The sequence below is a fragment of the Oryx dammah genome, unplaced genomic scaffold, assembly GCF_014754425.2.
Source record: "Oryx dammah isolate SB20612 unplaced genomic scaffold, SCBI_Odam_1.1 HiC_scaffold_29, whole genome shotgun sequence".
Taxonomy (NCBI): domain Eukaryota; kingdom Metazoa; phylum Chordata; class Mammalia; order Artiodactyla; family Bovidae; genus Oryx; species Oryx dammah.
The window spans coordinates 34,973,214-36,103,669 of record NW_024070213.1 but is presented as its reverse complement, the minus strand read 5'-3'; the positions used below and the strand labels follow the sequence as shown (position 1 = coordinate 36,103,669).

The window sequence follows — 1,130,456 nt, the reverse complement described above, 5'->3', positions numbered from 1 at the left end:
AACACCTCCCATCGGTTGGTCTTTCCTTCTCTTCCGATGCATGCATGCTCAGTTGCTCGTTGTGTCTGACTCTTTACAGTCCCCGTGGACTGTAACCCTCCAGGATCCTCTGTCCATGGGGTTCTCTAGGCAAGAGTACTAGAGTGGGTTGCCATGCCCTCCTCCAGGGGATCTTCATGACCCAGAGATCGACCTGACATCAACTGCATTGGCAGGCAGATTCTTTACCACTGAGCCACCTCGGAAGCCCAAACCTCAGTTTACTCATCCATAATATGGAAAATTTAAGAAGTTCTCATTATCAGAGGATAATTGTTACCAGGGGAAAAAAAGTAAATATCAGAGGGAGGGACAGTATTTTATAGTAACCATGGAAGAAAATTTATGTTATATGTATTTTACCAAAATAAAAAATAATTGGAAAAAAATTCAGGTCACAGTTGTAGCCATGAAATACTTAAACTGAACAGAGACTGAATCACATTAGGGATTTTTTTAAACATTTTTTTTCTGACATTGTATGATATTATGGATTGACATCCTCAATTTACATTTAACATCACAATCATATAGAGGGTTCCTCTTTAAAAAAAAATAAGTTTTCTGAGATCTTTTGATGTTCATATTTTTCTATTTTGAACCATTGTTTTCAATAGTTTCCACTTTGTGAAAACAGTTAAAACACTTGAACTTGCTCCTCAGTTATCTCTTCCCATTAGAGAGTGTCAACTGTAGGGCAACTTCTTAGAAATGGGTCAAAGAGAATGCACATTTTACATTTCCCACACTGATTGCAAAAACTATCATCCCGAGGTTGCACTAATTTCCAGTTACCAGCACATAGTACAAGAAATTTTCCATTTCCCCTTATGCTGTTCACACCAGGACTTGTCCAGATTTTCAGTTTTGCCACAGAAAGAGAGACTCACAGGCATAGAAAACAAACTTATTGTGGTTACCAAAGAGGATACATGGGGAAAGGAGAAATAAATTAAGAGTTTGGGGTTAACATACACATACTGTTATATATAGAATAAATGACAGGAGTTTCCCTGGTGGCCCAGTGGTTAAGAATTCACCTGTCTGAAAGAAATCAAAGAGGACACTAATAAATGGAGAAATATACTGTGTTCATGGATCAGAAGAATCAAAATAGTGAAAATGAGTATACTACCAAAGCAATCTACAGATTCAATGCAATCCCTATCAAGCTACCAATGGTATCTTTTACAGAGCTAGAACAAATAATTTCACAATTTGTATGGAAATACAAAAAACCTGGAATAGCCAAAGCAATCTGGAGAAAGAAGAATGGAACTGGAGGAATCAACCTGCCTGACTTCAGGATCTACTACAAAGCCACAGTCAACAAGACAGTATGGTACTGGCACAAAGACAGAAATATAGATCAATGGAACAAAATAGAAAGCCCAGAGATAAATCCACGCACCTATGAAGACCTTATCTTTGACAAAGGAGGCAAGAATATACAATGGAGAAAAGACAATCTCTTTAACAAGTGGTGCTGGGAAAACTGGTCAACCACCTGTAAAAGAATGAAACTAGGACACTTTCCAACACCATACACAAAAATAAACTCAAAATGGATTAAATATCTAAAAGTAAGACCAGAAACTATAAAACTCCTAGAGGAGAATATAGGCAAAACATTCTCTGACATAAATCACAGCAGAATCCTCTATGACCCACCTCCCAGAATATTGGAAATAAAAGCAAAAATAAACAAATGGGACCTAATTAAAATTAAAAGCTTCTGCACAACAAAGGGAACTATAAGAAAAGTGAAAACACAGCCTTCAAAATGGGATAAAATAATAGCAAATGAAGTAACTGACAAAGAATTAATCTCAAAAATATACAAGCAACTCCTGCAGCCCAATTCCAGAAAAATAAACGACCCAATCAAAAAATGGGCCAAAGAACTAAACAGACATTTCTCCAAAGAAGACATACAGATGGCTAACAAACACATGAAAAGATGCTCAACATCACTCATTATCAGAGAAATGCAAATCAAAACCACAATGAGGCACCATTTCATGCCAGTCAGAATGGCTACGATCCAAAAGTCTACAAGCAATAAATGCTGGAGAGGGTGTGGAGAAAAGGGAACCCTCTTACACTGTTGGTGAGAATGCAAACTAGTAGAGCCACTATGGAGAACAGTGTGGAGATTCCTTAAAAAACTGGAAATAGAGCTGCCATATGACCCAGCAATCCCACTGCTGGGCATACACACTGAGGAAACCAGAATTGAAAGAGACACGTGTTCATCGCAGCACTGTTTACAATAGCCAGGACATGGAAGCCACCTAGATGTCCATCAGCAGATGAATGGATAAGAAAGCTGTGGTACATATACACAATGGAATATTACTCAGCCATTAAAAAGAATACATTTGAATCAATTCTAATGAGGTGGATGAAACTGGAGCCTATTATACAAAGTGAAGTAAGCAGAAAGAAAAACACCAATACAGTATACTAATGCATATATATGGAATTTAGAAAGATGGTAATGATAACCCTGTATGTGAGATAGCAAAAGAGACACAGATGTATAGAACAGTCTTTTGGACTCTGTGGGAGAGGGAGAGGGTGGGATGATTTGGGAGAAAGGCATTGAAACATGTACAATATCATATGTGAAACAAGTCGCCAGTCCAGGCACGATGCATGATACAGGATGCTCAGGGTGGGTGCACTGGGATGACCCAGAAGTATGGTATGGGGAGGGAGGTGCGAGGGCGGTTCAGGATGGGGAACACGTGTGCACCCATGGTGGATTCATGTTGATGTATGGCAAAACCAATACAATCCTGTAAAGTAATTAGCCTCCAATTAAAATAAATAAATTTATATTTTAAAAAAAAGAATTCACCTTTCAAGCAGGGGACACAGGTTCAACCCCTAGTGGGGGATGATCCCACATACCCAGGGGCAACTAAGCTTGTGCACCATACATACTGAATCCTGGAGCCACAATTACTGAAGTCCATGCACTCTAGAGCTTGTGCTCTGCAACGAAGAGAAGCCACTGCAATGAGAAACCCAAGCACCAAAACTAGAGAGTAGCCTCTGCTCACCACAACTAAAGAAAGACTGTGCACATCAATGAAGACCCAGCACAGCCAAAAATAAATAAATAAATAAAATAAGCAACAAGGACACACTGTATATATAGCACAAGGAACTACATTCAATATCTTGTAATAACCTATCATGGAAAAGAATCTGAAAAAATATATATATATATATAGCTGAATCACTTTGCTGTACACCTGAAACTAATGCAACATTGTAAATGAACTGTACTTCAATTTTAAAAATGGTTTTAAAAGAAAGAAAGCAAGAGAGACTAAGACTTTGGTATGGTATTAGAAATAAAGCCCAGTGTTAAGTGGAAGGTTTGTGTGGAGACTCATTTTGTAATAGGTCCATTTGTTAGTAGTTATTTTCATGTTTTGAGACTCATTTGAACAATCTCATAAGAATAGGGAATGAATACTTGGATAAGGAGGACCACCACCCCCCCAATCTGATACAATCTCCTCATAGACACTCAGTCTGAGTGCCTCTTCTTCCTCTCAACTGTGGAGCTAAGGTTGGGAACAAGACAGTGTAAGGAAGAAAGTCACAAAACCTGTGATTGTTTGATCATAGAGGATTCAAATATAGTCTGGGGTCATGTTGTTTGTTGCTGGGTTGATGATTTTTCTTTGCCTAATAGTTTTATAAATCTGAAAGCAAGGGGTTTGGGAAGAAGTTATTGGACCTGTCTCTCACTCTGCTACACTCTCTAACACCCCTGTGAGTCAGGTTGATTTCAGAGGGTTGGATTTGTGTATTTTATGCTGATTTGGGTTCCAGGAGGATGTAACCCAAATAGGACTTTCAAAAACATGATCTTTTTTTCTGGTTAGGCCACACAGGGCCTTGCAGATAAGGTTAAGGAGATTTATCTACCCTTAATAGCAACTGGAAGTTATTACAGGGTTTTAGGCAGATGAATGATGTGTTAAATTTACATTTAAAAAATACTCTCTTTCTCTCATATGGAGAACTAGTCTTATAAGTATTAAGTTGAATATTGTAAGTTGCCATGGTAAGCAGGAATAAATGTCTGGTCTACTTGTGAGTGTGTCCAACCAGGGCTGAATAGTACAAATATGATCAGATATGATAAATCAAATAAGTGAACATCAGATGTATCACCTTAGTCATCAAGTACATTTCTGATTTAGCTTCTCATTTAGATTTTCTTATGGATTGGGTGTATGCCAGTTAGCCAGTAGAAAAATTTGGTTTGCTAGGCAATTACTTTTCTCATTATAAACTGCTTCTTGTTCTTTTCAGAGCTGTATTACTATTGCTCTGTATTAGTTTCTCTGAGTTTGATTACCTCTGACAAAGTTAAATTTCTAGCTTGCAAAGCTAAGGACCAAGCTCTAAGGACAAAGCCTCTTGTTGACATCTTAGTGGTGGTTCTCTGAGTAAAATTCTTTTAAGAGGATTAATACACAGACTATTTTAATAATTTGAAGTGTTTTAAATGAGCCTGTTTTAATATTTGAAATGATTATTGAAAGACTCACTCACCTATTTAAAATGGCCTAATTGTGGGTCAGGTTTCCCAGGGAAAAGACCTAAAACTCTTAGGTTAGTATGCAGGAGATTTATTGGAGAGTGATCTGTGGCACAACTCAGGTAAGCAACAGAAGGTAGCAAGATTAGGCAGAGGAACAAGTGGAACTCAGATGCAGATGCAACAGAAGCCTCAGTCTATCCCCCAGGGAACTCTGGAGTTGAGATGACTTTTCCAAGTTGTCCAATTAAGACAAGGGGACAGGATTTTGCACCCCAATCTCAACCAGCTGTTGGATGTGGGAGAGGCAGCCACTTGGCTCAGGGAATAGCTGAAGAAGGATGCCTCTGTGGGCGCCAGTGTTTCAGGCAGATATGGAGTTGGATGGTGCCCCACAGCATCCACTACCAGCCCACTGAAGTGGTTCCAGGTTCCATCCTTGGTCCTAGGCTTGTTTATTGCATGTACCAATAAAGTCAGTCAGTCAGTTCAGTCACTCGGTCATGTCTGACTCTTTGTGACCCCATGGACTGAGGCACACCAGGCTTCCGTGTCCATCACCAACTCCTGGAGCTTACTTAAACTCATGTGCATTGAGTCAGTGATGCCATCCAACCATCTCATCCTCTGTTGTCCCCTTCTCCCGGCTTCAATCTTTCCCAGCATCAGGGTCGTTTCCAATGAGTCAGTTCTTCACATCAGGTGGCCAAAGGATTGGAGTTTCAGCTTCAGCATCAGTCCTTCCAATGAATATTCAGGACTGATTTTCTTTAGGATTGACAGGTTTGATCTCCTTGCGGTCCAAGGGACTCTCAAGAGTCCACAGTTCAAAAGCATCAATTCTTTGGCACTCAGCTTTCTTTATAGTCCAATTCCCACATCCATAACATGACCACAGGAAAAACCATAGCTTTGACTAGATGGACCTTTGTTGATAAAGTACTGTCTCTGCTTTTTAATATGCTGTCTAGATTGGTCATATTTTTTCTTCCAAGGAGCAAGCATCCTTTAATTTCATGGCTGCAGTCACCATCTGTAGTGATTTTGGAGACCCAAGAATGAAGTCTGTCACTGTTTCCATTGTTTCCCCAACTATTTGCCATGAAGTGATGGAACCAGATGCCATGATCTTAGTTTTCTGAATATTGAGCTTTAAGCCAACTTTTTCACTCTCCTCTTTCACTTTCATCAAGAGGCTCTTTAGTTCTTCTTCACTTTCTGCCATAAGGCAGATATGCCATCTGCATATCTGAGGTTATTGATATTTCTCCCAGCAATCGTGATTCCAACTTGTGCTTTTTCCAGTCCAGCGTTTCTCATGATGTACTCTGCATATAAGTTAAATAAGCAGGGTGACAATATACAGCCTTGACATACCCCTTTTCCTATTTGGAGCCAGTCTGTTGTTCCATGTCCAGTTCTGACTGTTGCTTCTTGACCTGATACAGATTTCTCAGGAGGCAGGTAAGGTGGTCTGATATTTCCATCTCTTTAAGAATTTTTCACCATTTGTTGTGATCCACAAAGTCAAAGGCTTTGGCACAGTCAATAAAACAGAAGTAGATGTTTTTCTGGAACTCTCTTGCATTTTTTGATGATTCAACAGATGTTGGCAATTTGATCTCTGGTTCCTCTGCTTTTTCTAAAACCAGCTTGAACATCTGGAAGGTCATGGTTCACCTACTGTTGAAGCCAGGCTTGGAGAATTTTGAGCATTACTTTAGTAGTGTGTGAGATGAGTGCAATTGTACGGTACTTTTAACATTCTTTGGCATTTCCTTTCTTTGGGATTGGAATGAAAACTGACCTTTTCCAATCCTGTGGCCACTGCTGAGTTTTCCAAATTTGCTGTCATATTGAGTGCAGCACTTTCACAGCATCATCTGTTAGGATTTGAAATAGCTCAACTGGAATTCCATCACTTCCACTAGCTTTGCTCATAGTGATGCTTCCTAAGGCCCACTTGACTTCGCATTCCAGGATGTCTGGCTCTAGGTGAGTGATCACACCATCATGGTTATCTAGGTCATGAAGATCTTTTCTGTATAGTTCTTCTGTGTATTCTTGCCACCTCTTTTTAATACCTTCTGCTTCTGTTAGGTCCAAACCATTTCTGTCCTTTATTGAGCCCATCTTTGCACAAAATGTTCCCTTGGTGTCTCTAATTTTCTTGAAGAGATCTCTAGTCTTTCCCATTCTGTTGTTTTCCTCTATTTCTTTGCATTGACCACTGAGGAAGGCTTTCTTATTTCTCCTTGCTATTCTTTGAAACACTGCATTCAGATGGGCATATCTTTCCTTTTCTCCTTTGCTTTTCACTTCTCTTCTTTTTCAGCTCTTTGTAAGTCCTCCTCAGACAACCATTTTGCCTTTTTTGCATTTCTTTTTCTTGGGGATGGTCTTGATCACTCTCTTCTGTACAATGTCATGAACCTGGGTCCATAGTTCTTCAGGCACTCTGTCTATCAGTTCTAATCCCTTGAATCTATTTGTCATTTCTATTTTGAATCTATTTGTCACTGACCTGCCAACACAGGAGACATAAGAGACCTGGGTTCTGTCTCTAGTTCATGAAGACCCCTTGGAGAAGAGCATGGCTACCCACTCCAGCATTTTTGCCTGGAGAATCCCACAGACAGAGGAGCCTGGCTGGTTATAGTTCATGGGGTCAGAAAGAGTCGGATATGACTGAAGGGACTCAACAGCCACAGCATCATGGTATACTGAAGTCACATTACTTTTATCTTACCCTGTGGTGGTGGTGCTTTAGTCGTTAAGTCGTGTCCAACACTTGCAACCCCATGGACTGTTGGCCGCCAAGCTCCTCTGTCCATGGGATTCTCCAGGCAAGAATGTTGGAGTGGGTTGCCATTTCCTTCTCCATGGGATCTTCTGACCCAGGAATCGAACCCGGGTCTCCTGCACTGCAAACAGACTCTTTACTGATGAGCTACAAGAGTTTCCCTTGTAGCTTACCCTGCTTTCCCTTAAATTCATCATGAAGAACATCAGACCAACAGAAGTCAGAGATACTATGCAAAATAACTGGCCTATACTCTTCAAAATAAAAACTTCATGAAAAAAAAAGGTGGACTGAGAAACTGTTTCAGATTTTAAAAACTAGAGAGACAACACAGCTAAATGCAACATTTAATCCCCAATTAGATCCTTAACCAGAATTTTATTATTATTTGCTATAAAGGATATTTTGCTGACAGTTGATGAAAATATGATTAAGATCTATAATTTAGATAAAGTTAATGTGAATTTTCTGATTTTGATGATCATTCTGTGGTTATGTAAGAAAATATCCTGTTCCTAAGAAATACACACAGGAATATTTAAGTATAAAATGGTGAAACATTCCATTTGAACAGCGCCATTTATTTTTCTCTCAAATATTCCCAATTTTGCCCTGGGAAAAACTACTGTATCTGTCAATGGAGAACCTGACATTTTTAATGCATGCTAAGTAGCTTGGGCCGTGCCCAACACTGAGCGACCCTATGGACTGTAACCCGCCAGGCTCCTCTGTCCACAGATTCTCCAGGCAAGAATACTGGAGTGGGTTGCCATGCCCTTTCTGGGGGAACTTCCTGACATTTTCAGTAACTAAGACTAATTACAAATCACAGAAATATATTTACCTAGAATACATACAAGAAGAAAAAACCCTGCTTCCTAAAAGGGCTCTTTCTTATAGTTGTTTTATTTATTTATTTTTTTTTTTTTTTGACAAGAGCCAGGTGGCTTGTGCAACTACCTCCTTCCTGAGTCTGACTTTTGTTCCTGAGATCCAAAGGCCCTATTTCATTTGCCTTCCCTCTTTGATATTTTTAAAAGGACAATTTGTTGCGAACTAGTTCCATATTATGTAAATATTGTTAGTGGAACCTCCACAGGAATTACAGTATCTAAATAATGGTAAAGTAGTCCCTTGAAGTTCAAACAGTAAGGTGTTTTGAGTCCTGCTGAGCCCTTCTGAATACAATAAGAATAATATTGTTACAAACTTTACAGTTATTTAGTGCTTTCATCAAAAGATCCCAAAGCTATTTACATGTATTAATTAAGCAATTGAACACTCCTGTGAGCATGCTACATATTATTCTCCTCACTTCAAAGATGATTCAACTAAAGAAAAATTAAACGGTGATAAATAGATCATGGAATTCTCCAGGCAGGAATACTGGGGTGGGTAGCCATTCCCTTCTCCAGGGGATCTTATGGACCCAGGGATCAAACCCATGTCTCTTACATCTCTTGTATTGGCAGGCAGGATCTTTACCACTAGTACCACCTGGGAAACCCCAATAAATAGATAGGTGTATTTTCATGTCTGACTCTTTGCAACCCCATGGACTGGAGCCTGCCAGGCTCCTCTGTCCATGGAATTCTCCAGACAAGAATACTGGAGTGGGTAGCTATTCCCCTCTTCAGGGGTCTTCATGACCCAGGGATCAAACCCAGGTCTCCTGCATTGCAGGCAGATTCTTTACTGTGTGAGCCATCAGGAAAGCTCCATATACATACTGGATTGGCCAAAAAAGTCCTTAGGGTTTTTAATGTCAGGTAATATGGAAAAACTCAAACAAACTTTGGTCAACCCAATACATATGCATATAGCAGTAGTAGTGTTAGTTGCTCAGTCATGTCTGACTCTTTGCAACCCATAGACTGTAGCCCATCAGGCTCCTTGGTCCATGGAATTCTCCAGGCAAGAACAATAGAGTGGGTTGTCATTTCCTCCTCCAGGGACATATGCATATAAATGTATATATTTAAGTACTTATGTGGGATATAAGATTAATGGAAAACAATTGTTTACCATGTAAAACTAATGCCTTTTATTTACTTATTTTTATACCTCTAATGTCTATCTATCTATCTATGTGATAACCAACTCATCCCGGTTTGCCAGGCATTTCCTTGGTTCCAGCACTGAAAATCTTGTGTCCTAGGAACAGCCTCAGTATTGGGCAAAGCAGAACCATTGGTTACTCTAAGTAGAACCTTTGCTTTTTTTTCAAGGTAAATGAATGAAAATTGACTTTAAAAGTCAAGGATCCAACTAGTTAATAAAGTGTGGACTGGCCTTGTGGTCCTATGAATTTAAATTTTCACTCTGTTCTGTTAAAGAAGTGAAAATTGGGTCAACTTACATGGGCTTTTACATTCTCCACCAAACATTTTAAATTGAAATTTTTTTGAGGAACAGGCTATATAAATAAATAGTGGTACAAAACAGAATTGCAGTTTGCATCTAGCCTCTTGTGAGTCCAATCTTAAATTTTATAGCACTGAGAAATGGAAGTTATTAAAGTTTAAGGGGCTTGAAGCTTCATAATAAGAAGGTATACTAGGAAAAATATAAAGTAAAAAAATGCACCAACAGAACCCTCAGAGATAAGAAACAACAGATTTTGACAAAACAGAAGCAAGAAGTATGTTAATTTTTACGGAAGAGTTATGTGAATTACTTAAAGGTAATCTGATTGCTATACACAATAGCAATCAGGGACTTCCCTGGTGGCACAATGGGTAGGAATCAGCCTGCCAATGCAGGGGACTCAGGTTTGATCCCTGATCCGAGGAGATTCCACATGCCTTGGAGCAGCTAAGGCCATGTGCCACAACTACTGAGCACATACTCTGGAGCCTATGAGCTTCAGCTACTGAGCCTGTATGCTGCAGCTACTGAAGGTCATGCACTCGAGTCTGTGCTCCAAAGTAGGAGAGACTGCCACAATGAGAAGACTGCACATTGCAACTAGAGGGGAGCCCCTGCTCACCGCAACTAGAGAAAGCCCACATGCAGCAACCAGACACTCAGCACAGCCAAAGAGAAATAAATAAATGAAATTTATAAAAAAGAAATATGTTAATGAATGGCTTCCTACAGTAACGTTGGATCTTGACCTAGCATCATCATCATCAATATTATCATCATCATCACCATCATCCCACTGTTTGTTGTTCAGTCGCTCACTCGTGTCCGACATTTTGTGACCCCATGGACTGCAGCATGCCAGGCTTCCCTGTCCTTCACCATCTTCCAGAGTTTGCTCAAACTCATGTTCATTGAGTCAATGGTGCCATCCAACCATCTCATCCTCTGTCGTCCCCTTCTCCTGCCTTCAATCTTTCTCAGCATCAGGGTCTTTTCCAGTGAGTCAGCTCCTTGCATCAGGTGGCCACGTTATTAGAGCTTCAGCTTCAGCTCAGTCTTTCCAATGAATATTCAGATTGCTTTCCTTTAGGATTGACTTCTTTGATCTCCTTGCTGTCCAAGGGATTCTTCTCTAACACCACAGGTTGAAAGCATCAGTTCTTCAGTGCTCAGCTTTCTTTATGGTCCAACTCTCACATCCATACATGACTATTAGAAAAACCATAGCTTTGACTATACAGACCTTTGTCAGCAAAGTAATATCTGCTTTTTAATATGCTGTCTAGGTTTGTCATAGGTTTTCTTCCAAGGAGCTAGTGTCTTTTAATTTCATGTCTGCAGCCACCATCGTCAGTGATTTTGGAGCCCAAGAAAATAAAATCTGTCACTGTTTACATTGTTTCCCCATCTATTTGCCATGAAGTGATAAGACTGGATGCCATGATCTTAGTTTTTTGAATGTTGAGTTTCAAGCCAGCTTTTTCACTCTGTTCTTTCACTTTCATCAAGAGGCTCTTTAGTTCCACTTTGCTTTCTGCCATAAGGGTGGTGTCATCTGCATATCTGAGGTTATTGATATTTCTCCTGGCAATCTTGATTCCAACTTGTGCTTCATCCAGCCTGGCATTTTGCATGATGTACTCTGCATATAAGTTAAATAAGCAAGGTAACAATATACAGCCTTGATATACTCCTTTCCCAATTTTGAACTAGTCCGTTGTTCCATCTCACTATAAATTAGTACTATATAGACTTTGAAATTGTTCATATTTTATACATAAAGACAAGATTAAAAAGTGACTAAAATGAATGAAACCATTATTGTGTATTGCCTCGTGTATGGCTATTGTGTATAGCAATCAGATTACCTTAAAGTGATTCACATAACTCTTCCTTAAAAATGAAAACTAAACAAAACAAAAAGGAAGCATACTCAGAAGAAATCACTCCCTCCTTTACACTTTGTATCTTGTGCACATTTTACCATAGCACTTCCAATATTCCAAAGACGTACAGTGATTGTTGATATATAATAAATATTCAATAAATATTCTTCGAGGAAAAGACCTGGAGAAAGAAAAGCATTCAAGCAAGGGTAGAATAGTCTACTGAAAATTAGTTATTCTAAACACACAAGAGCTCCCTAGACAATGGGTAAGACATTTGTTTTTAATTGAGAGGAAGGGAATGAAGACAAGGGGATGTGAGTTTATGCCTTCCGTCATTAAGAAGATTGAACTTAGATTAGGGAGCTATGATTAAAAGCTTAAAAATGCCTTGTGTTCAGTATGTATGTATGTGTTTGTGCTCAGTCGTGTCCTCTTTGCAACCTGATGGACTATAGTCCACCGGGTTCCTCTGTCCATGGGATTTCCCAGGTAAGAATACTGGAGTGGGTTGCCATTTCCTTCTTGAGGGGATCTTCCCAACCCAAGGATCAAACCCTTGTATCCTGCATTGGCAGGCAGATTCTTTACCACTGTGGTCCCTGGGAAGTCCCTTGTGTTCGGTACAGTAGTACAAAACTCCAGGTAAGTAAAAGTCAAATGAATGATAAGGACAGTATACTCAGAAAGACTGCAAGATCACTGTGACCTAGATTAGAGTAGGTGAGGTCTTCACTTAGATTCACCTTCTCCAGGAACCCTGGCCTGGTGACCTAAGACTGGGTTGGATATTTCTCTCAAGGTCTTGCTCTCATAGTATGGAAGTTTTGAAATTGCCTTTTCTTCTCTGTTTCTGCTGCTAGGCAAAATGTCTTTGAAGGTAGAAACTCTATTTCATTTACCATCACATCTCCAATAGCCTTTATTATGCTTGGCAAATAAAAGGCCAAAAAGAAATGGTTTTTGAAAGACTGAGTACATGAGTGAATAAAAAAATCTTTTGACTGAATATTAAAGCTTTTGGAAAAGGTATAGGATTTGACATACAGAAAAAAGGAAAACAATGTGAGCAAAGGTGGAGAAACAGAAATGATGTGTTGACAAAACAGTGACTGGACTAGAAGTTCCAGGAAGGAGAATTTAGAATACAAAACTTGAAAAGTAGGTTGGGTTTGAACATCAGAGTAAGAATTTTTATAATTTTACTTATTTATGGCTGTGCTAGTTCTTCATTGCTGCAACGAGCTTCTCTCTAGTTACAGTGAGCTGGGGTTACTCTCTAGCTGCAATATGCGGGCTTCTCATTGCAGAGGCTTCTCTTCTTGGAGAGCACTCACTGTAACTGCTCAGGCTTCAGTAGTTGCAGCTCATGGGCTCCAGAGAGCAAGCAGGCTCAATAGTTGTGGCGCATGGGCTTAGTTGCTCCATGGTATGTGGGATCTTCCCGAGATCAGGAATCGAACTGCATCTCCTACACTGGCAAGTGGATTCTTTACCACTTAGCCACCAGGGAAGACCCCAGAGTAAGGATTTTTCACTTGATGTTCTAAGCAACAGGAAGGCAATAAAGTTTTAAGTTGGGAGATGATAAAATCAGTGAAATTCTTCAGGAAGCTCAGTGGCAAGGGATGGGATGGTTTAGTTGAATGAGGGGAGGGAAGATACAGAGGTCAATTAAAAGACAAATCCCAGTCAGATGCACAGCTCAACTTTCTGCTGTCTCATTCTTACATATGAAGAGATAACCAAGCATTTGATGAAAGCTACAGCATTAAAGAAAAAGATAAAGACAAGTAAATAGAAAAAGTGGCCTGGCAAAAACAGCTAATGCAGGGAGTAGGATAGAACTTTTAAAACAAAAATGCAAATAAAATCAAATTGAAGTGTCATATTCCTAAAACATGAACGAGATGCCACAGAGAAGAAAAAGTCAGAGAACAAACCTCATTCTTGGGAAGCGAAAATACAACTGCCAAAAACATTTAAAAACTTGGAAGATAAAACAGAGAGATTTGGCAATATGGAATAAAAAATACATAAAGGTAAAAAGCAAGAGAGAAAGTTAAGAAATAAGAGATCATTCCAAGAAGCCCCAACTGACTAAAAAGCACTTTGGAAAGAAAGAACAACACAATAGAAAAGCTAAATAGAGAAACACTGTCTTCACATTGCAAAAGCCTATTGATTGCAGAACAGGATGAATAGGGAAAATAAAAAGTAAAAACTCAGATACATCACTGGGGGTGTGTAAAGATAAAATCCTAAAAGCTTCCAGAAAGAAATTTCACACACACACACACACACACACACACACACATGCATGCACGATCTTTGTCATCAAAGCCATGAAAGGTAAGCATGCCTCAGACTTCTCATCAGCAATAGTGCTGTCAAAATTCTAAGAGAAAATGAGTTTCCACCTAGAATTCTATGTCCAGCCTAACTACCAATTATGTGGAAGGCCAAATAGAAGACTTTTCAAATATGTAAGAATTTGGAAATTTTACTCCCAATGCATCTTTTCTTAGGAAGTATTTGAGTACAGCAAAATGGAAATAGAGATCCGTAAGGCTAATCGAGAATGACGAAGGGAAATACCATCATGGCATTTATTTAGCAGAAACTAAATAAAGAGAAACTCCTTCAATTATCCAGTAAATACTTATTGTGCTAGGTACTCTTCTAGATGCTAGGAATTCATTGTTGCTTCACAAAGTCATCGTAATGCTTCCATTCTGACATGGGAGACAAAAGAAGTGAACAAATATGTATATAAGCTAACTGTTGGAAGTGATCGATGCAATGATGAAATGTAAAGCAGGGAAAGGAGAGGTATGCTGGTTCAGTCATGGTGGACAAGGAAAGCTTCTCTTGTGGGGTGGCACTTGAGGGGAGTCTTGAAAGAAATGAGGAACTGGGTCTAGGAAAAGCTGGGGAAGACTTTTCAGGAAGAAGAAACAGGAAGTGCAAGAATCCAGAGGCAGAAATGAGCTTTGTGTCTTTGAAGAGTGGGAAGAAGGCAACAGTAAGTAGCTAGAATGGTGGGCATGATGCAGTATGTGGAAGGGGACGATGGGAGAGAGATAAGCAGGGGCCAGTTCACAAGAGCCTTCTCTGTCTTGTTAACTGTGCCCATAGGTCATTGAAGGGTTTTAAATGGAGGAATACAGGAAAAGGAGAATTCCATGTGCTTGATGGTGTGACTGAAATAATGGAAAACATTAAGGATCAAGACAGAGAATGAAAGGGGGGAAAAAGGAAGGTAATTTGAAACTAGAGGGGGAAACAGTGATAGAAAGAAATAAGTAGAATTATCACATATTATGTGCCTCTCCGTGAAAGATATTTAACTCAATACAAAAATAGAAATAATTTTCATTGACTTTCAATTTTTAGGATGGATTGGGGGAAGCATGAAACAGGGGAAGGGGAATAGCACAGTAGTTATAAGCGTGCTATTCTAAAAGCAGGCTGCCTGAATTTGAATCCCAGCTTTGCCATTTATTAGCTGTATGACCTTTGGAAAATTATTTAACCTCTGTTCTTCAGTTTCCTTACCTAGAAAACGGGGATAATAAAAGTACCTACCTCATACGGCTGTGAGGAGAAAATGAGTTGATACTGTAATGTAGATAGAACAATATTTGCGTATAGTTGCTGTTACATTAGTGTTTTGTGGGATTTTCTCGGTGGTCCAGTGGCTAAGACTCCATGCTCCCAATGCAGGAGGCCCGGTCAGGAAACTAGATTGCACATGCTGCAACTAAGACCATGCATACCCAAATAAATAACTATTTCCTTAAATTATAACTGTGGTATGATTAGAGGGTAGTAGAAAAGTGTTCCACCTGAATTTCCCTCCTACGTGTATAAAATTCCAATATCAGAAATTTTGTCCAAGGCTCTACAATTTTTTAGAGGCCTCTGTGAAATAAAAATTCTCTTGAGAGGAATGGCATCTTAAACTCTCATTTGCTGCAAACGTGTTTGAATTAATCAAACCCTTTCCAACCTCAATCCTTGTCTGAGCACAAAGGCAGCATGGTGGGCAGCCGAGACGGGGAGAAGGGTCCATTTGCCAGGAGAGTAAACAGCTTCAGAAAGGAAGGTGGGAGGATAATTCAAAAGGCCGCTGATGTGGACAACTCCAAGACAAACAACCTCCCCATGTGGCCAAGAGCCGGACTTCAACCAGTGGAGTCCTGGCTCCTGTCTCTCCACCAGTCCAGGCTGTGTAACATTGACATGTTTGAACCAAGATAGACTCCAGCATGAATTTCAGGTTTGGCACAGGCTTCCGGTTATTTATTAATGACTGGAAAACCATGTTATTTCTGAGTCTGCCATGGAGTCAAAACCAGGGACCACTTTCTTCACATTTATTTTTGTCCAACGCTGACTGGCCCCTGTAGTGGATTTGATCCCAAAGGGTAGTCCCTGAACCAGCTCAGCCTCGAGGGTTTGGGAGGGGCTGTTTATTCAGGCAGAAAATGGTTCCCAGAAATTCCACCCGCCTTTGGGAGTGGTTGCCTTGGGAGGCCTTTCAGTCCCCTCAGACTGGGGCCTCTGGCTGGCCAAACTCCCCTACTATTTCCACAAAAACAGTGTCTGCATTTGAGTGGAAAGAAAATGTGGACAAGTTAGAACTTGCCCCTTTTCAAGATGAGAATTTTGGATCCATAAGCAATCTGCTTTGGGAGTTGATGAAATCTGAAATATGGCCATTTACAGGTAACTTTTTTAGGTTTTCAGATTTCATTTGGAGAGAAAGGTGATACAGGAGGAAACTGTGCCGGCTTAAACCATTGCCATCTGTATGTGCATTTAAAGTTTAGAAATCATAAAATTTTAAAGCTGGAAGAGACTTAACATCACCTAGTCCCCTCCCTTCTTTATGTGTATGACAAAGCTAAAATATCAAGTAACTGAGAGTGACTGACCTTAAACTCAGGTGTGTTGACTTCCAGGCTAGGGCTTCAATTCATCAGACACTATCTGCAACCCGGAGGGGACTGTAAATATACTCTATGAGTTTTGGTAAAAACGCTATATTTTATTTGTCAGATACCATTATCTACCAAAACGTAAAAATAAATTCAAATGTTGTAAAATTTTTTATTGTTCTTAAATCGCTTAAAAATTTTAAAGACTACAAAAATTTGACACTACCTACAACTCACAGACGCCTGTAACCTGTGGCATGTCCTCTGAGAAACTCTACAAATTAGCTCACTTTAGGAATTGGTAAAGTCCTCTGAGGGGGAAGTAATTAATGGGGGAAAAAAAAATTAGATATCTCTCTTGCAGTCCCTCTCCTACCCAGTTGGCCCAGATTAGATGTCTAGGTATTTGTGAAGGAAAAAGAAACTAAGAAGCTGAGGGTTGGCAACAGCCAGGCATGTCTAGCCCAGCATGTCCCCTCCTATACTGTGAGCCCAAGGGTTCTGGATCCAAAGCACGAGGGAGCCAGAGACAGAAAGCAAGGATGGGAGAGAACAAGAAAATTTGGAAGCAGACACATAGGACTGTGCTCAGCTCTCGGACTTCGTGTGATCTTTCTGTGGCCTAGGCTGTAAAAGTGTATCCACCCTGAAATATGGAAACACTAGTATGCAATCAGACAGATAAAATGAGCAAATGTAGAAAAACAAAGTGAGTGCTTAAGAGGGTGGAGGTAGGGATGGAGTAGGGAACACAGGATGCCAGGGAAGAAAGCAAACTTTCCTCGGGAAGGCAGTGTCAGTGAAAAATAGCCTCTGCTACTCAACACTTTATCCCTCTCTCACTGATTCATTGCTTAGACTCTAAAAAAGGAACCTTATTTTTCAGAGCACTTTTAAGTTCACGGCAAAACTGAGTGGAGGTACAAAGAGTTCCTCTCCTGAGCACCACCCCTCACCCCCCATCACTTTCAAGATCCAGCACCAGAGTGGTACATGTGTTACAATCGATGGACTTCCATTGACAGGCCATTATCACCCAAGTCTATAATTTATACTAGAGTTCACTCCCAGTGTTTTAAATTCTTTGGGTTTTAAAAAGCGATGAATGTAACCCACCATTACAGTATCATACAAAACAGTTTCACTGCCCTAAGATTCATCTGTACTCTATTCATCTGTCCCTCCCCTGGAACACACTGATCTTTTTATATGTTCACGTGTTATAGTGTAGAAATCATACAGTTTGTAGCCTTCTCAGATTGGCTTCTTAGTAGTAGACATTCGAGGCTTCTCCACATCTTTTTTGGCTTAATAGATCATTTTCTTTTAGTGATAGAAAACATTTCACTGGATATACCACAGTTTATTTATCCATTCACTTACTAAAGAATATCTTGATTTCTTCCTTTCCTAATGATGTATGATATTGAGGGCTCTTTTATATGCTTACTTGCTATCTGTACATCTTCTTTGTTGAGGTGTTTATTTAAGTCTTTGACCAATTTTTTATTCATATTATTTTTTAATGTTGAGTTCTTTGTATATTTTGTACAAGACCTTTCTCAGATATGTCTTTTGCAAATATTTTCTCGCATCTTGTGTCTTCTCATTCTCTTGATAGTGTCTTTCACAGTGCAGAGGTTTTTAATTTTAGTAAAGTTTCTAGTTTTTAATTTAATTTAAAATTAAATTTTTTAATTTTTAGTTTTTTAGCTTCTTTTAAATTTAACTTTTGTTTTTAATTTTAGCTCAGTCGTATCCAACTGTTTGTGACCCTATGGATGGCAACCTGCCAGGCCCCTCAATCCATGGGATTCTTCAGGCAAGAATGGGTTGCTATTTCCTTCTCCAGGGGATCTTCCCAACCCAGGGATCAAAACTGTATCTCCCGTGTCTCCTACACTGCAGGATGATTCTTTACTGCTGAGCCATCAGGGAAACCCCTGATTGAAGTATAGCTTATCAATTATTTCTTTCATGGATAATACCTTTGGCGTTGTATTTAAAAGTCATGCCCACACCCAAGGTTATCTTGATTTCCTCTGATGTTATCTTCTAGGAGTTGTATAGTTTTGTATTTTCCAATTATCTATGAACTACTTTATAAGTTGATTTTTGTGAAGGAAGTAAGGTGTGTGTCTGGATTCATTTTTTACATCTGAATGTTCAGTGGTTCCAGTACCATCCCTTGAAAAAACTATCTTTCTTCCATTGTATTATCTTTGTTTCTTTGTCAAAGTTACTTGCTTTTATTTTTTATCGAGATTGCCTTGAATTAAGTTGAGAAGAACTGACATCATGACCAGATTTGGTCCTCCTATCTGTGAATGTGGAATATCTCTTCATTTATTTATTTTGATTTTATTTCATCAGAGTTTTGTAGTCTTCCTCAGATAGGTATTGCATATGTTTTGTTCATATTATTTTAGTGTATACCCAAGTATTTGTTCAGTGTATACCCAAGTATTTCTTTAGGGAAATATTAATGGAAATAGTACCGTATTTCAATTTTTACTTGTTCATTGCTGGTATAAGAAATTGACTGACTTTTGTATATAAACCTTATATCCAACCAACTTGCTATAATAGCTTATTAGTTCCAGAAGGTTTTTTGTCTGTTCTTTCAGTTTTTATACACGGACAGCTTATGCTCTTTTAAGTTTTGTTATACCTGAGTTTTTTTTCAGTTACTTCAAAGCAGTGAAGCAGCAGAGTTGGAAGAAGGGGTTTGTGAGCAGAGACAGTTTTCCCTCTGATTCCCCAGACTGAACTGAACAGAGCTGCAAGATCAGGTTTGTGTTTAGGTCAAAGCACTTGGAAGGATAGTGAAGGAATGAGATAGTGAGTGAATGAGGTAATTACTTCAGCAGCTTTTCAGATCTTTTGTCTGATTTTTGGCTATTGTTTCTCCCAAGTTCTTTCTTTGCCTAAACAGCCATGGGTGGCTGGAGATGCCGCCTTGTTCTTAGGACCTTGTACAATGCTTCTAAAATTTCTAACATGAAGCTGTCTTGTCCTCAAGTTTGCTCTTTTGCAACCCTGCCTACCCAGCTGGTCTCCAGAGAGACATCTCCTCAATGGAGCAATCTCAGAACTTAAAAAAAAAAGAGAGATAACTTTGCTGCTTTATCCCATTCCCCTCTCCCAACCTCCTGGAAGTCCTGGGCCAAGTCAGGTGGCCTCTACAAGCAAATATTTACAGACGTTTGTTCAACATTGATTTGGTCAAGATATGGGTAAGTTTTTTCAATCAATAAAAAAATGCATTTAGAAACATATTTGCTGCTAATTCACTTCCACTAGCTGAAGAACAGGAAATGTTCTAAAAAATTTTCAACAGTCACTTCCCATTTTTCTGAAGCGCTCTTCTCTCTTGTGTTTTGTTTTGTTTGTAATTTTATGAACTAGAAAACATTTTGAGAGACATGGAAGGGTGAGTAAAACAAACCACTCACTCTCAAATAGCCCTAGGTCATACATTAACTGATACAGGAATTTCAGCTAACCACTAGTGCACATGTCCACCTCAAAAATATCCAAATTAGATTGGCTGCTACTACTAAAGAGTGCTGTTTTCATTTCCTTTTGAGGGGAGTGTCCACCTCAGTAAGACTGTAACCAAGTTTCATTTCCTTAGCTATATAAGGAGTTGATAGAAAAACCAGAGTTAGGGTACATTACTTTTCAGTTAATTCCAGTGAAATATTGAAGTTGATTTGTTTTTGCCAATGTTATTTTAACATTCTTTGACTATCACCCCTCCCCCACCCACCTCCTTTCACAGCTGCCCACTGGCCTGCCTTTTTAATCCGGCTCTGAAACTTTGTGACCTAGTCCAGTCACATAATTTCTTTCTAAAATACTCTTCCTTGACTCACTGACTTGAAGCTGACAATTTACTCCTGAATCATTTAACTCCTTTCTCGGAACTGCCTCCCTTAAGACTTCTCCTCACCTTTGCTTCTAAGGATGGAAAGAAAGTAGACATGTTAGAGTTTCACTGTGTAATTGGCTAAGAAATACATGGACCTGACGGCAAGGACTTTTCCTCAGTCTGATGTAATATAACCTTGCTTGATCTGTATTCATCACAGTACCCACTTTTAGTGTGAATTAGTGTGATGGTTTGACTAGGATACTCTCCTTTGGTCAGGAGGTGATGGAGGTATGAAAAGAAGAGACACAATTGATTCATACAGTAGTTCTACCTAGACTGCTTTACAGTGATATCAACTGTACTTCAATTCAGAGTCCCATATTTTACAAGTATATTTGGCAATACTGTTCTAGGAGATAACTCGGAAATATGCATCGAACTATTAGAATACCTACATTAACCAAAAGCCTTGGTTGCCTCGGGACAAAAAAGTGAAATGTGCAAGTATTAGTTGCTCAGTCATGTCTGACTCTTTGTGATCACATGGACTGTAGCCCTCCAGGCTCCTCCACCCAAGGAATTCTCCAGGCAAGAATATTGGAGTCGATAGCCATTCCCTTCTCTAGGGGATCTTCCCAATTCAGGGACTGAACCTAGGTCTCCTGCATTGCAGGCAGATTCTTTACCATCTGAGCCACCAGGGAAGCAAACCAGCTCCAATAGTTTTAAGCAAAAAGGAGAAGTTACTAGGTCAAGTAACTGAAAAAGGCTATGGTTTTTTCAGTGGTCATGTATGGATATGAGAGCTGGACTGTGAAGAAAGCTGAGCGTCGAAGAATTGATGCGTTTGAACTGTGGTGTTGGAGAAGACTCTTGAGAGTCCCTTGCACTGCAAGGAGATCCAACCAGTCCATTCTGAAGGAGATCAGCCCTGGGATTTCTCTGGAAGGAATGATGCTAAAGCTGAAACTCCAGTATTTTGGCCACCTCATGTGAAGAGTTGACTCATTGGAAAAGACTGATGCTGGGAGGGATTGGGGGCAGGAGGAGAAGGGGACGACAGAGGATGAGATGGCTGGATGGCATCACCAACTCGATGAACGTGAGTCTGAGTGAACTCCGGGAGTTGGTGATGGACAGGGAGGCCTGGTGTGCTGCAATTCATGGGGTCGCAGAGTCAGACACGACTGAGCGACTGAACTGAACTGAATTGAGAAAGTCTAGAGGAGCACCTTGCTTCTGGAACCAGGAAGTTGAATGTTGTCATCAGGAATCTTCCTTCTCTCTCCACCTTTCAGCTGTGCTTTCTTCTATGTTGGCACCATTGTTGCAAAGATGTCTTTTGTCAGTTCCAATCTTAAATAGTATGTGGTACCCATAATATCAGAAGAAAAGAGATGTTTTTATCCAAGTATCATTAGCAGATGTAGAAAAATTCTCCCTTATTGACCCAGCTTAGATCATATACCACTCCTAGACTAGTCACTTTATCTGGAGTGGTAGGAAACAGGATACTGATTAATCCCAGCCATGTGACAAAACATTCTACCAGGTGATTGAGAAGCAATTCCTGAAAGGCACTGCATGTGTGGTGTATGAGGTCAGTTCTATCATGAAAAAGGGACAGAATTCTAGGTGGGCAGAAATAAGAGATATCTATATCCAAGGTTCTTAATCTTCTATGTATTTACATTTAGGAAATAATCAGGAATGTGAGAGAGTTTCAAGGTTATTCATGACAGAATTATTTAAAATAATGCAAAACTAGAAAGAATTGAAATATTCAATAATGAGGGATTAGTTGAATAAATTATGGTACGATGTATTCAAAGGAACACTACACAGCCTTTGAAAAATGTGCTGTCGAAGAAAATGATATGAAAAAAGTGTTCATGGCATGTTGTTAAGCATAATTGTGTGCAGTGTCCCAATGTATACACATTTCTACATATGTGCACATTTTATCTAAAAACATATTGCATAAATGTTTTGAAAGATTGAAGGAACAGATGATGTTGATTACCTCTTGCTGAAATTAGGAGTAATTTTAAGCATTCTGATATTTTCTTTATTTTCTACAATAAATATGTATTTTTTTAAATTAAACACATTACTGAAAAACTTTTAAATCTTCACTACCAATTAAAAACTGATCATGCTATTTCTCTCTGGGAAAGAAGGAGCTGAAATAGAGATCCTAATTACTGGTAAATAGCAAACTCTATGGCAAGGAAACTAATTAGGAGAATAAATTATTCACCAGTTTTCTAAGATAAGCTAAGACCCAAATGTATTCTCCATTATGTCACATTTCCATATTTTGATGCTTTATTTGTATGCATACCACTGAGTCTTTCAGAATTAATCAACCGGCCAGATCCATACTCAAAGCACCAGGCCAGATATCTACACAAAGAGACACTCACAGTTCCTTTCTAAATTTTACTCTTGAATGTATTTGGAGAAAGTGAAATGTATTTCCTGCAGTTAGAGACCAAGACTTTTTCTTGACCGTATTAAAAACATTCAGATTGGAGGAAATGACTTCGGCAAAACAGACAGCAATAAGCATCCTAAGTGAACAAACCTTAGCTCCTGAATTGCTTATTCACTTGTTTCAGTTTTTCCTGGGGAACTCCCTTTTTGAATGAGACTTGGGATCATCCTGAGAGCTTCTGAGTTGTCTGACCCAGGAGAGAGGATCAAATAATTGGTCCCTCCCCAGTTTACAAATAGCATATCAATGAGCCAAATCTTTACAAGGCCTCAGGGAAAACTTTAATTATGCCAGTGACTTTTTAAAAAGCACAAAATTAGGAGGAAGGATGAAAGCAACACTCACATTCACTGATTTCTGCCATTACTCGTGTACATCATTTCACCTGGAAACTAGCCCCATTTCTTTTTGAATTACCAAACCAGTGGCAGAAGCCTCCTTGTGGCTCAGACAGTAAAGAGTCTGCCTGCAATGCAGGAGACCCAGGTTCGATCCCTGAGTTGGGAAGATCCCCTGGAGAAGGAAATGGCAACCCACTCCAGTAATCTTGCCTGGAAAATCCCATGGATGGAGGAGGTATAGTCCTAGGGGTTGCAAAGAGTTGGACATGACTGATCAACTTCACTTTCACTTTCAAACCAGTGGCAGCTTGATGTCATGCGAAGATGGCTTATAGGGTGCTCACTAACGCAGATGATGTTTTTGTTTCTTGTCACCCTTGCACCATAAGACACAACTACTCGTAGAAGTTTTTTCAACAAAGAGTCCCCTTTATCTGGCAAAATTGTTCTTGTCACTGGAGAAGGAAACTTAACAAAGTTTATGCAATAAAACAAGGCCTATCCAGGGGTCCCCAAACTCTGGCATCTAATGCTTGATGATCTGAGGTTGAGCTGACATAAAAACAATAGAAATAAAGTATACAATAAACGTAATGAGCTTGAATCATCCCCAAACCATCCTCCCACCCAACCTCCAGCAGGTGGAAAAATTGTCTCCCATGAAACTGATTCCTGGTGCCCAAGAAGCTGGGCAATATCCTTTCTTCTTCCTTATTAACAAAACTCCAAATTTCTTTGGGAGGACCACATGTTCAGCTAAAAACCTCCATTTCCCAGGCTGTCACACATGGGGATGTACCACTCAAATCCCCTTGTTTCCAGAAAGGATTTGCTACCCATGTCAAAGTTGCGAGTTACCTCCTGGCAACTTTCAAGCTGAGATCCTGCTCTCCCCCTGCTCTCCTCAGCCCCCAGCCAATGTCTACACGATGAGAATACAGAGCCTAGCCATTTCCACCCAACACAGGATTCCCCTAGTGGGCAACTCTTGCTGTCACTGAGCTGGCAGACACTGTCAGATTTGCACCAGGGCATGCTGACTCCCTCTGCCTAAATGGGCTTCCTGCTTCTTTCACAGGTGTTATTCCCCATTAAACCATTCTCACTCCTCACTGTCTCAGCACCTACTCCCTGAAGAACAAAACTGGCCACACCCAGCTTCCTTTGTGGTTTTGGGCAGCCACGTGACACAGTTCTGATCAGTGAGATCTAAGTGGAAGTTGATAGGTGGGAGTCTAGAAAACCACTGTAATCAGAAGCAGTTTCAACTGGCACACACCTTTTGCTGTTTGCTGTTGTCTTCTTTTTTGCCTGGGACACAGATGTGTTTTAAACTGTGGAGCAGCCATCTTGTGATGAGGTAACAAGCACTAGGTTTAAAACCCCATACTAAAAATGGCAGAGTAGAAACCCAAAAAGAGCCAGGGTCCTAGAAGGCAGTGTGAAGGGATCATACCAGTCTTGTGTACCTCTAGGTTTCTTATTTTGTGTAACAAATAACTTCCTTATTTGTTTAAGACTTGGTATACAGGCTTTACAGTGGACTGCAAATCTTATGATTTGCACATCTATGTTGCCCTGGGAAATGAAGGGTTTTAGCTAGACATGTTGCCCTCCCAAAGAAATTTGGAGTTCTACTAATAACAAAAAGGCCATCGTGCAGGCCATTGTTGTATCAGCTATACTTTGTTAAGTTTCCTTCACAAGTGACAAGAACTGTTTTGCCAGATTCCAAGGACATAGGAAAATGCTCTTGATATTAAGCATGTTAAGCAATACCAGTAGGTTACAGAGCATGTGCAGAGTATGGTCTTCATCATCTGGTGTGAGTATACATACATGCACACATGTAGATATCTGTTATATACACATTTTAGCATGTACACATGCAGATATCTATTATCTGCACATTTTACACACATAGACATTTCATCTATATAAAGCTAAAATATGTGCTTAAGAAGAGGAGCGGCATAGTGATATCCAGCCAAAGGAGCTGAGTCAGCCTCGTTCAGTGAGGGGACTGGGAATGACATCAGTTTACCTTCCCCTTCTCCTTTAATTGCTTAACTCATGAGGAACTAAACCATCAGCATGTGAAATATTTTGTGTGCAGAAAGAAAGCAAATGTTTATCTGTTGTATAATACCCATATTGATTTACCCAGGAAATGTAAAGCCAAACACTGCATGTAATTTAAGTCAAGCATCTCTTTTCCTAGTAGAGTATGAGAATTCCAAATGTCTACCTTTTCATCATCTGGGAATTCTTAGTGACAAGAAAAGACACCCAATCTTTGAATTTTTGAATGAGGAAAATCAGGCAGCCACCCATGCATGGGGGAGTGGAAAGGATTTTGAATTAGAAATTGGAAAACCTGAATTGCAGGCCTAGGTACTGAATCACTTCATCTGCAAAGATGGTAATATGGCCTACCTTAACCTTTTTCACAGGGTGCTGTGAAAATCAAATGAGATGATTGTTGTTGTTCAGGTACTCATTCATGTCCGACTCTGCAACCCCATAGACTGTAGCATGCCAGGCTTCCCTGTCCTTCACCATCTCCTGGAGTGTGCTCAAACTCATGTCCATTGGGTTGGTGATGCCATCCAACCATCTCACCCTCTATTGTCCTAAATCAATAATAATAACTAAGGCTTTCTGTATGCCAGGCATTGTTTACATACTTTTATATATTTTAACTCATTCAATCCTTGCACCAGCCCAAAGATATTATGTGATGTGACTATGGGACCCAGAATGCCCAGGGGGCCATTCACCCAATTTATGGGTGGACACAAGTGTGTATTTGTTATGAAACAAATAGGCTTCAGCATAAGGATGAATTTTACAATAAGACATTCATGATCTTTAATGCAAAATGACAAACCAGTGTATTGGGGCTTCACAGGTGGCGCTAAAGGTAAAGAATCCACCTTCCAATGCAGGAGACATAAAAGACCTGGGTTCAATCCCTGCGTTGGGAAGATTCCCCGGAGGAGGAAATGGCAACTCATTTCAGTATTCTTGCCTGAAGAATTCCATGAACAGAGGAGCCTGGTGGGCTACAGTCCATCTGGTTGCAAAGAGTCAGACACGACTGAAGTGACTTAACACATATGCAGGCAGTGTATTAAAAATCAGTGACATGACTTTGCTGACAAAGGTCCATATGGTCAAAGCTATGGTTTTTCCAGAAGTCATGTACAGGTGAAAGAACTGAACCATAAAAAAGGCTAAGTGCTGAAGAATTAACGCTTTTAAATTGTGATGCTGGAGAAGGCTCTACAGAGTCCCTTGGATAGCAAGGAGATCAAACCAGTCAATCCTAGAGGGAATCAACCCTGACTATTCATTGGAATGACTGATGCTGAAGCTTCGATACATTGGTCACCTGATGCAAAAAGTCAGTTCATTGGAAAAGACCCTGATGTTGGGAAAGATTGAAGGCAGAAGGAGAAGGGGGCAGCAGAGGATGAGATAGTTAGATACCATCACTGACTCAATGGGCATGAATTTCCACAAACTCTGGGAGATAGTGGAGGACAGAGGAGCCTGATGTGCTGCAGTCCATGGGGTCACAAAGAGTTGGACACGACTGAACAACAACACATGCTTCACTGGTATTTCACATTTCAGAAAATGTTTAATTATGATTGAATTGAACATTGAGACACTTGTAGATTTTCGTGCTTCTAATTATTTCTAAGAAAAGGAGACACAGGTAAGGAAAACTGCAGAGGATGGAGGGATTTCTTTCACCTTTTCCTCACTTCTTTGCCTTATCTCAGAAAAGAGGGAAACACATGCTTCTTTCCTCTCTCACTTCACTCCTTTTTTTGTCTCTCCTCATAGGAGAGACTGAGATGCTTCGTCAGAGTTGGGAACATTTGTTGGACCAGTTTAACTGGTGGCTAGACCTGTTTTCAAGGCTAAAGGGGTGTGCCTGGGGTTTTCAAGGTCAGAGCTCATGACTGTCCTGTCATTTCATTCACTTCTGAGCCCAGATCTGGCCTTACTTCCTGTCAGAGTGACAAGCACATGTGGGCAGGGAGCCTACCTTTTAAAAAGGAACCTGTGGTCTTTGCTGTTTGCACATTTGGCTAAGCGGCCCAGGGGCTGTTCTGAAGGCCCCATCTGTGTTCATCCCAGCCACGTGCCTCAATATGCAGGTACCAAGTCTACTTACTAACCTGTGTGCAAAGGAGGAAACTCCAGCACAGCCTCAGCCAGACTCAAAATTCAGTCTCTAACTGCAATTTATCACACCCTTGCCTTTGGGGGAAGGGACTATTGAGAGTCCCTTTGCCAGCAAAGAGATCAAAACAGTCAATTGTAAAGGAAATCACTTCTGAATATTCATTGGAAGGACTGATGCTGAAGCTTTAGCTCCAACCCTTTGGCCACCTGATGTGAAGAACTGACTCACTGGAAAAGACCTTGATGCTGGGAGAGATTGAAGGCAGGAGGAGAAGGGGATGACAGAGGATGAGATGGCTGGATAGCATCACCAGCTTGATGGACATGAGTTTGAGCAAGCTTCAGGAGTTGGTGATGGACAGGGAAGACTGTTGTGCTGCAGTCCATGGGGTCACAAAGAATTGGACATGACTGAACGGCTGAACATGACTGAATGGCTGAACATCCGGTCCCATCACTCCATGGGAAACAGATGGGGAAACAGTGGAAACAGTGTCAGACTTTATTTTGGGGGGCTCCAAAATCACTGCAGATGGTGACTGCAGCCATGAAGTTAAAAGACGCTTACTCTTTGGAAGAAAAGTTATGACCAACCTAGATAGCATATTCAAAAGCAGAGACATTACTTTGCCGACTAAGGTCTGTCTAGTCAAGGCTATGGTTTTTCCTGTGGTCATGTGTGGATGTGAGAGTTGGACTGTGAAGAAGGCTGAGCGCCGAAGAATTGATGCTTTTGAACTGTGGTGTTGGAGAAGACTCTTGAGAGTCCCTTGGACTGCAAGGAGATCCAACCAGTCCATTCTGAAGGAGATCAGCCCTGGGATTTCTTTGGAAGGAATGATGCTAAAGCTGAAGCTCCAGTACTTTGGCCACCTCATGCGAAGAGTTGACTCATTGGAAAAGACTCTGATGCTGGGAGGGATTGGGGGCAGGAGGAGAAGGGGACGACAGAGGATGAGATGGCTGGATGGCATCACTGACTCGATGGACGTGAGTCTGAGTGAACTCTGAGAGTTGGTGATGGACAGGGAGGCCTGGCGTGCTGCGATTCATGGGATCGCAAAGAGTCGGACACGACTGAGCGACTGAACTGAACTGAACTGATGTAAGCTAAGATATAAAAGACATTGAGAATATTGGCTGGCATATCATAAGCCCTAGTTATTTTATGATATGCCAGGCAGTGTTCACTGACTTGTGCAGCTGAGACCAACTCATCTGTTCTCTCCCCAGAGGCCAGGCCTGGTCTCAGGTAAGGACAACAGAAGTCAGCATGTCCGTCACTGTAGTTCTGAGTGAAAATTGATCTCACTTCATGATCATATCCCTCAAGGAGGAAGTCTTTGCCTTCAGCCCCATTTTCCACAAGAATTAAATTTCCTTGCTCTGAATTCCAGCTCTTTTGACCAGGTCTTTTGTGCTTGTCTCTAGACCTCTCTGATGCCAGTCATTTATCCATATGGGTCTTTGTTAATTATCTCTGATGTTCCCTCCTTCCACACTGCTTGGATAGAGATGACTTCTTAGACAATGGTTCTGACCTTTTACTAATAGAACATGACCATAAAATGTTTGGGCTAGTATTGAGTTCAACTGCATAAAATAGAAAACTAAAATAAAGAGTGTACATCAGTAAGAAATTTGTTTTTTCTCATGTAAAATAAATCCAGGCTCTAGAGTTGCTCTGTGACATCATGTGTTTACCAGTCTCCTTTCTCATTCTGTAATACTGTCCATGGGCTTCTCCTGGTGGCTCAGTGGTAAAGAATCCTTCTGCAGTGCAGGAGATACAGGTTCAATCTCTAGGTCGGGAAGATCCCCTGGAGAAGGAAATGACAACCCACTCCAGTGTTCTTGCCTGGAGAATTCCAGGGACAGAGGAGCTTTCCAGGCTACAATCCATGGGGTGTCAAAAGAACTGGACACAACTAAACACACGCATACACTCACAATCCTGTCCATAGTGGTCAGTTTTACCCTCATGTGGCCTACTGACTACCCGACAGTAGCTGCACACGAGAGTTCCAGGCAGGGAGAAGGAGGAAGAGAAAAGGAGAAGTGTGTGCCTGCTAGGTAAGTCAGTTCCCATTTAAGAACTTCTGTAGATGCTTCACCCAAGGGCTTCTGACATCTCACTGACCACCCCGATCTACAAGGGAGGTTGGTAAATATGCTTCTCAAGATTGCCAGATAAAATAGTTCCTGAGACATTCTTATACTAAGAAATTATTCATTGCTTAACTGAAATACAAAATTAACTGACAGTCTTATATTTTTAATTTGTTGGGCTTGCAAACGTAATATTTTTATTTGATAGGACACACTGTAATACCCAACAAGATGGGCATCAGATTGGAAATAGAGCAGTCAACTAGTAGTCCCTGCCTTGTTGAGCCTTCTGTTTACTTCTGTAGCTTCATCCTTCCTATTTTAATCCAGATTTCCACTCCCTGCAGGCAATACTAAGTCACTTCAGTCTTGTCCGACTCTGCGTGACCCTGTGGACCATAGCCCACCAGGCTCCTCTGTCCATGGGACTTTCCAGGCAAGAATACTAGAGTGGGTTGGCATGCCCTTCTCCAGGTTCCTCTCCCTATCCCTAGAGTTATTAACCAATTTTAGTTTTACTAGGGTTCCTCATCTACTACAATTCTAATATAAATATAATAATATCTAATATCAATACAATAATAAAATTTTATTTGAAGTTTTCCTTGAGAGGTGAATAGAGGGAGAGGCATCTAGCTTAACTGGATGTCAAAGATAACCAAATGCTAATATAATTTGTCATATTCATTTAATAGCCTAAATATTTAGGTCCATGTCCCTAAACAAAATGTCTTCTGTCTCACAGCTTTTATAGTACCTAACTCTGGATTTTAATCATTAATTTGAAGGTAACAAGTATAGGAACAAAAAATGGTGATGTAATTATGTTAAAAGGAAGGCAGAAGGAAAATTGAGAAAGTGTGGAGAAGTGAGCTGTTTCATCATTCATTATAACAGATTGTCAGCACACCATGTTTAACACTGATAAATTATAAACAGTTAAATATATATGTATTTTTAAAGATTCCTTTGGGTTTTTCTGGAGTAAAGCAGGAAGTTTTGTCTCTTTTTGCTGTACTTCTCCTTTTAATCTTTTTTTTATTACTGGAGTATAATTAGTTTATAATGTTGTATTAGTTTCTGCTGTGCAATGACGTGAAGCAGCTATATGTATATATATACGCCCGTTCTCTTGGCTCTCCCTCCCACCTCCCCCTCATCTCACTCCTCTAGGTCATCACAGCGCACTGAGCTGAGCTCCCTGTGCGTAAAGTAGCTTCTCACTACCTACCTATTTTACACATGGTAGTGTATTTACGTCAGTGCTACTCGCTCAGTTTGTCCTCCCCTCTCCTCCCCCACCCCACGTCCAAATGTCCATTCTCTTCATCTATGTCTCTTCCTGCCCTGTACTATTTTTCTAGATTTCATATGTATATGTGTTAATATACGATATGTTTTTCCTTTTCTTATTTACTTCACTCCATATGACAGACTCTAGGTACATCCGTTGCCTTACCATATAAATCATAATTATTCAACTTTTAAAAATTCTGTGATTGAATGATTTCACTGAAAATTAAAATGTAGAGGTGAGCTCTGACTATGTATGGAATGTTCTCTTCCTGGAATAAACAACATGGTGTAGCAAGAGAACTGTTAGAATTAATCAACAATAGAAGGCAATGGCACCCCACTCCAGTACTCTTGCTGGAGAATCCCATGGGCGGAGGAGCCTGGTAGGCTGCAGTCCATGGGGTCACTGAGGGTCAGACACAACTGAGCGACTTCACTTTCACTTTTCACTTTCATGCATTGGAGAAGGAAATGGCAACCCACTCCAGTGTTCTTGCCTGGAGAATCCCAGGGACGGGGAAGCCTGGTGGGCTGCCATCTATGGGGTCTCACAGAGTCGGACACGACTGAAGTAACTTCGCAGCAGCAGCAGTGACCAACAGGGTGGGCCCTGGTAAATGAACCAGGTGGAAGGTGTGCTTGGTGTCCATCAACCACCACATTTTTCTTTTTACAGACTTCCTTCTTTTCTGTTCACCCGAAACCTAACATTTCCATTCTTCAAAAACCTCTCATCTGCAAGGGTCAGAAATTCACCAACTTCATTTTAAATGACCAAGAAGCTTAAAAACTTCCTTTCTTCATGGGTTGTTGTTAATGTCCAGTCACTAAGTCATATCTGACTCTTTGTGACCGCATGGAGCACAGCACACCAGGCTTCCCTGTCCTTCACTATCCCTCAGAGTTTGCTCAAACTCATGTCCATCAAGTCGGTGATGCCATCCAACCATCTCATCCTCTGTTGTCCCCTTCTCCTGCCTTCAATCTTTCCCAGCATCAGGGTCTTTTCCAATGATTTGGCTCTTCACATCAGGTGGCCAAAGTATTGGAGCTTCAGCTTCAGCATCAGTCCTTCCAATGAATATTCAAGGTTGATTTCCTTTAGGATTGACTGATTTGATCTTGCTGTCTAAGGGACTCTCAAGAGTCTTCTCCAGCACCACAGTTAATTCTTCATAGGTATTTTGATTAAAAAGATAGGAAGTTTTAAGGTAAAAGAACAAAACTGGCCAGAACTTTGGGTCTTAGCTGTTAGAGAAAAGCTCTCTGGGGTAACAGTTTTCCCTAAGACTCCTGATGTCAGGAGGAGGAAGTGGTGAGACAAGGTTTGCCTGTTGGTAAGGCTGTCATACTAGGAATCTTTCATTTGCTCTAGAACTTTGAGTGATATGATTATTCTATGGAATTAGATCATTTCTCCAAATTATGTTTACAGTTAAAAAAAAAAAAACAGTCTTGGGCAGAGTAGATAAACCTCTAATTCAGAGCCCTATTTAAAATCAAGCCACTATAACACAAATGTAGGTTTAATAAGGGCTTCTTTGAAATAGATCACTTTGTAATAACTATAAGGTATATTATCCCCACTGCTTCTAATAGAATTGCTTCAACTTAAACATGTTCCTACAGTATAGGCAGGATGTAATGTGATTTGGGGGCTTCCATGGTGGCTCAGACTGTAAAAGAATCTGCCTGCAATGCAGGAGACCTGGGTTCAATCCCTGGATCAGGAAGATCCCCTGGAGAAGGGAATGGAAACCCACTCCAGTATTCTTGCTTGGAGAATTCCATGGACAGAGGAGCCTGGCGGACTACAGTCCATGGGGTCACAAAGAGTCAGACAGGACTGAGTGACTAATACTTTAACTTTCAATGTGATGTTTAAACTTCTTTATATCGGGAGAATGGAAAGAATATTTTATTCCTTTTTAGTTATGCAGATTTAAAAATTGAAGTAACTTTCCATTGTTTTCCTTGTAAAACTTAAACAGTGCAAAAGTATACATAATATACTGCAGATTGTATTTTCCAAAGGAGGCTTCACCAGTCATAGCACATCCAACACACTTTTCTCATAATGAGATGCTGACACTTTTCCATCAAGAACAAAGTCTAGAACTCACAGAAGCAGAGAAGAGATTGGAAGGTTTTGCCAGGGGCTGAAGTTAGGGGTGGGCAAAATTGTACATGTGGTCAAAAGACACAAACTTCTGGTTTGTAAGATGAATAAGTTCTTGGGCTATAATGTACAGAATGAGGACTACAGTTCATAATATGTGTTGTATATTTTAAAATTGCTAAGAGAGATTTTAAAAGTTCTTGCCACACACAGAAAACAACTGTAGCTATGTGTTAACTTATCCCATTGCAGTAATCATCTTGCAATACATACGCATATAAAATCACATCACATACCTTTAAACTAATACAATGCTATCTGTCAGTTATATCTCATTAGCTGGCGAAAAAGAGAATAGGGTCAGATTCCTCCCCTTGGACCTGATCAGTGCCTGTGTGCTCAGTTGGGTCCGACTCTGTGACCCTGTGGACTGTAGCTCACCAAGCTCCTCTGTCCATGGAATTCTCCAGGCAAGAATACTGGAGTGGGTTGCCATTTCCTCCTCAAGGGATCTTCCCAACCCAGGAATCAAACTCATGTCTCCTGCATCTCCTTTGCTGCAGGCAGGTTCTTTACAGCTGAGCCATTGGGGAAGCCCCCTGGACCTGGCCAGACCTTTGTAACTGCCTTCGACTAGTAGAAAGGTGGAAGCAACTTCCAAGGCTAGGTCATCAAAGGCAGTGTGCCTTCTGCCTGCTTCTTGCTCTTTCAGCCTTTATCTTTGGAGGCCTGAAAAGTCATGTAAGAAGTCCAAAAAGTAGTTGGACTACCACTCTGGAGAAACCACATGGAAAAACCACAAGAGGATAGATGGGTGAATGAACAAGCCTTTGGGTTGACCCCACAACCTGATTATAATTTGAGTATAATAGAACCACCCTACTGAGCAACTGGGAGTTGATAAATAAATACTGTTGCTTCAAGCCTCATGTTTTAGGGTGAATTGTGATGCAGTGCTAGATAAACAGAACAGCTTCATTTCTCATCCAAGATGTAACTGCAATTACTAGTTGAGTTATATCCATTAAGACATTTTGTTAAATTTTTAACAAACTTAAAAAAATACTAATAAGCTCATCAGTTCAGTTCAGTTTCTCAGTCATGTCCGACTCTTTGCAACCCCATGAATTGCAGCACACCAGGCCTCCCTGTCCATCACCAACTCCCAGAGTTCACTCAGACTCACGTCCATTGAGTCAGTGATGCCATCCAGCCATCTCATCCTCTGTCGTCCGCTTCTCCTCCTGCCCGCAATCCCTCCCAGCATCAGAGTCTTTTCCAATGAGTCAACTCTTCACATGAGGTGGCCAAAGTACTGGAGTTTCAGCTTTAGCATCATTCCTTCCAAAGAAATCCCAGGGCTGATCTCCTTTAGAATGGAATGGTTGGATCTCCTTGCAGTCCAAGGGACTCTCAAGAGTCTTCTCCAACATCACAGTTCAAAAGCATCAATTCTTTGGTGCTCAGCCTTCTTCACAGTCCAACTCTCACATACATACATGACCACAGGAAAAACCATAGCCTTGACTAGACAGACCTTAGTCGGCAAAGTAATGTCTCTGCTTTTGAATATGCTATCTAGGTTGGTCATAACTTTTCTTCCAAGGAGTAAGCGTCTTTTAATTTCATGGCTGCAGTCACCATCTGCAGTGATTTTGGAGCCCAAGAAAATAAAGTCTGACACTCTTTCCGCTGTTTCCCCATCTATTTCCCAATAAGTGATGGGACCAGATGCCATGATCTTCGTTTTCTGAATGTTGAGCTTTAAGCCAACTTTTTCACTCTCCTCTTTCACTTTCATCAAAAGGCTTTTCAGTTCCTCTTCACTTTCTGCCACAAGGGTGGTGTCATCTGCATATCTGAGGTTATCAATATTTCTCCCGGCAATCTTGATTCCAGCTTGTGTCATGGAGTTGCAAAAAGTCAAATATGATCATACACATATGTGTATTATTACATAACCTTTCTCTCTGCTTAAAAATATATCAGTGTGGAAGGGTTCCCTTTTCTCCACATCCTTGCCAAGATTTGTCATTTGTAGACTTTTTGATGATAGTCATTCTGATAGGTGTGAGGTAATAGCTCATTGTGGTTTTGATTTGCATTTCTCTGATGATTAGCAATGTACATATGTATATATATATCAGTTGTATTTGACTTTTTGCAACTGCATGGATTGTAGCCTGCCAGGCTTCTTTGTCCATGGAATTCTCCAGGCAAGAATACTGGAGTGGGTTGCCATTCCCTTCTCCAGGGGATCTTCCCGACACAGGAATGGAATCTGGGTCTCCTGCATTGCAGGCAGATTCTTTACCATCCGAGCCACATTTATCTCTCTATATGTATTATTATATAACCTTTTTATCCAGTTACTATATCTTTGTCCATCAGCATTTGGATCAACATCATCCTTTTTTTCTAGCCAAACCAAGCAGCATGTGGGATCTTAGTTCCCCAACCAGGGAAAGAACCCATGTCCCCTGCATTAGGAGCTTGGAGGCTTAACCACTGGATCACCAGGGAAGTCCCATGTCATCCTTTAATATCCACATAATATTCCACTGTATGGATGTCCCATAATTTATTTCCCAATCCCTTAGTGACATATATATGTATATATTTCCAGTATTTTTAAAATAAATATTTATGCATTTCATAATAAAACTATAATCATATTATCATACTATTTGGTAAACTGTTTTTACATTCAACACATTGTAGTTCTCATAATATTTATTTTAATGCTGGAATAATATATGTCATTTGAATGTACCAAATTTATTTAAATGAGTCTCTTGCTGGACATTTACATTGTTCTTGATTTTAAAAATGCTAAGTTAAACATCATCACATGTGAATTTGTATGTGTTTGTCCCATTATTTATCCTAAATGTTTAAAAATAAAAAAGCTAAACCAAAAGGTATGAACATTTTAAAACTTTATACAAACTGCAAAATCCATATGAAAAGCATTGTTCTAATTCATTCTCCCAGCAATGGGAAATGAGAAGGTATATTTCTCTATAATCTGTTAACTCTGATGATTTACGAATAATTTACCGAGTTGTAAGTTGCTTTATAATATTATATCAGTTTCAGGTGGTTCACAACACAGTGATCCAACATTTTAACAGATTATACTCCATTTAAAGTTATTATAAAATATGGTCTCTATTCCCTGTACTGTACAACGTATCTTTGTAGCTTATTTATTTCCTACATGGTAGTTTGTGCCTCTTAATCTCCATCTCTATCTTGTTCCCCCGCTTCCTTTTTCCCCTGATAAGTACTAGTTTGTCCCCTTTATCTGTGAGTCTTTCTGTTTTGTTATGTTCCTTTATTTATTTTAGTTTTAGATTCCATGTATAAGTGAAATATACAGTACTTTTCTTTCTTTGACTTCCCTGGTGGCTCAGACAGTAAAGCGTCTGCCTACAATGGGGGAGACCTGGATACAATCCCTGTGTTGGGAAGATCTCCTGGAGAAGGAAATGGCAACCCACTCCAGTATTCTTGCCTGGAAAATCCCATGGATAGAGGAGCCTGGTAAGCTACAGTCCATGGGGTCGCAAAGAGTCGGACGCGACTGAATGATTTCACTATCACTTTCACTTTTCTTTCTCTGACTTATTTCACGAAACATAATATTAATATCCTCCAGGTCCATTCAGGTTGTTACATACAACAAAATTTCCTTTAAAAAAAAAAATCTCTGAGTAGTATTCCATTGTACATATATACCACATCTTCTTTATCCATTAATCTGTTGATAGAGACTGAGCTTGCTTCCATACCTTGGCCATTGTAAATAATGCTCTATGAACACTGAGGTCCATGAATGTTTTCAAATTAGTGTTTTTGTTTTCTTTAGATATATACCCAGGTGTGAAATTGCCAGATCATATGTTAATTTCATTTTTAGTTTTTTAAGGAACACCTATACTGTTTTACTGTTTTCCACAATGGCTGCCACCAATATTCACATTTCCACAACAGTGTATGAGTGTTTCCTTTTCTCCACATCCTTGCCAATGTTTGTTATTTTTATACTTTTTGAGGACTGTCATTCCTGGCAGGTGTGAGATGATATCTCATCATGGTTTTAATTTGCATTTCTCTGATGATAAGCAGTGTTGAGCCTCTTTTCATGTGCCTGTTGACCATCTGTATGTCTTCTCTGGGAAAATATCTATTCAGGATTCTGCTCATTTTTAAATTGGGTGTGTTTTTGTTTTTTTTTTTGTGTGTGTGTGTGTTTTTGTTTTTATATGAGTTGTTTATATATTCTGGATATTAATCCATTATTGATCATATCATTTGCAAATGTTTTCTCCCATTCAATAGGTTGTCTTTTATTTTGTCAATGGTTTCCTTTGCTGTACAAAAGCTTTTAAGTTTGGTTAGGTCCTACTTCTCACTCTGTTCATCCATTCATCTCACAAGTTGTTTGACCATCTTTAGGATCATGACCCTGAATTCATTCTCCTGTAGATTGCCAGTCTCCACTTCAATTAGTTCTTCCAGGGTTTTTTTTTTTTTTAATTTATTTATTTATTTTTAATTTTTACTTTACAATTCTGTATTGGTTTCGGCATAGATTGACATGAATCCACCACAGGTGTACATGCGTTCCCAAACATGAACCCCCCTCCCACCCCCCTCCCCACAACATCTCTCTGGGTCATCCCCGCGCGTCAGCCCCAAGCGTGTCATATCCTGCATCAGACATAGACTGGTATTTCGATTCTTACATGTTATTATACATGTTTCAATGCCATTCTCCCAAATCATCACACCCTCTCCCTCTCCCTCTGAGTCCAAAAGTCCGCTATACACATCTGTGTCTCTTTTGCTGTCCTGCATACAGGGTCATCATTGCCATCTTCCTAAATTCCATATATATGTGTTAGTATACTGTATTGGTGTTTTTCTTTCTGGCTCACTTCACTCTGTATAATCGGCTCCAGTTTCATCCATCTCATCAGAACTGATTCAAATGTATTCTTTTTAATGGCTGAGTAATACTCCATTGTGTATATGTACCACAGCTTTCTTATCCATTCATCTACTGATGGACATCTAGGTTGTTTCCATGTCCTAGCTATTATAAACAGTGCTGCGATGAACATTGGGGTACATGTGTTTCTTTCAATTCTGGTTTCCTCTGTGTGTATGCCCAACAGTGGGATTGCTGGGTCATAAGGCATTTCTATTTGCAATTTTTTAAGGAATCTCCACACTGTTCTCCATAGTGGCTGTACTAGTTTGCACTCCCACCAACAGTGTAGGAGGGTTCCCTTCTCTCCACACCCTCTCCAGCATTTATTGCTTGCAGATTTTTGGATCGCAGACATTCTGACTGGTGTGAAGTGGTACCTCATTGTGGTTTTGATTTGCATTTCTCTTATAATGAGTGAAGTTGAGCATCTTTTCATGTGTTTGTTAGCCATCCGTATGTCTTCTTTGGAGAAATGTCTATTTAGTTCTTTGGCCCATTTTTTTATTGGGTCGTTTATTTTTCTGGAATTGAGCTGCAGGAGTTGCTTGTATATTTTTGAGATTAGTTGTTTGTCAGTTGCTTCATTTGCTATTATTTTCTCCCATTCGGAAGGCTGTCTTTTCACTTTGCTTATGTTTTCCTTTGTTGTGCAGAAGCTTTTAATTTTAATTAGATCCCATTTGTTTATTTTTGCTTTTATTTCCAGAATTCTGGGAGGTGGATCATAGAGGATCCTGCTGTGGTTTATGTCAGAGAGTGTTTTGCCTATGTTCTCCTCTAAGAGTTTTATAGTTTCTGGTCTTACATTTAGATCTTTAATCCATTTTGAGTTTATCTTTGTGTGCGGTGTTAGAAAGTGATCTAGCTTCATTCTTTTACAAGTGGTTGACCAGTTTTCCCAGCACCACTTGTTAAAGAGATTGTCTTTACTCCATTGTATATTCTTGCCTCCTTTGTCAAAGATAAGGTGTCCATATGTATGTGGATTTATCTCTGGGCTTTCTATTTTGTTCCATTGATCTATATGTCTGTCTTTGTGCCAATACCATACTGTCTTGATGACTGTGGCTTTGTAGTAGAGCCTGAAGTCAGGCAAATTGATTCCTCCAGTTCCATCCTTCTTTCTCAAGATTGCTTTGGCTATTCGTGGTTTTTTGTATTTCCATACAAATCTTGAAATTATTTGTTCTAGTTCTGTGAAAAATATCGCCTCTTCCAGGGTTTTATCTCATTCTTTCATTTAGAACATGTTCTTCCTGTTGCTTCATTTTGCCTAATTTGCTGTTTTTATTTCTCTGTATGTGGTAGGTTGGTTATGTTTCCTAACCTTTAAAAGACGCCTTTTGTGGGAGATTTCATATTCATTCCAACAGCACACTCCCCTCTGGTCACCAGGACTATACATTCTAGGGGTGTCTCTTATGTGGGTTGCAGGGGTTCTTCTCTTGGGGCAGATTGGCTATGTGGGTGGTCTGGTAGGCGTGTCTGGCCCTCTGATTGGTTGCCAGGCCCTGCCTTGTGCCGAGGCTGCTGGCTATTGATTGGCAAGGCCAGGTCACAAGGTGGCTGGCTCCAGGAACCCTGGGAGCTCCCAGGGCTAGTACTGCTCACTTGTGGGCAGAGTCAGGTTCTGGGCTGGGTGATTGTAGGGTCAGGTTTCTGAATGTAGTGTCAGTCAGCCAGCCTGCTGGTGAGTGGAGCTGGATCCTGGGGACCAAGGTCTCTCAGAGCTGGTATTGGCCTGCAGGTGGATATGACTAGACTGGGGGTAGTGGTAGGGGTGGGGGTGAGTTGAGAAGACAGTGGCAGGGGTTGTTGTGGCATTAGTGCAGGCTGACTGGTGGGCAGAGATAGGGCCCAGGGGCTCTGGTGGCAGGCCCCTGGATGTCCTGAAGCTGATGTTGGCCTGTGATGGGTGGGATTGAATCCCCAGGTTGCTGGCAGAAGGTCCCAGAGTGTCTCAGAGCTGGCGTTGACCTGCTGATGGGCAGGCTGCAGGGATGAGGTGGTCCTGAGACTGGTGTCTGCCCACTGATGGATGGGGTCATGGCCCAGGGCATCCCAAATCTGGTGCCTGCCAATCGGTGGGTACAATCAGGTCCTGGGTTAGAGACCCACTGGCAGAGAGAGCTGGGTCTTGGAGGGGGAGTGTCAAGCTGCTGGTGGGTGATGCCAAAGCCCTGGGTGTTCTGGGACCATTGCTGGGTCACTGGTGGGTGCAGCTGGGTCCTGGGATCTCTGGATGCAGGGCCCTGGGGGTCTTGGAACTGGTGTTGGCCTACTAGTGGGTGGGGTCAGTTCCCGACACAGCTGGCTGCAGGGCTATGGTGGCCCTGGGCTGGAGCCTGGACATTCATGGGTAGAGCTGGTCCCAGGGTCTCTGGCTGTAGGGTACAGGGCTCCCAGAGCTGGTGTTGACTCAGATCATTTTAAAAGGTTTTAATCTTTGCTGGTCTCAGTGGTTAAATTATTTCACTTTTGTTTTAATTTATATGTGTTCAATTATTTTACATTATAAGATACAGCTGACCTTAGTTTGGGTGTATACTATCTTTGGAGAAGATTACTGGAGTTAAAAACTTCAGCACCACAGAGAATCCTCTCTAAAGAATTCAGAGCTCTCTTGCCTCCTGAGCCATCCTATGGACTATGGTCTTACACAATGATGATTGGATTGTTCATGTCATATCCTTTTGCTTTAGCATTTTTGGGATTTCAAGAATATTATTTTTTAATGCCTTTTAAATATCATGCATCTTCTAAAAAGAGCCAAGCCTGATTATAAAACACTCAATGTATTATATTAATTATAAGAACATATTTATACTTTTAAAAAATATTTTAATTTGGCCTTAAAATTTTGCATTTTCATATCTCTAGAAAATTAACCTTTCCCCAGTTTGAATGTTTGTGTCACTTGAGAGGTTATTTTCAAATTTTTCCTCTTTAACATTCCTATTGGGTCTGTTTATTCTTGTTCTCACTCTATCTAAAGCTTACACTGGATTTGAACATGTCATCAATTTGGAAATTGGTCTTTTTTGGTTTGCAAGGAGTTGTTTTTTGTTTTGGTCTCTAAGCATTGAAAAATCCTAGAAAATGTTACTGTTTCAGATTTATAATATATGTAAGATCATAACTGTTATCTGTATGATTTACAGTTTAAAATGTCTTCATGTATATAAAATCTCATTGTAATGTTGAGATACTAACAACTCTGGGAGTGGGAATTATCATCCATGTTGTTCAGAAAGGAATGGACATCTGTGAGGGGCAATGATTTATTTGTCCAATAAACTACAGAACTGCAAAAAAAAAAAAAAAAAAAAAAGAATCCAGCTGCCAATTCAACAGACATGGATTGGATCCCTGGTCTGGGAAGATCCTACATACCATGGGGCAGCGAAGCCCATGCACCATAACTACCGGGCCCGCACACCCTCAAGTCTATGCTCCACAACTAAAGAAGCCGTTGCAATGAGAAGCCCACACACAGCAACTAGAGAAAACCCTCACACAGCAATGAAGACCCAGAGCAGCCCAAAATAAATTAATACATACATTAAAATTTTTTTAATAAAATGACATTATTAGGTAGTTGTGACAGAAATCTTACAGCCTGCAAAGATGAAAATACTTATTATCTGGCCCTTTACTAAAAAAAGCTTGTTAATCCTTGTCTATTTTTAGTAAGAAAAGAGATGTGCCCTTTGGACTTCATCCATTAAACCTCTCACCTCATAAAATCTGCAAGCATTAGAATTGTGAAAAGGAATATTCGTCATAAAATAGAATCTCAATTCAGGAAGTGTCAGGTATCAGCTAAGGGCCTTGTAGGAAATTCATGTACAACTTAAATGTCTAGGAAGTATCTAGTTATCATTGAAAAATAGTGACCTGACATTTGAGATTTGTAGATAATTTTCTCTGAACTTGAATAATAAGAGTCTGCCATTTGTGTCCAGCTCAGCTGGAATTAGTCTTTCCTCCCTTAGTGCTCCAGGATATTTCATTCTCTCTGTTACAATATCTATTTCAATTGTCCTTGCATTAATTTATTTTCATGAGTATACTTCCAGACTAGGGTTATATACACCATGTGTTAAGGAACTCTTGTTCAACCCTGGAGTCTCCATGAAGTTTTCCCAAAGCAAATATTGATAAATGGTGGTTGAATGAATGTCACTAATGCAAATGTGAAAAATAGGTTTATGATACACTGATCTTTTGAAACCATGGACAAACGCTCAACAGAGATTCTTCATAATATGCTTCACGCATACACATTTTCAACCCAGTTTATTCTGCTTATGTCTGTTTCACTTGTTCATATATGTGTACAGAAAGGAAGTCATCTCAAGAATGCCTCCTAACAATAGCACTCTGTTGTTAAAAAAATTTAAAAAGACCAAGACAAAACAATTCTCTTGAAAAAGTAAATGCCTTGTCTGGGGTTAAGCAATTTTCTCAGGAAACTGACATTATTGTTAACCAGAACACCCTTCTGGACTTCATTTCCTTAACTTTTCACTGTTAAGCTTCATCATATAATGAATCTTATTTAGCAGTCCAAGTGACAGTTGATCCAGTAGGCCTCCAGTTTTCATCTATGTGAAATCATAGTTGTAGTCCAGACCCAGTGGAGTCTAAATGAAGCAACCTTAAGGTACTTTATTTGCCTTTGGATAAGTAAAGCTCTTGGTTGCAAGATAATAGAAACACAGCTTGAATTTGCCTGAGAGAGGGAGTGGTGTGCTGCGTGCTAAGTCACTTCAGTTGTGTCTGACTCTTTGTGACCCCATGGACTGTAGCCTGCCAGGCTCCTCTGTCCATGGGATTCTTTAGGCAAGAATACTGGAGTGGGTTGCCATTTCCTTCTCCAAAGAGAGGGGGTGGGGAGGTGAGGACAGCTGTCTCACAAAATCCAAGAAGGAGGTGAATAACCTAATGAGGGGGAAATTGGGATGCAGCAGAGCCTCTGGAACCATGGGAACCAGGGACTGGAAAGCTGCCAGAATTCTCTCCTTTGCCATTTGGAATCTCTGCTTCCCTCCACATGCCACCCTCAGTCTCAGTGTAGATCAATCTTCTCTATCAAGAGGAAACCTAACCTTACACAGCTCCTTTCTCTCTCTCTTTCAAATCTTACAGCTTTATTCCTAAAGAGGCACAGTGTCTCAATTTTAATTAGAAAAATCCCAGGGAAAACCTCTGAGCCCAGGTTAGATCAAAGCTAACAGGAGATGTGTCATATAAAAATGACACTCTTATCCTAGATGAGGGGGCAAAGAGGGAGACAGGATGGAGAAGAGACTGCACCTTTCCTAGGAGAAGGGGGCTAGAAAGGTATTGGGTTAACAACTCTGTCCATGTTCTTTGCTATGTTTGAGGGCGTGGATTGTCCTATTTACAAACAAATCTCTAAGATTCTGGAAAGACAAAAAAATGGCTAGGAAAGAGCCAAACACTGGATATTCAGAGAAGAGACTTCTAGCATAGTGGCTTCAGTGAAAGGCAGGGAGAGGTGACATGTTTATTTGAAGCACAATTCCCTGATAACTCAGTTGGTAAAGAATCCGCCTACAGTGCAGGAGACCCCAGTTCGAGCCCTGGGTCGGGAAGATCCCCTGGAGAAGGGATTGGCTACCCAATATAGTATTCTTGGGCTTCCCTTGTGGCTCAGCTGGTAAAGAATCTGCCTGCAATTGGGGAGACCTGGGTTTGATCCCTGGGTTGGGAAGATGCCCTGGAGAAGGGAAAGGCTACCCACTCCAGTATTCTGGCCTGGAGAATTCGATGGACTGTACAGTCTATGGGGTGGCAAAGAGTCAGACACGATTGAGTGACTTTCACTTTCAGTGACAGTAGGCTTCCCATCAAAGGACATCAAGAAAAATGGACAAGAAAGGACTTCCCTGGTGGTCTAGTGTTAAGACTCCACTGTAAGGGATGCAGATTCAATCCCTGGTTGGGGAACTAAGATCCCGCATGCCCTGTGACATGGCCAAATGAAAAAAGAGAGAGAGAAACTGACAAGAAGCACCTAACATATGTAGCACCTGACATGGAGCCTACTGGGAAGGTCTGGTCTGTGTTCCTCATATGAAAGACTATAACTCCGCAGTGCCTTATGGTTTCTGCAAGCACTGCCCAGGACTGCCACCAACCCATGAGTGCTTTTGTGCAAATTAGAAAGGCATGCCTTCCTTGAGCTGACCCAACACCTGGCCACCTCCTTAGCATCCTGCCAGGATTCTTGTGTTGAGTGTTGGATTTCAGCCTCCTTATACCCCTCAGCCTGGATCCCACCCAGCCCAGGGTCCCACCTGCACAAGCATCTCTGACAGTCCAGGCCACCCAGAAGGAAGTGAGGCAGGCAGGCTATCCCTTCTTCAAAAGCAAGACTTCCAGCATCAGTAAAAGTAAGGCTCAGTGGTAGCTTTGGCTTGGTGATGGAAGACAGTAGAAGGAATGGCAACAATGGCTAAATTGGAAGGCCTCTAGGAATGGACAGCCCACCCCCAGGTACCAGAGCCATAGGGACATCTCTGGTAGTGGAGAGGCTGGCCACAGACTCCACGAACTGAGTGACAGCAGAAGCAACATCAGCTTCTGAGGCTATTGGGCTGATTCAAGGAGGAGCAGTGATGAGGTTCTGCGCACACGTGTCTCTCCCACTTACAAACAGGTATTTTTGTTTTAAACAGGAATTAATCAATTAGCTCATGAAGAATTTATGTAGCAAAATGCCTTGATAGAGATAAAACATTTTATCTCCTTCAAAAACCGTATGATATCACTTCTACGTGGAGTCTAAAATATAACACAAATGAACTTATCTACAAAACAAAAACAGACTCACAGCCACGGAGAACAGGCTGGTGGTTGCTAAGAGGAAGGGGCTCGGGGAGAGATGGATTGAGAGTTTGGGGTTAGCAGATGCAACCTAGTATACATAAGATGGATAAACAAGGTCTTACTGCCTAGAACAGGGAACTATATTCAATATCCTGTGATAAACCTAATGGAAAAGAACATGAAAAAGAATATATATATGTGTGTGTGTGTGTGTGTGTATCTGAACATATGAATCACTTTGATGTACACCCAAAACTAACACGACATTGTAAATCAACTATACTTTTTGATAAAATGAATTTTAAAACTTTTTTGTCTCTTTGATTTTACCTTTGAAACATCAAAAATAACTCCCCTTTGAAGGGCATGGTTGTGTAAGGATTTAGGGAAGCTGTATTTAGAAAAGGTAATGCAGGATTTAGGAATGCCATTTTTATAAGGTTGTATTCAAAGCTGTAGGGTAGTTTGTCTTCAAAGAGAAGCCACACTCTCATCCTTCTCAAAGAGTGAGGAGTCAGTCCATTTAAGGTGCAAAAGAAAGGCACTGGCCCCCAGAAGCAGAAACAGGAGAAGGGGAAAATGATCAAGGTTAAGGTCTGGGGGTGAGGGACACCAGAATTTGGGTGTGCTGCCTTCTGATAGCAGCTGGAGACCAGCTTCCACCCTGGAGGTCCTGAGCACCACGAGCCTGGGCGATCAGGGTACAGTTCTGCCACAAACGGGCATCAGGCCAGTGCCTGGAGCAATGGGCCATAATAGCAGAGCCATCATCCCGGCAATGCAGTCCAGGGAATCAGTACCCAGGCAGCCTGCCACTGCGCTGTTAGAGTCCTGTTTATTTCTGTCCTTCGAAGGAGCCGCCCATGAATGTTCCAGTCACGGCATGAGTCAGAGTCTTGTTCCCCAAGAGCTGCTGCAATGCTGCCTGCATTCCACCCTCTCCCCCACTTCCTGGACTCCATCGGAGAGCCGCTCACCAGGGCTGTGTATGAATTAGGTGCGGGCTGGCTCTCCAACTCTGACGCTTGCACAGAGCCACAAGGGGCGGGGAAGCGGGAAAGAACTGGACACTCTTCACATGCATCTGTGACAAAAAGTAGCATTCAAACCACTGAAGGAAAGAACGGATCATTTAAAAGTTTTGGGTACATTGACTAGCAATTAGGGGGAAAATATTAGCTCATTACTTCACTCTATCTAGCTAAATACAGACTTTTATTTTATACTCGAGGATAGTTGATTAACAATGTTGTGCCGGTTTCAGGTGTACAACAACGTGATTCAGTTACACATTTACATGCATCTGTTCTTTTTCCTAGAGAAGGAAATGGCAACCCACTCCAGTATTCTTGCCTGGAAAATCCTATGGGCAGAGGAGCCTGACAGGTACAGTCCATGGGGTAGCAAAAAGCTAGACACGACTGAGCGACTTCACTTTCCAGTTAGGTTGTTACAGAGTATTGAACAGAGTCACCTGTGTTATACAGTAGATCCTTGTTGGTTATCCATTTTAAATATAGCAGTGTGCACATGTCAATCCCAAACTTCCTAACTATTCCTTAATGTAAACATTTTGGACATAAAAATTATTTAAAAATAGGAAGAATGATGACAAGTAAACAATGTTAAGTACAAACAGTTGGAAACTCTGGTGTGGCAAAATTTTAAAATCACGTATAAGTTTCTAACATAAGTGACAAACTGAGGAAAATAAAAATGCGAGGCAAAGAGTTACTACTCATAATATTAACAGAGCTCATATAATGCATGAAAAATTAAAGCTTCAACAGAAAAAATGGGCAAAAGTCACAAACAGATAAGTAAAACACATTGGTCAAAAATATATGAAAAAATGTTCAACTTTGCTAATACTCAGAGGCAAATTGAAACAATAACAAGATAATTTTCACCTGTCAGATTAGCAAAGATTTTTAATTGCCTGAACTCACACACTGACAAGGTTGGAAGACATGTATACTTCATGCTTTTTCTATTGGAGTATAAAATGGCACAACTTTCCCTGAGGGAAATCTGATAAGAAGTATCAAAACATTAGATATACATTCTCTTTGGTGAAGCAATTCTGCATGTAGGACTTTAATCCAAAGAGATTATTACACATCTTTGAAGAGATGTATTCAGACTTTATCAGTTTGAAAAATAAGAAATAACTTTAATGGTTCTTAGTAGGGGCTTCCCTGGTGGCTCAGACAGTAAAGAATCCGCCTGCAGAGCAAGAGACCTTCCTTGGGTTGGGAAGATGATCCCCTGGAGGAGGGCATGGCAATCCACTCCAGTATTCTTGCCTGGAGAATCCCATGGACAGAGGAGCCTGGCAGGCTAGTCCATGGGGTCACAAAGAGTGGGGCATGACTGAGCGACCAAGCACAGCACAGTACAGTAGGGGCTAGTTACGTAATTGTGGCACATGCATTTACGGACTGCTTTACAGCCCTTGAAAAGAATGACGTGGACTTTCCCCGGTGGACCAATGGTTTAGAATCCACCTGCCAATGCCGGGGACATGGGATTGATCCTTGGTCCAGGAAGATCCCGCATGCCGCAGGGCAACTAAGCCTGGGCATCACAACTAGAAAGTAGCCTCCATTTGCTGCAACTAGAGACAGCTCAAGCACACTAATGAAGACCCAGGGCAGCCAAAAATAAATAAATAAGAATGATGTAAATCTATATCAACACAGAAAGATGACTTCAATGATTGAATCTTTAAGGACCATGCCATTCAGTCATATCAGCTATTATCCTTCCTATCAGCAGAGTTTTTGATAAATTACCCCTTATTAAATTGGCACTTGGTTCATAGCTTTGCAAATGACTATCACCCAAGGAGACTTAAATATCTGCATGAACAACCCATACCCTTTCCAGTCTCAGGAATTCTTCAATTTCTCATTTACAATAAAATACAATAGATGTTACTGTGTCATCACCTGGTTTCTTGGCCGCAGTCTGCACAAATTGCCTCATCTCTAAAATTACTAAATCAGGCTACTTCTCTCTGACCACATCCTCTTATCCTCTCAACTAGCCTGCTCAATTTTCATGATACATTTGTTTTTATTTTGCTTCACATCTTCTAGTCCACCCCTCTATTCATCAAAGACTTAATGATCAACAATTTCAAGCATTCTCTTGCCAATATTTTTAAATTCCTTCACCTCATTATTCACTCTGCACCTGCTGCAAAATCGCCTACCCTCTGTGATTAAATTATCTGTTCTTGTTGTTGTTTTTTTTTTTCATACCCTGGCTACCAAGCAGTACTAGAGTATCACCTCCTGAAAGACAGGTACCACTATTCACTATTGTTCACTAATTTCAACTGGGCCCTTGCTTGAGTTCTGTTCCCACAAAGGTAGAGCCTGAATCACAGATCTGGATGCAAATGGTTTATTTTAAGATATTCCTAAGTAGAGGAATGAAAAGGGGAGAGAGAAGAGGAGAGAAAGAGGGAGAGGGGGGTAGGAATAAGAAGAGAGAAGCAGGGTGGGAGGAGAGGGACCACTGTACAGCATGTTAAGAGCAGATTACCACTGTGGCAACTGAACCTCAATTCTACCTGCACCTCAGAGAGACCGTATAGAGCCATCCTTTCTTCTCTGCCATTGGTGGAGGTCTGCTCTCAGGAGCATTAACTCCCTCTCATTCCAGGCTACCTTGTGCACAGGTCACACAAGCTCCTAGCCAGAGGATGCCCCCAGGCAGTTGTGTTTGCAATAGAAAACCATCAGCATGTTTGCAGAACTGTGAGTGCCAAGGGATGTCAGTGGGCCACCCCTGCAGCCTCAGTGTGGCCTAGCATCTTACCCTGTTACCCTAGCCACCTTCAAATCCCTCCCTACAACCATTTCAAAATTCCTTATCACTTCAAACCTCTGCAATTGATTTTGCCTCCTAATTCACAGAGAAACATGGACATCCTCAAATAGGAATTCATCGAATTTCTGCCAACAATTCTACCATTGTGTCTACATCCACACCCATCATTTCTCTTTCTTCTTCTTCAGTAAAAGAGGAATCCCTCACTCATCAAAGGCCAACACCTGCCTCTCTTTGACTCTCCCTTCCACCTTCTATGGTGACTCTCCTCAACTGATTGCCTTTTCTCTCTCTTGAATCTTCGACCTCTCGCTTGCCTCTTCTCTTTAACCTTAAACAAACAACCCTCCCTAAATTTCACCTCCCCATTCCACCTATGGTCCCGTCTCTCCTCTTCACATGAGATTTACTGAAAGAGCAACTTGGCCTCCAGTTTCTCTCCTCCTGTTCCTTTCTTTCTGTTCCATAGTAAGGGCACTACCAGGGTCACAAATAGCCTTCTTGTGGCAAAAGTCAGAGGATTCCGGTCCTTGTCTCTCTTGCCATTTCAGCACCATTTGACTCTGCAGATTAGTTTCTCCCTGGGCTTCTAAAACATCTAATTCATTGGGTTTTGCTCCTTTCTCCCTGGTCACACTCCTTCAGTGTCTTTACCCATCTTCTAAAGGATGCTATCCTCAGCTCTCCAGCACTCTACCAGTGCCCTCATCCACTGCCAAACCCCCAATCACCACGCTAAGGGGGGTGACTCATAGATCTACAGAAAAAAACCAGAACTCCAGACCTAAATTTGCACTTACTTAACACACACACTTGGAGAAGGCAATGGCACCCCACTCCAGTACTCTTGCCTGGAAAATCCCATGCATGGAGGAGTCTGGTAGGCTGCAGTCCATGGGGTCGCTGAGGGTCGGACACGACTGAGCGACTTCACTTTCACTTTTCGCTTTCATGCATTGCAGAAGGGAATGTCAACCCACTCCAGTGTTCTTGTCTGGAGAATCCCAGGGACTGGGGAGCCTGGTGGGCTGCCATCTATGGGGTCGCACAGAGTTGGACACGACTGAAGTGACTTAGCAGCAGCAGCAGCAGCAACGCACACACTCAAATCCGTCACTTTGGCCAACTTATTAAACTTCCCTTAACCTACATTCTTGGGTGTAAAATGAACATGAGATACCTATCTCTTGTGACCTTCAAAAAATTTTTTTAATTATAGATTCATAGAAAGTTGCAAAGACAGTATGGGGATGTCCCTGGTGCCCTTTCCCTCAATGGTTACATTTTACATAACAATTCAGTTCAGTTCAGTTCAGTTGCTCAGTCATGTCCAACTCTTTGCGACCCCATGAATCGCAGCACACCAGGCCTCCCTGTCCATCACCAACTCCCGGAGTTCACTCAAACTCACGTCCATCGAGTCAGTGATGCCATCCAGCCATCTCATCCTCTGTTGTCCCCTTCTCCTCCTGCCCCCAATCCTTCCCAGCATCAGAGTCTTTTCCAATGAGTCAACTCTTCACATGAGGTGGCCAAAGTACTGGAGTGTCAGCTTTAGCATCATTCCTTCCAAAGAACATCCAGGACTGATCTCCTTTAGAATGGACTGGTTGGATCTCCTTGCAGTCCAAGGGACTCTCAAGAGTCTTCACCAACACCTCTGTTCAAAAGCATCAATTCTTCGGTGCTCAGCTTTCTTCACAGTCCAACTCTCACAGCCATACATGACCACTGGAAAAACCATAGCCTTGACTAGATGGACCTTTGTTGGCAAAGTAATGTCTCTGCTTTTGAATATGCTATCTAGGTTGGTCATAACTTTCCTTCCAAGGAGTAAGTGTCTTTTAATTTCATGGCTGCAGTCACCATCTGCAGTGATTTTGGAGCCCAGAAAAAATAAAGTCTGACACTGTTTCCACTCTTTCCCCATCTAGTGCAACATTAAAAACAGGAAACTGACATGGGAATAATGTGTGCAGTTCTATACCATTTTATCACCAGTGTGGGTTTGTGGAACCACCATTGCAATCATGATACAAAACTATTCCATCACCAAAAAGAGCTCCCTCATTTGCATCTCTGAGTTTCTTCTTAAAAGTCTCATCAGATACTTGCGAGAATGGACATATATATTATTTGGGTTTGTGTTCTCAGAGTCTCACACATGGTGCCCTGCTCTCAAAAAGTACTGCTAAATGTTTGTGAAAACAAGGATGGAAGAATGGAAAGGGAATCTGATCCATGGAGGCCAGGGAGAATTGCCTGGGATCCAGGGCCAACTATGAAAATGCTTAGCTCCAAGCCAGTGACCAGGGACCTGAGGACAGAGCCCTCTTCCTTGTGAAGAAGGAATCTCCTTTATTTCCTGGTGAATAACATGTTAGCAGACGCAGCAAGAGTCAGAATGGTGAGGCTCGTGCGTGCATGCATGCTAAGTTGCTTTTGTTGTGTTGGACTATTTGCAACCCTATTGGACCATAGCCCGCGAGGCTCCTCTGTCCATGGGATTCTCCAGGCAAGAATACTGGAGTGGGTTGCCATGCCCTCATCCAGGGGATCTTCTCGGCCCAGAGATTGAACCCATATCTCTTATGTCTCCTCCATTGGCAGTTGGGTTTTATACCACTAATGCCACCTGGGAAACCCTGGTGAGGCTCACCTCACATTAATTCCGACAGTTAACCATACTACCATCTGTCTGTAGCAGAGGCTTCCCTGGTGGCTCAGATAGTAAAGAATCTGCCTCCTATGTGGGAGACCCCGGTTTGATTCCTGGGTCAGGAAGATCCCCTGGAGAAGGAGATGGCATCCCACTCCAATATTCTTGCTTGGGAATTCCCATGGACAGAGGAGTCCGATGGGCTACAGCCCATGGGGTCTCAAAGAGTTGGACACGACTGTGACTAACACTACACTGTCTGTAGCAGAGAGGAAGGACTTTCCCTATTCAGTCTCTTTTGTGGGAATCTCTGACATCACACCACATGGCCAGTTACTGTCTTCATTCTACCCAGTGTCTGCCCTGCTCCCACATCACCAGCACTTCCTGTGCATACTAGAAGAATCAGGGAGACCATCTTGACTTCAGCTTGTCTGCCACTAGGCTAGCATGTGGGGCAACATTTTTCTCAAGGCTCAGTACTTTTGTTCAGTCCTAGGACATGACCTTAAAATTTTTCTTACTAGTAATTGCTCTTGATATATAAGTAATATTTTTGTTGCCCAGTAATTACGATAGTCAGTAGGAGAACTCTAAAACTGGGAAGAGAGGAAAAGCACAGACAAAAATAGCTAGACAAACTGCATAGACAATTACGCATACATTCATGGCTAACCTCGCCCCACATTAAACGTGCATGTATTTGTTTATCATATATCATTATTCCTATTAGAAGGAAAAATAAGGAAATATTTATCCAACATGTTCCATGTTATTATAAGGTTTTAATCAGAGCAAAAGTCAATTTGGGTTCCCTTAAATAGTGTGGTTAAATCCTCCAAAATGAGAAACACTAGCTTGGAATCTCTTTGTCAGCAATGAGCAGTTTGTGTTGTCTAGTCTGCAAGTCTCAAAGGGCAGTTATTTGATTTCCAAGCCTTAAACTTATTTATCAGTGGTAATTTATAAACTTGGCGCAACAATTTGTGAGCTGATGTTATGCTTCCAGCAGGGTGGTTTGGAAACAATCCATATTGGAATTCATTTTCTTTTTTTTTTTTTACCCTGGCTGTGGGGCATAGGGGATTTAGTTCCCTGACCAGGGATCAAACCGGTGCCCTGTGAAATGGAAGCCTGGAGTTTTAACCACTGGGCCAGCAGGGAAGTCCTAGAAATTTATTTATAATGGAGGAAATGAGAGGCAATCCATGGTTCTCTTCATCTAGGAAATGGTGGGGGGGGGGGTGTTAGGAAGTACAGTGTGTCTTGTACATTAAGTGAAAGACCCATTGGTATCTGTCAGAGTGTGTTTGATGTTAAAGACTGGTGTTTGCAGAAAGCACACACACAGGATGGATGTGGTTAGAAAGACAGGGACCTTGTTTTACTTACTGGCATTTCCTCAGTGCTCATGATGGTGCTTGGTGGTTGGTGGGCCCTCAGAAGATTTTGCCTGAATGAATAGTCAACACTTATACCACGTGCAAGGGAGAAAGAACAAATCAATAGGTGTTCGATTATCAACCAACCCAAGGCATCCTGGGTAATAGTGTCACAACACAAGACTTAGCCATGCAGCCTGTTGGGTCACAGCAAAAAGAGAGAGGACTGAGAAAGAAACAAAGAGTCAGAAGAATAAGGTCAGAGGAGACAACTAAAACAGCTCTGGAAAACTTCCGTGGTTCAGGGCCAGCTTCGGTTGGGTTTGGGCAAGGCAGTCCAGTCTGGGGGGTAGGACACGACAGCCATGAGTCCCAGTCACAGGCTAGAATCAAAGTCAGGTGGATGGAGAACAGTCCGGTCCTAGCAGAACCTGGGTCACTTTGCTATAGGGCAAAAATTGGCACAAGGTTGTTAAATAAATAAACATACAAAGCAAAAAACAAAAACAAAAACCCCACAAATTTAAAATAAGCTAGCAAGGCAGCCAGGCTACATTTCCCCTTTTTTTACTAAGCAGCCCCAGATTTTCTGTTGCAATTACATACTTTGCTCTCTGAAGAATGTATTTTCACCCCAGTGTTTTCTGCTGCTTTACAGATAAGTATGAGCGTCAGGGAGAGGAAGGATGAGGAGTAGAAAGAGGAAACAGAGAAAGGAACAGGAGAAATTAAGACATCCCTGTACCACTTGTGCCAGGGCGGGATCACGATTGCTGATGCCCCACCCCCCAGTTACTGCCCAGTATCCTGCCCACTCCTGGCTTCCTGTCTGCCACAATGCTACAACTGCAACAAACCGCAGCTGCTGGAGAGCCAACCTAGGACAGAGGAAGCCTTGCCCCCCTGCGTCCCAACACAGCAGCCTCCTTTGTTCTGAGTGCCTGGCTTCCCGCTCCATACACACTGAAGTTCCGCTCTCCTGCGGTTACCTGACCTTTCAGGGCTTTTTCCTTTGCAGCTTGAGCATCTCAATCAGTGAGACAGAGCTGGAAGGTCATCCAGTCTAGAATGCCTCTGAAGCCAAAGCTAATAAATAGCTGAAAAATGGGTCAATGGTGGGAAAGAAAGACTCTGTGTGTGTCTATGTGTGATTTTAAACTAACAGGAAAATCATTGCAAATAGAATTCCAGCAGGACAAATTCGTACCCAACAGGAAACTGTAAATGGTTCTAAGAAATAGCTAAGAACATAAACTGTTTGCAGGAAAGAAAAAAAAAAAAAACTGAGGGATGACATCATCGCCCCTAAAAGGAATCAGTGTCTTAAAAATTAAATAAATAAACTGACCCATGAGGCAAAGGGATAACCAGAGCTAATCTGGATTCTTTGCCCTGTATTTTTATAGCAAGATTTTAAAAAAAAGATTTCAAGCATGATTCTTAGAGAGTGAATCAGGGAGACCATCTTGATAAAACTGGGAAGAGAGGAAAAACATAGAAGAAAATAGCTAGACAAACTGTATAGACAATTACACATACATTCATGGCTAAACACACCCCACATAGAAATGTGCGTGTGTGTGTTTATCATCAAATTACTATTCCTAGTAAAAGGAGAAAGAAGAAAATATTTATCCAACATGATCCACGTTATTATAAGATTTTAATCAGAGCAAAAGTCAGTTTCTGTCTACATCCACACCCATCACTTCTCTTTTCTCCTCTTCAGTAAAAGAGGAATCTCTCATCCATCAAAGGCCAACACCTCTGCCTCTCTTTGACCCTCCCTTCCATCTTCTTGGTAACTCTCTTCGATTAATTGCTTTTTCTCTCTCTTGAATCTTCAACTTGTCTCTTTCATCTGCCTGCAGCACAAGAGACCTGGGTTTGATCCTTGGGTTGGGAAGATCCCCACAAACAAATCAAGTGACTTGGAACTACCAGATGGAATTTCCAAAGTGAGAGACTATAGCATATATGGGAAGGGCAAGAATATCAGTTTCTCACTCAGATGTGTTGATCTCTCAGAAAGGAAAGGCTTTTGACTTCTTCTCATAACACTTTCTCTGGCCAAGTTAGTGTTAACCAGGCTCCAGATGGGAGGTGAAGCAGCTGGAGCTTCCTGAAAGGTTCACTCAGTGATAAAGGTGGTCTTGGAGTCCAGCCCAGGGTTCTGTTAGCAGAAAGTAGGATGCTAGTGAAAAGCTTGGGCAGAGAGCAGGAGAGACAGGTCTCAATGAGTTAAAGTTGGTTTTAAGAAGTTCATAGGGCTTCCTGGTGGCTCAGTGGTAAGGAATCCATCTGCCAATGCACGAAACTTGGGTTTGATCCCTGATCTGGGAGGATCCCACATGCTGTGGAGCAATGAAGCCTGTTTGTCACCACTGCTGAGCTTGTGTTCTAGAGAGCTGGAGCTGCAGCTACTAAAGGCCTTGAGCCCTAGAGCCTGTGCTCCACAAGAGAAGCTGCCACAATGGGAAGCCAATGCACTGTGATGAGGAGTAGCCCCCACTCATCACAATTAGAGAAAGTTTGACCAAAGCAATGAAGACCAGGCATGGCCAAAAATAAATAAGTGAATAAATAAGGAGTGATAATAATAATACCTAATTTATAAAGTTATTAGGAAGATTGAAATAATTAACACTGTTAAAGCATGTACCTAGCACATGGGAAGCTTTTTTTTTTAATTAAAAACTTGTATCAAGTGCCAACCACTAAGCAAATGCTGTTTTAGGTGCTGAAAACGCAATGGTGAACATGCAGCTTCTATTCTAGTGTAACAGCACTTAATAAACCAATAAGCAACACAGTAAATAATACAGTGGCATGTAATAAGCACTCTAAAAAAAATAACATGATGAGAATGCTTTTTTGAATAGGGTAGTAAAGAAAGCCCTCTATGAGGCGATGGTATTTGACATAGATCTGAACGTGGTGAGGGCACACATCATGAGGATATCTAGGTGGAAAAGTATTCTAGGCAAAGGAAACAGAATGTGCAAAAGCCCTGAGGCAGGCGTGTGCTTGGGGACTTCCCAAGAGAGCTGGAAGACCAGTGTGCCTTGAGAAGTGTGATTAAGGAAAAAGGGTAGGAAATGAGATCAGAGAAGCAGGCAGTGGCCAGATCATAGAGTCTTGTAGGCTGTGATTAGGACTGGATTTTGTTTAAGATTAGTAATAAGCTACTGGAGAGGATTGAACAGTGAAGTTATCAGGCATATCTGTAGAAGGATTGTGAGGATGGGAATGAAAGCAAGGAAAGTTGTTAGGTAGGAATACTCCAGATATGAGATGATGGTACCTCAGACTGAGTGGTGTCTGTAGAGGTGTAATACAGTTGTATTGGAACTAATAATACTCTGATTGTCAGGTCACAAGCTGTGACAGAAAAAGGAAGCACATGTTCTGAGGAACTTGGGAGAATGGTGTCACCATTCGCTGAGATGAATATCATTCAGGAAGTAGCTTTTGGGGGAGGGGAGGTGTTGAAAAGTTTGGTCTTGATTGGTTTAAGAAGATGTGAGAGGTGTGTGTGTGTGTATGTGTGTGTGTGTGTACATACATGTAATGGATTATTCAGTACAGTTCAGTTCAGTCGCTCAGTCATGTCCGACTCTTTGCGACCCCATGAATCGCACGCAGCACGCCAGGCCTCCCTGTCCATCACCAACTACTGGAGTTCACTCAGACTCACGTCCATCGAGTCAGTGATGCCATCCAGCCATCTCATCCTCTGTCGTCCCCTTCTCCTCCTGCCCCCAATCCCTCCCAGCATCAGAGTCTTTTCCAATGAGTCAACTCTTCGCATGAGGTGGCCAAAGTACTGGAGTTTTAGCTTTAGCATCATTCCTTCCAAAGAAATCCCAGGGCTGATCTCCTTCAGAATGGACTGGTTGGATCTCCTTGCAGTGCAAGGGACTCTCAAGAGTCTTCTCCAACACCACAGTTCAAAAGCATCAATTCTTTGGCGCTCAGCCTTCTTCACAGTCCAACTCTCACATCCATACATGACCACTGGAAAAACCATAGCCTTGACTAGACGAGCCTTAGTCAGCAAAGTAATCTCTGCTTTTGAATATGCTGTCTAGGTTGGTCATAACTTTCCTTCCAAGGAGTAAGCGTCTTTTAATTTCATGGCTGCAGTCACCATCTGCAGTGATTTTGGAGCCCAAAAAATAAAGTCTGACACTGCACTCAGCCATAAAAAAATGAAATGATGCCATTTGCTGCAACATGGTTGGACCTAGAGATTATTATAGTAAGTGAAATAAGTCAGAGAAATACAAATATTATAAAATATCACTTATATGTGGAATCTAAAAAAGAATACAAATGAATCAACAGACAAAACAGAAACAAACCCACAGACATAGACAACAAATTAATGATTTCCAAAGAGGAAAGGCAGGGAAAGGAATAAAAAGTATGAGATAAACAGATATAAATTACAATACATAAAATAGATAAACAACAAGGATTCACTGTATAGCACAGTGAATAATTAAAATAATTATTCAATATCTTACAATAAACTATAATGGAAAATAAGCTGATACATATATATGAATACATATATATGTATACATCTGTAAACATGATTACATATATGCACACATATATATATGATTCAGTATGATAATCTCTAGGTCTAATCATGTTGCTGCAAATACATATATATATAAAACTGAATCACTTTGCTGATTACCTGAAACTAATACAATATTATAAATCAACTACACTTCAAAAAAAGGTTTGGTTTTGGACATGTTCATTTTGAAATACAAATTAGACATCCAAATCCAGTATGTGCTCAGTTGCTCAGTTGTTTCCAACTCTTTGTGACCCCAAGAACCATAATCCACGAGGTTCCTCTGTCCATGGGATTTTCCAGGTGAGAACACTGGATTGGTAGTCATGCCCTCCTCCAGGGGATCTTCCTGACCCAGGGATTGAACCCACGGCTTCTGCATTGCAGGCGGAATTCTTTACCACTGAGCCTCCAGGGAAGCCCCATGGCTGCTACATTGTATGGCAAAGGGAATTTTGCAGACGTGAATTAGATTGGGGATCTTGAGATGGGGAGATTGTCCAGGATTATCCAAGTGGCCCCAGTGTACTCCCCAGGGTTCTTCTAAAAGAGAAGGGAATGTGAAGATGGAAATGGGGAAGACTGAGATTTAAAGATCCTGTGATCCTGGCTTTGAAGTTGGAGGAAAGGTCCATTAGCCAAGAAATGCAAAAAATACAGTTCTAGGAACTGGGGAAGGCAAGGAAACATTCTCCCTAAGAGCTTCCAGAAGCAAACAGTCCTGCTGATACCTTGATGGTATCACTGAAACCAATTTTAGACTTCTGGCCTCCAGAACTATAAGAGAATAGTCTGTGTTGTTTTAAGCTATCAAGGTTCTGGTAATTTTTTACAGCAGCAATAGGTAACTGGGCTTCCCAGGTGGCACTAGTGGTAAAGAATCCACCTGCCAATGCAGGTAGATATACGAGACATGGGTTCAATCCTGGGTCAGGAAGATCACTTGGAGAAGGGCATGGCAACTCACTCCAGTATTCCTGCCTGGAGAATATTATGGACAGAGGAGCCTGGTGGGCTGTGGTCCATGGGGTTGCAAAGAGTCAGACACGACTGAAGCAACTTCACACACACACACACACACAATAGGTAACTAATATGACAGGGTGGTGTGGGAGGCATGGCCACTACTGGTGAGGATGTGAGAGAGGTGTAGAACTGGTGAGTTGGTGACCGTCCGTGGATGTCTTCAAGGGTAGGACAGTCTGTGAGAAAAGGCTATGAAGTAGCCTCAAGCTTGGGATGGGTGTCATTTCTAACCAGCTCACAAAAGTTCGTGCTTCCAGAAAGGCCAAGAACTGACTTCCCTTGATGAAAACTTGTATTGAATCAAAGCAACTTGTGCTGAGTTACCCAGGCTTTCTTCAAGACTGAGAACTGACACACCTGTACCAAGTGAGATTGGGTCCCAGGCTTTGGGGATGAGGAATGGCACCTTGGCTCAGTACCCAGTGCAGTGCATTATATATAAAGATTGATTTGATTGTGTGTGTGCTCAGTTGTGTCTGATTCTTTGTGACCCCATGGACTGTAGCCCATCAGGCTCCTTTATCCATGGGATTCTCCAAGCAAGAATACTGGAATGGGTTGCCATTTCCTTCTCCAAGGGCTCTTCCTGGCCCAGGGATAGAGCTCAAATCCTTTGCACCTCCTGCATTGGCAGGCAGATTCTTTATTAGCTGAGCCACTTTGGACTGTAATCCTAGGGGCTCCAGTAAAATTGTCCCATGTTACATAGGAGTACCTCAATACATAATGCAAATGCTAACAAGTATGAAAGGGGAGATTAACAGTAACACAATAATAGTGGGAGACTTTAATACACCACTCACACCTATGGATAGGTCACCAAATAGAAAATTAGCAAAGAAACACAAGCTTTAAGTGATACAATGGACCAATTAGACCTAATTAATATCTATAGGACATTTCACCCCAAAACAATGAATTTCACCTTTTTCTCAAGTGCACACAGAACATTCTCCAGGGTAGATCACATCTTGGGCCATAAATCCAGCCTCGGTAAATTCAAAAAAATTGAAATCGTTTCAAGCATCTTTTCTTATCACAATTCAGTAAGATTAGATGTCAACTACAGGAAAAAAAAGGAATTATTAAAATGAGGCTAAACAACACGCTTCTGAATAACTAACAAATTACAGAAGAAATCACAAAGGAAATCAAAATATGCATACAAACAAATGAAAATGAAAACACGATAACCCAAAATCTATGGGATTCAGTAAAAGCAGTGCTAAGAGGAAGGTTTATAGCAATACAAGCTTACCTCAAGAAACAAGAGAAAAAAATAAATAACCTAACTTTATATCTAAAGCAACTAAAAGAAGAAATGAAGAAACCTAAAGTTAGTAGAAGAAAGAAATAAAAACCAGAGCAGAAATGAATGAAAAAGAAATAAAGGAGACTATAGCAAAAATCAACAAAACTAAAAGCTGGTTCTTTGAGAAGATAAATAAAACACACAAACCACTAACCAGACTCATCAAGCAAAAAGGGAGAAGAATCAAATCAATAAAATTAGAAATGAAAATGGAGAAATCACAACAGACAACACAGAAATACAAAGGATCATAAGAAACTACTATCAGCAACAATATACCAAAAAAATGGACAACTTGGAAGAAATGGACAAATTCTTATAAAAGTATAACCTTTCAAAACTGAACCAGGAAGAAATAGAAAACCTTAACAGACCCATCACAAGCACGGAAATAGAAACTGTAATAAAAAACCACCAAGAAAAAGAAATACAAAAAAGCAAAATGGCTATCTGAGGAGGCCTTACAAATAGCTATGAAAAGAAGAGAAGCAAAAAGCAAAGAAGAAAAGGAAAGATATACCAATTTGCATTCAGAGTTCCAAAGAATAGCAAGGAGAGATAAGAAAGCCTTTCTCAGGAATCAATGCAAAGAAATAGAGGAAAAGAACAGAATGGGAAAGACTAGAGATCTCTTCAAGAAAATTGGAGATACCAAGGGAACATTTTATGCAAATATGGGCTCAATAAAGGACAGAAATGGTATGGACCTAACAGAAGCAGAAGATATTAAGAAGAGGTGGTAAGAATACACAGAAGAACTGTATAAAAAAGATCTTCACAACCCAGATATTCACGATGGTGAGATCACTCACACTCACCTAGAGCCAGACATCCTGGAATGGGAAGTCAAGTGGGCCTTAGAAAACATCACTAAGAACAAAACTAGTGGAGGTGATGGAATTCCAGTCGAGCTATTTCAAATCCTAAAAGATGATGCTGTGCAAGTGCTGCACTCAATATGCCAGCAAATCTGGAAAACTCAGCAGTGGACACAGGACTGGAAAAGGTCAGTTTTCATTCCAACCCCAAAGAAAGACAATACCAAAGAACACTCAAACTACCGCACAATTACCCTCAACTCACACACTAGTAAAGTAATGCTCAAAATTCTCCAAGCCAGGCTTCATCAATACATGAACCGTGAACTCCCTGATGTTCAAGCTGGTTTTAGAAAAAGCAGAGGAACCAGAGATCAAATTGCCAACATCTGCTGGATCATCAAAAAAGCAAGAGAGTTTCAGAAAAATGTCTATTTCTGCTTCATTGACTATGCTAAAGCCTTTGACTGTGTGGATCACAGTAATCTGTGGAAATTCTGAAGGAGATGGGAATACCAGACTACCTGACCTGCCTCTTGAGAAACCTGTATGCAGCTCAGGAAGCCAAAGTTAGAACTGGACACGGAACAACAGACTGGTTCTAAATAGGAAAAGGCTGTATATTGTCACCCTGCTTATTTAACTTATATGCAGAGTGCATTATGAGAAATTCTGGGCTGGAAGAAGCACAAGTTGGAATCAAGATTGCTGGGAGAAATATCAGTAACCTCAGATATGCAGATGACACCACCCTTACGGTAGAAAATGAAGAAGAACTAAAGAGCCTCTTGATGAAAGTGAAAGAGGAGAGTTAAAAAGTTGGCTTAAAGCTCAACATTCAGAAAACGAAGATCATGGCATCTGGTCCCATCACTTCATGGCAAATAGATGGGGAAAGAGTGGAAACAGTGGCTGACTTTATTTGGGGGGCTCTAAAATCACTGCAGATGGTGATTGCAGCCATGAAATTAAAAGACACTTACTCCTTGGAAGGAAAGTTATGACCAACCTAGACAGCATATTGAAAAGCAGAGACATTACTTTGTCCATAAAGATCCATCTAGTCAAGACTATGATTTTTCCAGTAGTCATGTATGGATGTGAGAGTTAGACTATAAAGAAAGCTGAAAGCAGAAGAATGGATGCTTTTGAACTGTGGTGTTGGAGAAGATTCTTGAGAGTCCCTTGGACTGCAAGGAGATCCAACCAGTCCGTCCTAAAGGAGATCAGTCCTGGGTGTTCATTGGAAGGACTGATGTTGAAGCTGAAACTCCAATACTTTGGCCACCTGATGCAAAGAGCTGACTCACTTGAAAAGACCCTGATGCTGGGAAAGATTGAGGGCAGGAGGAGAGGGGGACAACAGAGGATGAGACGGTTGGATGGCATCACTGACTCAATGGACATGAATTTGGGTAGACTCCAGTAGTTGGTGATGGACAGGGAGGCCTGGCATGCTGCAGTTCATGGGGCCACAAAGAGTTGGACACGACAGAGTGACTGAACTGAACTGAATAAAAAATCTTCCAACAAACAAAAGCCCAGGACCAGATGGCTTCACAGGTGAATTCTACCATAAATTTAGAGAAGGGCTTCTCTCATAGCTCAGTTGGTAAAGAATCTGCCTGCAAATCGGGAGACCCAGGTTCTATTCCTGGGTCAGGAAGATCCCCTGGAGAAGGAAATGGCAACCCACTCCAGTATTACTGCCTGAAGAATCCCATAGACAGAGGAGCCTGGTGGGCTACAGTCCATGCGGTTGCAAGAGTTGGAGACTACTTGGTGACTAAACCACCACCAACACCTATCCTACTCAAACTCTTCCAGAAAATTGAAGAGGAAGGTAAACTTCTAAGCCCGCTCTATGAGGCCACCATCACCCTAATACCAAAAACAGACAAAGATGCCACACACACACACAAAAAAACTACAGTCCAATATCACTGATGAACATAGATGCTGAAACCCTCAGCAAAATTCTAGCAAACAGACTCCAACAATATACTAAAAAGATCATGTATCATGACCAAATGGGCTTTATCCCAGGGATGCAAGGATTCTTCAGTATTCTCAAGTCAATCAGTGTGATACACCACATTAACAAATTGAAAGATAAAAACTATATGATTATCTCAATAGATCAGAGAAAGTCTTTGACAAAATTCAACACCCATTTATGATAAAAAAAACTCTCCAGAATGCAAGCACAGAAGGAACATACCTCAACACAATAAAAACCATATATGATAATCCTACAGCAAACTATCCTCAATGGCAAAAAATTGAAAGCATTTCCTCTAAAGTCAGGAACATGACAAAGGTGCCCACTCTCACCACTACTATTCACATAGCTTTGGAAGTTTTAGCCACAGCAATTAGAGAAGAAAAAGAAATAAAAGAATCCAGATTGGAAAAGAAGTAAAACTCTCACTGTCTGTAGATGACATGGTTCTCTACATAGAAAACCCTAAAGACACCACCAGAAAACTACTAGAGCTAATCAATGAATATAATAAAGTTGCAGGATATAAAATTAATACACAAAAATCCCTTGCATTCCTATACACTAACAATGAGAAAACAGAAAGAGAAATTAAGGAAACAATCCCATTCACCACTGCAATGAAAAGAATAAAATACTTAGGAATAAATCTACCTAAAGAAAAAAAGACCTATATATAGAAAACCATAAAACACTGATGAAAGAAATCAAAGATAAGAAATATACCATGTTCATGGATTGAAAGAATCAATATAGTAAAAATGAGTATACTACCCAAAGCAATCTACAGATTTAACACAATTCCTGTCAAGCTACCAATGGTATTTTTCACAGAACTAGAACAAATAATTTCACAATTTGTATGGAAATACAAAAAAACTCCAATAACCAAAGCAATCTTGAGAAGGAAGAATGGAACTGGAGAAATCAACCTGCCTGACTTCAGGCTGTACTACAAAGCTAGTCATAAAGACAGTATGGTACTGGCACAAAGACAGAAATATAAATCAGTGGAACAAAATAGAAAGCCCAGAGATGAATCCACACACCTATGGACACCTTATCTTTGACAACGGAGGCAAAAATATACAATGGAGGAAATACAATCTCTTTAACAAGTGGTGCTGGGAAAACTGGCCAACCACTTATAAAAGAGTGAAACTAGACACTTTCTAACACCACACACAAAAATAAACTCAAAATGGATTAAAGATCTAAATGTAAGACCAGAAACTATAAAACTCCTAGAGGAAAACATAGGCAGAACACTCTCTGACATAAATCACAGCAGGATCCCCTATGACCCACTTCCCAGAGTAATGGAAATAAAAGCAAAAATAAACAAATGGGACCTAAGAAAACTATAAGCAAGATAAAAAGACAGCCTTCAGAATGGGAGAATATAATAGCAAATGAAGCAACTGACAAAGAATTAACTTCAAAAATACACAAGCAGCTCAATACCAGAAAAATAAACAACCCAAACAAAAAACGGGCCATGCTGCTGCTGCGGCTGCTGTTAAGTCGCTTCAGTCGTGTCCGACTCTGTGCAACCCCATAGAGGGCAGCCCACCAGGCTTTCCCGTTTCTGGGATTCTCCAGGCAAGAACACTGGAGTGGGTTGCCATTTCCTTCTCCAATGCATGAAAGTGAAAAGTGAAAGTGAAGCTCCTCAGTCATGCCGACTCTTTGCGACCCCATGGACTGCAGCCTACCAGGCTCCTCCATCCATGGGATTTTCCAGGCAAGAGTACTGGAGTGGGTTGGCATTGCCTTCTCCAAGAATTGCCATATGACCCAGCAATCCCACTACTGGGCACACAAAAGAGGAGACCAGAATTGAAAGAAACACATGTACCCCAATGTTTATTGCAGTACCATTTACAATGGCTAGGACATGGAAACAACCTAGATGTCCATTGGCAGAGAATGGATAAGAAAGTTGTCATACATATACACAATGGAATATTACTCAGTTATTAAAAAGAACACATTGGAGTCAGTTCTAATGAGGTGGATGAAGCTGGAGTGTATTATACAGAGTGAAGCAAATTAGAAAGAAAAACACCAATACAGTATATTAACGCATATATATGGAATTTAGAACAATGGTAATGATGACCCTATATGCAAGACAGCAAAAGGGACATAGATATAAAGAACAGTCTTTTGGACTCTGGGAAAAGGTGAGGGTGGGATGATTTGAGAGAAAAGGAATTGTGAAATATGTAAAATAGATGACCAGTCCAAGTTTGATGCATGAAACAGGGGACTCAAAGCTGGTGCACTGGGAAAACCCAGAGAGATGGGATGCGGAGGGAGGTGATATGGGAATTTGAGTGGGGGGACACATGTACACCCATGGCTGATTCATGTTAATGTATGGCAAAAACCACCACAATACTGTAAAGTAATTAGTATCCAATTAAAATAAATAAATTTTAAAAATAAAGAATAGATACATGTACAGAAAAAAAAATTGTTCCTGATTTTCCTTCTGGACAATGTTACTCAGAAAACAAGAAACACATAGACATATTCACCCACACGTATACCTTTCTCAGAACTGGGACAGATACTTTCTCATTCTAGATTTCTAAATAAAGCCCTGGAGGGGAAATTTCTACCCAAACTTAAAGGATTAAAGAAAGCAATGACACATATGATTCTAAGGAAATTCATGCCATTTTTTCCCACATATATCCAGACTCATGAGCATTCCACCCAGAGAAGGAAAAAATGTCAGCATTAGTTAGAACAAGTTACCACAGTACCTGATTTATTGCTCATTCCAGGGTAACTGCAAACAGATGCCATAATAATTTCACTTTAATCAACCATTGTGTGACTAATCAAAATACCAAAACACTACCATTTTTAACAGGACTGTCTAAATTTCCTAAAGTTGTCCCTCAGAAAGTCTGCTTGCTGGAGCACTGGAGTACTGCTGACGTGCTCCCAAGGAAAGCATCATGCACAAAATGATGTTATATCATTTCAGAACTCTGAGGTTTTTAGAAAATTTCAAGTATTCTTGGTTTGAATGACATTGAGTCAAAACCTAATGGGTTTTGGTACACAGTCATAAGAATTCACAAATTGAACACCAGATATGTCATTTTTATTATTAATTTTTTCCTGATTATTAAAAACAGTGCATGTCATTACAGAAAATTTAGGAATGCAGAAAAGTGCAGGAAAATATAAGTGAAGTTGCTCAGTTGTGTCCAACTCTTTGCAACCCCATAGACTGTAGACCACCAGGCTCCTCCATCCATGGAATTTTCTAGGCAAGAGTACTGGAGTGGGCTGCCATCACCCATAAAGAGCCACCTGGACATAGAACTATTAGTATCTTGTATTTTTTAGTTGAAGTATAGCTGATAACATCTTACTGTATTTTTTTAATGTATTTTATTTCCAGACAATTTTTAAATGTTTTAATTGATGTATGTGTGTTTTCTTTTTAAAACATTCAGAACATACTGAAAAGCTATAACCTGAAATTTTATTGTATCATAAACATTCCCCCAAGTCAATCAACATTCTTGAAACATCTGAGTTTACTGATTGTGTCATATGGATTTACCATATTTATTAAGGATTTCACATTATTGGGCTTTATTTTTCCAAGATTAAAAAAAAAACCTTGTATGAAAACTTCTAAAGTTATTGTACTAGTAAGTTCTTAGAATTAATGGGACAGAGGATAGTAATTTTTTTAACTTGTCATTTTATATTGGAGTATACCCAATCAGCAATGTTGTGATAGCTTTCAGTTCAGTTCAGTTCAGTCGCTCAATCGTGTCTGACTCTCTGTGACCCCATGAATCACAGCACACCAGGCATCCCTGTCCATCACCAACACCCGGATTTCACTCAAACTCACGTCCATCAGGTTGGTGATGCCATCCAGCCATCTCATCCTCTGTCATCCCCTTTTCCTCCTGCCCCCAATCCCTCCCAGCATCAGAGTCTTTTCCAATGAGTCAGGTCTTCGCATGAGGTGGCCAAAATACTGGAGTTTCAGCTTTAGCATCATTCCTTCCAAAGAACACCCAGGGCTGATCTCCTTTAGAATGGACTGGTTGGATCTCCTTGCAGTCCAAGGGACTTTCAAGAGTCTTCTCCAACACCACAGTTCAAAAACATCAATTCTTTGGCGCTCAGCTTTCTTCACAGTCCAACTCTCACATCCATACATGACCACTGGAAAAACCATAGCCTTGACTAGACGGACCTTTGTTGACAAAGTAATGTCTCTGCTTTTCAATATGCTATCTAGGTGATAGCTTTAGATGACAACAAAAGGACTCAGCCATACACATGCATGTATCTGTTCTCCCCCAAACTCCCCTCCATTGAGGCTGCTGCATAACCATGAGTAGAGTTCCCTGTGCTATACAGTAGGTCCATCTAGAGATAGGATAGTAATTTTAAAGGTCCTGATAGAGAAAGGTAGTAACAGTCTACATTTCCACCAAACTTATACCTATTCTGAGTATTGTCTTGTTTATATTAAAAACTAAGACTCAGGAATGAAGAGAAAGCCTCCAACAGTCATAATCAAGCACATGTCAGATTGTAGGTAAACCCACCTTTCCTGAATAGACAACTTAAATGTCTGCCATGGAATTTCTAGCTGAGTTTCACATTTACAGGCATGTTTTTAAAAACAATGCTTTCCTTCTTCCTTTCTGGTTTTCGTGTGTTTCCAATGAACATCTATAACTTTCATGATTAGGAAAACAAGACCTAAGTTAAAAACACAAGGATATGCCTTGAACTCAATAGTTCTACAGGCAAAATCTTGCTGAATTAGTACACCTATTATACACATCATTAAGAATAAAACATAATAGAACAAAACCAAAATACTTGCTTTTCTTACATGTCAAATGAGATCCAAGGAAAAAAAGATTATTTGTTATTTTTGTCTGTTTAGTTTACAAAAAAAAAATTTATAGACAACAACACAACCAGTATATTTAAAAGAAGCACTGCTTCAGTTTTTTGCTTAAAATGGAAATGATCCTTTTTTTCTAAAAATGTGTTAGAAATCCCAAAACATTCCTTTGACCCTCCACCCACACCTATCTCTTCCACCATCTCTCTCCTCTACCCATAAGACTTTTTTAAAAATTAATTAATTTATTTTAATTGGAGGCTAATTACCTTACAATATTGTCCCATAAGACTTTTGAAAGTCATCTACAGTTGCTGGAAGCTGTCACTTCCTCAGTCTCCTTTCAGTTCATAGTGGCATCATATCTCTGTTCCAACTATTCCCCTAAAGCATGGTGTGTAAATGCAATCAGTGACCTTCCACTGAGAAATCCATTGATTACATGTTGTCCTTATTTTAGTGGATCTTTCTGCTGAATGTAATGCTGGAGACTACTTCTTCCTTCTTGAAATTCTCAACCCTTGGCTTTAGTGACTCTGTATACTCTTGAGGATCCTTAAGGCCTTCTAACCCTTTCTTCTTGCACTTTCCTAAGCTCCTCTTCCACCACTCACTCCACAGGTCTTGATATTTTCCCAGTTTCTCACTGGCTCTTCTCTTTTTGCTCTATGTGTCCTTCCTGGCAGACCTCACACACTCTCATAGTTGTAACAGTACCCTGAATGCCAAGTTTTCCAAACCCATTCTCTGTCTAAGGCCTCAGACACACAAATCTGTCTGTTCAATATATGCATTGAAATTTACCACCACAGACAATGCAAGTGAATGTGTCCCAAATTTTCCTCCTCTTTACAGGCTTCCCCACCATTCTCTGTTGGTGACACTACTTAAGGAGTAGTGTCCAACTCTTTGTGACTCCATGAACTACAGCACTCCAGGCTCCCCTGTCTTTCACTGTCTCTTGGAGTTTGTTGATTCATGTCCAGAGTCAATGATGCTGTCTAACCATCACACCCTCTGCTGTCCCCTTCTCCTCTTACCCTCAATCTTTCCCAGCATCAGGGTCTTTTCCAGTGAGTCTGCTCTTTGCATAAGGTAGTCAAAATATTGGAGCTTAAGCTTTAGCATCAGTCCTTCCAGTGAATATTCAGGGTTGATTTCCTTTAAGATTGACTGGTTTGAATTCCTTGCACTCCAAGGGACTTTCAAGAGTCTTCTCCAGCACTACAATTCAAAAGCATCAATTCTTCAGTGCTCAGCCTTCTTTATGGTCCAACTCTCACAATTTCATGTCTTAAATATCTCTTAAATCACTCCTTTTCTCTTCAAACAGTGTTCCTTAATCTAGATTCAGTTCTTTATCATCTCTCATCTGAACCATTCCACCAGCCATAAAATTTGCCCTCTCCTTCCAGGATGACTCTCTTCAAATCCATCCTCCAGTAGCTTACCAGGGCTCTAATAGCAAAATCTAACTCTGTGACCCTCCATATAAACCTTGATGGTTTCTACAGCTGTTATAGCAAAGAGTCCGCCCACCCCACAGACCAACTCCAATTATTCAATGGTAATTTCTAGACTCTTGTGTTGAGAAGGACTATGAAGCCATGTCAGAGGTGCATAATGAACAGTGGCTGTCATTGGTAAGGGAAGAAAGAGTAGTGGTCCTTAGTCTGTGTATTTGCTTTTTTCTGATGAACAGAACAAGAGTTGGTTCTGATGAACCCAACTCTTCCATCTTTACCATTTGGTACTTTCTCCTCTCCCTTTACACTGTACAGCTTTAAGTCCCATCCCTTATTACTCTGTTTCTAGAATCTGTGCTTTTGTAAAAGAGCTATCCCTATGTGGAACACCTCTCTCTACCTCCCATACTCCCCACTCCTGACTAACTTTATCCCATTGTTTGAGACTCTGGCCCAAATGCATATATCTAGTATACTTTTGAACGTTCCATGTGGCTCAGTGGTAAAGAATCTGTCTGCCAATGCACGAGATGCTGGAGACATGGGTTCAGTCCCTGGGTCAACAAGATCCCCTAGAGGAGGGAATGGCAACCTACTCCAGTATTATTGCCTGGAAGAGCCCCATGGGCAGAGGAGCCCAACAGGCTACAGTCCATGGGTCACAAAGAGTCAGACATGATTGAGTGACTGGGCATGAGCACAAGTCTATCTTCACTGACTCCCTGTGTTTCCAGCCAAGGTTGGGTGAAGTGTTCTTTCTCTGTGTTTCCTCCAAATTCCAGGTTTCCCTCTATCACTACATATTTTCTAGTTATGCATCTATCCCCACCCCCAATATGTTGTCAACTACTTGAAATGTATGCAAATTCTTTGCAAATCGATGCAGTCTTTGTCATGTTTCCCCCCCTACCCAAAGGTGACATCTATTTCTTCACCTCCTTAAATCTGGACAGGACTGGGCCTAATCTTTAAGAAGACTGGCAACTTCTAATTTTTCCCTCTTGCGACTCAGCTTCCAAACTGTGAGGAAGCCCAAGCAGCCATAGAAGGACAAAATGTGAAAGATAACCATCACCCTTGGCTGGCAGCCTTAGCTAGTAGCTTTATTCAGCACCAACTTGCCTGTCACATGAACAACCTGTCTTGAAAGTGGTCCTCCATCCTTCCAGAGCAGTTGAGCAACCCAGGTCACTCTAGTCAAAAGAAACAGAGATGACTTGTCCTTACAAGTCCTGACCAAATTACAAAATCATAGACAAAGGGGTGAATGCTATTGCTTTAAATCACAAGATTCAGGGGTGGTCTATTTTACAGTATTAGATAAAAAAATGATGTGGTTCTATTGACTGAAATTGGTCTTTGATTGTGACTTTTCCTCCCTTGCTAATCATATTGCTTTCTTACACTTAACTTCATACTTTGATTTTCCCTTGTTTAATTTTGGATAATATTCTCAGGTGATTAGTTAGGATGGTTTCTCAACATTATAAAATGCTATGGAAAAATGCACATATTTGATGTATGTGGTTTCCCAGTTTTTAGCAATATGATAATAATTTTTCATTAGGAAGATATACTTTTTCAAAGATCTATCCAAAAACATATCAGGTTGCCTTTTGGTGAAATAACCAAAACTTTATTAAACAGAAATATAAAGGCATGTAGTACTCCTGTACCTCTGACCAATATATCTTACTCAGGTTGGGTGGAGTTTGGCTGTGTTGTCTAACTCAATGAATGAACTTCTTTGTGAAAGATCATCTGCCTAATGCATGTTAACTAAAAGCACTAACCATCTTACTTCTGTCCATTTGAAGCACTCTAGCATACATAGCTCTAAGAGTAGATAAGATATTCCATGCTGTAAGACTTGCAGGATAGAAACTTCCTTCTATTCTGAACTGCTTTAAAAATTCTGACCTTCAAAAAAAAAAAATCCTGGACAATAGTAAATTCAACATCACATCAGGCTTGAATGTTAATTCTGTTCAGTTCAGCTCAGTGGCTCAGTCATGTCCGGCTCGTTGCGACCCCGTGAATTGCAGCACGCCAGGCCTCCCTGTCCATCACCAACACCCGGAGTTCACTCAAACTCATGTCCATCGAGTCGGTGATGCCATCCAGCCATCTCATCCTCTGTCATCCCCTTCTCCTCCTACCCCCAATCCCTCCTACCATCAAAGTCGTTTCCAATGAGTCAACTCTTCGCATGAGGTGGCCAAAGTACTGGAGTTTCAGCTTTAGCATCAGTCCTTCCAAAGAACATCCAGGACTGATCTCCTCCAGATTGGACTGGTTGGATCTCCTTGCAGGCCAAGGGACTCTCAAGAGTCTTCTCCAACACCACAGTTCAAAAGCATCAATTCTTTGGTGCTCAGCTTTCTTCACAGTCCAACTCTCACATCCATACATGACTACTGGAAAAACCATAGCCTTGACTAGATGGACTTTTGTTGGGAAAGTAATGTCTCTGCTTTTGAATATGCTATCTAGGTTGGTCATAACTTTGCTTCCAAGGAGTAAGTGTCTTTTAATTTCATGGCTGCAATCACTATCTGCCGTGATTTTGGAGCCCAAAAAAATAGTCTGACACTGTTTCCACTCTTTCCCCATCTATTTGCCATGAAGTGATGGGATCAGATGCCATGATCTTCGTTTTCTGAATGTTGAGCTTTAAGCCAACTTTTTCACTCTCCTCTTTCACTTTCATCAAGAGGCTTTTTAGTTCCTCTTCACTTTCTGCCATAATAGTTCACTTTAATTATTTACATACATTTACACATCATTTGACAACTTTCATGTGACAGCTACAAAACTCAGCATCCTTTTGCCTTAAAGCCAAGATATACTTAGATGTCTATAGGTCTACTTTTCACTTTTAGGAGGAAGGAGATCAGTTCTGTTCATGTGTTTGTAGTAAATCATCTTTCCTAGTCTTCCCTATATAGCCTATTAGCATAAGTGAACCCTACCCTTTAATATTGTCCCCCTTCTAGGAACAATGTAGACATTTCTCTCTTAAGTGACCATCTCCACTCTCAGTTGGGAATTGACATTACTATACATTTGGCAATGTTAGTTATTCATTCAATCAATAAAATTTTTTGCTATGTTTCAGGCATTGTTCTGAGAACTTTATATTTGGCCATGAAACAAAGAGACAAGGTCTAGTCTCATGAACCTTAAATTTCAGGGGCAGGATGTGATTTTAGTCAGTTTAAAAAATTGAACAACTTTCCTGGTGGCCCAGTGGTTAAGACTCCACGCTCCTAATGCAGGGGGTTCCAGTTTCATACCTGGTCAGGGAACTGAGATCCCACAGTGCTGTGCAATGTGGCCCAAAAATTTTCTAAATAACTTTTTTAAGAACTTGGGTTTTAAAAATAAAATTAAAAATTGAGTGAACAAGATAATTTCAGGTAGTGTTATGAAGAATATATAGTTCTGTAAGGTGATAGAAGGGCTTCCCTGGTGGCTCAGCAGTAAAAGAATTCACCTGCAATGCAGGAGACAAAGATTTGATCCCTGGGTGAGGAAGATCCCCTGGAGGAGGGCATGGCAACCCACTCCAATATTCTTGCCTTGGAGAATCCCATAGATTCTGGTGGGCTACAGTCCATGCAGTCACAACAACTTGGATATGACTGAAGCAACTTAGCACGCATGCAGTGTGCTAGAGTGTCGGGGGGTGGGGAGCTACTTCAAATTTGATGCCAAGAGAAATCTCTCTGAGCAGGGGGCCTACAAACATAAGCCACCCTTCCTATTCCCAGCCTGGTTTGACAATGAGGGATTGAGAAAAGGAGAAAAGCTAGCTGAACTTCATTATGAAATACCTAAAAGCCTTCAGTGGTAGTGGGAAATGGAAATAATCTTCAGGAGATCATTTTGATGTGAGCTGATTTTCTTTTCTTCTCCTCCCACTTCTTCTGGTTGGAGCTAAGAGAGACGACGTCAAAGTCCCAGATTTCAGGAAGCAGGCATGGTGTGTTTGTTTCCTAAGGGAGCCATCATAAATTACCACAAACTGAAACAACTGGAAATTTATTCTCTCATGGTTCTGGAGGCTAGACATACAAGATCAACTTGTGAGCAGGGCCGTCCAAAAGACTCTAGGGCAGGATTCTTCTTTGTTTTTTCATAGCTTCTGGTGGTTGCCAGCAATCCTTGGTGTTCCTTGGTTTGTGGCATCATAACTTTAATCTCTGCCTCAGTTTTCACACTGCCTGATTCCCTGTATCTCCTCTGTGTCTCTTTTTATTTAAAAAAATGAGTATTTTTAATTTGAAAATTTCCCTCTTTTTATAGACATGTGTCATTGGATTTAGGAGGGCTTTCTGGTGGCTCAGCTGGTAAAGAATCAGCCTGCAGTGTGGGAGACCTGGGCTCCATCCCTGAGTTGGGAAGATCCCCTGGAGAAGGGAAAGCCTATCACATTCCAGTATTCTGCCCTGGAGAATTCCATAGACTGTATAGTCTACAAGGTCACAAAAAGTCAGACACAACTGAGTGACTTTCACACACCCTAACCCAATATGACCTCATTTTAGCTTGATTATATCTGCAAAACCCTATTTCAAATAATACCATACTCATAGGTTCTGGGTAGACATGAATTGGGAGGAATTATTCAACCAATAACAGAAAGTCAGCTGGAACTCTCATCAGTGGGAGAAAATAGACCGCAACGACTTGACGTCCTCCAGAGACTAAAGAGGAAGGAAAAGTGTGGGGACCTACTGAGAGGCATGGTCTGTGGAGTCTTGCTGTCTAATTTTAACCTTGCTTCTAGTGTCATCAATCTCTTCTATTATCCTCAAGAATTGAGTTGTTTGTCAAACAGCTAAAGCCTCTTAGGAAGTGCTTCAGGAGAAGGCCCAGAGTAGTTGAGTCCATGATTAAGCAAAGTGGGTGAGGAGATCACAGCAACCCAGAGAGGCAACTGCCACACAGCCAGGTGGATCAGCAGTCTTGTTCTAGAAGACAACAAAAATCAGGACTACTTGGGTGTCCTCAGAACTTCTTGGTGACAAAATCTTTAATGTTGCAGGATTCATTCACAAACAGCATTCCTCAAATACCTGCTATCTGCCAAGTACCTTGTTGATGCTGGGGAAAAAATGCTGAAGTACCAGAAGCTGGTCCCTGCTCTGGAGAATTTTATTGCCATCAAGGATGATGAGAATTTGAAGGGTGATGGTCTTCAGATGTAAAGGAAAATGTGACCGCAGGAGCTGAGTTGAGGACATGACTTACACTGATTATAAAGTGATAGGACTTCCTTCATGGAGTGGTAGATTAGAATCTGCCTTGCAATGCAGAGAACACCACAGGTTGATCCCTGGGCTGGGAAGAGTCCACATGCTGCAGAGCAACTAAGCCCATGTGCCACAACTACTAAAGCCCATATGCCTAAAGCCTGTGCTCCACAGCAAGAGAAACATCACAATGAGAATCCTGTGCGCTGCAATGAAGATTAGCCCCTGCTCACTGCAACTAGGGAAAGTCCATGCAAAGCAATGAAGACTCAGAACAGCCAAAAATAAACAAAATTATTTTAAAAAACTAAAGTGATGGCTAGCACAACCAATATTTGTTGATTGCCTCCCACATGCCAGGCACTACATTGGATACCAGCATTCAAAAGCAGCATCCACCCTACTCCCTGTCCTTTAGCTTCTCCTTCACTGTTTTATGGAATCTTTAGACACAACAAATTCTAAGACATTGATGTCCCTACAACCTCCCTCAAAATAATCACTCTGATTGGTGTGCTTTATTTAGAAATAGCCCCATAATAGTATCAAATATCAAACATTTGGTCACTGAGCATTCCAGCCTGAAAAACACAAATCAATGCCTCAATGTCCCTCTCCTTAACTTCTATTTAAATCCCTTAGCACTGGCACAGAAACATACAGCACAGTTTCTGGGACAAGGCAGACATTCATTCACATTCAAAATCACTCTGCATCGGGTACTAACCAAATGTTAGTTTCTGTTTCCTTCCTAAAAAAATATCACAGGTCTGCTTGCTGGTCCTAGCAATGAGTACAGAATAAAAGAAATAAAATTCTGATGAGTGATCTCACTATGATTTAGCCAAAGAATCACTGTAGTTCAAAATTTCACAAAAATTTTGCCTTCTCAAGATCTTACAAGAATTCATCTCCAGCTTTTCTTTAATATTGAATTTCCCTCTGGATCATAGTTTCTGTTGTGTAATCCTCTGGTCTTCTCTTCTTTCTTGGCTTCTCCTTGAATTCCCCATCTAAGATAGAGAGTCCTCACTATTAAGCTGGTTAACTACATGCAACTTGTATTACTTCTGCCTAAATAAAATTTAGATGGACAACTTACATCTATTGTGTAAGAGCTTGTAGAAATCAATGTCTAAGCTGTCACTTGTGAACATACCTCATCTGATGTGACTCACTTTTCTTTCACAATTATGCATACCATGATATTAGGGAGAAATACCAACAACCTCAGATATGCAGATAATACCACTTTAATGGCAGAAAGTGAAGAGGAACTAAAGAGCCTCTTGATGAAGGTGAAAGAGGAGAGTGAAAAAGCTGACTTATAACTCAACATTCAAAAAACTAAGATCATGGCATCTGGTCCTATCACTTTATGGCAAATAGATGGGAAAACATGAAAACAGTGTCAGATTTCATATTTTTGGCCTCCAAAATCAATGTGGACAGTGACTGCAGCCATGAAATTATGACATTTGCTCCTTGGAAGAATAGCTATGTCAAACCTAGACAATATTTTAAAAAGCAGAGACATCACTTTGCCAACAAAGTTCTGTATAGTCAAAGTTATGGTTTTTCCAGTAGTTATGTATGGACGTGAGAGTTGCACCATAAAGAAGGCTGAGCACAAGACAATTGACAATTTCTAACTGTGGTGCTGGAAAAGACTATTGAGAGTCCCTTGGACAGCAAGGATTTCAAACCAGTCAATCCTAAAGGAAATCAACTCTGAATATTCATTGGAAGGTCTAACCCTGAAGCTGAAGCTCCAATATGCTGGCCATCTGATGTGAAGAACCGACACACTGGAAAAGACCCTGATGCTGGGAAAGATTGAAGGCAGGAGGAGAAGGGGACAACAGAGGATGAGATGGCTGGATGGCCTCACTGACTCAATGGACATGAGTTTGAGAAAACTCAAGGAGATAGTGATGGACAAAGAAGCCTGGCATGCTGTAGCTCATGGGCTAACAAAGAGTCGGGCACAACTTAGCGAATGAACAACAGCAACAACAATGACATCAGAAGAGAACACAGTGTAATGAAAGACCAGGGCTTTGGGGTCAGGTCTAGTTTTGAGTCCCTATTCTTCCATTTGCTGCCTGAGTGGACATAGACAAGTTCCTTAATATTTTTCAGCTGGAAATCATAGTATATTTTTGAGCTATAGTGAGAACTGGAAAAAAACTATGAAAACTGTCTGGCAAGTGATAGGCACTTAATTCCTGGAAGCTATTCCTATTATTCTAGTCATGCCCAGCAATCTACATAATCTCTTGGATCTATTTATGGTTGCTTCTGACATTTCTACTTTTGCCTTTTTTATATCGGTTATGAATGTACTTGTAAAAATAAACCTGGTGTCTTCCAAATGCAAGGGGGGAAAAACCCAATTAAGATTACATTACATAAAATTGAGTACTGGAATTCAAGCTGTAAGATAAAGTTTAAACAGATTAACTACCACGAGCTGGTGGTGAGGTCATAGCTTAAAATAATTTGGCAGAGTTAAACCAGACTAGCACAAAGACTTCTGAATTGGCACATATCACAAAAGGTGGTTCTCTTATGCCCAAATATAGAGGTTGACTCACGCAGTCTGGGTGAAACATCTGAGGAACCAAGTGATATCATTCAAGGAGGCAGGATGACATCATTCTGCAAATGTTTCTCGTCTGTCTGGTTTTGGCCTTGAGACTTCTGGGGCTCTTGTGTCTCATGATTTCCAGCAGTTGCTCTTAAACTCTCCCCTCCTTGAGGGAGGCAACATTAGTCCTCACCTATCTTTATATTTCCTGCATGTTATAAATATTTTTCCACGTCTGGCACAGTATCTGGTTTCCACTCTGCTCGTTCTATTCAAACTGGTTTCAAAATGGTTGCTAAAAATAGTCTAGTTGCCCAATCCAGTGGATCCTTTTAAGTTTCCTTCCCTCTGGAACTGTGGGCTGTGGTTGACATGTGGATCAGCTCTTCTTCCTCACGCCCTTTCTTTGCTTCCTTATACCTGTCTCATGATTCTCTGGATTCTGAAGATCACTTCTTATGAGCCTTCTTCACTTATTTCTCTTTGGTAACTCACCCTTAGACGTTCTCCAGGGCTATCATTCCAGCTTCTTCTCATCTCCTGGCTCCCCTAGTCTCAATCACTGCTTCTGCAATGACCTTCTCCAAACCAAACCCGGACAGGTGACTGTCCCAGCTAAGAACCTTCCATTTTCACAGTCGCTTTCAAGTTGGATCCATACTCTAGGAAGAGTGTTGACTCCTTCATAACCTGATCTCAGCAAATCCTCTGACCTTCATCTCCCACCATGGAGCTTCTCTGCCTATGGTCATGCTACTTCTCTGTTTCACCACCCTCTGCATCCAAAAATCTCACAGATCCTCTAGGATCCCATTCAAAGGCCATCTATACAAAGTCTTCCTTAGCAGCATCCTCCCTCCACCCTGGTGGAATTAGTGGCTGCCTCATCACATACCACGTTTGCCTCCTTCTAGCAGAGCTCTTATCATGTTTTGTTACTGTCTGTTCTTCTCTTTTTTGTCTGTACCTTTAGAAGATGATTTCTTGAGAGCAGAGATTTTACCTTCTTTGTCTTATTATTATTCATACTCCCCAGCCCAGGCCTTGCAGATAATTACATTCTCAAGAAATACTTCTCCATTTGAACTGAATCTATTTTTTCAAAATCAGTCTTCTAATCAGATTCAGTTGCTTTGCTACCTGCAACAGAAGAAAGAGAAAAACACAAAGTATCTGCCATGCACTCAATGTATGTTAGGCTATTGGACTTTCTGGGCAAAACTCTTTTCCACACTCTCTGTATAATTAAACTGTGGGCAAAGAAAGGCGTGTTCCATGCTTTTTTATGCACAACCAACTCCAAGATCAGCTAAATTCCAGTGCAGAGTCATCAGAAAGATCCAGCATATCTAATCAACTCTATGTGAATCAAGGGCCTCTTCCATGAAGTTGAATAAGCCCTTCTAGGACATCAGGGTATCATTTAGTAAATTTCTTCTCCTGGCAGATTAAATAGGGCTTGGATATATGTTATAATAGATGCACATAAGCTCTAATTTTGTTCAGCAAAATAAATGGTTACTTAAAATTAAGTCTGGATCAACTGAAATGTATCATGTATCACTCAGACCGAAATAAAGCTCATGATAATGGTTGTGGAGAGCACTGTTTTTCTACTTGCACCTGCTCCATTCAGTCAAGATCTGATTCACCACTAATCTCTGTATAGGAATATGTAATGGAGTTCTTTAGCTCCGGATTTCATAAAGGCATCAGAAAAGCCTACTGTGAATGACTGAATTTCTACTGCTTAATAAGGGTGCACACAACGTATAATATATGTTTCTATAAAATAATAGATAATATATTAAGCAATACCACACATATGTCAAGCCCTGGCTGTATTTCTTACAAGGATTATATCATTTCCTCACAATAACCATATGAGGGAATTGCTATTATCTCCATTTTATAAATGAGGAAACTGAAGGTCAGAAGGTCAATAACTTCCAAATGTTACAGAACTATTGTGAAGTGAGCTAGGAGTCAAAGACTGCCTCTTGCTCCAGTGAATTTAGAAGATAGAGAGATGTCAGTGACAAGCATCCATTTATGAAGGGAAGGATGATGACTCATAGCCATGTTAATATGGAAACGTGGTCGATCAGGTCTCAATCTTTATGTACTTTCTTCTGGCCCGATGTTTTTCAATTACAGGTACAGAAGACTTTATTTCTTTTTGAAGTGGAAAAGAGAGTGGGAAAGAGAGAGATGTCGAGGAAGTTCCAGTATATGGATGCACATTTTCTTGCTCAAACCTCAGCTTATGACTATGTTTGTACAAATGGAGGCTCTGCTCAGTATCCTTTAGGATCTCGATGGTGGGTCTGACTGCACCGTAACAGAAACCACTCTGCCTTTGCCTGGATCCCTCTTCCCCTACCCTAGGGGAGTTCTGTAGCACGGGCCCAGGGGGCTCTAGTATAGGATATCAAGCACTGTCATTCAATCACTTCATTAAAGTGGACATTTCTTTTGTAAACTGATATTTCTCTTTCACTTTTCTAGTGTCTACTGGAAAAATACTCCCATATCATTTTTGAAGTGTAAGAGCTATAATATTGAACTGTATCTCTAAGAATAATTGTTACTATCTCTCAAATAAATCACTTCAAGGCTATAATTTAAAATAGAATTGAAATTATTATGAAATGCAATGATTAATGCATTGCATTAGCTAAAATTGCATTTTTAAAAATCTTAGGTGGATTACCAATAATCATTAATAATAAAAGTACAGAAAAATACAAAGCATTTGACAGCACACTGTATTACTGAGGGTGTGAGAAAACAGACATTCTTGTATATTGCCAGTAGGCATAGCAATTGAAATTTTTCATAGCAATTTGGAAATAACTATTGAAGTTAAAAATGCATTTACCGATGATTCATAGGTAATTCACTGTAGCTTTGTTTGTAGCAGCAAGAGACTACAGCCTGACTATCCATCAATAAGGTATATACAATGCAAACCTAAAAAGACTGAGGCAGCTCTGTTGGTGATAAGGAATGAGAGCTAAATTACACACATGTGTGTGTTTGTACCATTGGTGTGCTGGCTAATGTTCAATCACCCACTTCCCCAAATGTAGTTCCACGGATGTTGGTTGACAAGTAAGATGAAAGTGAATCAATGAAGATGTATCTGGAGCTTCATTGGTTCCTCAATGATGCAAGTGACTTCTTTGCTGGAATGGATAATAATTTCAAATAATAGAAGAACATTTCCTCAATTTTTTGTTATATTCACAATGACAAACACTTAGGTTTAATTTGTATTCTTAACATATTTACCATCTCCAGACAATCAAACAAAAAATTAAGCCCTGATTTTTATGATTTGCTGATTTCTGGTGGAAATACTCCCACAATGGCCAATTTCGAGCTGCCAATGTGACATCACTGAATACAGAGTTGGAAAAAAAATACACAGACCTACACGGAGGTCATTATATAGCGTTTACCCCTTTCAAATACAGTAGATGCAAATAACTCACAGCAAACATATAATAGTAAAATATAGTAGAATAATTAGGATGTCATGAATTTTTAGTATTTCTTATCTGTTATAACTTAATTGTAAGTTTATTTTGAAACAGTGGCTGTGTTCAATAACCAACACACAAAATTCCTGAACATTTAACAATCAGCTCTCATGAGTTGATATGAGCTGGCACCAACATACACCACATACACAATGAGATAGTGTCCCACCAGGAAACAGAAAGCACGCTTAGAGGAAACTCTGAAGAGAATTTGTTGACGGGTATGATCAAGGTTAAGGAAACACAGAGAGAGGCTGACAGATGTGTGAATACACACACAAAAAGGAATTGTACACTTAAAGTGAATGATGTGTATGGTATGTGCATTATACTTCAACAAAGCTGTTTTGAAAACATGAGAGAGCTGCTGGGGCCTCCGGGGACCAGCACTGACAGGAAGTCGTTACCATCTCTAAACCTTATGGGGCAAGAGGAGGGAACAGTGTTAACAGAGCTTGTGTGAGATAAAGACCACGAGGAGGGGCTCCCTGCAAGAGCTGCAGTTGTGGATGGATTGATCCGCTGCCCCAACAGCAGCTCTGAAGCGAACAATGTTGTGGAGGAGGATAGTGCAGCCTTTCTCTTCGCCCTTCAATCCACCATGCCTCATGTTGGCCAAACTCAGCTCCAAGTCAGAGGGCAAGGCAACGTCGGTGATGTTTGCATACAAGTCAACACCTTAGACTCCTTGGAAGGAAAGCTATGACAAACCTAGACAGTGTATTAAAAAGCAGAGACATCACTTTGCTGACAAAGGTCTGTATAGTCAAAGCTATAGTTTTTCCAGTAGTTATGTGTGGATGTGAGAGTTGGACCATAAAGAAGGCTGAGCGCTGAAGAATTGATGCTTTGGAACTGTGGTGCTAGAAAAAACTCTTGAGAATCTGTTAGATAGCAAGGAGATCCAACCAATCAATCCTAACAGAAATCAACCCTGATTATTCATTGGAAGGACTGATACTAAGGCTGAAGCTCCAATACTTTGGCCACCTGATGCAAAGAGCCAACTCATGGGAAAGACCCTGATGCTGGGAAAGATTGAAGGCAAAGATGGTTAGATCGTCTCATGGACTCCATGGACATGAATCTGAGCAAACTCCAGGAGATAGTGAACGACAGGGAAGCCTAGCATGTTGCTGTCCATGGGGTTGCAAAGAGTCAGACGTGACTTAACCGCTGAACAACAATAACTCCTTAGAGCACAGAGCAGATCCATAAAAGGTAGATAATGAATCTGAGGGCAAACAGAAAATGATCACACACACATACCACACACACACACAAGTATTTGCTAATAAAGTATTTGTATAGAATATTTCTGGAAGAAACACAAGAAAATTGTTAGTACTAGTTGGCTCCAGGGAAGGAGAAAGATTGAAAGACATAGACTTTTTCAGTCTATAATATTTTGTAGCTTTTGCATTTTGAACCTTGTGAATATATTACCTATTTCAAAAAATTAGTAACATTAACATTTAAAAAATAAATATAGAAACAATGAAGTTTTTGGTTGTTAAGGCTGGTCATGAATAGCCTGCTACTTTTCCCCCAAGTGCAGAGTAGGACTGTAATTCTCAGTGTCTGTTGAAGTTAGGTGTCACTACATGTCTTATTTGAAGGATAAAATATGAGAACTAATGTGCATCACATCAGGCAGAAGCTTTAAGAGCCAGTGCATGTATTGCCATTTCCTCTCTTTGCCACCTCATGAGTCACGGAAGCATCGCGGAACCTCTGTCAGCCAGAGTCCAAGATATACAAGGAAAAGACACTCTCCCTCCTACCCCACCACACTAACATTGGACTTCGAGTACGAGTGAGAAATAACCTGTGTTGTTTGAAATTATTGAAATTATAGGATTGTTTGCTACTAGAGCATAAAATGGTCATAAATTTACATTTATTTTTGGCTGTGCTAGGTCTTCGTCGCTGCACATGGGTTTTCTCTAGCTGTGGTGAGTGGGGACTATTCACTACGGTGCTTGGGTTTCTCATAGAAGTGGCTTCTCTCATTGCAGAGCTCAGCTTCTGGGCACCCGGGCTGCAGTAGTAGCAGCACGTGGGCTCAGTGGGTGTGGCACACGGGCTTAGTTGCTCTGCAGCCTGTGGCATCTTCCCATACCAGGGATCGAACCCATGTCCCCTACATTGGCAGACGGATTCTTATCCACTGCACCACCAGGCAAGTCCTAAACTGGCCTACTTTTGTTGATAAAAAATGGAGCCAAATGACTTCTGGCATTATTTTCAAATAAAAAATATTTTATTTGAATGTACATAAAGAATATGTACATTTAGCCTCTTGTCTTAAAAACAATACATATATTTGGACCCATGGAAATACCATGGATTTCAACAGTATGAATTTTATGAATGTCAATTCTAACTTTACTTTCAGCAATTTATATCAATTGCCTCAAAAAATGCATTTTGACCAAATAATTCTGTGCTAAGTCAATTCAGTCATGTGTGACTCTGAGTGGCCTGCCAGGCTCCTCTGTCCATGGGATTCTCCAGGCAAGGATGCTGGAGCGGGTTGCATTTCCTCCTCCAGGGGATCTTTCCAACCCAGGGATCGAACCAGCATCTCTCACGCCTCCTGCATTGGCAGGCAGGTTCTTTACCACTAGCACCATCTGGGAAGCCCTGAACAATTCTACTCTTAGGAATTAATCCTAATGAAACAACCAATAATAACAGCTAAATTTTATTGAACAATTATTATGCAACAGACACTCTTCTAAGAGCTTCGCACAAATTAATTTAGTATGCTTATAGCAATCCTATGATGTATGACATTATTACCTATCACTGTTACACTTTTATACAAAGAGACTGAAGCTTAGAAAAGTTGAGCAACTTGTCAAAAATTATACAACTAATAGGCAGAGTAGCCAGGATTTAAATCAATTAGCTCAATTCCTGAGCTTATGTGAAATTTAAGCCACTGTGATATATTGCTACTTTTTTCCCTGTCTATTTCTTTTTTGACCTACAGACTTCTTAATTTTCAAAGGTATGGTCTTTTCCTAGTGATCTTGTTCTTCTTGAGTTTACTGAGGAATATCTGATAGATGTAGTCATATGTATTTAAAATGCATGACATGATGATTGTATATATTATTATTATTTCATTATATAGATAATGAAATTAAATAATTGCCAAGGTCAAGATAATTAATACGTCCATCACTTAGTAGTGAGGATGCTTAAGATCTATTCTCAGCAGCTTTCAAGTGTACAGTAACTTATTATCAGCTGTAGTCACCATGCTGTACAGTAGACACTCAGAACTTGTTCTTCTGTAATTGAAAGTTTGTGCCCTTTGACTTACATCTCTCCATTTCCCCCTCCCAGCCACCCCTGGTAACCACCATTCTATTTTCTGTTTCTATAAATTGGCTTTTTTTTTTGGTTTAAGATTCCACATGTAAGTGGTACCATACTTACTGCTACTTCTTAAATAGCTTTAAGGATATAAATCACAGGAGTGCTTTAGAACCTTGAAGCTGGGAAGCAAATCAAGTGTCCAAACATGAGACAATGTTGAATCAATTGCAGTCACACTGAGTGCTAGAATACATACCAGGGAGAGGCAGATGCTTCCTACAGATCACAAAGAGGCAAAGGAAAAATGATTGCAATATATAGAATAAGAATAAATTTTTAAACTCTTACCCTAATTGTCAAAAAGTATATGCATAAACATATACTTTGCTGGTTTCGAGCTCTGGAGTGGAGCCCAGAGCAAGACAAGGATCTGAGCAAGTCCAATTTTCAGTCTGGAAAGCTTATTCTTGGATAGTGGATCTTGCATGAGTTTTTCTTCTAAGTATCTCCATGCATTTTTAAATTTTCTGTAATACCACATACAAATCCTGTATTTAATGGTGCCACACTGAGCTCACATAGAAGATCCTGAAACAAGAACTTGCCCACAGTGACTGGTTTGGTCAGTGATACCAGGGAACAGGAGTAAGAATGTGAAAGTGAAACTATTGCTGGTAAATTTAAGGTTCTTTCTTCATGTTGAAAGAACACAGAGATAAAATAACAGGTAAGAAGTGGATTTATTTAGAGAGAAGCACATTCCACAGACAGAGTGTGGGCCATTACAGAAGGTGAGAGAGCTTTGAAATATGACATGGTTAGCCTTTATGGGCTGGGTAATTTCATAGGTTAATTAGTGGCAGGATTATTCCAATTATTTGGGGGAAGGGGTGGCAATTTCCAGGGACTGGGTTGCCACCCACTTTTTAGCCTTTTATGGTCAGCCTCAGAACTGTCATGGCACTGGTGGGTGTGTCATTTAGCATATCCTGATGGTGTGATCACTCACCTAGAGCCAGACATCCTGGAATGTGAAGTCAAGTGGGCCTTAGGAAGCATCACTATGAACAAAGCTAGTGGAGGTGATGGAATTCCAGTTGAGCTCTTTCAAATCCTGGAAGATGATGCTGTGAAAGTGCTGCACTCAATATGCCAGCAAATTTGGAAAACTCAGCAGTGGCCATAGGACTGGAAAAGATCAGTTTTCATTCCAATCCCAAAGAAAGGCAATGCCAAAGAATGCTCAAACTACCACACAATTGCGCTCATCTCACAGCTAGTAAAGTAATGCTCAAAATTCTCCAAGCCAGGCTTCAGCAATATGTGAACCGTGAACTTCCAGATGTTCAAGCTGGTTTTAGAAAAGGCAGAGGAACCAGAGATCAAATTGCCAACATCCGCTGGATCATGGAAAAAGCAAGAGAGTTCCAGAAAAACATCTATTTCTGCTTTATTGACTACACCAAAGCCTTTGACTGTGTGGATCACAATAAACTGTGGAAAATTCTGAAAGAGATGGGGATACCAGACCACCTGACCTGCCTCTTTATATGCAGGTCAGGAAGCAACAGTTAGAACTGGACATGGAACAACAGACTGGTTCCAAATAGGAAAAGGAGTCTGTCAAGGCTGTATATTGTCACCCTGCTTATTTAACTTCTATGCAGAGTACCTCATGAGAAATGCTGGGCTGGAAGAAGCACAAGCTGGAATTAAGATTGCTGGAAGAAATATCAATAACCTCAGATATGTAGATGACACCACCCTTATGGCAGAAAGTGAAGAGGAGCTAAAAAGCCTCTTAATGAAAGTGAAAGAGGAGAGTGAAAAAGTTGGCCTAAAGCTCAACATTCAGAAAACTAAGATCATGGCATCTGGTCCCACCACTTCATGGGAAATAGATGGGGAAACAGTGTCAGACTTTATTTTGGGGGGCTCCAAAATCACTGAAGATGGTGATTGTAGCCATGAAATTAAAAGACACTTACTCCTGAGAAAGAAAGTTATGACCAACCTAGATAGCATATTCAAAAGCAGAGACATTACTTTCCCAACAAAGGTCTGTCTAGTCAGGGCTATGGTTTTTCCAGTGGTCATGTATGGATGTGAGAGTTGGACTGTGAAGAAGGCTGAGCGCCAAAGAATTGATGCTTTTGAACTGTGGTGTTGGAGAAGACTCTTGAGAGTCCCTTGGATTGTATCCAACCAGTCCATTCTGAAGGAGATCAGCCCTGGGATTTCTTTGGAAGGAATGATGCTAAAGCTGAAACTCCAGTACTTTGGCCACCTCATGCAAAGAGTTGACTCATAGGAAAAGACTCTGATGCTGGGAGGGATTGCGGGCAGGAGGAGAAGGGGACGACAGAGGATGAGATGGCTGGATGGCATCACCGACTCGATGGACATGAGTTTGAGTGAACTCTGGGTGACAGTGATAGACAGGGAGGCCTGGCGTGCTGCGATTCATGGGGTCACAAAGAGTCGGACACGACTGAGTGACTGAACTGAACTGAACTGAATGTATTACAATGAGCATACAATGAGGCTCATGGTTTACTGGAAGATGAATCTTCTCCATCTTGAACCTAGCTATTTCTAACTAGTTTTTGTCATGACCTATAAGCCATGTTTTTCTTTTAAAGGTTGTGCCCTGCCCCCTTCCCTCTTGTTTCAAAATCAAGGGTGTGATGTGTTATAAAGCTGCTCACCACTATGGGAAACTGAGGTGTTCTTTCTAGAACCCTCTCTAATGAGCCAAGTAGAATGGACTGCCCCACCATCTGTCTGAGGGACATAAGACAGGTCCTCAGCTCCTTCTCCATAGGTCAAGGGTTTTAAGTCCTTCCTATTTCCAAGTTTGCACGTTTGTCAGAAAAGCTAAGAAGTTTGCTGAAGATGACCCACTGCAGAGCAGAGAAGCCTCTAAGCAGCAGACTAGAGCTATGAAGGGCAGCTGACATGAGGTGTTGGAATGGAACTAAGGTGAACAAGGTGAAATGAGAGGTGAGCCTTGAGACACAAGAGGTGCACCATACACAGCTTTATAAAGTTTAGGGATTGGAATTGCTGACTCTTCCAGTCATGACTCTCTTCTTATCTTGTTTTTCTTTTACAGTAGAGCTTCACTGTAGAAGAAAATGTCAAGTGGGATTTCCTAAAACTATCAACTTCTGCATCCAGCCAAGATGGTAAATAAGAAACTAAGTTACATCTCAGAGGAGCATGGCAGAGATCAGAGCCATCCTCAAAGATTAAAAGGCTACCCTGCTGGCTCAGTGGTAAAGAATGCATCTGCCAATGCAGGAGACACAGATTCAAACCTTAGGTCGGGAAGATCGCCTGGAGGAGGGCATGGCAACCCACTCCAGTATTCTTGCTTGGAGAATCCCATGGACAGAGGAACCTGGTGAGCTACAGTCCATAGGGTCGTAAAGAGTCCGACACAACTGAGCAAATAAACAACAACAACAAAGATTTAAAGGGTGCAAAGGTGGTGGTGCCCATTTAATTATTGTTCTGGAATGTATGAAAACCAGATGGTGGATGATCATGCATTATGTAAATATAACAAAGGAGTAGCCCAGTTGCAGCTGCTGGGCTGGATCTGGGACCTCTACTGAAGCACATTAATAGAGTCTCAAGTATGTAGTGTGTGGTTGATCTGGTGAGCATATTATTTTTCATATCAATCAAAAGAGGAACCTAAAGCAGTTTTCAACTGGCACAAAATGACAATAATATATATTCACATACTGTTCATGGGGTTCTCAAGGCAAGAATGCTGATGTGGTTTGTCTAGTCAAAGCTATGGTTTTTCTAGTAGTCATATATGGACGTGAGAGTTGGACCATAAAGAAGGCTGAGCACCAAAGAATTGATGCTTTTGAACTGTGGTGTTGGAGAATTCTCTTGAGTGTTCATTGGACAGCAAGGAGATCAAACCAGTCAATCTTAAATGAAATCAATCCTGAATGTTCATTGGAAGGATTGATGCTGAAGCTGAAGCTCCAGTACTTTAGCCACCTGATGCAAAGAGCAGACTCATTGGAAAAGACACTGACTCTGGGGAAAACTGAGGCCAGGAAGAGAAGCAGGCAACAGAGCGTGAGATGGTTGGATAGCATCATTGGCTCAATGAATGTAAGTTCGAGCAAACTCTGGGAGATAGTGAAGGACAGGGAAGCCTGGCATGCTGCAGTCCAAAGAGTCAGATATGACTGAGCAACTGAACAACAATATATTCTCAGGATTTCCCCAGGACTATGTTAATTCTCCCATTTTCTCTCACAGGGATCCATGCTATTTGGACGTTTCACAATTACTATTTTGAGGAAATGTTAACGAACAAGATGCGCCATGTACCCTAGATGCCTTGATGAGACATATCGAATCCAGAGGGTGAAAAGTCAGCCCTAGAAAATCCAGAGGCCTGCCAGGTTAGCAGACTATTTGTTTGCAGACTATTCCATACTGAGGTACACTCCTTCAGTCCATTTACAGGGTGACTTGGAAGGCTGCCAGCTTTGGAGTGGCGCCCAGAGCAAGAGAGGGGTTTGTAGCATGTCCAGTTTTCAGAAAAAGCAGCCTTGCAGCTTGGGATCCCATGCCTCAGCAGATCCCAAAAGATGTCATGTGAGTTCTTGGGCAAGTCCCAGTAGGAGGAGCACAATGCAGACCTCTAGGGTTCTCAAAGAGATGCTATGCCACTTGCTGCAGAGAATAGGAAGAGAAAAACAAATACCATGTATTAATGCCTACATGTGAGACTTGCAGGGCAGAAATAGAAATACAGGCATAGGCAATGCATGTGTAGACACGGTGAGGAGGACGGGTGGTGGGATGAATTGGGAAATTAGGACTGACTTTGGGCACTGTACATTGCAATGTATAAAAGAGATAGCTAGTGGGAAGAAGCACAAGGAACTCAGTCGGTGCTCTGTGATGACCTAGAGGGGTGGAATGGGGGCGGGGGGAGATGGGGAGGCGCTCCAAGAGGAAGGAGATACATGTAAACATATAGCTGATTCATGTTTTTGTAGAGCAGAAACTAACACAACATTGTAAAGGAACTATACCTAAAATTTTTTTAGAAATGCAGCTCCTGGCAGGCTACTGGGCCCTGATGTAGTCTAGCCTCTACCATGGGACATCAAGTGACTCTGTGTCCAGAATTGCTCATCATGAGCTGGATGCTCTCGGATCCCCAGGTCACAAGTTAGGCTGGCCTAGCAGCAACGCACTATTGTAAGTGAGAAGCAGTACCCTGGAGACTGTGCTTGAGCAAGTGCAGAAGCCAAAGAAACTTTGTGAAAGATGACCCCAGCCCCCAGAAAAGCTATTTAATCTCTCCTGACCTGAGTGTCCTTCTTTTTGAAACAAGGTGGATGATACTTTAACTAGGCTCTTGAGAGGCCTGTCAAGTACCATTATGCAGCCAGCCTTTGAACTGTACAAATGTACTGAGTAGAGGAGGTGAGAAGAGGCTGACATTCCGGTTGGGCTCAAATCCCTGGGCAGTATCTACCAAGCAGAGGTACCCATTTCTAATTTGCACAAGGCCCCCTGTGGGCTACTTCAGGCCTGTCTATTGTCAGGATTTAAATGAGATCACAGATGTAAGGCACCTATTAATAGTAAGTGGCAATAAATGGTAGTTGCTGCTGTATTCTGCTGTCTCCAAGTCCATCAGTTACTGAAAGCCTAAGTTAAAAGGGTGACGCTAGTGGTAAAGAATCTGCCTGCCGAAGCAGGAGACTCAGGAGATGCAGGTTTGATCCTTGGGTTGGGAAGACCCCCTGGAGGAGGAAATGGCAACCTACTCCGGTATTCTTGCCTGGAGAATCCCACGGACAGAAGAGCCTGGGGGGCTATAGTCCATAGGGTCACAAAGAGTCAGACATGACTGAAGCAACTTAGCATGCATGCATGCATGCTAGTTAAAAGTAGAAGTCAGCACTGAAGCCCTACATGACAAAAATGGTCACAGAGGAATGGCATGTCTCTGACAGAATCAGCTTCCCCCAGTGGACTCTATGGACCATGAGATGAGAATCTGCCTCACTTACTCCTGGATGCTCCTGGGACTTAGTAATACAATAAATGCTAACTGAATGATTGGGTAATTGAGAGAAAGGATAGTTTTACTTTTTGAAAAAAAAAATAAAATAACAGCATCTTTGAAAATATTTGCTTGGAGGTCTTCTTGAATATCTTTCCATATCTTGATTTCAGCTTGCCAGTTCTCAGAGTTTTCTGTAGTTTTGAGGCCACTTCTAGAATAAATCTAGGTCAATGTTCAGAATAACTTGCTTTAACTTTCTAGAATTTAGAGAGAGAATCCTCAATAAGGCAATCAAGCAACGACAGTCCCACAGAATCTCCAAGTTCAGCTCTTTGTCTTGGTTACTATGTAATCAAACTATATCTCTTGGCCCATTTATGTTACACTAATCAAGTTTAAAAAGACACCATGAAATTAAAAGATGCTTGCTCCTTGGAAGAAAAGCAATGACAAACCTAGACAGCATATTAAAAAGCAGAGACATTACTTTGCTGACAAAGATCCATCTAGTCAAAGCCATGGTTTTTCCAATAGTCATGTATGGATGTGAGAGTTGGACCATAAAGAAAGCTGAGCACCAAAGAATTGATGCTTTTGAACTGTGGTGTTGGAGAAGACTGAAGAACTGACTCATTGGAAAAGATCCTAATGCTGGGAAAGATTGAAGGCAGGAGGAGAAGGGGATGACAGAGGATAAGATGGTGGGATGGTATCACTGACTTGACGGACATGAGTTTGAGCAAGCTCCTGGAGTTGGTGATGGACAGAGAAGCCTGGCATGCAGAAGTCCATGGGGTCACAAAGAATCAGACACGACTGAGCGAATGAACTGGACTGAACTGATCAAGTTTAAGTCTGATTCAATTAAAGTTATCCAGCTGACCTTTGTTGTCACTTTTAGACTATGTAGAAAGAGTCTGATTACTTACATTAAGCTTTAATTACTGAACTGTGTGATTGGTTGATAAGATGAGAAATAAGTTTCTGATAGAACCTTCTCTGATCCTATCTAGACTCTTCTCCTTTGCTATTGTGCAGTGGAGAATCAAATCTCCTTGGTGGCTTAGATGGTAAAGAATTTGCCTTCAATGCAGGAGACCCAGGTTCAAAGCCTGGGTCAGGAAGATCCCCTGGAGAAGGGAATAGCTACTCATTCCAGTATTCTTGCCTGGAGAATCCCATGGGCAGAGGAGTCCAGTGGGCCATAGTCCATGGAGTTGCAAACAGGCAGACATGACTGAGCAACTAACACACTTCAGCGTCCAGCAAAAGACTGTTTTCAGTTCAGCAAATTTAATTTTCCTCTAGTTACCTCTGATAAAATATGATATGATGTGATGAGGTGCAATGTGATAAATTGTGATAAGCCTTACTCTTATTAGTCATTTATTCTGTGTGTGCTCCCTCTCTTTTGTTCCATTGCCTGGTTGAATTCCCCTGTTCCTCCTACCTCACCACTGACTGGGCTGATTCACTTGTCAGAATTGAATTTTACATGTTGCAGCAACAGTTTTAAACGTCTCTGAGGACTCCAGGCCCTGTGACAGTAAAAGCAAGAAGGAGCTTCACAAACTTCCCCATAGAAGGGCAACCTCATTGAGGATCAGAAGGGCCTTTGTTCTTCCTCAGAACAGTTAATCTCTCTTGCTAAATTTGCCTTCCACACTGTCCCAGAGACTTCTGAAGAGTTCTGTTCTTGGAGCGTTTCTCTAGTCGCTCCCAAGATGCTTTACTGTCACAGTAAGCCATGTCTTTTGCTTGTCTTAGTTGCCTGTTTAAAGGTTGCTTTTAAAATAGTCTTCTTTCAAATTAATCTTTATATTCACTAACTTGGATGGTAAACAAGCAGTATTATGCTGTCATTTCTCTATGAGAACAGAATTTCCTAGAATTAATTATATTAAATACAAGATAGCAACATATTGGGGCATTTTGAGAACCCATATCTGTAAATGCAATTTTAAAATCTTTTCTCTATAAGTAAATTTTATTAATGCTACTTACTTCCCAGAAAAATGGTAAAAGGAAGGAGGAAAAAAATTACATTCTGCATAATAATTGTGTTTTGGAAAGCCACATTTTAAAAATCACAAAAATTTGCAGAGAAGATGATACAGATTTCTTCAGGTAAGATTTACCATTTTTGGTCTTAGCAGAATAATTGATGCCTGGCATTCTATTCCTGATCTAAGAAGTTCTAGATTCCTTTCTTTTCAAAAATATTGGCTAAGACTCACTCCATTCCCAGAATCTTCTCAGTTCAGTTCAGTTCAGTTGCTCAGTCATGTCCGACCAAATTCTCTTTCTCAGATACCCCTATGCTCTTCAATTAACACCTCAAATCCCATTTCTCAGATAACCTAGGAAAATGACAGCAGGGCTAATCCTTGTGAGGGAATGGCTAAGAGCATGAATATTAATGCTAGACTAGCTCTACCACTTACTACCTGTGTAACATTGGGCAAGTTGACTAAGTTCTCTGTGCCTCTTTTTCCCATTTATAAAATGAGGATAGCTATATTATGTACCTCAAAGCATTATTAGGAGGAGTCAATGATTTTCTCTACTTAAAGTTTTCAGAATAGTAGGGAGTAAGAACTATATGAATGTTGTTAAATAGAATTTTATATAACAATGTCTAATCCTGACTTTTTCTGTCTAAAATCTTTTGATTATACAAGATAAACCAACATTAAACATTAATTATCCACAACATAAAAAAGTATTTTTATCCCATAAATCCACTGGAAGAAATTGTTAGTAATTTTTAATGTCTATTATATTATAAACATATCTAATAAGTATCTTTATCACTGGTTATAAACAAAATACATGACGATATCAAGATAATATATAATTTGTATATATATAATATATAATTTGTAAAATGAAGTACAAATTTATTTTCAATATGTTTAAGTGAAAAAAAGCAGGTTACATGAGAATAGTACATATATGATTCTATTTTTTTTCATTATTTATTTATTATCTTTTTATTTTTGGTTGCACTGGGACTTCATTGCTGTGAGCAGGGTCTACTCTTCACTGTGGCGTGTGGGTTTCTACTCTCAGTGGCTTCTCTTATTGCAGAGCACAGGCTCTAGGGGGCTTCAGTAGCTGTGGCACACAGGCTAAATTGCCCTATGGCACGTGGAATTTTCCCAGACCAGAGACTGAACTTCTGTCCCCTGCATTGGCAGGCTGATTCTTATTCACTGCACCACCAGGGAAGTCCTGATTCTATTTTTTTATTGAAACAATATGTACCAAATAACAGGTTAAAAAAAGCCTGAACAGACAGACACCAAAATGTTCATAGTGGTTATTTTTAGGTGATGAAATGATGAATGGCTTCTATTTTCTTTTTTTTTTTTCAAAGTCTGGATATTCTAAACTATCTTCAAGGCTATTAATTACTTTGGAATAAAATGTGTGTCTGTGAGTCGCTCAGTCATGTCCGACTCTTTGCAACCCCATAGATTGTAGCCCGCCAGCTCCTCTGCCCATGGAATTCTCCAGGCAAGAATACTGCAGTGGGTTGCCATTCCCTTCTCAAAAAAAAACTAAAAATTAATCATAAGAATATAGCTTAATTGTGGAAATTTATTTTCTCTCCATGGGAATCTCTAAAGAAAATGGCAAAATGCATTGAATTCCTCTAATTAGATACAATCACAACTTCCATAAACCTCAAATTTAGTAAGATTTCTTAAATCCATTGCCTTTAAATAACTTAAGACACTAAAAGGTATTTTAAACAATCTTGCACTTATTAACTTGGATATTTTAGTCATTTGTTCTCACTTTCTTCTTACATTGTACATGTGCTTAGTCAGTCAGTCATGTCTGATTCTTTGCCACCCCATGGACTGTAGCCCACCAGGCTCCTCTGTCCATGGGGATTCTCCAGGCAAGAATACTGGAGTGGGTTGCCATGCCCTCCTCCAGGGGATCTTCCCAACCCATGGATTGAACCCAGGTTTCCCACATTGCAGGCAATTCTCCACCATCTGAACCACCAAGCAAGCCCATGAATACCTATATTAGTTGTGGATAATTAATGTTTAATGTTGGTTTATTTTGTATAATCAAACTTCTAAAACAACTTATTACACTAAATTTGAGAACTGAAACATTTTCTGTGAATAAAATAATTTTAATTACTTCAATTTATAAAATAGCAGAAATAAAATGTTTTAAGGTACTAATTATGAGACAAGATAGATGACTACTTAATTGAATACATTTTCCAAAAATCAGAGAGAAAAATGAAATATAGCATCTTATGGAACAGAATAGAGAGCCCAGAAATAAGCCCACACACCTACAGCCAATTAATCCTTGACAAAGGAGGCAAGAATACACAATGGAGAAAAGACAGTCTCCTTAGCAAGTGGTTTTGGGAAAGTTGGACAGTGGCATGTAAATCAATGAAGTTAGAACACACCTTTACACTATACACAAAAATTAGAATGGCTTAAAGACCTAAACATAATACATGACATCATAAAACTCCTGGAAGAAATCATAGGCAAAACATTCTCTGATATAAATTGTACTAGTGTTTTCTTAGGTCGGTCTCCCAAGGCAATAGAAATAAAACAATAATAAACAAATGAGATATAACCAAACTTACAAGTTTTTGCACCACAAAGGAAACTATAAACAAAACAAAAAGATTACCTACAGAATGGGAGAAAATACCTGCAAGTGATGCAAACAACAAGGGCTTAATTTCCAGAATATACAAACAGCTCATGCAACTCAAAAACAACAAAAAAAGCCAGTCAGAAAGTGAGCTGCTGCTGCTGCTGCTAAGTCGCTGCAGTCGTACCCGACTCTGTGCGACCCCATAGACGGCAGCCCACCAGGCTCCCCCGTCCCTGGGATTCTCCAGGCAAGAACACTGGAGTGGGTTGCCATTTCCTTCTCCAATGCATGAAAGTGAAGTTGCTCAGTCGTGTCTGACTCTTTAGCGACCCCATGCACTGCAGCCCACCACATACATATAATTCAGTATATCTCTTCAGAATATTCATAAGGTAATTAAGTAAGAAACAAACAAAAAAATGTTTCCCTCAGCTATAATCAATGATCCATTTCCATGATCTTTTGTCAAATAGTAGATTATATAAACATTTATTGAGTCACTGCTGTCTGCTTCTCATAAAAATGGCACAATTCCTTTGTTTCCATATAAGCAATATTGCCACCAGGTTCCATTATTTTACTTTAATTATCTCTTATCCTTATTTTAAATTCTAGTGGATTTTTCCTTTACTTCATAGATTGTATCTGTCTGCTATCAACTCAGCATTTCCATCTATAGAAATCACTAGGAATCCTGATTTTATAATCTGTCATTTGAGCTAAACCTCCTACTTTTGCGTCCTCAACATATTTGAAAATAATTTCTTCTAAGCCTTCATTTAAATTGTTCATTAAAAATGTCAAACCATTTGTAGAATAAGATAAAGCTGGCTAAAAAACAACAACAACAACAACAAGGAACTTCCCTGGCAATCCAATGGTTAAGAAGACTCCTTACTTCTAAAGCAAGGGGTGCAGGTTCAGCCCCTGACTGGAGAACTAAGATCCCACATGACACACAGCGCAGTTGAAAAATAAATTTAAAAAGACAGACATAGAGAGAGAGGACAAGAACAAAGTAGCTCACGACACAATTCCCGTGTAAAGACAACTGGAGAACAATAAGAAAGTGCACCGTGGATGCACAGCCGGAAGTCCAGTTTAAAACAAGGAGAGGAACTGAATGTACACTGTGTTCCAGAAACAGTACCCACCCTGAGAAAAAGTGTTAGAATGAGGAACTGAATTCAAACAAATCTGCACAAATCTTTTGATATTACACGAGGGAGGGTTATATACCTATATGATTGCAAAAATTTGCATGCTTATGCCATGTAAGTTTGCCTGGAATGTTACAATAAAAATATATGCTTTTCATAACCAATTAGAGGATGGAAGGAAGATTTGATTGCTGAGGTTTCAGTCAGCAGCATGTGGACTAGTCTACATGGCACCTGTGTGCAAATTAGAAAAAAAAGGACTCTTCCTCAGGCTGCCAGAGCTCCGCACAAGGGCTTAGCAAGAACAGCAGAGGTTGGACTTTCGCCCTCACTGACCCCCTTGCCAGGAGTCCATGTGCATGGACACAGAGGAGTTTGCTGCGACTCTACAAACCACATTTCTGCTTTGCCAGCGGCTCCTTGTTAGGCTCTGACAATACCGGGCGCTAGAGAAGGCAATGGCACCCCACTCCAGTACCCTTCCCTGGAAAATCCTATGGATGGAGGAGCCTGGCAGGCTGCAAGTCCATGGGGTCGCTAAGAGTCGGATACGACTGAGCGACTTCACTTTCGCTTTTCACTTTCATGCATTGGAGAAGGAAATGGCAACCCACTCCAGTGTTCTTGCCTGGAGAATCCCAGGGACGGGGGAGCCTGGTGGGCTGCCATCTATGGGGTCGCACAGAGTCGGACACGACTGAAGTGACTTAGCAGCAGCAGCAGCAGAGGGAGCTGGAAGGGCTGGAGGAGGAAGCAGGGCCTTGTTCCTGCCCGTGGCCCTCCAGCTGGCTATGGTTATTGCCAGCAGCACTCCATTAACTCTTACTCCCTGCAGCAGCAGGTAGATCCAGTATGCAGTTTTCTCAACTTGCAGGACAAGTTGCCTCGCGTCCCCTCAAGGACACTAGGCAGCCGACTCTTCCTCAGAGTTGGGTCCCAGCTCAGGGGGGCTCCTCCTCCAACCCAGAGATGCCAGTGCAGCCTGAGAAGCACCCTCTTCCTCAGATGGCTGAATTTCAGCTCCTCAGGGCCCCTTCTCTAAGTTTCTCCGTTTTAATAATCATTCCAATCTCTTGTCAACCGTTTCCTCGATCCTGAAGGTAATTAACAGTTTCCTATAGTTGCTACGTGGGCAGTACATTCGATTTCTCTTTATACCTTTATGGTTACCAACTTGACAATCTTATACCTAATTGACAGTTCATTATATTAAATTCTTTTTGTCAAATAACTGTGCAGTTCCTGTCTCTTGACTAGACTCTGACTGGTGCAAAGAGGAAGACGCAGTGGAACAATAAAGGGTACAATCTGCATATGTGGTCTTTTTCAGACATTACTTGAACTGCCCTAACAGCCAGATTACTCAAAAAGGGGAAACTTTCCATCAGCCTCTTGAGCTGGGGATTATTGCCAGAATCAAAAAACTAGCTGGCTTAGTTGGCAAACTCTCCTTAGAGAATCCTGGTTGAGGAGTGATAAACCCAGCTTACATCTTTCCAAAGAGGTTGTATTAATCACAAACAAGTTATGCTACAATAACAAACAACTCTCCAATTAGCAATGGCTTAGAACAGCAGTCCCTAACCTTTTTGGCACCAAGAACAGTTTCGTGGAAGATACTTTTCCACCAACCTGGGAGAAGGTTGGGGAGGGATGGTTTCCAGATGATTCAAGTGTGTTACATTTATTGTGCACTTTATTTCTGTTATTATTACATCAGCTCCACCTCAGATCATCAGGCATTAGATCCCAGTCATTGGGGACCCCTGGCTTAGAACATTTACCTATCTTGACGGTTTCCTGGTGGCCAAGGATCTGCTGCAGCTCTGCCCCATGGTTCTGCTCCAACTATCTCCTTCATTTCAGGGCTTGGGCCAAAGATGATGCCCCTCCTTGTCTCTTAGCAGAGGGAAGAGAGTAGGAATGGAAACAGGCAATGGCTGCTATGCCTATTAATAGTCAAAGCTAATAAGGTAGTCAAAGCCATTATCAATAGGGCAGGTTGGATAAATGATTAACAGAATCTTCCCTTGCTGTGTAAGAATTCGACCTTCAGTTAATGCTCTAACTCTGTTCCTCTGGACCCAGAGGAGAGTAATGTGTTAACAGTGTTCTTCAACAACAATGCTCGTAGTAAATATGATCTCAGATTGGAAACTGCATCTGTCCTGAGAGGAACTGGACTTCCATGGTGGCTCAGTTGGTAAAGAATCCTCCTGCAATGCAAAAGATCCAAGTTCAATTCCTGGGTCAGAAGGATCCCCTGGAGAAGGAAATGGCAACCCACTCCAGGATGCTTACCTGGGAAATTCCATGGATGCCAGTCCATGGAGTTGCAAGAGTCAGACACGACTTAGAGACCAAACCAACCAATCAACAACTGGGAGGAACTATAAATGCACAATAGATCCCTGATGGGGGCTGTGTAGATTTAGCTCCCCTGAGTGTGGTGACAGTTTTCACTGAGCCTGTCCTTGTGGGGATGCTAGAAGCTACGCTTCTGAAGTTTTAAAGGAGATACTGGCTCCTGTGGGGTGTGAGTGGATTCTGCACCAGGCCGGGTATGTCACATCTTGCACTTGAGCTGTCCCCCGGAAGCTGTGTGATTTGATGACCCATAGAAGAGTAACACTTGATGCTTCACCGCTGGCAAATTGTGGTTCCTGTCCTATGTGCTTCTGCTGAATCTGATGCCAAAGTAATCGATGGTAGTTTTGTGCATCTGAATATTGAGTTGAATCTAAGAATACGTCATGGTGGAAATGTAGGTGGAAAATGTATCAATACAGTCTCCCATGGGGAAGCACTACAAGGCTGTAGGCTCTTCTTATAGGGAGAGGAGCAAATAATTAGGTGCGGTAATAAATTCTCCTGGTGGCTCGGACGGTAAAGAATCCGCCTGCAATAAGTTGGACATGACTGAATGACTGATCACACACAAGAAACTCTCCAAGGGAGATTCTCCTACAGGACCGTGGTACCTTTCAGCAAACAATAGATTGAGAACTACTGATCAATAGAGGCAAAATGGAAAAAGTAATGGGTTTGTGATCTCGAAGATCTCTGAAGCCTGCCTCTCCTGCTTACTGCTTATAACTTGAGTGATTGAGCATCGGAATCCTCACCTATGACTATATTATCATTCTGGCCTTGTTACTAAAGAGAAAAAAGTTGAAACAAGCAGGAAAAAAGTGGAATTATTTGTCCATGTGATTGGAAGGGGCTGGGATGCAGTCATAATCTAATGAACTTAAGTTTCTAGGACTCACTTTGTCCCCATCTCCAGTTTTTCTCTCTTCATGCTAACCTACCTCAGGGAGGATTTTTTGTTTCACATGACAGAGCTATTGGCAGTTCTTGATCACAGTCTTACAATGAGCATATAAAAGTCTTTTTAAATTTATGGTTTCATTTTACTATGTGGCTGGATTCTCTCATTACCACACCGGTCTTAACTAGACTGTCTATATTTAGGCAGATTGTTCTGCTGTTTGCAAACTGGAGGCAATCCTTCCTGCTAGAGAACCTGGAGCAAGCTGATTATCATAAAGTACTATGAATGGTCAGGACCATGGAGATCATCTAGTCCATGCGCTCTGTGTTCATTTAACCTTTGTCTAACCTGTCTTCATATAACTTTGAGACATTACTTTGCCAACTAAGGTCAGGCTAGTCAAGGCTATGGTTTTTCCAGTAGTCATGTATGGATGTGAGAGTTGGACTGTGAAGAAGGCTGAACGCTGAAGAATTGATGCTTCTGAACTGTGGTGTTGGAGAAGACTCTTGAGAGTCCCTTGGACTGCAAGGAGATCCAACCAGTCCATTCTGAAGGAGATCAACCCTGGGATTTCTTTGGAAGGAATGATGTTGAAGCTGAAACTCCAGTACTTTGGCCACCTCATGCAAAGAGTTGACTCATTGGAAAAGACTCTGATGCTGGGAGGGATTGGGGGCAGGAGAAGAAGGGGACGACAGAGGATGAGATGGCTGGATGGCATCACTGACTCGATGGACGCGAGTCTGAGTGAACTCTGGGAGTTGGTGATGGACAGGGAGTCCTGGCGTGCTGCGATTCATGGGGTCGCAAAGAGTCAGACACGACTGAGCGACTGAACTGAACTGAACTGAACTTTCCCTGGTGGCTCAGAGGGAAAACAATTTGCCTGTAATGCAGGAGATCCAGGTTCGAGCCCTGGGTCTGAAAGATCCCCTGGAGAAGGGAATGGCAATCCACTTCAGTATTCCTGCCTGGAAAATCCCATGGACAGAGGAGCCTGGAAGGCTACAGTCCATGGGATAGCAAAGAGTTGGACACAATTGAGCGACTAACATTAACCGTCTAGCATCCTCCCCAAGATGCTGGTTTACCCGTCTCTTGTTCTTGTTCAGATAATGCCTTAAAAATCTTTCCATTTTTATTAAGAATTTTCACAAACTTACTCTTATTCTGGACTTTAATCTTTGCAGCCGTCCTATTGTCTTCTTATGGTTCTCCTACTTTTTCTCCTTTGGAATTTTTACATTTATGCAATGAGATAATATTTTAGAATGTTCTCCTTTTTTCCCTATTACATATGGTATTTCTTTGAATTTTTGCAAATCTGCTTTGCTAAATCTATCCATTCCATTGGAATGTAACTGTTGTTTAGTCACTAAGTCATGTCTGACTCTTTTTCATCCCCATGGACTATAGCCCGCCAGGCTCCTCTGTCCATGGGACTTCCCAGGCAATCATCCTGGAGTGGGCTGCCATTTCCTTCTTCACGGGATCTTCCTGACCCAAGGATCGAACCTGCATCTCCTGCTTTGGGAGGCAGATTTTATTTCTTAGTAATTTCCCTGATATAATCTGTCTTTTCTTTCTTATTGGTAGGAAAAAATTTAGAATGTTGAGTTTCCCTTTGATTTTCTCTACTTTCTAAGAATGTTTCAGTTAGAGTTCTTGCAAACAAAGAAAATAAATCTAATTTGTCCAAGGAGAAAAATAATTTTGGGAGGGGTTGAAAGTTACACAATAGGCAAGAAGACCAAATAAACAGACTCAGGCAGGAACATACATGGACAAAGTGCAGCTAAGACCCTGCCAATAGAGCCGTCTGTGTAGGGTGCCCTATTGGCACTGGCCCTGCTGGAGAGACACAGCTGTGCTGCTGGCATCTGCTCCCTCTGGACACTTAGGCTAAAGCTTCTGAACTCACTGTGTCTCTGTAGATACAGTAAAACTTGTTCAGTCATGTCCGACTATTTACAACCCCATGGACTGTAGCCCACCAGGCTTCTCTGTCCTGAATTAGCAGAATTAGCTATTAACTTGGACAGCCAGGAGACCAAACCAGTCAATTCTAAATGAAATCAGTCCTGAATATTCACGGAAAGCACTGATGCTGAAGTTGAAGCTCCAATACTTTGGCCACCTGGTACAAAGAGCCGACTTGCTGGAAAAAAACCCTGACGCTGGGAACCATGGAGGGCAGGAGGAGAAGGGGCCCATAGAGGATGAGATGGTTGGATGGGATCGTGGACACAACGGGCATGACTCTGAGCAAACTCCAGGAGATAGTGAAGGACAGGCAAGCCTGGTGTGCTGCAGTCCATGGGTTTGCAAAGAGTCAGACATGACTGAGCAACTTCAACAACTATTAACTAACCAGAAAGACTGTCCTTCCCTCCAGTTCCCATATCAATCAGAGCTCTTCATTTTTTCTTTCTCCCCTTGCGATTCTCTCAAAGCTGTCCATGTATTGGACTACCAAAACAATAAGCGATCATTACAAAAATATCCAAGAAATGCAAGGGTTTATCAGTGTCATTCCTTAAACATAATTAGTTTTCAGGGTGTTGGTATATTTGAATTCCTACATTACCACTCTACTCTGTCCTCTGTAGTTTTCATAATTCATGAGGAAAACATCTTTTATATAATTTATTATCCTATGGCCTCATTATAATCTAAAGAAAATAGCATTGTTATTTGGCCCTGTTTTTATCCTAGTCTGAGGTCTTATGAAATGTTAAAACTGTATTTGGTGGGGAGAAAATTACCAAATAAAATTGAGAAGCACTACAAACTCAAAGTGTAGAAGCACTACAAACTCCCTTTTGAAAAATTTCAAACACAATAGCATATTAAAGGTTTGGAGAAATCATGAAGTAAAAAAAAAATTGAAGGTTAATTAAAATTAATGGATTTTAATTTAAAATTAATTAAAATTAAATGAATTTAATTTTAAGTCAATTTTTATCATTCTTACTAGAGTATTGTTCTAGTTACTTGACTGTTGGGCCTTCAACTTCATACTATTCTCCTTCCTGCCTCTCAGGGGCTAGAAGCCTGAAAACCACATCTCCCAGACTCTCCCATCTGCTGGATCTGATTAGGTTCTGGCACAGAAAGTCCTGGCAAGAGGTTAGAAAGCAGGGGGAGCCAAGGAGCCCTGATTTTCCTCCTTCTGCTCTGGCTGCAGCAGCCGGCCAGCTGGCCACGGCAGGCCATCACAGGCCACACAGGCTGTAATGGTGGCATGGTCATAGCAACAGCGCCAGAGCAGTAGCAGCCCCAGCAGCAGCAAGTCTACGAGCAAAAGCCAGAATGCTGGTTTCCAGAATCCTGAACCATCATTTGGACTGCTGGCTTCACATGAAGTAGCAGCTGTGGTGGTCCCAGCAGCGGTGCGGCAGTGATGCTCTCAAAGCCTCAATGGCACAGCACTCACAGGATTCAGGAAGCATCCTCTCCCCTTTCGCTCCTCCTGCCATGCAAGTTGACAGCTTCCTGGACTTACTGATATCTGGGGAGCATCCTTTCACCTCTTTGCACCTTCAGCCCTTCTAACACTTTTGCAGACAATCTCTATATTAGGCTAAAGGCTGAGTTGTTTGTTTCCACTGTTCTGGTTAGACACGGAAAGATACAAACATAGTATTTCCCTCCCAGCAAACATAAGATCTTTTATAACTACAGTATTCTGCCTGATATTCCAATACTTTGGCCACCTGATGCCAAGAGCCGACTCATTGGAAAAGACCTTGATGCTGGGAAAGATTGAAGGCAGGAGGAGAAGGGGATGACAAAGAATGAGATGGTTGGATGGTATCACCAATTCAATGGACATGAGTTTGAACAAGCTCCAGGAGATGGTGAAGAACAGGGGAGCCTGGCGTGCTGCAGTCCATGGCGTTGTAAAGAACTGGACGCTACTGAGCGACTGAACAATGAACAACAACATTCTGCATGACATGGTTTAGGAAAGGCAAACAGCCCAAATCATCTCTACCTTTCTTCTGTTTTCTAGTTGATTTTTCTATAAATAGGTACTTTGACTATTTACAATGAGTGAGAAAAAATGGAGTTACAGTAAGATCTATTTTTTTTAGTGTGAATCATCATGTGTGCTTAAAGTTTAGATTTATAAATAGGGATACCAAATTCCAAGTCCTTGGTGAAGTTTACTAAGAGAAACTAACATTTCACGGATGAGCCAAATGCTCCTAAGTATAAAAGTTTTGGTTCTCAAATATCTGAAGGAAAACCATACACATTTCAGCACTGTAATAAGAGTCAACAAGCTGGAACCAGTTTTGCCCTTTTAAGCACTTCAAAGGAAAGGTGTACCTCAGCCACTCCTATTCTTTTTTTCTAGAAGGTAAATAAAAGTGACTAAAGCAATTGGTAATCCCAAGACTGTATTTTTCTTATGTGGACAAAAAAGACCTCATAAGGATTTTGAGTTTCGTTATTCATAATGAGCTCCTCCTTTTCTTCTTATAACATGCCAAGCTTGTTCCCAGTGCCTGAGCCCTGGCTCCTTGCTCAGTTGGTTGTTTTTAATGATCAAAGACTCAGCTCACATTGCCACCCCCACAGATAGGTCTTCCCAGACAACTAACTGCACCTGACTTCCCCACCACACCCCAGCATCTCTCCCATCAGCCTGTATCCACCACTCTGTTTTATTGTCTTCTTAGCTCCTACTTACACTATCAGAAATGACCGTTCTGATGTATTTGCTTATTTGTTAATTGCTCCTCTCCTCACTCCAGTATGTGATCTCTTTAAAAGTAAAGACCTGGTCTGGCTCACTCATTGCCTATCCCAGAGCAGTCCCTGCACACATTGGGGGTGTTACAAATATTTGCATCATGAATGAAAAAGTAGCTGACCTCCCCTATTATACTCAGCTGTTTAGGCCACTCTACTGGACTCTCTTCCGTGCTAAGACAGTCCCTTCTCTCCAGAATTTTGAGAAACTACCACATCCAGTGTGACCCATCTCCAGAATTTTGAGAAACTACCACATCCAGTGTGACCCAATTGTCCTAAATATAAAGTTTGGGTCCATAAACAGCTACTGATAGAGATGGGTCTTGGTACCATGTGAAAGTAATAAAACAATATATTTTTTGTTGTTTATTTGCTAAGTCATGTCTGACTTGTGGATGCCACGGTCCATGGGGTCACAGAAGAGTCAGATATGGCTTAGTGACTAAACCACCACCACCATGGACTGTAGCCCACCAGCCTCCTCTATCCATGGGATTTCCCAGGCAAGAATATTGGAGTGGGTTGCCATTTCCTACTTCTGGAGATCTCCCCATCCCAGGGATCGAACTCACAGCTCCTACACTGGCAGGTGGATTCTTTACCTCTGAGATACCAGGGAAGCTCCAAAACAATAGTAAACAGAAAATTAAATAAATCCAATAATGTATGTTTGTTCACAAAGGTTCAAAGTTCAAGTTTATATGCTTATCTAGATTCCATAAATTCTCTGAATTTATTAAATGAGGTATAAGATTATGTAAGAGTTCAAGCTTTTATGAGCCTTGTTCCTATACTTACAAGATTCAGGATGGAGTATTAGGAAGTGCCCTGAGTTTGGAATCAGAGGGCCATGGGCTCTGGGTCAGTGGACAGTTAACTGCTGACCCTCAGTATTTCCTCAGAAATAGTGATTTCTACCTCACAGTAATCACAGAGCTGTGGGAGGTTAAAGAAATAAAAGAAAACCAACTATAAATAATGTTTACTGGTTACTTCATATCAGACCAAATACATGTATTATTCATATCAACAACATAATCCTATGAGGTTGGTCATTATATTTCTTATTTTAGGGATTCAATATCTGAGTGGTAATGTCACTTAACCAAGGTCACGTGACTTGTAAGTGGTATGGCCAGGGCTCAAACCTGGAGCCTATATACTAAACTGTTACATCTTATGGCTTCTACAAAGAAAAGAGTTGTTCAATGCTGATCTATCAATAATCTTTCAAGAAGTTCTTGCAACAGTAATCGGGAGACTGCAGAGTAAGATCCTATTTTCCTAAGCTCAGCTTACATCTACTGACCCTGAAGCCAACGCTTCTGGTATTCTCAGTAGCTGCATCTAATTTCTAGCAAAATCAAGGGAGTAAACTTCGATTCGGAGTCACCATATAAGTCCTGGATTCTGCATACTGTGCTTTATTGGCAACTATTCCTTTGATTTAGCAAAACCAAAAAAAAAAAAAAAAAAAAAGGCTGACATTGAACTCACATCTCAAATCTGAAAAAGCCTCTCTGAATTCCTATGTATCAACCATTGTTAGAAAGAACAAGTATAAATCAAGGGAATTAAGTTTAATCCCCGTAATAAATAAAGAGAGCCCCAACCAGGGTTAGGGGGAAATCCATTCCAGCAGCACTCTCAGGAAAGATAGAGATTTACTGTACTGTTTGGTGTTATTTGCTGAAGCATTTAGAATAAGCCACTGTCTGAGAGAGTAGACTACGTCAGGAAGGAGCTTAACTCTTCCAAAATTAAACTGCGATTCAATCGCTTATTGGATTTTTTTTTTCTCCAAAAGCACCTGTGTTTAATAAGTAATTTTTTCACTGTGGGTTGAGAAAAATAATTTTAAGATCATAGTATGACCCTGGTGTCTAAGGATTTTCTTAAATTTTAGTTCTCGCAGAAGAGTGTACTTTAAGTAGAGTCTTCCAACTTTAGCCAATCTTGGGTCTGAGAAATAAAAAAGATTAATATAAACAGTCTAGAATTAACTGACAAGAAAATGCTTCATTGTCAGGCTCATCAGGGTTATGTGACTTACGCTGTACCTCCAGAGCGTCAGAATTCTTCTTGCCATAATAAAACAATTAAAATAAAATACCAAGCTATAACAGGGGACGGAGAAGGCAATGGCACCCCACTCCAGTACTCTTGCCTGGAAAATCCCACGGACGGAGGAGCCTGGAAGGCTGCAGTCCACGGGGGCGCTGAGGGTTGGGCACAACTGAGCGACTTCACTTTGACTTTTCACTTTCCTGCATTGGAGAAGGAAATGGCAACCCACTCCAGTGTTCTTGCCTGGGGAATCCCAGGGACAGGGGAGCCTGGTGGGCTGCCCTCTATGGGGTCGCACAGAGTCGGACACGACTGAAGTGACAGCAGCATACCAAGGGAAAGAGTAAGAAGAAAAAATGTAACCACTGATGGTTACATCTGCCACCTCACTTCTCTCTCCTAGACCCTTAAGCAATCTTAGAAATGTAAAAGTATTGTCTTATTTTTCTTTTGAGGCAGCAGTTCTCAAACTTTAGTCTCAAGACCATTTTACACTCTTAAAAATTATCAAGAACTCTGAAGAATTTGGGGTTGGATGATATCTAATAAATGGGAAATTGTTAACATTCAGGCATACCTCAGGGATATTGTACCTCAGAGATATTGTGGATTCTGTTCCATCTAAAACTAATCTCACAATAAATCAAGTCACGTGAATATTTTGGCTTCCCACTGCATATAAAAGTTATGCTTACACTATGTTGTAGTCGCATTTTGTCTAAACTATGTACACACCTTCATTTAAAACTATGCTATTGCTAAAAAATGCTAACCATCATGTGAGCCTTCAGTGAGTCATAATCTTTTTGCTAGTGGAGGTTTTTTCGCCAATGTTGATGGTTGCTGACTGATCAGGGCAGTGTTTGCTGAAGGTTGGGGTGGCTATGGCAATTTCTTAAAACAAGGCAATGAAGTTTTCTTTCACAAATACTTCCCTGTAGCATGCGATGCTACTGAGATGACCTAATAATTAAGTGTAAGGGTTGCTTTATTATCACATAGGCGTTATGATCCCAAATTTTTTATTGGACACCCCATCCAAACAAATGTTGAGCTGATATTCCTGATATATTCCTGATATATGAATATATTTTATAAACTATTTTATTTTTTATAAACTATATACATAATACTGTGCTAATATATTTCAGTTGTCATACTTTTAAAGACAGAAATTTTGAAAGGATTTAAAACTATTCTTAGGACTTCCCTGGTGGTCCATTGGTTAAGAATCTGTTTTGCAATGCAGGGGACACAGGTTCGATCCCTGGTCAGGGAATTAAGATCCCACATGCTGTGAAAGAACTAAGAGCAATGAAGATCTGTCATGCCAAAACTCAGACTGACACAGCCAAATAAATATTTTTAAAACAAATTTATAATTACTCTTTAATATTTTTATTTTATGAAAACATAAAACTTTTCTTGGACTTCACCAAAGAAATTTTAGTGAGAGAAATGTAATTGAGTAGCTTTGTTTCTATAATATTTGGTTTGGGACTGTGGGATAAAGTGATATGAAATTCTGGTTTCAGGTTTAGTTTATTCTAATGTTTGGTAGTAATGGCTCTGACAGCTAAAAAAGATCTTGCAAAAAATTATGGATTCAAACTTAAAGGTAGCTGCATTTACTAAATCAGTTCATCCACCTATTATAAAAGGTTTTTTTTTTAGCATTTAAGTAGTAAATTTCCACCTTCCCAGATGTCAATACATTGTTCTTGCAAAGACTAAAACTTTTTCTATTTCTATATTTTAAATAAATTCTTTCAAAACTAACGTTTGGGAAAATTTTAAAATAGATCAGATAGTTTTATTTTAGAGATACTGTAAGTGTTTAGATAGGAGAGTTTTTATAGATGATGAAAATCATTTTTGGCCAAAAACACCACATAATGACCAGGTCTACTGTCCAGAGAACTACATTTAACATCCTGTGATAAACTGTAAGGAAAAGAATTTAAAAAGAAAAAAAGAACGTATATATGTGTATGACTGAATCACTTTGCTATACAGCAGTAATGAACACAACATTGTAAATCAGCTATGCGTGTCTGCTAAGTCACTTCAGTCATATCCAACTCTTTGCCACCCTATGGACTGTAACCTGCCAGCTCCTCTCTCCATGAGATTCATCAGGCAAGAATACTGGAGTGGGTTGCCATGCCCTCCTCCAGGGAATCTTCCTGACCCCAGGGATCAAACCTGGGTCAATCTTCAACAAAAAATAAAAACAAAACAGGAGAATGTGTCCAGGAGAATGATGCTAGACTACTGTGCCCGTACAGTCATTTACCCTCCATAATAACCCCATGAGGTAATTAGTAATATTATTGTTATTTTTCAGCTCTGCGTGGACATAGGTAACCTGCCCAAGGTCGTACAACTAATAAGTGACAGTGCAAGCCAGGTGGTGTGTGCACCTATACTATTAATCACTTTTTACTTTGTCTCTCCTGCCTTCAGCCAGGAAGTAGCAAGTCTCTGCTGTGTGACCTGTCCAATGAACGTGGACATAAAAGATAATTCACCATCCAGAAGAAGTGCTCGAGGAACGTCCTCTGTGGTCATCACTAGGACTTAACAACTTCTCGATGTCCCTCTCCTTTTCAGACAAGAGTAGACATTTGGTCATTGTGGTCAATTTTCAGTCCCTAAGTCGTGTCTGACCCTGCAACTCCATGAACCTCAGCAAACCAGGCTTCCCTGTCCCTCACAATCTCTCGGAGCTTGCTAAAACTCATGTCCATTGAGTCAGTGATGCCATCCAACCATCTCATCCTCTGCCGTACTCTTCTCCTTCTGCCCTCAATCTTTCCCAGCATCAGGGTCTTTTCCAATGAGTCAACTCTTCGCATCAGGTGGCCAAAGTATTAGAACTTCAGCTTCAGCATCAATCCTTCCAATGAATATTCAGGGTTGATTTGCTTTACAATTGGTTGGATCTCCTTGCCATCCAAGGGACTCTCAAGATCTCCTCCAGCACCACAATTCAAAAGTATCAATTCTTCGTTGCACAGTCTTCTTTATGGTCCAGTTCTCCACATCTGTACATGACTACTGGAAAAACCATAGATTTGACCATAAAACCTTTGTTGGCAAAGTGATGTTGTCTCTGCTTTTTAATATGCTATCCTGGTCATAGATTCAAGTTGCTGGCTCCATCAGGACTCTAGTTCAAATCAGAATCACAACACTAGCTTTGAGTGGATTCCAGGGGACTTGTGACGTCTGCTACCAAGCCCTCAGGTTTCCCTTCTAGGACATATCAGCGTCCCAAATAGAACCAAAGTTCAGGGTCAGACTGCCCTCTTGTGGTAAAAGATTGTTGCCTGTTTGGTCTCAGAAGACTCAATCTGCATCCTTAAGGCATCAGTGCCTTAAGGGAGTTTCTTTCCCTCCATCAAAGGCCTTTCTCAGGCAACCAGAAGAAAAAAAAAAAAAAAAATGCAACCCTCCATAGGCAGGAGCAAGGATGAAGAGATAGGACACGGAGGCAGGCAGTTCATCTTTCTAAATTCCACTTAGTGTTGAACTTTTGAGGCGTTCAGGAGACAGAGTGAGAGTTAGTCTTGTGGAAACACATCAAAATGCCTTTTCCAACAATATCTGCAGTGGCTAATAGCAAGCCAGTTCTGCTGAATGGTTCTATGAAGACCTACAAAACCTTCTAGAACTTACACCCCCAAAAAATGTCCTCTTCATTATAGCGGACTAGAAAGCAAAAGTAGGAAGTCAAAACACACGTGGAGTAACAGGCAAATTTGGCCTTGAGTACAAAACAAAACAGGTCAAAGGCTAACAAGAGTTTTGCTAAGAGAACACACTGGTCATAGCAAACACCTTCTTCCAACAACACAAGAGAAGACTCTACACATGGACATCACCAGATGGTCAGTACCAAAGTCAGACTGATTATATTTTTTGCAGCCAAAAAGGGAGAAGCTCTATACAGTCAGCAAAAACAAGACCAGGAGCTGACTGTGGCTCAGATCAAGAACTCCTTATTGCCAAATTCAGACTTAAATTGAAGAAAGTAGGGAAAACCACTAGACCATTCAGGTATGACGTAAAGCAAATCCCTTATGATTATACAGTGGAAGTGACAAATAGATTTAAGGGACTAGATCTGATAGAGTGCCTGATGAACTATGGACAGAGGTTCATGACATTGTACAGGAGGCGGTGATCAAGACCAGCCCCAAGAAAAACTAATGCAAAAAGGCAAAATGGTTGTCTGAGGAGGCCTTATAAATAGCTGAGAACAGAAGAGAAGCTAAAGGCAGAGGAGAAAAGGAAAGATAGACCCATCTGAATGCAGGGTTCCGAAGAATAGCAAGGAGAGACAAGAAAGTCTTCCTCAGTGATCAATGCAAAGAAATAGAGGAAAACAACAGAATGGGAAAGACTAGAGATCTCTTCGAAAATTAGAGATACCAAGGGAACATTTTATGCAAAGATGGGCTCGATAAAGGACAGAAATGGTATGGACCTAACAGAAGCAGAAGATATTAAGAAGAGGTAGCAAGAATACACAGAAGAACTATACAAAAAAATATCTTCATGACCCAGATAACCATGATGGTATGATCACTTACCTAGAGCCAGACATCCTGGAATGCAAAGTCAAGTGGGCCTTAGGAAGCATCACTACAAAGCTCGTGGAAGTGATGGAATTCCAGTTGAGCTACTTCAAATCCTAAAATATGATGATGTGAAAGTGCTGCACTCAATATGCCAGCAAATCTGGAAAACTCAGCAGTGGCCACAGGACTGGAAAAGATCAGTTTTCATTCCAATCCCAAAGAAAGGTAATGCCAAAAAATGCTCAAACTATTGCACAATTGCACTCATCTCACATGCTAGCAAAGTAATGCACAAAATTCTCCAAGAGAGGCTTCAATAGTACATGAACAGTGAAATTCCAGATGTTCAAGCTGGATTTAGAAAAGGCAGAGGAACCAGAGATCAAATTGCCAACATCTGCTGGATCATAGAAAAAGTAAGAGAGTTCCATAAAAAAATCTACTTCTGCTTTACTGACTATGCCAAAGCCTTTGAATGTGTGTATCACAACAAACTGTGGAAAATTCTTAGAGATGGGAATAACAGACCACCTGACCTGCCTTCTGAGAAATCTGTATGCAGGTCAAGAAGAACAGTCAGAACCGGACATGGAGCAACAGAGTGGTTCCAAATCGGGAAAGGAGTACATCAACGCTGTATATCTTCACCCTGCTTAATTAACTTATATGCAGAGTACATCATGTGAAATACCGGGCTGGATGAAGCACAAGCTGGAATCAAGACTGCTGGGAGAAATATCAATAACCTCAGATATGCAGATGATACCACCCTTACGGCAGAAAGTGAAGAACTAAAGAGCCTCTTGATGAAAATGAAAGAGGAGTGTGAAAAGGCTGGCTTAAAGCTCAACATTCAGAAAACTAAGATCATGGCATCCAGTCACATCATTTCAGGGCAAATAGATGGGGAAAAAATGGAAACAGTGAGACTTTATTTTGGGGGGGCTCCAAAATCACTGCAGATGGTGATGGCAGCCATGAAATTAAAGGATGCTTGCTGTTTGGAAGAAAAGCTATGACCAACCTAGACAGCATATTAAAAAGCAGACATTACTTTATCAACAAAGGTCCATCTAGTCAAAGCTATGGTTTTTTCGGTAGTCATGTATAGATGTGAGAGTTGGACTATAAAGCAAGCTGAATGTCAAAGAATTGATGCTTTTGAACTGTGGTGTTGGAAAAGACTCTTGAGAGTCCCTTGGACTGCAAGAAGATCCAAGCAGTTCGTCCTAAAGGAAATCAGTTCTGAATATTCATTGGAAGGACTGATGTTGAAGCTGAAACTCCAGTTCTTTCGCTACCTGATGTGAAGAACTGACTCACTGGAAAAGACCTTGATGCTGGGAAAGATTGAAGGTGGGAGGAGAAGGTGATGACAAAGGATGAGATGGTTGGATGGCATCACCGACACAATGGACATGAGTTTGAGTAGGCTCTGGGAGTTGGTGATGGACAGAGAATCCTTGCATGCTGCAGTCCATGGGGTTGCAAAGAGTCAGACTGAGAGACTGAACTGAACTCTGCTGAACTCAGTCACAAGTAAAACAATGTGTTGTGTTGCTTTAAAATGTGCCACTTTAAACCTTTTCATTGAAAATACAACCCTTAAATGTAGTTTACATAAAATGTTGAGTTGTATTAAATACATGCCTCTCTACTCAAGGAAATATTATTACACTACACTAAAAGACCCTCTTTTAGCTTCTTTGATAGCACCAATTTCTTTCCATCAGAAAGGTAATCACTGCCTTGCATTTTGTCTTTGGAGTCTCCTTGCTTTTCTTTAAGTTATATAAACATACATTTATAAGCCTGCCTGAACATATGCAGCCCTGGCCAAGAATACATGCAAGCCGAGGGATCATATACACAAATGTATGAAATTTATAAGTCAAGCTAGTAAAGTGTCAATTTAAAAAATGTTTTGTCCCCCTGCCCAGAAAAGTGAATCCTGAAAACCTAGACAGCTAGATTCAAATTTCTGATTATCAGTAAAGTTGAGCATTTTTGCACCTTTATTGGCCATTCTTCTGCTGTGAAAAGATTTAAGTGTCTTACAATTCTTTTAATGGGGTTTTTTTTTTTGACTGATTCATAGAAGGGTTTTATATTCTAGATACTAACCCTTTGTCCAGTTACAAGTGTTGCAAATATCTGTTCTCCCCCAAGTTGAGCTTGTACTTTCATTCTTCTCAGAGTATTTTTATAAACACAAAGTCTAAATTTTAACGCGTTTAAATTTACTGTGCTGCACTCTGCTCAGTTGTGTCCAACTCTTTCCTGTCCCACGGACTATAGCCTGCCAGGCTCCTCTGCCCATGGAATTTTCCAGGCAAGAAGAGTGGAGTGGGCCTTTGCTAAATTAGTTAATATATATAAAAGTTTGAAGCAGTATGATACACATTGCTTACTGTAATTTTTATATTCTTTTCTTTTATAATGTGAACTTTTTAGTTTAAAAAAATCCTTTCCTGGCCTGAAGTTACACAGATATTTCCTTAAGAATGTCTTTTTAAAGTTTTAGATATTTGCTCTTCACCTGCCAAGAATTTTTTCTTTTTCATAACAGCTTTATTGAGTAAAATTAGCATAAGTCACTCTTTTACAGTATATCGTTTTTCATTAAATTCACATTTGTGCAAAAGTCACCACTATCTAACTCCAGAAAATTTTCATCACCCCAAAAAGAAACCCCAGAGGTACTTTATATTATGACTTTAATATATAGCATGTATATAATCAATATTCTAGCACAATTTCTATTCTTTCCCCAGTGATTTGCAACCTTATCTCTGTCACAAGTCAAGTTTTCGTATCTGTGAGGATCTGTTTGAGCTCTTCCATTGGTCTATTTATCTATCCTTGCACTAACAAATGCTGTCTTAATTAGTAAATACTATTAAAGCAAGCTGTCATTGTTATTTTTTCATGAGAATATTAATTTCTACTGACATTTTGTACTTCCATATAAATTTTAGAAATAACTTGTCAACTTCCACAAGAATCTCAGTTGGAAACTTAAAATTCCATTAATTCATGAGGGAAATTGATATATTTATAATACTGACTCCTGTTTCATAAAGATATTATTCTCCATTTATTCCAGCTCTAAAAATGCTTGAAAACAGTTTTACAATTTTTCAATTTTTGTTCTATTTCTCCTTAAATGTTTTACATCTTTACTGTAAACTTGAAAGTTTTTTTTGCTATTGAAAATGTTTTTTTCAAAAGCCTTTTTTCCTACAATTTGTTGCCAATGCAGTGTACACTGTTTTTATGTCTAACATGCAAAACCTCCTGAAGCCTATTTATGGAATCTTTTCCTGCTAAGCAATTATTTCATCTTTAAATAATAAGAAATCTTGTTTCTATTTTATAATTTTTCTTTTTAAAGCTTAAATGTGTTGGTTATTACTGTCAGTATAAAATGAATAGATGTGGTTAATAGCAGGCATCCTTGTCTTGTTCCCAAACTTAAAGGGAATGCATTTGATATTTCATTATGTTTGCTGTATTTTGTAAGTCACTTGCCACATTAAACATTTTTTTTTCTCCTTTGCTAATTTTTTCACAAATGATGTTGAATTTTATCAAATGTTTTTTCTGCACCAAGTTAAATGATCATGATTTTGATTTTAATGTTAATATGACAAATTAATTACTATTTTAAATCAAAGATCCCATGAATTCTGACACATACCATGACTTTATGCTCCATTAAAGAATGAAACAACAGCTCCCTACTGAATATTCCAATTTAAGATACAGTTAAGAAAATACAGGCATTTTAGAATTGACAAAATACAAAGTAAATCATGAAGAAAAACTCCCATGCACTCTTGAGATTAGACAGACTGTGATGCACACAATTTTTTCTTCTTTAGTACTTCACATTATTTAAGTCATCTCTCTTTTTTCCTTAGTCAAACTCACCTAGGTTGTTCATTACCTTAAGTCTTTTTGAATCCCAACTTTGGGCTTTTCTTATTCTCTCAAGGTATAGTTTCCTTCTTAGTTTTCTGTTCTGATTTAGCATTTCCTTCTTTCAGTTCAAAGTTTAGCTGATTAATTTTCAGCTCCCTTTTTTCTAATATAAGCAAGGAATACAATATTGTACCTCCTAAATGCTGTCTTAGCGAATGCAATAAGTTTCTATATGTAGTTTGGTTTTATTTAGTTCTGAATTATGTTCTAACCTCCACTATCATTTCCTCTGATCTCCAAGTTATCTCTTAGTGTTAGTTTTTTAGTATTCATCTTAATTTTATCCTGAACATGCACACAAGATATTCTGAATCAGACAGATTTAGTACTTGAAGTAAATGCCTCCACACCCTTTACCCCAGACTTAGACCTGGGGCTATGTGTGAAAGAGTCATGGGATTTTTTTTCCTACACAGTGAGTGGTATTAAAACAAATTCAGACTTAAGTATAAGACTTTGGGACACCAGAGGAACTATTGCAAACAGGGGCAAGGAGACTATAGCAACAGGATTCGCAGATCGGTTGGAGAATCCTGTTGCTATAGCCTCCTTGCCCATTTGCAATAGTTCCTCTGGTGTCCCAAAGTCTTGTACTTAAGTCTGCAAGCTGCTCAAAAACAGATGGTGTGTATGTGCTCAGTGATGTCTGACTCTGCAATCTCAAGGACTGTAGGCCACCAGGCTCCTCTGTCCATGGGATTTCCCAGGCAAGAACACAAGAGTGGGTTTGCCATTTCCTCCTCCAGAGGATCTTCCCAACCCAGAGACTGAATCTGTCTCCAGCATTCTTTAGCAGGTGGATTTTTTCCCACTGTGCCCCCTGGAAAGCTCAAAGACAGATCAGATCCTTTTAACAGGAACAAGTAAGCAAGGCTAGAAAGATCTGGGTGTGAGGGAGTGAAAGGGAGCAGATGACAGAATGGGACAATTGATCAGGGAATGTCTTTTCTGTGGTCCATTTTCAGGAGGTGTGACTGAGGACAGTCTCTTCCACATTCCAGGGCTGGCTCAGGCTGAGGGTGGATTCCAGTTCAGGGGACTGTGGGGGACAGCCTAAAGTGTGATCAAGTCAAGTTAGAGGGCATTTTGTACAGAGTGGTCTTTGGGAACAACCAGTTCAACAACCAATTCATGAGATAAAAAACAGGAATCTGTGGAGGGTCTAGGTCTGGCTGCGTCACAGGTAGTCAAAGGAGTCATCCACTCATCGCACCTTAGTCATATTGGAAAGGTGGTTCTCTGCAGGAAGCCACTTCCTGGAATACAGTAGGGGGATTTCTTCATTGTTCTGCCCATACATTTATTTCAGCTCTGAGGACCTCCTAATCCAATAGCCACAAAACAGTGCCTAAGAGAAGCGGCCGCAAACAATCTTTATGAATTATGTTATACAATCTTTATGCATATTTCAGAATATGTATTGTCCTCTTTCTATAATACCTTAAGCTGGGGGTGGAGGGGTGGTTGGGAATGCCAATTTCAAATATAAGAAGTTTCTTTCAGGGAAGAGTAATATTTTAACAGTAGTCAGTCCACCATTTAAGGCTGTAACTTATTTCTCTCTTGGGGTTAACTGCATTGAGTATGCTCAGTCATTCAGTTGTATCTGCTTCTCTGCAACCCCATGGACTATAGCCCACTAGGCTCTATTCCAGACAAGAATATTGGAGCAGATTGCCATTTCCTACTCCAGAGGATCTTTCTGACCCAAGGATCAAAACCAAGTATCTTGTGTTTCCTGAGTTGGCAGGCAGATTGTTTACCACTGCGCCCTGGGAAGCCCAAATTGTTTTGAATAGGGTTCATTATTTTGAAGACTACTTTCTTTTGTGAGCTCCTTTACATCCTTTATTCTAGTGTTTAAAAATAAAATGAACTTTAAGTGATGTCAGAGAGAATAAGCGTAACATTTAAAATTATTTGTTAGTATGGATAACATTTAACAATTTAAAAAGTTAATGATCTGTAAGCTGTCTTACTCGAGCTAAAATGTACTCTCTAAGCAGTATTTTTCAAAAACTGTATAAGTGCTTGATTATGATGGAATTCAAGGAGATCCCAGAGTTGGATGCATAAGCATACTTGAAAGAGCAGACACAAATGTCAGCAATAACAAAGGGCTGGACTTCCCTGGTGGTTCAGTGGTAAAGAATCTGCCTGCCAACGCAGGAGACATGGCTTCCATCCCTGGTCCGGGAGGATCCTGTATGCCTTGGGGCAACTATGCCCGTGGGTAACAACTACTGAGCCTGCTCTAGAGCCCAGGAGCTGCAACTACTGAGCCTGCATGCTGCAATTACTGAAGCCCAGGGGCCCTAGATCACATGCTCTTCAACAAGAGAAGCCACTGCATTAAGCAGCCCGTGCACCACAACTAGAGAGTAGCCTCCACCCAACACAACTAGAGAAAAGCCCATGCGACAACAAAGACCCAGCACAGTCAAACATAAACAAATAAAAATTTTTAAAAAGGGCCAATGGAGACAATGATATTGAAGTAGTAATAACTGATGTAGTGGAAGCATGTTCTGGTCAAATGGAATGCAGCAATAAAGGCTGAGAGGTTTACAAGATCAGAAAACAAACTTTGGATAAATAAAAAGAATGAGAAGGAATCTATGACTCAGGAAACATACTTCACTATTTCACTATGTAAATTAAGGAGAAAAACAGGGGAAAAAAAAAAACAGGCAAAGAGATAAGAGGGAAAAAGTTGAGATTGAAGAAAATTCTTCTCACAATAGCATGAGAATTACACAGAGACGATTTCTTATTAGAAACAAATGTGGAGATGAACTAGACTGGGTTTGAGGTTCTAGGAAGAGGAAAAAGCCTCCAAAAGGGACCTAATATCTCATCCAGCCATATTAACTCTTTGTTTCTTTAAAAGCAATGTGGTTCCAGAGTCATTCCTTGCTCAAGTTCCAAATTTATACCATGTCGCCATTAAAGAGGTAGAAGGATGTCAACCTAAATTCAAAAGTCCATGTTCTCTGCATTTACCACCTCTTGAGGGATGTTTTGATTTGTAAAGACTGCAGAAACATGACAAAAATAAAGACAGAGATTATGTCACTACAGAATTTTACAGTACAGCTGTTTATTAATATATTATGAACATTAATGCAATATTGGCCTCAATAATTTCACTCAGATAATAAAAAATAGTGGCATGGTGACAGTTTTAAAGCTGGTTCATTCATGATTTTACAAGCTTATTTATTAAGAGTGAAAACAGAAGACTATTTAAAATAGCTGAAAAGATAACATGTGTCATAGTGCTCAATGTTTCTGGAACTGTTGGTAAGGCTTACACCTAAATCTGATGCAGAATTCCTACCAGCATTGAAACAGTCCTTTCCTCACCCGCAGTATGTATACACTGGTGCTATGAGTCTGGAAGAGACTGGCTATGGGTGCCGCTTCTCGTCTTCAGCTGGGACTGTGCAATATCAGCAAGCGCGCTCTGTATCTTTTCCAGAAGCATGTCCCCTCGGTAGACAACATCCTCCAGACTGGTAGCAGCCTCGTGGTTTTCCTCTTCAAGCTTATATAAGCTAGCAGCCTTTGTGAGCAAACACAAATTTAAGAACAGTTTGAGAAATGAAAAACTTGGGTGACTGATAAAAGTTGAGGAGGAAAGAAATTGCAATGAAAGTATTTACTTTTAAATCTGATGACTATGTGACCACTGTGATAGATTTTTTTGCCAGTGGCAGAAATCCTAAGATCAGATATTACTTGAGAGTCTTCCCTGTATGAATTATTTAAAAGTTGACTTTTCAATTAGAGATCTCTGGATGGCTACATGAGACTCCTTTCCACATTGCTTTCAGACACTGCTATTCTACTCCATATCCAGAATGGTCCCTCTCTTGTCACTACTGGCAAGGGAAAGAACCCAACTGAGGAAAATGGCAAGTTTCCTTGTAACTCAAAACTGGACAACTATATATTTTCAGCACAGTCTTAAACAGGCTGCAGTAATTTACAATAAAACTCCCATTTTAAAATTTAGAGTAACTTTGAATATTGTAATAAAAGGTACTAAATCTATTTCCTTGAATTCAAAATTTTTTTCATAAAATTCTCAAAGGAAAAGAGATTTTTACCTGTAAAGCAGCTGTAGATTCTTCACTGGGTAAGGAATCTATCAGAACATCAATGTCTTTTGCTGTTCGTGCAATCAGCGCTGCAAAAAGCTGGGCATATTCTAGAGAAAGACAGCACTCATTGAGGATATTAGAGAATCTCAAGTTTTCAGAAAGAAAAATTAAAGTTTAATGAAACCAGGAAACTTCATTACTTTTTCTGTATTAGGCTTCTAATGATAAAAGTGTAATTTTAACACATCAATTCTATTATGTCTGAGAATTAGCTTTAATGTTAACTCAAATTAGAACTTAAGCATAATGTATTATCATTTCATTATTAGGACAATATGGTGGTCCCTTGAATAAAGGAATTTGTAAATTGGATGCCATTTTTATTAAGGTCCCACAAGTAAAAATTCAGCTAAATTCACACAATTCTCCTTTAGAGGAGTAAAAAAATCTGTTATTTCACATGAAAAGAATTATGAGTTATATAAATTTACTGTAATGAATTCATTTCTTTTAAGACAAACTTGTTATATTCTCAAACAATAACATTTTTGGAAAGCCATAAATAAGTTGAATCTTTCAATAAATCTGATTTTAATGTATTACAGGTAATGTGAGAGTCAAACTAAGAGAAGCCAAGAAAATCTATTTACCTTCTGTAGGGTTAGCCGGCTGATCTTTGTTAATGGCTGTCTGAATATTACTAAAGGAGGCAGGAGGGCCACACTGCTGCAGCACTCCAATGGCATTACAAAACTGATCTGCAAGCTGGAGGCAAAGGAAAGGTGGCCAAGTTAGAATGGCTTTATCCTCTTTAAGGATTGTATTGGTAACTGTGGCAGCAATGTTTCTATAATGTTCTCTGAGCAAAGATAAATAAAATGAAAGGAGTAATTCTGGATAACAAAAACCAGTTACTAACAATGATTAAACTTTTTTTAAGTTAAAATTTTTTTTCATTTTGTATTGGGGTACAGCTGATTCATAAACATTTTAATCATGCAAAGAAACTAAATTCTCAGTGGCTCAGTCATGTCCAATTCTGCAAACCCATGGCTCCTTTGTCCATGGGCTTTTTTCAGGCAGGAATACTGGAGTCGGTTGCCATTCCCTCCTCCGGGGGATCTTCCCTATCCAGGGATGGAACCCCAGTCTCCGGTGTCTCTTGCACTGGCAAGCAGATCCTTTACTGCTGTGCAACCTGGGAAGCCCTAAAGAAACTATGTTTGGTATCAATTTAGTTGAGACAGTTAAAAAGAAAAACAAAATAATCTTTCTTTTCTTCCCAAGGTAACAGAATGATAAAAGAAATATATGCCAGTACTTTCTGCAAGCACAAGTAAATACTTTTGGGGGAGCAGTGGTGGAAAAAAGCACATCTGACACCAACTCAATGGACATGCGTTTGGGTGGACTCCGGGAGTTGGTGATGGACAGGGAGGCCTGGCGCGCTGCGGTTCATGGGGTGGCAAAGAGTCAGACATGACTGAGCGACTGAACTGAACTGAACTGAACTGACAGGAAACATCTCAGAATGGCCCCAGGCTAAATTTTTAAATATGACTCATACACAAAGTATATACCTTTTCTGAAACCAGAGTAAATTACAAGTAGAAAGAAATAGTGGTGGGAAAAGACTGCACCTTAAGTATGTCTGAAATGTTTTTCTCCAGGATTCAAAACTCCTAGTGCCCTAAAAGCATTTCTTAAGCAATTCGAAGATTGAGAATACCAAGTCCTTACTGAAACTGTGTCCCATGGGGTTAACGGAAGCTGGCACCTTAAACGAAAGACTAGAGTACGTCTTACAGAACAGCAGGTAGGGAAACAGCTTGTGACAAAACCCTTTGTCATCTGCCTCCGATGATGTTTGCTTTGGCTTTTTTCTTTCCCTAATTGCATACCTTCCAAGCTTCACATAGCCCACATAATATAGCACCAGAGTTCTTACCACCCCCAACAAATAATGCTCCTGATGTGTGGGTCACTATAGTAAAAGGGACTTAAGCTGTTTTTCAAAAATTTGAAAAATTTGGAGTAAGGTCTTGCCCAATTCAGATCAGTTAAGAACAGTTGGGAACAACAACCCTACCTGGGTCTCCTGCATTACAGGCAAATTCTTTACCATCTGAGCTACCAGGGAAGCCCCAAGAACTGCCCCTGTGCAGAATACCTTCTACTTTACCTTCTCCCTACCTCCAATCACCCTACCCCACGCCTGAGACCACCCTACTTCTTTATCCCATAAAATCTCAAGTGTGTTTATTTTCTGATCGTTTCCCACCTCCACCCACCACCCCCCGGCCAAGAGGCACGTGGGATCTTAGTACCCTGACCAGGGATCAAACCCATGACCCCTGCATTGGAAGGGCAGAATCTTAACCACTGGACCACCAGGCAAGTCCCTCAAACCTCAAGTCTCTTGCCTTCTGGGAAGCAATCTGAGATCTGCCCTCCTATCTTGTCACTCAGCTGCTTCCCGAATAAATAAACCCTTTCTCTGGCTGCAAAATGATGTCTCAGCCTTTGGCCAGATGTGGATCCAGCAAAGTTAGCTTTGTTAACATTACCTTTTCCAAACCTAAGACTCCTATCCTCCCCACCAACTTCTCTCCATAGTCCTGACCACTCAAACTGCAATTCCTTGTCTCCAATCATTGAATCACTGTTTCCACTAAGTTTCACTGCCATTATTTGAACGACAGAATTCAAAAGTCAACTATTTTCTTTAGTATCCAATTTGTATTGAGAGTTTTCCAGTCAACCAGTCTACCTTCAGACTCTTAACTTTCATCTTCAAATCCTGCTAACGTTACTACAAATCTTTCCTTTTTCCTTCTGCCATCGTTGACGCTGTTAGTGCAACTAATTACTTCACACAAGAATTGTTTACAATAGCTCCCTACTATTTTCTAGTTCTTATTATTTTCTAGGTTATTTTACTCTGCTCCAAAATTCTGAGCTTGCCCCAGCATGGTTTTCAAGATAAATCTCCAAATCTTCAGGCTATTTCAAAGCTTTCAATAATCGAACTCAACCCTACTTGTTCATTATCTACTACCCCTTTATATATGCCTGACTAGTGAAAATTCATTCTGACTACACTGCTTTTGTTCACATTTTTGCAAGGGTATTGGGTGGCAGTAAGTGCTCTGCTGCTGCTGCTGCTAAGTCGCTTCAGTCGTGTCCGACTCTGTGCGACCCCATAGATGGCAGCCCATCAGGCTCCCCCATCCCTGGGATTCTCCAGGCAAGAATACTGGAGTGGGTTGCCATTTCCTTCTCCAATGCATGAAAGTGAAAAGTGAAAGTGAAGTTGCTCAGTCGAGTCCCACTCTTCGCGACCCCATGGACTGCAGCCTACAAGGCTTCTCCATCCATGGGATTCTCCAGGCAAGAGTACAGGAGTGGGTTGTGCTCTGAGCCTGTACACATATAGATTTTGATTCTGGTAACTAGAGTTTGTTAACTGAGAACATTCTCACATTAGGTTAAATACAACGGCTGTTTGTTCTGCCCATATGAAGCTCTCAAAATCCATTTACTCAACAAATATTTATCAAAATAATTCTAGGGATTTCCCTGGTGGCTCAGTAGTAACGAATCCGTCTGTTAATTTAAGGGACACAGGTTCAATCCCTGGTCTGAGGAGATTCCACATGCTGCAAGGCAACTAAACTCCTGCACCAAAACAACTGAGCCAGCGCTCTAGAGTCCCGGACCCTCAGCTACTGGGAGGCCCACGTACCTAAAGCCTGTTGTCCACAGCAAGAGAAATCACCGCAATGAAAAGCCGGGGCACCGCCCCCACTCCCCCGACAGCCTCCACTCAGTGCATCAAGAGAAAGCCTGTGCACAGCAATAAAGACCTAGTGCAGCCATATATAAATCTTAAAGGATAAAGAAAACTTAAAAAAAATCAGCTCTATGAGAAGCACTGTGTGTATAACTGTATAAACATTATAATGACAAAAACAAGACAGCTTGCTCTCATGGAGTTCTCAGAGGGTAAAATAACTTTACTTAAAAACTTTTACAAATAATTATGATTCATACAAATCCTAATAAGGTTCCCTCTACTTTAGTTAATATCACCCAACAATCCAGTTCAGCACTTATAGCTGAAAGTTCAGTTCAGTCGCTCAGTGGGTGTCCAATTCTTTTCAACCCTGTGCACTATAGCACACCAGGCCTCCCTGTTCATAACCAACTCCTGGAGTTTACTCAAACTCATGTTGGTGATGCCATCCAAGCATGTCATCCTCTGTCATCCCCTTCTCCTCCTGCCTTCAATCTTGTCCAGAATCAGGGTCTTTTCTAGTGACTCAGTTCTTCACATCAGGTGGCCAAAGGATTTGAGCTTCAGCTTCAACATCAGTCCTTCCAATGAATATTCAGGACTGATTTCCTTTAGGATGGACGGGCTGGATCTCCTTGCAGTCCAAGGGACTCTCAAGAGTCTTCTCCAACACCACAGTTCAAAAGCATCAATTCTTCAGCACTCAGCTTTCTTTACAGTTCAACTGTCACATCCATACACGACTACTGGCCAAAAAAAAAGGGTCCTTCACTAGACGGACCTTTGTTGCCAAAGTAATGTCTCTGCTTTTTAATATGCTGTCTGTGTTGGTCATTGCTTTTCTCTCAAGGAGCAACCATCTTTTAATTTCATGGCTGCAGTCACCATATGCAGTGATTTTGGAGCTCAAGAAAATAATCTCTCACTGTTTCCATTGTTTCACCATCTAAATGCCATGAAGTGATGGGACTGAATGCCATGGTCTTAGTTTGTTGAATGTTAAGTTTTAAACCAGCTTTTTCCTCTCCTCTTTCATTTTATCAAGAAGCTCTTTATTTTATCTTCCTTTCTGCCATAAGGGTGGTGTCATCTGCATATCTGAGGTTATTGATACCCCAGCAATCTTGATTCCAGCTTGTGCTTCATCTAGCGCGGCATTTCACATGATGTACTCTACATACAAGTTAAATAAGCAGGGTGACAATATACAGCTTTGACATACTCCTTTCCTGATTTGGAACCAGTCTGTTGTTCCACGTCCGGTTCTAACCGCTGCTTCTTGATAAGCATACAGGTTTCTCAGGAGGTAGGTCAGGTTGTCTGGTATTCCCATCTCTTGAAGAATTTTCCAGTTTGTTGTGATCCACACAATCAAAGGCTTTGGTTTAGTCAATAAAGCATAAGTAGATGTTTTCCTGGAACTCTCTTACTTTTTCTATGATCTAGCAGATGTTGGCAATTTGATCTCTGTGTCCTCTGCCTTTTCTAAATCCAGCTTGAACATCTGGAATTTCACTGTTCACGTACTGCTGAAGCCTGGCTTGGAGAATTCTGAACATTACTTTGCTAGCATGTGAGATGAGTGCTATTGTGCAACAGTCTGAACATTCTTTGGCATTGCTTTTCTTTGGGATTGGAATGAAAACTGACCTTTCCTAGTCCTGTGGCCACTGCTGAGTTTTCCAGATTTGCTGGCATTTACTGAGTGCAGTACTTTCACAGCATCATATTTTAGAATTTGAAGTAGCTCAACTGGAATTCTATCACCTCCACTAGCTTTTTTTGTAGTGATGCTTCCTAAGGTCAACTTGACTTTGCATTCCAGGATGTCTGGCTCTAGGTGACTGATAATACCATCACCATTATCTGGGTCATAAAGATACATTTTGTATAGTTCTTCTGTGTATTCTTGCCACCTCTTAATATCTCTTGCTTCTGTTAGGTCCATACCATTTCTGTCCTTTATTGAGCCCGTCTTTGCATAAAATGTTCCCTTGGTGTCTCTAATATTCTTGAAGAGATCTCTAGTTTTTCTCATTCTATTGTTTTCCTCTATTTCTTTGCACTGATCGCTGAGGAAGGCTTTCTTATCTCTCTGTGCTATTCTTTGGGATGCTGCATTCAGATGGGTGTATCTTTCCTTTTCTCCTCTGCCTTTAGCTTCTCTTCTGTTCTCAGCTCTTTGTAAGGCCTCCTCAGACAACCATTTTGCCTTTTTGCATTAGTTTTTCTTGGAGCTGGTCTTGATCACTGCATCCTGTACAATGTCATGCACCTCCATCCACAGTTCTTCAGGCACTCTATCTATCAGATTTAATCCCTTGAATCTATGTCACTTCCACTGTATAATCATAAGGGGCTTGATTTAGGTCATATCTGAATGGTCTAGTGGTTTTCCCTACTTTCTTCAATTTAAGTCTGAATTTTACGTAAGTTCATGATCTGAGCCACAGTCAGCTCCCGGTCTTGTTTTTGCTGACTGTATAGCGCTTCTCCCTCTTTGGCTGCAAAAAATATAATCAAACTGATTTCAGTATTGACCATCTGGTGATGTCCATTTGTAGAGCTGTCTCTTATGTTGTAGGAAGAGGGTGCTTGCTGTGACCAGTGTGTTCTCTTAGCAAAATTCTGTTTGCCTTTGCCCTGCTTCATTTTGTACTCCAGGGCCAAACTTGCCTGTCACCCCAGGTGTCTCTTGACTTCCTACTTTTGCATTCCAGTCCCCTATGATGAAAGGGACATCATTTTTTGGTGTTAGTTCTAGAAGGTCTTGTACGTCATCATAGAACCATTCAACTTCAGCTTCTTCAGCATTAATGGTTGCGGCACAGATTTGGATTACTCTGTTATTGAATGGTTTGCCTTGGAAATGAATGGAGCTCATGCTGTTGTTTTTGAGACTGCACCCAAGTACTGCATTCCAGACTTTATTTAACCTAACATTCCAGGTTCCTATGCAATATTGCTCTTTACGGTATCAGACTATACTTCCAACACCAGTCACATCCACAACTGGGCATTGTTTTCGCTTTGGCTCCCTCTCTTCATTCCTTCTGGAGTTATTTCTCCACTCTTCTTCAGTAGCATATTGGGCATCTACCAACCTGAGGAGTTCTTCTTTCAGTGTCCTATTTTTTGCCTTTTCATACTGTTCATGGGATTCTCAAGACAAGAATACTGAAGTAGTTTGCCATTCCCTTTTCCAGTGGGAACTCTCCACCATGACCTGTCCATCTTGGGTGGCCGTACATGGCATGGCTCATAGTTTCATTGAGTTAGACAGGGCTGTGATCCATGTGATCAGTTTGGTTAGTTTTGTGTGACTGTGGTTTTCAATCTGTTAAGATTAGGTAACCATGGGTTTTAAAAAAGGGGTGTCCTTATATGATGTTGGAAACTTACTGCTCTGATGTGGCTGGTGGGACGCTCAGACCCTGTAGAGAATGCAGTGGTATCTCTAGAGCCAGAAAATTCTGCCAACAGCTGAAAACACTCAATTGATTACAACTCCTAACCACATACTGCTTTTTGCATTACTTAAATGTCTTGAGTATATGAAGTCTTTCTAACCAGACTGTAAACTCCTCAAGGAGTAACTCTCTGTAACCATGACAGTGTTTACATATACCATACCAGATAATCTAGAGGCTTTCCTCCAAAATCCAATCGTCATCCATGGAGTTAAGGGCCATATTCACTTTGTCCTTACTATCCTTCTGGCTATGAAACATATATGAATATACAACATTTCCCCTAAAATAATGTTTGTATCCAGCAGTCATTACAATTTAATTTTGTAAAGCCTCAAAGAAATATCTCCCCAAGGGAGACTGGCTGGCCACCCAGGCAAGTCACCAAAGGTAGAATTCATCTTAGTGAATTTATCAACATTTAGAGGCCGGTCCTCACACACACAATAGATCCATTTCTCACAGGCAGACTCACACTGTTCAAGTGTACAAACACTGAGTGATAACAAGAATACCAACTTATTAGCTTCCAGTGAGAAAAAACTGGCAAGAGCCTAGGGACAAGAGACTAGTTTGATTTTCCAGTCAACATCTACAGGTATCTTACCTAAGTAAGTAAGTAAGTAAAGTCGCTCAGTCGTGTCCGACTCTTTGTGACCCCGTGGACTGCAGCCCACCAGGCTCCTCAGTCCATGGGATTCTCCAGGCAAGAATATGGAGTGGGTTGCCATTTCCTTCTCCAGGGGATCCCGACCCAGGGATCGAACCCAGGTCTCCCGAATTGGAGGCAGACGCTTTAACCTCTGAGCCACCAGGGAAGCCCTGTATCTTACCTGGGACATCAAATTATAAACAGAATGACAGAAATGTAACTACCAGTGAAAAACAATTTAGCTCTTAATGGTAATAAGTACATGAATGCTTTGGTTTGCATATACTTTCCACGTAGACATAAGTAACAGGAAAAAGAACCAGAAAGATCAAAGTAACCGGGGCTATTTACATCACCTGACCTTTCATAGGGAGAAGATTCATTAGCAGATGTTTTAAAAATCTTAAAGATATACAAAGACCGTAAGATTCACTATTATAAGATGTCACTTTCCCTTAAAATGACAAGCTGGGGGAGCGGCCAAGAGATGGAAACCTTGGTCTATAGGAACCAACTAAGATGAAACAAAACTTTTCACATTAGTATCAATCCAGCCCCAATCTGAAAACTGTAGCCAAAGAACACCCTCGGCTAACATCTAATGACAAAGATCTAATCATTAAGAACACGGATTTATCTCCGTGGGTTAAAATTCATAAGGGGTAAAAAAAATTCCGATTCCTCTCTCCTCTCGGCAAAAAAAAAAAAAAGGGAAAGATCCATAAGCACCACTGACAAGAAAATAAAACTGGTCCCAGAGAACAAGCCAAGTCGCTGAAGCCTGACAGTCCACGCAGTGAGATCCTCCACTTGGCAAGCGAAGAGGCCGCCGGCTCTCGCCCGGCCCCGCAACCGGCCTCAGACCTTCCAGACGGCGGCGCCGCCTCCAGCCAACCCCAGCGCTTGTTGCTGAAGCCCAGCCTCAGTCCACTCCCCACTTCCGAGTTTCGTCCCTCACACCTCTTTCTCTGCCATGCTTTCTCTCGGGGATCTCGGGAAGGAAGACGACGGAAATTAATCGAGTGCAGTTGCTCACCGAGTTCACAGCGTCCTGTAGCTGCGTGAGCCGATCCGCCATGTTCCTCCCGCAAACAAAGAGACGTGAAAGCCGCTGCTCCTACTCAATTGGACAGTCATAACCAATCACAAGGCTGCGTTCTTGGAGGGGGTGGAGTCAAGCCAAACCCCAAACCCCGTAGCGAAGGGGCGGGGCTTTCCCGAGCCTTAACTTTGTTCAGACTAACTCCTCTTGAAATTAAGAGACGCAGCCTAGAAATTAAAAGACGCTTACTTCTGGGAAGAAAAGTTATGACCAACCTAGACAGCATATAAAAAAGCAGAGACATTACTTTGTCAGCAAAGCTCCGTCTAGTTAAGGCTATGGTTTTTTCCAGTAGTCATGTATGAATGTGAGAGTTGGACTATAAAGAAAGCTGAGCGCCGAAGAATTGATGCTTTTGAATTGTGGTGTTGGATAAGACTCTTGAGAGTCCTTTGGACTGCAAGGAGATCCAACCAGTCCTTCCTAAAGGAGATCAGCCCTGAATATTCATTGGAAGGACGGATGTTGAAGCTGAAACTCCAATACTTTGGCCACCTGGTGCGAAGAGCTGAGTTACTAAAAAAGACCCTGATGCTGGGCAAGATTGAAGGTGGGAGGAGAAGGGGATGACAGAGGATGAGATGGTTGGATGGCATCACCGACTCAATGGACATGAGTTTGAGTTAACTCCGGGAGTTGGTGATGAACATGGGGACCGGGCGTGCTGCAGTCCATGGGGTCGCAAAGAGTCGGACATGACTAAGCGACTGAACTGAACTCCACTTGGGATAACCCTGCTGTGCCATTGTCTATAATAGTCAGTGGCTTGTTGCGAGTCTCTCGGTTTTGGAGGCCAGCATACTTTCTCATGACTTAAGTGTTAAACACTATACAGAGATTGTTCGATTGTGGGGGTTTTCAGTGTAATTCCTTACCCTCCCTTGTATCCATTCTTAAACATCGCCTTGAATACATATTTCACGTTGCTTTAGCTTCTAGGCGACCACAAAACATACACAGCAAGCAGCTAAAGAATACTTGAGAGTCATGATACCGACTTTCATTTTAAGAAATACGAATTAAAATTCAGCAAGCGATCAGGACGGACTGGGTTCGGGTGCCCCTCTGTTGCATTTGGGTGCAGAGTGCCTTAGCCAAGTGGAGGCTGGAGACGTATTTAACTGTAGGTGTGCTGGAAGAGTTGACATATATGAGATGGAAAGCGTCCAAAACAAGTACTAAAGGGAGCTGTAATGTCCGTGTTGAAAGAGTAGGAACAAGAGAGGTCTTATGGGCTAAAGAGAGAGGAGGAAGATGAGCTAGGTAACGGATAAACAGTTGGTGTGTTATCGACCTCAGTAAGGAACAGAGAAGGCTTAGTGGAGAGGAGAGTGGAAGTCTCACTGTGTAATTGGAAGAGAAGAAGTTCCTAGAAAATAAGCCAGGTGCAGAGGTGGGGCGAGTTCAATTTTAAAAATGATAAACTGTGCAATTTAGGCTTACACTCGGGCCTCCTAAGGGTATCAGTCTAAAGAGTGATACTAGAAACTTGTTATTTAAAGGAAGTTAGCCTGGGGACAGTCTGGAAAGAAATGGGGCTGGAATCAGCTAATGACAAACTCCCAGAACCTGCTTCTCAGGCAGATTATCCCTGGGGATGATCTCCCAGGGCTGGGGGTGGGTTGAGAAAACTATCCACTGGGAACTTGGCTTGTTGGATCTATTCCAACCTTCTGTTTCACCCTCATACCCACCCCATCTCCAAACAATCGACAAACCTACTGGGACCTAATTAGGAACCTCTCCAAGTTTCCCCAATTCCTGGGATAAATGAGAGAGAATTCCAGTTTGTCTTAACTGTAATGTGGGCTAAGCTTGTGACCCTCTCCACTCGGCCCCAGCTGAGAGTGTACATTACTGAATGCCTGCCATGTGCCAGGAAGTACGTCAGGGGTGCTGTTTGCAAAGATGAATATGTCAGGGGCTCATAAGGAGAAGGGGTTTGCCGTTAAACCCAAGCAGAAAGGCTGGGTATCAACCTAAAAGTTCTCTGGAGTTACTGGAAACTGTTAGAAAGAGATCTTAGGTTGCTGTCAAGGCATTTCTGCTTGGGTTTCAAGGTCAACCATAACCTGGCTCTAGTAAACCGATCATCCTCATCTTCCAGTCATTTTCTCAATGAAATAATCACTTCAGATTTTTCAGCCACAGCTTCTGAAAAACGCTTGTTTTTCCCAGGCTTATTCAGCTTCTTCTGGCCACAGACCCCTTAAGAATTAGATGAAAACTGTGGACTTTTCCCCACACCAGGCTCTCAAAATTTTGCATACATTTAAGGGATTTATGAATCTCTTGAAGCTGTGAACTTCAGGTAATAACTCCTCAGCCTAATACAGTCTTAGATATGTAGCTCAGGATGTCTCGACAACACCTCTATTGACATTTTGGGTTGATTATTCTTTGTCCTAGGGGTGCTGTCCTGGGCATTGTAGAATGTTTGCCAGCATCCCTGTCCTCTATGCTTGAGATGATGGTAGCAACGCCCTCCCCCTTCCCCAGTTGTAACAACCCAGAATATCTCCAGATAGTCCCAAATATCTCCTGGGAAGTGTGGGGCAAAATTTCCTCCAGTTGACAACCATTTCTGGTGGCTCAGATGGTAAAGAATCTGCATGCAATGTGGGTGACTCAGATTCGACCCTTGGGTCAGGAAGTTTCCCCAGAGTAGGGTATGGCAACCCACTCTAGTACTTTTGTCTGGAGAATTCTGTGGGCAGAGGAACCTGGCTGGCTACAGTCCATGGGGTCCAAAGAGTTAGAAATTACTGAGCAACACAGGTTTTATCAAAACAATTTCTTTGCTGTTATTTAATTCATACTCTATCTTTTAAAGTTTTGTTCTGTTCAGTCGCTCAGTTGTGCCCAACTCTTTGCGACCCCGTGGACTGCAGCATGCCAGGCTTCCCTGTCCATCACCAACTCCCAGGGCTTGCTCAAACTCATGTCCATTGAGTCAGTGATGTTATCACACCATCTCATCCTCTGTCATCCCTTTTCCTCCAGCCTTCAATCTTTCCCAGCATCAGGGTCTTTTTCAATGAGTCAGTTCTTCACATCAGCTGGCCAAAGTATTGGCGTTTCAGCTTCAGCATCAGTCCTTTCAATGAACAGTCAGGACTGATTTCCTTTAGGATTTTTTAGTAAAAAGTTTTACTATTTTCATGCAAATTTTAAAAATTACTAGAGTCCACGTGGCACCCCACTCCAGTACTCTTGCCTGGAAAATCCCATGGATGGAGGAGCCTGGTAGGCTACAGTCCATGGGGTAGCTAAGAGTTAGACACGACTGAGCGACTTCACTTTCACTTTTCACTTTCATGCACTGGAGAAGGAAATGGCAACCCACTCCAGTGTTCTTGCCTAGAGAATCCCAGGGATGGGGGAACCTGGTGGGCTGCCGTCTATGGGGTCACACAGAGTCGGACACGACTGAAGCGACTTAGCAGTAGCAGAGTCCACATGGATTCCCTTCTCTCTCTTTTCATGATTTTGACATTTTTTTCACATGCTTTTTCATTTGATTTTCTTGAATCCCCAGCTGGATTATATGGTTTTAAGAGGAGGAACCCAGTATTATGTATCTCTTATTCCCAGGAGGCTCAAACAGTAAAGAAACTGCCTGCAATGCAGGAGACCTGGGTTGGATCCTTGGGTTGGGAAGATCCCCTGGAGAAAGAAATGGCAATCCACTCAAGTATTCTTGCCTGAAGAATCCCATGGACAGAGGAGCCTGATGGGCTACATTCCATGAGATCACAAAGAATCTGACACAACTAAGTGACTAACATTGTATTTTAAACACAATTTTGGTAAGTACCTTCTGTGAAGCTTTATATTATTAAAAGTTTCAAATATACACAAAAGTAAAGAGAATAGTATAGAGAACACTCATGTACCCATCATCCAGCTTCACTTTTTTAAAATCAACTTCAGAGAAGGCAATGGCACCACACTCCAGTACTCTTGCCGGGAAAATCCCATGGATGGTGGAGCCTGGAAGGCTGTAGTCCATGGGGTCACTGAGGGTCGGACACGACTGAGCGACTTCACTTTTACTTTTCACTTTCATGCACTGGAGAAGGAAATGGCAATCCACTCCAGTGTCCTTCCCTGGAGAATCCCAGGGACGAGGGAGCCTGGTTGGCTGCCGTCTATGGGGTCGCACAGAGTCAGACACGACTGAAGTGACTTAGCAGCAGCATAGCCTATCTTGTAGTATTTTAATTTGTTTAATCTGTAATAACATTTTTTCAGAAAAACAAAACTAACAGTTCTTTAACTTGACATTCTAGACCCTTAACTACCTTTATTAACTATTCAGTCACAATTTATTTAACTTCTAAACTGTTCCAAGGACTGTGCTGAAATACTGTAAGCATTTGCTATGGTAGATTACTTGCAATTCCCTATAGATGCTCTGCTGTTTCACACGCCTGTGAACATCATATAAGACACATTAATTCTCTTTTCTGGTATGAAAAGCCCACACTTCATTCCTACCTTGATTTTGTTCCCTTGTTGATCATCCATTTAGCTTTAAACCTCACTTTAAGCAGTTTATTTTTTGATAATACATTTCCTGAAACCCTAAAGTAAGTTAATTGTTCCCAATCTTTACCACAATTGTTCCTTGTACTTCTGTTATTACACTTAGCAAATTGAGGTTTAATTATTCATACATGACTCTCATTCACTCACCACCATTAGCTACTTGTGAGCAGGAAAGATATTTTAATTGTTTCCATATTTCTAATACCTAGCACCTAGCATTTAGCCTGACACATAGAAGCCACTGGATGCATATTTATAGACTAAGTGAATGAATTTCCTAGCATAATGATTTCCATATAAATTAATAAATAAACATTTATTGAATTTAATTTAATAAACACAGTCCAAAGAATGTAACCAGCAGGAAAAACAAAAGTATTAAAAAATACAGAGCTAAGGTAAGTTTAGAATGAGATAGGATAGGAACTTCCCTGGTGGTCCAGTGGCCAAGACTCCATGCTTCCAATGCAGGGAGCCTGGGTTTGATCCCTGGTCAGTAAACTAGATCCCACAGCCACAGTGAAGATTCTGCATGTGGCAACTAAGACCTGGAGCATTCAAATAAAAAAATATTTTTTTTAAAGAATGAGATAGGATAAATGGGAGAGCTTCACATAGAACCTTTTCTGCCTTTCCCCTGAAACCCTATTCCCATCTCCATCCAAATGTCTTCAGTTCAGTTCAGTTCAGTTCAGTCACTCAGTTGTGTCCAGCTCTTTTCAACCCCATGGACTGCAGCAAGCCAGGCTTCCCTGTCCATCACCAACTCCCGGAGCTTGCTCAAACTCATGCCCATCGAGTCAGTGATGCCATCCAACCAATTCATCCTCTGTTGTCCCCTTCTCCTCCTGCCTTCAGTCTTCCCCAGCATCTTGCATTTTGTCAAAAATCTAGGATAAATTGCCCACCTTCCTTCCTTTTCTAAACTTTAAGCAGTCCTTAAGGCTCTAGTTATCTATTTCTTGGATTTGTGTTTGGTTTCAATTCTTAGGAATAAAATCTCATCTGCAAAGCTGCTGGGCCCATTTGCTTCACAGGTTGCCAGTGGAACTCTGACATGAGTAAGGAACCCCAGCCAATACTCTTCCCAAGCTGTTACAGTATTCCAGAGCCAAGGTAATGAGATCCTCTTCTGCTTACTGACACATTTGTCATCATCTGTCTTCTGCAGATACGGGGAACTGCAATGCAAAAATGTGCAGAAGGGAGAATAGGGTTAGTTCAGGGAAGTAAAACTAATTCAGCATGGCCAGCACACAGGAATTGAGTTGCACCAAGAACCTGGAAAGCTGGATGGGCACTACATCATGAAAAATATGTCATTCTCAGGAAGATGGACTGTTACCCTGAATGATTTTACCAGAAAACCTTCAGAATAGTATCTTAAAAAAAATTATTTTCTTAATCAAAAGCTATATACATTCATAGAACATTTTACAAAGGACAGAGAAAATCATTCTTTTAAAAAAATTAGTTAACTAATTTTGGTTGTGCTGGGTCTTTGTTGCTGTGCACAGGCTTTTTCTAGTTGTGACTAGTGGAGGCAACTCTCTAGTTGCGGTACCTGGGCTTCTCATTGCAGTGGCTTCTCTTTGCAGCAGAGTCTGGGCTCTAGGGCTTGTGGATTTCAGTAGCTGTGGCACATGAGATTAGTTGTTGTGGCACACAGGCATAGTTGCCCTGAGGCATGTGGAATTTTCCCAGACCAGAGATAGAACCAGTATCCCCTACATTGGCAGGTAGATTCTTTACCACTGGACCACCAGGGAAGTCTGAGAAAATTATTTTTAATTCAATCACCTGGAGATAATCTATTTTAAACATTGTGATAATGTTCTTTCAAACTTTCTGACATATAAACATGAATGTATATCAAAAAGAAAACAAAGCTTATACTATATATATATATATATTTTTTTTATTGCTTTTTAACTTGTCGTTTCATAAACATTTCCTGATCAATCAGTTGCCTTTTAAAGCATGATTTTTGATGGGCTACACAGTATTCTATCACATGGATGCATTACAGGTTATTTAATTACTTCCTTATTGTTGGGGATTTAGGCTGTTTTCATTCTTTTTGCTATAGTAAATAGCACCTTAAACAGTTTTGTACACTATATATATATATATATATATATATATAATTTTTATACATATTTACATACTTAAATCTAAAAGTGTAATTATCACACTAAAGCTATGAGATTTAAGATTTTTGATGCAGCTCATGCTATAAAAAGGTGTATGAAATTACACTGTCGCTAGTTCCATCATAGAATGTCTTCTCAAATCTTTCATCCATGCTCAAAGTTCTTGTTCTTTTGAAATATTTGCAGCTTAGTTTCTTGACCTGATTTTGTATGTATGTTTGTTACTAGTAAATTTGAACTTATTTTTCATGTATTTATTGGGCATTTGTGTTTATTTTTTTAAGATTCCCTATTCAGATTGTTTGCTAACTTTTATTTTTGGCCATCAACTTGATCATATTGTTTATGGTGTTTTTGACTTTAATTAAAAATGTTAAGTAGCCAAATCTACCAATCTTTTTCTTTATGGCTTCCTCCTTTGCTTTTTTTGCTTAGTAAGTTCCTCCACTTTCATGCTGCCAGATTCCAAGAGATTTTTGCTTAAATAAATTCTTAAAAGAGTGGGAGATCTGAGATTATAATTTAGTTTTTGGTTATGCTGGGTCTTCATTACTTCTAGCCATCTTTTCCTAGTTTTGAAGAGTGGGAGCTACACTCTAGTTGTGCTGTGCAGGCTTCTCATTGTGGTGGCTCTCCCCTTGTTGAGCACAGGTTTCAGTAGCTGCAGCATCGTGAGCTCAGAAGTTCTGGCTCTCCTGCTCTAGAGCATGGACTCTGCAGTTGTGGTACATGGGCTTAGTCACAGCTTTAGAATCCTCCTGGACCAGGGATTGAACCCATGTCTCCTGCATTGGCAGGCAGACTCTCATCCACTGTGCCATCAGAGGAGTCCCAATTTTTTTAAAAACATGTATTTCCTCTAGCTCTTTTAAGATCTTGTGACAATGTGAGAGTTGTAATCCTCCCTCCCTGAAACAGTTAATCAGTTATCAGACACAGTTTATTGCATGCTCGATCCGTGGATTCAAATGCTACTCTTATAATCGCTCCTATCATCCTCTTGGTATTTCATCTATTGAGAGTTACTGGAATGAGGACAGTAATAAAAACCATAGGAATAAACAGTAGTACCGCAGCTGTGAACATTTAGACCAGGCAGAGGAAGGACAGGAAAAGACTTGTGCCTGTTAATATTATGGTGATTGCTATAGGTTCTTAGTTTGCTGCTGCTGCTGCTAAGTCATTTCAGTCGTGTCCGACTCTGTGCGACCCCATAGAGGGCAGCCCACCAGGCTCCGCCGTCCCTGGGATTCTCCAGGCAAGGACATGAGTGGGTTGCCATTTCCTTCTCCAATGCATGAAAGTGGAAAGTGAAAAGTGAAAGTGAAAGTGAAGTCGTGTCCGACTCTTCCTGACCCATGGACTGCAGCCCACCACTCTCCTCCGTCCCTGGGATTTTCCAGGCAAGAGTACTGGAGTGGGGTGCCATTGCCTTCTCCCGGTTTTTAGTTTAGCAGTGGATTAACCAAGTATGTAATTTTCAACATGATTGTTCACTGAAATACATAACTGAAAAAGTAAGTGAAGTCGCTCAGGAGTGGGTTGCCATTTCCTTCTCCAGGGGATCCTCTTGACCCCAGAATCGAACCCGGGTTTCCCGCATTCTAGGCAGATGCTTTACCGTCTCAGCCACCAGGAAAATCCTCAAAAAAGTGAAAGAGCAGGAAAAATAAAGGAGGGCTGCTGCTGCTGCTGCTAAGTCGCTTCAGTCGTGTCCGACTGTGCGACCCCATAGACGGGGGCCCACTGTCTCTGGGATTCTCTAGGCAAGAACACTGGAGTGGGTTGCCATTTCCTTCTCCAGCGCATGAAAGTGAAAAGTGAAAGTGAAGTCGCTCAGTCGTGTCTGATTTTTAGCGACCCCATGGACTGCAGCCTACCAGGCTCCTCTGCCCATGGGATTTTCCAGGCAAGAGTATTGGAGTGGGGTGCCATTGCCTTCTCCGTAAAGCAGGGCACTCTTCCCCAAATAACTTTGAATCTATAAACCTAATTCCAGCATCGTCTCGCGAGCCGTTTAATCACATGGACCATTGTTCTTTAAACAGCCCTCGGGAATAAAATTTGAGAGGAAGTTCAGATGAAGGTCTTGAGTCTTCGAGGATATTTCGCTTGGAGAAAACGAAACCTCAATTTTAAACGTGGCGCTCATCATTATCGCAATAAGTACTACAGACACAGCATCGCCCCCACATTTTCATACTAACCTCTCCCTGGCGGCTAAGGCAATTGCGACAGGGAGAAACGATCATCTCTAGCGTTTTGAGCACCAGATTCCTCTTTTTTTTCCCTTTTGCAAAGGACCGTTAAACGTGGTACCGGGAGACGTTAGGCCGCAAAAGAAAGGTTTATTTTTTTTCCTCGAACGGTGGCTTTCGTAAGTGCAAAGATACCAAAGTTGAGAGACACAGGTTACACCAGAGAACTTCCTGGGGTCGCCGATGCCCCCGGGGTGGGAGTCTGAGAAACTCAGCCAGCCGAACCGAGGCTCGCGCTGCCGGGACAAGCCCCTGCATCCCGCGCAGCTCCGCCCCGGCCCGCCCTTGGCCCCGGCCGCCCCCGCCCAGGCCCCGGCCCAGGCTCCGCCCCCAAGGCCCAGCTGCCGTGACGTGAAGGTCCGGAGGAGGTGCGAGGCCGCGCAGCGGGGCTAATTGCCGGAACTGGAACGGTCTGCTGGGCCCCAGGCGCGCGGGCTCTTCGGGGCTGGCAGGTGTGCAGCCAGTGCATCTGGGAAGTGATGGCGCCAGGCGCGGGCGACCCGGGGTAGCGCTGGCGAGACGGCGGGGCCCGGCCCGGGCAGCGATGGGGCTCCTTCGGCTGCTGCTCATCGTGGTGCTGGCTTCGGTAACCCGGGCAGCCGGCGGAGCTGAGATCGTCGGAAACTCCAGCGAGGGTAAGGTCGGGGGCGCCTGACTTCTGCACCCCAAACTTGGTCTTGCATTTATTGCAGGGTCAAATCCGCCCTGGGGTCAGTCCACTCCGCGGGGGAGGCGCGGCGTTCAGAACTGGCAGGAATGGATCGAGGTCCTTTCCTGCAGGAGGCAAGTCCTATTGGCTAAGAAGGCCCTACTGTCAACCTCCTAATCTATACTGGGGAAATGGGAAGAGATAGGAAACCCGCTTGTTCAGACACATTATTCTCTCCCTTAGGGGGTAGCCATGTTTGCAGGTTTAATTTAACACCGTAAAACACCCCCTTGCTCGCAAGTGGCTCATCTGAACCTCTGGACTGCAAAGCTTGATAAAGCCAAGCTGCAGCGGTTCTTGTACTCCCCCAATCTAGATGCTTTTCAAATTCGTTATCCTCGGCGGGGTTTCAGAGGAAAAGTGAACCCAGAATGGGACTTCAGCTCATAGGTCATGTGCTTGGTGAATGGATCTTAGCACTAGTTGGTGTTTTGTTAATGTAAACTGTAAAAAGCACTAATTGTACCAAGCTGATAATCATGTGCTTTTTGGTGTCGTGAGGTCAAGCGTATTTTGGTTATGTATTGAGCTTAAGAGACTAGTTGTAGTTCTGAAACATAACATTTTCTGAATAATGTGATTGTGCTTCTTATCTGTGAAACGCTCTGTGCAAACTGAATCCTAGAATTTTTGCCTAGGACTTAAGACCAAAGCTGAAAAGGGCAGTTATACTTTTGAAGAAGAAAAAAAAAAAAAAGCCTTGTTTCTAACAGGGCACTCACATTCACTGCCTGCAGGGTGTGCCAGGTGCTTTTCATGGCAGTGTTGTTTATGCCTCACAACCCTGTGAGATAATAACTGTCCGTCACTGGTGGAGGATGAAGCTGAGACCCAGGATGATGCTCACTACCGGAGTAAACAGCTCAGTGGGGCACAGGTAGCTATGAACCCCTGTGTCATGTAAATTTCATGGTCCTCCCCTTCTACAAAGCTGCCCTCCAATGAGAATGCTTTATTTAGTATGGTGCTTTACCCTTAATTCTTCTCTGAATGCTTATTCCTTGAAATAGAATCTCTTCTCCCTTCCTCATCAGGCCAGCTCCATTCTTCCAAGGAGAAGAGTCTGAGAGATTAGAGTGTGCAAATGATCAGACTCGTGAAGTAATTTGAGAAATTAATGGTTTTCAGATGCTGTTTCTCACCTCCTTTCTGTGATTACAGCACCAGCATTTCCTCAGCCACGTTATTCTTCTGCCCTTGCATCAGTATTGTTGTTCTGGGTAGGAGAAGGGCAGCATGTGGGAGCTTGACTGCTAAACAGTAATGAAACTGGATATTCTCCCCGTCTGTCAGGTAGAGATCGGAGTGGGAATTAACAGACACTTCAGCACTTGCCTGATCCTCCTGGAAAACGGCTGGATTGCTATTGGGAGATTCTGATAACTTGAGTGAAGTGAGTGAGTGAAAGTCGCTCAGTTGTATAGTCCATCGAATTCTCCAGGCCAGAATACTGGAGTGGGTAGCCTTTCCCTTCTCCAGGGGATCTTCCCAACCCAGGGATCAAGCCCAGGTCTCCCGAGTTGCAGGCGGATTCTTTACAGCTGAGCCACCAGGGAGCAAGTGCCGTAAGTTTGAAGGATTTACCCATTTTATAGCAGGATAAGCTAACCTGACACCTTGTGTGGTAGTTTAGAAGCTAAGGGAAATTTTAAAGGTGGCAGATTGAGTTTGTAGAATGTCTGAGGATGGTGACCAGTGGGGCACAGGAGATGAATCATACATCTAAACAGTTTTCCCTTCTTTTGGAGTCCCGGTTCCCTGCTGCCCTTAACACTTTTAATTCAGTATTATTTCAGGTTCATATCCAGTAACTCACATGGAATTTACCCAGTAATCGGAGTTTAGCATTGTGCCCTTTGAACCTTCTCAGGTGCCTCGCAGGCCACTTATGTAGCTAGTTGCAAGTGTTCTCTTTCTCTCAAAAGTGTGTGTATGTTTGTGTTTCTTTTCATCTTTTAGGGCTAATGAAAATTCATCAGAAGGTATCAGTGAGAAATTGGGAGGGCAGTTGAATGCCAGCCAGCTCAAGTGGCTGAACTATTTTTAATACTCCATCTGAAGAGAATTATGAAGTGTTGACAGATCTCTCCTACAGTTCGTTGTGTTAAAGCACAAACGTAAAGAGATGTGTTTTAGTAAAATAGTAAAAAGGAAGAGTTGGAAAATGTTAAGGTTGCACATTTAGGTTCTGATTGAGAAAGAAAAGGAAAATATTGGGATTAGGCAGCTCCTTTTAGAATGGTATTATTGGAAAGAAGGCATTCCCAGGTGGCTCAGTGGTAAAGAATCCACCTGCAATGCAGGGGACGTGAGTTCAATCCCTGGGTCAGGGAGAGCCCCTGGAAGAGGAAATGGCAAGCCACTCCAGTATTCTTGTCTGGGAAATCCCATGGGCAGAGGAGCCTGGTGGGCTGCAGTCCATAGCGTTGCAAAGTCAGACATGATTGAACCACTGAGTACACACACACATTTTTTTTTTTTTACATACACATATTGCAAAGAAAAAATGACTCTGGGTAGGAATGGAGGAAGACTATGAAAACAGAAAAGGATCTCCTGCTGTGGGTTAGATGGCAAAAAACATTTTTGGCAGAAAAGGCAGAGGTACTGCTTTTTAGAGAAGAGCTACAACCCGAGTGCTCTGTCTCCTGGTAGCCATTTGCCCTGTAACATCCTTTGATGTGCTGTCTTTCCCACCCACCCCCAAGTCATAAGACCTAAATATCCCTCATAAAATGTTGCTGATGCATCCTTTTCCAGATGACTTTGAGGTGCAGTTGAGTTCCTGTTAACCTCTTCAGGATGTGTTTTGTGTGCGTGTCTTCTTTGGCCATATATGTTTTTATGAGTAGTGATTGAATGCAGTTTCTGCCAGGCAGGGTTGTTAAAGTTGTCTTGACTTTTAGTGTTTTTCCCTGTCACTCTGTGGAAGTCACTTTCTCAATGCTGTTTATAATGGATGTGCTGGGCATTTACCCATGTTAGACCTCTTCTTTTCACCAGTGTATTTGTAACAGAACCATACTGACTGCCTGCATATTGCTTTTTCTTGGTAACTACATGAACCTCTGAAACATTGGAAAGCTAATGGAAGTTAATAATGATGTTTTGTTGTGCAGTATTGGATAGTTTACAAATATTTTTCCCATTTGATACTTTTAGCAGCCATTTGATGTATACAGTACAGTTGCCTGCATTTTACCATGAGGGAACTGAGGTCCAGAGGAAATAATTACTTGCCCAAGGTCACAAAATTCAGTCATCATTTACCAAACATTTATCATGTGCCAGTCAGTTGCCTGGGACTGTTTGAGGCCCTGGAATATCAAATACGACAAAGCCCTGCAAGTCAGGGCTCAAACCATAATTGGTTTGTTTAACATGCAACCTTCTATAAAAATTGTGAAATGGCTGTTGGATTGCCTGTGTAATGCTGCCAAAGAATTTTCACACAGAAGTTAAAGGTAACTAAGGATAGGAAAAAATATAATTATCCTTCCCTAATTCATCAAGCATTGTGTTAGGAGTTCTCACACCTGGCAGAACTTTAGAATCACCTAGAGTGCCTTGAAAAAAAGGCATGTTGATGAAGAGACAACTAGAAATTGAAATATAAAATAAAAAGCAAGTTTATAATACCATCAAGAAATATTAAATATTTAGAGATGATTATAATGGAATATGGAACAGTCTCTACACAGAAAACTATACAATGTTCTTGAGATAAATTAAGAAACTTAATTGAGGGATATCTCAAAATCACAGAAGAATCCTGCATTATAAAGATATCATTTCTTCCTAAATTAATACTTTCAGTGCCATCCCAATCAAATTTCTACAGGTTTTAGTTTTGTTTTGTGAAAATTGACAAGTTGCTTTCTAACATTTATGTGGAAATGAAAAAGGGCCAAAAATAGTCAAGACAGTCTTGAAGAGGAAGAACAAATTTGGGGCAGAAATTAAGACTGTGATGTTGATGTTAGGATAGGCAGATAGACCAATGGTACAAAGTTAAGAGTTCAGAAACCCTCACCTTGTCACTTGACCTATGTCAGAGGTGGAATTTCTGAGCAGTAGGAAAACTACTTTCAACAAAGTCTATGTCAGCAGGATATTCCTATGGGAAATGAACCTTGGCTCTGGCCTCACACCCTATGTAAAAATCAGTTTCAGGTTGATTTTAGACTTCAATGTGAAAGGTAGAACAAAGTTCTAGAGGTTAACATGGGGAATGTATCTTTATGATCTTGAATTATGTTGGCAGATAATTCTTTAAAATAATAAAGGAAAAACTTGAGAAACGGGACTACATTAAAACAAAAACTTCTGTTCATCTCAAGGTAACAGGAGAGTGAAAAGACAGACCATAAGAGTGAAGATATCTGCAACATATTTGACAGACTACTCATATCAGTGATGCCTACAGAGTTCCTAAAATTCAGTAAGGACAGATGATCCAGTTTTTCACATGGGCAAAAAGCTTGAATAGACTCTTTCATTGGAGAAGAAAATAGCAACCTACTCCTGTATTCTTGTCTGGGAAATCCCATGGACAGAGGAGCCTGGTGGGCTACAGTCGATGAGGTCACAAAGAGTTGGACACGACTGAGGGACCAAACAACAAGACCCTTTCACAGAGAGGATATTTAAATAGCCAATAAGTAAAACAAACTATTCTTACCAAGTGTTGGTGAGCACCGTGGATTACTGAAATGCTCTCTCACGGATTGATAGGGGTCAAAATTGGCAAAACGATGTTGGATAACTCGGAGAGTACCTACTAAAATTGAACATAAGTAAACCCTGTAACCTGATAATTCTACTCACAGGTTCTCCTTGTAGACATGTGTACATGTACACCAAAAGATACATACCAGAATGCCTAGATGGAGTTATTTATAATTACTCCAAACTAGAAATAATCGAAATGTTCATTAACCGAATAGATAAATACATTGTGTTTCATTTATTTCGTGAAGTATACAACAATGGAAGTGAGTGAATAGTGGTTACTACAGCAACTGGGATGAATCTCACAAATAAAATGTTGATTTTTAAAAAGCTAGACATAAAAGAATTCATGCCATATGAGTCTGTTTAATAAAATTTCCAAAAGAGCCCATCTGTGGTTTTAGAAGTGAGGATCACGGTTACTTCTGGGAAGGAGGGACGAGACAGTGACTGGAAGGAGAGGTTAGAATGCTGTTGCTTGACCTGATTGTGTAAACTTTGTGCCCTTATCTGCATGCATTTATTATAATAAATATTTGCTTTGTAATTAATACTTGGGCCCTAACCCCAAGGATTTTGATTTAACTGATCTGGAGAGGGACCCAGGCAACAATATCTTTAAAAAAGCACCTTCTGGTAATTGTAATGTACAGTTTAAAATTGCTTTCTAATAAGGACACCTCATGAGTACTATAGAAAATATGAAAAACAGGAAATGTGTAAAGAAAATATTATTTAAAGTATACCCCAAAGAGACATGCTTTGACTGGTTTGTTAAATATTTAACCAGTTTGTTAAATGTAGTGTCTCTCCCCTTTGTTCTCTGGCTCCTGCTTGGTTCTTGCCAGAGGCATTTGACTGGGAAAAGAGGACTGGTGAGGCATCATCTTCCTTTTGGAAGCTTTTGGAAATCTGGAAAGTAATAGATGAAAGTTGTAATTGTTTCTGAAATGCTACGTATTTTTCTTGAAGAAGTCAGAAGCAAGGGCTGTCACTTACTGTTTTGGTCCTGGTCATTATATTTTCTCACAGAAGCTGTTTGTTTTCATTTCTTGTTTTCTTAAGGAGAACAAGACTTCTTAGGTATTTTAACCATTTAGGATTGAAGGTGATCTGCTACACTGTCACAGCAAAAACCTTCTCAAGTAGGTTTATTGCTGATATACACACATATATGTGTATGTATATATATATATCTTTTTTTTTTTTGGTAAAATATATATACAGTGATTTTATTTCTTGCGCTTCCCAGGTGGCTCAGCAGTAAAGTATCTATTTGCAATGCAGGAGATGCAGAAAACCTGGGTTCAATACCTGAGTCCGATTCCTGGGTTGGCAAGATTCCCTGGAGCGGGAAATGGCAACCCACTCCAGTTTTCTTGGCTGGAAAATCCCATGGACAGAGGAGCTTTGTGGGTCCATGCTGTTACAAAAGAGTCAGACATGACTTAGTGACTATACAACAGCAAAATTTTATTTATTTCTTATTCATGCTGGAATGGTAACAGCATAGATATTTATTAATAAAGGATTGGTTGGGGACTTCTTGGCATTCCAGTGGTTAAGACTTTGCCTTCCAGCGCAGCAGTATGGGTTTGATCCTTGATTGGGCAGCTAAGATCTCACATGCCTCTCGACCATAAAAACCAAAACATGAAACAGAAGTAGTATTGTTACAAATTCAATAAACACTTTAAAAATGGTTCCCATCAAAAAATAATAAAAGACTGGTTGAATAATCATGGTGACATAGAATGTAATATTGTATAACCTTTAAACTAGTAAAACTAGGATTGTCTGTTGATGTGGAAAGATATCTAAGATCTAGAAGATGGGCTATACCAAGACATATTTGTGTTTTTCTTTTTCCCATTTACATGGAGATGCTTATGCTGATGTCTCCTAAATCCTGAAAGATTATACCAATCTGTTAATAGTAAGTTTTTTCTGCACAGTGTACTTGCTGGAGAAATTAACTTTCTCTACATTTCTTGCATTTTTGTTGTTGTGTCCGACTCTTTGCGACGCCATGGACTGCAGCACACCAGGCTTCCCTGTCCATCACCAACTCCCAGAGCTTGCTCAAACTCATGCCCACTGAGTCGGTGATGCCATCCAATTGTCTCATCCTCTGTCATCCCCTTCTCCTTTTGCCTTCAGTCTTTCTCAGCATCAGGGTCTTTTCTAGTGAGTCAGTTCTTCGCATCAGGTGTCCAAAGTATTGGGGCTTCAGCTTCAGCATCCATCCTTCCAATGAATATTCAGGGTTGATTTCCTTTAGAATTGACTGGTCTGATGTCCTTACATTCCAAGGGACTTTCAAGAGTCTTCTCCAGCACCACAGTTCAAAGGCATCAATTCTTTGGCACTCAGCCATTTTTATTATCCAACTCTCACATCCATACATTACTACTGAAAAAAAATCATAGTTTTGACTATACACACCTTTGTTGGCAAAGTATTGTCTGTGCTTTTTAATACGCTATCTAGGTTTGTCATAGCTTTTCTTCCAAAGAGCAAGCATCTTTTAATTTCATGGCTGTAGTCACCATCTGCGGTGATTTTGGAACCCAAGAAAATAAAGTCTCTCACTATTTCCATTCTTTCCCCATCTATTTGCCATGAAGTGATGGCATGATCTTGTTTTTAAATATGATCAGCCTTTTTAAATATGGTTATATATGACCTGAGAAAATATTACCATTCTGAGGGAGAAACATAACAAGTGACAGAAGTGTTGAGAGTGTCACCTTTTTATCTAGGTTGGCTGTGTCCCTATTTTATAAGTTTCAGATGAAGAGTTAAGGTAGAACTTGTGTTTTGAGTGCCATCAAAGAAGGAGATTTTCTCCAAATTGTGCATTTTCTTTCTGGTAAGAATACCTCATGATCACTACAGAAATTTTATAAACAATGAAATGTGTAAAGAAAAACTGGGGGAATTTTCTGATGGTCTAGTGGTTAGAACTCTGCACTTTCAATGGGGAGGGCCCATGTTCAGTCCCTGTTGTGGAACTAAGATCACATAGTCAAAAAAGAAAAGAAAAATCAGCTAGCATACACTCCCAGAAATACCTACTTTTATTACCTCTAGTTATTTTGTTAAGTTACCAGTTGTTTAGTAATATATTTTCATTTCTATGGTTGTGTCTTTCCCTACTGTCTTTTAAATCACTGGAAGTTTTTGCTTCTCCAAGTATTTCTGAGTTGTGATAGATTAAGGAAAGGTTAAGAAAACCAAGATGTCACTAGTTGATAGCATCAATCTCTTTCAGGGTTTGTAAAGGTTATAAATGGTTTTTCCCGTAGTCATGTATGGATGTGAGAGTTGGACTCTAAAGAAAGCTGAGCACTGAAGAACTGATGCTTTTGAACTGTGGTGTTGGAGAAGACTCTTGAGAGTCCCTTGGACTGCAAGGAGATCCAACCAGTCCATCCTAAAGGAGATCAGTCCTGAATATTCATTGGAAGGATAGATGCTGAAGCTGAAACTCCAATCCTTTGGCCACTTGATGCAAAGAACTGACTCATTGGAAAAGACCCTGATGCTGGGAAAGATTGAAGACAGGAGGAGAAAGGGATAACAGAGGATGGGATAGTTGGATGGCATCACCAACTCGATGGACATGAGTTTGTGCAAGCTCTGAGAGTTGGTGATGGACAGAGAAGACTGGGGTGCTGCAGTCCATGGGGCCACAAAGAGTTGGACATGACTGAGCAACTGAACTGACTGAAAGGTTCTACAGAGTATTTTGATTCAAGGCTCATGTAATGGGAGACAGACATAAAGATTATCAAAAGAGTTTCCAAGACAGGCTTAGGGGCAAATTTAAGTGTTAAGTGATAATAACCGTCATGAATTTGCTTACATCAGTTTTGGTCACAATACCCAAGAGGCAGAGTGACTAGTTCAGCAGAATACTTAAATAAATATTTGTCAAATAGAGAAAAGGGGTGGCAAGGCTCTGAAAACACAAAAACTGAAAATGTAACTTGAAAATGCATGCCGGTAAATGAACTGAGTGCTGTTGACAGTTCAAGGATGGAAATCTAATTAATTCCTAGGAAAACAAACTGATCCTGCTCTTAGTTTTGCAGACTAGAATTTATGGATAGTTTTAAGACTTGGAAGATGGCGGATAGATGATACCAAAATTAAAGTGCAAAACATGAAAGGTTTTTAGGGCCATTTACTGAGATCCAGTTAATTGTATACATAATTTTGGTTTCCTTGTAAAGGAATCTGGAGACGGAAATGGCAACCTGCTCCAGTGTTCTTGCCTGGGAAATCCCACGGACAGTGGGCTACCATCCATGGTGTCACAAAGGGTTGGACGTGACTTAGAGACTGAGCACAGTAGATTAACCATGGTGATGGGAAGGCCTGGGATATATTAAAGTGCTCTCCTTACTCCCTTTAAAAAAACAAAACAGGAAACTTGCCACTTTTTCCAGACTTCCGTTGATTCTATTAGTCACTTCTTAATATTTTTACCTCTATTTGGGCTGGAGTTTTGTTCCACATAAAAGATGAAATGTCTTTCTTGTTACATAAATAAGAAATACATTACATTCATTAAAATTTTCTCTGGATTTTTAGAAATTAAATTGTAACCACAAATAACCTTTTATCATCAGTTAAAAAATTAAGTTACAATGGTACTATCGAGAATAACTTATATTCTGGGCTTCCCAGGTGGCTCAGTGTCTGCTAAGCAGGAGACACGGGTTCGATTCCCAGGTCGGGAAGATCCTCTGAGGAAGGAAATGGCAACCCACTCCCGTATTTTTGCCTGAGAAATCCCATGGACAGAGGAATCTGATGGGCTGCAGTCCAGGGGTTTGCAAAGAGTTGGACTCAACTTAGGGACTGAACAACAGCAACAAAAACCTTTATTCTCACCCACTATTTATATGTTCTGTTTGGCTTTCTTGGTTAGCTTTTCTTAATAGTCTTTCTTTTTTATAATCATCCAGATGGAGTACTTGTGTTAACAAAAACAGCAGAAAGTATTGAAAAAGTTCGTTTTCTTTGGAAATGGTACATAAGAATGAGTTAGGAAGTTATTTAGTATCTAGAGTGTTTCTTTCCGCTCCAACTGACTCAAATTTCTTTCTTAAAAAAAAAAAAGATTGTTCCACTCTAAGATTCTGGTGAATATAATCTTTACCTCATCGACTCCTTTTCATCTATATTAAATTGAAATCTTTTTGTTTATTTTTAGCCTCCGACACCCAAGCCTGCTTATGTAATGCTTGCGAACTCTGCTGTTTATGCAGAGATACACTGACTCCAGGGCAGAGGGTGAGATGGGAACCCAGAACCACACAGAAGTCAAAGCAGCCTGTTTAGTGGATTCCTTGAGAATTAGGTTGGAAAAGGAAAGAAGTGGTGAGCAGCTACAAGAAAGCCACACAGAGTGAATGAAATACAGCCAGACAGTGGAGGCAGGTCGGCAGGTGGGAAAGCCTAGATAAGGTGTTGGAAAACTTGTTATAGCCTACCTTTTATGTGGACTCTGAACTTGATCCTTCAACAAACAAACAAAAAACTCCTTGAAGACCTGTTTTTCATGAAGTACCTGGTGTGGACATTCAATACACATTTTTGCCCACGTTGATGACACTTTCCTTTACAAGCTGGGTAATATAGTCCTATTAGACAGATGAAGAAATTGAGGTTTAAGGGAATTAAGTAACTTTTCTGAGAACACCTAGCTAGTAAAGGGTGGGATAAAACTGAAGCCAGATGCGTGTCTCTAGCTGGACTGATTTCAGAATATATTCTTTAGTACCAGTGCATTTACAATCGGTGGTAACTCGTGAGGGTTGTCAATCCTTAAATTCAGGGATTCTGTTCTGAATAGAGTTGTTATTGCTGCTACCAAAAGAGGGGTTTTCCTGGGCTCTGGAAGCCAAGCACCTTGAACATCCTGGTGTTTGCATCTTTGGAAATACCTTTCTTCCCTTCAGTTCTCGGTTCCGCCCTTCCCAGATGAGTCACCTTGGGCGGGGGTTGGGGGAGGTTTATGAGGGCGTGGAGGGTTGCTGCTTCTGCCTTTTAAGCTTCATTGTCCTCATTAGTGAATAGGGCTCAACGGTTTTTTTCTGAGGATTAAATTAACCTTGCATGTGTGTTTAAGTATACAATTCCTACAAATTGGTTACAGAGAGGTATGAATGTTATAATGAAACATTTCTCCCCTTGTAGGTCTTCTGGAATTTTCTGTGGGGAAATTTAGATACCTGGAGCTCAAGAAGCCCTTTCCAGAGGAAGCTATTTTACGTCATATTTCCAGCAATGTCACTTTTGTTATTTTCCAAATACACTCACAGTATCAGAATACAACAATTTCTTTTTCTGAGGTAAGTACAAAGAGTTACTTCCATAAAAGACATTTCCACAGTTTGGTATCTTGTATTTAGTGTGAGCATTAGAAATTAACGCCTCTTTATGTGTTAAATTTTTAAAAGATCAAGATTGAGTCCTGTCAAATTAGTAATTTAGGCTGGCTAGGAGGTGAATATTTCAGGCCTTTCTTGAGTGGTGACCTCTGACCTAAAAGAGGGGTGATGCTGCTGAGTTTGGGGGGAGGGTGGCTTGTACCAAATGTCTCCTGCCTGCAGTTAAGCTTTCCTCATACTTCTCACCTTTTCTTTTTCTTACCATACTGGGTCCTCAGTGATTTTTTACCTGAGAATACATTTTAATGGATTTCTGTGGTCTTATAGCCATTTAGTTTACTAAGACACCTAATAGGATCAGCTTTATTCTTTAGAGTTTCATTGAAACAAAAGAATCCTAACTCTTGAAGTTTACTAAGACACCTAATAGGATCAGCTTTATTCTTTAGAGTTTCATTGAAACAAAAGAATCCTAACTCTTAGTTTAACCAGAGCAGTGCTGTGCTCCCAGCAGCATTTGGGACCCTCTTACAGTGGTCCTCACTAAACCCCTGAGCCTCAACCTCATCTCTGGGAAGTTTTCAAATATCCTGAATCAGCTGAAGCCATTAAGGCTTTGCCATTTCTGTTACCCTTTACAGATCTACTTATTTTTGGTCCATATGACCCCTTAGACTAATACATGAATTTCACTCTCTAAGAAGTTGTGTGCATTTTTATCTGTCCTCAGCCTACCCTCTGGCTTCCCTTGTAGCTCAGAATCCCCACGGACAGAGGAACCTAGCAGGCTACAGTCCATGGGGTCGCAAAGAGTCCGACACGACTGAGAAACTCAGCACAGCACAAGCCTACCTTCTGATATTCTGGAATTTGCTAAATGAAGTTGTCTTCGTCCAGTCTCTCTATATTTTCTGGACATTGGTCGTTGTATCTTTCACACTAAGTGTCTTATAACTTTTGTTCCTGCCTTCCTGCCGCTACCACAAAGGTTTTGAAGGGGTGTGTGGGTGTGGGTGTGTGTGTGTGTGGGTGTGTGTGTGTGTGTGTGTCTGTGTGTGTGTGTGTGTCTGTGTGTGTGTCTGTGTCTGTCTGTGTGTGTCTGTGTCTGTGTGTGTCTGTGTGTGTCTGTGTCTGTGTCTGTGTGTCTGTGTGTCTGTCTGTGTGTGTGTGTCTGTGTGTGTGTGTGTGTGTGTGTGTGTGTGTGTTGGTTTGATAGACCAGATATGGGGGCTTTCCTGCTGGCTCTGTGGTAAAGAATCCTCCTGCCAATGCAAGAGACGTGGGCTCAGTCCCTGATTCAGGAAGATCCCACATGCCCCGGAGCACAACGAAGCCCATGCGCACAACTGCTGGGCCTGTGCTCTAGAGCCCGGGAGCCACGGCCCATGTGCTGCAGTCTGAGCACCCTAGAGCTGGTGCTCTGCCACAAGAGAAGCCACCAGCACGAGAAGCCTGTGCACTGCAACTAGAGAGGAGTCCCTGCTCGCCACAAGTGGAGAAAAGCCCGTGCAGCAGTTAAGACCCAGCACAGCCAAAAGTTAATAGACTAGAAGTGGAAGGGTTTGATCGAGGAAAAGAGGAAAGAATAAATTCTACTAGTTGAAGATATAATAGTGTATGTGACCCATTCATTGATTTTGCGGGAGTTCTTTGCAGCCAGAGCAGAAATCAAAGCATGTTGAATTTCATAACTTTCTTAGAAGGAAAAAACATTCTCATTCTTCAGGGGGAAGCCAAGTTTTTTTATGGGACTAAATTCAAAGGGAAAGTTTCTATTCAGGCACTTACCTAGTAGACACAGTAAAATGGCACATAGATGATTTCCTTCTTAATAACAGCACAGCAAAGACAACGTTTGAAGGAAGAGAGGGATGGAGAAAAAAAATGCAGTTATATTTATTGCATGCCCATTGTGTGCTAGGCCAGTGATCCTTGAGCTCCTGGGGCCGAAGACTTGGTGTCTGCTGAAATTGTGGACTCTCTACCTGGCAGAATGTGTGACTACATCTGCATAATTTCATGGAGGTCTCTGGAAATGCATTGAGCCTCCTAGTGAGGACCCCTTGCATTTGATTTTCCATGTAGTTGGTTTAATTCTTATAACAGTTTGTCCAAGTAGTCCTAATGTTTATCTCTACTTTTGAGGAAACGGAGGTTAGGTGAAGGGGTACCTGCGTGACTGATGTGACAAAATTGGCCTGGATGAGCAGCATCTTGGGTCTCAGTTTTCGTGCAGAAAGGATCTTAGTTATCCTTAATGATAACCATGTTCCTTTCCTGGGCTGCCTTTCGTTCTCACTATATTTATACTGCTGAGAAGATGACAACCAGAACTGTGCATAATTCTAGAAGGGAATGGTCTGCATGAAGAGAGCTGTTTCTGTTGTAACTTCCTGATGACTTGTGGCATCTCGGAGTTTTGGGGTCATCTTGGCAGTGAGTTCTTTGAAACTTTTGACCGTTAAGTTCCTTGGTCATTCTCTCTCACGCTTGTCAAATTGAAACCCACGTGGCACTTTTTTCTTCCATTTCCTTCTTGTTCAGTTGCTCAGTCGTGTTTGACTCTTTGCAGCCCACCAGGCTTCCCTGTCCTTCACTATCTGCCAGTTTGCTCAAACTCATGTCCGTCGAGTCGGGTCCTGTCGCCCCCTTCTCCTCTTGCCCTCAATCTTTCCCAGCATCAGGGTCTTTTCCTTAACTTTAAGAAAACACTCTGAATCTACTACCTCTCAACTTTAGTGCTTTGTTATTCAAAAAGCTTTCCCAGCAGATGTGGGGAGGGGATGAGAGCGTATGGGGGTGTAAGGAAGAGTAAGATCAAGGCACAAAGAAGGTGATCTCTGTGTTCACTGTCTTGGTCTTGGTGATGGTTTCCCAGGTGCCTGCATTTATCAAAATGTATATTGGTATACTCTATGTGTAATTTATAATATGTAGATTATAACTCTGTTTTCTGGAAAACTTTTCAAGGACCAAACTCTTTTGGGGGCAGAGCTTCTATTTTTTGTCTTGGTAGTGGTCAAGTGAATTTGTATATCAGGACCACAAATGGAGGCCACTCTAGTGACTTGGTCCACGTCACAAATCTAAGCCTAAGACTGTACTTACAGGGAATGCCTGTCAAGGGAACCTAACTTACACCGATCACAATCCTCCAGCTCAGCTTAGCCAGCTCACTTTACCCTAGAAAATGGGACTTGCTCGTCTTCTGACTAAATCCCAACCTCCTAACTGAGCATGCTCTTCTAATGCTCTAAAAAGCTAGTTCAGGCCCTACATCCCTTGGGAAGCACGCGCCACATCTAGTGAGGCACTGTCCTCCCCCAATCCATCAGTGGTGTTCCGTTGAATAAAGGACATCAGACTTGTTACTAAATTGTTTTAGTTTTGTCATTTCCATGAAAGTCCTTAACCCAGTAGTCTTAGTACTTGAAATGCGTGCTATCAGTCTTGGCTGACTCTTTGTGACCCCGTGGACTGTACCCAGCTAGGCTCTTCTGTCTATGGAATTCTCCAGGCAAGAATACTAGAGTGGGTTGCCATCCCTTCCTCCAGGGGATCCTCCCAACCAGGGATCGAACCCTCATCTCTTATGTCTCCTATGTTGGCAGGCAAGTTTTTACCACTAGCAACACCCGCGAAGCCAAGTACTTGACGTAGTAAATCCTAACTGAAGGGACTGAAAAGTTTGGGAATGTTATTGTGTATCTGCTATTCCTGGTCAAAGAGTGTATATTTTAAATAATTCCTCCATGTATCTTTGTGGACACATGCACATAGAAGTGAAAATAATTCTTTAATCATCTAAGGAAAGTCTTTTTTACTCCTTTTTGGTTTTGAGAAGCTTTGGAATAGGGCCATGCACACTACATTCACTCTGGCATTGAAGCACTTTGTTCAACTGCTGATTCGCAATGACTCTTCTCTCCTTGTTGCAGACTCTCCTTCCTAATGCCTCGGTGACGGGCACTGACAAAGGACTGGTTTCCATTCTTAGACCAGAGCAGAGTATGTGCACTTGGCACTTGGAGACACTAGACCCTGAGCCTGTCCAAAATGTGGCCATTCCACTGTCCTACTCGGAAAGCGGTAATCTTTCTATCATCAACTCCTTGTTACTGTCCAGAATGCAGGACTTGTGGGTGAGAATTTAGAGATAACTATAATCCTATTAAAAGTGTTTATTATAAGTGTAGTTCTTCGAATTAGAAAGGTTTTAACAGGGGGGGGAGTCAGAGAATTAGCATGATGAGTGAAAGCCCAGGAAGGGGCTAGGATTAGAAGAACACGTGTATTCATTTGGAAAACACTGAAGGAGCCCTTGGAGAAACTAACAGAAAGACATGTCAAGAGGAGAGGTTGATTCATGTTGATGTATGGCCAAGACCAGTGCAATATTGTAAAGCAATTATCCTTCAGTTGAAAATAAATAAATTAAAAAAAAAAGACAAGACATGGTTCTCACACATTAGTTGATGGTTCTAGGTCAAGGAAGGTGTGGGAGAAGAATAGGATATTTGGAGGATGGTGGACAGTGGGTGTGGCTGGAGCCAGAGTGGGAAGGTCCTGGTATATAATGTGAGGTCTGCACTCTTTGCTGAGGCAGCATAGAGACTTTTGAAGCAGAGGAATGACCTGATGCCTTTCCTCTCTTAGAAGGTTAACCCTAGAAGCAATGTGGAGAGTGGATTGGAGGGGGCATAGCAGAGTCAAGACAATACAACTTTCAGGACTCAAAATGAGAAATGAAGATCTGAACAGAGGGCCTGAGAAGGGGGTGGAGAGCACAGGCTGGATTTGAGAAATTTGGAATATGGAATTACAAGATACAATGACCAGTGGTTATGGATTGTTAAAAGTGGGGAGCACAGACTTCCCATTTGGCCAGCTGGGAGATGATCAGAATAGTGATCAGATGGGGTGTTTGTGGTGCTGGATGTTCTAGGTGGTTGGGATGGGGTTAGATGGTGACTTCAGTTTGGCACATTGACTCTGAGACACTTGTAGGACATCTGGATGGACTTGCATAGTAGGCAGCTGAAAATAAGGACCTAGGGTGGAGGAGTGGGGTTAGATATCCAACTGGACAGCTGAATAGCTGTTAGTAAAGTCATGGAAGTGAGTGAGGTCATCCAGGCATGAACTTAGAGATTTAGGGAGGAAAATTATAGCAAATAATTTCCTAGTGTGTTGAGGTCCTTTAATGATCCAGAACCTGGTGGTCCGAAGTCAACGATAAGTAAAAGAGAGAGAAAAAGAGGCTGATATTCCTTGGTTTATGCAGAAAACCAATAAAGCTCTTGGCATAGAGCTTGCATCACTCATGAAGGCACTGGGCGCCCTCTCGAGGGGATGAAGGCACAGTGCGCCTTCTCGAAAGGGTCTTAGAAGCCCAGACAGGAGAGTGAGCATGATGGGTTTCTATGCTCCAGAGAAGAAGAGAGAGAGAGAGAGAGAGGGAAGGAGGGAGGGAGAGAAAGAAAGACACAGGGACCCAAGCTCTGATGGAACAAGGGTGTTTTGTTCAACATAGTGTGGGTATATATACTGTCTTACAAGGTAGCTATTTTCAGCAAAGATAAAAATCAAAAGTCCAGACTTACAAATTATCAAGGAAATGTAATCCATATCAAAGAGAGAGGATTGTAAATAATCACTTTTACCATATGGTTCATAAAAAGGAAGAGGGTTGTAAATAGTTACTTATCACTGTATGGCACTAACAAAGGAAATGCATGCATTCCTCAGCCCCAGAGCGGTTTGCCAACTCCTCTTAATTCCTGAATATTCAGGAATTAATAAGGGACAGCGGATTCATGACAGACCCCAAACAGCACACAGGAAGCCTCCTGTTAAATTGCTTCCTGACACTAGTGCCTGCCACAGTTTCTGGGGGATGCTAACTGCTGAAGAATAATTAGAAGGCTAAGGAGTAGACAGGACATTGAGAAGAGAGACTGGACGCCCAGCAGTATAAGAAGTGGTAAATAGGACTTTGCAGAGAGGTCAAGAGAGTGACTGAAAATGTCCCTATGGTGGCACAATCCAGAGTCAGTGGCGGCCTTTAATGAGAGTCATTTTAGTGACATCATGAGAATGAAAACCAGATCGTAGTGATTGAGGAGTGAAGGTGAGGGGAGAAGATTTACATTCTCTTGAAGTTTGGGGGTAAAGGGAAGGCGAGGTTGCAATAACTAGAAAAGGAGGTAGAATTCCAAAAAGTGATGGGAGTTAAAGAAAAACATATGTAGCCAAAGGGTAATTATTTGATTTAAAAAATGATAGATGTCAAGTTTTCATCAAGGTCAGTGTACAAAGAAAATTAATGAGCAGTGGAGTGTCAGTTACAGTACACATGCTTTTCTTGGGTGTGGTAAGTGTTTGTAAATACAGGAAAAGAAGAGTGTGAAAGAAGAGCGTAGAATTCTGAGGAAGAGTCCACTGTGAAGCAGTGCAGACTGGGTTGTCTCCATTCCAGAGCTGCAGAATTCCAGCACTTTATAGAAATTAGGAACCAGCTGTGGGAACAATTGAATGAGTTTATGAAGCTGAGATCTTAAAGTATATTAAACTGGTTTACCTTCTTGTGTCTTAACTTTTCCTCTTGAGCCCACCATACACAGTTGTTTGCATGGAATTGAACTAATGTCAAGTGACTTCTTTAAGTTTTGTCTCGGTCAAAGGTTATGAATAGGATTCCTAATAAGAGCTGTTTTAACCATATTATGAATGTAAATTAAATACCCCAAGGGGATTCCTAGGTGGTGTTAGTGGTAAAGAACCTGCCTACTAATATAGGAGATGCGGGTTTGATCCTGGGCTGGGAAGATCCCTTGAAGGAGGGCATGGCAACCCACTCCAGTATTCTTGCCTGGAGAATCCCACAGACAGAGGAGCCAGGTGGGCTATGGTCCATAGGGTCACAAAGAGTCAGACACAACTGAAGCGGCTTAGCACGCAGGCATGCAAATACCCCAGATTTATTTTGTGTTTAATTGTGCACATGCTGTGTCTAATACATGATCCTGGGGTTCTTGAGATCTTTTATTTTTTCCTCTTTTATGTATACACAAAGACTCTTCCAGCGAGGAGGATGAGAGGTTGACACCATCTTTCTCCCTGTTGAAAGAGTTAAGTGAAAAGTGGACACCCTTTTTCTATTTACCAGGATCTAACGAAAACTTCTCAGAATCTAAAGAAAATGTGTTTAGGAAATGCACGTATTCAACAGTTGACATAAAATTTCCAGGTGTTCACAGGGCTCCTGAAACCCATTTTTGGACCCCAGCTTCAGAATAGCTGTCTCTTCTCATGTTTTCAACTCTAGAGCAGAGGTTGGCAAACTGTAGATAGAGCACAAGGCAAAGCCAGCTCATGGCCTGTTTTGTGCATAAAATCTTATTAGAACACAGCCGTTCACTTACATATCTTCTGTGGTTGCTTTCCTGCCACGGGGCAGGGTTGAGTAACTGCTGCAGAGACCAGAGAGTCTGAACAGCTTCTAAAACATTTACTATCTGGCCCTGTACAGAAAAGGTCTTCCACAGCCCATCACCTCATATAACTTTACGCTTAGTCCATGAGGTAATACAAAGCTTGAAGCTCTCCACTGAACTTCTGTGTTGGGTGTTCTTATAAGAGTGGGGTTATTGTTTTTCTGAGTGTGCTTTGACTATATAAAAATTCTAAGTAACTTCCTGGTTTCCTATCCAGATCCTATCCCTGGTGGCTGTAATTTGGAGTTTGATGTAGATATTGATCCAAACATTTACTTGGAGTATAATTTCTTTGAAACAACTATCAAATTTGCTCCAGCAAACCTAGGCTATGCGAGGTATGTCTGTCTCCCAACTCCCAAAACTCTTTTTAGGATAAGCATGACCCACTGTTGTGTAGACTGAGTAAATTCTCTCAAAATCCGTAGTTCTCCTTAGCAGAGTTGAACTGCTTATTTTTTTTTCCAAATAGAAGTAATTTAAGCTTTGTTATTAATATGTAAGGTGTCATTTACAGTTGGTATCATTTCCCTCCTTTCTTATGAAGAGCCAGATGTTGTCTTTATTAGGAGCTTAGAAGTACATCTTAGTTTTTGTAAAGAATTTTAAATATGGAAAGCATTTTGGGACTCCCCTGATTGTCCAGTGGCTAAGACTCCGTGCTCCCAATGCAGGAGGCCGGGGTTCGATCCCTGTTCAGGGAACTAGACCCACGTGCCTCAACTAAGAGTTCACATGCTACAACCAAATATCCCACGTGTGGCAACAAAAACCCGATGTAGCCAAATAAATAAATATTTTTAAAAAGAAAGCATTCTGTAGCTGTGAAACATTCCTATGTTTGTAAGAATTTTATTGTTTTAATTAAAACTCTGCCCTAATTTCTACTTTAAGAGTAATGATAGGTAACATTTGAACACTCTCTGTGTATCATTCACAGTGCTACTGAATATGTTCTTTGTCATTTAATCCTTAGAATTTTATGAAGAAGGGGCTGTTGTTCTTATTTTACAGAGCAGTGCCCTAAGGGGCCCACATACACACGGCCAACAAGTCGCTAAGCTGGCAGTTGACTCAGCCTGACTGATACTCACATCTGGTTAATGAACCATACCTACCGCTTCCCTTTCCTTAGTGATGCCAAACTGGGAATCGCTGTTGCAGAGTTTGAAGTTTCGATTCCTTTTTACACTAGTGGATGAGAGTTGTAGCATGAGAGATTAATGTTCAGCTTTGTTGGTTGATTTTAGAGGTGCAGCTCCTCCGTCATGTGACGTCAAGACGGGCCCGGACTCCAGGTGGAGGTTGCAGTATGATGTCTATCAGTATTTTCTGCCCGAGAACGACCTCACTGAAGAGGCGTTGCTGAGACATCTGCAGAGGATGGCCAAGGTGCCTCAGGTGCAGGCCAATGCCGTCAGGGTAAGTCTGATGCCTATAATTCTTGTAGCCAGACTGTGCCACCTTTGTAGAGCTGAGAAGGGGAGAAGCTACCAGGAGCTTATTATTATTACTATTTTTACTGTTTTCTTGGTCTTTCTAGGATTCTCATTTTATCCTCTTTGATTTCATTGTCATCTTGGGAGTCAATGCCAGTGACATCCCAGAGTAACATTGGCTTTTGAGGAGGTGCATGTAAATTTTGTTATGTTTTGTTGCAGCCATGACTGTGGCTGGTTATCTTGAGCTATGGGTAGAAGTGGGCGGTCATTTTCTATGTACTCCCATAACTATTAGATATAAAAAGTTGGGAAATATAAAGTGTATAGTGTTTCGAGAAAAAATAATGTGAAACTATTTAAAGATATATGCCTTATCCTTACTATTTAAATGCAAGTACAAAGTTTGTAACTTGCAGCAAAAATTTTCTCTGAGCTTTTGAACCCCTGAAAACTCTTGCTGTTCCTCAAGTGTGGGGGTACAGGCTGGCAGCACTGGCATCACGTGGGCATTTGGTAGAGTCACAGACTCTTAGGTTCCACGCCAGACCTACAGAATCAGCATCTGTATTTTACGATCCCCAGGTGAGTCCTCTGCACATTAAAGGTTGAGACTCATACTCTCGATCATTTTTGTGGAGGGCAGGATTTTGTCTTTATGTCTTAAAAGGTACCTGATATCAGTCTGATAAACAAGGACATCTGTCAGTCTGGTAGCTGGTGAGGAGCATTTTTCCAGACTGTTATGGTCTTCCTGAAAGTTGCAGACTACCAGATGATATAGAAGGAAGCAATTGAAATAGGGCAGCTGTGGGCTTTCCCCGGTGATCCAGTAGCTAAGACTCTGCGCTTCTGATGCCGGGGATCTGGGTTTGATCCCTGGTCAGGGAACTAGATCCCATGTGCTGCAACTAAAGATTCCACGTGCCGCAACAAGAATGAAGATCCTGAATGTCGCAACTAACACCCGGCACAGCCAACATAATTAATTAATTTAATTTAAAAAGATTGTGATTATTCGCAAATTAGGAGCTCAATTTGAAAAGTGTGCCTTTGTACATAGGAAATTTCGAAGACCACTTTTATTCTCATGAAGAATATAAAACGTCACATAACAAGAGTCTTTTTAGGTTCAGTTCAGTTCAGTCGCTCAGTCGTGTCCAACTCTTCGCAACCCCACGAATCGCAGCACACCAGGCCTGCCTGTCCATCACCAACTCCCAGATTTCACTCAGATTCACATCCATCGAGTCAGTGATGCCATCCAGCCATCTCATCCTCTGTCGTCCCCTTCTTCTCCTGCCCCCAATCCCTCCCAGCATCAAAGTCTTTTCCAATGAGTCAACTCTTCGCATGAGGTGGCCAAAGTATTGGAGTTTCAGCTTTAGCATCATTCCTTCCAAAGAAATCCCAGGGCTGATCTCCTTCAGAATGGACTGGTTGGATCTCCTTGCAGTCCAAGGGACTCTCAAGAGTCTTCTCCAACACCACAGTTCAAAAGCATCAATTCTTCGGTGCTCAGCCTTCTTCACAGACCTGCCTCTTGAGAAATCTGTATGCAGGTCAGGAAGCAACAGTTAGAACTGGACATGGAACAACAGACTGGTTCCAAATAGGAAAAGGAGTATGTCAAGTCTGTATATTGTTACCCTGCTTATTTAACTTCTATGCAGAGTACATCATGAGAAACGCTGGACTGGAAGAAACACAAGCGGGATTCAAGATTGCCGGGAGAAATATCAATAACCTCAGATATGCAGATGACACCACCCTTATGGCAGAAAGCCTCTTGATGAAAGTGAAAGAGGAGAGTGAAAAAGTTGGCTTAAAGCTCAACATTCAGAAAACGAAGATCATGGCATCCTGTCCCATCACTTCATGGGAAATAGATGGGGAAACAGTGGAAACAGTGCCAGACTTTATTTTGGGGGGCTCCAAAATCACTGCAGATGGTGACTGCAGCCATGAAATTAAAAGACACTTACTCCTTGGAAGAAAGGTTATGACCAACCTAGATAGCATATTCAAAAGCAGAGACGTTACTTTGCCGACTAAGTAATAGCAAGTCAAGGCTATGGGTTTTCCAGTAGTCATGTATGGATGTGACTTTTTTTGGGGGGGGGTAGGCGGGCTGTACTGCACAGCTTAGTGCAGTACTAAGTTCTTAGTTCCCCAACTGCAATCAAACCCAGACCCTTGGCAGTGAGAACCCAGAGTCCTAACCACTGGACTGCCAGGGAATTCCCTAGGTTACTTTTTAACTTTTGGTTAAGAGTTAGAACATTGTGTGCCAGAATTCAAAGAAACACAAATTGAGGACATGACAAAAAGACTATGGAGCCTGTTTGAAGAGGCTCACACTGACCGACTCTGGGACAATTCAGTCATCAAAAAGAACATGATCGATTAAGCCTTCAAAAAAGAAGAACATCTTTAGTCCATCCTGATACTAAAAAAACAGAAAAAAGGAGAATTCCTCAGTTGCTACCTACCTTTGGAGCAACTTACATAAAATTACTCTGAAAATTGATAAAAGGGAAGGAATTTACCTTTAACAAAAGGATGTGAATTCACCCCCAGTTGATAAGAGAAAGCACCCCTTCATGTTTTTAGTATTCATTCATTTATTTTGGCTGTGCTGGGCCTCTGTTGCTGCACACAGGCATTCTCTAGTTGTGGTGAGCGGAGGCTACTTTCTAGCTGCGGTGTGTGGTCCTCTCGTTGCAGTGGTTTCTCTTGTTGTGGAGCACAGGCTCTAGGATGCATGGGCTCAGGAGTTGCAATTCACAGGTTCAGTTGCCCCGTGACATGTGGGATCTTCATGGACCAGGTATCAAATCACTGTCCTTTGCATTGCAAGGTGAATTCTTAACCACCAGACCACCTGGGAAGCCTCAGAAAGCTCTTCTTTAAGAAGAATGCCAGCTAGTGATTGCATAAGAATAATAGAATTAGAAAATCACCATTTTATGACCCTCAGTGAAATAATTCAGGCAAGGATCTCCAGGTAAAAGAGTGTTAGAGGGCAGGATAATCCCAAAATGCCTAAATAGCACCCTGAGGTTAATTCTAATTGCAAAGGGAAAACTACTTTCAGAATGGAGTGATCTGTGTGGTCAAAGTTAATTTTGCTGATGAACCTGCATTATGTGCTTAAAGCAATGTAGGCTGATTTTATCACCATCCTTATGGAATATTCTGGTGAAACGGGTTCAACTTGATTTCCTGTTTATAGGAGTTTCTGTTTACAAGAAATCCATGGGATGAAAGTACAAATTAGATACCCTGAGTACAATCTGATAAATTCAGATTGGAGAATAATCTGTAAAATAACTTCCTTCATCTTTGAAAGGTGGGAGAAAGGTGATTCCAGATTAGAGATTGGGGATAAACATATATGGAACTTGGTTGGATCTTGATTAAGGGCGAGAAAAGCCATAAAGACATTCGGGAAAATTCGAATATGGACTGTGTATTAGATAATAAGAAATTATTGATTTTCTTAGGTGAGCTAAGGTATTGTGGGCATGTTGGAGGATATCCTTATATTTGTACTTGCTATTCAAAGTGTGGTGGGTGAATGCATAGCACTGCAACACCTGAGAGTTTCTTAGAAAAGCAGAACCTTGGGTACCTCCTCTGAGCAGCAGAGTCAGAATCTGCTGTGATTCATAGGCCATTAAGTTTGCGAAGCACTGTGTTAGGACATGCACGCTGAAGTATTTAGAAGTGAAATGTCATGATACCAGTCACTTACTTAAAAAAAAAAAAAAAAAAAAAAAAATTTTTAAAATATATATATAAATATATATATATGGGGGAGAGGAGGGAGAAAGAGGGAAGGACAGAAAAGCAAATGTGCTAAAATAATAACTGTTGAATCTAAGTGGTGGTATATAACTTATTCATTGTGTTATTCTTTCAACAGTTCTCTCAGGTTGAATGTCTCGTAATAACAACTTGGAAGAGTAGAAGCTAATGTTAACAGCATTCTATTGGACTTGACTAGTCCTTTCCCCAGAAAACATTATTTTTGAAGGCTAAGCACTATATTTAAACAGTAGAAGTTTTCTAAGAAGCTTCCAATCATTCACTCCTGAAACTCTTAATGTCTAGTTTTCTCTCTTGTTAGTAGGAACCTGTCTGTGTGTTAGGGCTAAGTGGAGCTTTTGTTTTTATTACATGTATCCCCTATCTAAAAGAATGAAACTAGGACACCGCCTAACACCATACACAAAAATAAACTAAAAATGGATTAAAGACTTAAATGTAAGGCTAGAAACTATAAAGCTCTTAGAGGAAAACATAGGCAGTACACTCCTTGACATAAATCAAAGCAAGATCCTCTATGACCTACCTCCTAAAGTAATGGAAAAAAAAAAAATAAACAAATGGGACCTCATTAAACCTAAAAGCTTTTGCAGAGCAAAGGAAACTATAAACAAGGTGAAAAGACAACCCTCAGAATGGGAGAAAATAATAACAAATGAAATAACTGACAAAGAATTAATCTCCAAAATATATAAGCAGCTCATGCAGCTCAATACCAGAAAAACAGACAACTCGATCAAAAGAGAGCAGAAGAGCTAAACAGACATTACTCCAAAGAGGACTTGCAGATGGCTAATAAACACAGGAAAACATGCTCAGCATCTCTCACTATTAGAGAAATACAAATCAAAACTACTCATGAGATCTCATGAGGTATTAGCTTACACTGGCCTGAATGGCTATCATCCAAAAATTAACAAACAATAAATGTTGGAGAGTGTGTGGAGAAAAGGGAACCCTTTTGCATTGTTGGTGGGAATGTAAATTGATATAGCTCACCATATAACCCAACAATCCCACTACTGAGCATATACTCTGAGAAAACCAGAATTTAAAAAAAGACACATGTACCCCAGGGTTCATTGCAGCCCTATTTACAATAGCTAGGGCATGAGTCAGTGCTAATGAGGTGGATGAACACCTATTACACAGAGTGTAAGTCAGAGAAAAACAAATATTATATATTAATGCATAGATATGGAATCTAGAGAGATGGTACTGATGGACCTATCTGCAGGGCAGCAGTGGAGATGCAGATATAGAAAACAGACTTGTTGGACACAGTGGAGAAAGAAGGTGGGACGACAAATTGAGAGAGTAGCATTCAAACATATACATTACCATGTGTAAAAAGGATAGCTAGTGAGACTTGGCTGTGTGATGCAGGGAGCTCAACCCTAAACTCTGTGACAACCTAAGGGGCTGGGAGGTGGGAAAGAGTTTCAGGAGCGGGGGACAGTATTGTAAAACATCACAGTATTGTAAAACAATTATCCTCCAATTAAAAATAAATACAATTTTTAAAAAGCAACCTTTAAAAGGGAATTGTTGAAGTGAAGGACTAGAAGATAACACGGCTATATGTAATTTTTCTTATTTCAGAGCCTGTTAGACAAAGTAAGTGGGTGCTCGCTGTGAGCTGTTAACCCCCACGACCTTTGTTGGCGCTGGCTCTCAGTGATCACTAGTGTTTTTTGGACCCTAACTCTGTGTGGAGTATTGACAGGAGACTCGTGAACAGGATGTATAAGGTTTCTGCCCTTATGTCTTTTATAGTCTAGCAGATGGGAAAAATTCTTTTACTTTGTCCTAACTAGCACATTTTACTTAATCATTATATCACATTTTACTTAAGTTATTAACATATGTAAAGTCTTTCGATGTTTTGTGTAAGAGCTTGATCGTGTCAGCACGAACAGACTGTATAGGGTAATCTTTCGACAAACCCAAATGAGTTGGCAAACTATTATATATAGGATGGATAGATAATAAATTGCTATGTGTAGCAAGTGCATGCCTGCTAAGTCTCTCCTTCAGTCTAGTCCGGCTCTGCAACCCTATGGACTGTAGCTCGCCAGGCTCCTCTGTCCATGGGGATTCTCCAGGCAAGAATACTGGAGTGGGTTGCCATGCCCTCCTCCAGGGGATCTTCCTGACCCAGGGATCGAACCAGTATCTCTTAAGTCTCCTGCATTGGCAGGTGAGTTCTTTACCATTAGCACCACCCAAGGTATAGCACAGGGAACTATACTCAGTATCCTGTGATAAACCAGAATAGAAAAGAATATGAAAAAAACATGTGTGTGTATAACTGAGTGACTTTGCTTTATAGCAGAAATTAACACAACATTGTAAATCATCTGTACTTCAGTACATTAAAAAAAAGTCAAATGGCCTGGTGTAGGTTTTAAACAAGAATGATGCTTTCGTATTACAATTTAATAGCACATGTAGCTGGGGTTATAATAGAAAAGCTTGTGGGGTTTGATTTTTTTTAATTTAAACACTAATCATGGATTATTTTTGGCTTCAGGTGGTCACCCTAACAGCTGACGATAAGACAAGTGTTTCCTTCTCCTCTCTCCGGGGACAGGGTGTCATTTACAACGTCATCGTTCGGGATCCATTTCTAAACACGTCCACGGCTTACGTGCCCACTCACACGTACGCTTGCAGCTTTGAGGCAGAGGAGGGTAATTGTTCCTCCCTTGGTGAGTATGTAGATTTCAACTGTGAACTTTCTTCTTTGGCCTTGAAGAGCTTTATCAACTAGTAAAGAACTTCAGGATATTTACAAGTGCTTTTGTCTCTTTTATTCATTCATGCATTAAGCACATGCCTCCTGAGCACCTGTGTTGCTCTGCTCTCTGTTCTAGGCACTAGCATAGAGGAGTGAATAAAATGGGCAAAATACTTGCCCTCCTGGAGCCTGCATTTTAGTGGTTGGGGGAACGAGGCAGACAAAAGACATTTGTAAAATACACAGTACCTAAGATAAGTGATGAGGGCTAAGGAGCAAGAATTAACCAGTGAGGAGATAACCGGTGAGGGCGAGAGAATTTGAGAAACTAGCTAGGGAAGTCCTTGCTGAACTGGTAGCATTAGGGTGGAGACCCATGGCAAGGCAAGGAGCCATGCCCGTGTCTGTGGTGGGGAGTGGGTTGCCAGGCCGAGGAGACAGCCAGCGCAGAGCCCTCAACTGGGAGCCTGCTGGTGTGGCTGCAGGAGCAGGCAGCCTTGGAGGTACTCCTTTGAGCTACAGCTTTTATTCTGAGTACAATGAAAAGGCATTGGAGGGCCTGAGCAAATAATACTATGATCGGTCTCATATTTTAATGGGATCACTCTGGTGCTTTTCTTGAGAAAAATCAGGGGCAAGAGCAGAAATAGGGGGATTGATGAGGAGGCAGTCATAGTGTCCAGGAGAGAGAGGACAGTGGGACTCGGGGTGTTGTAACATCATCATGTGTGTGTGTATTTAGCATTTTATTCTGAAACAGTTCCACAGAAAAGATGTAAAAATAATTCAAAGAATTCTGTATAATCTTCACCAACATTCCTTAAATGTTAGTTAACATGTTTGCTGTTTGCTTTTCATTCTTTATCTAAACATACACACATATCTACATTTTTTCTCCCTGAAGCATTTGAGGGTAAGTTGCAGACATAAAGACCTTTTGCCCTAAAATGTTTCTGTTCATTTCTTTATATAGCCATAGTGACATTGTCAAATCACAAAATGAACATTGATATACTACTGTTACTTAATCTATAGATGTTATCAAATTTCATTGTTTGTTCCACTAATGTCCTTCATACCCAAAGGAAAAAATTTTTTTCTGGTCTGGGGTCCACTTCAGTATCACGTGATACTTTTATCTTCTTTAATCTGGAATAATTTCTTAGTCTGTCTTTGTCTTTCAAAAAACTTTACCTTTTTGAAGCATAGAGGTTAGTATTTATTTTTGTAGAAAGTCCTCAGTTTGGGTTTATCTGATGTTTCCTCCTGACTTCAGATGATGCATTTTTGGCAGGAATACAAAAGAAGTGATGGAGTGTCATTCTCTGCAGACACCTGATGTCTGTTTGTTCCATTCCTGGTGGTCACAATCCTGAGTACTTGGTTAGGGGTGTCTGCCAGGTTTCTCCACTAAGAAGTAACCATTTTTCCCTTTAAACATCTTTTGGAGAGATACTTTGAATACAGGCAAATATCCACTTCTCAAACTCTTCACTTGCTGGCTGGAGGATCCAGTGAACTTGCCTGAATTCTTACCAGTGGATTTACCAAATGGCATTTTGCTCTATTTATCCTTTCTTTCATGTTTATAGCTGTAGGAAAAAGGAGGGGGTCTCGGGACTGGGCTGATGGGCCACCTAAGAAAGAGACTGGAAAAGGACCTTTGGATTTAGCAACAACTGGAAGCTACTGGTGCCCTTGGGAGCGTTTCAGAGGAGCCTGAATGGAGTATGTTCAAGAACAAATAGGAGGAAAGAAATTGGAGAAAGAGTTTGAAGAGCTCTTTCAAGGAATTTTCTATAAAGAATAAAGTCTGTTGGCTGTGGGAATTCCTTGGTGGCCCAGTGGCTAGGACTCGGCACTTTCACTGCTGTGGCCTGAGTTCAGTCCCTGGTTGGGGAACTAAGATCCCACAAGCTGCACAGTGTGGCCAAAAAATAAATAAGTAAATAAAGTCTGTTGGTTGTGTTCAAGCAGGGATTAATTTTTGCTCTTCTCTGCTAGAGCTGTATCCCACCCAGTCTTCCAGTGCCACATGCAAGAGCCTTGAGAGATACAGTGCAAGAAACCAGGCCGATATAAGTTCTGTGATTTGACTGCAAGGCTAGATCTTGTCTGGGTTTTTCTGTTCCTTTTCCCCTGAACTCTGTGCACCAGGGCCCTCCTGATCAGAGCACTCTGGGCCCTCTCTTTCGACGTTAGGTGGAAGAGAGGGAAGGGTCCCATCTGATTGTTCCTTCAACTCAGGGTGGAACCCTCCCGGTCATGTGGGTTCTATCACTTTCCTTTTCAAGCTCGATGCACACTAGGATGACCTTCCTGAGCTTGGAGTAGGGAGGATGTATCCATGTTATCTCATTTAAAAAAAAAAAATATTGGCATATAGTTGCTTTACAATGTTGTGTCATTTTCTGCTGTAGAGCAAAGTGAATCAGCTGTACATGTATACACGGATCCCCTCTTTTTTGCCATTTAATTAAAACCTTTGCCTACATCATTACCTATAGCGATGCTGTGATGACTAAAAACACTGTACACATTGGCTCTCCTCCATCCTCCAATCCCACTCACTATTTTACCTCTCAGTTCTACTTATGAAACCTTGTCTCCTCTCTGGTTTGCTTATATGTTTGACTTTCTCTCTCTTTCCTTCCTGGTATTGTGATCGGAGATTCTTAGTTCCCGTCTGCTGTCTAATGTCCTGAAGGAACATATCTAAACTGGGTCAGTTTTTATTGGGCCACTTGCTGTCTCTGGTGATTGTACTTGTTGGAAACTTCCACTAGATTTTCACTTGCAAAAAATTATCCCACTAAATTGCATGTTTTTGTTATAATGATTGAATCATAGAGCAGCAGTCAATCACAGAACAGGAGGAGAAGGGGGTGACAGAGGATTAGATGGTTGGATGGCATCACCAAATCAATGGACATAAGTTTGAGCAAGCTTCGGGAGATGGTGAAGGACAGGGAAGCTTGGTGTGCCGTAATCAGTGGGGTTGCAAGGAGTCGGACATGACTTAGCAACTGAACAACCACAAATAGGTCTGAAATAAGCAGAATGTGGCAGTAACTCTCATTTCATCTTTCCTTTCATCTCTTCATTCACAGAGAAACTGATATGTAGGTATATTTTATGCCCTGCAAGTTCTGGCCTTCTATCTTGAGTTCTTTATCTAAATGTAGGTCTTTATGGTATCCACTGGAATGCTTGAGTATTTTATGTGTTTTGACTTGTAGTTGGTTTGTAATACCTCACATAAGTTTGTGTAGGTGCTGTGTTTTTATTTTTAGTTCAGGAATTATTTTCTTGTGTTTATCTCAGAGGATTCATGATGATGGTGAATTTAGTGGACCTATTTTTCCCTTCAGTAGGATTTATCTTTTGAATTCTAGTTTTTGTATTTAAGTTTGCACTGCTTGAGGATCATAGGATTAGATTCTTCTGCTTCAGGGAGCACATTGTGCTTTATCATTAGTTATTAAGCTATATTTTTATGCAGAGCAACATGCATAATTGATAAGATTGGTAGTGACTTGTTCATGCATGACTTGTAGAATAATACATGTTCTTTTATTTCAGTGTGAGTGTCGGTTAACTAACCTAACTTTGTTAGGGAAAACTTCAGTGAACTTCCATATACCATTATCCAGCCTTAACAATTTTGATTCATGGCTATTATCTTGTATCAGTTATACACCCACCATGTCTCTGCCCTTCCACCCTCCTTTATCGCTGGATTTTTTTTAGAGCAGGTACCTAATGGTCATTTTGTTTATGGAATTTTGGTATGTATATCTTAAAGAAAAGGGCTATTAAAAATAAATAGCCACAGAAGCATTAATACAAGTTTCAATGAAAAATATTGAAGATAATTCCTTAATGGCATCAAATTAACAGCCAGTGTTTACATTTTCCCAGTCTTGTTTTTTCACAGTTCATGTGTGTGAGTCAGGTTTCACATGAGGTCGGTACATTGCACGCAGTCGGTATGTCTTAAATTCCCTTGACAGCATAGTTCTCCCTCCGCACTCTCTCCTTTTTTTTCTTCTAGTTTCCTTTTGAAGAAACAGAATTATTTGTTTTAGGCACACTCTCTTTTCTTCTCTTTTCTACCATTCCCTCCCCAAAACGTGTCGCACGTAGAAATGCAGACCCTTATCAGGAAGCAGCGTTGTCTGATTTCTCTTTCTGTGGGACCTGCAGCCATTGGTATTCATCACCCACATAAAGTCACTAGGGGTGGCAAGAATGTTTCTAAAATAACTTATATACCTATGGAATAAGTTGTCACTTCATTCTACTTGTTTTTCATGAAGCTTTAGTTCTGTATTAAATAGATATAATGTATCAAATTGGATGTATTATCCACTTAATTTTTACTCTTTTTAGGAAGAGTATCTACCAAAGTCATCTTCACTCTTTTTGCCCTGCTTGGCCTCTTCATCTGTTTCTTTGGACACAGATTCTGGAAAACAGGTATTTTGTCTAATATAGTTGCTACTTACATGCCTCGTGTTTTTTTTTTTTTTCCCTGAAATGCTGCTGGGGAGTTTATGACCTGTAAGGAGAGTAAGCAACTTATTATCTCCACTATTTCATTGATTTGTAGCTGGGGTCTTTTAGTAAACATTTTACTGAATTACAGTACATTTTAATTTTTTCTCTTTTCTCCACTAGGGAGTGCAAACTCCTCTTATTAAGCAGGGTATAAAGTTTGATTTGTGCATCCACCTTTATCAGTTGCTAGAATGACTAGTTGACCAAAGATTACTAATTAGAAATCAGAATGTCTGTGTACAAAATATATGTGGATTTTGGTGATGGTGATGGACGTGGTTTTGCACAAATCAGGCTGCAAATCAGTGAGGTTGAAATGTCTGCACAACCCTGGGAGATTCAAATAGCAAAAGGGAACTCCATGATCTGCTCAGTGAAACCCAGTGAAGGGAGGAGAATATGAAATGTGCTTATTAAATTGACTTGAATTCTTTGGATTACCTTTTATATAACTAACATTTGCATGAGTGCTTAGTCACTCATTTGTGTCCAACTGTTTGCAACCCCATGGACTGTAGCCCACCAGGCTTCTCTGTCCATGGTATTTCCAGGCAAGAGCACTAGATTGCGTTGCCATTTCCTCCTCTAGGGGGTCTTAACTCTCCTGTGTTTCCTGCATTGCAGATGAATTCTTTACCCATTGAACCTAATGTTTGTAGTTACTACAAAAAAAAAAAAGAATCCTTCATTTAATTCATTAACAGGGGATATAATGGTATAACAAGGGGAGAGTGAATGTAATCCTGATCTTAGAAAACTGTTTCAACTGATAAATTGTTTGAAATAGCAACTCCTTTCCATCCATTGCTACCTTTTTTTAGTCTCGATTGAGAAGAGAATATTGTGAAGAATATTTAATTGCTCAAAATGTAGAATGATCCTATAGTACAGAATTTAATTGTTAAGCTGTACGTAGAGTTTAAAAGATAAGGAAATGGCAGTCCACTCCAGTACTATTGCCTGGAAAATCCCATGGACAGAGGAGCCTGGTAGGCTGCAGTCCATGGGGTTGGGAAGAGTCGGACACGACTGAGCGACTTCACTCACTCACTCACTCACTAGGTTTTTATGGTTAAAGACAGTAATCAATGTTCATATTAAACAAGAGCAGATGAATTAAAAGAAGACATAAAAGTCACATTTTGCTTTAGAATATATTTTTTTAACCTTTCAAATCCTATTTTTGCTCATGTAATGAAGGGCTCCCAGGTGGCGCTTCCACCTGCCGATGCAGAAGACACAAGAGATGTGGGTTTGATGCCTGGGTTGGGAAGATCCCCTGTGGTAGGAAATGGCACCCCACTCTAGTATTCTTGCTTGGAAAATTTCATGGGCAGAGGAGTCTGGCAGGCTGCAGTCCATGGGGCCACAAAGAGTAGGACATGGTTGAGTGACTGAGCACAGTGAACTGAAATCTAGTGTGTAATTTCAGATCAGACACAATAACAAAAGTACTATTTCTGTTTTAAATTGGAACTATAAACATACTAAACCAAGCTATGAAATTAACAATTAACTGATCAATCGAAACTGACCTATATACAAAAAATGTATCCAATAGTTAATACTTTAATTTATACCCATTTAATAAGAATATTTACTCCCAATGACTTCTGAATTTTTCCTGCCTTTTAGATACTTATTTCTTTTCTTTGAATGCCCTCATGTATACATTCTGGGAACTGAAGAATGTATTTGTAGATTAGACATTTAAATTGCATTTACTAACCATAGCTTTTTTTTTTTTTTTTTTTGCTTTCTTGGTGGTCTGCTACTAGAACTATTCTTTATAGGCTTTATCTTCGTGGGATTCTTCTTTTACATACTGATTACAAGACTGACACCTATTAAGTATGATGGTAAGTGAACATAGTATAGTTTGATGGAGGTTCAAAAAGCAAGATGCTGTGTTTGCACCCAGCATCCCTTGTATAGGTTGACCAGTACTGAGTGTGCTATCCTCTTATGTGTGTAAAATAACTGGCCACCTATGCTATACACATCTTTTCTGAACTACTCCTTCAAACCTTCTCTCCAAGGTTTTTAATCTGCATGGAGAATTCCTTGGTACTCAGGGAAATGAAGGGCCATGTGGATTATAAGCCTGTGTTCCAGCTACGTGGTATATTGACAATATGACATTTACAACAGAGTGTTAGGATTTTCTTTACCTCAAAACAAACACAAGCCGCCTTCCTTGTCATGTTGAACAGAATCCTTGTCACCCCTTCTTCCACAGTCCCAGATAGAGGTTGTACCAGACCATGCCTGTCACTCATCCTCAGAGGCTTAGCGCCCCGGCTGGTTTCCAGTCTCAGACCCTCCCTAGAGAGGGCCTTTCCACGCTGTTTTCATGGCACTGCTGATGCACCCTTGGTGCCCGACCCAGAGAAAGGCTAGTCTAGTCTGGCTTTGGTAACGTTAGCGTGTCTGAGCATGCATCTGAGAAGCTCTGATTTAACTGTCCATCCACTCCCCTTGTGCAGTCCGCCTGATTGTGACAGCCGTCGCCGGAAGCATCGGTGGAATTTTCCTGGTAGCTGCTTGGTGGCGATTTGGAGTCCTCACGCTCTGCATGCTGTGTGTCGGACTGGTGCTGGGCTTCCTCGTCGCGTCAGTGGCTTTCTTCACTCCCCTGGGTAGGAGATGTGTTACTCATGTGTGTGCAGTTCGTTGTCAGAGACTTTATTTCACCTTTCCAGTACATGTCCCCCGACACCCCACCCCTTGTCAGGGATTTGGGACCTCTCCTGAGAGTTCTGGAAACTTGCACTGATAATGTGCCACTTTAGGGAAAGCCAGTACCAATGAGAATCCCCCTTTCCTCAAAGGCGCCCTATGTAGATGAATTCTGGAACATCTTCAGAGGTTGCCTTGGACCTATGTGTCATAAGGGGTCTGTGTGTATTTCTGTTGGTTGAAATTAATGGAGGTAAAGGGAATTCTTTATATACAGCAGAACAGTAGTTTTCAGTTTTTAAAACCCTGCAACTGTTTCTTCAAGTGAGTCTTAAGCAGAAGCCTGATACAACCCACAGATAAACTGGCACTACTCATGGCAGCTGAGCCAGGGAGCCTAGTGCTCTGTTGCCAGTCTTCTCTTGTACCCCTACTCCCTGCTCCCACTCTCTGCAAGCCCTGAGTGTTCCTGAGGTACCTACTTGTAGTCATCCTAGCACAGTAGCACAGGGATGGTTTGGGGGGTTTTAAATTATTCAGTTTCTACACATTTAAAAAAATCTACGCAATGTGTAAGTTAACTCAAAAGAGAAGAAAGATTTTCCTTTTAACCTTCTAGGTTCTTTGGCTGCTCTAATAACTCAGTTGACATAGGACAGATTAATAGGAGAAAAACAAATTTACTTCTGTACCACTGGAGTCCCATAAAAATAGAAGACTCAAAGGCAGTCAGGCAGTTGAGGCTTCTCTACCATCCTGAGCTAAGAATTCAGATGGAGTCTGAGGCTTCAGAGAGGTGGAGGGCACTTCACCGGAACATAAGAAGGGCAGGTGTTTGGTAATCAGATGTCTGCCATTGCAGATATAAAGCTGTCTCTGGTAATTGCTTTCATTCTGGGCCAGGCTTGTGATCTAGGCAGTAAAGGGAGAGAAAAGTTTCCCCCAAATCTGCTGGGTCTTGATTGCCTTCAGCTCAAAATAATCCACATGCCAAAGGGGCCCATTTGGGGGTGCCTGTTCTGCTCCCCTTCACCTTGTAGTTGTATGATAACTTACATTTCTTCAGTGGTGAAGAATCCTCCTGCCAGTGCAGGAGAGACAAGAGATGTCGATTCAATGCCTGGGTCAGGAAGATCCCCTGGAGAAGGAAATGGCAACCCACTCCAATATTCCTGCCTGGAGAATCCCATGGACAGAGGAGCCTGGTGGGCTACAGTTGATGGGGTCACAAAAGTCAGGCACAGCTAAGTACACACACACTATACATAAAATAGATAAATAACAAGGACTTACTGTATAGCACAGGGAACTATATTCAGTATTTTGTAATAAGCTATAATGGAAGATACTTCAAAAAAGAAGTGTGTGTGTGTGTGTGTGTGTGTGTGTGAGTGGGTGGCCAGGTATATAGCCGAATCAGTTTGCTGTACCCCAGAAACTAACACATTATTAATTAATTATATTTCAAGAAAAAAGGGTGTCTATGGCCAGAAGTACTCTACTAGGTTATTTTCTACTTCTGATGATGTTTAGTTCTTATATTAAAATTTTTTAGATCAGAAAGAATTGGTGACCTGTGTATTTACTGATGATTCTAAGGCCCTTTGCTCTGATTTTAGCAAACCTATAGCCAAGTTCATTCCAGGACCCCTTACAGGTAGCTCTTTATCTACCTGCAAAGTAGCATTGTTTAGATTCGGCTGAATCACAGACTCTCAGGGATGTTTATTGAAAATGCAGGTTCAGAACTCTACTCTAGAAGTGCTAAACCAAATACTATTTAATGAGCTTCCTTTTTGTTAATCTTTTGAAGATGGAGGGATGGTGGATTAGAATCTTTTGTAGTTAATATGTTGAACTATCTCATCCCTCAAGGACATTTAGGGTAAGTGTGACCTTAATTAGAGTGGGTGCAAACTCATATTTCTAAGCACTAAATTTTGGAAAAGATTTGGTTGACTTCTACATTTAATGAAATTACTGTTTTCACTTTATTATGTGTCTTCTGAGTGGGTCAGTCTTCTCATGCCTGGCATCATAACTATTATTGTTAATCTCTTATATTCCTTTTTTCAAAGTCACATGTGCATGTTGTGAAGGATAGCATTGGTGAACTGGAGATATGATCCATCCATTCACCTCACTGAAGCATGGTGCAGTTTGCTTTCTGAGAATATGGGGTCTCCAGGTCAGAGCCCCTCACTATGGACCTCCAACTCTTTCAGGATATGTGGGTCTCAAGATACAGGGACATCTCCATTTGGACTGAGGGATGGTGCCAGTGTCAATATTAAATAATTGTCAGATTTACATTTTTGTTATTTAAATATAATTTATAATAGGAGTGCTAATATATCCATCCTGGGTCACCCCAAGGTGCACTGCACTTTAGAGAAGGGTTTAGTAGGATGGATTAGCTCACATCTTAGCTAAATGATTAGCTCACATTTTTCCTGATGCCTGAGAAAAAGTCACATCTTCCAGTGTACAGTAGATAAACAGGAAATGCATTGATGGTCAAAATCTACTAAACAGTTTGCTCCTTATATGGGATTTCATATATCATATGATCACTCTGAATACCACTTATATTTTTTACTTCACAGTACAAAATCAGGGAATTATAGAAATTTATAGCTAGAAGGGATGATTTGAAGCTTGGAGATAAAGTGGTTCAACCTTTTCATTTTAAGGATCAGGAAACAGGCCCAGCATCACAGCTGGTGAATGATAGAGCTTGGGCTAGTCCAGCCTCTTCGAAGTTATCCTGTAATAAATGCAGAGCATTACCTGCTTGATTTTTCCTCCTACCCATCTACTTTCTTAGGACACATCCTTCAAAGAGGATTGTATTGATAAAGTTAAGTGAAAAGAAATCAATTCATTTCATAGTGCCTGTTTGTTACTTTAAACCTTCAGGGGATGTCTATGTTCACATGTTGAGAAAATGAAATTTCAGTTGGCGAACCTGTTGTTTACTCCTGATTTCTTTCTGCTTTTCCAGGAAACCTAAAGATTTTCCGTGTCGACGCAGTATTCTGGGTGACCTTCTCTTGTATAGCCATTTTCATTCCAGTGGTTTTCATGGGCTGCTTAAGAATAGTAAGTGTTTCGTCAGGTCAGGATATTCACCCTATTTTCCTGGGCCTTCCTTTGTTCACTGATTGCATCATTTTGCATTTCTGTTCACTAGAGACAGCTGTCTGTCTGTATCAGATGATTGATTTTGAATAGCCTTGTTACTGTGAAAGCAAGAAAAGTTCTTGTTACAATGATCACATTATTTTTTCCAATAAGTGGTGCAGGTCATCACACTTCTAACAGCAGGAGCAGAGAAGGTAGGGCTTATGGTGATGCAGCCACTTGATGGATTGTTCATTTCTGCTGTCTCTCCAGGAGATTCTTCATCTACTTAGAATTTATTACTGAAGTTATTTCAGCAGGAAGACCTTTTCTATGACGAGGGACACTGTGTTTTATGAACCATAGGTGTTGAAAGGTTTTTTTCAGTTTATCTTCTTTTTTTCATAATTTTTAAAATTTATTTTCCAGCCAAAATAAATTTTAAAAAGCACTGGGTCTTCATTGCTGCAAGTGAGCTTTCTCTAGTTGCGGTGAGCAGGGACTTGCAGCATGCAGGCTTCTCATTGCGGTGGCTACTCTTGTTGCTGAGCACAGGCTCTCAGACACTCGGGCTTCGGTAGTTGCGGCATGTGGGCTCAGGAGTTGAGGCTCCCAGGCTCTAGAGCAAAGGCTCCGTAGTTATCGTGCATGGGCTTGGTTGCTCCAAGGTATATGGGATCATCTCGAATCTGGGATTGAACCTGTGTCTCCTGCCTTGGCAAGTGGATTCTTTACCACTGAGCCACCAAGAAAGCCCCCAGTTTATCTTTTCAGGTAACCTTTATTCAGTTCTAAGATTTGGTCCCTTTTCATATGCCCTGAAGGGGCAGGAGTGATTCCCTGCTCCTCAGAGTTGAAGCCAGTGGTGAAAGCTATAAAAACTATTAGTTCTACCAGAGGTGATGCCTAAACACTTCTGCTTTTCCACAGCTGAACATACTGAGCTGTGGATTCATTGGCTCCTATTCAGTGGTCTTGGCCGTGGACAGTTACCTGTACACAAGCCTTTCTTACATCACTTTGAACATACTCAGGAGAGCACTCCATGTGGATTTCCGCAGAGCTTTTGTGAATGTGCCTTTTCAAACAAACGGTAAGACTCGAAATCCAAGAATTAAGTGATGGTCAGGTAGGAATATTGGCTTACCTGTGCTAACAAGAGCTCTTATAACCAGATTGAAAGAAGGTTAACGGGCCATAAGGAGGAAATTCACACCATCCAGATGGTATTAGAGCCCTGTGTTAATGATTACTTATGATCACAGGAGCAAAGAATTTAAATTTGTAAGGTGGCTGAAATTCATACTTCTAAAAATCTAATAAATGAACTTATTAAGAAATTTGTAAACCAGGATGACTAAGGTTTATCTAGTCATTCCCAGTTATCAGAAATATGCTGAGAATAAAGCTGTTTGGCACCTTGTGAGTTGAGGGTGGGGTGAGGGGTGAGAAGGACAACCTAATTTTTTAAGTTATTCCCTTGTTTCCTTGCTATGAAGAAGTACATAATTTGCTAATAAAAAGAGAAAGTGGTTTTCAATCAGTAGTTGTGTTTTTCCTCAATTGTAAGAGTCGACCCATTAAAGATTTTCCATTAAGTTTTTGAAGGAAAAAAATGACTACTAAATCAAATGTTCACAAAGATTGCAAGATATGTTGGTTTCAGAATGTTAAAATAGGGAGGATGGTAAAGCAAGACTTAGAATGGAAGGTATAGAAGCATGATTGAAATTGTTATGAATATTTAAGGTCAGCTTTTTCCCTCTGCTCTCCTGAACCTGCCCTCATTGTTTAAGAGGTTGATGGTAGAGACCTTGAAATCCACGTGTCGTAGAAGTTTCAGTATTTGGCCAAACCTTTTACGGAAAGCTCAGTACAGTTTGTTGAATCTCTTCATGCATTTCTATATCTACTCTATATGAGTGGGGTGGGGTCCCATACAGGATGGAATGGGAAAAGAAGAGCACGGTGGTCTCTGGTGTTCCATGTTGTATATCTGTGAGATCACTGCCTTTCCTTCCCACTCTGGAAAAACACAACAAACAACTCTGCCTTTGAGCACTATCCCTGTAGTCATAAACTACTGGAATGCCAAGGCTCCAAACAATTGATTCCTTTATAACTCTGTCTGGACTTTCAAATTCCTGTAATAGGAAATTCCTATCTTGAAATGTAAGACCATAGTTTCCTTGCTTATTCCCTGGCTTGTAAGTGAGGAAGTACACATATATTTGGACGTACTCACCATAAAGTGTAGTATTAACTGAGAAAAGACGATACAGATTGAGGCTATAAAATGTCTTAACATCTAGTGATCGGTTTTAAAATACAAGAGTTCAAACTGTGCTTTTCTACTGTTCTGTAGACTTTATTGTCCTGGCAGTATGGGGTATGCTGGCTGTAAGTGGAATTACGCTACAGATTCGAAGAGAAAGAGGGCAGCCGTTTTTCCCTCCCCACCCATACAAGTTATGGAAGCGAGAGCGTGAGCGCAGAGTGACGAACATTCTGGACCCCAGCTACCACATCCCTCCACTAAGAGAGCGACTCTTCAGCCAATTAGCCCAGATCAAAGGGCTCTTCCAGAGGGAACAGCCAGCGGGAGAGAGAACGCCCCTGCTTCTGTAGATGCCAGAACGCTTGGTCAGGGCAATATCGAAGTACAACCCAGGTACCATGTCAGGTTCGGTGCTGCCCAGCTGCTTCAGCAGTCTCTGGGGCAAGTCTGTTAAGAAACCAGCTCTGCCTCTGTGCTTTGTACAGTACTGTGGTCTCTTTATTGAAAGAGGGTAAGGGCATGCCTGGGAGATGACAACAATCCTGAGAATGAGAAAGGTGGTCATAATGTTGGTGGTAAGGAGGTTTTTCTTTATTACCAAATGCTTAAGAAATTACATTTTTGATTTATAAGTTATGGGTCAACTTACTCCATTAAGTAGATACAATTTTTAAAAAATTAAAAATTAATTGTTGTTCTGTAAAGCCATGGTGGATTTTTTGTCTTCTGTTTTTTGAGTTTTTTTTTTTTTTGTAACTTCTTGAACAATTCTCTCACCTAAGTCTGTCTAAACTTGGGGACCAGGGCACGGAGGGCAGTTTTATTTAAATAAATTTTTATTTGCCACTGTGTTTGTAGTTTTGGGGATTTGGTATTGCACCTTTGAACTTCAGAGTACAAAGGGGGGAGAACTAACTTATTTTCTGACTACAAGCAATCTGATTACTTAATTGCACATAAATATCATATATTATCAAAAATTACCCTTTTCTTTGTGATAAAATACATATTTACCCTATCGATCATTTTTAAGTATATATATAGTTCAGTTGGTACTCCTCATCTTTGCCTTTTATTGCTTAAAATAGTAATTTAAATAGCTGAAACATTTCAATCATTTGAAAAGAGGTCAATTTATGTAGATAATAAAGCTCTTATATGGATGACTTATTTATATTCCAGATAAAAAATGACTTTTTTACTTTTTTCCTTTCAAAACCTTTAAAAATAGTTTTGACAGCCAATTTCTAATTTAAACTGCATTCAATTACATATAAATTGTTTTATTTTGGGGAGATAAATTGGCCCCTAGCTTCATCTATAGTCCTATTAATAAGGAAACCTTTAAAATATTTGCATTTTGTAGTTCTTTCTGGCTAAATTAGTTGTTAGAGCATTGGTACAACTTCAGAAACATCAGGATGAAGTCTTTGTCCTATCTGTGTTGTAAATTGGTGAGGGGAGAGAAAGGATTTAGGTGTTGAATAAAGCTGCTTTCAATGAGGCCCCTGGATTCTGTAAGAAGAGTCCCTTCAGCTCTGACTTTTTTGCACCGCAGGAAAGCACCCAGATACCCTGGGCCGCATCCTTGCTCCTCGTGGCCTTCTAACAACTGTCAGAGTCTCTGCCAGGGTTCTACCTTGTATCTGAAGCTGGTGACTGAGATGCCTGAGTAGTTGTGAGGTTGGTTATGGTTGCCCTACTCCTATTTGTGAGTTAACCACTATTTAAATGATGCTGCTTTTACAGGTTTTTCAATATACAATAGGTTTTTGATGCTTCCGGTAACTGGAGACTTTTCAGCTTTGCTCTTAAAAGTGTTATGGAAAGGCTGAGACAAAATGAAAAAAAATGTATAATAATCTCTTAAATTGAAAAATTGAAATTACACAGGTGTGTGTTTGCTATGTATTTTGTAATCTTCACTGTTTATATAACTTCAAAAAACACTTGAACGTGAAGGAAAAAAATGTGGGCTTTTTTTTTATGATTCACCATAGAGATTCTGTATTCTGCTATATCATAAATTCTAACAAAGTGACATGGAATATTTGTTTTTTTTTCTATACCATCAAAATGTCTGCCAGTAAAGATTATAAAGACAAAATGTACTTTCTTGGAGGGGGGAGACAAATTGTTTAAAAATTTTCATGATAATTTGTGAGAAATAAGCCAGTTTGTTTAATTTTTTAATAATACCTATTTTGAAACAAATGCAAAAAAGTCTCATTATTATAAAATTCTTATAAAATTTTTATCATCTGTATTTGTACAAAAGTAATAAGACATGAGGACAGTTTCATAGCTATAAACACAAAAGTATTTAACTTGGACAAATAATTCTTTATTTCAAAAAATCAGTTTAACAGCAACAGACTCACAGACTTAGAAAACAAATTTATGGTTGTAGGACAGTGTTGGGGGTAGGGGGTAGGAAGGTTGAAGGGGAGGTATAGTTAGGGAGTTTGAGATATACATGTACACAGTGCTATATTTAAAATGGATAACCGGCAAGGACCTACTTTATAGCACAGGGAACTCTGCTCAACGTTACATAACAACCTAATTGGGATAAGAATTTAAAAAAGGAGACATGTATATGTTAAAAAAAAAATCAGTTTAAGCATAAATGGAATGATAGGAAATGAAGAAAATCTGGGGTAATGTGTTAAAGGTTATATCCTTTATTAGAAGGAAAGCTGTTTTCTTTAATGCATTAGTTTGTGTTGATGTCCTTAGCACTTTAGTTGGGTCAAACAAAAATAATAATGTTGTCAGAAACTTGTTTCTACCATTTAAATGTTTTAGTTCTGATTAACCTATTATGGATTAGCTATTAGGTTGCCAAACCACAGCAGCTCACGAGTGCTATAAACCTGTTGAGTTCTATGTAAAGTGGGATAGAAAACTGATTCTAACAAAGAAATTGCTACAATGTTAGAGCAGGAATGGACTTTAGATACAATGATATCTGATCTTAACATGTAATCATGTTATTTTGTACTTGAGGAAATTCTTAAGGAGTAAATTATATAAAGTCACAGTTATCAAATAATAGTGCCCAGACCAAAATTTGAGAACTCCCTATCCAAATGTGCTTTACACTCTTATTGTGATGAAAATGTGAATCATTGATTTTTTTTCAATTTTCTTCTGTTGTTAGTGAATTCTTAGGAAGCTCCTATGCTCCTAATATTGCCATGATCTCTTCTTCTAGGAAGATGTTAATTTTGCACAGTGAAAACATGTTTTTCTAAGTTATGGTCATGGACCATTTTATATTCATTATAAAGTATATAACAGATATTTAGTTTCCAATTCCATAAGTATTTCACCACAGCAGCATTTGTAGTGAATTTTTTGGCATCAAGTCCACTCCTTGATGATGTACTTGATACCTGTTGTTAACCTTCATGAAAACCATAGAATTCTTCACTCTCATTTCCTGAAAACTGTAGGCTTTCCCCCTGTGATGTTCAGTCCTTAGGAGCAAGGCTGCCTGTGTTTTCCTTTTTGACATGCACTGAATTTTGTGCCACCTACCCCAAAATTACATGTTGAAGCCCTTACCTGCCAGTATTTCAGAGTGTGACTTATTTGGAGAGAAGTGAAAAGTGAAAGTGTTAGTTGCTTAGTCATGTCTGACTCTTTGGAACTCCACAGACTGTAATCCACGAGGCTCCTCTATCCATGGGATTCTCCAGGCAAGAATCCTGGAGTGGGTTTCTGTGCCCTCCTCCAGGGATCAAACCCAGGTCTCCTGCATTGCAGGGTTCTTCCACATTGCAAGCAGATCTTTACCGTGTGAGCCATGGGGGAAGCCCATTTGGAGAAAGGGCTTTATTAAGGAGTTAATTAATTAGGTAACCGAGCTTCCCAGGTGGCTCAGAAGGTAAAGAATCTGCCCACAATGCGGGAGGCCCTGGTTTGATCCCTGGGTCAGGAAGATCCCCTGGAGCAGGAAATGGCAACCCACTCCAGTATGCTTGTCTGGAGAATTCTGTGGACAGAGGAGCCTGGTGGGCTACAGTCCATGGGACTCCAAAAAGTCAGACATGACTGAGTGTTAACACTTTCACTTAGGTGAAAATGAGGCCATCAGGGCGAGCCCTTAATCCAATCTGAAAAATATTAGAACATACAAGGACTCTGGGACAAAGTAGGTGTGAGCACACAGTGAGATGGTGGCCACCAGCCAGCAGAGGAGAACGGCCTCAGGCAAAACATACCTTGATCTTGGACTTGCAGCCTCAGAACTGAGAAAATTACTGATGTGATGCCGCCTGGCCTGTGGTATTTTTGTTATGGCAACCCTGGCAAATGACTACACTTTACAAGTCCATTTAATCCTGCTTGTTGATTGGGAGACACTTGTGTGGTCTGGCTACTGCTTTTGCAAGGACTACTCTTTATGAAACTGAGGTAGAGAGGGGCTCAAGTTAGTGGATACTTGGACTCACCAGGGACCCTATAATCACAGCACTGGGGAGGCTGGCAGTTCTGGATCAAGCTACATCAGCATCAGGGACAAAATTTTAAAAATGGTAATACCACAATACTCTGATTTGGACCTCACCTTCACTCACCCATGCAATATTTTAAGTTCCTAAGTGCCAGGCGTTGGCAAAAATCAGGCCCAGTCCCTGCTTCAGGGCTTAGCATGTGATGAGGCAGACACTAAAATAGTTACACAAAAGAAATACAATACACAGTGGAAATTTACCATGGAATTGGAGGTAAAATCTGGGATGCCAGGGAAGAATTCCTTGAGGAAATGACATTTAAGTGGAGACCTGGAGGATGATCTTTGTTTTTTGAATGTTGAATTTTGAGCTAGCTCTTTCACTCTCCTCTTTCATTCTCATCAAGAGGCTCTTTAGTTCCTCTTCACTCTCTGCCATAAGGGTGGTGTCATCTGCGTATCTGAGGTTATTGATATTTCTCCTGTTAATCTTGATTCAAGCTTGTGCTTCATCCACCTGGCATTTCACATGATGTAACCTGCATATAAGTTAAATAAGCAGGGTGACAACATATAGCCTTGATGTACTCCTTTTCCAATTTTGAACCAGTCCATGGAACAATAGATAGTTAGAACAGTGGTTCTAACTATTGCTTCTTGACCTGCATACAGGTTTCTCAGGAGGTAGGTAAGGTAGTCCTATCACTTCACAGCAAATAGAAAGGTAAAAAATGGAAACAGCGACAGACTGTTGGGCTCCAAAATCACTGTGGATGGTGACTTCAGCCATGAAATTAAAAGACGCTTGTTCCTTAGAAGGAAAGCTATGCCGAACATAAACAGTTAAACACAGAGACATCACTTTGCCAACAAAGGTCCATATAGTCAAAGCTATAGTTTTTCCAGTAGTCATGTACGGTTGAGAGAGTTACACCACTATAAAGAAGGCTGAGCACCGATGAATTGATGCTTTCAAACTGTGGTGTTGGAGAAGACTCTTGAGAGTCCCTTGCACAGCAAGGAGATCAAACCAGTCAAGCCTAAAGGAAATCAATCCTGAATACTCATTGGAAGGACTGATGCTGAAGCTGAAGCTCCAAACTTTGGCCACCTGATGTGAAGAGCTGACTCATTAGAAAAGACCGTGATGCTGGGAAAGATTGAAGGCAGGAGAAGGGGACGACAGAGGATGAGATGGTTGGATGGCATCACTGACTCAATGGACAGGAGTTTGAGCAAACTCTGGGAGATAGTGAAGGACAGGGAAGCCTGGCTTCTCTGTCTGCAGTCCATGGGATCGTAAAGAGTCGGATACAACTTAGTGACTGAACAACAACAGCTGGAGGATGAGGGCTTCCCTGGTGGCTCAGATGGTAAAGAACCTGCCTGCAACGTGGGAGACTCGGGTTTGATCCCTGGGTTGGGAAGATCCCCTGGAGAAGGGAATGGCAACCCACTCCAGTATTCTTGTCTGGAGAATCCCATGGACAGGGAAGCCTGGCAGGCTACAGTCCATGGGGTCACGAAGAGTTGGACATGGCTGAGCAACCAACAGTTTCACTTTCACTGGAAGATGAGTTAGGACCGCAGGGAGGCACAGTGCATTCCATGTATTAGAGGAAAAGCATGAGCAAAGGCTGGAGGCCTTCCCTTCTCATTTTGGAGATGCCCCAGTGGAATCTCACTTGTACGCCCACCAGTCATTATAGCCCTTCATTCTGGTGCTTGGCAGAATCAGCTCTCCCATTCTCAGCTCTTGTCATTTTGAGCAGCTGATCCAGACAGGATGTTGTCATTTTTTTTTTTAATCGAGTTACAATTGATATATAACATTGTGTAAGTTGAAGGTGTACCATATGCTGATTTAATACATTTATATATTATTATATAATTATCATTAGAGCATTAACTAACATCTCTATCATGTCACATAATTATTTCTTTTTTGTGGTGAGAACAGTTAAGATTTCGAGTATTGCTGACTGTAATACTGTGAATTATGCTGTGAATTGTATGTCCAGAATGTATCTATTTACCTTCTTATTGTAAGATTATACCTTTAAACATTCTCCCCAGTTCCCCTTCCCCCTACCCCTGGTAACCACCGTTCTGCTTCTGTTATTAGGAATTTGGCTTCATTCGATTCCACAGATTAGTACCATAGTTATTTGTGTTTCTCTGCTGACTTATTTCACTGAGCATAATGCTGTCAGAGGTCATCTGTGTTGTCACAAATGGCAGAATTTCCTTCTTTCCTATGGTTAAATAATATTTGATTACATACATATGCAACATCTTTGTCCATTCATCCACTGAAGGACACTTAGGTAGTTTCCCTACCTTGGCTATTGTGAATGATGCAATAAACACAGACATAATTTTTCAATATCCTGTTTTCCTGTTTGTGTGTGTGGATGTAGAAGTGGGATTGCTGGATTATATGATAGTTCTGTCTTGATGGTCAGTCTTTTCTTCCTCATTACATTTTAACTGTTTTACAAAACTGCACGGAGCACACCTTGCCTTTTTTTATTTACCTTTTTCCCTTCCTCCCAAGACCCTAGAATTCAGCGATCATTCCCTGGCAGGTAGTTCAGAATCCCAGTGACTCACAAGCCATGACCCTTGGAATCACTCCTTCTATTCCAGAGTCTTGTACACACAAGTATAATAATATATGACACTACTTTCCCTGAAGGAGGTTAATAAATGGTCACATTTTTTTTGAAGTCTTTTCCCTTTGAAGTCCTTAAGGAGGAAAAAGCCTATTTCACATGAGGTTTCATGGCTCCTCCTCTAATGGATTTTCTTTTGCCCAGATTAGCTTCAATGTGCTCAGCCTGCCTGTAGTCATGGTGCAGGATCCGGGAGTTTTGAGGAGAGGGGCAGAGGATCAGAAGCAGCTGCAAACAGCAAGGAAGAAAATGTATTAAGCTCCCTGCTTCTCCATGGGTGGTCTGTATCACACCAGTGATTCTCTTTCTACTGAATAGAGATGTTTTTCACCTCTTGCATAATATGTATGTCTAGAGTCTGCATGAGCTGGGAACAAAAACCTTACAATTATTGAGATAGCTCTTAAAATGAACATATTCTCAGTTCAGTCGCTCAGTCGTATCTGACTCTGCGACCCCATGAATTGCAGCATGCCAGGCCTCCCTGTCCATCACCAAGCCCTGGAGTTCACTCAGACTCACATCCGTGGAGTCAGTGATACCATCCAGCCATCTCATCCTCTGTCGTCCCCTTCTCCTCCTGCTCCCAATCCCTCCCAGCATCAGAGTCTTTTCCAATGAGTCAGGTCTTCGCATGAGGTGGCCAAAGTACTGGAGTTTCAGCTTCAACATCATTCCTTCCAAAGAAATCCCAGGGCTGATCTCCTTCAGAATGGACTGGTTGGATCTCCTTGCAGTCCAAGGGACTCTCAAGAGTCTTCTCCAGCACCACAGTTCAAAAGCATCAATTCTTCAGCACTCTTCACAGTCCAACTCTCACATCCATACATGACCACTGGAAAAACCATAGCCTTGACTAGATGGACCTTTGTTGGCAAAGTAATGTCTCTGCTTTTGAATATGCTATCTAGCTTGGTCATAACTTTCCTTCCAAGGAGTAAGCATCTTTTAATTTCATGGCTGCAGTCACCATCTGCAGTGATTTTGGAGCCCCAAAAAATGAAGTCTGACACTGTTTCCACTGTTTCCCCATCTAATTGCCATGAAGTGATGGGACCAGATGCCATGATATTCGTTTTCTGAATGTTGAGCTTAAGCCAACTTTTTCACTCTCCTCTTTCACTTTCATCAAGAGGCTCTTTAGTTCCTCTTCACTTTCTGCCATAAGGGTGGTGTCATCTGCATATCTGATGATATATTATTGATATTTCTCACATCTGCTGGATCATTGAAAAAGCAAGAGAGTTCCAGAAAAACATCTATTTCTGCTTTATTGACTATGACAAAGCCTTTGACTGTGTGGATCACAATAAACTGTGGAAAATTCTGAAAGAGATGGGAATACCAGACCACCTGACCTGCCTCTTGAGAAACCTATATGCAGGTCAGGAAGCAACAGTTAGAACTGGACATGGAACAACAGACTGGTTCCAAATAGGAAAAGGAGTCCGTCAAGGCTGTATATTGTCACCCTGCTTATTTAACTTCTATGCAGAGTACATCATGAGAAATGCTGGGCTGGATGAAGCACAAGCTGGAATCAAGATTTCTGGGAGAAATATCAATAACTTCAGATATGCTGATGACCCCACTCTTATGGCAGAAAGCGAAGAAGAACTAGAGACTCTTGATGAAAGTGAAAGAGGAGAGTAAAAAAGTTGGCTTGAAGCTCAACATTCAGAAAACAAAGATCATGGCATCCAGTCCCATCACTTCATGGCAAATAGATGGGGAAACAATGAAAACAGTGTCAGACTTTATTTTTTTGGGCTCCAAAATCAGTGCAGATGGTGATTGCAGCCATGAAATTAAAAGATGCTTACTCCTTGGATTCTGCTGCTGCTGCTGCTAAGTAGCTTCAGTCGTGTCCGACTCTGTGCAACCCCATAGACGGCAGCCCACCAGGCTCCCCGGTCCCTGGGATTCTCCAGGCGAGAACACTGGAGTGGGTTGCCATTTCCTTCTCTCCTTGGATTCTAGGGGAAGTTAATATTTGAGAAATTCATTCATTTTCTCTCATATCAGCTTTTGGTTTGACAGGACTGAGCACTGAGCACTTCATCCCTGAGTGATACCAAAATCTGAGATAAAAATCCTCTGGCATTGAAGGCAACCAAGGACGACTAGCCCTGTTCCTCAGCTATTTATACAAATCAAAGCAATGTACTGAGGTTCAGGGTTACATACAAACATGGTAAGGACAAGCTCTTAGGGAATGCCTATTCTAATGAGCTTTCTTCTTTGTTTCAGTTCAGTTCAGTTCAGTTGTTTAGTCATGTCCAATCCTTTGCAATCCCATGGAATGCAGCACAGCACGTTTCTTTGTCCATCACCAACTCCTGGAGCTTGCTTAACCTCACGTCCATTGAGTCGGTGATGCTATCTAACCATCTCTTTCTCTGTCGTCCCCTTCTCCTCCCGCCTTGGATCTTTACCAGCATCAGGGTCTTTTCCAGTGAGTCAGCTCTTCACATCAGGTGGCCAAAGTATTGGAGCTTCAGCTTCAGCATCAGTCCTTCCAATGAATATTCAGGATTGATTTCCTTTAGGATGGACTAGTTGGGTCTCCTTGCTGTCCAAGGGACTCTCAAGAGTCTTCTCCAACACCACAGTTCAAAAGCATCAATTCTTTGGTGCTTAGCTTTATTTATGGTACAACTCTCATATCCATACATGACTACTGGAAAAACCATAGCCTTGACTAGACAGACCTTTGCTGACAAAGTAATGTCTCTACTTTTTAATATGCTGTCTAGGTTGGTCATAACTTTTCTTCCAGGGAGGAAAAAGCTTCCAAGGAGCTTCTAGTATCATGGCTGCAGTCACCATCTGCAGTGATTTTGGAGCCCAAGAAAATAAAGTCAGCCACTGTTTCCATTGTTTCCCCCTCTATTTGCCATGAAGTGATGGGATCAGATGTCATGATCTTAGTTTTCTGAACGTTGAGTTAAGCCTATCTTTTCACTCGTTTCACTTTTATCAAGAGGCTCTTTAGTTCTTTGCTTTCTGCATAAGGGTGGTGTCATCCGCATATCGGAGGTTATTGTTATTTCTCCCGGCAATCTTGATTCCAGCATGTGCTTCATCCAGCATGGCATTTTGCATGATGTACTCTGCATATGAGTTAAATATGCAGGGTGACAATATACAGCCTCGATGTACTCCTTTCCTGATTTGGAAACCTGCATACAGATTTCTCAGGAGGCAGGTAAGGCGGTTTGGTATTCCCATCTATTGAAGAATTGTCCACAGTTTCTTGTGATCCACAGTCAAAGGCTCTGGCGTTGTCAATAAAGCAGAAGTAGATGTTTTTCTGTAACTTTCTTGCTTTTTCAATGATCCAATGGATGTTGGCAATTTGATCTCTGGTTGCTCTGCCGTTTCTAAATCCACAGTTCACGTACTGTTGAAGCCTCTCGGAGAATTTTGAGCACTACCTTGCTAGCATGTGCTGCTGCTAAGTTGCTTCAGTCATGTCTGGCCCTGTGCGACCCCACAGACAGCAGCCCACTAGGCTCCTCTGTCCCTGGGATTCTCCAGGAAAGAATATTGGAGTGGGTTGCCATTTCCTTCTCCAATCCATGATTGAAAAGTTAAAGTGAAGTTGCTCAGTCGTGTCCCACTCTTTGCGACCCCATGGACTGCAGCCTACCAGGCTCCTCCATCCATGGGATTTTCCAGGCAAGAGTACTGGAGTGGGTTGCCATTTCCTTCTCCTACTAGCAAGTGAGATGAATGCAATTGTGCACTAGTTTGAGCATTCTTTGGCATTGTCCTTCTTTGGGAGTGGAAAGAAAAATTGACTTTTTCCAGTCCTATGGCCACTGCTGAGTTTTCCAAATTTGCTGACATATTGAGTGCAGCACTTTCACAGCATCATTTTTCAGGATTTGAAGTAGCTCAACTGGAATTCCATCACCTCCACTAGCTTTGTTTGTAGTGATGCTTCCTAAGGCCCATTTGACTTTACATTCTAGGATGTCTGGGTCTAGGTGAATGATCACACCATTGTGGTTATCTGGGTCATGAAGATATTTTTTTATATAGTTCTGTGTATTCTTGCCACCTCTTATCATTTGCTTGTTAGTTCCATACCATTTTTGTCCTTTATTGTGCTCATCTTTGCATGAAATGTTCCCTTGGTATCTCTAATTTTCTTGAAGAGATCTCTAGTCTTTCCCATTCTATTGTTTTCCTCTATTTCTTTGCATTGATCACTAAGGATTTCTTTGTTAGAAAACTCAAATGTAGCCTACTGATACTCAAGAAGTAGGCCCTGTGTTTCAAGATCAGTGCATTCTTATTTTAGGCACAATCCTAGCCATTGATGTTGATTTCAATATAGCGAATTTTCTGAAGGCTTTTGGTTACTCTACAGTGGCCTTACTCTTTCCCTTTTACTCATGTGGAAAAAGACTTACAAGGGATATCACAGTCAAACAAAAACCAAGGCGAAAAAGCAAGGCAACTTACTAGGCATGGGTTTTAGGATGAGGTTGACTACTCTGAATTTTCTATTTTCCATGTGTTGGATTTTTTACCATGTACAGTTCTTTTCCCTTTATGTGAAAAAGAAATAACAAAAGTGAACATAATCTAACAAACCTCTGGGAATTTATACAAACCAGACATTACAGTGCAAAAGCCTATATATATTTATTTTTTTATATAAATGTTTAATGCAGCATTTAACAAAAACTGCAAACAATCTGAATAAACACCAAGGGAAAGTTGAAAAATTATAATGCATTTATCCAATGATGGTTACAAAATAGTGGTTTGTAGGTTAAAGCATTTAGTTGGCTAGAGTATGTTAACAATAGCATAATTTGTTAGAATACTGATGTTATTTGCTTCTGGACATTTCTCCCATGCATTTGATTTTTCAGTCAGTTCAGTTCAGTTGCTCAGTTGTGTCCGCCTCTTTGCAACCCCATGGACTTAGTTGTTTTATGTGCAATTTAGTATTAAGCTTCTTATGCAAATTTAGGCACATATTTTTTCCTTCCTGTTGTTAGAATCAAGCCACAGTATGTAATAAACCTCACTGAATAGGTATCAATAATTTAGATTATTAAAAAACTAAATTTAACTCTTTTCCTGTTGTATTTAGGTTGAATCCAGTTTAACTCAATCATTATCGTAATGTGGCTTTAGCCAGTGGAAGCAGTGGTGATGCTGAGAAATGGTAAGATTCTGATACACAGTTGACCCTTGAATAACAGGTTTGAATGGATTTTTTTTTTCGATAGTAAACACTACAGCAATACATCATCCATAGTCAGTTGATCCACAGATTCAGACCCTCACATTACAGAGGAACACCGGATATAGAGGGCTGACTGTTATACTTAGATGTTCAACTGTGTAGAATCAGCACTACTAAACCCCTTTGTGGTTCAAGGGTCAATGGTATTTAGAAGGGAGATTCGACAGGATTTGTTGATGAACTTGGTGCAAGATTTAAGATGTGGAGTCAAAGATGCCATCAAGGATTTTGGCTCTAGGAGCTGGAAAGATGGAGCTGTCATCAACTGAGATGGGGAAAAATACAGAGAGATCTGAGAGTCAGAAGGGGAATTCAGCTTTGGACATCTTAAGTTTGATATTTCTTAGTCACAGTTGGAGGAGTCTAGAATTAATGAGGTCTAATGAGAGCTGTAAATTTGGGAGTCATCTAGCATATAGGTGGTATTTAAAGTTACAAGATGGATGAGATCAGCAAGGAAGTGAGTTAGATTCAGAACAGGAATAAGAACCAAGCCCTGTGGTTCTCTAATGTTAAGAAATCACAAAGAAAAGAACAAAGAAGAATGAGCTGCAGCCAGTGAGTTAAAAAGGAAATGTCCCCTCAAATACCAATTAGAAATTTTTCATCAACAGTTCACTACAAATTGTACTCTTGTTTTACTCTGAAAGTCAAAAAACGTAGTAGTCACCACAAATTAAGTTAAGGTCTGTGATCTTCCATTCATTATAGTCAGTTTAGGAACACAACATTTTGGAAGGTATCTTGATGTTAAAGAATATCAATTTGAGCAGAAAACATTTTATCTGTGAGCCTGTACATAAGTGGTTTTTCAGAATTATATTCCTTTTATAAAATAACATGGTGGATAGATGATAAATAATAGATGATATATTCATTTCCTAAGTCTGCAGTAACAAATTACTACAGGCTGGTACAGGCTGGGTGGGAAGCTTAACAGAAATGCATTCTCTCAGAGTTCTGAAAATCAAGGTGGCCAGAAGCCTGGGATCAAGCAGGGCTGATCCCTTCTGGAGGGCCTGAGGGAGATGAGGTCATTCCATGCCTCTTTCCAAGCTTCTGGCGGCACCTCATAAACCTTAGGGTTCCTTGATGTGCATATCCCTCTGCCTCTGTCTTCATGTGACTTTCTCCTTGTGAGTTTCTAATCTCTTCTTTTCCTATAAGGACACTAGTCATTGGATCTAGGATCCATACAATAGCCAGGAAGATCTTTTCCTGAGATCCTTAAACCTGTAAAGACTGTATCTGCAAATATGCTCACATCCATAGGTAGAGCAGTTAGTACCCGGACCTATCATTGGAAGACACTTTCAAACCCACTACAGATGATCCAAAGGTCTGCAGAATCAGCAATAGGTTGCTGGCTAGTTCCTAAGGTATACAGGTAGAAGCTGTTGCCAAGTACTAATTTGGTGGTAAGGATAAACAAACAGCCTTAAAAAAATATCTACAAGTAAGAATAAATGTAAGTATTGTTTTCAAATTAACTTGGAGACCATACCAATTTTGATTAGTCATCTTTATTGATAGAATAGGTTCCTAGCAGTACATAGTCTCAGACATAAATTTAAGGGCTCAGACATAAATTTAAGGGCTCTACTTAAAAAAAAAAAGTATGGGATAGAACACTGTTGCTATATAATAAAGTACATGTTTTTAAACATCAAGTTCTTAAAATAATATGCAAGTAAGAAGACCAAGAATAAATTAATTCAACCTATTTGTTTATAAAAATAATTATTTGTCAAGTAATTTTTATAATAGAGCTGCCCCAACAAATTGCCTCAGACTTAATTTCAATTGTGTAGCTTATTTTAATTCTGACTTGGGATTAAAAACTCTATGAATGTACCATCAAATTAAAGGATACTTTCCCAAAAACCAATAGAAAAGTTTAAAAATAAAATTTATTACTTGTTTACAAAATACCAATCAAGGCCTCTGAATGAGAAAATAAATCTGTTTAATGTTTGGGCCCATTTTCTATTCAATCAGTCCCCTCAACTACTCCAAACTTAAGATAAAAAAATTCTGAAGTGAAAAGCAGTTTTTAATTTTACCATATATGAAATTATACATAAAAGTTACCATGTGATTATTAATTTAACAAATTATATACTCCAAAGTAGAATGTTCTATCATGCATATTTTAATATATATTCAATATAAATGAGTATAGTATATTTAATAGTATTTGACATTCCTACCTTTTCTTCTATAATCACCACAAAATATGAAAAATTTAGATTTTGATTGATGTCAGCACATTTCTATTTCTAGTGGCTTTTAAAAACTTATATATTAGACATATATTTCGTAAAAAATAAAACAAATACTTATAAATCCAGATTTCTCCCTCCTCCCCTGGCACTCCCCAACCCTTTGACTGAAAGGTTACAAGAAATATCTTTTGCCTACGTTTATGAAAACCAGATGGAGCTTTAGACCTAGCAAAAAAAATTTTTAATTTTACTTTACTGTTTCTGTATCTCTTAAGAGTAATTACTTAAAAAAAAAGGTTTTGAGGCAGAGCAATTCCCAATTTACTGTGAAATTACCATACCTAGCTTGCTGTATCAAATATTTCAACTGTTAGCTAAATGAGCTACATAATATCCTTAAAGATCAACCAGAGAAGAGAAAAATCTCATCTTCATTACTGATTTAGAACCAAAACTTATTCAAAGAAGTAGTTTAACCTACTAAGTATGTCTCTTATAAGCTCTTCTTTCTTAGAAAGTAATATTCCTTCTCTTTCATTCCTGAAATGATATCTCATGTACTTAAGCAAGTCATGGGCAAGTGTCAGCTCATTATTATGATAAATGAGCTCAAATTAAATTACCTGTTTTATTTATGGTGCATATAAAACATTCCTAACAGCCTTTTAAACTGAACTTTGACAAAAATTTAAATTAATAAGAAGGTAGATAGGCAAACATTAAAGCTGAAGTCTCATGGTACATAAGCTATTTGTTAACTTTCACCAAATAGGAAGAAAATAATTTAGTATGACGATTTTTCCATTCACAATACTGTGGCAAAATCTGTATATTAAAATTGGGATATTTTTTATGAATTCCAAGACATTTGTTGGGAATATTCATGTTTATCTAAATGTCAACCGAAAGCCAACAGCACTGCTGAAAGCTCTTGTTACGTTCAGTAGTTGCTGTGAAAATCTTTAATTCTGCCAATTAAATGTAATTGGCAGAATTACAAAATTCTTGTAATTCAAATTTTGTAATTTTGTAATTATAAAAATTACAAAAATCTTGTTCACCAATTAACAAAGGCTTAATTTCTGCTTTTCAATTGTATTTTGGAATAAAGTCTATGACCATTAACTATGTATTTTTTCATTGCTATCTTTTAAATGTCCTTGCCAGTGCACTGTACATATTATAGAAAAAACAAAACAAAGGGTAACTTGAGATGGATTTTGCTGTTAATTCATTCACTTAACAAGCCAGTCCCAGTGAGGGTGTTGGAATCTTGTAAGAAGTTCACAGACTTAAAAAGCTCTTCAGCTCTTCCTCAGACTGAGGTCACTACTGGTTACTAATGCTGACAAAGATGTACTTTCTGACACATCCTCTTTCCTAAGGTTCAAAAATGATTCTCGAGTTATTTGAAGAATTTCTCTCAAGCCTTTATTTTCTTGCTATAAGAAAGCAAACAAAAAGAAGCAGTCAGCACAGTGGCTATAATAGTAAAAACATATCTTAAGAAAAACCAAACATATGTAGGTATGATAAATAAAAGCAAGTACTGTAATTGGCAGAAAAGTATTAAATCAGTGGGTCCCCAATCTTCTTGCCAACAGGAACCAGTCTCATGGAAGACAATTTTTCCATAGGCTGGAGGCAGTGGGTGGGAGGAGGGAAGGAGTTGGTTTCAGGATGATTCAAGTGCATTACATTTATTGGGCCCTTTATTTCTATTATTACATCAGCTCCACCTCAGTTAATCAGGCAGTGGATCTTGGAGGTCAGGGAACCCTGTATTAAATGATACATGCCTTTACCAACTTGAATCCAGAGAACAGTTTTTTAAAGAGGTAGGAATTACGTGTTCAGTGTCTTTCACCACTGTGAAAGCTTTTTATTTATGCAGCTTCAATTACAGAACTTCAGAAACTGCCTTATTTTACAACACAGTATATATAGATGAAGAGGAGCTCTCCTGGTGGCTCAGCGGTAAAGAATCTGCCTGCAATGCAGGAAACGTGGGTTTTGAACCCTGGGTCGGGAAGATCCTCGAGTGGTAAATGGCAACCCACTCCAGTATTCTTGCCTGGAGAATTCCATGGATAAATGAGCCTGGTGGGCTACAGTCCATGGGGTCTCAAAAGAGTCAGACACGACCGACCGACTAAACAACAACATAGATGAAGAAAATAACATCTAGATTTTTATTTGTGTAAACTCAGAAAGTCTGTGAATAATACCCTGGAGCTAACACCTCTTAGTACTTTACTACTTTTATTATTTTCCATGATAGCATGGAATGCAGGGCAAGCCTGGTTTGCTTTACTTATGAGGATTTAACAGCAGCAGGCTGGCTGAATATATTGTGCTGTTTTTTAAGAAGGAAAGTAAGCGACCAAATTGAGCACTAGTAAACGACTTTGCCCTTATCTTCTAGATGAGTTACTGTAAGTCCATGGGGTTGCAAAGAGTTGGACACGACTGAGCAACTGAACTACTGTAAGAAATTTTAGACATTTAAGAATAACTATCATAATTTATTCTCTACAGCCTTGTCTTTGGTCTTACTTTCTAAGTTTCAATGGTATAAAGCAGGCATCAGCAAACTATGGCCGGAATTGAGGCCTGTTATTGTAAATTAAACTGTACTGGAACACAGTTGAGTCCAATCTTATTTTATGTGTGTATGGCTGGTTTTTGGTTTCAGTGGCAGAGCTGAGTACCTACAACACAGACTGCCTGGTTTTCAAAACTGAAAAGATTTATTATCTGGCCTTTTACTGAGCAAGTTTGCTTGCCTTAGTTACAAAGAGTGAGAGAACTTTGTACAGTTAGAAAAATCATTTTTGGTCCCCTATAACCAATTTCTCCACCATGATTTCAAAATGAAGGTTTTAAAATTATAAAGGTCACCTCTTCTACCAATTTAAGCTATTCAACAATGACTTGTGCTTTTGCTACCACAAAATAAAGGACAGAGGCGATAAAAGCTTTTATGTGAAGTGTTAGTCGCTCAGTCGTGTCTGATTCTTTGCGACCCCATGGACTGTAGCCCTCCAGGCTCTCTGTCCATGGGATTTTCCAGGCAAGAATACTGGAGTGGGCTGTCATTCCCTTTTCCAGTGGATCTTCCGAGCTAGGGATTGAATCCAGGTCTCCTGCATTGCAGGTGGAGTCTCTACCATCTGAGCCATCAGATGGTAAGAAAGTTTTTATACCCCTTAGAAAAATACAAGTGGCCAAAGAATATTATTTGTGGATTAAAAAAAGATTTCCCCCTGCATCATTGTGATCTCTGATAAAACAGAGATAGTTTAACAAATTACTAAGCTGAAGAATTATATTCACCTAATAACAGAAGCAACACAGGATCAAAAAAAAGTCAATTTTCTCAATGACTGGTATAAGTTTACTACTGACCTTAGACTCCTACATTACTATATAAATGGTCTTGCATTATGCAGCCAAATAACTAGTACCCAGATTAGGAAAAAGAACATTACTAGCAGCCCAGAAAGTAAGTATTTAAAAATGAGATATATTTTCTGGCATAAATCTTTGTTCAAATAGTTTTCACCTACATGTGCAATTTAAAACTTACTTCAAGTTGAAATATTCGTTCCTGTTCCTTGCAACCCTGTTGCTCATCAATTTCAATGGCTTTCCTCATTACTGCTGCCATTTCAGTTATCTGGTCAACATGTGCTTGTAATTCCTAGAAAAAAAGGAGATGGAAGCTGTAAATCAATGAAACATTAAAAAAAAAAAACTCTTTTTATGAAATCTACATTACTACTTGATATGAATGTTAATACCTTTACACTGCCATTTAACATAAATGTAATATATCAAACAGATATTTACAAGACTGTTGACTGAAGATAAATGTCCTTGTGAAGTCAGATTTCTGTTAGGACTAGGATTAAGGATAAGCAGCACAAGATATCTAAACCCACAAACAGGAAGAATACTCATTTCACATTCCTCTCACCATAATGATAAGCAACATTTTCTTTTTCGTACCTACATGCCCCATGACCAAACTAATGGGAAAGATATATATGCAATATCTATTCCTTCCTGAAGTCATGATTTATAAATATATCCTATGTTGCTCACTGGCAACTGAGGGTTACTTTGTTATACTAAGGCCAAAACTTAAATATAGAAGTTGATAGTTTCCCACATAAACATTCAGTCTCTTAAATAGTTGTATATACTCTATTTGGAAAAAGAATTTGAACATCACCCCTCAAAACCTACAACACTAGTAAACTGTGGAAGGAATATAAATATTCAAACAGACAACAAATAGGAATATCTTTAGCAAACCACAAGTTTAATATCTTAAGTTACAAAAATACAGATCCTTATATTATTTTAATATAATCTATACAAAGCTAGTACACAGGAAGAAGCCAAAATAAACTACACTGTTCAGTACAGTGCTATTTAAATTGAAATTACTGGAAGTCAAATACATTTTAAGAAATTAACAACTCAGCCCCTCAGCTGCACTGCTGACATTTAATAGCCACATGTGGTTGGTGGCTTCCAATTTGAATAGCACAGATAAAGAACATTTCCATCACTGCAGAAAGTTCTATTAGACAGCTCTGGATTAGACTATGATGGTAAGAATGATATCAAGACAAGCAACTGTCATGTCATATAACAATTAAAAAAAAATAATTACAATCCTTCCTACTATAAAGGGAGCCTAACATTTAAAAGCAAGTCAAGTACAGGTAAATGCAGCAGCAAGTCAGATAAGGATAATGAGTAAAAATTTTGAATACCAACAGCTTTCTCAGTTTATGATTTGATGTCTTATGGCAACTACAAGGAAACGAATAATCATTTGCCTCTAAAATGGAAGAAAACAAGAAACTACATTTTTCAGTACAGTCTGTTCTAACAAAACCATCATAAGAAAAAAAAAAACTCAATACAAACAGGGTATTTTTACAGGCCTGGTTCCTGGATGATCCACTTATTACAATAAGATCTTTAGGGAAATATCACAGAATCTCTTAAAAGGCACAACAGGGCAAGATCTGTGCTTTCAAAATGTTTTAAAAGCAAGAAGTGCTAGCAACAAAATCTTTGCACTCTCGTGAAATAGCATTTGGGGAAAAAAAAGACAAAACACAATAGACACAATGGAGAGGTTGCTACTATACTTAATTGTAACACCTAAAAAAGGTAATTTTATTTTATTGTGAATGCAAATTAAAGGACTATAAACTACGGAAAATCTGAATTAAAACAGTTCATTTAATTGTTTGACTAAACAAAATTTTTACAAAGTCAGGTTAAAATTACTGTCAAGAAAATGTCTTTGATGTCCAGAAAAAGGACAACCATTTGAAGCATCCTAAAATTTTGCAGCTACAGTTAACTAGAACAACAAAATGAAAGGCTGGCCTAAAGAACCTTTAAAGCCTACAATTACCTAACAGGCTATGTATAATACAATATACAGCGAATTCATGACAGATTTAAAGTTTCTACACTGAGTATTTTTGCAAGGCTATCAAAAGCATAGTGTTTTTTAAAAGCAATTTCATTTATTTGCTGATTTAATTTTGGAGAATTCAATGTAAAAGAACTTTTTAAATGCCGCCCCCCCATCCACACCCCCAAAGTTGACTGTTTTATTTAGTGTACATTCTGATTTGCTTCCAAGTGCCTCCTCTCCAGTCCATGTTGAGGTGCTTCAAGGATGTGTCGAGATGCACCAAGGAAGAATCCTTCGGAGCTGTTACGATGCACCATGTCAATCTGTAGTACAGAGTCATTATAATGTTAATACGGACAATATCCGTAATTTAAAAACTGAATGAGTGTTAGTTCATGCGAGTTAGCCAACTGTTGGAAATGTTTGTTTTTTTAAGATTTCCAAAAAGGTAGTAATTCAAAAATAATGTAAAAATGAGTGTTTGAATGAAAATGAGCTCTCCTCAAACTTTTTATCGGCTTTTAAATGTGTGCTCAAAAACTTCTAGGTGAGGGCAGAATTCTGTTACAGTCTCAACAGATCCTCTTACTCCAAAATGCTAAGTGTAACTCTGTGTTTTACCCAAAAATGTGTTATAAAATTATTTTTGCATTTAGGTGTATCAGAGCATTAGTACCTAAACATATCCTGGAAGCTCATACTTATCGTGCAAGTTTCTCTGCTCACCCATTTCTGCTTATTAAGCCCCCAAATTAATTCAAGGCTAGATTTAGATGGATTTGCTACCTTTCCTTGCCACATTCCCAGATTCTCCTCATGAGAACTAATCTTGCTTCCTCTAGTACTCCAGTAATAATCCAGATCTCTATTTAGGATTTATCACATCCTACCTTATGTTAGATAATCATGTTTGTATCTGTATCTCCCAATGCATTGAAAGGTCCTATGGTAGAATAATAAAACTTATTCATTCATCTCATTATGATAACTAAGCCAGTGCAAGTGTTAATAAATATTTGTTTGAATCAAAGCATCTCCTTTTTGGGAAAAATCAAAATCACAAACATTAATATGTATTAGTTAGAATTAATAACAAGTAACTGAACTGTTATTTCATGGAAGGCAAGAATCAGCACTTAGAAGAAGAATTTCATCTGCATAATGAAAAAGAATGGCTTACAGCTATCTTAAGACATGTTTAACTTGCTAATTAATAAAACAGCTGTAATGAATGATAAAATCTAATGTGTTTTAGAAAACATTTGCTTCTGACATAGCTGCTACCACAAGGGACTAGCTACCTTCAGTATCTTATTCTTAAGCACTTGCTTGCCAGAGTATTCTCTGTAGATCTTAAAAAATTTGTTAGGTTGTTAAACAGAAGGGCCTTTTGGAATGTCTCAAGAACATACTTATTTTACCAATAATTTTAAGTCAGTTCATATTTGTATCTTAAAAAAACCTCTTAAATTACATATTCAAAATAAAATGTTTTTATAATGATTTTAACAATAGATACATTTTATACTCAAAAGATTGCCACTTAACTATCCAAGGTTCCTTTTGGTTAGGAGATAAATAGCATAATTAGATAATATTAAAATCACATTTGTTAATTTATTATTATACTATTTGACACAAGAGCTATTACTAACTTCCTTAATATGGCAAGTTGAATTTACATGTTAAAGCAATTTACCAGATATTTATTTTTAGTAGAATTAATAATAAAAAATACCTAAAAGCACCAAGATGGAATAAATATTTTAAAGAATCTAAAGTGTTTTAATAATTAAGAAAGATAAAAACACATTATAACAGTCAATACTTCTTAAATAACACTCATTATAACTAATAAAAAATAGCTCATCATTATCCAATAGAGATAATGGCCTTGTAATCACAATCTATTCTAAAAATCAGTTTAAAATAAAATGTAAATGGTAAAGGACTATTCTATCTTTTCACAGCAGCTGCTAGCAAACACGGGGATCACAACTAGTAAGATGAACAGCAGAAACAACGTTGATTTCTAGCCAGTTCAGCTCTGTCTCTAAAAATGTTGTTGAGTGGTATGTGATGGAGGACGGGATGGGTGGGAAGGCAATATATATAGTATACTGTTTCTTTTCCTCCCCCTACCCCTTCATGCTTCCATTAATAATCAGGAGTATCTATAGTCTGGATGAATTAGCCTCATTCAGAAGACAGTCTTAAAAACAAATCTAACTTTAGCTGTTTTCGGGTTTTTAAAAAGATTTTGGGGCATTTAATTTTCACTTTTGCAACATATACCAATATACAAGTTAGAAGAAATATTTCTTTGAAGCAGGTAACATTATGATTTTGAATAATTTGAATTTAATACTTACCTTTATTTCCCAAGTAATGTTTACTTTTTAATACATATTATAAGCTACTAGGGAAGAATGGAAGTTTGAAGACTAAATCAAACAGAAAATGACACATAACATGAAAAAAATAAGGAAAAGAAAATGTCAAAAAGAGAAATATTCAATATCATGTAAGACACCTGTGATTTTTTAAAAATCTGAACACAAGTTAATTGATTGTCCTTTTTTCAAATTATATTTACAGAATGGGATTACCTTAGTGTGTTGCTCTTTTAACTTCATTATTATTCCTGGATCATCTTTTTTGCTAGCCATTAGCAATCTAAACATTTGCTCTCGATACTTGCTCATTATAAGTTCCAAGGCAGATTGATGTTCTTCCAGGGATGTACGTAATTCTATCAAGAGTAACAGTAGATTTTATTTAAACTTGAGTTTAAAATGCACAATGTATTCTCTTCTACATCATATTTTTTAAAAAGCAACTTATAAAGGGGGTATTTCATAAAGAAAACATGAGGTACAAAAATCTAGCCATATGGAAATAAAGGACACCAAATGGAGTCCTTTATTAGTTTTCTAAATAACCATTTTAAGCTCATTTTTTTGAGAATCATTTTAACAACTACTGAACAACAACTGAGGGTCAGATCATGCTCTATATTAGGAATACCAAAAGGCCATAAGGTTCAGAGTCTAGTGGAGAAAACAAAACATAAATAATTATAACAGTGTGGTAAGTGCAGAGTGGAACTCTATCCTAATACATATAAAAAGTCTGTGAGGAAAAATTGGTGGAGGCTTCACAGAAGTATAGTAGTGAGATGAATGTACATTCCTGCAGTTGAAAAATAAAGGACAGGGCAGACTAAGCAGGGAGGCATTAAAGTGGATAGTACGTTCGGGAACTTGTTCAGGGTGGCAAGAGCAAAGGTCTCATGGAGAAGGGAGGTATGGGAAGAATACAAAAAAGAAGGCTTAGAGTCAACTTTGAAGGCCTCTGGATAAGGAAATAGTACAGTGATGGTTATTAAGCAAAAGAACAACATGACCAGATATGTTTTTGTAAAATCAGTCTGATGACTGTGCTGAAGATGGACTGGAGCGGAAAGAGACTGAAATCAAGGAGACCAATGAGAATACTTCAGGCCGGAGACTATAAACACCTAAGCAAGGGGCCAAAGCAGTGGGACTGCAGAGAATGAAACTGAGTTATTTCACATGTAATAGTTTAAGTGGTACAAATGGATATTGAAGGTGAGAGCCTAAGATGATTCCAAGTAAGGTAGACAAGCATTCATATGTAGGATAGGATAAAGAGAAATATATGTAATTGAAGCATAATGGACTAGCAAAAGTAACTTTAACTGGCTATTTTCCCATTTAAAAAATATTAACTGATCCAAATTCAATAGTGCAATTGGAGATTAAAGCTCACTTTTGATACGCTATAAACAGTGATAAATATAGCTTGCCTTTGTTCTCTTGTTGCAATTCTCTGATTTGTCTGTTTTCTTGCTGGATTCCCATAACTAATGTGGACCGTGGCCGATGTCTTGCAACTTCATTAAGTTCTTGAATTTCTTCTTGATACTAATGAAAAGATTTGTTTTTTCAAGGCGTAAGAGAATATATTTGAAAATATGTATCTTACATATGTGTATATATGTGTGTATATTTCATAAAGAATTCTTACAGCTCAACAATAAAAAGAACCCAATTAAAAAATGGGCAAATGACTAAGTTCTGAGGATGCAATGGACATCATGGTGTTTAAAATTAATACTATATTATATATTTGGAATTTGACAAGAGAATACATCTTAAATATTCTCACCACATACAGTAATTACATACAGTAATTATGTGAGGTGACAGAAGTATTAACTAACCTCATGATTAGTAGGTAATGGTTCCACAATATATACATGTGTATCGTATATCTTAAACTTACACAGTGTTGTACATTAAGTATATCTCAATAAAGCTGAAAAAAATGGGCAAAGGATTTGAAGAGACATTTCTCTAAAGATGATACACAAATGGTCAGTAAACACATGAAAGGTACTTAACATCATTAGTCATTAAGGAAACACAGCTCAATGTAGCAAGGAGATAGCACATGACAGCCACTAGGATGACCTTAATCAAAAAACAAGTAGTAATATGAGTTTAACAGAGGATGTGCAGAAATTGCTAACGCCTATATATTGTTGATGGGAATGTAAAATGACATAGCTGTTTTGGAAAACAGACAGGCAGATCCCCAAAAAGTTAAACACAGAGGTATAAGACCCTTCTATTCTACAGCTAGGGATATACCCAAGAAAACTGAAAACAGATGTCCACATAGAAATGTATACACAAGTATTCACAGCAGTATTATACATAACTGCCCCAGAAGAAAAACAATCCAAATGTTCATCAACCAATGAATAGAAAAACACAAGGTGCTATACCCTTATAATGAATATTATTAATATTTAGCAATAAAAAGGAATGAAGTACTGATACATAACAGAACATAGATGAAACTGAAAACTTTAAAAAACCAGTCACAATAAGTCACATATGGTACTATTCCATTCATATGATATGTTTAAAACAGGCAAACCTATAGACTGACAGATTCATGGTTGCCAGGAACCAGGGAAAGGGAGACTTAGGGAGCAGCTTTATGGGTAATGAAGTGTTCTAAAATTAACAGTGATTATGGTTGCAGAGCATGTGAATATACTAAAATTCAATCAACTGCACCCTTCAAAAGGGTGAACTGTAGGGGACTTCCTTGGTGGCCCAGTGGTTAAAACTCCATGCTTCCTGCAGATGTGGGTTCGTTTTGTGGTTGGGGAACTAAGATCCAGCATGCCATGTGGTGCAACCAAAAAAATTTTTAAATAGGGTAAATTTTATGGTATGGTTCTTAACTCTGGTTGTCAACCCCTCCCCCCACTTTTTACAACTCAATACAAGACATGTATGTTCACTGGAATGCATGAGTCAAGCTAGACAGGGAGATATGTAATGTGTTTAGGGCAGCAGAATTGCAAAACAAAATATGGGGCTGGCCAAAAAGTTTAGGCTTTCCCATAAGATGTCATGGAAAAGTCCACATGAACTTTTCGGCTAATCCAATAGGTAAACTTGCTTCACTTTTTCAGCAGCTTTATTAAAATCAGTACCCCCAGGTTGCTGCCTCCTTTTACAAAAGAGATGTGCTTCGCAAGAGTAAGCTATAAATATATTTTTTCCTACAGTGATTTCCATCATAGTTTCAGAGATTCTATAGTTCTCTTAAAGTTAAAATCTTAAAGTTAAAATTAAAAGAGGGCTTAAAATAGTAGTTCAACTTCACAGCCCACTGCAAAGTTCTTATACACAATGGTAAGGATAACAAGAAGTGAAGCCCTTTTCATTTCTTCCTTAATTGGCAGCAGTAAATGAAAAATAAGGTAGCAAGTATAAACGAATAGGGCTTCTCAGGTGGCTCAGTGGTAAAGAATCCACCTGCCAATGCAGGAAATGCAAGTTCAATTCCTGGGTTGGGAAGATCCCCTGAAGTAGGAAATGGCAACCCACTCCAGTATTCTTGCCTAAAAAATCCCATGGACAGAGGAGCCTGGTGGGTTATAGTCCATGGTGTCGAAGAGTTGAACACGACTGAGCACGCATACACACACAAATGCAGTAACTGCGAAAGGTGAAAACAAGATATTGCTTTGCATCATCTTCAAAAACTATTTTATTATTAAACAGCACCACCAAAATATTCTTATAAAAATATTTCTACAATATAAAAATAGGAGACAGAACAAAGAATGTGTCACTATTAGTAAAAGATATTATCTCGCCTTTGTCAAATGTATTTAGACCTAAAAAAATTCATGTACTTTCCAAACTCAAATATGCATCACTGTAGGAACTTAAGTGATCAAATCTACGGTTTTAGAAGATAAATATATACACACATACATGTCAGTTGACCTTACCAAAATTATGTTTCAATCTAAAGTAAACTAAAACATACAAGTCAAGCTACTTTTAAACTTCAGAAAACCTTAAAAATAAAATACTAGTTAAGCAGAAGTTTGTAATAAAAGCAACACATAAATGTCAATGACTGTCTTTTAAAAATAGAATCAACAGGGGAAAAACAAAAGTCAAACCTGCTTCATGGCTTCTACTCGCTTGTTGAGAGCTGTGGTTTGCTCAATCAAAGATTCTGCTGCATCATCGTGGTCTCTCAATCTTTCAACAAGGGCTTTAGCATCAGCAAGTGCCTTCTCAATGGTGCAACTCATTTCTAAAGGAATACATAGGATTAAAAATGAAAAACAGATTCAAAAGAAAGCTGGCATATCAATCTTATTTTAGTTCCACTTTAACACACATTATGCTTAAGCTACATGTTACTGAATCGTTCACTGTCTCAGGATGAAAACCATCTAAGAACACATGTGGTTTTGATTCTGTTAAGATGGAACAAACTTGAAAGTGAATTTATAATATTCAAAAAATTATACACAACATATATATATATAATTATATATTACATACACATATGTGCTTATATATACACATTTATATATATATAAAGTTTGAGAACAAAATCAGAATGTATTTAAAACACCCTGAATATACAGTGGGGACAAAGTGTACATTCACTAAATATATTTTAAGTTATATAGACTCCTCTATCCATAGGATTCTTCAGGCAAGAATAATGGAGTGGGTTGCCATTCCCTTCTGCAGGGGATCTTCTCAACCTAGGGGTCGAACCCATGTCTCCTGCGGCTCCCACACTGTAGGCAGATTCTTTACCGCGCTGAAGAACTGATGGTTTTGAACTGTGGTGCTGGAGAAGACTTTTGACTTGGACTGCAAGGTGATCAAATCAGTCAATGCTGAATATTCACTGGAAGGACTGATGCTGAAGTTGAAACTCCAATACTTCGTCCACCTGATGGGAAGAACTGACTCACTGGAAAAGACCCTGATGCTGGGAAACATTGAAGGCAGGAGGAGAAGGGGACGACAGAGGATGAGATGGTTGGATGGCATCACCGACTCGATGGACCTGAGTTTGAGCGAGCTCCGGGGGTTGGTGACGGACAGGGAGGCCTGGCAGCTGCAGTCCATGGGGTTGCAAAGAGTCGGACAAGATTGAGCAACTGAACTGAATGTTATACCGAAATTGCGCTCTTCGTGAGGGCAATCCCAATCTTGCCACTTGTGAAAAAAGGTCATTTATTACTTTGTATTCTGCAGTCAGGGACTGTCAGGGACCCTTCCTAGCCTCTGCTTGGTCAGGTGACCTCAGACACCATCCACAAACGTACACTACTAACCAGCCAAAGCAGCCTCTATGTGTCATGCTGCACTAAAGGATCAACCTCCTCCTGGAGGAACTTCAGCTTCTCAGAGAAAAATTCTTAATAATTCTAACTCTCACACTTTCCTTAGTAAATGGCAAAGGAAGTGTTAATTTAGAACAACACTGGCCATTATGGGAAACTTCTGATATGTTAAAATCAATAACTTAAATGTATAAAAGGAGCTGTAAAACTAGGAAACAAAACATAACACAGCCAATAGTTAGCTTCTTCAACTGATATGCTGAGACCTCAAAACAAAATTTTTATTTTAAAATCTCTCAAAAACTTTAACATTCTGACACTTATCACTCTTGAATTTTTCTCTTTCTACTGTTTTGCCTTATTTTCTGTTAATACACGAGCCACCCTTTAAGATTTTCTCAAAAAATAAAATTACTTTGTAATGTTTCTATGTCATAAGCCAAATCTATAGCAATTAAATTAAAACTCATGTGTAGAACAAAGTTAAGGGCAATAATTAAGGATTTTCACCAAGTTTAGGAAGATAGAATATAGGTCTTTTTAAGACACTACTACATGGGACTCGTTAGCTTAATTGTTAGCCCCTCAGATACAGAAAAATGCAGCAAGAGATTTAAATAACCCTACTGTGTAACATTTTAAAAGAAAATACAACACATCCCACCATTTTAGCAGGCTTTCATTAAGATTATACCTAGCAAAGATTCAAAATTGCAAATTAAATAAAGATGAAAAAAAATTCAAACAGTATTCTTGGTGGTACCCAACAGCTGAAGGAGAGAGTATATTGTCCTGTTTTTATAAACAGGTTCAAAGCTGAATAAAAAGATTTAATCAAAATAAAATAAAACTGCCAATTTATAAAATGTTTCCTCTATGACCAGACATTTCCAGAGATCTTTAAGAATTAAGTTGGAAATTAATACAACTTCTGTCTCTCTAGATAAAACAACCAAAAGATTTGTCTTCAAAGATTTAGGAGATTTAGATAAGGGCACTTCAAAATACAACAGCATAAGGGCCACTAAAGGAAACAATTCTTACTGTAGGTTAAAACACAAAAGGACAGTCATTAAAATCTATGTAAGATGTCCTCCAACAAGGCCTTGCCCTTCTGGAATTACCTAAAATTAGAGCTAAACAACAGTACAGCTTTCTCCAGTATTCTTGCCTAGAGAATCCCAGGGATGGGGCAGCCTGGTGGCTGCCATCTATGGGGTCGCACAGAGTCGGACACGACTGAAGCGACTCAGCAGCAGCGGCAGCAGAGCTAGGCCACAGTACAGCTTTCTTATTTATATGGGGGTCACTATATCTCTATGGGGGGGGGTCACTATATCTCTATGGGGGCTTCCCTGGTGGCTCAGAGGATAAAGCGTCTGCCTGCAATGTGGAAGACCCGGGTTCGATCCCTGGGTTGGGAAGATCCCCTGGAGAAGGAAATGGCAACCCACTCCAGTACTCTTGTCTGGAGAATCCCATGGACGGAGGAGCCTGGTGGGCTACAGTCCACGGGGTTGCAAACAGTCGGACACGACTGCGCGACTTCACTTTCACTTTACTTTCATATCTCTATGAGTGAGTGAGTGTTAGTTGCTCAGTTGTGTCTGACTCTTTGTGACCCCACAGACTGCAGCCCTCCGGCTCCTCTGTCCATGGGATTCTCCAGGCAAGAATACTGGAGTGGTTAGCCACTTTCTGACCCAGGGACTGAACCTGGGTCTCTGACACTGCAGATTCTTTACCATCTGAGCCACCAGGGAAGCCCCTATATCTCCATATCTCCCATCAATTCCACTAACTATAGAACATCAGATTTTTTGAGTAAAATTACATTTAAAAACAGAAAAAAATGTCTTACAGTAAAAATAACTGGTTGCAACAGATGTTGAAAGAAAATAAAAAAGCAAAGTCTAGAGAAAGCTGTAAAAGATTTGAGATAAGTTTATCTTGATTTAACAGAACAACTCAGGTGTGAGGACCTTGACAGTCCGAGGTCCCAACATGTAAATGACATTACTGGGACTAATATCAGAAGAAACCTCCTTATGCTTTGTAATAACATGACATCTACAAACAATAGCTAGGATGTGTTTCCAAATAAAATGCACTAAAGTTCCCACACAGCATGAGGTGACAGGTGACCGATTGCCTATACTGTGTGTAATTCAGTAAGCTGCCCTCTCCCCAAAAGCTATGCTCTCAGAATTCTCTGGGCAAAGGAATCTGTAGATTAACTGAAACAGAGCCCTGAATCTAGATGCAATCTTTTCAGATAATGATAAATCTTTCTTTCTGAAATATGAACAAGTTAAGCTGTGTCTGGGGTTACCAACCTGACAACAGGTTAGACAGGGAGATATAAGGTCTTCCCTGCTGGCTCAGACAGTAAAAAATCTTACCTATCCCCAACGTTTTGCCTTTGTCTTTACTTCATTTGCTGTTTATTTGCATGTGTGGAAGGTATCTAATTATATTTTCCTTTTCTCATGGAGACAACCAATTGTCCCATTTCCCATTTTTTGGACAGTACGTTTCTCCCCAACGGAATTTTAATGCCACACCAGTTGTATGTTTTCTCAATAAATGTATGGGTATGTTTCTGAGCTATTTCTGGATCTATTTATCTATCAGTAAGCTGCCTCAGCTGTTAGATTCCAACTGTTGGTAGCTTTCTGAACCTAAGGGATACAACCTTATACTGAACCTTGCTCATTGGGAGAACTGTTATCCCCATTTTATCAATGAAGAAACAGACTCAGGACTTGAACAGAAAGGAGCTGACTGACAGCACCATGCAGCAAGGAAGGAGCCAAGCGAGTACCAGATATAGAGCTTCTGATCCCAGTCTAGGGGATGTTCATCAGCCAAGATGGCTCTCCAGGGCTCTGCCTGCTTCTACCTATATAAAAACTACCGTGGGGTCCTGGGTGGAAAAACAAAGCAAATTCCTTGATGCTACTCTACCAATGAGACTTCCAAAATATTATATAACCTGCATTGCAAACCAGCAGTAGAAAATAAGTGGAAGTGTAAACGAAGATGAAAAAATAACAAATTTCTAATATCCTCCCTCATAACCATAAGAAGCCTAGCACTTATTTTAACCAGTCATCAGAGTTAATCTGAAAGACTGTTAAAAACGAAAAAATGACATGATGAAAATGATCATCAAACGGATGACCAAATGGAGTCACTTATGCTAAGCCCCAACCCTTCATTCTTTCTGGAGTTATTTCTCCACTGACCTCCAGTAGCATATTGGGCACCTACTAACCTGGGGAGTACCTCTTTCAGTATCCTATCATTTTGCCTTTTCGTACTGTTCATGGGGTTCTCAAGGCAAGAATACTGAAGTGGTTTGCCATTCCCTTCTCCAGTGGACCACAATCTGTCAAACCTCTCCACCATGACTGCTGGATCATGGAAAAAGCAAGAGAGTTCCAGAAAAACATCTATTTCTGCTTTATTGACTATGCCAAAGCCTTTGACTGTGTGGATCACAATAAACTGGAAAATTCTGAAAGAGATGGGAATACCTGACCACCTAACGTGCCTCTTGAGAAATCTGTATACAGGTCAGGAAGCAACAGTTAGAACTGGACATGGAAAAACAGACTGGTTCCAAATAGGAAAAGGAGTCCGTCAAGGCTGTATATTGTCACCCTGCTTATTTAACTTATATGCAGAGTACATCATGAGAAACGCTGGACTAGAAGAAACACAAGCTGGAATCAAGATTGCCGGGAGAAATATCAATAACCTCAGATATGCAGATGACACCACCCTTATGGCAGAAAGTGAAGAGGAACTAAAAAGCCTCTTGATGAAAGTAAAAGAGGAGAGTGAAAAAATTGACTTAAAGATCAACATTCAGAAAACGAAGATCATGGCATCTGGTCCTATCACTCCATGGGAAATAGATGGAGAAACAGAGGAAACAGTGTCAGACTTTATTTTTGGGGGCTCCAAAATCACTGCAGATGGTGACTGCAGCCATGAAATTAAAAGACGCTTACTCCTTGGAAGAAAAGTTATGACCAACCTAGATAGTATATTCAAAAGCAGAGACGTTACTTTGCCGACTAAGATCTGTCTAGTCAAGGCTATGGTTTTTCCAGTAGTCATGTATGGACGTGAGAGTTGGACTGTGAAGAAGGCTGAGTGCCGAATTGATGCTTTTGAACTGTGGTGTTGGAGAAGACTCTTGAGAGTCCCTTGGACTGCAAGGCAATCCAACCAGTCCAATCTGGAGGAGATCAGTCCTGGGATTTCTTTGGAAGGAATGATGCTAAAGCTGAAACTCCAGTACTTTGGCCACCTCATGCGAAAAGTTGACTCATTGGAAAAGACTTTGATGCTTGGAGGGACTGGGGGTAGGAGAAGGGGACGACCGAGGATGAGATGGCTGGATGGCATCACTGACTCGATGGATGTGAGTCTGAGTGAACTCCAGGAGCTGGTGATGGACAGGGAGGCCTGTTGTGCTGCGATTCATGGGGTTGCAAAGAGTCGGACACCACTGAGCGACTGAACTGAACTGAACTGAACTGATGCTAAGCCCCACATCACCAAACCAAGACTTAACTTATAGTTTTGGCCTCTTCCAGAAATGGAACCTTAAATCACTCAATCAGGAATCACTATGAGGTCATTTGCCTGACAGACCCCTGCCATCCCCTAAAGGAAGTGACCTTGTCACATCCAACCTGCTTTTTGCTAGTATAACTTCCTTGTTCCTTTTCCTATAAAAGTGTCTCATTTTGTACAGCTCCTTAGAACTCCTTTCTGCTAGGTGGGGTGCTGCCTGATTCATGAACTGTTGAACAAAGCCAAAAAGATTTTTAAAGTTTACTCAGTTGAATTTTGTTTTTTAACAAGACCAACTAGGTTTTTTGAAACTATAATTAACATCCACTTAAAAAAAAAATTCTCTAGATTGCATAATGAAATACTCCTATCAAAATGAACTACATTAAAATCTGTTTTGTAACTATAAAAACTTATTTATTCAGGGAAAGTGTTAGCTGCTCAGTCGTGTCTGACTCTTTGCAACCCCATGGACTGCAGCATGCCAGGCTCATCTGTCCACGGGATTCTCCAGGCAAGAATACTGGAGTTGGTGGCCATTCCAGGGGAATCCCCCTTCTCCAGGGGATCTTCCGTACCTAGGGATTGAACCTGGGTCTCCTGCATTGCAGGCAGATTTTTTACCATCTGAGTCACCAGATAAGCCCAATTCTATTCAGGGTAAGGAATTATAAAAAGCAGGTAATTAAAAGTATACTTTTATTAGCACTTTAGATAAACAGTGACATAAAATTTCTGAGAATCTGCATGTTTATTTTCTGTATGTGAAACCACAGAAAAGTTTAAATATTTTATAATGTGCATTTACTTTGCCACATTTTTGGAAACCACTGTGCTTCTCTCCCTCCCCAAGTCCTCCCTTTTCGTTGGTAACTGCAGTGGGAGGAAGATTTGTTTTCCCATTCTCTGACAAGTTTTAAATTAAAAAAAAAAAAAAAAAAAAAAACAACTTCCAATTAAAAAAAAAGATTTTTTTTTTTTAAGATATTCTTAATTATCTATTTTTAAGTGTGCGTCTTAACTAGTCATACTTAACTAGGGCACTTACATTATCTTCTACAGGTAGGTTCAGATTGCAGGTAAAAATTTTTTACAGCAGTTCCTGGTGCTACTCCCCTCCGCCCCCCGCCCCCCCATGTTAAGCACATTCTCGCCCACTCTACCAACCAAAGACATTTGCAGTCAGACTCCTGGCAGAGCCTTCAGAACATTCTGCTGCTGATAAAAACCACCACCCACCCAAGAAAGAAACTGCCAGCTGTTTACTTTTAGACTTTGGTTAAGAAAAATTTAAAGAAATTAAAATCATTCTTCTTTCTCTTTTATCCACAAATCCATTATCCTATAGCTGGAACCACAGAGAAATACTGTGACCACTGACATACCACAGATGTGTCTATAAATGTCAACAATCTAGTTTGATTAAAAATTTGTATTGTTCGGGCAGGGGCCTCTAAAGTTACTTTGTAGAAAATATTAACTGACACCCATGGAGGTACAAAAATGAAAGGCATAGTTATGGTTTTCTTAGAAATTTACAGAGATCAAGAAGAAAACATGTAAATTATAAATTATATACTTTTAAAAAGCACTTTACACACACACATCACTGTATTTGAAAGCACAAAAAATTTTCACTGTCCTCGAAAATAATGGAATGAACACATTTAGAGTTTTATGAAGCAGCTTTTTGAAGAAAATGAATTTTTAAAGTTAGAAGAAACAGAATTTGAAAACAAGGACACAGGTGAAGTTTTATTTTTTTCAATTACATGTTTCCTTGGAACTGTGACTAAATAAAAGTTCATATACATATATGCTCAAACAAGTATGACAATTTAAGAAGAGACTAATCTAACCTAAACCAGTTATTTCTAACCAATGGGCAAGGAATCACTGGAAGGGTGGCATAGATGTACATGCACTAAGCATGGTCTGTAGTCTAAATATTTCTCTCATACCTATATATCCCATTATTTTTAACAGACAGAGACAGCTAATAATAAAATACAAAATCATGTAAAAGCATAATAGTTTCGTGCCACGATGCACAATCTCAACTAACAGATACTAAAAATACAATTACTTGTGTGTCAGTGGTACAGAATTTCCTCATACTCAAAACTGGTCAGCGTTTTTTAAACTAATATATAAGGTTTCTCTGGCTCTAAAATTCTACATTTTTTGAGGATGCTAAGGACTCCTACTTGATGAATCTTCAGAACTATTATATTACAAATGGGGCTTCCCAGGTGGCTCAGTGGTAAAGAATACACTTGCCAATGCAGGAGACTTGGGTTAAATCCCTGGGTCAGGAAGATTCCCCTGGAGTAGGAAATGGCAATCTGCTCCAGTATTCTTGCCTGGAAAATTTCAGAAACAGAGGAGACTGGGGGACTAAAAACCACAGGGCTACTAAGAGTTGGACACTGAACAACTAAGCATGCACACGCACATTATAAATAAATATACACATGTATATATTAATACACATAATGCCTGCTATGTGCCAAGCAATGAATTAACTTTTGCTACAAAGATGAATAAGATGTGATTCCAGACTCAAGCTCAAATTGGCACAAGATACCTGAATAAATAATGTTATACAATCTAAAAAGTTCTGTAGAAATACTGTTTCAAGTGCTTTGGGAGAGCAGTGGTACTATCAGTATCATCTGGGGGAGCCGGAGAAGACAATGGTCTATGAATTAAATTTTGATAGGAGGTTTTATAAAAAGGAAGAGGAAGCATTCAAGACAGATGGTACAGCACATACAAAGGCAGAGAGCTATAAAAGTGCTTGGCGTGTTTGGACAAACAGCAGTCTGGCGTGAACCAATATTGAGGTACACACAATATAAAACAGAAAAGGTAAAAATGGATTGGGACAGACAGTAAAAGGCGCCATGTGACATTCTTAACAAACAGGACTTAATTCTGTCAGCGGTAAGGTTATTGAAAAAGTTTCAAGGAAGGACTGACATAAACAGATTTGAATTTCAGAATGGTAACCAGGGGAGGAGGAGGGTGGGGAAATCATCTGGTTTTAAAAGAAGAAATAGCACAGTGCAGTACAAGCGGAAATACAGTCAAGGATGAGCCTTGGGTTTCTAGTGCGGACAGCTGGATGGATACCAGTACTATTATCTGAGATCGGATAGAGAAGCAAGGTGAGATGAAAACCAAGAAAAAGGTAGGATTCTTCAGGGGACAGTTTAAAGACAGTTGGTTATCCGCGAAGAGAACTAGGAAGAGTAATATTCCTTGAAGGGTGGTTTCAAGAAAGGGAATGGTTGCTATGCAGAGAGGTAAATTGAAACCTGAAAAGGAACCCTCTTCCATCCCTGCAGACCACCCCCACCCCGCCCCGCCAACGGTGAGCTGTCAGGTGGGTTAGGCAGGAAGAAAACAGAACAGAGGTGTGTCCACACGGGTTAGGGCCAAGGCTTTTCATCGAACTTTCTGCACCTGAGTTCCGGAAAGAGGTGCTCAGAGCTGAGAACAGGAAGTACCGCGCCCAGGAACGGGCAGCCGGTGGTTCAAGAGGTGGTGCAAAAGGGGAAGGAAAGCGTACGACTCGCTACGCCCGCTCGTCTCCCTGGATTGATTCCACTTACTCTGGTCTCAATCCCTCGCAGCCGTCAGCTGTGGTGGTTAGGACTCAAAGCCTCTGCCAACGGGGACCTATGCACCCAAGGGAAGAGACTCCTCCCGCCTGTTCAGCTTCCTCAGAGAGCAGACGCAGAACCCAGAACAGGCAAAGCAGGGCTGGCTGCGCGGATCCAGGGGCTCAGCCCCATCACTGGCAAGGAGAAAACCTCCGGCAACCGCCTCCGACCAGCGCTCTCAAAGCGCTTTAACCTCGCGAGACTTCCTTCCTCGCGTAGCGGTAGGGGGTTGGGGGGGGGGGGGACAGACCTCAGCGATTTGTTTGAGGCCTCAAGCTGAGCATGCGCAAGTAGTAGGGGCGGGCCACTTTACGTCCCTCCCTGCTAGTCCACACTCGGGCTTTTGCTCGGCCTCTCGCAAGTCTCGCGAGTTTTGTTAGGGGAAACGGGCCGGGTGGAGAGACGGAGCAGGGATATCTAGTGGGAGCCCTTTGCGCTTAGGGGGCCGTGACGGGTTTAGCCGGTGCTGTGGTTGGTACTACGCTCTTGGGGAGGCTCTCAGGTCGCCGGGATCAGTCTTCCCAATGGGTGATTGGGAAAATTAGCGGGTAGAAAATCTCGAGGGTCGGAGGCAATTTTTTTTCTTGGCTCCGCCCTCTTCCTGTTAGAGACCTGGGTGTCTGGCCCGCCGAGGGGGAAGGGCAGCTTGGCGGGGCTGTCGAAGAGTGCTTTGCGCACGCGCCAGTTCGAGTGTGTGAGTGTTTGTGTTCACGCGCAGGCGCGCGCGCGCTCCTGCATTTAGGAAGCCTGGGAAGGACCGGTGTGCTAAGAGATGAACGGGGAAAGCATAGTCCCCTGTCTTTGGTACCAGTCACTGCTGACTGTGCGCTGACCCTCCCCACCCAGCCAGCAGCCTTTCCAGAGAGGCTGTGGTCCATAGCCTCTGTTCGTTTTCACTGCAGGACCAGGCACGAAAGTAAGCGAACCTCGATCCTGAGGTCTTCCCTATCCACTCACCTTGTACTTTCTACCCCCCACCTTCCAGCAGAGTGTGTCTAGGTTTCTCAAAGAAGAGTTTTGCATGAAGGGGAAATGCGTTTGAAAGCAGTAGAAGAAAATAGGTAGATTGTAAAAAGTCAGTTCGTTTTGATGAGCACTTTTGCTCTGTTTACCATGTGCTTTTCGAATGTGGATTGTCTATTCAGTGTAAGATTTTCTTAGCGAAGCAAGGGAGTTCCTATAAGAAAAGTTCTTGAAGTTCCTCCTCTCCACCAGCGTGATGGTAGCACCTAAGTTTTTCTGTTCTACATGATAAATTTACCGTGGTGTTTCATAAGCTAAGGGGGAGAACGTGAATTTGAGGTCCTTATCCTAATGCAAAGACCTGATATGCAGTTATCTTAGATGTTTGTTATGTTTTGGACTTCCCTTTGTTGTCACTCCTCTTTCCAGTTCATTCTTTCTCCCCCTCTACCCTTCTTCAGAAGTCTTGAGATTTTTTTGGAGGGAAGCCCCAAAATACTGACTTAATTAAGTTTAGGGGTTTATATGTAATTGATGTCAATTAACAAGGATCATCAAAATCGTATTTGAAGAGTACTTGTCGTTTATTATGTTTGATATTGTGTAAGAGAAACAATTGGATTATTTGTAAAAATATTTTCTGCTGACAAGTTTAAGTGCATTCCAGAAGCGAAAAATGTATGCATGGATTGCAATGTTGCCTGCTTCCGGTAGAATGACAGGTTAATATGGACCAGCTCATCCCTTGAATTGATACTTTCTTGTCATGACCTCATTAAATCTTGTCCTTTGTTGGATAAATTTCATTGAATACTGATTATTTTAATAATGTTCCCTACCAAATCTTCTTGAGGAAAAGAGATAGTCATTAGAAATAATTTAAGAGATTAAATGTTATATATAAGATGTTTGGCTAATATATTTTATCCTTTACAGGTTAAAACAAGATGAAGATTTTTTCTGAATCTCATAAAACAGTGTTTGTCGTGGATCACTGCCCTTACATGGCAGAGTCGTGCAGACAGCATGTCGAGTTTGATATGCTGGTGAAGAATAGGACCCAAGGAATCATCCCATTGGCCCCCATATCTAAATCGTTGTGGACTTGCTCAGTAGAATCTTCCATGGAATATTGTAGAATAATGTATGACATATTTCCTTTCAAAAAGCTGGTGAGTGTGAAGTACAAGGAAAATCAAGATTTGTGGGGTGTACTTAACTGCTTGTTACATTTTTTATATATGAATTTGCTATCAATTTGAGTTACTGTTTATTCGCTACCCTAAAAGTGTGGTATATAGAACTCTCCTTTGGGATTAATATGTTATGTGTATTTAATTGGGGCCAACAATAATAATAACAGCTTACAGTTACAGAGCTCTTCTTACATGTGCTTCATATTTATTAACTCCTATGACTCTCACAACAGTCCTATGCGGTAATTACTGTAATTAATGGGACAATATTCAAAGTATGTAATAACCAGAATGGAACAGATACTGACCACTGAGAACTGTTGCCAGCATAAGCAGAAGGGATGTTGGCTGAAAGCACTTTGTCAGAGTGTGTTCGTGTGTTCGGTGTGAATATCAGTCTTGTTTATTACTGCCTTGTTGGAAATGCAGAAACAGGTCAAAAGAAGCAACTGCTTTGAGTCATATAGCTAGTTAGAGGCAGAACCAGAATTCTAAGAACCAGGCTGCTTACAGTTTTAGTGAAAGTATCCTAAACTGCCACAGGGTTTGGCCATGTTGTAAAGAAATGCTCTTAAGAATGCTAAGTGGAAATTGTTTTTATCAGTAAGAAGGGAAATGTAAGATTGATAAAAATTTCGAGTATGAAAATTATCTTCAGGTTTCAGAATCTCAACTGTTCTATTTAAGGGAAGTCATTTGGTTAGCCACAAGTGGCTGATGTGCTTTCTGTCTCATTTGGAACAACGTAGGCTGGGACCTGTTGTTGTTTAGTGACTTCAGTCGTGTCCAACTCTTTGCGACCCCATGGTCTGTAAGCCTGCCAGGCTCCTCTGTCCATGGGATTTCCCAGTCAAGAATACAGAAGTGAGTAGGCTGGGACCTAGCCAGTTCACAGACTGGCATAGGCAGAGGAGTAACAATAAGGCTGAACATGGAGAGTCTAATATATACACATTCAGATGTATTCTAAATTAAATATAAATTGCTTTTAGTCCCTCTGTAAATTGTGTATCATGTAGGATAAAAAAAAGTATATATGAGAGGAACCATAATGTAGTGGTTGAGGGCATAGGTTTTGGTTCAAATTCTGACATCATTAACAACCAGCAGTGGGATCTTGATCTTTTGCTTCATCTCTTCAAGCCTCAGTTTCTTCCCTAGTCAGCATAACACCTCCTTCCTGTGATTGTTGTAAGATTTCATTACAGTAATGTGAGTAACGGGGGCCAGCAAGACATGTTCCTGTCAGATAAGCCTCAGGAGAAAAGGCTACTTATCAAACTTACTGGGAAATCAAAACTAGTATTTCACAGATAATAAGAAAAAGATCATGAATTAGACATATAGTTCAGTGAAGAATAAATAATCTCATCCTCCTCCCAAAAGAGAACACAGCCATATTCTGATGTATTTTCTGATATGTCCTTACTGTCATCATTTTACCTGATAGTATTTTTTGGTTTGCATTTTACTTTAAAATTTAGAATGAAGTCCAAATCCATTCTTCTGGCCTCCACTGCCTTATGTGATATGACTCCGGCATATTTTTCTGACCTTATGAGAGTACACAGAGGCTTTTGCATTTGCAGTTTGCTGTACCTAGTATTCTCTACCTCCATCTCTTTCCCTGGCTGGTTTCTTTTGGTCATTTTGGACTCCTCTCAATTGCCACTTTTATAGAGAGCCCTTTTCTGATCAACTGATCTAAAAAAGCTAGACAGTTTCTTTTTCATAGCATTTATCACTCTCTGAAATCATCTTGTTCATTTATTTTTGTTTGTATTCTTCCTGCACTGCCCTCTGTCTTTCTATATCTGAAAACCCCTGATGTTCCCCATGTTGTGAGGGGCAGAACTGTCTTCCTGGTACTGGGTGTTCTGTGTATGTGTGAATGAATCAGTTAGCAAACTAGTGCTAGAGACTGCACTTCAAGTTGTGTTTGTATTACATATATTAAAAGATATTTATAATAAATATTTTAAATATGTAATTGAGTGGGATTGGAGTTGAATACTAATTATTTCTTTGAACTCTATTAGGTGAATTTCATTGTAAGTGACTCTGGAGCACATGTTTTAAATTCTTGGACTCAAGAAGACCAAAATTTACAGGAGGTATGCTTAGGTTTCTTTTGTTTTTTGCTTAGGTTTTGGGTTGTGGCCATTTTTGAAAATATGTGAATACAGTAATACTTCTTTAAAAAATAATTTTTTTACTGGTGTAGTATTTGCATATAGTTTTTAAACACCAACTACCACTAAAAGAAAAACAGCTATCTACCTTCCAGTCTTTTCCCACTTCGTAGAAGCAAGCTTTCAACTCTCTAGCTCATCTAGTATTTACTTCCATATTTCTAAATAACATTTTTACTGCTATTTATATAGTTCCTAATTTAAATCTTATTTATCATTATTGTCAATGAAGATTTACCTTTTATACTTTCTCTTGCATATGCCACTATGACTGCCCACTTCCATTCCCCGGTTTTCTCGGTACTGTTACATCAGAAGTTTTGGTTAATTCAAAATTCCATGTTTACATTATGTCTACATAAGGGGTTATCCACTGCTAAGCCAAGTAGCGTATGTGATTGTTTCATTTCTTTTGTGTTTTGTTTAAGGTTTTATTAAAATATAGTTGATTTACAGCTCTGTATAAGTTTAAGATGTACAGCACAATGATTTGACTTCTGTGTTATTTCCTTTCTTGTACAATTTTTTAATGTATTTCTGGAATTTGTATTTACTTTTTTCGCTTTTAATATACTTAGTTTTCTGAGAATATATTGCTGTTTTCCTCATGTCTCTACAAAAAAATCTCAATATTTTTATTACTGGCGAATTAGAAATTAGGTGGTTTGATTTTTTTTTTTTTTTTTCCCTTGAAAAACTTCCTGGAGCTCAGTCTTGGGCTGCAGTTTGAACTGGTTGTATTCTAGACCTGTTGCCCTGCTGTCATCCTCCTTGCTTCCTGCCTTTCAGTTCCCAATTGTTTTCTTCTTCTTTTTTTTTTTTTTTTTTGGTGTGTGTGTAATCTCTTGTTTTGGGAGGATATACCCTCCGGAATTTTTGTAATTTACCTTACAGTTGATTCGTACTAGAGGTATAAAAATTTAAGTTTGGAAATAATTTTTTCTTCAAAATACTGAGGACCTTACTCTACTGTTATATAACTTCCAGTCTTGTCAAGAAGCCAAATATTTTTTCCTTTGTAAAATGGAAATATTTCTTTGTAACGTTTTAGAATATTTTCTTTCCTACTTTATGTTCTGAAATTTCTCAATTATTTGCCCCAGTGTTGGTCTTTTGTCATTCACTGAGCTAGGGTTTATATATATAGGGTTTATATTCTCCCTGGGAAATTTCCCTGTGCTGTTTCTTTGATAATGTTCTTGTCTTTGTGTTCTGCATCTTTCTGGAATCCCTGTGAGTGGGAAATTGGACTTCCTGAATTAATTCCCTTACTGTTTTTCTCAGTGGTCCCATTGTTCTTTCTGAACCTTTTACCTATCTCCTTTTAACCCTTATATGGAACATTTTATTTGATCATATCTTTGATTTCCAAGAACTTTTACTTATGCTTTAATTAGGTACGTTTGTCATTTTTCTTTTCTTGCTTTATGGGTGTAATTTTTTTAATCTGAAGGTCTTAGTAATTTATTTGATGTTTTCTTTTGCTCTCTTTGTGTTTTCCATGTTCTTTTCATGTTGAGGCTTTTCCTGAATGCCTGCTGATACTTGGGTATGCAATCTTGTTTAAAAGAAAGGCACTCAGCAGCAGGTGAGAAGATCAGCATGTTATGAAGTAGGTATTGCTGACTGGTCTTTGTCATAGTTATCTAATTGCTCTCCCTGGGAGACCTCTGGATGTCACAATGGACAGATCACCTCTCTGGGACCGCTCGGGGTCTCCAGGGAAGACCTTCCACTCTTCTACCTCTATGCTGTAAACCTGGTTATCAGCCTTCTGGGAACCAGGGGAGAGGGTAGGTGAAATATCGAACTTCCACTCAGTCTTTCTGGTTTTGGTCTAGTATTGTGCTGTGCAGTGTACTAGCCATGTGTAGCTGCTATTAGCTATTAAATAGCTACTATTTAAAACTAAATTTACTGGAAAAGACCTTGATCCTGGGAAAGACTGAGGGCAAAAGGAGAAGAGGGTGACAGAGGATGAGATGGTTGGATGACATCACTGACTCAGTGGACATGGATTTGAGCAAACTTAGGGAGATAGTGAAGGACAGAGGAGCCTGGTGGGCTGCAGGTCATGGAGTCGCAAAGAATAGGACATGACTTAGTGACTGAACAAAATTAAATGCAGTTAAAAAGTTCAGTTTCTCTGTAGTACTGGCCATGTTTCAGATGCTCAAATAAAACACATGTGGATAGTGGCTACTGTACAGCACAGATATAGAATATTTCCATCATCACAGAAAATTCTTTTGGGCAGCACTGGTCTAGTGTCTTACCCTTATATTCTGCTGCACTTGGTGAAATCCTTGTTTGGTAACTTCCTGGTTCAGTTCCTCCAAGGGATGTGATTCTGTGTCTGGGGAGAGGTGGTCACTTGCATGGGTAGGGTGTAAGTTTGAGAGTCAAGTTGTACTTTATACTGACGTCAACTCATTCAGTTTTCAGTATCTTGCTCACTCTTGCTTTGGGTGGTACTTGAAACCTCAGTTCCTGAACTACTCCTAGCTTCTGAAAAGCGTATCATCTTGCTTTTTCCCCTGTAGGTGCTTAGATTCAGCTAATTCAGTGTTGCTAAGTTGATTACCAGTTCTCCATACATTCTTGCTGGCATCTCTTGTTTATTCTCTTGTCTGTGCCTCCATTCTCTTCATATTTGTGAGTTTATTGGGGTTCCCCCCTCTGCCTTTGGTGTTTGCTTTTTAAAATTAAATTCCTTTACTGCAGTTTTAGTGGGGTTTTAGGAGGAAGCAGAAATAAACCCATGCTCAATACATCAAGTTTATGCTTTTTAAACATGTGTCTAAGGATACCGAGTTTGTGGTAGATTGCATTCTTTGCTGTTGTTTAGTTGGATAGCAGACTTCAGTCTACAAAGTTCTTCACTGACGAATATGAACAAGAGAGACAAGCATTAGTCAAATATTTTAATACATTATTTTGAACTATTTCATGTTAAAAATTCTCTGTTAATGGATATCCTTGAATGAAAAATGCTCAGTCGTGTCCAACTCTTTACGACCCCATGGACTATACAGTTCATGGAATTCTCTAGGCCAGAATACTGGAGTGGGTGGCTATTCCCTTCTCCAAGGGATCTTCCCAACACAAGGATCAAAGCTAGGTCTCCCACATTGCAGGCAGATTCTTTATCAGCTGAGCCACCAGGGAAGCCCTTAATGGAAATAATCCCATCCAAATGGGGGTTTTAAATTGAATACTTATAAGAAAATGTGTTTATCACAGTGTTTGGTCTTAAAATGTTGTGATTAACATAATATATAAACATTTCTAATCTTCTTTTCTGTTGAGATAACTCACTGAAGGTGACAGGTGGGTAGGAGGGCTGTTTTTTGGCTTGTCTTTGCATTTATATCACTCCAGAATGATCTTTATTCTTTGATTGCTTGAAAAAAATATTAAAGATTGCATTCATTCCCCCTGTACAATCTCTAAGAAATAGCATATATTCTATTTTGTTCTTTCAAGAGGTACTGTGAAAGAAGGCTGAGGCTTCTCTAGTTGTATATGAATAAAAATAAGTGCAAATTTGTATAGATTTTCCTTACTGCACCTCTGCAGTGCAGTAAAAGGTATGCATTTGATAATGGTAGATATACTGATATGAGAATTATTGTACTACTTCCTTCTGCTTTCTGAAGGTGAAGAAATATTATATCATACTATATCACAAGAGTTGCTTTTAGATTATGGACTGCAGGGAAACTAGTTGTGAATGCAACCATATAGCAAAGCATTGATGTTTAGGATGATACAAAGTAATTGACATTTTGTATAAATTATGTATCATCATCTCCATGTTGACACATTTTATGTTTAGCTTTAGTTATCTATGTCACACCTTTCTCTAGTTATTTTGAATAATCATGAGAAAAAATTAAAGTAGATTGATTGAAGAATGTTTAGGCTGGAAGGATTGTAGACATTTTTTGCTTTGGCTCTTTGTGCTGGTGAAGGTACTGAAGCCCAGGGGGCCAGAGGTAGTTTGACTTAGATGCTTAGATTCAGGACTTCTTCTCTTACATCTCATAATGCTATCCTCTCTCTACATGGTAGATCTTACTAAAAAAATGTGTCAAATTTCAAGAGTCTTGTTTTTGTTAGCTAAATTTAAGTAAAGTCTACAAGTATCATACTAATGTGGGGCAGGTTCTATTGGTTTCACTTTCAGATTAGGTTAAAGGACTAGGAGAGATTGACCAGGATCACACAGTATTAAAAGGCAGAGCCAGAATTTAAGCCCATATTTATCTGACACGAGAAGTTAAATGTTCTTTCTGCTGTTTTCTCGTGACCACAGCACCCTCTCCTAAAAAGCAGTTTCTGCTATGAACCAGGAACTTTTATAGTGCTGTGTACACAGTATTTTTTCTTTTTTGATTATTGTTTATGAATAGGTAATACCTATGTAGTTTAAAAATAAAATTTGCATATATATTGGCCTGTGTACATATGTACATACATGTGTGTGTAAATAAAAGCTAGGCCTTGAAGAATTTTCCACTTGTCCCCTGCTCCAGTTAGTGGTATACTAGAGCCTGCTTATACCAGCTTGAGAGAGCTGAGTGTGTGAACCCCATCTCACCTTTGCACTCAATGAAAGATTGAAATAAGCTATCATGGGAGTTTTTAACCACAGATACTGGCAAACACTACAAATTAGGAATTTTTTTTTGTTAAGAGAACTGGTTTACCGGCACATCATTGTTTATCTCCATCACTATTAGTTTTTAACTGGACCTTCGAATGTATCTTTATGCATACATAGAACAAAGTCCTCACTCTTTCTTTTAAAGATTGTTTTACTTATTCTGGATCCTTGCAGTTCCATATGAACTTTCAAATCTCTGCTAATCAGAAAAGTCACCTGGAATTCTGACAGGGCATATGTTTAATCCTAGTTCAGTTTGGGTAGTATTGTCATCTTAACAATAGTAAATCTTCCAGTCCACAAATATAGGGTGTTTTCTATTCATTTAGATCTTTAATTTATTTTAACAATATTTCATAGTTCTCAGAGTATAAAATTTGCATTTCCTTTGTTAAATTTATTCCTAAGCATTTTATTCTTTTTGATGCTATTGTAGATGGAATTATTTTCTTAATTTCACTTTTGAATTTTTCTTTGCAAGTGCATAGCAGTGTAGTTGGTTTTTTCTTTTGATCATGTACTTGCAACCTTGCTGAGTTTTATTATTTTTAGAAAATTGCTAATGGATTCCTTAGAATTTTCTACATGCATGATTATTTCATCTGCAACACACTTCTTCCTTTCCAATCTGAATTCCTTTTACATCTTTTTCTTTCCTAATTGCCCAGGAGAGAACCTCTAGTACAGCATTGAATAGAAATGGTGAGAGTGGATATCCTTCTGTTACTAATCTTAGAGGGAATGCATCTATTAAGTATGATATTATGTGTAGGTTTTTCATAGAAGTCTTTTATCTGCTTGAGAAAGTTCCCTTCTGTTTCTAGTTTGTTAACTGTTTTTATCATGAAAAGATTTTATTTTTTTACCTTGGCTCATTTAATCCTCTCTCAACCCATGAAAGGATTTTAGATTTTTGTCACATGTTTTTTTCTGGAGCTGATCATGTGATTTTTAAAAAATTCTATTGATAGCATTTGCATTAATTAATTTTTGGATGTTAAATCAACTTTGCATTCCTGGGGTGAGTCCCACTTGGTCATGGTATATAATTCTTTTGAAATGTTGCTGGATTCAGTTTGCTAGTATGTTTTTGAAGACACTTGTCTCCATATTTATAACATACATTGGTCTATAGTTTCCATTTCTTGTGATGCCTTTGTCTGACTTGTGCTTATTCTTGTCAACACAATTGTTTCCCCTTTTACTTAGCTGATGGCAGCATTAGCTGCTGTTGGGCCTCCTAATCCACGGGCAGATCCAGAATGCTGCAGTATTCTGCATGGTCTCGTTGCAGCAGTAGAAACCCTCTGTAAAATTACTGAATACCAACATGAGGCTCGTACTCTGCTGATGGAGAATGCAGAACGTGTTGGAAATAGAGGACGAATAATTTGCATTACTAATGCAAAAAGGTGAGACATTAATCACAGTAATTCTTACTGAGGAATTTTTCATGTCCTTTTGTAGTTTTTATTTTTAAAAAGTAGAGGCAACATGTTAGCATTTAAGCGTATCACATGTGGCCTTTCCAATATCAAAGCTGTGTTCCCAGTTCTAAAATATCCAGTTCACCTCAGTGAAACTGAATTGTTACCATGTAGGTCAATTTGGCTTTTTTCCTTCACTAAGTTTTCATTCAGTTGGTTGGTTGGTATTGTGAATGAGCATGCTACAGACAATCCTTATTGCAGTAATTAAAGTGCCTGTAACATGATACCACAGCTTAATAGTGAGTTTAGCTTTTTTCTCTTATTGTTTATTTAACTTGGTTATATTTTTTTTATCCCATAGTGATAGTCATGTGCGAATGCTTGAGGACTGTGTCCAAGAAACAATTCATGAGCATAACAAACTTGCTGCAAATTCAGATCAGTGAGTAAAATCCATAAATGGATAAATATTCCATTTTTATAGTCCTGTTTATTTCATTATAATTATTCCAGTAATTTAAATAGTAATTGGTAGCATTCCCTTGAATTCTCTACTGGCTCTACAAATTAGTCAAAACGTGTGTTTGATCAGCAACTTCTTGTCCCATTTTCCCTTTCACTTTAAAATTTTACTTTTTGCTCACAGGAAAGGTGAGCAGAAGGATAACATAATAAATAATTTTTTTCAATATAAATTTATTTATTTTAATTGGAAGTTAATTACTTTATAGTATTGTATTGGTTTTGCCATACGTCAACATGAATCCACCATGGATGTACACGTGTTCCCCATCCTGAACCCCCCTCCCACCTCCCTCCCTGTACCATCCCTCTGGGTCATCCCAGTGCAACAGCCCCAAGCATCCTGCATCCTGCATCGAACGTGGACTGGCGATTCATTTCATATATGATATTATACATGTTTCAATGCTGTTCTCCCAAATCATCCCACCCTCTCCCTCTCCCACAGAGTCCAAAAGACTGTTCTATACATCTGTGTCTCTTTTGCTGTCTCACATACAGGGTTATCGTTACCATCTTTCTAAATTCCATATATATGCATTAGTATACTGTATTGGTGTTTTTTTTTTTTTTTCTGGCTCACTTCACTCTGTATAATAGGCTCCAGTTTCATCCACCTCATTAGAACTGATTCAAATGTATTCTTTTTAATGGCTGAGTAATACTCCATTGTGTATATGTACCACAGCTTTCTTATCCATTCGTCTGCTGATGGACATCTAGGTTGCTTCCGTGTCCTGGCTATTATAAACAGTGCTGCAATGAACATTGGGATACACGTGTCTCTTTCAATTCTGGTTTCCTTGGTCTGAATGCCCAGCAGTGGGATTGCTGGGTCATAAGGCAGTTCTATTTCCAGTTTTTTAAGGAATCTCCACACTGTTCTCCATAGTGGCTGTCCTAGTTTGCATTCCCACCAACATTGTAAGTGGGTTCCCTTTTCTCCACACCCTCTCCAGCATTTATTGCTTGTAGACTTTTGGATCGCAGCCATTCTGACTGGCATGAAATGGTACCTCATTGTGGTTTTGATTTGCATTTCTCTGATAATGAGTGATGTTGAGCATCTTTTCATGTGTTTGTTAGCCATCTGTATGTCTTCTTTGGAGAAATGTCTGTTTAGTTCTTTGGCCCATTTTTTGATTGGGTCATTTATTTTTCTGGAATTGGGTTGCAGGAGTTGCTTGTATATTTTTGAGATTAATTCTTTGTCAGTTGCTTCATTTGCTAGTATTTTCTCCCATTCTGAAGGCTGTCTTTTCACCTTGCTTATAGTTTCCTTTGTTGTGCAGAAGCTTTTAATTTTAATTAGGTCCCATTTGTTTATTTTTGCTTTTATTTCCAGTGTTCTGGGAGGTGGGTCATAGAGGATCCTCCTGTGATTTATGTCAGAGAGTGTTTTGCCTATGTTCTCCTCTAGGAGTTTTATAGTTTCTGGTCTTACATTTAGATCTTTAATCCATTTTGAGTTTATTTTTGTGTTTGGTGTTAGAAAGTGTTCTAGTTTCATTCTTTTCAAGTGGTTGACTGGTTTTCCCAGCGCCACTTGTTAAAGAGATTGTCTTTTCTCCATTGTATATTCTTGCCTCCTTTGTCAAAGATAAGGTGTCAGTAGGTGTGTGGATTTATCTCTGGGCTTTCTATTTTGTTCCATTGATCTATATTTCTGTCTTTGTGCCAGTACCATACTGTCTTGATGACTGTGGCTTTGTAGTAGAGCCTTAAGTCAGGCAGGTTGATTCCTCCAGTTCCATTCTTCTTTCTCAAGATTGCTTTGGCTATTCGAGGTTTTTTGTATTTCCATACAAATTGTGAAATTATTTGTTCTAGCTCTGTGAAAAATACCATTGGTAGCTTGATAGGGATTGCACTGAATCTATAGATTGCTTTGGGTTGTATACTCATTTTCACTATATTGATTCTTTCAATCCATGAACACGGTATATTTCTCCATCTATTAGTGTCCTCTTTGATTTCTTTCACCAGTGTTTTATAGTTTTCTATATACAGGTCTTTAGTTTCTTTAAGTAGATATATTCCTAAGTATTTTATTCTTTTCATTGCAATGGTGAATGGAATTGTTTCCTTAATTTCTCTATTTTTTCATTATTAGTGTATAGGAATGCAAGGGATTTCTGTGTGTTGATTTTATATCCTGCAACTTTACTATATTCATTGATTAGCTCTAGTAATTTTTTGGTGGAGTCTTTAGATAAATTTATAATGCATATTTTTAATGGCTAGATTTCATACTCTGTTACAAATCTATAAAATGCCAAATCAAAACATTACAACTAATTACATTGTATGAATTTTTTTAAAAGAAAAAAGCTACTAAAGACATGTTTGGGACAATTGTAGTATGGAGTATATGTTAGATTGAGCTGCTATTAAATTTCTAGGTGGAGTACTGGTATTATTGTTAACAAGTAGGATTATTCTCACTAGGAGAAGGAAGCATGCTGAGGTATGTAGGAGTGAAGTATCATTGCCTCTGGAACTTACTCTTAAATGACTTAGTGAAAAAAGAAACAGTGTACATCTGTTTAGTCATTTATAGTGAAAATAAATGTAACTAACAGTGAATATAGGTTAAGCATATATGGGTGTTCATTATATAATTCCTTTCTTTTAATTTTTCTGTAGGTTTGGAAATTTTAAAATAAAAAGCTGGCTCACAGATACAGAGAACAAACTAGTAGTTAGCAGTGGAAAGAGGGAAGGGTGGAAGGGCAAGTTAAGGGTAAGGATTAAGAGGTACAAAGTACTGTATATAAATAACTAAGCTACAAGGGTATAGTGTACAACACAGGGAATATAGCCAATATTTTGTAGTAACTATAAATGGAGTATAATTTTTAAAAATTGTGAATCGCACTGTTGTAAACCTGCAACTTTTATTATTGTACATCAGCTGCACCTCAATTTAAAAAATTAAAATAAAATGGAGGGGCAAAAAATAGATAAAAAGTTGAGGTAACTTTTTAGTGTTCAGTTCAGTCGCTCAGTCGTGTCCAACTCTTTGTGACCCCATGAATTGCAGCACGCCAGGCCTCCCTGTCCATCACCATCTCCCGGAGTTCACTCAGATTCACATTCATCGAGTCAGTGATGCCATCCAGCCATCTCATCCTCTGTTGTCCCCTTCTCCTCCTGCCCCCAATCCCTCCCAGCATCAGAGTCTTTTCCAATGAGTCAACTCTTCGCATGAGGTGGCCAAAGTACTGGAGTTTCAGCTTTAACATCATTCCTTCCAAAGAAATCCCAGGGCTGATCTCCTTTAGAATGGACTGGTTGGATCTGCTTGAAGTCCAAGGGACTTTCAAGAGTCTTCTCCAACACCACAGTTCAAAAGCATCAATTCTTCAGTGCTCAGCCTTCTTCACAGTCCAACTCTCACATCCATACATGACCACAGGAAAAACCATAGCCTTGACTAGACGGACCTTAGTCAGCAAAGTAACGTCTCTGCTTTTGAATATGCTATCTAGCTTGGTCATAACTTTTCTTCCAAGGAGTACCAATTATAGGTAATATAGTTGCCTGATGTTGTCCTTAGAAACGCTAGTATGTATGTGTATGCACTCAGTTGCGGCCAACTCTATGTACTGTTGCCTGTCAAGCTCCTTGGAACATGGAATTTTCAAGGCAAGAATAGTGCCGAGGGTTGCCATTTAAATACTAGTAAAAGGGAAATTAATACACAATATATTCATTTATCTCTGGCAGTTATCTTTTGAAAATTATACCAGAATGTAAGAATTTTTCCTTTATTGTATCCTTCAAAAACACATAAAATGATCATTTTTGCATTTGAATTAAATTCATAAAAATTATTCATTAAATGTTCATAGAAGGATAGCAACTATACAGTCTTTCTAAATATTTAGCTTTTATGTTAACTCTACTAACCTGATTTATACACTGTTTTAGTATATTAAATGTTTTATGGTTTACCTGCCTGAATTCTTTCCATAGTATGTGTTCTTATCTTTTAAGTGAAAAGTTTTTCTTTAAGTCTCATGCAGATTCAGAAATGTGAGCTAGTCTTGATCCACACCTACCCTGTTGGTGAAGACAGCCTTGTATCTGATCGTACTAAGAAAGAGGTAAGTAGAGGTCATGGAAGAAGAGGTCATTGTTAGTTATTAATGATAAATACAAGGTTTAGCATAAGAATGATCTGATTGCCAACATTTTCTGCTAAGAAAATTTAGTTTTGAAATCTACCTGTATGGCAAAATACCTGGATTGGCTCTTCATGTTATAATTGTAGATTTTGAAAGTGTTTTCTGTTTTGCTTGCCTCTTGATGTTTATTTCAAATAACTTTGTTGTCAAACCACACACAATTTGTACTGTTCCTCAAATTTCAATTACTATGTATGTGTATGTGCGTGTTTGTGAGTCTCTCAGTTGTATCTGACTCTTTGTAACCTCGTGGACTGTAGCCTGCCAGGCTCCTCCATCCATGGGATTTTTCTAGGCGAGAATACTGGAGTGGGTTGCCATTTCCTTCTCCAGGGGATCTTCCTGACCCAGGGATTAACTAACCCCAGGTCTCCCACATTACAGTCAGACTGTATCATCTGAGCCAAATTGCTTTAATGACTTCTTATTCTGGAAAATTATTCTTTTTTCCTCATTAGAAGAAAAATACACTCTTTAGTCAAAATATACTCCTATAGCAAAGAAATTAATTTTACCTATCCAGAAGGGAAAAGACTAATTTCCAACCTTAGTTTTACTTTTCAAATAAATTGGCACAATTTTAAGGGAAAAGATGAGTCTGTTGGTTATTAAATGGACTCACATAGCATAGACCATATCAGTGGTCTGTGTTTAGCAATACAGACATATGTGTTTATATAATGATATTAAATGTGTATGTTCTTATCTCTGTTTTTTTATTTAGCATTATTTATTATAAACATCTAAAGTATTAATGATTTTTTTTTATAACTGATTGGTGGTTTTTTTGTTGTTGTTGTTCTTTTTAGGTTATCTCTGTCATTGTATTTTAGGTAATTTCCAGTGTAAACCCATTTTTTTGCTAGCTTTTTTGTGACTCTTGATAACATGATAGTACTTTGATTTTATTTTATGATAAGTAAACAGTTTACTTATGATAAATATTACCCTGGATCAAATAAAATGTTACCTTGTTATAAGTGACTTTTGGCTGCCTTATTACATTTATTGGTGACAAAATATGACATTTGTAGTGATTTTCATTCTTTGTAATGAGTAGTGTTATCTGCAGAGGTTTGTCTTCTTCACAAAATTAATTATTCTACAGTATTTCTGTGGGTCACCTCAAATCAATTTTGCATATAGATAAATAGAAGTAAAACTTATAAATTGAAATATATATATTTAAATCAAAGATTATTCTACTCTGAGTTTCAAGAGGACAGAGATTTTACCTGTTCACTGCTGTATCCTCCAATAACTCACAATTTCTGGCAGTCAATATAGTAAGTTCTCCTTACGTGACTGAATGAATAAAAATGTATTACTGAGATAATGATTATGATTAACTTATGGATCGTTTGTTTCCTATCTCAAAAGTTAAACAGTACTTAATTTTTATGGGTAAAATATTTAGCTAGCCGTAAGTTACAATGTATTAATGTTTTGTGGGTTTTTTTTCATACTTCTCTATAGTTGTCCCCCGTTTTAACCAGTGAAGTTCATAGTGTTCGTGCAGGACGGCATCTTGCTACCAAATTAAATATTTTAGTACAGCAGCATTTCGACTTGGCTTCAACTACTATTACTAATATTCCAATGAAGGTAGGCAGTTCTTTTTCTTGCTACTTTGAAAACTCTGCTTTTCTTTTTAAGTATTTGCTTGATATGTATTATTTGTTTTAATGAACCTTAATTCTTTCTTCCCATATCATATTTTCTGTTTTGCTAGCCCACATTCAGTGTCTTTGACCAGGTTAGTAAATAATGAAAAGCAACATGAAAGGATCACAGAACAAAATGCAGTATTTTTTTCCTAATTTGAACCTTCTATATCAGCTTTTTTGTTTTTAATTTTGTTCTCATTATTTTCATCAAAATATAATTTTCATCTGAAATGATTACTTTTTCTGTGATTCTTTTCCTGACAGTTGTTATTAGATTTAACTCACTTCGTGTGTTCTAGTATATCTTCTGTTTCTTTTATTTTTGTTCTTCCCTACCCATTATCAAGGTGTTTATCACTGATAGGTCTAACTAGGGGAAAAAAGTTTATAATTTTAAACAAGTTTATTATTCTAGTTGAAAAACTACCATATGAGTCTTATGATTTTACTGAAGGATTTTCTTAGGAATCTATTACTAACTTGTCATTTTCATTCTGGGCTTCCATGATGACTCAGTGGTCAAGATTCTGCCCTCCAGTGCAGGAGATGTGGGTTCAGTCCCTGGGTCGGGAGGATCCCCTGGAGAAGGAAATGACAACCCACTCCAGTATTCTCGTCTGGGAAACCCCATGGACAGAGGAGCCTGGAGCACTACAGTCCATGGGGTCACAAAAGAGTCAGACACACCTTAGTGACTAAACAACAACAGCAACAGCATTTTCATTGTATTACTTAGTTGTCTTAAGACCAGTATGACCCCTGGCCTATAGAAAGCTTCAGATGAATTTTTACTGAGTGGAGTTAAGTTTAATTGTATTATTTATGTCTACAAACATAAAGTAGACACTATATCTAAACATTTAAATTCATTTCTTATAAGTCCAGTTGTATTTTTTTGCATATTCTAAAAACTAATCTGCATGAGAAATGTAATCTTTTCATTATTAATTCCTTCCTTATACCAGTGGCAGGCTCTTCAGTGGAAATTATAGCCTTAATAGATCAGTTTGGGTGAGGAAGCAATTAAGATTAAAATAGCATAATAGATATACTTTATGTAATTTCATGAGTTGTAAGCAAAATCCTCTGAGGATGATAGATATATTACTTTTTAAATTTGACCATATTTGTGTGTTATTGGTGTGATTCCTCAATCTCTGTCTCTTTCTTGTAAATAGATAATACTAAAGTTTCTATTTACTGTTTGGTGAAAACAAGTTGCTCAACTTGTTTATTAGTCTGTATTTGCTATTTTATATAATTGATGCTTGTTTAATTTACTATAGGAATTTAAAGATGCTATTTCCTCCTTTAAACAACTATTGTACAATTAGCATACTATTTGAGTTATGTCATATTTGTGTATAAAAAAGTATTGGCAGGACAATGCATTCAGAGTAAAAAAAATTCTAAATTTCTAGATTACTCATCTACGTTAATTCTGACATAAAAACCATTACTTTATTGCTGAAATGTAGCCAGTAGTTTTTTTCATATAGTTTGTATTTAATTGGAAAATCATTGCATCTTTAAATAATTATTGAGCACATTGTCCCATTATTATTGCTAATTACTGTTGAGTATATTTGATCTCACTTTAAGCAAAATAATTCATTTTTAAAAAATCAAAGCCAAGTTATTTTTAATTTTGCTTTAAGGAAGAACAACATGCTAACACATCTGCCAATTATGATGTGGAGCTGCTTCATCACAAAGATGCACATGTAGATTTCCTGAAAAGTGGTGAGTAAGAGACATTGGAAAGTAGCATTTTAGAAGATCTAACTTAGGAAAACATACTAACAGCTTTGAGAAGTTCTTGAGTAACTAACCTGATGACTTTAGTTCATCCCTTTGCAAACTTATCTGACAGTGTCACCCATTAATGGTCATGGAACCTAGTGTTCTTTTGAGTATACTTTGGGAAAGATGAGGCTAATGGAACAAATACAGGTATACCTTGTTTTATCATGCTTTGCTTTAGCAGATGTAGCTTTTTTTTTTTTTAACAAATTGAATGTTTGTGACATCTGTTGGTGTCATTTTTTAAAGCACTTGCTCACTTCATGTCTCTGTGTCACATTTTGGTGATTCTCACAATATTTCAAACTTTTTCATCATCATTATATTTGTTATGGTCACCTGTGATGATCTTTGATGTTGCTATTGTGATTGTTTTGGGGTACCACAAACTGTACCCATATAAGACAGAGAACTTATCCATAAATGTTGTGTTCTGACTGCTCTACAAACTGGCTGTTCCTTGTCTCTTTTCCTCTTCTTGGGCCACCCTATTCCTTGAGACGCAAAAATATTGATATTATTAGGTTAGATAATCTCCAAATCCACCCATGTTGCTGCAAATGGTGTTATTTCATTCTTTTTAATGGCCCAGTAATTCTCCTTGGTATGTATGTACCATACCTTCTTTATCCGTTCATCTTCACTGGACATTTAGGTTCTTCTGTGTCTTGACTGTTGTAAACAGTGCTGCAGTGAAAATTGGGCTGCACGTATCTTTCCGAATTAGTTTTCTCTAGGTATATGCCCAAGAGTGGGCTTGCTGGATCATATGGTAGCTCTATTTTTAGTTTTTTAAAGAACCTCAGTACTATTCTCCATAATGGCTGCGTTAATTTACATTCTCATTAACGGTGTAAGAGGGGTCCTTTTTCTTGTCAACCTCACCAACATTTATTGTTTGCAGATTTTTTTGATTATGGCCATTCTGATACCTCATTATAGTTTTGATTTGCATTTCTCTAATAATTAACAAACAATATTGAGCATCTTTTCATGTGCCTCTTGGCCATGTGTATATCGTCTTTGGAGAAATGTCTCCTTAGGTCTTTTGCCCATTTTTTGATTGGATTGTTGTTTTGATGTTGAGCTGCATGAGCTGTTTGTAAATTTTGGAGACTAATCCCTTGTCCACCACATCATTTGCAAATATTTTCTCCCATTCTGTGGGTCATCATTTCATTTTGTTTATGATTTCCTTTGCTGTGAAAAAGCTTTTGAGTTTAATTATGTCCCATTTGTTTATTTTTGTTTTAATTTTTGTTATCTGGACATCTCTCCTTTAAATCAAAGGCTCAAAATGATTAAGCTTAGTGAGGAAGGCGTGTTGAAAGCCAAAATAGGCTGAAAGTGAGGCCTCTTGTGCCAAACGGTTAGCCAAGTTGTGAATGCAAAGGAAAAGTTCTTGAAGGAAATTAAAAGTGCTACTTCAGTGAACAGAGAGATGATGAGAAAGTGAAACAGCATTATTGGTGGCATGGAGAAGGTTACAGTGGTCTAGATAGAAGATTAGACTAGCCACAGAATTGCCAAAAGCCAAAACCTGATCCAGAGCAAGGCCTTCACTCTTCAATTATGTGAAGGCTGAAAGTGATGAGGAAGATACAGAAGAAAAGTTTGAAGCTAGCAGAGGCTGGTTCATGAGATTTAAGCAAATAAACTCTATAACATACAAATGCAAGGTGAAGCAGCAACTACTGATGTAGAAGCTGCAGCAAGTTATTCAGAAGATCGAGCTCAGTAATCACTGAAGTTGGCTACACTAAACAACAGATTTTCAGTATAGATTAGACAGCCTTCTATTGGAAGAAAATGCCATCTAGGACTCTCATGGCTAGAGAGAAGTCAGTGTCTGACTTCAAAGCTTCATGGGAAAGGCAGACATTTTTATTAGGGGCTAATGCAGCTGGTGACTTTAAGTTTAAGGCAATGCTTATTAACCATTGTGAAAATCCTAGGGCCCTTAGGAATTATGCTAAATCTACTCCACCTGTGCTCTATCAGCGTAACAACAAAGCCTGGATAATAGCACAGCAGTTGACACCATGGTTTACTGATTCTAAGTAACAACAGGGTCTACTGATTTTAACCCCACTGTTGAAACCTACTGCTGAGAGAAAAGGGTTTGTTTCAAAACGTTACTGCTCGTTGCACAGTACATCTGATATCTCAAGAGCTCTGATGGAGACATACAGTGAGATTAATGTTTTCATGCCTGCTAACACAATATCCATTCTGCAGCGCATGGATGAAGGAGTAGTTTTGACTTTCAAGCGTTGTGTTTAGTCACTCAGTCATGTCTGACTCTTTTCAACCCTATGGACTGTAGCCCACGAGACTCCTCTGTCCATGGGATTTTTCTAGGCAAGAATACTGGAGTGCGTTGCCATTTCCTCCTCCAGGGGATCTTGCCGACACAGGGATCAAACCCACATCTCCTTCCTGCCTCTCCTACACTGGCAGGTGAATTCTTTACCACTTGAGCCATATGGGAAGCCCTTCAGAAGCCTTACTATTTAAGAAATATATTTTGTAGAATTATAATTCCTTTGATAGTGATTCCTCTGATTGAGCTCAACTAAAAATGCTGGATCATCGAAAAACCAAGAGAGTTCCAGAAAAACATCTATTTCTGCTTTATTGACTATGCTAAAGCCTTTGACTGTGTGGATCACAATAAACTGTGGAAAATTCTTCAAGAGATGGGAATACCAGACCACCTGACCTGCCTCTTGAGAAACCTATATGCTGGTCAGGAAGCAACAGTTAGAACTGGACATGGAACAACAGACTGGTTCCAAATAGGAAAAGGAGTACGTCAAGGGTGTATATTGTCCCCCTGCTTATTTAACTTGTATGCAGAGTACATCATGAGAAACGCTGGGCTGGAAGAAGCACAAGCTGGAATGAAGATTGCTGGGAAAAATATCAATAACCTCAGATATGCAGATGACACCACCCTTATGGCAGAAAGTGAAGAGGAACTAAAAAGCCTCTTGATGAAAGTGAAAGAGGAGAGTGAAAAAGTTGGCTTGAAGCTCAACATTCAGAAAACAAAGATCATGGTATCTGGTCCCATCACTTCATGGCAAATAGATGGGGAAACAGTGTAAACAGTGTCAGACTTTATTTTTTTGGGCTCCAAAATCACTGCAGATGGTGACTGCAGCCATGAAATTAAAAGAGGCTTACTCCTTGGAAGGAAAGCTATGACCAACCTAGATAACATATTCGAAAGCAGACATTACTTTGCCAACAAAGGTCCATCTAGTCAAGGCTATGGTTTTTCCTGTGGTCATGTATGGATTTGAGAGTTGGACTGTGAAGAAGGCTGAGCACCGAAGAATTGATGCTTTTGAACTGTGGTGTTGGAGAAGACTCTTGAGAGTCCCTTGGACTGCAAGGAGATCCAACCAGTCCATCCTAGAGGCGATCAGTCCTGGGTGTTCACTGGAAGGACTGATGCTGAATCTGAAACTCCAATATTTTGGTCACCTCACGGGAAGAGTTGACTCATTGGAAAAGACCCTGATGCTGGGAGGGCTTAGGGGCAGGAGGAGAAGGGGATGACAGGATGAGATGGCTGGATGGCATCACCGACTCGATGAACATGAGTTTGGGTAAACTCCGGGAGTTGGTGATGGACAGGGAGGCCTGGCATGCTGCAATTCATGGGGTTGCAAAGAGTCAGACACTACTGAGCGACTGAACTGAACTGAAAAATGTTGAAAACCTTCTGGAAAAGATTTACCATTCTAAATGTTGTTAACAACATTTATTGTTTGTGGGAAGAGGTTTCACCTTAACAGGAGTTTGGGAGAAGTTGATTTCAACCCTCTTGGATGACTTTGAGGAGTCTAAGACTTCAGTGTTGTTATTATTTTGACATCTGTTTACTCCATTAAGACAAAAAGTGTTCACTTATATCTCATATATTTAACTTATAGACTCCTCATTTTATGTTTTTTCTAATAAATTTATTGGGATTCAGAACAATGAGTTATGTATTTTAGATTCCTGAAGGTTTAGTTACATAACCACATTATTTTATCATTTAATGGTGTCAGAGGGAAACAGATGTAGATTCTTGAAATGTAAAAAATTTTGCTGTTGATTTTTAATGTAGTGAATAAAATGATTTAAGTTATTAATAACAAATTTGAAGGAAAATGAAGTACCTATTTTAATAATAACTAATATCCAAACTCTGTTTTGTGTTTTTCTAAGAGGCTTCATAAAAAAGATGTTCTCTCCAACTTATTTTCTCTTATAAAGCTTAAACTCTTTCAGAAATCTTGGCACACATTTGAAGTTTGTGATCTATTTAATAATCTTAATCAATATTTCTCTAAATTATTTTTAAAGGTGATAACCATTTAAGTGGCAGCAGTAGAGAAGGCTCATTTAAAGAAACAATAACATTAAAGTGGTGCACACCAAGGACAAATAACATTGGTAGGTACTTAAAAATAATTGAAAGTGAAAAGAATATATCAAAAGGTTCTTTTTAAGTATTAGGTAGGGTTCACTTGTTTCTTTTTGAATTTTTGTTTTTCATTATTTTAGGGGCTCAGAGAACAAGTTTTTGTTTTTGCTTATTTTTCTCTTTTAATTGTAGAAATATTTCTTTATATTCTTTCAAATCAGTATTTTCTTCTATTTCAGAATTACACTATTGCACTGGCGCTTACCGAATTTCACCTGTAGATGTAAATAGTAGACCTTCCTCCTGCCTTACTAATTTTCTTCTAAATGGTAACTTTCTTTATTTGTTTTTACTGAGATCATTACAAGTGAATTATTAGAATATGTGAAAATATGAATTATGGAAAAGCTTAAATATAGTCTATAACTGTTTTATTTTCCAAAGCTGTTTGGTTTCGGTAGCTAAGTCGTGTCCGACTCTTAGGACCCAATCTATGTACTGTAGCCTGCCAGGCTCCTCTGTCCATGGGATTCTCCAGGCAAGAATACTGGAGTGGGTTGCCATTGCCTTCTCCAGGGGATCTTCCCAACCCAGTAACTGAATCCAGGTCTCCTGCATTGCAGGCAGATTCTTTACCAACTGAGCTACGAGGGAAGCCCAAAGCTGTTTTAAAATTGTATAAATATCCTTTAACATTTTACTAATGTTTAAAAATAAGTTCACTTTATGTCTTTCAGAATGTTGTATCTAAGTAAATTTATTTAGTATATTTTTGGTATTTTTATTTTTAAAAATTGACATTTAGAGTCTTAAGTTGATTTTTTTTGGAAGATAGAATGTAGATTATCATGGCCTATTGAATTTTAAATTATAAAATATAAATGAACTTATTTCTCTTTACTATTCCTTTATCATAAATAAACATTCTATTTTCAGTAATATGTGATGTGGTTCTTAGAGATATAACTTTAAATCTGTGGTTTCTTTGAGTAAAAAAAAAATTTTTTAGGCCAAATTATTGAATTCCATTTGCTAAATCTAAATTCCAGTGACTCCTTGGTGATTCTTATAATAACTAGGTTTTGGAACCACTGTAGTAAAGAGTTACTCTGTATTTATCATAAAGTTAATTCAATTGTTCTATTAAACACAGTTTGATTATCAGATTAGGTAAAGTCCAGATTAAATAACATTTGGTCATGTAAAATAGAAAGTAGTAACAGTAACTGTGCTGATAGGGAGGTATTGTAGAAGTGAATTAACACTTGCTTTCTCCCTAAAATGGTTTGTAGCTTTGATAATCAGAGGGTTAACAACTCTTATATAAAGAGTTGTCCCACTATTTTCTTGACATTCAGGAAGAAAATTTTTATACGAACTTGAAACTGAATGAAACCAAACATACCAGAGACCACTATACTTATTCTGGAAAACTATCTTACATACCTGTGTAAGCTTGGAGTAACCAAGAGAAGGCTAAGGCTAGCATTCAAATTTTTAGAACTTGATATGCAGATAGACTGAATTAGCAATGCTAGTTAAAATATGAGGGGCAATAAGTAAAATGAAAAATCTAGATGTCAATCTTACGGGAAAAATTAAGAGCCACTTGAATTCCATCACTGATAAGAGTAATCTTGTTTTTGACAGGCCGTTCTGTTTTATTGGAACAACCACGAAAGTCAGGTTCCAAAGTCATTAGTCATATGCTTAGTAGCCATGGAGGAGAGATTTTTTTGCACGTCCTTAGCAGTTCTCGATCCATTCTAGAAGATCCACCTTCAATTAGTGAAGGATGTGGAGGAAGAGTTACCGACTACCGGATTACAGTAAGACACTAATATCTATAAATTTTGAGTTGATCATTCAGCGAACATGTAGAGGGCCTATTGCATGCTATGACCTGTAGCAGAAGGAAGTTTAGAGAAGTTGATTTTTTATTATTATTTTAATTAGGTGAATTTCCTGCAGTACTTGCTCAAAAGAGCTATTTATCACTATGTCATCTTCCCTATGTATTCATTGTATGCTGAGGTGTATGTGGATAGCATTGACATGATGGAATTAATAGGAAAGAATGGAAATTGATTTGAACTAATACCTTAGGCTGAATTTTAATTTCTAGTAACTTAAATGCCAAGCGTAAACCTTTGAATGTTTGGATTCTGCTACTTTGAAATAACACTGTCAATGTGTTATTGATAGGTACATACAGGGCAATTGGGTCTATTTTTGATAGAAACTGTATTGTTCTGATTTGAATTTTTCACTCCCTACCCATCTATTATATTGGGTATTTCATGACTGTCTACTTTTTAAGGTGGTTATAACAATTAAATGTGAATGTGAACAATTAAATGTAAATTACCTATAATTCCATCATTAAGGATAAACACTGTTAACATTTGGATGTTGTGTTAAGATAATTTTTAAGTAGAATGGTATTTTAATGTGATGAACTTAGTCTTTTATCTGCATATAATAGAAAAGAGATAAATTATAGATGTGAAGAAAAATGAGTGGTTTTAAAAAGTGGAAGGAACCATGAATGTATTTATGTTTGAGCCTTTCTTAATCTCCATTGAGTAAAGGCTGGGTTTCATGCTCAAAAAGAAAGGAAAAAATTAATGTGTGGAGGGTGGTCTGCTAGAGAAAATGCTTTGTTGTATATCACAGGACAGAAGACATCAGGGGGACAGACTGTTACATGTAATCCACACTGAAACACTAGAAACTAGTTTCTAATTTTATCTTATTTGGTTATCATTAGGATTTTGGTGAATTTATGAGGGAAAACAGATTAACTCCTTTTCTAGACCCCAGATATAAAATCGATGGAAGTCTTGAGATTCCTTTGGAACGAGCAAAAGATCAGTTAGAAAAGCACACCCGTTACTGGCCTATGATTATTTCACAAACCACCATTTTTAATATGCAAGCGGTAAGTGTGAAATAGTTTGTTTTTCTTTTGGATTAATGCTATATCATTTATAGATAACATTTATCAAGCAAAGAATAAAATTATATGCGTTTGTTACAGTTAAACAATAGAAAATGGAAATGATAGTAATAGATTAGCTCTCCATGGTGATGTTTAAAATCAATTCAAGTTCTGTCTAGATGCTTTGATACTTATTTTTCATGACAGATTTTCTTTTTCTCTCCTTTTTTTTGGAATCTGACAGGTAGTTCCATTAGCCAGTGTTATTGTGAAAGAGTCTTTGACAGAAGAAGATGTATTAAACTGTCAAAAAACAATATACAACTTAGTTGATATGGAAAGAAAAAACGATCCTCTGCCTATTTCCACAGTTGGTACAAGAGGAAAAGGTCCTAAAAGGTAAGTTTTTTTCTTTCTTTCTCATATGTCACATTTACTTGATACTTATTGGGTGGTTTTTTTTTTCTTTTGAGCTAACTTATTGCACATGTAAATTATGTGTTTTAGAGTGTGTATCTACACATACATAGGATTAAGGTGAAATGGTAAAAAAACATAAAATAGATGAATTGGACACATTATCAGTTAGAATTGCACCACTGGAAGAGAAAGGAAGCCCATGTTTAATTATCTCTTTTAACTTCATCATTAACAAGTGACACTTGGATATTATTTAAAGAATATTTTGTAAGGACATTATTTTTACATCTTTACTTTAGAGATGAGCAGTACCGAATCATGTGGAATGAATTAGAAACCCTTGTCAGAGCCCATATCAACAATTCGGAGAAACATCAAAGAGTCTTGGAATGTCTAATGGCATGTAGAAGCAAACCCCCAGAAGAAGAAGAACGAAAGAAACGAGGAAGAAAGAGGGAGGACAAGGAGGACAAGTCAGAGAAAGCAGTGAAAGATTATGAACAGGAGAAATCCTGGCAAGATTCTGAGAGGTGATTTGTTGATATTAACATAGTCTGTGGCGCCTTCTGTCATATGACATTTTACATGTAACACATTTGAACATTCAGACCTTATTTATTAGTAATGCATTTAATGTGTTTATTTTACTTTATAGCTGCTATTTTATTATTATTTAAATCTGGAAAGTCTGTCTTGGGCTTAGAGAGGTGTTTTTCTTCTTCCCCCCACTATTTAACAGCAAAGGTAGTGTTTCCTAATTAACTTCTGAAATCATAATAATGATTTTTGTTATCAGTAATTGCTTTTATGTGTTATGCACATCAAAGGCATAGTTTTATTTCTTTATTTAGTGAATATTTTTTAAATGCCTATCACATGCCAGACATTTGGCATAAGATCCCTGGAAGGATGAACAGTGTTGTGTAGAGGTTGACCAAGTAAGTAAGCGATTTATAGCAAAGTGTGAAAGACGCTGCTATAAAAATAGGCATAGGAAAAACACTTGAAAGCGCAGAAGATCATAGTCCTATTCTGGAAACCTTCCTCATTAGTACATTCTTTTTCCTCAGAAAGGTGTCAGGTTAAATTTGAAAAAAACAAAAAATGTAAACATCTATAAATAAAAAATATCATGATGTATTAGTTGGATTCATCTTCTGCCTTGAATAGTTAAAAGCAGAACTTACATGGAAAATTTTAGACATACGCAGCAGTAGAACAGTCACCTATTATCTGCTTTCAATAGCTAATCAATTTGTAGCAAACCTCATTTCATATATATCCACATCCATTCCCCTCACCATCACCACCCTTCACTTTCCCCACGTGAATATTTTGAAGCTAATACTGAAAAGTGTATTATTTCATTCATAAGTAGCCAGAATACTTTTATTCTCTTTGGCCTTAGAAATTCACTTCTTCCTTAAGGCTGCTGAGTTTCTGACACAAAATTGTCTTGCTTTAAGAAGAGGAGGGAAGAGTATTCTCATTCTGATCCCTTTGATCTTCAAGTACATGAAATTCAAGATAAGCTTGGAGTTAAGTTCCTAACTTATGGAACATAAATACATTTTCACAGTACATAAACTAGTGGGAACAAATTCTAGTAGATTTCTTAATCTTATTTCTAATTTGAAATAGTGTTTTGTCCGTATCTTTAGAAAAATTAAAATTGTGGCTTATTTTCCAAAGATTATATTATTTCTGATCTTTTGCATTTTACCTTTCTAAATTCCCCCCTGCCGCCTTTTTTTTTTTTTTTTACAATTTTAGCACCATTTTACAGCTAACAACATTACTGAATAATGACACTATGATGAAGAAAAAGGAAAAGTTGTATTTATATTCATTAAGTTCTCTTACCTGATTGTAAATTGAGGGTTAGCTTCTGATTTGTTCCTGATTTGTTCCTAGGCTTATGTTGTGAGAGCAGATATCTTAGTAAGGGTGATTTGCAAAGTCTAGTTTAATTACTGAGCCTTTTAGAGTTCTAAGAATGTAAACTTGTTAAGTTTTTTTTTTTAATGTGTAAGTTTTTATTATTTGTCCCTCTGAAAGATTAAAAGGAATCTTAGAACGTGGGAAAGAAGAGCTGGCTGAAGCTGAGATTATAAAAGATTCACCTGATTCCCCAGAACCTCCAAATAAAAAGCCTCTTGTTGAGATGGATGAAACTCCACTGATAGAAAAATCAAAAGGTAAGGCAGAACTGTGGTAACTATGTAAAAAGTTTTCCAATTTAGTTCTGTTGTACAGAGTCCTCTATGTTTTGTGTGAGGAAGAGCTCCTCATGGCTCCTCATGTCACTTCAGTTCAGTTCAGTTGAGTTGCTCAGTGGTGTCTCACTCTTTGCGACCCCATGGACTGCAGCACGCCAGGCCTCCCTGTCCATCACCAACTCCCAGAGCTTTCTTAAACTCATGTCCATCAAGTTGGTGATGCCATCCAACCATCTTGTTCTCTGTCATCCCCTTCTCCTCCTGCCTTCAAACTTTCCCAGCATTAGGGTCTTTTCTAATGAGTCAGTTCTTCGCATCAGCATCAGTCCTTCCAGTGAATATTCAGGACTGATTTCCTTTAGGACTGACTGGTTGGATCTCCTTGCAGTCCAAGGGACTCTCAAGAGTCTTCTCCAACACCACAGTTCAAAAGCATCAATTCTTTGACGCTCAGCTTTCTTTATGGTCCAACTCTCAACATCCTTACATGACTACTGGAAAAACCGTGGCTTTGACTAGACAGACCTTTGTCAAAAAAGTAATGGCTCTGCTTTTAAATATGCTGTCTAGGTTGGTCATAGCTTTTTATTGCAGGCCTTAGTTATCTTGAAAGTAAACTAAATTCAGTTCTTTGAGGGTGAACGGGAAATGGTATGACAAAGGACTGGGTTTTTAACCACTGCACCCTTAGTAATACAGAAAGACCTCAAGGCTGGCCGGGTTACAGTTATTGGTAGCTCATCCTAGGGAGGTTTGTTTGTTTTTTTATGTACTACTATTGTAGTATATATTGTAATACATCTTAATATTCTCCAGTTCATTAGTTTCTTTGAAATTAGAGAGAGAGGCAATCTTATCAAATTTGTCTGTCAGGCATTTGCCAGGGTACCTGGAAAATAATAGGCTTTAACTAAATGTCTCCCAGTAAATTATCTTGTTACTCATATGCCACTGCTGATTCAGTTCAGTTGCTTAGTCGTGTCCGACTCTTTGCAACCCCATGAATTGCAGCACGCCAGGCCTCCCTGTCCATCACCAACTCCCGGAGTTCACTCAAACTCACGTCCATCGAGTCAGTGATGCCATCCAGCCATCTCATCCTCTGTTGTCCCCTTCTCCTCCTACCCCAATCCCTCCCAGCATCAGAGTCTTTTCCAGTGAGTCAACTCTTCGCATGAGGTGGCCAAAGTATTGGAGTTTCAGTTTTAGCATCAGTCCTTCCAAAGAACACCCAGGACCTCTAGGATGGACAGGTTGGATCTCCTTGCAGTCCAAGGGACTCTCAAGAGTCTTCTCCAACACCACAGTTCAAAAGCATCAATTCTTCAGCGCTCAGCTTTCTTCACAGTCCAACTCTCAAATCCATACATGACCACTGGAAAAACCATAGCCTGGACTAGACGGACCTTTGTTGGCAAAGTAATGTCTCTGCTTTCAAATATGTTATCTAGGTTGGTCATAACTTTCCTTCCAAGGAGTAAGCGTCTTTTAATTTCATGGCTGCAGTCACCATCTGCAGTGATTTTGGAACCCCAAAAAATAAAGTCTGACACTGTTTTCACTGTTTCCCCATCTAATTGCCATGAAGTGATGGGACCAGATGCCATGATCTTCATTTTCTGAATGTTGAGCTTTAAGCCAATTTTTTCACTCTCCTCTTTCACTTTCATCAAGAGGCTCTATAGTTCCTCTTCACTTTCTGCCATAAGGGTGGTGTCATCTGCATATCTGAGGTTATTGATATTTCTCCCGGCAATCTTGATTCCAGCTTGTGCTTCTTCCAGCCCAGAGTTTCTCATGATGTACTCTGCATATAAGTGAAATAAGCAGGGTGACAATATACAGCCTTGACATACTCCTTTTCCGATTTGGAACCAGTCTGTTGTTCCATGTCCAGTTCTAACTGTTGCTTTCTGGCCTGCATACAGGTTTCTCAAGAGGCAGGTCAGGTGTTCTGGTATTCCCATCTCTTGATGAATTTTCCACTGCTGATTAGGATGCAGTTAATTTAGGTTAATTCTAAACAATGTTTCAACATTGTTTGGAAAATACAACTCTAAAAATTATTAGTAGTAACAAAATGTCTCAGGGAACTGAAACATGAATTAGTAAGAGAATGACTTAAATGACTGTGCGTCCATAGGGTGGAATGTATAAAGCCCCAGAATTGCTGTTGTCACAAATGTCTCCTCTCCCCTCTCACTAAGGAGTATCATTTCAGATTTTAACTTAGATAATAACTACTTTTCAGGAAAGACTTCCCTCACCTCCTTTCACACTTATCTGTGTTCTTTTTGATAGCCATTCTGACAGCTGCGAGGAGATATCTTCATTTAGGAGACCTTGATGTAGGATATTGAACATCTTTTCATGTGCCTGTTGGCCATCTGCATTTCCTCTTTGGAAAAATGCATATTCAGGTCTTCTGCCCATTTTTAAATTGGGTTGTTGGTTTTTTTGATGTTGAATTGTAAGAGCTGTTTATATATTTTGGATACTAACCCCTTATTGGTCATATCAATTGCAAATATTATATCGCATTCAGTAGGTTTTGGTTTTATTTTGTTGATGGTTTCCTTTGCTGTGCAATCTTTTAAGTTTAATTAGGTTCCATTTGTTTATTTTTCCTTTTCCTTTAGGGGACAGATCAGAAAAAAATCATTGTTATGATTTATTTCAGAGTATTCTGTCTGTGTTTTCCTCTAGGAGTTTTATGGTTAATGGTCTTACATTTAGGTCTTTAACCCATTTTGAGTTTATTTTTGTATATGGTGTTAGGGAATGTTTTTTGCCTCTTCATATTGTGTAGAGAAGAGTTAACTATAGCAGGCCTGAGGCTATATCATCATTAGAAAAGCCTGCTTGCATGTTTGGCCCTTGGCTGGCATCTGGGAATATGGCTTTTGAAACATTCTCCAAATGATGAAGTTATGTCTGAATTAAACACCTGCTTTGCTTCTAGGAGTCTGGAATTTTGGTAGTTGTAGTTAGGAAGAGAATGCATATGTGCCCAGCCTCTATTGAACTCTTGAATCTTACTTTTTTATGCTTTTCTGACAGAAATATTGTACACACATGGCTGCATTTTTGCTGCTGGAAGACGTATGCACTCTGTATGAACCCTCATGGGAAGGAGAGAACATGGAAAGCCTTTAGATGGATTTCTCTAGTCTTTGCCTATTGTGTCTTTCTGCCACACTGGGCTGGCTATGTATTCTTACTGTGCTGCTGTAATGATTCTTAGCTATGACTGTAACTTAATTTTAGTTATTTGAGTCCTTCTAGCAAATCACTGAACTCTAGCAGGTGGTCTTGGAGATCCCTAAACACATAAAAATTTTAGAATAAAGAGAAGATGATATTGCTTAAATTCATATAAAGTGAAGAAGAATTAGAGGTAAATTTGTAAACTTTGAAGTAATGAATTGTTCTACCTTTTTTCTCTTCTTTCAAATATTACACCAGGGCCAGTGTCCTTATTATCTTTATGGAGTAATAGAATCAACACTGCCAATTCCAGAAAGCATCAGGAGTTTGCTGGACGTTTGAACTCTGTTAATAACAGAGCTGAGTTATATCAACATCTTAAAGAGGAAAATGGGTTTGTATTATTTATTGTAGAAATTAGTTTTGTTAATTGCCTTATGTTAATAAGTTTAAAAAAAAACACTGCCTGTTTTTTGTGTTCAGTAGTTTTGATAATGTTACTTAAAAGGAGAAAAAAATCACTTTCTTGAATTTTTGGTGCTTGTAAAAGACCTGATATTGTTCATTGTAACCATGAATGTTCAGTAAACATCATAGAGGGAAAAATCATAAAGAAAACTTAGTATGTAGCACTGACCCTTGCATAAAATGACAGGGAGAAAATATTTTCCTAGTAAGTAGTACAGTATTAGGAATATTGAGTTTAATTGAATAAATCCAAAATCTACAAATAATTGAAGATTTATTAGGATAAATATAAAATAATTTAAATGGTTATTTTAATTGCTTTTTTAGAAGAAATTCTCTGTAAAATGTATTGATAAAGAAATTTTTTTAGTAGAAAAGGAAGTAAATTCTTGTCTAAATGGTAAAAATTTTTTCCTTTAGTTTTATGCAATCTCTCTGGGCCTCCCTCAATTTTCACTCATTTGCAAAACAAGGACATTAAACTAACCATCAGGAACCCTCAAGTTAGTTGTTTTCTAAAGTGTTTACATTCTTCTGTTCTGTGACTATATTAGATTTTAATTTCATTTAAAAGTTTGATAAAGAGAAAAAATACGGGTAGTTAATGAATATTTTATTTTACCAGCACTTTTTTTCCCTCCTATTTTCCAGAATGGAGACAACAGAAAACGGAAAAGCCAGCCGGCAGTAAAGAGTGACTTGAGCAACTGAATTTAGTATACTGCAGAGATATTTTGGATGGAATTTGATATAAGAACTTTTACAGCAAGATTGTATAGTTATGATGCCTGGACTGGTTTTTACATTTTTAAAATATTTCAACTAACTTTATCTTTTTTGTATTAATTGTAAAATTGGCACATATGTCAAAAATATACATTTGTCCTCCCAAATTAAACAAATTTATTTTATGGTAGAGGGTGTTCCCTCTGGAAATGTTTTTTAAAAAATTCTTAGGCTTCTCTTTGCCAAATAAAACTATTAAAATATCTAAAATGCAAAATATCAGAGTGTTCTTTTAAATAAAAGATTATATTCATATAATGGCTGACAATTTTGAGAAATTTTTAAGAAATTTTAACAATTTGGGTGATATTTACAGTATTTAATATAAAATATTGCCTATGAATCTGCAACATATACAGTGCTTTCCCAAAAACTAATGTTTTTGTTTGCTTATTTTGTATTTTATTTTAGATTATTTTGTGTGTGTGTGTTGCCCTTTTAAAAGCAGCATTTTCAGTTTGGAGATGTTAACATGTTGGATGATGTTATTTATTCTTCTTCTGCCAAAAACTTACTATCCATTAACTTTTCATATTGAAAAAGAAGCATGAAGGAGATTGCTTTGCAGACTTATTTACCCATATTGGATGATGTTATAATTCTTTTTCTGCTAAAAACTTACTCATTAACTTTTCATATTGAAAGAGGATGAAGGAGATTGCTTCTGCAGACTTAAAGAAAAGTTACTATGTTGCTTATTTTAATCCCTAAATAGAATCTTGGTCTCCTCATCTCTCAGAAATGTCAGTTACATGGTATATGTTTGGTGAGTCTTCTTCCTGTGCTACTTTTGGAAGTTCATAACATGTTGCAAGAGACATGTTAGTTCATTGTTAAATGCAAATTCTAGGCTTGTCATTTTTCTTTGAGTTTCTTTTAGAGAACAGGAAAAGCTCTTTGTTTAAATATAGAAATTCAGTATTTTCTATTAAAAAAAAAAATCCCTTGTGCTTAAACAAAGGTTCACCAGGTTCTCTTGTCAATCCAGTGAAATTTACAATGTTCTCCTTTATCCACTCCTGTGCGATTCTAAGCCATTGCATCTGCCCTCTACCCTAAGGTAGTGCCATCTTTCTACCACTGTGCTTAGATACACATCACTCTAATGCATGACCAGACCTAATTAGCACCTAGACTTGCAAGATTTAAGGAGTTGTAACCCAGTACTAAATTATTGGATCATATTTACTTGTGGTAAATATGAATTCTGACCGTTTCTGTCTTATCCTTGATACCCATTTAATTTGACCAAGTTGAAGTCCCTAGTTTAGTTCTTAATTCAAAAATACTTTATAACCCATTTGAAAGAGACTATTTATTTACTCTCAATTTGTGCTTCTTCCTTTCCCATGTGCTAAGGCAATGCTCCTTTGTTGACAGACTTATCTACATTTCAGTCTTCATTTTTAAGTGTTAGTTTTGCATATATACTGCTGTTACTGTGTTCTACCAACTGGGAGGATGTTTCTGTGGCAGCATTTTGAACTAGTGTAGGTAGTTTTCTATATTATTCTATATATTGTTGGTGGTTAATAATCTCCAGTAGACACATTCTTATCTAACTAGATGCCTTTTGAGCACCTAAAATTGAGCTCCTCCTTCATCTCCCACAGGACATCAGGCTATGTATTATTAGTCTTATCCTGCAATAGCTATTATAGCCTTTTGGTGGAAGTGACTGTTTTAGGACAAAAATAGAAGAATGGTTGGTGAGTTTTTGGTTCTTCTAAAACAGGATCCATATTGAGGATTTACTAGTCAAGAGAAGTGGACAAAATATAAATTTAAAAAATTATTACCCTTCCAATACTGGAATCTAAGCTTAAGTCCAGACTTAATGATCGTGGGAATCAAAGTTACCCTACAGAGAATAAGTACACTTTCAATTCTAAAGATTCTGATACCAGTATCATGGGAGCAAAAGATGTCCCTTATTTTTGTCCCCTGACTCCCCAACACCACCAATGAAAGTTTGATATCCATCCATGGACAAAAGTCCCTTTGAAGGAGCTGTGGAATTCTGCATCCTATGACAGCCTGAGAATAGTCTCCGCCACCTGTGTGTGGAGGTAGACTCAGCTGTGGACTGTGCAGTGGCTCATGAAAAGGCTCTGAACCCTCAGCTACACTCTGGGAGCCCCTGGGAAACACTATCTTAGGCAGTCACCCATGGACACGAGAGCCTCTGTGGAATTCCAAGTTTCTAGATGAGAAGTTTCAGCACACCATTGAGTGAAAAAGTACATCTGGAGGTATTGGAGTAGATAAGAGAAACAGCTTGACCTTACCTGCATCACCCTTCCTCCAACGTGACACAGCTTAGGGCCAAAAGAGATCTTAGTGTGGAGAAAGGGAGCGTGTATAAGCACCCAACTTCCCCAGTGGTGGTAACTCTTACAAAAGTTAAAGGACAAGAGTATTAAAAATAACTGTAGCTACAATAATTTGTTAATATACAATATAAAAGATGATTGTGACATCAAAAGCATGAAGAGGGGAATACGTGTAGAGTTCTTGTATTTGATTAAAGTTATTATCAGTGTAATGTAGACTGATATGTGTATATTTTATGTAAAACTCATGGTAACTACAGAGCAATATCTACAGTAGACTCAAGACATAAGGAGCAGGGAATCAAAGCATACCATTCCAGAAAATTGTCAATTCACAAAATAAGGTAGCAGGAGAGGAAGAAAGGAACAAGAGAAATGCGAAACAGCCAGGAATAAAGATGACATTACCAAGTCTTTACCTATCAATAAGTACTCAAAAAGTAAATAGATTGAATTCTCTAATTAATGACATACAGTGACTGGATGGATTTTTTAAAAATTTGAGACACAACTGTATACTGCCTGCAAGAGACTCCTTCAGATTTAAGGACACATAGGCTCAAAATGAAGAGAGGAAAGCAACATTCCATGCAAGTGAAAACCAAGAGAGCAGGGTAGATATACTTTATATCAGACGAAATAGACTTAAAGCCAAAAATGATGACAAGAGACAGTCATTATATAGTGATAAAGGGGTCAATTCACCAAAAAAATACCAGAATCATATATTCACCCATAATTGAGCACCTTAAGCAAATGTTAACTGCTCTGAAAGGATAAACATTATTGTAGTATAACAATACAATAATAGCAGGGGACTTCAGCACCCTAATTTTAACAATGAATGAGTAATTCAGATAGAAAACTAATGGTTAAATGAACCAAGCAGTCACACAAAACAGTTCATCCAACTGCAACAGAACACACGTTGTCCTGAAGCACACACAGGATATTCTCCAGGATAGTTAACACGATAGGTCACAAAGCAAATCTTAGTGAATTTATGAAGAGTGAAATAATGCCAAGTATCTTTTATGCCCACAGTGCCATGAAACTGAAAGTTGCTAACAGGAGGAAAACAAAAATTTACAAAAAATGTGAAAATTAAATCACACTGTCTTGAACAATCAATAGGTCAAGGAAGAAATCAAAAGAGAAATTTTAAAATATCTTAAAAATGGAAATTCAGCATATCAAAACATACAGTATGATGCAAAAGAGAGGAGTTTGTAGCAATAAACACCTATATCAGAGAATAAAGATCTGAAGTAAACACCCTAACTTTACACCTCATGAAACCAGAAAAAGAAGAAGTCCAAAGTAAGAAGAAGGAAAGAAATAACAAAGATCAGAGCATAAATAAATGAAATAGAGGTCAGAAAAACAGCAGAAGAAATAAATAAAAGAGCTGGATTTATTGAAAAGATAAAATTGACAAATATCTAACTAGACTAAAGAAAAAAGACTCAAAATGATAAATGAAAGTGGAGACATTTTAACTGATAATACAGAAATACAAAAGATGTTGAGACTGCTAGGAATAATTACATGCCAACAAACTGTATAACAGAAAAAAAGTGAATTCCTAAAAATATACAACCAGACTGAATCATGAAGAAATAGAATATCTGAGCAGACCCAATTATAAGTAAAGAGATTGAATCAGTAATAAAAAACATTCTCCAAAGGATAAGCCCAGGACCAAATTATTTCACTGGTAATTCTACAAAATTGTTAAGTAATGCCAACACTTCTCAAACTTTTCCACAAATGCATTCTATGAGGCCAGCATTACCCTAATACCAAATCCAGACAAGAACACTACAAGAGAAACTAGATTTTATGGATATAGATGCAAAAATTTTCAACAAAATGTTAGCCAAACCAAATTCAATGACAAATTTGAAAGTGTACATACACCATGATTAAGGGGGATTTAGCAAGAATGGCTGGAGAAGGCAATGGCAACCCACTCCAGTACTCTTGCCTGGAAAATCCCATGGACGGAGGGGCCTGGTGGGCTGCAGTCCATGGGGTCGCTAAGAGTCGGACATGACTGAGTGACTTCTCTTTCACTTTTCACTTTCATGCATTGGAGAAGAAAATGGCAACCCACTCCAGTGTTCTTGCCTGGAGAATCCCAGGGCTGGGGGAGCGTGGTGGGCTGCCGTCTATGGGGCTGCACAGAGTCGGACATGACTGAAGCAACTTAGCAGCAGCAGCAGCAGCAAAGATGGCTCAACATATAAAAATCAGTAAATGTGATGCATCATGTTAATCAAATAAAAAATAAAAATCATAAAATCACCTCAATGGCTGCAAAATAGCATTTGATAAAATACAGCATTCTTTTATGATAAAAGTACTCAACTAATTGGATATAGAAGTAACATATCTCAATGTAATAAAAGCCTTATATAACAAGTTCACAGTTCACAACATAGTCACTGATGAATGGTTGAAAACTTTTTCTCTAAGATAAGGAACAAGACTACTCTTATTCAGCATAGTACTGGAAATCAGAGTAATCAGGCAAGAAAAATAAATAAAAAGCATTCAAATTGGAAAATGAGGTATAACTGACTTTATTTGCAGATGATATAATCTTAAATAGAAAATCCAAAATCTCTACCAAAAAAAAAACAAACTGATAGAACTAATCAAAAAGTTCAGTAAAGTTGCAGCATAAAACATCAACACACAGAATTAAATTGCATTTGTGTACACTAATAATGAAGTATCTGAAAAAGAAATAAAATTTCATTTGCCATAGTATTAAAAAGAGTAAAATACTAAAGAATAAATTTCCCCAAGAGGGGAAAACTATGACTTTGGTGAAAGAAACTGAAGAAGACACAAGCAAATGGAAAGATTTATGAATCAGAAAAATTAATATGGTTAAAATAGCCATACTACCAAAAGCTATCTATAGATTCAGTACAGTCCCTATCAAAATTCTAGTGGCATTTTCACTTTTTTTAAAAAAAAGGCTTTTTTTTTTTTTTTTTAGAATAAGGGTTCTAAAATTTATATGGAGTCATAAAGAAATCCTGAGAAAGAACAAAGGTGGAGGCATCACTGATGCTATTTTAAACTATACTACAAAGCTATAGTAATCAAAGCGGTATGGTACTGGCATAAAAATACACTCATAGACCAATGGAACAGAGTTGAGAGCCCATAAATACTCATATGTATGGTCAACTGATATTTGAAAAGGGAGCCAAGAATACTCAATAAATGGTGTTGGAAAAACTGGATAACAACATATGAAACTATATCCCTATCTCACAAAAATTAATTTCAAATGGATTTAAAACTTAAAAACAAGATTTGAAGCCATAAAACTCCTAGATAAAGATATAGGAGGGAAACTTACTGACAATGATTTTTTTGGATATGACACCAAAAGCACAAAAGAAAGCAAAAATTAATAAGTGGAACTACCTCAAGCCCATGGTCTAGAAGATCCTTTGGAGAAGGAAATGGCAACCCACTCCAGGATCCTTGCCTGGAAAATCCCATGGACAGAGGAGCCTGGTGGCTACGGTCCATGGGTCTAAAAGAGTTGGACACAACTGAGCGACTGAGCATAACACTTTAAGCTAAAGAGCACAGCAACAGAAACAATAAAATTCAAAAGCAACCTTTGATATGGGAGAAAATTTTGCTAATTATGTATTTGATAAGGGGTTAATATATAAAGAACTCATACCGCTCAATGGCAGAAGAGGGATTTAGTCAACATTTTTCCAAAGAAGATATACAAATCATTGGTTCAGTTCATTCACTCAGTTGTGTCCAACACTGCAACCCCATGCACTGCAGCACGCCAGGCTTCCCTGTCCATCACCAACTCCCAGAGTTTGCTCAACCTCATGTCCATCTAGTCAGTGATGCCGTCCAACCATCTCATCCTCTGTCATCCCCTTCTCCTCCTGCCTTTAATCTTTCCCAGCATCAGGATTTTTTCAAATGAGTCAGTTCTTCCCATCAGATGGTCAAAGGATTGGAGTTTCAGCTTCAGCATCAGTCCTTCCAATGAATATTCAGGGCTGATGTCCTTTAGGATAGACTGGTTGGATCTCCTTGCAGACCAAAGGACTCTGAAGAGTCTTCTCCAACACCACAGTTCAAATGCATCAGTTCTTCAGTGCTCAGCTTTCTTTATGGTCCAACTCTCACATCCATACATGACTACTGGAAAAACCATAGCTTTGACTAGATGGACCTTTGTTAGTAAAGTTATATCTCTGCTTTTTAATATGCTGTCTGGATTTGTCATTGCTTTTCTTGCAAAGAGCAAGTGTCTTTTAATTTCATGGCTGCAGTCACCATCTGCAGTGATTTTGGAGCCCCCCAAAATAAGGACTGTCACTGTTTCCTTGTTTCCCCATCTATTTGCCATGAAGAGATGGTACTGGATGCCATGATCTTAATTTTAAATTTTGAGTTTTAAGCCAGCTTTTTCATTCTCCTCTTTCACTTTGATCAAGAGGCTCTTCAGTTCCTCTTTGCTTTCTTCCACAAGGGTGGTGTCATCTGCATATCTGAGGTTATTGGTATTTCTCCTGGCAACCTTGATTCCTGCTTGTGCTTCATCCAGTCTGGCATTTCACATGACGTACTCTGCATACAAGTTAAATAAACAGGGTGACGATATACAGACTTGATGTACTCCTTTTCCAGTCCATTGTTCCATGTCTGGTTCTAATACTTTTTGACCTGAATACAGATTTCTCAGAAGGCAGGTCAGGTGGTCTGCTATTCCCATCTCTTTCAGAATTTTCCACAGTTTGTTGTGATCCACACAGTCAAAGGCTTTGGCATAGTCAATAAAGCAGAAGTAGATGTTTTTCTGGGACTCTCTTGCTTTTTTGATGATTCAACAGAGGTTGGCAATTTGATTTCTGGTTCCTCTGCCTTTCCTAAATCCAGATTGAACATCTGGAAGTTCATGGTTCACATCCTGTTGAAGCCTCTCTTGGAGAATTTTGAGCATTACTTTGCTAGCGTGTGAGATGAGGGCAATTGTGCGGTAGTTTGAGCATTCTTTGGCATTGTCTTCTTTGGGATTGGGATGAAAACTGACCTTTTCCAGTCCTGTGGCCACTGCTGAGTTTTCCAAATTTGCTGGCATATTGAGTGCAGCACTTTCATAGCATTGTCTTTTAGAATTTGAAATAGCTCAATGGGAATTCCATCATCTCCACTAGCTTTGTTTGTAGTGATACTTCCTAAGGCCCACTTGACTTTGCATTCTAGGATGTCTGGCTCTAGGTGAGTGATCACACCATCCTGGTTATCTGGGTCATGAAGATATTTTTTGTAAGGTCTTATGTGTATTCTTACCACCTTTTCTTAATATGTTCTGCTTCTGTTAGGTCCATACTGTTTCTGTCCTTTATTGTGCCCATCTTTGCATTGATCACTGAGGAAGGCTTTCTTATCTCTCCATGCTATTCTTTGGAAATCTGCATTCAGACCAGTATATCTTTCCTTTTCTCCTTTGCCTTTAGCTTCTCTTCTTTTCTCAGCTCTTTGTAAGGCCTCCTCAGACAGCCATTTTGCCTTTTTGCATTTGTTTTTCTTGGGGATGTTCTTGATCACTGCATCCTGTACAATGTCATGAACCTCTATCCATAGTTCTTCAGGCACTCTATCAGATTTAATCTCTTGAATCTCTTTGTCACTTCCACTGTATAATCACAAGGGATTTGATTTAGGTCATACCTGAATGGTCTAGTGGTTTTCCCTACTTTCTTCAATTTAAGTCTGAATTTGGCAATGAGGAGAGTTCGTGATCTGAACTATAGCAAGGTCCTGGTCTTGTTTTTGCTGACTGTATAGAGCTTCTCCATCTTCAGCTGCAAAGAATATAATCAATCTGATTTCGGTATTGACCATCTGTTGATGTCCATGTGTAGAGTAATCTCTTGTGTTGTTGGAAGAGGGTGTTTGCTATGACCAGTGTGTTCTCTTGGCAAAACTCTGTTAGCCTTTGCTCTGCTTCATTTTGTACTCCAAGGCCAAACTTGCCTGTTACTCCAGGTATCTCTTGACTTCCTACTTTTTGCATTTCAACCCCCTATGATGAAAAGAACATCTTTTTTTGATGTTAGTTCTAGAAGGTCTTGCAGATCTTCATAGAACTGTTCAATTTCAGCTTCTTCAGCATTAGTGGTTGGGGCATAGACTTGCATTACTATGATATTGAACGGTTTACCTTGGAAATGAATGGAGATCATTCTGTCATTTTTGAGATTGCACCCAAGTACTGCATTTTGGACTCTTTTGTTGACTATGAGGGCTACTCCATTTCTTCTAAGGGATTCTTGCCCACTGTAATAGATATAATGGTCATCTGAATGAAATTCACCCATTCCAGTCCATTTTCGGAGAAGTCAATGGCACCCCACTCCAGTACTCTTGCCTGGAAAATCCCATGGGTGGGGGAGCCTGGCAGGCTGCCATCTATGGGGTTGCACAGGGTCAGACACAACTGAAGCGACTTAGCAGCAGCAGCAGTCCATTTTAGTTCATTGATTCTTAAAATGTCAATTCTTGCTATCTTTGTTTGACCACTTTCAATTTACCTTGATTCATGGATCGAACATTCCAGGTTCCTATGCAATATTTTTCTTTATAACATCAAACTTTGCTTTCATCACCAGTCACATCCACAACTGGGCACTGTTTTCGCTTTGGCTCTGTCTCTTCATTCTTTCTGGGGTTATTACTCCACTCTTTTCCAGTAGCATATTGGGCACCACTGACCTGGGGAGTTCATCCTTCAATGTCCTATTTTTTGCCTTTTCATACTGTTCATGAGGTTCTCAAGGGAAGAATATTGAAGTGGTTTGTTATTCCCTTCTCCAGTGAACCACATTTTGTCGGAACTCTCCACCCTGACCCATCTGTCTTGGGTGGCCCTACACGGCATGGCTCATAGTTTCATTGAGTTAGACAAGGCAATGGTCAATGTGATCAGTTTGGTTAGTTTTCTCTGATTGTTCAACAAGATGGCAGAGCAAAAAGACGTGCACTCACCTTCTGCAAGAACTGCAAAATTGCAAATCACTGTGAGTGTCCATGAGTCTACAGTGGAGGCATGGGTTGACAGTGTACAAACCATAGTGTATGGTAAAATCTTCACAATCCTGTGATAATTGCATGGTTTGTTTGATGAACTATTACAGTCATAAATAGTGTGATATTTTACTCCAAAATTTTCATGTTTATATGAATATTGTTCAAAATCACTGTGTGGACATGTGCAAACCTCATTAATGCACATATCTGTTAATATATGGATTGACACTTGTATATCATGGAATAAGACTGAAAAACACACAGCATAGTTTTAGAGGAAAGTTGCCAATGTTTGAATTCTTGAATAGTGCTCCTGTATTCCTGACTTTACAGTACTAAGTTCCCTTAGTTGAGGGCAAAACAATCTACAGTAGTTTGTTCTCATTGTTTTATGAGGCACTGTGTTATTTGCTTTGTTATTTCTGTAACACTTCAATTAAAGTCACCAGCACAATTGCACATGTGTGGAGAACACTTTCACTTTTCACTTTCATGCATTGGAGAAGGAAATGGCAACCCACTCCAGTGTTCTTGCCTGGAGAATCCCAGAGACAGGGGAGCCTGGTTGGCCGCCATCTATGGGGTTGCACAGAGTCAGACATGACTGAAGCAACTTAGCAGCAGCAGCAACAGCAGGAGAACAAAAGTGTCCATATGTTAACTTTGTTACAGAAGTGTTGTTAATGCGAGCAAATCTAGAAATGTCCATATTATTGTAAAGATTTGAAGCACTAGACTTAATTCTGAGAACTCTGAATTTATTCTTATTAGGTTTCATTTCATTGAGATATAGTTCTGTTATTAAAGTGAACACATTAGATTGAACCATATAAAACTGTCATATTTACAGTAAAAACAAAATTGAATATTGGCCATTTCATGTGGTTTGATTTATAGATTTGTTTTTATACTCTGCCCAAATATTTGGTAGAAACTAAATTTAGTAGCTTGTGCATATTGAAACAAGTTCCTCCTAGTGAAAGGTGCAAACTTAATTTATTTTCTTATTTGTAACATTTTAAATTAATTCCACCACTGTCCTGAATCAATTTAAAATTAAAAGCTTCAAAGGACCTATGGCTTATTCATGATGATGTTTGGGAGAAACAAATGTAATACTGTAAAGTAATTATCCTTCAGTTAAAAATAAATAAAAATTTCAAAAACCTCAAAAGAGAAGAGCATTTTGAATTTAAATGCCCCTGTAATTTCTTTCTTAGTAAGGAATGGAGTAATACTCAACTATTCAGATTTGAATATTAAAAGAAGAGAGAAATATCCTATTTAAAAGCAGACGTCACATTAAATTTATGTACTTACCAGGTTCAAGAACAGTCCTTCAGAATATGTTTTAAGTGGTAGAAGAGAAGGGAAAAATAAAGGTCAAAACGGTTAGAATAAAAAGTGCCACAAGAGTTGCAGAGACGTTCAGAAGACTGAAGATTTAGACAAGGCCAACCAAAAGATATGCCAACCAAGATGTTGGCAGTTACTTCCAAAAAGCCATTTCTATGGAGTGGTGGAAGTAGAAACTAAACTGTAGTGATTAAAATGTTGCTTGAATGAAGTTAGAAGGGGAGTATATGAATCAGCTCTTTCAGAAGTGTGGTGGCCAAAGTGCTCTTGCCAGGTATGGCAGCTCAATAAGAGAACTGAGGGAAGGTTTGTTGTTATTTTTTGGTAGTCTTTTAAAAAAAATCAATATCATATGCTTGTTTGTGAACTAAGGGTAAGAATACAAAGGAGTCATTTTAACAATAGTCTTCCAATCCATGAGCATGGTATGTCTATCTGTGTCACCTTCAATTTCTTTCATCAGTGTCATAATTTTCTGAGTACAGGTGTTTTACCTCCTTAGATTTATTGACAGGTTTTGGATTTGGGGTTTTTTGCTTTTTTAATTTTTCGTCCTGTTAGCTTGCAGGACCTCAGTTTCCTGACCAGGGACTGAAGCCAGGCCATGGCACTGAAACTGGTGTATCCTAATCACTTGATCCCCGGAACTCCCAATTCTCAGGTATTTAATTCTTTTGGTTGTTATTGTAAATGGGATTGTTTTCTTAATTTCTCTTTCTGATAGCTTTTTGTTAGAATTTAAAAATGCATCATATTTCTGTCTATCAATTCTGTATCCTGCATTCATTGGTGAGTTCTAGTAGCTATTATGTTGACATCTTAAAAATCTTCTATGTAAAGTATCATGTCAATGGCAGACAGTGACAGTTTTATGTCTTCCTTTCCAATCTGGATCCTTTATTTCTTTTAATTGTCTGATTGCTATGGCTAGAACTTTGAATACTGTGGTGAACTAAAATGGTGAGAGTGGGCATCCTTATCTTGTTCCTGATCTTAGAAGAAATGCTTTAAGCTCTTCATCACTGAGTATGATGTTAAGCATGGGTTTGTCATTGATGGTTCTTATTATGTTGGGGGAGGCTCCCTCTATTGGGCCCTCATGGCTCAGATGGTATGGAATCTGCCTGCAATGCAAGAGACCCAATCCCTGGGTTGGAAAGATCCGCTGGAGAAGAGAATGGCTACCCACTCCAGTATTCTTGCCTGGAGAATCCCATGGACAGAGAAGCCTGGTGGGCTACAGTCCATGGGGTGCAAAGAGTCGGACACGACTGAGCGACTTCCACTTTCACTTTCAGATTCCCTCTGTGCCCACATCCTGGAGAGTTTTTAATCATAATGGATATTTAATTTTGTCAAAAAGCTTTTTATCTATTAAGATGATCATATGATTTTTAATTCCTCAGTTTATTAATGTGGCATATCACATTGATTGATTTGCAGATATTGAACAATCCCTGCATCTCTGGGATAAATCCCAATTGATCAAGATGTATGATCCTTTTTAATGTATTGTTGAATTCAGTTTGCTAATATCTTGTTAAGGATTTTTGCATCTATGTTCATCAGTGATAATGAATTATAACTTTCTTTGAGTGTGTGTGATATCTTTGTCTGGTTTGGGTATCAGGGTGATGCTGGCCTGGTAGAATGAGCCTGGAAGCATTCCTTTCTCTGAAATTTTTTGAATAGTTTGGGGGCTTCCCTTGTAGCTCAGTTGGTAAAGAATCTGCCTGCAGTGCAGGAGACCTAGGTTTGATCCCTGGATCAGGAAGATCCCCTGGAGAAGGAAATGGCAACCCACTCCAGTATCCTTGCCTAGAAAATTCCATGGACAGAGGAGCCTGGTGGGCTGCAGTCCATGGGGTGCAAAGAGTTGGGCATGACTGAGTAACTAACACTCACACTTATACTTTGAGAAGGATAGGTGTTAACTCTTCTCTAAATGCATGGTAGAATTCACCTGTGAAGCCATCTGGTCTAGGACTTTTATTTGTTAGTTTTTAAATTACTGACTCGACTTCATTACTGATAAGTGTCTCATTCATATTTTCTATTTCCTCATGATTCAGTCTTGGGGAAAGAATTAGTATTGTTAAAAATAAAGATAACCATACTACTCAGGTCTACAGATTCAATGCAATCCCTATCGAAATATCAATAGCATTTCTCACAGAACTAGAACAAATAATTCTAAAATTTGTATGGAAGCACAACAGATCTTGAATATCCAGAACAATCTTAAAAAGAAAAATGAAACAGATATATCACCTCCCTGATTTAAAACTATACTACAAAGCTACAATCATCAAAGAGCATGGTACTGGAACAAAAACAGACACTCAGATCAATGGAACAAAATAGAGAGCCCAGAAATAAGATCACACTTATATGGGCAATTGATCTACAACAAAGGAGGTAAGAATATACAACAGGGAAAATATAGCCTCTTCAATAAATAGTTTTGGGAAAACTGAACAGCTACATGCAAAAGAATCAAACTAGACTACTTTCTCATGCCATATACAAAAATCAACCTAAAATGCATTAAAGACTCTAAGACTTGAAGCCATAAAACTTCTAGAAGTAAATGCTGGCAGTATGTTCTTTGACATCAGACTTAGCAATTTTTTTTTGGATATGTTTCCTTACACAGAGCAACAAAAGTAAAAATAGACAAATTAAACTATATCAAACTAAAAGGCTTTAGCACAGCAAAAGAAACCATCAACAAAGTGAAAAGGCTACCTACTGAAGGAGAGAAGATAGTTCCAAATGATAAATCTGAAAAAGACTTAATATTTAAAACATACCAACAACTTATACAACTCAACATTCAAAAACCAAACAATCCAATTTTAAAAATGAGCAGAGGGCCTGAATAGGCAATTTTCCAAAGCAGACCTATAGATGGTTAACAGACACATGAAAAGATATTCAACACCACTAATCATCAGGTAAATGCAAGTCAAAACCACAAGATATCATCTCAGACCTGTCAGAAGAGTATTATCAAAACATCAACAAATAACCAGTGTTGGCAAGGATGTGGAGAAAAGCAACCGTTGTGCACTGTGGTGAGACTGTAGATTGGTGCAGACACTGTGGAAAACAGTATGGAGACTCCTCAAAAAACTAGAAATATGATCCAGCACTTTTACTTCTTTGCATTTACCCAAAGAAATTGAAAACACTAACTGGAAAAAATACATGCACCCCAAATTCATTGCAGAATTATTTTCAATAGCCAAGATATGGAAGCCACCTAAGTAACCATAGCTGATGAATGGATAAAGAACATGTGGTGGTTGTTGTTCAGCTGCTAAGCCATGTTCCAACTCTTTGTGACCCCATGGATTTCACCATGCCAGCCTCAGAAAATTGCGCTTCCCTTGTGGCTCAGATAGTAAAGAATTACTCAGCTGTCATAATGAAATTTTGTCATTTGTGACAACATGGATGGACCTTGAGGGTATTACGCTAAGTGAAATTAAGTCTGACGGAGATAAATACTGCAGTCTCACTTATATGTACAATCTAAAAACAAAACAGATAAACAACCATAATCGAACAGAAAGAGTTATAGATTCAGAGAATAAGCAGGTGGCTGCTGGAAGGAGGTGGGTCTGGGGAGGACAGAGATAGGTAACATAGATTAAGAGGTACAGACTTTCAGTTTCAATATAATGAGTGAAGGGTATGAAATACAGTGTCAGGAATGTAGTCAATAACTACGTGATATCTTTGTATGGTGACAGATGACAAGTACACTTATTACGGTGACCTCTTGAAATGTACAGAAATACTGAATCACTATGTTGTGCACAAAGAGTTCATATAGAACTGTAGGTCAATTATACTTCAAAAACAATTTAATAAACAAACAGGAAAAGAGATTAGGTTTGTAGCTACCAGAGGGGGAAATAAACCAAAGCAGTCAAAATGTACCAACTTCCAGTTGTAAGATAAGTAACAATTACCAGGGATTTAAGATACAATATGATAAAGATAATTAACACTGCCATACATAATCAGTCAGTTCAGTTCAGTTCAGTTGTTCAGTTGTGTCCCACTCTGTGACCCCATGAATCGCAGCACGCCAGGCCTCCCTGTCCATCACCAACACCCAGAGTTCACTCAGACTCACGTCCATTGAGTGCGTGATGCCATCCAGCCATCTCATCCTCTGTCGTCCCCTTCTCCTCCTGCTCCCAATCCCTCCCAGCATCAAAGTCTTTTCCAATAAGTCAACTCTTCGCATGAGGTGGCCAAAGTATGGTAGTTTCAGCTTTAGCATCAGTCCTTCCAGGACTGATCTCCTTCAGAATGGACTGGTTGGATCTCCTTGCAGTCCAAGGGACTCTCAAGAGTCCTCTCCAACACCACAGTTCAAAAGCATCAATTCTTCGGTGCTCAGCTTTCTTCACAGTACAACTCTCACATCCATACATGACCACTGGAAAAACCATAGCCTGGACTAGACGGACCTTTGTTGGCAAAGTAATGTCTCTGCTTTTTAATATGCTATCTAGGTTGGTCATAACTTTTCTTCCAAGGAGTAAGCATCCTTTAATTTCATGGCTGCAATCACCATCTACAGTAATTTTGGAGCCCCAAAAAATAAAATCTAATACTGTTTCCCCATCTATTTGCCATGAAGTGATGGGACCAGACACCATGATCTTCATTTTCTGAATGTTGAGCTTTAAGCCAACTTTTTCACTCTCCTTTTTCACTTTCATCAAGAGGCTTTTTAGCTCCTCTTCACTTTCTGCCATAAGGGTGGTGTCATCTGCATATCTGAGGTTATTGATATTTCTCCCGGCAATCTTGATTCCAGCTTGTGTTTCTTCTAGTCCAGCATTTCTCATGATGTACTCTGCATATAAGTTAAATAAGCAGGGTGACAATATACAGCCTTGACGTACTCCTTTTCCTATTTGGAACCAGTCTGTTGTTCCATGTCCAGTTCTAACTGTTGCTTCCTGACCTGCATATAGGTTTCTCAAGAGGCAGGTCAGGTGGTCTGGTATTCTCACCTCTTTCAGAATTTTCCACAGTTTACTGTGATCCACACAGTCAAAGGCTTTGGCATAGTCAATAAAGCAGAAATAGATGTTTTCTGGAACTCTGTTGCTTTTTCTATGATCTAGCAAAGGTTGTCAATTTAATATCTGGTTCCTCTGCCTTTTCTAAAACCAGCTTGAACATCTGGAAGTTCACGGTTCATGTATTGCTGAAGCTTGGCTTGGAGAATTTTGAGCATTACTTTATTAGTGTGTAAGATGAGTGCAATTGTGCGGTAGTTTGGGCATTATTTGGCATTGCCTTTCTTTGGGACTGGAATGAAAACTGACCTTTTCCAGCCCTGTGGCCACTGCTGAGTTTTCCAAATTTGCTGGCATATTGATTGCAGCACTTTCACGGCATCATCTTTCAGGATTTGAAACAGCTCAACTGGAATTCCATCATCTCCACCAGCTTTGTTCGTAGTGATGCTTTCTAAGGCCAACTTCACTTCACATTCCAGGATGTCTGGCTCTAGGTGAGTGATCACACCATTGTGATTATCTTGGTCATGAAGATCTTTTTTTGTATAGTTCTTCTGTGTATTCTTGCCACCTCTTCTTAATATCTCCTGCTTCTCTTAGGTCCATACCATTTCTGTCCTTTATCGAGCCCATCTTTGCATGAAATTTTCCCTTGGTATCTCTAATTTTCTTGAAGAGATCTCTAGTCCTTCCCAGTCTGTTGTTTTCCTCTATTTCTTTGCATTGATTGCTGAGGAAGGCTTTCTTATCTTTCCTTGCTATTCTTTGGAACTCTGCATTCAGATGCTTATATCTTTCCTTTTCTCCTTTGCTTTTCGCTTCTCTTCTTTTCACAGCTATTTGTAAGGCCTCCCCAGACAGCCATTTTGCTTTTTTGCATTTCTTTTCCATGGGGATGGTCTTGATCCCTGTCTCCTGTACAATGTCACAAACCTCATTCCATAGTTCATCAGGCACTCTATCAAATCTAATCCCTTAAATCTATTTCTCACTTCCACTGTATAATCATAAGGGATTTGATTTAGGTCATACCTGAATGGTCTAGTGGTTTTCCCTACTTTCTTCAATTTAAGTCTGAATTTGGCAATAAGGAGTTCATGATCTGAGCCACAGTCAGCTCCCGTCTTGTTTTTGTTGACAGTATAGAGCTTCTCCATCTTCGGCTGCAAAGAATATAATCAATCTGATTTCGGTGTTGACCATCTGGTGATTTCCATGTGTAGAGTCTTCTCTTGTGTTGTTGGAAGAGGTGTTTGCTATGACCAGTGCATTTTTTTGGCAAAACTCTATTAGCCTTTGCCCTGCTTCATTCTGTACTCTATTAGCCTTTGCCCTGCTTCATTCTGTACTCCAAAGCCATTGTCTGTTACCCCAGGTGTTTCTTGACTTCCTACTTTTGCAGTCCAGTTCCCTGTAATGAAAAGGACATCTTTTTTGGGTGTTAGTTCTAAAAGGTCTTGTAGGTCTTCATAGAACCGTTCAGCTTCAGCTTCTTCAATGTTACTGGTTGGGGCATAGGCTTGGATTACTGTGATACTGAATGGTTTGCCTTGGAGACAAACAGAGATCATTCTGTCATTTTTGAGACTGCATCCAAGTACTGCATTTCAGAACTCTTTTGTTGACCATGATGGCTATTCCATTTCTTCGAAGGGATTCCTGCCTGCAGTAGTAGATATAATGGTTATCTGAGTTAAATTCACCCATTCTAGTCCATTTTAGTTCACTGATTCCTAGAATGTCGATGTTCACTCTTGCCATCTCCTGTTTGACCACTTCCAATTAGCCTTGATTCATGGACCTAACATTCCAGGTTCCTATGCAATATTCCTCTTTACAGCATTGGACCTTGCTTCTATCACCAGTCACATCCACAACTGGGTATTGTTTTTGCTTTGGCTCCATCCCTTCATTCTTTCTGGAGTTATTTCTCCACTGATCTCCAGTAGCATATTGGGCATCTACCGACCTGGGGAGTTCCTCTTTCAGTATCCTGTCATTTGCCTTTTCATACTGTTCATGGGGAACGTTATTAAGAGAATTAATCTTGAGTTCTCATAACAACAAATATTTTTTCTCTTTATTGTGATGTATCTATAGGACATGATGAATGTTCTCTAAATCTATCTTGGTAAATCATTTAATGATACATGTAAATGAAATAATTGCTTAAACAGTGCTATATGTCAACTCAGCACTTTTATTTCTATCTCAATAAAACTTGAAAAAAATTAAAAAATACAATGGAGAGGTAAGCATTTACTACTTTTTTCCTATTCATAGTCAAATCTTAACCTATTGCAGAATTTATTATTTACAGTTTAACTATGCCATCATGCTGAGGTTGTAAAGAATGTCATGTGTTGGCAGCTTAGAGCATTTTGTACACTGGGAAATGCTGTTTCCAGTGATGCAATTACTTTCCATAATGGATGAGTCTAGATGATTTGTTGAAGATAGTGGTGGCCTGGATGACATAAATTTATCATTGATCATCAGGCTTCTAAGGAGAGGTAAGTAATTAGAATTAATTGGTAGTATGTTAATACAATTAATGCAGAGGGTGAAGTATTTATTGCTTTTCACTGTTCATTTTACCTGCTTTCTAGATCAGTCATCCCTGTTTGTCACACAGTTGTTGACACATCTGGCTTTCTGACAGTATCACTCCCTTCTCTGCTGGCTAATGAGATCCACTTCATTATGAAAGCTGGTGTTTTGGAGGCTGGAAGACTGCCTACTCTTGTTGAGAGGTAACAGTGCCCCTCTCTATAATCCAGGTGAGGGTGGAACTTCACACTCCAGGATAGGCGGCTTTTTCAGCCTTAGAACATACATTTCTTGGTCTGAATTACTTATTAAGTTTCTCCTTTGAAACATCAGGGACTGAGGAAAAAGAAAAGTCTTATAGTTTCTACAGAAACGGTGTGCAACAGAGGCCGCTACTGCCACAGTCAGCATACACATACTTACTAACGAAGCCAAAGGCCGATTTTTAATCTAGGGGCTATTTTCTGCTGGACCATGGAAAAAGCAAGAGAGTTCCAGAAAACATCTATTTCTGCTTTATTGACTATACCAAAGCCTTTGACTGGGTGGATCACAAGAAACCGTGGAAAATTCTGAAAGAGATAGGAATACCAGACCACCTGACCTGCCTCTTGAGAAATCTGTATGCAGATCAGGAAGCAGCAGTTAGAACTGGACATGGAACAACAGAATGGTTCCAAATAGGAAAAGGAGTCCGTCAAGGCTGTATATTGTCACCCTGCTTATTTAATTTATATGCAGAGTACATCATGAGAAATGCTGGACTGGAAGAAGCACAAGCTGGAATCAAGATTGCTGGGAGAAATATCAATAACCTCAGATATGTGGATGACACCACCCTTATGGCAGAAAGTGAAGAGGAACTAAAAAGCCTCTTGATGAAAGTGAAAGAGGAGAGCGAAAAAGTTGGCTTAAAGCTCAACATTCAGAAAACAAAGATCATGGCATCTGGTCCCACCACTTCATGGGAAGTAGATGGGGAAACAGTGGAAACAGTGTCAGACTTTATTTTTTGGGGCTCCAAAACCACTGCAGATGGTGACTGCAGCCATGAAATTAAAAGATGCTTACTCCTTGGAAGAAAAGTTATGACCAACCTAGATAAAATATTCAAAAGCAGAGACATTACTTTGCCGACTAAGGTCCGTCTAGTCAAGGCTATGGTTTTTCCAGTAGTCATGTATGGATGTGAGAGTTGGACTGTGAAGAAGGCTGAGCACTGAAGAACTGATGCTTTTGAACTGTGGTGTTGGAGAAGACTCTTGAGAGTCCCTTGGACTGCAAGGAGATCCAACCAGTCGATTCTAAAGGAGATCAGCCCTGGGTGTTCTTTGGAAGGATTGATGCTAAAGCTGAAACTCCAGTACTCTGGCCACTTCATGCGAAGAGTTGACTCATTGGAAAAGAAAGACTCTGATGCTGGGAGGGATTGGGGGCAGGAGGAGAAGAGGATGACAGAGGATGAGATGGCTGGATGGCATCACCAACTCGATGGACATGAGTTTGAGTGAACTCTGGGAGTTGGTGATGGACAGGGAGGCCTGGCGTGCTGCAATTCATGGGGTCGCAAAGAGTCGGACACTACTGAGAGACTGATCTGATCTGATCTGATCTGATTTTCTGTGTTAGATGAGGTAAGATGACTGTTCTCAATTAACACACCATTGTCTGGCTCCAGAATAAGGCAAAATCCAGTATATGTGGTATTTTTAATTGTGCCAATATTATATTTGCGGGACATAGCAGATGCAAAGTTTGGGTGGACATTTCCATCAGACTTCCTTAGTTCCTGAATTTTTCTGTTAGGACACCTTTTCAGAGAACTGCTGTGGACTACACATAAGGTTCTGTTATACCAGCGTATAATAGTAGATCCTGGTCTCCGGGTGGTTAATACAATTTGTTCAGTACTGCTGGAGTTTAGGTAGCCAGTGAGTTTAGCAAAAAACAAACCAATTAAATTGCAGCCAGCTTTCGGGACCCAAAGGTTAATCATTTACTGATCTCATTGCAAGTGTCAAGTGAGTTGAGCTCCTGTCTTCCTGATCATAAAAAGTGTAAGGAGGAATTGGGAAATAGGGTCTGTGCCCGACAGTTGCTGTTATCAATTGAACTGGATTAACAACTGTTGGAAACATGTTGGGTTGACCCAGAAGGAACAAACAAAAAACAAATGTCAACAAATACCATTTTTATTTAAATATTTAACATTGTCTTGATGGTTGACTTATTTCTCCCTATATTCCCTTTTGGAGCTGATGCATGTGTGCATATGTGTGTGTGTGTGCACATGCATGTGTGTGCATGTGTGTGTGTGTGCGTGTGCATGTGTGTGTGTGTGTGTGTACGCATGCTCAGTTGTGCTCTACTCTCTTTGACCCCATGGACTGTAGCCTGCCAGGCCCTCTGTCTATAAAATTTTCCAGGTAAGAGTACTGGAGTGGATTACCATTTCCTCCTCCAGGGGATCGTCCCGACCCAGGGATTGAACTGGTATCTCTTGTGTCTCCTGCATTGGCAGGTGGATTCTTTACCACTAGCACTACCTGGTGGGAAAGCACATGTATCCTGTATTTGGGCACCACTTAGTAGCTCCAGGAGGCAGTGAAAGGGTCTGACTTCTTTCATCTGTTTTCAGCCTTCCTCCTTCTACTCAAGGGTCAGGTTCATCCATGATAAGCTAGCTACTCTTTCTCTTCTGTTTTCTTTCTCCCACCTCTGTCTCCCTCTCCTCTACTTTTCTTCATTTTCTCCCTTATAAACAATTGGTAGATTTCACATTACAGCCTCAATGCTGCTTATTATATTTATGGAGTTTGTTAGTTTCTAAATTTCCTAATCTTCTCAGTCTTTTTTATAGAATGGAAGAACATCTTGAGATTAGCTCATTAATAGTATCGAATAACTAAGTTTGAGTTGGAGGGCTTCAGAAACACAGTAATTTGGCAGTTGGTACAAATTTCTAAACTGACTGTGTGTGTGTGATTTAAAAGCTCAACAGGGACATTTTTTTTAAAGTTTAGGATATAAGGGACTTCCCTGGTGGTCCAGTGGCTAAGACTCCACGTTCTCAATGCAGGGGGCCAGGGTTTGATCCCTGGTTAGAGAACTAGATCCCACATGCTGCTAACTAAGAGCCCTCAGGCCCCAACTAAAGATCTCATATGCTGCATTGAAGATCAAAGATCCTGTGTGCTACAACCTAAACTGGTGCAGCCAAAAAAGAAAATATTAAAAAATAAAGTTCAGGGCATGAAAGTTGCATAATTGAACAGAAACACAGTAATAACTAGTATTCTAATTTCAGTGAATACACTTAAATCTCATAGAAGCTAGAAAACAATTTAAGTTTTGCACAGCAAAGGTTTGGTGTTGTTGGAGAAAGAAGATGAGGTGACTGATGATTGCAAAAATGGAAATATGCTGCAATATAACAAAGGCAGGTGGCTTTAGATATTGCGAGTTGCACTAAGTTGGAAAGAAGAGCATCATACTAGGGAAAAAAAGAATGAATCTAGAAGACAGAATGGGGCTACTACTTAATGAAGAGAAACACTATGTTGAAGTGAGATCTGAGCACTGTTGCATATTTCATGGGACAGCCTAGCAGTAGAGGTTCTAACTACCAGGGAGATAAGTTCCAAACAGGCTCAAGTTCCCTCAGCTTTCCCTCCTTGGCGATAAAATTGCTTACCTCGGGGTTACATGTCCTCAGGTTTCTGAGATTCAGAATGGATAGCACATGTTTTCAGGATCTTTGTTGCAGGAAGCAATTCATACTGAATGAGAGACAAACTGGTTATATTTTGTCTAAATGATGTCTCTGAAAAGATGATGCTATGAAAGTGCTGCACTGAATATGCCAGCAAATTTGGGAAACTCAGCAGTGGCCACAGGACTGGAAAAGGTCAGTTTTCATTCCAATTCCAAAGAAAGGCAATGCCAAAAAATGCTCAAACTACTGAACAATTGCACTCATCTCACATGCTAGTAAAGTAATGCTCAAAATGCTCCAAGCCAGGCTTCAGCAATCCGTGAACCGTGAACTTCCTGATGTTCAAGCTAGTTTTAGAAAGGCAGAGGAACCAGAGATCAAATTGCCAACATCCGCTGGATCATGGAAAAAGCAAGAGAGTTCCAGAAAAACATCTATTTCTGCTTTATTGACTATGCGAAAGCCTTTGACTGTGTGGATCACAATAAACTGTGGAAAATTCTGAAAGAAATGGGAATACCAGACCACCTGACCTGCCTCTTGAGAAATCTGTATGCAGGTCAGGAAGCAGCAGTTAGAACTGGACATGGAACAACAGACTGGTTCCAAATAGGAAAAGGAGTACGTCAAGGCTGTATATTGTCACCCTGCTTATTTAACTGACTCTTAGACAATGTCGAATAAAACAGGATGCCTTTGTCTTTTTGTCCTGTGGATCAAGCTGTGCCCCTTTATTCCCTACTCTGTTGAGTCTAGTTTTCCTAATAACATTGATATGGTAGTTCTACTCTGAAGGAAGTCAAAATCTGTGAATGAAGTAGCTGTTGATACCATAGAAGGAATGACCTCAGGCAAAGCAAAAGAATATTCAAGGTTTATTGTCAAGGAGAATTCTCTTTAATGAATTCTGTGTTGCTACTGTATGCAGCAGCCTTGTTGTCTTTGCATACCTTGGGGTACCTGGAATAAAGTCAGGGTCAAGGATAGGAGTGATCTGTCTTAAGTGATCAAATAAGCCAGAAATTGATGAGGCCTCATCTTTAGGGGCCTTCCCAGGTGGCGAAGTGGTAAAGAATCTGCCTGCCAATGCAGGAGATGCAAGAGATGTGGGGTGGATCCCTGGGTCATGAAGATCCCCTGGAGGAGGAAATAGCAACCTGCTCCAGCATTCTTGCCTGGAAAATCCCATGAAGAGAGGAGACTGGCGGGCTAGAGTCCACGGGGTCGCAAAGAGTCGGGCATGAATATGCGACTGAGCAGGTACAGACACATCTTTAGGGATCCAAGACGTCATTAGGGTAGATAATGAAACAGAGAAGGGTTTGTTTGGTTTTCTTGTTATCTCATTTGGCCCCATCGTTGTCACAGCCCTTAACTGTCTGGGTCGTCTTCTCTGAGGTTTTTGAGGTAATCTCCAACCTATAATCTTATATCCTAAAATCTGGGCAGGACACTTAGAGGAAGCATGCTGTTGAAAAACCTGCATTAGTTCTGGCAGTGTTGTAGAAACCTCATGGTCCATAGGCCAGTGGAATTGTACAAAGGGACCTTGTAAAGGAATGACATTCCTGGGATCTGCAGCCAACACTGGAAAGTTCCAAAGGTGCTTGTTTATCTTGCTTCTGAAGGAGTTCACAGTCACTCACGATGGATCCAAGTGGAAATAGTCTGCCAGTGTGTGCACCAAAAAGAGACGGTTTCCAACACCAAGAATTTCGGCAGCTGCTTTAACAGTGATTTCAGCTACGTTGGTAGAAAAGTTTGAGCCTCCTTGGACCCTAACACTGAAAATTTAAAAGAACACAGAGTGGATTATTGCCTTATTAACAACCCGTTACTTTTATGTGGGCCATCAGAGTGTATTTAGAATGATATGGGCTTCCCAGGTGGTGCTAATGGTAAAGAACCTGCCTGCCAAGGCAGGAGACCTGGGTTTGATCCCTGGGTCTGGAAGATTTCCTGGAGGAGTGTATATAATATTCTCACATGGTTTATTCCTACATCCAACAACTAGGAGAAGATGGAGGACAATTATTATAATCTCTAATATATAGTTGAGGCTTCCCTCATAGCTCAGTCGGTAAAGAATCTGCCTGCAGTGCAGAAGACCTGGGTTCGATTCCTGGGTTGGGAAGATACCCTGGAGAAGGAAATGGCAACCCCCTCCAGTATTCTTGTCTGGAAAATTCCATTGATAGAGGAGCCTGGCAGGCTACAGTCCATGGGGTCACAAGAATTGGACACGACTTAGTGACTAAACGACCAATATATAGTTGAAGAAACTGAGATTCAAAGAGCTAAGTGAAATGTCCAAAGGAACAGAGTAAGTACCCGATCCAAACCCAGGTGTTTGATGACTTCAAGTAAGAAGATAAGAATTTCAGTGGGAAAGTCATTTTGGAGTTTGAAAGTTTTGAGTTATTTAACTGATCTGAGTTTCAGTTTCTTCAAACAGAAAATGGGTATAATAATTTCTCTTTCAGAGATTTTTTTTTTTGAATGTGGACCATTTTTAAAGCCTTCACTGGATTTGTTACAATACTGTCTCTGTTTTATGTTTTGCATTTTCGTCCTCAAGGCATGTGGGATCTTAGTCCCTGACCAAGGATTGAACCTGTACCCACTGCAGGGGAAGGCAAAGTCTTTACCACTGACCACCAGGAAAGTCCCATATATTTTGAATATGAACTGACATAGGACACTTCGCAAGTCGCTTGGCACAAAAAAAGCCTTTCACTCCACTGCACCTGTCCTGTTCCTTTCTGTCCCTTCTCTTTTCCGGTGACCTATCCGATCCTTCCCATCCCTGTGCTCTGCCCTGTGTCTTTCCTTTCATCTACCTCATGTCCTTTCTTTCCTTGCATCCATCCTTTCCTTTCACCCTCCTGTATCCCTCTTTTCCATGCACCTTCCTTTTGCTTTGCTCTCTTATGCTTCTTTATCTTACCTCTTTTTCATCTAAATGAATGGTAGATCTCCTCTTAAATGGCAGTATTGACTTGTAGTTCCCGCAATTACTAAATACACTCTTTTAAGGAATAGACCTTGATTTGACCTCAGTCCAGAGTTGGGGTCGTGAGGCTAGTGTCTCTAGGAGGTCCTGGCTTTACTGAATGAAATGTCAAGTAATAATCCTCACAGATCCAGAGAGGATCTGAGCATCATACAGCCCTGGTTTACTGTTGAAATGAATGGGCATGCTAAACCCAAAGTTATTAAAAAAATTTTTTTAGGTCCTTTAAGACAAGGAAAATAGATTTTATTTCCAGGGTGAAGTGATTAAATTCTGTTCTGAAGGCTTCTGTTTCTTCCCTTCATATCTAAGACCTTCAAATGTGTCAGGGAACCCACAAGACTTTTCAAGATCAAGGGTTTGCTACCTTCTCCAGCCTCATTTCCTGCCACTGGCCAACTCACCCTGTGTTCCAGCGATGCCAAATTTTGTGTGGTTTCCCGCACATATCATTCTGCGTAATGCTTTTGTAACCATCAAAGAGGTCCTTCTTTGAGACTATAGTGCCTCCTTTTCTAACTAGCTAACTTCAGCTTTAAAATCCATCACAGACATGATCTCATCCAAAAAGTTTTGCCAACATCCTACCCTCAGCTGGGTTAAGCTACTAATTTAGCCTCTATAACTTTTTCTTTTTTACTGAAGTATAGTTGATTTACAATGTTGTGTTAGTTTCAGATGTACAGTAATGTGTGTTTATATGTTATATATACAAATACATATATGTTCTTTTTCATACTCCTGTCCATTATAGGTTATTGAAAGATATTGAATATAATTCCCTGTGCTCTACAGTAGAAACTTATTTATTATTTACTTTATATATATGGTGTGTATTTGCTAATCCCAAACTTCTAATTTATCCCTCCCTCTCCCCTTCATTAACCGTAACTTTGTCTTCTATGTTTTTGTTGTGTAAATAAGTTCATTTGTATTATTTTTTTTGATTCCACATACAAATGGTATCATGTGATATTTGTCTTTCTCTGTCTGACATTTCACTTAGTATGATCTTCTCTAGGTCCATCAGTGTTGCTGCAAATTAGCCTCTACATATTTCACGTGGTTCTGTTATTGCATTTGTTACACTATATTACAGTTTCTTTATTACATTCCTACATACCCTACTGCACTATTAGACTGAGTTCTTTGGCAACAATTTATTCCTATTATCTCCTGCTCCCGGCTTCTTTGGGATGTGGCAAATAGTAAGCACTCACTAAATTCTTAATGAATGAATGAGTAGATAAATGAGCAAAAAAATATGCCATGGTACATGCAAAGACACCTTATAAACTGTGAGTAATACACGAACACAATAAAAGAGTCAGAAGGCACAAAAATGAAAATCATATAAAATAGACCATGTTCCTTTTTACCCCTTCGTTCTTGTTGCCCAGTCTCCCAGGTTTCCTCCCCTACTGTTACTATAATATTCTGATGTATTCTATGCCGACAAGGCAGACGTGTATTCAGGTTGCTGCCTTTTGAAAGAGAAAAGGAGGATTGTTCTCAGTTAGTGTGTGGTCCATGAGTGTAAAATAAAATGGTGTGAGAAATAAAAACTTAGTTCCCAAGAGTTCACTTATTTGGAGAGTTTGTCTTCCAATTCAAGGAATTATCATAATAAGCTTTGCTCTAAGAGCCTGTTTATTAGCAACATTGTGAAATGTGTCTACTTCCTTTTGTGGTGGTCTTCCGTTCCTTACTCTTTCTCTAGGGCAAGGTTTTACTTGGTCATATCCTGTCTTTGCTCTTGACTAAACTCATAGGCTGAGCATCTCACACAGCTGTCCTGGTACTTTTTAAAATGAGGACACTCACCCACTTGGAGAAGGAATCAAGCTTGTTTCCTTTACGTCATCCTGTCCAGCATATGAAGGGTAGAGGTGATGGAGGCTGTTCGCGTTTGCTGGAGACAGAAATCCCCAGACACCAGCGCCGTGATTTGGAAATCTCTTCCTTCATTTTCTAAAGGCAGTCCTTGCAAGGTCTTGATAGAAGGGTTATATTCTAGCCATCTTGGCAGTCTAACATTATGAACCAGTGTGACCTGTTAAGTTACATGTGAAATAAAGAACTTGCCTTTAGGAAGACGTTTTACATTTGTTTGCTTGCTCTGTTCCTGTAACAGAGTACTGATAACAAGCGTTAAAGATCTCTGTTGAGATAGAAACATCAGTTTAATCATAAACCAGTATTTTTAAACCCTGAAAATAGACATTCTTTCATCTCAGGCTCGTAAAGTCCTTATGAAAAACAAACTTTGAGTAGAAATCATAGAGCAAACACTAAACTTTATTAAACTTCTTGGACAAGTATTATACTAAAAAAAAGTTTACCAAAACCTAGCAGCTATTTAATGATTGACAATTAAGACTTGTGTCTAAAAATGTTATATTCTATTAAATTCAAATCCTGAATTGTTTTTCTTCTTGAACTAAGTTCCTTACAGGAAAATTTATTTATGAACCTTTTAAGATAACTTCATTTCTTGGTTAGTGCTCCGAGACACCTACATATAAATTATTACATGGACAACTTGGAAAGCTTGAACCATTTTTTTTTAATTTTTAAAATTTTTGTTCCTTGTGTTATACAGTAGGTCCTTGTTGGTTATCCATTTTAAATATAGCAGTGTGCACATCTATATATCCCAAACTCCCTAGCTTTCCCTTCCCCGCGATGTTCCCTCTTGGGAACCATAAATTCATTCTCTAAGTCTGTGAGTCTATTTCTGTTTTGTACCATTTCTTTTTAGATTCTGCATATAAGGGACATCATACAATGTTTCTGCTTCTCTGTCTGACTTACTTTACTCAGTATGACAATCTAGGTCCTTCCATGTTGCTGTAAATGGCACAATTTCATTCTTTTTAATGATCCCTGTTTATTTTTAATAACTGCAAGAACACAGTGCTGAACAGATGGTTAAAGATACTTAAATGCTTACCTGAAACTAGTTTATTTTCCCTTGGAAAGCATATGGAAGAATTGGATAATAGAATAATTTTCCAATGATAGCACCTGTGTCTGGCTTGCTATGAAGAGTTTGGATCTCTTCGCATGAATAGTGAGTTGTCACAGCTAGCACATTCACAGAGACAGATGTTAGCACCAGCCCCAGACGTGATATGGTTGAAACTCTTCTGATCCAATTCAGGGACAACAAAGGGGTGCGGCGAGGTAGGCTCCTCTGTGTTTCTTACTGGTATCCATGGCTCACTTGGGTAACTGGATATCACATTACTGAACCTCAAACTGCCTAAAGATAAAAGCAACAACATTTAAGCTCAGCCCATTAGCATTTCTAACTTATGTTCAGAGCAGTATTTAAGGGTTAGAAGCCTTTTGCTTTCACATATCATTTGTATCAACTAACAGAGAATGGAAGATTCCCACTATTTCAAAACATCACTGCTCCATGGTGACAGTGCAGTGACTGAGAGAGGGGGGCCACTGATGCATTTTGACAGAGTCAGGCTTGTTTGGCTTCCTTTAGTGATTTCCATCTAGCTCTACCTAGAGTTAATATGGGGCTCACAAAAGGATGTTGATGTAATAATACAATAAAAAACAAATACAAAACAGCAACAAAAAGCCTTCTGCAAAGAAACAGACCTCTCCCATTTTCATCTGTGCCCCCATAATAGAGGTCAGAGGGTTTTAGGCATCCCTGTCCCTCATTTTCATCATAACGACCTCCCTTTGGGAAAATTTCCTCCACCTATTTTGTGACCAAACAATGTAGTGACCCATCACAGTCACCCACCTCTCTGGCCAGGCAGGTGAGCAAATAACTATGGGTTGGTCAGTCAAAATCCTCAGTGCCTCTTGCTGTTGGGAAAGACCAGGTTTAGGGAGGAGACCCAGGCTCGACCTTTACTGTGTTCTGGGGTTTTATATGGACATGCTGGGACATAAAATCTCTCCCTTCCCTCTCAGGTTGGTTGAATGTTAACCTGCAGCACTGCTCCTTCCTCTCCCCACTCCGCTTCTCTCAACGCCTCTGGTTTCTGGAACTTATAGAACAGCTCAGTCACGCACAGGCACTCTGAAAAAAGTCGAATAACCCACAGTGCGAGCTACACTTTGTTTCTTTACAACTCCCAATGGACTGGCGGCGTCTCCAGCAATAATTCTTCAGGTGAGCGCAATGTTACGCTTAACCGGTAGAGAGCGCTAGAGAGACGCTGCAGGAAGAAGGAGGCGTCTGGTTTCCGGGCGCTGTTAACGCTTTTGCCGGTTCCTGCTGAAGGACTCAGCAAGATTGTGTGTGAAAGAGGACATCCAGTGCGCTCCTTACTCGCCGCACAGTGTCCCTTGTGACCTGGCAGCCCGGCCCAGGCCCAGCTGGCCACTAACCGTGACTCTCCCGCCTGGACGCTGGCACGTTCCAGACGTTCGTCAGCAGTGGTACCCAGACCCTCGCTATGCATCCGCCTGTCGGCCTCGGAGCATCTGTACCCCGGAAGATTGTTTCCGGCTGCCGGGTGACAACCCAGTAAACATCCCTGTCATCTCGGGGGTGGCAAGCATCCTTTTCTCTAAAGAGATCTAAACTCTGCCCTTGGAGAGTGGACCTTCTCCAGGTTTTCTCTCTCTTACGCACTGTCCAGCAGCCCTAGGTATACTTTAGAATCTTTCTTACATCTTTTTAAAGCTATTCTCCTAAGTTAATAATTCTTTACACAAAACCTTCCCTTTTCAAATTCCTGTGTGTCCTGTTTCCTGATTGTCCAGACTGACTCACCCCTTATTCTTAATATTACTTTTAATTTCTTTAATTAGCTTGGTTCTTTTCTTATCTTCAGGTTGGTAATGTTTTATTATTACTATCCCACCACTGAAGTCTATGTAAAATGGGAGAAGTAATGCCTTTTTTACCTGTTATTATGTATATGGAAGAGTTTGTAAATTATAAAGTGATATTTTATGTTTGTTATTTTTATTATCTACCAGCCCTTCTGTCTCATTTTATTTACCCTCACCCCTTCTCTGCTTCCAGGTCATTGGTTCTTGACTTTTGCCTTCTCTCTATACCTTACCTTAGCTTTTCATACTTATGGGTTCACCTTGATCTCTTGCTGGAACTCTAGGCTTAGTGTCTCCATTGACTGTCTGCAGTTATTCTACACTGTCTATATTATGGAAAATAATGTCCTTAATTTTTAATTTGACAATCCAGACTTCATTTATTCAACATTCATGAGGGCCTGTGATGTGCAAGACACTGTTGTGGGTGCTAGGCATCTAGAAGTGAACAAGATAGGCAAAGCCCCTATGTTTATGGAGTTTATAATCCACAATTTAACCCTAATCTAGCCTTCCAGACTCATCTCCCTGCTTTAACGGGTGCTCCAAGGGAAGTAAACATCTCCTGGTCATTTTCCTGCCTGTCTCCTAATTATTAAAAAAAAAAAACCCTGAAATGATCTCCATCCTCTCTGTCTATCTGCACCCTATGTTTTAAGACCCAATTAAAAACCATCATGAATCTTCGGTAGACAACTCCCAAAGCACTTAAGAGCAGTGATTCACAACTTTCCCAAGGCTTCTCTGAGAGTTAAAATATGCCCTTTTTGTAACAGCAGCCAATATTACCCTCAGTTGGAAACGGGAGAGTTTTTGCCACAATTCCAGTATGTAGGGGTGTGTGTGTGTGTGTCTGTGTGTCTGTGTGTAGGTATATGTGCAGGGGCCGGGGGTGGGAAGCATGTATAATTTGAAAGTCTTCTCGGTGATTTCAATATATCTCCATAGAAGGACCTGGCTTCTTCCTTGTTGAGAATCACTGGTTCTGTACATTATGTTTCTCAGTGAAATATGTGCAGCTTTTAAAACAGTTTCTATTATTCAAATTCTCATGTTTCATCTTCTTAATTAAATGGAAACACATTAGGAAAAAGTTCAGTGGGTCTGCTACTTCTTGAGATTCTTCCCTGCCCACAGTTCCTACTTGTGTGCATTATACACAGAATGTCGAGAAATATTGAAATGATTATTGGTTTTACTTGTAAATTGCAAAACCAAAGCAAAACAAAATAAAATACTATTTGCCTTAACAACTATTGACCAAGCTTCCCCCCTCCCACTTTTTTTTGTCAAGGGATTCTAAGTCCATTCCCTGGCTTGTGCCTCACACTTAATTTTAGACTAAAAAATCAAGGTTATATCTAAATATAAGAGTTAAAACTATAAAACTTCCTGAAGAAAACTTGGGGAAAAACTTTATGACCTTGGATTACACAAAAAATTCTTAGGCTATAAGAACCACATAATTACCAAAATTGTTAATTTCTTTTAACGTTGACAATATCAAATGCTGGCAATAATGTGGGGAAACATTGTTAATAGTTTCAAAATGGCACAGCTACTCTGAAAAACACACTGACCATTTCTTACAGAGCTAATCACAAAAATACAGAATTTATCAAATATACAGTTTATTATTATTTCTGGTGGCAATATAACATTTCAGAAACCCAAATTTGAAATTACTATAAAGATTAGCATTTTGCTTTTTAATGAAGCAATTCCTCCTTAATGTATTTTTTCCTGCACTTAGCTGTCTCTTCTTTAGATAAACAGTCCCACCTCACTTAACTGCCACAGAGAAACCACTTCCCATCCTTTGGGCTTTTCAGTTGCTTATCTTCGACCCTCTTTAAGTTCTCCAACAGTCTTTCACATGAGCAGAATGAAAGGAAACATCAAGGAAGAGTTTCATCTTGTCTAAATATAAAAGACCACTTCACTTAAATGATGACTGGGAGAAACTGTGGCCAAGAACTAGCAGCATTTGATGCTGCCTTTGGGAAATGAGCTGACAGTATGAGCACGACTGCCAGCTCTGCAGGTTTCCCACGTCTGCTGGGATCTGCCTTCGAGCTCCCTGTGGAGAGGATGGGGTTGTCAGGAGGGCGTGCTCGTGTGTCTCAGAAAGGGAATGTGGACCCAGACAGACTGCCATCTGTTTCACTGAGCTTAATGACCCAAACAAGTTAGACTCCATCATTCTGATGAGTGCTGAAAATAGAAAGCTCCCTCCAGCCAACAGTTTGTATCCTTCTTATTAAGCATTTAAGGCTTTATCAACAGCATGATAAACGTAAAGTGGGGGAGGAATGGAAAGCTCTGAATTGGAGGGAGTTAAGAAACATGGGTTCTTGTTTCTTTCCCAATTAACTAGCTAGTGCACTTCCTTTCTTGGCGTCTCAGATTTTGCAGTTGTTGAGTTAGAGACGATAGGACCAAAAGTTCCCTGTGGTCTCTTTCGGTTCTTAGATTTTATGATTCTGTAGTGATAGGTGACAAGAACTTACTGAAGTGAACCCTTCTCCCTGTGGCAATCGTAGGAGAGTTAGCAGAAGTAACTGCCCTGGCTTGCTTGGCTGTCTTACTTGGAAGCACTTCAGTGACCCCTGAGGGTGAAGAGATTGAGCACTTCAAATTCCATTTCATCATGTACACTGTTAGAGAAAACTGAAGACAGATTTATGGATAGCTTGAGAATATGTGCTTGAATATTTTAGAGTTACTGTTCATTTAAATAGGTAGGAACTTAATGGGCTCTTTCTATTCTCTGCGACATGTGATAACAGTTAGAAAATAAATAATAGAGTAACTTTGCCAGAGTGTTAGATTCTGGGTTCCTTTGGTTGATGAACAGGATGATCCAAGAAGTAAACAAGAAGTAAAATAGAGAATGATTTCATTTTTAAAATCTTGATTTTTAGGTACTTTTCCAAAAGAAAAGTATATTTCATATGTGAGATCTAAAAACCATAACAATTAAAAAATCTTTGGCTAGAAAATTCATAAAGTTTTGAGCTTAAAAAGATTTGAGGTAGCTTTTTTTTTTTTCTTCTCTCAGAACTTCAGCGACACATAGATAGACACACTGTTTGCAAGTGGTTGCCTAGTAACTGCTTATTTACAGTGACTATGGGGACCACTTCCCTGTAGCCTGACTCTAAAACTAGAAAGTTCAGGAAAAACACAAACACTAAATGATTTATTTCATTGATCATCCATTTGATTTTCAGACATTCTGTAATTCTTATGTTTTAAAAGTACCAGCTTTAAACAGTGGATTAAAAAATATAGTGTGATATTTGCTTTGTTTTAGTGGGAAAATAATGCATTTTCATTTATTGTGGTTATTGAAATATTAGGATTGTAAAAATAAATCTTAGTACGTCCTTTCTCTTTGTGCTGCCTTTTCTGCCTCCCTTCTTTAATATTGCTGTCTTTCAAATTCATCAAGTTTTCCCTTATTTGAGTCTTTCACATGTACTAGTTAGTATATTGAAAAGCAGAGATATTACTTTGCCAACAAAGGTCCGTCTAGTCAAGGCTATGGTTTTTCCAGTGATCATGTATGGATGTGAGAGTTGGACTGTGAAGAAAGCTGAGTGCCGAAGAATTGGTGCTTTTGAACTGTGGTGTTGGAGAAGACTCTTGAGAGTCCCTTGGACTGCAAGGAGATCCAACCAGTCCATCCTAAAGGAGATCAGTCCTGGGTATTCTTTGGAAGGACTGATGCTAAAGCTGAAACTCCAGTACTTTGGCCACCTCAGGTGAAGAGTTGACTCATTGGAAAAGACTCTGATGCTGGGAGGGATTGGGGGCAGGAGGAGACGGGGATGACAGAGGATGAGATGGCTGGATGGCATCACCAACTCAATGGACATGAGTCTGAGTGAACTCTGGGAGTTGGTGATGGACAGGGACGCCTGGCATGCTGTGATTCATGGCGTTGCAAAGAGTCGGAAATGACTGAGCGACTGAACTGACCTGAACTTAGAAATAATAAGCTCTGTGTCTTTTATTTTGGTGGTTATTCTGATTATTTTAATGTGAACACTTGTCAGAGTGTATAGTTGTTCAATAATTTTACCTTCCAAAAATTGCAAAGAGTTTAGAGTTTTGTTATTGTTGTTTTTAGCCACACACCATGTGGAATCTTAAGTTCCCTGACCAGGGATTGAACCAGTGGACTGTCAGGAAAGTGTCAACCTTAGAATGTTTTAATTCTGATCACCCTCCACCCTCTCACTATTTGTAAGGTACTAAAATGGTGTTTTAGGCTAATTATTCCCACTGATTTTTATAACATTACAATCAATGTAATCAGTTATAAACAATCAATGTTGTTAATTTTATCCTTATATCACCAATGTCTTTGTTACCATTTCTTTTGAAATAGAGTCCTTCCTTTAATCCTTGATGAGCTCTTTGGTGGTAGATTCTCTCAGTTTTTATTTGTCGAGGGTGTTAATAATAGGTTGTCAACTGTTTCCTCTCAGCCTGTTGAAGATACCCCACTGGCGCTGGCTTCTCTCACTGCTGTTGGGAAGTGAGTTGTCAGCCTAACTGCTAGTTCATTATGGGGGGTGCACCTTCTGTCTGTGCGCTGTTGGGGGCATTTTGTCTTTTGGTGTTTTGTGGCTATGATTAGGTATAGAACACTTTTTTTTCCATCCTGCTTTTTGTTTTGTTTTCATTTGGTTTTTCTGGATTTGTGCCTTTTAAGCATTCTGGGAAATTCCCAGCCATTATCCTGACAAAGTTTTACTTACATATTCTAGTACGTCACTCTGGAATGATAGTTAGACCTCACTTTATACTCCATGCCTTTTAACTTCTACTTCATATTTTTCATCTCTGTCTGGGATATTTCCTGAATTTTTTTGTATGTTTCTTCCATTCTCAAATTCTCTCCTCGGGTATAGCTAACCAATTATTCCTGTCCATTGATATTTTACAATTTAATTGTTGATCTCTAGAAATTCTGTTTGGTTCTCTTTATTTTATTTATTTATGTATTTATTTTCACTCCTGCATTTTATTTTATTTAAATTTTATATTGGAGTATAGTTGATTAACAAGGTTGTGTTAATTTCAGGTGTACAGCAAAGTTATTCAGTTATAATGTACATGAATCTCTTCTTTTCCTATTCTTTTCCCAGTTAGGTTATTACAGAGTATTGAACAGGGTTTTTTGTGCTACACAGTAGGTCCTTGTTGGTAATCTATTTTAAATATAGTAGTGTGTACATGTCAATTGTTTGGTTCTCTTTAAAATCTGTTTGTTCATCTGTGGAGTTTGTTGTTCTTTACCCATATTTTGAGCTTTCACATTTATTTATTTAATCATATTATATATAATTATTTTATACCTGTGTCTAATAATTCCAACATCAGAAGTCTTTGGGGATCTTTTTCCCCTGTTGTTTCTGCTATCTTCTATTCATTGTGCCTTGCTTCCTTGTGCAAGGAATTGTGTGAATTCATTTGTCAATTACTCCTTTTCCCTGGGTCTTCTTTTTTTTTAATTGAGTGTAATTGCTTTACAATGTTATGTCAATCTCTGCTGTACAACCAAGTGACTCAGTTATACACATATATACATTCTTTTTTTGTATTCTTTTCCTTTATGGTTTATCACATTATATTGAATATAGTTTCCTGTGCCATTAACCTTGCTGTTTATCCATTCTAAATGTAAAGTTTCTTGGATCTTTATCTATGGGAATTTTTGTGTCCTAGATTTTACTCTCTTCTGCCAACCATTTAGGAGACTATATCACCATTTTAAATGAAATTGTTATCTTAAGAAGTTTTATTTATTTATTTGTTTGATTCAGTGGCAAACTGTAAATCACAATTCAGAGTATAAATCTTTGTGAGAGTCAGGCTGTTATTTTCTGTCAGAGAGGGTTTTTACTTAGTTAGGAGACCTGAATATTTCTTCCTTTCCTGTTATTTTATCCATCATTTTATTTGTTTCTAGTAAGAGAATCATTTAGGGCATCTAGTCTGCCATCCTGCTGGAAATGGAATAATCTTATGAAATTCCAAGTTGAATGCAACTTATTTTTGTCACTAGAATTTCTTTCTTGACACGAGGCACCAGTGACTAAAAAGTCACACAATTTGGATCAAGTTTAGCAGAAAGAGTAAATGAGAATTGTTACAATATAAATGGGAGTGTAGTTCTATTTTTTGTAACATCCATGGACATAGAACCTGACACCAAATTTCAGAATTTACTGTACTCAAGATCTGTGTCATTTACTTTAAAAAGTGAAATGTGAGGGTTTAAAAAAAATTTATGTATTTGACTGTATCAGGTTTTCATTGGGTCATGCAGGATCTTTTGTTGAGATGCTTGGACTCTAGTTACGCCAGGTGGGCTTAAGTAGTTGTGGCATGCTGGCTTTGTTGCTCTGCTGCACCTGGGATCTTAGATTCCGAACTGGTGATTGGACCCATGTCCCCTGCATTGCAAGGCAGATTCTTAACTACTGGACCACCAAGGATGTTACTGATGTGTGAGTTTTGAAAGAGACTTGGATCCCTCCTGGTAACTTAATGTTAATAAACAAATTATACTGATTTAAGTGCAAGATCCACTCTGGGAGTGGTTTATACTTGATATTGGATCTGAAGGTGTAAATTCCCAGTGATGGATACAGTCAGGTGTGTTGTGCTGACACCCAGGAAAACATTCCTCCTTGCCGTCCCTTTTTTCTTTCGATTCTTTGTTGCCCATGGTCAGAAACAGGTGTTACTTTCTGAGAACAATTCTGAAAAATAGTTCACCTCAGAAATTTATGTGAACAAGCTATTCAATTCCAATAAAAAGTTGGTAAATACCATGCTCCTAGGAATAATGCAAATGGTATACCTGTTTCAGCCTCTATGGGGCTTGATGAAATCTGCTATCATCTCAAAAGTTCCTCAACACAATAACAAAATGAAGGACACTGCATATTCAGCTACTGCTTGCTGTAGCCTGCATAGACCCAAGATTTCCTCAAGCTTAAAAATGCTATCATTTCTTTGAGTCACTGCAGACTATTAATAGAAGCTTCCACTATCTCTGGGAATCATTTAACTGAATGCAGCTCTCGCTGTAGGGAGAGTGAGTGGTCAGTGATGAGACCACCCTTGTTCCCCAAGTCCTGTTCAAATAGGCCATCTAGAAGTTTGGTCAAAAGAAGACAGATAAGCAGTTCAGAATCACAGAGGAAATGATCTCATCAATAATGGTTTATTCAATAATTTAAAAAATATTTACTGTGTATCTCCTGTGGTCTCTGGCATTGTTCTAAGTGCTAGAAATACAGTAGTGAGGAAAACAACCCCATTCTTACAGCTCACAGTGCTGGAGTGGAGGACAGATGAGAAAAAACAGATGAGTCCATTACTAGAGGTTTTTTTGCCTATACTCAACAGGATCCTAGTTCCCCGAGCAGGGATCAAACCCACACCTTCTGCATTGGAAGCACAGAGTCTCAACTACTGGACCACCAGGAAAGTGCCCCATTACTAGAGCTTAATGAAGGCTTTAATAGGGGAGGTAGAGGCTGCCACCCGACTATCTTGGTGTGCACTTTGCTGGTCCCACACGGAGTTTTTCAGCCAAAACTGTATTACCTCACAACACAGCATAGAAAACAGCCTTCCAGGAACTATCTCCCCAGAATGAAGCAATGCAAAGGGTGGGGTGGGAAAAGGAGCAAGAAATGATGAAAATATTGTAATTATTTGACCTTTCAGGAGAAGTTTCAAACATATTAAGAAAGTTTGTTTAATAAGCAAAACATTGGTACAGTGTTCTGGCACATGGCATTTGTAGACAAAACTGGGAAAAAGGAAGTAAAAATTTTTAGTTTGGAATTGAAAAGCCAAATTTTAATATTTTTCTATGTTCACAAAAAATAGCTTCATTTTAAAAATTAAATCCTCATGTAAATAATTTTTTAGGGCCATGAAAATACCATCATAATGATGGACACATGTCATTTACATTTGTCCAAACCCATATGGACTTCCCAGGTGGTACAACTGGTAAAGAACCCATCTGCCAGTGCAGGTAGATATAAGAGACCTGGGTTTGATCCCTGGGTTGGGAAGATCCCCTGGAGGAGGGCATGGCAACCCACTCCAATATTCTTGCCTGGAGAATTCCCATGGATAGAGGTTGGTGGGCTACAGTCCATAGGGTCACAAAGAGTTAGACAGGACTGAAGTGACTCAGAGAGAAAAACCCAAAGAACATAAAACACTAAGAGTGAACCCTAACGTAAACCAGGGGCCTTGGATAATCATGAAGTGTCAGTGTTGGTTCATTAGTGTAGCAAATGTACCCCTTTTGTTGATAACGGGGGAGGCCATGCCTCTGTCGGAGCAGGAAATCGTGGGAAATCTCAGTACCTTCCAACCAATTTTGCTGTGAACCTAAAATTTCTCTTAAAAAAAAAAGTTTTGTTTCAAAAAAGAAAATTTGTATCTTGGTTGTGTGCTCTGACCACACCCCCTTATAAAGCAGCCATATAAGTGAATCAGATATTACAGAATAAAAAGCCCATCAACACACAGTGTCTTAAATGAATAAGAGTGGCTCTAGCTCTAGTTTGTGTTAGTATTTTCTTGGGAATAATGGTTGTGAAAGTTGCTCAGTTGTGTCCAACTCTTTGTGACCCCATGGACTACACAGTCCATGGGATTCTCCAGGCCAGAATAACATGGAGTGGGTCACTGTTCCCTTCTCCAGGGGATCTTCCCAACACAGGGATTGAACCCAGGTCTCCTGCATTGCAGGCGGATTCTTTACCAGCTGAGCCACAAGGGAAGCCCAGGAATAATGGTTAAATAAAACTTAACACTCCCATTGGAAAATTAAGAACATTTTTTCTCCTTTTTTCAGTTGTCAAACCCAAGAGCCGGCTTAATCACCAGCGCCCTCTTCCAAATGCTCCTTATCATTTGGTTGTTGCTGCTTGTCAGCACGTGGCTACTCTTTGTTTTCTCTGCTTGGGCTCTGGGCGCAAAAGTGAAGTTGTTAGTTTTTTGCCAACTGTCTCCATGATGACTGGTAGGAAATAATTGATCCTTCTTTCATTGTTTGTAGTGAAAGCCTGTCTCCAGTTCTATAAGCTTTCCATTGCATCTTACCTAGAGAAGACAAGAGAGACATACTTTCTCCCTGGGCCTTGGCCATCTGACCCACTCTCCAAGCATTGTTTTCTCTAGATCAGGAGATTGGGGCAGTCACCATTCACCCTAAGGGGTAGCAGATGAAGGGGATGTGTGGGGGAGTGAAAAAGCCTAGTTTTAAAGAGAGAATACTGTGGGCACCATGACTACCAGGATAGCCTAGACTAATGAGAATTTTTTTCATATTTTCAACACTGTTCTGATCAGCCTGCCTTTCTCATCACTAGTCCTATCTGAAATTTTAACACTATTCTCTGTTCATGTGGAAAAAAATATCTGTATTTAGTTTAAAACCATTACATCATCAGGAGGGCAAAGTTTAAAGTACTTGACCTGTTTCTGAACATTGTTACAGGGCTGTCTTAACAAATGAGACATAGAAGAATGTTTTCAAGAGTCCTAGGAAAATGTTACTTTTTAAGATATAGAGTATACCTTTTCATGAAGATGGCACCAAAGGTGAAGAAGGAAGCCTCTGCTCCTCCTAAAGCTGAAGCCAAAGCAAAGGCTTTGAAGGCCAAGAAAGCAGTGTTGAAAGGTGTCCACAGCCACAAAAAAAAAGAAGATCTGGACATCACCTACCTTCTGGTGGCCCAAAACACTGCGGCTCAGGAGGCAGCCCAAATATCCCTGGAAGAGCGCCCTAGGAGAAACAAACTTGGCCACTATGGCATCATCAAAATCCCCCTCACCACTGAGTCAGCCATGAAGAAAACAGAAGACAGCAACACACTGGTGTCCATTGTGGATGTCAAGGCCAACAAGCGCCAAATCACACAGGCTGTGAAGAAGCTCTATGACATTGACATGGCTCCAGTCAAAACTCTGATCAGGCCTGACGGAGAGAAGGAGGCATATGTTCAGCTGGCTCCTGACTATGATGCTTTGGATGTTGCCAACAAAACTGGGATCATCTAAACTGAGTCCAGCTGGCTAATTCCAAATATAAAAGTTTTCACTATGTGGAAAAATAAAAGATATAAACTATACATGGGGTGCTGTGGGGAGTCATGGATGCTGGTCATAGTCTCGATAGTCACGTTTTATTCATTGGTGTAAAATTCCAGGTAAGTGTGGCCTGCACAGGTGTTGCCAAAACTCAGCCTCTGTTCAGTGGTGCCGAATAGAAATGTGGAGACCGAGTTTTGGGTGACTTAGAAAGAAGAGTAGCTTCCATTGCTTTGCTAGACAAAGGGGCCCACAGTAGGCGAATGCCCTGAAGACAGTGCCCTGGAGGGAGTAGTGAGGAGTTTTATAGTGTTCAAGGAGCAGAGCGTGATCAGCTCTTGGACTGATTGACATCAAGGTGAAGTTTCAAGCATCATCCATCTTCTGGTTTCAACCGGTGTAGGGTCTGTATTCTTGTGGTCAGCAGTTTTCATCTGAGTGGAGGGTAGAGAGGGTGGTCTGCCTCCCATAAAATCAACTTAGGAATGTGTGTCAGGCCTTTGTCTGTCTTTCAGGGAACTGGGAATATGATGATTCCGTGATATGGCAGAATTATCGTCTAAATTGTTACCAGTTCCCTAGCCCAACAGCTCTTCTTTGTTTCTATATCTTCACATTTCCCAATCATTAACTCTTGAGTCAGCGTTTTACTTCAAAAGTCAAGGACAGAGGGGCTTATACACAGTTCCACAGGGATCAGACCTGACCTTTTTCTTTACCTCATACTCTACACCCAAATCCTGTTGATTCTACTTTCAAAATATAGTGTATTCCTAAATCAATCATGTCTCAACATTACCTCTTAGTCCAAAACATCATTATCTATTTCCCGGGCCACTGAAATAGATTTTACTTCCATTACCTTTGACCACTTTCCCATCCACCCAGCTGTTGGGTTGGGCCACTGAGTCTCCTAAGGTTCAAATGACAATTTTTTTTTTCAAGGAAATTGGCTTGCTGGCTCATCCCTCCCCTGAGTTGTTTTTGCCTTATCTGCATGGTTATCCCTGAGTCATCCTTGATGTATGGGATTCAGGTGATGTATGGGATCCAGGTGATGTATGGGATACTAGAGATGACTACATAAGTAAGAATATGGAGCTGCTGGGACTTTGCTCATGGTCCGGTGGTTAAGACTCTGTGCTTCCAATGCAGGGGCCACAGTGGGTTCCATTCCTGGTTGGTGAATTAAGATCCCATATGCCCTGTGGTGAGGCTTCCCAGGTGGCTTAGGGGTAAAGAATCTGCCTGCAATGCTGGAGACACAGGATGTGTGGGTTCGATCCCTGGGTCAGGAAGATGCCCTGCAGGAGGCATGGCAACCCACTGTAGTATTCTTGACTGGAGAAGCCCATGGACAGAGGAGCCTGGCGGGCTGTAGTCCATGGGGTCGCAAAGAGTTGGACATGACAAGCAACTGAGCACACGTGCATGCACGTGCTCTGGGGTGAGGCCAAAATATTTTTTGAAAAATGAGTAGGATCTGCTATGGAGTGTGGAGCCCACAGAGAAGAATCATGAAAAGTTCGTGTTGGACAGGAGGATTTTTTGCACCAATAAATGACTCTCATCTTAACAGTTTCTGCTTCAAAATAAACAAGTTCCAGGACAAAAGTTTAATATGCTCTAAAGGGGTGTAAGCTGAAGGTCACATAACTCATGAAGAATAAAGTCCAGGAGTTTTCAAGCAAAGATAAACATGAGGCTATATACATAAAGTTGGGCTTCTACAGGTGGCTCAGTAGTAAAGACTCTGCCTCCCAAAGCAGGAGATGTGGATTCAGCCCCTGGGTCGGGAAGATCCCCTGGAGAAGAAAATGGCAACACACTCCAGTATTCTTGCCTGGGAAATCGCATGGATAGACGAGCCTGGAAGGCTACGGTTCGTGGGGTCTCGAAGAGTCAGACACGACTTAGTGACTAAATAGCAGCAGCGGCATACACAACAAAATAGGGTCACCAAAGGTCCGTTTAGTCAAGGCTATGCTTTTTCCAGTAGTCATGTATGGATGTGAGAGTTGGACTATAAAGAAAACTGAGTGCTGAAGAATGGATGCTTTTGAACTGTGGTGTTGGAAAAGACTCTTGAGAGTCCCTTGGACTACAAGGAGATCCAACCAGTCCATCCTAAAGGAGATCAGTCCTGGGTGTTCATTGGAAGGACTGATGCTAAAGCTGAAACTCCAATACTTTGACCACCTGATGTGAAGAGTTGACTTATTTGAAAAGACCCTGATGCTGGGAAAGATTGAGGGCAGGAGGAGAAGGGGACAACAGAGGATGAGACGGTTGGATGGCATCATCAACTCAGTGGTTTTGGGTGGACTCCAGGAGTTGGTGATGGACAGGGAGGCCTGGTGTGCTGTGGTTAATGGGGTTGCAAAGAGTCAGACACATCTGAGCAACTGAACTGAACTGAATCACACTATTTGAAGAATGACTATCTAATGTGGACACAATTATAGTAAAGTGAATGCCACTCGGCAAACTGAAGTGTACAAGAAGCCTGTTTTTCTACAGTCCTACGCTCTACCTGCTGAGCTATGGCAGGGAGTATAGGAGTCTGTTCTTCTATAACCTAATTTCTGTTTGGAGCCCCCATTATTCCAATGCAGCAGGAATTAATCTTTGTTCAGCTCAGGGATTTCCTCCCACATTTCCCAGAGTTGCATCAAATTTTTGGAGAATGTTCAACGGACGAGAGGTTGGGAGTGGAAGTACAAGTTTGAATCTGACCTCTGGTCACCATCTGTCCATGCTGGTGGGCATCACAGGGATGGCCAACACTGGGAATGGGAAAGACCCGCCACCCCAGCTCCCACAAGGACTGCACCTTCAGTATCTGTCTGTTGGGCACACCTCACAGTCATTTTGCTAGGCTATTCCCAGGAACCCCAAAACCTATCTGGAGCTTTGGTAATGCCTCCTTCCCACCTGACTCTTGAATGAGTGAGGGAGAAGGGGCGGGGGCGGGGCCATCTCAAGGCCACATTAGCATCTAAGTTCCAACTTCTTCCTACACCAGGAAATCTTTGTCAGGGATCCCATCCTCTACACTACTGAGTAGATTTCTACATCTTATCCATGCCCTGCACACTTGCCATTCTCTTTGGGGTGTCAAAAGCCAAAAGCAGGTCATTATTTTCTGCTTTCTGTTAATTTATTCTGCCCGAGGGTGTGCATGCTCGGTCACTCAGTCACGTCCGTCTCTGTGTGACCCTATGGACTGTAGCCCTTCAGGAGCCTCTGTCTGCGGGATTCTCTAGGCAAGAATACCGGGGTGAGTTGCCATACCCTCCTCCAGGAAGATCAAACCCAAGGGATCAAACTCAGGGATCAATCCCAAGTCCTTTACACCTTCTGCATTGGCAGGCAGGTTCTTTGCCACTAGCGTCACCTGGGAAGCACCTGGCCTGAGGATAATAGAATTCAGAATACCTATCTGCTGTTTGGAAGTCATTAAGAATGAAGAAGTAGAGAAAATAATAGAGGAAAGCATTGGCTAGTACTTTAAAAATGTATCCTACCTCATAACTTTCTATTGATTAATTCTGTAACAGGTAGGAAGCATAGACTGGAGTGGCGGCTGAAACAGACTAAATGTCTTGACGCATACTAAATGACGATTACATGCTCTAATATGATACATGGGAGCTCTTAAAAATATTATTTGCAATAACTTAGAATGTCATTAGATTATATGGGGTCCATTTCTGCTGTGATCAGGCCATAGAATGCTAGGCTAATCAATCGCTTAACTTTCTAAGCATAGATTTTCCTATTTGTAAAGTGGGGATAATAACCTCTACTTCACACAATTTTGTGGAAATTAAATCATGTTAAATAATCAAGGTGATGCATCACAACCATTAAGTAAGCTCTTATTTGGTCATTCATCCATTTATCAACTCATGGGTTCACCCTTTCTGTCATCAGGTACACATGCCTTACTACTGTACAGCAAGACTACAGCCACTGTTTTTTTCTTTTCTTTTTTTTAAATTAAGGCGGATGGCTCTTTCTTTCTTTCCGGCTGTCTCAGATCTTAGCTGCAGTTCCAGCATGTGGGATCTTTGTTACAGCACATAGATCCTTTGTTGGGGTGCATGGGCTTCTCTCTAGTTGGGGCACATGGGCTCAGTAGTTGGAGTCTATAGGCTTGGTTGCCCTGGCACACATGGGTTCTTAATTCCCCAACCAGGGATGTCCCCTGCATTGGAAGGCAGATTCATAACCACTGGACCACCAGGAAAGTCCCCAGCTGCTGTTAATGAAGCTTTTGCCATATATATACAAACAGATCTTTGGGTGGGTGTGCCTGCCCTAGCCATTTATCAAGTCAATTATAGATAGAAGCCCTAAGTAAGATCAGTGAAGATAAGCCCTGGATTCGCTATTCCCAAGGATCCTATGAACAACACTCATGACTAGGGCCTCCCCATTGCCCTTACTGGTTTTCAGCAGATGAGTAGTTTAGAGCAGAAATAGTAACTTATGGACAACAACATCTCCCTCACCTTTTCTCTAAATAAATATTATCAATGATACTTTATAGGCTTCACATAGAGACTTGGATGAGATAAACTCTTAGATCTAGAGCAGAGTTCATAACTATTCTTTCTCTTTTCATTGCAGTATAATTTTTATACAATAACATGAACTGATCTTACATGTTCAAGTCAATGTATTTTTGACAAGTCTATATACCACCCTGAACAAGAATTAAACATTTTTATCACTGTCCCCACAATTTACCCTCATGGGCTTCCCTGGTGGCTCAGACGGTAAGGAATCTGCCTGCAATGCAGGAGACATGGGTTTGACCCCTGGGTCAGGAATATCCCCTGGAGAAGGAAACGGCAACCCACTTCAGTACTCTTGCCTGGAGAATTCCATGGACAGAGGAGCCTGGTGTGCTACAGGACCTGGGGTTGCAAAGAGCCAGACACGAATGAGCATAAAGCTAGGAGTTTACTTTCATGTCCCTTTCTAGTCAATTCTCTTACCAATATGGCCGAATTTTTTAAATTGTGAGAGTCCCCACATGTTCTTAGGGATGCCTTCTATTTTAGTTATCGTTTGAATTCTCACAACTTTCATCTGTTGGAAGTAAACTAATGAGAGACAATGCTTGCTGCATCATCTCAAAATCCATAACTATTCCGGGAGGTTGGAACTATTCCTCCTTTCATTTTACAGATGAGAAAACTGAAGCTTAATGAGATAAAGTCAGTTACCCAAAGATCAAAATGCTCTAAAGTGGCAGAGCTGGAATTTGAACTCAGATGGGTCGGATTATAGAACTTTTATTTTTTTTTTAAAGACACATTTATTCAGCATCATGATCAGACTATTACGTTTAGCATCAGCAGCACGGGTACAAAAAAACCCAACTAAAACACTTCGTTGGCATGATTTACACTTTCCACAGGAGAGAAATTAAAATAACCTGTTGTACAATTAGTCGCAAACACAGTCCTGGAGGTTTCTCATCCATACATGTGAATATTGTCTAAAACATATCTTTGTTGCAGCTAGGCCCCGCCACCACTGTGCCTGGCTGAGTTCTCAAGTCTGTTGTAACCTGTGGCTTCCTTGTCACTTGTCTGACTATCCTTTCTTCCTAAGCTTTGTTTCCTGGCAGTAATGAAAACCTTCTGTCGCTGCCGTAGCTACTGCTGGAACTGCCATAGCCACCTTGGTTTCATGGCTTGGCAAAGTACTGGCCTCCACCACCACAAGGGCCTGAACTTCTGCCTCCAAAGTCTCCTCCTGTCATGGGTCCAACATGTGAAGCTTGGCTATTGTAACTGCCAAAACCATTGTAGATTTTGCCACCTCCAAAATTGTTTCCGTCATCACCAAATCCATTATGGGGCTTCCCTGGTAGCTCAGCTGGTAAAGAATCTGCTTGCGGTGCAGGAGACCTGGGTACAATCCCTGGGTTGGGAAGATCCCCTGGAGAGGGGATAGGCTACCCACTCCAGTATTCATGGGCTTCCCTGGTGGCTCAGATGGTAAAGAATCTGCCTGCAGTGTGAGACCTGAGTTTGATCCCTGGATTGGAAAGATCCCCTGGAGGAGGGCATAGCAACCCACTCTAGTATTCTTGCCTGGAGAAACCCCATGGACAGAGGAGCCTGGGGGCTTGAAGAGTCGGACACAACTGAGCAACTAAGCATAGCACAAATCCATTATAGCTGTCCCCACTGCTTCCGTATCCGCCACCACCACAGCTGCCACCAAAGGCACCTTGACCACGGAAGTTTCCTCCTCGACCAAAGTTGTCATTCCCACCGAAATCACTAGCCATCATTCATTCACCAGCTAGTGAAGCCCTAACCATCTCTTGCTTAGCTTAGGCTTTCCTTACTTCACAGTTGTGGTCATTCACAGGGTAGTTGATAGTCTTGTCTACAGAGTCATGGTACCAAAGGCTACGAAAGCAAAATCTCTCTTTGCCACTGCTTTGGTCAGTCATGATTTCAAACACTTCAGTTTCCCTATACTGTTCAAAATAACCTCTCAAGTGATATTCCTCAGTGTCTTCTTTAGTGCCACCCATAAAAATCTGTTTTTCACTGTTAAGTGGGCACTAGATCTTTGAGAATCTTCTCCTGAGACGGCTCTCTTGGGCTCCACAACTCCTCCATCGCCTTGCGTGGCCTTGCCTTCCTGGCCGCATCCACCTCTTCCACAAGGCATGTGTGACAAACCTGAAACCTCTGGAGTCCTTGGTGTTTGGAGCCCTCATTACCATACAGTCTGTGAGTGTTCCCCGTTGCTCAGAATGGCTCCTCAGACTCTCCTCAGTTGTTTCAAAGCTCAAAAGTCTGACGAAGAGCTTCCGCAGCTGTTTGGTTTCTTTGGGAGACTCCGAGTTAGACAATCATGCAACGGTGAGGGTGGGTGGAGACTTTAGTGATGCTTACTGGGCAGTGTCCATGGGCAGAAAGCCTGGAACTTGACTTTTAAATCACTATACTAAAGAGCAGGTATATCTTGAGGTTTGGCTCATGACTGCAATTGTCCTGGGTCTGAATTTGGGGCATTATGACATCTGCTATAGATAGCATTAGTCACTCAGTTGTGTCTGACTCTGTGACTCCATGGACTATAGACGGCCAGGCTCCTCCATTCATTAAATTCTTCAGGTAAGAATACTGGAGTGGGTTGCCATTCCCTTCTCAAGGGGATCTTCCCAACCCAGGGATTGAACCTGGGTCTCCTGCATTGCAGGCAGATGATTTACCATCTGAGTTACATCTGAGCTACACAGCCTTATGATGACAAAAGGAAAAAGAATAAGTTGGTTGACTTAATACTATCATACAGTATAACTTCCATGTCCTTTATAGTATCTTCACAAGCCTTGTTACCCTTTCATTAGCTTATGCCTGCAAGATTTCTATCAATTGATGGTTAAGAATCATGATGGTGATCATGATAATGATGAGAATTATGAAAACAAACATTTCTGAGCATTTACTATATTTAAGGTGCCATATGAGGCCCTGTATCTTAATTTCCTTATTAGTTCTCATAACCACTTTCAGGGTAGAATCTGTCATTAACATTTTTACAGACTAAAATATTGAGACTTTTAGACAGCCTGAGTGACTTGCCCAGTGCTGTCCAGTTAAGAAGGTGGTAGAACTGATTTTGAATCTTGTCAGGCTGTCCCAAGAGCCTGCGTTTCAACCACCACCCTATACAGCCTCTTAATCCTCTATTTATGCCCTCAGTCCTGTTAATAAAGAATGGTCTTGGTTCCTGCCTGAACTAGATTCCACCAGTATAAATATGTGAACATGAACTCTGCCAGTTGGCACTCTTTAAGATAAGATCCTTTTAGTCCCAAACACTCAAGTCCACCTGGTCTTCAGAAACTTAGACAACAGCCAGCCTGGCCTTTGGCCAAGTTATGAAGTAGAGGAAGTTGATCTTTGGCATTTTGTACTTCCTTGCACTCTGCCGCCATACCCTCTAAATATCCAATCAATCAAAGACTCCTCTAATTTTCAGTTCCTGGAGCCCAAATCTTGCCAAAAGGATTGAATTCTTCAGTCTCTGTCTGTTTACTTCTTGAGACTCCAAGCTCCTCAAGTCCCAGCTTGTTGATTTTCCACCTGTATCTGAGTCAGTTTCACTCTAGTTTCCCATCCAAGCCTGTGCTAATGTCCTCATGGAGGGAGGTTGGTGGAGGTCCTCCAGACACTCAAGGCTTTCTAGAGATAGGACCCCTATCTATTGGGTTGGCCAAAAAGTTCATTTGGGTTTTTCCATGACATCTTATAGGAAAACTGAAACAAATTTTTTGGCCAACTCAATATTTTGGCAACTGGAGCGCTCTGTGTTCCAGGACTGATAGGAAAGGAAGAGATGGCAGCCTTAGTGATAACAACAGCTAATCACAGAGTATTTAATCTGTGCCCTAAACTGTTCTAAGTACTTTATATGTGTATGTGTGCTAAGTTGCTTCAGTCATGTCCGACTCTTTGTGACCCCATGGACTGTAGCCCACCAGGCTCCTCTGTCCATGGGATTCTCCAGGCAAGAATACTGGAGTGGGTTGCCATGCCCTCCTCCAGGGGATCTTCCCAACCCACAGATCAAACCTGTGTTTCTTACATCTACCTGCATTGGCGGATAGGTTCTTTACCACTAGCACCACCTGGGAAGCCACCTGGGAAGCACTTTATACATATTAATTTATTTAATCCTTCCAACAGTCCTATGAGGTATTTTAGTCAAGGCTCCAGCAAGAAATAAGAGATACACAGAGATGAAATTCTGAAACAAATTCAAAGAAGGGACTATTTGCAGATGTGTAGGCAGATCTGAGGGAATCAATCAGGAATGCTGAGGCATCCAGGAAACTAGCCACAGTAGGAAGTCATTCCTACCCCTAGGCTGAAATGGCAGTCAAGAAAATGGTGTTAGAGCTGATGAAGAGCTTCCCCAGAAAGAGCTGCTCTCAGTCATGGGAAGAGTCAGAACTCCAGTGATCTGGGGACTGGGGGAACAGGGGACGTGACCATCACAGGGGTTAGTGAGGTGTTGGGGAAACAAGTGCTCTCCCCCCTTCCAATTTCGTATCATCAGTAGTCATGTATGGATGTGAGAGTTGGACTATAAAGAAAGCTGAGCACTGAAGAATTGATGCTTTTGAACGGTGGTGTTGGAGAAGACTTTTGAGAATCCCTTGGACAGCAAGGAGATCAAACCAGTCCATCCTGAAGGAGATCAGTCCTGAGTGTTCATTGGAAGGACTGATGTTGAATCTGAAACTCCAATACTTTGGCTACCTGATGCAAAGAGCTGACTCACTTGAAAAGACCCTGATGCTGGGAAAGATTGAGGGCAGGAGGAGAAGGGGACTATAGCAGATGAGATGGTTGGATGGCATCACTGACTCAATGGACATGAGTTTGAGTAAACTCTAGGAATTGGTGATGGACAGGGAGGCCTGGCATGCTGCAGTCCATGGGATCACAAAAAGTCAGACTCAACTGAGCAACTGAACTGAACTGAACTGAACTGAAACAACTAGAAGTCTGAGGTCAGTCTGGGTGGTATAGGCTGGAGGTACCCATCACCATGGGGCTCAGTACATGGCTTAAGGACAGAGAAAAACCACAAAGCACAGAGAGGTTGAGCAATAGACCCAAAGTCCCAGAATTAGGAAGTGGAAGCACTAGGATTGGTATGGAGGTTGATACACTCCCACTAGCACTGAGGAGTCCTCCCACATTTCCATCGAGTCTGACAGCTTCCAAAAATGCCCTCAGGCTCCAGTCATCTGTTTAAAATGTCCTTTCATGTCGATGTATGGCAAAACCAATACAATATTGTAAAGTAATTAACCACCAATTAAAATAAATAAAAACAGAATTGTAAAGTAAAATTAAATATAAATAAATAAATAAAATAAATTTAAAAAATAAAATAAATAAATTTATATTAAAAATAAATGAATAAAATGTCCCTGTCCGCAGTAGACCATGAGCAGAAATTACTTCGTGACGGGTTTGGGTGATACTGGTAGGTCTTGGCCAATTGGGTGGGTTAATGACAACTAATACAGTTAAGCTTATGAAATGGAAAGGTCATGAACTAGTAAGTTTGCCAGAAAACTGCAGAGAAGTTGGGGAGAACCATTTTGCCTCAGCAGAGAAACTGAGACCTGTGGTTTCTGGGTGAGAGAAGTCAGTATGTCTTCAGTGTGAACAAGTTCTGAAAAAAAAAAAAAAAGAAAAGAAAAATCTACCCACCTGGGTTGAACCTGCTCATGGCAGAACAACTGCATTGCATGGAGACATTTCCTGTGAAAAGTGGTACATAAAAGCGCTCTTATGAGAGAGAAAATTCAAGAGAAATGAAATGACTAAAATAAGCCCGTTTTACATTAAAGAAGTGACGCTCTAATGATAGCCTTTTAGTATTTATTTCTAATTAACTTTTTGTTTTCTTCTTGGAAAAACTGGGCAACAAGCTAAGTACATTCCCCCCTCTTTTTTTTTTTTTTTGCTTGTGCTGGGTCTTCATTGCTGCAGGCTTTTCTCTAGTTGCAGTGAGCAGTGTCTACTCTCTAGTGCTCAGGCTTCACACTGAGGTGGCTTCTCATTGCAGAGCATCGGCTCTGGTGAAGTGGACTTCAGTAGCTACGGCGCATGGGCTCAGTATTTGTGACTACTGGGCTCTAGTGCCATGTGGAATCTTCCCAGATCAGGGATCGAATCCATGTCTCCTGCATTGGCAGGTAGATTATTTACCACTGAGCCCCTTGGGGAGCCTCTAAAGTATACTTAATGTAAGCCAGAGGATGGCTTCTGTGAAGAAAAAGAATGAAGCTGGGAAAGAGGGAAGAGGCCCAGGGTGATGCATTAAGAGGCACAGAGTGTAAGAAAAATATCAGCTTTCCTTATGTAATTTAGCAACAGAATTGTATAGGTGTAATGGGTCACTATGGCTTGGCGTTACCTCTGTAATTTAAGAAAGAAAAGCAGTCTTAAGCAGATGGAGCAGTTTTCTGATAGAACTCTGTGAAAAGTAAATCAAAAGTACTCAGCTTATAATCAAACCAAATGTTATAGACCCAGAGAACACTCTTTCCTACTAGACATTTTTCTCTCCTACTATTTGTTCACAGGTTGTTCTGGTAAAATTCTATTCTATTAAGCTATTTGAAATGTGAAATTGGCTTTAGGTAAGCAATCTTTATTTATCATAAAGATGAAATATAATTGCCTTAATTTTTATTCTTTCCTGAATTTGGCTATTTTTGGCATCTGATCCCATCATTTCATGGCAAGTAGAAGGGGAAAAAGTGGAAACAGTGACAGATTTTATTTTCTTGGGCTCCAAAATCACTGTGGCCTGTGACTACAGCCATGAAATTTAAAGACACTTGCTTCTTGGAAGGAAAGCTATGAGAAACATAGACAGTGTATCAAAAGAGCAGAGACATCACTTTGCTGACAAAGGTCTATATAGTCAAAGCTATGGTTTTTCTAGTAGTCGTGTATGTATGTAAGAGTTGGACCATAAAGAATGCTGAGCACTGAAGAATTGATGCTTTTGAACTGTGTTGCTGGAGAAGACTCTTGAGAGTCCCTTGGACTGCAAGGAGATCCAACCAGTCAATCCTTAAGGAAATCAACTCTGAATATTCATTGGAAGGACTGATGGTGAAGCTGAAGTTCTAATCCTTTGGCCACCTAATGTGAAGAGCTGACTCATTGGAAAAGATTCTGATACTGGGAAAGATTGAGGGCAGGAGAAGAGGGTGACAGAGGATGAGATGGTTGGGTGACATCACCGATTCAATGGACTTGAGTTTGAGCAAATTCTGAGAAATGGTGATGGACAGGGAAGCCTGGCGTACTGCAGTTCATGGGGTCACAAAGAGTCAGACACGACTGAGCAACTGAACAACTGGAGAAACAAGGTTGGGGTATATACCACAGCTGTCTTCCCTCTTGGTGACCCATATCATATGGAATAAACATTAGAGTTGTTTTGAAAATTTTTAATGGACAAACTCAGGAAAGACCTGGACACATCAGGGAAACATTTCAGTTCAATGGAAGGAAGATCCGTTCAACCTGAAACGGGTTCCCTTGAGAGTCACTGAGTTTTATTTAGCTGGAGACTCTCATGCATGGACTCTGATTTATGTAAAGTCAAGGCAAGCATATGCAGAGTACTGAGCCGGATAAATTTCAGTGCCCCTCCCATATTCCGATGACTAAATGTCTATCCCTTCTTGAGGAAAGGAAAGAGAAATATAGCCAGAGCATAAAAGTCCATGAGCAAATAAAGCCTTTGTAATGGTCTGAATGGGCTGTGTTGATGACTGACAGATTAATGGTGGAATAATTTCCGCTGTTTGTCCTGTAATGAGTGTTTGTACCTTGGGTTTACAACAAAATTCTCACCCTGTGAACTTTTCCAGCTGGATTTCAAAGAAAGGAAATGGTTTTGCTTAAATGACAATTAACAGAATTCCTTCTCATTAATTTTTTTCTGTATTATTTTTATCACAGGCAAATAGGGAGCTATTTGTTTCAGTTATAATCCTAAAATCTTGTAAGTTCAAGATAAGACTTTACATCCAATTTATTTACACAGCTTATGATTTTCTGAATGCTTAAACTTTTTATGGATCTTTTTCTTCTGAACACAGAAATATGAAATTTATTTCTACCTAGCAGCATCCTTACATCCCCTCACAGAAAAGTATTTTTGTATTAATTTATTCATTTTCCATCTTATAAATGGGAATTTTTCTAAACAGTTTCCCCTCTCTTTCTTTAATTAGTTAACGTTTTCCTCTCTATTTTAACCTTTCATTCTCTCCCACTTCTTACCTCTTCTTCATTCCAGTTCATTGAGGAAAAAAAGAAGCATTGCTCTCTGGTCATCCCTGGAAAATCCTAGGAACACATCTATTTCTGCACCCATCTTCTTCCTCTTTCCTTCCCTTTCAGTGAAAAAATGTTTCTCCTTTAAAAAAAAATTAAAGGCAATGTTCAATGAAGCTAAAAGAAGGGCTTGATTCTATGTTTGTGAAGAATCACATGTCATGGTGAAGAAAACTTGATCATTTACAGGCAATTAATGAGAGTGAGGCTTTTTTTTTTTCCCATAAAAAGAGGAAAATGAAATGATTTCAGAATTCCTAGTGAGCTATCTAAAATTTGGTTGCATTTAGCTTATGACATTGAGACAATCAGTCCACAAACATTTATTGCCCTTTTCCTTATTGTACACAGTAAACAATTTTATGTTTGGAGGCAGATGTACTCAAGAACGCGCAGAGGACCTGAATAAACATTTTTCCATAGAAGACATGCAGATGGCCAACAGGCACATGAAAGGATGTTCTGCATCATTAATCATCAAGGAAATGCAAATCAAAACCACAATGAGATATCACTTCGCACCTGTCAGAATGGCTATTACCAAAAAGAATGCAAATAACAAGTGATAGCAAGGATGTGGAAAAAAGGAAATCTTTAACACTGTTGGGGGAAATGTAAATTGGTGTAGCCGCGATAGAAAAAACAGCATGGAGATTACTCAAAACACTCAGAATAGAACTACCATATCATCCAGCAATTCCACTTCTGGGTATATATCAGAAGAAAACAAGACACTAATCAGAAAAGATATATGGACCTTTATGTTCATTGCAGCATTGTTTTCAATAGCCAAGATACAGAACCAACCTAAGGGACCATTAAGAGACATTGAATGAATATAAAGTATGAATATAAACTATGTTGTAAAAAAGAAAACAGGAAATTAGCAAGTTATACAATATTATTAACTAAACTACAGATTTTGTTCAAATTTCACAAAATTTTATGCTAGTGTCCACTATATGTTTTCCTACCTTAGTCAAGACTCCACACTGTATTTAATTACGTTGAGCAGTTTCAGCTGTGTGCAAAAAATTTTGGTAAATTCTCTTTTCATTTTTATTCTATTACAAATATTTGCTAAATTTCCTTGTTATGGCTTCTTAGATACATCCATCATTTGAAAGTGGACGTTTAATTTCCAAATACATGCGATTTTGTTTAAAGTATCTTCGATATTAATTTCTCACTTTTCATTTCATTTAAATGTTTTCTTCTCTGCAATCACCCTCTGTGCTTTTTTCAGTCTTCTAACTTTACTGAGGTTTTTAATGGCTAAGTCAAAGATCTCTCTTGGTAAATGTCACATTGCACTTGAGAATATATGGGCCTATTTTTAAATATCTTTTGATACTGATTTCTAACATAATTCCACAGTGATAAAGGAACAGATTCTGTATGATTTCAATAACTTAAGCCCATGGTACTTTTGAACCTTGTTTTATGTCCTTGGATCTGTTCCAGCATCTCCACTTTACAGTCCATAGGAACTTGAATAGAATTTGTAGCCTACTATTGTGTGAAAACTAGACAGATTTTAATTATGTGGAATTGATTCACAGTGCTTGTCAGGTCTACTATATCCTTTTACTTCTCTGTATATTCATTCTATTCATTTTTGAGAGTTTGATATTGAAACGCCAACTAAAAATCTAAATTTATCTACTTAAAAAATAATTGGGATATATAGTGAAACTATATGTAAACTTGTTCTGTATTTTCCAGTTATAGTGTCCTATAAATGAGTTATCATACTTCCATAATTTTTAAAAATATATTAAAAAAGGAAAAAAGAGATGAATGAATAAAGAAGTGGTATATATAGACAATGGAATATTAATCAGCCATAAAAAAACAATGAAATATTTCCATTTGTGACAACATGGATGGAGCTAGAGGGTATTAATACTCAGTGAAATAAGTTAGAGAAAGATAAATATTATATGATTTCACTTGTATGTAAAATCTAAAAACAAATCAAATCACCAAACAACAAAACAAAAACAGAGCCTATAGCTATAACCTATAGTCTATAGAAGTGAGAACAAACAGGGTGGTTGCCAGAGAGGAAAGGCAGTTGGGAGAGGAAAGAAAGAGGTGAGTGAGACCAAGAGGTACAAACTTGCAGTTGGAAAAATAATTGAGTCACAGGTATGAAGCATACAGTGTGGGAATATAGTCAAGGACTATGTAATATCTTTTTATGGTGACATATTGTAACTAGACTTCATATGATCATTTTGAAATGTATAGAATGTATTATGTGCCAGGAACTAACATAGTATTTATTGTTGGTCAATTATGTTTCAAAAGTAGAGAAGCAGGCAAACTCATAGAAAAAGAGATCAGGTCTGCGGTTACCAGAAGCAGATGTTGCGGGGGAGGGCAAACTGGATGAAGGCAGTCAAAAAGCACAGACTTCTAGTTACAGGATAAATAAGTACTACCAATGTGATGCACAACATGACCAAGATAATCAATGCTTCTCTACATTATAAATGAAAGTTCTTAAAGAGAATAAATCTTAAGATTTCTCATCACAAGCAAAAATATTTTTCTTTTCTCTAATTTTGTATTTAATTGAAATAATAGATGTTCACTAAACGTATTGTAATCATTTCATGATATATGTAAGTCAAGTCATTATGGTGTACACTTCAAACTTATACAGTGCTGCATGGCAATTATACCTCTATAAAACTGGCAAAAAAAAAAAAAAACCAACAAGAAAAGAAACTGTTAAGAAATGATTGGTCTTAGGAAGTTAATATCATTCTACTACCCTTATGTCTGCTACCCACAGGACATTTCATTCATTTTTGCGACAGTTTGTGATGACTCTAAACATGAAGAGATAGTGTCTTTTATAAAAAATCTTTTAATTTCTCCACACCTCCATCCAATCCATTATCATGTCCTTTGATTCAAACTTTCAGACAATTTTAAATGAGCCCCTTTCTCTTCATCTCTACCACCCCCACTAGAGTTCACATCAATATTATTTTTTGCCTGTGCTACCACACGGAGCTTTCTTACTAGTGGCCCTACTTTATTTCTTGCTTCCCTTGAGTCTTTTCTTCGTGCAGCAGCCAGAGCTGTCTTATCTCAAATGCTGCTGATCAATAGGACTAAAACCTGTCTATTGGACAAAGAGGTATAAATGTCTAGGCAGGTAGATATAGAATTCGGAATTAAACTTGGAGTGGAAAACCTGTAAGTGAAGGTAGACTCAAAAGAGAAGAGGCCCAGTGTTTAAGCCCTGGGACACAATATTGTTTCGCTGCGTCAGATATACTGAGGCACCTGCAATCAGTGACGTGTCAGTACAAGGAAAACCAAGAGAAGGTGGTATCCCTGAAGGCAACGGAAGCAAAGAGATCAAAGAGGAGGGAGTCGACCACTGTGCAAAATGTTGATGATAGGAGAAATAAGATGAGGACGGAGAACCACTGATTTAGCATCATGGAGGTCACAGGCGATGTTGATGAGAGTAGTTTCAGTGGATTCATGGGGGCAAAGCCAAAGCACTCAAAAGAGAATGGGAGGAGGACTTCCCTGGTGGTCCAGGGGTTAAGAATCCATCTGCCACTGCAGAGGACGTGGATTCCTTCCCTGGTCTGGGAAGACCGCACATGCCTCAGAGCAACCAAACCTGTGCACCACAACTGCTGAGCCCACACTCTAGAGGCCACATGCTGCAGCTGCTTCACCTGGAGCCCATGAATATGCCAACAAGAGGGGCCACGGCAGGAAGAAGTCTGAGTGCCATGACAAACAGTAGCCCCCATTCACGGCAGGCAGAGAAAGACCGCAGCAACGAAGACCCAGTGCAGCCACACATGAATAAAATTTAGAAAGAGAGAGAGAACGGGAGGAGACAAATTGGAGAATGAGACTACGCACAGCTCTGTTCAGGAGGTTTTCTGTAAGGGGATTAGCTGCCATCAGGGTGAGCTCATAACAACGGAGCAGGGGACACAGGAAATGGCAGAGGTGTGCCAGCAGGTGCTTGTGGAGCTTCTGTCTCAATTGTTTCCATTTCCTCACGAGCTGGGAGACAAGGCTCCATCAGGAAGACAGTCAGAGCTGGGGAGTAGCTGTGGTATTTGAGGAAGGATGAGAAGGTGTGAGCAGTCATACAGAGGAGTGGAAGAGGGATGGAATTAAGAAAATGTGTTCTGACGGCCTCACTCCCTGGAAGTCCAGTAGTTACGATTTTAACACCAAAAATATTTTGTATTTGGGGTATAGCCGATTAATAATGTTGTGATAGTTTCAGGTGAACAGTGAAGGGACTCAGCCATACATATCCAGTAGTTGTGATTCTAGAATGGGACTGGTCGGTGAGGGTTTGCATTTTTCTCTAGTGATATTAGTTAGCAGTGCAGGTTGCAGCAAGCTGGGATATTAGATTTAGCCAGAGTTGCAGTTGTCTAGGTGAATAATACAGAGAGAGAAGACAAAGAAAATTGAAATAGTCATGTGTGATGATGACAGTGGACCCTAAGCCAGCTGAGTAATGAAGGAAAATAGGGCCTGTGAGAGGCGGGTTCCCATGTAAAAGTGGTGGATCAGCGGGATCTTAGCAGGCTGAAAGATGGCGGAATTAGGGTCGTTACAAAAACAGGAAGCAGATGGTAGTGAGAGTAGCTGCTTGAGATTAAAGTTTATGTCTGTAATTACTATTGGTAATGATAAGGATCCACAACATGGTCACAGAGTGAGCAGATGAAGCAGAGAGGAAAAATTGGGGTTAAGTTAGAGACCAGGATGTGAGAAAGATCTTTTATATAGATACTGAAAGTGTTAGGAGTTATGCCTGAAGTGTTGGCAAGAGTAATAGTGAGCCAGAAGGTAAATCTGCAGAAAATTAAAAGGATGACTCAGTAGTCTATAGGTGACTGTGATAAAGATTCAGTTCAGTTCAGTCGCTGTCATGTCCGACTCTTTGTGATCCCATGGACTGCAGCATGCCAGGCCTCCCTGTCCATCATCAACTCTCAGAGTTTAGTCAAACTCATGCCCATTGAGTCCGTGATGCCATCCAACCATCCCATCCTCTGTCATCTCCTTCTCCTCCCACCTTCACTCCTTCCCAGCATCAGAGTCTTTTCAAATGAGTCAGCTCTTTGCATCAGGTGGCCAAAGTATTGGAGTTTCAGCTTCAACATTAGTCCTTCCAATGGACACTCAGGACTGATCTCCTTTAGGATGGACTGGTTGGATCTCCTTGCAGTCCAAGGGACTCTCAAGAGTCTCCTCCAACACCACAGTTCAAAAGCATCAATTCTTCTGCACTCAGCTTTCTTTATAGTCCAACTCTCAACATCCATACATGACTACAGGAAAAACCATAGCCTTGACCTTTGTTGGCAAATAATGTCTCTGCTTTTTAATATGCTGTCTAGGTTGGTCATAACTCTCCTTCCAAGGAGGAAGCATCTTTTAATTTCATGACTGCAGTTACCATCTGTAGTGATTTTGGAACCCAGAAAAATAAAGTCTGCCACATAGAATATTCAAACCTGAGTACCAAAGAACAGTAAAACCAAAACTATAATGCTGGAATATAATAGAGCTCATAAAAGAAGCACAAAATGTTATGACCACAGTTCTCATATTTTAGCAAGCATCAGAATACTTACATGATTTGTTAAAATACAGATTGCTGGGCCCCACCCCTTAGAGTTTCTCATATAGTAAGTCTGGGGGGGGGCAGTCCAGTGATTTGCATTTCTAACAAGTTCCCAGCACATTTCAAAAATGAACTTGGTATGGAAATTTAGAATAAGGAGGGATTTCTTCTGGCTGGAAAGTTCAAGGATGATTCGTGAAGAATATTCTGTATTTCTTTGCATAATTTTGGAAACAACAGAGTTTGACATCATCAAATACCATATGTTTGGTATAAAGAAGAGAAGTCATAATTTTCAGTCACATATTTACCTGCTCTGCTTGTCAGAGGAACTAGGAAACATGGCTCCTTCATTTTTCTACACTTTATCAACATTTTGCACACCACATGCTAAGTCTCTTCAGTCCTGTCTGACTCTTTGCCACCCTATGAACCGTAGCCCACCAGGCTCCTCTGTCCAAGGGATTCTCCAGGCAAGAATACTGGAGTGGGTTGCTGTGCTCTCCTCCGGGGAATCTTTCCAATCCAGGGATCAAACCCGTGTCTCTTTATGTCTCCTATGTTGGCCTGCAGGTTCTTTACCACTAGTGCCACTAGGGAAGCCTCCCAAATGTATGCAATGTTGTATGCCAATTATATCTCAGTAAACTAGAGAGAAAAATAAAACTGCATTGTCCACAGCGAATTTGATTCTCATCAAGACTCCATCTGATGGATGACCAGAAAAAAAACTGACTTCAATCCATTCTGTTTAAACTTTGATATGTTGTTGATTAGTTGCTAAGTCGTGTCTGATTCTTTTGTGACTCCATGGACTGTAGCCCGCCAGGCTCCTCTGTTCATGGGATTTCCCAAGTGAGAATACTGGAGTGGGTTGCTATTCCCTTCCCCAAGGAATCTTCCTGATCCATGTCTTCTGAATTGGCAGGCAGAGTCTTCTTCTTCATTTTTTTTTGATTTATTTATTTATTTTAATTGGAGGCTAATTACTTTACAATATTATGGTGGTTTTTACCATACAGCAACACGAATCAGCCATGGGTGTATGTGTGTCCCCCATCCTGAGCAACTCTCCCACCTCCCTCCCCATCCCATCCCTCTGGGTTGTGGCAGGCAGATTCTTTACCACTGAACCACCAGGGAAGCCCCAACTTTGATCTAGTTTCATAAATTCAAGCAATCCCTGTAAGTCAGTATTTAATATTTTGGGGTGAAATGTTTGGCCTTTCGGATTTCACCTGGTGGAATGTGGTTTTGTGACCTCGTGGCTGTGGGGGGATGGGGTTCCGCTCTGTGCTCTGGCTTCTCTCTTCTCTGCGGTGAAACCTCTTGTCTGGCAGGCTGCTGCTCGCTCTGCTGACATTCTTGGCTGAGGTCTGTGCTGGTGTCACTGAGCTTGATCTGAGCCCAGTCATTCTCTTTCACCAAGCTGGCGTTTGCTTGCTTGCCGTGGTCCCCTCTGAGTTTCTGCCCTGTCTCCTATCTGGCCACTGGCCTGGTGGGTTATGGATCATCTCCCCCTTCACCAAGACGGGGTGGGATGTGTGACGGAGGCCCTGTGGCAACCTCACTGGGTCCCCATTCATGTGACTTCACAGTCTAACCCTTGGGATCCTCACTTTGGGTCCCATCTCTACACTGGGCTTCCCTGCTGGCTCAGGAGGTAAAGAATCTGCCTGCAGTGCAGGAAACCTGGGTTAGATCCCTGGGTCAGGAAGATCCACTAGAGAAGGGAATGGCAATCCACTCCAATATTCTTGCCTAGAGAATCCCATGGACAGAGGAGCCTGGTAGGCTACAGTCCACGGGGTCGCAAAGAGGAGGACAGGACTGAGTGACTAACACTTTCACACTTTCTACCACATGGGAGTAAAAGTAAATTTGGGGGTCTGCTGTCTGTCTCCCCTCTCTGCCCAATGACACTGACTCACCACTTTTTCTCTAACATGGCACTCTGCCGCCCTCGTTTAGCATGGGAATTGCCTGAGAGGGAGCCTCCTTCTGGAACTCTAACTGGAAGCAGAGCCTGACCCCGACTCTGCCCTCAGCATTGCCCTCCGACTAGCCTCCCTGCATCTTCCTGTCTCTAACGCCCCAGACTGAGGAGATCAGAGCATCTCACCCACCTCCCTCGCCCCCTTTCTTGTCTATTCCTTTGCTGTACTTAGGCATCAGAGGAGTGCTCTCCACCCCTCTTCATATTTGAATATCCTTGAAATTGGGTCTTAGAATTCATATCATGTCCTTAGTTTAATTAGCAGAATTTTTTCTTTCTTGGTGGTGTAATGGTGCTCCTTACAATCAACGTTGTCTTAGATTCTAAAATACTGCCTCTCTTTATTTCTCCTGTATCACATTCTTCTATTTCCACTTTATTGTCACAACTGAGCACACTGGTGTCACTAAAGGTATCGTCCCTACTCTGTGGCAGGTATTATTTGTTGAAAGGGAAATAACGAATTCAATAAATTCCTTCTCCACCATTCTGGATTTTTACCTATTGTCTTGATCAAGAAACCCAAAACATGCCCTTCTACCTCTGAAGTGAAGTGAAGTGAAGTCGCTCAGTCATGTCCGACTCTTTGTAACCCTGTGGACTGTAGCCTACCATGCTCCTCTGTCCATGGGATTTTCTAGGCAAGAGTACTGGAGTGGGTTGCCATCTCCTTCTCCAGAGGATCTTCCCGACCCAGGGATCAAACCCAGGTCTCCAGCATTGTAAGCAAGACACATTACCGTCTGAGCCACCAGGGAAGTACCTCTAGTATGATTAAAATCCAGGGCTTGGTCTCTGAGATGAAGACAGCATTGAAATCTGATTATGGAGTGGGGAATAAAATGTATCTGTTTAACAGTTGCAAAATAAATGTGATACCTGTTACACATTTGAATATCAAAGCAAAAGTTACTTTTATAAAGGTATTATTGATAATGATGGTAACAGTTTGATGCTTATGGTAGTTTTTCAATAGTTTAATTGCTAATAGTGATAACTAATTTTCTATTGTTGGAAAGTATTTGTTTAGGTTGGGCCCTCTTTAAATTCAATTTTGTATTAGAGTATAATTGATTTAAAATATTGTGTTAGTTTCTGCGGTATAGCAAAATGATTATACATATATGTATTCTTTTAATTTCTTTATCATTATGGTTTATTACAGGATATTGAATGTAATAGCCTTGTGCTATACAGTAGGACCTTGTTGCTTATCTATTTTATATATAGTGGTTTGTATACGCTAATCCCAAACTCCTAATTTATCCCTCCCCCACCCCCTCTCCCTTTTGATAACCATACGTTTGTTTTATATGTCTGTTAGTCCTTCTGTTTTGTGGATAAGTTCATTTGTGTCATATTTTAGATTCCACATATAAATGATATCATATGGTATTTGTCTTTCTGTTTCTGACTTACTTTACTTAGCATGATAATCTCTAGATAAAGCATTTGAGAAACAGGGCAAATAAAAATTTACTTATGATGGAAATATGATAATATCTACTGTTTAGTAAGAAAATGTAGTTTCCAAATGGTTTGAATAGCATGATCTTTTCTATTGTTAATCTTATTTTCTGTTTTATACTATAAGCATGATTTATTTGTATATTCTTCTGAAGATCAAGCATAGTTTCTGTTACCACAAAAAAGATTCTAATGTGATAATGAGATCAGAGTGAGAAGGTTATGATTTAATTCCTGATTTATGAAAAAATCACCTGATTTATCTGGTCCTTAGCTTTTGTCACCTGTAAAATGAGAAAAAGATGATATTCATCTAGGTGTGGAGGGCTATCAAGTCTGGGGGTGCTCTGTTTGCAAAATCAATAGGAAAACTGAGCTCAAAAGAGAAAGTGAAAACAGAAACTTAAGCTTAAACTCAAGTATTTGACTATTTCATTATAGTGTGAATTATCCAGAGGATTGCATTAGTTCTCTGCCTCATTTTGCATTGTTAGTAAACATCATCAGAAACACCTACAAATGTTTTAACTTCTTCACCTATAAAAGCTTAAGAAATTAAAAAATATTAACTGAAAAATATACATATGTGAATAGTCACCTTCTGATTGTTATCTTAGGTTTATTAAGATTTATTAATACTGATGATTCAGTCATTTCTCATAATCAGATTGAATGATATAAAGTTTGTAGTCATGGATCATGGCTTCTTTTCTCTCAGGCACACCTTCTGATTCTATGATACATTTTGGAGTATGAATTATGTTGAACAAACTGACAAATATGGAGTTTTCTGTTCTTTGAAATATGCAAGTATTACAGCAAAATAAAATAATTTTCATTTTAAGGTTAGTGATGACATGTTACATATCTGCCGGGAATATAGATTTAATCCTTACACAGTTGTCACAAATTTATACAGCATTTTTCTTCAGATTATATAAAGTTTAATACTACAGTCTTTGGGATTGTACTAAATTGAGAATAGATAGATGTTTTTTTGCTTATAAATCCAATTTGAGAATTTCTCTAACCCAGAATGAAGATGAAAAATCTAAAGGTGTGCTATTTGATATTCTCATTACAAATTGAGGGACTGATAAAAAAATGAACAAAATGCAACTTATTTTCCTGAAAATGTTACCAAAGAAACAAGTTCTTGTTGTCTATTAATATACACCACAGTTTTTTCACATTTACTAATACCCTCCCTATTTTCAGACATAATTTTTTACATTGTCTCCTTTTATTCACTGTATCTAGCTCAACTAGAGAAATGATTTTTAAAATTGTAAAAAGTGTTAAAATACATGTTAAATGATAAAGTTGTTTTAAGCAGTCATTGTACAAGTGGTTAGGCCAAGAGAATTTCGTTATGAGAATTCATATTAAATATTAATGTTTAGATGGTTAAATCTCTATTTTATAAGCAGATCATGTTATTGAGGGGAGAAGGAAATGGCAACCCAGTCCCAGGAAAGTACTCTGTCCTGGGAAACCCCGTGGACAGAGGAACCTGGAGGGTTGTAGTCTCTGCAGCTGCTAGTGATTTGGTGACTAAAGTACCACCACCACGTTATCAAAGAGGAGCTGTGGTAGGGAGGGTTTTCTTTCCTGGCCTTCAGAAAGGTGCTGGTCCTGATTCAATGAAAATTGCTAGTGAATAATGGGTAGCTTATGATATGTAGTGTTTGTTGACTTGTAATTACAATTTCCTGCTTTGTTTTGGCACTGCAAATGTCTTAATTATTCACATTAACACACATCAACTTAAAAAAAGCTTAAGAATAGTCAGCTATGTGCCTTCATCTATGTGACAACAATTTTTGTAAAAGTGAGATGAGTTCAGAATGTATTATAGATCAAAATTAATATGGAAGCTTTTAAAAATAAGTTATTTGGGAACAAGCTATATCCTGGAAGAAATATGAAGCTTGAGAGAGTAAAATCAGAAATTCTCTGGATAAGTAAGGGTTTAGCTATTTAATTATTACACATGGGAGGCAATTATTTTTAAACAAAATGTATCTTTTTATTCTTTGAGAACATTCATTCAAAGAAAGCATCTGTGGTACTGACATTCTAAAATCCAAACAAAGAATAAATGCATCCTAACAAGTAAGCTGACCCTAGAAAGGCTGGGTCTTGCTACCCCAGCCTGGCTACCTTGTTCTGCATCACATTGTGTGGGGGGTTGGGGGATAGTTTTCTTTTTTCTTAATTTTAAAAATTTATTTATTTCTTTTTGGCTATGCTGGGTCTTTGTTGCTGTACTTGGGCTTTCTTAGTTGCGGTGCACAAGCTTCTCTTTGCAGTGGCTTCTCTTTTTGCAGACCACAGGCTCTAGGGTGGGTGAGTTTCAACAGTTGTGGTGCCTGGGCTTAGTTGCCCCATAGCAGGTGAAATCTTTCTGGACCAGGGATTGAACCTGTGTCCCCTGCATTGGCAGGTGGATTCTTTACCACTGAGGCACCTGGGAATTCCAATAGTTCTCTTTATTGATCCTTACTTACCATCTGCCTCCTCTACCCTTCTACCCTCTCCATTCTTTTTGCTTTCCTTTACTTTTTCTTTCTATATGTTTTGTATAACTTGAAAAAATTCCTATTTTTGTCTTCTTTCCAAATGATAAAACACATTTGTGTCATTATACTATTAAAGATACATTGCCAAAATACTATTTGATTATAGTAAATTCACACATACAGACAGACATTAAGAGTCTATTTCAATTTGGGATAAATTATGGAAACAAACAATAAAGTGTGTTTGACTTATATAAGTAGAAAATGCTATGCACACAGGTGCCGAAGTTTATTAATCAGCTATTTCATTGAGCTAGTATTTTAATATATTTTGAATGTGAAAATATTTGACATTCTTTGTAATACAAACCACTCAAGTCTGTGTTGTTGTTTTTTTTTTTTTTTTTTACCCTTGAGAGTCTTTATATAATAACCATCTTATAAATAGAAATGTTTGGAATTCTTTTTGCATGTATGCTTTGAAAGGCATGTGTCACTGGACTTACTGTTCATGGGTGACAGTGTATGGTTTTATTTCTTTTTCTTCAGAGCAACAGTTTTCTAAATTCTCTTCCCTCACCAAACTCTTTCTTAGTAATATACACGAAAAGACTTTCTTGGTGATCCGATGGTTAAGAATCTGCTTGTCAATGCAGGGGACACGGGTTTGATCACTGTCGGGAAGATTCCACACGCCTCGGGGCAACTAAACCTGTGCACCACAATTACTGAAGATGACACACCCTAGAGCCTGTGCTCTGCAACAAGAGAGGCCACCACAACAAGTCCCCACACCGCAACTAGAGAGTAGTCTCCACTGGCTGCACTAGAGAAAGCCTGCTCATAGCAACGAAGACCCAGCACAGTCACAAAAAAGGCTGTAGAAACTAATATACACAATAATACATCCCTATCGGAGGAAAGTGTCAGTCCAAAAATGTAAGGAGCTTAATCTTTTTTCTTCCCTTTTATGGAGATATAATTGTCATGCAGCACTGTACGCATTTAAGATGTATAGCATAATGATATGGTTCACCTTCATCATGAAGTGATTATCACAGTAAGTTTAGTGAACATTTATCATCTCATATAAGTACAAAATTGAAGAACTAGACAAAGATGGGTGTTTGTTGTATTGCAAACTCAGAATTTACTCTTAACAACTTTTATATATAGCATCACAACAGTGTTAATTATGTCTATCATGTCATATTATACATTACATTGCTAGTACTTATTTATCCTATAAGTGAAGATTTATACCTTTCGGCTGCTTTTATCCAGTTCCCCTACATACCACCCCGGTTCTGGTAGCCACAAATCTGATTTATTTTTCTATGAATGTGTTTGCTTTTGAAATATAATCGACCCATAGCACTATGTTAGTTTCTGTTACACAACATAGTGATTTGATATTCCTATATACTTCAAACTGATCACCATGAGTCTAGTTACAATGTTGCCATACAAAGATATTACATAGTTATTGACCATATTCTCCACACTGTACATTTCACATTCAGGAGCTTAATTTTTATTGTGATATTGAAATATACCCTAATTTAATTTAGATTTTAATGTCTTGTTCAAAAAAAAAGAGGAAAATAACAATTTTGGTAGAGGAGGAAATTTTGCTGCCTTGTACTGAATGTTGCTCCTGGGGGTAGCAAGAGAGGGGAATTGCTTTTCTCTGTTTCAGTAGCATGAGACCCTTGGAAGCATGAGCACGTGACAGTTCTTTGTTGTTGTTCTGTCGCTAAGTTGTGTCTGCCTATTTGCGATCCCATAGACTACAGCACACCAGGTTTCTCTGTCCTCCACTATCTCCTGAAGTTTGTTCAGATTCATGTCCATTGAGTTGGTGATGCCATCCAACCATCTCATCCTTTGCCACCCCATTCTCCTCCTGTCCTCAATCTTTCCCAGCATCAGGTTCTTTTCCAATGACTCGGCTCTTCGCAACAGGTGACCAAAGTATTGGAGCTTCAGCATCAGTCCTTCCAATGAATACTTGGGGTTGGTTTTCTTTAGGATTGACTGGTTTGATCTCCTTGCTGTCCAATGGACTCTCAAGAGTCTTCTCCAGCACCACAGTTCAAAAGTATCAGTTCTATGGTGTGCAGCCTTCTTTATGGTTCAACTCTCACATCTGTATATGACTACTGGAAAAACCATAGCTTTGACTACATGGATCTTTGTCAGCAAAGTGATGTCTCTGCTTTTTAATACATTGTCTAGGTTTGTTCATAGCTTTCCTTCCAAGGAGCAAGCATCTTTATGGCTGCTGTCACCATCCCCAATGATTTTGAAGCCCAAGAAAGTAAAATCTGCCACTGTTTCCATTGTTTCCCCATCTGTTTGTGATGAAGCGATGGGATTGGATGCCATGATCTTGGTTTTTAAATGCTGAGTTTTAAGCCAACTTTTTCACTTTCCTCTTTCACCTTCATCAAGAGGTTCTTTAGTTCTTCTTCGCTTTCTGCCATTAGGGTGTTGTCATCTTTTCAGCTTGTGCTTCATCCAGTCTGGCATTTTGCATGATGTACTCTGTGTATAAGTTAAATAAATAGGGTGACAATATACAGCCTTGATGCACTCTTTTCTAATTTTCAATCTGTTCATTTTTCTATGTCTCAGGCTAACTGTTGCTTCTTGACCCAAGTACAGGTTTCTCACGAGGCAGGTAAGGTGGTCTGGTATTCCCATCTCTTTAAGAGATTCAAATGCTCAACGGGTAACATTTTTCATTTTATTCCACTTTTCACCTTAATTCTGATTTTAGAACTCAGTCTTCAAGCAAGATGGAACCGTATAGTTCATAAAATATTTACTCTCAATTTTTTCTTTTTCTTTAATGCCTAATCCAGTTTTACATGACTTACAAAAATAGGTTGGCATTTTCTAAATGATGTTTGGATAAAATTCCTTAAGGGCAGAAACAATCTTTTGTCACTGTTATATAACTACCATGTAACATGATAGTGTAGGTGCTCCATGAAAATTTGCTGATGAGTAAAGTGACTGCCAGGATGTACCATTAACTTTGAATAAACTGCTATATTTAGAGCGTTTAAATGTTCATGTCTACTTGCTTTATAAGAATACTGTCAGGTAAATGACACACAATTAGTTCTATGTTTCCAGTGCCTGTGTACAAACTGACCTGGCTATGGAGGAAAAGAACACAGGAGACTCAGCGTGGGGAAAAAGGAAAGCTGAGACTTTCAACAAGTTAGTGGAAGAAGGGGATGGCTATACAGAAGTGTAGAGACATGAACACCTCTAAACCAACATAAAGTTTATCAGAGTACTTGGCAAAGGTCAAAAGCTGTATCAGAAATAAACATGAATGGTGCAGGGTAGACCATGCCACGTGGATTGGTGGGCTGTGTTGCAGTGATGGTGAAAGTAGAGACAATAAGTGCTCTCCTCTCTCTCCACCTCCTTGCCTTTTGGTCCAAGAATATGTCAACAATAAGAAAATCTGTGGGGGAAAAAGATGAATATTAAATTGGAAGAAAATAACTCATGACAAAAAGCAAATGATTATTTTTTCTTTTAAAAATTTTATTAAATTATAGTTGATTTACAATGTTTTGTTAATTCCTGCTGTACAGCAAAGTGCTTTAGCTATACATACATATATTCTTTTACATACTCCATTTAAAAATGTTTATTTGTTTATATGGCTGCACTGGGTCTGAGTTGTTGCACTCAGGACATTCGATCTTCATTGTATCATGCAGAATATTTAGTTGTGGCATGAGAACTCTTAGTTATGGCACGTGGGATCTATTTAGTTCCCCAAGCAGGGATCAAACCTGGGCCTCCTGCCCTGGGAGCATGGAGTCTTAGCCACTGGACGACCAGGGACGTCCCATCTTTTTCATATTCTTTTCTATTATGTTTTTTAAAATTTATTAGAGTATAGTTGATTTACAAAGTTGTGTTAATTACTGCTGTACAGCAAAGTGATTCAGTTATACATACATCCACTCTTTTTTAGATTCTTTTCCCATATAGGTCATTGCAGAGCATTGAATAGTTTCCTGTGCTATACAGTAGGTCCTTATTAGTTATTTATTTTTTACATAATAGTGTGTATACATCAATTCCAATCTCCCAGTTTATCCCTGCCTACCCCTTCCCTCACCCTGTAACAATAAGTTTGTTTTCTACATATGTGAATCTATTTCTGTTTTAAAGACAAATGATTTTTAAACTCTAAGAATACAAAGTATAGTTAATGTAGACTTGTAACATAGCTGCTAAGAAAACCAGTATGGTACAACTTTATATGGCATTGTGTATGGCTGCGTTGGGGGAGATGGCATACACTAAGACATATTAACATTAAAGACATGAACCATTCATTATGCAGTGACTCTAGGGGAGAGTATTTCAAATGCTGTGAGAATGAAGGAATTGTGTGTTCATTAGAAGCAAATAGAACAGATGTTGCTGACAAGTTGTCTTAAAAGTTCTAGCATGTTCCCTCCTCATCTTCTGGTTCTACCCACTGCTGCTTACACCTTCTCTCAGAAATTGACAGACTAGAAGGAAGTGAGCATGTATTCAAAACCTGGTGTTATGTTATCTTCATCCACACACAAACATGGACAGGAAATGACATTTGAGCCAGGTGTTAATCTCTTCAGGGAAATGAAAGTCTGTGTGAAGTGGCCGTGATGGTTGCAATATTTGAAGGAATGTTTTTGTCTAGTGTAAACCTACTTCCACATGAAAAATACTAGATTCGCTTTATACAATAGCCCTCAGGCATTCTTAAGAGAAGATGCAATATAATTTGGGAGAGTTTGGGGAAGCTGAGTTTAGGCCTGTTTATTTGAGTATCTCTCAAAATCTCTTATTCAGTTTAGAGTTTTATATAATGACAAAAAAAATGAATATTTTTTATGTCATTTACGGCAAGTTTTATTCAATATCAAGCCTGCTCTGGTTTGATAAGCAGAGATTGATTGTAATGGTGAGCCTAGCCAAATCCTGACTTAGCCCAAGGCCCAGAACTAAGGCAAAAATGGTAACAGGTTTAGTTGCAACACTTTCCTGTTACCTGGTACTCAGAAATAACCAGACTCCAAACACTGATAAGGTTGTCATGGAGAACTACATTCCAATCTTAAATCTGTTTTTGCCAAGAAGGGTGGATTTGAATTCTACAGGCTTCTTGAATTTCCACTTGGCATTTTGTTTACTGAGATGTTCTGAAAGATGCCAGGAGACACGTGTGTGTGTGTGCCTAGTCGCTCAGTCGTGTCCAACTCTTTGTGATCCCATAAACTGTAGCCCACCAGGCTCCTCTGTCCATGGGATTCTCTAGGCAAGAATACTGGAGTGGGTTGCCATGCCCTCCTCCAGGGGATCTTCCTGACCCAGGGACTGAACCCACATCTCTCTTCTTTCCTGCATTGGCAGGCAGGTTCTTTGCCACTCGTGCCCCACCTAGGAGGCCCTCTAGGAGACACTGGGCCAGCCCAAACTGAATTACTGAAATGCCATGCAGCTATATATCCTCTGCTTGTAATTTCACTACAAAGACTCTGATAAACACTTCCTTAAAAATATGCCTTAACAAGAAAAGGTTAAGTAAAAAACCAAAATCAAAAGCTGACGTCCTAGGCATGTCTTCTGCATGACTGAATCTGGTATTTCCATTTTCTCCTGTTCTGCCTTCACTCTATTGTGTCAACTGAAACTTTGAAAAAAATCTTTCTCAGAGTTTCTTTAGAAATTTTTCCATTTAAAAAGAAGTGTCATTTATTGATGTGATTTTTATTTTGCATTTAAAAAAATACGAATTTTCTAAAACATTAGGAAAGTAGAGAAAATTAGTCCTAGTTTTACAAGTCTTTTTTTCTAGTATGTTGTTTTCCCCTGACATTTTAGTGACCAAACTCAACATAGAACTTTGATCCTACTTGTAAATCTTGACATAAATCTTTTTATATATTTTACATATTCTTAATAAGAATCATTGGCATACACCATGTTAGCTACTACTTCTACATCATTGATTTGCTATTGTTCAGTATTTGCTTTGCTTCCAATATTTATTATTATTAATACTATGACAAAAATTGTGAGTAAAGTATTTTTCATATATAGAATTATTTCCTCAGGATATACTCCTTGGATCTATATTGTCATTGAAAAAGGCTGTAAAGATATGAGATTGGCTCTTTCACTATCAGCATTGGTTATTATAAGTAAAAAATATTTTTTGCTATTATGAGAAATGATATCTCACTATTATATTACTTTCATTTCTTGCCTACATCCAACATTTTGCCTATAACATTTGTTGCGTATAGTTTGCCCATCTTGTTTTCTTTTAAATTTTATTAGAATTTTGACAGAATATTTTACAGTTGTATGAATTAAATCTACTTGACATTTTACTTTATGTTTTATATCAATGCCTATGTATTTTAAATTCAGAAATCCCTTATACTTATAAATATTAAATTTCATTTTTGAGTTTTTTATTGAATAACTACATTCTCCTGAATTTATCTTAAGATGTCATGTGATGTTCTAAAAGCATTAAACTAGAATTTTCAGCCAACCACGGTTTGCGAATATGGTACAACTTTACACGGGTCTGTGTATATGCCTGGATGTTGGTTAAAACTGCAGATGCAAAACCCACTAATAGGGAGGACCAGCTGTACCAACCCTCTAATGGGAACTTGAGCATCTGGGGATTTTGGTATCCGTGGGCCCTCTTGGAACCAGTCCCCACAGATACTGAGAAATGACGATATGACAGTTTATAGTACACAAATGAGAGGAAACCAAGGCAAATTTGGGAAAGGTCAGGTCAAAAAAAAGACTTCAGGAAGTTCTCCTTGAGTTTACTCTCCCTGTTTTTGCCCTTTTCTGAGTTATGGTGCTGTTTTCTCTTTTCTCCCACTAGTTGGGTGCCCTTGGGTTGGTTCCTTAACTTCTCTTAGACTCAGTTTCTTCAGCTGTAAAATAGGGCTGACAGTAAGTAGTAATTCTCTCCTGGAAGTTCTTAGATAATATACAAGAAGTGCTCTGTTCGGAGACTCAAATATAGAAGTCATTAATATAATTGCTTTTCCCCACCTCTTTCCTTTCTACTCACATTTGCTCTTACGTCTTTCATTCTCATTGCCAGTTACCAGTTTGACGGGTTTGGCCTTAGTAGTCTGTTTCCACTCATTAAGACAAGGTTAAAGTTCCTGAAGTAAACCTTTAAGAGCAAGTCGGAAATCCTGAGGGATCTGGGAAATGGGATTACACATTGAGAAATTGCTCCTAGTTTGCATTTTAGGACCTTAATTGCCCCAACTGCACTTCTTATAGTATGGGAAGTCTGTAAGAGGTGAGGGATAGTCAGAGGTCTGCTTTATGTCTTCCCGTTATCAGGCTAGGGACCATAAGCACAACAGCTTTTTCTTGTGTTAGATGGCAGTTTTCTTTCAGGGTTTTATCTGCCCCTCTTCTGTGAAGAGATAAAAACTTGCGGAAGGCAGAGTTCCCATGGGACATTGTGGGGTGGTTTTGCAGCACCAGGGTGGGAATTTAGCCACTTCGGTTTCAAAATTTGTTTTGTCTAGTATGTTTGAAATTTCCCCGTTAAAAATCAGATTTCTTTGTTTTAAAGAAATTTTAAGGAATCAAATATCCCTGAGAGGGATTATCAGGCATTCACTACTGTTTCCTGAAGGGGCTGATGTGTAAATAAAGCAGCTATTGACTCAGACTCTCTGGAGACAGGTCTGGTGTTGACTTTGTCATTGATCTGTCTTCTTGCACAGGTCACAGTATCTCTGATGCTTGATTTTCTTATGACTTTTAATATTGCTTTTCTCTCAGACAATGGTAATGACAAAAATAACTAACACCATGTCAAACTTGTTTAGTGTATTTTCTAATTTAAACCTCACAAGGACTTTAGGAGGCAGGTACTATTGTTCTCATTTTACAGATAAAGAAAATGAGGCATCAGAGGCTGAAAATTTGCATAAAGTCAGCAGAGAGTCAATTAGTGACTTAAACCAGGTTTCCCTGGTGGCTCAGACCATAAAGAATCCACCTGTAATGCAAGAGACCTAGGTTTGATCACTGGGTTGGGATGATACCCTGGAGAAGGAAATGGCAACCCAATCCAGTATTCTTGCCTGGAGAAGTCCATGGACAGAGGAGCCTGGTGGCTACAGTTCATGGGCTTGCAAAGAGTAGGACACGACTGAGAGGCTAACACACACACAAACCAGGTCTATGTGATGCTTTATTTTTAATTATTCTGGTATACAGTTATGATTGATGACTGTTGTCCTGATATCTAGCTGAGAACATGAAATTATATTAGAGGAAGAATAGTTGCAAACTGAAGTAAGCAAGAATTGAAATATTTGAGCAGTTTAACAGCTGGTAGTGCAAATATCTCTAAGAGGTTGGAAGAATATTTTAATAGGATGTTAAACAGAACTTTCAGTGGAGACATTGAAATACAATAATTAAGACCAAGATGGAAATTGTGAAGGGAAACATGAGCTAGGCTGTTGGAGATGATAAATGATTTTGAAGTGCTTTGCAGTGCACTGCTGCTGTGTTATGAGTCCTGCCCCACCCCCAGTGCATGGGCAAGATCCAAGCGTGTGTGTGTGTGTGTGTGTGTGTGTGTGTGTGTGTGTGTGTGTGTATTGGGAGGAGGGTGTGGAAGGGATAACTGGCTCTCACATCTAGTTTACTGGGAAGAACTTCAAAGGCACCACTGGGGGAGATTGGAATTTGTCCCCTGCAGGTAGGGAAACACAGTAGATGTCAAACCCTAGCTTTGGAAATAGGTTAAAGGTCAGGAGATGGGTTGGACACAATTCTTGGCAGGAAAATCAAACTTGCTGCTGCTTTGGGATTGGCCTACATTTGTGGAATTCTCCCAAACTAAAGGGTGTTTCTTGTGGATCAATCTTTAAAATGAGACCTGGTTTGGGATTATTGCTAAACTCTTCTCCATTAGACAACACTTTGACAGTGATCAAAACTAAAGTCATAAACAAGGGGACAGATGGACACCACTTTCCTGAGGTCAAGTCGCCTGAGGAAGTACACGTTGTCACTTAACATATTAATACTATTCTAGCTGGAAACGCTTAACCTAATCTAGTTAGGAAGAAATGCAAGACAAAACCAAACAGAGGACTATCCTATAAATAAATGGCCTGATTCTTCAAAACTGTCAATGTTATTAAAGACAAAGGATGTCTGAAGAATTGGTACAGATCAAAAGACACTGAAGAGATATGACAGCTAAATGCTGTATGTGATCCTGCATGGGATTCTGTCCTGGAGGAAAAACAATGCCATCAAGCAGTGGTCCTCAACCTTTCTGGCATCAGGGACTGGTTCTGTGGAAGACAATTTTTCCATGGACTGGGGGTGGTGGGGATGGTTTTGAGATGATTCAAGTGCGTTACATTTACTGTGCACTTTACTTCTATTATTTTTACATCAGCTCCTCCTCAGATGATCAGGCATTAGATCCTGAAGGCTGGGGATCCCCTGCTATGAAGGACAGTTGACCACACTGGATTATGGACAGTAGATTAAGGTTTTAGATCAATGTTAACTTTTCTGAGCTGGATAGCTGTATTATGGATACAGAAGAGGGTATCTTTGCTCTTAGGAACACATGAAGCCCTAGGTAAAGGGGCATGATATATGCAAGCTGTGGACAGATCTTAAAATAAATTGTATGTGTGTATGTGTGTGTTTGTAGAGAAAGACGATGAAACAAAGGTGGCAAATTATAAAAATTGGTGAATTTGGGTCAAGTGATGTGTTCTTCATAAAAAGTTACTCTCCTATAACTTTTCTGTAACTTTATTTCAGAATAAAAAGGAAAAACATTATTTTTTCAGCAATGCCTTCCCATTCACCAAGGTCTGTTTCACCCCACCTCCCTCCACCCCTTCCACACATGACCACCTCCTCAGAAATGCTAGTAAACCCCACTCTAGACCTGCTAAGTCAAAAATTTCATGGGATGGGGCCTAGGGAGCTGTGTTTTAAGATGGTTCTTACACTAAAGTTTGAGAAGCACTGGTTTAGACTAGTCAGAACCCATGCTTGGAGTTGCAGGAAGTGGGTGGTGTTGACCCCACTCAGGCTGGTAGACATGGAGGAAAAGTGGACAGTTCTTTGGGATCTATGACAAATCCTATGAGAATCTTATCAGCTTCTCCTTCTACATTCTTCCCTATATCATCCTCTATTCTTATTCCCGCTTGCGCCTGGAGGCAAGTCACAGCATTTTTTTAGTACAAAATTTCACAGCAGGCTGTATACATGACTAAGGCATATTTGTTGGAGGACAAATCCACAGAACTCTCCCTAGTGAATACAGAGATGGGATTCAGGAGGAAGGGGCACTTTGCCCTGGCTGTACCTGGGACACTTCCTTGGGGAAATGGAGCTTTAGGGTGTAGAGGTGGGAGGAGGGAAGGAGGAAGGGGATTTTCTGACAGAGGGACCATTGCATTCAAAAGCATGAAGACTGGGACTTCCCTGTGGCCCAGTGCCTAAGACCCTGAGCTTGCAATGCAAGGGGCTTGTGTTTGATCCCTGGTGAGGGAACTAGATCCCACATGCTGCAACTAAGAATTTGCATGCAACAACTAAAAGGTCCCACATGGTACAATGAAGATTGAAGATTTCGCACGGCACAACTAAGACCCTGTGCAGTCAATAAAAAGAAAAATCATGAGACTAAAAGTACTAGATTATATGTGGGAAGTCTGGCTTCCCACGAGGCTATCAGGAGTGGAAGAGTAGAAACTAAAGTTATCAAAGGAGGAGACCAGATAATGACCACTGTGGAATGTTGACATGGTGGTGTCGTATTCTCAGTAGAGGAAATCCGTTTAGATGGACTGATTCCCACAGTATCTAATATTCATACCAGCAGGTTAAAGACTAAACTTTCTTCTGTAGACAAGGGGGTGTCACTGTAAGTTTGAGCAGTTTTGATCAGATCAGCCTTGTAAGGAGAGTGCTCTGGCTTGCTGTGAGGACTGTGAGTGGGGGAGACTGGAAGAGTAGAGACTTGGGAGCAGGCAACAGGTATAGGATGGAGCAAGTGGGGAAGGTAAACAGGAGACATTTTTTGAGATAAAGGAGAGAAAGTAGGTAGAGAAAAGAAAAAAGAGTGACTCCAAGACTTTGTGCCTGATTACTTAAGAGGTTGCTGATGCCATTGATGACAAAAGTGATTTGATTGGAAGATGGAACATTTTGAGTTTGTGCATTCAGACAATTAATGAAGAATTAAGTAATGTGTTTTACCCCACCTACAGCTTCATTGAATTCTTTTTGGTTGTAACCTACCACCTTTTCCCCAGTCTCGGCAGCTAAGTATGAGACTACTGTTGCTCAAAGTAGGTGTCAGGTGAAACCAAGAACACAGAGGTCAAGGGAAAAATATAGCGAGCAAGAGTGGAAGTTTGAAGAAAACTTTCTCATCCCTCCCAAAAGGAACCCTGTGTCCTTCCTTATCCACTCCAGGCCATAGGGAATCACAATTGGCTTAAAAAGTATTTAGTAACTATTTATTTGCCTGCATTGGGTCTTCATTGCTGCATGTGATCTTTAGTTGCAGTATGTGGGATCTAGTTCCCTGACCAGGAAATGAACCCAGGGCCCCTGCATTGGGAGTGCAGTCTTAGCTACTGAATCATCAGGGACGTCCCCACGAATTGACTTTTCATCTACATGAATTTGCTTATTTTGCACATTTCATATAATTAGACTCATATAACATGTGATCTTTTGTGCCTGGTTTCTTTCACTCAGCATAATGTTTTCAAGGTTCATCTATATTGTAATATGAACCAGTAGTTTTTATGGCCATGTACCATCCCACTCTGTATTTATCTATTCATCATGGATGATGGACATTGGCTATTATGAATAAAGCTACTATGAATATTTTTGTACAAATTTTTTTGTGCACATATAGGTTTTCATTTCTCTTGAATACCTTTGTAGAGATGGAATTGCTGAAAGTGAAAGTGACATCTCTCAGTTGTGTCCAACTCTTTGTGACCCTACCGACTGTAGCCCACCAGGCTCCTCTGTCCATGGGGATTCTTCAGGCAAGAATACTGGAGTGGGTTGCCATTTCCTTCTCCAGGGGATCTTCCTGACTCAGGGATCGAACCTGGGTCTCCCACATTGCAGGCAGACTCTACTCTCTGAGCCACCAGGGAATTGCTGGGTCAAATGTTAAGTTTGTTTAACTTTTTTTAAGGACTATCAAACTCTTTTTCCAAAATTTCTAATATCAATAGAGCATTCCAATTTTTCCATATCTTTGTCAACACTCGTTATTATCTTATCAGTCCCTTATCAGATATATGATTTTCAAATACTTTCTCTCATATGATTATTTTAACTCTCTTGATAGCATCCCTTGAGACACAAAATTTTTAACTTTGGTAAAGTCAAATTTATTTTTTAATTGCTTATGGCTTTGGTGCCATATTTATGAGACCACTGATAAATTCAATATTATGAACATTTACCCCTATATTTTAATTTATTTTTATTTGAAGGATAATTACAGTATTATATTGGTTTCTGAATATATCAACACCTCTACGTTTTCTTATAGGAGTTTTATAGTATTAGCTCATGTATTTAGGTCTGTTTTGAGTTAATTTTTGTATATGACGTAAGGCCAAACTGTTCTTTAATAATTTAATCTGTTTCAATTGCCCATCTCTATTGGTGGTAAAAATCTAGTCAACTCTGGATACATTAAGTTTAGATTTTCTCAATCACCACAGTTTTAGTCTCAGTAAATCTAGGACTCAGCATTTTCCTTCATCCTCTTCTTATGTGGGATTTAGCCAAGTCATTAATGGTTAATGGTACCTGTTGACAAGTAGTACTTATAGAGTGGGTTAGAATTAGGATTAGGTTCAAATGTGGTTCTCTATCCTAGGATTAGCTTCAAAGAGAAGACAATGATAGATCCTGAAGAAAGTTTGGGAATATGGGATTAGGGTGAACACACATCCCAACTGAAGTACGGTTACTCTTGGAGGTAGCAAGTTTTACAGAGGTCCTGAGACTCTATAACAATAGCTGTACTAGGGGATTTTTCTCCCACACATTCAACACATATTTATTAACTGCCTATCATGTGCCAAGAACTCTTATAACAGTGGAATAAAGCAGGAATGAAAACGAACAAATTCTCTGCCATCCTGGAACTCATATTCTAGTGGGAGGAGACAGGACAATAAATAAGCAAATAACATGTGCTAAAAAAATTCTAAGAAAAATAGAATCGGGGAGACAGAACAAATGAAGCTGAGGACAGTATTTTTTACAGGGTGGTCAGGGAAAGTCTCCTGTGATATGGTGACATCAGAGCAGAGACCTGAAGCAGGAGAAGGACCGAACCCTGCAGATATACACGGGAAAAACACACAAGGCGGAGGGAACAGCAAGTGCAGTGCCCTCCTATGGCATACGTGAAGGTGAGCGAGGAGGCCAAGATGGCTGGAGCGGGAGGGTTCAAGTCAGTGGTGGGAGATGAAGTCAGAGATGTGGTGGCGGGCTCTCAGAATGGTTGTGCAGGTGTGGACTGCTCACCACTCACTCATACGTAAGGTGCTGCTCACATACGTGTACCTGCACAGCTGCACCACATCAGCCCAGGGGGAAGATCAATATACGGCCTTAAAGGCCATGGAAGTGACTTTAGAATTCACTCTGAGGTGGGAAGCCATTGCAATGTTTTGAGCAGAGGCTTGACCTAATTTCTATTTTAACAGCAAATGTTTGGCTTCTTGGTAGAGAATAGATCATAAAGGTGCAATGGTGGAAGAGGGGAAATCAGTGAGCAGTCTGCTGTGATCCAGGAGAGAGATGATGGAGGCATGGACCAGTGCTGTAGGATTTTGTTTATAGTTTGAAAGCTGAGTTGACAGGATTTGCTGGTAAACTGAATGTGGGACATGAGAGAGAGGAGTCAAAAATGATTCTAAGATTTCCAAGCTGAGCAGACGAAGGAAAGAATTGCCAGAATAGCTAAGGCACAGAAGACCCTTCGGTGGTTGACTGACCATATATTTCATGTTAATGCAGAAGTGTGACTGGATTCAGGTCTCAAACTATACAGGACACCTCAGTGGATGGTGGTGGTGGGGATGGGGTGAGGAGGAAAAAAGACATTGATCTTGGTTATATGACTTGAAGTTTGTACCTGTTCATTAGTATGAATGCACTTGTTTTATAATGTCTTGTTCACTGATAAGTTTGTACCTAGGGGAAACAAAGAAAAACATTCATGACTTCAGCCAATAATCGTGGAGCATCCATTTGGATATTTGGCACAGGATTGTGCAACATGGGAAACCATAGGATGTAATCCACGGACTTCTTGGATAAATAGAAACCTCCATTTTCAGGGTCTTCATCAAGTTCCATCGCAAGCTCTTAAATAGTTCAATGCCTGGGAGGCTCCCAACATTAATATAGTGTATCATGTAGACAGAAGAGAGCTTCTGTCACATAATAGGCATTTCTAAGTTGCTAAGTAACGATTTTCAAAGGAGAACACAGAAGTAAAGGGAGATCTGTCAGTTACATGGTAGGACAATGACTGGGTCCAGTTTATCTCAACACATACAGGCTTTGCGCTGACATTTCCTGGATTCTGTGAACATTTTATTCTCCTCTATCTTGCATGCTTTCTAAACGTCTGAATATTAAGCTTATTCCTTCAGTATAGAACTCACCTGCCAATACAGGAGACATAAAAGAGACATAGGTTCCATTCCTGGGTTGGGAAGATCCCCTGGAGAAGGAAATGGCAGCCCACTCTAGCATTCTTGCCTGTAGAATCCCATGGACACAGGAGCCTGGTGGGCTAGAGACTATGGGGTCGTAAAGAATTCGACACGACTAAAGCAACTTTGCAGAACCAGCTTTACATTCCATTATATAAGTGTCAACCATCTTCAAAATGTAAGACAGCCTTGAACTGTAAATTTAAATTTCCATCAGTTGCACAGTTTGGCACACACCTCTTTGTCCGCCCCGAGTCCCTTCACCTTTCAGCAAACCTTGCTCTGGGGGGATTACTTAGGTCGAAATTCTTTGACTGGGTGTCTAGAGTCCTAACTGCTGCCCAAGTCTGCCTTTTCCAGGTCTTCCGGAAGGAGAGGACCAAAGTCTTTTAAAATGATAAGACGAGAGTTACAAAAACAACAAAGAAGGTGTGGAAACGTGTCCCGCTGCCAGTTTCATTCATGACCGTTGGAACTTTAAGAGTCAGAAGCTTTAAAAAGGAAACAAACCGAGGCTGTCAGTGAGAGGGTGGCAGCGGTCTCTGGAGGTGGAAGATGAAACCTGGGTTTGGGATTAAGAGCAGGAGGCGCGGCCTCCGAGGTTTAAGAGAAGGTTCGCTGCCTACGGTTGGCTAAAAAATTGCTGGCTCGGCCAAGTGACTTTTCCCTCGCGTCTACCTGGACATCTGCTGACGGGTCAAGTTTCACTAACGCCTTACATTAATACTAGAGACAAAAACCTAAACTACTAACTCCACATGGAGACAAACCCTTCCCTCTCCCTCCCCACTGTCTCCCTCCTTTTCCCTCATATTTTCTTTCCTTATTGTGTATTTTGAAAAAGTTCTATTTTTTCCTTTACTTCAACACACCTTTCTCTCCCTCTGTCAGCAAATTACCCATTCCACGCACCCAGCCCACCCTGACTCCTTTTCATCTGCAGGCGTGAGGCTGGCTCCCTCTGCTCGGGTCCAGCGCGTCCGCCTCATCGCCAATTCTCATGCTCCCCGCCCCCTTTAAGACGCGGGAACCGGTCTGGACCCCGCTGTCCTTCGCCTTCCCAGGCGGGAACTGTCGCATCCCAAGTCTAGCCACTCCAGGGCGGCTCTCGGGCGACAGCTTCCCGGCTGGAGGGCCCCGCTGTCGCCCCTCCAGCGCCTCCCCGCGTTCGGTGCGCGCGCGCCGCGGCTTCCCGGGTGGCCGGGTCCCCCGCCCCCTAAAGTCGTCCCTCCCTGGCCGGGCTCCGCCCCCTGCCGCCGCTGCCTGATTGGCCTCCGCCTCCTTGTCCCCACGCTCCTCGGCTCCCCTTCGCCCAATGGGCACCACCACCTGGTCCAAAAATTTCCCCGAGGGGACCCAAAGGCTCTGCAAGCAGCAGATCAGGCCAGGCGGCGGGGACCGCCGCGGAGGGGCGCGGGGCGCGGAGGGTTCGCGGAGGCGGGAGCGGAGGAGCAAGGAGGAGGAGCAAAGGTGTCGGAGAGAAAAGTTCTGAAAGGAACAGGAAACCTGCCGGGGAGGCGGCGGCTGCGGCTCTCCAGGCGTCCGGGCGGCGCGCGTCGCGGGGTCTTCGGAGCTGCGGCTCCGGTCCTGGCAGCTCTCCCGGCGCAGCTCTATCCCTCTGGTCGTGCCTGCCGCCGCCGCCGCCGCTGTTCTGGGCTGCAGGCGGGCGCTCCGTTCCGCCTCTGCCGCTGCGGCTCCCCGGAGAGGGCGGCGCGGGTGCTGAGAAGAGAAGGGGACGTCTTCTTCGGAGCATGAAGCAGCATGTCCGATAAAATGTCCAGCTTCCTCTATATAGGGGACATCGTGTCCCTGTACGCGGAGGGTTCGGTCAACGGTTTCATCAACACGCTGGGGTAAGCCACGGCGCCGGGCGGGGAGCGCGGGCTGGGGACCCCTGACGCTCGGTCCCCTCGGAGCTCATTCCCTTCGCCTGGGGTTGCTGGGCAGGCTCTGTGCCCGCGGACAGCGCGGTGCGCTCGGCTCGCGCGCTCGCAGGAAGCTGCCGGTGGAGGCAGGACTTTCTTAGCAACTTCGTAATCTCGAGCTCAGACGCATCTGAAAAGGAGGAAGTGATTCAGAAGCCCGAACACAGGCCCGACGAAGTCCTCGTTGGCCTCTCCGTGGGTTGTTTTGATTAAAAAAAAAAAAAAAAAATTTTTTTTTTTTTTTTTTTTTTTTACCCTTACAGGTGGGGAAAAAGAGAAAACATCACAAACAACACGGCTCCTCTCCCCACCTTTGCTCGCTACGACTCTCAAGCCCCTGCCCCTCACGGCCGGGTTTGTAAGAGCAGTCGATAAAAGTCTGTGGCCTTGGACGTGAGACGGGCGATGAGGCGAGCGGGAGGAGTGTGGCTTTGCCCTGCGGGAGGAGCTCACTGTCCCCTCTACGCTGAAGTAATTTCCTTTTGGCCGTGCCAAACGGGAACTCGCCCCGCCTCGGGGGCGTCCTGGGGGCTTCTGGGTTCTAGAACGCACACCTGCTTTCTCCCCTCTCCGGGCCTGGGGCCACTGAAATGCTCAGCCTCTCCTGGGACGCAGCCAAATGCTTGGCTCTTGAGATTGAAGTTGAGTTTTGAATGGGGGAAGTAGGTATATAAACATAACCTGTGCTAGCTGGGTACAGAGGACTTCCTTGATTACTAGTATTTTCTCTCTGTCCTGATGGTGAATACCAGCCTGTAGTTTTAATGCGCACTGCATTGTCTTTTGATAGGCACGGTTTTTGTTGCTGTTCCCGCTTAGTTTCAGTAGCTGGACTCCCCAGTCTTAGAGATTTTAGGCTGAGGAACTGGTGTTTCCACTTACGACTGGTCACTTTTTTTTTTTTTTGCTGCCGTTAGATTTTAGGGCACACGACTTAACATGCAGAGTCCTTGGACGGTGACTTTAAGCCATGCTATTAACAGGGTGGTGTCTACCTGACAGGGGACACGGGAGTCCCAGCTTCCACAGTTTCTGTTATTTGTGCATCTCCTCTAATGAGTGAAAAAAGGGAGGTAGATTTAATGTAATTCCTTTAAGATCAGTGTTAATTTATTGTGAAACTAAAGCATGGAAGGAAAAAAAAAACCAGCTGTAACACGTGCTTGGTGCTGGGTTTGTAAATCATAAGTTGACCTTTGTTTCTGGGAGAGTTCACAGTACAAGGTCAGTGTTTGGGCCCCCAATAACATTTTGCAGATGGACTCTGCTGCACCTCACCCTTCTCCACTGTGGACTCTTTGTGGAGGTAACATGGTGGTTAAGGTGGAGGGGCCTGGGGTCAAATCTCTGCTTTTCCTATTATGAACCTGATGACCCTGGGCAAGTTGTATAATTGCATTCCAGTTTCCTCACCTCTGAAAATGGGAAGATTGTGGTTACTACCTCATAGGACTGTGCTAAGAAGTGAGTTAACATAAAGTGTTTAGCACCAGGCACGGGAGCAGTTGTATAAAATGTTCGCTATTGTAATTATCACTCCCTTGGTAACTGTGAGCAATAGTGACACTCTTGGACAAAATAATAAAAAGGATTAGGAATAAAGTATAAAACCTAGTCAAATTTAAAAGCCATGTTTTTGTAGTGTGTTATTCAGCAAGAGAGGGCTTCCCTGGTGGCTCAGATGGTAATGAATCTACCTGCCATACGGGAGACTCAGGTTCAATTCCTGGGTTGGGAAGATCCTCTGGAGAAGGGAATGGCAACCCGCTCCAGTTTTCTTGTCTGGAGAATTCCATGGACAGAGGAGTCTGGCCAGCTACAGTCCATGGGATTTCAAAGAGTCAGACACTGCTGAGCGACTCATACACACTTTCAGCAGAGGAATGTGTTTGGTAGCTACCTACGTAAGCACTTGTAGTGTCTCTCCCGCTCAATTTGGAGGTGGAGAAACGGAGGGGAAGAGAAATGAAGTGACTTACCTACGAAGCAGAGGACATTAATGTCAAAAGCTGGAACTGTAGCCCTGTCCCCAGATTCTCAGCCAAGTGTGGATTTCTTTGGTTACACATTGTTGTCTTTAAGCCTTGAGAGAAAGAAGCTTGACCTTTAATGTTGCATGTAGATTTGTATTCAGCATTTCTTGCTGCTGTTGTGGAAGTGGAGTTGCTTTAGAGTGTGTTTGTGCAGTATTATTTTTCTGTTGACAAACGGATTCTTTTTGAGGTTACTATGACATGACCTCTGGGTAGCTCAGTTCTAAGGTGAGGATGGATCTTTGGGTATGCTGCCGCTGGCGAAGCTTGGTGCTTTGATTGGGTGTTCTTTTTCTTTATGGAGTCCATGGAATAGTTGGAGTACAGTAGAGTTCATGAAACTACGTTGGCCTGAGAGTTTTAGGAGTTACCAAACTGGCAGAGCCTATGTGCATGCGACATGCAATGTTCTCTAGGCAAAGTAGCAGCATCTACTTTGCTAGTGTAGAAGACGACTGGTAGGTATGTTACCTTGCATCTTTTTTAGGGCCATGAATATGGAAGCAGCATTATACTTTTTCATTATATTGTTGTAGGATCATAGTAATACACTTTTTCTATCAAAGAGAGAGAGCATACTTCAAATTGAATCTCTCCGCTCTTCTATAGTTGGAGGGAGATCTGTTGTCTGAGGTCTGTTGCTAATTATAACCTTGTTCATATCATTTATTCCCTTTTCATGTCAGCGTGTCTTTGTGGGGAGTAAAAGTATATGCTTCTCCCACCCCTAGAGTATTATAAAAGTGAATGGAAGAAACAGAAAGGAAAGAGCCCCCCACTTTTTTTAGACAGTTTGTAGGAAAATCCACATTGTGCTTATATTCTTGTGGCCCTTGCTGCTGCTGCTGCTGCTGCTGCTAAGTCGCTTCAGTCGTGTCCGACTCTGTGTGACCCCATAGACGGCAGCCCACCAGGCTCCTCTGTCTCTGGGATTCTCCAGGCAAGAACACTGGAGTGGGTTGCCATTTCCTTCTCCAATGCTGGAAAGTGAAAAGTGAAAGTGAAGTCGTGTCTGTCGTGTCTGACTCTTCGCGACCCCATAGACTGTAGCTTCCCAGGCTCCTCTGTCCATGGGATTTCCCAGGCTAGAGTACTGGAGTGAGGTGCCATTGCCTTCTCCCTTGCGGCTCTTAAGTTTCTTCAAAGGCGTGTGAATTGTTAAAGTGAATCAGAGAGCTTGGTTGGAGACTTTGGCATTGTAGTTAGCCAGCATAGTTTGTTCCACTGTAATATTAAAAACTCAGCGGAAGAGCTAAAAATGAGGCTGAAAGTTTCTGACTTCTGTTTTCACTCTTTATCTATTTGACACTTTTGGTCGTGTGATGGTTTTTCAAATTCATCTTAATTATCACGAGATAATTCATAGATACTTATTTGTCTGCAGATAAATCGTATCTGATTTTAGTATCTAGTGTGGAAATTTGAGAGGATACACATTGTTATTATTTGGTTTTGGGGAATTTCTTGCAATAAAGTCATGAATTTTTCAGCTGGAAAAAAAATTACAGGTTTTCATTCTGTTAGAGTTCAGTAGGTTCTTTTGGAGGCCTTTCCAACTGGAAATGTGGTAAGATTTTTGTAGGCTCTGTGACCTAGCTTTTAAGCTCAGTTTCTTAGTCTGAGAAATTAGACTGCTCTTGTTGCAAAGGTTTGCATTTCCCTCCCGCCCACCCACCTCCCCACACTTATCCTTTAACCAGTATTTACCTGATGTTTCTGAATCCTGAGTTGTTGCTAAATAAGGTAGAGTATTGTTCTTCCAGCTTGTATTGGTATACTTTCTAACTTAATTTTTCATCTACATGTCTATTTAGGAAACACTTATATTAAGGAAAACTGTTAAATCCTGTTGGATGAAGATGGTGAATATATTTTAAATAAACAGTTTTTTTTTTTGCTACTGTACACTTTAAGGTTATGGTTTTTATTTTTCTTTTAAAAGTGAAGGAGTTTGGGGACATGCTGTACAGTTTCAAATGTGGTGTTGCTTTTTTTTTAATTTTAAAAATTGAGGTATAGTTGATTTACAATGTGTTAATTTCTGCTTTACAGCTAAGTGATTCAGTTATGCATATATATATGTGTATAGTTTTTAATATCCTTTCCCATTATGGTCTATCATAGGATAGTTCTCTGTGCTATATAGTAGAACCTTGTTGTTTATTCATTCTCTATATAATAGCTTACATCTGCTAACCCCAGCCTCCCGCTTTATCCCTCCCCCAACCCGTCTCCCTTGGCAACCACAAGTCAGTTCTCTATGTCCAGAAGACTGTTTCTGTTCATTTCTGTCACATTTTAGATTTTAGTTTCCACATATAAGTGATATCATATATGGTATTTACCTTTCTCTTTTTAAAAAAATATTTTTTGATGTGGACCATTTTTAAAGTCTTTGTTGAATTTGTTACAGTGTTGCTTTTGTTTTATGTTTTGGGTTTTTGGCTCTGAGGCATGTTAGATCTTAACTCCCTGACCAGGGATTGAACTGGCACCCCCTGCATTGGAAGGCAGAGTCTTAACTGCTGAATCACCAGGGAAGTCTGTATCTTTCTGTATCTTTCTCTTTCTGATTTCTCTTAGTATGATAATCTCTAGGTCCATCTGTGTTGCTGCAAATGGCATCATACAGTTCTTTTTTATGGCTGAGTAATATTCCATTGAAGAGGAACTAAAAAGCCTCTTGATGAAAGTGAAAGAGGAGAGTGAAAAAGTTGGCTTAAAGCTCAACATTCAGAAAATGAAGATCATGGCATCTGGTCCTATCACTTCATGGGAAATAGATGGGGAAACAGTGTCAGACTATTTTTTTGGCTCCAAAATCACTGCAGATGGTGATTGCAGCCATGAAATTAAAAGATGCTTACTCCTTGGAAGGAAAGTTATGACCAACCTAGATAGCATATTCAAAAGCAGAGACATTACTTTGCCAACAGAAGTCCGTCTAGTCAGGGCTATGGTTTTTCCAGTGGTCATGTATGGATGTGAAAGTTGGACTGTGAAGAAGGCTGAGTGCTGAAGAATTGATGCTTTTGAACTGTGGTGTTGGAGAAGACTCTTGAGAGTCCCCTGGACTGCAAGGAGATCCAACCAATCCATTCTAAAGGAGATCAGTCCTGGGTGTTCATTGGAAGGACTGATGCTAAAGGTGAAACTCCAGTACTTTGGCCACCTCATGTGAAGGGTTGACTCGTTGGAAAAGACTTTGATGCTGGGAGGGATTGGGGCAGAAGGGTAAGGGGACAACAGAGAATGAGATGGCTGATGGCATCACGGACTTGATGGACGTGAGTCTGAGTAAACTCTGGGAGTTGGTGATGGACAGGGAGGCCACGTGTGCTGCGATTCATGGGGTCGCAAAGAGTTGGACACGATTGAGCGACTGAACTGAACTGAATATTCCATTGTATCTATGTACCACGTCTTCTTTATCAGTCCATCTATTGATGGACATTTAGGTTGTTTCCATGTCTTGGCTATTGTGAATAGTGCTACTATGAACATAGCTCATATATCTTTTTGAAATATAGTTCGATCTGGATATATGCTCAGGGGTGGGATTGCTGGATCACATGGTAATTTTTAGTTTTCTGAGGAACCTCCATACTGTTTTCCATAGTGGCTGTACCAACTTATATTCCCAACAGTGTAGGAGGGTTCCCTTTCCTCCACATCTTCTCCAGCATTTGTGATTTGTAGAGTATTTGAGGATGGTGATTTTATTTGCACCAAATGCAGCGTTAATTGTCTCTTTCCCCTTGCTCTATTTTTTTTATATTGAGATTTACTTTGCTAGTCATTGATACTTGTTTTTTTTTAAATTTTTGTTTTATATGGAGCATAGTTGATTAATAATGTTGTGTTTCAGATGTACAGCAGAGTGATTTAGTTATACATGTACATTTATCATTTTTTTTCCAAATTCTTTTCCCATTTAGGTTATTACAGAATATTGAGCAGTGTTCCCTGTGCTGTACAGGGAACTGTATATCCTTGTTGGTTATCCATTTTATATAGAGTAGTGTATGTATGTCAGTCCCAAACTCCCAATCTGTCCCTCCCTCCCTTTCCACCTGGTAACCATAAATTCATTCTCTAAGTAGGTGATTCTGTTTCTGTTTTGTAAATAAGTATATTGGTATCATTTTTTTTAGACTTCACATGTAAATGATATTGTGATACTTGGTTTTCTATTTCTGAATTACTTTACCTAGTATGATCATCTCCAGGTCCATCCATGTTGCTGCAAATGGCATTATTTCATTCTTTTTAATGGCTGAATAATATACCATTGTTTATATGTACCACATTTTCTTTATCCATTCTTCTTTCACTGGACATTCAGGTTGCTTCCACATCTTGGCTATTGTAAATAATGGTGCATTGAACATTGGTGTGAATGTACCATTTCAAACCATGCTTTTCTCCAGGTATATGCTTAGGAGTAGGATTGCTGGATCATATGGTAGCTCTATTTTTGTTTTTTTAAGGAAACTCCATATGGTTCTCTGTAATGGATACACCAATTTATATTCCCACCTACAGTGCAGGAGAGTTCCCATCTCTGCGCATCCTCTCCAGCATTTATTATTTGTAGGTTTTTCTGATGTTTGCCAATCTGAGTGGTGTGAAGTGATACCTCATTGTAGTTTTGATTTGCATTTCTCTAATAATTAGGGATTTGAGTATCTTTTCATGTGCCTCCTGGCCATCTGTAGGTCTTCTTTGGGGAAATACCTACTTAGGTCTTCTGCCCATTTTTTGATTGGGTTGTTTGTTTTTTGGATATTGAGCCGCTTGAACTCTTTGTAAATTTTGGAGCCTGACTCTTGTCAGTCACATCATCTGCAAATATTTTCTCCCATTCTGTGGGCTGTCATTTTGTTTTGCCTATGGTTTCGTTTGCTGTGCAAAAGCTTTTGAGTTACTAAAGTCCCATTTGTCTATTTTTGCTTTTATTTCCATTACTGTAGGAAATAGCTCAAAAAAGATATTGCTGCAATTTATGTCAAAGAGTTTTCTCTGTTTTCCACTAAAGTTTTATGGTATCTGGTCTTACATTTAAGTCTTTAATCAGTTTGGAGTTTATTTTTGTGTATGGTGTTAATTCAACCTAGTTTTGGAAGTCCTCGCCTTGACACTTCTGACATTAGGTATTTTGGGTACATCGCCTTGATCAAGGGTCTCATACCACACTGTGGGAGTGAGCGGGACAGAATTCCCAGGATGGGTGGGACAGTAGAGTCAGTGAAAAGTACACCGTTGTTTCATTGTCTGTTCTGCTCGTAGTTCAGGGTTCAGTGAATGACAAGCGTGTGTGATCATGTACGTCTGTATACATATATTTAAGTGATTACTGCCTTTGGTTTGAGGGTTCTTCTCAGGACCTACCAAGAATCAACACCAGCTTGTTAAGGTTTGAGAAAATGCTCAGGTGACCACCCATTGAAGCAGTGACTGGCAAGTATCATAATAGTTGCTTAGCCAGAGTGGCTAAAGATCAGGACTCTTATTTTTAGTTCATGTTTGATTTTTCTCGGTTCAATGAGTTTTGTTTCCATGTTCAATGATGGATATCAGGTAGGGGAATGGTGGGTCATTTATAATTCTGACTTAATCCCTCAGATAAATGAACAAGACTGTGTAAAGTCCTTTGTTTATTTTTTCCAATTATAGTCCCTTAAATTTTCCTTTCTGATCTTTTTTTCTGCTTAAAGTTTTTAATATTTAAATGTTTGCAAATTTGACTGTTAATTTTTTCTTCTTTTACTTATTTAATTTTTCTGTTCTTATCATAGTTTAGAAAATCTTCCCCTTAATAGGATTTAGAAAATCTTCCCCTTAATAGGACTGTTTAATCAGTAGAGACTCGGATGAAACAAGGAATGGTTACAGCTGACTTATGTTTGCATTAATTTGTAATTTATCTTTAGTCTCTTGTAGATAAAACTCTTCCAAGTAACAGCCATTATTTTCTGCTATAACTAGGTGTATAAATTTAGCTCTGTTTTGGCTACAGCATTTGTTACTATGATAAAAGTATCTTTTGCATGTGTCTTTAAAGAGGAGAAAGAAGACAGTATAATCTTGAATACTGAGTTGTTTTGGAAAATGTGAGGGTTAGTAGTGTCATGGTATGGAACTTGAAATCAGCTGGAATACAAAGACAGCTTCTGAAGTGGTGAACATAAAGTCTATTTTAAGCTGAAAGGTCGACCGTTTCTTAAACTTTGAAGTCATTCCATAAACAACAGGGTAGCTTTAGACCCTCTCCGGTGGAGAGCTCAGTCAGGTAAACAACCATGCTTCCTTAAGTGCCTTGACTTTGGGAGAAGAGAATTCAAAGGCAAATGATTGCCCTCGTTCTTTATTTAACAGAGCTTTTTTTGCTTAAAACATTTTTTTTTTTGCATAGGTAGCGCTTTTCACAATCATGTTTTCTCTTTGGAACTCAGCATATAGACAGAATACTTTAAAAGTTAAATTCAAACTTTTAAAACAAATTCCGGACACAAGGTGTATCTTCATATATAAATATAAAGGAAGTTACAGTGGACTTCTATGAGAAATTTCTAGCATAACAAGTGATTGAATTTTCCTCCTTTTGTTTACGTCAGAACTTGGTAATAAATCACCAGATAGTAATCAGAAAACTGAAATTTTAATGGTCATTCATCCATTCGTTTATTTAATGAGTAAAATTGATTGTGCCCTTCAAATGCACAGGGGTTTTCTACTCTCATGCAGGTTTAGGTGGGAATGTTTTTAATATATGCTTTGGAAAACCATAATTCTGATGTAAAAATATAGAAAAAAATATCCGCGGAAAATAGTGAAAGCGAAGATCTTTCAGCATGTTTTTTAACAGTGGTGTTACCCTATCATGGATGGGTGCATGATTTTCATTTTTATTTTCATTCTTAGGTCTCCTGTGTTTCCCTGATTGTACATATGTTTCTTTAATTCGACATTTATTACTGTTAACAGTCAGCACAGTTAACTAAAATGAAAATAATGTTTTTGAGGATCTTCAGTTTCTTATCACTGTTCATCAACAATGTTTATTTTAAAAAGCATAAGGAAAGCATTTTCCTGGTCATTGTCAGTAGACAAAAACCACAAACCAGGAACTGGATGTTGCTAAAATATATAGGTCATATGTTTACCATAAAATTTTTTGTTCCTAGTTATTTATTGTTGGTATTTTAAAGTGTATTATGGGAAAATGTTTGGCCAGTAATGCTGATCCTTTATAAATGGTTGATTTTAACTTTTGCTTCCCTTGTGGCTCAGATGGTAAAGAATCTGCCTGCAATGTGGGAGACCTGGGTTCGATCCCTGGGTTGGGAAGATCCCCTGGAGAAGGGAATGGCTACCCACTCCTGTATTCTTGCCTGGAGAATTCCATGAATTCTGGCAGGCAACAGTCCATGGGATCACAGAGTTGGACACGACTGAGTGACTAACACTAAGTTGTGCAGTAAATATATAGGCTATTTTAGAAGTCTGTTTACACATGTAAGAAGTATGCCCTTCAGCATGACTGACTAGTTCATTATAATCTTAGTACCCACTATGGAACTTTCATTGTCTGTCAGTTTCTATGGGTATTACTTAGTGAGGGCTCTGTGTGTGTATGTGATTGAAATCATTTGAGTAATTGTTTTTATTGAATATCTTTGAAATGGATGGATTAGCCCTTTCAAAATTCAAATCAATGATTGGTTAATAATAGTGATTTTATAGTTTATTCTGACACAAACCTACAGAACTCCAACCCTGAATTAAGAACAAATGATCAGTTTATTCAGAAAAATTTAATCATGAAATTGAAAATGTGTCCCCAGCATGATCAAGTTTATGGACTGTTCTTGGTGATGTGGTTTATGCTGGAGGATGCTGCAGATGAATCACTGGTTCATTTGACACATGGTTAATAAACCCTGACTATGTGTTCGGGATCCAGCATGAAGAGATGCCAGATATTGTGCTATTTTAATTGTTATCTCAGAAATTCAAACTTCCTTTGATAATTTGTAGTATGATATTGGACCAGGATCTATGGGAGTCTAAGGGCATTTGACACCTTTGCCCTCAAAGCTGTAAATGCCACAAGATCAGGAACTGACTCTGACTTTTAATCCTTGAATGCTCAGCACCTCACATAATTCCTGCTACATAGTAGGCATTTAATAAATATTTGTGAAATCAATGTAGTCATTATTTGGTCATGGAGATAAGATTGGTATTGAATAACTACAACATAAAGCAGTTTTTTTCAAATAAAGATGATTAAAAACAGAGATCGCAGGAAAACCAAAGCGGATTCTTTGAGTGGTATGACCCAAAGAGGGCTTCAAAGAGGAGGTGATATTTAGCTGAACTTTGTGGGATCATTAAGATGAATATTTGTCTCAAACCTGTGTCCATAATTTGACCATGTATGTGGAGCCCTATACCAAGATCACAGTGTGGAGCCCTGAACCAAGGTCACAGAAGAAAAATCTCTGGAACTGACCAAGGCCCATAGCAACTGTTGCCATGAGCCTCTGGATCTAAATTGGCCAGTTCCTTGCCTGGTAATCGAACCTGGGCTGCAGTGGTGGGAGTGCTGAATCCTAACCACTAGACCTGACAATATATTCTTGGTACTTTTTTCTTTTATTCAAAAAATTAGTGAAATTTTACTGTTTATATTAATAGCTCCAAAAAAGGAAGCAAAAATTTGATATTATTGAGATGTGCAAAGATTGAAGAAATATCCTAAGAACATATTTTATGCTTATTTATCGAATGTAAGAGCTTTAAGTTTGATTCAGGCCCTCTGAATTTGTCATGTGCTGAGACATGTTTACTGAGTTTACTCAGTTTGCCGAGACAAGAGATAAAGAGGGCAGGATATAAAGCCCAGAAACTTGGCAATTATTTGGGGGAATTTTTATAGTATTTCCAGCTTCTTTGAATATTCTGTTTTCATTCCTTTCCCCCTTATTTCTCCTCATCCCAGTGTTTCATCATTTTTCTTCCTTAATCATGGACTTCAGTTGTCTTCTAGATCCCTGGAAGTTTTGCCAATAAAGAAAACTTTCCATCTAAAATAGTTATAATTTTTTTTTTGTTTGTTTCATAGTGCCTGAGACTGTTCAACACATGCACGCATATACAGGTGCACATGCACGCACACACACACGCACGCACACACACATGCACGCACACACACACACGCACACACACACTCCACTTCACGTAGAGTACTGGTATCTGTGGAGCCCACTCTGCCCTCATTTCCTTTTGGTGTTTAACAAGCAATAGAGGCCATAGATAGACTCCCATGATGGCCAGGAAAGACTTAGGAAGTGAACAAAGCATAATCTAAATTCATATCTAAATTCTTAGAATTCAAGCATGTGTTATTAAGATTCTATCTAAAGTGTTTGAGTCATTTGAGTCATTGTTAAAATATCATCAGAAAAATCTCTTTGTGAAAATTGCAAATTGCTGCTGGACTTCTATTATGTATTTGTTATACAAAAAAAAACTCTACAGTGGAATCTTAGAACAAACTTTTATGTTTTTAATTAGATAATTCCTAGATGTCTAGCTCTCTAAGATCTGTGGTAATGACTGATTATGAAATAGCCACTAGGAGCAGACACTACTACTCTCCACATATTATCTCCTATTGAAAAGAGGATTCTTCAAATTGTGTAAAGAACTTATGGATTATCAGAGCTAAATACAACATATCAAACAAACAAAAACCCAACCAAAAATGAAACTGGATTAAAAAAATTGTTGATTAACTTTTCCAGTGGCAAATCAAAGTGTATTATTTATAAAAACTAGAGAATGCTAAGTCCCCTCCAACTTGCATTTGGTTAAATTATTTGCAGGCCTTATATTGCATTGTCTTGGAACTCTTGAAAAGCTGCCTGTAGCTATCTCTTGTTATTCTTTTTTTTAAATAAAATATTTATTTATTGCTGCATTGGGTCTTCATTGCTGTGTGTAGGCTTTCTCTAGTTGCAGCGAGTAGGGGGCTATTTATTCTCTAGTTGTGGTGCACTGGCTTCTGGTGCAGGCTTCAGTATTTGTGGCTCTTGGATTCTAGAGCACCGGCTTAATAGTTGCACTGCATGGGCTTTATTGCTCTGCAGCTGTGGGATCTTCTCTGACCAGGGATTGAACCCTAGTCTCCTGCACTGGCAGGTGGATTCTTTATCACTGAGCCGTCAAGGAAGCCCCTCTCTTGCTGTTCTTACTATGTGATCACAAAAGCTCAAAAGATTTGGGAAGCAAAAGATACTTGAATATCTCTTTGCCCATATAGGTAAAGCTTGAGAACTGAATATTAGAAATAAAGTTCCATTGTTAGTAAGGAACAGAAACCATCTTTGGCTAGCATAAGCAAAGAAGGGAATTTATGAGTACAAGGATCCTGGAGGAGCTCCAGGAAATTGAATGATGAGCTCAACAAGTGAACATCAAGAAAGGCAGAAACTCAGAGCTGCTGTGGGTATATCGGTGGCAGAACCTTCTGTCTGGTCCTGCCATTTACAGGACTAGGATACAGCAATTTCTATACCCTTTATCTTCTTACCATTCAAAATGCAGAATGATAGAATTTGGCTCCACTTGGATTAATCACTTATGTCCATGAAGAAAAGTCACAAGGCTGGATCTGATTATCAGGGAAGTCACTGTTAGTCGGGCTGTGATTTCTGCCTGCTTCCAGGGCAGTGTGGTATGGCAGGAAGAGAGTGCAGAGGACCTGAGTGAACTGAGATCTCATCACTTAGTAGGTAATTGAATAGTAACTTCTCAGCACCTTTTAAAATTATGGTCCTATTCATAACATAAAATGTACTGTCTTATTTTTTTTTAAATATTTATTTCTTTGTGCGGTGTCCTTGTGGCACTCACAGTCTTCTCTCTTTCTTGTGGCATGCGGTATTGAATCTGGGCCATCTGCATTGGGAGTGTAGACTCTTAGCTACTGGACCACCAGGAAGTCCCTCATCTTACTCATCTTTAGGTGTAAAGTTCAGTGGCGTTAAATGCATTCCCAGTATTGGGCAGCCATCACCATTATCCATTTTCAGTACTTTTTCATCATCTCAAAGAGAAACTCTTCACCCTTTTGAAAATAACTCCCCATCTTCCTCACCAGGGCACCCCTCCGCCCTTTGGTGTGGTCCTTTCGCGTTTGGCTTATGTTACTCAGCATAAGCTCTCAAGGATCATCCATACTGTGGCCTGTGTCAGGACTCTATTCCTTTTTATTGCTGAATAGTATATTATGATAAGGATACAGCCCATTGTGTTTACTCGTTCATCAGCTGATTATCACTTGTGTGGCTCCTCCCTTTTGACTATTACGAGTAATACTGCAGTGAATATTTGTATGTAAGGTTCTCTGTGGACATATTCTTAATTCCTTTGGGTATACACCTAAGGAAGGGAATTGCCTGGACATGGTACCATATTTAACATTTTGCCTCAACCTTTCCTGTTCTCTTTATCTTGCTTTACCTTTTTCTTTCATATCTTCTTATTATACACAATATAATTTACTGTTTCTTGTGTTCAGTGTTTATCACTTGTCTGCCTCTGGTAGAATGTAAGCTCTTTGAAGGCCGAGATCTTTTGTTTTGTCACTGAGTATCTTAAGTTCTTGACTCCATAAATGTTTGTTGAATGAATACATGTTGAATTAGGATATGAACATTCCCAAATCTCTAAGTAGATGTTAACATCAGCCCTGCTCTGGGAAAAAAGTCAATTTAATTGTAAAGTCAGTGTAATTGTTCTTATTAAATACTTTGAGAAGCCATAAGGGTAATTCTTTTAAAAATGAATGAAAGTTGTCACTAGATTTATAGTGCCATTAACTCTTGCTGTACTAGGAACTTTAATAAATCTCTTGGGTCATATCTCTGCACCTCCCTAGCCTAACATGTGATAAAACTTACTTATTGAAGGTGAAGTCACTCAGTCGTGTCCGACTCTTTGCGACCCCGTGGACTGTAACCTACTAGGCTTCTCTGTCCATGGGATTCTCCAGGCAAGAATACTGGAGTGGATTGCCATTTCTTTCTCCAGGGGATCTTCCCGACCCAGGGATCAAACCTGAGTCTCCTGCATTGGAGGCAGACGCTTTAACCTCTAAGCCACCAGGGACCTTATAGCCTTATTTAATGGTTCGAGTGTTATAGACACATTAAAGTTGTTATTTCTGAAAGTTCAATTTTATTTTTGCACATGCAAAAAGTGAATTTGTAAGCATTTTGTGAGACCATTTCTTAATTTCAATCAGCCCTTTTTCTTAGTGGATAATATATAATACATCCAGGGAAATATTTTGTACCCTAACAGCTTTAAGCAAAACAGTTTAGTTGAAAATAATTTGCTAATATGAAACCAGAAAGTATTTGGGGAATTTATAATTTTATTTTACTAAATAGAAGAGGGCATATAACAAGTTGTAATTTTTATTTCTGAAATTTAGGAATAAGTGTCTGGAAAGGGATGGGTACTTAAATGTAGGTTGAGGAGAACAAGTGAATGGTATTTTTGTTCTTCATTACTTAATATTCTTTCTGTTGACTCTGTTATAATGTGCTCTGCCTCAGTCTTATTCCAAAAGACATGTCTAGTCATTCTCTTTAAGAATTCAAAATTCTCCAGTGTTGTTGTTCACTCTTATTCTTGGAATCCTTACTGGTAGCAATGTACAAGTGAGAACTTCTTCGAGAGCATATTTGCATATAGGACAGAGAAATAAAGGGAAAAATGTAGATGTGTACAAATGATAAAATAACGTAGAAACATAGAACAAGGTCATTCTGTTCCCTCTAGTCCTAACATGCTGTGATCCACTGTGATAGATGTTTAAAAATATGATATCTTCAGAAAAGTAATATTGACATAAAAGATGAATTAGGAATCCAAAGTAAGTTAATGATTCAAGGACTAGTTATTTGTGTTTGGCTAAAGTGTTCAAGGTCATTGCTAGTATCAGGGATATAACTACTTGGATATTTGCGTTTCAAGTAGACTTTTGGTTTCAGCCATGTTTGCAAAGAGGGTAATTTTAGTTTGGGTTTGCCAAACTAAAATTCACAGGGAAGAATTCACAACACACCTTGTTGTGCTGAGGACTCTACTTGTGGCTAGGAATGGTTAATACTATGACATTTTAAGTCAAATCAAGATTACTTGTCAATGAAAGTGTTAGTTATTTAAAACTTTACTGAATGAATCCATCGCCAGGGTTAATAACAAATGATAAAAGGCCTTTATTTATCTTTCTTCTCTATTTACCTGGCGGGACACGATTTAGTAATTGAGTTACAATTCTAAATCCATGTCCAGACTGAGCCTCCTTTCCTGGTCAGCACAAATGAAGCCATTGTTATCTGTCATGATGAAACAAAGTACTTATTTCTGAAGTCTTAGCTGCTATAGAATCTCTCAGAACTGGCTTTTAAAAACTATCAAACTGCAAGTAGAAAAACATTTTGTTAATTATTGGAGAATCTGAAAAAATAATTGTTAAAGTAAATTGACAGGTACAGGCTCTGGAGAGTCGATAATTACTTTGGCAACAAGATAGCCGTAATTTTATACTATAAACATTTTTGAAAGAATAGATCAACATTCATGTTGTACTTTTTTCAAAATTGAAGTTGTAATACATGCTCAAAGAATTAATATCAACTGCATTATTTAGTTTGAACCATATTTAATTTAGCAAAATGCACAATGATTTTAATTTTTGTATCAGAGTGTGCTAGTTAGTCCCCCAAATTAGTTTTTCACTGTTACGTGATAATAGAAGTTTTTGAGTGTGTGGATGCTGAGAATAAAGACCACATTTCCTAGCCTCTTCTGTAGCCAGGTATGGCTTCAGACTAGAATTTGTGGTCAGACCCTTACAGGAGATGTTTACTCCCCTCTTCTGACCCCCCAGTCCACTCCCATTCAGCTGTTTGTAATGTGCAAGGGAAGAAGCCATCTTGAACCATGTGGATGAGGCCAATACTTTAGGAGTAACAGGATATCAAGAAATGAAGCTGTTCTCTGGACATCTGCAAATCCTGGCTGTACTGTATTCGAACAGAAGATGAAACAAGATGGGCTGATAGGGGTCAGATCATGTATTCCCTGTTAGGCAATGTGAAGCCCTTGATGAACTGTTAAGAGGAAGAATGAAATGATCAGGTTTTGCTCTAGGAAGATCAGACAGTGGTAAAGAGAAGTAGAAGAAAGCTGCAAATGGCAGGCATGGGAGGAACCAGGTGACTCATGAAAGCAGCCTGAACCCAGCAGCTGGAGTGGAGATGTAGAGTAGCTTCTCATCAGAATCGTTGAAGGGACAGTATCTTTGTTTAGTGTCTGACTTTAGACCCAAATGATTTATGAATCATTTGGAGATGTGGGTTTGATCCCTGAGTCAGGAAGATCCCCTGGAGAAGGAAATGGCAACCCACTCCAGTATTCAATCCAGTGTCCTCCTGCATTGGCAGGTGGATTCTTTATCACTAAGCCACCTGGGAAGCTTGGGAGAAACAGAGATAATCCAATTGTTATAAAAGAAGTACAATTAAAACTACAACTGGGTAAACTTTCTGAAGGAGAAAAATCCCATGGACAGAAGAGCCTACCGGGCTGCAGTCCATGGTGTTGTAAGAGTTGGTCATGACTGAGTGACTAAATAACAAATGTTTCTTCCACTAGGCTTTAAACTGTGTAAGGGCAGCAACTGTGTTGTTTACAGTTACATCCCCAATGCCTTGCACAGTATCTGCCACATAATAGGTTTTCAAGAAACATATTGAGCAAATGAATAACGTTTTAGCATAATGGCTAAGAGGATGAGTTTTTGATCAGATAAACTTGGTTTCAAATTATGTCTTTACTCCTTCTCATGGTATGATGTTTGGAAGTTAATACCGAAAACCTCAACTTTCTTATCTGTAAAGAGGGATTGTTACCTATAGTATTGCCATGATGACTAATGGAAATTAACGTATGTAAAACCCTTAGCTTCAGCCTCTTAAAATTAGGCACCTAAGTGTTAAATAGGTGGAAACCATTATTATTACTATTATTCTATCTGAAAAAAATCAGCAGAAGTCTCTCTGGAAGCTTGGCTAAGTTCTTACTGCGTTGATTTGAAAGTTCTGCCATATTGTGTTTATAAAACTTTGCAGTAAACCAGTTTTTCAGTGGGTATTTGTTTAGTAGGCTGTTCAAAGGCACTCCGCCTTATCTATTGTTTGCTCTGGTTTTGGCCCTTTTTTTCTCCTTTCCTTACTTTGATAATGTGTACTACTAAACTGCAGGCACTTCTGTTTATCTTGTATTAATGGTTTGATGCATGCTATCTTTTTGATGTAATACAAACACCTAAAGTGTATCAACATTAGTCACAACCTTTGAAATGCTTGGCATACATTTTCCATATCTTCCTTGACCAGAATTTTCAAGTCTTGTTAAATTTTAAAGCCATCACGCTACTTCAGTGGCTCACATTTCTTCCCTATTGGAACACAGTGGTGAAAGGAAACAGTTTTATTTATTGAGACAAAACAAATGTTTGCTTTGAAGCCATTAAAATGGAGGTTTTGCATAAGTTTCCACCGAGCAGCTGGTGTCACCATCCCTTCTCTGAAATTTCCTATTGCCAAGAATTCCTTCTGAGCTTCTGTGACTGTTAGAGGGATTAGCAAAAACATTTATCTAATTTGGATAATTAATTAGTTTAGAAATAAACAAATTTGCCTAAGACAATCATGTCAGATTTTAAACAGTGACTAATCAAATTATAATGGTTACTTTAGAATAATAATGATTTTTAGACAAAATCATAGGGATCTGAAAGGCATAGAGAGGATATCTTACTGCTGCCACTTAGATGTATCTAGTGAACAAAAATGATCCAGGTTGTAGCCTTCTTTTGATTAAGACATGGAAGGAGATTTTGCTATTTGCCAGAATCTTACTGTGTGTATATACTTGGACTGTTGAAGCACTCTTAAAAATTAAAGCATTAAAACACTTAAACCTGCTTTGCAAACTCTTGTTAGAAAATTTCTCTGTGAGAAGGTATTTCCTTTTAGTTAAGAGCAATTCCTGATGGTGCAGTTTATGCCAGTTTGTTATCTCTAGTCTTACTGGACTAACTACTAATGGATAAAAGTGCTCCATTCCTTGTTCTGACAGTGAATTAGTCAATCTGAAGACCGTTTGTTAGCCAGGATGTTTTTTAGTTGCAAGAAACAGAAAACTCAATCGAAACAATTGTTAGCAAAGAAGAGAACTTAAAAAAAAACTTTTTATTTTATATTGGAGTATAGCCATTAACAACATTGTGGTAGTTTTAGGTAGACAGCAGAGGGACTTGGCCATACATGTACATGTATCGATTCTCCCCTAAACTCCCCTCCCATGCAGGCTGGCACATAACATGGAGCAGAGTTCTCTGTGCTATAAAGCAGGTCCTTGTTGGTTATCCATTTAAAATATAGCAGTGGGTACATGTCCATTCCAAACTCCCTAACTATCCCTTCCTCCCCCCCCCACCCCCGCCTCTGGCAACCAACAAGAATGTATTGTTTATGATCCGAGTAGCTAAAAAGTCTATGCATAACTTTGTTATAGGCTCTCCGGCTTTATCCTTGATTCGGTTTTGTCATCAGTATTAGTCCATCCTCAGACAGGCCTTCTGCCTCTAGTGGAGGTGTGTCTGCTGGCAGCTTCATCATTACTGCATCCTACCATCTTACATCCAGAGCTGAAAAGAGAGCGTCTCAGTTTCTTAAACCCTGGAAGTGCTGCAGTCTTCACTGTTGCAATGACTGGGATAACAGTCCCATCTTCAGCTGAACACTGTGGCCAGGGGATGAGAGGCTCTGATGACAGAGGACACGCCATCATGCACTACGTGGAAGAAGAGCCCTTCTCCATTCTCCTTTCAGGGCTCAGTGGCCAGAAGGAAGACAGTGGATGCTGGAAAGGCAAAGACAACACGTGTCTACTGTAGCCAGATGGAATTGCCCTGTGGACATAACAAAGCCATGTTTCCCGTGTCCTTACCATCAGGTTTTAAAATGTGAAGCCATTAGTTTTTTTTTTTTTAATTTATTTTTTTATTGAAGGATAATTTCTTTACAGAATTTTGTTGTTTTCTGTCAAACCTCAACATGAATCAGCCATAGGTATACATATATCCCCTCCTATATCCCCTCCCTTTTGAACCTCTCTCATCTCCCGCCCCATCCCACCCCTCTAGATTAATACAGAGCCCCTGTTTGAGTTTCCTGAGCCATACAGCAAATTCCCGTTGGCTATGTAGTTTACATATGGTAACGTAAGTTTCCATGTTACTCTTTCCATACATCTCACTCTCTCCTCCCGTCTCCCCATGTCCATAAATCTATTCTCTATGTTTCTCCATTGCTGCCCTGAAAATAAATTCTTCAATACCATTTTTTAAGATTCCATATATATGCATTAGAATATGGTATTTATCATTCTCTTTCTGACTCACTTTACTCTGTATAATAGTTTCTAGGTTTGTCCACCTCATCAGAGCTGACTCAAAGATGTTCCTTTTTATGGCTGAGTAATATTCCTTCATGTATATGCACCATAGCTTTATCCATTCATCTGTTGATGGACATCTAGGTTGCTTCCATGTTCTAGCTACTGTAAATAGTGCTGCAGTGAACAATGGGATACATGTGTCTTTTTCAACCCTGGTTTCCTCAGGGTGTATGCCTAGGAGTGGGATTGCTGGGTTATATGGTGGTTTTATTCCTAGTTTTTTAAGGAATCTCCATAGTGTCTTCCATAGTGGCTGTATCAGTTTACATTTCCACCAACAGTGCAAGAGCATTCCCTTTTCTCCACACCCTCTTTAGCATTTATTGTTTGTAGACTTTTTGATGAGGGCTGTTCTGACTGGTGTGAGGTGATATCTCATTGTAATTTTGATTTGCAATTCTTTAAATATGAGCAATGTTGAGCATCTTTTCATGTGTTTGTTAGCCATCTGTATGTCTTCTTCTGAGAAATGCCTGTTTAAGTCTTTTTCCCACTTTTTGATTGGGATGTTTGTTTTTCTGGCATTGAGTGGTATGAGCTGCTTTATATATTTTGGAAATTAATCCTTTGTCAGTTGTTTCATTTAATATTGTTTTCTCCCATTCTGAGGGTTGTCTTTTCATCTTGCTTATTGTTTCCTTTGCTGTGCAAAAGCTTTTGAATTTAATCAGGTTCCCCTTGTTTACTTTTGTTTTTATTTCTGTTACTCTAGGAGATCTTGCTTTGATTTATGTCATCGAGTGTTCTGCCTATGTTTTCTTCTAAGAGTTTTATAGTGTCTGGTTTTACATTTAGGTCTTTAATGCATTTTATCTTTGTGTATGGTATTAGGAAGTGTTCTAATTTTGCTCTTTTACGTGTAGCTGTTCAGTTCTCCCAGCACCATTTATTGAAGAGGCTGTCTTTGCCCCATTGTATATTCTTGCCTCCTTTGTAAAAAATAAGGTACCGATAGGTGCATGAGTTTATTTCTCGGCTTTCTATCTTGTTCCATTGGCCTATATTTCTGTTTTTGTGCCAGTGCCATACTGACTTAATGACTATAGCTTTGTGGTATAATCTGAAATCAGGAAGGTTGATTCCTCCAGCTCCATTCTTCTTTCTCAAGACTGCTTTGGCTATTCGGGGTCTTTTGGGTTTCCATATGAATTGTGAAATTTTTTGTTCTAGTTCTATGAAAAATGCCATTGGTAATTTGATAGGGATTGCATTGAATCTGTAGATTGCATTTGGTAGTATAGTCATTTTCGCAATATTGATTCTTCCTACCCAGGAACATAGAATATCTCTCCATCTGTTTATGTTGTCTTTGATTTCTTTTATCAGTGTCTTATAATTTAATGTGTACAGTTCTTTTGTCTCCTTAGGTAAGTTTATTCCTAGATATTTAATTCTTTTTGTTGCAATGGTGAATGGGATTGATTCCTTAATTTCTTTTTCTGAATTTTCATTGTTAGTGTATAGAAATGCAAGTGATTTCTGTGTATTGATTTTGTATCCTGCAACTTTGGAAAATTCACTAATTAGCTCTAGTAGTTTTCTGATACATCTTTAGGGTGTTCTATGTACAGTATCATGTCATCTGCAAACAGTGAGAGCTTTACTTCTTCTTTTCTGATCTGGATTCCTCTTATTTATTTTTCTTCTCTGATTGCTGTAGCTAGGACTTCCAGAACTATGTTAAATAAGAGTGGTGAAAGTAGACACCCTTGTCTTGTTCCTGATCTTAGGGGGAATGCTTTCAGTTTTTCACCATTGAGAATAATGTTTGCTGGAGGCTTATCATATATGGCCTTTACTATGTTGAGGTAGGTTCCTTCTATGCCCATTTTTGAAGAGTTTCAATCATAAATGGGTGCTGAATTTTGTCAAAGGCTTTTTCTGCATCTATTGAGATGATCATATGGTTTTTATCTTTTGATTTTTAAATATAGTGTATCACATTGATTGGTTTGTGTATATTGAAGAATCCTTGCATTCCTGGAATAAACCCAACTTGATCATGGTGTATGAGTTTTTTGACGTGTTGTTGACTTCTGTTTGCTAAAATTTTGTTGAGGATTTTTGCATCTATGTTTATCAGTGATATTGGCCTGTAGTTTTCTTTATTTGTGATGTCTTTATCTGGTTTTGGTATCAGAGTGATGGTGGCCTCATAGATTGAGTTTGGAAGTATTCCTCTGCAATTTTTTGAAAGAATTTTATAAGGATAGGCATTAGCTCTACTCTAAATGTTTGATACAATTCTCCTATGAAGCCATCTGGTCTTGGGCTTTTGTTTTTTGGGAGATTTTTTTTAAATCACAGCTTCAATTTCAGTGCTTGTAATTGGGTTGTTTATAATTTCTGTTTCTTCCTGGTTCAGTCTTGGAAGATTGAACTTTTCTAAGAATCTGTCCATTTCTTCCAGGTTATCCATTTTGTTGCCATATAGTTGTTCATAATAGTCTCTTGTAATCCTTTGATTTCTGCATTGTCTGTTAACTTCTCCTTTTTCATTTATAATTTTGTTGGTTCTTCTCTCTTTTTTTCTTGATGAGTCTGCGTAAAGGCTTCTCAATTTTGTCTGTCTTCCCAAAGAACCAGCTTTTAGTTTTATTAATCTTTACTATTGCTTCTTTCATTTCCTTTTCATTTATTTCCCTTCAGATCTTTATGATTTCTTTCCTTCTACTAATTTTTTTTTGTTGCTGTTCTCTTTTTTTCCCCATTTTTTTTAGGTGTTAAGTTAGGCTGTCTGTTCGATGTTTTTCTTATTTCTTGAGGTAGGGTTGTATTGCTATAAACTTCCCTCTTAGAACTGCTTTCTCTGCATCCTATAGGTTTTGAGTTGTTGTGTTTTCATTATCATTTGTTTCTAGAATTTTTTGATTTCCCTTTTGATTACTTCAGTGACCTGTTGGTTACTTAGAAACATGTTGCTTAATCTCTGTGAGTTTGTGTTTCTTAAAATTTTTTTCTTGTAACTGATATCTGGTCTCATACTGTGGTCAGAGAAGATGCTTGATATGATTTCAATTTTGTTAAATTTACTGAGGTTTGATTTGTAACCCAAGATGTGGTCTATCCTGGAGAATGTTCCATGTGCACTTAAGAAGAAGATGTATTCTGCATTTGGATGGAATGTCCTGAAGATATCAATGAGATCCATCTCATCTAATGTATCATTTAAGGGTTGTGTTTCCTTTTAAATTTTCTGTTTTGATAATCTGTCCATTGGTGTGAGTGGGGTGTTAGTCTCCTACTATTATTGTGTTACTGTCAATTTCTCCTTTTATGTTTGTTAGTGTTTATCTTATGTATTGAGGTGCTCTTATGTTGGGTGCATAGATATTTACAATTGTTATGTCTTCTTTTGGATTGATCCCTGGATCATTATGTAGTGTCCTTCCTTATCTCTTGTAATCTTCTTATTTTCAGGTCTATTTTGTCTGATATGAGGATTGGTATTCCAGCTTTCTTTTGCTTCCCATCTGCATGGAATATATTTTTTCCTCCTCTCATTTTTAGTCTATATGTGTCTTTAGGTCTGAAGTGGGTTTCTTGTAGACAGCATATATATGCATCTTGTTTTTGTATCCATTCAGCCAGTCTGTGTCTTTTGGTCGGAGCATTTAATCCATTTACGTTTAAAGTAATTATTGATATATATGTTCCTATCGCCATTTTCTTAATTGTTGTGGTTGATTTTTTAGATCTTTTTTCTTCTCTTGTATTTCTTGACTATATAAGTCCATTTAATATTTGTGGTAAAGCTGGTTTGATGGTACTGAATTCCCTTAACTTTTGTTTGTCTGAAAAGCTTTTTGTTTCTCCATTGATTTTGAATGAGATCCTTGCTGGGTATCGTAATCTTGGTTGTAGATTTTTCCCTTTCAATACTTTAAATATATCCTGCCATTCCCTTCTGGCCTGCAGAGTTTCTGCTGAAAGATAGCTATTAAGTGTATGGGGTTTCCCTTGTAGGTTACTTGTTGCTTCTCCCTTGTTGCTTTTCAGATTCTTTCTTTGTGTTTAGTCTTTGTTAGTTTGATTAGTATGTGTCTTGGCATGTTTTTCCTTGGGTCTGTACTGTATGGGACTCTTTGTGCCTCTTGGACTTGACTGATTATTTCCTTTTCCATGTTGGGGGAATTTTCAACTATAATCTTGTCAAAAATGTTCTCATACCCTTTCTTTTGCTCCTCTTCTTCTGGGACCCCTATAATTTGAATGTTGGTGTGTTTGATATTGTCCCAGAGGTCTCTGAGACTGTCCTCAGTTCTTTTCATTCTTTTTACTTCATTCAGCTCTTCAGAAGTTATTTCCACCATTTTATCTTCCAGCTCACTGATTCGCTCTTATGCTTTAGATATTCTGCTATTGATTCCTTCTAGAGTATTTTTAATTTCAGTAATTGTGGTGTTTGTCTCGGTATGTTTATTCTTTAATTCTTCTAGGTCTTTGTTAATTGAGTCTTGCATTTTCTCCATTTTGTTTTCAAGGTTTTTGATCATCTTTACTATCATTATTCTGAATTCCTCTTTAGGTAGTTTGCCTGTTTCCTCTTCATTTATTTGGATTTCTGTGTTTCTTGTTTGTTCCTTCATTTGTGTAGAATTTCTCTGCCTTTTCATTTTTTTTTTTAACTTATTATGTTTGAGGACTCCTTTTCCCAGGCTTCAAGGTTGAATTCTTCCTTCCTTTTGGTTTCTGCCCTCCTAAGGTTGGTCCAGTGGCTTGTGTAAGCTTCTTATAGGGTGAGATTTGTGCTCATTTTTTGTTTGTTGTTGGTTTGTTTTCCTCTAATGGCAAGGCTGAGTGAGGTGGTAATCCTGTCTGCTGATGATTTGGTTTGTATTTTTGTTTTGTTTGTTGTTTAGCACAGGGTGCTACTGTTGGTTGGGTGATGCTGGGTCTTGTATTCAAGTGGTTTCCTTTGTGTGAGTTCTCACTATTTGATATTCCCTTACGGTTAGTTCTCTGGTAGTCTAGGGTCTTGGAGTCAGTGCTCCCATTCCAAAGGCTCAGGGCTTGATCTCTGGTCAAGAACAAAGATTCCACAAGTGGATTCTTATGGCATTAAGTGAGACTAAAGCAAATATCCAAAAATGAAAAACCAAAGATGAACCCCAGACAATGGCAGTTATAAAATCAGGCAAATAATAATTAAAATAATGGAATATACAAATATACATATACACCCATGAGCAAAGTGAGAACAGTCCAACAAAAATAAAGTATAGTAGATTGACCTGGTGAAGGAAGGAAATAAAAAATTATATTTACCAGTTAAGAACAAAACTAACTAAAGCACAAACTGAAAAACAAAACTAAAGCAAGGTGCCAAGTGGGAAATAAAGTAAAAAATATGTTGAGAGGAAAGAAAAGAAAGAAGAGAAAGAAAGAATAGACATGCAAAGTTAAATAGAGGCAGATGCAGAAGATTTATATACATTATAGATTAATTGCAAGGGGAAAAGAACAGTACAGAAAGTGACCAAAGGAATAAATGTAGAAAAATACAATATTTAAAAGCAATTAAAAATTAAAATTATAAAAAGGAGAAAAAAACAGAAGAAAGAGAAAGGAAAAAGAAAAAGGGAAACTCCATAGAACTGCAAAAGCTCAACATAGAGGCAGGGGTTTATAACAACAATAAAAAATGTGACTGAATATACACATATACATATACACCCATCAGCAAAATCAAAATAGTCCAACAAAAATAAAATACAATAGATTGACCTGGCAAACAAAGGAAACCAGAAATTATATCTACCAGAACAGAGCTAACCAAAGCTCAAACTGGAAAACACAGCTAAAGCAAGGTGCCAATTGGGAAATAAAGGAATGAAAAGAAAACTAACATATACATTGAGAGGAAAGGAAAGAAGGAAAAGAAAGGGAGACTAGATATGCAAAGTTAAATAGAGGTAGATAAAGAAGATTTATATATATTAAAGATTAACTGCAAGGGAAAGAGAACTGTAGGAAACAAAGCATAACAAAGGCATAAATGTAGAAAAATTAATAACTGGTTTAAAAAATTTAAAGTTAAAATTAAAAAAAGAGAAAAGAAAAAAGAAAAGAAAAAGAAAACCCCATAGAACTGCAAAAGAAGGAAAAGAAAGGGAGACTAGATATGCAAAGTTAAATAGAGGTAGATAAAGAAGATTTATATATATTAAAGATTAACTGCAAGGGAAAGAGAACAGTAGGAAACAAAGCAAACAAAGGCAAAAATGTAGAAAAATTAATAACTGGTTTAAAAAATTTAAAATTAAAATTAAAAAAGAGAAAAGATTCAAATGTATTCTTTTTAACGGCTGAGTAATACTCCATTGTGTATATGTACCACAGTTTTCTTATCCATTCATCTGCTGATGGACGGAGCCGATTATACAGAGTGAAGTAAGCCAGAAAGAAAAACACCAATACAGTATACTAACACATATATATGGAATTTAGAAAGATGGCAATGATGACCCTGTATGCAGGACAGCAAAAAAGACACAGATGTGTATAGCGGACTTTTGGACTCAGAGGGAGAGGGAGAGGGTGTGATGATTTGAGAGAATGGCATTGAAACATGTATAATAACATGTAAGAATCGAAATGCCAGTCTATGTCTGATGCAGGATATGACACGCTTGGGGCTGACGCGCGGGGATGACCTAGAGAGATGTTGTGGGGAGGGGGGTGGGAGGGGGGTTCATGTTTGGGAACGCATGTACACCTGTGGTGGATTCATGTCAATGTATGCCAAAACCAATACAGAATTGTAAAGTAAAAAAAATAAAAAAAAAAAAAAGAGAAAAGAAAACAGAAAGAAAAAGAAAACCCCATAGAACTGCAAAAGCCCAATGTAGACGCAGAGGTTTTTAACAACAGTGAAAAATGTGACTGAGGGGAAAAAAAAAGCTCAAAAGCTTAATAAGATTTCATAGTGCCAAAAAATTGACAAATACAACAGAGAGGCAAGAAAAAGAAAAAAAAAAGAAAAAAAATCCAAAAGAATCTACAGAACAAGTCAAAACATAAGAATAATAAATATTTTCCTTGAGTCATTGCTGTTGGGGTCCTTTTCCTCACTGGGAGTCAGTCTACCCCACCTCCCGAAGATGATCTCCAGCGCTGTGCTGATCTCTGGACCTGCTTGTGAGGGCAGCTCAGATTCTAACCTGGTCCTATTCCTGTGTGTTCTTGCCTCCAATGTCCACAGTGTTCTTTTGTGGGAGATCTCAGTGACCTTTTATATATTGCATAGACACAGAGTCTGCCTAGTTGATCATGTGGATCTAATCTGCAGCTTGTACAGCTGTTGGGAGGGTTTTGGGTCTTCTTCCTTAACCACACTGCCCCTGGGTTTCATCTGTGGTTTTATTTCCACCTCTGCATGTGGATCATCCACCAGGGTTTGTTCCTGAGGCTGCCCTGGAAGACTTGGGTCTGCCCCTGTGAGGGCCTGGTGTGGAGGTGGTGCAGCTGCTTGGGTTGCAGGGGTTCTGGCAGCACCAGGTACTCAGGGGAGTTGGCGGATAGGACAGCAGGAACTAGAATGCTCTAGAAGGGTATGGCAACCAGTATTGGCCAATACACTCTAGTATTCTTGCCTAGAGAACCCCCCTCCTTGACAGAGAAGGAGGCCACAGTCTACAGGGTCACAAAGAGTCAGACACTACTGAAGCGACTCTGCGTGCATAGACGTAAGAGCTATTTGGACTGTGGCAGCTCTGCCCCAGTGAGAGTTGAGTGTGAAGGTGGCGCAGCTGCTTGGCTTGTGGGGACCCTGGAGGTGCCAAGTGTGCAGGGACATGGACTGCCTCCACTACAGGAGTTATGGCCCTATCAGAGTCTTTTTTCGAGCTTCTTGTAGCTGACAAACATAAGGTCTCTTTGACCAGTCTTTCTCCGTAGCTCCACCGGTTCAGGCACATAGAGGGGTCCCCCCTGGCTTGGTTCCTACGCTGTAGGTCGGTGCATCAGTCACTTAAAGGAGCGTCCTGAGTAGGGTCCTGCTCTGTAGTTCAGGGTGTTAGGCGTTTGATGGGCCAGCCTTTCTGTTGTTCAGCTGCTGATGCTGGCATGTGGGGAGAGAGAGGCTATGGTGATGGCCCCACCCCTTATGCGTGACTCAGCACTATCACCTTGCTTCCATGGCTGCCCAGCTTTCCTCCATAGGCATTTCCCACCACAATTTCCTCCTTTACCTCCCCTTCATCTGTCTCTCGCAGTCAACAGCAGCCCTCCCCCTGCTATTGCTCCACAATCCCCAAACTCCAGCTCCCAGCCAGCCGCTGCGCTTTCCAAAGGACCCATGTCCCTGTCCAGGGTATGTATGGCTGCGGCAAGGACTGTGATTCTCATTCCATTTAGGCTGCCACAGATCAGCTCTTTCACTCTCATTCTTAAATGTTTCTCCTCTAACTCAGACAGTTGTCCTGATGTGGGGATCGGACCCCTGCTTCAGTTCCCCCACCGGCTGAAGGCAGGTCCAGTCCTACTAACATCCTGTTTTTCCCCCTAGTTCCTTCCTCCTCCTGAGTTTGCGTGGTTCTGTGTATTCTTTTCCTCTGCTCAGGTACTCCTGTCCTCTCTCAGTTGGGGTGCTGCATGCACTTCTGTGTCTGAAGGTGTGTTCCTAATGTATCCGTGGGGAGAGATGTGCCCACATCCACCTACTCCTCTGCCATCTTGTTCTCTCTAGCCACCATTAGTTATTTTTGATGCTATAGAAGACTGTTGTCTTTCCAGTTTACTAGTTTTGGGTATTAAAGTAACACAATTTCAGGTGGAGTCTACTTCATGATGCAAAGGAAAATTATCTGAGTACTATGCATGGCGTGGTAAAGCCTGATTAGTCTGGTCTGGTCTAAACTTTTCTTTGGCATCATCTCCTGAAGGAAAGAATCTGAGACTATCAAGGGTGGGGGTTGTAGTGAGGGTCAAAAAAGGAAGGCAGCATTTTATTGTAATGTTGATGCAAAGTAGAAAAGGAAAGAGGAGTTGAGGAAACAAGCTATTTCAAAATGTGTACATTTTTCATAAGTATATGAATAAACCTGCTTTGATAAATGAATCTCATCCTGAAGATATATGCATTTGAACCTCTTGCTCACAGTAAATTTGATTATGAATGTATTTGCTTTTAATATTCATAGCTTTTGTTTAGATATAAGCAGCTTATCAACTTTATAGAATAATTGTGGCACCTTATATGTACACAGTGTACAAGAATTGGTTATTATGATGGAGATGTGTGTTAAGCAAGGTATAACATAAGCAGGATTAAAAATATGAATTTTAAAACTGAAAATTGTTAATTTAGATATCAAAATTAGCAAATGTTGCTAAAATACTTTTCATTAAAAATTCCCTCTGTAAGACAAATATTTTTTATGTCAGAGCTAGAAATGAATTATAATACCTAATTAATATGTAATATTTGAAATGTGATCTTTATGTAACATTTAGAAAATACATAGTAAATTTTTCTCTTAATAGTCAGTGTCTTCAATTTTTGTTTTACCTCCTTCTCCCTGGTGGCGCAGAGGTTAAAGCATCTGCCTGCAATGTGGGAGACCTGGGTTCAATCCCTGGGTTGGGAAGATCCCCTGGAGAAGGAAATGGCAACCCACTCCAGTATTCTTGCCTGGAGAATCCCATGGACTGAGGAGCTTTTTAGTCTTACCTTAAATATTTAAAACTGAGGTCCATCTTGAACTGTTGAACAGATTGGTTGGTTATGAAATGACTATCTAGAAATCATATTTAATTTCAAGGTTGAAGTCAAACCATTGAATAAATAGATACTTGATTATGAACTTTTAAAAATATGAATCTTGTAAAGAGCTGTCTAAGTGCTTAGTTTTGAATTCTTGTCTATCCTGTAGTGGTTGAGAACTTGGACACATCACTTAATCTCTGAAGTCAGTTCCTCCTCTTTAATTTGGGAGTACTACTAACACTTCTATTCTGTTCCTCAGTGGTCCTTTGAGGATATGAAATGATGTTATACTTGTGTGAGTGTTTGGAAAACTATATTGGTATATGCTGAATACTTAAAAAGTTACTGCTGCTGCTGCTGCTAAATCACTTCAGTCGGGTCCGACTCTGTGTGACCCGAGAGACGGCAAACCAGCGGGCTTCCCCGTCCCTGGGATTCTCCAGGTGAGAACACTGGAGTTACTATATGAGCTTAAATTTTTTAAAAAAATTCAGTTTATTTAAACAGAAAAAAAAGTTAACACATTTCTCCTACCCACTACCCCCTATCTCTTGTAACCACCAGTCTGTTCCATCTGGGAGCTTGTTTTTTTTTTTTTTTAAGAGACCACATATAAGAGACATTGTATGTACCATGACTGATTCATATTGATACGTGGCAAAAACCAACACAATATTGTAAAGCAATTATCCTCCAATTAAAAATAAATAAATTTTAAAAAGAGACATTGTATGGCATTTATCTTTTTTTGTCTGACTTATTTCACTTAGCATATTTCACTTCAAAGTCCATTCATGTTGTTACAATAGAAAGATTTCCTTTCTATTTTGTGGCTGAATAATATCCTATTGTATACATTCATTAATATTTTGTTTAAATACTATACAGTTGTATGTGGTATATACCACATTTTCTCAGTTTATCCATCAGTTCAGTTCAGTTCAGTTGCTCAGTCATGTTCAACTCTTTGCAACCCCGTGGACTGAAGCATGCTGGGCTTCTCTGTCTATTACCAATTCCAGAGCTTGCTCACTCATGTCCATTGAGTTGGTGATGCCATCCAGCCAATCTCATCCTCTATTGTCCCCTTCTCCTCCTGCGTTCAGTCTTTTCCAGCATCAGGGTCTTTTTCAGTGAGTCAGTTCTTCAAATCAGGTGGCCAGAGTATTGGAGTTTCAGCTTCAGCATCAGTCTTTCCAGTGAATATTCAGGACTGATTTCCTTTAGGATGACTGGTTTGAACTCCTTGCAGTCCAAGGGACTGTCAAGAGTCTTCTCCAACACCACAGTTTGAAAGCATCAATTCTTCGGCACTCAGCCTTCTTTATGGTCTAACTCTCACATCCATACATGACTACTGGAAAAACCATAGCTTTGACTAGACGGACATTTGCTGACAAAGTAATGTCTCTGCTTTTTAATATACTGCCTAGTTTGGTTATAGCTTTTCTTCCAAGCAGCAAGCTTCTTTTAATTTCATGGGTACAGTAACCTTCTACAGTGATTTTGGAGCCCAAGAAAATAAAGCCTGTCACTGTTTCCATTGTTTCCCTGTCTATTTCCCATGAAGTGGTGGGACTGGATACCATGAGCTTAATTTTTTGAATGTTGAGTTGTAAGCCAGCTTTTTCATTCTTCTCTTTTACTTTCATCAAGAGGTCCTTTAGTTCCTCTTCACTTTTTGCCATAAGAGTGGTGTCATCTGCATATCTGAGGTTATTGATATTTCTCCTGACAATCTTGATTCGAGCCTGTGCTTCATTTAGCCTGGCATTTTCCATGATGTATTCTGCATATAAGTTAAGTAAGCATGGTAACAATATACACCCCTGATGTACCCCTTTCCCAATTTGGAAGCAGTCCATTGTTCCATGTCCGGTTCTAACTGTTGCTTCTTGACCTGCATACAGATTTCTCAGGAGGCAGGTAAGGTGGTCTGGTATTCCCATCTCTTGAAGAATTTTCCACAGTTTGTTGTGATCCACACAGTCAAAAGCTTTAGTGTAGTCAGTGAAGTATAAATAGATGTTTTTCTGGAACTCTCTTGCTTTTTCTGTGATCCAGCGGGTATTGGCAATTTGATCTCTGGTTCCTCTGCCTTTTCTAAATCCAGCTTGAACATCTGGAAGTTGATGGTTCACATACTGTTGAAGCCTGGCTTGGAGAATTTTGATCATTACTTTGCTGGTGTGTAAGATGAGCAATTGTGCAGTAGTTTGAACATTCTTTGGCATTGCCTTTCTTTAGGATTGGAATGAAAACTGACTTTTTCCAGTCCCATGACCACTGCTGAGTTATCCAAATTTGCTGGCATATTGAGTACAACACCTTTAGCAGCATCATCTTTTAGGATTTGAAATAGCTCAACTAGAATTCCGTCATCTCCACTTGCTTTGTTCCTAATGATGCTTCCTAAGGTTTATCCATCAGTGAACACTTAAGGTGAGGTAAGGTAAGGTGAAGTTGCTCAGTCGTGTTCAATTCTTTGCGACCCCGTGGACTGTAACCTACTAGGCTTCTCCGTCCATGGGATTCTCCAGGCAAGAATACTGGAGTGGGTTGCCATTTCCTTCTCCAGGGGATCTTCCTGACCCAGGGATTGAACCCGGGTCTCCCGCATTGGAGGCAGACGCTTTAACCTCTGAGCCACCAGGGAAGCCCAGTGAACGCTTAAGCTGATTCCATATCTTGGCTATTGTAAATATGTTGCAGTGAAATGGGATGTATATAGCTTTTCAAGGTAGTGTTTTCATTTTCTTCAGATACATACCCAGAAGTGGAATTTCTGGATCATATATGGTAGTTATATTTTTAATTTTTGAGGAACCTCTGTATTGTTTTCCATAGTGGCACCAGTGGTTAAGAGTCTCCCTGCTAGTATGGGAGACAAGAGGTGCGAGTCAATTCCTGGGTTGGGAAGATCCCCTGGAAGAGGAAATGGCAACCCATTCTAGTATTCTTGCTTGGAAAATTCATGGACAGAGGAGCCTGCTGTGCTACAGTCCATGGGATCATAAAGAGTCAGACACAACTGAGCATGCATAGGCATGCACACACACACGCACCAATTTACATTCCAACCAACACTGCACAAGGATTCTCTTCTCTACATCCTTGCTAATACCTGTTAATTCTTTGTCTTTTGTTAATAGCCATTCTAACAGGTGAGGGGTGATATCTTCTTTTGATCTGTATTTCCCAGATAATTAGTGATGTTGAGCACCTTTGCATGTACCTGTTGTCCATCTGAATGTCTTATTTGGAAAAGCTGTCTATTCAGGTCTGTTACCCACTTAAACATTGGACTTTTCTTTTGCTGTTGAGTTGTATAAGTTCTTTATATATTTTGAATATTAACTCGTAAATATCTGATTTGCAAATATTTTTTCCTGTTCAGTGGATTGCCTTTCATTTTTTGATACCTTCCTTTGCTGTGCAGAAGCTTTTTAGTTTGACGTAGTTCCACTGTTTATTTTTGCTTTTGTTGCTTTTACTTTTGGTGTCAGATTCAAAAAATCATCGTCAAGAGTGATCTCAAATAGCAGCTTACTGTCTTTGTTTTCTTCTAGGAGTTTTAAGGTTTCAGGTGTTACAGTCAGGTCTTTAATCCATTCTGAGTTAATGTCTGTATATTGTGTAAGATAGTGGTCCCGTTTTATTTGTTTGCATGTGGCTGTCCAATTTTCCCAACACCATTTACTGCAGATGCTGTCCTTTCTTCATTGTATATTCTTGGCTCCTTTGCCAGAGTTAATTGAACATATATGTCAACATATATATGGGTTTATTTTTGGGTTCTCTATACTGTTCTGTTTATCTATGTGTCTGTCTCTACCCGCCCCTGCCATACCATACTGTTTTAGTTACTATAGCTTTGTGAAAGTGAAAGTGAAGTTGCTCAGTCATATCCGACTCTTTGGGACCTCATGGACTGTAGTCTACCAGGCTCCTCTGTCCATGGGGTTTCCCAGGCAAGAGTTCTGGAACGGTTTGCCATTTCCTTCTCCAGGGGATCTTCCCATCCCAGGTATTGAACCCAGGTCTCCTGCATTATAGGCAGACGCTTTACTGTCTGAGCCACCAGGGAAGATGCTTTGTAATAGCATTTGAAATGAAGGAGCATAATGCCTCCAGCCTTGTTCTTTCTTAAAGTTGCTTTCGATATTCAGGTTTTTTTTCTGTGTGTGTGTGGTTCTACATAAATTTTAGGGTTGTTTGTTCTAATTCTGTGAAAAATACCATTGGAATTTTGATAAGGATTGCATTGAATCTGTATATTGCTTTGAGTAGTATGAACATTTTAACAATATTATTTTTTTCTATCAATGAATATAGAATATCTTACCATTTATTCGTGTCTTCAGTTTCTTTCATTAATGTGTTGTAATGTTCACCATACAACTCTTTCACTGCCTTGCTTAAATTTATTCCTACGGTTTAAAAACTGATTAAGTCATAGAGAAGTCACTGAAACCTATTTATTTTCAACAATTGAATCATATTACACATTTAATATCAGTGACTTACTTTTCCAGATTTGCTATAATTTTAAAGCCAGGAAAATGTTTCCCCTTTAGCAGGGATGCAAATAACTGTTGAATTGGTTATATAACTCAGTATTTTCTTGATTATACTTTGTGTTTATTGATAAATGAACATATTTGGAAAATAGAAATAATTTATGTTTAGTTGTGTACATCAGGCATACCTCAAGAAACAAGAAAAAAGTCAAATAAATAACCTAACTCTACACCTAAAGCAACTAGAAAAGGAAGAATTAGAAAACCCCAGAGTTAGCAGAAGGAAAGAAATCTTAAAAATTAGGGCAGAAATAAATGCAAAAGAAACAAAAGAGACCATAGCAAAAATCAACAAAGCCAAAAGCTGGTTCTTTGAAAGGATAAATAAAATTGACAGACCATTAGCCAGACTCATCAAGAAGCAAAGAGAGAAAAATCAAATCAATAAAATTAGAAATGAAAATGGAGAGATCACAACAGACAACACAGAAATACAAAGGATCATAAGAGACTACTATCAGCAATTATATGCCAATAAAATGGACAACCTGGAAGAAATGGACAAATTCTTAGAAAAATACAATTTTCCAAAACTAAACCAGGAAGAAATAGACAATCTTAACAGACCCATCACAAGCACGGAAATTGAAACTGTAATCAGAAATCTTCCAGCAAACAAAAGCCCAGGTCCAGACGGCTTCACAGCTGAATTCTACCAAAAATTTTGAGAAGAGTTAACACCTATCCTACTCAAACTCTTCCAGAAAATTGCAGAGGAAGGGAAACTTCCAAACTCATTCTATGAGGCCACCATCACCCTAATACCAAAACCTGACAAAGATACTACAAAAAAGGAAAACTACAGGCCAATATCACTGATGAACATAGATGCAAAAATCCTCAACAAAATTCTAGCAATCAGAATCCAACAACACATTAAAAAGATCGTACACCATGACCAAGTGGGCTTTATCCCAGGGATGCAAGGATTCTTCAACATCCGCAAATCAATCAATGTAATTCACCACATTAACAAATTGAAAAATAAAAACCATATGATTATCTCAATAGATGCAGAGAAGGCCTTTGACAAAATTCAACATCCATTTATGATAAAAACTCTCCAGAAAGCAGGAATAGAAGGAACATACCTCAATATAATAAAAGCTATATATGACAAACCCACAGCAAACATTATCCTCAATGGTGAAAAATTGAAAGCATTTCCCCTTAAGTCAGGAACAAGACAAGGGTGCCCACTTTCACCACTACTATTCAACATAGTTCTGGAAGTTTTAGCCACAGCAATCAGAGCAGAAAAAGAAATAAAAGGAATCCAAATTGGAAAAGAAGAAGTAAAACTCTCACTGTTTGCAGATGACATGATCCTTTACATAGAAAACACTAAAGACTCTACCAGAAAATTACTAGAGCTAATTAATGAATATAGTAAAGTTGCAGGATATAAAATCAACACACAGAAATCCCTTGCATTCGTATACACTAATAATGAGAAAGTAGAAGAAGAAATTAAGGAAACAATTCCATTCACCATTGCAACAAAAAGAATAAAATACTTAGGAATATATCTACCTAAAGAAACTAAAGACCTATATACAGAAAACTTTAAAACACTGATGAAAGAAATCAAAGAGGACACTAATAGATGGAGAAATATACCATGCTCATGGATTGGAAGAATCAATATAGTGAAAATGAGTATATTACCCAAAGCAATTTACAAATTCAATGCAATCCCTATCAAGATACCGGCGATATTTTTCACAGAACTAGAACAAATAATTTCAAGATTTGTATGGAAATACAAAAAACCACGAATAGCCAAAGCAATCTTGAGAAAGAAGGATGGAACTGGAGGAATCAATTTGCCTGACTTCAGGCTCTACTACAAAGCCACAGTCATCAAGACAGTATGGTATTGGCACAAAGACAGACATATAGATCAATGGAACAAAATAGAAAGCCCAGAGATAAATCCACATACATATGGACACCTTATCTTTGACAAAGGAGGCAAGAATATACAATGGAGTAAAGACAATCTCTTTAACAAGTGGTGCTGGGAAAACTGGTCAACCACTTGTAAAAGAATGAAGCTAGATCACTTTCTAACACCGCACACAAAGATAAACTCAAAATGGATTAAAGATCTAAATGTAAGACCAGAAACTATAAAACTCTTAGAGGAGAACATAGGCAAAACACTCTCTGACATAAACCACAGCAGGATCCTCTATGATCCACCTCCCAGAATTCTGGAAATAAAAGCAAAAATAAACAAATGGGATCTAATTAAAATTAAAAGCTTCTGCACAACAAAGGAAAACATAAGCAAAGTGAAAAGACAGCCTTCCGAATGGGAGAAAATAATAGCAAATGAAGCAACTGACAAACAACTAATCTCAAAAATATACAAGCAACTCCTGCAGCTCAATTCCAGAAAAATAAACGACCCAATCAAAAAATGGGCCAAAGAACTAAATAGACATTTCTCTAAAGAAGACATACGGATGGCTAACAAACACATGAAAAGATGCTCAACATCACTCATTATTAGAGAAATGCAAATCAAAACCACAATGAGGTACCACTTCACACCAGTCAGAATGTGTGCGATCCAAAAATCTGCAAGCAATAAATGCTGGAGAGGGTGTGGAGAGAAGGGAACCCTCCTACACTGTTGGTGGGAATGCAAACTAGTACAGCCACTATGGAGAACAGTGTGGAGATTCCTTAAAAAATTGCAAATAGAAATGCCTTATGACCCAGCAATCCCCACTGTTGGGCATACACACAGAGGAAACCAGAATTGAAAGAAACACATGTACCCCAATGTTCATCGCAGCACTGTTTATAATAGCCAGGACATGGAAACAACCTAGATGTCCATCAGTAGATGAATGGATAAGAAAGCTGTGGTACATATACACAATGGAGTATTACACAGCCATTAAAAAGAATACATTTGAATCAGTTCTGATGAGATGGATGAAACTGGAGCCGATTATACAGAGTGAAGTGAGCCAGAAAGAAAAACACCAATACAGTATACTAACACATATATATGGAATTTAGGAAGATGGCAATGATGACCCTGTATGCAGGACAGCAAAAAAGACACAGATGTGTATAGCGGACTTTTGGACTCAGAGGGAGAGGGAGAGGGTGTGATGATTTGGGAGAATGGCATTGAAACATGTATAATAACATGTAAGAATCGAAATGCCAGTCTATGTCTGATGCAGGATATGACACGCTTGGGGCTGACGCGCGGGGATGACCTAGAGAGATGTTGTGGGGAGGGGGGTGGGAGGGGGGTTCATGTTTGGGAACGCATGTACACCTGTGGTGGATTCATGTCAATGTATGCCAAAACCAATACAGAATTGTAAAGTAAAAATTAAAAATAAATAAATAAATTAAAAAAATAAAATAAAATAAAATAAACTTTGAAAAAAAAAAAAGTTGTGTACATCATTAAATACCTTGTTTTAGGCAGTGGTTTTAAAACTATACTCCAGATATCATCTGATTACAATTCAACAGATCAGTCATGACATTTGGTGTGTCATTAAGGTAACCTACCAGATTACTTTTTTTTAAATCTTGAAACATCAAAGAAGAGATGAGACATAAGTTTAAGATTTGTTGATTGTTAGAAAGAAATCTAGTGAAGCTGTTTCTTAAAATTGCAGTGCTTAGGGAAGCTTAAAGGACAAAATAGTAAACACAGTTACGTGTTTAAATCAAGATATTCATAAATTAAAGAAAGTGTAACATTACATGAAGGAAAATAAAGCATTTCCTATCACATCCTTTCTTTTCCTGTTTTTAAATTCCAGGCTCTTTAGAGAAAACTTTAGCTACTTAACAGTTCTTTAGGCCATGGATGGAATACTTATGAGTCTGGCCCAGTAACAGCCCCTGTACTGCCAAGTTCTTGGAATTTAGATTTTCGACAGTCTGGGAAGAGCTTTTGATTAGTTTGTGAACACAAGGGAGGACGGAACATCCCTGTGGTGCTGCGCTGAGGATAGGGAAGAATTAGAAAGGGTGGACCGTGGGGAAGCAGTGATTTCCTACTGTATAACTTTTTTACATTCAGAGAGAATTCAGTAGTTTAGAATGTTGAATTCAGCAGGTAGCTGAAGATATGTCATTTCGCTAATTTAGCACTGAAAAATAGGACTCTCCAGGGGAAAAGCTATAAGGATTTTGGGCAATCCTTTACTCTAGGGACTATGCATAGAATTACTTTGAGAGAGGAAACTAGAAAAGGCATGTGGTGATTCTATTGGTAATAGTAAGTCTTGTCCACAGTGAATTACGTGCCTTTTTCATAGACTTTCTTCAGACAGGACAAAAGCAAGGGCCAAATGCCATGGTGAAGGATTTTTACTCTTTATATGTGTGTGTGTATGTGTGTGTGTGTATGTATGTATGTGTGTGCTCAGTCGTGTCCAACTCTTTGTGACTCCATGGGCTGTAGCCCGCCAGACTCCTCTGAATTTTCCACAAGGATACTGGAGTGGGTTGCCATTTCCTCCTCCAGGGGATCTTCCCAACCAAGGGATTGCACCTCCATCTCCTGGGTCTCCTGCATTGGCAGGCATATTCTTTACCACTGCACCACCTAGGAAACCATTTCTTCTCCTGGCAGCAGTTGTCAGCATCTGCATGGATGAGACCCTCCAGTGACAAAGCCCTTGGTGTCTAAGCTAGAACCAACGCACAGTTGCAGAATTTTGTCTCTTGACAGATGTATTTTTTCCATGTAATTTGTTGTTGTGAACAGTATTGTGACTTAATGTGCGAAGTGAAAAACTTTAATAAAAAGCTGAAAGTTGTATTGGTTTGTGGGAGAAATTGAGTATGTTATGAAGCCTACATTTGTTTCTTAGAGGATGTCCAATAAGATGGGGTAATCATGGATGTTTATCTTTTTCTTCTTGATTAGAAGTTTGGTTTGAAATCATCAGTTTGGCAAGATGACTGGGCCCTGAAAACAGTTGCTCTAAAAGGCAATTTAAAAAATATTTTGAATAAACGTTACTTAATATCTTTTTAAAGCTTGTTGTTTATCCATCTTATATAAAATAGTTGTCCTACTATATAGCACAGGGAAGGGGCTTCTCTGATAGCTCAGTTGGTAAACAATCTGCCTGCGGTGCTGGAGACCCCATTTTGATTCCTGGGTAAGGAAGATCCACTGGAGAAGGGATAGGTTACCCAGTCCAGTATTCTTGGGCTTCCAGTTCTTGTGGCTCAGCTGGTAAAGAATCCACCTGCAATGTGGGAGACCTGGTTTCGATCCTTGGATTTGATCCCTGGGTTGGGAAGATCCCCTGGAGAAGGGAACAGCTACCCACTCCAGTATTCTGGCCTGGGAATTCCATAGACTGTATAGTCTATGGGGTCGCAAAGAGTTGGACATGACTGAGCGATTTTCACTTCACGTCATAGCACAGGGAACTACATTCAGTATCTTGTGACAAACCATAATGGAAAAAAGTATGATAATATTTTTGTGCATATATATATACATAAAAGTGTCACCTTGCTATACAGAAGAAACTAACACAACATTGTGAATCAACTGTAATTCAACAAAATTAAAAAAAATCTGTTTAAAGCTTGACATTATAAAAGAGAAAAAATGAGAAAGACAGATATAGAAGACTAAGGAGAGAATGAATTACCTAAAGACTATAGCTGTTTTTTTTCATGGGGCAAAATGACTGCTGGTGACATTGTTTTTCTCTTACCTCTCCACGGGGGCAAGATAGTCATAGCATCTTGAGGAAACTGAGAAAATCTTAACCAAAATGTCAAATGTTGCTGTCCCTAGGGAGATATCTTTTATACCACCCATAAGTAAACTTGGCTGGTCTTATTAAGTCTACTCCCTAAATGTATGGTGTTAAAAATTATATCTTAGAGAAATTATATCTTTTCATAGATGGTTGTTATTTATATGTCTACTGTGCTGAATGAGGAAATGTAATTTTTATTTAGAGACTGCAAATCTAGAATTAGGAGGCATAATTACTCCTTTAAGTTATTCAGAATATCAGTTTGTGAGATTCCAAAGTCGTAACAATTATGTGGAAAACCTAGGATGAGAAAGAGCATATGAGTGTTGGTAGGTCAGTTGCTACTTCCTGTGAATTCAGTGAAAAAGGCTGGTGAAACTTAACTTCTGTCCAGACATTTTTAGAGAAGAGTGAAGGTAGTGGATCCCTCATGAATATGAATCGTGAATTATTTGGACAGAATAAAAAAATTCATTGTTTACCTTTGATTACCTGGTCTTCAGTTTCTCTCCATAGGATGGCAGAAAGTTGAGAAATGAGTTATTTTGTCTTGGAAAAAGAATCTGCTTTTGGTTACTTAGAAGTAGGAATAGCCAAAGCAAAAGCCACCAGAACACATTCTTAGAGACAGTTTTGATGAGAAAATAATTATGATGCATCAGCTGGTGTTTAAACATCTCCAAAGATCTTTTTATTTTTGGAATAAGGGTAAGCAGTGACCCTGGTTCCTGTTTTTTGTTTTTTTTTTTTTTACCATATATGAATCTGATAGTATCAATTTAGAAGGAAACCGTTTTGCAGGTGAAAGGAAGTTGCTTTTCTTTTGGGTCCAGGAAATGCAAGTGTGAAGCATAAACAACCTGTATATAAAAGGGAGTTAGAAAGTAGGGCAGAATATCCACATCCATTCTCATGAAGGGGAGAATGCAGGAGATGGTACCTTTCTTAAATTTGTCTTTGTACAATTAATTTTCCACTCACTTAAAATTCTAAAGATGAGGCATATAACTTCAAGAGAAACTTCTATAATGGTAATTTCCCCTTTGACTTTTGCTTGTTGCAACTTGATTGCTCTTTAGTTGTATTGAATTACAGCATGGAAACTTCCAAATACAAATTAAGTTGCTAAGGGAGAAGAAAAAAATTGGTTGTTAATAATAGCAGTATTTGTAAACTGGGCCCTTCAAAACTTAATGTGGATGGGTGTGGGTGTGGGGATGGAATTTTCCTTTTAAAAAGAGATGTGTAATTCCTTTGCATCCCATCAGTTTTAAAAAAGTTATTGAGCTATTTGTTGGCCAAGAACAGCTTCCTAGGAAGAGGAGACTACGTGACTTGAGGAGAGGATCTAAATATTTTATTCTCTGTTCCTTATAGGTCTTGATTGAGGTGCTATTATTTGAGGTACTTTCTAGGCTTTTAGGGTTTAAGACAACCACTTTTTGGGCTTCCCTAGTGGCTCAGCAGTAAAGAATTTGCCTGCCAATGCAGGAGACGTGGGTTTGATCCCAGAGTCTAGAAGATCCGCTGGAGAAGGAAAAGGTAACCCACTCCAGTACTGTTGCCTGGGAAATCCCATGAACAGAGGAGCCTGGTGGGCTACAGTCCATGGGTTATCAGAAGAGTTGGACACAACTTGTGACTAAACAACAACCACTTATTAGCTGTTAGCTTTATTTCCATAGAAAAATAAAGTATGAAAGGAGTTAGCTTCCTAATGGATGTTCAAGGAGAACGATATTTATGTAAAATCCCTGTTGAATAGAGTGTGTCTTCTTTGAACAAAACTATGCTAACATTACGATAGGAGAATTTCCATGAGAACTTAAGACTTCTTGATCCTAAGGTATGCTTTTGTTCCAAGAGTTTTTCTAAATCTTTTGGCTGGGGCCTGGGGGAGGCTATGTTCCCTTTTGAGACTAAGAGAACTATGGTTCAACTTGCCATGAATATACACAGACATAAAATTTTACATATATTGAGGGTGTTCAGTGCTCCCTAAAACCCACTCTGTGGACCTAAGCTTGGGATCACTTGTATTAGTATGTAATTATGGTGCTTATATTAAGATGTAAGCTCTGGGTTTGGTCTGTTTTATACTCTGCTGTTTACCTTGTGCCTAGTACCATGCCTTTACAGTCAGCCCTCAATGAATGTTTGTTGAATGAATGAGTCAGGGACAAAATCAATGTATGTTGTTTGTGATTACATGGCTACTCTGGATTTTCTGGTTGCTTATATTCAATACTTTACCAGTTCTTTACTAGCTCTGGGCCCTTCATGGGTACATTAACTTCTTTTGCGAGGACTAGAGACTCAATCCGGTTAAATGAAACAAAGACTTTTTGGCTTGCATTCCTGAGAAGTGCATGAGGAGGTCTCGCTTCAGGTACAGATGGAACCAGGGGTTCAGTTGATGAGAGTGGGATTTTGTCTTTTGCTTCATTTTTTCCCTCCTTTTGGGCTTTCTGCTCTGGCACTTTTTCCACCCATGGTGGGGAAAAATGATTCCTGACAGTGTTAGACCTACACTTTCCATCACAATTCTTGATCCTAGGAGGAGATTAGGACTGCTTCCTTTCCCATTCATTGTTCATATCTGCTTCTGTAAAGGTGCTTTGGCCCTGCTGGGTTTGTATACTGTCCTCTGGATGAAGCACTGTGTCTGGGAGGATGTGACAAGAGGGGTCAGCCTAGGCCTCTTATCCTCCCTTGGGAGGCTGAGAGGTCTTCTTGGTTCTTAACTATGCTCTGTTAAGAGTTTTAAGTGGAAAATGGAAGCTTCTAAAAGGTTAAGGAGCAGAATAAAAAGTAACATATGTCTGAGGCACCTTCCCTATATAGTTCATTTCAGGTTGATATGGTCTTGGGATGTCAGTGGGTCCGGGATCAAACCCGCGTCTCCTGCATTGGCAGGCGAATTCTTTACTGCTGAGCCACTAGGGAGGCCCAAAAAGTGGTTGTCTTAAACCCTAAAAGCCTAGAAAGTACCTCAAATAATAGCACCTCAATCAAGGGCTGTAAGGAACAGAGAATAAAATGTTTAGATCCTCTCCTCAAGTCACGCAGTCTCCTCTTCCTAGGAAGCTACTCTTGTTCTGAACAACTGGTTTTCTGGATGATATCACCAAACACACTTACGTCCTCAATGGAATGACTTCTATCTTTCTTGCAGAATTTTTGAGAATTAAGAGAATAAATGCCAACGTTAACTAAGTGAGCATAGTAATCTTGTGAAACCTGTTATAAATCAGAGAGAGCTTCTGTCTTCAGATTGCAGGTGCAGTGATTTGGATTTTCTGTACATGTTCTAGCTTTGACTTATTGGCCTTGTAATGACTCCTGTAGGGCATCAGCATGTGCTGATTACCCTGTGCTTGGCAGGGCTCGTACATGGAACCAGTGCAGGTTGGCTCTGGGTGGGGAAGGAAATACTTTAGAATATGTGGGTGTTGTTTGAAACACTCTGCTATGTATTTCAATTATAATTTCACTGTTCTTTCTTTGATATATATTTCATTCAACAATGATTTTCTAATGATGCATATATATATATTTTTAAAGACAAGAGGAATGTTTTCTTTCTATATTTATCATGCAAGTTTGAGAATAACCCACTGAGGAGGGTTCAAATGCATTGAAAATCTTGAGATATATTTTGATAAGTTAAGACAGTTTAATTTTGAAATGCATAATGTTCTTAATTTTCTGTTTGGTTCATTGTGGACCTGTGCTGAGCAGGAGACTATTAAATCCTTGATGCAGTGCTGACTTTCGAAACTTAGATTAAAAAATTATTTATTTTAATTGGAGAATAATTACTTTACGATATTGTGATGCTTTTTGCCATACATCAACATGAATCAACTTCCCTGGTAGCTCAGTTGATAAAGAATCTGCTTGCAGTGCAGGAGACCAGGGTTCAATCCCTGGGTTGGGAAGATCCCCCAGAGAAGGAAATGGCGACCCACTCCAGTATTACCTGGAAAATCTCATGGATAGAGGAGCCTGGTGGGCTGCAGTCTGAGGTTGTAAGAGTCGGACATGACTTAGCAACTAAACCACCATAAACATGTGTCCCCCCCATCCTGAACCCCCCTCTCACCTCCCTCCCCACCCTGTCCCTCTGGGTTGTCCCAGAGCGCCTGCTCTGGGTGCCCTGCTTCATGCATCAAACTTGCCTTGGTCATCTATTTTATATGGTGATATACCTGTTGCATTGCTATTCTCTCAAATCATCCTACCCTTGCCTTCTCCCACTGTGTCCAAGTCTGTTCTTTGTGTCTCTTTTGCTACCCTGCATGTAGGATTGTCAGTACTATCTTTCTAAATTCCATATATATGTGTTAATATACAGTTACTTGTCTTTTTCTCTCTGACTTCCCTCTTGTCAGTCCTCGAACACAGCAAACATGCTCTCACTGTGCTGTTTCCTCTGCCTGGAATGCAGTTCTCTTAGATAACTCCCTTACCTCTGTTATCTCTTCTATCAGGTTTTATGTTTCCTTTTTAAAGTAGTATTTATCCCTTAGCACATCCCATAGATGGAGGAGCCTGGTGGGCTACAGTCCATGGGTTGTCAAAGAGTCAGACACGATAGAGCGACTAACATGCTGTGTAATTAATGGATTTCTTGTGTTTATTGTTTCTTATTTGTCTCTTTCCTACTACTCCCTACTAGAGTGTTGGTTTTGTTTGCTCTTAGAACAATGCCTGGCACATCGTACTGCTCAGTCAATATTTGTGGAATGAATGAATTTCCTGATGAAGAGATTTCAATTCATTTTTTCTATAGTGATTGCCTTACTGCTGAACTTTTTGCAACAACTATGTGTTAATAATAAATAACAGGAATGAAAATGATGAATCCTCACAATTATTGAGAATGTACTTTGTGCTGGGTATTTATATAATAAATAACATTGATGATGATGGTGGCTATCCTTTATTGAATGTTAACTTTGTACTGGGTGTTTCGCATTGTTAAATCAGTTGTTTTTTCAGATCAACTCTATGATGTTAGTACTAAGTTATCTCAGTTTTATAGGTAGGCCAGAGAAATAACTTCCCAACATCACATGTTTATATGGAATCAGTACAATTGTGATATTAGAATCTTAAAAGAAACATGTATTGTTAAGGGCTTTTAAAAAAAAAACAACAAAACCCTTCTTTTTTTTTTTTTTTTTTGGCTGTGCTGGGTCTTTGTTGCAGCATGTGGGCTTTCTCTAGTTGTGCCAAGAGGGGCTACTCTTTGTTGCTGTTCTTGAGCTACTCATTGTGGCGGCTTCTCTTGTTGTGGAGCACAGGCTCTAGGAGTTAGGGCTTCAGTACTTGCGGTTCCTGGGCTCTAAAGCACAGGCTCAGTAGTTGTGGCTCGTGGGCTTAATTGCTCCTTGGCAGGTGGGATCTTCCCGGACCAGGGATCAAACCCATATCCCCTGCATTGGCAGGTGGATTCTTATCCACTGTGTCACCAGAGAAGTTCCAGAAACATGCGTCGCTACCTTTATATTATCCTATTTTTGTCCTAATCTAGTAGAGCCAATATATCTGTTTGGGAACATTTATTTGTGTTTTTTTTTAATTAAAAATTTTAAATGAGTATTTATTTATTTTTGGTAGTGCTGAGTGTTTGTTGCTGGGCAATGGCCTTTCTCTAGTTGCAGCGAGTGGGGCCTGCTCTCTATTTGTGGTGCTTGGGCTTCTCATCGTGGTGGCTTTTCTTGTTGTGGAGCACAGGCTCTAGAGTGCAGGCTCAATAGTTGTGGCACATGTTTAGTTGCCTTGCAGCACGTGGGATCTTCCCAGACCGGGGATCGAACCCTTGTCTCCTGCATGGGCAGGCAGATTCTTAACCCGTAGACCACCAGAAATGTCCCTTATCTTTGATGATCACTGTCTGAAGGATTAGGGTTTAGAACTAGGAGTATCCTTCCGTTTGGTCTTCCCTGGTGGCTCAGTGGTAAAGAAGCTGCCTGCAGTGCAGGAGACCTAGGTTAGATCCCGGGTGGAGAAGATCCCCTGGAAGAGGGCATGGCAATTCACTCCAGTATTCTTGCCTGGATAATCCCATGGACAGAGGAGCCTGGTGAGCTATAGTCCATGGGATCTCTAAGAGTCGGACACAACTAAAGCGACTGAGCACACACGTCCTTCCATTTATAGGTAAGTTCATTACCTAGGATTAATTATAAATTCTACTTTAAGAGTACTAGTATTTCTGCTTCTCAGTTCACTTCAGTCGCTCAGTCGTGTCTGACTTTTTGCGACCCCACGGACCGCAGCTCACCAGGCCTCCCTGTCCATCACCAACTCCTGGAGTTTATTCAGACTCATGTCTGTTGAGTTGATGATGCCATCCAACTGCCTCATCCTCTGCATCCCCTTTTCCTCCCGCCTTCCATCTTTCCCAGCATCAGTGTCTTTTGCAATGAGTCTGTTCTTCACATCAGGTGGCCAAAGTATTGGAGTTTCAGCTTCAGCATCAGTCCTTCCAATGAGTATTCAGGACTGATTTCCTTTAGGATGGACTGGTTGGATCTCGCTGCAGTCCAAGGGACTCTCAAGAGTATTCTCCAGCATCACATCTTCTAGGCATTGGGAAAAAACTTTTTGTCCAACTTGAAAGCAAGAGAAATAATTTAATTTAGTACATACATGTGTGGCTCTTTTCAGCCGTCAGATTTCTCTGCTTTTTTTGTTTACCTTTGATTTTACTGTCAATTGGCTCTCTGTTTAGAGATTGTATGGTTTGTTTCACTATTTTCAGGTAAGAATACTTTCACTCTATCCTAGAAAAACAGGTCTCTGCTCTTTAATTAAAACACTGCAGAAGAGGATATATCTGTCAGTTCAGCTACAACTAGACCCTTGACAGTAACACAAATAAGTTTGGAATTATTTTCTTTGTGCACAGAATGACTTAAAAGAGGGTATGTCCACTGATTCCATCCATACAAATTATATGTGTAACTTTAGAATGATGTCTGTTTATTTAAACCTATATTTACTCACATTTAGCCACTGTTAATTAAATGTTGGAAGCTATATCTCTGAAGGATCTATGTGAGAGTGTGAATTTTTTTTTCTTAAGGATTTTTAAAGCTCCCCCCTTTTTCTGGCAAGTCTTAGAAATGTCCCAGTTCTTGTTGACTCAGAAAGAGTCATCTGCTTGTAGCTTTAACACGGTAACTTCTATACCCTCCAATTTACTGGAAAAAAGAAGTCTAGTTTCTTATGCTAATCATTGTGAGAATTGGTTTATGGTTCTCAGAGGTTTTTCTGGTGAGGGAACTTCTCTTGCCAACTATTTCCTCCTAGGTATATTTCTCTTTTATGTCTGATTAGCATGATATTTGGTTCTCATAATTCATCTCTTTTTGAAGAAGGTAGCATAGTTAAAAGAACAGGGAAGACACAGGTCCTAATAGCTATAAAACTAATTGCTAGTTGCATTGTACTCTGGAGATTTCAAAGGAGAGAAATGTTTTTGGATAAATTATGTTTGTTCTGTCTAGGAGCTCCTACTGACTGGGTTATTTTTTGAGGCCTGTTTTAGGCACTCACTTCTGTAATATATGATTGTTACTTTATGTTTTGCTGAGGGCATGAGCCAGGGAGGAGCAGTTCAATCACTGTTATATACTTAATTCATCTTTTCTTCCTGTGTTCTTCCTGCTACCTCTTTATCGACCTCGTTTTGTCTTTTGAGATTTGTTTTCCTTATCCTTGTGGTCCACTGAAGTATGTAAGTTCATTCATTCAGCAGTTATTTCTATGTTCTGACTCTATGCCAGTCACTATGCTAGGTATTGAGAATATGAAGATTAAATATATACTGCTGCAGTCCCCAAGGATCTCAGTGTTTATGAGAGACATGGAACTAAAAGTATACAATATATGGCAGCTTGAAAGGGTGCATATCAAATATGGTGGGATCATAGAAGGAGACCCTAAGCTTCTAGAGGATTGATGAGTATGGAGTTTTAAGCTAAATAGTATGAGCCAAGAGAATTTGTCAAAACCTTGTAAATTTAGGCTATGTTGTTAAAATATAGTAGGGATACGAAAACCATATAACCTGAAAAGAGTTGAGGGCCCTGGTCTATACTTTTTTCCTGGTATATACTTAGATGAAACTATTTGCAAAGCAGATACAGAGAACATCTGGACACTAGGGGGGTAAAAGGAGAGTGCGATGTATTGGGAGATTGGGACTGACATATATGTTTATTTACATTTATACACTGTTATGCATAAAATAGATGACTAACGAGAACCTACTATATAGCACAGGGAGCTCTATTCAATGCTCTTTGGATTCAGAGAGAGGGTATATGTATGTGTATAGCTGATTTACTTTGTAGTAGAGCAGAAACCAACAAAAACGTTGTAAAGCAAGCAGACTCCAGTAAAAAAAAAAAAACTTAAGAAAACAATGCCAATAGATTGCTGGATGCACCACTGCCACAGACTTTCAATTTAAAAAAAGAAAGCAGTATCTGTAAAACACAATAAAGCAAAGCATAATGACACAGGTATGCCTGTACTTCTGCTGCCTTTTATATCTCTTAACCTGTTTTTTCCATTCTCTGCAAGATACAGATTTCTGAAATTTCAGAGACAAGAAGAGGCCTTTATGAGTTGCAGCCCAGCACTGTAAAGCCATTGGTTCTGCTTTATTCATGGATGGTCTTGCTTTGTTGAAACATTTTTTCAGCAAGGCCTAATCTAAGAAGACTCAAGGAACATCTTGTTTGCTTTCTTCTCAAATGAAGGGTGTGTCTCCACAATAATTACCTGAGTGTGCATTCTTAACTAGATCTTTCATTTCCTAGAGGTGCAAACTCTTCAGAAAAAGATAAACATAATTTCTAAGATAATGTTATACAAGCACTATATGGCAAATAGCTTGCACAAGTGTCATAATACAAGTGTGGTAGATTCTTTCAGTCAGTTCAGTTCAGTTGCTCAGTCATGTCCAACTCTGCAACCCCATGGCCTGCAGCACGCCAGGCTTTGCTGTCTAACACCAACTTCTGGAGCTTACTCAAACTCATGTCCATGGAGTTGGTGATGCCATCCAACCATTTCATCCTCATTTGTCCCCTTCTCCTCCTGCCTTCAATCTTTCCCAGCATCAGGGTCTTTTCCAATGAGTCAGCTCTTAGCATGACCAAAGTATTAGAGTTTCAGCTTCAGCATCAGTCCTTCCAATGAATATTCAGGACCAATTTCCTTTAGGATAGGCTGGTTGGATCTCCTTGCAGTCCAGGGGACTCTCAAGAGTCTTCTCCAACACCACAGTTCAAAAGCATCAATTTTTCGACACTCACCCTTCTTATGGTTCAACTCTCACATCCATACATGACTACTGGAAAAATAGCTTTGACTGGACGGACCTTTGTCGACAGAGTAATATCTCTGCTTTTTAATATGCTGTCTAAGTTGGTCATAGCTTTTCTTCCAAGGAGCAAGTGTCTTTCAATTTCATGGCTGCAGTCACCATCTGCAGTGATTTTGGAGCCCAATGAAATGACATCTGTCACTGTTTCCACTATTTCCCCATCTATTTGCCATGAAGTGATAGGACTGGGTGCCATGGTGTTTGTTTTTTTGAATGTTGAGCTTTAAGCCAACTTTTTCACTCTCCCCTTTCACTTTCATCAAGAGGCTCTTCAGTTTTTCTTCGCTTTCTGCCATAAGGGTGGTGTCATCTGCATATCTGAGGTTATTGATATTTCTCCTGACAATCTTGATTCCAGCTTGTGCTTCTTCCAGCTCAGCGTTTCTCATGATGTACTCTGCATAGAAGTTAAATAAACAGGGTGACAGTACACAGCCTGACAATATACAGGTTCTTTAGGTTCTTGTTATTAATCCTTCGTTTTATAGATGAGGAAACTGAGACTCAAAGAAGCTAAATAACTTTCTTAGTGTCACACAGCCAGTAAATGGCAAGGTCAGAATTTGAATCCAAGCAGTCTGATGACACCAGAGTTGCAAATCTTAATCATTACACTATGTGTAACATGATTAATGCTAATTGGTTAACAATCATTTTTGCCCTGTGCTCTTAATTCCTGTTATATTTCTTATTCCCAACTGTCCGCTGTGTGGATTTTATTTATTGGTGGGAATACTAGGAGGATGGAAGGGAGAAGACAGCATATGAAGTAAATCAGTAAATTTGAGAGACCCAGAATATTAATGTTCTATATATTCTCAAAAAGAAAATATTTTCTCCATTTGTCATTTTATATATTTCTATGAGAAGTTGCATGTTTTACATATGTCCATTAGATCAGGCTTGCCGGTTATGGGTTTTAAAGCATTTTGTCTGCTTGCCCTATCAGTAATTGAGAAATATGTTGAAATCTCCCACTGTGATAATATCTTTGTTAATTTCTCCTTGTAATTCTAAAATTTTTTTGCATAATTTGAGGCTGTTACATTAAAATTTAGAATTGTTATGTATTCTTAGAGAACTGAAACACTTCTTGTTAATCAGCTTAAAATTCTGAAGTCTATTTTTCTACTATAGCTTTCTTTTGATCAGTATTTCTTTAATGTGCTTTTCTCTGTCCTTATGTTTTGGGTATAATTCTAGTAAATAACATATGTTTGGATTTTTTCATTCAGTCTGGACATCTTTTTTTTTTTTAAGTCTGTCTTTGAAGTGGTGTGTTAAAATTAAATTTATTATGATTAATATTGACTCATTTCTACCTTCTTACTTTGTGCCTTATGTTAATCATGATTTTCCCAAAATTTTCTTCTCTTTTAATTCTTTTTTGGATCAGTTGAATTTTTGCTTATTTTTCTTTTTGTTCTGTTCATCCTTCTCTGTTGGCTCTGTGACAGTGAAGTCATTCAGCCGTGTCCGACTCTTTGCGATCCCATGGACCGTGCCAACCACGCTCCTCCGTCCATGGGATTTTCCAGGCAAGAATACTGGAGTGGGTTGCCATTTCCTTCTCCAGGGGATCTTCCCGACCCAGGGATCGAACCCGGGTTTCCTGCATTGTAGGCAGACACTTTACCGTCTGAGGCACCAGGGAAGTCACTGTATTACATATTAATACTAGTTCTGTTTCAGTATTTTAAAAATTATGATATGCACACTCAGTAAAGTAAAAATTTAATTGATGTTTGGCTAATTCCTGTGCAGTTCAGAACCATGGAATTATTTAACTCTGATCATTCTCTTTTTACTTATATGCAGATATCTGATATGTAATGTTGTACTTTTAAAAAAGTCATATGTTAGTTAGTACTATTCTTTTATACCAAAAATGTTTATTTACATTTATTCACATGTTAGTTTTTTCCTTCCAATGTCTTCTTAGAACTGATATTTTTGTACTAAGATAATTTTCCTTCTACCTGAAGTATATCCTGGAAAGTTTTTTAGTGAAAATCTGTTAATGGTAAAGTTTAGTTTTTATCTATCTAAAAATATTTGATATCACCCTGTTCTTAAAAGTTAATTTTGCTGGGCACACAGTTTCAACTAAATGATTACATTCAAAGAAGTGATTCTAAAATCCTCTGGCTTGTATTGCACCTGAGACACTAGCAGCCCAATGTGTTGTGTTTTCTGTATTTGTGGATTCATACCTTTCATTAGTTTAGGAAATTCCCAACCATTATCTCTTCAAATATTGCCTCTCTTCCATTTGTCTATTATTTCAAGGATGCTAAATATAATACATTGATACTTTCTCGTTCCGTCCCTTGTGTTTTTTGGGTGTTAGTCATTCAGTTGTGTCTGACTCTTTGTGACCTCATGGACTGTAGCCCCCAGGCTCCTCTGTCAATGGGGTTTTCCAGGCAAGAATACTGGAGTGAGTTGCCATTTCCTTCTTCAGGGGATCTTCCTGAGCCAGGGACTGGACCCAGGTCTCTTGCATTTCAGGCAGATTCTTTAACGTGTAAGCCCCCAGGGAAGCCCTGATGTTTCTTAACCTCTCTTTCATATTTTTTCTCTTTCCTGTCCTCTGTTTCATTTTGAGCGATGTCTTAAGATCTATCTTCTAGGTTATTAATTAGTTGTGTTTGATTTTCTATATTAAACCTACCTACTTATTTTAACAATTATTTTTTGTTTCTGGAAATTTTTATCAAGTCTGTCTGGCCATTTTTGATGAACTCTTTCTCTTTTTTCATTTAAGAAAAGTATCTTTAATGTCTATAAATATTTATAATAGTTATAGTTTAAGTTGGTAATTAAATTGCCAACATCTGCTGGATCATTGAAAAAGCAAGACATCTATTTCTGCTTTATTTACTATGCTAAAGCCTTTGACTGCATGGATCACAATAAACTGTGGAAAGTTCTGAAAGAGATGGGAATACCAGACCACCTGACCTGCCTCTTGAGAAACCTGTATGTAGCTCAGGAAGCAACAGTTAGAACTGGACATGGAACAACAAACTGATTCCAAATAGGAAAAGGAGTATGTCAAGGCTGTATATTGTCACCCTGCTTATTTAACTTCTATGCAGAGTACATCATGAGAAACGCTGGGCTGGAGGAAGCACAAGCTGGAATCAAGATTGCTGGGAGAAATATCAATAACCTCAGATATGCAGATGACACCACCCTTATGGCAGAAAGTGAAGAACTGAAGAGCCTCTTGATGAAAGTGAAAGAGGAGAGTGAAAAAGTTGGCTTAAAGCTCAACATTCAGAAAATGAAGATCATGGCATCTGGTCCCATCACTTCATGGCAAATAGATGGGGAAACAGTGGAAACAGTGTCAGACTTTATTTTTCTGGGCTCCAAAACCACTGCAGATGGTGATTGCAGCCATGAAATTAAAAGATGCTTACTCCTTGGAAGGAAAGTTATGACCAACCTAGATAGTATATTCAAAAGCAGAGACATTACTTTCCAACAAAGGTCTGTCTAGTCAAGGCTATGGTTTTTCCAGTAGTCATGTATGGATGTGAAAGTTGGACTATAAAGAAGGCTGAGCGCTGAAGAGTTGATGCTTTTGAACTGTGGTGTTGGAGAAGACTCTTGAGAGTCCCTTGGACTGCAAGGAGATCCAACCAGTCCATCCTGAAGGAGATCAGTCCTGGGTGTTCAGTGGAAGGACTGATGCTGAAGCTGAAACTCCAATACTTTGGCCACCTGATGTGAAGAACTCACTCCTTGGAAAAGACCCTGATGTTGGGAAAGATTGAGGGCAGGAGGAGAAGGGGACAACAGAGGATAAGATGGTTGGAAGGCATCATTTACTCAATAAACATGGGTTTGGGTGGACTCTGAGTTGGTAATGGACAGGGAAGCCTGGTGTGCTGCGGTTCATGGGGTCGCAAAGTGTTGGACATGACTGAGCAACTGAACTGAACTGAAAGTAAATGTTAGTTATAGTTTAAGTTGGTAATTAAAGTGTATATTTGTTGTTGTTTTTGCTGATGCAATAGCAGCTTGCTGCAGTAGAAACTTTGGAAACATTTGAACTTATATTTCTTGAGTATAACCTACAGTATAATTGCTATAACTCTGGACAGAAAATAGTAAACAACTATGTGAAAGTGTGAGTGAGTGACCAAAACCAGGCTGAAACCTGGGGCAGGAGAGGTGTCTATTCTTGGAATAAGAGAGTGTCATTAGATGAGTTTCCTATTTTATAGCCTTTTTAGTGATAGTACCTTTAAGTTGATATCAAACAGGTGGCAAAAATTCAGATAGCCATGACAGTCTGGTTGTATTAGTATTAACAAAGTTCTCGACCTGAACTGTCTGTCACTTTTACCAGTGCCAAAGATTTTCTAGCTCTCTGCAGATAGTGACTGAGAACTGGTAGTAGTTAATGTAACCTTAGCCATCATTCCTGGAGAAGGAAATGGCAACCCACTCCAGTACTCTTGCCTGCAGAATCCCATGGATGGAGGAGCTTGGTGGGCTACAGTCCACGGGTTGCAAAGAGTTGGACACGACTGAGTGACTTCACTTTCACTTTCTAGCCATCATTAAACAGTTGATCTCTACTGATATCGATGACCATTTATATCCTGAGAAAGACACTTTGTAAATGCTTTGACTTTCATGAGAACAGTAATGGGCAAGCTAGAATAAAATACTGCCTACACTGCCTTGCAATAGTATTGGGTTTAAAGAGGTTGAGGAGACAGCGTAGAGAGGATCAAGGAAAGAAATTTATTAGATGGAGAAGGAAAATCTGAGAAGAAAATGATTGCTTTCTTTGGCTAGATTAAGACTTTAAGCTTTCAGAATATACAGGCAAATCCTTTCTGAAGTCATGGTTAGGTAATACATGTTTCTCTTTGAGAGGTAATGTGTAATTCTTCTAGTTTTTTACCACCATTTACCAGCATCCATACTCTGAATATAATTGTTTCACTAAATAATGGCTTCTTGCAGTGATTTCTAAACATGTTAATGTGTGAGCAACGGCATTGCCTTTGTAGTCCTCAGGATATACATTTTGTTTAAAGGTCTTTAGGTCATTTGGCATAGATGATAGTGCTGATCAAAAAATTTAAACATAAGGATTCACTTGGTATTTTTTGGGATTTCTGTGTAGTATTGTTTGATAATTTAGTGTTTATGCTATAATTTATATGTGATTTAGATTAATTTTATCTTTCATGGAAGAACAACTGGAAACATTTGAAATACGTAAGACCAAGCACAATTTCAACTTTGGAAGGAACCAATTTTAGAAATATTAGCAGCAACAAACCTGTGCATGATTGAAAAACTTACATGTGGAATTAAATATACTTTTAATGTTTAAACTTAAAGTATTTGTGTTAGTAAAAATATTGAAATAGGAAACCTAGTAAGAGAAAATAATGTTCAACTTTATTGATTTAACTTTAAAAAATCTCACATGTCCAATGGCAAGAGGGAATTTAATTCTACTTGTCAACACAGGCAAAATATGAGTGCAGGCCATGAGTGAATTTTCTATGTTGCATCTGTTTTACATTTACAAGTTAGAACACTCTTTGGCAGAAAGTTTAACAATGAAATTACTTCCCTTTTTGTGTGATTAGAATTGTTTATGGTGTTATGCAGAGGTGTATCCACGGGACTTATCAGATCTAAGGTATAGAACTGGACATTTGTAGAATCTAGTATTTCATGTTAAGTTACTCTGAATCATGAGATACATTAGTTGGCTTACAAACAAGAATCTACAGGCCTTGTTGTTGTTCAGTTGCTAAGTCATGTCCGATTCTTTGTGATGCCACAGACTGCAGCATGCCAGGCTTCCCTGTCCTTCTCCAGCTCCCAGAGTTTGTTCAAACTCATGTCCGTTGAGTCGGTGATGCCATCCAACCATCTCCTCTTTTGTTATCCCCTTCTCCTCCTGTCTCAATCTTTCCCAGGATTAGGATCTTTTCCAGTGAATCAGGTTGGCTCTACAGGCCTGAAGGTTGGCTTTTTACTTAGGCAACTTGAGTATTGGTCAGTAAAAAATTGTCCCCAATACTAAATGCTAAGACTTTAAGATGCTAAAACACTGCATTCTAAGACTGTGGTGAATGAATGGAGCAAAGATCACACACTAGTACTTTGCTTGGTATGATAAAATAATAAATAAATTTCAAGCAATTCATTCTGAATAGTTAAACTTTCAAACTAAAATATATACAATATTTTAACCAATACAATATTATAAAGTAATTAGCCTCCAATTAAATAAATTTATATTTAAAAAAATAAAATCAGAATTTGCTACTGAAAGGTGATACCAAAGCCAACTTTGATTACAAAATAGAATCAGAGAAATGAGAAACCACAGAAATAGAAGGAATTTGTGAGATCACAGCTGCCCCATTTAGAAAATGAGGCAGAGAGAGGTTAAGTGGCTAGCATAAACACAGCTGGCTGTAAAGTGGCAGACCAAGGATTTGAGCTCAACATGTGTTTCTTCTCCTCTACTACTACTTCTGAGTGACTGAAAGGGAGGGTGATGTGCCAGGGTTGACTGATGGCGGATGGTGGGGTTATGTGGGGTGGAGGGGCAGTTTTGCTAAAAGTCAGAAAATTGCAGCTAGAGGAGAAATTCATATGGCCATCAGGGTAGAACTCTTAACTCCCAGTTAAGCTTCACCGACTCGATGGACGTGAGTTTGAACGAACTCCGGGAGATGGTGATGGACAGGGAGGCCTGGCGTGCTGCGATTCATGGGGTCGCAAGGAGTCGGACACGGCTGAGCGACTGAACTGAACTGAACTGAACGGTAAAATGGTTTGTGACAGAATTCTGAGAGTTCTGTAAAGGTAATTCCATCATACTTATGAACCTGGTCACAATATTAGCTCTCTTTCTTACTAGTAGTTTTTAATGACACCTCCTGTGGATTCCCCTTCTTCTTTCTCCCCTCAAATTCATTTTATTTAAATGTGCTTCAAAACCATTGTATTAGAAATAAACTATATCACCTAATTGCACAAGGATTGCATATGTGTGGTAGGCAAATATCTGGAAGATAACACACTTATTTTAAAAATTATGATATTTCAAAGGTAGAAATATCAGTTATGGCTTCATGAGGAAAAACATATTTTACCTATTTTGTGGCAGTTTCTTTACAATTGGTGGAGTAATAAGGGACTGGAGACCAACAGAGTAATTTGCTTTTTTTTGGAAGTCTACTTAAAAATTGGAAAGCCATGTATTTTTTTTTTTTTTTTTTTTTTTTACTGATTATACTTTTATTTTTTATTTTTTATTTTTTTTAAAAATATGGAACGCTTCACGAATTTGCGTGTCATCCTTGCGCAGGGGCCATGCTAATCTTCTCTGTATCGTTCCAATTTTAGTATATGTGCTGCCGAAGCGAGCACAAGCCATGTATTTTTATACAATAATTTATTTACACTCCATGTGTATTCCTAAAATATATGCTATTTAATTTTGCCTACCTATGCCTTCTATATAAATGGAATTATATAACATTTGAGACTTACTTGTTTTTAGCTCAATTTCATGTATTTGAGTGTTGTTGCATGTAACTGCAGTTTATTCACCTTTTAAATTAGTTCTCTTTTGCTTGAAATTACACACTTGTCATGGTATATTTAGTCACATTACTATTACTGATGGACATTTGAGTTTTTCCAGTGTTTGCTATCATGAAGTGTTGCCTCAAACACTCTTGTATCAACACATGTCTTCAGATGCACAAAATTTGCAAGATTTCTCTAGGGGGCATATCTGTCCAGTTAAAATTTGATTCATGTATATTTTTGATTCATATTTATGTATAAAATCATTCAAAGTAGCTAATGAAATCTCCTTATAGATACCTTGGAAGGTCTAATTGTTGAATGATTGTTTTCTTGTTAATTACAGTAAACAAACAATTTACAGTTATGACCTTATGAAGAAAAGATAGATATGAAGGATAACAGGTTTTATGTTAGCTGAGTTTCAGTGACAGATTGAGAATTTTTGGCTGTGGCTATAATTGCCCATTTGGCCTACTTGCTGATTCAAACAGGGGGAGATTAATTCATCCCTTTAAAAACTGTACTGACAGATTGAAGTTGAAAGGTTCTATATAAGATACTTTTATTTAGAGCAGGCTGTCTAGGTCCTTATCAGGATTTGACATTTTTGATAACTTTCTGAGATATGTCACCCTTTCTTCCATCTACTATTAGTTAACCATTTGTTAGTTCCAGTTATTTTTATTGATTTTGTGATCTATTAATACCAAAAATAACATAACATTATTAATTTACTCAGTTGTTCACTAAGAGTCGGATAGGACCTTTTCACTTTTCACTTTCATGCATTGGAGAAGGAAATGGCAACCCACTCCAGTGTTCTTGCCTAGAGAATCCCAGGGACAGGGGAGCCTGGTGGGCTGCTGTCTATGGGGTCACACAGAGTCAGACACGACTGAAGTGACTTAGCAGCAGCAGCAGCAGCAGCAGTTGTTCAAAAAGTGACTCAGTCATTCACTCAGTTAATACTTAACATCTTGCATGTTTGAGGCCTAACATTTAGATTTGGGCATAATATGCTCTCACATATTATGGTGAGAGCTTCCCAGGTGACCCTAGTGGTAAAGAACCCACCTGCCAATGAAGGAGACATAAGAGACGTGGGTTCGATCCTTGGGTCAGGAAGATCCTCTGGAAGAGGGCATGGTAACCACACCAGTATTCTTGCCTGGAGAATCCCATGGACAGAGGAGCCTGGCAGACTACAGTCCATAGGGTTGCAAAGAGTTGGACATGACTGAAGTGACTTAGCATGCATGCATGCATGCAGAAGAGAAATGTGCTGACTCTCCTGCAACTTACAATTTGTAGTGCTAGTAAAATATGCACGTAAAAGAAAACTGGATGGAGTGTGAGAAGTTCTCCTATAGAGGACAGCCTCAGGTACTGTGGGAGTACAGGTGCTACTAATCCGTTCAAGAAAGATTGGAGAGTGTTTTAAAAATACAGATTCTTAGAGTGTATCCTCAGAAATTTTTGTTTGGTAGATAGGGACCAAAGAAAGGTATTATTATTATTTCCTCATGTATATATGATTCAGCCAATGAGCCAGATTTGGGAAACACTGTTTATGAGTGAGAAAAATGGGAAGTAATCATGAGAAGGTATTTAAATGACTTCAAGAGGGTATAGATGGCTTTCAGATGATTTTCTGCTCATTGGCCAAAGGTTGATCTTTATGTTTGTACCTATTCAGTTGTAAATCCTTGTTTGTAAGTTATAAAAGTTAACTGCTCCAGTGGTGGATGGGAAAGCCTGGTTTATCAGTAGTACACGTGAAAACACCTGAAATTGTTCAGCTATAATGAGTGTCAGGAGTGGGCTTGACTTCCATGGAAGCTGATGTAATCTTAGGTAGCATAACTGTAAGCTTAGTGTCAGAAAGAAGGAGGTGAGAGACCCGTGACCCCTGTACTTGTTGGAAATGCATCTGGATTCATGTGAATAGTCTCTGGGATCACATTTATGGGTGTGTTAACCCTTGGACTGCAAGGAGATCCAAGCAGTCCATTCTGAAGGAGATCAGCCCTGGGATTTCTTTGGAAGGAATGATGCTAAAGCTGAAACTCCAGTACTTTGGCCACCTCATGCGAAGAGTTGATTCATTGGAAAAGACTCTGATGCTGGGAGGGATTGGGGGCAGGAGGAGAAGGGGACGACAGAGGATGAGATGGCTGGATGGCATCACGGACTCGATGACCGTGAGTCTGAGTGAACTCTGGGAGTTGGTGATAGACAGGGAGGCCTGGTGTGCTGCGATTCATGGGGTCGCAAAGAGTCGGACACGAATGAGCGACTGAACTGAACTGAACTGAACACTTGGATGCATGAAAGGATGTTGAGCTCCTTGGTAAATATCTATATGAGGGAGAACTAGAGAGAAAATAGACTTGTTCATCCTAGAAAAAGAAAACTTAGTCCAAGAGAAAGAACTGAGACCAAAAAGGGAAAGTTATTTGGGAAAGCCAGTCTCATTGTTTTTCATTTATTCATTTATTTATTTAACAAATATTTACTTAGTGGCCACTATAACTCATTCTAATGGGTGCCAAGGATATAATGGTAAACTAGATGGATTCAGTTTCTGACTTCATGGAGTTACAATTTATTGAAAGGTCAGACTAATAAGCAAGTAGTTAGAAAATGTAAGTTCTGCCATGGAAAAAGACCTATAAAACAGAGCAGGAAGATGGTAAGTGGTGAATACTCTGGCCCTGAGGGTATTCAAGAAGAGGCTCTTGGAGATATTATAGAAGTTGTTCAGTAAAGTCATCTTTAACATTTAACATTTGGGATCATATATGTTTTTATAACATTCACACTGTTGTAAAATTCACACTTGTTTCACACTATTATAAAATTCACACTTGCTTCTTCATCCACCCATTTCATCGTAACCTTCCCTTTCTTCCATTCTCTCCAAACTCAGTTCCAGCTCATTCAGTCTGTATGATGAGATGACTGTCTTTGTAATTTTCACAGACTTTGGTTTGTAAGGAATAGGACAAATTCGTAGAATTGAAGTCACTCTTAATTACTAATGTTTTTATCTGGGCTATTGAGAATAGGCATAAATATTTATGTAAATGCACTATGACCTGACTGATGGCTTTAGTTTTTTCCCATTCCTCTTGGTGGCAAGCCACCATGCAGGTGGAGACTCCTTGGGTGATTCTAGGGGAGCCTGTATTTCTGTGGGATTGGCAGACACAAAGACTAAGTAAAATATCAATTCCACTTTTAATACAAATTTTTTGTGCTCTAGATGAGTTGTTATTGTTCAGTTGCTAAGTCACATCTGAGTCTTTGAGAACCCATGGGCCACACCATGCCAAGCTTCTCCCGTCCTCCACCATCTCCTGGACTTGTTCACATTCATGTCCATTGAGTCAGTCATGTCATCCAGCTGTCTCCTCTCCAGTGCCATCATCCTCTGCTGTCCCCTTCTCCTTTTGCCTTTAGTCTTTTTCAGCATCAGGGTCTTTTCCAGTGCGTTGGATGTTTTCGTCAGGTGGCCAGAGTAGAGCTTCAGCTTCAGTCCTTCCAGTGAATATTCAGGGTTGATTTCCTTTAGGATTGACTGGTTTGATCTCCCTGCAGTCCAAGGGACTCTCAAGAGTCTTCTCCAAATTTGAAAGCATCACTTCTTTGGCCCTCAGTCTTCTTTATGGTCTAACTCTCACATCTGTAACATAACTACTGGAAACACCATAGCTTTGACTATACAGACCTTTGACAGCAAAGTGATGTCTCTTTTTTAATGTGCTATCTTGATTGTCATAGCGTTCCTTCCAAGGAGCAAGCATCTTTTAATTTCATGACTGCAGTCACCGTCTGCAGTGATTTTGGAGCCCAAGAAAATAAAATGTGTCCACTTTTTCCCTTCTGTTTGCCATGAAGTCTCTAAATTAGACTCTGTGCCTTTTTTTTTTCTTTGATTATTATGCTTTGAATTCTTAACTCATTTGTTTTTAAATGGGAGGATAATTGTTATGTTGTTATGATGTTATGTTGATTTCTACTGTATATCAGCATGAATCAGGTATAAGTATACAGATAACCCCTCTCTCTTCAGCTTCCCTCCCATGCCTCCCCCCATCACACATCCACCCCCTTTTCCCACCCCTGTTGTCACAGAGCACTGAGCTGAGCTCCCTGTGCTAGATAGCTGCTTCCCACTGGCTCTCTACACATGGTGGTGTATACATGTCAGTGCTCCTCTCCCAATTCATCCTACCCTCTCCTTTCCCCACAACTTAAATAGTTAGAAAAGCTGGAGTTTCCCTCACAGCACTTTTTTAGATTTAAATATTATATTGTGACATCCTTAGGACTCTGAGCCTTTCACATTCAGTGTTGCAGCCTGAAGTTGGATTTTGTGGAGGTTTGGGTTTGATTTCTCTCGACTCATTGTGACTTCCTGTTTCTAAGAAAACAATTTTGAAGACTCTTAAAAGGAATTTCTTGCATGCTTGGCAGCTCTTGTAAAACCACATTTTAGCAAACCAGTATGAATGAAGTATACTAAAAAAAAAATCAAACAAAGAAATATATGCTTGATCAAATTATTATTTTGTTTGGTGGAAATTGGATCTTATAGAGAAATCTAGTGATTTAGGAAGTGTCTGCTTTTGTAAACAGATAAACCAGGAACCAAAAGTTTCATTTTGATTTGGTTAATTATTCTAGTTCAAGGGGACTGTTGATCATGAATTGGGGTTACTTTATGCTGGAGTTAATGCATACTAGTGAGTGGGTTTTACTTTTGTGCTGGGGTTAATGTGTGCTTTTAAACAAAGTTGCAACTAGGGCATGGTTCTTTAAATGAGCTCATAAATTTGGACTAATTCATGTGCATTCTCACAATATTCTGGAGAAAACCCTAATGGCTCTCATTACTTAGTCAATGGAGAAAATGACTATCAGTGAGTCTTTTGGTAGTTGGATAGTACCCTGACACAGAGATTCATGTCTCCTGGCTCTCAGACCAGAGATTCAGCTTTTCTGGGAATTGTCCTCAAAATTGGCTTTTCATGGATATTTTAATAGGGGCAAGTTTTTGTAACTAGAAAGGTACTCTATTCATTTGAGTAAATTTGTTGAGTACTCATCACTAAGTGTCAGGCATCCTTCTCGAGGAAGATAGGAATAGGGCAGGTGAAGTCCCTAATGTTATTATCTTAAACGCTTAATATTTAAGGGCCTACTCTATGCTAGAAACTGTGCTAGGTACGTTACACCTGTGAAGTCAGTCAGTCCTCCTGACAGTACCATGAGGTGGGTACTCTTATCTGTGTTTGCAGGTGTAGCGAAGGAGGTCCAAACCCCCACCTGGCTGAGCAATAGTTGAACACAGGATGAGCACTTTTTATGCTATTGTGTCATCACTCTGTGGGCCTGATCTCATAAGCTTACACATTCCTTATAAAAATAAAACAAAACATGCTCGCATTCACACTGGAACATGAAAACCTGGGCAGTCTAATCCCTGTTCATGTTTTGATGTCTGTGTTCCAGTCCTCATATGTGTCTCTGTAGAGGCGTGTGTGTGTGTGTGTGTGTGTTTAAATATATACAATATCTTACTGATTTGTTCCCACTTATTTTCACCACATATTATAAATGTTTTCCACACCACTGCCTTTAAAAACTAGAATTGTAAATGGCTCTGCAGTGTTTCATGGTTTGTCAATATCGTGATTTCTCCAACGTTTCCTGCTGCTGCTGCTTGGTGCTTAGCCATGTCTGACTCTTTGCAACCCCATGGACTGTAACCCACCAGGCTCCTCTGTCCATGGAATTTTTCCAGACAAGAATACTGGAGTGGGTTGCTATTTCCTACTCCAGGGGATCTTCTCTACCTGGCAATTGAACCCTCGTCTCTTAGGTCTCCTGCATTGGCAGACGGATTCTTTACCACTACCGCCACCTGGGAAGCCCACCACTTAACAGTTTTTCAGTTTTGAGTTTTCTAAACCCTGCTTTGATTCACGCCTGTATAACCAGATCTTTTTCCAAATCCATGACTATTCAAACATTTCTGAATGAAGAGTGGTATTAAAAACTTTTTGTAAATATTGATGCAGTCTCCGTGTGCATTTTGTGCTCTATGAACATGACGATGTCCACAGTGTGAATGTTCTTTTCCTTCCAGACTGGTGGACGACCGATGTGTGGTGCACCCAGAAGCAGGGGACCTTGCCAACCCTCCCAAGAAGTTCCGAGGTAGGAAAGCAATACTTACTTTATATTATATGACCTAAGTGGGGGGTATTTTTGTGTCTTAAAAGAAGTAATGTTAGAACTTTATTCCATATAAAACTTTCAAATAGAAATATATCTGCTGGAAACTCTTTCAAAAGTTCCCCATTGTTTTTCTTCCTTGACACATTGAAGGACTGATACTGAAAGAATAGCTTCAAGTTTTGTTTTGCTGGAGAGTAGTCTGTATGTTAAGAGGCCACTTTTCAAACCGGTAAATATAGCTGAATGATATGTATTTATATATTTCCGTGACAGTTACACCATAAATATTAGTGTTTCCTTATCAGCTCTTTAATTTATTTTTGTAAAATCTCCAGCATGGTGACACTGATGTGTTAGTTTCACTTTTAAAATGTCACTTTGGATGGTATGTAATAACTAACAATTGTCTTAGAACTCCTTTCTAGGTATAATTTTAGAGGTAGTGTCTTACTGTCAACTGAGAAGTTGTCTATAGTAGCAAACTGATTATGACTATTACAAGAGAAGGATTAATGGGAATTGTAGAGAATCATAGACAACTAAGACCAGTCATTAAAAGCTTGTGCAAGTCAAATTAATACTTTATAGTGTATACTTATAATGATAATATAATGATAACAACTTAAAAGCAGCATTCATTTTGAATACACTGTGTCAGCATTCCTCCTCACACTGGTGAAAGACAGCTTTAATAAGGGAGCCTGATCTGGACAGAGAGAGGGGTTCGCTGGAGCCCCAGACCCAGGTCAGAATGCTGTCCGTGTGCCTGGGGGAGGAGGGAGCCTTCACGTCTGGTGAGTGTTCCCCATGCTTCATGCTCTGTAACTTTCTTACACCATTTTTATTATAAGGATTTGCAGGAATATTGCATTTTTGTCTCAGAGAGTGACAAGCACAGTCAATGTGGTTTGAGTGACATCAGTCACTTTGAATACGCGATCTACTTGTCTCTCCATGTGGGGAAATTAGCGTGAAAGCAGATTGAGGGAGTGATACCACCCATCAGTGCGCCCGGACCTGTGCTCAGTGGGGACAGTGCCCCAGCCCTGGGCACGTGAAGTCTTCTCTCAACACAGTCCGCATGGAGGAGGGACTCACTGTTGGCCTGCCTGAAGGAGAGTCAGTGGCTGTGACAAGCCAGACACTGAGTGCTCCAGGAGAGCTTTCCAGAGACTGTGCAGTAAGTGTGTGGAAATGATTTCAGAGGCAGAAGAGGCGAGAGGAGGCCGATGGAAGAACGGACACTATGAAAAAGAACATACAAGTTCTAGAAAGCGTGAGCTAGCATATTATATGAGGAGATGAGGAGACCGTGGTATGGAAGAGAGAGCTGAGGAGATTACCCAGGATGCAGGGCAGAGGAACATGTGAACAAGTCATGAAAAGCCAGTGTTGAGGAGGGACCGAGAGGGTCTAGCAGCATCTAATCAGATTCTAGAAGGAGAGGCCGGAGTGCATGAGAATGAGGCACGTGTAAAGAGATACGGGTGAGAACTTGCCTAAGTTGTAGAAAGCCACTGTTTCTCAGGTGGAGGAGATATATTGAATTCAGAGAAGGGATGATAAACAAATTCAGATCCACAGACTCTCTTTTGTGAACTGTAAGATGTGGAAGATAAAAAGTTTTAAAAGCAAACTGGGACAACAGATCTGTATTTGTAGCAGAAAAAAGCGTGGAGTCTGGGTTTGACCGCATTTCTCGCCGACTGTCATCTTAAGTAGGTCACCCAACCACTTAGTGTCTCCGAGGACATCTGCCATTGCCTGGTGGGACCAGGGGTGGATAAAAACAAGAATAATCTTGCCACACAAGGCTCTGTGTGGCTTGGATTCTTTCCAGAGAATAAATGTAAAAGTGTTTTAAGTCATTATACAAATGGTAGCTAACTTATGATAGAAAGACATAATGTATTTCCTTTAAACATAATTGGCTCTTCTCTTACATTATAACCTCTTCAAGGGCAGGCTTTTCTTTTTTTCTTTTTGTGTTTCCCAGGCATAGATTTGCCCATAGTAGACATCAGAAAAAAATAGCCATTAGATGTTTATGGGTGAGAGACACACACTGTCCCTGGGATCGTGTGATACCACTTGGTTCCCAGGGGTGCTTCATGCTTCATGATCGTGAGCTTGTATAGCCTTATTCCTCTGTCAGTCAGGGGAAGTTAGTCTTGTCAAAGATAAATCTTCAGGGTTTGTGGCTGTCTTTTTCCTTTAAATATTTTAGTGTGTCTGAGGGAACTCTGCAGTAACAGCTCTGTACCCAGGAGGTAATTATACACAAATACTTGGTGTTATATGATTCAGCGGGCATTGGTTCAAAGTATGAGTCATTCAGGTGCTCCGTCCGCCCCTGGAAGGCTGGCTTTTCCTGTAATCTAAAACGTTAGGTCATCGTCGTTGCTGGTTTGCTCTCATTTTCTACCTCTTGTGTAAGACTAAGTCATTTGTCTCCACTCATCATTGGAGAAGGAGGGTATCTTACCATTGAAGATTCAAGATTCCTTTTTGTCTGAAAGCTCTGACTCTTCTCCTTGGATTCTTGGAGGCCCATCCTGAGGGAGCCCCAGAGAATTCCATGAGATGGGCTTGTGTTGCTTTCCCTGGCCTTCACATTGCTTGACAGACCTTGTTTTCCCAATCCTGTATCCTTTCTCATACCTTATCCTTTTGCAGCTTCATCCTTCTCTTCCTGAATGTGTTCCTACTCTTCCCTTTGGCTGTAAAAGCCGTCACTTTTGCATAGATTGACCTCCCAAGATCACCACTCCTGCCTTTCCAGACCCCTCTGCCAAGTTCCCAGAGCACCCTCCCTTATTGTTACTTTTTAGATAATATGAAGAAACAACAGTGTATCCCCAGTTCAGCTGCACCTCACTTCCTTTTGCCTCAGCCAGACAAATGGTGTCTGCAAATTAATTTGAAACAGTTTTTATTTTTCATACTTACTGTATGGTTTGTTCAAGTGAGTCATAAAATTTTAGAGCTTCTAGAAGGCAATTAGCAGTCAGTTGAGAACTTCCCTGGTGGTACAGTAGATAAGCATCTGCCTGGAATGCAGGGGACATGGGTTCGATTCCTGGCCTGGGAAGACTCCACATGGCCCAGGAAGACTCCACATGCCCTGGAGCAACTAAGCTCTTGTGGCAAAACTGCTGAGCCCATCCTCTAGAGCCCATGAGCAGCAACTACTGAGCCCACATGTTGCACCTACTTAAGTTTGTGCTTAGAGCCTGTGCTCCGCAGCAAAAGAAGCCACGACACTGGAGGCCTGTGCACTGCAATGAAGACTAGCCCCAACTCGTTGAAACTAGAGGATGCTCATGCACAGTGATGAACACCCAATGCGACCAAAATAAATAAATAAAAAGTAAATTGAATATGGGTCTCCCAATTTTTTAAATGAGGAGCCAAAATTTTAAAGAGGTTAATACAATTATCCCCAGTACACACAATTGGACAAGCAATATTCCTTTGACGGGTTCCCTCTGCTTTTCACATGGACAGAGGAAGTGGAGCTTTAACAAACAAACAGCTTCCCAAGGGTTATTTAAAACCTGGCGGATGGACAGCTATTTTCAGTAACCACACCATCAGAATAGCACTAACAGAAGCACATTGGCTTTCTCTTAAGTAAGTGCAGAAGTCTTTTCATGATCAAATATTCTTTCATTTTTAAAGATCAGCGATAAACTTTGGAATACAGTTAGGTTATGAGGAGTCGTGAAGGGAATATAGAGAGTTCCCTTCCACCCACTTTCCCCTGTGTTAGCATCTTATATAACTGTGGTTCATTTGTCACAGTTAAGAAATTACCATTTGTACATTACTGTTGACTAAATTCCAGGCTTCCTTTGAATGTCACCAGTTTTCCATTATCCTTTCCGCAATCCTGATCCCGTTCAGGATCCCACGTGCCATTAGTCATCATGGCTGTTTAGTCTCCTCTAGTTTCTTCCACTTTCTCAGTCTTTCCTTTTTTTTTTTTAATGACCTTGATACTTTTGAAGAGTACTGGCCAGATATTTTGTAGAATGTCCCTTGATTTTGGTCTGGCTGATGTTTTCATCATACTTAGACAGGGGCTAAGGTTTTGGGAAGGGATATTAACTACCTTTTTCCCTACATCATATCAGGGGCACATATTGTCAACATGATTTATCACTAATACTGTTTTTGATAGTTTTGATAGTTTACATAGTTTTAAAGAAATATTTGCTTATTTGTTTGGCTGTGCCAGGTGTTAGTTGCAGCCTGTGGGATCTTTTAGCTACGGCATGTGAACTCGTTGCAGCACGTGGGATCTAGTTCCCTTACCAGGGATTGAGCCCAGGCCTCCTGCATTGGGAATGCAGAGTCTTAGTGTGAAGATCCTAATGTACAGTTTAGCCCTCCTCCTGCACACTAAATGATAGCAGTTATTTCTATTGACTTTACATTCTTTCTGTTTTTCGTTTCCCTGTCCTCGTTCTGTTATGCATGTCTCCCCCTTTTCTCAAGAGAAGTTGGGTATAGATTTTTCCAAACATTTAGACCTATTAATATGTATGCATTTTCTATTAGGAGGAGAAACAGACCTAAATCACAACAAGAGAGGTTTGTGTGCCCTTTTCTTAACCATAAAGGTGATAAAACACAGAAGTAACCCAGAACCCAGGGGGCCACTCCCCAGGAGTGCTGAGGGAAGAGGAGACAGGCCTGTCTCCTAGACCACAGGCTTTTTGGCTGTTTGCTCTAGAAATTTCCATCTCTGTGACTCTGTGGTCATTTGACATGTGACTATTTCATAATCCACCAGCCCTATCAAAAGGCTGTTTCCAGCAAGCAAAAAGTCATTCTGAGGCAATAACTTTGAATGCTTCAGGAACTAAAACAGAGACTGTCTCTGCTGTGCAGTGCCACTTGAGAGCAGGTAGTGAGGATCAGGGATTTGGGAGAACACTGACAAGACCTTTCTTTAACTCAGTTTCTTCTGGGCATGTAACTCAGAGAGCCATCTTCAGGCTGGCACTTTCACCTCCGGGCTTCCCTGGTGGCTCAGTCATAAAGAATCTGCCTGCCAAACAGGAGACATGGGTTCAATTCCCTGGGTCGGGAAGATTCCCTGGAGGAGGGCGTGGCAACCCACTCCAGTATTCTTGCCTGGAGGATCCCATGGACAGAGGATCCTGGTGGTCTGCACTCCATGGGGTCACAAAAGGGTTGGACGTGACTTAGTGACCAAACAAAAATGGCAGCAACAACAATACTCTCACCTTTTGGCTCTGCTCATGGAGGTTATGGGCTTCCCTGGTGGCCCAGATGCTTAAGAGTCTGCCTGCAATGCAAGAGACCCAGGTTTAATCCCTGGGTTGGGAAGATCCCCTGGAGAAGGGAATGGCTACCCATTTCAGTGGAATTAAGATTGCCAGAGAAATATCAGTAACCTCAGATATGCAGGTGACACCAACCTTATAACAGAAACTGAAGAAGAACTAAAGAGCCTGTTGATGAAAGAAAAAGAGGAGAGTGAAAAAGTTGGCTTAAAAGTCAACATTCAGAAAACTGAGATCATGACATCTGGTCCCATCACTTCATGGCAAATAGATGGGGAAACAGTGGAAACAATGACAGAGTTTATTTTTGGGGGCTCCAAAGTCACTGCAGATGGTGATTGCAGCCATGAAATTAAAAGACATTTACTTCTTGGAAGAAAAGTTATGACCAACCTGGACAGCATATTAAAAAGCAGAGACATTACTTTGCCAACAAAGGTCCATCCAGTCAAAGCTATGGTTTTTCCAGTAGTCATGTATGGATGTGGGAGTTGGACTATAAAGAAAGCTGAGCACTGAAGAATTGATGCTTTTGAACTGTGGTATTGGAGAAGACTCTTGAGAGTCCTTTGGACTGCAAGGAGATCCAACCAGTCCATCCTAAAGGAGATCAGTCCTGAATTGAATGTTCATTGGAAGGACTGATGCTGAAGCTGAAACTCCAATACTTTGGCCACCTGATGCAAAGAACTGACTCATTGGAAAAGACCCTGATGCTGGGAAAGATTGAAGGCAGGAGGAGAAGGGAGATGACAGAGGATGAGACGGTTGGATGGCATCACTGACTCAATGAACATGAGTTTGAGTGAGCTCCTGGAGTTGGTGATGGACAGGGAGTTCTGGCGTGCTGCGGTCCATGGGGTCACAAAGAGTCAGGTGCAACTGAACTGAACTGAACCCACTCCAGTATTCTTTCCTGGGAATTCCGTGGACAGAGGATCCTGGTGGGCTGTCGTCCATGGGGTCACAAAGACATGACTGAGAGACTAACACTTTCATGGAGGTTATACACTTAAGAGCACTGGTGAAAAAGCTATCTGGCTAAGTAATAGCTTTGACATTTTATATAGTTGAATGTGTCAATCTTGTCTAACATAGTAATTCTCTGGTATGAGCCAATTTATAAATATCTGCTTCCTCTACCAGTTTCACAATTCCTTTATTGAATTCCTTCAGATTTGGTGATCATGTAATTTTGGGGATGAAGACTGAAACTATTTCAGATTTGAAATCACTGACATGTATTGACCGAGCACTTAATACCTGCAACACTGGGCTCAGGACTTCCTGTGCATTAATATTTATAGTCATCTCAATAATGCTATAAAGTAGAAATTGTTGCTGTCTCAATTTTGCAGTTGAGAGAGTTAAGTATAAAGAGATTATACAACCATTTTAAGGTCCCCAAGCTTATTAGTGGTGGAGTTAGGACTCAAAATGAATTTATCTAACTCTAGAGCTGTTTGCTTTTAACAACTGTACCCTACTGTCTGTTGTATAATACCCTCCTGTAAATTCTACCTGTTGGCCCTGAAAAGCCACATAGATTCTATCTAATCCCTCTTCCACACAATGAAGCTTTAAGTATTTGTTTGTTATTGTTTGGTTGCTCAGTTGTGTCCGACTCTTTGTGACCGTGTGGACTGCAGCACGCCAGGCTCCCCTGTCCTTCACCATCTCCTGGAGCTTGCTCAAATTCATGTCCATTGAGTCGATGATGCCATCCAACCATGTCATCCTCTGTCGCCCCCTACTTCTCCTGCCATTCTGTATTTGTTTAGAATGATTCTATTCTTGTATGTCTTTTCTTCTACAGTCTTAATTTAAAAAAATTCTTTCACCTGTTGCCAGCTACATTGTCTTCAGTGATTTCTCTAGTCTTCATCTCGCTGCTATGTTTGGATTCTGGTTAGGCTCCTATAGGTCAGTGTCATTCTTTGTGGCGTAGGAAGGTCTGAATATAGTACATTTGGGTGTGTTGTGATGAGACCCTACCTTGTTTTTGGATGCCACACTTGCAGCCCAAGAGTCCTGAGCAGGACTCCCCAACTCCCCTGTAGGTGTTAGCCAAGCCAGACTCCTGAAACTTTTTCATTTGCATCTCTGGACCCTTGCTTTCCTCCTCCTGTGCTCCATAAGGAGCCAGATGGGGGATCGATTATGTTTCATCTTTTGAGCATTGGTCATTGTTCTAGCCTGCCAAACTTCCTCTTTTTCTCTCGTTCTCTCTTTTTCGATCTTAACTCTCCTCCACCTTATTTATTCAAAATCTCAGCTTCCTGACATCTTGACGCTGAAGTGGATCAGGGATATACATGATAGTCTTGGTTCATGTGTTACTCCAGTGTGACTGAACACACCTGAAGAGAACTAGATGAGGACTATGTTGGTGGGAGCTGTTGTCACATCAGACCCTGGAAGACGTGGGTGGAGGGAATCAGTTTGGGAAGTGGTCCTGGGAAGTGTGAGGGAGTGAGGGAGAGTGAGCCTAATGCAGTGAAAGGTGGTGAAGTGTGCATAGGGCTTCCTGGTGGCGCTAGTGGGAAAGGACCTGCCTGCCAACGCAGAAGATGTCAGAGACGCAAGTTTGATCGCTGGGTCCGGAAGAGCCCCTGGAGGAGGGCATGGTATCCCACTTCAGTATTCCTGCCTGGAGAATCCCATGGACAGACGAGCCTGGCAGGCTGCACCCCATAGAGTTGCACACAGTTGGACAGGACTGAAGCGACTTAGCAAGCATGCACGCAAAGTGTGTGTAAGACTCACCAGTGTGCCAACTGGAGCTCAGTCCTTTGGGGCCCTTTGAGAAACCACGAGGAACATGTCTCAGAATCTCCTATCCAAGGCTGCAGCCAAGTTTTATCCTCGGTGGGTTTGTGGATTGCGTTGTCATTCCTTCCACACGAACTTCTGGATTGCTCCTGCTTACTAGCTAAGCAAGTTCTCCAAGTGTCCGGGAAGCGATCATGAGGACAGGAGGAGCGATGTGGGCGCTTGAGCTTGGAACCTGCCCACATGCTGGGAACTCTCCACTGTGGTTGTCAGTGAACTTGGGCCTGAGGACACATAGTTGTGGTACTTGTATGTGCTTAGAATTTGCACCCGTTTCTTTATTTGAAAGGTCTGTGATTAGACTACAAACTGTTTGAGGGTAAAAACTGTGCTCTGTCGAGTTACCTAGATCAAGAACAGTGTTTTGTGTATCGTTGGGGCTGAATTAATTTTTGTTGAATTAATGAATAAAGTCCTAGAAAATTGTAATTCTGAAAGGCAATGTAATTTCAGTTCTGTCATCACATGCTTTTTTTGAAGTCTTGCTATTACCCAGATGTAACATAGATGTTAGGTGATTATTTCACTCATGAGAAAGCAAAGTATAGACCTATTATATTATTACAGCCTTATATTCTCAACCTCTGAGTTTCAGTTCATTGGTGTTAAAACTAGGTATTCTAATATATAAATCTGTAGTGTGAATAGCAGAAGATGAAAACTTTTACATGAATTAAGTGAAGTTCTTTTAGGTTGTAGCATTTTGTAGTTTGCTGCTACTCAATTTAGAAAACTGCAGTGAATTTCCAAGCCAGAAACCCCATGGTTTATTGAAAAACATCTTTTAACATTCTCCAGTTAAATGTTTCTGCTGTGTTGATTCTGTGTATTTGTGGTAGGTCATCATATTAAGAACCTTCTATAGCTAATCCCCTATTATTAAATGCTTAAGTGGCAGTGGAAATTGGATAGTAAGTTTATTCTTTTCAGTGAGATTTCAGAGAAGGGCCAAAAGATGGAATGAAAACACATTGCTTTGTCTCTTTGCTTCTCTTGTTGAATCCAGTCAGGATTGTAAAAGGGCTTGTACTTTTAAAATATTTTAGTCTCGGTTGGAAGGAAGTAGCTGTCCTGAGTGGTTTTCTGTTTTAGGCTGCAACGACAAGAACAACACAGTTAATCATGTATTTGTCTCTCTGTGTATGCTGTATGAACTTTGATTCATACATACAAATGAACTTTGATTGATTTGTGGCGTTGACTTGTGAAGTTTAATTTGCTCCATGGAGAGTAAAAGTAATGGGCAGAAAATGAGCACTTGTGATGTCCACGGTTTAGTACTGTTAGAACAACTCCCTTGTTTACTGTTCTGTATCCATGGGCCAATTTTCCGAGTTGGGAGCTTGTTGTAAAAATCTCCCTTCAAGTGTTATGCATGATGTTAAATGTGTGTCTAAATTTTTGGTAAGTAGAGAATAAATGCCTTTTGTCTGTGAACATTTTAACTTAATAACTAAGACTGCTCTTTCTAAGAATAGAGAGTCCTACATATTGAAATTCTTAACTTTGAGTGCTTTGGATGGCCTTGTCCATGTTCCCTTAATTCGTGGTAGCCTCATTTTACAGATATAGAAATCACACTGTGAGCAAGTCAAATAATATGCTCAAGGTCACACAGCTGTTAGGTGAGAGACTGCCTTATCTGAAGCTGATGTTTTGAACTCTATAAAATCTCGATATATGTAGTAGAGATTTATTGATTATTCACTGTGTGCAGTGCAATGTGTGAGCTAGTTACTAGGGTTCAAATGAGTCAGAAATTAATGCTACTCTCAAGGAATTTATAATCTAATGAGGGAGATAAGATGTGTATATAAATAATTGCACCCAACATAGAAAGTACAGGTTCAGTTCAGTTCAGTCGCTCAGTCATGTCCGACTCTGCAACCCCATAGAATGCAGCACTCCAGGCTTCCCTGTCCATCATCAACTCCCAGAGCATGCTCACACATATGTCCATCAATTCAGTGATGCCATCCAACCATCTCATTCTCTGTTGTCCCCTTCTCCTCCTGCCTTCAATCTTTCCCAGCATCAGGGTCTTTTCCAATGAGTCAGTCCTTCGCATCACATGGCCAAAGTATTGGAGTTTCAGCTTCAGCATCAGTCCTTCCAGTGAATATTCAGGACTGATTTCCTTTAGGATTGGCTGGTTTGATCCCCTTCCAGTCCAAGGGATTCTCAAGAGTCTTCTCCAACACCACAGTTCAAAAGCATCAATGCTTTGGTGCTCAGCTTTCTTTATAGTCCAACTCTCACATCCATTGGAGAAGGCAATGGCAACCCACTCCAGTACTCTTGCCTGGAAAATCCCACGGATGGAGGAGCCTGGTAGGCTGCAGTCCATGGGGTCATGAAGAGTCGGACACAACTGAGCAACTTCACTTTCACTTTTCACTTTCATGCGTTGGAGAAGGAAATGGCAACCCACTCCACTGTTCTTGCCTGGAGAATCCCAGGGATGGCGGAACCTGGTGGGCTCCCGTCTGTGGAGTCGCACAAAGTCGAATACAACTGAAGCAACTTAGCAGCAGCAGCAGCTCACAACCATACATGACTACTGGAAAAACCATAGCTTTGACTAGACAGATCTTTGTTGGAAAAGTAATATCTCTGCTTTTTAATATGCTGTCTAGGTTGGTCATAACTTTTTTTCTAAGCAGCAAGCATCTTTTAATTTCATGGCTGCAGTCACCATCTGCAGTGACTTTGGAGCCCAAGAAAATAAAGTCTGTCACTGTTTCCACTCTTTCCCTGTATATTTGCCACGAAGTGATGGGACCAGATGCCATGATCTTCGTTTTCTGAATGTTGAGTTTTAAGCCAGCTTTTTCACTCTCCTCTTTCACTTTCATCAACAGGCTCTTCAATTCCCCTTCACTTTCTTTCATAAGGTTGGTGTCATCTGTGTATCTGAGGTTATTGATAGTTCTCCCAGCAATCTTGATTCCAGCTTGTGCTTCATCCAGCACAGCATTTTGCATGATGTACTCTGCCTATAAGTTAAATAAGCAGGGTGACAATATACAGCCTTGATGTACTCCTTTCGCAGTTTGTAACCAATCTGTTGTTCCATGTCCAGTTCTAACTGTTGCTTCTTGACCTGTATATAGATTTCTCAGAAGGCAGGTAAGGTGGTCTGATATTCCCATCTCTTGAAGAATTTTCCAGTTTGTTGTGATCTACACAGTCAAAGGCTTTGGTGTAATCAATGAAGCAGAAGTAGATTTTTTTTTTTGGAATTCTCTTGGTTTTTCTATGATCCAAGGGATGTTGGCAATTTGATCTCTGGTTCCTCTGCCTTTTCTAAATCCAGCTTGAACATCTGGAAGTTCACGGTTCATGTACTGTTGAAGCCTGGCTTGGAGAATTTTGAGCATTACTTTGCTAGCACGTTTTGCTGCTGCTGCTAAGTCACTTCAGTCGTGTCCGACTCTGTGCGACCCCATAGATGGGCACCCACCAGGCTCCACCGTCCCTGGGATTCTCCAGGCAAGAACACTGGAGTGGGTTGCCATTTCCTTCTCCAATGCATGAAAGTGAAAAGTGAAAGTGAAGTTGCTCAGTCGTGTCCAACTCTTTGCAATCTCATGGACCACAGGCTACCAGGCTCCTCCGTCCATGGGATTTTCCAGGCAAGAGTACTGGAGTGGGGTGCTAGCATGTGAGATGAGTGCAATTGTGCAGTAATGTGAACATTCTTTGACATTGTCCTTCTTTGGGACTGGAATGAAAATTGATCTTTTCCAGTCTCGTGGCCACTGCTGAGTTTTCCAAATTTGCTGGCATATTGACTACAGCACTTTCATAGCATCATCTTTTAGAATTTGAAATAACTCAGCTGGAATTCTGTCACCTCCACTAGCTTTGTTCATAGTGATGCTTCCTAAGGCCCACTTGACTTTGCACTCTAGGATGTCTGGCTCTAGGTGAGTGATTGTACCATCTTGGTTATCTGGGTCATGAAAATCTTTTTTGGTATAGTTCCTCTGTATATTCTTGCCACCTCTTCTTAATATCTTCTGTTTCTGTTAGGTCCATACCATTTCTGTCCTTTATTGTGCCCATCTTTTCATGAAATGTTCCCTTGGTATCTCTAACTTTCTTGGAGAGATCTCTAGTCTTTCCTGTTCTATTGTTTTCCTCTGTTTCTTGCACTGATCACTGAGGAAGGCTTTCTTATCTCTCCTTGCATTTTTTTGGAATGCTGCATTCACATGGGTATATCTTTCCTTTTCTCCTTTGCTTTTTTACTTCTCTTCTTTTTTTTCTGCTATTTGTAAGGCCTCCTCAGACAACCACCTTGCCTTTTTGCATTTCTTTTTCTTGGGCATGGTCTTGATCCCTGCCTCCTGTACAGTGTCACAAACCTCTGTACACAGTTCTTCATGCACTCTGTCTATCAGATCTAATCCCTTGAATCTATTTGTCAGTTCCACTGTATAATCGTAAGAGATTGGATTTAGGTCATACCTGAATGGTCTAGTGGTTTTCCTTACTTTCTTCAATTTTAGTCTGAATCTGGCAAGAAGGAGTTCATGATCTGAGTCATAGCTCCTGGTCTTGCTTTTGTTGACTGTGTAGAGCTTCTCCATCTTTGATTTCAAAGAATATAATCAATCTGATTTTGGTATTGACCATCTGGTTAAGAAAGTACAAAGGGCTACATAAAAAGTTATAGTAATGGTATTGTGGAATGATGGAGTTTTTAAAATTTTTTACAACTTTATTGAGGTACAGTTGTTTAAAATGTACAATTTGATGAGTTTTGACATATACATATACCAGTGAAACCACCACCACAATAAAGGAGAAAATGAACTACTTTTCTATTAATAGTAAAATAAGTAAGTTCTAGTCAAGGAGTCCAGCTGATAAACCACAGTATATATTCCATGCTGGTAGATTGGAAAAGACCCTAATGCTGAGAAAGATTGAGGGAAGGAGGAGAAGGGGCTGACAAGATGAGATGGTTGGATGGCATCATCAACTCAATGGACACGAGTTTGAGCAAACTCTGGGAGATGGTGAAAGAGCAGGAAGTCTGGCATGCTGCAGTCCATGGGGTTGCAAAGAGTCAGACACGACTGAGTGACTGAACAACAGCAATGCTAGTAGACTCATGAGTTGGAGCAGGTGTGACCCTGTGGAGCCCAGAGGTGTGGGGATGGAATGCATAAAGATGTATGGTAGGACATAGGTGCTGATGGTTCCTGGGGCCACTACTGCCTCCACCTCTTTGTTCCCAAGCCATCTACCCTCCCTCTTGGGCACACGGATTTGTAGAGGTCTCTGATTTAGGAAATGCACTGCGTGCTGAAGAATGGCACTTTATTCTTCCAGAGAGCTGCCTGATACATCGATTGTGTCTTTAGAAAAGCATTTCAGCATTCTGTGAGACTGGTCGTTCCTAGGCGCGTTATGTGATAAGCTATCCCATAACCATGGGCTATTCCCATACCTCGTTTACTGGTCATGTGCTGTGCTTGGTGGACTCCATGCCTGTGAATCAGGTAATTCTCATAACCACAGGGGGTCAAAAGTAATAGAATGAAGGTAATAGGAATCACATTGAGAAAACAGAGGGTGTCAGTATACAGTAACAGGCAAGATGAGTGATAAAGAAAAGGGTTCTGTAGAACCAGAAAGCTAATCTTGTTCTCTTCTGTTGGATAGAAGCTAGCCACTTCCAAAGTCTGCAAATTTTAGCCAATTCTTCAGAGTTCTCAGTCTGAGGTTTATTGGCTTGTAGTCTGGATAAAAATGATGTATGTCTTTTCAGTTGACAAACGTATCCGTAGTTTCATGCTGTGCTAATTGTTTTTAATTATTATTTATTTTTGACTGTGCTGGGTCTTCCTTGCCACTTTCAGGCTTTCTCTAGTTGTGGTGAGGTTGCTTCTCTTGTTGGGGAGTGCAGGCTCAGTAGTTGTGGCGCACAGGCTTAGTTGCTCCCTGGCATGTGGGATCTTCCTGGACCAGGGATCGAACCTGTGTCTGGTGTATGGACAGGCAGATTTTTAACTATTGGACCATCAGGGAAGTCTTGTTATGCTATGTTCATTGTTAAGAGTGGGTGATAAGACCCTTTCTATTGATGCTAAAGGTCAATTTTCCTCTGATGTCTTTTCTAGAAACCAAATGTCCATATTTCAAAAATGGAGATTTCAATTTCCTGTTTTGAGAGATGAGAATAGCTCCTTAATTAAGATAGCATTTTCCCTGTTAGTAGAAAGATTTGTGCCTATGGGGAAGAGACATTTTGGCTTTGCAGGCCTAGTATTCACCTTTTCATGAAAGTAGTTCCCAGGGGAATACTTGGTATGCAAAGCTAAATTGCATTTCCCTTTTAAATAGTAAGTATAATACTGAGATGAAAGTGCCAAGCCATTACCCAAATAAATTTGGCCTTCTGCATGACATAGACAAGTAAACCAATGGTAACTAAATGTGATCAGGGCTACTCTACTACCACTGCTGCTAATCACTGACATTTATTTAGTCCTTACTATATGTCAGGTGATGTCTGCAATGCTTTCTGGTGACTCAGACGGTAAAGTGTCTGCCTGCAATGTGGGAGACCCGGGTTCAATCCCTGGGTCAGGAAGATCCCCTGGAGAAGGAAATGGCAACCCACTCCAGTACTCTTGCCTGGAAAATTCCATGGATGAAGAAGCTTGGTGGGCTACAGTCCATGGGGTCGCAGAGTCGGACACTACCAAGCAATTTCACCTAGTTTGCAATGCTTTATAACATTGTTATTAAGATATTATTATCTGCGTGTACTGTATAAGGTGATGAATTTCCTGGGAGGCTTAGCAGGTAAACAGTCTGCCTGCAATGCAGGAGACACAGGAGACTTGGGTTTGATTCCTGGGTCAGGAAGATCCCCTGGAGAAGGAACTGGAAATCCACTCCAGTATTCCTGCCTGAAAAATGCCATGGACAGAGGAGCTTGGTGGGCTACACAGTCCATGGGATTGCAAAGAGTCAGACACGACTAAGTGACTAAGTGCAGAATACTGCAGACCTTGAAACAACAACAAAAAAAGGTGCTAAAACAAATAAAACAACAAAGACCAAAGGCTTACAGAAGATAGAAGTTTATTTCTCTTTCACCTAATAGTTCCTAGGTGAGTGATACAGAACTGTCTTGTAACTGTATGTCTTTAACACAGGGATTATACTTCTATGGCTTATGGTAGATTGGCCTTACTTATTTTACTCTTTTGAGTATTAAATAAATTAATATATGTTTTGTTTATGAAAGTCTCCATATATCTTATGAAGCTTATTAATCATGAACTTAAGCAACCACAGATAAAAGATAGATTTGTACATTGTATGCTCAAGTCCAAGTCAACTGCCTGTCTTCCCAGGTGTTGATTTAGTGAATAAGCAGTTTAAAGATCTTCTCTGATCAGGTGCCCTTGTTTACATTTTGTGGTTTTCAAGGTAAATACAGCAATTTCAGAATAAAGCAAACTGCTGGCGGGTGGCAGTGTTTGTTTTATAAATGCTTGGAAGTAGTTTGGAAACGTTGCCTTTTGAAGAATAAGAGGTAAAGACTGAACAAAGCAGCCCTCTGAGTAGAGATCCAGCCTCAACTGGTGGTTCACCGCCCTCTCACCTTGTTCTTCTCAAGCCTTGTCATCTTTTGTTAGCGGGTGTGTGCTGGGCTTAGTCGCTCAGTCATGTGCGACTCTTTGCAACCCCATGGACTGTAGCTCATCAGGCTCTTCTGTCCATGGGGATTTTCCAGGCAAGAGTGCTGGAGAGGGTTGCCATGCCTTCCTCCAGGGGATCTTCCCAGCCCAGCGATCAAACCCAGGTCTTTCTCATTGCAGGCCAATTCTTTACTGACTGAATCACTAGGGAAGCCCAAGAATACTGGAGTGGGTAGCCTATCCCTTCTCCAGGGGATCTTCCCGACCCAGGGATTGAACAGGGGTGTCCTGCTTTGCTGGTGGATTCTTTACCAGTTCGTTAGCTGAGGACCCCTGCAAAAAGAGATTTATGCCCTGTGAAAGTGAAAGTGATAGGTCCATAGGAGTTCTCGGAGTCTTGCTTCTTCTCTAATGTTTTGCTATATGACTGTGATTTTTGGTGATGGTGGTGGTGGTGTGTATGTGTGTGTGTGTTTGCACGTGTGCATGTTTGTGTGTGTGACTGTTCCACTGGATGACTTAGAGCCGGTTAAAATTAAAATTCTAGAGTCTCTCAAGGTCCATGAAAAACCAGAAGATAATAAGCACATCCATAAAGTGTTCTATCTTGAAATCATAGGTATAGGTAGGCTAAAAATGATTTTTAAGCTAGTACTTTCTAAACGACAGAAGCTTCGGCTCTGGTGAGAAATAAGGCCTTGGGCTTTGTCCTTTTAGTTCCATTTAGATGTACTGCATAAAGCACAAGTCCAGCTATGATTATTCTAGAAAGCTTCATAGTTATTCAACTTGTACTCTGATTGTACCTGCATAATGAAAACCTTCATGTTGATAAATAATGGAAGGTAAAAAGAGTTAAAACAAAGTTAATTATGTGGTTAGCTTGGGAGTTAGGTTTTGTGAAAAGTGAAACTCACTCAGTTGTGTCCGACTGTTTGTGACCCCATGGAACTGTAACCTGCCAGGGTCCTCTGTCCATGGAATTCTCCAGGCAAGAATACTGGAGTTGGTTGCCATTTCTGTCTCCAAGGGATCTTCCCCGACTCAGGGATCAAACCCAGGTCTCTCCTGCATTAGGTTTTGTGATGTTACCACATAAAAGAAAAAAAAAATCAAATACTTGAAATGTATTGTTATGTTAAAAAATGTCATGTTAAAAAAACCAGTGTGACCCTCCAGTGGGCAAATGTATAAAAGAGGAAAGAGCAGCTGATTGAGTGTAACTGATATTTTGACTTAAAGCAATAATTGGATATTCTTTGATTCCTATTTCTTTGTCAACGCTTGTTTTTTTAAAAAATATATATTTGGCCAGCATTGTTAATAAAACTAAAGGCAGGTACCTTCACTGGTTGGCTTCCATTTAGGCAAGCCCAGAGAGCAAGCAAGTTCCCTACTTTCACCTAACACAAAGATGGGTAGCATGTTCTAGTGGCTTTTTGGGATATTCTTTCTGTATCTTCCTTGCCCTCCTCAATAAAATATCAAACAGCCTGAAATTCAAGGTTTCATCACTTAAATAGCCTAGAACAAAAGTAGCCTTGAAACGGCAGCTTAGTTGCATAAAACCTTTTGGACTTAGAAACTGTGATCACTTTCTTCAGAGAAAATAAGGCAGTCAGGAGCCTTTGCTGCATGTGTTCTCTGAGCCATGCTGTGATGGATGTATAGCAACCAAGCAAGCTGAAGATAGCCCAGCCTTGGTTGCCAGAGGCCATGCTGTGCTGTGCCTAGTTGCTCAGTCATGTCTGACTTTTTGCTACCCCATGGACTGTAGCCCGCCAGGCTCCTCTGTGCATGAGATTTTCCAGGCAAGAATACTGGAGTGGGTAGCCTATCCCTTCTCCAGGGGATCTTTGCAACCCAGGAATTGAACAGGGTCTCCTGCATTGCAGGCAGATTCTTTATCAGCTGAGGAAAGCCCACCACGGGCCATAAGAGATGGTAAATGCAAAGTATGAATTACTTGTAGTTCTCTAGCTTGGGGGTCCTCCAGACCCTTTTGAGAGGGTCTTCAAGATCAAAGTATTTTCATAATGATACTTAGGTATTGTATTTTCCACTCGTTCTTTGTTGACTGTCCAGTGGGGTTTTCCAGAGGCCCTGTGAAGTGTGATGCTGTCATCTCTCTGTTTGCTAATGGAACGTATGCTTGTGTTTTATTGTGTTGCAGATTTCTAATTTTAATCTGTTGTATAGTAAACATTGATAGAAACGGCCCACAAAAGAAAGCCTCTTAGAGGTTTTCAATAATTTATAAGCTTGTGAAGAGGTCTTGATACCTAAAAATTTGAGAACAATTTACTAGAGAAACAATCAAGTAGCAAGAGTTGGGAATCAGCTTAACTGAGCTATAGGAAAAAGCATGTGTTAACAGCAGTGGATAGGCAGGAAACTGGTGAGAACTCTGGTCAAGGAGAGTAATTAGAAGTCAGACCAGCAGGTATACCTAAGGAGGCAGGACAAAATGAAGGGACAAGGTTGATAGTTATTTTCCGTGAATTTTTTGAGTTCAGCACTGTGCCTACAGCAGGATGGACCTTTGACAAATATTTATGAATGAATGAATTGGAAAATATAAAGATTGTGGAATCACATTGAAAAACATGAGGTGCAGTGTTTATCATAGTGTTTTTTATAATAAAGGAAACTTAAATATACACAAGGAGAAAAAAGATATAGACATTGTGATTTGTCCTGAATGGGAATTTAATATTTTCAAGTAAAGTTTAATAACTACAAAATATGAAATGGATATATATATCCATATACATGGGCTTCCCAGGTGGCGGTAGTGGGAAAGAACCTGCCTGCCCATGCAGGAGGTGTAAGAGACGTGAGTCTGATCCCTGGAGGAGGACTGGCAATCCACTCCAGTATTCTTGCCTGGGAGATCCCAGGGACGGAGGAACCTGGAGGGCTGCAGTCCACGGGGTTGCAGAGTCGGACATGCCTGAAGTGGCGGCACACACAGCACACGTCCGTACATATACGCACACACTGCATCTTCTCTATCCGCTCATCTGTTGGTGAGCACTCAGCTTGCTTCCATATCTTGGCTATTGTAAGTAATGCTGTGAAGAACATAGGGGTGCATGAATGAGTAAGTGAGTGAAGTCGCTCAGTCGTGTCCAGCTCTTTGCGACCCTGTGGACTGTAGCCCACCAGGCTTCTCTGTCCATGGGATTCTCCAGGCAAGAATACTGGAGTGGGTTGCCCTTTCCTTCTCCAGGGGATCTTCATGACCCAGGGATTGAACCCAGGTCTCCTGCATTGCAGGCAGACGCTTTAACCTCTGAGCCACCAGGGAAGCCCTATAGCTTTACAAATTAGTATTTATATATACAATGGAATATCACTCAGCCATAATAGATAATTGAAATCTTACCATTTGCAATAACAGAGATAGACCTAGAGGGTATTTTGTTAGGTGAAATAAGTCAGACAAAGACAAATACTGTAATATTCCACTTATATGTGGAATCTAAAAAACAAAACAAATGAACAAACAGCAAAATGGAAACTGAGTCCTAGATACGGAGATCAAACGTGGTTGTCAGAGAGGGAGGGGGGCATGGGGAAGAAAGAAATGGATGAGGGAGATGAAGCAGTACAGACTTTCATTTGCAAAATAGTTGAGTCGTGGGTATCAAATGTACAGGGTGGGAAATAGAGTCAATAATGCATAATATCTTTGTATGGTGACAGACTGTAACTAGACGTACATTTTGAAATGTATAGACTTACATTTTGAAATGTATAGAAACATCGAATCACTGTGTTGTACAGTAAGAACTAACATACTGTTGTAGGTTAATTATATACCTCAAAAGCAAACACACAGACTCATAGAAAAAGATAATAAATTTATAGTTAGAAGAAGTGCGGGGTGGGGAGGAAATGGTGAATTGGAGGAAGGCAATCAAAAGGTATAAACTTCCAGTTATAAGATAAATAAGCACTAGGGGTGTACTGTACAACATGACAAATATAATTAACGATGCTGTTAATTATGATTAACACTTAGGATTTAAGAGTTCCAGGAGTTCTCATCATGAAGAAAAAAATAGTTTTTTTCCCGGTCTTTAATGTTGTATCTACATGAGGTGATGGATGTTCACCAACCCTATTGTGATAATCATTTAATAATGTATGTAGTCAAATCTCTATGACGTACACTGTAAACTTATACAGTACTATATGCTAATTTTGTCTCAGTAAAACTGGAAAAAAGAGATAATGTGAAGTGTGAAAAGAGCTCTAGTTAAAATTGTAAATATATTTTCAGTTATCTAAAATACATAGGCATGTATAGTTGTATATTTTGGTAACTGTATCTGTTTGCCTTTCTAAGAGCATACATAAAAATAATAAATATGGTTAACCTTGGGGCATGGAAAAAGTTAGGACTTTATTTTTTCTTTGTATTCTTTAGATTTTCCAAAGTATTTTGATCATATATCAGTTTTATTTATTTTTTTTTTCATATATCAGTTTTATATTAAAAGTCAAGTATTTTTTTACATATACACACACTTATTTTAAGCCACTAGAAAAAATTTTGAGTTGTTTCAGATTGAGATATTTTTCTGTCCTAGGCTCAGAATTTTTTAATTTCTTTACTGCTTGTGTGAAGCTGACTTCAATGTCTGGAGGAGGCAGAGAAAGAGAGAATTCCAGGCAGAGAAGGGAGAAATGGCAGCCAATACTGCCCTTATCAGAAGGAAGACACAAACTCAAGAAGTCATTTTAATTTGTCCTGTAATACCTACTGCTCCTTGTGACGATCTTTACCAGAATCTGGGCCAAGAAGGAGGCCTGGCTGCTGCAGGGGTGTCAAGAAAAGAACAAGAAAGCTTGCGGCAGTGAGTAGAAGAAAATGAAGAAATACTAGTTTATCTGCAGCTTTGCTTGCCCTTTGCCATTTAGAAGATATAAAAACTAGGCCTATATTAGGAGGAAAAATAATAATAATTAAATATATATATAATGCACACATATATTTTACTTGCTAAAGTTTTTAGTGGTTTTTCTAGCTGTAGAACATAGATAGTCCTTTAGTGCTTTGCTTTTTTCTTTTCTCCTCTCTTTAGTAGAGGAAATTTTTGGACATTTAAAAGTGAAAAGACCATATACAAAAATTAGCTCAAAGAAGATTATAGACATAAATGTAAGAGTGAAAACTATTGAGATTATTAAAAACAAGCATAGGAATAACTCTTTATGATGTTAGGTTATGCAGTGATTTCTTAGGTATGACATCAAAGGCACAAGTGATAAAAAAATAGATAGACTGGACTTCATCAAAATTAAAGCTTTTATGCTTCAAAGTACAGCATCAAGAAAGTGTAAAGATAACCCATGATCTGGGAGAAAATATTTGCAAAACATATATTTGATAAAGGGCTCATATCTCAAATGTATGAAGAGCTCCTACAACTCAATAATAAAAAGACAAATGATGTAATTGAAAAATGGGCAAAAGATCTGAACATGTATTTCTCAAAAAAAGATGAAAATGGTCAATTAAGCACATTAAAATATGTTAAATATCAGTAGTCATTGGGGAAATATAGATAAAATCCACAGTGACTATTACTTCACACATGTATTATGGCTGTACTAAAAAAGATTGATAATAACAAGTGTTGGTGAGGATGTGAAATATTAGAAACTTATACACTGTTGATGGGAATGTAAAATGATGCATAATTTTGGAGGACAATCCAGGAGTTCCTCAAAAAGATAAAGTTATCATTGGACCTAGGAAATCATCTCTAGATACATACCTAAATGAGATAAAACATAATCCACACTAAAACTTGCATACAGATGTTCACAGCAGGATTGTTTATAATAGCCCAAAGTGAAAAAAGGCCCAAATGTTCATAAGCTGATACATGGATAAACAAAACATGGTATATCCCCACAAGGGAACATTATTTACCCATAAAAAGTAAGGATGTACTGATACATGACATGGATGAACCTTGAAACCATTATGCTAAGTTACAAAAGACTCCATATTATATATACTATTTATGTGACATGTCCAGAGTAACACAAAGTAGATTAGTGATACATAGAGATGAAGGAGGGGATAGCAATCCTCTTCGGTATGCTTGCCTGGAGAATCTCATGGACAGAGGACCCTGGCAGGCTGTAGACCATGGGGTTGCAAAGATTCGGACGTGACTGAGTGACTAACACACACACACACACACACACACACACACACACACACACACACACACGTGAAGGAAGGGAATGTAGGGGAATGGGTGCTGAGTACAAGATTTCTTTTTGAGGTGATGAATGTTTCTAAAGTTAATATATAATGATATTTGTACATTTCTCTGAATATTTTTAAAACAATTGAATTGTACCTTAAAGTATGAACTTAATGGAACATAAATTATATATTAATCAAGCTTATGAAAAGCAAAAGGTCATGTAGTCAACATGTGATAAAATGTTAAAACTTATAAGTTGTACCAACTTGGGGTACTATTATTGTTGTCCAGTTAGCCAAAATAGGTGAAAATTGTAAGCTTTAGAGAGGTTATGAACTTCCCCCTCTTAAAAAAGAGAGGCTCTGTGGAAATAGGCACTCTTATACTCAAGGAGAAATTACAAATTAGCACAGACTGTCTGGAGAGCTGGCTGATGAACCAAGGCTACTTTACAAGGCCTTGGCTGAGAGAGGGAAATATAAAATATCCAGCAAGCAAAAAATTCTGATCTTAAATGTTAAATAATAAGGTTCTGTCTCTGCCTACTTATGAGCATGCAAGTTCAGTGATCAGTGGCTCATAAAACCTATTATTAGCTCGTAAAGTATATAATTAACATAGGCTGATGAGTCAAAAAGTCTAACTGATATAAACTGGAACATTTCTTTGTCCATGAAACATAAGTAACACCCTAGAATTTTGTGTGCAAATCCAACAAAATAGTATTTTCCATGTGACATACATCAGAACAGGGCTTCCGAGGCGACTCATTGATAAAGGATCTGCTTGCCAATGCAGGAGAGGCTAGAAACGCAGGTTCAATCCCTGGGTCGGGAAGATCCCCTGGAGTAGTTAGACTTTTCCTTACCATTCTGTCTGATAACAGATCTAGATGGAAGAGCCTGATAATCTTATCAGAGCCTTTGTTCTAGATGAGTCTTAGGGTAGCTGGAAAGTGGACAAAGAACTTGCAGAACTTTTGTTTTGTTTATTTTAAAGCTGTGTTCCTCAAAATAGCTAAAAAAAGAAACAGTCAAAATATCCAACAATTTAAGAGTAAGTAAACCATGAAATATCAATGCCATTAAGAATAGGTGCACCGTTGCTACATGTTCTTAGGTATACATTTCCGCTATGGAAGTAAAAACTCTACAAAGTATAACCCTCTTGTTTATTTTTTCATTCCCAGCAAATAGCATAGTGCTTGGCACATACTATGTACTCACTAAATATCTAATAAATGAGCCTGGAAAATTTTATTTTTTGTTAGACTTTGCTTTTCTGTATATTGGAAGTAGTTCATAATTAAGAAAGATTAAAACAGAACAAAACCATGTACCTACCTCTATTGTTGCTATATAACATTTTATTTTGGAGAAGGAAGTGGCACCCCACTCCAGTACTCTTGCCTGGAAAATCCCATGGACGGAGGAGCCTGGGAAGCTATAGTCCATGGGGTCACTGAGGGTCGGACATGACTGAGTGACTTCACTTTCACTTTTCACTTTCATGCATTGGAGAAAGAAATGGCAACCCCCTCCAGTTTTGTCTGGAGAATTCCAGGGACAGGGGAGCCTGGTGGGCTGCTTATGGGGTTGCACAGAGTCGGACATGACTGAAGTGACTTAGCAGCAGCAGCAGCAACATTTTATTTATTAATAAGGATTCAAAGAGAATATATGTTCCTTTATGTCTTGAAATATTTTCCTCTAAAAATGTAAGTATTATGAACAAATAAGAGCAACACACAACTTCTTGTCATTCTAGAACACTGGGAGTTACTATTTGATGCAGACTGTACTTTGTTCAAAGTGTCACAATCCACGATTCAGAGTCCATTATCAACCCTTCTGCTTTCTAGTGGAAGGGCCTATAGGTATGAGGATCATTGCAAAAGAAACAAAAAGCCTGAGGAATAAGAAAGAGAAACTGTGCGTGCACGTAGTCGCTCAGTCGTGTCTGACTCTTGCGACCCCATAGACTGTAGCCTGCCAGGCTCCTGTGTTTATGGGATTCTCCAGGCAGCAATACCAGAGTGGGTTGCCATTTCCTTCTCCAACTGGGTAGAGCCTCAAACTAACATTGCTCTTTTTTTTTAATTAGACATTATTTTTAAGAGAAATCTTAGCTTCACAGCAAAATTGATGGCAAAGTACAGAGATTTCCCAGGTCAACATCCCCCACCAGAGTAGGACATTTGTTATTATCGATAACTTACAATGACATATCATTTCACTGAAAGTCTGTTGTTGGCACTAAGGTTCACTCTTGGTGGTATACATTCAGTGGAGGTTGACAAATTCATAAAGATATGTATCTTCCATTACAGTATCACGTAGAGTCGGGTCACTGCATATGCGTGTTCCCCCTATTCATTCTACCCGCTCCACTGAACCTTGTCAACGCCTGAGCCCTTTTTTGCCAGGTTTTTTTTTGGTTATAATTGACATAAAATATTGTATTAGTTTAAGATGTACAACATAATGATTTGATATATGTATACATTGTGAAACAACTGCTACGATAAATTTAGTTAACATCCATCACTTCACTTAGTTTTTTTCTTGTGATGAGAACTTAAAGATTTACTCTTTTGTTGCTAAGTCGCTTCAGTCGTGTCCGACTCTGTGCGATCCCATAGACAGCAGCCCACCAGGCTCCCCAGCCCCTAGGATTCTCCAGGCAAGAACACTGGAGGGGGTTGCCATTTCCTTCTCCAATGCATGAAAGTGAAAAGTGAAAGTGAAGTTGCTCAGTTGTGTCCGACTCTTAGCAACCCCATGGACTGCAGCCTCCCAGGCTCCTCCGTCCATGGGATTCTCCAGGCAAGAGTACTGGAATGGGGTGCCATTACTCTTTTAGCAACTTTCAAATATACAATACAGTATTGTTAACTGTATTGTTAATATTGTAATAGTGTTTAGTCACTCTGCTGAACTCCCCTGAACTTATTTGTCTTTTAACTAGAAGTTTGTGCCTTTGGACCACCTTCACATCCCCGCCCACTACCTTGCCTCATCACCCCACACCCTCCCCCGACCCCCCACCTCTGGCAACCATTAATCTGTTCTGTTTCTGTGAATTTGTTTTTTTCTTTTTCTTTTGATTTCTCTTATAAATGCTATCATCCGGTATTTGTCTTTCTTTACCTGACTCATTTCACTTAGCATAATGCCCTCAAGTTCCATCCATGCTGTCACAAATGGCAAAATTTTTTCCTTCTTTATGGCTGAATAATATTCCTTATTGAATATTATTCATTTATGGCTGAATAATATTCAACCTCCCATTGAATATATTCCATTAATATTTCATTCCAATAATATTCTATTATATATGGTATGTACTTTATTTCCTTTTTCCATTCATTTGTTGATGAGCACTTAGATTGTTTCCGTGTTTTAGCTATTATAAATAATAAAGCAGTGAACTTGAGAGTGCATATATTTCTTCAAGATAGTGATTTCATTTCCTTAAGATCCAAACATGGGATTGCTGGACTATGTATATAGTAGTTTAATCTCCAGTGTTTCAGTTGCCACACCAATGTACATTCCACCAATAGTGCATAAAGATTCCCTTTTCCTTACATCCTCACCAACTCTGTTATCTCTGATCTTTTTTATGATAGCTGTTCTGACAGCTGCGAGGTGATGCCTCATTGTGTTTTATATTTGCATTTCCCTGGTGATTAATGATGTTGACTACTTTCTCATGTACCTCTTGGCCATCTGTATATCTTCTTTGGAAAAATGTCTATTCATGTCTGTCCAGTTTTTAATCAGATTGTTTGGGTTTTTGCTGCTGAACTGTATGACTTCTTTATAGGTTTTGAATATTAGCTCCTTATCAGATATATGATTTGCAAATATTTTCTCCCATTTAATAGGTTGCATTTTCATTTTGTTGATAGTTTCCTTTGTGGTGCAGAAACTTTTTCGTTTGATGTAGTCCCACTTTTTTAAAATTTTTTCTTCCCTTTGTTATTGGTGCAAAATCCTGTCCGTTTTAAAATTGGGTTGTTATTTTGCTGTTGAGTTTTATGAATTCTTTATATATTTTGGATATTAATCCCTTATCAGATATTTGTTTCACAAATATGTTCTCCCATTCTAATCTCTGATCCTTTCACTTTTTGCCTTGGTTTTGCTTTTTCCAGGACGTAGCCTTTTCATACTGGCTTCTTTTACTTAAGTCTATGCATTTAAGGTTCCTCGTTGTCTTTTCATGACTTTGGTAGCTCATTTCTTTTTAGAATATTAGTATATTCTGTCATCTGGATTCCCACAGTGAATTTATCCATTGACCTACTGAAGGACATCTTGGTTGCTTCCAAATTTTGCATATTAGGAATAAAGCTGCTATAAACATCTGAGTGCAGCTTTGCGTATATATAAGCTCATTTGGATAAACACCAACAAGCTTGCTGGATTGGATGTTAAGATTATATTTAATTTTATAAGAAACCCCTAAATAGTTTTTCAAAGTTGATGTACTATTCTTCATTCTCACCAGTAATGATTGAGAATTCTTGCCAGTATTCGATGGTCTTAGTCTTTTGGGTTTGGGGCATTCTCACTGGTGTGTAGTTGTAGCTCATTATTTTAATTTGCAATTCCTTAATGACAAATGATGCTGAGCATCTTTTCAGTTGTTTCTATGCCATCTCTGTATCTTCTTTGGTGAAGTATCTGCTTAGATTTTTTTGCTCAGTTTTTAATTGGGTCATTGGTTTTCTTATCACTGAATTTTGAGAGTTTATTGTATATTTTTGGTAGCAATCCTTTGTCAGGTAAGTTTTTTACAAATATTTTCTCCCCATCTGTAGCTTATCTTATTCTCTAGACAGTGTCTTTTGCAGAGTAGAAGTTTTTAATTTTGCCAAAGTCTAGCTTACCAATTATTTATTTTGTGGATTGAGCCTTTGCTACTGTATCTAAAAGGCATCACCATACCCAAGGTCATCTCGGTTTTCACCTATGTTATCTTCTAGGAGTTTTATAGTTTCACATTTTACATCTAGGTCTGTGATCCATTTTGAGTTAATTTTTGTGAAGAATGTAAGGTCTTCAATTTTTTTTTTTTTGCATGTTGCTATCCAGTTGTTCCAGCATCATTTGTTGAAAAGCTCATCTTTCTCCATTTTGTTGCTTTTGCTCCTTTGTCAAAGATCTGTTGGCTATAATTATGGAAGTCTACTTCTGGACGCTATTCTATTACATTGATCTGTTTTTTTATTCTTAAGTTCTTGGCACATTGTCTTGATTACTGTAGCTTCATAGTAAATCTTGAAGTAGCCCTTTTCTTTTTCACTAAGGACAAATTGGGAAGTTGGTGGGGAAGATGGATACCAAAATTTCACCTTTTATAAGCTAAAGGCTAGGTTTGGAGATTTGACTTGAGGCATTTTGACCAAGTGGGTATGCTGATTGTGAATCTATTAATAGAGTCAGTTACAAGTCTTTACCCAGTCACAAGCAGCATTCAGGTATTCAGGTAGGCCCCTTTATTTCCTTAGTGGGAGGAAGCCAAAGGGTGGGACACTTCACAGTTTCACTCTTCAAGTCCCATCACTAGAAAGAAACAATGGAAGTGGAAAAGAACCTTCCCCCACCACTAATAGTACTGTTAAAACAACAGCAACATGAATGCTGATCAGTTAGCATAAAACTAGAACGTGCAAGCACCTCGAAAGCCCCCTGTGTGCTACTTACTCATATCCTGCCATTTCTCCCCACACAGAGATAACTACTGTCCTGACTTTTTTGTTAACCAACCTCTTTCTTTAGTTTTATCATTTATACTATATGTATGTATTTCTAAATTAAATATGCAAATCTCATTGTTTTCTGGGTCCATGAAATTGGATGGAAAAAATTGCATCCTTGTTTTCATTCACTTTTTTTATGTTTCACTATTTCTTATTAGTTGATTGCCTTTAATTACAAACGGAGCTAATAAAACGTTATTCTGAGAAAGCATCTGTTGGCTCTACTGGCTCACTGAAGGCCCACGACACGTTCTTTCTAGGGTATTTCCTGGGAGTGGCATTGCTAGGTCTGAGAACACGTTTTCCCACTCTTACCAGGAACCAGCAGATGTTCCATTCTCGCCCTTTTCTCAGAATTAGTCCTTTAACCAGAGCATGGCCAATAATGTGAGGGACCACTTTGTCAGTTCTCCAAAGAATGACGCATAAGCAGTCCATTCTATGTGATAGGAGAGATGTTGATTTGTTAGTAAATTTCTTAGGCATTAGGGCTTATTTCTCTCCTGGAACCACAGAGCTGGCATGCAATTCTTGGTTGTCTTACTGGGAGCTTCTTTGTCCTGCGCTGGGTGTAATGGAGTCAGACTGATGGAGGTTTAGACCCTGTCCTGGCCACTTACTAGGAGTGTGACTTTGCGGGGTTGCTTCATCCCACTCTGTCTCAGTGTACACACTGTAAAATGATGGTGATATTGATGTCCTGGGGTTCTTTGAAAATTATACAATTTGTGTAAATTTACAAGCACAGTTATAGCTCAAGGTGGATCACTAAGGGTTGTTTTCTTCCTAATCCCCACCCATTCCCTTTATTATTAATACAAGGAATTAGAGATATAGATGGAAGATATAGTTAAATTTCTATTTCTTATATAAAATTTCTTCTTTCTTTCCCCTTTTCTTTGAAATGCTGGAAATTGATTTATATATATATAAAGAAATCCAACTCTTTGCGACCCTGTGGACTGCAGCATGCCAGGCTTCCCTGTCCATCACCAACTCCTGGAGCTTGCTCAAACTCATGTCCACTGAGTCGGTGATGCCATCCAATCATCTCATTCTCTGCCCTCCAATGAGTCAGCTCTTTGCATGACCAAGTATTAGAGTTTCAGCTTCAGCATCAGTCCTTCCAATGAATATTCAGGGTTGATTTCCTTTAAGATTGACTGGTTTGATCTCCTTGCTGTCCAAGGGACTCTCAAGAGTCTTCTCCAACACCACAGTTCAAAAGCATCAATTCTTCAGCACTCAGCCTTCTTTATGGTCCAACTCTCACATCCATACATGCCTACTGGAAAAACCATAGCTTTGACTAGATGGATCTTTGTCAGTAAAGTAATGTCTCTGCTTTTTAATATGCTGTCTAGGTTGGTCATAGCTTTTCTTCCAAACAGCAAGCATCTTTTAATTTCATGGCTGCCATCACCATCTGCAGTGATTTTGGAGCCCCCAAAAATAAAGTCTGATACTGTTTCCATTGTTTCCCCATCTATTTGCCATGAAGTGATTGGACCAGATGCCATGATCTTCGTTTTCTGAATGTTGAATTTTAAGCCAGCTTTTTCACTTTCCTCTTTTGCTTTCATTAATAGTTTATTCAGTTCCTCTTTGCTTTCTGCCATAAGAGTGGTATCATTGCTTATCTGAGGTTATTGATATTTCTCCTGGCAATCTTGATTTCAGCTTGTGCTTCCTCCAGCCCAGCATTTTGCGTTGATGTACTCTGCATAGAAGTTAAATAAGCAGAGTGACCATATACAGCCTTGACGTACTCCTTTCCCAATTTTGAACCAGTCCATTGTTCTATGTCCAAATAACTGTTGCTTCTTGACCTGCATAAAGAGTTCTCAGGAGGCAGGTAAGGTGGTCTGGTATTCACATCTCTTAGAGAATTTTCCAGTTTGTTGTGATCAGCACAGTCAAAGGCTTTGGTGTAGTCAATAAAGCAGAAATAGATGCTTTTCTGGAACTCTCTTGCTTTTTCTATGATCTAACAGATGTTGGCAATTTGATCTCTGTTTCCTCTGCCTTTTCTAAATCCAGCTTGAACATCTGGAAGTTCATGGTTCACATACTGTTGAAGCCTGGCTTGGAGAATTTTGAGCATTACTTTGTTAGTGTGTGAGATGAGTGCAGTTGTGTGGTATTTTGAGCATTCTTTGGCATTGCCTTTCTTTGGTATTGGAATGAAAACTGACCTTTTCCAGTCCCGTGGCCACTGCTGAGTTTTCCAGATTTTCTGGCATTTTGAGTGTAGCACTTTCACAGCATCATCTTTTAGGACTTGAAATAGCTCAGCTGGAATTCTATCACCTCCACTAGCTTTGTTCATAGTGATGCTTCATAAGGCCCACTTGACTTTGCATTCCAGGATATCTAGCTCCAGGTGAGTGATCACACCAGCATGGTTATCTGGATCATGAGGATCTTTTTTATATAGTTCTTCTGTGTACTCTTGCCACCTTTTCTTAATATCTTCTGCTTCTGTTTTATATATATATATGTATATATATACATTTTAAAATTAAAATACAATTGATTTACAGTGTTGTGTTAATTTCTGCTCTATAGCAAAGTGATTCAGTGATACATATACATAGATTTTTTTTTCATATTCTTTTCCATTGTGGTACTGAATATAGTTCCCTGTTCTTTACAGTAGGACCTTGTTGTTTATCCATTCTGTATATTCTGTTTGCATCCACTAACCGCAAACTCCCATTCCTTCCCTCCCCTCCTTTTTCCCTTCACAAGCCCAAGTCTGATGAGAATTGTTTTAATTTTCACCTCTGTTATTCCAGTACACTCATGTTTGATTCTGGTGACCTCCACATTGCTGTGATTTTAGTTCAGACTTTGTTTGGGCTCAGTGGAGGAGTCAGCACAAGTCACTGAAGCTCTGGAAAAGCTTATGTGGACATCACATGCCTTGTTCCTGGCTTTGCCCACAGCTGCTCCTTCAGTGTCTTGCACTCTGTTAGTCCGGTTCCACCACCTCTAATTACTCTTCACTCTTTGAGGGCATCGTTCTCACCTTTCATTAGGTGGTTAGTGTGTGTCAGCTCATGGAATTAGTAATTTTGTGTTTACTTTGTCTAGATTTGCATAGTGTTTGCAAAGCTTGTGTAATTTCCTTAGGTAAGATACAGTTCATAACAGAATGATACCTTGCAATTTAAATAGCAGCTGTTGAGGGAAGTCAGACAGTTACAAACTACTCTCTGCTCTTTTGCAAAACAGCTCTGCCATGATGAAATGAATAATATGTTTTACGGCATACCTGGATTTGCTATTGTAGTTTGATTTACATAAACAAAGGGAAAACTCTAGTTATTTGAATTTGTTTCCAAGTGCAGCACAAGTCTATTCCTGTGAGAGAATTTTGAAAGAATTTTGAAAGAGTCTTGTTCCTAAGAGAAGGAAATTCTTACCTGTTAGTTCTTACAGTGGATGATATGACCCATCACCTACTTCCGGGAAGGGGTGTTTTACTTGAAAGGTGAGAATTTATGTCTGTATCATTCATTTATTTCTGAAGTATTTAATGAAGACTTTTTATGTGCTTTATACTTTAAAAAGGTTTCATGTACACCCATGGCAGATTCATGTCAATGTATGGCAAAACCAATACAGTATTGTAAAGCAAAATAAAGTAAAAATAAAAATTTTTTTAAAAATTAAAAAAAAAATTTTCCCAGCTTTATGAAGGTTGATTGACAACTAAAATTGTGTACATTTAAAGCATACAAGGTGATGATGTGATATATGTGTATGTTAGATACTTTGATAGATGCTGGAATCTGGAGGTGATTAATACGTACACTGTTTCTGCTCTCATGGTGGGAATGGCCACTGATGTGCAGAACATTTTTATCTTTTTTTTTGTCTGCATCGTGGGGCAATGGAACTTCCCTACCAGGGATCGAACTTGTGCTCCCTGCATTGAAGTGCAGAGTCTTAAACACTGTACCACCTCAGAAGTCCTTATGCCCAGAACATTCAAGTTTGACTTCTTGACTTTGGTCATAGTGGGTAAAGGTGGCCTGTAGAGGATGAATAACTTGTTTGAAAAGCCATATGTTTTGTAAATATTTTATTTTATATCTATCTTGGCATTTAATAAGAAAATTTAAAAGAAAATGCTGGCTTATTTCCTTTGGATTAAGGAGAATAAAGAAAATCCGTTTCCACCCATGTGCCCAGTTCAAAAGGAGAAGCCGTAGACCTTTGACAGATGGGCAGCAGGTGAAATGTTAATAATACTTTGGTGGCCACTGAAACTCAGTAAGGTAGTCTGGCTACTGAAACAGGTGCCACATTCTACCTGGGGCTTCTCTTTCTGTGTCTAATCTATAAAGACATGGACATTCTCTTTCCTAATAAGAGGCTTTGTATTATTGGACTTGTGTCTTTTAACAGTGGCATTGGAAAGTTGGGCTTTTTTGGGAGCTGTTATGGCAGTATTATGGGAAAATGCTAGTTTTAAGGTGGGAAACACTTTTTTCTTCCTTAGGGAGCCTTAGTCCTCACAAAATTAATCAAGTAAGGGTCAGTTGCCAAGCAAAAACATACAGTAAACAAAGAGGAGAAGACTAACATCAGTAATCATGTTACATATTATAGTAGGTAGTCATTGGTTACTACTCAGTTTTCTTGTTTAACAAATCTTTTAAAGCCGAGAAAAGGAGACATTAGTGTATATTAAATACTTAAAATTTACTTTTATAATCTGTCTAGTTAATGAATAGAGAAGATTAGAAGGGGGAGATAGAGAGTGAGAAGGGTGGGAGTGGAGAGAGGATGTAGAAGAGATGGCCCCAGGTGATTGAAGAGACGGAGACCAAGGAGCTAGCCATGAGGAGGGAGGAGGAGGCAGGAGGAGAGTTCCTTACCCTGGACTCTTAATTTGGGTAGTTTTTTTTTTTTTTTTTTTTTTAAGAATCAAGCATTATTGACTCTTACCATTCTTTGGAATTCTAATTAGTGCATAAACAATTACTCTTTTAAAAAAATCTCAGTTTTATTTATTTTACTTTACAATATTGTATTGGTTTTGCCATACATTCACATGAATCCACCATGGGTGTACATGCGTTCCCCATCCTGAACCCCCCTCCTACCTCCCTCCCCATCCCATCCCTCTGGGTCATGACAATGCACCAGCCCCGAGCATCATGTATCATACATTGAACCTGGACTGTCGATTTGTTTCACATGTGATAATTTACATGTTTCAGTGCCCTTCTCCCATATCATCCCACCCTCGCCCTCTCCCACAGAGTCCAAAAGACTGTTCTATACATCTGTGTCTCTTTTGCTGTCTCGCATACAGGGTTATCGTTACCATCTTTCTAAATTCCATATATATGTGTTAGTATACTGTATTGGTGTTTTTCTTTCTGGCTTACTTCACTCTGTATAATAGGCTCCAGTTTCATCCTCCTCATTAGAACTGATTCAAATGTATTCTTTTTAATGGCTGAGTAAACAATTACTCTTAATGCTTAGAGAACTGGCTTTGACTGTCTACAAGTTCTCAAGTAGGAGAGTCATAGCTGTCACCTCCTATCCTCACTTCCCCATTGTCTACCTCCTGACAGGGTATTTTTCTAAGGACTCTGACTCAAGAATCCTCACTTCCTGAGAGTCCAATACAGTCAAACAGATATGAATGTATATCAGATAGAGAAAGAAGAAGAGCTGAATTAAATAAATGGGTTTTCACTTATTCAAAAATTTATGCCTATATGAAAACTAGTCATTATCTCACCTGAGGATATAATAGGAGAAACTGGCTTAAGCAGTCTGAGGAAAGTAGCATAGACAAGAAGAGCTGTATCATTAACCAAGAGGGCTGTTGAAATTAAGATGAGTTTTTAGATGTCTGAAGTGAAATTTTTAAAGGATTTCTTTACTCTTGAAAACTTATTATTAATCCTGCATGTGCATTTGCCCTTTCATAATTGTTGAAAGGTAAACTGAGGCACATTAACATTTTTTTTTTTTTTGGAAGCGTTTGTAAACAAACACAATTCTAATGGGACCATGCCAAATCAGAAGTGGTTAGAAGCTTTCTAAGGACAGGAGCTAAGGGCAAGGTTTTTACAGACAGGATGCAGAAACAAAGCTAAGCAATTAGTTGATTGGTTATAGCTTATTCAGTTGCTTTGGAAAGCCTCGTTGGCTGTTTGTGATTGGTTGTTCTTAAGTTTCACTTTCTCAGATTTGATTCTGGCTTCGGTGTTGGTTTGCTTACCTAGGCTACCAGGGCATTAGACGCTGCCAGCACTGGCCCCTCCACCCAATCCTCCCCCATGTGATGGCCTCCTGTTTAAATACTTTAACAAGAGTATACACACATAGTTGTATAACTCTGTGGGTTTGGTCAGTCGTGTGGTAAAAATAATTTTGTGGGTGGGTTTAAACTCGTGATTAGTGTTGTTTGTTTAGGACCTTTAAAACTTCTAGTACAAAATGATGATTGGAGCTGAGGGTAGGGTATTGTTGGAAGTAGTAGAGAAGCGAACCTCTGTCACCATAACTCATGCTCCCAACAAGGGCTCTGGCAGTGTGAGATGAGCACTGACGATGTCACGTGACTATAGAACCGTCTCCTCAGAAGTGGCCATCTGTTGCTTTGAACCTGAAGGCAGTGGTCTTTCAACCTTTTTGATCATATGTTCCAACAGAAGCAAAGTGGGAATAATAGATGTTTACTTATAGAATATATATATTATATATATATTACTGTAATACTGAGTAGTATGCATTATTGAACATACACAGAAATAAGTCAAAAAACAGGGGATAAATCTGAATATATATTCAGTTTTTAGACATCTCTTCCACACCCTAGTAGACTGGGCACTCCCGGAGAATGTGCACACCTTTGTGGAAACCTTCTGCCCTGGTCGTTTGCTTTTTTGATGACTCAGCTGTTTTCATGGCCTGACTGGTGTTAACTAGCTACCCGATCTTGGGCAGATAATCTCACTTACATCCTGTGTGAATTTGGGAGTAATTACAGCTATCTTATGGACTCGCACTAAGACATCGCACGTTGTAGCAGTCTGAAGTGTCAGCACTTTTCCTCATGCCATTTCTGTCTCACCTCTTCTGTTCATTCATGATACGTACTTCCTTCTCTTCTGCCTTGGGATTTTAGTTTACTGATTTCACTTTGTGTGTTTCCCCAGTCTTGTGTACTGAGAGAGTATTGGTTTAGGCTAATTTGTTATAATGCTATGTCCAGTTTTACTGAGCCAGTCCTGGTTGTCATCTGTTGTTCTAGTGTCATTACAGTTCTTTTACCTTTAAAAGGTGTCCTGGTTTAGAGTAAAGGACATGCCCCGTTAATCAGTCACCAGCAAGTACAGAGGACCTTGATGGGAGCAGACCTCTTGAATGAAGGTCAGAACCTTGGCACTACACAGATGAGAGATGGTTATTTTCAGATGAGCTGTTAGTCTCTAGTTTATCCCAGCTATTATCAGAAGAGAGGGAGGGGGTCTTATAACTTACTATCTATAAGGAAATGATCAAGGGAGTGGTAAGTATGGCATGCCCGTAGAGAGATGTTGAGTGTATCTCTATACAGATTGCAGAATGAAAATCAAAATTTTTTTGGATATTGAAGTTAGAAATACATCTGCGACCTGAAACTTGACATCATGGTGAATGTTTTCCAAACTGAGAAAAAGTTCTTTCAATGTGGAATGAAGTGTTATGCTATTATGTAAGGTTATATTCATGTTCATAACAGGCGTTTAGAAATAGGTTTTCTTGTTCTTCCCCAGGTTCTCAAGAAGCAGCAGAATCGTTTCTTGTTCTCTTAATGGCTTACTCAAGACGGGCTCCTTTTCCTGTGTTTTTTTTTTTTTTTCCCATTTCTGGCTCTATGCTTCACCCCTGTTGGACACTCAGCAAATATTAATTAGCAATGGTGAAGCTTATTCTTAACAGTGCTGGGGGAGGAGGAAACCATACATGATTAATAAATCATGCATGTCTTTTTCCCTTTCAAAGATCCTGTAACTGTGTTCTAAGACATAGTATTTAAAATTACTAGATTTGTTAGGGAATTATAGGTAGAGAGCTTATGTTATAGTAAAGAAAATGAGTTTTTTGGTATTTATTTTTACTTTTTTGACATTTATGGGGATTGATCACATAAGAAGCTATTGGACAAGTTAACTTTTGCATTCCTCAAGATCTATAGGCTTCGCTTCCTAAACAGAACATTGATGTTTGGTTGTGATCCTTAGCGCTGAAATGTTAACAACCCTGACACAAAACTTGAAAACAAAGGTCTTTATTTCCTCTAGTAGAATCAGGAGCAGGTGATGAATGTAGTGGAACAAATGAGCTTTTCATTGTTTCTCCAGGAGAAAAAAAGTAGGGATTGAAACTATTTGATGTGTACATTTAGAAAATCAGTTATGACTTAAATGTAAATACAATTCAGACTTTTCTGCAAAAGCTTGACATTTTATATTAGAATAAGCAGTGACTTTCCCCTTAGAAATTTATATGAGTAATATGTCTGAAAGCTGCTTTAGATCACAGTCTGCTTTTCATTTTCCAACCTGGATGTATTATAAGTCAATGCTAACCTTCTTGAGTTCTGTTTGTATTTTAGTTTCTGTATTGGACTCACTGAACTGTAGGAATGATGACCCATGAGAACTTAGTAGGGAATCCAGATAATACTTTTGGAGAAAGGGTGCAGGTATTTGGGTACCATATGGTACCGTACAGTCAAATTCCTGTCAAATCAAATTCATACAGTAATGAATCTCACTTCTTTTAGTCATTCAGCACATACTTAAAGGTACAGATTTCCTATACCTTATAAAGGTACAGATTTCCTCAGATTTTACCCTTTTCCTTTCTCAATTCTTATACTTCCATTTAAAAGTTTCGTTGATTCTTACAGTTTAAATTGCCATCTTTGTGCTGATGGACTCTCAAATTTGTATTTCAAGTTCCTTATCATTTTCTTTTCTGGTGACTCATCACCCATGGGTTTCCTGGAGGAAGTGGTATTTTAGAATCTCATCTACTATTTCACAATTTAAAAATGAGTTTATTTAAATGTCAAGAAGTAATTATTAAGACTAAAAGGAAGGTCTTATTTCATGTGGAAAATGAGACACCCAGTGGACTTGTCCTCAGGCAACTGGGAAATCATGACCCCGATGATGAAAGGATGGTTTAGAGATACATGTTTGAAATTCAGAGAGGAGCAGCTGCCAAAGGGGAATTTGCTCTATGTCTCAGGAAACTCAAACAGGGGCTCTGTATCAACCTAGAAGGGTGGGGTGGGGAGGGAGATGGGAGGGAGGTTCAAGAGGGAGGGGATATATGTATACCTATGGCGGATTCATGTTGTGGTTTGACAGAAAACAAAATTCTGTAAAGCAATTATCCTTCAATTAAAAAATAAATAAATTTTAAAAAAGAAAAAAACAATGATTTTTTGGTAATATTATAGGATGAATTGAATGTTACAAAATTAATTAGGGAAGCCTTCCTAGAGAAAGTGATTCTTTAGGATTTTGAAGTTAGAAGGGATTTGACTTGGTGGGAAGTTGACAGGCCAAATTATTTAGATGATAGAACAACACACATAGGTCTCATTAGAAGGAAAAACAAGCTATGGATTTAGGGCAGGGACTTTTTTTGTGTGTTTGAAACACAGAATCTGTTGAGGAATAATGAGAAAAGGTCAATGAAGTAGTGATATGAGATAGGAGACTTGGTGGAGCACACTCAAGATGGGGTAAATGAATTTGCACTTGATGCAGAAGAATTCTTAAACAAGAAACTATGCTAAAAGCAGTGTTGGAGGGACTTCCTCGTGGACCAGTGCTTAAGACGTCGTTTTCCCGATGCAGGGGGCCTGGATTCAATCCTTGGTCAGGGAATTAGGCCTTGCATGCTGCAGCTAATAGTGCAGCCCAGAAAAAAAAAAAGCAATGTTGGAAGAAATTGATCCAGTAGACTCAAGACTGAATTGAAAGGGGAGATATTCATGATGGAGACTCAAGCAAGGACATATAGTTGTCTTGATGTAAGGTGATGAGCTGTGAGCTTAGGTGAAGCTGTGCAAATAGAGAATGGTGGTTGTTAAAACAAAGCAAGAGGCATATCAGAAAAACCATATTGGATGAGACAAAAATTTATATTTGAGTGAGTAAATATTAAGACAAGAGGAGTTGAAGATGTTTTTAATCATATGTTTTGTTTGAATTATATGAAATTACCAATATTTGACTTTTAAAATCTTCCAAAGTGGTAGCTTTATATGATTCCTGGTTATACACACCTGGTTGGGTGATAACCACTCTCAGAAATGAGTAGCAGCACTAATAAAGAACCAAGAATTGCAAGGGTAGGAATGCTACCAGCTAACTGAAGACAGTGTTTTTAAGTGATGGTGGTTTTTTTTCAGAGCTCTGAGCTTGGAGCTGAGTAAATTACAGAATTGAGAACAAAATGAACAAAGACAGATTTCACAAATAATCTTTGAGGTTTTAAACATGTACATATTTATTCTAACTCAAAGTGCAGATAAAACAATATGGCCTTTGAAACTGGATTAAGTAGTCTTTAACTAGTGTAGAGAAACTCTGAAAGATTGATTACCTGTCCAGACAGCTTTGCTCTGACCTGGGCAATTGCTCGCTTCTGATTTACTTGGATATTTAGCAAGCAAAAGGAGTTTTGTGAATCTGGAAGAGAGTCGAAGCATGTTTGCCTCACTTTTACAGTCACTCTGATGTAGCTTATAAGAGAATTGGGCTCAAGTTAATTAAGAAACTAAACAAAATACAACACACATACACAACTGATAAGAGAGCCCTTGAGACCTTTGAAGGAACAGGCGTGTATACACAGCAGTTTTGGAATACCCACTTTGACTGAATTACTTTGGTAATCATCTCTTTTTCTTTATGTGCATCTTATTAGTGAGTATAAATTAATTCATCATAAGTGGCCCACATGTGCTTCAGTAATGAAGAAAACAGTGTCGCCAGATTAAATTTGTGACCCTTGCACCAGACCAGGGGTGTTCTGAGTTTCCAGATAAAACCTCCCAAGACTTCTTTGAAATAGACCTGAATCACCAGACCGCATCTCCCAGGAGGCAGGCTGCACCAAGTAGGACTGAGCAGCAGCTGAGGAAAGACGTGTTCATGGTTTAGAGTGGCAGATTGTTAGGCTGTTTCCGCTCGTTTCCTATTCAAACTCACGTCCAGTGCTTCCTGAACACCACAGAGAACACTAGCCCTGTCTTCTCTGGCTCAGTAGATGGGGGGCATGGGCAGAATAGAATGGGCTCATTCTCCAGGTGGCCTCCATTTGCATGCAGATTTTACTGGGTCTTCAAGGAAGCAGCTCATGAACAGCCATGCAAGGACTTGTGTGTGTGTGTGTTGTAGGAATATTATATTTTAAGCTGTTTGTGCTCCCTTAGGATGAATGGGGTGAGATGTTTTATATTTAATCCCACTCTGTGTCCCCTAGGTTAGGTACTGCTGGGTTATTCAAAAGAAATTTAATGTTTAGGCTCTGAATTTGAGGGAGTTGGGAAATAAGTTGGGGAGATAAGCCTCTTTGTATAAAATAACCAAAGAACAACAAAATACTGTTTATAATCATTGTTGGATAGTAAATATTGGAGGGATCTGAGAAGTGGGTCTCTTATGAGCTGCTGCAGTCAGGGATGGCTTTTTGGAAGACTAAGGTATATGTTTTAAAATTAAATTGGCATGTACTGAACATATACTAGGTCAGCCTCTGTTCGCAGCAGGGACTAACATTTGAATTACAAATAATTCTATTTTTCACCCATTAAGTAGAGCCACTTTTTGATAATTGGGTTCCACACAATAACTTTGTGCCCAGTTTAAACCAAATGTTTCCTGATTTTTGCTTCATGAAATTTGATTACCGTACAGACTTCTGTGGGCTTCCTAGGTGGTGCAGTGGTAAAGAATCCACCTGCCAGTGCAGGAGACGTAAGAGACACGAGTTCCATCCCTGGGTCAGGAAGTTCCCCTGGAGAAGGAAATGGCAACCCACTCCAGTATTCTTTTCTGGAAAATCCCATGGACAGAGGAGCCTGGTGGGCTTGTCCGTGGGGTCGCAAAGAGTCAGAAACGTCTAAGCAACTGAGCAGCGCCCCCCCTATACCCCCTCATACAGACTTCTGTAATGGAGAATTTTCAGGCATTTTTTCTTTCTTAAAACAGTGGTTCTGGGAAGGCATTCAGGGGCGCTTCTTCAAACAATGTGAGTCCGCTTTCTCTGTAGCAATTGTTCTAACAAGCTGACAGTTCAGCTCTGATGTCTGGACTATTGAAACATAATCCTGTACCATATACCAGATTGTTAGAGCATCCAGAGTTTATGCCTCAAGTAAACTTTTATGTTGGTGGCACAGAGGGTGGCTGCCGTTCTCTGCCAGGGTTCAGGCACACAGAGCCAGGAGCCTCACGACGTGTCATCATTAGAAGTGCAGTCAAAACTGTGCCTCTGCTGGACCAGCTCACATTTAGCCAAGTCACAGCTGCTTTATGTCTGTGTGTGTTCAAGGATAAAAGGCAAAAACACCTGGGCTCCTTTCTGTTTCCATGTTTTCATCTGGCAGGCAAGGAACACGGGAGGTCTGTTGTTCACCATTCCTGGATCACATCAAAGCCTGCCTGTTCCAGCAGAACCACAGCTAATCTGTGGGCAGGACAGGCCCCTGTGACTCGTGAGAACATTAAGAGGGCTGCTACTTTGGAAGGATTCTATCGCTTTCACAAAAACATTTTAGCTCAGAAAAGTGGCACCTATCATCATTTGTCGAACTTTGTTTCACAAAGAACTTCTCCAGACAGTCTAAAATGAATAATCACATCTTGACTGCAAACTTATTTTCCTCTGTGCTCACCTTTTCCTTTTAAAAGATCCCAGGAACCACTTTCAAGAAAAGATAGCACATTTCCTGGTGCTTTATTTTGTTATTTTTTTTTTTGGTGAATCATGGGTGGAATCCAGTTAAGTTGCAGGCTCCTGTAGTTCTTCCTGATGTCTTTTGTTTATGGTCAAAGTGATCCATACTTCTTTTTTTTTTTTAAAGTGATCCATACTTATGATGAAAAGTTCAGATGGTACCAAAGGTTGTGGGATTTTATTCAACATCTGGGAAGTAATATCACTAATATTGATTCATTTCTTTCACTCCTTTATCCATGTGTGCGTGTTCATTCATTCAGGAAACATTCACTGAGCATGTAGTAAGTGCCAGACATTTATCAGGTGGTGATATTTTTCTACAAGAGGTAGAAAAATAAAGCAGGATGGCTGAGAGTACAGGCTGGAAAGGGGGTGCTTGCTGTTTTCACTATGCTGGGGCTGGGGTGTCACTGATATTTGAGCAGAGGCCTGAAGAAGGAGTCAGGAGTTGGCCATGCAGAAATGGTGGGGAAAAGGCAAAGGCAGAGAGAGCAGCAAGGCCAAAGGCCCTGAAGTGGGGGGTCCTGGGTAAGTGTCAGCAATAGTGAATGGGGGCGGGGGCCTTGAAAATGGCCTGAGGCTGAAGTGGGGAAGTCAAGACAGCCCCTGGGGGTGCTGGACCTGGAAGAGTGGAGCCGCTGCAGGGTTCTGAGCAGAGGCTGATGGGACCTGACCGTCTTTCAGTGGGTCCAGTTGTCCCACCTGGTGGAGACAGTCAGAGGGGCAGAAAGAGGGAGCTTTGTCAGGAGACTGTCGCTGTATCCAGGAGAGAAGTGGTGATTTGGGTCAGAGCGGTGAGTTGATAAGAAAGTGGATTCTGGGAGTATTTTAAAGGTAGAACCTATAGTGTAGGTTGTGTTTTGTTTTTGTTTATGGTTTCCTTTTGGCTTCTCTGGTGGCTCAGTGGTTAAGAATCCACCTGCCAATGCAGGAGACCTGGGTTCGATCCCTGGCTTGGGAAGATCTCCTAGAGAAGGGAATGGCTACCCACTCCAGTATTCTTGCCTGGAGGAGTCCATGGACAGAGGAGCCTGGCGGGCTGCAGTCCACGTGTTCGCAAAGAGTTGACTGAGACCCAATTCAGTTCAGACATGACTGAGCAACTGACACTTTCACTTTCATGGTGTTAAAGAATGAAATAATGCCATTTGCAGCAACATGGATAGACCTAGACATTATCATACTAACTGAAGTAAGTAGCATAAAGACAAGTATCATATAATATTGCATATATGTGAAATCTAAAATATGATACAAGTGAACTGATATACAAAACAAATAGACCCAGAGAAGCCACCAGGGAAGTCCATGTAGGATAAAGACAAGTATCAAATAATGTTGCATATATGTGGAATCTAAAATATGATACAAGTGAACTTATATACAAAACAGATAGACCCACAGACATAGAAAACAAATTTGTGGTTACCAAAGAGAAAGACGGGGAGGGATAAATTAGAGTCTGGGATTAACATGCATACTACTATATATAAAATATTATTAGATAACCAACAAGGGTCTATTGTATAACACAGGGAACTCTACTCAATATTTTGTAATAACCTATAAGGAGAAAGAATCTGGAAAAGAATAGATTATATATATGTATAACTGAATCACTTTGCTGTATACCTGAAAATGACACAACATTGTAAATCAACTGTACTTTAACAATAACAAAAGTAAATTAAAAAATAAAATTTATCTGTTCCAGTGGGTAAAAAAAGAACCTATAGGTGTTTTATTATTTTGGATATGAGGTACAAGAGATGGGAATCAAGAATGGCTCTAGGCGTTTTAGTCTAGGCAACCGAAAAGGTGAAATTGCTTCCTTAAGCACATACTATGTGCTGTGGAGCTTACAAGCTACAATGTTAAGGACTGTAAAAGGATTTTTTCTTCACAAAGTTCTGTGCTGAAAGTTAATTCACATTCAATAAAACACATAAACATGCAATAAGGTTAAGTGTATCAAGTGTAAGTTTAATATATTTTTACGTATATGTTCATGTAATTATCGATCAGTTTCCTTATGCCCTTTCCTGCTCCTTGTCAGTTCTTTTGGTTAAAGTAACCACTATTTTTTCCCTCATTACCATAAACTGGACTTCCCTGGTGGCTCAGATGGTAAAGTGTCTGTCTACAATGAGAGAGACCTGGGTTTGATCCCTGGATCAGGAAGATCCCCTGGAGAAGGAAATGGCAGTCCACTCCAGTACTATTGCCTGGAAAATCCCATGGACAGAGGAGCTTGGTAGGCTACAGTCCATGGGGTCGCAAAGAGTAGGACACGACTGAGTGACTTCACTTTACCATAAACTAGTTTCCTGTTTTTGACCTTTATGTAAATAGAACCATATCGTACATCTTAATTTTTAATTAAGCTTTAAAATGAAGATATAATGTACATACCATAAAATTCACATTTTAAAGTGCACAATTCAGTGTTGTTGAGTACACTGGCAAATCTATGCAACTCTCCCACTCTGTAACTCCAGAGCTTTTTCAACAGTCCCTAAACGTTGACCATTAACAGTCACTCTCCAATCTCCCCAACTTTTACCCTGGCAACCACGAATCTACTTCCTGTCCCTTTGGACTTGTATATTCTGGACATTTCATATAAATAGAAACATATAATATATGACTTTTTGTGGCTGGCTTCTTTCACTTAGTATAATATTTTCAAGGTTTATTCATGTTGTATCGTGAATCAACAAATCATTCCTGTTTATTGCTGAATAATATCCCATGTGGGGATATGCCATATTTTATCTATCTTCAGTTGATGGAAATTTGGGTTGTTTCCCATTTAGGCTATTATGCTTACTATTGCTATAAACGCTCATGTACAAGTTTTGTGTGGATACACATTTCAGTTGTCTTGGGTATACACCTAGTCTTGAAAAGCACGTGCCCTGGGTGGCTGGTTTCTTCTCATCAGCGTTACGTCTGTGTAGTTAATCCATCTGTGGTGGTGTGTGTTTCAGCAGTTCATTCTTTTCTACTACTCTTTAGGATTCTGTTCTATGAATGTACCACAATTTATTTATCCAAATATGATTGACGGACATTTGGACTATTTCCAGTTTGGGGCTATGGTGAATAATACTGCTGTGAACAAGCACTCATTTCTCCTGGATAAACACACAAAACTGATGTTGCTAGGTCATCCTTCTTCATCTGTCTTTCCAGATTGTTCTGGCATGCTTATTCACGCTGGTGCTAGGCACGCCCTTGGCTTCTTGCCGACCTGCCGCAAGAGTCCATCCCTGCCTGGGCACACGTTTAGGACTGACTTTTATCTGGTCTCTCTGAAGCATCTTGTAACAATCCTGTCCTTCCTTAATATACTTTTTTTTCCCCCTGTTGATTAACGAAGCCAAGTTTAACACATTTGTGGATTTGTGGACCTCCGTGAATCCCATCCAGCTGTTTGTTCATGGTTCCCAGGTCAAGAATCTTCTCAATTTTGTGATGCCTTAAACATATCAGTCCTCTTCAACTTTCCCCCTATTCTTTAAGATCTTCTGTTCCAAGATGTCACTGTACAAGTAGGACAAGTGTGACTCTTTGCTACCCCATGAACGCCTGCCAGGCTCCGCCTCTGTCCATGGGGATTCTCCAGGCAAGAATACTGGAGTGGGTTACCATGCCCTCCTCCAGAGATCTTCCCAACCCAAGGATCTAACCCATGTCTCCTGCATTGCAGGCAGATTCTTTACTGTCTGAGCTACCAGGGAAGCCCTGAAGGACCATATATTCACTGGCTATATAAAACTGGCTAATACAGAGACCCTGACCTTGCTGGGAAAAGAGGTTAGAATTATTAGCATTTAAAAAAGTCACTGTCTTGTTGGGAAACTCTCATTGTTTCAATTCTGCTAACCTTTGAGAAATTTTCTAATTGTATCCTTCACCACTTCTGTTAAATAAACTCCTTAACTGGAGACTAAAAGGGATACACTGCAATTGAACTGGACTCTCCTCGGCTGTGAAGGCGTTGCCCTGGCCTCAGACACAGCCAGCCTCGGAGTGGTATATGCTGCCTTGAGCTTCTTCCCTCACCGGGAGCTTTCCCCTCCTTAGCCTGGGCAGGTTTCCTGCCTCAGATTTTCTTTATGGGGAATAATTGGGTGCTACTTAATCACAGAGTTCCATGGAAAATAATATGAGTGGACTAAACAAAGTAGACAGTTAAGTAGTTCATAGTAAGTTATATCTTTTTCTTGTGAAAATGAAAAATTCTTGTTTAAAAAGTTTTTGTTAAAAAATTTGTTAAAATTTTTTTGGTAAAGAGTTTTATAAAGCACAGAGTGAAAATCACTTTTCCTTCCTCTGCAATGCTCACTTCCATTCCTTAAGGCGAATAGTTTATCTTCCTTGTGTTTTTATCAAGCATATGATAGCGTGGTGTAGCTTTGTTTGTTTTTATAACACCAAGATCACATTATGCGTGTGGTGTAGCTTACTTCTTCCACTTGGCAGGGCAGCACAGACGTGCTTCTGTGCGTGTGCTTCAAAGTGCTGATGTACCTTCCTTTAATCTTGTCCCTCTTAATGCTTAGTTTTCTTTACTCGTGTTTAGAGTAATGAGTTGATACCTTGACCTCCAAAGAAGACTAATAAGTGTTTTTTCTTATACCTGTGAACTCATGGATTTTTAACATATTTGCTGTGCTTTAGTCCGCTTTAGTCATGAACCTTTAGGCACAGACAGCCTCATCCTTGTTGAGTAGGAGTCTCTTTTGATGTGACTCAGCCGGTGTCACTCACTTTCAGGTAGGACAAGGTATTCCAGGCTGTTCTTTCCTCCAAATTGGAATTAAAATTTGGGTTAAGCCGCAGTTTTATTGTGTGCTGTGCTTAGGAAAATGTGTCTCACTAGGTTTAATCAGATCTTCCTGCTGCACCCCTGGGTGTGCCTTATCGGTCCATCGCCAGGTATGTGTGAGAGCCTCCAGGTGCAGAGAAGGGCAGCTAGAGCCTGACCTGTAGCCAGCAAGTCACCTCTTCCTCCCAAACCAAGCAAACCTCAACCCAAACAGCAAAAAAAAAAACCTTATTATGTCCTCAGTTTCATCTTTATTTATGGGACACCACTGAAAAGAAAAGAAACACCAATGAAAAGAAACCAGTTTAGGGCTATATACAAATCTAGTGATTTTTTTTTTTTCAGTTTTATTTTACAGTAACTGACATATAATAACACTCAGCCATTTTAAGTGCCTAGTTCAGTAAGTTTTGGAAAATGCAGTTTTGCAGCTAACACATGACCATATATCCATTACCCCCAACGCAAAAATTCTTTTGCCCCCTTGCAGTCAAGCCTTGTCCCCAGCCCAGTGCTAGGTGAACCACTGACTGTTTTGGATGCTCTAGTTTGGCCTTTTCTAGAATTTCATATAAATGGCATTATTATGGTGTATAGTTTTTTTGTGTCTGGCTTCCACGGGCTTCCCTGGTAGCTCAGATGGCAAGGAATCGGCCTGCAATGTGAAAGATCTGGGTTCGATCCCTGAGTCAGGAAGATTTCCTGGGGAAGGGAATGGCAATCCACTCCAGTGTTCTTGTCTAGGAAATCCCATGGACAGAGGAGCCTGGCAGGCTACAGTCCAGAGGGTGGCAAAGAATCGGACATGATTGAGCAACTAACACTTTCACACTTTCTTCCACTTTGCGTATATTTTTGAGATTTATCCATGCTGTTTTGTATATGAGTAGTTCAGTCCTTTTTTTTTTTTTGACTCCGTAATATTCCATTCTGTGGATATACTAATACATTTGAAGTTGGGTTGTTTCCCTTTCTTGTTTTTGGCTATTATGAATAATGCTGATATAAACACTTGTGGACAGGGAGGTCTGACGTGCTGCATTTCACAGAGGTTGCAAAGGGTAGGACAAGACTCAGCAACTGAACAACAAATATCTGTGTATGAGGCTTTGTGTGGACCATGTGTTTTAATTTTCTTGAGTAGATACCTTGGAACAAGGATTCCTGAATTATATATTCAGGGTATATTTAATTTTTCAAGAAATTGCCAAAATGCCCTGTCTCCTGCAGAAGCTACTCTGTCACTCCATCTTCTAATTTTCCAACTTCTCATGTCCAGCCTGCTTTCTGGAAGTCTTCCCTTTCCTGCCATTTCCTAGTTTTTCAGTATCTTACTGCCTGACTTCCCAACATGCAAAATAGCTGGTTTCTGTGTGTCCTTTCCACTGCTAGTGTATAAAAACACAGACTCTGATGGCAGTTATGAGGGTCTGACTCCTAGTTCCACTACTTGTTTAATTCTGTGACCTTGGGCAAAACCTAACCTTCTACCTCCACTTTTACCATCCGTGAAATGGGAATGAGAGTAGGACCTTTCTCTCATTTTTCTTTTTTTGATTTTACACTTATTTTAATGTTTTAAAAATTAAAATGAAATTTAGTTGACTTACAATATTAGTTTCTGATGTGCAATATAGTAATTGATATTTTTATAGATTATATGTCATACAGAGTTATTATAAAATATTGACTGGTCCATGTGCTATACAGTATATCCTTGTAATTTATTTTTTAAAATTTTTATTGGAGTATGATAGAATTGATGTGAAGCTCTTATCATAATGCTTGGTGCCTAGTGTCTGACCATTCATTGTTAGCTGTTATTAGAGTGTGTGTGCGTGTGTGTGTGTGTGTTTTGTGCAGAGAGGGTGTTTCTTAGTTTTCATTCTTTAAACTTCAGTTCTCTGTTCACCTTCTTTTCATATGAAAGGATCTTATGAAATTAAGCAACATAAGTGACAAAATATCACAGCAAGCATGTTCTGAAACTCTGAGGTATAATCAACACAACTGTATTTGCTCATCTGGAATGTAAAGTTGGAAGTAATAATAATGGATATTTATGTAATGCTTTAACTTTGAGTATTTTACCCTTTGCTGACAGATATTTCATAGTGAAAGACTTAGAAGGTCTAGGGCTGCAATTTCTTGGTCTTTGTAATAGTGAGATGCCAGACCAGTCCATGATGTGATAAACACAGATGGGGCAGGTGAGCTGTCTGAGCTTTTTATCAGGAAATTCTAAACATGAACTCTATAACATTTCATGCCAGTCATCTCTGCCATGGGTCCTGTCATAACACAGAAGGCAGTAGGTAGTATATAGAAAGGGCCTTCTTCCTAACACAAGATCCCCTTGACAGCATTTCTCATCTGCCTCTGCCTGAACCCTATTGTGAAAGCTAACTTGCCTGTGATTAATTTGCTGTTGTATTTTACTGGCTTCCCTGTGTGCCCAACTTTGGAGATAGGCTATTTTGTCAGGGTGCCACTTAAAATGTTGCAGCTATAATTGAGCCCAGCATTCTGAGTGTGCATCACTGAGTCTAATATTCTGAATGTGTCCCCAGTTCTCTGGTTGAAGCTCCATTCTTCCATGAATCAGCCTGAAATGTCTCTATCACCTTTCCAGTCGCAATATCACGGTATTCATTTATTATATTTGGGGTGAACATATACTTTATCGTCTAAATTAGGATACTTTTGAGAGTAAAAAAGGACATGGTAATTAAGCTCAGGCACCAGGCATAAAACCAGAATTGGCTTGGACACATAAAATTATATGAAGTTGAACTCAAATCTGTCAGATACTCAAGCAGCTGCATTTTTCTGAATTTAAATTCAGAACTGTACTTTTGTTAAAGTTTCATTGTGTTGATGTTTGTCCTGTAGAGATTATTTCAAATCTAAAGTTTTGTCTGTCAAATTAATTATTCATCCCCATTCTGCGCCATCTGAAAATTTGATACACACCTTTCTTGCACATCCTTTTTTTGGTAATATAAAAGTTACCTCCCCAGATCCACAGCACCAGCTCATCTCCACTTTTAAACTGAGGCCCAGGATCTTAGAGTGTTCCCGTCTCAAATATTTGCATTTTAACAGGAGACAAAAATGAGTAAAACCTTTTGGAGCAGAAAGAACAGAAATCTAACAACTGTTTCTCAGGCAATTTGGCAGGTGTTTCCTCTGCAAATTTTGAGCATCTTCCATATACTAGATATTAGGTGCTGAGTGTAGTGCTGGGCACTGTGCTTAGTTGCTCAGTTGTGTCCGACTTTTTTTGACCCTGTGAACTGTAGCTTGCCAGGCTCCTCTGTCCATGGCGATTCTCCAGGTAAGAATACTGGTGTGGGTTGCCATGCCCTCTTCCAGGGGATCTTCCCAACTCAGGGATCAAACCCAAGGGGATTCTTTACCATCTGAGCCACCAGGGAAGCCCAAGAATACTGGAGTGGGTAGCCTAATTCCTTCTCCAGGGGAACTTCCTGACCCAGGAATTGAACCAAGGTCTCTTGCATTACAGGTGGATTCTTTATCAGCTGAGCTACCAAGGAAGATGAATGTAGAGTTACATGCAAACATGTTAGTTATCAAAAATGCCATCTGATGGATAGGTAAGGTTGTAAAGGTAGAGGTGGTGTTTCCTCTACAGATTCTGAGCGTCTTCCATATGGCAGATAATAGCTGGTGAATGTAGAGTTACATGCAGAATGTTACTTAGCAAAAAGTGCCGTCTGATGGATAGGTAAGATAGTAAAGGTAGAGGTCAACTAGAGTGGGGGTGAAAAAGAGGAAGACTTATTTCAAAGGATATCTTCCTGTTCTATTGTAATTGCCTATATAGAAACTTCATGGGGCAATTAATAGAAGGATACTTTTTATTTCAAAGTAAAAACTGGATTTCAGAAGTCTATAAATCAAGAAAAAGTTCCTTTGATCATGTCAGTTTCCGGTCCTCTTGACAACAGAATTCCTTCCTTCGTTTCCTTTCCTTCCCCTCCTTTTCTCCTCTCTTTATGTAGATTTGTTTTTTTTTTATTTCATTTCCTTTAACTCTAACCTGTATTCATGTGTAATCCTATAGAATAGTCACTTTCAAACACTTTGTATTGCAGCTCTCAGTGTGGAATACTGAATACTGTACATTTCACATCATAATCCAGCATGTAACACACATGTACACGTGTGCACGCACACACACACACACACACGGAACAAGTTTCTTGAATAGAATACCTGCTAGTGCAGTGACTTCTGTTTACCTTCTCTTCTCTTCCCATTCCATTTCATCCCATCCCTCTTGAAGCTCCATGGTGATGTATGGTAGAAACCATCACAATATTATAAAAAATTATCCTCCAATTAAAAATAAAATAAAATTAAAAAGTCAAATGCCATTTCGTTCCATCCCATTTCATTTCAGTCCATTCAAAAAGGCTGACTGAAGCCAAATAAATTGACTTCAGACTTGGTTTGCACAATTACAGTTTTTAAAACAACTATTGCTGTTCAGTTGCTAAGCCATGTCTGACTGTGACCCCAGGGATTGCAGCATACCAGGCTTCCCTGTCCTTCACTATTTCCCAGAGCTTGCTCAAACTCATGTCCATTGAATTATTGTCCGTTTACTTATAAATTATTTATAGAGATAGATGCTTTATGGTCATAATAATCAACAAAAAGTAGTTTTACTTGGGCACAACTCTGCAATAATAGTGATGATTAGGACTTTGTCCTCTTTTTTTTCCTTATGGGTATATCTGCTCACAGAGGACCTAGCATGAGATACTGATTTTGTTTTTTCCTCCTGTATGGGTGTAACAGTGAATTCAACAGCTAGGTAATGAACAGCAAGAAATTCTTCAGTCTAAGTATTACATAACTCTCCATTACATAATTATAACTTGGCATAAAATATTTTGTGTTCAACTTTAAAAAAGTTTAAGCCAGGAGTTATTATTGCCATGCTGCAATTGGTTTAAAAAGCCCATCACTATAAAGTTATTTTACCTACCTGTCTTAAAAGTTTAGTTATTCAGCTATTTGAAAATTACTACTTTTAAAGTGGAGGCCTTGAGACCAGGAAATATCCTGCCTAATGGTTTCTAGGTTGCTACTTTGTTACTTTGATTAAGTCAGAGTTGCAGATACTCAGCCCTTTTTAAAATACATTTTTGGGGTCCTATGGCACCCCACTCCTGTACTCTTGCCTGGCAAATCCCATGGGCAGAGGAGCCTGGTGGGCTGCAGTACATAGGGTTGCTAAGAGTCTGACACGACTGAGCGACTTCAGTTTCACTTTTCACTTTCATGCATTGGAGAAGGAAATGGCAACCCGCTCCATTGTTCTTGCCTGGAGAATCCCAGGGACGGGGGAACCTGGTAGGAGGCCATCTATGGGGTCGCACAGAATCGGACAGGACTGATGCAACTTAGCAGCAGCAGTAGCAGGAGAGGTTTGAGCTTACCAGGTGGCGTTAGTGGTAAAGAACCCACCTGCCAAAGCAGGAGATATAAGAGATATGGGTTCATTCCCTGGTTCGGGAAGATCCCCTGGAGGAGAGAATGACAACCCACTCAAGTATTCTTGCCTGGAGAATCCCACGGACAAAGGAGCCCAAAGAGCCGGACATGACTGAAGCAACTTGGCATGTATGCACAGGAGAAGTTAAGCATTTCTAGGAGTATGAAACCAGGAAAAGCTAGGCTATCATGTTGTGTTTTAATTTCAGTAAATGTACCTAAGTGTATCTTTTAGCATGTATCAGAATTTTATTCTTTTTATGGTGGAGCTATAGTCCATCGTAAGTGTATAGCACATTTTGTTTATCTATTCATCTCTTGATGGATGTTTGGATTTCTTTTACTTCTTGTGAAAACAGAGATTAATCTGGAGTAAATCTAAAAACTATTTTTGAAAATTTAGGATAGATCTTCAGTTTCAGTTTCTTCATTTATCAAATTAATGCTAACCTCAAAGGGTTTTCAGAAGAATTAAGTTAGGGAAAGTGACAAGCTCTGATACATAGGAGACACTATAAAAGTGTATTAAATAGTTATAAATGAAAATACAAGTAAACACATATAAAATATATATATAAATAAGTATTGTGTATATGTATGTCTATGTATATATGTTTGGTGTTGGTAGTGGTTAAGTTGCTCAGTGGTGTCCATCTCGTTTGTGATCCCATGGACTGTAGCCCACCAGGTTTCTCTGTCCATGGAATTCTCCAGGCAAGAATAGTGGAGTGGGTTGCCATTTCCTTTTCTAGGGGATCTTCCTAACCCAGAAATCAAGCCCACATCTCCTGCTTGGCAGGCAGATTATTTATCAATGAGCCACCTGGGGAAGCCCTATGTCTATATGTATAGACACATATATATACACACACGTGTCTATATGTACACACACATTTATACATGTATAAATTTGCTTCAGTTTCTTTCAGACTTGATATTTGTGTATTGTGACTTGAAGACTTGCCTTTTGATTTTGGAATCAGCGTGCTGATTACACATTTTTTGATTATCTTTGTTAATATGAAACTTTAAGAATGGGAAATTAATTGAAAATTATAAATTATGATGTTTTGGTAGTGAATTCTGCTTAGGCCTAGTGTTTGCTTAATGCTAAAATTAAAACCTTGACAGGAATGAAAATAAGCATTGGTACATTTTATTTTTATTTTTCTGTCTCACTCCAGAGGAAGCAGAATATAAAATTTCCCTTGTTTTTGAGAATTTAGCCATTAATGTAGGAATCAGGTAATAAATGTTTTTGAGACTAAGATGTTGTAACTTTCCTATTGATGTCTTAACATTTATTTAATTATATATGCATACATGGCACACTGGGCTTCCCTTGTGGCTCAGCTGGTAAAGTACCCACCTGCAATGCAGGAGACCTGGGTTCAATTCCTGGGTTGGGAAGATCCCCTGGAGAAGGGAAAGGCTACTCACTCCAGTATTCTGGTCTGGAGAATTCCACGGACTAAGTATAGTCCATGGAGCCACCAAGAGTCGGATAGGACTGAGGGACTTTCACTTTCACTTTCATGTGGCATACTTCCCATGATAAAACATAATGTACCTTTGAAGTATTATAATTGTTTTATATCTATCTATCTATATATCAGAAATCTATATATTTTTAGATGTAGATAGATATCTATGGGGTTGCAAAGAGTTGGACTTGACTGAGCAACTTTCACTCACTCACCCAGATAGATGTATATCAGAGGATTACAGTTCACATTCTGACTTAATTCCTTATCAACTTTTTGGATTTAAGGGAAGTATCAATTTCTTTCTCTGGAATATAGAGAAAATTATCCCCGCTAACTCTCAATGTTGTTGTGAAGATCAGATGTTCTTTATTATCAATATGCATTACTCTCTATGGTTTATGAGGTGCTCCAAGGCAGTTAACTGTATCGAGCAAACCAAGTATGGTATCAACATCTGTCACTGCGGGGCCAGTCACTTCACAGGGCTTTCAAGCATCCTGTGTGTGATTGAACTTGTGTATATTTGTAAGTTATTTCAATCTATAGATTCTGTCTTGAATGACTAAGGCAACTTACTCTCAGCTTTTACTTCCTATGTCAGAGAAGGGAAAGGTTAGATTTTATCTGGAGCCCCTTCGAGTTGTAACATTTTCATAATCTACAGGCCATTTCTCTCCTTCTTCAGTAGTAAAATAGCTGACTTTTGCTTAGAAGAAGCTATCCTGCAGTCTTCATGCTGGAAGCCATGTATTCTGATAAATTTTAACACGTGCTAACACCTGCAGTAAATTTTCTTCGGCTTTTGTGACATTCTAGAGGACGCTTCCCCTCTGTCTTCTATCCTTGCCTTTGATCACCATCAGGGAGTAGATGTTTGGTTTGAAATTTCCACGCATAAACAAAACAAAACAGACTGCTTTAAAAAAAAAAACATACTCTAAACTTAAAGAGTTCTTTAAACACACTGTATTTCAGGATACATTTCTTAAAGAAACTGAAAAACAAGAAGAGAGCTACAATTATATTTTTGGCGAGTGAATGTGTACCTCTCTCTGACCAACTGTTAATTCTAATTGCTGGCATCCAGTCACACCTCATCTGCCTGTCCCTGGCCCTGGGGAGAGTTTTGTTACCACTTTCCGTTTTATCACTGGGAAGGGCCTGTTGTCTTCATGGAACTCTGCTCCATCCGGTTTATATTAAAAACAGGAGAAGCTCAGAGGCTCTCCCTCCCCACCTTTCTCCATGTGGATATAATAAAGCCCTTGGCAGCCACATTCTCTGTAATCAGCATGAGGTAATTTTACAGGCTTCCATGAAAGAGCCATTTGTTGCATGCCTGCTTTGTGACACCCATTTGCTGATGGTTTAATGTTTTGCCTCATTTAAATCTTACGACATCTCATGGAGGGAGAAGAAATGAAACAAAGTTTTCTTTCCACCATTACCAAGGGAAATTGTTGGCTACTACATAACTTGAACTTCATGTATAATAACCTAGACTAGAGTCCTACAGACAGTTTCTGGGGTGCAAAAGCTGCCTTGTATTTTAGGAAGCACTAGTATCCGTACAAAGCAAAACATTTGAGAACTATTTAGTGAGGTATTGCGAGTAGAAATTTAGACTGGTTTCCTTCCAGATGCACATGGAGTGGCTTGGGAAGGTTAGTTCTTTGATTTACAGTGTTCCATACTGAGGAATACGTGCTCCACACCATCTGAATGGCTTTCATATTTCTTCCCTCCATGAACATTTATTAGAAGGGTTAAGATACCAGCAGATCTTTCAGTTTAACGTGAACACTTCCGGGAGGTTTGATTTCCTTCCATGGTTTTAAAACAAATGTTCCAATTTTAAGACTTTTTTTGTTTTTTTTTTTTTTTTTTACAATATTGCTTGACTGAACATAGCCTGTTTAGTCAGATTTCTAGCATTTCCTGACCTTCTATAATTCTGCAAAAATTACTGGCCTTAGATCTTAAGGTTTTTTTTTTTTTTAATTTAACTTGAATTACTTGCTTGTAATTACTTCTTTGTGCTTTTGATGTTTGCTCTATGAAGCAAACCTTGCCTTTTTCTTTTTTTAAAGTATGCTTTGAGTCTTGAAATGCTAGAGATTGTTGCTACCTACTTAATAAATGACACTAAGTAGCTTTGTAATTAGAAAACTCCCTGAAGTCTTTTTTTCCTACCAATATATACATCTTTAAATTTAGAGAATGAGCAGACGAAGGGGTTCCAGAGTTCTGGAAGCAGGTTGAGGAGGGTAGTGAGAGTGGATAGATAGGTCTGGATTCCTGCCTGCCAAAGAAAGTGTTAGTTGCTCAGTCATGTCTGACTCTCTGTGAGCCCATGTAGCCCACCAGGCTCCTTTGTCCATGGAATTCTCTAGGCAAGAATATTGGAGTGGGTGGCCATTCCCTTCTCCAAGGGATCTTCCCAACCCAGGAATTGAAACCTGGGTTTCCTGCATTGCAGGTGGATTCTTTACCAGCTGAGCCACCAGCGAAGAGAAAGGAAGGCTTTTTGTCAAGGCTGTACCCATGCTGGTGCTAGTTATTGCTTCTACATATTTTAAAAGATACTAAGGCTATGGTTTTTCTAGTGGTCATGTATGGATGTAAGAGTTGGACTGAAGAAGGCTGAGCACTGAAGAATTGATGCTTTTGAACTGTGGTATTGGAGAAGACTCTTGAGAGTCCTTTGGACTGTAAGGAGATCCAACCAGTCCATCCTAAAGGAGATCAATCCTGGGTGTTCATTGGAAGGACTGATGCTAAAGCTGAAACACCAATACTTTGGCCAACTCATGCGAAGAGTTGACTCATTGGAAAAGATGCTGATGCTGGGAGGGATTGGGGGCAGGAGGAGAAGGATGAGATGGCTGGATGGCATCACTGACTCGATGGACATGAGTTTGGGTAAACTCAGGGAGCTGGTGATGGACAGGGAGGCCTGGCGTGCTGCGATTCATGGGTTTGCAAAGAGTGGGACACGACTGAGCGACTGAACTGAACTGAACATGGTAGTGGAGACTTTACCTTCTACTTCTTGCCATGCTTTTTCAGGGAATTCAAGAACTGTATACAGAGACACATTGTGGCGTCTGAGACTGTGGCATCAATGAAGGGGTGAACACCTTGTCATGAATTTGACATTTTGGGGTTACGTTTGGGTTTAATCTGAGAGCTCTACTTTTGGAAGCTCTTTGCTGAGAGCTCTGTGTTTAGTCACTTCTTAATCTTAGTAAAGCTACTGCTGAATGAATGGAGCAATGTTAATAATAATACCTTACATTTAATGCTTATTATAGTGCTTTAAAGTTCACAGAGTAATTTCACAGATTTTCTGTTTTTTTTTTTTTTTCTCATCTCAGCAGCCCTGTGAATTAGGTGTGGCAAGTATTATTACCACCTTTATTGTGCAGTAAATTTAAAATCAGACAGAATACGTGACTAGCCCAAGAACAGATTTTTAAAAATGTTTTCTAAAGGAGGTAGAGGGAGAGTTCCACACACACACACACACACACACACACACAGACACACACCCATCACTGTTACCACCAACATCATTTTTACAGAGGTCTGAATGCCCTAGGTTTCTTCCTGTCAACCAGAATAGTCCTGTACCCACAGAAACACTTCAATTATTTACAAAATGAGATGCCTCCTGGGGAAGGTGGCTGAGGAGAACTAAACAGCTGAGGCTCTGAAAATGGAAAGGGCTTTGAAAATCTAAGCCTTAGTGTCTCAACCAGAGTGGGAGGATGTCAGCTAGACTATCCTTACTTTCCCTCTCCCTCACCCTTCCCCACCCCACACTAATAGGTAAGACTAAGCCTGTTGGTTCTGCTGCTTTCTTTTTAAATCTGCAGCTACCCTAAAACTCCCATAGGCCTAGATCCTCCCTATCTCTGATCAAACTAGCAGTGGACTTTCATGCTGGGCTTCTCATCTTTCTGTTTATGTCATCCTCCACGTGCTGTAAGAGCTGAAAACCCTAAGAATAGGGTGTTTTCCCTGGGGTAAAGAGCATACTCCTAACGTAGAACATGGCACCCTGCAGACCCAGATTTCAGCCAGTGTTGCTGATTTCATTTCACAGCCTGGAATGTCATTTTCTTGACCAGTTGGTAGGTCCCTGGACATTCTGCTTCTCTGCCCTTGTACTGCCATGGACTCTGTTTGAGATACCCCCCCAACCGCCACCCCCTCCCCCCACCTTGCAACCCCTGAGCATTTGAACCTTCTTGCCAACATGCTGAATTAGTATAGTTTCTTTAACACTTAACTTGTGTCTTTTTCTCCGGAAGACTTTTCTGGATCCCCCTAAACAATGTGAATGGGCTCTTGGATCTCTGAGGCCCACAGCACCTTCTCCAGAGCCTCATTGTGAAAATTCATCACACAGTCGATGCCTGTTTCACCCACTAGACGGAGAGCTTTCTGAGGACAGGGTCTGAGTCCTCACACCCAGAGGCACAGTCTACTAGCCAACCCTAGTTGGCTAGATGTTTGACTGGATGCATCACAATCGCTTTGGCTATGATGATGAGGACTGTGACAGTTTCTTCGCTAGCTACCCAAGGATACCATTCATTAGCAGTGCTCCTGGGGTGGTCTAGAATTTAGGAAAAAAATATTTTCTTTGTCAAAAGACTATTTCCTAATGGACTTAACTAGGGATTTGAAGTAATGGAGAACCCCCTTTTTTTTTCTTTCTTCATAGATGAAGGTAGTCAGAAGTAGAGATTGCAGATTATGGAGTTAAGTTCTACTTAAATGTAGACTTGTATTTTTGCCTAATATAGGACAGTTAAAGCAGTCTGCTGTGTTACTTTAGGAGTACTCTTTTGGAGATATATGCGTGCTTGTAAAACTTGTATATTCTCTTTGTAGTTACTAATATATAGGAATAGTTCCTAGGGGTTATCAACCTATGCTGCCAAGGAAAACAATTTTTAAATCTAGTTATTTGGGTTTCACACGCTTGTGCCTGGTGAGGATTCCTGTCTCCTGCTCTAATTATGACAGTCTTCCCACCTACTTTGAGCAGTTAGAAGGTGTCTGTTTTCTGCTACTTATAAAATATTTACTCATCCACATCAATAACTTTTAGACCAGAAGTTAATAATGTTTTCTATAGGTGTATATGTATAGAGGGGAAGCAATTAATAGAATTTGTTATTATTTCTAATTACAAGCTATAGAAAAAAGTCATTATTTCTTCTGAGTTTTAAAACTTCCTTAAGTAATTTACAGTAATATTTCTTGATCATGTGTGCCATTAGAACCAAAAGAGAGATTTGAAAAGGGATTGTCTCGGACTTCCCTAGTGGTGCAGTGGATAGGTATCCACCTGCCAATGCAAAGGACAGGGGTTCGACCCCTCGTCCGGGAAGATCCCACATGCCACGGAACAACTAAACTCGTGTACCACAACTACTGAGCCTGTGCTCTGGAACCCTGATCTGCAACTAGCGAACCCATGTGTTGCAACCACTGAAGTCTGTGCTCCACAACAAGAGAAGCCACTGCAATGAGAAGCCTGTGTGCAACAATGAAGAGCAGTCACTGCTCACCGCAACTAGAGAAAACCCGAGCACAGCAACAAAAACCCAGTGCAGCCAAAAATAAATAAACAAAAGTATATAAAAAAGAAAAGAGATCACCTCATTTAATTCTATACTTAATTTTAAAGAGAATAATAGAATGAGCATATATATATATTTTATATATATATATAGTCAATAATGTGCCTAAAGTTGACATTTGAGTTGACTGAATTGTATCTTTGGAAATGTATTTGAAAAATGAAAATGAATGTGAACATTAACACATCAGTCAAAGCAAGGTTAATTTATTATATAGAATTTTTACAAATTTTTGTAAGATAAGTGAAAATAATGTTTGGATCTTCTGTGACAATACTCCTTTACTATAGAATATTGGGCATTGACCTATATTCTAGATTGTAATCCATTCCACAAACATACAGAATCACTAACAAATAAAAGCAGGGTTCAGGCAAACTTCTATTTTCCTCTTTAAACAGAAAAAATTTTGTTTTTCCACTTAGAGATATCACTATATTATTACACTATGAGTTTCTAACTTAATATTTAGTAGTAGAGTATAATCTTAGTTTTTTGTTTTGCTTTGTTTTTCCCTTATAACAATGCAGTACAGTCATTATAACATACTGCATCTCAGATTTCCACACCGTGTTCACCTAGATATGTGTAACCTTGGGGAATAGAGGACTGAAATGCGATTGCTTGATTGCTGTGATTGTTTCTACTTCTTCCATCACTTTTGACTGTCAAAGATACATACCATGAATAAGTAATTGATTGTACAAAGTCAGATAAGGCAAGGAAAGACACTAATCTGGTTCTCCTGACTTTCTAAGACCAGGTACCCCATTATAATTAAGAAGTGCTTAATAATGTTTACATTGGTTTGGTTTCTTTATAAATCACATTAGCTATGGTTTCTTTTAAAAACCCTAAACTAATGAAAAAGGTGGTATTTCAACAGACTAAATAATTATTTGAAAAGCAATGTTATGGGTAGAATTTAAGAATTCACCTGAGTATGGGCTAAATGATGTTTAAATGTTATTTATATGCAGACATTCGAGATTCTAATACTCAGCTATAAGGGAAATCTAAAAAATGCTGGTCTCCTAAGTTACAGTGTTTTCGTTTGTTGATTTGTCATAGACTGCCTCTTTAAGGTGTGCCCTATGAACCGATATTCTGCTCAGAAGCAATATTGGAAAGCCAAGCAAGCTAAACAAGGGAACCACACAGAGGCGGCCTTGCTGAAGAAGTTACAGGTAAGGACTAGCCTTCCATCTCTCTGGCTTAAGATAGAACAAGTACAACAATAACAAAAGATCTATTCCGTAGCTTGGTGATTTCCCTCAATACATTGAGATCCAGAACAGATGTGGCAACATGCTGAAAGTGGAAAGGACGTTTAAGTCTTTTTAATCCGTGTATGACTACTGCTTTCCTGGTGTGTAGGTATTGTATTTCTTGCTGTTTATTAGGGTGTGCCGGACCAATTCAGATATTCACGTCACACTGAAAACCAATTCAGAATCTCTGCAGGAATATCAAATCCAGTTATATTTTACTTGACATAGTACCCATTTTCTTTTGAAAGACTATCAGAAAAAAATTGAAAGTCTGTTGTTTCTGATTTGGACTCTAAGACTTTTATTAAAATTCCTGTTACTTTTAGAATGGAAGCTGTATTTTGAAGCTTTTGAAATTTATCTGTGTTTGGCTTCTCTAGCAATATTCCTTCTGAAAATAATTTTTTAAGACCAATCTGCTTAGTCCTTTTTCTGAAATTTCTAACATAAGAGCATATCAATATATTTTAGGCTACATTTCAGCATTAAACTGAGAGAATTGTCATACATTATAATCATATATTTAGTTACTGCCCCGCTTCTCCCTAAGCACCAAGTTTAAAGCAATCCGCCTGTTTTAGTCTTGATTGTATTCTTTGTTCCTAAAATAAACCTTTTTTTCTGTGTCAGCTATTGTGCTCTATTTGTTATGGTTTCACAGTAAATATTTGATAATCACTTTATAGCATGCTGCAGAACTGGAACAAAAACAAAATGAATCAGAGAATAAGAAGCTCTTGGGAGAAATTGTGAAATACAGTAATGTTATACAAGTAAGTGTCTTTATTTTTGTATAAAAGAGATGAATATTTTATCAATAATTTGCATTTGGTAGGAATGCCAACCTGCGTTAAAATTGGGGGCTACAATAGTTTGTTCTTTGGTCAGAATTATACAGACAGTGTGATATTTTCAGTTGATATTTAGCACGTCATTCTATATGAATAAACCTGGTGTGTACACATAAAGAAATGAGCTTATCTAGATGAATTACACAAATTATTAAATCAAAAGGAAGAAGATGGGGAAAGCTTGTAATAAAATAGTCTTTTAGAATTAATGAGACTAAACATGTAACATATGAAGCTTTATCTTTTCATTTTGTAGGGAGGAAAGTTTTCAAATTGTACTTTTAGATGAGAACTGTCCTTGAGTTATTATATCTTCTATTTCAATTAGTATGCACACTGAATTATTTCATCAGCATTTCTTCCTTGTGCTTCACTTAGATCTTTTAATTTTTTACTTGGATATTTGTTAATATATGCCCCAACCTTGTTCCAAAAAGAATGCAAGGCATTTTCAAAAATACCTTTCTCATAACAAGATAAAATAGAAATAAATAAGGTAACTGGATCAAAGGGAAAATACTGATTGCATGAATAAAGTGAAGTCAAAGGTGAGGCATATTTATCATATCCATGTTGTAAAGACTGGTAAACTTTGAGTTGAAGCCTTTTTGTTGCTTGTCTAGGTATAAGGCCATGTGAAATATTGTGATATTTACATATTAGTAGAAGGCTAGTACAGAGAACTAAGTCAGAAGTTTGGAAGCACAAACATTCTCAGGAAGAGGACCAGAGAACTGTTTCTCCAATGAGCTCTCATAAAGAGGACACTGTTTAATATAGTAAACAATGGCCCTAACAACTTCCTTACCATAAACGCTACAATGAGGTGTTTCTTAGAGCTGTTTCAAAAAATAACATCCCCTGATGTTTTGTTATTGGCCAGTGGCCAAGTGTCAGAGCACGGGAGCAACAGAGCACGGGCTCTCCTCTGATGGGGCAAGAGGAGAGCCCTGGGTCTGTGACTCCCTGGTTCTTACAAGTTAATCCCATAATAGACTGTGTGTTACCTGTGGCTGAATGTCCCTTGGGTGGTCCTCCATAACTAGAGTTTCTCTTAACCAAGTTTTGCTTCATATTAAGTGCCAGCAAGCAGAGCTTATGTTTCTTGTCCAGAATCTGCCATGCAAATGTTTCCCGAAGTGTTAAGGGCTGAGCCACGCCCTCTTTACAGGGTGGATTCCAAAAGGACTGGAGTTGGCACCTGAGGGTTTTCACTGATTTCACTGGAAATTTCTGAGATAATTTCCTTCTTATTTTGTGGATGTTAAAGCGACCATTTTTTTTTTTTTTTTAATGATTGGGATAGTAGACAGGAAGGTTATTTGTTTCCGTTTTCCTACTCAGAATAATGTCTTGGAAAGGTTTTGCCCATGGGATCCAAATAAGCCCAGCAGTGGCGCTCCCGCCTTCATGTGGGAAGGAGAGGGATCATGTCCTCTTGTGGCAGCAGCAGAGGTTGTTTAGGACGAGCAGCTGGTCTCCTCACACGGGGATGAGGGCCGGTTTTAGGCAGGGGTGGTTAGTAATATGAAGTGGGTTGATGCCTTGTCCAGTGCCTTTGTTTTCCTTTAATATAGTTTGCTTTCGTGGCCGGGCAGGAATTGAGAAAGAATATGTTGGGTTGGTCAAGAGGTTCATTCAGGCTTTTCTGTAATGTCTTATGGAAACCTGAATAAACATTTTGGCCAAGCCCGTAGTTGGGAGTAACATCCTGGTCTCTTTTGGAAAGCCTGGGTTTATCCTATTTTTTATCAGTAGATGAAAATCATTCAGGGACGTGTCCTTAGTTTTTTTCCCTTATGTGCTCACTTCATATGAAATAGCACTGGGGGTGGAGGTAAGGAGGAACCCAGAGAAAGTCAACTTGGAAAGATGGTGAGTCTGCAAAGAGCTTCTTTGTTTACTCTCTCCCCTGAGCCGTGTTATGTGGGTATGTGATATAAATATAAACACATATGTGTAATGAATAGAGGAGATCAAAAAATGAAGGCAGTAATCCCTAATGTTTTCCTACAGCTACTGCATATAAAAAGCAACAAGTATCTGACTGTCAACAAGAGGTTACCTGCTTTACTGGAGAAGAATGCCATGCGTGTGTCCTTGGATGCTGCGGGAAATGAAGGGTCTTGGTTTTATATTCATCCCTTCTGGAAGCTGAGAAGCGAGGGAGACAATGTAAGTAGCTCTAAGATGAGAAAAACGTGCATTCTTGAAGTTGTTAGTTCTTAATGGCGAATCCAAAAAATGCGAAGAAAGGAAAGATAGTTTTCAAGTTTCAATGTATTATTTTATGTTAATTTCTTTAATAGGTTGAAAGCATTTATTTATAGTACAGATTGTGCTCGGGAATCATAAAAAGACTAAGATCAGATTGATTTAAAATCATCTTCCAGCCAGAATTTTGTGAAAGAATTTAACATTAAAATATTGACTGAGACTTTTAAGGGAGAGAGAAGCAGAGTTTGCTTCTTGGCCTTATTCGGGGGGAGTGTGGCTGTATAGAAGAAGCTGTGTTAGGAGATGGAGTTTATTCCTTTGAATTAACACAGCAAATCATGACAATATGTCATTTATTGGCTCAGTGGCCATTTGTTTACAATCTGTACAACTTAATAGATGTGTAATATATGAGGAGATATGTAATGTAATGATTGGCAGTGGCTCATTGATGACAGTACTTAAATATGTTGTATCATATGAATTTTAGTAGTTGCAAAATATTTTTATGCTGCTTTATGGAGCAGAGAAAATAAAAATTATGTGTGATGGTTCAATAGGATCAAAGGTTAGATATTTTTGTGTGCAATAGATGAAGTAGCAGGTGACAGTCCTGGCATGTGGGAGATGCTTAATAAATTCTGGTTGACACCAAGTACTCTAAATTCTGTAAATAGAATAAAAATATTGGGTCAGGTGATCAATAAAAATAGTTGAAATTTTAAAAAATTAACATTAAAAATTGAAAGCAATGTTAAAGTCTTATTATTCTGACAGTTTTCTCAATCAATACTGTAATAATATTTTAAAATGTATTGGCTGTCTTGTCTTAGAAATGTCTTATATTGTAATAAATCTATTTTTCCAGTGAATTTTGAAGTCCAAATTCAACTCCACAGGTTACAAGCTTCATGGTTTAATTTGGTTAATAGATTAGCTGATGATATCCTCCTTCGGTAAGGTTTGGGGGAAGCATGGCATGCAGGAATGTAATGCACTTTAAACTTGTTTTGGATTCCTTGAAAATAAGTTATTTTCTTTTTCCTTTTGGCATCAAGTGATGTTTGCTGTGAGCATGACATATTTTAATTTCAGTAGGTAGTTAATTACAGTCAACTCTCAATTATTCAGGGACTGTTCATGCAGCTTAAGAACAACCTGTGTCTTTGGATGCTGTGTTTTAAAATACTTCTTCAGCGCCCCCTCACTGAGTAGGGTCCCTGTTTGCAGGTAGTCAGTGAAAATTAAGCATGAAAACAAACAGAAGCTGAGCTCAAGCTCTAAAGGAATGGGATGAAATCATTGGATAAATTGGGGCCTTGAGATTAGTGTGGATTTTATTAATTCATGCTATCTAATTTTTCATCTTATCTATTCCTTTCCCTACTCCCAAATGCCTTTATGGACTTCCCTCATGGTTCAGATGGTAAAGAATCTACCTTCCATGTGGGAGACCCAGGTTCAATCCCTGGGTCGGGAAGATCCCCTGGAGAAGGGAATGGCAACCACTCCAGTATTCTTGCCTGGTGAATCCCCATAGACAGAGGAGCCTGGTGGGCTACAGTTCATGGGGTCACAAAGAGTTGGGCATGACTGAATGACGAACAGTAAGCTCCAAATGCTCCTTGTCAATAAGCTATAATAAGGATGATTTTATTAATTCATCCTATCTAATTTTTCATCTTATATTCCTTTCCCTACTCTCAAATGTCTTTAGAGGATCAAAGAGAGTTGACTGTAATGAACTATTTCAAATAATTAGTTGGACTGGATTGCAGGATGGGGAACAACCTACCACCCAAGCACTCCATCTTGGTTAAAGTGGATAGTATAATTGTTATGTGCAAAATAGAGATCCTCCTTATATAGATGTGCTCCATAAAGCATGGCTAAAACAACCTTACACATTGCTTTTTGCTGAAATAGCTCACTGTTTTTGCTCACCACTGTAGCTTTTGTGTGTGATTAAGGTTGCTGTGAAAGCATAAGCACATCCATAGACCTTTATTTCTGTGAAAATAATTGTATCATAATACTCATTTTCCTCCTTAGGAATAGGTAGCATTTTTCTAAAATACAAGTGTACTGTATTTTATTGAAGGCAGTTGGAAACCCTGTCATTTCATAACAAGTGGTTTAATTACTATTGATTTTTGGAAGCAGTTTTTATTTTTCTTTTTTTCTTTTTTTTAAATTTTATTTAAATTTATGTATTTTTTATTTTACTTTACAATTCTGTATTGGTTTTGCCATACATTGACATGAATCCACCACGGGTGTACATGCGTTCCCAAACCTGAACCCCCCCCACCCAGTTTTTAATAAAAATTTTTAAATTATGAAAGTATGATAACATTTACTGGAGACTTGGAAAATACAGAATCAAGTTACCTTTATTTCCACTATATGTTACAATTATTTTTTAAGTAGATAAATTAAGATTTTTTGGTTGGAGTTTCAGTATCAAACTCTCAGAAATTAGCAGAATGAATAGACAGAAAAGTAGAAGGGATATAGTAGACCTGACGAGCACTATGAACCGATGCAACATAATTAAGATTTATACAATTTTCACACAACAGGATACAAATTCTATTCGTTTCCATGATTGTATAAGACTGTAGATTTTTCAAAAAAAACATTAAACTAAAAGGAAGAAATTGCAAGATTTAAAGGACTTTTAAATTTCTATTTTATTATTTACTAATTAGTTAAGTTGCAATTTAGGTTATAACTACCCAAAAGATGTTCAGTGACTGAAAGCTAATGTAAGACTGAGGCTGATGATAGGCTGGAGAGAAATGTGCTCATATCCTCAAAAAATCAGTAGTTGCTACTGTTTAAGGCCATCTCTGTCATATATCTTATAGAATTTCAGGGTAGATAATTTTTTGGGAAAAATAGTTTCGTCTATCTCTCAACTTTTAGCTGTGTCCATGCTTGTTGTTGCTCAGAAAGTCACTGGGGACAGCTTTGAACAGAGTACATAAATATTTTATTTTCGTTTATCTTCCCTTGATGGAGTAGTTAATTTTTCATCTTCAACTTTGATCTAAGAAGACATTGGTTCTTTACCTTGATAGTAGATTTTAAAAGGGAGAAAAGGTCAGATATTTCTTTCAATCAAGAAAAAGAAAAACAACCCTTAGGGAAAGAGCCTCTTTAAAGAGCAAGTAGATTTCACTCTTTTGAAAACCTAGACTCCTTGGAAATTCAGAGAAGGTGAGACTCGATCCCCGTTGTTTTGATTTCTACTGCAGTGTTCTTTTCACACCACGTGCCACTTCAAAAGAAGGGTGGCTGCTGGTGGTATTGTGTTCCTCTTTATTTTCAGTAAAATTCCAGCATGAATCTCCCATGGCTGTTACATAAAATTGGCAGAAATGCTTTTGCAATTGCAGTGTTTTAAAATGTGTGTGCACTAGGGTGAATGTGATATGGCGGAAAATGATGTCATCCTCAAGTTCTGTATTAAATATATGGCTTCTCAGAGGACCTCTCACCCTGTCAGTGGATCAGGCTCCATGCCTGCACTCTTCTGAAAACACTACCAAATTTACCAAGTTATCTAAATAGATAAGAATTCCTCAAGAGTAGAGACTACTTCTTACACACCTTTGTGTTATTCCTAGCACTTCTTACTGTGCTTTTTATATCTTATGGTTAGCATCTTGTCCATTTCATTTGTCAGTTTTATTCATCATGTGTGATCAAAGTAACCATTGTCAACAACAAGACCTAGGACCTGGAAATTAGTGAGATAATGTTAGATTCTCCTTATGAATACCACACTTATGAATCCTTGAAGTTGGTGACATTTTGGCTATATGACTAGTCTCTTAAAGTTATAGAAGACTTTACAGCTATTGTTTTGAAGTAAAACTAATATAGCAATTGATCCAAAGCTTACAGAAAGCTATGGTAAAATAGTGAGACTTAGAGCACTGTCTATAGGTGTAACCAAAAGTATTCTTTTAATTAGAAAGATATAGCTAAAATATGTCACTATATTTAGCAACTAATTGGCTAATATGTATATAGTACAGACAGGAATGATAGTGAACCAAATGTAACTGTTCTTTAGGAAATTGGAAGACCAGATGTAGTATTGGCAGAGTCTAGTGTCCAGTCCCAGTGTCTGTAGAATGGAAGACTACTCAGGCTTCTACATGACTTTGAGACTTGGAGTTGGCTTGGTGTCTTGTGCAATAACATATGTTTTTGTTTTTTGAGGGAGGTATTGAAAATATGTCTGTGATGTTGATTTTTGTTTATTTTGTTTATAATTTAATTGCTTAAAATAGATACCAATTCATGATTCAAAGATAGAAAACAATATAAAGATAGATAGGGAGAAGTCTCTTTTTAATCCTTTTCCCCATGTTCCCAGTTCCCACTTCTCTTTTTCACAGTTAACCACTGGGATGATTTCTTATGCGTACACTCCTCCTCTCCCTGTTTTACACAAACATAGCCCAGTTCTGCCCTTTCATCCTCTCACTTAACACAGTATCTAAATGATTGCTTCCTTATCTGGACATAATAAAGAGTTCTGTAATGGTTCTTTTTGAATCACAGCCTCCACCTGATTATGGACTTGAAAGGCAGGATGGTGAATAGAGACTAGTCCTGTAAATAACAGAAGCTATTCCTGCAAACCAAAGAATAATCTTCTTTTGCTCGATTAATGAGCTTATGGCTTCTCTATCATATTTGAATCTCCAGGTATAGTTTGTGACAACAGTACTATAGGTGAATGTTGACTCTTATATTATAATTTATTGACATTGCAAATGTGAAATTATGCTCCTTAAAGTCTTAGTCTAGATTCAGATCCAGGGAGAAGACGTTTTATCTGTTTTTATTGTCTCAGTCCTAATTTGTTTTTCAGTCATCTACTAGGCTATTCTAATATTTAGTTGATATGAAATGTGCAAAGGGAAGGTATTGATTTTCATCTCTGAAGTGAGCAATTCTGTGAAGAAGAGTGAAGATACTACCGTAGTAAATCTTCTAGTGGAACTTGACAAAAGTAACTTTAATAACTATAATTGTTCACTATTATCATTAAGAAAAGCACAACTTCGTTTCCCCAAATCTGAGTGATGAATAAAGACACTTAAAGATCAAGCAGACATTGTTACTAAAAAGATCAACTTTGACTTATTTCTTTAGAGCACTTTTCCCATAATTAATTTTAATTTTTATTTACAAATGAGCACCAGGTTTAAGGAACACTGTTAGTATTAGATGTTTAAGATAAAAGTGAACCAGTTGCCCAAGGCCCAAACTATAAATGTGTTCCTACAGGGTCATACCAGATTCTTCATTTTCTGAATCCAGATGATATTAGAACGTTTATTAAATTTCTGAGACTACGGGGAAGGTCAAATATAGTAGATTTGTTTTTAATTTAGAGCAAATACAAGTGTATAAAATTCCCTGCTTGCACTTGAAGTGGTGTTAATGTTCAGGCAGATTCTTGTTTTGTGGCGATGCATTTATTCTTGATAGTGCCTGTGTACGTGGCATTAGACCTCTGTGGAGGGATGCTGACCTAATTACTGACATTAAGAAAGCTCTACCTGAAGTGGCAGACCAATAAGAAAAGAATCTAGGGACTTCCTTGGCAGTCCAGTGGTTAAGATTCCACGCTTCTACCACAAGGGGCATGGGTTTGATCCCTGGTCGGGGAGCTAAGATCCCACATGCCAAGCAAAAGAAAAAAAATCTACACCAGCTTTATGAATCCACACTTATAGGCCCTGTGGGACATGATTATATAGTCATTTATCAGAAGATATTTCTCCTTAAAGAGAAAAGAATTGACCTAAAATTTGATAAACAGGTCAAATATTAGGTCAGTAATGAAGACTCTTATTTTTAGCATCAAATATATCACCACAGATCCATGCAGTGTCTCAGTTGCAACTTAATTCTGATTTCCAGATTGTTGTTGGAGATAAAGTTGTTTTGATGCCCGTGAATGCAGGACAGCCACTACATGCCAGCAACATAGAACTACTTGATAATCCAGGGTGTAAAGAGGTAAGTTTGGGAGAAAAGAAAGTGAATTTGTTGATTTTTATCATGAGAAGAAAAATAAATCTTATAGTTTCTTTCATTGTTTTCATAAGCATAAGCCCAGTTTATGCTAGTTATTATTGCTAAGATACCTATGGATTTTGAATGGTCCTTTGAAGATATTTTTTGACATACATACCCCATTGCCCAAAGTTATTCTTTTTTTCCTTCCTCTAGTTGAAGTAATAATTCATGGTATAAAATGGAACCTGCAGTCTTATAACTTAACATCTCTTCATTAATAGGTGAATGCTGTTAATTGCAACACTAGCTGGAAAATCACTTTATTCATGAAATACAGTTCCTATCGAGAAGATGTACTAAAAGGAGTAAGTATGTTATGTAGAACATTTGCTGGAAGAATTGAAGGCTGTCTTACTGAGCTTCTAGATGCAAAACCTATGTATTCACTGTGTTTGAAGTTTAGAATGTGACTGTAAACCTTAAAACTCATGTTGAGTTTTCCTTCCTATATTTGGAAATGTATACATAATCATTAAAAGCCAAATGTTTACAGAAGGGCCCAGAGTATCAAAAACCTACAGAGTCACCTACTTCTTACGTCTGTTTGATCAAACTTTTGTTGAAAATACAGTTTTTAATTTATTTTTAATTGAAGGATAATTGCTTTACAATAATGGTTTCATTTCTGCCACGCATCAACATGAATTAGCCATAGGCATACATAGGCCCCCATACATACCTCCCTCTCATCTCCTACCCTTTCCCACTCCTCTAGGTGGTCACAGAGCCCTGGTTTGAGTTCTCTGAGACATACAGCAAAGGAAATACCAGGGTTTTTTTGCCTCTTTTTCTAGGGTGATGTTGTTCGATTGTTCCATGCGGAACAAGAGAAGTTTCTGACTTGTGATGAATATGAGAAAAAACAGCATATTTTCCTTCGTACAACCTTGCGTCAGTCAGCCACTTCTGCAACCAGCTCTAAAGCACTCTGGGAAATAGAGGTGCGTAAATCATTTTTGCCTTTTAATAAATGCTTCTATCTAAAAGACAAGGTCACTTGTATGGTTTATCGTCATAAGCATCACTTGTGCATGCGTGCATGCTCAGTTGCTTCAGTTGTGTCCGACTCTTTTCGACCTCATCACTCTAGCCCACCAGGCTCCTCTTGTCCATGGGATTCTCCAGGCAGGAATACTGAAGTGGGTTGCCATGCCCTCCTCCAGGGCATCTTCCCGACCCAGGGACTGAACCTGCTTATGTCTCCTGCATTGGTAGGCAGATTCTTTACCACTAGCGCTACCTGGAAAGCCCAAGCATCACTTGTGATAGATCCATAAAACAATAATTTTTGTGAAGCCTCTTGTACCTCTTTACTGCTGTGACCAGTCTGAAATGTTGCTACTTCCTTTATTTATCTTCACATGTATATAATTCTGCTTTTAAAAATTCCATTGTAAAGTGTTGACTTCAGGCCAACATCAGACTGCAGGCCTTGTGCCTTGAATGGCACTGGTGTTGAGATGGAGCAGGAGGACTCACTGTAAGTGAGCATCAGAAATACACAGTCACTGAAAAGAGCATTTGTGTCTTCTGGGGATGCTCTTTCTTTTGGAGTGAGGAGTGCCATAGTTAAGAATTCATTCACCTTTAAGAGATATTTTCTTAAATGTGCCAATATGATAGAGTAATTAAGAAAATATAAGGTATGGTTTTTTATTTAAAGGAACTTTATATATACTGGAAGAGATAAGATATACCTGTGCTGTGCTTAGTCACTTGGTTGTGTCTGACCCTGCAACCCCATGGACTGTAGCCCACCAGGCTCCTCTATCCATGGAGATTCTCCAGGCAAGAAAGATATACCTGAGTGGCTGTAAACAACCCGATAAGTTCCATCTGGATTTAATATATCTCCAGCCGCTATAGCAGTGGTTCTCAACCATTTCTCAACCATACTTCCTTTATGTATGAAAATGAAATTCATGGTTAATGTTATTATTATATATTGTCATGATTAAAAAATCAATAAAATGCTCAAATTCTAATATAAAGAAGATACAAAAGGAAAATAATTTATAATAAAATAATATTCATTTCAACATATAAATACATACTCTAGAAACTAACATTTATACCCATCTTGGGGCTTCCCTAATAGCTCAGTTGATAAAGAATCCACCTGCAATGCAGGAGACCCCAGTTTGATCTCTGGGTTAGGAAGATCCCTGGAGATGGGAAAGGCTACCCACTTCAGTATTCTGGCCTGGAGAATTCCATGGACTGTAAAGTCCTTGGGGTCGCAAAGAGTTGGACGCGATTGAGCAACTTTCACTTTCATTTCACTTTCACTTTGATGGATTCATTTAGATTTGGGAGAAGTGATAAAAGAAAAGGGTAAGAAGACATTCTATATAAGTACAGGAAAATGAAATAGCAGAGCTAAGTGTGGGCCCTTGGGTAATATCTAGTATTAGGAGAGGTAATAACAGAACAGACTCATTTGTACATGATTTAAAAAAGAAATCACCATAATTGAAATAAGGATAATGAGGCAAATTATAAGCTATTGAAACAGAGAAAATGAGGAAGTATAATATTTATGTAAATGAGCCAAGCCTTAATTATAAATGTTACATAAAGACAAGTCTCTAAGTTATGACATGGTTTAGAATAGAGATGAAATAGCACAAAAGCATGTTGAGGCATATTTTCAGTCTCCTGCATTCAGAAGGGACCATATCCTTCAGTGTATTTGGATACATTGGTCTTTAGTAGGTGAAAGTAAGTAAAGTAAGTAAAGTCGCTCAGTCATGTCCGACTCTTTGCGATCCCGGGGACTCTAGCCTACCAGGCTCCTCCCTCCATGGGATTCTCCAGGCAAGAGTACTGGAGTGGGTTGCCATTGCCTTCTCCAGGGGATCTTCCCGACCCAGGGATTGAACCCGGGTCTCCTGCATTCCAGGCAGACGCTTTAACCTCTGAGTAAGTCGGAGGAAAACAACTACCGCCAAAACTACATAATCCTCTTCCCAGAAGCCAATCTCACAAATTCTCTTGTTAGAATAAGAGAAAGATAACAGGCAACCAAGAAATAAATACATAGTTAAAATGAACATTTTTTTCATACCATAGATTTCTTACCATTGTGCTGTAAGAATTTTCAAAATATAGGGGATAGGGCTTCCCTGGTGGCTCAGTTGGTAACGAATCTTGCCTGCAATGCAGGAGACCCAGGTTTGATCCCTGGATTGGGAAGATCCCCTGGAGAAGGGAATGGCTACCCACTCTAGTATTCTTGCCTGGAGAATTCCATGGAGAGGGTAGCCTAGTAGGCTACAGTCCATGGGGTCGCATAGAGTCAGACACGACTGAGTGACTGACAAACACTTTCACCTTTCACTTTCTTTCAGCAGTACTGTTAAATGCTATTTTAAAATTTTATTAGCAAAATACAGTGATGGAAAAGTTATATAGCAAATTCCTTACACAGTGAGTTTGGTTTCAACTCTGTTAAAAGAAGTTTTGTATCTTCCCTCTTATATATTTGCTGTTAGTTTTACAGCTCTTGATGTAATTTTGCCACTGCACCAAAATCCTTCCCAACAAAATGCGTGGTTGGAAATGTTATGATCCATTGAGCAGTCAGAATGGAGAGAGTGAATACATTATTCAGTGATTTTGACATAATGTCTTGGATTCACATAAGTTTCCTTATCCACAGTGAATGTCTCTAAAATGATTGGCCTTTTCATATAACTTGATGTAAAAGCTTTTCCATATGATTACATGTTACAGCACTAGCAGTTTATATTTGTGGTAGGTTTTATTTCTGTTGGAGATTTGAAAGTGATACTAGGGGACGTTTCTGTATGGTGTGCTACATCAACCAGCCTTCAGTTCAGGAAGCCTGAGCATCAGGTGTTTCAAGCAGACAGATATTTAAAATTGGAAATTGGTTTCAATGTTGTTGGAAGGACTGGACAGGAAAAAGTGGGATGAAGAACATGGTTTTATGTACAGATCTGGTAGGGCTGGAAGCCAGGGCTGCCTCTTCCTGTGGTCCAGGAGTGCTCCCTGACGCCTCCCTGTGGGAGGCCCTGCAAGGCAGCTCCTGCCCCCTTTATTGGAGCCCTTAGAGGATTCTCTCTTTCACTCTCCTTTGCTTCCTGTCCTGGTGATACAGCAGGGCCCTTAGAAGGACGGGGACGGTCCTGAGTGTCACACACAGTGTCTAGCCTATGCTTATACGCTTCTGTGAGTTGCAGGATATTTAATATCTTGGCCATTGTTCATTCATTCCAGTAGTATCCCTCAAAAATCACTGTGATAAATGAAAACGTCCTCCCTTCCCTGACTCCAAATTGTCCTTTAGGGAGCTGTATGTACTACTCTTGCTAGACCCGCTAATGTAGAGGGCAGGAGTTCTTAGTCTGTGATCCCTGGTGAGTGTCAAGTTATTTATTAACCTCCAGCAGTTGTATACAAAAGTTGTGTGAGAGTATGTGTGTATGTGAGACAACTCATGGATTTTATCGGATTCTCAGAGATATCTGTGTTTCTCCCAAAGGAGTAAGAGTTCAAATATTGACAAGGTCATGGTAGGGGTGGGATTAGCAAAGGATTGGTGGAAGAAGGTTGATCTGAGAACTGAACTTTGAAGGATAAGCAGGTGTTGGCCATAAGGGGAGTATTTTTGTAAGACTTTACCCACTTTGAAGAATTTTGAAGAAAATTTGAATTTTCATAGTTATCTCATTTGAGCTTTCGGAGTATGGGAAGAAATGGGGGCTGGAGTCTAGCAAAAGGCATTGGGAAGTTCTATACATTTGTTTGCCTGGTGACTCAGATGGTAAAGAATCTGCCTGCAGTGCAGGAGGTCCAGGTTTGATCCCTCATCAGCAAGATTCCCTGGAGAAGGGAATGGCAACCCACTCCAGTATTCTTTCTTGGAGAATTCCATGGACAGAGGAACCTGGAGGGCGATAATCCATGGGATCGCAAAGAGTCAGGCATCACTAAATGACTAACACTTTCACTTTCACTTCATACATTAGCACACAGAATTGAGGCTGGGGCAGGAGGCAAAGGATATCAAAAAGAAGAAGGTGATCTGCTGAAGAATAGTGGAAAGTTATCTGAACACTCTAATATGCCTTTGTGATATTTACTCTTCACAACACAATATGAATTAAACCTACTTAGTACATGAAGACGGAGAAGGCAATGGCACCCCACTCCAGTACTCTTGCCTGGAAAATCCCATGGACGGGGGAGCCTGGTGGGCTGCTGTCTGTGGGGTTGCACAGAGTTGGACACGACTGAGCGCTTTCACTTTCACGCATTGGAGAAGGAAATGGCAACCCACTCCAGTGTTCTTGCCTGGAGAATCCCAGGGACGGGGAAGCCTGGTAGGCTGCCGTCTATGGGGTTGCACAGAGTTGGACACGAATGAGGCGACTTAGCAGCAGCAGCAGCAGTGCTGAAGAATCAGGCTTCTGAGATGTTACATTCCTTGCTGTGATCAGACCATAGTCATTAATGTCAAGAACGTGTATGCTCAGTTGTAGCTGACTCATTGTGACCCCATGGACTGTAGCCCATCAGGCTTCTCTGTCCATGGGGTTATCCAGGCAAGAATACTGGAATGGATCATTGGTGGGACCCAAAACCAGTTGTCTCTGAACTGGAGAACTTGAACTTTGCTTCAGCACTGAGCCACTTGTCATAAGCAAGTTTCAGACCTTCTACCACTTTCATTTTCAATGCACCTAATGGCTCAGCATCTAGGGCAGGTATCAAAGGACATGGTATTAAACAAGCAACACATGGAAAGAGCCAGGAATTAAATTAGTCCAGACTTCCAGGCCTTGGCTTTGTGGTCTCTCTGTCTGGAATGATCTTTTCCAGTCTCGCTGTATCACCGTCTCATTCTTATCCATCAGAGTACCCATGCTGACTGCCGTATTGATCCAAAGTAGCCTTCTGTAGGGAGCTTCCCTGGTGACTCAGTGGTAAAGAATCCACCTGCCAATGCAGGAGTCGTGGGTCTGACCCCTGGTTTGGGAAGATAACCCTGGAGAAGGCAGTGGCTACCCACTGCAGTATACTTGTCTAGAGAATTCCATGGACAGAAAAGCCTGGCAGGCTACAGTCCATGTGGTCACAAAGAGGAGGACACAACTGAGCGACTGAGCACAAGCACAAGCCTTCTCTAGGTGCTCAATCACGCACTCTGTTTCCTGCTGGTGTTGCCAAATCTTACTCATTGAAAGCTTAGTCTTATTCATTGCTCTGGTCCCTATTGCCCAGAAGAGTACCTGGCACCTGGTAGACTCTTAACATAATCTGTTGAGTGAATGAATAACCCATGTGAGGAAGCCCCACAGTATTTCCAGTTTGGGCCTGGAAACATGTCTTTTGGAGTAAGGCTGTATTTGCAGATATGAGACATGAGAATCATCCAAGCCCAGTAAGGTAACTGTTCTCTTACTTGTTTATGGGGAATCTTGTTTTCTGCTACATTGGACTCCTGAAAAGGTATATTAGGTTTGACAACTTTAACGTGAACATGCGGGTACCCCATGTAACCTGTTGAGATTTGCTTGCCAGGAACATGCATATCTTTTAGCGATTATTTTTGTTTCTCTTTTTGTCTGTAGGTAGTTCATCATGATCCATGCCGTGGGGGTGCAGGACAGTGGAACAGCTTGTTCAGATTTAAACATCTTGCAACCGGGAACTATCTAGCTGCGGAGGTAAGATTAACGGATATAGTGTTGTAAAATCTCTGATTCAGAAATAGGAAAACAGGCAATAGAGAAGATGTATTTGTAGGAACAGTTATTGTGCACATTTGATTATTGCTAATCAAGTACTGGATTGGCATGTCTGCTATTCTCAAAATGTAAATATTAATTGAAATCTTAAAATAATCTTTGTTTTGAAAATAAAAACAGCAGCAACCACTACAACAGAACCATGTGGTTGGTTTGCTGTAAGGGTATTTGGAAGAGGGTATCTGATTTGCACAAGTGTGGGATTCATCCTGAGACTTCCTGTTTGACTTCACTCTTTCAGAATGTCTGATTTGGAATCCTGATCAGCTCATAGTTGGTGTGGTGTAGTCTAGATAGCTTCAGATTGATGTTCTGTGGCTATTCGTTCACTGGTGGGTGGCTTTCATTGTTCAAACCATTAGAAAGGAAAGGGTCCCCCCCGCCCCGCCGCTGAGATATTGCACTGTCTTAAAACTGTCAATAAAAATGGTAAAAATGTAGAAAGGTCTTTTCTTTCTCCACTAAATGCATGTTGACACAGTGAAAAGTGGTAGAAATAACAGCACTGAAGTTGTAGGAATGATTTAATTAAAGTTTAGTTATCTGGTTTAAAACTAGTTTTGAAGATATTTGTTATAATTAAAAATTTTTTTTTTCTTAAATCTTTTTAAAATTGAAGCATGGTTGATTTATAATATTGTATTAGTTTCACATTTACAGCAAAGTGATTCAGTTATACATACATAATATACATGTTGTATATCTATATATATATTTATATTCTTTTAAAAATTCTTTTCTATTATAGGTTATTATAAGATATTGAATATAGATCCCTGTGAAAGTGAAAGTCACTCAGTTGTGTCCTACTCTTTGTGACCCCATGGACTATACTAGTCCATGGAATTCTCTGCGTCAGAATACAGGAGTGGGTAGCCTTTTCCTTCTCTGGGCCCCAGGTCTCCCTCACTGCAGGCGAATTCTTTACCAGCTAAGCCACAAGGGAAACCCATAGTTTCCTGTACTATACAGTAAATCTTTGTTGTTTATTTTATATATGGTATTATATAGAAAATCTTTGTTTTCAGATATATGAAATATCCATTCATTTTACTCTTAACTCTGTTTTTCAACTTAGAGTTTCTTCTGGGATTCTAAACCAGAATTTTGTCTTGGAATGTCTAGTATTAATTATCTAGCTTTTGCTTTTGGATGTTTCAGAGGGTAAGTAGGTGGGGCTGGAAAGCTGATGAGAAAAAAGTGGTGCAAACAGAAAGTTTCTATAAATATGCTGACCCCAGTCTAAAGTAGAACTCAAACCCATTACCCTCTCCATCATGTTAATCTGTGATGGTTTTCCTTATAGTATTTCCCACGTTCTCACTTTTTATATGTCTTATTGACTTTCTCTGTCAGAATGAATACTCTCTGAAGGCAGGAATTTTTTTTTTGTTGTTAACATCACCACTGGATGCCCAGTACCTGGGAAAGTGCCTGGTACTTTGAAAGCATTTGGTGAATACATTTTGAATGAATATGAAGAAGCTATTCAGGCTTCCCTAAGCTTAGAGAATGGGAAAAAAGAAAATCATAGAATTTGTATCTGAGACACATTTGAGACCATATTTGGGCAAATTAATCTTGCTAAACTCCCGTTTCCTCTGCTGGAAAATGGGGATAATCACAATATTTATATAAGTTTATCAAGAGAATGAAATGATATAAAGTGCTTGGTGTAATGTGTGACCAGGAAGGAATGCTGGCATGATTAATTTTATTATATGTCAAGTAGAAAGCATTCTTACTTTTATAAATATCTGACTCAATTTTAATGAATCGGCTCACTTAAATGAAATAGAGCTTCACAATTTATGGGCTGCTGATACCATAAATGTTTTTTTGGAAAAGTAAAGCAAGAGAATCTTGTCTAAAATAAGAATTAGAAAAGTCTAGTGGATGTCCTATCAAAGATTAGAAATTAGGATTAAAATTCTCTTAGAAATGGGGAAACACTTAAGTACAACACCCCTTGGTAGAAGGTGGTGGGGGGCACAAGGAAGGGCAGCTGCCTGGTGGATGAATAAGGCAGACGGGGAAGAGAGAGAAGCGTGTTCAGGCAGTGAGGCAGAGGAGATATGTTTATTTTACAAGCTAGTTTCATATGGGTAGTTCATGTGTGTATCACACATAAGATATATGTGAGTTAAGAAGTGATGCTAGAAGGTGGGAGGGAAGTGATGGGGCCAGAAATGGAGGGTAGCTGGTGTTTTCAGGCCATATATATTAAGCCACGCAGAATGTGTTTAATCTTCCGCTTAAAGAGCAGCGTTCTAAATAATCTGTGTTCAAAACAGACCACTCCAGAGTGGCACTGTCCAATATGGTAGTCACCAGCTGCGTGTCGGCTATTTAAACTTTAAATTTTTTTAATTAAGTAAAATTAGAAAGACTGGCAGCCTGGGAAGTCATACAAGCAACAGGAAAATCAAATGGGCTGAGTCACAGATGCCAAGCAAGAGAAGATAGGGTTTCAACAAGGAGGGAGTGCTACAGAAAAGGTCAGGAACAAAATGTCTTCACAGCATTTGGCAAGAATATGGTCATCTGTGACTTCACTGAGAGCATTTTTAGTTAAGACCAGAATGCAGGGAGCAGAGGAAGAGATGAGGAAGCCAGCAATCAGAAGGAGGTGTGGACTGAGATTTGTATAATGGTTGTGAAGGGGGAGAAACAGTCATAAAAGGAAGGCAAGAGTGCTATTAGATTTTTATAATGTGTTTTTAAACAGTAAGATGGATGAGCTGTTCTAGGGGACGATCTATCAGAGGGCAGGGTTTGGAGGCATGTTACTCTTTTCCTCAAACTTTTCCACTTTCAACACACCTATTTATAGTTTGAAACATTAATTTAGTATGCTTAGGCACCCCTGGTCAATTGGATGATACAGTTCTTAAATTGCCTTTGAGTTCATGGTATAAATATTGGCCAGTGCAGCCAAGAGAGCCTGGAGTAGTGGGAAGAAAAGTCCCAGGTAGACTGCTCACAATCTCTCTGCCTTTAAGCAAATATTTGACGTCTCTGAACCTCAGTTCCCTTGTGTGTGAAAAAAGGTGATAATATATATTATATGAGATATTTTGGAAGTAAAGAATATCTTGTGAATTTTAAGCATCTTGTACATAAAGGGTATTTAGTAAGTATTAAGTCCCTTTGTTTCCATTGGGAGAAAGGGGAAAGGAAATGTGTACTTGTGTTTATTATTATTTTAAAATTTACCCTTATTACTTTTGTTATTCATAACTGACATTTCTTTGTCAATCAGATAACTTAAGGGGTAAAATGTTTTGGGAATCACCACTGGGTACCTTGTATCTAGAACAGTCTCTGATAATTTATGTTCAGTAAGTATTGAATAGTGTAATGAATAAATCATAGAGAGAATGAAGTTTTAAATCCAGTCATTTCGCTTGGCAAAACAGGAAACCCAGAGTCAGAGCAGTGATTTATTGTGTCCAAAGTTAAGAAACAAGGTTAATGATAGTATTCAGGCTGAATGCTACACTTGCATTGCTTCATCCCCATCAGCGAGTCTCAGTGGAGGATGGTCTTCTTCCCAGGGGGTGTTTGACAAAGTCTGGAGACATTTTTATTGTCACAGTTGGGGAGAGGGAGCTACTGGCATCTAGTGAGTAGAGGCTAGGGATGCAGCTAAACATCCTACAAAGTGCAGGACAGATCCCACAACAAAGAATGATCTGGGCTCAAATGCCACTAGTGCCAGTGTTGAGAAACTGATGTATGTTATACTGAAATTACATAATCATTTTATTGACTGCCTCCTAGGTGAAAGCACTCTTCTGTTATTGCGAAGAAAACAAAGATGACTAACATTTTGTCCTTGTCCTTCAAGAATGTGCAATCTGGAGGGGAATTATATTAACTCATCACTGGGACATCTATTTGTCAGTTATTTCCAGCATACGTAAATATCTGAGATAACAGGTTATGTGTAAGGTTTAAATTATTAACATTTAAAGACGATCATGATAAATCTCTCAGTAAGTTTAAAGGGCTGCCACCTTAAATCTAAGCACATATGAGAAAAAAATACCTAAATTTTTAACTTATACTTTTGTAATCTGATATTCTATTTAACCAGTGCTTACTGGGTGGCTAAGTTATTCAGAAAAATGTAATAAGCTTATTTGTTTAGAAATGAAGGGTAAACTAAAGAAAATTAGACTATTTCATGTGCTGAGTATTCTGTAGTCTTAACTGTGGAGACAAAACAGGTAAATTACAAGCTATTCAAGAATGGCACCATGTTGTGTGTGTGTGTGAATTGTAGAAAACATCTAGGAATTAGGATGGTGATACGATATAACACTGTTTAGACTTTATTCTGTAAATTACTAAAGTGAACTAAGGTTTAGAAATGAACCCTTACTCAGTTTGAATATCTCCAACAGTGTTGTCTTAGCGAATTAAGGGTTTATTTTTGAATACTATACGGTGCTACTAACTCATGACAAAATGTGGAACAAAATATTTGTGAATTAGGTAGCAGGGCATTTGTGACTGTGTTATTAGGCTTTCTTCTATAATGTCAGTTTCTGTGGGCCATGCAAGAAATAAGGTGATGTGAACGGAAGTAAATGCTCATATATTTTTGCTTTAAAAAAAATTTTTTTTAATTTATTTTTTTATTGAATGATAATTTTTACAGAATTTTGTTGTTTTCTGTCAAACCTCAACATAAGTCAGCCATTGGTATACATATATCCCCTCCCTTTTGAACCTTTCTTTTAATATACAGCACGGTTGGCAGCATACTCCTTGCCATTTTGCCATAGATCTTTTTCTTGTATCACCTATTGGTGCAGGAGAGTTCACAGTCCTGTCTGTGGTTGAGAAAGTAATTTTATCATAATTTGAATAGGGACAATATGAAAGCCTTAGTAAATAGCTCTTCTACAGCTGTGAGAAGAATTATAACTCAAATATCACAATTTCTAATCTGCTGCATTTTCTTTCTTTGGATGTTATTAAAGGACTAACTTTTGATGATCATTTCCCAAGAGTGACAGTGAAAAATAATTTTGTTAAAGATTTTGTAATTGCCTATTTTAAGACAACTAGCTTATTTATCTGTAGATAGGCCAGACTTCCACCAGATGGCAGTAAACACTTATTTCCTAACTCTAGCGTAGTCTTTGGATTTTAGTTAATTAAAAATTTAGTACTCAAAAACTTGTACATTAGCATAGGATCTTATGTATATGAGGTCTGTAGTTTTAAATACCTCAATGTTTGGTTCTCTTTCAAATGTATCAGCCATAGTATATGAAAAGGTTCTTTACCAGCCATAGTATATGAAAAGGGTCTTTATATATATGTGTGTGTACGTATATATATATGTATGCAAAATTTATATACAATATAGGAACATACATACCAGACTCTTTATATACAATAAATATATATCAAAATATAAATGATGCTTGGTACATGTCAGCACCCTGTAAATGTTATTTTTCCCTTCTTTCCTGGCCCTAACAATAACAGCTTGGCTCTGAAATGCCTTGTCATTGGAAAGAGGAACATATAATTATTTAAAATTATACATGTGTTGACTTTATGACTTCAGTGTTATATATAATAAAAATTGATCAAAAGACATTTCATTATAAAAATAATATTTTTTTACAAAAATGAACATAAATTTTGGACTTACAACTTGCCATCTGCTGCTTGCTATTCTTTCGAGAGACAGTTGCAGCTGTCTTTAATTTGATAAGTGGTACAGCCATGACTTTCACTGTCTCGGTGCTTATGATATTAATCTGTCTCTCTGCCACTTTTCTATTCTAACTTGTCATATGCTCTGCCTGACTTCATTCTAGTCCTCTTTGGCCACTTAAATGAAGATTCCCTTCAAAGCTTAATTTCAGGACTTCCCTGGTGGTCCAGTGACTAAAACTCTGCACTTCCAGTTCAGGGGGCCTGAGTTCTATCCCTGGTCAGGGAACTAGACTCCACATGCCACACCTAAGAGAGCTCACATACCTCAACTAAGACCCAATACAGCCAAATAAATAAATACATAATTTTTAAAAATTAAAAAAAAAAAAGTTTAGTGCCTATTTGCTCTTTCTGATACTTACTCTCCTGGCTACAGTGGGCCATGACTTTGATCTTAGATATTTCACTGCCATTGAAACTCAACAATCATATCTAAGATGAAATTGTTTCCCCAGAGAGACTAAGTTTTCTTAGCTCTGGGTGAAAGCCTTGGGAGTCATGATAAACACTTTTTCTCCCTCAACCCTCAGGTTCTCTTGACTCTGTCTCTATAGAATCTTTCCCATCCGCTTTCTCCTTTCTATTTCAGCATCTTTATTGATGCTGGGGCTCTACCACCACTTACTCCAGCCCTGCACTTGGTTACATTGTCCCTTTTATCATCTGTCGCTATCTCCTGCTAACTATGGCCAAGGGAGGGTTTTTAGTGCACTGTTTCTGCAAACATTTTCCCAGTGATATATGCAAAATCTTCCTGAAGATGCAAACCCTTTAGCATGTGGCAAAAAAAGCCCCATTGGTTAGGCCTTCCTTCTTACCTTGGATCATACCAGTCCTCATTATGGGGGTGGGAGGGAAGTAAGTCATTGGCTATTAGAACTAAAAGATGGAGCTTTGGAACCGTCAGACCAGTGCTTCTGAATAACCTGCTGCTCTTCAGTGGTTTGATTTTATATGGAGTACTTCACTTAGTATGCCCCAGGTGTCTCACCTGGAAAATGGGGTTAAGGGTTGCTTCTAATAGGATAATTGTATGGGGGAGAATTAACCTTGAAAAGCATATAAAAATATTCTATAAGTGACATTTACGGGCCTTCTCTGATCAAGGCTCATTTTCTCAGGTATTTGGCAGTAGCTCCCCTTGTACTGCTCGTCTTCTTCATTCTAGCCTTCTTTCTTTCTTTTTTTTTTTTCAGTTTTAATTTAAAATTTTATTTGTTAACTTTTAATTTTATATTGGAGTATAGTTGATTTATAATGCTGTGTTAGTTTCAAGTGTAAAGCAAAGGAATTCAGTTATAAATATACATATATCTGTTCTTTTTCAGATTCTTTGCCCATAGGTTATTACAAAAGTATTGAGTAGAGGTCGCTGTGCTGTACAGTGTTTCCTTTCTGAGAACCTATTTTATATAGAAAATATTTCCTTCTCTCCCAGTTGTAATTCTACCTATCCTTCAAGGCTTCACTCACGTGCTACCTTCTCCAAGAATAATTCTTTTTTTAAAAAAATTATTTGTTTGCTTATTTTTGGCTGTGCTGGGTCTTTGTGGTGCACTTGGGCTTTCTCTAGTTGTGGTAAGCTGGGGCTACCCTTCCTTGCAGCGTGTGATCTTCTCATTCTGGTGACTTCTTCTGTTGCAGAGCCGAGGCTCTAGGTGCGTGGGCTTCAGGAGTTGTGGAGCACAGGCTTATTTGCTCTCTTGCATGTGAAATATTCCTGGACCAGGGATCGAACCCTTGTGTCCTGCATTGGCAGGCGAGTTCTTATCTACTGTACCACCGGTGAAGTCCCTTCATGAATAATTCCTGAATAAATTTGCCCACCACAGATCCCTCCTTCTTCTGACCTATTATTATTTATAAATCATTCATGTCTTATATCTCTTGTCATATTCTATTTTGTATTACTGCTAACTGTATTTATGTCTATTTTCCCTCCTAGATTGTAAGGTCTTGTGGTCAGGGACCATATTTTTTTTGTCTTTGTGAAAATACCTAATGCCACCATCCTTTGTCCATTTTAGATGCTCTATTAATATTTATTGAGTAAATGATTGAATAACATATTAGATCTCTCTCTCCAATGCCAGATTTATAATTCATCTTTTAACATAAGAAAATACTTCCTTTAAAGTCCTAAAAGATTCAGGAAACTTCATATCACCGTGTCTTTTTTCTCCTTTAGAAATATATTTTTTTATTCATCCTTAGTCTAATTGCTGAATTACTGTTATGGTTATAGTTATAGAAGGAGATCAGCAGTATAATTAAAACATATATTAAAGCATATATTTATTTGATCTTTGGTTAATGTTGGTGAATTTATGTAGCCATAGATTTATTTGGGTACTCGTTCCTTCTTCTCCTCCTCCTTCAGTTAAGTTCAGTTCAGTCACTTAGTCGTGTCTGACTCTTTGCAACCCCATGAATCGCAGCACGCCAGGCCTCCCTGTCCATCACCAACTCCTGGAGTTCACTCAGATTCTCGTCCATCGAGTCCGTGATGCCATCTAGCCATCTCATCCTCTGTCGTCCCATTCTCCTCCTGCCCCCAATCCCTCCCAGCATCAGAGTCTTTTCCAATGAGTCAACTCTTCGCATGAGGTGGCCAAAGTACTGCAGCTTCAGCTTTAGCATCATTCCTTCCAAAGAAATCCCAGGGCTTATCTCCTTCAGAATGGACTGGTTGGATCTCCTTGTAGTCCAAGGGGCTCTCAAGAATCTTCTCCAACACCACAGTTCAAAAGCATCAATTCTTCGGTGCTCAGCCTTCTTCACAGTCCAACTCTCATATCCATACATGACTACTGGAAAAACCATAGCCTTGACTAGACGGACCTTAGTTGGCAAAGTAATGTCTCTGCTTTTGAATATGCCATCTAGGTTGATCATAGCTTTCCTTCCAAGGAGTAAGCGTCTTTTAATTTCATGGCTGCAGTCACCATCTGCAGTGATTTTGGAGCCCCCAAAAACAAAGTCTGACACTGTTTCTGCTGTTTCCCCATCTGTTTCACATGAAGTGATGGGACCGGATGCCATGATCTTTGTTTTCTGAATGTTGAGCTTTAAGCTAACTTTTCCACTCTCCTCTTTAATTTAATGACATGGAATTAGTATGATTAGGCTTTAGTCATAGACTTCTTTCTTTTACAGATGAAGATCCTCAGTTCTTTCAGGGTTAGGTGACCTCTCCTAAGACCCATGGTATTTCCTTCCAGACCAGAGTCTGGAATCCAGTTCCGCACACATCTGTCACAGACTGGACTGGGTGATGCTAAAAGGGTGAAATGTGTGAAGACAATTTTAGAAAGTAGCATTGACTTTAAGGTAGAAAGTGACCTGTGTCTTAAAGGGTATATGTGATTCTGTGTTTGACTTTGGTACGTTAATTCCCATTTTTGTACACATTTTAGTGATGCATATGTCATGGCTTCTAGCATGAATTTGATTTACTTTACAGTTTCTGTAACCAACTAGTCCAAATGCTTATTGCATGAAAACTTTGACCATACGATATATCCTGGTTAAACTTGCTGCATACCTTTTGAATATAGTTTAAGTATAATTTTAGTATATATATATATATATTTTAATTTAAAAGAAAATTCTGAGTTCTTCAAACTGAAAAAAAAAATAAACCAATGATCCTCTCTTTGTTAAAGGCATTTTATTTTATTTTTAATTTGGCTACACCACACAGCATGCAGGATCTTAGTTCCCTGACCAGGGATTGAACCCGGTTCCTAGCAGTGAAAACAGCCAAGTCCTACCATTGAACCTCCATGAAATTCCCTAAAACAGTGCTACTTGACTAAGAAAGCTGAATAAACCATTCTGTGCCCTTTGTTGGAACTTTCATTACTACCAAGTAAAAATGTGTCTTTTTGGGTTTGATTAATCAGTACACTGTCTTTTCACTTTCTACCTTTCACTGTTGGATTCCAAAAGCAAGAATAGTACTGTTCTGGAACTGACTCATTTAATCATAATTCAGGGGAATTTAAGGAGCTTGAGGTACGCATCTCCATAGAAAAATAAAGTTCAGCCTCAGATCTCCCCAGTTACTGGCCTGGCACCAAGAGGCAACTTGTAACTGGATTCCTATTTTATAACCCCTCCCCCACCCCATTGTCTGTCTGCTCTGAAAATTGGAAGACTGCTCCAGTGGCTCTTGGACTGGCAACTCCTCTCCTTTATACCCCCACTCACTTTCTGGTTTGTTTAACCATAGTTTAGCTTTTTGTCTGTTCTTAGATTTCATATGAATGGAGTCTTCTCCCACTTTAAAATTGAAAGATAGTTAACATAGTTGTAGGTGTACAATATAATGACTTGATGTGTGTATGTGTATATATATATATAGTGGTAGTGGTAAAGATATGTATATATATAGGCACTAGTGGTAAAAAACCTGCCTGCCAATGGAGGAGATGCAAGAGACACAGGTTTGATCTCTGGGTTGGGAAGATCCTCTGGAGAAGGAAATGACAATCCACTTCAGTATTGTTGTCTGGGAAATCTCATGGACAGAGAAGCCTGGTGGGCAGCAATCCATGCAGTCACAGAGAGTTGGACACGACTGAAGCGACTTCACACACACACACACATATACAGAAATGATCACCACAGTAAATCTTGATAACATCCATCACCACAGTTATAAAATTTTTTTCTTGTGATGAGAGCTTTGAAGATCGACTCTCTTAGCAACTTCCAAATATACAATTCAGTATTATTAAATGTAGTCACCATGCTGTACATTACATCCCCAGGACTTACTGTCTTATTGGAAGACAGTAACTTTTGACTCTGCCTTCATCCATTTCTCCCACGACCATCCCTGCCTCTGGTAACCACAAATCTGTTCTCTAAGTTCATTTTCTGTTTTTTTGTTTCTTTGTTTTGGATGCCACAATCTCACATATAGGTGAGATCATACAGTATTTGCCTGTGCTGTGCTTAGTCACTCAGTATGTCTGTCTCTTTGCGACCCTGTTGACTGCAGCCTATAGTATTTGCCAATCTCTGTCCAACTTATTTCACCTAGCATAATGCCCTCAAAGTCCATCCATGATGTTACAGATAGCAGGATTTCCTTCTTCTTTTTTTTTTTTTACGATTGAGTAATATTCCATGGTATATACTTTTGAGATCTTTCCTTGTTATGTACATCAGCAGCTCTATGTTTTATTGCTGACTAGTATGCCATTGCTTGAATATGCCATGTTTTGCTAATCCAGTCTCCTGTTACATGATATACATTTTTCTCTAAGCCTAATTTCTAGCTCAGTTTTATATCCCTACCATTGTTCCTCCCCACCTTTCCCATCATCTTCAAATGAGTGTGTCTTTTTAGTTGATTTTCCTCGAATATGGTCTGCAGGAAACTCCTGGAATATGAACTCAGCATACACTGTTCTTTCTTCAGCTGAGGAAAGCTTTATTTTCCACTATCTTTGATTATAGCCTATGTTTCACTTATTTTCTCTTCCTTTTAGTACTCTGGAGGTCCGTTGGTTGATACCCCATTCTCTGGTCCTCTATGACTATTTCCTTTTTCCTAATTTTCATTTATTTACATGTTTCCTCTGTGTTGAAAGATAGCTGTTCAATTTTTGTTCTTTGCATCAGTCATTTCCGATAACATCAACTATGCTTATTCCTGCTGCTGACATGGACTTTAATTTTGTATTAATGTATGTTTTCATTATTATTGAAATTCCCCTTAATTTAGCTTCTTTTTAGATTGTGATTCTTTACTTTTTAATTATTTTATTATTTATCTTATTATTTCATATTATATTTTTAGCCATTCATATTTTGCTATCTTCATATAGAGGCAGTGTTTACTTGTACTTTCTTGAATGTGCCAAGCCATCTCCTGAAAACTTATTTTGAATCATATTGGGCTTCCCAGGTGGCTCAGTGGGTAAAGAATCCACCTGGCAGTGCAGGAAATGCACGAGATACAGTTGATCCCTGGGTGAGGAAAAGCCCCTGGAGAAGGAAATGGCAGCCCACCCACTCCAGTATTCTTGCCTGGAGAATCCTGTGGACTGAGGAGACTGGTGGGCAGTCCATGGGGTTGCAAAGAGTCGGACATGACTGAGCACTCTTGCAGGCATACCATAGATAATACTCAGAAAGACTCTGAGAACATATTCCCCCTGTTTTAACATACTTTGTAATCTGTCCCATATTGTTGTTTTCATGCTTCCCTCCCTTATTGTCCTCAGAAGCAGAAGGTTTGAGTGGATGGTCTTTTTGTTCCTCTTGCTTTTTCTCAATCCTCTTGCTGAATCTTTAGCTGCAGGGCAGCCCATAGGGTCCCTGCCTACTTCCCAGTTCCAGCAGGTGTCAACTCTGCATCCCTGGGATCTCTTGCAGTTGTGTCTCTTCCTGGCTCCTCTGCTGCTGCTGCTGCTGCTAAGTCGCTTCAGTCGTGTCTGACTCTGTGCGACCCCATAGACGGTGGCCCACCAGGCTCCCCCGTCCCTGGGGTTCTCCAGGCAAGAACACTGGAGTGGGTTGCCATTTCCTTCTCCAATGCATGAAAGTGAGAAGTGAAAGTGAAGTCGTTCAGTCGTGTCCGACTCTTAGCGACCCCATGGACTGCGGCCCACCAGGTTCCTCCGTCCATGGGATTTTCCAGGCAAGAGTACTGGAGTGGGGTGCCATTGCCTTCTCCGGGCTCCTTTGCTATTTCCCCGTTAACTCCATCATCATGCAGTGTGATTCCAGACTGTAGCAGCTACAGTTTTTTCTCTTGTCACTGATTCTTCAGGCAGAGCTTCTTAGAAAACCCTCTGCCATCATTTGCTCCCTCCGCTTTCTGCCCATTTGCTTTCTGAGCTTTGTTATATCTCTTTGATGATGAGAAGCAGAAAGAGGTAATGGAGAGCATGGAAGGATGTGATCAGATATTCAGTTATGTCTGACTCTTTGTGACACCATGGACTGTGTGTAGCCTGCCAGACTCCTCTGTCCATGGGATTCTTCTGGCAAGAATCCTGGAGTTGGGTGCCATTTCCTCTTCCAAGGGATCTTCCCGACTAAGGGATCAAACTTGATTCTCTTGTGTCTCCTGAGTTGGCAGGCCGATTCTTTACCTCTAGTGCCACCTGAGAAGCCCAGATCAAGGATGGGGGAAATTTTCTGCTCCATTCCCTAGCAGCTTTTCAGGGATGGAGAAGCACGTCTGTATGGGTCTTTGGTTGATGAATACTTAGGTTCTGTGGGTCAACAGGCAAATCGTGGAACCGCAGCCAGCATCTTCTGAACTGTGTTCACTTGGCCACTAGCCTGAAGTGAGGTTGAGATTTGCCATGAGATGACAGATGGGGAGATATTGCCTCTCCTCCAGCTTTACAATTACTGTCAATTCACTGAATATTTAAGGTTAGGTTGTTTTCAGTTTAAGTCTTCAATGTTATTGAGAGTATTTTACTTTTTTATCTTTTTCCAGCACCTTCATTAATATTTAGCAATTAATTGGCAGGGACATTTGTCAGAGCTACTAACCAAGTGTCATACTGAAAAAGACCTCTAGCCTTATGTCTTAAGTGGTGACTTTAATTATCTGGTGTTGCATATTATATACACAAACTGACTCACATTAATAGGATTACATTCAACTGGACAGCTTGTTATTTTGAGAAAACAGCCTGTAAACCAAATGATCAAGGACCCCTCTTTGAAACTGCACCCCACTCCAGTACTCTTGCCTGGAAAATCCCATGGACGGAGGAGTCTGGTGGGCTGCAGTCCATGGGGTCGTTAAGAGTCGGACACGACTGAGCGACTTCACTTTAACTTTTCCCTTTCATGCATTGGAGAAGGAAATAGCAACCCATTCCAGTGTTCTTGCCTAGAGAATCCCAGGGATGGGGGAGCCTGGTGGGCTGCTGTCTCTGGGGTTGCACAGAGTCGGACACGACTGAAGCAACTTAGCAGCAGCAGCAACAGCAGCCTGGTGGAAAGATTGAAGGCAGGAGGAGAAGGGAACAAAAGAGGATGAGATGGTTGGATGGCATCACTGACTCGATGGACATGAGTTTGAGCAAGCTCCGGGAGTTGGTGGTGGACAGGGAAGCCTGGCATGCTGCAGTCCATGGGTTTGCAAAGAGTTGGACATGACTGGGCAACTAAACTGAAGTCCAGTGGGAGTCAGGAGTTATGAATTCTAGCCAGCTGGAAATGTGTGGGCCAACACACAGCATATCCAGATCTCATGCTTCTGTTTGGAATGACCCCCAAACTACTCCACAGCCCAACCCAGAGACATGAGTTCTTTTTTGTTAAGTAATCCACATGCATTAGTTGACATAGGTGATATGTATGTGTATGTATATGTATATATATGTGTGTGTGTGTGTGTGTGCGCATGTGTGTGTATATGTATATATATAGTTCCTCTTTTCCTTGATTTTCTTTTCTTGTGTGTATAGCACATGCAGCAGGATCTTGAATCACAGTTAAAACTTGCCTTTGGTCTACTTTTAAAACTTGGTGTCTGCATTATTGGTCAATGGCAGGTTTTGTGGTGGGCAAAATGAAGTTTCTCTAATGCTTCCTAGAAGGTGAGATTGTCAGCTGTCACTTGTTCAAAAATGTCAATTGTTTGATACAAACAAAGGTCATAGCTTTGATATTTTACCTCTAGTTTCCTGCCACTCGGATTTGAAGGTATTTGGTAATACCTTTTTTCTTAGCCTCTTTTTATGTGAAATTTAGTTAAGTATATGTTGTCTGTGTGCATGCGTGTGCTCAGTTGTGTCCAACTCTTTGTGACCCCACGGACTGTAGCCTATCCACCAGGCTCCTCTGTCCATGGAATTTTCCAAGCAAGAATACTGTAGTGGGCTGCCATTTCCTCTTCCAAATCTTCCCAACCCAGGGATTGAGCCCATGTCTCCTGCATTGGCAGGCGGATTCTCCATCACTTCGCCATCTGTGAGTATGAGGTCAGTTCAGTTCAGTTGTTCAGTCATGTCTGACTCTGCGACCGCATGGACTGCGGCACACCAGGCTTCTCTGGGAATATAGTGAACTGGAATTAAAGATCACTGTTCTTGTTAATGTACTTGTAATAGCAATTCAAAACTAGTTTGTTTGTTTTTTTTTTTTTAGCTTAACCCTGATTATCGAGATGCCCAAAATGAAGGGAAAAATGTGGTGAGTAGAACTATTTTTTTCTCCATAAAATACAAGCATATTATTTATATTTTATATGAACAAACTGAAAAGTTAGTAGACAATTTGAAGACTAGGGACTCTGAGAGAGAGACTCTGAGTAGAGTTTGTGGATCAAAGATAAAAGTAAATGATGAGGTGGCTTAGAGTATAAGAAGATGATCAGTAGTGGGTGTTTAAGGAGATTTCTAGCAATTTGGAGGCTATTTATGATAGAGTGCTAAAGGCAGCTGGGTCTCAGAGGTATGCTTCGTCTAGGTTTAGTTTTCAGAAGTGCATAGAAATTAGGAAAGAGAAGTGGAATTGTGACTTCATATTAAAATAGGACAATGGAAAAATCATTTTTGATTCAAAATAACTTGAGTTTTATTTATGCAGAGAAATTGAACTATTCAGCAAGTAGACAATTTTAGTTTCTAATATTCTACCGTGTGCTACTCAAAAAGATCTCAATCATTTTTCATTAAAAATACTTACTATTATTCATCCTGCTCATCTCATCCCCACTTGTAAAGAAAATGACCTAATGATGACAACATGATTTAATTCAATAAAATTTTAGAGAGGAAGGGATGTGCCAGAGGGAATGGGTTTGGGGTACAAGTGAAACTGTGTGGTGATAGATGGTAACTAGACTTCTGGTAGTCAACACTGTGTACTATAGGATGTTGAATTATGATGCTATATACCTGAAACTTATTAAAAATTCAGAAATTCAGAACACCTTGATGTGATATAAATAAAGCCCAGATGATGGGCTAGATTTCTTTTTTTTTTTTTGTATGTCTAATTATCATTTATATTATTGTTGTTATATTTTAAGTTACTTCTGCAACTGCTGTCCTTAGAAACAATTAAGGACAAGACCTAAAAATCAAACTCCTGTTTCTCAGTTTCCTACAGGAAAAGACTGTGAACTATTTTTTAAACTGATTCAGTTTCCCCTCTTTTAGTAGAAAATTGGCAACCCTGAGACGCCTGTTTTCCATGACACACAAAAGCTAGTAAACATCTAGAAGTGGTTCAAAATTTATAAGTAAACTAATTTTATATGACCAAATAGAAAGTTTAAATAATTTTTATGATCTGAAAACACACTTAAGAGAACAAAACTTCTCAATATTTTCATGCCTAATCTTAAACATTCTAACGAATAATTTCAATTGTCTGAAATTAGTTGTACAAAAAAGATATAACTAAATGTTTTAACTAATCAAACTGATCACATACAACAGCCTTGTCTAACTCAGTGAAACTATGAGCCATACCATGTAGGGCCACCCAAGACAGATGGGTCAAGGTGGAGAGTTCTGACAAAATGTGGTCTATTGGAGAAGGGAATGGCAAACTACTTCAGTGTTCTTGCCTTGAGAACCCCATGAACAGTATGAAAAGACAAAAAGATATGACACTGAAAGATGAACTCCTCAGGTTGGTAGGTGTCCAATATGCTACTGGAGAGGAGTGGAGAAATAACTCCAGAAAGAATGAAGAGATGGAGCCAAAGCAAAAACAACGCCCAGTTGTGGATGTGACTGGTGATGGAAGTAAAGTCCGATGCTGTAAAGAACAATATGGCATAGGAACCTGGAATGTTAGGTCCATGAATCAAGGTAAAATGGAAGCGGTCAAATAGGAGATGGCAAGAGTAAACATCAACATTTTAGGAATCAGCGAACTGAAATGGACTGGAATGGATGAATTTAACTCAGATGACCATTATATCTACTACTGTGGGTAAGAATCCCTTAGAAGAAATGGAGTAGCCTTCATAGTCAACAAAAGAGTCTGAAATGCAGTTCTTGGGTGCAATCTCAAAAGTGACAGAATGATCTCTGTTTGTTTCCAAGGCAAACCATTAAATATCACAGTAATCCAAGTCTATACTCCAACCAGTAATGTGGAAGAAGCTGAAGTTGAATAGTTCTATGAAGACTTACAAGATCTTCTAGAATTAACACCCAAGACTGGAATGCAAAAGTAGGAAGTCAAGAGATAACTGCAGTAACAGGCAAATTTGTCCATTTAGTACAGAATGAAGCAGGACAAAGGCTAAAAGAGTTTTGCCAAGAGAATGCACTGGTCATCCAACAACACAAGAGAAGACTCTACACAGGGACATCACTGGATGGTCAATGCCAGATTCAGATTGATAATATTCTTTGCAGCTGAAGATGGAGAAGCTATACACAGTCAGCAAAAATAAGACCAGGAGCTGACTGTGGCTCAGATCATGAACTTATGTAAAATTCAGACTTAAATTGCAGAAAGTAGGGAAAACCACTCGACCATTCAGGTATGACCTACATCAAACCCCTTATGATTATACAGTAGAAGTGACAAATAGATTCAAGGGATTAGATTTGATAGAGTGTCTGAAGAACTATGGATGGAGGTGGCATTGTATAGGAGGCAGGGATCAAGATCATCCCCAAGAAAAAGAAATGCAAAAAGGCAAAATGGTTGTCTGAAGAGGATTTACAAATAGCTGAGAAAAGAAGAGAAGCGAAAAACAAAGCAGAAAAGGAAAGATATACCCTTTTGAATGCAGAGTTCCAAAGAATAGCAAGGAGAGATAAGAAAGCCTTCCTCAGCGATTAATGCAAAGAAATTGAGGAAAACAATAGAATGGGAAAGACTAGAGTTCTCTTCAAGAAAATTAGAGATACCAGGGGAACATTTCATGCAAAGATGGGCTCGATAAAGGACAGAAATGGTATGGACTTAAAAGCAGAAGATATTAAGAAGAAGTGGAAAGAGTACACAGAAGAACTATACAAAAAAGATCTTCATGACTCAGATAACCATGATGGTGTGATCACTCACCTAGAGCCAGACAACCTGGAATGTGAAGTCAAGTGGGCCTTAGAAAGAATCACTACAAATAAATCTAGTGGAGGCGATTGAATTCCAGTTGAGCTATTTTGAATCCTAAAAGATGATGCTGGGAAAGGGCTGCACTCAATATGTCAGCAAATTTGGAAAACTCAGCAATGGCCTCAGGACTGAAAAAGGTCAGTTTTCATTCCAGTCTCGAAGAGGGCAATGCTAAAGAATGCTCAGACTACCACACAATTGCACTCATCTCACATGCTACGAATGTAATGCTCAAAATTCTCTAAGCCAGGCTTCAAGAGTACGTGAACTGTGAACTTTCAGATGTTCAAGCTGGTTTTAGAAAAAGCAGAGGAACCAGAGATCAAATTGCCAACATCCACTGGTTCACAGAAAAAGCAAGAGAGTTCCAGAAAAATATCTACTTCTGCTTTATTGACTATGCCAAAGCCTTTGACTGTGTGGTTCACAACAAACTGTGGAAAGTTCTTCAAGAGATGGGAATACCAGACCACCTGACCTGCCTCTTGAGAAACCTGTATGCAGGTCAAGAAGCACCAGTTAGAACTGGACATGGAACAATGGAGTGGTTGCAAATTGGGAAAGGAGTATGTCAAGGCTATATATTGTCACCCTGCTTATTTAACTTATATGCAGAGTACATCATGTGAAATGCTGGGCTGGATGAAGCACAAACCGGAATCAAGATTACCAGGAGAAATATCAACCTCAGATACGCAGATGACACTGCCCTATAGCAGAAAGCGAAGAAGAACTAAAGAGCCTCTTGATAAAAGTGAAAGAGGAGAGTGAAAAAGTTGGTTTAGAACTCAACTTTCGGAAAACTAACATCATGGCATCAGGTCCCATTAGGTGTTGTCACTCAGTCATGTCCGACTCTTTGTGACCCCATGGACTGTAGACTACCAGGCTCCTCCGTCCATGGGATTTTCCAGGCAAGAGTACTGGAGTGGGGTGCCATTTCCTTCTCCAGGGGATCTTCCCGACCCAAGGATCGAGCCCAGGTCTCCTGCATTGCAAGCAGATGCTTTACCCTCTAAGCCACCAGGGAAGCGCAATCAGGTCCCATTACTTCACGGCAAATAGATGGGGAAATGAAACAGTGAGAGACTTTATTTTGGGGGCTCCAAAATCACTGCAGATGGTGATTGCAGCCATGAAATCACCTTAGAAGGAAAGCTATGACCATCCTAGACTGCATATTAGAAAGCAGAGACGTTACTTTGCCAACAAAAGTCCATCTAGTCAAGGCTATGGTTTTTCCAGTGGTCATGTATGGATGTGAGATTTGGACTATAAAGAAAGCTGAGCACCAAAGAATTGATGCTTTTGGACTGTGGTGTTGGAGATGACTCTTGAGAGTCCCTTGGACTACAAGGAGATCCAAGCAGTCCATGCTAAAGAAATCAGTCCTAAATATTCACTGGAAGGACTGATGCTTAAGCTGAAGCTCCAATCCTTTGGCCACCTGATGTGAAGAACCAACTCATTGGAAATGACCCTGATGCTGGGAAAAATTGAAGGCAGAAGGAGAAGGGGATGACAGAGGATGAGATGGTTGGATCACATCACCGGCTTGATGGACATGAGTTTGAGCAAGCTCCGGGAGTTGGTGACGGACAGGGAAGCCTGGCGTGCAGCATCCTATAGGTTTCAAAGAGCTGGACATGACTGAGCAAATGAAGTGAATTATACTGAACTATTTAAACTGAGTACAACTTGCTGTTGCCCCATGCTGTCTACTGCTTCATATATCTGATTACCTCCTTTTCTATATGTGGGCTCGATAAAGGACAGAAATGGTGTGGACCTAACAGAAGCAGGAGATACGGAGAAGAGGTGGCAAGAATACACAGAAGAACTGTACAAAAAAGCACTTCACGACCAAGATAATCACGATGGTGTGATCACTCACCTAGAGCCAGACATCTTGGGATGTGAAGTTAAGTGGGGCTTAGAAAGCATCACTACGAACAAAGCTAGTGGAGGTGATGGAATTCCAGTGGAGCTATTTCAAATCCTGAAAGATGATGTTGTGAAAGTGCTGCACTCAACATGCCAGCAAATTTGGAACACTCGGCAGTGGCCACAGGACTGGAAAAAGTCAGTTTTCATTCCAATCCCAAAGAAAGGCAATGCCAAAGAATGCTCAAAGTACTGTACAATTGCATTCATCTCACACGCTAGTAAGGTAATACTCAAAATTCTCCAAGCCAGACTTCATCAATACGTGAACCGTGAACTTCCAGTTGTTCAAGGTGGTTTTAGAAAAGGCAGAGGAACCAGAGATCAAATTGCCAACATCAGCTGGAACATGGAAAAAGCAAGAGAGTTCCAGAAAAACATCTATTTCTGCTTTATTGACTATGCCAAAGCCTTTGACTGTGTGGATCACAATAAACTGTGGAAAATTCTGAAAGACATGGGAATACCAGACTACCGACCTGCCTCTTGAGAAACCTGTATGCAGGTCAGGAAGCAACAGTTAGAACTGGACATGGAACAACAGACTGGTTCCAAAGGGGAAAAGGAGTACGTCAAGGCTGTATATCGTCACCCTGCTTATTTAACTTCTATGCAGAGTACATCATGAGAAACGCTGGGCTGGAAGAAACACAAGCTGGAATCAAGATTGCTGGGAGAAATATCAATAACCTCAGAGATGCAGATGACACCACCCTTATGGCAGAAAGTGAAGAGGAACTAAAAAGCCTCTTGATGAAAGTGAAAGAGGAGAGCGAAAAAGTTGGCTTAAAGCTCAACATTCAGAAAATGAAGATCATGGCATCCGGTCCCATCACTTCATGGGAAATAGATGGGGAAACAGTGGAAACAGTGTCAGACTTTATTTTTGTGGGCTCCAAATTCACTGCAGAGGTGACTGCAGCGATGAAATTAAAAGACGCTTACTCTGTGGAAGAAAAGTTATGACCAACCTAGATAGTATATTCAAAAGCAGAGACATTACTTTGCCAACAATGGAACGTCTAGTCAAGGCTATGGTTTTTCCAGTAGTCATGTATGGATGTGAGAGTTGGACTGTGAAGAAAGCTGAGCACCAAAGAATTGATGCTTTTGAACTGTGATGTTGGAAAAGACTCTTGAGAGCCCCTTGGACTGCAAGGAGATTCAGCTAGTTCATTCTAAAGGAGATCAGTCCTGGGTGTTCTTTGGAAGGAATGATGCTGAAGCTGAAACTCCAGTACTTTGGCCACCTCATGCGAAGAGTTGACTCATTGGAAAAGACTCTGATGCTGGAGGGATTAAGGGCAGGAGGAGAAGGGGACGACAGAGGATGAGATGGCTGGATGGCATCACTGACTCGATGGATGTGAGTTTGAGTGAACTCCGGGAGTTGGTGATGGACAGGGAGGCCTGGCATGCTGCTATTCATGGGGTTGCAAAGAGTCAGACACGACTGAGCGACTGAACTGAACTGATATGTGACTCTCAGTAGGGCTGGATTTCTTTAAAAGCAATTTGTATGGGTGTTAAGTCACTTCAGTTGTATCCTACTCTTTGCGACCCCATGGACTGTAGCCCACCCGCAGGGCTCCTCTGTCTATGGGATTCTCCCGGCAAGAATACTGGAATGGGCTGCCGTTTCCTTCTTCAGGGAGTCTTCCCCACCTAGTGATCGAGCCAGTGTCTCTTACGTCTCCTGTATTGCAGGCAGATTCTTTACCACTCGTGCCACCTGGGAAGCCCTGAAAGCAATTTAGCCAGATATTTTGATATAAAATAGACAAAGTCTATAATACAATTTGGTAGGGATTTAGCCATCCCTTTTGGAATAAGCAGGTGTTATTACTGCATCACCCCAAATTCCGCTGTTTGATAGAAACAGTTCGAATATTTAAAGTGATCACTGTTTTATATTGGTATGCAGATTTATGTTCTATAAGGATAATGATTATGGAGGTGATGAATCAAATCAGAATTTCTGGACCTGAGTCAGTCCTGTTTGACTCCTCTCTGCAAAATAATTATCATGTTTACAATAGAAATAAGCTGAAGTATCCGGTCACTGATCCAGTAAACACTTTAATTATCCGGTCACTGATCCAGTAAAAACTTTAATTCGTGTCAAAGTATCTTTATATAGAGAAGTTTTTTTTTTTTAAGATAAATTGGATCTTTTGTTTGTAATTCAGTTTTATCCCCCAGTATGGGCTTTTCTCGCCTTGATTTTCAAATAGCTGTACCAGGATTGTTGGGCTCTTACCTTCTGATGACTTAGGAAAATGCCACCAGTAGCCATGTTTGAAAAGCACAGTGTGTTCTTCTTGTAAGCTTGTTTGTGCTCTCAATGGTTTCTAATCAGAGACCACTAGGAAAATACATGTACTTGAACAAACGGGGTTCATTACTCTTTGGACTCTCACTGTGGGGAACTGTGGGGTATCTCAGTGAGCACATGTTAGGAAGAACCTATTTTAGGGTTTGGGCTTATGCAGTTGATTTTGGGGATGACTTAAACAGGTGAAGCTTTGCTGTGTATAGGAATGCTGTCAGGATGAAGAGGTATCTTAATACATTTTATCTATGGGCAGGGTAGGTGAGATCCATGTCCTTGCTAAAGAGGCAGTAGCTGCTCATACTTGGTAAAGGAGAACAGGATCATCATTTTTTTGTGGCTTGTACAATATTCACAGTCTGTTGGTGTTCAGACATGGTTATAAAGTGGTGTTGTTTTGCCTTGATCCATTCCAATCATGAAGTGGCCTTATCTGGTGTTGCTGTTTTGTGAAATTGTCCATATTCACCAGGCCAAGCTCGAGTGTCAGGCCAACTCCTAGCAACTCCAAGGCCTGGCTCATATACCAGGCCAGCTGTTGGATGTCAAGGACTGTTTTTCTCTTTATCAAGGTTTATTTCTGTGATATTCTGTATGGCTTCTTGAGCATGGTGTAGAGACAAGAGAGCTCTGCTTTAGCACCACCATAAACTTGCATAGCCCCAGACAAGTCAGGTAGCTTTCCTGAGACTCAGTTTCTTCACCAGTCTGATAGAATGAGGATGTTCGCCCTACATCCCTCACTTGCATGTCAGGCGGATAAAATCAAAGCAGATGGATGGAAAACTCTTTGTCTAAAAGATGTCAGTAGGTTAAAAAAGTGTAAGTTGTTTCTCTTAAGAGGGCCTCATATCAAAGCTTCAAATTGTATAGTTGAATTAAATCTTCTGTGCTCATCTTTTTTACACTCCATACCATTTGGATATGCTATTGATGCTTCTGGGTGGAGGTGAGTGGAAGAATATAGTGTGTGAAGGCTTATGGAGCCACACAGAGCATATAAATAAGTAATCAATCCATGGTGAAGTTCACTCTTTGTGTTAATCAAGCCTTAGTTAGACTTGCTAGATTTTGTTTCTTTGTATTCTGAAATACAGTTTCTTTTCCACCTCTTAAGCACCCTTCTGTTTAAGCAGTGTTACTAGTGATACTTTAATTGCATACCACACAGGTGGATTTGCTTTTGCTATAGAATTTTATGATTGGCTCTCATCTGTCATCTCAGAAGCACATCCAACTGGGACACTTGATTTCATTTTCTTTTCTCTCTGAAACCACTAGCTTGAGAGTAAATAAAACTGAGAATATGGAGCAGTAAAGCTAACAATATGGCTGCTCATTTTATACACCATTTACCACCTAGCAATAATGACGTTTCTGTCTAAGAAAGGAAACAGAGGAACATTTGGAGTGTAGCCTGTAAAAAATGAAATCTGTTTCCCAAAACAATGCTATCTCACCTCAGATCTAGGTTCCAGTAACACTGAATTCACTGTGACCATGCTAATTATTTTCTTTTCTAATGTTCTTTATGTTGTCTATTTAATATCCAGTTAATATTTTTCCTGTAATTCAGAAACCTTTATCAAGTGTTGCCTTCCATTTTTGAAGTTTCAAAGGTTAATGGATGGTGCTGCTGAAATGAGGCGGAGTGTGTCAGAGCTCCCATTAAGACCCAAATTGCTGTATTTATTCCACAAAGAAGCCTATTATTTCCAATCTTACAAATGTACAGCATCCACAGGGACCCTGTAAATATTGGAACTGTATCAAGCCCAGCTGGGAACCTGACAGTCATTAGTTTTTTTCTCCGTGAAAGCCTGCATCTTTTCAGATGCTCTTTGAAGGGGGCTTTTTGGAGGATAACACCACTCATTTTCACTTACTTTATTTCTGTGGAATGTTTTCTGATTTTTTGAGGGAATGTCTTTTGTCTGTGCTGGGGATTCTCAACCCCAGAAGTCCTGATATATTGATATTTGGGTCAGATCATTCTTTGGTGTAGGGGCTGTCCTTTGCATTGTAGGATTTTTAGCAGCGTCCATGGACTCTTCTCACTAGATTCCAGGAGTGGTCTCCCTGTTCTCCCCTCACCCAATTGTGGCAACTTAAAGTATTTCTGTAAATGACCAAATACCTCCTAGGAGCCAGATTGTATTCCTTTGAGAACCATCAAAAACATACATGAAACAGAAATGTTTTAGGAAGCATGAAACTTTGCTGAAATAGACTTGAAACTTCTATTCTGTAGATTTTTTTCTTTGGGGGACAGATTCTGAAAGAAGACTCCCCCAGTTCTTTGAGTTTTACTATATATTCATCAGTGGTAAGATGATAAGGAAAAGAAAGAAAAAAGGGGTCATATTAGGAATTCGTTTAAGAGCACTTGATTGTGAAGGAACCCTGGCAAGAGAAGCAGTGTTTGCAGCTTTAACTGGCAGGGTTGTGTCTGTTACATAAAGTCTGCAATGAGAGCCCCAGAGGGTCTGGACCAAGACACAGATGCCTGCACATCTTAGGCTGCAGTGGCTGCGCACAGGTCTGAATCAGCCCTGAAAACACATACATTATTTCTTACCGAATGTCTCTGGCTCCTCACAGCAGAATCCCTACGTGATGTCTCTGCTAAAAATTCGATGACTCACAAATGAGTCAACAGAGAAGGTGTTTCCGGAGGCTGCCTGCTGTTAAGCTACGGCAGGGCCCCGGGGAGCTGGAGAAGCCAACAAGCCATTAGTATCTTCTCTGGCTTCCTATACGGGATTTTCAACTTATATAGTCTCAGAGACGGTGTGTCTTTCCTTCCAAGTGCAAATGCTAGTTTTCTAAAAGCCCAGCAGACTAGGTTAACATTCTGAGGCCCTGCATGCCCTAAATTGAGAGAGTCTGGGAGAATGAGCTGATGTGAAATTTAACACCTGTTTAAGCTCTGTTGTACCGTAATGTATTTTCATGATGCAAAGAGGGAGAGAAGTGTGCTTCTGTAATTCTCAGCAGGGAACTAGTGTTTTGGGGTCTTTTTTTTTCCTTTTAAAGAGATGTGGGTTTATAAACAAAAGCCACAAGCACACGATTTTGAACAAAACTGTTTTTGTATTATGGAAGTAAAGCATTAATTTTCTTGTATATTGAAACTTAATCCATTCATTTAGAAATTGTATACTTGTAACTCATTATTCACATTTCATTGTTTAAAAAATTCCAAAGGACTAGCTTGAAGTTTGCTGTCAAACTGCTTATGACAGTTGTTAAGCAAATTAACAGAGTACAAGAGATTAATAGCAAAAAGGTTTAGACTGCAGCACTGTTTTAAAAAACTTCTAACTGTGTTAGAAGCTCCTATTCCCAAATAAACAATTGTTATGCTTTTATAAATGAAACTTATCTGTTCAGTAAAGCTTTTTATCCCCAAGGACCTAAGCAGATGATTTGGGGGTACAATATACATTCCGTTTATCCTGTGTAATTAAAGTTAAACCACAGGTCTTAAATAGTATGAGTAATTTAAAGTGAGCTTTTAGTTAGCCCTAATAAGTGAGGTTTCTGTATGGCAAGGATTTTTATTGTTCACTGTAGGAGTGTCAAACTAGAGAGGTCTCTGACACTCTTATCAGGTTTCCACAGGGAAATATTACCAAGTGGGATATAATAGAAAGTGGGGTTCAGCTGCTCGTTGCTCAGAAGCCGTTAAAGAGGCCAGGTTGGTAGAAACTGCTTTATTTCCGAGGTTGGCAACTGGTGAGGGATAGGGGGAGAGGACAGATGCCTGTCCAAAGCCAACTCCTCCCTACTCCCAACCCTGTCCGCCTCCCCTCCCCGCCTCAGCAGTCTGGAGGTGAGAGCTTTTATAGACAGAGGGAGGGGGCTACATGCAGAAACAGCACAGTCAGTCCCGACAGTCATCTTGAAATCGGTCACTGGTGGTCTGATCAATATCATCTTAATTGTTTTAAGCACAGTTAATCTTCATTTCCAAGGTTGCTTTGTTTCCGTTTCTTTGAGGCCAGTTCTCTGAATTGTGGCAGCTTATGTCGTGGCTACAGTGTGGTCATCCTGTAGTTTACTTCTTCCACTCTCTGTGAGTTTCACTATCTGCAAAACAGCTCACAGACTATGGCTCAGAATATTACCTATAGCCCTTGAGGAGGAACTAAAGGTCCTTGACTCTGCTTAATGGCTAAACTATTATTATTTGGTCTCCTTTGACTGGGTTTCCTTTGTTTCTGCATGTTCTCACTTCGGTGATTAAACCTATTCTTTGGCTAAAGTTTTTCCATGGACAAAAGGCAGGCTGAGGACATGGGGGACACGGACCGTAGTGTCCTGCTCCATTTCAGTAGGAGGGCAGTCTCTAGGAACCTGGACCTGCTCTCCCGTTATATGTCCAGAAAATTCATTCTATTAGCTTTTCAAAAGAGGGAAAAGGAGAGTGTAGACAGGAGGATTGACTCCACTAAATGAATTGATGCATAATGACTGATGACAAATGACTGATGTATAATCGCAGTGGCCTCTCTCAGCTCCCCGTGCTTGTGCTCAGTCGCTTATTCATATCCGACTCTTTGCAACCCTATAGACTGTAGCCCACCAGGCTCCTCTGTCCATGGGATTTTTCTGGCAAGAATACTGGAGTGGGTTGCAATTTCCTGCTCCGGGGGAGCTTCCCAACGCAGGGATTGAACCTGCGTCCCCTGCACTGCAGGCAGATTCTTTACCACTGAGCTACTGGGGAAGCCCTCTCAGTTGCTAAGTAGATATGAAGCCTTGGGGCAGTTAGTGCATTTTCCCTGAAGGAAAGTCTCCATCAAAAGCTAAATTATGATGAGAAGATTGGTGTGCAGATGGCACAGATACCTTTCAGGGATATGGAATGCCCCCAGGAAGACTGGAATACTAATTTGTTGCGTCTACACTGGCCTACAGTGAGAGAAACTATCAAATACTTGTTCACTGACTCTCCAGTATTTAGAGTACATGCTTATCTTCTGTTAATAAAACATTTCTTCAAATACGAAAGTGAAGTGTGTGAAAGTTCATTGCTCAGACATGTCTGACTTTTTGCAATGCTTTGGACTCTAGCCCACCAGGCTCCCCTGTCCGTGGAATTCTCCAGGCAAGAATTCTGGAGTGGGTTGCCATTTCCTCCTCCAGGGGATCTTCCCAGCACAGGGATAAAACCTGGGTCTTCTGCATCGCGGGTGGATTCTTTACCATCTGAGCTACCAGGGAAGCCCTTCTTCAAATATGGTTCAGTATAATTGATTAGGTTTTATTTTCCTTAGCTAAAATTGTGTTTTAATTGTGCCTCTTTGATACTACATTTAAGCCACTTGTCTCAAAAATCCTTTGAGTTTTCTTCCTGCAACTGCCTGATCTCATCCATTATTTCTGCATTCTTCCATTCTGAGGCAGTCTTCCCTCGTGTGTGTTAATAACGCTCATTATGTTGGTGGCTCTTTATTTTGGCTGCAATAGCATTGCCAAATCCAAAAAGAGCTCTTCTATAATATTTCTTGGTGATTGTAACTCTCCTGATCTATTTCTCCCCAAGTTTTCATGTCACAATAAAAAAAGAATTTCCTGTTCTCCTTTTAGAATTAGCATTTTCTCTTCTTAAATCTCCCTATTCCTCTTTGTCCACCTTCTTCATCATGGTGATTTTTATCTTCAATATCGGACGGCACCACCATTTCTACTATTGAGAAGGAGTTCCTGGTTACACGTGGTACGTTCTCCTGGGCCCCGTATAAGAGGATTGTGTAGATCTTCTTGAGACCTTGACTCAGTTACTTGGAGGCGGACAGAAGTGTGATTCCCGTGTCACCAGTACGTTTCAGAGCCGCCAGGGAAAGCTACTTCCTTCATCCATATCTTACTATAATATCTGGGTTTTCATGTTGAGTTGGATGGCAGAGATAATGAAACAGTGTACTTTTGAGTTGGTTAGTTGGTTCTTTTATTCTTTCCTCCCTGTCTCCCTTCCTCCTCCTCTACCTCCCTGTCTCTTCCATCTTCCCTCCCTCCCTGCTCTTTCCTTTTGTTTCTTCCTTCAACAGCTTTGGTGGTGGTTTAGTCGCTAAGTCGTGTCCAACTCTTGCGACCCCGTGGACTGTAGCCTGCCAGGCTCCTCTGTCCGTGGGGTTTTCCAGGCAAGGATACTGGAGTGGATTGCCATTTCCTTCTCCAGGGGATCTCCCTGACCCAGGATTCGAACCCCCAGGAATCTAACCCAGGTCTCCTGCATTGCAGGCAGATTTTACTAAGTTATTATTCACATACCATAAGAATTCTCCTGTTTAGAAGGTACAGTGTTGTGAATCTGTAACCACTATCTAATTTTAGAACATTTTGTTAATCACCTCCCCCAAAGAAAGTCTATATCCACTAGCAGCCCCTATCAACCCAAATCTACTGTCTCTATGAATTTGCCTTTTCTGAATATTTCATATAAGGAATTATAAAATATATGGCCTTTTAAGTGTCTGGCTTCTCTCACTTAACATGTTTTCAAAGTGCATACATGTAGCATGTATCTGTATGTCATTCTTTTTCATGGCAAATAATATTCCATTTGGTGCATGTACCATATTTTGTTTATCATTTGATGGACTTTTGGCTTATTTCTGCTTTTCAGCTATTATAAATGAAGCTGTTATGACCATTCATGTGCAAGTTTTTGCATGGTCATATACTTTCATTTCTTTGGGGTAGATACCTAGAGTGAGAATTGCTGGTTGCGTCTGTGCTAAGCCTCTTCAGTCATGTCCAACTCTGTGCGACCCTTGGACTTTAGCCTGCCAGGCTCCTCTGTCCACGGGCTGCTCCAGGCAAGAATATCGGAGCGGGTTGCTGTGCCCTCCTCCAGGGGATCTTTCCGACCCAGGGGTTGAGTCCATGTCTCATATCTCCTGCTTTGGCAGGCAGGTTCTTTACCACTAGCGCCACCTGGGAAGCCTAGAATTGCTGGTTATATGTTTAATATTTTGAAGAACTACCAAACTTTTCCTAAGTGGCTGCACCATTGTGTGTTCCTCAGCAATATGGGGAGAGACTGAGTGTTACAGTCTCTCCACATCCTAACACTTGTTATTGTCTGTACTTTGATTATAACCATCCTAAAGCATTTTCCTATTTAGTAATGAGATTGAGCACTTTTGCAAGTATTTCTTGGCCATTTTTCTGTCTTCTTTGGAGGAATGTTTGGCCTCATCCTTTGTTCAGTTTTTAATTGGGTTATTTGTCTTTGCAACTGTTGAGTTGTAAATGTTCTTTTTATATTCTGGATACAAGTCCCTTATCAGATATATAACTTACAAATATTCCCTCTCAGACGGTGTACTTTTAATAACTTTATTTATCTATTTATTTTTGGTTGTCCTGGGTCTTCATTGCTGTGCGAGCTTTTCTCTAGTCTCAGTGAGCTGCGGCTCCTCTCTAGTTGCGATGTGCAGGCTTCTCCCTGCTGTGGCTTCTCTTGTTGCGGAGCATGGGCTCTAGGATGCATGGGCTTAAGTAGTTGCAGCTCCTGGGCTCTAGAGGATAGGCTCTATAGTTGTGGCACACACAGATTGGTTTTTTTTTTTTTTTAAACAGGCATTTGTAAAGAGCATTTTAGATGCATAGCAAAATTCAGTGGAAGATACAGACGGTTCCAATACACCGCTGCCTGCAGAAAAGTACAGGGTCCCCTACTATGAGCATCCTTTACCAGAGTGGTACATTTATTACACTGGTTAACCTACCTTGGCACATCAGTCATTATCACCCAAAGTCCATAGTTTACGTTAGGGTTCACTCTTGGTGTAGAACTTTCTATCTCTTTGATTAAAGTATAATGACATGTATCCACCATAAAAGTATCATACAGAATAGTTACATTGCTTTAAAAATCCTCTGTGTTTTTCCTACTCATTCCCCTCCCATCCCCGGCAGCCACTGATCTTTTTACTGTGCCATAATTTTGCTTTTTCCAGAATATTGTACTGCTGTATATTTGAAGTCACACAGTATGTAGCTTTTTCACATTGGCTTTTTTCATTTTAACTATGCCTTTAAGGTTTCTTCATGTCTTTTCATGGCTTGATCATTTCTTTTTAGTGCTGAATAACATTCAATTGTTTGAATGTCCCACAGTTTATTATTCATTCACCTACTGAAAGGTATTTTGTTTGCTTTTATGTTTTGTAGGTATAAATAAAGCTGTGATGCAAGTTTTTGTGTGGACATAGCTTTTCAGCTCCTATGGGTAAATAACAAGGAGCATGATTGCTGAATCACATGGATAGTGTGTGTTTCATTTTGTGTAAAACCACTGAAATGTCTTCCAAAGTGACTGTACCATTCTGCATTCCTACCAGTGAGGAATGAGAGTTCATGTTGTTCCACATCCTTGTCAGCCTTTGGTGTTGTCAGTGTTTTGGATTTTGGCCATTCAGTAGGTGTATATGGTATATCATTGCTGCAAGTGAGATCTAATTAGAGAATTTGCTATTCCCTAATGACATTTGATATTGATCATCTTTTCATGTATGTATTTACCACCTGTTAGTCATCTTTGGTGAGGTATCTGTTGAGGTCTTTTGCTCTTTTAAAAATTCGATTAATTGTTTTCATATTATTGAATTTTAAGAAGAGTTCTTTGTATATTTTGGATACCAGTCCTTTATTAAATATGTCTTTTGCAAGTATTTTCTTCCAGTCTGTGGTTTATCTTCTCATTCTTTTGACTGTGTCTTTCACAGAGCAGGAGAAATTTGTTTTCATGGAACCTTGATTATCGATCATTATTTTTCATTGAAAGTGCTTTTGGTGTCATATTTTTCTTGCACATTCCTATTTTCTTTCTCGTGTCCACACTTCCCATTCCTTCTCTTATTTTGACCTTCTCACTCCAACTATTTTTCTTTCTTCAGACTCCCTCAACTGTCTGTGAGAGTTGAAATACAGGAAATAAACGAAACTGTACAAAGGCACAAAGGCTGCCTAAATTTCAGTAGGGAATAATTAAAGACCAGTGTTTTCATGATGCAAGGGAAGACATTTCAAGTAATAGAATTTCACTTGACTAGCTGCTGCCAGAGATTTATTTGGGAAGAAGTCTTTTTAGCTCACAGATGATCTATGAAGATCTTTTCCAAGCTGGAGATTCCATGAGCCTAAGCTATAATGTTACCCAGGCTGCCTTCTTTCCTAACTTCCTTGTCTGGCAAGGCCATTTTTATTGGGTTATTTAAAGACATTTAGGTTTTCTCTCAAGATGGGATCGTGTTTTGCCCTTCAGAGACTTTTGTTTTTAGTTCGTAGATTTTCATGCCTCAATGCAGATGACTGTGAATTGGGTCTTCTGACCTATGAGAATTTTTTCAGAAACCTTAAAGGTTGTTAAGCATTGCGATTATGCCTGTTCTTTGAGGAGTGACTCACTCAGTGCCTGAGGGCTGCAGACCAGGCCTCTGGCTTTGGGTAATATGGATGGAGATGGCTAGTTAAACTTGGAGTTGAGCATTCCTGCTGCTCTCAGTGCTCCCCTCTCCTTTCCCCCTTTTTATTCCCTCCTCCCCATTGCGTTCCCTTCTTTCTCCTCTCCTTTCTCTTTCCTCCCCCTCTTTCTCCTCTGGTCCTCCCCCTCTCCATCCTCTTTCTTTCTCTCTTTCCCTCATCTTTCATCTCTTGCAGGTAACTGCACTCATCTCTTTGTTTAAATGAAATAATGTTCTTCCTCTTTCTCAATTTTTTGTTGTAAGATTAGCAAGAACAACCAAGGAATGGTTTGGGTACCCTGAGAAGCTTTGTGTAAATTCACAAGTGTAATTTGCTTACTGTTTTTGCATTTCCTTCTTTCCTCTTTCCCTGTGCTTCCTTCTAATGTGTAGTAAGTTACCTTTTTTTCTGATGAATAAACATAGTTCATACTTACTGATAAGAAACAACTGTTACGGGGATTAAACTACCTGGGGAGAGTTTGCCAGACTCCTATCTTCATTTAAGTTTGAACTTGAGTCTTTGTGGAGGGCCTGTAAGTGAAAGATGCCAAGAGCTACCAGGGACTGCTAGGCTGTGCGAGATTTAGCAGATAGCGATCCTGCTTCTACTTCGGACCCTGGCAGTTCCTCTGCCCATTTGTAGGTCAGTGGTGCACCACTTACAGAAGACACCAGCAAGAAATGGCAAAGATTTTCTGATCCAAGGAAAATGATGCTCACAGCCTTGGGATGGTGCTTTAAGTGAACATTTTGGAATGATCAGGTGTAGTGCTAAATTGCCATGGCGACCTTGAAAGCAAAGCTTGTCTTTGGATATGAACTGCTCTCATTTACCTTCCAGCATCCCTTCCCTCCTCTATTTTCTTTCAACTTCCTTTGATGGTACAATGACAGCCGTCCTCTCTTATATTCAAACTTAATTGATTTGATAAATATGTAGAAGTATTACCAAGCTTATATTATAATTGCTGTATCCCGTTTTGGTTTTCTTATACATCAGATCCTTCCATGGGACATAGGAGCTTGGGGAAGTTCAAGAGAAAATGCGTAATCATCAGTCTTGTGTGGCTCTCTGCTTAAAATGGTAGGGATGTAGTGGAAATATTGGCTGAGTTTCATCATAAAGGCTTCTATTCCATTTGACTTCACTTTATTTGACATTATAGTATCTTCTGGGATCTTATAGAATAGCCAATGAACTGAATGGCAATCCTGCCGTTGATTCCCCTTCACTCCAAGTTAATATCCCAGTGGTGTTTCAGGGCTTAGGCAGAAACTCTAAAATGCTTCCAGCTTCCAGGTTAATGAAATCTGGATGGTTCAGCCCACTGTTTCTCTGTGTTTTTGTTTGTTTCGTTTGGCTGAGCAGAGTCTTCGTTGTGGTGTGTAGGTTTTCTCTAATTGTGGAGCAGGGGCTCTAGAGTTTTCACGCTCAGTCAGTGCAGTGCGTGGGTTTAGTTGCCCTCAGGCATGTGGAATCTTAGTTTCCAGACCAGGGATTGAAATCCACATCATCTACATTGGAAGGTGGATTCTTAACCTCTGGACCACTAGGGAAGTCCCTCTGTGTTTGTTTAATTAATTTATTTTTTGTAGCTTTTTTAAAAATTAAAATTTATTTATTTTAATTGGAGGCTAATTACTTTACAATATTGTATTGGTTCTTGCACACATCAACATGAGTCTGCCACGGGCGTACACGTGTTCCCCATCCTGAACCCCACTCCCACCTCCCTCCCCATACCATCCCTCCGGGTCATCCCAGTGCACCAGCCCCAAGGATCCTGTATTGAACCTGGACTGGCGATTCATTTCTTATGTGATATTATACATGTTTCCATGCCATTCCCCTAATCATCCCACCCTCTCCTTCTCCCACAGAGTCCAAAAGACTGTTCTATACATCTGTGTCTCTTTTGCTGTCTCGCATACAGGGTTATTGTTACCATCTTTCTAAATTCCATATGTGGAATGCTCAAAATTACTACTGTGAAAATAGGTTTACTATCAGGGAAGGGGCATAACTATTTTGACTGTTGCTGCTTTGATAATTTACCCAGATGACGTCCTCTGGAGCGTGTGAACTAGGCATGACTATAATCCAATGAAGAAATACGTGCAGATTTACACTTCTCTCCCAATTTAGTAAGAAACCTAATAAAAGTAAAAAACATTCTACCACCTCAACAGAGAGATGGAGATCTTCCAGCTTCAAAGAAGAAACGCCAGGCAGGGGAGAAGATCATGTACACTTTGGTCTCAGTCCCGCATGGAAATGACATTGCGTCGCTTTTCGAACTGGATGCCACGACTCTTCAGAGAGCAGACTGCCTGGTTCCAAGGTAAAAAAAAAACCCTCAAAGAAACAGGTTAAACAATAATGTCTCTTTGAATAATTTTACTGGTTGGTAAGGAATTAAAACCATAATTTTAATATAATTTTTGTGACAGCAAGAGAGCAAGTATAAGTGAAAAACAAGTGTAAAAAATCATACCTCTTTTATGAGTAGATTAACATAGTTGTTCTATTCTTAAAAATAAGTGAAATGTTCAGGACAAGAGAAATTCTGAAAAATTCATAAGAATTATTTATTTCTACTACTTGGATGTCCCGTGGTTACTAAAATGAAAAACAATCTAGAAGCATTTCCGTTAATACTTACGGCATTTTTGTACTCCAGTAAAAATTAATTTAAAAATACTTATGACATTTTTATTATGTCAAATTCCAGATTTCATTCATTTATTTATTTATTCATCCATTTGTTCATTTATTTAGTCATTAAGTCAACAAATCTTTACTGAACGTTGATTACCTCCCAGGCATTGCCCTTGGCATTGGGAGGACAACTGTGAGCAAACTGGTGATGAACTTAAATTCAAATGGGAGAGAAAGGTAATAAACAAATAAGCACAAACTATAAGGTCAGGTAATGAAAATGTTTTGAAGAAGAATTGAAGCATATGGAGAGTTCTGTTATTAGGTATGAGACCTCTCTGATTTAGGATATTTAAGAAAAGATCTGAATGATCTGAAAGACCAAGCCCTCTCCATCTGGGAGAAGTGTTTCAAGCAGCAAGAACACAAAATGGAAAAATATTTAAATTTGCTAGCTGTGCTGAAGGCCCAGCTAGGAGACAAGTAGACCTAAATGAAGAGGGGGAAGGAAGGTTGTTAATGAGGTAATTGTTAACTTACAATGTTTTACATTGTTTTGTCTGGATTTTATGAAGTTTTTTTTTTTTTTTTGACCTACACTGTCTACCTTCCAACAATAGCACTAGAATGCAATCTCTAGATGCATAGAGTTTTGCCTTTGTTATTAAGTTTGGTGGGATTGTTCTAAATTGTCCTTGATCCAGCATGATTGTCCTTGGCCTTGGGCAGATCCCAGTGGTTAGATTGAATGTACACGCTCAAAATGCAGACATTACTGTGCAGGTTACTTTCAGAGAAGGTAAAAAGTTGCTCTGCTAACACTGCCGGAAATTACTGCTCCTTGGGCTTCCTGGGCTGTTTCACAGCTGTTCTCACTCATGAGATATGTAGCTGAGTCGAACATGCCTGATTTTGGAAGCTAAGCAGGGTCAGACCTGTTTGGTACTTGGATGGGCGAAAGGTAGCTGAATCTTGGCCTTGCATGAGCCATTTCTCTTTGGGCTACCAACAGAGGTCTGTAAAGAGATCCACACATGAAGTTTTGACTTGATGCAAGTCCCTGACCTTCTTTTCTGAGCATGGCATCTTAATAAATCCTTGCTCTGACTACTTACTTTAGATTTTAACTCAGCAAACATAGAGTCCTTCTTGAACTCTAACCAAGAAAATTTGCTTAAGGAAAAGGTAGAAAGATCTCACTATATAGACATGCCCCAGAGCCTTGCTCTATATGGAAGGGTTCATCTATTACTATTCAGAGCTGCTGAAGCCCTTCTCATTATAGAACAGATTTTTGTATTAACATATCCTTTGTCATTAGTTGTTTTAAAGCTTCTGCTAATGAACACTTTGTGATAACTACTATTGTAATATAACTCTGGAGCTCTTGCTATGTGCTGAGCACTCTGTCAAGTTCTTTATAAATATTCTGGCAGCAATTCTAACAGATCAGGACTGAAGACTAGCTGTACTGTGTGTGCTTAATCGCTCAGTAGTGTCTGACTCTTTGCGACCCCATAGCCCACCAGGCTCCTCCATCTGTGGGATTTCCCAGGCAAGAATACTGTAGTGGGTTGCCATTTCCTTCTCCAGGAGATCTTCTCAACATAGGGATCAAACCCAGGTCTCCCACACTGCAGGCGAATTCTGAGCCACCGGGGATGAACTAGTTAATACCATGCTTTTCATGTCAGCTTCAAGTTGGAATCGCCTGTGCAGCGTTTTGCCCTTTATGCTCTGGCCACACAAAGACCAGTGAAATCACTTGGAGATCTTTAAAAAGTACTGATTTCTTCTCTGAGTCCCAGACGTTCTGATTTAAATAATGTGCAGTGCAGCCTGGGCAACAGGCTGAAGCAGCTTTTCTGGTGACTCTAATGTGCAGCCAGGTTGGGGAACTACTGGCTTAGTGTGACTAGGTGATCAGTCAAGGTCTAGCTCATGAGGTGGAATTTGATCCTGATGTGTGTGAATCTGAAGTCTATACTCTTAACCACTATGATGCATACCTTTATCTTTTATTTTTATTTATTTAAGATTTTTTTTTGATGTGGATCATTTTTAAAATCGTTATTGAATTTGTTATAATATTGCTTCTGTTTTATGTTTTGTTTTTTTGGCCTTGAGACATGTGGGATCTTAGCTCCCCAACGAGGGATCAAACCCATACCTCTGCACTGGAAGGCAAAGAGTCTTAAGCCCTGGACTGCCAGGAAGTCCTCCTAATGTCTTCATATTTTAGACATTCAAATGACATCAAGATTCTAAGACAGGATTTTTGTGGTGTAGGTCCTAAGGAGTTATTCATTTCTAGAATTCTTGGAAATTGCAAGTTATAATGCTCAAGTGTGGTCTCATTAGTTTGGAACTCAGCCATCTAGGTTGACTCCATAAACATCTATAGAAAAAGTGCAGGGGTAAGACTAGGGCGAATGACCATGGAGCTGAATAAGCTATGGCCCCACTTTCCAGATGCTTAAATTACAATGGTGAGGATAATTGAGTCCAGATGACATCTCCATGCAGAAGATAAGTGGTATCACAGAGGTATTTCAGTACTGGACCTTTGCTGCTTATTTGGACAATGATTGGACCTTTGCTGTTCTAGATTTTTGAAACTCAGTCTCGATCTACTTTTATGAATAAGCAGAACCATGGTGTTTGAGACTAAATCTCTTTCCCTGAAGCCTTTTTTTTTTTTTTTCAATTTGAGTTTCTCTTATTGGCCTTAGTGCTTTCTGCCTTGTGTTATAGGGATTTATCTTATCTTTCCTGCTGAACTTCTTGCAACTTGAAGGCAGAGAACTTACTACAATGGTTTTCTTTTAATGGACACTTTATTCGTTTTGTTTAAGAAATGACAATAAAAGTTTCACTGAACATGATAATATTTGAGCTGGAGAAAGCTCTAGCTGTTCTTTCTCATACACTCTCTCACAATTCACTTGTCATTGGTTCTTATTATTGCTGGAACATGAATTAGCAAATATGGGACCATTGCTCCTAAGGGAAATACAGAGTTAGGTTCCTGCAAGCCTCTGGACACAGTATTTTTGTCAATCAGTTTATACTCAACCTTGTTTTTTATGTGTTTTTGGTTAAAGACACCTCACTTAATGTATACTTTTGGTTCATGAACACTGAATTCATGACCATCAACACTATAACTCATGCCTGGATGAAGCTTCTCTGTCGTTAGTATTTTCTCTGTAATGCACAGCACAGCTTTGCTCTACGGGAACACAACACAGCACTTTAGCACTGCGCTTGGGACTGTTTTCAACAGTGAATTCCCCAATGACAGTGAAAAACATGGTGATATACAGACCATGAAAAGACACTTGTTGATGGTTCAAGAGCAGAAACGAGAAGGCAGAGCACTGCCTTGTTCAGCCTCACTGGGGATGTGAATGGCAGGGAATCAAATTTTTTGCCACTCTATGCATGTCTGAGAAAGACTGCCAAAGTGCCCCAAGAATTGATATTGGGGTTACAGATAATTTGTCACAGGTACATAATCTGCAATTATTGAGGATTGACTACACTATATACTTTCATGTGTAAATGGTTAAACCACAAAAGGGACTACTGTGAGACAGCCATTATAACTGAGATGGTTACACAGTCAGTGCTTCTTACCTTCGTATACATCAGAATTTCCTGGAAAGGCTGGTAAAATACTCACTGTTGGACCTCACGCTCAGATTCTCTGATTCAGTGGACTGGGGTAAAACCTTGGACTTTGTAACTAGTGTCCAGGCAATGCTGATGGTGCTGGTCCAAGATCCAGATTTTGAGAACTACCAGTCTAGGTAATAATACTGCATGCTTTGAAATAGTCTGTAGTCAGATTTTCCCTTTAAACATGACTGATCTACACTCAGTTAACTGTGCGAAATATATTTATATTCATATCATGTATGAAGCTTAAATATGTTAATATTAAGTGTGTTAATTTTTTATAAACCATTTTTAAAATATTATTTTTCTTTTAGGAACTCATATGTTCGGTTGAGACATTTATGTACAAACACGTGGGTAACCAGCACTAGCATCCCCATAGACACGGATGAAGAGAGGCCTGTTATGTTGAAGGTAAATGTTTCTGAGAATGGTTTACTTTTCATCCAGATGTTGTGTGAATAGGATTACTGGATGACTGACATGTTCTCACAACTGCACTTCGTCAATATTAGCAATTATTGCAATGAATCTCATCAAGGACTCAGGCCCCCCAGTCAGGTCACTGAAGGGCTGTTATTCAAGAAGGTGCAGCAGAGATACCAAGAGAATGGGAGCAGCATGTAGGAAGGGAAGAAGATTCCAGAAGGGCATTTCCTTTCCTCTGTTGAAACTGAAGCAAAGGGCACGGGTAAAAGGAAAACACTGCCAGTCAGGCTTTGAGAACAAGGCAGGAAACGGGCAGGAGAGATCTGTGTCTCTACAGCTTTTCATAGTGGGTGATGCTTGTAGGAATTGTGTTTGGATCATCTGCTTCTGTTTTGTACCTTTTCTGCAGTACTAAGATGTGTTAGTACTTGAAGAGTATTGCATCATTTTTTAATAAAGCAACTAATCTTAATGGAAAAACACATTGCAGATTGGAACTTGCCAAACAAAAGAAGATAAAGAAGCATTTGCCATTGTGTCTGTCCCACTGTCCGAGGTCCGAGACTTAGACTTTGCCAATGATGCAAATAAAGTGCTGGCGACTACAGTTAAAAAGCTGGAAAATGGCACAATAACCCAGAATGAAAGGAGGTTAGTAACTTTCTAGAATGACTTTTACTTATTTATCATTCATATTTTTAAATTAATTTATTTAATTAGAGGCTAATTACTTTACAATATTGTGGTGGTTTTGGCCATACATTAACATGAATCAGTCACGGTGTACAAGTGTTCCCCATCCTGAACCCCCCTCCCACCTCCCATCCCATCCCATCCCATCCCATCCCTCTGGGTTGTTCCAGTGCTTTGAGTGCCCTGTTCCATGCATCGAACTTGGACTGTCATCTCTTTCACATATGGTAATATATATGTTTCAATGCTATTCTCTCAAATCATCCCACCCTTGCCTTCTCCACTGAGTCCAAAAATCTATTCTTTATATTTGTGTCTCTTTTGCTGTCTCACATATAGGGTCATCATTACCATCTTTTTAAATTTCATATATATGCGTTAATATACTGTATTGGTGTTTTTCTTTCTGACTTATTTCACTCTGTATAATAGGCTCCAGTTTCATCCACCTGATTAGAACAGATTCAAATGTGTTCTTTTTAAAGCTGAGTAATATTCCATCATGTATATGTACCACCACTTTCTTATCCATTCGTCAGCCAATGGACATCTAGGTTGCTTCCGTGTCCTGGCTATTGTGAGCAGTGCTGGGATGAACACTGGGGTACATTGTTCTCTTTCAGTTCTGGTTTCCTCGGTGTGTGTGCCCAGCAGTGGGATAGCTGGGTCATATGGCAGTTCTGTTTCCAGTTTTTTAAGGAATCCCTACACTCTTCTCCATAGTGGCTGTACTAGTTTGCATTCCCACCAACAGTGTAAGAGGGTTCCCTTTTTTCCATACCCTCTCCAGCATTTATTGCTTGTAGACTTTTGGATAGCAGCTATTCCAACTGGTGTGAAATGGTACCTCATTGTGGTTTTGATTTGCATTTCTCTGATAATGAGTGATGTTGAGCTTCTTTTCATGTGTTTGTTAGCCATCTGTATGTCTTCTTTGGAGAAATGTCTGTTTAGTTCTTTGGCCTGGTTTTTGATTGGGTCGTTTATTTTTCTCGTATTGAGCTGCATGAGCTAGAATAACTTTTAAATCATCAAGAGTCAGTTGTCAACTCATGCAGTAGCTCTCAGTGAATGAATGACTCTAAGGAAATAGGTAGAATGGTCTCCATGGCAGCACACCTGCTTCTCAATGAGCAGATCCTGGTGCCTAAATGAAAATAGTAACATTAAAATCTGGGGAATGTTTACATTTTTCTATTTTAGTTTGGCTTGAACACAGTTGTTTTGAGTTACTTTCTGACCTTTCCTTTTAAATGTTTCATAAGAGATGCCTTTTGATGCACTTGAGTTGGTATTTGGGTTTGGAGTTTTAAAGGCCCTATAAAAGTTTTATGCTTTTTTGTTCTTATTTATTCAAGATACATTTCTCTGTTCAAGTCCCGCAAAGTAAACATGTTATATAATACCAGCAAACAGTCTGCAAGAGTGTAGCTTTCTGCCCTTGTAACTCGCTCAAAGACACTCGAAGAAACTGGATCTTGATTCCTCCACTCATTCCATTTTGGAAATGAGTAAGAAAGAGTGATACTGATAGCCACCAGTCATTTCATCCCTACTTTATACTGGTACTATGTTAGGCACTGTAAATATATTTCTCTAGTCCTTCAAACAGCCTTGATATGGGCATTATTCCCATTCTACATAAAGGATAATTGAAAGTTTAAGCCAATCAGGTAAGGTCACACTGTAAGTAGGGATTTAATCATGTGTGTTTTTAAAGTCCATAGGTTTCCAACACACCAGAGCACAAGCATTCTCTGTATCTCTCCACTTCATGGTCTGCTACATACCTTTCAATTTGAATAAGAAAAATAAGAAATTACCAACTTCCCAGGCATTCACACACTGAAATTCTCATGCACAGCTGGTGAAATGATAATTGGTATCAGTTCAGTTCAGTTGCTCAGTCGTGTCCAACTCTGTGACCCCATGGACTGCGGCATGCCAGGCATCCTTGTCCATCACTAACTCCCAGAGCTTGCTCAAACTCATGTCCATCATGTCGGTGATGCCATCCAACCATCTCATCCTCTGTCATCCCCTTCTCCTCATGCCTTCAATCTTTCCCAGCATCAGGGTCTTTTCCAATGAGTCAGTTCTTCACATCAGGTGGCCAAAGTATTAGAAGCTTTCAGCATCAGTCCTTCTGATGAATATTTATGACTGATTTCCTTTAGGATTGACTGGTTTGATCTCCTTGCTTTCCAGGAGATAATTGATATAAGCATTTTGAAACATAGTTTGACAGTAAGGAGCAAAGTTTAAGGAAGCAGTCACTCCTCATGTAAGTGGAATCATGCAGTGTTTGTCCTTCTGTGACTGGTTTATTTCACAAAACAGGTTCACTCATATTGTCATATGTGACAGGATTTCCTTGTTTGTTAAACTTGTGTACTATTCTTAGGACAGTTTACACACAGTGGCAATGCAGCCATGAACAGCACAGACTCCATTCACATCTTCATGCAATTTACAGGCTTGAGTATTGGTTCCAGTTCCCTGAGATAGGAGCTCAGAATCTAGAGCAGGGACCATCCAACATGTGATCACCAGATCAGATGTCTTTCTGATACAGAGTTAATATTTTCCTATAGCAGTGTCATTTCCCTTTGAATTTTACTTGCTTGATATTCCTGTCTTGACACCAGCTGTCCTTTGTTTAGTGTTCGGGTAGATGCCTTTTTTCAATATCCATTTGTTTCAGTTTTGCCAGTCATTTTGCTTTGTTAATGTCTTGTGAGCAAGCAAGAGCTGGATTTTAAAAATATAATCTGATAGTCTATTTGAATTCGCTAAAGTTTAATTACCTTGATTTGATAAATGATGTGTTTGGACTTATTTGAATACTAATGGGTATCATATTTTGTTATATTCTTTCTCCTGTATAGCTTTTTTCTTTCCCCTCTTCTTCTTTCTTCCTTTCTGTTAGAGTGGTTAAGTTTGTATTTTCTCCCCATTTTTACATTTCTCCTGGTTTAGAAGCTATAGATCCTTTCCTATTCTTTTGCAAGTGCCCATATGGTCTTGTCATACACTTCAGCTATATATTCTTTTTTACATAACTTGAAAATATTTCTTTCTCTCATGGGAGAAAAATACTTAAGAATGCTTTGATTATTTTCTGCTATTCTACTTCCCATCTTTTTTTGGGGCGGGGGGACTAGTTGTCTAGATGCATAGTTCTGAGTTTATTCTTTAAATTACTTATGTCATCTAAATTATGATGTATCACTTTTTTCTGAAAATTTAGTTCCTAAAATTATTTTTCAGATATTAATTATATTTCTTAATGTATTTTACCTTCTGTTCTACTTGCTTTTATTTCTTGCATTTCACTCCTCTCTGGGTTCACTTTTCTTTTTGCTGAAATTTTTTCTTTAGTCTATTCAATGAGGTTATAAATCTTATTAATCTTTATATGGGGATGTCTTTATTTTACCTCCTTTTTTAACTGATACTTTATGTATGAAATGCCAGGTTGACAGTTCTTTTTCTTTAGTATTTTAAAGTTATAACAATTATTTTCTGTTGTATCTTGTTGCCTTTAAGAATTCTTTATTGGCATTTTTCTTTACTTTCTGATAATTTTGTAGATTTTTTCTTTTGTCTTTGATGTCCTAAAGTTTCACAACAGTGTGTTTACAAGTAATTTTTATTTTTATTTTTCCCACTTGACACTTAGGGTATACTTTTAATCAGAATACTTATCGTTTTCTTCAATTCTGGAAAATTTTCAGCCATTTTCCTTCAAATATTTATCTTTTTGTCTTACCTCTCTTCTGGAACTCCTATTAAATGTGTGTTGAATCCTCTTAATTCATCTCCCTTATCTCTTAACTTTCCTTTTATAACTTGCCTTTTGAAATCTGTCCTGCTTCCAAGATTGATTTTTTTGATATTGAATGGGTGAATTTAACTCAGATGACCATTATATCTACTACTGCGGGCAGGAATCCCTCAAAAGAAATGGAGTAGCCATCATGGTCAACAAAAGAGTCTGAAATGCAGGACTTGGATGCAATCTCAAAAATGACAGAATGATCTCTGTTCGTCTCTAAGGCAAACCATTCAATATCACGGTTATCCAAGTCTATGCCCCAACCAGTAACGCTGAAGAAGCTGAAGTTGAACGGTTTTATGAAGACCTACAAGACCTTTTAGAACTAACATCCAAAAAAGATGTCCTTTTCATTATAGGGGACTGGAATGCAAAAGTAGGAAGTCAAGAAACAGCTGGAGTAACAGGCAAATTTGGCCTTGGAATGCGAAATGAAGCAGGTTAAAGACTAATAGAGTTTTGTCAAGAAAATGCACTGGTCATAGCAAACACCCTCTTCCAACAACACAAGAGAAGACTCTACACATGGACATCGCCAAATGGTCAACACCGAAATCAGATTGATTATATTCTATGCAGCCAAAGATGGTGAAGCTCTATACAGTCAACAAAAACAAGACCAGGAGCTGACTGTGGCTCAGATCATGAACTCCTTATTACCAAATTCAGACTCAAATTGAAGAAAGTAGGGAAAACCGCTAGACCATTCAGGTATGACCTAAATCAAATCCCTTATGATTATACAGTGGAAGTGAGAAATAGATTTAAGGGCCTAGATCTGATAGATAGAGTGCCTGATGAACTATGGAATGAGGTTTGTGACATTGTACAGGAGACAGGGATCAAGACCATCCCCATGGAAAAGAAATGCAAAAAAGCAAAATGGCTGTCTGGGGAGGCCTTACAAATAGCTGTGAAAAGAAGAGAGGCAAAAAGCAAAGGAGAAAAGGAAATATATAAGCATCTGAATGCAGAGTTCCAAAGAATAGCAAGAAGAGATAAGAAAGCCTTCCTCAGTGATCAATGCAAAGAAATAGAGGAAAACAACAGACTGGAAAAGACTAGAGATCTCTTCAAGAAGATGAGATCTCTTCAAGAAAATTAGAGATACCAAGGGAACATTTCATGCAAAGATGGGCTCGATAAAGGACAGAAATGGTCTGGACCTATCAGAAGCAGAAGATATTAAGAAGAGGTGGCAAGAATACATGGAAGAACTGTATAAAAATATCTTCAGGACCCAGATAATCATGATGATGTGATCACTAATCTAGAGCCAGACATCTTGGAATGTGAAGTCAAGTGGGCCTTAGAAAGCATCACTGTGAACAAAGCTAGTGGAGGTGATGGAATTCCAGTTGAGCTATTTCAAATCCTGAAAGATGATGCTGTGAAAGTGCTGCACTCAATATGCCAGCAAATTTGGAAAACTCAGCAGTGGCCACAGGACTGGAAAAGGTGTTTTCATTCCAATCCCAAAGAAAGGCAATGCCAAAGAATGCTCAAACTACCACACAATTGCACTCATCTCACATGCTAGTAAAGTAATGCTCAAAATTCTCCAAGCCAGGCTTCAGCAATCCATGAACCGTGAACTCCCTGATGTTCAAGCTGGTTTTAGAAAAGGCAGAGGAACCAGAGATCAAATTGCCAACATCAGCTGGATCATTGAAAAAGCAAGAGAGTTCCAGAAAAACATCTATTTCTGTTTTATTGACTATGCCAAAGCCTTTGCCTCTGTGGATCACAATAAACTGTGGAAAATTCTGAAAGAGATGGGAATACCAGACCACCTAACCTGCCTCTTGAGGAATCTGTATGCAGGTCAGGAAGCAACAGTTAGAACTGGACATGGAACAACAAACTGGTTCCAAATAGGAAAAGGAGTACGTCAAGGCTGTATATTGTCACCCTGCTTATTTAACTTCTATGCAGAGTACATCATGAGAAACACTGGACTGAAAGAAACACAAGCTGGAATCAAGATTGCCAGAAGAAATATCAATAACCTCAGATATACAGATGACACCACTCTTATGGCAGAAAGTGAAGAGGAACTAAAAAGCCTCTTGATGAAAGTGAAAGAGGAGAGCGAAAAAGTTGGCTTAAAGCTCAACATTCAGAAAACAAAGATCATGGCATCCGGCCTCATCACTTCATGGGAAATAGATAGGGAAACAATGGAAACAGTGTCAGACTTTATTTTTTGGGGCTCCAAAATCATTGCAGATGGTGATTGCAGCCATGAAATTAAAAGACGCTTACTCCCTGGAAGAAAAGTTATGACCAACCTAGATAGTATATTCAAAACAGAGACATTACTTTGCCGACTAAGGTCCATCTAGTCAAGGCTATGGTTTTTCCTGTGGTCATGTACGGATGTGAGAGTTGGACTGTGGAGAAAGCTGAGTGCCAAAGAATTGATGCTTTTGAACTGTGGTGTTGGAGAAGACTCTTGAGAGTCCCTTGGACTGCAAGGAGATCCAGCCAATCTATTCTGAAGGAGATCAACCCTGGGATTTCTTTGGAAGGAATGATGCTAAAGCTGAAACTCCAGTACTTTGGCCACCTCACGCAAAGAGTTGACTCATTGGAAAAGACTCTGATGCTGGGACGGACTGGGGGCAGGAGGAGAAGGGGATGATAGAGGATGAGATGGCTGGATGGCATCACGGACTTGATGGACATGAGTCTGAGTGAACCCTGGGAGTTGGTGATGGACTGGGAGGCCTGGCGTGCTGCGATTCATGGGGTCGCAAAGAGTCGGACACAACTGAGTGACTGAACTGAACTGAATAAGTCACCACATATTCTAGAATGTATGTGTAGTATTTTACCTTCATGAATTATATTTTTATTTAAATGATTATAATTTTGGTTCTCAGATTTCTGTTGGTTCTTTTGCATAGCCACATTTTCTTCATTTGTATCTGCCCTCTTTTATGTATATTGTCTTCTTTGGTATATAAATTGTTTTCTTAACTCTTTGAGGATTGGAAACACACTGATTTAAAAGTTATTTTGAAATTGCACTGTTACTTGTAATTTTTTGGTAATGAAGTGGCCTCCTGGTTTTTTAGTATGATGGATGGCTTTCTTAATCTCAGTATTTCTCTTGTGCTTTGAATTTAAATATGCAGGTTCTTCTTGAGTGGAAATTTCTTTCTTATTCTCTCTCTGCATTCTCTCATCTTCTTTATTAGTTTTATGGTTGCTTCCACCTGGCTCATCTCAACAAGTCCAGAGCCAGGTCTGATATTGAGGGCTGAGAATTCATGTCCTCTGGTAATTTGAGGCTTTAGCCATGGAGATTGCAGGTGGTTGAGTCCTGTCTATGTGCTTCCTCTCTTTCCTCCTATCACTCACTGCACAGCCAGGACTGGAACAGGGGTCACAATACTTTTAGGGTTCCTTTAAGAGATGGAGACACCCTGCTTTAGTCTCTGCTTTTGTATCTTTAGTTTAGTTCCCTCCCATATGCTTTCAGTCCCCATTGTCTTGCTAGTACTGAATATTATCCTTGCTGATCACTGTCTTTCTTATTTCATTCCTGGTTGACTATGTTTTTTGTTAGGTTTTAGGTATGTCTTTTTAAAATACATATTTTGTTTATCATGGCTGCATATGATAAAAAAATTCACACAAAAAGTTTTTAGTAAAAGGAAATTAATAAGTTTGAATGATTAAAGGACCTACCCATCTCCCTTTTGGCTCAGACGGTAAAGCTTCTGCCTACAATGTGGGAGACCTGGTTTCAATCCCTGGGTTGGGAAGATCTCCTTGAGAAGGAAATGGCAACCCACTCCAGTACTCTTGCCTGGAAAATCCCATGGACGGAGGAGCCTGGTAGGCTACAGTCCATGGGGTCACAAAGAGTCAAACACAACTGAGCGACTTCACTTTCCATCTCCCAGTATAGAATTGCAATTTGGTCTAAACTGAAAAAATCAGTTTTATTTGCCACAGATGGGATGCTTGAGGTAAAATGACAAAAATAAGGTTTCAACAGTTTTGGAGGTCAAAAGAGAAGACTCATTTTCTTGACTATCATTGCCTCATCATTAGGGGAGGTGGGCTCTGCAAATAAGGTTAATGTATAGTCATTCTCAGTCAAGACTGTTAATTTTCTTTATCATCATTTCATTAGCTATCACCAGTTTTTAATTTATTTTTAATTGGAAAATAATTGCTTTACAGTATTGTGTTGGTCTCTGCTGTACAACATTGAGAATCAGTCATAACTATGTATATATATCCCCCTTCCTCGTGAGCTTCCCTCCCAGCCCCCCATCGTACCCCTCTAGGTCATCACAGAGCACCAGGCAGGGCTCCCTGTGTTACATAGCATCTTCCTACTCTGTTTTACATATGGTAGTGTATATATGTCAAAGCTGCTTTCTCAATTTGTCCCACCCTCTCCTTCCTCTGCTGTGTCCACAAGATGATTCTCTACATCCGCATCTCCACCATCATTAATTTGTAAGCCATCTGGAAGAGTTTGAAGCAGAGGTGTTTGTAGTTGCTCCCAGAGTTGTACTTCCTTAGATAACTAAACACCTGAATACAATATCCTCTAAACAGCAAGAGGAAAAAAGAAAACCCAATACGTCTAAAAAGAAAATGCAGATATATTTATGCGTGGACTGGACTTGTAGATTGAGCCCTTGAGGCTCAACTCAATTTTAGTTTGCTGAAGAAGTCTGAGCTCAAAATAAATATTTTATTATTTCTGTTAAGGACAACAGAATAATGTAGAAGATGCTGAGTCACAATTTCGAAACAAATTCATACCACTTTTTTTTTAATCCAGGATAATCTATTTTATTTTATTTTATTTAAATTAATTAATTAATTAATTTTTTATTTTACTTTACAATTCTGTATTGGTTTTGCCATACATTTGATGTGTAGAAATCATGTTTTACATTTCTGTGGTTGCCCCTAGAAGTTATGTCAGTGAATCCTATTCCTAAGACATTTTGTCAAGACGGATTGGGTTAAAATTTAAAATAGGCACACAAGAAAACATAATATCTCTGGAATTTGGAGTAAATTTATGAACCTTGGAGGTGTGTTGAATTTGGATGTGGTGGCTAAATTCTGGATTATAGGTGTATCCACTTGGCTCCACTCCCTTGCAGGAGTTGAATCTGGAGGTAAGATCAAGGTGCTTCATAACTGATTACATTCCACACCTTTCTAGAGTCACTGAATCTCTTAAATTGTAGTTTTTTTGTTGATGTAATCTTGACTGATTGTACTAATAACTGAATAATTATGCTGATATATATGGATAAAGCTTATTTATTGAAATATAGTTGATTTACAATGTTGTGTTAGATTCTAGTGTAAAGTGATTCAGTTATATATAAATCTACATATTCTTTTAAATTATGGTTTATTATAGAATGTTGAATATAGTTCCCTGTGCTATACAGTAGGACGTTGTTGTTTATCTGTTTTATTTATGGTAGTTTTTATCTGCTAATCTCAAACTCCTAATTTATTCTTCCTCCACCCTGTGCCTGCTTTTGTAACCATAAGTTTGTTTTCCATGTCTGTGTTTCTGTTATATGTTAAACCATTGTAGATAAATTCATTTGTGTCATATTTTAGATTCCACATACAAATGATATCGTATGGTATTTGTCTTTTTTTGTCTGACTTGAGCTTCGCTTAGTAATGATAATCTCTAGGTCCATCCACATTGCTACAGATGATACTGTTTCATTCTCTTCTGTCTGAGTAGCATTCCATCATGCATATATATGCTATCTTCGTGGATAAAGTTTACTTAAATATTTGTTGGATAGTTTTTGTAGTATTAAAAAATTCATATATGATGCAGTTCCCTGGTGGTGTAGTGCCTATATGAATTTTACAAAAAACAGTCACACAGAAAATGATAAAACGCAGGAAGGAGGAAGAAGAAAGCTAAGGAAGGGCTCTCCAGACACTTTAGGTGCCAGACACCACTAGTGTTCAAGTAATAGTTAAAAAAAAAATAGCCAAAATGTAGAATTAAAGGTAAACAGTGTGTGATTTTAGGGTGTTATGATTTTTATAGATCAGTTAATACTTTCAGAACAATTTAGAAATATGATGGCTTGCTCTTGTCTTTCTTTGCAGGTCATTTAAGTTTTTCCTATTCAGTACAGGGAGAAATTGTAATGTACTAAAGATTAGAAAATGTAGTTGAGTTGATAATAAAAAAGAACAAATTTGAGTTTAAGAATTTAGTTTAGCTGTTCTTTCATAAAGCCAAAATACCCTTCTTTGTGAGTCAGTCATGAAAAAGCATCTGCTGATTGGTGTTATCCTCTCAACACCTCTGGTTTTGGGACTCATGGGGTTTTATTTCATAATTGTCTTTGCAAATACTTGATTAGAGCTGGAGGTGGGAGTAGGAGTTGGTGGAACTGAAGAAGGGATGCTCTTTGCAAAGATTTAAGTAAATATTTACTGTATTAGTTATTAAATGATTTTATTATAAAATACTTTTACTTTTTTAATGTTTTAGTGTTTATTTAAAAATATTCCCAAGATTAAGCACATCATAATATTTCCTTTTCTTTTTATGATAGGTTTGTAACCAAGTTATTGGAAGACCTTATCTTCTTTGTTGCTGATGTACCTAACAATGGACAAGACGTTCTAGACGTGCTTATCACCAAGCCAAACCGAGAACGTCAGAAGTTAATGAGGGAACAAAACATATTGGCACAGGTGATTTTCATGTTTTATCTTTTGAATTATAGTATCAGGAAAGTTCTTGTATTAGTTACCTATTGATGTACAACAAATTAGCCCAAAACTTAGTGTCTGAAGCCAGCAGATACTTAGGTTTTCTGTGGATTAGGAATCTAGGGGTGGTTTAGGTGGGCAGTTCTTGCTCACGGTGTTTCACAGGCTGCAGTCAAGGTCTTGACTGGGTTGTGGTCATCTCGAGGCTCAAATAGGGGAGGATTTATTACCCAGCTCACTCGCCTGGGCCTCTCCACAGGGCTGCCTCAAGCCCAGGAAGGTTGTGTTCCTTAGAAGTGAGGGATCCAAGACAGAAGAGAGGGCCTCCAGGTGGAGGTCATAGTCTTTTTGTAACCTAATCTTAGAAACTGTAACATCTCATCATTTCTACCTTGTTCTGTTAGTTAGAAGTGAGCCAGTAATTCCAGCTCACAGTCAAGAAGACAGGATTCCATAAGAGTGTAATTCCAGGAGGCAGGGTTCACTGGGGGCTATCTTGGATACGGCCTGCCACAGACCTATGAAAAACCTACATGGTCAAACTGTCTGCAGAAAACATGCTATAATAATGTTCTAAGTAGAATTTCCAGGAGAGCTTAGAAGCTGCCATCTCCATCTGCTTCCTACCTTTTCCCCATTTTCCATCAAAAAGTAGGGCAGTCTATTCATTAGTCACAAGTGCTCTTTACAGTATTCTAGTTTTTTCCCTGCAAGTCTAGAAATGCTCCTAAGCTATGTCTTCCTGAAGTTGTTCATCACGTGCCAGCAAATTAATTTACTCCCTAATACTATGCATGTTTGGACATGCCTACCTTCGTGCATTCTTTTTATTCTGTTAATTGCTATATAAGTAATGGGCTTCTGCCTTAATTGTGGACTGTAGGAAGATACTTAAAAAAGAAAATTTATGTTATTAATATACATGCTATTGTAGAGTTGGGAAAGGAAAACAGTAGACATTATCAATTAATATTCTGTAGCTGATTGTCAGAATATATAAAATCAACATTTTTCTCAAATAAAATAAAGGTTGCAAATCTAATGAGACAAAGTCTTTTCTAACATTAGCATTTCTTTTGTATAAAACATTTGATTTCAAGGACTTTTAGAACCTTGAATGATTTATTAATATTATTTTAACAAATATATGTCAAACATTTTACTTCAGTATTATAAATAGAAAAGTCACAGTTTAGTGAATATAGAATTATTGAAGAAACTTTAATTCATATTTTATTTCATGGACTACGTAGGATAATTCTGTTTTCTTGTATGACTCCTCATGTCTTTGCCTAGGTGTTCTTTTATAAATAATTGACTCGTCCTGCCAGTTCATCTCCAGGTGATCCTACCTGCTGTCTTGTTGCCTAAAAGAGTCATGCTCCTCAATGCTTTTTAAATACTTCCCAACTGCTAATTTTCTTACAAGAAGAATCTGAGTCACTGGGTATCACCAGGTGCCCATATGGCTCCTTATTTGTTTTGAATGCTGATACATTTATTGAATTGGTCACATCTTTATGTATACAAATAATAAGTTAATTCTTTTACCAAGAGGTTTAAAAGCAATATTTGGAGGTAGTTTTTGATGTCAGTTTTAGATGAAAAGTAAATATTTTCCTTATAGTGTTTTGACTTTAGAAAGTTATGGAGAATAACAGAAGTAGTTGTAAAGCCCATTGAAGTCAAACTATATTTTGGTTCATCTGAATATGTTCATGTAACTTGGTAAAACTTAAAATCTTTAAATTTTTTTATTATTTTTAACCAAATATTTATTTATTTACATTAAGTCCTTATTGGTTACTTTAAATATAGCAGTATGTACGTGTCAGTCCCAAACTCCCAATTTAGCCCTCCCTCCCATCTTCCACCTGGTAACCATAGTTCATTTTCTAGTTTGTGAGTTTGTTTCTGTTTTGAAAATAAATTTACTTGTATGATTTTTTTTTAAGTTCTGCATATAAGTGATATCATATTTTTTTCTTTTTCTGTCTGACTTATTTGGGAACTTGAACACTTCTCAAATATTTTTTTTATTTTAATAAAATAGAATTTCTAAAACAAAATGAAGCATTTTATTTAAATATTGTTTTGTCATTTAATTTACAGAATACTTTTAGCAGTATTTTTCTGTCCCTTAATATGTTGGTCTTATATCCCCCCAAAATCTTTCTTTTATGTTTTTACTTTACACTAATTCTACTCAAATATTACAAAAGCCTTTTTGAGTCAACGTTTTTTGTTATTAAAAAATTTAAAAATTCTAAACATGCATCTCCACTCATCAGAATAAGTCATAGTTGTTGTTTTCTTAATAGGTATTTGGGATTCTTAAAGCACCCTTTAAGGAGAAAGCAGGAGAAGGCTCAATGTTGAGACTTGAAGATCTGGGGGATCAAAGATACGCCCCCTATAAGTACATGCTGAGGCTGTGCTACCGTGTGCTGAGACATTCGCAGCAGGACTACCGGAAAAATCAGGTTCAAGGATGGCCCTTCTTTTTATCTTTTTAACATCTAAAGTATGGGCGAGGTTGTTTGGTTACAGTTCCAAGACATATCGATTAGGAATGGGAAATTCTGCTTTGCAATGAAATGCTTTCTCTTGGTCATTTGTGTGTGTTCCAAAATGTTTCTTTTATAATTGAAATATTTTATAATAGACAAAAATGACCTGTAAATGTATTTGAAATGACATATGTATTTATTATTCCTTATAAAATTAGAATTGTTGGGGGAAGATGTCTGAGTCCTCATGTGTGCATGGTATTAGCTCCTGATGGGCAGGAGGCATGCTGGATATATTATGTAAAGAGGAATGAGACATTTCTTGGCATTTCTAGAAACACGTGACATACCGCATCATGTGTAGGCTAAAGAGTTCATTGTCTGGTGGAAAAAATATGATGTGCATCTGAAATGTAAGGCAGAGTCATGGAGTGGGTAGGGGAGATAAGACAGTATTGTGGGAATTCAGGAGAGAGAGGAGCTCAGCTCAGGTAACCCAGGAAGGGTGCTTGGAGAAGGAAGCATTTGAATACAATAAGAATCATTAAAAAAAAAAAAAAGAATCATTTTCAGAAATTGTATGGGAACTGGCATTTTAGTGAAAAGAGATTTCTGAAAAGAGAATAATGGATCCTAGAAGGGCAGTTTCATCAAGATGCACCTAACCATGGAGGACAGGGAAACCAGGTGTATCCAGGGATATAGCTTAAAGTTGCCAACTCATGTAGAATTTCATCTCATTTTTGTCTGAAAATATGCAGTGGGCTCAGTAACATACATCTGCTTAATACAAAATTGTTTTCAATTAATTATCATTTGGTAAATTGGTGTCCTATGTTTCTCTTAGACAGTTGGAGAGATGAGTGCATAGTCAGGAAACTTTGGTGATGAGTTTAGTCCATGCAGAAGGATGGTGTGGGAGTGGGCTGGAAAGGCATATGGGCTGAGCTGTGGAGGGCTGAGGATGCTGACCTGGAGGCTGGGTGCTATTTGGGAATCACTTCAGTTCAGTTCAGTCACTCAGTCGTGTCTGAGTCTTTGCCACCCCACAGACTGCAGCACACCAGGCCTCCCTGTCCATCACCAACTCCTGGAGTCCACCCAAAACCACTGAGTCGATGATGCCATCCAACCGTCTCATCCTCTGTCATCCCCTTCTGCTTCCACCTTCAGTCTTTCCCAGCATCAGGGTCTTTTCACATGAGTCAGTTCTTCACGTCAGGTGGCCAAAGTATTGGAGTTTCAGCTTCAACATCAGTCCTTCCATGAATATTCAAGACTGATTTCCTTTAGGATGGACTGGTTGGATCTCCTTGAAGTCCAAGGGACTCTCAAGAATCTCCTCCAATACTACAGTTCAAAAGCATCAATTCTTTGGTGCTCAGCAAAGTAATCTCTGCTTTTTAATATGCTGTTTAGGTTGTTCATAACTTTTCTTCCAAGGAGTAAGCATCTTTTAATTTCATGGCTGCAGTCTCCATCTGCAGTGATTTTGGAGCCCCCAAAAATAAAGTCTGACACTGTTTGCACTGTTTCCCATCTGTTTGCCATGAAGTGATGGGACCAGATGCCATGATCTTAGTTTTCTGAATGTTGAACTTTAAGCCAACTTTTTCACTCTCCTCTTTCACTTTTATCGAGAGGTTCTTTAGTTTTTTTTTCACTTTCTGCCATAAGGGTGGTGTCATCTACGTATCTGAGGTTATTGATATTTCTCCTGGTAATCTTGATTCCAGCTTGTGCTTCTTCCAGCCCAGAATTTCTCATGATGTACTCTGCATGTAAGTTAAATAAGCAGGGTGACAATATACAGCCTTGATGTATTCCTTTCCCGATTTGGAACCAGTCTGTTGTTCCATGTCCAGTTCTAACTCTTGCTTCTTGACCTGCAGATTTCTCAGGGAGTGGGTCAGGTGGTCTGGTATTCCCATCTCTTGAAGAATTTTCCACAGTTTGTTGTGATCCTTACAGTCAAAGGCTTTGGCATAGTCGATAAAGCAGAAGTAGATGTTTCTTTCTGGAACTCTCTTGCTTTTTCTGTGATCCAGTGGATGTTGGCAGTTTGAGCTCTGCCTTTTCTAAATCCAGCTTGAACATCTGGAAGTTCACAGTTCACGTACTGTTTGAAGCCTGGCTTGGAGAATTTTGAGCATTACTTTGCCAGTGTGTGAGATGAGTACAATTGTACAGTAGTTTGAGCATTCTTTGGCATTGCCTTTTTTGGGATTGGAATGAAAACTGACCTTTTCCAGTCCTGTGGCCACTGCTGAGTTTTCCAAATTTGCTGACATATTGAGTGCATCATCTTTTAGGATTTGAAATAGCTCAACTGAAATTCCATCACCTCCACTAGCTTTGTTCGTAGTGATGCTTCCTAAGACCCACTTGTCTGGTTCTAGGTGAGTGATCACACTATCGTGTTTATCTGGATCATGAAGATCTTTTTTTGTATAGTTCTTCTGTGTATTCTTGCCACCTCTTCTTAATATCTTCTGCTTCTGTTAGGTCCATAACATTTCTGTCCTTTATTGTGCCCATCTTTGTATGAAATGTTCCCTTGGTATCAGTAAGTTTTACTTAAAGCAAGAACATATTCTAGTCAGTAAATTTTCCCAGCATAGAAAACATCCCCAAGGATAATCCCCAAGAAATTGAAGTGAACACTTTGGACTGTGGAGAAGGTTAAGCTTACCAGTTCTGAGATGTGGCTTGGAATAGAAAGGCAGGCTGGTGGGAAGAAGAAGCAGATGGAATCATACATGGGGGAAACTCCCCAGTGGCTCTCTCTTGCTCTAAGAATGGACCTTTCTGTTTTCACATGGCTCTCCAGGACCTCACCTCCCATGTCAGCTCTTGTTTTCTCCTCACTGACAACTTTCCTGTTGCAACGGGCACTCTGTGTTTACAGAACTCAGAAGACTGGGTTCTACCAGCACGGAACCTTCCACTTGCTACTCCCATGGCTTCAATGACTTCTCTCCCCATGATTGCCTCATTAAAAAAAGAATCATTTCATCATTTTCATCATTTCTATCCCAGGTCAAATGTCACCTCTTCAGCACCTACCCCATCTAAATTTGTCAGCTTTTCCCATCCTTCCGCTTGTTTCATTTCACTTATCAATACCTAAAATGATCCTGTTTGTTAGCTCAATGACTTCCCTTTATCACTAGGGCATGAGCTCCATGGGAGCTTGTTTGTCTTTGTTTACTGCCATACCCCTACCTCTCAATTCTGTAACATGTGTTTGTTAAAAACAAGTACATCCTCTTACATAACCATACTATAGAGCTGGAATGGCCTTCCAGAAATATCTATTGGATGAATTGGTCTGAGCAATAAAGTGATTAATCATATTACCTTACTGGACTTTTTTTTCCTGTTTACCTTTTTATTTGTGAGTTTTTTCACTGATATTGTTTTAAAGATGAAAAGTGCTATGTAATTTTATCATTAAAGAGAAGATTTAATCATTGTAATATGTATATAAAAAAAAAGAAATTGCCTAGGTTCACCTGGGATCTTCATATAACAATATGAAGCTCATGCTTCATGAACAAAATGTCAGAGGGTCATTTTCATTTCTGTAATTATGCCAAAATCCTGGGTTATGACTTTTAGTGAGTGTTTGAAGAGGGCCATCTGTTATACTGGTGAGATACTTAGTTATCATGTCATAAAAAATTGTGATTTTAGCTAGGTTTATTTTTGATTTTCTAATTTGTAAGTGTAAGCACCATATTAAAAATTACTTCTAGACATGTAATTTTCTGTTATAATTAAAATGAGGTCTATATTAATATATTTGCAATTCCTTCCTCAAAAATCCTATTTATTGAAGAATTACTTATTTGCTTTTCTTTTGACAATAATTTTTAGTGCGTTTTCTTTTATGAATAAATTAATCATTGTTGCTGACCCTAATAGAACCTGTTATTTCTAAGCTGTTTGGCAGCGCATTCTGACAGTCCTTCTCCTTTGCAGGAATACATTGCTAAGAATTTCTGTGTCATGCAGTCCCAGATCGGCTATGATATCTTGGCAGAAGATACCATCACAGCTTTGTTGCACAACAACAGAAAACTACTAGAGAAACACATTACAGCAAAAGAAATAGAAACATTTGTTAGTTTACTCAGGAGAAATCGAGAGCCAAGGTTGGAAGTAGCTCATGCAGTGTTTTCTTGGGGGATTATGGCTTATTGCTTTATTTTCAGAACTTTTCAGAACTTTTGCAAAGTTAGAATTCTTTCATGGACTAAACAATGTTGGACTTATTGCTATGATAATTATGTATCATCGTGAGTTATTATCTCATAGGAGATCAAAACCCTTTATAGATAATGTATTTAAATGTGGTTGATTTTCACTCTGATAACTTGTGTTTTTATAGTTCTCCATAGTTTTTCAGAATATGTTCATGTATATATTAATACATTGTTTCATTTAAATCCTTGCACATTCTCCTGAAGTACACTGGTCATAAAATATTATCCACATATTAGAGATGCGAAAATAGAAGCCTACAAACCAACTAGAAAGAGAAGTTAGGGTTTCTGACCCATGGCAAGTCACCTTTCTCTTATACCATGCTGCTTTATCTGGGAGAAATGATTGCAGAGAAGTCAGGCAGATTGACAAACTCTTCTTAATTAGCATGGCAAATACATGTTAGAAGATAGAATTAGGCCTCTGACTTGACTAGAACGAATTCACGTGCTGTCTGGCTGTTTTACTGAGTACAGCGTTAACTTTGATCTGGCTTTGTTTTGATACTGTAAATATAACAAGTCACAGTGCTGTGGGATGAATATCAGCAAATAAGTAGAAGCAAGCTTATATCATTTTTGGAAATAAGATTTGTACTAAATACAAATAATTGGATGTTTAATTTGTCTCTAATGATGCAGTAGATAAGCAACACATTAGAATACTGTTGCATGGAAATAATATTAAAAATATATCTAGATAGTTTCATTATATCCCAAAGTGTATTTTGGGTGATGATTTTATAAGATGCTTTTTGCTAATGTTCAATTTAATTTTTTTTTCTCTTGTCAGGTTTTTGGATTATTTATCAGATCTGTGTGTGTCTAATACCACTGCAATACCTGTGACTCAAGAACTCATCTGCAAATTTATGTTGAGCCCAGGCAATGCAGACATTCTCATTCAAACCAAGTAAGCCCAAATGATGGAGGCATCCTTTTATGTTCATTATTTGTAAGCAGGACAGTTCCTTGTCTTGTTTCTGGATGAACTTTTTCATAGATTTTTGTGTGTGTTATTTATTTCAAGACTGGTCTCAATGCAAGGAGACAACCCCATGGAGAGTGCCATCCTTTCAGATGACATTGATGAGGAAGAAGTTTGGCTCTACTGGATTGACAGCAACAAGGAACCTCATGGCAAAGCTATTAGGCACCTTGCCCAGGAGGCAAAGGAGGGCACCAAGGCTGATTTGGAAGTCCTTACCTATTACAGGTTAAGTATCATAGAGAACCATAATTCTCAGTCTCACATATTGAGAGGTGATTCTCAGAAATCTGTAAATCTGTGAAGTCAGATGTCTGTGAAGAAGTTTAAGAAGTTATATCAGAACTAGGGTAGCTGAAATACTTAGTATTATTTAACATATTCACAACAAATGCAAACATCTGTGTTTTCCACATATATCACTTGCTATTTTCTCATTTTCTGCTAGTTTGGAACTGTTGTGCAGCAAGGGAGTTTTTTCTCTTGTTGATTGGTGTGGGTGCAGATAATCATGTTGGGAAGGAGATAGCACTGGGGCCAGGGAAGCTGATTTGGTTGTAGAGGTGGCCTCAGAGACGGTTAGCCAGTAGTTATGTACATATTGCTCATGGTCATGTAGAGACCTAGAACTTTGGACAAACTGGTATCTATAGTTGTGAAAGTTCAGTGGTAGCATATAGTAGTTGAAGTTTCAGTGGTGGTTGATGTAGTCAGTATAGTGAGAGCAAGAACCGAGTTGGTGTTTTTTGAGTCTAAGACATGGAAACCCAAAGCAGAAACCAAGACTGGGCCTAAATCACAAAAATCTGAGAAAGACAAGAGAGTTCCTTGTGTTCCCTGATTTCTACAGCTACAAAATCAAAGGCTACTTTCTGTATCTTGGAGGCTGATGAATCAAAGTGTACTGATGCCATTTGGACTGGTCACTTGAATAATCATTGATCATTTGGGAACTGAGTAAGTCTACACTTGGAATGTAGACATGAGAGCCTGGATCTGAGTGAGCCTGGGCAAGGCAGAGAGAGATGGTTTCACGAGAGCTGTTATCCATAGCCTTTGGGCTTAGTGTATTTGTAATCCTAAGAAACCAAGAACCTAGACCCTGATGGCAGTCTCCACCAGAAACTTGTTGCTAGAACAAGTGAGAGAAATTACAACTGAATGGGCATAGAAGTGACCTCACCTACGTGCCATTCAATCCCTTAACCCACTACCATAATGTCCAGTATCACATACACTTGGAAATATTAGAAACATAAAAGTAGATGCGGATTGATACTAAGACTTTATCCAGATAAGACAAATAATGTAATACATTTACTATTTTTAAGGTACCAGCTAAATCTCTTTGCAAGGATGTGCTTGGATCGCCAGTATCTGGCCATAAACCAGATTTCTACACAGCTCTCTGTTGATTTGATCCTGCGATGTATGTCAGATGAGAGCCTGCCTTTTGACCTCCGAGCATCTTTTTGTCGCCTCATGCTCCACATGCACGTTGACCGGGATCCCCAGGAGTCTGTGGTGCCTGTTCGCTATGCCCGGCTCTGGACAGAAATCCCCACGAAGATCACAATTCATGAGTATGTTTGGGAACATTTCTCGATGACTTTAAATTCAGCTGATGAACTCAAAATCAAGTGTCTTCAATTTCTTAAAAAATTTATTTTATTGAAGTATGATGGTTGATTTACAATATTGTATTAATTTCTACTATACAGAAAAGTGATTCAGTTATACACATATATATACATTCTTTTTCATATTCTTTTCCATATCGTTTGTCACAGGATATTGGATATCATTCCCTGTAGGATCTAGGTTTTTATCCATTCTATATATAATAGTTTGCATCTGTTAATCCTAAACTCTTAATCCATCCCTCCCCCAAATATCTTCAATTTTGAAATGGAATATAAGGAAAGGCATTTCTGTGTTCAAATTTGGCTTCTTTAACCTTCCAAATGCAAATGAGATACTCTTTTTGGAAAGTAAAATGACAACTTTTGATAATAGAAATGTTATTCTGGAAACCAGTAATCAGGAAATATATTAATAATAGGAGCAAAAAATTATTAATTCTTTAATATTATGGTAGACTTTGATTTAAGTGCTTTACATGTAGTAACTCATTTCAAAACAGGCCCATTTTACAGATGAGGACACAGCATCTAGAAAGGTTGATTAATTTACCCAAACTTAGAAGTCAGGAGGTTAAAGTATATATATTTTCCAATTTAAATGACTACAATCAGTTTAACTTCCCTTAAATTATTTCTGTGTTCCCAGATATGATTCTATAACAGACTCTTCCAGAAATGATATGAAGAGGAAATTTGCGCTGACAATGGAATTTGTTGAAGAATACTTGAAAGAAGTTGTAAATCAGCCTTTTCCTTTTGGAGATAAAGAAAAAAACAAACTGACATTTGAGGTAATTTCTTTTAAACAATTAATCTGTGAAGTTATTCACTTTACACTGTCTCAAATTAGGTACATTGAACATCAAAGATTTTTTTCCCTCTAATATTTAGGATGTTTTGATAATTCGGTAAATTCCTGAAGGTATGATTCCCTCTGCCATTGATTAAAAGATAGATTTGATACTTTAATTATACCTGATATACAAAATATTTTATTTATAATTATGTTATATACTCTTTTCTTTGATTTTTTGATTTATTTGTGCAAACTTTATTGCATTTAATGGACAGAGAGTTTTGCATATTTATAATATATTTTGCATATATTAAAAAAAATCTCCATTAAAGTGATGTTCTTAGCCTCATTAAACTAAATTGAAATTATAATATCACTTTGAGTAGATAGTGACAAAACTAGAGAGAAGATGCCGTTACCTGATACCTGGGGTATTAGGTACCTACTACTGATGTGTAACAGATTACCCCCTAACCTAGCAGCCCAAAACAACAAGCATGATTATCTCATGTTTCTGTGGGTCAGAAATCTGGTGGTTCTGGATCAGGGTCCCTTATGAGGTTGTAAATCAAGCTGCTGATTGGGGTTACCGTCATCCGGGGTTAGATGATCTGCTTCTGAGTTCACTTGTGTGGTTGTACTTCCTTGCTGGCTATTGTCTAGACACCTCATTCTTCTTGCCATGTGGGCCTTTCCATAGGCTGCCTCAGTGTCCTCACAGCCTGGTGCCTAGCTTCCCCTGGGGTAACTATTTGAAAGAGAGAAAGGGCCCAAGATGGAAGTTGCAATCTTCTATGACCTGAGCTTAGAAGTGTCTTGTCATCATTCTGCTGTATTTTGGTGGTGACGCTGACTAAGCCTGGGGCAATGTGGAAGGAGACCCTACGTTGGGGACCATCTTGGAAGCTGGCTGTCATGCCTAATATGTGCTGTAGCATCCAGAAGACCGCAGAGTGGCATAAGGACCGTGTATTTCTAGACAAATTTCATGGGTAATATTCAGGTGTTAAAGTAATTCATTAATGTGACTGCTTATTAAGTGATATCCTACTGACTAAATAACTTAATATTTAAGCAAGAAGTCAATCATTCTAATGTAAACCTCATTTAACCACCCTGATACATCTAAAATCTGTCTTCTTGCTTCCCTTGCGGACTGTTCACCAGATACCTCATATTCCTGTCACATGGGCCTGTGATGGGGTTGATGAACTGGTCTTATTTGGATTTAATTCTAAACTTGATTAAATCAGAGGTCAGTGGTTACTTTTGCAGGTATTAAATTCCTAGGTATTAATGAATTAGGAGAGGACTGCTGAAGGATATAGTTCCTGTTGATTAGATAGAATTCTTTTTAAAATTTTTGAAGTATAGTTGATTTACAGTATTATATGAATTTCAGGTATATAACAGAATGAGTCAATATTTTTGTAGATTATACTCCACTGAAAGTTATTACAAAATAATGGCCATATTTCCCTGTGCTGTAAAGTATATCACTTTTGCTTATGTATTTTATACATAAATGGCTTGTACCTCTCAGTTTCCTATACCCGTATTGCTCCTTCCCACTTCCCTCTGCCCACTGGTAATCACTAGTTTGTTCTCCATATTTAGGCGGGGTTCTTTAAAATCTACCTTTCTATTAAGTGAGACCAGCTTGAAAAAAAAAAAAAAGAATTAGACATAATCAGACATGTCTGCACAAACTTAGATAATAAAAATTCAGTGCTTATTTTTGTTCCTAATGTTTTTCTTTTCTTTTCTACCCTTTTTCTTCTTTTTCTAAATTAGGTGGTTCACTTGGCTCGGAATCTTATATACTTTGGATTTTACAGTTTCAGTGAATTGTTAAGGCTAACAAGGACTCTTCTGGCTATCTTAGATATTGTCCAGGCCCCCATATCATCGTATTTTGAAAGATTAAGCAAATATCAAGATGGAGGTAAGAAGTTTGGAGAAAAGTTATAATCTTTTTGGCATCACTTTGAGGTGAGATAAAGAACAAATCTGTTGAGTGGTTGTGAACGTGCACCTGGTAATATATATGTGCAAGTGGACCTTCATCCTGTGATAGCACTGAATGCCAGGAGGCTAGACGTGCTAACATGCTTCTCTTTTTAATGAAAAACTTTAAAAGACAACTTCATAAGATCAAGGAATTCCATCATGCTATGGTCAGTTCACTAGTGAAAATATTACGTGTTAAAAATAAACACTTGAGGCTTCACTAGGGGTCCAGAGGCTAAGACTCCATGTTCCCTGCAAGGGGCCCAGATTTGATCCCTGGTCAGGGAACTAGATCCTGTATGCTGCAATTAAGAGTTTTCATGGCTGGAGGAACCCCATACTGCAGTGAAGACCGAAGATCTCGTGAGCTGCAACTAAGAGCCGGTGCAGCCAGATTGAAAGAAAAAAATTAATATTTGAGATCATCCTGGTGTGTGTCATGTGCTGGCTACCCTTCATAGCAGGGCAGTAGAAAAAATGCAGAGAGAATGGGTACAGGCAGGGTCACACTAAAGAGGCAGTGGGTGCAAAGCCAATACAGAGGCAGTACAGTACAGTGGGCAAGAGAGCATGTACTTTTGAGTCAGAGTGCCTGTGTTCCAATTCTGGATTGACCACTTTTTGTTAACTTAGGCAAGGTACTTCTCCTCTCTAAGAGTTTCTTTTCTATTTGAGATATGGTGATAAGGTCACTTTTCATTCCAACCCCAAAGAAAGGCAGTGCCAAAAAATGCTCAAACTACCGCACAATTGCACTCATCTCACATACTAGTAAAGTAATGCTTAAAGTTCTCCAAGCCAGGCTTCAGAAATATGTGAACTGTGAACTTCCAGATGTTCAAGCTGTTTTAGAAAAGGCAGAGGAACCAGAGATCAATTTGCCAACATCCGCTGGATCATCGAAAAAGCAAGAGAGTTCCAGAAAAACATCTGTTTCTACTTTATTGACTATGCCAAAGCCTTTGCCTCTGTGGATCACAATAAACTGTGGAAAATTCTGATAGAGATGGGAATACCAGACCACCTGACCTGCCTCTTGAGACCTATATGCAGATCAGGAAGCAAGAGTTAGAACTGGACATGGAACAACAGACTGGTTCCAAATAGGAAAAGGAGTATGTCAAGGCTGTATATTGTCACCCTGCTTATTTAACTTCTATGCAGAGTACATCATGAGAAACGCTGGGCTGGAGGAAGCACAACCTGGAATCAAGATTGCTGGGAGAAATATCAATAACCTCAGACATGTAGATGACACCACCCTTATGGCAGAAAGTGAAGAAGAACTAAAGAGCCTCTTGATGAAGGTGAAAGAGGAGAGTGAAAAAGTTGGCTTAAAGCTCAACATTCAGAGAACGAAGATCATGGCATCCGGTCCCATCACTTCATGGCAAATAGATGGGGAAACAGTGAAAACAGTGGCTGACTTTATTTTTCTGGGCTCAAAAACCACTGCAGATGGTGATTACAGCCATGAAACTAAAAGACGCTTACTCCTTGTAAGGAAGGTTATGACCAACCTAGACAGCATATTGAAAAGCAGAGACGTTACTTTGCCAACAAAGGTCCTTCTAGTCAAGGCTATGGTTTTTCCAGTGGTCATGTATGGATGTGAGAGTTGGACTGTGAAGAAAGCTGAGCACCAAAGAATTGATGCTTTTGAACTGTGGTGTTGGAGAAGACTCTTGTGAGTCCCTTGGACTTCCAGGAGATCCAACCAGTCCATCCTAAAGGAAATCAGTCCTGAATGTTCAGTGGAAGGACTGGTGCTGAAGCTAAAACTCCAGTACTTTGGCCATCTAATGCAAAGAGCTGACTCATTTGAAAGGACCCTGATGCTGGGAAAGATTGAGGGCAGGAGGAGAAGGGGAAGACAGAAGATGAGATGGTTGGATGGCATCACCGACTCCGTGGACATGGGTTTGGGTGAACTCTGGGAGTTGGTGATGGACAGGGAGGCCTCGCGTGCTGCGGTTCATGGGATTGCAAAGAGTTGGACATGACTGAGCGACTGAACTGAACTGAATGATAGCATCTGCTTCATGGTTCCCTTGTGAGAATTAAGTGAACGTATACAACACATTGAAAGCACTTATAACAGTGCCTGGCTCATAATTTGATACAGTTTGTTTCAGATGGTGATTGTCTTCAGGTTGGATGCCCTGAAAATACCCTGTGGTATTAAATTGTTTGCAGAATGTATACTGAAGAGTGCATTTGGGATATATCACCTGTAAGGAAGTGAGGAAGGTAGGATTGGCATTTAGGATATACACCTGTAAGGAAGTGGAGAAGCTGAGCCACAGTGTGGTTACAACTGAGGTCTTTGGTGATCCTACAGAGATCTCTGGAGCTGGGATGGTCCCTCCCAGTGGTTACAAATTAAGGCAGAGAGCCTGGGCTTTGTATCCTCATGTTAGCCAGCATTGATTGCTGGCTTCATCATAGAGAAGATGTGCAGCCTTCAGTAAGGCAGTTCCTTATGGACGGTGGTCTCTCTTAGTGAGAAGCATGGGTACGAGAAGGCAGCAGCCATGACTGGCCAGCAACTGAGAATATGGATACCTCAGTTCTAAATAGGTGATGAGCATGGATATCCACTACAGTACCCACTGCAGGATTAAACAGTGAAGCCAGAAATCTAACTTCAAATATAGAGAAGAAATATCTGACAAAGAATGATAAAGCAGCTGAAGTAATTAATTGCCGCTGCTTAAATCTCAGTTCCTTCTACATCTGCCAAAAATTTGTACGTCAATAAGAAACTTTATATATCCCTCACCCTCAGCCAAACTAGAAGACAGAGGATAGTACAAAATTATTGTAAGGAGAAACATGACATCAGTTTTTAGTGGCGCTGCCTCACTATTCCCACGGAGAGCTTAAGTGGATAGTTAGGGGGTTCTGGAAAAACCAGGTGAAAGAGACTGTGTGAAAATCATCTATAGAAGGAATTCCCTGGCGGTTCTGGTGGTTAGAGCTCTACACCTTCCACTGTGGTGGGGAGCGAGGGTGTCAATCCCTGGTCAGGGAACTAAGATCCTGAAAGCCATGTGCGGTGTGCCACACCCTCCTCCCCCCACCAAAAAAAGGGAAATCACCCTTAGAAAGAGAAGGTCTATCCTAAGGATGAAAAATATTGAAAGAGAATCCAGAATCCAGATAGATAAGAACTCTGAATAAAGAGGAATGAAGTTGAATGGACACAGGGAGCAGTTGTGGAAAACTAGAGGTGAACAGGTTAAAAGTAAGACAGAGGCACCCTTTGGACTCTCGTTGGTGAAAGGGAAAATAAACAAGGTGGGGAAATCTGGAATATCAAAAGATAAAATAAAATTGAAAATAATCTCTACAGCCTCCCAACAAAGGCCAACCTTTAAAGAAACTGCATTTCATGACTCGGACAGGAGAGGGTGCCCTTGAGCTAAAGATCATGTAAATCAGCCCACGTCACCTTGTCCATGAAATGCAGAGATGTAATCAATTGTCATCTGTATGAAAGGACTATAAGATCAAAACAGAATGCAGAATCAAAACATTTCAGTTGATGGAAATTTCTCTCAACATCAACCGTGAAAGAGAAGAGAATTCCAACACGATACTCTCAACTGAATTAAATACCTTCAAATATGAAACCATAAACATATGATAAACACCTTGAATCATAAATCCAAGAACTAAGGTTAGAAATGGACAAAAAAAAAGCCCAGTAAGAAATGAAATGAAAGTTGGTTGGACTCATAAAGGAGAAAGACTTTGTTATTATTATTAGAAATAACAGACTGAATTATACAATATCAGAGGGAGAATAGATTTGATTGGAAGTATAGGAAGCACCATTGAAAAAAGGCAGAACAGTAATAAGAATGTTGCTGCTGCTGCTAAGTCGCTTCAGTCGTGTCCGACTCTGTGCGACCCCAGAGACGGCAGCCCACCAGGCTCCCCCGTCCCTGGGATTCTTCAGGCAAGAACACTGGAGTGGGTTGCCATTTCCTTCTCCAATGCATGAAAGTGAAAAGTGAAAGTGAAGTCACTCAGTCGTGTCCGCCTCCCAGCGACCCCATGGACTGCAGCCTGCCAGGCTCCTTTGTTCATGGGATTTTCGAGGCAAGAGTACTGGAGTGGGGTGCCATTGCCTTCTCTGAATGAGAATGTTAAGTAGGTAAAAGAGAACAAGTGAAAAAGTCGGTGAGAAAATTGTTGCAATGGAAGAAAGCAAAGAGGAGCCCTCGTATGAAAAATTGGAGTCCTTGTAAAAGAAAAATGAAATAATGGGACAGACCTGAGAGGCGAAAGTCCAATCCAAGAAAACATTCTGTAACCAAAAGAAAACCTGAGTTATGCGTGTGGGGTGGTACAGAATGGTAATCTCCAGGATTTATGACAGAATAAACTATTACATATAGTATACATTCAGAGAAAGTGATGGTGGGGGCAGGGAAGCAGTATGAAAGCAAATGGAGAAATAAAAGAAAGTAGAGATGCTTCCTGGTGTGATGTTTTTACAATATCCAGTTTACTTTACACCAGACCATCCTTTAAAAACTTAAAAATTGACGTTGACTTTTGTTCTCAGTGCTGATAATCTGTTTTCAGAGTTTAATCCTAAAGAAAAGTATTTGAATCCCCTGGAAAATTGGTACTATCTTGTATGTACTCTCCACTGTTTCATGCATGTCTGCCCTCTGAGAGACATTTTTTCACTCTTTCCAAGATTTTATAATTCTCATATTTTCTCACGGGCTCCATTCACCTCTGGATACCTTAATCATTTTATCAACTATATGAGAACCAATAATTAAATTGCTCAGTAAATTCTCACTGAATAATTATTACTGAGCAACTGGTGTCTATCAGACACTAGTCACTGGGAAAAATGAGGAACAGGATGCAGTCCCTAGCCTAGACAGAACAGACAACAAATAGGCATAATCCCACCCCTCTCCCTACAGGAGGAGACAGTCAGATCATAAGTGAATATACAGTGCTGTATTGAAGAATACTATGGGCAAGAATCAACTAGGACAATATGGAGTATGACGAGGAGGGGACAGGCAGTTACTTTGAGCTCAAATGGATTTTTTAAAAATTGAAGTCGAGTTGATTAACAATGTTGTGTCAGTTTTATGCATACAGCAAAGTTATTTAGTTAACATACAGACCTATTGTTTTCTTTTCAGATTCTTCTCTCTCACAGATTATTACAAAATAATTGAGTATAGTTTCCTGTGCTCTACAGTAGGTCCTTGTTGTTTATCTGCTTTATGTTTGGTAGTATGTATATGTTAATTCCAAACTCCTAATTTATTCCTCACCCTATTCACCTTTGGTAGGCATGTTTGTTTTTTACGTTTGTGGGTCTATTTATGTTCTGTATATGAGTTTATGTGTATCTTTTTTTTAGATTCCACACATAAGTGAGATCATATGGTATGTGTTTCTCTGCCTCACTTATTTCACTTGGTATGATAATCTCTGGGTCCATCCATCTTGTTGCACATGGCATTATTTCATTCTCTTTTCTGGCTGCGTAATAATTCATTGTACACATGTACCACGTCTTTATCCACCCATCTGTTGATGGACATTTAGATCGTTTCCATGTCTTGGCTATTATAAATAGTGCTGCTATGAAATTAGGGTGCATTTATCTGTTAAAATTATAGTTTTCTGCAGATATACGCCCAGGAGTGGGATTGCAGGATCATATGATAGCTCTGTTTTCAGTTTTTAAAGGAACTTCCATACTATTTTCCATAGTGGTTGTACAATTTCCATTCCTACCAACACTGTAGCGGGTTCCCCTTTCTCAACATCCTCTCCGGTATTTTATTATTTGTAAACTTCTTGATGATGGCCATTCTGACCTGTGTGAGGTGATACCTCATTGTAGTTTGGATCTGCGCTTCTAGCTAGTGAATTGAACTAGCTCTCAGACATTTGAGCCGAGACCTACATGCATCAAGAAAGAGAGCCCTGAGGCAGAATGAGCCTGATATATGTGCATATCAAGCAGGAAGGCCATTTTAGCTGAAGTAAAGTGAGGTAAGGGCCAACACAGGATAAGAGGTTGGAGAAGCTCAGATTGTAGAGATTATTACACCCTCAAATTGGAATTGTGTTCTGAGTTTGATGAGCAACTTCGAGGATTTTAAGAAGGGAACAATATGATATGATAACTTTGGCTGCTGAGTGGACAGTCGTGAACATCTGTGTGGACATAAATGTTGGAAAGATTACAGAAAGGAGGCTATTTCAGGATTGGGTGATGGTGATGGACTAGGATAGAAGGTAGAGAAGTGGTTGATATTGCAGTGGTGCAGTCCTGACTGATAGGACTTGATGGGAATGGGGAAGAAGGAAGACAATCAAAGATTATTCCAGGCGTTTGAAAGCAGCTGGGTAAATGTGGTACTGTTTATTGAGATAAGGAAGAATAGCAGGTCAGTGAGATTGTCGGGACAATCAGGAATTCCTGTTTGGGTACCTCAGGTCTGAAATGACTATTGTGAATCTCCTGGCGATGTTATAGTTGGATATGTGAATTAACTTAGGGTGCAGTCATGGTAGGAAATAGAGCTGTGAGAATCAGCGCACAAGAGACATTCAGAATATCAGACTGAATATAATCACCTAAGGAGTGACTGTTGATTGGGAAGAAATGATGTCCAAAGATTGAATCATGGATGTGCCACCGTTGAACAGTGAGATGGCGGAGGAGCCAGCAAAAGAGGCTGGGACAGAGTACCAGCAAGCAAAGAGGAGGACCAGGAGAATACGATGTCTCAGAAGCCAAACAGGAAGTAATTTTAATTGTTTGTTGGCTTATATAATGCACTTCCTAGATACCCTGTTCCTTGAGTGGTTTATGTGCTGAGTGGTTTTATGGGATTGCCCTTCATGTCATCTGACTTGGGCTTAACCTTGTGTTATTCCATTAATGAAATATGAAACACCATAATTCTATTGTAGTATAAAAAATGATTCATGATAGTTTTTATCAGCCAATTATAGTTTTCTAAGAAACTTTTTGTTGTGTTGGTAAGAAATACTTATACGTGTTCTACATGAACTGAGATTCAGAGGTCTTCCTTTTGAGACTGGTGTGGTGTGTAGAATAGTGTCTCTTCATTAGGGGAACACATTTTCTTAATTTGTGGTAAGGGTTTGTGCATTTTGCCTAGATTTTTGGAATCTGAACCCATATGTTTATCCCCCTATTTAGTAGTAAGTATTCTAGAAATCTGTTATTTTAGTTCTTGGTGTATTAAAATCAGTTTGAATTTAAGGATGATAGTTTGATTTCTTCTCTTGATATTTGCAAATCAGAAGGTAAATTATTTCTTTTATGCATTCCTGTTATTGGATACATAATTTAAGCTGTAGGAAAATATAGTTTGTTGTTAAGCTTCTTCTGATAATAATGACAATTTTACTTACTACACACAGTACCTCTGAGAGAATTTATTATGATTAGCTTTCTTCATTTCTCTCAACTCAAAAAGTCCTTCTCGGGGAATTATTTCTGCTTTTAGTAACATTAACTGTTTATTTAATAGCATTATCTTGATATGTATGGAAGGACAGTGCTTTCATAGTGTGCTGTGCTCGGTCACTTCAGTTGTGTCTGACTCTTTGTGACCTCATGGACTGTAGCCCATCAGGTTCCTCTGTCCATGGAATTTAATGAGCAAGAATACTAGACTGTGTTTTCATTTCCTCCTCTAGGGGATCTTTCTGACTCAGGGATCGAACCAACGTCTCCTAGTTCCCCTGTAAGAAAGAATGTACCTCACAGGGATACATCATTTGTTCATAAATGTTGCCAATATGCAAATATAATGAAATTGTGCCTGGAGTCCACAGTTTTGTAAAAGAAAAAAATTTTTTTAAGTACCAATATAGGAAAGCATATTCAGGGAGATTAATTAACTTGCCTAAGATTCATTAGTAAGTCAGTAGTATTGCTAAGAATTAAAGTGCAAGAAATTAGTCTTCGTATCCTTTGCACTGCTCCATTATTTATTAGTCCAATGAGCTAATACTTTAGAAAAATTCTTATTGAGGTTCGAATTGTGTTCCATAATTTTTTTAAAGTTAGCATTTCTGTAGGGGCTCAGTCTTATAGATATTCTTTAAGTTAAGTAAACAAAATAGAGGTTAAAGGTAATTTTCAAAATAAAAATAATAAAATCAGGACAAAGCAACATCGTGTGCTTCTAGATGTGATGTCCTGAGAAGGGCACAGCATTGCCTATTTCAAATTTCTGATAAACATTCATCATCTCCATCTGATCCTGAAGAAATATGAGGCAGATACAAATGCTGGGGTATTTTATAGAATAACTGGCTTGAATGTTTCAAAAATGGCAATATTACAAAAGATGAAGGTTGAAAAACTGTTTCAGAATAAAAGAGATTAAAGAAATATGACAACTAAATAGAATATGTGGTATTGTATCAAGAAAATTATTATCTACAGAAGACATTATTGACACAGTTGGTAAAATTTGAATATGGATTGTATATTAGGTTATAGTGTTGTATTAGATTTTCTCATTTTTCTAATTATACTGTACTGTGGATATGTAAGAGAATGTAGTTGTTTTTAGCAAATAGCTGAAGAATTGAGAGTTAAAAAGGCTATGATGTCTGGAACTGTCAAGTAGTGCAGGAAAGATTGTGTGTGTGTATTTGTGTGTCAGAGAGAGAGAGAAGAGAGAAAGAGAGGTTGCAAATGTGGCAGAATTTGTGAATCTGATAAATTTGATCAGAGGGTGTTATGGGAGTTCTTTGTACTATTCTTGCAACTGTTTCCATAAATTTGAGAGTATTTCAAAACAGAAAAGTTAATGACTTAGATAATTAGCCAAGTAGGAAAATTATTTATTGTATGTAAGATGACACTTCAAACTTAACAGCATTATCCTGCAACTTTTCTGGGAGCTGTGTTATTATAGCTGAATTCTATTAGGCTATAAATTCCTTAAAAAGTCTTCTTAGACTCTATAAATTCTTAGCAAAAGAAGCAAGAGAGAACACATTTCTGGAATTTCCAAAGGTGGAGACAGGATTGTCAGGCCTGGGAAAAATTCCTGTGGTACAGAGTGAGACTGAGGTTGATGCCAGAGAGGAAATCCCAGATTACGGGAAGTACCTGGGGAAAAAAAAAGAGTTGTTATTCTAAAGGAAAAGTCAGGGAGCCGTAGCAGTGTTACCACAGTACAGTACCCGGCGTAGCATCCTCTTGTCTTTTATATTAAAATGGTTTGGATTCTGTTTTCTTATTTTTAATTGGAAATCATTTGCAAAGCACTAAAAGTAGGAGACAATTTTATAAGCACGGTGGCTAGACAAACCAGCTCTTTCAAGTAAGAGATAACAGATTTCTTTTCTCATAATGTGTCTGGAAAATTCTGTGCAATAGAAATATGTCTTTTTTTTTTTTTTTAATCCTTTTGATCTACTTACCACTTAGGAAATCTGCTCCGCAGCAGTTAGGGTTATACATTCAGAGACACGTGTCTCGTCATTGTTTGGCAGGTCAGACCCAGGGGAGCGGAAGAAGAGGCGTGTCGAGAAGGTGAAGGGTTCCGGAGTTCCAGTCCTTGCTGGCCTCAGTGGCGCCTGTCTTAAATAGGGTGTGCACACCGCACTCTTGTGTTTTTCTGGGAAATCCTGTAGGCTTAGATGCCAGTGATTAGTGTTTGAGGTGATGGGGTTGGCTGCCTTGTAAAGTGGCAGTTACAGACGTTTTCCTCTTCTGGGTCCCTGGTTACAGTTCAGCCCTTCTTATCGCTGGGAGTTGCCTTCTCCCTTGAGCTGGTCGGGGGTCTGAATCTAGCCCCCAGGCTGTGACAACGCACCATCACAGTGGCTTTTGGCTGGCATGCACAGCTGCTCGGCACTTTGGTGCCCTAGAGGTGGTCCATTCAGAAAATTATGGAGGCATACTCACATGGAGACAGAGGGGGCTGGCACTTCCCTGCCCTTTGCTGTGGTGAGGGAGAAGACTCTCATCTTCCGAACCATCAACTAGCAACCTTTTAGCCGTTATGTACTCACTTAGGAAAATACATATTGTTTTCAAACAAATGTATTCACTCCCAGCAGGCTATGTTGTTCATTCAATTTGCTTTGCCTAATACCTATCATTTACTCTCAGTGATTTAAAATGCACAGGCACCATTCGGTGTAATTGATCTTTTGGGTCGAAGGATTATGTCAAACAGTGCTCTTCTTTGCCATGTCCAGAAGTTGAAAGCAAATCCTTAGACAGGCTGATAAACTGGGTATTTTCAATATGCTTGTGAAAGTACAGTTCGTTTAAAAAATTATTCATCTCTCTTTCTGCTTGCTGAAGGATATACAATCCGAAGATTGGTACGGCCACAGGCATGCCTGCTTTTAGTGCACTTAGCTTTACTGAGCTTTACAGGTAGTGCATTTCTTTATAAATCGAAGGTTTGTGGAAACCCGGTCCAGCAAGTCTGCTCGAGCCATTTGCCCCACAGCAGTGGTCACTTTGAGTCTCTGTGTCATATTTTGTTAGTTCTCCCAATACTTCAAACTTAAAATTATTAGTATTTTTGTTGTGATGATCTGTGATCTTTGATGCTCTCTTGTAATTGTTTTGAGCCACTACTAGCTGTACCCATGTAAGCTGGCCAACTTAATCAATAAATGTTATGTGTTCTGACTGCTCCACCAACTTGCCATTCCCCATTTCTCTTCCCCTCCTTGGGCCCTCCTTTTCCCCTGAGACACATATATATTGAAATTAGGCCAAATTAACCATAAAGTGGCCTTTATGTGTTCAAGTGAATGTAAGAGTTGCACATCTCTCACTTTAAATCAAAAGCTAGAAATGATTGCACTCAGTGAGGAAGTCATGTTGAAAAGCCGAGATAGACTGAAAACTAGACATCTTGTACCAGTTCAAGTTGCGAATGTAAAGGGAAGGTTCTTGAAGGAAATTAAAAGTGTTAACTTCAGTGAACACCTGAATGGTAAGCCTTATTGCTGATATGGAGAAAGTTGTGTAATGGTCTGGTAAGAAGAACAGACCAGCCATAATAATTCTTTAAGCCAAATCCTAATCCAGAGCAAAGCCCTAACTCTCTCCAATTCTCTGGAGGCTGAGAGAGGTGAGGAAGGTGCAGAAGAAAAGTTTAAAGCTAGACAACTCTGGTTCATAATGAGGTTTAAGGGAAGAGGCTGTCTGTATAACATAGAGTACAAGATGAAGCAGCAAATGCTAATGTAGAAGCTGCTGCAAGTTATCCAGAAGATCTAGCTCAGATAGCTCATCAAAGTGGCTACACTGAACAACAGATTTTCAGTGTAGGTAAAACAGCCATCTGTTGGGAGATGTTATCTTTGACTTTCATAGCTAGAGAGGAGAAGTCAATGCCTGTCTTCAGAGCATCAAAGGACAGACTAACTCTCTTGTTGGGGGCTAATGCAGCTAGTGACTTTAAGTTGAAACCAGTGCTTTCTTACCATTCTGAAAATCCTAGAATCCTTCCGAATTTTGCGGTGTCTACTTTGCTTGTACTCTATAAATGCAGTAAAAAGGCCTGGATGATAGCACATCTGTTTATACCATGGTTTACTGAATATTTTAAGCCCATTGCTGTTCAGAATAAAAAAAAGATTTCTTCCAAAATATTACTGCTCATTGACAGTGCACCTGGTCACACAAGAGCTGTGATTGGGATGTACAACCAGATTAGTGTTGTTTTCATGCTGCTAACACAACATCCATTCTGCAGCCCATGGATCAGGGAATCATTTTGACTTGCAAGTCTTATTATTTAAGAAATAAATTTTATAAGACTATAGCTGCCTTAGATAGTGATTCTCCTGATGAATCTGGGCAAAGTAAAATGAAAATCTTCTGGAAAGACTTCTCATTTTAGATTTCATTAAGAACATTTGTGATTCATGAGAAGAGGTCAAAAAACAGGAGTTTGGAAGAAGTTGATTCCAGCCCTCAGAAATGACTTTTAGGGGTTCAGAACTTCAGTGGAGAAAGTCCCTGCAGATGTGGTATAAGTAACAAGAGAACTGGAAATGGAAATGGCATCTGATGATGTCGCCAAATTGCTATAATCTCATGTTAAAATTTGAACAATTGAGGAGGTGTTTGTTATGAGCAAAGTGGTTTCCTGAGATGGAATCCACCTCTGGTGAAGATGCTGTGAAGATTTTTGGCATGACAACAGAAGATTTAGAATATTACATGAACTGAGTTGGCAAAGCAGTGGCAGGGTGTGAGAGGACTGAACCCAAGTTTGAAAGAAGTTCTCCTGTGGTTAAAATGCTGTCAAACAACTACAGAGAAATTGTTCATGAAAAGAAGTCAATTGATCCAGCAAACTGTGTTGTCTTATTTTAAGAAATTGCCACAGCCACCCCAACCTTTAGCAATTCTGATCACTCAGCAGCCATCAACATCTCATTGTGACAAGACTCTCCACCAGTGCAAACATTACAACTTGCTGAAGGCTCAGGTGACAGCAGTTTTTAGCAATAAAGTGTTTTGAAATGAAGCTGTGTATGTTGTGTTTTTAGACATAGTGCTACTATACACTGAATGGACTAAACCATGGTGGAAACATAACTTTTACACGCAGTAGGAAACCAAAGAGATTTCCTGTGACTCACTTTTATTGCACTGTATGATTTATGGTGGAGGTCTGGAATGGAACCTGCAACATCTCTGAGGTCCGCCGGTACTGAGTGATTAATTAAGATCACTTATTACAGGTGGTTGGGTATATACTGTTCTACTCGAGAGTCATTTAAATAGTTGGGACAAATGTGAATCCTACTTACACATTCTTCTAAGAGTGACATAGCATGTTAACTCGGAAAATTCTATAATCTGTTCAAACAGAACTTCACACAGTCTGGACATGGTTTAGGTCTAATTTTTTATTTGGTTATCCTGTTACTATCCTTTAATTTGTCTGTTTGTTGTTTGAATGGAACTAGGATTCAAATTTAAACCTCCAAAAGGAAGCAATAAAGTCTAACCACTGAGTGAACGTTGGGCCCATTTGGGTATCCAGGCCACCACTGCCATTTCTTTTTCCAGTTGTATTCCTGTCCTTGAACTCACCATAGTGTGAAAAGGCAATAGATAGAAAACTAGCAAAAGACCAAATGAGAGCTGAACAGTTTCTTCTTCTTTTTTTTAATCTCCTATCGTTTTGCTTTTTCACAACTCCACATTCTTGGGAGTTCCCATAATTAAACCCTGATATGTGGGCCTGTTCCCAGTCAGTAATCAGATAATCTCTTTTGGGGGGCATAATATGTTATAATATTGAAAAGAGTAAATCACCCCCCCCCCCCAAATCAATGAAGAATTCCATTTTCTTTGAGGATTTCCTTTCCTTTGAGGTTTTTAGGGTTGGAGCAGAAGTGCCTTTGGTCTTAGGGAAATAGGATACAGGTAACCGCAGCAGCCTGGAATGATCCTTTTTCTCTAAAAGGATCCCAGCCACACTGGGCGACTCAGTGTAGCCCTGCGGGCCCAGCCCAGGGTAGGGAAGAGGGAGGGTGGGGAGGGAGAGCGACCTTGGAGACACAAGTGTCTAGTAGCAGTTTCCTTGCTCCAGGAGATTGGGGGCAGAGAGTAAGAGTATGCTACCTTCCCATCTGGTGGCAAAGGACCAGCTGCTTCTTCAATTTAACTTTTTTTTTCCCTTGCCTTGGCTGGGACTTCACGTGATCCACCTTGAAATGCTTTTCCTGGCAGCCTCGTTGCTTTTTAAAAGGAGAAGGGAAATTGAGATGGGAGGTGGAGCAGAAACATTTTTTAATAGTGTTCTATGGGTGGGAAAGGAAGAAAATATTTGCAGCAAAAAAAATCTTCCAGAAAATAGTTTCTTCCTTTATAAAATCAGGAGGTTAGTCCAAATGTGATTTTTGCGGTCGGTTTCAGTTCAAAACCGAGGCTCTTCGAAGATTAGTATGTAATTCTCATTCCCTCACTGAATGCTGTTCTTCTTCATGTGTGTTGCAAAACACTTCTTTTAGCAAATATCCGTGAAGCATGTCTCCTGGTTAAGAGCTGTGATTGCTCTTTGTAAAGACATCAGCTACAATGCCTTGAAACTGGGGGCTTTAGTTCACTTAAAGTATGGAGTGTGTCACTAAAAAAGCAAGCAAGGGGACTTCCCCAGTGGTCCAGTGGTTAAGATTCTGAACTTCCTCTGCAGAAGCTTGGGTTCGATCTGGGTTGATCCTTGGTCAGGGAACTACCATCTCACATGCTGCGTAGTACAGCCAAAAAAACAAAACAAGCAGGCAAGTAAGTTAGCAAGAAGGTATGACTGGGTGCAAAGTGGGACTCCGAGGAGGTGTCTGTGTGCAGGATGAGACAGACAGAAATGAGGCTTAGTTCCATGACCATAACCAAAGAGCAGGTAGTAAAGGTCCTTCTAAGGTCTTGTTCCAGTGTCCCTTCAGCTTCTGTTAATGTTTCATCGGACTGAGCTCCTTCCAGTTCTGTATAAAGGACATATGTTCACAGTGGAGCTCACAGTGCTCAGAAGTGTCAGGCAGATTGACTTGCCGGATTACCCATCATCATTTGAGCATCTGTTTCGTGGACTTCTGGACTTAATTGTTCCAACCACCATTCTTTCTCTTAAGATGCTTCTTTCAGTTGGTCCTGCCTCATCTCAGCTTCAAGCCTGTCCCTCGCCCTTAGATCTGTCTCATCATCTCCAGGTCTCTTTCCTCACACCTGGCTGCTCCCCATCTGCTTCTCCCTTCTATCTACAACCTTCTCTCCATCCACATTGTAGGCTTCCGGTAAAGGGAGCTTGAGCCTCGAAGAGGAAGCAAGGACACATGTGCAATTTTGTCCATAGTGATAAGTCTATCTCGTCCTTTGTGTGTTCTCATCATGCCTTGAGATTCTTCCACTGACAGCAACTTCCCTTGAGACAGAACATGTTGTGTACCCCAGGGAGCAGAGATTAGCCCTCAAGAGGCATATTAGGGGGAGCTCTTAGGACAGCACCAGTGGAATGGAAGGGCATGGTAGGATGGAAGCAGGCCTGGGCCAAGGAAGAAACTGGATTGTGATGCAGTCTTAGGGGGAGACTGAGGGTTGTCTGAAATTGGATGTCCTTTCAGAGTTGTCTCTCACTGGATGAGGGGGCTGAGTTTTTATGCCCCAGTGGGGCACTCTGGAATGGCATGGGTGCTTGCTTGAGGCAGCTCTCTTCAGATTAGATCCCCATAGGGCTGACCTTGAGGGCTGTCCCCCAGGTGGCACTGCCAGCAGCTGAGACAGTGGTCCTTCATTCCTGAAGGTGAATCTGGGCAGGACCATCACAGCATCCACCATAGATATTTTTCTAGAGAAGTACCATGATTGGAAAAATTTTGGGTCAAGATTAAGCTCTCACAGGAAATGCAGAATAGGAGGAATCATAAAAGTGATTCAGATCTTACAGGAGGTAGAGATGCAGGGACTCCAAAACAATATTAAAACATTCAAATGCACAGCAAGGTTCTAGACATGAAAGAAAGTTCTAGATGCTGCCTGCTTTCAAATGCCCCAGAATCACAGGCAAGAGAAACCTACTCACCAGCAAGTCTGTTATGAAATCCTTTTCTTCAGATACGAAGTTTTCTGTGACATTCTGATCTCACGAGTCTAGTTCTTCCACCAGCTTTGTGCTATGCTGACTGCACCGCTAATTCTTTTCTGACTTGATGTATAAAGTCTTTTACACTTTTATACATGTATTTTTTTTCCTCTCCTTTAGCGTTTATAAGTTTTAGAAAAAATGCCTGTAACTGTCAGGCTTTCTCTTAGTTACCACTGGTGCCTGGAAGGACTTGTTTTCCTCCCCTTAAGTTTTAAGGTTTAAGTGTTCTCTCTATATAGAGGTTCTCAGAAACATGATCTGCACTAGATCATGTCCCTTTAAAAAGTGGGATGGGTTGGAAGGTGGGAGAGAGTCTCAAGAGGGAGGGGACATATGTATATCTATGGCTGATTCATGTTGATATATGGCAGAAATCAACACAATATGGTAATTATCCTCCAATTTAAAATGAAATTTAAAAAATCACACACACACACAATAGGCAAAGAATAATTATGTAATATGTCTCCTTCACACTGAGTTTCCACCATTGGCCAGACCACACATTTAGCAGGGTATCTATTTATATTTAACACCTAGCACTCATATAGGTCTTGCATATTTTTATCTGCAGTCCTTGTCATAATCCAGCTTGTTAGATGTTATGGTCACATTTTGCCCAGGAAATAGGCTCTTTCAGAGGTTAAGTACTTACCCTGAGACCATACGGCTTGTAACTTGCTGAGCCAAATTTTGAATTCAGGTTTCTGTCTCTTTTTCTCTAGTTCTTCACAAACCTGACAACCTTGCCACCAATGTGCTTTCTGCTGCTCTACTACTTTCTGTGCTGATGACTTCTTCATCTGCAGGGATCCTGCTTTCTACCTTTTCCCGGTTTCTTGAGAAAGTTTAGTACGGAACAGTAGGTGTTTATTAAGGAGTTTTGATGTAACTTAAGGTGATTTCACAGGTCAGATCCAAAAAAATTTTTAAGCCAAATATCTCGCCTTCATAAACCATTGCTGGACTTGTCTCAAACAAAGTTTCAGTCACAAGTCTTAAAACTTTTGCCAGCTTAAATATCTTGAAGTTGGATGTTTCTCTTCACTCCCTGCTGGTCTCTTTGTCTCTGGTTTTGGCTGTTTCTCCACATTCCTGCATAAGGATCCTTCTGAGTTACTTGTTCTCAATCTCTAGAGAGTAACAACACAGTACCTTAAATTGATGCCCGCAGGTCTTTGTCTGCGTTAGATGTCTCTAGGTCTGTCTCTTGCTGATTCCCAGTAATATGAAACAACTTTATCCTCCAGGATCAAATACTACTGTATTTCATGTATACGTTTATAACACATTTATCTCTAGGATGAATGTATGTGACATGCTTTATATAGATAGGCATGCATTTGAAGGACAAAAATATTGAGACCCTAATGTTCCAAATGTATGCTTTTGTCTTTTTGTTAATGTCAAAATTTTTTTTTTAATGTCTGTTTTTTCTAGTAGACTTACAAAAGACTCCATGACTTTTACAATCACTACCTAGATAATTCAATAATAAAGATTGAAATTTATTGGCTCAGGGAACTAAAGTGGGGAGAAAAATTTTGAAAATAGATTCTGTTTCTGGTTCTAGAATTGACTTGGACCATGCCTAACATGCTTTTTTATGCATACTTGGCTTTCAGAATTATCCATTGAGTGACATGCATTTGAGGAATGTATGTAAATTATATGTTTTGTATATTTGAATGATAAAAATATTTTTGAGACCATAACATTTCAGATGTATAATTTTTCTTTTATTACTCATGAACTTTTAATTTGGCTACCCAAATTGCCAATGAATGGGAGATACCAAGACAAATGCCAGTTGATGTTAAAATGCTTCCTGATATTTTGTTTCTTACAATTTTAGCGATTACTTATGTTATACCTTTTCAGGGATCTCTCATGCACCATCTCTTTTTTTCTTTATTTTCATGATGCTGACCTTTTTTTTTTTTTTTACAGTTTTGTTTATTTATTTTTTTTGTTATGTTCAGTCTTTGTTGTTGTGTGGGCTTTTTTCTAGTTATAGGCAGTGGGGGCTACTCTCTAGTTGCGATGCATAGTCTTCTTCTTGTGGGAGCTTCTCTTGTTGCAGAGCACTGGCTCTAGGGTGAGTGGGCTTCAGTAGTTGGGGCACGTGAGCTCAGTAGTTTTGACTTCTGGGCTCTAAAGCACAGGCTCAGTAGTTGTGGTGCACAGGCTTAGTTGTTCTGCAGTGTGGGATCTTCCTGGATCAAGGATGGAACCCATGTCTCCTGCACTGGCAGGTGGATTTTTTACCACTGAGGCACCAGGGAAGCCCCCCATCTCTTTTTTAAATTGAAAGTATAGTTGATTCACACTGTTTTGTTAGTTTCTGGTACACAGCAAAGCAATTAAGTTATATATATATGAGCTATTTCCAATCCTGAAAGATGATGCTGTGAAAGTGCTGTACTCAATATGCCAGCAAATTTGGAAAACTCAGCAGTGGCCACAAGACTGGAAAAGGTCAGTTTTCATTCCAATCCCAAAGAAAGGCAATGCCAAAGGATGCTCAAACTACCGCACAATTGCACTCATCTCACATGCTAGTAAAGTAATGCTCAAAATTCTCCAAGCCAGGCTTCAGCAGTATGTGAACCGTGAACTTCCAGATGTTCAAGCTGGTTTTAGAAAAGACAGAGGAACCAGAGATCAAATTGCCAACATCCACTGGATCATGGAAAAAGCAAGAGAGTTCCAGAAAAACATCTATTTCTGCTTTATGACTATGCCAAAGCCTTTGACTGTGTGGGTCACAATAAACCGTGGAAAATTCTGAAAGAGATGGGAATACCAGAGCACCTAACCTGCCTCTTGAGAAACCTATATGTAGGTTAGGAAGCAACAGTTAGAACTGCACATGGAACAACAGACTGGTTCCAAATAGGAAAAGGAGTCCATCAAGGCTGTATATTGTCACCCTACTTATTTAACTTCTATGCAGAGTACATCATGAGAAATGGTGGGCTGGTTAAGCACAAACTGGAATCAAGATTGCTGGGAGAAATATCAGTAACCTTAGATATGCTGATGACACCACCCTTATGGCGGACTTCCCTGGTGGCTCAGACGGTAAAGCGTCTGTCTACAATGTGGGAGCCCTGGGTTCAGCCCCTGGGTTGGGAAGATCCCTTGGAGAAGGAAATGGCAATCCATTCCAGTACTCTTGCTTGGAAAATTCCATGGACAGAGGAGCCTGGTAGGCTACAGTCCATGGGGTCGCAAAGAGTCAGACACGACTGAGTGACTTCACTTCACTTCCACCCTTATGGCAGAAAGTGAAGAGGAGCTGAAAAGCCTCTTGATGAAAGTGAAAGAGGAGAATGAAAAAGTTGGCTTAAAGCTCAACATTCAGAAAACAAAGATCATGGCATCTAGTCCCATCACTTCATGGAAAATAGATGGGGAAACAGTGGAAACAGTGTCAGACTATTTTTTTGGGCTCCAAAATCACTGGAGATGGTGACTGCAGCCATGAAATTAAAAGACGCTTACTCCTTGGAGGAAAGTTATGACCAACCTAGATAGCATATTGAAAAGCAGAGATATTACTTTGCCAACAAAGGTCCGTCTAGTCAAGGCAATGGTTTTTCCAGTGGTCACATATGGATGTGAGAGTTGGAATGTGAAGAAGGCTGAATGCTGAAGAATTGATGCTTTTGAACTGTGTTGTTGGAGAAGACTCTTGAGAGTCCCTTGGACTGCAAGGAGATCCAACCAGTCCATCCTAAAGGAGATCAGTCCTGGGTGTTCATTGGAAGGACTGATGCTGAAGCTGAAACTCCAATATTTTGGCCACCTCATGTGAAGAGTTGACTCATTGGAAAAGACCCTAATGCTGGGAGGGATTGGGGGCAGGAGGAGAAGGGGACGACAGAGGATGAGATGGCTGGATGGCATCACCGACTCAATGGACATGAATTTGAGTGAACTCCAGGAGATGGTGATGACAGGGAGGCCTGGTGTGCTGTGATTCATGGGGTTGCAAAGAGTCGGTCACAACTGAGCGACTGAATTGAACTGAACTGAACATATATACACACACACATGCATTCTTTTTTTGTATCCTTTTCTATTATGGTTTATTACCAAATATTGAATATGGTTCCTGGTGTTATATAGTTGGTCCTTATTGTTTATCTACTTTTATATATAGTATTTGTATCTGGCTAATCCCAACTTCTAATTTATCCCTCCTTCCCCGTTTCCTCTTTGATAACTAAGTTTGTTTTCCTGTCTGCCAGTGTGTTCCTGTTTTGTAAATCAGTTCATTTGTGTCATATTTTAGATTCCACGTATAAGCGATACAATATGGTATTAGTTGCTCTCTTTCTGACGTAGTCACTTAGTGCGATAATCTCTGTGCCTGTCCACATTGCTGCAGATGGCGTTGTTTCATTCTGTTTTCATGGCTGAGTAACATTCTGTTGTATATGTGTACACATCTTCTCTATCCATTCCTCTGTCAGTGGACATTTAGGTTTACTACACCTTCTTAATAGAATAATATGGTTGAAATATTCCCTTATTAACTGTGTGGGTTAATAAATTTCAGAAGGATTTAATGGGTATGATGCATGCCTAATTTCCATACTATACTAAGTCATGAAGCAACTCTATAACTTCCTTGTAGTTCTCTCAGTCAGGGGTTGCTCACATAAAGTTTAAATATATGAAAATATTTTTTGTTATACTTTGTAAGTTATTTAACTCAGTAGAAACAGAAGACTGATTCTAAGTTTATCTGTGTTTTTCTCTGGGGTGTGTTGGAAACAGAAGAACTGTCTGTAGTTTTTGAGGTTTTGGTTTTGCAAAGGTATCTGCCCCACGATGGATGAAGCACCTTTCAGTTTAGTGTGGAGTTTATTCTCATTCTTTAAACTCTAAAGTGACTGAAGTCTCTGAAGTTTCCTAGGAGCAATATGAATGATTCCTGGAAGCCAGAAAGAGCTACTGACATGACCAAATTCAGTTAATCAGGCAAAATCAATACTTAGATTACCTCCCAAGTGATGAGAATGACTAAAGAGGACCAGGTTGTCCTCACCTCCTCTCTACTCAGTTATTTCCTCCATCTTAAGTTCTCTTTGAGCCTCAATCTCTGGTCAAGAGCATCCACCAATGACTTACAATGAAGGACCTTATTGGAACATAGAGATGATAGAACGTTAGTGCATAATGGGACTGAAGAAGTCATCTACACTTTGTATGATCTGTAGATCTTTGTAATACCCATTGCAAATGGTCATCTAGGATCTCTTGGAACACTTGAGTGACCAAGATTTTACTGCTGCAAAAGGCAGCTCTAAATATCAGGTCTCCTTTGTTAGGTTATCCTAAAGATACCTCCCTCCCACTTGCAAAACACAGCTCTACTTTTGTTCCCTGGAGCCACGCTGTAATCTAGCTTCACTCCCACACATCAGTTTTTTCTGTTTGAAAATGGCCAGCCTGTCACCTGTGTGTCTCCGCCTCACTGTGTCATCACCTGCAGTTCCTTTAACAGTTCCCTTTATGATTCAAATATTTTTGATCCCTGCTTGGCAAGAACAGTTATTTTCTCATTTATTCTGAACACTTTACTTTTGTAATACTGTCTAGGTGAAAATGAGTGTTTTGGGTAATGATGACCTAGCATTGATTTCTGCGTGTGCTCTGCCGCAGGCCCAGTTGTTTAGTTTTGTCTGACTCTTTGCAACCCTTTGGACTGTAGCCCACCAGGTTCCTCCGTCCATGGGATTTTTCAGGCAAGAATACTGGAGTGGGTGACCATTTCCGTCTGCAGGGGATTTTCCCCACCCAGGGATTGAATCCGGGTCTCTGGTGTCTCCTGCCTTGCAGGCAGATTCTTTACCTGCTGAGCCCCTGGGGAAGCCCTACTATTGATTTCTACTTGAATGAAACTCAAGTTCTAGTTTGTACTCTGTTTACACCACATTTTCCCCATCATATACTTGAGTTGGTTTTAGTTGTATCTAAATGGCGGGGAATTTTATATTTTCCTTTTACCTTGTTGGATTTAACCCAGCAGTTTTCTTTTCTCTCAATGTGGTATATTATATTGATGGATTTGTGAATGTTGAACCATTCTTGTGAATTTGGGATGAAGCCCACTTGGTCAAGGGGCTTCCGTGGTGGCTTAGTTAGTAAAGGATCTTCCTGCAGTGCAGGAGACCTGAGTTTGATCCCTGGGTCAGGAAGATCCCCTGGAGAAGGGAATGGCAGCCCACTCCAGTATTCTTGCCTGAAAGAATTCCATGGACACAGCAGCCTGGTGAGCTATCGTCCATGGGGCCCCAAAGAGTCAGACATGACTGAGCGACTAACAGAACCCCTTGGTCATGATGTATGATCTTTTCTATGTGCTTTGCATTCAGTTTGCAACTATTTTGTCGAGAATTGTTGCATCTATACTTATCAAAGATATTGGCCTGTAATCTTCTATTTTGGTGTTGTCCCTGTCTCGTTTTGGTATCAGGGTAATGGTGCCTTCACAGAATGTCTTTGGGAGTATTCCTGCCTCTTCAGTCTTCTGGAAGAGTTTGAGAAGGATCAGTATAAGTTCTTCTTCTTTTTATGTTTGGTAGAATTCATTTGTGAAGCCATCTGGTCCTGGACTTTTGTTTGTAGGAAGTTTTTTTTTTTTTTTTTTTTCCAATTTATTACAGAGTCTATTTCACTCTAGTGATTCATCTATTCACATCATCTATTTCTTCTTGAATCACTTTGGTGTGCTGTATGTTTCTAGAAAGTTGTCCATTTCTTCTAAGTTGTCAGATTTGTTGGCACATAATTAACGGTTCATAATATTCTTTTATGCTTCTTTGTGTTTCTGGGATATCAGTTGAAATTTCTCCTTTTTCATTTCTTATTTTGTTTATTTGAGTTGTCTCTCCTTTCTTCTTGGTGAGCCTGGCTAGAGGTTTTGGCTATTTTGTTTAGTCTTTGAAAGAAGCAGCTCTTGGTTTTATTGATTTTAACCCCTTAGTTTTCAACCTGTTCATGGAGTTTTGGGATTCGATGCAGTCATTTACTATATTAGTTATCTTTCCTTGTTTCATATTCTCTTTGTATTTGTTCTTTCTGGGATTCCCTGGTGGCTCAGTAGTGGAGAATCCACCTGCCAATACAGAGGACACGAGTCCGACCCCTGGTCTCTGAATATCTCACATGCTGTGGGGCAGCTAAGCTGGTGCACCACAGTTACTGAGCCTGTGCTCCGCAACGAGAGAAGCCAGCACAGTGAGAAGCCCTGCAGCACAACTCGAGAGGAGCCCTCATTCGCTGCAACTAGGGAAAGGCTGTGCCCAGCAACGAAGCCCTAAAACAGCTGTAAATAAATAAATACTTTAAAAAAAGCGTGCTCTTTCTGACTTCACCCGTCACTGACAAAAATACTTATCTGGTGGAGGCAACAACAGAGCAGCAAGGAACTAGAGGCCCTTCAGTACTTTAACAGTGATGGATTTAATAGTATTCTGGCTAAAATCAGCTTCTAAAATCATACCTATGAAACTGTACATTATTCAGTGTATATCTCTACAGTGTGATAAATCAGAGGAGTGGTTGTTTTTTTGTGGTGGTGGTGAGGGGAAATGTGGAAGGGATTAACTGGGAAAGGGCACAAAAGAGCTTTCTGGATAATAGAAATGTCTGACTATCCGGATGCTTTGTGGTTTATATGGGTCCTCCCTTGTCCAAACTGCTACAGCCTTTCATTTAAGGGCTGTGTATTGCACTGTATTTAATTTACATCTCAATTACAAAAATAGTAAATCCACTTACTGCTTGCATTACTAGCTGTTAAGAATTAAAGATCAGTTTGGCAAATTAAAATGAAACCCTGAGGTTTGGAATGCTGAAATGACTTTGTCAGTATTTGACAGTGATGAAATTCAAAATAAGACGTAGAACTCAACCACTGTTTTGTATGAATTGCTTTTTCAGTTCATCCTTTGTGTAAGTCTTCTTTAGGGTGTGGGATGGGAAATAATTTTCTTCTAAGCAGTCTACTTTATATTCAAAAAAAAAGATGGATAATAACATTACTATACCTTAGTAACATGTTTTCAGTAGGTTTTGCTTTGCTCTATTTCTAACTGGAAAGTTGGAATCTGTCAATGGCTTATCAACATACTGTATTCACTGAGTGTTTATTCAGAATGAAAAAGATTAGGTGTCATATCATATCCTCTGTCCATTGAGTATTCTTTACAAACCACTCCTCTGCAAGACTCCTTCTTTTAGAGGTGATACTTTGTGTCAACCCCACAGGTGTGTGAGTGATTATGAGCTATGATTATGTGGTGGATCACATACTCATTAGTAAGGTGGTGACTGCTGTAATAGGACATAACGCAACAGAGAAGAGCTGTTTTTCAGAAGTTTAGTGAAAGCATGCACGAATCTTCCACTTTTCATTTTGAGATAATACCTCACAATTATATGTTATTTTTTCATGACTTTTGGGGCACATATTATATAATTTTATTCTCACAAGAAATTGGAAACTTTTTAATTAGGATTAAGATTCTGAACATCAGGTGGTGAAATGGTTTGTGAAAGATTTACACTAATTTAAATCCTTCACCCCATTCAAAGCCTAGTTCAAAATGGTATTTCTTCAGTGAAGCTGCCTTTTAGTCTCCTTACCCTAAGATAATTTTCCCAATGGAAAAAAAAGTCCTAAGCAATTTTGTATACTGTCCATGCTGTGTTATTACTATCTGTTCGTAAATTTGGGATAAGGGGCATGTTTTCTGTTTTCTTAGTTGTACTGTAAATTTTCTGGGCATCTCTGGTGGCCAAGTGGTAAAGAACCTACCTGCCAATGCAAGAGATGTAGGTTTGATCCCTGAGCTGGAAAGATCTCCTGGAGAAGGAAATGGCAACCCACTCCAGTATTCTTGCCTGGGAAATCCCATGGACAGAGAGAGGAGCCTGGCAGACTACAGTACATGGGGTCTCAGAGTCAGACATGGCTTAGCCACTAAACAACAACAACAAGTTTTCTACTTCTCTTATGTCCTCTACACCTCATGTCCCTAGTATAAAGCCAGGTGAACATTGACTGCTTAATAAATACTTTCTGAGCAGAGACTGCCCTTAGAATTAAATTGTGTAATGTAAGCAAAATGCCACAAGTAGTGTGTGGATAATTATTTAATATTAACTAGTTGGACTGAGGAGCCTGGTAGGCTGCAGTCCATGGGGTCGCTGAGGGTCGGACACAACTGAGCGACTTCACTTTCACTTTTCACTTTCATGCATTGGAGAAGGAAATGGCAACCCACTCCAGTGTTCTTGCCTGGAGAATCCCAGGGACAGGGTAGCCTGGTGGGCTGCTGTCTCTGGGGTCGCACAGAGTCGGACACAACTGAAGCGACTTAGCAGCAGCAGCAGCAGCAGTTGGATAAGATCACTTGAGAATAATGTGAGCAGATTCATGATATGATTAATAGTCATCCCACATTTTCAGTACACAGTTTTAATTAAGATATTTTCTTTCTGCATTTGGTTGGTTTTCTGAGTCCTAGTATAAAATCTTTGTACACTTGGAAGGTGATAACCTTTAGTGTAGCAACATGGTACGGAGAAAAGATGCACATTGATGTTAAGTAACCTGAATCTGTGACTTTGCCACTTGCTGCTGTATAAAATGGGATGGGTTCCCCACCTCCCTACCCTGCTGTGAATGGTGTGTGTGGCTGAGCACAGTATTAATACATGCAATGTGATATGCCCTTGATAAATCACTTTCCATGATTTTGCCTTATCTCATTCTTATCTATTATACTTTTTAACAAATATGTTTTTAAGTAACGTGAAATTATATATGCTTTTTGAAAAAAATTAGAAAATTAAGCAAGTGTAAAAGAAAGCAAAAAAAAAAAAACAAAACCCACTCACCTTGATGAAGCTTACCCTCTAGTTTAATAATACCTATTTTTTAATATAAGCCTTGTAACAATTGGGCTTCCCTGGTGGCTCATTGGTAAAGAATCCACTTGCAATGTAGGAGACAAGGGAGATGTGGGGTTCAATCCCTGGTTAGAGAAGAACCCCTGCAGCAAGGAATGGCAATCCACTCCATATTCTTGCCTTGGAAATCCCATGGACTCATGGGAACTGAGCCTGGTGGGCTGCAGTTCATATCATTTTTAATAATTCATTTGTTCATCCAACTTCTTTTATTTGTGCAGTAATCTAATAAGCATTGATTGAATGACTGTAGCATGTCAGACACTGTACCTGGTGCCGGAGATACAGTAGTAAACCAGGCAGAACCTCTGTCTTCGTGGAGCTTATGTTGTTTTTGGGGGGGAGGGAAACAATAACCACATACACAAATATAAAATATGATGTGTGACAGTGATAATGCCTTGACTGAAACTTAAAGCAGGATCCAGAGTGATGGCAGTGCTTCTTTAAGAGGGTGATCAGAAGAGGTCTGAAGAGGTGACTTGCACCAGAAATCAGAAAGGATTTTGAGGGAGAGAGCCAGGTGACCATCTGGGGACCTCCAGGTAGAGGAATACCAAGTTCTCTCCGGTTCCAGTACATGGATTAAAACCCCATGTGATTGACAGAGGAATGGGTAAAACAGATGTGGTATATAGGATGCATATACACAAAGGAATACTACTCAGCCATAAAGATAGTGAAATAATGCCATTTGCGTCAGGAAGTCCGTGGGATTGGAGAGTCAGACATGGCTGAGTGACTGAACAACAACAGCAATGCCATTTGCATCAATACGGATGGACCTAGAGATTATCATACTAAGTGAAGGAAGTCAGAAAGAGAAAGGCAAATACCACGTGATATCACTTATATGTGGAGTCTACAATATGACACAATATCTACAATCATCCATGGGAAAATAGACTCACATAGAGAACAGACTTGTGATTGCCAAGGAGAAGAGGGGATAAGGAAGGGATGGAATTGTTAGATACAAACCATTATTTATAAAATGGATAAACAACAAGGTCCTACTGTATAGCACTGGGAACTATATTCAATATCCTGTAATAAATGATAAATGGAAAAGAATATGAAAAAGAATATATTTATGTATAACTGAATCACTTTTCTGTACTCTGGAAACTAATACAACATTGTAAGTTTCAACTATACTTTAATAAAATAAATTTTAAAACTATCATGAGCAATTAAAAAAAAAACCTATGTGGACTGTATATGTAGCTCTTATTCTTATCTGACTTTGAACTGGGAGTGGTAAGCACTCTCAGTAACTGGAAGTGGTTACTTACTTGTCTATTGGGATGCTAAATCTTAATCTTTTTTTAATTTAGATTGATACCATGTTCCCTGTTACTCTGATTGTACCATTATCTTAACTAAGGTTTTGATCTTGTGTTAATGCTTTCTTTGTGTGTGCATACAGAAAAGTCCTTTTAGAACCCAGACCCTAACCACTGGGAGGAGGCACTGCTCCAGGGAGTGGTCAAAATAGAAAACTGCTCTAGTTCTAGAGAGTGTAGGCGTTTTCCAGCAAGAGGAGGTTTATAAGGAGCTGTTAAGCAGGGAGGGGAAGTAGGAAGATGTCCTGAAACATGTCTTTATGGTTTAACATCATTCTGTTTCAAATGAATTATGAAAACAGGAGATACATTTTTCCAAGTCCAACTATAAAAATAGGTTTCAGGGAAATAAGAATGGTTATGGTGTTATCCATTTTTTGGCTTCCATTACTCTAAAGCATTGAAAGTTGCCTCTGGTAGGCACAAAACAAGAAAATTGCTGTGAGCAGTTATTCACAAAACTCTTATCAGATATATCTATTTCTCTTTTAAATGCTTAGAAGATTTCAGAAATGTCTATCTGAAATCTGAACAACTAGAAAACCCAGATGATCAATTTTATTCTTATGTGTTCATAGGTGAGAAGTATTTCTTTCAAAAAAAACTATTTATTTGTTCATTTGACTATGGCAAGTCTTAGTTGTGGTATGTGGAATCTTCTTTGCGTCACGTGGGATCTTTTGTTGAGGTGCATGGACTCTCTAGTTGCAGCCTGTGGGCAATTAGTTGCTCCACAGCATGTGAGATCTTAGTTCCCCAACTAGGGATCAAACCTGCATCGCCTATATTGCAAGGTGGACTCTTAACCACTGGACAACCAGGGAAGTCCCCAGAGAAAAGTATTTCTAACAGAAAGAGATAGCAGGTAAAGAATGACTTTAAGTAAAACACCAGAGGACTACAGTAAATTTCAATCAATCAGGTAAGATTCTACCAAATCCCTTGCATTCTCTGTAAATCCACAAAAGTGTTAAAGATTGTTGAATCCCATAGTGTGGCCAGTAATAAAATGACTTTGGAATAAGGAAAAATTCAATTATGGTCAGCATAGTTTTAGTGTTATCTCTGGAATTGGTAATGGAAACTTGACTCATGAAAACCATCAAAGAAGCAAAGCAAAGAACTCTCAACCCATTTCCAGTCGCCATTTCTAGTATGCATTTACTGTACTTGTCTTGCTTTGGGGGATTTTCTCTTGAGGGGATTAGGATTACCATGCATGCTAAGTTGCTTCAGTCGTGTCTGACTCTGTGCAACCCTATGCATTTGCAGCCTGCCAGTCTCCTCTCCATGCGGTTGCTAAGAGTTGGACATGACTAAGCGACTTCCCTTTCACTTTTCACTTTTATGCCTTGGAGAAGGAAATGGCAGCCCATTCCAGTTTTCTTGCCTGGAGAATCCCAGGGACGGGGGAGCCTGGTGGGCTTCTGTCTATGGGGTCGCACAGAGTCGGACACGACTGAAGCGACTTAGCAGCAGTAGCAGCAGCAGGCTCCTCTGTCCATAGGATTCTCCAGGCAAAAATACTGGAGTGGATTGCCATGCCCTCCTCCAGGGGATCTTCCCCAGCCAAGGATCAGACCTGCATCTCTATGTCTCCTGCATTAGCTGGCAGGCAAGTTCTTTACCACTAGCACCACCTGGGAAGCCCTAAAATACCTATACAATCATAATGAAAGAACCTATAAAGTCTGTCTGCTTTTGTTTCTAAGAAATTCCTTCCTTTGTAGTTTTACGTAACAAAGGTGACTCCCTTTTTCAAACCATCTCAATATACTTTGTACATAAATCCAAATTCTAGCTTCTGGGTTAATATAAAGGACATCAAAAATTTGAATTTATTCAGAGGATTTATATTATAGTATAGTAGCCTTTTCACTGAAAACTTTTCAGTAGTATTAACTAATCATGGTTGAGAAGAGACATCCTAAGATTTCTTCATTTGCATTGCTGAAGACTAATCACCTCTGGCTTCTCTGGTAGCTCAGCTGGTAAAGAATCCACCTTTAATGCAGGAGACTCCAGTTCGATTCCTGGGTTGGGAGGATCCCCTGGACAAGGGATAGTCTACCCACTCCAGTATTTTTGGGTATCTCTGGTGGCTCAGATGGGAAAGAATCCGCTGGCAATGTTGGAGACCTGGGTTCGATCCCTGGGTTGGAAGATCCCCTGGAGAAGGAGATCTGCAATTATCAGGATCAGAGAGTTGGACATGACTGAGTGATTTTCACTTTCAATCATCTCTGAGTTATTTCAACAGTCCTAGAATTAAAAAAATTTTCTGCGGAAAAAATGGAGCCTTGCTTGTCTGTGTAGTAGTTCATAATTGAAGCACTTCTCATCGCCACCCAAAAACTCTGGAAGACATAGCATCTTTTAATTTGCAAACTCAGCACTGGCCATACACAGAGAGGTTAGGAGAGTTTTGTGGCCACCAAGTGCCACAGGCATCTAATGGTGTATTGCCCCTGGGATGAGCCCTCCCATTTTATTGACAACATGTGTTATCTATTATGACAGAACTAGCTACTAGATTTTAATTGCTTGATGACAAGATCTGTATTTGGGGGGGCCAGTAAGAATTGTCTGGACGAATGTTTTGTGTGTAACAGTCGTTTGGATTAAATGGTTATTTTCCTTGAAATTCTAAATAAGGTGCAGACAATGTGGGTACCTAGGATTTTTGTGTGAATCAAGGGTAAGAATAACGGAAGAGCCTGTTCTGTGTTGGTGGTAAGCAAGCATCATTTGGAGGCTACTACATATACATACTGGAATCGAGCCTCGGATAAATGTACTGGTTGAACATTGATGATCCAGAACTGTTGCCAGCAACCAGATTGCATGCCTGCAGTTGGTGGGGAGATGTAGGAATGCTTAGTTGTTAGGATTATTTGGGAACCACAGACAATGAAGCATTCTGCCTCAAGGTTTTCCTGATAGAAAATGAGACTGTCTCAAATCCTTTGTCTCAAGCTTGTCCAAACTTGAAAATCATCTTTCACATATTTTTTCTTATCCCCATTTTTGAGTTTATGCTAGCTGCAGTATAATAAAAGGTCCTAGACTCTCAGAATGAAAACCCTAATTAATTTCTGCCTGGAAGATGCCACTCTAGAAAACAATATTCCTTCATTGCATTCTCAAAAATGTATTACTTCAATACCACCCTCTTTTATGTATACTGATTTAATCTATGGATAAGATAATGAATTTTAAAAGGCATTTCACCTTTCACAGTGTACAAAAATATCAGTTACCACTGGCTTGATGGTAGTTGTGGTCTGTGCATAGGACCATGAAGATTCTCTTGAGTCATCCTTTAAATATTTTCCTTTTCTTTATTTGTTTGCCTTTCAGTCCTGTAGGTATTCCCACAGTTTATGGTCTTTGCTTGGAGCTGAGGGTTTAATCTCATCCCATCTTATTTCCATTTCCCTTTCTCTTGGTTTATACCCTGAGACACTTGGGGAAAGGAAAATTCTTTGCCAGATTCTTAGGTCTTTGCTTGAGGCAAAGCTCCATGAACACCCACGAAGCAAAGACCACTGTTCAGAAAAGAAAGCAGAGAGTTCTTTCAAATTCTCATTCCTTGTTGTAGGGATTTAGAAGTGAGAAATAGCAGAGGAGAGGGTAAATCATAGCAGGGACAGGAGGACCCAGGTACAGCTGCTTGTGGTCAGTGTGAGGAATGAGTGTGTGGGCAGTTTCGTGCGTGCTTCGCGCTCAGTCATTCAGTCGTGTTTGACTCTTCTGCGACTCCATGGACTGCAGCCTGCCAGGCTCCTCTGTCCATGGCATTCTCCAGGCAAGAAGACTGGAGGCCGTTCCCTTCTCCAGGGGATCTTCCCAACCGAGGGGCTGAGCCCACATCTCCTGCGTTAACAGGCAGATTCTTCCCCGTTGAGCCACCAGTGAAGCCTGTGGGCAGTTTTATTGGAGGACAAATTAAATGAGGAGCCAAACTCAAGATGCAGGAGAGGCAGGGTGCCTCATTGAAAATGATGATTAGTAATTTGTTTCTGTAATTTTCTCAAACACAATCGCTTTTTGTGCATTTTGAATTATGATTTTAAATTCAATTGATGAAGAAATGGGTAAAATGTGCTTCTTCTCTAGAAAAGAGTTTTTCTTAAAATGAAGCTGTAAAAATCCTCCTCCCAAGCTTTTTTCACAAGCATTATGAAAGCCAAGCTAAAAAGTCCTAGGCTTGAAGGTAGGATTAGGACAGTAGTCACCATCTAAGTGTTTTCCTGTAGTCTTTGTATCCTCACTTGCAATGTTCTTTATGGTAGAGATTGAACACCTTTCTTCTCGTGATTGTAAGAGTTAGTGCCTCTTGGTGTAATGGATGGTAGGACTTCCTATGTTCCAGAGGACCTGCTTTGGATATTGTTAGAGCCAGCAACAACTCACTTGCCGTGTGTCATTTGAAAGCATTTTCTGAGAAAAGTAAACTTGTATTTCTAAAATCTGTCATTCTGAAATGTGTCTGCACTATTTTAACTTGATCTGCAAGGAAAGATCCGGAGCAGGGCTGATGCTCTTCTTTCTCATCCTTAGTGGTCTTCCTGCCACATTTTCAGTCTGGTTGCGGCCAACGGATATAATAGCTGTCTCCCAAGGTGGCTTGTGTGTTGACTTGTGGGCTTTTCTTGTGCCAGGGAACAACGTCATGAGAACCATCCATGGGGTGGGAGAGATGATGACCCAGATGGTGCTCAGCAGAGGCTCTATCTTCCCCATGAGTGTGCCTGACATTCAGCCCAGCCTACACCCCAGCAAGCAGGGGAGCCCCACTGATCACGAGGACGTCACCGTCATGGACACCAAGCTGAAGATCATTGAGATTTTACAGGTAAGGGCCTAATGGGAGGCAAGCAACAAGCACCTACCTGTGCCTGTTGGCTTAATGTCTTAACATTTTTGTTCCAGATCACGGTGTAAATATTCTGAAATGCTGTTTATCTAATTTTATTTCATTTAAGATAATGATAAGCCTGGTAAGAAATCTCACACTGACACTATTTAACATATTCATTACACGTGTGCATGCCCATTAAATAGTTTAATGATGATACCTAACAAATGTGGAGTGCTTTGAGGTTAAGCATAACTTCTTTAATACATATTTTGCCGTTTAACATTGACCTTGATTGAATTTCACCTTAATTTAAGAAGGGCTTCAGAGTAGGCAAAGTTAAGATTGAATTCCAACTCTTTTTTAACTTTTAATTGAATTGGACATTTGATTCTATGTATACAGGTTTATCATAGTAAGAGACTTTTTATTTTTATTAACTTAAAAGCTAATTACTGTTTTTAGCATTTTATGTAAGTGACTGTCTTGATGTTTTTGTTTCCAAAAGGCTAGGAATAATATTTGTAAATATGTTTATTTATCTGTGTACTTATTTTTAATTTTGGCTGTGTGGGCTCTTAGTTGCTGTGTGTGGGCTTTCTCTAGTTGCAGTGAGTAGGGGTTACTCTTCATTGCCGTTCTTGGGCTTTGGTGGTAGTGTGCATGGGCTTAGTTGCCCCACGGCATGTGGAATCTTCCCAGACCAGGGATTGAACCCGCTGTGTCCCCTGCATTGGCAGAAGGATCCTAACCACTAGACCACCAGGGGAGATCAATAATATATACATTTAAAAACTAACCTAGTCTAATACCTATGTCTATGAGGTTAAATAGCAGTAAACTGCTATTTTGTGCCAGTGGTTTAGTATGGGATAGTGGATAAAATCTCATTACTATAGCTATGGATTCTTAGCATTTTTTTAAAGTTTGGAAAGTAGTTTTATGATACTTTAATTATAGCATTTATTCCATATTTGAAAATTGGAGCCTGGAGTTTTTGAGGATCTATTAAAGTTCTGGCTATAGTTTACTAAGTCTTTCATCCTAATTTAATGTAGACTAGCTACCAGAAGTGGGTTAGTTGTCCTGGAAGGATCTGTACATTTTTATTTAAAGTAATTAGATTTATAATCATAAAAAGTTTCACAGTTCCTCCACGAATTCCAAAGGCTAAGTCCCAAGAAATTATTGGCAGGCATCCCAACCCTGTGTTCACTACCCTGAGAAATCACTCAGTTGTCCTGTTCTTAACCCAAGGAAGGTGTTGATCACCTGACCTGTGGGCCTAAAGGGCTCCCAGCCTAGTGTCATCCTCCTCATGGGACAGACTCTGAAATACATGTCCTCATTTTAGACCAATAACAGTTACAGATATTCTGAATTTACCAAACAGTCCATTATAGCTAAAAAATGATGGCATGGCGAAACCATGGCAGGGCAGAGCAGGACTGGCTTCCTTTTGCTGCTGCCTTTGGGTTCTTTATGTATTTCTTGTTGAAACTCTGTTCTTGCTCCAGCTTTTGTGTGTCTGTGTCTGACTCTGACTCCCTGTGTCTCTGTTCCCCTGTGCTCCTCTTGAATGTTTCTTTTTTCGAATGTCTCTTGAAGAATTTCTTTGCAGCCACGTTCCTTAAGCAAGTCGCCTGCTTTCTTGCCAGCTCCTCTTCCTCTCCTGCCCTTCCTTTCTTTTCCCATCATTTTGTGTATTTTCTTTAGGTCTTTTTGTTTCTCACCTATTCTCTCCCTCTGTCTGTCTTCAGCCCTTTGTTAACTCTCTTTCTCTGCCTTTCTTTTTGTTCTTCCCTTTCCCCCCTCCCCTTCTACCTTCGATTATTTTTCACCATTAACTATATTAGACATGAAAGTTTGAATTTTGGCTCTATTTATAAAATATAATTCTTTAAATATTAATCGTCAACTAAAAGCCAATGAGTGTTTCATTAATTTATGTTTTCATTCTTTGTTCTTTACATGAAAGTGAAGTGTTAGTCGCTTAGTTGTGTTTAACTCTTTGTGACCCCATGGACTGTACCTGCCAGGCTCTTCTGTCCATGGGATAGTCCAGGCGAGAATCCTGGGTTAGCTTTCTATTTCCTTCTTCAGGGGATCTTCCCGACCCAGGGATCAGACTCTGGCAGGCAGATTCTTAACCGTCTGAGCCACCAGAGAAGTAAATTCACTTAAAAAAACAACTCTTCATTTTATGCATCTGCGGTCTAGCTTCTGCTCCTGTCATTCTGCTCACCAAGCCCACTGGTCCTTTCTCAGCCCTCTTCTCCCACGATCTGTCTCCAGCTTTGAAAATCCCCTTAGTAACTGGAATCAGTTCAACTAATAGCTGTAGTGGTGCTCAGTGCATGCTAATAAGAGTTTCTTTGGTATTTGCTTTTCTCTCTGGATTTTGTGCTGTTCAGAGGCAGATTTTATATCCTTGGCACCTTTTCCGCACTCTTGGTACCTGCCTCAGTCCCTGGCTTAACAAGTTTGTGGAACTTGACTGAACTTAGCGGACATGGAGCATGGCTGTGACCCAGGAGGAACATAAAGGTCTAGCAGAAGAGGAATAGGAAGAAGGGAGAGAGAGAGAGGCATTCAACTTTGGACCTGTAGCTGTAAATAATGTGTTGGGTGAGCAAAAAGGAGAAAAATTGATTTGGACTGGGGAACCAGGGAAAGCTTCATTTCAAAAGGGATTCAAACCTTGGAGGATATCTCAAAAGCTAGTAATTATGGGGTAGAGGAGAAGAATATTCAAGGTAAAATGAACAATGGAAATAAATGTGAGGAGGCAAGAGAGACACTGCAGGCATTCCAGCCTGTGCTGTTGGGATGGAGAAGAACCAGAGGAGAGAGAGGAAAGGGGTGGGAGGGTGGGAGGAGGGAGATGGGGGTCTGACACTACTGACTGTGGCATAGATAGTGAGAACTGGGTTTGGAGGGTACCACCAAACCCCAAGTTTTCTGAAACTTGCATGACCGTTACTGTTTGCTGTCCCAATGAGCATCTCTTAAGAGAGTGTAGGGGACACAGATAATAATTATACTGGGAGCAAAGCCTGTCCCAGGACTCTCCCAGCAGCCTGGGATGGCAGGTTGCCCTGGGCAAGTCTGCCTGTCTGTTGTTTGCCATCTCCACTCAGGTAGCAACATATACCTTTTCCTTCTTGATCTCCATTATATTTATACCACATGGGTAGCCCTGGATCATTTCCTAAGTATGTTAACAGTGCTGTAGCAGGGACTGACAGCCCTGTAGATGAGACTCTGTGCTTCCCCTGCAGGGGTGAGGGTTTGATTCCTGCTTGGGGAACTAAGATTCCACATGCTGTGCAGTGAAGCAAAAAACAAGTAACAACAACAAACAGCGCTATAGCAAAATATATTTAGTTTTTCCAACTCAATCACTCTTCTTGAGGACCCTGGGCTCTAGGCACTTGCACCCTTCTCAGTGCTGAGCACAGATGGGAACCTTATCGGTACTTAGTCTCTGTTAATACGTCCATTAAAGGGAACAAGGAGAGCAACACAGAGCCAGGGAGAGCCAGGCAGCAGTGAGGCATATCCCTGGTATACTGGATGCTGTTACTTAAGCTGCCCCTCTGAAGCCTAGATCCAGGACTCCTTTTGTTATAGTCAGAATCCACACTATTGTAGCTAAAATCCTGGCCTTTCTGTTGTGAATGAGGTTCTCAGCTCCAGCACTTTTCTTGTGGAGCCAGTGGAAACTTTGCTCGGGGCTCGGGAAATTATGTCATCATCATGTCTTCATCCATATCTACTGGATAGCCCCACCTGGAATATTCCAAGAGTGATCGTGGGAAGTCAAGTTGTCTTCTTTTCAAAAACTGTTGAGGGATTTTACTGACATTGGTTCCTGCAAATGCCTCACTGTGCTTAGTGTTATGACTGTTTATCATGTGTGTGATGGAAGTGTGGAGTTTTCCAGTAAAGTTTCGAAGTAGTTCGTGTGACATGTTGATAGTTACATTGTTCTTGCTGTCCTGTAATGAAATGAATGTTTAAACACCATGCTGATGAAAGGAACTTATGTTGTTTTTAATGTTTCTTATAGTTTATCTTGAGTGTCAGACTAGATTATAGGATCTCCTATATGCTGTCAATATATAAGAAGGAATTTGGGGAGAACAATGGAAATGCCGAAACGTCCACCAATGGCTCTCCTGATACCCTGCTGCCATCAGGTATTACCTTTGTGACAATATTTACTCTCTGGATGATGTGTCCATGAGAACTTGAAAGTTCCCTTTGATGCTTTAAGACAAGAAGCATCTGTATGAGACAAAAATGTCCAAATAATCTCCACCAATGAAATGAAGGAGCTGAGACAGAAAGTAAATAACTTGTCAAGAATGGCAGGGAGGATGTTTGCTGCTCTGGTGCTCGGTCCTTTGAGTGCAGTTTCTCTTGTTATCTTCACAACTCCACAGGTTTGAGTACTCTTTATTGCGTCAGTTTACTGAAAAGAAGACCCAGGTTAGAGCGATTCAGGTACTTGCTTAAAGTTATGAAGTAGTGGAAAAGGGATTCTCTCTGAGTTCTCTCCAACTCCAGGTCTGAATCTTTTAAGAATTATGCTGTTTGGGTGAAAATCCAAGGGGATTATTTTTTTGGCTGGATCACAGAGCATGTGAAATGCATCTGTCAGGAAGAAAGGTATTTTGTAGGAATTACCCAACTCAAGAATAAAGACATGGCATCCCCATGGAGGTCTAGATGCGGATGTTAGTTTTACTGTGTTTGTATGAGTGTTGGTTCTTTATTATCTTGTACAGTTGTAAACTGGTACTGTTTTTCAGTTTTTCACATTTAAAGTGTGTAAGAATGAAGCTACTCTCTCTGTGAGTATAGGAGCATAATGACAAGAGCATAAAAATTATTGTAAAAATGTTATGACTCTAGAAAGTACCTTAGGAAACCTAAGAAATATTAAATCACCTTTTTTTTTTTTTTTCTGGCTAGATCAGGCCAGCCATGACAAGCTGGAAACTATATCATATTGAAGATGGCATCTTTATCATTGACGATTTAGCCAGTTCACTGAACTCTTTTGCTGGGGTAGGAGGAATATACAGATAGGAAACTTCTTGGGAACTACAACCACTGTGATAACATCAGGGAGCCTATTCTTTGTGCATCAGTCAGTTTGATAGGAAAGTCAGAGTAGTTAACATGGATGCTAAGCCAAACGTCCTGCTCTGAGTCATCGGTACCATCTAAAGGCAGCGTGCTCTACAGATGGAGTTCAGCTCTCCTGAGGTAGAAGTCTCCTTGGCACATTTGCAGCTGTGTTGTTTTTACGCTTCCCAGAAGTGTAGAACCCCAAGGGGCTATTTCCAGGAATGAGGAGGCAGAACCAGAAAGTCTTGCTGGCGTCTGCATTGACACTAGCGTAACAATTATTGGCTCTCAGAAGCCAGACTTCTGGAAAAAGGAGCTCTGTCAGTAAAAGTGTGGGAGAGGAAGTCTAGGGGCATCCCCAGAAAACCAGTCTTCTTTGATTTATCTGACCTCTTAAATCGGTTGTATTTGTATGAGGTAGCTTTCTGGGAATAATTTTTTCCCTTTTTATATCTTGCTCCTTTTTCTTTTCATGCTTTGGAGATGAGAAATAAATTGTGTACCTATCATAGACATCTTCAAAATGTTAGTGGTGGGAATGGGTGAGGAATCAAGACTGGTTCACATTAAAAAAAAATGCACTCTGTCCCACAAGAAGAAGGTATGGAATTGCAAAAGTAAGCTTAGGTAAAAAGATCATATTGTTTGGAAGTACCATGTAATAACAAGGTTCCTTATAGTTATATTGTGATTCTTTAAAAAATATTATCTTCCCATATCATTATCCATTTAAATTATATGTATATATATAGGTATGTGTGTATGTAGTTATGTATATATGTGCTTATATAGATGAAGAAACTTTGTAATAGTTCTTTGTGATCTTTTCAATGTATCTTTGAGTATAATGATTTTAAAATGTAAGCTTCAATTTAAAATATTGATGAATAAGGGAAACTGTATTGTGACTTTTTAAAGTGTTAATTGACTTTTAGTGGCATAAAGAAATTAAGAGAAAAATATTTTTAGGTATGCTACATTAATATAAATATTGGGACTCCTAATTATAAAAATATAAAGAATGGATTTTTTACCATTTATCTTTGCAGCTATTGTTCCTGATATAGATGAAATTGCAGCTCAGGCAGAAACTATGTTTGCTGGAAGGTATAGTAGCATTTATGTATCATTATTTTATGAATAAGATTTTACTGAGAATTTTACAATAGTTTGTCATTCCCTATATCTATTTAATTTTATATCCCTTATGGTTGCCAACATAATTCCTGCCAGAAATGAAGCTGCGAATTTACTATAGAAGAGAAAGCATAGCTTTTCTTTAGGTCAGGTTAAAAAAGACAGGAGAGAGGAGATCAGTGTATTGAACTTTCCCCTGAATTCTTTGCTTTTCTTTCCTCAAATAATGACAGCACACGAATGCCCTTTAAGTCCCCTGGCAAAAATATCGCTGGATCCTGCAAAACACTGCTTCCCAAAATCTGAGAAATTTGAGGCAAGAAAGTAACTTTTTTCAATGTTATCATTAACTAGATATGTGAGAACTAATGCTTATTAACTGCCAATTGAAAATATCCATATGATTGAAGAAAATGAAATATCTCTGCCATGGCTACCCTCCTTTTGCTGTCAGGAGCCCTACTATTCATTGTTTTTAGGTTGCTTCTTTGGTTTCCCCAGAAATGAAACTAATAGTCAAAAAGAAAAGTAAAAACTGTACGATGTCTGAGCTACAAATATTGAGTTTGTAGCACCCATTTTTATCGCAGATTTGCCATATATACCTAACAGATTTCTGTACTAACCCTTTTGTAGCATTTTCTTTGATTAGCAAGAAAGAGAAGAAAGACTCAGGGAAGCCCAAAAAGGACTTTTATCTCTAGTGAACTTTTGGTTTAGGTTTGTTTTTATATTGTTTTGCCAGTTTCTGCTGTTGTTATTGTTACTGTGTTTTCCTATTCAAGTATTTCATTATTCCCGAGAAGAGGATAAAGCAGTGTATGATTTTCACCGAAAAATAAACGAACTTTTCATCCGGGTAATCTAGCCCAGAGTCCGAATACAGCAAACTCGCGGAGTTGCTCTGCCTATGGCCCTGCCTGTGCGCGTGCGCATGCGCTTGCTGTGCCGCTGTGCCGCACGCCTCACCACCTGTCCTGAGGAGGTTTTGGGCCTGGCGGGGAAGGGTGGGGGTTGGTAAGTTGGCTCTTGACGTGCATCCAGCTGATATGCCTTCTCAATAAACGCTTCTGGATTGATTCAGATTCTATCTTTTGTCTGTGCCTAGATTACCAGATCATCCCAGTTTGCTGGCTGCTTTCCTATTGCAATCACTGAGAGTCCCCCATCTTAGGAACCTTCTCAGTCTTGGACAGACTGGGACTTTGGTCACCCCTCCTTTCATGGACAGTCACAAGCTTTCATGCTCCCTGTCCTCATTCGTTGTGCCTGCAAGCTAAGTCGCTTCAGTCTGAATCTTTGTGACCCTATGGATTGTAGCCCTCCAGGCTCCTCTGTTTCTGGAGGTTCTCCAGATAAGAATAATGGAGTGGGTTGCCATGCCCTTCTCTGGGGGATCTTCCCAACCCAGGAATCAAACCTACGTCTCTTATGTCTCCTGAATTGGCAGGCAGTCTTTACTACTAGCACTGTCCTGGGAAGCCCCCTTATTAGTAACATGAGGCCAAAGAAAGTAAAAATGTCTTCCTTTGCAATTTCCAATTTTTCCTGGAGGAGTGATGGTGGAAATGGTGTAAGTCTGAGAATGTATACACAATATTAGCCACTTATGACTAGATTTCATGTAAATACAAGTCTTTTACAATGATCTTTTGGTTTCACAGAAAGGAGAAAAATCCAGTTCAACTGGATGACGAAGGAGGCAGGACGTTTTTACGGGTCCTCATTCATCTGATCATGCATGACTACCCGCCTCTGCTATCAGGAGCCCTGCAGCTGCTGTTCAAGCACTTCAGCCAGAGAGCGGAAGTTTTACAGGCATTTAAACAGGTGAGATTGAGTAGCCTTCAGTGCTTCCACCCGCAGAGGCTCTGAAATGTTGTTTATAGCATCCAACCTGACTTAATGGTTGCAGAGTTAATGAGACTGCAGCTTTTCCTGGGGACACTTTCTATTTTCAAAGATAGATATGGCCTTGTCTGCAGCTAAGACATGATCTATTTTAGAAGGTGATTTTTCAGTTAATATCCTTAATGTGGATGATAGGCACTAAGATTTAGGAAGGCACTGGGGGATAATACCATATTAGGAATTTTGTTGCCCCTGCTGTTATTCTGACCCTAAATTTTACTGATCAGTTTGGGTACTGCACTGAAATAAATGTTTTGTGATTGAAAAATATATGAATCCAAAAGAGAAGAATTGTGATGGAGCTAATCTTTTTCTTTGTCATCTTTGAATGATACCAATTTTGAGACCATGAATGAGGACTATCTCCAGGCTTACATGTATTTCACTAATAGTTCCTTAATAGAGCATTGATCTTCATTAGGAAATTTTACAGGAATATGTTAAAATATGAAATAATTAAAAGTAATTATATAAATGGATAAAACTATTCATATATTCCAGAGAAGGCAATGGCAACCCACTCCAGTACTCTTGCCTGGAAAATCCCATGGATGGAGGAGCCTGGTAGGCTGCAGTCCATGGGGTCGCTAAGAGTCGGGCACGACTGAGCGACTTTGCTTTCACTTTTCACTTTCATGCATTGGAGAAGGAAATGGCAACCTACTCCAGTATTTTTGCCTGGAGAATCCCAGGGACAGAGGAGCCTAGTGGGCTGCCATATAGGAAGTTGCACAGAGTCAGACACAACTGAAGCGACTTAGCAGCAGCAGCAGCAGCATTCATATACTCACATAATATATACAAATTAAGCTTCAGACTGCATGGGTATTTTCTTCCACTTATTTTTATGTTTCTACCTGTTTCAAACAGGGAGTCTCAGAAAAATTAACTTTATCAGTAAAATTAGAGTTGGGGTATCTTTTACTTTAAATTACTCTTTAACATTTTGAAAAGCATTATTAGGGCTCACTTTTTTATATGTATAATTTCTTATAACGTGAATATATTAAGTGGAACTTACAGATACTTTCAGGTAAATTTTCATGATCAATATACCTGTCAAATATCCATAAATAGCCTAGAAATACTAAACTTCAGCTAAAGGCCACATATGTTAAAAGACTTGGGGTTTTTGACATAAATGAAATTCCATAAGTAAATCGAGGTTTGAAATTCTGTTTCCAGGTGCAGTTGCTGGTGTCTAATCAGGATGTAGATAACTACAAGCAGATCAAAGCAGATCTAGACCAGCTTCGACTTACTGTAGAGAAATCGGAGTTATGGGTTGAGAAGAGCAGCAGCTATGAGAATGGAGAAATGGGTGAAAATCAAGTAAAAGGTGGTGAAGAGCCAATTGAGGTTTGTTTTCAAGCTCTAAATTGAAATCATCCGAACAGTATCTTTTAAACCAGCATAAAATTTCCATTTGCCAAGTCGATCATCCACATAAACTTGTACTTTGGTTAATTCTTGTTAATTGTTCTTATTATATCATCTGCCTCCTTTTTCACTCTTTCTCCTTCCCACTCTCAATCTTATAATCCAGAATCAAGACAACAAGATGGAGTGAGGTGGAGAGAGAAGGGGTAGGTCGTAAGCCTAAACCTATGAAGAGAGGGGAATTTTCATTTTTAACGTTCATGGTGGCTTTTTTATTGCCAACCTATAAATCATTCTTTTCATTATTGAATATGCTTATAAATAAGTAAAAATACCCAAATGAAAGGACATTGCCAACATGAAAATCCCCCAGATTTGTTTGATCTGAAAAATGGTAAAATGGTGTTCATAAGTCTTTTGTTATATTGGTTTTAGTTTTCATTGGGCTAATTTCATTGCTGTTTCTGCATTTTTCTAAATAATAAACCATTAAAAATTTCAAAGCATTTTTTAGAAGATCAGTGCCAACACCATAATTGATAATATATTGAGTTTCTTAAATACCTGTCCAGTGTTTTATTTAGTTATTTTTTAAAAATTTATTTGGCCGTATTGAGTCTTAGTTTCAACATGTGAGATGTCCGATCATAGTTTTGTCATGCAGAATCTTTAGTTGTGGCGTGTGGACTCTCAGTTGCAGCATGTGGAATCTAGTTCCCCGACCATGATCCAAACTTGGGTCCCCTGCTTTGAGAGTACCAGATTTTAGCCACTGGACCACAGGGAAGTCCCTATTTAGTTGCTATTTTATTTATTTATTTTTTAACTTTACAATATTGTATTGGTTTTGCCATACATCAACATGAATCCGCCACGGGTGTACACGTGTTCCCAATCCTGAACCCCCCTCCCACCTTCCTCTCCATACCATTCCTCTGGGTCATCCCAGTGCACCAGCCCCAAGCATCCTGTATCCTGCATTGAACCTTTTAAGCTACAGGAATGTAAACTGTTTAGAGGGGTTTACCTGCCCTGACTTTTCTGTTTGTTGGAATACCTAAAGTATTTTGTAGTGTAGGGTGTTGAGTAGGAGGTAATTAGTGGGAATGGGAAATAAGATGCTGAAAAATTCTAAAGGGAAGTTCAGTGGTGGGTAACTACTTTCTACTTGTCTCAGGACTAATTGCCACTGATCTGCATGATATTTTTGACTTAGTTCTTTAGAAACTTTTCTGTGACTTTCATATAAGTTGGCTCAATGGTAAAGAATCTGCCTGCCAGTGCAGGAGATGCGGGACACATGGGTTCAATTTGTGGGTCGGGAAGATCCCTTGGAGGTGGAGATGGCAACCCACTCCAGTATTGTTACCTGGAGAATCCCCATGGACAGAGGAGCCCGGTGGGCAATAGCCTATGGCGTTGCAAAGAGTCAGACACAACTTAGCAACTAAGTACACACATGATATGTTAGTGGCATGTAGAATTTCTACAGCTTTTTTGTTGTTGCTGTTGAAATGGAGTTCTTCCATAGCGTTTTTAAGATATAAGAGAAAATTCAACATTTATGTAGTATTTGCTATATTACCAACTCTTACAGGAGAAACTGTCATGCAAGGTATATTTTTTAAAAATGTTACAGTAAACTTTGGAGATAGTTATAAAGATCACATTTCCGAATCAGCTGAATTAACTGAAATTCAGAAAACCCAAGGATTTTCTCACTATCAAGCAGCTTTATGAAATTTTAACTCAGGTCTTTATAATGATAAGCTCCAGGCTCTTTAATGTAAAATTGTACTTTCTGATACAGTATTTAAGGTTATTAAGAGATGTATTATGCTTTCATGAGTTAGAATACCTCTTCCTTTTACAAATACATATTTTGTAAATATTCTAGAGGATATATGTAATGTTTCTTCCCTTTTCAGAACTTTTCATCATTTTATTTTAATAGAGAACAACTCTAAACCTTAGGAAAAATGCATTATGCTTTTTGTAAAAGTTTTCCCAGAAAATCACTTAAGAGTAGAAGTGAGATGTTCCATGAGGGATGTCAGTCGCTAGTCTACAGTTTAAGTTCCCAGTCATGAGGGAAAGTGGAGAAAGAACCTGTCTCTTAAGTGTATATCCACAACATCCTCATAGCAATTTAATAAAAGTTTGTATTGATGTGAGAAAGAAGATGAATAAGTCATCTGATGATAGTCATTTTATTAAAAATAAAACTGCATTACACATGGGCTATAAAACTATTTTTCTGGGGACTTCAGATGAAAATAAATCAATAAAGTTGAAATATATTTATTTATTTGTTGAGGTTGGGATTTATCAGTTCAGCACATGTTAATAAGTTTAGGTACTTAAAGCAGGAAGTGATTTAATACAAGGAATTAGATTTTAGAAATGTCTAGAGGAATATAGTTTTAGAGGCTGCCTCTGGACTGTAGAGTTCAGGGTCAAACAATCATAGCCATGATTCAGAGGCCAAGAATCTGCATCGGCTACTGTATAAATAACTACAGCCACCAGCACTGACTTGTACCTTAGACATGTATGGACCCCTCAGATCTGCTGGGATTTTCTTTTCACCCCGCACACCCTCAGGAAGATGGATGGGCCTTGAATGGATAGGGCATTCAGAGGATAGGTTTTGGTGTCAGACACCCTAGAATTTGCCTCTCACTGTATGTGTGACTTTGGGCAACTGATTTGAATTCTTTCAGTTTTGTTTTCATTGTCCATTCAGTGAACTTAATAATGATACTTAGCTCATAGTGTTACCATGAAGATTAAATGAGTGAACTCTGTGCATATGGTGTCAGTTGATGTGACTTCAGTGGGAAAATATAGACAATATGGTGACATATTAGTTACCAACAAGTCAAGAAGTAAGACTCCAGCTTTAGTTATTTATTGTCTCAGTGCAGTCATTATGGACCAGCGGCCTTACACTGAGACTGATCTTCCTCATGGTTGCATCAGGATATTCTCCTCCTAGCATCACAACACTCCAAGAAAGAATGTCTGTGCTTTTCTGAGTCTCCTGCTCAATAGCAAGTAAACCTTTCCCAGGTGCCCCTCAGTAGATTCTATCTCGTGTATCCTTGGCTGAAGCAGGACCACAGGTTTACCTCTAAACCAAGGGGCTGTGAGTTTAGACTAAATAAAAGATGCTACACAGACTACTAGAATACTCTCCCCTGAGTTATGTGGAGGAAGGATAAACAAAATCAGAATCTGCTTGTGGGGCTTCCCTGGTGTTCAATGGCTAAGACTCCATGCTATCAATGTGGGGGGCCTGAGTTCAATCCCTGATCGGGAAACTAGGTCCCACATGTTGCAACTAAGAGTTTACATGCTGCAGCTAAATCCTGAATGCCTCAACTAAAGATCCTGCATGCTGCAACTAACATCCGGTGCAACCAAATAAATAAATAAATAAATAAATATTTTAAAAAAATCTGCTGGCAAGGGAGAAGGAAGTAAGGATGTAAGTTAGCAACCAGCAGTGTCTGCCAAAAAACTGTAGTCAGTCAATGCTTGTTATAATTATTGTTGGTTTTTATGTGCAACATATTTTGCTGTTTGTTATGATGCATATGGAATTATGAAATCTTAAAAGATACTTGCAGGGTTATCAAGTCCATTTCCTGTGTGGTATTTGTTCTGTCTCTAAATAGCTCACCTAAGTGAGATATTTCTTAAAACAAAACAAACTTCTGTGATGGGAAATTCAATACCTCCTGAGGTAGAACAGTCTGTTGAAATTAGTGTATAGCTTGAGAAATATAATATTACCATTAAGATGTCCCCATGGTCCATCCCTGTATTCCAGAGGAAATCATTTTCATGAGTTTATGTTAATAATTTCCTTACTTATCATAGTGGTTTTACTATGTGTATCTGTATTTCTAAAACATTTAACAAATGAAAAGAACTTCATTTAGTCTTTTTCATTGGAGTCCAGTTACTTTATAATGTGTTAGTTTCTACTGTACAGCAAGATAAACCAGCTGTACATGTACATACATTCCTTCCTTTTGGGGCTTCCTTCCTATTCAGGTTACCACAGTGCATTAAGTAGAGTTCTTTGTGCTAGACAGTATGTTCTTATTAGTTATCTATTTTATACATAGTGTCAATAGTGTATGTGTGTCAATCCCAACCTCCCAATTCCTCCCATCTTCTTGCTTTCCGCCTTGGAGTTCTCTACATCTGTGTCGCTATTTCTGCTTTGCAGATAGGATCATCTACACCATTTTTTCCTCTGATAGCTCAGATGGTAAAGAAACTACTTGTAGTATAGGAGACCAGAGTTCGATCCCTGGGTTGGGAAGATCTCCTAGAGAAGAAAATGGCAACCCACTCTAGTATTCTTGACTGGAGAATTCCATGGACAGAGGAGCCTGGTGAGCTATAGTCCATGGGATCACAGAGTCAGACACAACTGAGCAACTAACACACACACACACAAACATACCATTTTTTTAGATTCCACATATATATATATATATTAATATACAATATTTGTTTTTCTCTTTCTGACTTATTTCACTTTGTATGACACTCTCTAGGGCCCATCCACATCTCAGCAGATGACCCAATTCATTCATTTTTATGACTGGGTAATATTTCATTGTATTAAACTCTTAGAGTAAAACTTGGGCAGAAGTTTTTTTTCCTCGACATAAATCTCAGCAAGATCTTTTTTGACCAACCTCCTCGAGTAATGAAAATAAAAACTAAAATAAACAAATGGGACCTAATTAAACGTAAAAGCTTTTGCACAACAAAGGAGACCATAAACAAAATAAAAATAAAGATAGTCATCAGAATGGGAGAAAATATTTGCAAATGAAGCAACTGACAGGAATATAAAGTATATAAACAGTTCATGAAGCTCAATATCAAAAAAACAAACAACCCAATCGAAAAATGAGCAGAAGACCTACATAATTATTTAGTCTGTCTTAGGTATGTTTTTGTTCTCTGTCTTCGTTGTTGTGTAGCAGTGACTTATTTTATTTTTTCTAATATACATTATTACATTTTATGTAGATGTTTATGTAGTAAACTCTTGATGGACATTTTCATTCTTTACAGTTCTAGTGTCTTGAAAGGAAATTTGCTACCAAAAGGAGCTTTAAAAACTTTGAAATGCTGCTTGATGCACATGTTTGAGACCCTCCAGGATATATATTTAGGTGTAAACGTCTAGTATGATTACCAAATAATGTCGGTTGCTTTCTAAACACCAAATGATATTCACAGGGTATGTAACAATTTCTGTAATTCCTCATCATGAAGACTACTGGTTTTCTTGCTTTTCCATTTTTGATAATTGGATGTGTTTGGTATATTATCTCTGTGTGATTTTCATTTTGCTGAATTTTTATGAAGTTGAGCATGTTTTTATATTTTTATTGGACATTTAAGTTCCTCTTCCAGTTTAGATTAAGCTCAATTCTGTGTGGGCAGGTAGTTAGATCCTACCAATTCATGTGTACCTACTATTGAGTTTAAAAATATTTTTTATATCAAGTCATGGTGATGCTCTAATTTTAAAATTGAGTACTGTCTTTTCATCTGTTATTTCTTCTTTACTTGTTTTAGTGTGTTGGTAAGGTTTTCTGGTACAGTGTTGAGCAGATGTGGTGATAATGGCATTTTTGTTTTGCTTCTGATTTTAAAGGGAATAATTTTAATATTTAACTATTGAACATGATGTTTATTATACTTTTTTGTAGATAACTTTTATCAATTGAGGAAATTCTCTCGTTTTTCATTTGATACTTTTTGCCATGAATGGTTATGATTTTAATTAAATGCAGTGCATCTATCAAGATGATGTTTTCTTTAATTTTTGTCTGCTAATTTTAATAATGTGAATCATCAATAAACTTCTATAGTAATCTTGTAGTCTAGAATAAATATGTCTTGGTGATATTTTATATGATACTACATCTAGCTTCTGAGGATTTTGTTTACCATTTTTCATCTGTGTTATCAGTGAGGTTGGTCTCCAGTCTTCCTTTCTTGTACTGCTCCTGTCAGTTGTTGGTATCAAGGTTAGACTAATTCCATAACAAGGTGAGTTACAGACTCTTACCCTTTCTTTGGGTAAGATTGGAATTGTCTCTTCTGTCAGTGTTTGGTAGAACTTGTCTAAATCTGCATTGGCCTTGGATTTAGTTTGGGTAAATTTTAACTAGTAATTAATATTGTAGAGATTATAAATTCATTAAACTTTTCTCTTGTGGGTCAACTTGTATATTATTCTAGCTGTATACTTTAGTTTTCAAATTTATTCATCTTTCATTATCTTTCAAAATTTCTATTATATCTGTAGCTTCATACCCCTTTTTCATTCTCTTCTTTTTCCCTTTAGGTTTCACTCTTTGGGTTGTACAATTCTATGAGTTTTGACAAATGTATGATGTCAGGTACAATCTCACCAGAGCTGTACATATTTTATTCATCTTTTTAAATGAATTTATTTTTGGCTTGTTAAGCTCCTGGGCTTGTTTGCTGTTTCGTTATGTATGCTCTAGCCTTTTATGTTGATATATTTTGCAGACTTAAAAAAAAATGAATGGTATAATTCCTAAGGAGCTGCATCCCACAGAGTTTGACAAATGTTATTCCACAGGATGGGAAAAGGTCAGTTTACATTCCGATCTCAAAGAAGCGCCAATGCTAAAGAATGTTCAAATTACCATACAACTGCGCTTATTTCATATGCTGGCAAGACTATGCTCGAAATCCCTCAAGCTAGGCTTCAGCAGTACATGAATCAAGAACTTCCAGATATAGAAGCTGAGTTTAGAAAAGGCAGAGGAACCAGAGATCAAATTGCCAATATTTCGCTGGATCATGGACAAAGAAAGGGAGTTCCAGAAAACATCTACTTTTGCTTCATTGAGTACGCGCAAGCCTTTGACTATGTGGATCACAATAAACTGCAGAAAATTCTTGAAGAGATGAGAGTACCCAACCACCTCACTTGTCTCCTGAGAAATCTGTTTGTGGGTCAAAACTGGATGTGAAACAGTGGACTGGTTCAAAACAGGGAAAGGAGTGCCACAAGGCTGTATATTGTCACCCTGCTTATTTAACTTACATGCAGAGTACATCATGAGAAATGGCTGTGTTGGATGAATCGCAAGCTGGAATCAAGATTACTGCGAGCAATGTCAACAACCTCAGATATACAGATGATACCACTCTAATGGCAGACAGTGAAGAGGAACTAAAGAGCCTCTTGATGAGAGTAAAGGAAGAGAGCGAAATAACTGGATTGATGCTCAACATTTAAAAAAAACCTTAAGATCATGGCATCTGGTCCCATCACTTCATGGCAAATAGAAGGGGAAAAAGTGGAAGCAGTGATAGATTTTATTTTCTTGGGCTCCAAAATCCCTACGGACAGTGGCTGCAGCCATGAAATTAAAACATGCTTGCTCCATGGAAGAAAAGCTGTGAGAAACCTAGACAGTGTATTCCAAAGCAGAGACATCACTTTGCTAACAAAGGTCCATATAGTCAAAGCTATGTTTTTTCCAGTAGTCATGTACAGATGTGAGAGTTGGCAAATAAAGAAGGCTGAGCTCCAAGAAATTGATGCTTTTGAACTGTGGTGTTGGAGAAGACTCTTGAGAGTCCCTTGGACTGCAAGCAGATCAAACCAGTCAATCCTAAAGGAAATCAACCTTGAATATTCTTTGGAAGGACTGTTGCTGAAGCTGAAGTTCTAATACTTTGGCTGCCTGATGCAAAGAGCTGACTCACTGGAAATGACCCTGATGCTGGGAAAGATTGAAGGCAACAGGAGAAGGAAACAACAGAGGATGAGATGGTTAGATAGTATGCACATGAATTTGAGCAAATTCTGGGAGATAGTGGAGGACAGAAGAGCCTGGTCTGCTCTAGTCCATGGGGTCACAAAGAGTGAACACGACTTAGTGACTGAACAGCAACAATTTTTATTATTGTTCAATATTAGATATTAAAATTTTTCATTATGATTTCTTCTTTGGCCCAGAATAGTTACTTGGAAATGAATTTTTAAATTTCCAAATATACTTGCAAAATTTTCACTTCTTTGGCTATTGAACCTTTAATTAACACACAACAAGAGAATGTGGTTATGATGATACCAGTTCTCCCAAGATCTGTTGGGACTGCTTTATGGTCTATTATAGCTTCACGTTTTAGAACTATCTTCTCATGCTTGGGTATAGGATTCCTTATATGTGACTAGCAAATCGAGCTTATTGTATTTAAATCATCCATCTACTCACTAATAATTTTGTTTTCTCTCTTTTTTCATGGTCACAATTTTATTTATAAAGTTCATTTGTTCAACTTTTTATTTTTTATTTTATTTTTTTTCAATTAGTGTCTTTATTCGTACTCACTGATTTTTCCCATGGGGAAACTGTTGAAGGGACAGGAGGGGAGGGCTGGGCGGGGGGAACCATGGCTTGGTTTTCCTCCATCCAGTGAAGGAAGTGACAGAGGAGGGACATAACTAAAGAGAGTGACCAAGGGGACCATCACTGTGTGGACTGAGATGCATTGTGCAGTGACTTGAGACAACCTGAGTCCTTCTGTTGGGAAATGCAATGTCAAAGTGGAAAAGTAAAAAAAAAAAAAAGATCCAAAGAAAAGAACAAAGTGCATACAAAGCAAACTGCTAATGTAGGGACAGTTCTAAGGCAGCCAGCAGGGAGAAGGCCAAATGTCTGGGGTGGTCACCCGACCGTGCCCCACTCCCACTGCCCCATGCCAGGCCAGGCTGTTGGGCCACCAGTGCCCTCTCGACATAGTCTGTGTTGGCTCCAAAGGTGCTGTAAAGCCACAGAAGGTTGTGGAAGGAGGAGAGCCTGAAGTGTGGCAGCACCAAGGCAGCCCAAGGCATGGCTGCATTGAGAATCTCAAGGCATCTCTTGGGGGTGGCTCTGGAGGGCCAGTGAGATATGGAGGGGGGAGGGACACCCAGGAGGGGTACAATCAGCACCTTTACTTGGGCACAGGGCAGAGCCACTCTAGGGTTTCTTAAATTACCAGGTGGGGGTGAGAATGCTGATTAATTACAGAACTGAGCGCTGCCACGCCCACCTGGGTCCTTCCCTGGTGCTCAGGGCCCGGTGTGCAGCAGGTGATGGAGGGGCAGGCCCTGGGGGAGGCGGAGCCAGCTCAGCAGCCCAGCCAATCGGATTTGATGCTTCTGAACTTCATGCTCTTCAGACTTTTTAAAAATTAATTCTTATTGGAGTATAGTTGCTTTACAATGTTCAATTAGTTTCTACTGTGCAACAAAATAAATCAGCCTTACATATACATCTATCCCCTCCCTTTTGGACTTCTTTCCCGTTCAGGTCACCAGAGTGCATTAAGTAGAGTTCCCTGCTATATAGTACATTCTCATTAGTTATGCTCTGCTGACAAAGGTCTGTATGGTCAAGGCTATGGTCTTCCCAGTGGTCATGTGCAGTTGTGAGAGTTGGACCGTAGAGAAGATGGCGTGCTGAAGAATTGATGCCTTTGAACTGTGGTGCTGGAGGGGACTCCTGAGAGTCCCTTGGACAGCAAAGAGATAAGACCAGTCAATCTGAAGGGAAATCAACCCTGAATACTCATTGGAGGGACTGATGCTGAAGTTGAAACTCCAGTATTTTGGTCATCTGATAAGAATGGCTGACTCATTGGAAAAGTCCCTGATGCTGGGAAGGATTGAGGGCAGAAGGAAAAGAGGGCATCAGAGGATGAGATGGCTGGATGGCATCACTGATGCAATAGACATGAACTTGGGCAAACTTCGGGAGATGATGAAGGACAGAAAGGCCTGGCCTGCTGCAGTCCATGGGGTCACAAAGAGTCGGACAAGACTGGGCGACTGAACAACAACATTAGTTATCTATTTTATGCATAGTATCAATAGTATATATGTGTCAATCCCACTCTCCCAGTTCCTCCCATATTCCCCTCAACTACATATCCATACATTTGTTCACAATATCTTTGTTTTCTTGATGTAGCCATAATTGAGAGAGATTTGTTTACATTTCTCACATAGTGGTAAACTTATCAGTTTCCCCTGTAGTTCTATTAACATTTATATGTCTTAAGTCTATTTTATTAGAGACATATAAATTTTAAACTGTTTTTAATTAGAAACAAAAACGTTTTATCATTTGTGAGTTATTTTCTTCCACTTGTGTTGATATTGTTCCATGTCTTCTGGCAGCATTACTGCTGTTGAGAAGTTTCTTGTGTATTGAACGTGGTGGTTTAGTCACTAAGTCATGTCCGACTCTTGTGACCCCACGGACTATAGCCTGCCAGGCTCCATGGAATTCTCCAGGCAAGAATACTAGAATGGGTTGCCATTTCCTTCTCTAGAGGATTTTCCCAGCCCAGAGATCGAACCCAGGTCTCCTGCATTGCAGGCAGATTCTTTTCCAACTTAGATATGAGGGAAACCTCGTATTGAATAGTGGTGCTTTGATTCTGATCTTGCAACTGCTCAGTCTTTTCATTCATATCTGACTCTTTGCATGTTACTTAAACCTTATTATTTTTTTCATATCAATTAGTTTCTTTTTTATATTTCCCATACCTGAGACTTTGTGCTGAATTTGAATAATTTCTTTAGACTTGTCTGAGTCGCTTTTCAGCTATGTCTTATTTGTAGTTAACTTCACTTCTCAACGTTTAAAAATTTCAGCCATTATACTTGATCACATCTGTGATTTGATTAAAAAATCTTTTTGGTCATTTTTATTATCTGTTGTCGCTAATTTTTGTGATTCCATGTGGCTATTTTATGGCCTTGTATGTAGTACTAATTCCAGGATCTGAAGTACTTGTGAATTTGTTATGCTTTTTACACTTGTTTCATTATCTATTTGGTCATCTTTGATTATGAGCTCATATCTTCATTTAATAGACTTTGTTTTTAGAGCAGTTTTAGGTTTACAGAAACATTGCACAGAAAGTATAGTGAATGCCTCTACATCCCTCCTTCCTTCCCTTCATTTTTCTATTATTAGCGTGCATGCAAGAAAAGTTGCTTCAGTCGTGTCCCACTCTTTGAGACCCTATGAACTGGAACCTGCCAGGCTCCTCTGTCCACGGCATTCTCTAGGCAAGAATGCTGGTGTGTATTGCCATGCCCTCCTCCAGGGGACCTTCCTGATGCAGGGATCAACACTGAGTCTCCTATGTCTCCTTCACTGGCAGGCAGGTTCTTTACCACTGGTGCCACCAGTGGTAAATTAATTAATATGGTGCATTTGGTGCAGTTGATAAGCCAATACTGATACATTATTATTAACTGAAGTTCATAGTTTATTTCAGGTTTTGCTTTTTGTTGGAAAGGCTACCCACCCACTCCAGTATTCTGGCCTGGAGAATGCCATGGACTATACAGTCCATGGTGCGGCAAAAAGATAGACATGACTGAATGACTTTCACTTTCACTTCACACACACAGAACAGAGAGGAAACAAAGCCTGGATCCCAAGGAAGATGGAAGATCTGACCAAAAACCTGTGTTAGAACCAGGAGTACCTAAAGGAAACACCCACAGGGATAAACCAGGGAAACGCATGGCCTATAGAAGAACAAAGGGGTACCTGTTTTGGCTTGGTCAAAGCCAAAATGGGGAGAAAAACTCTCTTGAGCTGAAGACAAGTGCACTTGCACTCAAGATCTGGGACTAGAATTCCCACTAGTAAGAGGCCCCAAAAGTTCCAAGTCAAAAACTCTGATTAACATATTCACAAAATGTCATATACCAAAGTGGCTCTGTAAGGCAAATGAAATCTTCTCTGGGTTAAACAAACCACAGAGGAATTCACATATTCCAAGGAATCTAAGTTTATAATACACTTTTAAAATTGCAAAATATCTAAATAAACACATTCCCAAGGACTTCTACAAAAGTAGCCAAGTTAAAACTCAAATGGCTCTCCTATTACAAAGATCCTAGATACAAAGCCTGTTTTAAGTATATTTCTGGGCTCACTGGAAATGGAGGACAACTCTAAAAGACCCCACCCTCCATCTGTTATTGCTGTTGTTGTTTCGTCGCTCAGTCAGGTCTGATTCTTTGTGACCCCATGAACCACAACATGCCAGTTTTCCCTGTCCTTCACTATCTCCCAGAGCTTGCTCAAACTCATGTCCACTGAGTCAGTGATGCCATCCAACTAGGTCTCCCTCTGTCTCACCCTCCATCTACCAAGTAAGAGAAGTAACCTCAAACCTGATCAGGGAGTTCTAAGCTTCTGGGCAACATGGTAGGTTTCCCTGAAGACAAATGCCAGTAACTATGCAACTCAGAAAGACAAGTTAACTCTAAGCAAATACCAAGATTGGGGCGCTAAATCAGATGCCTGCCTTCAGACGTTTCAGGCTCACAGCGCCCTCTGGCCACAGGTTGAGGTAATCCCACATACTGTAAGGAGCAAAACATGCCATCTTTCAGCCCCCAAGATACCAACTCAAAACCTACACCCAAATGTTTACAGCAGCTTTACGCAAAATGGCCCCAAATTGGAAGCAATCAGAGGTCTTTTAATAGATGAATTAGGATAGATAAACTTTAGTATATCCAGATAACGGAGTAATATTCAGCGATAGAAAGAAAGTGCTTACAGGTTACAAAAAGGACATGAAAGAACCTCAAATGTATATTGCTAAATGAAAGAAGCCAGTCTGAAAAAGAAGGCTGAGTGCCACAGAACTGATGGTTTAGAATTGTGGTGCTGGAGAAGACTCTTGAGAGTCCTTTGGACAGCAAGGAGATCAAATCAGTCAATCCTGAAAGAAATCAACCCTGAATATTCATAAGGACTGATGCTGAAGCTCCAATACTTTGGCCACCTGATGCGAAGAGCTGACTCATTGGAAAAGATACTGATGCTAGGAAAGACTGAAGGCAGAAGGAAAAGGGGTCAACAGAGGATGAAATGGTTGGATGTCATCACTGACTCAATGGACTTGAGCTTGAGCAAGCTCCAGGAGATGGTGAAAGACAGGGAAGCCTGGCATGCTGCAGTTCATGGGGTTGCAAAGAGTCAGACACGAGTGAACAACTGAACAACAACAAAGTCTGAAAAAGCTACATACTGTATGACTCCAGCTGTATTCTAGAGAAGGAAAAACTATACATGAGACAGTAAAATGATCATGGGTTCCTCAGAGGTTCTGGGGTGTAGAGATTAGAAAGAGAGGAACAAACAGGTAGAGCAGAGAAGAATTTTAGGGTGATGAAACTCTTCTGTATGATACTATACATAGCATTACACATTTGTCAAAACCCATAGAGTCTAACAACACACAAAGGGAAAGTGAAAGTCACTCCGTCATGCCCAGCTCTTCGAGTTGTGTGTGTGTGTGACAAGTTAAAACTCAGTTGTTGGTTATCAACTCTGGCTGATGCCCGTAAAGGCCAACAAATGGGTCAGTGCTTGATTATTACTTGGAAATGTCATGTCTTTTTCTGGTTTCTGGCCTCCATTTGTTTCTTTCTCTTTACTAGTAGGAGATAGTTAGGACTTCCCTTGTGGTCCGGTGGTTAGGAATTCGCCAGCTAGTACAGGGGACATGGGTTCAATCCTTGGCCTTGAAATCTTCCACATGCTGTGGGGCAACTAAGCCTGTGTGCCACAGCTACTGAGCGCACACACTGCAAGTACTGAAGCACAGGTGCTCTAGAGCTCAAGCTCTGCAACAGGAGAAGCCCCCATAGTGAGACGCCCACGCCCTGCAAGGAAGAGTAGCCACCACTCGCTGCGTTGCTCGCAGCAGTGAAGACACAGTGCAGTCAAAAACAAACAAAAAGAGAGAGTTTAAATGTTGTTTTTATCTATCACCTCTGGATGTTGTGCAATCAGAGGGATTTCTCTTTATTTCTACTTTAGACAGTTCTTAAAAGTAGAAAACTCTTCTGTATTTTGAACCCATATATTTATCCTCGTAAGATCTTTTTGCTGATGCTAGATTTGAGTCAGGGTGAACCATATCTGGGGCTTCCCCTGTGGCTCGGTGGTAAAGAACCCGCCTGCAGTGCAGGTGACATAGAAGACTCAGATTCCATCCGATCCCTGGGTTGGGAAGATCCCCTGGAGGAGCGCATGGCAACCCACTCCAGTATTCTTGCCTGGAGCATCCCATGGACAGAGGAGCCTGGTGGGCTGCAGTCCATTGGGTCACAGCAAGCTGGACACGACTTAAGTGACTGAACACACAGGCATGATCAGACCATGTCTGAACCTGCTCTCCTTGATTGCTTTCATATTTCTCCAGAGCACCACTCTTCGTTTGCACATTCTCCTAAAGGTACAACTTTATAGCTTCACCATCATGCTTCCATACCTTTGTACACACCTGAATTTCTTGTTTCCTTTCTTAACATTTGATATATAGAATCAAAACGAATATTTGAGATATGATGCTTGCTCTCAAAGATAACACACACAGAATAACACCCAGAAAACAGTATGACAAATGTATGATTAAATGTTGAACTGTTGTATCACAGGAAAGGGAGAGATCAGTGTGGGCATGACTGTGTGGAGAAGACTTCACTGTTTTATTTATTTATGGCTGAGCTGGGTCTTTGCTGCTGCGCAGGCTTTTCTGTAGTTGTGGCAAGCAGGGGCCACTCTCCAGTGTGGTGCAGCGGCTTCTCGTTGCATGGCCTCTGCTGTTGCTGAGCATGGGCTCTAGGGCAGATGGGCTTCAGTAGTTCTGGCTGGAGTGCTCAGTAGTTGCAGCTCCCAGGCTCTAAAGCACAGGCTTAGATAGCTATGGCACACGCGGGCTTAGTTGCTATGTGGCAAGTGGGCTCCTCCCCCAGCCAGGGATCAAACCTGCCTCTGCTGCATTGGCAGGTGAATTCTTTACCAGTGAGGTGCCAGGGAAGCCTGGCTTCACTGTTTTAAAAGGTTGGGAGGATTTTGTTAGCTAGTAATTCAGGAATAATCACAAGAGAAGCAGAATTTGACAGGAATAAGTGGTTTGTATTTGAAGTGGCTGGAGACCGGGAACCCTTGAAGATTTGGGGGAAGGATGACTCAGCAAAAAGAGCCTAAAGGTGGGGACCACTTAGGAGCCTTCTGTTCAAACTCAGGTGTGAGGTTAGGTGAGCATGAGCTCGGGAGGCAAAAGCAGAAATGGACATAAGAAGAGTTGAGAAGCCAGGAGAATGGTACATTTCTAATGGATTAATATACAGAGAAAAAGTGAGAGACTACAGAGTTACTAACTTGTACACAGGCAAATAATCTACGTTATGCAATGAACCAACTGCCAGAGATAGTGACAATTTATTGTAAACAGGATGAAATATATCACAATATCAATGGAAACAGCCAGTAGCAGGCGGCACGCACTCTGGCAAGCCAGTACAGATAATAATCCTTTGTTGTGTAGTAAATCTTTACAAAGGCTCTAAACACAGGATGATTGCCATTGTTTTAAAACAGCTCATAATGTTCTAACTTTGTGCCTGCTTAGACATCAGAAAGCCAGATAACAGTACAGTGAGTCTTCATTTTGGTAATAAGAAATATTTCCAATAGCATAAAAGTATTTTTTTTCCCTCAGTGGTAAATTTTGTTTATTTGGGTCAATAACTGAACTGAACTGCTGTGCCTTTCTTAGTTGCTTCAGCCATGTCCGACTCTTTGTGACCCCATGGACTGCAGCCTGCCAGGCTCCTCTGTCCATGGAATTCTCCAGGCAAGAATACTGGAGTGGGTTGCCATTTCCTCCTCCAGGGGATCTTCCTGATCCAGGGATGGAACCCACATCTCTTGCACTGGTAGGTGAATTCTTTACCATTGCGCCACCTGGGAAGCTCTGATAATCCACCTACTAACACTACCAAATCTCAGTGTAACCAAAATTATCCTAGTATTGTAGTTGATCTCGTATAAGCACGGTGGAGGATGGGGTAGATTGGGTCTTCTAGTAAGCTCACTGCATCCCTAGTACATATGAGCTTTATTACCTATTATATCTTACAGGGTTTCCCTATTAACTTCCTTTCAAAGGCATTAAAAAGGGCATCGTTGCTGAAAACTTAAAAGCTAGGGTATAACAAGTTGACAGTCTCTGTAGCATTACTAGTTCATCACATTCAAATGCATATTGACTTCTAAATATAAGAAGGAGGGATTAACTCAGGAAGTCAGATCTGAGTGGGTTAAATCAGGATTGCCCTTTATGCTCTTCCATCTCTTTATAAAGAGTTGAAAAGCAAGCCATGGAGGCATCACAGGACTTCTAACAGAAGTTCCCACTTGTGTTAAATATTTTGGTTGTTAATTTTCCTTCACAATGATTGTGCTTCTGTGTCTGTGTATATATATAGATGTATCTCTACAAATGGTTGCCTGGTCCTTTAAAAAAAAAAAAAGGGTGTTTGGTGGGGGAGCTTCTCTCCTGGCTCAGATGGTAAAGAATCTGCCTGCAGTGCAGGAGACCCAGGTTCAATCCCTGAGTCCAGAAGATCACCTGGAGAAGGAAATGGCAACCTGCTCCGGTATCCTTACCTGGAAAATTCCATGGATAGAGGATCCTAGTGGGCTGTAGTCTATGGGGTCTCAAAGAGTTGGACACAATTGAGTGACTAACATTAAAAAAACAAAAAACTTACAGTCTTCACAATCTAAAGTCTGATGTTTAAACTGTCTAGTTTTTCTATCAAGGACGATTTTTTCTTTGGGAGTTTCTAATTGATTTTTTCCATATCTCTGCATTCAAGATTCCTATCTTTGTGTTTTCTCTTCATAATTTTTTTTGTCCTTTTAATAGGTGTGTGATGTAAGGGGCAGAATTAACTAGCAAGTGTCCCTGGGGGCTTACTCTAGGTTGCCTAGGCAGCAAGCTGGCTGGCTGTTTGCTGGAGTGGGCATGGGGGGGTGGGGCAGGAGCTTCTCTCCCAAGAGGCCCTGCACTGATCTGACTTCACATGCGGACCCCTGGCTCTTGCCTCTCAGCAGGAGGAGTCTCATTTGTATGGGCCTCATAGCTGGTAATCCTGATCAGTTTCTGCAAACAGCAGGCACCTAAATCCAGACTGCTTGGTGCCCAGGATGTTTTGTATACCTTCAGAAACCCCTTACTCTCCAACTTGCCCTGTGAGAAGTTGTGCTGAGAAGGGGCGGAGGTTGTTCGTCAGAAATGTAGACCCGGGATGGCGTCCAGCAGGACAGTCACTCCTCTCTAGGGTGATTGAAGGCTGGAGGACACATGCCTTCCCTTCTCTGCTGACCCTTGGCTTGCGTCCCCTCCGCCCCACCTCCCTTTCCCTGTAAGACTCTCCCTAATCCCTGCCAAGTGATGCCGTGGGTCCTCCTGACCATGCGGCAGCCACACAGGGGTCCACCTAGGGTGAGAGAGGTTACTCCTCACTTTATTTCTATGATTATTTTAAACATGTGCTTGTGTATGCTAAGTTGCTACAGTTGTTTCTGACTCTTTGTGACCCCATGGACTGTAGCCGCCAGGGTTCTCTGTCCATAGGATTCCCCAGGCAAGAACAGTGGAGTGGGTTGCCATTTTCTCCTCCAGGGGATCTCCCTGACCCAGGGATCAAACCCGTCTCTTAGATCTCCTGCATTGGAAGGCAGGTTCTTTACCACGGGCATCACTTGGGAAGCCCATTTTAAACCCCATAAAGGTCCTTTCAGAAGGTTTCTTAATTGTTTCATTTCCCTGGGAATGACAGTCTCATTACTGAGTTTTTTTGTTATCTACCTTAGCATTCGCTTTCCTCACAGGTATTTAAATTTTAGTTTGCAGGTTTACCTTTCTGAGAGAATGAACTGAGTTCCTTCCTTCCCTCCTTCCCGCCCCTTTTCCTTCCCTCCTTTGCTTTTCTGTTGACAGCCTTTCCTTGTCTGACGGTTGCTGTCTTACCTCCACATCTCAGTACTCTTTAAAAGCGAAGCCCGGTTTACATTCTTTGCCAACCACTTCTGATCTTTTTTCTTTGATGAAGCAAACAGGCAAGGAGTATGTTCCCTCTAGAAAGATATCTTGAAAGAAAGCTATGCTTTTCCAAGTGTTAGGACTTTGATTCTGCACAGCAGGGAAATAGTTTTATATAAACTTGGTTTCTCTGGCAAAACTTGTGATTGAGCAGCTGACTCTTGGCAGAAGTAACTGATTGTATGTCTAACCTTCATGGCTGGGTACAGAAAGTGTCCATGAGTTTCAGACAGAATCTTCCTAGATGATCTGACTTATGCGGGACTCTCTGGTAATAGAGACCTTTTATCCATTTATTTGGGAGAGTGCTTGCGTGAATTTTCTTTTTATGGAATTTGTTTTCTTCATTTTCTGTTTTTGCCCTTGACCTCCTTGTATGTTTATTTTACTTGTTTATATCAGATTACATGTTTCTGTCCTTTATGTCTGAGCTGATGTTACTGAAGGTGATTTCTGCACATGAGTATCACTTTAATAAGTCCTTTCACAAGACATGCAGCTGAAAACTAATTTTTAGTCTTGAACCAAATGCTACTTACATCTTCATTCTATTTGGTTGTAATGCAGCTTCTTAAATGTAGTGCTTTTATCTCCTGAATTGGTTTCTTTGAATTATTTTCAGGATAAGAATCCTTTTCTCCCTCTTGTCTTCAGGCCTGCATTTAAAATTAATGCTGTTTTATTATTTCCCTTCATGTTGTAGAGAAAGTTACTATTTTATTCGTTTTTTCCACTTTGCCATTTGTTCTCAATTTCATTTGAATTTGGTGATCTCGGGTGACTTTGGCCTGCAACAGCTCGAAGCAGGGTTTTCATTGCTGCCTATAGATTGAGGTCAGTCCTCGGCAGTGAGAGCACTGAAGCCGCACGACTAGACCTCAAGGGACCTGTGGCCAGTGACAAGGCCCTGGCCCGTCAGCTGTGTAGAAATGAATTTCCACATAGAGATGGAGAGTAGTGAAAGAAGTAAAGTGTTTTAATAAACAGCCCTCCTAATGGAAGAGAAAGAATACGTGTGGACAGACACACGGGTAGTCTCAGAGAGAAAGTCGTGCCCTCATGGAGGTTTGAATCCCTTTTATGGTGCATTTATTCTGAGTTTCCTTTGGCCAGTCATCTTGCTCTGCCTAGTTCTGGGTCCATATTTGGTGTGTCTCAGGGTCCTCCCATATGTGCACACAGCTCTCAGCCAAGAAGAATTCTAGTAAAGGGGCCTGTGGGTAGGTTGATATCACTTACTAAAATGTGATGTCCCCTCTCTTTTGATCTCCAAGGGGCCTTTCTGTGCATATGTAGTCAGGGAGATCTCCTTGACTTCAAGAATGAGAAATATGTGGTCCCTATCTCTTACCTGGACAGGGCTCATCTCCTCTCTTGCTCCTGCTATTTTAGAGTATCTGTCCACAGGGGAGAAACCAGCTGTTCACCCTGAGGCCCATCTAGCTCCTGCCTCATTGGTAGTGAGGAGTCTAACTTCCTATGTTTTTTTTTTTCCCTTAGCAAGTGGCTTACAAGGAAATTCTAGAAGTTGATTCATTCAAATCAGAGCACACCTATGGCACTGGGCCAGAAAACAACGTTTCTGTAATGACCGCTTGCTAAAGAGGGAGTTGGAGAGAAGGTGCTGGTTTCCTCCCCCGCTTCTGCCCATGCAGCCCTCTTCTCCCAGCCGCATCGGGTTTGCTCTGAGATGACTGCGACGAGGGTTGCTTCCCTCATATGTCAGGTCCTGTTGCGTCGCTGTTTCCGCTTCCTCAACAGTGCTGTGTTATTCTTAGTTGCCATGCTAACTGAAGGGTTGCCTTTCCTTTCTACATTTTATATAATACTGCTGAGGGTCCTATTAAAAAGTATTATAGCGTCCCTGGTGGCTCAGTTGGTAAAGAATCTGCCTGCAATATAGGAGACCCAGGTTCAGTCCCTGGGTCAGGAAGATCTCCTGGAGAAGGAAATACCAACCCACTCCAGTATTCTTGCCTGGAAAATTCCACGGACAGAGGAGCCACGACTGAGCGACTAAACCACCAAAGTATTATAGAAGGTATTATGTAAAAAGTATTGTACATGACTGTGCTATAGTGGGTTCTTATTGCACGCCTATGCAAACAGCTCTTAGTTTACTTTGAGCATACCTATCATCAGTACACTGCCTATTTTTCTAAGTATCACTTTAAGCAACGAGAAAGCACTCCAGTAGCACACACTTTTTTGTTACTTTATCAGAGATACTGATAGTCAAAGAGATTTGTGGTGTTTTCTAGGACATCTGATTAAACATCATGAAATACTAATTAAAATGACATCAAATGAATAAAAAAATGGCAATATTTGTATTGTCTTGGGACAAAGGGAAAGCAAACAGGTTTGATGTAAGACTGAGAGTATGGTTTACCCTCTAGAAGGGTAGAAATTTGTGCCCAGCTTGAGGGAAATCTGGAGGAAGGTTATCTGCCAGTATTAATGTCTTCACCAAGTCTTAGAGCAGCCTTAGGCGTCAACCAGGGAAGCCGAAACTGTCAATCATGACCCCATGATGGTCTGTATTAGCTTTACTGCCAAGGTCAGATAATTAGATTCAGGATGATATAAGAGTTTCTGTAACCCCTTGAATATCATCATAAGTGGCTGGTATGTGATGTAACTTTTAGATGTATGGGAGAAGAACATACCTTATCCTCCCACGGCAGGGCTATCATTCAGTTGTCTGAAGGAGGTGATATTTAATATGAAGAGCTTCAATTAAATTATAATCTGGTTGGTCAGTCAAGCATCAAAGTCTGATTATTAGATTTTTGTAGTGTGTTTTGGAGGGAGGTAAGAAGGAGAAAGGGTGGCATTTGACATCTGAAGTTGAGAGGAGGGTGACTGGTAAATGATGCCACTGATTTGGTTGAGTAGTAGATACAAGAGAAGGCTAGGGATCCAGATGGTGAGTAGAATGCTTTCCAGTCTTGCTGACTTGATAGCGTTGCTGAAGAAGGACATCCTTTCACTTCAGTGGGGTTGGGACAAAGCAAAGAAATGCACTGAGCTATTTTAATCACAGCTGTGGTAGATGTAGGCGTTTCTACATTGTAGGATTTGGAAAGTTCTTTTTTAAAAGCATGATTGACCTTGTTTAAATTAAGGAGCCAGATCCTCATTAACTTGTGCCCATGCTTAGTTCACCATATGATTCGTACAGTATTATTTTCTTATATCATTTTTTGCTATTTATCTAAAAAGTTTCCTTGCCTGATGCAAAATAAGTGTGGGATCAACGTGATGTTCAGAGCCAGTATTTACTTAGTTATTTACTCTGAGCATGTCTAGATCCATGCTGACCATCTAATTTCTAGACTCTTCCAGAAATTTCTAGACCCTTCTAAACTATCCTTGCTATGATGTTTCAGAATATACTGCTTTATGTTACTGTTGTTCAGTCACTAAGTCAGGTCTGATTCTTTGCAGTCCCATGGACTGCCACACACGAGGCTTCCCTGCCCTTCACTATCTCCCTGAGTTTGCTCAAACTCATGTCCATTGAGTTGGTGACACTATCCAACCATCTCATCCTCTGTCGTACCCTTCTCTTCCTGCCCTTGATCTTTCCTAGCATCAGGGTCTTTCCCAATGAGTTGACTCTTCACATCAGGTGGCCAAAGTATGTTACAGTATATACTATGCCATTAAAAATCTAGCGGCCTCAGTAAAATCACTTGACTAAGTGGTTCCCATATTCCATTAGAGGAAATAAATTCAAATTCTTCCAAATGACAGGAAACAATTACAGTAAAGTACAAGTATTTTTGCATTGCCTTTCTTCATCACTATTGTCAAAAGCATAATTTAGGTATTTACTATAAGCATGGCACTGCTCTCAGTGTTACACACTTTTTTCCTGAGCCTCCTCAACTCTGGGATTCTGCATAAATTACACTTCTACATTTTACACTTTACTAATATGTTGTCATTAGAATAAAGCTGGGACTTTGTAGATTTGGCCACTAACCTAGGGACAAAGAGGTATAGGATATAAAAAATATATAATCAATTTCTTTCCTTTCTGGAGGAAGACAGGGCAACTTTACTTGGAGCATCTTGGCATTAAATAAGAAAATAAAACCTAACTGTAGTTATATAGTTTACATATTTCTTAAATTCCCTTGATCACTGCTTTGGGATCATCCACATGTTCTATGAGTTAATATTTTTGTTCAGTTTAATTACATTGAATTATTTTCTGAAATTAAAAGGGGCCGTTCACTGAATTCTCCAGCATTGCCTCCTTTGTTGACTGCTGGCAATTTTAAATTAAAATAATTTTTCTTTATAATTTCCATACTTAGGAAGTTTAGCATTGTCTACATCCTCCCTTGGGCAGAACTAAAGAGCATAACTTTTGTAAGGTAGTACATCTTTCCTGAGATTACTTTTCTTAAAACAAGACAGTTGCTTTTTCTGCAGGCCGTTGCTTGAAAAATAGACTTAAATATATCTGCCAAAGCTTTGCCTGTATATTTGACTGATTTTTTAAAAAGTTGAAATATATCAGAAAGATCTCCTTTCCACCTTAGGAGCTTTGTCAGTCTTTAGACTTGGTAACATCTTAATCTTGGATTGGAATACAAACTTAGTTTTCTTTAATATTTTTTCTCTTCCAGAAAAAAATGAATATGGCCTTTTAAAATTCAGCCTTCACCTTTGTGATCAGAAAAAGGAAATTTAATTATATTTCTACCTTTGCAATGTCTACTTCTCATCAATAAATTATTTTTCTGTCAAGTAGAAACCCTGTTTCTCTCATGCTGTGACCTCCAACCTCTTCCATCCAAGTAGCTTCCATTCATATGAGGCACTGGGGCCCTTTCCCTCTTCTATTAATACATTGGCCTCACTTACGTATATATTTTTACATTTTCTTCTGTAACTTTTTTGGATTTACTTAGTGTTTATTGTCTTGTAGATACTATCTCCCATTCTTTTTTCTTTTTTGTTTACCTAGGGTGGAAATTGGATTGCTTTCATTTCCTTCCTAGGATTTATTAGCATAGATGACACAACCCTGGAAGGTAACAGGAACAGTGTTAATGCTTTCAGTGTTTTTATTCGTGACTTTTTGTGGTTCCAGGTCCATTCAATGAAAGAGACAAAGTGGTCAGAAAATCTTGGAGAATATCCTGTCATAATAAAACAAAGTGGAATTTAAAGACAGTGGTAGTGAACCAGAGAATCAGATGCTAAAGACAATTTTAGTCATTCAGTCATTGACACATAAAACAATTTTAGTACAGTAGATTATTCTTTTGAGAAACTTAGTGGGGTAAATAATCCAAGATGCAAGATGACTTCCTTCCCTTCATGGAAAGTGCTCAGTTAGCCTCAACTTGGGCTGTGGTTTCAGAGTTCAGAAAGAATCCATAGAGGATAGAAACTTTTCACCTGCAGAAACAGGGATGAATCAGAGAGAAAAGATGGGGGAGATGGAATTTAAAAATCTGAGTTTCAAAAGTTCTTTTTCTCTGAGACACAGCAGGGAATGCAGACAGTTTTGTGGATGATACTGGATGTTTTCAAATGCAGAAGGGACAGCATCATGTAGGGGAATTTTCTTATGCTCGGTAAAATGAGAGAAGGTTACTTGCTAAAATGGAGTTCAGATTGAGAGCCTCCATCTTGGATGATGTTTGCCTGGAGAAAAGTCAAAGAGAAACATGGGGCTTCCTGAGCAGTGGTGGTAACTCCATACCTGACCAAGTCACTCTCTTGCTTGAAACCTTAGATCAGAAATCTTTGACTAGCTAGGAAAACACAATGATTTTTCTTTCTTGGTTTGAGTTTATTTTGTGATTTATCATGGAATGCAATAGGAAAAATAGGGACAAATAAAATTGTATCAATTAACTTCTTCTTTTTTTTTTTTTTTTTACTTTCTCCTAAGCTTAGATTACCTGGAAAAGGGAATGGCAACCCACTCCAGTGTTCTTGCCTGGAGAATCTCAGGGACAGAGGGGCCTGGTGGACTGCTGTCTATGGGGTCGCACAGGGTCGGACATGACTGAAGCGACTTAGCAGCAGCAGCAGCAAGCTTAGATTGGCATCCCATTTAACTGTGAGAGCTCAGCACCTTCAGTGTAGTCAGGAATACAGGGTGTTTTTTAAACCACCCTTGATATTCATCCCAAATGCAATTTTGTACTAGTTGTGAATCAGGGAGGTGGTCAGGCCCCACTCCACCTAATTGCCTGCTTTTGCAGCATGCTTGGTCAGTTCTTGTCATTTTCTGTACACCATTGTGCTTTCCTTTCTACAGCACCTTTGAGTAAGGTGCCTTCACCTAACCAATGGCCCCTGCCCTTTCACATGTCTCTCGTACTTAACTGAATTGTTTTCATCTTTCAAGACCTTGGCTTAAACTTGCCTGCTTCATAAAGCTGTCTAAAATTATATCTAGTCTCCTTCTCTCTGTCTCTGTGAATGGTAAATTCTGCTCAGTTCAGATCTTTATTTTCATATTTCTCCCTGCTTTCTTAGGTAGACTGCAATTTCTTGTGGGAAGAACCATATCTTCTGTTTCTTATATCCACTCACCATTGTCTAGTACCAGGCATGCATTAAGGATTAGTAAATGTTGGTGATTGTAAAACTGGTGTTTTATTTTCATATGATGACTCCAATAATTGGTATTTAAAATATGTACACTCCTTAATATTTGTCTTTTATTGTGCTACTGCAGATAATGGTTGTTATAATAAAATGTTTCTGGTGTTCTAGGTCCTATTAATATACTTTGTTAATTTAAAATATTATTTTTAATTTACATTTGCTTTCTTTTTTTTTTTCATTTTCATGGTCTATATGTGATTGTTCGGCCCCTACTCATGACTCCTAAGAATGTCATGGTAACCTGTCAGAGAGTTCTTGGGTTAAGGTGTTTTTACCTCTCATCTCTGAAATTAAGCTTCATTATGATATGCTCCGTCAGTCTTTTTTTTTTCCAGCAGTTTATCCCTGATAATAAAACGTTGCCTGCTGTGCTCTGAAATTTTACCATTCCTTTTTCTATGGGCCATACAAGGTCTGATACATTTAGCATAAGGAAATGCACTGTTACCTGTTATTGCTTTTCCTTTCTAACTTACTCGTTAATTATTAGTAATGCCATAGATCTTGTGATTCTTTTTTTCTTTTTTGGCTGCATTGGGACTCCCCTGAGGCATGTGGGGGCTTTTTCTAGTTGAGGCACATGGACTTAGTTGCCCCATGGCATATGAAATCTTAGTTCCCCAACCAGGGATTGAACCCACATCCCCTGCATTGGAAGGCAGATTCCACTGGACAACCAGGGAAGTCCCAGATCTTGTAATTCGGTTGTTATTGGGAAGTGGTCATTTGCATGACTCCTTGAAGCCAAGGAGCTTTTTATGAGGTAAAAAAGTACCAAAGAAACATTTAAGTTGAATAACAAATTTATCACAAAATAATTTCAAAATGTATTTCTTATTTTTGCAGAAGAACCAAATGTATTATGAAGCTATACGGAACATAAAATGAATCTTTGTGTTTATTTTAGGACTCGAACATTTTAAGTCCAGTGCAAGATGGAACAAAGAAACCTCAGATTGACAGCAATAAGAGCAACAACTATCGGATTGTAAAGGAGGTCAGCAACTAGCTTTATGTGGGTTTATATTTGCATGGCAAAAGAGTTTTGCCTGTTGATTATATTTAATATTGTATTTTCTATGGTTAATGATTTTCTTCTTGTTTGGAAAGATTTTGATTAGGCTCAGTAAACTCTGCGTCCAGAACAAAAAGTGTCGCAATCAACATCAACGATTATTGAAAAATATGGGAGCCCATTCAGTGGTGTTGGATCTGCTGCAGATACCATATGAAAAAGTGAGTTTTTAGGTTCGGTTTTCTTTTTTTAATTTTGAGGCAATTTCAGTATAGCAAAGTTGTAATTAATATTTTTCCTAAACCCTTTGCAAGTAAATTACCAACCTGATGCCCTGCCTCCCCTGGGTCCTTTAGTGTGTTTTCCCTGTGAACATCACCCCATAACACCCTTCCAGATTGAGAAAGAACATGGCACTCTGCTGCCATCTCATCCTCACAAGCCATTCACGTGCTCCCATCATCCTAACCACGTACTGTTTGACAAAAAGATCCACTTCAGAAACAGGTGCTGTTTGGTGTCATGTCCATTTAAACCTCCTCATGCTGGACCTCTCATGACCGGGACACTTTTGAAGACAGACCAGCTATTCTGAAGACTGGCTCTTCATTTGGATCATCTGACTTTGCCTTATGATTCAATTCAGTTATGCATCTTTGGCAGGAACGTTACAGGAGTAACACTTAAGTTTTTCCCACTGCTTCCTATCAGACAGCGTGCAATTTTGATTTGCCTCATGACCGGTGATGTTTACTTGGGTCACTTGATAAAGATGGTGTCTGCCAGAATTCTCACTGTGAGCCACTCAGTTTTCCTCTGTTGTAAATATTTTGTGGCACAATTCTTTGAAACTAAGTAAATATTCCATTTTTGATTAAAATTTCTTTTTTTTAACCTTTTAAGTAATTTTTTTACATTGGAAAACAGTAGCTTTACAATGTTGTGTTGATTTTTGCTGTACAACAACGTGAATCAGCTATAAGTATACACATATCCCCTCCTGTTTGAGCTTCCTTCCCCGTGTATCCCACCCCGTAGGTCATCACAGAACACTGAGCTGAGCTCCCTGTGCTATATACTGCAGCTTCCATTAGCTGGCTATTTTTATTAAGCCTTTGATTTATTCATTTATGTATTTATTTATTTTAGTATGGACTCATGGATGTTCATTTCACATAACAGATTATATTAGGTTTCTATCATTATTTATTTTGACTGTCCCAAATTGGGCCAGTGGAGCCCCTTTGGGTTAGTTGCCTGTCCTCTAACATGGCCTCATCAGTCTTTGAGTGATTCATCACTTAATTGCACATTAAAATGTTCCAAGCTCACCTTGCATTTTTCTTGTTTCACCTGGAATTAGCTGTTTCTTTAGGAAGCTCCAGATCCGTTGGGGGGAGAATGGTATTTGGGAGAAAAATTCTGAGAACTTAATGTACTTATTCCTGTAGGGGTTTTGCTTCTTCAGGTCCTCTAAGTAGACAGATCTAGAGGATATATGTGTGTGTGAATATAATTACTCATTTATTAATATACTGTTTATAACTCATCTTCCACCATCACTGCTCCCCCTTCCTCCTTCAGGCTCTGACCTCCATCTGTGAATAGATGCCCTGTTTATCTCTTGGAATCCAACCATGCCAGGCTATATACCCTTCCCACTTGGACTTTTCACTTCTCTTATTGATTGCCCCCTGTCTGACTTAGTTGGATTTTAATATGTATATTTATAAGGTGGTATAATTCAAACTATGTTAGAGAATACAGTAAAAGAATTATTGAAAAGCAGCCACACGTATTAACTCCTTAGCATTTATAATTCAAATTATTATGTCTTTGATATTGTAACACAGGCATATGATATGTAATGAAGTCCCTTTTTCTAAGAATATAACTACAGTGTTGAGTGTTTTACTACTACTTTATGTTTGTGGGTTTTCTATTTTATTATTACATTTTTATTGAAATATTACTCATTTACAATATTATATTAGTTTCAGGTGTCCAGCAGAGTGATTTGAAATATTTTTAAAATCACAAAATGATGTCAGCATACAAAGTTATTACAATATTATTGGCTATATTCCCTGTGCTGTACATTACCTCCTTTGTTTCTTTTATAACTAGTTTATTTTATAAGTGAAAGTCTGTAACTCTTAATCTTCCCCACCTATTCATCCCCTCATCCCACTCTACTCTGGTAACCATCAGTTTGTTCTCTGTATCTATAAATCTGTTTCTGTTTTGTTTGCTTGCTTGTTTTCTCTTTTAGACTCCACAGATACGTGAACTCATGTAGTGTTTGTCCTTCTCTGATTTATTTCAGTTACATAATACCCTCAAGGTTCATCAGTGCTGTCACACATGACACGATTCTGTTCTTTCTGGCTAAGTTTTATTCCATTGTGTGTATATCTATCTATCTATGTGTGTGTGTGTATACATATATGTATATTTCACATCTTCTTGACCCATTCTTGGAGACTTAGTTTGCTTTTGTATCTTGACTGTTGTGAACAATGCTCCAGTGAACATGTGGGTGCATATATCTTTTTGAATTAGTGTTTTTGTTTTCTTCAGAAAAATACTCAAAGTGGAACCTCTGGATCATATGATAGTTCTGTTTTTAATTTTTTAGCAAACTTTATACTGTTTCTGTAGTGGCTATACCAATTTATGTCTCCACCAACAGTGCACAAGGGTTCTCCTTTCTCTAAATTTTCAGCAACACTTGTTACTGTTTTTGACAATAGTCTTCTAACAGGTGTGAGTTGATATCTCACTGTGGTTTTGATTTACACTTCCTTGATAATTGGGCTTCCCTGGTGGCTCAGCTGGTAAAGAATCCCCCTTCAGTGCAGGAGACCTGAGTTTGATCTCTGGGTTGGGAAGATTCCCTGGAGAAGGGAATGACTACCCACTCCAGTATTCTGGCCTAGAGAATTCCATGGACTTGCAGAGTTGCAGAGAGTCAGACACAACTGAGTGACTTTCACTTTCACTTCCTTGATAGTGATGTTGAGCATCTTTTCATGTGTTTGATAGCCATCTGTGTGTCTTCTTTGGAAAAAAATGTCTATTCAGTGCCTTTGCCCATTTCTTTCTTTCTTTTTTTTTTTTTGATGTTGAAATGTATTAGTTTTTGTGTATTAACCCCTTATTAGATACATCATTTGCAAATATCTTGTCCCATTCAATATTTTGCTTTTTTGTTTTGTTGATAGTTTCCTTTGCTGTGCCAAAACTTTTTAATTTAATCAAATCAGGTCCCATTTGTTTACTTTTGCTTTTGTTTCCCTTGTCTGAGGAGACATCCAGAAAGTGTTGCTGAGACCAATGTCAAAAGTATACAGCCTATATTTTCTTCTAGGATTTTTATGATTTCAGGTCTTAGATTTAAGTCTTGAATCCATTTTGAGTCTGTTTTTGTGTATGGTATAAGATAGTAGATTCTTTTGCATGTAGCTGTCCAATTTCACCAACACTAAGAAGTTCTCTTTTCCCCAAGGTGTATGCTTGTCTTCTTTTTCATTCTTTCCTGATACATTTTCTCCAGTCTCTTCATCAGCCTAGAATATGTAAACCAAGTGATTTTTAACTTGCATCACCTAAATTTTGAATAAAAGGTTGAAAAATTTTCCTACACATCACTGAAAAGCACATACAATGTGGTATCATCTCTCTCAGAGCTCATTCCTAGGTTAATTGACCACATGCTTTTGGGTTTATCTCTGGGTTGTCTGTCTGCTCCATTGATTTATGTGTCTGTTTTTGTGCCACCATCATACTGTTTGAATCACTGTAGCATTGTAGTATAGTTTAAAATTAGGAAGCATGGATGTCCAGCTTTGCTCTTCTTTCTCAAGATTGTTTTGGATATTAAGGGTCTTTTGTGGTTCCATATAAATCTTAGAATTATTTCTGTGAAAAATGCCACTGGTTTTTCTCAGCTTTAATAACTAGATTGTTCATAAACAAGCAAAAAAAAGCATAAGGTGACAGCTTCAAAGAAATACCAATTCTAATAGAATTGCCCCTGCCATTCTTCTGTACTGGCTGGCTTTTCTGTGTGAATTGAGTGTTCCTGTAGCTGAAGTTGCTTTGATGTTTTTTCTCTATGCCTGGACTACAAACGTAAAAGAAAATACTAGTATATTTTGAAATAAAAACTTCCTATTTTCAAGATGGGAATGGAATTTTGGAAATAATTATTAGTCTAGTTAGTTCATCCCTATTTTAAATATGAGGAAATGAGTCTATTAATGATCTTAGGCTGTTGGTTTAGTTATATATGGCATAAAATTTAGATTCTCAGATTAGGAAAAAAGAAAACAATAAAATGTTGAATTATTTTAATATAAACTGTGACTCCAAACATAAATCCATTTTGTTTATCTGACACTGCCACATGACCTAGCCTAAAAAAATTTTAGATTGTTTCAGTGATATTTTAAAAGATAACTTCTAAGAATTGCATTCTTTGTGAGTTTTGACACTCAAGTTTCTTATTGAAATTTTTATTAGAAACAAAGTACTTTATCATAGGACTTTGGGAAGACAGTGAATAAGGAAACGACTTAAGAGTATGTGTGCTAAGAAAGAGGGGACAAAGAGCGTCAGGGAAGAGGAGCGAGGAAAGCGAAGAGATAAAGGAAAAGAATGAGATGGAAAAAAGAGGCAAAGTAAGTAGCAAAAGAAGCAGGCACAGAGAAAGGAGAGCGGAGAATAGAGGGAAGGTCAGAAATACTGGGTTGGCCAGAGTTTGTTCAAGATTATTATAAGCCGCTATGCAACAACCTGAATGAACTTTTTGACCAACTTCAATATGTGTAATTTACAGAGTGGGGAAGAGAGGGCAGGTGAGTGGAGAGAAGAGGGAATGAGAGCAGGAGAGAAGGAGCAGAAGGAGCCAGAGGAGGAGGGATAAATGCCTGGAGAAGAAAGGGAGGAGCTGGAGAAACGGGATAGAGATGATACAAGAATGAGGAAAAACAGAAAGCAGAAGGATCAGGAAGCTCCAGGTACACTGAACCACTAGAAGAAGGTAAATCAAAGAGACGGCAGGAAAGAGAGGGATTGGAGGATGCAGGGCAGAAGGGAACAGAACTGGGGAAAGTGAGGAGGCCAGAGAGAGAGGAACCGGGGACAGAGGCGGTGTGGGGACAGATGCAGGGGAGAAGGGGCAGCTTTGTACAGCAATGGGAAATTGTAGTGGACAAGTGGGAAGATTGAGGAGAACGAGAAATGGACTGTGAAACAAAAAGGGGAGCAGAACAGCTAATAGAATGAAGATGAGGGGAGAGACATCTGCAAAATGGGAAGAGGTGTTGACACAGAAAGGAGACCATAAAACAGTGAAGAAAACAGGAAAAAATGCATGTGTAAAAAAAAATATTCTTTGATAGTATTTTTGCTCTGTGTGTTTCTCTGTATCATGTTCTACTTTTTAACTTCCAGAATGATGAGAAGATGAATGAAGTAATGAATCTGGCTCACACATTCCTGCAGAATTTCTGTCGGGGAAATCCACAGAATCAAGTTCTCCTCCATAAACATCTGAATTTGTTCTTAACCCCTGGTGTAAGTATTTGAGTGACTTCTAATACTTATAGTATTTGTAGTAAAGTGTCCATGTCATTTCTTTTAGCAACATTAATGGATAGAATTTTATTCATCTTTGTGCATGTGTGCGTGCTAAGTCACTTCAGTTGTGTCCAACTCTTTGCGACCCCATGGGCTGTAGTCCGCCAGGCTCCTCTGTCCATGGAATTCTCGAGACAAGAATGCTATAGTGGGTTGCGATGCCCTCCTCTAGGGGATTTTCCCTACCCAGGGCTTGAACCCGTATCTCTTAAGTTTCCTGCATTGGCGGACAGGTTTGTTGCCACTAGTGCCACCTGGGAGGCCCCATATTCGTCTTCATCACCTCATTTTATTCCTTGTAGGGGCTTCTTCTCCTGAAAGTGAGTATCTTTCATTAAGGGAACATTTAAAGAAACTTGAAAAATTACACAAATCTCACCTGCAGATGGCAACTTCATTTTTATGTACAGTTAGGAAAAAGATAAGGTACAGCAAAGACTAAGTGTGATGCCACGAGTAAATAAATATGAAAAACTCAAAGGTGGAGTTACCTCTGCTCTGTAAAACATGTGTCAGCGAATATTAAGGAAGAGCCATGTTTGAATAGTACATGATTAAATTAATCTCAAGAATACTGTTGCCAACCTGTTGACCTTTATAATAAGCTCCCTTTTCCAACTAAATTCCTTTGTGAGCTCAGTTTTTTTTATTTTTATTTTTTAAATGCTGAATAATCTCATTGCATTTTGTGGAAGAGAAAACTCACTACAATTTTGCATAAAATAGAAAACTGATCACAAGCCGGGTAATATGGTCTAAGTATTACTGTAAAATAGAAAACTGATCTTGTCAGAATTATAAGGGCACATTCCTTTTTGTGTAGCTCCTTGAAGCAGAAACCATGCGGCACATCTTCATGAACAATTACCATCTGTGCAATGAAATTAGCGAGAGGGTTGTCCAGCACTTTGTGCACTGCATTGAGACACATGGCCGCCACGTGGAGTACCTAAGGTTTCTGCAGACGATTGTCAAAGCAGATGGTAAATACGTGAAGAAATGCCAGGATATGGTAATGACCGAGGTATGTTCTCAGTTTGCATTTTACCAGCTTCACATAAACAGTATGCTCAAATACGTGTTTTCTGTTAATTTTGAGTGAAAAAAATCCCCCAACAACATAGGTTTGGAAAATAATTTGAGTACAGCTCTTAAGCATAAATGTATTTTGCTTAGGTCTAGGGAAGTGACATATCATAAGGTGATGTTATAATTTTCTAGGAGTGTATTTTTCTTTTTGAGCCTTAATGAATTTATGTATTTTAAAAAATGGGTAAAATCCTATGAAATGTTATAGATTATTTAAAATGAAAGTGATTAAAATTTATATTTTTAAGTTTCAAAATATAACAAAAATGGATTAAACTCTGCTTTTCGAGTGCCTTTATTACTGTGTTCCTGTAATCCTAAAATGGATGTTCTTTGCTACTATTTACAGAGGGCTTTGAAGGAAATGAAATTAATAGAAATTATCTGTCAGTGATTTTTTACATTTGGAAGCTTAGCTATTCATTCAGTCAGTTAAAAACTTAAGAAAAGCAAATGGATGATGTACTCCATTTATTTTGCCCTCTTCATTATGATATTTCTCACGGAGCCAGATTTATACAGTGAATGAGTTACTTACTAGGAACCAAGTGATACTTTGGAGAATGCATGCCTGTGTGCTCTAAGTCACTTCAGTTGTGTCCGACTCTTTGCAACCCTATGGACTGTAAGCCTGCCGGGTTCCTCTATCCATGCTATTCTCAAGGCAAGAACGCTGGAGTGGCTTGCGATGCCCTCCTCCAGGGGATCTTCCTGACTCAGGGATTGAACCCATATCTCTTATGTCTCCTGCATTGGCAGGCAGGTTCTTTACCACTAGCACCACCTCGGAAGCCTACTTTGGAGAACACTTTGAGCCTATGTGGTGGGTAGATCATTGCCCTGTGACCTAATGTTCTCTAAAGGCCTGGATGGATTAAAGCAGCTTTCAACCATCTACAAACAGTTACTTAGTGGATTATATTGATTTGGGGGAATTTTCATAACTATACACTTTAAATTTGGGATGGGAGTAATTTCTGTATTGTTACAATGTGAGTCCCTCTTGCCCCATAAAAATTTCAAAGTTAATTCAGTGTAAAGTCCTGAATTTTTAATGTAAATTATTGTTATTAAACATTTAAGGAACATTTTAAATTTGTGAAATTTACCTATCTGTATTTGCATTCATAATAGTTCTCCTTTGCCTAGAAATGTGGCAATTAATTCGATTTTGGAAAATCATCATGGAAAGAATTAAAATGGGAAAGCAGCAAATAGTTAAGCAAGTCCAAGGGCATTTATTAGGTGATGTGTTTCTATATGTAAAGAAATATTTATAATTTTATGTTAATATATACATTTTTGACACAAATACATTCTCTTTCAACAGAACTTTCCGTGTAAGCCAGTTAATTGTCTTATCAATTTAAGTATGTTATCAATTCAAATAAAATAGAGAAAAAATTATGTAATCTGTGTTACCTACCAAAATATTTCCCACTGGGGGTAGAAAATTGGTACTAGAATAGACAAAAAGAATTGAGGCCAGCGCAGGTCCTGACCTGTCTGTGGTTTGGGGTTGCTATCTGCCTCATAAAGCAAAGTAGAGGGTTTGTCTCCTGGGAAGACAAAAGTTGTCTTCTCTGCAGAAGCCTCTTACATAACTAGCCTGGGCATCTTCCAGGAATAGGAGGGCAAGAATTGAGACTTCATGAGGCTGGGTTTTCAGTTGAGGGAGAGAGAGAAGATAGCAGTGATAGTCTGGAGTGGAGTGTTATTACCTCCAGAACTCATCACTGTTAACTCAGCCAGGGCTTCACGGCAAAGTAGATTCCTTAATAAAATAATACTGTTTTCCCCCCAAATAGACAATAAGACATTATGGTGATTTAGCAATAAAATTACATCCTGCTGGAAACTCCACTTTAGTTAGTTTGTTACACAAACAAAACAGGAAGGAAAATTTATTTCCTAGAACCCCCTACTTATTCATTCTTTGTCTCTCTCTCTCTTTTTTTAAGCTTGTGTTTTTCTTTTTATTTTTCTGCTTTTACCTCCATCCCCTGCTGATATCCACAACAAATAGAATCTGCAAATTCCTGTAGAGTTACATTTGGTTATGTGTACTTGCTTACTTATTCCATCACTGTTGAAGGGGATGGGGATATTTTAATTCTTAGTAAAATGAGACTTATGAGATTTCTCATACTTGGCGATGGCATCTACCATTTGAAACTAAAGAAAGTAACTTTATTGGAATATTTTGCAGGTTTAATTTCAGTGGCTAACTCATTGAACAGCTTCCAGTCATCTCAATGCCATGTACCTCTCCCATATCTCCTCAACTGGTTTTGATGACTTTCATAATTAATCACTTCACACATGAATACAATCCTTTTGCCATCCTGCTTTGGTATAGTTCTGCTTTTGCAATGTTATCTATGTCTTTACAAAGATATACACGTGTTTCCACATAGACCAAGCCTTTGGAAATAACTGCAAGGATGAACATTTGGACTGCTATATAGACTCTCTTATTATCATTTCAGTTGATAAATGGGGGTGAAGATGTGCTGATATTTTACAATGATAGAGCATCATTTCCCATCCTTCTCCATATGATGTGTTCAGAGAGAGACCGAGGGGATGAGAGTGGCCCCTTAGCCTACCACATCACCCTCGTGGAGTTACTGGCAGCATGCACAGAGGGGAAAAATGTCTACACCGAAATCAAGTGCAATTCCCTTCTGCCCCTGGACGACATAGTGAGGGTGGTGACCCATGATGACTGCATCCCTGAGGTAAGCCTGGCAAAAGCTTAGCAGCTATAAAATTGTTTTCAATTTCTAGTAAGTACCAGAAGTCCTCCTATGGTTATTTATAATGAGATAACACACTTAGTCACAGAATAGTACCTAGGTATATAATTAGGCAAATTTAAAAATCATTAAAACTTACTTTTTTGTTCTACAAGGGACTATGAAAGTTGATAAGCCTTTTAAGAGTATAGCCAGTGTTAGTTTTCTAGACATTCCACTATAGAAATTTCTAGGTATGGTATTGTGATCAGACTTAAACATTTACTTGTAACTTCTAGTATGTTTTGAGCATAAAACAGGTGCTTTATGAATAATTCGCAGTCATCAATAGAGGCTAGATTGGTGCTGCAGGACCACTATTAGATTCTCTAGGTTTACCTTTGCTTTATGGAATAGCAGCTTTCTTGGAAACATGAACACATATTTTCCTTTATTCATACATTGCCTACCCTCCATCCTAGTTTGGCATGACAGGCAGGGAAAAAACTCATCAGAGACTGGTTGTCTGCCAGGTGCATTAATGAAGCTTCCAGGAATGTATATGACAATAATTTCTTTTTTTATACTGTTCTACTGTATTGTTGCAAAGTTTATAAATATGTGATATGCTAAATCCAAACATTTTAAATCACAGTAACTTTAAAAGATACCAGGTTAGGTTAATTTTCCTATTTCCAAATAGTCCTGCATAGTGATGGACTTGAAAGTATATTTTTTATGAAATTTTTTAGGATTGCTAATACCTCAAACCAAGAGTACTTCATGCCTTGATTGTTTTGAAGTAAGGTAGCAAAGAAAGGAAGCATAGTGTTGTGGTTAAATTGTGGGTTCTGTCTTTATTTGAAGTCCTGATTCTAGCCAGTCAGTTCTCTCTGACATAGCACTCTAACCTCTTATATTCACCTGCTTCACCTCTCTTCATCCTTTAAATCCTGATTCAAGTATTACTTCTTCAAAGAAGACCCTCCTGGCTTCTAGTTTTAGAGCCTATGAGTCTACAATTTGAAATTTGACATTTGAATTTTATTGATTAACAAATGTCTGTAGTCTTTTCATTCTTTACCAAGATAATGAGTTCAGTGAGAGTAACAGCTGGGTCTATTTATAGTTACCATTATATTCTCTAAGCCTGGACCTACATTTAATAAATATGTTTTGAGTGAATGAGTGACTGGGTTGAGGAATGAGTCAGAATCTTGGATCGGTTACTTCCTACCTGTGTGACTGACTCCAGCAGGTGACTTAACCTTTCTCATTGTCAGTTTACACAATTTTGAGTATAATAACTATAGTCCATATCTGGTAGAATTGCTGGGGAATTAAATTAAGATATTGCAGAATCTCCGGAATGCTGGAGAGTCTGACGCCTCCTTACCCTGTAATGCAGCCTTGACACAGGCACCCTGTGGTTGAAGGTTTTAGACCTCAGTCAAGTAGTGATAACTTCTACGGCCATAAAAGCTGGCCTTGTATTCCTATTGGTTCTAACTTGGATTCTATGAATCCTCTGAAACTGTTTATCTGATTTTTTTATATATGTGATTTTTACTGGGGAAATTTATAGCCTTCACCACATTTTCATAAAGAGAAAGAGGAAAGACAAGGAGAAAAAAGAAAGAAAAAGACAAGAAAAAAAAAAGAGGAAAGAAAAGAAAAACAAAAACTATTGTCCTATGCACTTTAGTAATGGTATATGTTGGTGAGACTCATCCCAGTCTCTTATGAGAAGTTTTGCTAAATCTGGAAAAATACTTTAATACATCTTAAAATAATACCTTTTTTTTTTTTTTGTAAACTGTGAGCCTGATTCTTCTCAGAAATAGCAATTTGTTTTTGAATGGCAATACATTATTATTTACTCAACATATTTAAGTGTTGTATTAGATCTCTCTTGGTTGCAATGGACAGAAACCTAATTTAGACTTGTTTAAATTTTAAAAGGGAATTTTATATATTGGCTCCAGTATTTGGAAATTTGAAGGATGGTTGTTCAGATGAGTCAAGAGGTTCAAGCAGTGTCAGAGTTCCATCTATCTCTTGTTCCCTTTTCCTTTGTCGTTTTGCCTCATGCCCTTTTTTCTGAGCATAATTTTCCTCTAAACACCCAGAGGCTTCTTGGAGTTCAGGTTTACCTTGTTCCATTTGACAATGAGAGAGAGAAAGAGAGAGAGAGAGGATGAATATGAATGAATGACAGAGACAGAGAAGGGAAAAGGAGGTGGGGAGATGCGAGAGAGTAGAGGGAGGGAGGGAGAGAAAGGGACATTTGTCTCAAATATGTCAAACCTGGTCTACCTGAAGTTCACATTCTCACACCAGTCACTGGGCCCAGGGGAACAGAATACTAGGTCATGTGTTTACCCTGGGTCAGGGGATGAAATATCTAAGTAAAAGAAAGGAGATAGGCATGCTCTCTGGGTAGACTGTAGGAAATAAGAATTTTATTTAACCGTTCCTAATATATATTTAAAAATGAAGAATGCAGAAATAACTAAAAGAAAAACTTACTTCCTTTTATATTTGAAACTTGGCACAGGTTAAAATTGCTTATGTGAATTTTGTTAATCACTGTTACGTTGACACAGAAGTGGAAATGAAAGAAATCTACACAAGTAACCACATTTGGAAATTATTTGAGAACTTCTTGGTGGATATGGCAAGGGTAAGTTCTGCTTTGACCATTAAATGCTGCTTCATGTTTAGTAAGGTTGTTGATGTAGCTTTTGACTAAATAGTATCAAGCAGCTATTAATAGATGAAAACTTAAAATTAAACCCACTATGTTTGGATGTCATGTGTTACATTCAAAAAGTTGTGACTGAGTTTCACAGGACTGTGAGTGAGATTTAATGAGTTAAGGTACACAAAATGCCAGTACAGTGTATATGGCAACAAGGTATTAATTTTCATTTTTACCACTGATTATATTGGTCTATTAGTAAACAGAATTTTAGTAGCCATCTTACATTGGTTAGAGAAGCTGTTTGGCAGAGATCAATTTATTCAGCCTCATGTCAATTACAAACTGTAGGTGGAAGAAATCTCACGATATCTTGACTGTGGCTTTCAGTCAGGTAGGTACTTGACCATGCTGTTTGGGACTTAACACTGCCCACTGTTGCCTATGAGAGTGTGTTCCAGTAATTGAATCATCTGCTGTTTTTACTCATGTCAGCCAAAATGTAGTCTGCTTTTTACTTTGAGTCCATTTTCTCATGTTTGGCTCTTTTTGAGGGTTGGGAAGGACACATGTAGACTGGTTGGCGTTTTCTGGATATTGTCTAGCATATGTTTTTGTTCTGTTAATATTGACGGAATGAATGAAGAAAGGAAGGAAGGAACCTTTGATAGCACTTAATTTTAGTTAGTATATTTTATGCCCCTTCTAAGCATACTGAATTATCAAAATGTCCAAATTCTATTATTTTAGGTGTTTTTTTTTTTTTTTTTACAGGAGGCTGGGGATCTTCTTTAAAATTATGGGGCATACTGTTCAATTAAGGGTTTCACTGATAGAAGATAATGTATAGAACTCCTTAGATGTGTTATGACTTATGGTGGCCTGTCCCAGTCCTTTGGCTTCCTACATTCCTGAGTGCTGTGGTTTACATGGATCTTACTAAGATGTACTGAACATGTAGTGAAGGAGGAGGGTTAATGAAGTCCACACGAATTGATGCTGATTTTATCCATTATCTCACTGCCTCCTTACAGTTCTTTCTGGAAGGAGGAAGGACAAAGGGGATATAAAGAAACACCTGCAGACCCAGACATCCAGGACCAATCTTAGATAATAGAATAGATCACATATTCTAGTCCAGGCACTCTTATATTTAGTCAGGGTTAGCAGGTGGAATGTATTTATTTCGTCTTTGGTGTGGGGGAGTATGCTTGGGCTCCACTGTGTTCACACGTGCGTGAAGTAAAGCAGTTCCTGTTTTACTGTATTTCTGTAGACCTTCAAAGCCACTCGTTACCTTCCTTAGGCGGACCTGCACCTGTGGAGGAGTCATCCTGTCTTACTCAGCACTTACGTACCACTTGTATTTACCCTTGTGACCTTGTGAAAGCGCTTCTAAATGACTAGCCACAAGTATCTCTGGAGACCCTGGAGTGAACAACGGTTTACATGCTGATGGCTGAGGTTTAAAATTGCATGTGCGGGAAGATAGTAAAAATATTGCAGACTGATTTGCAGATTTGCACTGTGCTCTGGACTAAAGATAAGGTTGAAAAGACCAGAGTCACACTCTAGACAGCATGTGCTGCAAAGCTAACAGAATTTTTATTTTTAAACTAAAGAAAGCTAATGATAACTGTCATTGATCATGCTACCTTGGAAACGGTCTTTCCATTGATGTGTTTATTCATAAGGCTAAGGGGTACATTTTTGTTTTAAAGTGTATGTGTAGGCAGGATTTTTATTTTATTTTGATTAAGTAGACATAGTGTTATTAGTATTAAAGGCTCTAAGGGAATTTCCAGATCTTCTTGGTCTATTCAGTCCTTATGTCTAACCACAATAGCTTAACTATACTGCAGAAAGCATTTTTTCTTTCCTTCTTGTTTCCCTCCCTCTTGTTTATGTCAAGCAGGAACTCTTCTCCCCTCATTGAGAAAGATAAGGAATCACCCTTCTTATGTCAGGGAAGGGACAGGAAACCTGACTTTCCATATCTAGGATTTGTCTTTCTCCCCTTGAAGAAAGTTTAAGGAGCTACCACACACTTTCAAATTCGAATGCAAAAAAAAAATATATATATATATATATATATGTAAGTAAGTATAATGTGGCCTTTTAGGCAAATTTTCAGTTCAGTAGAGCAGTAATTCTCATACTTTAGTAAGCAATAGAATTACGTGCAGGGTTTGATAGAACACAGATTGCTGGACCCCACCCCCATAGTTTCTGATTCAGTAAGTGAAAGTCTTTGCATTTTTAAGAAGTTTTCACATGGTCCTGAAGATGCTTGTTTAGGGACCACACTTTGATAATCACTGAAGTAGGGCAGGATTGTTAAGACTAGGCATTTTAGAGGTATTAGCCAGACCAGCATTAAAATTTAGATTCTGCCTCTTTTTTTTTCTTTTTATTTATTTATTTATTTTAATTGGAGGCTAATTAATTTAGATTCTGCCTCTTAATAGCTCAGTTATCTTGTTGGGCAAGACACTTAGCCCTCTGATGCTGAATTTCCTTTTTTGTAAAATCAATACAATAACAAAGCATTCTTTATAGTGTTACTGGGAGGATTCAACGAGATAATGGGTATATAGGTCTTAACACAGGCATGGCACTTAGTAAGAAAGTTGGTACTATCATCCATTTTATCCATATAATGGTAACTTCATTGGTATTATTAAAAGGTTATATGTAGCCTTTAAAGCAATTTCAAGTAGTGTCTCCAAGACCCAATAATAATATGGAGGATGACCTGAATGAGGACCGTCCAACACAGGCGAGACGCAGAAGCCACGTTGGTGAAGCTGGACGGAGGCAACAGCAACCTGACATAGAGATGGACTAAATTCAGATGTTATACAAAGTTATGAAATTCTGGGGCAACTGATTTCCATCACTGAGACAGGTGAAGGTAATCTGGAGGAAAGGCATTTGGTACATTGGACCTGAAGAACCGTAGGATCTCAGGGTTGAAAGAAACTGGCAGTCCTGCAGTTCAGTGTTCAGTTCAGTTCAGTTCTGTCGCTTAGTCGTGTCCGACTCTTTGCGACCCCATGAATCGCAGCACGCCAGGCCTCCCTGTCCATCACCAACTCCCGGAGTTCACTCAGACTCGTGTCCATCGAGTCAGTGATGCCATCCAGCCATCTCATCCTCTGTCGTCCCCTTCTCCTCCTGCCCCCAATCCCTCCCAGCATCAGAGTCTTTTCCAATGAGTCAACTCTTCTCATGAGGTGGCCAAAGTACTGGAGTTTCAGCTTTAGCATCACTCCTTCCAAAGAAATCCCAGGGCTGATCTCCTTCAGTGTTCAGTACCTGCCTGTATATTTCCATTAACAGTGACCTCAGTCTTCTTTTTTGGGGGAGACAACTGGTTTCATTACTAGAAAACTTGTTAAAAGTTCTTATATTGATCCAAATTTTTATGTTATAATTTTTTACCTATTTTTCCTTTTGTAGCAACATAGAATGATTCATTTCAGAAAAGATGTGGGTGTTTGCTAGTCTCCTTGTTAGTGATCTAGTTTGAGATGATAAAGGTATACAACTTAAAGGAACTTAAGATCATCTAGGTTGACCTGATAATTTTGCTCCCAAGTTCCAGAGAGATTAATTTGCTAGCATAGGATATTTTGCCTGGCTGGTAACAGAACTGGAAGGCCTGCGGGTGCTGAATCCAGGGTTCTTCACGCAGTAACTTCTCAAGTATGTTGTGATAGCCCTCATGTCTCCTATTGTTTTCTCCATGACTTCCGGTGGTTCCTCTTCCATTAAGATTTCTGGGCTTGCTTGCAGTACACTTTTGAATTCTCTCTGATTAGTTAGTGTTTTAAACATGGCGTTCAGGATGGAACCCAGTGCTTCAGGCAAGATTAAACTAGCACAAGTATGTATGTGTGTGCACGTGTGCATAGGCTCAGTTGCTCAGTTGTGTCTGACTGTTTGCAACCCCATAGACTGTATAGCCTGCTAGACTCCTCTCTCCATGGAATTTCTTCAGGCAGGAATATTGGAGTGGGTTGCCATTTCCTCCTCTAGGGGATCTTCCTGACCCAGGGATCAAACCTGTGTCTCTGTGTCTCTTGCATTAGCAGGCAGATTCTTTACAACTAGTGCTACCTGGGAAGTGCAAGCCAGCACAAGGCTGATGATTAAAAATTTGGAGAGCAATCCTGTTTGAAAGGCAAATGAAATATTAATGTGGGGTGGCCCTCAGACCACCTTCCACCTTTGCCTTCATGTTTCTCCGGAGTCAGCACCACCAAGTTCCTTTTGTTTGCTCTTCGTAAAGTTCTTTAAAGAGTCCCTTAGTTAGTATCTTTCATATTCCTGTTTGTACTCCCTTGTCTTTTATCTTGTTAAGACCCATGTAAGAAATGTTTTCCTAAAGACAGTTTTTACTAAACCAAATTTGTTTAGTTTTAATTTTTATTATTCTTAAATATTTGTTTATTTGCACTGGCTTGTTTCATATACTTATTCTGTTCTGATTTTCTGACAGAACCAGCATCCATGTCCTGTAAATACACCAGATTTAGACAGAGAGCAAAGCTGTTAGGCCTATGAAAAGTTGTTTTAACTGTCTTTCAGAGAGAGCATTTAACAACAGCCCACTTTGATCTCTGTGTCAGTGCAGCTAAAATCGGTGTTTGTAAGGCAGAAATGCTTTTCTTTGCTTCATAACTGATTGTTGTTGCAGAGTCAGGAGATTTGAGTCCTATTAGAAGGCACATGGAGAGGGGTGAGCTGTGGTCAGTGTTAGCCTCAGACTTTTTTTCCTTTTGAAGATGTTCCTAATTTTGCTATCAATTCCAAGGTTCTCTAATGGTCAACAATACTCTAAGTGATGTACTGGCAGATGAAATTAGACTGAGGAATAACTTAGAGACACACCTGCCACAGTGTCATGTCATAAAACACTGCTTAACAAGACAAATCAGAGTATTTCATTTCCAAGTAGATCACTTGAGCCCCTTTGGCTTACCAAATAGGTAGGAAATAACAGTAAAGATACAATGTATATGTACTTTTAAACACACTTTCCAGGTTCTCTAATTTGATAGCATTGAATAGGTTTTCTTTGCTTGATGAATTGATTCCATAATTTTCTTCATTGTTTTTTAAGTTGAACGAGCCACTGAAAAGCCTCATTCTAAGGCCTTCTTTTTAAGATGTGTTTATTTTCGGTTTCAGCTGTGGGCTACTCTCTGGTTGTGGTGTGGGGGCTTCTCTCATTGCTGGGGCTTCTCTTGTTGCAGGGCATGGGCACACAGGTCACGAGGACCTCAGGAGTTGTGCCTCTCAGGCTCTAGGTGTGCGGGCTCAGTAGTTGTGACACATGGGCTTAGCTACCCCGTGGCATGTAGGATCTTCCCGGATCAGGGATCAAACGCAAGTGCCCTGTATTAGCAGGCAGATTTTTAACCACTGGACCACCAGGGAAGTCCCTTCTAAAAAGCCTGTTGGGTAGCATCACTGACTCAATGCATATGAGTCTGATGAGTCTTAGCAAAATCCAAGAGAGAGTGAAGGACAGGGAAGCCTGGCATGCTACAGTTCATAGGGTTACAGGGTGTCAAACATGAATTAGCGATTGAACAACAGCTAGCACGGCAGGCCAGTGAAGAATCTAAGTATTCTATAAGTGTTATTTTGTGTGTAGCACCAGTCCCTCGCTTGTAATTCTGCTTTTCTTTTCAACTTTCATGATGAATTTATAATGGTGGTGCCCGTGTGGAGCAAACGCTTGTTTGACTCTTCTTCACTGATGACTGGTTGGCCCCAGTCCTGCATAGCACTTTCTGCTCTTCAAGTCATCATTAGCATTTATCATAGTTGATAATCTCCTTGAAACATGACCTCACTTGGCCCGCAGGATATCAGTCCTACTCTCAGCCTTCCACTTCTCCAGGCCACTCCTTCTCAGTCTCCTTTGCTATTTCCTCTGGATCTTCCTAGCTTCTGAATATTGAAGTGTGCCAGGCGCAGACCTTAAACTAGCTCCCTCCTCTCTCCACAGTTGTTTGCTTGCGGTTTTCATCTGCTCTCCTGACGTTAATCCTAGGCTGGTCGAAGCTTGGGTCATTCCTCTTATAGTCTCACATATCTCGCTGCCCACGTGACATCCCCAGTTGGCAATTGAACCTCAAACTCTTCACTCACTTTCATGTCCCACTAAGAATTAATTCCTTTTCAAGTCTTTTGCATCTCAGTAAATGGCAATGCCATCAGTCATTCTAGGCATTCAGGCATAAACATCGTGATGTCATCTGTAAATCTTACTTTCTTGCTCTTAAATTTAATCCTTTAGCAAACTCTGCAAGCTCTAACCTTAAAATATTCAAAATCTGACTACCTCTGAATACTTTGATCATTGCCACCCTGCACCAAAGTACCATTAAGTTTCATCTGTAGCTGTTTTTCCGGCTTCTACTCTTGACCCTTCCCTTCATCTTTTCTCTATACAGCAGCCATAATAATGAAAAAAGAGGAAGAACATTGGTTCAGGTTCCTCCTCTGCTGAGACTCCTCACAGAGTAAAATCAGTATATGATTGGACTCTCCTCTGTTCAATGACCACCCCAACCCCACCCTGGCTTCCCACTGTCCTCTTGTTGTCCCCTTGCCTAGCTCTCTTTTGCTTCTGGTGGCCTCCTTGCTGCTCCTCACATATGGCAAACTCACTCCCTTCTTAGCATCTCTGCATCTGCCTGGGATGTACTCATCTCCAGGTACCCTCCATCCTCATGACTTGTTTGAGGTCCCTCCCCTACTTAAAGTCCCCTTAAAGTCTTCAGAGAGGCTTTGGTTGACTTCCCAATGTTAAGGACAATCTCTTCGTTCTGTACCCTCTTCTAGAGCTTAATTTTTCTTTTTAAAATTTTTACCTATGTATTTTTGGGGGCACTGGATCTTTGTTGCTGCAAGTGGCCTTTCTCTAGTTGCAGCGAGTGCAGGTTATTCTTACTTTTGGTGCACAGACTTCTCATTGTGGTGGCTTCTCTCATTGCTGAGCATTTGCTCTACGTGCTGGGGCTTCAGTAGTTGCCGCTCTCGGGTTTAGTTGCTCCATGCTACGTGGGATCTTTCTGGACCAGGGATCGACCCGTGACCTCTGTTGGCAGGCACATTCTCAACCACTGGTCCACCAGGGAAATACTGCTTCATTTTTCTTTGTACAACTTATCCTTACCTGATTTTTTTTTTTAATGTATTTGTATCAATAAAAGAAGGATAGAGATTTTGTTTGGTTCACTGCTGCATATCTGACATGGAACAGTGTCTTACACATAATAGATATTTTTATTTAGACTGCACTGCATATCTTGTGGAATCCCAGTTCCTCAGCCAGGGACTGAACCTGGGGCAGGGCAATGAAAGCATCAAGTGCTGACCACTAGACTGCCAGGGACCTCCCAATATTTGTGGGATGAATAAATAAATCTCATATGAAGTTAAAAATATTTAAAAAGTGAATCTGAAAAAAGTGTGGTTTTAGCACAGAATTAAATGGGCATATCAATGGAATGAAATAAATAGCCAGAAAGTGATTTGTATTTATGTAAGATATTATGATATAATAACTAATCACCTATTAGTTCAGAAGTGATGGGTAATTTTCAGTGATTTTCAGTGATTAGCAAACTTTTTTTGGTCGAGAGGGATAGTTAATATTTTAGCTTTTCAGGCTCCTATCACAACTCTTATAACAATTACGGAAGGGAAAGGAGCTGTAGACAAATATAAATGAACAGATATGGCTAGATTTGACCCATGGTAGTTTGCCTACTCCTGGATTATTAAATTAGTAATAATAAACTTCATCAGGTTAGTGATTTTTATATATTTTGTTGTTCACTGATAGATCCCAGGCACATAGAACATCCTTGGCATAGAATGAGGGCATTCAGTAAAAGTTGTTGATTTGAACTAAATCAAAATGACATTTGAAGACCTGGCTCTTTGGGATGAAATTAACTTAGTTCCTGTCCTTACATCATATAATTGTATAAATTGCAGTAGATAAATGTGAAATGATGAAAATGGTTGGATATATAGGTGTATATTTATCTGTCTTTGGATGAGAGTGTTATTTCTAAGCATAAATGCAGTAGACAAAATTAGCTATGAAAAAAGCATTTCCCTATTTGAAAATGTAAAACATGTGTATATATATATATATATATACATATCAACATCATAAAAATAAAAGGACATAAAAATAGAAAAAGTTACCATACATTAAAAAAAGGCTCATAACCTTTATGCAGAAAACATATATATGTATTGATAAGAAAAATACGAACAATCTGATGATAAAATGGGCCAAATCCAGGCATTTCCTGGGTTACATACAAGTAAATCCCTGAAAAAATAATCAACTGTTAATAACTTTAAAAAAATACAAAGGAAAATAAGATCTAATTTATAACTATCAAAGTATAAAAATAAAAAGATAAAAGGATAATACTAAATATTGGTTCACATATCTTGCTGATGAGAGTAAATTTATGCCATCTTTTAGAAACACATTTTTGTAGTACATTAAAAAAAACCCTTCATATCTTTTTAATGTGTCAAGTAATTTACCTTCCAAGAATCTGTCCTTGGGAAATAATTAACAATGATATCAAGGACTTATGGTCAAGAAAGTTCAACATACTTTCATAATAAAATATAGTAGGAAATAGTTTATATATTTAATTAATAGAGAAATGGTTCAACAAATTATGATATATCTGCAAGATTGAAGATCTAGTGTCACTATGACTATTTTTTGAAGATTTTTCATGATATGAGAGTGCTAATGATTGAGTAATGAGTATAAGAAGGAGAATAAAAAGCTGATTATCCAGGATTATTTCAGTTATGTAAAATATATTGGGCAGAGCAAGAAGATTAGAAGAAGAGATTCCAAGATGTTAACCATGGTTTTGTCTGGATTTTAGGATTGTGGATAGTTTTTGTTTTCCATTTTGTATTTTTCTATTTTGTTACAAGGCTCCCACATTTGCTATCTTAACATCAATATATATTGTCTTTTTTAAAAATGAATTTAAAATTCTAAGAAAGCCAATTGAGTGTAGGCACAGATGACTCACATAAAAAGGAAGTATAAAAAGCAAATGTTTGAAAAAGTTTTGCCTCATAAATAAAAGAATGCAAGTTAAAATAAATATGAGATATTACCTAAGATATTTATAAAAACATTTTTACTGCCTATGAGGAATAAAAAATGACTTTAAGATTTGTATTCCTTGGTCTGTATGATCAAAGATATGTTACTGGTGTGAGCTGCCCTATCTGATAGGTAAATAATTTGCCACATTTAAATTTTAATTTTAGCTAGATAAAATAGAATAAAAGAAATTTTTCTGGCAGTCTAGTGGTCAGATAGAGAAGGCAATGAATGGCATCCTACTCCAGTACTCTTGCCTGGAAAAGCCCATGGATGGAGGAGCCTGGAAGGCTGCAGTCCATGGGGTCACTAAGAGTCGGACACGACTGAGCGACTTCACTTTCACTTTTCACTTTCATGCATTGGAGAAGGAAATGGCAACCCACTCCAGTGTTCTTGCCTGGAGAATCCCAGGGACAGGGGAGCCTGGTGGGCTGCTGTCTATGGGGTCACACAGAGTTGGACATGACTGAAGCAACTTAGCAGCAGCAGCAGCAGTGGTCAGGACTGAGCCTTCCAAAATAGGGGGTGCAGGTTTGATCCCTGGTTAGGCAGTTAAGATCCCACATGTCTTGTGGCCCAAAAGCCAAAAAACATAAAACAGAAGCAATATTGTAACAAATTAAATAAAAACTTAAAAAAATAGAATACAAAATCCATTTCAAGTGCTCAGTAAGCACATGCCTAGTTACTGTCTTGAACGTGCCAGATATAGTTTTCTATCATTTCAGACAATCCTATGGACAGGGCTGCTCCAGCATATATATGATAACTTATTTAGCTCAGTCTGTCATCTTTGAAAGATATCAACCACTTTTAGAGCACAAGAGAGAAGGGACATCATATATAAAAGAGGAGAAGTTTCAGAAATAATTATATCTAGAAATTACACTTAATATTAATTTGTTTAACCAACAGTTTTAAATACCTACTGTGTGTCTGTCTGTGGAGACAGATTTTTACTTGCTCTTCCCCCAGAAACTTCCATGGCTATTTCTTCAGTTCTTTGTTAACATGTGGCCTTATACAGAGAAGTTCTCCAAGCAATTTGTTAATAGATAAAATAGTAATCCTTTCCTATACCTACTCCTCCTGCTGCATTGCCTGTACTACTTGCTCTTTATTTTTCTCAGGAGCCTATTTGTTTTCTCTATTTTTATCACATATCTATGTTAATTTATTTATGGTGCATCTCTTGATTAGAATTAGAGTTCTAATAGAGTATAGACTTTTTTCTTTTCTTTTTTGGTTCACTGTTCTAATTCCTAGTCTAATACTTCGTTTTAATTTAATAGTTCATGTCCCTAAGTGAAATTTGAAGTTCATGTCCGTGAAATTTGACTGATATGAGGTAAAATTCATCTGACAATAGATGAGGACAGATATTTCAAAAGATGGATTTTTTTCTTGGAAAGGATAACAAAGGTGGATTTTTTTCCCCCTGGTGTAAAGCACATTACAAATCGAGAATCATTCTTATAGAAGTAAATTAAAATATTAAAAAAAATGATATATACCAGAGACTTGGGGAGAGATTTAAACTGCAATTGGGCTTCCCTGTGGCTCAGACAGTAAAGAATATGCCTGTAATGCAAGATGCCTGGGTTTGATCCTTGGGTTGGGAAGATGCCCTGGAGAAGGGAATGTCTACCCACTCTAGTATTCTTGCCTGGAGAATTCTATGGACACAGGAACCTAGCAGGCAATAGTACATGGGGTCGCAAAGAGTCAGACACGACTGAGCAGTTAACACACTTTAACTCCCTCCGAAAACAGATTAAAGCATAATGGTTCATTAGAGTGGAATCTATGGAATAACCTTTTGAAATAAGTGTTTAGATATTGATGGTACATAGGAATATTTGATAGGAAATAATAGTGTCTGTAAACAGAAACTTTGAAAACACATGTATTATATATAAAATTAATTTAGTGTGATGTGGTTTTTTTTTTTTAGCTATTTCTAATCTTTGTGGGAAAGAGACTGCCCGCCCTTAATGTCACAATGTAAGATGCAGGCTCTAGAGGTGAAAAAGTTGTCATTCATCTGTGGCAGAAAAAATATCTTGAATGATTTATGTGAATTTCTTGACCAAATAAATTGAGAAATCGGTTTCACACAGTTGTAAACCTAGAATTTCCACAACCAGGATTTTGAGGAAAGCCTTCATCTAGAAGTAGATTCCTTTAATTTGTCCACAGACTAAAGCAAATCTGGGGGATTCTTTAGCAAACGTTCAGCTGTAGATAATGCAATGTGATTCTATGGTAGCTCCAAATACCCCCATTCAATTGGTGAAATGTCAGCTGTTCTTCCTTGATGAGGAAGAAGCATCCGTGGGTTGGTTAGGGTGGAATTTTTAACCACCTACCCAAATTTAATGTATTTTTATCCTGTGTATCAGAAAAAATCACCATAAGAGCCAGTGCTGTAAAGATATTAAATGAAATAAATCCTACTTTATATCCATCATGGGAAAATCAATTTTATATTAGTTCAGTGATCACATTAAATTTTAATCCAAGGTTAGGTGTTCCACAAATAAAATCTAACCCTTAGTTAACCTAAGATAAATGAATCCTTTCTTATTCTCTATTACTCTTTCATTTAAAAATTAATTGGTCATTCATTTCATAAACATTTATTGATCATGGCATTGCATTATGTGCTAAAACAATAACTAAAAGATGATATAACAGCGTAATTTACTGCATTAATTGCATCATTCCCTACATAGCTATGAGATTGTGTGTGTGTGCTCAATTGTGTTCAACTCTGTGACCCCATGGACTGTGGCCAACCAGGCTTCTCTGTCTATGGGATTCTTCAGGCAAGAATACTGGAGTAGGTTGCCATTTCCTCCTCCAGGGGATCTTCCCAACCTAGGGATCAAACCCATGTCTCTTGTGTCTCCTGCATTGGCAGGCGATTTCTTTACCACTAAGCTACCTGAGAACACACTGAAAACCTTTTAGTTCTGATAACACCCCTGTCAGGCAGGTGTCATTTAATAGATGGGAAAAAAGTGAGATCCCCCGACTGGAGGGAAAGTGACTTAGCAAAACAAACCCTGTACCCTTTCTTCTCTCTCCTTTTAGTGAAGACTTATTTTCCAAAACAAAACACTGGGACACACAATTTGAGAAGGGAGTTTTTCTCTTTGGTGATTTTACTTGTGTGCAGGGTATTAAAGGAATATCTGATTAAATTATATTTCCTTACTCTTTTGATTAATCACCTTATGGAAAAGAATAAATTATGTAAAGATTGGGAACTGTCTAAGAACATCTGGAACATCTGGCCACCATACTGACCCATTGTAATCTTGTGAATGTTTAAATGTTCTCTCTGCCCAGTCCTTGAGTCTTTTCTCACATCTTATGTTCCCTTGCTCACTTCTTTGTATTTTTTAACTCCATTTTTTTTTCTACTACCCAACTCTTTCATTTAGTTTCAATTGTGTATCTTAGCTTTTGCAATTTGTCTGCTCTGACATGCTTGGAAATTCACAGTTTGTTTAGCAGAATAACCAACTTTGGCCTCATTTACTCCCACATGAAGGTCAGAGCCCGTGGTCTTTGCTGATGTTCCCTTTGCTCTAGAGTCGTCTCTTCTCACTTAGCCGACTCAGAGAAGAAGGCATGATCACAGATCCTCTGAGCTTACCAGATAATCTTTGGATGAACAAGTCAAAATTGCTGGCATGGGTTTGACTTTTTCTGATGTTTCTGTTTTCCTCTCCAGGTATTTTCTGTGTTCACATCCTCCCATATGGGTCAGTTATTTGAGGTGAAACTGTATAGAGATGTGAGCCATCAGTGATCACCTTCACCACTTTTTGTACTTATAATGGCTGTTTCCTCTTTATTTTCGTCACATCAAGTGGAAAAGTATTTTCCAGCAAAGTCAGCCTTGAGGATGGAGGGAGAAGGCTGTGTGCAGGAGGAAAGAGAAGCAGATCAGGGAGAAGGGACGGTGGTCTGTGAAAGAATTCTGGCCCAAAGATGAAATGACAATCAAACTTAAGGGCGAAGCTACTGCTGAATGATAAACTTGGAATGGATTTTAGGCAGGAATATTTTTTATTCAAAGCAACTTTCAAAAGCAGAAGAAATGTTATCAATAACCATTTCAGGACAATTTTTTGAAGGTTCCAATATTGAGTTATAAAGAACACACTGAGTTGTTTGGCGTCTCTTTCCAGGTTTGCAACACAACCACAGACAGGAAGCATGCAGACACCTTTTTGGAGAAGTGTGTTACTGAGTCAATAATGAACATTGTGAGCGGCTTCTTTAATTCACCCTTTTCAGACAACAGTACCAGCCTCCAGGTAACATTACCAAAAAGTAAAAAGCATCCTGTCACACAGAATTTCTGTAACTTGTTTGGTGGAAAAAAATGTAATATGGCCAGAAAGTCCTTTTTTGCCCTTCTAAAGATGAGTCTTCTTTCGTAGTATTCACTGTTATACCCCTTTCTGAGTTTCCCAATCTTTATTTTCAATAAATGAAACTTCAAGCTGAATTCTTTTTGCTCTCTCTAAGCAAAATAGGAACTTTCACAACTGTAGAATGACTGTTTCCCATGTGTCAAAATAAACTGGTATGATTCCTTAAATGGATAGATATTTTGACTCAATAATTCCAATTTAGTAAATCCTGAAAGAATTAGCATGGATTTATATACTAAGATTTTCACTGAAGAATCTATAATACTTAAAAATTGATGTCAACTTTAAATGTTCACAAGCAGGAAATTAACTACTTTGGTGGCTCAGATGGAAAAGAAAATGCCTGCAATGTGGGAGACCTGGGTGCCATCTATGGTTTGGGAAAATTCCCTGGAAAAGGAAATAGCAACCCACTCCATTATTCTTGTCTGGAGAATTTCATAGACAGAGGAGCCTGGTGGCGTACAGTCCATGGGGTTGCAAAGAGTCAGACACAACTGAATGACTAACACTTTCACTTTCATTTATAAATACTTAAAATTTGATGTCAACCTCAAATGTCCTCAAGCAGGAGATTAGCTAAATATATTGTGGTATATCTGTAGGTGGCTTATTATATCTCAATTAAAAGTCATAATTTAAAGGAAAAATTGATGACTACGGAAAATAATCACAAAGCAATATAAAGTGAAATAGGCCGCAAAATTGCATTATAGTGTCCTCCAAGTTTGTGTGTATAAAGAATATATGTGCATATATACATAGAAAAACTCAGTAATTACCTTAAAAATGTTGATACTAATTATCTTTACTTGTTAGGATTATTGGTGACTTTCATTTGTTTGGTTGCCAAATATTCTACAGTGATTATATATTGCTCTTATAAAAATGGTATTTCAGTTTTACCTTTTTAGAGAAAACTTTTGGACTGTTAAAATCATGTAAAATGGTTTTTGTAGGTCAAAATTGCTGTCTCCTCTACTTGCTCATCAGTGAAACCTAAACATACAATGAATGAAACAAACAAACCCAAAGCACCTGTTCTATTTATGCGTGCTTGATTGCTCAGTCATGTCTGACTCTCTGTGACCCCATGAACTGTGCCCAATAGGCTACTCTGTCGATATAATTTTCCAGGCAAGAATACTGGCTTCAGTTCAGTTCAGTCGCTCAGTCGTGTCTGACTCTTTGCGACCCCATGAATCGCAGCACGCCAGGCCTCCCTGTCCATCACCAACTCCCGGAGTGCCGTTTTCTAATCCATGTTCTGTTTATACTTAGAAATAAATCAGGAATTATAAAAGCATACTTAGATTTATATCATTGGCTTCAAGAAATGTCATATTTGCCAGATTAAGAATATAGGTAAAATAATGAATTTTCTATAGTGTCTAATGTGGTTCTTGTCATGAAATGAGTACATAATAAATATCTGTTGAATGAGATGTTCATTAAATAGCACTGAAACTTTAAAGACAAGATTGTATTTTATTTTGATGGACCTGTTTTGATAATGAATAGCTATCACATCAGAAGGGTTAATGGTTTGATGACCTGTTTGCCTCTTTCTGTTTTCAGACACATCAGCCAGTTTTTATTCAGCTGCTCCAGTCTGCCTTCAGAATTTATAATTGCACCTGGCCAAATCCCGCCCAGAAAGCCTCAGTGGAGTCCTGTATCAGAACTTTGGCTGAAGTAGGTAAGTTTGAGTGTCAGATTTTACTTACTTCACATTATGTAAAAGAAATCAGGCTTTTCTCTAATAGGCAGTATAAAGCAGCTTGTGTGACTTCTATAAAGGTGAAGAGCAGAGATGAGCAAACGATTCTGAACATTGCATCCTTTTAGGGAGAAGAGTATAATTATTAAACTTCTTCATTTTAAATATTTTTAAAATACTTATTTTTAAATTATTATATTTCTAACCTTCAATTAATATTTTGTGCTTTAATATAGCTCAGTAGAATATTACACGAATGAGTCTGTTTTGTTATCTGAGATTTTTATTATGGAATTGCCTGTTAAGTAGCCTAATATATTAATATCTGCAGGAGGACTTCTTGAGGGGTTTTTAGTTTTCTAATTTTGTGTGAAATCTATTCATATTTATTTGAGTCTCTGTTATCCATAGGAGGCTTCAGAAATTACAGATAAAATGGAATGCCAGAGAATAACACTTAAGGGAAGGTTAGTGTATTCTAGGAAGTATTTTTCAGAGTTCTCTCCTGTTTTTCTTTTTTTTTTTGAAGTAAATTTGGACTGTTCTAGATGGCAGAAATGAGGAGGGAAAAGAAATATAGACTGGACTGGACTTCAGAAAACAAACAGGAGCTGAATCATTCGTCTCAGCTAATGGTGGTTCTGCAAGCATTGCAGGCATTGGAAAGGGCAGCTTATAGTGTGTTTCGTTATTGTGATCATCATCACTGCTGACATTTGTCAGCATATACCATTTGCCATGCTAAGCAATTTACATGTATTATCTCATTTAATCCTTAGATAGGCTCATCGCTTATTTACATTTTACAGCTGCGGAAACAGAATTATCTAGATCAGTTAACTTGGCCAGGGTTACAGTATGTGCTTAGTAAATATTTGATAAATGAATAAATGGTTTAACTAATTAATGACCACTTGAAATATTTTAGTCTCTTCTCCTCTTGTGCAGTTTGGTTTAAGTAATTTAATATTGACAAAATGTAACGATGGCCCAATTTTAATTTGAATACATTCAAAAGGAGTTATAAGCTAAAAGGATCAATTGAAAATTAATAGAAATAAGAGATGAATGGAGAAGGCAATGGCACCCTACTCCAGTACTCTTGCCTGGAAAATCCCATGGGCAGAGGAGCCTGGTAGGCTGCAGTCCATGGGGTTGTGAAGAGTTGGACAAGACTGAGCGACTTCACTTTCACTTTTCACTTTCATGCATTGGAGAAGGAAATGGCAACCCACTCCAGTATTCTTGCCTGGAGAATCCCAGGGACAGCGGAGCCTGGTAGGCTGCCGTCTATGGGGTCTCACGGAGTTGGACACGACTGAAGCAACTTAGTAGCAGCAGCAGCAGAGAACTAGGTGATTGTAAATTGTAAATAAGTATTAAACTTGGCAGATCTTCTATATATCCCAAAGAGAGAATACATTTGAAAAACTATGTCACAACAATAAAAATATTTTAGGCAAAATAAGAAACATAAGAGTAAAATTATATTGCTATTTTGAAGGATATAAAAGATTTTAATAAATGATTTGTTTGAATTTTTAATAAATGATTTTAACTTAATTTTTAATTTAGCAAATGGATTTTATTTAAATTTAATCAATGGATTTATTTAAATTATGTTAAATTTATAAGATTTAATAAATCAATTGGAGAAGGAAATGGCAACCCACTCCAGTACTATTGCCTGGAAAATCCCACGTACAGAGGAGCCTAGTAGGCTACAGTCCATGGGGTCACAAAGAGTTGGACCCGACTGAGCGACTTCATTTTTTTTTTTTCCAATAAATAAATACTATTTTGGGATTATAAATTTCAACTTGTAAGGATGTCAGTTCTCCACAGTTTATAATTTTACTGCTTTCAAACAGGACTCCTTCTTTGCATACACTCTCTACCCCCTCCACTTGGGCCTAGACACCCCATGCAGGGCCACACCCCACAAGCCTGTGTCCTCTGACAGCTTGGCTTCTGCCTCCTTCTTGTGGAAGCTTCCTCCTCACATCCCACTGGTTGCACACAGCCCCCTTCAGGCTATTGCTCTCTTGCCCGGTGGCCTCTGACTCTGTGCTGGGTCACTCGTTAGCATGGATACCCTTATCACCTTTGTCACTGTGCCAGGCTGTCCAACAGTGTGGACAGCTTCCATACCAAACTGATTCTCCATTCCAGGGCGCCTCCTAGGCACATGCCTTCCACTCCTTTCTGGGTGTGAACACTCTGGACCACCTCAGCCCCTAATGGATCCTTACCCAGTGTTGGCACTTGACTTTGCTCTGCTCTGCCTCCGGATTTTAAGATAGAATGTGTGTGAAAGTAGTTCAGTTGTGTCTGACTCTTTGCAGCCCCATGGACTATACAGTCCAGGGAATTTTCCAGGCCCGAATACTGGAGTGGATAGCCTTTCCCTTCTCTAGGGGATCTTCCCAACCCAAGGATCGAACCCAGGTCTCCCACATTGCAGGCAGATTCTTTACCAGCTGAGCCACAAGGGAAGCCCTAGGACAGAATTGTTCAAGAAGAGAAGGAAGAGGCTATCATGAAAGTGAAAGGGTCAGTCTATCAGTCATGTCCGACTCTTTGTGACCCCATGGACTGTAGCTTGCCAGGCTTCTCTGTCCCTGGAATTCTCCAGGCAAGAATACTGGAGTGGGTTGTCATTCCCTTCTCCAGGGGATCTTCCTGATTCAGGGATCAAACGCAAGTCTCTTGCATTGTAGGCGATCCTTTACCATCTAAGCCACAGTGAAGTCCAGGCTATCCCACGTACTGTCAAAAATACAGAACACAAAAGAGAACTTAAATTTCGTTTTGAAAAGATGCATATAGCAAAGTGTCCAGCAAGATATAAATAAAAACTTTTACAAGACCTTGCATCACAAATATACAGACACCATTAGCCAGTCTTTCTTACTGACAATAAATTATTAATAAATTTTTTAAAAAAGATATAAATAAAGTATTAACACAGGTTATTGCCTGGGGGTAGAATGGTTCTATTGTCCATGCTTTCCTGTAACTTGTGAGTTTTTAACACTAGATCTCAAATTGTAATACAGCAATATTAAAAGCATTTTCATTTTGACCCAGTCAGCTGGGAAATATATTAACCATCAAAAGATAATCTAAAGGAAAAGCAAAAAAATATGATGATTTGTTTTTACAAAGGAATTTTTTTTTGCATTGTCTTTGCTGTCAAGTATGTTTCTGTATTTTACATTTTAAGGCAGTCTCCCGTCTTCCTCCTCATCTTCCTGCTTCTTCTCTCCCCTTTCTTCTTTCTCCTCCCCCCCTTTTTTTTCACTTCCTTTTTGTCTCCTCCTCTTCTTCCCTAAGCGTTGATATTCAGCAAATACCATGGGGGGAAATATGGGGCATGGAGGGTATGCTGTTCATACCACTTACAAATTGAGAGATGAAGAGCTCTGAGCCACAAGTGAGATGCCATGCTGTAGTTTCCGTCTGAGTTGCAATTCCAGTGTTGTAGTCAGGCGAGTTCTTGCAGAGCAGGGTGGCACAACTTTGGAAGTTTAAAACAGTCACTGAAACTCTACAGTCTAAGAATAGAATTTATTTTTATGTTACAGGACTTCATTTTCTACCATTTCCTTTACTCTTTATGATTTAACAGGAAATTTTAGTCTCTTTTTGTATGCTATAGAGACACACGTGAAAGGAAGTCCAAAAAATATCTTAAGTCGATAATCAAAGTAGGTTTGGAAGAATGCTTTGGTATAAAGTCTCAGTTTTATCTTTGTGTGAAAGCATGTTTTTTTTAAATTGAAATATACTTGATTTGCAGTGTTTTAGGTGCCCAGCTGAGTGGTTCAGTTGTGCGTGCATTTGTGTGTGCGCGTGCACACACAGACACACTTTTTAAGGTTATTTTCCATTATAGGTTATTGCAATTTATTGAATATAGTTCCTTGTGCTATATAGTAGAATCTTGTTGGTTATCTATTAAGGTTTTATGTGCAGTAATATGTATATGTTAATCCCAAATTCCTAGTTTATCACTCCCCCTGCCCCCTGCCACTTTTCCCCTTTACGACCATTAAATTTGTTTTCTTTTTAAAATATATTATCTTTATTTATTTTTAAAAATTTATTTGTTTTAATTGGAGGCTGATTACTTTACAATATTGTAGTGGCTTTTGCCATACATTGACATGAATCAGCCATGAGTGTACTTGTGTTCCCTCATCCCAAACCTCCCCCGCCCCCACCCCACATCCTCTGGGTTGTCCCAGTGCACCAGCTTTGAATGCCCTGTTTCATGCTTCAAAGTTAGACTGGTCATCTGTTTCACATATAGTAATATACATGTTTCAGGGCTATTCTTTCAAATCATCCCACACTCAGCTTCTCCCATAGAGTCCAGAAGACTGTTCTCCTTGCATCCCTGGGATAAAGCCCACTTGGTCATGATGTATGATCTTTTTAATATGTTGTTGGATTCTGTTTGCTAGACTTTTGTTGAGGATGAACATACATCTATGTTCATCAGTGATAATTGGCCTGCAGTTTTCTTTTTTTGTGGCACATTTGTCTGGTTTTGGTATTAGGGTGATGGTGGCCTCATAGAATGAGTTTGGGAGTTTACTTTCTTTTGCAATTTTTTGGAAGAGTTTGAATAGGATAGGTGTTGCTGCTGCTGCTGCTGCTAAGACGCTTCAGTCGTGTCTGACTCTGTTGCGACCCCATAGACGGCAGCCCACCAGGCTCCTCTGTCCCTGGGATTCTCCAGACAAGAGCACTGGAGTGGGTTGCCATTTCCTTCTCCAATGCATGAAAGTGAAAAGTGAAAGTAAAGTCACTTAGTCATGTCCGACTCATAGCAACCCCATGGACTGCAGCCCACCAGGCTCCTCCGTCCATGGGATTTTCCAGGCAAGAGTACTGGAGTAGGGTGCCATTGCCTTCTCCAGGATAGGTGTTGGCTCTTCTCTAAATTTTTGGTAGAATTCACCTGTGAAGCCATCTGGTCCTAGATTTTTGTTGGAAGATTTTTGATTACAGTTTCGATTTCCATGCTTGTGATGGGTCTGTTAAGATTGTCTATTTCTTCCTGGTTCAGTTTTGGAAGGTTATACTTTTCTAAGAATTCGTCCATTTCTTCCAAGTTGTCCATTTTATTGGCATATAGTTGCTGATAGTAGTTTCTTATAATCCTTTGTATTTCTGTGTTGTCGTGGTTTCTCCATTTTCATTTCTAATTTTATTGATTTGATTCTTCTCCCTTTTTTCTTGATGAATCTGGCTAATGGTTTGCCTATTTTATAATCTTCTCAAAGAACCAGCTTTTAGTTTCGTTGATTTTACTATAATCTCCTTTGTTTCTTTTTCATTTATTTCTGCTCTGATTTTTATGATTTCTTTCCTTCCGCTAACTTTTGGATTCTTAATTTCTTCTTTTTCTAGTTGCTTTAGGTGTAAGGTTAGGTTGTTTATTTGATGTTTTTCTTGTTTCTTGAGGTAAGCTTGTATTGCTGTTATCCTTCCTCTTACCACTGCTCTTGCTGAATTGAATCCCATAGGTTTTGAGTTGTGTTTTCATTTTCATTTGTTTCTATGCATACTTTGATTTCCTTTTTGATTTCTTCTGTGATCTGTTGGGAGAACCATTAATTTTTTTTCTGTGTCTGTGAGTCTGTTTCTGTTTTGTTAAGAAGTTCATTTACATCATTTTCTAGAATTTCACATATAAGTGATATCATATGATATTTGTCTTTCCCTGTCTGACTCACTTCACTTAGTATGAAAATCTCTAGGTCCATCCATGGTGCTGCAAATGGCAAGCATATTTCCTTCCAATTCCTCATTTGTTGTTTCCAACTGAACAGTTAGGAAACTATCCGTCTGCATTTGTCCCCCTCTCCTACTCCATAATGGCCTAGTTTGACCCCTCTTTACTTCCTTTTGGACCACATAGGCATGCTGTGTTCTTTCCTCACTTAAAAAAAATATGCTACCAGAATAATCTTGATGTGAAATTCTGTTGTTTTAAAAACATCAACAACAAAGTCCTCAGCCTTCAGCAGCATCCCTTTGTCCAATAAGCTAGGATGGATTCCTCATTGCACATTTGTGGCCTTGCCAGCACAGCCCTGCCTCCTCCTTTGACTAGTTGCTCACTGCTTCTCAACCCCTCACAGAGAACTGGATATTCTGCCCCAGATACTGCTCCCATAATAAGTCTCTTTTTCTCTCCAGTTTCCACCATTGCCATTTGTCAGTATCTTTTCCATTACTAGAAAATTTTTATTGTTCAAATTTCTCCATTAAAGCCATTTCTGACTTACAGGTCCAGATCTGAACTCATCCCCATTTGACCATTTATACTTTTCTTACAGTCTTAACTTTATCCTAGCTTATACCATCGTTAAGTATTAATCTACTAGATTTTGAGGGACAACGACTATGAAATGTCTGTGAAAAATACATTAATAAAAGGTATTGTCTATGATGAAAAAGTGAAAAGCAAATTCTGCTTTGTGATGGGTTTTTGTTGTTCAGTTACCAAGTCATGTCCAACTCAATGCAACCCCATGGACTACAGGGAAGCATGCCAGGCTTCCCTGTCCTTCATTGTTTCCTGGAGCTTCCACAAACTCATGTCCATTGAGTTGGTGATGCCATCCAACCATCTCATCCTCTTTCATCCTCTTCTCCTCCTGCCTTCCTGATGCTCTTTCCCAGCATCAGGGTCTTTTCCAATGAGTGATGGGTCAACCACATCTTTTTTTGTTGTTTATTGGTGGATATGCTTCATGGAAAAACACATCATCAAAATGAAAGCATTCGTAAATGAGCATCTGTGGTTGTAAAGGGATCTAAACCTCCCTTACTTATGTAGTGATGTTGCATGAAGGTGGACCCTTTCTAGGACATGAAACTGGGCTCTTGTCTAACACTTGGAAATGAATTGTCCAAGGAGACACATGTGCTGACAAAGCAAGAGATTTATTGGGAAAGGGCACCCAGGTGGAGAGCAGTAAGGTAAGGGAAACCAGAAGAGCTGCTCTGCCATGTGGCTCCTGACTTGCAGTTTTATGGTGATGGGATTAGTTTCCACGTTGTCTTTAGGCAATCATTCTGACTCAGAGTCCTTCCTGGTGGTGCACGCCTTGTTCAGCCAAGGTGGATGCCAGTGAGAAGGATGCTGGGAGGTGGTTGGACTTGCAGCGTCTCCTTTTGACCTTTGCCAAACTCTTCCGGTTGGTGGTGGCTTATTAGTTCCATGTTACTTACCAGGACCTCCTGTTATAAAACAACTCATGCAAATGGTTACTATGGTGCCTGGCCAGGATGGGTGGTTTCAGTCAGTGTGCTTCCTCTAACAGTGTTTGAAAACATTTGAAAAAATTTAGACAAAAAAGAAGTCTTATCTTCCAACATTTGAAGGTATGAATGGATTCCCTTTACAGGTTCCCAGGAATAGGATTGTAATTAATATATGGCAACTGAAAAAGGCAGATTAAAAAAAAAATTTTTTTTTTTTGACCATGCCACACAACTTATGGGATCTCAGTTCCCTGACCAGGGATTGAACCTTGGCAGTGGAAGCACCAAGTCCTAACCATTGGACTGCCAGGAAACTCCCTAGGAGACAGATTTTTGTCCCAGTTCAAAGAATAACTATTTACAGTTAGTACGTTTTTAAAATCTTAGGAGTCACATGTGACTCTTCCCTTTTGTTCACTTCTGTTAAATACAATAGCAAGTTCTACTGGTTCCACTTCCAAAATCCATCAGTTTTTTTGTTCTCTTGTCAGACAGTCTTTTCAAATGCACTATGATATGACATGGATTACAGAAGAATCTCATTTACTGAATACCCTACCTCTACCCCAGTCTCACTACAATCCATTTTCTATATAGTAGTTATAGTGATCTTAAAATGTAAATCAAATCATATCAGTCATTTATGTAAAACTTTCCATTGCACTAAAAATTCCTATTCCTTGTCATGACCTAGAAAGACCTTCATCATCTGAGTTTAGTCTGCTACTACTTTCTCTCATTTCCCTATCTCCATCTCTGATCCACCCACATTGGCTGACATTCCGTTTCTCATCTGTAAACCTTTTTCTCATCCCAGGGCTTTTGCATGTACTATTCCCGTTATTTGAATCCTTCTCTCCCATATGATGACATGTTCAAATGTTAAATCCTCAGTGAAGTGTCCCAGATATAGTTTTCCATATGTAGTTTTCCAGCTTCTTCCTACCCCTTGTCCTGTCTGGCTGTTTTATTTTCGTCTTAGCCCTTACCACTGTTTGAAAGCACCTTGTTTGTTTGTTTACCTCTTTGTTGTCTGCTTCTCCCTTTAGAATATAAAATATAAAATCAGGGATTTTGCTTGATTCACTAATTGCTTCTGCTTTAAAGAGTCTGGTTCTGACATAGCTGGTTTTTGAATGTTGTTGACTGACAGTAATCCCTGAGATAGATATTTTTGCAGATGGTGAACTTTAGACATAGAAAGGTTAAATAACTTACCTGATTAATAAGTTGAGCTGGATTTTAAACCCAAGTTTCTCTGAGTATGAAGTTGATGCTGTACCAGGTTGCTCCAGAGTCCTTTCTTAGAAAGCCCCAACATATAAACTAGGACTATGGCAGTTTGGCTCACCAGGTAGGGATCTGTCTGACGTGTTACAGTTCAGTTCAGTTCAGTCGCTCAGTCGTGTCCGATTCTTTGCGACCCCATGAATCACAGCACGCCAGGCCTCCCTTTTCACCACCATCTCCTGGAGTTCACTCAGACTCACGTCCATCGAATCAGTGATGCCATCCAGCCATCTCATCCTCTGTCGTCCCCTTCTCCTCCTGCCCCTAATCCCTCCCAGCATCAGAGTTTTTTTCCAATGAGTCAACTCTTCTCATGAGGTGGCCAAAGTACTGGAGTTTCAGCTTTAGCATCATTCCCTCCAGAGAAATCCCAGGGTTGATCTCCTTCAGGATGGACTGGTTGGATCTCCAGGTGCAAAGTCATTTTTGTGTTTCAGCTCTTCTTTAAGAATACAAAGAGGCATTTATTACAATTGAAATATGTATGAATTTATATTAAAGAAAACAGTGAATATATATATTTAAGAAAAATGTTACAAAGTCAAAGAGAATACCTAATTTTTATAAAGCAAAATTTCAGTGCATTTACAAACTGGTAAACACATTCTTATAAAGGCAGATAATTATTATATTGTCTATTCTAGTTATATTTACGTAACATTTTGTCATTTGTAAAGTGCTCTCAAGTATATTGGCTGAACTCTTCTATCATCAAAAATATTTCATTCTCTTTCATATTTATACATTAGATACAAAAGGTAGTAAAAACAGCAAAAGCATTTACTAGGTCAGAACTTACCTTACTGGGAGTGGGGAGCATTGATTAGTGTTATTGCATGTATATATGATCAGTAACTCAGTTGTGTCTGACTCTTTGTGACCCCGTGAACTGTAACCCACTGGGCTCCTCTGTCCATGAGATTTCCCAAGCAAGAATACTGGAGTGGGTTGCCATTTCTTTCCCCAGGGGATCTTCCTGATCCAGGGATCAAACCTGCATCTCCCGCAGCTCCTGCATTGGAGGCAGATTCTTTACCACTGAGCCACCTGGGCAGCCTTGTTATTAGTGTTAGACACTGTGGTAAACCCTGTGATGTGGACATAATCCGCAGGCCCATTTTAAAGATGGAGGCATGAGGTTAGCAAGGTTAGGTAGCTCGTTTGGTCACACAGGCAGGTGTGAACCCCTTCTAAACTGACATACTAGCAGGCATTTGTGATGCTCTGCTATCAGAAATCAGTTTAAATAACATTGTATTATACCTTTAAAGTACAAAAATTGATCAGGATGTTAAGTTCATTAGTCAGTTACTGTTCTTCAATTTATTCATTTGTATAAAATACAATAGCACATGTTAGAACTACTTTGAGAAAAAGCATCCAAGGATTACTCCCATTTTATTTCATTTAAAAAAGGATTTTGTTCCATAACCTTCAAATGATTTGAGGGGATTAATATTGGGTACTTTGTTAAAAACATAATCATTTTTCCAAATGGAAATTTTGCAAAATATCTGTTACAAATGATTTGAATAATGAACGTCAATCTTCAAGCCAGTCATGCCCCCAAATTTGAATGTATGTAAAACATTAACCCTTTGAGAAGAGAAATTCAATCTCTCTTAAATCAGTGTGTCTATTTTCATCTCTCTAGATGTTATGACTGATTGTTTAAAGTATTTGACATATTGTATCTCTATAATTATGGTTTTAAAGTAATAATGGAAAATTTAAAACTCCATATTACTTAAAAAATTAAATCTGAAGGAAAAGCTAGGACAAATTTTATAAACTTTTTCATGTATTTATTAATTCAGCTATTGATAATGAGCCCTCATTATCTGGAAAACATTACTCTAGTTTTAGGGATATACAGTCTGGGAAACCATATTTCTTGCCCTCAGTGAATATCTAGTACATTGAGGGTAAATGTAACATGTACAGAAATCACAAAGCAGAATAAAACTAGATAAGTGGGATGGGGTAGAGTAGGAAGGAGGCACAAAAGGGAGATGATACCTGTCTACATAGGGCTTCCCTGGTGGCTCAGAGGTTAAAGCATCTGCCTGCAATGCGGGAGACCCTGGTTCAATCCCTGGGTTGGGAAGATCTCCTGGAGAAGGAAATGGCAACCCACTCCAGTATTCTTGCCTGGAGAATCCCATGGACGGAGGAGCCTGGTGGGCTACAGTACACGGGGTCGCAAAGAGTTGGACACGACTGAGAGACTTCACTTTCACTTTCACCTGTCTACATATAGCTGATTTATTTCCTTGTACAGAAGAAACTAATGCAACATTGTAAAGCAATCATACTTCAGTAAAAAACAAAGCTAAGTGCTTTATCTGTTACAAAGTTCAAGAATCTGACACTGTGGCTAGAGCATGGTAGATCGATGAATATTTATTATATGAATAAAATACCTGAGTGAATACAAATGAATGAATATTCTACTCTTGTCATTGGCTGCATAATATCCTATTGTGTGCCTATATTCTAATTTATTTAACCCCATTATTATTTATATTGTTTCTAATCACTTTGCTCATGAGGAAGAATAAGATAAATACCTAGGGATAGAATTTCTGGATATTATAGTTTTGACAGATACTGTAGTCTGTCGAGATTGATCAATTTATATGCCGCAAACAATGCAGGAGATAATTTATCTCCTTGATAATATGGTGTGTTATTGGATTCTTAGATCTTTGCAAATCTTTTAAGTAAAAGTATTCATATAGATTTAATTTGTGTCTCTCTTCTTACAAATAAGGGAAAAAAAACCAAACCTTTCCGTATGATTGAGTCATTGGTATTTCCTTTTCTGTGAACTGTCACTTTTTTATTTACTTTTTGTAAAGTTTTTTTTTTTCCCAATAGTCTGCATAGCCCTTTAGCTATTAATTAAATGAGCTCTTTGCCTGTAAGTAGCCAATATTTTTTTCTCAGTTTTTCATTTGTCATTTGAATTTTTTTTTTTTGCATGTAGAAATTATTTTCTTTTTAAAAAATTTTAATTGGAGGCTAATTACTTTATAATATTGTGGTGGTTTTTTCCATACATTCACATGAATCAGCCATGGGTGTACATGTGTTTCCCATCCTGAACCCCGCTACCACCTCGCTCCCCATCCCATCCCTCAGGGTCATCCCAGTGCTCCAGCCCTGAGCACCCTGTCTCATGCATTGAACCGGGACTGGTGATCTATTTCACATATGGTAATAGACATGTTTCAATGCTATTCTCTCAAATCATCCCCCCCTCGCCTTCTCCCACAGAGTCCAAAAGTCTGTTCTTTACATCCGTGTCTCTTTTGCAGTCTTGCATATAGGGTCATCATTACCATCTTTCTAAATTCCATATATATGTGTTACTACACTGTACTGGTGTTTTTCTTTCTGACTTACTTCACTCTGTATAATAGGCTCCAGTTTCATCCACCTCATTAGAACTGATTCTAAAACATTCTTTTTAATAGCTGAGTAATATTCCATTATATATAGGTACCACAGCTTTCTTATCCATTCATCTGCTGATGGACATCTAGGCTGCTTCCATGTCCTGGCTATTCTAACCAGTGCTTCGATGAACGTTAGGGTACACGTGTCTCTTTCAATTCCAGTTTCCTCAGTGTGTATGCCCAGCAGTGGGATTGCTGGGTCATACAGCAGTTCTATTTCCAGTTTTTTAAGGAATCTCTACACTGTTCTCCATAGTGGCTGTACTAGTTTGCATTCCCACCAACAGTGTAAGTGAAAGTGAAAGTGAAGTCGCTCAGTCGTGTCCGACTCTTTGTAACCCGTGGACTGTAGCCCACCAAGTTCCTCCGTCCATGAGATTCTCCAGGCAAGAATACTGGAGTGGGTTGCCATTTCCTTCTCCAACAGTGTAAGAGGGTTCCCTTTTCTCCACACCCTTTCCAGCATTTATTGTTTGTAGACTTTTTGATAGCAGCCTTCCTGACCAGCCTGAGATGGCACCTCATTGTGGTTTTGGTTTGCATTTCTCTGATAATGAGTGATGTTGAGCGTCTTTTCATGTGTTTGTTAGCCATCTGTATGTCTTCTTTGAAGTAATGTCTGTTTAGTTGTTTGGGCCATTTTTTGATTGGGTCATTTATTTTTCTGGAATTGAGTTGCATGAGCTGCTTGTATATTTTTGAGATTAATTCTTTGTCAGTTGCTTCATTTGCTATTATTTTCTCCCATTCTGAAGGCTGTCTTTTCACCTTGCTTAGAGTTTCCTTTGTTGTGCAGAAGCTTTTAAGTTGAATTAGGTCCCATTTGTTTATTTTTGCTTTTATTTCCATTACTCTGGGACGTGGGTCATAGAGGATCCTGCTGTGCAGGATGAGAGTGTTTTTCCTATATTTTCCTCTAGGACTTTTACAGTTTCTGGTCTTACATTTAGATCTTTAATCCATTTTGAGTTTATTTTTGTGTATGGTGTTAGAAAGTGTTCTAGTTTCATTCTTTTACAAGTGGTTGACCAGTTTTCCCAGCACCACTTGTTAAAGAGATTGTCTTTTCTCCATTGTATATTCTTGCCTCCTTTGTCAAAGATAAGGTGTCTGTAGGTGCATGGATTTAACTCTGGGCTTTCTGTTTTGTTCCATTGATCTATATTTCTGTTTTTGTGCCAGTACCATACTGTCTTAATGACTGTAGCTTTGTAGTATAGTCTGAAGTCAGGCAGGTTGATTCCTCCAGTTCCATTCTTCTTTCTCAAGATTGCTTTGGCTATTCAAGGTTTTTTGTATTTCCATACAAATTGTGAAATTATTTATTCTAGTTCTGTGAATAATACCATTGGTAGCTTGATAGGGATTGCATTGAATCTATAGATTGCTTTGGGTAGTATACTCATTTTCACTATATTGATTCTTCTGAGCCATGAACATGGTATATTTCTCCATCTATTTGTGTTATCTTTGATTTCTTTCATTGTTTTTTTCCATTCATTTTTCTTTTTTTAATTTAAATTTATTTATTTTAATTGGAGGCTAATTACTTTATAATATTGTATTGATTTTGACATACATCAACATGAATCTGCCACGGGTGTACACATTTTCCCCATCCTGAACTTGTAGGCTTTTTAGATTTTGTTTCATCTTCCAGAATAGCCTTGATAAGCCTAAGATGTTGTTTTTTTAATTCCCATTGAGAATTTTCATGGTTTTAGTTTGCCTTGTCTGTCTGTTTTTTGGTGTAGCTGTTTACAATTTTGAGTTATCTGGAATATATTTAGTTGTAAGATAGAGGATGTGAAATCAACCTAATTTTTTCCAGATGAATAGTCAGGTGTGCCAATACTAGTTCTTACATAACCCACAAAATTATATATTATTTTTAAATTTAGGTAAAATTGGTATATAACAGTACACTAGTTTCAGGCTTAGAACACAATAATTTGACATTTTTACACACTATGAAGTGATCACCACAATAAGTATAGTTTCCATCCTTCACCATGTGTTTGGACTGCCTTGACTCTTTACGCGCACTTTGTAAACCCCTTCTCCTCTGAGCTGTTCTCTAGATCTTTGAGTTTTGTTTTGATTTGTGTGTTCATTTGCTTTGTTTTTTAGCTTCCACATGTAAGTGAAATCGTGTGGTATTTGTGTTTCTCTCTGATTTCACTTAGCACAGTAACCTCCAGATGTGTCCATGCTGTCTCAAATGGCAAGAGTTCCTTCTTTTTTTATGGTTGAATAGTTTCCAGTTTGTGTGTGTGTGTGATATTTTCTTTATCCATGCATCATACATTGACAGACACTTGGGTTGCTCTCATTTCTTGGCTGTTGTAAGTAATGCTGCGGTGAACATAGTGGTGTATGTACCTTCGGGGTTAGTGTTTTCATTTTCTTTGGATAAATACCTGGAAGTAGAATATGTGGATCATGGCAGTTCTATTTTTAATTTTTGGAGGAACCTCCACACTGTTTACCCCTTCATCAAATTTGTATGCCCACCAACAGCAACAGCAGCCCACTCCAGTGCTCTTGCCTGGGAAAATCCCATGGGTGGAGGAGCCTGGTGGGCTGTAGTCCGTGGGGTCGCACAGAGTTGGACACGACCGAGCAGCTTCCCTTTCACTTTTCATTTTCCTGCATTGGAGAAGGAAATAGCAACTCACTCCAGTGTTCTTGCCTGGAGAATCCCAGGGATGGCGGAGCCTGGTGGGCTGCCGTCTATGGGGTCACGCAGAGTCAGACACGACTGAAGCGACTTGGCAGCAGCAGCAGCAGCAGCAGCAGCAGCAACAGTGCACAAGGGTTCCTTTTTCTCCACATCCTCTCCAATACTTGTAATAAAATTTTCTTTATTTAATTGAGGAGTCATTTAAGTGTAGATTGAGTACCAAACAGGAAAGATACAATTTGTGTACTTAGTGTTCTTCATATTTAAGAATGCTAGTGTTTCAGTTGTGATTTATCCTGGATATTTTTACCTGATTCAGAAAAGGTACCACTCTGTTCACTTATCTTTCTTGGGCAGTAGCCATTCTTATTCTTCTGAGCCTGTACAGGGGTGCTTGACAACAAACCAAGTGTTATTAATAAATGCTTACACTTTCTGTTGCATTTTCCCCAACCTGTCAATTTATCTATCTAAACATTTTTTTCCTGTTGCACTTACCACTGTAATTCATGTATTCTCAGAGATCTTCATTTGCCATTTGCTACCACTAATTTGGTCTAATTTAAAAATATCACAGAATATGCAATATTTAATGAATAATAATTAAAAATAGATTTTAATTATATCTTAAAGTAATTTTGTCATACCTAGAGAATTTTCAGGATTTGTAAGCCTAATTAGTCAGTTAGCCCAGTAATCACAATACCTATGAATAAAGATAAATCATTTTAGAGAACTAGCCATCTCTGGGCAGAACACTGTAAAAGATAAATTGTTAATAACAACCCATCTTCTCTCTTATGTGATTTTAAAGAAATCCATATACTTATTCTCTGACAAAATACCCTTAATGAGATAGTATCTTAGTTGCATTCTAGCTTAGGGGTGAAATAGGAATATTTATTTTTTAAATATTTTAAACTTTTATATGACCACTAAAGCACAGTTGGAGTTAATGCCACATGCTGGAAGAATGATTGACTGTTGGTAACTCATTAGGTTTTTTTTGATTGGAGATAGGAGGTGTGGAAACCATTAACCCCCAAAATACATCCTAGTTCACATTTCAATTCACATTCTGATATTTATATCAGAATGTTTTCTACCTCAATAAATGGAAGCTAAATGTGGATCATATTTTTGGTTATATTAGAAAAATATTATTCTAGTTATTAATGTTCTTGTAAAGTAAGATCATGAATTAATTCCTTTCTTTTCCTAGCCACAAATTTCTGCTTTAATTGTTAAACTATATATAGAAAACTAAATTAGCATTGTCAGCTTTGCTTTCAACTTAATCTTTATAATATTTTGACAGTGCTGAGAATCTATTTTAGGCCATGTCTTAAAGGTAATGATATTTTTACAATTGTTTGAAAAAGTTTTATAATTATCTACACAGCTGACTTATTTTAACTCAAATTCTCCTTTCTCCAGTTGGTTAATTGATTTTCTTTTATTGCCTGGAAATTGTGATTTATTTGACTAGAGTTTACCTTTGGGCATGAGAAAGTAGGGTTTATTTTAGTCAGTTAATGTATATCTTGCAATTTGTGCCAAGACAGAAGGCTAGAAAAAACCAGCTAGAGTGATTCAGTTTGGGGGACAGAAACACCCTTTCAACAAAGTTTGGGATAGTGGTGTCTCCTTGCTGCTGGCCATAGTAGAATAGTGGTAGCAGCTCATGGGATATATGAGGAGGGGGTAGGGGATGAGATTTTCTTGACCACACTGATGGGGGGCTTCATATCCTGGGGTGGCACTAGTGGTAAATAACCTGCCTGCCAGTGCAGGAGATGTAAGACATGCGGGTTCGATCCCTGGATTAGGAAGATATCCTGAAGGAGGGCACAGCAACCCACTCCAGTATTCTTACCTGGAGAATCCCATGGACAGAGGAGCCTGGCGGGCTACAGTCCATAGGGTTGCAAAGAGTCAGACATGACTGGAGCAATGTAGCATGCACTCACACACCACTGGATTACATCTTCACTGGTGTCATTAGAAAAATACTTTTTAGGTACATCTTTGTGTAAGTTGTATTCATAGCAGCACACACTCATTTGATGGTTAGTTGTATCTAACATCTGGTTACTAAAGGGGAGGTAAATCTATCCCCTTTGTTTAAACATTTGTGAAAACTGGGTTGCAATATGTTTTCAGCAGTTTTAAGTTTTATGTTGTTTTTGTTCAGCTGCTAAGTTGTCTCTGACTCTTTGTGTCCCCAACTGCAGCACGCCAGGCTTTCCTGTCCTTCACTATCTCCCAGAGTTTGCTCAGACGAATGCCCATTGAATCAGTGATGCCATCCAACCATCTCATCCTCTGTCACCTCTTTTTTCTCCTGCCCTCAATTTTTTCCAGCATCAGAGTCTTTTTCCAATGAGTTGACTCTTCACATCAGGTGGCAAAAGTGTTAAAGCTTCAGCATCAGTCCTTCCAATAAATATTCATTCAGGGTTGCTTTCCTTTAGGATTAACTGGTTTGATCTCCTTGCTGCCCGAGGGGCTCTCAAGAGTCTTCTCCAGCACAGCAGTTCAGAAGCATGTATTAACCATGGACAGAGGAGCCTGGCAGGCTACAGTCCAAGGGCTTGCAAAGAGTCAAGACACGACTGAGTAACTAACACTTTAAATTCTATAATTTTTCTTATTTTCTGTTGCTTAGAAAATAACATATAAGGAATATTGTCTTCTGTTAGACTTTTGAATGTTTAGAGCAAACCCAGCAAATGTGTGAAGCAGTCATTATGGGTGAATCAGTCAAGTAAGAATTAAGTATTTAAAAAAGATGTGCAGCTTGGCCATTTTGAGGCTGTTGGTCCTTCAGATGGGACTGGAGTGCATTTGCTTTGCTGTATGTGATGGACAGAAGCAGAGACATTGTATGCTGTGGAAAAGGGAAATTTATAAGGAATATTAGGAAAATATTCACTTGGGAAATTTGGATAGTAGTACAATTGATCGTTTAGGCTTGGGTTAGAGCTGTTATTGTTTCCTTAAAACTTTAGCTTGAGCTCCTGTCTAAATTGGGAACTTTTTGTCTTGGCAGCTAAAATTATATATTTTCAAAGAAGTTTTTAAGTATCTCTGAGCATCACAAAATTTTCACCAAGAGGAACAGTATTGCCACTGCTGTTACTTTCCTTCTATTATATGAAGCAAACCAGATCCTCTCATTCTCACTCACTCTCATTTCTTTTTATTCCTTCCCTCCTATTTCCATTAAAGAAATCTTCTAGTGATTATTATTTTAACTTTAAAGAATATCTTTTTATCCCTATCCCTTGAATAACAGGTCTAAATAATGTCTTTATCTTCACACTGTGGAAAATCAGGAAATTAACACTTCTTCATTTTTCACCTTTTTTTCGCACACTTTGTGTTCCAATGATTGCTTTCTAGATTACTGGTCTGCATTATTATGACTTGTGACGTTTCTATTCTGTTCTGAAATACAATGAAATATCTTCAGTTCAGTTCAGTTCAGTTGCTCAGTCGTGTCCAACTCTTTGCTACCTCATGAATTGCAGCACGCCAGGCCTCCCTGTCTATCACCAACTCCCGGAGTTCACTCAAACTCACGTCCATCAAGTCGGTGATGCCATCCAGCCATCTCATCCTCTGTCGTCCCCTTCTCCTCTTGCCCCCAATCCCTCCCAGCATCAGAGTCTTTTCCAATGAGTCAACTCTTCGCATGAGGTAGCCAAAGTACTGGAGTTTCAGCTGTAGCATCATTCCTTCCAAAGAACACCCAGGACTGATCTCCTTTGGAATGGACTGGTTGGATCTCCTTGTAGTCCAAGGGACTCTCAAGAGTCTTCTCCAGCACCACAGTTCAAAAGCATTAACTTCAGTGCTCAGCCTTCTTCCCAGTCCAACTCTCACATCCATCATGACCATTGGAAAAACCATAGCCTTGACTAGATGGACCTTAGTCGGCAAAGTAATGTCTCTGCTTTTGAATATGCTATCTAGGTTGGTCATAACTTCCCTTCCAAGAAGTAAGTGTTTTTTAATTTCATGGCTACAATCACCATCTGCAGTGATTTGGGAGCCCCCCAAAATAAAGTCTGACACTGTGAAAGTGAAAGCGAAGTCGCTCAGTCTTGTCCGACTCTTTGCGACCCCATGCACTGTAGCCTATCACGCTCCTCAGTTCATGGAATTTTCCAGGCAAGAGTACTGGAGTGGGTTGCCATTTCCTTCTCCACGGGATCTTCCTGACCCAGGGATCGAACCCAGGTCTCCCGCATTATGGGCAGACACTTTACTGGCTGAGCCACCAGGGAAGTCCAGTTGGAATATGAACAATATGGTTATTTAATCCTGTTTAACACACACAGTAGACCGTTTCAGTTAAGACTTGCATTTTTTTTCAACTCAAAGTAATTAATTGTCTTCTATGTTTTCTTAATCATTTCTTCTCTTCCATTGTCTCAGATGTTTCTTTCCGGAGCTTACATTTATTAGATATTTGACTTCTTGGGTGACCCTCCTTATTTCATTTTCTCTCTGTTTTAGTTTCCCCTGGACACACTTTTATGCATAGTTATTTTATTTAATGGAGAAGGAAATGGCAACCCCCTCCAGTATTCTTGTCTGGAGAATCCCATGGACCGAGGAGCCTGGTGGGCCACAGTCCAGGGGAGTTGGACATGACTGAGCGACTAACATTCACACATTTTATTTAAAATGCGGTCTATTATAATACTTCATCTATTATTATGAGTCTTCAAGTCTTTTCACATGAGTGAATTTTCTAGATAACAAATGCTTATTCCATTTAGCACCACAGTAATTCTAGATGTACTATTTTTTTTTAACAAAGTATTTCCATCTTTTTATCTTCTTTATATTGTCCCTTTGACTCTTTTATGCTTTGTGTTGTGGAAGATTCCTTGAGTTTCCCAGTTATTAAAGTATTAGTTAGTTGCTCCGTCGTGTCTGACTTTTTGCAGCCCCGTGGACTGTAGCATGCCAGGCAACTGTGTCCATGGAATTTTCCAGGCAAGAATATTGCAGTGGATAGCCCATTTTATTCTCTAGGAGATCTTTCCAACTCAGGGATCAAATCTGGGTCTCCTGCACTGCAGGCAGATTCTTTACCACCTGAACCACCAGGGGGTCCTTATTCCTATCTTTTTCAGCCACTTTTGAAATTTCTTTTGTACAATCTATGCAATCATTTTAATTTCCAAGATTGCTTTCTTGTTTTTATTTTCTATTTTTTTGAAGGTGATGTGTGCTCACATTTTCCGAGGACATAATTAGAATTATTTGAATTTTTGTGTGTGTCTTCCCTGTGTTTGTTTTAATTAGTTTTTATTGGAGTATTCTTGCTTTACAGTGTCGTGTAAGTTTCTACTGTACAGCAGAGTGAATCAGCTGTGCGTATATAAATACTGTCTCTTTTTTGAATTTCCTTTCCATTTAGGTCACCAGAGAGCCCTGAGTAGAGTTCCCTGAGCTGTACAGTAGGTTCTCATTAGATAGTCTGTTTTATTCCTAGAAGTGCATATGTGTCAATCCCAGTCTCCCAATTCGTCTTACTCCCTTTCCCATTTGGTGTCCGTACGTTTGTTCTCTACATCTGTGCCTCTATTTCTGCTTTACAAACAAGATCATCTGTACCATTTTCTAGATTCCACATACATACATTAATATGTGATATTTGTTTTTCTCTTTTAAAAAATGTTCATTTATGTGTTGGCTGTTCTGGGTTTCTGTTGCTTCTCACCAGTTTTCTCTAGTGCACAGGCTCTAGGCGAGCAGGCTTAATGGTTGTGGCCATGGGCTTAGTTGCTCCGCTCCGAGTCATGTGGAATCTTCCTGGACCAGGGATCAAACTGGTGTCCCCCACACTGCAAGGCAGACCCTTAACCAATGGATTGTCGGGGAAGTCCCAGGGCTCTTCTTAATGTTCTTGCTTTTCCCTGTGATTCGTGGTGGTATGTCATATTTACAAAGATCTATAAATGACCTGCACCGGCTTCCGCTGCAGTGTTGGGAGTCTGTTTCTCTACTAGCTTTCTCATGTAAATGACAAGGCTTACCCTGAATTCTGGGTGAGGGAAGAATACAGAAGTGGGTAGCCATTCCCTTCTCCAAGGTATCTTCCTCACTCAGGAAATGAACCTGGGTATCCTGCATTATAGGCAGATTCTTTACCATCTGACCCACCAGGGAAGCCCCCCCCAAAATGATACACAGGCTTTCTTGTAGTGTACGTGTGTGTGTGTGTGAGAGAGAGAGAGAGAGAGAGAGAGAGAGAGAGAGAGAGAGAGAGAGAGAGAGAGAGAGAGAGAACAACCTAGAAGTACTAACAAGTGTTAAAATCAGGAGGTTTTTCCCCATGGGTTGAAATCTTGGATATATTTTCTCTTTTTACTGGGGTTAAAAACCTCCCTCTCCCCTGCATTCTTCTTCTTTTTTGATCAGGATCTTTGGAGTTACTTCCAGCCCTATTCAGCTTCTCTGTCAATCCCTAACGCCTTCATTTGGCATCTTCTCGGCAGGTATTCTTGTTTCTTGAGAGAACATTTCTGCATTTCTCTAACTTTATCCTCTGGGTAAAAGCCTCTGCTGCTTGTCACTCTGTTTATGCTGTCAGAGAGAGGAGGGCTTGAACTTCCTAGCTATTCAGACGTTGTTCTTTCTGGAGTTGCCAGCTGACTATCCCAGCTCCCATGTCCACTCTATGTATTGTTTGGCTGGGAACCTAGGAAGGCCTGTTCTAACTCTAATCTCTTGCAGAGCAATTTCTTCTCTTCTTTCTCTAATGGACCAATCTCATCTTCATTCTGCTTGCAAAAATACCTCAATGTTTCTGTATTTTTTTTTTTTGGCAAGCAATCTTGTTTTTCAGTATTGTGATATGAAATGAAAGTGAAAGTGTCAGTCATGTCTGACTCTTTGCAACCCCGTGGACTGTAGCCCACCAGATTCCTCTGTCCATGGAATTCTCCAAGCAAGAATACTGGAGTGGGTACCCATTACCTTCTCCAGGGGATCCTCCCAACCGAGGGATTCAACCTGCGTGTCCTCCATTGCAGGGAGATTCTTTACCATCTGAGCCACCCAGGAAAAACTATGCCTATTAAAATATAAATTTCAGTGGATCTTGGAAAGAGGAACATGTACTGTGTACTATTTTCCAATGCATATTTTCTCATACTTCTCAATTTTTTTATTTCTTGTCTCAGTTGTTTTGCCATATGCAGTTTTGTGCATTTTACATGTGTGTGCATACACATATACACAAGAATTATATTTATAAAATGGACTGGCAGGATTTCATCATATATTTTTTGTCTGCTTTTTAATTGTCTTCTGCATCTAGGAAGGTACAAATATATATGACTGTTACACAGTATTTTCCCATATTGATGCTGTATAAAGTATATTTTAAACATTAACCATCAAGAAATCAAATAAGTTCTTGAATGTTTAATGAGTCTGTTTTAATCATTGGTCTTAAGAACTGAGACACTTTCAAGTTAAACACTTTTGTAGTTGTGTAAAATAATTTAATGGCAGAACTTGAAGGTTTGATAGTTTTCCTTTTTTCCCCATTTCATTGAGATATAATTGGCATATAATATTGTCATTGATATATGTATATATTGTGAAATGATTACTACAATAAATTTAGTTAACAATCTCACAGTCATAATTCTTTTTTCTTATAATGGGAACATTTAAGATCTACTCTCTTAGGAACTTTCAAATATACGCTATAGTATGGCTAACTATAATCACCATGCTTTACATTACATATCGGAATTTGTCTCGTTTTTTTCTTTTGTATTTGTTCTATCTTAATTGTTTTGATACCAGGCAAGTAACTTTAGTCAAATTAAGAGGAAAGTGTTTAAATCTTTCTTTTTCAGCAAAGAATCGTGGAATTGCCATTCCAGTGGATTTGGACAGCCAAGTGAATACTCTTTTCATGAAGAGTCATTCAAACATGGTGCAGAGAGCGGCCATGGGCTGGAGACTGTCAGCTCGCTCTGGACCACGCTTCAAGGAAGCTCTTGGAGGGCCTTCTTGGGATTACAGAAATATTATTGAAAAGTTACAGGTACAGTAAGAGCATGAAATGACATTAATATTTTCTAAATTATAATTTTAATGTATGTGGCCACATAAACTATGGTTAAAACTATCAAATTCTAGTTGGGTACCAGGCTTTGCTTTCCAATGTCCAACCAACACTATCCTTTTTAAAACATTGCTTCCAGATAGAAGTTGTTGGGAGTCTTTCTTTTTTTCTTTTTGAGTAGGTATTATTTAATGTGTTCTGGCAGTGAGGTAATGGGTCTTAATATCAAAATAGTAACTGTAACACATTTGGTAGAATAATTTATATAAAGACCCATGTAACAAATATTTTACAACCTTGTTTCAGTTCATGTCTCAATATCCTTTTATATTTCTTTGATGAGAATGGTGTGAGTACCTTTACTCCCAGATTATTTGCATAGTATCCCACTCCTGTGTTTGGCCTGGACATTCTGGGACACTGAGTAAAGAGAGGCATTGTGTTAATCTACCCTGACTGCCATCATGAAATACCACAGCCTGGGGGGTTTAACCGACAGAAATTTCTTTCTCACAGCTCTGGAGCTAGAAATTCAAGATCGAGGCGCTGGCAGGTTTGTTTCCTTCTGAGGTCTCTCTCCTTGGCTCGCAGGTGGCATGCTTGTCACCGTGTCCTCATGTGGTCTTCCCTCTGTGCGCATTCACTTCTCTTTCCTAATTGCTTCTTGTAAGGCCCCTGGTCATTTCGAAGTAGAGCCCATCGATATGAATTCATTTTACTTGAATTACCTCTTTAAAGGCCCTGGCTCCAAATCGAGCCACATCCTGAAGCGTCGCTTGTATGTGCTGCGTGCTCGGCCACTCAGTCGTGTCCGTCTTTGCGGCCCCGTGGGCTGTAGCCCTGCCAGGCTCCTCTGCCCGTGGAATTCCCCAGGCAAGAATACTGGAGTGGGTTGCCATGCCCTTCTTCAGGGGATCTTCCTGGTGCAGGGATTGAACCCACATCTCTTGCATCTCCTGCATTGGCAGGTGGATTTTTTTTTGTTTTTTTGTTGTTTTTTTTTTACCACTAACACCATCTGGGAAGCCTCAAAGCACCAGGATTAGGGCTTTATCATATGAATTTTGAGAGGGACACAATTCGGCCCATAAGAGATACCTTCCCACTCACATAACCAGTGAAAGATTTCATGGCACAAACTGGAGGATGGCTTGAGGAAAGTTTTTGGCATGGAGAATGGTCACAACATGAACTGGAATAAATATTATAAGAGGTATTGAGTAGATTAGTTGGTGAAGATTCAGTTTTAATAGATGAATGTAGTCACCCCCATTTGACACAACTAGAGAAAGCCCGTGCACAGCAATGAAGACCCAGCACAGCCAAAAATAACTAACTAACTAAATAAAATTATAAAAAAGATGAAGGCAGGGTCAACAGACCTGGTGGTTCTTAGATGGAGATAGAGAGGGAGCATGAGGGACATTGAAGAGGCATGATGATTAGAGACTAGGTGACATTGTAGTCCCTAGACTGTCAGAAGGAAGGAGAGAATACAGTAAAAGGATTTTGGCTGTGCTCATTGAACACACAGTGAATAGATTTATTGGCTACTGAATCTATTGGAAGGTAGGTCTATATTTGGAGGTAATGGTTGGTGTTGCTAAAAGAAAGAGTATAGTGATAGGAAAAACAAAGAACATTTTTTTAGGCTAAATAAATTAGCTAAAAGTTGCAGAATGGCCAAATAAAATGAGGGAAAAAAGGCACAGTCAGAAAGGAGGCAAACAGGTTTATGAGAGACAGGGGAGCAGACATTTCAGGGGAGAGATTGTCATGTCAACCAGCATAGAGAGGGCATGCTTTCAACTTATTTTAGCATAGTCAGTGGCAATCATTGGATAAATATATATTTGATGAATACTGTGTTAAGTACTGGAGATAGAACCATGAGGTCTGTATCCTCATGGAAAATGCATTGTAACCCTAAGTAAATGATATAATGTTAGATAATTAAAACTTCTGTGAGTAAATCATGATAACAGTTTGATGGAGTGTCACTGGGAGAGTGATCCTGTAATGAGGGAGTGCTTCTCCATCGAGAAGACGTTGACACCCAAATGAGGAGGAAGAGTCTATTCAAAGACAGCTTTATGGGAAAGGAAAAGTAAATGCAGTGATGCCTTGGCAGGAATGAGGTTGGGGATTTGAGAAACCAAGAGAATCCCATTGGGGCAGATGTGGGCAAAGGAAGAGAGTATTACGAAATAAGGAGCCAAATCACGTAGAGACTGCCATGCAAGATAAAGTGTTTGGCTTTATTCTAAATGTGATGGAAAATCATTGAGGATTTTTAGCAGAAAATAGGCATGACTTGGTTTACCTTTAAAAAAACACTGTGGATTTCAAGTGGTGAATTGACTATTGGGTCCAGACAGAAGCAGTGAGTCTAGTTCATTAGTTATTGCATTAATTCAGGTAAAAGGTAATGGTGGCTTGGCTTAAGGGGGTAGTGATAGCAATGAAGATAATAAATTTTGGATATAGTTGGTCCTAGAGCCATTGGGGCTTGGTGGATGGATGGGAGAGTTGTGGATTGTTGGAAAGAGAAATCAAGGATGAGCCTTGGTATAATATGATTAGGTCATTTGCTAAGGTAAGGAAGGATGGGAGAGTTGGAATCAAAAGATTCTGTATGGAGAATCTTAAGTGTGAGATGCCTATGTCAGTATCTATATGGATGTGTCAAACAGACAGATGGATGTATGGGTCTGGGGTGGTTTGGAAAGAGATCAATGCGGGAAATATAAATGTGGGAATTTTCAGCATACATATGATGTCAAAACCATGCAATTTCATGAGGTTCCTCATAAGAAACTGTAGATATAGAAGAGAAAGGACCAGGAATTTGGTAAAGGAGTAGTCAGGACCTAGATGGAAAACAAGGAAAAAAGTGATGTTACAGAACCAAGAGTAGAAAGTGTTTGATGAATCAGGAACAGTGTGTAAAATGCTTAGGTAAGATGAGGACAGAAAAGTAACCACTGAATTTAGCAACATGGTGATGATTGCTGCTGCTGTTAAGTCACTTCAGTCGTGTCCGACTCTGTGAGACCCCAGAGACAACAGCCCACCAGGCTCCCCCGTCCCTGGATTCTCTAGGTGATGATTGCAGCTAACTGGTATTCAATGATTACTACATTAAGGAGTGGCCAGTACATGTTAGAGGCTGTTTTTTCTTTTTTAGCTTTTTAAGCCATTTTTTAAATGAAGCATAGTTAATTTGGGGGGTAATGAGAGATTCCCTGGTGGCTCAGACAGTAAAGAATCTGCCTGCAGTGCAGGAGAACCGGTTTCCATCCCTGGGTCCGGAAGATCCCCTGGAGAAGGGAATGGCAACCCACCCGGGTATTCTTGCCTGGAGAGTTCCATGGACAGAGGGGTCTGTTGGGCTACAGTCCATGGGGTCCCAAAGAGCTAGCTGGACGTGACTAAGCAACTATTTCACACAGTTAATTTGCAGTGTTGTATTAGCTTCAGGTGTATATCAGTGATCATTTTTCAGATTATTTTCCATTATAGGTTATTACAAAACATTGTAGAAGCTATTGTATGTATTTACTTTTAATCCTCACAGCAAGCCTATGTAATTGCTAGTATCATTATCCTGGGTTTTCACATTGGGGAAAAAATGAATTAAAGAGATTATGTAGTTGACCCATGATTGAAATAGGAGATAAAGACTGACATCATAGATGCCTAGACCCAGTTTGTTTAGAGAATGAAATGAAGTTGAGAGGTAATCTGAAAGAGAGGTATGTTTTAGTGATGTTTTCTTAACTACGATAACTGTGGTCACATTTGATAACCATATTCTCTTCTCGCCTTTGTATAATATCTAGTTTCTGTGTATGTGATTTTTTTTTTCCCTCCCTGGTAGTCTCTCTCAACTATTATGAGAAATTTCTCAAAAAACTTATTTAGTAATTGAAGGAGAAATGATCACTTTTGCTAAAAGGGAAGGAAAGAGTTAAACAAAAGTTAACTCCTGAAATCTAGTCATAAGAAATCAAGAGACTACCAGGAAGAAAATAACTTAAAAATATATGTTGAGAGTAACAATAAGCAATTGGCAGTCAGTTTTCTGCTTAACAGAATAAAGCCACAGTTATGGGTGAATAAAGTATTGCTTTGTGGAGTGTTTTTTTTTTTTTTCAGTTTGTTTTCTTAGTTAATTTTAAAACAAAAAGGGGAGGCTTTCATCATTAAATAATGTTCAATAAATTATCATTGCTTATAGTTAATTTAAACAACATGTCAGTTGACTGCTTTCAGCTATAATTAACAGCGAAAAGTGGCTTAAATAATAAAAAATATATCTTTTCACACACAAGAAGTCTGAAACTAGGGCTCTTCCTGAGGTGTTTAATTCAGTAGCTTCATTGGTTGGGGTCCCAACCACCATTAGTCTGTGGACTTTCAGCGTAAGGCTGGTCTTCAAAGGTCCTTTGAGGGCTGCCTTGTACTTTGAATTTTCACACTCTGAGGCTATCTTAGAAGCCATAGATAGTTTCTAAAGAATCTGCCCTGCCCACTCCCCAGCTCCATACAAACCCTCACACTCAGCAGACTTCACTTGATGTCTCATTGGTCAAGACTGTGTCACAGAATCATGCCTAACCAGTTGTTGGCAGGGGAAATGGAATGACCATGACTGGCTTAATCAACCTTGACTCTAGAGGAGGTGGGCAGGGGCTCCTCTCCCTGACAATGTTGTTGCCTGACTGAGAAAAAACATGGAGATTCTGTTAGCAAGGAAAAGGATGAGGAAAGGCTACTGGTAGATGATCAATAGTGTCCGTCAAAAAGTATAATTTAAAAATACTACTAAATGTCATTGAACCCTTGTATAGTACTAATACTGCTTCAGGTAATATATCAGGGAATTTCCCCCACTGGAAAAAAATGGTCAGTTTCAGGTGACCAGTGACAAACATGAAGTCTTTCTTAGCTGTTCCCTGAGCATACTCTAACTCTAGTTTGATGAATACCTGTACTGTCTGTGGGCTTCCCTGGTTGCTCAGTTGGTGAAGAATCTGCCTGCAATGCACGGGACCCAGGTTCGATTCCTGGGTCTGGAAGATCCGCTGGGGAAGGGAACAGCTACCTATTCCAGGATTTTGGCCTGGAGAATTCCGTGGACTGTTTAGTCCATGGGGTCACAGAGAGCTGGACGTGACAGAGACTTTCACTTTCACTTTTGCACTGTCGGTATTACAGTCCCAGACGCTGCAGTACTTGTAGCAGTGGCTTTACTGACTTTTTATCTTTCCTGTATATTCTTAGAAATCTATAGCTACCCACTCTTCCTTTATCATATAAAGGAACAAGGAGATCCAGGAAGTATTCAGACAGAAAGCCAGCCTCTGCTTAAAGCACACACATCCAGTGCTTTGGGAAGTAGGGTACCTCTTCTCTGAAAGTCCCACATCTCATTTCTGGTTAGTATTCATAAGCTTGTCCTATTTTTAAAGGATGAAATCTGAGTCAGGTCTTCACATGTCTTCTCTTGTGCTTTATTCCTTAGGATGTAGTGGCCTCCTTGGAACAACAATTCAGCCCGATGATGCAGGCTGAATTCTCAGTGTTGGTTGATGTGTTGTACAGCCCAGAACTGCTGTTTCCTGAGGGAAGCGATGCGAGAATAAGATGTGGCGCTTTCATGTCCAAGTAAGTGGGTACAGCGAGATGCTGCAGGTGCTGCCGCACCGAGCCTGCCTCTGACATCCCTGTTTTCTGACACTGCTGGTGCCTCATGACAGTCCACAGAGCATGTGAAGCGTCTAAAATCCCTGCAAATGTACTTCCAAAATCATTCGTGTGATTCAGTGGAAATTTCGTTTTGGTGATTTTCAGGTTATCATATTTATTAACATTTACTGAAAATGAGATGTATCATTGGGCACAAAATATCACATAAAAGAATATCTTTGTTCTGAGTCCTTTCTATAGCTATGTGGTGTGAACTTTTAAAAGATTCCAGTTTAAGGTCACTGATTTTCCTTAAGAGAAAGAGGAGGGAAAGGGAACTAGCATTTATTGAGGTCTTACTACGTGGGCTATTGTTCTGTGTTTGCTTACCCATGTTATCTAATCTGTACAAATGCGCTGAGAGATTGGGCCTCATTTTAGAGATAAGAAAACTGAGGCCCAGGTGTGCTTCAGTAACCAGCTGTTAAGTCTTGACCTGGCACTCAGCCATGCTGCTTTGATGTGCTCATCTAAAGCTCTTTCATTTATGTATTTCTCTTAGCATTTTTGTGATATTGTCAGGTCTATTGCAGTGGGTGTGTTATCCTAGAATGTTTTCATTTTAATGGTAAAGGAGCAATTCTCAAGGAAATGTAAGCAGTTGTGAGAGAAAGTTTTAGGTAGCTCCAGAAAGATGCATCTTAATGTGGAGGACCCTTCACTGAATGATTTGTGCAAGTAATCGCATGTTGACTCAAGATGGCCAGGCAGAGGTATGTGGTCTCCTTGGGGAGAGAATCTGGATGAAGGATCAGAAGAAGCTGCAACCCCCTTGACCATTATTTGTCACAGCCTCTTCTGTATGGTTGAGAATATGGCTAACACGGTCTCAAAGCCTCCTGTATTGACTGTGACATAGTGAGGCAGAAATTAAAGGATGAGTGGACACAGGAAGTGTGTTTCTTTCTTTTACCAGTTCAAGTTGGAATTTGGGGAGAGAAAAAGAGGTATGGGGTGAGAAGAACTGACTGTAGGGATCATGTTGAAGAGCAGGTGGAGTTTCTCCATTATGGCCAAAATCAGGAATTCTTTACTCTTGATCACTGTATCTTAAGAAGCCTGGGAAGAGTGGGCTTGTCTGGGTACTAACCAGCCTTCTAATAAGCATTTTTAAATGAAGAGGTCTAGAGTGTCTGCAAACTGCTGACTGTGGAAACCACTGGAAAAAAAAAAGTAGAGGTGTTGTCTAGTATAAAAATAGGGTCTTTGACAAATATACTTTTTCTCCCATGAATATATATCAACGTATATATAACATAGGTTAAAAAGTAGGCAATAAACGTGAGATTTTTTAACTCCAGGATATTCATATGATGCTATAGCTATATCCCAGAGGCTTGATGGTCTAGACAAGTGATTGGCAAATTCTGGCCCACAAGCCATTGATAATTTTTGCAACTAAAGTTTTATTGAAACACAGCCACACATATTCATTTACGTATTGTCATCAGTGGCTACTTTCATACTATTACAGCAGAACTGACTAGTGGCCTAGTCTGCATGGCCTCCAGAGCCTAAGCTATTTACTATTTTGCCCTTGAGAAAAGGAGTTCGCTGATTCAGTGTCAAGAATTAGTGTCAATACGATAACTATACATGGCTATTAATATGAAAGTTAAAATTCATTACAACATAGATAAAATATTTAGTCCCTCAGTCGACATTTGCCACATGTTAAATACTCAGTAGCCCTAGGTAGCTACTGGCCAACAACTAAGACAGCACAGTTATAGAACATTTCAACAATCTCAAATAAAATTCTGGTCTAGAACTTAAGGATATAGGTGTGTGAGAAGGTGATGTAAAGTAACTCAAAATGTCAAGAAAATATTGACCTGTGCTGAAGATGAAGCAAGTCTGTTGCAATATTAGGTAAATTTCAAAGGAGAGAAGCAGAATGACCTGATACTGAGAATGTATCACAGGTCCTACATTCGGAGGGAGGAAGAGAAACTCACACATAGTTTAGTGGTTAGAGAAAGGATTTTTATGCAGTTGTATGTGAGTGATTGTAGCATGGCTTGAGGCTCAGGGATATCTGTTTACTTCTTGCATAATTCTGGAAAGAGCCAAGAGTTTTATTTGCAAGGATATCTATTATAATAAAATTAGAATTCAGCATCGTTAATTGCTGTAGGTCTTAAGTGGGTTCTCTGACTTCTTCAGATGAATTTAATTATTGGAACTTTTTGAGTCAGATGGGTCTGCTGGAGAATGTCAGGGCTAACCCCCAGGAAAGGACCAGATTACACATTAGTCACATATAGTGAGAGGGAAGAGAATAGGTCGTTGTAAGAATTGGCTTTTATGGTGGCTGCATGTAGTTCATTAATATCCACACTTACTCCTCCCTTATGAAGGAGAAGCTTAATGTTTCCCAAATTATGGGATGTGACTTATGAAGAGGAAACCATTGATTTGTAAAAAGAATTGGGAAAGAATATAAAATATCAGCATGCATCTCATATAGTAAAGGTAACTTTTTGCGATCATTGTATAAATACACTCACATTCTGTATTTGTGTGGTGAATTGTTTTGTGAAACTTACTCTTTACTTAGATACAGAAAAAATTTGAAAGCCAAATGATCTAATTCAACCAAACATTATTTGATAGATGAATACTTTGTATAAATCCCAAGCAAATATTCATTTATTCCTACCAATATTTTCAAATGGTTAGTGAATTAAATATTTTATCTAAAGAAGAATTAAGGAAAATAGAAATAGTCTAAGAGAGAAAAATGTCAAAAGAAATTTACAGTGTCTACCAAATGATTTTCATGAGATTCCCTGGTAGCTCAGCTGGTAAAGAATCTGCCTACAATGCAGGAGACCCTGGTTTGATTCCTGGGTCAGGAAGATCCCCTGGAAAACAGATAGGCTACCCACTCCAGTATTCTTGGGCTTCCCTGGCGGCTCAGATGGTAAAGAATTTGCCCACAATGCAGGATACCTGGGTTCGATCCCTGGGTCAGGAAGATCCCCTGGAGGAGGACATGGCAACCCACTCCAGTATTCTAGCCTGGAGAATCCTCGTGGACAGAGGATCCTGGCGGGCTACAGTCCATGGGGTCGTAAAGAGTCGGACATGGCTGAGCAGCTAAGGAGAGCACAGTCTGTAGGAAAAAAACTGAATAACTCTCTTTCAGAGAGGCAGGTTTTTGTTTCTTGCCAGGAGAACTTTCGACCAATAAATGTGCCTGACCACATGGACATATAGCGCCCTGCCCAGATGTAACAAGTCTAAGAGGAAATCACTATTCCTTCCCAACATGAAATAGGTGTCATTTAAAACTATCATTGCCCACCTACTAACCCAGCCCATACATTTTAGGCATCTGTGATCTCCCTTCCTTCTGTTTTTCCACTTCCTGTATGCCCTTGTTTGCCAGGTCATGTTATGCCTTTCCCCGTCGTGTGCCCTGTTCATCTCTTACTTGTTCTCATGCTTCCATGCCCTTGTTCCCACTGCCGTCTTTTTAACAGGTAGGCAGGATCATACTGCTCCTTTAACACAGTGGTTCTCTATTTTCTATAAATTCCAGACTCTTCAGCATAATAGTCCCAGTTCTTTCTTTTCAGACTGCACTTTTTACACTCTTCCTTTCCATGTCTTTAGCTGTCAGCTGGCAGTTAGAGTATACTTATTTCCTGGACATGACATCAGCTTTTCTGCCTCTGCCCTTTTTTCCATTCCCTTTGAAATCACTTCTCTCCACTGTTTCCTGCCAGGTGAAATCTTCATAGTTAAATGTTACATTGTTTCCGAAACCTTCTCTGGTCAGCACTAGGCAGCTCCCCAACAAAATGTAATGGCTTCTTTGTCCAGTTTATGACTCTTGCCTTTGTCTCTGCTCTAACTTCTTGTAAGACACAGCTGTGTGTAACCTAGGACTCCCTTCATCAGTGGAGGGATGTCCTGTCTCCACAGAGTGGTGCTTCAGAATTTTGACTCTGAAGTCAGGTTCAGTTCAGTTCAGTTCAGTCACTCAGTCATGTCCAACTCTTTGTGAACCCATGGACTGCAGCACGTCAGGCTTCCCTGTCCATCACCAGCTCCGGAGCTTGTACAGACTCATGTACATCGAGTCAGTGATGCCATCCAACCATCTCATCCTCTGTTGTCCCCTCCTCCTGCCTTCGATCTTTCCCAGCATCAGGGTCTTATCCAATGAGTCAGTTCTTTGCATGGTGGCCAAAGTATTGGTGTTTCAGCTTCAGCATCAGTCCTTCCAATGAGTATTCAGGACTGATTTCCTTTAGGATGGACTGGTTTGATCTCCTTGCCATCCAAGGGACTCTCAAAAGTCTTCTCCAACACCACAGTTCAAAAGCATCAATTCTTTGGTGCTCAGGTTTCTTTATAGTCCAGCTCTCACATCCATCCATGACTACTGGAAGTCAGATAGACCTGGTCTATTTCCAGATCCCACAACTTAACAATTGTGTAACCAGAGGAAAGTTGCTTTACCTCTTTGGGTCTCTGTTTTCTCATTAGCAAAATTAGCCTGTTAACAGAACCTAACATATGACTTTGGCTTGCTATAAGGATAAGTGGAGAAAATTCATGGAAAGTGCTCATATTTCACTCTGACACTTGATAAGCACTGACTAACCGCTGTCTAGTGAAAGCTCACTTTTCCTTGGGGCACTGTCCCATAGGATTCCCGTTATGTCACTGAAATCAGATCATTCCATTATATTTTACATGGTTTTGTTTTTTTCTAGGAGGACATATCTCACGGGGTTGTTTTGAGAACCAGCTTTTTAACAATATGAGTTGTATGTGCTAAGCTATAAATTCTGATTCTCAGCATCTCATTTGATTCTGAGTTCTTGGAGATGTTATATAACTGTGACCTCAAATATTTCTCTTGACAGAACCCCACTGCAGAGGTCACCACTGTAAAATTAATTAGAATCTTTGCCAAAATTATAGCAAAAATAGTAAATGGATGGACTATCTTGAATTTACTTTTTTTTTTTGCTTCTAATCATGAAAACTGCCAATTTCTACCAAGCCCTAGCAGTGAAAAATAGCAGTTATTATTAGTGGAAACTGGAAAGCATCCCATTAATGCTAAGGCTCCAGTGTTGTATGCTGCTATTATATAGTTAATGTGATATACTACATGGAAAATAATATAGTATGGCATAATATAATAAAGTATACTGTACTGCAGATATTCATATTTCTTTCCTAATAAACTTGTTTTAGTTCACATGATAGACTTGAAGATAATCAGCATTTCATTGGTCTTTTTAGAGTATTGTGTCCCACTAAAAGTATGTTACCTGAATAAACTTGAGAAGCCCTGGGGTATACTGACTATAAAGCAAAAGTTTTATAATACAAAGTTTATAAGCTAGAGTATAAGTTTAAAATTTTGATGCTATGTATCTGGTTTGCTTTATACTCTAAAATAATGGTGTGATTATTTTTTCCCTCTGGTATATGATGCTATTAAATTGACTTAAAGAGAAATTACTGTCCTATTAAGGCTTAATGTTTTGTTTTAAGGTTGATTAATCATACAAAGAAACTGATGGAAAAAGAAGAAAAATTGTGCATTAAAATTCTTCAGACTTTACGAGAAATGCTAGAGAAGAAAGACAGCTTTGTGGAAGAGGTATTTAAAATTTTTTCTTGCTATTTGAAAATAAAACAGAATTTCTAGAATACTATAATGAATAAGTTACAATAGGCTATTATAGGATTATTTGTATTACATATTAATAGTGTGTGTACTTAGGTGAATAGATAATTTGAGTTTTTATGTTATTCATCTCTTAATGTTTACTTTTGATTTGAGAAGTAACTAAGATTAGAATGGCCCAAGTATTTGGTTTATTTGTTATTATTATATTTTGTCATGAATATATATATTTTTTCTCATATAGTGTCAATGGACCAAATGATCTTTCTTAAGCATTATTAAGATTTTGTACAAAGTTCTGCTGTGAATTTAAATGGTCTGTGCATTTTGGAATATGTTGATTTCATTGTACATATATGTTCATGTCATTTTCTATATTATACCCAGTATTATAAAATAATACTTTTTTAAATAAATGGAACTATAAGTTTCTATTCTTAACTATACTAAATATTGCACAGATGATTTTCAGGGAATATCAACTTAGAGATAATAATTGTCAGCCTGTTATTAAAAATGACAGCTCAGATGCTCATTAAGAGATAGCTGGCAGCATGTTTAATACCCAAGGTGATACACTTAAATATAAAATATAAATCTAATGTAGGTTTTTTTTAGCTAGCTACCTTTACTGTTTACTTTTATGTTAGGTATCAAACATAATTTATAACATGCTCCTTAATAATTTTTGTTCTGTTTCTATAAATATTAATTATCTGGTATGTTTAAAATTTGAAAGATTTTATTTTTATTTATGTATATGCTATCTAATTCCAAAAAGATTATAGTGGTAGATTTTTTTTCTTAACATATTTCGGTAGAAAAGAATTGCAGTGGAATCTTGGATATTAATAGAAGGGGGGATAGCTTCAAAATACAGCATTTGAATCAGTTGTTTGCTTCAGTAATCAAAATGACTTCTGCATTGCATTAGTTCTCATCATCCTTAAAACTATATTTGGGAAACATTAATAAAATACAGGTGGTCAATACAGTTTTAATAAATGTTGCTGTAGCATAGGGCTCAAGAAATATGCTTATAAGTTTGACTATATGGTATGTTCTTAAAAACAGTACATAGAGTTCCTTGGGACTTTTTGTTTCTTTCTCCTTTGGTTCTTCAAACTATTGCTGTAGATTGTTTGATATTGGCTGAAGTATCAGGTCCTAAAGTAGAAAAAATGAGGTCATATGAATTTTTTACAGATGAGTGAAGCTTATGATAACAGTTATTTGTGCTTAACAGAAGATATGTGATAAGCCTTTCATTTTTATATAATAGATGATTATTGAATTACTATAAAGGAAACTAGGAAAGAAATCAGGCAAGATTTTACTGTGACTAGTCAGGAGAATTTCAGCATATCTCCCAAACCACTGTAAAATAATTCATGCTGCTATCTGGGTCTCCTTTATACTCCTAGGGCCATCACTAACTAGTTCAGGCTTTCATCTTCTCTTGTCTAGAAAACACCAGTGCCCAGTTCCCTGAGACCTCCTTGAAGGGAGGCAGGGCTGCTGTTTTCAGAGCTCCAAGGACACTATTCCCATCAAGTATGATGTGAACCACGCCCCCCACCCCAGGACACGATCCTCAGGGAAGGGGTCAGCTGAGGCTCTTTAGGCTCATTCACTCTGGCAGCTCACACTGCCTGAGCAACTATTAAATGGTGGCCCTAGTGTCTGGGCACTGGGGAGATGGAGGCCGATGGCACGGCTTACTCAGGGCCACCACGGAGTGCATTTCACATGCTTCTGGGGTCCTGTCAGTGTCTGCAGAGATCACGAGAGCCTTTCAGGAACCTTCAGGGGCTCTGCACTACCTGGGTGTTACAGGACCCCCTCTGCCTCCCCTGCCTCACCCTTCCTCATCCATTAGCCTCCAGAAACCTGTCCTTCTCAGGGTTCCTGCAGTGTCCCTCAGGCTTTTTCAGCACTGAGCCTTCCCAATCTGGAATTGGGATTGTTGAAATACAAATAAGCCTCAATACCCTCAGTGTTATCTTTGTGAAGGAGCTAATGAGGAGTACTTATCAACTGTTTTTGCCAAAAGTGATACTTTCTCAATAGAATTAACAAAATACTACGTGCCTCTCTCTTTTTTTTTAATTAATTTTTTTATTGAAGGATAATTGCTTTACACAACTTTGTTGTTTTCTGTCAAACCTCAACATGAATCAGCCCTAGATACACATGTATCCCCTCCTTTTTGAAACTCCCTCCCATCTCCCTCCCACCTCATCCCTCTAGGTTGATACAGAGCCCCTGTTTGAGTTTCCTGAGCCAGATAGCAAATTCCCATTGACTATCTATTTTACATATGGTAATGTAAGTTTCCATGTTACTCTTCCCATACATCTCACCCTCTCCCCATGTCCATAAGTCTATTCTCTATGTCTGTTTCTCCATTGTTGCCCTGTAAATTACAAAGTCTTCAGTGCCATTTTTCTAGATTCTGTATATATGCATTAGAATATGATATTTGTCTTTCTCTTTCTGACTTACTTCACTCTGTATAATAGGTTCTAGGTTCATCCACTTCATTAGAACTAACTCAGAGGCTTGCCTTTTTATGGCTGAGTAATATTCCATTATGTATATGTACCGCAACTTCTTTATCCATTCATCTGTCGATGGACATCCAGGTTGCTTCCATGGTGCCTCTCTTTTTAAGGCATTGTATCTGGGTATTTAGTCCAACCTGGTTTATAGATGATGTCAGAGACCCAGAGGGGTAGTGTGATTTACCCAAGGTCACACAGCAGGGCCAGAACCAGAACCAGCCAAAACCAGGGCTCCTTCCTCTCAGCCTAATCTTATTTATCAGATCACAGACAACTTTTACAAATGATGTATATCACTATTAGGAAAGATTAGTATATTTTGTCCAACATATTTGGGGGGGCTGGATTTTAAGTCATAAGCAGACAGAATATAGTAGAATGTAATATCCAAAAGAGATAAAAGTTTAGAAACCTAGAATTAAACATTAAGGAATATGGAAATGCAGTCATTAACTTAGAAAGAAAAACCTAAAAGAGACTTACATAAATATCATTTCTTAATTTCTGTGTCTATTAAAGATGGAATAAGAAAACTGTAGCTGAAAGAATTCTAGATCTTAGTCAACATTTTAATTCTAAATGTTGTAGAGTGAGAAGCATTTCTACTAGCGGAAGGAGAAGACTTTTCTCCCTATATGAAATTTTTAGAAAGCATATTAGATCTAGAATGATTCAAACGCCTCTGCTGGGAAAGAGGCAGCAATGGACAATCTCTGCATGTTGTCAGCATGGCTGGTGCTCCCTCTTCTGTGCCAGTGGAGGGGCCCTAAAGGACCCACCGGTTTGGATGAAATGGCCTTGGGTAACAGATTCAGAAGCTGGTCAAATCCATTATTTTACAACTTACTTATGTATTTTCAGGAAAAATCCTGATTATCTGTCCTGGATAACAGGTGGTTGTGTTTTCGTTACTATGTTAGTTTCCTACTTGTTATTGCTGTTCAGTCAAAGTTATGTCTGACTCTGCAACTCCATGAATTGCAGCATGCCAGGCTTCCCTGTCCATCACGATCTCCTGGAGCTTTCTCAAATTCATGTTCACTGAGTCGGTGATTCCATCAACCATCTCATCCTCTGTTGTCCCCTTCTCCTCTTTCCCTCAGTCTTTCCCAGTATCAGGGTCTTTTCCGGTGAGTCAGCTCTTCACATCAGATGGTAGAAGTTTTGGAGCTTCAGCATCAGTCCTTCCGATGAATATTCAGGGTTGATTTCCTTTAGGATTGGCTGGTTTGATCTTTTTGCTGTCCAAGGGACTCTCAATCACCAAAATTCGAAAGCATCAGTTCTTCAATGCTCAATCTTGTTTATGGTCCAACTCTCACATCCATACATGACTACTACAAAAGCCATAGTTTTGACTGTACGGACTTTTGTTGGCAAGGTGATGTCTCTGCTTTTTAATATACTGTCTAGGTTCGTCATAGCTTTTTTCCAAGGAGCAAACATCTTTTAATTTCATGGCTGCAGTCACTGTCCACAGTGGCTTGTGGCCCAAGAAAATAAAATCTGTCACTGTTTCCACTTTTTCCCCTTCTATTTGACATGAAGTGATAGGACCAGATGCCATGATCTTTGTTTTTTGAATGTTGAGTTTTAAGCCAGCTTTTCACTCTCCTCTTTCATCCTCATCAAGTGGCTCATTAGTTTACAACCCACATGTTTATTATCTTACAGTTTTGGAGGTTGAAGTTTAAAAATCAAAATGTCAATTGAATTCTTTTTGGAGGCTCCAGGAGACAATTCATTTTATTTGCCTTTTTTAGCTTCTAGGGGCCTCCTGCACTCCTTGGCTCATGGCTTCTCCTTCTGTCTTCAAAGCCAGCAGCTGTAGTGTCTTCAACACCCTCCCTCCCCACCCCCGGCCTTATTTCTCTCTCTCTCTCTCTCTCTTTCTCTCTCTCTCTCTCTCTCTCACACACACACACACACACACACAGCACACACAGACATACACACAGAGAAAGACTCCATTGTTATACCCCCCACTCTTATTCTTGCCCTCCTGCCTTCCTCTTATAAGGACATTGTGATTACCTTGGAACCAGCTAGATAATCTTATATAATCTTCCCATCGCAAGATCCTTAACTTAATCACACCTGCAAAATTCCTTTACCTAGTAAGGTGACAGTCCCAGGTTTTTGTTGCTAGGACATAGACATCTTTGGGAGGGCCATTACCCAATCTATCACAATGATCTTTTTACTGGAGAGCTTACCTATGGCTGATTAAAATGTAGGACAGTTTAAATGTGGATGAATATGACAAAAATTGCTTTGAATTTCTAGAATTTTGCTGTTTTCAAAGTACTGTAAAATATTTTGCTACCTTTCAGCAGTTCCAGGAAGTATATAGAACAGGAAGCAGTACGTCCAGGTTTGTAATGTGGAGAGACTCAGAGAATTGACTTGCATTGTCACATAGTTTACCTAGGTCCTGGCTGCCTGACAGTCAGCTGGATGTCTACTGTCTGTATATTGAAGCCCTCCCAAGAGATCTCCCAGAATTGAATCAAAACAGAAGACTCACACCAGGGTTTTTCACACTAGCCATCTTAATGTCGCTCCACATCCCTGGTCGCTCAGTAGTAAAGAACCCGTCTGCCAGTGCAGGAGACTGGAGTTCGATCCCTGGGTTGGGAAGATGCCCTGGAGAAGGAAATGGCAACCCACTCCAGGATTCTTACCTGGGAAATCCCATGGACAGAGGAGCCTGGTGGGCTCTGGTCTGTGAGGCTGCAAAAGAGTCAGAAACAGTTTTACAACTAAACAACAGTAACATCATAATGTTACATTTGAGACTTCATTAATTTAAATTTAATACCATAAAAGGAGATCTCCATTTTCATTTTTGCTTCTTTCGTCTCTGGTACTAGAAGTGTGTGTGTCTGTGTGTGTGCATAGGGGTGAAAATTTAAAAATAGAGCAGTGAAGTAAATTTGCTTCATGGTTGAAACAGATGTCCGTAAAGCAATTTTGGACTTCGAGACCAAGTTTTCTGATTTTATTAGCCCTCTCTGTATGAAATATTAAGGAAAAATTCATGTAACTACATTTTTCTGGTATTTAGTTGATTTTTAAAATGTATTCAATTTATAATCCCTTTGATCATAGCTCCTAAATTAATTTTACTTAATATTTTCCCTTGCTTTATGTTCCTTTGTGCCAGAGGCTGAGAGAGAAGATGTGGGTGGTAATATCCTGAAGATTTCAAATAGAATAATACAAGTAAATGAAAATTTAATTTTCTATTAGGCAAGCCTCTGTGAAACCCACTGATCATCTGTGTACCATTTGTTACAAGTGACAATGCTTATTTTTATTGAAGGTTAAAACATGAAAATTGTATATTAAAATCCCTGAAGTAGGGAGTTAGCTGAGTTTTATAAAAATTTTATAAAGTTGTATTTGTTTAGGCGATTCTGGTAGAAAAGCAAAAAGTTATAAAGGATATATATAAGTACCCTGAAAGCTCAGGGTTCCTTTGCGATGGGTTCCATTTGAAAGGATCCTTTTAGGTAACAACAGCAGGCATGTTTATTTGCACTTTAAAAAATATGTATGTTGGAAAATGTGTGTAGGGAAAGAGAAGAGAAGGAATGTTTTTTAAAATGTCTTGAAGGCAGTGTGATTTCTAATATTCTCCATCCTCAGTGCCATGTTTTTCTACTCTTATTTCTGTGGAAGTGGAAGTGTTAGTCACTGAGTCATGTTTAGCTCTTTGTGACCCCGTAGACTGTGTCCCACCAGGCTTCTCTGTTTGTGGAATTGTCCAGGCAGGAATACTCTAGTGGGTAGCCATTTTCCTCTCTAGGGGATCTTCCCAACCCAGGGATCAAACCTGGGTCTCTTTCATTGCAGGCAGATTTTTTACCATCTGAGCCACCAGAGAAGCCCTTTTATTTCTGTGACTCCACCACAAAATAGAAATACCTGTTAGGATGTGTGTGCTTTTGAACAGCAAAGCTTAATTTAGCACCGCACCTGAGTTTTGTGTACTTCAAGGTGGTTTAGGTCCAGGTCTGAGTAAGGTTTACCTGAGGTGGTCAGGAGATAGAGCTGTACGGGTTGGATGGAGGTGGATGGTCGGGATGCTGAGCAGGAAATAGTAAAAACTGTGTTCAGAGGATTGGTTTGGCTTGAAGGACTTTTTTTTTTTGGTCAGTTTTCTTCATCTTATGCTCTTCAGTATATATTTTCATTAAGATTTATAGAGCATTAGAAACTATTTCTCTCATAAAAGGGAGAAATATATAAATAATAAATAGTAAAGATGTTTATAAGATCTGATCCTGAATGTCTAAAATTCGTAGCTTCTGTCCTGTAGAATTGGAAAAGATAAGGAGCCCTGAAAATATCCCCTGATAGCCTGTGGATCTGGTGATTTACAGTCTCTTTCCTTGTAGTCAGAGAAATTGACCTATTTAGAATGCCAATCATAATTTCCTCTGTGAGTATATTCATATCCACGTGTAAGTTATACTGACAATACAAAAAATCTATAGGACAACAAAGATGTTTAGTCAAGTTCAATATTCTTCAAATTTTCAGGTTTGAAATGCTATATATTCTTGGAATATTTTTGCAAAGGGATCTAGAAACCACTTCTACTCTGGTCTAGTTTTATATGCTTGTTTTTATAAAGTGATGATTGCTAGCATTTATTTGGGAGCTCACTAAAAATCAGATACTGTTCCTGATCCTTTGTGTGTATTATCTCATTTAATCTTTAACTCTTTGTCATCCATAGTATTAAGTATTTTATCTTTCTTTAATAAATAAAAAATAGTGAATCCATGGACTATAACCTCCCAGGTTCCTCTGTCCATAGAATTCTTCAGGCAAGAATACTGGAGTGGTAGCCATTCCCTTCTCCAGGGGATCTTCCCAACCCAGGGATCGAACCCGGGTCTCCTGCCTTGCAGGCAGACTCCTTATCATCTGAGCCACTAGGGAAACCTTATTAAAAAATCAGATATTATTCCTGACCCTTCGTATGTATTATCTTATTTAGTCTTTAACTCTTTGTCATCGGACTTCCCTGGTGGCTCAGTTGGTTAAAGATCTGCCTGCAATGTGGGAGACCCAGGTTTGATCCCTGGGTCAGGAAGATCCCCTGGAGAAGGGCATGGCAACTCATTCCAGTATTCTTGCCTGGAGGACTCTGTGGAGAGAGGAGCCTGGTGAGCTACAGTCCATGGGGTCACAAAGAGTTGGACATGACTGAGCAACTAATACTTTCACTTACTTTGTCATCGGTAGTATTCCACCTCTCTTACTGATGCGGAAACCAAAGTATATAGTGTAAGTAGGTGAAGAGAGCTTGTATTCCACCCAAACATTTTGGCTTCTGAGGTCTTAACAAGATGTTAGAACCAAACAGATGATACAATTTACAATCACAGCCCTTCTATTTTCTCAGATGTTCACCTCAATAAAATGAAAAGCTTTTTAGTTTTGTTCTTGATAAAAATTTGTATGCATGTGTGCTGGAAGGCATAAAGCCTTGATTCAGTGAGCTGCTGAGGAAAGGCTTGAAGGTTTTAGATTGAGCTGTTTGGGAACAATGTGATGCAAGAGCTGTGCAGATTTTTAAGATTATTTTTTACAAACCTACAGATCAATATCAGAGCTATCCAAGTCCCACCCTGTGATCATGTCTGAGTTGCTAGTGGCCTGAATATTATATATAAAAGTCCCAAGCAGTGCTTATAAGATGACATGGTAGATAGCCTCTTGTGGAAGTGTGGCATTCAACAAACAGCATAGCATCTAATTGAGAGCTGTGATCTTTACGAATGCCCAGGTGGGATAGGTGATATTTACACACTGTACAGTGATGACAGACAGAGCTTCTTGGTTGGAAAGTTGGTATCTGGATTGATATGGAATAAAGATCTTTAAGAAAGGATGCTTTGAGTTATTTTTAAGATACCTTCTAAAGATACCTTTAACTCAAAAATTTACTGAGTTAACTAGGTTTTATTTTTTCCTTCAGCAGGAAAAAAAAGTCATTGTAATTAATCTTTTGTTTCTGATTTTGAAAAGCAGCAAAAAGAATGTCAGAAAAATACCAAGGAACTTCACTCCTATATCAAATATGCAGACTTGTCAGTCCCAGCAGTAATTACATTGTTGCAAACTTATAAATTGTATCAAACTCCTCTTATTGTAAGAGTCTGCAGAATTATTCACCTTCTATGCATATGCTTATTTTCACTTTTTTAGGAGGCAGATAAACAAATTATGTAGAATTGTTACATAAAGTGCACTGTAGCTTAAGAATTGCTTTGCTAAAGAAAAATAAGTTTCAGTTTTAGCATCAGATGCATTTTGTAGAACTTTAAAAACATACATTTTAGAGGTGAGTGAAGTTTTCCCCCTATATTCTAATATTTTTTAAAGCTAGATACAGTAAATGATGTTATAAACCTTTTGTACCACCGTTCCTGTATTGTGAAGGTGTGTGTATTGTGTTTTAACTAGGTAACTAAATGGTTGGAATATGAAACTATGTTGATGTCTCCTTACAGTAAGAGATCTGTTTTAGAAATATAATTAGTATACTCTTACCCTTTGGAGTTTTTGTTTTATATTTTTATAGAGGCAGAAAGACTTTTAGCTTTAAGGTGGGCACAAAGGAAGCAGTTACTTTTAGAAATTTACTCGTCAGTTGCTGGGCTGGCTTGGCTACTTGTTTTAGGCCATCAAAGTGACATGTTTATCAGATTTATTCATCACTGTACCCTTATTACAAAAATTATAAAGTTCTGAAATGCATCTTGACTTTACTCTCCCACTTAAAAATCTGACAATAACGTCACTGCCTCAATGATTTTTGAGTTAAGCTTTGATTCTGTAGAGATCAATGACTGAAAGATCATGTTGAAAATATTATCAGTACTCCAGTTATTTGTAGTTAATGGATGTATGTGAAAAATTATATTGTGATTAAAAAATAAACATGGGTTACATAAGTTTTTTAAAAAACAAAAAGAACAAAAGAAAAAGCTAAAATTAATGTATTACTAAATTACTGTGTTATTTCCAATTCCATCTAACCTAAACTCTTTTTCAGGATGCATTCCATGATTAGTTTCTTTTAACTCCATATTATTCTAGTTTATAATCATTTCATTACTTATAAAATCATCTTGGTCTTGTTACATCCTTCCTAAATCGTTTCAGTTGTGTCTGCCTCTTTGTGACCCTATGGACTGTAGTCCACCAGGCTCCTCTGTCCTTGGGATTCTCCAGGCAAGAACACTGGAGTGGGTCACCATGCCCTCCTCCAGGGGATCTTCCCAGGGATCGAATCTGCATCTTCTGTCTCCTGCATTGGTAGGCAGGTTCTTCAGTGTAGACCTTTTATTATCTTGCCATTTGAAGGATGCGTGTTGTTACTTTTAAATAAATTAGGAACTCCTGGAGGACAGGTCTGATAGATGTGAAGAAATGCCCTGAAGACCTTTTGGAGATTCTCTAAGGGTCTAGCTCTGTATTTATCCCCAGTCCCACTCCACATGTCCTAAGCATTGTGCTATTGAGTACAGAGATGGGTGATCTTATTCCCTGCAGCGTTCCCTGTGGTGCACAATCATTGCTCAGTGTTTGTGAACTGACATTTATTCACAGTAGAAATAAATGTTAGTGACTGTCTGCTTGTACAACACATTGCCCTTCACTAGTCATATCCAAGAAGTGGGTTCTAGAAGTATCACTTCACACTCTAATTTGCATCTCTTTGTCACCCAGGAAGGTTTCTTGGCATGTGGCACACCTGCAGAGTTGGGCCAGCTGCAAGGAGTTCTCCATCCATTCTTGAGGGCTGGTGAAGCAGATTAACCTATAGCAAAGGCTTTGTCTGATGTGCCGTGTGGTGTCTGCTTGTGGTCTGCCTTGGAAGGGGAAGAAGTGGGGGGGTCCGCCAACATGGTAACGTGGGTGCTCAGCTCAGGAAAGCTGCTGCAGAAGGATGACGGGATCTGAAGGCAGGCAGGTGGGAGGGAGGATCCAGTCTCTGGGCTTTGCTCTCAGGAAGGGCCCCCTTCCCCTGAGAAGGAATTCGAGAACAAGTAGGGAACTCAGGCCACACAGAAGTGGAAAGAGCTGACTGCAGAACCAAGAACCTGAGAGCAGTTCGGGCTCTGGAGAGAGGCTGAGACCCAGTCAGCTGAACTGACCACTGCGCTTGTCCGGTTAACTAGTGTTCCTAGCTGCTGCTGTTGTTTAGTTTCTAAGTTGTGTCTGACTGTTTTGTGACCCCCTGAACTGTAGGCCATCAGGGACCTCTGTCCATGGCAAGAATACTGGAGTGGGTTGCCACTTCCTTCTCCAGGGCATCTTCCCAACCTAGGGATCAAACCTGTGTCTCCTGCATTGGACTGTGGATTCTTTACCACTGAGCCACCTGGGAAGCCTGTAACTAGCTTTACGGCCCACTAACCAATTGCTCTCAAGCAGCATCAGGATCTCCTGCCATGGGACAAAATTGGTGTTTGAAACTGTTCTGCTGTTACCACAGTAACGAAAAAGCGGGATATAAAGGCTTGAAACAGATTGAGCCTGAGACATTTTACTTCTTCTGTCTGATGCTTTCATCTGCGGACAGGTACTCACAGAGGTAATATCTGACTTAGTATATGAGACACTAAAACCTCATTATTGCTGTTGCTGTTATTTAACTATCATTGATTGTGCATCTCTAGAGAAACTATTTGCAAAATAACAATGTGTCTGTGGGCATTTGGAGCCTTACAGTAACTCTCTGAGGTAGGCAAATATTTTTAAATTTCCATTGTTATAGATAAGACTGAGGCCCCGGTGGGGAAATGATCTGGTCACAATCACAGATTTGTCAGTGACAGAGCTAGGGATATGAATCAAGGAGTTCTGATTCTGGTCTGTATGTGATGCTTCTCCACATGGTAAGAAATCAGATAATGATGGAGCAAACAAATGACCATTTAAATGTGATTTTACCTTTTGAAACCCTCTTTCAGGCTTTCACTTCTTTTACTGCCTCTAGAAACCTAGGGAGTTCAAGCAATCTTAAAAAAAAGGGAAAATGTATTTTCATTCTTTTTTAGGTAGATGCTCTAAATGATAGTAATATAAATAACTTCTGTGATGTCTGTCGTTTTTGTTGTTGTTTAGTCACTAAGTCATGTTCTACTCTTTTGTGAGCCCATGAACAGTAGTAGCCTTCCAGGGTCCTCTGTCCATGGCATTTCCCAGGCAAGAGTACTGGAACAGATTGCCATTTCCTTCTCTAGGGCATCTTCCCAATCCAGGGATCAAACCCCCATCTCCTGCATTGGCAGGTGGAATTTTTATCACTCAGTTGCCGGGGAAGCCCTCTATGGTGTTTACTGTATAATAAGAGTCAGGTGCTTGTATAAATGCCACACAGTGTTAATTCGTTTAACCCTCATAACAACACATTGAGGAAACTGTAGCCCAGAAAGGTTACAGAGCTTGCCCAAGGTCACAAGTGAAAAAATGGTGGAGCCAGGATGAAAACTCAGGTCTTCTGGCTCCAGAGCCCAGGTTTGCAATCATTGTGGGAAGCTGCCTTTCATTCTAGTCTGGCATCAACTTACAAAGCCCTAAGAATGTCACTCATGGCTGTCAGAGGAAAACTGTTTTCTTGTTTCAAGTAATACAAACTACCTTAAGATATTTCTTCTCGAGTTTAATGATTCTGAACAGCTACCATTTGCTGATTTCTTCAGGGTAGGCTCCGTTTCTGCACATTCCATCTGGTGCTTGAAAATCTTAAGCATTTTTGGATACGTCTTGGTTACTTAAAACAGAGCAGCATACAACATTTAGAATATTTGCAGATTGCTCAGTGTGATGTCAGGTTTATCTTTTCTCAGTTGTTCATAGCCTTTGGCTGAGTTTTTAATTAAAACTCAAATTACAGACTATACTAGTTCTGTAGTCATGGAATAGGGAAAACAGACGTGATGTGTTAATGAACTCAACCTGGCAGCTTGGTTTAATGAGTTGGTGGCACACACACACACACACACACACACACACACACACAAATCTAAATGAGGGCACGTGACAGTTAAAGTCAAATCGAGTGCTTATAGTTAATATCAGATACAAGGAATAATATTGATGTACTTGTAAATTCCCATCGCAGGAATTGAGTCTGTTTCTCAAAATGCCAGAGTACATTCATATAGTAACCAGAGATGTACATACCAGGAGGTATGTGGTAACCAGAAGTAATCTCATACTTGGGCATACCTTTGAGAAGCATGCTTTCTTTAGGCTTCTCACCATCTTCCACCATGGAGCATGTACTTATTTATTCATTTACCATATGTAGAGTCAGCTGAGATTCCCCATCCCCTTGGCAGAGTTAGATATGACTTCTGGCTATTGGCCGATTGCCCACTCTCTTGAAAGAGATCTTTGATATCAATTCCACATGCTTTTGCCATTCAGGGCACAAAGTGTAAACACTAAGCCCTTTTCCCAGTCCTGTTCCCACTGCTGTCTCCATGGTATTGCCTGTCTCCTTGCCTTGAACCTGCTATTCCTCTCCTCCCAGGCTCTTCCTCTCTTCTGTCCTCCTCAGCAAATGCTCCTGTGTCCTTATCTTCTCATATAAGTGTTCCCTCCACCTCCTTTAAAAAAATTTTTTTATTGATTTATTTGTTCATTTATTTCTTTATTATGGAAGTTTAGTTGATTTACAATGTTATGTTGATTTCTTCTGTACGGCACAATGATAAAGTTATACATATACATACATTTTTTTAATATTCTTTTCCATCATGGTTTATCCCAGGATATTGAATATAGTTCCCTGTGCAATATGGTAGGACCTTGTTGTTTATCCATCCTATATATAATGGTTTTCATCTGATAACCCCAAATTCCCAATCCATCTCCTACCTTCTTGCTTTGTTTATTTATTTTTCATTTTATTTACTTGACTGCACTGGGTCTTTGCAGCAGCACATAGTATCTTGTTTCTTGACCAGGGATTGACTCCAGGCACCCTGCATTGGGAGCCCAGAATCCTAATCGCTGGACCACCAGGGGAGTCCCCCACCTTCTTGCTTTAATCAAGTCTCTTTCCCTGAGGCCACCTCTCTTTCTCAGTAGCTCTGTGGATTAGAGCTTTTCTCTCATACCCAGTATGTGAAGAGGCTCTCTGGTCTTGCTATTTCTCTTGGTTATTTCTAGACTGATTCTTCTGCCATCTTTTAAAATCTATAGCTCTTTGAGGTTCAGACCCTCTGACTCAATCACCCTGGCTTTGCCAGCATTCCAGTCCCTAACCCCCTACCGTCCCTGCCTTTCATCTCTCCAGTATTTTGGAACCTACCTCTCATTCCATGTCTCTAGCCCCAGACCTGCTGTCACTGTGTTGCAGGAAGGGAGACCCCTTCTTATGCCCAAAAGTGGCCTCTTATCTAACACTAGAAAATGAATTGTCCAGGAAGACACATGTGCTGACAAAGGAAGAGACTTTATTGGTGCCCCAGAAGAGAGCAAGAGGGTAAGGTGTACTGCTCTGCCCTGTGACTTGCAGTCTCGGGTTTTATGGTGATGGGATTAGTTTCCCAGTTGTCTCTGGCCAGTCATTCTGATTCAAGGTCCTTCCTGGTGGAGGACCCTGAATCAGGGTCCATTGACATTTCTCAGCCAAGATGGATTCCAGCAAGAATTCTGGGAGCTTGACAGGATGCATGACGTCTCCTTTTGACTTTTCCAGAACTCTTATGATTGGTGGTGGTTTGTTAGCTCTGTGTTTCTTACTAGGACCTCCTGTCGTAAAATAACACACACATGGTTACTCTAGTGCCTGAAAGGGTGGGCGGCTTCAGACAGTGTGTTTCCCCTAACAGTTGGGGTGACCAGTCCACATGGGCAGCACATTCAGCGCTTCGGCCTCTGAGGGCTTTGAGCCCTGTATCTGCACTGACCTTCTCCTGTCCACGTCCATCACCCACTTCTTTAGCAATATTTTGGACATTTTCATCACCAGGAGCTGCTGCTTCCCCATGATAGCAAATTCAGACGTCTCGCTGGCTGCCCTGTCCTCTTTCCCGTTCAGCTTGTTTATTTAACTACAACCGTTATGACTGTCCTTTGACCTAATCAAAACCACTGACCCCTCCAATTTCCCAGTTGCCCAGCTTGGTCTCTTTGTCTGCTTATTATTTCACAGTCATAAGCCCAACTGCTGAGCAGCTGTTGAAGACGGGCCACTAACATGGAAGATGGAAGGGTGGTTCCCCACTAGAGAATTGAAATATTGTTGCCAAAAGGCTAGGGAGAAGAATATCCAGGAAAACCAAAACAACCAAAGGCCATTCCAGTTTTCTTCTGCAATTTGTTTCTTGACAGATTGAATAGTTTAGATTATTTAAGTTATTTGCCTGATTTTCTATTCATGTTCCACTGAACTGTGTATGCTATGTTTTTCCAAATGAAACTGGAATTCTTGGCTCTAAGTTCCCTGACAGAAAAACGTCTACTTCACTGTGTACACAGGCACTGTGTGTTCTCCAGAATTGAAAAAATGGCTGAGGATCTCTTTTCTCAGACTGAGAAAACATATGGACGAGAGTATGCTACGTCTCGTCATCTGTAGCCTTTTGACAAGACATCTGCTGCAACATTTTTTGCTCTTGGATCACACAGTGTTGTTTGCCAATTGTTTTTGTAAATATTAATCTTTGAAATCTTGACTGACATCTGAGTTGTTCTTTTTGGATTCTTTCCTTCTTTATATGCACCATCTTTAAATAATTGTTACATTATAATAAAAAAAAAGATTTTTCTCAGGAATAAGGATTTTTCTCAGGAATAGGAATAAGAAAAATTCCTATTTTTGAATCAAGGGCTAAAATTTCTAATTTAGTAACATATATGCTTCTTCTTCCATTTGAATTCTCCCTCCTTTTCTTGTACTTAACTAAATGTATGACCATTGAAGTAACGCTTCTGCTCTAGTTTTGTGAAAAGTTATCTTTCATGTCAGCCCTTGAACACCCCTCAGGGAGACTTTGAAGCTCAGATCCACCCACCTTCCCGCCCCGCTGTGTTTGGCTGCATCCCAAGGTTGATAACTACACTCTCTGTCTGAAACTATGAACTTGAGAACCAGATCACATTCTTGAACTGGACTTTGAATAACCTATTCAAGATGTTCACTAATAGTTTTAATTTCTGTTCACACCTTTGCATGAGAAGATCATTGACAAGGCTGTGATGGAAGATACAATGAGCACACGTTTCAGCCCAGGGTCTTATCTATTGATTGTCAGTACAATTTTCCTGGACTTGGGTGGTCTCTTCTGTGCTCTGTTAGTATATGGAAAGCAGTGTACATGTTCCACATAGCTTTTTAGGCTCATTTTTATTATGCATGATATTCATGACATGTTTTACTGTTAACTCTGGAGATTATTAATTCAGTCTACTTTAAGTTGATTCTGTTAGTCAATCAATAAAACATTTTAAAAAGTTGGATTAAAGTATAGTTATTTACAATGTTATTATGTTCTGCTGTATACAAAGTGATTCATATATATGTATTCTCTTTTGACTATATATATTCTTTTTCATATATATATATTCTTTTCCATTATGGCCTATCACAGGATACTCAATATAGTTCCCTGTGTTATACAGTAGGATCTTGTTGTTTATCTGTTCTATATTTAATAGTTTGTATCTGCTGATCTCAAACTCCAATTCATCCCTCCCCACCGCCCCTCCCCCTTGGCAACCATAAGCCTATTCACTATGTCTATGAGTTTGTTTCTGTTTAGTAGATAAGTTCATTTGTGTCATATTTTAGATTCCACATATAAGTGATATAATATGGTATTTGTCTTTCTCTTTCTGACTTACTTCGCTTTCTCTGAGTCCATCCACATTGCTGCAAATGGCATTATTTCATCCTTTTTAATGGCTGAGTAGTATTCCATCGTAGATATATACCACATCTTCTTTATTTGTTTATCTGTCAATGGATATTTAGGTTGTTTCCATGTCTTGGCTGTTGTGAATAGTGCTGCTATGCACACTGGGCTGCGTATATCTTTTCAAATTATAGTTTTCTCCAGATATATGCCCAGGAGTGGGGTTGCTAGATCATATAGCAGCTCTATTTTAGTTCTTTGAGGAACTTCCATACTGAATAAAATGTTTTTTAATCATAAGAATAGAAATTGCTTCATATAGATAACCTGATCTTGAGGTCTGTTAGCAAAGAGTTAGCTGTGTGTTAAGCCAGTATGCCAAACACAGCATGAACCTCATTTGGAAGGGAACTTGTTTGCAATGCCATGGGATCATCTCTTCCTTAGTAAACTGCCTGTTTAACATTGAATTTAATTTGTTTTATAAGATGGCTTGCAAAGATCTCATTACAGGATCTTGAGAGGGATACTGCTTCCTCAGATTTTCATGTGAGATTTCCTTTTTCTTATTGTTTAAGCCAGAATGCTCTATTATTAGAGCAGAGTTAATAAATTGGAAGATACCGTAACTCACTGATGTGTGATGGAATTGTTATTTCTTCAGCTCTATCTACAGTCATGTAAAAATTAGAGTAGAAGAGATTTTTAGATGTTGCTGTTCTAAACGGTGTTTCAGGGTCTGGGAATATATTTCACAGTTGAGATCAAGCATGGTTCCCTCTAAAATCTGTTGGCAAGAGTCAACTGTCCTCAGCTGTGTTTAAAGATATACAGCTGGGGAATTCCCTGGTGGTCCAGTGGTTAGGACCCTGTGCTTTTAGTGTTCAGGGCATGAGTTTGATCCCTGGTCAAGGGGCTAGGATCTCAAAGGCTTCATGGTGGGGCTAAGGAAAAAGAGAAAAAAAACAAGTCAGCTCTCCTCGACGTCACCCATTTCCTGAAAGTAAAAAGAGATTCACATGTTCGCCTACCATCCTGCTGATTCTTGCCAGGGATAATCTCTGGAAAGAGCATACTGAATATCTCTGCTGTGCCTCTATGTTAGGGAGAAAAGAGAATCTCACAAAACTTGGGAACCATTCTAGGGTTGGGCCAGAAATTAAGGGGTAGATGAAGGATCTGCCCCAGGGAGGCCTCTGCCGTGGGCTGCCAGTGATTCCATGCTATCGAGGAATGGCTGTGTTTATCGTTATTCCTCTGGGTCATGGATTAGGCACCAGAGAGAAGATTGTTTGGAGAAAAGCCTGTCCTCACTTATACTGTTTGAGTCAGAGCACCATACCTCCTGAGAACTTGTCATGAGTTGTCATTCTCTGTGGTTTTAAGAAACTAAGAATTGATGTGATACTACCAGCATTGGTTTTTGTGGGATGCCATCATGGCACAAAGTACCACAGACTGGTGAATAGCAGGAATTTATTTTTCCAGAGTTTTGGAGATGAAATGTCTGACATCAGGGTGTTGGGGAATTTGTTTCTCTCTGAGACCATGAGGGAAGAGCTGTCCAGGTCTGTGTCCTTGCTTTAGATTGCTGTCTTCTCCCTGTCTTTATATGGTCTTCCCTCTGTATACATGTCTGTCTCCGGATTTCCTTTTTGTATAAAGATACCAGTCATATTGTATTAAGGCCAGCCCTTGTGACCTTGTTTTTTTAAATGAATATTATTTGTTTATTTCTACTCCACTAGTCCTATCTTCTGCCTACATTATTCTACTATTTGTTGCCTCCAGAGTGCTTTTGATCTCATTTATTGCATTATTCATTATATATTGACTCTTATTTCTTCTAGGTCCTTGTTAAACCTTTCTTGCATCTTCTCATTCCTTGTCTCCAGGTTATTTATCTGTGATTCCATTTTGATTTCAAGATTTTGGATCATTTTCACTATCATTATTGAGAATTCTTTATCAAGTAGATTCCCTATCTCTTCCTCTTTTGTTTGGTTTGGTGGGCATTTATCCTGTTCCTTTACCTGCTGGGTATTCCTCTATCTCTTCATCTTGTTTATATTGCTGAGTTTGGGGTGTCCTTTCTGTATTCTGGCAGTTTGTGGAGTTCTCTTTATTGTGGAGTTTCCTCGCTGTGGGTGGGATTGTACAGGTGGCTTGTCAAGGTTTCTTGGTTAGGGAGGCTTGTGTCGGTGTTCTGGTGGGTGGAGCTGGATTCTTCTCTCTGGAGTGCAATGACATGTCCAGTAATGAGTTATGAGATGTCAGTGGTTTTGGAGTAGCTTTGGGCAGCCTGTATATTGAAGCTCAGGGCTGTGTTCCTGTATTGCTGGAGAATTTGCATGGTATGTCTTGCTCTGGAACTTGTTGGCCCTTGGGTGGTGCTTGGTTTCAGTGTAGGTATGGAGGCGTTTGATGAGCTCCTGATAATTAATGTTCCCTGGAGTCAGGAGTTCTCTGGTGTTCTCAGGATTTGGATTTAAGCCTCCTGCTTCTGGTTTTCAGTCTTATTTTTACAGTAGTCCCAAGACTTCTCCTTCTATACAGCACCATTGATAAAACATCTAGGTTAAAGATGAAAAGTTTCTCCACAGTGAGGGACACCCAGAGAGGTTCACAGAGTTACATGGAGAAGAGAAGAGGGAGGAGGGAGTTAGAGGTAACCAGGATGAGACAAGGGGGAATCAAAAGAGGAGAGAGCAAGCTAGCCAGTAATCACTTTGTTATGTGTGCTCCACAGTCTGGACCGCTTAGCGATGTTCACGGAGTTACACAGAGAAGAGAAGAGGGAGGAAGGAGACAGAGGTGGCCAGGAGGATAAAAAGGGGGGAATCAAAATGAGCGAGACAGATCCAGCCAGTAATCAGTTCCCTAAGTGTTCTCCACCGTCCGGAACACACTGGTGATTCATAGATTTGGGTAGAAAAGAGAAGGGGGAGGGAGAAGACAGAGGCGACCTGGTGGAGAAAAAGGAGAGTCCAAAGGGGGAGAGAGCAGTCAAGCCAGTAATCTTGCTCCCAAGTTAAAATGGGTACTGAAGATTGGGTTCTTAAAGGTACAAAATTGATAACAAATACCAAAAAGCAAAGATTAAAAATCTAGAGTAGAGGTTGGATTTTCAAAAATACAATATTAAAGAAAAGAAGAAAAAAAGACAAAGTCACAAAAATTATTAAAATATATATGTATATGAAGTTCGCTTTAAAAAAATAGGGTCTTTTTTTTGCAAAGTAATAGTAGGTTATAAAAATGAAAATTAAAGGAGTAATAGAGGATTTAAAAATTTAAAAACATTAAAAAAAGAATGATTGTAAAAATATATCTAGGACTTTCTCTGGTGTTGTTGTGAGCAGTGTGGGGTCAGTTCATTTTCGGATAGTTCCTTGGTCTGGCTTATATTTCTCAAGATCTATAGGCCCCTTCCTATGTACCATAGTTAGTCAGTACTAACTACAGGGTTTTAATCTATTGCTCCTGTCACCTCCAAGGTGGTTCTCTCTGTTTTAGCTTCTTCTGTTTGCTGGTCTCTTCAGTGTCTGATTTCCACCCTAACACAAGGGGGGCGGTGGTGGACACTTTTTTAAGGCTCACTGTTCAGTCGTGCTATGGGGAGGGAGGGACACTGCAAACAACACTTGCATGTGCTTGCAGTGTCTCAGCCACAGTGGGTCTGCCCCTGCTTACGGCGCATGTGCGCTCCCTGCCCACACTGCTCAGGCTGTAGAACCCTTGGAGGCCGGCCCTGGGCTGCATGCACCTCCCAGGTCTAAGCCGCTCAGGTTCAGGCACTCCGGTAGGCCTCAGAGGCGCAGACTTGGTTGGGCCTGCGTTTTGTGCCTTTCCCAGGTCGGAGCAGCTCAGGTGATGAGGTGTTTGGCGAGCGCAGTCGTTGCAAATTATCGCCTCCACTGTCCCTGCCGCTTGGTTTTCTGGGTGTACAACTGGAGCACCTTCTCAGGCAGATGTTGACCGTCCAGAACCCCAAGAAGTCTTAGTTAGCAAAGAAGCCTGCTTGCAGTGGTAGATAATGTCTCTCTGGGGCTGTGATTGCCCCCTTCCAGCTCTGGCTGCCTGTCACCGGAGTGGGGTAGTCTGCAGCCGGCTAGTTCTGTTCAGTCCTTGGTTCTGTGCGCGGCCCTGGCGCTGTCTTAGGTTGGGGCTTTTCGCGTTGTAGCTATTCCACAGTCTGGTTTGCTAGCCCAAGTTAGTTCTCTCAGATTGTCCTCGGGGAATTCAGGCCGGGTCCTTACTCTAAGCAATGCAGCCCGCGCCTCCCTGCCCAGCCCCCGCTTGCTAGTGGTGGATGCAGGCGTCTGCGCTGCTTCTCTGCTGGGGGAGTTACCGTTGGGCTTGTAATCTGTGAGTTTTAATTATTTATTTATTTTTCTTCCCTGTTATGTTGCCCTCTGTGCTTCTAAGGCTCGCCACAGACTCGGCAGTGAGAATGTTTCCTGGTGTTTGGAAACTTCTCTCTTTTTAAGACTCCCTTCCCGGGACGGAGCTCCATCCCTACCTTTTTTGTCTTTTATATTTTTTCCTACCTCCTTTCGAAGACAATGGGCTGCTTTTCTGGGTGCCTGATGTCCTCTGCCAGCATTCAGAGGTTGTTTTGTGGAATTTACTCAGCGTTTATACGTTCTTTTGATGAATTTGTACGAAAGTGGTCTCCCCGTCCTATTCCTCCACCATCTTAGGACTGCGCCTATTTGTTTATTTATTTTCAGCTGCACTTGGTCTTCATTGCTGTACACAGGGTTTCTCTAGTTGTGGCAAGTAGGCCCCACTCTCTAGTTGCAGTGTGTGTGTGCAGGCTTCTCACTGCAGTGGCTTCTCCTGTGGAGCAGAGGCTCTAGATCTTGGGCTCAGTAGTTTTGGCACATGGGTTTAGATGCTCTGTGGCATATGGACTCTTCACGGACCAGGGATCAAACCTGTGTCCCCTGCATTAGTAAGCAGATTCTCAATCACTGGACCAGTAGGAAAGTCCATGACCTTGTTTCAATTCACTTACTTTTTTTAAACCCATACATCCAAGTATGGTCCTGTTCTAAGGTAACAGGACTTTAATTGTAAATTTTGGGGGTTACAGTGTGAAGTGAACAATGCAGAGAAATAGAGTAAAACAGTAAAACAGTGAAACAAGAAAGACTAGAGATCTCTTTAAGAAAATTGAGATACCATGGGAACATATCCTGCAAAGATAGGCACAATAAAGGACGAAAATAGCAAAGGCCTAACAGAAGTAGAAGAGATTAAGAAGACGTGGCATGAATACACAGAAGAACTGTACTAAGAAGCTCTTAATGACCCAGATAACCATGATGATGTGATCACTCACCTAGAGCCAGATATCCTGGAGTGTGAAGTCAAGTGGGCCTTAGGAAGCATCACTATGAACAAAGCTAGTGGAGGTGATGGAATTCCAGTTGAGCTATTTCAAATCCTAAAAGATGATACAATGGAAGTGCTTTACTAAATATGCCAGCAAATTTGGAAAACTCAGCAATGGCCACAGGACTAGAAAATGTCAGTTTTCATTCTAATCCCAAAGAAAGACAATGCTAGAGAATGTTCAAATTACTGTACAATTGCACTCATGTCACATGCTAGCAAGCTTATGCTCAAAATCCTTCAGGCTAGGCTTCAGCAGTACGTAAGCAGAGAACTTCCAGATGTTCAAGCTGGATTTAGAAAAGGCAGAGGCACCAGAGATCAAATTGCCAACATCTGTTGGATCACAGAAAAAGCAAGGAAATTCCAAAAAAAGTATACCTCTGCTTCATTGACTATGCTAAAACCTTTGACTGTGTGGATCACAACAAATTGTGGAATATTCTTGAAGAAATGGGAGTACCAGACCAACTTACCTGACTCCTGAGAAACCTGTATGCAGGGCAGGAAGCAACAGTTAGAACTGGACATGGAACAACGGACTGGTCCCAAATTGGGAAAGGAGTATGTCAAGGCTGTATATTGTCACCTTGCTTATTTAACTTATATGCAGAGTACATCATGCTTTGTATGTATGTATGTATTTCATACATAATTTGAAATTCTGGGCTGGATGACTCACAAGCTGGAATCAGTATTGCTGGGAGAAATATCAACAACCTCAGATATGCAGATGATACCACTTTATTGGCAGAGAGTGAAGAAGAAGTAAAGAGCGTCTTAATGAAGATGAAAGAGGAGAGTGATAAAGCCAGCTTAAAACTCAACATACAAAAAACAAAGAACATGGCATTGGATTCCGTCACTTCATGGCAAATAGCTGGGGAGAAAGTAGAAACAATGTCACATTTCATTTTCTTGGGCTCAGAAATCACTGTGGATGGTGACTGTAGCCATGAAATTAAAAGACGCTCCTTAGAAGAAAAGCTGTGACAAACCTAGACAGTGTATTAAAAAGCAGAGACATCATTTTGCCAACAAAGGTCTGTATAGTTAAAGTGTGTTTTTTCCAGTTATCATGTATGGATGTGAGAGTTGGACCATAAAGAAGGCTAAGTTTCAAAGAATCGATGTTTTCAAACTGTGGTGCTGGAGAAGACTGTTGAGAGTCCCTTGGATAGCAAAGAGATCAAACCAGTCAATCCTAAAGGAAGTCAACTCAATATTCACTGGAAGGACTGGTGCTGAAGCTGGAGCTCCAATACTTTGGCCACCTGATGCGAAGAACCGACTCCTTCGAAAAGACCCTGAGGATGAGATTGTTGAATGGCATCACTGACTCAATGGACATGAATTTGAGCAAATTCAGGGAGTTCGTGATGGACAAGGAAGCCTGGCATGCTGTAGTTCATGGGGTGGCAAAGAGTCTGACTCAACTTAGCGAATGAACAACAACAACAACCTAGGTCTTTAATCTACACATAGATAAGATGTTTTCACATGATTTCTATGTTTGATTCTCATTTGCTCATTTGGTTGAGGGCAGCCAAAATGCACTGAGCAGATTGCGGGTATCTACAAGCAGAGATTTAGGAAGTTATTTCTAAATATCATTATTAAAGTCGGTCTACACCAACAAAGAAACAGAAAACAGGGTTTACTTTCCTCTTGTTTCATATCTTGGATTAATGTTGAAAGAAAAGTGTTGATTGGCATAAATACTCCAGTGATGCTGGGAATTATATGGATAAATGTTTGAGCATAAAATTGGAACACTATATAGATCTGACTGGTTCTGAAAACAGAAAATGGGAAAATTTGATAGAATTTAATATTTGTGATATTATTTAGCCTTAGCCTGACATAGTCCAGTTTTTTTCTTGGGTACTTTGACAGTGTTTCAGCAGAATCTCAAAGAGTTGGAAGTTTCAGATACGATCTTTTGGAGTTTATTTATTCCAAATTAAAGAATTATTCTGGAATATCATTTTAGTAGTTTTATCAGTCTAGTCTTCTCATAAAAATTAAACACTTAAAATCCTTCATTGGAAAGTATTCTTCTGGGGCTTCCCTCGTCCAACAGTGGTTAAGAATTCGCCTGCCAATGCAGGGACACGAGTTCAGTCCCTGGTCCAGGAAGATCCCACATGCTGGAGGGCAGCTAACCAGTGCGCCACACTATTGAGCCTGAGCTGTAGAGCTTAGGAGTTGAAACTACTGAGCCCAAATGTCACAACTGCTGAATCCCTCGTGCCTTAGAGCCAGTCTCCGTAACACAAGAGGCCACCGTGATGAAAGGGTGGCAAACCACAGCTAGGGAAGAGCCCATGCAGAAATGAAGACAGTACAGCCAAAAATAAATAAATAATTGTTTTTTTTGTGTTTTTTTAAGAAAAGTATGCTTTTTCTAGAGGAGGGCTTCCTATTATTTGTAAAATTCACATACACCTTTTAATTTTGTTAGGTACCTTTTTGAAAAAAATGGTTATTTCTAACACTCACATAATGTAAAATTTAAAAAATGAAACACAGCCAGGAATACTACTTTTATCCTAGCCTCTGTACCATGTTCCTTGTGCCTGTCTGTGGGATGAAGTGGCAAATTTTCCTTATTTTAAGGAAGAAAATGACTCATGTCATTGTATTGCTTTTGTAAATATCCTGGCTTATAGAATATTTTTCTGATATTTTAAAGCAGTGTTACTTAATTTTCTTAGGAGTGAAGTTCTACTTTTTGAATATTTAAAATCAAGTTTCTCCTACTAACAAATATAAATAAGTAGTACCAGAAAAATATTTTAAGATCCATTCACACAGTAATTCCTTCTGCTCTTACAAACATAGCTATATAGCTAAATTAAGATTAGCCATACAGTTTTTGTTTTGATTTTGGTATAATCTTTCCTGTGGGATTCTAAATGGTCACTTCGATAACTGCACAAGAAAAGAATTTTCATGGATCATTCAGGTAAACATTTATATACATATGTAAAGCAGTAAACATGAGATATAGAATGTGGTATTTGAAAATCATAGGTGTATGCGAGAAAATATCACCTATAAATAAAAACTAGACTAAAGTACAGGATCCTGGAAGTGGAGAGCCAGTCTGAACTATAAAAGAACAGGCATCATCAGAGTATTTTTTAATGGATGTATCCTTTATATGGGAAAAAAAAAACCAAAACAAAACCCCCAGAAGCATTTTTAAAAACCGCTATTTATACCTGTCCACTGCAGAATTTCTCTAAGCTTAGTTTTTTTACTCCAATTTAATATACATGACCATTGTATAGTAAATGAACAATTAGAAGTAGGTTATAGACTTTAATGTGAAAATCTTTTTTTTTTGTCTGATTTGTTTGTTCACTGCTGATATTTTCAGTGCATTTATTGACGTGTCTTCCACACGTAATGCTGAAGTGTGTTATGCTGGTCTGTACTTGACATTTGCCTGAGATATTTCAATTGGCAGAATACAATCAGCTGTATCAGGAAAGTGCAGTGAATATTGTTAGTGCTCCAAGGGAACCACATACAGAAGTGAACTTGCTCAGCTCCCAGCCATTTATCTTCTCACTTACTTTTAAGGATATTTGTGATTAAAAAAAAAAAAATTGCTGTAATTGATTGATTTTCTTCCCTGGTGGCTCAGTTGGTAGAGAATCTGCCTGGAATGCAGGAGACCCGGTTCAATCCCTGGGTTGGGAAGGTCCCCTGGAGAAGGAAAGGGCAACCCACTCCAGTGTTCCTGCCTGGAGAATCCCAAGGACAGAGGAGCGTGGCAGGCTACAATCCACGGGGTCACCAAGAGTTGGACACGACTGAGCGACTAAGCACCGCACAGCACAGCACCAAAGATACTAGATAGACTAGATAGAGTTCAGTGACCCGAGAAGAAGTGCTATTCCAGTTGGCTTATCCCTGCAGGTTTTCATAAGGATGGGTATTGCTATAACAAGTGACTAAGGAAGACTATGAGAGAGGATAGTAAGATAGGTGATATTTTCCTGGAGGATAGGTGCAATGTTCCCAGATGATATAAGTGTGTTGGATTTCATGTTCAGCTCTGTAGCCCCACAGGAAAATTCAGCACCATGTATTTCTAAATTTCAGCAATCTTAGAAATAGGTTCTAATTCAGACTGTCTGTTACTGTAAGGGTTTGAAATAAACCACTTAGACAGCATCCTTCTCCCAGGATTTGGAAGTGTTGAGAGACATAGAAGTCACTCAGGTTGAGGTCAAAATGCCACCTTACTGACCAGAATATCCAACTGAAAAATGTGCTTCCCTTTTGTGGATATGTTTGCTAATATTTTGCCCCAACCTAATAACAACCCCAGATTCCCCCAAAGGGCAGGCCTCTTAGAATGTGGCAGAGAGCAGCCCAGAATTCATCTGCTCTCGAGGTCAAGAAGAACTCAGGAGAAGCTCTGCTAAGCATCTTCCTAGTCCTTCTTTACAACTCACCAATCAGATAAGGCGCTCCCATTTTTACAGGGGAAGTGAGCTGGCAAAGACAGGTCAAAAGTGGCACTAATAGGAATTCTTCCACCCAGGGCACACGAGGTGAGGAAAAAGGAACTTCTCCACTGACCTTTCTCCATTTGTTGTTGTTTCTCCATTGGGAGTCTTATTTCATTACATAATGAATTTTAATTGCTTTTATCCATGCTAAGTTCATGTTCTCATAAGAAATACTGTATACTTCTGTGCTTAGTCACCCAGTCATGTCCTGCTCTTTGTGACCCAATGGACTGTAGCCCGCCAGGCTTCTCTGTCCATGGGATTCTGCAGAAAAGAATACTGGAGTGGGTTGCCATTTCCTTTTCCAAGGGTATATGTATCCTTGCTTTATAGATTGGGAATACTAGGTTTTAACTTTTTTCTTTTTTCATAGAAACATATTGATTAATAACATGCCATCAATACGGGTACCTTGATCTGTGCTACTGCTAAGCTGTACATAATTGCCAATTTTGATGTTAAATCCTTTTTTTGTGAGCTTGAGAACCCCTAGTATAGGTCTGTGTTAGTCTAGACTGACTAAAGAAAATTTCTCTAAAATGAATATTTGGAACTGATTTTCTATGGAAGTTTACCCATAAACCTGAATTGAAAGATACTGGTTTCATTACCACTGCTTAAAATGCTGAGCATTCTGCCATATCAGAACCATTCTGATTGGTTGGACACTGTTTAATAGAATTTTCAGGATGTGATGCCACTGTTAGCCACTTATCATTGATGACACACACTTATCAAAAGCTTGCTCCCTACAAAGTACAACACTACCAAGTTCTGAGGCACCAGGAAATATCAATTATCTGCTCACAGAAAGTTTGTGCCCTAGGGTAGAATGCATGCCAGGCAAGTAAATAACGTGAATTAAGTCTGTGCTACCTGCTAAATGAATTATATAGACGTTAGAGGCAGAATGTGAAGTCATGAACCAAAGTCATTTTTGACAGGTTTGGGATGGCTACAAGCCATTTCCTAGGAATTATTCATAAAGTTCGAGACACTAAAAATGAGTGTTACTGCAAACTTTGCAGGAATAGATTATAATGAGATTTTTTTTGTCCTAGGAAATTTCAGGAGGGAGGTAGAATTTTAGCTGGTCCTTCGATATCCCAAGGACCGAGTCATTCTCACACTGTGCTGTGCATAGTCTCTCAGTCGTGTCTGACTCTTTGCAACCCCGTGGAATGTAGCCCACCAGGCTCTTCTGCCAGTGGGGATTCTCCAGGCAAGAAGACTGGAGTAGGTTGCCATTTCCTTCTTCAGGGGATCTTCGAAACCCGGAGATCAAACCCAGGTCTCCAGCATTGCAGGTGGACTCTTTACCATCTGAGCCACCAGGGAAGCCCCATTCTCACCCTGCATTCCACTGCATTCCACTTATTAGTAGGCAGTATCACCATCTACCAAGCTCTTCAACCAAAACCTTAAGTGTCATTCTTGATCTTCTTTCCTCTCATCCACACAGCCATGCATCAACAAGTTGATTCTACCTATAATGTTCAACACACCCAGCTCTCTATTTGCCCTGCAGTTCCCTGGTTTGGACCCATTTCCTGATGACATTATCATCTCCTGCCTGGACTACCTGGTGATCACCTAATTCATCTCTGTGCTTCCCTTGTTTGTAACCCCCAGTGCATTTTTTTCTGTAGAATAATAGTTGTAATCAGATGATGCCATTTTTTCTGTTAAAATCCTTCGATGTTTTTCTGTTGCTGTTTAAAAGAAAAGTTACATTTCTTACCAGAATAAATAAGACTCTACATGACCTAGCTTGTGCCATCTTTTTCATCTTTCTTTTACTTTACTATAAAGATAGCCACATGCTGTCCTTTATGTTCCTCAAACAAAAGGATCTCTTTCTATTTAGAGGTTTTGCACTTGCTATTCCTTCTGCCTGGAATGCTGATCCTCTGGCTGTTACCACTCCTGTTTCCTTTCATCCTTTAGGTCTCAGCTCAGATGTCACATTCATAACCTTTTGTTTGTTTGTTTTTGATGACCCCATCTAAAATAATTCCCCTCAATTGCCTCCTATTATATTATCCTATTAATTGTGTCTCCCTCTATAGTCCTAAAACTCCATGAGAATAAAACTCTTATCTTTTGTGTGTATTACTGTATCTGCAGTACACATCACTGTGTTTTGGATTATCCAGTAAACATTTGTAAAATGAATAGAGAATGCAGCTTATACAAGCAGAGCAGAAAGACAGTGGTCTTGCAGTCTGGGTGAGAGTGCGAGCCAAGTGCCAGACAATTCGGAATGTGGTTTGTGAACAGATCATCCAGAGCACTGTTCCTGTGAGGGCTTCTATATAGCTCAGCTGGTAAAGAAAAGTGAAAGGGAAAATCGCTCTGCCATGTTCGAATCTTTGTGACCCCATGGACTATACAGTCTGTGGAATTCTCCAGGCTGCAATACTGGAGTGGGTATCTCTTCCCTTCTCCAGAGGATCTTCCTAATCCAGGGATCGAATCCAGGTCTCCCACATTGCAGGTGGATTCTTTACCAGCTGAGCCACCAGCTGAGAATACTGGAGTGAATACCCTATTCCTTCTCCAGGGGATCTTCCCGACTGAGGAATCAAAGCTGGTAAAGAATCCACCTGCAATGCAGGAGACTCCAGTTCAATTCCTGGGTTGAGAAGATCCCCTGGGGAAGGAAATGGCTACCCACTCCAGTATTCTGGCCTGGAGAATTCCATGGACGGAGGACCCCGGCAGGCTGCAGGGTGCCAAGTTTTCTTTTAATTGTACTTGGATATAAATTGGAAAGTAACACTAATTTATAGAAGGTCTTAAAGCTGTAGGAATAGAATTCACATTGCAGTGCATCAGCTTGAAGCTACAGAATGAAGGTTTTTGATCAAGGAATGACTGTAAGATTAATCCTTCTGTGATACTGTTGGTGAGAAATGCTGTAGGCAGAGAAGTCATGTAGGAGAGTACTGTAATTGTCCATCTAAGATTTTATGAAATATGTTTCTGTGGCTCTTTCAGTTGAAAAGGGTAGACTTTATATGTCTGTCAGAAATCCCAAACTGAAAGCTATTGAAAGGGAGTTATCATGCAATCAAGGGCTTCAAAACTTGGACCCTGGGAAGCTTTAAAACTGGAAAAGTTGACAGGGACGTATGTATCACTTCTTTTCCATTCCTTGACCCCTTGTCCGCATGGTAGTGATACTCACGTTTTGCATTGAGATCTTTTGAAATTTCCTTTCTGTCTCTTCACCGTGATAAACGGACCTATAGAGCTGGGCTGCAGTGTTGCAGCTCATCGGTAGGTGTCACCGTCTCACAAGTGATTCATTCCACTTTGAGACTGTCAAGTCTAACTTACAGCTGCTGCTGCTGCTGCTGCTGCTGCTAAGTCGTGTCAGTCATGTCTGACTCTGTGCGATCCAATAGACGGCAGCCCACCAGGCTCCTCCGTCCCTGGGATTCTCCAGGCAAGAACACTGGAGTGGGTTGCCGTGTCCTTCTCCAGTGCATGAAAGTGAAAAGTGAAAGGGAAGTCGCTCAGTCGTGTCTGACTCTTCGCGCCCCATGGACTGTAGCCCACCAGGCTCCTCCATCCATGGGTTTCTCCAGGCAAGAGTACTGGAGTGGGTTGCCATTGCCTTCTCCGAACTTAAAGCTAGCGTATTGTATATAAAATAAATTAGTTTTTTTTTAGTTTCATATCTTTTGAGTTATCAGTTCATAATCATAAGTATTTATTCAGATCACATGAAATCAACAAAGTTTGTCTAAATTTAGTTACATATTTAATACCATGATCACATTTTGTTGACAGTTTTGCTGTTTTGTGATTCTTTTTAACAACTGATAGTCCGTTTAGTTTTAGCTACTGTAGTATTATGTTACTTATTTTGATAATATTTTAATGTTTGATGGACCTGTAGACATCTTGGAGCAAGAAAAAAATATGGTTTGTGTACTTGGTTTTCATTTTCCTGTTTCCTTTTTTTTACCTTTTCCATCTAATATTTCCACCATCACAGAAAGTTCAATTAGACATCCCTGGTACAAACTAAACTGCTTTCTTTTGTTAAAGAAAAAAGTCTGAAGATATCACCAGGAGCCTGGTTTCAGGATCTTGAATGTAGATATGTTTTAGGTATGGAATTTTATTCTTTGTTTGAAGGTTTTGTTTGTTTAGTGTGTATATATTTCACTCTCAGGTTTAGAATTTTTTAACATTAGGACATAATACTAGTAAAATGGAAAGAAGGCAAAGGTTAAATGTCTAGGCTTATATGATAGTTCAGTATTTTCAAGTCTAACAACATTACTTTAAAACTAGATATATTTAATATGTTTAAATTGTGCATATTCTAATCAATCCTTGGAAATCAACTAATGAGTATAGAGTATATGAGGGTGGGGATTTATTGGAGCCCCTGTAGCTCATTTGCAGGAATAACCATCTCATGTCTGACACTTGGTTGTACTCCATGTAGCTAGTTGTAAATATAATGTAAATGCCATGTAATCAGTTGCCAGCCTGCGGAAGATTTAAGCTTTGCTTTTTGGAACTTTCTCAAGCTTTTTCCAGATATTTTTAATCTTTGGTTGGTTGAATTGGCAGATGCAGAACCTGCAGATAAGGGCTGTCTATTACTCTCATTCTTCATTTCCACCACCAAACGTAGAAGTCTCCCTGCCCCCTGCCCTTGACTCATTTTCCATCACCAGCTGGGCATGATTTAACCCAATCCTGGCACTGTCTGCCTAGAGACAGCATCAGATTCTGAAGGTTCAGGGCTCAGTCCCACAAGCTTGCTCCGTCCTTCACATGCCAAAGCAAGTCCGGGTTTTGACCTGTGCTTCTGAGTGTGCACGACTTCCCTGGTGGCTCTGCCTACAATGCGGAAGTTCTGGCTTTGATCCCTGGCTCGGGAAGATCCCCTGGAGAAGGAAATGGCAACCAACTCCAGTATTCTTGCCTGGAGAATCCCACGGACAGAGGAGCGTGGCCGGCTACAGTCCATGGGATCGCAGAGAGTCGGACACAACTGAGTGACTTTCACTTTCTGAGTGTGCATGTGTACATGTGTGTGCTCAGTCATGTCTGAGGAGGGATAAGTTGCTAGAGTGGCTTACATAATTTAGGAAAGACAATTTGCTTACTAAATGATAAATTTGTTGTAAAAGGATAGAACTCAGGAGCAGTGGGATGGAAGCGTGTGAAGGGCAAGTATGTGAGAAGGGGGAATGGTGCTTCCCTGCCCTCTCCCAGCGCCTCCATGCATTCAGCAACCCGGAAGCCCCAACACTGCCCTTCAGGGTTTTTTATGGACCCTTCATCATGCAGGCATGATAGATGGCTAGTGCCATTTCCAGCCCCTCTCCCTCTCCAGGGAATGGAGGAGGGGACTGAAAATAGCAAACTTCTAATCGTGACTTGGTCTTTCTGGTGACCAGGCCCCAAGCAGGAGTCTGCTGGGAGTTACCTCATTGGAAAAAAAGATGCTCCTATTCCCCAGGCAGTTCTAAGAGATTTAGATGCTCTGTGTTAGATCCACCTATTACTCGGGAAATTACAAAGGTTTTAGGGGCTTTTTGTTGGAAACCAGGGTCAAAGAGCAAACATAGCAGAAACCATGGGTGGAGACTATTATTATTTCACACTTGCTATTCACACTTAATTATACAAGAAGTAGAATATTTCACATTTGCTTTCTCTGTTGCTTGGTGAGAAACTGCAGTGTTGTATCTTCTGTCCTGATATAATCTTGTGTGCTGTGCAACTGATTTTAATAAACTATTCTTACCAGTAGGGAAATGGTCCCTGTGTTATTATTCACTGCTATGAAAATTTCAAAACATGTGACCGTCCATGTGAACAGCCTGTGCAGATTAAAGCTGCAGGGCATGATTGGAGGACGCATGGACTGCCAAGCCACGAGGCAGCTAAGGAGGCATCCTCTGCCAACGACGGCATGGGATTATGTAACGCCTGCAGTGTCTGGCACCGTGCTCCACTGGAGACACATCACGTGTTGTACAATGCTCTTGGCCCTGAAATTCAATTAGATTGCTTTGAATGATCCGTGAGTCTGCATGAGATAAGCTTTTACTGCTCTCCACTAGAAAGCAAATGGGTTGATTAGCCCCACATAAATTGAGAAATTGCCATCATAATTCCAGCAAGGATATTTGCATTATATATATATATATCATTGTGCCACAGAAGAGCAGAGTATAAGCATTATGTAACCTGGATAAATAATGGGGAGAAAACATCCAACCCTCACGACTAAAAAAACAGATTTTCTCACAGACACTTAGGAATAGATTTTCTTTAAAATATATTTTGCTATTATTTTGAGGAATCAGTTTAAAGGCTGCCTGTGTGGTGTTTATTTTTTTTTCTTTATGTTTTATTTGTTTGTTTGCACTATGATCTGTGAGAATAAAAAAAATGGATAGAGTGATAATTTGGTGGGGGTGGGCAAAAGAACTTTGATTAGGAAGAATTATGAATTATAAGTTCAATGGCCTTTTTATACTGAGTGAGTTTTCTTTCTTTGTGAATTGTAGATGATCAATTTAAGGAGTTGGGATCTATCTGAAATTAACCCCATATTGTTTGGCTGGAAACTTCTGATATCTTTTCACAAAAGAAGATCTGGGATGGAGGAGGGAAGGTCAGAGTAGATATTGAGAAGTTGAAAACTTGGAAGGTCAGGATTATCATCATACTAAAGGCTTAAAGGGCCACTGGGAAACCACCAAAATCAGTGATGTGAACTTGACTTTCCCGCTTTCTTTTACCCATATTTTCCTCTAAATGAGATTTAATTTAAGGTTTCAACCAAAAGCTTTGGTAAGAACTTAAAGTTCTTTAGAATTGTTTGGGAACTGAATTGAAACAAAAGGTGCCAAAATTCTATGCAGAGAGCTTCCATTTTGTTCTATCAATGGGGATTAAAGAGTACAGTACCTTTGTGGGTTTAGGCAAGGTGGTCTTGAACTGATGGCAGCAAAACCACCATTGTTGTAGATTTTTCCCTGTTGGAAAAAGCTTTTATTTCTCTCCTAACGTTTGAAATCCTTAGGACATGAATTTGCTCACTGCAACTAAATATCCTGCCCTTTAGTGGGAGCTGATATTCGTGAGTTGTTTCCTAACACATCATAGTAAAACCCAGATTTTAACAGTTTTTCTTTGTGATAGATTATCTAAATTTTGTGAGATTTAACAAGCATAGGTATTTCTACTGGTTTAATTTTTCTAACCATTGGCAGTAGGCATTACTACTGTTATTTTTATTAAGCAAAGGGAAAATTGATGAGTAGAGGAGTACAGTGAGCTGCCCAGGGTGACACTACGAGGAGGGGACTGGATAGAGGTTCCAAAACAGATCGTAAGCCTTCTCATCCCACTATGCATTAATGGTCCTCAAATGCTGTGCCAGGGACTAGGCTAGACTGGGCCATATTTCAAAGAAATCCTATTTTATTATGCCTAGAGTGAAGGTCTCCGATTTTGTCATTTTAAAATAGCTTCCCAGGTGCTTCTAATGTAAGATAAGAGTTGGTAGCTGCTTCTTGGTTAATATTCTGAACTATAGAGATAGCATTAGAACGTCTCTATGCTCTACTTCAAATATATTTTTTTCTCTGTTTATCCTTCTGATATGTGTGTGTATGTGTATATATGTACTTGTTGTTTAGTCAATAAGTCATGTCCAACTCTTTTTCTACCCAATGGACTGTAGTCCACCAGGCTCCCCCGTCCCTGGGATTCTCCAGGCAAGAACACTGGAGTGAGTTGCCATTTCCTTCTCCAATCCAGGAAAGTGAACAGTGAAAGTGAATTCGCTCAGTCGTGTCTGACTCTTAGTGACCCCATAGACGGCAGCCTACCAGGCTCCTCTGTCCCTGGGATTCTCCAGGCAAGAACACTGGAGTGGGTTGCCAATTTATGTGTGTGTGTGTGTATATTCAAACCAAATTGTAAAAACATAGTCCTTTTTTGTTGTTGTTTGTTGGTAAAATTTTAATAGAAAATATATCTTTTCAAAATGGACCCAAAATATTTTGTGGGTAACAGAGTAGTATTTTATAATAATCAAAAGAATATAGTGGGAAATATAATTCAATAAATGGCATCTGTTATTAAAAGGCTAGCTAGCCTCCAGGTCTTAAATTGATGCTAGGGTGTAACTTTGTTAATGAGTGAATTCAGAGTTGGTTTAATGAGCTGGTGTTGGAAGGATTGCTCATTTTCATCAGTGGCTATAACTTGCTGCTGCATCTTTGCAAAATAATAAAAAGGGACTAGCGCATCCCCTGTCCCTACCATAATTGTCCTTTTTCTCCTTTCCCTGTTGACACCTTTAAAAGCTGATGTGCACCACTGCAGGGGCTGGGGCTCCATGAGCATCTTTTCTTTCTTAATCTCATTCCCCACCTCCATCCTCCACCTTGTCTTTTTGCAAAGATCATCTGGTTTTGTACCACAGATATTTGTCTTAAAGGCAGATGTTTGCAAAAGTCAAACTAAGTATGTGAACCTAACTTGCTTCAGAACATCATGGTTTGGGCTTTGGATAGATGCAGGATGGGACTCTGAATGCCTGCAATGAATCTGAAAAATTTTGACAGTTCTAAGTTAATAGCGAGCATACAGACAACTTGGCAGAATATGTACTTTCTAGAAACATGTTTTTAATGATTCAGCTGTCACAATGGGTTTACCAAGTATATGATTAGCAGATATATTAGGCATTTTTAATTAAATTTTACAGAATACTAGTATTACATAATTAATAGAAATCATTTTCCATGTCTTATACTTAAAAAGTAAAGAATAATAAAGTATGATATGGTTTTCTGAACTTCAGTCATGCACAAATAAACTTTCCTTGGCAAATGAACCACATATTGTCAGTTTTGCACCGTTGAAAATGCACCACCTCACAAAAATGTCTTCAGGTAAGAAATGAAATCAGCATTATGAAAGCTGGTTAGCTGGAGTTTCTTTTTGCGGATTTATACCGTGGAAAGGAAACTACTTAAGGGCAGAATCTGGGTCTCTAATGTCCATTCTTTCACAGTGACTCATATTGTTATATTAATATGATGGTGTTTGGTCCAGGAAATAATTTATTCAAGTTTTCTAAAAGGAATTTGTACTTCTTACCTAAATGAATTCTCCCCAGTGCCTGACTTGTCTTGTGTAGTTTTACAAAGTTGTATCAACCTATAGAAGATCCATTTCCAGAAATATCTAATCAAGTTCATAAGTAGTATGTGCTTTAAAATTTGTTTTAAAAATTTGCTTGGTGTATTAATTGGGTTTGAGTCAGGAAAAAGGCATAGGTTATTTTAATAGATTAATATGAAGAATTGTTAATTAGGAATTGAAGAAGTAAAGGGCTAAAATAAGAACACACTTGAAATATGGTATAGAAAGCAACTTCTAGAAGCAGCTATCACCTCTAGGGCAGGAGCAAGGGGAAGTGATTGGGAATCACTAAAACTTAAAAACAGCAGAAGGGACTGATGTGGCTGGATTAGATTTGTAAGTCCTGTGGAAAAGACTAGGAGCAGATTTTGCGGGGGAAAGGCATGATGAAAAAACTACAGACTGGGTTAGGTGTGTGTGAGTGCTGAGTCACTTCAGTCATGTCCAATTCTTAGCAACCCTATAGACTGAGGCCTGCCAGGCTCCCCTGTCCATGGGATTATCCAGGCAAAAATACTGTGGATTGCCATACCCACTTCCAGGGGATCTTCTTGACCCAGGGGTCAAACCCAGGTCTCTTACATCTACTTGCATTGGCAGGCGGGTTCTTTACCACTAGTGCCAGCTGGGAAGCCCAGATTAGGTATAGCTGTGGGCAGGAATCACCCCTGTCAGAATAATGTGTGACTGGAAAGCCACATACAAGAACAGGAAGCAAAAGCAGGAAGCCTGCTGGAAGCCAACAGGAAAGAAGGAGCCTCTTCCTCCAGCCCTGTACACTCTCTCCTGCCTCTTATTGGCAGAGCCTTATTTGAATTCAGCCAGCAAAGTAGAAATGAGGTTTATTAAGTCCCAGCCCCTGCATCACAAGAGCTGATCTGGAGCTGAGAATCAATAGCTTAATAACTGGCATTGTTATTGTTGTTTAGTCGCTCAGTTGTGTCTGACTGTTTGCAACCCCATAGACTGTAGCCTGCCAGGCTCCTCTGTCCATGAGATCCTCCAAGCAAGAATACTGGAGTGGGTTGCTATTTCCTTCTCCAGGGGATCTTCCCGACCCAGGGAGGAAACCTGTGTCTCTTGTGTCTCCTTCATTGGCAGGTGGGTTCTTTACCACTGAGCCAGAGGGAAGCTCAATAACTGGCATGCTCGACTTTTAAGTAACTTAAGAAAATTCTCTCAATTAAAAATTATTTGAAGTTTAGTTTTTTGAACAGTTAATATATCATGTGGTACAAAAATATAAACAGAATGATATTCCTCTCACCTTCAAACCCTCGCATCTACTTCCAACCAGATAATCACTGTTATTTGTTTCTTATTCAGAGCTTCCTTGGTGGCTCAGAGGTAAAGAATCTGCCCATAATGCAGGAGACTCAGGTTTGATCCCTGGGTCGGGAAGATCCCCTGGAGAAGGAAATGGCAACCCACTCCAGTATTCTTGCCTGGGAAATCCCATGGACAGAGGAACCTGGTGGGCTACAGTCCAGTGGGGTCGCAAAGAGTGGGACACGACTGAGCAGTTGAGTAGGCATACACACATTCAGTCTTTATTCATTCACAAGCAAATGCAAATCCATATTCATTCATTTTTATTGAAGTGTAATTGATTTACACTGTTGTGTTAATTACTGCTGTACAGAAAAGTGATTCAATCATGCATACATATGTGTGTGTATCTATACATATTGTTTTTTAAATATTCTTTTCCGTTATGGCTTATCGTAGGGTATTGAGTCTAGTTCTCTATGCTATATAATGGGGCTTCCCTGGTGGCTCAGAGGTTAAAGCGTCTGTCTGCAGTGCGGGAGACCTGGATTCGATCCCTGGGTCAGGAGGATGCTCTGGAGAAGGAAATAGCAACCTATTCCAGTATTTTGCCTGGAGAATCCCATGGATGGAGGAGCCTGGTGGGCTACAGTCCTCGGGGTCGCAAAGAGTCAGACACGACTGAGCAACTTCAGTGTATAGTAGTACCTTATTGTTTATCCATTCTACATGTAGAGGCTTACATCAGCTAACCATGTCCTCCCACTTCATCCCTCCCCCAACCCCTCCCCCTTGGCAACCACCTGTCTGATCTCTATGTCTCTGATTCTGTTCCAGAGATAGGTTCATTTTGTCATGTTTTACACTCTCCATATAAGTGATATCATATGGTGTGCAAATATTTAGGCTTATCTTTGTTATCATATTACTTCTCATACCGCTTTTTGGCACCTTGGTAGTTTTACTTAACAGTATATCTTGTTGATCTTGCCGTATTCATACATGAAAAGCTTCATCATGTTTTAGAACCTCATTATCTTAATGGCTTCTCTTACTGTTTTCAGTAGTTTTAAATGTTATTCTCTTTGGCGTTCTCAGGATAGAATGACATCATCTGCAAATACTGATAGTTTCCAAATTCTCTATCTCTAAAATCATTTCTCTCTGATAATTGTTTTGGCTTGTACATTCAGCACAGTGTTAAATATTAATGGTAGCAGTGAGCATCTTCGTCTGCTTCTGGCTTTAACGGCAGTGTTTCTAATATTTCCTGTTTAGCATGATGTTGAATTTGGGGATAAGTATATTATTTTGTTAAAGGAATTAACCATTTATTGAGCTTATTTTTTTAAGATCAGAAATGAGGTTAAATTTTACTAAGTGGGTTTTTACCATCTATAGGGCGTTACCAACCATACGACTTTTCTTTTTAAACATAATATAGTAAATATATTTGCTTTAATTTCCTATGTTGTTAATAGTTTTCTTAGTATTCTTAATATTGTGCCATCTTGGTATTCCTGGAACAGAGTCCACTAAGTCATAGAATTGATAACACACCCCCATACACACACACAAAATGATACTTCTAAAAAATTGTAGGCATTTATTATTGTTGATCACTATTCTTCAAGTTTTTGTATCACTTTTCCTGTTTCATAAGAAGAATTTAGAAGTTGTTCTTGTTTTCCTCTCCTGAAGCAGATAGCATTGGAATAATCTCTTCTTTAAAGTTTGGTAGAGTTTTCTGCTCAATATTATGTGCCAGCCTGGACGGGGGAGAGGCTCGGGGGAGAATGGTTACAGGTATACGTATGGCTAAAGAGTCCCTTCACTCTTTACCTGAAAGTATCACAACATTGTTAATCAGCTATACCTCAGTATACAAAATAAAAAGTTCAAAAAAAAAGTTTGGTAGAATTTTCCTGTGAAACTCTCTGGAGTTGGTACTTTTTGGGTGTTTAGCTCCTTTGATGCTTTTCTCTATTTCCTTTATGGAAATGGACCTTTTAGATTTTTTGTTTGTTTGTTTCATTTTGGCTCAACTCTGTTGAATTATATTTTACTAGAATATTATTTTATTCAGGTTTTGAAGAAAAATTTTGGAGATGGAAAATTATGTTGATCATAGAAAATCTTATGATCATTTAATTTTTTGTTTCTTTGATTATTTCCCCTTTGCAATTTATTACTTAGTGTTTTATATTATTTATTTACTATGTCAGATGATTAATCTTTTCATTTTTCCCAAAGCAATTTTTAAAAGCTTACTAGTACTGTTTGTATTTCTAATGCGTTACATTATACTTCTGTATTTAAATTTTTATCTGGCTTAAGTTTTTGCTAGTTTTTATTTTGGGAGATGACATTTAATTTACTTTTATTGGTACAAAGCTTTCAGTTCAGTTCAGTCACTCAGTTGTGTCAGACTCTTTGCGACCCCATGGACCACAGCACTCCAGGCTTCCCTGTCCACCAACCAACTCCCAGAGCTTACTCAAACTCATGTCCATTGAGTTGGTGATGCCATCCAACCATCTCATCCTCTGACGTCCCCTTCTCCTCCCGCCTTCAATCTTTCCCAGCAATAGGGTCTTTTCCAATGAGTTGGTTCTTTGCATCAGATGGCCAAAGTATTGTAGTTTCAGCTTCAGCATCAGTCCTTTAGGATTGACTGGTTTAGGACTATGAATTTTTCTCCTAGCACTGCTTTACTTGTATCCTATAGCATCTCTCTCAGTATAGGAATTTACTTGTTGTTTTCTAGAAATTCTTCAATTTTGTTTGAATTCTCTCTCTGACCCAAATGTTTAAGGAGAGCGTATTATTTACCAGATGCAGGAGGTCTTTTGTTTTCAGGTTTTAAAAACTAATCTCTAGTTTCTTCTGCTATTCTTATAGTCTTAAAGTTTTCTTTACATTTAGGAAAATTCTGTTATGTCTTTAAGTATTTACTCTCTTTTGTTTCTATGGTTTGCTTCCTTATACTTCTAGATTATGTGTGTGTTGTTTTCATTCCCTATCTTCTGTTTATTTCACTTTTGCTTTTAATTTTGAAGAAATTACTTAAGGTCCATTTTGTTTTCTTTTTCTTCTCTGTCTTCTGTGTCTGATTTCTGTAGTGTCCCTTCAAATTATTTACTCGTTTCTGAAGAAATATTTTCTTAGTTTCATCTCCTATTGTATTGTCCATAGTCTCTTTATGAATTATTTCTTTTTGCTCTGCTGTGTTCATTTATAGATGTGACGTCATTATAACTTAAAAGAATGTGTGTTGAAATATTTTGTTAGCAGTTTTCATCTGTATGTATAATTCATATGAGTGACATGTATTGATTTGTTTTGCTGTTTCATTTCACCTTTTCCATTCCTTTCATGTCCCTTTTTATATGTTCTTTCTGTTGATACAACCAAATACTTTACAGGAGGTCTTAGAGGTCCAAAAGCACGTTCCTGCCACCACAAAGACAGAACCATCTTATAAATATGGCAACTCTAGTTCCTCAGCACATCTCACATTGCTTTTCCTCACTCTCATCCTGAAATCCAATGATATAATGTAGAATGTAGCTTTTGTAGATTGGAGGGAGGGTTTGGTCCATCACTTTAGGGGGTATATTTTTGCCTTTCCTTTTTGGCCTTAGTACTTTTAACGCATCTTCCTGACACTTTATCCTGCATGGCTTCTGCCAGACAGCAGTCCTTTGTAGCCTTCAGATTGTATCTGTCTCCTCCTTCTGCTGAAAATGGAGTTTTCAGGGTTTTGTTTCTTTCATTGCTGTGTTCATTGATTTCCACAGAAGTATAAGGATGTTAGATTAATTAGACATATACTGAAAGACAGGCTTCTCTGATGGCTCAGATGGTAAAGAATCTGCCTGTAATGTAGGAGACCCAGATTTGATCCATGGGTCAGGAAGATCTCCTGGAGAAGGGAATGGCTACCCACTCAAGTATTCTTGCCTGGGAAATCCCATAGACAGAGGAGCCTGGAGGGCTACAGTCCATGGGGTCGCAAAGAGTCAGACACAACTGAGCAACTAACACTTTCATGTCATACTGGAAGTCAGTATGTGTTTTTAAAGACTAGCATTTTAATGTTGGGCTTTGATGGCTTACCCAGGTAATACAGTAGTTATAGCAGGTGCTGTTCATATTTGAAAGTAAAATAATGTTCAGATTGCCCCCCAAAAGTCACTGTAAACAATGAGAGAGATGTTGCTTTTCAGTTTCTTGGTTTTCACTTCTTTAAAAAATTGGTTTTAGTATTGGAACTTGGTGCTAGTATTTTTATAGTCCAGGAAAATTATTTTCCTTAATAAATGATATGAAGCTTCTGGGTTTTTTTTTGTGTTTTTTCCCCTAGAGTTTTCCCTTTTTTCACTTGTAGGTTCTTTTTTCTATTTCTCTTCTTCTCTTGCTGGTATCAGACCAAATTGGCTCAATCTGAGTAAGATTTTATGGACCTTGTTTTTTCACTGTTTTTTTGGGTCTCTTGTTCTTTTCTTTTCTTTTCTTTTTTTTTTTTTTTTTGATAGTGCAAAATATGTTAGTGAGTATTGAGGTAGAAATTACCTTTTGTATTTGTTAAACTGTCCAGAGTTTAGGAGAATAATTTTCTAACTTAAGGATAATTGTCTAACTTAAGGATACAGTTTTAGTCAGTTATTATAAATACAGACAGCAGTAGATAATTATGTTTTGTGTGAGAGTTAGTCATAGATTAAGTGCAAATTTTAATTGATAAAATAAGAAAAGTTGAGATCAGCTGTTCATTGAATCTTATTCCTTTTTGATTATCATTGGTTACCAAACTTAAATGGCTTGAATTAAGATTAAAGGTGAATCAATGTTATGTCAGCCTGGATTGGTGGGGTAAGGGGGAGAATGGATACACGAGTCCCTTCGCTGTTCACCTGAAACTACCACAACATTGTTAATCAACTATACCCCAGTGAAAAAAAGCTTAAAGTTTGAAAAAAAAAAAAAAAGATGAAAGGTTAAGCTTTAGAATTAATTTGCCTTGTAAAATAACAGTTCTCCATGACAGAAAATAAATGAACTGAATCAGTGTTCCAACACTGTAACTATGCATGCAGTAGCAAGGTACTAGAGCTGACAATTTTCAAATGATAGTAGCTGGTTATGTAAGTCACCCAAGATGGCTTGATGTTCTGTTATTTCCAGACGAAATTAGAAATAACATGTGCCAAGGTAACAGGCAGTCAGACAAAAACATAACAATTTACTTTCCAATAATTATCATCACCTCTAGCCAGGCTGGAACTTGATTGATCTAGTACAAAAGAATATCTTTTGTGTGGATTTATTTCAAGACCAGAAACATCATAACTGTAGTAAATATTCTTGTAAATCATTTTTTGGGACTTCATTAGAAGACATAGCAATAATCACTTCATTCTTTGCTATTGAATTAAATTGATACAAATTCCAGTCGGTACAATTCCTCAATTCACTTGTCCCTATTTCCATTCCCTCACTCTTGCTTTTTTCCTAACTCTTTTTAAAAGTGAAGTTAATTGGAAGCTTTTCACGTGAAAACTGATTGTTCTCAGAAATTTAGCTCATAATTTTCCCATAGTTGGTAAAATAATGAAAAAATGAAGACAAATCTTGGTTTATGTTGTTTGGAAGTATCATATTGTTCTTGGAATACATATTTAATTGAGGAATTTCTAATACTTTCTGAGTCTTATTAAGCCTTCAGTTATCACTATGAAGGGGGAAATGTTTTCAGAGGTTCAAAGATGGGACAAATGGAAGCAGACAGGTAACAAAGTTGGTGGAGACATAGCTGAATACTAGAGAGAGAGTTTGAAGTAGTTGAGGTGTGTGCGGCCTGAAGTTAGCTGACTTTCCTTTTGTATTTCCCTTTTTTCAGGATCAACCACATGGGAAAAAAGTGTGTGTATGTTAGAGAGAGAGAATTGTAGTAATGGTTATTGGAGACAATGGAAAAGTTGGATAAGAGAGAGAAGGCAGAGATGGTGGGAAGAGGGAAAGCTGTGATAAGTTAAGAGAAACCGGGAATCATCTGATGAGGGTGAAATTTTATTCCCAGATGACTTTTCATGGCAGCTTCACGACTAGCTTGTGCCTGGAGTCAGTTTCTCCAGACAGAGGTGAGTCTGGACAGAATACCTTAAGAAGAGTCACAACTGGAGCTGCCAGGGACAAGACCAGTTATTCTCCATGCAGGCTAACCCATTCTCCATGCTGGCCTGTATTGGTTAAGGTAGCCCTAGCTGTTGAAACAGATAAACCCCAAAGCTTCCCTGGCTTAGTATAGTAACTGTTTGCTTGTGCTTTTGCATAAGGAAAGTTAAAATCCCAGTGTGATGTTCTGGCTGGGCGGCTCCTGAGCAATATAGAGCCTTAGATTCCATCCTTTTCCTGACTCTGCATCTTCTTTGGCTGCTGTAACTTTTTGCTTCAGGCTACAGATATGGGTTCAATTCCTGGGGTGGGAAGATTCCCTGGAAGAGGGTATGGCAGTCCAGTATTCCTGCCTGGAGAATGCTGTGGACAGACGACCCTGGCGGGCTACAGTCTATAGCGTTGCAAGAGTCCAACATGACTGAAGAAATGAGCGCACTGTAGAGGAAAGATGCAAGATTCCAATGTGGGCCCAACACCTGTTCCTTCTGTTCCCTTGCATTCGGCTCAGGCTCAGTCACGTGGCCCCACCTGACTGCACGGAATGCTGGGCAACATAGTCGAGAAGAAGAGGAAGAGGATTGGTGAAAGCCGGCCAATCTCTGCCTCTCCCACCAGTAAACCAGAGTGTCTGTCTTTTCCTCTTGAGCTCGTAATGTCATACTTACAGGGCAGGGATCAGTTCAGTTCAGTCGCACAGTTGTTTCCGACTCTTTGCAACCCCATGGACTGCAGCACACCAGGCTTCCCTGTCCTTCACCAACTCCTAGAGCTTGCTCAAACTCATGTCCTTTGAGTCGGTGATTCCATCCAACCATCTCATCCACTGTTGTCCCCTTCTCCTCCTGTCTTCAACCCTTCCCACCATCAAGGTCTTTTCCAATGAGTCAGTTCTTCACATCAGGTGGCCAAAGGATTGGAGTTTCAGCTTCAGCATCAGTCCTTCCAATGACTATTCAGGAGTGATTTCCTTTAAGATGGACTTGTTGGATCTCCTTGCTGTCCAAGGGACCCCCAAGAGTCTTCTCCAACACCACAGTTCAAAAGCATCAATTCTTCAGTGCTCAGCTTTCTTCACAGTCCAACTCTCACATCCATACATGACTACTGGAAAAACCATAGCCTTGACTACTTTGTTGGCAAAGTAATATCTCTGCTTTTTAATATGCTGTCTAGGTTGGTCATAACGTTCCTTCCGAGGAGTAAGCGTCTTTTAATTTCATGGCTGCAGTCTCCATCTGCAGTGATTTTGGAGCCCCCCAAAATAAAGTTTCTCACTGTTTCCTTTGTTTCCCCATCTATTTGCCATGAAGTGATGGGACTGGATGACATGATCTTAGTTTTCTGATCAGGGCAGGGATGGCTGCTGCAATCGTTTAGAAACTTGTATTTATTTATTTTTATTTTTTTACTTTTGCCTGTCCTGAGTCTTTGTTGTGCTATGCCAGCTATTCTCTTATTTGTGGCAAATGGGGGCTACTTTCCAGTTGCTGTGCGCAGGCTTCTCATTGCAGTGAGTTCTCTTGTTGTGGAGCATGGGCTCTAGGACATGCCGGCATCAGTAGCTGTGGCTTCTGGGCTCTGGAGCACAGGCTCAATAGTTCTGGCACATGGACTCCAGAGCATGTGAGATCTTCCCAGATCAGGGATTGAACCAGTGTCTCCTGCATTAGCAGGCAGATTCTTTACCACTGAGCCACCAGGGAAGCCCTTTACTTTATTTTTCATTGGAAGATAATTGCTTAACAATGTTGTGTTGATTTCCACCATATAACAACATGAACCGCCCATAGGTATACATATGCCCTCTCCCTCTTGACCCTCCTTTCCACGTATCCGCCCCTCCCAGTCATCACAGAGCACCAGACCGGGCTCCCTGTGTTATACAGCAACTTCCCACTCTATTTTACACTTGATAATGTATATATTTCAATGCTACTCTCTCAGTTTGCCCCACCCTCTGGTGCTGCTGTCTTTACCAATGGATTTTTATAAAATGTTTTATGTTTTCCAGAAGGAACAATATTAATTTATTTTTCAAAGGACAAAAATACTAACATCATGACAATACCATAGTGAATCTTAATTCTGACCTAAGCTTGGGCATTTAAAATGCAGGGTGAAAATGCCTTTCACAGACCTGAGAGATCCCCTGGGTGAAAATGCAGTTTACTAACATCATGACAATACCATAGTGAATCTTAATTCTGACCTAAGCTTGGGCGTTTAAAATGCAGGGTGAAAATGCCTTTCACAGACCTGAGAGATCCCCTGGGTGAAAATGCAGTATACTCTGCTTCATGATGAAACTGCAGAGTGTCTTCCTATAAAGTGTGTGCTCGAGTGCTTTAGAGTTAAAAATTGGTGCCCTTCTGTGTTCATTGAGAGGTGAAATACGGGTAGAGGGACGTTTGCGGCTGAACTTTGAAATGAGGTGAAGAGTAAATGAGGTAGAGAGGCACCAGGAGGTCGTTCCAGGTGACAGAAGCTGCAGAGCACAAGATTTTAGTGCCATGAATGGTAAGATCGTGTGGCAAGGTGTCGAGGGGTCAGAGCTAAAGAAACTAATGCGGGCTGAAGGGTGAAAGTGGAAGACAGAAATGGCTTCAGTTTCAAGTCTTAATTTTCAGCTAAAGTGGATGTATGGAAATTCCCTTCTGCCTTACCATTCTCCAGCTGTGTGCATTAGCCCCACACGTGTCCCAAACGTGGTCACACAGGTGTTTGTGCATTGGTCCCACGTGCTCGAGAGTGATTGTTTTCTATTCACCCTGGGATGAAGAATATTTATTTCACAGTATGACCGTTTAGGTGATTTTGAAAAACAATCTGATTCTAAGGACAATTTTTTATTAGGAAAATCAGGAAAATGTCAGAATGCAGCGGTATTTGGAAACAGAAAACAATGGATAACACGGTATATATTTACAAAAATTTACTGAATGTCTGCTAAGCCCTGAGAATGCCTTGAATGATCTGTTACACTCTCATAGAATTTAAAGTTTAGTGAAAGACAGATACCAACCATCAGGTTGGGTGGGGATTAATTACTTTCTTTACTTAATGACTCTGAGGAAGATCTGAATGCTGTTTAAGAGTGTGTAACTGGAGGATGCAGGTTAGGTGAGGAGAGGAGCATCCAGAAGATGGTTTTTCTGAGAAAGTGACATTTAAGCTGAAACTTGAAGGGTGACAGGTGCTGGTGAAGGCAAGGAGCAGTGGAATGCTGCAGGCTGGGAGGAGCAGTAGGTTCAAAGGCTCCTGCACCACAGATGGGGTGATAACACTATACAGATCTTGTCTCCTGATGAAAGCTTAGATATCCAGAAGCAAAGGGGGCTGCAAGGAAGGAACTGGTTACAGCTCAGGTGAAAGCAAAGTGAGAAAGCAGGAAGAATTGAGGGGAATCAAGATGATTGTTGCTGCTGTTTGCTTGTTAAGTTGCGTGGGAGTCCTTTACGACCCCATGGACTGTAGCCTGCCAGTCTCCTCTGTCCGTAAGATTTCCTAGCAAGAATACTGGAGTGGGTTGCCAGTCCCTTCTCCAGGGGATCTTTCCGTCCCAGGGATCAAACCCACGTCTTCTGCATTGGCAAGTGGGTTCTTCACCACTGAGTCACCAGGGAAGCCCCGTAGTAAACAAGAAATAGGGGAACAGAGTTGGCAACAATCAAGAAAACTTGATTCAAGCTGAGTTCTATTTAATATGAGTGTTTTTCTGGGTAGAGTTCTTTTTTGTGTTCTTTTACCATCAGCTTCTGCCCCAACACTTTTATTGAATATTTTCTAATTTTTCAAAACATTGTCTTTATTTTAAAATAAATTAGATGCATGCTTTCCAGAAATATTGGGGAAGAGCATATGCATCTGAGTTGATTCTTGCTGCTAAATGAGGTGTTGTGTCAGTTTGTTATCAGCATCGAATGAGGTATTTGTGAAACTGTCCTGTTATAGAAATTAAATATTTGGTGTATTTTGATTAAAATGTACTGATTCACTTGTCTCCTTTATTAAAACAATCATGCTGTATCTCGTGTAATAACAGGACTAAGTGGTCCAAAGAAAACATTCATGTTTTCATGCTGGTTCTCTCTTGGGTTCTGGGACTAAATCCTGATTTGATTGCTTAATAAAGGAAGTGATTTGGGGACATGGAAAAAACTGATTCAATGACTTCATCATTCTTCTTCTCTAAACTTTAAAGGTGTGAACAAACAGGTGTACAGTCAGGTCTTCTCAGCAAAGTGGACTGGGAAATAGCTCTTTTGAAAGCTGCATGTGTTGTTTTTTTCTTCTTTTAAAAAAATGCATTATTTTTTAAAAAATAATTATTTTAAAAAATAATTTTAAACTTGTGATACCTATTAAAATAATAACCAATAATACATATTTTAAAAATAATAAATTATAATAAAAGAAAAACATTATTAATTTTTAATTTTTCTCTCTTTTGAGCTTTTTCTTTTGTATTGGGGTAGAGCCCATTAACAATGTTGTGATAGTTTCAGGTGGACACCAAAGGGACTCAGCCATACATACACAGATACATGTGTTCTTCTCATGCTTTATTTTGTTTAATTCTGAAATGATTGTTGAATAACATGTGGCTTTCATGTTACATCTGGAAAATGTGTAGTCTTATTCCATGGGAAGGAGCAAAAGGATGGTGGGTGGAGTACCCTGGTTGTAATTACAGTTATTGGGAAAGATCAGCATATTAGTATGCAGTGGCCAGATTAATTAAAGTCAGCTGGAATAATTCAATAGAGTTGGTTTCTATAAAAGCTAAATATCTTTAAAACGCTTGAGGTTTGCTGTAAACCTTATGATGTAAAGCCTTTTGAATATGTCTCTCCCTCTACTGTGAATTCTAACTCAACTTAAAAGCTGTCCTTTTAAAACACTCCCTTATGCCCCCGCCAAAAACCTTATCCACTTATCAACAAAATTAATTCTAGCATCTTCAAGAAGATCATTATTTTTAAACTAATATATTTTGTGAAGCATGCTTTTCCTGAGGTTGTTTATAAATTTTGGTTTCTTACACCTCAAATGGTGTGAGGTATCCATGGAAACTGTCCAGCCTATATTCAGTGCGCTGGGCTGCCTTCCCACACAGGTCAAGACAAGCAGTCTTAGATGATAGTTCAATTTACTGTGCCTTAAACATTAGATAGTTTTAACAAGAAATTGGCTCCTAATTGACACATGCAATTTTATATTTAATTAGCAGTTTGAGCTGCTCTGTATTTTACTAACAGATGTAACATTCAAAACATGTGCTGTTTTTGATACATCTGTTGTACAAATGTACTTAATTGCAAGAACTTTGTGGCAAATAGCAGTGATGGCTCAGCTGCTTATTAGCAAAAATTTGGACAGAATTGACATTATTTTCTTTAAGATAAGCATTTAAAAATAATTGATAGAGTGAAGTTCTTTAATATAATGTATATATTTTATAGTTTTAACAGCCTTACTAAAATTTCCATACATTGTAAAATTCACCCTGCTGAAGTATACAATTCAGTGGTTTTTAGCATATTCACAGATTTGCAAACAACACTCACTGTCTACTTTTAGAACATTTTCATTACCCCCAAAAGAAACCCCATACCCTTAGCAGTTTCTCTCCATTCCCCACCCCACCCCCTGTCAACCCCTAATCTGCTTTCTCTCTCAGTGGATTTGCATCTTCTAGACTTTCATATCAATGCATCTTAAACTATGTGGTCTTATGCTTTCTTTCACTTAGCATAATGTTGTCAAGGCTAATCCATGTTTACCTGTATCAGTACTTCATTCCCTTTTTATGGCCAAATAACACTCCATTGTATGTATTTTGTCTATCCACTTATCATGGAGGGACATTTGGGTTTTTCTTCTTCAGTTCAGTTCAGTTCAGTTCAGTTCAGTCGCTCAGTCGTGTCCGACTCTTTGTGATCCCATGAATAGCAGCACGCCAGGCCTCCCTGTCCATCAGCATCTCCCAGAGTTAACTCAGACTCACGTCCATCGAGTCCATGATGCCATCCAGCCATCTCATCCTCGGTTGTCCCTTTCTCCTCCTGCCCCCAATCCCTCCCAGCATCAGAGTCTTTTCCAATGAGTCAACTCTTTGCATGAGGTGGTCAGAGTACTGGAGCTTCAGCTTTAGCATCATTCCTTCCAAAGAAATCCCAGGGTTGATCTCCTTCAGAATGGACTGGTTGGATCTCCTTGCAGACCAAGGGACTCTCAAGAGTCTTCTCCACCACCACAGTTCAAATGCATCAATTCTTTGGTGCTCAGCCTTCTTCACAGTCCAACTCTCACATCCATACATGACCACAGGAAAAACCATAGCCTTGACCAGATGGACCTTAGTCAGCAAAGTAATGTCTCTGCTTTTGAATATACTATCAAGTATACCTAGGTTGGTCATAACTTTTCTTCCAAGGAGTAAGCGTCTTTTAATTTCATGGCTGCAGTCACCATCTGTAGTGATTTTGGAGCCCAAAAAAATAAAGTCTGACACTGTTTCCACTGTTTCCCCATCTATTTCCCATGAAGTGATGGGACCGGATGCCATGATCTTCGTTTTCTGAATGTTGAGCTTTAAGCCAACTTTTTCACTCTCCTCTTTCACTTTCATCAAGAGGCTTTTTAGCTTCTCTTCACTTTCTGCCATGAGGGTGGTGTCATCTGCATATCTGAGGTTATTGATATTTCTTCTGGCAATCTTGATTCCAGCTTGTGTTTCTTCCAGTGCAGTGTTTCTCATGATGTACTCTGCATATAAGTTAAATAAGCAGGGTGACAATATACAGCCTTGACGTACTCCTTTTCCTATTTGGAACCAGTCTGTTGTTCCATGTCCAGTTCAAACTGTTGCTTCCTGACCTGCATACCGCTGCGGTCAACATTCAGGTACAGCTGTTTGTGTGGACATATGTGTTTATTTTTCTTTCACACATAACTAGGAGTGGAATTTGGGGTCATATGAAACTATATGTTTAATTTTTAGGAACTGAAAAACAGTTTTCCAGAGTAGTTGTACCATTTTATTATGATCAACAATGTATTCAGTTCAGTTAAGAGTCCCAATTTTTCTGCATTCACAGACTTGTTATTGCCTCTATTTTTTTATTTTAGCTATCCTAGTGGAGGTAAAGTGGTGTCAGAGGGCGAATATTTTAAAGGAGAGCAATTTAATATTGTACGTGCTTAATTTTAATTTTATTTAATATTATATTAAATATTATATATTTATATATAAATATATTAAATAAATTATTTATTTAATATTATTTTAAATGCATCTCCCTTATTTTTCTGTTGCTCTTAGTTTGTAAGTAAAGCATACCTCATCTGTGTCAATATTTTCATTTTGTATACTGATCTTAATGTAGGCCCAATTCAGAGCATATGACATGAAAACATAAGATGATGGTGAACTGAAGTATTGCATGGAACAGGTAGCAGTAAAAAAGGGAAAACACTAAAGACAACTAGCTTGATTAAAAGATTAAATCCCTAAATCTCTGGTATATTTTCATCTTGCTTTATATGAACTGGAAAGTAGGTGTAATAGTGAGTGATACCAGATACCATGAGGCTTTGTTGAATTCCAATGCTAAATTAAAAGATATTTTTTCTTTCTTGTCAATTTTAATGTGCTATGAATTGTATCTCTTGGGGAGAAAAGAAATGTTGCCAATTGAGGTATGGTATACCATTAATTTTAGATTGACCTGTAATTCAGGAATCCTAAAGTTTGGGTGAAAATGTGTGTGTTAGAATCATTGAAGTGTTTTTCAATTCTTCCTATTAAAATAAATAATAAATATATCCTTCTAATAAATATATCCTTGTGAAAAAAAATCATTCCAATGTAATATGAGGGACTTCCTTGGTGGTGCAGTGGCTAAGACTGAGCTCCCAATGCAGGGGGCCTGGGTTTGATCCCTGGTTGGGAAACTAGAGTCCACATGCTGCAACTAAGACCTGGTGCAGCCAAATAAATATATATCTGTATATATCTATATATCTATATCTATATCTATATATATATAAGAAATATAGTAGGAGATGTGTTTGTGCCCTTTTTTTTTTTTTGAAGGCAACTCAATCATCTATGCTGCCAATACCCACAGGAGAAACAAGACTTTTAATACCTCAAAGACTTGATCAATACCTTTTATAATATAATGGGCTTCTCCAGTCTCAGAGGTAAAAAATCCTCCTGCAATGTAGGTGATGCAGGAGATGTGGATTCAGTCCTTGGGTTGGGAAGATCCTCTGGAGGGAAGGCATGGCAACCCACTCCAGTATTCTTGCCTGGAAAATCCCATGGACAGAAGTGCCTGGTGGGCTGTAGTCCATAGAGTCTCAAAGAGGTGGACATGACTGAAGTGACTGATCAGGCTAATATCATGTTAATATCCATGAGTATAAAAATTATATTTTGCACACACTCATGCACACACACACACAGATTAAGAAGAGAGAAAGAGTCATTAACTTACTGTTTCCGAATTTGGGAGTATGAAATTAGCAGCCTATTGTTGTTGATCAGTCACTCAGTCATGTGCGACTCTTTGCAACCCCATGGACTGCAGCACACCAGGCTTCCCTGTCCTTCACCAACTCCCAGAGCTTGCTCAAACTCAAATCCATTAGTTGGTGATGCCATCCAACCATCTCCTTCTCTGTCATCCCCTTCTTCTCTTATCTTCAGTCTTTCCCAGCATCAGGGTCTTTTCCAATGAGTTGGATCTTTGCTTCAGGTTGCCAAAGTACTGGAGCTTCAACTTTAGCATCAATTCTTCCAGTGAATATTCAGGATTGATTTCCTTTAGAATTGACTGGTTTGATCTCCTTGCAGTCCAGGGGACGCTCAAGAGTCTTCTCCAACACCACAGCTCGAGAGCATCAGTTCTTCGGTGCTCAGCCTTCTATATGGTCCAACTCTCACATCCATACATGACTGGAGAAACCATAACTTTGACTATATGGACCTTTGTTGGCAAAGTGATGTCTCTGCTTTTCAATATACTGTCTAGCAACCTATAGTTTACTGAAATTTTTCTTCTCCATGTCCTATTTAAGTTACTAATTGAAAGTAGCTGATTTACCTCAAGTCAAAATTTTGAAGATTGTGTTTTCACCATGAAAATATTTTGCTTTGTTCCTTTCCAAAGCTAACTGGACAGGTGATTCACGAGCCTGTGTGGGTGTTTATAATGCAGATGCCTTACACCCCAGCCCTGCCAGGCAGCTCAGCTTCCATAGCAGCAGAAGTACTTTGCATGTTTCTAGACACCCTGGTGGCTCAGCTGGTAAATAATCTGCCTTCAATTCAGGAGACTGGGGTTTGATCCCTGGGTTGGAAAGATCCCCTGGAGAAGAGACTGGCTATATACTCCAGTATTCTTGCCTGGAACATTCCATGGACAGAGGAGCCTGGCAGGCTGAAGTCCATGGGATGAACAGAGGAGCCTGGTGGCCTACAGACCGTGGGGTTGCAAAGAGTGGGGACACAACTGAGTGATTAACACTTCACTTCAGACATAAAGTGTTACTTTCTTAGTGGCTTGAATTCCAGTTACAGTTCAGGATGTATAAGATAGTGAATTTTCTGCCATAGTATATGCCAGAGGGAATAAATGACTTTCAAAATAGTGTTCAAAAGACTGTAATAAGCTGAGTCAAAGACTGAAAAAGTATCTTCCTAAAGTAGGCATTTGACACTTTGTCTTTTAATCAGCTCAGGCATCTTTAGGTTTGTTTGAATTGAAATCTGTTTTCTTTTGGTAATAATTGTATTGGTACTTTAAAATGTTGTTGAATATTTATGGAATTCCTAGTTTCTACCAGTTCTAAATCATTGTCTCATAGTGTTTCATTGTGGAATTCTTTGAAAATTATGGTTAACTTCTAGAACATAGTTGGGACATATAAGCAGATGCTTACTTATATTAAAATAGGCAAGATATATGGTCTCATGGACACTTAGATGCAGGAAACCATCAAAATTAGACCTACATAATTTTTATTGTCATAACAGCAAACACTAAGAGAAAATTATTTTAATTTGATAAGGGGAAAATGAGTTAGAAAAAAATTATTTTTGATTTTATCTTTTATAAATTATGGCACACCAAACATAATATTTTTAAGAGAAAATAGTATCTTTTTAAGAGACATGCTTACATAATATTAAGAATTATGTTACTCAGTCAGATCCTTGCAATGATGTATTCAGTTCAGTTCAGTCACTCAGTAATGTCCGACTCTTTGTGACCCCATGGACCACAGCACTTCAGGCCTCCCTGTCCATCACCAACTCCCGGAGTTTACCCAAACTCATGTTGATTGAGTTGGTGATGCCATCCAACCGTCTCATCCTCTGTCGTCCCCTTCTCCTGCTGCCCTCAATCTTTCCCAGCATCAGGGTCTTTTCAAATGAGTCGGCTCTTCGCATCAGGTGGCCAAAGTATTGGAGTTTCAGCTTCAACATTAGTCCTTCCAGTGAACAGTCAGAACTGATCCCTTTTAAGTTAGACTGGTTAGATCTCCTTGGCAGTCCAAGGGGCTCTCAAGAGTCTTCTCAAACACCATATTTCAAAAGCATCAATTCTTCGGCGCTCAGCTTTCTTTATAGTCCAACTCTCACATCCATACATGACTACTGGAAAAACCATAGCCTTGACTAGATATGGCATCAGGGTTTTTCAGTAAATACAAATGTTTTTCAGTAAAATACAAAAACCCTATTTCATTAGACATACGGTGACAAGGGAATAACTTGGACTAGACTTTTAGCATATTAGTGTATTTTCTTGCATTAAACCATATCACAATCATTGATCAACATTTTACCTTCAAATTTTTCAGACTGACTGTTAGAATTGTTCACCTTTTCTTTTTGGTAGTCTAATATTTTGCTTCTTGGATTCCAACATAACTAACTTCTTTCTGACCTGGAAGCACAGTTAATGAGTTTGTGTATTGAAAATATTTAATATGTAAGTAACTTTAAATATAATTCAAATATCTTCCAAAGTTGTAAGGCATGACAGATGTCAAATATTGCAGTCCTTAAAAAGACTCCACTCAATGTGACTATTTTTTGGTAAATAGTGCCCTCTCATTCAGAATCATTGGTTTATACATGCATTCAAAGGTTTTTATTGAGTATTTAATGTGCCAGCTTTTGCACTAGATGTTGGAGTTGATGATTAGCCAAAAGGGGGGAAAAAATGGCAAAAGGGAAAAAAAAAGCAAGTCCTTGTCCTTGTTTTTTTAATAATCTAGTATGAAGAGATCGAAATCATTCATAGATTGATATAATAAAACTAAGACTATGGTGAATGAAGCACATGGTATTAGGAAGGGACTGAAAGAAAACTAGTTTGGTAAGATTCCAGAAGATGACTTTGTTATGGTTGAGCTGGACCTAAAGGTCAAGTCAGAGTTAATTAAGCAAAGCTGGGGGGTGGAGAGGGAGAAGGGCAAAGAAAGCATGGATGGCAAAAGGAACCATCTTTTCTAAAGCCTTGAGGAAGAAGAGACATGATGAGACACTGAAAGGCTTGTGTGGTAGGAGGAATATATAGACTGATTCACAGAACAGTAATGACAAGATTTGTAGATGTTGGGTCATGAGTCCTTATGTAAGCTATGCTGTGGGTTTTGGTCGGTATTCAAAAGCCACAGAATGTACATGACATGCAAACTGTCATGATGTTTAATATTTATTGAATATTTTCTTTAAATATAATATTGACTTTGTATGAGATAATATGTAGACCATCACTTTAAATTATAAAACACAATAATGTAATGAAGATATGTGAATCCCCCAGCAAACTGAACAAGAGCATGTATCTACATATGTGTTCTGGCTTCATCTTCCAGAGGCAACTGGTAAACTGGTACCTCTCATTTTTAATACTGCATTTCATGTCTTCCAGGACATTTTTTCCCCTCTCAACATCATGTTTCTGAAATTCTTCCAGGCTGTTGGGTATTGCTGTGAGGCTCTAGTTCTTTCATATTCACCACTGTTTATTCCATTCTGGGAATGTACCACAGTTTACTGACCCATTGTCTTGTCAGTGGATATTTGGATTGATTGCAGTTTTCTGTTTAAGTTTTGCCTGTTTGTTTTGCTGTCAGTGCTAATATGAATGGCTAGGATATGGTACTGTGTATCTTCTGGAGCACATTTCCTTGGGAATGCAACTGCCAGGTGAGAACACGTTTTCTAAACTGGCTGTACCAGTTTTCATTTCCATAACTGATTCATGTCCTCTTCAGCATGCATTTTGTCAGACTTCCTAATTTTTGCCAATCTAGTGCTTGTAAAATGGTGGCTTATGATAGTCTTTTTGGTGTTTCTCTTTTTAAATAAAGTATAACTGATTTAAAATGCTGTGTTAGTTTCAGGAGTACACAACAGTGATTCAGATATATATATCCACATATATATTTATATATGTATTCTTTTTCAACACAGACTTAATTTATATTCCCTAATTACTACTAAAGGTGAGCATTTTTTCATGCTTATTGGCCATATGTATTTTCTTATATGAAATGCCAGTTCAATTCTTTGTCCACTTTTCATGAGATCTTTTCTCATCAATTTGTAGGCATTTTTACTTGTTCTTGTGTATTCACTATAGTCCTCTGTTGTTTCACAGCCCTCTAAATATCAGAGAATGAATTACAAGGGCACCAAGTGCATGTGGGGACACTAGTTAGCAAGCGGTCTTTCCTAATGGACACTGTGATAATTTTATAAATGTTTAAAATATTTTTCTTACATTTCTTATGTTAAAAACAAATACTAGGATGAAATACTGTTCTTTTTCTTTCCCTAATGGAAAATTAGACCATTGGCTTTTGGAAGAGTTCTGCTTTGTACATGCAGTAGAGATACTTGAAACTTATGCATGTTAATGTATTATTTTTATGAAACCATAACACACTGATCAAGTTGGCTTCTAAGTGATCTTCTACAAAATGAATGCTGTTTTTCATTTGCCTTCTCTTAAACATTTATAGAAAGTTGGAGCTGGATACTTAGGTCAGCAGTGAAAACTGTGGGTATCTTTGTGGAGCTAGGCATTGTCATATCCTGTATATGCTATTTGTGCAAATCTTTCTCAATTGAAGCTTATTTTTTAATGTTAAACACAATATTATAATTAACTGTTTAGCACTTATTATGGGCTAAGAACATAATCTCTAATTCTTAAAATAGCCCTGCAGCATAGATATTATTATTCAAAGATGGAGAAACTGAGTCCAGGGGCACGTAAATAAAATTCTTGAGATCACAAACCCAGTGGCAGAACCCAGATCCAAACTAATTATGTTGGTTTTGAGAACATTATCATTTTCACTAAGTGTACAGCTTTCCAATGCCAAGTGCTTTCTAAATTTCATTATTATGTGTTAGACTGTGTGTTGATAGATATCTCATTTAATTTTCAAGAGCTTACCTTGACATTGCGGCTTTGTAGAGCTCCTCTTCATTCCATTGGCTCCATAAATCTAAGAACTTCTAAATATATTCTGAACTTATTAAAAGTTGCCTTCATACTTCTTTTGTCAAAATATTTGCACTGATTGATAAGTAATACAAGTGGTAGTTTTCTCCTTCCTTTTTAAGGCTAATTCCATTCCAGTATTTTTGGGGAAAGAGGGTGAGGATTCTCTCTCTTTTTCTCTGAAGGGGTTGGCTCTTCTACCATCTTGTTCCCTCAACAACTCTGCCAAGTTCTGTACCCCTCTCACTGCCCAGTGAGCCAAACCCACTTGGTTGTAGACAGATAGAACACGGCTTGCAACTCATCAACTGCACTGACAACATAATATCCATAGAAATAGGAAGGTGAGTATAGAGCTGGAACACGCTAGTCTTTCCTCTCTCTCTTTTCTCTTTTTGTTTTGCTTTGTTTTTTGTTGTTGTTTTTCATCTGTACATCATTAGCTTCACTGAGAATATAAAATTATTTTTCAAAGTAGCTACACCAATTGCTCAACTCCCAGTGTTCTTTTTGCTCACATCCTTGTAGAAAGTTGATGTTGAAAGAATTTTAAAACTTTGCCAGCCTTGTGAATGAGAAGTCTCTTATTGCAGTTTAAAGTTTTTATTTCTCTAATTCCTTATGAGGTTGGTTGTTTATTTTTGTATGTTTTTGGGGGTGCTATTTGGCTTCTCTCTTATATAACTTGCCTGTTTGAGTTTTCTATTTTCTTTTGGATGGTTTATGCTTTTTTCCTAGTGTGCAGGAATTCTTTAAATATTATATTTATATCTAGAAATTATCTTTTCTGAGTGGTTTTATTGATGTCTTTTAATAAATGGAAGCTCTTAATTTTACTGTAGTCTTTTATAGTTTACAGACTTTGTTTCTTGTTTAAGAAGTCCTCTCCTACCCCTTTGTCATAAATATACTTTCTCCTACATAGACCTCTGAAAGTGTTAGGTGTTATAGTTTTTTCATTCACATTTAAATCTTGTATCCATCTGAAATTGATTTTTTGTGGATTGTGTGAGATAGAGGTTGATCTTCAATAACTTATATATTGTTCCTTACCACTTGGTACTCCGTCTGGCAAAGTTGTACCTGTGTAACAATCTTTACCAAGTGATTGTGGAAATATGAGAGGAAGCACAGCACTGAAGGATTTAAAACGGATATCCTTCTTCCCATTGTCCAAGAGGGAAACTGTTCACTTGTACTTCACGTTCAGATCAAGTTCAAGTCTCAATTATTTCCATCTCCTCTCCCATCTGGCTTTGTTCTCTTGTGTTCTCTGAGACCTCCATAGGCTGGATCTTTATTGATCTGTACTTGGGCATGTCATCCTTCAGGTATACAAAGCTTTTACAGGAGCTTTGAAATTAACCATAAGAAATTCCATTTTTCCTGGTCTTCAGCGTGAGTGCTCATGCTTGCATCGGCAGCATATTGATTCCATTTTCTCAGTAACAGGTAGTTTCTGCGTTCTTTACCAGGGGATTGTGGGCTTAACTTCAGTGGTTGTATGCACTGCCATTTGAGTGTAATTTTATGAGGTAGTGATTTATGATGTGTGAATCTAGGAGCTTTGCTTCAATAGGGAAATGGTATATAAGGCTCCTCTGCTTATCACTTGCTTATTTATTCTTCTCTCAGCTCTTTGTGTTCTAGAGATGAGAAGAAGACTGCTTACACAGAAAAGTGAGCAATTATAAGCAGAAAGATCCATTTTCAGTACTGTGGGTGAAGGGTTGAATAAGTTCTCAACCCTTAGAATTTAAGCAGACCCTGTATTAAAATGGGTGAGGAGGTGTACGATGCTGTTGAGTTTCATGTCAGTCTGTGTACTTCCTGGTAAACAAATACTGAGAGGCTTTTATTAAATCCCAAAGAAGATAGTTTCCTTTACTTCTCACTAGTTATGGGGCACAAACTCATCCTCTAAAACAGTGTTTGCAACCTTGTTTTTTCTAGAGGTAGTTGATAGTTGATAAACCCAGAATGATGAGTTGTCACTCTTACCTCCAGTATCATCATTAAACGTTTAAATATCATCCTTTACTGTTTAAATGTTCAAATTTCACAAATGGAATCAAATGGTCTGGTGACAGTTATTTATTTTGAAAAACAGTGCCATATGTTTCAGCTGTACATATTTGAAAATTATTTTAGCGTATGCTGCCGAATTGCTCTTCACAGCCCCTTTCCTAGGGTCTGACACATGGTAGAAATATAATATGTCTTAACAAGGAGTAAAAAAAAGGGAAGAAAGGAGATGGAAGTAGACTGTCATTCTAGTGTATGAATTGAATTTCTACATTCTTTTATTTTTCATAACCTCCTTTACTAGATTTATTGAAACATCAGTATGTTTTCAAGGTTATCATGATTGTGTCATCGTGTTGATAAAGAGTATCTGTGAATGTATATAATAACTATTCCCGTTGAAGTTTGTATTTCTTATCTTAAGAAGTAGGGGGAAAATTATCAGGGGAAAGAACTGGCTTACATTCCTTGGAGTCAGTGACCCAGAAATTTAAACCATCAGACAACTAGATTATAGGAGTTTGGCCACATTTTCCCAAAGGAGTTCCTTGAAGATGTAGTTGATTATAATGCCACATTTAATGTAATTCCATTAGGATACAGCTGTTGCAATAATTTATTTGAAATTAGAAATATGCCTTTTAACCTCTTGGAATTCAAATGAGGAAAACTATCTAATCAGAGAGACTGTCATTAAACAGAAAGGTTAGGAGAGCACCGGTTAGACTAATACCAAGTTTAATGTTAAAATAAAACTACGCAGAGGGTACAGAAACATACAATCACTTTCTTGTAGATCTTATCCAAGCTGATTAGCAGCTAATTGTTAGTCCTAGAGGAGAAACCATAAATTAAGCATCTTTAGTTTGCAATTTTCATTGCATTTTAAATTTCTACTTGAGGACTTAGGTTTCTAGGATTCTGGTTGTGGGATGTATTTTGATGGTGTGTTAAGGATACTGCACACAGTAGAAAAATGTTACTTTAGTGTCTGATTTTTCCCAGGAAATGGGAACAAATGTGGATTTGGTCCCTCAAATATCACATCCTTGAACCCTTCACTCTGAATGCTGCTAACTCCTAATGAGACAGTCCTGGGCTTCCTTGAAAATCAAAGAAAATCTTTAGTCCTTTTTTAAGACTAATACACACTTGGTATCATTTCTATCTGTGAAAGGCAGTCATTTCTAAGCTTCTTAATTTTTGATCCATTAGAGTTGATGCAACAGGAAGTGGCCGGGCAAAACCCATCCTCTCAGATTTTCACAAACTTGTGGCTTCTCTTTTTATGGAGATGTTTTGTTGCAGTTTCAGAAGGTGGTTGTTAGTTATGTTGGCTACATTATCTTTAGCACATCTGGGATGTGTTCACATGAAGGCATTGGCTAAAAACTGTGTCTTGTGGCCTGGAATTGACTCTGATATTGAAAAGACAGGGAAGGACATTCCTTGCTACTTGGCCTAACCCAATAAAGACACCTTCCATGGCGAGCCCAGTCAGGAATTCATTTTGGAAGCTGAAGAGTTGAGCTCAACAGAAGTTGATCTTCTCAGTTTTAGGATGCTTTTCAAAATATGTTTTTAGTTCTTTCCCAAATTTCTGCTGTGGCAATTATAGCTCTGAGACTATTATTTATAACCTTGGCACCATAATTTCTGACCTTGGTTCTACAGTTACTTTGAGTTAAAGGAATTTGTGAAAATGACTTGCCTCCAAGCTGTCAACACTGTAAGGCCACCAAGAATGCCCCAAGACAGGTTGAGGCAAAATACTTGCCTCCCATCCTTCAAGTCAGAACTCAGTACTAGACAACAGAAATGTCTGTTGTCTGCTAAACTTGTGATGTAGCGATATCTGAAGTTTTCCAGTCTTAAATGAGGGTAGTTAAGACAAACAGAACCCTATTCCATCTCTGCCTATTCTTCATTCCTGTTTAGCCCCATGCATGGGTGCTAAATCACTTCAGTCATGTCTGACTCTCTGCGACCTTACGGACTTTAGCTTGTGAGGTTCCTCTGTCCATGTGATTCTCCAGGCAGAATAATGGAGTGGGTTGCTGTGCCGTCTTTCAGGGGATCATTCTCACTCAGGGATCGAATCCATGTCTGTTACATTTACCTGCATTGGCAGGCGCGTTCTTTACCGCAAGCATCACCTGGAAAGCCCTGTTTGGCTCCAAGGTTTGCTTTTTTTTGAAACCTGTGGAATTGGAACCAGAATAGAATTTTTTCCACTTAGTTGAAGTTGGAAGGTCCATTTTAAATGGCAAAGTATGTGCAGATTAGCTCACAAGTATGTAATTTCAAGGACTGACTAATAGTGGATGAATGAGGATTTTCCCTTAGTTTACCATTTATTATTTTTGCCATTTTCTTAGTATATGGGATGGTTTGGTATACAGTGAGAAACTATGTACAAAATCACCGTGTCAATTGTAAACTGTTCTGTGATCTGGTATTAACACTAGCAACAGCATCAATTATACACAACTTACAGAGTACGTACTATGTTCTGGAAATTGTTCTAAGTACTTTACATATTTTCCACATCACAGAAGCCCCCTGAAGGGTGTTATGATCATTTCATTTGACAGTTGTAGGACTGAGTGCTGGATAGTATAGTGAAGTAACTTGCTTAAAACATACCGTTAGTATGTGGCATAGAGGGGACTAAAGCATGATGGTGTGGCTCCAGAGTTGAAAGCAGAATAGAGGGAGCTCTTGTCCCTTTCTGTGGCATTTTGAATTCATATAGTTAGAAAACATATGCTTCTAACTTGGCTGGAATTAGATAACAAAAATGTGGCTCATTTGATTTTGATGTTTATGAATCTGGTAAGCACCTGCAATTTCATTTTATCTGCCTGAAAATAATTTAGAAATAATGACAGATAGGGTGCATATTTTAATCTGCCATGAAACACTTCCGCTGTCTGATTGGTTTTGAATAGCTTTCTTCTTTAGCAACATAAAGGGCATTTTTTAAAACAGAGGGTAAAATGTAGCTTTCTCAGTTTAGTTCAGTTCAGTCACTCAGTCGTGTCCGACTCTTGCAACCACATGAACCGCAGCACGCCAGGCCTCCCTGTCCTTCACCAACTCCCGGAGTTTACCCAAACTCAAGTCCATTGAGTTGGTGATGGTCTCGAACCATCCCATCCTCTGTCATGCCCTTCTCCTCCTCACTTCACTCTTTCCCAACATAAGGGTCTTTTCAAATGAGTCAGCTCTTCTCATCAGTTGGCCAAAATAATGTAGTTTCAGCTTCAACATCAGTCCTTCCAATGAATACCCAGGACCCATTTTCCTTAAGATGGACTGGTTGGATCTCCTTGTAGTCCAAGGAATTCTCAAGAGTCTTCTCCAATACCACAGTTCAAAAGCATCAATTCTTTGGTGTTTAGCTTTCTTTACAGTCCAAGTCAGCCACTGTTTCCACTGTTTCTCCATCTATTTGCCATGAAGTGATGGGACCACATGCCATGATCTTCGTTTTCTGAATGTTGAGCTTTAAGCCAACTTTTTCACTCTCCTCTTTCACTTTCATCAAGAGGCTTTTTAGTTCCTCTTCACTTTCTGCCATAAGGGTGGTGTCATCTGCATATCTGAGGTTATTGATATTTCTCCTGGCCATCTTGATTCCAGCTTGTGATTCCTCCAGCCCAGCACTTCTCATGATGTACTCTGCATATACGTTAAATAAACAGGGTGATAATATACAGCCTTGCTGTATTCCTTTTCCTATTTGGAACCAGTCTGTTGTTCCATGTCCAGTTCTAACTGTTGCTTCCTGACCTGCATACAGGTTTCTCAAGAGGCAGGTCAGGTGGTCTGCTATTCCCATCTCTTTCAGAATTTTCTGTGATCCACATAGTCAAAGACTTTGGCATAGTCAATAAAGCAGAAATACATATTTTTCTGGAACTCTCTTGCTTTTTCCATGATCCAGCGGATGTTGGCAATTTGATCTCTGGTTCCTCTGCCTTTTCTAAAACCAGCTTGAACATCTGGAAGTTCACAGTTCACTTATTGCTGAAGCCTGGCTTGGAGAATTTTGAGCATTACTTTACTAGCGTGTGAGATGAGTGCAATTGTGTGTTAGTTTGAGCATTCTTTGGCATTGCCTTTCTTTGGGATTGAAATGAAAACTAACGTTTTCCAGTCCTGTGGCCACTGCTGAGTTTTCCAAATTTGCTGGCAGATTTAGTAAAGCACTTCCATTGTATCATCTTTTAGGATTTGAAAGAGCTCAACTGGAATTCCATCACCTCCACTAGCTTTGTTCATAGTGATGCTTCCTAAGGCCCATTTGACTTCACATTCCAGGATGTCTGGCTCTAGGTGAGTGATCAGACCATTGTGATCACTCTAGTTACCCTTTAAGAAGCTATTGTTTCTCTATCTCTTGGTTGAGTTCTTGGAGTAATGGGGTTAAAAGGCTCTTACAGAGAATAAAATGGGAGCTCATTCACGTAGACCTGGGGCTTCATTCACAACAAGGTCTCTTCCAGGAGGTGACTGTGATTTGTGCCATATCATGAATAACAGTCCTAGGGCTTCCCTGGCAATCAGTGGTTAAGACTCTGCACTTCATCTGCCGGGGAGCACCTTTGATCCCTGGTCGGGGAACTAAGATCCTGCCTTCCACAGCCAAAAAATTAATTAATTAATTAATACCCATACCTTCATTGGAGAAGGAAATGGCAACCCACTCCAGTGTTCTTGCCTGGAGAATCCCAGGGACGGGAGAGCCTGGTGGGCTGCCACCTATGAGATCACACAGAGTCGGACACGACTGAAGCGACTTAGCAGCAGCAGCATACCTTAAAAAAAGAAAAACAGTCCTGTGTTTTCACATTTGTCAATTGTATTTATTTCAGCTAGGCCAGCTATATGTTATAGGGTTTGAGTAAGAAGCAACCCATTCATGTGTAGAGGTGAGAACGATGATGAGTACGACAGACTGAGCTGCCCTGTAAAGAAATTTCTTCAGTTAATGTGTTCTCACATCTTTCTCCCCAGGTTACAACTTGAACCTTATAATTTATGGGTCTAAAAAGGTCTTTTGTAGCATCTCCTTCTGCTGTAATGAGATACATGATAAAAAGTCCATTTGACCCCAAAGAAATGTGTTATTTTGTTTTTCCTACCCTTTTGGAAGCATCATTCTTTGGCCAGATGAAGTTATTTCAACTCAAAAGGCTTTCTTTTCAAAGTAAAAAGAGAACTTTTAGTTTCTTGTGTCTTTTATACGTGCCCCACTTTGGTTTGACAGGGGAGAGTCGAGTTCTCTTCACTGGTAGAATAAACTCTTACCTAGTCACTTTCTCTTCTAAGACTAGTCATCACCTTTACTCATAGCACCCCATATGAAAAAATCTTAGACGAAGAAAGCATGAAATAGGGAGGAATAATAGATGTGTTCTAAAAATTTTAAGTGTCAGTAAATAAAAGTCACTGTAAGGCTCTGAGTGTCTGTTGGAATTCTTGGCACTGTGACATTTAGGACATTTGTTCCACACTGACTGCATGAGACAGCTTTGCTGGGATGATCATGTGGGTTACCAGGGGAAGTTTGCCCTGTGAAACCACTTCTGAGTCAGCCATTCCCTCTTAAGCACTTCCGTAGGTCTTAGTATGGACCTCTCTTATGGAACTGATCTTATTGTAAATTCTTTGAGAGGAGGGTTATATATTTTCTTAAGTATTTGAATTTTTTCATTTATTTCAATTGGAGGATTATTACTTTACAGTATTTTGATGGTTTTTGCCATACATCAATATGAATTGGCCATAGGTATACATGTGTCCCTCCATCCTGAATCCCCCTCCCACCGCCCTCCCCACTCTATCTCTCAGGGTTGTCACAGAGAGAGCACCGACTTTGGGTGCCCTGCATCATACATCAAACTGTCACTAGTTATCTGTTTTACGTATGGTAATACATATGTTTCAATCTTATTCTCTCAAATCATCGCACACTCTCCTTCTCCCACTGAGTCTAAAAGTCTGTTCTTTACACCTGTGTCTGAGAGGAGGGTTATCTCTTATAAAGTTAAGATAGTGCCTAAAATGCAGTTGATTCTTAATGAATATTTGTAGAGTGAAGAGGGAAGATAGGATATGTCCGTGCCTGTGTGATAAGTCACTTCAGTTGTGTCCAACTCTTTGTGATTCCATGGACTGTAGCCCATCAGGCTCCTCTGTCCGCGGGGTTCTCCAGGCAAGAATACTGCTGTGGGTTGCCATGTCCTCCTCCAAGGACATGTCCATAAGTAAGACAAAAGAGGAGCTTTCAAACTGAGAATACGATATGAACAAAGAGAAAGACCAGAAAACTGTGGTTGAGGAGTCATCACATCGTTCAGTTGGGTTTTACAGTATAATGTGTGAAGACACTCTTGGAACCAACAGTTGAAAAAGTAGAATGGGTAGGTTTTCACAAATCATTTTCAAGTTGGGGGGATATTGGAGCCTAAAAGACCAGAATGATGTGATTGCCTTGAAACCAGTTGAATTTCTTCTACTTAAGAGAGAAACACGTTGAAGAGAGAAGAATTAATCCATTGTGAAAAGCTGAGTTTAGTTGCCAGTAGAACCTCGAGCTGTAGATAAGGAAATGTGAATGGAAAGAGAAGGAGAGGCTCCGGAGAAGCAGGTCAGGATGGAGGAGACACATTTGACAGTGAGATCTGCCCAAGGGATTGTACAAGCAAGGGCTGGAAGAAGTTGCTGATGGGGAGTGGGGAGCCAAGAGTTGGAGAACTGAGGACAAAGCCTGAAGGGCTGGAGAAACAGAGACACCCAAAGCATGGGAGAGAGAAGGTGCAGTGGAGTCACGTGTCACAGCAGGAAAGGGAGGCATGCGAAGGGGGTGTGCGGCATGGCCTGGGGCGATGGCCACATTTTGCCATCAGGAGCTGAGTTCAGGTCTTAGTCTGTTCCTGTTAGCTGCACGATCTGCAGCCAGTGCATGAGCTTTTGGACCACAATGTCCTTACCGTTGCAGTTGTGGTGTTAATGTAAATAATTTAAATCTACAGTCCTTACATAATACTTTAAAAAGTACTCTTGTCTATTCAAATCATAGCCAATAAGATAGAAGATTTGGAGTTATCTATATTTCTTCTGTTCATGCAAGCAACTATATTGCTAAATATACTATTTTAAAAATCTCTTGTAATCTATACAAAATTGAAGACAGAAAAAATTTTGGTATATGATAGAAGTTTATTGATGATAAGTGGTAAAAATGATTTGCAATAAATTATGTGGGAACAATTGATGTCAATATGGAAAAAATTAAGATCTTACCTTTCACCTGGCACAAAATTCAATTCAAATTGGAGTATAGATCTAAATGTGAAAGGCAAAATTTTCAACTTTAGAAAGAGTATATTTGAAAATGTCTTTCTGAACCAAAGTTGGAAAGAATTTCTAACAAAAATGCAAAAACACAAGACTAGTGGAAAACACTGATGAACGTGCCTACATTAAAATCAAACAGCTCTTTCCGTTAAAGAAAAGTGGTGAAAGAGGAGTAATAAACAGGAAGACTTTACAACATATATAACTGGCAAAGGACTAGAAATTAGTATATATAAGGAACTCCTTGTTGTCAATAGTGAAAGAAATAATCTAATTGAAAAAAATCAGGTAAACAAAGTCTAAAAGAGGAAATCCAAACAACCAACTAGAATATGACTACCTGTCAACCTTTATTAGCAATCAACAGTAGAAAACAGGAATTTTTGAATTGTGTGTTTGATAGACTATCTTTTGCCCACTGTCTTCTGAATAAAGCTCTCGGAATTTAAATATAATTCATTCGGTCTTATCAAGCTTAATTTTTTGAGCACCTTCTGTATACCTAGGACTTTTCTAGCTCTTTTTACTGGGCCTATCTAAGTGAAGGCTTTTCCTTTCCAATTCTTAGGTTATTTATTAATCCGTGTTTTCTTTAGATGCCATGAATATTCTTACCGACACTGGGACCCTCAGCTTTTGAAGCAATTTTAAATTTATAGAGTTTGTGACTATATTGTTCTATTGAAAATACTGTATATTTATTCTTTATCTCTGGAAGAGGCAACATTTTTGTTATTTTCATGGGAAATATTGGCAGATTTTTGCCTTAGAAAATATTATACAATGTTAGTTTTTCCATGTTCAACATCATTGATAAAATGCATTTTAAGTGGCATTTTAATGTATTGATAACTTTCTTTTTTACTAGAAAAAGGAACAATAAAATTTTTCTTATCCTTTTTATTATTAGGGTAATACATTAAGAAAAATCCTCCTGAATCGATACTTTAAAGGTGATTATGGAGTCTCTATAAATGGACACCTCTCTGGAACCTACTGCAAAACTGCACCAGGAGGAGGCAAGATATCATTTTTCTCTTTATTTTCAAATTCTAATAACATCTCTGCATGCCAGTGTTATTCTAGTGTTTTACTTAAAAATAGCACAAATATGAAAAGATTCATTTAAAAAGCACTATCATCAGCCATAGCAAAAAGAAAATCCTGCCATTTGTGTCAGCTAGGATGGACCTCAAGGGCATTATGCTAAGTGAAATAATCAGTTATATATGTAATCTAAAAATTCCAGACTCCTAGAAACAGAGATCAGATTTGTGGTTGCCACATGCAGAGAGTGGGGAGTAGAGAAATTAAGTGAAAGTGGTCAAAAGGAACAAACTTTCAGTTAAATAAAGAAATTTTGGGACTGTAATATACAACATGAAGGAATGATGCTAAAGCTGAAACTCCAATACTTTGGCCACCTCATGCGAAGAGCTGACTCATTGGAAAAGACTCTGATGCTGGGAGGGATTGGGGGCAGGAGGAGAAGGGGACGACCGAGGATGAGATGGCTGGATGGCATCACGGACTCGATGAACGTGAGTCTGAGTGAACTCCGGGAGATGGTGATGGACAGGGAGGCCTGGCGTGCTGCAATTCTTGGGGTCGCAAAGAGTCGGACACGACTGAGTGACTGAACTGAACTGAACTGAACTGAATATACAACATGATGACCATTGGTAACAATACTGTGTTGCATATTTGAAAGTTGCTAAGGAATTAGGTCCTAAAAGTTCTCATCACAAGGAATACAAATTAACTTTATGAGATGATGAATTTAATCTTATTGTAGTCATCATTTTGCAGTATATACATATATCAAATTATTAGTGTTGTACACCTTAAACTTATACAATGTTATATATCAATTATATCTCAATAAAACTGGAAAAATAAGTATAAAGCACATTAAAAACCTTTGTATGATTTTGGGTTCATGAAACAAATTTGAGCTTTAGAATTAATTTTGCCTTTCAACAAAAGGTTTACTTATTTATTTTTCCTAATCACAGGAAGCTTTTCTGGGCAAGATTCAGATAAGATGGGGATATCCATGTCAGATATTCAGTGTCTCCTGGATAAAGAAGGTGCATCTGAACTTGTCATCGATGTTATAGTGAATACCAAAAATGACAGAATTTTTTCAGAAGGCATCTTACTTGGCATTGCCTTGCTGGAAGGAGGAAACACACAAACTCAGGTACCTGCTTACCATCATTGTCGTTGGTTACATTTGGTTATTTTGTATTTCTTACTTCTTTGTCTTGGAAACCCAAGTAATGCTTTTTCTTTAAGTTTCTCATGACTATCTCAAAAAGAAAAAAAACCCACAACAATCTTGTATCACATTTTCCTTATAAATTTTTTGATTTGCTGTAGTAATTACATTGTTGTTGTTTAGTCACGAAGTCATGTTAGACTCTTTTGCAACTGTAGCCTGCCAGACTCCTCTGTCCATGGGATTTGTCAGGCAAGAATACTGGCGTGAGTTGCCTTTTTCTTCTCCAGGGGCTCTTCCTGATCCAGAGATTGAACCCAAGTCTCTTGCGTTGGCAGACAGGTTCTTTACCACTGAACCACCTGGGAAGCAGAACTTTGCAAATTACTCAGTGAAGCAGAACATTCCAGAAATTCTCATTTGCTTAGGGAAATTTTAGGCTGACTAAGCAGATTAGGACATTTTGACTTATCCAAGAATTATATGTAAAAAAAGGAATTAAGTGCATTTATTAAATGAGGTTATATATATATATATTCCTCATACAGTACTTGACGTTGAAACAAGTTCTGGTAACATTCACCATGCATCTCAGTTACTTTTTTAGAAACTGAGAACTCTTCTGTTCCCTGTTCCCCAAATCTGCCGGTGCTTATTACCCTGCTGCCTCTGAGTAGCTGAAGCTTTCCCTATTGTGGGCAGAGAAGAGCCATTCCTTCTTTTCTTGTTCTGTTTACTCATTCAGCTCAGGAGGGGTGACTTGAGAGTCATCGTTCATCTACTCAGTGCTCCACTCCAGTGAGTAGTGCGCCGCTCACCTGCATGTAGGATCATACCATTTCTCGAAGGCACACACGTGACTTAGAAACTCCTGCCAAGTTGCCCCTGAACTTCCCCACACCTAAAGGCAGAGCTCACTGTGTGATCCTGAGAGCTGGGATGTGTTCCCAGGGAACATCCTTCCTCCTCCCAGCCCTGCCACTCACTAACAAGGTATTTCCAGGTTTGCCTTGGTCAGGAAGGCAAACAACGAATTGGAAATTCCAGAATCTATTTTCCCTATTCATGGCAAGTAGACATCACATCTTATTAAGGACGAAAAAAAAAAAAAATCATGTTGCTTCTAAAGATACCTTTCCAAAACACATATTATTCTCCTGCTTAAAGTCAGTCACTTTCCCCTATAAAGGCAAATGCTCCTTCATGATCTAGTCTCTTCAAGTTTTCTAACTTTCCGTTCTTTTCTAACTCCGTCTCTCCCACCTCCATCCTTTCTCTTGTGCACCAGCTGTACTAAATTCTTTATAGCTCCTCAGATGTGCTATGCCATTTCTCATGTCACTTTCTCCTCTTTGAGGACTCAACTCATGAACTTCTCTTGGAAGCCTTTTCTCACCCCACGTCCCACTGGGCAGAATTGTCCACTAGTGACTCTGTGCTTCTGCTATGTCCTGCAGATATCTGCAGTAGCATTTCTGTGTGTGTGTGTGTGTGTGTATGTGTGTGTGTGTGCCTCTTCATGAGTACAGCAGGCTCTGTCTAGTGAATTATGAATCCTCAGAGGTTGAGATCACATGTTTTCCATCTTCACATCCCTTGTTTCTGGCACCATGTCTGGCCCAGCCTAGGGATTCAGTAAATAATCGGAAATGAGCATCCCTATGAATGAGTGGTCCAAGTCCATTTTATTCACAAAGTCTTCACTATTTTGCTGTGGCCTTTGGGACCACTTCTTTATCTGAGCTCCCATAACATTTGCTTCTTGGATGCTCACTTGGCATTTTTCCTGTGCTGCTTTGCTTGGTTGTTATCTCTATGATATTCTGCGGTTAAATGTCATCTTCTTTAAAGTAGGGGGATCATGTCTTGTTCTTCATATCTACAGCTTTATAGCCATTTGACAAATACTTGATGAAATAGAATTCAGTGATTTTTGTTTATGAAAATCTTTTAAATGGGTTATGACAGTCTTGTTTACCAGCCTTGCACTATCCAGATTTCTACTTATCTACATCATTGTGTAACCCAGATGTCAACTGTGTGCTCCTGGCCCTAAGATGTCTAATTGAGGTCAGCTGGAATGCTTACCCTCCCCAAGACTTCTGTCAAACTCCAGGGGGATGTATATTCTAATTGTCTCATTGACCACTGTTGTCTTGCTTACTTAGTTCAGGGTTTGTCTTGACACCCAGCTTCTGTAGTCCTGATTTAGGGATCTGATGCCCTTTTTTAAGTTTTACCCTCCTAGCTACATAAATCAATTTATATGTTTAAATGTACTTAATTAAAAATTGGTTGAGGGGAGGAGAAAGAAGATGGTTAAATTACAATTTCAAATTGTACACTAATAATAGAAACAATGAGAATAATGCCTCCTAAATACTAGACCCTCTTCTTAGTGCTTTCTGTGTATTAGCTTGATTAATCCTCACAACAACCTGTGCAGGAACTTGAATCCTATCTCATCTTACCAAAGAAGAATCTGAGATACACATAAGCTCACGTAGCTGGTTAGAAATCAAGCTAGGATTGAAGCCCATGCAGACAGGCTCCAGTGTCTGTGCTCTTAACTGCTATAAACATCTCCTTTCAGGACTATCTTGGTGGTCCTCTGGTTAAGAATCCAACTTGCAATGCAGAGGTCATGGGTTCGATTTCTGGTGGTTGAACTGAGATCCTACATGCTGCGAAGCAACTAAGCCTGCATGCCACAACAGAAGACCCCATATGATGCAGCTAATAAATAATAAATATTTCAAATGTCCTTTCTAAAATATCCTTCTGTCTACTCACTCCTGGGAAGTTTCACTGACTGATCACCCTGCATTACACCCTAGTATTACTTCATCTCTCTGAGTCCTCACTTCATTTCTCTTCTCTGCCCTCTCATTTCTAGTTGTTCTCCATCCTTCTTGGGGGAAGGTCCTTCCTCTATTGCATGGAACTGTTTATCTATCACCTTGGCTCCTGAAAAAAAATGAGGAGTTTTCCCTTATACTCTGAAGCTTATGGAGGTGGTTTCCTAACCAAAACCTGCACCTTTGTGAGGGATTAAATTGTTATGCTACCTCTTGAGATTATATATATATTATAAAAGCATACTATTTATCTTTATTAAAATCATACTGTTCAGCTTTGTTGTTGTTTTTGTTCAGTCACTCAGTTGTGTCTAATTCTTTGTGACCCCAGGGACTGCAGCATGCCAGGCTTCCCTGTCCTTCACCATCTCACAAAGCTTGCTCAAACTCATGAGTCAGAGATACCATTCAACTGTTTCATCCTCTGTTACCTGCTTCTCATCCTGCCCTCAATATTTCCCAGTATCAGGGTCTTTTCTAATGAGTCAGTTCTTTGCATAAGGTGGCCAAAGTATTGGAGCCTCAGCCTCACCATCAGTCCTTCCAGTGAATATTCAGGATTGATTTCCTTTCTAGTTTTTAAAAGTCCATGTAAATCATTTGTTATTTTGAGCTTAAAGGGTCATTTTATATAGTGATTTAGAGTCAGAGAATCTAGATTTAAATCCTGTCTCTATTACTATTATATAATATTGGGAAAGTCATTTACATTCACCAAACTTTATTTTATTGATATATAAAATGAAATAAGCACGCTATATTCATCATACAGTTGTCCTGAAAGAGTCAATGAGATAATACATGTCAAGGAACAACAAAAATTATAAAACTTTGTGTTAATAGAACCACAAAGTTCTATAACTTCCTCATTAATACATAGGAATTACTTTCTGCCTTCTAATGCCATTATATTGAAAATATTAGGGTTCAAGCATAAGTGTAATTTATGGGACCACAGAGGTCTCTGAAATTTGCCTTTATCCTCTGAATTAATAACCAGCTTGATGGTTTCACCGTGGTTGCTATGGTTACTGTGGCTTTTTGGCCTGCTTTCTTGAATTGTTGCTAGCCCTCTGCCCAGTGCTTCCTGCTTGTAGGTATGAAACCGACTTGTAAGACTTTATGAAAACGCTTTGAGAATGTGCATCACCCACAGCAGAAATTTCAAGACAGGTATCCATTTCCAGGCCTGATGTCATTAGACAAACTCTCACCTGCAAGTCCCAGGACCTGTGAGTCATGGTTTCAGGCACTCTTTCAGAAAGGGTATCTGTAAGAACCAAACTCCCCCAAATTGTCTACTCTATTGGATTATAGTCAATTCTACTTGATCTGGAAGTCATTATTTCTTCAGATGTTTTCTTCCCATTGTCTCTCATCAAGTTTATATAACTCTTCTCATATCAGTACAGTGACTGGAAATACTATCTTTATTAATTATTTTTACTGTATTTCTCTTGTGTTGTGTGTGTCCCATGGTTTTAGTCTTAATAACTTAAAATTTCTTGTTCAGAGCACGTTTCCTAACTCATACCTCTTCTGGATACTTCTCCAAGCAGACAATGATTAGGGCAGATGATCTCAAGGTTCGTTATTTCCAAAGATGTGTGTTTATCATATTTTGACTGTTGAATCCTTTCCATATCATTATTGATTGTGAAGCAGAGTTCACTTCTTGCATTTTATGGTGAGCTTGTCCTAGATCCTATGCAAAGCAATGTAGCTAATAAAATACCCAAGGGACTTAGTGCCTACTTATCAGTGGGTCCCTATGAGTGAGGCTGCCATGGTAACACAGTCTAAATTAAATATACAATAATTTAGGTAAAGAGAAAAATAACTTTGTAGGCTCACATTTACCAGGATGATCACAGAATTAGTGGTTGTTTTCCAATCTAGATTACAGAGTCATGAAGGCAGGAATTGTAGCTATTTTTCCTGAGTGTTCTGTCATTTCACAGCATGGGGCCTGGAACACAGTAGGACCTCAATACACAGTACTGCACAAAACATGACTTCATAATAATATAAAAATCAAAGAGCTCTTTGCATGCCACTCTTACAGTGTTCTTATGAAATTTTAAAACAATCACTAAAGGTGACTTCAATAACATAAAATTACGTTGAATTTTAGTGGAAAGTACTAAGCAAATATAAGCTATTATTAGGACACAGTAAGTAGTATAGGAGACTGGTAAAGCTGTCAGTTTATGAAATAATCATGAACAGCACATTAAATATGGGCTTTTATCCATAATGCTTGTGTTTATTTCGAACATCCTTGGGGGTCGATGTCTTAAAATATGTTTTCTTGCAGTATTCCTTCTACCAGCAGTTACATGAACAAAAAAAATCAGAAAAATTCTTCAAAGTTCTCTACGACCGAATGAAGGCTGCTCAGAAAGAGATAAGATCAACAGTGACAGTTAACACCATCGACTTAGGTAACAAAAAAAGGGATGAAGACACAGAACTGATGACATCTGGCCCACGGATGAGAGGTAAAGGACTAGTTGAGTATTTGGGAGAATGAGTCAGAGAAAAGAGGCTAACACAATTTTTAGAGCTCATTTATCTTTGTCATCTCACTTACCTTAGTCTAATTATGCCACTTGTGCCTCTGTGTATGGAACACTGTCCTTGAATTATTGTGGTCACGGTATTGACCTTCAAACAGCTCTCTCTGTCCCAGCCTCAAACAAGGAATTATCAGTGCAAAGCAACTAGTGACATGAAAATATTTGATTTCATTGTGAAATTCATAGCAAAGAACAACTACCCATCCGTTCTGAATGCTTATGAAATGTAAACTGTAAGAACCAGAATTATAGCACTAAACTCTATGAAAGATTCTTGGAATTTGGAATAACAAAGTCATCAGGATAGTAAAAACAAATTGTATAAATATTTTGAACTTTGTACTATTTTCTCACCTTCTTGTCTTTAAGAGCTCTTAATTTTATATTTATCAGAAAGACAGGAGCCCTTCTAAAATGGGGTAAGCATTAAGATCTTTTTAAAAAACTATCCCAGTGCATATTTAATTTTTTGGCTGCTCCTTCAGATTCTTTTGGGAAAAGTTGTTGCTCCTCTTGTCAGGTGATTTGAAATCCAGTTGTTAGAGAATTTGGGTAACTGTCTTTTTTAAATTAGCAAATGGAAGTTAATTCATAAATATAAGAGTACTGCTTTATTTTCAGTAAGAGATTCATCATTACATTTAAAAGAGGGAATGAAAGGGCAGTTAACAGAAGCTTCTTCAGCCACATCCAAAGCATACTGTGTATACAGAAGAGAAATGGATCCAGAAATAGACATCATGTGTGCAGGACCTGAAGCGGGAAATGCCGAGGACAAGTCCACTGAGGAAGTAACAATGAGCCCTGCCATTGCCATAATGCAGCCGATTTTGAGGTTTCTGCAGTTACTCTGTGAGAATCACAACCGGGAGCTGCAGGTACTTGTTCTGTTTTGTGTGAGAGCTGAGCATCCAGCCTGTGATGATAGTGATTAAATTCAGATAAAACTAACAAGTTGTTTTGGAGAGATAATAAGAACAATAGTACTTTTCTGAAATGGGAAGAAATTTTGGTATCTGGGTGAGGGAAAAACGAGAAGAAAATTCCTTTATGCATTCCTACAGTATCGTTCTTTGCATCCTCAACTCACATCTCTTCAGTCTCAGTGGGTATCCTCTAACCTTAGGACTCTGAGATTTGTTGAATAAGGTCAGTTTTGCCTCATCTGTACCTTTCTGGGTTTTGTAAGACTTGGAGGGCCATCATCATTGCCAACTCAGTTCATATTTCTTGAGTGAGGATACAGAGTATCTTTATGTTTTATTATAAACAGAGTTAATATATGTCTATTATAAACAATGGAGAAGGCAATGGCACCCCACTCCAGTACTCTTGCCTGGAAAGTCTCATGGATGGAGGAGCCTGGTGGGCCGCAGTCCATGGGGTTGCTAAGAGTCGGATACGACTGGGCGACTTCACTTTCATTTTTCACTTTCATGCATTGGAGAAGGAGGTGGCCACCCACTCCAGTGTTCTTGCCTGGAGAATCCCAGGGATGGGGGAGCCTGGTGGGCTGCCATCTATGGGGTCGCACAGAGTCGGACACAACTGAAGCAACTTAGCAGCAGCATTATAAACAGAGTTAATGTATATTTTTGTTATAAACAGATTAATATAGAAGAGGGTTTTCTTGCTTTTGAAGTTTAGTTGATTTACAATATTGTGTTAGTGTCAGGACTACAGCAAAATGATTCCATTTTATATATATATACACACACATATCTTTTAAAATTATTTTCCATTAAAGATGATTACAAGATATTGAATAGTTTCCAGTGCTATACAGTAAATCCTTAATGTTTATCTATTTTATATGTGAAAGTGAAAGTGTGAGTTGCCCAGTCATGTCCAACTCTTTGTGACTCCTTGGACTATTGCCCAGCAGGCTCGTCTTCCATGGAATTCTCCAGGCAAGAATACTGGAGAGGGTACCCATTCCCTTCTCCAGACCATCTTCCTGACCCAAGGATCAAACCTGGGTCTTCCACGTTGCAGGCAGATTCTTTACCATCTGAACCACCAGGGGAGCCCTATTTTATATATGGTAGTGTGTGTTTGTTAATCCCGTGTGTGTGCTCAGTTGCCAACTTGTATCTGACTCTTTGTGGCCTGATGGACTGTAGCCCAGCAGGCTCCTCTGCCCATACAATTTTCCAAACAAGAATACTGGAGTGGGGTGACATTTCCTCCTCCAGGGGATCTTCCTGACCCAAGGACTGAACCCATGTCTCTTGCGTCTCCTGCACTGGCAGGTGGATTCTGTACCACTAGTGTTACCTGGGAAGCCCTTTAGTAGTTACCTTATCAAATTGCAAACATCTATTAGGTCATAGAAAAAGCAAGGGAATTCCAAAAAAAACAACATCTGCTTCTGCTTCATTGACTGCGCTAAAGCCTTTGACTCTATGGATCACAGCAAACTGTGGAAAATTGTTTAAAAGGTGGGAATATGAGACCATTTTACCTGCCTCCTGAGAAACCTGCATGCATGTCAAGAAGCAACAGTTAGAATCTTACATGGAACAACAGAATTGGGAAGGGAATTGGGAAAGGAATACGTCAACGCTGTACATTGTCACCCTAGTTATTTAACTTACATCAGAGAACATCATGGGATATGCTGGGCTGGATGACTCTCAAGCTGAAATCAAGACTGCCAAGAGAAATATCAGCTACCTCAGATATGCACCCGATATGCACACTAATGGCAGAAAGCAAAGAGGAACTAAAGAGCATCTTGATGAGAGTGATAGAAGAGTGAAAAAGCTGGCTTAAAACTCAACATTGGAAAATTAAGATCATGGCATCTGGTCTCATCATTTCATGGCAAATAGATGGGGAAAAATGGAAACAGTGACATATTTTATTTTCTTGGACTCCAAAATCACTGAATGGTGACTATAGCCATGAAATTAAAAGATGCTTTCTCCTTGGAAGAAAAACTATGACAAACGAAGAAAGTATCTTAAAAAGCAGAGACATCCCTTTGACAACAAAGGTCCATCTAGTCAAAGCTATGGTTTTTCCAGTAGTCATGTATGGATGTGAGAGTTGGACCATAAAGAAGGCTGAGTGCCAAAGAATTGATGCTTTTGCACTCTGGTGTTGGAGAAGACTCTTGAGAGTCCCTTGGACAGCAAGGAAATCAAAACAATCAATCCTAAAGAAAATCAACCCTGAATATTCATGGGAAGGATTGCTGCTGAAATGCGAGTTCTTTGACCACCTGATGGGAAGCGCCAACTCATTGGAAAAGACCCCAGTGCTGGGAAAGATTGAAGGCAGGAGAAGGGGACGACAGAGGATGAGATGGTTGGATGGCATCACCAACTCAATGGACATGAGTTTGAGCAAGCTCTGGAAGATGGTGAAGGCAGTGAAGCCTGTTGCACTGTAGTAAATGGTGTCTCAAAGAGTTGGACATGACCTCGTGACTGAATAACAACAGTTACTAGATTAATTATTACTAAGTTAATTACTAAGTTATTCAGTTTAGTTCAGTCGCTCAGTCGTGTCTGACTTTGCGACCCCATGAATTGTACCACATCAGGCCTCCCTGTCCATCACCAACACCTGGAGTTCACTCAGACTCATGTCCATCGAGTCCGTGATGCCATCCAGCCATCTCATCCTTTGTCATCCCCTTCTCCTCCTGCCCCCAATCCCTCCCAGCATTAGAGTCTTTTCCAATGAGTCAACTCTTCGCATGAGGTGGCCCAAGTACTGGAGTTTCAGCTTCAACATCATTCCTTCCAAAGAAATCCCAGGGCTGATCTCCTTCAGAATGGACTGGTTGGATCTCCTTGCAGTCCAAGGGACTCTCAAGAGTCTTCTCCAACACCACAGTTCAAAAGCATCAATTCTTTGGCGCTCAACCTTCTTCACAGTCCAACTCTCACATCCATACATGACCACAGGAAAAACCATAGCGTTGACTAGACGGACCTTAGTCGGCAAAGTAATGTCTCCGCTTTTCAATATGCTGTCTAGGTTGGTCATAACTTTCCTTCCAAGGAGTAAGCGTCTTTTAATTTCATGGCTGCAGTCACCATCTGCAGTGATTTTGGAGCCCCCCAAAATAAAGTCTGACACTATTTCCACTGTTTCCCCATCTATGTCCCATGAAGTGATGGGACCAGATGCCATGATCTCCGTTTTCTGAATGTTGAGCTTTAAGCCAACTTTTTCACTCTCCACTTTCACTTTCATCAAGAGGCTTTTTAGTTCCTCTTCACTTTCTGCCATAAGGGTGGTGTCATCTGCATATCTGAGGTTATTGATATTTCTCCTGGCAATCTTGATTCCAGCTGTGTTTCTTCCAATCCAGCGTTTCTCATGATGTACTCTGCATAGAAGTTAAATAAGCAGGGTGACAATATACAGCCTTGATGTACTCCTTTTCCTATTTGGAACGAGTCTGTTGTTCCATGTCCAGTTCTAACTGTTGCTTCCTGACCTGCATACAGGTTTCTCAAGAGGCAGGTCAGGTGGTCTGCTATTTCCATCTTTCAGAATTTTCCACAGTTTATTGTGATCCACACAGTCAAAGACTTTGGCATAGTCAATAAAGCATAAATAGATGTTTTTCTGGAACTCTCTTGCTTTTTCCATGATCCAGTGGATGTTGGCAATTTGATCTCTGGTTCCTCTGCCTTTTCTAAAACCAGCTTGGACATCTGGAAGTTCATGGTTCACTTATTGCTGAAGCCTGGCTTGGAGAATTTTGAGCATTACTTTACTAGCATGTGAGATGAGTGCAATTGTGCAGTAGTTTGAGCATTCTTTGGCATTGCCTTTCTTTGGGATTGAAATGAAAACTGACCTTTTCCAGTCCTGTGGCCACTGCTGAGTTTTCCAAATTTGCTGGCATATTGAGTGCAGCACTTTCACAGCATCATCATTCAGGATTTGAAAGAGCTCAACTGGAATTCCATCACCTCCACTAGCTTTGTTCATAATGATGCTTTCTAAGGCCCACTTGACTTCACATTCCAGGATGTCTGGCTCTAGATGAATGATCACACCATCGTGATTATCCAGGTCGTGAAGATCTTTTTTGTACAGTTCTTCTGTGTATTCTTGCCATCTCTTCTTAATATCTTCTGCTTCTGTTAGTTCCATACCATTTCTGTCCTTTATTGAGCCCATCTTTGCATGAAATGGTCTCTTGGTATCTCTAATTTTCTTGAAGAGATCTCTAGTCTTTCCCATTCTATTCTTTTCCTCTGTTTCTTTGCATTGGTCGCTGAAGAAGGCTTTCTTATCTCTTCTTGCTATTCTTTGGAACTCTGCATTCAGATACTTGTATCTTTCCTTTTCTCCTTGGCTTTTCACTTCTCTTCTTTTCACAGCTATTAGTAAGGCCTCACCAGACAGCCATTTTGCTTTTTTTGCATTTCTTTTCCATGGGGATGGTCTTGATCCCTGTCTCCTGAACAATGTCACAAACCTCTGTCCATAGTTCATCAGGCACTCTATCTATCAGATCTAGGCCCTTAAATCTATTTCTCACTTCCACTGTAGAATCATAAGGGATTTGATTTAGGTCATACCTGAATGGTCTAGAGGTTTTCCCTACTTTCTTTAATTTAAGTCTGAATTTGGTAATAAGGAGTTCATGACCTGAGCCACAGTCAGCTCCTGGTCTTGTTTTTGTTGACTGTATAGAGCTTCTCCATCTTTGGCTGCAAAGAATATAATCAATCTGATTTTGGTGTTGACCATCTGGTGATGTCCATGTGTGGAGTCTTCTCTTGTGTTGTTGGAAGAGGGTGTTTGCTATGACCAGTGCATTTTCTTAGCAAAACTCTATTAGTCTTTGCCCTGCTGCATTCTGCATTCCAAGGCCAAATTTGCCTGTTACTCCAGGTGTTTCTTGACTTCCTACTTTTGCATTCCAGTCCCCTATAATGAAAAGGACATCTTTTTTGTGGTGTTAGTTTTAAAAGGTCTAAGTTATTACTAAATTGTGTTTCTGTCAGTACATATTGAAGTACGTCCTTCTTTTTCTTTAAGTAGTTATTTATTAATTTGGCTGCATTGAGTCTTAGTTGCACACACAGGATCTTCACTGTATCGTATGAGATCTTTTAGTTGTAATGGGCAGGCCCTGGAGCATACAGGCTATGCGGACTTCGTTACTCCACTGCATGTGGGATCTTCCTTCCCTGACCTGGGATCAAACCTGCATCTCTTGCACTGCAGGGAAGATTCCCAGTGATTGAATCACCAGGAAAGCCCCCTGAAGTACCTCATGCTTATAGCTTCTAAGTATCCCAGTGTTTGGATATACAATTCTTTATTAAACCAGTCCCATTGTGATTGGTATGGTGTGATTTTCAGTTGGTGGTTGTGTCATTTGGAGCTGCATTATGTAGGGACTGCACTATAAGGGATTGCTTACTTGACTATTTGATTGCTTCTTTCCCAGATTAACTTCTTCTGGTTTCCTTTTTCTTTTCTCCTTACCTGTTACTTAATTATTTTTGCCCTTTGTATATAGTTTTAAGATAATGACATTGAGAAATGTTTTTATGAACTGTATTGATAAATATAGATGCTTGAAAAAATATATATTTCTTTTCTTAATCCCAAGAGAAATGTAATAAATGTGAATACTTCCTTATAAAGAGCAGGGATGATTTGGGAGAATGGCATTGAAACACGTATGCTGCTGCTGCTGCTGCTGCTGCTGCTGCTGCTGCTGCTAAGTCGCTTCAGTCGTGCCCGACTCTGTGCGACCCCATACGAGCAGCCCACCAGGCTCCCCCGTCCCTGGGGTTCTCCAGGCAAGAACACTGGAGGGGGTTGCCATTTCCTTCTCCAATGCATGAAAGTGAAAAGTGAAAGGGAAGTCCCTCAGTCGTGTCCGACTCTTAGCGACCCCATGGACTAATATCATATAAGAAACGAATCACCAGTCTAGGTTCAATGCAGGAAACAGAATGCTTAGAGCTGGTGCACTGGGATGACCCAGAGAGATGGTATGGGGAGGGAGGTGGGAGGGGAGTTCAGGATTGGGAACATGTGTACACCCGTGGCAGGTTAATGTTGATGTATGGCACAACCAATACAATATTGTAAAGTAAAAAAAATAAATAAAATAAAATCTGAAAAAAAAAAAAAGAGCAGGTCTGTTCCACATTGCCATGGGGATCCTCTTGAGTTGATAAAACACCCATAGAAAGAAAATTGAAAACATTTAGCATAGTGATTTTTTTTTAATGCCTTGGGTATATATATTTTTTTTGTTTAGCACTTCCTGAGGAATCAAAACAACAAAACCAATTACAACCTTGTCTGTGAGACCCTTCAGTTTTTGGATTGCATTTGTGGAAGTACAACAGGGGGCCTGGGACTCTTGGGTCTCTACATCAACGAGAAGAATGTAGTGCTGGTCAACCAGACTCTGGAGAGCTTGACTGAGTATTGCCAAGGTCCATGCCATGAAAATCAGGTAACTGAAAGCAGTCCTTCACGAAAATTATTCCGACCGGTTAGCCAAAGGATCAAGTTGGTGAAAGAGCCAAGCTTTGTGTGCATTTGAAAGATCTTTCTTTTACTTTGCCAGATATTTTTACTTCCCTAACAATGCATACAAAGACTGAATTATGGACTAGCAAATACTATGCCATATTTTAATTTAATTTCACTGTAAAAGGAAATTCCCATGAAAACATCTGAGATAAAAATCAGAGTACAATACATTTTTTCATCATTGATCAGTTTTTACCTTTTAGTCAGTCTCTCCAGGATTTGTGGCATCAGCTCCCTTTGGGTTCTTCAGCTCCACTGCTGGGTTGTGTATATTACCATCTTTATATTGACAGTAAATGTAGCACATAGGTTATATTGTTCCCATTTTGCTGATAGCTAGATTGTGACTCAGAAATTAAGTGATGTTCAGGGTCCCAGAGTAATGAAATCTCTTTAAGTTGTAGAGTCATTCTTAAAACTCAGGACTTGTGGTTGAGTCTAAACAGAGTGTGCTTTCGACTGTATAACATTTTCCAGGGCAAAGTTTCAACTTCCTCTTCCAGAGTGTTTGTCTCTGATTCCATTTTCTTGGATATCACAGACACAGAGAGGGAGTAGAAGATAGAATACTTGGGTTGGTAAAGGGCGGGGGGCAGCCTGGAGTTTATTGACTTCACATCCACACAGATGTTATAGAGCTACCATCACAAGCATGGATCCACCGTCGAAGGAAGAATTTTCAAATCACACACATTCTGGATATAAATTTTAAAGAAACCACTGAGACCAAATGTCAGTGCTTGATACAGGAAAGAAATGTTGAAAAGTAATTGCTTTTCTATTGCAAATTATATGACATATATGTACAAAGTACACACACATACATGTACATACATAGGTATGTAGAATAAAAACATGACAGTTATTGGCATAAATAATTTGTTATGGCGATCTTTATCCCCTGTAATGTACATGTGACATGGTGAAAGAGTTTGTGGATTTTGCTTTGTATTATATTTCACTCTTCCAGGGCAATAATATAAGAAAATCTAACTGTTGATTTTAAGTTAAGGAAATATATGCAGATTCAAGGATTTCATTTTGTTGTTGGTTAAAATCAAGTAAATCTATAATAGAAAGCATGTATTCTCCACTCTGGGTTTTTTAAGAAAATGAAACTTGAGTTTTGAAAGTTACTAAACTTTCAAGTTAGCTAAAAACAGAAATTAATAATAATATAGCATGAATCCCATATACTCTAAAAATAAGCTTACTATGAACCCCGTGCTCTGGAAATATGTGGAAGGAAGGAAAATTGCTAGCAAATTTCAGAAATGACCTGCAAATTGATTTCCTCTAAGTTTAGCAACCACTGTCATGATCAGAAGAACCTCAGGAAATGTAGATGAATGGAAGATACCTCTCCTTGGTGTCAGGGTAGTAAAAATTTCCTTGTGTGAAGAGAGAAATGAAGCCCATCCTGAAAAATAACAATCCTTTCAGAATTACCTTGATTTTACTCTTTCTCGTTTATTTTACCTGGGTTTCAATTTTTCAAACCCCTTTGATTCTGGGTGCTGCATGGTAAGATGTTCCACAAATTCCAACCCATGAGTTTCCGATTTTCAAGTTGTATAAAATGAATTAAATTCAGAGTCCTAGCACGGTAGGCCCTAACCTTCAAAATACTGACATTTATCTCTCAGGGTACTTTATAAACTTTTCCCAAATCAGATTCCTCTATAAATTGCTTAAGTTTAAGGAATCTGCTGACCTTTTCCCTCAACCAGCATAATTGACACGATGTCTGAAATATCAGGAGGTCACTGTATTCCCAGCACAGTCAACAGCATAGATTGTTACTCATTTAGCATTAAATAGCAGAGAAATGAAGATGCCACATCATTACAGATAAAGTTGACTTACAAACCTTGGGCATAAGGTTTTTATAAATAGGAATATTCTCTTAAAATTGATCAGATCTTAAAATTCTAAATTTAAAGAATTTCTCTAATGAAGGACAGATAAAAATTTATAGACCGAGTGTTTTACTTAAGCATTGTTTTTTGAAATTCTACAAAAATGCTTCACCTGAAAAGATACCTGTTTCATACAATATCTTTCTCTGTGTTCTTCATACAAGTCATTTAATTAACACTAATCAAATAATAGACTCTATGTAAAAGAATATGTAAAGTTAAATCTTTGACATATTAGACTCAATCTCAAAGTTAAATCTAAATTGTATTTTAAAGGTTAAAAAGCTAAGGTGATTCTGTTATTTTATGTTATGGCCTCTAGTGCTCTTATGTTGTAAATAGACTGTTATTGTTAAAATATTTTGTTTTCTAGACATGTATTGCTACTCATGAATCTAATGGAATTGATATCATCATTGCTTTGATTCTAAATGACATAAACCCTCTTGGTAAATATCGAATGGACCTGGTGCTCCAACTAAAGGTAAAATAAACCCACTGGGGAGAAGGGGAGAGTGACATTCTCTATATAAAACTCACTTTCAGAGTTGACTCTAAATGTTCAAGTAGGTCTTCTAAAATGCAGGGTATTATCATATTTTCAAGTAATGAATTGACAGAAAGGGATAGTAAAAGCATGAGCGCTGAATTCCTGAGAAAGTGTCGAATAAGGCTTGAGGATACCTTACTATAAGTGTTTTTAAGCAGCCACTTTGTTTCACTGCTTTTCTTTTCTATTTTTCATTATACAGAGGAACATAAGATGCTGAACATTCACTATGCCATATGTTTTTAATTCATCTTGACTATAGAATTCTATCTCTCAAGTCACGATTAATGAAACTGGTAGAAGAGGGCTCCGTTTTCGTTTTATGTCTATTTTCTAAAAGTTGTTTTCTTTTATATTAGAATTTATTTTTTTCCCCATTACGGTAAGCCATTTTCAAGCTCCCTTTGAGAAGTTTTTGTTTAGTTACTAAGTCATGTCCTACTCTTTTGCAGACCCATGTTCTCTGTCCATGGGATTTTCCAGACAAGAATACTGGAATGGGTTGCCATTTCTTTCTCCCTGGGGTCTTCCTGACCCAGGGTCCGAACCAGTATCTCCTGCATTGCAGGCAGATTCTTTACTGCTGAGCCACCAGGGAACCCTCCTTTGAGAAGTTGCTTTAGCTTAAATCATGTGCATACTTTATAGCAGTTCCATTTATCAGAAGTCAGGAGCACAATGGCATTTTGAAAAAAATTTCTTCAACTTTTTGTTCAAATGGAAATAAATAAGTGAATATACACAAGAAACTATATAGTTCCAAATAAGAAGACATTATATTCAATTGAGATGAATTATTAAAGACTGCATGTGTTAGGTGTTAGAACTAAAAACATTGCTTATTTAAAATTTTTCCGTAAACATAGGGTTGATCCAATATCACAGAGGATAAAGTTTACCTTTTATAGGTAAATTGATAGCCAAGATGGATAGAAATGGTATTTTTATAGTTGTTTCTAAATATAGATTTAGATTACATAATGAAATACATATATGTCCTACCTATGTGGAGATTATGCTGATGGTTCTTAATAAGCAAACAGAGTTATGTTTGTGTGTTTTCACTATTTTTATTTGCAATAGGTATCAGCTTTGGATCTTTCTCTTCATAAATGAGAAAGAAGGTGATTCTCAGGTAGACTGCACTTGTGTCCTTTTCCTCATTAACTTCATTCTTCAGTTAGCAAAGTCAGCCTGGCCTATATGATAGCTTAATTTGAGTTACTAGAGAAAAAATTATTTCATCTTGAATTCATCTTTAACCATATTTCAGAAAGAAACAGCATTTTGAAGCCTTAGATTTTGGGTTTTTTTTAATCTTTCATTTATCTGAAGACTTACACCTTTAAATCTCATGTTTAATAGATATAACTTAACTGGGAGAAATACTGAAGGAGTCATCAACTTAAAACAAAGTGTAGGGGGCTTCCCTGGCACTCTAGTGGTTAAGACTTCACCTTCCAATGCAGGGGTTGTGGGTTGAATCCCTAGTTGGGGAGCTAAGATCGCACATGTCATGGCCAAAAAAATAAAACATAAACCAGAAGCCATATTGTGACAAATGCAGTAAGGACTTTAAAAATGGCCCACATCAAAAAAAAAAAAACCTCTAGAAAATAAACTAAAACAAAGTATAAACATACAGATTATTTACACATTCAAACCTATGAGGAGGAACCCTAAATGATAAGGTATGACTTATTTGTATGAAGATATTCTTAGCTATTCAAATGAAAATCTGTTTTGAAAAAAGGGTCATTTAAAATTTCATTTATGTTACCTTTTCAAAATATGACAGTTAGATAGGTCAAGGTATATGTAAAATAGAAAATGAATGAATTTGAATTGAAATATTTATAATATTTTACTAAGAGAGATGAGTGTATGTTTCTAAATAATCCATGAGGCTTTGTACATAACGACCAGTATAAGAACAATGTTTGTAAGACAGAATGATATAGTATACTGGCAAATTTTAGAAGGTGTATGTAGGATGCTTTTAATTGTAAATTCCCTGGAACATTATAGAGATGCCATATGAAAAAAATGTTAAGGTTTTATTATATATCATTTACTCTTAAAATTAATTACTTGAGTATAATTTTAAGTATATTTAACTGTACTCATTTACTATACAATTTCATGAATTTTTTCATATATATATATCTTGTCCCTTTTAATTTACATTTCATAACTGACCTGGACTATAAATTGCTGAATTTGTAAAATAAGTAGGTTTTGTTGTTGTTGTTACTGTTGTTGTTGGGTTTTTTTGTTTTTTTTTTTTTTGGTCTAGGGACTCTCGCTTCTTTTGGAAGAGAATCCTTTATTAACACATAAAAATTAGATTTCTTAGCATATATAATCTCTTGAACTTTCAAACTGATTTAGATTTCATAGGTCATTTACAAGATTTCTATTCCCCCAAGATAGTATGAAAAAGATTGGTTAGGAAAAACACCATATTGCCAATATTCTGAAATTGGATGTATTTTTAAGCTAATTTGTATTGGGCCTGCTGAATGAAGTTCATTAGAGAGAGTACTGTTAGTGTTGCCAGGGTTTTAGCTTTTGATTATATTGGGTCAGTTCAGATTGCTCTAAAGATGTAAGGTCTTCACTAACTCTAGAACCTTACTTTTTAAAAGATATGTTGTTTGTGTGGGATGCTGGATTATAAAAAGGGAATTTTAGGATTTGTGCAAATCTGTAGAAATTAAAAATGGAGCATCATTCCAAACGTTGAGGATATTGTGCTTTGTGCTATAAGACTGTCTGTAACTGTGTGGTACCCATTTTGTATAATAAATTGGCTGAATCAGAATCATTTAAGATTTCTTCTATAGGTAAACATGTTTGAGAGAATATATTTTTAAAACCAAATTAGGAAGCACCAAAGACAACATGAACTGTTTTTATTTTCTATTAAACAAAAAGTAGAAAATATTCTACAACCCAACTTGTTAAAATGTTGCATACATATATTACCATGTAGAGAGTCTAAACGGTTATCAATAAATTTATATTTTGTTTCTAACTCATGAATTTAGAATTTTTTAAATTAATTCTCACTAATTATTGATCAAATTTATTTAAGATTTTGATTTGCTATGAGTTGATGTTTCATGTTAAAAACAATTATGCTAAATTCTAATGAACTATATGCCATTTTTGTAAAATATGTCATTGATACTGTTTCACCTTACTGTCTTGTTAGATTGTCTTCATAAAAAGGCCTACTTAGGAAACAGTGAAGGAAGATATGATTATATTTTAATGTATTATATATAAAGTCAATTTTGTGTTTAAAATGCCTTTATAGCAATATTTAAAATTTCCTTTATAACGTATCTCAAATGACTCATTGCTTTTATCTTTGTGTTGACAATAAAATTAAACATTCTCTTTTAAAATGTTAATAAGCTAACTGAAAAGTAGGAGTTTACGATTGTGCTTGATTTAAAAAATAGTCCTGATAATCTCAATTGAAACACATTCAGGAGATCCTTAATTCATGAAATAGACTTTTCACGTGCATCAACTCAATGTGTATCTTTAGAACAATGCCTCCAAGCTTTTGCTGGCCATCATGGAAAGCAGGCATGACAGCGAGAATGCAGAAAGGATTCTTTTCAACATGAGACCCAGAGAACTGGTAAGAGCACTTTTGAAAATCATGTCAATAATGTGTAACCTAAAAGGGACAGTGTGTAGTATACATGTCAGGGGAAAAGTTGAAGGCTTTCCCTGCTCTGCCGAGACATTGATGGCGCATCACCACCTGCCATTACTGATACCTCAGAAGGCTTATGAACGCAAAGGCCCGTGTGATTTGGGTCCTTATGATTTCATTGGTTTGTCCACTCTAAATACTTTTCTTAACTGGCTTGTTACACTTGACTGAACTATCTGCAAATTATTTTTGCCCCCTAAAAATGTTTGCTTTAGTTTGTGTATTAGGATACATGTAAGGAAGATAAATAAAAATGTTTGTACCCCTCAAAAATTATATTTATACCTCTTTCTGCAGATAAAAGCAAAATAAGTATCTTTTGCAGTTGTCCTTAGTGAAACATGACACAGTGTTCAGCCTGGAGAAAATTGCATGGAGACCTGATGGGAAATCCCCAGAGATCATTAGTGTTGTCTTCCTATTGGGGAGGTTATATTTTCCTCCTCACTGTGACATGGGAATTATGAAGAAATATCAGCATGCTTTAACAGCACTGAGTTTCAAAAGCATTGAGAACATTCTCAAACTGTATAGCCAGTCCCCTAATAACTAAGTCCTAGTTGTTTGAGTACCCCTGTTGGTGCTATGGGCAACTCTATGAAGACACTTTTAATGTGCAAGCAGGATAAGTTCATTGATGTGAAAGAGCATTTGCTAAATATTAGAACAAACTGTGGGCCCAGGAGGTACAGGGAAGGGATAGGGAAGCAATGTGTAATGTTAACAGGAAACATGGAAGATTGGGAGAAGAGCAGAGAGGCAGGGAGGGTAGGGAAATATGACGTATGAAGGACCTCTTTTGCTCTCTTTAATAGTAAGGAACAGAGTGGAAGAATGTAGATAAAAAGGAAGATAAGGTATAATTTGATTTAACATATATTTAATGACAGCATAGTATCTGCAAGGCAGTGGGCTAGGAAGAGCAAGATACTTCCTCATCCTCATAGTTAAATGCGGGTGGTGAGTTATGTTTTCATTCAACAGCAACTCTGCACAATGGTCCTTTAAAAATATCATTTCCTTTATCTACAACACTATTGTCCCATCATCCACTTCCCCCTTGAGGCCCATCCTCAACCTCCTGCCTGAATTAATGCCCCTGCCCTGTGGTTACTGAGTGCCTCACACTTATTCCTGCTGCAGGCAGGACTGTTACGCTGGCCTCTTGCTGACTCTTCCACTGGATGGTAAGCTCCCTGTGGGCAGAAACTCTGTCATATCCACCATTGGTCCTCAGGCAGAGGATGGTGTCTGTCCAGCACCATGTGTTCTTGCTATTAGTGGACTCTTGATAAATAATGGATGCTTATCAGGGTTCCAAAGTCTCCTAGTTCATGGGAACTTTAGCACTGTCAACTTTCAAAAATCAAAGCCAAAATTTCCAAGGAAAACAGAGAATTTTGTAGGAAAATAATTCCATAATCATTTAAATGAAGAAGGTTTCCAATGCCGTTTTCATTTAGAATTCTTGTATATTTTTCAGGTCTTAGGAGGCATTCCAGTTTTTTATTATACCCCATAAATGAGACAAATGCATGTTGTTTGTGGCATTTCAGGTCTTGATGTTCCTATTGGTTTTTTGATAGGTGGATGTGATGAAGAATGCCTATAACCAAGGATTGGAATGCGATCATGGGGATGATGAGGGCGGAGATGATGATGTTTCCCCAAAGGATGTTGGACACAATATCTATATCTTGGCCCATCAGGTATCACATTTTTTTCTATCTTTGTATTGTTTTGCTAATCTTATCAGTCTCATCTTATGTCATGGCTTGCTGTCAATACTTTCAAGATCTGGTCCTTCCATTTATTCAGTGCTTGTGTCCCTTGCTCTGAGTCAAGAGAAGAAAAAGCTCCCAGAGTGCCCCTAGGGCTGTGGTCAGAGCTGTTCCGTAAGAAAACAGTACTTGGTACCAAAAACTGGGCCAGCAAGGAGGAGAGAATCCCATGTCAGAGCCTGAGGAATAGGTATCCATGGCAACAGATGGAAGTCTGGAATCAGAGAGGACAGAGGCTCCTGAGAAGACAGAAAGTGTAAAGGAAGGGATGCATTCAGGTCTAAACAGACTTCTGGCCTCTTTGAATTATAGGCTAGCGTATTTCCTGCAGAACCTGTAAAGTGACAGCCTCTAACTGTTTTTACTGGACTTCTAAAAAATATGAAGCTAAATTCACATTCTTTCAAAGGAAAACCATTTCTATTTTGTGTTAGTATGAAAACAGGTGCTTGGTTAGTGTTATTTGACACATTTAGTTCTTTTAACCTGAAGATCCACTTTAAACTTGCATCTTCTAATGCAGAGTTGTTTTAGAAGTTAAAAAATTGAGATGTACGTATGTCCATTTGACTATCTATATCAATTCGGTTCAGTTGTTCAGTCATGTTCAACTGTTTGCAACTCCATGGACTGCAGCATGCCAGGCTTCCCTGTCCATCACCAGCTCCCAGAGCTTGCTCAAACTCATGTCCGTCGAGTTGGTGATGCCATCAAACCATCTCATCCTCTGTCATCCCCTTCTCCTCCTGCCTTCAATCTTTCCCAGCATCAGGGTCTTTTCCAAGGAGTCAGTTCTTCACATCATATAGCGATTATCTATATAGCTCTCACTTTTTTACAGAATAAAGTCTAAATTTCTAGACTGTCTTGCTAGTCATTTTGCCCCATTGACAATCTCTACCTTTTCCTGCTTCCCTGTATATCTTATCAGGTAATTGAACAAACATTGGTAGATATAAATAAGACTCTGGATAGATTAACTTTCTATTTTTAAAATTGTTCCAGTTTTATTGAGATGTAATAGACATATAGCACTGTGTAAGTTTAAAGTATTAAAAATTTCCTCTTTAGATGATTCTTACCCATCTCTGTCCTCATACATAACTGCCTAAGGTATGTAACCTTGAGTATAATTTTTATAAAAAGTTCAAAAAGGAGTCAAATTCTAAAAGATATTAACACAAGAAGCTGCAATAATTTTATAGTATAGTTTGCACCATTGAGAAGATTTTTAGGTCTCTCACAGTATGTTCTCAGCTGCATCCAACTCTTGGAACCCTATGGACTGTAGTCCATCAGGCTTCTCTGTCAGTGGGATTTTTCAGGCAAGAATACTGTAGTGGGTTGCTTCCCTTCTCCAGGGGATCTTTCCAACCCAGGGATCAAACTAGCATCACATCTCCTGCACATCTCCTGCATGGTTTGTGGATTCTTTACCTGCTGAGCCATCAGGGAACCTTCTCACAGTATAGCAAAATTCATATATAGAACAGAAAAGCTCAGGGCAAACGGGTTATAGCTAGGAAGACGAGAGAATTTTAAGTATTGAGGAACTGAAAGCTAAGATGAAGAGATACACTGAAGCAAGTAGAACACAGAGATTTAAGATGTGGAAGAGGTATGCTTTTAGAGAGAAAGAAATTGGGTGACAGCAATTGAGTCAAGCCAGAAAAGGACTGTCCAGAGAGTGAATGAGAGTAGAGAGGGAAAAAAATCACAAACTGACCATTAAAATCATACTGGCTTCTACAACAAAGATAGAAATAGAGTGACACAGCACGTGTACATGAGCAAGAAGTTATTTCAGAAGCTGCAACGTTGTGGAAGGAACACGACTGAAAAAGAGAAGAGCAGAGTGAGCAGTAATAAGTTTTAGAAGGAAGTCAGGGAGTACAGCCACCCATTGTGTTCTTTTGACTGAAAGCTAGTCTCGCTCTGCCTGGAAAGGTTATTCCGCTGCCTGAGCAAGCAGCTACATGAGCAAGATCTAACCATGTGTCTTTCAAGTTGGAAGTGAACAACCCGACCAGCCAAGTCACCCCTGAGACAAATAGAAGAGTAGATGTTTGAGACAAATTACCTCGAACCCGTGGAGATGACATTTAAAAATGTAATCTCATGTTACCAGTTATGAATAACAATAAAAATAGTCAGGAAAGACCCATATTTGGTCAGTTCAGTTTTAAGTAGATTAAATACCAGAGTAGAGATTAGGGTTTTTTTTTTTGTTTTTTTTTTTTTTTGGCCATGCCACATGACATGTGGGATGTGGGATCTCAGTTCCCTAACCCAGGAATCAAACCTGTGTCCCCTGCATTGGAGCTCAGAGTTCTAACCACTGGACAGCCAGGGAAATCCCAAGAATACAGATTTTTAAGACAAATTAAGGTGAATGTTGAAAAGAGTGGAGAATAAGAATAAAGAATACAAAAGCTACTCTTAGATTGAAAGATAATGATTTAAATTATGAAAGAGGTTAAAAATGAAGACAGCATAATGTCAATGATTTTGATGGATTTGAGTTTATGAAAGTGCTTAAAGAGAAACAGATTCAACGATGATGGTGGAGTTGTCCAAAGAGTGGGAATTCAGAACTACCTGTTAAAAAAAAGTAACGAAGAGCTAAAAACTACTTACTGAAACAGAGATAAATGTGAAAATGGCCTGAATGGAGATTTCTGAATCTCCCCCAAAACAAAATGTTAGAAAAGCAGTAATATGCAGAGCTGCGATGGTACAATATATAGGCACATAAATAAAATTGGACTTCAGGAAGAGGGAGAGTGTCAGACTGAGTGAGGGAAGGAGATCTGGAATCCTTAAGGCCTTGTGATTAAATTGTAAGAGTGTAAACATGAAACGAGAGTCCACAGGAGTCTAGGACAGGAATGCACGATGTGTGGAACAGTGTATATAACCTACAGGGTGATTAAGCAACGGCCTGCTCTCTTTCTTACAATGACCCAGGATCCTCTATGGGGTGGCTCCTCCCACTAGCTTTAATGAAAAATTCAGTTTTCACTCAGCAGAGAGGCCAACCCATGCTCTTCTGATCTTTCCTAAAGTGACTTCCTTGGCTTTCTCTAGGCCAGGATATTGTACTGGTTTCTTAGGAAGCAGAGATGGTTGCTGAATTCCTTCCTTATGAATCTGTTGTCCAAATAGCCTCCACACTGAGGCACAAATGCCAGAGACAGTGGTTGTAAGCCTTGCTTCAGAAGTAGCCATGTAGCTGTGCTCCAAGAGTTTTCTGGGGTCCAGGTTTGGCTGTATCCATTGTGAATGTGGAGTTGTTTGGCTCTGTTATGCTGATGACCGTGCAGATTGGTTTCTGCCTTTGCACGGTTCAGTAATTCCAAAACTGAGGTTCAGCTTCCTCCTTGTTTTACTATAATCATCTTTTGCACAGACAGTCTATTTTGGTGCCCTCAGACTTTCAATTTTTGTTGTTATTCTTTTCATGGTAGTTGGGTAGTTCTGCTTTTTCTACCAGGACATCCTTTTTGGCCCTTCCTGTGGTTGGTGTTACCAGAAACAAATAATGCTTCTTGTAAGCGTCTTGTCTGATCTACATAGAACTATCAATACCTGAAAAGGGGAATTTCTTAAGTTCTAATACCATAGTGTCATGCAGAGTAATTTCCTTAAAATTCAGCTATGTGTCCTTTTACATTTTCTGCCCTTCACATGCTCTTCTCATGCATCTCTGCCTCCTCTCTCTGCTCTAGCTTTGGTCTTTTATATTCTACTTTCTTCCTATTCCTTCTCTTTATTCCTGTCTTTCTATAAAACAGGCATTGCATGAAATCTAGAATAGTGTTCAGTACTTTAGGTAAGTTTAACATATATGAAGTCCTATTGCTTTTTAGGGCTTCCCTGGTGGCTCAGATGGTAAAGAGTCCACCTGCAATGCAGGAGATCTGGGTTCGATTCCTGGGTTGGGAAGATCCCCTGGAGAAGGGAATGGCTACCCACTCCAGTATTCTTGCCTAAAAAAAATCCCATGGACAGAGGAGCAAGGAGGGCTACAGTCCATGGGGTCACACAGAGTCAGACACGACTGAGTGACTAACACACACACATTGTTTCTTTGATTCCATGTGGCAGTTCTGTTTTTATGAGGCTTTATTTTGTGTTAATTTTATTTTCTTACCCAGTTTTATTAAGATATAATTGACACATAATATTGTGTAAGTTTAAGGTGTAAGTATGTTGATTTGATACATTAGTTAATACCCAGTTTAGTCACATGATTGCGATTTTTCTTTTGTGTTGAGAACATTTAAGATCAACTCTTTTTGCAACTTTCAGGTTTATGATACAATATCACTAACTCTAATGACTGGGCTATACATTAGATCCGCAGAATTTGTTAATCTTTCAACTGGGAGTTTGACTCCCATACTTCCCTTTTCCCTCGCCTCCCAAACCCTGGTAAACACCACTCTCTCTCTGCTTCTCTGAGTTTGTCATGTTAGATTCCACATATAAGTGATCTCATGCAGCTTTTGTCCTTTTCTATCTTACTTATTTCATTGAACATAGTGCTCTCAGGGTTCATCCAGGTTGTTGCAAATATCTCCTTCTTCCTCATGGTTGAATAAGATTCCATTGTATATCTATATTGGATCTTCTTTGTCCATTCATTGATTGAAAGACAACTACATTGCTTCCATGTCTTGGCTATTGTGAATAATGCTTCAGTGAACATGTGAGACAGTTTATTTCAGTACCTACTAGAATTGAGAAGCATATGGAGAAATGGGAAATGTTATGTGCCTTGCAGTATTTGGAGAAGTATTAGATAGCTTGCCTGTGGAAAGCAAAAGTAACTCCTGGCTCTTAAGGCAAGAAAGAATGGATCACTTTAATTAGATATATGAAATTATTTTTAAATATGGGCTTTAAATTTTTTCATCATCATTTCCCCATGTCATTAAATAGTCTTTGAAAACACAGTTTTAATGTCTGCATAATTGTTCACCATTTTATTGCACCATAATTTATTTAATCACTTTTTATTGTTAGACATTTAGATTTCTAATGTTTTTGATATTATAAATTATGCTATGATTAACATCCTCATACATTAATGTTTGTCTGCTGCACTGACTATTTCCCTAGGATAAATTCCAAGAAGTTTAATTACTAGGTTTCATGGTAGTAACTATTTTATGGTTCTTGATGCACATTATAAAATTGTTTTTTACCATGTGATGGTAATCATCTTACTGAATCCTAAAATTATTACCATTTAAATAAAGATTCACCAAGTTGAATAGTGTCAGGAACACAGTGACCACTCAACACATGTTTGTTGAGTAAATTAATGAGGTAGATGAAAAGGAATTTCATTTTAATCCACATGTTTTGGATTCCTAATAAAATGAATTGTCTTTTAATATGTTATTTGGTCATTTCTACTTATTCTCTGAATTGCTTGAAAATGTGTCTGTCCATTCTTCAGTTGGGTTTCATTTTTTTCTTTGTGAATTTTAATTAAGGTCAACAAATCTTAGTCATAGTAGTTACATCTCCTTTATCCTGGATCATTTGCTTTCTAATGTTTTAATGATAATTTTTTTCATTACCTTGATATCTTTAAACACTCACCTAGATTTTTTTCTGGTATCTAGGAAATTCAGTTTTTGCTCTTAATTGTTTAATTTTTCCATGTCATAATGCAAGAATAATATAAAGGTATGTTCTTGTTCTAATTTATCTGTAAAGACATAGTCCAAGATTTAGTAGTAACAGCAGTACAGGAGGGCAGGGTTTTTAGTAATTACGTGACCATGATGTATGTAGGACATTAGATACCAGGGCCAAAACCCAAACCACCTTTAGGATCAAGCAAAAATGGGTGATGTAGGGGCAGATGAGGCTGGGAGTATCTGGTGATCTGGTAAGCTCTTACTTACCTCTGTTGACTTTCCAGTTGGGATTACAGGCACTAAATTTCCTATTCCTCCACTATTTCAAAATGTCTGAATTTTTTAATTTAAAACATTGTGAAATCTAATTTTTAAAAATTGACAACTCATTCAAAAATTTTAAAAACATCCAGCATGCCAACCAAAATTTACCAGCAGGCAGAATGCAACTTACGAACCATAGTTTGCCACTTGTGGATTTGTTTAGTTGCTAAGTCGTGTCCAACTCTTCGACCCCATGGACTGTAGCCTGCCAGGCTCCTCTGTCTGTGGGATTTTCCATGTGAGAATACTGGAATGGGTTGCCACTTCCTTCTCCAGGGGATCTTCCTGGCCCAAGGATCAAAGCCTCATCTCCTGCATTAGCAGGTGGATTCTTTACCACTGAGCCACCAAGGAAGCCCACTTGTGGACTAAGGGATCTGAGTCTCTCATTCAGTTTTTAATTCAATTATACGGTCTTTTTGAGAGCTTTACCAGATGTCAGGCACTGTACTAGATACTAGGAATACAGCAGTGAGGGAAAGCAGTATGAAATCAGCTCTCAGGGGACTTAGATTCTGACTGGTAGCAGTGATGAGTATACAAACCAGAGAGAGCAGATAGTTATACAAGCTATGCAGTGAATGAGAAGAGGGTGGGATGAAAGACACTCAGGAGGCCTATTGCGGAATGACTGATGAGGAGAGTTTTCTCTAGGGAGGTGAAATTGAAGCTAGATCTAGGTGAAAAAAGCAGAAGTCAGCAGTGTGGGGGCGCATCCCAGAGATGTCTGGAAAGTGGCAGTAAGCTTGGCATGTTTCCAGGAGTAGAAGACCTGTGTAGCTGGACCCTCACCCAGCTCCCAGCACTTAAACACTATACTGATTATAAACACTGCACCTGAGGCTCATTTATTATAAGGTTATCATTCAGGAACATTTACTGATTAAGCACCTCTTTTTTTTTTTTTTTGGCTTTGCTGGATCTTCATTGCTGTGTGGACTTTGCTTTGGTGGCAGTGGGCAGGGGCTACTCTTGGTTGTGGTGCATGGACTTCTCATTGTGGTGGCTTCTCCCGTTGCAGAGCACAGGCTCTAGGTTGCACGGGCTGCAGTAGTTGCGGCACATGGGCTTAGATGCCCCGCAGGATGTGGGATCTTCATGGACCAGAGATCAAACCTGGGTCCCCTGCACTGGCAGGCAGATTCTTAACTACTGGACCACCACGGGCATCCCTTGGCCTTGCTTTTCCCCTCCTACTGAACATCTCTTATATCAGGCGTCATTTTAGTTGCTCGTGTAGAACATGAATAAAGTTGCCATTAAAAAGCTCACAGTTAAGTGTGTGTTGGAGCGGGGAGAGCTAAGTTGCTTCAGTCGTCTCCGACTCTGTGTGACCCTATGAGTTGCAGACTGCCAAGCTCCTCTGTCCATGGGATTCTGCAGGCAAGAATACTGGAGTGGGTTGCCATGCCCTCCTCCAGGGGATGTTCCCAACCCAGGGATCAAACCTGTGTCTCTTATGTCTGTCTACATTGGCAGGCAGGTTCTTTACCACTAGCGCCACCCGGGAAACCCTGGAGTGGAGAGAAGGAGACAGATAAATTATGATAATCTAACATACGTTTGTTAAAATGGAGGTATGTACAAGACACACTTCTCTTAAGTCAGCAGAGAATTCATGAAGTGACACTTGAACTGAATCTTGACAAATAGGGAAATTGGGGAGAACATTCCAGGCAGAGGCAACAACTTCTGCAAAAATACACCACAGACATTTTAGAGAAAGGAACTCCTTTGGGGAATATTGGTAAGGATTTGGTATGCTCTCTACTTATGTCTTTATTTGAAATGAATTATAGTAATTTGAATTGAGTCAACATCTTTCATGACTGTAATGACCCTGATTGTAAGCATTTAACAAATGTTGCATGATTGAGTGAATGAATGAATAGGACATGATATACTCTAAAACTTTAATATTTTTAACATAAGTATTGTAATTAAAAAACAAAGATATTTTCCTGTTCTCATTACCACAATCAAAATTAATGGTATTTCCCTCCACTGGAGAATAAATCTTGTGCACAAATAATTATTGTTTCTGTTCCTATGCTAAGTATTGTACCTAGCTATAGTAGATACTCAACGAGAGTTTGGGAGAATAATGTTTTGCAAAAATTCATCCATGCTGATAGTGTTTTTATATAATACAGGTACTCTAAGATTTATAGAATCCTGCAGAATTGACATTAGCATTCTCACAGTCACGGATATTACTCAGCTGCTGTGGACTTTCTTTTTAATTTTGTAGTTTATTCTTTACCAGTCATATCAGCAAACTCTACATAGACAGGACCCTATAATATCTTCCCTCATATCAGGAACTTTTCTTACTTTCATTCAGGATACCATCTTTCCTCTGAACTAGCAAAATATCTCTCCTCATTTTTAAAATTCGTTTATTATTACCTTAGTTCCTCTAAAGCTCAAATTGAAACCTAGTTACCCCATTTCCAGTGAACAGTGGTCTTTGTTTTGAGTTCTGTTATGTCCACACCCACCGCCCCCCCCCAAACTGCTTACATTCTTTCTCACTAGCTTATGCTGTGTTATATTTCTAGAATTGTTCCTTACTTCATATATGTAGGTCTTGGCTACATTATTAGTAGTAGATTCACAAAATCTGGGCACCCATGAAGCCTCATTTAAAAACTTTTATTTTCATGAAGAAAACTATCTCAGGGAAAAATGCTTAGGTATTTAACCCCTCAAATAGGCTCCTGCATATCTTTTAACAAGTACCAAAGAATCTTTGGATTACTGCCTTTCATATGACCTGTCCAAGTCATGGTTAGTGGGAGCAGTAAAAAAAAAAGTGTAGTCCAGGAAGTGGATTGTAATTGGACTTCTAATTGTTAGTTTGGTGTGACCATCATCAGGTCAAGTTCAGTTGAAGCAATTATTTCTCTGCTTAACATTTCATGGTTGGTAGACTTATATTTATTTCTGAGTGACATTATTAGAGCATCAGTCTGAATTCTAGGAATGTAGAATCCCTCTGTTGTGTCTTTGGCCCCTCTTAAAAAATTTTTTTTTATTATTATTATGTACCTGTTTTTTTGGCTGTGCTGTTTTCATTGGGCTTCCTTGGTGGCTCAGACAGTAAAGTGTCTGCCTGCAACACAGGAGATCTGCGTTCGACCCTGGGACAGGAAGATCTCCTGGAGAAGGGAATGGCAACCCACTTCAGTATCCTTGCCTAGAGAATTAGGTGGACAGAGGAGTCCGGCGGGCTACAGTCCATGGGGTGGCAAGCGTCTCTCTAGGTGTAGCAGCAGGGGCCACTCTTTAATCGTGCTGTGTGGCCTTCTCCCTGCAGTGGCTTCTCTTATTTTGGAGCACGGGCTCTAGGGCACATGGATGTCAGTAGTTGGGGCACATGGGCTCAGTATTTGTGGCTCCCGGGCTCTCGAGCACAGGTTCAAATGCTGTGGCACACGGGCATAGCTGCTCTGCAGCGCATGGGATCCTCCTGGATCAGGAATCAAACGTGCATCTCCTGCACTGCTAGGCAGGTTCTTTCCCTCTGAGCCACCAGGGAAGCCCTCTTTGGCTCCTCTTTAGGTCTGCTCTGATTTCAACTATATTCTTGAATTCAAAGTCTACTAGTAGAGCTAGAGATACCAGGCAGGGCTGTTTCTATACATTTTTTCTCCATGCAGAGAAATACATACATCCCCTGCTGCTGCTGCTGCTAAGTCACTTCAGTCGTGTCCGACTCTGTGCGACCCCAGAGACGGCAGCCCACCAGGCTCCCCCGTCCCTGGGATTCTCCAGGCAAGAACACTGGAGTGGGGTACCATTTCCTTCTCCAATGCATGACTAGCATAGTTTAACCTTTGAGTTGTTACCTTGTCCCAAACCAAAGCCAGTATCTCTTTTTTTTTTTCCTCTTTAGGGGTTAGAGGATGGTAGGAACTGCCATCCTGTTTCAAGGACTAGGGTGCTTTCTGTCATGCTGATGGAATTTGTTACTAATGAGTTGTTATTGCTCATTAATCTGTTTTTTTCCCTTAAAATTCTAATCTCACAGTTTGAGCTATATTCATTTTAAGGGATATGCATATATATAACTCTTATGTAGCTAAATTTTACTTTATACCAAAATCATATGAAATGTATATATTGCTCAGATTACTTAAAATGTACTCCCTAGAGACCTAGGCTGCTTCATCTCTCTGCCACTTCTATTTTCTTATGCTAATATGTAGTCATCAACATTGTTTCATTTTATTCCTAGAAATAGAAGGATGGGCCTGTAATTGGATACATGACTTCCATCCTTAGTATCTTTGAAGGATTTTAACTAACTTAACAATTACTTCATCTTTATTATTGCCTGTAGTGCAGAGTGTAGAAAACACGGCTGGGTTTTCAACTCACAGTCATATGTTGGCTAGAATATGGTACAAACTGCTTAACTGGTATTCACCCTGAACTCTGTGTTCTCTCCATTAGCTGATTATGTCACTCAACTTCTCTGACTTCAGCTTTCTCAGAGGGGGGGGAAAAAACATGAGTATCCATGAGCTATGTTTGCAAAGCAAACTTCCAGAGATCTATTGGACACTAATTAGTACAACAGAATGGGAAAGACTAGAGATCTCTTCAAGAAAATTAGAGATACCAAGGGAACATTTCATGCAAAGATGGGCTCGATAAAGGACAGAAATGGTATGGACCTAACAGAAGCAGAAGATATTAAGAAGAGATGGCAAGAATACACAGAAGAACTGTACAAAAAAGATCTTCATGACCCAGATAATCATGATGGTATGATCACTCACCTAGAGCCAGACATCCTGGAATAAGTCAAGTGGGCCTTAGAAAGCATCACTATGAACAAAGCTAGTGGAGGTGATGGGATTCCAGTTGAGCTATTTCAAATCCTGAAAGGTGATGTTGTGAAAGTGCTGCACTCAATATGCCAGCAAATTTGGAAAACTCAGCAGTGGCCACAGGACTGGAAAAGGTCAGTTTTCATTTCAATCCCAAAGAAAGGCAGTGCCAAAGAATGCTCAAACTACTGCACAGTTACACTCATCTCACACGCTAGTAAAGTAATGCTCAAAATTCTCCAAGCCAGGCTTCAGCAATACTTGAACTGTGAACTTCCAGATGTTCAAGCTCATTTTAGTAAAGGCAGAGAAACCAGAGATCAAATAGGCAACATCTGCTGGATCATGGAAAAAGCAAGAGAGTTCCAGAAAAACATCTATTTCTGCTTTCTTGACTATGCCAAAGCCTTTGACTGTGTGGATCACAAGAAACTGTGGAAAATGCTGAAAGAGATGGGCATACCAGACCACCTGACCTGCCTCTTGAGAAACATGTATGCAGGTCAGGAAGCAACAGTTAGAACTGGACATGGAACAACAGACTGGTTCCAAATAGGAAAAGGAGTACATCAAGACTGTATATTGTCACCCTGCTTATTTAACTTCTGTGCAGAGTACATCATGAGAAACGCTGGACTGGAAGAAACACAAGCTGGAATCAAGATTGCTGGGAGAAATATCAATCACCTCAGATATGCAGATGACACCACCCTTATGGCAGAAAGTGAAGAGGAACTAAAAAGCCTCTTGATGAAAGTGAAAGTGGAGAGTGAAAAAGTTGGCTTAAAGCTCAACATTCAGAAAACGAAGATCATGGCATCTGGTCCCATCACTTCATGGAAAATAGATGGGGAAACAGTGGAAATAGTGTCAGACTTTATCTTTGGGGGCTCCAAAATCACTGCAGATGGTGATTGCAGCCATGAAATTAAAAGACGCTTATTCCTTGTAAGGAAAATTATGACCAACCTAGACAGCATATTCAAAAGCAGAGACATTACTTTGCCAACAACGGAACGTCTAGTCAAGGCTATGGTTTTTCCAGTGGTCATATATGGATGTGAGAGTTGGACTGTGAAGAAAGCTGAGCGCCGAAGAATTGATGCTTTTGAACTGTGGTGTTGGAGAAGACTCTTGAGAGTCCCTTGGACTGCAAGGAGATCCAACCAGTCCATCTTAAAGGAGATCAGTCCTGGGTGTTCATTGGAAGGACTGATGCTGAAGCTGAAACTCCAGTACTTTGGCCACCTCATGTGAAGAGTTGACTCATTGGAAAAGACCCTGATGCTGGGAGGGATTGGGCACAGGAGGAGAAGGGGACGACAGAGGATGAGATGGCTGGATGGCATCACTGACTCGATGGACATGAGTCTGAGCAAACTCTGGGAGATAGTGATGGTCAGGGAGGCTTGGTGTGCTACAATTCATGGGGTCGCAAAGAGTTAGACACGACTGAGTGACTGAACTGAACTGAACTGAACTAGAAGTAGTTGGACGGTAAAGATTCTTTTACTGAGTTAGATTACATTTTAAGTAATGTAACAAAGTAACTAACTGGACAGCAAGGAGATCAAACCAGTCAATCCTAAAGGAAATCAACCCTGAATATTCCTTGGAAGGACTGATGCTGAAGCTGAAGCTCCAATGCTTTGGCCACCTGATGCGAAGGGCCGACTCATTAGAAAAGACCCTGATGATGGGAAAGATTGAGGGCAGGAGGAGAAGGGAACGACAGAGGATGAGATGGTTGCATGGCATCATCAACTCAATGGACATGAGTTTGAGCAAACTCTGGGAGATGGTGAAGGACAGGGAAACCAGGCGTGCTGCATGCAGTCCATGGGGTCACAGAGTTGGACGTGACTTAGCATCTGAACAAGAACAACAAAACTAACCAGCTACTAGATATTTATGTATTTATTTTTACCTTACCTACTTATAAAAGGAATTTGAGGTTGAATAAGAAATGCACTTGTATAATTAGACTGTTAGAATACAAGATCAAAAGGCTTGAGAAGGAAAAGAATCGAAGTATGCTAAGTATCTTACCCAATATCCTTCTTGTTTATCAATGGTAGTGCTGAGCTTCTTGGTAATAAGCAAGAGTGAAAAATAATGGGCAATACAAGTCATATCTATACTATTCATTTATGACCAACTTATTACTGTTATTTAATTCTAAAAGAAACATATACAAGGGTAGAAGGCAGCATGGTAAACAATATTTTCTAAACTATTCTGCAGAACACACCAGAAAAAAAAATGAACATAACTGTTTTTAGTCTTCAGAGATAATGATCTGTATTTTTGAGTTATAATCAAGAGTTGAATATAAATAAATGTGAAGTGTGTACAACAGTCATTCTGAAAATAGGTACGTAAGGTCACTTCATAGAGAGACTTTCATATTGTAGAAACTTTCTAATATGTGAATTTAGTTGAAAATAGCTTTTTTAAATATCAAGAGATTATTTTATCTAATAACAGAAAATATGCGTATCCTAATTGCCCAGCTAGGTGAAAAACCTCCTGTTAGACTTGGCAGATAGATATGTAGAAGTGTAAGCAATTAAAAGAACTTTGCCTGAAAACTGAACATAACTGCAAGTTTTCTTGTCTCAAAGGAATAGGAAAACCAGGATCAGCTATTTTCTCACTACAAGAAAGATATTTTTCTATGTTGCTATCATATGGCAGTTTGACATAAGAAAATACATTGTGTGTTGTTGTTCAGTTGCTGTCGTGTCTGACTCTTTGCAACGTCATGGACCATAGTCCTTGAGGCTCCTCTGTCCTCCACTTTATCCCTGCGTTTGCTCAGATTCACGCCTGTTGAGTTGGTGAAGCTATCTAACCATCTCATCCTCTGCTACCCCTCTTTCCTTTTGCCTTCAATCTTTCCTAGCATCAGGAAAAAATATTACTAATATTATTTTGAGCATTAATTTTTCTATGTTTCTTGGCAACCAAGGCATAGAAAGAAATATTTGTTACATGATAATATATAATGTAAAATAACACCTCTCTCAGACCCAGCCCCCCCCCAAAAAAAAACAAACCCATATTGATGATTAGTGAAGTACAACACTTCATTGTACCTGAGGAATATAGAAATTGATTGAGAGAACCTTCACTAGTAGTGTTAATTACTGGTCATATGATAGAAGTTTAGATTAATACAACTTTGCAATTTAAAAAGGCCTGTCAGATTCTAAATTTTAAAAAGTACTTAGCTGTATCCTGTTGCCATACAGCAAAGTGATAGAAGGCAATTGTATTTTCAGTAACAACTTTAACATGATATAAAGACTGACAATTGTCTCCACAAATATTCCTACATACACATCCAGCACCTGGACAGATCCTGGTGCATCAGAAGTGCTCCACCAACTTTAAGGCTCATCAGATTTATTTTCATGACTTTGAATTCATTCTCAGTTCATTCTTAAGTCAGTGTGAATTTATTGATCACATATTATCACCTGGTTATGTTCTCAGCAAACAGAGGCAGATTCCATGCTCAGTGAGCCTGATCCCTGAGATCACATCACCAGTTCCTTTTGGGGAAGCCATTCTAGAGATACCAACTGTGCCACAGATGGAGAAGTCTGAGGGCACGACAGTGAGATATAGTCTCTGCTCTCATGGAATTTACCCTTTATTAGTGGGAGACATAAAGACAATCAAGGGCTTCCCTGGTGGCAGCAAAGAATACATCTGCCAGTGTAGGAGATGCGGGTTCAATCCCTGGGTTGGGAAGATCCTCCAGAGAAGGAAATGGCAATCCACAACAATATTCCTGCCTGGGAGATCCCACAGACAGAGGATCCTGGCGGGCTACAGTCTGTGGTGTCACAAAATAGTCAGACATGACTGAGTGACTAAACGACAACCACATAAAGACAATCACAGCACAGCAACCCTGTGGACAGTGTGTCCCTGGGATGCTCTGGGATCTCAGGTTAGGAGTGTGCACAGGAAAGTGAGTGTGTGGCTGAGACAGAGAGAGAGAGAGAGTCAGAGGAACAGAGACATCGCTTTCCCCCTACTCGATCATTTGCTCAGCATTCAAGCAGACAAATCAGCTTCTCTAAAAAAAACCCCTAGCCCATTGACCCGTAGCTCTGCTCCCTTTTTTAGCAAAACGATCAAAAGTTGTATATAATTGCTACCTCCGTTTCCTCTTTCTATTCTCTCTGAAATCCCTCCCTGCCAGGCTTTCCTCCTGACCACGCCACCAGGACAGCTCCTAATGAGGTCACCAGTGACTGCCACCTGAATAATTGAATGGCTTGTCCTCAGTCTCCATCATATTTCTCTGTCACTAACATTTCACACACTGGGATGCTGTCTTCTTGAAATACTTAGCTTTCTTGCTGCACAGTTTTCCACTCTTTCTGCCTTCTTCCCAGCACTGGTTCCTATTCCTCTCCCGTTTCTATCAGAAGGAGAGTTCCAGGACCCATTCCACGGCTCTGGTTTTCTCAGCAGACACTCAGATGGTCTCATTCTGTCACGTGACTTTAAACAGCAGATGTACCATCATCAACTCCTAGTTTGTATCTTCAACCTGAGTCTCTCCTCTGAACACCAGATTTGTACATCCAGCTGCTTAAGATCTTCACTTGAATGTCTTTTTAGGCATCTTGTTCATGTGTACTGAGTCACTCAACTGTCTCCAGCTGTTAGCCTCCCCATGGATTGTAGCCCACCAGGCTCCTCTGTCCATGTAGTTTTCCGCTAAGAATACTGGAGTGGGTTGCCACTTCCTTCTCCAGGGGATCTTCCTGACCCAGATATCAAAACCTTGTCTTTTACATCTCCTGCATTGACAGGTGGGTTCTTTACCACTGTGCCACCCAGGAAGTCTGCATTTGAATGTCTTTTTAGGCATCTCACACTTAACATATTTGTAATGAAACTCTTGATTCTGCCGTAGTCTTTTTAACTTAGATACAGACCCAGACCGTAAAAACATTAGTTTTATTTTATTCGTGAATGTGTTGCCCAGTGCACAGGACTGTGTTTGATACAGTAAATACTTTGAGTGATTAAATGAGCAACTATTACAGTTAATAAGTGCCACAGATGACTAGAAGGGGAAGAGCTTAGCATTGGTGTTACTGTAGAGGGCTTTGTGGAGGGGCTAACATTTTATTGTACTTTTTAAAATAATTATTTATTTAGCTGTATCAGGTCTTATTTGCTGCATGTGGTATCTTCAGTTGTGTCATGGAAACTCTTAGATGTGGCATGTGGGATCTAGTTCCCCGACCAGGGATTGAACCTAAGGCCCCTCCACTGGGAGCTCAGAGTCTTAGCCAATGGACCATCAGGGATTCCCAAGGGGGCTAAATATTAGATAAACCTTGTATATTGGTAAGATTTGTTTTCTTCGGTCACTAAGTTATGTCTGACTCTTTGAGACTCCATAGACTGCAGCACGCCAGTCTTCCCTGTCCTTCACCATTTCCCAGAGTTGGTCAGAGTCATGTCCATTGAGTTGATGATGCCATCCAACCATCTCTTGCTCTGTTTCCCCCTTCTCCTCCTGCCTTCAATCTTTCCCAGAATCAGGATCTTTTCCATTGAATTGGCTCTTCAGATCAGATGGCCAAAGTACTAGAACTTCAGCTTCAGCATCAGTCCTTTCAATGAATATTCAGGGTTAATTTCCTTTAGGATTGCCTGGTTTGATCTTGTTTTCCAAGGGACTTTCAAGAGTATTCTCCAGAACCACAGTTCAAAAGCATTAATTCTTCAGTGCTCAGCCTCCCTCATGGTCCAACTCTCACATCCATACATGACTACTGGAAAAACCGTAGCTTTGACTATACGGACTTTTATAGGCAAAGTGATATCTCTGTGTTTTAATACTGTCTAGATTTGTCATAGCTTTTCTTACAAAGAGCAAGTATCTTAATTTCGTGGCTTCAGTCAGTGTCCCCAGTGATTTTGGAGCCCAAGAAAATAAAGTCTGTCACTGTTTCCATTTCTTCCCCATCTGTTTGCCAAGTGATGGGACAGGATGCCATGATCTTAGTTTTTTGAATGTTGAGTTTTAAGCCAGCTTTTCACCCTCATCTTTAACCGTCATCAAGAGGCTCTGATAAGATTTAGATAAGTAGAGAAAAGAGAGGAAGGCATTTCCATCACAGGGAATAAATGAGCAGAGGAACCAGAAGTAGTCATCATGATATGTGTATGGAAGTGAGGAGCTCTGCGACATCAGGAGATAGAGCAGCATTGTACAGATGTAGAGGTAGTGGTGGAGGGACATACCTTACGAAATTCTGGAGGGTTTTAAGTGCCAAAAAATAATTCAGTTGATATATTTATTGAAATATAGTGTAAGTTTCTACTAAATTCTTCCTTAGGATACTTAGTTCTTATTTATGTTGCCGTAAAATTAATGAGACATTAAGGATTTTGTTGAATGCTAAACACACTAACACAGAGACAAATGGCACAGAACTTGGCTTTAAATATATCCACCAACTCAAAAGCATTATTACAAGTCTCCAAAAGATATTTTAATGACTGTACTTTTATTCCATGTGCTAATTTATACCCTGACAGTATTAAGCAAGTATTTAAAGACAGATCAATTAGATACAAACCCATGAGAAAATGTAATTAGTAAACACGTATGCCAATATAAAAACACTAATGTCCTGGCACAAGGAGAATCCTGGATGTATGTGTTGGTGTGTTTGTGCTTTCATGTATCTGCCTATGTTTATTGGTTAACTTGTTTTTCCAGCTCAAACATAAATGAAGAGAGCTTAACAGATAGCTGACACTTTATTCCAAGGACACATTGTAGAAGTATGAGATGGGATGGGCTGTTAGGACAGAAGGATCTACTTTATGCTTTTAATCAATAGGTCCAGTGGTAGAATATCAAGGTGGAACATGAGAATAGTTCTTTTCTGATTCAGTAGCCGAGAGACTTCTGTAGGTATGTTGAATCTTACCAGTAACGTGATGAGCTGGCCCAGTCTTTGTATTTTGTGGCTCTTGGTGCATTTGGAGTTTTAGAATTACTTACAGAGGCACAGAAAAGTGAAAGACCACAGTGACAAAATAATGCTAGAAGATAAACTGTTGAACTAAAAGGTCAAGTTTCAGAAAGGAAAGTAGATACCCTCAGCCAGACTGAAAAAGTCCCTCTTCTACATCACAATCAAGTAGTTGTTTGAAATTATAAGGGGAAAGTTCTGGAAAGTCCCATGTTGGGATTTATGTAATCAGTGAAGTAATATCAAGTCTAGAGGTATAAAGCTCTTTAGTTCAAAAGATACCTTTTCAGCTGGTAAAGAATCCTCCTGCAGTGCGGGAGACCTGGGTTCAATCCCTGGGTTGGGAAGATCCCCTGGAGGAGGGGACGGCTACCCACTCCAGTAATCTGGCCTGGAGAATTCCATGGACTGTATAGTCCATGGGGTCCCAAAGAGTCAGACACGACTGAACGACTCTCACTTCACTATGTATCTCTCTCTCTCTTTGATTTTGTCTGCTCTATGAGACCTGCAAAGTATTTGCAAGTTTTTTGGTTTTGTTTTTTCACTTTTACAGGTAACTTTCGGCAAAGGGCCACCTAGTAAATAGTTTAGGCTAGTTTTCAGTTATACAGTTTCTGCTGGAAACATTAACTTACCAGTCTAGTGCCAAACCAGCCTGTGTTAAAATGAAACTTCACTGATGAAAACAGATGTTAGGCCAGATTTGACCCACAAACCAGAATTTGCCAAACTCTGCTTTAGAGGATCTGTAGAATCTTCACAGTCTGAAGTTTCTCACGTTTGAAAAATCTCTGTGAGTCAGAAGTGATAGGTCATTTATTTTTCATCTCTATATTTATAATATTTAATTCACTTTGTTTATGATTATAACACACAGACACACACATACCACAGAGAGACATACACTTAGAATCTGCCTGGATAAAAGTAAAGTCACTCTGCATTGCTGAGATCCTGATTTCAGCCTTCTATGAAGAGTGGAAGCCTGATGCTAACTAACCCATTGACTGGGCAGTGTATGCTGAATCATTAGATTGAGAGTATGAATGAATCAAGTGTGAAACAGGGCTGTGGATGAATCAAGTAGAACAGAAGCAGAAGAGGGGAGCCTGGGGGCACAGTACTTGGAATGACACAGACCTAGGGGTAGAGGTGAGAGGGCAAACTAAAGAAACTGCTAGCTGGGGGAAAGGTAATATTTCCATCTCCAAACTGGGGAAACACTGTGATGAACCTATCTGCAGGGTAGGAATAGAGACAGAGAAAATGGTCTCATGGACACACAGAGGGGAAGGGCAGGGTGGGACAAATTGAGAGAGTAGCATTGACATGTTTAAAACAGATAGCTAGTGGGAAGTTGCTGTGTAGCATAGGGAGATTAAGCTCAGTGCTCTGTGATGATCTAGAGGTGTGGGATGGGGTTGGGCTGGAGGGAGGTCTAAGAGGGAGGGGAAATACACATACATATAGCAGCTTCATTTTGTTGTACAACAGAAACTTCACACAACACTGTGAAGCAGTTATATTCTAATTAAATTTAAAAAGTTGAGGTCAGAGCAGCAGTTATCCCTCTGAGGTGTGCATCAGCTCTTGGACCCTGTCCCCAGAAACTCTGATTGACTAAGTCTGGGGTGGAGCCCGCAACTGCCTCTTACCATCCATCCTGGGTATTTTTATTCAAGTTGTCCGCAGGCTAGACGTTCGCCCTCGCCAGCTTCCTTCCCTAATTGTCCCAGAGCCTGGTCACCTGACCCAGATCCAGCCTCCTCTAATCTGTTTCCTGTCCCTCTCCTTTTGAAATTTCTACCTTTGTGCTATCAAACTAATCTTGATTATCACCTAATTTTCTTTTACATGAAATTAAAAGAATTAACCTGGGTGATTTATCCACAGAAAGAATCTTTTTAAAAAATTTTATATCAAAACAAAAACCATAACTTTCTCCTCCTGGGCATGGATTCTTAGATTCCCCCATAGCTGTGTGAGAATCCTAAGCCTCACCATGCTTTGCTTGTAAAATTCCTAAGGACCAAACAAGAAGAGAAGGCCAGACAGCTGGGGCACAGCATGGGAGAGGGCCAGGGATGAGGCAGGGGACATCGGCAGGGTCAGTCCAGGACACTTGGAGAGCTTCCTCAGGGGGTTGACCTTTAGCATCGTCTAAATGCAAACTCTACTCCATTTCTGGGAATGGCGTGAGGAGAACAGGATGATGGGAGATAACTGCCAGGTGTAGAGTTGGTGGCTGGGTAAGATGGGATATAGAGACGACTAGTGGGTAGGACTTCCCTGGTGGCTCAGACGGTAAAAGCATCTGCCTACAATGAGGGAGACCGGGTTCGATCCCTGGGTTGGGAAGATACTCTGGAGAAGAAATGGCAGCCCACTCCAGTATTCTTGCCTGAAAAATCCCATGGACAGAGGATCCTGGCAGGCTGCAGTCCATGGGGTCGCAGAGAGTTGGACACAACTGAGCAACTTACGTTACATAAGGGGTAGGATGTGGGAGAAAGAAGCTTGGTTCTGGACCTCTGGTATTTGAGGAATTTGTGAGACATTGGGTCACAGGTATATAACCTGCAGTTTATTATATGTACCCGATTCTCAGGAAAGAGACCTTGGCTTGGAACAGGGATGGACAGAGATAGTAGTATATAGATGCTATTTGAATTGGTGGGCATAGATGAGATTTCTCAGGACAAACAGAATGAGAGGAGAAAAAGATCAGGAATGAAATGCTTTATTTTAAAAAATTATGAATTAATTTGGCTGTAGCGGGTCTTAGTTGTGGCACAATGGATCTTCTTTTGCAGTGTGCTAGCTCTCTATGATGTGTGCAGGCTCAGTAGTTACAGCACGCAGGCTAGTTGCCTCAAGGCATGTGGGATCTTAGTTCCTGGACCAGAGATCAAACCTGCATCTTTGCACTGGAAGGTGAATTCTTAACCACTGGATCACGAGGGAAGCCCCAAGAATGGAACACTTTACAGGAAAGGAGCAGAAAGAGAAACATGTAGGTTAAGAATGAGAGGTCTGAGCAAATGGGGCACGAAAGCAAAATAGACAGACTCACAAAGGAGCAGGCCACCAGGGATTCCAACGAACTCAATATGTAAGTGTTAATCGTGTCTAACTCTTCAACCCCATGGACTGTTGCCCACCAGGCTTCTCTGCCCATGAAATTCTCCAGGCAAGAATACTGGATTGGGTAGGCATTCCCTTCTCCAGGAGATCTTCCCAACTAAGGGATCAAACCCAGGTCTCCCGCATTGCAGGCAGAGTCTTTACCATCTGAACCATCAGGCAATACCTAAAGTGCAGCCCTAAATCCCAACAGGGTTTGGCACTTAGATCACCAACAGCCTCACTAAGGGCAATCCGTACTGAGTGGTGGGGGCCCCCAACAGACAGCAGTGAGCAGAGAGGGCTGTAAGGTTAATACTAAAAAGTGGATTCACTCTGGGTGCATATTAGAGAAGCAGTGGTTCCAAGCCGCTTAGCCAGTGTATCCTCTTCTGATCCCTGTCTTAAGCATAATTAAAGTGAAATATCAGTTCCAAATCTTTGAGGGAAGGGAGGATGAGATAAACACTGGTGGCATTACAAATCAAATTTTCTCTTTGTCACTGAGCAGCTTTTATACCCTCAACACACGGCAGTTGCTCTTCAGATGAAATGGGTGTGTGTGTGTGTGTGTGTGTGTTGTTTAACATGCACATCCCAGATTTCCGAAGCCTCCTCATATAGGTTTGTCTCTGCTCTTACTTAGCACAGAGGCATTATCCAGAAGCACTGCCAGGAAAGGGCTAAGAGGAAATACGCATTCCTGTTTGCAAAAGCAGATCTTTAGCTGCCAGACGAGGCATTTATTTCAACTGGTACCCACCCTGCATGGTGCTCTGCGGTTCCCAGATGGTAACTCACGTGATGAGATAGCAGCGACAGTGCTAATTAAATGTCAGTGAGCTCGGGAGCTGCAGCAAGGCCTTCATGCTCAGATTGCTGAGACAGAAGTAGGAAGGAGAAGTGCATCAGCCTTCGTGAGGCTCATTAGAGTTGGGGAGGGCTCAAATTCCGACAGCTGGATTCAGATCCTAAATGGACACTGCAAGAGGGCCCACAAATGAACTCCAAAAGGAATAAACAAACATTAGTCTACATCGTTTTAACAGAAAACACATCCTTTGGCAGGTTTTCCTTGACATCATCCATTACCCCCATTTGATTGACTATGAATTGAATTTAGCTTGTTCTTTTTAAAAAAAACAAAACAAAACATTGTTTTATTATGAAAGGCTATGCTTCATTTAATAGGTCTTTGTTGGTTATCCATTTTAAATATAGCAGTGTGTACGTGATCTTCCTAAAGTCCCTAACTATCCCAACCCCCCAACAACCATAAGTTCATTTTCTGTGAGTCCCTATTTTGTAAGTAAGTTCATTTATATCATTTCTTTTTAGATTCCACGTAAAAGGGATGTCATATGTTTCTCCTTCTGTCTGAGTTACTTCACTCAGTATGACACTGAGTGAAGGTCCGTCCATGTTGCTGCGAATGGCACTTCATTCTTGTTAATGGCTGAGTCAGATTCCACTGTATATATGTGCTATATCTTCTTTATCTGTTCCTCTGTCAGTGGACATCTAGAGTGCTTCCATGTCTTGGCTATTGTAAACAGTGCTGCAGTGAACACTGGGGTGCATGTATCTTTCTGGATCATGTTTTTCTCTGGATATATGCCCAGGATTGAGATTGCAGGATTATATTGAGGGCAGGAGAAGGGGGCAACAGAGGATGAGATGGTTGGATAGCATCATCAACTCAATGGGCATGAGTTTGAGCAAACTCCAGGAGATGGTGAAAGACAGGGAACCCTGGTGTGCTGCAGTCCGTGGGGTCGCAAAAAGTTGGACACACCTGAGCAACTGAACAACAACATGGTAGCTCTACTTTCAGTTTTTAAGGAACCTCCATACTATTCTCCGTAGCGACTGTACCAGTGTTCATTCTCGCCAACAGTGCAGGAGGGACCCCTTCTTTTCACACCCTCTCCATCATTTATTGCTGTGCATTTTTTGATGATAGCCATTCTGGCCAGGGTGAGATGATGTCTCATTGTAGTTTTGATTTGCATTTATGTACTAACTTGCGATGTTAAACGTCTTTTCATGTGCCCATTGCCATCTCTGTGTCCTCTTTGGAGAAATGTCTGTTCAGGTCTTCTGCCCATTTTGAGTGAGTTGTTTGTTTTGATGCTGTTAAGCGTCATGAACTGTTTGTAAATTTTGGAGAGTAATCCCTTATCGGTCACATCATTTGCAAATATTTTTTCTGGTCTGTGGGTTGTCTTTTCACTTTGTTTATTGTTTCCTTTCCTATGCAAAGACTTTTAAGTTGATCCAGTTTGTATATTTTTGCTTTTATTTCCATTATTCTGGGAGATGAATGGAAAGTTGACCACTTCCACATGTTCAGCATTGATGCAGAGGAAGGGAGAAGTCTTCCAAAGTAATAAACACTCAGCGTATCCAGGAAAGATGAGTGCTGAGGCCGCAGGTGGTGACAGTCAGCCAGGCTCTATCCTGCTTCTCCTGGGGGCTCAGACGTTTTCTTTTCTTGTGCGTCACAGTCTGTATTGCAGTTGGTGGCACAGAGAAGCAGCCACCTTAAAGTCATTACCAGCCTCTACCCAGAACTACACTGAGCCCCCTTTCTCAGTGATGGCACGGTTCTCTAACCAGTTCCCCAGCTGGAAAGCTGGCATTCATCTCCACCCTCCCCACCCCCCAACCCAGACAGCATAGCTCACCATTTCCTCCCTCTGACATCTCTCAGACCTGCCCAGGCTTCTTCCTCTTCTTGCCCATTTCCTCCTTCTGCCCGGGCAGCTGTAACAGCCTCCTTCCTTTGCCTCCAGTGAAGTCCCTTTTTAATGCACTTTCCTCCGGAAGGTCAGAGGGATTGTTCTAAAATACCCACTACTTGTGTCTGTCTCCTCACCAAACTTTTCAGTCATTTTCAATAGAACAGAGCAGGCAGTCACAAACAGGCTTGGGAGACCTTTGATGCTCACGTGCCTGATTACTTAAAAAAAAAAAAAAGGCTCATCAAGTACTGAGTGCTGTATCTCATGAAATCATTACCACTCTGAGATAAATAGGAATAAAGTACTGTTACTGGAGGGCTTCCCTGGTGGCTCAGTGGTAAAGAATCTGCCTGCAAGAGACACAGGAGATGTGGGTTCAGTCCCTGGGTCAGGAAGATCCCCTAGAGAAGGAAATGGCAACTTACTCCAGTATTCTTGCCTGGGGAATCCCACGAACAGAGGAGCCTGGCAGGCTACAGTCCATGATTTGCACAGAGTCGAACATGACTGAAGCAACTTAACATACACGGTGCACTGTTAGAGAAGACACTGGGGTGAATGGAAGCAGGGAAGCTGGTGTGTTGTGTCAGTCATGTCCAGCTCCTTGCGACCCCATGCACTGTAGCCCACCAGGCTCCTCTGTCCATGGAATTCTTCAAACAAGAATACTGGAGTGGGTTGCCATTTCCTCCTCCAGGGGATCTTCCCAACCCAGGGATCAAACTCACGTCTCTTCATCTCCTGCATTGGCAGGTGGGTTCTTTACCTGCTAGGTACACATGACTGTCAGGCCACCTGGGAAGCCTAGCAGCTTCTCTAACAGCACTGCCCTGAACCCTTAAGAATGCAATGCAGATTATGTCATCTTTCTGCTCACAACCTTCTGATAATTCTAGTTTGTAAACAGCATCAAATCATTGGCTTCAAAAGCTCCCCAATATGACCTGACCCCTGCACCCCCTCTACCTGCCTCTGTGGCCACCCTCTTCCTCCCCTACTTAAGTGACCCTGGTCTTAAGGCTGTGTTTTGAAACCAGCAAACATACTCCTACTTTGTATCACTGAATTTACTGTTTCTTTCGTTATTAAGTTTCTGTTACAATGTTCTATTGCATTTGAAACAGCAACCTCCAGCCCCTCCCAGTGTTCATTACTCCCATCCTCTACTTCTTGTCTTAGCACTTTCCCCTTTTGATTGGCCATAGATTTGTTTGTATATGTTTCTCCCATGACTGGAAAGTCCATAAGGGCAGGAATTTTGTCTGTTGTGTTCACTATTATGCATGCTCCCTATGTTTAGAGAATTACTGGACACACATCACAGTTTCATGAAGCATTTTAGAATGAACACAGAAGGTATTCACCAGTCATAGTATTTAGCTTATGATTGCTTACACTATGAAGAGAATTTTGTTGTTGTTGTCCTGGACTGGGATAAGTGGCATTTTTGTTATGTTAAAATTGCATATGCTGCTGCTGCTGCTGCTACTACTACTGAGCGACTTCACTTTCACTTTTCACTTTCATGCACTGGAGAAGGAAATGGCAACCAACTCCAGTGTTCTTGCCTGGAGAATCCCAGGGACAGAGGAGCCTGGTGGGCTGCCATCTATGGAGTCGCATAGAGTCAGACACGACTGACGCAACTTAGCAGCAGCAGCAGCAGTGCTTTATGGATCGAACAGTATTGTTTCTTTTATGGATAACTCATGACCTTATCATGTAATACCAAAGAAGCATAAATTGCAGAATATAGCATTGTCTGTAGTATCTATATGTTTGTGTTTGATGCCTATATCCTTAGATATCGACCAGTTAGCAATGTATTTTTTAAGAAAGGAGAACAAGTCTTCCTAATTGAGTATGTCTCTGAATTTTCTTTCCTCCTTTTCTCTTTTCATGGCATGCCTTCTCTTTGTCTCTTCAGTTGCAACCTGGGTAATTTAACTTCTGAATTACTGTATAACTTTTAAAAGGTGTTGGGTGTTACAGAATGAACAAGCAACAAAATCTGTCTGAAATTCTTTGTTTCTTTTCAGTTTGATTCAACTTATCTGAATCCTAACTTAGAGTTGAAATTCACCTTGCCACCTCATTTCCTCCTTTATTAGGTTTGCCTTTGAATGCAGAAGTTCACTTGAGCAATAATTCTCTCACTTTTGAGAACCAGTCTGTCTAACAAAGGCTGACCTTTTTTTTGTTTAAAGCAGCTGTTGATTAGACAGTTAAACATAGAGAGGCACTACCATGGTAAATTTCTCAGTCTGATGTAACTCAGAAATAGAAAGCTGCAGAAACCTGAGGTTGAAATGCTTTCAAGCAATTGATCTTAAAGTTCCTGAAAATTATCTCATGGTGCTTCTGCTCAATTCCCCACATTCCTCCCCCAGTTTTACATCTGACTCATTTGTGCACTTCAGATTAGATTTCTGAGCACACTGGCAGTGGCAGGACTGTTGTGGAACTCATCATTAGGATTCCAAGCCTTTAATTAGGCCACTTTGAAGTGGCTTTGTCAAGGCTGTGAGCAAGAGAAAAGCAATTGACTCATTCTTAGACGAAGTTTATCATAATGGAGAGTAGAACAGTAATACTGTGCTCTTTGCTAAGCCTGATTAGTTGAGGAATGTCAGGAGTATTAGAAGCATGGGTTCTCCAGTAATTCTCTTAGATAGGGTATTGTAGGTGTTATTTCACAGCCAGGTAAATTAGACATAAAAAGGTCAAGTAATTGTATATGTTCCTTTGAAAGGTCAGGGGCAGAACCAGAGAGAATCCCTCAATGTGGATAATAAGCCCCCTCACTCCAACAATTATTTTGAGAGCAAGTGTTCTCTAAGTTTTCCCAGACAACCTTAAGACCCATTTTAATATGTTCAAAGACTTCAGAAAGATGACTGTCTTCATCTCTTAATGCTTTCCTTTAGGGGGGAAAAAAAGAATCACTAGAAACTGTGAAAGAATCAGAATACTTTTGAACAGATAAGCAATACTCTAATTCATCAATTCTTTATTTTGTAAGTAAACAATTGCTTTCCTCCATAAAAATGAATTAAACCATCTTTCACATTTACAAATTATGATTCAATATTTTCTAAAAATCAATCTCTTTTGGAAAATTAAACACATTTACCATTAAAAATCGAACAAACAAAAACTCTTTATGCCTGCCATCCACCCACCCATCTATCCATCCAATTAATATTTATTAAGAAGGCTTTGTATGCTGGTCTCTGTTGATACATGGGACACAATCATGAACAAAACAAAATTCCTGTCCTCCCAGGACTTTACTCTAGGTGAGGGAGATACTCTAACATCAGATAAATGATAATTCACAGCCATGTTTCATTATTTTTATTAATCTTTCTGTGGAGAAAGATCCTTCTGTTCTGCTAGTGTTTCCCAAACTACATTTGAAAGATCATTGCGGGGGGGGGGGGACATGATTGTAAATTTCCAGCTAATTTATTTCTAGATGATTGAAGAAGCTACTAAAGTTATTATTATCCTCTTATCTCTGGGTCTGAAGAAATGCATTACTTCCTTTATGGGAATAGTCGTGGTGGTGGTGGTAAAGCTGCTAAGTCATGTCCAACTCTTGCGATCCCATGGACCTGCCAGACTCCTCCGTCCATGGGATTCTCCAAGCAAGAATACTGGAGTGGATTGGTATTACCTTCTCCAGGGGATCTTCCTGACCCAAGGGTCGAAGCCGGGTCTCTTGTACTGCAGGCAGTTCCTCACCAACTGAGCTGCCAGAGAAGCCCTATGGGATTAGTAAAACCTGGAAATTTCCAAGACTTGTCTGTATTTACATCAGAAAGAAATAGAGTCTGAAGAAGTGTCTGTCTTTCATCAGTTCTACAAAGCAAAAGAAAAACTCCTAGGGTATAACATTTGGGTGTTTCCTGGAGATCACTTGCTAATGTTAATCTGTATTTTGAACAGCTCCACTAAACAAGTAGATTAATTTTTTTGTGTACTTCTAGCCATGAAAATATTTTGTTTTGAGTAGAATGCTGCCAACAATGATTAATATAGAATATTTTTGTGAAATGCTGATTTCAGAGAATATAATCTACTTACATACAATTTATTTTCATGGACAGTAGTTTTAGTCACTCAGAAAATGTTCTTACATTAATATCAGAAGCAGTTCAGCATTATATTGTACTTTTTAAATTTTTCCATGACAAATACAAAATGACAGATATTTTCCTTCAAAATTATAAAATTTTAATAAAATACTAACATATATAACTTCTACAGTATTAAATATGAGAAAGTGTGACCTGTTTTAATTGAAGAAATGAAACTAAAGAATAAATATGACAAGCAATTCTAGGGAAAAAGCTAGCTTTTAGAAGGTCATTTTGTTCATCTATTCATGAAAATACATCTGTAAACTAATTTGATAAACTAATATGCTTATATAATTATGTAAACCTTCTAATAAACATTTTTTACTTGAATGGGATTTTGGTACAGAAATCTTTTATTTATTTTATTTTTATTGGAGTACAGTTGATTTACCGTGTTGTGTTACTTTCTGGTGTACAGAGAAGTGAATCAGTTTTATATATACATATAGCCACTCTTTTTAAGATTCCTTTCCCTTATAGATCATTACAGAGTAGTGAGTCGAGCTCACCAAGCTATACAGTAGGTTCTTATCAGTTATCTGTTTTATATATAGTAGTGTATATGTGTCGATCCCATCCTCCCTATTTATTCCTGCCTTCTTTCACCCCTGGTAACTCTATTCTGTTTTCTACACCCGTAACTGTTTCTATTTTGTAGATAAGTTCATTGATACCATTTTTTTAGATTGCACATATAAGTGATATCATATGATACTTGTGTTTGTGTGTCTGACTTACTTCACTCAGAATGACAGTCTCTAGGTCCGTGTTGCTACAAATGGCATTATGTCATTCTTTTTTATGGCTGAGTAATATTCTATTGTATATATGTACCACGTCTTCTTAATCCATTCCTCTGTCAATAGACATTGAGGTTGCTTCCATGCCCTGGCTATTGTAAATAGTGAGTACAGAAATCTTTTTAAAAGAGCAAAGTGAACTCAGAAATTGGAATCTGTGAGTGATAAGTGACCAGTTTTTTTTAATTAAATGGAATACTTTTTATATGTCTGATCCCAATTTCAGTTTTTTTTTTTTTTTGAAAAATGGATTCAGTAACTACTGTTTTTAAGAGTTTTTAAATGTTGCATGCTCAATCACTTCAGTCTTGTCTGACTCTTTGTGACCCTATGGACTGTATCCCTCTAGGCTCCTCTGCCCATGGGATTTTCCTGGCAAGAATACTGGAGTGGGTTGTCATGCCCTCTTCCATGGGATCTTCCCGACCCAGGGATCAAACCTGCATCTCCTGCATTGCACGTGGATTATTTACCCACTGAGTCACCTCCTTTAAAAACAGAATTGCTTCTAAATTTTAAGTTTAATTTTAGATTACAAAAGGGGATTTCCTGTTAAGAATATAAGTTGGTACTGGTGATAAAAATTTATAAAGGACAAGGATTCTCAACTCTTAGCAGCATTGAAATCACCTGGAGGGCTGGTTAAACCAGGTTGCTGGGCCCCAACTGCAAGATTTCTGATTCTGAAGGTGAAGTGGGGCCCTAGAATTTGCCTTTCTAACAAGTTCTCGGGTGATGCTGATATCACCAGTAGTGGACCATATTCTGAGAACCTTTATATTAGCATACATATTAGCAATCAGCAGGAAAGCTAGCTTCTTCATCACAACAATTTGTAATGCTTTATGGCAAAACTTTAGTTCAAAGACAACTTACTACCTTCAGTCATTTTAAAATGCATTGTTTCTGCCCTTTTTGCCCCCCTCTCCTTTTTTGCCCCCCTCTCCTTTTTTGCCTTGCTTCAAGGGTTTAGCTGTCAAATATTTATTTCTTATGATTACTTAAGGTCTTTTATTGGTTTTACTACAATTTTAGACAGACCCTCATGAATAGGAGTCTAGATCATTTGAAAATTAGGAGTTTTAAAATTTTGGCAACTTTCTTGTTATTTACCATTATCTTTAGATTGGCTGCCACTGTAAAATGGAAAGAATAAACTGATCTTTAAGAAATACAAAGGATTTATTTTAGATATTAGACAAGTAAGAGCTGTGTTTCTTTAACACCTTGGATGACAATGCTGTAACAGAGTAATACTGGCTTTGCAGGGTCCCTCCTTCAGTCCTACACTGGAGGGAAAGGACCAGTTCTTCACTTCCTTGTGGTTGTGTATACGTGGCAATGAAAAGAGAAAGCAGTCGTGAGACCTCCTGCTTTCCTAGGTCTGGGATCCCTTGGGCTGGTGGTCCATGAATCCTTCACAGCTGCCTGGCAAGGTATTAAGGAATTTGCCCCATCTCTTTCCCAGGGTGCCAAGCTGTATTTCTCAGAATGAATGCCCAGTCTATTCTTTCGCCTGTTCATTGCCAGCTTTCCTCTTGGTTACACTGTCTTAAGGGCTTTCTCTTTGGATTCTCAGGAGCCTATTTGGAAATCCAGAATGCCTTTTTCCTTTTTCATTCTGGTTACAGTCCAAATACTGCTCAGGGTAATATGAACAATTGTGTTTGCCTGAGTAACAGGGGAACCTAAGAAGGAGAAAAAGGGCCTTGCGAATTAACTTTTTAAGACTGAGATTTGTTACTTTCCCAGCTGATCGATTCCATTATACTATCTGGTGGTAAATCCGTACTTTCCGCTGCTTCCCGTGGCCCATCTATAGTACTCTTCCCGCTTTGTCTCATTCTTACCTGACTTCTCCCCAGTCTCTAATGTTGTCACCTCCTTCCTTTGGGAAAAAGCCATCATGTCCCCCTCGTGAAAGGAGCCCTTCACTCCTTAACCTCAGACATGAGCCAAATATTAATGGGGATTTCCTGTGGCCTGGGCTGTACTGCCTGAGGTGGGAGGGGTGTTCTGTCTACCTGGAGGGCCTAAAGCCAGTTGTACAAACAACTCCTGCCATGGTGACATGATTGTTCTCTTGCCAAGACCACACGGCTGAACTACCTCATGTGAGAAAACCTTTTCTTCTTCTTGTCATGGCTTTGACCCTGTTCTAACAGAATAATAATTCTGGCATCCATATCCTGGGAGAAGAGTTATTTCTTCTTTGGTCTACTTTCTTTATAAAGGACCTCACAGTCCTGAGAGTGGCTCTGGGCAGATGACCCCAATCCCAAACGGCTTCTCTCTAATCCCTGACTCCTTTTCTAATAGAAGCAAAAAGAATAGATAAGGATCTCAATTTATCTTGCCACATTAAGAGAAAAATTCCTTTATGGTTTGTATTTGTATTAGCTTCTGCTATAGGTTGAATGAGTGTGAAACTTATTTCTCGTTGGCAAAAATGTGTTGATTGTAATGGTTCCTATTTTGATTGATAAAGATAGAATTTGGGGGGAAGGTACGTAAATACACACTAAAAGAACAGAAACAAACTAGACTTTAGAAAGCAAGACAAAGGGTGCATCTGGGGACTGGGCATGGGATCATAAGAAACTTTTAACTTTATCATTATTTTTTTAATACCATTTAAGCTTGGAAGCAATTATAACAAAATTTTTAGCAACAGATATTAGCTTGGTACAAACAATTTCAGTTTAGGACCATGAGTTTTAAATCATTATGCTTAAACTGCAGGAGATGCAGGTTCGATCCCTGGGTCAAGAAGATGCCCTGGAGGAGGGCATAGCAACCCACTCCAGGATTCATGCCTGGGAAAGCTCATGGACAGAGCCACCTGGCAGGCTACAATCCATAGGATTGCAAAGAGTCAACTGAGCAACTACTTTCAATGCCTAATGTGATGGTATTAGGAGGCAGGGCCTTTGGGAGGTAATTAGGTCATGATGGTGGACCCCTTATGAATGGGATTAGTGCCCTTATATAGAAAAGAGGCCTGAGAGAGATCTTTTGCCCTGTCTACCAGTAGAGTTATAATGAGAAGACATCTGACTATGAGAAAGTGAGCTCTCCTTAGACATTGAACCTGCTGGTCCTTGTTCTTAGACTTCCTAGCAGCCAGGAATGTAAGAAATCAGTTTCTGTTCATAAACCACCAGTCTATGATATTTTTGTTATAGCAGCCTGAACAGACTAAGACAGCTTCCTCGGGCTGTGGTAAGAAGTTACCACAAACTTGATGGCTTAAAACAGCAGGTTTTTACTATCTCACATTTCTGGGGGATGGAAGTCCTAAATCAAAGTGCTGGCAGGCCCGGCTCTTTCTCTAGGCTCTAGCAGAAGACCCTGCCCTCCTGCTGTTATTAGTTTCTGGTGGTTGCTGGCAGTCCTTGGTGTTCCTTGGCTTGTCTCACTCCCATCTCTCGTGTCATCAGATGGCATTCTGTGTGTGTGTGTGTGTCTGTGTCTGTATGTGTGTGTGTGTGTGTGTGTTTGTCCAAATTTCCTTCTTCTTAAAAGGACACTAGTCAGTGGATTAGGGCCCACCAATATCCGGTACGACTTATCTTAATATCATTATGTCTGCAAAGACCGTAAGTCCACTACATACAGACCTTCAAGTTGTGAACTTTCAAAGATGCAAATATGCGTTCGCATGTCCAGTCACGTAAATTCTTAATAATTCGCATGTCTGGCGTACATTGTCACATGCATGTATCCCCTACAAGTGTGTGTAGGGGATTTGTGTACTTTACTGTATGGTACTATAGTACAGTAGTACAGTGTCTTTATTTCAAGCCTGAGATGTCCAGAAGCCAGCATAAAAGCATCAGTGATGTAGCTGATACTACTGTACTGTACTGTAAAATTTAAAATGTTTTCTTTATTTTTGTGTATTTGTTTTTTATGTATTATTTGTGTGAAAAATATTATAAACCTACTATAGTATGGTACTATATAGCTGATTGTGTTAGTTGGGTACCTAGGCTAACTTTGTTGGGCTTATGAACAATTGGACATTCTCTGAAAATTAAACAGAACTTGCTATATTTCCAAATAGGTCAGTTTCACAGGTCCTGGGGGTTAGAACTTGAATGTATCATTTTCGTGGATATAGTTCAATCTACAGCCATATTCTGGAGAAGGCAATGGCACCCCACTCCAGTACTCTTGCCTGAAAAATCCTATGGACGGAGGAGCCTGGTAGGCTACAGTCCATGGGGCACTAAGAGTCGGGCACTACTGAATGACTTCACTTTCACTTTTCATTTTCATGCATTGGAGAGGGAAATGGCAACCCACTCCAGTGTTCTTGCCTGGAGAATCCCAGGGACAGAGGAGCCTGGTGGGCTGCCATCTGTGGGGTCGCACAGAGTCGGACACGACTGAAGTGACTTAGCAGCAGCAGCAGCACAGCCGTATTCTCTATTCACACTTCTCATGTGGGCATTTAGTCTGGCTCCATATTCTAGTCTTGTCTCCTGCTGCCCTTTCTTTGTGACTTTGTTCATGGGGATCCCTCGCTACACAGGATAACTTCTTTGTGCTATCCTCTCCAGCCGCTTCTTCATTTTCTCTATTCTTTAAAAACCTTTATCAGATGCATTTCATGTGTGATTCCTTTCCTAGGATCACCACCCAAATGTGACTCCTTGTATTTCTGCCCTTGTATTCCCTCTTTGAATTACATTCCTGTAATCATTTTAATTCCTCCAACTAAAAAGTAAGTTGTTTAAAAGAATAAAGTATCTCACTTATCTCTGTAATCCCACACTAGTCCTGTGCTTTACATATAGTAGAATCACAAAATCAGAGGAAAACAGATAATTTGAAAATATAAGCCTTGTATATTTTAAGCATGTTAGAATAGGTAAAACTTTATACCCTCTTCTGCTGATTTTTACCTCAAATAAGAGGAGTGTTTGGTATAAAAGCAGTGTACCAAACCTGAGCAGATAAGGCAATTATTCTGACGTCAGGCTCCAGCTCACTTTGTGATCTTTGGATAGCTGTGTCAGTTTTACCAATTAATAAAAATGGAGACTACATGAAAAAGTTCACAGATGAGAGGTGCCAAATAATAATTATTGTTGAATAACATTCAAATGCAATTGCTTGATTTTTTTTGTTTTACCTCATCCTTACTTGGCTCCAAACTAAAATAAACACTAAAATCTTAATGATAAGAATGCAAATGTGAAATGGTTTAACAAGTTCAGTTCAGTTCAGTTCATCACTCAGTCGTGTCCGACTCTTTGCAACCCCATGAATCACAGCATGCCAGGCCTCCCTGTCCATCACCAACTCCCAGAGTTCACTCAAAGTCATGTCCATCGAGTCGGTGATGCCATCTAACCATCTCACACTCTGTCGTCCCCTTCTCCTCCTGCCCCCAATCCCTCCCAGCATCAGAGTCTTTTCCAGTGAGTCAACTCTTCACATGAAGTGGCCAAAGTATTGGAGTTTCAGCTTCAGCATCAGTCTTTCCAATGAACACCCAGGACTGATCTCCTTTAGGATGGACTGGTTGGATCTCCTTGCAGTCCAAGGGACTCTCAAGAGTCTTCTCCAACACCACAGTTCCAAAGCATCAATTCTTCAGTGCTCAGCTTTCTTCACAGTCCAACTCTCACATCCATATATGACCAATGGAAAAACCATAGCCTTGACTAGACGGACCTTTGTTGGCAAAGTAATAGCTCTGCTTTTCATTATGCTGTCTAGGTTGGTCATAACTTTTCTTCCAAAGAGTAAGTGTCTTTTAATTTTATGGCTGCAATCACCATCTGCAGTGATTTTGGAGCCCCCCAAAATGAAGTCTGACACTGTTTCCACTGTTTCCCCAAGAGTTGCTGCTAAAAGTGAAAAGCCCAGGTCCATCATCTTTATTTCCCAATCTTGGACTTTAAAACTGCCCAGTGTTAGTCAAAGACCCTACTGTCGGTTTATGTGTAAGGTTTGTATTTAAAGTGTGTGTACATACCTATACGTATTTTAAATTCCGTTCAGTGTTGCATTTGTATCTAACTAAATTACAAATGCTATAATTACCAATAAGGTACATGACTTTCATTTTTTCTTTTCTACATATAGTGAAAGAACCCTAGCCCTTCTTGGCAGTCTTTTGCTATGAGGGATGTCTTGATTTTCTTATAAGGCTGCTGCTGCTGCTTAGTCACTGCAGTCATGTCCAACTCTGTGCAGCCCTATGGACTGCAGCCTGCCAGGCTTCTCTGTCTATCCATGGGATTCTCTAGGCAACAGTACAGGAGTGGGTTGCCATGCCCTCCTCCCAGGTATCTTCCTGACCCAGGGATCAAACCCAGGTCTCCTGCATGCAGGCAAATTCTTTACTGTGAGCCACTGAGAAGTCCTGTTATAAGGCTAACTATCTACCAAAGCTTTTGATCCTTTCCTCACTAATATATCTCCCCATGATTGCATTGCAATTTGTTTTAAAGCTTTATTATTTTTATAGACAACAGATTATCTCAGGACTAATTTTTCTGTCTGTATTAATGAGCTAATGAAAGTGAAAGTGAAGTTGCTCAGTCGTTTGCGACTCTTTGCGACCCTGTGGGCTGTAGGCCACCAGGCTTCTCTGTCCATGGGGTTTCCCAGGCAAGAATACTGGAGTGGGTTGCCATTTCCTTCTCCAGGGGATCTTCCCGACCCAGGGATCTAACCTGGTCTCCCGCATTGAGGGCAGATGCTTTAACCTCTGAGCCACAAGGGAAGCCCAATGAGCTAATAGGAGTTGTTTATTGGTAAAATTATTTGGCCATCACTTACTAAGCAGATATGACAAGTGTAAATCCCATATCCATATCATATATAAAACAATCGCTACTATTTTGCCTTACAGATATTGCTGTGGATTACAAGTTTTTCTGTTCTCAGAGGTTTCCCACCTATGACGTTATCCCTTTTAGCATTCAGTGTTGTTGCCCATGTTCAGCTTCTCATGATTACTACTATTGATTGTTGGCTGGTTTTCCAGACTGTGGTGTGTCGTGACATCATATGATTTTGAGTGCTGTGGTGAGGGTCTCTGTCAAGTCAAGTTGGATATTGTAAGATGGCTGTCCTTAATTATTTAAATTAGCTGTTTTCCAGTTTTTCATTAGGATTTAAATTATATTTCTTACTGTGATGGCTCTTGACTGACATAGCATACTTGTCCAGAAACTTAGCAAGTGTTTGCACCTTTGGTTTCCAAAGCACATAATACTAAATGATGCCATTGCATCTTTGGATGCTGGGGTTGTTTTTCTTTATTTGCATCATAGGAAAAGGTACATGGCTGGTAGAATGGACAAGATGTGGCTGGAGTAAGAGCCCATCTCTGAGGAAACCCTGATGTCTCTGGTTGTCTTTGTGGCCATTCTGCAGAATATTTTTGATAGAATCGCATAAATAGGGGACTAAAACTTTATTTTAAAAAATTAAGTGTGTGTTCATTGGTCTCTGAGAATTTGTACTGTGCTTTTAGTAAACTATAAATTTGGACTAAGAGAGCTCTAAACTGACACATTTTCACACATTTCAGAATCATTGAGTCTGCTTTTTTGTATTTTGCCTATGTGATAGGAATGCTATCCTTGCTTCATAAAGGATTCAGTTCAACAGTTTTTGAGTACCCAGTTCCTTCTTCTCCAAATAGTTTACAATCTAGCAGAAGAAATAGAAGTACGTGAATAGCTATGAGATAAGAAAAAATATTAAAATATTTTATGTCTACCAATGCTGGGAATTTTGTCATCATCTGATATCTAATCATATTTCTTTGTCTTTCGGCTTTCTCATTTATTGAGGAGAAAACAGAGACAACTTACTGAAACTTATATGTGTCATTGCTCATTTAAATGCATAATGACTGTCACTAGTTAACCCATTTCCTTATTTATCCAACAAATATTGTTTTTGTCTATTTGGTGTACCAAGTTCTGCTTCTGGCTCTGAGAATGTAGAACTGAATAAGCCCAAGCACTTTTTCTCGAGGCTATTTGCAGCCCATTGAGGAAAAATAATAGTTACTAAGAGGCAATATGGAAAATTATACTCTCTAGAAATGTAAAGGGCAATATCTGAACACAGAACAATAAAGAAGAAACTAGGTGACTTTAATCAGGAAAGGCCATCAGTTATAAAGAATGTAAAAGATATCCAGGTTTCAAAAAATGGCAATTTTTTGAATTTTCTAATTTGTTTTTATTTTAAAGAATTATATATTTCAGGGCTTCCCTGGTAGGCTCAGTGGTAAAGAATCTGCCTGCCAATGCTAGAGACACAGGTTCAATCCCTAGTCAGAGAGGATCCCACATGCCATGGAGCAGCTAAGCCCATGGAGCAACTAAGCTGTCGGGCCACAGCTACTGAGCCCACATGCTGCCACCCTGAATGCTGAAGCCCAAGCACCCTGGAGCCCGTGCTCCACAAGAGAAACCACTGCAGTGAGAAGCCCGTGCACTGCAACTAGAGTAGCACCCACTTGCTACAACTAGAGAAAAGCCTGTGCGGCAACAAAGACCCAGCTCAGCCATAAATATAAATAAATCAGTCTTTTAATATGTATATGTAGAGTCGGACATGCCTGAAGTGACTTAGTAGCAGCAGCAGCATATATATATATTTCAAATTTTCCAGGAGTTATATAGATTACTTACATATTGTGAATGAAGATAAAATAAATGTTTGAACATGTGAAAGGAGGCCTAGGCATTTTCTTAAAGTGGCTTTTTAATGTTTTTATTTATTTGACTATGCTGGGTCCTAGCTGCAGCACGTGGGATTTTCAGTCTGCATTGACGTATGGAGAATCTTTAGCTGCAGCAAGCAAACTCTTAGTTGCAACATGCAAGATCTGGTTCCCTGACCAGGGATCAAACCTAGACTCCCTGCATTGGAAGCACTGGTGTCTTAACCACTAGACCATCAGGGAAGCCTCTGACATGCCTTTTAGGGTGCCTCTTATCTGCAATCAAACAAGACAAATGAAACAAAGCATTTAATTAAGACTGAAGGAGAGAGAGGCCCTACCATATTTCTGTTACTCTGGATGAAATAAAAATTATTTGTATAGATTTGTACTATTGATTATATCATATAAAATAGCATTAGTGGTTTCTTAAAATAATTATAGCAGTTTTGACACTATAGAGTGCCTATAAAGACATAAAAGCTTTTTATTTCTTTTACAAATGAGCTTATTTACAAAAAAGAAATAGACTTTCAGACAGAGAAAATAAATTTATGGTTATCAAAGGGGATAGCAAGGGTTGGGGGGAAAGACAAATGAGGAATTGGGGATTAAGAGCTGCACAGTACTATATATAAAATAGATTTTTTTTAAAAAAAGGTAGATTTTTTTTTAAAAAAGCACAGGTCAAAATAACTCAGTATCTTGTAATAACCTATAATGGAAAAAACTCTTAAAAGAATATACATTTATATGTATACACATAATTGAATCACTTTCCTGTACACTTGAAAGTAACACAACATTGTAAATTAACTCTATGGCAATTTAAAAATAGAAAGACTAGAGAAGAAAAAAAATTGAAGCGTTTTAATAAATAAATTGAAAAGAAAGCATTCACGTTAATGTCTCACCTTGGGAAGCTATCCATAATTTAAGATTTAAAGACTGACATTCAGTTGATTTTTAAAAGGTATGTACTGAGTATCTACTATGTACCAGATACTGTTCTAAGCCATGAAAATACAGCCATGAACAAAACAGAGGTAAACCCATTTCCTCTGAGAGCATGTGCTTACATTCTTTGGGGGGAGATAGCTAAGAGATCAGTGATAAAATATGGTATATCATAGTGCGTGCTATGGAGAAAAACAGAGCAGAAAATGGGGTTAGATGTGTTGGGAGAGGTGAATAAGGTGGTCTCTGAAAGCATAGTTATTGATAAGATAGTATTTGAAAGGAGTCCTGAAGTAGGTGAGGGAGCAAGCCATGTAGGAATCCAGAGGAAGAGAATCTAGGCGAAGGGAAGCCCACCTGCCCAAACCCTGAGATGGGAACACGCTTCTCAGGCTGAAGGAACAGACAGGAGCCCAGTGTGGCTGGGACTTGGGGAGGGTGGCAGAGAGGAGTCCGTAGAGGGAGCAGGGCCACGTTCTGTCACCCTTCACAGCCACAGTGAGGACTGGGCCCTGACTCTAGGTGAGACGACAGCCATCAGAGGATTTGGGACAGAAAAGAGGCATGATCTGATCGAAAGGACTCTGGCCTTGGAGTAAGGTGATATCTAGAAGACAAAGGTGGAGCCCGGAGGCAGTTAGGAGGCTGTTGTAGAATTCCAGGCGAGAGGAGATGGAGACTGGGACCAGGGTGAAGTGGAGGTGTGAGAGGTAGGAGATAGAGATTAGATGGTAGACACTCCTGAGACCTGGTCCTGACTGATCACTGCTCCCCGCTCTCTGTCAGTCAGCTCCATTTCAAGTATCTCACTCTAACTAGCACTTCCTACCTTGCACCAAACTCCCAACACATTTTAAAAACCACATTAGAAGCTCCAATTTGTTGATCCTGTCACTTTTTCATCATTCCTCCTGGCTTCATTTCCTTCCTTTATTCAGCTGAGATTCCATGGTCCCATATACATTCCTTGAACAGACTCTTAAATTCCACCCCTCTCTAGCTCTCTCTCTTTTTTTTGCATGTTATTAACCCAGCAAAACCACAGTCTCATTAATGGCAACTCTCATCGTAATTCCCTTTCTCTAGCTACCACCCTATTTCTTGGCTCCCCTAACAGCTGCTGTCTTCAAGATCTGCCTACACTCGTTTGTACTTCCTCTACTCTCATTCTTATTTAAACTCACTACGACTAGACATTGGTGTCCACTACTGCCTGAACTGCCGCTGTGAAGGTTACCGTGACTTCCAAGTGGGTAACCCCAGTGACCACTTCCCCATCCTCATCTGCTGTGATGCAGATGATCATGCCCTCCGTTTTTGAAGTTCTTTCTTCCTTTGGCTGCCAGGAGACCCGATTTCACTGGCTTTGTTCCTACTTCACTGGCCCAACTTTCCCAGCCTGCTTTGCTGGTGCCTGTCATCTTTCTAACCTCTATCAGAGTTCCTTAGGTCTCCTTTCTCTGGCTAAGCTTACGGCAGCTGATCTCTTCCAGGGTCATGGTTTTAAATATCAGCCATATATTGATGATGCCTACCATATAGCTCCATCCCCAACCCCTGCCTAGAATTCCTGACAGACAGCAAAGAGCCTGCTCACTCTTTCCTTTTGAATGATATCTGAAGCTTTCTGTGTCCAAAACCAAAGTCCAGATACTGACCCCCTAAATTATGCTCCTACTGCATTTTTCCTTAGTAAAGGGCATTTCTAAACTTTCACTTGCTCAGGTCAATAATTTTGGAGTCCATCCTTAACTCCTCTCTTTCTCTCATGCCTCAGATCCAATCGATAAACAAATCATGCCAGTTCATGCCTTCAAGAACTGGCCATTTCCTAGAATATATGCTAATATGCCTAAATGATTACCATAATTTTATCTTTTGAAATTCATTTAGAGTTTTAGAAACACCTGCAAGTCACAACAAGTTTTATGACTATGGTTTGTAATAAAATCTGTATAATTCACATTTCAGTCAAAAATTAAATATAAATATAAAATAGGAATGGCTTTCTTGAGTGATTTATAAATATCCCTGAAAGCCAATTCTAAAATAATAGTTTAATAAAATGAGGAGCATCAATGGAATGAATATATAACTTACCAAATTATCACTAACAAGGATGATATTTATTTAGTTTCATAGATTCAAGATTATTGTTTAAAATTTATTACTATTCTTCACACCCATAATTTATAATAACACTTAATGAATAATACAAACACTTATCTATTGCTCTTTCATGTTGATGAGAGTATTGATTCTGGAACCACACTGCTTGAGTTCAATACTGGATCTATCATTAGCTCGAGAGCTATGTTCTCATAGACAAGTTCCTTAAATATTCTGTGCCTCAGTTTTCATGTCTGTAAAATGGGGTAATAGTGCTTACCCCAGGATTTCTTACTAGGTTCACATGCATTCATGTACCTAAATGTTTAGGATAGTGTCTGGCACAGAGTAAGAGATAGGAATGGTGCTAGGAATAAAAAAATTATATGTCAGAGTTTTTGTTACCAGAAGCCCTCAGGGAACTTAGGGCTTAATAGAAAATCTGAAAGGTTAAAGACATTATGAGGTTTTTGGAGATTGTTCAAGACAACCATAAAGGAGCTATTTGAAGGCAATATGTATTAGTTATCTACAAAGTGAGAGAACTGGCTAACAAATGCCTCTGACATTCAAATGAGAGAAAAACATTAGTTCTATTGACAACCATTTAAGATAATTTATAATGAAATTTTTGTGTTTTAAATCTTTGGTTTCAATTTTAATAAAACTGAGCTCTGTACTCATAAAATAGCAATTTTGACATCTGACTATGCAGAAGCATAGGATTTTAGTACAAACTGCTAATTGTAGAGCTTTGATTAGATGCTATAGGAAATATAGATACCTATTTATGTGCATTAAGAAGCTGCCATTTATATTGGTACCACTACCCACTGAACTATCACAGTATTCATCAAGTTATTTTATGTGTACATGTAGTCTAAATTTATTATGCTCCTAAGTCATTTCAGTCGTGTCCGACTCTGTGCGACCCCATAGATGGCAGCCCACCAGGCTCCACCGTCCCTGGGATTCTCCAGGCAAGAACACTGGAGTGGGTTGCCATTTCCTTCTCCAGTGCATGAAAGTGAAAAGTGAAAGTGAAGTCACTGAGTCGTGTCCAACTCTTTGCGACCCCATGGACTGCAGCCTACCAGGCTCCTCCTTCCACGGGATTTTCCCTGCAAGAGTACTGGAGTGGGGTGCCATTGCCTTCTCCGAAATTTATTATAAGGAATGTCAATTATATATCATTGTGGGCTTTTCTTCTTCTTGGTACAATTATACATTTATTGAAGATATATAGTTAATCAACAATAGTAACTGAATACCTACTCTGAGCAAGACATGGTCATCTGCTAAAAATATGCATGAATTCATGCACTGTTAGTCATGTCTGACTCCTTGCAACCCCATGGATTGTAGCCCACCAGGCTCCTCTGTCCATGGAATTTTCCAGGCAAGAACACTGGAGTGGGTTGCCATTTCCTACTCCAGGAGATTTTCCCACCCAGGGATGAAACCTGTGTCTCCTGCATTCGCAGGTGGATTCTTTACCACTGTGCCACATGGGAAGCCCTTGCTAAGAACCTATATCACCAAATAAAAATGCAAGATTGCTATAGTGATATCATTGTTTATGCCTTTCAGATAGACAACCTCTCCTGAAATGGAATTAATTGCTGTTAGTCCCAGAACTGTGAAGTTCTGTATTAAAGTGGATAAAATGTTTTCAAAATCTGTCCTCAGTAAAGAGGGGAAAAAAGAACTAAAACATTTTTCTCACTTTTTCCCTTAGTTGGCCCGCCACAACAAACTTTTACAGCAGATGCTCAAACCAGGATCCGATCCAGATGATGGTGATGAAGCCTTGAAGTATTATGCCAACCATACCGCACAGATTGAGGTAACCATCAATGGGTCCAACCGTGAAAAGATATGTTTGCTTTCTCTTTCAGACCATTTTTATAATTGTTTCCTAGAACAATGACGTAGAATTGAGTGATGTAAACTGTCAAAGTATCAACATATATACCAAAAGAGGAGATGTGAGGGGTGGTCTATAAGAAATCAATCTGCACATCTTTCAAAATTGTCTTTCTTTTTTGGCCTGAACTATATGTAAATTCTCTTTTGTAAATAATAAAGTTGTTTTTATTTTCTTTTGGTCCTGGAAGATATTTTAGAGACAGGATTATTATAATAGATTCTATCATTCAAGAAATTGTTTCTTTTAAAAAAACTATGGAAGGCTTATTAAAGAAGAGCTCTCTGTGTAAGAAGGTGTACAGAAGGGCGGGGAAAACGGAAGGCACTAGTAAAGTTTTCATATTGATAGCATGGACTTGAAATGTCTTAACAGTTTCCATTTCAGTCTGCAGCAGTTGAGCCCCACCCCCTTAAATGAGCCCTTACTTAAGGGCTGGTGGCAGTTTTGGAGGTGTGGATCAACATGGCCTTAATCATTATGTGTTGTGAGAACCATCTGGCTGTCATTTACTAGCTATGGCATCATTTTGACACTGGTTGGCAGAGATGACCAGGCTGAAGTGAATAGAATAGTTGACGCCTGTCAAGGTAATTTACATTCATGCATTCATCCACTTCAGCAGATATTTTTTAGTTTTTAGCAGAGTGCACAATGGCATTACTGCTGTTAACTTCAGGGTACGTTATCACTGTACCTTCTTGTTTACTGTTGCCAAACCTTTGCAGTAATGATCATTATTACCTTGTGTTTCAAAGTGGATCCCTTGCTCACATTTATGAACATTAATAGCTTTGGTGGGAGGCTTGACCTAGTGCAACCCATGAGCTGGGGGTTTTGCACCCACAGCAAAAACATTGCTCACTATCTCAAGTGCTTAGGGGCTGAGAAGCCAGATAAATAGATCATCAAACCACCAAGTTTCTATTTAAGGTCCCAGAGGCCAAAGAACAAGGTTAGTAATTAGAAGAGAATATCAGGAATAGATGGAATAGCAGATGGGCCAGAGGTAGGGGTTGAATTAATACCTCTCTGTAAGAACTGAGGACTGTGGTTGGAGTTAGACTTCTGTGGGGTCTCAGCGGTGAGGAGAGATTTAGCTGTGAATACATACATTCTATAAATGTTTACTGAGCCTTTACTCTCTACCAGTTACATACACATAGAGAATATCATTCTGTATAGTAATTGTATAAACAAAAGATATTTAGAGAAAATAGTATTTAACTGTGCCTGGGGTATTTCAGGGTAGATTTCACAAAGAAGGTTGTCATAAAATATATATTAAAGGATCGAGTAGAGATTTCTTTCTACTAAAATTTGGGCATGGAATTCCAGGTAGAATTGAATGAAAGGAAAGAGAAAGAACATAGGAAAGGAAAAGATTCTTTTCAAAGATTATTCAAATTGCTATTTGGAGAAAGGACTGGAAAAGGAAATGAGGCAAGGAAAGCAAGTAAATGAGATAGGAAGCTAGAAAAGAGAGAGATGGTGGTATTGAAGATGACAGATTGGAGGAAATAGAGACACTGTATGTTACATCACACACATATACATATACACAGGGCTTGATGCTTGATGTTGGAGTCTGCATGTGAGGTGAGGGAAACACTGGGGAAGGGATGCCCCCTGGGCTTTTTGGTTTGAATAAATGGACAGAAACTGGTGTTATGCACAAGGATCCTAACTTTTGCAGTTAAAATGTTCTGGAAGGTCATTTGTTGATTCTTGGATAAATTGAATTTGAGGTAACTTGAGGAATGCATGAAGCTGGATATAGAAGTTAGGGGTTCAAAGGAATAATCTGGACTGATGATCTAAATTCTTCATGTTGACCAACCTCATGCTCATTCAAAGACCAGCTTATATTACCTCTGCATTCATTTATTTTATCCCACTATACTCCCAGAGGCATTTTGATCATTCTGTTTTTTTAAGCTATCATGTTGGAATACTGTTAGGTTCTTCTGGGTCACTGGCGCCCTACATGAGGCAGGAACTACTCTTAATCACCCTTTTGGTTCCAATACTGAACACTGTTCTTGAAGCATAACCTCAGAATAATAAATACTGTTGCAAATAATAGTTTGTCTATATATTATAGGCTTAAAGACCCTGGGAAATAGCAAGGACCTTATGGGTTACCTAGTCTGTTCACCAGTCCAAGGAGGAATTGCTTTGCAAAGATCCTGTTTCAACTTTAAATTCTTCCTGTGATAGCCATCTCACTACTTCAGGAGGAAACATCTGATTTGGAATAGCTAATAATTAGAAAGTTATTTTTTGATAACACACACAATCCAGCCCACTTTCATGTTTGCCTGCTGTTCAGACTGTTTGCTCCCCCGTCACCATGATAGCTTGAGTCAGACATTTGAGGTGCCATTGTGATTACAAAATTACAAGCCTTTATAGATTGGGGTTCATGCTTTTTCACTTTGAATTTCCCAGGACTCCTCACCTAAGGCCTGAATAAGCATGTGTGGTATAAGTGTAAAAAAAGTATCCCTTTTTTTGGCTTTTTTGCTCTTTCAGTACTCCCAGCAGTCTGTCAGTGTCCCTTGTGAAACGTAACAACCAGGATCAAACATAACATGTCACAAAGGGGCTGAAAAGCTTGGCTTATAGTCATCAGGACATTATTTCTTAAATGCATCCGGAGAATCTTTTTTTAATGTTTGGCACTGTTTGGACCAGTAAACCATTTTTTCCCATGTAGTTGCTTACCATACCAAATACTTCCAATTTTTATTTTCTATGATTGATTTTTTTAACCTATGTTCCAAGAATTTTTAATTACACTACAGATTTCTTCTTTGTTTTATGATAGTATTCTAGTATGTGGTTTGTATATATAACATATCATTTAGGATAGTTTCAATTACAAGTAACAAAATACCAGGCTAATAGTTTTTAAACAATAAAAATATTTGATTTTCCCTCATAATGGGAAGTCTGGAGGTACCAGTAGTTCTATAATTGATTCAATGATGCAGTGATGTCTTCAAACACTCAGACCTTTTCCATATTTTCAGCTAAGTCTTTCTTATTATGTGGGTGCTGTCTCACCTCATGGTTGCAAAATGGCTGCCAGAATTTCAAGTAGCATTATCACCTTTTTTTCTAAGCAGGGAGAAAGAGGGTACTGATGAAAAAAAGCTGGTGTGTTATATATTTGATCTTTTGTTTGTCTCATGTGGCTTCTGTCTTTTCTAGAAGGAAAATCTCCGTTGAGAGCACCTCTAGCCCCAGGATATTTCTCCTTATGCCTCATTTTCCAGAAATAGGCCAAGTGCTCATCACCATACCAGTCAGTAGCACAGGGAGATAGAATGACTCTTTCAGCTTAGACTAATTTCTGATTAGTTTTTGAGGGCTAGATAGAGTATATAAATATGAACCTTGACAGGTAGTCTGCACGAACCCTTGTGACATAGGCACTCTGTATGAACTCATTTAACTTGTGTCTCTGTCTAAAGCTAAACTGGGATCAGGGCTTCCCGGGTGGCCTACTGCACCTGCCAGTGCAGGAGATGCAGGTTTGATCCCTGGTCTAGGAAGACCCCCTAGAGAAGGAAATGGCAACCCACTCCTGAATCCTTGCCTGAGAACGCCATGGACAGAGTCCAGGGGGTCACAAAGAGTCAGATAGGACTCAGCAACTAAACAACAAACTGTTACCAGTACCAAATTAGAGAAGTTCAAAACAACAGATACTCACATCTGAGTGTGTGCTTGAATGAGTTACACATAAGAATATGTTTGCCATAGCAGGAAAACATTTTAATGACATAAAACATTTTTCTCTGTAGAATGCAGGGCACATTATGTTGTATATGTCATTTGTTCCCCAGTAGCCATTTTTAGGAAGAATAGGCTAAGAGCAGGATAAAAATATAACAAGTGCTGTGCTTAAGGTTACATAGCCAGACACTTCCCAGTGAAGACCCTCTTAGTTGTCTTATGTACTTCATGAAGATAAAAATGGGAGGCAAGAGTTTAATATTAATTGAGAAAGATTTTGGTTTTTGTTATTTACAGTATAGTATAATACTGATGATACATTAGTCTGATTAATTTCTCTCATTTAAAGAGAATAATATACAGGACTATTTCAGATATTTCAAGTTGGCATATTTTTTCATAGCTGAATTCATACAGTATCGTTATTGAAGTCATGCTAAAAGCAGAAAGTCGTCTAAGATTCTCCAAAGCTTAAAACAAATGCAAATTAATGTTTTTCAGATTGTTCGGCATGACAGGACAATGGAACAAATAGTATTTCCTGTCCCCAATATATGTGAATACCTCACGCGAGAATCCAAGTGTCGCGTATTCAACACCACAGAGAGGGATGAACAGGGAAGTAAAGTGAATGACTTTTTCCAGCAAACTGAAGATCTCTACAATGAGATGAAGTGGCAGAAGAAAATCAGGAGTAAGTTCAATGAACCAAAATGATCTGAGCATAATGAAAGTGTTTTGAGCATAATGATAGATACACCAGTACTTTGGGATACATGACAGTGTTCGTTTCAATTGGCTCTTAAATTCTTGCCGTCTGATGTTACTGAAATCACTTATAAGCTTAAGCATGTAAGCTCTGTCTACAGTTGGAGCCAAGACACCTGTGGCTTAAGGAACATAGAAGGTTCTGACTAATTAGATCATCTTTTAGTACTGATCCTATAGTTTTACAAATATTATGACATCCAAGATTGCAGCTGTGGGTTGCAGCTGTAGAACAGCTGCAGGTTTGAAGTCCATGAATAGGCCTTGATCGGCCTTAACAATCAGTGAATGGAGTGGAGAGATCCTGGCATAGGCATGCCTGTCCTCTTGTATCTGTGATCTTATGATCAGGTACTGTTGAGTGTTTTTTCTGAAACTCATTCCTTTTTTCAACATATCTGAATCTTGCCAAGTCAAAGTAAAAATTGTGTGACACTTGTATTCAAACCAGGCAAGCTTATAATGTAACACTTAAAAGTTACCATCTTATAGTTCCCCTTACTTATTTCTCAGGTTTAAGTCTATTTGGAAATATTATATAACAACCAAAATGGGAAAACAATCTGAAAAAGAATAGATACATGTATATGTATAACTGAATCACTTTGCTGTACACCTGAAATCAACACAACCTTGTTAATTAACAACACCGCAAAAGGATTGAAAACTTTTCAATTCTAAAATAAACTTTACTTTCCCAGATGAGAAATATCATGAGTTTTTAATAAAAATCGTTGGGGTAAAACTTTTGATTAGGTCTTTTCTGACTATTGGAGAGATTTTCCAGACAACAGGCATATGTTCTCAATACTTCTGTTCAACAGTGTTGCATCATTTTAGTTTCCTGGGAACGTCAGTGATTATGGTTTATGAATTTGGTTGAGCTTGAGACATAACATCCTTGAATAAAGATTGTAGCATGCATTGTCAGACTTTCTTAGCAGGATATTTGAAAAAAATAAAGAAATTACTCTCCCATAGCACTTTCCCATGAAGAACCTTATGGAATTCAGAAAAACTTAGGCATTCAGGGTACATAACAGAAACTCAATTTGAAAATCATTCATTTTATTCCTGACAAAAAGCAAATTGGATAATGAGCTAGTGCTTGTGGGGTCTGTGTTTTTGAGATAAATATTTTGTCATTTGTCAAAAAAAAAGACCTTAAAATAATTTCCAATATACAGTTTACTTTTAAAATTTGGAAGTAGCTTATGATGAGGTTTTAGACAGAATCTAATTCATTTGATGGATTTGTTGTTACAAATGTATGTATCAACATCTTCTAATTTTGTCTTAATATTCTGCTTTTTAAAATGAGGACTCCTAATTCAGGAATGATGAAAATGCAAATGCTTACAATTTATGACACATTAGTCAACTAAATGCCGTAGCTAATCATAGCCTACTCCAGTGTTGGAATGCTCTATTCCAAGAGAAAGAAAACAAGATGTACTGAAGAGAAGTGTAGTTTATAAGTAAGCAGCAGATTTGAGATTGGAATTCACAGAACATACTTTGAAAAGCTTATAATTCTATTTGAAAATTGAGATGGCTTTTCCCCTCAATTGACTCTTAATATATTTTTTTTAATTTTTATTTTTACTTTATTTTACTTTATAATACTATATTGGTTTTGCCATACATTGACGTGAATCTGCCACGGGTGTACATGAGTTCCCAATCCTGAATCCCTCTCCCACATCCCACCCCATATCATCTCTCTGGATCATCCCCGTGTATCAGCCCCAAGCATCCTGTAGACTCTTAATATTTTAAATCTAATGTTAAACTATTAAGAGTTAGACAGTGGACAAGACCTGAATATGTTGTGTGACAAACTTGTATGCATAATGTGTCTGTTCAGTTTTTTAGGAGAGGTGAAAGAAACTGAGTTTTGGCTTATGTAAATTTTATTCAGTAGATGCATCTATCAATTCATTTCTGGTGACAGATACAGAATCCCATTTCTGAAAAATATTCAGCAAAAGCTCTCCCACTTATTGGTAGTTTTTGTTGTATCTTTCACTTTTGCTGTTGCAAACCCAACAACTTTTTGGGAAGCATAAAGGTTTAAAACTTAGGTAATATTATAAGTCACTAGTTCCCAGTAAGCAGTGCTATGCCATGCTATTAAGTTTCAGAGTTTCAGGTAACTGTGACTGTGATTTGAAACTCTCACCAGAGATATATCTGTGCAAAGGGTAGGGGTTTTATCAAGACAGGGAAGTGAGACCAATTAATTGATATTACTAAATTACACAACAGTGTATACCATTCCATTAAAAGGGGCCCCAGGTGACTGCTAAACTGCCTTCCCCCAACCTGCTCTAGGGCTATATTAAAGAGAATTAACCCAGAGTTAGCAGTTGCAGAATTACTCACCCTTCTACAATAGCTTAGGTGTAAACTGGCTAAAGAAAAGAAGGAATCAAATGGAAAACTCCTTTATGGTATTGATGATAAATGTTCTAAAATAAATTGCATTAAATGTTTGTTTATATATGCTTTTATAGTAGTTTGCAAAAATGCATTTAGGAAGATGTTATTTCAGTAGGGCTCTGGTATTGAAATCAAAATTCATTTTCTTTTCTGTCCCACCATGCCTCTTTCTCACCAGGTAATCCTGCCCTGTTCTGGTTCTCAAGGCATATTTCTCTTTGGGGGAGCATCTCCTTCAACCTGGCTGTGTTCATCAACTTAGCTGTCGCTCTCTTCTACCCATTTGGGGATGATGGAGATGAAGGTAAGTGCTTGTCTGTCTTTAAATGATAAGTATGTTAGAGTCTAAAAACAATACTTTGGATGCATGCCTTAACTATTTAGACCTTCCCAGTTACAACGATTTCATTCTTGTTAAATAGCTTTTCTTTATTCACTGGAAACAGAATGATTGTAAGTAGAATAGGCAGAAAATTATGGTCAATATAAATATTTTTTAAGAAGTTCATATACAGAAGAGCTATATTGATAAATAAGGCAAGAAAAATATTTCTACCTTCAGTTCAGTTCAGTTCAGTTCAGTTCAGTCGCTCAATCGTGCCCGACTCTTTGCAACCCCATGAATCGCAGCACGCCAGCCCTCCCTGTCCATCACCAACTCCCGGAGTTCACTCAGACTCACACCCATTGAGTCGCTGATGCCATCCAGCCATCTCATCCTCTGTCATCCCCTTCTTCTCCTGCCCCCAATCCCTCCCAGCATCAGAGTCTTTTCCAGTAAGTCAACTCTTCGCATGAGGTGGCCAAAGTACTGAAGTTTCAGCTTTAGCATCATTCCTTCCAATGAAATCCCAGGGTTGAGCTCCTTCAGAATAGACTGGTTGGATCTCCTTGCAGTCCAAGGGACTCTCAAGTGTCTTCTCCAACACCACAGTTCAAAAGCATCAATTCTTCGGCGCTCAGCCTTCTTCACAGTCCAACTCTCACATCCATACATGACCACAGGAAAAACCATAGCCTTGACTAGATTGACCTTAGTCGGCAAAGTAATGTCTCTGCTTTTGAATATGCTATCTAGGTTGGTCATAACTTTTCTTCCAAGGAGTAAGAACTTTGTGAGCAAAAGCATTTTATGTATCATCTCAATCTTATAAATACACGGGAAAGTGAGAGATGTATGCCAAAATGTTGATTGTGATTATCTTAAGCAGTAGAATCTCTATTTTACTGTCTTTTCTTTGCTTTCGGTATTGTCTAAGGATTCCACAGTGAGCATGCAGATAATTTGAAAAATAATTTTAAATGTACAGCATAAGGCAGATTATAATAATAGAGCACAAAGGATATTGACCATGAAGTTAATATTATCAAACTGCTGATACATGAGGTTTTGCAAAAGCAAAGACAATAAAAATTATCCCATGTTAAGTGAAACGGGAAATAGTAGGAGAGATACACTAAAGGCTGTGGAAATTAAGTTTTCTTTAAATCTGGCAAAAGAACGTGGGAAAATATGTCACAATCTGTATCCTGATTGGGATACAATCAGGTAGATAACTTTGGAATGGGGATTGAAAGAATGGCTCAGAGGACCGGATGAGAAATACCAGCAAATAATAGCCACAAGATGCTTTTGTATCTCATCAGTTTATAGGGTTATGTGAGAATTTAATGAGATGTTGTAGGTAAAGCATTAAAAATAGCAACTTGTAATCATATGATACCAAAAAATAAAACTTGAATTTGCCACTCATCTTCAGCTATTTACATAGCACTTATATTTTATCTGGGCTTCCCTGGCGGCTCAGACAGTAAGGAATCTACTTGTAATGCAGGAAACACAGGTTCAATTGGGGTTGGGGATCCCCTGGAAAAGGAAATGGCAACCCACTCCAGTATTCTTCCCTGGAGAATTTCACGGACAGAGGAGCCTGGTGGCCTGTAGTCTGTGGGGTCACAAAGAGTCAGACACGACTGAGCGATTAACACTACTACTACTAATCATTTGATAAAGCTTAGCTGTTGTTAGAAGGTGAATATTAGAACTACAAAGGGAAGCTCAGTGGAAATGAGGGTATGAGAAGAGCAAGGGATATTTAAACCTATTTCAGATCTGAGTAGGAAGGGGAGTGAGCAGGAAGGGAAATGGGAGTGCAGAAGTAACTTGCTATTTCTAAGGTCTGTTGCAGATGGCAGATAGCAAAGTTCTAGCCTTTGGGTATAATCTGAGTAGTTACAGAAAGGTTTATTTTTTTTAGAAGGTATGCCAGTGCTAATAAAAAGATATTTGACAAGGGAGTAGATGTGTGAGTTAAATAGCAATGAAAACATAGCAAATATTTGGCTGTCCATTGTGGGGAAGTTACAAATACAGCAGGAAGTGGAAACAGCTCTCTTCACTGTGTTTAGTCTCATTTAGTGATGATAGCCCTCTTGGCACAAACGACCATAACTTTCGTAAGGAGAGAAGTCCAGCCTGAAATGATAAATTAGTATCATCTTCACACGGAATGCTAACTAGATTGTAGCATCCTGGTAAGTAGAGCATAAAGTCTTAGATATAGAAGCAGTTCTGGAAATTATCTAATATCAAATCATCATTGACACATAAAGAGATGGAAGCCCAGAGAATGGCAGATCTAAGACTAGACTGTTAAAGCATTTGTTTGTGCTCTCAGACTTTTCTGCAGGATGATTAGGTTAGAAGCGTGTCAATAACAGGTGCCCCTTTGTACAGGGGCATCATCGTCCCTAAGTTCTATGCCATTGATATACCTTACAAGACCACCAGAGCCAAAGTATGTAGCCTGTGCTGCCACCTATTATACGTTAAATATGATGGTGATGAGCACGGGTACCCCTCTGAACATCTACTCTTTACTCACTAAGGAGAAAGTAAAGCATCTGATACATTTTTTTCATATTTGCCTGACTAATAACAGTTGTAATAGTATGGCTAATGATGATAATAGCAACTGTTATTGTTTACTGTTTAGATTGGATCAGGCAAAGTGCTAAGCACGTCACATACATAATTCCATGTAATCTTCCTGACAATTCTATAAAGTAAGTACTTCATCCTTCTGGATGAAGAACTTGAGGCTTTGGAAGATTTGACCAGTAATTCGGGAGTCTGGAAATACATACTTTTTAACAAGTTTCCCGAGGTGTTACTAATACAACTGGTCCTTGAACAAGAGCTTGAAATCATATATATGGTAAAACTGGGAATGAGGCTCCATCCTCAGAAAGAAATAAGACCAGGCAGGAAAACAAGCTGTATCCTCATCAGGTGCAGGTGTGCACTTTACTCTTCAGATAGGACTGAGTAGAGGTGAACAGCAATGACCAGGGTGGAGGCTCACTCTTAAGTATCTGGGTGTGGGTATGGCACTAAGGGGGAAGGGAAAACATGAGCTGCCGTTTTGGCAGTATGGAACCCCAAGGTTATATTTGGGTAAGCTGATTACAGTTCTAGATGAGTTATTTTATTATCGCTCTATGAATAAGGTTGCAGTTTTGAGCAGGATTAGCTGAGCCTCTAACCTTCAGTTGCATGCTATGCATAGCTGATAAGGCTGAAAAAGCAAACTTAAGACTGATTACTGTACTTGGCCATCAGAACTGGCTGGAGAAGGTAAATTCTGTGGTGGACATGCAAGTTTCTAACGCTGGATTTTGTCAGGCGTAGACTGGATGACTCCTTGGCTGGGACGCTTTGAGATGATTTAAAGATGAATTAGTTGATCATTAAGATTCCTTCCAAAAGTGCTACAAAAAATGATGGGACTGTGTCAGAGAACACAGGATTCAACTTGAAAGGTCTCCCAGTGGCCAAGTCTGTGGAAATTTTGAGATAAAAATAGTTACAGTGATACATAATAACCCACAGAATAAAATAAGAATCCGGGAATCCATACTGGTAGAGGAGAAAGCTCTTCCTTACAATAGTATTCCTGTTAATCAGTGTAGAAAGAGTAATAGAAATAGAATGTTGCTGTTTGGCAAATACCATATAATAGTAATAATCCTCAGTGGATGCTAAAATTAACAGAGAAGTGTTAAATGAGAAAGTATAATGAGAAACAGGATATTGATGTAGTCAAAGTATTTCCCCATAATATACTTATTATGAAAGAGAGTGACTTTAAAGTGGAGAAATCACTTTAATTATGTGATCAACGTTAATGTCACCAGTGAAGAGACACAGCGACATCGGGTGCCTCTTGACATGATGTGCTGACAAGGATATGGCATCTTTTGACAAAAATGCATAAAGTGAGGAAATTTCAGACAAATCCAGAATGAGAAATATTCTACAAAATAATTGGCCAGTACTCTTGAAGCTTGTGAAGTCAAAGGAGTGCTGAGGAATTAAAAGAGACTAAGAGACGTGACAGCTAAATGTGATGTGTGATCCTGGTTCAGAAAAGAAGACGTTATTTGTGCAGTTCATGAACTTTGAATAAAGCTCTGTAGATTAAAGTGATTGTTGTTCAGTCACTAAGTGTCCAGCTCTTTGCAACTCCATGGACTGCAGCACGCCAGGCTCCTCTGTCCTCCACTAACTCCTGGAGTTTATTCAAATTCATGTCCATAGAGTCAGTGATGGTATCTCACCATCCCATCCTCTGCTGTCCCCTTCTCCTGTTGTTTTCAATCTTTTCCAACATCAGAGTCTTTTCCATGAGTCAGCTCTTCGCATCAAGCAGCCAAAGTATTGGAGCTTCAGCTTCACCATCAGTCCTTCCAATGAATATTCAGGGTTGATTTCCTTTGGATTGACTGGTTTGATTCTCCTTGCAGTCCAGGAGAGTCAACAGTCTTCTCCAGCACCACAGTTTGAAAGCATCAGTTCTGTGGTGCTCAGCCTTCTTTATGGTCCAACTCTATTAATGTATTAGTTTTTGGACATTGATCATTGTTGTATGATTAAGTAAGGTGTCGATATTTGGGGAAGCCAAGTAAAGAGTCAATGAGAATTTTGTATTATATTTGCAACTGTAACATTAGTCAGAAAGAGTTCTACAATTAAAAGTTAAAAAAGAAAAAATAAGTAAATATGAGGATTCCATCCAGCACTGAGGTTCCTAGATTCTGGGCAGAAGTTGATCACAAAATCACCTGGTGAATCTTGAGCCAGAAAAAAAGACCTGTCGTCCAAACGGGCCACCTTTTCCAACCCCAGATCCTAATACAAGGACAGAGAGGCTGGCAGCAGGGGGAATGGGCTGTGTATGCTGTCTCCAAGGGTATTTTCTAGCCTGAACACGCAGTGAGCTTGTGGAAATCACTTGTGTCCAGATATCTGGTTCATGCTTACGTTATAATATTAACTGAGAGAACAGTGTCTGCCTTCAACCAGGGTAGTAGCATACGATAATAAAAGGGAGATACTTAATGGAAGGTGATTCTCAGGGTACCAGCTTGTAAGACGTCCACCCTCCCAATGCCTACTGCAAATAATCTCTCTCCATAGTCAGGCTTTGCAAAGCTTTCTTTGAATTTCTTCAAGAATCCAGGGCCTGTTGGTGTGGCTGTAGATTTTGGTGTGGGTTTCCTTGTTTGGTTGATTAATTTATATGCTTAACATATGCTTCTCTAAAAATGAAACTTGTGCCAAAGTTAGGTAATGAGGTCATGCTGGTTGTGGCTGAAGCCACAGCTATTGATGCTAGGGAATCTCCAAGATGTCCACTCAGAAGTTGAGCATTGCCATGCCAATGATCCCTGCTCAGTTTGGCAAAGGCAGAGGGGTTAGCAGAGAATTGTGCCTTCTTATATCCATTTAGCTGGAGAAGGCAATGGCAACTTACTCCAGTACTCTTGCCTGGCAAATCCCATGGACGGAGGAGCCTGGTAGGCTGCAGTCCATGGGGCGCTAGGAGTCGGACACGACTGAGGGACTTCACTCACTTTTCATTTTCATGCCTTGGAGAAGGAAATGGCAACCCACTCTTGTGTTCTTGCCTGGAGAATGCCAGGGACGGGGAGCCTTGTGGGCTGCCGTCTATGGGGTTGCACAGAGTCGGACACGACTGGAGACTTAGCAGCAGCATATCCATTTAGCATGTGATTTTTAAAAAATACTGTGTTCAAATTCGGGATGTCATTCTTTTTCCCTCAAGTGCTTTGTGTTAAAGGAAATAAATCTTCAAGGTGATTTTAATTCATTCACCTTAATAGCAACCACTGATAGAGTGTGGCTGGATGCCAGACACTGTGCTCGACCCTAGAGATACAAACACGGGAAAACTGACCTTGTCCTCAAGGAGCTTATAGTCTAGTTAAAGGATGAAGAAAGGAGTGAGACACAATAGTAAAGAACACCCATAGATTTATCTAATTTGCGTTAGCCAGATTGAGAAGGGGGAAATAGGAAATCCGTACAAGTCTCTGCTGGAGGCAGAGGAGTGAAGAGAGGGGAATGAGATGCAGCATGTTTTATAAGTTAGCGGTACCCAACCATTTGGCTTCCCTGGTGCCTCATGGGTAAGGAATCTTCCTGTAATTCAGGAGAAATAGCTTGATTCCTAAGTTGGGAAGATTCCCTGGAGGAAGGTATGGCAACCCACTCCAGTATTCCTGCCTGGAGAATCCCATGGACAGAGGAACCTAGTGGGCTACAGTCCTTGGGGTTGCAAAGAGTTGGACATGACTGAAGCAACTTAGCATGCACACACAAGCTTTTTGGCACCAGGAACCAGTTTCATAGAAGACAAGTTTTACCTAGACCATGGCATGTGAGCTATGGAGAGTGGCTGTAAATACATATGAAGCTTCACTCGCTCAGTACTGGTTTGTGGCCCAGGGGTTGGGAACCCCTGCTATAAGTAAACTTCAAATAAGTTGGTGTGAAGTAGATAGGAGAGTAGAATTGAAGTCTCCAGTGTTTCTATTTGAATTTTCTTTTATTACGGACAAGTGTTATACTCTAATATTTTAAAATGTATAGAGTGAATTCTTAAATTTTTTTCTATTATAAAATAATACATGATCATTATAGAAAATTAATACAAATATCAAGAAGACAGTCCCCTCTTTCCACCATTAATGGCTAAAAAATGGCTTTGACAGTCTACTGTCTTCTAAAGTTTGTCAGAGGATTTCAGTTTATTTTGCTAGCTGAAGATCAAATCTTCAGCTAAAAACCAATATGATCATTCTTACAAAATATAATTACAAATTGTTGTCAATTGACAATAGTGTAAAATTTAAGTAACTTTTAAATTTATTTACTCTTCACAAATACATATTTAACATTAAACTATGTGCAGGGTACTAAGCTAGACACTGAGTTCTCTCTACAAAGGGATCAAATGTCCAGTTTTAAGTTCACGGTTATAATTTCTCATTGGATCAGGAGGAAATCTCAGCAAGCCAGATAACCGCCTGAGAAAGGGTGGTCAAGTTGTGGTTAGCTTATCAGGCATTAGTGACAATGCACAGTGTGACTAGCAGTGCCAAAGTTGAGACTTTTAAAATAAGAATGTCACACCAAGACATTGCTTATGAATTATACTGAAGAATCTAGTGATTGGATGAGAGTTCAGTGTGCAAAGATGTTGGCAGTTTTACTAAACCTAAGAGTGAAGCTCCACAACTTGGGAAATTTATAACTAGAGATGGACTTACTCAAAACGAGCTCACAGGTTATGTTTCTATTTATAGTCAACAAATAATTGGTGCTTCCCCGGTGGCACTAGTGGTAAAGAACGTGCCTGCCAACGCAGGAGATGTAAGAGACTTGGGTTCAATCCCTGGGTCAGGAAGACCCCCCAGAGGAGGGAATGGCTACCCACTTCAGTATTCTTGTCTGGAGAATTCCATGGACAGAGGAGCCTGGTGGGTCCATGGGGTTGCAAAGAGTCAGACACGACTAAGCAACTAACACTTTTACTTTCACACACACATATATATAAATACACTTGTGTGTTTTAACAGTGAAAGTTTAGGTATGTTTCATTAAAGAATGGATATTTTACATTCTGAATCTATAACTTAAAAACACTTTTTAAACTTTATTTTTGGCTGTGCTGGGCCTCCATTGCTGCTTGCAGGCTTTCTCTAGTTGTGGCGAGCAGGGGCTACTCTTCATTGCAGTGAGAGAGCTTCTCATTGTGGTGGCTTCTGTTCTTGCAGAGCACACAGGTTGCAAAGAGGCCTTCAGTAGTTGCAGCACTTGGACTCCCAGACTCTAGAGCACAGACTCAACAGTTGTCGCACAAGGGCTTAGTAGCTCAGAGGCACTTGGGATCTTCCTGGATCAGGAATTGAACCCATGTCTCCTGCATTGGCAGGCAGATTCTTTACCCCTAAGCCACCATAAGAACTTGATAATAATTTAACAGGACAAGATATGAGTTCAGTGCCTGATTCCTGACTTACCTGAACTAGTAAGAAAATCTTACTAGTGGAAAACTAGTGGAAAATCCCTGTTTTGTCATCTCCCCTCTGACTTCAACAGCTTGAATACACGTTTGAGGTCTAATCAGCCCAAGAGTGTTCCCCCTTAATTTACTTCTGCAAATATAGCATCACGTGACCTTCAGAGGGGGATTCCTTGAATACACATGTCAGTGCAAACATCAACAAATTGTCCTTTATAAAAAAAAAAAATGTATTTATAAACCCCTTCTGGGGCCATTTCTAAAGAAACTTTTGTTGCAGTGGAGTTTAGTTTTGAAACATTTGGAGCTTTTGTTTTCTGATGAAGTAAATAGCTGAACATTATTTTTAGAAGTTGAGAAACACACACATATACCTATGTATTCATACACATAAACACCCTTGTGTGTTTTAACAGTTAAAGCTTAGGTCTGTTTCATTAAAAGGTAGAGTGTGCATTCTGAATTCTTTAATATAATATAAAACCTTGATTATAATAAAACAGGACAAGGTATGAGTTCAGTGCCAGATTCCATTTGGTTTAGCTGAATAGTTGATGCCATTAGTCATTCATTTTGAATTAAGATTCCTTAAATGAGAAACCCCTATCCAAAGCATCTAGCATGACTCCCATTGGAAAGAAAGACACACAAATTTCACAACTAAAGTAAGGAGCATTGACTAGTAAGTATTTAAGCAGCCTGGGATTCATCACAAGCTTTCTGGAAATGTAGGTGGTGCTAGTGGTAAATAATCCAGCTGCCAACTCAGGAGACTTAAGAGACGGTGCTTTGATCCCTAGGTCCAGAAGATCCCCTGGAGGAGGAAATGGCAATCTGCTCCAGTATTCTTGCCTGGAAAATCCCATGAACAGAGGAGCTGGGGGTGGGAGGGGGCTACATTCCATAAGATCATGAAGAGTCAGACACCACTGAGTGTCTGAGTACAAGAAATAATGAATAATGTATACAAAGACATCTCTAAATATACAGTGTGTTCAGTTCAGTCACTCAGTTGTGTCCAACTCTTTGCAACCCATGGACTGCAGCACGCCAGGCTTCCCTGTCCATCACCAACTCCCGGAGCCTACTCAAACTCATGCCCATCGTGTTGGTGATGCCGTCCAACCATCTCATCCTCTGTGGTCCCCTTCTCTTCCCTCCTTCAATCCTTCCCAGCATCAGGGGCTTTTCCAATGAGTCAGTTCTTCTCATCAGGTAGCCAAAGTATTGGAGTTTCAGCTTCCGGATCAGTCCTTCCAGTGAATATTCAGGACTGATTTCCTTCAGGATGGACTGGTTGAATCTGCTTGTAGTCCAAGGGACTCTGAAGAGTGTTCTTCAAAACCACAGTTTAAAAGCATCAATTCTTCAGTGCTCAGCTTTCTTTATAGTCCAACTCTCACACCCATACATGACTACTGGAAAAACCATAGCTTTGACTAGATGGACCTTTGTTGGTGAAGTAATGTCTCTTCTCTTTTATATGCTTTCTAGGTTGGTCATAGCTTTTCTTCCAAGGAGCAAGCATCTTTTAATTTCATGGCTGTCGTCACCATCTGCAGTGATTTGGGAGCCCCAAAATATAGTCTGTCACTGTTTCCACTGTTTCCTCATCTATTTGCCATGAAGTGATGGGACCAGATGCCATGATCTTAGTTTTCTGAATGTAGAGTGGGTTACTTTGAAATTCAGTATCTTACAACTTGTCTTGCTCTGTTATATGAAATCAGTTCAGTTCTGTCTCTCAGTCATGTCTGACTCTTTGTGACCCTGTGGACTGCAGCATACCAAGCTTCCCTGTCCATCACCAACTCCTGGAGCTTGCTCAAACTCGTGTCCATCGAGTTGGTGATGCCATCCAACCATCTTATCCTCTGTTGTCCCCTTCTCCTCCTGCCTTCAATCTTTCCCAGCATCAGGGTCTTTTCCAATGAGTCAGTTCTTCACATCAGGTGGCCAAAGTATTGGAGTTTCATATATGTAAAATAGAGTGGCAAATGATTTAACATTTTCCAGTTTTGTTCTTAGTAAAAATAAACTCCTTCCACATTTTACAGGTACTCTTTCACCGTTGTTCTCAATTCTACTTTGGATAGCAGTGGCAATCTGCACATCTATGCTGTTTTTCTTCTCCAAGCCTGTGGGTATTCGGCCATTTCTTGTGTCAATAATGCTCAGATCAATATATACAATAGGTCTTGGGCCTACATTAATACTTCTTGGTGCAGCAAATGTAAGTACTTTATTTAGTTTGTACTGTTTTAGATTAATTAAAAGTGTACTAAATATAAAAGTATAGCTCTATGCTTTAACTCTGTAAATAAATTCTAATTTATTGTGAATCCAAATTAAATTGAGTTTAATGTGTACCTTCTTCATTGACTTTTTAGAGAAAGAAAAAATGGCAAGTGAAAATTTTATATATTTAGGATGGTAGCATCTGGGGCATGACCCACTTCTGCACTCAATTTAACCCATCCAATTTTAATGCCTTTGGCATCCTATATGAGCAGCTATTGACAAAAATGACTCTGAACCACTGTTAACATTCTAAAGTAACTTCTAAATCATCCAAGAAAGATTAAATTATATTCAGTAGAATTTTAGAAGTGAGTATCTTTTATAAAATGACCAAAGGAAAAGGATTGGTATAACAGAAAATATGAAATAGGGCTTTTTTAAATGTGAACAACACCTATTAACTTGTGAAAGGCATAGATGAGATTGTTTTTGTTTTTTTTTACTGAGTTTTAAAATATTAGAACAAGGGAGCACATTTCACAACCTTACTAGATAAGTTTAGGATAAGTAAGCCAGACTACTATTGCAGATAGCAGTAATTTTGCCCAAGTGATAAAATTTTAAAGGGATTAAACAACTTTCTGTATGGTGCAGATGAAAAGAGATATTAAGAAACAATAAATCACCAAGTAGATGAAAGAACAAGTTGCATGTAGGCAAATAAATCTTGCTAATATGTCCACTGAATACCTAAGCACTTTCTATACTTTTAACTGGGTTTCTAACATAATGTCCTATATTCTGGTATCTGTGTATCTATATCTGGTATCTCCCTTTCTACATAAGTTCTTAAGAAGAATGAGTAATCATTCAAAGTCTGGAACATGATTGGTACTCAACAAATGTTTCTTAGGTAATTTAAGTAATGAGCGAGTAGATGAATGAGTGAAAGATTATCTTTGTATTCTTACACATTTACAGTGCCTCACCATAAAAAATGTGGCAAATATATATTGAAAATGAATAAATGAAATAATCAACTGAAGTTTTGAGAATTATAAAGCTGAGCTAGTATGGCCAAATCTATGTTTCTGATCTCTATTATAATTATTCAAAAATTGAACATGATATATATGACAGATATGTACATATATATGTGGTGGATACATATATATATACACATATATGACAGATGTACTTATCTATCTGACCTGGCATGCTACATTCCATGGGGTCACAAAGAGTCAGACAGGACAGAGTGACTGAACTGAACTGAACTAATATGACAGATATATTTATATGTTTATATATGTTAAACTAGAACATTCAGGTCACCATGTTACCAATTATTCCACAATTATTGTGAATAAAGTGAAGGATACTATACATACAAATAGTTTATCAGTAAAAATTCTTTAAAGTACCAAATATATTTTTCTATAAGTTTCTTGAGGGCAGAGTTTGTCACATTCATAGATATAATCCTGTCCACCTCAATACTTGCCCCATTTTACTTTAATACCTAGCACTTAAATATTCAAAAATGGTTTACATGAACTCAACTTGTACTTTTTGTGCTTTGAAAATAAGCTAATTTTGCAATATTTCCAGCAGGTGAGTTAAGGAATCCTCATGGCTTTGTCTGATTTTTTCTAAGCCTATTACTACTTCCAGCTTATTATTTTTTCTTTAAAATATACAGTGACTATTGAACCCTATTATTTGAAGAAGCAAATAATATACGTAAACTAATAACTGATTCTCAATAAGACATTAATCCAAGTGAGAAAATTCAAATTTGATGAGTGAAATAATAGCTAGACAGAGTTAGACCCAAAATAACAGCATATATTGGGTCTCCAATAGAGGATTTATGTTCTTGTCATCCAGAAGCTTCAAGAATATATAAAGAAATAAGGAATAACATTTTAAAGTCTATTGGGAAAACTGAAAACATTGGGAGTATTCTCCCCCTCGGGAGACAGGATAAAAAGATAACTTCTGCCTAGTTTGGTGAAAATAGTTCCACCATAAGAAATGACTATTTGTTTGACTGACAAGTTTTATACTTTTAATTTCTTTGTGAGAAGAAATCTACCTGGAGATAAAACTTTCTTATTAACTTTGTCAATCTGTCGGTACTCTAAAATGTTCAGAGCATAAAACACTTATTTGCACAACCTCTAAATAATGCATTATTATCTGCCTATCTAGAGCATGTTGACTGAAAAAGAAGTAATCAGCTTTCATTTGGGACAAATTAAATGGAATATTGTAATTTTGATATGATAAATATTGATAGAGTTTTTATCTATAGTTTTAATATTATACAGTTACATAGAAATGTTTTAGTGAATATCATTTATCTTAACATTTAATGTACAGGATCATTACAGAACTATCTATGGTTTACCATTTCCTAGGAGGTAGGGGGAAAAAGAAAACAAATCAATTGTGTTTATACCTTAGATTTTAACATATTTAGTAACTTAATTTGCACTTAAAACATTGCATTGTATAACAAGTGGAACTATAATTACTAAAAATTATAGGTATCAGAAATAGGAAAAAAGTCTACCTGAGAGTCAAGACTTAGTGAGAATCAGAATTTCAGACCTTAGGCAAATAGCATGCCTCCGAATTTCATTCTTTTCATCAGTAAAATGGGTTGTTGGGAAGATCAGTTCGGGAGATTAGTGTGAAGATTTAAAAAAGAACAGCAGCAGTAATAATGATAAAACAGCAATGAAGGCTCGTGTTTACTAGGTACCTAATATGTGAAGTAGGATTTAATTGTAGAACGTTGCTGTCATCATCCTTAAAGTGTTTGTGTTTTGCTTCGCAGGAACTTGTTTGTTTCTGAGTCAGTGTCTTTCACAGTTTGAAGCAAATACAGAAAGTTCCTTTTTTGGAAAAGGAATCAAGTGGGAGGAAAAGCCTCAATCTGTGTTCTGAGTACTTCATATTATCAGTTTCTGCTTATTATGATGCTTCATCTTTCCTAGGTTCTAAAAATTGAAGTTTATTTAGTTTGCAGATAGCTTCTCTTGTCTTGTCATAGGGGTTAGTTATCTCAATAGTTGAGATGCTTAAAAAATTCAAATGTTTTTCTCTGTTATAAAAGCCTATCTTATAACCCAATACAGTTTTCTTCCCACCCTCTGCATTACAATTTTAGCTATGGGTACTGGAAATTAACATTAGTTTGGCAAATATAAACACTGTTTAACAATTTGGGATCACTTAATATTTTTTCATACCATTAAACTTATTTGTAAATCTCATTTTAGTAATGATAATATTTCCAGTTGTATGGATATCATATAATTTATTTAACCATCCCATTAATTCTTACTATTCATATTTTTTTAGATTTTTATCATAAATAATGATACAGTATATATCTATGAAAGATGTTTTCTGAGTCAAAACTTTCCTATTCTCTTCATTTCTCTCTCTCTCTCACACACACATACACACACACACTCACACTCTCTGTGTGTTTTTCTTGTAATATACTCACTGAGGCACCTACTTCTGATATTCAGTTGCAGAGACAGACTGCTCCAGTGCTGGGAGAATACTATTAATAGCATGTGTTGAATTTAGTAAGAGACACTACTGTTTATACCCTTGTTTACTGTACTGTTTTGTTGACAATTTAAAAGTTTTCTTGGGTGATTTTGACTACATAACAATTTTGCCTTAGGCTTTGACAACTGGGGAACCTTATCCTGCCCATGTAACATCATTGAAATGGAAATTTTTGAATCAAATAATCTCATTTTTAGTTAGAAAGTTGATGGTTGATGAATATATGGTAATATAGTTAAACTATAGTTCAAGACAATAAGTGTAGTTTTGCTTTTCAATAAAGCAATCTTCTTTTACTATAATTTATTCCTAGGATATAAATAGGAACAATGTAAGATGGGGGTGGAATTACCGATCAGGAATACACAGTCAAATAACAAATAGGGTAATATAAAGGCAGCTGGAAATTTCTGGGATCACATAAAATAGCAAAATTTAAAGAACATCACTTTGAATTCTAGAGCTATGAGGCACCTTCAGGCTTATTCCCTTCTAGTCATTTCATTTTAGAAATGAGTATATACACATCCTATAGACACCAGGAGGATTAACCAAAGTAATTAATGACAGAGACTGGAAGATGGCCCAATTTCTAAGCCAGGGTCTTTCCACTATACTGTGCTGTTAAAAGTTTTGCAAAGACATATCAATTACATGTAATGTGTCTGTGAAACTATTGCTATACTGTATAATTAATTTACTTAGTTAAAATTAATGAACTTATTTTAGTGTACATTAATTAACAAATGAGCATTAATTTTACTGTTGTAGAAGACATTCATAAATCATTTGGATGGTGTGCCACTTTTAAAAAGGCTGTACAGAGAACTTACATTACTACTCCTTCTCTCCCTCACCCACCACTTTTTCCTCCCAATCTTCACATAATTTACCATATTCTTAATTAAAAATATTGTTGTTGTTATTCAGTCACTAAGTTGTGTCTGACTCTTTGTGACCCCATAGACTGCAGCACGCTAGGCTTCCCTGTCATTCACTATCTCCTGGAGTTTGTTCAAACTCATGTCCATTGAGTTGGTGATGCCATCCAACCATCTCATCCTCTGTCACCCCCTTCTCCTCCTGCCCCCAATCTTTCCCAGCATCAGGGTCTTTTCCAGTGAATCAGCTCTTCACATCAGGTAGCCAAATTACTGGAGCTTCAGCTTCAGCATCAGTCCTTCCAATGAAAAATGTTGGGTTAGCTAAAAAGTTTTGTTTGGGTTTTTCCGTAAGATCTTACAGAAAAACCCAAACAAAACTTTTTAGTCAACCCAATATATCAAGGGCAGCTTTGAAGAATAGAGAACAAAAAAAATACGTGGGATAGTTATGATCATTTATATTGGTATTTGTGTGCTGACTGAAAGGTCCTTTCAACAGCAGTTCAGAAGAGGATGACCTTTTTAAAATTAATTTTTATTGGAGTATAGTTGCTCTGCAGAGTTGTATTAGTTTCTGCTGTACGCAAAGTGAATCAGCTATGTGTTCACATATATGCCCCCTTTTTTGTATTTCCTTCCCATTTGGGTCACTGAAGGTTGAGCTATACAGCAGGTCCTCGTTAGTTACCTGTTTCATGCATAGTGTCCATCGTGTATACACGGCAGTCCCAGTCTCCCAATTCATCCCTCTCCCCCTTTCCCTCCTTGGTATCCATATGTTTGTTCTCTATATCTGTGTTTCTGGTTTGCAAATAAGATCATCTATACCATGCTTCCGGACAAGGCAATGGCACCCCACTCCAGTTCTCTTGCCTAGAAAATCCCATGGACGGAGGAGCCTGGGAGGCTGCAGTCCATGGGGTCGCTAAGAGTCGGGCACGACTGAGCGACTTCACTTTCGCTTTTCACTTTCATGCATTGGAAAAGGAAATGGCAACCCACTCCAGTGTTCTTGCCTGGAGAATCCCAGGGACAGGGGAGCCTGGTGGGCTGCCGTCTGTGGGGTCGCACAGAGTCGGACATGACCGGAGCGACTTAGCAGCAGCAGCAGCATACCATTCTTCTAGATTCCACATATATATGTTAACATACAATGTTTGTTTTTCTAAGGATGGCCTTTTAACCACCTTGCCCAGTTCCCACACTCCCCATTTATTGTTGCCCACATGGACCCCTGCCATAGAAGCAATGATTGCCTACCTAATGGTATTAACAAATGAAGGACTAGTTAGACAGTGTCCAACAAGTCATGACTTGAAGAAGGAGAATGTTTCCGTAACTTCTTTATTTTTGTGAATATTCCCAGCTTTCATGAAAAATGCTCAATAAGATTAGTTCACAAATTTCAAGGTCATGGGCAAGAAAAACCAGTGTTCAAGTTCTTTCCTACCCAAATCGTTTATATTTGCACTTATTTCTTCATGGTATGAACTCTTAAAAAGACCTCAAATTCCTTGTTTCTATTCTGTCCAGAAATAGGTGGCTGTCACTACCAGTATCAGTTCCATCAAGAGAACAGGAGCATATCCATCAACATCAAACTTTAGGTCAAAGTTCAGGAGAATTAACTTGAAACCAATAAGGCTAATCTTTATTTTTCATGCAAAAATGGCAGAGGCCCTTTCAGGCAGAAGTGTGTCCTTGCTTTTGCATCATTTGAGAAGTGAAATATATTGCTCTTTTTGAGAACTTGAATTCAGTATATCCCTTTTACTTAGTATAAAGGATGTGTACATAGTTTTTGTGCCTGACTTTTTATGACTCAGTTTAAAGACACAATATATAAATAATTTGTCTGCAGCATATCATTCATCCTTCTGAAAAGTCATAATTTAAATCTTTAATTTCATTTTTATTGAACTTCTTATTTCTGTTTCATATTAACGATTTGGGTGAATGAATTAAACTTGCTCTTGGATAGTAAGCATAAAGACATCCATTAATACTGTAGCTATATTTAATAGTAATGTCAAGATATGATGATGTAACACCAGTAAAGTAAAACTTCATTTGACACTATTCAGGTTGTTAGCAAGATGATAAAAGTGATAAAGTTGATTGTTGAGAGGATATTTAATTAACATGGAGCAAACTTAGGAAAGGTTTGAAACTTTTACTTGCCATGCTGTTGATTTGGTTTGGTTAATTTCACAGGGTGCAATGATAAGCCTTTTATCATTTTATCTGTATTGATTTGGACTTCAGAAAGTTGAAGGGATGGTTTTTCAACTTCTCAAATTTTACTTCTGTCCAAAATGTTATTTATTCTCCTTCTATGTTATTCAAATCATTCCATAAGACAATTTCTTTCATATACATTGAGAAATTTATGATGTTGCAAAGAGCAAGCTATCTTCCTAAAGTTAGGTCTGGACACATAAAGACAAATATGGTGCCGTTAGAAAATCTTTAAGGACTCAGGAAATGATCTGAAAGAACTAACTGAAATTTTGAAACCTGTAATTCTTTCCTTGATAACTAAATGGAAAAATTAGTCTTTCCATTGATAAATAATGCAGTGATTCTAGAACCAAAGAGATGGCACTAAGTTTATGATAGCTGTGTTCTTTGGAAATCATTGCATGGGTCATTGTTATTGCCCCAAAACCTCAATATAAATTTCTGTATTCTAAAATTATGCCACAGAAGGCAATCTTAAATGTAGTTTTAACTTAAATATTCTACATGATACAAAGCATAATAAACACTCCAAAATGCTTACTGAACAATTACCATACATACAGCTTAGAAGATACATGCAAGTATTATATTTATTTTAATACATGTAGATAAATATATTTATTTTTTATGAATGCAGAGTAAATTTTGAAAAATAATTTTTAAATGCTTACTTGTTTAAAATAATATTCAGTGGAGAAAAGCCAAGATAAAAAAATCCAGGACAAATCTCTGGTTGCTTTCTGAAAATGTATTTTTCTGTTTCATTTACAGTATGATTAAAACATTGCATGTATTACTTTTAATATGGAAGATATAATAAGTACTATTTCAATAGTCATGGTACTAAGGACTTCATATGCGTTATGAATTACTTAATTCTTTGAAGAGTTCTCTGAGGTGGGAATTCCTTTATTCTAATTTTTGAGAAGAAACAACCAAGGCCTACGGTTGCATGGCCTGGATCATATAATAGTAGTGGGAAAGCTAGGATTTAAATTCAGGTCTGTCTTGATTGCAGAGCTGGGTCTCTTAATCACTCTTGCTCCCTTTTCCTGGAATTTCAGAGAATACAGGGTTTGTCTGTCTGGTGTTTACATGTAGATTTGTAAGCAGTGTTGAAAAATTGCAAAATGAGAAATCATCAAAGAAAACCACAGACTTTGCAAATAATAGGTTTTGTCAATGACCTGCTGTTTTTGTGAGCTTCACCAGTATGAATAAGACAATAAAATCAAATCTTTTCCTCCCTTTAGCTTTGTAATAAAATAGTGTTTCTGGTGAGTTTTGTTGGAAATCGTGGTACGTTCACCCGAGGCTACCGAGCGGTCATTCTGGATATGGCCTTTCTCTACCACGTGGCGTATGTCCTGGTTTGCATGCTGGGCCTCTTTGTCCATGAATTCTTCTATAGCTTCCTGGTGAGTACATCTCTATGTGGACAGTCACTGCTGAGAAACATACACAATACTGCTGCTTCTTATACTTCTCTCTTTGATTTTTTTAAGCAGAGTCTGGCATTGAGGACAAATTACATTATTTTTAGACTTGCCTGGGAAAATCATGCACTATTATTATTTTTAGTCTTTTTCTCTGAGATACTACATAGGTGGTGCAATTCTTTATGTATTCTGTGAGGCCTAGCTCTTGACCCAGGCTTCGTGTAGCGGGATGCTTTGGGTTTTAGCCACATCATATTAGCTTAGAGATTCTTGAGCAAGAAAAGGGATTTATTTTCTTGATACTGAACTCATTGTATTTATTTATAATCCCAAGTATTTTGTATATCTTTAGAATGGCATATAAATAAACTGAGAGGGAAAGCCCACAGTCAGCAAAAAGACAATGAGTTGTTTTAAGGACAGTCTTATAGTTTCAGATTTAACATGGCGTTGTTGTTAAACTTATTTACACATATCTATTCATTGGATAGACTTGCAGATTTCTTCTAAAGTTGTATTTTGGTTTTGTTTCTTGTTGATTATCAGTTTTCCTTCCTATGTATATGCTCTCTAGCCATAAGCCACGAGAAGAGTCGATACAAGTATATGATAATGTTTTGAACCGTAGAGCATTACCAGGTTAGCATCATGATGCCATAAGCACAAATTCTTTATATCTTTACCTCACAACTGATGTGCAGAGGAGAGCACTACCCAGTAAAATAATTCCTAAAGAACAAGCTGAAGATCTAAAAACATTATCTTGACTGGTTTGCTTAGATCATGAGAGGCAAATCCATAGTCTTCTGCTGCCCTGTTATCCAGAACAGCCACATTCTGGATAAGAGGCTGCATTTTCATTTACCCTAAAGCAATGGAAAGAGCCACAGTGAAGATTGGATTTGTCCCTTATCAACATAAGGATACAAAACTATATTCTAGGCAGTTAAGTTAGATTAGTATTCAGCAATCAAAAGTAGATTTTTTTTTCTGATCCAGGGATGCAAATGAATATCTTCTTTGCTCTGATTCACCATAAAACTTCCATTAAAAAAAATCTGCCTATGATATTTAATAGACAAGTTATATCATGTATTATGTATGATATAATAGGTTATACCCAGAACCTTTCCCTGACTGTAATATGTAAAATTTATGACAGTGTTTTTATAAAAAAAAACACCTCCCTATTTATAAAATGGATAGGTTTAGTATGAGAGACTAATAATATCAAGACCCATTAAAGAAATAATATGAAAAACATGTGAAATGATGTATGTAACTCTGCATTATTGAAGGAAAGGTTTTTGACAAAATAAAGGTATATTTGAATTATTATATGAGTTATTAATAGTAATGTTACTTTTAATTTGTGTTAGTCTTATTTTCTATTTGCATTTTCCTCATCTTTCATCTTTCAAATTGTACAACACTGATGCTAATTTGTCTTCATTGGGTTGATTATAAAAGGATATATTTCATTTTCATGTTTAGAGTACTAGAAGGACGTTTTATTGAATATAATGCTAAAATAGTATTTCAATGTATTTTAAAATATTTTTATATTTAAAAAATATATGAATATGCACTCTCAGTTATGTCCACAAATACCCAGGCACCCTTTAACCAGTAATAAAAACCACACTGTAGATTTTTCTTACAGAAATAAACAGAAGGAACCATTCATCTGTCTAATGTTAATACCTTTGCCTTCTCAAACTTCTGACTCCATACATATGGAATGGGGCCCCAAAATATATATTTTTTAGCAAGCATCCCATCGGCTTCTGAAAACTAAAAACTTCAGAAACTATCCAGAAATGAACTAGATATTTTGCCAGACCTTTTCTTCCAGCCACTGTTCGTTCAACTGAGGAGAAATCTCCTTTCTGTCAACTAAATGTTTAATAAGTTAAATAAGCCGGGTCCATAATTTGGAAGCTGAATCAGCATTGCTTAATTTGTCTTTATGGAAGAATATGGACTTTATTTCTAAATGTTGTAGCTCCCTCCTGAGATAAACAGCAAAATAGTTAAACATATGTTTTTATATTTGACCATCATAAAATATCAGTGTCTTAAGGTGAGCAAACAAGTTAATATCTTTACAGCAATTATTTGCACAGCTTCAATTAAATTGGTAAATAACCATATAAGCCTCAGTACTTAGAAAAACAGTGTACAAAGCCCGGGTGTTTCTGAAAGGATGAGTGACACTGATAATTTAAACCAGTTCAGAAATTCTAATCATTGCCCACAGATAGTAGAAGACAAACCCAATTATTCCAGTTTTAAAAATGCTATTCATTTCTATACTGCTAGTAATGCCTTCTTTAAAGGCATTTATTGCTTTTAACCAGCTTTTGATAATAAAACAGATAATTTCTGATGTTTAATTTCAACATTATAATGTAACAATAAATAAAATTTTCCTTAATGTTGACAACAGATAGCAAACACATACCTAAGTTCTTAATTAGAGCATAGATTTTCTACTACTAAATGCAAAATTGATAGTAACCTATTAGAAGAAATGAATTAGCACTGTGTATTATACTTGTTTCCACAAGTACATACTAAAGTAATAGATTTTGCTCTCATTCTACCTGTTTAACTAAGAAAGATGTTTACATTTCTCAAATATTTTTAAATTGCATACTTTTTCTATTAATATTATAGTGGGATCATAAAATTGAATTCTTGTCATCTCACCTCTAATCTCTTAATTAAACAATACATTGAATGAATCTGTCAATTATTCATCACTTAGGTGAACATAATTCAGCATTTTCACATTAGCTATTTTACTTATTCCAGAGGCAACTGCAGCATATCAGAAAGATTAAAAATAGGGAATAAGCAGCTAAGTTGATTACATATAATATTATAATTCTAAATTCAAATTTGAATTTTCTGTGCTATTTCCATGTCTTAAAAAAGTTGATATTTTGTTGGGTAGGAAATCAATAGATGCACATTATATATTGTGTTAGAGTTATCCTTATTGAAAAGCAGTTTATTAATACATTCCAACTAGAGAAGAAATACCTATCTCGGTTCATTTTTAGGGCCTTATTTATGTTGTTATTCTCTCATGGATAAACTAAAATGGCTGCATTTGTATTTGTGATTACCCTTGTATTTATTCACTTGTTGCTTCATTGCATTTTTTCCCCTGCCTTTGTTTTCTTTTCTTTTCTTTTTTCCTGCAGCTTTTTGATTTGGTTTATAGAGAAGAGACTCTGCTCAATGTCATAAAAAGTGTCACACGGAACGGCCGATCCATTATCCTAACTGCGGTTCTTGCCCTCATCCTTGTCTACCTGTTTTCCATTATTGGGTTCCTTTTTCTGAAGGATGACTTCACTATGGAGGTGGATAGGCTGAAAAACAGAACTCCCATCACAGGTAATGCAGTTAATATCCTTACAAAACTTGCAGGTTTGATCCCTGGGTTGTGATGATCCCTGGAGAAAGAAATGGCAACCAACTCCACCCTTCTTGCCTAGGAAACCCCATGGACAGAGGATCCTGGTGGGCTGCAGTCCATGGGATGGCAAAGAGGTGGACATAGTGACTGATCAAGCACAGCTTGTACATAGCTTGTTAAGAGGATCACAGATAAACACGAATGGAGGCAATGCTTTCTTTCATTGCTTTGAAAACATTTTCTTATTCACTAAGAGCTCATGCGTGTGAAATACCCATTGGCTATATGTTAGCTGACAGTGTGTACTATTTAGGAAAATCTTTGTACAAGAAGCATCACATAAGCTCAGTCTCGGTACAGAAGTTTCAACAGTTGTTGACCATACTCCAAGAGACAGTTGACAATTTCAATTCAGGGTAACTGCTTTGAGATTCTTTTCCTTCTTTCCTCCTCTTTTTCCCATTGTGGGCTATCTCTCCCAAGAATATCCAGCATCTTTTACAACCATTACTTCAGACATTTTTCTCACAGTACATTATATTACACTTGAATAATTGGAAAGTATAAATGCTCAAAGTATTGTCATTAATTCTGTCAGAATTAAGACTGTCCATGAGTCTGTGGCTGTCAGAATTTCTGTGTGATATTTATTTTTGTTGTCTGACTGGTTAGCCATGCCCCATTTATACTCACTGTGATTCTTGAGATGTGAGGGGTGATTCTTTCTGTCTTACTTTGGATTTTTTATTTATCATGTTCCCTAAAGATTTCTTTTTTCCCTTTTGCCTACATTTGTTGTTTTGGTTAAATTTTATTCTTACTCTCATTTCACTCTCCTGTTTTGCTAGATGGATGTCATAGTTACTGCACTTTGCTAACAGTTTCTCTGGGTGATTCCACTGCCTGTGGATTGCAGGGAAAGGAAGCCACAAAATGACACTTTCTTTCTTCAAACCATCAAATTTAAAAACAGGATTTAACTAGTGGTGCTTTTAAAATATAGCATAATTAAATGGCATTTAAATCTATTAGAGTCTAAGTGATCAAAGCGTAGAATAGAAACATCATATACATAAGTTGAAAGTTATTAAACTTGAGACTGAATTTCAGACCTAGGTAGTAGTCTTTGTTCACAGCCACATCGTACATTTTCTGTTATGACCTTTATTGTTCTTCCTTAAATGTTTCTTTATCCAGAGATTTACAGGTATAAATATTTATAAGAAAAGCTCATTTGTACAAATACACCCAAAACTCCACTTGTACTAAACTGTGAATTCCTATTCTCAAAAATCTTTGTCTAAGTATTTACTAGACTTAATCATATTGATTTATTCAATACAGAGTAAGTCTGACCCTTGAGTGAAGTCATTCAGTTGTGTCCGACTCTTTGTGACCCCGTGGACTGTAGCCCACCAGGCTCCTCTGTCCATGGGATTTTCCAGGCAAGAATACTGGAGTGGGTTGCCATTTCCTTCTCCAGGGGATCTTCCCAACCCAGGGATCGAACCCAGGTCTCCCGCATTGCAGGCAGATGCTTTAACCTCTGAGCTACCAGGGAAGTCCAGGAAGCCTAACTCTTGGGCATCATAATTTCTGAATGCAAATGTATATAGTCATTATTGTTTTATGAATCTTGTAGTAAATAATTTTACTTGTGTTGTTTTAAAAGTAGGTTAGTGTCATTATGTTATGGATATATTTTCCTTAGAAATATTTTATTTTAAAAGTCTTTTCATTTTTTTTACAAAATAAGTAGCACTGAAACTAAAATGTCAAGATCGTCACTAAAAATATTTATGCGTTTATATGAAAATTGTTCAATAAAGCATTTATAAATGCTGTGTAAATCTAGCACTCACAACCAGCTAACAAAGTTAAACTTTTGATTCTTCAAAGACTGAGAGCTTTTTATTTCATAGAGAGTGTACGTATGTGATACCATTTCCTTGGAAAATCACTCATATTTACGTTGTTGCTGTTCATTATTCAGTCACTCTGTCATGTTCAACTCTTTGTGACCCCATAGACTGCAGCACGCCAGGCTTCCCTGTCCTTCACCAACTCCCAAAGTTTGCTCAAAATCATGTCCATTGAGTTGGTGATGACATCCAACCATCTTATCCTCTGTCCCCCACTTCTCCTCCTGCCCGCAATCTTTCCCAGCACCAGGGTCTTTTCCAATGAGTCAGTTCTTCACATTAGGTGGCCAAAGTATTGGAGCTTTGGCTTAATTTCTAATTTTATATATTATGGCTGTTGATACATAGCATAAAGTTTATCCTTTCAGTTATTGAACACTATTTTCTCCCAGCGCTGAGTGAAATTATCAAAGATACACATCTGGAGAGCAAGTGAAATTGGGAGGATATAAATAGCCCTTCAACGAATGTGAAGAGTCAGGGAGCAAAGAGGAGGTTGAGCTTCTAGCGTGAATGACAGGAGCATCCCAGGCATGTGGGAGAACAGGGGGCTGATAATTTGCCAGTGGCCTTGGGAATTCAGCTCAGTGCAGATCCCACCTTTGGCACCAGGAGAATCTGACTCTGTAGATGCAGGAAGCTCCATCTGACAGTGGTCAGGGGAATCCATGTGTTAGATGAGCCCAAGGACTTGGAGAGAAGGTGGTGTTGCCCAGTGGAGGGTCCAGAGTCTCCCCTGCTATCCTTCTTGCCCCTTCTCAGCGCTGGCCTCCTATTTCTCACCCTCCTTTCCTCTTCCCAGAAAACTGTAGAAACTTCCCAGATGGCTTCAGATGGCATCCTCTCTTCTGCCAGTCCATGTCGTTCATCCCAACCATGGCTCTGGTTCTGTGTCTCATGGGTTCAGAACCTTGCTGGATCCTGGGCTGGCTGTGGAATGCTTTGTTTAAAATCCTTAGCCTGGAAGCTCTGCCTCGTCTGTGCCTTTGCTGTGCCCTTTTTCATACTGCTTGTTCCCGGAATTGCAACCTTTTCTCTCTACCTGTGTAAATCCTGTCTCCTCGAGATGGATCTTTTTCTGAAAAGCTCTGTATTTTCCTTTCTAGAATTCCCTTCTCCCTCTCCTGAGGTACTCCTTCACTTCACCTGTACTGCACTTCCTTTATTCAGCTATAACTATGTCTGTACGTCTCTGTGTCCCTAATGGATTGTGGGTTCTTCAAGGCCCTAACTCTGAGCCCTCAGAGCCTAGCACAAAGTGAGTAAATATTTACTAATTTAAGGGAATGGCTATAAGGGACACTCGGGAACCTCACCGCTCTTTCTCTGACCACCTGACTCACACTACACCCGTGATATACCCACCAAGCTGCCCCAGTCAGGGTGCGGGGAGAGACGGAGGTGAAATCGGTCCCCTCCTTCCTCGTGGACCCCAGCTCTCTCATCTCCAGGGCTTGTGTCGGCGGCACCCCCAGGCCTAGGCCCTCTCCTCATCACATGTCCGAACTCCAGCCACCATTCTCCATTTGCACCCTCTCCTCATTAAACAACCAGGCTAACCTTGGGGGGGGTGCTGCCCTGACATGCACTTGAATATTTTTTCAGTGTATAAAAACGAACAGATGGAAGAGGAAATGGCAGCCCACTCCAGTATTCTCACCTGGAAAATCCCCTGGATAGAGGAGCCTGGCAGGCTACAGTCCATGGGGTCACAAAGAGTTAGACACAACTCAGTGGTTAAACAACCAAGAAGACAATAAATGAAATGTGCTTAAAGGGGGCGGTGGGGAAAGAAGCAAACCAAATCCTCTCCCTGTATCTTCTGGGCTTTCCTTGATGGCTTCATGTAATAAATGGGTTTGAGAGGAATGAGCCTATTCACTTTGTTACTAACAACAAACTATGTGAAACTTTTTTATGTGGAGAAGAAGGTTGCTATTTTCTGGTACATCTGGGCCAGGGAGGTAGGTGGTAAGCCGGCAAGCAGATGGAACCTTGGGGACTAAGGAAGAAAAGGAAGATCCTAAAGGGGATCTGGCGGATGATTCTCGCTTCCTTGAGATGCTTTAGGCCCTGTGCCCAGGAGCCCACATGTTACTGTTAGAGCTGCCACCTCCAGCCATGGGCATCAGTGGCTGAGAGCTCATGGGGTGCTAACAACCCTGGGGAACCGTGTTGCCGGCATTTCCAAGCCACAGCCCTGAATGCATTTGGCCATGGGAAACTTGTCATACAGGGTGGTTAGCACCTGCAGAATTATTAATACTTTATCTCAGCCACTTTAAAAAGATAGAAAAGGCTTTTAGTGGGGTGGCCCATGAACCTATTCTCTATGTATAAAATTGCTTCAGTAGGCAAAGCTGTATTCAGAGTTCCACACTAACTTAACCAAAAACTTTAGGAAGGCAGCTAATTTGGAGTAATAGTGCCTTTTATGTGTGTGCCTTTGTAATTGTCTGCTCACTTCTTGTCACTTGTATATTCATCTCTTTACCATGTCTCTGTTGTGTGTTCTCAGGTAGCAATGCAGTTCCTACGATGACTTTAACTTCAATCCTGAGTACATGTGAAAAGGACAACTGCTCACCTACAATACCAGCTTCAAATACAGGTTTGTAAAAGGGGCTCCAGCACAGCACGAACTCAATGATTCTGAAGTTATGTTTAGTTGATTAAAATTATTACACCTTAAGGCTTCCCTGATGGCTCAGTTGATAAAGAATCCACCTGCAATGCAGGAGACCAGGGTTCAGTCCCAGGGTTGGGAAGATCTCCTGGAGTTAGAAAGTTGCTCTGAAAATCTCATGGTGAGTTGAAATAGAATGGAGGGTAAAAGAACCTAAAAGTTTCAAACTAGAGAAAGGATTCTCATATCCAACATTTTGTATTCTCACCGTGTTCTTTATATCATTTCTAATCATGAGAATTTTTCAGATTTACTCTATGGTACATACTGCTAAAAATGCTGTTACTAGATTGCAAAACCATACTGCACTAAGCAAGTCCCTTTCCACTGTATAGCCTTTCACTAAGAGTGTCTTACCTTTAACAAAAGAATCCATCCATTAACAAAGAATGGAAAAGCATGGGTTTAGAACTCAAAAGGCTTGGTTATAATTCCTGACCTGTTGCTTTCTAGATTTAGGTCTTGGATATGTTATGTAAATTTCCTAGACTTTGTTCAGATGGCTTGTCCCTAAAGAGAGGAAGGAAGAAAGGGAGGCAGGCAGGGAGATCAGGAGGTAATAGATAGATGGATAGATAGATAGGGCTTACGATATTTTCTTGCCTGCAAAGGAACAAATGTAACCATACATACAAACTTTTTTTTAAACTCTACATTGTCCTCTTAGGATGTGGCAGGAATTTGGAAACTAGGGCATATGTGAAATTTAATGAATTGTAGAAGGAATTAGTGATCTATTTCCAGAAGCAGCAGAGATTTAGGAAGTGTTTAGCTATTTCAAGAGTTCTATATATAAAAAAGGAATGGATTTAATCTCTGTGATATCTACAAAAGGCAAAATTGGACTCAGAGAAAGTGAGGGAAGCAAGAGTTAAGCACAGCATAAGGATGGATTTCCTCACTTCCATCCAGAAGGACATTGTTTAGTCATAACAATAGAGGATTTTTCCCCAAGTTGCTTCTTACCATATGATGTCAGACTATTGCTTGAAGCCCAACAAAAACGAACAATCCCTTCTACTAAATGTTTCATTCTCTATGACCTAAAGAGTGAGTTAAATATATTCATATGTTCCACTGTGCTTCGAAGGTGGCTCAGTCGTAAAGAATCCACCTGCCAGTGCAGGAGATACAGGAAATGCAGGTTTGATCCCTGGGATGTGAAGATCCCCTGAAGGAGGGCAGGTCCCTGGGTTGGGAAGATCCCCTGGAGGAAAGCATGGCAACTCTCTCTAGTATTCATGCCTGGAAAATCCCATGAACACAGAAGCCTGGTGGGCTACAGTCCATGGTGTCGTAAAGTCAGACACGGCTGAGCAAGCACGCACGCGTGTGTTCCATTCCCATGTGCCAGCAGCTCTAGGCACTGTGAGCAGAGACCACTCAGACTTCTTTTCTCCCTGACCTCCTGGGTACCCAGTTCAGGCCTATAAACCACAAACCAGTTTGTTCCCTCCTTGTGTAGCTTTACTGTGCTCTGCAGTTCCTGAAATCCCATTACATGCCTCCTCAGGCCTGTACACCTCCAGTTTCTTCATTCTTGCCTATGTATTATGGCCATGACTCTTCGTGTAACACTCCAAGGCACAAGGTTGAATGGGGTGATCATTTTCAGAATGGTGCAATTTGCAGTCACACCACACTCTTGACCCATATTTGACTGACTCTCAGTTAAAATGCCATTCTTCAGTGGTTCAGCTATCAAGCCATAAATGCCTATTCTGTAGTCATGTAATTGGGAGTTTGGGATTTCAAGTATAAAACCATGCATTTATATATTTCTGCCAACCCATAGCCCCAGGCTGTCCCAGTTTTTCCTGTGAATAGAGGAGGGGCGTCTTGACCAGATGGTCTCTAGGTTTCAGGTCCCTTCCAGTGCTCACGTGCCATGAGCTCATGGTGTCCTAATGAATCCTGATTCTGTTAAGCAGTATATTCTTTCTCTCTCGTGTCATCATCAAGTCTGATAAGCTCTAGAACAGAGGTTAGCAAACTTGGCCCATGGGAAAATCTGAGAAAAAAACATGTCAAATGTCACTTGTTTCTGTACAGCTCTTGGGCTAAGAATGTTTGCAACTGAATTCATTGACTTTATTTATAGTCCCAAATATTGTTATGTGTCTTTAGAATGGCATATAAATAAAATAAGAGGGAAAGTCAACTCAGCAAAAAGAGAATGAGCTTTTTTAAGGGCAGTCTTAAAGTTTCATATTTAATGTGTAGCTTTTGTTAAACTTATTTACATTAAAGGTTTTTTTTTTTTCCTTTAAAGAAAAAGATGCATTGGAGACTATATGTAACCCACAAGGCCTAAAATATTTGTCTTGTGACTCTTAACAGAATAAATTTTGTCAACCTCTAGAAGATTTTCACAAAAGGTGCTAGAAATGTTACATGGAGACAATGCTAAGAACAGAGTCCTCGGCATGCAGCCACTGAAAACATACTTTCAGATTGCTGTAGGCATGTTTTGTGCATTATTTACCCACAAAGAAATCTGTCTTAAATAAACTACCATTTAGCCCATGTTCCTCTATGTTTTTAAAAAAAGTATGACATGAGGCTATTTCTTAATGCCTCCTTGCCAAAGCCTGGATACGTTAAATCTGCCAGTATTCTCAATTTGAGGTTAGTCAGAACCCATACTGTCTTCTCTTGATCCTGACTCCTTCCCACACTATCCTTTAAATGACATCTCTTATCTGGGGGAATCAGCATTAATCTTATTTGTCATAGTTTGCAGAGTTTATCATAATATCAAGTTCAGGTCTATAGATGTTTCTCTTCTCTTGCCATTATCCATGATTCAAAAAATCACAGACAGCTATTTCAAAGATGTAGACCTAGTTTAAGTAGCTGGCTAAATTTAAATCGCTCTTAGGATCTTTTAGCCACCTTGAACATCAATTTATTGTCTTAAGTACTTGTTACGTCTTCAATTTATCATTCTTTCTCCTTAACCAAATATGAAAACAAGTATGTTAAAAAATTTACTTTCTTGTTAGCAAAAATATTTTAACAACATGATCTCAAGTAGAGTAACCCTATTCCTGCCTCATTACTGTTGTTCAGTTGCCAAGTCGTGTCCAGCTCTTTGTGACCTCATGGACTGCAGCACGCCACATCTCTCCATCCCTCACCGTTTCTCAGAGTTTGCCCAAGTTCATGTCCATAGACTCAGTGATGCCATCCAACCATTTCATCCTCTGTTGCCCTCTTCTCCTTCTGCCTTCAATCTTTCCCAGCATCAGGGTCTTTTCCAACGATTGGGCTGTTTGCATCAGATAGCCTAATTACTAGAGCTTCAGCTTCAGTATCAGTCCTTCCAGTGAGTATTCAAGGTTAATTCCCTTTATGAAAAGGAAAAAAACAATTATTTCCTTTTTTAAAAAACAAATATACTGCAACAGTGGTTTGATTTTAAGAGGAAAATATTGGTTTGTCAGTAAACCAACAAAGAAACTGGTGTTCCTCCTGCCAGAGTTTGTAAAGGGGGCTGACCCAGCACAGCAGCTGAGCGTCAGTGGTGCTTATCCACCACTCCGCGTCCAGAAGCTCTAAGGTGCAGTGTTAGAGCCGTGGAAGCCCACTCTCCAAGAACGAGGTCCTCCAGGTCACACAGGTGTGCACACATCCCAGGATGTGGCTGTCCAGCTCTATGCGAGCCTGCGGGTTTTAGGCTTTGTACAGCCCCCCGGTCTTGTTGTAGGTGCTCAGCCAGGTATTCCGGCGTCATTGTTCCACATATTCTCACTGATTGTGATACTTTGACCCTAACATTTAACACAATGAAGTGGTTTTGTAAATTAGAAATTAAGCCAAATCAGTACAGATCCTCAGTGATGACAGTGATATATTCATAATTATGAAAACCTTGTATATTCGTTCATTTCTTCATACAACAATATTTGTTGAGCCTTTGTTATGGGCCAGCCATCATGTTGGGTATTCAGGACAGTGTTGAATAACATTATGGAAGTTATACAATAGTGAGGGCAGCAAAGTTGCAAAATATGAAACTATGATATGGTGCTATGATAGGTAATCACAAGATAGCCTGGCTGCCGACAATTAGAGAAGCCCTTCTGAGGAGGGATTATTTACACTGAGATTTGGAGAATAAAAGGGGGCCAGTCAGGCCAAGAGGAAGAAAAAGCCATCTAGACACAGGGAACTGCATAAATGAAGGCCTTGAGGCATGTTCAAGGATAGAAAAATGCTCCTAACTATCCTCATATTATAGGCAGAAACATTGAAGGACAGAGCCGTTCAATAAGATCACAGCTAGTAAATCAATTTAGATCTCTGATTCAAGGCCTATGTTCCAACCTTCTAAATTTTATCACCTCCTAATTAACGGACTAATTTCTACAAATGATTTATTTCCTAGCCAAAATTTAGAGATTGTTATAATTCTGCCTACCATTGTTATAATTCTGCCTACCATATTGCCTTTCCCCCAAGAGTGCTTAGATAGATTTTCTTTATGCATATAGTCTTCTGAGGCAATCTCTTAAGAAATAAATCTTCTCTCTTATGTGTTTATCAACTGGAGTTAATGCTCTCGCCTGTCCCCCTGGCCTGAGGATGCTTGGCAAGGTCTGGAGACATTTCCGGTGGCCATGACTCTGGGAAGAGTCCTACTGGCATTTAGAGGGTAGGGGCTAGGGATGCTACTAAATATCCTGCAATACACAAGACAGTCCCCACAGCAAAGACTTGTCCAGCCCCACACGCCCACGCACAGTGGTAAACAAGCCATCCGCCAGTACGGAAGATGCAGGAGAAGCGGGTTCGATCCCTGGGTCAGGAAGATCCTCTAGAAGAGGAAATGGCAACCCAATCCAGTATTCTTTCTTGCCTGGAAAATTCCATGGACAGAGGAGCCTGATGGCTCCAATCCATGGGGTCGCAAAGAGTTGGGCACAACCTGAACACAGCACAAATGTCAATAGTATTAAGACTGAGAAACCCTGTTCTGTCCTAAAGCCTGTTTGGATGGTTTATATTATAGCCCTGAATGCACATGAATAAAAGATTTCCCACAATACCTCTATAACCCATCACTTTTACCTACTACATTATACAGAGAACAGAACTTCCTTTTTCCCTATGGACAAATGGGGACAGTTCTTCCAGGCATAGCACCCCAGGGGCAGAGTCTCCATTTTTTTAGGCTGGACCTGAGCTAGAAGTTGTGGGGAAAGCTGGGTATGATTTTGCAAGGGAAGCTGCCAGAGTAGGGAGGAAAGAATCCTGCAGGGATTTCAGCGCTGGAGGTGTGATAGAGAGTTTGGTGGGAGATAGAGTTGGTGGCCATAGCTGTTCATCATTAGGGATCATTCCTAAATGAGTATTAAAAGCTACAGGAAAGCCTGTATTAATTTCCTTTTCCTTCTGTGGCCTTTTTACATTTTATTGAAAATGGATTTGATCTTGGAGCCCTGGCCACCTTGAAATTTTGGCCACATGTGTTTAACTGCCAAAGTAGAATGAAAGCTAGAACCTGGGGTTTGTTGTGCAGCATGTGTCGCTTAGATTTAAAAATAGCTTTGCTATGGGTAAGACCAGGATAAATTTTAATTTGCAAGCCCTAGTGTGCATTTGTGAAGGTTTTGGTTTGTCACCTAGTGGACAGCAGGTCCACATTACAAAAGACCCAGACACACACAGTAGCATGATAACAAGCCTCGCGGGGAGTGGGAGGCTGAGCTGCCAACTCCTGAGGAAGCTCCATGAATGTGGGTAGGGTCATTGTCCCAGAGGCAGCAAATTCTCATGGCAGCTGGCAACCAACTGTGGTTGAATAAAGAAACAAAAAAACTTTTATTTGCTGCAGACCTCTCTGACTTCCTGGACAAAAAATATTCTCTTTAAAAAAAACTGATTTTCAAAAAAAGTAAGACTTTTTGAGGCAAGAGCTGGATATGACTGGACATGTACGTATGCATATTATATACATAATATGCGTGTGTGGGTGTTAAAGCCTCTTCAGTAATGTCCAACTCTGTGCAACCTATGGACTGTAGCCTGTCAGTCCCCTCTGTCCATGAAATTTTCCAGGCAAGAATACAGGAGTGGGCTGCCATGCTCTCCTCCAGGGAGTCTTCCTGACCTAGGAAACGAACTCACATCTCCTGCAGCTCCCGCACTGCAGGCAGATTCCTTACTCCTGAGCCACCAAGGAAGCCCTGTATGTGATATATATTGCAGTTATTTTCTAAGTTCAAATCATTTGAATAGACAGGAAGAAGAGGAAGTTAACAGATGTCCAACATCTATGAGTTATTCACATTGAATGTATTCTGGTATTTTACTGTAATAAAAAAGATTGATGAATAGCAGAAACCAGTCAGTCTTTATATTGCTCTACATTTTGTCTTCCTACTGGATGTCCCTGGTTCCTACTGGGCTTCCCTGGTGGCTCAGAGGTTAAAGCGTCTGCCTCCAATGCGGGAGACCGGGGTTCGATCCTTGGGTCGGGAAGATCCCCTGGAGAAGGAAATGGTAACCCACTCCAGTACTCTTGCCTGGAGAATCCCATCGACGGAGAAGCCTGGTAGGCTACAATCCATGGGGTCGCAAAGAGTCAGACACGACTGAGCCACTTCACTGGGTGTCCAATGTTTTCAATTTTTTTTCCCCTAATAGTTTTTTTAAATCAGCAATTCCATATTGAGTTGATTGTGATTAAAGTTCAAGGCCAACACACAAGAAGCTCTCAACTGTACTCATAGTTTCAAATGTATCTCAATGACAATCTGTTACTTTCTAAGAAACCATAAAATAGAAATAACTTAATTGTTACAGCAGAAAAATGGCATTAGTAAACACTCTTATTCATGCATGTCCAATATTTAAAAAATTTACAGACTAACACCTCAGATTAGGGGAATTATTTCAGAGTCAATAGGATATATTTTTTTTTTCTTTTCTCATATGAAACATTCCTATTAGGAATTTTAAAAAATCCTTCCTGATACTACTAAACTGAAAATGAGTATAATTTAACCTCATATTGTTCAAGTACAGAATTTGTTGATTGTATTAAAACTATAGCTTTGTATGAGATTTGACAGCCATCTATCAATAAGAATGCTAATTATGATACCTAGAATTTATTACACCCTAAATACATGCCAAGCAGTATTCTAAGTTACTTACATGGATATACTTAGTTCTTAAAACGTATCCACATGAAAGTCTATTTCCATTAAGTTTTCCTTTTTGCATGGAAACAACTATGTCCTCTCACTTCTTTTAGAACCATCTCTGTTTTTCTTCAGTCCCCCTTTGCCAGCACAAGTTCAATCATTGTTCTTATAACTGAAATCTTTTCCTTATTACCATCTATTCTCTTTTTTCTTATAAACACTTTTGGGTCTTAATTGAACCTTCTTTAGCATCCGCTTATCCCCCCCCCCCAGAACTAATATCCTATTAACTCTTTCCTTTCAGTACCAACTTTTTCTCTAAAAACAATTGATGTATACTCTCTCCTTCTATTTCTGAATCAACGGTCTTCTCTTCCACTATTTGCCATCTTCCTATCATTTCCTGATGACCTAATTTTAAATCCAGTGACCTTTTCTTCTTTCTCATTGCCTTTGATCCTTGTGTAATTTTGATGTTTTTGTTACTCTCTTCATCTTTAAATTATTGTCTTCCTTAATTTTGAATCACAGTACACTCCTAGCTCTCTTGTCCTCTCTAGCCTTTTAAAATGTTTTCTCATTTTCATATCCCATAAACAAAGATCATCTTAGATTCTTCCCTTGTCTTCATTAAAACACAAGCATCCAATTCCTCCTTCCAAAGCTTCTGTTTCTGTGTTTAATGAGACCAACCTTTCCCAAGTGACCACTGGCTGGAAGCTTCAGTCTGATACTTAACGTTGCCATCTCCTTCCTATCAAATCCCTCTAGTTCCTGTTCTTTCATCCTTTTTATTCTCACAACCATTACTCTAATTCAGACTCATAGCACTTCATGCCTGAATCATTGCAACTGCCTCCTAAGTGGTCTTCCTACATCTAGTCATTCTCTCCTCTTCAGTTCACCCACTATATCACTGCTGAGACCACTTGTCAGAAATCACTGCGTTGAATATTTTCTCCCCTACCCCAGCTTAAGATCTCCACAATCCTCCATTGCCTGCCAGCTAAAATCCAAACTCCTTAGAGCTTTTCGGAGAGCTCCCAGTTTATCTCCAGCCATATCTTACACTCCTCTACATAACTGCTATTCATCTTTCAGCAATTTTTTTTTTAACTCTGGGGCTCTCTGTCCATGCCTTGTGAAATGCCAATCTCTTGCTGTCTGACTCTGTTGAATAGTCAAGGCAAACTCAGTATCTGCATTAATTAGAAGGGCTCCCCTCTCATTATCCTTATTATTAAAAGTTCTCTCTCTGTTTTGATCTCTTTGTGCCACTCTTATGGCTTTTATCATGTGTTAATTTGTGTGGTTATTTAAGTTCATGTTTTATCTCATACTATTTTGCCAACTAGATGGTAAATCACCTTTCTTCTGTATGAAATTCTCCAGTGCCTCCTCATAGCTTCCTGGATAAAGTTTAAACTCTTCACCTGGATGTATGATTCTTGCAATAATCTGGCCCCTATCTCCTTCTCTTCTTACAGCTCCCATATTCATCTGTATATCCCAAAGGCCCAGCCATTCCTGGTCTACTATGTTTTTTGGGGGGTGGACTGCACTAGCAGCATGTTAATCTTAATTCTGCAATCAGGAATCGAAACCACCACCCTTGCATTGACCGTACGGAGTCTTAACCACTGAACCACTAGGGAAGTCCCAAAGCCTAGCCATCCCAATCCGTGTGTCATTCTACAAACACTTCAGATACTTTTATGCCTGTTTGCCTTTGCTCATCCCATTTTATGTGCCTGGTATGTCTTTACTCATCTTATTGGCGAAGGATGCCCCTCTTTCAGTAGTCAACCCAGATGCCACCTTCTTTAGGATGCTGTCCCTGACGCCCCAGCCCATGAGATGCATATCTATCCTGCTTCCTTGGTACCCATGCCTTGCCTTTGTTCATATGCTGACCTGTGTTTCCTAGAGGACCATGAGTTTCCTGGGGGTTGCAGCACTTTCATCTTCTCATCTTTCCAGTACCTAGCCCAGGGTCTCTTGATGAAGTGAAATGAGACAGGCTTGGCATGGGGAAAGCCAGCTGGTTATGTAGGTAAGTCTCCACCAGGTGGCATGTACTTAGGTGAATTCACCATGACTCAGGGCCTGGCTCTCAGTCTGAATGCCTGGGAACTTGGCTTAACAAATCGTGACTAGATCCATCTCATAAAGGTAGAAACTTCCTATCCACACTCACAGAGGCTGCTGTGTGAAACCAGCACTAGTTATGGAGTGAGTGGACTGGGCTTTTGCTGGCATTGACCCTGACCTGGGCACTCTGCCTTTGTTTGCATGTCACACAGGAAGCCAGTTCTCCTCATGTGTTGGCGGCCAATCTATGTTACTTCACAATGGCTAATCACGTGAGTTGCGTGTGGCTTGTACTGGCTCGCCTCCTAAAGAACAAACAACCTCACTTCTCAATTATTGGGGAGAAATGGGCACACTTCCCTGTAGCTTCTGTGAACTGATTAGCCCACATGTAATAAGTCTTTAGTAAACACTGGTGTTATATGATCAGGCAGTCGCTGGTTAGATAAACAAGTGCCACTAGATAGAAGATTATTTGAAAGTCTCACCTTGGCAAAGTAGCATAAGACATCCTGCCCATGATGGCATTGCTCGAAAACCATATTACTCTTCAAAATTTCCTTTACCTCTTTTACATGTTTCTGTTTTCTTCACATGCTTCTTGCCATCACCACCACCAGGTACTGGGGCCTAACCAAGCACTTTGCACACTGAGCTTTCTCTCTGTCTTCTCTGCCTTGCTTGTCTCTTCTGCTGCCCTGATGGCTGTCACCACAAGCTTCCCCTCCTCCACATCTCCAAAAACAGTTTCATTTCTTCTACTTTCTAAGTCAGAATGTGCCTTGATGCTCACCTCTGAGGTTCATGGTCCAGTGCAGGCTCTGCCAGTATCTGCAATGCCGTATTTGGTGCTTGCCCATATCTGACTTCCGCCCTTCTCTCAAGGTTGTATGTTCTGCTTTTTTAATTTTTATTTATTTTTTTTGCTGTTCAAAGCAAATTTATTTATTGTTCCTAATCAACACTATTAATAAATCTGGGATTCTGTATGTTATAGATTTTTCTTAACCACTAGATAGGTCAGAATTAGAATAAATGGTGAGCAGTGGGGTATGAAAACATTTGATTTTCAAGGGAGTCATATTTTTCCATCAGTTCCACTTCACAATATTTTACTGTGTATTTTTCCCCTCATCTTTCTGATTTTGAATTTCACTGTATAACTGATTTAAAAAAAAACAAATGAACTGGTATTCCACTATGGAGAACAGTATGGAGGTTCCTTAAAAAACTAGGAATAAAACTATCATATGACCCAGCAATCCTGCTACTGGGCATATACCCTGAGATGTATGTTTTAGAAAGAAACAACTCTGAGTAAAGGGAAAATACCAGACCCCCCATCCATGTGATATTAAAGTCAGCTTACAAGAAGAAAACTAGCCTTTTCATAAGAAAGTACTTCTTTTCCCTTTGGTAGTGGTGATTTTTACACTCATACCATAACATGCAGACTGGCTACACAATTCCAAAGTTCAGCACCACTATGGTTTTTTAATCTAACGAGAAAAATACATTTCTTCTCACTTCTCAATTTAGGATATCTTGATTCTAATTTCCAGCTTGGTGTGAACTTTTTATTATTTTAAGTGACTGAGAGATTACTACCAATTTTAGTAATTTTATCTTAAAAAAAAAAAAAACTAGAAATTTTTCTGTCACATAGTAATTATTTTCCTTTCTCTATTTGTCCCTAAATATTTTCACATATGGAGGTGGACTTGGCAATCCACTCCCATATTCATGCCTGAAGAATACCATGGACAGAGGAGTCTGGCGGGCTATGGTCTCCATAGAGTCACAAAGAGTCAGACACGTCTGAAGTGACTTAGCATGCACATGTTCACATAAACACATTCACATAAAATAAATTATTCACATGAAACAAATTGTTCACATAAATGCATTGTAGCACTGTGCTAGTCATTCAGAAAGTGTAGTCACTTACCAAAGAAATGAAATAATATCTGCCCTCAACTTGTAAGCATTTACTATGGGTATGCCAATCTCTGTGCAAAGTCTTTTACATACCTTAAATAAAATCCTGAAACAACCCTCCAAAAGGTTTAATCCTTAAACAGATTTCCCCATTTTACAGATGAGTACATTGAGGTTAATAAGTTGCCCAAGTCCCAGTTCTGGAACAGAGTAGAGTTTGAAGCTGGGCTCGCCTAGCTTTCTTGTACACATTCTTTCCCCTGGGAGAGTTGATTGTTTTCAGAAGGTTTTATGGAACTCCCCCCATACCACGACAATGCACAATGAATAGCAACTTTCTTATATTTCATCCTTTTCATTCTGTCATTCTCCACTGATGGAAGAAAAAGTGATTTGGGGATATTATACATGTGGCTTTATCAGTCTATGTCAGTCTTGGGATGCCACCTCGAAAATGTGTTATCAGTATATGACTTCAAAAAAGTGTGTCCTGGCACAGTTATGAAGAAACAGATCTTTAGATGTAGAAAAGAGTGTTTTAAAAACGTGAGTTTGCTGTACAGTTTGACTTTGTGTTTTTATAGCTGATGAGGAATATGAAGACGGGATTGAAAGGACGTGTGACACTCTTCTCATGTGCATTGTGACTGTCCTGAACCAGGGCCTCAGGAATGGTGGAGGCGTGGGCGACGTGCTGAGAAGACCATCGAAAGATGTAAGCTGCAGAAAAATAGTGTTTCGCGGAGCACGCAGTCTTTTTTTTAACCTTTCTTAACAGCATTTACAACCCAGTTTTTGTTTATAGGGTACTCCATTTTATGTTGTTTGCTATAAAAATATAATGGTAGCTATTGAAAGCAACCCATTGTATAATAGAATTCCATAGAAATAGCAAATGTCCTAAAAATCTATATATGTTAGTAGGTCATGACATCTTAGCAACTTTGAACTGTATATTGTATGACAGCAACAAAATCCTGACTTCTGACCTTATGGAGGAATTTGATTGTTACATAAAGAACAGAAACCAGGCTGTCTCTTGTCTCTCGGTTTTTGCAGGCGTGGAGATTTACTCTTTGCCTCTGAATAGGGACAACCTCCATTATTTGTCCACAAGGAATATCCGATCTGAACGGATTCTAACAGGATTTCATATATCAAAGTGGCAAGGGTGAAAAACTTATTGGTGGCAGCATCTCAAGTCCCCGCTGGGAGCTTGAACAAGTTCAGTCCTCTAACTGGCCAGCCATATCACGCTGTCCATCCATCTCACGTTTCTTCATCTATGAAACACCTAGATTATCTGATCTCTAATGTGTATTTTAATAACATTTATCAAGTAAAAATATGCTCGAGTTGAATGTGCTTGACCCTATAAGGCCAAGAGCAAAATCTCCTTCAGAAATGGACAGACCGTTAGATGATACTCAAATTTCCAGTCTCTCTGACCTTTGAAAATGGCATTTGTTTACCTTCTGTGTAGCTCCTGGGATAGGAGCCCACTGCACCAAAATGTGTTCAGCATAATTACATGTAAAGTGATTTTTAATACATGATAAACACCTCCTTCGGAGAAGAAAAGTACAAGTGCATGGAAGGAGTCTGGGGACAGACTGGAAAGTTTTCCTTACAAAACTTATAAAGTAAACGAAGATAGAAAGTGGGTCTTATTTTTTCCAACTTGGAATACTACTTATAGTCATTGAGCAAACAGTTATTGAATATATACTTTCTGCTAGACAATATGCTAAATCAGCATGCCTTGAAAATGTGAGTTGTATACAGACACGATAGAGGGGTTTTTTTAAAATGTTTTTAAAATGTTTTATTTCAGGAGCCCTTGTTTGCCGCCCGTGTGGTATATGACCTTCTTTTTTATTTCATTGTCATCATTATCGTTCTGAACTTGATTTTTGGGGTTATCATTGATACTTTTGCTGATCTCAGAAGTGAAAAACAGAAAAAAGAAGAAATTCTAAAGACCACGTGCTTCATCTGTGGTGAGTGTTCTCAAGATACTAAAATAAGAGAGAAAGAAACTGCCCACTAGAAAGGAGGGAATGGAAGGATTTTTTGTTTGTCATGCCTTGGGAAAAATTATTTCAAAATGAAAGCTGGACAAAATTCAGATTATGTAACTGAGCATTGGACCGGGATACTCTGCTTCCAGAAATAGAAGAATCGCATCCCAAAGCTCTCTTGTCATTATTTCTGCCATTTGTATGATTCTCTAACTATAGCATGTGTTGCAAAATGCCAGAAGGTTCCACCAACTGGCAGACAGATTTTTCATCACAATAACATATTGATTAAACAATAGAGTGATTTTTATTTTATTTGGTTAGACTATGAATCCACAGATGAGTGTTCCAGCAGCTTGACCTCCTTACTCCCTGGCAGCACTTTGTCTTCCATTCTGAGTTCTGCTTTCTCCCAGTTTCTGTCTCTCTCTCCCCGTCTCTCACACCCTGTCCTTTTCCTCTTCCTCTCTCAGACCCACCCAACTTTCCTTTCGTCCTCATTATGTCCTTTGGCTCCACCCTCTGCTTCATAGACCTCAGCCCTTTCTGGCTTTAGTTGTCTGTTTAGCGGGCTTAGTCACCCTAGGATCCTTTCCCCTCCTTTTCTTTTATAGAAGCTATAACATGGATGTAGTTTTGCTTTTTTTTTTTTTTTTGCCTGCTGCCCCATATGACATGCGGAATATTATTCCCCAACCAAAGGTTGAATCCAAGCCCCCTGCAGTGGAAACACAGTCTTCACCACTGGACTGACAGAATAAAGTCCCCCTTTCCCCTCCTTGAATAATCACCACCTCCTGGTGATACTCAACATCTATTTTTCCTTATTGAGCTAAAGTCACAAAATAAGCATAAGGGCTTCAACGTTCATTATATAGTAGAAACATTTATTCTATGTAATTTAAACTGCACCCTCAATAATCCCCTTCCTTCTTCAGTTCACCTTTTGTCACCTGTCTCTTTTCCCTGAATGGCTCATCTAAGCCTTCCCAACATCACTCCAACAGGTGGAAGTGTGCCAGATGTTAACCTGTAATAATGAGCTGTTTTCTGAGGAAACAAGCACAAATTCAACATGCCCATCTCCAGGGTATCCACAGTCTATTGTGAAGTATAGAAAAAAAAAAAAAAAGAACCATTGCTGTCTAATGCATTAGGGAAATGATAGAGAAGTTTAAAGATTGTTAACATTTCATTGGTCTTTAGTAGAGGGCAGATGAGAAAGTTAGGAAAAGTTTCCTGGAATAGATGGTAATGGAGCTGATGGTAAAAGATGGAAAGGAGAGAGCCATATGAAAGTGGGCAGAAGCAGAGTAGCTAACATAAGGAAAGGCATGGAGAGGAGAAAAAGAATCTTCATTTCTCAGTTTGGTGTTGCTAAAGTGAAAGTTTCAGAGCAAGGTATGCCAGCAAAAGAGACTGGCCAGGCCATGCATGACCTCTTATATTAAAAAGTTTGGACTTTATCCTTATGGTTTTATTATAGATGGTGAAGATGGTGAATCATTATAGAAATTTGAATAGAAGATACAGGGTGTAATTATTATTTTCAATCACTGTGGCAGCTATGGGAAGTTGTTCATCGGGTAACAATACTGGAGGCAGAGGAACCAGGTAGAAGTTTATTGCCATTGTCCATAAGAGGTAAAGAAACCTTGATCCAGGACAGGTAGTGATGGCAGTATTCAGGGTAATGGACAGAGTTAAATATTGGAGAGGTAGAATCTGCCTGCCAGTGCAGGAGATGCAAGTTCAGTCCTTGGGTCAGGAATATGCCCCAGAGGAGGAAATGACAACCCACTCCAGTATTCTTGCCTGGAAAATCCCATGGACAGAGGAGCCTGGTGGGCTACAGTCCATGGGGTCGCAAAGAGTAGAACATGATTGATCATGCATAAGCACACACAGAATCCTTAAATCTCAGTGGTTTGTAATGGATATGAAAGAATGTGAGTGCCTGGGTGGATGATAGTAACAAAAGTTGAGTCTGAGAATGGAAGAAGAAAAACAATTTTAGGTAGGCATAGGCTGAATTTGGCTTTGAAAGTACTGAAAATGAGGTGTGTATTAAGCTGGACCATAAAGAAGGCTAAGCGCTGAAGGATTGATTCTTTTGAACTGTGGTGTTGGAGAAGACTCTTGAGAGTCCCTTGGACTGAAAGGAGATTAAACCAGTCAGTCCTAAAGGAAATCAACCCTGAATATCCATTGGAAGGACTGATGTTGAAGCTCTAATACTTTGGCCACCTGATGGGAAGAGCCGACTCATTGGAAAAGACCCTGATGCTGGGAAAGATTGAAGGCAGAGAAGGGGATGACAGAGGATGAGATGGTTGGATGACGTCACCAACTCAAGGGACATGAGTTTGAGCAAGCCCCAGGAGATGGTGAAGGACAAGGAAGCCTGGTATGCTGCAGTCCATGGGGTCACAAAAAGCTGGACAGGACTGAGCGACTGAACAACAACTAAACACCCCAGTGGGATACACCCAGCACAGAGGTGAACATATATGTCTGAGGCTCAGAGAAGGAGACAGTACTGGGGAGTCCTCAGCCTGAATGGGATAGAAAAAGCTAGAGTGTGGAGGAAGGCTTCCAAGTAAGAAGAGGAGACAATGGGATTCAAGTGGAAAACATCAGCACTGAAAAGCTGAAAGAGAAAGGGGATCACGCACACACAAGAACTATCCAGTATGAATGGTGTGAGGACAGCCAGGCACAGGTGGCACGTGAAAGTGAAAGGAGAAAGTAGCCTTGGGGAGAAAATAGCCTTGGGAAGAATATAATAGATTATCAACTGTGCCCAAGCAGAGAAGGCCAGTAACATGAACTGAAACACAGCCTTTGAATTTCTTGTTTAGGAGGCTTTGGAGTCTTAGGAGTTTCCATGTGGATAAGGGCAGGGACCAGATTGCACAGTGCTGGGGAGCGACTTGCTGGAAGGAAATGACACAAAAAAGAGTCTTCTCTTTATATGTCTGGATTAGGTGGAGGAACGCAAGATTGACATGGCATCAGGAAGATGTCGTACAATAATTGGGGGATTTGAGAAGAGAGTTATTATGTATTAACAGAAGGGTGAGCCTCACAGAGGAAGAAAGATAACTGCCTTTGAAGAGTTTCCCGTGTCTCGTGGTCTTGCCTTTACCCTGCTTCCTCAAAGCCTTTTTCTTCACAGTCACAATGACTGTTGTGTCAGAACCCTGCCTCTGAAACATGGGCTCTTTGGAAAAACCTGTCAGTACAATGTGAACCTCATCCTAAGGCATGATCCTGTCTCCCCTATTCTAACAAGAAAAAGCATGAACAGCAAATAAGTGCATCACTTCACCCCCATACCTGCTCCTCTGAGCTTTCCCTTCAATATCAAAATCCTCTCTCGCTTTTCAAAGTTATCAAAAAGCTTGTAACCTATAAATTCCTTAAAATATCACATTAAGCTTCTTCCCCAAATTGAAGTGTTTGTCTCAAACCTCAACATGAATTTCCTCTTGACCTTTTCTTCTAGCTCAGGTTGCACATTCTCTGGGTCCATCACAAGGGCTCAGACTTTCTCAGAGCCCATGATTTTATCATTGACTCCTTGTGTCTTCCCTCTGCTGACCTCTTTAACACAGCTCTATGCAGTTTATTGCCAGATATGTAGCCAAGGCGCCAGCCTCTCTCCAAACTTTCATCCTTTGTTTTCCACAGTTGATTGACATTTTAAAAGGTATGACTTCCTGGCAGCCAATTTTACCATGTCTGCGAACCAGTACATCATGCCTCTCCATCTCCCTCCTCTAACCCAGCAGCTTATCCTGACTTCCATATTGCAATTAATGACAGCCTACTGGGCTGGCAACTTCTCCATCATTCTAAGCATCTCCTTTTTCCTCTTCCAGATGCACTACTTACCACGTGCTAATGAATCTGTTTTCACAATCTCACTCACTTCCTTCCACATATTCCCACAGCCACACCTTGGTTTTTCAGGCTTACCCTGGCTCATACCCCCAAATGACCTATTCAGTGCTGCCAGACAAAATTTTCCACATTGAGCTCATCATTTCCTTATTCAAAAGACCATCAATAGCATTGTACAGACTATAACTCAAAAACTCTTGATTTTCTTGGCATGTAGGATGCCCTACAATTGGGCCTCTTCTTTTTTTTGCCTGTCTTTCCTTCCACTGTTCTCCCATTTATAGCTCAAGGTCTGGTTCAGTTGTGTTACTCATCTTTAACTCTTTCTTTCCATGTGTTCTCAGTTATGGTGTTTCTGTTTAGAATGCCCAAACTCCTAGGCTGTTGAACGACCACCCTCTCTCTGAGACCCAGATCTAAAATCATTATTGCATGAGTTCAGCATTCTCTCTCTCTCTCTTTTTTTTTTTTTTTGCAATGCTGCTAGATACTGTTGGTTTATTTATTTATTTATTTTTTGGAAATTAGTGCGAGACTTTATTTTTTTTTAATTTATTTTTTATTTTACTCTGGTCTTACTAATCTGAAGCAAACACATTCACTCCTAAATTTTTCAATCACGATTAGCTCTAGGGTACTATACACATTTTCCGTAGTCTTATCTCCTCTGTTGGATACTATGCATTGCCATATTATAGAAAGTAAATGAACTTTACAGTCAGATATATGTGGGTCTACACTGGTTCTCCATCCTGGCTTTGTGATCTTAGCCAAGCCTTCTTTCACCTTGAAAGTGAAGAAATGCTGCCATGTTTTGGGGTTGTGGTGGCTATAAATGAAATCTTATATATAAAAATCCCTAACTCAGTGCTTAGCTGAAAGTAAGCTTTCAATACATGATAACTTCTCTTCTTTAGGAGATCAACATCTACATCTTATCCATTTTTATGCTTCCAGTTATTGGGTTGGCCAAAAAGTTCATTTAAGTTTTTCTGTAAGCTGTAATGGAAAACTCCAAATGAACTTTTTGGCCAATTCAGTATGTATTGGGGATTATTCATAAATATTTGCTTAATGAATGACTATCCAATTAGTCACCTCCAAATTAACATTGTCTCTATACTTATGTGGCTTACTGTTTATAAAGGAAAATAAAGCAAGTAAATCCTAAATTACTGTATACTATAGACAAAAACCTTAATTTCACTAATTCCAAGTTATTCCAAATTTTGTTACATGTAGGGTATAGTTTCTGTGGCATACACATATCCACAGGGATATGTGTGAGATATCAAAAAGTATTGGCTTCCCTGGCTCAAATGGTAAAGAATCTGCCTGCAGTGTGGGAGACCCAGGTTCAATCCTTGGGTTGGGAAGATCCCCTGGAGAAAGGAACTGGCAACCCACTCCAGTATTCTTGCCTAGAGAATTCCATGGACAGAGGAGCCTGGCCGGCTATTGTCCATGGGGTCGCAAAGAGTCAAACACAACTGAGCAACTAACACACACACAGATCAAGAAGTATTAGATCAATGTAGTGTATTTTTCAGAAACTTCATATTTATTCAAATATTTGAGAGGCCATTTAGGTAAGTTAACCAAACAGCAAATTTAAATAGTATTTTTTTATACTGGAACAACTGTTTTGTAAAGTAGAACAAATTTAGTATGAACATTTAAAATAAATTAGAAACTTAACTTAAGTATTGAAAAGTGTTTCCAAGTTCCTATAGCTGCTAATCCCTATGACCTCAGTAACTTAAGGGTTCTTTATCCTCTGCCCTCAAAAGGCAGAAATATGTATAAAGTGTTGTGATCATATATATGTAGATATGCATTCATTCCTGGAATCACTTATTACATATAAGATCTAATATATACCACTGAAAGTGAAAGTGGCTCAGTCATGTCCAACTCTTTGTGACTCCATGAACTATAGAGTCCATGGGATTCTCCAGGCCAGAATACTGGGGTGGGCAGCCGTTCCCTTCTCCAGGGGATCTTCCCAACCCAGGAATCAAACCGAGGTCTCCTGCATTGCAGGCAGATTCTTTACCAACTGAGCTATCAGGGAAGCCCCAATATATACCATATATATTATAATAATATATCTTCAAGAATGATTTAAACATGGGATATTTGGGAGTTGTATTAGCAGGCTATAAAATAGTTGTGTTTAATCTAGAAGTGGTTCTTGGAACAGTCTGGTATTAAATTGTGATCCAGAGGGGAATATGGTATCAAATAACATAAAAGGGATTCTCCACAGTAGGAATTGGCTCTAGGAATATTCCAAGGATACTCATAGTAGCGTTTGCAGAAGAGGTAGGTACTGTGACAGGCAATGAGAGCAGATGGGACTTCTAAGCCTTAAAGACATGACCAAGTGTATCAGTAATGATTCAGAAAACAATTGCTAGGGATGCAGAAGGCAGTCATGATAGGGTGGTGATGAACATGTGACAGAGCTGAAGCAGTAAGCATGGAAACAGTTTGGCTCTGTTGTCCACATTAACTATTTTGAATTACTAGAGGCTGAAGTGCAACAGAATAACAAAACGGAGAAAGGTCAGAATTCCTATCATAAGGAGAGTCAGATTCCTGGAATTAAAGATCTTTCTAGATGCTTGAATAGGAAATAAAGATTATTTTGTGAGGAAAGCATCTGTGTTCTTCTCTTGGTATGTTAATTCCTCCTCTATACCTTATGTGTGATTTTATTCTCTTATATGTTATGCATTGTTTTATTCTCTTATTCTCTAAACTTATGCATGAAAGTCATTCATTCACCTGTTTGTTCAATACTCATATTCGCAGTGTAGTAGGATCTTGCAGTGAACAAAACCAGACAAAAAGCACTGTCATCATGGAGCTTATTTTCTAACATACATAGAGTGTCAAATGACAACAAGGACTAGGAGAAAAACAGAGCAGAGCAGAGGAATAGGAATGCCTGGCTGCTGAGTGGATATGTGCCCTTACCTTAGTCATCCTGGGTGTGAAACCCAGCATAAGTGCAGTCTTCTCATTGTTCCGGAAAAGTTGGTGTTGGGCACACAGAACTCTTCTTACCCATCCTTTCTTTCTTTTTTAGTCATCTTATGCAATGCTCTGGCTTTCATTGTTGTTTTATGGCATTTATCCTTGAACTAGTAGAGTTACATCTTGAATGCTTTTTTGGAGTTCCCAGCTTCCTACCTAGCACCCCAGCATTAATTTTTCTATAGGCATCTTAAGCGGAACCCATCCCATATCAAACATATCCTCCCTTTAAAATCTCTTCCTTCTATTTTTTTCCCCTTGATTTGTTGATATTACCTTAAACTCGCTCACCAAGTCAGAAAAGTCAGTCATCCTTCATTCCTACTAAATCTATACCTCTAATTGGACATCAAGCCCTCTTCAGTTTTCATTTGTGAGTCCTCTTCAATCTCTTATTCATATATTCAATTATTCTGTCAACTTTAGTTGAATGTCAACTGTTTTCCAATTGCTATGCCAGGTGCCGGTAATACAAAAAATAAATCAGACAATAAAGTAGTAGAGCCTAAGGAATCAATAGAAACAGACAAGTTTTTGCAGAAAGACACTGAAAGGCTCAACCAAGGGAGTCAGAGTGGTGCCAGTGGTTGAGCTGGCTCTGGGAGAAGGAATTCCTATAAAGTAGGAAAGAGACTAGATAGAGGCATAGGGTTTTCAAAGGATTTGGTGTGTTTGGAGAATAGTGAGAAAGTCAGGGTGACCACAGGATATGTGCAGAGTGGATAGTTAGTCCATGAGTCTGAGGGCAGCATCAGGTTCCTTGGTGGACAGGGACTTCATTAGCAGAAGAGAAGGGCTAGAAACATAAATCTTTGATTAGTTGAGTTTGACATGCCTGTAAAGTTATTCAGGAGGCAGCGGGAAATAAAATCTAAAGTTGAGAAGAAAGGTCGGTACTGGGAATAAAGATTGAGAAATCATCAGCGTGATGCTGGTTGAAACCACACGAGTGGACTATAATGCTTAGAGAGTAAGATCTAATGATGATGAAAGACAACCAATTTCCCTCCGTTACAGGCCTCCTCCCGTGCCCTGGCCCCCTGGACTCCCACCCTCTCCTCTTCTCTCAGTCTTCCTCTAAATCCTGTCAGCAGAAATTACTTAAAGCACAGCACCCAGTATGCTAGGCTCCACTCAGAAGCCTTCAGAATAAAGTGCAGACTCCTTAGCTTTGTGTGTAAAACTTTTCAGGGTTTGTGCCAAATGTACCGTTTCATCTTCATTTCCGAGTGTTCCCTCCTGACCATACCAGAAGAATTGACAGTTCCCCAAACAGGGCATTTGCTTTCATCTCAATTTTTGCTGTGCTATTTCCTCTGCCCAGAGGCAAAAGAACATAGATTTGGAGTCAGGAATATTTTTATTTAAATATTGGCTGACTTTTCCACTAAGTAGAGGTATTAACATGAGCAATCAATGAAATCCCTCTGAATCTCTTTTTTCACATGCTGGAAGGTCAGATTGACTATTGTTGTTATTATAGCATATTTAAACATCTTTATAGTTCTCAGCATAAATAGGTGCTCAGTAAAAATTAAGTACCCTTTCTTACTGATCATCTCTTCTCTACTTGCCAAGGTCATGTTTCATAGGTCAGACGTTTAAAACTTTATGCCTTGTTGAAACCTTTTAAAATGTATCTGGTCAGAACTCGTTTTGTCCTCCTTTATGTTTCCTTGATAGTTTATACCACTTAGAATATAATACAATTTGTCTGTTTCCTTTACCCTATTATGGATTGATTGATGGTACACATTGTCTTTTTATCTTTATAGATCTGTGTACCTTGCAACAGGTACGTAGGTAGGTAATTGTTTGAATTGGATTCTAGGAGAAAGCTACTTTAAAATTTTCTCCATTTTTCTGTGATGGCTCTGTTGAGATATAATTTACATAACCTTATGATAGACTCATTTAAAGTATACATTTTCAGTGGGTTTAGTATGTTCAGAGTTGTGTATCTAGCATCATAATTTTATTTTTTAATTAATTAATTTATTACTTTACAATATTGTGGTAGTTTTTGCCATACATTGACATGAATCAGCCACGGGTGTACATGTATCATCATAATTTTAGAACATCTTCATTGCCCTCTAAAGAAACCTCCTACCCTTTGGCCATCACTGTTCCCTTCCTTCCCATCAAACTGACCATCCTCCTCAGCCCTAGGCCACCACTGATCTACTTTCTGTCACTATAGATTTGTCTGTCCTAAGCGTTTCGTATAAATGGAATCGTATCATATGTGGTCATCTGTGACTTGCTTCTTTCACTTAGTATGTTTTCAAGGTTCATATTAGCATGCATCAGTACTTTCTTACTGCAGAAAAATATCCATTGTACGGATATACCATACTTTGTTTATCTTTTTATTAGTTGATGAACATTTGGGTTTCTACTTTTTAGCTATTATGAATAATGCTGCTACAGACACTCATGTATATGCTTTTGTATGGACATACATTTATTTCTAAGAGTGGAATTGCTGGTAACATGGTAACTCTGTGTTCAAGTTTTGAGAAACTGCTAAACTATTTTTGAAGTATAGGAGGGTTCCAATTTATCCATGTCATCAATACTGCTATTATTTGTTTTTGATTATATGCATCCTAGTGGAACATCCTAGGATTATATGAATCCTAGTGACATATTCCTTTTTTTTTCTTAAAATAATGAGCATTTATTGAAAGAATACATGAGCAATTTAAGATAACAAATGCAGTAAGCAAAAGAGCCATCATGGAAAGCCAGGTGCTTTAATTTAGCAAGACCCGCAGCCCCACCATACGCTATTACCCAACTTTTTTCTCAGCTTCCCCCTTTCTCTTTTCTAGGGCCATTCTAATTCCCTCTCTCTACCTGTGGCTCTACCTCCTGATTTCCGCCAGTTTACAACTTCTGCTGCTTCATTGCTTTCTGCTTATATTCTACTCTTTCCTGTGTCTCTTCAATTCTGTTTTGTTCTTAGTGATATACTCTTAATTCACTCAATTAATATTTTATTCAGTGCTGACTACGTGCCAGGCAATGTTCTAAACTACAGGGACCATTACTGAAGAAAAGAGACACATATATCTGCCCATGGACATGGAGTAAATAATCAACATAATAAGCTCATATCTAAGTTCCCAGATAAAACATTATGCCTTTCTTTTGTGCTAATTAGCAGGCTGGATTTTTCTTGCACAATAACTTTTACCTAAATACCTGAGACGTGTGGTCCAGTTTAATTGAACACCTTTGATACAGCTATTTCAGTCTGTTTGGAGATGAAAAACACTGTAAGACAAAGGAAAGAGTGATCAAAAGTATCAGTAGAAAGGGAGGGGGACAGACTGAATAAAGCAATCAAATTAAGCCACATTGAGAAAGTGAGGTTTGAGAAAAACTAGCAGGCAAGTGAGTTAGTCCAAGAGATATCAGAGAGAAGAGAGCTGTAGGAAGAGGAAACAGTTCAAAGGCCCTGAGGCAGGGATCTGGGTGCCAGGAAGAGCAGAGAAGCTCTTGGTGGCTGGGGAGAGTTAGCCAGGGAGAGGAGATGGGAGATAAGATTAAAAAGGCTGGAGGGCCACATCAAATAGGGTTTAGCAAGCTGCTATTGCATGGGATATATTTAAACTCAACAATTATTCATTATTTTTTCAATTTTTGAGCTTAACTGTGGATCCTGTATTTTCCCTGGCAACCCTACTCATGGGCCATTGTAAGAATGTTGACCTTTTTTCTGAGGAGATGAGGAACCACTGCAGGGTTTAAAACAGAAGAGAGACACTATCCTACTCAGGTTTTTAAAGGGCCACTCTGGCTGCTGTGTTGAGAACAGGCCTTAGAGAGGAAACATGGAAGCAAGGAGGCCTGGGGGTTATTTGGGTAAACCAGATGAGTGACAATAATGGCTCAAACCAGAGTGGTAGCCTTGGAGGTGGTGAGAGGTGATCAGATCCTGGGTATATGTTGAAGATACAGCCAAAACAATTTCTTTTTTTAAATTTTTTAAAAATATTTTAATTGGTAGAAAATTGCTTTACAATTTTGTGTTGGTTTCTGCCATTCAACAATGTGAATCAGTCATAAATTATATATATCCCTTTCACTCCTTTCACCCCACCCCTCTAGGCCATCACAGGGCTCCAGGTTGGGCTCTCTATGTTATTTAGTTATTTCCCACTATTTTATATACAATAGTGTATATATGGGCTTCCCTGGTGGCTCAGATGGTGAAGAATCTGCTCACAATTCAGAAGACCTGGGTTCAATCCCTGGGTCAGGAATGGCAGCCCACTCCAGCATTCTTGCTTTAGGAATTCCATGGTGAGCTACAGTCCATGGTGCTGCAAAGAATCAGACAAGACTGAGCCACTAACACACACACACACACACACACACACACACAGTGTATATATGTCAGAGCTACTTTCTCAATTATTAGAGAAATGCAAATCAAAACTACAATGAGGTATCACTTCATACCAGTCAGAATGGCCATCACCAGAAAATCTACAAACAATAATTGCTGGAGAGGATGTGGAGAAAAGGGAACCCTCCTGTACTGTTGGTGGGAATGTAAACTGATACAGCCATTATGGAAAACAGTATGGGGATTCCTTAAAAAGTTAGGAAGAAATCTGACATACGACCCAAAAATCCCACTCCTGGGCATATACCGTGAGAAAACCATGATTCTAAAATATGCTTGTACCCCAGTGTTCATTGCAGCAATATTTACAATAACCAGGACATGGAAGCAACCTAGATGTCCATCAACAGATGAAAGGATAAAGAAGTTGTGGTACATGTATACAATGGAATATTATTCAACCATAAAAAGGAATGAATTTGAGTCAGTTGTAGTGAGGTGGATGAACCTAGAACCTCTTATAGAGTGAAGTAAGCCAGAAAGAGAAAAACAAGTATTGTATAGTTAAAGCATATATATGGAATCTAGAAAAAATGGTATTCATGAGCCTAGTAGAGAACAGATTTGTGGACCCAGCAGAGGAAGGTGAAGGTGGGGCAAATTGTAAAAGTACCAAATGAATTTCAACATGAATTGGATGTGACATGTGAGACAGAGGATTCAAGGATGACTCTAGACTTTTGGCTTGAAAACTGAAAGACTGGAATGAAAAGAGGACGTGGGTGGAGCTCGGGGGAGAGGATTGGATTTTTATTTGAAGCATGCTAAGCTGACGATAGGTCAAGTAAGACAAGGCATGACCATCAGCCAGCTAAATTTTATGGTATTTCCCGTAAAAACATCCAATAATATAATTTAAAAGGTCACACCTTCATTGGGGACAGACTTTTTTTGATTTATGTACTTTGTATCTTATTGTTTAAAGGGTCTTCTTCATGCCTAAAGGGCCAGATGACTTTTTTTTAAAAAAATATGTTTAGGAAGAAAGTAACCAGTTTTGGAATTCAATTTCCAGATTTCTTCTCCAGTATCCGAACTGCAAAACCAGACTGAATCCCAACATCCCATTTTACTTGGCAGTCTAATTCATTTTTCCATAGACGTTTTTCTTCATCTCCATTCATTTCCTTTCATCTCCCCTTCAACCTTTGAGAGAAAAGCATCTTACTACCCAGATCCTCTCCTCAGTGTTCTTCCAGAAGCTAAAAAAATATTCCCTGGAAATTGATCAGACCTTCCCCTCCCCAGAATGCCTGGAACACAGTAGTCTAAGGGTGGGACAAGCCTGTGAATCCTTATTGCATTTGGAGCACAGATCTCTGTGGACACTCTTTTGCCCTTCACTGATTACAAGTGGTTTTGAAAAGAGATGACTGTTAGCTGCCTTTTTTTCTCTTTCTACCCAAGTTCCTGGATAAAATGGCATTTTTTTTTTCTGCCCCGATTATTAGCAAGTGTGCTTTTTCTTGCACAATCATTTTGAGTTCTTTTTCTTAGACTTGTCCAATTTATTATAATTTGACAATTTTTATTTGGTTATGTTTTAAATTGTCTGCAAATTTTGCATCTATAATAGGACTCCACTTTTCCCAGGATCCACAGGGGATAATGTTAGTTGGGAAGAAATGAAAAACTCTGGCATTTTTTCTGGAGGTCTTGTGTACTGCGTTGTTTTTAATCATAACATTTTAAATTGTCACACTCTTTCAGAAAATGTTTCTTCACAACAATGATTATGTTTTTATGCCAAAAATGAGTGCTGATTAAATGACCCATTACACACATTGTCTCTCCTGGTTTTTTTGCAGGACTCGAGAGGGACAAGTTTGATAATAAAACGGTTTCTTTTGAGGAACACATCAAGTCAGAACACAATATGTGGCATTATTTGTACTTCCTAGTCCTGGTGAAGGTGAAAGACCCAACTGAATATACCGGACCTGAAAGTTACGTGGCTCAAATGATTGTGGTGAGTGAGGAGAGGGTTTGGATCGATGTATGCTTCCAATTCCCTACCCTACCTTTCTTCCAGAATGCAAAGGTTCTAGCAGTCATTTTGTCAACTTTTAAATAGGACTGTCAATCACTGAAGAACCTCTGTCCTGGCTAAATCATTGGTTCTTAGTGGACGTCTTGGTTATACTAACCAAATCTAAGCTTCAGATGTACAGATGGTATTTCCTGGAGAATTCTCTGTGCAGTGAATTCAGTCCTTTCTGTCATCTTCTGACCTCATGCTTCCTGTCATCACTAATGTCTCAGTTCCCCAAATCTGGAACTTTCACATTGGCACATGATTCATATTTCAAGAAATGCCTTGAATTTCAGAAATCAAGCATTTAAGCAATTAAAGAGTGTTTGGGGAGGGGATAATGTTCAACCCCAGTGGGACAGCATTGACTTTTTGTCAGTGTACATTTTGGATCGATTGACCAGTGTTGGTGATGGATTTGCCCTGATCCTGCTATGTCCAGTTGCTTGTGACTCCTCCTCACGATCAGTAGCATTGCATAGAGAGTGTGGTTGTCCACAATTCAAAGTTTCTTCTGTTTCATTGAAAATTAAAATGTACTGGCTTAAAGAGAAGTCAGAGTTGCAACTTTCCTGTATCCATGATATGCATTTTGTCATTCAGTCACTAAGTCATGTCCAACTCTTTGTGACCCCATAGACTGCAGCACACCAGGCTTCACTGTCCTTCACCATCTCCCAGAGTTTGCTCAAACCCACTGTCCATTGAGTTAGTGAATATCATTGCATCTGATGCTGAAGCTGAAGCTCCAGTACTTTGGCCACCTAAGGCAAAGAGCTGACTCATTGGAAAAGCCTCTGATGCTGGGAAAGATTGAAGGCAGGAGGAGAAGGAGATGACAGAGGATGAGATGGTTGGATAGCATCACCGACTCGATGGACATGAATTTGAGCAAACTCTGGAAGATAGTGAAGGACAGGGAAGCCTGGTCTTCTGCAAGTCCATGAGGTCACAAAGAGTCAGACATGACTTAGTAACTGAATAATGACAAATCTTTGCATCTGATATAAATTCTTGTATTCTTATAATAAACGTGGCCATATATTGGATTTTGCCTCAAAAACCATCCTCCAAAGTTGTGTTAATTATTTGAGAATGAGGCCTTCAAAGAGCCAGGACTCTCTTTAAGGCTGAGTCCCAAGAATGTGTGTATGCTCAATCACTTCAGTCATGTTTGACTCCTTGTGACCCTATAGACTGTAGCCCGCCAGGCCCCTCTGTCCATGGGATTCTCTAGGGAGGAATACTGGAGTGGGTTGCCATGCCCTCTTCCAGAGGATCTTCCTGACCCAAGTATCGAATCCTCATCTCTTGGATCTGCTGCATTGGCAGGTGGATTCCTTACCACTAGCACCACCTGGAAAGCCCCATCCCAAGGATAACATTTTAAACACAAGAGTGTCAGGAGAGCCAGGTAACAGTGGGTCTGTATCTTCCCCTCTGGGAGCTTATATCCACTTAGGAAGGCATAAGCTACAATATAATGAACAACCAAAGAACATGTTCAGAGGCTAACATGTTACTAAGTTACTAACATCTTAACATTGCACTGTTACCTTACCTGACAATATTTATGTGTCACAGGAGAGCTCCATGTAAACTGAGTTTTTTTAATTCAGCATTTTTCATCCTATTTTATTATGGACATGCATCCTACTATAAGTTATTTTCTCTCCATTTTTATATGACAGTGGGCAGAACCTAATATTGTTTCTTTTTTTCCATGTAGCCTTTTCTGCCCTCTCTTCCTTCTAAATTAGGAAACAGGTTATCATTTTGAGAATAGACACTTACAGTCATCATTTATTCTTGATCTCAAGATACTCAGAGACTATTTGTGTGAAACATTTTGTTTCTGCTTACCAGGGGAAAATCATGTAAGCATTCATTTAACATGTGACCTCAGGACTTGCCTATTGCTCCAGCGGTTAAAACTGCATGCTCCTAATGCCGGGCTTGTGGGTTCCATCCCTGGTTGGAGAACTATGATCCCATATGCCTTGAGGTGTGGACAATTTTTTTTTTTTTTAATTTAGAAAAGTAAGTAAATACAATGTGACCTCACACTGCCGTATTTTATCAAAGTTTGAGTTACATTTAATTAATATATATTTATCAGTCATCTATTATGTCCTTTGGACTAAAGATTTTGGAGAATACACTGAAGTCTGAAACATTCCTTTCTTAAAGCCAAAGAATTTAGAGCTTCCCTGGGTGTTCTTTGGAAGGAATGATGCTAAAGCTGAAACTCCAGTACTCTGGCCACCTCATGCGAAGAGCTGACTCATTGGAAAAGACTCTGATGCTGGGAGGGACTGGGGGCAGGAGGAGAAGGGGACGACAGAGGATGAGATGGCTGGATGGCATCACTGACTCGATGGACGTGAGTCTGAGTGAACTCCAGGAGTTGGTGATGGACAGGGAGGCCTGGCGTGCTGCGATTCATGGGGTCGCAAAGAGTTGGACATCAATGAGCAACTGAACTGACTGAACTGAAGAAGAGGAGGTGAATAATAAACCTAAAGTACAACAAACCAAGTTCCCTAAGAGTGGAAAAGAGAAAAGTCTGAAGGCTTAACGATGCAGAGTAAGAACTAACGGGAAGGTGGTGGAAGGCATTTCAGGGGTGTGCGTGTGTGTGTGTGTGTGTGTGTGTATGTGTAGTACATGAGACAGGGTAGAGTTTGTGCAGATGAGGAGTGTCTACTGGATTAAGAGTGAGTTCCTATCAGAGGGAGCAGCTTAAAGAAAAGCCTCAAAATGGGACATTCAGACACTCAGGGGATAGTTACTTGCTTGGTTTCACCAGCACATGGTTTACTTCTAAGGAAGTTCTGCAAGTTATGACCTTCAAGTTATGACCCAAAAAGTCAACTGGACTTTTGAGTAAGAGGTGTAGGTTTTGGTCATTATTTTCTTTCAGCAAAGGGAAGCCACAGAGGTTTTTACCTAAGGGAATAATATGGCCCAGTAGAGTGTTCAGGCAGAGGTGAGTGGGCTGGTTTGGGGAAGGGAAAGACGAAGTGAGAGGTGGTACTTGGCAGTTGACAAGATTAGGAGGGGGCCGTGGAGGAGCAGGTGAAAGGCTGAGAGCTGAGCCAGGGCCACCTGACGCTGTGAGTGAGCCTGGTCATTGGGAGAGAGGTAGCGAATGGGTTTCAGAAAGTCTCTGTGAGGAGGAGAAACTAGTCAGAGAAGACGACTTGTTGATTTTGAAACAAGACAAGAGGCTGCGTCATTGGGAGAGATGGTATAGTGACAACAGTAGGAGTCTTACAGCCAGAAAGATCTGGACTCACACCCTGACTCTAGCATGGATCTGCTGTGTGGTCTTGGTATCTTGGGTGAGTCTTTGAACCTCCCTGAGACTCTGCTTCCTCACCTGAGAGGCAGAAAATGGGTGTGAGATCAGTGAGATGATGTGTAAAAAGTGTCTTGGGTACTCAGTAATTGACAGTTTTCCCTGGGATCATCCACATAGAAAGACAGCTGGCACCATCAGGTTAGTGAGTGGCAGGGAAGGGAGAAATATAAAGAGAGGAGAAGAGAAAGCCAGAGACAAAACCTGGTGGATCTCATCTTGAGGAAGAAGGAAGAAGACAAATAAAATAAGTAGAAAAAGAAGACAATAAAAAGGGTAGAAGAAGCACCAGGAAGTGGAGTGTGTCAGAAGCCTAGAGATGAGCATTTTCAGTGTCAGAGTTCACAGCATCAGTTGTTGCAAAGAAGAGACAGGTCCAAGCCTTTGGATCTTGGGTAAGGAAATCCCCGGTAACTGCCAAGAAACTGTTGACCCATCTTTAGCCCTCATATGAAAATCACCATTTTGCCGGGCTCTTGTTCTTGAATGTTTAAAACTTACATTTCCGTGTGTCTGTCCATCCTCTCCTCTTCAAGAACCAGGACAAGAGGGAGGAGAACCACAAACTTATTCAAGCATGAAATGTCTCATTCTCATCCAAGCAGAGCACATCTAAGGGAATAGGCACTGGTCCTGAATTTTAATGGTCAGGAGAAGGAAGACTGATACTAAGCTTAGGAAGGATGGAAACAAAAAGTCATTTGACTCTTAAGAGTGTTCATTTGCTGAAATAGCCCTTTTGGAAAACTTCTGAAAATCTGTAGCTGACAAACCCAGTTTGGAAAATTGTTACTCCAAGCTCCATGGAGATTATGGCCTCCTAATCTTGACCCACCGAGAGAGAAGATTTTAGAGCTCATGGCAAGTCGACACATGTCTGTAGCTCATTTCACAGACTGTATTTTTCTCTTCCTCCAGGACAAAGGTAATCACTTTAAACAGCTTGGTAGGAAACCTTCTATTTTCCTACCACTTCAATTTTTGGTCTTTAAAATTAGATACATTTACCAGTTTGATTTAAATGCTTGTTTATCAATAGAACTTTAGAAGAAGTTTTCATTTCTTCATGAAGGACATAGGTTTTACCCTCAAGGATTTATGCAAAATAAAGTAAGGAAGTTCCTCATATTTGTTCATGAAACAACTCATCTGAATTCTACTACACTATAAGTAAGCCCAATTTGGACATAGGGGCTCTTAGCAAATGCTTCCTGTCTTCTGGTGAAATGAGAAAAATAAGAATATACCAAGTTTGGGGCTATTTCTCCCCTCTGTGTATTTTTTCACCTCCAATCCATCAATTTTATGCTCAGGTAAAATGAGTGGCACTCATTCCCAGGTGGCACTAGTGGTAAAGAACCCGCCTACAAATGCAGGAGACATAAAAGACACAGGTTCGATCTCTGGATTGGGAAGATCCCCCGGAGGAGTGCATGGCAACCCGCTCTAGTATGCATGCCTCGAAAAGCCCATGGACAGAGGAGCCTTCAGTCTAAAAGGTCACAAAGAGTCAGATAGGACTGAGGCAACTTGGCAGACACACAACATGCATAAAGAATATTTATACTTATATGCATTAAAGCATATATTATAAATAAATTGATATATTGCTTCTAGGGGTTAGATTCTTAGAAAATACATTTGTGCCTCTACGTCCACCCAGTGACAGGGTCAAACCTCTAAAATATTCATAGGAACTTAAAACTTCCTCACTCCTGCCTTCAGACCCTGCATCAAGCTGTTTAACTATCCACTGTCTGAGTCTTTGAATTAACACAAAACTCTTTTGGGATATTGTTATGGGAGATGTGAGTAGATCAAGGTATTTGGGGAATATATTTTCTTCTGGCAAACAAGTTCTCATTTTTTATAAGAGGATTGATATTTTGAGCTAGTGTTTATTGGGGGACACTAACTGGGAGACAGAAAAGGAAGGACCGTGCAGGAAAGTAAAAATAATGAAAAAGAACCCAATAAACTAGGAGGAAAGGGCCTAGGAGGGTAAGTCCTGTAGCCTGTGCTAGTAATGGCCTGTGAGCATCACTACGTCCCTTTGCTTCTGCCATTACCCAAAGGACAATATTGAAGAGGAACAAACAAAATAGAGACCATTAGAAAAAATGCCCAAGGCTTTTAGAGGTTTCTGTAACATTTTGGAGACATTTTCAGATTTTCAGTTGCTCATTTGCCAAGGTATGTTAGGGACCTTTGGGAATATTTAGTACTTAGTTTGACAAACAGTGAGATTGAAATCAGAGGTACCGGAAAGGCAGGTACCCTGCTTGTTCAGAGAATTGCCCACGTGTTCTGGTGTACTGGGTGGCAACCCAGACCCTGGCTGGCCGTGCCCCATGACCTTGGCTTTGGGGGGTACCAGTTCCTCATTTTAGTGTATGGCACTTTTAAGCTCTTATGCTTATTTGACTCTTGACTAATAATTATTGGTGGACATCGTGGTGATGTCAGCTGGGACAGTTTCACTTGTTCTTTTTTGGGGGGCTGGAGTTGTATGGGGTTTTTTTGTTTTCTTAATTTTTATTGGAATACAGTTGATTTACAACATTATGTTAGTTTCTGCTGTGCAGCAAAGTGAATCAGTTTTATATTATATACATACACACACACATACACATATACTCTTTAAAAAATTTTTTTCTATATAAGTCATTGCAGAGTATTGAGTAGAGTTCTCTGTGCTATACCATAGGTTCTTGTTGGTTATCCATTTTATATAGTTTGTATCTGCTAATCCCAGTGTCCCAATTTATCCTGTCCCCCCTTTCCCCTTCTGGTAACCATAAATTTGTTTTCTATATATGTGACTCTATTTCTGTTTGGTAAGTTCTTTTGTATCATTTCTTTTTAGATTCCATATATTAAGTGATATCATAGAGTATTTGTCTTTCTCTGTCTGACTTACTTTACTCAGTATGATAATCTCTAGTTGCATCCATTTTGCTGCAAATGGTTTTATTTCATTCTTTTTATGGCTGAATAATATTCCACTGTGTATATATAACACACTTTCTTTATCCATTCATCTTCCAATGGACATTTAGGTCACTTCCATGTCTTAGCTATTGAAATAGTGCTGCTATGAACATTGGGGCACATGTATCTTTTCAGATTAGTTTTCTCTGGATGTATGCCCAGGAGTGGGATTGCTTGATCATATGATAGTATTTTTAGTTTTTTAAGGAACCTTCATGTTGTTTTCCATAATAATTGTACCAATTAACTCATGTTTTTGTTAACATAATAGTTGTCTTGACACAAAAACAATTTTAAGTTTCTTGAAGGCCACAACTAGGAATAGAGTAGCTTTTGTTCTGTGTAAGACCAGAGCAGGTGATATCTGTAATGTACATTAAAAGTAACTCGGTAGACATTTAGTGTTTCTTCTATGCTAGCAGCTATTCTGTGGTTTTGATACATAAGACTAAACAAGAAGTAATCTCTTCCCTTGGGCTTCCCACGTGGCACTAGTGGTAGAGAACCTGCCTATCGATGCAGGAGATATGAGAGATGTGTGTTTGATCCCTGGGTCGTGAAGATCCTCTGGAGGAGAGCATGGCAACCCACTCCAATATTCTTGCCTGGAAAATCCCATGGCCAGAATAAGCTGGTGGGCTACAGTCCATGGGGTCACAAAAGAGTTGAACACAACTGAAGCAACTTAGCACACACAATCTCTACCCTCAAGAAGCTTTAAACGTTTATTGAATGAGTACATAAAATAATGAGTGAATTAACAAATGAACAGTTTCTTCTTAGCTCTCTGGTAGTTGGACATAATTTACAGAAAGATACACCAAAATAGCTGCATGAGTTTAGACTATGAATTTCTCATTAGGCAAATATCATCTTTTCCCCTCTTTTAAAATCAAAAGGTAAAGACAAAGCAGGAAGGGTATGCCACCTGAACCAAGTATAATGGATACAATATTAAAAATCAGATGGCTGATTTGAGAGACTGGTGACTTAATCCCTCTGTCGTCTAAGTATTTCTCAAGACCAGCTCCTCACATACATGCAAAGCACTCAGGAGTGCACCTGAGGCTGCTGGTCTGGCAGAGGGCAGGCATGCACAATGGTGGGTTGTTCGGCATGATTCACCCTTTGGAATGAATTCTTCCATGATCTATGAAGACTTCATAAAGAGAGAGGCTATCCTTTAATGAGATAGAAAAGCAATCTAATCACCCAGAAGGAAGGAAAAGAACTAAGAATTTACCAGATGTTGTTTTTCTGTGTCTGGAACTCAAAATCAATCTCATTTAGTTCAACGGTATTTTTGAGCAGTAACTATTTCAGGAGGGAGGTGGGCTCATGAAAGACATCAGGTCTTCTGAGATTTATATGCACCCCTTCTGCATCAGCAGCATTTGCTGACTTAATTGCTGCTTTATTGTCATGTGTTATAATTATGAAATTACACATTCTGATTCTATTATTTCCAATTTATGCTAATTGTGTAATTGGATCTAATTAAGCCAATTATGAAACTGCTCAATCTTCAAAACCTATTTTAAAGTCGTTGGAACATAATAAGACACTTTTAAAATGTTTACATTTCCAGGGATGAAGGAGGCTAGAGGTTATAGCTTCAGAATGCACAATTAAGAAAGGAACGCCACCTCTACTGTCCACATTTTAAATCCAGACATGTGTCTTCAATTTAAGAGGCATCTTTTTTTCAGTTCCCAACTCTGGATTTCATTCTTGTGGTGGGATCTATCCTCTAAAATTTCCTCTTTAGTATTCATACATATGATCCATGAGTTACCACATTTTTGTGTACATCTTAACATCTTTCTAATCCTCATCTTATTTTGAAATACAGCGATAGAAAAGGTAAGTATTTCACAGTGTGGATGTACATAGAGTTTTCATCTTAAAGACCAGAAGTGAGGGTGAAAGGATTGGACCAAATTGTTTTAAATGAGACTCAGGCATGGAAGTGGAATGGGTAAGAAGGACCAGGGCAGGCACATGAGGTGTGGGCTCTCAGTTGTCATTGACTGGTTTCCTAAATTAATCAGAAATTGAACCTGCTAGAATTCAGGTACGTGCTTAGTCACTTCAGTCATGCCTGACTTTCTGCAACCTCATGGACTGTAAGCCCACCAGGCTTCTCTGTTGATGGGAGTCTCCAGGCAAGAATACTGGAGTGGGTTGCCATACCCTCCTCCAGGGGTGTCTTCCAGACCCAGGGATCAAAACCACACCTCTTGCATCACAGGCAGATTCTTTACCCCTGAGCCACCGGGAAAGCCCCTGGCGTCCAGTAATAGTCCTCAAAGTTCAAGAAGCCAAAATGGCTCTTGTTAGTTTTTCTAATCAGTTTCTAAGGAGAAGCTCAATGTCACAGAAGGAACCTGGGCCTCAGATTCTGAAGTCTGATTTGCTAGGATTCCCTTATGCAAGACCCATGATTTTTCCTGATTGCTTCTGCACTTCACGTTACCTATCCATGAAGAAAGTAGAGTCAGCCAGTCAACACTCAGAGTTGAACGAGCTGAATTGTGCCTGGATCCCAGAGGCCTCCTGCTCTGTGGGATCCTGTTCCATTAGCTGCTGGAACATGAAGCAAAGAAGCGGACAGAGATCCCAAGGAAAGAAGCTGGGCAGAGAAGGCTGCAGGGTCGTGGGGAGGGGAGCAGGACTTGGAGGGCTTGAGAGAGTGGGTAATCTGGAAACTAGGAAATACTGCAATAGTTTTAGCAACTAGCAAGGCCGCATCTATGCAAACCAGCTAAATATTAACCCTGTCTATGGTAAATAATATGCTATGAGGATTAAATGAAATCCTGCGTACTAGCATTACTGTGACTCATAGAAACTGACATTTGATGAGTGCTGTGTGCTCAGTGCTGTACTAAGTGAGTGACATGTATGATCTCTTAAAGGCCTTGGATCAGCCTTAGGTGGCAGTCGGTTATGATTATCCCAACTCTCCACAGGATTAAACTGAGGCTTAGAGAGGACTGGTAACTAGCTCCCAAACGGCACGGCCAGCAGGAAGGGATGCTGTGTCCGTGACATGCAGTGGCCAGCATGCGTGCTATTGTGCTGTGATGCTGTTCGTTATGTAAAGCTACCAGCAGTGCTTCCTCTGAGGGCGGGGTTCCAGCACAAACCTCATGCTCTACCTAAAAGGGACCACAAATGTACCCTGCAGGCTGGGCCCAGGAGTAACTGAGCCAGAAGACAGGAAGTCAGCAGACAAGCCTACAATGGCAGGAAAGCCTGAGAGAAATACAAATAGGACTGTCCTTGTTCAGAGCTGGCTGGCAATGGCATGCTTCCTGCAAAGATTAGAAGGGTTGCAACTACAATTATTACAGTGGTAGGTAAGAAAAGCTATGGGACATTTTCATTTAATTTGACAAGCGTTTTACTGGGAAGACTGCACGAGGCACTGATGGAAACAAGAATAAAACATCATTACTGCCTTTACGGAACCACCGGGTAATAGAACAGCTGTACTCACCAGAAAGTGTAGTGTTAGTTGCTCAGTAGTGGCTGACTCTTTTTGATCCTGTGGATTGTAGCCTGCCAGGCTCCTCTGTCCACAGAATTCTCCAGGCAAGCATACCAGAGTGGGTTGCCATTTCCTCCTCCGGGGCATCTTCCCGACCCAGGGATTGAACCCAGGTCTCCCACATTGAAGGCAGATATTTTATCATCTGAGCCACCAGGGAAGCCAAGCACCAGAAAACTATAGTGCAAACCAGAACTCCTGTGAGAGAGAGAGTAGATGTTCCGCCACACTGTAGCTGGAGAAATCTTAGAACAAAGTATACCAGTGCCCGCCTGATTTATTTACTTATTTATTTATCTTTTTGCCACAACACACCGCGTATAGGATCTTAGTTCCCTGACTAGGGATCAAACCCACGTCTCCTGCATTGGAAGCACAAAGTCTTAACCACTGGACCACCAGGGAAGTCCCTGACCCCTGGTTTATTAAAGCTGTTCAGTGGTACTTAGAATAAAATGCAGGCTATCTTCCTGGCCCCCCTTATACCTACTTCACCAGTCCTATTACATCCCACTTTCCTTAGCCCAGGACAGTTCAATTACACTGACCCTGTACTTTTCCTTGAGAATGCCACACTTTTGCTGGGTCAGAGCCTTGGCATGTGGGTGCCTTCCACTTGCAGTTGTTGTCCCCTAGCTCTTTCCATGCCTGGCACCCTCTCTGACATCCCTGTTCCAGTTACTTCCTTTCCTGTTACCCGTGAGAGCACTTATACTCATCTGACCGAATATTGTTTTTATACTTGTTAGCAAGTTTATTCCTCTCCACTACGACTCAGCCTTTTCCACATCTGTTTTGTTCACTGCTGATTCCCAGCCCCAAAATTAATGCCCAGTACATAGTGGGCATTCAGCATAGATCTGTTGAACAAAGGGAATGAGAGATTGAGGCACTGGAGCCCCAGTGACAGGACAGCCCTTTCTGGCTGAAGGCTTCAGGGACAACTGCACAGAGAAGATTTGGAGGAGAGTTGGACCTTAAAAATGAGGAGGATGTGGTCGGGAGGGATGGAGGAAGATATATTCCAGGTGAAGTGTGTATCTTTAAAGGGAAAGGATAAGCAGAGAAAAAGAAGATGAATTCTACATATACTATGTGCCAGCAGCTTTGCATGTTATTTAATTATACTCATTTTCTGTACATTGAGACTCAGAGAAGCTCATCACTTATCCAAGGTAATCAGTCAGTAAGACTTGAACCAGAATCCAAACATTTGTTTTTCTGGGACTTGTGTATATGGTTTTACTTTAGCTTTGCTATCTCTTAGTGAAGAATCAGGTAGAATGACCAAGATCAAATATATATTAAATTCAGTGTTGGAGAAAAGGTAGGGGAACAAACCCAAACACCAACCAAACACCTTCCTTCCAAAAGGCATCCTTTGGAAGGAAGAAAGCACTTCCTGCTTCTCCAATATGTATGTCAAGTCAGGGGTCCTCAACCTCCAGAACCTAATGCTTGACCATCTTAGGTGGAGCTGATGTAATAGAAATAAAGTGCACAATAAATGTAATGCTCTTGAATCATCCTGAAACCACCCTCCACCCCAACCCCAGTCTGTGGAAAAATTGTCTTCTGCAAAACTGATCCCTGGTGCCAAAAAGGTTGGGAACCGCTGTTTTAAGGAATTAGAATCCTTAGTTTTTAAGCTGTAATAGTTGAGGCATAATCCCAAATGTCTTGAAAATGCAAACCAATAAATCTTTTTTCATCATTTCAAGATTTGTTCATCCAATGAAAACAGGCTCACAAGGCTGAATGCTTAGTGGGCTGCCTGGGGATTCAGGGTTGAGGCAGAGACCATAACTTCCTTCCAGAAGCACTGGTGAAATACAGCAGACAGAGGAATCTAATAAAAGAGTTATAATGGCGCAAGACAGCAGTGGAGCCTGCTGTGGAGCAGATGGCCTGGGCAAGGAGGCTTCATGAGGTCACGCCTGGATGCTCGAGTGAGTCAGGAAATTAGGAGAGAGCAGGTGGAGGGAGCAAGTTGGCCTGTCTAGGGAAAGAGTGAAGCTGTCCAGGAGGAAACGTAACTAGGAGCCAGATCACAAGGTCCTTGTGTGCTTGGAAGTCTTTGCTGCTGCTACTACTGCTAAGTCGCTTCAGTCGTGTCCAACTCTGCGATCCCAGAGACGACAGCCCACCGGGCTTCCCGTCCCTGGGATTCTCCAGGCAAGAACACTGGAGTGGGCTGCCATTTCCTTCTCCAAGAATACTGGAGTGGGTTGCCATTCCTTTTTCCAAGATCTACCCGACCCAGGGATTGAACCCGTGTCTCCCGCATTGTAGGCAGACGCTTTACCTTCTGAACCACCAGGGAAGTCTTTACCTCGCCCTAAAAGCTAAGGGAAGCCCTTCAGAGTTATTAAACCAAAGAGACAATGTCAGGCGTGCGTTTTAGAAAGTATGTTCCATGACAGTGTGGGAAATGTACTCAAGGGGGCCGTCATGGAGCAAGAAAAAAATCACCCGGCAGCAGTGATGGGAGTTGGTATGAAATGCCACTGGGGATTGAGAAGAAATGATGAGGATGAAAAGATTCAGGCAGAAGACTTTCTGAAGGCAAGAGGAAGGAGCTTTCAGTCTTGGGTAGTTGTGGGCAGTGGGTTGAGCAGTGGGGCCCAACCCAACTCCCACCGGTTCATCAGGGGCCAGCTGAGGAAGTGTGATCATCTCAGTTTGCCTCATGGTATCCATGGGCACAGGAACAGTTTGGGTTTCTAAGTGCATGTGTCCAGTAAGAAACAGAATAGAGAGGTCTCCAGTTCCCACAAGGAGTTAGGGAAGATCAACTACCACAGGAGGGAGATTTCCAGAGCACAGAACAATGCCTGGTATAGGGTAGGTACTCCATAAAGATTTGTTAAATGACCATAAAGCTTATGCCTCATGGAATATACTCGATAGCTGGATTTGGATAAAGTTTTCCAAGGGAGACTACACAGAGTGCGTAATTGACAGGAACGTGCTCTTAGACAGACACAGAACTGTAAGCTACATAATACTGATAATAACAACTAACAATAATAATAATGTCTAGAACCTGCCACCCAGATTTTACTCATCAAAAAGTGAACCCAGAAAAGAGAAAAACAATTTTGGTAGGAGAGCACCAAAAAACAAATTTAATTTTTCATTGGCCAGCAAACTGAGCAGGGTTTTGGTCAGTTTGTGCCTATCTTATAACCCAACATTGATCAGTAAGTTTCAGGATAGAATTATGCTGCAAACCCAAAGGTTTAGAGCAAAGCTATTTGGGTTTCATTCAATCTAAGACTTTGAAACCTACTTGAATTATGACCCATCCTCAGGTATTTATTTGAACCTTATAAAGGGATGTTCATATCTCTGATTCTCTTAACCTTAATAAAAAGACTTCTTCCCGCTGTGCTGAGGAAAATTCTTGTTTCCCAGTTCTGGTCATTACCGTAAGATCTTGTTCAATTCTCAGTTGGCTTTCTGGAATAATAATGTCCCACATTGTTAGGACTGATACATTTTACTCAGAAATTCTGGCTTTCTTCCAGAGAGTAACAGATGCCATCAAAATGTAAGTTGTGGGAATGAGAACTATATACCGTAAAGCCACACAGCTTCTATCTAATGGTTTTTAATAGACCGGCATAGCCTATGCCCCATATGAGTAATTAGTCAAGACAGCAATTAAGCTGAAACACTACATTTATGTTAGGTAAGGTTATCAGGCAAGCTAGTTTCCATAGGATTTTGGACTAGTTTTATCTAAGGGAATTCCTGAAAAATAATGGCTGAATTTTACAAAAATGATTCAGCACTTGGATTTCAGAGATGAGTCACTTAATGTCATGTCTATGCAATCAGTTACTTTTATGAGGATTTAGAGATCAAGGTGTTCTGAAACAATAGCATCTGAGATAATTTGCCCCAGCTCTGAATCTTGTTTCCTCACCTATAAATGGCGATCCTACTCCTCTTTACCATGATTCCTATATGTATTCAACAAAATCACATCCGTCCTTGTGCCTAACATGGTGTCTGACTCCTAGTCACTGGTCAACAAATATCTGATCATTCCACTTCTACTTAAAACATTGGCCTCTTAAAATAATACTGTTGTTCAGTTGCTAAATCATGTCTGACTCTTTGCAACCCTGTGGACTGCAAGACTCCAGGCTTCCTGTCCTTCACTATCTCCCGGAGTTTGCTCAAATTCATGTCCATTGAGTTGGTGATGCTTTCTAACCATCTCATCATCTCTTGCCCCTTTCTCCTTTTGCCCTCAAATCTTTCCCAGCATCAGAGTCTTTTCCAATGAGTCAGTTCTTCACATCAAGTGGCCAAAGTATTGGAGCTTCAGCTTCAACATAAGTTCTTCCAGTGAATATTCAGGGTTGACTTCCTTTAGGATTGACTGGTTTGACCTCCTTGCAGTCCAAGGTCAGGAGTCTTCTCCAACACCACAATTCGAAAGCATCAGTTCTTTGGCACTCAGCCTTCTTTATGGTCCAACTGTCACATCCATACATGACTACTAGAAAAACCATAGCTTTGATTATAGGGACCTTTGTCAGCATAGTGATGTCTCTGCTTTTTAATATGCTGTCTAGCTTTGTCATAGCTTTTCTTCTAAGGAGAAAGTGTCATTTCATTTCATGGCTGCAGTCACAGCCTGCAGTGATTTTGGAGCCTAGGAAAAGAAGATCTATCACTGTTTCCACTTGTTCCCCTCTATTTGCCATGATGTGATGGAACCAGATGCTATGATCTTAATTTTTTGAATGTTGAGTTTTAAACCAGCTTTTTTATTCTCCTCTTTCACCCTCATCCAGAGGCTCTTTAGTTCCTTTTCACTCTCTGCTATTAGAGTGGTATCATATGCATGTATGAGGTTGTTGATACTTCTCTCAGCAGTCTTGATTCTAGCTTATGATTCAGCCAGCCTGGCATTTCACGTGATGTACTCTACATGTAAGTTAAATAAGTAGGGTGACAATATACAGCCTTTTCATAGTCCTTTCCCAATTTGGAGCCAGTTCATTGTTCCATGTCCAATTCTAACTGTTGCTTCTAAATCTGCATACAGGTTTCTCAGGAAACAGGTAAGATGGTCTGGTAATCGCATCTCTTTTAAAAATTTTCCACAATTTGTTGTGACCATACAGTCAAAGGCTTTAGTGTAGTCAATGAAGCAGAAATAGATGTTTTTCAAATAATGTGGCTATTTAAATACTGTTTCACAGATTCATAGCATTCTTAAGAGTTTTAATGTTCAAACTCTTTTTGCATTCAGCACCACATTCCTCTTAGAGATCAAGGAGTAGTCAATTTATTTGTTCAATAACTACTACCTACCATGTCCTCTTGATGAAAGTAAAAGAAGAGAGTGAAAAAGCTGGCTTAAAACTCAACATTCAAAAAATGAAGATCATGACATCCAGTCCCATCACTTTATGGCAAAAAAAATGGGGAAATAATGGAAATAGTAACAGACTTTATTTTCTTGGGCTCTAAAATCACTGTAGATGGGGACTGCAACCATGAAATTAAAAGACACTTGCTCCTTGGAAGAAAAGCTATGACCAACCTAGACAGAATATTAAAAAGCAGAGACTACTTTGCCAACAAAGGTCCATCTAGTCAAAGCTATGGTTTTTCTAGTAGTCATGTATGGATGTGAGAGTTAGACCATAAAGAAAGCTGAGCACTGATTGATGCTTTTGAACTGTGGTGTTAAAGATGACTCTTGAGAGTCCTTTGGACAGCAAGGAGACCAAACCAGTCAATCCTAAAGGAAATCAGTCCTGACTATTCATTGGAAAGACTGAATATTCCAATTTTCAATTTTCCAGTATTCCAATTTCCAATTTTCCAGTATTCCAATTTCCAATATTCTTTGGAAAGCTGAAACTCCAATGCTTTGCCCACCTGGTGTGAAAAACTGATTCATTGGAAAAGATACTGGGGAAGATTGAAGGCAGGAGGAGAAGGAGACGAAAGAGGATGAGATGGTTGGATGGCATCACTGACTCGACAGACATGAGTTTAGGCAAGCTCTGGAGTTGGTGATTGACAGGGAAGCCTGGCATGCTGCAGTCCATGGGGTCACAAAGAGTTGGACACAACTGAGTGACTGAACTGAACTGAACCATGTCCTAGGCACTACGATGTCTCCTGGAAAGATGGACAGAGGAGAGCAGGACAAGTGTGTCCTGTCATGGAATTTTCTGTTTAAAGCAGAAGGCAGATCCTAAACAAATCAGGATGGTTTTTACATAGTGAATGTTATCTTTAGAACAGGCGGGGCAGAGGGACTTTCCGATCTTGTGACCTGACCCAAACTCAAGTCCTTCTGGCATTTGTTCCTTTTTTATTAAACTGAAAGTCAGGAACTCACTCAGTATTGCTTGAACCATTGAATTCATTTGAGTCCAATAAGTGATTTTAGTGTTAGTTGCTCAACCGTGTCCAACTCTTTGTGATCCCATGGCTCCTCTCCAGGTTCCTCTGTCCATGGAAATCTCCATGGGTTGCCATTTCCTACTCCAGGGGATCTTCCCAACCCAGGGATCAATCCTGAGTCTTCTTCATTGCAGTTTCTTTACTATCTGAGCCACTGGGGAAGCCAGATCTTTCCACAAAGAGCTATGGTGTGATGCTAGTAGGAAAGGTCCTATTAGCAGGACCTGGGGGCTGGGCTGTTTGGAAAGAGAACTAGAAGCTGCCACTGAGTCAGAACAAAAGCATTGGGAAAACAGATTTTGTCTGGCTTACTTCAGGTCCCCCCTGGGGGAAAGGGTGGGGAGGGTGAAAACTTTCCCTTTATCTTGGCTCTGTAGTGGGAGGCATAGGAAAGTCTGTTTCATTTCCAAAGAGTACCTTTTAGGCTTCTTCAAGTGAAGAATTTACAGCATTTTTCAGTCATGTAACCACTTTTTAAAATTTTTCCCAGCATTTGATAAAGTTCTAATATAAAGCACAATTTCCCTTTAGAAAGAATATCCTGAATTTAACTTCCCTTCTGCATTGGAGCTCTACTGTCATTATTAACTCTTAAGAAAGGATTCCTAGTGTTATGCGATTCTGTGAGATTACTGATTAGAATTTCAAACACAACTGACTTAAAAAGGAAACACCAGTTCACCAGTTCATCTGAAATTCAAAAATAGCCAAATTCATGTGTTAGTCCCTCAGTCATGTCCAACTCTTTGCAAGCCTAAGGACGATAGCCCGCCAGGCTCCTCTGGCCATGGAATTCTCCAGGCAAGAATACTGGAGTGGGTTTCCATTTCCTTCTCCAGGGAATCTTCCTGAAACAGGGATTGAAGCCGGGTCTCATGCATTGCAATCAGATTGTTTACCATCTAGCCACCAGGGAAGCCTCATTTATTTGCAGAGGTACTTGTAACTTGACAAAGAGACAATCACCCAGGAATTCTCTCTAGCCAGCTGGGTACCATGCTGTGGTATAAAGGCCCTTGGCCCTGGTTCTACCTGTGACCTGGAGACTCAACTGCCATGCACATCAATTTCTCACTCAGAGTGAGAATGGAAGTGGTTTCTAAAGTCTCTTCTAAAGTGGTTTCTAGTTCTAAAATTCTGACAACTCTAATATTTAAAATTTTCTTTACATCAGATTTTGAGTATGTTAATGTTTGTTTTCTGTTACAAACTGAAAGCAGTTGGGATAGAAAGTAGTTTGGAGTGGTCCAAATTTGTTTCTAGGATTGACCTCTCCCCCAACCCTTCCTGGAGCCTGGGTCTTAGATGGTAGATGGTCTGCTGTCCACAGGATTACACATCCATGCTGCTGGAGTCCCCTAGAGGACCACATTGGTTAGTATCAGACCGTGAATTACCCTCTAAGACCTGGAGCCTCACCTCTGAGAAGCCTCTGTGGTTTTGGTGGGGGTCCCTGTACTGCGGGGCCTCAGAGACTTCCTGTTTCCTGAGCTTATGTTCTAGTATAGTTTGGAAGCACTCAACCCGGGAGACAAGGACATATAGTGCCAACAGATATGTACAAAGATAACTCATTTTCCTGGGAATGATAAAATGTATGGTTACTTGAAAGGATCATGTTTTTCTCACTTGGTTCTCTAGTACATAACTCGCTTGTGCACAAGTAGCTGAGGATGAAGTAAGAGCGGGGAGTGTTGCAATGGAGCTACTGAAGAATACCATGTGTGAGAATGACACAGCATCGCATGGTGTGTAGACACAGACTGGGGGGCTCATGCAGATCCTTTTATCTTCCTGTGTCTTCATCTGATAAGTAGGTAACCATCTCTACCTCTATGATTTTTATGATAATTAAACAAATTAATATTTATACAGTATCTGACACACAGTAAATGTTACATTAAAATTTAAAATATGTATCAGAAGCTGCTGTATAACACAGGGAGCTCAGCTTGGTGCTCTCTGATCACCTAGACTAGTTGGATGTGGGCTGGGAGAGAAGCTCAAGAGAGGAGATATATATATATATATATATATATATATATATATGTATATAAACACACACACATACTTAGAGCTGATCCATGTTGTACAGCAGAAACTAACACAAACATTGTAAGGCAATTATCCTCCAATTTAAAAAATTATACAAACCACACTCAGGAAAATAAACTTTTACATGATGAAAAACAAATTCAAATATATCAGAATAGCATTTCAAGGCTCAAGAAATTATTATTGATTCAACAACTTTTATATTTAGTGCCTGCCATGACTGTAACAATGGATTAGATCATGTAGGAGAGCACAGATAAAGGACAGATGAATTCCCAGCTATCAAGAAGCCTGTGCCTAATACAGAGAGCATAATCTATGGTCACGAAGATTGGTTAATAACACCAAGTAGCAACATATGCTGAGCTGCAGATAAGGAACTGTCCTACAAGTTGGGGAGAGCTGGCTGTGTGTAAAGGAAAAAAGCAGATCTGAGGAGTGATATCAAAGCATAAGGGGACCCACCCCTGGATTAGATGGGGCCTAAATGGCAGCAGTAGTGAAAGGACGAAAGGCTGGAGGAGGGGAATCCGGTGAGCATCACTCTGATGGAAAATGTGATGGAAGGAATCTAGAATGGAAAGGAAGGGTGTGGTGGGACGGAGACTGGACCAAGAGCAAGGACAGGCTGTTGCCCTTTTTCCCCACCTAGGAACCAGGCAGCTTTGTCCCTGTGCCCAACTTTCCTGGCTCTTCTTTCCTCAGAAAAGGAAAATGCTTCCAACTTTGTCTCCTGCTTCCCCTCCACTGGGAATGCCAGTGTTCAAGAACTAAAATCCCACTCCTGGCCAAGCCCCCAGGCCCTTGATAAGAGCACCTGGTCATATTTTTACAAAATCTTCAGCACTGTCTGAAATGATATGCGAATGAGTATGCTCACTTACTTTTGAGTCTTTGTTTCCCTGGAAACTGAACTCTTGAATGTCCTGTTCACTGTTTCCCCCGTCCCTAGAACAGCATCTGGAATAAAAAGCCTCTCAAACAAGTAGCTATTAAAGAAGCGTATAAATAACTCATCTCTGAGGTCCTTCTAGACCTGATTTTTGACTCCCTAATTCTATCTGAGAATAAAACTCTTAGCTGACCATGAGTTTAGAGAAAAGATTAAGGTTTTCAGTTTGGGTGACTAGAGAATACCTTTTTGCCTGAAATATTAACAATTAACCCCTCCCCAAAACATGCAGGGACAGAGTAATTTGGTTGCCAGCTCACTCCACATATGATGACAATGGGACATCAATCCAGAGGCTAATGATTGCATGGTTCCTGGCAATAACAAAACTGGAGTCCAGGAGAGTACATTGACGAAACTGAAGATGTTATGAAACTCATAGATGAAATTCATGCTTGCTAACTGGTGGTAATAATAAAGGTTGATTTATTTCAAACTATTAGTGTTGCTATTGAGGGCTTCCCTGGTGGCTCAGATGGTAAAGCGTCTGTCTACAATGTGGGAGACCTGGGTTCGATCCCTGGGTTGGGAAGATCCCCTGGAGAAGGAAATGGCAATCCACTCCAAGACTATTGCCTGGAAAATCCTATGGACGAAAACCCTGTATTTTCATTCAAATAACTGAAAGGAAAATGTTAAGAATGTTTATCATGGTAAATCAATGTTAACATGTAAGAGTTACATGAATTTGTTCAGTGTTTAAGGCAGAGTGGTGGTGGAACTAAAGGACTCCCTTGTCATTAGGACCCGGCTATGGATAAGTCATTCTCCCCAGGTCCATTCTGTCCTATACAGCCGTGGTGATCTGGGATACTCTTCTCAAACCAGTGGTTATACTGCACTATATCTTTGATGGTATCCATCAGAGCTAGCCCAGACCCCAAAGGTTACGGGTCATGGTCCCCAGCAAGACCTCCCTGACTTCAGATGCCAGCTGCACTTCAGTTGTTCTCAGGACACCTGCATTCTGACCAACTGACTATAAATTCAGAGTTTCCCAGGAGCCCTTCGGTTTGATCGTTCACTAGAGTGACACACAAAACTCAGAGACACACCATACTTACCCTTACAGTTTTATTTAAAGTATAGAGATTGAGACTAGCCAAATGAGATCTGACAGTGAAAGTGGAGTCTCTCAGTCGTGTCCGACTCTTTGTGACCCCATGGACTATAGCCCACCAGGCTCCTCTGTCCATGGGATTCTCCAGGCAAAAATACTGGAGCGGGTTGCCATTTCCTTCTCCAGGGGATCTTCCCAACCCAGGGATCAAACCCAGGTCTCCCGCATTGCAGGCAGACGCTTTAACCTCTGAGCCACCAGGGAAGCCCAAATGAGATCTGAGTGGGTTTCAAACACAGCACTCCACTGGCCTCCCTCTGTGGGTGTGCCAGGGTGTTTCTTCCTCCTGGCCCAGAGATGTGTTCGCCGCCCAGGAAGCTTCACTGAGCTTTGGTGTCCAGAGTTTTTATCAGAACTTCATTACACAGGCATGGTTGACTTTTTGTGGCATTTGCCAGATGATTGAACTCAATCTTCAGCCCCCTCCCCTTCCCTGAAGGTTGAACTGACTCAAAACTCCAACTCTCTAATCACGTAGCTGGTGTTTCTGATGACCAGCCCCCATCCTAAGGCATCTTATCTCTTAACACGGAGGGACTCATGAATAACAAAGACACTTTTGTCAAATTAGAATCTCCCTCTCTAGAAGCAGGGATAAAGACCAGTCACATTCCTTTTTGTATAGTAGATACATTCCCCATTTCCTATATATGTGTTTTTTGCTTTTATTTAAAGTGGAAGGGAGATTTAAAAGTTAAATAGAAGTTAGGAATCCTACCTCCTGTCTCTCTTATATAGACTCCAGGGACTGTAGCCCACCAGGCTCCTCTGTCCATGAGATTTTCTGGGCAAGAATACTGGAATGGAGAAAAATAAGGAACCCAATCAAAAAATGGGCCAAAGAACTAAACAGACATTTCTCCAAAGAAGACATACAGATGGCTAACAAACACATGAAAAGATGCTCAACATCACTCATTATCAGTTCAGTTCAGTTCAGTTGCTTAGTCATGTCCTACTCTTTGCGACCCCATGAATCGCAGCACGCCAGGCCTCCCTGTCCATCACCAACTCCCGGAGTTCACTCAGACTCACGTCCATTGAGATCTGAAAGTGATGCCATCCAGCCATCTCATTCTCTGTTGTCCCCTCCTCCTCCTGCCCTCAATCCCTCCCAGCATCAGAGTCTTTTCTAATGAGTCAACTCTTTGCATGAGGTGGCCAGAGTACTGGAGTTTCAGCTTTAGCATCATTCCTTCCAAAGAAATTCCAGGGCTGATCTCCTTCAGAATGGACTGGTTGGATCTCCTTGCAGTCCAAGGGACTCTCAAGAGTCTTCTCCAACACCACAGTTCAAAAGCATCAATTCTTCGGTGCTCAGCCTTCTTCACGGTCCAACTCTCACATCCATACATGACCACTGGAAAAACCATAGCCTTGACTAGACAGATCTTTGTTGACAAAGTAACGTCTCTGCTTTCAAATATGCCATCTAGGTTGGTCATAACTTTTCTTCCAAGGAGTAAGCGTCTTTTAATTTCATGGCTGCAGTCACCATCTCCAGTGATTTTGGAGCCCCCCAAAATAAAGTCTGACACTGTTTCCACTGTTTCCCCATCTATTTCCCAATAAATGATGGGACCGGATGCCATGACCTTCGTTTTCTGAATGTTGAGCTTTAAGCCAACTTTTTCACTCTCCTCTTTCACTTTCATCAAGAGGCTTTTTAGTTCCTCTTCACTTTCTGCCATAAGGGTGGTGTCATCTGCATATCTGAGGTGATTGATATTTCTCCCGGCAATCCTGATTCCAGCTTGTGTTTCTTCCAGTCCAGCATTTCTCATGATGTACTCTGCATAGAAGTTAAATAAGCAGGGTGACAATATACAGCCTTGACGTACTCCTTTTCCTATTTGGAACCAGTCTGTTGTTCCATGTCCAGTTCTAACTGTTGCTTCCTGGCCTGCATATAGGTTTCTCAAGAGGCAGGTCAGGTGGTCTGGTATTCCCATCTCTTGAAGAATTTTCCACAGTTTCTTGTGATCCACACAGTCAAAGGGTTTGGCATAGTCAATAAAGCAGAAATAGATATTTTTCTGGAACTCTCTTGCTTTTTCCATGATCCAGCGGATGTTGGCAATTTGATCTCTGGTTCCTCTGCCTTTTCTAAAACCAGCTTGAACATCAGGAAGTTCACAGAGACATGTAAATCAAAGCCACAATGAGGTACCATCTCATGACGATCAGAATGGCTGCTATCAAAAAGCCCACAAACAATAAATGCTGGAGAGGGTGCAGAGAAAAAGGAACTCTTACACTGTTGGTGGGAATGCAAACTAGTACAGCCACTATGGAGAACAGTGTGGAGATTCCTTAAAAAACTGGAAATAGAACTGCCATATGACCCAGAAATCCCACTGTTGGGCATACTCACCGAGGAAACCAGAATTGAAAGAGACACACGTACCCCAATGTTCATCACAGCACTGTTTATAATAGCCAGGACATGGAAGCAATCTAGATGTCCATTGGCAGATGAGTAGATAAGAAAGCTGTGGTACATATACATGGTGGAATATTACTCAGCTATTAAAAATAATGCATTTGAATCAGTTGTAATGGGGTGGATGAAACTGGAGCCTGTTATACAGAGCAAAGTAAGCCAGAAAGAAAAACACCAATACAGTATATTAACGCATATATATGGAATTTAGAAAAATGTTAACGATGACCCTATATGTGAGACAGCAAAAGAGACAGAGATGTAAAGAACAGACTTTTGGACTCTGTGGGAGAAGGCGAGGGTGGGATGATGTGAGAAAATAGCATTGAAACATGTATATTATCATATGTGAAACAGATTGCCAGTCCAGGTTCGATGCATGAGACGGTGCTCAGGGCTGGAGCACTGGGATGACCCTGAGGGATGGGATGGGAAGGGAGGTGGGGGGGGGTTCAGGATGTACACATGTACACCTGTGGCTGATTGATGTGAATGTATGGCAAAAACCACCACAATATTATAAAGTAATTAGCCTCCAATTAGAATAAATAAATTAATTAAAAATAAAATAAAATATACCTGTTAACTGCTCCCCACCCAAAAAAAAAAAAGAATTCTGGAGTGGGTTACCATTCCTTTCTCCACGCTCCATCAAAATATTTCATCTACTCTCTCTGGTGAAATAGATACGAATCTACTGTTGCCAAAACTCTTACCCTCAGCTGCCACTTAGACTATTGCAGGTGCCTCTAAACTTCTGCTTCCACATTTGCCCTTTTATTGATTATTCCTTGGAGAACAAGGTGATGATTTTTAAACTGTAAATCAGAGTATGTCTCTCACCTGCTCAGAACCATCCACTGGCTTTCTAAAGTACACAGAATACAATGCAAACTTGTTTTCAGGCCCATACACCCTGACACCTGCCATCCACTGCCTCTCTCTCATTCCTTGGCTCCAGCCTGTCTGACCTTGCTCTTCCCACAATACGCCAAGCCTGTTTCTACCTGAGGACTTTTGTATTCGTTTTTTCCCTTGGCCTACAGCATGCCAGTTGTTCTTCATATCCTGCATGTTTCTGCTTAAATGTCAGCGTCTCAGAGAGTCTGTCTCTGGTCACCTTTTCAAAAAGAGGCACTTCTCCTGACTATATCATTCTTAATCCTCTACCCTTCTTACTGACTCCTCTCAAACACTATTGCAACCTGACATTATATTGTATGTTTCCTGTTTAACTGCATGTCTTCTTGTACATACATAAATAACATAATCTGCACTAAGGCAGCAATGTCTTTGGTCATTGCTATATTAACAGGACTCAAAGCCATGACTAGCACATAGTAGGTGCTCAGTGAGTACTTGCTGAATGAATGGATGACTGAATGAACAAACAAATGAATAAGAAATAAATAATGATATATCTCTAGTGGCTTAGCTTAGCGTCCTAATAGTGCAGATGATGGTTGGTGAGCAAAATGGGATAGTAAGAAGTGTACCGGGATTAGATTGAGTTCACATCCCAGTTTGGCTGCTTCCTAGCTGTGTGACTTTGGGCAGTTTGCTTAGCCCCTCTGCCTCAGTGTCCTCATCTGTTAGAAAAGGAAAAAAAAAAAACAAGTATTATCTACCTTAACACTTAAAACTGTGTTTGAAGACCTGGTGGTGCAGAGGTTAAAGCGTCTGCCTGCAATGTGGGAGACCTGGGTTCGATCCCTGGGTCGGGAGGATACCCAGGAGAAGGAAATGGCAACCCACTCCAGTATTCTTGCCTGGAGAATCCCATGGACGGAGGAGCTTGGTGGGCTACAGTCTACGGGTCGCAAAGAGTCAGACACGACTGAGTGACTTCACTTTCACTTTCATAATTAGGGAACTACTCTCTCCTAGTACTTTCCAGTATACACACATTCAAGTGGAACCTTGGATCAGAGGGTTCAACAAGTCTAAAATAGACCAAGTAGACACAGAAGACTGAATTGGAGACTAAGAGACATGAGAGAGCTTGGCCATGTTGCTTGACCTCCTCCTGCTTCCTTGTATGAAAAACAAGGGGATGACAGGCAGAGAGCCTGATGAACTGTGGACGGAGGTTCGTGACATTGTACAGGAGACAGGGAGCAAGACCAGCCCCAAGAAAAAGAAATGCAAAAGAGCAAACTGGTTCTCTGAGGAGGTCTTACAAATAGCTGTGAAAAGAAGAGAGGCAAAAGGCAAAGGAGAAAAGGAAAGATATACCCATTTGAATGCAGAGTTCCAAAGAATAGCAAGGAGAGATAAGAAAGCCTTCCTAAGGGATCAATGCAAAGAAATAGAGGAAAATAATAGAATGGAAAAGACTAGAGATCTCTTCATGCAGAAGGCAATGGCAAGCCACTCCAGTACTCTTGCCTGGAAAATCCCATGGACGGAGGAGCCTGGTAGGCTGCAGTCCATGGGGTCGCTAAGAGTCGGACATGACTGAGCAACTTCACTTTCACTTTTCACTTTCATGCATTGGAGAAGGAAATGGCAACCCACTCCAGTGTTCTTGCCTGGAGAATCCCAGGCACGGGGGAGCCTGGTGGGCTGCCCTCTATGGGATTGTACAGTGTCGGACATGACTGAAGTGACTTAGCATCAGCAGCAGCAGAGATCTCTTCAAGAAAATTAAAGATACCAAGGGAACATTTCATGCAAAGATGGCATCAATAAAGGACAGAAATGGTATGGACCTAACAGAAGCAGAAGATATTAAGAAGAGGTGGCAAGAATATACAAAAGAACTACACAAAAAAGATCTTCATGACCCAGATAATCATGAAGCTATGACCACGCACACTCACCTAGAGTCGGACATCCTGGAATGTGGAGTCAGGTGGGCCTTAGGAAGCATCACTATGAACAAAGCTAGTGGAGGTGATAGTGACAGAATTCCAGTTGAGCTATTTCAAATCCTAAAAGATGATGCTGGGAAAGTGCTGCACTCAATATGCCAGCAAATTTGGAAAACTCAGCAGTGGCCACAGGACTGGAAAAGGTCAGTTTTCATTCCAATCCCAAAGAAAGGCAATGCCAAAGAATTCTCAAACTACCGCACAATTGCACTCATCTCACATGCTAGTAAAGTAATGCTCAAAATTCTCCAAGCCAGGCTTCAGCAATATGTGAAGCGTGAACTTCCAGATGTTCAAGCTGGTTTTAGAAAAGGCAGAGGAACCAGAGATCAAATTGCCAACATCCGCTGGATCATGGAAAAAGCAAGAGAGTTCCAGAAAAACATCTATTTCTGCTTTATTGACTATGCCAAAGCTCTTGACTCTGTGGATTACAATAAACTGTGGAAAATTCTGAGAGAGGTGGGAATACCAGACCACCTGACCTGCCTCTTGAGAAACCTGTATGCAGGTCAGGAAGCAACAGTTAGAACTGGACATGGAACAACAGACTGATTCCAAATAGGAAAAGGAGTATATCAAGGCTGTATATTGTCACCCTGCTTATTTAACTTCTATGCAGAGTACATCATGAGAAATGCTGGACTGGAAGAAACACAAGCTGGAATCAAGATTGCCGGGAGAAATATCAATCACCTCAGATATACAGATACACCACCCTTATGGCAGAAAGTGAAGAGGAACTAAAAAGCCTCTTGATGAAAGTGAAAGAGGAGAGTGAAAAAGTTGGCTTAAAGCTCAACATTCAGAAAACGAAGATCATGGCGTCTGGTCCCATCACTTCATGGCAAATAGATGGGGCAATGGTAGAAACAGTGGCTAACTTTATTTTTCTGGGCTCCACAATCACTGTGGATGGTGATTGTAGCCATGAAATTAAAAGACACTTACTCCTTGGAAGGAAAGTTATGACCAACCTAATCAGCATATTAAAAAGCAGAGACATTACTTTGCCAACAAAGGTCTGTCTAGTCAAGCCTATGGTTTTTCCAGTAGTCTTGTATGGATGTGAGAGATGGACTATAAAGAAAGCTGAGCCCTAAAGAACTGATACTTTTGCACTGTGGTGTTGGAGAAGACTCTTGAGAGTCCCTTGGACTGCAAGCAGATCCAACCAGTCCATCCTAAAGGAGATTAGTCCTGGGTGTTCATTGGAAGGACTAATGTTGAAGCTGAAACTCCAGTACTTTGGCCACCTGATGCAAAGAGCTGACTCATTGGAAAAGATCCTGATGCTGGGAAAGATTGAGGGCAGGAGGAGAAGGGGACAACAGAGGATGAGATGGTTGGATGGCATCACCGACACAATGAACATGGGTTTGTAGTTGAGTGGATCCAGGAGTTGGTGATGGACAGGGAGCCCTGGAATGCTGCAGTCTGTGGGGTTGCAAAGAGTTGGACACGACTGAGAGACTGAACTGAACTGAACTGAACTGAACTGAATTAAGTCTATCAGAAAATCTTCAAGCCCTGATATGCTTTGGTTTTATAAACAAAGCCACAGGTCTTGAGAGACATGGAATCCAGAGGTGGATCAGAGAATCATACACCAAAAATGGAAGAAAAGCAGTGGTGCTCTCTTTCTCATGAGTCTGCTCATTCAAATAGTCACCAGGTATTCCTATAGCCCCAACTAAATTTTCTTTGTAGGATGTAAGCAGTCACTGAAAAGCTTAATTTCTAATCAAGGTTATGATTATCATGGCTAATTCTGGTCTGTGCAGAGAAAAGGCAGCAAAAATGTAGCTGAAGGTGGAGTCAGATTTAGCTCAGTGCCCATGTCAGCATCTCTTTTCTGTCTTACTCTTTCTCAGATAAAGCACTGCCTAAGAAGGAAGAGAAATTAATTTATATCATCAGAGAAAGACAAGGCACTGTCTAGATATAAACAGTGATAGAAACAAGGGCTAAGACATGTGAATGCAATTTCTCCATCAGGCAATACATAAAGTATTTGATCTGATCAAATCATAGTACGTTATTTTTTCAGAATAAATAATTGGTTTCCTACTGCTCATTCATAGTTTTTTCCAGGTATGTGTCTTAGTTTGGATCAGATTTCTTCTTTTTATATAATATTGTTTTATCACTCTTCTGCATCTTCCTTATGAATTTTTATCAGATTTTTATATTTGGCTGCAAACCTGCTTTGTGAAATCCTCTCCTTTCCCATCTTCATCTTTGCATCTCTCTCAGTAGGCTTTGTGGATGTAAATGTGATAGAAGCTAAGATTACATCATCTTTAATAAAGGAGAAAATATATAATATATAGAAGCCAGGTGAGCTACACAGAAGGAAATCAGTCAGTTGGCAAATTGCATCTATGGCACAAAGTGTGAAATGCTGTTTTTGAGCAGTATTTATTGAAGAAGTTTGTGAAGAAGATGGTTAAAATGTATATGGAAAAGTAAGGAACCATTTTGTTAAATTTAAAGTGACATTAATGTCTTTTTTACAGTATGAAATCATTCAATATTTCCAACAATCCTTGTTATAGTATTTTACACAATTGCCTCAAAAGGTCTTCAGATATAAAAGTATATATCTAGTGTTGTAAATTAGGTACATCCTGTCTGTGTATAATAGATGCCTCTACAGCCACTCCACAAAGTTGAGTAGATCAAGAATTGCATTATAGTTTGGGGATTTGGAGGAGATTTTGAAGTTGACATTTTTATTTTTTGGTGGGGGGGGGAGGATGAATTGGCTACATGACACAGTCTGCTTGTCTTTTGAGTTATATTTTTAATAATCTTAGTGCCCACAGTTAACTGTCCATTTTTTAATGTTTTAATCAGTCCTAGTTTAAAATGATATATGGATGAGTTTCCATTGCTCTTTTGTATTCACTGTGAGAAAATAGACTGTTGACTTTATAGAGCTAGAAAATGCATTCTTACAAAATGACTTTTCTTTCCTTATGGTTATGGCAACTGTCAATATGGGTATCCTTTCCAGAAGTGACTGTTCAATAGATTGGGTTTTTTTGCTGTTTCTCAAAAGGAAACATTCAAGTAAAATACACCCTCCCAGATAAATGCATGCTTCCCTCCTGCCATGAATGTAAATAGGGGTGTGCAAAGGAGGAGGGACAGTCTTGTAGAAACTTGCATTTTTCTTTAGTATTCTTAGCCAAAGAAATTCTGAAACAATAGTGGAGAAAAACACAGTAGATAGTATTTGAGTTAGTCCAACACCAGAAGAAGAATGCATCTTATTTTGGAGATAGAGCAGAGATAGGACTGTAGTTGAGTGGATCCTGATAAAGACATCCTTGCTAACGAAAAGCATAAGCACAATCCAAAGCCACTTTCTGTGAAACCCTGGTACCTAATAAACATAGAAATATCAAACTAAAATTAACAAAAAGAATTGTCGACAAAGGCTTTATTTAAAAACAGAGTGTAAAACATTTGCAACCGGGTGTGAAATTGTAGTTAGAGCTCACAAAGCCTTTCATGACTTATTTGCAATTTAGTTGGATTTCCCTGTTTCCTTGCTTGTTGCTGTAATTAGCCATTAAACCAGCAGAAACTACATTTTCTGCATCACACAGACAATGTCTTTAAAGTTTGCAAAGAGAACAAGGAAAGCAGACTAAACCATTTCATAGAAGTCCACCTAATGTAAGAAAATAAGAATAACTGTTGCATAAATACTGAAAACTTGTCAGCGGGCAGAAAGAAGATATTTAACTGGCAATTAATTTAAAATAAATTTCTCTTCTGATGTCTTTTTAAAGAAATCCTCTATTATTTTTATTTTCTAGTTTAATATAATTTATAGTTTTCATGGTACATTGGATAATGTGTAAGAATAATGCAATATTACCTAAAAATACTCCAAAATGGTTTCTATGCAGTCAACAGCATGGGGCCAGTGTCTGTGGAAGATTTCTTCTTGCCCACTCACTCCTGTACCTGTACACCTTGTTGTTGTTCAGTTGCCAAGTCGTGTCCAACTATTTGCTACCCCATGGACTGTGTCACTCCAGGCCTCCCTGTCCCTCACCATCTCGCAGAGCTGGCCCAAATTCATGTCCGTTGATTGGTGATGCCATCCAACCGTCTTATACTCTGTCAACGCTTGTCTCCTTTTGCCTTCAATCTTTCCCAGCATCAGGGTCTTTTCCAGTGAGTTGGCCATTTGCATCAGGTAACCAAAGTATTGAAGGTTCAGCTTCAGCATCAATCCTTCCAGTGAGTATTCAGGGTTGATTTTCTTTAAGACTGACTGGTTTCAGATTTTGCTGTCCAGTGAACTCTTGTGCCTTCTCCAGCACAATTCAAATGCATCAGTCCATCGGTGCTCTGCTTTCTTTATCTGCCCTCATCACTTAACATCATCTTAATCAGACGAAGTGTTTTTTAAGTTTATTTAAACTCTTTAGGTGATAGATTTCCCTTTTAATTAAAACATTTTTTTCCTTTAAGTAGTAGATAAATATTTTTCACAATTTATTTTCCTTAGAGAACTTCTTTTCTGCTTCTCGCTTTCTAGAATAAAGGCACAGATGAACTCATTTATTTTAGGATTTAAAGCTGCAACTCATATATGTATATAATGGTAAATGGGCATGAACAATCTTATGTTTCAAGAATGTCATATGTGCTTAATGAAAATTCTGATCTATTACCTCTGAATTCCCATACTTAAGTCTGGGGATACAGTGTGTCAATAAAAATGAAACAGTTTCATTTTAAAAAATGGTTCCTATAATTAAAGTTGTAGGAGCCATTTCTTGAATCCTTGCATGACTGGGGAATGCACAATGTCTTACTCTTATGTTAAAAATATTGTTAGGTACTCAGGCTATGGGAATTACTGAGCTTTAAATTTAATTTATATTCTATATATAGTGACATTGTTCATTTTCCTTTCCTGAAGTCCTTTGTGTTTAAGCATGAAAACTGTCTGACTTCCTTAGAGTTTCCAGTTTAACCTTGCTGTTAACTGTTACTAGTGTTAAGTCGCTTCAGTCATGTCCTAATCTGTGCAGCCCCATAGACAGCAGCCCACCAGGCTTCCCCGTCCCTGGGATTCTCCAGGCAAGAACACTGGAGTGGGTTGCCATTTCCTTCTCCAATGCATGAAAGTGAAAAGTGAAAGTGAAGTCACTCAGTCATGTCCGACTCTTCACAACCCCATGGACTGCAGCCTACCAGGCTCCTCCGTCCATGGGATTTTTCCAGGCAAGAGTACTGGAGTGGGTTGCCATTGCCTTAACCTTGCTTGGAAACTGCAATAAAGTTATGGCTTGCTTTTGTACTCTTAGCTTGAGATCAGCAAGCGTTCTTTCATGATTCCTGTTTGTCACTGTCATTCCCAAATTATATCAGTTAACTGTAGTTAGACTACTGCTTTGCTGAAAATGCTTTATCCCAGATCAAATGTGAATGCAGTGATGTGGGGCCACCACCTGGAGAGGCTGACCTACAGCAGGTCACCAGATGGTGTCTCAGGGACAGAGCTCCACACAGGTCCTTTCCCATGTGATAAAAGTTCTAGATCCTGTGCTCAACTTCCCAGCCTCAGATCCTCAATGCCATCAGGACACACAGAATGAATTGGGGTGGGAATGTACTAATCAGAGTCCAAAGACAGAGCTGTAGAGAAATCAGAACACCTAGGCATTGATTTAACAAGATAAATTATAATTTCCAAACAGAACAGGTACACATACTAGCCGGTCAGTGTTTTTTTTTTTTTTTTTTCCTGAGAAATCAGATTGTAATCTGAAGGTTGCTTAATGAGCAGAGGTTCCAAGCAAAGGGAGCTAGTTGGATGCATGATTTGAATGTTTAGTGGGTCAGACTGAGATAAACTGATCCTGCCTCATCACTGCATGCAGCTGTAGACTGGATTGTAAATGAGAGCTTGAGTCCCGCAGGTGAATCCTGGCTCTACCACCTACTTGCTCTGTGACCTTGGAAAGTAATCACTCTGTATAAGAGTCTGCTTCTCTGTGAAATGAGAGAGAACTAGTGCCTACCTTAGGGTTATCATAACTCATTCATTTGTTTATTCATTACCAAGTATTTATTAGTACTTATAATGAACTGAGCATTATTTTAGGCACTGGGGAAGGAGCAGTAAACAAAACAGGAAAATCCCTGTGTTCATGAAATTTATGCTCTAACAGCAGGCCATCAACAACATCAATAAATATCACAGTATGCTAGGTGGTGATGGATGCTACAGGGAAAAATTAAGCAGAGAAGGGGAAAGAACGAGGGCAGTGGCGCTCCTTTCATTTATTTGTTTGTCCATGTCTGCTCTGGGTCTTCGCTGCTGCATGTGGACTTTCTCTAGTTGCAGTGAGTGAGAGCTGCTCTTGGTTGTGGTGCACCGGCTTCTGACTGAGGTGGCTTCTTTTGTTTCGCATCTCAGGCTCTAGGGTACCTGGGCTTCAGTTAGTTGCACCACATGGGCTCACTTGCTCCAAGGCACGTGAAATCTTCCCATACCAGGGACTGAACCCATGTCTCCTGCACTGGCAGCCAGATTCTCAACCAGTGGACCACCAGGGAAGTGCTGGAGCTGCTTTTAACTGCAGTGAAATAATGAATGTAAATACGACAGGACCCAGACCATTACATTTTTCATTCTAAGTTATTATTATTCCTGCTGCTCTTGTTTCCTCTTCCAGGGACCACATGGAGCCTAGGTGAGTGAGTGGCACACAAGCCAATTGTGATGCTTTCTGCCCACTTTGTCCCAAGCTAACTTTCTTCCTGGCAGTAGACAAAGTTGCCTTTAGATGAGTTAATTTCATTGATTCATTAACCGTGGGTCTTGCTTTGTTCTGGAGGACATGTTATCCTTAAGTTGTCAGAGTACAAATTTCATTTATCACAAGTTAGTTTTTAAGTCTAACTTCAAGCATTTGAGAGGCACCTGCATACTTAGAGCAATTTGTAGGATAAGATCATGAAAAGGATTCTAATACCTCATGATCCCCAGCGAAAGGGTCTTGGGGCCCTGAGAATCAAAAGTCTGTATTCTAGTTCTGACTTATTCATCATTCGTGTAACACTGGTTAAGCAATGACAACGATGAACCTTAGTTTCCTTTTAGTTTTGTCTTGGGGTGCCCTTCACAGAGTTCATGTGAACTATTTAAAACAACTGTTTAGAACCGTGAACTATGTAAAGTATTATGTGATTGAAGTAGTACCAGTTTTAATGATGTTTTTAGTAGTTTCTCCTTCACTTTTCTTTTCAGATCTGTACCAATATTTTGCCCACAATCCTAAGTAGGAGTTGAGATGATAACGCATAAGCTTAGAGAATCTAAGGGCTGCAATAACTAGTCCAGCTTTCCACGCCAACTCAGGAGTTCCTCCTCCAAGAGAGGATCAGAGAACAAAAGTATTTACCCAAGATTGGCTGCCAGTATGTTCCCTACCTTTTGTTTCCCACTTATGCATTCTTTCGACTATAGTATGGTACTAACTAGGACTAGGAAAAATAGCTGCCTAGTAGCTGGGCCTCTTTTATTTTTTGCTGCACTGGGTCTTCACTTGCATCGCAGGGCAGGGCTTCCTCTACAGGCTCTAGAGTACAAGCTCTCTAGTTTTGGTACATGGGCTTAGCTACTCCGAGGCATGTGGGATCTTAGTTTCCAATCAGCCATGTCCTCTGCATTGGAAGACAGATTCTTAACCACTGGACCACCAGGGACATCTCTAGTAGTTGAGCTTTAATGTTACATCAAGAAACCAAAAAGTTTCACTGCAATAGGTTAGAAAATGATGGTGTTTAAGCAGGAGAAGAATTTATCATGATGGTTTAAAGGAGTCCTGGCAGTACTGTATTAGAGAAAAAGGGTCTGGTGAGACACCAAATAAAAATATAAGTAATCAGCAACTAAGTAAAAAGAGCAGGTAGAGTTGTTGTTGTTCAGTTGCCAAGTCGTGTCTGACAACACTTTGCAACCCCATGGACTGCAGCACACCAAGCTCCTTTGTCATTCACTGTCTCCCGAAGTTTGCTCAAATTCATGTATGCCATATTGTTCTTACAGCATCAGGTTTTACTTTCACCACCGGAGGAATCCATGATTGAGCATCATTTCCGCTTTGGCCTAACCGCTTCATTCTTTCTGGAGCTATTAGTAATTGCCCTCTGCTCTTCCCCAGTAGCATATTGGACACATTCTGACCTGGGGGGCTCATCTTCTGGTGTCATATCTTTTTGCATTTTCATACTGTTCATGGGGTTCTCGTGGCAAGAATACTGGAGTAATTTGCAGTTCCTCCTCCTGTGGACCACGTTTTGTCAGAACTCTCCACCATGACCCATCTGTCTTGGGTTGTCCTGCACAGCCTGGCTCATAGCTTCATTGAGTTACATAAGCCCCTTCACCACAACAAGACTGTGATCTGTGAAGATGAGGGAGTGATGATAGTGAAACGTCTTCCCACATTCTTCCATGTGTGTATCTAGCCCCAAATATCTGAGTGCTTGTTGGGCTTGTGTGCCAGACACTAACCAGAGAAATGCCTGAGGGGTCATTAGGTACATGTGACATCAGGAAAGGATGAGAAAACTTGTTCTCTAAAATGTTGTGTTGATGTTTAGGCTACGAAAGCACTATATAAGTTGTTTTGTTTTTGAGAGAGAGAGACCGCATCCTTGTGAGCTCTGGGTTTGATCTCCAGCTCAGGCTGGAGATATATAGCCAGTGACCAGCTCTGAGAGAGAGCCTGTCTAGTGCTGTTGAACTGGAGCAGGTGACAGGCACCCCGCTCCGTGCACTATCCCGCCTGGCTGCATGGGACTCAGCCTGTGTGATGGTGCTTCAGCGCTCTGACCGCAGCCAAGAGCCTTGCTGGAAATGCATTGCCTTCATCTGCAGGATCCTGGGCCACTTGGAAGTGGAGCATATTAGAAACATCTCACTGCCTTGTTCCACCCGTCACAAGCTTATTTATTATAATAGGATTCTGTGTGATAAGAAGGAGATGCTATGACTCAGGCAGCAAATAGCACAGGAGATGCTGTATTAAAAAAGGGATTTGTAATGCTTAGAGGTAGTTGAACAAATTCATATCCAAAAATCATTTCCAGAAGACGAGCATTCCTATGATTTTCAACACAAAGTGTGCAAAAATGTGCTAATTTTACTAACTACTTTGTCATACACTGGAGAAGGGAATGGCAAGCCACTTCAGTATTCTTGCCTTGAGAACCCCATGAACAGTATGAAAAGGCAAAATGATAGGATACCAAAAGAGGAACTCCCCAGGTCATTAGGTGCCCAATATGTTACTGGAGATCAGTGGAAATAACTCCAGAAAGAATGAAGGGATGGAGCCAAAACAAAAACAATACCCAATTGTGCATGTGACTAGTGATAGAAGCAAGATCCGATGCTGTAAAGAGCAATATTGCATAGGAACCTGGAATGTCAGGTCCATGAATCAAGGCAAATTGGAAGTGGTCAAACAAGAGATGGTAAGGGTGAACGTTGACATCCTAGGAATCAGCGAACTAAAATGGACTGGAATAGGTGAATTTAACTCAGATGACCATTATATCTACTACTGCGGGCAGGAATCCCTCAGAAGAAATGGAGTAGCCATCATGGTCAACAAAAGAGTCCGAAATGCAGTACTTGGATGCAATCTCAAAAACGACAGAATGATCTCTGTTCGTCTCCAAGGCAAACCATTCAATATCACAGTTATCCAAGTCTATGCCCCCAACCAGTTACACTGAAGAAGCTGAAGTTGAACGGTTTTATGAAGACCTACAAGACCTTTTAGAACTAATACCCAAAAAAGATGTCCTTTTCATTATAGGGGACTGGAATGCAAAAGTAGGAAGTCAAGAAACACCTGGAGTAACAGGCAAATTTGGCCTTGGAATGCAGAATGTGGCAGGGCAAAGACTAATAGAGTTTTGCCAATAAAACACACTGGTCATAGCAAACACCCTCTTCCAACAACACAAGAGAAGACTCCACACATGGACATCACCAGATGGTCAACACCAAAATCAGATTGATTATATTCTTTGCAGCCAAAGATCGAGAAGCTCTATACAGTCAACAAAAACAAGACCAGGAGCTGACTGTGGCTCAGATTGTGAAGTCCTTATTGCCAAATTCAGACTCAAATTGAAGAAAGTAGGGAAAACCGCTAGACCATTCAGGTATGACCTAAATCAAATCCCTTATGATTATACAGTGGAAGTGAGAAATAGATTTAAGGGCCTAGATCTGATAGATAGAGTGCCTGATGAACTATGGAATGAGGTCCATGACATTGTACAGGAGACAGGGATCAAGACCATCCCCATGGAAAAGAAATGCAAAAAAAGCAAAATGGCTGTCTGGGGAGGCCTTACAAATAGCTGTGAAAAGGAGAGAGGCAAAAAGCAAAGGAGAAAAGGAAAAATATAAGCATCTGAATGCAGAGTTCCAAAGAATAGCAAGAAGAGATAAGAAAGCCTTCTTCAGCGATCAGTGCAAAGAAGTCAAGGAAAACAACAGAATGGGAAAGCCTAGAGATCTCTTCAAGAAAATTAGAGATACCAAGGGAACATTTCATGCAAAGATGGGCTCTATAAAGGACAGAAATGGTATGGACCTAACAGAAGCAGAAGATATTAAGAAGAGGTGGCAAGAATACACAAAAGAACTACACAAAAAAGATCTTCATGACCCAGATAATCATGATGATGTGATCACTAATCTAGAGCCAGACATCTTGGAATGTGAAGTCAAGTGGGCCTTAGAAAGCATCACTACGAACAAAGCTAGTGGAGGTGATGGAATTCCAGTTGAGCTGTTTCAAGTCCTGAGGGATGATGCTGTGAAAGTGCTGCACTCAATATGCCAGCAAATTTGGAAAACTCAGCAGTGGCCACAGGACTGGAAAAGGTCCGTTTTCATTCCAATCCCAAAGAAAGGTAATGCCAAAGAATGCTCAAACTACCGCACAGTTGCACTCATCTCACATGCTAGTAAAGTAATGCTCAAAATTCTCCAAGCCAGGCTTCAGCAATACGTGAACCATGAACTCCCTGATGTTCAAGCTGGTTTTAGAAAAGGCAGAGGAACCAGAGATCAAATTGCCAACATCCGCTGGATCATCGAAAAAGCAAGAGAGTTCCAGAAAAATATCTATTTCTGCTTTATTGACTATGCCAAACCCTTTGACTGTGTGGATCACAAGAAACTGTGGAAAATTCTGAAAGAGACGGGAATACCAGACCACCTAACCTGCCTCTTGAGAAATCTGTATGCAGGTCAGGAAGCAACAGTTAGAACTGGACATGGAACAGCAGACTGGTTCCAAATCGGAAAAGGAGTATATCAAGGCTGTATATTGTCACCCTGCTTATTTAACTTCTATGCAGAGTACATCATGAGAAATGCTGGACTGGAAGAAACACAAGCTGGAATCAAGATTGCTGGGAGAAATATCAATCACCTCAGATATGCAGATGATACCACCCTTATGGCAGAAAGTGAAGAGGAACTAAAAAGCCTCTTGATGAAAGTGAAAGAGGAGAGCGAAAAAGTTGGCTTAAAGCTCAACATTCAGAAAACGAAGATCATGGCATCTAGTCCCATCACTTCATTGGAAATAGACGGAGGAAACAGTGGAAACAGTGTCAGACTTTATTTTTGGGGGCTCCAAAATCACTGGAGATGGTGACTGCAGCCATGAAATTAAAAGACGCTTACTCCTTGGAAGAAAAATTGTGACCAACCTAGATAGCACATTCAAAAGCAGAGACATTACTTTGCTGACTAAGGTCCATCTAGTCAAGGCTATGGTTTTTCCAGTGGTCATGTATGGATGTGAGAGTTTGACTGTGAAGAAGGCTGAGCGCCAAAGAATTGATGCTTTTGAACTGTGGTGCTGGAGAAGACTCTTGAGAGTCCCTTGGACTGCAAGGAAATCCAACCAGTCCATTCTGCAGGAGATCAGCCCTGGGATTTCTTTGGAAGGAATGATGCTGAAGCTGAAACTCCAGTACTTTGGCCACCTCATGAGAAGAGCTGACTCATTGGAAAAGACTCTGATGCTGGGAGGGATTGGAGGCGGGAGGAGAAGGGGACGACCGGGATGAGATGGCTGGATGGCATCACTGACTCGATGGACATGAGTCTGAGTTAACTCCGGGAGATGGTGATGAACAGGGAGGCCTGGCGTGCTGCGATTCATGGGGTTGCAAAGAGTCGGACACAACTGAGCGACTGAACTGAACTGGCACTAACTACTTTGTCATACACTGGCAATCTCTTTAACATCTGGAGGCTACATGTCACGAGATTAGGACTCATTTGTCCATTATATACACTATATACACAACAAAACAAAATGCACATAACATACAAAAATGGTTTCATCTGAAAATGTCCAGGTGCAAATGTACTAGCATATTACCTTTTGCAATTCTTCCCCTGCCCCCCACCTCCTCCAAACCACTAACCAGTATAGACAACAGTATGCTGCTCACAGAGATAGTTTATTAACATTTAACATTCCCAAAGACAGTACTTCCTATAAAGCTGAGCAAAAAGATATTTACAAAGTGATATTTCACTACCTCTACATTTGACATACTTCCGACACTTCTAAACATCTAGATGGACTAGATGTTTCAAATAAGGACTTAATTTGTCCACTATATACAGAGCAATCTTGAATAAACTGCATACATGTACCAGTTATAATCTGAAAGTGTCTTCATAGCCTAAGACTCTTCTCTTCTGTCCCCCCCTCCACCAACCCAGAGGGCTATAATGCTCAAATTTTAGAAGACAATCTTGCCTACAAACTTTTAACACACAATGTACAAGATGTATTATTTACTAACTCTGTTTTTGACATACTCTGGCAACCTCTTTAACATATAGAGAGACTAGCTGTTGTAAATTAGGACTCATTTGTCCATTATGTACACTTTATACACAGCAAAGTGGAGTGGTGGTGGCTACAAGGAAGCAAGGGAGGAAATGGTTCAGGCCAGAATGGTCGTATTTAGAAGATGCCTCAGATTATAGCCATTGTTACACTGTACAATTTTATTTAACAGTGCTGTGTACATGTTGTTGTTCATTCGCTCAGTCGTGTTCAAGTCTTTGTGACCTCATGGACTGCAGCATGCCAAGCTTCCCTGTCCCTCACCATCTCCCAGAGTTTGCTCAAACTCATGTCCATCGAGTCAGTGATACCATCCAACCATCTCATCCTCTGCTGTCCCCTTCTCCTGCCTTCCATCCTTCCCAGCATCAGGGCCTTTTCTAATGAGTCAGCTGTTTGCATCAGGTGGCCAAAGTATTGGAGTTTCAGCTTCAGCATCAGTCCTTCCAATGCATATTCAGGATTGATTTCCTTTAGAATTGATTGATTTGAACTCCTTGCAATCCAAGGGACTTTCAAGAGTCTTCTCAACACCACAATTCAAAAGCATCCATTTTGGTGCTCAACTTTCTTTATGGTCCAGTCCTCACATCTTGCATCTCAGATCTCACATCGCTTCCCTGGTGGCTCAACTGGTAAAGAATCCACCCACAATTTGGGAGACCTGGGTTTGATCCCTGGGTTGAGAAGATGCTCTGGAGAAGGGACCAGCTACCCACTCCAGTATCCTGGCCTGGAGATTCCATGGGCTGTATAGTCCATGGGGTCACAAAGAGTCGGACACTCCTGAGTGTCTTTCACTTTCTCACATCCATGCATGACCACTGGAAAAACCATACCCTTGACTGTATGGACCTTTGTTGGCAAAGTAATATCTCTGATTTTTAATAGGCTGTCTAGGTTGGTCATAGCTTTTCTTCCAAGGAGCAAGTGTCTTTTAATTTCATGGCTGCAGTCACCATCTGCAGTGATTTTGGAGCCCCAAAAAATAAAGTCTGTCACTGTTTCCATTGTTTCCATCTATTTGCCATGAAGTGATGGGACCAGATACCATGATCTTTGTTTTTTGAAAGTTGAATTTTAAGCCAGCTTCTCACTCTCCTCTTTCACTTTCATCAAGAGGCTCTTTAGTTTCCTATGTACATAGTGGACAAGTAAACTCTTATATGAAATATCTAGTCTTTCTAGGTATTTAGAAGTGCTTGATGCATGTAAAAGTAGAAGGGGTAGAATAATGTTTCTTGTAAATATCCTTAAAAAACTGATGGGAAATACTGTTGTTGGAAATGAAATTGGTAAACCTCTCTGAACAGTGTACTCTGTGCTTTTTCATTGGGTTGAGGGAAGTGGGAGGGAAGATTGCAGAAGAGGTTTTGCTAGCGTGCTAGAACATTTCAGCTTAACATATGTTAAATGTGCTTCATTTAACTTTACTGTATAGGTATATGTATGTACTTTACAAATGGGTCCAAATTTTATAGTATCTAGTCTCCAGATATTAAAGAGGTGGCCAGTGTATGACAAAAGTAGCGTTAGTAAAATAACACATTTTGTTTCAAAAAAAAGAGAAAGTGGGATTTGGCTGGTAGAAAGTTTCTACTCCACGTTGCACTGACTGCTTTCATCCTGTAAAATTTCGTTTTGCAGGACAATGGCTGTCAATATAAATAATCATTTGCTAAATTAGCTGCTTAACCTGATGGTGCACATCAAAAAGATCTCTCCGTCATTTTTGACCCTAGACACTTCATTGGAATGTCACATACAAGTGAAATGTTTTGTGTTGAAAATGGAAACATACTTCCAGTGTACCTGGGGAAGTTGTTACCTAAAGAAATCCTGGGATTATTCTTTTAGGAAAGAAGACTTATGAAATGAATAGCAAATAATCTATTTTGTTTGGTTTTATAAATCTGGTCTTATCTGTATTATCTAATGACACCTACCTGTCTTGGGTCAGAACAGATTATCTTTTTTCCAGTAGTTGGTCATTGTGTACGATCTAAACCAATATTATCTGCATTATATAGATGTATTACCAAATCATTCCCCACATTTTTTCAGCAAATTAAAAAAAAAGAGTTAAGAGACAATGGGCTTGGGGTACAAAGATTACCCTGAGGGACAGAAATGTGGGGGAATTATGCTCAATTTTATAAGATACATAAACCATGACCAAGGATGTAAATGATAACCAAATATCTTAAATAATGTTGAATAGATGTTTCTATAATTCCAATAGATAATGTAATTTTCAACCTAACACAACATAATTAAATGTGAGGCTATTTGGTAACATTCTTTTATATTCTAAGTAAGTACTCCAAGTTCCAAAAAATGTATTATTTGGACATCTACAATGTCTTATAAAAGTATTTGTAATTGTCACACAAAGATGTATAATCAAATTACATCGAAGTTGTCATAGAAAGAAAAAATATATATTTATATCTGCCTGGTGGGATGTATAGGATATAGCAGACCATCTGTTGGAGAACTAGGGATAAATTTAAGTTCAGCAGGACCTTGGAAGTCTTGGCTGTTAACACTGGCAAAACTATCAGTTTTCCATTCCTAGTGATAAATTTTAATCCAAATAAATCCTGTTTGTTAGGGCACTAAAAATCCTTGTCAGCTCAGAAATTAAGAAGGCATGCATTGACTGGCAGCATATTGATGCCACAAACCAGGCCAAAGTGCCAACATCTCATGTAATCTCATTTTCAAGCACAAAGTTAAGGCAAAGCCAAATATGGCTCCAAGGGCAAGGCTTCTTCAACACAATTCATAGCATGACCCTGGGCTTTGTGACCAGGCAAAGCCACAGGTCAGCATCACTTCTTTCTCCAAAACAGTGAGCCTTGAAGAGAGGTGACAAGGAGGTCAGAATGGGAAAGGGAAGAGATAAACTTGATGAGGAGGGTTTCTCTGTACCTTGGGTGCAACAAATAAAGGAGAAAGTGGAAGAGAATTAATAGTGTGTTTAGTAAAATGTGGAAGGGCTAAAATACCCTGGAACAGAGTCTTAGCATTTTCTTTCCGAGTAACAGTCTGGATACACCAATGTTACGGGCTCTGACTGTGTGTGCACCACCCCTGGAAGCCTGACCACAGGTTGCCCTTGCAAAGAAACAGAAGCGAAAAGTAGAATTCTTCTACTCTGAGCTGGCCTTCCTCTTCTCTTTGTGTGTCAGTGAGTCTCAAGCAGTAGATTTTGAAATCCATGGTGACTGGAAGAATTTACATTTTAAAAAGTGGGCAGATATAGGCAAAGTTGTAAGTGGGAATTTGGAAACAAATGAATAGATTCTTCATTCCCACAAGGTGACTCATGGTGGGGTGGGGCAGAATGGAGGGAAAACCTTCTGAAACTCTCAAGTAGCATTCGACATGGGGAAATGTTAAAACTCAATGTCAGGGGGACTCCTTGTTCTTGTCCCTTAAAATCTGTTGATTTCAATGATGTCATAATCTCATGAGGCCGGTCACAGGCCAGTCTTCCCACTCTCTCCATCCTCTTTGCCCCAACCATGTGTTGCCCCATCCTACACCTACGCCGCCCTGCCTGGCTCCCATTCCACTCTCCTCCCACCAGAAACATGTTATACATATTAGTTCTTGTTCCCCACAAGACAAAATCATTGCAATAGTTCTTCGACATCATTTCTTCAAATCCTGACACAAGTCCTAAAAGATAGGTATTATTACCCCCATCTTCAGAGAATGAAACTTGAGCAGTAATCTTCTCTGATCACACACCTAATGAGAGAAAAAGCTGGAATTCAGAAAGAAAATGGATTGCCTCCAAAACCCCTGCCTTTTCAGTCACAGCCTGCTTTACTGGGTCGCTGCTCATCTAAGTGTTCTCTCGTTGAGGAAATGTCTTGAGTGGTTTCACCTTGTTAAGTGTTAACATGAAGTTTAGGATGGCAGAAGCCACTTCACCTTTTACCTGAATATTCCTTACCTCTGACATTGCAAAAATTGGAGCAATGGCAGAAAACTTTTCTTCCTCTGTATCCTCCATTGTTGCCTCTACATTTATTCAGCTAGCATCTATTGAAAGCCTGCTGTGTTCCAGACACTGTTCTAGGCTCTAAGAACAAGTCAGACAATCCTTGCTCTCCTAGAATTTTCATTCTATCACTGAAAACTGACAAATAACTATGTAATGGAAGCCATGTTAGGGAATGATGAGGAAAACCACGTGATCATCTTAGTTGAGGCGAAAAAAGCATTCGACAGAATTCAACATTCATGATAAGAACTGACATCAAAGTGGGTATAGAGGGAACATATCTCAACATAATAAAGGCTGCTTACAGCAGACCCACAGCCAACAATATACTCAATAATGAAAAGCTGAAAGCTTTCCTGCTAAATTCAGGAACATGACAAGAATGCCCGCTCTCACTGCTTCTATTTAACATAGTAATGAAAGTCCTAGCCACAGCGGTCAGGCAAGAAAAAGAAATAAAGCTATCCAAATTGGAAAGGAAAGGTAAAACTGTCATTATTTGCAGGTGACATGATCCTCTATATAAACAACCCTAAAGTCTCCATCCCCAAACTATTAGAACTAATAAATGAATTCAGCAAGGTTGCAAGATACAAGATTAGTATACAGAAATATGTTGCATTTCTATCACTAAAAATTAAATATCAGAACAAGAAAGTTTAAAAAAAAAAAACATGTTTACAATTGCGTCCAAAAAAAAAAAATTTTGCCATACCTAGGAATAAACTAACCAAAGAGGTGAAAGACCTACACTCTGAAAACTATAAAACCCCAGTGAAGGAAACTGAAGATGATTCCACAGTCATGGAAAGATATCCTATGCTCTTGGATTGGAAGAATTAATATTATTAAAATGGCCATACTACCCAAAGCAGTCTACAGATTTAATGCATTCCATATCAAAATACCCAGGATATTTTTCACAGAACTAGAACAAATAATTCTAAAATTTATATGGGACCACAAAACCCACATACCTCCAAAACCGGAGGTATGACCCTCCCAGTCCTCAGACTATACTACAAAATTAAAAATTAAAGTACAGTAATTAAAACAGCATCGTATTAGTACAAAACCAGACATATAGACCAATGTAACAAAGTGACCAGAAATAAAATCATGTACCTATGGTCAATTGATCTATGACAAAGGAGATAAGAATATATAATGGAGAAAAAACAATCTCTTCAACACGTGGTGCCATGAAAACTGGACCACTACATGTAAAACAATGAGATTAGAACATTCCCTTACACCATACACAAGAATGACTCAAAATGATTTACCTAAATGTAAGATCTGAAATCACAAAAGTCCTAGAAGAGAACATAGGCGGAACACTCTTGGACATAAATTGTAGCAATATTTTCTTGGATCAGTCTCCTAAGGCAAAAGAAATAAATACAAAAATAAACAAATGAGACTTAATTAAACCAATGGGGAAAAGCAAAGAAAGCTGAAGGAGTAGAGGGATGGAGGTATATTCTACTGGAGTGAGTGAGCAAGCCATGGAGAGATCTGGGAATCAGCAAGAGCAAGTCCCTGACAGCTATGGACTGGGCATGAGGGAGGAACAGCAGGGTGGCCCACTTGACCAGAGCTAGTGAGGAAAGCAGATGACTGTCAAGGCTATAGGAAAGGAGAGGGCAGAGATTGGATCATGCTGGGAAAGGAGTTTATATTTTTACTAGGAAATTTTATTCTAAAAAAATTATCAGTGATTTCACTTTCTGCTTCAACATTATCTCATGCACCAAATTCACTGCTGACAAGGAAATGGGGAGCACATCCTAGAGTTAATCGTTTAATTCACAGAACATTCAGAGGCTGGTAGAGTCAAACCTCTCCTAACCACTCAGGCAGAACGTAGGGAGTGAAGAGAGAACTTAAGATCGTAATCCGAAAGCATCCTTTTCGCTTTATTCTTTATCCATAAACACACCCTGGATAAATCTTTCTACCTTGTGTGGTTATACCCTAAGTATGTGCATGCTAAGTCACTCAGTCGTGTCCAACTCTTTTCGACTCTGTGGACTATAGCTCAATCAGGCTCCTCTGTTCATGGAATTCTCCAGGCAAGAATACTGGAGTAGGTTGCCATTTCCTCCTCCAGGGAATCTTCCCAACCCAGGAATCGAACCCACATCTCTTACATCTCCTGCATTGGCAGGCAGGTTCTTCACCACTGTGCCACCTGGAAGCAAAGAGTCAAACACGACTGAGCAACTGAGCATGCACACAGATTATACAAGAGAATAGAATCTCCCCTTAGGAATCAACCAGAAACAGTCTTATTCTTTGTTATATAACTAGGCCCTAGCCAAGGAGAGGGACAGGCCTGAGAGTGGTCAGTGAGGAGGAAGGCAGTAGGGGTAGAAGTAAGTAAGAGGAGAAATGTGAGATCAGAAATTGCCTGTACTGCTGGGGACAGGGTTGGAAGACACATACATATAGCCATATCCAAGATTTCAACTCTTAAGATGTGCACCACCTGAATGAGGAGACAGTTTAAAGTGGAAGAAAGTGAAAGTTGCTCAGTCATGTCCAACTCTTTGAGACCCCATGGCCTATACAGTCCATGGACTTCTCCAGGCCAGAATACTGGAGTGGGTAGCCTTTCCCTTCTCCAGGGGATCTTCCCAACCCAGGGATTGAACCCAGGTCTCCCGCATTGTGGTGAATTCTTTACCAGCTGAGCCACAAGGGAAGCCCAACAGTTTAAAAGTCAGCCAGTATTCGGTATAAAGCAGGACAGCATCTGTGTTCTCATCAACACAGAGCACCTGTGTGCAGCAGCCAGTCACCACCAGGCATCACAGTGCTTCATCGACAGGCTCCATCATGTGACAGAAAGGATTTTTACATGTAGGCATTGCTTCAGCATCTGTTTCAGTTTAAGTCTTATGTCAGATTGATGTTCCATAAAAACAAATAATTAGGGAAATGTTTCAAAAATGGAAACACGGGGACTTTCCTGGCAGCTCAGTGGTTAAGACTCCACACTTCCACTGCTGGGGTCACAAGTGTGATCGCTGGTTGGGGAACTAGGGTCCTGCATACTGCATGGTACAGCCAAGAAATTTTAAAAAAAGGGGGGTGGGGGGTGGGGAATGCATGAAGATGAATAAAACCTGAATAGCCTCAGTTGGAAAAATGGGGAGTGTATTTGTGAAAGTGTACAGAAATCAGAAATACAATACCTACGGTATGATCAATGATTGTTTCCACATGGCCTTTTGGCTGCAGTTCCTGTTCACCAAGACCCTGTGCCTTTTGTGACTGGGCATCTTATCATTGCAGTCAGCCGGGAGTCATTATTCAAAAAGAGCTGCCGTCCCCTGGAATTCCAATACACCCTACTCTTCTGCGAGCCTCACTTGTGTCCTGGGCAGCCCATAGCCCGGCTATGTCATTTGAAGTTTCCCTTGTTCATCGCACTTGAGATTATCTTGTTTCTTCTCACACTTAACAGCAGCTGTCTGGCAGACGTATGTGTCATCACCTGTAGCCGTTAGGCTCCCTACATTCGGGGCTACATTGTCCTTGGACCCAGTGGCCAGCTGTTGATGCTTTGACAGTCGAAGTCAAGCTGTGCAACATCCTGCATGCGTGCATGTCTGTTAAGTTACTCCAGTCGTGTCCGACTCTTTGTGACCCTGTGGACTGTAGCCTGCCAGGTTCCTCTGTCCATGGGATTCTCCAGTCACGAAGGCTAGAGTGAGTTGCCATGCCCTCCTGGAGGGGATCTTCCCAACCCAGCTCTCTTGTATCTCTTGCATTCGGCAGGTGGCTTCTTGACCATTTGTGCCACCTGGAAGCCTATGCACCATCCTACAGCTCTTCGAAGTCCCTGAGCCAGCTCGACAGTGGTCAGTGCTATACCCTGCAAGCTATCATCAGACTTAGAGTTCAGTCTCATGTTGACATCACATCCTGCTTGCCCCTATCCCAGAAAAACGTGTTGGTTTTGACTCAAGAGTTTATTATTCAGCCTCCTTCAATCCATATAATGCCCTTTGCAAAAATTTTAGTGAAAATATATTAGCTCGTTGATGCTAATGAAAATGATCCAAGTGTAAGATTTCTTTGGTACAACCTGGCACATCACCTTGGCGCAACTATGAATTTGTTTTTAGGTCTCAGTATCATACTATCCCCAAATAGACACTCCAGATCTTTTTTATTTTCTGTTTTTTTATTGAAGTGTAGTTGGTTTACAATTTTGTGCTAATTTCTGTATTACAACAAAGTGACTCAACTATACACATATATACATTCTTTTTTATGTTCTTTTCCATTATGGTTTGTCCCAGGAGATTGAATATAGTTCCCTGTGCCGTTACAATAGGACCTTGTTGTTTATCCCTTCTAAATGTAATAGTTTGCATATGCTGCTAAGTCGCTTCAGTCGTGTCCGACTCTGTGCGACCCCAGAGATGGCAGCCCACCAGGCTCCCCCGTCCCTGGGATTCTCCAGGCAAGAGCAGTGGAGTGGGTTGCCATTTCCTTCTCCAATACATGAAAGTGAAAAGTGAAAATGAAGTTGCTCAGTCGTGTCTGACTCTTCGAGACCCCATGGACTGCAGCCTACCAGGCTCCTCCATCCATGGGATTTTCCAGGCCATCCCTCTCCCTCCTCCTTGGCAACTACAGTCTGATCTGTGTCTGTTTCTGTTTTGTAGATAGTTTCATTTGTACCATATTTTAGATTCCATATAAAAGTGGTATCATATGATATTTGTCTTTCTCTTTTTGACTTTCTTCACTCAGTATGATAATCTCTAGTTGGATCTAGCTGTAAATGATATTAATATTATTTTATGGTTGAGCAAGATTCCTTTTTATATAGATACCACATCTTCTTTATCCATTTATTTGTTGATGGGCGTTGAAGTTGTTTCCATATCTTGGCTATTGTAAATGGTGCTGCTATGAACGTAGGGGTACATGTATCTTTTTGAATTATAGGTTTTTCTTCATGCCCATAAGTGGAGTTGCTGGATCATTTGCTAGTTCTATTTTTAGGTTTCTGAGGAACTTTCACACTGTTTATCATAGTGGCTGTACCAACTTACATTCCCACCACAGTGTAGAAGGGTTCCCTTTTCTCAACATTTGTTATTTGTAGATCTTTTAATGATGGTCATTCTGATTGGTGTGAAGTGGTACCTCATTATAGTTTTAATCTGTAATCTCTCTAATAATTAGTGATGTTGACCATCTTGTGATGTGCCTATTGGACATCTGTATGTCTTCTTTGGAAAACTGTCTATTAAGGTCTTCTGCCCGTCTTTCAATTGGGTTGTTTGGTTTTTTGTTGTTGAGTTGTATGAGCTGTTTATGTATTTTGGAGACTAAGCCCTTGTCTGTTGCATCACTGGTAAATATTTACTCCCATTCCATAGGTTGTCTTTTCATTTTGCTATGGTTTCCTTTGCTGTGCAAAATCTTGTACGTTTGATTAGGTCCCATTTGTTTGTTTTTGTTTTTATTTTTTTATTTTATTATTTATTTTATTTTATTTTACTTTACAATACTGTATTGGTTTTGCCATACGTCAACATGAATCCACCACGGGTGTACATGAGTTCCCAATCCTGAACCCCCCTCCCACCTCCCTCCCCATACCATCACTCTGGGTCATCCCAGTGCACCAGCCCCAAGCATCCTATATCCTGCATCAAACCTAGACTGGCGATTCATTTCTTACATGATACTATATATGTTTCAATGCCATTCTCCCAAATCATCCCACCCTCTCCGTCTCCCACAGAGTCCAAAAGTTTGTTCTATACATCTGTGTCTCTTTTGCTGTCTCACATACAGGGTTATCATTACCATCTTTCTAAATTCCATATATATGTGTTAGTATACTGTATTGGTGTTTTTCTTTCTGGCTTACTTCACTCTGTATGATCGGCTCCAGTTTCATCCACCTCTTTAGAACTGATTCAAATGTATTCTTTTTAATGGCTGAGTAATACTCCATTGTGTATATGTGCCACAGCTTTCTTATCCATTCATCTGCTGATAGACATCTAGGTTGCTTCCATGTCCTGACTATTATAAACAGTGCTGCGATGAACATTGGGGTACATGTGTCTCTTTCAATTCTGGTTTCCTCAGTGTGTATGCACAGCAGTGGGATTGCTGGGTCATAAGGCAGTTCTATTTCCAGTTTTTTAAGGAATCTCCACACTGTTCGCCATAGTGGCTGTACTAGTTTGCATTCCCACCAACAGAGTAAAAGTGTTCCCTTTTTTCCACACCCTCTCCAGCATTTATTGCTTGTAGACTTTTGGATCACAGCCATTCTGACTGATGTGAAATGGTACCTCATTGTGGTCTTGATTTACATTTCTCTGATAATGAGTGATGTTGAGCATATTTTCATGTGTTTGTTAGCCATCCGTATGTCTTCTTTGGAGAAATGTCTGTTTAGTTCTTTGGCCCATTTTTTGATTGGGTCGTTTATTTCTCTGGAATTGAGCTGCAGGAGTTGCTTGTATATTTTTGAGATCAGTTGTTTGTCAGTTGCTTCATTTGCTATTATTTTCTCCTATTCTGAAGGCTGTCTTTTCACCTTGATTATAGTTTCCTTTGTTGTGCAGAAGCTTTTAATTTTAATTAGATCCCATTTGTTTATTTTTGCTTTTATTTCCAGTATTCCGGGAGGTGGGTCATAGAGGATCCTGCTGTGATTTATGTCAGAGAGTGTTTTGCCTATGTTCTCCTCTAGGAGTTTTATAGTTTCTGGCCTTACATTTAGATCTTTAATCCATTTTGAGTTTATTTTTGTGTATGGTGTTAGAAAGTGTTTTTAATTCTGTTGTGCTTAGAGACTGACCTATGAAAGGCCACTCCCGATCTTGATTGTGACCATGCTGAAGCTCTTCATGATAGATTTTTTAAACAATTCAGGGACTGATAGAGAGGCCAATGATGATAAAAACTAAAGAAACAAATTTGGATTTTTTTAGCAGAAGTTCATTGGCATCGAAGAGAGATTTCAGGGACTTATTAATATCCATCCACTTTAAAAAAGAAAGAGAATGGGAAATAATGAAATGAGCGAGGCAGGCATGGACAACTCCCATGAGAATGTATCAAAACCCATTTTTATAGGCAATTTACAAGTGACCTAAATATGACTTCATAGTAGATAATATCTCACAAATATCCTTTCAGCAATTTATGTCCATAAGTGCAGTGTCTTTTTTGTGTAGCTCTGTTTATGGAAGCTGAGCTGGGTCTCCGTTGCTACACGCAGGCTTTCTCTAGTTACAGTGTGCAGGGGCCACTCTTCATTGCAGCATGCGGGCTCCTCATGTGGTCTCTTGTTGCCGAGCACAGGCTCTGGGTGCGTGGGCTTCGGTAGCTGTGGTGCACAGGCTTAGTTGCTCTGGGGCCTGTGGAATCTTCCTGGACCAGGGATCAAACCCGGTCTCCTGTTGGCAGGCGATCCTTCACCATTGAGCCGCCAGGGAAGCTTCATAAATGCAGTTTTCTTATCTCCAGACTGCCCAGATATGGAACTCTTTCATTCTCCTAACAGATTGGCCCAGATACTATAAATGATAGTCTCAGTTTTCATGGAAACAAGAGGGACCATAGTTTTGATGGGAATGATTCTGGTTATGCCATTGTCTCTGCAGAATTTTTAATAACACTCCTTTCAAGCCCAAATGTGTCCCTATTTAGCCTACAAATTGTTTGATTACTCACTATGTACAGGAATACAGTTAAGGATTTTCGTTAAGGTTCATCCAGTACTTAGTGATGATATTACTGGTTAGGTCTTGAATTATTTAAAGCGGTTATTCTCAGTCTGTAGTACACATCAGCATTACCCAGAGGGCTTGTTAAAGCATAGATTACTGGGCCCCAACCTTAGAGCACCTGATTCTGCAAGTCTGGGTTGCGGCCTGAGAATCTGCACTTCTGTTTCCCATTTGATGTTAAGGCTGCTAGCCCAAGACAGACACACTTAAGGACCACTAACTCTTTTCCTTTGCTTTGGTAGTATTTTGAAGACAAGGAAAAAGACTTTGCAATAAACCAAGCCAGTTAAAAGCACAATTTGATAAAAATGTCTTCATATTACAGGCTAGTATAAGAACGTCAGCTGGTGAGCTGGCCAACTGCAAACTCATTCTAATCAAATTATGACAGGTGAAGCCCTGCAGTGATAACCATGTGCTGGACCCTTCATTGCTTTTGTGTGTGATTTTGAGATTTGGTGACAATTCATTATATAGCTTATTTTCGTGGGGGCAGAAAGGACATTCTTTTTTTTTTTTTTCCAGAGGAGGAATTTAAGTGGTCTTTTCAAAGATTTACTCATTTTTTTGTTTGTTTCAGACAAACCTGTATGTGCTGTGTATATACACATGTGGTGCTCAGTCACTTCCATCATGTCTGACTCTTTTTGACCCTATGGACTGTAGCCCACCAGGCTCCTCTGTCCAAGGGGTTCTCCAGGGAGAAATACTAGAGTGGGTTGCTGTACCCTCCTTCAGGGGATCTTCCTGACCCAGGGATCGAACCCACATCTTCTACATTGCAGGCGGATTCTTTACCGCTGAGCCGCCGGGGAAGCCCATATGTATATATACATGTACACATACATATATGTGATACATGTACATGAGGTATGAAAGACCGTGAAGTTCACACAGTAACAGATGGAGTTACTAAAACAGATTTTAATTCCATTTTTTATTGTGTTGCCTTTGACTCTGGTGTAAAAGAATTTCTGGGAATGTTTTTTCTCTAGGTTTTCTGTATAGACATTTTATATGTGTGTCTCCATAAAACTTCCCCTGAGCTCTACTTATAAATTGACTATTATTTTTAAAAATAAATGTATTATTCTTAATTTACTTCATATTAAATCATGTACAGTGGAAATGAATGATGATATTTGAGCAAAGTTTCTGGAGAGTCCTGTCAAAATATCAGAAAAAGGTGCTTTGATCTACATTTTACTGCTTATGTCACTACATGTTATTCAGCATTTTTCTGTAACATCGTACAGACTTTTTAACCAACCCAACACATCAAAGAAATCCCTGACCTTAAAAGTCTCTTGACTTAAGGAGACGTCACCAGCTGAATTTTTAGTTTACGGCATTCATAGATTAAGCTTTTTGCCTGAATCTTTGTTGTTCTGTATTTATATATGTACTTTGGATATTACTCTCCTCAGTTATGAAAATGAGAAGTATGTTTAGATTAAGATCATCCGGTTCTTTAAAATCAAAAAAGAAAAGTCAGTAAGGAAAAAAAAATGGCACTTATATGAACCCTGTAAACTAAGAATTCAGTTGGTAGCATCTCCTGAAGTTGATATATTGGGTTGGCCAAAAAGTTTTTTGGGGATTTTTGTATGATGTTACAGAAAAATCCAAACAAAATTTTTGGCCAACTCGGTATCAGGAGTTGTCACCTTGGTTCTGCCATGATCTTCTGGTTTGTGACTTTGGAATTAGTGGTTTAATTTAAACTGTCTTTAAGGCTTCCTCCATCTCTATTAATAAGAGACGTTCTAGTACTGTACTAATGTTTAACGACCAGTTTGGGGGTACCAGGAATGCCATGGTAGTAGCATTGCCCATTTCCCTGGTGTAATTACTCCCGCCATGGCTGATTTCAGGCTGCCAATGTGGTGTCACTGAACTCAGGGATGGGCACAATGGCACAACCCAGCTCTCTCCTGTGGGAGAACAGCTGTGAAGTTCTGACCCAATAATCCATTTAGGGGCTGAATTGTCCAGTCTACCTATTCACATTAATCTTGCAAACCAAATATTTTGAGCTCTTTGAATGCACTCTTATCCTCCAGGAAAGGTGTTGCCTGTCAAGTATGCATTTCCAAACACTCAGTGGCTGCCTTCAAAGGCCCCCTGGGGGCTGACAGTATTGTGGAAGCACTTCCCTGTGCCCTACTCCTGCCCACCCCCTTGCCAAAGCCCCCAAGAATGCCCACCTGGAGATGGTGCTCTCCAAATGGAAGTCTCCCATGTCTGTTCTTCATGCAGCAGCCAAAATGTTCTGTTTAACTTTTGTGTGTGTGTTGAATGTGTATATGTGTGTTGAATGTGTATGTGTGTGTTGAATGCATGTGTATGTGTGTATGTGTTTGCTGCAAACCAGGAAATGCCATTCCACGGTTAGGAGTCAAAATTCTCCTCGGCTCCCACCACCTCCAGGCCTCTCCATAACTGGCCCCTGTCCCCCTCTGGCACCTTCTCTCTTACTTCTCTCTATCTCTCCCTTGGTAGCACACTAGTTTCGTTTTGGTTTTTGTTGTTGTTGTTCTCCAGATATGCCAGCCTCATTTCGAACCTTGGGACCTTTGCAGAGTGTTGCTTCTGCCTGAAACTCTGACCCATTAGTTCAGAGCACCCTTTACAGCCAGTTCAATCCACAGTAGCCCCCTATTCTCTAAAGAGAATGCTTCAAACCACGATTTTATTCATAGTACTTACCCTTATCTGAAATTATTTTCATTTGTTATCGTCTTCATCCTCTCATTCACCTTTCATTAGAATGGAAATGGGTCCTTTCTGAGCTGCTCATTTGCTTTACCCAGAGCTTAGAACGGTATTGACTACATGGCAGGTGCTCATTAAATACGTTTGAAGAAAGAGGAAGGAGGTCTTTTTGGTTTGGATGAATAAAAAACAAAAAGGAAGGGGAACCATTTATAATAATAATATGTCTTATTGAAAAATTCAGGTTTCTGTGTTTACTTATGTTCATCTGCACTGTATACAGCAACTCCTTATCATCCATCTGTTTTACCAGCAATAGGTATCTAGTGCCAAGGACATAGAAATGGAAGATGCAAAAGACATCAGAAAGAAATACTGCCCTCTAAAGGGCTTATAAACTAAACACTTTATGAATTCTCTGAGTGATGATCCCATAATTAATCAGTAATATTAATTATGTATGACATGATATTATGATATGATTATGATATTTTATTTATGGTATGATGGTAATTCTCCCATAGCTATGATATTATTAAATACAATTATTATATAATAACTAGTTAGCTGTATGACTTAGATAGGGTTTCCCTGGTAGCTCAGCTGGTAAAGAATTCACCTGTAATGCAGGAGACCCCGGTTCAACTCCTGGGTTGGGAAGATCCCCTAGAGAAGGGATAGGCTACCCACTCCAGTATTCTTGGGCTTCCCAGGTAGCTCAACTGGTAAATAATCCTCCTGCAATGCAGGAGACTTGGGTTCAATCCTGAGTTGGGAAGATCCCTTGGAGGAGGGTATGGCAACCCCTTCCCCAGTATTCTTGCCTGGAGAATCCCCATGAACAGGGGAGCCTGGTGGGCTACAGTCCATGGGGTTGCAAAGAGTCAGACAAGACTGAGCGACTAAGCACACACACTTGTGACTTAGATAAGGACCTTAGTCACTGTAAAATTTTATCATCTTTATTCTGGACAGAATTTGCCAGTGTTAAATTAGCACCTGGTCCTATAGGTCCCTTGACACTTGCACCCATCAAGAGTCTTTAAACAGTAACAACTGATTTGTGGAAGGGATGCACAGAATTAAGAGGAAAGTGACAACCAGGCCCACCTGGGCACAATCCAGACCAAGTGAACCGCCACAAAGTCCCAGGTTGGGCCAGGCTGGCTGGAGGGAAGATGCTGCTGCCGTGTTGCAGTGTCCTGGAAGTCGGCCTTGGCACGAATGGTGTCCTCACAACCAGAAGTCACTCTTTCACCCACTGTGAACAAAAAGAATTCTTCTTGCTAGCTCTTGTTCCACATCCAAATCTCAAGCAGGAGCAACTAGTGGGCACTCGTAAGTCATATGACTGCACTCTGACTGCCTGAGAGAGGACAGACGGGCATCAGCCTTTTCAGCTTCCAGAGCAGGACGCTGGACCCAGCCTCCCATCATGACCCCCAGTAGCGGTTTCCTCAGGCACAGGAGGCAGCAGGTGTTAGGCAGCCAGAAGTTGGACAGATGACCACTGGAGTATTCAATACTCTGTTCAGAATACTTTGCCCCAATCTCACCATGAAGAAATCTCCAGTTTTCTTGTGTCCCAGTGAGATTTGCAAATGCTTGTACTTGAGATTATTTGCAGAAGAAAGTAAATATATTCTTTGATAAAAAGGCTGAGAGAGTAACTTATGAGAATCAATATGGAAATTAACAAATAATAAGACGAAGAAAGGGTTAAAGTTCCAAGAATAAAAATATTGATAAAGTGGAGTTTTGAACTGACACAAAAAGAAAACCACAAACAAGAAGGGAAATGACCTGCTCTGAGAAAGCCCACAGGTAGGACTTTGGAGCTGCCCAGTGTCCCTGACGAGGACAGTTTCCTCTGTTACACAAGCTTTTCTTATTTGTTTACTTTTCCTTTGTGGTCAGAATGCCTCCCACTTAACACTTCTCTAGGAAAACCAGCAAGAGGAACCTAGGAGGATATCAGGCAGGCCCTTCGATTCCTTGATCACTCACAGCCAGTTGGCAGACAAGCCTCCCATCACTGCATCCTCAGACCTTTGACTGTTTCAGTCCCTGCTTCTGGGGCTCTTGTGTATCTCGGGATCAGCTGGCCAGTGCTTAAAGCAGCTCTGGGTGCTGGACTCCCCTCCTCTCTCTCTGAGTGATTGCCCACCTGGTTGCTGCTCAAGGTAGGGTCCATCACCTCCAGAAGCCCTAAGATCACAGCTGCTCCTGCAACCAGAGCCCTTCTGCCCATTGATGTTCCTGACCTAGCAATAGGGGATACTGACAAGAGAACTGTAGCTCCCAGCTGCCCTAAGCTGTGTTGGGTCTGGGGCCCTCTCAGCCCTCCCAGCCATGGACCACTGTCTCTTCTCAGTGTAGCTGCTTCCTTGGGTGCCCTGATGTCTGGGAGCAGATCAGAGCTCCTCCATTTGTGGATGTAGCTGTTGCGTTGTGTAGACACCCGAGGGCCATGGTTAGCTGCATCAGAGGTGGGAAGTCTGAGACCAAAAGAAAATCCACGAGCACTTTCAGTTTGAGCACAGCCACTGCCCTGCGATTGTGGACAGACATGATACGGCTAAGAGGGAGCCCTGGGAAGCAGAGAGGGAGTAGGATCGGGCTAGGAAGCAAGGTGGGTGCCCCGGGGCCCTGGGCTCTGGTCATGGTCCTTCCTGCTGTCAGTGATGACATTTACTGCTCACTCCCAGGGACACAAGCTTTGCGATATCATCAGATGATAACCTATTCCAGGTTACCACTGAGAGCCCTGCTTTTCAAAATCAGTGCCTTTTCAGGTTGCTGGGATAGATGGGCCTTGGCAATCACAGTTCTCTCAACCCCCAAGCAGCTGGAGCCCACCATCCAGCATGTAGACCACCCTCAGGCAGTGACCTCTGGGTTGGCCTAGTACGTGCAGTGCCTCTTGCCCGTTGCAGGAGGTCGAGGTCCCCATGAATGGCTGACTTTACCAAATCAGACAGTAAAGAATCTGCCTGTAAAGCGGGACACCCAGGTTCTATCCCTGGGTCCGGAAGATCCCCTGGAGGAGGAAATGGCAGCCCACTCCAGTATTCTTGTCTGGAGAATTCCATGGACAGAGGAGCCTGGTGGACATGACTAAGCAACTGGTTTTTTTTTTTTTTTTTTTTTAACCAGCACCCTAAAAAGCTTTTTTTTTTTTTTTTTTTAACCAGTCTGGAAATGTTTAAGAACAGAAATCTCAACCCATGAGTCTGAAACTTGAGTCCAGCACTTTTTCTGACTCTCTTCTGTAAACATTGGTTGAACTGTTTTAACCCTCTTTGCAGCTGATGAGGTCCATACTCACTTGCTTTGCTCTGGCTCTGAAGGTGAGGAAGCCACAGAAGGTGGGCATTCAGGGTTTCATTGCCACAGAAGCTGAGCCTGCCAGGCCATGAGCAGTGCCTTCCTGCACCCCCTGTGCTGGGCATGGGCCAGCCGCTCCCACCGTGGTGATGCTGCATATAAAACAAGGGGACTATGAAACTGGACCTGTGTCCAGTCCCACCCAGCTGAGACTTTGACTACCAGCTTGGGGCCCTGCCAAGAGCAGTAGCCTGTTAAGTCATTTTCATTCCACCATCCCTCTTTCGGTGGTACTTCTGCTGGACCTACTTCTTTCACTGACCTTAGGAGCAGGGCCTGAATAAAGCAGGCCTTGTCCCTGGAGGGCTCCCACACCAGCAGCCCCCTGGAGGCAGGGCCATGGAAAGGGGTCAGGCAGGAGCCCTGCAGGGATGTCAAGGTCTCTTGCTTTTCAGCCTTTGTCAAATGCCTCTAAGGGACAGATTCCTGCCTCTGTGCAGTCTGTTCAGCAGTCCAAGGATCTTTGACGTTTGTACCTTGCTTTGTAAGGTTCAGGGCTTCCCAGGTGGTGCTAGTGGTAAAGAATCCTCCTGCCAATGTCAGGAGATGCAAGAGATGTGAGTTGGATCCCTGGGTTGGGAAGATCCTCTGGAGGAGGAAGTGGCAACCCACTCCAGTATTCTTGTTTGGAAAATCCCATGGACAGAGGAGCCTGGTGGGCTATAGTGCATGGGGTCGCAAAGAGTCAGACAGGACTGACACAACACACATCTACATCTCCACCTTGTAAGGTTCAAACCACTTTCACATACACAATGCAAACATGAGGTCCACACCTTTCAATTTGTAGACTATTTCAAAGTTTGAACATGACGCTGTAAAGGAGTTTGTTGCTTTGCAAAAACTTTCAATACAGATTCGCTTTGAATAACTGACATATTTTAAATTTCTCAAGCCACCCATATAGGGTACTCTGCCAGAGTTTCAGGAACTCAGTTGCAGAAGGACGATACAGAACAGAATAAACAGAGACAGAAGGAAGATACAGTTAAGAAAGGGTGGCAAATGAATCTTCCAGGCCTGGAATGTGCTATTTTTCTCACACAGCAAAATTTTTACTCTTACTCCCTCCCTTTTTTTTTTAGAATTAGTTGACAAGGTTCTCATTTATTTATCAATCCAAGAATAGCGTTTTAGTTTCAAAGGACACAGCTGGATCCTTTCTTTCACCGACAGTCCCCGGTGTCTGTCAGACAAGAGTGTGTTTCCCAGCTCATCCTTCCTTCCTTTTAACTCAGGGTCTGTGTGCAAAGCCCTGTGAGAATCAGCCTTTTTGTTGTCCAGATTAAGCAACTCTGGTCACATACAGGTGGGGTGTTCACTAGGAACAAAGCTAGAAGTCCAAATGCCAGTGTTGTGGGTGTTCCTTAAGGGTTTGAGACAACGTCTCACCTGCCAGCAAAGCCGCCATATTGGTCGGAGGGTGGGAGGCCCGCCATGCCCCTCCTTCATGGAGCAGAGGCTGGCATGGGCTATATGATGCATTTCCCATTAACCCACGTGATTACTTTGACTTCAGAAGTAATCATATGATTATTTTGACTTCAGAAAAGAATCCTTCTTCCAGATTATTGGCCTTGGTCTGTGAAGTTCCAGGAAAGCAGGAATAGTGTCTTTCCCTCAGGGACCTTCCAGTGAGTAGATAGTATTAGCATTGCTGGTGTTCCTTTTGAGGGCCATTTCTGCTGACATCTTCAAACCAGAAGTGCCAAGAGAGGAATGTAGTGGGTCACACTGAGGCTTTGGGCAGATGGTTATGCTCCTCAGCCTAGGAGGCTTCCCATACAGTTTTAGAATAGAAACTGCAGTGTAAATTTAAGGCTTAGAAGAGGATGGTAACCAAGAAAAACCTTTGCAAATGGTCTTGTGACAGCATGTATTAAGCACAGAGAGTCTGGAAGTGGAGGTGAGGATACACGTACAGTGGTTTATCAATATTCCAGTACAGCACAGTACAATGGTACGTTCAGTGTGGTACCTCTCATTAGCAATATTTCAGAGCAGTCGGCAAAACCGCAGCTAATGTCAAGGGTCAATCAGTGTATTTCCACAGTATCTGCATCTACATTTCTGATACAATGCCTAAAGCATTTATTTCTGATTTTCGATAAATAAATCTTTACCTACCCGAGAAGAAACATCAGGGGAATTCAGGTTATAAAATGTATGCTCACTGTGCTGGATGCTTAGTCGGTCAGTCGTGTCCAACTCTTTGTGAGTCTTTGGACTGTAGCCCACCAGGCTCCTCTGTCCATCGGATTCTCCAGGGAAGAGTACTGGAGTGGGCTGCCATTTTCTTCCTCCAGGAGATCTTCCCAATCCAGGGATCGAACCCGTGTTTCCTGTGTCTCCTGCGCTGTAGGTGGATTCTTTGCCCACTGAGCCCTTGGGTAGTCTCTGTTTTCTCTGGCAAGTTGAGAAGCTAAGCATTTGGCATCTCTATTGGACATGGAGAAATAGTCCAGGGTAGTGAAAAGAGTACAAGATCTCCAGTCACCTAGGGTGGAGGCCAAAGCTTGGCCCAGCCATTTACCACCACTCTGTGGCCTTGGCCAGTAACTAATCCTCTTCCTGTCTCAGTGTTGTCTTCTGTAAAATGGGGCTGGCAACAGTCTCAACCTTATGGAATTTTTGTGGGTATTGGCCATAGCATGACTTAAGTGGCTGACACTTGCCAAGCAGCTAAAAATGGGATTATTACTATGATACAGAACTACAGTGCTTGCATTCTCTTTAACTTACATGCAGGCAACTTTTTTTTTTCACATTTTTTTGAAATTAAAGTATAGTTGATGAGATGGCTGGATGGCATCACCAACTTGATGGACGTGAGTCTGAGTGAACTCCGGGAGTTGGTGATGGACAGGGAGGCCTGGCGTGCTGCGATTCATGGGGTCGCAAAGAGTCGGACATGACTGAGTGACTGAACTGAACTGAACTGATTCACAGTGTTTCAGGTATACAGCAAAGTGATTCAGTTATATATATAGAGAGAGAGATAGATGTATGTATTGTTTTCAGATTCTTTTCCATTATAGTTTATTGTAAGATATCAAATACAGTTCCCTGTGCTATACAGTAGATCCTTGTTTTTTATCTGTCTTATATATAGCAGCATATATTTGTTAATTCAAAACTCCCAATTTGTCCCAGGCATCATTTAATGTACATTAAAGAGACATAAGACAATTACTCCAGTGTTTGGCTCACTGAACTCAATCTTATTCTACTTTTCAATCTCATTGTGATACGGAGAGAAATCATTACACTCTATGTTTTTTTGAGCCTGTCGTCGATTAAACATCAGCAGGGCTAGGTTACACTATGTAAGAACTGTTCCACTACATTAAATTGAAGGACTTAGTATGGAGGAACAGCTGTGAGACCTCAAGGAAACTTAAACTTTCTAGGATCCAGCCTGGGCATCTGTAGTGTGCTGAGCTTGGGTCATGTGGTTTCAAGGTTGCTTCTAACCTAAATGCTATGCTTCTGTTTGCTCAGTTGGCAAGCTTAGGGCTTGTCTCAGCAATCTGATTTTTAAAGTTTTGAATTCATAACTCATGGAATGATGAGTTGGAAGAGACATAGAGACCACCCAGGGTTAACATTCTGGTTTTACAGACGAGGAAATTTGGATTCGGAGAATAAGGCTCCCCACCCTCCTTCTATCACATAGTTCATTTTTGGTTGAACTAAAATCAGAACCCGGGTGTCCTGACTCCTAGATCAGTGCCTTTTCCTTGATATTGTGTGGCCTCTTTCCTGAAGATGGGGTATCACATTTAAGAACAAATTATAAAGACAGCACAGATAAGCTCTGCCTGACTCTGACAACCCAATCATTTACTGAATAACTACAAAATTAAATAAAGCAAATTGATCTGACTGTTAAAAGGACTTGAAAGGTTTTCACACTCCTATCTATCCATCTTCTGGTCTTCTAAGAAGATGCATTATTATTAAAATTTAGGGATAGCAAGAGGATCATGGCTGCCATGCTCTCTGTCCCTTCATCTCTGGGAGTTGCATTTTGGTACCTTTGAAAAGCTTCGGCTTTCCACTCACCAAGTTTCTAGGATCGTACGTTGTAACCTCAGAATCTAACACTTAATCTGTAGCTTCCCAACTTTATACTACCCTGCGGTCAAACATATTCATTCCTGGTGAATCAAAGAAATGATGTCATATAGACTAACCAAAGTCACCATGGGGATTTACTAACCATGAGCATGATCACAGGCTGGACATAACCTATGTGAGTGACCAAGAAATAACAAATCAAATCAAACTGCTTTGTTAGATGGCAGGCATGTTACAAGTCAACACGGTGAGTGAGTGATATCTTGTTAACCAGCCAGTGTTCTGGGTGCCTGTCCTGTGGTTCTGGCTCAGAATAAAGTCCAGGGTTTCCTTTCTCGCCCTCCTCAGGCTGAGCCTCCTGTGGAAGCTGCTCCTTGTGACACTGGGGCAGAGAGAGGAAGCTTGGGGTATTTCATTGGAAACCACTTTCTGTGAAAAGCCACGTGCAGCGTTTATTCTAAGAACTTGTTTGGATTTTAGTTACTTTTTGGTGAAAAGAATACACTTTTTGTACTAGGAGAAATCAGTTGTGAACATTTATTTTTAAAAGGCTGGCTTTTTTGTAGAAAGAGGACAAAAGATAATCAATTTAGGGTGCTTATTTTTTGCTGTTTTAGTGAGATGCAAGGCATTCAAGTCAGGTTCCTAAAAATTAAGAAAAGGAACCAGAAAGCATTCAATTATGAAAAAAAAATCTTAATGACACATTATATTTTAGTTTCAGGTTATAGTCAGTTGGTATACAGAGAAAAAGAGGACTGAAACAGTATAAAATTAGTGGAGAAAAGGCTGAGAACCAAGCAAACATACACAGAGAAAGATACAGGCAGCGAAAGGAAGACAGATGAGAGAAACCAGATGGTTAGAAGAGAGAATGATTTGGGGGAACTTAGGAGAAAGGACAGTGGATCCAGGTGACTTTCCTCCTCAGCACTTAAGTCCGATTTGTCATTATTTTCACCATCTTTGATTGAAGTCTTATCCTCCACCTAGGCTATCACTATCAATTCCACCAGCACAAGAATCGCACTGGGTTTGGCTCCCTATTGTTCTCCCGGTGCCTAGCACAGACAGGGTCAACAAGGAAGAATTAGTCCATGAATACATGAACAAAGGAACAAGTGAAGAAAGAATGTGTAAGGAAAAGAGTCCCGTGGCCCAACCGGCTGGGGCAGCGGTCCCCTGAGAACTGCTTTTGTTTCCTCAAAAGCAAGAAACTGTGGACTGAGCTGACCTGGCCCCTGAGATACCTATGATAGCAGTTTCTTTGAAGGCAATTTCCATCTCACCCATGTTATCTTTGCTAAGCATTGTTGTCGTTGTTCAGTCACTCAGTTGTGTCCAACTCTTTGCAATCCCATGGACTGCAACATGCCAGGCTTCCCTGTCTTCCTGGAGTTTGCTTCCTGTCCTGGAGTTTGCTCAAACTCATGTCCATTGAGTTGCTGATGCCATCTATCAATCTCATCCTCTATCGCCGACTTCTCCTGCACTCAATCTTTCCCACCAGCGGGGTCTTTTCCAATGAGCTAAGTATTAGAACAGTGTTTTGTCTCTGTTTCTCTAGGAAACGTTCTAAAAGCTGAGGTTTTCGCCACCTCCATCATGTCTCCTGGTACCTCCTCAGCCCAGATCCAGCCAGCCATCTGAGGCTGTCACACCTTTCTGTCCCATCCTGGGCTTCCTAGGTGGCACTAGTGGTAAAGAATCCACCTGCCAATGCAGGAGACACAGAGACTCAGGTTTGATCCCTGGGTCCAGAAGATCCCCTGGAGAAGGAAATGGCAATCTACTCCAGTATTCTTGCCTGGGAAATCCCATGGGCAGAGGAGCCTGGTGGGCTACAGTCCATGACGTCACAAAGAGTAGGACATGGCTGAGTGACTGAGCATACATATGCATATCATTTTAACTTTTTTTTTTTTTGGCTGCCCTGGATCTTACTTGTAGCATGCAGGGTCTTCAGTGTTCGTTGTGGCATACAGACTCTTTTTTTAGTTAAGGCATTTGGGAGCTTTTATCTGCAGTATGTGGGATCTAGTTCCCTGATCAGGGATTGAACCCGGGCCCTCTGCATTGTAAACATGGAGTCTTAGCCACTGAACCACCAGGGAAGCCCCATTTAATCCATTTTATGTGTAAAGTTTTGTGCTGTTCAATACATTCACATCGTTATGCAAACATCCCCACTGTCTATCTCCAGAAATTTTTCATCTTCTCCAACTAGAGTTCTCCAACTATACCCATGATATGCTAACTCCTCAAATTCACTGATATTTTATCAGATTTCAGACTTTCTTACTGTAGTATTTTTATTTCCTGAAGTTATGCTACCTTATTAATATTCAACTTTCTGTCCACAGTCTCCTTTCTGGCCAGAAGGCCTAGATACAGACAGGTCTGGGTTGGCCTTCCAGCAAAATAATTTGCTAGCCTCAGTTCAGTTCAGTTCAGTCGCTCAGTTGTGTCCGACTCTTTGCAACCCCATGGTCTGCAGCACACCAGGCCTCCCTGTCCATCAGCAACTCCTGGAGTCTACTCAAACACATGTCCATTGGATCATGGATGCTATCCAACCATCTCATCCTCTCTCGTCCCCTTCTCCTCCCGCCTTCAGTCTTTCCCAGCATCAGAGTCTTTTCCAGTGAGTCAGTTCTTTGTATCAGGTGGCCAAAGAAATGGAGTTTCAGCTTCAGCTTCAGTCCTTCCAGTGAATATTCAGGACTGATTTGCTTTAGGATGGACTGGTTGTATAAGAATCTTCTCCAACACCACAGTTCAAAAACATCAGTTCTTCGGTGCTCAGCTTTCTTTATAGTCCAACTCTCCCATCCATACATGACTCCTGGAAAAGCCATAGCTTTGACTATATGGACCTTTGTTGGCAAAGTAATGTCTCTGCTTTTTAATATGCTGTCTAGGTTGGTTATAACTTTTCTTCCAAGGAGCAAGCGTCTTTTAATTTCATGGTTGCAGTCACCATCTGCAGTAATTTTGGAGCCCAAAAAATAGTCTGTCACTGTTTCCACTGTTTCCCCATCTATTTCCCCTGAAGTGATGGGACCAGATGCCATGATCTTAATTTTCTGCAAGTTGAGTTTTAAGCCAACTTTTTCATTCTCCTCTTTCACTTTCATCAAGAGGCTCTTTAGTTCTTCTTTGCTTTCTGCCATAAGAGTGGTGTCATCTGCATGTCTGAGGTTATTGATATTTCTCCCGGCAGTCTTGATTCCAGCTTGTGCTTGCTAGCCTCAGTTTCTGCATTTGTAAAATTCAGATAAGAGATAGTACAGTAGATAATACAGATTCTAAATAGATAAGAGAACTGGAGTTCACTGGATTGTCTATTATCCATCCCTCCTATCAGTCCACACACTAGTGTTCCTCTCACCAGCCACTGCTCTGCTGACATACCTAGCTTCCTGATACTTTTGTCATTCTGATGCTCTTTCTGGGGGACACACCATCTTGTATCAGTCCAGCTCTTGGCCTCAGCTGCACACCCGCCTGGGCTGTTGGTGATCCCTGATCTCTGATGGAGTCATTCCAAGGTAGGGTTTCCCACTCCGCCCTGCAAGCATTCAGTGGTCCCTATTTGGCTTCTCTTCCCCGGTGGCTCAGACGGTAAAGAATCAGCCTGCAAGACAGGATACCTGGGTTCGATTCCTGGGTCCGGAAGATCTCCTGTTGAAGGAAATGGCAACCCACTCCAGTATTCTTGCCTAGAGAATCCCATGGACGGAGGAACCTGTTCATGGGGTTGCAGAGTCGGACACAACTGAGCGACTAACACTTTCATTTTTCACTTTTCCCGTTTCTTATGCCAGCCACTTCAGATCTTTCCTTTTCACTCCATCTCCCTTATCTGCCACTACCCTAGTGGTTCTTGTTAATCGTCTATGTCTCCATAGATCGGACTTCTTAAACTTTAGTGCACCTACAATTCATGCAGGCCCCCTAGGAGGTTCTGATTTCATAAGAGGTGGTGGGGTTGAAATCTGCTATTTTTACAAACAACCCCAGGGAATTTTGATAGGCAGATTACCCAGTCCACTTTTCATGGAGGGCTGTCCTAAGCCACAAGCTCCTTGAGAGCAGACATTTTATCTTACCTGATTTTCATCTTTAAATACCTGGCAATAGATGTTGAAGCACTAATCGAATAAATCTGGCTGTCACTCTGCACCTCAGAATAAGTTACCATTCTCCTTTGAAATGCTAATTAGCTACAGCTGTTTAAATGCAGCTTAACTCTCTTGAATATTTTATCCTATCCTTTATCAGCCCTTTCCACTGCCATTGGGGGTCAGGAACTATAAAGAATGTGTTGTTCTCTGACTAACAACTACCAAAGAAACCAACCGAAGGGCCAGATGAGATTTAGACAGGAGTGCCAAGGTACAAAGGTCAGACGTTTCCCCTTTCCCCTTAGCGGGAGAAAGAACTCTTCTGGCTCTTGTTCTAGGCATCAGCTAGGCAGACACCTTTGTAGCCACTGCAGTGGGCTTTTCTGGAGTGGAAAGAATCTTAAGCAGGAAGGTCACTGCTAGGGATGCTGGGAGAAGGTGATTTAAGGAAATAGGTAAATATAGACTGGGATTCCTGATCAGTGGCTAAAAGCCTTGTGTGCATGCTCAGTCACGTCTGACTCTGCAACCCCACAGACTGTAGCCTGTCAGGCTCCTCTGTCCATGGGATTCTCCAGGAAAAAATACGGGAGTGGATTGCCGTCCCGTCCTGTGTTGGATCCCTACCCAGGGATCAGACCTGAGTCCCTTGTATCGCAAGTGGATTCTTTACTGCTGAGCCACTAGGGAAACCCAGCCAAAAGGCTAACCTGCCTTCAAACCCTAGCTTTTTCTGCCAATTCCTAGCTTGTGATGAGGGTAATTAAACTCTTGGAACTGCTCGATTCCTCATCTGTAAAATGGGAAACTTTCTTGAGGATTGAAAGATGGGATACAAGTAATTCACAGAGATTCTATGATGTTGGGCAATCAGGAAGAATTTTCAAGAGATGTGAGTATCGTGGTAACCATCTGTTTTTACCACAATGGAGGGAACACACACACACACACGTACACTTACACACACACACACCCCTACACTTTCAGCCTGGAAAAACAGAAGTGGCACCCACTGTTGCCCTCTGGGGAAGTCTAACTCTAAAACCCCATCCCCACTGTAATAAAATGTTTCCAAAAGGAGCAGACAGGCCAACCCAGGGCCATGCCCTCCCGCTTCCCTCTTCCCCAGAGCCTGTCTTGGGGAAGTGGGAGGTAAGTGGGCGTGGGCGCCTGGAACTGAAACATGCCTTTTATCATCTCCTATTCCACCACCCCTTTCTCCTCTGCTCCAGGGCATGGATCGGGTAGGGAGGATAAACAGCTCAGGCCTTTACTGTCCCCACACACATTTGGATCTACTCTTCTCAGCCTCCAATGCATAGCTCATCATTCATCAGGATTCACTAGTTGCCTACAGGGTGCAGGATGCTGTCCTAAATGCTTTACCTGGGACCTCCAGGGTAAACCATAGGAAATTCATTCCAATATTTAAAATCTTCCCTCAGCTCATGAAGACTAATGTGGAACCTTCACTTCATTCCCACCCTCAACCTCTCCCCACCCCTGGCCAGAAAGAGTAACCTTTTGCTTTGAAAGTGCTGAGAACGTTAATAATGTGTTCAGTTGCTCCGTTGTGACCGACTTTGTGCGACCCCATGAACTGTAGCCCACCAGGCTCCTCTGTCCATGCTTGCCATTTTCTTCTCCAAAATGTTAATAATAATGAACCCTTCTAAACATTCTTTACATAACTTCAGGCTCCCTTCCATATTTATTCTCTTGTTCCTGCACATTTATTTGCTTTCAGGAGAAGAATTTGGACTGGTTTCCTCGGATGCGAGCCATGTCCCTTGTTAGCAATGAAGGTGACAGCGAGCAAAACGAGATTCGGAACCTGCAGGAGAAACTGGAGTCAACCATGAGTCTGGTCAAACAGCTGTCCGGTCAGCTGGCAGAGCTCAAGGAGCAGGTGGGTGCCCTTCAGAGATGGAGCTGGGTGGTGGGGGGGGGGGTGATGGGAAATCTTTCACCACTGTGAGTGGGAGAGACTGGAGAATCCTGGCAGTGAGATTGTTATCCACAGGATTGTAAATCACAGTAAAGAAACCCCACGCTGTGTTGTAAGAACCACCTCTCGGCAAGCAGAGGCTGCTTCTGCTTATCACACGCATCTTGTGTGACACTTCTTCTGTGGAACAAGGAAAAAGGAACAAATACTGAAAGACAGGGACCGCTTTGGACTTTCTGATAAAAAATTGTATATTCTGCCATCACAGCAATCATTAAGTTCGTCAGAAAAGCAGATCGTCATTAGCATCTATCATTTCAGTGCTACAGTCAACCCCTTCATCACGTAAGATTGTTAGCCTTAGTAAAAAGAGTATCAAAAGTTAACTGAGGTCGCTTTTAAAATGACTAAGGTGATGGCAGCGATGATATGTGACAAGCAGGGGCTGCTTTAAAAGAACCATGGTTCCTCTTTCTTAACCACAGAGAGGGGTTTGCTGTGTTTCTCTGCCTATGGAAATTCACTTTTAAAAATATTTTCCCTTTTGCAATAAATATTCACTGGGAAATATTCACCCAACACTGTGTGTTCCACCAGCACTGGGAAGGAGTGAGAAAAATCAGCTTAATACACTCTCTCTTTTCCCCCCAGATGACAGAACAAAGGAAGAATAAGCAGAGACTGGGCTTTCTCGGATCAAACACACCCCATGTGAACCATCACATGCCACCACACTGATACCATGGGGGCAGCCGTGACTAGCCTTTCATCAGTGCGCTGCCTGATCACGGAATAAAGAACTGAGACGGAGGGGAGTGAACAGTGCCTATTGTTGAAAAGTTAAAAACAACCAAGTGCCAAGATGTTGAGTGGTTTAGCTCTGAGAACAATTTTTAACTGTGTTTTTCATGGTTGAGAAGACCAAACTTAAAATGCAGCCGCTAGAAAGCACACATCACGCATTCTTAATGCAAAGTGAAGCTGCTTGCTCCAGTGGACAGTGAGAGGAGGGGGGAGGCAGGGGGGAAGGAGATGCGGGGCAGAGAGAACTACCTTTGGCTGAATCAATGAGGGTCTGTTTTGTCTTTAATGCTCACTGAAACCTTTGTCATGGTTGGTTGGAATGTCTTTCTTTTAATTATGGCATCTGGGTCAGTGATACAGGAAGTCATATTTTGGTGGCTAAGTTTTACTAAGGGAAATCACTAAAAAGATTAAAAATGAGAGCTGCAAAGAAAAATGTTAATGCTTCCAAATCGTAGCCATCACAAGCAATTTCCTTATTTATAACATGGAACACAATGGATTTATGGCCCTAGGAACTAGTGCTTTGGAGCTTATGTCCCTCAGCTGACAACACGACTGGAATATGATTGCTTTCTCCCAGATTCAGAGGGACTCTTGTCAATACGGAGCACAAAAGGAGGCTTTCCTATAACTTGTTAACATCATGTTTCAAATCATGTAGAGACTAAGACTATCAAAGATTTGGGAACAAAAAAGCTGACAGTAAGCCCCAGAGAAGAATTTTTTGAGAACGTATGTGTGCTGTTGAAATACATTGAGATTAACAAATGAAAATGCTTAAAGGTGACAGGAAATACAGAGAAACTTATGATGGTGGCATTGCCTTTTATAAATATGGAGTAAAAGCTATTTGGTTCATGTTTGCTGTGCTTAAGAACTGAGTGGTTTTATTTATTCTATTCCTGCAGTTAGGAAAACAATCCAAGAAATGTATTGAATACTCCAGAAAATACAACGTTTCAATTGCATATTTTAAACTCTATCAGTAAGAGCTTTGCAAAAGGTAAAAAGATAATAATCTCTTTCTCAACTTGTTTTTATGTTAAATTATGCAACCAGAATTTGTAGAGGGAGAAAATAACCTGCCATGCCTGTGTTAGTCTCAGAGACTATGCCTTTAGAATGCTAAAGCAAAATTCACATCATGAAAGTGTTAGGAGAACCGCCATATGGTGAGAGAGCAAGGCGCTGACATCAGACTCTGGGAGGTGCTCAGCAAGCTGACCTTTTCTGGTTGCTGCCCCCAGAAGGACGAAATATTGCCTTTTAAACTCTCGTGTTATTACCACCAAGGTTTAAGGTCTGGACAGGATTTGCTATGCCCCTTTTTAAAGCTTGCGGATTATTTGAATGTAGTTTAAGCTATTGGCTTCTAAAATTCTCTAATCACGGTCTAGGAAGATGATAAAGGATGCCCAAAACCATACTTCTTCCACACCCCATTAAAATGTAGACTTGGAGGAAAGCTGTGGAAACCCAGAGCAGTGAATTTTTGAACTGAATCTGCTGATAACATGCCCCCCTCCAAATAACTCCCCAAGTTAAAAATTCCTCACTCTGATGTGATAGTATTTTTCTGGACTGGTCCCTAAAGGATCACGATCCAGTGATACTCAGAAACTGAGCTATATGCAACACAGAGCCTAGGACCCAGTGGGCATTCAGTGAATATATGAGAAATTCTATGTCATTCAGTCCTAATGCTTCACTAAAACTTTAAACCATATCACATTTTGATTTTTAAATGACTTCACCAAAACTGAAGTAGACCAAAGCAGCCATTTAAAAAACACACACACACAAAATAAGGCCCTTCTTGTTATTAACAGTATTAGATGAAAAGTACCCTTTTAAAGTATTTTAACTAGGCAGGCAGAGAGTTTCACAGGCAGGGTAAAGTAGTAAATACTGGCTATATTGCAGTGTCAGAACCTATCTCTGTTTAGCACAAACTAACGTGTTTCTGATGGATGTCCCAGCATCAAGAAAAAAAATTAGTTTGTACAGATGAGAGCAACCTCTCATATGAACTACCTACTTTTTTCTTACACATTTTTTTCTTTAGGGAAAATGAGTCATTGGATATATACCTGCTATTAAGAAATGGCCTAACCTCTCCAACCACTGTGGAGTGGCACGTCACCATATCACAGTGTGTTTTCTCCTCTGAGAAGTATTCAGAAGGGATTGCAACTAACCAGACTCTTATTTAATCAAAATTGAAATATTGCTCAGTTGTGTTTCTCTTCTTTCCTTCCTCAATACTTTGAGATTATTAAAGTAAAATAAATGAAAGCAAACAAAAGAGGCAGCTTTCAGGCTGCAGATAATCATGACATTCACTATAAATTTATATTTGTTTTATATATGTTTGTTAATGCAACTGGAATATTTGACCTAGACAAGTGTCAGTTAACATTCTCATATTTATATAGTGATATTAAAATAAGTACAATCATCTTTGACTTTGATGTTAAGAGAAGTGTTTTACTGTTTAGTTATTAAAATGCATATTGGCTTAAAAGTATCAGTTTCTGCAGAACATAGTTTTTAATTTCAAAAGGATTTGATTCCCCTACAAAGTCCACTCTGAAGCCCAAGAGTTTCATGCAGGTATGTTTTAAGACTATAATACTAAAAAAATAAATTTTATACATGTAAAATTAACATATTTTACCTTTTAAAAGTTTGTTTAGACAAGGGCTTATTTTCTTGCATACTGAAACTTTTCTATTGGTGATGAGGATGCATTTTCTAGTGGATTATTGATAAATCAGGAAGATATTCTGATCGAGTCAGAACTGTTTGCTTTTTTCCATATTCTTAGCTCACAACTCATCGTTTTGGTTGTTCTTTTTAGTTTATAGTTGTTTTATTAGAAGCAGTAATGCCAAAGGGTCCACCCTCTGTCCCCATGCCCCAGGCCTGAGAATAAGCAGAGAAATTGGGGATCTAGAGACTTGGGGAGGGAAAGTGCACGTTGGGACTTCACTGTGATTAGGGGAAGGACTTCCCTGGTGCCTCAGTGGCGAAAATCCCACCTCCGCAAAGCAGGAGACTCGGATTTAATCCCTGGGGATGGAAGATCTCCAGGAGGAGGAAATGGCAACCCACTCCAGTATTCTTGCCTGGGAAATTCCATGAACAAAGGAGCCTGGCAGGCTACAGTCCAGGGGTCGCCAAGGGTCAGACACAACTGAGCTAATAATAACGTAGTATGATCAGGGGAAAGACAGAGTAAAGGGTAGATAGTAGGATGAACAGGGCTTACCCTCCAGGGACCCAGTAGATTAGGACATAAGTAAGTAAATATTGCTCAGGTATAATGATTTAACAGATTACAATCTCAAGAGATAACCCTTAAACATGCAAAGAACAGGGCTTTGTGGAGAGCATCCGTAAGAGATGTGTTCCCTCCAGCAGTCCTTAAATCTTTACAGAATCGCATATCAGCATATTCTGACCCACAGACCTGTTCCAGGAAGCCCTGACACTCGATGCAGTGCCAAAAGGGGGTGCGGCAGGCATCTTAGATACAAGCACAGGTGCCCATAGGAACCAGAAAAGTGACTAGTATGAGTGCAGTTGTGAGGGGCACATTGTGTGTAGGGAAGGGGAAACCCATGGGGAGCTTTCTTTTTTTTAGTTTATTTTATTGAAGTATAGTTGATTTACAGTGTTATGTCAGTTTCTGCTGTCCAGCAAAGTGCTTCAGTTATATATGTACATACATTTTTTCATATTCTTTTCATCATGGTTTATCCCAGGATATTAAATATAGGTCCCTGTGCTATACAGTAAGGCCTTGTTTATCCATTCTGTCTATACTAGTTTGCATCTGCTAATGTGGGGAGCTTTCTGTTTACAAATTTGACACCTAATTCCACTCTGAAGAAAATGCCTGAGGCCAGTTGAGGCTCTCTAGTCATTGGTGGCTCAGCTGGTAAAGAATCCCAATGCAGGAGACCCTGGTTCAATTCCTGGGTCCAGAAGATCCCCTGGAGGAGGGCATGGCAACCCACTCCAGTATTCTTGCCTAGAGAATCCCCATAGATAGAGGAGCCTGGCAGGCTGTAGTCCATGGGGTTGCAAAGAGTTGGACATGACTGAGCAACTAAGCACAGTCATTCATTTGTTATCTCTGAAAGAATTGTTGGTAAATCTACACCATTTAGTAGAGGAAAGTACACTACACCAAAATGGAGCAGAGGAGCTAAAATGCATGTGAAACTCAAGAAATCTGAAAACAAAGCCAGATTTCACCTCTGAACTGAGTGTTTCCACAGACTTGAGTAATATATGAAAGTGTCATACCAGTTTTTCTCATTTCACCAGAAGCCTTTTTTTCCCCTGCAGTAGAAGATTGCTATATTTGCCTCAAAAAGTATGATTCTAATATATGTCAAGACCAGATAAGTATAACTTATAAATTATTATTAATAAAGTTGAATTTGTAAAACTTTTTTTGTGTGTGATACTTCAAGTGCTTTGTCATTTTTTAATGTTTCTAAATAATGTATTGGTATGAAAATCATTACTATTGCTATTTTACATGGTGACTTGGGGGACAAAACTTTGGCAACTTGAACCACACTGGTGAGATAGTTCAGGTCGGCCATTGTGCCCAACGCTTACTGGGAACTGGCCCGACTCCCAATTGGCCAGCACCTCCTAGTATATCAACATTGTGCTGACACCCAGCAGGGGCTCCATGGGCACAGATCATATGGTCATCCAGAATTTCCTAGTTCTTAACCCCCAGAGCATGGCACAGCTAAAATCAAAATGACTTGCATGAATCACGTGCAAACCACGAAGAGAATTCTCTGCTCACATGGACATTTTGCAGTGTCCTTGAAGCTGGGTGACAAGAATTGTTTTGTTTGAGATCTGAGGAAAGGCTTTGGGAGGGAAACTGAACAATGAGTTCCTCTTCCAGGGAGAGAAATTGGCACAAACGGAGGATACACATGGTGGGGAGCGTCATGGACACTGGAAAGTGACCCTGCATTTGACTGTCAACCGCGGTGCTTTGAGGAAGTCTTAGGAAGCCAAGTCTTCAGAGCACAAAAATCTGCAGGCCAGAAATCTGTGTACTTGAACCACTCCTATGTCCCTCCCTGAAAGCAGAGGCACTGGCATATCTCAGGGAAACTGCCACGTGGAACACAGAAACACAGAGACCAAACTTGATGAAGGGAGAAAACAGATAACAGAAATGAATTGTTGAACATAGTTTGGCTCGATCTAACAGAAAAATCTGGTCTTTGCACTTCAGTGTGGATTTCTGCCTTGATTAGCCTGTTTCCTTTGCCCTCTGGTCCTTGGAGTAAAATCAGCTCCAGGTAGAACTGTCCTCACAGCTGTGGAAATGTGGATACAGGTGTGAATTTCCTCTCTAATCCACCGCAGTGCTTCCTCCCCAAGTCTCCACTCAAATCTGCCACTGAGGCTGCTGCCTGTTCTAACAACTGTGCTTTTTCGTTCTGTTTTTATAATTGTCTTCACTGTAGACAGTTTTATCTGCCTTTTTGGCTGCCATAACCTGTTCCTTCTCTTTCGACATAGATCAGATTTTTTTGTGTGATCCTGATCTTTTCAGCAGTATTTTCTAATAGAAAAATTTGTGAACACAATACCTTAAAATTAGACCTGGTTGTATTAAATATATTAATGTATTTTAGATCTTTTAGGGTTTTATGGGAAAAGAAAAATCAGGTTGGGTGACATGGACTGAGAGATCTGTTTTAAGGATTTGACCTCATGCAGTTATAGCAAATGAAGAAGGCAGTGGCACCCCACTCCAGTACTCTTGCCTGGAAAATCCCATGGATGGAGGAGCCTGGTGGGCTGCCGTCTATGTGGTCGCACAGAGTCGGACACGACTGAGTGACTTCACTTTCGCTTTTCACTTTCATGCATTGGAAAAGGAAATGGCAACCCACTCCAGTGTTCTTGCCTGGAGAATCCCAGGGATGGGGGAGCTTGGTGGGCTGCCGTCTATGGGGTCGCACAGAGTCGGACACGACTGAAGTGACTTAGCAGCAGCAGCAGCAGCAGTTATAGGAAAGGGGACTTCCTAGGTGGCACTAGTGGTAAAGACCCTGCCTCCCATGCAAGAGACTAAAGAAACACTGGTTTGATCCCTGGTCAGGAAGATCCCCTGGAGGAGGGCATGGCAACCCACTCCAGTATTCCTCCCTGGACAATCCCATGGAAAGAGGATCCTAGAGAGCTACAGTCCATCGGGTCACAAAGAGTTGGACATGACTGAAGTGACTTAGCACGCACTCAAGCATGCACACACAGTTGTAGTGAAGAGCTGGTGAAGAATTCGGTGGAAGCCTGCTTCAACAGTATCGGCGGTTGAGTCTGAAATCACTAAGTCTGTGGGGCTGGCAGTCAGACAAAAAAGCTGGGCGTGAGGCATGGAAGGGCAAGAACAAATTACAACCCAGGAGGACAAACTTAAGATTTGCATCTGGCTCTCACAACCTTCAAACTCAATGGCATAAAAAGGTGGTGGCCTTCACCATGGAGCGGAATGCATCTGACCCAGGACTCAGAGAAGCCGAAGGAGGTCTGATGGGAGCTGGAAAATGGAAGACTGTCATGTCTAGCCACTGTTCACACCAGTATCATGAGCAGGAGATCAGGTTTCAGTGGTAGCTGTGTCTACTCCTATTGAACTTAATACCTCTTGTTTCATTCCCACCTTCCATATCTCAGGAAAATACTTCCTGTGGTCAAAAGTAACCTCTAATCCTCTGAGAGAGGGGATTCTGGGAAATGTAGCTCTAGCTAAGCTAAATTGAGGTAGTGCAAAGCCACTCCACTGGAGTAGAACTTCATGCTCCCAATAGTGATGCTCTCCTTGTCCTGGACACATAAAGGACACATTTCCCAGCACCCACTGCAGCTGGGAGGAAACACACTACTGGGTTGTTGTTGTGTTGTTTTTTTTTTTCCAGAGTTTTTTAAGGGTTGTTTTTGTTTTGTTTTGTTGGCCACATTGCACAGCATGTGGGATCTCAGTTTTCTTGATCCAACTAGGGATCAAACCTATGCCCTCTGCAGTGGAAGCACAGAATCTTGACTCCTGGACTGCGAGGGTTGTCCCAAGATTTATTTTTCATTGGGGTAACTTTGTTTTATAACATTATCCATGTTTCATGTGTAGAACATTATATTTCCATTTCTGTAGGCCCTACAGCTTGCCCACTACCAAAAATTTAGTTTCCATCATCACCCTTTGGGTAAAAGTTGATCCCTTTTACCCATGTCTCCCCTCTGGTAACCACTATTCTGTTCTCTGTATCTACATGTTTGTTTTTATTTGGTTTAGTTTGTTCATTTATTTTATCTATTCTATTTTTATATTCCACATCTGAGTGAAACCTTATGATATTTGTCTTTTTGCATCTGACTTATTTCACTTAGAACTAACTGTCAAGGTGCATCCATGTTGTCACACATGGCAAGATTTTGTCTTTTTTATGATTCATCAGTATTCCATTGTGTGTCTATATATACCACATCTTCTTTATCCATTCATCCATTGATGGGTTCGTAGGTGGTTTCCGTATCTTGGCTATCATAAATAATGCCATGATGAACATAAAGCTGCCTTTATCTTTTCAAATTAGTGGATTCACATTCTTTGGATAAATGCCCAGAAGTATCATGGCTGGATCATATGGTAATTTTAGTCTTAACTTTTTGAGGAATCTCCATACTGTTTTCCATGGTAGCTACACCAACTACAGTCCCACCAGCAGTATACCACATTGTTTGCAACATTTGTTATTTCTTGCATTTTTATAATACCCATTCTAACAGGTGTGAGTTGATATCTCATTGTGGTTTTGATTTGCATTTCCTAACTAGTGATATTGAACATCTTTTTAGCTGACTCATTTGAAAAGACCCTGATGCTGGGAAAGATTGAGGGCAGGAGGAGAAGGGGACAACAGAGGATGAGATGGTTGGATGGCATCACTGACTCAATGGACATGGGTTTGGGTGAACTCTGGGAGTTGGTGATGGACAGGGAGGCCTGGCGTGCTGTGGTTCATGAAGTTGCAAAGAGTCGGACATGATTGAGCAACTGAACTGAACTTTATGTGCCCATTGGCCCTTTGTATTTCTTTGGAAACATTTTTAATTGGGTTATTTGTGTTTTGTTGTTGAGTTATATGTGTTCTTTATATATTTTGGATCTTACTCCCTTATCAGATATAGAATCTGGGTATAGATATAGGATATATAATGTTTTCTCCCATTCTGTAAATTGTCTTTTCATTTTGATGATGGTTTCCTTTGCTGTGCAGAAAATTTCAGGATTGATATAATCACATTTGTTTGTTTTTGCTTTTGCTTTTCTTGCCTAAGGAGACATATCTAGAAAGACATTGCTAACACCAATGTCAGAGTGCATACTGCCTATGTTTTCTTCTAGGATTTTTATAGTTTCAGGCCTTACAGTCAAGTCTTTAATCCGTTTTGAGCTGATTTCTCTGTATGATGTGAGACAGTGGTTCTGTTTTATTTATTTATTTTTTATGCATGTGGCTGATATAACTAGTTATGAACAGTGAATTGTGAGTGCAACTGACAAGTGGAGGCAATAAAAAAGTCCCTGTACAACCTCAACTTCTTTTCCCACCACTTTAATCATGGAGGCCAAGATGGAACCATCTTGAAACCCTGAGCTGGCTCTTTGAAGAGAAATACCCTGGAGATCCTTGATACACACAGCAGAATTGATATGAGTAAAAAACTTAACTGTGGTAAGTCATTGACATTTAAAAGTTTTGTTTCCTGTTAAATAAATGAGATTAGGGTATATGCAATGGTTACTATAGCATAACACAAGTCTACCTAACTAATACAGACATTTGTATTAGGAACCAGAAAACTGACCCAAATATACAGCTTCTGAGATGTATCCAAGAAAAAGATGAAGAAAAATCTATATTTACAAACTCTATTTATAATTTTAAAAATTGAATGCAGTACAAAGACCCAGTAATTTGAGTGTGTTATAAAATTTATGATTCAATCATGGAATTGACTGTCGTGTGTGTGGGTGTGTGTGTGTGTGTGTGGGTGTGGGTGTGGGTGTGGGTGTGCATGTGTTAGTCACTCAGTCATGTCCAACTCTTTGCAACCCCATGGACTTGTAGATGGCCAGGATCCTCTATCTATGGGACTCCCCAGGCAGGAAAACTGGAGTGAGTTGCCATGGCCTTCTCCAAGTAATCTTCCCAACCCAGTGATCGAACCAGGGTCTCCTGCATTGCAGGCAGATTCTTTACCATCTGAGCCACCAAAAGTATGTAAACAGACTACATTGGAAAACAAGCAGAATAAACTTTTAAAATGCCTAAAAATTTTATGTACACTATTAACTATAAAAGAGCACGTTTCTCAAAAAGACTTGAACAAAATCCACTATAATGGTATTTATTTTAAAATAATTATGGGATTATATATTAGTTTCCTTTTTCATTTTCTAAGTTTTTTATGGTTTAAACATCTTTAAAAGGAAATGAAAGTTGTATTAAATCCAACAAGTGTTTTCTAAGAATAAGTTTTCCCAAATTCATTTACATTTTATACAATCATTGAAATTGTGGATTAAGTAAATACTATAGCCACAGTTTATATTGATTTCAACAAGACGTTAAAGAAAAGTTGAATGATTTTTTACAGACAAGATACAAAACGTGTCCTTGATGAGAATAGAGTTCTACAAATAGGTATGCAAGTAAACTTAACATGAGGGAATTTTACTTGACATGAGATTTGAGTAAAATATCCTTGTGTATGTGTGTGTGCTCAGTCACTCAGTCATGTCCAGCTCTTTGTGAACTCATATAGACTACAGCCTGCCAAGCTCCTCTGTCCATGAAATTTTCCAGATGAGTACTGGAGAGGGTTTCCATTTCCTCCTCCAGGGGATCTTCCCAACCCAGTGACCAAAGCTGGTCTTGAATCTCTTGCACTGGCAGGCAGATTCTTTACCACTGGCACCACGTGGGAGGGCCAAAATATCCTTGGCCTATTGTTAAATAATTAATTAAGGCTTCCCTGGTGGCTCAGAGGTTAAAGCGTCTGCCTGCAATGTGGGAGACCTGGGTTCAATCCCTGGGTCGGGAAGATCCCCTGGAGAAGGAAATGGCAACCCACTCCAGTACTCTTGCCTGGAGAATCCCATGGATGGAGGAGCTGGGTGGGCTACAATCCACGGGGTCGTAGAGTCGGACAGTTCACTTTCACTTTATTGTTAAATCTCTGTCCTTTGCCTTTTCCTGATCAACATTTATTTCAATGTCTGAAATAAAGAAATAGCAAATTTTTTTAATGTGGAGGTGATATAAAGTTGGGAAGTTAACAAGATGAATGACAAAATTAACAATATGGTCAGAAAACTAGAATGATGAACAAAGCTATTGTGATAGACTTTAACTGGGACAAATGTAAAGTTTAGCTCCAAAGAGCTCAGTTGCATAAATATAGGATATAGAAGACAATGACTCATGTAAAAAGCAAACAAACCTTGAGATTTTCAATAACCTCTAGCTCTATATTGATATATTCATTTACTTCAACATGTTTCTCATGCATGCTCAGTTGCATCTGACTCTTTGTGACCCCATGGACTGTAGCCCACCAGGCTCCTCTGTCCATGGAATTTTCCAGACAAGAATACCAGAGTGAGTTGCCATTTCCTCCTCCAGCAGATCTTCCTGACCCAGGGATCGAACCTGAGTCTCTCGTGTCTCTTGCATTGCAGGAGGATCTTTTACCGCTTGAGCAATTGGGGGAGCCCCTCAACATGTGTATATTTAGTGTTTATTTTATTTAAGAAATATTAAAGAAGTCCAGGCAAGATATGATAAGGGTTTTATCTTAAAGAGTAAGCACTGGGGATAGAAAGAAGGGTTGGTTACAAGAAATATTCTGAAGGGAGAATCTACAGAACTTGGTGCTCAATTGGGTGCTCAAGAAGAAGGATTCCAGGATGATTCTTGGGCTTTGAGTTTGCTGAATAGGCAAAGATTGATACTGTTTATTGAGCTAGGGCATACTGGAGAAGTGGGCTCAAGGGGAAAATAAAAGATGAGTTTATTCTTGGACATACTCAGTTTTAGTTCTTTAAGACATATCCAGGAAGGAATATCTGTTTGATAGAGGTTATAAGGGTCTGAAGTCTATGAAAGAAGTCAGGTCTAGAGATAAAAGTTGTAAGAGTCATTGAGGCATACATAACAGTGAGACTAAAGATGTAAATAAGTGCTGAAAGACAGAGGTTAGACCTTGAGAAGAGAGGATCAAGGACAGAGCCCCAAAGAACAACTAGCAAGAGAAGTTAAAAAAAAAGAAAAGAAAAAAGTCAGGGAGCTAATGTGAGAACAAAAAAGAATAATGTTTCAGAAGTCAAGGGAAGAGTTTCAAAAAGATATGAAATTTCCTATCATATATACTAGTAGAGTGTCAGAGCCTCATAACTTTCTCCTAAGTTTCTGTTCTAAGCATATTAGGTAATACCATACCTAATAATGTTATAGAAGCAAAATTCCATCATCACACATAAACTAGGTAATATAATTATTAAAGCAAAGTCTATTTAAGAGTTAAAGGAATTTTTCTAACTACACTGGGGCCACTCCCTTGACATTCCATTCTCAGAATTAATTTGTGGACAGTCTAAGGTAAGAAGCTAAGGGAAGATTTCCTTGGTGGTCCAGTGATTAAGAATCTATCTGCCAATGCAGGGGACATGGATTGATCCCCAGTCTGGGAAGATCCTACATGCCATGGAGCAACTAAGCCCAAGCACCACAACTACTGAGCCCCCAGGCCTAGAGCCAGTGCTCCACAAAAAGAGAAGCTACCACAATGAGAAGGCTGCACACCACAAGGAAAGAACAGCCCCTAATCACCACAGCTACAGAAAGCCTGAAAGCAGCAATGAAGACCCAGCATAGCCTTAAAGAAACAATTTTTTAAAAAGAAAAGAAACTAGGAGAAAACTTTGAGTCACTCGCACAATTTATCCCTTACCCAAGATATGGGCTCCTCTCTTCAAAAAAAAAAAAAAAAGGTGGCCATCTCCTTTTACACGGGAACTATGCTCTGAGTCCGTCAGTCCCCACGTCACACTTCCCCTTCTCCCTTCTGTTCCCATCAAATCTCATTCAACCTCTAGAGATAAATTTCCTGTGTATAACTCTACAGAAAGTAGAATGAGGCAGGTAAGAAGCAAAGCTCATCTTGGCATACCTACACGATGGAGTCCATGGAGTCTCAAAGAGTTGGACAAAACTGAGCTACTGAACAACAGCACAATGGAGGAAAACTGTTGTGACCCTGGGACAGGAAGGTTGCTGGGAATAATGCTTACATATATTGAATGAATAATAAATGTGCTGCATCTAGAGAATCCAGAATCAAGAATCAGTGTAGAAGGGAAGCATGTTTTCTATGAAAAGTGCTAGCTAGGTACCACAGTTTGGGCTGCCAGCATGCATAGCAACCTGCTCAAGCAAGAGAAGTGAAGTGGGAATGAAGAAAATGGTCTTCTACCACAGGGAATTCCGTGCTCTCCTTCCTCCAGCATTGCTGATTGAAGGATCCTAGGAAGGTAGCAATACTTTGGCCATCTGATGTGATGAGCCTTCATTAGAAAAGACCTTGAAGCTGGAAAAGACTGAAGGCAGGAGGAGAAGCGGGTTCTCCTCTTGTCACAGAAGACAAGATGGTTGAATGACTCACTGACTCAATGGACATGAGTTTGAGCAAGCTCCAGGAAATGGTGAAGGACGGGGGAGCCTGGTGTTCTGCAGTCCATGGGGTCTCAAAGAGTCAAACATGACTGAGTGGCTGAACAGCAAGGAAGGTAGCATGAAGTAGGCTCAGTATAGCACAGGACATCCTGAGGAACCAACTCCTAGCCTTCACTTCAAGTCGCCTTTCACATGGTAGGGACTTCCCTGGTGGCTCAGACAGGAAAGCGTCTGTCTACAATGCAGGAGACCTGGGTTTGATCCCTGGATCAGGAAGATCCCCTGGAGAAGGAAATGGCAACCCACTCCAGTACTCTTGCCTGGAAAATCCCATGGATGGAGGAGTCTGGTAGGCTATAGTCCATGGGATCGCAAAGAGTCGGACATGACTGAGCAACTTCACTTCACATGGTAGAGATGTAACTGAATGCTGAACTAAAAAGGAAATGGCAGAAGAGCCTTCTCTACAACCGAATTTTTTTATTGAATGGTAGTTGATTTATAATGTGTTAATTTCTGCTGTACAGCAGGGTGATTCAGTTATCCTTTTCCTAATATACTTTTTCATTATGATTTATCATAGGACATTTAATACACTTCTCTGTGCTATACAATAGGACCTTGTTGTTTTTCCATCCTGTATATAAAAACTTACCTCTGCCAACCCCAACCTCCCACTCCCATCATTCGCCAAAATCCTTCCTTTGTTTGGTTACATAAAGCATTACAGACAAGTATAAACTCAGGAAATTTTAAATGATAAGCATATTACTATCACCAGTTCAAACTCACTTCATAATTGCAGAGCCCAATTTTCTGGCTTGAAGAATCACAGCACATGACAACTGACCTGCTTTTCAGTAGTTTCAACATTGTTTTATTGGTTTGACCTGTACCTTGTAGTATATGCCTTCTCTTCATTTAAAATAATTTAGCAGTACTGTGCATGGACATGCATATAGACAAGCATACAAATATTGGATGTACTGTACAACAATGTTGAGACTGACTTTGCCTGTGCCCCGACAATCTTCTACCCCTAGTGTTAGTAGCTCAGTTATGTCCCATAGACTTTGCCATCCCATGGACTGTATGTAATCCACCAGCCTCCTCTGGCCATGGAATTCTCCGGGCAAGAATGCTAGAGTGAGTTGCCATTCCCTTCTCCAGGGGATATTCCTGACCCAGGGATCAAACCTGGGTCTCCCACATCATAGGCAGATTCTTTACCATCTCAGCCACCTGGGAAGCCCTTTAGGGTCACCTTAAAAGACCCTGAGCTGGCTCAGTGAATGAGCTATAAGGGCAGCCAATCCAGCACAGAGCAGTAGCTAATTTTGTGAAATGCAGGCCCATCCCTACTTGTCCAGAGTCACTGTCTATCTGATATGAACTATTACTCAAGAGTCACATCTTTAAAAATAATTGTTAAAAAATAAATAAAAAAGCAAAATGAAAATTGTAAAAACAATTTTAATTTAAAAAAATAATTGTTCTATGTATAGAAGATGAGGGATAAAGTGGAACATGCTTTGTAAAAAAGAACTCATGGGAGGAAAAGGAGTGGCGGAGAGAGGTAGACTGTGGAGCCCAGAAGAAGGAGCTTGGAGGAGAAAAAAGAGGAGTCCATGTTTGGAGCACTCACACCTGACTACTACTAGTACCAACCAGCATTCCCTGACTGTGCACCAAGAAACAATACGTGCTGCACATATGTTTTGACTCATTTAATTCTTCTGTAACCCTGTGATGTATTACAATTAGCTCTAGCTTAAAAATGAGAAAACCGAAGCATGGGGAAATTAAGCAATTTGCCCAAAGTCTTACAACTTGTACAGCCTGAACTAACACAGTCTGACTCTAAAATCCATCCTCTCAACCCATGTGCTATCCCACACACTGAAGAACAAAAGGTGTAGGACAAGTCATGCTGGAGAAGAGATGGGAATATGGCAGTGTTGTTAAATAATTAAAGAAAAGTAGAAGAAACAGAGGTGGGAGGAAAGCTTGGCAGCTCTCAGAAGATGGAGATGCAGGACAAAGGCCTGAGGGATGGGAGAAAATGAAGACAAGCTCTGCCTTTTCCTACATTTATCTATTCATCAAACATCTGTCAAAGTCACACACTGTTCCAGGCACTGATCTGGGCACTGGAAATACAGAGACAAATAAAATATAACACTATTCTTTAGGAGCGTGCATTTCCAGAGTGAGAAGGGCCAATGTATACTTCAACACACAGTAGTAAATACTATCATTGAAGTATGGAAGGTGCCACATCCAATGTGGGGAGAGAGGTTGCCCAGAGGAAATGACATTGAAGAATTGAATGGGAAGTTAAAAGTGGCCAAAGGAAGGCTTGGGAAGAAGAGGCATTTGAAGTGTCAGGAAGAATGAAGGCAAACAGACAAGAAAAAGGAGCCGTATTTACAGAATGGCCAAAGTCACAATGGCTTTTGTGTCGTGGAGAAGTACTAAGAGCCAGGCCATGAAATTGTCCGTGTTATTATCCTAAGGAGCAAGGGGAGAAGGGCTAGTGGAAGCTTTTAAATAGGAAGTAGAATGTGATTGTGTTTAGTTTTAGAAAAGTAATTAGAGTGAGGGCTGGATGGGAGAGGAAGAAGATATCAACAGGAAGGCCAGTTCAGCTGGATTGTTGTGAAGATCACCCAAGGAAAGGCCTGTGCCAAGGCACTGGTGTTCTACAAAGAAGCATGGACAGATCCAAGAGACATCAGTGAGGTAGAGGTGGAGGATCTTAGATCAATAGCAGGCTAGTTGTTGAGGATTATCTTAAGATTCTAATTTGGGAGAGAGGGTAGACATCCATCAGTGGAGAGAGAAAATTCTTCACAGTGGGCATGTTTGTGATCTATGGAATTTGAGGAATCTACCAGACATCCAGATAAATATTATAGTAGACTCTATCATTGTTGAGGCAAAGTAATACCATCATTGTGACCTAACACCTTATTTTCAATGCCAGATAGTTTCCCTATAAAAACATTAGTAACAGGTTATAGATGGAAACTGAATCAGTGTCCTTAATGCTATAGATAAACCTAGATAGCATATTTAAAAGCAGAGACATCACTTTGATGACAAAGGTCTAGATAGTCAAAGCTATGGTTTTGCCAGTAGTCATGTACAGATGTGAGAGCTGGACCATAAAGAAGGCTGAGCACTGAAGAATTGATGCTTTCAAACTATTGTGGTAGAGAAGACTCTTGAGAGTCCCTTGGACAGCAAGGAAATCAAACCAGTCAATCCTAAGGGAAATCAACCCTGAATATTCATTGGAAGGACTGATGCTGAAGCCCCAATACTTTGGCCACCTGATTCAAAGAGACGACTCATTGGAAAAGACCCTGATGCTGAGAAAGATTGAGGGCAAGAGGAGAAGAGGGCAACAGAGGATGAGATGTGTGGATGACATCATTGACTCAATGGACATGAGTTTGAGCAAACTCCAGGAGATAGTGAAGGACAGGGAAGCTTGGAGTGCTGCAGCCATAGGGTCATAAAGAGTTGGATATGACTGAGAGACCAAACAATAAATAGATAGAGAGGAATTAATTGAGTGTATTTTGAGTTCAGTTAAGAAGAATCAAGTTACATCATTTTGTAATACTTTAATATATGGCATTACTTTTAATCCCCCCAATAATCCTAAGGGTAGGTACTTAATATTCTTCCAAGACAATATTTAATATCCTTCCAATTTTGAGGAATCAAAGTCTGTTGTGTTAGTTATCACACAGTTATTAGTGGAGCTACAACTGACCCACATCCTTCTACCTTTGCCTGGAGAGAGACAATCCTCACAAGACTGCAAAGCCATGGAGATCATACCCAATCTTATTAATTCTTGTGATTCTGATGTTCATCACAATGCCTGGTGTATGGCAACATCAAATCACTGGATTTATTCATTTGTATGGATAACATTTTTAAAGTCATTACTTTGTTAAATAACATGATTACATTTCTGAGTAACTATTTTCACAGAAATGAAAAATTAAAGGGACATTCCTGGTGATCCAGTGGTTGAAAATCCACCTGCCAATTCAGGAGACAAGGGTTCCATTCCTAGTCTGGGAAGATTCCACATGCCCAGGATCAATTAAGCTTGTGCACCACAAGTACTGAGCCAGTGTGCCCTTGAGCCTGTGCTCAGGAACAAGAGAAGCCATCCCAATGAGAAGCCCTCGCATCGCAGCTAGAGAGTAAGCCCCCCTAGCTGCAGCTAGAGAATGTCTGAGCAGAACAATGAAGACCCAATGCCGCCAGTAAATAAATTTATTTTAAAAGAAAAATTATATTAGTCAGAAAGGTGTTACTTCTTGTGAAAAAGCTTGGGAGAGAGGGTAGATTCCATTAGCTGAAATAACACATGTGGGGAGATTCATGTTGTAAAGAGAATATATAAGAAGTGTGTGTGTGCATTCCTGGCTCAGTCAGGCTTGACCCTTTGCGACCCCATGAGCTGTAGCCCACCTGGCTCCTCAGTCCATGGAATTCTCCAGGCAAGAATACCGGAGCAGGTTGCTGTTCCCATCTCCAGAGGATCTTTGCAACCCAGGGATTGAACCCGGGTCTCCCAAATTACAGGCAGATTCTTTACCATCTGAGACATCAAGGAAGCCTATAAAAAGAGGTATTTCTGTGTAATCAAATTAACTTCTCATGCTGTTGGCAGGAAGACCCTTTCCTGAATCCCACCTGAACAAGCCTTTTCATTGCTCACTTTTCAAGGTTGTGTCTATACACCAACTCCTTGCCTTCTCTCTCTGCCTCTCTCTGTTTTATTACAGGACATTTTCATTGAGCTATTGAAATTGGATGTGTCAGACACATTAAAAGCAATGGCAGTTGTGGCAAGTTAGTTGATATATTTTAAAATAAACCAAGAGGGCCATGTAGCTGTCAGGGGAATAAATTGCTCTGTTTAGCAACAAGTGATTTATTTAACGGCAGTAGACAGGGTCTAAGGGATGCCAAGCTGCATACATTTGGGGGAAAGCTGAGCAATTTTCTCAGAAATCTCTCATATGGGACCAAGGTAAGAGTTGGAGGAGTTTATGAGAAGATTAATTAAATTCTTGACTTGGGAATGACCCCAAGGAATGAATTTTATTTCCCATGTGCTGCAAGGTGAGACACATTCCAGAAGCATCAACTATGAGCAGTGACCCAGACTTCATGGGTTTCCCCCAAACTGCCACAGCAGCATTTTCCTTGCTCACCTGTGAGGACAAAGTGTGATGTTTCCAAAAGAGTGCTGAGCGGAGAAGCTCATGTCTTGGATTTCACTCCTTCTTCCTCTCTGCACTAAGCTTTGTTTTGTGCCTGCTTGAAATGTGTAATCAGTGTATGTGAATTGATTGAAGTCTAAAGTTGCACAGAGGCTAAAAGCATGGGCCCCCATTCTAGAAGGGTCCACCTGCCAAAGCAAGAACCATAGGAGACACAGTTTCAATCCCTGAGTTGGGAAGATCCCCTAGAGGAGGGCATGGCAACGCACTCCAATGTTCTTGCCTGGGAAACCCCATGGACAGAGGATCCTGGCAGGCGTCACCAAGAGCTGGACATGACTGATGATACAGTTGCACCATTCTAGAAGGCCCTGGTTGGCATCCTCCTTCTGCCTCTTACTCACTGTGTGACCATGCACAAGTAACTGGCCTTCCTGTACCTTATTTTTCTCATCTGTAGCTGAAGATAGTAATAATATGGACCACATACAATTAATGTGACGTTAAATGAGTTACAGACTGGTTCCAAATAGGAAAAGGAGTACGTCAAGGCTGTATATTGTCATCCTGCCTATTTAACTTATATGCAGAGTACATCATGAGAAACGCTGGGCTGGAAGAAGCACAAGCTGGAATCAAGATTGCCGGGAGAAATATCAATAACCTTAGATATGCAGATGACACCACCCTTGTGGCAGAAAGTGAAGAGGAACTAAAAAACCTCTTGATGAAAGTGAAAGAGGAGAGTGAAAAAGTTGGCTTAAAGCTCAACATTCAGAAAACGAAGATCATGGCATCTGGCCCCATCACTTCATGGCAAATAGATGGAGAAACAGTGGAAACAGTGTCAGACTTTATTTTTTTGGGCTTCAAAATCACTGCAGATGGTGATTGCAGCCTTGAAATTAAAAGACGTTTACTCCTTGGAAGGAAAGTTATGACCAACCTAGATAGCATATTAAAAAGCAGAGATGTTACTTTGTTAACAAAGGTCCGTCTAGTCAAGGATATGGTTTTTCCAGTAGTCATGTATGGATGTGAGAGTTGGACTGTGTAGAAAGCTGAGCGCTGAAGAATTGATGCTTTGAAACTGTGGTATTGGAGAAGACTCTTGAGAGTCCCTTGGACTGCAAGAAGATCCAACCAGTCCATTCTAAAGGAGATTAGTCCTGGGTGTTCTTTGGAAGGAATGATGTTAAAGCTGAAACTCCAGTACCTTAGCCACCTCATGCAAAGAGTTGACTCATTGGAAAAGACTCTGATGCTGGGAGGGATTGGGGGTAGGAGGAGAAGGGGATGACAGAGGATGAGATGGCTGGACGGCATCACTGACTCGATGGACGTGAGTCTGAGTGAACTCCGTGAGTTGGTGATGGACAGGGAGGCCTGGTGTGCTGCGATTCATGGGGTCGCAAAGAGTCGGACACGACCGAGCGACTGAACAGAACTGAACTGAATTGTTACTACAGTTACAGAGAGGACCATATGGGATTGTCCCTTCTCTTATTTTCTGGTCGACCATTCCCTCTCCATTGGTTGATTCCCCTCAATGTACACATTCTATTGTAATATCTCCCTTGAAAAAGAATCCTTGATCTTACATCCTGCTCCAGTTTAAACCTTATTTCTTTTCTCTACTATTCCAATGAAATTTTTCATCAGAATCATGAGTGAACTCCATCTTGCCTAGTCTGAAGGTCAGTTTTAAAGGTCCTCGCATGGGACACAACATTTCAGCAGCATTTGAGTCATCCTGGATTCCCTTGTTCTGAAACACAGTTCTTTCTTGTTTCTTTTCTTTCTCCCCTGGCCACTCTTCCTTCGTCCCCTTTACAGACACTTCCTCACTGGACTGTCCCAGGGTTTAGTCTCTGGAACTTTTTTGTCCTTTTTTTCTGTGCTCCCTTGATGATTTCATTCAGTCTCATGAAAGCTACAGATATAAATACATGACAAGGCTCTCAAGTCAGTACCTCCTGCCTCAATGTTTCCCCTGGAATCCCCCAGAATCTGACTCTTTTTTCATATCTTCACTTGGCCTCTTAATCTTAATGCAGTCAGTCTCCATTATATGAGAATTTGTCTATTTGCTAACATTTATCTGCGACCCCCCAAATCAATACCCATGGTGCCTTCTCAATCATTTGCACACATGTGCAAAGATGCAAAAATTTGAGTCATTCAACATGCACGTTCCAACTAAGGTCAAACATGGCAACACTTTGCCTTCTTGTATCAACTCCCATAATGTAAATAAGCATCCTCTAGTAATCTCTTTAATACAACATTGAAAAAAATTGTGTACTTTCCTTGTGATTTCCCTGTTTAAAATAATTCCTAAGCATTGTGCTGAAGCACTGTCTAGCATTCCTCAGTGCAAAAAGGCTGTGATGTGCCTTATGGAGAAAATACATGTGTTACATAAGCTTCACTCAGGAATGAGTTATCATGCTGTTGGCAATGAGTTCAGTGACAGTGAGTAAACAACACATATTAAGTAATATGTCTTTAAACAGAAGCATACATAAAAGAAGGTCCTGTATTGCAGCTGACAAAAACGTTGTTATCAGGGGACCCCTGGAAGTTATCCCTGTATTTTCCCTAGGTGCAAAGGTTCAGTATTCATTAATTCAGGGTTCATGGTGACTTTGTAGAATATAACTATTGTGAATAAGCAGAATTGACTGTATATCCAAACCTTAACTGTGAATTCCTCCCACCACATTCTTAATCTCAGAAAACAACTTTATTGCTCTAGTTGCTCGGCCCAATCTTTGTTCATCTTTTCCTCTCATGTCCCACCTGCAATCAACCAGTCCTTTTATAGATTCCTTTGAAACTGCTCCAGTTTTTACACCTTCATTCTTTCAAGCCTGGTCCAAATCGTGATCCCCATGATGATGGTAATAACATCCTAATTGGTTTCCCTGCTCTTATCCATGACCGTGCCCACCCTTCACAGTCAGGTAAGTGACAGTGTGACACTCCTCCCTGGGGAAACTTCTCCAGTGACTTCTCATAGTATTCAGAGCAAAGGCCAGAGTCTTACCATGGCTTTCAGCTACGCTGTCCTCCCTGGTGATCTTCTAAAACATCATGAACTGCTCACCCCTTGACTTTTCACTTTCTTTTCTTCAAACAGTCATCCTGCAAGGGTTCACGTGTCTCTCGCCTTTGTGTCTCTCCTCAAATGTCAGTTTATCAGAGAAAGCCCCCCTTGGTAGTACTCTATGTAGAATTGCAGCTCCCCTAATCTCTCTCCCTTCCCCTGCCCTATTTTTCTTTTTTAAAAACATTTTCTTTATTTATTTATGGCTGCGCTAGGGCTTTGTTGCTGGGCACGGACTTTCTCCAGTTGTAGTGCGCAGGCTTCTCATCGCAGTGGCTTCCCTTGTTGAGGGGCATAGGCTCTAGGGCACAGACTTCAGTAGTTGTGGCTGTTGGGCTTTAGAGCACAGGCTTAGTAGTTATGGTGCACTGGCTTAGTCGCCCTGCGACATGTGGAATCTTCCCAGACCGGGGATGAAATCTTTGTCCCCTGCATCGGCAGACACCGTCTTAACCATTGGACCACCAGGGAAGTCCCCTGCTTTATTTTTCTTCATATCAGTTTTCATTCAATATATTACCCATCTGTTTAATGTTTCCTCTCAATAGAATGTAAGTGTTTTGAGGGCAAGAACTTCACCTAGTATGTTCACTGCTGTTTCCCCAGTGCCTAAAACAGTACCTGACACAAAGTAGATACTAAATAAATTAGGATTCTGGGTGATTCTTTGATTTCTTTTATGTGAAACGGAGATAATATTATTCTTATTTCATCCTGTGATTTATCCTTGTGTGCTTGCATGCTCAGTTGCTTCAGTCACGTCCGACTCTTTGTGACCCCCATGGACTGCAGCTCACCAGGCTCCTCTGTCCAAGAGATTTTCCAGGCAAGAATACGGAACTGGGTTACCATGTCCTCCTCCAGGGGATCTTTCAGACCCAAGAATCGAACCCAAGTCTGCACTGCAGGCTGATTCTCTACTGACTGAGCCACCAGGGAAGACCCGATTTATCCAGAACGATATTAAAATACACTTCTGACTGCCGCCCCTTTCTGCTCGGCATGCCCCTGGGCCATCTTCAACAAGTTTGCTTAGCAAGGACTTCCCTGGCAGACCAGTGGTTAAGACTTTTTGCTTCCAGTGCAGGGGTACATGTGGCTAAGATACCACATGCCAAAACATAACATAGAAACAATATTGTAATAAATTCAATGTGTTCAGTCATTTCAGTCTTGGCCGACTCTTTCTGACGCCATGGACTGTAGGCTGCCAGGCTCCAAGGGATTTCCTAGGCAAGAACACTGGAGTAGGTTGCCATTTCCTTCTCCAGGGAATCTTCCCAACCCAGGGGTTGAACCCACATCTCCTGTGTCTCGTGCATTGCAGGCAGATTCTTTACCTGCTGAGCCCTTGGGGAAGCCCTAACAAACTCAATGAAGACCTCTAAAGTAGTCCACATCCAAAAAAATCTGAAAAAAAAAATTGGTAGAATTCATCTATGAAGCTATCTGGCCCTGGGCTTTTGTTGGAAGATTTTTTATTACAATTTCAACCTCCATGCTTGTGATTGGTCTGTTCTTATTTTCTATTTCTTCCTAATTCAGTTTCAGTTCAGTTCAGTTCATTTCAGTTGCTCAGTCGTGTCCAACTCTTTGCGACACCATGAATCGCAGCACGCCAGGCCTCCCTGTCCGTCACCAACTCCTGGAGTTCACTCAGACTCACGTCCATCGAGTCGGTGATGCCATCCAGCCATCTCATCCTCTGTCGTCCCCTTTTCCTCCTGCCCCCAATCTCTCTCAGCATCAGGGTCTTTTCCAATGAGTCAACTCTTCTCATGAGGTGGCCAAAGTACTGGAGTTTCAGCCTCAGCAACATTCCTTCCAAAGAAATCCCAGGGTTGATCTCCTTCAGTATGGACTGGTTGGATCTCCTTGCAGTCCAAAGGACTCTCAAGAGTCTTCTCCATCACCACAGTTCCAAAGCATCAATTCTTCATCACTCAGCTTTCTTCACAGTCCAACTCTCACATCCATACATGACCACTGAAAAAACCATAGCCCATTTAAGAAGGTTATATTTTCTAAGAATTTGTCCATTTCTTCCAAGTTGTTCATTCTATTGGCATATAGCTGCTCATAGTAGTGCCTTATGATCCTTGGTATTTCTGTGTTATCTATTGTAATTTCTCCTTTTTAATTTCTAATTTTACTGATTTTCATCTTCTCTCTTTTTTTCCTTGATGAGTCTGGCTAATGGTTTGTCAATTTTATCTTCTCAAAGAACCAGCTTTTAGTTTTATTGATCTTTGCTATAGTTGCCTTCACTCATTTTTCAATTATTTCTGCTCTGATCTTTATGATTTCTTTCCTTCTACTAACTTTGGTGTGTTTTGTTGTTTTTGTTGTTGTTCTCTTTCTAGTTGCTTTAGATGTAAGGTTAGGTTGTTTATTTGATGTTTCCCTTGTTTCTTAAGGTAGGCTGTATTGCTATAAACTTCCCTCCTAAGCACTGTTTTTACTGCATCCCTTAGGCTTTGAGTTGTGTTTTCATTGTCAATTGTTTCTATGCATATTTTTATTTTCTTTTTGATTTCTTCAGTGATCTATTGGTTATTCAGAAGTGTAGTATTTAGCCTCCATGTGTTGATGTTTTTCATAATTTTTTCCTGCTGTTGATATCTTACAGCATTGTGATCAGAAAAGATGTTTGGAATGATTTCAAGTTTTTAAAATTTACCAAGTCTTGATTTGTGGAAACTAATTGAACTTAAAAGCTTTTCCACAACTAAGGAAACTATATGCAAAGTGAAAAGACAATCCTCAGAATGGGAGAAAACAATAGCAAATGAAGCAAGTGACAAAGGATTAATCTCCAAAATATACAAGCAGCTCAATACCAGAAAAACAAGCAACCCAATCAAAACTTGGGCAGAAGACCTAAACAGACATTTTGCCAAGGAAGACTTGCAGCTGGCTAATAAAAACATAAAAATATGTTCAACATCACTCATTATTAGAGATATGCAAATCAAAACTACCATGAGATATCATCTCACACAGGTCAGAAGGGCCATCATCAAAAAGTCTACAAACAATAAATGTTAGAGAGGGTGTGGAGAAAAGGGAACCCTCTTACAGTGCTGGTAGGAATGCAAATTTATACAGCCACTACAGAGAACAGTATGGAGATTCCTAAAAAACTAGGAATAAAACTGCCATATGACCCAGCAATCCCACTACTGAGGAAACCATAATTGAAAAAGACACATGTATCCCAATATTCATTGCAACACTATTTACGATAGCTAGGACACTGAAGCAACCTAGATGTCCATCAGCAGATGAATGGATAGAGAAGCTGTGGTACACATATACAATGGAATATTGCTCAGCTAAAAAAGGGAATGTATTTGAGTCAATTCTAATGAGGTGGATGAACCTAGAGCCTAATATACAGAGCAAAGTAAGTCAGAGAGATAAAGACAAATATCAAATATTAATGCATATATATGGAATCTAGAAAGTAATACAAATGATCCTATGTGCAAGGCAGTAAAGCAAAGACAGACAGAAAGAACAGACTTTTAGACACAATGGGGGAAGGAAAGAGTGGGATGATTTGAAAGAATAGCATTGAAACACACACATTACCAGATGTAAAAGAGATAGCCAGTGGGAGTTTACTGTGTGACACAGGAAACCTAGAGCCAGTGCTCTGCGACAACCTAGATGAGTGGGAGGGGGAGGGAGGTGGGAGGGGCCTACAAGAGGAAGAGGACATATGTATACCTATGGCCAATTCATGTCAATGTATGGCAAAAATCATCACAATAGTATAAAGCAATTATCTTACAATTAAAAATAAAATATAAAAAATATATATATAATAAAATATAAATTAAAAAAAAAAAATTTGCTTAGGAAAGACACATGTTCGCTGTGGCCCTAAGCAAGCCATCCCAAGCTAGATATCAGGAATTCTGAGATCTACTATCCCAGCCTCTCAGCTTTGGTAAAGGGATTTAAGAATGACTGTGTTGCTTCAGAATATTATCTTGAAAGCTCTATGCATGATGGACTTTTATTGTCCCATAAATTGCCTATTTTCTTCCCAGTATGAATTATGATGGAGACAGCTTTCTCCTCAAAAGAAGATGGGCCATTTGAAAAGTTTTGTTCCCACACAGGGTGCATCACAGTGACATCATTACCATCCAGTCAGCTATGGAATTGTGACTCAGGATGGTCATGTAGACTTGATGGTTAAGAAGTTAACTGCATGATTCCCAGCTGTTAGGGCCCCTGACCAAGCATGTTTGCTTAACTTTAAAAGAAAGCTTTCCTTTGGAACATACTTCCTAGTGAGCAGGATCAAGTGTTGTTTAATGGATATTAAATACATACAGAGTAAACCCCAGGCTTATGCAGGGTAATTAACAGCCTAGGCAAACTCACTGTTCAGTTTTGGTCAGCAAACCAGAATTTTAGGGCAGAGTCAGGTCTGGAAGCCACATGCATTGAGGATCTATGAAACCACCCACACAGTCATCATTCTTCCAGGCTCAGGCTTCTCAAATAAAAATCCCACTCTGTTCCCCCGCCAGAGAGCCTCCAGGGCTGGTATTGCTCAAGCCTTAGTTCACAGACATGTCACTGTATTCATTTGCTCCATAGGTATGTGTGCAGGTTGGCCTCAAACACGAGAGTCCCAGTTAACAGAAACTTGATGTTTATGGCAAAAAGAACACATGTTCATTGTGAAAATTTGGAGCTTCAGGAAACATCATGAATAAAAAAAGGATTCACAATTCTAAGGCCCAGAAACTAAACACTTAACAGTTTAGTATATATCCTTTCAGCTGTTTATTATATGCATGGGAGTATATATAGTTTTTAAAAAAGCTGGATTATTCTCACCTTGTTTTATAATCCTTTTCTACTTACTATTGTGGACATTTTCCCACATCTGCTAGGAAATTATTAATTGTTCTGCTATAGTGATTTTTTGAATAGCTATCCACTGTTTCAAAATACAGAAGTCCTATATTTTATTTATTAATGCTTTGCAGTTTAACCTTTAGATAATTTCCAGTTCTCCATCATTAAAGACAATACTGTGATGAACACTGTTGAACATTAATGTTTGTATACAACACTGATGATTTTCTAAGAATAAATATCATTGAAGGAAAATCATATGTTCAAAATACGTGAAGTTTTGGCCAGCATATACTCCCTCCCACAGAGTAGGCAAGGGTCACCTTTCCAGAGATAGCTTTTAGAATGAGGCTCCTCTGGGAGTCCCTCTTAGGATCCTCCTAACAGATATAACCTGCACCCCTAGAAGCTGCCCCAGGGCAGTTGTGTGCAAAAGGCCGTCTCTCACGTCAGGGCCTTCTGGGCCGCATTTACTCATGCTCTGCAGCAGGGCCAGCCGAAGCATGTGGAGGTCAGGTGATGTGTGTGGGGTCATGCAGCCAGCGGTGACTCAGCCAAAACCGTTCCAACTCCTGAACCTTGCTCAGATCACAAGGTTGAGAGCACTCGCTTCCCTGAGGCCCATTATTCCCCAATAATTAAAAGGCCGCTTGCCTTTGAGTTGGTGGATATTCAGTTTGGGAATGACCGGTTCAGCCCCATGACTTTGCTAACTGGTGACACTAAATGCTGCACAATCCTGTTTTCCTCGTCCTTTTGGGAACCAGTCAGAGAACGATTTGTAGAGTTCTCCCTCTGTCACCAAATTTGCAATCTAACTGTGTCTGGGTGGCTCCAAGTGTCCACCTGAGCCTCTCAGAGACGTAACTGCTGAACTGGATCAAAACAAAAATTCTGATTCATTATGACTCATACATAAAACCCAAGCTGCCTGGTGAGGCACCAGAACAGGCTGTTGACCACCAGACACCTGACTGCAAATATCTTTTCTTGTATTCCTGTATTTCTAGACAATGATTTTTGTAAGACAATAAATTTATTCATTATAGATTAAAAAAAAAAAAAAAAAAAAAACCTCTGGTGACACAGATTGGCCCTAAGATGAAGGCCAATTGTCTACATGATCCTTCACCCATCAAGGTGAATTCAATTCAGGTGACCCGTCATCAGCAAACCCAGTAAGACTAAGAATTCACAGGTGGTTAGACCAGTATGGGAAATGACTGCATCTGACGCAAGACGGTTCTTTGCGTTCATTGGTTTGCTGTCCCTGGATTACTCCCTGAAATGATGCCTATGAATTCAGGGTTCTCCATTCTCACTGTACTTTGCTCTGACACTTAGCCATAGACAGGGGGTGTCAAAGCCCAGACGTTCCCATGGTTGTGGACACCAACTGCACACGGGGCAAGAGAAAGTGAAAACATTCCGATTTAGTATTTATGGTAGATATAAGCCTATTCAGATTGTCTGTTTCTTCTTGTGTGTTTGGCATATTGTAACATTCAAGGAATTGTTCTGTTTCACCTAGGTTATCAAACTTGTGGTCATAGAATTGTTCATGGTATTCTTTTTTTTTTTTCCCATGGTATTCCTTAATTAACCCCTTTAAGGTCCATGAGATCATGATGACATCCTTTTTTTCATTTCTGTTATGAGTAATTTGTGTCTTCTCTCTTTTTTCTCAGTCTAGCTACAAGGTTATTGATTTTAGTGATCTTTCCAAAGAACCAGCTTTTGATTTCATTGTTTTTCTTTATTGATTCCCTCTGTTCAATTTCATTGGTTTTTGCTTCACTCTTGACCATTTATTTTCTTCTATTTCTTTGGATTTAATTTGCTCTTTTCCTAGCTTCTTAAGACAGAATCCTAGATGGTTGATTTTAGATATTTCTTCTTTACCATAAAGAAATATTTATATTATATTATTATTTTATATATTATATGATTAAATATTTGTTTCTGCTATATTTTTCATTCAATGCTATAAATTTCACTCTAAGTACCACTTTCACCACCTCCAACCAATTTTGATAAATTGACGTTTCACTTTCATTTAGTTAAAAATATTTTAAAAATCCCCTTGAGAATTCTTCTTTGACCCATGTGTTATTTAGAAATGTATTGTTTAATCATTTGGGAGTATTTTGGGGTTTTCAGTTATTTTTCAGTTACTGATTTCTAGTTTTAATTCTGTTGTGGTCTGAGAACAGACTTGTATGATTTCTAATCTTGTAGATTTGTTAAGGTGTTGTTTATGGCCCAGGATGTAGTCTATCTTAGTCAGTGTTGTATGTGAACTTGAGAAGAAGGTGTATTCTGCTGTCACTGGATGAAGTAGTCTACAGTTCAGTTCAGCTCAGTAGCTCAGTCGTGCCTGACTCTTTGTGACCCCTTGGACTGAAGCATGACAGGCTTCCCTGTCCATCACCAACTCCTAGAGCTTGCTCAATACTTACTATTGTGCCTATCCACTTAAAAACAAATGTATCATAAGTTGTATATTAGCAGTCATATATAAGTATACAATTTGATAACTTTTCATAAATATATACATGTAATAATTCACTTGTGCTACTTTACAATCTCCTCTTCCCTCCTCATGACTCTCTGACAATCACTGATGTGATTTCTATCACCGTATATCAATCTTGCCAGTCCTACAACTTCATAGAAATGGAATCAGGCAGTATGGAATCTTTTGTACCTGGATGATGTCACTTAACATATTTGAGATTTACTCAGGTTGTCCGTATCAGTCTGTTCCTTTCTATTGCTAAGATTCTATTTTGTGAATATGCTCAAATATATTTACTCATTTTATTGTAGATGAAAATTTGGGTTGTTCTCCAAGCTTTTACAAATAAAGCTGCTGTGATTATTTCAACACAAATCATTTTATAGACATGCACTTTGTTTCTCTTGAATAGATATCTAGGAGTGAAATTTCTGGATGGTTTCCTAAGTTTATGTTTAAATAAGAAACTGTCAAGTTTCTTTTTTTCCAAGTTGCTGTACCATTCCTTTCACTCCAGCTACCAAGAGTTCCTGTTGTTCTACATTTTCACTAACACTTAGAATTTTTAGTTCTTTAAATTTTAGCCATTCTAATGGCTTGAGATGTGATTGTAGTGTTAATTTTCATATCCCAATGACTACTGGTAAGTACTTTTTCATGTACTTTTTGGCCATTTATAGAGCTTTTAAAAAAGTATTATAACTTTCAGATGTATGACATTATAGTTCAACATCTGTATACACTGCAGTGTAATCAGCATGCAAGTCTAGTTACCATCCATCACCCATTTTGTCCATACCTCAACCCTCTTCCCTTTTGGTAACCACTAATTTGTTCTCTGTTATCTATGAATTTGCTTTTATGTGTTGATTGGTTTTGTTTATTTTTTTTAATTCCACATACAAGTAAAATCATACAGTATTTGTCTTTCTCCATCTGACTTATTTCATTTAGTGTGCTACACTCAAGGTCCTTTCAGTGTCACAAATGACAGAATTTCATTCTATTTTTATGGCTGCTCACATTTCACCATGTATAGATATACTACATCTTATATATTCTCTCATCTGTCAGTGGACACTGAGGGTGTCTACAAATTTTAGCTATCGTAAATAATGCCGCAATGGATATAAAAGTACATGTGCGTGCGTGCATGCTAAATCATTTCAATTGTATCTGACTCTGTGACCCTATGGACTATAGCTCGCCAGGTTCCTCTGTCCATGGGATTTTCTAGGCAAGAATGTTGGAGAGGGTTGCCATTTCCTCCTCCGGGAGATCTTCCCAATTCAGGGATCAAAACTACGTCTCTTGCATCTCCTGCATTGACGGGTGAATTCTTTACCACTAGCATCACCTTGGTGTTGAGTCACCTGTCGTGTCCGACGCTTTGCAACCCCATGGACTGCAGCACGCCAGGCCTCCCTGTCCCTCACCATCTCCCAGAGTTTGCCCAAGTTCATGTTCATTGCATCAGTGATTCCATCTAGCCATCTCATCCTCTGACACCCTCTTCTCCTTCTGCCCTCAGTCTTTCTCAGCATCAGGGACTGTTTCAATGAGTCGTCTGCTTGCCTCAGATGACCAAAATACTGAAGTTTCAGCTTCAGCATCAGTCCTTCCAGTGAGTATTCAGGGTTTATCTCCCTTAAGATTGACTGGTTTGATCTCCTTGTTGTTCAAGGGACTTTCAGGAGTCTTTTCCAGCACCACAGTTTGAAGGCATCAATTCTTTGGCATTCTGCCTTCTTATTGGTCCAGCTTTCACAACCGTACGTGACCACTGGGAAGACCATAGCCTTGACTATACCAACCTTTGTCAGCAGAGTAATGTGTCTGCTTCTCAACACAGTCTGGGTTTGTCATCACTTTCCTGCCAAGAAGCAAATGTCTTCTGATTTAACGGCTGCACTCACCATCTGCAGTGATTTTGGAGCCCAAGAAGAGGAAATCAGTGACCACTTCCACCTTTCCCCCTTCTATTTGCCATGCAGTAATTGGAAAAGACCCTGATGCTGGGAGGGATTGGGGGCAGGAGGAGGAGGGGACAACAGAGGATGAGATGGCTGGATGGTATCACTGACTCGATTGATATGAGTTTGGGTAAATTCATGGACAGGGAGGCCTGGCATGCTGCGATTCATGGGGTCGCAAAGAGTCAGACACGACTGAGCAACTGAACTGAATTGAACTGAACTGAATGGAGCCAAATGCCATGATCTTAGCTTTTTTTTTAATATTTAGTCTTAAGCTGGTTCTTTCACTCTCCTCTTTCACCCTCATTAAGAGACTCTTTAGGTCCTCTTTGCTTTCTGCCCTTAGAGTGGTATCATGCACATCTGAGGTTTTTTATGTTTCTCCCACCTATCTTGATTCTGGCTTATTACTCATTCAGTCCAGCATTTCTCATGATGTGCTCCGTGTATAGGTTAGAAAAACAGGGCGACAGCAGACAGCCCTGTCCTACTCCTTTCTCCATTTTGAACCAATCAGTTCCACCACCAATTGCCATTATATTAATTATTTTCTGGCAGCTTTTGTGGTTCCCCTCTGCTCCTTTATTTTTTTACCTTTTACCTCGTGTTTTGGTGACTTTTGGCAGTGTTTTGCTTAGATTTTTTTCTCATTTCCTTTTGTGTATTTATTAAATTTTTTCCTGTGGCTATTGTTAGGTTGAAGTAGCCACAGGAAAATTGAAGAAATGAAGAAAGTAGGGAAAACCACTAGATCATTGGTAGGCCTAAAACAAATCCCTTACAATTATACAGTGGAAGTGACAAATAGATTCAAGGGATTAAATCTGATAGACAGAGTGCCTTAAGAACTATGGATGGTGGTTCGTGACATTGTACAGGAGGCAGGGATCAAGACCATCCCCAAGAAAAAGAAATGCAAAAAAGGCAAAATGGTTGTCTGAGGAGGCCTTACAAATAGCTGAGAAAAAAGAGAAGTGAAAGGCAAAGGAGAAAAGGAAAGATATACCCATTTGAATGCAGAGTTCCAAAGAATAGCAAGGAGAGATAAGAAAGCCTTCCTCAGTGATCAGTGCAAAGAAATAGAGGAAAACAATACGACGGGAAAGTCTAGAGATCTCTTCAAGGAAATTAGAGATACCAAGGGAATATTTCATGCAAAGACGGGCTCAATACAGGACAGAAACAGTATGAACCTAACAGAAGCAGAAGATATTAAGAAGAGGTGGCAAGAATACACAGAAGAACTATACAAAAAAGATCTTCATGACCCAGATAACCACGATGGTGCGAGCACTCACCTAGAGCCAGACATCCTGGAATATGAAGTCAAGTGGGCCTTGGGAAGCATCACTACAAAGTTAGTGGAGGTGATAGAATTCCAGTTGAGCTATTTCAAATCCTAAAAGATGATGCTGTGAAAGTGCTGCACTCAATATGCCAGCAAATTTGGAAAACTCATCAGTGGTCACAGGACTGGAAAAGGTCAATTTTCATTCCAGTCCCAAAGAAAGGCAATGCCTAAGAATGCTCAAACCACTGCACAATTGCATTCATCTCACACATTAGCAAAGTAACGCTCAAAATTCTCCAAGCCAGGCTCCAACAGTACATGAACCATGAGCTTCCAGATATTCAAGCTGGTTTAATTGGCAACATCCATTGGATCATCAAAAAAACAAGAGAGTTCCAGAAAAACATCTACTTCTGCTTTGTTGATTACGCCAAATTTGACTGTGTAGATCACAACAAACTGGAAAATTCTTTAAGAGATGGGAATACCAGACCACCTTACCTGCCTACTAAGAAACCTGTAAGGAGGTCAAGAAGCAACATTTAGAACTGGACATGGAACAACAGACTGGTTCCAAACTGGGAAAGGAGTACGTCAAGGCTGTATATTGAAACCCTGTTTATTTAAATTATGTGCAGAGATTTCATGTGAAATGCTGGGCTGAATGAAGCACAAGCTGGAATCAAAATTGCCAGGAGAAATATCAATAACCTCAGATAAACAGATGACACCACTATTATGGCAGAAAGTGAAGAGGAACTAAAAGAGTCTTTTGATGAAAGTGAAAGAGGAGAGTGAAAAAGCTGGCTTAAAACTCAACATTCAGAAAACGAAGATCATGGCAACCGGTCCCATCACTTCATGGCAAATAGATGGAGAAACAATGGAACAGTGACAGACTTTCTTTTCTTGGGCTCCAAAATCACTGCAGATGGTGATTGCAGCCATGAAATTAAAAGACACATTCTCCTTGAAAGAAAAGCTATGACTAACCTAGACAGCACATTAGAAAGCAGAGACATTACCTTGCTGACAAAGGTCCATCTAGTCAAAAGCTATGATTTTTCCAGTAGTCATGTATGGGTGTGAGAGTTGGACCATAAAGAAAGTTGAGCACTGAAGAATTGATGCTTTTGAACTGTGGTGTTGGAGAAGACTCTTGAGAGTCCCTTGGACTGCAAGGAGATCCAACCAGTGCATCCTAAAGGAAATCAGTTCTGGATATTCATTGGAAGGACTGATGATGAAGCTGAAACTCCAGTCCTTTGGCCACCTGATGCGAAGAACTGACTCATTGGAAAAGACCCTGATGCTGAGAAAGATTGAAGGCAGGAGAAGAAGGGGACAACAGAAGATGAGGTGGTTGGATGGCATCACGGACTCAATGGACATGAGTTTGAGCAAGCTCCGGGAGTTGGTATGGACAGGGAAGCCTGGTGTGCTGCAGTCCATGGGGTTGCAAAGAGTCGGACACAACTGAGTGACTGAACTGAACTGTTAGGTTCACGTGCAACATTCTATGTAAATAAGTTAGTTTTAAGTTGGTAGCAACTTAAATTGAATACATCCTCAATTCTTACCTTTTTACACCCCACCCCACGGTTTAACTTCTGATGAGATGCTCCATCTTTTTATTTTATATCCCTTAACTAATTACTGCAAGATTAGTTACTTTTACTAGTTTTGTCTTTTAACCTTCATGTTTCCTTTATGAGTAATTGTTTCACTACCTTTTAAAATACATTTACCATTTGCTGTGAGATTTTTACTTTTTCACATTTTCTTAATATTAATTAATGTCATTTCTTTATATTTTAAAGAAGTCCTTTTAACATTTTTTACAGGGCTGGTTTAGTGTTGGTGAACTCCTTTAACTTTTGCTTATCTGGGAAACTCTCATTCTTTCCTTCCATTCTAAGTGATAACTTTGTTGGGTAGAGAATTCTTTGGAAGTTTTATTTCTTTCATTGCTTTGAATACGTTTTTCTACTCCATTCTGGCCTATGACGTTCCTGCTGGAAAATCTGATAGACTTTTGCAGTTTCTCTTGTATATAATGAGTTGCTGTTATTTTTCTTGCTATTTTTACGATTCTTTCTTTATCCTTAACTTTTACCATTTTAATTATAATATGTCTTGACATGTGTCTCTTTGACTTCATCTTTTTATAAATCTTTGGACTTCCTGGACCTGGATTTCTGCCTCCCCAGATTAGGAGGAATTTTCAGCCAGTATTCAAAAATTTCTGGTCCTTTCTACTCTCATCTCTAGTATTCAGCCAGTACTCAAATAGTTTTCTGGACCTTTCTCGCCCTCATCTTCTTCTGGGACTCTTGTAATGTGAGTGTTATTTCACTTAATGTTGCCCCAAATGTCTCTTAAGGTATCTTCACTTTTTCTTTTTTATTTTGCCACTCTAAGTTTCATTGCTTTTTCTTTCAGCTCACTCATTCTTTCTTCTGTGTCATCTAATCAGCTCTTGAACCCCTTTAGTGTACTTTTCAGTTCTAACTTCTGTTTGGTATTTTCTTATATTTTCTATCATTTTTTTGGAAGTTCTCACTGTTTTCATACACTTTTCTCCCAAGTTCAATGAACATCTTTATGACCGTTATTTTTAACTCTATCAAGTAGACCATGTATCTCATTTTCTTTAGTTCTTTTTCTGAGTTTGGACTTTTTCTTTTAACTAGAATATTTTCCTCTGACTTCATTTTGCCTGATTCTCTGTATCTGTTTCTTGGTGTTAGGTAAATCATCTACCTCTCCCACTCTGGATGGAGTGATCTATTTAGGAGATGTCTTGGGGTGCTCAGAAGCACAATCCTCTCTGACTACCAGAGCCAGGTGTTCAAAAGATTTCCCCTGTGTATACTGCATGCATTGTCTAGTTGTGGCAGGGGCATGGCCACTACTAAAGCATGCTGGTGGGCAGAGCTGGCCCTCAGAATGCCAGCAGAGACTAGATGTGGCAGCAGCTCTAGGCTGGTGTGTCAGGCTGACCTTCAAATGGCTATCGGACCTGGCCATAGTGGTTGCTAGGTGCTGGAGGGTAGGGTTATTGCCCAGCCTGCGGTGAGACCCAGCTCACGTGCAGGGTTAATGTATGCCCACTGAAACTAACAGATTAGATGGAAAATTTCAAAATGGTACCCAGCAGCACCAGTATTAGCAAGGACACAAAAATGACTCTGTCTAGTGTCTCAGTCCTCAAAGAGCATCCAAACTGGTCCCTGCCTCTCTAGCAGATGCTTCAGGATAAGTACATGCATCTCCTTCACCTATTGTCCATGAGATTTTCAATCTGGCATTTTGGGGCTTATTTTCAGATCTGCTGAGCCTGCACACCTTGCCAGTGGATTTTTCTGTACTCTCTAGGTCTATAGTGTTTTTTAGATATATTCCTCACTGGTTCTCAAAACCAGGTGTCTTGGGATCTTATCATCTCTGTGCAGGATTTAAGGGTTGGGGCACCGGATATGGAAATCTCATCCCTCATTCTTCAAGGAAAGAGCTATACCTTTAAAATCCTTCTGATTGTGGATCACTGCAGCTGCAGTGTGGTCTTTTTCCTTGGCATGACCACATCTCTGTATCTCTGTTTCTCCTCTCTGTCTCAGCACTGTCCCTTTACCCTTTGTTGTGAAGATTTTTCAGTTTTCAGAGGGAATTATTCTATATGTCATTCCATATGTGGATTTGTTGTGTCCACGGGAGGAGGGACTTCAGGAACTTCTTACACCGCTATCTGTAACTCTCTCTTATAGATTGTGTTTCTGTGAACTTTCTGTTCCCATCTCACCCATATTTATTTGTGTTACTTCTTACTCTTGAGTTATAAGTTTTGCTATTCTGGATTCAAGTTATTTTCCAGATACATGTATTGATAATATTTTCCCCAGATTACTTTTTATTTTTTTTCTCTGGAAAGCACCTTTTAACTTTATAAAGTCCAATTTATCAATTTTTAATGGCTAATAAAATTGATATTTTGTATGAAATTAGGGAAAAGTATCCATTTATTTTTAACACTGCAAATAGGCTAAGGTTTACAGTTGATCAGGTTCTATATGCTAATGAGGAACAGACAAAGCAAGTAAGCCAGCAAACAAACTTTCAACAACTTAACTACAAAGCAACTTATCTTAATCCAAGAAATCTGAGTTTCAGTAAGAGAATCAGTTCAGTTCAGTCCAGTCGCTCAATCGTGTCCAACTCTTTGCGACCCCATGAATTGCAGCACGCCAGTCCTCCCTTCCATCACCAACTTCCAGAGTTCACTCAGACTCATGTCCATCGAGTCAGTGATGCCATCCAGCCATCTCATCCTCTGTCGTCCCCTTCTCCTCCTGCCCCCAATCCCTCCCAGCATCAGAGTTTTTTCCAATGAGTCAACTCTTCTCATGAGGTGGCCAAAGTACTGGAGTTTCAGCTTCAGCATCAGTCCTTCCAAAGAAATCCCAGGGCTGATCTCCTTCAGAACGGACTGGTTGGGTCTCCTTGCAGTCCAAGGGACTCTCAAGAATCTTCTCCAACACCACAGTTCAAAAGCATCAATTCTTTGGTGCTCAGCTTTCTTCACAGCCCAACTCTCACATCCATATATGACCACTGGGAAAATTATAGCCTTGACTAGACAGACGTTTGTTGGCAAAGTAATGTCTCGACTTTTGAATATGCTGTCTAGGTTGGTCATAACTTTCCTTCCAAGGAATAAGCATCTTTTAATTTCATGGCTGCAGTCACCATCTGCAGTGATTTTGGAGCCCCCCCAAATAAAGTCTGACACTGTTTCCACTGTTTCCCCATCTATTTTCCATGAAGTGATGGGACCAGATGCCATGATCTTCGCTTTCTGAATGTTGAGCTTTAAGCCAACTTTTTCACTCTCCTCTTTCACTTTCATCAAGAGGCTTTTTGGTTCCTCTTCACTTTCTGCCATAAGGGTGGTGTCATCTGCATACCTGAGGTTATTGATATTTCTTCCGGCAATCTTGATTCCAGCTTGTGTTTCTTCCAGCCCAGCGTTTCTCATAATATACTCTGCATAGAAGTTAAATAAGCAGGGTGACAATATACAGCCTTGACGTACTCCTTTTCCTATTTGGAACCAATCTGTTGTTCCATGTCCAGTTCGAACTGTTGCTTCCTGACCTGCATATAGGTTTCTCAAGAGGCAGGTCAGGTGATCTGGTATTCCCGTCTCTTTCAGAATTTTCCACAGTTTATTGTGATCCACACAGTCAAAGGCTTTGGCATAGTCAATAAAGCAGAAATAGATGGTTTTCTGGAACTCTCTTGCTTTTTCGATGATCCAGCGGATGTTGGCAATTTGATCTCTTGTTCCTCTGCCTTTTCTAAAACCAGCTTGAACATCTGGAAGTTCACGGTTCATGTACTGCTGAAGCCTGGCTTGGAGAATTTTGAGCATTACTTTACCAGTGTGTAAGATGAGTGCAATTGCTGATTAATCATTTTTCAAAGCAGAAGATAGCACAATAGTATCCACCTGATGGATACATGTTGTGATTCATGTACAGTTGTGAAAAGGACTGGCTTTGTTTAGTTTTCTTTTTCTTATGCCCACTGATTCCCTCAAAGGAGGGAATTTGGAACACATGCTGCTTCCAGAGTCTATTTCCTTGTGACTGAAGCTATAGAAAAATAAAGTAACTACAGGTTTTGTTTGCATTTATTTGAAAACACATGTGAATGGCAGTTTCACAAATAACATAGAAACACATAGAAAAGCGATCTTCTACCTCTTTTGTGTTAGACAAAAACATGGTATTCACCTAGGTGTTGCTATTACACAGATAGCCTAAGGACAAACAGTGTAAGGATTGCCACAAGTTCCACTGCTTAGAAAAGTCGCACTTACCCAGATGCTGAAAGCCCTCAGTTAGTGAGTGGACAGGACACTTCCCTAGGGTTTCAATTCAGCTTTCTTCGACTTTCAGCAAATAAATTACTTTTTCCGAGGCTCTGCTTTTTTCCTTTTTAAAGTAGGGATGCTAACTTTCATAGCTATTATAATTGTTAAATGATACAGTTTGATGGGAACATCTAAGACAAGGCCCTGTATTATCTAACAGGAAAAATACTCAATAGAGTAAATTTTATCTAAATGAGTTGCATGTTCAAGGTTGCTATTGAACCAAAGGGTTCTATTAAGCTACCATGGGCCATTATCAACTTATTGCAAGGTAGCTTTTCAGATTTTCCTGTTTCCTAGCAAGGACCTTATAGGAATGCACCACTAGACAGTCAGTCACTTTTGAGCAGGGGAAGAAAGTCATATCAAAGAATGAAGAAAAAAATATCAAAGAGGTAAGGTATTTCCCAAAGTGGTTTTCATCTCTCGGGTGGGGTTTCACCTTTTGACTGAGGTTTCACACTAGGGCAACCAGAGTGGGTTATGTTATGTTGATTGGTTGCCCTGGGAGGGAGAAAAGCAAGAAAGTAGAAAGAAGCAGAATGTAAGATCACCAAGTCAGTGTTTTCTCATTTTACATTTAACCCTTGTCTTAAATCATTTATTGTTTCAACAGATTTTTTTTTCAGATCACAATGGACCTAGCATTCTGCTGAATACTACATAGATGGTTCAAACCTAGTGCCCATATTCTCCAGTAACTAAGCCATATATATATATATAACATGGTGATTCAGGGCCAAAATTATTGGCATGGCCAGTGATGGTAAATTTTAATGTATCAACTTCACTAATCCATGATCATATATTTCATCAAACATTATTCTGGATATATTCATGGGGGTGTTTTGGTTGTCATTAACATTTAACAATTAAAAATCTACTTTAGTTTGTATAAAGTAGATTGCCCTTTCTGATATAGATAGGCCTTGTTCAATTCATTGAAAGCCTGAATAGAATAAAAAGATTGACCTTCCCCTGAACAAGAAAGAATTCTTCCTATCTATGGGCCTTCAAACAGGAACATCAACTTTTTTCTGACTCTAAATGAAACATGGGTTCTTGCTGGGTCTGTAATCTACTGGCTTCCAGACTGGAATGAAACCAAATACTCTCCTGGGTCTTCAGCTTGCTAACTACGTGTCTTTGAACTTGCCAGCCTCCATATCTGTCTGAGCCAGTTTCTTATAATCTATAGAGTGTGTATTATTATATATTCATCCCATTAGTTCTGTTTCTTTGGAGAACCTGAACCAAAGACAGACTGAGTATGTTCGGAGTTCTAAAAGAGGAGGTGAGATTTCAGGATAGAGTTGCCAATGAAGGCCTATGAAACAGGTGTTAAAATATGATAGTGAGATAGGGTAGTCCACACAGAACACCTCTCAAGTCTCAGAAGTGTGGGCTGGTAAAGCAGAAGGAGCTACATCTGAAGAATACAAAGGGCACAATGTTTCCTTGGGTCTTTAGGCCTTGAATAAGTCTCAGTTCTAGTGTTACCCCTTGACTAGTACCCCACAGCAGACGAAAAGACCTTCTCTGCTCTAATGAGTTACTTTCTCTAAAAGGAAATGAATATATTTGCTATCTGTTGTTGTCTTCCACTCTAATCTCTCTAGACATCATGTAGATTCTTAAACTAAAAATATAGTATAATATTATACCATTACAAGATAAATATTATTTATTTATACCATGGCCTTTCCCGATGGCCATGATATAATCATAAATGGTTTGGGGAGGACTGAAGATAAGATAGAGGAGGGACAAACAGGTATGACATGATTTCTGTAGCAGAGACTTAACTGAACTCAAAATTGCCTCTCTCCTATAATGTTGACCCAGTCCTCTAGACAACATTTTATAAGCTTGTCTTGCCAAGACTGATTTATTTTTTAAGAGACTCATCCATCTTTCAAACCAACCAATTGTTGATAGTTTCTTGACCACCAGTCTACTAAATGCATTAAAAATTGTTAAGTTTAACATGACTTAGACAAAGAACCTGGACCCCCAACCCCTGCCATCTTGCAGGGATAGCTGGTTAGTAGCAAGGAACCCACCGTCATCAACTCGTTAAATATCCATCTAGTGATATCAAGGTAGATGTTGTAGTGGAGTCATCAGAGGGATTAGAACATAGGCTTGTATCATCACCACCTTGTGCCAGGGGCTCTCTATGATTCACCTTCCACCAGCCATGGTCTCCTCGCTATCAGCCAGGAGTCAAAATCTAATTTCTGCCTATTTTATAGGACCACTCCTAGATGGGCTTCTCCAGAAGGAGATACTGAGACAGAGTTTGGAGCCAATGTATTTACTAGAGATGAAGACCTATAAAGGATGGATGAAGAAGCAAGATTAGGTAGAGACATTTGAATGTGATGGAAAGCCCAAGAGCTAAGATTGCTCATCAGTCATCTTACAGTGTGGAGAAGGCAATGGCACCCCACTCCAGTACTCTTGCCTGGAAAATCCCACGGACGGAGGAGCCTGGTAAGCTGCTGGGGTCGCTAAGAGTCAGACACGACTGGGTGACTTCACTTTTCATTTTTCACTTTCATGCATCAGAGAAGGAAATGGCAACCCACTCAAGTGTTCTTGCCTGGAGAATCCCAGGGACGGGGGAGCCTGGTGGGCTGCTGTCTATAGGGTCGCACAGAGTCGGACACGACTGCAATGGAGGGTGGGGGGGTGGTGGTGAAATAGCTTGGACTTTGTTTTTGCCTTCCTCAATCATAAATGTGGACCACTCTTATAAGAATGTGAGATCAGGCAAGGCAACTCTGGCAGCTGAAGTAGACCCTTAAGAAGCTGACACAAAATTGTTACAGATCACATTGCCCACAGCTGGGCAGCAAGGGGAATTCAAAGGAATCTGGACAATGTATCTCCAAGGCTACCACAGGCTTGAGGCAAGATGGATACTGTAAGGAGTTTTAGATAGATGGAGAGAGAGAATGAGAGGTAGATAGATATGTTTATTCAGATATACACACGGAGAGAGACAGAAGAAGGAAGAAGGTGAAAAATTATGAAACAGCATCAGTATTTTCTATAAATTAAGAAGGCAAATTAATTTGTGAAGGTCAAGGACAGCATGGCTGAAGATTAAAGAAAATGGGGCATTTGGAAATACTGACTGGGAGGAATGTTTGAAGTCTTCTGACAGAATTTTTATTTTTATTTATTTATTTTTAAATATAAATTTATTTATTTTAATTGGAGGTTAATTACTTTACAATATTGTATTGGTTTTGCTCTGCAGGTCAGGTGAAATTTCTAGCGTAAGCCTGAAGACAAATCCCATAAGATTTTGAATCTTTATTCCACAGTCTCTGGTGGACAAGGGCAGCTCCAGAGTACATGGTGAGTGCAGACTAGAGTTTGGGGTTCTCCTGATAGACTTGGCAAAATGCCAAATGGATAGAGCAGTCTAGTATGGTAGGGACAATGTTATAATAGTTGACTATGAGCCCAAGCTGAATGAAGTATCAAGAGGAGTTGGAACGTGCTGGTGTTGCAGAAAGAATAATAAGTACTTGAAGGCAGCATAATGGTAAAAGAGGACTTTTATTTCTTTTAAGTGGAAGAGAGACTAGATGAGGAGGTTGCAATCAAGGACTAATTTGAGATCTTGGTTGGGAAATTTCTCACAAAGAGACTCAGGATATAGCTGCAGGTAGAAACAGGTATGCACTGGAAATGAGTGCCCATAAAGTCCTGGAAGGTAGGTGAACGTGTGGTCAACAAGTTGTCATCATCCTTGTCACGAAGAAGGTTTCAGTAAGGGCTGGAATCTGATGAGATTTGAATCTTAGGTGCTGCACAAGGCACAATAATGGATGATATGTCTGGCCACTAAGATTTATCATCCAAAACCCTTGAAAGGAGATGAAAGCCAGTTTTCCCATTCCTGGAGGCAAGTCCTCAATTGCTGTTTCCAAACTGAGAGGAAACAGAAGAATGTTTTGGTGACAAGTATCAGGTCTAAAATGTGAAAATATGTCAAAAACTCCTTTGGTGGAGAGAGGATCAGAACACACTTTTTTTAAAGAATAGACATTGAATGGCTTCTTCTTTCACTTTCTGCCACAGTGTCTGCTAGGCAAGAAAATGACTCATTAATATGTTTAGCACCAGAGGCCTGACTCATTCAGAAATCTCGTAACAACCACCTCACCCCATCTCACTATGCTTTAGCTAATGATATTCTCCAGCTCAGGCTGTCAGATTTATGCCTCACACGTGGGTAATGGGTTTTATAGCTTGTACCAGAAGTAGGCTAGTAGTATTAATTCCTATTTTAGTGATACAGATGCTGAGCTAAGTGAATCACCTTAGACATTGAACAGAGGCTGAAATTGTACTTCTTCTTGCCACCAAAATTAGCAAAATGTCCACAGTGAAACACTGACTTCCAGAATAGATACTCTAGGTGATGGTGTGAAGTCTAAACCCAGTGGCTGCACAGAATACCACATTTGAAGAAGTGATAGCATATCTATGAATGAGCAAGTCAAAGGCAGAAATGATTTCTTATCCAACTTTCTATTTCCTGGGCCTAGCACAAAGCTTGGTAATAAATATTCAAAAACTAAGTTAAATGAATGAATGAAATATCTTAAGTATCAATCTTGTGATTACTGTCTTTCGTAAAAGAAATACAAGAGGGTCTTCCCTGATGGTTCAGTGGTAAAGAATCCACCTGCCAATGCAGGAGACATGGGTTCTATCCCGGATCCAGGAGGATCCCGCTTGCCTCAGCACAACTAAGCCCATGCGCCACAATTACTGAGCCTGTGCTCTAGAGCCTGGGAGCCCACGCACCGTAACTGCTGAAGCCCACTCACCCTATAGCCCATACTCCACAACAAGAGAAACAACTGCAATGGAAAGCCTTGGCATCACAGCTAGAGAGTAGCCCCTGCTCTCCGCAGCTAGAGAAAAGCCCAAGCAGCAACAAAGACCCAGCACAGTCAAAAATAGATAAATAAATTAAATTATATTAAAAAAGGAATACAATAAAATGAATGCTTTGTCACTTAGAGAAATTCCATAATTCTCAGCAGTGGATTGTGCTCAGATGCAAGTATCAAAGATAAAAAGATCTATTGCATTATAGAATTTTCTCTTTCCTTGGTTTACTTTTTTGATCAGGGTTTGATGCTAATACACATGTAGTCCTGAGGCAGACGTAGAGAAGGAGCCCAAACAGATCTCCAGCTGCCTGAGTTTGGAGTTGCCAAAGCTTTTTATTTTTATGTTTATCATTTGAACCTTAGAAGCTTCTGTGCTCATGGGTTAGAAAACGTAGGTGATTCTAAGAGAAGTCAAATCTGAACAATACTTACTGACATCTACAAAAATGTCATTTGAGGGTTACAGGACGGAAGATAGAGACTTTCTCTCAAAGTGTTTGCCATCTGCTTGGAGAGAGAAGACATCAAAACTATGAAAAAGTGATAATAAAAGGGATAAATAGTCAATTTAAGATCTTGAACATGGTCACAGGACAGCCTATGACTATGTAGCATTCACCTCCCCACTTCTGGATTTCTATCTGCAGCTCAACTGTATTCGAGTATTCACCCCTCCTGGTGCCAGAGGGGAAGATGACTCTCTCCCAGAGCAGGTTTAGATCCTAACTGTTGTTGTTGTTGCTTAGTTGCTAACTTGTGTCTGACTCTTTGTGACCCTGTGGACTGTAGCCCTCCAGGCTCCTCTGTCCATGGGATTTTCCAGGCAAGAACACTGGAGTGGGTTGCCATTTCCTTCTCCAGAGGATCTTCCCGACTTAGGGATCGAAGCTGCATCCTCCATTGCGGGTGGATTCCTTACAGCTGAGCCACCTGGGAAGCCCTTAGATTCTGATTAGCAAAGATAATTAACACATGACGTTCCCTGTGCTACTGTTATTGGTCCAGCAGTGGACATGTGACTAAGGCTGGCTCAAGCTGATTGGAGGAAAACAGCTACCACTTGAGGAGAGGGTTCCTACTCTCTGTCACTAGAAGTGAACAAAATAGAGCATAGCCCTAGTCACATTTAACAGCCCTCTTGTGACCACGAAGAAGAAACCAGACATGGGATGACACTGTGGAGAAAATTTGCATCTCCAATGATGCATCTGAGTCCCTGAATCAACCTTGGAGCCTCTCCTAACTCAAGGCTTCCTGCTACATGAGATAATAAATTTCCTTATTGCTTAAGCTGGCTTGGTGGGGAATTTGTTTCCAAAAGGATCTCAAGGAGACAATGATCAATTGCCAAATGCGTGGGCAGATAATAATTACTGCGAGAGTTCAGCATGGGGAGAGTTCACATCAGGCCAGAGTGGTCAGGACAGCATTCAGAGAAACAGAGCCTTTAAAAATGAATAGAATTTGTACAGGAGAGGCCAGAGAATGACATTCCAGGCAAAAACCAGCAGATGAAAGGAATTTGAGGAGCAATAAAGGAACAGAGGGTGCAAAGTGAGAAAGGAAAGGTCAGATCAGACTTTAGAAGACCTTGAAGCTCAAATTAAAGTACCAGGGATTCTGATATTTAGGCACCGAGGCTACAATAAAGATTTCTGAACAAGCAAATTGTCTGTGCCTGCCTGAGCATTTGAAGCTGGGTCCACCCACCACCACATTATACTCCTGCTGGTCCATAAAAAACGTTTCAAACTTTAATGGGTGTTTTAAGCAAATGGCTCACCCCACCCCACTGCCCCCTCACCCTGACCTTCCCACACTTTGGTCTCATCTCTTTGGCTTCACACTCATGGCTCTGAGATTCTGACTTTGATCCTGTGTCTTCAGCTTCTTCAGATTAATCTCTCATCCTGCTTGTCCCATCACTTAATCCTCGTTTCTTCTCTCATGAGCTCTGGGGTAATGTGTCTTTTCCCATGGAGCTCCACTGTGTTCTTCTGGGATGCTTTACTTCCTCACAGACCAATCTCCATCCCAGGTACTCAAGAGAGAAGGAGAGGAAGAAGATTCAGGTAGAAAGAACAGTGCAGAAGTGAGCCAAATAGGGTTGTGTCCATGGTTAGAACCAAGGTTGTTTTAAGGGAAATCACACAGGAGTTAATATCTTTGCTATACAAAGAGTTCTTAGAAATTGACAAGAAAGATACAAGAAACTCAGTAGAAAAATGAGTAGGTGGCTAACCAACATGAAAGGGTGCTTGAATTCCTTAAGATCATGGGAGTTCAAATTAAAGAAAACTATGAAATATCACTTTACTAATACCTATTAATTTGGCAAAAGTAAAAAAGAACTCTACTACCTATTGTCGTTGGAATTGTAGGAGAAAATGCACTCATACATTACTGGAAGAAATATGAAGACTTAAAGTTTTATTCATGAGGGAAAAATGGCAGCATCTCTTGCAATTAAAAATGCACATATCCTTCAATCCAGCAATCTGTTCCTGTTTTAAACTCATAGAAGTAAAAGCAGCAATATAAAAGACTTAAGTACACATACATACATACTACAATGCTATTTGTATGAGGGAAAACTGGAAAAAAAGAGAATACTCACCAAAAGAAGAGGAACTGAGTAAATTGTAGAATATTACGCAAGCATTACAGTCAATTAGTGCTCTGCCAGTTGACCTGGATGGAATGACATGAGGAATAACAATGGCTCTGGTTTAGCTGGTGCTTTATCTGGTGGCCCTGGTTTATCTGGTGCTTCCTAAATGCTAGGCATGGTTCCACTGCTTCACATGTATTGACTTATCAATCCTAATAATAAAGCTATGAGCCAGGTATTACTACAGAGAAATTAAGTAACTTGTCCAAGGATACACAGTACATTGCAGAGCTGAGGTTTGAACCCTCAGGGGTGCAAAGCTGCTGAACTGAGTGGAATAGGGAGAATAACAGGGGAAAATCTAAGTTTGAAAAAGGAAAAGAAGCATGTTGGACTTTACTTTTATAAAAAACAGCAGGTATGACATAATAGCATTTATGTATTATAGTACCATATAGTTGTGTGTATAAAGAAAATTGACTTGGATTCATGTCAATCTATGCCAAAACCAATACAGAATTGTAAAGTAAAAATTAAAAATAAATTAATTAATTAATTTAAAAAAAAAAGAGAATTCATGGAATCATAAAACCTTACAGTTTGAGAGGAATATAGAAATCATGTAACACAATCACCCATTCGAAGCTTGAAGTACTTCCATAATATCTGTGCTTGCTGCTGCTGCTGCTGCTAAGTCATTTCTGTCATGTCTGACTCTGTGTGACCCCACAGACGGAAGCCCACCAGGCTCCCCCGTTCCTGGGATTCTCCAGGCAAGAACACTGGAGGGGGTTGCCATTTCCTTCTCCAATGCACGAAAGTGAAAAGTGAAAAGTGAAGTCACTCAGTCTTATCCAACTCTTAGCGACCCCATGGACCACAGGCCACCAGGCTTCTCTGTCCATGGGGTTTTCCAGGCAAGAGTACTGGAGTGGGATGCCATCGCCTTTTCCGATATCTGTGCTTAGTAGTTGACAAACGTACCAGGATGAGAAACTTAATATATTTTTCAGATAGTCCCTATTTTTAAGTATATTTTTATTTATTCTTAATTATTTTTGGCTGCACTGGGTCTTCATTGCTGCATGGGGGCTTTATCTAGTTGCAGTGAGCGAGGTGGGGGCGCCATTCTCTAGTTGTCGTGCAGTCTTCTCATTGCAGCGACTTCTCTTGTTGCAGAACATGGGCTCTAAAGTGCAGGCTCAGTAGTTGTGGTTGCATGAGCTTAGTTGCTCCGTGGCATGTGGGATCTTTCCAGATCAGGGATGAACCCATGTTCCCTGCATTGCAAGATGGATTCTTAACCACTGGACCAACAGAGAAGCCCTCCCCTATTCTATTTGAATCTCTGAGTCTTAGTATCAATTAGCTCTTGTTCTATCACTTGGATGTCATATAGAATAAGCCTGTTTTCTCTTCCACAAAGGAGCACGCCAAGTGTTTCAGGAAACATCGTATCGCCTCTAGGTATTCTCTTTTCCAAAGGCTGAGTTTCTTCACTGAGCTTTCAACATGGTTTTGAGTTTCCATTAAATTGATCATTCCTTTACAAATATAATCTCATTTGTCTATATCTCTTTTTCAAGGATGGTACTCACAGTTGGACACAACAGTATAGTTATAGCTGAGACACATGATTACTAGTCTAGATTCTCACACTCTGTTGTTGTGAACTAAAACCATTTTAGTTTTTGCGATCACTGAACCATGCGGTTGGTTCTAAGTGGGCTGTTGCTGTTTAGCCCTTGAGTCGTATCCCAGTCTTTGTGACCCCATGAACTGTAGCCCACCAGGCTCCTCTGTCCATGGGATTTCCCAGGCAAGAATACTGGAGTGGGTTGTTATTTCCTCCTCCCAGGGATCTTCTCAACTCAGGAATCAAACCCAAGACTCCTGCATTGCAGGTGGATTCTTTACAGCTTAGCCACCAGGAATCACTCTAAATGGGCCACTGTCATCTAAAAGCACTGTCTTCATCATTACAAAGCTCTCTCGCATACACTTTATATGGAGTTGTCTTTCAGATGCAAGTGACATCAAGGGAGGATCTTTGTAGAGAGACTGACCTGATTTGAATCTTGGCTCTATCATATCCTAAGAAACTTCAGGAAAGTCAATTACTTTATTCAATTTCAGTTACCACAACAGTAAGAATTCCACTACAAATTTGCTTTAGGATTAGAAATAGCTTAAAGCTGGGGCTTCCCTGGTGGCTCAGTGGTAAAGAATCTGCTTGCAATGCAGTAGACTCGGGTTTGATCCCTGGATGGGGAAGATCCCCTGGAGAAGAGAATGGCAACCCACTCCAGTATTCTTGCCTGGAGAATTCCATAGACAGAGTTGGACACATTTAGTGACTAAACCACCACCACCACCACCGTAGTGAAGCTAGTCCATATAAGTACAGAATTAAAAGACAGCTTTTTTAAACCAATTTATTGGCATTTGTAGATTTTGTTCACTATAACAACATTTGGGGGCCATTTATGGTTGGGCTTTTGCTTGCTTGCATCGCTTAAGTCATGTCCGACCCTGTGTGACCCCATGAACTATAGCCCGCCAGGCTTGTCTGTCCATGGAATTTCCCAGGCAAGAATACTGGAGCTGGTTGCCATTTTCTACTCCAGAGGATCTCCCAGCCCCAGGGATCGAATCCACATCTCTTGTGTCTCCTGCACTGGCAGGCAGGTTCTTTACCACTAGTGCCACCTGGGAAGCTTCTTTATATCAACTCTTCACCCTTGCTTTCTGTCAAGTGTCATCAAAAATATCTTCTGATTAATCTTCATTCTTTGGGTAAGGTCAAAAACTACTTTATTTTTACATCTAATTATCCTTTTCTCCAATAATCCTTCAGCTATTTTGCAGAGAAAGTAAGCAGAACCTTTTACCTATTGCCAACATTACTTTATTTTTTCACAGTTCCACAAAAAGTCACCAATATTGAATTCAGTGATCTCATGAACCAGGCTCATCTAGAGCAGTTAAGGGAATCAGACCACTTTCTCTCTAAATTCCCATCAATTGCACTTTTGCCAAGACATTCTTCCTTGTTAAAGTAGGAGCTTTTCCTGTCTTTCCCTCCACTTACTGATTGATGCCTCTGTCAGTAGAGTAAAACAGGAATTTGTCAGATGCTCTACTTTTAGCCAAGTGAGACTCCCTGCAGGAGCCCTCTTGGTTAGAGTAGGCTTCGAAGCCATGTTGAGATCTGGGTCAGGAATTTATCCCCTCTGCCAGCTGGCCCCATGTGTGTTCTCCTTCCTGAAACCACCCATATTCCTGTCTAATGTTCTCACCCTCAAATTTATATGTTTCTACGCTTTTATGGAGATGTACACTTCTTGACAGGCAGCTAAACTGCATCCCCTCCTACTGGGTTAGACCTTTTTTTTTTAAGTCTATTGAACTTGGAAAAGTTTCACTATCCATCATCTCCCCTTCATGTCCCCACATCCCTCCTTTTTTATTGTTTTTTTAGTCATCAAATCATGTCTAACTCTTTGCAACCTCATGGACTGTAGCCCGCAAGGTTCCTCTGTCCATGGGATTTCCCAGGCAAGAATACTGGAGTAGGTTGCAATTTCCTTCTCCAGGGGATCTTCCCGACCCAGGGGTTGAAACTGCATCTCCTGCTTTGGCAGGTGGATTCTTTACCACTGAGCTGCCAGGAAAGCGCCATTTCACTCCTTAGTGATCATTAAAATAACTGAACAAACATCTCAGATATCTTCCTCATTTTTGTGTATCATACTCACCTAATTAAACTCTGATTCTGATTACATCCTGTATTGTGCCTACATCCTTAAGTCTTAACATTGCTGGAAAAAAATCACAGGGGATCATGCTGAACTGAGTGAAGTGAAGTCTTTCAGTTGTGTCTGACTCATTGTGACCCCATGGACTGTAGCCTACCAGCCTCCTCCATCCATGGGACTTTCCAGGCAGAAATACTGGAGTGGGTTGCCAGTAGTCTTGCTTAAAGTCATGACCACAGACCTCAGATGGACACACCACACTGCCTGGCACACCACATCATTTTTATAGCAGCAGATTTGTCGCTCTCCTAATTGACTTTTTTTCCACACATCTCTTGACTCCCCAAATACTCAACATCCACTCCTCCTTTCCAGCTCCAACATCCACTCCTCCTCCTTTCCTCCTTTCCATACTAATGCCCTTTCTGTTCACTTGTATTTGTTGTTACCTTGACTGCTTCTCCCCCTGACTCTCTTAACTTCATGACTTATTCCTTCATTTTATTCATGTCTTTATTTGGGTCTTCCCTAGATAACTCAGCAACTCTCTTTTCCCTTCATACTTATTTCTCAGGTACTTATTTCTACCTGAGTTGTTCTATATATATATATATTTTCCTACTATTAGCTGAAATTTTTAAAATTTTTACTTTCGTAACTTGCATCTGCATATTCTCAATTCTTTTGGGTGCTCCATCACATTACCATCTATAGTATCTACCTTATTGAGTTTGGATACCTGTCTCCTAGGCAACCCAATCCTGCTGTTTCAAACTATACAAGTTGTTTTCAGTGTAGGTTGTATAGTTACTATTCTAAATCTTCACCCTCTCCTAAGTTGAATCCACTCTTTTCCAGATAACATTTTTTTTCCCTTTCACAGGTTACTCTTTCTTTGTATTGAAGCACATCTTCTGGGAACTAGGGCCTCCAGACTCACAGAACCCAGAGCTGTAGGGACAAGGAGCACACAGACCCATTTATTTTATCTATTGGAGGCACAGCACAATATAGTGGTCATTGATTTATGGCAGCTATTCTTAACAAGGATTCTCCATGATAATCAAGCCTTAATGCCATAACATATCCGTTACATACAATGAATTAACTTTCCTCCTTAGAGTCTAGAATAGTATTTATTAGCTGTGGATCAGCCTTGTGAAAATTGAGAAAACAGTCCCTCTAATAATTTGGGGTGTGGCTTAAATCTCTCATGGAATTTTGATTGAGAAAGACTGAGGGTATATCCTCTACCCCAGAGGATGACATATCTACACTGTGGTTTCTGCAAGCAAGCACATTCAAAAGGCCATTTCTTCTTGGTGGCACAGTATATGATACAACCAGTAGATATTATAGTCAAATGTCCAATGTCACATATTCTTTGCTATAAAAAATGTAGTTCTCAAACATTAGTGCGCATTAGAATCATTTGAAGGGCTTGTTAAAACACAGATGTCTGGGCCCTACCATAGTCTTATGAAAATTCTTGGGTGGGATCCAGAAATTTGCATTTCTAATATCTTTCCAGTAGATGATGATGCTATTGGTCCAGGAACCACACTTTGAGAACCACTGCTTTAAATTGAGTTTGTAGATCCAGTGTGTTGTTATACAAGATCCCAATTCAATGGATCAAACACTCTATAAGCTTTTTGATAGCAGTGCAGGCTGAAGTCCCGGGAGAAATAAAACCACACCCAGAATATATGCCACTGTTCTTTTCAGATGGAAAGGGTCCAATATGATCAGCTTGCCATCAAGTGTCTGGTTGATTCCTTGAGGAATGAGATCATATCAGGGCCTTATAATTGGTTTCTGTTGGTAGCAGACTGGACATTTGGTGGTAGGAATAGCTATATCAGCCTTGGTGATTGGAGGTCCATGTTCCTGAGCCCATGAATAGCCTCCAACTATGCTATGATGGTACCCCGTTCATAGGCGCATTGTGCCAGCCCTGGACTGACTGTGACAGAGGTTTGGTAATGTCAGCTCAGTTATTCTGTCTGCTTGATATTTTATGCTTTGTTTCTGGTTGATGCTATCTGGTATATAGGTAATATATGATACAAAGATTTTTATACCTGTGAAAATCTGTCTCCCATAGATCCATCCAAGTCATCTTGAATTTTTGAGACTTGTTTTGTGGCTCAAAATATGATCTATCCTACAAAATGTTCTATGTGTGCTTGAGAAGAATGTGTGTTCTACTGCTATTTTGTGGAATATTCTGTTTATGTCTATGAGGTACCTTTGGTCTCTAGTGTGATTCAAATCCGCTGCTTCCTTATTTATTCTCAGTAGGGATGAGCTGTCCATTGTTGAGAATGGGGTAGTAAAATTACCAACTATTATTGCATTGTCATTTACTTATCCTTTCAGTTCTGTTAGTATTTGCTTTATATATTTAGGTGCCCTATATAGATTTGCAATTGTTGTATCTTATTGATGAATTGACCTCTAAATCATAATATAATGACCTTTGTCTCTCCTGACAATTTTTAGCTTCAAATCTATTTTGACTGATACAAGTATAGCTACTGCTTTCCTTTGGTTATCATTTGCTTGGAATATCTTTCTCATTCCTTAAATTTCAGTCCATATGTGTCTTTAAGGCTAAAGAGTAGGCAGCATATTGTTGTATCTTGGAGTTTTCTGCTTCCTTCTTATTCATTCAGCCACTATATGATCAGGTAATTTAACTGATTTACATTTAAAGTAATTATTTATAGGTAAGGACTTACTATTGCCATTTTGTTCATTGTTTTCTGACTGTTTTGTAGTTCCTTTGTTACTTTCTTCTTTTTTGCTCTCTTCCTTTATGATCTGGTGACTTTTTGGCAACATGTCTGGATGTCCTTATCTTAATCCTCTGTGTATCTACTACAGGCTTTACCTTTTTGGGTATGGTGAAACTTATGTAAAATATCTTGGAGTTATAACATCCTATTTTAAGCTGAAAACAACCTGACTTTGATAGCATATTGAAACCCTATACTTCTACTTTTTTTTCCCCTCACATTTTAGGTTGCTGATGTTACAGTTGAAATAATTTCTACACTGTGTATCTACTAACAAATTATTATAGTTATATTTATTCAATATGTCTCTTTTTAATTTTTAAATTAAAATTGAAGTGATTTGCATATCACCATTACAATATTAGAAAATTTCTGAAAATCTATTTACTTTCACTGGTGCGTTGTGAACACATATGTTTTTATGATGTTAAATAGCATCCTTTAATTTCAGCTTGAAAAATTCCCTTAGCATTTTTTTGTAAGGCAAGTCTAATGGTGATGAACTCCCTCACTTTTTGTGTGTTTGGGAAAATTGTTATGTTTTCTTCACTTCTGCAGAACAACTTTGCCAAGTATAGTATTAGTTCAGTTCAGTTCAGTTGCTCAGTCGCGTCTGACTCTTTGAGACTCCATGGACTGAAGCCCACCAGGCTTCCCTGCCCATCACCAACTCCCAGGGTTTACTCAAACTCATATCCATTGAGTCGGTGATGCCACCCAACCAAGTGTAGCGTTCTTGGTTCACAATTTTTTTTCTTTCAATATTTTGAGTATGTCACCCAATTGTCTTCTGACGTGCAAAATTTCTGCTGAGAAATCCACTGATAGTCTTGTAGAGATCCAATGGCTTCCTATTATACTTAGAAAAAATCCAAATTTCTCACCATTACTCTCAAATATCTGCATGCTGAGGCCCTGTCTACTTTTCCAACCTCATTTCTTCCTACTTTCCCCTCATTTACAATCCTCCAGCTACTCTGGCTTATTTTCTGAAACTTTCCAGGTGGGATTCTCCCTCAGGGCAACTGTAAATGTGATTCCCTTGGCTTAGATTATTCAGTCTCTATTCCCTCACATTGTGAATCCAACTCATAATTTAGGACTTCATTCAAATAGTATATCCCCAGAAATGCTACCCTGACCATCTCCCTTTTCATGTTGACTGCCCGTCTCTCTACATCTCTACTGGCAGTCTCTCAATCTTATCACTTTTTTTCTCATAGGAGAAATCACTGTGTACAATACTCATTAATTGAATTGCTATCCTGTTTATCTTTTGTCTCGTTCCCTCTCATTTTTTAGTTAAGCTCCATCATTGAATGGCTCTCATCTCTTTCATTCAGTGCTCTATCCTCAGCACCCCAACAAAATAGGCACCCAATTCATATTTGTTGAATAAACAAATATGTCAGTAAGAAATTCTATCCAGTTTTATTAATATGTATGAAATGAAGCCCAAAAATGTACTTTTGGCCTAGCCATAGGCCTCTTAACAAGCCCAACTTCCACTTGTCACCTCCTAAGTACATATATTAGTCTGAATAACCCTTGGCAACTTGGAAAAGATCCAGCCTTCTTCTTCTTGATTTTTTTAAACAAGGTATTTTTAAAATTTTTAATTGAAGAATAATTGCTTTACAATGTTGTGTTGGTTTCTGCCATACATCAACATGAATCAGCCATAGGTATACATATGTCCCCTCCCTCTTGAACATCCCTCCCACCTCCCGCCACATTTCACCCTTCTATATTGTCACAGAGCACTAGGTTGAGCTCCCTAAGCAAGGTATTAAATCTCTTAAAATTTAAGGGTAAGGTACACCTTAATAAACATGTTTATCCAAAGCATGGATTCAGCCTACTTCCTGCACCTAGTCACTGCAACCCATTCTGGGATCAAATTCTCAAACTGTTTCTGCTGCTCTGCCTCCTGGCATCTTGCCTTATTCCCCACCTAAGCTGTGCCCTTGAAGTTTCCTCAGAACTTTGTTACAGAGGACCCAATCCCTTCATCATCACCTGCAGCGCCCCTTGTGAATTCCCCACTCTTGGTGCACTGATATTGAAGGCTGCTCTCCGTCACAGGTGTGACTCACCATGCCTTTTCCTTCTCGATTTCTTCTTTCCATGTTTCTACCTGCCCCTCTCCATGGTAACTGTCTTCCCAGGTTTATCTGATTGCTTTCCTCCTTCATCCACTATATTGAGTTAAAGCCTTTTGGGTCTGTCAGTCTAGCCTCTGGGCAGACACATTATTTCTGTGCCTGTGAAAAGTGAACCACTTGTGGCCAAGAACCCAGTATTCCAGTATCTTCAGCCAGTGGGCCCCAAATCTAAATCCAGGTTATCAACACTCTCTGGACAGGCAATCATTGATCTCTTAGCTCTTTCTCTTTCATCTCAAATCCATACTTTCAGTAGAATTAAGTGATAAAAACAGCACCTGTATCCCAAGTAGTTCTTTGTTGTTATTCAAGAGTTTATACTCTCTAAAGGTTCTGTCCTGAGAGCCTCTGATTTTCTCTGTTTTCAGTCTCAAATGCTGCCTCTCTGTTTTTTCTCTGCTGCAGCAGCCAGATTTCCTGTGGGCAGGTCTGGGCTTTGAGCATCTCTTTACAATCAGTTTTGACACAGGCCAACAATTTCTTTGTCCCCATACTTTCATATACCTCAGACATCTTTCCATCAGTCATATCAGAACGATTCATGCTTTAAAATGTAGTTTCTTATAGAGCTGAAATCCCAGAATCAGGAGATCTGCAGGAGAGCTGAGAGAGAACGAGCAGGTGAACACAAAAAAGAAATGATAGAGGAAAATGAGCCCAGTTTCTAGTCAAGAATTATGATGCCCTTGGATTATCTGAAAACTTTAAAAACATACAAGTGAAAATGGAAGAATCAATGAGGTCAGCTCAGGTTGTACTGTTTTGCCTTTTATCACATACCATAAACTTTACAGAATAATCTGCCTCTGAATCAAAATATTGTTGAAATATCTGCACCATTTAAGTTATAGATACAATATTAAAAATATAATAACTACAGTACTGGGAAGACAGAACATCAAGCTCTTTTCCAAATTAACTAGTCAGTTTATTTATCTAATTGTAAAGGCAGCTAATGTGTCAAGCTATAAAGCTATAGCATAAAGTGTTTGAAGAAACAAGTAGTTCAAAATAATCACCATCAAAAGAATAGAATCCAGCAGCACCGTGGGGTTTACAATCAGATTCAAATGTCAGGTCTACCAGTTATTAGTCTGTAACATTCAATCTATCTGAACTGTCCTATACTTATATATAACAATGGAAGCAAAGACTCCTTTCTGGGTTATTCTAAAGATTTAATGACACAATCTATAGGAAAAAGCTCCAGCATAGTGCTTGATACCTTGTTACTCAATGTTTGTCTACTTTTCTCCTTATCAGACTGCCAGCACAAACTCTACGATTTTAAACCCTATATAAATATTAGACATTCATGGCTCTGTTCGTTTAAAAAGTAGGAGGAAATAGCTTTGTTCCACCTCCCTAAGAGGTCATTCGGTAGAACAGTCCTTCTATGCCCACTCAATAGTGTTTAGAAAAGAGAATGTCAAGTTTTTCTGCCAGTGATGTTCAATGTTGGAATATAGGGAGTGTCAGGGAATCAATGATTCAGTCCAGTAGGAATTTCAATTCAGACTTCAAACCAGAAAAATCTTAATCCTATCCAATAAATGTGTATGTACATAGAAGAGGAACAATGAACTAGATGAATCAAAACGACAAGAACCAAATCAAATACACTGATATTGTTTATTTGTTTAGTGATGAAGGCCTGGAGTTTCATGTCAAATCTCATTCCACGTCCTTAATTTGCTATGTACAATTTTGTTTAAATTAATGTAAAGCATAATGTAAAAACTATGGTTCTCATTTCAAATTGTGGGCTCAGTCATTCTCAACAAAATGTTTGTTTGTCTTCATAAAGTTATTGTTGTTCAGTTGCTCAGTCATGTCCAACTCTTTGCGACCCCATGAACTGCAGCACATCAGACTCCACTGGCTCCTGGAGTGTTTGCTCAAACTCATGTCCATTGAGTCGATGATGCCATCCAACTATCACATCCTCTCTTGCCCCCTTCTCTTCCTGCCCTCAATCTTTCCCAGCATCAGGGTCTTTTCCAATGAAGTCGGCTCTTTGCAGTTCAGTTCAGTCAGTCGCTCTGTCATGTCTGACTCTTTGCAACCCCATGGACCACAGCATGCCAGGTTTCCCTTCACCAACTCCAGGGAAGCATCAGGTGGCCAAAGTATTGGAGCTTCAACTTCAGCATCAGTCCTTCCAATGAATATTCAGGGTTGATTTCCTCTAAGATTGACTGGTTTGATCTCCTTGCTGTCCAAGGGATTCTCAAGAGTCTTCTCTAACACCACAGGTTGAAAGCATCAGTTCTTTGGTGCTCAGCCTTCTTTATGGTCCAACTCTCACATCCATACATGACTACTGGAAAAGCCATATCTTTGACTATATGGACCTTTGCCAGCAAAGTAATGTCTCTGTCATATTACAAAGTAATATGCTGTCTAGGTTGGTCATAACTTTTCTTCCAAGGAGCAAGTGGGCTTTGTCAGTAAAGGGATGTCTCTGCTTTTTAATATGCTGTCTAGCTTATCTTTGTCATAGCTTTTCTTCCAAGGAGCAAATGTTTTTTAATTTCATGGGTGCAGTCATCTTCTGCAGTGATTTTGGAGCCCAAGAAAATAAAATCTGTCATTGTTTCCATTCATGAAGCTAATGAAGCAAAAACTCAGGAAGGAAAACCATGTCCATGACCACTGCGCCTTCAGTCTCTCTTCCTGTTTCCACAGCAGGCATCACACCGCATCAGTCACTCCCACTCACCTTGGATGTGGTCTCAGAATTGCAGCCAAGGCTGCAGAGCCAGAACAAGTGGAGGCAGGTGAGCAGTGCTGGGTACAAGCCTCCTGTCTGTCTAGGTAGGCTGCATACCATGTTGGTCACAGGTGGAGTCGCCATCACAAGGATGAGGAGAACCAGGCCCTATCAGAGAATGCCAATCCATATTTGCACCTGATTGGCCCCAAAGAGCTTGCTACTCTGTTTCTACCCACTTGGCTTGGACTTTTGACCCCCCCTCCTTGGATATCACTGCCCTTGTTCCTCTCTTCTGAAGGCCAAGCCTACGTCTATGGCCATGCCACTCTGGACGTGCCCAATCCTGTCTGGAGGCCAGGCCTGCCCCTATGTGGCGCACAGCTCTGCTTCTTCCCTGGCATCCACTTAGCTCCAGACCTTATTCCAGATGCTCACTCAGTGCTGCTTTTGCTCACTGAACACAGGTCTCAGGACTTCCCAGCAACCCACTGCTTCCTGCTACTTCTCCTGGGCAGAGCCTGCTGTGACTTTCATGGGCAGCCACTCTCTGTTGTCCTCACCTGGTCCCATTAACCCAGTTCTGGGAAGCTGCTCTGTGGGGTCCAGCCTGGCCTACCCTGGCCTTGTCCGGCCTTGGCACTGGGGGGGTCCTCACAGCCCACATCTTTCCTCAAGGGACGGCCTGTACCTGAGTCAGCCCACGCCAAAAAGGCGGCCTCCTCTTCCTTTTCTGGATTTGTGGTTCACTTGCTATTCCTCAAGCCTACCACAGTTGCCTTGGCAGCAACACATCCTGGGGCCTGCTGGGAAAATTCCACACTCTGATTTGGCACCTGTTCCTGACGGCAGGCAGGCCTGAACTGCTGGGGAGAAACATAGGCATGATGAATTAGATATTGAACTGACGGGGGAACAGTGGAGTCCCTTGCTATGATAGTGGCCTGGAAAGCAGTGTTAGACAGATACCTTCTTTTCTTTCTTCTGTTAGCAATAAATCCTTCTGCCCCAGGATGGCCTCAGCTTGGCAGGTTGACACCCCGATGATTTCTGATGGCTTATGTGCCGACCACAAGGCAAGCTTGAGCGCTGCCAACTCAGCCCCCACAGAGAATCCCTTCTCTGGGGATAAGAGGTGCCTTTCCAAACCCTAGCAAGCTGGAAGGCATCCACTCCTCCCCCTTGCATGCAGCTACAGTGAACAGTGGTCAGCCGAGGCAGAAGAGCAGAGGCCCAGCCTGTCTGTGCGGGAAATGTTATTCCACGCTGGGAAATCTGAGACATGAAGGGAAATTTGGCCACGGAAGAGCTGCAGTTCCAAAACTGATAAAAAATAGTCCAAAATCTCGTTCTATCATATGCTTGATTGCACCAATGGTCGGGATGACAAATGACCTTCCACCTTAATCATAGCTCAGGAAAGGATGCATAGACCGTTCTCTGATTTCTGTTCTCTTCTGTCCATTCCAAATAGCTGCTTTAAAAAGGAGGGGTGAAGAAGAAGAGGCATAAATAGCATGCCATGTACGGTCTCATTTGCTCTGGAAAATCCCCTAAAAGTTTAATGTTGCGTCTCGTGCTTCCGGGCTTGTGTGGCACCCATGCTGGGAACTGAGGGGCAGCTCCAGACTCCTGCTGTGGTGATGTCCAGCCAGGCAGATAGGGAAAAAAAGACACCAGGCAGCACAGACATAGGCTCTAGCAAACCCGTGTGGACTTCAGGATTTTGTCCGTGACTAGAAATCACCTGAGGAGAGAACTTGCAGTTTCCTTCCCTGGGAGAAGGATGAAGCAGGAGAGGAAAGGGCACAGTGAGTTAACACTTTCAAGTATTAAAGGGAGGAAACCCCTCAGACAACGTGGACACGGAGGCCACTCTGCCTCAGAAGATGTAAAAGCATCCTGATCCCCGAGGAACAGGGACACGTAAGTTTCCAGTAGGCACATGATGAGTTTCTGGTGCCAAGTATCCTGAGCAAAGCATTTTGTGGCAAGGAGAAAGGAGAGGAGGAAACAGATCAAATCCCACTGGAGACTGTCTCAGGGGAAAAAGCCAAATAGCTGCTGCTCAATTTTCCTAGTCTAATAAGAGTCTCATACTTAAGGCAGGGGGCCCAAGCCTCACACAACGTCATAGGCAATAAGATGCCAGGAGACCTGGCCTGAGTTGATTTTCTGTGAGGGGGTGAAAGCAGCTACATCCTTCTAGAAGGTATGGGATTCTTTTGGTATGTCTGTGGAGAAGGTACAAAAGTGCTTAGTCGCTTCAGGCATGTCTCACTCTTTGCCACCCCATGAACCACAGCCTGCCAGGCTCCACTGTTCATGGGATTCTCCTAGCAAGAACACTGGAATGGGTTGCCATACCCTCCTCCAGGGGATCTTCTCCACCCAAGGATCGATCCCCCATCTCCTGCATCTCCTGCATTACAGACGGATTATTTACTGCTGAGCCACTGGGGAAGCCCCAAAGACTTAGAGATTCAGGATGTCTGTGGAAGTAAAATGGGGGATGCTGCTGGAGCAGGCTGCAGGCAAGCTGTGCATGCATGCTCAGTCGTGTCTGACTCTTTGAGACCTCATGGACTATAGCCCGCCAGGCTCCTCTGTCCATGAGATTCTCCAGGCAACAATACTGCAGTGGGTGGCTGTTTCCTTCTCCAGGGGATCTTTCCGACCCAGGGATTGAACCCACATGGATTCTTTGCCGCTTGAGCCATCTGGGAAGTCCAGGTGTCCTAAGCAGACTAATGGAGAAATGGACAAAGGCCTCTGATGGCAAGAAAAGCAAGAAGACGCAGTGAGTTCGGCACCAGGATGATCTGGATTGTGAGAACTCACATCACCACCACCACACACCCCTGCCACCCCCCAGTTACCTCTGTGACTTCCCAGCCTCATGTGGTTCTCACATGCCAGGAGAGGCTCTTGGATCCGTACGAAATATGCTCCCACTGGTGTCAGAGGCGGACCCTGCACCCGGATGCCCTATGAATCACCAGCAGCAGGAGATCATGGCTCTCCCATTTGCCATCCCCGCTTTCAGCCTCCAAGTCCAGCGGGAAGCTGGGAAAAGGTCGCGGACCTCAGCCTGCTCCTGCTCTCCACCCACCCACTGGAAGTGGTGGACCTGGACAATGAGCTTACGGTTCTCTGGCTGTTCTGGGCGGGATCGTTGTTGCTGCTGAAGATCCCCAGCAAATGCAACTGCTTGTGAATGACTTTAGAATAAGTCCCTGGAAATATGGAAGTAAATAGTCTATCTGGGGACTTCTGGGACTAGCCCCTGAGCCATGGACGCTGTGCCCCTGGAGGATGTAGCACAGTCCATGGCCACCTGAAGTAGTCTGTTTTTGTCTGTCTATTTTTAGCCCTTTGGGAGGGATAGGCTATGGCAAATTCTTGTTGTGCTTTTGCTTCTATTAATATTCTTCAACCTGACCACATTTATTTAGGGAATCAGGGACCTCTAGGAGGGGTGGTCTCTGTCCTGATCTCTTGCTTCCAGGGAGGTCTGTGCCATTAAATCAAAAGAGGAATGAATTTTAGCTGTAAAGATTTATACTCCTCCACCCTCAGCATCTGTCTGATGCCCTGAAAATTTCAGAGATCAAAGAGTCTCTGTATTAACAAAAATATGTACTCGAATGAAATAAAATTTATCGTGGAAGCTTGGATTGATTTCTTTAAAGAAAGTTATTGATTGCTTAGTATGTACCAGTCACCAGTGAAACTAGGCTTAGAGAGATTTATTAAATTAAGTGTAGACATAGCTGGAGAAAGAAATGGCAATCCACTCCAGTATTCTTGCCTGGAGAATCGCGTGGTCAGAGGAGCCTGGTGGGCTGCTGTCCATGGGGTCACACAGAGGTGGACACGATTGAAGCAACTTAGCAGCAGCAGCAGCAGACATAACTAGTATGAAAGAGGATCAGAGTTGGAACCCACATCTTCTCAACTCCCAGTCCAGTGCTCTTACCATAATGCCATAAAGAAGGGGAGGAAATAAGATGTCTGATCTTTAACATCTTAAATATGGAATTTCTTTTAAATAATATAGTTCATACACAAAAAAATGTTTGCAGAAACATTTTTTCTGGTAAAATTCATGAAACCGAAATCATATATAACCAGTGCTTCTAAAACTTAAGAAAGCAACATTTCCACAAACAAGGACCAAGTCTGGTCCTGATGACTTGTTCTTCTGATGCTATGCTTAGCAAAACACTTTTTCTTGGCCACTTGCATCTTAAAGAGAATGAAGTCAAAATGACTGGGATCCTGAAATGCTCAGAGCCTCTTCTATGGTGAGGTAGACTTGCTATACCCATGTCATTCACTGAACCATTTTCTTTAAGCATAAAGTGTGAGTTCCCTGGTGGTCCAGTGGTTAGGACTCTGAGCTTTCACTTCCAAGGGCCAGGTCAGAAGCTAAGATCCCACAAACCATGCAAGCATGGAGAGAAAAAAATCAGAAAGAACTTATAATTTTCCCTGCAGCTTTTGCTGCAGCTTTTGCGAGATGAGATTGAAGGCTCTTTCCCAGTTGGTCCTTCTCAGCACATCTCCTACCTCAGAGCTGACAAACTTGGGAAGGTGGTCTGGTACTCTCCCATCCCTCAGCCAGGACAGTCATAGCTAATCTGGCATGGCTCTCCTTCCCACTGACCTTTGGGGTGACTCAGAATCCTTTTCAACACAGCACTCAAGACAGCAGCTGTCAACAGAAAGAAGTGACATGTGAGCTGACACACAATTGCCAGCATGGTTTTACCTGCTTCTTTTTACTCGGAGAATTGGCAGAAGCTCCCACTTTTCTCTGCAGTTTGCTCTTTACCTCTATTCAATTGTAGTAGGGTCACAAATTTACTTAGGGTGCACTGAGATGTGTAGGAAAAAAAGTGTTTTCATATTGTGCTATAGCTGCTTAAGTTGAACTTACTGCACAATGAGGAAGGGACAGAGAAAGATTCTGTACTTTAGACCAGAGCATCTCAAACTTTTATGTGCATCCGAATGAATCATCTAGGGATCCGCTGAGGAATTCAGAATCCAGTAGGTCTGGAGAGGGTCCTGGGTGCTACACTTCTAATGAGTTGCCAGATGTAGTTGATTTGGGGTCCACACTTTAAGTAGTGAGGCTTTTAGACACTACAGTAAACTTCTCCAGTGGCTCCGAATCTGCCTGCAAATGCTGGAGAAGAGCCTGGTGGACTCTTCTGTCCATGGGGTCACAAAGAGTTGGATGTGACTGAGCACACGTGCTTGCTGGGGTCCAGCTCCAGTGGATCCAGGGTAATTCGAAGCGGGGACGGAGTCAGCGTTCTAGGAATTAATTGCTTAATTAAAGATATGGAGGGAGATTAGAAAAAAATAGTGTAGTAGGAAAATTAGTGGAGAAAAAGAGGCTGAATAACTTGGTTTACATGGGATACCAATAAAGCTTCGAGACAAGAAGCTTGCACCACCTACGTAGGCCACCGGCGCCCACTTGAAAATCAGAGGGTGCCCTGCCTTGGGCTCCCTCTCGCGTGGAACTTAAAAGCCAGGGCAAAATTAGCAGGCTTGGCGAGCACCCACGCTCCAGATGGGAATTCAGCCAGAAAAACGGAGAACAAGAAAGAACGACATGGGAGAATCAGTCTTTCCAGAAACTGATCCGTTTTCTTTATTTTCAGGTTTGCTTATATACCTTTTGTTACACATAGAGACAAATGGCGGAGAAGGCGATGGCACCCCACTCCAGTACTCTTGCCTGGAAAATCCCATGGACAGAGGAGCCTGGTGGGCTGCACTCCATGGGGTCACAAAGAGTCGGACATGACTGAGCGACTTCCCTTTCACTTTTCATTTTCATGCATTGGAGAAGGAAATGGCAACCCACTCCAGTGTTCTTGCCTGGAGAATCCCAGGGACGGGGAAGCCTGGTGGGTTGCCATCTCTGGGGTCACACAGAGTCGGACACGACTGAAGCGACTTAGCAGCAGCAGCAGCAGCAGAGATAAATGGAAATTTTAAAGTCATGCGGGGGTCAGCAGTCCTGACCTTTATCAAAATCAGGTGCTTCATATAAATGTATACAAAAAGGTCTTAGGGGTTTTACATCATCTTCTGGCCATGAGGCCAGCTAACATTTTATGATCCTTTCTTTCTGATAATGGTCAGTCAACCAAAAAACTTATTTTCCAGGGGTGATTTTTCTTAAACCAGGCACCACCCTCTGAAGGTATCAGATAAAGTTGCATTCTTATAGGGTGAGAGTGTAGTGGGTTACAATTAAGAAAGGAATTTACTTAGCCTAAGGTTTAACATGATTAATCTTAAAGGTTAATACTTATTTCTTCTATATGCTATCATATTCATTATAAGGGCAGGGAATACGGAGATTTAGCAGCAAATATTGGCTCAACAAATGAAAAAAACCTTCACCAATATAATTCCTAATCAACCCACTATACTAATAATTTCTAACTTCCTAAAAGAATCTGTCTTTAGTAAGTCTAAAACATCTCGTGCCTCTCACGGTTGGGAGGCTGTAAACAATCACATGTGGCCAGACGAACCTGTACAGGCAGGCTAGATAACCTTCAGAGGAGTTCGTAAGTTGAAACACTCTTGTCACGCCCAGGAATTTTTATTAACTGAAGCTGTAGGTTAACTCCTTCTCTGATAGAGATGATGGGGGAGAGTCCCCTGTAAAGTCAGAGGTGTAGGTGAGAGCATAAGACAGTAAAGTAGGCAGACTCTGGTTTAGGGGGTAGATGCTCGGGAACAGGGGGTTTCCTGAGGCTCGATCCTGCCTTTGCGTATGCCGAAGCCTCCTTCCTCATGACCTTTGCCCTGGGCGGACTTCCTCACACTGGCTCCTGGCACGTGCTGCCCATTTTTATGGCCTTCCCTAGTGGCTCAGATGGTAAAGAATCTGCTTGCAATGCAGAAGACCCAGGTCTGATCCCTGAGTCAGGAAGATCCCTTGGAGAAGGGCATAGCTACCCATTCCAGTATTCTTGCCTGGAGAATTCCACTGGACCGAGGAACCTGGTGGGCTGCAGTCCTTGGGGTTGCAAAGAATTGGAAATGACCAAGCAACGAGCACAATAAACTTAGTCTGGTATTAAATTTCAACAGTCTCTTTAAGAAGCTCTTCAGTCTGTCTTACATTAAATACTTAGTCCATCAGAGGTTCATTAGACCTCATGGTGGAACGGGAAAATGGTATCCATGAACCACATGGAATCTTCTGGATCATCCCTAGCTTCTATTAGGAAGTGAGTGGTCTGGGCTGCTCTACAGACTGGTGACCACTAAGGCTGAACTAGTCTCTTCTCTGGGCCTGATTGTGTTCAGACTCTCAGAAGCAAATCTGATAAATTGATCTTGTGAAGATATTGGGAATGGCATAGAATTCCTGTCCTGGTATAGAGAATCTAGGAGCATTTAGAGAAGTGTGAGCAAGATGGCTGACAAGAGTTTGGGGTGGGGGATTTTCAATGCACTTAAACCACAAGTGGTTACTTAGGAATAAGACCATACTACATGCTCAACGTCTCCAAGACTTAGTTTCTATTTCTATAAGTCAAGCCCATACACAAACTGCACTTTTTTTCCCTATACAAACTGTACTTTTTAGTGTTTTCCCACAGCTGCAAAGAAGCGTAGTGAATCTGTTTTTGGTTTCACCTCAATCCAAGCGAAACTTGAACTCTGCTGAAGTAAGAGGCTGGAAGTTAACATCAGGATCTTGATGTTGAGGATCCTAAACACCAAATCTTGAGAATTCCAGAGTGAGGGTGAAACTTAATGGTAGGTGACTTTTGACTAATCAAGATTTAGTCATCCATGCCTTCATCTCTCTGGCCAGAAACATTAGTTAAACATTTAAATGTGACACACACAAAGCCATGCACTAGACTATGAGTCAGTCTTTTGAGGTAACTGAGCATATCAAGTTCAAGGCCACAATGCAAAGAAACAAATTTTGAGTTGCCTTAATTTAAAGAAGGAATGTAACAAACTCATTTTCACAAAAATCTTGCTCCAAAATGGTCTTGACTTGAGTCTTATTGAAAGCCATTCTAAGTAACACTCTAAAGGGTCCCTGACATTTTCTCTGGAAGCTGGAAACCAGAGGCTTTTAGAAAGCTCTGCAGATTGCTAATAAGAGCTCGCATTTACTTGCAAATACACTTGACTATCAAAAGTGAAGTGAGAAGAGGAGCCAAAGTCTTGTAAAGAGAAAGAGGTCATTATCGCACCGATGAAACCAAGTTGCTCAAACCTTTCTACTCAACTATTGAATTCTCCCTGCTCCCTTGGAAAGGAGCAGATAGATTAAATGACTTGCCCAAGGCCAGAAAATGTGCCACTGTTGGGCTTTGGAATGAGACATATCGTTACTGGTTCTCAGGGCCTTTCCCTGACAGCCTTACAGGGAGACTAGGATTGCTATGAAGACCAAAAAAAAAAAAAAAGAGTTACAGAGAGTCAGGCAGCTGTATTATTTTTATAGCCCTATTGTATGTGACATCTCCCCCTTGGGAATTTGCTCAGTTAGATGAGGAACGCTAAGGATTTCATTATTTAGACATCAAATAAGACCTGGTCACCAGTCCTCAAGTTGATGGGAGGGCTGCCAGTCCTTGAGTGTTTGAAAACTGAAAGCTGATGGGCTGAGCCTGCAACCCTGTCTTGACTTGAGCCAACTAGGTCAGAGGTAGGTGGCTTAGCCCTCTATTATGAAGCAGGAAATTAACTCATGATGTCAGTGGTCCCAATATTGGAGGTGTGAGTGGATGACACACTGTAAATGAGCAAATGCGTCTCATCCTTGGCACCCCGCCTCTCCCAAAACGTTGACCCAGTTCACAGAGTAGAATGAACTGTCTTGCCCAGCTCCTTCATAACCCACTAAAAAGGGAATACAGTCCCAAGGCTCACAGTTAGAAAGCTGGCTCTTGCTAACTCCCAGCCCTTGGGGTCCAAGGGCATTGAATGAATTCTGTTCTTTGGCCTGTCAACACTTTGCTGGATCTGGGACTGGGACAGTCCAGCAGAAACCATGCTGCTCTTCACCTCCTGAATGTCACTCAGGGCTTAGAACTCCCATAGTGGGCACAACCTGAAGGATGGTCTCTCCCTGCTATCTCATTGGACCATGCTTGATGCTCCAGTGTCCATTGAATGTCCTGGACCCTGTGCATTGGGCCGGTGATGCACCTGGCTGAGGTCAGGCTCTGTAGCTGCCTTGCTTCCCTTTCACCCACGCCTTCATCTTAGAATCTTCATCTTCATCATTTCCCTCCTTCCCACCAATAGAAGTCATGACAAGTTTAGAAGGCTGCTCACCGCTACTGTGACAAGGTCAGTATGGATCAAGGTGGGAGACTGTGTAGCAAAAACCATCGAAGTAGTCCAGGGGTTGGCAGAGTGAGTTATGCAAGTTCCCTTTCCAGGGCTATTACATCAGCTGCCTGGAGAAATGGCCTTGATGACCCTAGGAGTATAACATACACAGAACCAGCCTTAGATTGGGCATCTGGGTCCTTGCCCTGTATCCTGTGCTTTAGTGGTCCCTGCTGTGACCCTTATCCAGATGAATGAGGGTCCACAGGTCCCACCGACCACACATGTTTCCCTTCTGACCACTTCTCCAGGACCCTGGAATTCCTTCCAAACAACTCAAGGCCCATTTTCAGGGCCCCGCCTAGAGCCTTTTCCCCAAGTTCATCCCTGACTTGTGGGTAGTAAGTGGACTAGTGGTGGAGATTGTGAGTTGTACACAAGTGGCTGGGGTCTCCACACACATGTACACAAGGCCCCTTCTAATGTGGTTGTAGAGCCTCTGTCTGTGTTGGGGCCTGTGCAGGCCAGGACGGAAGAAATCCCTAAATATTCTTTTCTGGGGTAATTTTCTACTCTGCATCTACTTCATCAGTTCATCATTCCCCATGAGTTATACCAGCTTTGTGCTAATGACATCTTAATTTATATTTTTTCTTTGCTGAACTCTAGAATCTCTATTTGGTATTCCAAGTTAAATATATCAGATGTCTCAAACTTAGCAAGGTTAAGACAGATTTCTTGATCCCTCCCACCAATAATGGTGCTCCCACTGTGCTTTTACATTTCACTAACTGGTGTCACAATCTACCCAGTTGCTCAAGCTAAAGACCTGGGAGCATGCTTACTGAATCTCCCCCTTTCCCTTCCAGTGTCAAATCCATTGGAAAATTGTATTGGTTCTACCTCTGATCTCTTTCTTGTCTCTCTTTCCATTGCCTTCTATTTGGCCCAAGCCACCATCACCTCTCACCTGGACAACTGAAATAACTTCTTGTTTTTCTACTTCCATTCTTGTCCTCCTATGATTCATTCTCCTGAATGACAAAAATACTCTTCTTCCATGTAAGCTAGATCATGCCTTCCCGCCTGGCACTTGTGCAAAAGGGGGAAATGGCTTCTTGTTCTATGAATCCCTTCTTCTTGCCTGTCTTCTCAGGTCTCTCAGTTCCTCTAGCACTCTCAGCTTTCCCACACCTTGCCTGACCAGCATCATCTCATCATGAGAGTCTCAGCTTAAATGTCACCTCCTCTGAGAGCCCTCCCTGAGCGACCCAGCTAAAAATGATCCTGATGCCTCAACCTCCTACACTGATTCTCCTTCTCAGCCCCTGTTTTGTCTCTGGCACAGCAATTAGTATATTTGAAAGTATTACTTTAAAGGATGTGTTTTCTAATCCGTCTATCCTACTAGACGCTAAGCTCTTTAAAGGCAGGATCGTGTCTGTCTAGTTCACAATGTGGTCCCTGTGACATAGGCAGTTTGAGGCACATAGTCAGTGCTGGGGAAATGTCTGTTGTATGTATAATGAAGGTGGGGACAGGACTGGTGGGTGTGGCAGACATATAAATAAGAATAGAATCTTTTACATCCCTCAGGGACCTAGGCCTACTCATTTTTCTGTACTCCAAAGGTCAACTACTGATGGCTGAATTTCCCTTTTCTCCTGATCACGTTGGTTTCTAGATCCTCTGTATGTGATCTCAGAGGGCCCGTTCTAATCTATATAGAAAGAATGCAAGGCCTTGGCTAAAGCTGAGGCTGAGAAATTCCACTGAGCCTCAGCGATCAAGAGGAAGCCGTTCCCACCCGGAGAGTGACAGGTTATAGCTCTGTTCATAGGGCAGCCCCGTCCTGAGAGCCCGGTGGGGTTGTTTTGGTGCAGAAATTACAGAAAGCCTCTCTGTTTGGGGTGGGTTTTCTTCGCTTTGTTTTCTTGTGTGCTCCGTGGCTTGTTCCTAACTCGTGGCCAATCACCACACTGCCAGATGGTGCGAAAGATTTACCGGAATTTCGTTTTCAAATAAACCACAAGCTTGGATGAGCTAATGTTGTTCCACATAAGAAAGCCACAAAAAACTGGACAAATTAGCTTTGTTTCAAGAAAAGAAACTTGTCCAAGACATCAGCTCTGCCCTTCTCAAAGGGCTCTGATAGCTGCATGAAGACACTGGGGGGTGGGAGTCATTCTCGTGTGAGGCCACCACCCCAAAGGACAGGGGTTGGTCCCCCTCCCTCTACCGCCGGCTCTGCAGAATGACTTGGAAGTGCTGTGGGGAATTTCATTCTCCCGTGAAACTGGATCATTTTTGGTCAAGTTTGTCTCAGTTACACCAAGGATGGCAATGGCCTCTTGCAGCCTGTCGGCGATGGCTGCCGTGCCCCCTCAACACAGACCAGCCATGAGCTTTCCTGGACAGCAGGTCACCTTTCCTGCTCAACAGAGACATGAGGACAGATGATTTATATGCCACGGCTGCACAGGGTGTTCCAGGTAGCAACCCACCCTCCACCCCCCACCCTACCCTGGCCTCACACCACACACCCAGTAGTAATGACAATATAGCCTGGTATTAATAGATGATGCTTCCAGAATCAGAATCCTAGATTCCACCCCCAGCTGCACCACCTACAGCTGTGGGGTCATGGGCAGGTTGCAAGTCTCTAAGGAACACTGTTTTCTTGTCCTTTAGATAGAGATAATAATATTAAAACAGCAGGGTCATGTTAAGATAAAGTTGAGATAAAAGTCCTTTGTGCTGTGCCTGACATATAGTAAGAGCTCCCTAAATGTGCGAGCTGTATGGCAGGGGGGTGATGATGGTGGTAGTGGCAGTGCTGGTTATGTGGCTGCCTCCCCCTCCTCCATCCTACAGCACTCAGAGAGGCTACAGGATGACACACCCACAGAGGAGGTGTGTCATCTGCTTCCTGTGGTCAAAATACCATGAAGTAAATCAAACCAAGAAAGCAATCAATATAACTTAGCTGAAAGAGCCCTTCTTAAAGAATGTAAAAAATTGCCTTGTCCCTTATCCCTTTTTTTTCCTCAACCAGACATCAGATTGGTCCCTTATAACCTCTGTGTTACATTAGAATTCTACGAGTTTGCCTCTCCTTGGAAAATTTTTATCATAAATATACATAGAAATACGCTAAAGGGAGGCCTGTGATCTGGTCTTGGAACTTCATTTTGTTACAGGGGATAAAGCAATCTGGAACTTATTTGAGCAGAAATTCAGGTTCATGAACTCGATAATAATAACCAAAATAGCTACCATGGACTGAGTACTTTCCAAACCAAAAAACTTTCTACCCCTTATGCTATTGAATCTCTGCTATAAATTTGCAACATTTCCCCCATTTTACAGACAAAAATACTAGAGAAAGATTGTACTCATTGTACAAAGGCTGGATCTACTTCACCATAAGGCCTTCTCCTGCTGTTCTATTTATGTTTTGGGGTAGAAGTCACTATGATAATAATGGTGACTATGTCCTGGGCATGTTGAGAAAGCATCTCTGGGGGCAAGGAAGTGGGGGTGGGGGTGGGGGTCATGAGAAATAATTTCATAATATGAAATAATAATAAAGTAACAATAATAATAAAGTAACAATGATAATAATGGTAATGTTAATATCACTGTCGTTATCATTACTGAATGTTCAGAAACCATTTACAGTGCCTTAGAAGTATTGCCTCAGACCTCATAAACCTATAAGGTGCACCTATAAGGTGCAGACTCTCACTGACTCCATTTTACAGATGAGGGAACCAAGCAGAGAAGCTAATGGCACATCGAAGTCACTTAGCTGGTGGTGGGTAGCAGTGCTGGGATTCAAGCTGAGGCACTTTGACCTTGACCTCTGTGCCTCTGTGACTTCTCAAGGGCAGAGCTCGAAGCTTTGTGCATTAAGGCAAATTTCCCTACATCATTCATCAAGACAGACTCAGTGAAACTTCTGCCGCACCTCCGCAAAGTAAGGTAGACACACCGACTGTGAGAGAGAGAGCCCTGTACAAGGACACAGGTTTAGCGTGTGACTGGCTGAAGTGAAAGTGTTAGTCACTCAGTAGTGTCTGACTCTTTGTGAACCCATGGAATGTAGACCCTTCAGGCTCCTCTGTCCATGGGATTCTCCAGTCAAGAATACTGGAGTGGGTTGGAATACTGGAGTGGGTTGCCATTTCCTTCTCCATGGGATCTTCCCGACCCAGGGATGGAACCCTGGTCTCCTGCATTGCAGACGTATTCTTCACCTTCTGAGCCAGCGGGGAAGCCCTATGACTTGCTAACAAAGCACAATAAAGCTTGTGACAAAGCACAGTAAACTCTTCCTGGGCATGTTGAGAAAGCATCTCTGGGGGCAAGGAAGGGGGGGTGGGGGTCATGAGAAATAATTTCATAATGTGAAAATCTACAAGTGTGACTGAATTTCTTAGAAATATGCAAAGGGACAAATAATGTTTGGTCCATTCTCTTACAGAGCTTAATTTCTTTTCCTTGGGGGTTTGTTTGTTTTACCTCAGAATGTGATAAACAATAGCATATCTTAATTTATTTCTTCTTTCTGGATGAAAGCAAACCTTTTAGTGTTTCGATTCCCACCTCTCATATCTGTTTCACTTCTTGGGGTTCAGAAGAGGTTTGGAGAAAACTCTGTTCATTTTGGAGCCTCGTGTCTAGGGCCTGGAAGAAAGCTGCAACTGCAGCCTTTCCAAGATAGGAAAGCCCCTGTTGGGTCAGCCACAGGTCTAAATAAATGGTGACTCTCTTCGCAGAGTGCCCAGCTCCTGAAGTTCCTCCAGCAGCTTGGCATGAAAGTCTGGGTCGGGCGGGGGGGCCTCATTTCAGGGCCCTCTGTGGTACTTTCCCTTCCCAGGGCTGACCCCACCAGCCACTGACTCACAGCTTAACATCCTTTACTAGAAGTTCCGGATGAAGCATGCAGGGGGAAGTCCACTGTTTCTACTTCCTAAATCTGACCATGACTCATTATTCAGCAAACACCAAATGGTTCCACGTCCTCCTCCTGAGAAGGAGGCACGGGGTGGTTACATAAGCAGCCGTCTACAGCTGCTCTTGGGTAATTGAAAGTGAAGCCCTTCTGACTGGAAGCTTGGCTGGGAGCAACGTGACTCTTTCCTCACTTGGTGATATCCATCTTTACGAGAGGAGGAAACTCTCCGGGAGAGGGCCCCCAAAGCCAGAGTGTTGCGGGGGGGCGGGGAGTTTTTGCACAGTAGGCTTGAGGGTTGGAATAGCCCGGTATTTTTGGCCTTGTTAAAACAGGGCCCTTCTGCAATGTCTCTGATCTTATCACTTGACAAGCTGGAGCTGAGCTTCCTGAGGTACAATCTGCCCAGCATGCTGAGCAGAGGAGGAGGCGTGGTATGGGATTCCTGTGCTTGGGGAACCCACCCAAGAAGGACCACCCAGGAATGATCCATCTGAAGGAGAGGATTCGTGAGGGCTGTTTCTGTGTAATAAACTCAGCACTGTGATCATAGAAAATAGAGTTGATTTGCAGAGCCCAGAGTATAGGAAACAGTTGTTTTGTTCTGGTTCAGGGAGAGGAGAAGTGATTTTAAATTGCTCTAGAAAAGAAACTGAAGCGTTAGATGCATCTTTGCTGGGCTCAGTAATCCTGTCTTCCTTCCCAGCATGACTAGCATACATGACTTGGGCGTCACTTTTTGAGGAGTGGTGGGAAGCAAACCAGATCCTGAGCATCCATTTCTGGAACTTGCTTCATGCACTGAAGGCCTGCTTATGGACACCACAGGAAGTACCAGCTGATGAAGGGAACACTGTCTTTTCAAATGTCACCCCGAGGGGCTGGGGGGAATGGGTGTATATACCTGGCTTTTGGGGCAAGACCACAGCTCTCCTTAACTGGGCCTGGTGGTCTGCTTGAGCAGAACTGGGAAGGGTCTGCAGGGGAGGAGTGGTGGGTGAGGGAACACAGTGGCCTCCATCTCAGCAAGGCAGCCATCCTCAAGAGGAATGTTCCAGGAAACATCCCCGACACCAGAAGAAATGGGATCCTGGAGAAGACTGGCCTAATGAGCTCAGAAAGACTGGTAAAACTGGAATACTTTGTAAGAAACGGAAGGGCACTGTTGGGTTATCTAAATGTGTGTATGGCCATGAGTAGGGGGGCTGTCTGGAGTTCCCAGCCTTCCTGAAAGTCATAGACATGATATCATAGCTGAATTATGTGTCCTCCTTCCCAGCACCAAACTGATCTGTTGAAGTTCTAACCTACACCCCCACCCCAACCCAGTATCACAGGATGTGACTGTACTTGAGATGGGGGCTTGAAAGAGATAATTCAGTTAAATTGAGGTCATGGGCGGGCGCCCCTCTAATACCACCAGTCTTCTTAAAAGAAGAGATGATCAGGGCACAGATAGGCAGCAGGGAGGCCATGTGAAGACACAGGGAGAGATAACCATCCACAAACCAAGGAGAGACATCTACCCTGCCAGCACCTTCATCTTAGACTTTCAGCTTCTAGAACTGCAAGATGATACATCCATTTCTACTGTTTAAGCCACCCAGCCTGTGAAACTTTCTTGTGGCAGCCATAGCAGACTAATATACATGGTGACCCTGAAACTGCCCTAAATCTGGTGAAAGGGTCAGTTGTGTCCAACTCTTTGTCCATGGGCTGTAGCCCACCAGGCTCCTCTGTCCATGGGATTCTCCAGGCAAGAATACTGGAGTGGGTACTCCCTTCTCCAGGGGATCTTCCCAGTCCAGGGATCAAACTCTGGTTTCCAGCATTGCAGGCAGACCTCGGCTTTTCTTTAGAACTCAAAACCTGTCCCTTCTATGGATGATTCTTGGAAGAAAAGCTAAGGCACACAAAGAGAGAGGCCTTCCTCCCCCATCACAGTCCTGAGTACAAATGGATCTTGGAGACTGGGTTCCTGAGTGTTTTAAGAAAAATTCTGAAGGCTCCTATGCCCTGGTGCAGAGAAGGATGCAGAGACCCAGTAAGGAAATGCAGTTCTATGGGCCTTCTTCTCCAGGTTGTTCTAACCAGCACTTTGTCAACAGTGTGCTCAATCCAGGGACATTCTCCTCCAGCCCCTCTTGACAATCCCTTTTCCTGGAGCCCAGTCAGGCCCTCCAGCAGTCCCTTCTCAGTTAAGAACCTGCCAAAGGAATGGTTTATACATGTGCCTCATGTATATCAAGGGAAATTAGTCCGAGGTTTTGGCTGAGGGGGTGTTAAGGGAACTTCAGGAAGGAGGCCTACATGATACACAGCATTAGATAGAAGGCTATTAGCTTTGCTAGGGCTTAGTTTTGTTTTCTCTCTCCTGTGAAGCAGGGTTTGGACATCAACATGAACAGTATAAAAGCGCTAAAGGATTAATGATTGGGTCCCTCCCACCACCACCATCTCAATTACTTCAGTTTTAATCTTTTCTAACCTTTCCCTAAATCTGAGATTTTAATGAAATATTCTGGTTTTACCTTTTTTCCTTTATTTCTTTTTTTAAAAGTCTGTTTGAATTAAATGCTGTCTGGCTCCCAGCAGAGCTAAGCTCCACTATGAGTGCCCCTGGAGTGTACAGGAAAGGTTGAATTCTAGCTGCCTTTCAAGGCTGCCCCCATCCCTCCCCATCCGCACTACCCACGCCTTTGTGAGGACAAGGACAACGGGGCACCAAGGCCAGCATCCAGGACAGCTCCTCAGAGCCACTTCCCCTAACACTGCTCGCCCCTCAGGGCAGGCAAGTGCGAGTGGGACCGGAGAGAAGCTTCCAGCCTCATCATTTTCTTTGAGACAGAATTTAGAGAAGTGTTAAGAAGAAAACAGGGCATAAACAGTGTCATAACATGTGCTGCAATTCAGAGACAAAGTGCATTTTTTAGGAAAAATCCTTTTTCCTGGACCCATGCTGCTGCTGCTAAGTCACTTCAGTCGTGTCTGACTCTGTGCGACCCCATAGACGGCAGCCCACCAGGCTGCCCCGTCCCTGGGATTCTCCAGGCAAGAACACTGGAGTGGGTTGTCATTTCCTTCTCCAATGCAGGAAAGTGAAAAGTGAAAGTGAAGTCGTGTCATGTCCGACTCCTAGCAACCCCATGGAGTGCAGCCCACCAGACTCCTCCGTCCATGGGATTTTCCAGGCAATAGTAATGGAGTGGGGTGCCATGGCCTTCTCCGTCCTGAACACATAGGTAAAAGCTAAATCCTGAAATAAATGTCCCCTAAACTTGGAACTTCCAACCCAGCCCTGAAAATGCCGCGCGCTCTCCCACGCGCTGATGGCAGGCCTGGCCCTCCGCCAGAGAGTTCAGTTGCAAAGCTGGAAATTCCCTGACTTAAAACAATGTCTGGGTGTTTTCTGCTTCCTAGGAGCTTGGAAGGAGGGGGAAAAGTTTAATAAAAGTGTTGCTTAATTTGACTTCTCCTGCCCTGCGTACCTATGTGCTTCATCTGGCTTCATTAGATGTGCCAGCCACAAAAAGCTGCTATAAAACACTCAGTGAGCCACACGAAGAGATTACTTCATGGTTCTCATCCAGCAAATAGCAGTGTGCTCAGGTATTGTATAAGACAAACACCTCCCCCCTCAAAAAAAATTGGACACAGTCCCTGCTTTCTTGGAGTCAATAAACCAAGGAGTCCAGATAGAAGGCTAATTAATACTTCAGATATGTATTTCTTTAAACAAATTTTTTTTCCATTATGATTTATTATACTTCCCAGGTGGCACAGTGGTTAAGAATCCACCTGCCAATGCAGGTCCTGCGGAGACCCAGGTTTGATCTCTGGATGGGGAAGATCCCTTGAAAGAAGAAATGGCAACCCACTGCAGTATTCTTGCCTGGGAAACGTCATGGACAGAGGAGCCTTGTGGGTTACAGTCCATGGGGTTGCAAAGAGCTAGACACAACTGAGAGTGTGCACCCATGCCCACGGCACACACACACGTACACACACGGTTTATTACAGGATATTGAATATAGTTCCTATCCTAGGACCTTGTTTATCCATTCTCTATATAATAGCTTGCATCTGCTGGTCCCAAATTCCCAATCCGCCCCTTCCTTCTCCCTCACCTTGGCAAACACAAATCTATTCTCTGCGTCTGTGAGTTCGTTTCTGTTTTGTAGTTAAGTTCATTTCTGTCATATTTTAGATTCTATATATAAGTAATATCATATAGTATTTGTCTTTCTCTTTCTGACTTACTTTGCTTAGTATGGCAATCTCTAGGTCCGTCCATGTTGCTGCAAGAGGCATTAGTTCATTCTTTTCTATGGCTGAGTAGCTTTTATTTAAATCTATGTATCACATCTTCTTTATCCACTCGACTGTTGATGGACATTTAGGTTGTTCCCATATTTTGGCTATTGTGGATAGTGCCGCTATGAACATACAGGTGTGTGAAGATTTCTTTTTCTGCTTCACCTGCTTCTTCCTATTCTTATTTCCCCTATCCTTTCACCCCTCCTTCCCCTTCATCCATTTCTTGCCCTTTCCTCCTTCAGGTTCTCCTTTCTATGACAGAGGTTAAGGGCATGACAGCTCTTTCACTGCTCTCAGGGTTAAGGGTAAAAGTAAGTGATTTAGAGCTCACTTCCCTTCTCAACCCACTTCTCTTGGCTGAAGTTCACTTTTAGGAGGAGTAAAAGAGAATACCTCATCAACAAGCTTTTTCTGGCAGTGAAGAATATAAGCGAATACATAAACAGTAAATCACAGAATTCCAGGGAATGAAGAAGACTTTGAGCCTTGGAAACTTACTCTCTCACTTTATAGATAAGAAAAATGAGATCCAGAGGTCTGATGACCTACACAAAAAGGGAGCATCATCATCAAAGGGTCTAAGACTCAGGCCTTGTTTCTAAGTCAATGCTCCTTCCCTGGGTATATTAGATGCCAGATAAATATATGTGCCTGGGAAGGCAATCTGTGGGCCTAATCCTATCCCACCACTGCAAGTTCTCTCTTATCCCATCATATTAAATGAAACTGCCCAGGGATGTCACGTTAAGGGCTTGTCTATTGACTGTGTCTCCAGGTAAATGAGTAATGTGAGAGTGGTTAGGACAGCAAGTCCCGACCTGCCTCCAGTGATCTGGGCAGAACAATCTGGATCAGTGCTCTCCAACAGTTATAATGTAAGCCATGAGGGAGAGCCACTCATATAATTTTGAATTTTCTAGTAGTCATGTTAAAAAAGAAAAGTAAAATGAAACAAGTGAGATGGATTTTAATATATTTTACTGGATCTAATTGATCTAAAATATAATACCAATGGACCGTCAGTTTTAAAACTGTATTAATGAGATATTTTATGTTCTTTGGTTTTGATACCTAATGTTTGACATTGAGTGTGTGTTTTGCACTTACAGTATCTTCGGTTCAGACTAGCCATTTCACTAGGCTACACATTCCTGGAACATTGTGGACCCTAGCACACACTGGACAGGGCAGATCTAGATGTTTTATCTCATCTGTAAAAATGAGAAATTAAGACTATCAGGGATTTTCAAACTTCTCTGCTTCAAGTCCTGGGAATTCTTTAGAGGTGCCTCAAGGAGAGAAAGAGAGAGAGAGAGACTGTGTGTGTGTGTGTGTGTGTGTGTATGATGGGATAAGTAGAGACCGTCTCCTTCCACTTCAAGCCAGCTACTTCCTGCATTAACTGTTTCAAATATTGGACTTTTGTGTGACGTTTTATTGGGAGACGACATTCTACAGCTAAATAAAGATGCTTTAAAAACCTTTGAACAGCATAATCTTGTAAATTTCACTGAGTACTACAGCCTAGTTGTAGGAATGGAATGGAAAAGGAGTAAATAGATATCTTCCAGCAAAAAAAAAAAAAAAGGGGGGGCCAGATGACAAGCATGGGAGTGGCCCCACACTCCAGCTAGTTGTAAAAAATGTGGCTGTGACCTGTAGATTAGTGTGTTAGGCACAGACTGACTCTTTCGCACCTGGGCAGGTTAATGGGTAACAGTTTGAGCTCTCAACCAGGATTTTGTCTAGTAGGACTGTCCTGGGGCCCTAGCCTTTTCCACAGGCCAGACTGTCTGTAATCTGGGCTGATGGATGCACAGAGGTCACAGAAGGACAGGCCTTTGTGGAACACAGGACCTTGGCTTTGTTATTCCCTAAGCATCCCAGCTTGAGGACACTCTGCACACAGGGCTCCATGTGTGGCCCCAAAGACTTTATCCTGCTCTCTTCATTTTAAACTGTAATATACAAGAAAATACACACAACAGCTGCAAGATTCAAACAGCTATATCAGCAAAGGACGCAGTGTTGGAGGATATCATTAAATCCAGGTTCACAGCCAGCAGCCAGCACACCCACTCACTTCCCAGGGCCAGGCCAGTGTGAGATGGAGACTGTGGCCACAGTCCTTTGAAACTCAACTGCTCAGGAAATTCACACATTTTTGTTAGATTGTTATTCTCTATTTAACGAGTTATTAAGTAGCCCCACTGCATTCAGTTAGACATATGGTCACCACCCTCTGGAATTTCTCAAATATTCTGGTAAAATGAAGATGTCCTCTTCAGTTTGGCTAAAAATTCTCAGAATCTTAAGCAAGCTAGAGATGAAAATATATACAGCAGTCCATGTCATGTTTATATTACCAAGGAGACAATTAAAAACATAGCCTGAATAGGCTGTTTCCTCAAAAAATTAAAAATAGAGCTATCATGCATATAGGCTCAGTTGCTCAGTCATGTCCAACTCTTTGCAACCCCGCGGACGATAGTCTGCCAGGCTTCTCTGGCCATGGGATTCTCCAGGCAAGAATACTGGAGTGGGTTGTCATTTCTTCCCCTTGGGGCTCTTCTCAACCCAGGGATTGAACCCTGGTCCCCTGCATCTCCTGCATCGGCCGGTGGGTTCTTTACCACCAAGCCATCTGGGAATCACAGAGCTACTGTGTGCTGTGCTTAGCTGCTCAATCATGTCTGACTCTTCACAACCCCTGGACTATAACCCTCCCGGCACCTCTGTCCATGGGGACTCTCCAGGCAAGAGCTATCATATGATCCAACAATTCGACTTATCCAAAGGAAATGAAAACTCCAGCACAAAAAAATATGTGCACCCCCATGTTCACTGCAGCCTTAATTTACAATGGCCAAGATATGGAAAATGAATTAAGTGTTCATCGATGGATGAATGGATAAAGTAACGTGAGATACACACATGTGCGCACACACACACACACAATGGAGCATCATTCAGCCATAACAAAAGAAGGAAATCCTGCCATTTGCAATGACATGGATGGACCTTGAGGGCATTATGCTAAGCAAAATAAGTCAGACAAAGACAAATACTGAATGATCTCACTTATATGTGGAATCTTAGAAAAAATAGTTCAGTTCAGTTCAGTTGCTCGGTCGTGTCCAACTCTTTGCAACCCCATGAATCGCAGCACGCCAGCCCTCCCTGTCCATCAACATCTCCCACAGTTCACCCAGACTCATGTCCATCGAGTCCGTGATGCCATCCAGCCATCCCATCCTCGGTCATCCCCTTCTCCTCCTGCCCCCAATCCCTCCCAGCATCAGAGTCTTTTCTAATGAGTCAACTCTTCACATGAGGTGGCCAAAGTACTGGAGTTTCAGCTTTAGCATCATTCCCTCCAAAGAAATCCCAGGGTTGATCTCCTTCAGAATGGATTGTTTGGATCTCCTTGCAGTCCAAGGGACTCTCAAGAGTCTTCTCCAACACCACAGTTCAAAAGCATCAATTCTTTGGCGCTCAGCCTTCTTCACAGTCAAACTCTCACATCCATACATGACCACTGGAAAAACCATAGCCTTGACTAGACGGCCCTTAGTCAGCAAAGTAATGTCCCTGCTTTTGAATATGCCATCTAGGTTGGTCGTAACTTTTCTTCCAAGGAGTAAGCGTCTTTTAATTTCATGGCTGCAGTCACCATCTGCGGTGATTTTGGAGCCCCCCAAAATAAAGTCTGACACTGTTTCCACTGTTTCCCCGTCTATTTCCCATGAAGTGATGGGACTGGATGCCATGATCTTCGTTTTCTGAATGTTGAGCTTTAAGCCAACTTTAATAAATTTATGGATTCAAAGAATAGATTGGTGGTTGCCAGAGATGGAGAATGGGTAAAATGAATGTGGTTAAAAGCTACAAACTTCCAGTTATAAGATAATAAGTAAATAAGCTCCGGGGATGTGATGCACAGCGTGGTAACTATGGTCAATAATACTGTGTGGTATGTTTGGAAGTTCTTAAGAGAGTAGATTCTGAAAGTTCTCATCACCAGAAATAAGTTTTTTTTAACTTTGTGTGGTGATGGCTATTAACTAGACTTACAGTGATCATTTTGCAATACGCACATATACTGAATTATCACATTATGCATATAAAACTAATATAATGTGTCAATTATATCTCAATTTTTTGAAAAGCAAGGTCTAGTCCCAGATCTATCCCTTAAAAGAAGAATGCTTATAATGAAGATGTTTCTAAGAAGAAAAAAAAAAAAAAAAACACCCAGTACATTCCCTACTTTCCCAACTCTTCTCCATTTACTTACCTCTGTTTAGGGATAGCTGCATCTTTGGATTGAGTGTAAACAGAAATCCTCTAGAAAAGACTCCCCAAACTTTGGACTCTGGCGGAGGTACCTCCTTTCAGAGAGGTGGCATCATTAGATTAGAAATAAAGTATACAATAATTGTATTACATTTGAATCATCCCCAAACCACTCCTTATTCTCTGGTCTGTGGAAAAATTGTCTTCCACAAAACCAGTCTCTGGTGCAGAAAAGGTTGGGGACTGCTGTTCTAGATGCTCCTTCAGGTACGAGGGAAAATACTGCCTTAAGTGTCTAGCAACACACACACAATCAGTCACTCAGTTCAGTCGCTCAGTCGTGTCCGACTCTGCGACCCCATGGACTGCAGCACACCAGGCCTCCCTGTCCATCACCAACTCCCAGAGTTCACCCAAACCCATGTCCATTGAGTTGGTGATGCCATCCAACCATCTCATCCTCTGTTGTCCCCCTCTCCTCCTGCCCTCAATCTTTCCCAGCATCAAGGTCCTTTCAAATGAGTCAGCTCTTTGCATCAGGTGGCCAAAGTACTGGAGTTTCAGCCTCAATATCAGTCCTTCCAATGAACACCCAGGACTGATCTCCTTTAGGATGGACTGGTTGGATCTCCTTGCAGTCCAAGGAACTGTCAAGAGTCCTCTCCAACACCACAGTTCAAAAGCATCAATTCTTCGGTGCTCAACTTTCTTTATGGTCCAACTCTCACACCCATACATGACTACTGGAAAAATCATAGCCTTGACCAGATGGACCTTTGTTGACAAAGTAATGTCTCTGCTTTTCAATATGCTGTGTAAGTTGGTCATAACTTTCCTTACAAAGAGTAAGTATCTTTTAATTCCATGACTGCAATCACCATCTGCAGTGATTTTGGAGCCCAGAAAAATAAAGTCAGCCACTGTTTCCACTGTTTCCTCATCTATTTGCCATGAAGTGATGGGACCACATGCCATGATCTTCGTTTTCTGACTGTTGAGCTTTAAGCCAACTTTTTCACTCTCATCTTTGACTTTCATCAAGAGGCTCTTTAGCTTCTCTTCACCTTCTGCCATAAGGGTGGTGTCATCTGCATATCTGAGGTTATTAATATTTCTCCCAGGAACCTTGATTCCAGTTTGTGCTTCTTCCAGCCCAGCGTTTCTCATGATGTACTCTGCATATAAGTTAAATAAGCAAGATGACAATATACAGCCTTGACGTACTCCTTTTCCTATTTGGAACCAATCTGTTGTTCCATGTCCAGTTCTAACTGTTGCTTCCTGACCTGCATACATGTTTCTCAAGAGGAAGGTCAGGTGGTCTGGTATTCCCATCTCTTTCAGAATTTTCCAGTTTACTGTGATCCGCACAGTCAAAGGCTTTGGCATAGTCAATAAAGCAGAAATCGATGTTTTTCTGGAACACAAACAATAGTAGTAGCCATTTGTGTGCCAGACACTGTGTTGCACATTTACTTGGACAGGTTGCTTCATTTAATTTTGTAGCAACTTTTTTCAGTAGCCCATGATTTATGAAAGACAGGTTGGCTGAGTGAGGATCAGAGGCTTCCTCAACATCACAAAGTCAGGGTGTAGTAGAACTGGAATGCTAACTCAAGCTTAAAGGATATGCCAGAGCCTCTGTGTCTTAACTAACAACATTCTCTTGCCATCTTATCTGTGGACCAATCTGTGCATTTTTTAAAAAGACAATTCTATAGAAATTTATTAGACCATAGTTGTACAGAAAAGGACAACTCAGTATGTTCCTGCTCAGGATTTATTAATGTGGGAGGGGGTATTAACTAAATGGGGCTTCCCCGGGTGGTAAAGCTAGTGGTTAAGAACCTGCCTGCCAGTGCAGGGGATGATACGAGATGCAGGTTTTATCCCTGGGTTAAGAGGATCCCTTGGAGCGGGGCATGGCAACCCACTCCAGTAGTCTTCCCTGAAGAATCTCATGGACAGAGGAGCCTGGCAGGCTACAGTGCAGAGAGTCACAGAGTTGGATACGATTGATGTGGTTTAGCTGAGTGACTGCACTGAACTAAACTGAAGTGGTTTAGCATGCGCGCACGCACACGCACACATTACCTAAATGATATATACTTAGGTTTGACAGACACAGAGAAGGTCCCTACAGTTGTTAAGCATTATTATTGGTCTGGAATAATAATACTTAATTCCTGTAGGAAGCCACTTTCCTCCATTTGAAAAACAAATCAAGTCTTTCCTTACTCTACTCTGATTCCTACCAAGAGCCTGGACTTATGTTACATTTCTATAGGAGAGAAAATGGGACAAATAGGTTGAGGAATTTTTTTTCTTATATGTGGATTTAATTATATCAAATCTTGCAAAGCTTTTCAAATGAATTACACTCAGTTCTACACTAACAACTTACTTCTCTTGAAAAAAAAAAAGTAAAATGTAGATTGCCCAGGAAAAAGAGAGCAAAAGCATCATGCCCTGAGGGTCTTAATTCCAGCAGTCTGACAACTCAGACATTTTCTGATGTGAATGTGTTACAAGAGAAAGCCTGCTCAACAGCTCTGGGGCTTCTAAGTATCTGCATTTTAATAGAGTCCACTTGAAAATCAGACTTTTCTAGACCCCGGTAATGGGACTGTAATCATGGGCTGACCTGTGGTTGAGCTAATGTTTTGGTTAACAGTCCTCATTTTCCTAGATGATCTTGTCACAGCTGTGGTTTCCTCAAAACTCCAATACTTCTTCTGATCTCTTTTGGCTTATGACTTTTTCCCTGTTTCACTGAGAAAAAGAGAAGCAACCAGATGAGAACAGCCACAAATGTCAACCCCCAACTCCCCACATGACTGCATCTATCACTATATATCCTGTCTTCCCTCCATTTATCAGAGACGAATGGTCTCTGCTTCCATCTAAGTCCAAGCCCCAGACTTTATCATCCTCTTTCATCAGCTCACTAACATCATTTAACCTCCTCTCTCCTGTATCAACATTTCTTTCCTTTTCTTTTGGACCATTTCCATCTGCATACAACTCTGATGCAATTTCACCCATTTTTAAAACAAAAGAAAACAACCACCACAAAAAACAAGACCCCCTCTGTTGACCTTACCTATACTATTCTCTGATTATTGCCATATTCCTCTTTATAGAAAATGTCTCAAAAGAGTTCTCTTTATTCATCATTTCCTCCTCTTCTTTTCTCTTGACCTCATTTGCACACCAAGTTTCATCCCTACCACTCAATGAAATAGCTCTTTTCAAAGTAACCAGTAGATTCTGAGCTCTCTCTTCCTGGACGAAGCTGAGGCATTGAACATAGTTGCTCACCCTCTTCTCCTTCACTTTCTTCTCCTGACTGCCAGGATGCCAAGCTCTTTGGCCATTGCCTGTCTTCTTTGATTCTTCATCTTCATGTCCTCATTAATATTGGTGCTTCACCCTCTGCTGAATCTCTACTCTCCTAGAGATGTCATCTAGTTTCCTGTTTTTAAATAACATCTTTTCACTGCATGTGTATCTCCAAACCAGATCACTCTCCTGAACTCCAGTCTTGCATAACCAACCACCTGCTTGGCATCTTCACACAGTTATTTCAGTCTTCTTGACCTTAACATATCACCTTGAACCTGCTCTTCATATAGCTTTCCCTCTCTCAGTAGATGTCAGCTTTATCCTTCCAGCTTCTCAGAGCCAAAACCTTGAAGGCAGGAAAAAGAGGACAAAAATAGTACCTATCTCATGGGCCTATTGCATAGATTAAATGAGTCAATATTTGTCAAGAACTTGGAACAGTGCCTTGTATATAATTAACACTATATAAACTTCTCTTAAATAATTAAAATAAATCATCATCTTTGGCTCTTCTCTTTTTCTCACACTATTTATCCCTAGTGGCTCAGGCGGTAAAGACTCCATGTGCAATAGAGGAGACTGGGGATCGATCCCTGGGTAGGGAAGATCCCCTGGAGAAGGAAATTGCAACCCACTCCAGTATTCTTGCCTGGAGAATTCTATGGGCAGAGTAGCCTGGCAGACTACAGTCCATGGGGTCGCAAAGAATCAGACATGACTGAGCGACTAACAGTTTCACACTTTCAAATTTCTGTTAAATAATTAAAATAAATTGTCATCTTTGGCTCTGCTCCTTCTCTCACACCCATTATCTAATTATTAGCTAATCATGTTGGCTCTTCTTTAGAAATAAAATGTATAAAGCATGTTCTCTTCTTGTCTCTCCCATTGCTTACACCCTGATCTAAGCCACCATCACCTCTTGCCTGGATTATTGCAATAATCCCAGCTTCTATTCCCCAGCTTCTACCTCTGTCCTACTGCAGTCAGCCTCAACACAGCAACCAGAGTAATCTTGCTAAAACAGAAGTCAGATTGTATCACTTCTTTGCTCAAAACCCTTCACTCAGAGTGAAATCACAGGTCTTAAAATGCCCTGCAAGGCCTTTCATGCTCTACAAGCCACACCAAGTCTACGCCTCTGAACTAATCTCTACCATGTACCCTCTCCACTCCATGCCACACCCACACGCATGCCCTTTCTCCTCTTAAATGAATATACTGAGAGTGCTCCTGCCTGCAATCCTTTGTATATTGTGTTTTCTCTCTGCCTGGGTTGCTTTTCCCCAAAGGAGCTGCATGATCCCCTCCCTTGCTTCCTACAGATGTTGCTGTTGTTTAGTCGCTCAGTGTGTCCGACTCTTTGCGACCCCACAGGCTATAGCCCGCCAGGTTCCTCTGTTTATGGGAGTTTCCAGGCAATAAAACTGGAATTTCTTTCTCCAGAGGATCTTCCTGAGCCAGGGACTGAACCTGAATCTCCTGCATTGGTAGGTGGATTCTTTACCAATGAGCCACCTGGGAAGTCCACCTGACATGATGCCTGCATTTTAATATGGCATTTGTACTAAACCTCATCTTGTTAGAAAAGCTGTGGGCCTCCACTCCACATACAATGGTGACTGCTATCATTCCACTTCTATCATTCCACTTCCTCCTTTTCCTGCTTTGCAAGTTTTCCCAAAGTCCTAACAGACCAAACATCAACAATGATTTGTTTTGTGATTATCTCTCCCGCAACTGCAGACCCCATGAGGGCAGGAACTTTTGAATACAGCTGTGACTCCAATACCTAGAACAGTGCTTGGCACAGAGCAGTTGGTCAATACATACTGGCTGAAGAATTAACAAGTGAAGCCTTATTACTAGGGCAGCTGCTCACTTGCTCTCTCATAAGATTGGCTTTCATGCGCATATAGCCCAAGGAATCCATATTTTGGAAACATTCTGAAACATGAAATCCTTCATATTCCGCTTGTGCTAAAGAAAAGAAAAAGATGTATTCCATGAGTGTGTGTTAAAGTTGTCTAAGTACATCTGATAAAGGCTCTCTTCAGCTTGTGAATATCCCACTAACAAACGGCCTGTTTACATAATGCATTTGCCTCTCTCAAACTACCCTGAGGTCTTTTGGTTAGCAATGAAGCTACAAGTACCAAAGTACCACCTAGTGGATGAAGGGTTCAGAATCAGAAAAGGTTCAGAAATGAGAAATGGGTACAAGAAGCTGCTTTGAGAAGATAGAATGAATTATAGTGAAGACATGTAATAACTTAAATGCTAGGCTTTAGGTTGTATAGTCCATGGAATATGGTTAGTTTTTAAAATCTCAATTGAGTAAACCACTAAGGATTGAACAATCTTCTTTTTTTTAATTTTATTTTTACTTTATTAGCTGTGCTCCAAAGAGAATATAGTAAAGGTACACTTCTTGCTTATAGCATCTTCTACTGATGAGAATTAAATACTAAAAGCATTTTTTAAAATTATAGCTACATAGATATAATTTTTGTGTAATAAAATTTATCTATTGTAATTACACAATTAAATGACTTGCCGCAAATTTAGAGTATCGAGAAAGTATCACTACATTCATAGTTTAGAGAAATTTCCTTCTATTATTTGTGTTAAATTTTTAATTATGAATGGCTGTGATGTTTTGTCAAATGCTTTTACTGCTTCTATTGAGATGATCATGTGGTGCTTGTTTCATATTTTAAGTTGATTTTCAGATCTTGAACCAACTTTGCATTCTTGTGATAAATCTTACCTTGTCTTCATTTTTTATGTCGCTGGATTCCCAGGGCTTCCCTGGTGGCTCAGAGGTTAAAGCGTCTGCCTCCAATGCGGGAGACCCCAGTTCGATCCCTGGGTCGGGAAGATCCCCTGGAGAAGGAAATGGCAACCCACTCCAGTATTCTTGCCTGGAGAATCCCATGGACGGAGGAGCCTGGTGGGCTGCAGTCGACGGGGTCACACGACTGAGTGACTTTACTTAAAATTGTCTTAATTATTATTTTGTCCATAATTATAAAGGTCATTGGTCTGTAGTTTTCTTTTCTTGTGAGGAATTTGTTTGACTTTGGTATCAGAGTAACACTGGCCTCATAAAACGAGATGGATAGTGTTCCTACTTCTACTTTCTGGAAGATTTTGTGAAGGATTGTATCACTTCTGTAAATATTAGATAGAATATTAGATAGAATTCACCAGTGAAACTCTCTGGACCTGAGTTTGTCTTTGTGGGAAGATTTTTAATTACTAATTTAGTTTCTTTATTTATTATAGAGCTATTTCAATTTTCTATCTCTTCCTGAGTCAGTTTTGGTAATTTGAAACTTTCTCAAAATTTGTCCATCTAACCCTAAGTTGTTGAAATAATGGGCATACAGTTATTCATAAAATTCCCTTTTAACCCTTTCAATTTCTCAAGGAAGAAAATTAGCTTTCAGCCTAAACTCTGCACCATTTTTTATTATGTGCATGGATTATGTTGATATAAAAGTGTTTAAGAGTTTATAGTTTTTTCAACAAGTGAAGAATCAGTGCTTTCTACATGCCTAGTACTAAAATTGTACCAGTCAATATAACCTAGATATTTTTCCATTTTTCTTTATCCATTTATCCTAGTACTAAAATTGTACCAGTCAATATAACCTAGATATTTATCCATTTTTCTTTATCCATGTGTACTAAACAATGAAATAGGTACTGTACTTTACTCCTCTGATATAGAAATCAAATAATTTTCAGTGCTGCCTCATTAAAAAACATTCTCCTGCTCCCCACAGCTATTTTCACTTCTTTTAAGATGCCAGTGAGTATTAATTCAGAATGCCTTTTTTGTATTGGCTTCCTGTGATTGCTGAGTCAGTTTCACCGAACCAAAACCAAGGTATCAACAGACCTGCCCCTCTCCAGAGGTTGTCAGGAAGAGCCCACTCCTTGCCTCTTTCAGCTCCAGTGGGTGCCAGCACCCCTTAGCTTGTGGCCACATCACACCAACTGCTGACTCAGTGCTCACACTGTCTTTTCCTCCTCTGTGTCAAATGGCTTCCTTCTGTCTCTTATAGGAATGCATGTGATTATGTTTAGGGCCTATCCAGATAATCCAGGATGATCACTCAAGGCTCTTCACTTAGTCACATTTGCAAAATCCTTTTTTGCCATGTAAAATAACATTCATGGGATCTGGGGATTAGAAAATGGATATCTACTGGGGGTCAGTGATCCATCTCCCAAACTTCAGTTCTTTAGATTTTTAGTCATTGAGTTAACTTCTAATGTCTGTTTAAATGAAGGAACTATCTTTGAGGTGAAAATGAAACTTAAAAATCTAAGTTATTTAGGGCTCAGAATCACTGTGAAATGGAGGAAGAAATGGCAACCCACTTCACTATTCTTGCTGGGAAAATACCATGGACAGAGGAGCCTGGCGGGCTATAGCCCATGAAGTCACAAAGAGTTGGACATGCCTGAGCTACTCAGCACACCACTGTGAAATTGAAGTATGTGATGGCAGAAACTGTCCACATTTTTCAGAGCTAAGTATTTTGCTTAATTAGAGTAGCTTCTCCTACTCTTTATACTCTCCCTATCTTATATAATGTTCAACTTCTTTTTACTCATTTAAAATATTTGTATCTCATTAATGTCTTTAAGTTGGCAAAGGATTAATATAATGAACTGAATAAAAATATATCTACAAGAAATTCATGTTTTCATTTATTCTTTGTTAATAAGTACTTTGCTCAAGTCCATCACAGTCTTTCTTCAAACGTTAACTTTGTTTTATAAAAAGGTATGTGTTTGACTTTTGTACATATTTGCTTTAAACAACAAGAAATTCTGTGGATATGGAGTCTCTGTTTACCTGTAGTCTGAAAAATGCCTCTAATCACTAGGTGTTTAAAACTTCATCCTTTTACAAGAATAGCATTATGTAATTTTAGCTTTATTAGACACAATCACTGTTCATAATAAAAATCATTTTCTGTCAGATTTTCCTTTCATTAAAAGTTTTGAAAGAAAGAAAGGAAGGAAGGAGGAAGGAAATAAAGAAACGAAAGAATGTGGAAAAAGGAGTATTTAAAGGAGTTTCATAGGTCAACACCCCCAAAACATTTACTTGTTCAAGTCCTTTCATTGACTGGATCTTCCAGCTTGGTGCCTATGTCCTGGAACAAAGAGAAACCATTGTGGTTAAACAAGTGAGTAAAACTGAAGGTTCTCGTCTGGATCTCAGAGGGAGACCTGGTACTCTCTGCAAATATGGAGAAACCACGCCACTTGTAAATTACTGGTTACCGGTTTCTTAAACCAAGTCGTGCCTTCTCTTAATGGATATCTAAGCCCTGGGGACTTATGAGAAAGCCATCTAGCTTTCTCTTCCGTGTTGTGTCCCTGTTCTAGCCATAACAAAATATCTTAACAGTTGGCTTTGAAAGATTAATGTCCCCCATGACTTGTGTATGGATGGCGCTATTCCATTTCAGGTATTAATTTTATAAAAGGGCTTCAAGGAAACATTTGCCTTATTTTGCAACATAGCCCTTCTTGCCTTTCTGAGGAAGAGTTCAACCTTCTAAATATCAAATCTAAAGTAACATGCAATTATAAAAAGTATTGTCATAATCCAAGCTCAGTTTCTACTCTATGTATCTTCCTTATGTGTGTGTGTATGTATATACATACGTCATATGTGGGAATGAGAAACAGAGAGGCAGGCTTCCTATGACTGCACTGCTTACAAGCACTCCAGTATCTCCCAAACTCTTTTCCCTGGTCAGATCCCTTTGGGAGCTGACCTCAACTTACCTCCTCACTCCTATCTGGTAGCAGCCTGCCCCTATGGCATTCTGATCAAGATTTCTTCATCTTCTTTCTCTGATTGCTTAACCTCACTGTTGTGTATGAACTCTTGCTGTTCCTCCTGCCTGGAATGCTTTCCCTCAAAAAATCATTGCATGGCTCATTTCTTCTCATTACTAAGGTCTCAGATCAAATGGTATGTCCCAAAAGAGGTCTTCCCTCATTATCTCAATGTGGCCCTGCCCTTCACTGTCTCCCAAAAGACTCTGCTCTTCATAATACTTACTGCTATCTAAAATGTTTTTATTTGCTTATATTTCATTGTCTGTTTCTCCTGCATGAATGTAAGTTTTGTTACTCTCTATACAACCAGCTCCTAGAATGATGACTAACACAAAGTATTCAATAAACATGTATTAGAGTGTTAAATCTTTTACGTTTCCTTTTCCTCTTGCTCTTGCTCTTGTTTCCCCCACCCCCCACCCCAGTGGCTCAGCAGTAAAGAATCTGCCTGCAATGCAGGAGACTCAGATTTGACCCCTAGGTCCGGAAGATCCCCTAAAGGAGGAAATGGCAACCCACTCCAGTATTCTTTCCTGGAAAATCCCATGGACAGAGGAGCCTGGTGGGATACAGCTCAGGAGGTTGCAAAGACTTGGACACGACTGAGTCACTAAACAACAAACAAGAGGCACAATTATTCTGGAAAAGCTCAGAGCATTCAAAGATCTGTGGATCCAGTTATAATAAAGGCACCTCGGGGCTAAGATCAATTAAGGGCTTGGAGGGCTAATACCTTAATCACCTGGGGATCTGACAAGGAGAGATAATACCCACCTTCCACCTACCACATTTCCATGCATCCACCTCAATCTTGGCTGGCTTAGTATAGCCGAGAAATAGCTTCCTAGTCACCTCTTCCCTAGACGATGCTTGGACAATGGAGTACAAAAATAATTTAATGATCCAGGCACTATTGGCCACATCTGGTAGATGAGCTTTGGGACAGCGTGAATAGGCAAGCTGAAATGTTGGCACGCACTCACACAGCCATATTACAAGCTCCCTGTCCTGTTGCCACACTGCGAAGGGGTTGCCTGGCTGAGTTACTCCAGGTAGGGGCAAGGCTGGGCAGAAGAGCCAGCTGTGGGGACTGCCTCCTTCTGGAGATGGGTTTTTCTTATCTTGGAGGAGGAGAGCTGAAATGGAAACTTCTAGCTAAATAAAATTGAAAGGTGGGTAGCAAGGATAGTGGTGGTCCTGTCTTTCTGCACCAGGCTGAATCACTTTCATTATCGCTCAATTTGAGTTAGGTTAAAAGCAGACAGCTTGTCTCTTCAGTGTTTTTTTTCTCCTTTCAGTATCCAAAAGTCTAGAAATTGGTATAATTTAAAGTTAATGAAAAGAAAGTTCAGCAGCTGCATCGTATTTCATGCCATTCTTTCCTTGTCCTCGGTCAGGCCTCTCCCAGCTCCCCCCAGCCTTCTGTTGTGTTGCCAAGGGCACCACACAGAGCAGAGGAGCCTGTTCTGAGACCGTGGCAGGCTTCCCCATGGCTGATTTCACATTATTCACTTGCTCAGCAGGAGATAAGCAGGAACCCGGTCCTTTTTTCATGTTGAACAGGTGAAGAATGTTTCTGTTATGGTGGCATTGACCGATGATGGTGCTTGTTTCTGTTTTACCTACTAACTCCAAAGCCTGATGTGTTTTAGCTTTAAGTTGCATGTTTGATTTATCTGTCAAATGCAGTGGGGAAAGACAATCCTGACCGCTTTGGAAAGAGTTTATGCAATTCACCAGCTTACCCAGTCATTGTGGGTGTCGCCTGTTTGCACTGGTGGTTGTACACAAGACAAAAATGAAAAAGCAGAAGCAGTGGAAGTTTCTCCTGCAGCATGGTTCCATTGGCATCACAGAGATTCCTAGAGCACTGTTTTTCTTCCTAGCATAAGATGGCCTTCAGAATCTGCTGATGTCAGGCCCATTAACTGCCACTGGAAATGTTCTTTAGCTCCTCTCCTGACTTTTTTGTGTTATGTGATACTTCCTGAGAGATCTACAACAACCCTTCTAAAGGCAAAAAACTGACACAATACTAGAAAGAGTGATGACTTGATAAAGGGGAGCAATATCTCATTATTTGCATACCAAACCTCTTCATGCATCTAAAAGGGCTGGCTCTGAAATCCTGGTTCTCTTTAGAAGTATCAGGACAGGACGTAGCTCTGCAGAGGATAAGCCCAGGTTTGAAAAGGGAATCACCAAAGGGACAGGAAGATGACTGGGAAGAAATAACTACTGCTTATTGACAAGGAGCATTTGGAGCTTACTGTCCGTCATTTAGTCGTGTCCAACTCTTTGTGACCCCATGGACTGTAGCCCACCAGGAGAATTCTGTCCATGGAATTCCCCATGCAAGAAAGGCACAGTGGGTTGCTATTCCCTTCTCCAGGGGATCTTCCCCACCCAGGGATCAAACCCAGGTCTCCCACTCTGCAGGCAGATTCGTTACCATCTGAGCCACAAAGGAAGCCCAGCATTTGCAGCAGTGACCCCAAATAGGAAGACTTGAGGTTGGTGGGACTGGCATTCCTGTTGCAGCTCATGTCACACTGAGAAAACCCAGTGTATATTAGATACACAGAGGCTTGTTATATTAACCAGAGGCCAGACTTTCGTCTAAAAGTTTTGAAGTCTACCAGAAAATTCTCTAAGAAAGCATGCTTTGGAAACTGTTCTCTATTTTGAATGTTAATTGTGAACAAGTATGCCTTGATGGTTAAAGTTGGGTGTAGGGTTAGGAGAAAAGGTAATTACAGGTAATGATAATAATTAGCACAGATTGATCCTTTTGAATGTTCTAGGTAGGCACTGTTTCCAGCACATTACAGATACAAACTCTTACAATCTTCACAACAACTCTATGCAGTAGGTGCTCTTATTAATTTTATGGATGAAGGGATGTAGGTATAGAGTAGTTAAGGACTTTTTCCTAAGAGTCTGTAGTTGGTTGTTGTTGTTTAGTCACTAAGGAAGATCCCCTGGAGAAGGAAATGGCAACCCACCCCAGTATTCTTGCCTAGGAATTTCCATGGATAGAGGAGCCTGGTGGACTACAGTCCAGGGGTGGCAAAAGAGTCAGACATAACTTAGCGACTAAACCATATGTCCTGATAAATGGTAGCAAAATCTAGACTTGGACCCTTAGCAATCCAACTGGTTCTGGAGTCTATGTCTTTAAGTGAGGCCAACAGCAGCTCCTTGGAGGATTCCAGTCTCCAGTGTCATCTCATCAGCACCAAACGCACATTGTCCAGGGGCTGTTTATTCTGCCCCTCAGTGTTCCCCAGCCACTTAGAGTTGCTCCTCTTCAAGCAGGTTCTTGGGTTCCCCTGAATCTCTCTTTCCTTTCCTCTGCTTACTTGGGGTCATTGAGGTTGGGAGCACATGAGTAACTTTTATTTTATTCCTTTATTTTACAACAACAAAAAAAAAGTGTAGAAGAAATGTCCTGGAATATATTAGCAAAATGAACATGGGGTTTTCACCTCGTTCCGGAAAAATAAAAAACCATGCTTACTCTCCTTGAGAATATGGAGTGGGGATTTCCAATTTGTTGAAGTCAGAAAGTGTGTCATTGCAGATTCCAATGAAACAGAGAAATATGGCAAAGAGTAAAGAAACAAAATAAAACAGAAAGAACGTATGCCAAAGACAAGTTAAATAGAGAAACGAGAGAGAAGTTTAGTAACCTTGAGCAAGTTACTTACCCTCATGTGGGCCTCAGCTTGCTTTTCTGTGAAAGAAACAAGTTGGACAAGAGGCTTCCTTCCAGCTAAAAGGCAATGGTGTTAAGATAAAGAAGCAAATGCTAAGGAGAAAGGTTTGGGAGTGAACTACAGAAATTGTAAAACATTTTCTCTTCCCTTTTCATATTTTTTCCTTATTACAGTAAAACAAGTGTGCTGAATAACTGATCCTGTAAATAACAAGATTCAATAGTTAAAACCTGAGAGCAAACATTTCTCCTTTTGGATTTATGTCAAGGGCCCTGACTGTACTTGGAAAAAAATGCAAGGTTGTAGAGTGTGGAAGGGAGTATAATCTGGGGGTCAGAGAACAGAAATACTATTTCTAAGAAAAACATTTTAAAATCTGATAATTTCATTAAAACAACAAAAAAAAACCCACCTGAAATCTACTCTCGCAAAAGGGTACACAAACCTTCAGTAAATCCTAGGTTTCCATAGAACATAGTGTAAAAAAATCCCTGGTGCTGCCCTTTGAGCCCCTCACATGTGTATTCAGTCTGACCTTCCAAGTCTTCTTTGTCCAGAATTGCTTTTTGAGGAAAGAATACAAAATACACAGCACAAAACTCTGCGGGTACATATCCTGTCCCCACTCTTAGCCCCGCCCCATTGTACGTCTTCCTCTACCTTAAAAGGAAGCAGGGAAAGAGTGAACTTGGGGTAGAAGGGGAGGGTTTAGAGTCAGGGTTAGTCCTGGGTGGTGGTGGTTTAGTCACTAAGTCGTATGGGACTCTTGCGACCCCATGGACTGTAGCCTGCCAGGCTCCTCTGTCCATGGGATTCTCCAGGCAAGAATACTGGAGTGGGTTGTCATTTCCTTCTCCAAGGGGTAGTCCTGGCTATTCCCTATTTCTACAATTATTGGAGTCATGGGAGTGGCTTGGAGTGTCTGCTGGTGGTCAGATGAGATCTCAGTACATTTCTCCTAAATAAAAGGAAGGAACCGCCCCCTAATCAAATAGTTCTCTTCTTGTCTGTATTTAATTTCTATTTTTAATGCACAGGCATGCTGTGAATCTAAATCTCATCTATCTCAGCTCTTCAGAGAGCCCAAGATGTCAATTTATAGAACTCTGCATTTATAAGCCCATTTATAAGCCTGTGAGGAGGCTTGCATCTTAAGCCCACTCTGGCACCTGCCCATGGCGCCTCTGGGGCCAGCAACATGGCCTGGTAAGAACAGCTTTGAAAAAGTCCTCTGCAGATTTTATCTCTTGGCTTCTAGGGCTGACCTTGGCTATCAAGACATGGATTCATGTCAATCTATGCCAAAACCAATACAGAATTGTAAAGTAAAAATTAAAAAAAAAAAAGACATGGATGCAAAAAGTTCAAAGATCCCAGTTTGCTTTGAGCCATCTTATTGTCACACAGAGGTCCCTCCTAAGGCTTTGCCAAGGTCCTGTCCCTATGTGGAGCCTGGTACTGGGCACGGACTCAGAGTTGATGGATGGGGAGGAAGAAAGCAGTTCTTCCAGCTGGGTTTCAAAGAAGAAAGAAGTCACATATAACTGTGCAAACACTTAATTCATAAACCATCCAGCATCTCCAAAGCAGAAATGGTGGTTTCCCTTCCCAGTGTGTACTGCCCATGATCGGAAGTTCTTTGTGACATTTTTACTCCTTCAAAGCCTACATGAGGCTTTTTTTTTATTTTAATAACCTGGAGTCCTCTATATCTATGGGACTAGAAGAGTGGCCCACGGGGTGGCTCTGGGCTCAAAAAATCTTCCTCTGGCCCTGGTACATCATTTCCCAGGTCAGTGAATCTCAGGCTTCCCAGATGCCAGGACTGCAAAGCCCTGAGTAAAGATCGTGGCTGGGAAATAAACACAACAATATCATCTGAATTGCACTTCAGTGTTTGTAAGGGGCAGAGGGATCACTGATTCGTACTTAGGCTCCAGAGTATTATTGTTGTTCAGTCGCTAAGTCGTGTCTGACTCTTTGTGACCCTATGAACTGCAGCATGCCAGGCTTCCCTGTCCTTCACCATCTCCCAGAGTTTGCTCAAACTCATGTCCATTGAGTCCATGATGTCATCCAACCATCTCATCCTCTATTGTCCCCTTCTCCTCCTGCTCTCCATCTTTCCTAGCATCAGGGTCTTTTCCAATGAGTAGGCTCTTTGCATCAGGTGGCCAGAGTATTGACACTTCAGCTTTAGCATCCATCCTTCCAATGAATATTCAGCATTGATTTCCTTTAGAATTGACTGGTTTGATCTCCTTGGTGAACACCAGGGACTCTCAAGAGTCTTCTTCAGCACCACAGTTCAAAAGTATCAATTCTTCGGTGCTCAGCCTTTTTTATGATCTGACTCTTATCATCTAAATTGGATTTCCAATGTTTGCAAGGGGCAGGAGGATCACTGTTTTGTACTTAGGCTCCAGAGGACAGAAACTATTAATTTGTGTGTTGCTGCACCATTATTTGTTATAGGAATTACACGTGCTACCACTGTTTTCCTGTTTCCTGATATTTTCCTAAATTTCAGTTTCTTGTAGTTTATACTCATCAATGGGTTTCCCAGGTGGCACTAGTGATAAAGATCCCTCCTGCCAATGCAGGAGACATAAGAGACACAGTTTTGATCACTGCACTGGGAAGATCCCCTGGAAAAGGGCATAGTAACCCACTCCAGTATTCTTGCCGAGAGAATACCATGGACAGGGGAGCCTGGTGGGCTACAGTCCATAGGATTGCAAAGAGTCAGACATGACTGAAGCAACTTAGCACACACGCACACACTCACCAACTTTATCATCATCAGTTACATAGCATTGACCATAGGCTCCATTCTAAATCTACCACAGACAATCATTTGTTCATTCACTCATTGGTTTAGTCTTCACAAAAACCTTATCATTACCCTTCAGATGAGGAAACAGAGTAAGAGAGGCACAGCAAGGGTATTTGGCTTGCCCAAGGCCACACACTGGAATTCAAACCCAGGCAGCCTAATTTTAGAACCATGCACTTAATGACTATATATATATATACACACACACACTATATATATATAAAGATGGAGAAGCTCTATATAGTCAGCAAAAATAAGACCAGGAGCTGACTGTGGCTCAGATCATGAACTCCTTATTGCCAAATTCAGACTTAAATTGAAGAAATAGGGAAAACTAATAGACCATTTAGGTATGACCTAAATGAAATCCTTTATGATTATACAGTGGAAGTGAGAGATAGATTTAAGGGACTAGACATGATAGATGGAGTGCCTGATAAACTATGGATGGACATTCATGATATTGTTCAGGAGACAGGGATCAAGACCATCCCCATGGAAAAGAAATGCAAAAAAGCAAAATGGCTGTCTGAGGAGGCCTTACAAATAGCTGTCAAAAGAAGAGAAGCGAAAAGTAAAGTAGAAAGGAAAGATATAAGCATCTGAATGCACAGTTCTAAAGAATAGCAAGGAGAGATAAGAAAGCCTTCCTCAGAGATCAATGCAAAGAAATAGAGGAAAACAACAGGACGGGAAAGACTAGAGATCTCTTCAAGAAAATTAGATATACCAACGGAACATTTCATGCAAAGATGGGCTTGATAAAGGACAGAAATGGTATGGACCTAACAGAAGCAGAAGATATTAAGAAGAGGTGGCAAGAATACACAGAAAAATTATACAAAAAAAGATCTTCATGATCCAGATAATCATGATGGTGTGATCACTCACCTGGAGCCAGACATCCTGGAATGTGACGTCAAGTGGGCTTTAGAAAGCATCACTACGAACAAAGCTAGTGGAGGTGATGGAATTCCACTTGAGCTATTTCAAATCCTGAAAGATGATGCTGTGAAAGTGCTGCACTCAATATGCCAGCAAATTTGGAAAACTCAGCAATGGCCACAGGACTGGAAAAGGTCAGTTTTCATTCCAATCCCAAAGAAAGGCAATGCCAAAGAATGCTCAAACTACCACACAATTGCACTCTCACACCCTAGTAAAGTAATGCTCAAAATTCTCCAGGCCAGGCTTCAGCAATACGTGAACTGTGAACTTCCAGATGTTCAAGCTGGATTTAGAAAAGGCAGAGGAACAAGAGATCAAATTGCCAACATCCGCTGGATCATGGAAAAAGCAAGAGAGTTCCAGAAAAACATCTATTTCTGCTTTATTGACTATGCCAAAGCCTTTGACTGTGTGGATCACAATAAACTGTGGAAAATTCTGAGAGAGTTGGGAATACCAGACCACCTGACCTGCCTGTTGAGAAACCTGTATGCAGGTCAGGAAGCAGCAGTTAGAACTGGACATGGAACAACAGACTGGTTCCAAATAGGGAAAGGAGTATGTCAAATTGTATATTGTCACCCTGCTTATTTAACTTCTATGCAGAGTACATCATGAGAAATGTGCTGGGTTGGAAGAGGCACAAGCTGGAATCAAGATTGCTGGGAGAAATATCAATAACCTCAGGTATGCAGATGACACCACCCTTTGGCAGAAAGTGAAGAAGAGCTAAAGAGCCTCTTGATGGAAGTGAAAGAGGAGAGTGAAAAAGTTGGCTTAAAGCTCAACATTCAGAAAATGAAGATCACGCATCTGGTCCCATCACTTCATGGGAAGTAGATGGAGAAACAATGGAAACAGTGACAGACTTTATTTTTTGGGCTCCAAAATCACTGCAGATGGTGACTGCAGCCATGAAATTAAAAGACGCTTACTCCTTGGAAGAGAAGTTATGAGCAACCTAGATAGCATATTGAAAAGCAGAGACATTACTTTGCCAACAAAGGTCCATCTAGTCAAGGCTGTGGTTTTTCCAGTAGTCATGTATGGATGTGAGAGTTGGACTGTGAAGAAAGCTGAGCACCAAAGAATTGATGCTTTGGAACTGTGGTGTTGGAGAAGACTCTTGAGAGTCCCTTGGACTGCAAGGAGATCCAACCAGTCCATCCTAAAGGAGATCAGTCCTGGGTGTTCATTGGAAGGACTGATGCTAAAGCTGAAACTCCAGTACTTTGGCCACCTCATGCGAAGAGTTGACTGATTGGAAAAGACTCTGATGCTGGGAGGGATTGGGGGCAGGAGGAGAAGGGGATGACAGAGGATGAGATGGTTGGATGGCATCACCAACTCGATGCACATGGGTTTTGGGTGAACTCTGGGAGTTGGTGATGGACAGGGAGGCCTGGCGTGCTGCGATTCATGGGGTCGCAAAGAGTCGGACACGACTGAGCGACTGAACTGAACTGACACACACATATGGCGTCTCAAATGCATATAAACACTGAATTCAAAGGGTCCTTAAAATAACTTTCTGGGATTTCTCACATCTACTCAAACAGGACTGTGTTTTTGCATATTATTTAATGCATATACTTAAAATATGTAGTCCAAGCTTAGGAAGTTTTTCATTAAGTTTTATTTTTATTGTTACCTTAAAACAACAATTTTATATTTCAAATCCACTCCTATATACTGTTCCTTAACTTCCCTACTGTTGAGTGTCTCCAAAATACCCCAAGCTGGAAGTATTTTTAGCGATAGAAGAGACCAAGAGACAAATAAAAAGGGACAGTGACAACATTAGAAATCTGTTGGTTTGGTAAATTCCCATGATTTACAGTTGAAGGAATTTTTTTCTTATAGTTCAGATAAGATTATTTAACATTCTGGAAAGATTAGGATTCTACAATTGCCCTTGGTAATCTCTTCCATATCTTGCACATTGATAGTTAGGAATGCCATTCTAATATGTATTTTCATTCCTTCCTAGGCAGCAAGTTAGCGTTAGAAAAGAAAATGGATTTATAATGACACTTGCATTAGCTATGATGAGTTGCCTTTTGAGTTGTTCTTGCAGTACAAGTAGCCCTCATCCACTTCTGGCTGCAGGTTGTATTCAAATAAAACAGAAACAATCTGACGTTCTCAGTTAAGGTAGACGTGAACTCCACTGTGTCTCCTGGAAATTGGAAACCATAAGAAGCTAAACTTTTTTTCTTATTATTTCAAGGTTGCTTGTGATTTTCAAATTACGTGCCCTAAAATTTTTCACTGTAATGCAGGCATGCAGCTCCCGGTTCTTGTAGGGGCTTAGGCTTCAGAGATCCTTGTAGAATCACTCTTGTGAAGCCAGAATGGAAGCCCTGTTCTGCTCTCAGCTTTTTCTAACTCTGTGAGCTGATATGATGAGACCTGGAGGCCTATGTGGGCTTCCCAGGTGGCACTGGTGGTAAAGAACCTGCATGGCAATGCAGGAAACATAAGAGATGTGGGTTTGATCCTTGTGTCGGGAAGATCCCCTGGAGGAGGGCATGGCAACCCATTCCACTATTCTTGCTTGGAGAATCCCATGGACAGAGAAACCTAGTGAGCCACAGTCCAGAGGGTCACAAAGAGTTGGACATGACTGAAGTGACTTAGCATGCACATGGAGGCACATTTGCACACAAGACTCAGCACAGCACAGTTTCTTACACGTTTAGTTTGGATGCTGCTGTCCAGAGACACACACACACTGCACTTGGTGGACTGGTATCTGGTACAAAGACCTCGAGTAAACGGCAGAGGGTAGCAGGCACAGGGGGAGGCAGCCCCTCACCTCTTCTCTCCAGACTGCCGGGGGACACTTCATGAGGCTGTTGGAGTTGGCTGCATGTCACCAAGTTTAGGGAGGGGTCCCTTCTGAAAGCTTTGCTAAGGGCTCCCATGTCACCAAGCAGGGACAGAAATGTACCTCCAACTGAAACTAATCACATATTCATCTCAGGCGAGAAAACGTCTGCTGCAGAAAGAAATGAGTAAGAGCCTTGAGGGATCCTTGAAAGAAGAAGAGGTCCATGGGGAAGAACGAGCAGGCTGAAGCAGGCTGTCCCCTCTCTCTCTCTCTCCAGCATCCCTCCCCCAGGCGGCTCTGGCAGCAGAACCAGATGTCACCTAATGCCGAGTGTTTTATTCATCCTGGTCTATACCCCTGCCTTATATAGCAAAAGCTCCTTGGCAACACCCTGGAGCAGTTCTTCTCATTTTTAATTGAATCCAAGGAGGTTTTTTTTTCTAGAGATACCAGCTTAAACTAATTCCCAATAGGGCTAATCAGGGATTCATAGACAATAAAGATGGAGAAGACCTTACCAATAGGTTTCTGTCATTCTGCTCAGAGGGTTCTCCCGTCTGGGGCAGTGATCACAGTTCTTGGTATTGTGGGCTATTAACAGGAGCCTTGAAATAAATCTGGCTCAGTGAGATAAAAGCAACTGATTTCACTGCCTGGGTATCTCTCCTCTGGTGACCAGACACACATACACCTTCCATTTTCATCAGTTGTTTATCAAAATCAGATTAGTAAGAGAAGCATCCGACGATGTTTATGTCTGTCTCAGTCTTGAATTACAAATGACTTTCTTGTGTTGTTTGAGCAAAACAGCATGACCTATAGATGAACCAGGCTTTGTATTTCCTGCACCTTGTCCTGAACTTATAATTCCCCAAAGACCACAGTTGTTAAGTCTCACTGGTATTGGGATCGTTGATCTGAGTAAGATAGGTGAGGCTCACTCCTTGGGGGCTGTGGCTAGGTGGGTAATAGATTACATCTTTGTGATAAGTCATAAGTCACGAATGGGTTATTTTGAGCTCTCCCAAGTGGAAGACAATGGAGCATTTAGTAGGTTGTGTGGTTACGTAAGACATCTCTTTCCAAACAAAGAGCAGGCAAGACACTCAGCCAAAGGATTGAGCCCAGGAGGCTGTGTGGTCTGGTGGTTCCAGGGAGAGACGTGGGGCCAGAGCTTCCTGGGTTCAGCTACCAGCCGAGACTCTGACTCAGGGGGAGTGGAGCCAAGGCTCTTGGCTTGAGGCAGAAAGACTGTAAAACCCAAGAGAGAAAACCACAGGTCTGTGCTCAAGAACTCTGGGGGGAAAGCACATTTTGGAAATAAAAATTTAGAAAGAAGATCATCCTGTTAAGTTACAATTTGGGCTTTTTTCAATAAGACATGAACATTTTTTTCCTGCTTATTGCCTGACACGTTCTCCCCTGGGCACAGGATGAAGCCAAGCCAGGCTCCGAGGGTGTTCTGTGTGGGATGAATAGAGGAGCCCGGGGTCTGAACGAAGGCAGTCAACCTTGGTGAGTTGTCACAGGCAATGCTCAGGAAGCCTGGCACTAGGGGCAGTGAGGTTCCACATGGATTCTTCCCTTTGCCTCCCCATTCTGTCTTCCACAATAAAGAGCCCTCTGAAATGGTGGGAGGAGAGAGTCCTTCCCACAGACTCTGCATGCTTCCTTCCATGAGTCTGAGCTGGCGTTTGCTCAGCTGTAACCGGCGGCCGCAGCCTCCACAAACCTACGCGGGTTCCCAAGCCACAGCTGGAGTCAGGGCCCAGGGCAAATGTGCTCCACATCTCGCAAGCTCTGAAGCTCTGCTTCCTCTGCCCAGACAGAGTAGGTGGCTGCCCACAGGGTTGGGTTGGAAGGACAACCGGGCAGGTCTCCCCTCTTTGGCATCATGCCTCCTTTCTCTAGACCTGAGACATTTTCTGATCTTTAGAAATAGCATATGAAAACGAAAACCATACTTTCAGGCATCTCTGTTTAAAGGAAGTCAAACCTGAATATCAACCCTTAATAATCATTGGACGGATTGTTGCTGAAGCTGAAGCTCCGATACTCTGGCCACCTGATGTCAAGAGTCGACTCATTGGGAAAGACCCTGATGCTGGGAAAGATGTAGGGCAGGAAGAGAAGGGGGTGACAGAGGATGAGATGGTTGGATGGCATCACTGACTCAATGGACATGAGTTTGAGCAAACTCTGGGAGATGGTGAAGGACAGGGAAGCCTGGTGAGCTGCAGTCCATGAGGTCACTGAACAACAACTGTACTCAAGGTCTTTACCCAACCCTGCACCCTGTACCAGAGTGAATAACACCTTAGTTGAGTCTCATGGGCATGGGCCAGGACATGAAGGAGGGGCAGGTTTTGCTGTGGGATAGGGTGGGGGTGGGGAGCTGTCTCTTCTCTAGAAGAGTAGAGAGCCCAGGAGAGAGACACACATCTCCGAAGTAGAGGTGGTCTTCTTGGACATCTGACCTAGAGTTGTCAGGTCAACTTCAAAATCTTCGAAATCTGGCAGTGTGAGGGTTGTACCAGGACGGCTGCTCTTACTCTAAGCCAAGCCGAGCCAAGTGGGACCCAGTTTCTCTCTCACAGCCCCCCTCATCCAGGGCCCAGATACACTCAAGATGTCTCTCCTCTCTATGTCTGTCCAAGAACATGCTCCCAGCTGCTGGATAGATAGCCAAACTCAATGTCCACAGTGTAAACTTCTCTATAGTAAAATACATAAGTGAGCTCTGTCTTTTCAGTTGTATAACCATCCTTTGGTCACTTTTGTTGCAACCTAAGAAAAAAAATTAATAAAAAATTGGAAATCCACTCTTGCCCATAAAAGTATCTGAGGGAATATTGCCTACTTTGTAAGAATATATGAATTCTATCCTGAGGGAAAGAGAAGTAAAAATAATCCACTGAGGCTGGTGAGAACTTTAATCCCATAATGTTCAGACTCTGGTTCCTCTACTTCCGACGGTTCACTCTGCTGGCACACCACTTTCACAGGTACTAACAGTCTATTAAACATGGGCCTTGGAAGATGTGGGCTTCCCAGGTGACGCTAATGATTAAGAACCCGTTTGCCAATGCAAGAGACATAAGATATGCGGGTTCGATCTCTGGGTCAGGAAGATCCTTTGGAGGAGAGCATAGCAACCCGCTCCAGTATTCTTGCCCGGAGAATCCCATGGACTGAGGAGCCTGGCAGGCTGTGGTCCACAGGGTCACAAAGAGTTAGACATGACTGAAACAGCTTAGCAGCAGCAGCAGCTAGAAAGACATTGGGAGACGAATCCTAAGATTACAGTCATCTTCTCCGGTCACAAGAGCCATTGCTTCTTTGGTCCTTGAGAGTAATCCTCTTGCTCTCTCCCTGCACACCCGGTTGGGAAGACAATGCACTAAGTTCCTGGGGAGAAGAGTCTGAGTAGAAAGTCAGAGTAGACAGAGCACCCCACCCAGAGAGAAGTGTCTCCAATGTGTCCTGGTTCAGAGACCCCAAAGTGCCCCTGGCCTCTCACTGTTGAGCCCCTCTCTGGGTACTGTCCAAGCCTCCTCTGTAATTCCTGGCAGCAGCATTTCAGGGACCCCTACTGCCCTCTCCAGCAGGACTCATGTGGAAGAGGAAGGACCAGCACACGTCCCACAAGTCATCCCATCTTCCTCCCTTGCCCCATTCAAAAGGTTTTGTTAAACAAAAGGCTTCATTCTCAGTTGAAATCAATTCAATTGGATTGAAATAATTCAATAATTTGAATTATTGCCCTAATATCTGCTTTTCCCCCAAAATAAAGCTGACTGTATATCCCTCATCTCTTTGATTAAAGGATCTTTCTGATGACCTTTCCAAGCAGAAAAAGACTTCCTCTAAGAATCCAGGCTTTGGGAGGAATCAATAAACATGCTCAGTGGTGTGCTTAGTTGCTCAGTCATGTCTGACTCTTTGCAACCCCATGGACTATAGCCGCCAGGCTCCTTTGTCCATGGAACTCTCCAGGCAAGAATACTGGAGTGGGTAGCCATGCCCTCCACCAGGGGAGATTCCGAACTCAGGTCTCCCTCATTGCAGGCAGATTCTTTACTGTCTGAGCCACCAGGGAAGCCCAAGAATACTAGAATGGGCAGCCTATCCCTTCTCCAGGCGATCTTCCCTACCCAGGAATTGAACTGGGGTCTCCTGCATTGCAGGCAGATTCTTTACCAGCTGAGCTACCAGGGAAACCTGAATAAACATATGTGTGTGTGTGTGTGTGTGGAAACCTGAATAAACATATGTGTGTGTGTGTGTGTGTACATTTGTTGGAAAGAAATAGAAGAATGAAATATTGTCTCCAAGCTGGCATCCCCACCCATTAGTTTTATTTTCATTCACTTACAATCTGAATTTTCAATGTGCAGTAGCTGATATTAGTCCTGTACTTCATAAACACTAACTTATAAAAGATGAATTTGTCAAGTAAAAAAACAATTTATAATAATTTGTCCTGAAGTACAAAGATAGATAGACTATATCAAGGGAAAAGTAGATTTTGGCTGTAGGGATTTAATAATTAAATTCACCACAAGTATAAAGATTTATACAAATGTTTTCCTATCCAGCCTGGAGATTCGCTGATATTTTCTGACTGTACACAAAAATAAAACCTTTTATAATCCTTGAATGAGAATCAGTGATCCACAGAATCAAGCATATGAAAGGTGTTCAGTGGTTGGTTTTTAAATAAATGAGGGATTGTATGTTACAGCTTAATAAGCAGTAGAGTGATAATGTATAATACCAATGCTTGATAAAGTTACACTTTAAGAGTTGGGGTTAAACATGCTTCTGTTACATAAAATTCCAAGGGCTATAAAAATCAGGAGAAATGTCTCAGTTTCTACTTCTGCCAGAGAGAAGCGTTGAGAGAAGATGACACATTCAGGTGTGTAAACCAACAAATAGGGGTCCCACCAGCAAATGATTCCATGCACATCATGAGTAAGAACTGGTACTATCTTATTTTAAAAGCAGAATTTCTGTTTGATGCCCATTTGATATTGTTCCTGGCTTATTAAAAGGAAGTATTAAAAAGAACCCACCTGCCAATGCAGGAGATGTAAGAGATACAGCCTCTATCCCTGAGTTAGGAAGATACCCTGGAGGAGGAAATGGCAACCCACTCCAGTATTCACACCTGGAAAATTCCATGAACAAAGAAGCCTGGCAGGCTACAGTTGTGTCTGACTCGTTGATACCCCATGGACTGCAGCCCATCAGGCTCCTCTGCCCATGGGATTCTCCAGGCAAGAGCACTGGAGTGTGTTGCTATTTCCTCTTCCAGGGAATCTTCCCAACCCAGGGATCAAACCCATGTCTCTTACATCTCCTCATTATCAGGCAGGTTCTTTACCACTAGTGCCACCTGGGATGATGTAATCGATGAGGTTGCAAAGAGTTGGATATGACTGAAATGACTTAGCATGCATGCATGCAAGGAGGGAGGAAACCAAATATTCATCAAGCCCCTTCTATGAGCCACTTTGCAAAGTGCTATTTCATCTAAACTTTCCCATGACTCCGTGAGGCAGTTATGTTTTTCTCCACTTTATAGATGAAGAAACAAAACTAAATGCTTTGACCAAAGTCACACAGCCAGAAAGTGACAGTCAGATTCCTAACCCTAGGACTTGCAGTCTTAGGACTAAGGATAGCAAGTCCAGCTCAGAGCGTGTGTCCTAATTGTTACCCCTTTCCTTTGGCATTCTACAAGCTGAACTAGCATTTTACAGTTTAATCAACTATTTAAATTGCCTCTGGGTTGGTAAGAAGGAGCCCTTGTTTTCAGGTTTGAAATGGGATAGGCTGTCTGTTTTTATGTATAATTCAGCGTTGAATATGATTGAGCATAGAATACTCGACATGTATCCCATTCTTTTAGGCCAAACTTGGGGCTTCCTAGATGACTCAGTGGTAAAGAATCTGCCCGCCAACGCAAAAGCAGCAGGAGATGTGGGTTCAATCCCTGGGTCAGGAAGATCCTCTGGAGGAAGAAAAGGTAACCCATTGCAGTGTTCTTGCTGGAATCCCATAGTCAGAGGAGCCTGGCGGGCTACACTTCATGAGGTTGGAGAGAGCTGGACACAACTGAGCATGCATGTTACTTACCATTTCTAGGTATAAATGAAGATCAGCATTCCAAGTATCTTTTGCAAAAAAATTTTTTTTCAACTCCCTTTGCCTGGAGAGAATTTACAACCTCGACTTCAACAGTGGCTGTAGCGTACCGAAAGAACATTGGAACAAAGGAGTCAAAATTCATATTGGTGCTTGTCTGCTCTAAACCCAGATTTTTGATGTAAACACTAAGTTGAGAGATTTTATGTAGACTAGTTCATGTGCAACGTACCATCACTTTAAAACACATTCAGACACAGCATTTTCAGAGATAATGAAAATTTTATTAACAAAGAAAAGCTACATTATACACACCCTCTCAAAAACAACCACCTCAAACATGTAAGATACACTTTGGTTTCTACTCACTATACCCTCAACGCCAGAAGAACAAAACCACAGCAGCAAAGTACAGACCAATATTTTCAAAGGGACTAATTCTTTGAGATAATAAAATACTAGACAATTAGAAGAACCCATCACAGGCTCATTTCACAGGCTGAGCCACTGAGGCTTTCTCCAAATGAATGTTTCCACTGTGAGTCAATATATGTGGCCATCCATACTTTGTAACACTACCCTGAATACACATACATCTAAACACACGATCAAGTTCTTTTGAGTACAGTGAGAACTGAGTCAGCAGGATTTATAGAAATGTATGGCTACACAGCAACAGTTCAGCAACAGGAGCTAGGAAATGTAAAGGTATGCGTCATGATAGGATGTGATTGGCTTTTCAAGGCAACTTTTAAGTTCATTTCTGATTATCGTTAACTGATCCATCTCTGTCCCTTGGAAACTCCCTTAGATATCCTCTATCCCACCCTTTACTAGACAGATTTATAAACATAGTTCAGATATACTGCATGCCAGAGAGGAAGTACAAGAAGATGAACTGTATCCTGATGCCCCGGATCCAAATAGAAAACACACACATAACGTGTCTCGCTGTCAGAACACACTGATGCCTGCAGCTGAAAGGTCCCTCAAAAGAGATCTAATGGAGGTTTAACTCAAGGAGGGAAAAAACTTAGGCCTGTTACTTGACTACAGTTTCCAGGGCCTGGTGTAGCTATATTTTTAGGAATGGCTCCAAGGGGCTGCCTACACAAATTTGGATGAAGCAAGGGAGGCACAGATGGTGGTCACGTGAAAGCACAGACCGATCTCGGGTGGGCTTGGTTACAAAGTCTGCACATTTAGGCTGCTGTATTCCTCCTATTTCAAGTGCTGCCAAGTCCTGGCTGTTCCCCCTCTTTTCAAAGTCTTGATTCATTTAATTCCCCTGAAGGAGGTGGGAGAGGAGGAGGATTGCGCAAATTTTACTGTTCCATGGTTTAGAAGAGACAGTCACCATCTTGGCTCCTTGTCAGATTTTAAATGTAACATTTTGCTAAGTGTAAAGCTCTGTATCTGTTCCTTTTCTGTTGCCATTACTGTAACTTCAATATTTGCAAAACACAACCTCAAAATACTTCAAGTTCAGCCCAAAGCAGTTTGTTATTCATGCAACACAATTCTCACATGTATCAATACAGAGTGAGTTTGCAGCACAGCAATCTTCCCTTTCTTTCCTTTTACATTTTTTTCATTTTATTTTTAATTCTTGAACTGAACTAATTTTTTTTCTTTCTTTAGGGATTTCAGAATGATTCAGTCACACAATAGCAAAATCCTCATTATATATACAACATATATGTGGTGTGTGCTTAGTCACTCAGTCGTGTCTGACTCTTTGTGACCCCATGGACTGTGGCCCGCCCAGGCTCCTCTATCCATGGAATTCACCAGCCAAGAATACTGGACTGGGTTACCATTTCCTTCTCCAAAGAATCTTCCCAACCCTGGGACTGAACCTATGTCTCCTGTGTCTCCTGAATTGGCATGCAGATTCTTTACCACTGAGCCACCTGGGAAGTCCTACATCATATATACAGATATATATATATATCTCCTGATTATTATCAAGTTTATCATTATGTCAGTTCTTACTGGTTGCATTATTTAAAAAAAAAAGGAAGCACATAACCTAGAGTTATTCTACCATTTGAAATACCCTGTGAGTTGCTTGTAAAGCATGGAGCACCTTAGTGTTGTGTACGATTTAATTTTCTGATAGAAAAATTTGTCGTGTTTACCATAAAAGTGTTTTAAGGTATTCAGAGCGTGCTTGCAAGGATGCCTTATTCATAGTAATTAGCATTAAAGCACTGGTTTCTTACTCTTTAAAAAAGAGCCCACAGAGTATCAGTCATTTTCTTTTGTAAGAAACTATCAAAATAAAAAATGGACTCAGTTATTGGAACTTTTAAAAAACAGGGCACAAAGTATTTTTCAGGTTGTCACCAAGACGCTTGGTGTTGTGTTGTTGATGTAATTTTTGTGCATGATCAAACCTCTGCTCTTGAGTCATCCACTAAGCCCCCAAATGTGCATTTTTGGCCTAGCTAGTATGTAGGAAGGTCATTTTTAAAGCAAGTCAATACATTAAAAGGTTTTAACATCTGTTAATCAAGTGTTTTATCTGGAGGGCATAAACTGTATTTATAATCCTCCAACTAACTTAATATTTCCTGTTTTAAAATATTTATTGTATGTAATAATTGACACTTCTGTCACAATCAATGGAATTATCCAAATGCCTTATAAGGCAAACACAGGAATTATTTTTTAAGGGTAGGATTTAATTATTAGTAAAATATATCTATAGGCAATGTGGAGAAGGAAGCAAATTTAAGCTCAATTATTATCTTGAGTTTCTGCTTTCAGCAGAGCAGCCTAATAGAGAAAGTTCTTGGTAACATTTATGCTCCATGAACTTGCATCTGAGCTCCTTAAAACACTGATATTGTTCCAAATTCAATGATAACAATAATTAGGGAGGAAAGTCTCCCACCATAGTGTACTTGTAATCTTTTAAGTCAGTCACTTCAAAACAAAACAAAACCGAAAACTACCCTCCAAGTCAATGGCCCAGTGTTCAAACAAGGACCTCAAAATATTAGTTTAAGGCTCTAGTTGACTGTGCATACAAATCAACACTAGGATTACATATCAAATAAAATTTCGTGAACGGAACACATCAGCATTACCCAATCTTCCTCAAAAATACTTAGCTGCCAAGAGAGAAACTTTATAAAACATCACAAATGTGCTATTTGTATAAACATTTCCCATGACAAATGCTCTTGTTTTTATTTAAATGAGTATTTTTAACCTGAGCTATTAATAAAAAAATTTTTTTTCTCCCTTGTAAAGCTTGGCTTTCACAAGGAAGAATCATTGAGCCTCCTCTCTTGTGAGTAATTTCTCCTAATACCGATGGTGCTACGTAAGTACAGCCAGAGCTCATTAAATAGACTTCTGAGCATCATTATAATTAACAATTAGCTAAAAATTAGTTTTAATGATTTGTTTTAGATGACAGAATAGAAGCATAATGCAATTATTTTTAAGCCTTCTACATCAGGGAAGCCCCATTAAGAACATAGCTACCACCAACTTTCAATTATTGAGAAGCAGACAATCAGCCAAAGCATTCACTAAGTGATCTGCTTACAGACCCAAACTGAGGGAGCAGAGGAGAAAGGCCACCCCAGCCCAGGTGTTTGTAATTATTTAGCGTTTTCACAAAGTCTCTTCCTTTTCTACTCTGCTCTTTTAGGCTGTTTTTATGCCTTGGAGACATCTCTACCAGAGAAAATAGAACAGAGAGTCACCCTGGCTGTTCAGTTCTGCCTCCTGCCTTCCTCTGAAGTGCAGTGACAATCATGGCAGGAAGGGTGAGGGGCTGGAGGAAGATTCTAGAAAATTTAGCAAGTGGGCCTGAAACTGTCCTAATCAAGCTGGACTAACAGGAAAGAAGATTATATAAGCAATAGATACAGGAGTATTAAGAATAGACTCCAGACTCTAAAGGTAGATCTATACCTTTCTCTCTGTGTTCTGTGGGGTTTCTTTTTTTTTAACATCTCAAAGTCAATTTAGATCTTAAGAATTTATTTAAAAAAATACTAAGGAAACCTGAAAAAATGCTCTTTCATTTCCTGAAAAATAGAAAAATATTCATTTAGAATGGTGAATACTGATTATTGTCAAAAGTTTTTCTTCCTTCCTTCTCTTTCTCTTCTTTAAAAAAAAAAAAATTTCAGTTAGTCAGGCTGCTGTTTGCTCTTGCACCTTTGAGCAAGAATGTTAGACCTTTTGCTGCTGACCTTCGGAAGCTGTCCCGGAGCACATCCTGACACCCACATAAAAGACCTGGTACCTGTGTTTCCACATCACAAAGCAGGCCAACAAGCACACCAAGCCACAGGCCAAGTTCAGAATCATCTGGATGAGTAGGAACAGTTTGAAAGTGCCAGTGATGCTGGTACAGTCAGTCACATCCCGGTACACAAAGGTCCTGCTGAGGGGCTCGGAGGAGGGCAGTTTGCACTGGCAGGAGTCGAACGCGGTTCCGCAGGTAAACTGTGCGAGCTGGGCATAGTGGTGAGCGGCGAACGCCACGGCCAACACACAGACTGTCAGGCCAAGGGCACTCAGCACAAAGTACAAGAGCTGCAAGAAAGCAGAAGAAAGGCTTTCCAGTTACAGAGAATGCTGGATGACTACCGCCAAAGCTAATACAGAAGACTTCTCTCCTAGGAAGCTCTCCCTCTATCCTCAGAAACGTGGTGCCCAAGACGAGACAATGGTTCCTTATGGACTGTTAGTGAGCCTTCCTGGAACTCTGATGGTCTTTTCATTTGTCGTACAGATGGAGGGTGTTTTCATGAATCAAGCCAACAATTTGAGCTTAATCTGGGGCCGTTTGTATGTGGGTGTAGCAGGCAGCTTAGATGAATCCCAAACACAAGAGCTATCCCTGAAGGACAGACTGTGCTTGTTTTGACCTTAATGATTGCTGATATAAAGACTGCAACAACAGTAGGAGTGGAGAACAAGTTTCTGCAATGTAAACACTGTGTTGGCCAAAACTGGCAATGATTGGTCAACTAGCAACATGTGTTAATAAAAAAACAAGAAACTATGTTCAGTGGCTTGTGTATGTGCTAAGTTACTTCAGTCGTGTCTGACTCTTTGCAACCTCATGGACTGTAGCCTGCCAGACTCTTCTGTCCATGGGATTCTCCAGGCAAGAATACTGGAGTGGGTTGCCATTCCCTTCTCAAGGAGATCTGCCTGCCCCAGGGATCAAACCTGGGTCTTTTCCATCTCCTGCACTGGCAAGCAGGTTCTTTACCACTAGCATTACATGGGAAGATGCTCAATGGAGTGGTTGCCAAACTATGTCCAGGAATGCCAATACCCCAGTCAGAGGGAGCTGGGAAAAAAAAATATATATATATATATATATATATATCTCCAGAAAGTAGGTTACTCAACGTTAGCTTCATTATCGGGTCACCTGTGGTCCCTCTGGCACCTTGGTCACCAAGGTTCTAAATACCATTAGCCTGCGTGTTAGCCTTGGAACGGAAAAGTCTGGTGAAAGTTCTAACTCTGCTATTAAAGAACCATGGAATCCCTGAACAACTCAGACATTTACCCTAAACCTGAAATATTTTGATCATGAAATTGTGAATACTTGTTGATGTGACCGCTATATAAACCATTTTATAGAACAAGAAATCTTCTTGTGATTGGACTCCCCTACTGGAATCCTTCTTCTTAATGGTCCAGCCTACTGAGGATCTAGATAAGGAACAGAGTCCCCAGCTGTTGGCACTGGTGTACTGAACTAAGTTTTTAGTGTAAGAGTTGCACACCTATAGTCAAAAGGTGCTCAAAGAGCAGTTCTGGTGAATGTGAACTCCTCAAAGGAAGATCAGGCACATCCAGGTCAGGCTCAGATTAAAGTTGATCTGAGGGAGGGGGAGGGAATCTCATGAGGGAGGGGAATTTATATACCTATATATATATATATCTTTGAAAGTGTTAGTCGCTCAGTCATGTCCGACTCTTTGGACTCTTTGTAGCCCTCCAGGTTCCTCTGTCCGTGGAATTCTCCCAGCAAGAGTATATATATATATATATGTATGTATATATATATAATTATATTATTATATAGTATATATTATATATATTATAACTGATTTCCATTGTATGGCAGAAACCAACACAACATTGTAAAGCAATTATCCTCCAATTAAAAAATTGCTCTGAAAAGATTATGCCCTCCCCCATCTCCAAGTAAATGCAACTCAAAATAAAAACATACATGTAAGATTATAAAATATATGCACATAAGTCCTACAGATAAGTGATTTTCCACACAGGGACAATTTCAAGTCTTAAATATAGAATACTTCCAAATTTATTTTTTCCTTCTTGAATGGGGTATGTGGTATGGTCTGTGTGTGTGTGTGTGTGTGTGTGTGTGTGTGTGTGTTGGGGCTCTGTGCATGGATCTGGTTTGCTTGGAAGCTTCACTGCAGACACAAGAAGAGAATAGACCCTGGTTAAAGCCACTTGGACCTCATGTGGCTGCAGGAGCAAAGAATGCAGGGGTTCTTCAGATCTTCTCAACAAAATCATCTTAAACACACATTCCCTTTTTCATTTTCAAATCATATGAGAAGGACTGTCACATATAACCTACGTTTCTTCACATGTGACACAGTTTATGGAAACCTCTATCTCAGGGACCTAACAAGGATAACCTATGCACAACATGTTGATTCTCTCTTGGAGGAAGGGAACCACAAACACACACAGTGGCACTATTTTAATAAAAATTAAGAGGAACTATTTGATTTGTAATATTGAATGGATGGCCTTGGTTCTGCCTGTCCCCCAAATTTTCACTGGGCATATTTTCTACAAAAATAGGCTAAAATGTATAGATTTATTTTGTGGGGTCACTGAGGCAGAATATATGAAACATTTTGGGGTGTTTTAAAATATTCAGGCTTGACAACTGACTTCAAACCCTTAATGCCAAGGACCAGACTAAATTGTGCTGGCCACGTGGCCCGTGCCTGCTGCTGGAAGCTGCGTCTCCTGCGCAGACACAGGAGACTGGGAACAAATTGCTCTGGGAACATGGATACAGCAGAGACTCTACCAGCAGAGAAGGCTTAAATTAAAGAGATAATTTCCCACCCGAGAGTCATTCGCTTCTTTAGAAAGGCCCCAACTAGAGTATTCTTTACACATTTTATTGTCATCAATGGATGGTACTAAGGAAGTTTTGTCATAACACACCCACACACACACTCACATATATATCCTTAGAGAATTTCTAGAGCAGCCACTGATGCATTATCTTGAAACAATGACAATAATCCCTTATTCTGGATCTGTAAATTAGTCAAATTGTTGCAAAAACATTTTTTTCTCATAACCATTATGAAAATCCATTTGCTGAAATGAGAGTTTTGTCTCTTTTTAAAAGAGAACTTTTTGGCCTAAAGATCAAAAGATTTGCCAAGACATTTACCAAGTGCACAGCAGGGCTGGATGAGGATTACAGGCATGTGCTGGGGAGCCAGACAGCCTGGGTTAGAATCCTGGGTCTCCCCCCTTAACTATGAACCTTGGGCAAATTAACCAATCCCATGTGCCCCTCTGTTTCTTCATCTAACACTGGCTTCACAGCATTACTCTCAGGATCCAAAGAGCTGATATATGTACAGGGCTTAGAACAGTGGCTGGTACGCGGTAGCACTCTTTAAGTATGTGGGAAATAAACACATTAGTAGACGTGGAAAGAGCTGCCTGTTGGCAGGACTTTTAGGAGATCAATCCTACTGACTTTGTCTTCTGTATCATGTGAGAGTAATAACACATACTTGGCTTGTATAAAAGATGTAAATATTTACACAAATACGGAGAGATTACTCAGTTTTAACCAAGTATCTTAAATATGCTAAAAGCCTCAAGAGCACCAATGAAAGCCATGCCCCTCCGCTCCTTTAAATACGAATACATTTTCATTGGTGCACTAGCTCACACATGGTGATTCTGCTTCTCCCACTGCAGAAAAGCATCGGGCCAAGTAAACAAGAGTGAGCCACAGTATCAAGTTTCTTCTCCATTTCAAGACATAAATATAGACTTGATCGGCCAAAGCCTATGGGCCACTTCTGCAGCGTTATAGCATTTTTCCTTCGCGGCTTTCAACTCAGCCGACAGCAACAAGCTTCTGAGTCAGAATCTGTAATTTAAAATCAAGTGGCTGGTTTTACCTACAAGGCACAAATAAACTATCAATGAAAGTGTTTACGATGACCTTGGGAATGCCAGCGAATATATCTTGCTAGCAGCGCGGCTCCGGCCTCATCTGTCTTGCGGGTAACACGCCGCCGGCGGCCGGCGCAGGACAGCGGGCGCAGGCGGGCGCCCCCTGCACTTATGTAACCACGGCCCCGCGCACGCCGCCTCTAATTGATACCCGGCCGCCGCTTCAGCGTTCAGTTACTTCGGGAGGAGGGCGGTTCGGCTTCAGTTTAATTATCTTCCCGGTGGCAGGCAGGGTAAGGCCCCTCTGCTCCTCGATAGGCAGGGGGAAGCGGCGGCAGCCAGGGGGCCTCCCGGACGGCGGTGGGTACCGGGCCATTGCGCCTCCAGTACCCTCTTAGGAGAATGTGCCTCCCCAGTGTTTCCGCAAGCACATGAACCAGACACGATTCTGAAAACCATCAAGGTGAGCCCCGAGAAGACAGAGCCACGAGAATAGGCAGGAGGCCCAATCCACGGCCAGATGGCCCCCAAAGCCCTGGAGCAGAATCCAGGGAGAAGAATGGAAGGATGCTTACAGCGGGGGGTGGGGGGGGGGCGGGGGGGTGTGTGTGTGTGTGGGGGTGTGTGTGTGTGTGTGTGTGTATTTTGGCCATCTGGGTGTTCAACACAAGGAAATAAATTCTCTCCAAAGTAATAAATGTGTGTGTGTGTGTTGGCCATCTGGGCGTTCAATACAAGGAAATAAATTCTCTCCAAAGTAATAAAATGGTTTTGCTAGTAAGAAACACCACAGGAAGGTGCGTTTCATCCTCTCTCCTTTAAACGATGTGAGAAGCACAAGGGTAGAGTGGCTGTAACCTGTCTTGACTTTGGAAAACCCGGAGATTGACTGAAGCTCATTTTCGACCTGAAGATAATATAGCAGGCACCTTAGAGAGCTGGAAACTAGCATCACGAAAGGTCACATTCAGGAGAAGAGAAAGTGTTTCTAGATTTCTCAATGTCTGTCACAGGTGGGGAAAAAAAAAAGATAGCTAATGAGATCTTCCTAGTGGGGACTTCTCAACCTGGCTGACATTAGCAATGCCTTTTTTATTTTATTTATTTGTCCTTACACCTTAAGTGAAGACGTTAGGCTTTAGGGGCCTCTTTGAAGATGATGCTGTTGCCTCTACTGTCTCCTGGAATCTTAGTGGAGAGGGAGAGGGAGATGAGGGCGGTTCACAGAAACTGATGAACCTAGCTTAGAGCCCTTTTAACCTCATGAACGATGTTCACATGGTTTAACATATCATTTCTTACTAGGCTCTCTGGCTTTGGGAAAAAAACATTACTAAGCCTTGCAGTTTATTCAGACTTCTCAAAAAGTAAACAGGGATGAAGTCTGCTTAGTCTGGACTTCTTTAAGGAACACCCTCAGACAGAAAAAGTAAAATTTCCAAGTGAGGCATATCCACCAAAATTCTAACTCTATCAATTTTTAAAATAGCATCCATTCAATTTTTAAATTAGAAAAGTTACATCTAACTATTGGAGAACACCTCAAAATTGAATAGAAAAACCTACCAGAATGTATCTATAATCCCACCACTCAGAGAAACTATTTTTTTCTCTGTACATAAGAGCTATTTTATTTTTGTACGATCATACCATATATTTTGTGTAGCCAGTTTTTTTGCTAGTCAAAATAATGAGTATTTCTTCACTAGTTGATCTTTTACAGTGACTTATATATACATATATGTATGTATCAGCACATTGTTTTTTATGTCAAGAAACTAGAATATACTGACATCTTATTTTCTTCATTTTTGTAATTTCCAAATGATATAGTTAACTTACTCTTATGCCTTATGCTTTTTATTTTAGTGAACTAAAGAGTATCCAGTTTTTGTGTGTTTTCTTGTAGAAGAAAAGTAAACAATGTGAGTGGATACCCCCCCCAAAAAAAAAAACACCACCAACATTACAGAAAGCTTTTTGTTCTCTGCTGCAGGAGTCGAAAGAGAATGTAGGAATTGAATTTCTACTAACTCTGATGGCTGAGTGGGGTGTTTATCTCCCTAAACTCTGAAAGGGTGTGTCTGTGTTTCCCTTTGGAGCAGATTCTACCGTGCAGTGAAAATGCTGTGTACTTGAATTGGCTCCAACCAAATGCACCGTCTCTAACAGGAAAAAGACACACACAGGAAAGACACACACACTTGCTACACCAAGCATATCCCAATCTCCCACCTTTGCCCCAGACTCTTGGCACAGATCATTTGGGGGCACCCAATATATTTTTCTCTGTCTCAGTGATCCCACCTACAAGGGGAAATGCACTTAGACTGCTTTGTTATTAAAGCATTCTAAAAAAAAAAAAAAAAGCCCAACATAGAAAAGTGGGCACTGATCTAAGACACCTTTTCCTTAGCCAAGTGTTTTGTTGAACTGACAAATTTTTGATATTCCTTTTAAGGGCATTGGAGGACAGACTTCATAGGCTCCATGCAAATCCAGTTCAAGGAAATTAAGACTTACCAAAAAAAAAAAAAAATCTGCATTACCTCTGGGGGCTGGATGAATGCCCTCCTAAAACATTTTTTGGCCTGCCTAAAAATCCAATTTCTAGAATAATCAGATATGCAACCCCTTAAAAAGTCCTCCTTGATTTTGTACTCATGTTTCTTTCTATGTGACGATAAAAGAGAAAGAAAAATGACAACTTACTTTCATGGCAAACTGGATACATGTCCGTTCGTCAACTTGATAGGAGACACAAAGCATAAACAAACCAAGATAGGCCACTAAGCAGACCTGCAACCAAGAACAAGGATGAAAGGATGCTATCAGGGCAAGCTTTCTAATGACATCAATCTCTGTGTCTTTCACCAGTAACATCCTTGTTATCAAGGTGTTCATTTCATTTGCTTATCTTTATGGGATATTTTTCCTTAGCTTGTGAAACGGAGTTTTAAAAATAGGAAAGTCAATTTATTTCAATTGAGCCAGTATTTATGAAGTCCTTTTGATGTGCCTGGGGCTATGCAAGGTCCTTCAGTGCATACGATGATGAACAAAACTTCCTCAACCTCAGTAACTGTATAGTCCAGGCCAGGCGACAATAAGTGCACACTATTCTAAGGCAGGGCATTCTGTGTCAAATGCTATTCAGAGAAGTACAAAAAGAGGGGAAAAAAAACAACATTGAGTTGGGCAATTAAAAAAGCCTTTGCTAAAGAGGTGGATTTGAAATGGTTCTTAAAAGGGATGACGATAATAGTAATGATCAGTAACTGTCACTGGCTGTGGCTCTTCTAAGAGTTTTGTGTGGATTTCTTCATGTAATCAGGACAAAACCCTATGAAGTAGGTGCTATTATGATCCCTGTATTATAAATGAGGAAACAGAAGCACAAAGCTAGTAAGTGGTGGAACCAGCCCTTAAATCAGGTAGCTTGGGTGAATCAGTATGGGCAACACAGCACAGATACAGCAGTGTGTGTGGAAAGAAGGGTGAACATGTATCCATAGTGGAAATAACACAGTATAGAGCAGGAAAGGTAGGTGGAAAATCTGGGGAGGTAGAACTGATTTAGCAAAGAGTGGGGCTTCCTTGAGCACTTTTGATCAGGGCAATGACATTTTTCAAGACGTGTTTCAGGAAAATGAGCAGTGGGTGTTGGGTGGCTTGGCGGTGAAAACATCAGAATCTTCTTTTACTAATCTAAAAGCAGGATTAATCCATCCAGTGGGCCAGAGCTCAGAGGGTGGTGGACAAAGTCAGAGAAAGAGGTGAGAGGAAGGGTGAGGTAAAAGTAAAATCTGTACACCTTGACTATTGTGTGACTGCTGGGTGGGCAATGGAATGGGAGAGATAGAAAGCTATCTTCAAGCTCTTGAGTGTCAGTGACCGGAAAAGCGGGGCTGCGGCCAACAGAAAGAAGGCTTCAAGAGGAACGGCAGCTTATAAAACATAATCAATGTTTAAAACAATTTTTAAAATCAAAGCACAGTTAATTTATGATGTTGTGTTAGCTTCAGGTGTACAGCAAGGTGGTTCAGATACACACACACACGCATATATATATATATTTCTTTTTTAGGTTCTTTTCTACTATGAGGTTATTATAAGACATTGAATATAGTTCTTTGTGCTATACAGTTGGTCCTTGTTGTTTACCGATTTTATATATAGTGTTTATCTGCTAATCCCAAACTCCTAATTAATCTCCCTCCTCAGACAGTGAAGAATCTGCCTGCAATGCGGGAGACCCAGGTGCAATCCCTGAGTCAGGAAGATCCCCTGGAGAAGGAAATGGCAACCCATTCCAGTATTCTTGCTTGGAAAATCCCATGGGCAAAGAAACCTGGCAGGCTACCGTTCATGGGGTCACAAAAAGTCGGACATGACTGAGCAAGTAACACTTTTACTATATGTATATATATATTTTAAGGTTCTTTTCCATTATAGGTTATTACAAGACACTGTATATAGTTCCCTGTGCTATACAGTAGGTTTTTATTGTTTATCTGTTTTATACATAGCAGTTTGTATCTGCTAATCTCAAACTCCGAATTTATCTCCCCTCCACCCCCACTATCCCCTCTGGTAACTGTAAGTTTGTTTTCTATATCTGTGAATTTATTTCTGATTTGTAAATAAGGTCATTTATATCATTTCTTAAGAGCCCATATATAAGTGATATCATATGATATTTTTCTTTTTCTGACTTCACTTAATGTGATAATCTCTAGGTCCATCCACTTGTTGCAAATGGCATTATTTTATTTGTTTCTATAGCTGAATAATGTTCTGGAGAAGAGACTAATTTGAAAAGGTATGAACTTCAGAGTTCATTGCAGCACTATTTACAGTGGCCAAGACACGGAAGCAACCTTAGTGTCCATCAGTAGGTGAGGGGATGAAGCAGATGCGGCGCATTAAACATGTGTGTGGACAGTGCTCAGTTGTGTCCGACTCTTTGCGACTCCACGGACCAGCCAGGCTCCACTGTCCATGTAATTTTCCAGGCAAGAAGACTGGAGTGGGTTGTCATTTCCTACTCCAGGGGCTCTTTCCAATCCAAGGATCCAAACTACATCTCTTGTGTCTCCTGCAATGGCAGCAGACTCTACCACTGTGCCACCTGGGCTTCCCGACAGAAAATATGCTTGATCTGATTTCCTTTTTAGTGCATTAGAGTTTCTTAAACTCTGATTTACAGTTTCTAATCAGAGCATACCTATTCACACTCAACTTTGGAAACCTTAAAATGTTACTAAGTTCTACTTTAGGGTGGAAAACATAAGCAACCAAACTGCGTTTTCCGATAAGCACAGTTTTCCTAGAGACAAAGTTGGAAGTGTGGCTGAGAGTCACCCAGCAAGTCATCGAATGGCTGGTTTGGCGATATCATAACTCCTACCTCCCAGGGCCAGCTTTGAACCTCAGACCATCTCTGCTAGAGCAGTAGATCTATTTATTTACAAAGCCCACATAGCATGTTAAGGTAGCACCTCTATTCCATTCTCCCTTTGATGACAAAATCAGTAAGTATCTTGTGCCCTCACAGCTTCCCAAGTTGAGAGTTGGTCAGGTTTCCACTGGGCTGTGAAGCCAAAGCCAAGTCTTCTTTGAGTACAAGCTGTTTTCAGGGTTTTCTGCCACTAGGACAGGCTGATGGTTAAAGATCATAGATGACATTTCTGGTGGAGAGACAAGAATGTGGGTTGGAGAGGTTTGGGTAGAAAATATAGCAGATAGAACCCAGAAAGGCAGCTTTTCAGCAAAGCATTGACAAATGTGGAGGTAATGATACAGAAATTATTCGTGTAGTCCACAATGTGGCTGTATTTTCAAGTGAGGCAGGAAATTCTTTTTCAAAGTTTGTTTTAAAAATATATCTAGGGAGGGAGATTCAAGAGAGAGGGAACATATGTACATCTATGGCTAATTCATGTTGATGTGTGGCAGAAATCAAACCAATATTATAAAGCAATTATCCTTCCATTAAAAATAAATACATTTTAAAAATATATAAATATATCTAATTGAAGTGTAAATTTGATAAGGCTTATAGGGGCTTACTATGTGTTTTTCAAATTAAGAATCTACAGAACTGAAACAATGGAAGAAAGACCTTTTTTTGTTTATTGGCCACAAGCCCAGTGGAGACTTTTAAACTTGCTTCCGTGGGGACTGTCAGACCCTAAGCATGTGTCTGGGGTCCTTTGTTAACATCTGTCCACAGGTGCACAGAGTCAGGCTCTCTCCCACGTAACTGCTTTTGTCCCTAGCGGCTGCTGGGAAGTTGGCAACTGCCAAGACTCTCCCCTTTGTCTTTAGGAGAGACACGTTCCAACAATCAAGCCTAACTGACCAGTATCTTAAAAATCTAACTCTGCCTTCATTGCACAATTTTTTTGACTTCAGTAATATCTACTTCTGTGAAGCCTTAATTTAGCTTGTTTCCAGCAAGAAGTACCACAGGAACCTATACTCTTACTCTAGAGTATTTCATTTAGTTATTAGATAGAAGTATTTTTTTTTTTTTTGAGGCCAGACTTTTTTCAACATCTCCAGGAACTGAGTGATAAGAAAAAGTTTCAGCCTTCAAGGAGCTCTCAGTCCAGTGGGGAAAGAGAGTGAAGTTACAATACCATGTAAGTACTAGACTGCGTCTGCTGTAATACATGCAAGGGGTGATTAATCTGAAGGTAACTTGAAGAAACTTAGATGGATTTTAAAAGGTAAGCAGAAATCAAGCAGGAGGATGTGAGGAAGAGTAGAGAGAGTACTAGCAGGTATAAAAGCATGGAGAAATGCACAGTAAACATCCTCCCCCATAGTTCTGGCGCAGAGGATGGAAGAAGAAAAAGCAAAAGATGAGCCTGCAGGGATGGACAGGAAGTAGGTCACAAAGGACTCATTTCAGTCTAGGACATTTGAAGCAAAGGAGTTATGGGATTGACTTTGCCTTTTAGAATGGTCTTTCTGGCTGTGAAGCATGGATTAGTGGGGGAAGACCAGCTAGAAAGTTGTTCTTATCTACAGAGAAATGGAGCATGCCTGAGCAGGTAACAGAGAAATAGGTGTGTCTGAGTGATGTGAAGGAAGCGGATTTAGGGCTCTGAGAACTAATTATATGTGAGGGCTGAAGGAGAGGGAGGGGTCCATGAGATGCTCAGTTACTGCCATGAGGTGCCAGGTGGACGGAGTTCGCATTTAATAAGAGGAAAAGCAGAATGGGAACTGAAATCAGTGAAGCCCACATGAACTCAGAGGTCAGTCACATGGGCCTAAAACTCAGAAAGAGGTCTGAGCTGAAGATAAGCCCTTGAGGCAATGGAAACCATCAGAAATGCTGTTTCACCCAGAGACAGTCTAAGGAAAACAAAAAGAGCCAAAGAAGTTACCCAGTTATGAAGAACCTTTGGATAGTTTGAACAGAAAGCACCTTAAATACACTTAACTTTGGTTGTACCCCATGACATGTCTAAATACTATGAAAATGATCATCCTTTTGGATTTTTAAAAGTTTCAGCTTCTATGTCCTCCTGTTGCTACTGCTGCTGCATGCTAAGTCGCTTCAGTCATGTCCGACTCTGTGCAACCCCAGAGACGGCAGCCCACCAGGCTCCCCCGTCCCTGGGATTCTCCAGGCAAGAACACTGGAGTGGGTTGCCATTTCCTTCCCCAATGCATGAAAGTGAAAAGTGAAAGTGAAGTCGTTCAGTCGTGTCCGACTCTTAGCGACCCCATGGACTGCAGCCCACCAGGCTCCTCCATCCATGGGATTTGCCAGGCAAGAGTACTGGAGTAGGGTGCCATTGTCTTCTCTGGCTTCTATGTCCTAGAATTATTTGCTATAAAGCCTGGATCAGTTCAACATATTTTAACTTCTTGGCTCAACTGGTTCTGGAAGGAGAGTGAGGGAGTTCATTTTCTCACCTACAGCTCTGCATATTAGAACAATACTTTTTTTTAATGTTTGTCCAAATTGTTTTAGATAAATGTTAAAACACAAAATATTATAGATACAATTGAAACCATTATTACACTCCCAGTCCCAAAGATGAACACTATCCTGAGGTTGATCTTCAACTTTCCTAATAATTTTTCCCATTACCCTCAATTACATACATCTCCATAACAAAACATAGTATCATATTATTTCTTAAATTTGTGTAAGTCTTACCATACTACAGTATGCTTTTGTAACTTGCTTTTAAATTTATTTATTTTTAATTTAAGGACAATTGCTTCACAGTATTATGTTGGTTTCTACCAAACATCAGTATGAATCAGTCATAGAGAATAATACTTCTTTATCAGAGAGTTTATTGGAGTTTAGAATGCAAACACCTTATGGAAAAGTATTTATTGAATTGTTGTTGTTTAGTCGCCAAGTCGTGTCCGACTCTTTGTGACCCCATAGACTGCAGTACTCCAGGCTTCCCTGTCCTCCACTATCTCCTGGAGTTTGCTTAGATTCATGTCCATGAGTAAGTGATACTATCTAACCATTTTATCCCCCACCGCTCTCTTCTCGTTTTAGCTTCCATCTTTCCCAGCATCAGGGTCTTTCCTAATGAGTTGGCTCTTCCCAAGGTAGCCAAAGTATTGGAGCTTCAGCATCAGTCCTTCCAGTGAATATTCAGGGTTGATTTCCTTTAGGATTTATTGAATAGTTAAAGCTGAAGGCTTTATGACCACAGGGAGCAAAGCAGATTTCTCATACCAGACCAAGAGTCTTGTTTCCTGAGCCGGCAGGACCTGGGCATGCCAGGAAGACAGGGTGTTCTGGCTTCCCCAGGTGGGAAAGGGTAAGTTCTTGATCATGAGCAGTGATACTCGCCAGGCCTCTCTGGAACAACATTCTTAGATTCTGAGCAAGGGCTTCCATTAGATATGGGGAGGTGAAGCCATGGAACAGGAAAAAGGCAGTTATGTAAGATTTTCAAGAAGGCATCTATTGGACCAGGGGCAGACAGGTGGAATCACTGAACAAAATCAGACAGGACCTGGGTGGCAATGAGAAAACTAGTGCTGAGGGGTTAGCCTCGAAGAGCTTGTCAAGATCTAGTTCATATACAGATGGATAATTACGTTGATAGCAAAAGCTTGAAAGAAGTTTTTAATGAATAAAGAAAAAAAGCCATCATTTAAAACCTATTCTTGGATGTGTATTTCTGCAGTCTGTTTAGCAAGAAGAGAAAACCTAAGTCCTGAATTTCACATTCTAAAGAGCTTCTTTGTCTGCTCAGAGTGAAGATGGCATCATCTCTTGTGAGTTAGAAAGTTAAGCAGAGTTGAAATGTTCTCTGAATCTTAAATCCATGTCCTGAGTCTTGTCACTCTTGGTCTTTATTTGTGTTATTTGGCCTATTGTACCTGCAGTGGTTCATTTTGAGGGTGGGCTTATTATGAATAAAGAGTGAATGTTGCACGCAGGGTCTTGCAGATTTACCTACATATCATTTTTTTCCCCTTTTCATTCTGACATAGCAAGAAGATATCACCCTAAAACATTTTGTGAGAATTATTGGTATTTACTTTGCTCCATGTCATATTTATATTCTGGTCTTGTGACATTCACACAACCTCCAATTTATTTGTTTTCTTCTTTTTGTTGTCGACAGAGCTGCCTGACAGGGCTACCTGGGGAATATAACCTCCCCTGTCAAATGCCTTTCAAGGTTTCTCTCCTCCTTTCATCCTCCCTTTCATTTGTGTACCTGAAATGTGATTCTATTTCTGTAAGTTAATCAACGTTCACCCTTGTATTTAAAGTACTTTAATTCAGTCAATAGAGTAACAAAATGAACTCTTCTCATGTTTGCACAGCCAAGATGATCAACAAGAGATGGAGCAGAACTATAAATGTTTCTCTGGATATTTCTTAAGAGAATTTCTATGGATTTTCACCTATTTAGTAGAATTTAAGGTAGTGTATCAGAAATAATTTGCAACAAATGATAGATATATTGTAATCTGTCAAATGAAGCAGTCTCAAAAGAATTGCTTATGAATACATAGCTTATCAGAGACTTAAATAATATTCAAGAGGACATTTCGTGAGAATCTATTAAAAGATATCTATTGGATCAAGATTTCAGAAGAATGGGATAGAATATTTTAGCACAGCTTAAGCATTTTTACTAGATTCTCATTGTGACTGCCTCTGGTAAGAGGTAACCACAAGTCTAAGCTAGTGATTCAGAGTTACTTGGAGGACTGGGTGAAAACTCCTTTATTTCCAGGATTTCTGATCCAAATGGTCTGGGGCAGAGACCGAGAACCTGCATTTCTAACAAAGAAGACAACACTTTGAGAACCACTGCCTGCCTGCTAAGTTGCTTCAGTCGTGTCTGACTCTTTGCAACGCTATGGACTGGAGCCCACCAGGCTCCTCTGTCCATGGGATTCTCCAGGCAAGAATACTGGAGTGGGTTGCCACTCCCTCCTCCAGGGGATCTTTCCAACCTAAGGATCGAAACCCCATCTCCTGCATTGCAGGAGGATTCTTTATGGCTGCGCCACCAGGGAAGCCCTGAGAACCACTAGTCTAAGCCAAAAATGTACTCTTCTAAATGCTGATGCTATGGGGTTTATCTGGATGGTTAGGGGTTAGAAGTGATACATTGACTTGTGGCATTCCCTACAGAAGAGTTGTTTATTACCAGTAGTAATGAGATGTAACGGTAGTTTCCCCATAAATAAATTCAGTCATGGCTATTGCAGCAAAATTCCTTAAAATTGGAGGGAAATATGCTTTGTCTTCATTACTACTTGAATATGACCTCATTCTAGAGCCTGTAGCCTTAGTGTGTGTAGTCGATGATTGGGGAGCATCTCTAAAATCATCACAGTGCGATATGGCACTCCGCTACTGTTGACAGGCACTGCCTATGGCACTCCAAGCCAGAGTAAAGCAAACATCCAATACTGGACCATCTCTTTAGCAGGGTGCTGGTAAATGATTACCAGCTGCAGGGGTGGAAGCTGCTATTTGCAGCATTTGCTAATTTCCATGGTGGAAATACTGCTACCAGTGCTGATTTAAAGCTACCAATGTGAAGTCACTGAGCACAGAGTTGGGAAGAGATGTACACAGTCAGTTTTCACTAGCCCGTCAGCTGTACCCTAGCGCACCCCACACCCCTACTGCACTGTCTGTCCATCAGAAGTGCCCTAGAGCATCCTGCGCTTCCTACCACATTGTATGCCTCCTCTTTGGAAGCATCTGGTTACCAAGGGGGATTAGTTTCTAACTAAAGAGCAAAGTTTGGCACCTGATGCAAAAAGCCGACTCACTGGAAAAGACGCTGATGCTGGGGAAGATTGAGGGCAGGAGGAGAAGGGGACGACAGAGGATGAGATGGCTGAATGGCATCACCGACTCAATGGACATGAGTTTGAGCAAGCTCTAGAAGATGGTGAAGGACAGGGAAGCCTGGCGTGCTGCAGTCCATGGGGTCACAGAGTCAGACATGACTGAGCAACTGAACAGCAACAACAAAGGGTAAAGTTTGACACATTACTTTTTATTAGTTGTTTGGAATCACTGAAACTAGCCTACAGAATCAGTATCAAGGTGCAATAGTATAAAGGTACAGGGGAATAAGCCAGGGAGAAATCCTAGTACTCATTTCCTAATTTGTGAAAATGGAGTAAGAATTGAGGCAGCACAATCTCTGAGCTCTTATTATTCATGACCATGCCAATGTAGGCATCAATCCCCAAATGAGTTGAGCTCAGCAGCTTTACTGTGGTAGGCACTAGGAAGAAGAGTAAGATAGGGCCTTTGTTTTTTAGAAATTTACAGTTTAATCCCTACTTTGCAGAGAAATTGAGGCATGGGAAAATTAATCGCCATGGAGAATGTCATTTGACCAGGATAGATCCAGTGTAAGAATGAGCAGCCCATAGCAACTCATTTAAATTGTTATTTCCTGACTGCTCATCAAAACTTCTCATGCTGGGACTTCCCTGGTGGTCCAGTGGTTAAGAATCTGCCTGACAATGCACAGGACCCGAGTTCCATCCCAGATCTGGGAAGATCCCACATGCCACGGGACAAATAAGCCCATGTGCCACAACTACTGAACCCAAGCTCTAGACCCCATGAACCACACTACTGAGCCCATGCGCCATAACTCCTGAAGCCTATGTACCTACAGCTGTGCCCCACAATAAAAGAAGCCACCAAAATGAGAAGCCCACGCACTGCAGCTAGAGAGTAAGCCCCCGCTTCTTGCAACTAAAGCCCATGCACAGCAACAAAGACCCAGTGTAGCCAAAAATTCATCAGTTAACTAATTTAAAAACGCTCATGCATTCCATAATATAAGGGACATTGAATCAACAGTGATTTTTTTTTTCTGCTGTGCCTTAGTTTTCAAAGACAACAAAGTGTTTTCTGTTAATCAGATAGGCTGTAAATATGGTAGAATGATGAAGTTATCCACTCTCCACATTTGTTCTTATTTTAAATTGCATTTTAAGGTAAAAGCAAGATAAAAGGACTAAAAACTACTCCAATCAGATGAGATGAGAAAGGTAAAAATAACCCAAAAGCATGAACATCAAGTTACAGTTCATTCAACAAGTGATTACTGCTTCTTTAGTTTTGTTAAAATCAAGTCTAGAACTATAATCAAGGAGACAGTGCTGCATAGTGGAACAAATGTGGACTTTAGAGTCTGAATCTTGACCTTGCCACTTTGCACCTAAAAGATCTTGAACAAAATTATAGCTTCTTAGCCTTGGTTTTGTTATCTGTGAGATGCAAATAATACTGCCTTCTTTTGATGGTCAATTAAAGAATTAATAATAATGTAAGTAAGGGGCCTAGGATAATATCTTAACAAATGGATAATAACTTCTAGTGGTTACTACCATAATTATTATAGCAACTGGAGTCACTCGTACATTTATTACAGTAAGCCAAATTTAGAGTATATTTCAGGGATCAGAAATGTATTACCAACTTAAGCAGGTTTAGAACTGAAAACACATGTACTGTCTTGGTTATAAATATGACACTATTTTTTATTAGCGCCATGGATATTTGGTGCAATCTTTATGTAAGAAAAACTAATTAACAAGTCTAGATTGTTTGACATTTTAATGCTAATATTGAGCAGTTTTATGTGCCAGGCATTAAACTAAGAACTCTTTGTAAATTATCTTCTTTGGTATCGTAAAATATCCTTGAGATAGTTGCTGTTATTACCCCATTTTTATGGATGAGGAAACTAAAGTTCAGAATGGTTTTATGCTCAAGGTCATATAGCAAATACAGAGCTCAAGGCTGTATGTGGTCAGGAGTACAGAGCCTGACTCTTAACCATTACACATCCTGGCTGCCTCTCTCTGGAGGACTCTAGACAGCCCTATAAGAGAAAGAGAGTTGCAGAGATTTAGAAAACATTCCATCATCTGCTCCTCTCCTTGTGGGAGGGCAGGAAACCCTGCTCCTGAGGCACTGTGTAAAGATCAGTCTTTGAAATCCAGACTCTGTCTAAGCTGGGGGATGGGGACACAGTCGTTGAGACTCAATCTCATCATGTATAAAACAGAGAAAATAAAACTTCCTTTATAATTTAAGGATCATAAATAATGTGCCCAGAAGGGTAGTAGGTATTATTTTTTCCATCTCATATGACCTCAAACTGTGCCAGTGCAACTTACTCTGAAATTTAAGCTGAAATGAATGATATAAATAGATGTAGCCCTCTATCACATCTTAGAAATAATCTCATTCTCTTCATTTAATAAGTGTTCACTGTGTATCTACCATGTGCTAGAAAGTCTTTGAGGCTCTGGAGATACTAGAGGCTCCAGAGGCTCTGGAGAGTTAAGAGAAGAGGCAAAAATTGCTGCTTTGATAGAGCCAATGTTTTAAAGTGGAGAGGCAGACCTTAACAAGTGAATTAAGTAGAAATATAATGTGTTGAGGCTTCCCTGATGGTACAGTGGCTGAGACTCTGGCTCCCAATGCAGGGGGCCTGGGTTCGATCCCTGATCAGAGAAGTATATCCCACATGCCACAACTAAGAATCCTACATGCTGCAAATAAGATCTGGTGCAGCCAAATAAATAAATATATATATTTTAAAGAAATGTAATGTGTCAGTCATTGAGAAGAGCTATGGAGAGCATAGCACTTAACATCATGGCTTCTTTTTCACACAAACATGACATATAGTAATCAGCAAAAAATAAATAAATCCTTAAAGTGATATGTTCTCCCTAAAAATGAATTGGTAATACCCAGCAATTCCTTAAGACAAGATGGCAGACTCTAGGTTGTTTCTTATGAGAATCTCATTGATTATTATTTCAACAACATGTATCCACTCTAAGTTAGCTAAGACCTCACAGGCTCCCAGAGAATGGACAACAGAGGATAACTACATAAAGGTTTAGAGCAAAATCAGCTGCATCTAAATGGCAGAAACTGGGTCAGTATATCTTAGCTCTGGATCTGACAGAGCGGGATTCAAAAGCTACCTCCATCACTTTTTAGCTTTCAGTCTCAGACAGGTAACCTTTTTGAGCCTCAGTTGCATCATCTTGGGATGATAACCACAGTACCTACTTCATAAGTTGCTGTGAAGATTATATAAGACAGCATGTGTAAAAGGTTTATTATAGGACCAGCACACATGAAGCAGTCAATACTTGTTTGTCAAATACATAAATGAATAAATGAATCCATTCATTGAGAGATTTGGGCTACTTTTGCTTTCATAGCAAAGACCTACTTTTCAAAAATCTTTCTAATAATGTGACCTAAATAGCTTGCAAAGACCTAAGAATTATAAAACCTCTTTCTCTATTTCTTTTCCTTTGTGCTACAATCTAAATATTTATTATGTACTATTCAGGAAGTGCCAATCCTGGTAACCATGCGGAGCTGTATATGTTTCTCTGATTACACTATTATGGTTTTACAAAGATAAGCATTTAATTTCTGAAAAAAAAAATGCCATGCCGTTAAAAATATTTTCTATCCATAACAGATCCAAAATTAATGTTACTTTTTTTAAAAAGCAAAATTGTTTCGGCCGAACTGAGTGTGCAGATATTAATAGGAAGTTCCAAAAGTGATAGGCATGTAAAAGTAAAGGTTCCAAATTAACCAGAATCTATCACAGAATTGAACATCAGGATGAGAAGAGAACATACTTATGGTCAATTAATGTACAACAGAGGCAAGAATATACAGCGGAGAAAAAACAGTCTCTTCAATAAGTGGTGCCAGGAAAACTGGACAGTTCCACGTAAAAGAATCAAATTAGAATGCCCTCTAACACTGCATACAAAAATAAACTGAAAATGGATTAAAGACCTAAATGTAAGACCAGAAACCATAAAACTCCTAGAGGAAAACATAGGCAGAACAGTCTTTGACATAAATCATAGCAATATTTTTTTGGATCTGTCTCCTAAAGCAAAAAAAAAATAAAAGCAAAAATAAACAAATGGCGCCTAATTAAACTTAAAAGCTTTTGCACAGCATGGAAACCACTGACAAAATGAAAAGGCAACCTGCTTAATGGGAGAAAATACTTGCAAATGATATGACTAATAAGGGGTTAATATCCAAAATGTATAAACAGCTCATACAACTTAACATAAAAAAAATTTTTTTTAATGGGCAGAAGACCTAAATAGACATTTTTCCAAAGAGGAAATGCAGATGGCCAAGAGGCACATTAAAAGATGCTCAGTGTGGCTAGTCATCAGGGGACTACAAATCAAAACCGCAGTGATGTATCACCTCACACCTGTCAGGATGGTTGTCATCAAAGAGAACACAGATACAAATGTTAGCAAGGATATGAAGAAGAGGGAACTCTCCTATACTGTTGCTGGGGATGTAAATTGACACAGTCATTATGGAAAACAGATTGTAGGTTCCTAAAAATAGAACTACCATATGATAAAGCAATTCTACTCCTAGGTATATACACATGAAAAAAACAAGAAAAACATGCAGGATACAGGATGCTTGGGGCTGGTGCACTAGGATGACCCAGAGAGATGGTATGGGGAGGCAGGGGGGAGCGGGGGTCGGGATTGGGAACTCATGTACACCCGTGGCAGATTCATGTTGATGTATGGCAAAACCAATACAGTATTGTAAAGTAAAATAAAGTAAAATTTAAAAAAATAATAATAAAAAGAAAAACATAATTTGAAAAGATACATGAACCCTAATGTTCATAGCAGCAATATTTTCAAAACAGGCAAGACATGGAAGCAACCTAAGTGTCTATCAACAGATAAATGGATAAAGCAGATGTGATATGTATATGATATATGTGACACATGATAGTGATATATATGATCTATATATGAAGATGTGATATATATATCATATATACATATATAATGGAATACTACTCAGCCATAAAAAAGAACAAAAATTTGCCATTTGCACTAATATGGATGGACTTGGAGGGTATTATACTAAGTGAACTAAGTCAGACAGAGAAAGACAAATACTATAAGCACTTATATGTGGAATCTAAATACAATAAATGAGTGAATACAACAAAAAGGAAGCAAACCTACAGATACAGAGAACAAACTGCTGGTTACCAGTGGTGAGATGCGGAGAGGGCAATATAGGGGTGGAGATTAAAATGTACACACTATTTTGTATGAAATAACATACAAGGATATATTGTACAACACAGGAAATATTGCCAATATTTTATAATAACCATAAATGGAATATAATCTTTAAAAATTGTGAATCACTATATTTTACACCTACAACATATAATCACCTATACTTCAGTTTAAAAACTCCAACAAGAAAAAAAAAGATGAGGGGGCAAACTGTAACTATCTGTCTCTAAACACTAGAAATATAACTGTATAAGCATTAAAACATAGCACACTATAATTTTGAAAAAAAATTTTCTTGGTTTTTATTAAACTAAGCTGGTGGCTCTAGAGGTAAAGAACCTGCCTACCAATGCAGAAGACATAAGAGATCTGTGTTCAATCTCTGGGTCGGGAAGATCCCTGGAGGAGGGTACGGCAGCCCACACCAGTATGCTTGCCTTGGAATCCCATGGACAGAGGAGCCTGGCAGGCTGTGGTCCATAGAGTTGCAGAGTCAGACATGATTGAAGCAACTTAGCACGCAAAATAGCAGCTTCTTTTCTACCACAAATAAAGCTATAGCTAGCAACAACTTTTTATAGCTAGTAAGTTTTTTTAAGGAGTGTTTTATTTGGCTGACATATATTAGGAAGATACTCAATGCCTTTCCACTTGCCTTAGGAATCTACAACCCCAGAACTTCATTGCTCTACTCTTGTTATTTTCATTTTTCCATTACAGTAAAAGTTGTTAATGAAGAGATGTAGTACAGAAATACTCTCTTCATCTAAGGATTAAGTTCCACCTGCCCCAGGAAGAGTTTGGGTTATAAAACACATCCTCATCTGTGCATTTCTATGTATTTCTTGGAGGGAACAATTTGTAATCTTTAGTTTGCAAGTCAGATTATTTTTACAAGAAGCTGATAAAGATCCAGGTCAAAATTTCTCAGCAACGAGGTAATTCTAGATGATGAATTCTCTCAGAGAAAATTATTTCTTTGCAGGGTTTAAAGAGAGAAGACACTTGCTGAACCACACCTAAGCTGAGCTCACCTGTAACATCTCAGTCTTTTTCTTCCCCTTTGTTACTATCATTGTCTTCTTGCCTGAGGAGTTGTTACCTGACAGATCTATGTCTGAATTGCTGTAATTCTATGGACTTTTCATCTATGAGTTTGCAAAGACATTCCAATTGAAGCAAAATGAATGATTTATGTGCTAATAAATTGAAAAAAGCAGGTCTATCATCACCTAGAACTTTCTTTAATCTAGATCGCTTTGGAAAATAAATTGTAGAAGTAAAATTTCTAAGAATTTATGAGACAATTGTTCAGGAAATTATTGGTCTTGCCATTGCCAGCAATGAGAGCGGATTCAACTGATTTGTTGTGATAAAAGATCTGATTGCCTGGCCAAGAAATATGAAGTGTTAAGAAGCACATACCAGACTGAAGTCCTTTGTTTGGTAAAATACATCCTTTCTAATTCCAAGTAATGAGTTTTATCATGATTTGAAGCTATCCAATAACCAGAATTTTATATCTATATCTGTGTTTATTTTTATATTAATATAGTTATATATCTTTATAAATCTCTTATATACAGAAAGATTATATATATGTATAATTCATGATAGGTAGATTTTATACACATGTTTAGAAAAAATTTTTAACCAGTGTTACATTATACTTTGCACTGCTGTGGAGGTTAGCCAGATCTATTGAATCAACACAGAAAGAGTGGGGAGGACAATGTGCTGTTGGGTGACTACCTTGTTTCTTAGCACACATTGTGCTTTGCAGATGTTTATATCTCCTATGTTGCTTTAGAAGATGTTAGAAAACTATCCTGATGGGACTGATAAAGATGAGTTGGAACCTGTGACCAGCAGCTGGATGAAGGGAGCCTGAATCCTCCAAATCCTATGGATATAGTGTGCTTTCCTTGATGTTCCTGCCAAAATAAGGTTGGAAAGCTAGGGAGATCTGCAAGAGATGTGTCAGAACAAAGCTGCTACAATTTCTAAGTTTCAAAAACCTTGCTTGCAAATGACTGCAAATTAGCTCATAATTTTAAAACCAAAGAATCTCACAACTGTTTCATCAAATTACTTACAGAAAACAGAAAAATCCAACAGCTATCCTGTGCATGACTTGTCAAGCAGACATTCAAGTAGAGTCCATTTCGTTTGGGTCCTATTTTAATACTGCAGTGCAGATTTGCACATCTATGCCAAGATACATATTTTATAGGAACTGCTGAGAGCTTTGCAATTACACCCTCAAAAAACTGAATAAGCACAGGGGACTTCCCTGGTGGTCTAGCGTCTAAGACTCTGCACTCCCATGCAGAGGATTTGAGTTTGATCCTTGGTTGAGGAACTAGATCCCACATGTTGCGGGGCAACAAAGCCCATAAGCTGCAACTAGAGAGGCCCACGCACTGCAACTACTAAGCCCACGTGCTCTAGAGCCCGCATGCCACAATTACAGAGAAGCTCCTACATGCTGCAACCAGACCCAACACAGCCAAAGATAAACAAACAAAAGTCTGTAAACGACATTAAAACCTTTTAAAAAAAAGATTGAGTAAGCATGAACAACAAAATTGTTGAGCAATAAAGTTACTTCTTTATCATCCTGGTACTCCTCCTTCAATTATTTTGAATCTGGTATATTCATTCTTCAAACTCTGTTCAAGATCCTCTATACTCATTGCCCACTTTGTACACTTTTAGCTCATTTATTCCCCCAAACAAAGTAATAAGAAAAAATATTGTAACTTAGGTTAAGAAACTTACAAAAAAAATCCAAAGAAGATTTTTTTTAAGCATTAAGAGGTTTCACTTTTACACAGTATTAAGGACAAAATGATAAGAAATTTCTCTCTGTAAAACACTTTCAAATGCATTGAGCTTATATAGGCTAAGAGATGGATCTAAGAACATGGCATAAAGGTAGGCCCCTAAATGGCTACATCCTTACAGGACTACAAAATAATTAACCCAGTAGCACTGAAATTCATCAAGAAAATTGTTTCGTCTCAGTCGATGGTGTGGGGTAGAGATTTTGAGGGATTTTAATACTTGCAGAGTCTTGGAACCCATGAAGGTAAGAAAATAGAAAGTAACATGAAAGTGATTCTGAATTTTCTTTTTCAACAAATAAATTGTAAGAGGGAGAGAGAGGGAGAGAAGAAAGAAAGGGAAAAGGCAAAGAAAGAAGACAAAGGAGAGGGAAAAGGTAAATCTCTGAGTAAAGTGGATGTAAAAAATATATGGACCAATTGCTGTTCATGAATTTTGTTGGGATCCTGATTTCAACAAACTGTGAAGAAATATTCATGAGTTAATCATGAATGTTCAAACTCCAATTTCATCTTGTTAACTTATTAGGTGTGACTGCTATTTTGATTATTTTTTAGTCTTCATCTTTTGACTTAGTGGAATATTTATGGATGAAATTACATAATATCCAAGATTTACTTCAAAATTATGCAGTGTGTGATGTATCGCTGTGGAGAAAGTGCCAGAATAGGCAAATGAAGCAACATTGATCATCTTGTAATAATTATTGAAACTGGATAATGGAATCATAGGAATTCATTATACTATTTTATCTACTTTTGAGTATGTTTGAAAATTTTCCACCATAAATAGGTAAATTTTTTTAAAAAGGCAATTCTTGGATCATGATACCACTGGGACACTTGGCAAGGCAAACTGTTTGGAAAGGTTACACCACACCAAATTATCACATATAAAGCCTCTTAGAAAATGAACTCACAGACCACTTACACCAAACATATGAAGAACCAATTCATTAGTAAAGGCCAGCAACCACACGCATATAAATGTGTATGTATGCACACACACACATTCTCTTTCTCTCTTCTCTCTTTTCCTCTTTCTCAGAATTAAAGCCACATGAATTTCAAATAGCAGAACTGACAAATAGAGCTTATAAAAAGTACATTCAATATAGAACTATACTACTGGTTTACAAGATAACTTTATATTATATATGTGATTTGTAACTATTTTTTACATAACCATCTACCGTGAACATATTTGAATAAATAAACATTTTTCAAAGTACATTCAAAGTAAACAGATGTAAAAGAAGGAATTGAAAATACAAATAAACAACAGGGCACTTTTGAAAATTCCAGGAACATATTAAAAAATCAATAAAAGCAAAATAGGAGCTCTAGAAATGAAAAATAAAATCATTGGAATTAAAAGCTCCTGGAAAAGTAAGAGGCAGATTAAATTCAACTGAAAAGGGGGAATATTGAACTAGAGATTAGATATGAAGAAATAAGCCAAAATATGGCACAGAGGATACAGGGAGATGAAAGTTAATAGAGAGGTTGAAAAATATAGAAAAGAAAACAAGAATGTCCAAATACATCTAATAGCATTTCCAGCAAAGCAACTAAAGAGAAGAGGGAGATAATCTTTAGAAGAAATAAATAATGGCTCAATTTTTTTAACCGATGAAAGACACAAAAATCTTAGATTCAGGAAACATACAAAAGAACCCACAGATAGGCATATTGCAGTTAAACTACAAAACCCCAAAGAGAGAAAATCAGAAAAGCAACCAGAGGAAAGGGGCATGTTATCTATAAAGGAAAAACAATTCTATACCAAACTGCTTAGCAGCAATAACTGCAGTCAGAAGACAATGAAATGGTATATTTTTTAATGGGAAAAAATAACTGTTAACCTCAAACTAGTGAAATATTTTATAATCACTATCTTGTATGTGGTTATTAAGTAGACTAAAAATGTTTAATGAAAATGGGAAAACGAGGAGAAACATATTCATCTAACGTTGAGAAATTTGAATACACATCTCTCAGTGTGGTATTCATATCAAGCTGAAAAATATTAGTAAAGATGTAGAAAATTAAACAACATGAGTAAAAAGCTTGATTGTTAAATGAAATACAGAACCCTAATTTCAAAATGAGAGAATTCACATTTTTTCCAAGCTAAATGGAACATTTATTTTAAAAAATTAGTCACATACTAGATCACAAAGTAAGTCTCATACGTCAAAGGATTGATAGTACGAAAAATACATGAACTGAGCACAAAGCAATTAATTTGAAATTAATAATCAAAAGATAACCAAAAAGGATATTAGAGAAAATTCAAATAAATGGTGAGATATTCTTTGCTCACACAGAAAGTACAAACTGAATGAAAATACAAAAGTATTTTTCTTGGAACATGAGAAGCCAAATCTAAAATATATACAGAAGAAAATTTAGCTAAGACTCAGGACAATTTTGAAGGAGAATAAGATAGGGGTAGGGGTTCCCAGGTGGTGCAGTGGTAAAGAATTTGCCTGCCGATGCAGGAAACACAGGAGACGCACGTTCGATCCCTGTGTCAACAAGGTCCCCTGGAGAAGGAAACGGCAACCCACTCCAGTATTCCTGCCCGGGAAATCCCATGGAGAGAGGAGCCTGTGGGCTATTGTTTATGGAGTCACACAGAGTTGAACACTTCTGAGTGACTGAGCAAATATGTAGGGAAGAGTAGGGGTGGATTTGCTTATGCCATTATCTTTATAACAAGATGCATTATAGCGCTACTTTAACTTAGATAGTGTGATATTAACACAGTGACAGACAAAGAAAACAACAAGACTGAAGAGAATCATAGATATACTCCTCAAATCTAATATGGAAACTTGGTAGATGATAAATGGAAACTGCAGATCGGTGTGAAAGGACTGATTATTGACGGTACTAAGATAATTAACACTCCAAAAATAAAATATGAACACTACCTCACACCCATATGCAAAAAGTTAGACCACTTAAAGATATAAATACAAAAGCACATTTTCAATATTTTCAGAAAACACTAGAGAAAAATACCTTTTTGACCTTGAAGTAGGGGGAGATTTCCTTAAAATATATCAAAGCATATGCCATAAAAAGCTTAATATATGTAAATGCATTAAAATTAAGTATTTTCCACAACAAAACCATCATAAACAAAAGTAAAAGAGATGATACCAACTAGAAGATATTTGCAGCACCTAAAACCACAAACACTAAGTCACAATGATAATAAATCTTATAAAACAATAAGAGAAAAACAACTCACAGAAAATATTCATTGAATAAATAAAGGATAGGAAACACAATTGAGCAGTCAATAAACATATATGTTCAACTCCAGCAGTAATCAGAAAAATATAAATTAAAATAAGATATCATCACACACAAGTAAGATAGGCAAAAACTATAATTATCTGCTATTTGGCCATAAAAAATAATGAAAATTTGCCACTTGCAACCAAATAAATGAACTTGAACAGCATTATGCAAAGTGAAATAAGTCAAACGGAAAAAGACAAAGGACAAATACTGTATGATATTGCTTATATGTGGAATCTAACAAATACAACAAACTAATGAAATAACAAAAAAGAAGCAGACTCATAGACTCATAGTGTTTACCAGTGTTCACGGAGGAGCAGTATGAGATGAGGGGCAATGTTCACTGCACCCCTGTTTACAAAAGCTAGGACACGGAAGCAACTTAAACATCCATTGACAGATGAATAAATAAAGAAGCTGTGGTACACACAGACAATGGAATATTACTCAGCCATAAAAAGGAATATATTTGAGTCATTTCTAATCAGCTGGATAAACCTAGAGCCATTATACAGAGTGAAGTAAGTCAGAAAGAGAAAAACAAATAAAGAGGGGATGAGAAGCACAAAATATTGGATGTACGATAGGCTCAAGGATGTTGCACAACCCGGGCAATATAGCCAATATTTTGTAATAACTGCAAATGGAAAGAAACTTTTTAAAACTGCACTAAAGTTTGTTAATTAAAAAATATAAGTATTTTTTAAGTTAAAATTGTCTGGAAGTAACAAAAGTTGGCATGTATATAGAACAGTGGGTGGGACTTCTGACTTACTGGGAGCGTAAATCTATACAACTTTAGGTTTGCAGTACTGATTTGGCAGTATCTAAAAAATTGAAAATGTCTGTATCTGAAGACCCAATAATTCAATTCCTAGGAATATTCTTTAAAAACTTTGAAATGTATGTTTAAAGAGCCATGGAACAGAACGTCCACTATGTCACTGTATGTAATTGCGAGGAAAAAATTCTCTTTGAAAGCAACTTAAATTTTCATTAACAGGAGAATGAGTAAATTAATTGCTGCATACTTGTATAATGAAATATAGTATAGCAAAAATGAATGAATGATATCCATGAATTATTATAAATAAATCTCAAAAACAATATTTAAAATGATATTTTGCTATCATTTATATAAAATTTAAAACAAAATAATTGTTGGTTATGGATTTATACATAAAAAATATGAAAACATGCATAGGCATGATACATGCCAAATTCAAGATATAATCAACGGATACCTCTGGAGAAGGAGAGTATGATTAAGACAGGAAAGAGGCAATTTCAATGTATTGCAGTGTTTTCTTTCTAACAAAATGAAAACAATTACGACAAAATAATAAAACTTGAGGAATCTGGATAGGAAGTTGCTTTATTTTTCTGTCTATGCTATTATATGGGATTCCCAAGTAGCGCTAGTGGTAAAGAACCCTCCTGCCAATGCAGGAGACGTAAAGTGGTGAGGGTTTGATCCCTGGGTTGGAAATATCCCCTGGAGGAGGGCATGGTAACCCATTCCAGTATTCTTGCCTGGAGGATCCCATGGACAGAGGAGCCTGGTGGGCTACCGTCCATAGGGTCACTAAGAGTCTGACATGACTGAAGCGGTTTACCACACATACCTGCATGCTATTATGCAGTTACACCTTTTTATAGTTAAAATCATAGGACTGTATAGAACTGGCCATACTTGTTCAAACCCGCACAAAAATAAAAATAACCTAAATTTATTTGAAAATGGTAGAGCTGGGATTGTACCCACATTTGTTTTACTCCAAAACTAGAGCCCGTCCTGCAGTCTCAGGCCCCTCTCTTTGTCTTTTCTGATTCTTCCCAGACAGGATTAATCAAATCTTCTTCTGTGCCACTTTCTTCAAACACTTGGTTTTTAAACTTATTGCAGTTGATTGTGTGTGTGCGTGCACGTGCGTGTGTGTGTGTATTCCTCCATACACAGCTCCTGGTGGCAACCTGTATGGCATATGGAAAGACACGGGGAGAACGACTAAATGTGAAAGATTTCTGTTTTACAAGTCAGTAATCTTTGTTTAGGGCTTCCCAGGTGCCTCAGTGGTAAAGAACCCAACTGCAATGCAGGAGACGCAGGTTCAGTTCCTAGGTGGGAAAGATCCCCTGGAGGAGGGCGTGGAAACCCACTCCAGTACTCTTGCCTGAAGAATCCCATGGACAGAGGAGCCTGGCAGAATACAGTCCATGGAGTTGGACATGACTTAGTGACTAAACAACAATCTTTCTTTTATAGGCTTCTGTTCTGTTGCTTTTCAATCACCTACCTCACACTATGGTGACTTACCAGAAGCTAATCATCAATAGGTTCTACAAATACCTACTTTTGCAAAGTAATCTATTTTCAAAGAATATAAGAGAAACTAAAATCGTGTTTCAGCATTTCTCATGAATCAACACAAGGGTTAGAATTGCTACATATTTGTGGAAAAAAATAAAGTACAACTCTTTTGTTCCATTTCAGGATTTTTCAAGTCCTCAGAAGTGAAAGGAATCTTATAAATGTGGATTTAGCCTACTCCAGAGGTAGAGAGAGGCTTCCCAAGTGGTACTAGTGGTAAAGAACCCATCTGCCAATGCAGGAGACATCAGAGACATGGGTTCAATCCCTGGGTTGGGAAGATGCCCTGGAGGAGGGCATAGCAATCTACTGCAGTATTCAGAATCCCATGGACAGAGGAGCCTGGCAGGCTATGGTCCATAGGGTTGCAAAGAATGGGACATGACTGAAGTGACTTGCACACACATGCAGAGGTATAGAGTTCAGCTGTATTTTATGATACAAGCATAATTAAGTCGGTTCTCAAACTAGGTCCCACTTTAGAAATGATTGCACAGATAATTCTACATTAATACTCCTGGGCCCATCTCTCTGAAACAGCACAGTAAATGAAATTTGATGAAATGGTCCAGTATATAGGAATTATACAGTAAATCAATACAAAGTCAATCACAACTGAAGCGTAAATGAGAGAACCATCCTATACAGCCTTTAAAAAACATTATCAGGTGGCTTTTCTAATGAAGAGTAATTTTTACCAAAACAACAACAAAACAGGATATAATGGAATGCCAAGTAATATATAGTAACATTACTTCTTTAAAATGTGTTTTGTCCTCTTCATCATGAAGAGGTCAGTGTCCCCAGGCAGCCTGTAGCCTCTCCCGCATTTCCTCTCTTCCCTTCCATGGCAACATGGGTTAGCAAGACACTGAGCTTTTTGTGATGTGTGTGTGAGGACAGGGAGAAGGGGGAGCGAGCCTTCAGGGAGGTCTCCAGGTGGAAAAATTCGTGACGCACTAGATTGAGTGACTGAATGAGAATTGTTTACCGAGAGTTCTCGAACACAATAGATACGGTTACCTTATGTTCATTTTAAAATTTTTTGCTTGGTCTCAGGGCCCTTAACTCTGAAACCCTCTCATCGCAGGCATCCCAGACAACTTATTCATGAAAGGTTACATGACAAAGCCAGCCGGAGTGGTTTGATCCGTCTATTTCAGCACCTGCGTAGCCAGCCGCATGACAGACATGCATAAACCTCCTGAACGTGGAACATGTATATTAAAATGGTCGAATTCTGCCTTTCATTTGTAGGCGGTCATGGAGAAGTTATTTTGCTTCAATTACGAAGTGTCCTCCTTCCAGAGACCTAGCTTGCCCTTTCACTGCCTCCGAAGCTGCACCCCTCCACTGAGACAGGAGGGATGTTCTTCCTGTGTTCTTCTCCCTGCATCCTCCACCCTCCACCAGAAAGGATGAAGGCTGAAATGCTATCTCCCTTATCTTAGAAAATGCCTCCTTCATACTTTTCCTGGCACAGCTAAATGGCACGGCTAAAAGCCTGATATGTGTGCCACATCTGATACTTTAGAAGGAAGCTGATAAGTGTTATTTTTTTCCCCCTTAGTAATAAAGCAAAAATCCATTCCTTAGCCAGGGTCTAGTTAACACATTAGTAATTCCTTCTTTTTTTTCTTGTCACCTGTCATTGTCTTCTACACAAGAGAGAGGGCTTGATAACAATCTATCTTAAAGGGATTTTAATGGCTCGTTACAGCGAATGCCGAATCAAACACTTTCAAAACAACAGTTGAGTGGGATGCCGCTAAAAGAGCTTCCTTGAGGTTTCCACAGCCTCTCCCAGCCGGGGAGAAGTTGCTCATTTCTGCAACAACAGAAGCAGGCCAAGCGAGCTTCTTCAGCAGAATGTGGGAATGCGATCTGTGAACAAACCATTTGCTTTCTAACAGCCACTTACCGGCCTCATGTCAGAGCGCAGGAAAGACAGCACTGAAACAGTCAGATTCATGACTGGGTGAGGCTGTGGATGTGGCTCTAGCAACCTTAGATCAGAGAGCATCGACTTTAAATAAGCTCAAAAATCAAACCAGCGACATTCCAGGATGTCTCTGGAACCATGGCCCTGCCTTTGTTTACTACTCGTTTTGGACTGGGATTGGACCAAAAGGCGGCGAATCAGATGGTTAGTCACTACTCTAGTCTTTCTCTCTGAGATGGTTGGGGTTTGTGCAGCACAGTTCAGGATTTCTAAGCTGGACAAACAGGATCAGATGAGAAGCCCTGTGTGTGAGTGCTCAGTCGCTCCAGTCTTGTGCAATTCTTTGAGACCCTATGGACTGCAGCCCACCAGGCTGCTCTGTCCATGGGATTCTCCAGGTAAGAACACTGGAGAGAGTTGCCATGCCCTCCTCCAGGGGGATCTTCCCTACCCAGGGATCGAACTCACATTTCTTGTGTTTCCTGGATCACAGGTGGATTCTTTACCACTGAGCCACCGGGGAACTGGGGAGAAGCTCTGATGGCAGATCAAAGTGGGGTCCACCAGGGGCTTCGGGCTGGAGGCTGTGACAGCATGAGCCCCCAGGTGGGAGCACCCCCCAGGCTTTATTTTGACCCATTCCACAGAACAAAGACTGTTCGCCTAATTTTCAAAATCATCATCATAAAATGAAAGCATCAGCTGCATTATTATAAAGAAATCATCAGCTACATATTAAAAAGCATCAGCTGTATATTATTCGGGGAAGAGAGCTGGCTTCTCTGAATTCTAGAAAGACCAAGCCTGAGATCACTGCTCCCAGAGGCCAGAGGGCTCATCCAGGATCTAGCCATGTAGCTAGATCCTGACAGTGACTCACTCCTGGAGCAATATGAAAAGTTAGAGATTTACTAAACGTGAGTACTAAGCTTTAAAAAACTGAGGGGACAAATGAAATGCCTAAGCTACCCTTAGAAGTCTATGTACCACCTTAATCTACTTGATTTTATTTTTAGTGAAAATTAACACACACACACACACAAAACAATTAGTAAAATGCCTTGAAAATACCTTCCTCCATATGTTTCACTACTGGCATGAACCTCAGTCATGCCACCTCACAGCACTGCCAAGTGTCAGCTTACTGGCTCACAATATTCAGACTTCTAGATGTTCCATGAAAGCCATGGGATCTTCATTGAAAAGATGAGAAAACACATTTATGAACCACTGAGGTGGCTGTACACATGGATATTCCTCACTGAAAGGGCTATGGATTGAATTATGCCCCCCTCCACCCAATTCCTGTGTTTAAGCCTTCATCCTCAATGTGACTGTATTTGGAGACAGGGCTTTTAGGAGGTAATTAGGGTAAAAGAAGTTATAAGGTGAGGTCCTAATCCTACAAGACTGGTGATCTTAGAAGAGGAAGAGAAAGATCCCCTGTTCTCTCTCCATACATGCATCAAGGAAGGACCACATGAGCACAGAGCAAGAAAGAGGCCATCTGCAAGCTAGGAAGACAGCTCCTCACCAGAACACCGTGCTGGAACAGACCAAGACAGAAAGGAAAATGTATTTTAGTCATTGCTGTACATGTAAGTTCACATATAGCAATTTAAAAATCTATCAGGCTGATCAAGTGAGTTGCCTTGCTCAGGCTTCTGACAGTTACTCCTGCCAAGTTTTATCTCATACACTGAGATCCGAGGCAGCATCCAAACCATTTGAAAGAGGACATGCCTCTAAGACACACTTTTATACAGTTGCAAATACTGTTGCCCACATCCATAAGAAGTTCCCCTTCAGCTTATTAAACCTAGACTTGAATGTTTACAGCCAGTAGTAACTAGAGGGTTACATACGTCATCACAAGCTCTCATCCGACTCTGGATTTTGATGGGCTCTTTTGAGCAACTTGTCTCTCGTTTGCCAGGACCTAAGTCCTAAAAGTGAACCATGCTTTGCAGCGAAATGGTGTCTAATTAAAGTTTAATGAGTGGATTCCACCCATATTCTACAGTAACACAGAAACATGCACCCTGAACTCTTCACATACCTTTGTGTGTATCCTTTAATGTCGGGGGCAGTCCTTCAGGGTGCAGCACAGGCAAGTAGACCCAGGTAAAGAACACCCTTAATAGAAATGTCATGGGCAAGGCAAATTGCAAGAAAAAGTCTAGAAAACATCCATTTCCTCAGACCAAATTGAAAGTAGACATCATCATAATGGCAATCTAGGAAACTATTAGACCAAATATTAGGAAAACCTATACCACTGCTCTCTTTGTAAAAAGGTAAGGTTGCAAATGTTGACATCTACCATTCAGCCACATCAATCCCAATTTGTCCTAATTTATTCAAGTTAGGGGAATGCAAAATAAATCATGTGACTTCATGCTTCTTTTTTAAATCCTGCCGTCATCTTATAATCTGAAATAAAATATCTCAATAATTCTAAGTTAACATATTCTGAATATTTTTGAAACTCAAAAGCCCAAATGGAGTAATAACACACTCCTTATTATTACCTCTCAGTGTTTTTCAGCATTATCAATAAACTTAAAATTCTCTATTTTGCAAAATACATTTGTAAGTCATTTTTTCAAACCATAGTTTAAAGTGGAAATATACAAGTTAAAACAGAAACTCTAATAGTAAGTATGGAATACAGTTCAATTCAACACACATTGGATACCGTCATGTGTCAGAATACATAATGGCCCCATGGACACCTAATAGACTTAAAGAGAATTACCTGCTTTACTTTTTATATGATCATCCGCAAAGTTATGCAGGGCTTCCCAGGTGGCACAGTGGTAAAGAATCCACCTGCCAATGCAGGAGACACAAGAGACATGGGTTCGATCCCTGGGTCAGGAAGATCCCCTGGAGTAGGAAATGGCAACCCACTCCAGTGTTCTTGCCTTGAGAATCCCAGGGACGAGGGAGCCTGGTGGGCTGCCGTCTATGGGGTCAAACAGAGTCGGACATGACTGAAGCAACTTAGCAGCAGCAGCAGCAGCAAGACTCTTATTACAATTCATAAGTTTTATGAATGATATTAAAGAAAAACAACATTCTTCCCTAAAAGCCCTTTTCTTAAACTTTCTAAAGTGATTCATGTAGTATATATCTCAGGGATTTTATTCCAGGTAGACAGGGGTAGGAGGTGGGGTATATGAGCAATGGAGTAAGAGTGAGGAAAACTAAAACCACAATAAGGCAAATAAGTTCCCACTTTTCATGGAAATATTCCCTACAAGGGCCAAGAGACTAACAGATACTAAACATCCCTATTGGGATGAGAAGCAAGAGTTTGCTCTTAAATTGACTTCAGAGTAAAGATGCCAAAGCAAATAAATCACTGTAAGTGAAATACTTTGAAAGGTAAATGGACTTTAAAAATATTTGCGTAGGTTAAATTTTTTAATCGGAAGTATTCATTACTGTCAGATATGATAAGGCCACATGTCCATCAGGATCTCTGGAGATCTCCTCCTAGTATATGATTCATTATTTTTAAACCAATACCTAGCTGGGCAGACATCCCCAACAAATGTTACTGAGTGAAGAAAAATAAGCAAAGATTCAAACATGTTGTGCTTATGACCAACCTAGATAGCATATTGAAAAGCAGAGACATTACTTTGCCAACAAAGGTCCATCTAGTCAAGGCTATGGTTTTTCCAGTGGTCATGTATGGATGTGAGAGTTGGACTATGAAGAAAGCTGAGCACCGAAGAATTGATGCTTTTGAACTGTTAGAGAAGACTCTTGAGAGTCCCTTGGACTGCAAGGAGATCCAACCAGTCCATTCTGAAGATCAGCCCTGGGATTTCTTTGGAAGGAATGATGCTAAAGCTGAAACTCCAGTACTTTGGCCACCTCATGCAAAAAGTTGACTCATTGGAAAAGACTCTGATGTTGGGAGGGATTGGGGGCAGGAGGAGAAGGGGAAGACAGAGGATGAGATGGCTGGATGGCATGACTGACTCGATGGACGTGAGTCTGAGTGAACTCTGGGAGTTGGTGATGGACAGGGAGGCCTGGCGTGCTGTGATTCATGGGGTCGCAAAGAGTCAGACACGACTGAGCGACTGAACTGAACTGAAACCAAAACTGTATTAAGTAAAATGGAAGTAAAGACCCCAAAGTTCTCAGATTTCTTCAATCCACACACAGCTTTTCATCAAGAATAATTCTGGAATGATGACAAACTTAAATGCCTACTCAACCCAGCTACTCAAGCCATTAATAGAATAAAATGCTGTGCAAACTTGGGAAACTAATATCCCTTTCCCCTAGCCAAGTGCATCCTCAAAGACCCTGGTTGACTTTGCACTGTCCCTGTGAAGTGACTTGCAACCCTCAAGCTGCTGCTGCTACTGCTGCTAAGTCACTTCAGTTGTGTCCGACTCTGTGCTACCCCATAGACGGCAGCCCACCAGGCTCCCCCGTCCCTGGGATTCTCCAGGCAAGAACACTGGAGTGGGTTGCAATTTCCTTCTCCAATGCATGAAAGTGAAAAGTGAAAATGAGGTCGCTCAGTCTTATCCGACTCCCAGCGACTCCATGGACTGCAGCCCACCAGGCTCTTCCATCCATGGGGTTTTTCAGGCAAGAGTACTGGAGTGGGGTGCCATTCATTGCCTTCTCCGATCCTCAAACTACATAGAAAAAAATTTAAGAGAAGAATGGCACTCTTACAGGTTACATAGCCTCCATAGTGGCTCCATTCTTTTTTCTTTTCTTTATGAGAATCTTTTGTAATTGAAGTAAAAAGACTTCAGTCATCTCTCTGATGGAGAGTTAGAGGTAAGTAAGAAATAAGTTGTTTTTCTAAAATTCCTTGACATAAATCTCAGATCAGAGAACACCAATGTCTTTTTTTTATAACTAGAATTTCACTGCATATTCCTCAAGTCACCCAGATACTGGTCACGAAGACGTTGCTTAAGTGAGTTAGATAAACTTAGATTGTATCATGGGAATGGTGATACCCAAGTCCCAAAGTAATGGGATAGCAAGCCTTGTTAAAATGAAGGAAGTATCATGGTCAGAGGCAACCAATACAAACAGAAATAGAGGAGTGGGGCCGGTCAAGCTGTGGATGAGGACGGTGCCTCAATCTAGGTGCCCTGCTTGAATTCAGCATACATTCCAGAAGCAGGTTTGACTCTGCCCTATTCGCAGGGAGTGCTGACCTGTATTTTGGTCTAGCATGTCTGCTAAACAGGACAAACTTTCCAGTATTCCTTGACGAATATACCAGACCAGAATCACTCCCTGTCCCTAGGGAAAAATGACCCTGAGGAGGCCCTTTCCCCCCACCCCACCCCTCAAGTTAGTTTTTAGAAACCTCCAGAGAGATTAAGAAAGTTTTTTCAGTTTTTCAGTTCAGTCGCTCAGTCATGTCATTCAGAAAGTATCGGACTCAACTAATACCTCTAAGACTGCTAACAGTAACTTGGCCGAGATCAGAGAAAAGTGAGATGGCTGAGCTGATACCTCCTTTAGGGTTCAAACTGGTCTTGGAAATGGAGCAAGTCCAAAGTGACTGTTCTTCATGATCAGAGATAAAACAGAGCCACTGCTACTTCCAAGAGTGCTGCTACCAGTGACTGTTCCACTCTTTGCTAATAAAAGGCGCAAACTCACTGAACGTGTACCCCAAGTCAGGACTCTAAGTGCAAGAACATGTATTCACTTATCTATTCCTCAGGACAACCCTAAGAGGTAGGAATTATCATTAACATTTGGATTTCATCAATGAAGACACAGAAGCCTGGAGAAGTGAAAGGAACTTGCCTTGACTGAGTTATTCACTTAGTTATTCACTTAGACTTATTAAGCAAATAACAGTGAGGGGTGGGAGGTGGGGGGCAGGTTCGTCTCCAGGCAGAGTCCTGCTTCTGTACTTTACCATCCTGCCTCCCTGCCATTTCTCTTCCCTGAAAACTTGGAAGAGCGCCCCGGGACCAACCACAGACACGGGACCAACCACAGACAGCGTGACAAGGACAACAAGCATGGTGTCTGTGGGAAACAGGGACAAGTTGCCTGCAGCCTTGGCCCAGCTGGGTTGAATTTTTCCTCACCAGGCTCCTCAGGGTCCCTCCTCACTTGTCTCAGGCCATCTCCACTAACTGCTCTGCTCTACATATGCTCTCCGTTGAAAGAGAAGACTACAGATATCACCAGCATAAATATCACTACCAGAAAACTCCACGTGGATCCCAGATCATAACCTAGAAACTTGGAAAGAAAAAAAACAGAACTGGCTATAGATAACACTCTTTGCAACACACCTAAGGAGCTTCCTGGGCAACTAGAACATGTGATGCTCCTACAAGCTGCTCAAGAAATTTCAGAGTTGCAAGGTTTGTACGCTCCTGTCTTGAACATTAAGACATTTTTTTCCCAGCTAATCTGCTTTTTTGGTACTGGACTTTTTTAAAGTTGGAGTAAAGAATGGATAGAAAACACATTTGCAAATAATATTCAAAACCACCACCATATGAGAAGCTTCATTCCTTTCTTGTATGAATTCGCCTAGCCTTAAAGAACAGACATATTTTCCCTCTGAGTCTGTTGACAGTCACTGAAGTGACTAAAATACCCAGTATATCTTAGTGAAAAGCTATTTTTAAAATCACTTGATTTAGAAAACTCCAATCATGATAATTTCATGGGACTTCTTAGTACACAAATTAAAAGTTTTAAATTACTCTGCAAGAATTTGAGAATTCAAATACTCTTTAATTAGAAAATACCTGCATCAATGCATATTTAATCAGGTGTTTTTAACATCTGTCCCTGATACAAAATTATTTTGAGGGTTGTTTTGTGAGTTATGGTTCTTCTGGTCAGTAATTACGGTGAGGATGCCATGTGAGACTGGGAGCCAGAGATATGGATCCTTGTCCCTCCTGGCTCTCCCATGCCTCACCTCTGGACTTTGAGAACGTCATTTAACTTCTCTTAGCCTGTTTCCTCGTGTCCACAGATGAATAACAGCTCCCACCTCAAAGCGTTGTTCCATAGACCAAATGAAATGATGCAGGTGGAAGAGATTTTAGTGACTCCAAGGCAATATCATATAATATTAAAATTACAAACTAAAGGTAGGAGTGACGTGACTTAGTGAGGAAAGCGCAGATGTATTCTGGAGCAGAAAGGTATCAACTTGGCTGGTTTGCCAACTCATGACCTTGGTTCTCTCAGTTGAGAAATGGAAGGATAAGGACTATCCCATAAGACTGATGTGAGGGTTAGAAATAATATGTAGGGCCTCTAGCAGGACAGGCCCAAGTAGGTGCTCAATAAATGGCACCCGTTTATCAGAGAAAACGTTTAATTAAGCTAAAAGCATGCTGTGTGCAAACACAACAGCTGAGCGGGGTTCTGCTTGGAACAGTACATCCATTAGCTGGGTCCCAAATAGTCTCCCGCCTCGGCCAGCGCCCTGGGTTTATCCCACTTTAGACTCCAGTGGATTAAGGCTGTGCTTGCTGTATTCGCATTTCCTGCCTTCCACCTCGGTTTTCTAAAACTTCCTAATGGAACCTCCGATTTAAAAAATAAAATCAATTCTACCCAATGGGGCCACTCCACGCACAGGATTTTTGCTAACTTGCTTTCACAAGCTGAACTTACTCACTTTTTTTGCTAGTCCTGGAGGGAGGAGGGTGGGGTCCGTGGGGCAAGGGGAAGGAAAGAGCCGAAGTGGATCTGCTGTTGTTACTGAGAATGTTCAAAGTGACCAGAAGAAGCAGCCTGGGCCTCGCCTCCCCAGCTCCAGCGCCCGAGGGTCAGGAGTGTCGGAGGCGTTCAGAGCCGCAAGCAAGACAAGGGCACGAGCCCCGCCGCGCCGGGCCTGGGCAGACCTGGTCCGGCAGGAATCGGTCACTGAGCCGCCGCGAGTTAGAGGCTTGTTGCCGGGGAAGGGCGCATGCAGGTGGGTTAGTGGTAACTCGACCATGCGGCGTGGCATTCCTGTCTGGCAACGCGCTCAGGCAAAACAGACTCGATGCTTACAATGATCCCAGCCCAAAATGGAGTGTCTCTGACTAGCAGGGAGGAGCTGATGCTGGCCATGAGGAAGCCCACCACGGTCACGGCGATGCCCAGCGCCAGCTGCAGCAGCGCGAGCAGCAGCGGGAACCGGCAGCCGCAGCACGTCCGGGCCTCCTCCCCGCTCTCCTTGGGGGCCCCCGCGCCCCTCTTCGGCCCCATGTCGTCAGGCCCCGCGGCGTCGGCGGCTGGCGGTCCCCCTTGGCTCCGCGCGCCGCGGCCGGGCCGCTCCCTGCCCATGGCGGCTGCGGGGGCGGCAGCGGCGGGGGCGGCGCGGGGCGGGTCGCGCCGGCCCGGCTCGGCGAGTTACGGAGGCTGAACAAATATGGAAAACATTTGGAGCGACTGGCCGAGCCTCCGAAGGCCACGGGGAGCCCGCGGCGGAGGGGGAGTCGAGGGGGGTCGCCAACTGCCAACGCGCCGGGCAGGACGCAGCGCCCGCAGGCTCCGGCAGGGTGGCCTGTCTTTGGACAGGCTGCGTGTGCGCGCGCGTGCGTGTGTATGTGTGCGCACGTGGGGGGTGTGCGTGCATCTGCGCGTCTCTGTGTGGTGTCTGTTTTCTCCACTTCAAACCCCAAGATTTTTTCGCTTTTCTTTTTGTTTTCTGAGAGGTGCAATGCGAGGTGATGAATGTTTAAATCACTTGAGTTTAATTAGTAGACAATTTAATCCAAAAGAGGCGTTACTAGGCTCCAAGCTGTGAAGTTGTTTCCAGAAGTTAAATTGTTCCCTATTTTCCATCCAAGGCCTGGGCTCTTTTTTTTTTTTTTTAAGTTCTGCGATCCAGCTGACAAATCAAGGCATTTTTCCCATTGAAAATGGTATTTGCTTTTGAAATGACTGTTTGTAGAGATTCTCGGCTAATTGGGAACTCTCACGTGTATTTGTTTTTAAAAGCCTCTTTAATCGTTTATGCAAAGTCCCCAGCCAGTCTTTGCCAATCTCCACAACGGTGCCTAGGGGGAATATTATACACCTTGAAAGCTGTCCACATTTGAGATATGTTTAACTCACCTACAGTGTGCTAGAAAAGAAGGATGCTGAAGGTAGATTTGGTCCCTGCCTTAAGTCACCAAACAAATCAATAAAACCAATTATTGTTATTCCCACATAGCTCTCCTCAGTAGCACTTAGAGCAAACTTCAGTAAAACCACTAAGAAATGATCCCATCACTTTGGAATATTTATATCTACTTTGGTATGGTCATTTTAGCGTTCAGAGAGCTTTATTAAAATCTAAGTGATGTTGCCAGGATGCTAGGATAAAGGCTACTCCTAGATTGTTTGCTATCAGCTGATTTAAAGAAAAATCTAACTCCTTGCTTTGTCTCCAAATAAGAAACTAATCGTCATCAGCTTTTCCTTGGGCACCTTTGAAGGTATTAAATATATTCTTACTTTATGAACTGCAGTGTTTTCCTTATACCTTCTTTCTGGATCAGGCTTCCCAGATGGCTCAGTGGTAAGAGAACCCACCTGCAATGCAGGAGACGTGGGTTCAATCCCTCGGTCTAGAAGATCCCCTGGAGGAGGAAATGGCAACCCACTCCAGTATTCTTGCCTGGAAAATCCCCATGGACAGAGGAGCCTGAGGGGCTTCAGTCCCTGGGGTCGCAAAGAGTTGGACTCGACTTAGGGACACGGGAGTCCTTCTGGATCAGTGAGAAAAATATGGTCCATGGAACAAATGCAGTAACTTAAAAAGCAGAAACTAAATTGCACGTCCCAGTGCTCTCCCTAGAAGCAGTAGAAGCAGCACTCAGTCTCACAAGAGGAGCGGTGGGACGGAGGAAAGGTAGCTGTCAGCTTTGGGGCCCTTATGCCATTAGGATTTTTAGTGAGAACAAATGAAAGCTCCTGCTACACCAAGGTACCCACATGACTTGTGCCTGATTGAGAACAACCCAAATGACCAAGTTTTTCTACATAAACCTAAAAAACTCTTTTAGGAAACTAACTGACTACCTGGAATTAATTATTTGTTCTTAGGGATGATCCAGCTACCAGTTACTGAGTATCTGTTCTGTAACAAGCACATGCTAACTACTTTATTTCCTGACTACGACTCCTTACAAACACTGTGTAATTATAGTTTCTTCTTTTAATGATGAAAAAAATGAGTATCGGAGTTATTCACTAACCAGATTATTGAGTGCCACATCTAGTTAGGGATGAGTGAGGGGAACCAAATATGAACCCTTAGAGATTATCTGTTTTATTCATTATTCCCTGTAAACAAACAAGTGGGAGAACTGTTTAAATCATTTGTGACGTGAAACAATGTAATGATCATTGTTGTTTGTCGCCCAGTTGTGTCTGACTCTTTGTGACCCCGTGGACTACAGCACGCTAGGCCTGTCTTTCCCTCACCATCTCCCAAAGTTTGCCCAAGTTCACATGTGTTGCTTCGGTGATGCCGTCCAGCCATCTTGTCCTCTGTTGCCCTCTTCTCCTTCTGCCCTCAATCTTTCCCAGGATCAGGGACTTTCCCAATGAGTCAGCTGTTCGTATCAGATGACCCAAATACTGGAGTTTCAGCTTCAGCATCGGTCCATCCACTGAGTATTCAGGGTTGGTTTCCCTTAAGATTGACTTGTTTGATCTCCTTGCTGTCCAAGGGACTCTCACGAGTCCCTTAATGATCACAGGTAGTATTTTGTCTATCACAGAATTCACTATTAGCCTTGAACCTAAGAGTATTTGAGTACATTACAAAAAATATGTTGATCCGCCACCATAATATATATGAGAGTTGATTGAGACCCTTATTTTTATTACTGACTTATAGCTAGATACAAGCTTTATTTGCTGACCATTCTGCTGGGTTATCAGTTAGCTAAGAATATTCTTAACCTTTTCCTCAATATCTTAAATTGGAATAGGTAAACAAAATAATAGGATATTTCTGTAGGTTGGTCTTCTGAGTTTCAGAACTAGTGTGGCTTCCGGTGGCACATAAATTATTATAATGAAGGCTTACTTTTAATTGCCTAGCTGAGACAAGTTACAAGTAGCAGTGAACAACAGCCCAGATAAATTGCAATCCTTCTAGTCTGATTACAACTGCCAACTTCAATTTTCAGCTTCCCGTGGAGGAAGGTGGCAGTAGCGTGGGGAGCCTTACACTTGCTCAGATTCTCAACCGAATTCTTGAATCTGTGTCCAGTGGGGGCCTGGGCTTTGGCAATACCACAAGGGAGTAGTGATGAGGATGGTATTTTCATTTCATTGATGTTACGTAGTAGAAACAAAGAAGAGGGTGAGAAAGGTTGTCAGAAGGTTAGCGGCTTCCCTGGTGACTCAGTAGTAAAGAATACTTCCAGTGCAGGAGACACAGATTTGATCCCTGGGTCAGGAGGATCCCGTGAAGAAGGCAATGGCAACCCACTCCAGTATTCTTGCCTGGGAAATCCCATGGATAGAGTAGCCTGGCAGGGTACTTAGTGACTAAAGTGACTAAGTAACTAAACAACTTTAGTCATGACTTAGTGACTAAGCAACAACAACAAAGTTAATAGAGAGCAATCAAGGCTAAAATGGGATCAAAGGGTCTTTAAAGACAACAAGAAAGCTCTTCCTTTAATATGTCCTTTCCATGAGAAAAATCACCATTTCCAGTTCATCATATAGTTTAACAGAAATGAACAGGATTTTTTTAGTATTCATAAATTATAATGTCTCTGTTTTATAGGCTAAGCAATAATCTCTTCAGATATTTATATTACTGGGGAAAAAAAGGCAAAGTAGAAAGAAATTGTCTTCAGATACTCTATTGGTGCTTCTATTATTCAAAACTGACAGAGACTGTAAATTAAAAATTGCAGGAGGGTAGGTAATATAAGGCTTGAGATTATTTTGATCCTCTGGGGAAAACAACAAAAATAAGCTTAGTATTTCTGTTTTCTGTATTTCAATATTATTTAGACATATTTATGCTTCAGGATTTCAGAACTGGGGAAAAATTAATGTCATTACAGGAAGTCCTTAGGAAATATTAATACAACTAGAAATAATCCAAATCAACATGATCTTAGATTCACCAAGAACAAAAAGGCTTCATAGGAGAAATGATTAGTTTCAAGGTCTGTGTCAAGTTTCGTTAGTGTGTAATGAATTCTATTTTAAATATTCAATTAGATTTGATTTAAAGAAGTATCAGATATTCTACAAAGAACAATTGAGAGCCCATTTGTGATTCGAAGCACTGTTGACTTCTCTGTCTCATCTAAAATGACACAAGATATTGTCGATGTGTGTGTACACAACAAATAAAATCTAATTTTTTGTGTTTTCTTTATTTATATATCATTAATTCTAATGATATCTTCTGGCTCAATTTTTCTCTAAAGAATTGACCCATTTATGATCTTTGCACAGCAATTTGTGTTCTCAAGTTAAAACATCATATATGCAGTGTACTCTCTGTGGTACATAGGAGTCTTATAACTTTCTCATTCTAATGTATTCCACCTCTTTATATGATGTTATTTATAATACCAAATTATTCTACATATAATTTTGTAAATATCTTTGTCTATACAATTTTGATGTGTCCACTGCATATAAGGCAGAAATAACTATTATAATTAAGAAATTCATGGAGAAGAATGGACAAATTGTGGTGCAATCATACCATGAATACTACTTGCTAATAAGAAGGAATGAACCACAGATACAGGCAATGACTTGAATGAATCTCACTAAGAGTTTGCTGAATGAAAGAAACTAGACAGAGAAGAATATACACAGCATAATTCCATTTATATAAAAATTAAAAAGGCAAAATCTATGATAATTTGCATTTTAAAAAGTGTTTGTGGAGTTGGGATGAGAGAATTGACCAGAAGGGAACAGGAGGGGATGCTCTGGGGTGCTGGAAATCTTTTATATCCTGGTTTGGGCAGTAGTTACATGGGTGTTAACAACTGTGAAAAACTCACTGAACAACACTTAAGATCTATGCATATTATTATATATAATGACATCTCAATTTTTGAAATGTAATAAAAGGAGAAATATGGGAAGTGATTGTATATCCATTGGTTATTAACAATAGAAAAAGTAAAGTTTTTTTTAAATCTGACTTATCTTACTAAATTCATTTTTCCCATGCCATTCTGATTCTTCTATTGCTGTATAATAAATCACCCAAAACTTAAAAACTTACTAATTTGGAATAGCAGTTCTTGTGGGTTAAATATTCAAATAGGGTATAGCAGGGATTGTTTGTTTTTCACATTTTCTGGGGTCTCAGCTGAAAGACTTAAAGACTGGAGCCTGGAGCCACTGGAGGTATTGACCGAGGCAGAAAGATTTATCTTCAAGGTGGCTCCTTCATCTGGCTGCAGGCTGGCTCCCTTCCATGAGGCCTCTCCCTGCATTGGCCATTCCACAGCGTTGGTTGAGTGTCCTCAAAACATGGTGGCTGACTTCAACAAGAACAAGAGAGTCGGAGATTGCAAGAACAAGACGAAAGCTATCCTTTTTATGACGCAGCCTCAGAAGCCTCTTAGCAACAATTGAGCCACTTTCTTTTCTTTAAAAGGGATTCATTCAATCCAGATCACATTTGAGGGGAAAAGAATTAAGATCTGTCTATTCAAAGAAAGAGCAGTAAAGAATCAAAGAGTATTCATAATGAGAAGCTACTGTCTAGCACAGGGAACTCTACTCAGTGCTCTGTGGTGACGTAAATGGGAAGGAAATGCGAGAGAGGGGATATATGTATATGGGCTTCCCAGATGGTGCCAGTGGTAAAGAACCAGTCTGCCAATGCAGGGGACATAAAAAAGGTGAGTTCAATCCCTGGGTCAGAAAGATCTCCTGGAGGAGGGCATGGCAACCCACATTCTTGCCTGGAGAATCCGATGGACAGTATGGTGCATAGGGTCGCAAAGAGTCAGATACAACTGAAGCGACTTAACACACACACATGAAGGGGAAGAAAGAGGAAAAGCTATAGCAAAGGGGATAATTTAAAGCTGAGGAAAAGTCTGCCTCTCTTTTTATCGACAATTGATCAGATAAGTTTCTTGAGGTGGGAGAATTAGTCAAGAGGAAAGTCCCTTCACAGGCTGAGATAGAAGGAAAGAATGTAAGATTAGATAAAACACAGGTGAGTGAGCAGGTGTGGGAGGAAGGCGGTTGATGGAATTTCTATCTTCTGGCCTTGTCTAGAATATTCAGACAATGAATATAGTCTCAATATTCCTCTAAATGATACGGAGCCATTCTACTTCCAAAGCTATCCCATAGCACATTTTACTGCTGTATCTCATGGATAAGTTCTAATGAAGCTACATTATTTTCTGAAATATTCCTTTGAAAGAACAAAACCCATCACTTTCAATAAAGTACAATAATAATGATGTCTGGGATGTATATACATATATAGATATATACACAGACATACTTACATATATTTTATAGGTTGTGAAGTACTCAAATGATTACTCTAAACCTAGCCAGACCCTATGAAGTTGAAATTTCTTCAGGGGTTAAGTGACTTGTTCAAGGCTACATTTTTTAAACCATTCTTAAAAACTGTGTTAATTTCAGGTGTGCATCAAAATGATTCATATATATATATAACATATATATATACAATATTTTTGCAGATTCTTTTCCATTAAAGATTATTACAGGATATTGAATATAGTTCCCTGTGCTATAGAGTAGGTCCTTGCTGTTTGTTGTTTTATATATAGTAGTGTATATATAGATATACCCTTCCCAGATAGCTCAACTGGTAAAGAATCCTCCTGCAATTTGTGAGACCTCAGTTCGATCCCTGGGACAGGAAGTTCCCCTGGAGAAGGGATAGGCTATCCATTCCAGTATTCTTGGGTATCCCTGGTGGCTCAGATGGTAAAGAATCTGCTTGCAATGAGGGTGACGCAGGTTTGATCCCTAGGTCAGGAAGATCCCCTGGAGGAGGGCATGGCAACCCACTCCAATATTCTTGCCTGGAGAATCCCCATGGACAGGGGAGTCTGGCAGGATACAGTCCATGGGATCACAAAGAGTTGGACATGACTGAGCAACTAAGCACAGCACAGTGTGTAATGTTAATCCCAAACTAATTTATCTCCCCCCACTCTTGCTATCCCCTTTGAAGGCTACAAGTCCTAAGCTCCAACTCTACTGCTCTTGCCACTTATATTTTAGCTGAATGACGTGGAATTTTTTTCAGCTTTATTGAGATTTGATTGGTACATAAAAAAATTGAACAAAATTACTGTATATATTTTGATGGATTATTGTTTTTATGGAGAAATGGCATTAATACATTGCACACACAGGCAGTCACACATGGTAAAGGCAAATGTGTGTTAACATATGTATTAAATATGCTCACATATATGTTAAACACACATATTTAGGGCTATGCTCTCAATTCTACTGTGTGAGTTTTCCCACCAAGCAGTTCTCCAATACCAGCTGGCTGTCCCACAATTCAACTCAATTCTGACACTGTCTACCCAAGTACACCATCAGAGTCTACAGGTTAGGGCAGTCCCACAAGACTGCCCCCACTTCATATGCAAATTGAAAGTACAGATGGTAATCTGTACTCCTGACCCACTGAGGATAAATCAGAGGTTTCCACAACTCCTTCCTTGGGGTCCATGAATTTAGAACTCAGGAAACGAGTTTACTCACTAAATTGCCTGTTTATTACAAAGGATATTAACAGACACAAATCAATAACCAGATGAAGAGATACAGAGTCAGGTTCCCAACAAAGGAGCTTCTGTCCTCCTGGAGTTTGGGGCCATTCAGTGTGGCACATGGAAGTGTTCTGGTTCACCAACCTGGAAGCTCTCCCAATTCTTTTCTTTTTTGTTTGATTTTTTATGGAGTCTTCCACCAAGAAAGCCCCAGTGACATAGGCCTGATTGATTAAATCAGTGGCTGGTGGCTCAGACAGCATAGAATCCCGCCTGCGATGTGGGAGACCTGGGTTTGATCCCTGCGTTGGGGAGTCCCTGGAGGAGGGCATGGCAACCCACTCCAGTATTCTTGCCTGAAGAATACCCATGGACAGAGGAGCCTGGTGGGCTACAGTCCATGGGGATGCAAAGAGTCGGACAAGACTGAGTGACTAAGCACACTGGTGACTGGTTCAGCCTCCCTGGTGGGAGGGGGCAGTGGAGGGGGCGGGGCTGTCTTCCCTGGGGATCTTGGGGTTGGGACTGAGAATTCCAACCCTCTAATCACATGGCTGTGAAAGATGATGCTGTGAAAGTGCTGCACTCAATATGCCAGCAAATTTGGAAAACTCAGCAGTGGCCACAGGACTGGAAAAGGTCAGTTTGCATTCCAATCCCAAAGAAATGCAATGCCAAATATGTTCAAACTACTGCAAAACTGCACTCATCTCACACGCTAGCAAAGTATTGCTCAAAATTCTCCAAGCCAGGCTTCAACAGTATGTGAACTGTGAACTTCCAGATGTTCAAGCTATATTTAGAAAAGGCAGAGGAACCAGAGATCAAATTGCTAACATCTGTTGGATCATCAAAAAAGCAAAAGAGCTCCAGAAAAACATCTACTTTTGTTTTACTGACTATGCCAAAGCCTTTAACTGTGAGGATCACAACAAACTGTGGAAAATTCTGAAAGTGATGGGAATACCAGACCCCACCTGACCTGCCACTTGAGAAGTCTGTAGGCAGGTCAAGAAGCAACAGTTAGAACTGGACATGAACAACAGACTGGTTCCACATTGGGAAAGGAGTACATCAAAGCTGTATATTGTCACCCTGCTTATTTAACTTATATGCAGAGTACATCATGAGAAATGCTGGGCTGGATGAAACACAAGCAGGAATCAAGATTGCTGGAGAAATATCAATAACCTCTGATATGCAGATGACATCACCCTTATGGCAGAAAGCGAAGAGGAATTAAAGAGCCTCTTGATGAAAGTGAAAGATGAGAGTGAAAAAGTTGGCTTAAAACTCTACATTCAGAAAACTAAGATCATGGCATCCGGTCCCATCACTTCATGGCAAATAGATGGGGAAACAGTGGAAACAGTGTCAGACTTTATTTTGGGGGGCTCCAAAATCACAGCAGATGGTGATTGCAGCCATGAAATTAAAAGATGTTTGCTCCTTGGAAGGAAAGTTATGACCAACCTAGATAGCATATTAAAAAGCAGAGACATTACTTTACCAACAAAGGTCCATCTAGTCAAAGCTATGGTTTTACCAATAGTCATGTATGGATGGGAGAGTTGGACTATAAAGAAAGCTGAGCGCCAAAGAATTGATGCTTTTGAACTGTGGTATTGGAGAAGACTCCTGAGAGTCCCTTGGACTGCAAGGAGATCCCACAAATCCATCCTAAAGGAGATCAGTCCTGAGTGTTCATTGGAAGGACTGATGCTGAAACTGAAACTCCAATCCTTTGGCCACCTGATGCAAAGAACTGACTCATTTGAAAAGACCCTGATGCTGGGAAAGATTGAAGGTGGGAGGAGAAGGGGACGACAGAGGACGAGATGATTAGATGGCATCACCAACTCAATGGACATGAGTTTGAGTAAGCTCCAGGAGTTAGTGATGGACAGGGAAGCCTGCAGGCATGCTGCAGTCCATGGGATTGCAAAGAGTGGGACAGGACTTAGCGACTGAACGGAATTGAACTGAATCACGTGACTGGTTCTCTTGGTAACCAGCCCACACCTTTAGGTGTGTTCCAAAAGTCACCTCATTAACATAACAGAACACAAATTTGTAGCTTTCTCCCTTAGGAAATTCCAGGGATTTTAGGAGCTCTGTACCAGAAACAGTGATGAAGACCAAAATCTATCTTTTGTTATAAATCACAAGAGCATAAGTGCTTTGTGCATAGATATTTCTACCAAGTCCCAGGGTAGTAAGAACAGAAGCAGTGTACAGTCTGTACCATAAACATGGTGAGGGCAGATATCTTGGTTTTTAGTCTCTATCGTTTCCACAGTACCCAGCTCGGTGCCAAGAACATTGTATGGTTTTAATAAATATTTATAGATCCGGCTGGATGGCATCACTGACTCGATGGACGTGAGTCGGAGTGAACTCCGGGAGTTGGTGATGGACAGGGAGGCTTGGCGTGCTGCGATTCACGGGGTCGCAAAGAGTTGGACACAACTGAGCGACTGAACTGAACTGAACTGAAATAGTCATATAATTTATACACAAGATTCATCTGGATTCAGATATTTTATATATATGAAATATATCTTCAAAATCCTTGAACTGCATATTTTGTCCATTTTTCTTTTTAAGAGTTGTCTTTAGGAATAACTCAACCAAGTCAGTTTGGATGAATTCTGATCAGGTTTTCTAAATAATAACATTAAAAACACCATGAAGTGTATTTTAAATATCCTATGTGTTATAAACAAACTGCATGATTTTCACTTTGACTGCTAATCTTCCTCTTTAGAGTAACTGAGTCACTATCTGACTCTAAGCCAGACTGACATCCTTTTTCATTTTTATAATATGCAGAGTTCCATAGACTTTACAACTCCCTGCATTTGGTTCTATATCCAGTCATCACTCTCTCTAAAGACATTTTTGGCCCTAAGACAAATCTTTGTAGTCTGTTCTTTCCCCCCTACCATTCCTGTATGAATTCTCTCTCATATTTACGTGGCAATGAGTGCAAACACTGGACTCAGACAGCCTGAGTTCCAACTGAGTCTCTAATTCTTACCAGCTGCGTTCCTTCACCTCTCTAGGCCTCGATTCCCTATCTATGAAATGTGAATATTAAAAGTACTTACCTCATTTATACAATGTAGTGTAAATACAATAGTTCATGCAAACACAGAGGACGTTTCCTGACATGGATAACTAATCAGCAGGTGTTAGCTATTATCCTAGCCCCGCTCTCTCTTCTAATTCACTTTTCCTTCCTCTGCATTATCTTTCTTTGCTCCTTGGTAAGTCTGTCCTTGTTTCTCCTGCTACCCTCCCCACAGAATGTTTAACTCTCCCCATTGTTCTCTTATACTCAGTATCTGATAACTCTGAAAGTTCAACTTCTGAATTAGAGCTTTGCTTCACAATGTAATTTTATTTTTCCTCATCACCACACTCTCTACTCAGTCCCTTTTCCAGAATGACCTCTAGAGAAAGATGAGGCATCCCCCTTTCTTCTAGTGTTCTATTTCTTTAGAGTGCCCCCTCATCTGAGCTTTGATCCCACCCCCTGATTCAGGGAAGTGTATGTGCTCAGTTGCTAAGTCCCATCCAACTCTTTTGTGACCCCATGGACTGAAGCCCGCCAGGCTCCTCTGTCCGTGGGATTCTCTCCAACCAAGAATACTGCAGTGGATTGCCATTTCATCCTCCAGTCGGATCTTCCCAACTCAGGGATCGAACCCTCGTCTCCTGTATTGGCAGGTGGATTCTTTACCACTGAGCCACCTGGGAAGCCTTTCAGGGAAGTAACCAAACTGAAATACTGTCTGTCATCCACCCCAGCCAATCAGAAAAGGATTGCCATTTTATTTATAATCTTTTGCTATGCCCCTAGTGAAGGTAACATCAAAATAAATAGGAAATTCTCACTTGATTTCTCCAAATGAATTCAGATTATTTCACAGAATTACTGATATTGCTGATACTTCAGAAACAAAGTTTTGATCATCTCACATTAAGCTAGATTAGTGAAATCTTGACAGAAAGAAAGTTCACATTTCTCAAGTGTTATATTCCCTAAAAGAGCATACATGGTATAGTATTTGTCAATGATTTTGGCCTAATATCTGTCTTTATGTTGGGGAATAACTCCTTACACACGCCAACTGCTGCCCACCCCATGATCACAAGAGTGGGCCTTTGGACATGGTCTGGCCAATTGTAGTACCCCTGCCCCCTGCCCTGTATCTAAAAGCCAGGCACATGAAGGACTAATTCAGTGCAGGATGAATCAGAATTCTCCCACTGGCATGAGATAAGGATGCTGGGATGGGCTGTGGTCCTCTCTTCTTTCAGAAAGAAGGCTGCCAATTGTAGGGTTCTTTCCCATAACCTGGAGGGGTTATTCCTATGATAGGTGAGAATAAGGCCAATGAGCAAAGAGGAACAGAGGCTAGAAGAGCCAAAAAGATTGGGGGGTTTATGGAGGAGGTGAAGAGTAGAGAGGTTTGTTGACATTTGAGCCTCAGAAAACAACTGTACCTAAAACAGCTCATTGATGTTCTGACATCCCAAGGCAGGAGGTGGTCTTGCTCACACTGCACCATCACTCTTGACCTGCACAAGGGATTCAATCAGTATTTGCTGAATGGCTAAATAAGTAAACAAGACAACAAATATTCCTTTTGCTTAATTATTTTTATCCCTCGAAACTCAAGGTACCATGAATAATGCACCCACCCAGGTGAATCTGTTCTGCTGTGAGCATCCTCGCCTCAGCAACACCAGACCTGCAGTCACCTAATAAAAACATACAGGAGTAACAAGTGAGCAGTAAGTATATTTCCAAAGACAGGAATGGTAAAATATCGGGGTGGGGTTTTCTCTGTCAAATTATATGAGAAGATACAAATTATATCAGAAGATATGAAGCCTTTGTAGGGCAGAGTAGATATTTTATTAAGTGTCTATTTACAGTATGTTTGCAATGTAGCAGATGAGGAAATGCCAAATGCTATTTTATAATCGATACCACTTTCATCTTAGGTATATTTGTATGAGTATTATGCTCAACTAGCTAATTATACTTGGAATTTTTGTTGCTCTTTTATTAGCCTAAATCATAAAATTAAGTACTAGGTTAACAGATACTTGTATGCACTGCTTTTAAGCCAGAGATGTTGGTAGGAATCACCTATAGAATACTAAAGACATGTTTTTGACTTGAATGTCTGATTTAGTTATATTTTAGGTGGAGTCTAGATAGTTAGTCCATTTGAGTTGCACCCGATCCCTGGGTCAGGAAGATCCCCTGGAGGAGGAAATGGCAAACCACTCCAATATTCTTGCCTGGAAAAGCCCATGGACAGAGGAGCCTGGTGGGAGTCCAGGGGGTCACAAAGAGTCAGACACAACTGAGTATGCATGCTTGTGATTAAGTATCACTCTGAAAACCTGCCCAGAACACACTCCAAGCTAACTCAACACTCTAGCCATCACCTACAGTAATAAGAAACATTCCTTTTTCAAAGATCAACTGTAACTTTATAATTTTATTTCTTCTTGGTACTTCTTTCTCAAGAGTGAGCAATGTACAATGTTCTTTCTTGAGTTCATTCAGTAAACATTTATTGACTGCTTAATATGGCCAAGTAAGCCATCAGGCACTGACGGTAAAAAGGTGGCAGGTTCCTGCTCTCAGGGAGCTCACATTCAGCTGGAGGGAGACAAACACAACAGAGAAGTGCAATAAAGTGTTAACATGTATACGGACAGACGTGTGTGTAAGGCATAGCAAGGAATAAGGGCACAGTGACTCTACTAGAGCACATCACAATCTCAGGCACACAACCTGTGTACCTGGGAAACGTGTGGCAGAGCAGAGGGATCATTCAGCCTTGTGGATTTTTATCCACGGGTTAATGCTTGGATGTGAGATGTTGGACCTGCTGGTTCAAACTTACCACATCATGGCACCCAGTGAACAGCTCCTTCCTTATGCCTGGTCCTTGAAGACAAACCTTCCAAGTTTCAGTTGGGTGGTCCTCTACTTCAGGATAGTGAAGATATAATCAGACCAGGACACAGTGGGCGGAGCTGATTGATTCAATGTGTGCATGCCTGCTAAGTCACTTCAGTTGTGTCTGACTCTTTGCACCAGGCTCCTCTGTCCATGGGATTCTCCAGGCAAGAATGCTGGAGTGGGTGGCCATTCCCTTCTCCAGGGATCTTCCTGACCTAGGGATTGAACCCAGGTCTCTTATGTCTCCTGCTTTGGCAAACAGGTTATTTACCACTATAGTGCCACCTGGAAAGCCCCTCAACCATATGGCTGGGCCCTCGGAGGACAGCCCTCTCTCAGCCCTCCTGAGTACTGAAAAACCAAGGTCTTGCTGGAGTTCATGAACCCCATGCCTGTCAATCATTTGCAACTTTCTTCAGCATCTATTTTTCACTTAGTCATATTTTTTATCCCTAAGCCATCTCTACTAAACCTGTAATACATCATGCAGGTTTTGGGAAGGGGCATGGTTTTCAATATCATGCATTATTTTTTTTTTCCTGTTCCTAAAAGCCAAAACAATCCATATTTTAAATCAAAATAATCTTCTTGTGCATCTTGTTTAAAGAGAGCTGAAAAAGCATGGGACATGCTTATTGAAGGAAGCTGCTTGAGGTTTAATAAGAATGAAACTAGCACCTAAACCTAGAAAAAAATTCATCAAGATGCTCAAAGCGGTTGCTTGGGGGCAGTGGGACATGCATGATGTTTTCCACTTCTTTCTATTTTTCTGTTGTTCACGAATGGGCACATTATATTATCTTGTAACCAAAACAAAGCACAAACCAAACCAAACACCCCTCTGTACCCTTAGTTTTCAAAAGAAACTCACTTCAGTAGAGACTGAGTCTTACATTTATTTTAGAGTCACCTAAATAATGGAGAATTAATGGCACCCCACTCCAGTACTCTTGCCTGGAAAATCCCATGGGCGGAGGAGCCTGGTAGGCTGCTGTCCATGGGGTCGCTAAGAGTCGGACACGACTGAGAGACTTTACTTTCACTTTTCACTTTCATGCATTGGAGAAGGAAATGGCAACCCACTCCAGTGTTCTTGCCTGGAGAATCCCAGGGACGGGGAAGCCTGGTGGGCTGCCGTCTCTGGGGTCGCACAGAGTCGGACACGACTGAATCGACTTAGCAGCAGCAGCAGCAGGTACATAACAGATGCTCAGTTAAAAAGATATTACACTTGGTAGATAAAGAAATTCTCTCTGGATTGAATCTTCCTGTATTAATTGAATTTAGTTTCAATAATGAGATTCTGCTAAGGTTATATTTTTAAAAGAAAAGATAGGTATAATATACTAAGATAAAAGCAAAAATTTCTGAAAGTATGAGAGATTATAGTAAGCCAGTGGTTCTTATCCTTGACTGTGTACCAGAATGACTCATAATAATCTTTTAAAATGTTTGTGACCAAGACCTTCCTCTAGAGATTCTTTTTTTTTTTATATAATTTATTTTTTTTACTTTACAATTCTGTATTGGTTTTGGCATACATTGACATGTTCAGGAAGTGGGTTGACATACAGCATCTGCACTTTTCAGAGGTTCCATAGATAATCTTGATGGATAGCTGGGGTTGCAGGCCATTATCCCAAATGAAATTCATCAATCAATCCAGGCACCAACTAATGCATCTGAAATGACCCAGGTCCTCCAACTTTGTCAATGAAAAGAAGGTAAACTTTTACTTAGTAAAGCTCTAATTGCTCAAACATTTGGAACTTTTCTTTGGGAAATTTAGTAAAAAGATGATTGAAGAGCCAACCAATAATCATCCTTATTACTTAAGGCTGGTGTTAACCTAGCCTGCTAACTTTATTCTATTAAAGATTGATTGCTAACTTGGGACAGAAATGTAAAGTCGGGTAATCACCTTATCCCTCCCCTCCTGTTATCTGCTCCGCATAGTGAATGCTGGCTTAGCTTCTATTCAATGAACAAGTGAGTGAGTGAGTGAGTGAGTGAATGGATGGATGATTCTGCTTCCTCATTTTCACTGAGGGCCTCAGGTTAGCTGTGGCATTTGCCCACGAGCTCACTACTAGTCGATGGCAGTGTTGTGTCTCAAAATCAGAAGGGCACATTCTCAGTGCTCCATTCCCCTCAACCAGCCACCTGCTTTACTCATCTCCAACAAGTGTTGATTGTTCCAAAAGATTAATCCATCCTTCTAAAATACTGTTAGTGTCCATAGAGAGTATTTAAAATAATGTGCCACACAAAGCTTAAAAGCAATTCTATAACCTTAATTAACAAAACTACTTAGAGCAACAGTAACACCATGTGAGTGAAACACCTTCCAAAGTGACTACTTCGAAGGAAACAAATTGATCTCTACTTATAAATTCTGGTTTCTTAAAACTCAGTCTTTGATTTCTAAGTTGCACAGTGTACCTTTCACTTATAAGTGTTCCAATGAGGGGCATCAATGTGCCAGGTTTAGTTACTAATTTTCATCAGGCCAGTATCTCACTGGACAAATTTGGCTCAGATCACCCTACAAATAATAATAATAATAAAAGATAGCTAAACTTTGATCTGTGATTAATAGGCATCTCTGTTTCCACAACTATACAGTTTTAGATATGATTGCCAGATTGCCTACCTAATTGCCTTGTGTAAACTGTCCTGTTGAATCCAGAGAAACTAGTTTGTTTTTTTTTTAATGCATTCTAACCTCACCCCTTTTATAAGCCACCTTTGGGGAGAAAATTATAAGAAAAAGGTATCACATGAAGGCTACCATTGTTGACCAATCTCCCTTCATCAATAAGAAAGTTGGAGTAGGACTTTGGTCTTAAATAATAACTTTTGTTTAACAACATAATTTTTGCTGTGATCATTTCTTCAAATAGAAGATAACACAGAATTTGGATAAACAAAGAAATGGATAAAATGCCTCAACTATACCAAGAACAGTTTCTTGAGATATAAAGGGAGAAATGAGTATTAAACTCTAGGAAAAGAAAAAGATTTTCACAGATACCATAGTTTTGTACTGATATGACCAAAATGAGAGGGGAAAAAAAAAAGTGTGTATATGCGAAGTAATGTCCAACTTTTTGTGACCCCATGGACTGTAGCCCTCCCAGCTCCTCTGTCCATGGGATTTTCCAGGCAAGAATACTGGAGTGGGCTGCCATTTCCTCCTCCAGGGGATCTTCTCAAGCGAGGGATTGAACCCACATCTCTTGCATCTCCTGCACTGGTAGGTAGATTCTTTACTACTGCACCACCTGGGAAGCCCAAGAAAGAAAATAGATCCCTTTTAAGCAAAAGTAAAACTTGTATGAGATTCTGTGCAGTTAAGAGAATCATTCTGGTTTTGTTAAGCCTGCTTCTCATTCTCAAACAGTATCTTCTCTGGAGCATAGCCAAACCAGCAAGGATTATGGAGGGTGTATCAGTGTGAACATCTGAATGAACTGGCAGAAAATAGGGCTTATTTCTCCCTTGTTGTTGTTTAGTCACTAAGCCAAGTCTGACTCTTTTGGGATCACATGGACTATAGCTCACCAGCCCTCTTGTCATGGAACTGACATGGGATTTCCCAGGCAAGAATACTGGAGTGGGTTGCGATTTCCTTCTCCAGGGATCTTCATGACCCAGGGATAGAACCTGTGTCCCCTGCATTGCAGGCAGATTCTTTACCGCTGAGGAAAAACCTATTTCCCCGTTAGATAATTTTAATTCTTCTATCCAGACCTATAAATTCTGCTGCGTATCTTTCCACTTTTATTCTTGCCCTCCAGATGCTCTATGCGTGCAAACAATCCTTGATAGATGTTTAGCTTGGAGTCTAACTCAGCATTTGAGTCCCTTACTTGTGTGAGACGCTGTATGATTAGGAGAAAATGAAAAGACAAAAAAAAAAGTCTAATTTCATCCCCATTCCTCTGAAAAGATCTCAAGCGCCTTTCAAGTTTTCTTGTGTCTTAAAGTAATGCTCTTTCACCCTGGAATATCTCTCTGGACTCAAATTGTTTTGTTATTAAACCATGTACTCGAAAGTTAAATTTCAGATTTGGGAAAAATATGCTATTGTGCTCAGAACACCCAGGGGACAGTTAAATGGGAGAAATCAAATTTCTTAAACTCAGCGGTGCAGTTTATATTTTGTAGCCTGAGCTTATGTATGTCAGGTAGGTCGTGTGATGGTGGGGCTTTCTGAGCTGGTGTGGGAGGTAAAGTAAAAAGTCCCATCCCTTCCTGTTACCTCTGACAAGGTTCCACCAGCATCCTGTGTCTAAAGGTGTCGGGACACTGTTCATTGTGTCAAGAAAAGAAAGTTCACCACTCGGTGCTTGATCGTGTGAATGAATATTCAGCACCTCTAACTCAGATTCTCGGCTAATGGTCAAGATGCTGAATTTTCAAGGGCCAATTGTGTAGCCTCCTTCTTGCAAGGTGCCTTTCCTTTTTAGCAGTTTCATTATTTGTTCACACCTCCAGGAGAAGAAGTAGAGAAAAAAGATGAAATATAAATTCACTAACTTTTTTCAACTACATCCAAAGTTCTTCAACTACTTGCCAAAGTACTGTAGTTCCAAGAAGGCTTGTGGGAGAGCACAGAACAGTCAGGGGGTGCTAGCCTTTGCTGTGCCAACAAAAATGTCACACGGGGCACACTTCTTCACATCAGGACCAGCTGAGTCTCTTCATACAAAAAGACAGCATCTGAAGTAAATATTTGACTATGGCACTGAAAGACAGAAAATAAAAGAGCCTGGCTGAATCCAGGATCCAACTCTCTGAAGGTTCCAATTACCTAAGTGCTGCTCTGAGCAAAGAGACTGCAGCACTCTGTGTGTGTGTGTGTGTGTGTGTGTGTGTGTGTGTGTGTATGTGTGTGTGTGTGTGTGTGTGTGTGTGTGCGCGCGCATGCACGCGCGATAGAGAGAGACACACACAGAGTGCACACAGCTGAAAATGGATCGGTTCTGTTGCCGCTTTCAACAGGTAGCCTTAAACTGGGGCATGAACTTAAGTTTGTTTGTTCTTGATGACTTTCATATAGTTTGCTAACGCCATTTTGCAAGGCCGCTTAGAAGGCAGTTGGAACTAAAATCATAAGCAGGACAGCCAGTGTTTCTGAGGCCATTATGGGTACAGTCACGAGAAACTGAACACAACGCCCATGCAAGCTTTGGTTTATCAGTGATGGATTGAGGAACACAGAGTCCCCAAGTGAAACTGTGAGGTAGAGGGGATTTCTCTTGACACAGGCCCGCATTGCTTTTGAACCCTCCTGTGTCCTGATGGCACCATGCTCCCACCTCCCTTCCCCACCCCATGTCCTAGTACCTGGCTTCTACACCCAACAAAAGAGAAGAAGGTAAGCCATCAGTATGCATGAAAGCCAGTCCATAAGTGACGAGTTTAATCTCTTCCACCCTTTCCCATTACCCTCTGCAGAAAAGTGCAAACCTCTTAGCCAGACTCCCTTGCTGTTCACTCTGCCCTCACCTTCTCCTCTCTGTCTCTTCTCCAGGCACATGAGAATCCTTCCCTCCCTCAAGATCTGCTAACTTCTTGTTGCTGGGCCTTTGAACACTCTGTTCTCCGTGCCAGAACACGCTTCTCTGCCCTCCCCCGCTAGCCGTCTCCCAGGAAGCCTGCCTGGACCTCACAGCCTTGGTCAGCTCTGCCCTTCAAGCCCTTTTGCAGAGCACCCGTGCTTCTCCTGTGAAAGTCACCCTGTCATGGTTAGCCCTTCGTGTCTTGTCGTGATTCTTCCTCTGCTGTCAGCCTATGAGTGTCGGAGCACTTACATGTTTATTGCTACAGTCCCAGCACAGAGCCTGGCCTACAGCAAGTACCGAATAAATATTTACCATACCATGTCTCTCTTAATTGGGGGACTTCCCTAATGGCTCAGATGGTCAAGAATCTGCCTCCAATGAAGGGGACTTCAGTTCAATCCCTGGGTTGGGAAGATCCCCTGGAGAAGAAAATGGTTCAGTTCATTTCAGTTTAGTCACTCAGTTCCACCCAATTCTTTGCAATCCCATGGACTGCAGCACACCAGGCCTCCCTGTTCATCACCAACTCCCAGAGTTTGCTCAAACTCATGTCCATTGCGTTGGTGATGCCATGCAATCATCTCATCCTCTGTCATCCCCTTCTCCTCCCACCTTCAATCTTTCCCAGCATCAGAGTCTGTTCAAATGAGTCAGTTCTTCCCATCAGGTGACCAAAGTATTGGAGTTTCAGCTTCAGCATCAGTCCTTCCAGTGAATATTCAGGGCTGATTTAGTTTAGGTTGGACTGGTTGATCTCCTTGCAGTCCAAGGGACTTTCAAGACTCTTCTCCAACACCATAGTTCAAAAGCACCAATTTTTCTGTGCTCAGCTTTCTTTATAGTCCAACTCTCACATCCGTACATGACTACTAGAAAAACCATAGCTCTGACTAGATGGATCTTTGTTGGCAAAGTAGTCTCTGCTTTTTAATATGTTGTCTAGGTTGGCCATAACTTTTCTTCCAAGGAGTAAGCATCTTTTAATTTCATGGCTGCAGTCACCATCTGCAGTGATTTTGGAGCCTAAAAAAATAAAGTCAGCCACTGTTTCCACTGTTTCCCCATCTATTTGCCATGAAGTGATGGGGCCAGATGCCACGATCTTAGTTTTGTGAATATTGAGTTTTAAGCCAACTTTTTCACTCTACTCTTTCACTTTCATCAAGAGGCTCTTTAGTTCCTCTTCGCTTTCTGCCATAAGGGTGATGTCATCTGCATATCTGAGGTTATTGATATTTCCCCCAGCAATCTTGATTCCATCTGGTGCTTCATCCAGCCCAGCATTTCTCATGATATACTCTGCATAGAAGTTAAATAAGCAGGGTGACAATATACAGCCTTGATGTACTCCTTTTCCTATTTGGAACCAGTCTGTTGTTCCATGTCCAATTCTAACTGTTGCTTCCTGACCTGCATACAGAGGCAGGTCCTCAAGAGGCAGGTTCGGTGGTCTGATATTCCCATCTGTTTCAGAATTTTCCAGAGTTTGTTGGGTCCACACAGTCAAAGGCTTTGGCATAGTCAGTAAAGCAGAAGTAGATGGTTTTCTGGAACTCTCTTGCTTTTTCGATGATTCAAAAGATGTTGGCAATTTGATCTCTGGTTCCTCTGCCTTTTCTAAATCCAGCTTGAACATCTGGAAGTTCACGGTTCACATATTGTTCAAGCCTGGCTTGGAGAATTTTGAGCATTACTTTACTAGCATGTGAGATGAGTGCAATTGTGTGGTAGTTTGAGCATTCTTTGGCATTGCCTTTCTTTGGGATTGGAATGCAAACTGACCTTTTCCAGTCCTGTGGCCACTGCTGAGGTTTCCAAATTTGCTGGCATATCAAGTGCAGCACTTTCACGGCATCATCTTTCAGGATTTGAAATAGCTCAACTGGAATTCCATCACCTCCACTAGCTTTGTTCATAGTGATGCCTCCTAAGGCCCACATGACTTCACATTCCAGGATTCTGGCTCTAGGTTGGTGATCAGACCATTGTGATTATCTGGGTCGTAAAGATCTCTTTTGTGTAGTTCTTCTGTGTATTCTTGCCACCTCTTCTTAATAGCTTCTGCTTCTGTTAGGTCCATACCATTTCTGTCCTTTATTGTGCCCTTCTTTGCATGAAATGTTCCCTTGGTATCTCTAATTTTCTTAAAGAGATCTCTAGACTTTCCCATTCTATTGTTTTCCTCTATTTCTTCACATTGATCTCTGAGGAAGGTTTTTTTTTTTTTAATCTCTCCTTGCTATTCTTTGGAACTCTGCATTCCAATGGGTATATCTTTCCTTTTCTCCTTTGCCTTTTGCTTCTCTTCTATTCACAGCTATTTGTAAGGCCTTATCAACCATTTTGCCTTTTTGCGTTTCTTTTTCTTGGGGATGGTCTTGATCCCTGCCTCCTGTACAGTGTCATGAACCTCTGTCCATAGTTCTTCAGGCATTCTGTCTATTAGATCTAATCCCTTGAATCTATTTCTCACTTCTACTGTATAATCGTAAGGGATTTTATTAGGTCATACCTGAATGGTCTAGTGGTTTTTCCTACTTTCTTCAATTTAAGTCTGAATTTTGCAATGAGGAGTTCATAATCTGAACCACAGTCAGTTCCCAGTCTTGTTTTTGCTGATTGTGTAGAACTTCTCCATCTTTGGCTGCAAAGAATATAATCAATCTAATTTTGGTATTGACCATCTGGTGATGTCCATGTGTAGTGTCTTCTCTTGTGTTTTTGGAAGGGGGTGTTTGCTATGACCAGTGTATTCTCTTGCCAAAATTCTATTAGACTTTGCCCTGCTTCATTCTGTACTCCAAGGCCAAATTTGCCTGTTACTCCAGGTATTTCTTGATTTCCTGCTTTTGCATTCCAGTCCCCTGTAATGAAAGGGACATCATTTTTGGGTGTTAGTTCTAGAAGGTCTTGTATGTCTGAACCACACACATCAAAGAATGTGGCCTTGCACTTCATGGCCCCAAGTAGTTAGGTAACTGTTAAACAGCTGACACAGGAGATTTGATCCATAGGCCAACGGTGAACTGAGACTTGGAGCCTTATTCAAACGACAATATGGACTAATCAGAATCCTCTCTGGACAGTCTTGAATTGGGAACTGAGCAGCTAGTCCTGTTGTTAGTGAATGTCAGAGACAGCCAGTCCTGATACATGGTAGATAGGAACTGGATGAGGCCATGCTGGGTCTTGTGCGCTTACTGAAGTAAGGAGCTGGCTGCCGCAGAAGTGTGAGCATATAGTCAGAAACAGATGAGAGAGAGAGACCATGTCTTACTTAAGACTGAGAGATACTAACTCCAGTTCCTGATTTTTCTGGTTTCCAGTTTCTAGGATTTCTGTTGCTAGTAACTAAAGGATTTATGATTAGAACTCAATTACCTCAAGATTTCTGGTCCCCAAGGAACTCAGTTGGTCCTTCCAGGTGAGCCTAAGAAGTAAAAAGGTGTTCTTCATGGGAGGTGAAGCAACAGGTGGTGCTGATCCCTGGGGGGCTTCCGTTACCTCCACAGTCTCTCCCCTGGGATGATCCTGACTGAGTAGCCATGGGGCAGCTTGACTGCTCAAAGCTGAGCACCTCTAAGGGCTGTGCATGCAAACAAAGGTCCCCAATGATACAGTTTTTATCTGAGTTCAGAGCCATAGCAACAAACCCCCTATGCCAGGGTTTCACAAGTCTAGGCTGGAATAGCAAGCCACTCACAGTGAAATTCTTGTATTCAGTAATGCCAGTGATGTACTGAGAGACAGAAAGGAATAATACTAATATGATAATGGCATTAAAGTAATGTTTGGTGTTTCCCAAAGCCCTTTTACTTAAATCACCTCATTGGATTCTTGCCATGACCCTCTATCTATTTGGTCACTGAGATTTGCTAATTTTATATTTTGAACTTCTTTTGATTCTATCTCCCTCTGTTCTTCTATTCTTATTTCCTTAAGAATAAAGTTCAACATGAACAGCTTGGCAAAGTCACACTAAGAAAACTGGACTTTATGCTTAAGATAATAGAAAACTATGGCCAAAATTTGAGCAGGAGAGTAGTAATATGTTTAGATTTATATTTTGAAAGCATCACTGGGCTGCAGTGTGGATAATGGACTAAGGGAGGAAAAGAATGGAGGCAGGGACATCAAAAGGGAGGCTGCTGTAAGGACCCAGACAAGAGACAATAGGGGTTTGGATATGGTAGAGAACTGGGGATGAGGGTGGAAAGAAAATAGTGCCCAAGTATCTGACTTAAGAAAGGTGGGGATGGTGTTTCTATAGTAGAGGATTAAGTTACTTCCAAAGAATATGCAGATCATGCAATTTCAATTACTCTGTTGTTGTTTTTTTTTTTTACCACATCACATAGGATGTCTGGACTTTTAACCAGTGGACCACCAGGGAAGGCCCAATAACTTCAATCACTTTTGAAGGAATGTGTAGTTTTACTCTGAACAAGCATCAAGAATATAACAATAGGAGTGATAAAGATTTTTAATATAGAAGTTTCTGAGAGTTGTTCAGTAATGTTCAGCTTCCCATTGCCTACAGAAAGATCCAAGTCTAAGGAGGCTGAATTTAAAATATACTGCTTTAACATCCTTATCTAAATTTGTCTAAATTCCAGGATTAAGTATATCAAAATCTTTACACCACTTTAAGAATACAGAAAGCCTTGTCTTATTAAGGAGTAGGGCCATCATCCATAGTCTCCTTTTCATTTGTTCCTGAATGTGATTCACATAGCCCAAGAGTCTATGGCCAATTTAATGATTATCAGTCTTCTATCTATAAAAAAGATGAAAGATAGAGAGACTAAATTATTTAATTGGAACAATTCAGGTTAAAATATCTAAATGAAAACAGAAAGAAAGAGATCAACAAAGCAAAAAGAATTCCTACATCTGAAATTTTTTGTAGTTTAAGAAATTCAAAATTCTATACTCAGAATATATTCCCTTTTAAAACCATGAAAATATGGCTTTGTGATTTTTTTAATTTTAAGAAACAACATCTGTTTATTCCATGAAATTATACTACCCATAGTAACTAACAGCTTTAGTAAACTGTCTCTGAAATGTAGGTTTGAAAGGATGAAGTATCACCTTGGGTTTTCTGTAAAGCTAAGAAACTGAACTGGGTGTGATTGTCTAGGTATGATTATCATCATTGTTGAAAAAATGAAAATTTCCTTAAAGACCACAAAAAAAATTTCTAGGTGGTAAGAGAAAGAAAAGACAAACCATAGACTGAAGGAAAATATTTGCACACCACACAGACAAAAGACATACCCAGAATAAATAAAGAACTCTCAAATTCAGTAAGAAAAAACAAATAATTCAATTAAAAAATGGGCAAAAGATTTGGATAGACACTTCACAAAAGAAGTATATGGATGGCTAATAAGTACCTAAAAAGATGTATAATATCATTAATAATTATGGAAATGCAGATTAAATGCAGATATCACTACACACTCATTAGAATGGCTAAATTTAAAAGACTGCACATTCCAAGTGTTGACAGGAATGTGGGGAAACTGGAACTTTCATTCACTACTGGTAGGCATGCAAAATAGTACAAGCACTATGGAAAAGAGTTTGATAGTTTCTTTAAAAGTTAAGTATACATGTGAACCAGCCTAAGAAAAATGAAAGCTTATGTTCACACAAAGATGTGTACACAAATGTTCATTCCAACCGTATGTGCAGTAGCCCTAAAGTGGAAACAACCACATTGAAGAATAAAAATAATTATTCCAAGAGAAGAAAGCAAGACAGAGAAAGTACATATAGTGCTATGAAAGCCTAGAAAATCCAAACATATCTACAGTGACAGAAAGCTAATCAGTGGTTTCCTGGAGATGGTAAGGGAGATGAGGAGAACAAGGAGGGATAGATTACAAAACTTTTGGAGGGTGATGGATTTGTTCATTATCTTGATTGTGGTCATGATTTTACGGGTGCATGTGTCAAAATTTATTAATTGTACATTTAAAATATGTGCAATTTATTACACATTGATTAAACTTCAATAAAGCAGTTAAAAGTGAAAAAACTCAGATGTGATCAGTATTAGTGGTCTAAGTTGAGCCTGAAGAAAAATCAATATTTAACCAAGATAGTATTTAAAGATCAGGTATGTAAATAAGTTAGTGATGATGGCCTGCAAGTGTATTTGACCTTCAAATGTCTAACATTCTTTGTGGCTACGATGAGGAGGTTTCCTGATTTATTTTTACTTCATCTTTCAGTCAGTTCAGTTCAGTCACTCAGTCGTGTCCAACTCTTTGTGACCCCATGAACTGCAGCACACCAGGCTTCCCTGTCCATCACCAGCTCCCGGAGTTCACTCAGATTCACGTCCATCGAGTCAGTGATGCCATCCAGCCATCTCATCCTCTGTCATTCCCTTCTCCTCCTGCATCTTTACTAGGTTGTAAACAAGGTGTATTTGTTTTCTTGGTGACCAATGAAATACTGGCCGCTTCCTCCCTAGGATACTTTTAACCATGAGGGCTCTGCTTTCCATGTCTTAGGATGGTCCACTAAAAGAAATTTATGAATTTAATACAGAAATCACATGTACCACATATTTCATCTGAGTTTTTGAAATGGTTGCAAATGTATTTTTCCTTGTCTATCAGCTTTATGATATTAAATAAATCTCCATTTCTTCATTCATTCTCAAAGACATTATTTAAGCTTAATCATCCACATGCATGGGCCACAGTCAACAGAATAACAAAAAGAAATAAGAAAAATGATCAGGGCAATATATTTTAATGTACTGGGATTTAGCCCCCAAATTTCTTGAAACATAAAATTTGAAGATATAATGGCTGGTCCATCAATCCTTAAAATAGCTTTTTAAGAAAAATACCATGGGCTTCTGATATAAGATAATGATTGAGCATATGTATCTGCTTATCCTCTTTCCCAAGACCCTATTTAAATGGCCATAAAGAAGAAAAAGAAGGAGGAAGAGGAGGAGAAAGATGAGGTAGAAGAGGAAGGGAGAGGGGATGGGGAGAAGAAAGGCATAAGCTTGCAAGAGTACAGAGAAAGGAAAGGGAAGGAGTTATCAGCATTTAAAGGAAATCAAAAAATATCTGGACATTGGGAAGAGGAAGGGAGCACCTTGACAGGAGAAGCATCCCTGATTATCCCCTAAAAAAGGGGTGCAGGGACAGGGTCCTGAGGAGAGCCCTAGGGTTCTGGATCTGCAGGAATAGAGGGCAAAGGTCAGAGGTGGGCCTGAAAAGTTAGGATTTAATTAAAACGCTCTTTAGAGAACAGTGGCACCTGTCATCCCCATCTCCACCTTCACTTTTCAATGCTGAACAGCACCCTTCCAGACCACGCTGACATTTACCTCCACACTCTTTCTAAATGAAATAGTTGAGATTTCTAGCTAGCAGGTCAAGCCCCAGACTAAACGTCCCAAATTCTGGAAGTTGGGAAACACTAGGAGCCTGCCAGTCATTCTATCCTGCCTCCCCAAAACAGAACAATCAAAATGAATGACCCTCAAAAGGAACAAGGAGAATTGGGGATACAGAAGAGGACTAGCTAACATTTTTAATGAGTCTTCTCGGGCTATCAGTGAAGATATTGCATCCATAAAATAAGAATTTGAAGTCATCAAAACAGTGGGTTGAAACAAGAGGTCAGATGATTCAGAGAGAAAATGAGAAAGATCTCTGTAGAGGAAGTAGATTCCTTGTATTTAGTGATTATATTAATGTAATAAATAATCAAAAATCAGGATATTTTTGAGTATATGCTGAAAACACATTTGACTTTCAGGCTGGAAATTTTCTTCAGATCTTCAGCTGTTCAGTGATATTTCAATCAACCCATAGACACAATATAGGAAAAATAACTTGATACAGGATAAAAATGCTATCAGCTTTGAATCTTCTTCTTTCTTAGGGTAGAGAAAAGAGATTGTCTAAAACTGTAATGAAATAAAAAAGGAAAAAGAGGTGGTGGGGCAGCAAGTAGAGTTCTAATTATCTTATTTTAAAAGATATATTAGCATCTATTCAGGTATAAATACACTGAGCTGTATCCCCATCTTTCACAGCAGGGACCTTTTAGACACTGTGTAAAATTTCCAGTCAAAGTAAAGGAGTAAGCCTGTTATTTAGAGCTGTGATGGGAATTACACCTGGAACTGAAAATAGCCAATGGATAAGAGAAGATATTTACCTCTGGAGAGTGGAAGTGATGGACTAAAGACCAGGAGATATTTTTCCCACCCAAAAGCCTTCTGGAATATTTGGATTTTCTTACCATGTTCTTGAATTATTTTAGAATTTTTAAAATTCTAAAGTGAGTGTCTATGAAATAAGCACTGAAAATAAGCACTGAAATAAGCAGGATCTGCTGCTGCTGCTGCTGCTAAGTCGCTTCAGTCGTGTCTGACTCTGTGCGCAGCCCACCAAGCTCCCCCGTCCCTGGGATTCTCCAGGCAAGAACACTGGAGTGGGTTGCCATTTCCTTCTCCAATGCATGAAAGTGAAAAGTGAAAGTGAAGTCGCTCAGGCATGTCCGACTCTGAAACCCCATGGACTGCAGCCTTCCAGGCTCTTCCGCCCATGGGATTTTCCAGGCAAGAGTACTGGAGTGGGTTGCCATTGCCTTCTCTGAAGCAGGATCTATTGCCCATCGAATACTATGAATGACTCTTGTGACTTGGGGCAGTTTCACTTGATCAACACCTTGGGGCAGTATCTTAATGTGATCTAAACCTAGGGGGTAAGGAGGTGCTGCTTTCTTGTATTGGGCAGAACCAAGATTTGGTGCCTTTAGATGGCTCCCCCATGCACAGAGGTGAGAGCTGGCACAGGTAAAGCCTGAGCTGGAGCCCTCTGATGCCAACTTCAGTATTCTTTCCTCTGTACCAGCGATCCTCAAAAGTTTGATTTCCGATTCTTTTATACTCTTAAAAATTATTAAGAAGCCCAAAGACATTTTATTTAAGTGGATTACACCTATGAATGTTTACATATCAACAGTTCAAACTGAGATCTTTAAAAATATTTATTCATAAATACATTTAAAAATAAAATAAAAATTCATGTACTAACATAAATATTTTAATAAGTATAATTCCCAAAGCAAAAAAAGTGAAAACAGGGACATTGTTTTAAATATTTGTAAATCTCTGGGTTGATGGAAGACAGCTGGGTTCTCATAACTGCTCTGCACTCGTTGTATTGTGAGAGCACACATCAAGTAAGCTCTAGGAAGACTTCACTGTACACGTAAGAAGGGCAAATAATATCTTAGTATAATTAAGAAAATAGTTTTGACCTTATAACTCCCCTGAAAGGGCTTCAGGGACCTCCAGGGGACTCCAGACTCTACTTTAGATTCCATTTTTTCTCCCCAGGAAGAATTCAGTAACCTTCAATGTCATCCACACAGTTCATTCCATAATAGCTGTTGACAAATCCATGTGCTCTACTAAGCTGTGAACTCATCTATGGTTCAGCCCCAACCTAGTGCCTAATAGAGGCATATATATACTAGGAAATAATCACTGTGGGATACATCAAATAAACAAAGCTCAACACAGTGTACCACAATACCACAACAGAATGAGCTCCAGTGCTCCAGTGGGCTTCCCAGGTGGCGCTAGTGGTAAAGAATCCACCTGCCAATGAAAGAGACGTGGGTTGAATCCCTGGGTCAGGAAGACCTCCTGGAATAGGAAATGGCAACCCACTACGTAAGCTTGCCTAGAAAGTTCCATGGGCAGAGAAGCCTGGTGGGCTACAACCCAGGGGGCCACAAAGAGTTGGACACTACTGAGTACACACACACACACACACACACACACATACACACACACACACACACACAGTGCTCCAGTATAGAAATGGAGCAACCAAGCTAGAGTACAGAGGCATTGTTAAGAAAAGCTAGCAAGTTAAAAATGAATGGGTTTTGTTTGCACCTCTGCCACTTACTAGCAGTCTGACTTTTGAGCAAGATCAGTTCCGTTCAGTTGCTCAGTCGTGTCTGACCCTTTCTGACCCCATGAACTGCAGCACTTGAGGCCTCCCTGTCCATCACCAACTCCTGGAGCTTGCTCAAACTCACATCCATAGAGTCCAAGATGCCATCCAACCATCTCATCCTCTGTCATCCCCTTCTCCTCCTACCCTCAATCTTTCCCAGCATCAGGGTCTTTTCAAATGAGTCAGCTCTTTGCACCAGATGGCCAAAGGATTGGAGCTTCAGCTTCAGCATCAGTCCTTCCAATGAATATTCAGGACTGATTTTCTTTGTGGTGGGCTGGTTGGATCTCCTTGCTGTCCAAGGGACTCTCAGGAGTCTTCTCCAACACCATAGTTTAAAAGCATCAATTCTTTGTTGCTCAGTTTTCTTTATGATCCAACTCTCACATCCATACATGACTCCTGGAAAAACCATAGCTTTGACTAGACAGACCTTTGTCAGCAAAGTAATGTCTCTGCTTTTTAATATGCTGTCTAAGTTGATCATAGCTTTTCTTCCAAGGAGCAAGCGTCTTTTGATTTCATGGCTGCAGTCACCATCTGCAGTGATTTTGGAGCCCTGTCACTGTTTCCATTGTTTCCCCAACTATTTGCCATGAAGTGATGGGGCCAGATGCCATGATCTTAACTTTTTGAATGGTGAGTTTTAAGCCAGCTTTTTCACTCTTCTCTTTTACTTTCATCAAGAGGCTCTTTAGTTCCTCTTCACTTTCTGCCATATGGGTGGTATCATCTGTGTATCTGAGGTTATTGATATTTCTCCTGGCAATCTTGATTCCAGCTTGTGCTTCATCCAGTCCAGCATTTCGCATGATATACTACTCTGCATACAAGTTAAATAAGCGGGGTGACAACATACAGCCTTGACATAATCTTTTCCCAAATTGGAACCAGTCTGTTGTTCCATGTCCAGTTCTAATGGTTGCTTCTTGACCTGCATACAGATTTCTTAAGAGGCAGGTAAGGTGGTCTGGTATTCCTATCTCTTTAAGTATTTTCCACAGTTTGTTGTGGTCGCCACAGTCAAAGGCCTAGAGCAAGATACTACATCTCAGTTTCCTCATCTATAAAATAAGGATAAAAGTAGTCCAGACTTGTAAATTTACTGTGATGGTGAAATGTGATAATTTATATAAAGTAATTATTTTTTATTACTATTGGAATATAGTTGCTTCACAATGCTAATTTCTACTGTACAGCAAAGTGAATCGGTTATGTGTATGTGTATTATACAGTTATACATACATCCCTACTTGTTTGGATTTCCTTTCCATTTAGTTCATAGAGCATTGAATAGAGTTCCCTGTGCTATATGGTAGGACCTCATTAGTTATTTGTTTTATACATATCATCAATAGTGTATATATATCAATCCCAATCTCTTAATTCATACCACTGGCTTTCCCTCCTTGGTATCCAGACACTTGTTCTCTATGTCTGTATCCCTATTTCTGCTTTGTAAATAAGATTATCTGTACCAATTTTTTCAGATTCCACATATATGTGTTAATAGACGATATTTGTTTTTCTCTTTCTGACTTATTTCACTCTGCATGACAATCTCTAGGTCCATCCATGTCTCTACAGATGAACCAATTTCATTTCTTTTATGTCTGAGTTCATATTTCCCTGCATATACGTTCCATGTCTTCTTTATCCATTCCTCTGTTGATGGGCATTTATGTTGTTTCCTTGTCCTGGCTATTGTGAATAGTGCTGCAATGAACATTAAGGTGCATGTATCTTTTGAATTATGTTTTTCTCATGATATATGCCCAGTAGTGGGATTGCCTGGTCATGTGGTAGTTCAATTTTTAGTTTTTTAAGGAATCTCCATACTGTTCTCCACAGTGGCTGTATCAATTTACATTCCCATCAACAGTGCAAGAGGGTTCCCTTTTCTCCACACTCACTCCAGCAGTTATTGTTTGTAGATTTTGTGATTATGGCCATTCGGACCCATGTGAGGTGATACTTCATTGTAGTTTTTATCATGCTTGACAAATGATGAGCACTTTTACATTTACTATTACTTTTGTAACCGAATGGACAAAGCTCTGTCTCTCCATCTCCACCCTTAGACTAATAAGTGAGACCAAAACAGGAGGTAATATCTCACTCGGAAAAGGGACTTGCTCAGTAACTATTTATTCAATGAATTTCAAAATATAAAATATCAGATTCTGAACCGAAGCAACTTTCCTCTAACATACTTGGAATTAGCAAATCACGGATCACAGAGAAAAATTAGAGTAATGACAATAGATGATTAGAGAAGAAGAGGTGAAGCATACAATTCAGAAATGGGTATATAGATTTTTCACAGTGCTTTGTTACTTTGAAAGGATTTCAAAAGTGATAATCAGTCCACTTGTTTGGATCTCAGTAAATACATAAAGACTCTTAAATTAGCTCTATATTCGAAGTCGGCTTTAATGTCATTGGAGGAACATGGTCTGATAATGGCTTAGAACAGTTCTTACTCAGAACAATTGGAAATAATTCTGCACATTTTGAAGACAAGTTTCTTAGTTCATCTTTATCCTATACTTACTGAGTTACACTGAAAATAAGTTATTGCTGTCAGTCCTCATTTAATTCCTAATTTTAATAATACATAGTAGTGCTGAATATTCACTTACATGATATACATTCAGATGTACCCCAAAATACAATTTCTTTATTACATTACAACTTTTCAGATTTAAGTCTGCACATTGTTGGAGGATTGGAAAGTGGGAGGGTGGTCAGAGGGTACATAGTTTCTTTACACACGGTAATCCTATCCAGTCTTTTTTTTTTTACTTTACAATTCTGTATTGGTTTTGCCATACATTGACATGAATCCACCATGGGTGTACATGCGTTCCCAAACATGAACCCCCCTCCCACCCCCCTCCCCACAACATCTCTCTGGGTCTCTTCAGATAACAGCTTCTGTTTAGATGACTTCAGATAAATGCTTAGCCATTTAGAAGCTGCCTCCCTCCTCTGCTCCTCTCTTTGAAAGCTTCTGGGTGTAGGACAGGGGCCGAGGCTCTGCGTCCTCATAGGAGAAACTTGGGGAGATGTGGGGTGTGCCACTCCTTGGACTGGTGACCTCTGAGATGTGAAAAAAATCTGTCTAGCTTTTTTCTGATTAGATTTTAAAACTCAATCTTTTTTTTTTTCCTTACTGAAGTGGAAGAAAAGCTATGACAAACCTAGTGAAAGTGAAAGTGAAGTCACTCAGTCGTGTCTGACTCTTTGTGACCCCATGGACTGTAGCCTATCAGGTTGCTCCGTCCATGGGATTTTCCAGGCAAGAGCGCTGGAGTGGACTGCCATTACAAACCTAGACAGCATATTAAAAACAGAGACATCACTTTGCTGAGAAAGGTCCGTATAGTCCAAGTTATGATTTTTTCAGTAGTCCTGTACTGATGAGAAGAGTTGGGCCATAAGGAAGGCTGAGTACAGAACTGATGCTTTGAACTGTGGTGCTGGAGAAGACTCTTGAAAATCCCTTGGACTGCAAGGAGATTCAACCAGTCCATCCTAAAGGAAATCAGTCCTGAATATTCGTTGGAAGGACTGAAGCTGAAGCACCAATACTTTTGTCACCTGATGCGAAGAACCAACTCATTGGAAAAGACCCTGATGCTGGGAAAGATTGAAGGCAGGAGGAGAAGGGAATGACAGAGGATGAGATGGTTGGATGGCATCTCCAACTCAATGGACATGAGTTTGAGTAAACTCTGGGAGTTAGTGATGGACAAGGAGGCCTGGCATGCTGCAGTCCATGGGATCACAAAGAGCTGGACATGATTGAGCGACTGAACTGAACTGATGCTGGGGAAGATTGAGGGCAGGAGGAGAGGGGATGGCAGAGAATGAGATGATTAGATAGCATCACCTACTCTGATGAATTTGAGCAAACTCTGGGAGATAGTGGAGGACAGAGGAGCCTGGCATGCTGCAGTCCATGGAGTTGCAAAGACTCAGACACAACTTAGTGACTGAACAACAACAAATAGTTGACTTTCAACAATGTGTTAATTTCTTATGTACAGCAAAATGATTATTATACACACACACACATTCTCCATTATAGGATGTTGAATATAGTTCTCTGTGCAATATGGTAGAACCTTGTTGTTTACTGTCTAGCTTTTTGTGAAACTGAAAGCCTGATCTCCAACACTAGAATCTGTGGTTCAGGTCACTTGCCTCTAAGTCTTCAAGTCTTCAGTCTCCTCTCTCCACACCTAAGCCTCTGCTGGTCTACAGCCTCTTTCTGCACCCCTGGCACCTTTCTGGGAGGGTTCCCTTTAAGGGCACATATGTGAGCAGGAGGAACCACTTGCTCACCTCTTGAACCATGTTGTCCTCTACCCTGATGCCATCTTCTTCATGCCATCTTGGATGTGTATAAAGCCGAAGGCTGGAGCTTTTTCTAGGAGCCATAACTTCTCCTACAACACTAGCCTCAGAAAAGTAAGACATCAGTCCAAATGTCCTCAGCTTCCATATACCTATCTGGATGTTTCTAAAACCTTACTAACTGAGCTTTAAGTTTCACATGGGAGGTAGGAGTGAGAGGTTGATTATCTGATCTCCTCAAAATTCTTGTCTTCCTTCCCTTGGACCAGAAGGCACAGGATTCAATTTTTCTGCTTCCTCTGTGTCATAGCCTTTTTTCTCCTCAGTCAGCCACCTTCATAGCTTAACTCTCTTAAGGGGTAAGAGCTCTCCTCTATGAATTATGGAAGAAAATCTATGATTTAAATTATCATGGCTTAGTCTTTATAGTTAAAGAAATTTAGAAAAATCTTTCTTTCTGGGAGAAATCTAGCTAAATGACTATCATATGATTTTGAAAATCATATTTTAATGTCTGAGGATAAATACTAACCCCACAAAAGCCCTTTGTATTCATTCTTTCTATAACATTCCTAAATTCTCTCAAGGCAAATGGATGCTCTGAAAAAAAGAGAAAAATGTATGGGAAAACCTTATAAATATATTTCAAAAACATCCCCCATCATGAGTGATTGTCATTACTCAGAATCCAAGCAATATTATTCAGTTCAGTTCAATTCAGTCGCTCAGTCATGTCTGACTCATTGCAACTCCATGGACCGCAGCACACCAGGCTTCCCTGTCCATCACCAATTTCCCGAGCTTGCTCAAACTCATGTCCATCGAGTCAGTGATGCCATCTAACCATCTCATCCTCAGGCAATATTACTGGACAACGTTAATTTGCACATTACTTTTGAAAGGCTGAAAAAAAAGAGCCAAAGTTGTTATTAGAAACCAGAATCAATTCTTTGGGAGTTTCAAAATTAAAGAAATGCTTGCTGACCATAGAAGTAGTTTTCAAAAGTTCCCCTAGAATTCCATAATTCCAATCAGCTAGCAAGATATTTGATGTTGGATAATTCACCATTATATTGAATTATTTTTCCAAAACTATGCTCAGAATCTTTCTTTTAAAAAAAAATAGGGCTTCCTTGGAGGCTCAGTTGTAAAGAATCCACCTGCCAATGCAAGAGATCCCTGGTCCGGGAAGATCCCACACGTAGAGAAGCAACTAAGCCCATTCACCACAACTACTGAGCCTGTGCTCTAGAGCCTGGGAGCCACAACTACTGAAGCCCTCACAACTTACTAAAGCCCATGCTGTGCAAGAGAAGCCACCACAATGAGAAGCCTGTGCACCACAACTAGAAAGCAGCCCCTAGAGAAAAGCTCAAGCAGCAACAAAGACCCAGTACAGCTAAAAATAATTTTAAAAATAAATAAATTTTAAAAAAACCCTTAAGTAAATCTAGCTTTCTTTCTTTATCTTTTAATCTTGTTAATGGAACCATATTTCTCCCAGCCTGACAATCATCTTCAGCCCGCTTCATTCAAACCACATTTGAATGGCAGGTATCATGTTAGCCACTGTGGCTTGTCTAGGGCACAAACACTGTCCTCAAGGAAACTTCTATATAGAGCTCTATATCTCATCAATCACTAAGCCATTACAGATCTTACCTTTGAAATGTGTCTCATGTTTCCTTGTGTTCTTCTTTGCTACTGTCACCATGTTCTCATGTCTGAATCACAGCCATGGCAGTTTGATGCCCACCCTCTCCATACCACCTTCCTCCTGTCAACCAGAGTACACCATCTTCTGATACTTTTTAATCTCAATGTTGCTGAGGTTAGATTAGATTTAATTCCACTTTCCAAAGCCCCCATAGATGACTCTGACCAGCATAAGAACTGGTAAAGAGAGGTAAAGAGAGAGGATCGACTGCAAGGTCAGTATGATTTCATTCATGGGGAGGAACCATCCATGCTTGCCACCTACTCCCACTGGGTGGTCCACAACTGCCTCGGAATACTGGGTCAGATAGATCCTTCCTTCTCTGCATCATTCTGGCATTTTTTGAACTTCTTTTCTTCATCTTTCTGTGGATGTCTTACGTGCAGAATAATTTCTTAGTGCCCCTTCTTTCAGTGTTTTGTGTCAGTCACAAATTTAATCCTATGAATGTTTTCTTTGCTATTTATTTTCATTCTTACTGTCTCAAAATATTGAACCAGCAATATTAAGGAATGATGATACTATTACCTTAAGGACTACAATTAATGGCCATTTCCTCACTGGGGAAGGAGAGGAAGGAGCTGGGTGTTTGGTATCTAAGCTCCAGAACCACTTCTATTTCAGAAAAACTCCCACTTCACCTTGCTCCGGTGTGAGTCCTTAGATCATTGTGAAGAACATGCGTGCTAAATGGCTTCAGCCGTGTCCGACTTTTTGAGACTCTATGAACTGTACCCCACCAGGCTCCTCTGTCCATGGGATTCAAGAGAGAATACTGGAATGGGTACCCAGGCCCTCCTCCAGGGGATCTTGCTGACCCAGGGATCAAACCTGCTTCTCTTACATCTTTTGCAAAAACTGGCATGCAGGTTCTTTACACCTACCACCACCTGGGAATACAGAATACCATTAAATCTCTTCAGAGAAAAACTCGAAGTTTCCTCACGTGGTACACCTATTGGTAAACAATCTTTTCTGAATGGAGGGAAAGTCTTTCATGCTTATTGGCTCCTTGGGTTGATGTGGGTAGAAAGCAGAGAAGATTTTTTAAAAGAAAGCCTGTTTTTTCCTTTTATAGAGAGGAATATGCTGAGGAGATAAAGACTGAGAAGTTGCTGGAGCAGACACCAAAGACACCAAAGTCAAGGGTCCTCTGCAAACCCCACCAGGCAGTTTCAGTCTAATAGAGAGCTGTTCATTGTCCTTTTATGCATTCTGATGCTTTTTCCAATGTTTTTCCACAGGTTTTTAATATGTAAGTAACATAAACATCATACAAAAAAAGTAAAAAGAAATGAGAAAAAAAATCAACAAAATCCAAAACTTTTCCCCAGTTACTATGTATAAATGTTTCCAGGTTTTTTTCCCTCTCATGTGTATATCAATAATATTCTAGACTCCAATAAATGTTTGTTGGGTAACTAAATTAATTTTTAAATTAGAGGATAATTACTTCACAATACTGTGATAGTTTCTGCCATACATCAACATGAACCGGCCATAGGTATACTTATATCCCATTGCTCTTGAACCCCTTCTCTTACCTCTCTCCCCATCCCACCTCTCTAGGTTGTCACAGAGCACCAGTTTGGGGTGTTGGATAACTAAATTAATTGAATGATGAAAGGCTATAATTATATAGTTACAAAACTTGGTGCTCTGATTTTTTTCCACTTAACATAACCATTTCATATTTCAATATTGTTAATGATGTTCAAGCTGAAACTCCAATACTTTGGCCACCTGTTGAGAAGAGTTGACTTATTGGAAAAGCCCCTGATACTGGGAAAGATTGAAGGCGAGAGGAGAAGGGGACAACAGAGGATGAGATGGTTGGATGGCATCATTGATAATGGACATGAGTTTGAGTAAACTCCAGGAGTTGGTGATGGACAGGGAGGCCCGGTGTGCTGCAGTCCATGGGGTCGCAAAGAGTTGGACATGACTGAGTGACTGAACTGAACTGAATTCATTGTTAAATTGTCACTGTCTTCTTTTTTACATGGTTTTGAAATATTCCATTGAGTGGATGTGACACAGTTTACTTAACAGTTTTTATATACTTGGGGAACTTTTACAATTTTTCCCGTTTTTTCTATGTAACACTGTGATGACAAGTATATTTATTCTTCTGGATAGATTCTCTAGATCAGGAATAGGCAAACTGTTCTTGTAAAGGTCCAGATATAAATCTGTTTGGCTCTGCAGGCCTGGGGTCTCTGTCTCAACCACTCAGCTCTGCTGATGTAGTGCAAAAGCAGTCACAAATAATATGTAAATGAATAAGCATATCTGTGTTCAGAGAAAATTTTATACATGTGCAATGAAATTTAAATTTATTTAGCTTTTGATGGGTCATTAAATATTCAGTTCAGTTCAGTTCAGTCGCTCAGTCGTGTCTGACTCTTTGTGACCCCATGAATCGCAGCACGCCAGGCCTCCCTGTCCATCACCAACTCCCAGAGTTCACTCAGACTCACGTCCATCGAGTCAGTGATGCCATCCAGCCATCTCATCCTCGGTAGTCTCCTTCTCCTCCTACCCCCAATCCCTCCCAGCATCAGAGTCTTTTCAAACGAGTCAACTCTTCACATGAGGTGGCCAAAGTACTGGAGCTTCAGCTTTAGCATCATTCCTTCCAAAGAAATCCCAGGGTTGATCTCCTTCAGAATGGACTGGTTGGATCTCCTTGCAGTCCAAGGGACTCTCAAGAGTCTTCTCCAACACCACAGTTCAAAAGCATCAATTCTTTGGCGCTCAGCCTTCTTCACAGTCCAACTCTCACATCCATACATGACCACAGGAAAAACCATCGCCTTGACTAGACGGACCTTAGTCAGCAAATTAATGTCTCTGCTTTTGCATATACTATCTAGGTTGGTCATAACTTTTCTTCCAAGGAGTAAGCGTCTTTTAATTTCATGGCTGCAGTCACCATCTGCAGTGATTTTGGAGCCCCCAAAAATAAAGTCTGACACTGTTTCTACTGTTTCCCCATCTATTTCCCATGAAGTGATGGGACTGGATGCCATGATCTTCATTTTCTGAATGTTGAGCTTTAAGCCAACTTTTTCACTCTTCTCTTTCACTTTCATCAAGAGGCTTTTTAGCTCCTCTTCATTTTATGCCATAAGGGTGGTGTCATCTGCATATCTGAGGTTATTGATATTTCTCCCAGCAATCTTGATTCCAGCTTGTGTTTCTTCTAGTCCAGCATTTCTCATGATGTACTCTGCATAGAAGTTAAATAAGCAGGGTGACAATATATAGCCTTGACGCACTCCTTTTCCCACTTGGAACTCTCAAGAGGCAGGTTAGGTGGTCTGGTATTCCCATCTCTCTCAGAATTTTCCACAGTTTATTGTGATCCACACAGTCAAAGGCTTTGGCATAGTCAGTAAAGCAGAAATCGATGTTTTTCTGGAACTCTCTTGCTTTTTGGATGATCCAGAGAATGTTGGCAATTTGATCTCTGGTTCCTCTGCCTTTTCTAAAACCAGCTTGAACATCTGGAAGTTCACGGTTCACGGATTGCTGAAGCCTGGCTTGGAGAATTTTGAGCATTACTTTACTAGCATGTGAGATGAGTGCAATTGTGCAGTAGTTTGAGCATTCTTTGCCATTGCCTTTCTTTGGGACTGGAATGAAAACGGACCTTTTCCAGTCCTGTGGCCACTGCTGAGTTTTCCAAATTTGCTGGCATATTGAGTGCAGCATTTTCACAGCATCATCTTTCAGGATTTGAAACAGCTCTACTGGAATTCCATCACCTCCACTAACTTTGTTCGTAGTGATGCTTTCTAAGGCCCACTTGACTTCACATTCCAAGATGTCTGGCTCTAGATTAGTGATCACATCATCATGATTATCTGGGTCGTGAAGATCTTTTTTGTATAGTTCTTCCGTGTATTCTTGCCACCTCTTCTTAATATCTTCTGCTTCTGTTAGGTCCATACCCTTTCTGTCCTTTATCCAGCTCATCTTTGCATGAAATGTTCCCTTGGTATCTCTAATTTTCTTGAAGAGATCTCTAGTCTTTCCCATTCTGTTCTTTTCCTCTATTTCTTTGCACTGATTGCTGAAGAAGGCTTTCTTATCTCTTCTTGCTATTCTTTGGAGCTCTGCATTCAGATGCTTATATCTTTCTTTTTCTCCTTTGCTTTTCACCTCTCTCCTTTTCACAGCTATTTGTAAGGCCTCCCCAGACAGCCATTTTGCTTTTTTGCATTTCTTTTCCATGGGGATGGTCTTGATCCCTGTCTCCTGTACAATGTCACGAACCTCATTCCATAGTTCATCAGGCACTCTATCTATCAGATCTAGGTCCTTAAATCTATTTGTCACTTCCACTGTATAATCATAAGGGATTTGATTTAGGTCATACCTGAATGGTCTAGCGGTTTTCCCTACTTTCTTCAATTTGAGACTGAATTTGGTAATAAGGAGTTCATGATCTGAGCCACAGTCAGCTCCTGGTCTTGTTTTTGTTGACTATATAGCACTTCTCCATCTTTGGCTGCAAAGAATATAATCAATCTGATTTCGGTGTTGACCATCTGGTGATGTCCATGTGTAGAGTCTTCTCTTGTGTTGTTGGAAGAGGGTGTTTGCTATGACCAGTGCATTTTCTTGGCAAAACTCTATTAGTCTTTGCCCTGCTGCATTCTGCATTCCAAGGCCAAATTTGCCTGTTACTCCAAGTGTTTCTTGACTTCCTACTTTTGCATTCCAGTCCCCTATAATGAAAAGGACATCTTTTTTGGGTGTTAGTTCTAAAAGGTCTTGAAGGTCTTCATAGAACTGTTCAACTTCAGCTTCTTCAGCATTACTGGTTGGGGCATAAACTTGGATAACTGTGATATTGAATGGTTTGCCTTGGAGACGAACAGAGATCATTCTGTCGTTTTTGAGATTGCATCCAAGTACTGCATTTCGGACTCTTTTGTTGACCATGATGGCTACTCCATTTCTTCTGAGGGATTCCTGCCCGCAGTAGTAGATATAATGGTCATCTGAGTTAAATTCACCTATTCCAGTCCATTTTAGTTCACTGATTCCTAGAATGTTGACATTCACCCTTGCCATCTCTTGTTTGACCACTTCCAATTTGCCTTGATTCATGGACCTGACATTCCAGGTTCCTATGCAATATTGCTCTTTACAGCATTGGATCTTGCTTCTATCACCAGTCACATCCACAACTGGGTATTGTTTTTGCTTTGGCTCCATCCCTTCATTCTTTCTGGAGTTATTTCTCCACTGATCTCCAGTAGCATATTGGGCACCTAATGACCTGGGGAGTTCCTCTTTTGGTATCCTATCATTTTGCCTTTTCATACTGTTCATGGGGTTCTCAAGGCAAGAATACTGAAGTGGCTTGCCATTCCCTTCTCCAGTGGACCACATTCTGTCAGACCTCTCCACCATGACCCACTCGTCTTGGGTTGCTCCGCAGGCATGGCTTGGTTTCATTGAGTTAAACAAGGCTGTGGTCCTAGTGTAATCAGATTGACTAGTTTTCTGTGAGTATGGTTTCAGTGTGTTTGCCCTCTGATGCCCTCTTGCAACACCTACCATCTTACTTGGGTTTCTCTTACCTTGGGCGTGGGGTATCTCTTCACGGCTGCTCCAGCAAAGCACAGCCACTGCTCCTTACCTTGGACGAGGGGTATCTCCTTACCGCCACCGTTCCTGACCTTCAATGTGGGATTTTGCTCCCATCAGGTGAAAACCATTCCTAGTTTACAAGCTGTACAAAAATAGGCATCAGGCCTATGACTAGATGGCCTATAGTTTGCTCTAGATTCTAAGGATTCCTGAATCAAAGAATACACAATCAACCAGGGCCTTGCTGGTAATTTTGACAGTTTCCTTCAACCATATTTCTTGGTCATTATTTTTCTAGGTTTAGGTATTTAAATAATCAATGTTTTTATCCTAGAGTATATAATTATTAAGAGACTGTGCAAGAGCTCCCATTGCAGTTTGTTACCTCTAAAACATAACAGTTTCCTGAAACTGACTTAAGAGTGATGAGATTGCATGAGATCATCCAATCCAACCTTCTGCAGTGGCCATCTGAAGCAAGAAAGCCCAGTTAAAAGGTGTCCAGCAGGAGCATTCCAGAATTTCATCATTTAACCTTAATCTTCCCAGTTCCAACACATTTCATTCTAATTCTTCAGTTGAGTCTGAGAACACCTGGCCAGCTACCACCTTAAAACACAAAGGCAATTATTAACTTAATCCCTTTGCATTTCTTTTTCTATCCTGGATTGATAATGATGAATAAGAACTATTTTCTTTTGTGGGTTGTGAAACTGAAGTATAAAAGTACCTTTTCTCTGATTGCATGGTGACTCAGAGAAAAGGAAAACCATGTACCCTGCCTCTAGGGCTAACTGTCGTGGTCATAAATTAATATTTATTAACCATCTCCTGCTTACATTACACTGTGTGAGGCAAAATGGCTATTAGTCCCATTCATTACTGTACCTTAAAATTTTTTTTTTCAATTTATTAAAATTGTATCCTGGTTGATTAGATTGCTTCAGGCCATAAGTACAAAATTGAAAATATTCAATTAGGATGCATATAACAAAGCAGCAGTAGTTAAAACATGGTGCATTAAAATATCAGCTTGACAGCCACTATTCTCAAAATCTAGAAGGGGCAGATTTATAAGATGTCCTGAAGGCCAAAGGACTGGGTCAGACCAAGAAAGACAGTGAACTCTTTACAAAGAGGAAATCCTTTCTTTTCCCAGCTTTCTATAGATGCTATTTGGGGCTCAAGATTTGTGGTGACTTATCTTCTAGAGCTTTTCTCAGTTATTTCTTAATTTTAAAATATGAAGATGGTATAAACCTTTATTCTTATTCCAACTAGAAGTTAATAACCTTTCAAATAAATATACTCATTCAAGAACTCTTCTTCCTATAACCACTGCTACCTCCACCCCACTCCCACCATCCTCTAAGTATTTTTGTATGGGATGTTTGTATAAACCAGGCAATAAACTATGTACAAAGAAAAGAGTCATTTATCTTTATGGGAATGACATGAAAGTTAAGGCCAAAGTTACTCATGGTTGAGGACCACTAATGGGTAAAGTGATATTCCACAAAAATCAGTTTGAAGAGAAGAGTTAGGAGGGGGTTTGCCTATCTGCATCTTTACAAATAAAAGAAGAAATCAAATGTGGGCTTGTAAATATGTCACTAGTTCTCACTTATATTGAACTGTTGAAAAATACTATAGAGAAAGAGAAATTCAAAGGTAGCCTTGATTAGATTTTTAAAGATCAAAATGATGAAACTTAATAGGGACATTTAATAGCGTGAAATCTAATAGGAACAAATATAAAAAGATATATCATCTAGGAAATAAAAGTGAACCAAGAATACAAATGCAATATAGGGAAAGAACTGGTTAGGTCTCCATATGATAGAAAAAAAAACTTGGGCTCATATTTGACAAAGAAGCTCATATTGACAAATCAATAATATAGTGTCATTAGGAGATAAGCTTATATAAATTTAGGATATTTTGATGATTGTCATCCTGTCATAGGTTCAGATGTATAAAAATCATTCTGTGTTAAACCCAAACAGCATGACTCTGAAACAGTGCCGGAGAACTACCTAGAGATTCTTTAAAACAAAGACTCCAGCACCCAACACTGCAAATATGATATAGTAAGTTCTTGAGAAGGAATCTCAAGAATCTGTATTTTAAACAAGTTTGAAACATAATTTATATGCAGGTTTATCTCTGGACAAGGCTTTGAAAAACATTATTCTAGAGGGTGATCAATTCTTTTTTAGTCACTGTTTGTAGTTCAGGTATCTACCCTTGGTACATGGTGATGCTGTAACTTTCAGTTAAGTGATCTGCTTACTGGGTTTTATACAGACCTGAGAATTAAGAGTAGCTATAATACATTCATGCAGGCAATCTACTGCTGCTTTTATTTCTTTTAAAACAACTCTTCATTAAAACAGTTGCTCAAAAGATACACAGTATGGACAGAATTTCCTCTGTCAACTAAGTTTCTTGAAAGCAGGAACTGTTTTTGTTCACCCTTGTGACCTTAGTACTTAGCACACTGGAGTTCATTATATTTTTTGCTCTATGTTAGGCACAATGCTATTGATGTTAATTTAATGTTTTAAGATATGCCATATGATATATAACATATCTGTGCCTAAAGAAATATAAATCTTTATTGGAGTAACAGAGGTTCCCACTTATAAGTAAGTAAGTAAGTGTTAGTCACTCAGTTGTGTTTGACTCTTTCTGACCCCATGGACTGTAGCCCTCCAGGCTCCTCTGTCCATGGAATTCTCCAGGCAAGAATACTGGAGTGAGTTGATTTCCCTTCTCCAGGGGATCTTCCCCACCCAGGAATCAAACCCAGGTCTCCTGCATTGCAGGCAGATTCTTTATTGGCTGAGCCACCAAGGAAGCCCTTCCACTTATATTCAAGCTTTAGAACTATGAATAGAAAAATTTTCTCACTTATTCTTATGTTCCACATTCACCTATTTCTCTTGCTCTGGCTGAGGACTTCAGAGTCGTTTCATATTATCTTAACAACTGATTACAACTTGTCATAGAAAAGGTACTGATTGCCTTTTTAAGTCTAGTGTGTCTCACTACACTCCCTGCATTTCACTGTCAGTACATTCAAGTCTAAATCTGGCCTCACTCAAGAAAAACTGCTTTTCTTGTCCTACCAAGCTTAGCAGGTAGGCTTGGCCCAGGCTGATACTCCCTCACAACCCCACCCTGCCAAACCCAGCAGGAGTGCAGTGCATATAGGGGATACATTTTGGCATTGGTGGTCAGGGAATTTGCATTTCAGGGCCCCACGGGACTGAAACAGAGAGACAAGTCTTGGCAGGCTGACTCACCCAGGGCACTTCACAGACTGTAGAGTAAAATGCAACCCCAGTGTTCCTATGAGGCTTCCCTGGTGACTCAGAGGTTAAAGCGTCTGCCTCCAGTGTGGGAGACTGGGGTTCAATCCCTGGGTCGGGAAGATCCTCTGGAGAAGGAAATGGCAACCCACTCCAGTATTCTTGCCTGGAGAATCCCCTGGATGGAGGAGACTAGTAGGCTACAGTCCACGGGGTTGCAAAGAGTCGGACACGACTGAGCGACTTCACCTTCACCTTCACCTAGTGTTGCTATGACTACTCCTTCAAGACTGAAAGAGGTAGTTATTTCATGTTATACACAGAAACAAACACAGAAAGTCAAGAAAAATGAAGTAGCAGGGGACTGTGTTCCAAAGGAATGAATAAGACAAAATCTCAGGGAAAAAAAACAAAAGCTTAGTGAAACAGGGATAACTAATTTACCTCATAAAGGGTTCAAAGTAATGGTCACTAAGATAACTTCCCAATCTCAGGAGAAGAATGAGTGATCACAGAACTTCAATAAAGAGACAGAAAATACAAGAAAGTACCAAACAGAAGTCATAGAGCTGAAGGATATAATAACTGAACTGAAAAATACACTAGAGGGCTCAACAGAAGACTCAATGAAATTGGAGAAAGGATAGAGATCTGAAAGACAGGGCAGTGGAACTCATCCAAACAGAGCACCAAGAAGAAAAAGCATTTATTAAAATGAAGATAGCTTAAGGATCTCAAGCTATATACACCAAGCAGAATCATATTTGCATTACAGGATCTCAGAAAGAGAAGAGAGAGAAAAGTGACAGAAAAGCTATTTGAGGAAATAATGGCTATAAACTTCCTTAACGTGGAGAAGGAAACAGATATTCAGATCAGATTCATAAAGCTGAGTACATCATGTGAAATGTAGGGTTGGGTAAAGCACAAGCTGGAATCAAGATTGTTGGGAGAAATATCAATAACCTCAGATATGCAGATGACACCACCTTAGGGCAGAAAGTGAAAAGGAACTAAAGAGCTTCTTGATGAAACTGAAAGAAGAGAGTGAAAAAGCTGGCTTAAAACTCAACATTCAAAAAACTAAGATCGTAAGTATGTTGTCCCATCACCACATGGCAAATAGATGGGGAAACAATGAAAACAGTGAAAGACTTTATTTTCTTGGGCTCCAAAATCACTGTAGATGGTGACTGCAGCCATGAAGTTAAAACATGCTTGCTCCTTGGAAGAAAAGCTATGACCAACCTACACAGAATATTAAAAAGCAGAGACATTACTTTGCTGACAAAAGTCTGTCTAGTCAAAGCTACAGCTTTTCCAGTAGTCATGTATGGATATGAGAGTTGGACCATAAAGAAAGCTGAGCACCAAAGAACTGATGCTTTCAAACTGTGGTGTTGGAGAAGAAGACTCTTGAGAGTCCCTTGGACTGCAAGGAGATCCAACCAGTCCATCCTAAAGGAAATCAGTCCAGAATATTCATTGGAAGGACTGATGTTGAAGCTGAAACTCCAATCCTTTGGCCACCTGATGCAAAGAACTGACTCATTTGAAAAGACCCTGATGCTGGGAAAGATTGAAGGCAGGAGGAAAAGGGGATGACAGAGTATGAGACGGTTGAATGGCATCCATGACTCAATGTATATGAGTTTGAGCAAGCTCCAGGAGTTGGTGATGGACAGGGAAGCTTGACATGCTGCAGTTCATGGGGTTGCAAAGAGTCAGACATGACTGAGTGACTGAACTGAACTGAAAAGAGAAAAGTAGCAAATAATAATAATAATAATAATAACCATAATTACAATTGTTAAAGGATCCACAAAATAAAAAAAATGCAAAATGTGACATGAAAAACTCATAATATGTGGTGGAGGGAGTAAAAATGTAGTTTTAGAATGCATTCACATGTAACAGTTTCAACTAAAACTAAAGTTATATATACATATATGTACATATATATATCTTTTGGTAATCATAAAGCAAAAACCTATAGAAGATACAAAAAAGGATAATGATAATGGAATCTAAACATAACACTAAAGAAAATCATCAAATCACAAGGAAAGAGAATAAGAGAAGAAGAAAGGCACATAGAGGAACTGTAAAACAACCCCAAAACAATTAACAAAATGGTAACAAATATATAACTATCTATAGTTACTCTATGTAAATAGTAATAAGTAGACACCTATCTATAATTATTTTAAATGTAAACAGACTAAATTCTCAAAAGACATAGAATCAGTCAGTTCAGTGACTCAGTCATGTCTGACTCTTCGCGACCCCATGTACTGCAGCACACCAGGCTTCCTTGTCCATCACCAACTCTCAGAACCTACTCAAACTCACATCCATCACATCGGTGATACCATCCAATGATCTCATCCTCTGTCCTCCCCTTCTCCTCCTGGCTTCAATCTATCCCAGCATTAGGGTCTTTTCCAATGAGTTGGTTCTTCTCATCAGGTGGCCAAAGGATTGGAGTTTCAGCTTCAACATCAGTCCTTCCAATGAATATTCTGGACTGATTTCCTTTAGGATGGACTGGTTGGATCTTCTTGCAGTCCAATGGATTCTCAAGAGTCTTCTCCAACACCACAGTTCAAAAGCATCAATTCTTCAGCACTCAGCTTTCCTTTTTTTCTTTCTTTCTGTATTTATTTTAATTGGAGGTTAATTACTTTACAATATTGTGGTGGTTTTTGCCATACATTCACATGAATCAGCCATGGGTGTACATGTGTTACCCACCCCAAACCCCCTCCCACCTCCCTCCCCATCCCATCCCTCAGGGTCATGCCAGGGCACCATCCCTGAACACCTTGTCTCATGCATTGAACCTGGACTGGTGATCTATTTCACATATGATAATATATATGTTTCAATGCTATTCTCTCAAATCATCCCACCCTTGCCTTCTCCCAGAGAGTCCAAAAGTCTGTTCTTTACATCTGTGTCTCTTTTGCTGTCTCACATATACAGTCATTGTTATCATCTTTCTAAATTCCATATATATGTTAATATACTGTATTAGTGTTTTTCTTTCTGACTTACTTTGCTCTGTATAATAGGCTCCAGTTTCATCCACCTCATTAGAACTGATTCAAATGCATTCTTTTAATAGCTGAGTAATATTCCATTGTGTATATGTACCACAGCTTTCTTTTCCATTCATCTGATGATGGACATCTAGGTTGCTTCCATGTCCTGGCTGTTGTAAACAGTGCTGCGATGAACACTGGGGTACACGTGTCTCTCTCAACTCTGATTTCCTCGGTGTGTATGCTTAGCAGAGGGATTGCTGGTCATATGACAGTTCTATTTCCAGTTTTTTAAGGAATCTCCACACTGTTCTCCATAGTGGCTATACTAGTTTGCATTCCCACCAACAGTGTAAGAGTGTTCATTTTTCTCCATATCCTCTCCAGCATTTATTGTTTGTAGACTTTTTGATAGCAGCCATTCTGACCGGTGTGAGATGGTACCTCATTGTGGTTTTGGTTTGCATTTCTCTGATAATGAGTGATGTTGAGCATATTTTCATGTGTTTGTTAGCCAGCTGTATGTCTTCTTTGGAGAAATGTCTGTTTAGTTCTTTGGCCCCCCCTTTTTTTTTTATTGGATTGCTTATTTTTCTGGAATTGAGCTGCAGGAGTTGCTTGTATATTTTTGAGATTAATTTTTTGTCAGTTGCTTCATTTGCTATTATTTTCTCCCATTCTGAAGGCTATCTTTTCACCTTGCTTATAGTTTCCTTCGTTGTGCAAAAGCTTTTAAGTTTAATTAGGTCCCATATGTTTATTTTTGCTTTTATTTCCATTACTCTGGGACATGGGTCAAAGAGGATCCTGCTATGATTCACGTCAGAGAGTGTTTTGCCTATGTTTTCCTCTAGGAGTTTTATAGTTTCTGGTCTTACATTTAGATCTTTAATCCATTTTGAGTTTATTTTTGTGTATGGTGTTAGAAAGTGTTCTAGTTTCTTTCTTTTACAAATGGTTGATCAGTTTTCCCACCACCACTTATTAACAGATTGTCTTTTCCTCATTGTATATTCTTGCCTCCTTGTCAAAGATAAGGTGTCCATAGGTTCATGGATTTATCTCTGGACTTTCTATTTTGTTCCATTGATCTATATTTCTGTCTTTGTGCCAGTACCATACTGTCTTGATGACTGTTGCTTTGTAGTATAGTCTGAAGTCAGGCAGGTTGATTCCTCCAGTTCCATTCTTCTTTCTCAAGATTGCTTTGGCTATTCAAGGTTTCTTGTATTTCCATACAAATTGTGAAATTATTTGTTCTAGTTCTCTGAAAAATACCGTTGGTAGCTTGATAGGGAGTACATTGAATCTATAGATTGCTTTGGGTAGTATACTCATTTTCACTATATTGATTCTACCAATCCATGAACATAGTATATTTCTCCATCTCTTTGTGTCATCTTTGATTTCTTTCATCAGTGTTTTATAGTTTTCTATATATAGGTCTTTTGTTTCTTCAAGTAGCTTCATTCCTAAGTATTTTATTCTTTTTGTTGTAATGGTGAATGGAATTATTTCCTTAATTTCTTTCTGTTTTCTCATTGTTAGTGTATAGGAATGAAAGGGATTTAATTTTATATCCTGCAACTTTACTATATTCATTGATTAGCTCTAGTAATTTTCTGGTGGAGTCTTTAGGGTTTTCTAAAGGTTTTCTAGAGGATCATGTCAGCTGCAAACAGTGAGAGTTTTACTTCTTTTTTCCAATCTGGATTCCTTTTATTCCTTTTTCTTCTCTGATTGTTGTGGCTAAAACTTCCAAACAATGTTGAATAGCAGTGGTAAGAGTGGGCATCCTTGTCTTGTTCCTGACTTTAGGGGGAATTCTTTCAATTCTTCACCATTGAAGATAATGTTTTGCTGTGGGTTTATCATATATGGCTTTTATTATGTTGAAGTATGTTCCTTCTATGTCTGATTTCTGGATTTTTTAAATCATAAATGGATGTTGAATTTTGTCAAAGGCTTTCTTTGCATTTACTGAGATAATCATATGGTTTTTATCTTTCAATTTGTTAATGTGGTGTATCACATTGATTGATTTGCAGCGCTCAGCTTTCTTTATGGTCCAACTCTCATATCCATACATGACTACTGGAACAACCATAGCTTTGATTGGAAGGATCTTTGTTGGTAAAGTAAATCTCTGCTTTTTAATATGCTGTCTAGGTTGGTCATAGTTTTTCTTCCAAGGAGCAAGCACTTTTAATCTCATGGCTGCAGTCACCATTTGCAGTGATTTTGGAGCCCCCCCTAAATAAAATCTCTCACTGTTTCCATTGTTTCCCCAACTATTTGCCATGAAGTGATGGGACCAGATGCCATGATCTTAGTCTTCCGAATGTTAAGTTTTAAGCCAACTTTTTCACTCTCCTCTTTGACTTTCATCAAGAGGCTTGTTAGTTCTTCTTCACTTTCTGTCACAAGGGTGGTGTCATCTGCATATCTGAGGTTATTGATATTTCTCCTGGAAATCTTGATTCCATCTTGTGCTTCACCCAGACCAGCATTTCACATGATGTACTCTGCACATAAGTTAAATAAGCAAAGTGACAATATACAGCCTTGACGTACTCCTTTTCCTATTTGGAACCAGTCTGTTGTTCCATGTCCAGTTCTCACTGTTGCTTCTTGACCTGCATACAGATTTCCCAGGAGGCAAGTCAGGTATTCTGGTATTCCCACCTCTTTCAGAATTTTCCACAGTTTGTTGTGATCCACACACTGAAAGGCTCTGGCATAGTCAATGAAACAAAAGTAGATGTTTTTCTGGAATTCTCTTGCTGTTTGATGATCCAGCGAATGTTGGGAACTTGATCTCTGGTTTCTGTGCCTTTTCTAAATCCAGCTTGAACATCTGGAAGTTCACGGTTCACATACAGTTGAAGCCTGGCTTGGAGAATTTTGAGCATTACTTTGCTAGTGTGTGAGATGAGTGCAATTGTGTGGTAGTTTGAGCATTCTTTGGCATTGCCTTTCTTTGGGACTGGAATGCAAACTGATTTTTTCCAGTCCCGTGGCCACTGCTGAGTTTTCCAAATTTGCTGGCATATTGAGTGCAGCATTCTCACAGCATCATTTAGGATCATCTGAAAAGACATAGAATAGCTAAATGGAGAAAAATATGCTGTCTAAAGAGATTCACTTCAAATGTAAGAAAACACACATGTGGAAAGTGAAGAGATGGAAAGACAGGTTTCACACAAAAGGAAACCAAAAAAAGCTGGAGTAGGTATACTTACATCTGACAAAATAGACTTTAGAACAAAAACTGTAATAAAAGACAAAGATGAATACTATATAAATGATAAAAGGTCATTCCAACAAGATGGATATAACATTTGTAAATATTCATGCACCCAACATAAAATCACCTAAACATGTAAAGGAAATATTAACAGACCTTAAAAAAAAAGATTTACAAAAATATAATAGTAGTATATGTTGTTGTTGTTTAGTCACTAAGCCATGTCTGACTCTTTTGTGACCCCATGGCCTGTAGCCTGTCAGGCCCCTCTGTCTATGGGATTTCCCAGACAAAGTAGGGGACTTCAATACTCCACTTACATCAATAGATAGCCAATCCAAACAGAAAATCAATAAGGAAAAATTGGCCTTAAATAATACATTAAACCAAATAAACTTTATATATAAACACACACATAGAGAATATTACAAATCATATATGTGATAAGGGATGAATATCCAAAATATATAAAGTATTCATACAACTCAGTAACAAAATATACAATTAAATATTACTCAGTCCTAAAAAAGAATGAAATCTTGCCGTTTCCAACAACATGGATGGACCTTGAGGGCATTTTACTGTCAGACAACAAAAGACAAATACTGTATGATTTCACTTATATGTGAAATCTAAAAACACAAAACAATCAAAATAAAACTCACAGACATGGAGAGAAGACTGGTAGTTGTCAGAAGGAAGTTTGGATGGTGGGCAAAATTGGGTGAGAGTGTCAAGAGATATAAACTTTCAGTCATTAAGAAAAAGTAAGTCAGGATATAATGTACAGTATGCTGACTATAGTCAATAATATTGCATTATATATTTTGTAACTTTGATGGTGACAGGAGGAAACTAGACTTATGATCACTTCATAATGTATACAAATTGTTATGTTGTACACCTGAAACTAATATAATGTTGTATTTATAATATTATACTTCAATTTTAAAAAAAGAAGGAAAGAGAAAGAGAGAAAGAAAACACTGCTTTCAATTTCTTCATGCTGTGATGCTATGGCCATATTTGTATTCTAGGTTCCGAAGTCCCAGGCCTCACGCTTTTTGTTCTGTTGGTTGGCACTCTCTCTGTCACTCTACCCCACCCCCCCAACCCACACACACATACATTGAAACATACAGGTCATTCTGAAGTTGTACCTTAATGGGATTTTTCCTACCATGAACATTTTAGTGTTTAAACCAAGCAAAACTCTTTTAAGACAAGTTTATGTGGTTTCCTCATAAAGGCCATTCTTGCTCCCCACTAAAGTCTGAACTTTAGTCAACTGATGCAGTCAGTAAATTGCTGTGAAATATATTTTTTAAAGTGGCATCTTTTCAGAAAAAAATATGTCTCCTGGAGAAAGATTAATGATATTCGTCTATAGACTAGCATGCTGAGGGGTAGATTTATTTTCTTCAGCTACATGGAGGGCTTCATGGGAAGATATGTCTGGTGATTAGTTATCCAAGTTTAAAGAGAATAAAGGAGAAATTCAAGGCTTCAGCTAAAGCAAGAGAGCCATAAGTTTAACAGCAGGAGGAACTTAGCTGCAACAGCCAACTGATAACAGCAAATTCATTGGATTTTCATTTGCCTAAAAGTAGGACTGGCTGAGAGGCTCTCTTGCAGTCTTACAGACCTAGATGAATGACAGAAAGCACAATTACATGGGTAAATGTGGAAGTGATTTGATACCATTGCATGCAAGATGATGAAATGAGATAGCAACAGGTACCCAAAAGGCAAATGAGGTGATGACTAAAAGGACTGGCCAGTGATACGTCACACAAAAGAAGGACAAAGGTTCAAATAAACTGACATGTACCACAAATATTTGCTTGTTCACTCACTCATTCAACAGTATGTACTGGGTTGCTGCTGCAGCTGCTGCTAAGTTGATTCAGTCGTGTCCAACTCTGTATGACCCCATAGACGGCAGCCCACCAAGCTCCACCATCCCTGGAATTCTCCAGGCAAGAACACTGGAGTGGGTTGGCATTTCCTTCCCCAATGCGTGAAAGTGAAAAGTGAAAGTGAAGTCGCTTAGTTGTGTCCGACTCTTCGAGACCCCAGGACTGCAGCCTACCAGGCTCCTCTGTCCATGGGATTTTCCAGGCAAGAGTACTGGAGTGGGTTGCCATTGCCTTCTCTGGGGATTTGCCCACTACATGCCAAATATTGTTCTAGGTACTTGAACAAAATACAAATCCTTGTCTTTGTGGAGTTTACATGCTATTAGAGGGACAGTAAAAACAAGTAATAAACATAAGTGAAAGTGTTAGTCACTCAGTCATGTCTGACTCTTTGCAACCCCATGGGACTCTAGCCCACTTGACTCCTCTGTCCATGGAATTCTCCAGGCAAGAATAGTGGAGTGGGTTGCCATTACCTTCTCCAGGGGATCTTCCTGACCCAGGGATCGAACCTGGGTCTCCCACATTGTGGGCAGATTCTTTACTGTCTGAGCTACCAGGGAAATCCCATAAATAACCATAAAATGTAAGTAAATCATAAAGTATTTTAAGGCAAGAAAGAAAAGAAAAAATAGAGCAGATTAAGGGCAGCTGTTGCAGAACCAAACTTTGGTTCACTTGCCCGTGCACAATAAAGCCAGTGTACCGACACCAGGCTGTGGTAAGAAAAAGTGCAGCATTTATTATAGGGCACCAAGCAAGAAGTCCAGACAAAGGTGAAGGTGACAGCTACTCAGTCATGTCTGCCTCTTTGCGACTCTATGGACTGTAGCCCACCAGGCTTCTCTGTCCATGGGATTCTCCAGGCAAGAATACTGGAGTGGGTAGCCATTCCCTTCTCCAGGGCATCTTCCCAATCCAGGGGTCAAACTCGGGTGTCCTGCATTGCAGGCAGATTCTTTACCACTGAGCCATCAGGTAAGCCCGGAGTGCAGATAGCTAATGCTCAAAACTCTCAAACTCCCTGATGGATTTCATCGAAGTATTTTTAAAAGCTAGGTGAAGGAGAGGGAGTCCCAGGGCATGTGAGCAGCTCATGCACAGTTCTCTAACTGGCTGACAGTGAGGTAACAAGGTAGTGTCACAGGGGTTAACATTATTAATCCCTAGGTGCCGGTCAGTCTGGGGGCTATGTACACATTGGCATCAAGTAGTTAATTTCTTCCATTTGCTGGTGGTTTTAGCATTTGTAGAAAAACACAGGAAATGTGCATCAGATACTGTTATCTAGGTACTTCAGAGAAGAGCTAAAGCAGAGGATTTGGGGGAGCAGTCTGTCCCAGGAAGGCCCCATATCTGCTTGGGTACAGGATTAGGAGCACAGAGATGCACAATGAGCTGCAAATTTAGAGTGGTCAGGGCAGGCCTCACTGAGAACAAAGATTTGATGAAAGACTTACAGAAGGCAGGGAGTGAGCCTGATGGCTGTCATTGGGGAAGACTGTTCCAGGATGATGGAAGAGCTAATGCACGGGTTCTAAGGCCCAAAGCACTTGATAGGTTCCAGGAACAGTGTGGAAGCCACGTGGCTGGGAGTGAGGGAAGAGAAAAAGAAGGAGATTGAAGTTAAGAAGGGTGAAAATAGATCATGAAGGGCTCTGTAGACCTTGCTAAAATACTCTGCATTTTACTGCGAGTGAAACAAGAGCCATAGCAAGGGTTTAAGCAGAAGAGTGATGGGATATGACTTTATTTTAAAATGTTCTCTCAGACTGCTGTGTTGGGAATAGGCTGAAGACAGGAAGAGCAGAAGCAGAGCTATCTTTCCGAGGCACTTGCCATAAGACTATAGATTGGGGGGGGGAGGGCTTCCCTGGTGGCTCAGTGGTGGAGAGTCCACCTGCCAGTGCAGGAGACACGGGGTTCAATCCCTGATCCAGGAGGATCCCACATGCCGTGGAGCACCTAAGCCTGTGTGCCACAACTACCAAGCCTGTGCTCTTGAGCCTGGGAGCTGCCACTACTGAGCCCATGCAAGGCAACTATAGAAGCCTGTGCACCCTAGAGCCTGTGCTCATAAGAGAAGCCACTGATTGAGAAGCCCATGCACCACAACTAGAGAGTAGTCCCCCAACTCCACAACTAAAAAGCCTTCACGGCAATGAAGACCCAGCACAACCCAAAATAATAAATATATGAATAAAGACTAGAGATGGCAGTGGCTCTGACCAGGGTGGCAACAGTAGAGGCAGTAAGTGAAGAAGAACCAAGCAGGTGATAAAGAAGGAAGAAAAACAGTGAAAGAGCTGCCATTGACAAGCTCTGCTGCTGCTGCTGCTAAGTCGCTTCCGTCATGTCCGACTCTGTGCGATCCCAAAGACGGCAGCCTGCCAGGCTCCACCATCCCTGGGATTCTCCAGGCAAGAGCACTGGAGTGGGTTGCCATTTCCTTCTCCAGTGCATGAAAGTGAAAAGTGAAAGTGAAGTCACTGAGTCATGTCCAACTCTCAGCAACCCCATGGACTGCAGCCCACCAGGCCCCTCCGTCCATGGGATTCTCCAGGCAAGAGTACTGGAGTGGGGTGCCATTGACAAGCTCTACTTATACAGAAAAAAATCACACATCCCTTTCTCTTATCAAGGAGACAAACCATGGTATGTTTATGTTGAATGTTGCTGCTTGCATAAATTCTCAAAATGACTGACAGCATTTGATATAAAGATGGGCTTGCTCTGACAGTAACTGTAGAATAGCAGAGTAATTTCTCATACCACCTAATACAATGATGTCATCTGTGTTTAGATGGCAGTGATTAGTTGGGTGTGCAAACAAAGTAAATTGACTTCAAATTGGAAATGAAAATAAAGAATAAACTTGAAAGTATTAAAAAAAAAAACCATGAAGGGGCAGGGGGGAATTAGAAATATAAAATGAGTGTTCATGTTTACACTATATTGGGAGGACAGGGCAGTCAATGTCATGTCCGTGGTATGAGAACAATCTTTCAACAGCATTCAACTAGGACTCACAGCATCTGGCTTTCAAGGGCCTCTATGTGACAGTGGGCAAATCAGAGCGTCCTAGACATAAAAACTAAATGAGATCCTAGTGGTCTTCTTTGGGAGCAGCCTTTCCTTCTGGGCTCCTCAGCTGTATGTGTTTAGCAACCTCCCATCCACCTTCTCTCGGCGAGGACCTTATCTGCCTCTTCTGGTTACAGAAAGAATTGCTAGCGCCTGTTAGAGTCAGTGAGCATCGTCAGAGGGACTTCCTGCCAGTCTGTGTTGCAGGCGTAAGAAGCTGTCATTCAGAGCTTAAAGGAGCTACAACTAAGCCATTAAGCAGTCTCCATCCTGGCCAGTTTGTTGCCCAGGGATGTTAGATGTGGCCAGAAAGGTTGTGTCTGTTTAGACAACCCAGGCAGGGTAGGCTCCTATATGGGGAAGAGGAGGTCTAGAACAGGAAGTAGGTAAGGATGTTCAAATACAGAAGCTCAGTCACTCAGTTGTGTCCAACTCTTTGCGACCCCATAGACCATAGCCCACCAGGCTCCTCTGTCCATGGGATTCTCCAGGCAAGAATACTGGAGTGGGTTGTCATTTCTTCCTCCAGGGGATCTTCCTGACCCAGGGATCAAACTCACATCTCCTGCATCTGCTGCCCTGGCAGACAGATTCTTTACTACTAGCACCACCTGGGAAGCCCCACAAATACAGAATAATTAAAAACAAAAGGAAGGAAGGAAGACAGAGTGAGAGGAAGGAAAGGAAGAGAGGAGGTGGGGAGGAGAGAGACAGGAAGGAAAGGAGAGAAAGAGCAAAAAAAAAGAAGAAAAGAAATGACAAAAGTAAGGGGGGGAAGGAGGAAATACAGCGAGGTAGGGAAGAGACTGGATGGTGAACAGGGGTTAGGTGTTAAGATTCTAGAGATCTTCTCTCTCATCAAGCTACACTGATTAATATCCCACTTCTGTCTTCTGTTACGTTAAAACAAACAAGTTTTCTACCATCTAAAACAAAAGTTCTACTTTAATACTAATTGCCTTGGATTTGAGATTTTGAGCAAAGAAAAAAGATTAAGTACCCCTTTATCACAGCACAGAAGGTAGATAATGAGATTTGTGTGCTTTTTCTTGTAAAAATATTTTGAATCCCGAACAAACCATGTCAAAAGGAGAAATGATCAAGCACATCACTCACCTGGATTTACGAAATAGCTGATTCTTCATGAAGAGCCTGGATAGTGGTCAAGGCATTGATTTTTGTCCTCTACTTTGGGGCTGTCATGCTGTTAATGAGCCACTTAGTCTTCCTGATACCAGGGAATATTTATTTTATCCAAATGGAATGAAGCAGGGATGCAGAATATAACCACAGAGTGTCTACAGACATTCAACGGGAAACTTTAAAATCACTTGGACCATAATTTCTAGTGTCTTCTACTCATCCTAGTTCAGAAATTGGGAAAAGAGAGCTGGGCATTTTGACTTCCTTAAAGAAGAACAAAATTGGTTATCTGAACAGTCTAAAGGTGTCAGCATGAATTGGTAATTGTGAATATATCTAACATAAAGTTTCGTGGGCTGAAATGAGTTGATTCTATTCTGAATGGGTCAGAGTTAATTCAGTCCTTTGTACTCAGACAAGTTTAAGAGTGAAACAAAGACTTCAGGGTCAGGGTGAGGGGTGGGGTTCAGGGGTGGCTGTGGTGTGCATTTCCCAGCTGTCAGTTTACATCTGTGAATGACCTTTAGCTGGCCATCAAAGAATTGCTTTCCAGAGGGTAACTGTATCCTGGATGGCTGCAAACAAAAGGATCTGCTGTCAAATCCCCAATCACTTTGTGAAGTCAGCGTCCACCTTTGTTAATTATTAGCCCATACAGGGTTAAGGTTCTATGTGCGTCCGCACCTGGAAAATACTACCGCAACGAAACACAGCATGAACAAGACTGAACTGAATGTCATTTTCATCTAGAAACCAAGGTTGCTTTTATTAAAAACTAGATAAGTTTTTAAAAAGTGCTACCTGTATGGCACAAAGTAAAGAGCTCAGCTCAAAAATATTTTCTGCATAATCTGAATCTCCAAATTCACCATTAGAAACATATTGCTTTACATGACAACTGGTTCATGTACTAATCACACTTGATTTAGGGTCTGACACCTAGAGTCTAAAACTTAGGCACCACGAGCAAGTCCTCAAACTCTATGGGCCACAGTTTCCTTCTATGCAAAGTGGTGATAATTAAACCTAACCCACCAGCTTTGCAGGGTTGTTTTTCCTCCACAGCTATGTGGCTCCTGATCCTATCTATACAGTAACCACATTTCCTGTCATACACCTCTAGAGAATGCATCTTCCTGAGCTCCTCTGTTTATCCCTTTTTTAAATGATTGTTTTCTGTGACATATCTGTTGCAGTCAGCAGCAGTATGTCAATTGTCTGGGATCTCTTTCTTGTCACAGTTTGGGGTTTCTTGAAATCACATGTTTAGCATCTCTGAACATCTCACGCGATGACCCATGTTGGCCTTTCTGAGCCACTCCGTTGCTTTGTTTGTCACTCAGAGCCTTGAAGAGAGACCTTTTTGGCCAAAGGAAAAAACAGGTGGTGTGAGCCTAATTATCACCTTGTGGTCCTCCCTTTCTCATTTCCTTTTTTTGTCTTTCTAGTCATGCTTTATTTGCATGTTTGCCCCACCATTCGAAGGAGATGCCATTTCTGCTCTCTCACACCCAGCCTCAGTACTTCCTTTCCCAAGGCAGCTGTTCAAATGGAAATACTGTGGGCTTTCTAATGCAGTCGACAGTGGTTCTAATCCTGGCTCTGGTATTTACGAACTCGGTGATTACTCGGTGATTAACGGTGACTTCTGCACTTCGATCTCCTCATCTGTGTGAACGGAAATCACGTCTATTTCAAGAGTTCTTGGGTGATGAAGGGACATTATATATGTGCTCCTGAGTTTGCAAGATGATCAATAAAAATGAATTCCTTTACTCCTTTAGAAACATTTTCCTCTTTGCTGTGTCTTACTTTCATTTTAAAATTCTTTAACATCAAAGTTCTTTGTATTCCCCCTTCCCAGTCCTTTCCGGAGCTTCATCATCTTCTCTCAGCTGGGCAGAACAGTTAAGCACCCGAGTCACTGTCTCAGAGAGCCTAGATGTGAAACTCAGATCTCCCGCCTCTAAGACCCATCTCCACAAAATTACAAAGTTACCCCCACTAAGTGGGGTTAACCAAGGACTCACCTTATGGGTGGCTGTCATTCAATGTGGTGGTACATGTAAAAAGCTCGCCATGGTGGCCTTCATGAGTCATAAGTACACGGTTCCTATTGTTAGCGCTAATCTTTGTCCAGCTTCCCTGGTGGCTCTGCTGGTAAAGAATCTGCCTGCAATGAGGGAGACCTGGGTTCGATCCCTAGCTTGGGAAGAACTTTGTCCCCCTGATTCGTTATTAAATCTTGCTGTTTCCTTTACATTCATCATGAATGATCTGCTTTCATGTTCTCCTAACCTCAGATTTCCTCTTATAGATGAACTCTTCCCCTTTCTGCCAAATCACTCTCTCGCCTACACACCTATTTCACAGCCATTTAAGGGGCATCAGTCTATTACTGATGGGCCAGGAGATACTTCTTAAATGTTAAGGTATTTTTCCTTTGAGGTCTTAAAGTTGTATGCTATAGCCATTTTGGGATAAAGTCTGGGTCATTTTTATATTGTTAAGGCTTGTTTATCTCTCACTTTTTTCTCTACCCCAAACCATCCCCTTCTATTTCAGACATCTGCTCCTATTCCCTACATCTGTGGCCCTCTCTTCCCTGTTCACAATTATTTCCTCTTTTTCTCCACTTATCTGGTGATTCACCTCTCCCTGGTCAATGTGAACTAGTAACTTTAATTCACGATTCTCTCTCTATTATTTGACCTACCCAATATAAGAATGAACAGAGGTTACCCAGTGACCTGGCCTCATATGATGAACTGTCATTCATTTAAAATGAGCCCACAGCCAAGTTGTTCTGCTTCAATGGTCTTAGAACATGGTTTTTCTTTTTTCTTTAAAAAATAGATATTCAGAAGTGAAGAATAGAGATTCTTCAAAATTTTGATAAATATCCAGATATCATTCCTAATAAAATTTTCCATCTATGAAGACTGATTTATTCCTCTGTCATTCTACTGTCATGAGCAACCATCTCATTACACACTTACCACCATGGTGCCCAACCTCCAGGCCCAAATTCCACTTCTTCCTAAGGCCCAGGATCTGCTATGACTCTGTGTTACTGGTTCCAGTTCTACTGTGCTCTAGACACTCTCCTGCTCTTTAATCTGCTTGCTGATAATATGCAAACAAACAGCTCTCTATAGCTTCTAGTCATTGAACTCATACTAGGTACCACATTCTGAGCTAAAATGTTTCCTTACTCTATCTCAATTAATTCTCATAGGTACCATTTTTATTCTTATTTTACAGATTAGAAAACTCAGAGTTTAACACCCACTGAGGAAAACATTACAGTTCCTCCCATTTAACATACTGCAAAGTTGAGACGTAAAAAAGGCTAAGTAATTTGCATGAGTTCGTGGGAATAAGGTAACAAGACAGACAGTGGTAACGTGGAGAGTGGGGGCTACTTTAGATAAAATCATCAGGGAAGACTCTCCTAGGACATTATATTAGTTAGAGTTCTCCAAAGAAACAAGAACAATACAGGAGATAGATAGATAGACAAATAGATGAAAAGAGATTTACTATAAGGTACTGACTCATGTATGGGCTTCCCTGGTGGCTCAGATGGTAAAGAATCCACCTGTAATGTGGGAGATCTGGGTTCCATCCCTGGGTTGGGTAGATCCCCTGGAGGAGGGCATGGCAATCCACTCCAGTATTCTTGCCTGGAGAATCCCCATGGACAGAGGAACCAGGCAGGCTAGAGTCCATGGGATCACAAAGAGTTGGACACAACTGTGTCACTAAAGACACAGATACACATTAAGCCATACTTAATCTCTTCCATGGAGAAGGCAATGGCACCCCACTCCAGTACTCTTGCCTGGAAAATCCCATGGATGGAGGAACCTGGTAGGCTGCAGTCCATGGGGTCGCTAAGAGTCAGACACGACTGAGCGACTTCACTTTCACTTTTCACTTTCATGCATTGGAGAAGGAAATGGCAACCCACTCCAGTGTTCTTGCCTGGAGAATCCCAGGGACGGGGGAGCCTGGTGGGCTGCCGTCTCTGGGGTCACAGAGAGTCGGACACGACTGAAGCGACTTAGCAGCAGCAATCTCCAAATATAGACAATGAAGTCATAACTCCACCTAACATGATCTACCTATCCTGCTTGCAACCTATAACATCCTAATCTCTTCCTCCGAAGAAGAGGTGAAGTTCTGAGTATTGTTGACTCTTCTCTTTGATTTCTCGTAACTGAAATACTGTGATATAAATTAACAGCACTTAAAAAGACTATGATATAAAACCAATATATCTTATGTTACATGATAAGGAAGTGAGAGGGAAACAAAGATATTTGATACACACACCTATTCATAACTAATCAAGGAGGAACTAGTCCTCATTACTGTGATTGGTCACAGGGTATTCATAACTACTACCTTCTCCCGTTACCCACTCCATATTCCCCTTGCCTTCAGTAAGCACCAAGCAAAGTGAGCAGCCGGGAGCACTGCTCAAAGTTCTGCTCCTTGAGAAGATTTCCCATCACCATTCTCCTTCAGGGATGGCCCAGAAACGAGCTGTAGTGCCCCAGCTACCCACCTTTGGGTTCTGGCTGCATAACATGCAAAACCATCTATACACCAGGCCCGAGTCTTCTCTCTTCCTCTATGAACTGGTTTTCAGGAAGGCCCCATCAGGTCTCACGTACAGTCTAGGAAAGAGAAGCCAGTGCAGCAGGAGTAGGGACCGTGGGCAGTTGGGCCACTTCACGCAACTTACTGATGTCTCCAGAGCCTGCTTAGGACTTATCAGAGATACTAATCTTCCAACTGAGGATGCAGTGCTGCTGTGCATGTCTGATTTTATGACTTGGTGGATCAGACAACACCCTGTTCATGATGGGCAGCTCAGATTGCCTGGTAACTCGGAGGCCCATGGTTAACTGTTCAGTCTCTACTAAGGCCCAGTAGCAGGTCAAAAACTGTTTCTCAAAAGGAGAGTAATTATCTACAGAGGGTGGAAAGGCTTTGTTCTAAAGTCGCAAGGGCCCACACTATGATTCTCCTATGCGAAAGCGAAAGTTACATATGACTCTTTGTGATCCCATGGACTATAGGTGCCAGGCTTTCCTATCCACGGAATTCTCCAGGCAAGAATACTGGAGTGGGCTGCCATGCCCTTCTCCAGGGGATCTTCCCAACCCAGGGATTGAACCTGGGTCTCCCACATTGTGGGCAGATTCTTTACCATCTGAGCCACTCCAACAGAGGCTGCCAAATGCTCCAACAGCATCCCTCTCTGCCTCGACACCTGCAGGACCAACTAGATCTCCTGGGTCACATGGCCCAAGTGGCAGAGCAGCTTGCACAACAGCCCGGACCAGTGGCAGAGTCTTCTCTTGTTCTGGGTCCCATCAAAACTCGCAGCTATTCAATCCCTGAATTGGGAAGATCCGCTGGAAAAGGGAAAGGCTACCCACTCCAGTATTCTGACCTGGAGAGTTCCAGGGACTGAATAGTCCATGGGATTGCCAAGAGTTTCACTTTCTTTCAGATCACTCAGTAAATGGGCCATAGTAATACACCCTAAATGAGGACTGTGTTGCCCCCAAATCCAGAGACTCAATAGGTGCCATGCCTCTTTCTTGGTGGTAGGAGGGCCTGGGTGCAACAATTTATCCTTCACCTTAGAAAAAAATCTCCCTACATGCCCCACCTCATCAGACCCCTGGAAATTTCACCGAGGTAGAAGATGTCTGAATTTTTGTCAGATTTATTTTTGTCTGAAATTTTGTCAGATTTCCCACCCTCTGGCATGCAAACATCATTACTGATAAGTCTAGAGTAGTTGCTACTTCTTTCTCACTAGGTTCAACTAACATAAAGTCCTCAATTTAATGGATCAATGTGATAACTTGTGGAAGAAAAAGGTGAGGCAGATCCACATAAACTGTCTTGTATCTCATCTTATAAGGACACTAATCCCCATTCATGGGGGCTAATTATTTCCCAAAGGCCCCATTTCAAAATACCATTACGATAGAAATTAGGCTCCAACATACGTGAACCGTGAACTTCAAAATACTCAAGCTGGTTTTAGAAAAGGCAGAGGAACCAGAGATCAAATTGCCAACATCCTCTGGATCATCGAAAAAGCAAGGGAGTTCCAGAAAAACACCTATTTCTGCTTTATTGACTATGCCAAAGCCTTTGACTGTGTGGATCACAATAAACTGTGGTAAGTTCTGAAAGAGATGGGAATACCAGACCACCTGACCTGCCTCTTGAGAAACCTGTATGTACGTCAGGAAGCAACAGTTAGAACTGGACATGGAACAACAGACTGGTTCCAAATAGGAAAAGGAGTAAATAAAGGCTGTCACCCTAGTTATTTAACTTATATGCAGAGTACATCATGAGAAACACTGGGCTGGATGAAGCACAAGCTGGAATCAAGATTGCCGGGAGAAATATCAATAACCTCAGGTACAAAGATGACAGCACCCTTATGGCAGAAAATGAAGAAGAACTAAAGAGCCTCTTGATGAAAGTGAAAGAGGAGGGTGAAAAAGTTGGCTTAAAGCTCAACATTCAGAAAACGAAGATCATGGCATCTGGTTCCATCACTTCATGGCAAATAGATGGGGAAACAGTGGAAACAGTGGCTGACTTTATTTTTTGGGGTTCCAAAATCACCACAGATGGTGATTGCAGCCATGAAATTAAAAGATGCTTACTCCTTGGAAGGAAAGTTATGACCAACTTAGGCAGCATATTAAAAAGCAGAGACATTACTTTGTCAACAAAGATCTGTCTAGTCAAGGCTATGGTTTTTCCAGTAGTCGTGTATGGATGTAAGAGTTGGACTATAAAGAAAGCTGAGCACTGAAGATTTGATGCTTTTGAACTGTGGTGTTGGAGAAGACTCTTGAGAGTCCCTTGGACTGCAAGGAGATCCAACCAGTCCATCCTAAAGGAAATCAGTCCTGGGTGTTCATTGGAGGAACTGATGTTGAAGCTGAAACTCCAATACTGTGGCCACCTAATGTGAAGAGCTGACTCATTTAAAAAGACCCTGGTGCTGGGAAAGATTGAGGGCAGGAGGAGGTGGGGACGACAGAGGATGAGATGGTTGGATAGTATCACCGACTCAATGGACATAGGTTTGGGTGGAATCCGGGAGTTGGTGATGGACAGGGAGGCCTAGCATGCTGTGGTTCATGAGGTCTCAAAGAGTAGGACACGACTGAGTGACTGAACAGAAGTGAACTGAGTGATTTCACAGAAACCTAATGAGAAGGAATCAGGCCTGGAATTCTGTGAAGGAAGAAATAGCATTTCCAGCAGAGGGAACAAATGCCAAGGCCCCGAGATCAACTATGTTTTAGAAAAAGAAAGGCCAGTGTGGCTGGCATGTAGTGCTTGAGTAGGCCAATGGGCAAGATGAAGTTGTAAGGGAGGCTGTAGCCAGATGATGTAGGGTGTTATTTGGCATAATAAGAGCTTGGGTTTTCATCTAAGGACAATGAGAGTGTTGAAGATGGGAAGTGATACTGCTATGATGTGATACATTTTAATAGTATGCCTCTGGCTACTGTATGAAGAATGAACTGCAGATAAAAGTGGAGGCAGAGAGAGCAGAGAGGAGGACATTGCAGGAACACAGGTAAGACATGCTGGTGATGAGAAGTATGATGGGAAAAGGGAAGGAAGTGACTCAAGGTGTGTTTCATAAGGAGAGTCAATATGATTTGCTATTGGACTAAAGGAGAATGATAAAAGAATTAGAGGAATCATCTATGATTTACTCTGATTTTGACCTGACACAGTGACTTGTGAGAGTCAATTCTTAAATTTTTAGGAATTCTATAAGCCAGTTGTTAAACATAGCCACTACTAAAAATTATATTGTATAAATTTATAATTGTATTAAAATTTTAATGTTTTGAACTCTCAAAAATTCACCACTTCCTAAATATCTTACTTGCACTACGTGTTTACTGTACCTGGGATCTTGAAGTCATCTATGGCTACATATCTGTTTGGTGGAAACAGTACACAATGATGAACTGTGGCACTTCTTGTCTATATTCACTGACGTCACATCGGTAGCTTGAAATCAGTTCAGTTCAGTTCAGTCGCTCAGTCGTGTCCGACTCTTTGCGACCCCATGAATCGCAGCACGCCAGGCCTCCCTGTCCATCACCAACTCCCAGAGTTCACTCAGACATGCATCCATCGAGTCAGTGATGCCATGCAGCCATCTCATCCTCTGTCGTCCCCTTCTTCTCCTGCCCCCAATCCCTCCCAGCATCAAAGTCTTTTCCGATGAGTCAACTCTTCACATGAGGTGGACAAAGTACTGGAGTTTCAGCTTTAGCCTCATTCCTTCCAACGAAATCCCAGGGTTGATCTCCTGCAGAATGGACTGGTTGGATCTCCTTGCAGTCCAAGGGACTCTCAAGAGTCTTCTCCAACACCACAGTTCAAAAGCATCAATTCTTTGGTGTTCAGCCTTTTTCACAGTCCAACTCTCACATCCATACATGACCACAGGAAAAACCATAGCCTTGACTAGGCAGACCTTAGTCGGCAAAGTAATGTCTCTGCTTTTGAATATGCTATCTAGGTTGGTTATAACTTTTCTTCCAAGGAGTAAGCATCTTTTAATTTCATGGCTGCAATCACCATCTGCAGTGATTTTGGAGCCAAAAAAAAAAAAGTCTGACACTGCTTCCACTGTTTCCCCATCTATTTGCCATGAAGCGATGGGACCAGATGCCATGATCTTCGTTTTCTGAATGTTGAGCTTTAAGCCAACTTTTTCACTCTCCTCTTTCACCTTCATCAAGAGGCTTTTAAGTTCCTCTTCACTTTCTGCCATAAGGGTGGTGTCGTCTGCATATCAAGATCACTGTAAATGCTATAACCAGGGCTTGACTTATTGTTCTGTTGATTGTCTAGACTTACAAAAATGACGGGGGAAATGTAAACCATGCCAATTAGACAAGTGTGTTGTGTCTATAGTCACTGAATTATGAATTGCACAAAATATTGAGAAAATGGTCTTCCAGCATACCAAAGTACCTGATGCAGCACTGCTTTTTTCAATTCAGAGACTAAGTGTTACCCAAAAGCAATACATTGTTGCATTGGATGAGAAAACATCTAGCTGTTTTGTTTTTATTTTCTTCCAGGCAAGGTACATAAGGAAGATTAAATCAGATATAGACAAAATTTTTAAAAATATGTATTTTCTTCATGTCTGAGTATAATATGTTAGTGAATTTGCAGTCACACTACAAGCAATTTGTAATAGACCCCTTTAGGCCACGTGGACCCTTTAAGCAAGCTAAAGTCTGGATCTTGTCATTCATAGATATGTTATATGTTCTGTGTGAGCTAAATTGCAAGGGCAATGAGAGCAGGGAGATTTGTCTGTTCACCAATGTAGCCTGAGAACTTTGAATAACTCCTAATACCCACTAGGCATTTAATAAATATGTGTTGAATTTTCTAAATGTGACAGTGAAAGTTTATATGAAAAGTATAAACTTTATTATATATATAGATAGTGATAGTGAAGTCACTCAGTCGTGTCCG

General features: G+C 39.9%; 6 protein-coding genes, 3 long non-coding RNA genes, 1 other non-coding gene and 2 pseudogenes across 13 annotated transcripts; 5 read left to right on the top strand and 7 right to left on the bottom strand.

The window, feature by feature from the left end:
* Positions 1 to 117,255: 117,255 nt before the first annotated feature.
* On the bottom strand, positions 117,256 to 127,317 carry MED21 (mediator complex subunit 21). Its single transcript, XM_040234600.1, has 4 exons — positions 127,236 to 127,317; positions 118,932 to 119,046; positions 118,288 to 118,388; positions 117,256 to 117,740 (listed from the first exon to the last, which is right to left on the bottom strand). The coding sequence occupies exons 1-4, from the start codon at positions 127,275 to 127,277 to the stop codon at positions 117,564 to 117,566; spliced, it is 435 nt and encodes a 144-aa protein (XP_040090534.1). The 5' UTR covers positions 127,278 to 127,317; the 3' UTR covers positions 117,256 to 117,563.
* Positions 127,318 to 136,592: 9,275 nt separating this feature from the next.
* Positions 136,593 to 178,301, top strand: TM7SF3 (transmembrane 7 superfamily member 3). The gene is made up of 12 exons (XM_040234596.1): positions 136,593 to 136,898; positions 147,914 to 148,068; positions 152,046 to 152,196; positions 155,821 to 155,941; positions 156,854 to 157,025; positions 163,407 to 163,584; positions 168,006 to 168,092; positions 169,952 to 170,032; positions 170,660 to 170,812; positions 173,857 to 173,954; positions 174,906 to 175,068; positions 176,341 to 178,301. The coding sequence occupies exons 1-12, from the start codon at positions 136,808 to 136,810 to the stop codon at positions 176,601 to 176,603; spliced, it is 1,713 nt and encodes a 570-aa protein (XP_040090530.1). The 5' UTR covers positions 136,593 to 136,807; the 3' UTR covers positions 176,604 to 178,301.
* An 11,861-nt stretch (positions 178,302 to 190,162) lies between these two features.
* On the bottom strand, positions 190,163 to 212,601 carry FGFR1OP2 (FGFR1 oncogene partner 2). 2 transcript variants are annotated; one of them, XM_040234597.1, is made up of 7 exons: positions 212,252 to 212,492; positions 202,854 to 202,990; positions 200,163 to 200,280; positions 198,943 to 199,085; positions 196,543 to 196,656; positions 194,474 to 194,587; positions 190,163 to 192,326 (listed from the first exon to the last, which is right to left on the bottom strand). In XM_040234597.1, exons 2-7 carry the CDS (start codon positions 202,986 to 202,988, stop codon positions 192,189 to 192,191), a joined length of 762 nt encoding a protein of 253 aa, XP_040090531.1. In that variant the 5' UTR covers positions 202,989 to 202,990; positions 212,252 to 212,492; the 3' UTR covers positions 190,163 to 192,188. The 2 variants fall into 2 exon arrangements, with proteins under 2 accessions (XP_040090531.1, XP_040090532.1); XM_040234598.1 differs by lacking the exon at positions 196,543 to 196,656 and having other exon boundaries at positions 212,252 to 212,601.
* A 65-nt stretch (positions 212,602 to 212,666) lies between these two features.
* On the top strand, positions 212,667 to 245,615 carry INTS13 (integrator complex subunit 13). 3 transcript variants are annotated; one of them, XM_040234593.1, is made up of 17 exons: positions 212,667 to 213,218; positions 214,202 to 214,437; positions 216,501 to 216,575; positions 222,532 to 222,734; positions 223,114 to 223,194; positions 227,293 to 227,383; positions 228,941 to 229,069; positions 230,790 to 230,874; positions 235,297 to 235,386; positions 235,597 to 235,686; positions 237,008 to 237,186; positions 238,128 to 238,298; positions 238,543 to 238,697; positions 239,018 to 239,248; positions 240,777 to 240,916; positions 244,403 to 244,538; positions 245,264 to 245,615. In XM_040234593.1, exons 2-17 carry the CDS (start codon positions 214,213 to 214,215, stop codon positions 245,301 to 245,303), a joined length of 2,121 nt encoding a protein of 706 aa, XP_040090527.1. In that variant the 5' UTR covers positions 212,667 to 213,218; positions 214,202 to 214,212; the 3' UTR covers positions 245,304 to 245,615. The 3 variants fall into 3 exon arrangements, with proteins under 3 accessions (XP_040090527.1, XP_040090529.1, XP_040090528.1); XM_040234594.1 differs by lacking the exon at positions 212,667 to 213,218 and adding an exon at positions 213,508 to 213,524; XM_040234595.1 differs by lacking the exon at positions 235,297 to 235,386 and having other exon boundaries at positions 212,674 to 213,218; positions 245,264 to 245,608.
* Positions 245,616 to 284,959: 39,344 nt separating this feature from the next.
* On the top strand, positions 284,960 to 285,480 carry LOC120858504 (annotated as a pseudogene).
* Positions 285,481 to 291,089: 5,609 nt separating this feature from the next.
* On the bottom strand, positions 291,090 to 292,355 carry LOC120857996 (annotated as a pseudogene).
* Positions 292,356 to 318,272: 25,917 nt separating this feature from the next.
* Positions 318,273 to 324,873, bottom strand: LOC120858506. Its single transcript, XR_005719883.1, has 2 exons — positions 324,276 to 324,873; positions 318,273 to 318,800 (listed from the first exon to the last, which is right to left on the bottom strand). It is a non-coding gene; the product is annotated as an uncharacterized LOC120858506 (long non-coding RNA).
* Positions 324,874 to 325,932: 1,059 nt separating this feature from the next.
* ITPR2 (inositol 1,4,5-trisphosphate receptor type 2) lies at positions 325,933 to 919,934 on the top strand. The gene is made up of 57 exons (XM_040234592.1): positions 325,933 to 326,714; positions 389,649 to 389,719; positions 449,138 to 449,253; positions 450,024 to 450,110; positions 452,205 to 452,363; positions 458,355 to 458,453; positions 458,735 to 458,818; positions 459,308 to 459,454; positions 465,113 to 465,208; positions 480,164 to 480,208; positions 499,052 to 499,203; positions 503,516 to 503,615; positions 504,121 to 504,281; positions 514,746 to 514,887; positions 517,227 to 517,388; positions 521,400 to 521,572; positions 522,477 to 522,596; positions 522,714 to 522,899; positions 524,003 to 524,254; positions 524,961 to 525,105; positions 526,905 to 527,055; positions 558,801 to 558,994; positions 563,070 to 563,199; positions 565,186 to 565,243; positions 566,938 to 567,103; positions 568,370 to 568,543; positions 594,126 to 594,215; positions 594,329 to 594,454; positions 599,691 to 599,813; positions 600,700 to 600,900; positions 603,455 to 603,706; positions 606,261 to 606,386; positions 619,791 to 619,919; positions 621,618 to 621,738; positions 644,370 to 644,560; positions 650,109 to 650,251; positions 655,856 to 655,964; positions 722,874 to 722,982; positions 723,979 to 724,166; positions 729,360 to 729,543; positions 730,243 to 730,499; positions 736,877 to 737,077; positions 739,450 to 739,560; positions 743,186 to 743,281; positions 744,946 to 745,068; positions 787,302 to 787,409; positions 791,736 to 791,928; positions 794,623 to 794,748; positions 804,892 to 805,067; positions 813,048 to 813,212; positions 816,446 to 816,641; positions 821,104 to 821,196; positions 833,039 to 833,169; positions 834,289 to 834,454; positions 847,652 to 847,812; positions 914,464 to 914,625; positions 915,316 to 919,934. The coding sequence occupies exons 1-57, from the start codon at positions 326,623 to 326,625 to the stop codon at positions 915,400 to 915,402; spliced, it is 8,106 nt and encodes a 2,701-aa protein (XP_040090526.1). The 5' UTR covers positions 325,933 to 326,622; the 3' UTR covers positions 915,403 to 919,934.
* LOC120858999 lies at positions 383,223 to 383,329 on the bottom strand. Its single transcript, XR_005720015.1, has one exon. It is a non-coding gene; the product is annotated as a U6 spliceosomal RNA (small nuclear RNA).
* On the top strand, positions 663,742 to 689,325 carry LOC120858505. The gene is made up of 3 exons (XR_005719882.1): positions 663,742 to 664,859; positions 668,016 to 668,019; positions 689,239 to 689,325. It is a non-coding gene; the product is annotated as an uncharacterized LOC120858505 (long non-coding RNA).
* Positions 919,935 to 997,250: 77,316 nt separating the features above from the next.
* LOC120858498 lies at positions 997,251 to 999,063 on the bottom strand. Its single transcript, XR_005719881.1, has 2 exons — positions 998,213 to 999,063; positions 997,251 to 997,881 (listed from the first exon to the last, which is right to left on the bottom strand). It is a non-coding gene; the product is annotated as an uncharacterized LOC120858498 (long non-coding RNA).
* A 22,016-nt stretch (positions 999,064 to 1,021,079) lies between these two features.
* On the bottom strand, positions 1,021,080 to 1,064,436 carry SSPN (sarcospan). Its single transcript, XM_040234591.1, has 3 exons — positions 1,064,157 to 1,064,436; positions 1,031,720 to 1,031,806; positions 1,021,080 to 1,025,380 (listed from the first exon to the last, which is right to left on the bottom strand). The coding sequence occupies exons 1-3, from the start codon at positions 1,064,430 to 1,064,432 to the stop codon at positions 1,025,015 to 1,025,017; spliced, it is 729 nt and encodes a 242-aa protein (XP_040090525.1). The 5' UTR covers positions 1,064,433 to 1,064,436; the 3' UTR covers positions 1,021,080 to 1,025,014.
* Positions 1,064,437 to 1,130,456: the final 66,020 nt, after the last annotated feature.

Coding starts and splice junctions, on each gene's coding strand:
- TM7SF3 (XM_040234596.1), top strand. CDS start 136,808: ATGGGGCTCCTTCGGCTGCTGCTCATCGTGGTGCTGGCTTCGGTAACC. Junction 148,069..152,045: donor CAACAATTTCTTTTTCTGAG/GTAAGTACAAAG, acceptor TCCTTGTTGCAG/ACTCTCCTTCCTAATGCCTC. Junction 175,069..176,340: donor TGTGCCTTTTCAAACAAACG/GTAAGACTCGAA, acceptor ACTGTTCTGTAG/ACTTTATTGTCCTGGCAGTA.
- ITPR2 (XM_040234592.1), top strand. CDS start 326,623: ATGTCCGATAAAATGTCCAGCTTCCTCTATATAGGGGACATCGTGTCC. Junction 813,213..816,445: donor AATTCTTCTATAGCTTCCTG/GTGAGTACATCT, acceptor TTTTTCCTGCAG/CTTTTTGATTTGGTTTATAG. Junction 816,642..821,103: donor AAACAGAACTCCCATCACAG/GTAATGCAGTTA, acceptor GTGTGTTCTCAG/GTAGCAATGCAGTTCCTACG.
- SSPN (XM_040234591.1), bottom strand. CDS start 1,064,432: ATGGGCAGGGAGCGGCCCGGCCGCGGCGCGCGGAGCCAAGGGGGACCG. Junction 1,031,807..1,064,156: donor CATTTTGGGCTGGGATCATT/GTAAGCATCGAG, acceptor TCTTGGTTGCAG/GTCTGCTTAGTGGCCTATCT. Junction 1,025,381..1,031,719: donor GTATCCAGTTTGCCATGAAA/GTAAGTTGTCAT, acceptor GCTTTCTTGCAG/CTCTTGTACTTTGTGCTGAG.
- FGFR1OP2 (XM_040234597.1), bottom strand. CDS start 202,988: ATGAGTTGCACCATTGAGAAGGCACTTGCTGATGCTAAAGCCCTTGTT. Junction 200,281..202,853: donor GAGTAGAAGCCATGAAGCAG/GTTTGACTTTTG, acceptor TCTTTTCATTAG/TATCAAGAAGAAATTCAAGA. Junction 192,327..194,473: donor AACGAATATTTCAACTTGAA/GTAAGTTTTAAA, acceptor GCTTTCTTATAG/CAAGAAAATAAAGGCTTGAG.
- INTS13 (XM_040234593.1), top strand. CDS start 214,213: ATGAAGATTTTTTCTGAATCTCATAAAACAGTGTTTGTCGTGGATCAC. Junction 223,195..227,292: donor CTTGCTGCAAATTCAGATCA/GTGAGTAAAATC, acceptor TTTTTCTTTAAG/TCTCATGCAGATTCAGAAAT. Junction 239,249..240,776: donor TCCTGGCAAGATTCTGAGAG/GTGATTTGTTGA, acceptor TCCCTCTGAAAG/ATTAAAAGGAATCTTAGAAC.
- MED21 (XM_040234600.1), bottom strand. CDS start 127,277: ATGGCGGATCGGCTCACGCAGCTACAGGACGCTGTGAACTCG. Junction 119,047..127,235: donor TACAGGACGCTGTGAACTCG/GTGAGCAACTGC, acceptor CTTTGCCTCCAG/CTTGCAGATCAGTTTTGTAA. Junction 118,389..118,931: donor GCCGGCTAACCCTACAGAAG/GTAAATAGATTT, acceptor GTCTTTCTCTAG/AATATGCCCAGCTTTTTGCA.